The 1,153,433-nt window shown below is 40.0% G+C and overlaps 1 protein-coding gene and 1 pseudogene across 4 annotated transcripts; both read left to right on the top strand.

The window, feature by feature from the left end:
- Window positions 1–261,983: 261,983 nt before the first annotated feature.
- CTNND2 (catenin delta 2) lies at window positions 261,984–1,046,658 on the top strand. 3 transcript variants are annotated; one of them, XM_081089969.1, is made up of 23 exons: window positions 261,984–262,097; window positions 410,395–410,531; window positions 562,263–562,375; window positions 691,681–691,715; window positions 692,342–692,458; window positions 706,227–706,396; window positions 718,684–719,239; window positions 745,632–745,826; window positions 756,650–756,905; window positions 830,862–830,994; window positions 858,959–859,172; window positions 897,712–897,895; window positions 928,603–928,720; window positions 933,866–934,051; window positions 948,165–948,338; window positions 955,810–955,884; window positions 957,177–957,327; window positions 1,002,597–1,002,807; window positions 1,007,900–1,007,984; window positions 1,029,918–1,030,044; window positions 1,033,860–1,033,991; window positions 1,039,358–1,039,431; window positions 1,045,477–1,046,658. In XM_081089969.1, the coding sequence occupies exons 1-23, from the start codon at window positions 262,061–262,063 to the stop codon at window positions 1,045,735–1,045,737; spliced, it is 3,741 nt and encodes a 1,246-aa protein (XP_080946095.1). In that variant the 5' UTR covers window positions 261,984–262,060; the 3' UTR covers window positions 1,045,738–1,046,658. The 3 variants fall into 3 exon arrangements, with proteins under 3 accessions (XP_080946095.1, XP_080946096.1, XP_080946094.1); XM_081089970.1 differs by lacking the exon at window positions 955,810–955,884; XM_081089968.1 differs by lacking the exons at window positions 261,984–262,097; window positions 410,395–410,531; window positions 562,263–562,375; window positions 691,681–691,715; window positions 692,342–692,458 and adding an exon at window positions 808,016–808,078 and having other exon boundaries at window positions 706,091–706,396.
- A 54,434-nt stretch (window positions 1,046,659–1,101,092) lies between these two features.
- Window positions 1,101,093–1,104,307, top strand: LOC308518104 (small ribosomal subunit protein eS7-like; annotated as a pseudogene). Its single transcript has 2 exons — window positions 1,101,093–1,101,253; window positions 1,103,702–1,104,307. The product of its transcript is annotated as a small ribosomal subunit protein eS7-like (transcript).
- Window positions 1,104,308–1,153,433: the final 49,126 nt, after the last annotated feature.

Here is a 1,153,433-nt window from a genome sequence, read left to right as displayed (position 1 = left end):
AGTATAGATCAACACACACACACACACACACACACACACACACACACACACACACAACACATGCACACACAGCCTTGGTCTATAGTTCAGAAACAGAGTAAAGATGCCACAAAAATGCATGCATACAAAAAAACCAAAATAAAACAAAAAAGCATTCTCCAAACAGATCCCTGAGGTTGGCAATGAATTTAAATAAAGATACAACCTCCAGTTCAGTAATTAAAGTTTAGTTTTCCTGGGGGAAAGCAACTTATTTATGGATCTTATGGTCATGTTTTCTCACTCAGACTTATGATGCTGATTAATTCTCCTATGTAACTGTCTCTGTTTTATAGCTCCTTTTAATACATTAGACTTTTGTCCTGTTTCCTATATTATTTAAGATACATATTATAATTGGACATTACTTAAAATAAATATAGTTGATATTCTGAGCATACATCATTCTAGATGTTGTGATCAATTTCCAAGAGAAGACACTGGCATGTTAGATTATAAATATTATCTCTTGAATTTTTCCCCTTTCAAATTCTCTAATTTATTTTAACAGAAATTTTCGGTTATTGAATTGTCATAACCTGTATGGTTTATTGCTAATAAGACCAAACCTCACTTTCTACTTACTAATAATTCACAGAAAATTATATTCTAGCCTCATTTTATCATCTGAAATTGTTAAATGGAGAATAGTTTCCTAAGCATTTGAGTATTCCACTCTTCAGAAAATCAGCTACCCATTATATTCATTTTATATATGACCTCCTCATTATCCACTTTGTCACAAATTACTACCTTTGGTATATGTTTTAAAGGTAAACAATGTCTTTCAAAATATTTTAAGCATCTGAATAACATATATCCAATCATAATTTTATTATGACATTTGGAAAGACATATGAGAATGATGATGACTCTTTGTGTGTAATGATCTGTATATAAACTTTGACATCATATTCTGAATCCCATAGAGAATTTACATCCATTTATCTCTTATTGATTTTTGTGTCATAGTCTGCTATGTGTGATATATTGCCCAGAGGAATTACTTTTGTATTTTGGCATCTCTTTAGTTGGTTTACTTGTCATTGACTCTGAAGTATTATTGTGCAAAATATTTTCTCCTTTCCTCTAAACAGCACTTTTACTTGCAAGACCATTAACCATATAATAGTTGCCCATTCTTATGATGATTTTATTTTCATATGCATTTTGCTCTCTGGAAAAGCTGACCATAAAAGTCAAACTGCATTGTAGTTAGATTAATATTCCAATTAGTAAGAAACTGGCATATATTCACTACAGTCTCTCTGTCTGAAAGCAAATTATGAAGCACAGTTAAAGAAATTCTATAGCTTCTTAAGCACACAAAAATATTGTAAATATTTGCCATTTGATGGTTGGTGGGAGTTTTTTTTTTAAATTTGTTGTTCTTGTTTTTTTGTTTGTCTGTTTTGGCGGGGTGTTTTTGTTTTGTTTTGTTTTTTGGCTACTATGGTAAGTCCTACTATGTATTTTCTCTTCACCTGAGGTTCCCGAGTAAAAACAAATAAACAGAAAACACCTAAAAGAAACAATATTCAGAAGAGATCAATTTACTATTTAATTCATGGCTGGAAAACTACATGAACTCCTCTCCTCCACTGCTATGCAGAATCTGAGAAGTGTCACAACAGAGAAAGTAGCATAGGACTGAGTTTTTTGTATTTGTTTTTGTCTTTGTCTCTGTCCAGGCAAAATAACCAGTTTTGCTTAGCAGTCTTTATCTGACTTATTTACTCAATAATAGGCTCAGAAAAATAGAGAAGAAAAAGTTGACCTTTGAAACTAGGCAATGTCATGTCCCTAATGTTATATAAAATTACAGAAGAACCTTTTGTTAGAGGACCTTCATTATAAAGACATCTATGAAAAACCCGAGGGAGGAGCATACTCAGTAGTGAAAGCCAGGATGCTTTCACTCTAAGACCAGGAAAAAAACAAGGATACTCATTCTCGCCACTTATATTCAATATTGCATTAGAAGCTCTATCTAGGGTAATCAGGCAAGAAAATGAAATAAAAGATGTGTATTGGAAAGGAAGAAATATAACTATTCTATTCACAGATGACATGGTCCTATATATAAAAAAAATTCTGCAGAATCCACTAAAAGCTATTAGTACTAACAAATAAGTTTGGCAAGATGCAGGAGTAATATAAAATAATCCATTATATCTTTATGCACTTGCAATTATCAACACAAAAATGAAATTACAATTTCATGTAAAATAGTATAAAATGAATAAAATATTTAGGAAATAAATTGACAAAAAGTATACAACTTACAGTCTGGAAACTATAAAACACTGTTGGAAAAATTAATAGGAAAAATATATCATATTCATGGATTAGAAGACTTAATGTAAAAATGGCAATACAGCCCTTGCTGGTTTGGCTCAGTGGATAGAGTATCTGCCTGTGGACTAAAGAGTCTCGGTTCAATTCTGGTCTTGGGCACATGCCCAAGTTGTGGGCTCCATCACCAGTAGGGGGCATACAGTGGGCAGCCGATCAATGATTCTCTCACATCACTGAGTTTATTTTCTCTCTCTCCCTCTCTCTTCCTCTCTGAAATAAATAAAAATATTTTTTTTAAAAAAATGGCAATATGCCACAAATTAATCTACAAATTCAATACAATTCCTATAGAGTCTCAACTTGTTTCTTTGTTGAAATAGAGAACTGATCCTAAAATTTATATGCAACTATATAGAAAACTATCAAGAATATGAAAAGGCAACCCACAGAATGAAATGAAATATTTACAAATCATAATCTTATAAGGAATTTGTATCTAAAATATATAATCTTTGCAACTCAATAATTTAAAAAAAATGCAAACATACCAATTTTAAACATGAGCAAAGCATTTAATTAAATAGAAATAACAAGATCTTCCACATTATTATTTATCAGGGTAATACAGATAGAAGCCACAGATAACATACCATTTCATGTCCACTTTGTGTACATGTGTAGGGAGGTTTTATATGATGGTTATAATTATAAAATTATATTATGTAATTATAATGATAAAAACTGAGATAACAACAAGCACTGTTTTGCTAGGATGTGAAAAAATCAAAGCCTCATACAATGCTGGTGGAAATGTAAAATGGTGCTTAAACATAAAGTTATCACAGGACATAGCAATTCCACTCAGGTATATTTCCAAAGGAAATGAAAACTTATATTCATACAAAACTTGTCCCAGTATCCATATGTTTTTTGTTATAGGATATTTTTTCATAATAGTCAAAAGGTAGAAATAACTCTATATCTATCATTTGATGATAAAACAGAATGTGATATTTAATATTACTTGACCATAAAAAGGAATGGGTTACTGATATGTTCTACAACATAATTAAATCTTAAAAACCTTATGCTTCATAAAAGTAGAGAGCCACAAATACCACATATTACATGTTCCATGTTTATGGAAAAGTCCACAACAGAAAAATCTATGGCAATAGAAAGTGTTTTGCTTAGGGCTAGGAGGCTAAGGGATCTAAGGTGATAACTGAAAATACAGGGTTTCTTTATGAAGTGATAAAAATGTTCTAATATCAACTGTAGTGATGGTTGTACATAACTGTGAATATACTAAAAAACATTGAATTATATACTTTGGGTGAATTGTATAGTATATGAACCATACATAGCTTTGTAAAGCTGTTATTTGAAAAAAAGAGCAGCCTGGCCTGTGTGGCTCAGTGGTTGAACATTGACCTGTGAACCAGGAGGTCACGGTTCGATTCCTGGTCAGGGCACATGCCCGGGTTGCAGGCTCAATCCCCAATAGAGAGTGTGCAGGAAGCAGCTGATCAATGATTCTGTCTCACCATTGATGTTTCTATCTCTCCCTCCCTCTCCCTTCCTCTCTGAAATCAATTAAAATATATTAAAATGAAAAATAAAAAAGAGCAGTCATTATCAAGATTGGATTGTACTTAGACATATTGAGCAACTTTAGAGCACTGGATTGCTTAGCTCTGAGATTCACTGAGGCACATTATTGAAGAGAATTGCAAGTTGTTTGGAAACACCTCATTATTAAGAACATATAATTTTACCCGCATTATGTTATTAAAAGGAAAACATCTAGTTTTAAAGTTCTGCAAGTGCATATACTCCTCTAAACATTATTTGCAATAGCTACCAGTATTTTGACATCTTTCAAAGGTAATTCCACAGCTTTAAATATAATATGCCATTTAATTCTTGCAACCAAATTAAATTAAAAAAACATTCCAAGACCATTTTGTGTTTAAGGTTATGGCATTAAACAGAAGTACCCTCAAAAGAGGTAATGAAAGAGTGCTTAATATGCGAACCTCTTTGCAGAAATGAAATATTGATTTATCTAAATATTGTCACAATAAACAAAATTCTATAAGACCTCTAATAACAGTTGCATCAGCAGAAAAATCCTTTGCAAAACTGAAAATTACCAAACAATATTTGTATCGTGCATTTTCAAAAAAGTGATTAGCATTACTTTTTTATTTATACATCAAAAATGAAGTTATTAAATGTATAAATTTTAATGATCTAATATATATGTTTAGAAACTCTACAAATATTTAATCAATCAAGATATAGCATTACTAATGTGTTTTTATTGATTGTAGTATATAAAATTATGTATTTCTTTAAATATATTTTTTTTTGACTTCAGAAAGAAAAAGAGAAGAAGAGCGAGAAATATCAATGATGAGAGAGAATCATTGATCAGCTGCTTCCTACATGCCTCCCACTGGGGATCAAGCCCACAACCCAAGCACATGCCCTCACAGGGAATGGAAGCATGACCTCCTGGTCCATAGGTCTATGCTCAACTATCGAGCTACTGTCGGGCTATACAATTATGTATTTTGTACATCTGTAATTTTTTGTTCTTCTTCATGTTTCACTTTTACAACATTCATAAGATATTTTTAAAGAATAAAAACTATACATTTAATATCTTCAATAACTTTTTTTTGGAGTTTTTAATGAAAAAGATCTTAAACTACACTCCATTTTGTACTAGTTCTAAAATGATATGCAGTAAAATTAGAAAAGGTTAATGCAAAACATGTACAAGTATGAGGGTTTTGTTGATGTTGGAGACTATGAATTGTGATACCAGTCAACCTATATATGATTCTCATCTCCAATTCTTATCTGTTGGTATAGAGATTAAGACAAAATGGCTTATTCCAGAATTACAGTATTGTCAAAAGGAAGTGACCAAGATTCTTTCTGGAAATGGCAATAAAATATTGAAACAAGGACCATAAAATCTAAGTTGGATAGAAATGCAAGTGGGGAATAGAGAGGGCAAATAGAGAAATTGGTTGGATGACTAAATAATATAGTTAGCAGAAAAAGCAGGCTGGGAATGTTGCTCAACATAACCATGAATTAAGATGTTTAAATATTTTAGAATGTAGTACTTTGGAATGAAGAAAAAGTTTTGAGCCTGACTATAGAGAGCATAGCTAAGATAGAGTGGGAAAAATGTTTATGGGCAGTGAGCCAAAAAAACAAATTCCACATATCGAATATGCCTTCTAATTGTCTGATGAAAAATCTGACAAGATGATCCAGCTACAGTGTGGATATCCATGATAAGAATTTGTGACAGATTGAGAACTGAAGGTTGAATGAACATTAACAGGTTAACAATATTCATTAGACTAGTCTGCCATTATAATAATCAAATGTGAAATCTCTAGTTTATAAACACAAATAAACATATGCACACCAGTTTTTTCCAATGCCTCCTAGTGTAACAATAACATCAATCGACTGGCAAGTTTAAATAAAATATGAATTCACAAGAACAATTATACAATGTTAATATGAGGTAGTATCTGACTTTAAGTTTACTTCATTTAATATTTTTATTACCTACTTTCTTCGCAGAAGTGTATTAGCAGTAAATATTTGTTATACAAAATAATGTTAGTAACATAATACAACATTTGGATAACTTATAGTTGGCATAAGAAATATCTCACATTTGTATGTCATAAATTAATATGCAACATTTGAGAGCATTAAAAATAATTCTGGTATGTTTTTATCAAAAAGTATCTGATATTTGGAAACCAAAGAAAACTGAAATGTTTCAATAATTCTACTGGTCATACAAACACAGACACACATACACACACACATGCACAAAACACCTAAATTAGATTAACATATGCAGCACTAAAATATTATTATTCCAAAGTTTAGTCTCAAGTTTTCAGATCACAATCACATAATTTTATAGTACAGCATCTAAAAACTTTTGTCCTTTCACCTTGGTGTATGTTTCAACTTGAATCAACAGATTCTCATTAGCTTCCCTTAGAAGCACCGTCAGAAATATTAAGTTTTTCTGACTTGAAGACAATTTATTTCACACACCCCATTTTATTGTTTTATTTTATAGTCACAATTTTCCTAATTGTTGATTTTATCCGTTTCTTTATAAGTTCATTTATTTATATGTAATTTATTTACATGGACATTTTTTAAAATATATTTTTTAATTGATTTCAGAGAGGAAGGGGGAGAGAGAGAGGGAGAGAAACATCAATAATGAGAGAAAATCACTGATCAGCTGTCCCTTGCATGCCTCCAACTGGGCATCAAGCCCACAACCCAGGCATGCCTGACCAGGAATTTAACAGTGACCTTCTGGTTCATAGGTCAATGTTCAACCACTGAACCACACAAGTTGGGCTATATGGACTTTGTAAATACCTTGTGTAGTGTACATCCTGATAGTTGGCTTTCATTATTAGTAATTCAGGTGCCTGACTTAATCTTTGATTGCCCAGCCATCCACTTGAAAAAGGCAAACATCTCAAATATTGGTATCACACACACACACACACACACACACACACACACACACAATGCCAATCACACGGCTAAAGAGCCAAGCTGCTCTTTAAAAATACATTGGGAGATATTTTCCCCCAAGATTTATTTTACTCATTTTGTTGCATTTTGGAGGTTAAGTAATTAAACATGAAATAGAAACACTGCCATCCAGATCTGAAAAGCCAATTCCCAGCAAATACAGCCTGTTTGTCAGATGTGGCTGGTGATATTAATGAGGCTTGTTTTGGACAAATACATTTTCTGTTCATTTGACAGTCATAAGACTATTAAACCTGGGGACTTAAAGGTCATCATCAAATGTAAAAAGTTAACCATTCTATTGTATCCTGGGACATGTTCTCTAAAACTGTTGCTTTTTGACTGAAGTATTAAGGAAAAATAGACTGCATTGCCTTAGTGCAAATGTTATAAAACAACAAATGCTTATGCCTTGTGAATATTAGCATGGTAATTTTTGAGTTGTAGTTTTTTGGTTATGCTGGAATAACAGATTATTTTGATGCTAGAGGCCCAGTGCATAAAAATTCATGCACTGGAAGGGGAGGCGGTCCCTCAGCCCAGCCTGCTCACAGTCCGGGAGCCCTCAGGGGCGGGAGGCGACCAGGGGAAGGCCAAGCTCCCCATCACACCTCTGCTGCTGCTGCCACTACCGGCCCAGCAAGGCTCGGCTGGCCCTGGTTACTTGCATCTCGGGTGGCCCTGGGCAGCTGGGCAGCCACCATCCGAGGCTTGCATGCACCTAGGGCTGGCCCTGGGTGGCTGGGAAGCCAACATCTGAGGCTTGCCTATGCCTCGGATGTCATCTGGGCAGCTGACATCGAGGCTTGCCTGAGCCTCGGGCCAGCCCTGGGCGGCTGGGGGGCTGAGGGTGGGTCCAGCTGCACCATGAATCTGTCCCCCCTCCCCCCGGGTGGGCTGAAAGGACTGTGGGGCTCTGGCGGGGCTGAGGGGACTGGGCGCCACCATCTTGTGGTTATGGGCGCCTCCATCTATAGTGACAGTATGACAGTCAATTTGCCTATTCTGTCTTTGTTAGATAGGATTAGAGGCCCAGTGCACTAAATTAGTGTACTTGGGGGGTCCCTCAGCCCAGCCTGGGCCCTCTCGCAGTCCAGGAACCCTTGGGGGATATCCGACTGAAGGCTTAGGCCTGCTCCCTGCAGTCAGACATCCTTACCACTGCAGTGATAGCAGGAGAGGCTCCTGGCACCACCTCTGCACTTGCCAGCTATGAGCCCAGTTTCTGGCACACTGACCACCATGGGGCAGCTCCTACACTGAGTGTCTGCCCCCTGGTGGTCAGTGCGCATCATAGTGACCAATTATTCTGCTGTTTGGTCGATTTGCATATTAGCCTTTTATTATATAGGACTAAAGACCCAGTGTACAAAAATTTGTGCACTTGGGGGGGGGGTCCCTCAGCCTGGCCTGTGCCCTCTTGCAGTCTGGGACCCCTCGGGGATGACCACCTGCTGATTTAAGCCTGCTCCCTGGGGAATTGGGCCTAAGCTGGCAGTCAGACATCACTCTGGTAGCCCAGGAGCCCTCGGGGGGATGTCCACCTGCCAGCAGGGAGCAGGCCTAAGCTGCAGTCAGACATCCTTAGCGCTGCTGAGGAGGCGGGAGAGGCTCCCACCACCACCACTGTACTGGAGGCCATCAGCCTGGCTTGTGGCTGAGCAGAGCTCCCCCTGTGGGAGCACACTGACCACCAGGAGGCAGCTCCTGCATTGAGCGTCTTCCCCCTGGTGGTCAGTGTGTGTCATAGTGACCAGTCACACCCAGTCATTCTGCTGTTAGGGTCAGTTTGCATATTACCCTTTTATTATATAGGATAGAGTCCTGGTGCATGGGTGGGGGCCGGCTGGTTTGCCCTGAAGGGTGTCCCGGATCAGGGTGGGGGTCCCCACTAGGGTGCCTGGCCAGCCTGGGTGAGGGGCTGATGGCTGTTTGAAGGCTGGTCACACCCCCTTCAGGGTGGGGGGGTCCCCACTGGGGTGCCAGGCCAGTCTGGGTGAGGGGCTGAGGGCCGTTTTCAGGCTGGCCAAGCCCCCTGGCAACGGAAGCTCCCAGTCTCTCCTTTTTTTCCTTTTTTTTAAATTCTGGGATTTATTTACTTTCTATAATTGAAACTTTGTTGCCTTCAGTGGAGCTCAGAGCCAGCCAGGAAGCTTGGCTTCCTCCATCACTGGAGCAGCCAAGCGTCCTGCTTGCTTCAGCTCCGTGGCTGCCGGCCGCCATCTTGGTTGGGTTAATTTGCATATAGTCACTCTGATTGGCTGGTGGGCTAGGCTTAAGGCATAGTGAAGGTATGGTCAATTTGCATGTTTGTCTTTTATTAGATTAGATATCAAATATGTATAATAAAAATAATTCATGTCTTGTATCAAGCTGTTGAACTAAATGTCTAAAAACATGTAGCAATAACATGTATTCCAATTTCACTGGGAATAGCATGTGGCAAAGAGTATCTTTAAAGTTTATTTAACGAATAAATAATCGGTAATAGGTAAATGGAAAAATTGCAAAGGAAAGATATTTAGTTTCAAATATATAAATCTGGCCTGAAAATAATAAAAGCAACAGATTATGCCCATGAATTAATCTCCAACCTGAAGTAAGAATGGATCCCTCCTGAATTCTGTACAAAGGCATAAGGAATCATTTTATGTTAAACTACTATTTGAGTTCTCCATCCATCCAGACCCACCAAGTCTTCATGCAGTTACTATATTGGTAACAGCTTAGTTTTCTATGATTTAGGTGTTATGGTTCTAGAAAAGAATGGCAGAAATTTGGCAAATCATCACAAAAAGGTTGTGAGTTACCTTCAGTGACTCACTATCCTAAGAGAAAGTATTGGTCCCCCACTAAGTGTCAGACATTATAATCAGCAGTGAGCAGCAGACCTGGCCAGTCCCCTCCCTTCCAGAGCAGGTCATGTTAGGGAGAGAAGTAGAAACACAAAGAATAGTCATAAAAACTGAAACACTGGATGATTTACTGTCATTTCAGAAATCCATTATTTTGAAACCTAGCCGAATATTAGGGGGTGAAAAGGGGCTTGCTGGAGGCAAGGGCACTAGCCCGATTCCTGAGCAACATATAGGAGTGAGTCATGGTCACTGAGATAAATAAGGATATTCTAAGTTTTACTGGGCAATTTTGATTTTGCTTAGCATCTTTTAATGACCTAGTCTAGGACTATTTAACTTTCTGTATCTGTGTTTCCTCAATTACGAACTAGTATACCAATATTATTTTCTCATTTTCCCCCTGAGAATTAATAAGAATATAAAACAATTAAAATGTTCACAGCGGATCCATAACTGTTCAATATGGTAATATTTTTATTATATTAAAGAAAACAGACATTTCTAAATAGTTTTCAAGCTGAGAAACATGGGGAAAATAACCAGTTAATTTTAGCTGACTAGCTAAGAAACAGTCACCTTTAAGTCATAGGGACATCAGTAGAGAGGGAGGGAAGGAGAGAATTGAGAGCTTTTTAGGGGATGGAATCAGGAGGACCTAATGAGAGACATGGACCATGAGAGAGAAGAGAACACAAAAATATTGGCTGAGTTCCAGGTCTGAAAAAATAATTGGAGGAGCAAATTGTAAGTGGAAGAAGAGGATGAGTTCCATTTTTAACACCTTGGCGTTAAGGTGCTTCCAAATCATTTTATCTATCTATCTATCTATTTGGAAGTTATCAGAGATGGTAATTAGGGTCAGCGTGGTCAGTAATCTTATTCAAGCAACGAAAAGGAACTGGGTAAATAAATGCTGCGTGTTTAGAGTTTAGTAACTTGGAAATAACTTCATGATAAAATTTTGAGTGAGAAAAGCAAATAAATAGTATATTAATTCATATGACATTTTTGGAAAAGAAATATATTTCCCCATGCAATTCCATATGTGTTTACCTTAGAAAACTTTCAATAATGTTAGTTCTTCCACCTTGATCATATAAATACTTCAAATGACACAATAAATTATCTGTGTAATTCCTAAACTCAGGATCATTAATAATAATCTTTAAAGTAAATATAATTATAATTATTATTATCATTGTTGTCGTTGTTAATAAAACACTTAACTCTGAGTCAATCATTTTAGTACTTATAAATCAACTTTTTAATTGTCACAACACAATGTGATAGACAGTATCAGAAAACCCATTTTACAGATAAGGACATTGAACAGAAAGATTTGGTAATTCACCCCAATCAGGTGGTATGTTTCAAAGCCTGTATTTAAACTCAGGAGTCTGGCAGCATAACTCATGTTCTTTATCATTATACTAGTATCACATTAGTTAATGAATATACATAAAAAGAAGTGGTGAATAAGTCTTGTCTGGTACACTTTAAATTTTCTCATATTCAATGTTATGTTATTTACATATAAAATATAGAAAATACATAGGGATCAGTAACAGACTGTCAAACCTCAGAGGGAAGGAGGGGAGAGAAAGGGGTAAGAGATCAATCAAAAGTCTTGAATGCATACATATAAGCATAACCAATTGACACAGACACTAGAGGAGTGAGGGCATTTCCTGGGTGGGGAGGGGAGTGGCAGAGGAGAGGTAATGGGGGAAAAATATATGTAATACTTTAAATAATAAAGAATTTTTTAAAAAACAAAACTAATTCATTGATCAAAGAAATCATTTCAAAAATATTATAGTAAATAGTAGTAGATATTTTTTAATAATTTGCTTATCTATTTCAAATCCCTAATTATAACATGTTACACTACAAGCCATTAAGATATGGATATATTAATACACATCTCTCTGTTACATATGCACATGTACACACACATGCACACATGTGTATATACACAGCCAATGTTATAGATATATGCATAAACTCATATTGCCAATATATACTACAAGTTTACCCTTAAATAATGTATTCAGTATTATATTGTACTAGAAGCCTGGTGCACAAAATTCATGCACGGGTGGGGTCTCTAGGCCTGGTAGGCGGTCAGGGCCCATCAGGGCCAGGCTGCTCAGGGTCTTAAGGCCGAAGCTGCCCTCGGTGCTCTGCCACCCCATGGTTCCCTGCCTCCCCCCTCTCCTTCCCTCAGTGCTGCACAGGCCACCCAGGGCCTGCTGGTGAGGGAAGGTTTCAATCCCGTTTGGAATGTGCAGGAGGCAGCCAATCAATGATTCTCTATCATCATTGACGTTTCCATCTCTATTTCCCTCTCTGAAATCAATCAAATATATATTTTTAAAATGTAAGGTTTTTAGAGGAAGAAAGGTAGGGCAAGGGAGCTATTGACAGGGAGGCGTTTGAGATCTTGCTCACATTTCAAATAGGATAACATAAGGTGGTCCTCAGGGGGTGACAGGTGAGGAGTGGCAGTGGGTGGAGCAGGGTGCTGTGGACTGAGGAACGGGCTGTAATGACTGGGAATGGCTGTGACAATGACATCGAATGTGTGTTGGGGCCATTGCTGGAATCATTCATCCCCAAGAGGTTTTAATTCCAGATGGGAGGAGAAACATGGAGATCAGCAGGCCTTTCTTAGCAGAAGGTGAAGCAGGCTGCCCTGCTTCCCTACAAATGTAAACATGCAGTGTAACTGCACATAGATGTCAGTCGCAACAACAAATCAATGCCCAGCCCAACCAGTGCTGGTGACTGTGTCCTGCCACTTTAGGGGGGCGGGGGGGGGGCGGGGGCGGAAAAACCACACCCCCAAGCGCAGATAGTCTAGGAAGGGGCAGGCAGGAAGCCAGTAGCTGGAAGTAGCTTCACCTCACCAGTGAGTCCCTGCAAGCCTGCAGCATGTCAGCCAGGCCAGGCCAGGCGGGCCCGGGGAGGCCTTTCCTTCCTGGAGCCGTTCTTCCCAGGGTGGCAGCATCAGCCCGTTTTTTTGTTGTTGTTTTGTTTTCCAATTTATTTATTTTAATTTTCAATTTTTTTTTACTTTTTATTGGAAAGCAAGCTCTGGGATTGCAGTTCCTGGGATCCCTGAGCCATAGCATGTGCCTCCAGGCCTCACTGCGCCCCCCCTCCCCCTCCTCCTGGGTTGAGTGTCTGGTCGTTATGCCCTCAGGGCTTTTATTACATAGGATTATGATTGAGGGTAGGGTAAAATGCTCAGATCAAACTACATACAGTAAATGGTCTTTACTATTTACTAAGTTACTTGTGAACTTGCATTTTTTGTCAATCTTTGGTGCCATATTTTAGGTGTTTGAAGGAAAAAAATAGCAATTAAGAAATATAGAATAAGTTGCTTAGATAAATATACAAAATGCATGGTTCTCATACAAATTTGCTTGCATATATGGCAAATAGACTTTTGTTGATAGATCATTTTTCTCTCATTGCATTTCCTAAATCACAGTATATTTGTGAGTGTTGTTCTAACCTACTACCAAGCTCAAAGTTTATAAGTAACCTGGCTTAAGGTCTAATGGCTTGAAATTTACAATTCCAGTCACCTAAATATCTTCCATCTGGATTTAAGCATCTTATATCCTCTGTTTGGAGCTGAAATGATGGAGATCTCTTCCTTCGCATCAGTACAGCTTCTGATTTACTCTTTGTATTCTTAACTATGGGCTATACAGGAGCTCCTGAGGAAGGCACACTGTTTTGTACTGGAGGAAGCCTGAGGATAAGCCTGATAAAGAACAAAATGGGAGAGTCAGTGGAATGCATTTCTCGCTCTATTTTTATATTTGATGGAAACACTTCTATTGGGAGCCTTTGTTTGGGTACTCTGTCAATTTTCTAAAAATATTTGTGTATCTGACATATTGATTTTAATTCTTTACCTTATCTGGTAAATGTGTCTTTTCCACTTTATGTCAAGCTTGTAAAAAAGAATTTGTTTTATATGCACCTATTCTGAATTATGAAAATAATGGATGTAATTTCAATAACAATGGGATATTTAATGTCCTTCTGTCTAATACCCAGAGTCTCTCTAGCAATCTTTTTGGCATTGTATTCTCTTTCTGCATTGCACTTTTCAATTCCCCAGGGGCCTGAAGTATCATCACCATTAGCCTTAGTCTCACCAGGCGGATAGTTTGCCTTTTTTCAAAGTGATTTGATCAATTTTTAAAAAAAAATTTGAACAACTACTGCTGCAGGAAATGAAAATGATGCTTGAGGCTCAGTGAATTCTCAAGGCTCTAAAAAGTTAAGACAATTCAAGGCCATAAATTCTCCTCTTCCCCTGAAGAAACGCCTTATAAAAACAATTTGTGATGCAAAAACAAGAAACAGCTTTTATCTTTTTTTTTTTTTTTTTTGGCGGGGGTGGGGGCAGAGAATTTTAAATCCGTGGGTGTCAGTGATATTTACTTGTTCTTTGAACTTAGGGGAAATTTCTGAAATGGTTCACATGACTTACGCAGCTCTGTGTTGTTTATTTTTTTCCTTCAAAGGTTATTCATAATTGCCAAGCATGAAGAAATAAATCTCATAGCAAACAGAAGTTGTACGTCAGTGTCATTTGCAGTGAGAACTGCTTTTGCAAGAGGTAAAGGGTCTACAGTGCTTGATATTTTATGTTCCTGGGACTAAATCTCCAGAGGCTCTTCAAAAAGCAGAAAGGGCGGGTTTCCATGCCTATCTCCAGACAAGCGCTGGGATATTATTGAAGCCAGAATTCTACTTCAAATAGCATCATCACCTGCCAGTTGTTATCTGCTTTTGTTTTGTTTTTGTTAACACAGTGACAATGGAAAGAATTAACACAGTTCACTCATCCAGAAATTACTTGGCAGGGAAGAGGGTTCCTATTAAATTCGAGAATAAGAATTAGCTATCATCAATTTACTAAACAAACATGCAAGCTTTTTAGAATATGTGCAGTGTGTCAGTGCCTATGTGAGAAACTGTAAACAAGACTTAAGATGAAAACTCTTGCTGTCAAAGAAATCACCACCTAATGAGAAAAGCGCTCTAATACTCAGCAATACATGCCAGCTTTGCTGTATGCCGGAATGTTAAGAACTTCTTTGTCCAGTAAGGACAGACGGGACTTTCATTGAGAACAGAAACACTTGATTGGAACATTGACAGTTAACATTTAAATTGAAATTCTATTTACCATAGTCTAATTTAGACATGGATATTTTAATCAATATTTCAATCAAATAGAGGAATTAACAGAGGGACAGTCCGCATAGATCCAGACCAGATGAGTGCACTCAACAAGAGTGGAAAGGTTTGATACATATCCGCTTTAGCTAGCGAAGATAAAGGAGAAGAGAGACATGATTTTCCCTGTGATTCGAATGTGTGCATACAGTCTATGTCTCCAGTACATGCTTATGGTTACGTTTTTCTGGTTTGTTTTTTGTTTTGGTGTTTTTGGTGTTTTTTGTGTTATTTGTTAAATTTATCTTTATTGTTGAAAGTGTTACAGATGTTCCCATTTTTCTCCCATTGACCCCCTCCACTCTGCACCCACCCCCAGGCCTGCGTCCTTTGTCCGTGTGAGATTATATATATATATATATATATATATATATATATATATATATATATATATATATATATATACATATCATGTCTGTGATTAATCTCTCTCTGCCCCCTTCCCTCTGAAATTCATCAGTCCATTCCATGCTTCTATGTCTCTTGATCTATTTTGTTCATCAGTTTCTTTTGTTCATTAGATCCCACATATGAGTGAAATTATGTGATACTTGTCTTTCTCTGGGTTCAGACTTTATAAACATTCTTATATATACTTTTTATTATTTATGACAGCATCTCTCTCCTCACATCCTCTCATATGTCCACCATTAAACTTTGAAGAACAGTAGAGATATCAAAGAGTGAAAGGTAAGGGAGAATCTTACCTCTGCACCAGAATATAATGAGACACCCATGGAAGTATGTGGCCCAATCTGGCTGCTCTGGGGACAAAGGTTCTGGGTTTGGGGTTACTGAATTGTGAGAAGGAAATATAAAATCCAAAATAACTGTTATTCCCTTCCCAGACTGGAGTATAACTAATGTCTTAGTCTGCTCAGGCTGCCAGAACAAACGACTGTAGGCAGGTTGACCTGAACAACAAATATATATTTCTCACAATTCTGGAGGGTGGAAAGTCTTAGATCAATGCACCTGCAGATTTGGGTTTGGTGAGGGCCCACTTCTGGTTTATAAATGACCATCTTCTTCCTGTGCCCTTATGTGACACAAGGGTTGAGGTATCTCTTGGGTCTCTTTTATAAGGACATTAATCTCCATCCTCCTGTCATGACCTAATCACTTCCCAAATGCCCTGTCTCCTAACAATATCACAACGGGGGTTAGGATTTTAACATTTGAGTTGTGTAAGGTTGGACACAAACATTCATTCCATAACAGGTGATGGGAACCGAGTGGTGACATGGTAACAGAGGCTTCAGAGAGGTCAGCCTAGGCCAGTGGTCGGCAAATTGCGGCTCAGCAAACCGCGACTCGCGAGCCACATGCAGCTCTTTGGCCCCTTCAGTGTGGCTCTTCCACAAAATGCCGGCTCTTCCACAAAATGCCGGCTCTTCCACAAAATACCGACGTCTGCACATGGGCCACGAAGTTTCAATCGCACTGTACGTGAGCACCCGCACGTGGTACTTTGTGGAAGAGCCACACTCAAGGGGCCAAAGAGCCGCATGTGGCTCGCGAGCTGCGGTTTGTCAACCATGGACCTAGGCTACTGTCACACAGGTTATGGGTCAGAGAAACATACAGTGACACGCTGCCACCAATTGCAGAAATCAGCCTAATACAGGAATACAATGCCTAGGCAGCTAACCAGCTGATCATAATTGGGAGGACAGGAGGCAGTGCATATCCAAGGACCAGCATGGTCCCTGAAACACCCCTCACCCCAAAAACCAATAAGTTCTGTCATCTTTAATCTATTAGCTTTCCTGAAGAGAGTAGGTACAACACGAAATTCTAAGCAATTAGGCAAATGGACTGGGTTAAACATGAATAATAATAATAACGAAGTGAATACAATTCTATGATAGATGTGTCTCTAAGATATTAACACACATAATTTGCCATTTTAAATGTCATAAAACTGTGATGGTTACTATTCTAATCCCCTACTTTAAAAATGAAGCCACTAGCGCACAAGGAGGTGACATAACTGGGCCTAGTAGTATAGGGTTAAATTTCAAACTCCAGAGCTCACATTTCAAACCACTGCAGCACACTGACTTTTCGTGTGGCTCGTCAGGAAAATATCCTTTTCAAACAGCATTTGAGTAACAGGCATACATTTATATGTTATACAATGATGACATAAATTTGGGAAGTGCTATTTTAAATAGAGGAAACTGATTTTCTAACTTCAGATGTATACAAAATTATCAGAATGCAATTTGTGACCCTCTGTGAATAGCATCTATAATAATAATCTATAATAATAAAAGGGTAATAAGCTAATTAGACTGGAAGTCTTCCAGACGTCATTCCGGACGACCTTCCTGACAAAGCTGGGGCCAGAGGGAAGCCAGCCCGGGTCCCGGGTACTTGCGGGTGGCCAGAGGAGGGAAGTCTGGGTCCCAGGTGCCAGAGGGGAGCCAGTACTGACAGCCGCAGGAAGGAAGGTCTACTTTTGCACGAATTTTCATGCATTGGGCCTCTAGTTTGGTATATAATGCTTTAGATATATTTCTTGTTAAACAGATTTTTACTGAAAAAAACATGGAGAGGTGGAGAGTCAAAGAACCTAAGATTTCTATTTAATCCCCACAGCAAATTTTGACATAACTGGGATGATAGAATTAAGTTGCTCCATCATGGTTTAGAATTCAATTTCATAACTAAAGGAATAAGTGTGTAAGGTGTGTAATTAAGCATAAAAAAACAGACTTTATTCCTAAAATAATTCCAAAAAGGCTTAGAAAATAAAACATTGAGAGAATTATATATGTAGCAATTTGATTTTTCTAAAAAATGAAACAAAGAAACTCATTTATTTACCCTCGCACCATTTTAATTAATGTTTTTAATTATTATTACAAAAACATAATCTTAGAAAAGTTTAAAGAAAAATATTTTCAACTATTTTTCCATGATTTTAGTAATATTTTTATGTACTTTATACCAATGTACTTTCTTATGTACTTTTGTGGTTTGAATCATATCTTGGGTACAACATAGGTAACAAATATGACACATATTTCATGATATTAAGACACACCTTCATGCATAATATCTGTTTATGTGTGTATGCTAAAATAATCCATGTTCTAGAACATTAGGTCCTATCAATAATTTGCTATGGGAAATAATAATGCAATGAATAGTTTTTCAAAAAAACACTGGCTATATTTCAGATCATTTCTTTAGGATAGATTGACAAATGTGAAAGTGATTAATTTTCCATTGATTCATTCGACATATATTTATTAAACAATTAGTATGTGCCAGAGAATTTTCTAGGCAAATACAGCACACACACACACACACACACACACACACACACACACACCTGTTCTCATTAATTTTAGACAATTGGTAAAGTAATAAATATAAATATGATATGTCAAATATGAAAACGGACGTTGGTATGGGGAACTCTTTTTATATTGGTTGGTTAGTGAAGCTATTTCTAATTAGAGCTTTGTGAGTGACCTGCATGAATTAAGTGAACTAACCATAGGGAAAGAAAATATAGTAAAGTCACTTCTTAAGAAACTTCAGGAGGAACACATTTTATTCCTCTGAGGCTGGAATTATCCTGATACCCAAAAGAGACAAATATAGTAAAAGAAAATAATACTACAGCTTGATATTTGCAAAATATCCTTTAATAAATTAGCTAATAAAATTCAGCAGCAACTATAAAATAAAGCATCATGACCAATCAGATACTATGCCAAGAGTTCAAAGTCATCTGCTATGACAATGAAATAAAAGCCACACAGTACTGTAGAAAAAGAAATAAACTCTCTTAAAAAACAAACAAACAAACAAAAAACATGAATATGTACATACAATATCTCAGGAAATTTATACAAAAATCTGGAAGAAAGAATGCAGGCTTTTAAGAAGGCTGTAGAATATCAGGTTAATAAACATTTCTATAAACTGAAAGACAATAAGAAAATTTAAAAAACTGAATTTTAATGCAAAATTCAGTTTCTATTTCACATATACAGTAATTCAGATATTCTATTTCTTCTTTTGTCAGTTTCTAGCATTTTTCAAGTTTTATCTAAGTTGCTGAATGTATTGGTACTCATTTGCTAATTATATCTCCTTACTTTCCTTCAATCTAAGACCTGCTATGCTATCCACTTTTCTCCTTCCTGTCCTGTGTTTTCTATCTTTTTATTGATAAATGTTGGTAAAAACTTTTTCAATAATATTTTTTCTCAAAAACTAATTCTTACTTAAGTGATTTTTTGTTTGATCACATGGTAAAATATATTTCCCAATTGCCCTTTATATTAGTTTTGTGTTCACTTAATTGCTTCTTACATAAAATCTAAACATACTAATGTGCACCCCTTATGGGCCTAGGCATACTTCATGCTCTTCACAGTCTCTCTTCTCCTAGTTTAGGTACTCTGAGGGCATCACACGATATTGAATTTGTCATTGCCTATAATTAAAGGAAACTGAATTACTGCTATATTATCTAAAAGGAGCTTCTGGAGAACCAATCAATTTAAATCAGACTCTGACTTAATAAAAACTAAATCTTTACTATATTGAATTCCTGACATTTTGGTTTTCTCATTATAGAACTAGTATTCATTTACTATGATCACTGTAATACCATTACAAATGAATATACAATTATTAATATCATATACAACAGAAGACAACCATGGTTATCACACTGGAAGCAAAGTATGATTTGGTGGGAAGTGTAAATTAAGTAAGGGTGTCGGCAATACTTTTGTAAGTCCCTGAAATGTTTTAAATTGACAGTATTTTATTGAATTTCTCTTATGTTATAATTAAATGTAGCATACAATCATATCTCATTTTATTGTGCCCTGTTTTATTGAGTTGCAGGTGTTGTATTTTCTACAAATTGAAAGCAAGACCCTTCAACCAGAAGAAAGATTAGGGCTCACTAAATTGGGATACTCACATTATTGCAGTAATCTAGACCTGAACCCCAGTATCTGCGAGGTATGCTTGTAATTGTGAAGTAGATGCTATGCATCTAGAAAACTAAAAGCAATAAAATAAGAATTTTGAGCATCATAAAAGAGAAAGTAAGAAATGCACTAAGTTTTCTTCATGGTTCATATGATAGATAAAATATTATTTTCTAGATTTGTTAAATCAAGGAATATAGGTTTTATTCATTCAACTACTGATATATTTCCAATTACTTTGTATATTTTACTCTTATAAGAACTGTAGCAGTGAACAAAACAGTCAAAATCCATGATGCCATGTAGTTTAAAATCTAATGAGGGAGACAAACATTATACAAAAATAAAAAAATAAATAAACAGTTGAAGCACAGTACTGACAATCTCTAAGAAAGAGACACAAGAAAATTAAGCAGACTGATTCACTGGGTACAGTTTGTATAGGCTGATCAGATAAAGACTTATTGAAAAAGTAACATTTGAGCAGTGACCAGAACAATGAGTGTGAAAGAATCCTATACATTTTTGCCAAGGAATCCTAAATAATAATCCTATATAATAAAAGCCTAATATGCTAAGTATCTGGTGGTCTGGTTGTCCATTGAACCAATCAAAGCGTAATATGCTAATAATATGCTAAGGCCCCTTGGCCACTGGCTATGACGTGCACTGATCACAGGGGAAGATGCTCCAACTAGCAGGTTAGCTTGCTGCTGGGGTCCAGCCGATCAGGACTGAGCAAGATGGGCTGAACATGCCCTATAGCCCTCCTGCAGTCCCTCCCCAGCTGGCCAACCTGCTGTGTCCCTCCCTGGCCCTGATGGTGCACCAGTGGGGTCTCTCGGCCTGGCCTGTGCCCTCTCACAATCCGGGACCTCTTAGGGGATATCAGAGAGCCGGTTTCAACCCAATCCCACAGGCCAGGCCGAGGGATCCCACTGGTGCATGAATTCGTGCACTGGGCCTCTAGTGTTTCATAAAGAAAAACAGAAACTGCAAAGGCCTGAGGTGAGGAAGGCACCACACCTCAGGCAGGGTGAGTAAGGAAGTCAGTGGCACCAAGGATCATAGATCAAAGGATCTCGTGGGTTTGGAGACAGCATGAGAGTTGAGAGACTGAGTACACAAGTGAAAAATGGCCAGAGCATAGATAAAGAGGGAATTTTGACCCACATCTGCAGGAACCTGCCAAGGAAACCAGCCCCTCATCCACAATAAAGAACCAAGAAAGCCAGCCTGCTATTGGTCAGACTTGCAGAAAGACAGAGTGGTATCCCTAGTAACAATCTAGGAAGCTAAGTGATAACTTCTGTATCGATCAGCCAAAAATGGCCAGGATATAATTAATCACTGACAGCATCCCTACTTTTGGTCCCTGCTTCCAATTTAGGACCAACCAGAGAAAATCAAATGTTCTCCCCTAACCAAGCACAAAAGATGCCCCACTTCTAGTGAGCCCTCCTCCAGCTTGCCCAGGCCAACAGCCTCCAATCAGGACAGCCATGACCTCCCCTGTTTTCCACTAGAAAACTCTCCACTCCTCCACTTGCCTTTGAGTCACTGCCAACGTGGATGGCAATTGCTGACTCCCTTGCTGTAGCAAACTCAGAATAAATAGTCTCCTCTTTTCTCATTTGGTTGACCTCCATTTATTTCCACAAGGCATAAAGGTAAACAGTATAATAACTACAAACAGAAGTTGGCTTTTTCTTTTACCAGAACTAAAACATGCACACAGAAGGTAAGTGAATAAAACATAGTTCATATAACCAAAAGGCAGAATGAAATGAAGCACTAAAACATAAAACATAACATTAAACAAAAAATGACCTTAAGAACACACCTTGCAGAAATTCCCAATATAGGAAATCTTCCATCTGCCTAGAAATTTACAGGGATTTATCACTGTTGACTCCAGCCTGCAGCAGCTCATCTTCAAGTATCGGAAAGTTCACATCATTTCCTGACTTTAACCTTTCAAAGAGTGGCAGTTTGAGCAAAGTACCATTTAGGGTTTTGTTTGTTTGTTTGGTTGGCTGTTTTTTTCTCCCCAGTTAAATACCTAATGGTGCCTGCTGAGCCTTGAAATATTTTCCTCATTTATGTCATGAATAAATTCATTCTTGTCAAATTGCTCTAATAGTATTTTCTCTTTTGTCTCTGTCTCTCAGAAACAAAACAAGAAATAGTTAAACACAAAAATATTATTTAAAATTCTGTCAAATGCTTAAAGTAGTTGGCTTCCCTTCTCTGCCCCCAAATCTGGAGAAGTTAGCAGCATGCTGATTTTTAAATTAATGACATCTTCCTCTCTCTGAGGTCAGATATTTTAGAAAGTATAGCAGGGGCCAATTCCTGCCTATAGAGAAAGTCATGTCATGTAATCAGTGAATATTGTTTGTATCAAGAAAGCAAAGCCCAACATATATGCAGAACTCAGAAGTGTTTTAACCCTTTGGCAATAAAAATCTTTCTCCACTGTAGCCAAGCTTTTGCTTGACAATGAAATTTAGTGACATCTGATATTTCCATAAGCTGCCAAAGCTTTCCTGATAGGCAAAATTATTACTAATTGGTAGTAGGTGACAGACTTGCCACAATGTTTTAACATCCCATTGATATTTTTTAATCAATCATTTCCAATGTTTGATTTTATCAATATTACCAATCATTTATAAACATATGTGCTTGTGAAGAAAATTAAAAAAACACATAAAAGATCCAAAAATAAAAACTTTATATTGACACAAAACCAAAGATTTTCCAACCAGCCCATCTCATGAAAATTACTTATTCTGTCAATAAGTAATTTTCACATGAAAATACAGAAAGTACATATTCACTGTTTTGTGCTTCCTACATTCATTACCAATAACAAAACTCCACATTTTGATTTTTTTATCCTATGTTTGTTGTAAAAAGAGGAAGTATATGAACATATATTTTTGTATTTTATCATTTAAGCCAGTACTTTAAAAAACAAATATATGTTCCTAATCATAATCATGGGATAGGTTTTCTTTTTTCTTAATTAATAAAATCAACTCTAGTGATAATATGGACATGGATTGAACTCATCTGGTTCCTTCCTACAACTTTTGCTACTTACCTGATAAAAACTGGGGAGAACCTGACACCACTGGGCCACCTTTCACAGGAGTAGGAGGGGCAGGTTTTTGGAAGTAAGGCTCAGATTTTGTTTTTACATGTGGTTAGTAAAATACAAAGATCCTATACAATAAAAGGATAATATGCAAATTGACCCTAACAGCGGAACAACTGGGAACGACCAGTCTCTATGACTCAAACTGACCACCAGGGGGCAAACGCTCAATACAGAAGCTGCCCCCTTGTGGTCAGTGCACTCCCACAGGGGGGGCTCTGCTTAACCACAAGCTGGGCTGACGGCTGTGGAGCCTCTCCGGCCTCTTCAGCAGTGTTAAGGATGTGCGACTGCAGCTTAGGCCACTCCCCATGGAGGGCGGGCCTAAGTCATCAGTCAGACATCCCCCAAGGGTTCCCGGGCTGCCAGAGGTCTGACTACCAGTTTAGGCCTGATTCCCCGTGAGTGGGCCTAAGCTGGCAGGTGGACATCCCCCAAGGGTTCCCGGGCTGCCAGGATACCTGACTGCCAGCTTAGGCCTGATCCCCCAGGGTAGTGGGTCTAAGCTGGCAGGTGAATATCCTCTGAGGGGTCCCAGAATGTGAGAGGGCACAGGCCAGGCTGAGGGACCCCTGCTACCCCTAAGTGCATGAATTTTCATGCACCAGGCCTCTAGTTACCAAATAAAATAAAGAACATGTTAGAAAGAATATTGGGAAACCAACACTTGCAGACACTATAATGAAAAAGTAAACTGTTACAATCTTTCTAGAATGAGGCTAGACTAAGTAATACTTAGATTTAAATACCAAGATTTAAAATTCATTTTCTATTTTACCTTTATAGTAATTTTCTTAAATTAAACAAAAATGCATATATAAGTGTTCATTTCAAAATCACATAGTAGCAACAGCTGAAAACTACTTACATATATATTGTTAAGATCTTATTTAAATATATTATAATTCATCTATATAATGGAATATTTATAAAGCCCTTCAAAAACCAAAGTGCTTTATATATTGTTAGATGAGTATTGTGTTTCTTCACTTACACAAAATAAGTAGATATGTATCATTTTAATATATCAATAAGTGAATCTGCATGAAATAGCTCCAAAAGTGTAATAAATAATTTTTATGACATTTAACGCTAGGGATTGAAATTAGAGTATGATTTAGGAGAGAACTATCACTTGCTATCAAAACATTTATATGACTCTTGGAAATCTCACTGAGTATTGTCAATTTCTAAATTAATTAACACATAAATAGATTCACAAGATATTCATTGAATGACTTCTTTTTAGGTGACACAGGAAACACAGTGTGAATCTGATTGACATAACTGTTGCTTTCATGAAGCTAAGATTTTGGGGCAAAGACAAGTAAACTCAGAAATAGAAAATTAGCCCTAGCTGGTTTGGCTCAGTGGATAGAGCGTCAGCCTGCAGACTCAAGGGTCCCAGGTTCGATTCCGGTCAAGGGCATGTACCTGGGTTACAGGCACATCCCCAGTAGGGGGCGTGCAGGAGGCAGCTGAATCGATGTTTCTCTCTCCTCAATGTTTCTAACTCACTATCCCTCTCCCTTCCTCTCTGTAAAAAAATCAATAAAATATATATTTTTTTAAAAAGAAATAGAAAACTGAAGGACACAGCAGGGGAAAACAGTAATTTCAGGGCTTGTATTGGATTTTGAAGTTAGGATAGCAGAATTTGGAATTTCAGAAGGATCTAAACTAAGAGAGATAAAAACTCAGTTACATTTTGTTGCATTTTGTGAAAGATGCACATATAACACTAGAGAAAAATTTGAGACTGTAGTGATATTTTAAATCCTTATGGAAATTGGGCTACATCTCAGTAGGAAAATGTAGGAATTTGCATAAGGAAAATTCCTATGAATTAGTGTTACTAATAAAACTAAGATATATGGAAGGCACTATTGCTCAGAGAAAGAATTTATACATTCTGGAATATTTTACAGAATCGATGTTTTCTACTCAAATATGGAAAAGTGCTGATGCACACACAATTCTAAATTGTTTGTTTTCATTTTAATTCATCTGCCTTGTCTCTCAGTTACTGGGTTCTTCAAATTTCCCCGTTGAATGATATCAGTATCTTATGATAGCAAGAATTTAGGACAAGAAATTATTTATAATGTAATTCTAATAGCAAATTTTAATAGCAATAAGAGCAGCAAATTTTTCTTCTTTTAAATTTGTAAACTTTGGGTCTCGGTACATTTGTAAATTGTTGGACTCCAGGATTTATTCTGCTTACACATGCTAATGGGACAAGATAAGGGAGGATTTTCCTGAAATGAAAAGAGAAATGGCTCTAAAATAATTTACAGGAGTAGTTAAAGATTAGCATGTGATATGAAATGATAAAACTGCGAGACACTATTTTTTAATAACATTTTCAGGAACACTGATAACATGGTCCTTTCAGTTCAGTCCTCTCCCCTCTCTTCCTCCTTTTATTGCTATTTTTATGTTCATCATTCCTCATCTCTCGCTCAATAGGTGCCGGAATTTAAAATCCCAAATGAGAAAGGTTATCTAAAAAGCAACTAGCTTTAGTAGTTACCTATCCAATCTAACCAAAACACTTCTGAAACTTCTTATATCAAAAATACTTTTAAATGGTTTGGAAGATATCAGAGTACATTTACTTTTCCACTGAGAGGTTCTGCTTACTTTCTGAACCAAGTTTTTTGTTTGTTTGTTTGTTTTTATTTTTTTCCCAAACAGGAAAGCTGATGTGATTCATTATACTTTAAACAAGGTTTTTTGGTTTTATATCAAATAATGAAAAGCATCTGCCCCTACTAGGCCCCTTTGTAAGAGTTACAAGTAATTCAAATTGCATGAAAAATAAAAGGCAAAAGGCAAGAAAAAGAGGACTCCACTAAAAGTGGCCTAAAAGGGATATTATTTTTTTCACAGAGAGAGTCTGAGCCATTTCAGCTGCTCATGTCTGGACTGGCCAAGGTGTGATTCACCTGGATTTTCCCGAATGGCCATTGGATCATTGTCACATTTTTTAATCTTTATATACTTGTTTAATAATGAAAGATGGCTGAGAGCAGATCTTTGGTTGTCACTCAGCAGAATTTGCTGCAAACTTCAGAATGCAATGTGGTACTGTTTTAGAAGACGAGCAAAATTTCATGCTACTTGCTTCCTAAATTTTCCTCATAGCAAATATTTTAATGAAATTTGAAATATGCAGATATACATGTTTAAGAATATACACTTCTATTTTACATAGAAAAATATTAGAACCAACCTATATGTTTAGTTATGAATGATCTTACATTAAATAATGTAGACATTTAAAAAGATGTGTACAATATTAAGATAAGCAGGCTATATGTGTACTATGATCCAAATTATATATATGACATATAATTATGTGTATATAAGCACAAATATACATATAAATACACATATATTTTATATGTAACATATTAATTAAAGCAGTTAGCAAAATATATTGGTGGAAAATACATGAATATATTGACAACTATTATCTCCATCTATCAAAACACATTTTACAGGCAGTTTTGAATTTTTCTTTTTGTTTTGCTGGATGTTCTTAATTTTCTAAAATTGGGATCTAATATTTTAATTCTCTGAAAATGTTGAATATAATATGAAAAGTACTGAATTTTTCATGCTAAAAATAATTGCATGCATAATTGAAAAAATGATAAAAACTGTACCTATTAGAATATATATAGCCTTCCAATGTGCCTTTCTTGAAATTCAATAAAATCTTTTGTGTGTCTTTTTTATACCAATTTAAAGACACTTTACCACTATTTTATTTTCACACCAGCTCAGAAAACTCTACTGCAACATTCCTATTTTCCCTACATGAAAAGTTGCATCCATAATCAATATAAAACTTCCTGTCTCCACAATTCAAACAATTAAGGTGGTTTTATTGAAAGTCAGTATGAATAATGTATTTTATATTTTTGCTACTTCAATGAGCTATTTGTACCTTATCCCATTACTAAAATCCCTAAATGTAAAAACTACAACCTATTTCTATCCTAATATTAAAAATAGAACCTCATAATTTAAAGGACCTCCTTAGATGCCGAATTTTTTTCCTTTTAATGAATATAAGTGGAAAATTAACAAAAAATGTCATGGTTAAGAATTTTACATCTAAGCAACAAATTTTAGAATTATAGTTACCAATAAAATGTCTCTGATAATTCACGTGTAGTTATTTCATATTCAGTTGACTTCCAAAGTAATCTTCTCGTGCTGTGTGTGTAGCGCCATCAAGTCTGCAGTTATGCTGGGAGCAGTATTGTCCAAATCCTCACTTTAGCATGTCTGCATTATTAAACAGCTTTTCATGGTTTTAAAGATGCAGTGACCCAAACCTAGAATGATTTTTTGTCCTTATATCAAAACAGATTCTACTAATAAAGTCCTATATTGCCCTGTATTCAAATAAGTGTTCAGAATTAATCAGACAAGGATGATATGAACATAGCCAAATAGTACTGATCACAGCCCATAGTTCAAACCACGACAAATTGTTAACAGGGTGCTATTGTTATAAAACCCAAATTCTACCCTTTGCTCTTGAAGACAGCTTTCATATATTATTTGGGAATATTAATCCTTCACAAAGGAAGTTTTAACTTTAGCAAAACTTCAGATAATAACTAACATTTACTGAGAATTTCTGTCAGGCATTGTTCTTAGTTTTTTACATGTATTAGTTAGTATTCAGAGCAACCCTTTGAGCAGATATAATTAGCTCTGTTCTGTAGATGAGGAAATGGAGGACAGAGGTTAAATGATTTGCCCAAGGACACAAAGCTAGTTAACACTTTTCACAACTCAAATATACTGTCTCTTTCTGAATTTCTTCTTTTTCTCTTTTATTTCAAACAACCCACTATCTCACACATGTATATATCAAAATATTAGCCTACTAGGGTCCCAAATGTTACCATTATAGTATCATTTATATGTGTACTTTCAGAGACATTATAAAATCGATTGTAGTGAATGTGTTTTCCATGATATTTTTTAAAGCTGAAGATGCTTATATTTATTTGCACTAGTACAATTTACAAAGATGAATTTGACTTTTTAAAAAATTTACTTAAAATCTGGCATTTTTTCCCCCAAATTTCAAGAAGGAAAAAAGAAAAGTTAAATTTATGTCACTAAGCTTACACCTGGCAGGCATACAAAGGAAATCTTGTATTTCTTCACCTAAACACATGCACTTCATAAGTACCAGAAAGCTTTCATTCCCTTAAAAATGTTGTACTGTGTTTATTTCTACCAGTGACACTGTTTTAAAGGGATTTTGGTGAAAAAATATTTAAAAATTAGAGCTAACAACAGTAAAAAAATGCAATTTGACAATTAAGTGGATCACTTTTGTGAACTTCTTCTACAACAAGCATGTCAAACTCAAAGGCTAACACAGACCAAATAAACAAGGTTTAAGTTTATGTGGGCTGCGAAAAAAAACAAAAGCTTCAGTTTTCATAGAAACATAAGTTTATTTCAATAAAGACATGCTGAATACAAAGGGCTGAAATAAAGGAGTAATCATTAGTGAATATTCCTTGTGGGCCACATGGGGCCCGCAGGCCGCAAGTTTGACATGCTTCATCTACAAGATCTACACACTGACTACAAGCCACTCTCTAACTGGCTTTCTATAATCATAAGCTTTCCCTGCCATGGTTTTTATGTCTGATGATAACTCTGTTCAGCAAAGACTTTGATCCACCCTGGGGCCTTGCTACTAAAAAAAGTGGTCTCTGAATTTACAGCAGCAGTGATACCTGCTGGGACTGTGGACTATTGAGGCTCCACCCAGATTTACTGAATCAGCAACATGACCTCCCAGCTATTCCTATACACATTAAAGTTTAAGATGTACTGCCTTTGGCAAAAACAAACAAAACAAAACAAAACAAAAAAAACCCTTTTTGTCCTTGAACTATTTCATATGTTAGTATTTTTATAACTCACTTAGCAATAAGTAACAGTGATCTCATGCAGCCATAACACTTTAGGAAAATATATCTGGGTGGTATTACTTGAGAATAAGTTACTTAACTTTATTAAAAAGAGATTTTTTTTACAATTTTATACAAAATAATATTCCCAAGTTCCTGCATTTTATTAAACTACTGACCATAATCTGCTTTTAAAATTTCCTGTATTCTATCCTATATAATTAAAGCCTAATATGCTAAGTGTCCAGTCAACCAGTCAACCAGTCAACCATTCAACCAATCAAAGCATAATATGCTAATGATATGCTAAGGCCGCTCAACCACTCACTATGACATGCACTGACCAGCAGGGGGCAGTCAATTGGTCGATTAGTCGCAATGATGTGCATTGACCACCAGGGGGCAGATGCTCGGACTGGTATGTTAGCTTGCTGCTGGGGTCCGGCTGATCGAGACTGGACTGAGCGAGAGGGGCCAGACATGCTCTGGATCCCTCCCGTTGTCCCTCCTCGGCTGGCCAACCTCCCACATACCTCTCTGGTCCTGACTGTGCACCAGTGGGGCCCCTCGGCCTGGCCTGTGCCCTGTCGTAATCTGGGACCCCTTGGGGGATGTCAGAGAGCTGGTTTCGATCCTGCAGGCTAGGCCGAGGGACCCTACTGGTGCATGAATTCATGCACCGGGCCTCTAGTTCATTATAAAAAGCTTATCTTACATCACTATTAAGTTTGACATTTGGATTCAAAATGTTGATAAATTCAGAGACATGATCCTTGAACATAATCAGAACATGCTCTTCATTTTATTTAAAAATAATAGGAAAACTGTTACTTTGAGATTCTGCTAACATCTTGTAATACAACAAGTAAGAACCTTTAAGGGCAATAATACACTGATAAATAATGTGAGTGTTGACAGTAATCTCATGGTGACTGTTTACATCATGGCCACACAATGCTCACAGAACTCAGCAGTGCAAATATTTTTGTAGTTATGTGAAAACTAAATGGCAGACAGTAAGCATATATATACCATCTTTCAAAAACAAACAGATTAAATTCATCAATATATTAATGATGATGAAGTTACGTACTAATGCAATTGCCTTTTTTTCCAAACATAGCATGTCAATAATGATCCTCACTAAAATCCATCTTACTATGTCTCTATGGAAATCAGTGTAATTATGTCTTTTACCTGACATAGACTTTTGTCATTCAATTCCATTCCCTTGAATCAATATGGCCCCAAATTACCATTCTTATCTGGTTGCTTGCTTTGGGTCATTGAATAATTATTTTCTTGATTAAAAAAAAAAAAATTAGACTAACAATACTTCAAGGCAACGCCTTTTTACCAACTTTCCTAAAATGCTTCCCAAACAATGTTTCTGAGAGTTTTATATTCCAAGTGCCTATTCTCAGCTTCTGATGCCAGCAAACATCTCCATACTAGGACCATTTATAGTTGTGATGCTTGTTAGTGTTTTGCATTAATATCCTTTTCATCTGCAGTTTTCAGTGGTTTGTAACTACCACATATGCCTCAAGTCAGAGACCCCCACTGAGATCAAGAGAGAGCTTAACAATGACACCTACCAGCAATCCAGGGAGGATCTAAGTGAGGAAAAATAAATTGCCAAGCTCTTGACAGAGGTAACACTTGCTCCCTCTAATGACTATTGATGTTCCAATCCACAGGTAGTCAGGACTACATGGTGTCTTATCCTAGAATGGCAAACTCTTATTTTAAGAAGCTTGTGTTGTTCTAACTTAAGACACAGACCTCAATTAAACGGGGACTATGTGTCAGTCCCTATAATATTGCTTGATTCACAATGCCATGTTTTATTTCATGTATTTTAAGTCAATATGATTTGATTCCATGTGGAGTCAAAAAGAGTCCTTATATGAGATAAAATAATGCTAGCTTTTTAAAAATGTAATGTTGTTTATGATAAATATAAACTAAATATAAAATAAAAATCACCCTAACAACACCTAACATATTTGTGAGATGTGTTTTAGATGAAACTATACACATTAATATTTATATAATTTCAACATAAAATAATTTGTATAATTTTGAGCCTGATCTTCAGCTCCCTCCATACATCAATTATATTATTAACAGTTTACTTCATGTTTCAACCTTCTTCTTTGTTTCTTTATTACCTACTTTGGGGTCCATCATATAGTCATTATTTAAAGCAACTTTTTTAAAAGTTATTCTATATAGGCCAATAATGGCCCCCAAAATCCTGTAAATGTTACCTTATCTGGGAAAAGGGTCTTTGCCAAGAAAATTAACAATCTTGAGATGGAAAATTGGTCCTTACCCACCCCACATATTTCATTGTCATTAACATGTTACATAATGTGATATGTTTATTAAAACTGATGAGTTAGTATTGATACACAATTGTTAACTAAAGTCCAATTTTTACATCAAGTTCCACTCTTTTATATGGGATAAATAATGCTGTCTGCCTACCATTACAGAACCACACTGAATAGTTTCACAAATGATTAAAGAAAAAAATATTTTACTTGTGAAATATAAAAGAGGCTAAAAATACATTTTACTCATAAACTATTACAATAGGGGAAGAACACTTCAGTATGTAACTGGCTCAATTCTGAATATGGACAAGTTGGGTTTATGGCCAATGAGCAGGGTGGAAACATCAGGGGCAAGGAGGGTTTACAAACTAAACAGACTTGACAGTACAGGAATACATTATGTTATTGCACTTCTCAGATACTATGGAGCAAACATTACATTTTCCCAGATGAGGCTGTTCTAATTGGTTGTTTCCAACTGACCCATCAGCCAGTCATAAACAACTAGAGGACTGGTGCACGAATTTGTGTACCAGTGGGGTCCCTCGGCCTGGCCTGCGGGATCGGGCCAAACCCAGTTCTCCGACATCCCCCGAAGGGTCCCAGATTGTGAGAGAGTTCAGGCCAGGCCGAGGGACCCTACCAGTGCATGATAAGGGCCAGGGAGGGATGCAGGAGGTTGGCCAACTGGGGCGGGACCATGGAAGGGCTCCAGGGTGTTTCCAGCACATCTCGCTCAGTCCTGATGGGCTGGACCCCAGCAGCAAGCTAACCTACCAGTCGGAGTGTCTTCCCCCTGGTGGTCAGTGCATGTCATAACGAGCGGTTGAGCAGCTTTAGCATACCATTAGAGCAGTGGTTCTCAACCTTCCTGATGCCGCAACCCTTTAATACAGTTCTTCATGTTGTGGTGACCCCCAACCATAAAATTATTTTCGTTGCTACTTCATAACTGTAATTTTGCTACTGTTATGAATCATAATGTAAATATCTGATATGCAGGATGTATTTTCATTGTTACAAACTGAACATAATTAAAGCATAGTGATTAGTCACAAAAACAATATGTAATTATAAATGTGTTTTCTGATGGTCTTAGGCGACCCCTGTGAAAGGGTCATTCGACCCCCAAAGGGGTCGCAACCCACAGGTTGAGAACTGCTGCACTAGAGTATTACACTTTGATTGGTTGGACAGCCTACCAGATGACTGGGCACTTAGCATTTTAAGCTTTTATTATATAGGATAGGACCAGAGGCCTGGTGCACAAAATTCGGGCCAGGATCCCTCAGCCTGGCCTGCACCCTCTCGCAATCCAGGACCCCTCAGGGGATGTCCGACTACCACAGGGATCGGGCCTAAACTGGCAGTTGGACATTCCTCTTGCAATCTGGGACTGCTGGCTCTTAACTACTCGCCTGTGTGCCTACCTGATTGCCCCTAACCACTCATCTCCCTGCCTGATCGCCCCTAACTGCCTCTGCCTGCCTGATGCCTCTAACTGCTCGCCTGCCTGCTTGATCGCCCCTAACCATTCTACCTGCCTGCCTGATCACCCCTCACCACTCTGCCTGCCTGCCTGATCTCACCTAACTGCTCGCCTGACTGCCTGATCGCCCCTAACCACCTCTGCCTCAGCCCCTGCCGCCGCGGCTTCATCCGGAAGGATGTCTGGAATGACATCCAGGCGGTCATTCGACTGGCCGGCCTAATTAGCATATTATGCTTTTATTATTATAGATGAGCAAGACCCAGATAGGCAGAACCTTACACTCATGGTTGCTGCTTTAAACCCTTATGTTCTGTGGTTCATTATGCATCATTATTGGGGCAAGAGGTAACTGATATGCTTATTAACAATATGTTTTGCCATTTATAATAGTTGCTACCTTCTATTGAGAATCATTTATGTGGGCACCAGGCACCGCACTAGGTATTTCATATGATGTATCATATTTACTATAGGTGACAGTGATGAATTTTAGAGAATCTAAGTAAAGTCCTAGATTACCTATATATCAAATGCTATGTCTAAAATTCAAATTCAAAATTCCAATGTCCATTCTTTTTCTTCTGCTCTCGTCTATCTCCTCATAGAGAGAAAATAATTTAGAGCCCTGTATACATTTGTAATGGAAAATATGTTATCCCTTCTCCAGATTGTGTTTTAGCTTTGCCAAAACTCACATATCCACACACTCTTTTTAGTGACAAAAATTTAATAATGAAGAAAATCAGTCAAAATGATGTGACTTTGTCAGAAAAACACCAAAGGAAACCAGCAGACCCTATATACAAAGTAGCTTACTTGAGTTCACAGTTCTCCAATGTAAAAGAAGACCAATACCCCAATGCTAAGAATCCCTCTTTCAGCAAAATCCTCATGCTTTTTCTACTCTACCACACTCCCATCCACCCAAATTAATGTATTTTTAAAAATCGTCATTGCGCTCTTCCTTGTTACCTGAAGCTATATGTGATATAACACTTTTATCGATGTATTTTAGAAAGTGAAAAATCTCTATTCCATAGAAACAACCTTTCACAATTCTCATTTTTGGGGATATAATTTCTTTTGCGTACCTTGGGAACTTGGGAGGGCAATTAAGAAAAGGAAGAAAATATCTCCCGCTCTTTTTCATAGTTTCATAAAGGCAGAAGGAGCGCTGGCTTTCTCTAGCTCAGAGATCATTAAAAAGTTGCCACTTTGATGTGAATACAGAAAAAAAAAATTTCTCTAGGAATTGCTCACAGGTTTCTGGGTATGCCAAAAGAGAACAAACAGAAACAGATTCTCAAGTGGCCTGTGAGAGATTTACAAAAGGAGAATTCTCAATAATGCATAGTTCAAATTTCTGTTCATCAAGCACAGTGACACTGTAATAACGTTATTGTTCCAATAATAAAATCATTAGAAAAGACACATTTTTCCCAAAATAAGTGAAGGTCATGAGGATATGAGCAAAGAATGGATGACTTATTGATGTATGTATACAAAGTAAAAGTATAAATAATTTGTTATAGCTACTTACATAAACTTCACATTTTGAGCTGAAATCCTTGTTTCTATTTATTTCATTTACTCTGTCAAAATCGAGTTCTGAGAAGCATAGACCTTGCTTTCATTTTATTTATTATAATAAGAACTGCATGTTCTTCCCCTGATTTCACTGGGGATTGCAATAAAAAGAAAACTTACCCTTCTCACTATTTACAATGTCCTTAGCAGCTATTGCCATGGAACAAAAGATAGTTAAATTTAGACTTTTTTCAATTCTTCCACTTAATGCCAGACTATTACCTTTTTAAATATGCTGCTTGGAATATGAATGCAAGCAAAACATTGCAACTTCTACATTCTCTTGTTAGAAATGAGGATGGGCCATTATTTTCTCTGTATTTTTACAAATTGTGAACCTTTTTTATGAAATAGAATGCACACATCATTACAACTTTTTACTTAAATATGTACCAGGGGAATAATTCCACTGTTGAGTAGTGACAGTTATAATTGTTCCAAGTACTTAATATATCTCCTCTAGTTATTGTAAGACATCATTTTTTTTCCTTTTCTGATTATGTGAGTTATTGTTAATTTCTATAAAAATACTGGGATGTTCTCACTGCAAAGATTGTCAAGCTGACTCAAAGTACAGTCTGACATATCAAACTTTTGCAACTATTGGAAGAAAAATGTCCCTTAATATTATGCACATATTACTTCTATTTTATTTCATTTAAATACAGTAACAATAATTTATAATAAAATTAAAAACATTTTTACTTTATTAGAAAAACAAAAACAAGGGAAAGTACTAATAGAGCTTAATAATTTATCAAACAAATATTGAAAATAAAGTCATAGATTTATAACTAATGTTACACACATATATGATGACATTTCAGTTGCAAGCTATGTTTATGGTAATTCTTTTATTTTCCTTAAATATCACAAATTGCTAATTCATTAGAGAAATAAATATAAAACTACCATTTTATTTTTATGACTAAAATAATGAGAATAATGGGAAAGTGTTAGCAGAACTGAGTGGTCCAGAAAACGATTTTTGAGAAAAGCTGCTAGATTTATAAGTAATATTTACTATAGAATATGTTTGAAGTGCTCATTCATGTTTGATATAACTATTTTCAAGTCTAATAGTCTGTAAGTACACTAGATCAACAATAGTGGGCCAACTTAATCTAAATATTATTTTTGCTTGTTAGTTTTTGAAGTTACATCTACAAAAATGGCATTTCAATCATTATATCTACAAATTCAGAGACACAGCATTATTTCCAATGTCTAAAATGTGTTTGTAAGGATGGTCCAAAGTACCCTTTTGATTTAAGGGGCCATTGTGATATAACAAAAAGAACCCCTGGGGAGTTGAAAGAAAGAGTTTTCTTCTGTGTTCATCCACTAACAACCCAGGAGACCTCGGGAAATTGAATGGAACTCACTCTGCAACTTTTTCCTTTTCAGTAATCAGAGAAAATTTGACGAAATTATATCTAAGGCCTATTTCAACTTAAAAATTGAAGATGCGTAAGCCTTTGCTACTCGTGAAAATGAAATAAACATTTCACAATGTGCTGGACGTTAGGCCATCTAAGGAAGGAAGGATCCATATAGGTCTTTTTTTGGTGCTAAACCCCCTGTGCCCAGTTCCGTGCCTAATGCAACACAGGTGAGTCTCCCAATAATAATTTGCTGAGCAAACGAACAGTGAATGAGTGAATGAATGAATGAATGAATGAATATCTTCACCTGATGGTTATATTTTTCTTATGAAACTATTTGGAATGGTGGTTATTTTTTCATAGTTTAATATTGCCCTAATTTTTGTTGTTATTATCGAATGCTTGCTGTGCAAGTATAATGAGTAAAGTAATCACCAGTCATTCCGTTTTCTTTGCTGATTTGATGTGGGTAATCTTGACTGGCCTACTCTTTATTCAAATGCTCTCAGAAAAAAATGTATTCTTCTTAGGAAATGGAAAATTATTTAAAATTATAGAAAATGTAGAACATTTGTCCCCAGTAGAGTGAATTAGAAAATTCAGAACAACCCTCCTGCTAAGAACCAGAGGCAAAGTACAAATATCACTAGGACCTTTCAAGGCTGTAAGGCATGACTAGGCCAAGATCCAGCAGCAAATAGAAATTCAAAAGGTTTGTTTTTCCATTCTAAACTGGGTAGCTGAGTCCCTGTGAGTGTGAGCAGCATGATTGAGAGTCTTCTAGGGTTAGGAATAAAGAAGCTGAAATTCAGAGACAACCAACTTGGGGCTTTGCTAAACAGCCTGCATCTTAGTGGGGGGGGGGGTGTTGCCTAAAAACTACACCCCAGAAATATAGATGAACTTTCTCTCCTCCTAAACTGAAATCTCCATTTCTGAAATTGGGGTCCGAGGCAACAGCTGCTAGTTTCCCTGAGAAGTGCATGACAGAAGCAAAGGGAAATCTCTAGAAGTTAATGTTCTCCTAGGCCTCCAAATCATTCTTAAAACAATTTTATCAAATGCAATACTTGGCACTTCTTTAACCTACTGGTAATAAAACAAAACATAGTGAAAGGCTATACTAACAGAGATGCTGTGTATTCACAAACATGCACTGTCCTGTTAAAGTAGAAGAAACATATAAACTTTGCTGATTTCAGCCACTGTCTCTGTGTCCAAGAAAGGCTGCAACTCTGTCTAGTCCCACATCCACCAGGGAAACACAGACTTTGCTCCTGGCATTTCAGGCAACAAAGGAAACACCAAATGTAACAGAAGTCTCCCCAGAGTGCAGTCAATCTTCATCTCTCTTCACATGCCATTATCAATGAAATCCCCAATTTTTCTTTCCCATTTTCTCCCACTTCTCAGGTTTTTCCCCTCAAAAATTCAAAGAGACCCCAGGAATGAAAATACTTATTACTTATTCTAGTTTCCTGGGGGAAAGTTAGCAGTTAAGCAAAAAGGAAATCTTTGCCACTGACAGCAGAAAGTAGAGAATGAATGAATGATTGCTCAATTTGAATGAATATGTTAAATGAACTATTTGAATTGTGAAAGATCAAGTTTTTCCATAGCTTAGTGAGAGAAGTGTTTATTAGAAAGGCATGAGAAATAGACATGGGGCGTGGCAGAGGGATTCTGATGAATTTGCATGGTGGCCTCATCAGGAAGTTGGCATTTGAACAAAAACTTCAAGTAGGTGAAAACATCATCCCAACATTATAATCTGGAGGACATACTTTTCAGGCAGAGCAAACAACCCATGCCAACTCTTAAGGCAGAGGTATGCCTTTTGTATTTTTCAAGGGACAGAAAGGAGCCAGTGTGGCTTCTGCAGAGTTAAGACGAAGAAAGGTTCGTAAAAAGTGAGAACAAGGTGAAAATGGTATGAGAGGGTGCAGGGGGAGAGAATTATGTAGGGTTCTACAGGCATACCACTGTAAGCTCATTGTCTTTTATTTTTTGAGGTAATGAGGAACCATTGGAGTGCTTCAAGTAGAAGAGTGACATGGCTCAATTTGCATTCAGAAAGAATTACTCAGGCTTCTATGATGAGAACACATTGTGGTGAGCAAGGGGAGGAGCGGGGAGGACACTCAGAGGCTATTTGAGGACCAGGGTTAGAGAGGACAAGGATACATTTCCAGTGATGGCACTGGAGGTGGTGAGAACCAGCTGGCATTTTTACTGTGTTGAAAGTGGGGAGAACCGGATTTGTTGCCTAATAGAATGTGAAGAATGAGAAAGAGAAAAATTGACTGCCTGTAGATTTTCAGCCTGGAGTTGCCAACCACTGAGATGAGAAACACTGCAATTGGAGCAGGTTTGGAGTCAAGTTGGTCAGAATACCAGTTTTGAAACAGTAAATTTGACAGGTGAATTAGAAACAGAAAGAGAAAGCAAATAGGCACTTGCATATATTAGTCTGGAGTTCTCACACAGCTCTGGCTGAAGGAAAAGCTAAAAGCCTTGGTGCTACATAAGATCAGCAAGAAAATACGTGTAAAGAGAAGGCTAAGGCGGAACAGGTCAAAGGTAAATGCTTAGAGATGGAAGAATATTCCTGAGAGACTGAACAGGAAAAATGTGAGAAGTGGTGGGAAATCTTGTGAATAGGGTCCTGGAAGCTCAGTGAAGAAACTGTGACAAGAAGAATTATAATCAACCCTGCAAGCGACGTGAGGCCATGTAGGAGAGACTGGGATTGGCCATTACAAAACTCTTATTTTCAGCTGTATCAGTTTAAACAGTAAATAATTGCTGATCATCAAAAGGGCAATAATTTATGGTTCAATCTGATATTGTGTACTTTATCATTTCATAGCAAAATGTCTAAAACCAATAAAAACATGGATAATGTCAGTGATCCAGGCATTAGGAATTAAAACTGCAAGCCGAATATTATTTTCACTTATGAATCTAAACTTAGAAAAAAAGATTTGCCTTCACCAATGTTTGCAACAGCAATCATTACTTTATTGGAGACTTTGAAAAACCTATTTGCATGTAAGAAGAGTGCCAAAATCTAAACCCACCACATGTCCTAACATTACAATGGGACCTACTATATCCTATATAATAAAAGCCTAATATGCTAAGTGTCTGGTCGTCTGGTCGGCCTTTCAACCAATCAAAGTGTAATATGCTAATGATATGCTAAGACCGCTCAACTGTTCTCTATGACGTGCACTGAACATAAGGGGGCAGACAGTCAACCAGTCGCTATGACGTGCACTAACCACCAGGGGGAAGACACTCCAACCGGTAGGTTAGCTTGCTGCTGGGGTTCAGCTGATCAGGACTGAGTGAGAAGGGTCAGACTCACCCTGGAGCCCTCCCTTGGTCCCTCCCAGGCTGGCCAACCTCCCACATCCCTCCCCGGCCCCAATTGTGCACTGGTGAGGTCCCTCGACCTGGCCTTCATCCTCTCACAATCCAGGACCCTTGGGGGATGTTGGAGAGCCGGTTTTAGCCCAATCCCACAGTCCAGGAGGAGGGACCCCACTGGTGCATGAATTCGTGCACCGGGATTCTACTTGGGTAATAAAGGTAACAAATGCTAAACATGTATCATACTATCCTATATGCTGGTCAATTTTAAAAGCCAGTGTCTCTTATTCATCCTTTACAAACATGTCATTTCAAGAGAAAACTCATTATGCTGATGAAGATACGTTTCTATGTTCTATGCACAACTTAGAACTGCTTAGACAAGCCAGGCTGTCACATATGTGGAGAGATCTTAAAGCTTTCACAGTGCTGACAGCTGTCATGGGGAAGCTCTACAACACTGTGTCTTCATGAGGATTATACCTCTGCTGACCCACTGTGCTATCACTTACATCTAAAGCTCTGTCTTTCAAAATATTTCTAAACTAAGCTGATCTTATTGAAAATATTAATCATGTAACAGATAAAATGTCAGGGAGGCTAATCTGCTTGCTCCTTTCTCTTAATGCATACTGCTTTGTCCATATTATTGTCATTAACATGAAAAAATCCTCTATTTCATGTTTTGCATAATCAGCTTATGTCATGCAGATTTGAAGTAATTACTGTATTTAAAGATTTAAATGTGGTACACTTTGACTTTAAACCCTTTAAATTTTTCTGTCATTACAATGTTTACTTTAATTGTTATGGTCCAGAATACAATATAAACCTGAATATGCTGAGAACAAAACAATACCAGTGCATTATAATTTTCAAAAGTATCTAATTCAATGTTGCTTTTCCAACTCAACCAATACTGTGTGTGCATGTGTATATGTAAGTTTAGTTAAAAATAGGGCAGAAAGATAAATGAGGCATAGAAAAATCAGTACAATGCCACAGATAATGAAAATCTTGATTAATTTCAACCATATAACTTAATAATCCAATTTACTTTCACCCCCACCTTAAAATAGTATCTTAATGGCAGAAGTAAGATGTTCTGGTACATAGGAAATCATTGATTGATTACGAATCTAGTGTCTTCAGGGATCTAATAAGAGGAACAATTCATTTATTTTTATCATTCTTTAACACTTTCTTGAGAAAATGAAAGTACAGTTGATTCAAATGCTAAGAAGTATCAAGCCTTTTTTTCATGCTTTTTAATTCAGACTGTGAATTCAATTAGTTTTACTTGAAGCATTAAATGATAAATAAGATCCTAACCCTCCACGGGAAACAATAAAATATATTAAGAGGACTTTCTGCATTATGTTTTGAATGCCTGAAATAAAAATACACAGCACAATGTCAATTTGCTGTTTCTGAGCCTCCTGCTTTGTAGAAAGCAGCTATTTCTTTCCATTGGTGTGGTTTTCTTCCCACTTGGATTCCCACTCTCCCAAAATAAAGAAATAAGTAAAAATAAAAAATAAAAACCACCCTCATTCCATTTATGTTCACTTTCTTCATGTCATTATTGTTGTAAATTACAATTTCAAGAAGTAATTTATATCTTTTTTTTTCTTTAACTTAAAAACTATTTCTGAGTGGAGATATTAAAACAATGGATTTTATTCCTGTTTAGATTATAAAGTTTTCTCTTCTAATTGTACATTAAGAAAAAAATTATTTTAGAGTTTTACATGGAAAGAGGACAGAGATTTAACTAATACTCAAAATTATTTAAATGTGTAAACAGAGAAGTTATATTATTACTGAGATTAGATACATATTTTACCTTATTTTTTAAGACTGTTATGACAATTGGGACATTTATCTTGCATGAATTTACTTATAAAATGCATTTAATTTAATAAATAAGAGTGTCAATATAATTTTTGGTATTAAATTTCCTTGGTTTTGCTTTTGACCATATATTCTTCAAAGATTTCACTCCGTAATGTATTTAAGGTTTTATATGAGGGATGACCCAAAGAGCCAGGAATCTCAGAAATACTAGCAGAAATGGGATAAAAAATAATACAGTTCAAAGCAGTAAGTTGGTGCCCCCAAACCGGCAGGCTGGGGACTGCTGAGAAAACACTGCTCCAGGGGGACCTTGTACTCTCAATGGGACAGATGCACTTCTCTCATCCTTCACACTGTGAGGCCCCTCAATGTGGACACCTGCAGGGAGCCGCAGCTCATTTGAGAAGACAGGGATGCTAAGTTATTTCACATGAGTTTTCTTGCCTGTCCAATGACAGAAGAAAACAGTGTGTAAGCTATAGCTTTCTCTTGTATAGGCAAGCTGTGGAAAACAACAACAAGCCATATTAGAGGGGGGAAAAGAAAACTGCTTTTTAATCCCCTGTTTATACATACAAATATATTATTTTAGTAAGGCTTGTTGGTTTTGAATACAAAGTACATGTTTATTGTAGATATATGAAATATATAGAGGAAAAAGTTAAGACATAATGTAATTTTACCATTGCTGAAATAAAATGCTAATATTTAATATGTATCTTTTATGTTTTATTTTTGAAAATTAACAAACATAAATATTTTTGAATCATAATTCATTCTAGTTTGCATGTCAAAGTCATTTGTAAGCATTTAACAGCCATATAATTTTTTTTATCTTTATGTAGAATAATTTAATTGATAATTTCCAAATTCTGGTTATACAAATTGTGTTTTTTAGGTTGTTTTATTTTTGGTGTAATTTTTAGGACTAGTTTGTTTTTGCTATAATAGCAACTGCCATAAATAATATATGAACAAAATTATCAATCTTGGTTTTACCTCATTTCCTTATTTTATTATGGTATTAAGTTATTATTATTGCAGGATTTTAAAATATATATTGGTAATTGGTTTTTAGAGAAGAAAAATATGACCTATTTACATTTGAACAACAACTAGTGTTTTGAGGACTTTTACACTGCATACATTATAATCTCATGGTGACTAAAAATTTTAGAAAAATAAATTTCTCTTTAAATACTAAAGAACATATTGAGATATGCATATAGCTATACTTATATCTATATCTTTGTATGTTGAAAACAAGCTGTGTTAAATGTGTTCATTCATATTTTATATTTCGATGACTAAAATGCATTCCATCAGTGAAATACAAATGGCCATTTTTCACTCAAGAAGAACATGTCTTGATTAACAACAGTTAGAAATGAAGGCATAATCCTATCTAATAAAGAGGACTATGCTAATTGACTGTCACACCCTCAAAAGATGGCAGTGCCCACAGCCACAAGATGGCGACACCAAGACCCCTCACCCCTGCCTCATCAAGCCTCAGTTCCCTTGTCCCCTCAGCCCTGCAGGGGAGGGAAGTTAGAGGTGATTGGGTTGGCAGGGGAGGGCAGTTGGGACAATCAGGCCAGCAGGGGAGCAGTTAGGAGGCTATCAGGCTAGCAGGCAGAGTGGTTAGAGGCAATCAGGCAGGCAGGCGAGTCCCAGATTGGAGAGGGTGCAGGTTGGGCTGAGGGACACCCCCTGCCCAGTGCACCAACCTCTAGTATAAGTATGAATAAATGAAGTGATAGTCATCCTTACATTATGACTATGCTAGAGGAGGTAACTGAAGTGGAATTTGTGCACAGGTAAACAGAGTTTATGGGCAGTGGTGCATGCTTTGATTCTCCTATGTATCTAAGTAGTTTAAGTAGTTTTGATGGTTATTTTTAATGTGCTAGCCTCAGTGGGCTAAGGATGGCCACACACCTGGTAAAACATGATCTCTGGGCATGTTGATTTAAGTGTTTTTGGAAGAGATTAACATTTGAATTGCTAGACTGGATAAAGAAAATTGCCCTTTCCAATCTGTTGAGGGATGAAATAGAACAAAAGGCTAAGGATGGGTGAATTCACTCTCTCTATTGAGCTGGGACATACAACCTCTGCCCTGGGACAGCAGCACTCCTAGTTCTTGGGCCTTTGGACTCAGACCAAGACTTACAACATTTGCTCCTATAGTTTCCAGGCCTTCAGGCTTGGACTGAATTAAACCACTGGCTTTCTTGGTTCTCTAGCTTACAGAGAGCAAATTATAGGACTTCATGGCCTTCGTAATTGATTGTGCAATAAAGCTATTTAAAAATTATAGGAAGGTAGGTAGATAGATGATAGATAGATTGATTCAGGACCCAATGCACTCTTTGCGCAAATGACTACTTTCATAGAATGGAAGAAAGCCCTAAAGTAAGTAGGATTGGGGGTTGGTCACCAGATTAAAGCTAGGCAAAAAAAATATGAAATAACCTTCACAAAGTCCTAATGATATGCATTGACTAACTTTTTATGAGTCACAATTAGACTAGAAATGCCAAAATGTCATTCAGGTGGAAATTTATTTTATAAATACACAAGACTGCGTGTATTTATTTTTAGGTACCATGTTTAAGAATTCAGGGTTAGAGGAATAATAGCAGGAGTTGAATAGTGTTATCACTAAAACAGCCAGAATGTCTACATTACCTAAGCCCAAAGTAACACTACCCTTCAGCAGATTCTGTTGATGATGGTGACCTGGATAATAAAAATAATTAGGATGGGATGCTAATGCCTGAGGCAGGGTACCTCCAGGAAATCTCCATCCAATTGATCCTTGAAGGGACTGATCTGGAACTAAGGGGATGCCAACACATTCTGACATGCAGGCCTGCAAGCAGAGATGTTTGACTTCTCTCTCAGCTGTCCAGGGGACTTTGCCTTTAAATGATTCTCAGACTTCAGGGATTGAAGGACAAGTCACCTTTCATTAAGCTGTGACCTCCGCTGTATGCTTCCAGTAAGCACTGACATGGGAATAAGTCAGGTGTGCAGACAATTTAGGTAAAGCCTGTTTTACAGGGAAATGTTCATGTTGAAATTTCTGGCAAATCTCCTGGTGCCTACTTAAGAGGTTTTTCCCAATTACACCTGGGGAATAATTTAAAAGATATTGGTGGGTAGAAATGATGTTATGCAGCAGCACAAAAATATTTAGCAAAATAAGCACCTGCAAAAGGCAGGCCACTGAGCTTAAAAGGAGGTGAAAATGCTGCAGAGTTTTGGGGTAATAATGCGTTCTGGCTTTTACTCTCTGCTTTTAGCCAAGGGTTACAAGAAAAGATAAACTCGGAAGAGAATAAGTCTATTTATATGAAGAAATGAAAGTAAACAAGATAGTAATTTAGGGCTTTGAAGTGTTGGAAAAACAGATTGCCTCTATACTGCAAAAGAATGAAATAAGTTACAAGCAGCTTTGCGTGACACAGGCTTATTAATATTCAGGCTGTGACATATATATGGACATGCTCTTTCACTCAATGCCATTATTTTTAATAACCTCATGATAGCGGCCTGTATGTAGAGAGAAAAACTATTGGGCCAGTGTGAGGAGCCAACATAGGTTTAAACCTCGGGCTGACCTGTTGGCAAAGTCACAAGTCCCAGCTTAGAGGGCACAGTCCTCTTAAGCATAATTAGGCTTGACTTTATGACGCTCCCTAGATCTTACCTGGGAAGCTGATGGGCTGAGGGAAGTGCAGCAAGAACAAGAAGAAAAACAAGTGACACTCACAAACTCACAAGAACAGTGTAAACAAGTGAAACTCACAAGAACAGTGTAACTTTGGTAACCACTACCTTGTTTACCTCTGACTATAAAAATAAAGGCTCAGCTTGCCTGGGGATCTTTCTCTGTGGCCTCTGCCAGGCACAGGAAGATCCACGGAGACTAAAGAGAGCTAGAGAGTTCGGAATGCTGTCTCCGTGTAAAACATTATTCGCCGACTCCGTCCACACCTTGGGGAACCCCTGGACCTGCTGGGGCTGGACCCCAACAGGCTAGGAACTACAAGAAATAAAAAAAACTAGTTCAATTACACTGTCCCTGCTTTAATAGTCTGTGTTGGGTTTATAAGAATAAAGGTGGGGGAGGGCTCATAGTTTAAATCTTTAGTTTATAGGTAACTAGACTTGGAAGTTCCATATCTGGGGCCAATGAAAAGGTCTTGCATCCTTCAAAACCTTTGATCTGTGGTTGGATATAGGAATGAGGTATAGCCCTTATGAGTAGAAAGGAGGATGAAATGGTATTTGTTACCAGACTATGACTCTCACTGATGTCTCATCAAACAAAACTGTCTATCCTTCCTGTACACAGAAGCTAGACTAAACTTCTCAGCCTCATTTGCTGTTTAAACTGGGTAACTGATTGATTCCAGTCCAATAAGCAAAAGTATAAATCATGTGAGTTTCTGGCAGGCTTATCACATGAAAAGGTCCCATGAGTAATTCTCCATGTTTAGTTTATCATCCTGAGGAATGGATATGACTTCCAGGGCTACACAATGCCACAGACAATTGTTTGACCTACCAAAATTATCAAGACTCTTTTATGTGACCAATATGTTCTAAAAGGCACATTTTAGAGCAACTACTATGGCTTAGATCATAATTCTTTGTTCACGTGTCTTGTAAACTTCATATGTAGTCATTGGAATTGGAATTGTCTTAAGTTTGTAATATGGCCAACAGGTTTGAGCAGAGTTGTGCATGCATTATCACATACTATGACCTAGTTTTGTAGATAAAGAGATAGTTAAAAGTCATTTTAATCTCATTTGATAAGCAGGTCAACATTCTCTTGGAGAAAGCCATGGGCTTCCCAAAGGTCATTCAGGTACTAAATAGTGGAAATAAGAGCTGAAGCAAGGTCATCAGGCCCTTGATTATTTCCCTCTAACTTCGTTACAAGCCAAAATATTACAAAGTAATACTAAGGCTATGAATGTTAAAAGTAATATTATTATGGCTCCTACACAAGCAAAACCCAAAATTCTATTAATTGAATTGGAGTCATGCCCCTGATGAATAATGCTCTTAGAGCTAAAAAGACTACTTTTAAAAAGCTGTACTTCTAAAATATCAACACAATACAAATGATAGTTTTCAGAGCAACAACATTTCTACTAGCGCAAATTGCATAAACTGTGCTTTGGAGAAATAAAAGATTCATTCTAATACTCTGCCCACAAGTGACTAGATTTCCAAAGTGGTCATTTTCAAAACTAGATTAAATATTAAAATTTAAAAATTATTTTGGAGAGAAAAATCAAAGAAGATACAAAGCTGAGGAGTAGATGAGAATTCAAAAATAATTCTTGATTCTTTTACAAAACTAGATAAATCTCTGGCCTGTCAAGCATTATATTAATATGCAGATAGAGTAAATTCTCACTTCTCTAATTATTCATCTGTGCATTTCTCCCTTTCCATAGCTGTAGTAAAAATTGCATCCAAATTTGGATTGTTTTAGCCTCTCAGGACTCTACATAGAGACTTTCTTGGCTTCATCAAGTGACTAAAGAGAGGAAATGTAAAATATGTCAAACATTACCAGAAAGCTCGGCAGTAGGCAAATCTGCAGCCAATGATTTCCAAAGACAAAAGCTGATGCCTTTCCCATGAACTTACTCACTTTCATTAGCCTGAGTATTGGAATATTTACAACCTAGACTCATAACTTAGTGATACTCATTTTAAATTCCTGGCTTGTTTATCAGAGTTGCAAAATGGGAACATAGGTCTGCAGTTTTAGAAAAGCATATGATTTGAAACATTGGCAACATCAATGCAGCTGTTTAATATTCAACAAGGAGACACACAATCATGTCCACAGTTCCTACACTTCCTTCAACAACATTGTATCTTGTGCAGAACTCATGAATTGGACCCAAGGTAAAGGTGCATCACTGAATTCCTTAATAATTAAATTAACATGATACAGCACACATAAAGGTATACTGACTATTTCATCTAGTTTTAACATTTAGACATAGCTATGTGGCATTATATTTTATCATAGAAATTTAGAGTTAGGCAAAATCCAGAAAATAACTAAGGTCATGCAAAATTAAGAGAATATCAAGTTATGAAACTGAAATACAATTTTTTATTTTAGAGCAGATAACAGCTCTTTTTAGAGAGAGTGCCAACACCATAGTTCAGGAGATTTGGCCACTTTACTGCACTTGACTTGTAAAGCCAAAATTACGGGAGTCCACAACCTGGGCATGTGCCCTTGACCAGAATCGAACCCAGGACCCTTCGGTCCACAGGCCAATGCTCTATCCACTGAGCCAGACCAGTTAGGGCTTGATGATGCCTTTTATAACTTATGCCCTTCAGCATGCCTTCCACTGTGTTGTGCACACACAGGATGCCCATAAACATTTCTGATTAGTTTACAGATATACAGTTTAAGTCCACATCAAAAAACTTTGTTACATGTAAAATTTGACCTTCTTCAGATCACATAGCCTAAACTTAGTCTTCTAAACCTCACTTCTATTTCAATTATACTAAAGCAGTTCATTTATTACAGACACTAGCCACACTTAATCATTATGACTGAGATCCAATATAGAAAAATATTTCTACTCAAAGAAAACATTAAAACTATCATTGTTACCTTTATTTTTTAATCAGGAAAAAAGCCCCTTTGGGACAATATAAAGCAATACACTGATTATGTATTTCATTATTGTTCCTGGTACAGAGGGCAAGAGTTGGACTCATTTTTAAAACAGTAAGAAAAAAACAAAAACATTGAAGCGTGAAGCAACAATAGTAATTCAGAATAAAATTAGAAGAATGTAATTGGAAGACATAAGCCTCTGGAAAACAATAATCCAAAGGTGAAACCGATTTAAAATTATTTCCAACAAACACTGGTTAAATGTACATTTTCTTATTAGAGGTCAGAAATTTCCATAGTTTGAGAGTTATGAAGAGGAAAGAGTGAAGTGATTGGTTCCCTGACCCACGCCTATTCTTGCTCCCAGCCATCTATATACCAATCAAGATCACCTAACAATTTCACCTGTGGCTTTTCTCATTAGAAAAGTGAAAACAATTGGATCACTCTATGGAGAACTAATTGAAATGTTGTCAAACCATGAATGTCCTTACTGGAAAACACAACAAAAAAACATAATTATGTGCTATTATTGAAGCTTACATATGCAGTTATCATGTATAGGAATCTCAGTAATAGAAAGGCAAATTTTGTCACTTGAGAATAAATGAAAGAAAAAGCAATGACACAACTGCCTAGACCTGATCTTTTGGTACATAAAGCAATTGAACTGGAAGAAAATTTAGAGATTATATAAACCTGTCTCTAACACACTTTGGGAATTCTTACTTGAACTGCGGGTAGCTAGTTTTTCTCTATTTTCATAAATGGGACACTCAAGGCTGTTACTACATACAATATGAGAATATGTCACAATGAATACTAATCGAATAGCTAGCTTGTAAAATATAGTAAACTATTGCATTAACAGGTTTTAATACATTCTAACAATAATTTTAGTAGTTCTATAAAGTAGGCAATGCTTCTTAAAATATTTTTGGGGAAATACTGTTTCTTGCTAATTTTCCAGTCCAGCTTTTCTCACGAACATAGATGCAAAAATTCTCAACAAAATATTAGCAAATTGAATCCAGGAATGTTTAAAAAAAAATTATATACCACAACCCAGTGGAATTTACTTCTGATGGACAAGCCTAGTTTAACAGCTGCAATACACTAGTATACTAGTTATAGTATGCAAGGTTGATATATAAAAGTCAGTTGCTTTTTTAAATGTCAGAAATGGGCTTTTGGAATTTGAAACTAAAAACACAAATTATCATTTGTATTAGCACCCCCCTAAATATTTATGTGCAAATGTAATAAAATACATACAGCATCTGTATGAGGAAAACTCCAAAACTCTGATAATAGAAATCAAAGAAGATCTAAGTAAATAGAAATGTATTCTATGTTCATTGATAGGAAAACAATATTGTTAAGATGCTGATCCATGCAACTTGATCTATTGTTTCAGTGTTTCCTAACTGACATCCCTACAAGTTGTTTTGTAGATATCAATAAACTGATCCTAAATTTATATAAAGAGGCCAAAGACCCAGAATACCAACGTAATACTAAAGAAGCAAACAAATGCAGGGGACTTACACTATCCAAATTCAAGATATCCTATAAATCTGTATCAAGACAGAATGGTACTGGCAAAAATAACACATAAACAGGTCAATGAAACAAAATATAATGCTTAGAAAGAGGCCCATGCAAATATAGTCAATTGATCTTCACAAAAGGAGCAATTTAAACTCATGTACTGGAATTTCTAGTCAGTGCAATAAGAAATAAGTAAATAGAAAAGTTCAAAATTTGGTCATATATTCAATTAAATGTCACCAAGTTTAAAAGATTAAAATCATATTAACTATGTTCTCATACATTCCACCACCAATTTAGCTAGTGATATAAAGCTAAATTATATATATAACAATTCAATAATTGGAAAAATTTATAGATTATAAATTAAGAAATATAGAGGTCAAAATAATTCATTGTTCCAGGAAGAAATCACAATGAAAACTGGTAACATGCTTTACTAAATGATAAGTGAAATATAATTATTAACACTTGTAGGATGCAAAGCCATACTTAAAGAACATTTTACAGTCTTAAATGCATTCACTGAATAAGCAAAGAAGCTAAAAAATTAGCCACACATCCTTCTGTGAATGAAAATAAAACATTGCATCCACATGAAATAAAAAGAAAGATAATACTAATAAAAGTAACAGAAGAAAATAAATTTAAGGAGCTCAACCAAAGAAATACTGGTTTTTGAAAAAGACAAATAAACTTCATAATTTTTTGGCAAGATAAATTGCGAGAAATATATAAAAGTAGAAATCAATTTCAGGAATTAAGGGAGACTTCACTGCAGATCCTATGGACATTAAATCAATAAAATTTGAAAAATGAGTAATTTATCGAGTATATAATGAAATAACTTCCCACAAACAAATTCATGGTCCAGTTGATTTTGTTAATGAATTCAACTGTTCATTTCAGAAATTAATCATGTCAATCTTAGACATCTCTTCAAGAAATAGGAAAACAGAAATTACAAATAGCTCTTTTTTCTAGCAAACACTTGATACAAAATCCCGATGAAAGACTTGGAAAAGAACTATGTGTATGTACATAATTTTAAGTATTATAGGGGAATAAGTTATGAGCTTGGTCAATAAATGATTTAACACAAGGAACATTAACACTACAGAGAAAAATATTGACAAATTAATCTACCTCTAATAGGAATCTCTTCATCGAAAAAAATTATTTTAAACAGATTGAAAAGGCAAGCCACCATATATTTACAGGACACTCACTGAAAAACGACTTATGACCAGAATAATCAAAACACTGCTGGATAACTTCTTAAAACACAGACAACCCAACAGAAATAAATGCAAGGAACTTGAACAGGGAAGTGAACCAAAAAATTATGAACTCAATGTCCGATAATGATTTAACCCAAATGCTATCAATAAATTCTACAGGAGTTATCATTAAATACCCTCTGATACCCTCTGATATGGTGAAAGGTAAAAAGTTGTTTCCTATACCTTGAGCTGCCCAGGCTGTAGAAGGAGAAAACGATTCTACATGTCCGCTGCCAGGACCATTGGTACAAACAGGTTGGATGACTGAGGGGCAGTACATACATGTATCCTAAAATTGAACATAAACACATTGTGACTCAGCAATTCCACTCTTCAGTATACTGGTATTTTCAACAGAAATGCAGGCATGAGTACATCTGACTCTTACCAGAATGTTCAGACCTTAATTATTCTTAACAGCCAAACACTGGGAACAATTAAAAGGTTAATCAGCGTGGTAATGAACTGCCTACTAGTAAGCATTTGAAGAGCAAACAATAGCTATATGAAACAATTTTTAAAATCTCAAAATCTGTGGCAAAGAAGCGAGACACAAAACAATTCCAGTTTTATGTTTTAATTTACTTCAAGTCATAAGCAGGTAGGAATTAGTGATAGTTATGTGAAGAATTAATGATAGCTATTTTCTTTTGAAGGAGTGAAGGGTTAATGACTGGAGGAGACACAAGAGGCTCCTCCCGGTGCAAAAAGGTTCAATGTTGTGACCTGCTCTTGGTTACAGGTGAGTTCCCTTTGTGGTAATTCACTGAGCTGTTAAGATTTTTCTCATTTCTCTGTGTTTAAACTTCAAGTAAAGTTTAAAAACGGCAGAAGGATTTGCTATCCACTTCAGAATATCAGAGTCTTCCCCCCTTTTTTACTAGGAAAAAAATGTAAAATATTCTTTTAAAATTCTATATATTTTTAAAGAAAGAAGCAAGAGGAAGAGAGGTAAAAGGAAGGAGAGAGAGAGAGAGGGAGAGAGAGAGGGAGAGAGAAGCATTTGGTATTTGTCATCCCAGGAAATGCATCTGGTAGAAAAATTATCTCTGATAGAAAAATAGGCATATTATATTTACTTCTAGTAAGAAAATTAAATCTGACTCCATAGAAGCAAACTACTTAAGGCATTGCTTTCTAAGCTAGACTTTATAAGAGTCCATTTTTTTCTTAATAAATGTAAAATTTTTGAGATGTAGTTTGTTTTGAAAGCTTATTATTATTATCACTATTATTATTATTCAGACTGGCATATTAGAGCATATACAAAAACGAATCTATACATTTTCTTGTCTAATAAGAAATGGAATTATAAATAAATGTGTTCTGGTGAAAAACTTCTCATGAGACAACATATGCCATCTATACCTAGTATGAATATCTATATATGTATATAGATCTATTTGTCTCCCTACCTGCCCTTTTACATAGACATATCTATCATTTGTTGAACAGAAGTTCCTATTAAAATTATGCCATATTTTGGTTATATGTGTGTTTCTTTGTTATTTCTTATTCTGGCAAATAGTCAAATAGGGGAAAAGACTATTATAACACTTATTGGACATTATCTGAGCCAAACGTAAGGCTAGGCAAATTACTTAGGTTAACTGATCTAATCATCACAATGACCCCATGAATTAGATAGCATCCTTATGGGAATTTTGCATACACATATTAAAATTTAGTCAATGTTAGAGCCAGGTTTCCCACCCTGCCATCTATATCTGAAGTCTGTGATTCTAAAGGAGACACTATTAGAATGTGCCTTAAGAGGAAATCCCTCATCCCTCAATTGTCTTTTCCAATTTCATAAATGTAGTCATGTTTGTTTCTGGCGCTCTCTGCACTGTGGGAGGATGTGGTGAGCGTATTTTCAGTTTGTCACAGGTGTAGGTGTGTGTGAGTGCATGGGGGCATGTAGTTAACCTCATCCCCTGTTGCCACCAGGAACAAGCCTCCCTTTCAAGAGCTACTTCACTAATGACTTCTGTTTACAGTGGAATCTCTTAATTCTTTACTCTTACATGCCCTTGCATTCAGGATGCTGCTGCAAACTGGCCAAGTTTAGGAACACTTGCTGAAGCAAATTTCTACAGAGGCACCCTCAGTGAGAGAGGCTCATAGTCTGACCAGCCACCCAATCTCGCTCTTGTTTTGAGGGTGCCAGCCACCAAATCATGCAGTGTCATCTCAATCCCTTAAGCAAGGGCCACCTTGTCTGCACAGCCCTCCCCAAAGACATTCAGCCTACCTCCACTCCATGGCGGATGCCTCGCCACTTGGAGGGAAAGGAAGTTACAGCAGCAGGACCTTCTCCATGGTGCAGGCACAGCTGATTTCTCTGAGACCAGAATGCCCCCATCCCAGGGCAAACCCCGCAGGTGAAATGTCTTTTCCATGATCAGGGCCCAATCTAGCCTATACTTCTTTAACCCAGAGTTTAGTTCCCTTCCAGTATTTTCAAACTTTCTAATGTTTCTCCTTTAAATGCTATGCCTGTAAATAGAACATTGCACAGGTTGTTTGCTTGGCTGTTTGAACCATGGAGATTATTTCCAATTCATTCTTATCATTATATTGATTTGCCTGATTGTATTTCCATTATCTTAGTTCATGTTCTCTAGTTGTGCTTTCTAGTGTACTTTTTCCTTATTATGTTTTTGATATTTGGAGCAAATGCTCTTTGTTTCTCTTCATCTCACATTTAAACATATATCTTAAGCATAGTCTGGAATTAAAATGCAAATAAAAGTTGGAGGAGGCTTGTTCCTGGTATCTGTATCTTACCTCTGAATAAGAAAATAACTTTAGCATATTTTCACTTTTCTCCCCTACCACTTCCCATTTTGAGATTACCTGGATTTTTATCTTAGATTTTTTAAAAATATGAAATGATTATTTGGACATATACTTAAGTATAATTGTATTACTATTAGTATTACTCCTTCAGTACTAGTATTTCTTTCAGATGAAAATTTCCTTAAAACTATTTTTAAATCATTCTTTCATAGAGGTCCTCTAGTTAGTAAGAATTTGTGAACCTCTGAATATCCAAAAAAAAAAAAAAGTTCTCATTTGTCTTTTGCCACAAATTATAAAATGGTGGGGCAGAGGAATCTAGTTTAAATTCATTTTTTTCAACATTTATTATGTTGCTTTGTCATCCCACATTCAGCATATCTAATGAAAATTTCATTATGAATCCAATTCATATTCCCTTTGCTAAGCTAAGCCTTTTCACTCTGCTTTTCATCCTGTGTATTATATTGTTTTCATTCTTAATTTGTTGACAATAGTGTTTTAAGTTTTGACATTTTTTTTTCTATTTTATAAAAACGATATTTTTGGGGAAATTAGATCATGACCATTGTCTCTACACACATTTATTTTCAATCTCTAAATGCTTTGGGATTGTTCCTGAGCAGTCCTGGGTTAATTAATCATTCTGTTGCTAAAAGCTTACAGCTGTTTCAGGTTCCAGCTTTTCTTCAAGTTATTAGTGAGGTTTGCTTTTTTTTACTTTTAGTTTGAGAATGTGTTCCTTTGTCTTTGAGTACAAATGCTATTGATCCCAGAATCTTCTTTCCTGTGTTTGAGTAGATTGAGGAAGGCACCACTGCCTATTGGGGTGAGTTGGCATCTTCATCTCTGTTCCTTGGTGCTCTCCATCTCCTCAAGATGGTACTGTCTCCCTGAGTTACTTCCTTGACTCTGCAACCAGTGGTAGCTGCTTTACTTCTTAAGCCAATACACCTGCTAACCGCAGCTTCTCCAAGTAGCGCTGGGATCCAGGCGAGGGAGTATCAGCCTCCTTCTCCAGATTACCTTTCTGATTAGTGTCCCTCATGCTTGTTCCCTAGCTTCCCATTCTAGTCCATCCATTGACTCTATTCTTAGACACAGCCTGAATTTCTGCCCCCTCATAGCTTTACTGTGTGTGTGTGTGTGTGTGTGTGTGTGTGTTTATATTACTTAGAGTGTGATCAGAGAAGCAGAACTGTCAGTGACATGCAATAGGGCATTGGTTGTGGTGATTAATCCTTACACACTGTGGTGGTGAGGCTAGGGCCAAGAAAACAGCTGGATGTGCAGCAGGGAACAGCAAAGACAAATTCAAACCCCTGAGGACACACCAGACCCCTCAAGAACAAGAGAGAACCCGTGTCAGTCTGGCAGTGCCTCCAACCTTGATCTGCAGAAAAAGCTGGCAGCCTGTACACAGGTGCCTGGCTCCGGCTGTGGAGAACCTGAAGGCAGAGCACCTGGTTGGACTAATGAGCCAGTAGATCAGAGGATGTGTGTGAGCAACAGCCCCTCTGTGTCTCACAGTAATCTTCACACCGTAAGGACTGCTGCTCCAGTTTTGCCTTCAAATCCTGCACAGCTTTCTCTAACCCAGTACATACAATAAAGGTAATTCTGGGAAACAAAGCTCTGTTGGCACAGTTCAATGCTACCACAGTCGACCTCTTGTCTTGGCATCTGTGCACACTCCTTTTAAGCACACAGTTTTCAAGTAAATAAAATCATGCTTTCACCTGCAGTGGTTCTGCTTTTTCTCATACAGGAAAACGGTCTCACTGCTCCTCAAAGGGAATACACTGCTACACTGTCCACCTGTATGTGAGGTTCACTCCACTTTTAGCTGAGTTATACACCTTTAATATGATGTAGCCCGAATACTGAGATATAAGATGACTGACTATTCACACTTCTGAATAGTGAGATGACAGATGTATAGGAGGAGGAGGAAAATGTGTTAACCCTATTCTAATATATTCATATCAGAATAAGGAACTATAGCATAACTATTACAATCTTCATTTCCACAATGGTCACATGGATATAGCTTCTACTACTTTGTCCTTTCATTGTCCATACCTTATTTCTTCACCGTCTGCAAGCAACTTGGCTGGTTGTGGTTCTTTGGTGGGGTGAGCCATATTATCATCATGTATAAAAGTTTTGAGCCATTAGCAGTCCAGCCCTGGCTCTTTTATATAACGACTAGAGGCCCAGTGCATGAAAATTTGTACACTCGAGAGAGTCCCTCAGCCAGGCCTGCACCCTCTCACAGACCAGAAGCCCTCAGGGATGTCCAATTGACAGCTTAGGCCCCCTCCCCTAAACCGAAGTCTGGCCTCACTCTGCAGGAGTCGACCAGCGGGCCAATGGGGGAATGGCACTGGCCAGTGAGCAGCCGACCCCAGCCTTGATCGCCCCTCTGCCACCACGGGTCGCCACCACCCCCCTTCTTACTGTCCCCTCCCTCTGCCCACCTGCCTTTTCTGGCCTGGCGCCGCCCACTTGCCAGCCTCGCCTCCCACCAACCAGTTATTCCGCCATTTGGCCATTTGGTCGATTTGCATATTAGGCTTTTACTATATAGGATAATTTTCCACTGATTGTCATCCGAGTCATGGGAGAACTATGAGGTGTCGCAGAGGAAATCTTACCTTCCCAACGTATGCCTCCTTACTCTCACTGTGTAGTAGCAACCATATTTTTCTTTGATAAGATCGGATTTATTTCTGTATTCAATTTAGTAACCCTCTCATCAGCATGAGAAGCCGAATGTTGCCCGGTGTCAGTGTCATCTTCCATTTTTTATTAAAATGAAATTTTTATCTTAGAATCCCTTCACATTTGTGAAAAAGCTGAATAGATAGTATAGAGTTCCTGTATACCACACAGTTTCCCCTATTGATAGCCGCTTACATTAGCACGGTACATTTGTCACAACTAATAATCCACTATTGATGCGTTGTTATTAACAAATTGACTCAAAGGTCCCTGGTTTTCCCCTCACGTCCCTTTTCCTTCCAGGACCCCATCCAGTGTACTACATTGCATTAGTTGCATGTCTCCTCAGCTTCCTCTTGGCTGTGACAGTTTCTCATTTTCCTGGTTTTATTGACTTTGAGGAGTCACTTAATGGCTTTGAAGATTTCTGGTCAGGTATTTAGTGGAATGTTTCTCAGTATGCATTTGTCTGAGGTCTTCTCACGATTACAGTGAGGTTGTAGGTTTTTGTGAGGATGGCCATTTTGGAGAAAAGACCTTCCACTTTCATGGATATCGTCCCCTGCTGGCATGACTCCTCCCTTGGGAATCAGACCTCCAGACAACAGATGTTGTCCTTTAAGCATCCTATTCTCACAATGCTGTAGTTGGGACACATTAACATAATGTTAAAGTCCCCCTAAGGGATCGACTCTCTTCCATTCGTGATGAAAATTTAAGCATAAATATGTTCCTTTCCTACAAAGTATGCAGAATTTATTCTGCTGAACCAATCATCAAAAATCTAATCTGAAAACAAGTTTTGTGTTCAGTTCATATTTCAAAGAGGAAACTAACAAAAATAAAACCATAACCTATTTTTTTAAAAATGTGAATGTTTTCAAGATTTTAGCACATCTGAACATTTCTTTAAACATTAAATTTGGTTAGAAGATGAAACATCTTGATCTTGGTTACAAACTTCATTTATACGAGGAAGTACACTGTACAGCAGCTCAAAGGTAACTTTTTAAAATAAACACACTGTTACGGGTTGAAATACGTCACCCCACAAAGATATGTGGAAATCCAAAGCCCCAGTACCTCAGGATGTAGTTATTTGGAAACAGTGTCTTTACCAGTGGCTCTCAACCTTGGCTGCACATTAGAATCACCTGGAAATCTTTTTAAAATCCTGATTTCTGGGCCTCATCCTCCGGAAATTCTGTTTCTTTGTTACTAACGTTGTGGCCTCACCCCATAACAAAGAAACAGAATTTACAGAGGATGAAGCCCAGAAATCAGGATTTTAAAAAGATTCCCAGGTGATTCTAATGTGCAGCCAAGGTTGAGAACCATTGGTCTTTACAGAGGTAATCAAGTTATAAAGAGGCTATTAGTATGGACCTTAATTCAATATGAATGGTGTCCTTATAAAAAGGAAAAAATGGGGCAAAACAACAACAAAAAACAGGCACAGAAGGAAAATGATATAAAAGTACTCAGGGAGAAGATAAGCATTTTAGGAAAGTGATGCAGCTAAAGCCAAGGAATGCCCAAGAATGTAGGAAACACCAAAAGCTGGAGAGACAAGAAAGGCTCTTCCCCTGGAAACCTCAGATGAAGCACGGCCCTCCTGACACTTGATTTTAGACATCTAGACTCCAATTTCTATTGTTTCTATTGCTTCAAGCCACCAAGTTGTTACTTTGGTAAAGCAGCCCTACCAAACTAGTACACATATTTAAGCAGAATGTAAGGGTTATACATATACTTATATATACTAGAGGGCCGGTGCATGAATTCGTCCACAGGTGGGGTCCAATCGGGCCAGGCCAGCCAGGGGGAGGAGAGGCAGGAGGTTGGCTGGCTGGCCCTGCCCCTGATCGGGGTGGGGGGGGGCTCATCGGGGGCAGGGCCAGCTGGGGGGAGGGGACACAGACAGCTTCAGGGAGGGGCCACGGGCGGTTGGCTGGCCGGCCCCACCCCTGGTCGAATTCCCGGTCAAACTCCTGGTCGAGGGGACAATTTGCATATTAGCCTTTTATTATATAGGTTATATACTAGTATATAAACATTTTCTAATAATATGATATCTATCTATCTATCTATCTAACTTATATTTTCTCTCTTAGTTATGATATTAAAGACCATCAATATGTAAATGGTAATTAATAATTCAAAATATATCCAAACCAGCCCATTGGCAGTCAAATACATAAATCTGCTGTTGAGAAATAATTAAAATTTTCCTGTTTATATTTTTGCCTTGAATATTCAAAATAGGTGTGAAAAAATAAAACATACAGCATATATTTATTGCAAAATGTTTAGATCTCAAACCCTGTATAGATGCTGCAACTTATTTTATATGAAATAATAAAAATAATATTTGAAGTAGATACATCATTCCACAAATACATTTGCTTCAATTTTGTAAAGCTGTGTACAAAGAACTATTGAATCAAATAACAATGAAAAATACTATATATATGTTGGACATTTTAGATTTCACAATGATGGTCTGGTAAGTAAGGCTTCCAAGGGCTATGTCCTAATAATTTTTTATGCCCAAGAAATATGTAAAATTCCAAATGTAGACTGAAAGAATAAAAAAAATTAGAATATTTCAGATTCTGGGAAATTTTTATACAATACTAGTAGCCCAGTGCACAAAATTTGTGCACTGGGGTGGGGGGGGGAGGGGCCCCTCAATCTGGCCTGCACCCTCTCCAATCTGGGATGCCTCGGGGAATGTCCAACTGCCTGTCTGTGCCCACACTTTTAACAGATGACAGCACCATTGTTGTTTCTTTCTTCTCATGCTTAAAACCATTGGAATTAGTAGGCATTCAAAATGTGTATACATTTTGGGGAGACACTCTGTATATCTCTAGTCAGTGATGAAAGGAACCAACAGTGGATTTGGAACCCCCAGACAGGGAACCTTGCTCACTCCCCGCATGTCTCCCCAGTTCATTTTCCACCTTTGTGGGCAGCGGGAGAATTAATGTTTTCTCTCATTAACTAGAAAAGCACGTCCTGTCACCCGCTTCCCGGCAGGAGTGCGCAAGGCCCCAAGCAAGCGAGGCTCAGTCAGGGCAGCCTTCGCTCATGGGTGCTGGCATCCAAAGTGCACATTCCTCCTCTGCAGTCGCCCCGACTATCCCACTGTTTCACTGAGAGGACGGAATTCCTCGCCACCTCTGGGTTCTTGATCTTGAACGCTGACCAAAGGCACCTCAGCGAGGGCCACCTGCACCCACCAGCTGTGTCTGTCTGCACCTGCTCCTGCCTCACGGAGGTGATCTCATCGCTGCACTGGCCTCTGCGGGAACAGGACATCACCACTCCGCCCTCTCACTGTCATCTCACAGGCGCCCACCCTCAGCACCCAGAACACCCAGACACTCTCCAAAGGACATGAGCGTGTTGGAGGGGATGTGGGATGTGTGCACATCCTGTGGGGGACTTAGGCATGCTGGGGTTGGTGGAAGTGTGGCTGAGGGGCGGGAGGAACTTGTGCGCACCTTGGTCTGTGTCTGTTGCAGGCGCACGAGGGTGACAGCTCGCTGGGGGATGTTCACACGCAATGGGGGGAGGAAAGGATTTGCGCACTGGAGGCCTGTGGCTTCGCAGATCTGCAAACCCCCGTGGTGTGGCCAGGAGGACATCAATCTGGCCCGCCACGGTGGCTGTCCCTGCGATCCCACACCTTCTGGGCCAGGAGGCAGGATTTGCGCAGCCACTCCTTGGCACTGATGTCCTGCAGGTGCTACCTCAGCTCGGCCAGCAGACTCCGCTTGACGCACTCACGGCTGCCACCGCTGCCATGTGGGGAGTACAGGTCGCCCTCCGCCAGCCTGCCTCCCATGACCAGAGGCTCTCTGCGCACTGCCCACAGGCCCAGAATGGCCTGGGTCTCCTTGCCTCCACACGCTGTGCACCAGTCTGGAGCAGCCAGGGCTGGGCAGAAGCCAGGCGTCCTGCCCCGCCCAACCCCAGCCGCTCTGCCCCTGTGCGCGCTGCCCACCAGCCAGGATTGGCTGGGGCAGGGTGGTGCGGGACACCTGCCCCCAGCAGCTCAGGCGCCTGTGCACATGCGCACTGCCCACAGGCCCGCCATCTTTGTTGGGTTAATTTGCATATCACTCAGATTGGGTGGTGGGCGTGGCTGATGGGCGTGGCTTGAGCATAGCAGAGGGGCGGCTAATTTGCATATTTCTCTTTTATTATATAGGATTCCTTTATGATTTTCCTTTCACTTGTCAATTAAATCAACATGATTTAGCAACAGTTAAGTTATTCACCCATTTTTTTTGCTAGCAGGGAGGAGTGTAATACAGTTAGGAGTGAATAAAACACAACAGATATAAAGAACAGCTGCACAATTCTTTGAGCAAACTTCTACCTTGTGTAATCAAGAATATTTTCTAAAACCAGTGGAAGATAAACTAGCTTACCAGAAGAGGGTGTCACTCAGGGATTTGAACTTGGTATTTAATCATTTTATTTTCCTTCACGAGGGGAAAATTGTCCTGGTGATGGGTATAAACACAAACAAAGAAAAATGCAACTACCCATAACGAGTTCATTGTTCATCAAAATAATAAATACAGAAGGACTAAATTAGAGGGCTCACTTCAAGGCTAAACATTGTCAATCAGTAATCAAAGTTAATATTGTGGGTTAACTATGAAATAAACTGCACTAGCTGATTAATCGTCAATGCTCCCCACTGAGTTACTATTTTTAACAATATTGAAATTAGGTGATTGAAGTGGCAGAGATTAAGTAAATTTCCCAAATTTCTAAGGCATGTAAGTGAAGACCACCTGCCATGAACTTCACTTATAAGTAAATCAATGCCATAATAAACAGGTGCAAAGAACATTGTTTTATTATATATCAGAAGATTAGTGAATAAAAATGAAGTGTCAGCGTTGTCATTATTTGTTTGTTTTGTTTTTCCTGCCATTATTATTGCCTAGATATCCTAACAGATTATTCTGGTTTTGTTTCATAGATTCTACTCCATTTTAGGTACTATTTTTTCCCCATTTTCTATTTGTGGATTATAAATATACCTATTTCAAGTCTTCACTGATACATTCAATTTCTTTATTACTTTCTAAATTAGGCTGTTTGTTGTCTGTGTTACATATTGTTAGTTTTCTGTGTACATACAAATATGAAGGGAGAGGTTTTGTATTTATATTTGAAGATAACTTTGAGGATGCTATTTCTACTCTGATTGTTTCATAGTTATATTCTCCAGCTTGTATGAGTCCCACAGTTCAGGAGTGGTTCTAAGTTAGAAACTTGGGTGCTACAAATTCTACAGGGCTGGTTGAACTGTGTCCCTAACACAGTGATACCTTGGGTCCAGTCCCCGGCTGGGGCAGTCTCTACTCCTTCTGCAACTCCATTATTTTCAAGGTGAGGACTCCATTGCAGTCCCTGGCATCTCACAAAGGTCCTCTCCCAGAGTAGTTTTATTGTCCTTCCTTCCTTTCTGTTCATAGTGCTACTTTAATGGAGAATGTATATTGCTGTTGATTCATTTAGACAGAAGTCGGTATATGCATAATATATGATATATAATACATAGTGCTTTTTAAGTATTTATAGATCAGACATATACTGTTGCTAATGCCTTCATACACTTTATCATTTATTCATCACAAAAACTATTCTTCATAAATGAAAAGAATACAGTTTTGAGAAGTTAAATACATTCTCCAGTAACACACTTTTAATAATTGGCGGAGTTAGATTTCTATGCTCCTCCAAGCTACCCTTGGTTTGGTTCAATTTTTAATTTAATTATGTAGACTAAGGATTACTTGATCATTGGTTTATTTACTTGTGATCAAAATTTTATTATTACTTATAGAATCAGTATAAGTCACCTATCAATGAAAACAATCACACGAAAAGTATTTCTTTAAGCAAGAAATGGATTGATTAGCCTGGACCAGAAACCCTCATATCTACCATGTGACTGAGCAACTCAATCTATTGGCAAGAAGAAAAACCAATAAAAATGCCCACCAGGATTTCAGCTGCCTGAAATCACTATATACTCAGCTACTTCTTTTCAGTTTTCTGTAAATTATTCTGAAGCAATTTCCCAAATATAGTACAGTAGAAGAAATGTTTATTTATATATTTGTGTATGTGTATGTGTGTGTATTTATGTGTGTTATATAACACATATATCTATATATTTGACTTCTCAAAAATGCTATGAGGCAAAAAGAGGTAAAGAAATTGCCTGGAAACCAAACCAAATATGCAGGATCACACCTATTGAAATCAGAGTAACTCTCTGCAATTGGTAGATAATGCAACAATTTCTTCTTAGAAAAATAGCAAGACATTTTTTGCATTGTTATTCCTAGATAGAAAGCAATTTCTCTCAGAATAATGATCGTTTGCAAATTTGATAGATGTCTATACAAAAATTTCAAGAATAGGATCAAAGAGAAAAGGACACACACACACACACACACACACACACACACACGCACACACACATTAAATATAATCACAATAAATCTTAGTTACTATGTGATGAAGCCAATGAAATACTTCTATCGATAGAGATATATGTGGGGATAGATGGACAGAAGAATGAATACACAAAGGAGAAAAAGACACAGTGAAAGAGAAATATAAAGGTATATTTAAACATTTAAATATATGAATAAATGTAATATTTATTACATTAAAATAAAAGTATATATCATCTATAATAATAAAAGTGTAATATGCTAATTAGATCAGACATCCTTCCAGAAACCTTCTGGATGAAGCCAGGGCTACAAGGGAAGCCCGGGTCCTGGGTGCCAGGGGAAAGCCAGTGCTAGCAGCTGGGGGAAGGAAGGCCTGCTCGTGTACAAATTTTGTACATTGGCCTCTAGTTTTAAAATAAAGGGAGAGCAGTTAGGGGTGACCAGGGGAGCAGGGGCGGGCAGTTGGGGGTGACCAGGCCAGCAGGGTAGGGCATCTAGGGGTGACCAGGCTGGCAAGGGAGGGCAGTTAAGGGTGACCAGTCTGGCAAGGCAGGGCAGTTAGGGGAGGGGTGACTGGGCCAGTAGGGGAGGGCAGTTAGAGGCAATTGGGCCATCAGGGTAGCAGTTAGGCATCAATCAGGCTGGCAGTGGAGTGGGTAGGGAGTGATCAGGCAGGCAGGCAAGTGGTTGGGAGCCAGCAGTCCTGGATTGTGAGAGGGATGTCTGACTGCCTGTTTAGTCCTGATCCCACTGGGGTTCCAGATTGGAGAGGGTGCAGGCTGAGCTGAAGGACACACCCTGCCCCCCTGTGCACGAATTTCATGCACCGGGCCTCTAGTATAATATAATATGTAGATATTATGGAAAATTAAGGAATGTTTGAACTTCAATAAATGCTTCTTAACCAAAAGACACATTGTGTTGCAACAATTAAAGGTATCTGAGTTTCCCCAGTCTAAGCTCTTTGAAATCAGAATGCCTCATACCATCAAAGACATCTTATTCATGTCATAGTTTATTCACAATCTTTATTTTAAATAAATAATGATGCAGCTCCTAATTAATAGTTTCTTAGTCTTAATAAAATGTAATGTTAGTTATGAGGAGATCCCTTTAAAGCAGCAGTTCTCAACCTGTGGGTCGCGACTCCTTTGGCGGTTGAACGACCCTTTCACAAGGGTTGCCTAAGACCATCCTGCATATCAGATATTTACATTATGATTCATAACAGTAGAAACATTACAGTTATGAAGTAGCAACGAAAATAATTTTATGGTTGGGTCACAACATGAGGAACTGTATTTAAAAGGCCAGAAGGTTGAGAACCACTGATTTAGAGTCAAGGGAAAATTCAATTATGAAAAACATCAAGAGATGGGAATCTTTTCTGACTTTAATTTAGGCACTGTTTAGTGACAGCTCCCTGTTTGCAATTATATTTCTTTTGATATTTTTTTTACTTCAAAACTTTATGTCATTAGTTTCTTGTCATTATTTGCAGCCTTAATATTTTACTATATAAAAATATTTCTTATAATTATTTAACTGTAATTCTCTATATAAAAATGTAATGTTTTTCATTAGTCATTTTATAATTTATAACTTAAATTAATTAGAAACAATATATGCACCCTCATGTTCATAGCAGTGTTATTTATAATAGCTAATATCTGGAAATAGCCCGAGTGCCCAACAGTAGATGAGTGGATAAAAAAGCTGTGGTACATTCACACAATGGAATACGATGCAGTTGTAAAAAGAAAAAGAAAAAGAAAAAAAGAAAGAAAGATCTCTTACCCTTTGAGACAGCCTGGAGGGACCTGGAAAGTATTAAGCCAAGTAAAATAAGCCAATCAGAGAAAAACAAGTATCACATTATATCATGTATATGTAGAATCTAATGAACAAAATAAACTGACAAACAAAATAGATCCAGAGACATGGAAGCATGGGACAGACTGACAAATGTCAGAGGGAAGGAGGTGGGAGGTAGGAAAATATTAACCAAACAAGTTACATGCATATATGCATAAGCAATGGATACAGACAACAGGGCAGTGAAGCTGGAGGGGGGAGGGCAGAGGGTGTAGGATTGGGGTGGAGGGGGTCAATGGGGGGACATGTGGGGATACCTATAATACTTTCAACAATGAAGATACATTTTAAAAATATTCTTTATTAAGTGTCCTCTAAAATTTTAAAAAGTTCAGGATATATCTTTTGACTTTATAGTTAAGAATATAAACCTCTTTGGACATACTTTCTTCATAAACTTGTACACATATCTCTAATCTTTTAGTATTAAAAGCTATTTTGGAAAAATCTGAGGCCATACCAATATTTCCCTAAAAGTTTGGATTCCTTACAGTCTAGCCATGATATGGCTTCTTTTTATTTTTAATATATTTTTATTGATTTCAGAGAGGAAGGGAGAGGTAGAGAGAGACAGAAACATCGATGAGAGAGAATCATTGATTGGCAGCCTCCTGCACGCCCCCTACTGGGGATCGAGCCTGCAACCTGGGCATGTGCTCTAACCGGGAATCAACCAGGAACCTCCTGCCTCATAGATAGATGCTCATCCACTGAGCCACGCTGGCCGGGCGATATGGCTTCTTATTGAAGAAGGTATTCTGTTTCAGAACATACCTTCCCATCCCTCAATCAACCACGCACACCTCCGGCCATATGATAAGACTTCTGATCTTCACATTCAAGCCTGCCCTATTTCAGGAAGGTTTTTCTCCATCATAGGTTTGAATATATGATGATATATGATGACATTTTCTAATGCGTGGAGCTCAGTATCACCATTTGGGCCCCTTTTCTTTTGGCCCATAGTCACTGAGCTCTGCACAATTGCCTCATATTCTTGTTCTTTCTACAAGAAATAGAATTTCATTTCCCTAGTTATCATATCGCTGACAGTGTCATCTGTCATGATTATGCCCTTATGTTGTTTCTAGAGTGCTTTCACTTTGTGAAGGATTTACTATCTCTTTCTATTTTAAGTCAGTGCTCAATTTTTCTCTCCTTCTGTTGTTCTATATGATTTTTTGAACTCTTTCATCTGAATCAGGTCTCTCTTGTTTTTGTTTTAAGAAAAAATATGTTGTTTGTCATTTCACTATAATTATGAAGCAATATTTCTCTATATGTAAGTCCTTATGCGTATCTTAGTGAAAGTCCCCTCCTGAGAATGTTTTCACTGGCCTTTTGCTTACACTGTTTTCCTCACTTTTCTTTGCTTTGGATCTTCAGAGCAGATATGAATAAGCATGACAGTTTCTTCTCTGACACACATTCAACTTTGATTGGAAACAAACAAGCAAACAAACACATGGGGATGGTCTTGGGAAATGAAACTGAGGGATCCATCAATTAAAATTCTGTTTTGCTGTCCTGAACGACTTACCACAACTCTTTCCTTTAGCTTACACCCTTTATGTTTAGTGTGGGATATTTAAGCAATCTGTATTGCTCATTGCAAAATGCATATGGTGGTCATTTTTTAAAAAAATATATTTTTTAAATTGATTTTTTAGAGAGAGAAGAGGGAGAGGGATAGAGGGAGAATCATTATCATCAGTCGGCCGCCTCCCCCACAGGGGATGGAGCCCTCAATCCAGGCATGTGCTCTGACCAGGAATCAAACCAGTGGCCTCTTGGTTCCGGGCTCAATGCTCAAACACTGAGCTATCGGCTTGGCTAGGTTGTAAGTTTGCACTGCAGTATGTTGACCTTTCTCCTTTCATGTATCTCTCATCTGTCAGTCTTCGTAGACATGGATGGCAGATGTTTCAAAAGATAAACAAGAGTCAGTCTGCTGTGTCTTTCCCTGACCACAAGCTTGTACAAACTTAAACATTTGTTTATATTTTAACTGGAGGCCTGGTGCACAAAATTCATGCACAGGTAGGGTCCCTAGGCCTGGCCAGCAATCAGGGCCAATCTGTGGGGCAACTGGCAGGATGATCAGGGGGCCCCTGCTGGCACCCACCTTGGCCAGCCTGGTGCCACCTATTAACCAGCCCCATCCCCCGGTGCCACCAGTCGCCTTCCTCTGTGGGGTCCCCTGCTGGCACCTGCCTTGGTTGGCCTGGGGCCTGTGGGCTGGGTGCAGCCCCTGTGATGAGTGTCTGCCCCCCTGGTGGTCAGTGTGCATCACAGCAACTGGTTGTTCCACCAGTTGTTCGGCCATTCAGTTGATTTGCATATTAGGTTTTTATTATATAGGATATGTTGGAACTGAAAATTTATTTAAAAGCAGTTTACAGCTTTTCCATTTTACTGCTTTATTGAAGTATAATTTATATATGAAAAAATCACATAATTAATGTATACAACTTTATGAGTTTGGATATATGTATATATCCATGATGCCATCACCACAATCAAGGCAATAAACATCCATTGGCTCTGAAAGTTCACTTGTGTCCCTTTTGGTTTTGTTTTTTGCTGTTTATTTTCTTTTTGTCTCTGTGTGTGTGTGTGTGTGTGTGTTAAGAACACTGAACATGAGATCTACCCTCTTAACAAAAGTATATGTGCATATGACCACATTGTTATCTATAGGCGCTCTGTTGTACAGATCTCTAGAAAGTATTCACCTTGAATAATGGTAACTTTATACTTATTGAACAACTCCCCATTTCACCCCACTCAGATTCCCTGGTAACCGCCGTTCTATTTTCTGCTTGTATAAGTTTGAGTAATTTAGATTGCTCATGTAAGCAGAACCGTGCAGTGCTTGTCATTCTGTGACTAACTTATTTTACGTAGTGTAATATCTTCCAGATCCATTCATGTTGCCACAAAAGGTAGAATTTCCTTCTTTTTGAGGCTGACTTACATTTCATCAAATTCTCCTGTCAATGGACATAATGCTGTGAAGGGAACCAAAGTTTTGCCACCCCGAAGCTGCCTTTTTGGGGGTATTATTAATTTTAAGTTGTTTGTTAAGAAACAGGACTCAGAGGGAACCTTTGACCCTTCCCCTCCTTCCTGCCCAAGAGATTTAGACAGAGATACCTGCTTCTAGAAGGAGATCTTAGGATGTCACTTCAGCCTGATTTGAATTAAGTCTGGTAAGTAGAGGGTCCCACTGTTTCTGAGTCCCCTAGCAAGAGTGGTCCTGCCATGTATGTTTCCCTCTCACTACACTAAACAGCCCAATCTTACTTCTGAAATCTAATATTCCATTTCCCCCATTTTCGCCTTTGTCTAAAAACATCTGATATACCCAATGCTGCTTCCCTGTCTTTGGAATTTTCATGTCTATGTGAATTCCCCATGTGCATGTATTATACTGATTTTCTCCTGTTAATCTGTTTCTGTTAATTTGATTAACAGCCCAGCCTAGAATAATGTAGAAGTTGGGAGAAAAAGTATTAATATTTTTTTAGCTTCCACAGCTACAATGAACATGGGATACAGATATTTCTTCAAGATAGAGACTCCTTCAGATGCATATACAAGAGTGGGATTGCTCCCTGGCTCATATGGAAGTTCCATTTTCGATTTTCTGAGGAACCTCCATATGCTGTCCATAAGCAGCTACACCAATACATTTCCACCAACAATGTACAAAGGATCTAATTTCTCCACATCCTCATCTACACTTGTTACCAGTGGGCAAGTGGGAAAGTTATTCAGCATTCCGAAACAGCAATTTCTCATCTTCAAGGAGGGTAAACTACTTTCCTTATCTTGCATGTTTTCTGTGAAGATTAAGTGAGATATTGCAGAGAAATCATATTTTCTCACTTCTAATAGGGACTACAAAATTGTAGCTATAACTATTCTACAATCTGAGACGCGGCCCTGTTTAGTGTAAAGAGGAGAGACCCCGGAGAGGGGTAGCCTGGGTTCAGATCACAGTTTTGCCACTGATTTGTGTGGCTTTAAGCAAGCAAATAAATGTCTTTCTCTGCCTCTGTTTCATTTCTTTTTATTTTAGTTATTTATTGTTGAAAATATTATATAAGTCTCCTTTTCCCCCCATTAACCTCTCCCTGCCCACGCCCACCCTCGGCGCAAGCCCTCATCCCCATACTGACTGTGTCCATTGGTTATGCTTATGTACATGCATACAAGTCTTTTGGTTGATCTCTTACCTCCTCTCCCACCTTTCCCTGCCCTCCCTCTGAGGTTTGAAGGTCTATTCGACGCTTCTCTGTCTTTGGATCTATTTTTGTTCAACAGTTTATGTTGTTCATTATATGCCACAAATGAGTGAGATCATGTGATACTTATCTTTCTGGGACTGGATCAGTTTCATTTCTAATGAGGTGATTGCCACGGTCTGTTTCTCACAGTGCTCGGTGGGTTGGAGGAGTTAATGTGCTCAGAACCATACCTGACACAAGTTAGCCTAAAGGAAACAAAAAGAAAATCACTACGCTATTATGGGTCAAGTTAAAATATATATTTTATTATTAAGTTCAGTGCTCACACTCTGAATATAACAAAGTCAATGTATGCAAACTTACTCAAAATGCAGATCTTATATCTTATATAAATACTAATATGTAATGTTGTTTATTTAATGTTAGTATAACACTAATATTTATTGTTATTTCAAGTGTAAGTCCACACCAATGAAGACAACACCCAATTCAGGATAAAGAAGGACATTAATTCAAAGATGCTACGATGCCCCTCTAAAACACATGCTACTTCTTTCTAAATCTCATTTAGCTATGTGGTATCATGTTTTGGTTTGTGATGTTAAAGTAAAAAAAAAAAAGTAGAAAGAATAAAATCAGTCATTCAGTCCTTATACAGTGGGCTTAATTTACCTAATTAATATTTCTTAGGAAACTTTATAATGTTAAAAAGATATTTTACAATATGAAAAACAAAGCTATTTGACATATTTTCTGCCATCGCTTTGTAGATTTTATTCTAATTTTGGAGTAGAGATAAAACGATGAACCATAACATCCTAAAATGTTGCTTGACTTGTTATCCACTCTTTAAGATCAAATTTGAACATTTCCTTCAACTTCACACCTCATGGCAACCCTAATTGCTGCAATTTACTTACCTGCACCTTTCACAGAAGTCGCTGATTTTGAGTTAACTAAGGGACAAGAGAACACTGTTGTTCTCCGATATTCCTTGAGCATAAACAAGTTACTTTCTCATACATGGAAGCTAAGGGTAAAATAAAAGCTGCAGGAAACTTTCCAGGTTATGGGATTGTTCAATACCTTTTAGAACAGTTTAAAACTGTTACTGTTGTCTAAAAGCTGGCACTGGGAAAATTAACTTAATAAATTATTTACACATAATGTATACATACACAAAATTGCTTAGCATATTTCCTAGCAGTTATGACTATTTATAAAACAACATTCAACAGTTTAAAGAAAACAGATTGTGTGGGGAAAAAATATCAGTTTACACTCTGGCACATTAATTTCTCTTTGGGGAGAAGGGTAGTGAAAAGGAAAATAGGAGGGCAACTTTGGGGGCGTATAGCCTAGTTCAGTATCAAGTTAAACAGTAATCTTACTGCCCCATTCTGACTGACTTGGGTGGAGCTGCAAAGCCCACCCCCAGGGGCCTGCCACAAGAAGATATACATATCAAAACACTGGCAGTTCAGGCTTTGGATCAGAGTTCCCTGAACTAGCAGCGCTACGTAATAAAGGTTTACTTTCCTGATTCCTCTGGGTGCCGGCTGTCCTTCTCCTGGGCCATTCATTGCCACAACAGTAGGATTTTAGATTTAATTTTTTATTTTGGGATGACTTGTTTTGTCTGACATTACCTCTTTTTTAAAAAATATATTTTTTTATTGATTTAAGAAAGGAAGGGAGAGGGAGAGATAGAAATATCAATGATGAGAATCATTGATCAGCTGCCTCCTGCAGGCCCCCTAGTGGGGATCGAGCCCACAACCCAAAATGTGCCCTTGACCAGAATCAAACCCAGGACCCTTCAGTCCATAGGCCAACTATCTATCCACTGAGCCAAACCAGCTAGGGCTGACATTACCTCTTAAGAGTGAATTATTATTATTTTATTTTATTTTTCCCATCACCATTTATCACATCTATGCCCTCTTCCACCTCCCCACCTACCCCTGCCTCACAATTGATATGAGAATTTTGGACTGGAACACGTGGCGTTCCCCCTGGGCAGGATGGCTTCCCCAGGCTCTTTGTCCATTGAAGTCAAGAATGAAACCACAGACAGAAGATGGTGTAGCAAAGGTGGAAATTTATTGAAGGACAAGCACAGACTCCCACGTGGGGAAGCAGAAAGAGTCCAATGAGTTCCTTTTTCCAAGGTTTGTAAAGGCTGCAGTTTTTTGTGCCTTGCTATCCCCTCTGATTGGTCGCTATTCCCCTTTGATTTGGTCACAGTAGTAACTTCTGAGATCAAAGGTCAAAACCTCACATGGGACACGTGAGGCCCTCCTCCCTCATTGTTCTCCTATTCCCTCTGGGCTTTCCTTCTCCCTCCCTTTATTCTGTAAATGTGTACCTTTTGCTACTCCCTTATCTTATGGAAATGTAACTTCTGCCTCTCCCAACTTCCCTGCCTTATGGAAATGTAACCTTTTGCAACTCTGTAGCCCTGTGTTTCTTCCATGGACCACCTTAATTTTAAAAATTCCTAAACCTGCCTATTTCACCCCTAAAAAATCTTATTTCACAATCACCACACTGGTGTCCATGTCCATGAGGTCTCTCTCTCTCTTTTTGTTCAATCCCTCCACTGTCCCCAACACTGCTCCCCCCACAGCAACCAACCATCTCTGGGAGTTATACATAGTCAATGAGTCAATACAGTTTCCTTTTCAATTCTAAACCATTAAAAAGTAATTTAGATCTCTGTTATATTTATTGCAAATTATTTCAAAATATTCTGTAATAAGTGTAAAGAATTCTGTATGGAGATCAGTGGCATATGTTTGCTTCAAGATAGTCTGAAAGGCTGAAAACAATTAGAAACCATTAGCTTGTCCATTGGAAGGATTAAGAAAAGCATAGGGACAGGTGGACTCAGAAAACGATGAAAGGAATGAGCAAATCCCTGTGCTACAGATAATTTTTCATATTATGATAATTTATCAAGTGCAAGAGATAAATACTACTATAGCCTCTTTTTCATGTCTTAAATGTCAGTACACCCATTTCCCCCCAAGTTTATCATTATTCTAATACCAACCCTTTAATCTGGTTAATTTCTCCAAAGACTATATGTTCCCATCAGAGGCTGGATATCTTGTCAGGTTATGCAGGTTGCTTACTACATCAGTAGAGAATTCAACACACAGGAACAACAGCTCAAGTTTCACTTTTTACAAATTAATTAAACTATAAAGTCCAGGTTCTAATCCTATAAATTCAGGTTGAAGTGGATCATTACAAAATCAAACAGATTTGAACTTTGCTTCAAGTAGCAATTCAAGTGAGTGGCAATAAAAAGAAAGTATATTTAAATTAATGGGAGAAATCATTTCAACCCAGGAAAAGGAATACTAATAATGTCACTTAATTTCCAGTGGTATCAATGTTCCACCACTAAAAAACATATAGGTCATTTAACAAGCAATGTACAATTCAAAGGAGGACACAGAACTGCTTCAAAGCAGTACCTATACTCTCAGCTATCCACAATAATGTTCTTCTAGGACAATCAATTACAAAGAAAACAAGCAAAAAATATAGTTTTGTAGTTGGAGAAAAAAGAGAATAGGCTGGTGGAAGGAGTGAACACCGTTTTTAGCATATCAGCTTAGGTAAAATAAATGGCCAGTACACCTGGCATCACATGGCCGAATAGCCCTTCCCATAGCCCCTGTCCTGAGGCCAGGGCAGCAGGACACTGTTCACCAAGAGGAGACTGTCCATGTGCCCAGATGCTGACAAGTTAGCGACCTTTGGAGGAAGAGGAGAGGTTGGCATTGTACTAAGAATTCAGTATCTACGGGGAGTGGAGAGAGAGTGAGCCTCTGAGCGAGACCGTGAAAGTGGAAATGGTCATTCTATAGTTAAAGGAAGGTAAGCTTATCGCTCTCAGGTTCATGCTCTAGGTGTTTAGAAAAGTAACCACCGAAGGGAGAATCATGGACAGCAGTCCTGCCACTGCCAAGGACCTCAGCGGAACCGGTCTCTGTGTGATCCTGGAGAAGTGTGTATTTAAAAGAGCATGGAAAGTGGTTATTTAACCACAAAAAGCTTCTCTCATAGTCTTCTTAGTTCCACTTTGCTGCCCAAATCCATTTTAAATAGGTAAATGAGAGAAAAATTAAAGTTGTCCCAGGGATTGCAATCATTTTGTATTCTAAACATGTATTTCAGATTATTACAATGCACATATAAATCATAAAAGTGGCCAGAGAATCTCCATAGGCTGACTCCCTGAGCAGGGAGGACATTCACAGGAGACATCTGGCCATCTGCGCAGCAGTGCCTGCAGAAGTGACCACTGTACATTCCAAAGTGACATAAACAACCAGTTCCTTCTCTCGAAGGACAAGGGCAGGGCCTCTATGCACAGCCTTGTGTATACTTAAGTTGAATAAACAGTTTCAGATTATATCACCTATCCTGGACCTTATATAATTTTTAAATGATTAGGTATTTTTTAGATTCCTGCTGTTCAGCTACCAAAGCTCATAATTTAAAACTCTGACCTTGGGAATCCCCAATAAATATTTATTAAGTGAATAAAAGAAAATAAAAAGACTTTACTCAAATGCTGCACCAAAATCATACAGTGAAATATTTTGAATCACATAAAGGGTTTCTAATAGGAATTCATAATCGAATCACATTATTAAGCACCCAGGTGTGCAAGGCAGTGTGTCGGGCGCCAAGCAGAGCATAATGAAACCAGTTTGAAATCAGTTCAATGTTGTCTCAAAAAAAAAAAAAAAAGTTAACTCACATTTGCAGAAATAAAATTCTTATAGTCCACCAGGTATGTTCCTTAAAGAAGTACAACATATACTGTTAGGAGCATAAAGATGCAACTTTCAACTACATACCTTTAAAATATATACACTTCTAGATGTGTACCCAGGGAGAATTGATTTTATACCAGACTGATCCAGTTGAACATAAAGTCAATCTTATGTTGTCTGTGGAAACAGCTGCTTTTATTGCCTTACTTAAAGCTCAATCAGAACAAGTGGCAAAAGCTCTAATTTTACTTGCAAGCACTTCACCACCCAGATGGCATCACTCGCCCCTTAAATCTGGGTGCTCTTAAAACTACAGTGCAGAAGTAATACTATATGACTTCTGAGGATCCGTCTAAAGCAGCGGTTCTCAACCTGTGGGTCGCGACCCCTTTGGGAGTCCAACAACCCTTTCACAGGGGTCGCCTAAGACCATCGGAAAACACATATATAATTATATATTGTTTCTGTGATTAATCACTATGCTTTAATGATGTTCAATTTGTAACAATGAAATTGGGGGTCACCACAACATGAGGAACTGTATTAAAGGGTCCGCCGACCTGGTTGCCTCTTACTGCCCCCACTGCCAGCCTGATCACCCCTAACTGGCCCCCCTGCCAGCCTGGTTGCCCCAAATGCCCCCCCCTTCTGGCCTGGTCACACCCAACTGACCTCCCTGCTGGCCTGGTCGCCCCTCACAGCCCCCCTGCCAGCATGGTTGCCCCACGCAGCCTGCCATTCAGTCGTTTGGTCGTCCCTCACTAACCTCCCTGCCGGCCTTGTCACCCCACACAGCCTGCTGTTCGGTTGTTACTGTGAGGGCGTCCTGACCAATTTGCATATTACCTACCCTTTTATTAGTATAGATGTGTGGGTATCAGTATATACGTGCATGCGTGTGAGAGTGTGTGTGTGTATACATAAATAGATGAATAGATAGATGAACAGACACAGATACATACACATACGCATGGGATTTTTCTTTTGTTGAGGGTTAAGAGAGTTTCTGTTCATTATCACCTGGAGAACAGAGAACAGTCCATATAGGGTATTAAAAAAACGAGAAACATAAATAATTAGAATGTGGAAGAGGCTTTTCTAAATTTCCACTAATGATTTCTTTCCATTTTTCATTCAAAGTTCATTGCTATCTTCAAAATGTTTTGTATTCCAAGAATATTACATAGATCAAAAATTTTAAAATTTCAACAGTCCATAGACAGTAGATGTGGCTCAAGATCAGACTAATGTGAACTGTAGTTTTAATTCGTCAATTAACTAGCTGTGCAAAATTGCAAATAAATTAATTTCACCAATTTCTCTTTATAAAACTCTAAATGGACATAAAGATTAAATGAGATACTATAAATGATAGCCACAATTATGTAGGGGTGTGTGAATAATCCATTATCTGCATGTTTTAATTAACTAATACGTTAATGAAATAAATTAGAAAATAAATACTGAATTAAGAATACATAAACCTCAAGTGAGAGAAAGAATTGTGTAACACTTTAATGTAATAGGATGTCCCTCTTCAATTCATATTCAACAACACTATGATAGACACATAGAGCCAGACAACCAGAACATTGCTGTAATCATCATCTCTCCATTTCTTCCCCAAATGTGGGAACTTCCCTCACAGTCTTTACTAAAATCTCATTTAGGATCCTCACGATACTTCAAATGCTACCAGTACTTAATTGAGGAATTTTATTCCCAAGAAACGTCTCCATGAACATAAATCAATGAAATCAAAGATTTATATAAGCACAACTTAGAAAAAATTACATCATTCATCTTTTTAAAACAGATTCCTAATTTATCAGTGAAACAGCTTTCATATGTCTTAAAAAATAACTTACTATTTTTCAAAAGAAAATATCACACAGTGTCAGAAAATACAGAACATTTATTTAGTGTCTAATCAAAAAGTGATAACTTCTAAACTTGATATTTTACCCTCAGTTTTTTAAAATGCTGGTTCATTGGGGATAAAGCCTGGATGAGTTTAATTAAAACAAAGAAGAAAACTAAATGCAATATCCCTCTATCTACATTAGTGTTTACCCCACAGGGATTCTTAATTTTTAAAAAAATATATTTTATTGATTTTTCACAGAGAGGAAGGGAAAAGGATAGAGAGAAACATCGATAAGAGAGAAACATCGATCGGCTGCCTCCTGCACGCCCCCCATTGGGGTTGTGCCCACAACCAAGGTACATGCCCCTGACCGGAATCAAACCCGGGACCCTTCAGTCCGCAGGCCGATGCTCTATCCACTGAGCCAAACCGGTCAGGGCAGGATTCTTAATTTTTAATTCCACTTGAGATTGTTTTCTTAATTTCACTTGTTCTCCCACGATAAATTAAATATTTCTGTAGACAAGTTAGCTCTTAAAATTTTCCCAAAATCTTTAATAGCATTTAAAGTGCTTGCTTTCTCCTTACTATTCCGGACCTGCATGGCACACCTACAGCCATATATAGGCCACTACCCTGCATGATCATTCTTCCTGGATGTCAGCATTCCAGAGGCAACAATGAGAAACTGTTTCTCCTTTGGTAGCTACTGAATGATGCTTAGCATCATGGACTGGTTTATGCGATTCCATGTGAGGGTGGGAGGGTACAGAGGATGTGAGCAGCACCAAACTTGAGCAGTATAATTAAAGAGGGAAAAGGGAAGGGGGAAGGCTGCTATTTTCACACCTTAATTTGGCTGCTGACACGAATGCCACTTTGCTACTTGGCTGTTAAAGAGAAAGTGACTGTAGCTTTTCTCTCTTGGAAACCTCAGATCAGAAGTTATAAAACTGACAGACACAGCAGAACTGATTCTCTTCACCCTTGTTGTTGTTTACATTACTCTTTCTCTTCACGTAATAGATGCTCATTGTAAAAACATTACAAAACACCTATGAACATAAATGAAGTGAAAAGAACCTGTGACCTCCCATACAGAGATCAGGACTGCTTTCCTTTTGGGGCATGGTCTTTCATGTTACATGTGCACACATGGTATGCCAATGAAACACAACAACACACATTTCACATTATCTTCCTTTTTTGACATCATAATAATTCATGCTCATTTTCTAAGTACTATCATCCTAATGTATATAAAGAGCTAGGTGTCGTCATGACCAAATGGGTGACCGGCCACCGTGAACTGCATGCAGCACCTCTCGGTCCCCCGGCCCCTGAGCCTCTCACCATGAGGGGGGCTGGCAGTGGGGCAGGACTGGGGACTGTTGAGCAGTGGTGGCGGCTGCTTCATGGGGTGGCCGTGAGCTGAGCAGAGCAGTCGCCTGGGCAGCAGCGAGTTTCACAAAGCAGTTGCGGGGTGGGGGGAGCTTCATGGAGTAGCGGCAGGGTGGGGGAAGTTTAGCATAGCATCCAGTGGCGAGCTTCACGGGGCAGCAGCAAGCTTCATGGAGCAGTCGAAGGGCAGGGGGAGCCTCATGGAGCAGTCTAGGGGCTGTGAGCATTGCGGAGCATCCTGGGGTGGAGAGCTTCACATAGCATCGCAGGGCAGCAGAGGCCATGCAACGGAGGCCAGGCTAGGCCTAGGGACCCTAACCGCGCACAATTTCGTGCACGCTGGGCCTCTAGTTATTAAATAAACATGCTCTACCATATCATTATCAATAGTTGCAATAGTATTTCTTTGAATGAAAGTGCCACAATTTATTGTATGAATGATATTGGTCTTTAAACGTTCTTATTACCCCCTGGTAGAACTGAAGCTGATTTAAGGCTCTGTAGAAATGCTATAAAGAATTTCCAGTCCTGTGCTCTGAATGTGAGAACCAGGAGTCCCTATCAACACAAGTAGAACTCCGTGTATTGTCTGTGACCATGTCCAACTGTTGTGCAAGTGCCACAGAAGCCGCACAACATGCATAGTCCACCAAAGCCAAATTGTATACAATTTTAATCCCACCCCGTGGTACCTACAGACCCTACACCTCTTTAACTCTCCCTAGAATTGATCTTTTGTCATTTTTCACATTGTTTTCAGTAACTTCATGTTATTTTTTCCTTTTATGTCGTCTCTGTCTTCACTTTCATCTCATTATTCACTGTGATAAGGAGCAGAGACATTGCTACAATGAGCTTTCCCACACAACACACACCAAGTAGTGCAGATGGAGTGACATGGGGGTCTCGCTCTATCAAATTCGAGTGAAACTGGGGGATTCTAAATCCTCTTTCTCTATATATTAGCAGTAATTGTTGTGAAGTTTTAGTTAATGGCATGTAGCTATTGAAGAACACTCATGCTCTACATTCTTCACAACCACACTCTCTTCAAGACTGAATCTCTGGATAGTAACACAAGTTGGAAGAGTCTGTGCTTGCCATAGTTAGCAATTGAAGAATGGCCCCCCATATCAAACCTACCTCTCAACATAATTCTTCTAGCCACGAAAATGTGATACCGCCCCCAAAAAAATGTATTCTATGATGGATTTTTATAAGGTCCTAAATTACTTGAATATACTTGATGTAAAACTTAAAACCCATCTTATATACACCCAGAACATTGTATTTTGCCTATTGAGTTTCACCTCTCTCACTATAACTCAAGCATTTTTAGTTTAGGGAACTTTTCTTACTACCATTTTGTTTTGTTTTTCAGGATCTAACATGAAAATAAACACACAGCAATAAGTAAAAACTGTTGAATTTATCAGCAAACTCAAATTACAAATCAAATTAGGCTACGTAATTCTCACATTTAAACTTATTTATGAAAAACATTCTAAAGATGGAATAAATAATCAAAAGGTTAATTTAGTAAGACAGTTTTATTAATGATATATATTTATGAATATTTGGGCTGTAAGAAAGTAAATTATTCAAACTCTTCCAACTTACAAAATGTAGGTTTGTTAAAGAAACTAGAATATGAATTTCTTTCTTTCATTTTAACCAAAATGCTGCTCTAATATATCCATAAGGTAGTAACCCCTTACTTTTTGGACCTTTAGAGTATTTAAAATCTTCCTTTAGATGATTATTTTTGTAAATGATACAAATTACTGACTACTTCCCAAATTTGTGGTATCCAAAGAAGGAAACAATTGAAAAAAATTACCTGGAGATATCACACAAAGAACTGGTTTGTTTCCATCGTAACTATCTAGCAAATATCAAAATAGGAAGAGAGCATAGGCGAGGCCAGACATTATAAGCATGGTTATCTGGGTAGCTTCACCAGGAAGCTGAAGTTTCACACTCCCAGGGAAACCACGAATCCATTCCCTGCAGATCACTGGGGGAATGGAGATGGGCAAATGCACAGTGAAGCTGGGGTGACTTAGGGACGGTGCTTGCCTGTCAGTCTAACCTGGAACAAAGATCATTGGCTAAAAGGGTGGACCCCCAGGCAAGCCCACAAACATTGGGAATACATAGTCTCCAGACAAAGGAATTTTTTTTGTTCCTTTTGCTTTCCCCCTGCTTCCTTGTACTCACCTGTGCTCCCTCATAGCAATGTGGCCCTAGAAGCCACATGGCCCATGGCCACCTGGACCATACATGCATTGGACTGCAGCTGGGAACACAAGCTAACCTGACCACATGCTGGACTGGACTGTGCAAATATGGAGTGGAAACTCTGGGCAATGGTTTTAACCCTACCTCCGCTGAGGAAAAAATGGGACTTTTCCCATGGCAGGATGGAGGGAGCTCGGATCTTGGAAACTCAGGGGTTGAATTCCACAAAAATAAAGCTTTCCATCCTCCCATCGGGCCCTCAGGAAGTTCTTGTTCCTGTGGCTCCCCAAGAAGCCCACTTCCACCCACAACAAGTGGTGAAGCAGAGGACTCCCCAGCGACAACAGCTGAGCTAAACTTTTTTGCTGTGATGCAACTGCTGTTTTGTCAAGACGAAAAAGAATAGCAAGAGTTTGCTAAAAGTCTGCTCTCAGGTAGAAAATATTCTAAATGAATACTTTCTCTCTTCTTACTAGTTCAATTTGGAGTTTTCATGTTCTTTAGATTTCCTCATAGCTTTTCACTTTCTGTTGAAGCTGGATGACAGAAGGCATCCACTTGGAACCAGTACAGATGAGTGGAACCAATGCTTATAAGAAAGGCAAGACACTTAGACTTGCTTTGTTCTCCCTAAATCTCTCAAAAGGAGCGAAGTACACTTGGGCAGGTGTTCCACCATCTTTTCTCTTTCCAATGACGAAGTGGATTGAAACCCAAAGCTCATGCTAATTCTCATCCACAACTGGGTTGCCAATTTACATGGATCAACTCTTCTGATTCTTGGGGCAGCTCATTAGCATGTGAGCTCAGCAAGGGTGAGGCATTCAGATTTGTGTTGATTGAGTGAACTTCAGGAGCAGAGCAGGGGGGTTCATTAGCATAGTGAAGGAGAGCAATTAGATTCAATTAAGCACTTAAGAACTGCTTGCCCTTTGAATTACTTAATTCCTTTATCCCTACTTATCAGTTACTATTGCCCACATATTTTAGTGAAAGTAAATACAATAACATTTATGAGGTGCTGAATACATAAAGGCTGCAATTTGACTAGATAGTATATGTTTACTGATTGTTATTTCATTATTGTCTCTTATTATTAAAGACTAGACAACTGGTGCACGAAATCATCCCTTGGCTTGGCCTATGGGATTGGGCCAAAACCACCTCTCCGACATCCCCCGAGGGGTCCCAGATTGTGAGAGGGCACAGGCCAGGCCAAGGGGCCCCACCGGTGCACGATTGGGGTTGAGAAGGGATGCAGGAAGTTGGCCAGTAGGGAAAGGACCGCAGGAGGGCTCCAAGGAGTGTCCAGCACATCTTACTCAGTCCTGATCGGTCAGACCCCAGCAGCAAGCTAACCTACTAGTCGGAGCGTCTACCCCCTAGTGGTCAGTGCACACCACAGTGAGTGGCTGAGCAGCTTTAGCATATCATTAGCATATTACGCTTTGATTGGTTGAATGGCTGACTGGTTGACTGGACACTTTGCATACTAGGCTTTTATTATATAGGATGTTCCCATACATGACAGAGTATAAGCAATGTAAGTTAAATTAAATTAGGGATAGAATATGACTTACTATCTCAGGAGATATAGGAACTGTAACTTGGATACTTGCATGCAATATTTGGTGAGATAATCTTTGGGATGTTTGAGTGAATTTAAGGTGGACCTAATACCTCTGAGAAAAGGTTTTCCCTGAGGCTACAGGAAGAAGACAAACGGTTTTCTCTTGGGGTCAGAGACTAGGTGCTCTTTCCCAAAACATAAATGCAAGGGGAATTGTCATTTAATGAAATGTATTCTTTTTAACCAAATAGAAAAAAATATATAGATGTAGTTTTTACAGTTAGCAATTGCTGACAAATACAAGCTATGCCTGTTTTCTTAAAATAATATACAAATACTTTGAAACTCTGGATCACTAGACTGAAGGAAGACAAACATTATATTTATTTACTTAAGTGGAGAAGGCATAAACACAGAATCTCAAAATACACTAAAAATCTGACACAGCGGCAGAATAAGCTGTAAATCAAGAGTAGACAGCAGCAGAGGATTGCTTCTAAGACCAAATGGGGTGAGGCCATGAGGCCCTTCTAACAACTGGCAGAACTGTCGGGCAGGGATAGAAAAGAGTCTGAGCTGGTGGGGAGATTTTACTGAGCGACACCATGAAACCTCAGTGGACATGCAGTACAAGCGGTTATTAAACAGGAAAACCTTATCAAGGAAAGAAGACTGGTCACGTCAGGCAGCAGGAAGGAAGGTCCCAGGGTAGCTCAGAAGAGGTTGTAAGTGTGAATCCTGCTGGGCAGTGATGGCAGGAGCTGGAGAATGTGCTGCTGGTTTGGAAAGTTAAATTATACACAGTCTTCTGGTAGAATGAATCTTTCTCTCTGGGTGAAAAAATAATTGTGTCCTTTGTTCAACTACTCTGAGTTCATTCATTCAACCAATACAGGGTGGGGCAACAGTAGGTTTACAGTTGTGAGTATGTGAAACAAGTTTATTCTTGTATTATTAATTACTAGAGGCCCAGTGCACGGAGTGGAGGGGGGGGGGGAGGGTTGGTCTCTCAGTCCGGCCTGTACCCTTTTGCAGTCCAGGACCCTTCAGGGCTCTCACAGTCCGGAACCCCTCGCTCCCTACCACTCCACCTGCCAGCTGTGAGCCCAGCTTCTGGCTGAGCAGCACTCCCCCTGTGGGAGCGCACTGACCACCAGGGGGCAGTTCCTGCATTGAGCATCTGCCCCTGGTGGTCAGTACACATCATATCAATCAGCCGTTCCACCATTCGGACAATTTGCATATTAGGCTTTTATTATATAGGATTGTACTGTTTTCCATATGAATAACTTTAAACCTACTTGTGCCCTACCCTGTATTTTCTGAGTACCTAACCAGGTTCTGAGGGTACCAGAATACAACAGAACCAAGAAAAAGTCTGGCTTTCCTACTGCATACTTTCCAGTTTGGGAAGACAATGATAAATAAGCAAATCCATATGTAATGTGCAAGGTGGCTACAAGTGCTGGTATGAAAAACGAGGTGGGGTAATTGGTGGGTTAATATTTTATTTTATTTATTTTTTATTGATTTCAGAGAGAAGGAGACAGGGACAGAAACATGAATGATGAGAGAGAAACAATGATAGGCTGCCGCCTGCACACCCCCTACCGGGGATTGAGCCCACAACTTTGGCATGTGCCCTTGACCAGAATGAAACCCAGGACCCTTCAGTCCACAGGCCAATGCTCTATCCACTGAGCCAAACCTGCTGGGGCGGGGGTTGATATTTTAGAAAGAATTGTCAGGGAAGCTCATTCTGCAAAAGTGAATTTGAGCATTCACTTTTATTAAATAAATAAAATAAAATAAAATAAAATAAAATAAAATGAATTAACTTCTAAGGAGAGGCTGCACCCAAGGAATTCTGCTGATGACTGAAGATATGAGGGTAACCATGGCTTGCATGAATACTAGTAACCAAGACAATGGCCACATGAATGGCAAAACTAAATTCTAGAAAATAACAAGAGGGACAGGCTCTAGGTTTTGTTCCACTACTTATTTGATTCTTAACCCATGAGTTTACATACAAATATACATAACCATACACACTTAATTTGTCATCTGGATATAATATTTTTATTCAGATTTTAAAACAATATCTTATTGGTAAGCTTGAATGTGTCTTTCTTTTCTCTTAAAACTCAATCATGCAAAAATAGTTACTGGCTTTATAAGTGAATTTTTGTTAGCTATGATCTAAAATAACTGTAAATAATTTGTGCTTAGACATTTTTGTTTAGAAACTAGAGGCCTGGTGCACAGATTCATGCACATTGAAAGGAAATTAATTAGAAGGTGGCTGGTGGGATGGGACTGGGTTAGATGGGCCAGACATGCCTTGGAGCCAACCTCCCATGGTGTCTCCTGCGGCCAGCTGCACCTGGGGTGGCACAGGGGCTCAAAGGATGTCTGTGGAGTGAGCAGAGTCCCTCCGGAAGGTGAGGTCCCTCAGCCTGGCCTGTGGGGATTGGGCCAAAACTGGCAGTCTGACATCCCCCACAGGGTCCTGGAGTGCAAGAGGGCACTCTGCAAAGTTGCTGTCACTCGGCAGCTCCTGTGTTGAGCATCTGCCCCCTGGTGGTCAATGCACATCATAGCTACCAGTTGGTCAGCCAGTCAGCCAGTCAGCTGGTTGCTTAGCCTTTTATATATATAGATTTCTGATTATGTTAACAGTTAAAGCCGAAGTTTCCAATAAGTTTTAATAATTTCCTACTTATATGCACAGAATGTCTTTGAGATTCCAATTGTAACTTATCTGTATGTGAGATGCAAGCACAAACTACCTTTTATTTACAACAGTTAGAAAATAAATACATTTTATAGAGTGTTATAATAAACTAAGATCACAATAAAACATTAAATAAACAAGTTGATCCATAGCAAGCTTTTGTTCCGCTAAATCATAAAGAGGCTATTCCGGTTGTGTAACATACATATTCAATGACAACTCTAAAAACCATTTCAGAAAGAAATATGATGTGATTCCAAAATAGAATGTTCTGCTGGAATGTGATTTTAATTTATGGTATCTGATCATCTTCTCCTTCATATACATGCAGAGCCCAACTCAGAATGAAAACTTTATTTTATAGAGACTAAGATTAGAATGACTAAATTATTTTCATCATCTAAATTCAGTGTATGCTTTGAATTATATTATTTGGTAAAATGTAAATTTAAAATGGGCTGATTATTTTTTGCCTTTACTTAACAGGAAAAAATATTTCCAAAAAGCTTCAGTATACACACAACTTCATGATGATGAAAAATTGTGTCCTTCAGTCAACTACCCTGAGTTCATTCATTCAACCAATTCAGGGTGTGGAAAAAGTAGATAAAGTTGAAATTTGATAATAAAATAAAGAAAACTTTGCAGACATGTCACAAATGTCTTAATCTCAGAGGAAAGCAGACTGGTTTCCTTTCGGTTCTGTGTGTGTTCTCACCCTCCCCGTGAGCCTGTGATGGTTCAGGAGAGACATATAGAGGACAAGAGCAACCAAGAGGATTAACCTGCATTGGGCATTTTTCCTTTGACCCTCATAGGTTTGATTGATATTTTCATCACTTTAATTGCTCTTAATTATATGATTTTTCTAATGAAAAAGAATAATTTATACCTACTAAAACAGAATTTTAATGTAAGTAATCATTTGGTTTCAGCAGTAAAATTTATGATAATACTTGTGCCATGCAAAAATGTTCTCTAATACTTCGCCCACACCTTCTGAAAAAGAAAACCATTACCTAGAGTTATCCCTGTTGGTGATGTATTCTTACTGAATGCTGAGACAGGAATGTGAGAGAAATGTTTATGAAACACTGCACCTCCCAACTGTAGAATACAGTCACTTTTCATATTTATATGGTATGTTCACAAAGATAGACCACACAATGTGCCATAAAATAAGAATTTTAAAAAAATATTAGGGTTAAAACAGTATGTTCTCTGAACAAAAATATTGAAGATATTTAGAAAAACCTCAAATAATCGGAAATTTTCAAATGCATTTCTAAATAATGCATCATTGGTGAAGACATAAAACAAGGGGTTAGAAAATGTTACAAACTCAATGACAATTCAAATGTAACATACAGAAAGTGTTAGGACTGTAGGGCAATACAATCCTTAATGGCCATTTGTAAGCTTCCCGCCACCGGAGAACAAAAGACCAGGAAAGATTTGCTGGACACCTGGAGTCAGACCATGTAAGGAATGGAAACGATCCTAAAGACACCTGATCGCACATCTGCATTCCCTCCACATTCCAAGCCCACCAGCTCGGCCCCCAGACCCACTGACAACAACAGCGTCCCACCAGTGACTGCATATAAGGGTGAAACTTCAGCTTCTGGGGTGCTGCCACCATCGATCCAATGTCCCCTTGGCCTGGTGCTGTGCAGCCCTTCTCTTTGGATATCCCTTTCCCCAACCCCTTTCTTTAAATAATTTAAAATGTTCTTCATCACCCTCTGAGATGGCTATTTAACCTACCCACATGCACCACCATGCTAGCCAACCATGTTAACCTTTCAGAAAGATGTTGAATTCAGCTAAAATCATACTTTTTAGGGTATTGATCACTTTAAATACTTAAATTAGAACTGAAAGTCTTAAATAAGTTATCTAAGCTTCCATCTTAAGAACATAGAAAAGTGGAGCAAAATAAATCCAAATTAAGTAGAGGAAAGAAAAGTAAGAGCAAAGACCAGAAAGTTAGAAAAAAATACATAAATTTTTTAAAAAACAGTTTGAAAAGACCAATAAAGTCTATAAAAATCCCAGCTAGACTAATCAAGAGAGATAGAATAAATTATAAATATTAGAAATAAAAGAGGAGGTTATTACCATAGATACCATAGACATGGAAAGAATAATTATAAATAACATTATGATACCAAACTTGATAAACAAGCTGGATGAAATGAACAAACATGTTTAAAAAACAGCTCATCAAAGTAGACAGAAGATGAACAAAACATCAGAATAGCCTTACTCTTTTTTTTTTAATTGAATTTGATTTTTTTAAAATTTCCTACAAATGAAACTACAGGCACATATAATTGCAACTGTGAATTCTGTAAAGCATTTAAAAAAAGAAATAAGACCAATTTATGCAAACTGAATAGGAAGAGGAGGGAAACCATTTCACTTTATGAAGCCAATATAGAACTGACACTAGACATTTCAAAAAAGAAAAGAAATACAAATAAAGTATTGACTGATTACAAACCAGTATCATTTATGAAAAAAAAAGGAAAGACACAAAATTTGGTATACTAATATATACCAATATTTGGGTATATCAATATCAATATATATATGTATATATATATCAATAGTCAATAACCTGTTTATTAATTAACAGGAAAGGAATAATGGAAGGCCAGATAAAATAGGCATGCCATTCTTACAGCTTTGCCAGGAAGCTGCAGTTTAACAAACACTCTCCAGGTCTGTTCCCAGCAGATCTCTGTGGGAAGGGACTGGACAACAGATGCATGCCCAGTAAGGTCTGGGTGACATGGGAAGGTGCTTGACTGGCAGTCATATCTTCGGGAGCAGGGCATTGGCCAGAGTAGGCGTGGCCACTGCAAGGTCACAGAATCTGAGACTCAGAAACTCCTGAACAAAGGGAGCTCTCCCTCTTAGCCCTCTTGCCCTCCTGGTTCTCTTGTTGTAGGGGGCCTGCTCCCCTGCATTCACCCACATGGCTCATGACCATCTGGGACTCACACACAATGGACTAATGGATTACAACCAGCCTGATGCTTTGGCCATGGAACAGAAACTTTAGACAGTGGTTTTGCTTTTAGCTCTACTAAAGCCCCGGCTGTATATTTTCCAGGTCTGGTTTAAGGGAAATGGAACTTTGCAACCCAAAAAATATAATTTCATGGGAATAAACCTTCCTACCACATCTCATTCTACCGTGCAAGTCTTAGAAAATTATTTTTCTCAAGATAGCATAAGAACCCCACTCCCACCAGCAATGGAAGAATTTCACCCGTGCAATCCTCCAATAATAAAAAGAAGTGACTTTTAGAAGTATAGTACATCATGACCTAATAAGTTATTCCAAAGAATTCAAGGTTATTTTCACTTCCAAAAATCAATCCCTATCACAAAGCATGCCATATCCTGCATGGATTCTACCTGCATGACTCACCAGCACACTGATTTATCACTTTTATATTATCCTAATCTCTAATGACTTTCTACTTCACTCAATTCAGAACCTATTTTTAGTTACTTTCTGAAAATTTTCATCCTCTAAACTATTTTGGATTTGAAATTTTTAAGACCATGAGCCAATTAACCCATTCAATTTTTACAAATCTTTTTACCCTATTAATTTTAGTCTCTAACTTAGATTCCATAGCTGTAATCTCATCACTCTGTTGAGGATAATTTAAATTTAATTCATCTGTATTCATTCATGTTTTCTGACAATATTTCCATTCTAGAAAAGCCAGTGATTTAATCGATTTTCACACCCAGTTTTATACAATAAAATTTTATACAATTGTGATTCTCACATACTCACAGAATGAATGGTAATACCTAAATTCATAATCACTATTCTGAGCAGGACCCTCACCACTAATCAATACATTTTACAGGCAGGTAAACAAAACTCTTGGCATTCTACGTCAAAGAAAACACATATAATCAGATTGATATTTCCTCAACTGTTTCTTACCAAATATAAAAAAATTGAAATGCATCATCCCCATCATTTCTCTTTCCATAAGATAATATAATAAGATCCTGTCTATGTACTACGAAAAAGCCAACTCCACCTTCTGTATGCTGCTTTCCCACATCCCAGTGACCCAGGAAACTATGTTTTCCTATATCCTGCCTTCACAATATTTTTAATCTGGAATAGTCTCTCTCATGACTCATGTTCTGCCAAGAAGCTCAGATGACACTTAGAGCTATTCATTAGGCTCACTGAGCAGCAACTTTGGTAAATGTGCATGGTGAAAAACAGATGGGCTCCAGCTGCAATTTGCCTACAAAATCCCTTCTTTAACCTTATGTTCCTTATCATCTCACCGTCATTGAGGAATAACTGGTGCACCAAGAGAGACAGGACCTAAGAATATTACATAACATGGAATTCAGGTAACATCATCTTTCCATTTTCTTACACCCTATGGTAAGGTTGTTAACTCACCCCATGTTCTTCTCCTTGCTTTGCTCTAAGAAGTGAATTAAATAAAGCATGTATTGTTAGCATCTTACTCTAGTCTGTTCCATGATCTCTAGAATAGCTTGCTTAGTATATATGAGACGGTACTAGGTAATTTTCCATACAACATTCCCCTGTCATCTTCTTGTACTTTCTGTCTCTCTAAATGGCATCAACATTTCTATAAACAAGTCTTCTTTAGAAATATTTCCAACAATGGATGTGATTGTTGAGTTCAGGGATTTATCTTACTTCTGTTTGGCATTATTGACTGAATCAGGACACCTTTTAATTTTCATAGCCCTTAATTTGTTAGGCATTATGTCTGAGTGTCTATCTACCAAAGTACTCTGTACATTCTATGAGGCAGGAACTAAGTTTCCATTCCCAACATTGTATTTAAACATCCAGCAGAGTACTGAAAGATGCTCTCTATGTATGTCCGTTTGCTAAATAAACACTCAATAGAGTTCCTTTCACATAGTAGGGATTCATACTGTGTGCAGAGATGGTTGGACCAGAAATAATCTTTAAGAAGAATTTAGAGTACAGTGGCAATGTACCTTGAAAAAAAAGCATTGGCTCTATGATGGGACACATTGATAATAGTAACAGAAGTTGAAGAACAGCTGATCTTTGTTAAAAAAAAAAAAAGTCACCTCATGCTTTGAAAACCCGAGATGCAAATAAATGTACCAAATTTACTGAAAGTTCAACTTTCATCTATTTAGAATATTGACTCAGATGGCTGAGGGATTTTTAAAAAAATCTTCCCTTTTGTAGCAAAATAAGCTAAAAAATTACTAAAAATTAATCTTTTGCTTCATTTTTTCCACTGTATAACTGATAAAATATTCAATAAATTTATATTTGTATATTTAATTAAGATTAGATAAAGCTGTGTGAGGAAGTTTCAGTGGGACCAAGTATTCTTCCATTTTGAAGTAAAATTTTTTCGCTGCATATACCTGTAAAGGGAAATCTATTTCTACATTGCAAATCTTGTGCCAAAATAATAATTTTCAAAATAAGACCTAATTTGAGGCAAATGTTAGATGTTTTCTGATGTTTCATAGGAAATTTATCATTTCAAAAATCAAATAAAATTAAGTCTCATTTTCTTTCTTTACTTTTCCCTTTGGTCTTTTCACTATCTAATATATGATCTATTTAACTTGTTTTTTTCTTCTGTGTCATCACTGATTCTCCAGAGTTAGCACTGACTGACACACAAAGCAGAGTAAGATTGTACTCAAATCCATTCTCTTTAATGAATAATTGAATTAATTAATAAAAAGAAACAAAATAAAGTTAAGATTGGAAAGCTATTAAGTAGAATTCACTCAAACTATGTCAGAACAAATTAGGAGGTTTACAAGCTGCCCAAATTAAGCATGATTGAAATATAAAGAAAAGGTGGTAATCAGCCATATAACCTTACGATAAATACATTCCTCCATACATATGCACACACGGGTACCTATTTTTCAAAAGAACATAGGATGCAAATGTCTGATAAGTAACAAAGTCTGAAAGTTAACTTCAAGAAGCAGAAGAAAACTCCCTTAAGTCTTTTTTAAACTTAATAAAAATATAAAGCAATAAATCAATAAACCAAGAACTTAAAATTATGATAAAACAATGGAATGTGAGCAAAAGGATATTGTTTGCCAAGAAAAATAGTTAATAACTCACATTAAAAATCCATAAAATAAATTAGGAACAGCAAAGAACAGGATATACAAATTTGAAAGGAACTTGAATCAACATAATATTAAAATTACTTTGAATTAATTTGACAGGTCTCCAAAGGGTTGCTTATAGCTAGTGTGTAATTTCTGCCTGAAACTGACAGACATTTAGAACTTGATATATTCCACTGTTGAACTTAATTCCTCCACGAGAACACATAGATGATCTATTTGCATTTAGCCCTTTTCCTCTTTTCATATTATTATTGTCTTAAAGAAGCCTTATGTGAATTATTCAAGATGTCAATTTATATAATACTAGGGGCCTAGTGCATGAATTTGTGCACCTTGGTAGGAACTGTGGACCAAGGCTGCAGTGCCCACAGGGGTGGGTCTCAGCCCATCCCCCGCACCCCCACCTTGCCCCTCCCACTGCAGCCCCAGGTCCCCTCTCTGCCAGCAGCCCGGCTCCCGCCGCCACTCCCACGCACTGATGGCGCCAGCCCTCTCACCTACTAACAGCGCAGAGTGATTGGGGCTGGCGCCAGCAGCGGGTACAAGCAGAGCCAGCGCCATCAGCAGGTGCAAGCTGCGGCTGCTGCCCCAATCGACCCTCAGGTGCAGGGGGAGGTGGAGAAGCCCTCAGGGGCAATTGGGGCAGCAGCTACTGCTCACACCCGCTAATGATGCCGAGCTATTGGGGCTGGCGCCAGGTGCCAGCAATGGGTGCAAGTGGGGCCAGCACCTGCAGCAGGTGTAAGTGTTGGGCGAGACAGCGGTGCACAGGAGCAAAGAATTTTCAGTAACCACCACTGGCTCACCCCGATGACAGCGACCGTCGCCCCACCTTGGTCTGGCGCCCCCACTCACCTGCTCCACCATTCTGCCACAGCCAACGCCACCATGTTCCGCTCTCTGCCACCTACTGCTGACGCCCGCCATGTTCTGCATATGCCCCCTGGTGGTCAGTGCATGTCACAGCGACTGGTTGTTTGGTTGTTCTGCTGTTCGGTCTATTTGCATATTAGGATTTTATATATATAGATCAGTTGGTGATTTTCCTTGGTTATTCAATATAATCTTTACTTAAATATATTTTCTTTTAATTTGATTCTTCAAGTTCATCTTGTATAAATCAGAAGCTTTACTATAGAATTATATAAAAGCCTTGTTATTTAATTTTTTTGATAATTAGTCACTTTAAGAATTATTTAAATCTAATTTTTTATCCGTGATTTTTAACATAAGTTCAACCATTTGAAAACTCAGAATGTAGGTCAAGCATAGTACATTTAAAATGTTTAAATAAAACGTCAATAAACCAAGGCATTCCATGTCCATGGTAACCAGAGTAATCATGTACTTAAACATGGTATTTAATTGAACATGGTATTACACTGGCCAAAGCTTGGATTACCAACTCCATGCTGGTACCCTTCCCACCTCCACCCATCTGCAGTATCCTCTGACAGGAGCAATTCCTGAACATCCTGGAATTTTTTTTCTTAAGATGGGTGAAGAGAATGCGGGAGATGTACCATATTATTCTGCTTAGAAACGCAATATAGTCCCAATATTAATAAGAAATTGCCTGAGACTAAGAAGTTTAAATATGTGCTGCCCTTCATTTGTCAAAACATATTTAACAATTGAATTGAAGCAGTATTCTTGAAGTTTCCTTAACAAATCTGCTAGAACACAGTGTAGGAATTATTTTTCTTATCTTGTTACCACAGGATCTCCAACACTTAGAACAAAGTCATGAACAAGTAGGCACTCTGTAAATATTTATCAAATACTATGTTTTTGATGTATATATTTTTGATGCATTTGTTTTTATTATTCCAACAAGTGGAGGAATGTTCTCATGAAATCACTGATGATTTTTTCTGGTTGTAGGAGTAAAGAAAATATTAATTTTCTTTGGGTAGCAGATGGGGATTTTTCACAACAATTTTAATCACCCACAATGTAACTATATTTTAAAAATTTAATATTAACTTCTAATTTTGTTCTGCCTGCTAACAGAAAAATTACTTCTTTGACTCCAGGAAAACTTGGTGAATTGTTTTTTGATAGTGAAATTCTTTCCACTGAAAATGAAAACTTACGAGTAAACTCCTCTGTGAGTCCCTGTTCACATTGATTGGACTGTTGGCTGCAATCCTTGGACCCTGGACACTGTGTTTCATTCATCCACATGGATCCCCTAAGCCACTGCCGCCATATTGCTCACTTCTTCATAGTTATTCTACTTTCTGGCTCAGGATGGGACTTGCAGCCTCTGGGAATTACTCCTTTTTGCCTGTTGGTTATACCAGCTGAAGACAGGCAGGAGACTAAGCACTTTTGTATTCCACCAAAAGAACTTGGTGTTTCTTTGTCTAATCTGCCCCGCCAAAGTTCTGTCCTGAGTGAGTGCCTTCAGAAACTTCCATCAGTAATTAAATCTAGGGCTGCTTCTCCCAGTTCTCTATACTTCGCCAGCCATTTAAGTTTTCCTCACTTGGAGCTGTGAACCAAAGTCCCTCATTGTTGCATCGTATTTCCAAAGCTAGCATTTAGTCTCCAAAACAGGACATTGAAAATGAACCCTATGTGAACTTCTACTCCTATTTTTCTATTATTTTCTTTATAATTGTATTTTTGGTATGAAAATGTCAATGTAAATAATATAATACTATGAAATATGCATATTGGTTATAGATAAGTGTATATCTACATTAGCATTGGTGCTCCAAGCATCAATAAAGTTGGGCAACCCAAAATATGACACTTGTGCTTTAGGGCACAGCATGTATGTATCAAAATCACAGCATTTAGGAATCAAATATAGTGAAAACTCAACAAGGAGTTTCCCAAAATCAAAACATTTTCTCCAAGCAAGAGAGAGCCTTTTTCTTTAAGACCAACGTCTCCCCTATGAGTTTTAAGAGCCTATTTACAACTCAAAGACTTGAGTTCCATTTTTTTGGTTATGTATCTGTTTTACTAAACCTGGAAGAACAGTATTAAATAAGCTGTTTTTGTCATTTTACTTTAGAAAATAATTATTTCAGCAGTTTTGTCTATAATGTGCTAACTTATTTTCTCTACTTATGGTTTTGAAAAATTTCAATGTTACAAAGGAGTTAAAAGAATAGTAAAATGGATACCATTTTACCTAGATTTACCAGATTATTAGCATTATTAGCATTGGCAAATTTATGTTCTCTCTCTCTCATTCACAATTCTGAAAATTGAAGAATATATTCTTCAGACCATGTCATTTCACAAATAAATATTTCAAGATGTTTTAAAAAAACAAGGACTTCCTTTTACATAACCAAAATACAGTCATCAAGTACAAGGAACTTAACACTGATATATTGTCAAAACTTCCCAATTTTCCCAATGATATCCTTTTTTTAAAAAATATATTTTATTGATTTTTTACAGAGAGGAAGGGAGAGAGATAGAGAGTTAGAAACATCGATGAGAGAGAAACATCGATCAGCTGCCTCCTGCACACTGGGGAAGTGCCTGCAACCCAGGTACATGCCCTTGACCGGAATCGAACCTGGGACCTTTCAGTCCACAGGCCGACGCTCTATCCGCTGAGCCAAACCGGCTTTGGCTCAATGATATCCTTGATTACTGCCTCATCTCACCCCAGGATTCAACTGCCACCTACTACACAGGTTTTGCAGTTAGTTACCACTTTCTCAATCTTATAGTGAACCCAAATTTGTATCAAAATCACTATTTCCATAACAGTACTAATAACAAAGCAACTAAGAAAAATTCAATATTACTTTGCAATTGGTTTCATGCTTAGAATACACCCCACTGAGAGTGAACAGTCAGAGCACTGAGATTAAAAGGTTCCAGATGATCCTTTGCCTTCTTTATGCAAATCAATTTGATATATATCTAAGTGGTAACTAAGCCTGCCTTAATGTTCCCCTCAGCCTGACCTCCCTTTCCTTAGTACTTAACTTTAGAAAAATCATAATTATAAAGTCTTCCTCTTCTACATCCCAGGAATGTCTTTAACACAGACCCTTTGAAATGTAATCATCAAGGAGATAGGGCTCCTACCTGTAGGTCTCTATGGGTGGGTAAGAACCCAACTTTCCAAGTTGCAAAGCTACTTCCTGTCAAGAAGGTGCAAGAAAGCTGAGTTTTCCTAGGCATGCCATTTGTGCAGCATTGCCAGGAAGCTGCAGTTTAACTCTCTGGGAAACTACAGTTTTAGGGGCATGCCCAGTAAAATCTGGGGTGACGCAGGGAAGGTATATTCTGGAAACAGGTCATTGGCCAGAGTAGGCCTGGCCACTGCAAGCACAGGAAGATTTAAGATATTTAATCTTCTAAACAAGGAGCTGGCTCCCCTTGTTTGCTCTTGCTTGCTCACCCTCGACTCCTGACTTGCAGGGCTCTCAGGCTCCTGCCTTCATTCACATGGCAGCCATGTGGACCTCACACACAATGATCTCATAGACTGCAACTAGCCTAATGCTATGCTGGACCCAGCTCCAACATGGAACGGAAGCTCTGGATGCTGGCTGTGCTTCTAGCTCTACTGAATCCCCAGCTATGCATCTTCCAGGACTGGATTTTAAGGGAAACGGGACATTGCAAACCAAGAGATATAATTCCATGCAAACAAAGCTTTATACCACATCGCAACGTCCCATGGGGACCTCCAGAAATTATTTTAGCGGTACCCCAAGAATCCACTCCCACTAGCAAAGGAGAAAGGCAATCCACGCATTTTTTCAATAACAAGATGGCTTCTGAATCTTGTAGCATTTAATGCGTGTCAGTCTGAATTTTTCCTGATATGAGAATTAAAATCCCTGCTGTCTATTTCCAGTTTTCTTTGTATCCCCTTATTCTTTTTCCCTTTCTGACTCCCTTCATTTTAGGGTTATCTCTTATATACAGCATTTTAGAGGTTGTGTTTTGCAGGCTGATAGGAAATTTCTGATATTTTAATGCTTGGATGGAGCCCATCCACATTTATTTCTATAACTAATTTGATTGTATTTACTTAGTTATTCTGCTTTCTATTGAGTCTTAAGGGATGTCTGTACTTTGCTCCAGAGGTTCTGTATATACACCAATGCAGTTACAAAGCCTTCAGTCCCTTTTCCCTTACTGTGGCATCTAATATTGTGTTTCAGTTCCGTGTGATTTATTTGACTCCCACTTACTAAAACTGCGACAATGAATAAATTTACATTAATTTTTCTTTTGGTTTACCCTACTCATCACAGTTTTTACACTGTAATATTTCTGTGTTGTTATACATACTATCTTTTCATATATGAATCCATGTTTGTCTAAGTATGAAATCTACAATTTTATATATTCAATTCCCTCCATCAATCCTTTTGGAAATTATCCATTTTAATTCTTGATTGGATAAACCAATCTCTGAGTGAGTTATGTGGTATTTTTCATAAATGAATGTTCTCTGATTTTTTTGCATATTGAAAACTTTTCTAGCCTTGAATTTTGGATTACAGCTTGGCTAGATATAAAATCTCTCTTCACACTTTCTTTCCTTTATTTTATTGAAAATGCTGAAGTTTCTCTGATTTGTATATTTAAGTCCAATGCCAAATAGATTTTCATTCCACTGTAGCTGACTTATTTTTTTTTTGCCTAAGGCCTTGAGTATTTACATTTATTATTAACATTTTTTCATAGTATGTCTTGATTTTGAAAGCTTTAGGTCAATTTTTCCAGGTACATAGTGACCCTTTAAAAATTCAGGTCTTCTTTTATTTCCAGAAATAATTTTTGGATTAGAGTATTAAAAGTTTTTATGTAGCATTGTTTTTTCATTGTCAAAGTTTCATTAAAGTATAATGAATTCTTGTCCTATCTTCTAGAGACAGAACTTGTTTTCTGATCCATTTTAAATCTTTAAAATTTTTGTTTTCTTTATTTTTTTCAGTGCCATTATTATTATTTTTGGTGAAACCTAATTTCCCTTTAGTAATTTTGTATTTTTGTCCAAAATAATATACAGATTTTATTTTTACTCCACTTTGTTATTCTATTATTAAATCAATCTTTCTTCAATTAATTTATTGGTTTGTTTAATTTTCATTTTATGTTTTTTCTGATATTTTATTTATTTTGTTGTTTTCATTTATTTCCCTAGTTTCTTAACACTTCTAAATAGGGAATTTTATCATGCCTGCAATTGCTTAATTAAGGATAATTAATTCTGGTTCAGAGAGTTTGTCAAAAATTTTTCTTTATTGTGATTAGTGTTTGTGGAGAATTTTTGATTAGCTGGGTTTTAATTCTCATAGCCTATTGTCTTCTTATTGTAGATACCATCTGCTAATTTCTACTTGCGTTGTAGCATCTTATTTTCCTGGATCAGTAAAATGGCTCTGGTTAGTTGGGATGGAGGGGGGCTTCTTGCCAGCTACATATCCACTGACATTAGCCATTGGACCTTGGTTTGAAATTATTAAAAAGGTTTTATGTGACATAATGTGCTCCACAAATCACTTTATTTAACAGTAAAAGACGCAAAGCAGAAAAAGAGCACATACCCAAAAAATAGTTTCATCGGAAGTTTGTGAAAAATATCAGGTGTAAGTTCCAGACTGTACCACCCCTTCCCCTTCCGTGCCCCCCCCCCACCCTACCACATGCACACACACTCACACAACACACACACACACACTCACACACACACACAATCATCCTCAGCTACAAGAGGGTTAGCCTTGTAATACAGCTACCAACTATCTAGTAAGTCTCATTAGTAATTTTTATATCTGGATATAGTTTCCTTGGTACTACATGAATCAGTGAACAATAACTCAGCCATCTTACCAAATACATTCATCAGGCAGTACCGCACCCAGGTAAACGCATAGTCATGTATGTGCTCGGCCATAAATTTGGTGCAAGGTTTAGGTAGTCAGCACCTTCCGAGAAACCTACAATTTCCTTACCTAATTATAATAGAAGAGGATTTGTGCTTTAAAAGTAATTACTGAGAATGCAAACCTATTAAATATTATTTCAAAATATTATCCAGCAGTCATTACATTCCTCTGTTTTACTGCAACTTTAAAAATGGACAAGCATCCTATCTATAATTAAAATTAATTCTTAACAAAAATAAACTTACTCTTAATATGGATGGCTATAAACCTGCGATATGGTGATACTCTTAGGTAAGTAATGATATTTCTTGATAGCTTCTGTAATCTTTATAAGTCTGATTGATTATTTTGTTTCCCTCCAGAAATTTAATTATATTATTTATCAATATTTGCCTATGGTCAGGCATATTACAAACATTTAACACAGTCCCTTTACTTCTAGGAAAGAAAATTTCTGTTACTGAACTGCGTGAAGGCAAGTGTTTTCATCTCTTGGGCTTACTATTGAATTCTGATTCTCCCAGATGGGTGACTGAGGCATAGGCTTTGCTCACGAATCTTTTTTGTATGTTAAAAAAAATAGTTGAATTTAATCACAGTATATATATAGTCAAAATTGATTTTTTACAGCTATTAAAAAGAAAGGAGCCCTGACCAGCAGCCCAGTTGGTTAGAACATCGTCTTAATACATAAAGGTTGTGGGTTCAATCCCTGGTTGGGGCACATGCAAGGAGCAACCAGTGAATGCATAAATAAGAGAATGTTTCTTATCTTTCTCTCTCTCCCTTTCCCTCCCTCCCATCCTTCCTCTCTAAGGATAAAAAAATTAATAAAGAAGAAAAAGAAAAAAAGAAGAGTCTGGATCTTGCCAATATCAATATACAATATCTAAGTTGGCTTAATAACTATTTTAGCTTTATGATATCCTTAGATGATAAACCAAAGGAAGTTTACCAACACAGCTGGATTTAGCATTGGATAGAAACTGAGGGGAAGTTTAACTAGTTTACCTAGATAATACTCATGTAGTTAATATCTAACCCTTGAATTTAGGCAATCTCTCCACCACCAACTAAGAGTATAGTGTTAGAAAAAAATGAATTAATAGGAGAGTAAATATAGACATGAATTGACACAGGGAGCTGCTCCTATAAAATAGTACCCTATAACCTAAAAGTTACACAATGCATAAAGAAGCACAACACAGGCTCCAGAGGACCTGAGTGAGTCACTGGAGACAAAAATATCTAAAAGACAACCTCAGTAACATTCCTGAGGGTCTGGCAGATTAGGAATCAAATCCTTCCAACTAAAAAATTACACAAAAACTAAAATGAAAAGCTGTAACCTTACTGGTATCAGGAGGCTGTTGAAAATGTTGAAGGAACAGGCACCTGTTATTGGATTGTTCCTGCGGTGGGGGTAGTGGGGGGTGTCAGGTTAAAAATATCTCCCAGGCATGCCATGTGCTAAGATCGCTGTTACGGCTTCGGATGACTTACACTGGTGACACGAATCAGTTAGAAGCATTTAACAGCCAAGAAAAGTGATAGTTCCTGAGAACACCTAGTGCAGCCAAGAAATTCATTCTTCTTTCACACACGCTGAGACATTCGCACACACGGGATCTCAGTCTTGGAATGCCCTTTTGTGGATTGTCAAGTTTAAGAGACTTGCTTTTGTTATACTGGATAAGCTTCACATGCAGAAGGAAACTATAAAAATCTCTTGTTAAGCTGCTGGAGGAAGGAGTATGCATTACAAGATGTGAAATTTAATAACAAATTTGATATTCTGTTATGTATAGTTTGTCCTGAGGACTAGTAAGAACTGAAAAAAATTGTTTTTAGTCACTAAATATGCATTATATGTCAGTTTAGTCCACACGCTATCAAGTAATTTAAACTGAAGAAGTAAATTGATGATACATACATGATTGTATTTTTGGTAGTTTGACATTGTATCTGTCTTGATATTTTTTTCATTAGGAAACTTTCAAGCCATGTAAAGCTACTTGTCTGTTTCAGGCATTGGTGGGGGTGAGGGACAGCTTGTTTCAAGAACATTCCCAAGACGTCCACTTACCCTCCAATCTTTTCTGTCTGTCGTATCTTGTCCCACCATGTGCCGCACTGTGCTGGTGGTCAACCCTGGGGATCACAGGGACACAGTGCCCTAAGTGAATGCTACTCTTCACCACAAATCTCAGCAAATGACTTGGTGCACTGGTTGTGGGAGACTTCTCCCAGCCTCCCTTGCTTGCCTTGGTGATAATCATGAGCCATTAGTGTTCATAGAGAAGGAAGGAAACACTAAGAAAAGAACAATTTTAGATGGTATGCTACCATTAGAATATGTGGATGGAACTGGTACGGGAAGTCAGAAAGGAGAAGTCTGACACCAGGGTTGAGGGTCCTGCCTCTGGAGTCAGACTGTCCAGGTTTGAAACCACATTCTGGTGCTTACCATGCTGTGTGGTCTTAAGAAGTTTACTCACTGCTCTGAAATACAAGTTACTCGTTTATCGAAGGGACATCAAAGCACCAAAATCATGATGATGATCGAATTGTTGTGAGGATTAAAGAACATAGAACAGTGAAACAACTTTTAGCAAAACCTGGGACATACACAGTGATCAAGACTAATTATAATTACAACTAGAGGCCCCATGCACAAAATTCATGCAAGGGGGCTTGACCCTCGCAGCCACGGCAGCTTGCCTAGGCCTTCGCAGCCCTGGCTTTGTCTGGAAGGTCATTTGGCTGTCCGGTCTAATTAGCATATTGCGCTTTTATCATTATAGATTGTCCAAGGGGAAACATTACCAGGTCCAGCATCTCTGCAGCAACACGTCCTTCAAGCCTCCACAGCAGGTACCTTTATCCCCCCGTTTTGAGTGTATTTCCCCTCATCACAGAGGTTGCTTTTGTCCTGTAATCTGTTTGGAAGAATAGATGCCAAACTCTGGTTGTTCTAGACCAACTCTCCAGTGCAGTTGTATCAAGAGAGTCCAGGTATTTCGCTCTATGAATCCAGCGCAGGTTTCGCCAACACAAACCTGATACATATTTGAGATCTCCTGCCAGAATGACACAACTTCACTCACTTCAATTTCCACAGCTGATGGAAGTGGTACTTCTCAGTCGTGCATAGGTTGGGAAAATGTCTCTCTCACCATGCCTGCCCCTCTCTGCTTTGAAATCTGCCAGGTCTTAACCCCTCGTGAACTCACATTGTTCAGATACACTCTTCTTGACAATTTCTCCTGCACACAAAACCAGGCTAAAAACGGCCCTTCACAAGCTTACTCAGTTCTTAGAGAAGTGCCCCTGTGTCCCCTGAGTCTGCCTGGGTGTGTGTGGAAACATGGAGCAGTTTTGATGGGGTTGCTTTTTCTTCCAGCCTCAATCTTTTTTGAAAAATAAAAAAAAAATCACATATTTGATTTTTTTCAAATGTCTTTAAACAAACTGTAAAGTATAATATAATAGTCCACTGAGTTACATAATATTTCTTAGATTTATTTCCTTTTGTGACCCCATTATCACTCTCAACACCCAGTAAGTAAAGTAGGGTCTTATTATCACATCTTAGCACTCGAGAGTAAGGGAATTTTCCAGTGTCAGAGATACTCAACTCTGGCAGGAAATATTTGGTTATATAAACATTTAGTTTAGGGGCATTAACTAATTACTAATAAGTTATTTATATATGTAAATATATTGCCATTTTATGTTATGGATATAAAATCCAATAATAATAATGCATCAATATGAACAGCAAAGTGTCCCTTATTTGCTTTCTGGTTCATTGTGATAATTAAAACATTGGTATTTATCATTTCTTTATGGTACTTTTTATACAATTTAACTTTTATTCCAAAGTATTATGTTGAACCATGTCAAATTGTCATTTGTGATCATCCTTAACCTACATAAACTGCCACTGATAGTGATTCAAGCTAATAGTAATACCAAGATCATATGGAGTATACAAAAATTAGATATCTTAGCATAAAATACTTCATTTAGGTGACACTGTGCAAGAGGAGAGAATGGACAAAGAGAGATAATTTCTCATAATCATTTTGCAATTTCTTTCACCCCAAGCCTGCATCTTATGTGTAGATCAATTATAAAGGTTAGGGATAACATACATTCCTCAACATATAATTATTAAAGAGCTAAATATGTTCTATTACAAAATACCCACCAAAGAACAATAATGAGGCCCAATGTATGCTAGTTTACTTTTTTGAACATGAAAAATATCTTTGTCTTCATAGGAAATATATTGAAATATAGTTTCTGGACTGAAGTATCAATTTCTTATTTTTAAATATATTTTTACTGATTTCAGAGAAGAAGGGAGAGTGACAGAGAGATAGAAACATCAATGATGAGAATCATTGATCAGCTGCCTCCTGTACACCCCACACTGGAGACTGAGCCCTCAACTCAGGCATGTGACCTGACCAGGAATCGAACTGTGACCTCCTGGTTCATAGGTCGATGGTCAACCACTGAGCCACACCAGCTTGGCTGAAGTGTCAATTTCTTTACAGAAAAATAATTAAGTGCGAAAACTGGATATGTGTTCTCAATAGTTTTATATAGAGTTCAGCAAGTCAAACTGCTTTTATGACTTACATTAAAAAATATAGGGGAGGTATTAATAAAAGTCTACTTGATGAGCACACTGGGTCTGATGTAGGTAAACATTAGGAAGACATTTCCGACAGTGGTTGCCAGCTGTGCAGACCATGTGGGGAGGACACACTCATGGGCCAACATAAGGAGGAAAATCATGAGGCCTGCTGTAAAAGTAGAAAAACAGCAACGTGACTTTAAAATACATCTGGGAAATATAAGCCCAAAACATGAACTTTGATCCTTCGCAGTTGTTAAGTACTGACTGCAGAAAATGAATGACATATAGTTGAAGTAACTGAAACAATTACTGAAAATGGGCAAGGTGAATTCAGAAAAACAGCAAATGGGGAAGATTGTCATTACGTTTCCCATTTCCTCCAATTTTTCATTCTATAAATGCTGCTTACAGACAGTCCTCAGCTTGCTAAATGACCTCTATCTAGAGAACAGAGACACTCGCATTCCCAAACGGAGAGCCCACATTTCTTTACAAAGACAACAGCGCAACTGGTCCTGAGGGAGTAGGGTGGGGAAATGTACAAAGCACTAAAAAGCATAAACAACTTAAAAGAACAGAGAGCAACACTGTAATTCATTGAATTTAAGACGCCATATATTTTACAGAGCATCATTATTTTATGTAGCATTAAGGAGAGAAAAATCTAAGACAAACTATGGCCACAATGTTTCCTGATAATTTAGCTTTAGTTTTGTTCTTATTAAAAGAGCTCTTTCATAATTATTTAGACAGTGAGTTTTATCACTTATCTATGTCATTCATAGACAAAAATTAAAAATACCAAATAAATTAGATTTTTTTAAACCCCCAAAAAGAACAACCACAATGGATATTCTTCCTCCAAAGAATATTTGTCACTGAGAAATATTTGTCCACGGCTCTCTTTCTGTACATAATAATTTTTCTTTAGTACCGAGTCATAGTGTTGTCTTTGGAATATATTTCAAAAGGCAATTAAACTCATGGCATGAAGTTTACTTAACTGCAACTAAAGAGATGACGATATGAACCCCAGGGGCTGAGTTTATCATTGCACAGAAGCTATGACAACTATAAATAACAGGCACCTATCTATCTATTTATTTATTTTTAACGTTTTTATATACCTTATTAGAGAGAGAGGAAGGGATAGGGGGAGAGAGAAACATCAATGTAAGAGCAAAACATCAACATCCAATCGAACCAGCAACCTCTTGATGCACAGGACAGGATGATGCCCAACCAACTGAGCCACAACACACTGGCCAGAGCAATGTGTTCTGTATCTTAATCTGGTTAGTAGTTACCTGTGTACATATATAAAATCATGGACTGTACACTTCATATTAGTGAAAGGGCGAGTCGTCGCGGGGCCTGACCACGCTGCTGGCGGCCTCGGGCACCGACTCCCCAGCCCACGGCGGGAGCCCGGCGCAGGCTGCCACCTGCCCGCTGCCCCCGGCGGCAGCAGCGGCGGCGGGGTGGGGCGCGTGCCCTCGCTCGAGGAGATGGAGGAGGAGGCAATCGCCAGCGCCCCCGGGAACGAGACGGAGGACGTGGACTTCCTGTCTGGGCTGGAACTGGTCGATCTGCTGGACCCCCAGCAACCGGACTGGCCCCTGGAGCCTGGGCTCAGCTCGCCCTTGGTGGGGCGAGGACGGCGCCCTCCATCTTCCCGGAAGCCCAGGCCCCTGCTGGCCACGCCCAGGATTTCTTTAAACTAACCAATGACAATCAAGGCACGTGCACGCCAGAGAGATGACCACATCCTGTGTAACAAGACCCGACTTGCGCCTGGCCAATCGGCGGGGCCCATAGTCCCCTCTCCTGCCCTCACTCCACCCCCCTTTAAAACCCCCTGTCCCATCAGGCCTCTCTCTCTCTCTCTCGGCCACTGGAGCTTACCGTTGCATCGGTGAGTGTGGCAGGGGAGCCAAACCTAGGTTTGAAATGAATGACTCTTTGCTTTTGCATCGGACTCGCTGGCTCCCTGTGGGGGTTCTTGGGAATCTTGAAATCTGGGCACAACAATTAGCATACTGAATATACTCTACCGCAGGTTTGTTATCCCTTAATTTAAAAATATTAAAAATAATTTATTCAAATAGTCTAACATGGTTTATTTGTGACTCAATTCAATATTCTTCAGTTTGTTCCAGTTCTCAGATATATTTAAGTCACTTATTGTCAAAAGTAACTCTCCCAACAGACAGTCTGGTATAAGTCATTTACTCTTTAGTGGACTTGAGTTCAAGTGCCTTGTTTTCCCTCCATCAGCAAATTGACAGCAACAAATTAGTTACTGTTTTAGGGTCAATGAGCAGAACAATATAAATTCAGCATGAAACCAGCTGTGGTATTTGAGATTTTAGAAGAGTAAAACAGAATCACAGAAAGAATTACAGAAATGACCTAGGAAGTTGTGCATTTAAAATATATGTTACCAGGATAGCCATAGAAGAAGAGAGATTTACCCACCTCCTATTATTCACTTTTGCAAAATTCAGTCTACTTTGAATACACTGGCTTAGATATATTATGAATAAAAATAGGTTCTGCGGAATGATACAAAAACATAAGCAGAAAACATTAGGTTAAGTGCATTACATGAACAAATTAATTATTAATTTCACCCCTTCCTCCCCAAACAGCACTCTACAGTGACCTTTTTAAAAATTCTATGTAAATTAGGGACAACCTATATACTGTACTAAAATACAGTTATTTCAAAGTAAACATGAAGTGTTCAAAGGCATTTTTGTCTGCATGTGTCATGTTGGTTGCAATGTGTGCAGGTCTGAATTTCAAGTTGCTCCTTGGAGAAATGTGTAAAAGGCAAAACCTATCCAGAGAATAATCGGGGATGTATAAAATTTGGAAATGTGCAGATGCTTTGATTTCACAATATAATTTTCAGAATATCTGCCTAAGGGCACGTATTTTTAAGGACATGTGATGCAACTTAATTTAAAACATAAAAAATTCAAAACAGCCTAAGCATTCCAGAGCTGGGAGCTGGTTTGGAATTCAGCGCTTCATCCAATGGAACACTTAGTAGCCACGGAAATTACAAGGCAGACATATGCATTATGACACTGAAAATTGCTCCTTATTAAAGGAAAAATTGTAATTGCTAAAAATATATAGAATACCATATATATTATACACCTAATTACCAAAGGCTATTTTCAGGGATAAACAATAGGAAATCTTCTAGTGTATTTTTAAGTTTTTACATTAAGCAAAAATTTGTATATACTCAGCAAAATCACAATTCCGTTTTTTTCAAACCTGCAACAGCATGAATTAAAAGGTGAAGACCATATTCTGGTCCAATCATAAACGGCATATTTTGTCAATAGCCCCAAAATTACATGTAATAAATCAACAACAAAAATGGTCCCATTTTTTTCCAATTTTCTCATGAAAGCAACTAATTTTGTCTTAAGTAATAGAACAATATTTAAAGTATCTTTGTAAAAATGTATTAATTGTGAGAGTAATCACAGACTTTGCATAATTCTGTTTCTCAACGAATTCTATATTCAATTAGGAGATTGGTGAAGATGAAAAATGAATTTACAACTGGCCATATAATTGAGAAAGTAGCTCTATAAAAGAGGCTTTTATTCCTCTGTCTCTTGAATACATATTTCAAATCACCACATACATCACTTATTAAAGAATTAAATATTCTATTTTCTGACACCCATCTGCTATTTATTGTGTTGCAAATATCTATTCTCCGTTTCTTTATATTGCAATGCTACATATTTAAGTAAGGAAGTGCCTTTCCCTTTGAGATTGAGTAGGGAAATATTAGAAAAAATCGTCCACACCCTGAAAAGAAAGAGAGGTTTTAACTATTGTTATCCATTGCTCATTTTTCCAGCATCTACTGAGACCCCAATTGCCAAGGTGGCCATTCAGGTTTGTACGACACAGCCTCTGACTGCAAAGGGACACAGCTTGTAGGAAGCCAAACTATAATCACCTGGAGCAAAGCGTCCTCCAAAGGCCAAGGGCAGAGCGCAATGGGGCCCTTGGCTGCAGCTGGATGAAGAAGAGAGTCAGAGAAATAATTTGCTAAGGACATTCAAACTGCTTAAACTACAACCTCCTTTATCATCGCAATCATGATCATTTAATCAGAAATAAGATATCACTTCAGTTTATAACAAAACTATTTTAAAAATTAAAAAATAGAATCATCTCAAATGTATGTTTGTGCATTCATAGTCATACAAAGCAGGTTAGGAGTCTTTTAGAGGAGGGACTAAGCCAGAATTATATCCATTCGACCATGTCAACAAACCGGACAAAAAAAAGATCAAGAAGGGACTTCGAATGATTGGCAGCTAGGAGACATGAGAAACAATATTGGAATGAAGATTTGTGTAGGGAAGAGTCAAGAGCTAGGACAAATCATGCTTGTTAACAAATGATAAGTAGCGTTTTCTGTGTACCGGGCACCATTTTATGTAAAAGAGTTGGTAATGTTAAAAGACTGCAAAGAATATATATATATATATATATATATATATATATATATATATATATATAGAGAGAGAGAGAGAGAGAGAGAGAGAGAGAGAGAGAAAACATATAGTATATGTACTATATATAAAGTATTTAAAATTTTAATCCATCAGCTAAAGTTTCTGTTGAGGAGTTTGGAGTAGGTTATCATAATGACCACATTTGAATTTTAGAAAAGTAGCTTTGACAGTAGTGTAGTTCAAACGTGGAAGGCCTCTGGTTAGACAGATGTTGGAAAAATGATACCTATTCAAGGTTTGAATCAAAAAGTCTGTATCAGTGATGTGACCACTGGAATGGAGAAGAGGAGTCTCAGCCAAGAGTATGGAGTAAAACAACCTAAATTTTGTAGGCAATTGGATGTAGGTATAGGAAAATAGGATACCTATGTTGACTGCAAGTTTTCTCTGTAGATTCAGTGGATGAATGCTCTAGTCACTAAATAAAAGTTATAATAGGAGAGAGAGGATTAAGAGCTTGTCTTACAAATGCTGAATTTCAGGAAGCTATGTCACTTCCTGGTAAAAATGAACTGTAAGCAGGAGAAAGTGCAAGATTCTAAATGCATATCTGTGCAGTTACCAGGAACTTTTTTTGAGCAGCAGCAAGATCTGCAAATAGAATAGGCAAAACCTCATAGAAATATGAAGATATACTTGTAGATCAAGTATAATTGGTTGTGGCAAATTCTGTGGTTGACTCAAAAATCTCTATTTCTCAGCATGGTCAGTCTAAGCAAGGTTTAGACTTGAGAGTGTAGACCAGAAATGAAGAAGTGATTTTATTCTGTCTACTGAGCTGTGTGGAGAAGTTAGATGGTAGGATTTTTGGAAAAGCATTTCTTTACCTTAAGAAAGAGACAAAAAGAAACAGTTTTTCTCTTCTGTCTCTGGGATGCAAGGCTTCAAAGTGCTGTATCTACATTACTGTAGGTTTGAGAGTAACATCAGCATGGAAAACAACAGATTGAAGGGACAGAAAGAATCTGGTTCTATCAACACTGGGTCACATTGGATTTCCTTGATGTGAGGGAATAAGTTTTCTTACTATTCAAGTCATTTGAATTTAGGGCTTCTGTCACGTGAAATCTTAGTTACTGGTAGTGATAGTTAATTTTGTCTTAACTTGACTAAATTGTGGTGACAAAATGTTTGAGCAAACATTTGTCTACATGTTTTTATAAAGATTTTTTTTAGACATGATTAACATATACAATCAGTTAACTTTAAATAAAGCAGGGGTCCTCAAACTTTTTAAACAGGGGGCCAGTTCACTGTCCCTCAGACCGTTGGAGGGCCAGACTATAGTTTAAAAAAAAAAGCTATGAACAAATTCCTATGCACACTGCACATATCTTATTTTGAAGTAAAAAAACAAAATGGGAACAAATACAATATTTGTATTTGCATGTGGCCCGCGGGCCGTAGTTTGAGGACCCCTGAAATAAAGCATATTATTGCCCAGCTGGCATGGTTTAGTGGTTGAGCGCTGACCTATGAAGCAGGAGGCCATGGTTCGATTACCGGTCAGGGCATATGCCCCGGCTATGGACTTGATCCCCAGTGTGGAGCATACATAAGTCAGCCAATCAATGATTCTCTTTCATCACTGATGTTTCTATTTCTCTCCCTCTCCCTTCCTCTCTAAAATAATAAAAATTATGTTTAAAAATAAATAAAATAAAGCACATTGCCTTCCATAATGTCTGTGGGCCTCATCCAATCAGCTGAGGCCTTAAGAGCAAAAGTGAAGGCTTCTTGAAAAAGAAATTTGGCCTCCACATTGCAAAATAGAAATTCTGCTACAGTTTCCACTTTTCAGACTCAAAACTGCACTGTCAGCTCTTACCTACATCTTCAACCTGACAGTTTGCCCTGTGAATTTTGGTCTCTCCTATTCACATTCCTTAAATCTCTTAACATATTAGTACACAACTGATGCTGTTTCTAGGAAGAAACTGACTAATACTTGGATGCAGTAGCTTGATTTTATAATTATTATTATTTCCAAATTATAGGTAATAATGATAATTTATAGGAAATAAATATAATTACATAAAATCCATCATCTGATTGTTTTTCTTTTAAGAAAAAAAAAATCTACATTTAGTATGTATCTGGAAAACTAACAGATTAAAAAAATTTTAGTTTTAGGTTCATTTCATTAAATTTTTATTCATCTAAAACTAGTGTTTTCAAAAACACTAAGTGAATATTTTTATGATTATTTTTAACTTGAATTGAACATGGCCTATTTTACTTTGCTCCATTTCTTTTGTGTTCTCTGGATCTGGGTAAGTTTTTCGTCTATTCTTTTATAATGGCAGAGTTATCTTACTTTTGTTTTGTACAAGGAATTTTCCCACAATAAGATTAAAAACAATGTGAATACTCATCAAATTATGATGCCCATGTGTTGAATTACTAAAATGGTAGGTTTTTTAATGCAAATGATTATTCTGTTTTCACTTTGTATGCTGCATTAAATTAATCATTGTAATTTATATTTGATGAAACAATTTTAAAGTGTTTGCCAATAAAACACATGAAAAATAGAACACAAATCCAACAGCAATTGCCATGAGATAGGCATCGCTATGAGGGGAAAAATCTATTATCCATAAAGTGAAAAATATATGAAAATAATTATACATTCTTGGTAAAAATAAAAGTACTATAAATTTAAGTGAATAATGAGATGTGGTATTGTAATATGCTATATGAGTTAAGTCTCAAAGGAGGTGAAAACAATTTTGCCAAAAAATGATGAGATATAAAAATTTGCCAGTAACTACAGAGTGTAGGCAGTTTTATTATTATTTTTTTGCCTTAGGAATCATTAGGATATTGTAAATTCCACATAAAATCAGATGTACCTTTCATTTGTCTGATTGATCTCAATCTGAAATACCATCAAGTATATATAGAATGGGATTAATAACCAAAAGCCTCAAAAATGTAAGGCTAAACTACAAACATTCTAAATATCCATCAATGACTTTTCATGGATTTACAGAGTTAGTTTGTAAGTGAAAGTAGGTAGATATCATTATCAGGTGTCTATTGGTGTACTTTAGCCTGAAACTTTGCTGGTGGCAAAAATGATAGGAGTGAAGCTGTCCTACTTTGGGCACATCATGAAAAGTCAGGTTCCTTGGAAAAGACATAATGCTGGAAAAATAGAAGTCAGCAGGAACAGAAAAGGACCAAATATGAGATGGATTGACTCCATAAAAGAACTGAGCAGGGAAGGAGAGGACAGGGCATGTGGACATCACTGAATCTATAGTTGGCTCTACTCATAGCACGTAACAATAGTAACACAGATGTAATGGGAGCATATACTTAAAAGATGCTGTGGAAAGCTGCAAAATCCTGATTGCCCTTACTTAATTGGCCAACATTTTCATTTTTTGGAAGGGTATTTATTGGCTAAATATATGCCAGTAGTCTAATGGTGCTGAACATTATGCTGAAGGGCAGAGTGATGGAAAATGCACATGTGCCTGCTTTCCTATGCGGGAGCCTGCCATTCATGATTGCAGATCTGGGGCTAAGAAACACACGGACATGCAGACATTGCAGCTTTATGACAAATAAATGAACAAAAAAACAAACAGGATGAAAATCAAGCAATTTATTTGGCAACAAGGGGCAAAAACTGGTAAAAAAAAAAAAATACCCTGGATAATGATATGTATCACTAGAGAGAAATAATGACTAAGTCTCCAAGTTCATATGAACACACATGCACATTCAAATACACCCAGAGAATCATGGACACATACACACTTTGATATTTCCCAGCATTAACCAGCCATATATGTGTTGGGCTTTTAATATGCATATCTATTAATTTTGGCCTGCTGTGCATGTGAAGTACTCTGAATCGACACAGATAATTATTTACTTTAAAAAATGACCACATGTTTCCCCACACTGACATTCTTATCCTGGGTAACACAATAAAAGCCAGGTCAAATGTCCTATGCATAAAAATTTGATGTCTGTACCATAAGCAAGGGATGGGGTGAAATGAGTTATCTCCACTCACACTGGGGAGAGAGACAGCGGCTCTTATCCTCTCCTATCGGGGTCTTCTTGGAAATGTAATGGGGCTGGGTCCTCCCTCCAATTCTTTAGAATAGGAATACAACTCTCCAAGAGTTCAGTAAATCATGTATCTCCAATATCCCTGTTGTCATTCCTCCTTGAAAGGTGGGAGTTTTCCCAATTTCTAGAGTTGTAAATTAATTTTTTATTTTCAGGAGAAATAATTAGAAACTTATTCTTAGCCCAGGAGCCCATTTCAGCAAAATTAGTTCAGAAAACCCTGTGTAGAAAAAAATAGAAGACATTTTCTCCATGATGCCACAATAGTTAAACAACATAATTCATTACACCTGATAATACAAATGGTAAAGAAAATTAATGGGGTGCTGGGGCGAAAATTAAAGGGGCATTTTTAAATGGCCAAGAGAAACATGCCTGAGGAGGTAAATTTTAAACTAATACATGAAAGTGGAAAAGAGCATACTATGAATTTTTAGGCAAAATTAATAGCAAATGAAAGAACTTCCTGAGACAGGAAAAAGTTCAGTATATATAAAATTAAAATAATAGTAGTAATAAATAAGATTATTAAAAATGAGGTAAGGGAAATATGTTGAATTTAATTTCCATAGTTTATTTTCTGGATGAATTTTCTGAGTTTTGACCCGGTTCCTGTGGGAGTATCATTGAAAATCTTTACTATCCTATATAATAAAAGTCTAAAATACTAAGTGTCTGGTTGTTCAGTTGGCCGTTCAACCAATCGAAATGTAATATGCTAATGATATGCTAAGGCCACTCAACTGCTCGCTATGATGTGCACTGACCACCAGGGGGCAGACACTCCGACCGGTAGGTTAGCTTGCTGCTGGGGTCCAGCCGATAGGGACTGAGCAAGATGGGTTGGACACACCCTGGAGCCCTTCTGCAGTCCCTCCGGCTGGCCAACCTCCCGCATCCCTCCCTGGCCCTGATCATGCACTGGAGCAGACCTAAGCCGTCAGTCGCACATCCCCTGAGGGCTCCCGGACTGCAAGAGGGTGCAGACTGAGCTGAGGGCCCCTCTACCCACCGCCCCCCCACCGCCCTGAGTGCACAAATTTCATGCACTGGGCCTCTAGTATTGTATAACAAACTAAGTTGTGAGGAAATGCTGTATGTTGGCTAAGAATACAGCTACTAGAATCAGACTGTTCTGCCATGAACACTGGCCTCCAGACCACCATTGGTATAAATCAAGTATAAGAGAACTGTCACTTTAGGAACTTGTGCTTTAAGATACCTGTTCTCAAACAACTCTTTGCGTGCAAAAGTATCACCTAAAGTACTTTTAAGACACAGATGACTTGCCCCCACCCCAGAGCTTCTTATATAGTAGGTCTGGTTTGAAATTCAAGAATTTACATTTCTAAGATGTTTCCAGGTGTTGCTGCTGATGTTGCTGGTGGTGCAGAGACCACATATTCTAGATTCAAGAGCTCTAAATATGCCGTTTTCCGAGGTTTGCATTACTGGCAGGAAGAATAAGAAAGCAATTGTATTTTCCATGGTCCAGGAAAATCCCCATTGCACACTTTCCTCAACAATCACAGTCTCTTCATCTCATGTGTCATAAAGAGACCTTGCAGATTTATCATAATCACATGGACATCATGATGATAAGTCCAGGACACCAGATAAGCTCTCATCTCTTACACTGCAATTCTCCTATGCTTCTACACTTCTCTGTTTCACTTTCCTTAGCCTATCTTTCCATACAGGTCCCAAAACCCTTCCAAAGTGTCCTCTGAAACTCACTGTTTATCATTAACAAAACATTCTCTATTCTCAACTGCTTCTCTTTGACTTCATGTTTAACTAAAATTTGACTCTTCTCCACAGCCACTGAGTCCCCTGCAGTCCCCTCAAGCAAGAGATGTTTTGTCTTCCATACCTCCTTCTATTTGGCATAGAGGTAAAGTAGATATCTCTGTTTCTCTTCATTGCCATTTCCAAACCCTTCTCCCTTCCTTTGTCCTAACCTTTGTCCCCAGCTTTGAAAGTCATGTCAGCTGCCCACTCTGTTGCATCATCTCCTAATCAGCTGTTTTGATGAAGATTTTATCACCTGGTTCACTTGGTCTCTGACAAAAATTTTGACTTGATTCATGATCATTTCAGTCTATGAACCTTTCAAAATAGTTCCTTGAGAGATTGTACCCTCTATACACTTTCATTCATTCATTCTTGGGACATATCCCACATTTTGTTATTGATTCTGTTGAATTTAATTTCCTAAACAAAATGAAAATACATTCCTTGTATACCCCCCCCAAATAAAATAAATATTCTTTCAGATATATGGAGATTTGGAATTCAAAACTAAGCCATATTTCTAGATAAATGAAAATATCAGTATATAAAATCATATAAAGTCAAAGCAAACTGAAGGTTATTGAAACTTAATAGGATCCTTTTCATAACACTCAAAGAAGTTTGTTAATAGAAAACTTTTTTATTGAGTGGTTGCATTCAATTTGGATAGCATACACACTTTACACTGCATATCAGATACAATAAAATGGCCAAATACAGATGTTTCAGCCATCTGTTAGGAAAGAAAAAAATTATTTCAAAACTGTGATTGAAAGGATAATTAACAAATGAATAAAATGGAAAGAGTCATTACTATTAATTTACGTTTAATTCCACATGAAAAGTTGGCAGATTTCAGGTCTCATTAGTATTATTGAGACTGTTAAAACAGAAAAAAAATATCATTTTCTCATGAAATATTAGAAGACAGTCCCACTCGATAAAGAAGCAGGCTAGATTAATCTACTCATTTATTCGGCAATCTCATCCAACAGCCCAGTCTGCAGCATTAGTCCTAAATTTAGGCAAAGCTCCTGTTTCTGAACTTCCGACATTCACTATCTAATAGTAGAGTGGCCCTGGAAAACACTCCTTTTCATTCATCCACCCACAAGAAAAGCAGTGGGAAATCTTCACAATTTATGTTTAGGCTTTCAATACTTTCAGTCATTAAGATTTGCCTATTTTGCACTATGATATTGTGATTAGTAATAAGAAATAGATATTTGCTCCTTATTCCCAGTTCTATCTCAGAGCGCCTGAAAACCTTGGAATTTCCTAAGTGAAGTGAGTCATAAAGTAGTATTTTTTTATTATTATTATTTATGAGGTGACTTTTGTAATGCACCTACGAATGGGGGCAGGTTGCCAGAAGAACCAGTCATGGGAGGGGGGCTAGTGGTAGAATCAATTGCAAATGAGCAACGATTTAAACCATCATGTTTATGTAATGATGTTGCCTCTGGTAACATGTGGAGATTTGGAGAGGGTGGCTTGCTCATAAAAGTATGGATGGTCCAAGCTCTTTCCCTATACTTTGCCATAATCATCTCTTCCATCTGGCTGTTTCTGAATATCATCCTGTAATAATACACTGGTACTCTATTAGGTAAATGTTTCTGAGTTCCATGAGCAGCTCTAGCAAATTCATCAAACCCAAGGAGGGAGTCACAGGAAACTTGGATTCCTGGCCAGTCTGAAATGGTGGGGTGGAGTGGGTGCACAGGCTTGTCGGGCTGAACCCTTAGCATGTCGGATCTGACTCTATCTCCAGATAAACAGTGTCATAATTGAGTTGAATTTAGGAGAACCAGTTGGTGTCTCAGAGCATTGGTTTTTGGAGATGTAGGGAAAAATCCCCTCCACCCCTGCCCCAGTGATTAGTAGTTTAGCAAAATTTCAACAAGAATCTGTAAAATGGGGAATTCTTAGAAAACTGTAGTAGGCACTGCAGTACTACATAGAAAGATTTGATGGAAAGGGAAAATAAATATGTAAAGATAAATGTTTGTCTTACATTTATATAAAGCCAATCCTGTTGAAATACATAGCAGAAAACAATGCAAATAAATGTTTTGTGCCTTTATAATTTAAAAACCAACAACAGTACTCACCAATTCCAATTAAGCCAAGATTATATCTAAAACTGAGTTCAACTTTTATCTACAATAATCATAAAGTTGGCTGAAAATATTGGGTTTTAGTGTGAGGATTAAAATCTCTTTGTTACTGTAACAATCATAAGAACATATTAAATTAAAACATAATTATAGAGTTTGATTAATAATACCAACAATTTCAATGACTGGATATATAAAAAAACAGAAATTCCATTTAGGTAAAATAATCTTATAAATACTTCATAGAACTAATATATTCTTACCAGGGTGCAGCTAAGAAATTTGTAGGAAGAAACAGTGCCACAAGAATTCCAATCATATTACAAAATTAATCCAAATTAAATAGAAGCCTTTCTAATAAGACTTTTTTTTTAAGAGTCTGTGGGGCCAGATGACTGTTAAAGAACACAATTCAGCCCTACCTGGTTTGGCTCAGTGGCTAAAGCATCTGCCTGCGGACTGAAGGGTCCCAGGTTCGATTCTGATCAAGGGCATATGCCTAGGTTGCGGGCTCGATCCCCAGTAGGGGGCATGCAGGAGGCAGCTGATCAGTGAATCTCATCATTGATGTTTCTATCTCTCTCTCCCTCTTCCCTTCCTCTCTGAAATCAATAAAAATATATTTAAATTTTTTTTTTAAGTAACACAATTCAGCTTAGTAACTGAAGATCTAATTGGCTTTTTTAAACAAGTCATGAATCAAGCTTCATCCCACTTAGCAACTAGAAGGACATTCAGAGAGGTTGTATAAAATGGGAGGTTTTATAGAAAGGAGAGTGGGGCAAGGGAGCTATTAACCAAAGATAAGAAAGGATTGTTTTTAGATCAGGACGTCTTTTGAGAGGAAGGAAAAGGGTAAGGGTTTTACCATGCAAATAGCCTCTTATTTCTAGAGGGATGGAGAGGGCCCAAGTGACAGATTACCTCTTAGGTGTTCAGAAAATTCCACACTGGTTGGAAAGGCTGAGACAGCAAGCAATTGGATCAGGTACTAAATCTGGTTTGGTATCATGAGCTTTAACTCAACTGAGGCCCTGTAGGGTCTGTGATTTTTTCTTTAATAATACTATATTGAAAAATTCAGAAATATCACAAAATGTGATTAAACCCATACTATAAACTCAGTAAATACTTGAAATAATGAATTGATTTACTGTTTCAAACTAACTAGAGATTTTTACATAAATTTACTTAAATCAGAGCCACTAATCAAAATGCTTCACCTCTGGATGCAGGACCTGAGTTACACGTGGCTTTATGTATAACTCAGAGCTAGACCACTATAATCCCTTCGACAATAAACTCTGAATTACTGAGTTTCCCTCAGTAACTGCCTCCTAGGGCAAGTCATTTAAGCTTATTGATTCACAAGTTCCTCATTTTTAAAAAAATATTAAGAATATTAGCCCTAGCCAGTTTGGCTCGGTGGATTGAGCATAGGCCTGCATACCGAAGAGTCCTGGGTTTGATTCTGATCAAGGGCACGTTTCTTGGTTGCAGGCTCCTCCCCAGCCCGGGTCCTGATCAGGGCTGGTGAAAGAGGGAACCAATCAATGTGTTTCTCTCACAGCAATATTTCTCTCTGTCATTCCCTCTCTCTTCCACCCTTGGAAAAATCAATGGAAAAATAGCCTCGGGTAAGGAATGAAAAAAATAACAATAAAATAAAGAATATCAAAGTTTTCTTATGGGTATTAAATAAGATAATGAACTGAAAATGTTTTTTTTCTATTATATAAAGCACTAATTACTATTAAAAATCATAGTAATTATAAATAAGGTGTTAAGAACATACGTAACTCACCCCAATCAAATAGCCTAAATAAAAATCTCTCCTCTCAACTCCAAAAAATTATCCAGAACAAATAAAGATGATCCACCCAACGAAACTAATTAAAATTTGTTTTAATCAAGTCCAATTGAGAGGCGTTAGAAACAGGATTAGGCAGGCAGGGCAAGGGGTGAAAGGAAGGAGGAAATACAGACGTGACCTTTGGAGCCAGCTAAAACTGTTGCAGGATTCCAGGGCAGGAAGAATAGGGAAACTGAGGCAGGAAAGTTAAAACAAGACCAAACAACGTGGGCAATTTGCAGCCAGCTTGTAACTAACAAACCATTATCTTCCCCAGCCAAGGACAAGGACACCAGAGTAAATGGTTAAAAAAAAAAAAAAAAAAAAACCCTACTTGATGAGAGAATGCAGAAAGGGAGGGGCAAGAGGAAAGGAAACAGGACCTTTTTACCCCCTAAGCCAGTGGTTCTCAAACTTGGCTGCACATTAGAATCACCTGGGAATCTTTTTAAAATTCTGATTTCTGGGTCTCATCCTCCGGAAATTCTGTTTCTCTGTTATTAATGTCGTGGACCCACTCCATAACAAAGAAACAGAATTTCCCGAGGAAGAGGCCCAGAAATCAGGATTTAAAAAAGATTCCCAGGTGATTCTAATGTGCAGCCAAGGTTGAGAACCACTGCCCTAAGCAGAGAAGCCAGCAGTCTCAAGGCTTGGCAAGATAAAGTTGCCAGGTGTTTTTTCATGAATTCTGGGAAAGCCACAACAAAGTAAAAAAGGAACCTTGAGAACTAATCTGTATCAAAACAGTCAGCAGAGGAATTTTGAAGCCTATGGACAGACAGGAGGGTATATGATGCCTCCGACCCCCACCCAGCCTGCTCTTCAGATTAGCCAAGAGCCCGTCTGTGCTTCTGGAGCCACAATACAAACTGCTTGCTTTGCTTTGCTTTTTCAATAAAGATGCATGCTTTAATTGCGTTAATAAATTGGATTTTCACAACACAGTCAGGGTCTCTCCTATAAATTCATGTATATGAGAAGACAAAGAGCAAGGCGGGGGACCGCCCGCCCCCACTGGCTCAGGGGGCTGACCTGTCCAGTAACTCTCCTCTGGTGTCCAGGAGAGGTGCCTATAACAAAACCACAGAAATGCTGGTCTTGCGGAAAAGCAGAATGCCACAAGACAAGAATGTTTATCTTACACGTGCAAAAGGTTGCAAGAGATAGGGGAGGAAGAGGTAAAAAGAGGGGGAGCACCAGCTGGATTTTAAAATTGTTGCTGGACAAAGAAGACAGAGGAACCAATCAGAAAGTGACCCGGGTAGATAAAGAACAGGCTTTGGGTAAATATAAAACCCCTAGACCAGTGAGCCTGAGTGGCAACCCATTAATGGGACCCATCCCTGTGTGGGGAGTTTGTATCCACTTACAGTAAATGTCCACACTTTTGCTCAAATCTTCTGGTCTGTGATTTTTATTCTTCAATTTCGTGAGACACAATCCATGGAAGAACATCGGCTCACCATTCAGGTAACACAATGACATAAGCAGGAGGCAGAGAACACTCCAAACACCCAGATCTAGCAAAGCCAGCTTGAGAGTCCATTTGGGGGCAGATGGGGCAAGGAGATACTCTGTGGAAAACAGGGTAAGGAAGAAAGAACTAAAGATGCTCAGGTCACTGATCATCAGAAATGCAAATTAAAACCACAATGAGATAACACCTCACACCTGTCAGAATGGCTACCATCAATAAAACCTGTAGATTATTCATCACAAAGTGGATTACTTTAACAATAAAGAAAACCATGTGATCCAACTGATTATTACCAAGTGTTGGTACAAACGCACATCATGTGAATCTAATCACGAGGAAACAGACAAAAGCAATTGTCTGACAACTGACCCAGGTTCTTCCAAAGTATCAATGCTATGGGGAAAATAAAGAGGCCTGGAGCATTACTCTAGATTTGAAAAAGTTAAAGAAAGATGAAACCTTGATATAGTGCATATTTAAAATGGATTTTGTATTAAAACAATGCTATAAAACCTATCAGGAAATTGAGCAATTTGAAAATGTTATCAGTGCTAAATTCTTTTAATGTGTTCATTATACTATTGTAATATCAGAGAGCATCCTTGTTCTTTGAAAACTCATGCTAAAGTACTTAGCAGTGAAGTGTATTATGTCTACAACATTTTCAAATGGTTCATCAGAGAAAAATATGATTACATATATTTATCTAAAAGAATAAGAAATACAATGAAATTTAAATAATTTTGGTATAAAGGATCCGAGGATGCTCATTAAACTATTCATTCAACTTTTCTGTGTATTTGCAATTTTTAGCATAAGTTATAAGAAAAAGTATACTTGAATTCTTACCTGGGCTATCAGACATCATAATACAATGTTATTAGGCTGCTTAATATATTCAAAACCAACTGGAAAGGTACAATAAATTTCATATATCATCAACTTTTCCAAAATAATAGTTGTAAAATTCGTCATTGGTTACAAAAAATATTTTGAAAATAACTTGTTAAAATAACCCTTAAATTTCGTGGATTTATTTAGTTTTCTCTTAAGAAAATCACAACATAAGAAAACAGTATTATCCCTATTCTATATATTTTATAATGTTAACTGAAAACATGGATCCTGTCCAAAAAATATATATCTGGCAAAGGAAACCGCCATGTACAATACTGAAGGCAAGGTCTTCGGATCATGGCTTAACTAAAATGCTGATGGGCTGTGGCAGTGGCACTCCCAGGGACTCAGCTTTCCTCCTTGCCAGTACCATCACCATGACAACCTCAATTACATGTACTCATCAGCTAATTGATACTTCATTGGGTTTTAACATCTTGTTCCATGTTCTTCACTGAGAACATCAGAAAGGACTTTTGCTCTGGAAAGATCACAATAAAAGGCCTTGACCCTGGTCAATCTCATGCTAAAAGTCCAGGGTACTAAATAACCAATATGGCTTCTCTCCCAGCACAATTATCTATCAAAGTGTGGATCTATGTTCATACATCAATTTTTGAGTGAAGAATAAAATAAATATGGCCTGAAAAAAGTGCTAACAAACCTATCAAATACATTAATTTTGGTGCACTTACTTCTCTTCTTCAATGTCAATTTTTAAAAGTACAAAAATTGCTACTGACATGGCATTCCTCCTTTGCTGTTGATCATAACTTGTCATAAAATTTTTACTGGAATGCTTTCATAATAATTTTCAATTTCCTAATTACTACTAACATCTTAATGTGAACTATCTAAAATATATTTATTATACTTCATTCATTTTCCTTTGTGAAAATATTAGTAACTATTTAAGTGTGTATTTTTTTTCATATAAATTGCATTTTGTCCTATATCACCTTGCTAACATTTATCAAAATTCCTACTAGACTTGAAGTCCAGTCAGGGAGCCCAGCCTTTCTTAGTTACCATGGAAAGCCCAGTTGATAGCACAAATTCAGGGTTGCCAATTGTGGCAGGATGAATGACAGCCCCTCCAAAAATGCTCGTGTCCCACTTTTCAGAACTTGTGAATATGTTGTCCTGTATGACAAAAAAAAAAAATTGTATATCAGATAGTTAAGGATTTGGGGCTGGGGAGATGATCCTGGATTATCCCACTGAGCTCTGCGTGACCCCCTGGGATTTTATAGGAGGAAGGTCAGAGTAAGAGATCTGAAGAGGCTATGCCCCTGATTTGAAAATGGAGGAAGGGGCCAGCAGGAAGGCAGGTGTGTGGGAAAGCATGGGACTTGTTTGGAAAGTCTGTAAGGAGGATTCTCCAAAAGGTCAGGGGCCTCTAGGGCAGTGGTTCTCAACCTGTGGGTCACAACCCCTTTGGCAGTCGAACGACCCTTTCACAGGGTCACATAAGACCATCCTGCATATCAGATATTTATATTACGATTCATAACAGTAGCAACATTACAGTTATGAAGTAGCAACGAAAATAATTTTATGGTTGGGTCACAACAACCATAGAAGGTTGAGAACCACTGCTCTAGGGGGACCTTGCTGAAGGCAGCAGCCCCTGCCTTGACTTCTACAAACAAGTTCAAGCTCCTGGGTGTTTTACTGGAATCTCTATGTTTAGTCTTTAGACACGATCTTGTAGAAACATGTGCTTTCTCAAGGATGCTTACCCTACTGATAGTATCTAATAGTTAATTTTAGTTCAAGCTATTGTTACAATAAAAGCCTAAGGAGGCAGGTGAACGGGGCTGCTTGGTTGCTATAGCCAAGCAGTCCCTTAGCCCTCTTTTTCACAGAATCATGTGTCAGAGTCGTCCATTCATCCGTCGCTCAGGGTCTGCTGGTCAGCCCCAGCACAGGTGGACTCTTAAAGCTGAAAAGACAGGAAAAGTATTCTTCCATAGAGCCTCCAGCCCTACTGACACACTGACTATAGTGTGGTGAGACTGATTTTAAATTTCTGCTGTCCAGAACTCTAAAATAATAATTTTTGTTGTTTTAAGTTATAACATAATTTCTTATAGTAGTAAAAGTTAATTCCTCAATAAATAATTTTTGGGGATTTTATTGTTACAAACTCAGTTTTTATGCATGAAGACAATTCTTCTTAGATCAATATGTAAATAGAGTCAGGATCCAGATAAGATTTTTCTGACAATAAACCCTATGCTATTTTTATTAGATTTGCTGAATTATGACAGTCATTCCCACAAGACAGTTGTATGAAAACTGGACTCTGCATTTGGTACTGAAATATTTTTCTGCATTAACTTTTTTCATTTTAAGTAAAATAGAGAACAGCAAATAAATGAGTTTTAGTATGTTATGATGATTAATATGCATTTCTGGATTGAATGTGGTAGAATCAAAATGTTACCTATGAAATATACTGGTACCACTTTTTGGTATACTTGTAATTTATGCAGAATGTTTGCTTTCAGATAAACATAATTAAAATGGTGGAATGAATGCTAAAAGTGATTTCATATATTAAGTAGTCATTTTGAAATAAGTTTTAGAACTTCTCATTTATAATCATTTAGTACAAATTCAACTTCTACCAACAATTTCCATAATGTAAGGCATCAATTTTGGTGTTTCATGTTACAATTAATTATATATGTTTCAGCATGCACATCATAAAAATGCAAAGATTTCTAAAAATCCAGTTTATTGAAGTATAATTACTAGACAACACACCCTTAGAATGTGTGCTGTTTGTTGAGTTTTGATAAAAGTATACTGTTCTGAATTCACTTCATTACTGCTGTGTATGTGCTCCACATGAGTGACGTACGTGCTTATGTAGGTGGGTTCCGACTTACAGCAAAAATCGCATTATGTAGGAACAGATCTCAGACGTAACCAGAGGACCTACTGTATATTTTCTTTGTAGATGCTTTAAGTTTTTTATATAATCACTAGAGGCCTGATGCACGAAATCCTTGCAAGAGTAGGCCTTTCTTCCCCCAGCTGCCAGCACCGGCTTCCCTCTGGCACCTGGGGCTCAGGCTTCCCTCACAGCCCTGGTTTCATCTGGAAGGACATCTGGTCTAGTTAGCATATTAGGCTTTTATTATTATAGAAGTCATCTACTAATAAAGGCAATTTTACCTCTTCCCTTCCAATCTGTATTTTTAAAAAATTTTTATTAGTCAGTTGTGAAGTACTTATTCCTCCTGTTTTTCAAGATTTCATGTAGGTTTGGTACTATTTATTCTTTAACCATTGGTAGAATTTATCCTTAGAGCCACCTGAACCTGAAGTTTCTTTGTGGAAGGTGTTTAGTTATATATTCTATTTCTAAATTTGATGCAGGTCAATTCATATATTTACTTTTTCAAGGTTTTGCTGTGGTAATTTTTATGTTTCAAAGAATATGTCCAAAGTTGTCAAATTTGTTATCATAATATTTTGATAATATTACCTTGTTATCATTTTAATATCTGTAGGAATTTAACTGATGTTATAACATACACGAATTAAATATAATTTGTGTTTTCTTCATAGTCAGTTCAGCTATAATTTTATCAATTTTATTGATCTTTCATAACTTTGTATTTCTTGGATTTTCCTAATTGCTCACTTTTTTTTTTTTTTGCTTTAGCTAATATATTTATTATTTCCTTCTATTAATTGGTCCTTTTTCTAGTTTCTGGCGATAAAAGATTAGATCATTATATGAGATTTCTCTTGTTTTTTTTTAATATAAATATTTAAAGTTATAAATTTACCTCTGAAACAGGAACTTTTGGGGGTGAAAAAGACAGGTTTTAGGAAATTTTGGAAATTAAGGGGACCATGGAGGAAGCACAGGGCTGCAGAGCAACAGAAGGTATATTTCCATAGAATAGGGGAGCTGGAAAGCTGCAACAGGTACTTTTCCATAGAATAAGGGAGCTGGGAATAGCCAATGGTCTATATTTACAAAATAAAGGGAAGGAAGCCCTTCATCCAGAAGGAGAAGAAATCCCAAAGGGAATAGGAAAACAATAAGGAAGGAAGGGGAGTTACTATAGTCCAAGGGAATAGTGACCAATCAGAGAGATATTGTTATGCCCAGATTTCAAGGTCCCAATAGACCACCAGGGAGCCAGCCGAGTTGGATGCAAAAGCAGAGAGTCTTTATTTAAACTAGTTTGCCCCCCCCTCCACCCCCCCTCCCGTCAGAGTGCGAGAGCCCCGTGGGAAGAGGGGTTTAATAGGGGGGTTGGAGTAAGGGGAGGAGAGAGGACTGTGGGCCCTGCCGATTGGCCAGGCGCAAGTCGGGGTCTTGTTACACAGGATGTGGTCATATCTATGGCGCGCACGTCCCTTGATTGTCATTGGTTAGTTTAAAGAAATCCTGGGTGTGGCTAGCAGAGGCTTGGGCTTCCGGGAAGAAGCTCCTTGCCGAGCACATGGCTAAGGCTGCTGCCCAAAAATGGAAGATCCGGGGTAAGATGGAGGGCGTAGCCCTTGCCCTTTCAATATCAAGGCACCAGGATCTGCAGCCTTTATAAGCCATAGGGAAAAAGAACTCAGTGGGACCCTTTTCCCCCTCCCCACAAGGGAGTCCATTCTATGAGACTCCTCCCCCTCCCTATGAGGGAGTCTGTACTTGTTCTTTAATAAATCTCCACCTTTGCTATACCATCTCTGTCAGTGGATTCATTCTTCTACTCCAGCGGACAAAGAATCTGGGTTCCAGTCCAAAAAATTCATTTCACCTCTAACCACTGTGTTAGCCAAATATCACAAATCTTTTTATTTTCAATTACTTGAAAATATTTTAATTGAACTTTACATTATTCAAAAGTGTATTTTTATTTTCCAGATATTTTTGTGTTCATAGAGATTATTTGATCTCTAATTTAATTCCTCTATATTCAGAGCACATACCTTGAATTTTTTTCTCTTCTGTTTCCCTTCACCTGTTAAATCCATCCAATTATTTTTATTTTATTTCAGTTACTTAAATTTTCAGTCCTAGAATTTTTGTTCCTTTTTTTATTGTTTCTAATTCTCTGATAAGAGACTTCCTGTTTTCATACATTTTTTTGAAAGCTAAGTTTCCTTTACCTTTCTGAGTAATTAATCACAGCTCTCAAAATCCTGATTTTCTAATTCCACCTTTGGGCCATCTCCAGACTGATTTCATTTCATTGTATTTTCAATTGAGAATGCTACGTAATTTCTTGACCCTTTTCATGTTAGGAAATTGTTTCCTATGTTTAGAAAAAAAATTGTATTTCAATGGAAAACTATGAATTGTCTAGAAGACACTCTCCAGGTTATATTCTGACTCTAGTTTTTCGTCATTGAGCTATTTTATAATTCTGCAAATTTGGGGTAATTTATAGATCTACAAATTCTATTCTATCTGTTGAAAGTTCAATTGACTTTCTTCCTTGCTGTAGAAAAAAAAAGTGTTGCCTCCATTTGGGAACACTCATTACAATATTCCTGATATATATCTTTGGAACTAGTTGTAACATCTACCTGGTCCCTTCCTTGACGAGTGAATAAAATAAAATATTTTACATATGTTCATTTTTGTACCTGTATAAGGCTCATAATTTTACCTTTTCTTTTTTGAAAATTATCTTTGACAGTGTCCTAGATATTATGATGTTAAGATGTGGAAACTCTGAAATCTATTACTATTCTCTATAAGTAATGTTTCTTTTTTTTTTTTAGCAGGCAATTAACTTGGTTCACCACAAAATGGAAATTGTTTCTTGGACAGTAGCTCTGGCCTCAGCTCTGACCTGTTGTCTCTGAGTCTGCTCCACTCAGGTGTGGTTCAAAGATCAGCCATAATGTAGTCAGACAGAAATCTGAGATCCCTTCTCTGGCCTTTCAGAGAAATTACCAGTCGTTGTGCTAAGTATCGTGCCCCATCTTCAATGTGACTGAATTACCCTGACCTCTAAATGTGACCCTGAGGCGAGAAAGATGCTGGCCTTGTACCATGCCCATTTCCCAGCTCCATGTGAGCCCACTACTCCTGGACAAGAAACAATGGAAACAGACTCACTGCACAACGTCTCTCAGAATCCGCGCTCCACACTGGCCTGCTTCTGTTCAGACAGCTGTGTATTATATCACGTTCAGATTTTATCATTGCTCTCTGTGGCAACACTTGTCCACCTGGACCTGCTCAGTCATTATGGAAAGTCCCATTCTGAATGTACTAAGGCTTTGAGCAAATGTAGGTCCGCTATGAAAATGAGCTCTGTGCTTAATAATGTATCAACATACTTAAGTTTATCATATGCTTCATAATATTGGGATACATGTACATATAATTGGAACACATACATTGAATATATATTATATTTCCCCACATTATAAATGCAGACAAATATTTGGATAATAGTGCAATTTTTATAATATAAAGAATTAAACATGTAATATTTTTTCTTTAAATTGGCTGTAGTACATATTATGTCTAAGAAAATAAAATAGGTAAAAATTGAACTTTTGAAGTTACATTCTATTGTGCCTTATTGAAAGAAATAGAAAAAAAAGAAGACAGTGATTAAAAATCGTTATAAATGAAAGCCTTGATATAAAAATAGAATCAAATTTTCATGAGCTGCTCATTTATCTTCATGCACTTTCGTTATCACCCTTTACAAAATGCTCATCTTTACCTGTGACTACATCTTTTATTTCCCTTTCCTATAATAGCTTTGTATTTATCCTCTAGATGGGATTTTGCACTCATAACTCTCACACTCCTTATTTCCATGATGTAACAAAACACGGGCTGTTGCTATGGCAATGATCAGCATCTTACAGCCTGAGCCACTGTGATTACAGGTCCCTAGTGCTAGACTCTTTTTCTTTCAATCAACTGCAGAGATCTCTTTTGTTCCTCCATACACTCCAGATTCAGTGCTTAATGTGCTTTGATTAATATTTCAAAGTTTAACCAGTGTAGTAAGGTGTTAAGTCGTAGTGCTTTATCTGCATTTTTTAATAACTGCATTGCTCAGCCTATATTATTTCCCTGAATCGCAGTAAACTAGGTGTATCTGAAATTTGAAAAAATGTATTAATCAGTCTTGAAAAGGTAAATGTATTTTACAATGTATTTACATGCGATCTGGGTAGTCAGACTCGAATCTTACACATACAGATTGAATTGTAAGAGAAATCTTTTTATTCAAGTCAGGTCATGATCCTGAATGTCTCCCTGCCAGAGGACAGGAAGGCTATTCAGGCCACATGGAGAAGTCAGCCAAAGCTGACACTACCAAAACAGTACCTTGCATTTATCAAGTTTCAGCCAAACATCTAGCTTGCAAGGTTAAATATGGGCATGAAATTAGACATAAATTCTGCCTTCTTTGCTAGCTATGTTCACAAGTGAAAGGCCCCTTCTCCATGGTGTAATATACGTATTTATTGTAAAGATGTTTGTTATACAACAATAGATAACTAATACAAATGGAAAGCTCATTTTATGTTCATCATTATACTGTTTATGCCACTTCAGTGGTTGAAAGATGAATAGAGACTCCATGGAAAAGGACCTCTTACCAGCTAGAGATCACAGTCAGCACTGTTTCTAGGTCCTGGCATGTTTGGTATCTTTCCCTGCTCACCTCACATCTGAGGTTAACCCAAGGACTCAGTGTATATTACGAGGTGAATTATTAATGTTTATTAGGAGTAGACAAAACAATTTTATGGGCATAATCAATTCTGTGCCTATAAATGGTAAAGAAGAAAACAAAGGTTGCATGCATGCTGCCCATTATTCCACTCCTCAGAATTAATTCTGGGACTATGATTGTGCTATTATTTTTAACCATATTTCTACTAACTCGCTTAACCAATAGAATACTTCATGGGTTTAGTATATGCTACAATTGAACACTTTTTTGAGATATGTAAAAGAGTATTAGCACTATGCATCAGTAAGAGGAAACTTTTAAATGGTAAGCTTATTCAGATTTTCAGTGGGATGTACCAAATTTAGGTGTCAGTTTTAACTCCCTTTTCCTAACCCTAATGGGAATATGTCTTCATATCTTTCTATCCTTAGGAAAATATTTTTAATATATATTATTGATTTCGCAGAGGAAGGGAGAGGGAGAGAGAGAGACAGAAAATCAATGATGAGAGAGAATCATTGATGGGCTGCCTCCTGTATGCCCCCCATTGGGGTTCGAGCCTGCAACCTGAGCATGTACCCCGATTGGGAATCGAACCATAACCTCCTGGTTCATAGAGTGATGCTCAACCACTCACTGACCCATGCTAGCCAGGCAGGAAAATCTTTATTGAATATAACTGTTACTGAATTGATAGAAACTTACCATTAATTCTTCTGAATTGCAGGGTGAATTTTCAAGAATTTCTATTTCATTTAGAAATAGATATATCCAAAAGATCCATTTATCAAAAAATTATCTTCATCAACTGTTCAAATTTGGTGGAAAAAGCAATAGCAGCAAAAATCATTCTACGTTGGTGATTCTAGCAAACAGCAAGTTTAAATATATCCAAAAGGGAGAAAAAATCAGTATTTTTGTTTAAAATGAAAGCCGAAGTGTAGCAAGCAAGTGAAGGCATGTTTATGAGGAATAAATATGCATGTGGCAGCTTAAAATGGTGAAAATGAAAATGCAATCAGTTCTCTAATGAATTAATAGGTACAGCCGGGACTCTCATGTTACTTTATGTGAAATAGCTAAAGAGCAGAAGAGAAGTTGCCCAAACCAGGGTAGTCAGCACATTCCAGAAATCCACTTGCATTTTAAAAAGCATGTGGCTATAGCTTCAAAATCAATGTATTTTCCTTTCCCTTCTACATGTAGAATAGGTTGTTAATTTTTAAAATCTAGAGACATAATAAAAACAGGAAAAGCTTAAAACTACACATTGCATACATCGCATTTGCACTTTCTTTTTTACTTTTCTTAATTTGCATTGTTCTTTATATATGAAATGTATAACTAGTTCCTCTTAAAGAACTCCTTTGTCCATCCCAGGAGAATGATACTTCTAAGAACCTCTTCACTAACACAGGTAGAAGTAGCACATGTTGGCAGGACCAGGTAAGTAACTTAAAAGGCTGGAGTTCATTATCTGGCACACTTGAAGGGGTTACCCCATCAAAAGGCCAACTTCTCTTGACTTAAGTCATTTGTGGACTTGTGAGAATAAAAAGATAATATTGATTGATTAGTGAGTTTTCCAAGTGGGATTCAACTGCTTACTTAGAACCTTCTGTTCTTTAGATATTGATACCCAGGTCAAACAATTTAAAATGTTGGGAAAGCTTAGTAAAATATGTCTGGTTGCAGGTGACTTGAAGTAGTTATAAGGCAACATACACTGCAATACTTCGCCAGTGGCCCAACCTGAACTCCCCCCTGGTTCTCCAGCTCAGAGAACTAAGTGAGAGGCTCATGGCCAAAACCGAACCAACCACACTCTCTGCTGGGGAGTTGAAATACAAGAGAAACCCAGGTAACTACTTTGGGGACAAATCATCTTATGAAGCATCAACAAATATAGTAAGAAGGCCCCAAAACTCTAGGGAATTATTCATGTCTAACCCTGCTTCAGTCTTTTAGGCGAGTTCCAGTAGTTCTGATAAATACATTTTCATTATCTCACCCCTCAGGTAGCCTGATTTGGGTTTTATTGCTTGAATGGGAAAGCAAAACAAACAAACAAAAAAACACCACCTACCACTTCCAACCAGAAAACCTTAATTGAGATGGGAATCAGTCATTTTCTTTACATACAACCCCTTTTTCTATTCAAGTGGTTTTCAACCTGGAGAAAGACTGAGCTTCTAGGGGTGTTTGAAGGAGGGGAGCAGCATTTTTTATTGTGCCTACAATTATGGGAGGCAGGTGTTTTAGGGGGTGGAGTTTGCAGAAGTCCCAGGGATGGTAAACATCCTGCAATTAGAGGCACAGCTCTATGCATAATGTTTTGTTCCATTCAAACACCAAAAGAAATATTGCTTTGTTTCTAGAGGATTCCAGGAGGAATGCAATGATATATCAAATAACATCAATAATTTGCTGTTATCAATAATTAACATCAAAAATCCAAGATGTCAAATAATACCTTTTTATTTGTCTTCACAAACTTTAATTTTGTTCTTGAGTGGGTAGAATATGCAACAAGATATAAAGTGGCTTGGAATACTTTTTTTAAAGAGGAAGAAAAAAATAAAAGATATATAGTCTTGAGAATCTTAAAGCCAAAGATTATACTTTCACACTTATCTGTCTGCCAGCTTTTACAGAATGAAATCCTCTATCACCCATCTTTCTCTCTCATGTGATCACTAGAGAGAAACATGAAAATTTCTTCACTTTTCATTATCATTTATATTTGGATTCCCTACTAAAAGAAAATCAAAGTTTTCCCCTAAATGGCATCCACTTATTATTTAAGTAGAAAGTTAACCATTTTTACTGCTAAAATAACATGAATCCATTAGAGAAAGTATTTAATATATGCACTTGCAGAAATTAGGTTATATGCACTTTTTGGTTCAGAACTCCTTGAAAACTTTGATGAGTATGCAAAGGTTGTGAGAAGTATGTTGTGTTGTAGGTTGCATTGTGATAAAGCTGAGTAAAGCAAGAATTGTTTACATTTCCTTTAGCCTCAGTGCAATCTCCTTTGTTATTCAAATTAAGCTACTTTCTTTAAACCCTTCAAACTCCTTCAAGTACATCTGTCATCCATATCAGATCTGGTGAACATATGCTTACTGAACATCTGCCACATATCAGAAGATACCTCTCAAATGCAAGAGTTGTTGGTTATAAATAGAAGCACAGTGACATCACAGTCACAAAGAAACTGATAGGGTAGTATTTTTTAAAATATGTTTTTATTGATTTGAGAGAGAGAGTAAGAGAAAGAGAAACATTGATGTGAGAGAGAAACATTAACAGGCTGCCTCCTGCATGGCCCCTACCGGGGATCAGGCCTGCAACCCTGGCATGTGCTCTGATCCGGATTCAAACTGCAACCTTTTGGTGCACTGAGCCACACCAGTCAGGGCATGATGCAGTATTATTTTTTATTATGGTTGTGGGGGAAGGGGAGATATTTCAGGCAATCAAAACTTTATTTCATTAAATATTGTATAAGTCTCTTCTTTTTTGTTACAATTCTATTGTAAATACTTGTATATTTACACAATAGCAACTTCACAATATTACTAGTTGCCCAGAGCAGTCATCATCTCACAGCTTATTCTAACATGTATAAGTAACTTGCCTGGAATATTGTAAAAACTAAATGTCTATGAATAAGTATATAAAAAATTCTAAGTTAGTGTTTTAATCAAGTTTCATTCTAAATCATTGACTTCTCAAGATTTTGTACTGTATTTGGAGCACTAGGTAGGTGACTGCCTGAAAAATATATCTTTCACTAAAATAAAGAAGGAAGGAAGGAAAAAAAGAAGGGAGAAAAGAAGGAAGGAAGGAAGGAAGGAAGGAAGGAAGGAAGAAAGGAAGGAAGGAAGGAAGGAAGGAAGGAAGGAAGGAAGGAAAGTTAGTTGACTTGCCATTCTTTAGTTAATTGATAAATGAGAGTTAAACTTGAAGACTGTGCTCCAGGCACTCACGATATCATTCCTTAATTCTGAGAGCAAGAACTAGACTGTGGTAAATGCATGGAAGGAAATATATTCATAAAGACAGCATGATTTGTTACTGAACTTGGTGTGAAATTCTAAGTGAAAACCTGAGTCAAGCCCAGAATTGTGTGAAAACAGTTGACATGCGATCCCTACACTTCTAACTAGAATCACAAATACAATGTTCCCACTTGGAATATGAGTTACCATTTGTTCCTGAAAGATAACTAGGAAGGCATTGCTAGGAACTGCAAAACAGCAGGTGGTTTGGAAATGGATAAAACTGGACTGCTTTCTGATTCTGTCACGTATAATCTATAGAAAATCTCCTTAATGTTGCAGTCTCAAATTACTCATTTGTGAATATATGAATGATTATAATATATATCTTAAATGATTTTTATCTTAAAGGATTGAAAAGTGCTTTGCGAAGTGCCTGACACACAATAGGTGCTCGAATATATTACTTCTGTCCCCCCATTGAATCAGGACAGACCCCGCCTATCCAACTCCTATATATTTTTTTAAAATTCAGCAAACATTTGTTGAGGACCACTTTGATAGGTATTATAGGAGATATAGGGCTGAAATAGATAACAACTCTGGCCTTCTAGAACCTTAACAACTTGAGTTCAGACTCAATCACATATATAACAAAGAAGGTGATGACTGCAATGTTAAAGTTCAAGTCATGTGGTGGAGAGTGAGATTAATGCGAGTTAGACAAATACCCAAAGGTTCCTTTGAGAATGTGTAGGGCAAACACAGCCTAAAGCTTTGCATCTTGTGTTAAGCCTTCCCTGGTCAGTGCAACCACTAGTGAAATCTATTGCTTCATGTGTGGTAGTGTCAACTCAGTTATTGGATTAAAAAAAATGTTGTCTGGCCAATGTTGCTCAGTGGTTGAGCATCAACCTATGAACCAGGAGGTCAAGGTTAGATTCCCAGTCAGGCACATGCCCAGTTGCGGGCTGAATCCCCAGTGTGGGGTGTGCAGGAGGCAGCTGGATCAATGATTCTCTCTCATCATTCTCTCTCATCATATATATATTTTAATCTTGAGGTTAGTGATTTACATCAGGGTTATTCTAGTGCTGAATTATACAATGGGGTAATAGCAGGTAAAAACCCCTAATTGGTTTGAAATGTATATGTAACATTGTTCATTCTAAGGATGCTTTTATCTATAAAATGTAGTGTTCATCTTGCTAATCTTAAGAATTGGTATGATTTAACGAGAAAGTATCTATCTTGACTGTCAAAAATTATAGAAATGGAGGTTATTTTTATTGTAAGTGTGGCTCAACTAGTAACTGTTGATTGACTAAAATTGTAATTATATGGATTTTCCATTCTCTAAGTGAATCACCGAGATGTTTCATTGAAGACATCTAAATGAATTTTTAACATCCTATTTTAAAATTAGTCAACCATACAAGTGATATATCCAGACAACTGCTAGAGTGCATTGAAAATAGTAATATTTTCATTGTTATAGTGCTGATAATATCTCAACTTTGCTGAAGTAAAATGATGCAAAGCTTTGTTAAAATAAAAATGAAAATCTTATCTTCAACTCCATAGAAAACACTGAATTGAAAATTTTGAGAAAATAAGTTTTTACCTTGAAAAGTTCATTGTGATTCAGATTTCTGGGCAATGGCCTTGCAAATAAATGGAATTATAATTTTTTGGCATTGTTTTCATCATTTCCCTAATGAATCCTGTACCTCCTCATTCCTAGAGCTGGAAAATTTAGAACACATAACTTTAAAAAGTAACCTAGTTTATCAATTGAGTTTTCATTGATTTGATATTTTTACTTTATTAAGACAAAGGCAAGCTGTACTTAAATATCAGTCTACAGAAAAGCAAAAGGTGAGATTTAATTTAAAGTGAGGGCAGGGGAGTATTAAGGAGGACAATGCTTATCTGAGCCACAACAAGTGGGTCTACAATATAGGTCTAATCTACTGGACTATATTACTTTGCAAAATGTACACGATTACTTTGGCTTTAATTGTTTTTTCATGAAAATGAAGCTTGATAATGCCATCTTTGTAGGAAAATTTCAAGTGTCAGTAAGACTCTAGTTACAATTATATTTTAAATGTTTATTGAAAGGTACTATTTATAATTCAAACAATAAGTTTTCAAGCTCCTTAAAAGTTTCACATGCAATTTCACATTAATATTGTCTAGGAAACACTACTTAAACCATCAATTTGCCAGTTACGAACTATTTATTCATTAAAACGAGGCCCAACAAAAGCCATATTTAAAAAGAATAAAATTAGGTTTCAAAGTATATTTTTTAATGCCAACCTTGTGCCAAATATAAATCTCTGCTAAGGCACAGTTATTAGTTAAAAAAATAATTTGTGGTTTTTACAATACTTTAGAGTTTGTTCAGTTATGTTCACATTTTAAAATCTCTGAAGGAACACTAGGGGTGGGCCTAAATGGAAGGCTGAATGAGGGGAGGACTCAGGAATTCAGAGACCATTGGTTCTACGCTCAGCTCTGACTCAATCAACTGGAAACTAGGCTGAGAGCCACCCACCCTCTTCTTGAAAGCTCTTTTCTTCTACAAACATGAGCTGGATGAACTAGATCATCTCTACATTTTAACAGAGCTCAAAATATATATTTCTTTAACTAATGGAGGAGTGGCAGTAAGGAGATTAGTCTTTATATATAAAATACAATTCAATAGTAACAAGTCCCAGGCATTTAAAATAAATTAATATAAAAATTAGCAGTTAATTTCTTGGAGCCCAATATTACATCGTTAATAAAAAATCAGTTATCACAATAGTCATTTGAAAATAGAATCCCACCCTACCCAGTTTGGCTCAGTGGATACCTGCAAACTGAAGGGTCCCGGGTTAGATTCCAGTCAAAGGCACCTACCTTGATTGCAGACTCCTGGCCTTGGTTGGGGACATGCAGGAGGCAAACAATCGATGTGTCAATCTCACATCGATGTTTCTCTCTGTCCCTCCCTCTCCCTTCTACTCTCTCTAAAAATCAATGGAAAAAATATCCTCATGTGAGGATATTTTAATTATAAAGAAATCTTCCTTCTTTTGGAATACCTTAAGCAGAATCTGGACTAAAGGATTGGAATTCACCTAGCCAAATGTTCACATCTTTCCAGACACACTGTAACTGCCTCACTTCCACAAATCAAATGGTTTCCCACTTGAAGTTCTCTATACTTTTCATCATGTAACCATTCATAGCATACTTTCTTGTATTTGTCCCTAATTGCCTTCTTTAAAAACTTCAATGATAGTAGAAATCACTGAGATGATTAGAAACTTGAAGTTTAAATTAGGTACATTGTTCATAATCAAAGTAAAATAAGAGAATTTATCTAGTGGAGACATGCTAACTCTATACGGATAGTTTCAAAAATGTAAAATATATGAAGCTGCATATGTGATGCCTTCCTTCAGGCCATTAATACAGTATGTAGAAAATAACCCTGTACTGATGTTAGAGAAAAATTGTCACACAGTCTGTGCCCCCAAGGACTTTTCCCTCACATATGATCTTCATTTTTTTTTTTTTTTTTTGCAGTGCTACCATCTTGGTTCATACCACATCACTCACACCTGGATTACTGTAATTGTTTCCTAAAAGTTCTTCCTGCTCTGCCCTAACGTATTTTCTTTAGATCTATTTTTATTGACTTCAGAGAGGAAGGGAGAGGGAAAGGAAGAGAGAAATAGAAACATCAATGATGAGAATCATTGATTGGCTGCCTCCTTCATTCCCTCTACTGGGGATGGAGCAGGGCTGGGCAAACTTTTTGACTCGAGAGCCACAATGGGTTCTTAAACTGGACCGGAGGGCCGGAACAAAAGCATGGATGGAGTGTTTGTGTGAACTAATATAAATTCAAAGTAAACATCATTACATAAAAGGGTACGGTCTTTTTTTTTTTTAGTTTTATTCATTTCAAACGGACCGGATCCGGCCCGCGGGCCGTAGTTTGCCCACGGCTGGGATGGAGCCTGCAACTCAGGCATGCGCCCTGACATGGAATCAAACCTTGATCTCCTGGTTCATAGGTTGAAGCTCAACCACTGAGTCACGCCGGCTGGGCCCCACCGGTATTTTTCTTTTTTCTTTTTTTAAAATATATTTCTTTATTGATTTAAGAGAGGAAGGGAGAGGGAGGAAGAGATAGCAACATCAATGATGAGAGAGAATCAGTGATTGACTGCCTTCTGCACTGCCCCTACTGGGGATCAGCTTGCAATCCAGGCATGTGCCCTTGGCTGGAACTGAACCCGGTACTTTTCAGTCCACAGGCCAATGCTCTATCCACTGAGCAAACCGGCTAGGGCGTCACCGGTATTTTCTTAAGTCAGCTGGAAAGACCCCCTTAAGAAGACAGTGAATTGTGACCCTCAGTTTCCCTCAGAGTTTTTGCTTTCTGGGATGTCTCTGATCTGCTCTTCCAGTTACGGCCCTCTTGCTCACATTACTCCATCCACACTGTTGACCGTGCTTTGCATTTAAAAGTCCTATCATGTTCCTCATTTATAACCAGCTATTTCTTTTTCCTGAATTATTCTGCACCCAGGTAGCCACATGGTGAAAGCTCTCCTCTCCTTCAATTTCTGTTCAAGTAGTGCTTGTCAACAAAGCTTACCCAGATCACTCGATTTAATAGCGTCACATCCCACCCTCCTCTGCCACTGCATCATGTCCCATCTGTGCTGCTCCTCATCTCCTTTCCTCACTATCATTTCACCAGATAACATACCAGATTGTTTGCATGTTCATTATAAGTATAGTTCTTTGTTTGTTGCTTCCGTTCATTCCCTGCTGCTAAAATTCAAGTTCCTTTAGAGTGGGGATATGTGTCTGCTTGGTTCACTGGCATTTCTCAATCCCCAGGACACTGAGGAGCCATAACTGACACTTAGGAAAAAATTGCTGAGTAATCAAAATGCAGTGAAGTTTATATGTAGGTACACTGTTAAATGCAAATATCCATTTAAAAGTAAGTCAACAATATTCACTATCAGATATAAATATGTAGCTATCAATGGACTCTCTTGAATGAAGAGAAAAAAATAGTGTTTTCTTTGAATTTCCTACTTAATAAAACAGGAGTTTCTCCCTCCACCCTCTTCATTGAATAACAGATAATGAAATATAATCAATGTCCAATTTAACTCTATCAAGTTAAATTAAGCCTCTAACAGGCATAATAAAATGAAGTCATAAATGATAATCCTTCCACTAGGCATACGATTTTTGCAGGTTTAAAAGTTTTGGTAGGATTGAGAATTCTATGGTTTATCTCAGATGTTTGCCAATTTCTACCAGGTATGTGATAATATAATGAGTTTTTTTCTTTAACAAAAAAGATGTTTCTGTCTTAGAAGGTAAATCTCAAAATTTAGGGCTGTGTGAAGGCTCTAATTTTCATGGCCTACAAGAAGTTTCTATAATTGATTATCTCTGATTTTGAAAAATATAAGCTTTTTTTGCCTACTTTTGTGCTTCTACAGCCAACATGTGTGGTGAGGCAGAACGCCAGATAGCAGATTTATTTCCTAGGACCTTGTAGTGGCCAAACATGACATAGACTTCATTAAATAGTGTTTTTTAAAAAAATTCAGAAATATTAAGTTGATAATATGTTCTATTTTGCCTATTTTATTTGTATAGGGTGACCTATGATAATGACTAATATAAAACATTATTCTTGTGGTACAGTTAACAAAACTAGAACTATAAAATAATCTAGACACTTTTAAAGCATTAGAGTTATTTACTCAGCATGTTTTTCCTGCAAAATATAACTTCATGGTCCTTTTCTTGTCATCATTCCAAGGATGGAAACCAGAATCTCCAAGTTCAATGATGTACTTGCCAAGAAATGGCATTCTCTATTTCCTGTGGGGCTGAATTCTGTAAATCCAAAGTAGCAACACTTTTAATAGGAGGAACTTGCAGACATAATTTCCATGTATGAAACCCAGCCTTTATTTCCTTAATTGTGGGATGTCATATCTAATCCAATGGCATTTTATTTTGAATATTACATCTCTGGCATGGCCATGGTTGAAAATTTGATTGTTGTTTCCCTATGCAAATAAGTATTTTGCCATAAAATTAAAGGAATCAAAAAATCACTTAGATGAATAATTAACAGTTGTTAGATAATAATTATGAATCTAATTCATATTTTCAAAAGAATTTTATCTTTTAGCAATTCTTTGTTCATTTATACTACATATACAATTTCCCTAAGGTAAGTTTTCATGAATTCTGAGTGATCAGTTAGAAAAGTCACCTTTAAAAAGTGTGTCATTCCCATTTTCCCAAGTAAATCCTTTAAAGCTGAAGGCTAGATTTTTTTTTTAAGTTTTTTTCACAGTCCTACCAGAAAATAGAACATTAAAACAATATCAGCAATATTTCACGGCAAATAAGTGCAGTTAAACTTTTCCTCTTTAGTTTCATCTTGACCTACATAACTAATTCTTATTCCCCTGATCTCTTGAATCAGCAGTTCATCTTAAGAAACCATCTGTTTCAGCATTAATCTGGACGCCATGGCTCAGTCATCTCAGAACATGAGATGTCTTCTGCTTCCAGAGGCAATGTCATCTGAGCCTGAGCCTGAGCCCACGGTCCTACTTCCTATCCCAGCCATCAACCTGTCACAACCTTTCCTGATAACATTCTGAGAAACTGGTCTTTTTTGTTATTTCTCCCATGAGATTTAATTTCTGATTTATAAGCTGTAGCAGGAGATTTAAAGCAATAACAAAAGAATAATGTTGACAACATATTGAGGTAAGACAAGATCAGAATGGAGGAAACTAGCCCTAACCGGTTTGGCTCAGTGGATAGAGTGTCGGCCTGCGGACTGAAGGGTGCCAGGTTTGATTCTGGTCAAAGGCATGTACCTTGGTTGCGGGCACATTCCCAGCAGGGGGTGTGCAGGAGGCAGCTGATCAATGTTTCTCTCTCATCAATGTTTCTAACTCTCTATCCCTCTCCCTTCCTCTCTGTAAAATATCAATAAAAAATATATATTAAAAAAAAAGAATGGGGGAAAATAGAATTCCTTATTGTCGCATGAAACACAACCAAACTATATGGAGTCAGGTACCCTGAAGAGAAGAAGGTATTAAGACCAGTGAAGGCATTTTCTAAGTTTCCCAAACTTTCCAAACTTTTATGAAGCATGTGTTAAGATTTTCAACACTTACATGTGCATTTTATTTGTAGAAACAAAATTTTCTTAAAAATCCAATCACTAACAAATACTGTGCTAGAGTAGGCACATGCATTATGATGAGGATATATTTATGTCAATTATAAAATATAATATAGCTGAAACATTTGCGTTAAAATTATGGCAGTGATAAAAATAAATTTCCTTGCCTTATTGAGCTAATTCAAAATACAGAAAATAAATGTTCTACATAGCTACTTAATTTAGCATCCCTCCTTAATCACGAGTGTCATGCCTCCCAGTAACAAGTGTCTTGAGGGGGCACCACCCAGCAGCCACTTGTAAATCAGGGATTTTAGAAAGGCAATAACAACAAGCGTTATAAGAGGAGAGTTACTATTATGTCAATAGTTGAGTACAGTCATAGGTATCTCAGACAAGCAAGAGGTGCAGTCTTGTTTACATTGTTAATGTTAGCACTCTTCATCTGAAGAAAACCAGCATTATTACAAATTTTATCTGTGATTAAAGTTAGAACTTTTATTAAAAACAACTCAAGGCCATAACAAAATCCAAACCAAAAGCACAATAAGTTAATGGGTTCTTGGGAAATAAGAGTGTTCCGCTAAAAATATTTGTTTTCTGGGAAGGATACACTGATGATATGCACTGTTTCTGTCTAAGAACAATTTCCTCCTGAGTATTTCATTCCTCTTTATTATTATGTATTTTTAATTATTTACTTAATTTTTGTTAATTATGATATGCATATGCATGTTAAGTTACATAAACATGTAATATAACATTAGCTTTAAAATATTCTAACTTAACATACTATAACTAATATATCACATTATTCAATATATATTACTAGAGGCCTGGTGCACAACATTCATGCACTGGGGAAGAGGGGAGCTCAGCTGGGCCTGCGCCCTCTAAGCCAGTGAGGTGATATCCCCCAAGGGGTCCTTAGTACTGCCATGGAGACAGGAGAGGCTCCGGCCACAGCTGCTATGAGCCCAGCTTCTGGCTGAGCAGCACTCCCTCTGTGGGAGCGCACTGACCACAGGGGCAGCTCCTGCATTGAGCATCTGCCCCCCTAGTGGTCAGTGCATGTCATAGTGACCAATGGTTCCACTATTTGGTCAATTTGCATATTAGCCTTTCATTATATAGGATATTCAACATATATAACTAATATATCACATTACCCTCTTATTTACAATTTACTATGTTTTTTAAAGAGACAAGAAAAATAAGCCAAATGTTGCTTTGTGACTAATTACTTTGGTTCCAAATAATCAAAGTTTAATCAATTTTTAAAAAGCCAAAATGTTGGAAATTATACTTTGAAGTTTCAGAGTAACACAGTCACTGAAACAGCAGCTTTCAGAGGGAATTTGCCGATTTTGCATTGTGACTAATTGCTGGAAAGGCGGTTTCTGTCACTTGAGAAGCGAAGGAAACAGGAGGAGGGCTTGAGGACATCCTGGCCAAGGTCTGAACTCCTGATGCCCCTGAGCTAGGCCCTAGGAAAGGGGGCGCCTCCCTCCCTCCCCTGTCCTTGGAAGGTGCATTCTACCCACTGTCCCCACAGAGGCAGCCACTTTCAAAGCTGCAGCCTGAGAGAACCAGGTGTTACTGGGCTCACCTGCCGGTCTATGTGACGCAAGCCTGCTACGGCCTCCATGTGTAGCCAGAGAAAGCCCACACACTGGATTGAAGACACATGCACCCGCACGTCCACTGCGGTGTTCCTCACAATAGGCAGTGTGTGTAACCGTGAAGGTTCGGCGGGTGGGTGCAGAAAGCTACCCTCTGGGCGCTCCCAAGACAAGCCTCCCACTTCCGTTCCGTTGCTTATTAACCCTGCCACCTACCCGTCTGGAGTCTTCGTCGTCCTCTTTCTCCAGCGTCTCCTTGCCCTCCCGATGGAGGCCGCTTTTGGAAGGAAACTACGCTTGAGTTGAACAACACAGGTTTGAACAGTGCAGGTCGGCATAAAGGCGGATGGGTTTCCAGCCAGCAGAGCTGCCCGTGCATCCCTGGGATTCGCATCGCTAGATTCCACAAACCGCGGATCAAAAACCGTATTTTGGGTTTCGCAGCTGCAGTTTCTAAGCCGTGGACTCCCAGCCACAGGTTGATAATACTGCTTTCACACATCCGCGAATACGGCAGGGCTGACTGTAATTAGGTTTGGATGAGTCCAGTGGCGCACGGGGATTTTTGACTGTGAGGTGCCCTAACCTCAGTGTTGTTCAAGGGTCGGTGGTAATAAACGGCTTTATCAAGCCAGGCGTCAATGTCTGTCAGAGGAGCTTAATTCTGCAACCTAATTTCAGGGAGCCAGTGGAAGGCACGTGCCTCTGTGTTATCATATCCAAATCGCATGTGAGTCAGGTCAGGTGGGTGAATTCTTGGTGGGATCTCCAAGTATTCTATAAGAGAAAAAAATAGTGTAAAAATAAGAGAAATCTCTACTCGCAGGTATAATGCATGTAGAGGGGGAGTCCAATTTTCAAGAGCTACTGGCATCCGGAATGTAAAAGGAAGTTGTCACCTATAATTGAAGTCATTGCATGGCGGTTGAAAATTTTGACTGGATAATGCCAGTTTCATTAAAAACCAGTCCTTACTACTTATCATGGCATATTTCAAAACAGCTTTTCAGATACTCCTGTTATCCAAACCTTCAAAAACTGGTGTTACTTGTGACACATCAGAATGCAAGGCTGTTAGAAATTTGTTTTCTGGGTAAGATAATTTGCTAATATAATCCAAGTGGCTAAGACAAAGGGAAACATTAATTTTGCTTTATCATTTTCTTAATAATGGCAATATAGTCAAATAAAGTATACAATTGAAATGTGATATAAAGATTTACATGAAATAGTTTATACCAGTTTATTATTTTAAAATATTTTAAGTATCGCCCTAACCGGTTTGGCTCAGTGGATAGAGCATCGGCCTGTGGACTCAAGGGTTCCAGGTTCGATTCCGGTCAAGGGCATGTACCTTGGTTGCGGGCACATCCCCAGTGGGGGGTGTGCAGGAGGCAGCTGATCGATATTTCTCTCTCATCAATGTTTCTAACTCTCTATCCTTCTCCCTTCCTCTCTGTAAAAAAATCAATAAAATATATTTTTAAAAAATATTTTAAGTATCATAAAAGGTTAACATTTAGCTTAATATTAATTCCAAAAAGGTACTATCCATGAAAATAACTCATTTGAATTATGAGAGAATGAACAAATACATTTATAAAGATCTGTTGGGCTTACGACTAAATTAGCTCATGCAGGAATACTCTGAGTATTGTAAGTAACTATTCTTCTATCTGTAGATGATAAAGTCATTTTGTAATTATATTAATAAACTAAATTTACAAGTTCAAATGATAAAGAAACACAAAAATAAAACAAAACTGCTCTTCTAAGCATAAATGTAGTAAATACACACACTTCACATAATGTGATTTTTTTAGATACTGCATTATGTGCCAATCCCTCACATGTTCTCAAAAATTTTGCCACACTTAGATGTCTTAAAGATAAGCATTTTAAAAACAGATGAACTGTGATGCTGGGAGTTGGTTCTCTCTGGCTAAAATATTTCTTAAAGCAAATAAATGATTTATCCTGAAGAAATGAAGCAGTATTTCAATGCCATCTTTCTCAACAAATGAATAAATGGGTTGATTAACAAACGAAATCATATAGGAACACTGATTTGAGCTTTTTAAGGAGGCATGATCAGTGCTCTAGAAAATCAGTCACTGGCAAATAATAGAAAATAGAAAGAAGTATTTTGAAACCCATTGCAGTTTGTTTATTTTATTTGATTTCTTCCTCTCCCTTTTCTTCCAAGGCAGAATTGAAAAGCTCTTTTCCAATGTCAGCCAATATCAGGCATTTTGCCAGACAGGCAAAAAAGTGAAGGTAATATCATAAAGAGTAAGGACTAAATTTATTTTAGAGCCTCTGCTTCTGTAGTTTTGGAAAGACAGTGATTCATTGCCAGGGAATCAGGGTAATATAATCAAAAATCCCTGTGGTACCATTTTTGACCTTTAGACCAAACACGTGTTTGCAGAATGGAAAGCTGAGCAGGAAGCTTGTGTTCAAAACGTGGCGTAGTTATGCTTGGTGTTTCACCTGCTAGACAGTCTGTGGAGCAGGTGCCCTTGTAACCAAAGGTCATATTAAGAACTGAAAAATAGAATGGCTTGAAGGAAGTCATATCCAGTAGTACTAATCCTAGCTACCAAAGAATGTAGAAAATAATTTAAAAGGAAATATTTTGGGGGAAACATTTCAGAAATGGTATTCCTACTGGTAGACTTAAAGCAGAAGCTTCTAAAGCTAAAATGCTAATATATGTATGGGTGGGCTTATGACTAAATTAGTTCATTCAGGAAAACACACACACACACACACACACATATATATATATATATATATATATATATATATATATATATATATATAGTTTGAACACATAGATGATTTTATAATATTGTAGAACTAGAAAATATGTAATCCAAGCTATGTGAATCTGGAATTGGAAGGTGAGAAACTGATGCCATCGCTTCTTTTTATCTGTCTCTGACTGTATTATCTAATGCACTCTCCTACTTCTCTCAAAACACAAATTTGCTGATGAGAGATGGAGGGAGGAAGCTAAGGAAAGAGGGAAGAGAAAAGAGAAAAACAAAACAAAAGAAGGGAAAATGGCCCAATCACTTTCTTAGAATCTGAAGTCAGATTAGCAAATACTTTGGCAGAAAAAAAAAAATGAGGCATGATGGAATATGAAATGACAAGATTTCCTGATGCACTTAGGAATCTGTGAATCCACAGTTGGAGTTTGAGTGACTTATGGATTTAACAACTCTCTTAACAGAAGTCCATACACCTGACTAGGGCCTACAAGGTCCTCCACCATCTACACCCTGCTAACTTTGCAACTCTAACCTCTCCTGGCTCTACTAATTTATTTACAGGTCCCATGCAAAACATCCTCCTGCCTCCCGGACTTGGCACACCTACCTATACTTCCCCTTCTGGATGACGAAGTCCTGGCCATCTCTTCAGGCCTCCCGTCTATAGGAGATGTTCCCTAACTCGCACTGAAAGACCTCAATGACCCTTCATCCATGGTTTTCATAGTGGATTTTATATATCATTTAGAAAACCATGATGTATTTCTTTCTTGTATCTTTATGTCTCCCTGGTAAACTGAACACACTGAATGTAAACTAGATGAGGTGTCATCTGTGTCCATATAGTGTATTAGTTTACAGCTGCTAAAAAGTAACATATACATAATTATAATATAAAATGCTTAAAAGACATTGTCTAATTGGCAACTGCAAGAATCAACAATAAGTAAAATAGTAAAATAATGGTTTAAGTCTTCTCCAGTACCAATGGCGATTATCTTTCAAGAAATCCCTTTTGAACAATTTGTAATTGGTTACATAAATAAGACATACAGTAAGTGTTAGATTGCTAGCAAAAAGTGATGCTTCCTCTGCCCTCTCACCATTGGTAACATGACTTTGGAATTCTTCCCTTTGAATCTGGGCCAACTCTGTGACCTGCCTTAGCCCTTAGATGCTGATTCTGCTATTTTTCGTAAAGCCCCGCCCACATGAGAAGCAAGCTGGGCTGACCTCCTGAACCTGAGGGACCATGTGGAGCTGGGCACAATCAAGTAGACCCAGCCTAGGTCTCCCAGTCCAGCTAGATCCCAGAAAACCAACACGGAAGCATGACAACTCAGCCCAATCGTAAGACTATCACAGCAACATACCAGTAGATACATATGAAATAATAACTTTTTACTGTTTGGAGCTTCTAAGTTTGGGGGGGTAGTTAATTATTCAACAACAGTTAACTGACACAAACAACACATAATTTTAAAAGAAGAAAAATATCCCCTTACCTTAGAATAGGGAGCAGACAAATGCAGCTAAGATCAAAATGATAAATATTTTACATAGAATAACAGATAAATGAATCAGTACAAACCAGTATCTAAACTAGATTAAATATTGTATTACAATTATCCTTTTTCATAGGAACATTTTTGTCAGATTACTTGGCGAAAAAGTTAGCACTAGCTCAGCTTTTTATATTCACATAAAATAATAGTGTCATAATAAAATAATTGTATTCATAAGAACATAAATATTTATATCAATTCCTATTACTATATTGCTGTCTGGAATCTAATATTCTTGTAAGTTATATATTTAGACTAACAAAAAAGTGATTGAAAATACGTCCTTCTTATTTGATTGCCTAGCTTTGCCATCACTAAGATGGAGAAACTGAAACATTAATTTCATTCTACTTCATTCCATTTTTTCTTTTTAATCTCTTGGATGAATGACTGATTTTTATCAATATCATGATTTATTAAGCTATTTCATTATCTGGAGTATTTATATAAAGATTAATAATCTTTCTATTAAATAACTACTGTCTATCAATAAAGGTTTTGAAAAATATATATCTTGTAGGTAAATGTCACCATACTTATAATGAAGAACATAGTTCCATTTGAATCATGCTTTTTATCTCACAGACCAAAAGAAATCACATTTACTTTATTCTGTATGGGGATTTCAATATTGATTTCATTAATTTTGTGCGTAAGTCTTCGTGTTTTTAAAATGAATCATAATGCATCTTTTCTTCTTTGTCCTAAAGAGTCAGGAGAGTAATTCAAGGGCCTTACCAAAGTTTTAAGATTAAGGGTTTTAAAGTCTAAGGACTTCAAACTAGATATTTGTGTTTAATAAATGTGTAGTTTATACACATTGGAAAATTCAGAGCCATGTATGAAAGAAAAATGTGGAAATGTAGAAAATTTTACAATGCACTTAATTTATGCTCAAGGCTTCAATCACAGGATCATAGAGCATATTGCTGAAGACTATAATAATATCACATATATGTTGAATCTAAAAAAGCCAAACTTGTACAGAGAGTAGAATGGTGGTTACCAAGGGCTGGGAGATAGGAACTGGAGGGAAACTTACAGACAATTTGGTACATATTCCTAATATCTCAGGTGAGCAGCCGGAGTTCAGGAAATCACCTGAGCTCTAAAAGCCCACACAGTGAGCAGCTGGAAAAAGCATTCATATCGCCCACTGAACACACAAGACCAGAGTTCTATTTTTGAGTGTGTGTTTTTTTCTGCACAATTTATTGTTTAATTAAATACTGTATCAATCATCTTCCCCCAAAAGAGTATATAAATAATATACTGCCTACGGAATGTATTCCATCCACTTAGGTAAAAATTAAGAAGGTTCCTTGCTATGTACATCCACTGTCTTATTGTTTCCCTCAATAAGTATTATTATTCTCGTAAGTTTCACTAGCAGAATTAACCTGCTGAAATGTCATTCTTCTCTACATGCCTAAATCATTATATTAACACGGTAGTGATTGGCCAATATAAATCTAAATAATAAAATTTTGTGTAAATAATTAAAGTCTTTCTAAGAAATCTATTTTTACTTAAACTTTTAGAGAGAAAGCAGTAATTGAGGCATTATGTTTCCTGTCAGCACTTTGAAAGCTGACTTATGGCCCACACTTATTTTAGGCTTGGGGGCTGAGATAATGTTCATTTAAATATAAAAAGTTTGCAATGCTTCACCATAAAGTAGCAATATATAAGCTTTCAAGAGCCAGATAATACTCCTCTGTGGTAACAGAATAACTGCCTGAGAAAAAATTCTGGATTAGTCATTGCTTTGACTCTTTCATTTTCTTGAGCACTAAGCCACATTTTATAAGACTTAAAGGCATTTCAAACAATGAAAATGCTGTTGGCTGCTATGCTTACTAATTTCGTTTCTCTATAAAATCGTAACAATTAAAAAAGTCATTTTTATTTTTTACTTTTTCTTTTCTCTTCTCTTTGTTATTGCTTTTGGTAGGTAGGGAGAAAAAGAAATAAAAATAATTGTTTTCCTTTTTCCCAGTAATCCAAAGAAATTCATGAGACATTCAATGAACAGAATTTATGCCATAATTTTAATGAAATTACAGCCATAGCTAGGTGATTGTCAGTTGTATTTTATATAAAGCAACTCCTGCATTTATGGCCTTTGGAGCATCTGTGTGTATATCACTTGAATATGGCTCAACCAACTTTCCCAAAGTAAACAGACCCATGATACCAGCACCCAGTTCAAGAAATGAAAAATTATCATAATACCAAACACACACCTACACTTCTGGGCATTACTCCTACCCACAAGGCAACAATTATCTTAACTTCTAGACCCTAAGTACCTTTTGCATGTTTTTTGCCTTCTTATAAATGGCGTATGATAGGTTCACTTTTGTGCTTAGCTTCTTTTGTTCAATATTAAGTTTAAAATATTTATCTATCTTGGTGTATATAGTTGCAGTACATTCCCATTGCTAATTAGTATTTTAATTATGCAAGCTTTAAAGAGTTGAAAAATCAATATAGTTTATATATAATACATATATTTTGTTCTACATGGGTATATTCTATGACAATAATGAAATCTGCCAATTGACAAGTTTTTAAAATAAAAATAATTATTGCATTTTCCAATATTTTAAAATGTTGGCACTATTTTAAAACAGTGCCACTATTTTCCTATAATGTTTTCCCTTTGCCTTTTGATTTGCTAAGGAGAAATATGGAAGAAATGTAGCAAGAAAGGAAAAGTAGAAAATGTAGGTTACCATCTCCACAGTAAATATTAAAATTGCTCTATCCAAAATAATTACATTTCAAATATGTAAGTTGGTTTGCATTACATCTATGTTCTTCAATATAATGAGATTTTATATTTTACGTTTGCATGATGCTTGAGATAATAGGTTTTTCCCCCCATTTATATTCCATGTAACTTAGAAAGAGCAGTTATATGACTAACTCTTGTACAATACTGTGGTGGAATATTTTAAAAAATAAATATCATCTACAAAATAAGACTTGCTATCACAATTATGATCTTAAGGAAAACCGTTTTCGGACCTTAATAAGAGGAAGGCAGGTCTAGAGAAGTAAGAGAAGCAATTAATCAAATATGAAGGATGCAATGGTCCTGTTTTCACAATACCTTTCATTCTTTTTCTCCCTTTTGAAAATATCACTTTCACATCCTGGCTTTTCACATCCCCTGCTTCTCCCTCACAATCAACTACATATGACTTTGAGGTTGAATTTGAACATGATATAGGCAGAACGTGATCATAAAGTTAGGCAATTATAGACAACTTTCAGGAGGATCTTCAAACTCAAAGATATATTTCTCCATGATAACTGTCTGTAGGCCTTATGTCATTTACGGCATTTCCTTAGCTGGTAGTGGAGAGCCACATCCATTTCTGGGAGGGTCAGTGCTGGCCACAGGGAGGTCCACAGAAGTGGGAAGTCTTTCTTAGAGGAGTGAACTCTCAAACCAGATGGTTAGATTGCCAACATTTGAGAGTCTAGGGAAGTGGTATGATTCAGTTATGGGAAATGAGAACCAAGGGTCCTTCTACAGGCCATGCAAATTTGTGAGAAAGTCGGGGCCCATGTTCTAAAGGGCATTATGCGGGGACACAAGGAAATGATTTAGGTAATAGGAGCAAAAGTCACGCATTCACTATTTTAAAAGCAGGCAATTGGCAAAGGTTAGAATTCTAACACTCAGCTGCTGGTGGATGGATAGTCAAAGTTTCAACATTAGAAATTCTGATTTTAATCTGAATTATTCAGTGCTTAGTCTAGGATTTCTCATTCTTCTGCTGACTTGGGATACAATTGGCCTTGGACCTGCAGTTCTGTTGAAGGGAGACAGAGGATTTGACAGCCAGCATTGGACAGATACAAGCTTAACTGTTCTTTCTCCACCTTCCTCTTTACAAAATTAGAAGGCTTATTAAGATCCTCCTGTCTCTAAGGCATTTTCTTGGTCTGCCATCCTCAATTTTTTCCCATCTTTTTAACATTTCCCCCCTACAATCTTTGTAGAGGTTAGCATTTCTTAAATTCATCCCAATGATCTGATTCTGAAAATTCAGACTCATTGAAATAGCAGAATTAATCTAGCTATAAAAACAGACAGAGATCAATAGTATCTAAGGCCAAAGGAAAAAGTGAGGGAGGGAGACTGTGATGAGAAAATTATGCCCAACCTCACCTTTTTATTTCCCTTGGCTTTGGTTTTTATTGGATGCCATATTTCTGGGGGAACCATTTGCATTTGCTGCAGGTAAATGCTTACGTTCAGAGTTTATTGAGACAGGCAGCAGAAGGCCAAGGAATAGGCCAAGGGTAACTAAAACAGGGAAGGAGCATTGGACAATGATGTATGTGAATATGAATATAAACTTTGTGGATTAGACAAGCGTTGGCATAAGGAGTGATAAGCATTTACAGAAAAATATAACAGACGTGCTTTTAAACAGATAGAACAAAGGAAAGGACTGACCCAGTTTTTGGTTGTTGTTTTTTTTTTTTTTTTTTGGGGGGGGGGGTGCGTTATTTTCATTTTCTTCATTCCTAAAGCTGTTCTGAGTTGCTACCAATAACTTCAAATAAAAGAAGGTTCTTAAAATTGTAATGCATTGCATGTAGAAAGAATTTTTGTTATAGTCATCTAACAAGTTTTAAGGGGGGGGATATAATTTATACTTAATATAAATGCAGTCTCTGGATCAAACTCTTAGGCAACACGTATGTAATTTACCCATTAGTATGATACCATTTCCCCCAATATAAATGCTCAATGATATTTTCCATTTGCAAACCTATGGGTTTAACTGAACACAAATATTCTTATGAAAAATGAATAAAAGAAAAGAAAAAGCTATGAACTAAACATATTTTACACAGCTTCCTTTATAACAGATATGTTCTGTTAGCACAGATTAACTATATCCTCTCCTGAATAAGGGAGTTACTACAGAGGTCACCAGACAGGGTCAAAACAGAACTAGGGAAAAACTCAAATGTCTTCTTCTCAATGAGGCTTACACCGACCATCCCATTTATAAATAGTACCTCCCATGCCTCTTGTTCTCTATTTCCCTTGGCACATTTCCCTTCTGATTCGCTGTATGTTTTTCTTGTTTATTTTGCTTATTGTATTTTTTCTATCTTTCCAAGGTAGAATGCAATGCACTGGATCAAGTTATTTTTCATGGGTCAGTAGCATACCCCCAAAAACTATAGAAGTTGAATAAATGGATGAACAGTTTAATTAAAATAGAAATTGTGGAGCCTGGCTCCGGGCAAGCAGCCTGTATAATGATTATTCTGCTTCACCTCTGAATCCAGTACTGAAGGTAACTCATGAGAGTTAACCCTTTTGGGTGAGGATAAGAGTGAGGATGTGTCCCTGCTAGTGGATTATTTTAGGGAGCCTTCTCTCGAGCTATTTTTTAAAAATATATTTTTTATTGATTTCAGAGAGGAAGGGATAGGGAGAGATAAATAGAAACATCAATGATGAGAGAGAATCGTTGATTGGCCACCTCCTGCATACCCCACGCTGGGGATCAAGCCCACAACCCAGGCATGTGCCCTGAACGGGAATCGAACAATGACTTTCTAGTTCATAAATCAATGCTCAACCACTGAGCTACGCAGGCCAGGCTTATCTAGAGGTATTTAATCTTGCTGCCTTGCAAACAAGAGTTCAAACATATCTGAAGACCATGATAGCCACCTGAGAATTACATTTTTTCCACTCTAAAAAGCCTCTGCCTTCTCACAATACAGCCTGAGGTTTGCCTGTGAAGAATAGACCTGCCTTGGTAGCACATGAGGGTCTAGGCCACTGCCTGACTAGACGCAGAAGGGGACACAGCTCAAGGATGTCCTGAGAGCAGTGCTCTTGCAATAGAGGAAACCTCTACTCACTGGTGCCTGGCCAACCCAATTTCTAAGCAAGGTTGAATATTGAAAAAAAAAAGAAGAAGAAAAGAGATGCAGAAAAGTAGAGAAACATACATTTTATAGATGTTCAGTTTTCCACATAAGGCTTCTAAAATTGTTTTATCAATTATACATGCATTGATAGACCTGAAAAGGTGAAATAATACATATTTGCCACCAAAAGACATAAAGGATATCAAGGTTATGTATAACAATGTAATTATTTGATATTCTCTTACATTTGCAAACTGTTACAATAATTTTCACTGGCAATAAAAATTCTCTCACATTCCAGAGTCAGATATAATTATAATAACTGCCATCAAATGTTAGCATTGTACCTTAGCAATTACAAAGAACTTCCTAGTATGTTGCTGCATTCAAATTTAAGGGAGAAATTGACTGTGAACTTTGAACCAATTTTAAAGCAATAAATCATTTCTTTCTCTTTTTTTTCTTAAAATAAAGGATAAACATGGGAGTAGATGGGTTGCCCCCGTATTCAGTGCAGTAGTAACTTTATAAACTCAACTATTACAGTAATTTCAAAGTTAAAGAGATTTACCCTTCACCTTGAAAGATTTATTAGATATACTAGCATCAGATCCCATCTCAATTCTACTCCAGAAGTGCCTATATTTCAATTTGTGAACCGTTTTAGCGATCTTTGGTTGACTACACACATGATGTGGAGGACTGTGGATTGCATATAAAGTATTCATTTCTACCAGTTTCCACTATGATTGCTATTTCAAGTAATTACTTCTATTAAAAAAGATTTCATATATTCTCTTTCTATTCCATTTTTATAACATGGATGCAGCATTACTTACTTGGTATTCCAAGAAGACATTCAGTTTTCCCAAGGGTTTCTATGTTTCCTCCCACTTACATTGCAACCATATTGAGGACTTCAACAATTCATCAGGACTCTGACACCTTGCCAATCTGTCAGGAAAGGCAGCCGTTTTTTAATCAGCAAAGTGTGAGGGAAAGGAGGAAGAGAGAGGGAGGGTGAGAAAGAGTGAGGAAGGGTGAGAGAGAGAGAGAGAGAGAGAGAGATACACTTTTTTAAAACACAATTTCTTTCAGTCACTCCAGAATTACAGATTATATAAGAAATTATACGTGAAATCTAATGAACAAAATAAACTGATGAATAAAATAGAACCAGAGGCATGAAAACAGATGGAGGAATCTGAGGGGCGGGGTGGGGGGTTGGGGGGAAATGGGGCGAGAAGAGATTAACCAAAGAACTTACATGCATATATGCATTGTCCATGGCTGCAGACAATAGGATGGTGAAGGCCTGGAGTGGGTGGGAACTGGGTGGAGGGAGGCACTGGGGAGAAACAAGAGGGACATCTGTAATACTCTCAACAATAAAGATTAAAAAAACAAAGCTTTTATGAATTTGAAAAAAAGAAATACATTACATTAGTCTAATAACTAACATGATATTGAAATAAATGAGGTTGCAATTTGTACACTAAGGATTTTCAGTGCTAATGTGAAGGAAAGGACTTAATTTTGTATCCATGACCATGAAATATGGCTACATAAAAGGTATATTTATGGTATAATTATTTCTCTAAAATTAAAAAGGTATCTAGCTTATTCTGTATAATAAAAGGCTAATACGCAAATTGTCCCCTCAACCTGAGTTCCACCGGAAGTTTGACCAGGGAGTGGGGCTGGCCTGACAACCATTCGCATCCCTTCTCCCCTGCTGCCCACCCCCCCTCCCCGCCCCCACCAGCCCAACCCAATCAGCCCCAATCAGGGCCAACCAGCCAGACCCCACTGGTGCCTCTAGTTAAATATAATGAATAAATATAATGGATATTTTTACATATAGTTATAATGAAGATGACAAAGAGAGTAGAAGAAAGAATCTTTGGTCCTTACCAATCTTTGGTCCTTACTCTAGACCAGGGGTGGGCAACCTTTTTGTGAGTGCGTGCCAAAACCAGCAAAATCTCTGACTCAAAATTCTTCTGCGTGCCAACCCTAATTTTTTGAGAACATGTTATGCCTAATTGATATCTCTTCAGGCGTACGTATGTGAAGAACCTTGAAGAAATAATAAAATTCATTCGTGCCACAAAAACACAGTATATGATGATGAAAAATACATTTATTTCTTAATGTATACATGTACACTGATGCCCGACAGAAAACTTTATGACTCTGTTTGATATTATCAGTGGGACTTTTGCTGCTGCATCACTGATGACAGAGATTTTACATCAGGTTTATATTTCATGACCTTCAGAGATATGCACGAGCTACAACTTTCATCCGTCAGGCTACCTCTATTATGAGACTTAACAAAATTCATCACTGAGAACAAAGATTCACAAGCGTATGTGGATGAAACCAAAACACTGGTCGGATCTAGGAAGGCAGGGAGAGTTAAGACAGAGGCATAGAAATTGCTCTTCCCCTCTCTCATCAATCCATGTCTATGGTCTTTAAGATAACTGGTTATGTAAAATTATTTATTTATCTAAGATACACCTACACTGAATTTATCTGAAAAATAAAAAAAGTCGATATTAAGAAAAAAAATTGTAAATGGAAGATTACAAGAGAGGGTTTCGCATGCCAGCAAAAGTTACTGGCGTGCCATGTTTGGCACGCGTGCCAGGGGTTGCCCACCCCTGCTCTAGACTCTAGATTCTTTTATTGTTTTTGTATTATTGGGGGGAGTAAAAAAAGCTTCTTAGTTAATTTTTGGTAAGAATGTATCCTGTTTTCAATAAATTAGAGATCAAGCCAAAGCCTTGATACACTGACAAATTTAAAAGACACTCTTGGCCCACCCGGCTGATTTCTAACAGCACTTTAATTCACTGCTGTTCTCCGGACACCAGATCATATATGTTTTTGACTCCTCCTTATCTCATTTATGGAAAGGTTTTAAGCAAAGCCTTGTATTATTTATGTCAGCAATTATTACCCCTAGTCAAGGCTTCTCTCAAATGAAATGTATTAAAGATTTCCTCAAATAAAACCAGCCAGATATATTTAAATGAATGTTTTTCTGTGTCATGTGTTTATTACAAATTCTGGTCATTTTTTATAATTACTTAATGAAATATGAACCATCCTCATGTGCCTTCGAGGCAATTATAGCTGAAGTCTCTGATTAGAAAACAATTACCATATGAAATATCCAAATGACTGAAGGGTGTTTGTCACCAACCATTTGCCTGGGAAGGGCGGGGATGTGAGTGTGCTGATGCAGTGGTGTTCCTCTGTATCCTCAGCACGGTGGTGTGTGTCGGGAGCACTCTGTCATTGTGTGTCTCAACATTTTAAAGTTTTCTGAGAATTCCACCAGAAGCTCTAGCTTCTCTGATATAAAGGACACGTGAGAGCAGGTGAAATTGTCAATGTACAGTGGAGTAACCTCAACGTGTGTTTCACTTAAATGCAAAGAGGAGACATTTGTTAAAGATGATTTATTAACACATTTATATATTATAAATATGTTGGCCAATTTTTTGCCAAATATGAAGAAAATAATTACAGAGACAGGACTTGGCTCTAATGTAAGTTTTAAAGATCCACTCAACTATTCAATGCTGGGCTTTCCTCCATAATGAATAGCAGGTCCGATAAGTGAATATTAAACTAATGCATAGTAATAACAATATTATGGTATACTTACTACCTATATATCTTATATCTAAACTTTTTTTCTTCTAAATTCTTAGCTTCTCTGGATCTTTTGATAGCTCCCATTGCCAGCTTTAGGACAGTTTCCAGAATTTCCCTAAGAGTGATTATTTTCTAAACCATTTATTACACTACAATAACTGCAATTATCATATTTGGCACATCGACCTCCAGCTGAGAACTGTCCACACTGATTCTCTTACAGTTTTCCTTTTCTAAATGACTTTTTTATAATTTCTGTCACTTCAGGGTCATATTCTAAAACTGATGTAATTTACATGGATTGTCCAAGCTATTCCTCCTAGTTTACCACACATAGGTTTTTCACAGATAATCAAGTTATTATTGGGTTAAAACAAAGTTCTACCAAAATGGAGGATCACAATGCTTAGTAGAATTTAGGGAGGACTCTTTCTTGAGTCCTTATATATATTTTTTCAGGTGAGCATAAAAATATATACTTCATTTCCAAAATTGTTTTCATAGTAAGTCACTCTTAATCCAAAATAGTGAATCTAAATTGGAATACAATTTATTCATTATTTTCAAATAACAACATTTTTTTCTATGTATGCTAAGTTTTTAGATTTTGTGTGCCTGGTTAACTTAATTATATTATATTGATCTAAATAAATTTTTCATGTTTGGACATCAGTTTAAAAGCATGAACTATCTGTTGAACTTGGGTTTCGTCACTAGGAATTTCCAGCAATATTATCGAAAGGCAAAGATCACTGATATGCATGTTTTTCAAAGACCAGTTCCATATGATTAGCTAACATTTAGCTAATGAAATGTTGGTGCTTCAATCATGAAAAAAACAAAAACAAAAAACACTGATCAGGAAATGATGAATCAGAGTAAAAACCTATATATGTAGTCACTATTAAGCAATTGTTGAATATTTTATCTAAATGTTAAAGGCTTTTCTGTATAATGATTACAAAGTCAGAAAGGTTACCACTAAATTGCAGAATATTAATGGATAAAGAACTCTGTGAAGTCTTTCTCCGTTAAAAGGAAGAAAGACTTCACAGAATTCATAGATACCTCCAACTGGGATTTTGTTGAATTCAGGAAATACTATCACCTTTACCTTCTACCCAGTAGATGCCAGTAGTGCCCCTTCCCCAGCTGAGACAAACAGAATATTTCCAGTCTTTTGCAAATGTCTCCCAGTGGGCAACATTTTGGGGAAGCATCGTGTTTTAGATGAAAGTCAAGGAAACTTTCCTAAATTCCTACCATGTGCTTCATGTTCCATTTGTTAACTTATCTAATAGTAAGATATTTGACATTTTTAAACCTGTGCCTATAAAAATAGGGAATTTATCTAACACATTGAGTGTATAACTGGAAAAGTCATCCAGTACTTCCTGCCTGCACCAGCTCCTGCTCCAACAATGATTACCTATCCAGAACACCAATCAGGATTTCTCCCGTGACCCTTGTTCACCACGGTATCCAGATTTTACTTATTCTGCTTGTTTCAGAAGATCTTCCCATTTAATTCTACAACTCATCTCCTGAACACTCTGATTCCCTATGCCACCTTCAGGAATATCTGCAGCACCTCAGAAGGCTGTTCCCTTGTCGTGTACTCCCTAAGCTCTGAATTTATACCCCTAAATTCAGGGCTTAAGGAGATTCACCTAAATTGTGAACAAGTGTACTGTTATCTTAGCTGGACTGTAATTTATTTGCGAACAGCTGCCATTCAGTATTCAATAATATGTCCTTTGATGCATATCACATATATTAGGACATTATTTTTTAATAGAGAAATGAAAGAGAAGCATTTCAAAGAGTGTAATAAAACACTCTAATGATTTTGTGCTTTCCCCTTACGCCATACATTGCAGCCCTAACCTCACCTCTCCTGCTCTAATTCAAGGCCAATTGCCCTAGGATGGGTGGGCTAATGCTCACCCCCAGGGCCACTACTGCAGCTTCACAGGGGATTCCCTTCTTTCCGGGTGATGCCCCTGGAGCTGAGTCCCTTGGTTTGGTCTGAAGATTGTGTGGTGGATTTCAGCTCCCACTGACTGCATAGGCTTGCCAGGTGCCTTGGTGGAGGGTCGTAACTGAACAATCAGTCTGAGACCTTTTACACCCTTATATAGTCCCTGAGGAGAATAATTTCTTATCATCTTTATCTCCATCATCATCATTTTGTGGAAATTATGCTATTTGAATGAGGGCATATGCTATTTATGTCCTTCTAAATATTCCACTTGAGATAAAGTCCCCAGTTATCAGCATTACATATTCCTCATGTCTTAAAAGAAATTTTAATTTTGTATTAGTTAGGAAATAAAGTTTCTTTACTATCTTAAAAAAGTGTATGTGATAGTATATCAAAACAGACTTTATATTTAGGTCAAGATATGATCTGTAAATAGATTCAAAATGATCTCGAACTTACTTTTTGCCTGTGTATTATTTCTTTTGGGATAAGTCAAAAGATGCCACAATCGACTGGAAATTCTATTAGATTAGAAAGAATACATGCTTTTTCAGAGACCTGCCATGCTGGGGACCCAGAATTCTTTCACATGCCTGTGTTTCAGGGCCCAAGCTCCATGAGGACAGAAGCTTCCTAGTTCAGGACCTTGCCCTCTGTATCTCTTCATTTGGCTATTGATTAGTGTCCTTTCATACCCTTTGTAATAAATCATTAATCTAGTGAAAAAAGAACAAATTGTAAGTGCCTAATGTCTAATGTGCATATAGATTTAAAATCTGGGTCTTCAGACAGAATTGAAAATCAAAATGACAGATTTTGAATAAATATAACATCACATCCTATTTTTAGAAGTTGCTGTTAGTAATTCAACTGACTATAGCTGAATTTTATGATGCTCAACTCACAACAGTCTCACGGGTGTTAAAGGAGTTCCTGTTGTGATGCCCTTTAGATTATCAGAATTGTCAGCCCCGAAAAGATCACCAATTTAATTGTGAAAAGCGGTGCTCCAAAGGGACGCCCGCTGTGACTGTGTAGGCCAGTGGTTCTCAACCTTCTGGCCCTTTAAATATTGTTCCTCATGTTGTGACCCAACCATAAAATTATTTTTGTTGCTACTTCATAACTATAATGTTGCTACTGTCATGAATCGTCATGTAAATATCTGATATACAGGATGGTCTTAGGCGACCCCTGTGAAAGGGTCGTTCAAACGCCAAAGGGCTAGCGACCCACAGGTTGAGAACCTCTGGTGTAGGCTCTCTTACGTTTGCCTCAAGGATAAGACATCTCCTGAAATCTCCTTTCAAATGGTTCTTCTGAACATACACAAGTTCCTGCTAAAGCCCTACCTTGTGCGACCACAGTAAGTAATAGCCCTTCCACGCAGAAAGGTTCCTCTGAGTAGAAAAACATATTTGGATTAGTTATAATTTGAGAACTTATAATTTCCTACACTTGAATAATTTAAAAGTTTCAAAGTTCACTCCTATTTACCATGACTTGTCAAGTAACTGGCACTTCACATGAAATCAATCAAAGCCTTGGTGCCACTCCCTTGAATTGGTGGCTATGATCAAGAATGCTTAGTCATCCTCAGGTACTGAAGGGAACAATACAAAGCACTAGGCAGGCAGCCTCGTCACCTCTGATAATCATCTCTGAATACCAAATGCCTCCTCACCTTTATAATTTAAGACCTGAGCAGGCTACCGAAACCTCCTTTGGGGGTTCTAGTCTCCCCATGTGCCTTTATGTGGTCAGACCGTCTTAATAATAGGCGGCAAGGAAAGACAGAGTAAAAGTAGAGAAGAAGGTCACCAGCAGCCATCACTGCTCTTCTCTAGTGGCACCTCTATAACCCCTACACAGCTCTCAAGGAAAGCTCTACCTTGTGCTACAATGATCCCATCACATTCTTAAGAAGTTTATTTTGTCTATGAACGTCATCTAACTTTTTTTTTTATTTTTCAGAGTAACATTAATGAAGAGAATTTCTTAAACGTTTTGATAGGCAAAAGAAAGGGCTGTCTAAAATGGACATATAGATTGCATATAGAGGCCTATTGATGGACTGCTAATATGAGCTTCTGACCCAGATATGATTTTTCACTCATGACTCATCAAAAAGAACTCCAAAATAATATACATATATATAAATACATATGTATATCTTGATATGTGTGTATCTTATAAAATCAAGTTCTTAGACACTGCAGCATCTTATTAACAGATATCAGTAGTGTCTGTTAGGGGAACATAAGTGGAGTTATTTATATATCTTGGGGGGCTGGTTAAGCAGTTTAAAGCAAGATTTTCAAGGTGGGGAGCAGACTGTCATTATTTGTGATCTAATCATATAGGATTGGTAACCATAGTGACACTGCATTCTTACAACAAATCTTATTGTTTGATAACTAAAGTGTTTGTTCACAATCTATTAGAGTAATCTATTAATTTTATATAAGAACCTCTGGCCCAGATGAGCTGACTTTTGGCCTAGAATCAGTGTGCAGCAAACTCATTAGTCAACAGAACCAAATATCAACAGTACTTCTTCAAAACAGACTCGCCCAGGCCGAAAACCGATTTCCGCGCTTGGGCCAGGAAGTTTCAATCGCACTGTACGTGCGTTCCCGCACGTGGTATTTTGTGGCAGAGCAACACTCAAGGGGCCAAAAAGCCGCATGTGGCTCTTGAGCCGCGGTTTGCCTACCACGGGCCTAGATAAACTGTATTGCAAACTCTTTCAGAGTAAAAGTGATTTTTTCCATGAGATGATGTGTGGATGGATAATAGAAAGTACGGAGGTAATATTGGGGGCTGGGAGACCACTAGTTGTATATAGATCAAGGGTGTTGACTTGAAAAGGATGTTGATGGAGATACCAGTCAGTGAGCAGATGTGAAACACGTCTGAGAAACAGAATCAAGAGAGTGAAGATCAATGAGGGAGGTAGAAGGGCCAAGAATGGCCTCTGGATTTCTAGCTGGTACTCGAGATGGATGGTGATGTCATTCACTGAAATGAACATGGAAAACTTGAATCACCAACTGTTACAGAAACAGTTCTTGATCTTCACTAGTAAAAAGAGAAAAGAAAATTAATAGGAAAAAGAGCTATCCCATCATTTACTAACATCCAACACCCAACTGGTGAGGGTGAAAAATGAGAACACTGATACTAATTGATAAGACCTCCTGGAGCCATTTGCCAACTCTTAGTAACGTTGAAAATGCAAACACTCTGAGACTCAGCAATCCAGTGGTGTGACTAAAGAAACTACATTTGCCTGAGGACACTCATCCTCGCATCTTCACTGTAGCCCTGCTTTTTTGTTGCTGTTGTTAATCCTCATCTGAGGATATTTTTCCATTGATTGTTTTAGAGAGAGTGGAAGGGAGAGGGAGAGACCCACAGACAGAAACACTGAGGTGAGAAAGACACACATATTGGTTGTCTCCCACACAGGCCCGACCAGGGATTGAGCCTACAACCGAGGTATATGCCCTTGACCAAAATCGTACCCAGGACCCTTCAGTCCACGGTCCAAGGCTCTGTCCACTGAGCAAAACCGGCTAGGGGTAGGCTTGCTTTTTATAGCAAGTGAGGGAACCTGCAGAGTTCCTTCTCAGATATTAGTTATAATTATTTTCAAACATTGAAGTATTCTGTAACAGCAAAAAGGAAATAAGTTGTACCTATATGTACTAACATGGAAAAATAACTAAAATGTGAAGTTAAGTTCAGAAATTGCAAAAGGTTATGTACATTGTCATACTGCTTATGTAAATTTTAAAGGCACAGAACAATACTATAAGTTGCTAATAGTAATACAAATTACAAAATGATAGCCAGGAATTACTAGCACTGTTTTATGGCAGTGACTCCCTCTGAGGACAAAAGGCATGGGGGCACCTTATATATGCAATGCTAAACAAACCAACAAATTCAAAATAATGATTTATTATTATTTTCGCCGATGGTCTTAGGCCACCCCTGTAAAAGGGTCGTTCGACCCCCAAAGGGGCCGCAACCCACAAGTTGAGAACCTCTGCTTTAGTGTGTTGAATGCATTGGCATAGATGCGTTTTGTGTAAAGAAAATAAAAGGAGTTTTCAAAAATGAGAACTTTAAAGCACACAATAATGATAATAATCTAATGACAACCAGAGAAAATCAGCCAACTCCCAGGCGAAGCAGACAGTCTGCAGTTAGACTGGAGCCTTCTTCACTCGCCTCCCATAGGACCCCTTAAATTAAAGCAATGTTTCCATGTCGTGATTATTTATTTAGTACCATCTAATTTGTCTTACCCACTTCCTCATCATTTTTCCTCTCTTTCGTTTTTTCCTCCCTATAAATGTTTCTTTGGAGATGTGGCTGGTGGAGGAATTACACTTAGAAAATAAAAGACTGTGATAAACGATAAATTATTTTGTCCTCTAATAAGTCTTGAATCATAAAACTAGTTCTAAGTTATACAAATAAAAAAATTAAAATGTATATATGCATAAGTACTGAGGGGTGAGAGCATTGAGGTTAGATGAAAGACACTTGGCCTATAACTACACTGAATACCTAGTACTAGGGGAAATCCCAAATGATTAAATGTATTATATATACTTTAATCACTGAATGTGATCTTAAGCTTTCCTTTGTAAAAATATATGCCCTTAACACTTGTAAAATTATACATCTTCCTAAGTCACCATAGCTCATTTCATGTCTGTATTTTAAGAACTTTTTGCCTTGTGTTTTGCCTCCAAGAATCTTTGAATTTTTGAAGATGAGATCAGTATGTCTCTGTGGAGAAGATCTTCATAATTTATATGTTTTTGATAATTTCTAAGCAAACAAATTCTGCTGGAGGGCCGACATCGTGATGAATTTCATGTCCCAGAGAATATTAGTAATTTAAGCTCTCTGCACACTGAAGTTCTTTATTGATTTTATTTAACCCTTAGGACCTAATTTAAACTGAAGTCTTCTTCGCTTCTAATAGAGATATGGAAAGAGTTTTGAAATAAAGTAATCATGGTAGAACATGCCAAAATAGTATTTCAGTTTTTATTTCTCAGTTCTTTCTCAATCCTCTCATCTAGTATTTCTTTTATGTTAGGCAGGGATGGGACCGAGATGCCATTTCAAGGATCTTGAAAAAAGTAGAATTAACATAGGGAACCCATCCTGTTCCCGAGGTTCAATCCTGATTTCAGTAATTCTCAAGAAGATGGAGGATCTAAGGAAAGTCAGTACATTTGGGGGTTTCTCAGGACTGAAGTTATTTCTAGAACAGAAGGGAAGTCCTTGTTGATTCCTCTTTATATTGAAATGAATTTGGAATCAAATTGTCTCCACAATGCATTTTATTTATGCTTATTTAACAAGGACTACATAGGCACTGTTCTAAGGGCTTTATGTATAACAACCATGGTTATCCCTTTTTGAGGTAGACACCGCTATATCCCCATTTTGTAAATTAGAATCGTGAGGAGCAGAGAGATTGGGTCATTCACCACCAGGTCACGTAAGTGGTTACAATGGATCCCAGGTATTCTGCCCGCAGGACCTGTGCCCCTGACTACATGTGATGCTGGGACAGGCACAGAATCTTATCTGAGCTTTTGGTGCACAATGCTGTCTACCATATTGGAATGGCTGTTGGAATGATCTAAAAATAAAGTGCTCTCCATGTTTTAAGAATTTTTAAATTGTACTTAATTTTGTCCCATTTATTAAAAGGATATTTTCTCATCTGCTAAGAATATGGTCACCTGCCTCTCTGACTTTTGGGTCAATCCTCCCACTCTTTGTCAGGATCAGAGCAGGGGAAAAAAATAATGCCTGCTCTTCTACACTGTGTTCAGACTTCACCCCTTTGTATATATTCCTGCCACCCAGTATTAGCTCTATTCGTTTTATTTTTCTCTTAGCCAAGTCTCCCTCCATCTATCATGGCTCTCTCTTGCTCAAAAAAGAACTTTAAATACCAGTGCTTGGTTCCTTATCACTTCAAAAAAATGATTGATTTTTCCTAACAAAAGCCTGGAACATATCTAGACTCCCCTCTTATTGCTATTCTTAGTACCAATCCTGGTGAAGACAATGCTACACAAAGAAAACTTATCTGTGAGACCCTTCACCCTGACCCAACTCCAGTTCCGTGGAAACACAATCCTCAACATGGTCTTATTTTACCTTGTCATCCCATCTTATCTGTCTGTTGTCTGACCTTGCTAGGCCCACTGTTTTTCTAGCATGACCTCAAACTCATCCCATGAATGTGTAAACAGTGGTAAAACTTACACCCCTTTAAATCTGAGTAGAGCCTTCCTTTTCTCAGAATAATTTCATAAATACATGAAGTTGGAGAATTCTGATCCACTTTGAGGAAATGTGCCTTTCTTTTGATGTATATTTAGTTACTAATTCATAAACGGTGTATATTTAAAATATCTCTCTATTCCATTTCCAGATTTTATTATGTCTCTCCTGAACTGTTAGAATTGTTTTTAACTGACTTGTTTCGAGGCATTCTATCTCAATCCAGCCATTTAATATTTTTTTAAAATATATTTTATTGATGTTTTACAGAGAGGAAGGGAGATAGAGAGTTAGAAACATCGATGAGAGAGAAACATCGATCAGCTGCCTCCTGCACATCTCCTACTGGGGATGTGCCCGCAACCAAGGTACATGCCCTTGACCGGAATCGAACCTGGGACCTTCCAGTCCACAGGCCGATGCTCTATCCACTGAGCCAAATCGGTTTCGGCAACCAACCATTTAATATTTTAACAAATATTCTCAATGCATACTTACGCTTATATCCAAACAAAGTTTGGTAAAATGAAGTCAAATTACATATTGTTTCTTTCCTTTACAAAGCTCGATAGCCTAATTATGTGTATGTGTCTGTGAGTGTAGGTGTGTGTGTATGTGTGCTCATCTTTCAACATTGCAGCCACATTAACTTTCCTGACCATAGATTTGATTATTATATCCTCCTGCTTAAAAGGTTAACCCACACATTTGCCATCAACTAATCTTTGACAACACTGCCAAGAATACACAATAGGGGAAAGGACAGTCTATTCAATAAATAGCATTGGAAACTCTAATGTACTGTTGGTGCAACTTTTCAGGAGATCTGATTCCACCAGGGCCAGTGAACATGCAGGGGCAGCTTTTCAGCTGGCATAGTCAAGGGCCCACACTAAATTGTCTAATGTTTTCAGGTGCCTCTATGTGGGGAAATTGTCAGCAGCTTATCTTTTCAGGTTTCCTTAATTACTGAAATTTAATTTCCTATAAAGGCTCTTCTCTCTTTCCTTCTGCATGCCCTAGCCCTCTGCCTAACCTACATCTTTTAAAATTCTGTGCAAATTTTGATTTGCATTATGTGTATAAAATAACCCCCCCCCAAAAAAAAACACCAAAAAACAACTCTACTCTGAATTGAAATTTCCATGTAATCAGAAATAAAATCCAATACATAGCCCTAAGAGAAAATGTAGATCAGAGCTCCTGTCAGACATATGTGGATATGAGGCCATTTTCCCATACATCCCTTTATAGACAAGCTAACCACCTCTACTTCCCACCCCCTGCATGCACACACATCTGCACACCCACATAGATAATCATGTGCACATGTGTACACACAGGAAACTTACTTGTATTTTATTTAGGAGCTGAAAGCACTAAAGATCACACAATACATGCCAGGTAGCTTGCCATTTCTCTCTCATTTCTGGGTTGTACATGGATAAATCACAAGTATCTCCATAACCCCATAAAGACATGCATGGGTCATTAAGAGTATGTGTGTTTTTCTCAACAATTATAATTGCAAGCCATTTATATAGACAATCCCATTTAGAAAGATTTTCTTCTTTTTCTTATGTAACTTTTAAAATTCATTAAACATCTTTGAGAATAACTAACTAGTTGTATAATTATAAAGAAGAAAAGACACTATTAACCCATGTTACTGAGAATAACAGTCGGGTTGTATGTTTTGGTTGTGGATGCAAATGAGTAGTTCCTTGCTGATTCTAACCAGCCGCCTGTAGCTGGCAGTAGGGTTTAGAGATAACAATCCCAAAGAGAGATTTTATCATTAATTTGACCATAAAATCCACAGAATCTTTATAGCTAAGCGGAATAATACAGCCCAATCTTCACACTTTATGGGAAAAACTGTAGCTCAGAGACTGAGGTGACTCAAGTCAACTGGAATTAAATCTAGGCTAGCTGACATTCTTTTCCATAGTCAGCAATGTCTATAAAACAAGAATAAGTACACATTTAGGCTGATTCATATGCATTTCTATGCTCTGCATAATTACTAAATTGTTTTGTGAATGTTTTTGATGTACATACACTGAATTTTCTATAAGTGTGATTAGAGATTTACTCTGCAATCTGCTACCAAAATGGTATATAAGAATTGTACTTTCTTTCAAACCTTGTAAAACTTTCCCAGTCGTATATGGATGGTGTAATGTCAATCACATTTTAAAACAGAGATATCTCCTCTCTGAATTTTTAAGTATTCTGAAAAGCAGAAGAGGTTTCATTGTTCTGGAGCCAAATGTCTTAAGTATAAATGCATTACTAAAATAATTTTAACTCTACAGAGTCACTTAAAAAACAAATTGTGCTTAAAACCAGGTGAGTTGTTTGCCTTGCAGATCAATAAAGTAACGTTGGTGATTGCATCGTGAAAATCACAAAGGAAATAAACACAAGTTTAAAAAAATCTAAGTGCACTAAACAAAGAAGCACCAAGCCAAAATTATCGAAATAAATGAATTATAGACATATGAATAACCACATGTGTTTTACACATGGGTGTTTCCAGTTGCACCAGTTTAGAGTGGCTTTTGTCAACTTTTAATGGGAAAGAAGTTTAAAATGATATCATATTATTTTCCTAAAGATGCATTAACAGATTACCAAAAACTTGGTGGTTTAAAACACACACATTTCTTGTGTTACAGTTCCCAAGGCCAGAAGACTGCAGTCAGTTTCACTGGGTTAATAAAGGTCTTAATGAGGTTTGTTCTATCCAAATAGAGGCTCTGGAGGAGAATCTGGTCTGGTTTCTTCCATTTCTAGAACTGCCCACATTCCTTGGCTCCTGGCTGCATCACTACAATTTCTGTTGCTATAGTTACACTGCCTCCTACTCTGCTGTAGTCAAATCTACCTCTGGCTCTCTCTTTTAAGGATACTTTTTATTGCATTTGGATAATCAAGGATAATCTTCCCATCTCAAGATACTTAATCACATCCCTTTTGTGGTAGAGGGTAACAGGTTCCAGAGATTAGGATGCGGATGTTTTTGGGGCTATCATTTAGTCTTCCATGGAAATGCTGGGATTATTCCTGATGAACAGGTTAGCAAATGCAGTTAGACTTTCCTTAAATCTCTAGACTAGTAAGACATTAACCCTCTTTGTCACCATCAGTCATCAATAGGATTGATGTTGGAAATCTTACCTTAGGTGATGTCAATAATTTATTGAATCTGTCCCATCACAAGAAACAAGTTTTGTCCAGAAAATAAATAATTTATCTGTGAATCTTTTCCTAGACAAGCCTTTGAGAGGGACATTTAAACTACATTAAGAGAATGCTAACATTGATCCTTGAAGCTATTCATTACTGCATTATTATTGGCGTATAACCATCCCCTAATGAAATAATAAGCCCTAAATGCTGGGCAAAAATAGCCAAGTTATAACAAAGATTGAGCGATAATCTAGGCTTTGGATAAATAGATCAATGGTAGATGCCTGATTATTTTGCTTTTTTAAAATTAAAGTATCACCTAATTATAATATTCGATCATGTGAATGGGTGAGAGATAAAAGGCATTTATTCCATAGACTTATATACTACAAAGTAAAGCAACTATTTGAATAGTTCAGAAATTATGTAACAAGTTAAGCTTTTTGGTAAATATAATTTATTCAAGAGAAACATAACTGTTTTTAAATAGTTGTTTGTTTGTTTGTTGCCTAAATTTGCTACACCTCATCACTTTCTCATGCCGGCACAGCTTTAGCAAGACACATTGACCTTTTCCCCAATTAGATAAGAAGTTCACATTTACAGATGCAAACTGAGTATAAATTATTTTTCTAACTTCTCTGTGCATGGACCTGTCCCAGCACCTGCAAAACAACTGCATGTGGTAGAACTGAGGTCCAGTCAACTAAACAATCATAGATGTTTAAAAGAAGAGGAAGAAGAGAAAGAGGAGAAGGGGAGGAGGAGGAAGACCAGAAGGGGGAAGAAAGAGAAGGGAAGGGAAGGAAGTTTTTCATGATTATGAAATTAACTAAATTGGACTCCTCCAAACACAATTATCTGACTCATTCAAAAATGATGGCATCTTTAATGACTTTAGTAAGCCAAATCCCCAGAGAGTGGTAGATGATTCTCTCTGCTGATGGTGCATCCTCCCAGATTGCTTAAAGACTTCAATAGCATTATCTATTTTCAGCATAAAGCACTTATACTAATGTTTTACACGTACTGTGAGACATACGCTCACTTTGTGCTGCTCTCGAGAAGATGCTTGAAAAGAAAAACATTATGGCACTTTCTAATGATTAGTTCTGGGATAAAAATATTAATAATTTTTGTTTGTTATCTGTTTCCATATATTCATTGAAATCACTTGTTAGTATTTTGTACAATTTCTTGAATTTTATATCATTTATAATTCCATTTTAATATTTTACCTCCTATTTTTCTAACAAAATTTCGCTGCTAATATTTTAATAATTTAAATAATGGATTAATGTTTAATAACGTAAAATAAATATATTATTAACTATTAGATATTAAGCAAATTTTCTGTTTCTGACTTTAATGAACATGTTTGTGTTTTTCAGCACAAGTTTATCATATAGCACACAGTCATCTTGAGAATATCATGGCATTATTTTTTGAAAATTATCAGAATTATTTATATTTTTTTTCTTTTTTGAATATATATATCTCCTATCTAATAAAAGACAAAAAGGGTAATTAAACGTACCTCCGCTATGCTTCCCATTGGCTAATCGGGGTGATATGCAAATTAACTGCCAACAAAGATGGCTTCCAACAGCCATGCAGCTGAAGTGAACATGAGGCTTGCTTGCTCCAGTGATGGAGGAAGCCAAGGTTCCCCGCCTGCCGCGGCCAGGCTCTGAGCTCTGAAAGCAACAAAGTTTCAATTATAGAAGTTAAACAAACCCCAGATACCTGCTTTCAGCGGGCTGTGGCCTCAGAGCTGGAGCCAGCTCTCAGCTCCAGTGACAGCAACAATGTTTCAATTATAGAAGGTAAATAAATCCCAGAATAAAAAAAAATAGAAAAAAAGGAGAGGCTGGGAGCTTCAGTCGCTGGCCAGCCTGAAAACGGCCCTCAGCCTCTCACCCAGACTGGCCAGGCACCCCAGTGGGGACCCCCACCCTAAAGGGGGTGTGGTTGACCTGAAAACAGCCATCAGCCCCTCATCCAGGCTGGCCAGGCATCCAAGCGGGACCCCCACCCTGAAGGGGGTGTGACCAGCTGCAAACAGCCATCAGCCCCTCACCCAGGCTGGCCAGACACCCAAGCAGGACCCCCACCCTGATCCGGGACACCCTTCAAGGCAAACCAGCCGGCCCCCACCCATGCACCAAGCCTCTATCCTGTATAGTAAAAGGGTAATATGCAAACTCACCCTAACAGCAGAAAGACTGGGAATGACTGGTCACTATGACACACACTGACCACCAGGGGGCAGACGCTCAATGCACGAGCTGCCCCCTGGTGGTCAGTGCACTCCCACATGGCGGACCTCTGCTCAGCCACAAGCCAGGCTGATGGCTGCCAGTACAGCGGTGGTGGTGGGAGCCTCTCCTGCCTCCTCAGCAGTGCTAAGGATGTCTGACTGCAGCTTAGGTCTGCTCCCCGCTGGCATGTGGACATCCCCCGAGGGCTGCCGGGCTGCCAGAGGGATGTCTGATTGCCAGCTTAGGCCCAATCCCCTGGGAAGCAGGCCTAAGCCAGCAGGTGGTCATCCCCCGAGGGGTCCCAGACTGCAAGAGGACACAGGCCGGGCTGAAGGACACCCACCTCCCCGAGTGCACAAATTTTTGTGCACCGGGCCTCTAGTATACATATATACACTGAGTGGCCAGATTATTATGACCACCTTACATTTGTGTAGGCAAATTAGCTATAATTTCACACTGAAGTTGCTAGAGAACCAGACCATTATAAATAGGGAAGCAGGTTGTTTACCACAACAGTAGAAGTGATTTTTTTCTGAAGATATGGGTAAGCAACGTGACTTAATGGTCTTTGAATGTGGGATATGTATATATGTATGTATATACATATATATAGTATCCCAAAGAATGTATACACACCTTGAATGATTATAAAGTTAGTGTTTATTAATATTGAAAAGGAATAAAAGTTAAGTGAGTTATCAGCAATTAAAGTGTGTATACATTTGTTTGGGACACCCTATATACACTGCAATAAGAAGCTTGTATCACACACCTTAAGTAACAAACTGATTACATTTTTTTTCTATTCATTTTATAGATGTTATCTAAAATAAAATGTTAATTCTACTCAAAAATGCATGTCTATATTCATTTAGAACATTTCATTGATTGAGTTCAATTGTATTTTTCCCACAAGTGTTGTGCCTTAGGCTTTGTTCAGATCATGTAAGATTTAATGTGCAAACAAATATACTGCCTGTCTAATATTCTGTGCTAAAATGACATGCTTTTTCAGATTACCTAATTATAGAACTACAGTGACAACCTGTAGACAAAAAGAGCCTATGGGGCAAAAAACTATGCTATCAAGACTCCCATTTCATTGCTTCCAGAATGGAAATGTGACACCCTTTGAATTACAACTATTCTTTCCATAAGTACAGTACATAAGCAATTTATTCAAATATGCTCACATAGAATTGCATTTTTAAAACACAATGTGTGAGGAGTTCCTAAAAGTGATGCAGCATTTCAATGTTAAACAATGAACAACTAGCCAAGATGTATTCTATTCTGCATGATAAAACATCAGTGTCTTAAACATGTTAAATTGCTTTTGAGACGCTTCAGTGGTCTTGATGATACCATCTACCCTACTAAACCAATCCATGTCTGGGGAATAAAACTCTATTCAGAATTCTCCTCTCAATATAAATATGATGATATTGGCCAAAGTAAGATTTCTATGTAAGTGAATTTAGATTATAACTCAATTCTAAGATTTTAAAATAGTGGTATTAAAATGGAATGAAATAGCATGCTAGAAAGGGTTTTCTGCTCCTACATGTGAAACAATGTTAACTAATTTTCAGAATAAATTACACAATTATTTAAATTTATAATATTTAACAAAAATATATATTGTCTAATTAATGTCTAAATATCAAAGTTTAAATTCCATTTTTTTTGTCCAAATCTTTTTTTCCATCTTTATTTCCTTTTCCCTTTTATTCTAGCAAACCTACAGTCAATTAAATTTGATCATCCTGGAACAATTTCCAATAAATTCCTGTCTGTGCTTATTTGCTTCCATTCTTCCCTTCACCAAAAATAATTTTCTTTTTCCCAATGTTTGCCAGACAGGGTTTACCCAAATGTCATATTGTCCTCTGAAAATACATTGCATTTATGAACATTTATTAACCAATTTTATCAGGGTTACTTACTTGCAAACTACTTGAGTTCAAATTTTAGCAAATAGAAGATATATGCTTAAATTTTATTTTAGAAAATATTCATATGAATTAAGAGCTTTATTTCCCCACAAAGATACTCAAGTTCCTTTCACTTACATCATTAGGTCATTTTCTTCTCACTCTCAGCAGTCCCCTCTGGTTTTCATTGACCCCAAAGTGACCTATCTCTTAGTCAACCCCGGTATTTCCCAAGAGCCCACTTCTACATGTGTGCTTCGTTGTTGCAGAGTTTCAACCAAATGTGTCCCTGGAAACACTAACTTAATTAGCCTAAGTCTGAGTTCACCTTTCTTCTGCCATTGTGATATCTGCTGTTGGTGGTGCCACTATATTTTTAGTAACCAAGCCCAAAACTTGGACATTATTTTAGTATTTTAGTCTTCACTTTCTAACCTCCTTTGTTCACTTCACCACCAAACCCTCAGCATTTTCCTTCTTGTCCAGTGATCCCATCATTATTCTTTTTCTTCATGATCACTATTGCCACTGCTTAACTCAGAGCCAGAATATGTTATGTGACCACAGTAGCTTTTTACCTTCATTTTATCTTCCACTCTATAATTATCTATCCTACAAACTGCTTTTAGTTCAACCTTTTTCCAAGTTGCCAATCTGTTATTGTAGAGACCAGCCTCAAACTATTAACTTTTTTATTGTCCTCAGAAAATATTTAACCTCTAATTATTACACATGGCTCTTTATAATCTGACTTCTTACGTTTGCTAAATGTTTTCACAAACACACATAACCAGTAATTTTTTCAACATTTTAAAATACAACTTGATAGAAGTTAGAGTACAGCTTAAAAATCATGCTTCCATTCAGCGGTATGAAGTAAAGACCATCAGTGTTGCCGGTTAAGGATAATTCCTCCTCTGTTTAATGTCACAAAGAAGTATAGTCAATAAGGTTGGAATTATTTCAACAACAATTAACAATCGTAACTGTGATTTTCAGATAAGTAGATGATCCTCTACACATCTTCAGTAGTGAGATAGACAAATGACCTTTCTGGGCCCATAGAAACTAAGCAAATGCCTGAAATCCCAATGGTTTCACACCTGACACCACTACTTAGAGCATTTGAGCCTGGAAAACTTCCCAGCAGGCAAAAGCTGTCAAGAGACTTGGTACTAGAGCAATCTCATTAATGATCTCATTTAAGTTCTGATTTTGCTCAGGATGGCTGGAAGAGTAAGTCAGCAGTGTAATGTGGGGCAACCCCTTCGGGGTTCGTTCATTTCAATACACACTTGCTGAAAATATTTAAATCAAGTTAGTTATTGAGGCCATTCCTCTCTTATCAATATATACAATCAGATTTATAATTCCAATACCTATGATACTGGGATGTACAACCACATAATCTCAAACCATTTTCAAATGATAGAGATACATGCCAAAAAGAATGTAGGAGAGTTGGGTGTTGTTACAACCTTAAGATTATAAAGAAAATATATTTACCCTTCCCCTGTCTGCAAACAATGAAAACTAAGAAGGAATGGAAAAGAGAGCAACCTATAACCAAAACTACAATATCTGTGGGGAACTGCCGAGGGTGTTGAATATGTGGGCAAGGGGTAGAGGACAAAAGAGAGGATCCCTGGCTTAGAGAATTCAGTAAAGTCTCAGAGCAGAGAGCTCCCCCGTAGGTGGCCTCATCCTCATCCTAAGGATAATAGCAAAGAACTGTTGTTTGAGACAAGACCTGAATAGAGAGAATGTTATGTGACCTACCCTGAACCATGTTGGATAGCATGGCATGTTTAGGGAGGCGAGTATGAGTCTAGAAATCTCTGGATGAGTCAACTTTGCAAACCACAAGGCAAGGAAGACCCCAGGTGGTTGTGCACAGCACTGCACTACTAATCTTGGTCAGCTGAAATGTACCAAAGCTAACTCACTTTATTCACTCAATACATACTTATTTGAATGCGCATCATGTGCCAAGCATTCGTCTTTTGGGTGTCGTGAATGAACACAGCAGACAATATCTCTGCCTCCATGATCTCTCCGTCCCATGCCGTCTCAGCCTGACCAATCACGCAGACACACTCACATTATACTAGGTTTTCATGAAAGGCGTGGGTCCTTCCTGCAGGCATTCCTGTACATTCTTATTTTTTGATACCTGTTCTAATAAGAATTCCTCCCATTTAAATACAAATAATGAAACAGAAATTAGACTTGAAGCTTAGTATAGGTATTCTGTAAGGAAGAAATGATAGTGAACAGAAAAAATAAAAATCAAGGCACATTTGAAAGAAAAAGTGTACTTTGTCAGGGAGCCAGACAGATTGCTTAATCAAATCCTCATAGAGTCAAACAATAATAAAAATGATCTCGGTAAACAGAGCTCAAAACAAAGGCTCATGTAGGACATTAGAAAACAACATAAAGGGATTTTTAACATAAGAAGCCAGAGCTCAGGAAAGAAGTCTAATCAAAATATAAAACCGTCAGAAAACTTCTAGTCACATTGGAAGAGTGACAAGGAGAAAGGGTGCTTCTTTTGAAAAAGACCTGGCAGAGGAGAATAAGAAAGTCTGTGAAATACAAAGAAACACACAAATAAAATAGGTTCAATATATGCTTAACTGTGTCCTTGGTGAATACAAAATAAATAAGACCAAATGATATAATTCAAAGAAACTTGTTTAAAATAAAGACGACTTGACTCCATAAATTGAAAGATACCCCAATATCTCTCACACAATTAATGCACCGTTATCTATATGGAGTCATGTCTCGTGATTTTATGAAATCTCCAAAGTACTTACAATAACTGGGTAGAAAAGTGTGAAAACATTAAATGATAGAATGCTAAGGTTTGTAGCAAAGTGTCAGAAATACAAGGTGGTTAAAAATAAGTCTTATGACATGAATTTTTTCACTCTATTGCATATTTAATTATGTAGAGATTTTCTGTGGATCCCAAATGCCCCTGTTACACCTCTTCCTCCTGTTTGTCATTTACGCATTTCGTAGTTTCTCAGCTCCTTGAGGATGAAGGGGCTCAAAGCAGTGGGTACACGTTCCTAACTGCCAACAGCTCTAGTTAAAGGTTAGGAAGTAGAGACATTTAATATACTGAGCTAAATGTGACTAGGGAATCACTTGTGAATTTCAATTCATTCTACTCTCATATCTCCTCATCTTGGGTAATTAGAGTTAGCTGTGTTTATGTGATCAAGGAGAGATTCTGACTGTGTTGTTGATAAAGTTATTATAGAACAAGAGATAGCTACTAATAGAATTTAAAATTTGTTATATACTCAGTACACTTACTATTTTCTGAGCTTGGTGTTCTTTACATGTATTTTTTAAATGTACTAGTATTGCTTACCTGTTCATGTTATGCTGAAAACTACTAGTCCATTTCACAAAATGAAGAGTTGAGAAAACAGATTGTTCACTGAGATGAAGTTATAGAAAAGTGAACTACCATTTATTCAATACCCACTTAAATTTTATTTAGCTTCTCCTAGATACCAAGCACTCTTCTAGGAGGTATGGATACAGCCCTCAATTAGAGACAAAGTCTCTGTAGTCATAGATTGGACATTCTGGTGGAAGCAACATGTACATAGATTGGATAGATGGATAGATGGATAATAGATAGATGGATTTAGGAATCATTTTAAATGGTTATTATTTTGGTATTTTCATCTATTATGGAAAGTAGTGTTCATTTATTTTCTAAATGTTTTCAGTCAAATTTGTTTAATAGATTTTAATACCCCCACCCCTCCCGCATTGAATTCCTTTGGCATTTTCATATTAAAAACATAAAATTAGTCCATAGCCAGTTTGGCTCAGTGGATATAGCATCAGCTTGTGGACTGAAGGGTCCCAGGTTCGATTGTGGTCAAGGGCACATGCTCTAGCTGTGGGCTCGATCCCTCGTAGGGGATGTGCAGGAGGCAGCTTATCAATGATTCTCATCATTGATGTTTCCACCTCTCTCCCTTCCTCTCTGAAATCAATAACAATATGTAAATTAAAAAATTCTAAAAACAATACCCCCAGAAAAACACACCCATGAAATTACAAGTCTGGATCCATTTCTGAGTTCTCTTTTCTATTTCACTTATTTGTCATTTATTATGCCAGTAATGCAGTCTCGATAACTTCAGCTTCAAAATAAGTGTGAGGTCAAATAGTATAAGGCTTCAACTCCGTTATTTTTAAAATTGCTTGAGATATTCAGGCCTTTTGCATTTACATATTAACTTTAAAATTAGCTCATTTACATCTAAAAAAACCCCTCACTGCTCCTTTGATTGAGAGTGCATAGAATGAATCAAATTGCAGAAAAACGACATTGCATATTCTGATCTGTGAACACAGCTTATTTAATTTTTTAAGTCTTTTTAAAATTCCCATAAGCAGTATTATATTACTTTTATTGTACAATGTTAAGTTTATTCCTTAAGCATTTTATGTTTTTGAAAACTATTTCATTTGGAACAGATTATTTAATTTTATATTCTATTTTTTGCTGTTAGTTTACAAAAAAATTTATTTTTTACATACTAGTTTTGTATACTGCAACTTTATACCTTAACTTACTAGTTAGTGCTAATAATTATTTTACAGGTTCCTTAGAAATTTCTACCTAAACAATTGTGTCATATGCAAATAAACAGTTTTATTTTTTTCCTTTTTCCTCATTATAACATTTATTTTGTTTACTTACCGAATTGTAATAGCTAAGACCCAGTACAATATTGGTCATAAGTGGTAAGAGGAAGCATTTACCTTGTTTATTATTTTAAGAGCAAGTGGTAAATACTCCACTATTGTTAATCATGTTAGACGTTTGGATGCCTTACGGCCTTTATTATATTCAGAAAGTTTGCTGCTTTCAGTAGTTAACTGAGAGTTTTATTATTATGAAGAAGTATGAGTGTTTTTTTCAAATGCTTTTGTACATTTATGGAAATGATTTTACAGTGTCTCCTCTTTATTTTCTTAATAAAGTAAATTGCATTGACTTTCAAATTTTATATCAAACTTGTATTTCAGTGATAAACAATATTGACTTGATCATTATGTTATTAACTTTTTACATATTGCTGAATTCAATCTGCTAATGTTTTGCTGAATAACTTTCAATCTATCACCTACTTACACCTTTAACCCTTTCGCTTTGGCCAGACATTTTTTTAAATCTTATTATTAGGTGCTTCTATATTTATGATTGCAATGGACAGTTGACCCTTTTATCACTATCCATCTGTCTTTCCATTTTTCTATTTACATAAATAAATACGACCTTCTATATGCCAGGCACTGTTTTAGTTGCTGAAATACAAACAAACAAACAAAATATTAGAAGTAAGGCTTTCTCTGAGTAATTCACAATGTAATTATGGAGGAAAACAGCCAAACCAATAATCAAAAATTGGTGTAGTAAGTCCTACATTTTAAATTATGCATCACATAATATGTGAGCACAGAGGAAAATACACCTTTACAGAGGAGTTGGCTCTTGATCCATCTGTAATCATCCAGTTGCATGTGTGCACAATAATGCATTTCAATGTGTCACTGTCCCTGATAAGAATAGCTACATAGATTTTGAGTAAAGATTTTATGATCCACTTTGCTGATGTTAAAAGATTGATGCATTGTCTTAAACTCTTGTTTAAATACAACACGTTTGCCTAACTACATCATTCTTTTAAAATATTTTTATGTGCCTGTAACCACATTGTGCAGTTGATTAATATGAAGTTATTCCGAACATAATCGTTTTCCTTCTTTAGGTTAGGATCTTTTGACTGAATTAATATTCATCATAGGTATTAGGCAGAAGAGAACTCTAATCTGGTTATTGGGTAGCAGTAATCTTATACATTTGCCAATGCAGTGACTAGTACCTCTAGGACTTACACATCCAATAGGTAGTAGAGATGTTTTCACCAAGCAGCAGACAGGCTATCGAAGGCCCATAGATATCGCTGTAACTTATCAAATAAATGGAATGTTGGATGAAAGAGTTTCTCTCACAATTAATAACAAGAATACAAGCTTATTTCCGTATTGAGAAGCAATGAGAGATTGTGTCTACCTTCACATGTGGGGTTTCAATCTATGTCTAACCAACTGCAGAAGTATATTGCAAGTTTCATTGCTTGGAAAAGAAGCTGATGAGTATCATGTTGAAAATTTGTGCTGTCTACAGGCAGTTATAAGCTAGGCAGTAATATAATAAGTCTGTCACCCAAAGTCATCTATCACCTGTCTCATCATTAAGATAGCTTAATTTCCATAATTGCTAAATTACATAATCACTTCTCAATGCATAATTATCAAATGGAGTTAAGCATTGCCTAGGCAGTGTCTGGATCATCAGCTTCAGGTATTTCAATTCCTTAAATATGAAGCCAATGGCTGTGTCACACGCATCTGCAAGTTTCTAGAAAGAATTAGTAAATTGAACATATATCATAGATTGCATGGTTTTCTGTGAGCTCCAAATTGGTACATTTTGGTAATTTTACACATCACGTCCCCTTTTTGTGATCATTAAAATCCACTGACATAATCATTCTATAAATCCCTGGAAATCCACAGCTCTCGCCTTCATGAAAATTTATGTAAACTGATTTTTTGAAGGTTAAAAAGCAGTAATAAAATATGAAAACTATACACCTTTGAAACTTTAGGAATTACATAAATATGATTGTTAAAGTAGATTTGTGATAATACTATGCTCAAAATATACACTGTGTCATAAATAAGCAATTTGCTTAAAAGTTATGTGGTCCGTTTCCTTTTATCATGGGATCATCAAAGATCATAAGACTAATATATGATGTTAAAACTTGGTAGTTTACAGCCATTACTTTGCAGGACATCTCTAAGTTATTACATTTCTAATGTAGATTGTCATTTCTTACTAACTTTTGATGCTTTCTGGTAAGAAAAAATTATTTTTCTCGATTTATTCTGTTTGTCTAATATACAACACTAACTGAATTTTCATGAGTCTTGTTCAAACATCCATTGATGATCTGGTTTTTAGATTAAAAAATTTTTATGTGGGTTTATACAAAATGATTGGGTTCTAGAGTTTTCCATTTGGTAAAATACTGAAACAATGTTCTATATAACAATTGGGTGGGGTTGGAGGGAGCTGGTTTAAATTAAAAACATCACTTAAGAAATGCTGTAAAATTCATGTTCTTCCTCAGTAGTGTGTGCCGGGGTCCAACCCCAGCAGGTCCAGGGGTTCCCAAAGGCGTAGACGGAGTCGGCGAAGAAGGAATGACAGGGAGACAGCGTTCAGTTGATCAGCAGCCTAGCCAGGATCTCTAGCCAGGATCTCCAGCCAAGTTCTGTTGAGGATCTCCAGCGAAGTTCTGGTTAGGATCTCCAGCCAGGTTCTGTGTCCATGTTCTCTTGCTAGGTTCTCCAGCTAGGTTCTCCAGCTAGGTTCTCCAGGTTCTCCAGCCAGGTTCTGTAGCCATGTTCCCTCGCTAGGTTCTCCAGCCAGGTTCTGTCCAGGATCTTCAGCCAGGTTCAGTCACCAGGTTCTAGTCAGGTTCTCTTGCCATGTTCTATCCAGGTTCTGTAGCCAGGTTCTCTCTCTAGGTTCTTCAGCCAGGTTCTCTTGCTAAGTTCTGCCTCTAGGTTCTGTGGCCAGTTTCTGTCCAGGATCTTTTGCCATGTTCTCTCCAGCAAAGTTCTTCTGTCTCTAGGTTCTGTGTAGGTTCTGTGTCTAGGTTCTGTTCTCTTGGTTCTGTCTTCTAAGTTCTGTCTTCTTACATCTGTATTTATACCAGTTGATTCCAATCCTATCAATCTCTGTTACAAAGGTTAGGGTGTTTCTTATCTCCATTCCAGGGAGTAAAGATTATGTAGCTTAAGCATGATTGTTCATAGTTAAAGTGATTAATTACCTGCCTGGCACTTAGTTAAGGGGTTTTATTCCCTCCCTAACTTCAGGGGAAAATCCCTACCTGGGGAAACAACCTTTCTTGGAGAGGTGACCTTGGTTAAAACACATAGCGCCAAGAAGGTGAGCAAACATATTAAGAACAGTATGCCATATATGCCAGGTCCCTTGAAATAGCAAGCATGGACCGGCTCCCGGCAAGTGTGTAAAACGCCTTACATACCAGTAGATAACATCTGGATATACGAACCCTAATTAAGCAAAGACAGCAGGAAAAGACCTCTTTATTGTTACCCATTTGACACCTGCATATTCCTCATTAAACCATACACACCAAAGAGAAGTTTCCAGGACTACCAAAACCTACCTCTACCCTTCATTGTTAAAACTAAGACAAATCAGTAAAATGAAAAATCAACTCTGTATTACAATTTAGAGTCTCAATTGCCTTGCTTAACTTTAAAAGTTAGCACTTGCCCTGGCTAGTGCTTCGTCCTATTTACTGAAGTGTCACGGGTTTGATTCCTGGTCAGGGCACATAACCAGTTTGCAGGTTTGATCCCTGGTCAGGGAGAGTACAGGAGGCAACTGATCAATGTTTCTCTTTCTCTCTCCCTCCCTCCCTTCCTCTATCTCTCTCTAAAATCAATAAAAATGTGTCCTCTGGTGAGTACTAAAAATTTTATTTTTAAGTTAGCACTAATGAATCTCAGAGGGAATGCAGAGCTGGGTGGTGGGTGTGTGGGAGGAGACTAACCAAATAACTTATATATGCATATATGCATAACCCATGGACATAATTTTATTATGTAACTGTTAAATTCAGTATATAACTTCTTATTCAAATGTACATGATGTATTTTAGGCTTTGAGTTTTAATAACACCAGAAATAAGGCCAATTATTTTTTCCTTTCAGAATGTGTTATCTTTCTTCAAGAAAAATAGTCCAAACAGGACCCACATAACTCTGTACTTGAGAAATATTTCCTGGGGGGGGGGGGGAATGTTTTATCTACAAATAAGGTTTGGTAAATACGAAATTATTTTCTCTGTCTTGAACGGTCATGTTTCATACCAACACACTGCTGTCTCTGAAAACTGCTGCAGCAAAGACTCCCGTTTTCTTTGATGATAGAACCTTTTTGTGTCCCACTGAAATCCCTATTAGTATAAACTCTTGTGCAGCCTATCCTAGAATAGCCTCTTAGTTTAATTCAGTATTTGCGAAGAAGAATCTCATGCCAGAAAGCTAGATAGCTCCCCATGGAATACCAAGAAAGGCTCAGTCCACTTGAAAGGTTGGCTTGCCTGGGACAACATGCCAACATCTGGCGGCTGGAAAAGTAGTGGGAAGAGTCTGAATCAAATCAGGCCATGTCTTTCAATCCCTAAGCCCTCTTCTCTTCACCTAAAAAATAAAAAGTTTGAAAATGCCTTTTAATCAAATGTAGCGCTGTTTTTCTGAATAATCACAGGGCCGCATAGAATAGCAAGTCTCTCGGGACCGCCAGAATGCTATCGTTTCCAGGCTTTGGTTGGGTTGAAAAAATGGCAGAGGTCCCTTCCAGAGCTACTTCATTTATTCTACAGAGGAAGCAATGACCTGTCTTTGTAATTCTTCGCAGTTGCACTGTCCTTTGTCATGTCACCACAGTACTTCCTTTGATGGAGCACACAACTAAAAATTAACATCCAACATAATTTCATATTTTTATTGATCATTTTCTCCACATGATAATTTTGAGTGTAATACACAGCTCTTGAGTTTTCCATTCAATCAGTTTTGATAAATTAATACACTCACATAAACCACCCTCCTATTTTTTTTATGTCTTTATTAATTTCAGAGAGAGGAAGGGAAAGGAGAGAGACAGAAACATCCATGATGAGCGAGAATCCTTGATCGGCTGCCTCCTGCATGCCCAGAGGGGACTGAGCCCACAGCGGCCTAGGCTTGTGCCCTGACTGGGAATGGAACCATAACCTCCTGATTCATTGGTCAACACTCAATACTGAACCACACTGCCTGGGAAACCCCACTGCTATTAAGATAAAAAATTATTTTGGGCTGTGCCAGGGGTCCCCAAGACCAACCCTCCTCCCAGGTTAATGGTTTTCTTGGAGGACCCCAGGACTCAGAATATAGTCATACTCACAACAGTAACTTATTACAGCAAAAGATATAAAGCAAAATCAGCAGAGAAAAGGTGCATACAGCGATGTCTAGAGGAAACCAGGCAAATCTTTCAAGAGTCCTCAGTCAGCGGAGTCTCACAGGATGAGATTCATTCCCCCAGCAGCAAGTTCTGAGGACACATGTGGAATGCTGCCTGCCAGGGAAGCGCATGGCAAACTCAGTGCCCATGGTTTGTATTTGAGTTGTTCCTGTAGACATGATCTTCCCAGCATGTATGAAATGATTACACTCTGAGAAAGAAAGCAGGTCTTCGGCATAAATCAATTATTTGCATAAACAGTTTAGGCCAGTGAATCATTCTTATTAGAGAATTGTGAGAACCCTCCAGAAATACAAATTCTCACATGTCAGTCAAGGGCCAACCTTGCAAACAGTACTTGCTAAAGTTCAGGTAAAATTCAAATAAATGAATGAGTTCTCAATATTTTAGTAACTAAAAGTACTATATTTAAATAAAATGTTTTGGCATTTTGTGGAAAGTAAATATGTTAAAATGAAACATTTCTGCCCTGCCTGCTGTGGCTCAGTTGGTTGAGCATCTCCCCTGGCACCTAGAGGTCACCTGTTTGATTGCCAGTTAGGGCACATGCCCTGGTTTCGACTCCATGCAGAAGGCATCCAGGAGGCAGCCTATCCATGTTTCACTCTCACATCAATGTTTCTCTTTCTCTTTTCCTCTCCCTTCCTCTCTCTCTAAAAATCAATTTATATAGTGGCGAACCTATGACACGCGAACTCATTTTTTTGGTTGATTTTTCTTTGTTAAATAGCATTTAAATATATAAAATAAATATCAAAAATATAAGTCTTTGTTTTACTATGATTACAAATGTCAAAAAATTTCTATATGTCACACGGCACCAGAGTTAAGTTAGGGTTTTTCAAAATGCTGACACGCCGAGCTCAAAAGGTTCGCCATCACTGGTCTAGAAGACTCATTTTTATCATGTCTACTATTATAAAGTATTTGACATTGAGCAAGAAAACAGAGTTATTCTTACCTCTAATTAATGATGAAGAAACCAAGGCTTACTCACTTGCCAAGTTTATAAATTCCAGAAACAGAGCTCAAACTCGGTCCTTTGAGCTTCAGATGAAATGTTTTTCCCCTTTATCAAATTGCTCCTTGTTTGATAAATTTTAGAAACACGCACAGCTAATCCTTAATGTAGAATTAATTCATTATTGAGATGTCTAGGCTGCCACATTTCATTAATTTTCTGGGTGAGCAGGAAGGAGTGGTAAAATCTTAGAATGCTGATACTTTTAATTTTTAATGTAGCTGGTGCTTTTCAGGGCCTTAAATTGATTCTCCACAAGATGCAGTATCTTGATGTCAAGGGTAAACAGCTTAGGTAATCCAAAAATCTAAAGTAGGAATTCTTTTTTTTATGATATCTGCTTTTGTTTTTCATTTCCTAGGAAACTTAATATAACCCCAGTAGTTTCTCTGTCAGTTACACATATGTACGTATTTGCAGTTCATCAAACGTATTAAATTGAATCTGCATATTTTAGATAGGAGCTTAAGTACTAGTATACTGTGTCCCCAGCCCGACTCACCAAATCTGTTCCACCCCAGCCTTCCGCGTCGAATCCAATGGAACTGATTAGGTTATTTTCCTGCAGTGAGTGTTGGCTGATAACAGCCGCCTTACCTAAGGGGTTTTCTCTCCCTCACCTCAGAGGCTGCACACTCATCACATGTAGAGCTTGGCCAATGGTGACTAACACGCAGTACACATATCTGCTCACCCTGCACCAACCAAGGTAGGATAAGGAGCCCTTCGGTCAGGTTCAGAGCTCTGTGGGATTAGAGTGAAGCCAGCCTCCAGCTGAGACCACATTCTTGCCTAGCTCCTCTGGCTAAGCTGTTGCACTGCCCTCATCCCCCCTCTGAGAGCACTCCCTCAGAACATCGCTTAGAATAGAATCAGCATCTCAAGCTCTGCTTCTAGGGAAGCTGGACTAGAGGAGCGTTCAGTGAAAATCTTGTGAGTGAATGACTAGGGAGGAATTGCCCAGCGAGCCCTGTTCATGAAGGCGGTGGGCTTTCTCTGCAAAGCAGAAGAAAATCTGGAGCACAGGATAAATTGATTTGACTCAACTTTTCTGAAAGTCTCAAAAGGCAACACTATTTTTGAAAAAGGAGAAAAGTATAGAAAGGAGACGGGAAAAAAAGTCAGCTTTTCTTGTTAAACATTCTTAATAAACATTACATGTATCACATCTTTATCCAGTCCTCTCTGGACCTTGAGAGCATTCTGCTAAGTAAAATAAGTCAGCCAGAAAAAGCTAAGAATCCTATGATTTCACTCATATGTGGGATATGAAACATGGACACAAACAGCGGTGTGGTGGTTGCCAGAGGGAAGGCGATGAGGGAGAAGGAGATGCTAATAGAAGGAGACAGGAGAAGATTTGACTTTGGGTGGTGGGCACAGGGTACAATATACCAATCTTGTAACATAGAAACCCCCACCTGAAACCAACATGTCCATGTTGGTTAATGCCATCCCAATAAATTTAATTTTAAAAAAAGCATTACATAACCTAATCATCCCACAAAAATCATTACAACATATTAAAATAGCTAATTGTTTACTAGCAAAGGCCCTATAAAATATCCACACACTAATTCCTGGAGTTTGTGAGAACGCTACTTGGAGAGCAAGGGAAATTGCAGTTGCAGATAACATTGGGTTTGCTAATCAGCTGAGCATAAAATAAAGAGATTGTCCTGGATTGCCCAGGTGGGCTGAAGGTAATCACAAAGATCATTTAAAGGAAAGGCGGAAAGTAGAAAAGGGTTTGAAGTTGGAAAAAGATTCCCTGCCTGCTACCCTGCCATTAATGATGAAGGAAGAGGCACCCATGCACCGGGCCTCTACCCTATATAGTGAAAGGGTAATATGCCTCCCAGCACCGGGATCAGCGTGACAGGGGGCAGCGCCCAAACCCCCTGATCGCCCTGCGGCTCTGTGTGTGACAGGGTGCAGCGCCCCAGCCCCCTGATCTGCCCTGCTCTGTGCATAACAGGGGGCGGCGCCCCAACTCCCCAATCGGCCCTGCTCTGAGCTCGACCAGGGGCTGCACCTAGCGATTGGGCCTGCCCTCTGCCACCCGGGAGCAGGCCTAAGCCAGCAGGTCGTTATCTAAAGGAGTCCCAGACTGCGAGAGGGCACAGGCCGGGCTGAGGGACCCCCCTCTCCCCCCCCCCCCCCGAGTGCACAAATTTTTGTGCACCGGGCCTCTAGTGTTACTTATAAATATTTATATAACTTTTGTTTCCAAAAGCCTTTTTTGAAAATAAATTGTAGAGCAGAGGAAATATTCAAGTCACACAAAAAGAAAATGAGATTCCAACCATAAATTGGAAAGTATAAAAGTTTATAATTGAGAGATTCCTAAAGAAAATGTGAAAGTGTGGGTTTTTTTTCTGTAAGTTACAGAACTTTGCAATTGTATTCCTGCTGAGCAGAAGGTAAATTGACCTAAATTTTATATGCTCTCCAATTTGTGTAGTAGAGAACGGCTTGAGGAAATAAAGTTAGAGAATTATCATTCAGTTTCTTGAAGGAACATGCCTTCGATTACTGTATTTTATTTATTAATATTGATTTCTGTAACAACTTCACAAAGACACATATTTATTCTCCACTTCAAAATAAATTATTCTTTTCGGGGGGAGGGGAATGATATTTTAAGTTTTCCAGATGAAATGTTATCAACAAAATATTGAGCTGACAGCTTATGAAATCTATACTATTAGGCCATAGAGAAAGAAAAGAGTAATTTCCTATCAAGAAGCATGTAGCCCAGCCGGCATGGCTCAGAGGTTGAGCATCGACCTATGAACCAGGAGGTCACGGTTCAATTCCCAGTCAGGGCACAAGCCCAGGTTGCAGGCTCGGTCCCCAGTGTGGGACATGTAGGAGGCAGCCAATCAATGATTTTCTCTCATCATTGATGTTTCTATCTGTCTTTCCCTCTCCCTCTCCCTTTCTTTCTGAAATCAATACAAATATGTATTTTTAAAGAAGCATATAAATTAAGACAATATGAAGAGTGAGAACAAGAAATAGCATAGGTTCCACTGTCCAGAGATAGCACCTGCTGGGATGTCTGAAGCAGATGCCTACGCAGTTGTAAGGTGAGTGATGGGAAACCACAGGCTCCTGCACCCATTTTTACATCTGCTCCAGCTTTCTACAAGTCCCTGGGTCTCTTTTTATCAGGCTTCACATCCTCAAACTACTTTCTTCCAAAAATCCCACATGTGGAGTCTAAAATGCAAACGCATCTGCAATACCTACGCCTCAGAACAATGTGGAAAATTAAATCATGTGGGGGAAGATGAAGAGAATAAAGAACTTACCCCTTTCCCTCCGCCTCCATTTTTCTGTAACAATAGCCAAGGGATCTTCCTTCCAGGAGACCACCTTTCTGGTGGAAGTTGCAATGAGACAGAAAATGCCATCTAGGTGACTGGCCATTCCCTGTGAGAATGCACCATCTCCCAGGCCTCTCAGCCAGAAGTCCAGTTCCCTGGGCTTTGCTGGCTGAGGAGAATTCATCCTACCGACTAACATAATCAACCAGTGAAATGGCCAAAGTTTCAACATACTGGGACTAGGAAGGTAGCTGCAATTTACCAAGAAACACAATAAGAAGCAAAGAGAAGGAATGTGCCGGGAGCTGGTCCATGCTTGCTGTTTCAAGGGACCTGGCATATATGGCATACTGTTCTTAATATGTTTGCTCACCTTCTTGGCACTATGTGTTTTAACCAAGGTCTCTGAGAAAGGTTGTTTCCCCAGGTAGGGATTTTCCCCTGAAGTTAGGGAGGGAATAAAACCCCTTAACTAAGTGCCAGGCGGGTAATTAATCACTTTAACTATGAACAATCATGCTTAAGCTACATAATCTTTACTCCCTGGAATGGAGATAAGAAACGCCCTAACCTTTGGAATAGAGATTGATAGGATTGAATCAACTGGTATAAATACAGATGTAACAAGACAGCAAGAGACAGAGAGAGAGACAGAAATTGGCACAGAACCTACACAGAACGTTCTCTAGAGACAGAAGAACTTCGCTGGAGAGAACATGGCAAAAGATCCTGGACAGAAACTGGCCTCAGAACCTAGACACAGAACCTAGCGAGAGAACATAGCAAAAGATCCTGGACTGAACCTGACTACAGAAATTGGCAAGAGAACCTGACTAGAACCTGGTGACTGAACCTGGCTGGAGAACCTGGACAGAACCTGGCTGGAGAACCTAGTGAGGGAACATGGCTACAGAACCTGGCTGGAGAACCTGGAGAACCTGGCTGGAGAACCTAGCAAGAGACCATGGACACAGAACCTGGCTGGAGATCCAGACCAGAACTTGGTTGGAGATCCTGGTTGGAGATCCCGGCTAGGCTGCTGATCAACTGAACACTGTCTCCATGTCCTTCCTTCTTCGCCGACTCCGTCTACACCTTTGGGGACCCCTGGACTTGCTGGGGCAGGACCCCGGCAGGAATGGAAAAGCAAAGGAAAGGTTGAGAATGTGAAGGGAAGACGTGACTGTGGAGTGTTCTCAGTGCAGACTCAGTGCAGAAGGTGGCGGTCCAGGCATTATAATCCAGATTCAGCAGGCCCAGCGCAGTGAGCCTCAGGGGTGAACTCTCATTCGCCATAGCAGCTAACAGCTGCCTTCTATCAGGAGAAAGATACCTGTATGCTTGCATGGGACAATCAAGTCACCTCCTCAGGTTTCTCTAAGTACATACAAGTTAGGCTCTTGGTTCTTAGAAAACTTTTAATTTTTTTAAGAATTGATAAAGTTTGTATTTGATATAAATAAGGTTAGTAATTTTTTAAAAAAAAAATCTCAAGTCCTGGCTGGGTGTTTGGAGTAGCATCCTGTACACCAAAAGGTTGCTGTTCCATTCCCAGTCAGGGCACATAACTAGATTTTGGGTTAGATCCCTGGCTGGGGTGCACGCAAGAGGCAACAGGTGGATGTTTCTCTCTCACATCCATGTTTCTCTCTCTGTGTGTCCCCTTTCTCTCTATATATAAATAAATAAGCATATCCTTGGGTGACGATTAAAAAAATCAAATTGAAGATCATTACTATTTGAATAAATATAATTTAATGTATGATTTCATATGAGGTCTTTATATAGTGTCAACCTTAAAATTTGTTCTCTAATATGTATCTAAGTCTATCTTAAACATTACTTCAGTTTAATTGTACTTTATAATGTTATGGAAAAGTTTTCATTTAAGTATTAATAGTGCACAAGTAGTTGGTTCTTCCAGATTTTCCATTTGGCCATGGGTAATGTCAGTCATAATGGGAGGCAATGAAACATCATTGTTGAGAATTTCAAAATCCTGACATGCACTGAACAGAAGCTTGACAAAGGAGAAACACAGCAATAAAAATGTAGATGCTTGAAAAGCTACAATACAACTTTCCTTAATTAGAAGCGTAAATGATGTCATTAAAACCCTGGGATACATTCTTCATAATTCATATCTAGTTAATAATGCAACAAACTGTTATTTATACCAGATAGACATATGTGCCACAAAGAAGTGCCTACTAAGCCAATTAATGCTAAATTCTCACTACTGGGAAGGCAGTCTACTGTACCAGTAATGATAATTATATTATTATTGTAGATAATATATAGCATTTGCTAGTTGCTAGTCTAAGTACTTGATACATGAGTTCACAATGATACTACGAAGTAGGCAATATTAGTATCCCTGTTTCAGTTGAGAAATTGAAATTTGAGAAGTTTAATTTGCTTGTCTGAAGTCACATGGTTATTACGCTCGCCAAGATTGGATTCCAGAGTGTCTGTCTTATAAGTCCAAGCTACCAGACGATGTGCCATTGTGCCTACACTATTTATTTTTCTATTCAAAAAAGTTAATTAATTCTGCTATCCTTTATTTATATAACAAATTAAAATACAAATTACAATTTTAAAAGAGATTATTTTGATGGTATCTCTCAATAATAATGATATTTTCTTTCTGAGAAGAATTGATGTAATTACTTTTAAGAGTTTTGGATGATAATCATTCACATAAATATAATTTAAATTTAGAAAGCTAAATCTCATAGATTACAAATTTATTCATGAGATTTCTTGTTAATACTGAATCAATATTCCTTTTCTCATCTAAATCAGCATATTATAATGGCAGTTGCTGATATTCATTTATTCAGGAATATTACTGAATACTTTTTATGTACTAAGATAATTTCTAGGAATATCCAGCTGGATCAGACAATGAATCTTTAAATATATGAGTGGAGAGTAAAAGACTTACTGAGAATTTAGAGGAAAAGATAAATACATCAATGCATTGCCATTCATAAATCACTTGCCATAAAATTTAGACAAACATATTTGAGCTAAGTTTCACTTTCATTTCTCAATGACAACAGAAAGCCATGCGATGAGATTTCAAAATGCAAGAGTTTAAACAAACATCTCATTGTCCTCCAAAGAGTGATACTTTCACAACTCCTGACCAGACGATATAACTGTAATTCTTTCAAAAGGTGCTCCTCATTCTAGTTATTTATAATGATTCTTGTTAAAATTCAAGAATCTTGGCCACACCCTAAGGTGCTCCTTTGCTCTTAGATGGAAGATATCTATGTTGTATCCCCAGTTTTCACAAGAGGGTGTCAATTTTATCTTAGTTCAACTAGTTTTTAAAAATGTGTTGTATACCTATCAAGTACCATATAATATCATTTTAGGTGTCTGTAAAAGGAATATGATATAGAACTGACTGCCATTCTGTATCATCAGAAAGTTTGGTTGAGACAAATATATATGAATATGATATGTGAGATTAATAAAGACATGAACTTCATTAGATTTTACATAACTAAAAGTATATAGAAAAATATCTTGCGTAAGTGTTATATGCCACCTTTCAATGTTCTCCCATAAAATTCTGACCATAATTTCTCCCAGTTTGGTCCAAATCATGTTTTAAAACTTATTGATGCAACTATTTCTTCATGATTCTATGTCATGAAACAAAATTTAAGTTATTCCAAGCACAAGAGTTAATGGGGTCATTCTTCCAATAAGTCTGGAAAACTTAGTTATTCAATATTACTTAGAATTTATGTTTATGAGCACACTGATACTGGTATTGAGCATTTGTCTTTTGGATTGAAAGGTAATTAACATAATCAGGTATGGTATTAATTTATAAAACTTCTGCCCTACATTGAAACAGAGTAAGGAGAAAAAAAGAAATATATTCCACAGGCCCTCACTAATATCTTACAGAAAGGATATCTAAAAGCAACCAATATTCTATCACCATCCAAATGTACCAGTACGCTGATCATAATAGAACTGAAGTTCTGCACAAAATAAAGTTATAAACAAAAGGTATTTTCTCCCTGCCTCCTGAGCACCAGCTCAAATAAAAAATTCTTGAAATTAATGCCAAACTGGCTTTAATTTAATCATTGCATAGGTAGTTTATAATACAAGGCACCAGTTATCTTTCATATGTTTAAGCCCCAAAGGGATCTAAGGATCTCGGTCAAACCAAAGAATCTATTTGTTCAAAACAAGAATATAAAGAAGTAAAAATGTCTATACAAAGATGTCAAAGATTCTCATATTTTGTGATAATATTTTCCAGCTCCTTCAACTTAAAAAGTGTCAGGGTAGTTAAATCTGGATTATTTTTTCCATATATTCTCTACCAACCTACTCTTAAGTAATTAGAAATCCATTAATGACATCAGATTTTTCTTTACCCAGTAGAGGGCAGTGCTACATACAGAAACCTGTATATTAACTAAGTTTTCCAGACTTTGTGGAAGAATGACCCCATTAACTCTTGTGCCTGGAATAACTTAATTTTGCTTCATGAAATAGAGTCAAATCCAGAGGAATTAAGAGGTAATCACGACATGAAGAAATAAAATGTGCACGTAGCTAAGCAATAACAAACCTGGCCAGAATTGATAACACTAATCTTATTGTTTAATATGAGTTATGGAGGTGTTTTTGAATAATGGGTTAAATAGATATGAACATGAGAGTCATAAATTGGACAGTTTTTCAAAATTAATATTCAAGAGTACTAGGAAATATATAAATTATCTTTGTTTTCCTCCTGCTTATTGGAATTAAGATGGGAAAAGTCCTTGAAGACCAATGTTCTGAATGACATCATATTTTGGTATGATGTAAATTCTAGCTGTTGAAGCTTTTACTACATTTGGATCCCCACATGAGTGACTCATTCCTTCAAATTGAAAATCCCCAATTTGTGATCTAGTTTTATGTCACTATATATCTTGTGATGGCATCAACATACTAACACCAAAAATTGAAGTAATATTTCCTAACAAACCTCCTTCTCAAAGATATGGAAAGAAAAACAAAAAGATCATTTTTAGCCTTTGTGCACCTTACTTTAAAAATCCAGGAGATGCAATATGTGTGTCTGATCCTCAGGGGGAAATAAAATCTAGTCTTTTCTACTATCTATAGTTTTATTTATTTTTACTCAATATAAGTGTCAAACCTGTTCCTAAAAATTGCTACTGATTTGTCAATTATACAACTTTGATACATCTTGAGTGTAATGTTTACCTTCAAACATTTCCACAATATTTCTTTACTGAAATATTCTTTTTAAAAATATATATTTGTATTGATTTCAGAGAGGAAGGGAGAGGGAGAAAGAGAAAGAAACATCAATGATGAGAGAGAATCATTGATTGGCTGCCTCCTGAACGCTCCTACTGGAGATCGAGCCTGCAACCTGGGCATGTGCCCTTGACCAGAATTGAACCCGGGACCCTTCAGTCCACAGGCCGACGCTCTAGCCACTGAGCCAAACCAACTAGGGCTGAAATTATTCTTTAAAACTTTACTTTATTTGTAAACTTTATTCTGGATGTTTCGTCTTTAGACTTACCTCTTTCCAGACTACGTTTACGAAGAAGGAATTTTATCTTCTTAATTTTGTGATGTGCTTAGAAATATTTGATGATGAGGATGCTGATGACCATGAAACTTCCATGGGATTTCTTCTCTCCTCCATTATTTAAATCTCAGCTAAAAGGAATGTCTGAAGAAAAGATTTAATAAACAGGAGTGTGAGTTAGACATTCACAGCTAATTTATGTTGCAGCACCTAAGTCAACACTGCCGTATGCTGCCTCTCCCATTAAATTGCTCTGCGGGGAGGAGACGAAATTGGTAATTTGACAGAAAATTACTATTCAAAAGAGTTACTTTAAAAAGAAGACATCGTCCACCAAAATCTCCAGGAACCAACTACAAGTTGTTTTATGTTTAATCATTTGACCTGAAAAATATGAACCCAAATTATTCTGCTATCATAAAAAATTCATTGGCATAACTATTAAATGAGGAGAAAAGAAGCTAATGTGAATGAGAGGAAACTATCTTATGACACCGTGAAATGCTCTTAGTTTAGTTCTAAGCTCTGCCACTTAGCTGAGTTAACCCCAGCTCTTATATCATTTAATTGGTGGCAGCATTACTTGCCTTAGAAGATTGATGCTTGCATTGCAGGCAAAGGGTGACAGAGCACCTATCTTACTGGCCAGGCTGTGTTTGTTGCTTCGTAAATGCTGATGACTCTTATTAGCTCTGCAAATCACTTTTTGTTTGATGTTGGGCAAATTACTGACTTCACTGAATCGCTTCTGCCACCCTCAAATTGGAATTATAATTCCCACCTATCTTACCAAGGAGTTTTGTTAATTTGAAAAGAGATAATAAATGAGTAAGTGTGAAATCATTTTGCAAGCGATAAAGTGCTGTGTAAATATTAGGATATATAATTAATTGAGAATATATAGAGGAATTAAACTGGCATAAGAAAAGCTCTTTTGCATATTCCATCATCTGGGGAAATTGTTTAGAAAGATTATTGTCAATGAGAAATTTACTTTGGCTCGTAGAGAGCAGATTATTATTTACAGCACTGTTAGAATTTTTGTTTGTTTGTGGAAATCATGTTTATGTGTTTCAGACGTTAGCCTGAATACTGATGGATTGATCTAGGGGACTGGAACTAACCATGTATCAAGACTCCCAAGATACACTTGCAATTACCCTTGTAAACAAATTTTATTCTATAAATAGGCAAGTTCCATATTTTCACTCAAGAAAAGTTTTGTTACTAACATTTTACTGATAAGAAAACCCTGGTCAAGATTACAAGAATTATATATTCAGAATTATTGATTATATCTATTACTTGGGAGTTCCTTAAGGAAATAAGGACATGGATGCCTTAAACCTATAGTCTCTGAAAGAGCGATGCAAATGAGAAAAAAATCCAATCTTAGGTCACTGTGAGGAAGGTCATTACATAACAAGCATCATCAAGAGCTAAGACCTTCTGAGGACCATCGTAGAAGGAGGTGTTGGAGAGCATTTCAGCGCCTCTTCCTCCAGACAACCATGGCTCCCTGTGTCCTCCAAATGCCCATTCACTCTGTCTTACTCAGTGGACAGGAAAAGACTATGTCTATGCTTAAACAAACATTACTAGTAGTTGTGAGACTATTGTTAATACCTAATTTATCTGTCCACTAGTTTATCCATGATTCCCCAGCCTCCTAAACATAAACACTGATCAAACTAACATTTAGATATTGATAGACAGATGATAGATAGATAGATAGATAGATAGATAGATAGATAGATAGATAATTTGAAACTTGTGGAATTGTCAAGCCAAAGGCTTTATTTTTATCTTATAAGTGGTAACAGTCCATATTCATAAGAACAAATGAGGTATGAGAGGGGTGTATTGTCCACTCTGATGAGAAGATACCCTAGACAATGGTATCTTTAGAGATCTGATGTTTGAATCGGTGTGCCAATAAACACATAGATGAACATCATTTTCTATGGCAAGTCCAGCTGCTTAATAAAACAGAGCAACATCATGTTTTGTAATTTCCCCTCTTTCATATTTACAAACCCTCTTTTGTCAGTTCCTAAAACATACCATGCTACTTCCTACCACAGGCCCTTTTCACATCCTGCTTGTTCAATCAGGTCAGGCTCCTCTCGGATGGGCTGCCACAGAACTGAGACCCTTCCCTTAGGAGTACCTACCTGTAACATGTATTGTGCGACCATTATGTCTATCAATATGTATTTCCCATAACAATGGAAAAGACTAGAAATGCCTTCCCACATGAAAAGCAGGGCTAGTGTCTATTTTATCATTCTTGTGCCTAGAGACCCGTGTACAGTGCCATACTCATAGTGGATACCCAGTCAATATTACTGGATAAATGCAGTTGAGAGGTGTAAGCAATTTAAGCAAAGTAGGCATTGCATTCACTTTTACAAGACTTTTGGGTTATTAGGTTTCATTTTTTAAAGCAAAAGATAATATGGGCTGTTTTATGGTTAGACTGTGGCAAAAGGAAAGAAAATCTGAGAAATAATGAGGTATTGGAAAGCATCTCTTGAATGCTGTGTGTAGCAGCATCAAATGTGACAAACAGGTGGAAGAGTATGGCCACTGAGGGAGCTAATGATGGGGCAACATAAAGGACATTCTGTGGAGAACTTTCCAAAGACCGTCAGGAACAGAGAGCACATGGAAGGTTGCTCCTTGAAGAGTGGGAGGTGATTTGGGAGTATTAATGTGTCCTTGTATACTAGAGAAGACGGTAGCAGAGGGTGATTATATAAGAAAGATGATAAAATAATGCTTGCTAGAGGATCCTTGTGACTGTGAAATCATGGACATTTTCTCATAAAACTAGATAGGTGCTTGTTTGATATATGTTGAACCAATTGAAAATAATAACATGATTACACCTGAATAAGATGGAACAAAAATATCTTCAATTGTATCCATGGAAAGACAGCAACTTCAATTCCTACTTGTCACAATGAGGAAATTAGTGTTTTCTTCCAGATAACCACACATGTTAAGGACAGGAGTGCGACTAGAACAAAGCTCAACATTTTTCACCAAATTTTACATAGGCTTATTAGCATTATTGAATTGTATTGTAATATGAGTTTCAGCATATGATAAAGGAATGCAAAGTGAAATGCCCTTGTTCTAAAGAAACTGCTTCTACTAATTAAACCATCATTAGTGAAAACCATGTCATTCTATTTAATTTTGATGAGATGATATGCCTTTATTCTTCAGAGCAGAGAGAGTGTTTCTATAGCTATGCTCACACTTTTCACTTGGTAGGTATCCAAGTACAGCTCTTTGAAAGTTATGTACCATATAAGCTAAGGACAATGTCTGGGTGTTTGTTTCAGAATAGAAGCAATTCCAGATTAATGTGACAAGTGGCACTCCCCCAGCTGCACCCATAGTGATTGCATTTTGGCTTTACAGTCAGCTCCAAGACTAGATGGAGTCCAACATGTCTATCTTAATGCACTTTAAATCTGTAGCATTCAGAAATTTAGGAATGGGAATACATTTGCTTCTCTGTGCTTTAATTCATAAGCATAATGGTAAATTCAACCTCATTTTCTTCATTTTATTTATTTGAGCAGCAAGTGAATGGTCAACAGCCAGGTGCAAAATAGGAGCCATGGGGAAAAGAAAAAAAAATTAAAATATATAATATATATATATATATATATATATATATATATATATATATATATATATTAAAAGTGTAATATGCTAATTAGACCAGATGTCCTTTCTTCCAGACAAAGCCGCGGGGTTGGGGGTGGGGAGTGGGGGGGGGTGGGCAGAGGCCCTCAGGCATGGCAGCCGGCCAGGGCTGGGGCCAAGGCTCTTGCACGGATTTTGTGCCTCTAATATATTTTGTCTTATAGTCCAGTAAGGGAGGATGCCATGCTATACATTTTTTTTCCATTTAAAAAATGTATTTATACTCCCTTGAAACCCACTTAGATATTGTTGCTATGCCAAGTAAGAGTTGAAAATCATTACTATTTAGCTAAGAATTCAATAACGGTACAATTACATTATTAATGGTTATAATTAAATTATTTATTTTCAATATTTTCTTCCACTAAATAATGTTTTCAATTAGAACCACAGGAGTAATTTTTAAATGGTGAAGATTAGATTCCAAAGAATATCAAAAAAAGCAATTAAAAATGTCCAAAAATTCCATTCTCAGATCCATGCTTTTAAAACATTGTTTTTCCCCAAAACATATATTTTCCACAATTTCAAATAAATCTTTCCAGCCAGCCCAGAAGTATTTCATTATCTGCAAGAAGAGTGAGCATTATTGTAGCACCCTGAAATATACCATCTGGGGTGTCAAGCTATGGCCAATAAATGGTTACTTATTTTTACCAAATCCCTGGGGCAATAGTGGGGACTGGTGTGGAGTAATCACTGGCAGTGATGAAGAGCTCTACAATCATTTGCTGACTGTGACAGGGGCTTGGTCCAAAAAGAAGAATATTTTCCTTTTGGCAGGAACTCACCTCTGAACTAGCAGCCCATGGATATTCATTAATTTTAATTAAATGAATTGAATGTCCAGTCTAGATACAATTTTTCAAACCCAATTAATTAGGCACTTAAGGTGTTGGCAAAAGTCACCACAAGGCTTCTAGCTATAATTTTAAGAATTTAAAAGATGGGCAAGATGGCTAGGAATTATACAGGAGTCAATGCAGCAATTCTAGCTGAAATGGGGAGGGGTTGGTGGTGATGCCGTATGCACTAGAAAGCCCAGCTTATTTATATACTTGTGCACAAGAAATTTAAATTAAAATGTCAGTTTTAAAACAACCAGGGTGAAGTCAGGGTACTAGGGAACAAACAACACTGCCTAAAGAAAGAAAAATATGTCAGATTTATTTTATTTCTCACTGTGAATAGGAGCCAAGTTAACATCTTGTGCTGGGAACACCTTTTATCTTCTCAAATCATATCTGACTTGTTAAGAATATTCATAATTTTTCTTCTTTTAGCAAAGTTTTAATATTTTCTCACCTAAATTGACCATCACTTACGTTTAGTCATTATGCTCCAGGCTACATTTTCCTGAAAGAGTGACTTCATACACTGTGGCACACATTTTTAAAACTTCTATCACAATCCATGCCGATGCTGCCTGATACACCATCCAAAATACATACATTCGCACTGATCCTGGCAACGTTCCCGCATGCAGAGCAGTGCTGGTTTTGCTAAGCCCGTTTTAAGGACGAGATGATTCTCTGGGGGAAGGAGGAGGAGCAGGCGCTGTGGCGAGTTCAGGAAGATTCCGGGCTAAGGGCTCCAGGTGAGGGATTGATCCGGAGCTGATGCAATGGGGTTTGACTAGACTCGCAGTGGTTCTCAACCTTCTGGCCCTTTAAATACAGTTCTTCATGTTGTGACCCAACCATAAAATTATTTTCGTTGCTACTTCATCACTGTAATGTTGCTACTGTTATGAATTGTAATGTAAATATCTGATATGCAGGATGGTCTTAGGCGACCCCTGTGAAAGGGTTGTTCGACCCCCAAAGGGGTCGCGACCCACAGGTTGAGAACCGCTGGACTAGAGGGAAGCCGGAGAGCGCAGATGTAGAATCAGGAGACTGAGGCACTGTGTCCAGCCCAAAAGGCAGCAAGATGCTGTAAGGGCAGGACGGGTCCCACTGCTGAGACTGGCAGCAGATCAGGACGCTATGTGTACAGTAAGTCAGAGTGCGTGCGGGACTCGCGTGGAGAGTGGTGTGGGACAAAGGCTGTGACTAATGTGAGGGTACAAAATAATTCTTTCGGTTGCCCTGGCTCTAGGCTTTAGAGTAGAGTTCATGATCTATGAGACCCTCAGAGGACAGACAGAAAAGGAAGCAAACAAAAGTGAAATGCTAGTGATTAACTCATGGGGTTATGGATAGTAGTGAGTATCTATTACTGTATGTCATTGTAACCATATATTTTATATATTCTACATATGGAGACATAGAGACAGAGGGGCAGAGACAGGGCCTACTAGGTACATATGAATGTGTGAGATTCTGATCACTTAAAACTGAAAGCCTACATTTTGGATGCGTAGGTCTGAGATTGAATCTAATTAAAATGCCTTTGAGAATGAAAGCCGGGCAGTGCATAATGAGCTCAGCCCTCCTGCTGAGCTGGCCTGATCAGAGCAGGGGAACTTTATGAGGAGAACAGGTGTCTCTGGGACTCAACGGGAGGGGGCAGCCCTGCCTCTGAAACAGGGTTTTCCTCCTCCCACCTCAGCTCACCTTAACTTCGTTTATTTAATCTTCTTCATCAGGCTTGCTTCTTTTTTCCCTGTCGTACGGAATAGAGAAACAATGTTTTCTCCATTGGCGAACTCTGAGACGCAGGTGAAGTGAATAAGTAAATGCCTGAGGAACACATTTTGCTCAGCTGAGCTCAGTCCAGGCAGCTCTGCAGAGGGCTGTGTTCAGGGCATAATGCCCTGCCTGTAGCCTCTGCTAAGTTGGAGGAGGAGAGAATTTAATAAAAACTGGAAGGGCCAAGTTTTAAAAATTGTTTTGATAGGGGTCTCACATGTTGTAAATTTTGCTCAGTATCTGATATGTCTGGATTGTGAAGTCATGTATATAACTCTGAAGGGTCAAATGCTGCTCAGAAACTTGTGGTAACTGAGGCGGGGGGCGGGGGGCGGGGGTGCGGGGGTGCGGGATATGTGCTTTGTCAACTGCCACCCTAGTGGGGACACAGTAGCAAAGATGCAGGGTCACTAAAACTATGGACGTCTCTATTGGAGGTTTTCCTTTTTCCTGGGTGAAGGCACCTGACTCCTGGTGTTTGTGAAAGGCCTGGGGCTGGAGGACCCGTGGGCTAGACTTCTTTACTCCAAGTTCTCCTCCAGGTTCTCGTGTTATTGCTGCCCCTTGTGCCTGGCGCTTGCCAGTCCTGAGCTGTCTGGGGAGCCAGAGGGATCAGCACGGCTGTCACCCCTACCTTGCTCCGCACCCAGCTTTCTCCACCCTGCTCTGCAAATGAGCCTCGTCTGCAAGCCTTCCTCCTGCCAAAGCAGTATCCTGTTGCTCTTCTGTTCACGTGCCCCTCCCAGGCCCTGCCTTGTCACTGTGAGATGGGACCTAGTTTACACTTCGACTGTCACTTTAGCAGCAGTCAGGTGGTGCTCAAGGGTCCCAGATACCAACCCCCATTGGGACAATGACCAGAGGTGCACACAGGACAGCTGTCCTTTGTACCAGGGGCAGCAGGGCTGTGCTTTATCACCACACAGAGAGTGCGCACCAGCATCAGCAAAGGAAAAGGGGACTGTTGGAATGGTCATCTAGAAGACAGGGCACTTACGAGCTGGACCCCGAAATCACAGGCTCCTCTCTCCCTCACCCCCGCGTCCTTACACTGTGTGCCTGCCCACTGTCCCCGCAGTGGGCACTGCTCCCAAGGACGCCGCCCCAAGGGAGCAGAGCGCTGTGGAGGCCATCTGGACAGGATACATGGCTGAACCCAGTTAAGGCCTCTATATAAACCGTTAAGATTCTGGTTGCTGGAAGCAGAGATCTACTCGTCCGTAGTTGCCCATGAATAAGGCTTGTGCTGCTGCTCCCTAGGGAAGTAGGGGTGAGGCTTGGAGTCCACTCTGGACAGAGATGCCCTCTGGCCTTGGCCTAGGAAGGGCAGCGTAGGAGGCAGCTGCTGGCAGATAGCACAGGTGTGGGTGCCACCCTGGTCCTGACAGGCATCCCCTTCTTTCTTCAGTCTCCCCTTGTCCTCCACATATGGGCAGTTTCGGTGTTTACCCAGGAGTCCCTGAGGTTTGCTAACCAACAGACAGAGACTGGAGAAATGCATACCCAGGTCCCAGGTCCTCTCCCCTCTGTGGGGAGCCGGCACGGCCATGGCAATACTCATGCCAGCTCAGCCTGGTTCAGTGGCCCTGAGTGGGGGCGATGAAGGATTAAGAAAAGACAGACAAGGGAATGAAAGCTGGGTCTCGGTGGGACGCTGCCCCTCTGATGGACAGCGCCCGCGCCCACAAGCCATGTCTTTATTTTATAGCAGATGCTGCCACGAGGCAAAGTAAGGGCATGATCAAGTTGTTTCCATCATTCTCGTGGGTTTCAGTCCCACTCAACTATATGCACCTGAACTCTATCACTCAGGCACATGGGGCCACGTGTTCGGACCACAGGTTCAAGCTTACAGCTATAGCTGTTGGCTATAATTGTGCTGGGAAGGCTCTGCCCTCCAGCTGGGACTTGCTCGTGGCAATGAGAGGACGGTGCCCTCTCCTCAGTCCAAGGCCTGAACCTGCCCAAAACACTGCAGCCGCGCCCCACACCCCTCCAGCATGAAAAGTGCCCCACCAAGTGTGCTTTCTCCAGCAGTGAAAATGTGAATATCCCTAGCCTTGCCCTGTGTCTCCCAGGGGTCAGTTCAAGAGTCAGAGCTCAGGATTTTTATTAGGAGCTGGTCCTATAGGCTCCCTCTGCCCACGTGTACACCATAAACTACATTGTTTGGACAAACAAACCAGGCACAATGAAACAAATTTATCCGTTAGGAACCGAGAGACCATTCTGAGAAACAAGTTCCCAGAGGCCAACTACAGGCCAGCCCTGCAAACAGGACCTTTTAAAGTTCAACCCTGCCATGTTAACTTAACTCTTTCCTGCACAGCTGATAAACGGAGGTACATATATGTTAGGAAATAATACGAGTAACAAGACTAAAATCCCTTTTGATCTAGGCAGCCACTTAAAAGGTAGGTTTATGCTATAATAAATCCATGCTAAAACCTGATTCAGGTAATAAATAATATTGGAAGTCAGAGAAGTAATTATTTTTTTCCTCGGCCAGCTGAGTTAAATCTCAGATTTTTATTTGGATTTTGAAGCATGGGCAGAGGGTAAATGAATTTAGAAAAGCATAAAACAGCATGAATTAGCATGTAATTTTCTAAATAAATGTACATCATAGGGCAAAAAATAAAAGCATCCATTTCTCTAGAAATGGAAGCACACTAGGAACCATATGGAGGTAAGAATTTATAGGTACAATAGTGGACAATGTTGAGCAATAAATGTTGACATTCTGCTATAAGCCAAGAGAGCTATGAAGGCTTTTTTCAGGAGAGGGACATAATGCAATTGATATTATTGACAGAAGCACCTGTGGCTGGTTCCTATGATGGTTCTCTTGGGTGATTCTGGAGCCTTATGTTGGGAATGCGCACAGCCACCTGAAATTAGGCTGTTAAGAATTAAAGGTAACATATTATTCTAATGTCAATGCTAGAATGAAAGTATGCATTAAAATAACCAGCTGTACCTACGGTGTTGGGGGAGGGGAGGAAGTGGTTGAAAGTAAATAAGAGCTTTTGAAGGGATGAAAATCAGAGAAAGTTCCAGATTTTGGTTCTCAGCTTCCTGACTACACAGTGAAAGAGAGCTGCAGAGGGTTGCTTGTTTAATTCTCAGAGTCACTGAGGAGAAAATATCCCCAAGCAGAAAAACTGTCCCTAGAATTATCTTGATATAACTTTCTCATCATGGGTCTCAGGTGAGAGTGGCATGATGTGTTCACCCGCAGACCATGCAGTAAGTTCTCACGGTGCTGTTTCCTACAGCAGCGCCTCATGGGAGTCCAAGGAAAACTGCCCCGGGGAGCTGTCATGCTGTAAGAGTTCAGGACCAAATGGTTCCCAGATGCAAGGCTCAGGTGACCTGGTTTAATAAATGAGGAAATCTCAAGGACTCCAGAGTCAGCTTGGTCTTTCTTCCCGGCTCATCCATAGTTTATAACTTCTTCCAAATCACCCTGTGACAATGCTAGACAGAGACAGTCCCTGGTTGTGTTCTTTAGTGAAGAATTGGACTGTAAGTTCAATGAATCTGCCCACTGATAGTTAGCTTTATTTTATGTGATTTTAAACTATTTTTATGTTATAATATTTATAAAACTGTATCCAAGATAGCATGGTTGCTTCCCTTGGAGGTGAGTTTCATAGTTTTTCTACAAAGTTCAGCAATTTTGCTTTACCCCTCCTCATCAAGGTGTATCCCTAGCCTTGCTCTGGGGGTGTACCCACAGAGTGGTCTCTGGCCAAATCTCTAGATCGAACTACTAATCTCGGGTAGAAAATTCCGGGTACAGAAGAAAAAGCTACACAAAATCACAGCCAACACCAGATTGTGCTAAAATTTATAGTTCAAACAATCTGATTTCTTCCAACCAGTAAACTGCAGGATAAATAAAATTAAAAAAGGGTAGAGACTGGAAAAGGAAAAACAAAACTGTTTTATTTGCAGATGAAATGGCTCCCTACATAGAAAATCCAAGAGAATCATGGATGCTGGATAGAATATCAATAGAAAAATTGTATTTCTCTACAAAGTAATAAACAGAGAATCTAATTAAGAAATGCCCGCTTGTCATAGCAACAAAAATACAGTGTTCTTAGGAAGAAATCAAATGGAAGTTGGCCAAGGATTCTATATAATAACTTGGAAAACACACACACACACAAAAAAAGAGAAGTTCTCTAGTCAGAGGTTAGATTCAATTTTTAAAACAAAACTCAAAATGTGTTAACCATGAGCCATTCTGATTGTGGCTTGAAAGCAATTTTGACTCAAGTTTGAAATAAAATTTGGAGAGCAAGTTCTAAAATAAGTATGAATATTCAAAAGCTCACGAATGGCCTAAATACTTCTAAGGGAAGCAAGATAGGTGGGTTTGCCTGTCAGACACTAAAATATACTACAAATCTGTGGTCCAGGGATGAATATGTAATAACATAGAGTACAGAAAGAAAACATGAAATACAGAAACTATAAGAGAGATCCAGCATTGTAAATACAGGAGGGTGTGGAATTCTATACAAGAAACAGTGCTAAGATGATGGGCATTTGAGTTAGTCTATCATTTTGTGTTATACATAATGCTGCTATGAGCAATTGTATGCACGTTTTTGCATGGACATCTATATATATAGACACCTAAGCAACCGTTTGACCATTTGAACATTCGACCGGTAGTTATGATGTGCACTGACCACCAGGGAGCAGGTGCTCCAACCGGTAGGTTACCTTGCTGCTGGGGTCTAGCCCATTGGGACTGGGCGAGGTGGGGCCAGACACACCCTGGAGCGGTCCCTCCCCAGCCCCCATCGTGCACCTATGGGGTCCCTCAGCCTGGCCTGCACCCTCTTGCAATCTGGGACCTCTCAGAGATTTCAGAGAGCCACAGGCCAGGCCAAGGGATCCCACCAGTGCATGAATTCGTCCACCTGGCCTCTGGTATGTAATACATTCTCTTGGGTATTTACCTGGGAATGAAATTGTTGGGTCCTATAACTCTATGTTCAACATTTTCACTTCTAACATTGATAAATGAATAAGCAAAATCTGGTATACCCACAGTCTGGAGTATTATTTGGCAATAAAAAAATGAGGTACTGATAGACACTACAATATGGATGAACCTTAAAAACACTATGCTCTGTGAAAAACGCCAGGCACACAAGACCACATTTTGTATGATTCCCTTCACACAGCATGTCCACAGATGGCAAATCTTTAGGGACAGGATACACATTAGTGGTTCTGAGGGACTGGGGATAGTGGGAGATGGGGAGTGACTACTAGTGAGTATTAGATTTGTTTGGGGTATTGAGAATGTTCTGAAATCAGAGTAGTGATTGTACAAGTCTGTGAGTGTACAAAAATCCCCACCAAGTTGTACATTTTTCAGACAACTTGAAGTTATGTGAATCTTTTAGAAGCTAGAATAAAAAGCATATTATCGCTGCTGAATTTTTAGATCCAGAGTGGGACTTCCTTATCTTTTCATTTACTGAATTGCCCATTTTAGAATTAGCGCTCTTTGAACTGAGATAAATTATGTTTTTGAAGATGAATGAATCAAAGTCAAGTGAAAGAAATTAGAACTTTTAAATGATGTCCAAACTTTAAATTATAAAATGATATTACCCATTTAAAAATATATTTTATTTTCATTTCATGTTATTCCACTTTCCGATTACTAAGAAGGCTAACCAGTCAAGGAAAATACTAATAATATATATTTCAACAGAAAGAAAAAAGAGAGAGTATCCTGTGCTGCTTGTAAAATGCTAATTATAACACAGTCATCCTTTATAATCATGCAAATTCTAGTTTTTATTAATTAACATTAGACAGATTCTGCTGTCTTTGATTTATTAGAATGTTTTACATAAGGATGATCTGCTCACTGCACTATTTTTTTTATTTTTTTTAGCTAGCATAGGGTAGAAGTTTAAAATAGATTTCCACTTCATCTTTCTAAGTTGTAAATAAAATTCAGCACAGAGTAACTGTATTGCTGGAATGATGAAAAACAAAACACCCCAAAACCAAAAATATCTTCTAGAAACAAAGAAACTTTCTTACTGATGAAACAAATGGCACCTTACATAGACTGGGATTGTCTTTGGGATGATTTATCAATATGCTTAGAGATAACTGGGATGTTTTCAGCATGAGTGCATTATATAAAAACTAGAGGCCCAGTGCACAACATTCATGTACTTGGGAGTGTCCCTCAGCCCAGCCTGTACCCTCTTGCAGTCCAGGACCCCTCGGGGGATGTCTGCCTGCTGGTAAGCCGGCAGTCGGAAATCCCCTCGAGGAGTCCTTAGTGCTGCCTTGAAGGTGAGAGAGGCACTCGCCACCACCACTGCACTTGCCAGTCTTGAGCCCAGCTTCTGGCTGAGTGGCGCTCCCACTGTGGGAGCTCACTCACCACCAGGGGGCAGCTCCTGCGTTGGGCATCTACCCCCTCATGGTCAGTGTGCATCATAGCGACCAGTCGTTCCTTCAGGTCAGTCGATTTACATATTAGGGTTTTATTATATAGGATAATGGGACATACAGTTATATAAAGTAAAATCACTGTCGAGGTTTATTATATTTAAATTCCCTTTTGAAACAATCATTTTTATAGTTGTTTAATTTGTGTAGATAGTTAAATAAATTGAATGATGCCCCCACCATGTTTTATTGACTTTGGATTTTTTAAAAATAACTTCTAACTGGGGGATGCTACAATCAACATAAGTTTTTATTGTTTTCTTTTAATGTTGCTTTCTATTTTCTTATGTATTTGTTTCTGTTTGTTGTGCCATGGAGGGCCCATTGACAGTCTGAGTTTTATTATGTGTTAAAGCATCTACTTAGTGTATATATTATATTTGACTAATATCTTGGCCAGGATAAAAATAAATATTTCTGTCTTTATTGTGTGTTAGCTGGGTTAAAAATTTGAAGAAACTTTCTTACTGATGAAAATTATTAAAGCATATATTACATTTAATAATAGCAAAGAACAAGGAAACTAAGAATAAATTTAATAAAATATGTGCTAGAACTCTATGTAGAAGATTATAAAACTTTATTGAATGACATTAAAGAAAGCCTAAATAAACAAAATGCTAATTTCTCAAAATAGTTCCATTCTTTGCATAAAAGGAGGAGTGCTTTGGAATCCCAAGCAATCCGGCTGATTCTAGGACATTTTGCTCGGCCTGCACTGAAGAACTGTTTATTCTAGGGTGTGGGAGATGGGCACAAAAGTTTGAAAGAAGGCACAGCCTCAGTCAAGACTGCATAGTATGATTTTTAAAAATTAACTAGGACGTGAACTGCCAAAACACCAGCCCTAACCTATTCCTGATGCTCTCAAGAGCCTTTGCACCTAATACCTCCCCCTCCAGCAGGCTGGGTTATGACTTGGGCACCGTATACGCATGTCAGTGTGTGAAGTAGCGACCGAGTTCTGCTCTGCTCCACCAGGAGGGGCTACATCGAGGGAAAGAACCCTTTTGTATTTGCCTCGGGAAGAATAGGTGCTCAATAAATAGACGTAAAAAAAAAGTGTCCTGGATTTGATCCCTGTCTTAACAACTACTTATGTGAGTTAATTACCAAAAATGTAAATGTAGATTTTTCTCATTTATAAGATGGGATCACTGATCCTGCTGTCCCTACACTGCAGTGTGGGTTAAAGAATCAAATGAGATCATATGTGAAGGTGAGCTACAGACTGCAAGTCACTCCTCAGGGCAGAGGCAAGGTATTATCTACCAATTGTAACCTTTGTATTTTAGTATTTTCATTCTCAGCCGAGGATATATTTTTTGTGATTTTTTTGGTGGTGGTGGTGAGAAATAAGTGGAGTGAGAGTGAGAGCAAGAGCGAGAGCAAAAGACATTGATGTGAGAGAGAAATATCCATTGGTTGCCTCCCCTATGCACCCAGAATGGGGATCAAACACGAAACCTGGGTACATGCCCTGACTGGGAATTGAAGCTTTGACCCATTGGTGCAGGGAATGATGCTCCAACCAAATGAACCACCCAACCAAATGAACAACCCCACCGCAGTAAGATAAATGTACTTTATTTATCTTACAATTTTATTAGTGTCAGTTTTATTGTTATTATTGATATGCACTCCAGTGATTAAAACTTACACAAACATTTTGATAGTTTTTTTTACAAATGATTCTTTTAAATATGAATTACTTCTAAACTTTTTAAAATGTCATGTATGTTATGATTCCCTCCTATTGTGATCTCCCAAGTGTGACACATTTAAAAAGATATACAGTGGCATGTGGGACAATATCGAGACATGCCAGACACTATCAGGACAGGCAGGCCAGACAATCTGGTGACATGCCTGACAATAGAGGGATAGCAAGCACAACACAGTACAAAAGGAGAAGGAAATGTTGAATTTCACTGCAAGATTCTAATAGCACATTTAAGGAATCAGGCAGAAGCAACCATTTCTCAAAGACAGGAATTAGGTATTTATATTCAATTGGGATATTTTAAATCATTTTTTAGTTTCAATTAGAGTTGACATACTTCATTATATTCATTTTTAAGCTTTAAAAGTCCAATATAAGGAAGGGAACTGGGAAGAGAGAATTCGGGGAGGGTCTCAGCTTATCTACAATCACCAAAAAAAAACAAAAACACACACACACAAAAAAATCACACACACACAATAGTTCAACCACATGAGAAGTGGATGTTAAACCTGAGTGCATAGCCGGCAAATATTAAGAGCAAATGCCAAGGCAGTCAGGTCTAAGTGTTGATGTCACAACAGGCTAGAAAGGCGCCTGATTCAATCATCAGTTGTGCATGGGACACACAGCTACAGGCAGGACAATATCACCACACACGGCTACAAGGGCCATATGGCATTCATGAGAGGTAATAATACTAAGGGGTAAAAATACTCACAATATAGTCTCAGATGGAAAGAGCCTAATTGGTTTTTAACCCAATATTTATTTATTTATGTTATGTTATGTTCACTATACTAATGCACAGCAAAAAGTTTGTAAGGAAACACACAAGAAATGTTAGCCATATATTCAATAAAAATTTACAAAAATAAATTAGGGAAAGATAGAACAGCAGGAGTGAAGGGTCACTGATAAAATTGTATAAACAATCTGAGTTTTGCCTCTTGTATTTAGTAATTCATAAATTATTATGTAGAGAATCAGATGTTTGTGTTGGTTCCAAGTCTTGAAATTTCACTGCTACAAAGGAACTTGGAGCATGTTCTAAGAAATTAACATCTTTATTTTCATTAACCACCAACTAAAATATTCCATTTTCTCAATTACAAATATGGGCAACAAACCCCAGTGGTATCAGTAGTACTCTTGACTGTCACACAGAGAAATCGCTGATATTTTCATATCCTACTATGAACTTCATACATCTCAAATTATCATTATTTTGAAATTACCAAAGCTATTAGACACAATTGTTAGGCCTTTATACTTAATGTGTTAATAATAAAACACACATATTACTAAATAGTAAACTGTTACATAATAGTGTAATACAGATGTTTATAATGCTCATTTTAGAATCTTATGTATTTTATGAACTTTATTATATTACTAGAGGCCCGATGCACAAAATTCATGCAAGACTAGGCCTTCCTTCCCCTGGCTGCTGGCACTGGCTTCCCTCTGGCACCCGGGACCCAGGTTTCCCTCAGGCTGCTGGCAGGCACCAGGGACCCAGGCTTCCCTTGAAGCCCTGGTTTCATCCAGAAGGTCATCTAGAAGGTCATCTGGAAGGTCATTTGGCTGTCCAGTCTAATTAGCATATTATACTTTTATTATTATAGACTAGAGGCCCGGTGCACGACATTCATGCACTGGCAGGGGGTGTCCCTCAGCCTGGCCTGCGCCTTCTCCCAGTCCGGGACTCCTTGGGGGATGTCCCTGGGGAGCGGGCCTAAGCCAGCATCAGACATCCTCCAAGGGGTCCTTAGCACTGCCGCAGAGCCTGGGGAGACTCCCACCATTGCCACTTCACTCACCAGCCGTGAGCCAGGCTTCTGGCTGAGCAGTACTCCCCCTGTGGGAACACACTGACCACCAGGGCGCAGCTTCTGCATTGAGCATCTGCCCCCTGGTGGTCAGTGCACATCATAGCAACCGGTCATTCTGCCATTCAGTCGATTTGCATAATAGGGTTTTATTAAATAGGATTTTGAGAAAATCCCATAGGCTTTATTAACTTCTCAATGGAGCATATGCATCATATTTTTTAAATGATTGAGAACCCTGCCTTTGAGGACATCATATGCCCCATCCTCCTAGTCTTCCTCCTCCAGGGGTTCCAGCCACATCCACATCACCTAGTAAAATGCAGCCCCACTCTAAAACTGCTCAATCAGAACCTGCATTTCAACAATATCCTTTGGTGATTTTTCAGTGTGTTATTCTGTAATATTAATATATTTCCTATACTAGGACTCCCTTTAGCACATATACACCTTTGGGATATTACCTAAACATTAGTCAATTCACCAGCATAAAAATAAAACAGGGAGGGAGGGAGGGAGGGAGAGAGAGAGAGAGAGAGAGAGAGAGAGAGAGAGAGAGAGAGAAATAGAAATTCCCATTCTATTGCCAATAAACAATGAACTTTCTGGGTTTAATTAGAAATAGACACTATTTACCTGAAATAATTATATTAAATTCATGGAGGAAATAATGTTTCTAGGTTCCAAAAGATGGGACTCTGGAATTGTCAAAACAAAACAAAACAAAACAAAAAACCATCTTGCTTCTTTTTAGTCCAGTTTTGGAATCTAAAAAAATCTATGAGAATATGTGCTTATCTTGACGGCAGGGAAGAAGGAAGAAGAAATAAGTCGCTAGGGAACATTGGATGCATCTGATGAGCAATAGCATCTATATTTAAGGTTTGTGAAATGAGAAACAGGAGAGGAAAGAGATGACTAAAGGAAAGCAGACATGGGCATATTACTACACTTTATTTACCATCCAGTTTTGAAATTTAAACAGATATCTTAACATCTGCATTAACTTGAAGGGTGCTTAGAAGTAGTGGTAATACCTACATTGATTTTTCAAAGAACTCCAAAATGATGCTGAACTTTCAGAATTCCAAGTTCTTAAAGTAAATGATGCAATATCTTTCTTTGAAAATTTTGACTCAGTAATTTCCTGCCAAAAACCTTTTTAGAAGTACTGCCTTCCAAGAATATAAATAAAATGATTAAGCACAGAATACTTTCGAAGTATGAGATAAGGCAACATGCTTATGTAATGACACTTTCTGCAATAAAGTTAAATGTGCATTTTTACTATTCCTTTTCAGCAATATTTATTGACTACAATGTCAAAATTCTGAGCAGCTTATTAAGAAATGAGTGGGTGAGCAAATACTAATGCAGCAACTTCACTTTTTAATCCCATTGATTACAGTTTTAAAAGCTATATTCAGCCAGTAATTTTTTAAATAACTGCAAAGGTAGCACAGGAAAGAGTATATTATACCTTAAAGAGAACATTTTTCCTAAGAGAATCATAATTTATCATATCAGAAACTAACACGAACTTTTTCTTCATAAGAAAAAAAATGAAAAATATAGGTGAAAGAGATAAAAGATATTTGCAAATAAAATTGAATATTCACTGCCAACTTTACTATTAGAAAAACAGCTGCATAAATAACATAAACAATGAGTGACTGAGTTACCGTTCTTTCCAGGGACAGAATTCAAGATTCAGTGTCACAGGAAATGGGCTTGCATTGAACACAGGCCACTTGGAAACAGGGCGGCGAGACCAACATCACTCATCTCTGAGAATCCAAGAGTGACTACGATGGTGGGCTCTTCCCCACCCCACAGTGGTACCTGTGCCTTCAGGCGGGCAAGTGTATCCTGTAGTCTGCCATCCTGAATTCTCTCTCAATCCCGGCTCCTGTCTTCTAAGCACACCATTTTATATCTCATTTCCTTTACTAGTCAAACATTTTGCTATAATTTGTTGAATGTTTACTGTTTTCAAGAGTTTGAAACTTAATGAGGACACAAGACAAGTAACCTGTGTGCTTGTGGTGCGATGTGGCAGCAGACTTCCCATCAGGGGGGACTTTTCAACAGGGGGTGTCCTGCTAAGACACTGTGCAGAGAGCCCCTTCAAGGATCGTCTCAGCTACAGAGTCCTCTCTCCCAAGATTTTGGCCACTGTGCGCTGGTCTTTATTCAAAGACTTAGGTGGCTGGGCTAGAAGGGCTTGACCATTACATCCCACATGGAACAACTCTGCAGGCCCTTGTAGCTCCAGAGCACCTGTGGGCGTGGCCAGGATTTTGTCTGTCTCCATGGCACCTTCACCTCTCCCTCTGCGCAGCCCTACCTGCTCCTTCTGCTGTAGGTGACAGTGAACGCATGGAAACTCCCTAAGGAGCACCTTGCTGCTTGGCCAACGCCTTTGTCTGAGATTCTGTTTTCTGGGACACCCACTGAGACGCTGCTGCTTTAAAAGGAAAGCAAATAGGCAAGAATGGGTTTTGTTCTCTTTCCCCCTCTCTCTCCTATTAAATCCGCTCTGTCTAGAAGTCTATTATTTCAGATGTATTTCAGTTATCTGCCAATTTAGTTCATGCTAAGCACCTCCCCAAAGTGTATTTTAATGAGGAGCTTTTTGAAGGTGACATTGCCTTGACAACCCAAAGGAATGAAGCAAAGATGCTAGAAAAAGAGGTAGGGGTTAATATTTTAATCCAGGCTGCCGGGAGCCGGTCCATGTTTGCTGTTTCAAGGGACCTGGCATATATGGCATACTGTTCTTAATATGTTTGCTCACCTTCTTGGCACTATGTGTTTTAACCAAGGTCTCTGAGAAAGGTTGTTTCCCCAGGTAGGGATTTTCCCCTGAAGTTAGGGAGGGAATAAAACCTCTTAACTAAGTGCCAGGCGGGTAATTAATCACTTTAACTATGAACAATCATGCTTAAGCTACATAATCTTTACTCCCTGGAATGGAGATAAGAAACGCCCTAACCTTTGTAATAGAGATTGATAGGATTGAATCAACTGGTATAAATACAGTTGAAACAAGACAACAGCAGACAGAACTTAGGAGACAGAGAGAGAGACAGAACCTAGGCACAGAACCTACACAGAACGTTCTCTAGAGACAGAAGAACTTCGCTGGAGAGAACATGGCAAAAGATCCTGGACAGAAACTGGCCTCAGAACCTAGAGACAGAACCTAGCGAGAGAACATGGCAAAAGATCCTGGACTGAACCTGACTACAGCAATTGGCAAGAGAACCTGACTAGAACCTGGTGACTGAACCTGGCTGGAGAACCTGGACAGAACCTGGCTGGAGAACCTAGCGAGGGAACATGGCTACAGAGCCTGGCTGGAGAACCTGGAGAACCTGGCTGGAGAACCTAGCAAGAGACCATGGACACAGAACCTGGCTGGAGATCCTAAACAGAACTTTGCTGGAGATCCAGACCAGAACTTGGCTGGAGATCCTGGCTAGGCTGCTGATCAACTGAACGCTGTCTCCGTGTCCTTCCTTCTTTGCCGACTCCGTCTACACCTTTGGGGACCCCTGGACCCGCTGGGGTTGGACCCCAGCACCAGGCAACTTTTTAGCACAAGGCAATTATACAATTAAGGGACCATTGCTTTAAATTCTAGGAAAGCCAACGCTCAGGAGGTCTCCGACCTCAAAATTAACTCCTATGGAACCAACCAAAAGCACTGTCATGGAGCACAAAGCAACGCACTGATGAATCTCTGAGGATCATTTGAGGATCCACTTACCTTATTCCTTAATTGCTTCTGAAACCTCCCACACCCTGGCCTCCTCCCGAAACACACTTATAAGGATGTTCTATTGCCTGTTTGGAAATGTTAATGGATCACAGATGCTAGAATGCTCGCTGACTTTCCAGAATTGTCATCAGGGAGGGCCAGAAATCCAGGCCAAGGGAACAAGTTATATGGAGCCATAATTTGGCCTGTACCAAATGCCATTTATAAGAATATCTTGCAGGATCAGATATTCTCATCAGCACCTTACATAAACCATTTAAAAATCATTTACATAAATGACTCGGGATTTGTTCAAAAGCTTTTCAATATTTCTAATATGTCTAAACTATCCTTAAATTCATGCACATGCTAACAGATCTGTTTAAAACCCAATCCTGGGTAACCGTGAATCAATAGTAAAAAGCAAACTAACCCCAAACTACTGTTTTGCTTTGCTTTTTAATTTACAGCTTCAAGGCAGTAGGAGTGGAGGGAAATCTAATTTACTTCTGGCAAATCTTGTTCCTCCTCTGAACCAGAACATGCGTCTCTTGAACATGTTCCTTTTTTTCATCCTTTTACTTTTTCCCCTGTTTTTTCCTCTTTGTCTTCTCACTTCCTTCCTACTAAGCAGAGATGTTGGGGAGTTTGAGTGTAAAGAAGCAGTTCAAGACTTTTTTCATAACCTGAATGTATTTACACACGTGTGGACAAAAGACACGTCTGTCTTTCCTTCGTGCTCCAATTAACTACATTTATTGTAAGTTCCTAATTCAATTAAGCATTGCATAGGTTGTTCCTAATTACAACAACAATCCCCAAAGTTTTGCCTCTCTGAAACTGGCTTCACAAACAAGGTCTCTTGCACATTGCTTGTAAAGGACCAGTGACATATATAAAGAACTGTAACTGGACACCCTGGCTGGTTTGGCTCAGTGGATAGAGCATCAGCCTGCGGACTGAAGGGTCCCAGGTTCAATTTCAGTCAAGGGCACATGCCTGGGTTGTCGGCTTGATCCCCAGTGCGGGGTGTGAAGGAGGCAGCCAAACAATGATTCTCTCCCATTATTGATATTTCTATCTCTCTCTCCCTGCCTCTCTGAAATCAATAAAAATATATATTTTTTTAAAATTGTAGATGAGCTCTAACCGGTTTGGCTCAGTGGATAGAGCGTCACCCTGCGGACTCAAGGGTCCCAGGTTCGATTCCGGTCAAGGGCATGTACCTTGGATGTGGGCACATCCCCAGTAGGGTGTGTGCAGGAGGCAGCTGATTGATGTTTCTCTCTCATCAATGTTTCTAACTCTCTATCCCTCTCCCTTCCTCTCTGTAAAAAAATCAATAAAATATATTTTAAAAAAATAAAAAATAAAAGTGTAGATGAAAATCTTAGAAAAAACAGAGATTTTTTTAAAAAAAGAACTGTAACTGGAAAATGCATTTGCAGTTACCTTGTAAGCAATGGAATCACAATAGTGGAAAAGAAGAAATCACTCTTTACTAAGGTTATCTGATAGTACACTGGGTTGTGTAGTAACCTTTCTATAACCTGTTGTAAAATTCAAATATTGCAAATTCACAGAACCTTTATTTACACCATCTGACACCAGAATTATGAATATTATTGTTAGCAACATAATTAGTTGTATTTCTTGCTAATATAAAGAGATAATAACAAAATTTTATTCTTTATTCCTTGAGAATTCATGGATAATATTTAGTAATGAATTTAAATAATTATTGGAATTTTAATAATACATGTAAAAGCAACAGTAAAATATTTTATACATTTATGTATGTATTTAATGTTCATTTATGAATGTGTTTAAGCAATAAAGCTTAAATACCATAGATGTTTGAACTTGGTTTGTAACTTCAAACTGATATATATCCAGTTATTTTTACTAATAATAAAGCATTTACTTTAGTGTAGTCTGTCCATTATGTTATAAATTATCATTAAAATATGCATCCTTTTTTATAAAAGTGTATTCATGGTAATAATTAGGATGTTACACACTACTGAATACTTTAATGAAAAAAGACAAAGGCTAGAAGTCCAAGTATTTTATACATAAACTCTCAACAGGACCTTAAAAATGTCTCTCCCACTTCATCTTTAATTTTTGCAGAATCAGATATTCTCATCAGCACAATTTAAAAATTTAAATGAATTAAATGAGCTCCAAGTCCCGTTGGTTGCTCCCAAAAATGTCATTATTCAAATGCATTCATTTTTAATCTATTTTGAAATATTCTAAATAACTATTGCTTCTCAGACCTATGAGTAACATGTGAAATAGAGCAGTTTATATGTTACATGATATATATATATATATATTCTTTAGGAAAAGCACCCTGGTTACATGGAATAAAGTTCTTTTTTCAGCCCTAACCGGTTTGCTCAGTGGATAAAGCATCAGCCTGCAGATTGAAGGGTCCCGGGTTCCATTCCAGTCAAGGGCATATACCTTGGTTGCAGGCTCGATCCCCAGTAGGGGGCATGCAGAAGGCAGTTGCTGGATATTTCTACCTCTCTATCCTTCTTTGTTCCTCTCTGTAAAAAAATCAATAAAATATAAAAATATGTGTGTTTTTTTTCAAATTGTAAAAATAGTTATGTTTCTTTTATTTCTTATTGAAAAGACTATAAAATAAAGCAATATAAATTCATTATATCTAACCATTTAATTTTTCATTTAATATTTGTTAAAGCTCTGAGTTTTTATACTGACAGAGTGAGTCAATAGATTTCCAAGTCCTCTCATAACCTTCTATGCAATGTATAGGTGAGACTTAAAGCACCAGATCGTGTTGAAGACTATGCACTTGACCCTAGTTCAATAGGAGTTTTAAAATTATGTTTAGTTTTATTCACTTTTAACTTGAAATAAATGTAGACTTACAAAACAATTGCAAAGATAGTTCGGAGATTTCCTACAAACACTTTACTTAGACTCCACTTACGTTCATCATACAATTATTAAAAGTGAGAGGTAAACATTGACACCACATTGTTAACTGAACTACTGATCTTATTCCGATGCCCCCAGATTTTTCACAAATGTCCTCCTTTGGTTCCCGAATTCAAGGCCAGATATCACATTGCATTTAGTTGTCCTTACTTCTTGGTTTTCTCTAGCCTGTGACAGTCCCTGGCATGTTCCTGGGTCTTATCAATTGCTACGCATTGTCTGGAGCCTGAAACTAAACTGTATTGTGTGATTTTCGGATTTAGAACTTGGCTGTTGGCTAAAAAATCCATATAGATCTGCACTCAACCACTTCTTCCAACCTACAGCAGTTATTTTTCATATCTGAGCTTTTCTTTGATTTGCATTGTTTGCTCACTGGCTCAAGGATTTGCAAAATTGGTCCCATGGAATATCATACTTGTTTTTTTAGCAGCTATCCTACTTTTCATTTCCCAAGTCAGCCCAGCTAAAAAAAGAAAAAAAAATGCTTACTCTACAGAACCAAGAATACATAGTCCTTTGATAAATTTCAGATGTTTTTCATTTGTTTGACCCCAGAAAGTTTTGCTTATTAACTCGCCTTATTTTTTTTGTTGTTTTTTTTTTGTTTTTCCCCCCTGTATTCTGAGTTGCCAATGGCCTTATGTTCCTCTGCAAAGGAAGTCCTATGGCTTAAGGCAACGCATGAAATACATAGATAATGGTAATTTTTCTATACAACTATCTATTGGCCATTGTCATGTTAATAGTGGGAAAGATTTTCTCCATAAGAAAATCTTTGCTTTTTGTATTTTGGTATAAGAATTAATGTATTAAGATGATTAGATTTAGGTAAAGATAACTTAATGGAAATCATGCTTTATTTCTAACTTATCCATTATGGAATCTTAAGTATAGAGCATTATTCAGTTTCTCATTTGATTAAACTAGGAACCACATTCATATTCAGTTTATTTGGAAACAGTATCATTTATTTATATATTTCTACCTTAGAGTTTTCTTTTTAAGTTTTACTTTCCATATTATCTACACTAATAAAAGAGGAAAATGGTAATTGGCGTACGGCGATACCTTTTTCATTGGCTAATCAGGGCTATATGCAAATTAACTGCCAACTAAGATTGGCAGTTAACTGCCAACTAAGATTGGCAGTTAACTGCCAACAAGATGGCAGCTAATTTGCATATGTAGGCACAATGCAGGGAGGCGAAAGGGAAAGCAGGAAGAAGCCCCCTGCCACTGACAGTGATCTGAAACCCAGGGGGGAGCTAAGAGCTGGGGGGGCAGGGCAAAGGCGGCCCCAGGGCCGCCTTTGCCCTGCCCCCCAGCTATGATCGGAGAATCAGGCGCCTTTGCCGCCCTGGCCAGTGATAGCAGGAAGTAGGGGTGGAGCCGCGATGGGAGCTGGGCACGGTCGAAGCTGGCAGTCCCAGGAGCTAGGGGTCCCTTGCCTGGGCCTAAAGCGAAGCCCACGATCGCGGTGCCCCCCGCTGCCACTGCAGGTCCCCGCTGCCTGGGCCGGACGCCTAGGCCAGAGGCGTTAGGCCTGGGCAGGGGCGGAGCCTGCAACCGCGGGGAGCTGGGGGTCCCCTGCCCAGGCCTGACACCTCTGCCGGAGGCCTCAGGCCTGGTCAAGGGGCCGATCCGGTGATTGGTGATCGGAGGGTGATGAGGGTCAACTCCTCTGGCCGAGGCATCAGGCCTGGGTGGGGGGCGGAGCCGGGGATTGGGGGGATATGATGGTCCCCTTGCCCAGGCCTGAAGCCTGGGTCAGGGGCGTCAGGCTTGGGCGGGGGGTGGAGCAAGCAATCAGAGGGAGATGGGGATCCCCTGCCCAGGCATGATTCCTGGGCCAGAGGCCTCAGGCCTGGGCGGGGGCCAGAGCCAGTGATCGGGGGGAGATGGGGGTCCCCTGTCCAAGCCTGACACCTCTGGCGGAGGCGTCAGGCCTGGGCAAGGGGCCGATCAGGCGATCGGAGGGTGATGGGGTTCAACGCCTGAGGGCTCCCAGTATGTGAGAGGGGGCAGGCTGGGCTGAGGGACACTCTTCCCCCCCCCACACACCCAGTGCACGAATTTCGTGCACCGGGCCCCTAGTTTTTTATAAAGATCACTATGTTCTTAAAAACTTTCATAGACATCACTTTGGTTTTATTTTCCCACGGAAATAACAGAAGGTCTGAACCCTGAGAAACATATATTTGCTCTCTCTGCCTGTCACTTCTCTGACACTTTCCGAGGCTTATGAGGAGCTGGGTCATGTGCCGTTTTTCAGTTGCGTCATGTGCACTACCAAGCTTGTCATGTGCCATTTTTCAGTTGTGTTTCATAATATAACACCATTTTCTGTATTGACAGTTAACTGTTGAGACATTACTCAATATAGACAGGTTCCTCCAGCATAAAACTCTCGCTCCCACGTGCAGTTTAAATCAGCAATGTCAGGTGTGGGGGCCAGGGCTTGGCCTAGATAAGAAGAAAGAGGAAAATAGACATGCACTCAAACATTCGGTATTAAACCATAGCTTGAATCAATCATAAGAATTACACTTGCATCCCAAAGCACACTTGGTAAAATATAATTCTCTGTTACTCTTTCCAGAATCTCCCTTTCCATAGTCACAGCCCACTAGAGTTCTGAGTTATTTGCAAAACAGAAGATTTAGACCTATGGCGTGACTATAATTTAAAGATGTTATTTTGCTCTTCAGAGTCCCCAAAGCCTATATAATTTGTGCATGCAATTAAATGTTTACCATCATCATTTAATCATCACCCTTTCAAAGCCATAAACACTTATATATTATCATGTTTGTATGGAAGAATGGAAGTCATTTGGAAGATCATTATTATAAGAAAGATCAAATAAGTCAGCTTGTCTCTGTCACATCAGCAAGTTGTCCTGGAAATTTCTATCCAAACTTCTTCTTTTGATCTCCTAGCATTTAATGACTCACTATCAGCATCAAGGCCTTTCCTGACATGTGGCACCAAATATTTTGGATAATTCCCATATCTAAAATCATCAGGCCTAATCAGTAGTAATGTTTCATACATGAAGCCATGGGGGGAGTACAAGTACTACGTTAAACTAAGAATATAAGGAAAGAAGTTACCACACAGACATTAGATAAGAAAATACAAAATGATGTCCAACTCTATTAGAGTTGGACTATTATAACTCTGAACTTCTGAGGCTAACAAGGGACTCTCAGAAGAATGTTACAACCCAGCAAAACCATCAGTACTGACTGTTCTCAAAAACAGCACCAGTCAATGATCTCACTGTCCAGGAAACAGTGATACAGAAGCCACAAACATCAGATGGCTTTCGGAGATGAGTGAAGCCCACTGGCAACACGTTAGCAGGTATATTACAGCTACATCTTACTCTTGATTGAAAAAAAGACAGAACAGTGCAAGACACAGGGAAGAGAAAACAGTAGCCTCTGGAGAAGAAAAGTATAAAACTATAAAAAGGAAGGGGGGTGGTGGGAGCTTGTAAAAATGAATAGAGCATTGAAGCTAAGCAATAACACAGAAAGATAGTGAAATTTGATATATTTTGGCCAGCGATGGAAGTTGGCTCACTGAGGAAGAGATGAAGATGGCCTTGGGGAGTAATAGAATCAAAGAAGCAGGGAAAGAAAAGCTGCTCTGTATGGTCTCGTCGTTTGGAGGCTGAGTTTAATTTTTTAAAAGTCAGGTTTCATAGGACATAGATGTACAGAAGCAAATAAAATAAAAATTTCTAACATACAGTGGAGTGTATCTGAAACTCTGCTACTCCGTTGTTGTTTTATTAAATCCAATATCAAGTTAGATATAATACTAGACTTTACGACACAACACAAATTTTTAAAGAAAAAAATAAAACCAGCCCTCAGCATTTTCCTGAGGAAGACTTAGGAAAAGTATGCAAAGACACTGTGTAGCTATTCTTAATAATATAATGCTGATAAACCTGAAGAGAAATTCAGGAATGAATTGTCCACTCACTTTTGTTCAATGTTGTCAGAAAATAAAATTTGTAGGCATTCTTAATAGAAAATAACTAACCTTTATGTTCAGATTTCCAGTTGTCATTCCCTAAAGTACTGTAGGTATATCCATCTCTGCTCTATGATGCCTACATTCCTAACACTTTCCTCATCCCCAAACTCCACACTCACCCTAGATACATTTTCTTCGATTTTCTCCTGCTGACAACTACATTTCCACTCCAATCGCATTTCCTACTTCAGGCTTGGAGCATCCAGTTCTTTCTTGATGCTCTGCATTGACAATAATGGCCAGACACTTTGCAGGTGAATGCATGATAAATATTTAGTCCAGTTCAGATAGTGGAACAGGGGCCAGTATTCCTATACCATCTGCCCCCGTACAAAAATAGTCTCTCTAACAGAATAATTTTTTAAATATATTCTTATTGATTTCAGAGAAGGGAGAGGGAGAGAGAGAGAGAAACATCAATGACGTGAGAATATCATTGATTGGCTTCCTTCTGCACGCCCCACACCTGGGATTGAGCCCACAACCTGGGCATGTGCCTTGAATCAAACTCTGCCCTCCTGGTTCATAGGTCAATGCTCAACCCCTGAGCCACACTGCCCGGGACCACAATAATTTTTTTAATGTTCATTGTCCACATGAATTTTGAGTCATTATACAAATTCTTATTCAGTGTTCCATAATATTGTAAGTAGAATGTCACAAGCCACACTTGTCCTTAATGATACATCAAGAATATTATTCCACTTTTGTAAGGTAATTTTATTTTCTTATCACCTATGTAAGTTATCTATTGCTCATAAAAAACTATCATAAACCTTAGCAACTGAAAGCAACAAATATTTCTTATAGCATAGGTTCTGTGGGTCAGGAATCTGGGCACAGATTATCTGAGTGCCACTGGCTCAGGTTCTTTCACAGGCTGTAATCAAGGTGCCAGCAGGGGCTGCAGTCTCATCTGAAGGCTCAACTTGGGGAGGATCCACTTCTAAGCTCAGGCACATGGTTGTGGGCAAGATCCATTATCTTTTGGGTTTTGGACTGAGGGGCCTAGTTTGTCACTGATTATTGATTGGCGGTCTTCCTCCTTATCTGTGGGACACTAACTAGGGAAAGTCACAGCATGGCAACAGCCTTCCACCAGAGTAATTAATGAACAAAAGAGGGTGAGCATGTCTCTTTATAACCCAATCCCAGAAGAAACACTCTATTCTTTAATCCATATTCTAATTGCTAGAAGTGAGTCACTAGGTACAGTTCACACTTGAGATAAGAAGATTACAGGAGGGCATGAATATTAGATGATGGAGATCTTGGAAGCCATCTCAGGGGCTGCTTACTGCATCATGTTTAACTGCTGATTTCCCAAAGCCACGTGGTAGACAAAAACTGAAATGGCCCAATGCCTCTGGCCTGTACAACCTCCTTTAAGAGAGGGAGGTTATCTGCATGAACCTATCTGAATCACACAAGCCCTTTCATAGCAGAACATTTTCTGCATTTGGTGGCAGAAGATGCATTCAAAGAGAGTAGATGTCTGAGAGGGATACAGAACAAAGGGGATGATTTCTTGTTGACTTTGAAGATGAAAGGGTCACATGGAAAGAGACAGAGAGCAGCCTCTAAGACAGTGATGGCGAACCTATGACACGCGTGTCAGAGGTGACACGCGAACTCAGTTTTTTGGTTGATTTTTCTTTGTTAAATGGCATTTAAATATATAAAATAAATATCAAAAATATAAGTCTTTGTTTTACTATGGTTGCAAATATCAAAAAATTTCTATATGTGACAGCACCAGAGTTAAGTTAGGGTTTTTCAAAATGCTGACACGCCGAGCTCAAAAGGTTCGCCATCACTGCTCTAAGACATGGGAGGAACCCCAGGCTCACAGCCAGGCAGGGAGCAGGGATCTCTGACTTATAGCCACAAGGAAGTGAATTCTTTCAACAGCAAGCATGAGCTTTGAAGCAGGTACTTCCCCAGAGCCTCCAGATGAAAACTTAACGCAGCCAACATTTTGATTTCAACCTTGAGGTACCCGCAAAGGAGAATTAACGCACATCCTGCCAGACTTCTGACTTACAGAATGGGAGATGATAAATGGGTGTTGATTTAATCCACTTAGTTTGTGATAATTCGCTATGCATCAATAAAAAAGAATATACCCAGATAATCAATGCTAGCCTTCTGAGGCAAATTCCTCTCAGAGATTCTTTGGTGTTAAGGGCATTTTATACAAACATAAGCTTTTGTGTAGTAGTTCTGTTTTTATGGAATTTTAAAGCTATATTTAACAGTATGTATTACTAATACAGACCAATATAGTATATATTACCAACACACACACATATATATAGAAGCATCAATGCATATGTACATACATATACGACAATATATTAAATATCTTATATAAAGAAATAGATATCTAATTTTAAAAATTAATCTCTGAGTATTGCTTTCTCATTTATTGCAGCTTGGCCATTCCCCCAAGTTTGTAGTTAATATTCTCAATCAGTATTTCTCTAGAGTTGTGGGTGTTTGACAGCAAGCTCAAAATATTTTCATAATAATACTAAGACTTTGGTTACTTCCTCATTCTCTCACAAGTACATAGTATATTTTTCCAGAAGTTATAGAAACTGTGATACCACAATAGTTGGATAGAGAAGCAAATATGAAAATTCAGATATTTTCTATGAAGAAATTCAGTAAAGAGATTTTCAAAATGAAAATAATGCCACTTTTCTGTTATTTTTCATTTCTGAAAATAGTATTTTCCATGAAATTTTTGTTTATCTTAACAGATAGTAGATTTATTATCATATTGTAAAACTAATTGACACAATGATTTTGCATTTTCTCAATATTAATTACATATATTCTCAATAATTTTTAAAAATGTAAAGTAAACCTGAGACAAAACATTTGAGAATTCCTTATCTAAACCTTTCCTTTTCATAGGTGCTTTAATAGTTCACTGAGTGAATGAATCACATTTTATACTGGGATATTTGTTGACTTTGTGAATATAAGATCACAATTAAAAGTAAATTTGAAAAGCCAAATAAAATAGACCATTAAGGAGAATCCAGAGAAATAATAAAGAACAGATTCAGACATCCTTCCCTGAATTATATACTTCAGATGATGTAATTTTTGAATGACAAATATAAATGTGGAAAATGTTTTTAAAAGTCATAAGGAATCAAAAGAATAATGCCTTAGAGAAGTGATGAAAATTGAGCAAGTGTTTGCTATGGTACTTGAGTCATTCCAGCATCAAGTGTGAAGTCCAAAGTTTTATCCAAATATAATCTGAATCAGGTATGGGTGAGACTCAAGGTATAATTCACCCTTAAGCAAAATTTCTCTCCAGCTGTGAACCTGTGAACCCAGACAAGGTATGTGCTCCCAAAAATACAATGGTGGGACGGGCATAGGAAATACATTTTCTCCAAAAAGGGAGAAATAGTAAAGAAGGAAAAGGTGATGGGGTCCAAGCAAGTCCCAAAGCTAGCAAAGCAAATTCCATCTGGAGCTCAAAAGCTCAAAACCAAACCTCTTTGGTTCAGTGTTCTGCCCTCCGGGCCCACTAGGTGGCAGCATCCCCCCCACAGCTGGGAAGGGCTGCCCTGCCCTTCAGCGTAACAAGGTGCCACCCCTGTGTCTCAGTGACGGCCTTGCCTTTGATCACTGGGTGAGGACACCCAGGCCCAACAACCCCCAAACCAGAGAGGCTGCCCCACACTTTGAAAGCAAGGAGGAACCAGCCCCACTTCTGGGTCAGTGATGGGAATGCCCTGAGGATCTGAGTCCTCTTAGGCACCATTCTGCAGTTTGATGGTGCAGCTCAGAGCCAAGCAGGGCTAGGGTCCTATCTCTGAGAATCCGAGAATCCAACGTCCTCTTTTCATTTTCTCCCACATTCTCTGTTCCCTTTCGTTCAAAATGGCAGTGTCTCTGCTGATATAATCACATTTCTACTCCTGGCTTTTGCTGAATAGGGAGGAATAAAAGTTTAGAAGAAATACATGAAAGTACCTGTTACCACCACTTCTATTTAACACTGTTTTTAAAATCTCAGGAAGTGATTTTAGTGGGGAAAATAAATAATATAAAAATGGGAAAATAAACCTGAACTAACAAATTAGCATTATTTGCAGATGTTCAACTGTGAAACTACACAGAAAATGCAAGAATTTCTAAAAACAATTTAATAAGTAAGCAAGGTTGTTGGCTAAAAAGGTAAATATGCTATATGTAAGAGCAGATTCATAACCTGGAAGAAAAATTAGAAGAAAAGTATCAAAATAATAGAGTTTTTAGAATGCCACTTACAATAGCAATAAAATATAAAATTCCCGGGAACAAACATGACAAAGGTTTGCATGAATTTTATGAAAATTAGTTACATTTTAAAAGAACTAAATGAATTGCATGATTGCCATAAGAAAAGATTGGAATACTAACATTTGTTAAGATGTTGGTCAAGTACAAATTGATTCATAATTATGGGCAAACTCCTGAATAAATTAGATGACTATGAAGAACTTTAAATTGCCTTAGAAACTATATTTTTAAAGAAGACAAAAGCAAAATACTAGCATGAATAATAACAATAAAGATTAAAATCTGTTTTTTACCTCAAAAAACAGTTCTTAAAAATGAGAAATAGAACTTTCCAACCAAAATATTTTTACTATTTACTTCAACAAATAATTTACTTTTCAAAATAACCTAGAGCTCCTAAAAATGAAACAACCAACCAATCCAATGGAAAAGACAAAATACATAATCAGGCAATTCACAGGAGAAGATATCCAAATAACCAATAAACATTTGAAAAGTTGTTGTTCCACCCCTTAGTAACCAAAGACCAGCCAATAAAAACTAGAGGACAATTAAGTTAATGTTAATTACAGTTTAATGCTAAACAGATTGACAAATACCAAGTCTGAAGATACCGCATGCTACTGAGGATATAAGCAATCAGATTCTTTATATCTACTGTTGAAAGTATTCATTGGTATATGATCTTTGAGAACCAGTTTGACAATATCTAGAAATTAAAAAAAATAAAACAAAAACTCAGAAATTCTAGACATTGGTATATCCTAAAGAAGCTATCAATCATGTGAACAAGTGACATGCATACACATGCTCAGAGCAATATTGGTTGCCTTTGGAAAATATCAGAAATAATATTCATGTTCATCAGCAGGCAACTAAGTAATCACCTGTGATATATTCTTGCAAAATAATAATGTACAGTGAAAATTACTACATTTCAGCCGCATGCACTCACAATCTATAATAATAAAAGCGTAATATGCTAATTAGACCAGACCAGACGTCCTTCCGGATGACCTTTCAGATGAAGCCAGGGCTGCAAGGGAAGCCCGGGTCCCGAGTGCCAGAGGAAAGCCGGTGCCGGCAGCCAGGGGAAGGAAGTCCTACTCTTGCATGAATCTCATGCATCGGGCCTCTAGTACTGAATATAATTTGAGTGGAATAAAAGTTAGGATACAGGAAAACAATTTTGTAAAGCTTTAAAACATGTAAAAATAAACATATTGTATATATGAAAAATTAACACCAAGTAAAGGAACTGGTTGTCTGTAGGGAGAGAGAGGGCTTCAACTTATTTTGATGTTCAGTTCATGTTGAGGCTGAATTATTTCAAAGTATAACTCGACATAAATAAATATGTTACAACCTACATAAAATTTAAATTTGTTTTCCCCCTTCCTTCAACATATTTTAAATATATGCAAGAATTTAAAATTACTTGAAATAGGCAACCCTGAGTTGCCACTTTATCTTTAGATACAAAAAAATGTTTTAGAAGTTGCATTAATTGTCATTATTACTATTGTTTTTTCTAATAAATAACAAAAATCTCTTGTCCTTTTCCCAAGGATATCCAGGCATTAAAACAGTAAAATGATTTCATTGCAAGCAGCATTGAACATTACTAAAATCAAGCTGTACTTCAGCTACCTGGAAAGAAAATAAATCATGATTTTGACAATTGTAAATTAAGAGTTTGTATTTTCCTGGAAACGAATTAATAGTTATAAATTAGTGCCACTTTTTGTGCTAAATGAAATTGGGTATAATTTTTATTAAATTTATATTGACATCTTTGAATTACATAAATAGTGATTATTTATATCTAAATTGAAGTTTAAAGCAATATATGAGAGAAAAACCTGGAAGACATTAATCAAATGATATAATATTCAGTTGAACATGCATTTCTGGTTTTTCTGCCAGACATGGTAAATATAAATCTGTTTCTCTAAAAGCAGTAAAACACCAATAAAATGATGAGGTATATTCCAAATTAGTAGTAATTCAACAATATATTTGAAAGCAAATTGGTAAATTATTAACTTTGTTTTTAAATATGTAGGCGACATTTTCTCAGATTTAGTAGATAGAGAAACAAGAATCAACTTACAGTATAAGTTATTGCTCTTATGGATTTATTGTTACATTCTATTTTATTACATTTACTCTCAGTTTCAACTATTTTGAAAACAATTAAAAATTTTGATATGTTCACCTTTATATTTTCAATAAAATATGTATTATTCCAAATTTATTCATGTGACATTTACCATATCCCATCTTAAAACAACTTATTAATTCAAAGTTTTTAAATTATCCCTAAAACTTGGGGCAAAGAATATCAACAGACTATTTCCTCATCACTGAACATTTACTAAGCATGTTGTATAGTTTTCAATATATAAAAAAAAATTGTGCACATTTTTAGACTGTTAATGTTTTAGGCATGTTTATCTCCAGCACACACGTGTGACCTTTTCAAAAAGTGTTCAGAGCCTCCAATTAATTTTGTAAGTAAAGACATTTTCACTCCTCTCTCTGAACAAAGGAAAGCAATAAAGAGCCTGCAGCATAGAAGAGGAAGAGGAAAGGATATAGGCAGTGTAACTAGGAAACACTATTAATTTTTCATTGGGAAGAGGGCCTCCCAGGCCCAGTGGGAACAGGTTAAGAGAGCGTGCCGCCAGAGCACAGCGGACTCCTCACCCCTGTTTCTGCGTCACTTAAGACTGTGGAACAAAAGCCCTGGACAGGGGTCTCTGTCGTAGCTTACTGACTGTAATCAGGGGCTGGAGAATGAGGAGTTGAATGAGAAACATAACATTCTTTTACAAAAAAAGAAAAAAGGCTATTCACATAGCCATGTGGAGAGGGATGCTGGAGTCCTGTGGCTGCTACTTGGGTTAGCTGAAGAGGAGTAAGGCTCCATACACACACACACAGAGAGAGAGAGAGAGAGAGAGAGAGAGAGAGAGAGAGAGAGAGAGACTTAATTGCATAGTGAGCTAAAAATTACCTCCTTTTTTCTCAACTACATTCATATCTACCAGTGCAATTCATCATATTAATACAGTAAATAGAAAAAAAAAACACCTCATGAAAGTAATAATAATAAACCCTCAGGAGAGGTGGGGAAATTACTTGTAAATGTTCAACACATTTATGATAAGCAAATACACTAGGAAAGTTCCTTACAGTGATAAGTGTATTATTAAAAATCCACAGCCAACACCACATTAAATGGAAAAATAGTAGAAGCATTTATTTTAAAGTCAGGAACCAAACACAGGTGACCACTCTGGCCAATAGTACAACATGAAAACATGACAGAGAGTATTATGTACAAGACAAAGTGATGAAATATTTGAGATTGCAAGGAAAAAATTAAACTATCATTGTTAAGAGGAAATATGTTTATGTAGGAGAGTATTAGATACAAAGTGTATTAGGAGATTACGGAGACAAAAATCCATTATCTATTTCAGCAATATTGCCAGTTGCAAGATCAATATGTAAAAATAGGTAGATTTTGATGAAACAACTGTAACAATTAGAACACTTTTTCAATAAAGTAAAAATTTTTTGATAGCAAAATGAAATAGAAGGTACCTAAGTATAAATCTTAACAAATGATGTATAACATTTCCATGAAAGAAACGATAAAGTATACATATAAATAAAGATGACTATACCATCAGAGTTTATACTCTTCTATTCTGTGTTCTTAGAATTAGAAAATGCACATTTAAAAACCGCACTACAGTCCTGGCTGGTTTGACTCAGTGGATAGAGTGTTGACCCAGGGACTGAGGGTCCCAGGTTCCATTCTGGTCAAGGGCACATGCCTGGGTTGTGGGCTTGATCCCCAGTAGGGGGCATGCAGGAGGCAGACAATCAATGATTCCCATCATTGATGTTTCAATCTCTCCCTCTTCCTTTCTCTCTGAAATCAATAAAAATAAATCTACAAAAAAATAAATAAATAAAAACCACACTATACACCTTGAGCTAGGTTTTTAAATATCTACTGATGCCAATATCCAAATAGTTTAACTTTGAAAATAGTACTACTCTTAAGGTAATAAATTAAGTAATTTTTTGTCTAATATATATTTGATATATGGATTTATATGAAACAAGTTATTCATTTTATAGGTGTCATTAATGGAGAACTTTAAAAGCAGCCCAAAGACTCTGAAAAATGTTTTCTAACAAGCAGCCCATTGGCCCTAATTTTAGATCCAGGCTCTGATTCCTGAATATTCCCAATCAGACTGACAGCTCCTGTGATGTCGGCTTTATTTTCAGCATGCAAGTGGAGCATCCACCATTCTGTGGTCCTCCTTCCTTTTTACATTTTGTCTTTGCTTTCTTTTTTTAAACAAAACCCCCAAACCATTGATTTCCCCAGGGTATGCCATTTGGCAATTTGGCTACTGTCAGAACCTTCTCTTTGAACTTTTGTCTCCAAACTGAATTCCACAACTAATGAGCAAAACTTCCCAAGGCTTAAATACTCAAGCTTCAAAGACCATTTTCAGGAAAAACATATAGAGATATAACCATTGGATTAAAAGCACAGGGTTCAAAGATAGCCTTTAAATATATATATATATATATATATATATATATATATATATATATATATATATTTGATTTAAGAAAGGAAAGGAGAGGGAGAGAGAGAGAAACATCAATGATGATGAGAAATGAGAAAGAATCATTGATCAGCTGCCTCCTGTACGCCCCCCCACTGGGGATCAAGCCCATAATCCAGGCATGTGCCCTTGACCAGAATCGAACTTCGGGACCCTTCAATCTGCAGGCCAACACTCTATCTACTGAGCCAAACTAGCTAGGCCAAAGGTGGTCTCTTTAAAGGGACAATACTTTGGATAGATAAGGTGACTCCAGGTCAATAAATACTTTTGGAGTGCTTCCTGTTGAAAGGAAATAAATTCTCCACCTCTGCTCAGTATAATCATTTTAAACACATTATTTTAGAGTCACCATTGATTTTTAAATTTAATTCATATGTAAATATTTATTAACATTTCATTGGTATCAAGGTGTGCTTATTTGTAAAATTTTATTTAACTGCAAGAAAAACTCATGCATCTGGATATACAACTGTGATATTCTTACATCCCAAGTCAACTTGGACTAAAAAAAAATTATTACAGATTAAAATATCTAAAATAAAATGAATTCCAAGATTGTCATCCATATTCATTTTGCCATCCGATTCAACCCTTCTGGATAATTGAGATATTTAGAGGACCAAATTTCGCTAACAGAAGGCTTTGGAGGTGATGAAGGACAGACAAAAGTCCCATGAGGTTCCTTCACCAACAGGAATTGCTGAGGTCCTCAAACCATTCACCTAAGGGCTCTGTCTTGAGAAAACTGTTTCTCAGCTGCTCTTTCTGCTATTCCTTTCAAAACTCCTTCTCCAAATTAACTAACAAAAAATGGATACTCTTGTTAACTGGATAATAATAAACAATATCCTATATAATATAGATGTAATATGCAAATGGTCCTTACACCGTGAAGCATAATGACCAACCTCGTAACAACGGGATCACGGATCAGCAGGAGGGTGGGGAAGCAAGCTACAAGTGAGCAGTGGATAGCTACAGGAGGGGGCAGGGCAGTAAACTATGAGAGGGGGTCAGGGGGAGCTCCAGAAGGGCGTGCAGCGGGTGGAGAGCTCCTGGAGGGCAGCAGCAAGCTATTGGCAAGCTACTGGCACATGGATTCATGCGCAGGGCTACTAGTAGAACAATAAAAATGGAAATAAGTGAACTATAAAGGAAAAAACAGGAATAGGTGTGTGCTTTTAGACCAGTGATGTCTCCAGTTTTTAATAGTCCATTACATGTTTTAATGACAATCCAGGAACTCATTTATTGGGAGTGGGTTTTTACAGGTTTACATACTTGTAATTCTATCAAAAAAATTGATGGTAGGCTAAAATATAATGTGAAGTAGAAAGTAAAGTTTATTTGTATGTACAAGTCTTTATATACTTGAACACTGACACAGTTTTTTTACATGAAGGCAAGCATGGAAATTTAACGTGTGGTAAGGCAGGATATTTTCAAATTATTTCAAACCAATTTGGAATGCCTTGGAAAAGAACAGTCATTTATAGTTAGAGTGATTTCCTTATTTCTAGAAGAGAACAATTCACTCTTTACCACCATCACAGCTAATATTTCTGAACAAATAGGTCTGCCAAGAAATGAGAAGCCTCTAATAATCCTCAAAAATGTTCAGAATGGTGAATATTCAGGGAAGACTTTCAATGATTGACTGTTCCATTTACATAAATTACATTTAAGACTCCTTTGTCATCTTCCCTTGGTGGTACCTTAATGTGCTCCCTCCCTCAATAATGCGTTGTCAGTATGAAGTTCATCAGTCTCAAATGCTCTTACTCAAAATTTACAAATGCTATAGTAGCATTACTAATGTTTTATGTTCAGTTTTCTTAATCATGTGAAAATTATTTTTTTTTAAATATATTTTATTGATTTTTTACAGAGAGGAAGGGAGAGAGATAGAGAGTTAGAAACATCGATGAGAGAGAAACATCGATCAGCTGCCTCCTGCACATCTCCCACTGGGGATATGCCCGCAACCCAGGTACATGCCCTTGACCGGAATCGAACCTGGGACCCTTCAGTCCACAGGCCGACGCTCTATCCACTGAACCAAACCGGTTTCGGCTGTGAAAATTATTTTTAAAGCCATAAAAAACAAAACTTCACCATAAATAATTTACTTTTACTTTCACAAATAACCTGAAATGATAGTGAGAGATAAGTGTACATAAAAGATGCATATCTTGCCCTAGCCGGTTTGGCTCAGTGGATAGAGCGTCCGCCTGAAGACTCAAGGGTCCCAGGTTTGATTCCGATTAAGGGCATGCACATTGGCTGCGGACACATCCCCAGTGGGGGGCGTGCAGGAAGCGGCTGATCAATGTTTCTAACTCTCTATCCTTCTCCCTTCTTCTCTGTAAAAAATCAATAAAATATATTTTTTTTTAAAAAAAGATGCATATCTTACAAATTATTCTGGTCAATTTCCATTTACTCAATTGGTTTATAGTTCTCTAATTTAATTTTTAATTAACAGACAATGTTGGATTTCAAGAAAAGAAATAAAGAAACATGAAGCCTATGATCTATTCTATTTGTTACATGTGACTTTTTAATTATAGCAGAAAGAAAATATTCTAAAATATTTTAATGAATTATAAATCTTAAAATTCAAAACATTCAAGTCTCAGAAATCTAAAAATGGTGACCCTCCAGTATAGTACCCTCTATGTAAAGGAATGGGCCATGGTGCAAACATCAAAATGAAATGAAAACAATCACAATCAGGTTGAAGATACATTAAAAGATGATGGAAAATTATACCTACAGGTGAATCTAAAGAAAATAAATCCTGTAGAGATGCTTTAATCTTCAGTCTTGAAGAATATTGTGATAATTCCTTCATGAATCTTCACATGAAAAATGTGAAAGAAAACTTTGATTCGCTGTGTCTTAAAAATTTGTTGGTTTGTCTTAATCTTCGAATGTATCATTGCAGGAGCATGTATTAATCTTCATACATGCAGAATTATATTAAAATAAGCTTAGAATTTTTTAAAAGTACTAAAACTGTTACATTATTTACAAAGGCCATAAATAATAGAGTTCTAATCATTAAACGTGGTATCATAAACCTAAAGACAGGCATTGTTATTTTAACAAGACAATATTTTGCATAACAACAGTATAGAGACCAGTATAGAAATAAAAACATATGTGATTCTGATGGATGAGCAGAGATGGAAATTGAGAGAGTATAATGAGAAATTAAATTCTGTGAAGAGAGGGTTATTCACATATTTAAAAATTTGAAGTAATGATATATCATGTTTTTTTTAAGAAATTACAGAAAAAAAGCTATTTTTAATAACTTGTCATCTTTACAATATTAAAGTAAAAAATTATTGCCAAAGGAGAGGGGGTGGAGTTGGGTATTATTAAAAAAAAAAAAAAAGAAAAACTATACATCAAAATACCATTTCTCATCTACCAGCAAAAATCCAAAAGTCTGAAAAAAGATTCTGTGGACAATGTTGTAGAGAAATAAGCATGTCCATATATTGTTGTGCAAGTGAAACACATACATAATAACAATAAATACATTTTTAAAAAAACTCCACCTATAAAAATTGCTAAGCAGAAACTCTATAAAACATGCCAAAATGATCACTAAAATGTTGCTCTGCCTCGCTAGCTATCTGGGGTGAAGAGACCTGCTCCCATGCCTAATTCACACTACTGTGTTCTAATTCCTGCGAAAACTCTTCAAATTCTTGCCTGTGCTGCCCGATTGTTTTGGGTGGGCAGTCTCTACGTAGCTGGCATATCTGAAAATGTAGAGCTCCTTTCACAACCCAGAAACAGAAATCAATTTCTCGACATGCAGGAAAGAGTGCCTGCGTTAGCCTCCCCTGGCTTATGCTGCTTCAGTGATTCCAAGCTAATTGATCTTTTCTCCTCTGAAAAACCAGCCTAAATCCATGGTTCTCTCCAAGGAAGCTATAATGAGAAATGTTCTTCTGTCTTTGGAAGCACATATTTTAAGCCAATCTTCTGGAACAGATTTTTTTAAGTGTAGAAGCCCCATCATTTCAAGAATACAGTTAATTTTCCCAATGATTGTATTTGAATCAAAACCTCACAAATATTCTTCTCACAGGGTACTTTTGCGATGATGTTTCTAAGAGAGATTGTAGGAGGAGGGGAAACCATCCACAAGAGTATACAACTTAGAATTTTAGTGTTTTCTTTCCTGTTTCTTTTGTGGAAAAGAAGTGAAACGGAGGTGGTAGAGAGTTTTTCTGTTGAGAGTTTGGGTGTGAGATTTATATATTTGTTTCATCCCTCTGAGCAGTGGCAATAGAGGAAAAGCTATCAAAACCTTCCTTGTGCAGGGTTTCATGTGAGAGAATTTAATCTGAGTAGCAGATAGCATCAGGCTTGCAAGAGTCTAGACATTTCTGCCCCAGGGCTATTTTTAAGCAATTTCCCCTTTTCCTGTCAATAAAATTTGGCATAGTTCTACATGCTCCCTTAATAAAATAAGGGGAGGGTAAATGGGAAGCCATTCTCCCATCTAATTAGACCTCAAAGATGAAATCAACCAAACAAATAAAATTCTGACTTCCATATAGAAAAATATGACATATTGCACATATTAAGTTTGTGTTATTCAGACTCCCTTTCTTCATCACATTTATATTATGTCACTAAAATCATAGATTAGGATTGTTTGGTTTTCTTTGAATTACCTAAGTTCTGATATTTTTCTTTATAAATACATGTGGATATTATCAGTTTTGGAATTTCTCCTTTAATAATATTGTGGGGAAAACAATTTGAATTTCATGATTTCTGTTAAGATAAAATAACACAATGGAATTGTACCCAGAGCCATTAGTGAAATACACAAATCATTTTTCAGAAATGATGCCAACTGAAATGTTTCTTATGTTTTAAATATGGCCCTTAAACAGAAAATGTTCTTTATATCCAAAGACACAACCATCTCTGATATTTGTTTAATAATATTTGTGTTTGTTTATTTTAATAGCAGACTGAGGTTTTCTAAGCAATGTCTTTTTCACGGAAGCATGGAACAGAATGCGGAATCTCAGGGGAGGGTGAGTGGGTGAGAGGTAATCAACCAAGGACCTAGTATGCATATATGCATGGCCCATGGACACAGACAATGGGTGGTGAGGGCCTAGGGCAGGGGATAGGGGCGGGCTGGAGGGGGTCAATGGGGGGGGGGGTGCATATGTAATACTTTCAACAATAAAGAATTATTTTTTTAAAAAAGAAATGTCCTTTTACCTATTGATGTAACTTAAATTATTTTCTCTAACAGCTTTGCTTTTTATTAAAAAGTGTATACCCAAACACCATACTAAAGATGTGTGGACAGAAATGCTGCCATAAAGACACTTGGAAGCTTGGGAGATTGCTGAATCTTAGAGGGAAGGCGGGGATGGTGGCTAGGTGGGAAGAGATCAACCAAAGAACTTTTACGCATTTATGCATAACCCATGGACACAGACAATAGGGTCGAGAAAGCCTGGGGCAAGGGTGGGTGCAGACTATACAGGGTAAATGGGGGAAAAAAGGGGACAAATGTAATACTTTTAACAATAAGATTTTTTTTAATGCTGCCCTAAAACTGTTATTTTATTGTTAGAAAAACTGAAGCATAAAGATACCAAGTGACCTGAATTTGTAGTAACAGACTGAAATATAACACATTTCTAGTATAATGTTCACTTGATTGATCAATACTAATGGCGGTTACCAATGAAATACTTGCTATTTTGGTAATAGTTGATAAGTATTAATGAGAATAATCATAATAATTTGTTTCATGCTATTTACCTTTTGTGTTTGTTTTGCTTCAAAATACTTCACAAACACCCTCGAAATAAAAATATACATTGTCTGATGTCAGAAATGGGGGAAAAATACAACAGGGAGAAATTTGAGGAAAGAGTCAACAATAACTAAAGACTCAAGTCAGAATTACAATTTAGATATCTCAAAAAGAAATGTAATTCTAAGCTACCTATAAGGCAGTGTCACTATCAGGTGACTTTTTTATTTTGCAGCTTCTCTGTGCAGGAACCTCATTTACCAGATTTGCTTTCAATGCAATAGGCCTCTGTTTCTTAAGGTCGGGTACAATAATAGATACAAAGACCATTAAGGTAAACATTGCTTCTGTTTCACTTATTTATTTGATAATCCTGTTTATGCAAGCCAGACCAGGTAACCTTTCTTTAAGTTAAAAGTATAAATCCACCAAACACACTGACCCCTTTCATGAATACTAGCATAACATTAATATAATTCATGGGGTTGTTTTGGGATATTATCATAGTGTTCATAAAGCAGCACATATGACAGGAGGTCACAAAGAGCTAAAAAGAATAACTGGCAATCACTTCAAACCATTCTTAGAGTCCCATGTGTAATACTGCAATATCTTCTGACTCCAAATCCTGAAGGGATTAGGACACATTTACAGCAATTAAACAACACACCCTTTTAGCTCATGAAAGGGTCAAAATCTATTTTTGCAATCAACTGCAATTATTGGTCCATTATCCACTTACCCTCCGAGGATGGTATACGATCCTGGACCTCCTTAAACACATGTGCTCCCAACACGTCAGCCTCAAGGGAACAGTCATCAAAATGTAAAGACTACTCAGTAATGGCCAATCATAAGATAAAGTTAGAGCACTCAAGACAGGTTGCCTGAGAATATTCAAGTAAATATGCAAAACTATTAGAGGCAGAAATAGAATATTGGGGACCAGCTATAATTGTTAAGAAATATTGATCAGGCTCCGTTAACCGTGATGGCTTTGTTCTGATTGAAGAAGGCACATTCTAAAGGGCTGGGAGTTGCACAGGGGACCTGAGAGCTCGCCTGGAAATGCAGCCCAGCCTCCCCATCAGGGAGCTGCCTGTTATCATGGAAAGATTAACAACCTTGTTGCAGAAACCAGAGCTGCCAGCCCTTTGAAGACCCCCAGCCTTTGCATACCTGCAGGCCTTTGCAAATCTCCAGCCTACTTTACCTGTTAACTGCCCATTTGGCTACCCTTTTGCCTACTTCCCCATGTAATCTTTGACCTCCTACCCAGTATAAGCAGCTGGTTTGCGGTAGGGGCAGAGCAGATTTTTGTGGATGACCTGCTTCTTTCCCATACTGCCCCCACTTCCTTGGCTCAAGTAGTGACAGGCAGTGCAGACCCATTGATTGTCCGGTTATAAAAGTAATAAAGTAATTCTGAAAATGCCCATCATAAAACATATGAGCAAGCATATACTGATTATATCAATATAAATAGTAATTGGAGAGTTGTGAGAAAAGTCACAAGAATTCAGATTTGACATTTCAAACACAGAAAACATAGAGTGTGCCTGTCATGTGCAAAGCAAGGTGCTGGTGCTGCCTTCCTCTCCAAGTTAAAAGCAGAACTCTACCTGCCAAGAGATTTAGTGAGGAGGTCCAACGGGTGATGGCTTTGAGGTGAGATGTGATTAACATCCTATTAGGGGTGCAAACTATGCTGGACCGTATAGCGACTTAAATCACTCCTGGCTGCAGTAGCCAGAGAACAATTAATTTTTTTTTTAAATTTAAAAATATATTTATTACAAAGAACATTTCATCTGATTGTCATCCTTTCTGGCTGCAGTAGCCAGGGAACATTTAAATTTTTTTTTTAAATTTAAAAATATATTTATTACAAAGAACATTTCATCTGATTGTCATCCTTTCTGGGGAATCTCAAAGTTATCGGGGCGAGTTAAACGTATGCCAGTGCATTTTCTGAGCCAGGACAGGGTGGCGAGGCATCCCTAAGACCTGTACCCCTCTGTGTTTCAGGCTAGTATGACAGAGAATGAAGTCATTATTCTAAGGAAGCACGCATAGCTCAATTCTCAAGCCAGTAGGTGGCAAATGACAGGGAATCCTTTGGTTCTGACAGAGCCAAAGGTTGTTCTGTCCCCCTGAGATGCTGTACTGCTTGACCCTCTTTGGGACAAAGCCAAAACGATTTGAAGTTCAGTGGCTTAGAACCACTTCTTGCCTCTAGGAAAACTGACGACATTTTTATAAAAGAAATGGAGCCACGTGGATAAGTGCTGGCTGAGTTCATGTGAGTCACAGCCATTTCCACATTTCCTGGAATATGTTTCCATTGGTTAAAGATTCCCAAGATGGGAAAACAATCTGCGATATCACAGCTATGCATTTTGTTTTCACCCAAGAACTTCCTCTCCAGATATTGATCCGCTGGCTGCTCATCTCTCCCCTGAGCCAGCTTGGTGAAAAATCATTACAGGGCACAGTGACAATGGTTTCCAGCGCACACGAGGTAAAGCAAGTGTTAGGAAGCCTAAAAATTTCCTATTGTCATTGTCATATCAAGTTTATCCATTCATTTATGAATTAATATTCTAGTTAATCAAGGTTTAGTTGAACAACCCTTGGGGATATTTCCTTCTTACTAAATGAAAGAAGAAAGAAAACGGGGCCAATCTTGCATATGTATTTTATTTATGCCAAAGTAAAACACGGATCTCATCAGAAAGTTTCTAAAGCAGTAACTTAAAAGCTCTTCCTTACCAAACTTTCCACAGTAACCATGTTTTTACTTCATTCTGAGGTCAGGAAGAAACTCATGTCTTACGGCAGCTTTATTCTCTCTTTGTCCCTGTCAACTTGTAGTTATTTTTTACAACTTTAATTGCTAATGTTTCTCACATTTAGTGCAAAGTATGTAAATTTGAATTACATGTTCAAATTATTACAACACTTTATTTACAGTTTATTGAAACTATAAATAATTGGATTCTCTATTATTTACCTAGATTAAGATGCTCATGTAAGTGATGTCAAAGCTTTTCTGAAGTTATTTCTTCTCACTAGCATGCTGCTGTTTCTTGTTCCTGTGTAGAAAATTCTGCACTTCATTCAAGATTCATTTCCAATCCAAACCCTGTTTAACATCTTCATTAAAGAAATTAACCACTATGACTCCAGGGCATATAATTTTGCCACAGTTGCAACATTTACCAGTTTTGCCACTATCCTTGCATTTTTATGGTTTCTATATAAATATTTGTTTATTGACTCAGTTATTCAATGTCTATAGTTTAATAAATGCCATCAAGTATTCTAAATTTTGCAAAGAAAAGATGACTCAGACATGGATATGTTACTCATAAATCTTTCTGTTCAGCATGAAAGGTCGGACAGTTACATAGATACCTTTGGCGTGGAACTGAGCATATTAAGGAACATGAGAGGCACAGATTAAGAGTTACAGGAGCTCATAAATAGGAAAGGGAACATCAGAATAAGATGAGGAGGAGTGCAGTGACCACATGTCTGGGAATTTTGGGCTTTACTCTGTAACGTAAAAGGAATAAATCCAGTTTTTCGACAGGAGAGTTAAATAGTCAGTTGTAGCCTTAAGGAGAATTAATCTGACAGCAATGTTATGCTGAATCAGACTGAGGATAGCCGGGCTGTGGGAGAGCACTATCCTATGTGAAACTTAATGAGAACCAAGGTTAGGGAAGTGTCACTGGAAGTACAGAAAGAAACAGATTGAGATACATGTTAAGGGTAGTTAGCTACACCCAGGTACTATCAGTTGATGAGTTATTGGAGGTATGCGTGGGAATCAATGGTGTCCCCAAGTTTTTGGAAATGAATGACTGAAAGGTTTGTGGGGGAAGGAATGGTACATACAAAGAAAAAGAAACCTAGTCTGGGAAAGATGGGAATTGCAGATGGTTCACTCAATGAAGGTTAGCAAGTCCTCATCTAAATTTTAGAGGGCATGCATGCAATATGAGCAGGAACCTAAAATCTATTTAGAGATATGTGAAATCATGATATGATAGAACTTCTAGGGAAATGCATAGGAAGAAAGACAAAGACACCCTTCTTTTTTAGGGCGATTCCACAAGGGAATTGACAGAAGGCTGTGGTTATCTTGGTTTGGATTCCTGGATGGAGGGGACACACAGTATTGACTTTGAGAGATTTTTATATGGAGACTTCAAACCACATTGATGATATGTAATCATTTCAAAACCTGCCCCAAGGATTTTATGTACAGCAAAATAAGAGGACTGGATTATGTGATCCAGAAGTTTCTACTCTAATAGTTGCTAGTGTCTTGATCTTTATGCACTTTTCCAAAATTTACTCTAATCATGGATCTTGGACTTTCATAAGATGATAAGACATATAAGAAAGACTCTACCCTAGAGTGCATAATCCCAGAGATCTCACCACAGCTGCCTTCTTGTCTTTGGGCAAATTTCTTCTTTTCCTGACCCTCTTTTTCTTTTCAATCTGTGAAATGATGATCTTGGGATAAATAGGTCTTTTTTCCTTTCCTTTTCTTTTTTTTTTTTTTTCTTTTCTTTTCTTTTCTTTTTAAACCTCACCTGAGGATATTTTTCCATTGATTTTTAGAGAGAGTGGAAAAGACAACAAAAAATATCAGTGTGAGACAAAGGCACATGCTCTTGACCAGAATCGAACCCAGGGCCCTTTGGTTCCCAGGCCAACACTCTATCCACCGAGCCAAACAAACTAGAGCATAAATAAGTCTTAAGACACCACATGTCATGGGTCTAAGCTAAACAGCACCATGCCTACCTATGCTACCAGCACATTTCTTTTTACAAACTTTCTATCACTTGTCAACCTGTAATTCTCACTGCTGGTCCATTAGACTTCTGCAACTCACATAACCTCAGTTTAAACAGGAAAAGATGAAGGTCTACACCAGGGATTTCAAAGAGAGCCTCAGTCAGCACAGGGAGCACATACAAAGGAAGAATGACTCTCAGATGAATATTACTAATTAGATATAAAAGACAAAATGGAATCAGACATAATTCTGCCCGATAAGCCTAACATAATAATATTTGAAAACTATTGTATTTTTAGTAATAAATTAACTTTTAATATGGGTTTATAACACAATTATCACGTTAGTATTGAAATTTTATTTATTAAAATAAGCTTGAGGCTTGATATTATCCAGTGTGTATTTTAATTGTGTAAATGTTTCCCATTTATTTACTGTTCACTGGTATTAAAGATTGCAAAAACCTCTTACAAAAGTACTCATTTTTAATTATTGTGACTACTTTTACCAATTTATATTAGAACCATAAAATTGAAAGCTGAAAATAATTTCATGTGAAAAAATCAGTTTAATAACTGTCATAGTTTTATAAACCTTGGTTTCATATTCATGTTAATAACAAAAATCTGTGTCAGATATTTCCTTTGCTTTTAGTAATCAGATTGCTATAGAATTGAGAGCAAAAGTACAACCCTAACATTTATGATTTGTTCTAAGTGTTCCTTTTGATTATGTTGCTTTCTGTGGTAATGTATACTAATAAAAAATAATACTCAAACTAATTTTTTTTAATTGGTTGATTTTTTAAAATCTAACCCAAAAGCATATTTTAGTCTATTTTAAAAGTATAACCTCCATTAATAATAATAAAAAATAATACATGTGATTTAACTTATTTTTCATTCCATATCAAGATCAAGTATGGAGGGCCCTAGCTGGTTTTCTCAGTGGATAGAGCATCAGCCTGCAGACCGAAGGGCCCGGGGTTCAGTTCTGGTTAAGGGCATGTAGCTTGGTTGCAAGCTCTTCCCCAGCCTGGGACACAACCAATTGATGTGTTTCCCTCACATCAATGTTTTTCTCTCTTTCCCTCTTTTCTTCCACTCTCCCTAAAAATCAGTGGAAAAATATCCTCCAGTGACGATTAACAACAACAAAAAGATCAAGCATGGAGGGACCTGGAGAATATTATGCTAAACAAAATAAGCCCGTCAGAAAAAGACAAGTATCACAGGATCTCACTCATGTGTGGAATCTAATGAACAAAATAGATCCAGAGACAGAGAAGCATGGAACAGACTGATGGGATTTCAGAGGAAAGGAGAGGAGGGTGAGTGGGTGGGAAGAGATCAACCAAAGAACTTGTATGCATATATGCATAACCTTTGGACACAGACAATAGGGTGGTGAAGGCCTGGGGCAGGGGTGCGGGGGTGGGCTAGATGAGGTGGGGGGGGGGGAAGGGAACCTATGTAATACTTTCAACAATAAAGATTTAATTTTTTCAAAAAATCAAGTTCAGCCCTAACTGGTTTGGCTCAGTGGATAGAGCCTCGGTCTGCTGACTGAAAGGTCCTAGGTTTGGTTCCAGTCAAGGGCACGTACCTTGGTTGCGGCCACATCCCCAATGGGAGGTGTGCAGGAGGCAGCTGATTGATGTTTCACTCCCATCGATGTTTGTAACTCTCTAGCCCTCTACCTTCCTCTCTGAAGAAATTATATATATATATATATATATATATATATATATATATATATATATACACACACACACACACACACACACACACACACACACACACATATATATGATCAAGTTCAAATACATGAACTTAAAGTATGATCTTTCAGATTCCCACAAAGTTTGGAACACTTTGAAATTATTACTTCCAAGCCAATTTATATGGAAAGGCAACAGAAACCAATAAACACATTAGGATCTTATAAATAATTCCTTGATAATGAAGGAATAATATCATTGATAACTTTTAAAACCACTTAAAGGGCACTAACTATAAAGCACTGTTCAAAGCATTCCACTGTTACTGAATCCATGGGGGGAAAAGGGAACCCCCTTTTTTGATGCGATCAGGTCAATACTACTGCTGTCCTTAGTGGGAAAAGCAGAAAATTGAGGTCCAGAAACATTTTTGTTTAGCTGGTTGCCTGTGGTCATGCAGCTGGTCTACATAATCCAACTCGTTTCAGTCTGGCTAATTACAGTTACGGGCAATGCCTATCATATCTATTGGGAAGCACATATATCTGTAAATTTTATTTTGAGCCTCACACACACACACATATACATACAAAAACAAAACAAAACAAAAAAACCCAACCATAAATTAGATGAGGTATTATAAACATTAAAAAGGTTAGATTCAGTTTCAATAAGTTTGTCACCCACGCTATTAAGAGGCTTGTTCAAAATTAGACTATTTGTCATCTCTTTGTAGACTAGTTCATTTTAGATTTAAAAGAAAATATCCTGCCCTAACCGGTTTGGCTCAGTGGATAGAGCGTCGGCCTGCGGACTGAAAGGTCCCAGGTTCGATTCCGGCCAAGGGTGTGTACCTTGGTTGCGGGCACATCCCCAGTAGGAGGTGTGCAGGAGGCAGCTGATCGATGTTTCTCTCTCATCAATGTTTCTAACTCTCTATTCCTTTCCCTTCTCTCTGTAAAAATCAATAAAATTTGGTGTTTTTTTTAAAAAAAAGAAAATATCCTGATGGAATGGGATTAAGGAAATTGGTACTTGTAAACTTTTTTACCACTTACTTTAGTTCTACCAAACCTGGGACTTTCACCTCTTTCTAAAATTAACTCAACTTCCTCATTATTAAAAATAAACCAACACTGAAATTATTAATTTCTAAAGTTACTTACCAGTGGCAAACCCTTTCTATTTGTATTAAAATCTACAAAATATTTTTATAAATAGTAGCAAACTATAAGATAATTTCTGATTACGCTACACCCAACAAGGAAAATAATTGTATTCTTTTAACTATAGAACATTAATGCATCAAATTTGCTTTACATACAGCACCTGCTACATATCAAACAAAAATATAATTTAATTGTAATATTTACTTCCTATAAGTGTATTATACCACTTTAGATTTCAACATAAAATCTCCTGACACAGGAGTAGAGTTTTGCTTTTAATTATAAATTGTCCAAAAGAACCATTAAACCATAGTGAAAAAAATATCTTATGGAAACAATTTTGAAATCATCATTGCTATAAAACCACGATCTTCCCCAGGTTTGATACACAGCTTGTTTATGGGCCACCTTGCATTCTCCTTCTCAGGGCCTCATATTAAACATTCCCAGCTGTCTCTTACCCCGGAGATGGCAGCTCAGGCACAGACCAGGGCTGCACCTGGGAAAATCTGGATCCCTCTTTGTCAGTATCCCCCGGGAAGAAGATGCTCATTGGAGAAGGGAAGGGAAGAGGTAATTTGAGGGAATGATCGTTATATAGGCCGTGGATACCAACTTTCTTTTAATACAGACCCATTGAAATGCACCGCTGCAGCCCTGGTGTTATAATTGTTTTTTTAAAAAAACTTTTGATGAGCACTTATGCTGCTTCCATACCATGGCTGTTGTAAATAAGGCTGCAATAAATATAGGGGTGCACATATTCTTTCAAATTTCGTGTTTTGGGTTTCTTTGGATATATACCCAGAAGTGAAATCACAGGGTCATAAAAAGGTTGTGGTACATATATACAGTGAAATACTACTCAGCCGTAAAAGAAAATAAAATCTTACCATTTGCAACAGCATGGATGGACCTAGGGTATTATACTATGTGAAATAAGTCAGTCAGAGGAAGACAAATTCCACATGATTCTATTTGTATGTGGAATCTAAAGAACAAAATAAAATTGAAACAGACTTATAGGCACAGAGAACAGACTGATGGTTGCGAGGGGGAAGAGGGTTTGGGGGCCTGGGTGAAAAAGGTGAAGGGATCAAGAAGGACAAACTGATAGTGACCAAATAGTCAGGGGGATGGAAAGTACAGCACAGGGAATACGGTCAAAAACTTTGTAATAAGTATGTGTGGTGTCAGGGGGGTCCTGAAAATATTGGAGGGAAGACTTTGTAAAGTATATGATGTAAAGTGTCTAACCATTATGCTATATACCTGAAACCAAAATAATATTGAATGGAAACTGTAATTGAAAATAAATTTTTAAAAGGAACAACAAATAAAAATATCTTAAACAGCCTCATTGAAATGTAATTGACAAACCATAAAATAGAATCATCTAAAGTATAAGGTTCAATGGTTTTCAGTATGTTCAGAGAATTTCATCCCCTCAAAAGGAAACCCTTTACTGTCCCCCTCCCCCAACCCTTCCCAGAACCCTAGTTCCCAGCCTTAGGCAATCATAGTCGGCTTTCTGTCTGGATAGATTTGCCTGTTCTCCCCATTTCAAATACAGGGCATCGTTGTTTAAAGCACAACCCCTAACTTTACCCTGCCATCTAAAGTGCATCCCAACCCTGAAGTCCACTTATTACTCCTCCTAGTGGAAACCATACCTTGTGACACTGAAGTCTTCCTCATTCTCTTCTGTTCCATGAGCGTCTGATATTAAACAACAATCAAGCCCTCGCTTCCTTCAGCCAGCTGGCCATCCATTCCTCCGCACGCGCTCCATCGGATGAGGACTGCCAGCCGCCAGCTGACTGCAGAGCGAGCGGCTGTATCACCCACTCCATTAGCCACAGAGCGCCGGGGGGGAGCACACCTTCCGCCAGTTTATCCATCCTTGCTTGCCAAGCTGAGGAGAAGGTGGACCTGCAGAGAGGAAAGTGGGAAGATGACCTTTGAAGAGTTAGTAAGGTGAGTTAATATGTTCACAAATTCACGATTTCAGGGAGCAGATCAATACACAAATTAAATAACAATGCCCTTCTATGAGAATTTCCAGCAACGTTAGCCAGGTTTTGAAAAGAAAGGCCTCTCTTTTCAAAACCTTCACTTACCTGTTAGTTGAAAATGCAAATCTAAGTCCCTGATGTTTTTAATTTTGCTTCCTCTCGCCTATGCTGTGCTGCAAAACCCTCTTTCTGTTGTTCGCCATCCACTGTAACTCTACTTTCCTGTTTCAACCTTCAAGTCATAGTTTTCTAGTAACTGTTAGATTCTAAATGAATGGAATTCATGAATTCTAGGTAGGAGAAAATTACACTTGGAAGAAAAACTTATATTTATTGCTAAATGAAATATTATCGATCCAATTGCTCTTTTATTCTGAATAGCCAGAAAAAAACACCAGTATCAGTCACCTTGGGATGTTATAACAATACCACAGGCTGGGGAGCTTAAGCAATCAAAATTAATTTTTTCTTAGTTCTGGAGATTGGAAGTCCCAGATCAGGGTCCAGAAGAGCCTGTTTCTCCTGATAGCTCTTTTCTTGAGTAATATCTCCTTGCAGTGCACATTTATGGTCTTTTTTGATTCATGTGCAGGTGTGCATGGGAGAGAGAGAGAGAGAGAGAGAGAGAGAGAGAGAGAGAGAGAGAGAGAGAAAGGTCCCTGGTTCCTCCTCATCATCATAGAAGGTCATGGATCTCATCATATCAGGGCCCTACTCTTATCATTTAACTGTCATTACCTCTCTAAAGTCACATCTCCAAATAACATCTCATGGAGATTTAAACATATGAATTAGAAGGGGACACAAGTCATTCCTAACAAAATCCAAGTTGGGGTTGATTATACATAATAAGTTTTCTATCATATTAATCACACAATATCAGGGAGATACACAGTAGCCTCTCCACATTCTAACTATCTAGTTGATGTGACTTTCATGCATGCTGATACATTAATATTCATTAACCGACATCTGCATTCCATGGCATTCTATTCCAATTTTTAAAACCAGGATTAATTAAAATAAAATAAACTTATTTCTATCAGATCATAAAATAGAACTGAAAATAAAAACCCTTTTGAAAATATTTGTAAGCCACACATCTAATAAGAGGTGACTATCCAAAATATATAATTAATTCATACAACTCAATAGCAAAAAATTAATAAATAAAATAACTCAATTGAAAGATGAGCAAATGAACAGAGTAAACATTTTTCCAGGGGAGATGTATAAATGGCCAACAGGTATATAAAAAGGTTCTCAACATCATTAAACATTAGGAAAATTAAAATCATCACAAGATACCACCTCACACCTGTTAAGATGGATATTTTCCAAAAGACAAGTGATAACAAGTCTAGGCAGGGTAGATTTTAGGTGGGATTATGAAAAACAGCATGGAGTTTCCCCCAAGATATCAGAACTAGAACTACCATATGACCCAGCAATTCTATTTCTGGGTGTATATCCAATGGAAATGAAATCAGGAACTTGAAGAGATATCTCCATTCCTAGATTCATAAAAAAGCTGTGTGACATATGGGATACTATACAGCTGTAAAAAAGAGCAATCTCTTACCCTTTGGGATAGCATGGATGGACCTGGAAAATATTATGCTAAATGAAATAAGCCAAACTGAGAGAGACAAATATCACATGATCTCACTTATTTATGGAATCTAATGAGCAAAATGAATTGACCAACAAAATAAGACCTGAAGCATGGAGGCAATGAACAGATTGACATACTAGTGCTTCAATATTGGGTTGGGGGGACGAGGAGAGATAAACCAAGGAACTTATCCTATATAATAAAGAGGTAATATGCAAATTGACCCTCATAGTGTAACTCTGTCACAAGATGGTGGAGCGCACAGCGGGGGTGGGGCAACCGGGGCAGGGCCAGCGGCCAGTCTGCATGGTTTCCACCAGGGTTCCTGCAGCCCCACGGGGGCACGGGGTCCTGAAAGCCGCTTCACATGGCTTCTGCCAGGGTTTCTGTGGCTCCGTGTGTGCGTCATGGGGGCGGGGCCCTGCAGCTGCTCCACTCGGCCCAGAGGCGGGGTATCGGGGCATAACTCCAGGACTCAGGGCCATCCTGTGGTGCTCCGGCCACACGGGGTGGGACTCCAGGACTCGGGGTGGTCCCATGGCATGGGGGGGTGGTGTCCTGGGTCCAAGTAATTTCATGCAACGGGTCACTAGTATACTTACATGCATAGCCCATGGACACAGGCAGTAGGTTAGTAAGACCTGGGGGACAAAGAGGGGAAGTGGGGAATGGGGGATGTCTGCAATACTATCAACAATAAAAATATATATTAAACAAGAAGTTTGGCAGGTAAAATATTTGGCAACTTCAAATATTGGTATATATATTTAAATGGGATTTTGCCCAAATGTAAGTTTAAAAAAAAGGACTCATATTTGTCTCATGGAGGTGCTATCAGGATTCATGAGAAATGAGGCTAAACAGGCACAGAGCAAAGGCACATTGATGATGGTTCTTTCATTCCCATGGTGCAGTGAATTTCCAAGATGGAAATTCATCTCTTCTTACTGGGAGACAGGCACCCTCCCACACCCACAGACAAGTTCAGTCCATTTCCTCCCACTGACACTGGAGGGGCTTCTGACTCCCCAGACGATGGAATACAACAAAGTGATAACACTTACCTTCTGAGGCAAGGTCATTCATTGAACACAGGTTCTTCTTGGCTCTCTCAGGGGTGTGTTCTTTCTCTCTCATTCTCTCCTGCTCTCACCCTCACTCTATCAGAGAAAGAACCACCATTGTGAGAGGAACCCCAGTCTCCATGAGAGACCACTTGGAGGTATCCCAGCTGACAGTGCCAGCTAAGGTTTCAGCCAAGAGCCAGCATTAAACCCAGATCCGTGGATGAATAAGCCTCCGATGTTCTTGCTCCAGCCTTCAGATCTTCCATCAGAGGCTGCACACCTGCAGCGGAGACTAGATGTCCTCACTGAGTCCTTCAGTTCCTCACCTGCAGACACTGTGATGGGTCAATAAAGGATTGCTGTTGTTTTAAAGCCACAGAATGTAGTGGCAATTTACTATACCGAAAAAGGTAGCTACTCCAACTTTTTTTATATTCACTGATAGAAGTTTTAAAATGGGTAACTCCTCACCCCTAAACACCACTGCTACTTGTATTGACTGACTCAAATTTCATTTCACAAGCTAGTCTAGGGTATACCCCACAAATTGTGATCAGATCAAACTCTGAGATGGTGATAGTTGTAATAGCGGGCAAAAACAACCATAGGCCCAATACAATCAGACAACTGAAGTCATGATACATGTCTTATATTTGTTGTCAAATCTCAATGAAAGTATACATTTTCTAAATATCATAGTACTTTATTTAATTTATATTGACAGAAAATAATAAATGTAATATATTTTTAAATGTAACTAAATTTAATATAAATGCTTCATACCTTGTATTTTGTTGTCATTGTCACTGAGCCTCTTCAGCCAATATCACAGTAGCAGCCAGCCCTCTCACATCACGCAGTGTCCTGCCAGGGCATCCACTTTGCAGAAAAGGAGGTGCAGGAGTAGGCCCACCTCCATGGGACCCACTCGTCTTATCACATTCCTCACCACTCAGGGGTGGCTGGTAGAAGCACAGCTGGAGTGCCAGATCAGAGGTGACCTGCTCTCAGGACACAGTCTACATTGGGGTTGAAGGCCTTTATATAGTGCTGTGTCCCTGAGAAGAATACATGGGTCAGGAACCAAGGGGTATGAACAAGATAATCCCGTTTTACAAATTATGCTTTCTGTCCCTGTAATGCTGGACTCTTCAGGTTTAGAAGCCCTGAAGAAGGAACACTTTTACCAGGGGACACCACCAGTTGTCACTGTCCCCCAGGCCCTTTGGGCAAGGAGAGAAGTTTATTGGTTCCCTAGGTTTGCCATAACAAATCACCACATAGGGGAGGGGCTTAAAATCCACAGAGATCACTTCTCTGGCAGTTCTGGAGTCTGGACATCTAAAAATCAGAGTTTTGTCAAATCAGTAGGGCCTTGCTTCCTCTGAGGCTCAAAGGAAGAAACGCTTCTTGCCTCTTCCTAGCTTCTGATGGCTCCACGAATCCCTGGCTCATAGCTGCATTGCTCCAGTTTCTGCCTCCATCTTCCCCATGGCCTGCTTCCTTGTGATTGCTGTGTGCTCCTCCCTCTTCTTTAGAAAGGTGACCATCACTGATTTTAGGGCCGCCCTAGCCCAGTATAACCTCATTTTGTCTTTTGCTTCCATCAGCAAAGGCTTTCTTCTCAAATAAGAGCACATTCTGAAGATCATAAGGTCACATTCTGGTGGACATAAATATTGGGGGACCCTATTTGACCTACTATGAGGAGGCCTTATCCTGGCAGGGGTCACTAACCTTGGTCATAAGGAGGTTAATGGCTATGTTACAATGGGAATAGGAAGAAACATAGGGAATATTACTAAATCCTTAAATATATAAACTATGATTTTATTAATACACTAGAGGCCCAGTGCACGGATTCGTGCACTGGTGGGGTCCCTCAGCCTGGCCTGTGCCCTCTTGCAATCCAGGACCCCTCGGGGGATGTCGGACAGCCGGTTTTGGCCCGATCCCCACAGGCCTGATCCAGACAGGAGGGAGCCAGATCCTGTGCATTGAGCATCTGTCCCCTGGTGGTCAGTGTGCATCATAGTGACTGGTTGAGAGGTCGCTCAGTCATTTGGTCATTTAGGCTTTTATATATATAGGTGATTAATACTGATGTTTTCTCAGATATATTCAACTCTATATTTTTCTATTGATATATAATTTACAGTCAGTGAAATTAATTTGGGGCATAAAGGTATATGCGTTTTGACAAAATTATTGGAAAAATTTCTTATCTCAAAGAAAAACTTAATTCCCAGGATTATATAAGAGAAACACAACTTTGTCCTTCGAAATCATCTTTGCAACCCATATGGTGTTTACTCTAGCTACACATAGTGTTTCAAGGCAGGAGGCTTATTTATTTATTTATTTATTTATTTATTTATTTATTTATTTATTTATTATTGACAGTATTACAGATGTCTCCCATTTTCTCCCCATTGGCCCCCCTCCACTCAGCCCCCACCCCACTCCAAGCCTTCCCCTACTAGTATTGTCTGTGTCTGTGGGTTATGTATATATGTATATATGTATGTCCTTAGAAGACTCATAGTTCATATTGGTAAAGCCTGAAAAAGCAGTTCTCCAAATTACAGAGAACTGGTGTTAGAAACTGCATCCGCACATGGGGTCAGGCTCCCATATCATACTTCTATAGGTATGACTAGTTTATCCTCTTCCTTTAGCACAGCTATGAGTTTTAATGCCTAAAATACACTACCCTTTGCTCACCAATGGAAGCTTTGTCAACAATTGCCTGACCCTAATATCTTCAAAGTAATGTGAATCTCCTCTGGCACCGGTCATATTAGTGATGTGCTCACAGCCATCAATGTAACCTTGAAACCAACCCCTTCCAGTACAAAGCATGGGAACCTGTACACCTACAAGTCAGTCTTATAAACTGTCGAAGGTACTCTATAGCAAGATTATCAATTATTTATAATATTATATTTTATTATTTTTCATCCCCACCTGAGGATATGTTTTTATTGATTCCTGAGGGGGAGAGAAATATTGATGCCTCCCATTCCTGACCGGGGATCAAACCTGCAACTGGGTATGTGCCCCTGACCACAAATCAAACCTGCTACCCTTTGATGGTGCACTGATGACACTCCAACTAACTGAGCCCCACTGGCCAAGGCTATTCACAGTATTATAATTACTCATAGATGCAGGATATGACTAAGGTTTGAAGAGTAATGTGTCTTTAAAATAATTTTGTAGGAAAAAAAAGTAAGAAGAGTTCGTGGTTACTAGAAAACACATAAGGTTTTTTGCTTTGTTTTGTGTTTCACCTCTGAAAAACCCAGAGTTTAATTTTTCAAGTCCAAAGAAAAATGAAAGCAACAACAGCAGGTCTTGTTTCAAAGTCCCTCTCCCCATGAACTTGAAAGGCACATACCACCTATGATCCTGATTAGCCTGAGTATTGAACCCTCACTCCCAGTGTGCGGTGCTGTGCACAGATTCCTCACTTTCTCCACTCCACAAGTGAAGGAGCTGTTTATTATTCTAGGAACATGAACATAATATGTGTAGCATATGTTAAAATATTAATATATATATTAATTTGTTAAAATACAGGATTTTCCTGAAGGCACCAAGAAATACTTTGCTAACCCTAGCTGGTTTGCTCAGTGGATAGCACATCGGCCTGTGGACTGAAGGGTCTGGGTTTCCATTCCGATCAACGACACATGCCTGGGTTGCAGGCTCAATCCCCAGTTGGGAGTAGGCAGGAGGCAGCCAATCATTGATTCTTTCTGATCATTGATGCTTCTATTTCTCTCTCCCTCTCCCTTCCTTTCTGAAATCAATAAAAATATATTTAAAAAAGACAAAAGAAACACTTTGCCGAAGAAGGGAAAAATAGAACTTTGGCCTGGATCTGAAAGAAGCATAGGTGTTGGCCCAGACAACCAAATTGGGTAGAAGAGACACTAAGTTGAGGAAGTAAATTCCATATAAAGAGAAGTGATGAAAAAAAGGACAGAAAATGGTGGCCCCATCATATAAAATCTCATAGGAAAATCTTATGTGGAACATCATAGTTCGTGGTAAAATTTTAGAAGTATTACAATTCAGTGCAACAACATAAAAAAGTGTATAAACTTTCAAAAAGGAAAACACCAAACAGTGATTATTTGTTGACAATACAGTTGCCTACCTAGAAAATGCAAATGAAAAATCCACAAGCTAGTAGAGGTACTGAGAGATGTTATCCAGGTTGCTGTCTCCTGCTGTTACTGTGTGAGTCATGATTCTAGGTAGCATTCCCTATCCTAACCCTAATCCTTCCTCAGTTCACTATTTCCTCTCCTGACCACATTGTCTGGTACCTTAAGCTTAATTTTCCCATATAGATTTTTATTCTGATATCACCATTAGTCTAACTTTCTGTACATAAGTTAACCATTCATAGGAATTATGACGTCAATTTTTTTCTTATATGGAAGTGAAATTATCATGCCCTAACATATAAAGATATATGTGTCATTTACTTGACTTTCTCAATAGTTTCTGCTTTGTCTTTTATGCCAGATACATTTAATGGGGTCACCCCGGGGACCACAGCTCTGCAAATTCTACATTTCACTGCAGTTGGGGAAAGAAATACCCTGGTTAAGATTCAACTTGACAGAACTGAACCAGGCCCCACTCGCAAAGGGTCAGCTCTAATCTCAGAGGTTTATCAGAATGTTCCAACCAAGTGAATGACAAGCTGGACATGCAGTATTTAAGAATAATCAATAATCATATATAAAAAACCATACTCCTTCTCCAACATCCAGTGATCTCAGTCTTGTTTCAGGAGTCCTGAACTGCTCCCTGTGCATGGAGTTCAGAATCCTTGTTTCTTTTTGAAGGGTTTAGTGACCAATAACAGAGAAAATATAACTAGGTTGGTACATGGCTATTTTCATATGCACTGTCTTTGTTTACTAGGGCTCCCATAACAAAGTGCCACAGGCTGGGGGTCTTAAACAACAGAAACATATTTTTTTACAATTCTGGAGGTTAGAAGTCTGAGATCACGATGTTAGTAGGGATGCATTCTTCTGAGGCTCTCTGCTTGTCTTGAGATGGCCATATTCCCCCTGTATCTTCACATGGTCTTTCCCCTGCATGTATCTGTCCTAATCTCTTCTTCTTATAAGGACACTAGCCTATTGGATTAAGGCTCAGCCCAATGACCTCACTTTAATTTTAATTACCTCTTTAAAGGCCCTATCTCAAAATACACTTGCTGGGGGTTTGGATTTCAACATATGAATGGGGTGAGCACAAATTCAATCAGTTTCATACACCAAGGAACCCTTTCCCAAAAGTCTTGTTTTGTAAATGAAATTGTCATAGATGGTCTTCATGTTGACTGATTCCTACACAATCTGCTCTGCTGGATGTTTCCCAGTATGTTTTGCTTATGATCTCTGGAAAAGAACCAATAGTGATTATAGATCTTATTATGCCCAAGGCACAACTAACACATTACAAGCATTTTGCATTGAGGATGGTCCCCATTGACCCTTCAGCACTCCCATCCAATTTGCTAAATTGAATGTGGCTTCACGTTTCAAAGTTTGATGCTTTGGGGACATTTCAATTCAGATAAATCACCATATGAATTAGTTATGCTTTTATATCTATAGTTATTTATCCTGACAAGAAATACAAGGTCCGAGTAATAAAACAGAGCAATCTTAGTGTTGGTTCCCCATGCCCAATTCCCCCAGGGCAATGCAATATTGCCTGTTATCACCTGCACACACGTCTATAATGTAGACACACTGGACAAAGGGGTGACTCACACCTCAAGCCAGACAGCTGGAGATTTCACCACACTACTCAGAACAGCATGCAATTCAAAACTGATAAATTGTTTATCTCTGGAATTTTCCATTTAATATTTTTTAACTACACTTGATTGTGGGTAACTGAACCCCAGAAACTGGAACTGCAGATAAAGGGAGACTTTTGTACTTGGCATATAATATTGTGTAAATTTAAGGTCCAATATACAAATTTGGAGGAGATACAAATAATTAGTCCATTGCAGCCACTATGCTTCCATTCATCTTAGCACACTTTTGAAGATTCCATCAAGCACAGCTCGTTTTTATGGGGGATTCCTGAAAAATGGCACTTTTCAACCCAAAATTATCTGCCTCCATCTGTAGGACTCTCATCCATCTCTGGCTTGGTCTGACACAGGAGCATCTTGCTGCCATTGTTGCCTCCCCAAAACCAATTTTCCACAAAGCAACCAGAATTCTCCATTTAACTTTTAAATCGGATCGTGTCTTCCTTTTGATCCAAACTCACCAGTGGCTTCCCAGTACACTTAAAATGCAAAGGTCTTCCATGACTTAAATGCTCTTCATGGTCTCATCCCTGGCTTGCCACAGTGGCTTTCTTGTCAGTCTTCACATTTGCTCAGAACCCTCTCCCAAGGCCTTCACTGTTGTGTGTCCTCTGCCTCAAGGCAGGCATTCTTCTAGATACCCTTAAATCATTTTTTTCTCTCTGTATTCAAATCTACACTCAGATGTCGCCTACTTAGAGACGTGTCACCTGGACACCCTTTCAAAAGTAGCACTCTTTAAAACTCTAGCACCATTTTCTTTGTTGTTTTTCTTCAGAGACATTACCACTTACAAACTGATGGTATAACATGGAAGGATGAGATTTGGTGTTTACTGACTTTCTTTCCCATAGAAATATCAGTTCTATGAGGGATGTAATCCTGCTGTCGCATCAGTACCAAGAGCATGACCTGCAACTGAATTGGCTTTTGGTAAATATTTGATGGACAGATGAGTGAATGAATGATTGAATGAATTAGGAGGCCAAAAGAGTGAAATTAGAGGGTGACTGGCTGAAAGAACTAAACCCTAAATTATTGGTAAGTAGCTAAATTAGATATGCCAAGAATTAGTAGTAAAGAAACTTATTTAGAAATACAGAGGCAAGCACAGTAAAAAATAACGATGAAGGAACTAATGTTTGATGTATTAAGTATTTACTCAAAATTTAAAATCAAGCCTGAAAGACATTTTAATAAATAGGGAAATCAAACTTATGACAATATTTTATCTGGAAATAGATATAACTTATGTTTCTAAGTAGAAGACATTTAAATTACCTATTGTTAATTTTTGCTGAGAACTAGAAAAAAAATTTTAGCTTTAAATAAAGCTGATTGACTGTCTAGGGCGGGGTGATAAAATGGACACATATGTAATACCCTTTGTAATACTTTAAGCAATAAAAAAAAAAAAATAAAGCTGATTGAGTGAAGCACAATTTGGTTGAATATTTCTGATTCAGAGCAACTTATTGAAGTTGAAATTAAAAATTTTGTATGACTTTAGCATATTGATAGTTAATCAGTGTAAACAAATGAGGTTAATTTATGCTTAATGAAAAACAATGATAAATTATATGGAAAGAGTGAGAACTAGGAAACTTGAATTTAAAGATACATGTCAACCTTAAAATAGGTCTTTTAAAAATTGGTAGTGCAAATTCATGAATGTTAATAATAAAATTAAATCTAATTAAAAATGTAATTGGAAAAATAAAAATGATTTAAAAAACTAATTGAAAATAATTTAGGAGAGTTTAACTGTATGAAGTCAAAAATTCCAGGAGAGAACACAGAGTTGTGAGAGAGTAACAATTAATGAGAAGCAAAGAGACCAGAATTTTAGGTGGCAGCTATCAGCAGCTGTACTGAGAGTCACAACTAGGGAGACTCTAGATGAGGTACCAGGTGTAATTGCTGCTTAATTTTCATGTCCAATGATACTAGGATAAGGTAGCTGCCCAAGCAGGTGGGGGATTAGATTAGCTGGTGTCACCAATGCTTGCCTCTGACTAGAATTAGCAGCAACTTGCAATAGTAGGAAATTAATCTTCCCTTGAAGGCATTAGAAGGAAATTTCCCTGAATAGATCCAGTGAAGTGGGAAGCAGTTGGTTCCATGAGCACTAAACTTCTCACCACCTGGGAGCAGCCAGTGAGTGGCTTGCTGTCCAGAATCTCTGGCTTGCCTGGCCAGAGTTGCTCAGTGGTTGACCTTCGACCTATGAACCAGGAGGTCATGATTCCAGTCCTAGTCAGGGCACATGCGTAGGTTGCTGGCTCGATCTCTAGTGGTGGGGGAGGGAATGCAGGAGGCAGCCAGTCAATGATTCTCTCTCATCATTGATGTTTCTCTCTCTCTCTCTCTCTCTCCCTCTCCATTACTCTCTGAAATCTCTATTTATATCTCTATATCTCTATTATCTATATATCTATATAGCTATATATCTATATATATATAGCTATCTATCTATCATCTATCTATCTATCTATCTATAACAAACAAACAAAAAACCAGGATCTCCAACTCCCCAGTTGGATTTGTTCATGCCATGGTATTCACCTAAGGGAAGAACTTCAGGTTTTCTCCATTTAATTTCATTTTGTTAATGTCAGACCATTGTGCTCATCTCCTGAAATATGTTTTGAGACTTTGTGTTGTCTTCAATTCTTTGACTTTCTTTTCTCTTTGACATTTTTCTACTGTCCAACCTGATATTAGGCTTTCTGTGCCTTCATTACATCTATCAGCTGACAGGATGACACACAGCAAGACCACTTACAAACTACTGGGAGGCCTTTTTTCAGGTTGATATCTATCCCTTAAATAACCATAGAAATCCATTTCACAAAATTACTCTGCTCAGTATTTTTTTTTTTTTTTGGTCTGGAAGTTTTTTGCAAAATATTTTATGTCCTATAAAAATAAAGATAGACAAGCTCTGGAGAAGTCTCCTGAACTCTACCAGTGCAGGGACTGTGTTACAGAAGGAGGAAGAAATCTTGATAGTGTGTGTGTGTGTGTGTGTGTGTGTGTATGTCCAGCTTGAAAGCAGAGTCACTCGAGTAACCCATACAGATAAGATAAACTTGTGCTTGGTAATGGCTAAGTGTTCAGAGAACAGGGTCATTAATATGGGGCAAGAGGCACTGTAATGACACCTGAGGCTATCATGGTATCGAACTGCATTAACATTTATATTATTGCTCTGAGTTATCAAAGAAAGATTTAACTGTATTTTCCATGCTCTGCTTAATAAACCGAAAACGAGTCTTTCACAAACATTTTACATGAACTAGAGGAAGGTTCGAACGCTTTGTGGAATCTTGACATATATTGCAAGCTAACCACTAAAACTGATATGATGATGTGTATTTCATTAGCATTTCTCCATTCCAACCAACCAAATATTATATGCGAAAAAGACAGCAAATTTGATAGGGAAATATTGACATTGCAAAGCTGTTTAAATTTTTATGTCTATTATTATTAAAATTATTTTAGTGATTACATATTTCATACTTTTATGTGTTTTTACAGATTTATATTTAGATATTATAAATATTCCATAACCACATGTATAATCAGTAATTTTAAAAAGAATAAAATAGCAACCTCCGTTTACTTACCAGTCAGCTTAAGAATGGGTACCTGAAAATGGCATGGAAGCTCTCTGGGTAAACCAATAGTCCCCACCTGGGACATGTTAACTCCTTATGGTACCATTCAGTTGAAGAAAGTCACTTAACATGTGACCAAATTTATATATATATATATTCTTCCCCTAAAATGTATATCCTCCATGACATGTCTGTGATAACAGGTTCCTTCCTTACTCCCCATTCAAAATTTCCTCCTTCACCAAGCTTATTTTTATTAAAGACATCACTAACACAATCATATTCTTTTATATCCTGATGAAATGTTCCTCTTTATCTCAGCATATTCTCTTTGTCTTGAAATTTATTTTATCTAACATTAATATTGACACTTTAGCGTTCTTTTGCTGATTTTTGCATGGCAGATCTTTTCCCATTATTTACCTTCAATATATTTGTGCCTTTGTATTTAGCCTCTGGTAGGCATCATACACTAGGATCTTGTTATTTCCACTGTCAATATCTGCTGTTTAAATGACTGAGCTATGAACATTTAACCTAATTATTAATAAGGTTTTAGACCTACCAACATATTCAATTTTTCTTTGTTCCTTCTTTTCAGTTCCTCGCTTGCTTGCCTTACTTTGAATTATTTGAATATCTTTAATATCCTAATTTGATTGATCTACTGTTTTTCTAGCAATATCTCCTGGTACTATTTTTACTATATGTTGCTAGACGACATAATGCACCACATCAATGAAGTTACAGAAAACTTGCAACTATATGAATCCCTTTACCTTACCACCAACTGACTGACACATATTTTATCCTTTCATTTGAGGATGTCTTTAATTTGTCATCATGCCTGAGTATATTTTCAATAAATTTCTTATTCTGTGTAGACATTCATTTCTTTCTGCATTTTAAATATTTTGTTTCATCCTTTTATGTGTTTATAAATTTTTTCAAAAAATCTATGATTTCCCCAAATTATTATTTTCCTGTATGCAAGGTGTTATTTTTTTATCTGCTTTTAATTTTTTTTCAATCTTTAGTTTTCAACAAACTTATTGATCCCTTTTCCTTCTTTTTTGTATGGTTATTCTTCCTTTTTCTTTCTACACCTAGTATGTTTTTTAGTGTATTCTGAATTTTTTAAGTAATATCTTGAAGAGGCCCTGGGTTAGTTATTTTTCCTCAAAAATTTGACTTTTATGTTGGCAGACAGTGAAGTATCAATGGAAGACATTGACCTGTCAGAACCTGGTTTTAAGCTTTCTTCAAAGAAGTCTAGTACAGCTTTCCACCCAGACTTCTATGCTGGAGCCCTCAAACTTAAAATGAAGCTAGCCTTATTTTTTGTATTAGTTTGCTGGTAACCCCACACTCTAACCTCTGCCTTTTCTGCCCAGTAAACCATTTCTCTTGCTTACATAAATGAACCACACCCAGATATTTTTCCTAGGAAAAAAGCCCATATAAAAGTAGGGCATCCTTTGCCTGCCTACTCTCCCTCAGGGATAGCAGCCTCACATTGGCAGTTGTCCAATGCCTGCAACTTATTGCAGTTATATATTTTTTTTACTTGACATAATAGGTATTATAGATACTGTTGTTGTTGCATCTCACAGGCTTTAATACACATATATTGTTTATCTTTTATGTGAAAATAATTCAACTTTCTTAAGTAGATTTATATTGAAGTAGTATAGGACAAGTTCATAACAGGAAGAATATTTTATTTTCTATATCTTCTGAGTTACTAATTTCTGACTTAATTCTACTGTTGTCTAAGAATATACTAATTCTATTCATTTTAAAGTTGTGACTTGTTTTCTAATCCAGCATATGGTTGATTTTGTCAAATGCTACATGTGCACGTTATAATAATTTATATGTAATGGGCTAAACAACATGTATTAATGAAATTAATTTCAGTTATTATATTTTTAAGTTCTGAAATTCCCAATAGATTCTTTCTAGATTCCAATTCTGTGGTGATTTTCTTCATCTTTTCATGTTTTCTTTTTTCTCTATCATTTCCTACAGTCTTATTTTCTTTTGAACATATTGGTCATTGTTATTCTAAACATCTTGTCTGCTAATTCCAATATCTGGGTCACGTATGGTTGTAATTCTTTTATATCCTTGTTGATTGGTTATTGGCCATTTGCTCCATTTCTTGCATAATAAATATTACTGAATACTGGAGACTATCCTATCTAATAAAAGAGAAACATGGTAATTGGCGTACGACTGCTACCCTTCCCATTGGCTAATCAGGGCGATATGCAAATTAACTGCCAGCCAAGATGGCGGCCGGCAGCCAGGCAGCTTAAACTGAGCATGAGGCTTGCTTGCTTCAGTGATGGAGGACTCCAACATTCCCTGCCTCCCTTGCCGGCCTCTGAGCCTGCAGTTTGAAACATTGTAACAAATATAGAAGCTAAACAAAACCACAGAAACCTGCTTTCAGCGAGCCGGGATCACAGAGCTAGAGTTGATAGAGTTTCGATTATAGAACCTAAACAAACCAGATACCTATTTTCAGCAGCTGAGGCCTCAGAGCAGGAGCCAAGCCTCAGAGCTAAAGCTGGCCCAGAATAAAAAAAGAAAAAAGAAAAAAGGAGCAGTTGGGAGCTTCCGTCACCCGCCAGCCTGAAAACAGCCCTCAGCCCCTCACCCAGACTGGCCAGGCACCCCAGTGGGGACCCCCCACCCTGAAGGGTGTGTGACCAGCTGCAAACAGCCATCATCCCCTCACCCAGGCTGGCCAGGCACCCCAGTGGGGACCCCTACCCTGATCCAGGACACCCTTCAGGGCAAACCAGCCAGCCCCCACCCATGCACCAGGTCTCTATTCTATTCTATATAGTAAAAGGGTAATATGCCTCCCAGCACCGGGATCAGTGAAGCTGCGAGGCCTCCGGGCACCGGGATCAGTGTGACAGGGGGCAGTGCCCAAACCCCCTGATCGGCCTTGCTCTGTGCCTGACAGGGGAGAGCTCCCCAACCCCATGATCGCCCTGTAGCTCTGTGTGTGACAGGGTGCGGCGCCCCCACCCCCCCACCCCACGGGCCCTACTCTGTGTGTGACAGGGTAGAGCCATAACCTCCCCATCGGCCCTGCCCTGAGTGTGAGAGTGGTGGCACCCCAACCCCCTGATTGGCCCTGCTCTGTGGGTGGTAGAGGGTGGTGCCCCAACCCCCTGATCCGCCCTGCTCTGTGCGTGACAGTGGGGAGCTCCCCAACCCCCTGATGGGCCCTGCTCTGTGAGTGACAGGGGGGAGCTCCCCAACCCCCTGATGGGCCCTGCTCTGTGCGTGACAGGGGGCAGTGCCCCAACCCCCTGATTGGCCCTGCTCTGTGCATGACAGGGGGTGGCGCCACAACGTCCCCATCGACCCTGCCTTGAGTGTGACAGGAGGCTGTGCCCCAACCCCCCAATCAGCCCTACCCTGAGTGTGACTGAGGGTGGCATCGCAACCTCCCAATCTGCCCTGCTCTGTGCATGACAGGGGGCGGCGCCCCAACTCCCCAATCGGCCCTGCTCTGAGCCCGACCAGGGGCTGCACCTAGGGATTAGGCCTGCCCTCTGTCACCCGGGAACAGACCTAAGCCAGTAGGTCGTTATCTCCCGAGGGGTCCCAGACTGCGAGAGGGCACAGACAGGGCTGAGGGACCCCCTTCCCCCCCGAGTGCACAAATTTTTGTGCACCGGGCCTCTAGTCTATTTTATAAAATGCCAGTGGCCATAATGCCATAACGCTGGAATGACCAAACGACCGGACACCAAGAGGTGCATGATGGGTCCCGTGGCGGCAGCAGGAGGGACTCTGGGTCTTGCGTGATTTCGTGTGCTGGGCCTCTAGTATTACATAATTGTGGGAGTTTGCCTGAAAGAGTTCACTCTTTCTCTGTTCACCTCTAATCCAATCAGGGACTTAGCTGAATTGGGCTAGGGTAATGCTTGGTTTGCAATCCTGAACAGAAATTCACAGATATTAAGTGACTTTTAAGGACCTACACAATACTCCAACATAAATATAAAGAAGAAATAAAAAGAAAGACACCTAAAATATTATTTTACTTTGTGTAAATGCTTGATCACAATTAGGTAGCAGAGCTAACAAAGTACTCATATACTTGCTCCTATGGGTAGTAACACCCCAACAATAATGGCTATACAAACAGACTGAGATAGGAGCATTCTTTGGGTGAGCTGTATAATACTGGTGATGTTACTCTTAATACTATGAACAAACCTGGATCAGTTTCTGAGCAAACCAAAGTTAAATCTTTTTGTAATTTATATCTTAGCAGCATTCCTGCAAAATTCAATGTTCATAAAAATCATGCAAAAATGTTTCTTGCTTATATGTAAAATGCAGTAATGTAACCTTGGACACTTGTGAATAGGTTAACAATTATGAATGATGGTTAGAAGCCGTCCAAAGCCATGAAGGATACAGGCAACTTTTCCTCCCGTGGGACTGTCCATGTACTGCAGAATGTTTAGAATATGTGGCTTGTGACCATGAAATCCTAGTGACAATTAGAAAATACCCTCACACATTTCTAAAATGCCTCTTAAAGAGGCACTAACCTTTCCATTAAGAACCATTGACCTAGATGTTTAGTGTAAAAACTAAAATTTTGTAGGTGACATTTAAAAAAAATATTTTATTGATTTTAGAGAAGAAGGGAGAGGGAAAGAGAAATAGAAATATCAATGATGAGAGAGAATCATTGATTGGCTGCCTCCTGCACACCCCCTGCTGGTGATCGAGCCTACAACCCAGGCATGGCCCTTGGCTGGAATTGAACCTCGGACCCTTCAGTCCGCAGACCTACGCTCTATCCACTGAGCCAAACAAGCTAGGGCGTGCTGGTGACATTTTTGTACTACATTAACTGTGCCTTAAAATTGAACTAGAAAGTCTAGATGAACCCTGATGAAAATTCCCTGGTCTACTCTTTGGATCTCATTGTATGCAATTTCTCCTTCCTATTCTTAAGTGTAGACATTAAGGCAGTCAATTTAGGGAGTCAATACCTTCATCCTCTAGAAGCCTGGTAAATCTATAAGTATTGCTGATAAATCATAGCATAGAATTTATTTTTCCTTCTGCCAGTGTCTGTTATTAAGATTCTGTGCCAAGCATCACACTCCATTTATTTGATGCCTTCTCTAGCTGTCTATGCAATTCATCAATGTCCGTCAACACAGACTTCTAACCCACTGTCCAATTCTGATCAATAATGTTGAACCTTTTTTCTCTATGCCTAACCAGCCTACATTGAATTTAGATATTTTAGTGCCAGGTTGTGACTTCCGATTCACACATGTGGGCATTTACTTAGACATGCCACTGCTCTCTGACTGCTTCATTGAGTCCAGGTTCCATTGCATCTCTAAGAACCTCAACCACTGTGAGTACACTCTCTCTATTCCTCTCCTTGCTTTGCTTCAGCACTTGAGGTCCTATTTCCTCACCATGCTGCCTCTGTCCTGGCAAAAAAACAAAAGCCCTTGGAGAGGAAAGACATTGAGAAAACCTGGAAGGAAAGGAATTGAGTAAAAGAATTGTCAACACCTCATAGCACATAGACAATTAGGAGGAAATGAGGGTCTCTGAATGTGGTTATCTCCTCAGTGGCTTCCTTTTCTTCTATCATCCAAGAATCACAATCCTATACAATAAAAGCTTAATATGCAAATTGACCCAACAGCAGAACGACTGGTCGCTATGATGCACACTGACCACCAGGGGGTAGATGATCAACGCAGGAGCTGCCCTGGTGGTCAGTGCACTCCCACAGGGGGATCGCCGCTCAGCCAGAAGCCGGGCTCACATCTGGCGAGTGCAGTGGTGGTGAAAGGAGCCTCTCCCGCCTCCGTGGCAACGCTTAGGAGCAGTGATCTGAGCAGTAAGGAGCAGCGAGCAGGCAGGCGGTAAGGAGCAAGAGGTCCCGGAAATCCCCTGAGAGCTGGGGTGAGGGATCCACTCCCCAGTGTACAAATTTCATGCACAGCGCCTCTAGTTTATACATAAACGCCACAGGATAGGGATTTTGTCTTATCTATTGTTTACTATTGGTTCTCTAAATTTTGCCCAGTGTCTGAACCACAGTAGAAGCTCAATATACATTTGCTGGTAAATGAATGAATGAATAAACAAATGATACCATCATTTGAGTAGTAGTTGTATTAAGAGCTAGTTTGTGGGGAAGTGTGAAGTTTTTAATCAAATAGTGAAATGACCCGAACATTGATCTTCTCTAACATGCTTAATTCCAATTAGTTAACTATCTGGAAAGTCTTAAAAACAGAGTAGAATTCTCTAGTAACAAATGCGTATCTTTTATGACCAATAACAGCGTTAATTAGCCTCCCCTACATATATGTATATACATGTATAACATGGATAATTATTATGACACTACTGAGCTACTATTCTAGAGACTTTGGTTTAAAATTTAAATTGTATATTCTAAGGGACTGTCATTACTTTATTTAAATGTGGGCCATCAACAGTGATCACTAGCATAATTTATATCTGAACTTGAGAAATTTCCATTTGTTTATCAATGGGTAATTCACATTAAACATTACAGAAATATTACCTTCTATTTGAACTTCAACAGTAAGATGCAGTCTTACTTTGAATTGAACAAGGATCCATTCTCCTAACATTGGTATATTTTAAACTATAAAATGATACATAAATTTATAAAAATATTTTAATTATTGGGTTTTATTCCTAATATTAATTAAAACTTCCATATAAAAATATATTTGCCTCAAGTTTTGGAAAGTGATTTGAAAAATCAAGAGATACAGGAGTTAGTATTTAGATGTAATTTCTTTGTCACATAAATGTATTGATATATAAACAGAAAAAGAAACAATAAAGATTCCTCAATTAGCATTGAGATTAATAATTTTCTGATCTCTTAATGAATTGAGGAATTCAGAACATTCCTTTTTACAGGAATTAGCAGAAGTAAGAGGCAAAAGATGGCAGTAGTGAGTCGTTCCAAGATCTAACACTACACATGATCTTTTTACTTTAATTTTTCAATATTACCTATTTGTACATTTAATAATATCTTAAGTTACAAGTTATTTTAAAATATTAAAAATCACAAATGTCCCAATGGAATCAGGCACAGAATAAAATAAATCAAAGTAGTCAAGGGCATCACTGATTTCCTTAAATACCCACCTCACCCTCCCTCTGAAGAAGTCTATAGGGACAGTCTATGGGTTATTTCCAAAGATCACAATTAGAAGATCAGGTGTATGATTGCTCATCTCAAAAATTGACTCTAAAAAAGGTCAGTAAACAATTTTCTTAATATATATATATATATATATATATAGGCATAAAAGATATATACATATATATATATATGTATATATATATATATATATATATATATATATATATATATATACTGTCTGCATAGTATCTATGCATCTACTTCAAATTTAATCCAAAGTGTAACTGATATGTGACCCCCCACCTTCTGCAAATGACTTCTTGAGTTAAAAGATGCAAAGAGGAGTGTCGATTTTTAAAAAAATCTGACTAAAGCTAAGGTCGGAACAGAGCATCCTTTGAAAAGTAATGCGGCCTAATGGATACAGTGCTGCTAATTCGTCTTGTACCACGTGCTCCACAGTAATTGAACTGCCTTTCTGACAACTAAAGTAACAAATATAGTTCAACATGTGCTGAAAAATGGCCCTGCAGTGTCTTTCCTCACAGGAGTCGGGGCTGTTTCAATATGGAGAACTACTTTGGGAGGCGAGACCAAGCCAGTACATACAGGTCCAGCCTGCGGGTAGGAGGATTAAAAATAAACATTTGCACTGCTGACAAAAGTCCCTGGTGTGATTTGCTGCTCCTTGCTTTTACCTATTTAACCTGTCTCAAAGTTTCCTCCTTTGCTCTTAAAGTTATATTTTAGCTTACTTCAAAGTATAATAAAGAATAGATACTCATGACTTGAATAAATACTCAAGTCATGTGCCTTTGTTGGACAATGTCTTTTGACACAAGAGAAGTACTTTGTTGCCGAGACTCATCAGGCCCAAACTCCCTCTGATAACAATTTCCTGCATTCTGTCTGCTTATCTGGGTCTCAAAAACGAGCTCTCGGGAGGGATGGAGTGGAGAGATCACAACCCCAGACAGTCTTGTCTCTACAGGATCAGGGATAGTGAGCTGTGACCTAATTTGGGGGCCACTTGCCCTGGTCCCTGGGCAGGCTGTGCTCTGCCTGCGTGAAGGGGCGGGTGAAGGCCCAGAGGACTTCCTTGGCACATGGCATGGGTCCTGTTTCCTAATGAGACGTTCACTGTTCACTACAGTGATTGTACTTGCTGTATTCCCTGCAGGAGAGGCATGGATGGAGTCAATGAGCTGTCAAACCATGAGACCATAGAGAAAGCCAATCTGAAAATTAAGAACGCAGTCCAGGGCATATAAAAAGTCTATGGGAAAAGAACAGGCGAGGGTTTCCATTTTAGTCCCGAGAAGGGAATGGGGAGGAGGAGGAAGAGAAAGGGGCAGAGGTGCGGAAGTAGAAAGAAGGACGAGTGGGAGCAGCAGCAGGAGGAGAGCCCTGTCATTGAAATGTTCCCCAGGTCCAGACTAGACGAGGGTCTTTCTTGCAGAAAGTTTACATCCACTCCAGATTCAAAATCAGAGGGATTTTGTGTAGGGAGAAAGTCTTTCCATCTGTGAAAAGCATGTTTGATCTGAGCACTGGAGGTGACTGTAAGACTGGACGGGCTCTGTGGGGAAGAGTGTGTGTGGATGCACGTCCTGCCTTCTTTGCTCTAGTCTAGAACCATAGGATTGGAGAGCATCCTCTCCACCCAGCAGCATGCACATTCCGAGCTATTCTAGAACCCCTCCGCCCTTGTCCCTTTGTTTGCAGGCTGACAGTTGCCCCCCCACAATAAACAGTCAGCATCTGCCACGGAAATGAAGGAATCGGCCCTTGGAGAACCGGTCCCAGGCCTTCCCCGTGTCCCTCCCAGCTCTAGCCGGGCTCCCCAGCATCCTCCCATCTCGGGGCCGGGGCGTGCGTTCCCAAGGATGCTCGGCCCTCTCCCAGCCCGCGTCCTCCTCCCCTCTCTCCTGCTGCTGCTGCTGCTGCCTCGAAAACCAGGAGAAGTGGAATGCGCACGGCGAAGCCTCGCGCTCTCGCGGTGGCACTGGGCATGCTCGGTGCCCAGGGCAGGTTTGGGCGGCGGGGCGGACGCTTCCTCAGTCGCCGGGCGCCCGAGCCGGCCGCCGAGGCATAGGTGGAGGTTGAGGCTGCCGCGCGCCGCGGGAGGAGCCTCGCCCTCGGCGGCGGCGGCGGCGGCGGCACAGGTGGCGCGGGCCGCGCGCTGGGCGCAGCTCGGGAGCGCTCGGCGCCGGGCGCCGCGGCGGCTGCAGGCTCGCGCCCGTGGCGGCAGCCGGCCGAGCGGAGCGGCGGGTGCGGCGGTGGCGGCAGCTCTCCCAGCCCGGCCGGCGGCCGCGGTGCCCGGAGCCCCGAGGAGCCTCGAGGAGCCCCGAGGAGCGCCGGGGAGCCCCGAGTCCGCGGAGCGCGCGGAGCCGGGCAGGGGGCGCTGCGCTCGCCGCGCTCGGAGGGGCCGCCGGGCCGGGCGCCGCGCACTCGCGTCGGGAGCCGCCTCTCCCCCGCGGCGCTCGCCCCGGCTCCCCGCCAGCAGCCCTTGTCCCGCGGCAGCGCTCAGACAACAAAAGCGGACGATGCTGCAGTTGGGCAAGGTCAGGACCTTGCCCTGAAGCCGGGCGGCGGCGCGCAAGCCTTTCCCCGGACTGAGGAGCTGTCGCTCGTGGCGGGTGCATGTTCGCGAGGAAGAAATCGGGCGCCGCGCCGTTCGGTGAGTTGCGGGCGCGGGGCGGCTGGGGCCAGACGCGTCCTTCCCCGCGTCGTCCTCCTCCTCCTCGCCGCCGGTTGGGGTTGGTCCTGGGCTCCGACTGGCGGTGGTGGCGGCTGCGTGGTCCTGCCGCCGGGGGAGGACCGCGATCGCTCCGGGTTCCCTCTCGGATGACGGCTCTGCTGGGAAGGGGGGCCCGGGTTAGTGCCTTTCTTTGGAGCGTTTACCAAGTGGCTTCTCGGCGTGCTCCCCCTCCCTGCCACCCGTCTCCCCTGGAGGAGGCGTATATAGGGCAACACCAACAATACTGCTCCCTACCACCGTCCACAACATACACGCTGCATATATGACGTCCCTAATATAGAGAAGAGGACGGGGTGGGGGCGGGGAGGACTTCCCTCCAGTCTTTTGCCCTTATGTTCAATGTCATTATGATGTTTGGCTAGAACAAAATGGAAATACTTAGTCATATGCATCCATGGCCGTGTCTTCGGTCTCCCGCGGCTTGCCAGCCCCACAGCCCCCCTGGGTCTATATTTAGCGGCTTCCAAGCGAGCATTTTCCGCCCGATTCACCAGTTTCGGGGGGCTTCTGCGTCCTGACAATAGATAGCGTGGCTCTGGAAGGCGCCACCTGAAACCCAGGTTTGGAGAGCTCTGACTGCGTGCGGGAGACTGCGTTGCGATATTTGGGTGACCGGTAATTAATGGCCGAGAGGAGAGCTGCTGCTCCCTTTTGCAGATCTTCCTCTTCTTCTGGTGTGTAATGTGTTTCCATCGATTGCTACTCAGCTGCTTGGAGCCACTATCGTTCAGAATTAAGTCATTAGATGTGGTGCAGCCTCCCTGGTCTGCATGGTAGGAACACAGTCTCAGGGATTGTTGGCGTGTGTGTGTGTGTGTGTGTGTGTGTGTGTGTGTGTGTGTGTGTGTTTCCCACAAAGAACAGTTACTTCCCAAACGCCTAAAGTTGTGTTTCGCAGTAAATGTGTGAGGGGGATGGGGGGGGGGCAGTGAAGGGTGTGGGAAAAGAGGAAAAGGGAAGCAGGTCGTGGTGCCAAGGTGTTTCCCCCCTTGTGTGCCTCCGCTGCAAGATCTGATTTGCTTTGGCTCTGAAAGGTGGCAGTCACATGCATGCCTAATGTTATCAAGTAGATACATTGGTTTAAGGAAAGGGGTCTGTTGGACGCCGATTGCTGGGCCTGACAGGCATAGATGATCACTTTGAGGAACTATGTGACCAGTGTTCTAGACGCTGGGCATTTTCTGCAGGGACTTCCGTGGAGACAGGGAGGTGCTGAAACTCCCTAAGAGTTACCTCATTGTGCATCCCTCCAGTCGCATTTGGGCTGCTGCTGGTAGTTCAGTTCATCTCTTTGCTGTTACTAATTCACCTGCAGGACTTAAAGGTTTTGGAGCTGCACCACTTCTAAAAATCCCATGAAGTGTTCAATACGACCATGATCGAGTGACAGGGATGAAATTGCATGATTCTGAGGACTCGCACTAGAGGTGTGACAGATAGGGGCGGGGGCATCCTCAAATACGGACTCGCTGCTTTAAACCGCTGTAAAATCTCTTTGCCACACGCAGAATCCATTTTCTCTGTTTTGGGGGAGAATGTTAAGTGGCATCCGTACTGGTCTGTGGGTTACAAGATCTGAGGGCTTGAATGGAGATGGTTGCATTTGGAGTCAGATGTTGAAATCTGGTAGTCCCGTAATCATACAGCGCACACGTCTCAGCATTGCAGAACGGTTAGGCAGGTTTGTACAGCGTGAGTTAAGTGGGGAGAGAGATTAGGTTTACCAATGTTGCGTTAGTTTCACCTCTGCCCACTCGAGAACTTTACAGGAGCACTTTGAACATGCTGTTTTGCTCATTGCATTGCTTTAATATAAAATTTCTTTCAAAAACAAGCAGTATGTGAAGTAGATGTCCATTTTTCTCTTTTCTCCTTTTGAGTCCTAGGTTACGGTTTCAAACATGGTTCTTAAAGGACTAGTAGATATTGTTCTGTGCCTATGTGTGCAGACAGAGAGCAGCTGAGAGGCATGGGGAAAACTACATGGATTGTATACGTGAGTTTTATGATATGTTGTAGATTGAAAGTGAGAGTACCTGATTGAATGGCAATTGTAGTAGCTACATGAGGTTCTTGCTTTAATGAAATTGTCATAGCCCTGTGGAGTGAAGTTATTTAATTTGGTGTATGTTTGTGTAGTCGTATAACCTACTCATTATAGATGTCACTAATGTTTTCATTGTAATAAAAGTCATGCACTGTCAAATTGCAGTATTTCCATCAACTTCACATCTTTCACAGTAGAATACAGGCCAATTCCTTCTCCCAGTGAAACGATTCATCAGAGAGAAAAATGAAATTTAAATGATATTGGTTTGAAAATGCAGTTCATATTTTTGTTACATAATTTCTAAGGGTAATATCACTTTCATAATAACCCTTAAAATGAAAAAAAAGAAGTAATAATATTCTCAAATGTAACATTACTTTTGACATATAATTGAATACACGGCGCTCTTCCTGAAAATGTTATAGAACTCGCTAGTCACTGTTGCGCTCTATCGAAGTTGTCTTTTGTGTAGTATGCATGCATGTGGAAGAAAAGAGTTCTCCAGAGTAATTTCATCAGGTTGTCCTTATGTAAGAAACATTAAACTTACATTTAAAGTAATTTATAGTAGCTTGTCCATAAAGCCAGGTGTACTTTGTATGAACTAATGCATCTGGTTGTAACCAGCCAATTGAACTAAAATGGGAACTGTTGCAAAGTGTTCTTTGACTTTCCTGATGATTAACCCTAGAAGATAAGGAGCACCCATTTATGCTTGTTTCTCTGAACATTATTTTCACTTTTTTAGTAGGGAATTAGTGATGTTAGTATCACTCTTTCTAAAAAGTTTCAATTTTTTAAAATAAAGATTGGTTGAGAGTTCTTTCACTTAAACACTGTAATTCAGAGGATAAAAAGATACCTACAGAAAACAGGCAGATCCCTTTAAATCCAGTACTTCCGTAGATGATTTGGTACAATGGGTCTTTGCTGGCTGATTTTCAAGTCAAATTCCTCCCTTGGTTTCCATGATGGGTTTCATCATCCATGATGTGAAGGTGTCCTCAGGGCTAGATTCTCTGATGGCTTTGTGATACCTGGTGTGTGGATGTGGGAGAAAAGTTAATTTGAGTGGGAAGAGTTCATGATACTTGTTGCTGGCTTCAAGTTTATCTGATTATGTGCCAAAGCAACAGCTTTTATATCAATGTAAAATATTAAACATGTCATAGATAAATAGTTTCTATCACATTGTCTGCCAGTCTAGCTTACTGATTAAGTAAACTGCCTGGTTGGGTTTAATGAATCCAATTATATTCACAAACAGAACTTTCAACACAGGAAACTCACAAGAAGTATTTTATCACCCTGTGCTTTTAGTCCATTAAAAGTGTTAAGACTGATAACAAAAATATGCAGTTATGACACCTCTGGTTGTTTATCTTTTGATCACATAGCAGTTAAGTGCAATTTAAAGCTCTGTATCATGGTTAATTGATTTGTAGGAAATGACCTAGCCATATTAGGATATTGAAGTTATACTCTGTATCAACTAGTTTTTGACAAATTGGAAAAAATGGCTAAATAAGTGGAACAGTGTTTTTTAGAAACTTCCTATGTGAGACAAATATTCACCTGTATCCTTTGGCGAGATTTTTGAAAAGTTATTTGTAAAAGGAATTACATATATCGAAATTTAATATTCCGTTAATTGTAATTTTAAGTCACGATATATTTCTAGAGAAAAGTTGAGCTCTGCCTAATAATGAATATATATAAAAAATTGTAATATATCTTAAAATATTGGAATATATATAAGTGTAATGCTGGTTTGGATTCTGCTTCAGCTAGGTGCCGAGATGTGGAGAGAGCAATGGCTTTGGATGGATGGATCCTAGCTCAGTCTCTTCTTAGCTCAGCCCTTGGCCATTTATGTGATACTCAGATTTTAGCTCAGTATTATTAGCCATAAAATGGGTACAATAAGACAAAAGATAGGTTTTGGGATAACGTAAGTGAGTATATAAGGAACTTGTAAATTATAAACATTTGTAGAAACACAAGAGATCTTTATACACATATTAAGATGAATACTATGCTTCATTTATGTATTATAAAAATATGTTCTATAGGCCACCACTCTGTACATAGGCTATTAAATGGATATATCCTCACCCTACCCCTATTTTAATATTATTTCATTATGTATATTTGCATATATAATATGTCAAATGTTCTACTCTGCAATGTAACAGTCCTTTATGTATATAATATTTAAGCTAAAAGAGAAGTAAATGATATATCCCAGCATTATTATTGAAAAAGATTCCAACCTAATCGTCAGAAATGGCAGAGCTTTGATATTCTTTTGCTTTTTTAAACCTCATCCAGGGATATGTTCCCACTGATTTTAGGGAGCGAGGAAGAGTGAGAGAGAGAAACGTAGATGGGTCACCTCTCGCACGCGCCCTGACTAGGGATCAAAACCCGTAACCTTGGTATGTGCCCTGATTGGGACCAGAACCCACCACCTTTTAGTCTGTGGGACTATGCACCAACCAACTGAGTCACCCAACCAGGGCAGAACTTTGGTAGTGATTAAGATTAAATTTTCTACAATAATTAATATTGTACAAAGGATATTGTAGACAATTTAATAAGCATCACTCTTGGTTGAGGTCAGATGTTAAATATCTGCTCTGCTTAGAACCACAGAGCATGAGTTCCATCATAATATCGTTGTGACAAAGAAAAGAAACAATTTGTTTACCTAATAAATAGGAGGCCCACAGCATCCCATTCCACTCCATCCGCCTCCTGTTAAACTCAAGTTCTTAAGAAAATAAAGTTTGTGCATTGGTACCTTTTTGAAATAAGTGGTCATTTTCACATATCATTTCACTCTTAGTAGCTTCACTGAAATACTCAACTCCTCTGGGCTCGATCACCTAGCTCCTGCGAGGTAGAGCTCTGATCTTCAGCAACGTGATTTTATGATAATAACGCTTGAATGTACCTTAGAATTTGCTGTAGACTGTGACCTGTGGAACAGTTGATAATTTATCTTCAGTGAGAAAAACATTCTGACAATGAATTTGGTTATTTATATTCAAATTTATGTGTCGTTGTAGGAACTGCCAATTATAAGTTACCAGAGTAAAATACATGCTATAATGAAATACCTTTCTGTTTTTTGGATGAAATAGGCAGGTGAGCCAATTATGTTTGACTAAAAAAAAAAAAATGTAAGTTTCAAAATTTCTACAAGTTTTGAGTGATACAGAACAGATTAATAAATGGGTTGTTGTTTTATAGTGTTGGATTACAGCAATAGTTAATTCTATCATTAAAATTAGTATATTTGTTCTTTATAGGTAAGGGTGGAATTTTTCTTATTAATAACAGTTTTGTCTAATGTGGTTATCACAACTGTCCTTAGAAATTTGATCAAGTATATATGTATTAATAAACATGCATTCAGTAACAGGTTTTATATAATTTATTCTTTTGGTTTAGGAGCCTTTTGGTTTGGTTCGTAATCTTATGCTTAGTGTAATCTTTTCTCATTTGAATATGCAACAACATAAACCACAGAAAGGTATATATTTACCTTAAATTATAAAATGAGCAGAAATGTGGATTGTTTGGTATTTTTTAAGGACCTCAATAAATATCACCCCCACTAACCCTTCCAGGTTTTGAGGAAGTTGGAATATTGGAAGAAAAAATATAAAGGAGTGGCCATCAGAGGTGAAATGTTAGTTTTGGTTAGATATAGTTTGGTATGATGCCAAAGGACATCCCAGGACACCTTGGCCTTCTCCCCGCCCCTCCCCTCTTCTCCCCCCCCCCCGCCCCCCCCCCCCACCCACACACACACAGCGACAGAGCTTCCTCTGAGCACTAGAGCCCAAACCTTGCTCTCTCTAGGCAGAGAGACCTCCAGAGGAAGGAAGAGGCAGGGAACGTGGAGGGCTGGGGAAGGCCAGAAGTATTTCGTTAATTAACTTCCCTTCCCCTGGAAGGAAGCGACCCAAGTAGGGAAGACATGTTCCTCAGTGACATGGTGTACAAAGAATTCTAGTTGTGGAATTTGGGATATGATAGCTTTCACAGTATTTTGCTTAGTACTTGAGCTTTTTAAATATTTCATGCTATTTTGACACTATATCAGGACTTATCAGGGGAGTGTCTAATGCCCTGGCTGATTTATAGAGAGTATGGTCCATGAAATTCAACTGATTTATGTATTGCCAGCTTTATAATAACTCACTCTCAGTATTTCTGCCTTACTCCCCATGCTGGAGTTTGACTGCCAGTAATTGGATGGCTTTGGAAGTGGTGAGAATTAGGCATAAAAAGGACAAAGTCAAAATCTGACTTCCCAAACCATATATAAATGATGATCCATGCAAGCACTTTTCTCCCTCAGTATTGATAATTAGAGTTCGGCTCTCTTTTAACGTTTTAACTTTTAATAGGAGCAATCATGGATACCGTCAATAAAGAAGAAGGAATTGAATTTCCAAATAGACATGATGTTTTATTTGACTCCGAGCATGGCTACTCAACCAAAAAAAAAGCTCACTTCTTAAAATAAATTTTATTCTTCTCTCTCAAATATTTTATTTGGACTTTCAAACATTAGAGTAACATAGCAGTTATTACCTTCAATAACACAGAATAATTTAATTTCCAGGAAGAGCAACTTCTTTGGAAGCAAACCGTCTCCCAAATGTAAAAGAGCCAAAATTCAGTCTCTCGTCTCTAATGCAGTCCTTACTGGTGCTGAGCACGCTTCTGTTTTGGAGTTCCTGGATGAGGGAGGTGGTGGGGAGTCCTCCAGAAAGGCACACAGGTGTAATGGGCTGTGTCAGAGACTAGAAATCATGTCACATTTACCCAGGACCTGAGGTGGTGCAGGGAGTCGGGGGCACATATTGGGTGGATGAGATTATCTGGCTTGAGTTGGGTTGGAAAGAATAATGTGAAATCCGTAGTCTAGTAGGTGCGTGGATATATCAGGGAACCTCTTTCCAAAGAAGTGTCATGCAGCTATGAATTATCTTTTCAAATAATAATTATAGGGGAAGTATTCATGGTACTGAAGGTTAAGAAGAAAGTCAAGGCTAAATACTGTATTGAATATGATACCCAGAATACAAACTCACACACGTATCCACACAAACACAAGAGCATAGCATATATGGCAGGGTGTCAAGTGTTTTGTTCTTTTTAGATGATATTTCCATCAAATATATCATAGTTTGATATCTATTGCTCAGAAAAAAAGCATATTTTTAAATTTTTGAAAATAATATTATATATTTGCTTTGGGATAAAGTTCATTAATTAGCTGGGTGTCTACATGGGGTGCATCTTCTGCATACTCTAATCAGGCCTATACCTAGATTTTCTTTTTTTAAATTTGAGACGTATTGAGTAGATTTAGCAAGCTGATGGCTTCTTGAGAACTCTATGGTACTTGAGTGAACTATTCTTTTTTTTTTTTTTAATTCTCACTCGAGGATATTTTTCCATTGATTTTAGAGAGAGTGGAAGAGAGAGGGAAAGATGAGATAAATATCGATGTGAGAGAAACACATCAATTGGTTGCCTCCTGCACATGCCCTGACCAGGGCCCAGGACAGGGAGGAGCCTGCAACCAAGGTATGTGTCCTTGACCGGAATCGAACCCAGGACCCTGCGGATTGCAGGCTGATGCTCTGTCCACTGAGCCAAACCGGCGAGGGCAGTGAACTATTCTTTTTCAAAAAAGTGTGTGTGTTTTTTTCTGATTTCAGAAAGAATGCATGCTCATTAAAAATTTGAAATTATAACCTGGCCAGTGTTGCTCAGTGGTTGAGCATTGACATATTGATTCACAGTCAGGGCACGTGCCCAGGTTGTGGGCTCCATCCTGAGTAGAAGGTAGCTAACCGATTCAGGAGGCAACCAACCAATTTGATGTTTCTCTCTCATCAGTGTTTCTATCTTGCTCTCTCTCTCCCTTCCACTCTCTAAAATCAATAAAAACATATTTAAAAAAATTTTTGAAAATATTGAAATGATAAAAAGAAGTTAAAGTTTATGCAAAAGCTCAAATCCCAGAAATGACTATTTTTTTAAAAAAAATATATTTTATTTATCTTCCACTGAGAGGAAGGGAGAGAGATAGAGAGCCAGAAACATCGATGAGAGAGAAACATCGATCAGCTGCCTCCTACACACCTCCCACTGGGGATGTTCCCGCAACCAAGGTACATGCCCTTGACTGGAATCGAACCTGGAACCTTTCAGTCCGCAGGCCGACGCTCTATCGACTGAGCCAAACTGGTCAGGGCATGACTATTTTTTTTTTTTATCAGAAATGCTAACCCCTACACATTTTTTATTAAAAGATTTATCATATTCTGTTTTGTTACTTTTTAACATGTAAGGTATTCATTTTTAGTGTTTGGGTTTCACACTTTTTATAACATTATTTAATTAAATAACTTGCTATTTTGGGGTATTTTCTGGCGGTAGATATGATGCTGTAATTGAAACTACATAGTTTTCATCAGATTATTTCTGCAGATTAATTCCAAGAACTCGATGTTTTCAAGCCTGCAACCCTGGCATGTGCCCTGACAGGGAATAGAATTGGAGACCTTTTGGTGTATTGTATGACACCCAACTAACTGAGATGCAGAGTCCCGGGCTATTTTTTTTTTTGTATGAGTTGGAATCAAAGATTTCCTTGTCTGTAAAACTAAATCTCTGACCTCTGTTACTAAATGGTTATAAAATATCCCATAGTTGTAAAGATATGCCATTGGATGTTGTCCATAGGAAGAATTCTCTTTTATTCATCATTGGAAGTAATTCCTGTTATCTCTTTATACCACTTCAAAAATTGTCATACCAAATAGCTCAAAAAATGGTTCCTCTGTGTTTTTGTCCCTTTTGCACAGATAATTGCTGTTTAGAAGGGGAGTAGAACGGAGCCCTGTTGTTCCTCAGAGATTGAAGTCTGCACAAATGTCCCCAGAATATTATTTTCTCCCCTGGTGGGCTGCTGAGTCTGGCACCTGGAAGGCTTTGTCAGAACAGTTTTAGAAGTGTGAACTGTAGCTGGCTTCCATTTTCCGAGCATCTTTCCTTAAATACTTTGAACAGAATTTCAGAGAATTCTGATCACTCTAACTAGAGCCTGTCAATAGAAAGAAATCATGTGTAAGTCATGAAAAACAAACTTTAATTTGGTTCTTATTCTCAAAACCTTTGAAGGAAATACAGAGGGAAGTTGCTATCCCTCATTGTGTTTCCTAATGAGTAGCTAAGTGCGAGCCACTCAAGAGGAGATGCTACTCATGCTTATAGGAGTTTCAGATATGGGTCTTTTTTTCTTATACATCTAAAATCTTCTTTCTGTGGCTGAGGGCAGGTTGCATGATACATTGTAGAGTGAGTCCACAGTTCTTGAGCAGCTGAGCAGATTCATGGGTGCCCTTAGCTTGTCCATGTGAAACCAAGGAAAGAGCAGAGTGTGAGAAGAGAGCAGCAAGAGGATGGCTGGGGAGGTTGACACTTGCTTGGGTGACGAATGACGGTGACATCCCTTCTTCTTTGGCAAGTACAGCCTGTGGGCACAGAAGACTGTGTTCTGCTGACTCTGATAGAGGGGGTGGGAGTTTGGTTAACACTTAGTGAAAAGTGTGGACGTTTTAAGTAAGAAGAGGCAAGTAGGTTGAATTAGTTTTGGCAACAAAACTTTTTTAATGGGCTGGTCGATTGCTCATTGATTAATCCATTCACTCAATAAGTTGTGCTGATTGATAAGTTTTGAAGAAGCACTAAGTTATAAACAGTAGCAAACAGCGTGCTACTCCAGAGCTAGAAAATCTGTCCCCATCCGCGTAGTTTAGCCATTTCCTCTGTCTGAAGGGTAGTGAGCTACTTCTGTTCTTTCCAAACTAGGATTTCAAATGCAGGTGACTAGTTCCCATCACAGGTTGGACATTCTTTCTTTTCTTCTATGTGTCAGCTCTATTAAAATGAAGGAATTGCTACTAGAACTCGAGCTCTTGTAGTACTCTACACAAATACTTTACACAGTGTAATATATGTGGCTTCTTCCTGGTGGCCTGATAGAGTATGCATTTCACAGGGGTGCAGTTACGCCTACAGAATGGCAGGTGACACACAGCCGCAACTGGGGGAGCAGGGTGACAGCTGATCAGGTGCTGCCTGCCATTGAAAAAGGCGTGGGAGGAAATATAAGCAAAGTGATTCTTTTGAGTTTTATGGCATGCTAGTTGTTGCAAGTGTTTTCCCATATGTTATCTTCTGAAAGTGAGGATCAGAATTTTGAAAACAACAGAACAGATTTTTGAACCCAGAGTAGCGTTTGTCATGTTCGGCTATTCTGAGAAGCTCCTTAGTTGACATTCACCTGAGTTTAAAAGCACGTGCTATTTCTCAGTTAGTCATCATTCTAGCTTAATTGCCAGGTCCAGGATTTGGTGGCTAGATGCGTTTTTCAGTCCTGACCCAAAGAAGATGCTCTTAAATGCAGCTACTTTCACAGTTTCTGTCAGTGTCCTTTATGCTTACACCCCTATATTTGGTGCCCATGGACTTTTCTTCTTCTTTTTACTTTTTGGACTGAATTGCTTGGTGGTCCATGAGGGAAAATTCTATTACTTAGATAGCTGCTCATATACTATCGGAGTAATTTCAGTTTTTCTGCTGAATAGTTTTAGTATAAGTAGAACATTATTACCTATATGTTTCTTGCTAAGGTATCTTTGATGCTAGATATCGCTGGTTATTTGGCAAAAGGTAGGGTTGCTTCCACATCCAGGAGGCATTGAGAGGGGCAGTCAAGGCAGGTGGGTTATCCCTGTATATGCACATGGTCATCAACACGTTGCATGTGGAAAAGTTTGCTGTCATCCTCAAGAAGCTAAGCTGCATATTAATCTAAATATATAGATATAGTATGAGGTTTCAGGTGTTGCAGTGTGCAGATGTGTGATGTTATACAGAATATCATGTCAGAATTATTTATGAAGCTGTTTGTGGATCACCGGGAGAAGATGATAGAACATTTTGACAGCAGGTCTATAGACTGCTCTGTAGCACTGAGTGGATAATTGAGTACCATGCTGAATGGCATAAGTACTACCTCATTCCAAATGTGAGAATATGCTATGTTCCCCTCAGTCACAGAAGTTAGAAATATGTGTTCACTGGCTTGTCTGTTGTGATGGTGCAACCTGACTATGGAAGGAAATGAAAGCACTCTAAGGGATAACTGAATACCAGGACTGCGTGGCTCAGACAACAGGTACTGTTTCTCACAGTTCTGGAGGCTGGGAAGTCCAAGGTCAAAGTGCCTGCTCATTCGGTTCCTGGTGAGAGCCATCTTCCTGGCTTGCAGACAGCTGCCCTCTTTTTATGTCCTCGTCCAGCATTTTCTTGGCCTCTCTCTCTCTCTCTCTCTCTCTCTCTCTCTCTCTCTCTCCCCCTCTCTCTCCCTCCCTCCCTCCCTTCCTCCCTCCCTCCCTCCCTCTTCCTTTTATAAGACCACCAGTTCCCTCATGAAGGCCTCATCTCCTGACATAATCTAATGCTAATTCTCTCCACAGGCCCATCTCCTCTTTGAAGGTTGGTCATTACAATTAATTTAAAATCCATCCTATACTGATGTAGTACAAACAGGAACTCACAAATATTCATATATATCTGGCTTCTAAGTGGATGCCCAGGCAGGATAAAATTTTAATATAGAATAATCATTGAATCATATAACAGAATATGTTGAAATGGGAAGATGGAAGACAATCTATGGCTGCTTGAATGTCAGAGATCAGTGTGATTGGTCAGTAAGCTGGTGTGTTTCCATGTACAGATGGAATAGGATGCTTCTCCCTATCAGGCTGGTTGTTGCATGATTTCCTGGTGTCCTCAAGTATAGCAGGCTATTTTCAAAGGCCTATTGTCTCATATTAAATGAAATACAAATATGCCAGCAATTGTGCTGCTGGAGGATATTAACCTTACTTTTAGAATAAAAAATAGACCTGTACAAAGTTTGTGTTTTCATAGAACAGTAATTATCATCATAAAGAAAAATAGTGGGCTATAAAATAAAGGGAATGTTGATTTAAATAACTTTCCAGACTTTTTTTAAAAAAAAATCAAGACATACATTATCTTAAGAGAAAGTATTGGTATTAAGGGAAAATTGTGAAAAATATTATAAATAATTATTGGTATTATTAAGGAAAAATTGTGAAAAATATATATAATCATCAGGAGTGGATTTATTTTCTCAAGATGAACTTATATTACATTTCTCATTATATTTAAATTGAAGATGCCATTTATGATTTGGAATATTGCCAACTGAAAGAAATGCTAATTATTTGAAATGAATACAGAATCATCCAAATGTCACACTTGACATAAATAAGGCCTTGAATGATATATGTTGAAAATTTTGTTATTTGTTTTATAAGGAGTAAATATTAGTGTCAGGGATATGGGATTTTTTAATGGCTACATAATAAAATATCAGCCAATTTATGTGATTTCAATAGTGGTATTTTAGTAATTACATGTTTACTTTTATTTCATCTCATACAGGAAATAGTTAATATTATCAGGAAAAGAAGTCTTTTGCTTATATAAACTTCTATATATCAGATTTGGATGCTGCTATCACAAAAATACCCCCCCCCCCCAATTCTTTTGATTTAAATTAGCTATGCCTTTAGTCAAATGCAGTGAATTCTTGCAGTTATTGAACTAATATCATTAGGTTGGGGAGGCTCCTCTTACATAACAAGAGTATTTTAAATAGGTTCCTTTGATTCTTAATTTATTGCCACTTACTCAAGCAACAATTTGGGTTAAGTTGTTTCTTGGAGCACTGTGTTGGCTACATATTTCGGCATCTTTAACTCTGAATCTGTCTGTAAATCATGTCTTAAAATCACTGACATTGATCAGTGTTGGAGAGCAGTTTGGGGATTTGTCACTGAAAGTGTGTCATCTGTGTGCATGCCCAGATGCTGGTCACCCCATGAGCTCGGTGGAAGGTGGCATTCTGGTCCCTTCTCACAATACTCAACCGCACTGTTGACATTCAGCATGATGTCTAATAACTTCAGCTTTTGGCTCTAACTCTTATGCAAAGAAGGAAATGGGAACTTTCACACCTGATTGTTTACCAAGGGTAGTACATGCTTTGAAAAGCCTTTTATTTACAAGTCATTTTGGGAAATTGGAAAAATACAGACCCAGGTCTGACATAGCTCTGTTGTTGAGAGTGTTGGTTGGAACCATTTGAAATTGCTAACATGCAACTGCCTTTGACCTACAAAAATGGCAATCTAAACCTAATCACTAATCTCATTAACTGAGGAGCTAATTAATAATTGCAAAATTACATATATCCTTTCCCCCTGAAATTCACCAGTTAGTGGGTTAATAACAAATAAGAGATTCAAATTCTTTTGTGTTTCAAGTACTATGGGACATGTGCCAACTCTTGGGTCATGGGGGAAATCATTGATTGGATTAAGGTTGGCAAGGCTGGAAAGAATTAACTTACGTCGCTGTGACACTTAAAGAACTGTCAGCTAGTATGTTGGCCCTGGGCAGCAGGATGCAGGCTGTTACTCTGTCATAGGTTAGGTCATTACTCTGCCTATCTACATCAGTGATTACCTTTCCTGTTTTCTTGGCCTACCTCTAGGCTTGTGACTTTGGTCTTTAAGCTGCACAGAATTCATTTAAAGGACAAGTAAATGTAATGTTCTAATATTTTTATGAAACTCCTTTATCCCCACTTTAAAGTGTCATATCATTCTAAATGATACCAGAGCCCATATTTGAATGTCATTCATTTATATGGTTGAAGCTCCTGAGTCTTGTTCAGACATTTACTTTAGGCTAGTTGTGCTGGTAATACTACATTGGGGTCATTAAAATATACCTTAGTTTCCCAGAATATAAGGAAGCAATTAATAAAAAGTGTCAATTAGAAAATCTGGTTTATAACCTTGATATTATGTGTTGAAAATGGCAGTTGATGTTTGTGACTTCCTCCTAAAAACCTATAGCCCATTCAGTTATGAGAAAAACATCAGGCGAAGCCTAAATAAGAGACATCTAGGAGTGATCAGCACTCTTCAGAACTCCCAAGGTCATGAAAAAATAAGGAAAGTCAGAAACGGTCAGTCAGAGGGAGTCCCAAGAGACCCGAGGGCTACATGTGATTTGGCCTCGAGGGGAGATTCTGGAACCGGATAAGGACTTAAGGGAAAATTAAGTAACTATGAAAACAGTATGGCCTTTAGTTAATAATAATATATTGCTACTGGTTCATTAATTGTAACAAATGTGTTATACTAATATAAAGTGTTTATAATAAGGTAAATTGGGTGTGGAGTATATGGGAATTCTCTGTATCATTTTTGCAACTTTTCTGTAAACCTAAAACTATCCTAAAAGATAAAGGTTATTTTTTAAAATTTCATTTTCAGCCCTAGAAGTTTTTAAAACATATGTTTAAAGTTTTCAAAGATCTCAGTAAAGGAGAGGACATTTAAGTTTGATTTTAATAAGCTCAAACTGTCATTAAATTGATTTGTTAATTAATAAATATCAGGTCAGCAGTAACTATCTTTTTTTATCATTCATCTCCTGGATTTATGATTAGGGCGAGGGAAGGGAGAATCATTTCTCAAAATTACAAAAAAGCAGTAAGAAAGAAAACCTACTCTATTTTGTCTGATGATAGCTTATTATCTTAAGATATGGCTACATTTGCAAAATTTCGCACTTAATGCATTTTGTTTAATATGTGGCTTTTAGAGAAGTAAAGGACATTTTCATCATCTGCTTTGAAAATATTTTAACAAGTAAATGGGAATCTTTACCTTCTTCAATTTACAAGACCAATAAATGCAATTAATTTTTATTTTATGAATCATCTCACTGATAACTTGAACGCCTAGCCACTAGCCAGCTTACACAGCCGTGCTATCCCCAGGTTACAAGATTTAGCAAATGAAAATATAGGACACATAGTTAAATTCAAATTGCAGATAAGCAATAGTTGTTTTTATTTTTTCAGTGTAAGTAGGTCACGATTCAATTCCCGGTTCAGGTACATGCCCGGGTTGTGGGCTCATCCCCAGTGTGGGGTGTGTAGGAGGCAGCCAATAAATAATTCTCTCTCATCATTGATGCTTCTCTCTCTCTCTTCCTCTCCCTTTCTCTAGGAAATCAATAAAAATAAAATAAAATAGTAATAACAGTAATATTTGATGAGCCTTTATTATATGTCATGACACACCTTACTTGTAGTAGAAGGCCTTCTTGATTTATTAATTCTTCAACATCACCATTCTTAAATGCTCCTTTCTTGCACTAAACCTCCTCGTCTTAATCTCAGCTCAAAGTGAACTCTTATAGAAATTTTATTCTCTATTCACTATGGAGTATTTCATAGATTACCTTTTATATTAATCATCTGCTAATTTGTCTGACTGTGACCTTGAAGAGAAAATCTGTCCTAATTCTCTAGATATGTCATATGAATGCACATAATACCTTAATTACATATTTTATGATTGAACCAGGAGGTTGTATATCCCCTAAGATAAGCTAGGTTACGCTGCTTTAACAAATAGATACCAAATTTCAGCAGTTACTGCATTTCCATTGCCATGATCTTGCCTTTTCCATCTTAAGCCCTTCCTTGATTTCACTGTTCCTAGCTTGAACAAATGTACTCTCAACATGAAAATTAAAAAGGGTAGACATTGGTACATCCTCAGTATGGGTTGGTGGAAGGTGGGAATGGAGGCTTAGATGATCCTAGTCACTGGGGGCCCAGGCTAATGTCTCCTGCATCTTAGTACATTCTTCCGTGTTCATTGAGGTAGAGAAAGGGAAGTGGAAAGTTAGGTCATCTGTCACTCAGTCCTGTTCCAAGAAACAGAGTGAATTATGAGCATATGTCCATGCCCAACTCCAGAGGGAGAGGGAAGCCCCATCCTACGGTATGTCTAGAGTAGGGGTCGGCAAACCATGGCTCGTGAGTCACACGCGGCTCTTTGGCCCCTTGAATGTGGCTCTTCCACAAAATACCGTGTGCGGGCGCACACGTACAGTGCGAAGTTGACTTAAAACTTTAAGTAAAGTTTATTAAGTTAATTTTAGGGAACATTGTGGAGTGAAAGAAGATGTAGTGTTGAGGATTGAGAAAGGTATGTTGAGATGGTTTGGCCATATAGAGAGGATGAACGAAAGGAGATAGACGAAACAAGTATACAAGAGGAGTGTGGATGGGAGAGTTGGAAGGGGTCAACCTCAGCGAACATACCTCAGTCAGATTGAGGATGTTTTTAGCAAAGGCCAGCTTAGGAGTACCCTAATTAAGTTAATAACAATGTACCTACCTATATAGGTTAAGTTTAAAAAATTTGGCTCTCAAAAGAAATTTCAACCATTGTACTGTTGATATTTGGCCCTGTTGACTAATGAGTTTGCCGACCACTGGCTTAGAGAATGGGATACTGGTGCACAGCCCTAAGCACATCAGAGAAAAAAATGCTGGTGGCAGCTTTGAATGCGAGTTGGGCAGCTTACAGTGAACTTTAACTTTATGGGTTAGCCTTTGTGAGCCTACAGGTTTTATGAGTAAACAAAACTTGCTTCAGAATTCTTGTACATAAAAAACAACAACAGGATTTTGTATAAACATAGGAAGAAATGAATAGTAGCATCTCATTAATGGCACAGAATAAAGTGTGCATCATGGTCAGAAATACATATTCTGATATCATGCTCCACTAAAATGGTTGCACACTCCAAAGTCATCTTGCTGGTTTTTGATATTTCCATGAAAATTAACTTTACTAGTAATGCTGTTCCCAGATGTGAAGAGAAGATCAAAAATTTCCCATACTAACACACGCATGCATATGCATGCGCATATAGCGTTTTTTAAATAAACTTGAAGACCTGATTGCATTTCATTTTGGTGGAAGCATTGCATCCTCTCCAGAGACACTTGCCAATTTTAAATGTCTCTCTTTCTCATCTCAGTCATTTCCTTGTTCTTCTTGACCTGGTTGCTAACACCTCCAGGACCTCAGGAGCTAGGGTGTTGTGGTCAGATCGGGCTGCTCCAGTTGGCATTCTCCTCTCCATCCCCCTCCATGTGGGCACCGTCTCCATGGAAACCGCAGGCTGCTCTGCAGGCAGCTCGGTTGCGCCAGGCGGCTGGTGCTGGCAGAGGCAATCAAAGAGTGAGGAGGCCTTGAAGAGCCCTGGAAAAAGCTTCCAGTGTAATTGCTGAGACAGAAATGAAAAATGTTATTAATTTGAGACATCCATGCTAGTGATGAAACTCCCTGAAGGCCGCATCTCTCCTTGCACCTTGCAGAGGTGGTCCTCCCACATCCACGTGCTGCCTGCTCCCCGGGGCCCGTTTTCTCCTGGGTTCTGAGGAAATTTGGGGGAGGCAGCATGGAGGTTGGGCAGGAGACAGTCTCAGTGCCAGGCAGCTGCTGACATGAGGGAACCTGCCATGGCTCTTAGGAAATAATATCTGGGGAAAAAACATAGACACCAAATGTTGTGGCTAGTCATTCTTAAGCTACAAACTTCCGCTCAGGGTCTGGAAATAACTCCCAGTCACTTGTGCAGGTGCACAAGCTTCAGAAGAGTTTTCTGATATGATTATACACAGTTTGAGATTTGAGTGATAGAACACTGCCAAACACTTGCTCCCCCTGCATTCTCTAAGCATTGACCTACCCTGAGATGGGAATAAGTAGAAGTACAAATGCTGTTAGTTCCTCAGGAGCCTCTGAACCCGGCCTAACTGGGACCTGGCCTCCTCTCGGGGGAGCTCATCCTGGAGACAAGTGAGCGGACTTTTACAATAAATGGCACATCTTGCTGAGGAGAGAGAGCAAAGAAGACAGGGAAGACATTCTTTAGGGAACAGAAATGAGAACAAAAAAGTGAAGTTTTTATAATAGACTGTTTTATAACTCTGTTATTCCATGTTTGTTCATACAGACTAATGTAGTTTTTTAAAAATTGAATTTATTGGGTGACATTGGTTCACAAAACCATAAAGGTTGAAAGTGTACAACTCAATAAAGCATCATCCACACACTGCATCATGTACCCATTGCCCCAAGCAAAGTCTATTTTTCTCCCCATCTTCCCCCACTAATGTAGTTTTTCAAGTATAAAATGAAAAACAATTCAGAAAAGATATAATCGCAACTCTGAGTATGTTTTTTATTGCTTCCAAAATTTCTGTTTCTTTTGTGTCCCTCCCTCTTAGTGTGTATGAAATTAAGTTATTCCGTAAAGCTCCTTTAAAAGAAGCAGGCTTGAATAGAAAGCCTCTGCATGTCTTTTCTTATATACAAGACGTATTGATTTGATTCTGCCATACAAAAAGTCTAACAATTCTGCACGCTGCTCTCTGGTGCTTACATATTTTTGTTGTTAGGTGTATTTATATATAGTTTATAGAATTTGATGTTTATAATTTGAAATTGTATTTTTTCTTTCCCTTGTACTATAGCATTTCTTCCCAAGTGAAATAAACGTTAGCCCTTCGCATTTTGATTCTCTCATGTCTTTCTAATATAATGTGATTATGATGATAATTATTTTTATTGAAAGTGAGGAATGTTCCTTCAAACTTATTTTCCAGCTGTGGATTGGGCAGTAATATGAAATACAAACTTCTCATTCTAGATACCATAAGCATTGGGGAATGTTTCCAAGCATATGCAATTATTAGTAATACTGAGAGTTCAAAATTACTTCCTTATATTTTGAAAATTGCTTCCTTTGCAAATTGAATATGGATGATTTCTTTCTTGCTTGATTTATAAGGATAGTTTAAATTACTTTCAGAAGTTAACTTTGAAATATCATAATCAATTATAGAAAGTGATTATAACTGAATAGCAATTAAAACAGCAAATGGCAAAACTCAAAGAATGTATCTAGTATAGTATATAGAGACTAATATTTAGCATTTCATTTATATATTGGAAAAGAATAATAATTGACTATTAATAATTGATGCGTTCATCTCAATAAATTAGAAAAAAATGGGCAATGAAGTAAAATGAATAGAAGCAGATAAAAAGCAGCTATTACAAATATGCATCTAAAGTCAGTCCTAAGAATCCAAGCATGATTTAGTAATAGGAATTTGTTTTCTCAGTCACAGATGACTGCAGCTTTTCCAGCAGAATAAATTTAATGTAGGGTATTGGTTATATAGCTGAGAGAAAAGCTGAGAATTCAAACAAGAGCAGAGAAGTAACTCAAGAACAACAAGGAATTATGTGGCCCCCACATGTCAATAGTGCCAAGATTGAGAAATGATGGCCTCAAGAATCCTAGCTCTGGATTTTCCAGTGGGAGAGGCCCATCCAGCAGGATACAGAGCCATGGAGAGGGTGCAGCAGCTGGCAGAGGCTGTGGGAGGTGAGGGGAAGGGTGGGTAATACTCTGCAGTCTCCTCCTACTCAGCCTCCAGCCTACTCTCAGGGCCTCTCATTGGCTCAAGTCAGCAGGAAGCTTGGTGCTACAGATGCACAGAAAACTGCCTGCAAGGCAACCCCTTGATATAGGACAGAGCTGGGAAGGTAGAGGGTGGACCTGAGGACATCATTATGGACTAGCCAGCAGTTACTGTAATTGCTTCATCTAACAGATGAGAGAAAGAAATAAATGGTTATTTCAATCAGTGTTTTAAAAGTTTCAATAAATTTCAATACTAGGTCATAATTAATAATTCTTAGTAAACTAGGAATTAAAGAGATTATTCTTAACCTAAGTAATACTGAATATATAGGTTTATAGTGTCATTTTAATCATGAAAACAAAAGAAGAGGTGTTCTCACCACTTTGTCCTCAGCCATCACAATAAGACAAGAAAAGACAGAAGAAACAATGAATTGGAAAAAGCAAAATGTTTAAAAATATTTGCAGATAGCATGAATGTTTACATATAAATCCTGAAGGAATTTTAGAATTAACTATCAAAACTATGAAGAGAATTCAGCATGTTTTCTGGATCAAATATCAGCATGTTCAATATGGCTTATTTCTTTCATGCCTAATGTATAGTGACAATTCATTACTTTTAAAAGTTAACTTAGAGACATGATAATTAACTTTAGAGAATGTTTATAATTCAAGGTCAACTAAAATGGTAAAAGAGAAAAGCAAAACAGTGTTAGGTTTAAATACTTGTTTCAATCCACAGCATTATTAAATGCTTACAAATACATGGTATGTTTTTAAGATAATCTTTTATCCAAATCACAATCTTAGGCTGTTTCTCTCAGCTTCATATTATATGTAATGTTAGCTTATTATTTTGTTTAAATATTTATATGACTTTAATATGTATGTGTGTATTGAGAGTCAGTTGAAGGAATGTGATTAAATTAATTTTAGTTCTATGATTGTGTTAAACTTGTACACTTTTAGAAATAGAATTATCTGAGAAATGCATTTGTGACCCAGGTCACCTTGTTGAAAGATTATATATTACAATCTAATAAACATATGTATGTTTGTGTGTGTGTATATATATATATGTATAGATATATATTTACATATATATAATCATAAACATGACATAGTTTTTCTATTTTTTCAAGAGAATAGAGCTGGCCATTCAGCTCTGCCAGAAATTAAAGAGATGCCATATTTTTAGTCCCATCCAATCTTTCTTAATTGTTTTAGAATGGAGAGGTGACTTATATGCAGTATGTTTATTTTTACTTTTAAGCGTATGATTAGATGGAAAACTCATAGAGAGTCATTGAAATAGCCTTGTGACCTAATTCACTTTGAAAGATAAAAATATAGTGGTTAGTGAGAAGAAACCTTAGCTTTCTCAGGATATGTCTCTGTCCACGCCCTGTTCGTGGGAGCAGGTGCACCGTCGTTCACTGTCTGCTGGCTGCCTTGTTTGATTGGAAAAGATGATCATGGGTTAGAGTAACTGTTTCCATGTTAAAGTGTCAATTCAGGTAATTTCAGGTAGTATCACGATAATCGTGAATTTTTAAATATCTGTGCACAAGTGTGCTCTGCCTCACACATTATAAATTTTTTAGAACTACCTTTTACTTTTTATGTCATTGCATAGTAGTTCTGTACAGATGGGCAAGAGACCATTGAATAACTACTGAGGAATGAATAAGTTTCTGCAGAACATATCTAGAAATTATCAAATCAAATCATACTACTTCTTTTCCCATCTCCTCTAAAAAATGTTTAATCATCTCTTCTTCCCAATAATAAACCAGGAAAATTTCCAATGAAAACGCTTACTACCGCTTTGACTTTTATTCTCATTTCACCTCAAGTCTCATTAAGTTGTGAATACTTGTTTCATTTTAAATTACTAAGACATTAACAACATCACAAGGAAGAAAAAAGTGTTCCATGGAGATCATTCAGACACACAAGTTGAGCCTCTAGAGCAGCGGTTCTTAACCTGTGGGTCGCGACCCCTTTGGCGGTCGAACGATCCTTTCACAGGGGTCGCCTAAGACCATCCTGCATATCAGATATTTAAATTATGATTCATAACAGTAGCAACATTACAGTTATGAAGTAGCAATGAAAATAATTTTATGGTTGGGTCACAACATGGCCAGAAGGTTGAGAACCACTGATCTAGGGGGTGCCAGAAACTCTGTCTTTGGTACAGTTTATGAGAACTTGGTAAATTGTCAGATAGATCTTACCATATTTTCTTTTTAAAAAAATAAGATTGCTATAAATCAGATAGTTCTGAAGTTAAATGGTAAACAGAAAGGATGGAATCCATGGAATAAGCCTTCATTGAATGCATTTTTATGGGTTTGCTTCAAAATAATACAGAGAACGAGCTATTTCAGTAGCTTGAATATAAATCAGCAGTTATGAAACCAATCCCACAATTAAATGACTAACTTAGTCTAGTCCTCTTACTTTATAGTGTCACATTCACTCTTCTTGTGGGTTTTAGAATAAAGGCTATTATTTGATTGTAAACTTGAGAAATATTACTTTGGCATTGATAACCTTATTAATTATTCCAAATTATAGTGGGCTGACCAATGCTTAGAGATTACATGCAATATGAATATTTTTGACACAACGTGAATAACATTTTTAATGTCAAAATATTGTCTCTCCTTAAGTCTCTCTCTCTCTCTCTCTCTCTCTCTCTCTATATATATATATATATATATATATATATATATATAGAGAGAGAGAGAGAGAGAGAGAGAGAGAGAGAGGCCCGGTGCACAAAAATTTGTGCACTGGCGGGGGCGGGGTGTGTCCCTCAGCCCCACTTGTGTCCTCCCACAGTCTGGGATCCCTCGGGAGATAACGACCTGCTGGCTTAGGCCCACTCCCGGGTGGCAGAGGGCAGGCCCAATCCCTAGGTGCCTGCCCCGCAGCTCCTGGTCAGGCTCAGAGCAGGGCTGATTGGGGAGTTGGGGCGCCACCCCCTGTCATGAACAGAGTAGGGCGGATCAGGAGGTTGCAATGCCACCCTCAGTCATGCTCAGGGTAGGGCCGATTGGGGGTTGGGGCGCCGCCCCCTGTCACACTCAAGGCAGGGTCGATGGGGAGGTTGCGGCACCACCCCCTGTCACACACACAGCAGGGCGATCAGGGGGTTGTGGTGCCACCCCTGTCACATACAGAGCCAGCCGATCAGGGGGTTGGGGCGCTGCCCCCTGTCATGCACAGAGCAGGGCCCATCAGGGGGGTTGGGGCTCCGTACCCTGTCACACACAGAGCAGGGCCGATCAGAGGGTTGGGGAGCTCCCCCCTGTCACCCAAGAGCAGGGCCGATCAGGGGGTTGGGGAGCTCCCCCTGGTCACACGCAGAGCAGGGCCGATCAGGGGGTTGGGGAACTCCCCCCTGTCATGCACAGAGCAGGGCCAATCAGGAGGTTGTGATGCCACCCTCAGTCACGCTCAGGGTAGGGCCTATTGGGGGGTTGAGGCACTGCCCCCTGTCACACTCAAGGTAGGGTCGATGGGGAGGTTGGGGCGCCGCCCCCTGTCACCCACAGAGCAGGGCCGATAAGGGGTTTGGGGCACTCCCCGCCCCCATCACACACAGAGCCGCAAGGTGATTAGGGGGTTTGGGCACTGCCCCCTGTCACGCTGCTCCAGGGGCCAGGAGGCCTCGCTGCTCTGCTGACCCCGGTGCTGGGAGGCATATTACCCTTTTACTATATAGGATAGAGGCCTGGTGCACGGGTGGGGCCTGGCTGGTTTACCCTGAAGGGTGTCCTGGATCAGGGTGGGGGTCCCCACTGGGGTGCCTGGTCAGCCTGGGTGAGGGGCTGAGGGCCGTTTTCAGACTGGCGGGTGACTGAAGCTCCCAGCCTCTCCCTTTTTCCTTTTTTTTTTTTTTATTCTGGGATTTATTTACATTCTATGGCTGTCACTGGAGCTGAGAGCCGGCTTTAGCTCAGACCTCGGCTGCTGAAAGCAGGTTTCTGTGCTTTGTTTACTTTCTGTATTTGAAACTTCGTTGCTACTCCAGCTCTGAGATCCCCGCTGACTGAAAGCAGGTTTCTGGGGTTTTGTTTAGCTTCTATATTTGTAACAATGTTTCTTAGAGAGCACCTCAGAGCCCAGCAGCGGCAGGCGGGGAACCTGGCTTCCTCCGTCACTGGAGCAAGCAAGCCTCCTGTTCGTGCCAGTAGCCTGGCTGCCAGCCGCCATCTTGGTTGGCAGTTTATTTGCATATTGCCCTGATTAGCCAATGGGAAGGGTAGCGAAGTTATGGCTAATTACCATGTTTCTCTTTTATTATATAGGATACACACACACACACACACACACACACACACACACTAAAGGCCTGTTGCACAAAATTCGTGCATGGGGGTGTGTGTCCCTCAGCTCAGCCTGCACCCTCTTCAATCTGGGACCCCTCTCACAGGCCAGGACTGCTGGCTCCCAACTGCTCACCTGCCTGCCTGCCTGATCACCCCCTAATCACTCCCCTGCCAGCCTGCCCCCCCCCCCAACTGCCCTCCTCTGCAGGCCTGATCGCCCCCAACTGCCCTCCTCTACCAGCCTGGTCACCCCTGACTGCTCTCCCCTGCAGGCCTGATCCCTCCCAACTGCCCTTCCCCTATAGGCCTGGTCCCTCCCAACTGTCCTCCCTTGCAGGCCTGGTCTTGTGTGTTGGAGTGATGGTCAATTTGCATATTACCTCTTTATTATATAGGCAAGAACATTTTTGTGATATTGAGTGTTCAGATTGTAGCTACTCACCATTTCCATATTAATATTGGCCTTAGATAATCTAGTATCTCAGGCATCACAGTGAACTTTTCTGAGCCTCAGATTCCTTCTCTAAAATGGTGGGGTTTGCAGCCTCTAAGATTAAGTACTATTTACAGTCTGATAAGAACCAATTTTCTGGTTCATAGATGGCCATCTTCTTGCTGTGTCCTCACAGGGCAGATGGGACAAGGGAGCCCTCTGGGATTTCTTTTATAAGCCCATTTCATGAAAGCTCCACCCTTATCACACAATCACCTCCTGAAGGCCCAACCTTTAAATATTATCAGAGTGGGGGCTAGGATTTCAACATATGCATTTTGGGGGGGGGGAGACACAAACATTTAGTCCATTGTTGGTGGCTTAGAAGGAAGCCTAATTCCCGAGTCTCCACTAAAGGTTAATTTTCTTTTTCAAAAAATATTTTTATTGATTTTAGAGAGGAAGGGTAAGGGAGAGAGAGATAGAAATATCAATGATGAGAGAGACTCATTGATTGGCTGCCTCCTGCATGCCCAACACTGGGGATTGAGCCTGCAACCCAGGCATATGCCATGATTGCAAATAGAACCGTGACCTCCTGGTTCATAGGTCAATGCTCAACCACTGAGCTGTACCAGCTGGGCCAAAGGCTAATTTTCTATAAGTTAATGTAACAAACTTAGGTCTTGATCAGTCTGTAGTAAATTTGACCTTTATACCTTGTATTTGACTTGGAATTTGTGGAAGTTCCCTCCTGGTACTGAGCTTCATTGTCCTGCCAGTTCTTGCCCCAGCAGGTCCTGGGGCCAGTTCCCCAGGACTGGATGCTGCAGAGGCGTCAATAGCATCAGGCGGTGAGAACTGTTCTCTGCTCCTCAGAGATGTGAAGATGACAGGTTTTCTTGCTCTGTCTTGTCAAAGCCAGCCTAGCACTTGATGCATTTTTAACACATCCTTTTTATAGGAAATTGAGCTAAGGGAAATTTTAGTTTATCACCAGGTTTATTGAATTCAGGGAACTTTGCAAAAGCATGTACATGGTTAGCAGATCTGGGTCTCAGCTATTTCTACCTGCATAGCTAGGTCATGAGGGTCACTGTCTTTCCATTTCAATGGCTGGATAGACCACCAAGCTTTCACGTGGAGCAGGGTTTCTCTACCTCAGCACTGTTGGCATTACAGGCCAGACAACTCTTGCTTGGGGGTAGCCACCCTCCTGGCCCTCTCCATGAGGCCACTTTGATGGGTGCAGTGGACTCCAGCATGGCGCCTTTCCCACTCACAGTCACTCTGCATGTATTTGCCCAGTGGTCATCATGCCCCAACATTCTAAATGCAGGCATCCTGAGGTTTTCATCCTAATATCGATTAGCTGCTGTGTGAGTATAAATATCAGAGCCACTCTCCATCCTAGGAGACTGTTCATGCTGCTCCCATTCTGCACAGTTGGTTTTTCTTGATTGATTAAAGATGAGACCCTGCAGATGGTACCAACTCTGTGGTGATTGGGGAAAAGACTCTCACGTGAGTTAAATCAGGACATGAGGAGAAATTTTAGATGTCCATCATGGCTTGGATTCTATTTCTGTTTTTAATATGTTCTTATGATATATAAATAGATTATTTTCTTAAGTCACAATATAAGTTGGCATTGCTCTGATCTGTGCAAGTTCTTGGATTAGGATCACAGCTTTGCATCTGACTGGCTGTGTGGTTCAGGAGTCCTTGTCTGACTATTTGATATTTGCCCAGGCCTTATTGAGCATCGATATTGTTGTTCAATGCACGAGTGATTGAAAAGAGTCTCCGTGTCTTTCACTAAGGGAAAAGTGATTGATCTTCCAAGTTACTCTCAGTTATAATACAAAGTGATTCTAAAAGTGAGGATTGTTTATCTCTCAGATAGTAACCTCCAAGTTTCCTGCTAGTGCGACAGAGCATCCAGTTAATGCAACAGAACTGCCATCTTCATGAAAGAGAGAAAAATCTTAAAACAACTCATTAAAGTTCTGATTGGCTGATTATACTAATCTGAGTTGTTCTTCTTCGTCTGTAATGTTTTATGGTGATTTCGTATTTTCTTCCCGCAAATAAAAACAAAAACAGCAATTATTTCTGGCCTCAAATAATTATTGAATTTTTTTTTTTTCTGAAATCGGTCCAAAGTCTGAGCAAAGGGCAATTTTCTTGGCTAGAATTCACATGGTGTAAAATTAGCACTGCAGCTTCCAGCAAGTTTGTACTTCCCTGGAATAACAACTTGTTGACACCGCCCCTGGCTTCACCATATATTCTGCACTAGCCAGCCAGCTGGATGTCCTAGGCAAGGTCAGTATGCCTTGGCGGTCCAGAAGGCATTAAACTGCGAGCTCGGATCAGCCTCATGTGGTATTCCATACTGACTTGTGATGTTCGGAGGAGGCTGGGTAGAGAAAGTTGAATGCTGTGTCATGCATTTGTCACAATGATAGATGTGCTTGCGGATATTCAGAAAAATTGTTACAGCTTATCTGCTGCTCCTGATAAGGTGTCAGGGAGGCAGCGACTTGGAGTGAGTTCATGATGACTGGAATCGTGTATCGATTGGGACCACACAGAATGGCACGCAGTTATTGATCATTCTCAGGATTCTAAGAGAGACCTAATGGCACGTGATTTCTCTCTCTCTCTGTGCATTTTGCATGAGAGTAGCGTAGCTTGTTATCAGGCCAACACAGGAAAGATTATTCCATTATAGCAAGAGCTCTTTTACTTGTTCACGGGGAAAATGCAGTATAATATCCGTGATGAACATTTATTGAGCACTTAGGATGTTCCAGGCACTGCGCTCCACACTTTATATTCAAAATGTCCTTAATGTCTCCCAGTGAGTCTCTGAGATGGATTTATTTTTTAATTTCCTGTATCATCGTTGTCAGCTAGAGCCTCCTGATTGTCGTAGCTGGTTAACCTTGGCCTGTACTCCCATTTATATGGTCATTGGGCTATGGGCGTCTTCCACTGTTACAGTTCCTAATAGTTTACTTTCTTAGGTTTCCCTGTAGCCAGGCCCTGGGCCCTCACATGCTGTATCAGTTATAACCGATTGTATTAATTTTCTGTTGCTGCTGTAACAAATTACCGTATCTTTAGTGGCTTAAACAACACAAATCTATTCTTTTATAGTTCTTTAGGTTAGAAGTTCAACATGGGCCTGACCTGGCTGAACTCAAGGTGTCAGCAGGGCTGTGTTCCTTTCGGAAGCTTCCAGGGGAGGGTCCACTTTTTGCTTCTTCCAGCACGCTGCCCACATTCTCTGGCTTGTGGCCCCTGCCTCCATCTTCAAAACCAGTGACACCTGGCTGACTCCTCATATCATATCCTTTTGACCTCCTAGTCTGCATCCTTTGTTCACTTTTCAGGACCCTTGTGAGTTGCTTGGGATAATTCAGGATGATTTCCCTAATTCATCAGCTGATTAGCAGCCTGTATTCTATCTGCAACCTTAACTCCTTTTTGCATGTAACATGAAATAGTCACAGCTTCCCAGCATCAGGATGTAGACATCCCTGAGGGGTGTCCCTGCTTTTCCATACTGATTCTCTATTAATAAGCTGTTAACTTCTTTGCTGGTCTATTAATAAGCTATTTATTTCAAGTATGGTCAGAGTTTAAGTTTATGGAAGGCTAAAGAAGTTGATCATTATACCACTTTCCCCTCATTTCTCTTTTTCTCTGGAGTTATTGGCAAATTTCCCTCCTTTCTCTTCCCATCTCAGGCCCCTTGAAATCTCTCTCTGTCAGTGACAGATGGGTTACTAAAACACCAAAACAAAACAAAACAAAACAAAACAAAAAATAAAATAAAACAAAACAAAACAGAAAGGAACTTCGGAATGATAGAGTATTCTTCCTGAAAAGAACCTTAGTGAGTATGCCTTTCTCTATCTCCTATTAACCCTGTTTACAGATTATGACCACCACCAACTGTGCTTACACAGGTTAGGGGCCACTTGACGCTGATTGAAGACATGTGCTCTTCGCAGGGGAGGATGGGTGGTGGTGCTACCTCGATCTAGTTTCTAGAGCAGGGGTGGGCAAACTTTTTGACTCGAGGGCCACAATGGGTTCTTAAACTGGACCGGAGGGTCGGAACAAAAGCATGGATGGAGTGTTTGTGTGAACTAATATAAATTCAAAGTAAACATCATTACATAAAAGGGTACGGTCTTTTTTTTTTTTTTTTTTTAGTTTTATTCATTTCAAACAGGCCTGATCCGGCCTGCGGGCCGTAGTTTGCCCACGGCTGTTCTAGAGTTAAGGGATGCTTCTAACATCCTTCAGTACACAGGCGGGTCCCCCACGAAGAGTTATCTGCCCCTAATGTTAGCAGCCTCAGGATTGAGAAGCTCAGCTGAAGATAATGGGGCTATGAGATGGGACCAGGCAGGGGTCTGCCTGAGTACCAGGCCCAGGACTGCACACAGCCAGGCAGGGGCTGAGACCAGGAAGTAGAGCTGTCATTAAGAGAAGCAAGATGACACTTTTGGATAAACTTTTCACTTTTCTTGGTTGTAAGATTATGCATTTGTTTTGCATGAATCATATTCAGAGAATTTGTGAATATCCAAATGCAATCTCTTGCCTATGTTTGGCTTCCACAGTTCTTGGTGCTACAACAATGTTTTCTACTAAATAACTGCAAAAATGTTTCTAAGAAGAGAGGCATAACTTGTCTCCCTTTAAAATTAAATGATGACTGGTTACTGTGAACTAAGCCTTTTTTTTCTTGACTTGGATGTCAGTGAAGACCCTTGCTGGTGCATCCCTGAATCAGCTTTTAGAGGCCCACCTCTCATTGTGGAGGTCTGTGTTTCTTGTTTGATGGAAACAAATCAAATCAACGAATAATTTGGAAGTGGAGATGCTGACTGAACAATTAAATAAAAATTTGCAAGTGTTTATGATCCACTTGTGGAGAGCCAAAAGAGAAGGCTCAAACCATCGGGGAACTGAATTTTGTTTTTAGATGGACCACAAATTAGACCTTAGATAAGAAGATGTTATCTGAGTAGACATCTACCAATCTCAAATATCTACCATAACTATTTCATAGAGAATGGTGGAGGGAATTCTAGAATTCAAAGGTATAAAGCCATGCCTTTGTCTCAGATAATTGTAAACCAGACTATTCTTCATTGTGTGTTACTTCTATAGAATATGTTACCTTGAAAAATGTGAGTATATTTAGACAGAAGCGCTGTTTCGGTAGAAGAAGCAAGTTCTGGATGGTGATTACAATTTTATTCTGCTTATGTACTTGTAGCACATTGATATTTACTTAGATGTTGTTAAGTTGCGCTTCCAGTGCTCAGGTTTTACTATTTTCATAAAAATCAGCACTAAAAAGTAAGAGCTTCCCTCCCCTCCTGCTTTGCCCATGTAACACATATGCAAGTACCTATTGTCCTGATAATTGAATTTACTGCTGGAAGTTATTAATGATTTCATTGCGCTGGTAGCATCCTTCCATGTAATGCTTTTATCAATCAAAAATAATTGGTTTGGAAGCTAGGGCGGCTCTTGTGCCTGGGGTCCTGTTGTGATATACCTGGCGCCATAATTTGATTTATCCCCATTGAGTAAAATCCTTGTGATCCACAGCCCTCAAGTTCTGAAAGGTAATAGTTTTCAGGATATATTATTGACGATAAGAAACAGCAATTATTTGGTAATCAACAATTTTATTATTGAATATCTGTTTGCATAACAATATTGGATACCATGAAGAATGTGTATGAATATTAACATATAACTTATTCTGTTTAAGAGAAAGCTTTCAACTTTATTAGGAAGACATGATTTAAACACAAGAATATTTTCACATTAGTTTAAGGGTTAAATGAAAAATCAGAAAATGGATGTGATCAGGTTGTATTGCTAAAACAGGGATCGCTAAGCTGGGCAGAGCCTCCAGTTTGTATCTGAGCTGCATAACTGAGTCTTGAAGTCTAATTAGTCTTTATATTTTATTTCAGCCCTGTGGGATACAGAAGACTATTTTTATCTTGTGTCTTCAGATGATGTTCACTGAATACCATATTCATATTCAATTTTGATATTCAATTTAATTTAGCTCTTTATTTCTATCACCTTACTTGTATTCAAAAATGGATTGGCAATAAATATGAAGGAGTTTGAGAAATGTTAGGAGGCTAATAATGGGAGAGATGGCCAGTGCAAAAGGAAATATACTGACGTATAACCAAGAAATGATGTTTTAATAATTGTGATAAAGTGAAGACTCCTTTTTGAGGGAAGGGTAGTAACTCATCAAAATTCATCTGTTTAGGATTATTTAACACATTAAAACTTCTACTTTAGTACTGATGTTAAGAAGTGCATCATTTTTTTCACTATCCTAATTATACTATACAAATGGGTGTTGGCTCTTTGAATAAATAGAATATAAGTTTATTTCAAAACTATAGTGCTTTTAAAGTATAAAAAGGTCACATTAATGAATATTTGGATGGATTCCATGATTTATAAGAAAACTTCCTCAAAATTTGACCAACTGCCCTTAAAGTACTATAGCAAACAATTATTGTAGCAAACACCATCATACTTACTAGTTTCTATTGGTTAAAACAGAACAGTCTGAGCAAAGTTTCATGACAATTGGTACATATTTATATGGTATAAATGTAGATATTTGGTTAAATCAGCACTTGGAAAAAGTCTTGATTTTTAAAAAAGAATATTTTTATTGATTTCAGAGAGGAAGGGAGAGGGAGAGATAGAAACATGAGTTATGAGAGAGAATCATTGATTGGCTGCTCCCCTGCATGCCCCACACTCGGGATCGAGCCTGCAACCCAGGCGTATGCCCTGACTGGAAATCGAACAGTGACCTCCTGGTTCATAGGCCGATGCTCAACCACTGAGCTACTCTGGCCATGCAAGTCTTGATTTTTATTTTCCACTTAATTCCATTTCACCATAGAGTAGAAGGTGATAAAAGCTATGGTAAAAAATAGAGTAAGGTAGAAGAATCAGTATGAAGAGACGGGGAGAAGTATTTGACATTCAGAATAGAGTGGTCAGGGTAGGCTACATGAGAAAGTGTCGGTTGAGCTAAAGTTTCAAGAAGATGGGACAGTTAGCCTTGCATACCTGGGAGAAGAGCAAGGAAACAGTCAATGAGCCGCCTAGATATGAGAATGCCTAATATACTTGTTATAACAAGGAGGCCAATTGTGGCTAGAGCACAAGGGGCATAAATCATAGGCAATGTAGTCCTGACATCAGAGTTTTTATGATGTCAATGTACTTTGACATCAGTGGTAATGGGAGACAAATCCAGTGCTTTGTGGACCCCTGAGCGGGCACTTTGTCTCTCACTGTGCAGAGTTTTAAGAAGAGACATGTTAATTCACAGTTAAAAACATTTTAAAAAATATTTTTATTGATTTCAGAGAGGAATGGAAAAGGAAAGATAGAAACACCAATGATGAAAATCATTGATTGGCTGCCTCCCTCACAACCCACACTGGGGAGTGAGCCTACAACCCATACATGTGCCCTGGCCGGGCATTGTACTGTGTCCCCTTGGCTCATAGGCCAATGCTCAACCACTGAGCCAAGCCAGCTGGGCAATTCACATTTTTAAAGAATTCTCTCATTGCTCTGTCAAATTGTGTTTGGGTGAGGATGGAAGCTAAAGCTCAGTTGTGGGGCTCCTGTAGGGATCCATACAAGAGATGCTGGACTGAACAGTGGTATAGAGATGGTGATCATATTTTGGGTATGTTCTGAAGGTCAAAGGATTTGCTAACAGATTGGATGGCAGTGTTAGAAACAGAAGGGTAAAAGATGCCTCCAAGTTGTTGACATAGCATTGCCATCGGTTGAGAGGGGAGAGAGTGAAGTTTGAGAGGGCAGTTCAGTAGATCACTTTGGTTTTGTTATTGTGTTGCAGTTATGTTGTGTTATGCAGAGTCATGTGACAACAGTTTATTAGTCATTGAAGTGGAGGTGTCTGGAGCTGATCGGAGAGGGCTGAATGGGACTCTACAATGTAAACGTGGTAATCATATCATCTACATAAAAGTGGACAACATATGTGCTGAGAATTGTGTGTTGTACTTTTTTTTCTTTTCAAGTCATTTTCAATGGTTTACAACCCAGTACCTTTGGGAAACTGTTCTTTAACAATGCTGTTTAATTGTGATTTGCAATAGAGAGATTTCTGAAGACATGATATTTACCCTTTAACAACAAAAAGAAACCTTATATTTTATGGGGAGAAAATTTTTACTGACAGTACTTATAGGCATGTAGTGTTTTACGGGCGATCTTGGAATAATGGGGACTTGCCAATCTCCTTCGAAATCTCTGATATTTAAATGCCAAATCACAGTAGTTGAGGTCACTGCTTGAACTAAAGTCAATGAAAAGTTCTAATTTGTATTTAAATCACCTGGTTTAGCTTCTTTATAAATGTGCTGTCAGGTAAATTACAGCACTTCTTTAAAAAATGGACAACCAACCCAGCTCTGGCTTCCATAGGAAGTAATTATTTCAAGTGGTAAAGTTCTGTGCATGTTTTTAATTTTTCCTATTTTTTTTAACTGCAATACAGCTTATGGATATCATAGAATTTTAGATGGAATTACCGGAAACCCAATTAAGATGCTAAAAAGCATCTTAAAATTTACAGATGAGCTTAAAACTACTTAGTTCTAATAGAGAATTGGTTAGTAGCCTCTGTGTTAATACATTATTGATCATGTATCATTGGAAATTTTGCAAAATATGGTATTATTAAAATAATAGCATTCACAACTATGCTTTAAGATTTACTAAGAAGGGAGTTGTCCAAAAGTGTTTACAGAATTGACCAGCAGTTGAGGCATTAGTAAAGCTGTAGAAAGTCATTGCATAGAGGGAAGTGCAAATACTATTTTGCTTGGAATATGTAATGCTTCTCAGCAGATAAATTGAATATGAGATTGAAATATTTTTATATCTAGTGAGCCTTGGTTACAAAACATCCCTATTAAAAAAGGAACTTTATTACAAATACACCATCAATACATTCATATTCTTTATGGATTCACTTTATAATATGTAATGAAATCACTTGCTAGTTAATTCCAGTATGAGCGAGCAAGTATAATAGAGTTGAGAACCCTGCTTAAAAAAGTACGCATCAGAACCAGAATTGATTGCAAGAAGTAGCGATTTTTTTCCTTCTCATACTTCTGCACTTTGTATTTTTGTGGGAAATTGAAGTGGAGGTGCTGAAGTACTGATAGACTCGATGTTCCCCTGGCATTACCTGGCAGATTGGAAACCCAGGACATATAAAGGAAAGTCCAGTCTCTGAATGAATTTACACTTCAAATTCACTATCCAATAAAGTTGTTGAGTTTTTACATTTTGTACTGTAGCATCATCGGATGGAACCAGCAATATTTTAAAGATTTAACCCGGTTGGTTGTGATTCATGAGTTGAACATTGACATTTGTATAAAAATAGAGCAACAATTCAAAATTGATTGTTTTCTTTTCTTACTGTAACCGTTCTTTGCATATATGGTACATTAAAGACAGGGGTATACCTAACTTTTTCTGGCAGTATCTACTGCACTTTGCTATGGTAAGAGCAGGTATTGAGGACAGAGTGCTTAATATAAATACATAAGCTACCTGCTTTCATGGTGCGCGGTCTTATGGGGGGTGGGGGGCAGATGTGCTGCTGAGTGAAAGGCTAAGTGGGACAAAGTCAGGATGCTGGGAGAGAGGATATTGGGAAGGGACTAATGTTGCGTGAGGTGCACATCAGTAACAGACACCTAAGTGGATCTAAAGGTGAACATTAATTATCAAGGGAATAAAGAGGTTGTGGAGAGGGCATGTGTGTAAAGACTCTGGGACATGAAAAGTGTGGATCCTGAATTGAAAGAAGGCCAGTGAGAAGCAGGATGGTGACCAGGACAAGCCCTCCAGGTCTATGTGGAAATTCAAGGGCCAGATCATACAGGACCTGAGAGTCCCCTTTTATCTAAGAACTGGCAGTTTATTCTTGTGTAACAATTTCGTGATCATGACTCTGTGAATTGATAGAAAGATGTTTTAATTATTTTTTGTCATTGCTGTTGTGGTTTAGTATATCTTGTTTTTCCAGACTTGTAGCCCTCTGAAGGTGTGCATGGGGAACTTAACTTGGGTGGAGATAGGGCAAATTGCAGTCCCAGGCACTGTGTGTAAATATAACATGCTTGGCCCAGAAATGAACTGCTTAAATCATTCATAGGAAAGGGATGTCAGTGTTATAGGAGAGAAAGGATGCCACACAGGATGGAGCTTGGGCTGTGTGTCAGCAGAGAGTCCTGAAGGAGACACTACTGTAGCAGTTTAGAGTCTGGTCTAGGATCAGGCTGGACACATTAGCTTTGCAAACTTGGAGACCCTCTAAGTCTTAGCTGTGAAACAGGGACCATCACTGAGCTACTTCATTAGGTTTTTCAAATAAATGAGACAAATGCATGTACAGCATGTAACCTGGGAATGGCATATCTAAGCTGGCTGAAATACTAGCTTTTATTTTTGCTGTTCCTACTACTTTTGTTGTTATTTGATTAGATTAGTTACAAGTAGAATGGACAGGCACAGAGTAATTAATGTTTTGGAACTAAAGAATATGCACCTATTATAAATAAAAACACTGGGTACACGATTCATGTAGAGCAGTACTAGAAGGTCAGATTAGAAAAATTGGAAAAATATTGTTTTAGTTCTTGAAGTATAAACTAACACTTGTAGACAGCAAGTGGAAGCAATTCTGGGTTTATTCACTTAACAAACACTTCAAGTTCTCAATGTCACCCAACCTTCCACCCTCTCACTCTATTCCTATCAACTGGGTATTTCACTATTAGTACCTGTAAAATGTGGGGATTTCTTTGTGTACCTCCATGCTGATGTCATTATCCAGAGGTACTTAGTAAGACCAGTTATGCCATCTATTTATGTTACTGGACAGAGTCTAGAGTTGTTCTGGAAAATGGTTGAGATGGCTTATAGGGATGCATTGGTAATGAAGACTGAATTAAAACCAGAGGGAAAAGAGTGGAAAATAACCATGAGCAAATCTAGTGTAAAGTTACTGTAGGAAGAGTATAGAGCTGGGTCTGAGGCCCATTATCTGTAATTTCACTGTATCGCAATCATTTTGTGGAAGAAAGTCCAGCACCAAGAACATGCTGTAAGGGGACCCAGACTTGTGTGGGCTCCAGGCAAGTTCCTCAGGAACCCACAGTGGACATGCCTCCCATCAGGAAAGTTCTCCCCCCTCCAGCACGAGCAGCCCTTGTCAGACTCATGGATCCTGGTTGGAAGATTTGCATTGAATTCTTAATATTTTACATTTGTATTCTTCCTTGTACTGTATGCTATGTGCTATTTCTAAACACATCAGAGAGCAGGGAGGCATACTCTCCCATACTAGTATATAAAGATAATTTTTTTTCTTTAAATAGCATAGGTAATCATCGATTAAATATATACATTTGTAGCTTAGTTCAAGCTTAATTAAATATGATATTAAATAGTTTAACCCCTAATTAATGTATATTAGCTCTTATGCTTATTGACCCCAAAGATCAAAGATAACACCCTTATGAGTCAAGATCTTTTTACATTATTCTGGACCCAGATGATAAGATTTGCATTACTCATTAGAATACAAGTATAAATTCATTAGCAAAGTGTGGTTGGATCATATTATTCTCCTGCGTACCACCATCCCAGCAATTCCAACTACTAGGAAAAGCATCTTTACCAAGGTCAGCAAGGACATGCCCCTTTGACCTCTGGACTCCAGCCGTGCATAGACCAGACGTGTCCCTGCCTCAGTGCCTTTGCAGCTGCCACATGTTCCTTTGTAAACGTTTTGAAAGAACTTCATATCTTGATGCAGCTGGCTCGTCTTTATCATCTTGTGCCTCATTTAAAGGTTTTTGTCTATAGGGAGGCGCATTCCTATATTTGTTTCCTTATATAAGATTTAAATTAATCATGTGAGAGTAAATAATATAAAATATGAAAACAGATTTTTAAAAATTATTTAAAATGAACTTTATAAATTGTTATATATATTTATTTTTATTGATTTCAGAGAGGAAAGGAGGGGGAGAGAGAGAGAGAAACATCAATGATGAGAGAGAATCAGAGAATCAATGATTGACTGCCTCCTGCATGCCCCATATTGTGGAACAAGCCTACAATCCAGGCATGTTCCTGACTGGAAATAGAACTGTGACCTCCTGGTTCATAGGTTGACACTCAACCACTGAGCAACACTGGCCAGGATAAAATAAACTTTAGAATTCAGGAATCAAGTCCTGATGTGAGTACAGTAAGAATGGTTTTCAAATACAGATATCTAGTGAAGGATGTGATATTTTTTAAATGAACATTTTAAATCCACTAATTGGGCATTAATATATCTTTATCACTGACTAATTTTAACTATTTAGGGGGTTGTTTGGAAATTTGATAAATTCAAGAATAAACAGTCTTATGTAGTATTAAAGGGATTTCGATAACCATATGTCCATTTTGGTTTGATGTTCTAAAGTGTTGTGATTGTGGTTTTGTTTCTGTGAGAATAACATCGTATAAAACTCAAATTTATTCTGTCTGAATATACAATTTAATCATATTATTTATAGCCCAGTTTCAGCCACATTATCAGTAAAAGCATCATATCCCATACTACATACACACTGAAGGAAGATAAATATAATTAGTTTTAAACCTGGAACCACATTACACTCACCCATTAATTCATTCTGCAGACCTAGTCACTGATGCCCTGATACAGTCTGTCCTACCATGCTTCCTTCCATTTCATCCTCTTCACTTCTCTTTTCTGCACAACTGTCTGTTCTTTCGGTCTCCATGTAGCCTCTTTCCTTTTGGAAACTCAAATTCCTGGTAAACCATCATCCTGAGCCGAGTCTGGTGGATAGAGAGAAATGTAGCCTTTCTCTAAAATCTTCAACAACTTTTTACTGAAAAAGTAATAAAGACCAAACTCCTCACAGTGACACTCATGTCCCAATTACATGTCCAGCCTCTTTTCCCACAGCACCCCTTGCTACCTCCTTTCCTCTGGCCGTGCCTGACCAACTGCTGTTGAGATCGTTCCTTGCATAGCTAACCTTCCAGAACTTTACTTAGCTTCTCCTCAGTGGTGACAGCTGGAGCTACATTTGGCTTCATATTTTTGGTAGTCTTGTCAGGTCTGAATACCTCCCAGTATTATAAACTCCAAGGAACCAAGCCTCGTGTTTTATTCTTACCGTCTTTGCCAGTTAATGGCATGGTGGCTGACACACAGTTATTGCTGGGCAGATATTTGTGAGTTGAAGATTGTGTCCTGCCAAGCACAGTACAATTTACCAATGACCACTCTATTTACTCAGTGTTTTCTACAGACATTTTCTTGCAACCAAACACTAGAAACTCGTCACTCAGACAAAGCAGCAAAGAATCAAGTTTGATTCTGCATCAGTATCTTTTCTCTTGGGAGTCAGTGGGGAGGGCAGTGGGTCTCAGACGTTGGTTCATGTCCCCACCCTCTGGGGGCTTGTTGTAACTTAGACTGCTGAGTCCCAGACCGACAGTTTCTGACTCCGTTAGTCTTGCCGAGGTCCAAGGAGGTGCATGTGTAACAGGAATCCAGGGGATATGGTTGCGACTGTACCAGCACCCCACCGAGAGACTTGCAGGTTTTGCGGGAGCAGCAATGGCTTGGTACTCTGTCCTGAATTACTGAGTCAGAGAATGCACACTTGGTGGGTAATCAGGTCATGCATATTTCATGTGCCCCTTTGGTTTTTTAAATTAAATATTATTGGGGTGACATGTGCCCCTTTGGTTTTAGAGTTTCTTTACCTAATGAGAAGGTGCTTCCCCACCTCTGCTCCTCTGGACTTGACCTTATTGGCAGGGCGAATGTTTTAACCTACTGAGTGCGTACATGGAACGTTGCTTTTGTTTGTTTTCTCATGCTTGATTACCTACAAGAATTTCTGTTGATCACAGATCTTCTCAGTGCTTCCCAGGTGGGAGCTCAGTTAATCCTCATGGTATTCCTAGGGGTTGATTCTATTTTTCCAATGAGGGCAGGTTAGGCCATCGGTCTGAGGTCATATCCACAGTAAAGGTAGGTGAACCAGGGGTCTCCATCAGGGCATCTCACCACTTCCTTTGGTCTCTCTTTAGGTAAAAAGAGCTGCTGTTGTCCTTGTTTCAACTGTGGCCTGATGCCTTCTCCACAAATCCTTTTGGCATCTCCTGTTAACCCCTGGTTTAAGGTGCCCTCCGGGAATCTCAGGATTTTTACGCTTGAGTGCAAAAACCCAAGGAACCATCACTCTTAAAGAAAGTGTGTCTTAATCAGATTTATTTTGGTCTGTGAGTGCAGCTGCACATTACCATTACAGTATATTTTTACCACTGGCTTTATAAAAAATGACAGCGCACGGCAAATGGCCCTGTTCTGAAGAAAAGAGTGGGTCCTCTGATCATATGATCTTGCACTTTTGAATTTATAGTTTTACATGCATCATCATATTCGGTTTTAAACATAAAAGCAACAACAGAAAACTGTGAAACATGGTCCTGATTTTACAAAGAAGGAGCTGAGTCTCAGGGAGGTGGAAGAAATTATTTAAGGCCAAATCATAAAAGCAGAATCCAGGTTTAGTTCTAGGTTTTTAGTTCTCAGTTCAGTGCGGATGTTCCTTCTTATTAGGAAGGAACATTAAAATGAAGTATGCATGCTTTCTAAAATTTAGGGGACATTTTGCAAATAATGAATACAATTTTTAAGTTAGATTTCTTAGTATTCACCTATTAAACACATGTTTACTGAGCCCCTTCTTCGAACCAGGCATTCTTCTAGGACCTAGGTGCTTGGAATATATTAGTGAACAAAACACAGAGACACTTATTACTCTGGAGTTTATACTGTAATGGTGGGAGACTGACAATAAGCAATAAACATAAATGAGTAAACTACATTATATGTTAGAAGCCAACATGTTTTATAGAACATAAAAGAGATGAATAACAAGGCAAGGGAGAAAGGAGAGCAGACAAGAGGATGTCATTGAAATTTTACTTTGGGTACTTAGGTAGAAGTGACCCTTATTCAAGAAGTAGAGGAGGTGAGGGAGTGGACCATTAACCTGTCTGGGAGAAGACTGGGCCAGGCACAGAGAGCAGCAGGGATAAGGGACCACATATGGTGGTGGGATTTGTGAATAGCAAGAAGGATGATGTGTGTATGGGGAGAATAAAGGGGAATACTCTCAACCATAAGAAGAGATGAAATATTGTTATTTGCGACACCATCAATGGCCTTTGAGACTACTATGCTAAGTGAAATAAGTCAGAAAAAACTAAGAATCATATGATTTCACTCATATGTGGGCTATGAAACTGAAACTCATAGGCACAGACAACAGTATGGTGGCTACCAGAAGTAAAGGGTAAAGGGGACCAAATATATGGTGATGGATGATGATTTGACTTTGGGTGGTCGGAACACAATGCAACATACACCGAGTGGCCAGATTATTATGACCACCTGACGTTTGTAGGCAAATTAGCTATAATTTCGTGCTGAAGTTGCTAGAGGGCCAGATCATTATAAATGTCTGAATAGCACAACATACCTAAGTATCGTTGCTGATCAAGTTCATCCTATCATGTTGATGGCGTATCCCAATGGAGATGGCTTCTTCCAACAAGACAATGCGCCATGCCACGGTGCTCGTATTGTGCAGGAGTGGTTTCAAGAACATGAGGGAGACTTAACCTTGCTTAGGTGGCCCCCACAATCACCAGATCTCAATCCAATTGAGCATTTTGGGGATGAAGTTAAAAGAGCCATCAGGCAGCTGGTTCCACAACCGTCAACTCTCACAGAACTGGACAGTGCTATTCATCAGGCATGGTGTCAGATTCCTCACATCACCTTTCAACATCTCATGGAGTCAGTGCCAAAAAGAATCGCCGCAGTATTGAAGGCAAAAGGTGGCCCAACGAAGTACTGATGGGGTGGTCATAATAATCTGGCTACTCAGTGTATACAGATCATGTATCATAGACATGTACACTTGAAACCTATATGATCCTATCAACCAGTGCCACCTCTGAAAGGCTTCTTTGAGCATCCAGATGTCAGTGTTGAGTCAGCAGGGGGAGGAGGACTCTAGGTCCAAGCTGGGGAGAGTGTCTCCATACTCATCAGTATGTGCATGTTGCTTAAAGCCAGGAGACTGGATGAGATTCCCAAGGAAATGAGTGTGAATGGACAAGAGGAAGTAGGGCCACTGAGCTCTGGTGCAATGTTGTGGGGAGGTCAGGGAGAGGAAGAAACAGCAGATGAGTGGGAGGAGTGGCCAGTGAAGTAGAAGTTCAACCAGCCAAGTATGATGTCCATGAAGTCAAATAGGACTAGGCAAGACCGTGGTTGTAATGAAGACTGCAATACTGTGATAGCTAAACCAACCAGGCTTGAGAACTGGCCGTGCGTTTGGCACAGGTATGGCCACTGTGGGTCCTGAGAAGAGCAGTTGTCATGGGTGGCAGGAGTACACACACAGTGCAATATATAGGTCTTGTAATATATAAACCCACACCTGAAACCTGATGTTGACCAATGTCACCCCAATAAATTTAATTGAAAAAAACTGAATGGAGTGTTCTCCATAGAATGTGAGACACAGGGGAGGTTGGGGAACGTGGATTCTTCACAGAAGTTTGCTCTGAGAAGTAAGTACACCAGTTTTGGGCTGCTTTAGTTAGGTTTCCCTGATTCAGTTTTTTGGGGGTGGTACAAAAAGAGAGACAAACACACACACACACAAACACAAACACAAACCAACATTGAAAAAGAGACACAGAGAAACAGCTAAAACAAAGACAGGAGAAAGGAAGGAGAGACACAACAGAATGGTTGACTCAGAGAGATCACTGGGGACACAGCTGCGAGAGGGCACGTGTTAAGGACAGACACATTATGAAACCTGTTCATTTCCAGCTTCCTCTTTTCTTTCTGATGAATAATTAATTGGGTCTTCTGTGAACAAGTGATTCAAATACACATTTTTAGCTGTCCATTATAATTTTTTTACTGTAGATTTCAGAGATTCCATGGGCTATTTCCAAAAGCTCAGTGTAATTTCAAGATCAATTTCAGAAAGACTGTTTTCGAACACCATTTAAATAAAAATGTTGAGGTTTTAAAATTAAAATGTACAGTATCTTTGCCCTAGATGTGTGTCGTGTACTCAATAGTATGTGCATCACCCCGATGGTGGTTTCTCTGACGAGTGATGCAGCCAGTCTCCTTTCAGGAAAGGGAGCTGTCAGCGGTCTCCTTTGCACAAGGCTGTGCCCATGGAAGTGCCCATGTAAATAAGTTTTCTCACAATATGGTCCTCAGTTTGCTACCTATTCTTGCTGTTGTTCTTTATTGCCCTTAGACCACGATTCAGTGTTGAAATAGGAAAATAATGGTTCAGGATAATACTGATCATGTTTTGTCTATCATTATAGAAGAAATATCCCAGTATTATTTTTTCTAATTTGAAAAATGTACTATTTAAACCTCTTTTGGACTTTAAAACATCACCTTTGATTGTAATGAACAGCTTGTCTGTGAACGTTTTGAGGTTACTTGCTGGGTAGCATACTTGGGCTGAGCACAGAGCCATTGACCACGATAGGCACTGAGAAATAGGAAGTCAGTAACAAAGGTAATGATGAAAAGGGGGAAGGATGGAACAGACGAATGGAATTGGGTATAGATAGGAAGGGAGCAAGGTTTAGATACATATACTAGTAAGTAAGCTGATTTTTAAGGAGAACAGACGTAGATGGAGAGGGAAAGAAAGCATGGGCTGACTTGAGCAGGAAGGAGAAACTATACCGTGACTGTTTGACCAGAAATCATACTCTTCTCAGAACCTTTCACTCGTCCCCTCTGGGAGCCTGGCATGCATTCAGCTGCCCTCTGTCCTAACCAGCTTGTCTTCTACTGAGTAAAATGTAAATAGCTTATTCTGGCTAAGTTTTTGGATCTCAAGACTTAGATTTTTTGAGATTACCATCAGCACATTATGAAACATGTGTCTACCAAAATCATAAATGGAATTGTCCAATGCCAAAGTGGAGACTTGGCAGCGACTCTTAGGCCAAGCCAACTCCCGGCATTATAAACAGGATTCCTTGTTTATTCGGTACCACACGCAGGACAGTGCTTCTGTGAGAAGGTCCTGCATACACTCTGTTGAATGATTTGAAAATAGGATCACCTGGCAGGCCTGTGTTGCTTAACAAGGCTGCACAAAGCCAACTGCCCCTGTTGACTTTGGGTGGGTGAAACCAGTTACCATTGGGCCTAGGTTGGAGTCAGGAAATATTTTTAAGAAATAACTAGAACTAAGAAAACAGTACAATTTCTTTCAATCATACAGAGTAAAGACTTTTCTCCAGGCAGGTAGACTTTAGGCCAGGATCTTTTTGGTGGCATTTAAATATCATTCAAATAAATGAAATCCACTCCATGATGAACCATCTGAACAGCAATGCTGCTGTGTTTTCATCTTAAAGGTGACATTGTTATTGGTACATGTATTAGAGTTTTCCTGAGTAACAGACCCAGTAAGACAGAGAGAAAGAGAGAGAGAGAGAAAGGGAGGAAGTGAAGGAGGGTGAAGGAAGATATATATAAAGAGAGAGTGAGAGTGAGAGAGAGAGAGAGAGAGAGAGAGAGAGAGAGAGAGAGAGAGAGAGGATGTATTTTAAGGAATTGGCTCAAAAGTTTATGGGGACTAACAAATCTAAAATCTGTAGGGCAGGCTGGCAGACTGGAAATTTAGGTAAGAATTGATGTTTCTATCCTAGTCCATTTGGGCTGCTATAACAAAATACCTCAGACTGTGTAGCTTATAAACAACATACATTTCTTTCTCACTGTTCTGGAGGCTGGAGGTCTAAGATCAAGGCGTCAGCATGGTCAAGCAAGCAAGTTGCTGACTTGCAGACTTCTACTGTGCACTCATATGGTGTATGAGGCAAGGGAGCTCCCTTAGGCCCCTTCTATAAGAGCATTATCCTCACCTGTGAGGGCTTTGCCTTCATGACTTAATTACCTTCCATAGACCCAACTCTTAATGCCATCATATTGGGGGCTAGGATTTCAATATGTAAAATTTGGGGAGATGCAAATGTTCAGACCAAAGCTGTTATAGTCTTAAGCCGAAAGTCTGCATGACAAATTAGGCTGGGTTCTCAGGATGGGTTTCTATGTTGTCCTAAAGCAGAATTCTTTCCTCTTTGAGACAACACAGTCATTTTTCTTAAGGCTGATTGATTGAGGCCCTCCCACATTATGGAGGTAATCTACTTTACTTAAAGTCAACTGATTGTAAATGTTCCTCATATCCACAAATACCTTCACAGCAACGTCTATACTCATGCTTGACCAAAGAACTGGGCACCATAGCCTAGCCTAGCTGACACTTAATATTAAGAAAGTAAATGGGAAAGCTTAGGTATTTATCCTATCTAATAAAAGAGAAACATGGTAATTGGCATACGACCGCTACCCTTCCCATTGGCTAATCAGGGCGATATGCAAATTAACTGCCAGCCAAGATGGCGGCCCGCAGCCAGGCAGCTTGAAACTAACATGAGGCTTGCTTGCTTCAGTGACGGAGGACTCCAACATACCCCGCCTGCCTCTGCAGGCCTCTGAGCTGCAACTATAAGCAACTATGTAACAAATATAGAAGCTAAACAAAACCCCAGAAACCTGCTTTAGTCCGACCGGCTTCAGCCAGCAGGATTGCAACATTGTAAGCAAAGGCCAGAAACGTACTTTCAGCAGCGGAGGCCTAAGAGCTGGAGTCAAGCCTCAAAGCTAAAGCTGGCCCAGAATAAAAAAGAAAAAAGAAAAAAAGGAGCGGTTGGGAGCTTCAGTCACCCCCAACCTGAAAACAGCCCTCAGCCCCTCACCCAGACTGGCCAGGCACCCCAGTGGGGACCCCCACCCTGATCCAGGACACCCTTCAGGGCAAACCAGCCGACACCCACCCGTGCACCAGGCCTCTATCCTATATAGTAAAAGGGTAATATGCCTCCCAGCACCTGGGATCAGCGGAGCTGAGAGGCCTCCCGGCACCGGGATCAGTGTGACAGGGGGCAGCGCCCAAACCCCTTGATCACCCTGCCGCTCTGTGTGTGACAGGGTGTGGTGCCCCAACCCCCTGATCGGCCCTGCTCTGTGTGTGACAGGGTGTGGCGCCCCAAGTCCCCCCCCCCCCCACGGGCCCTGCTCTGTGTGTGACGAGGTAGAGCCATAACCTCCCCATTGGCCCTGCCCTGAGTGTGACAGTGGCAGTGCCCCAACCCCCTGATTGGCCCTGCTCTGTGCGTGACAGGGGGTGGCGCCGCAACCTCCCCATCGACCCTGCCTTGAGTGTGACAGGGGACGGTGCCCCAACCCCCCAATCGGCCCTACCCTGCACGTGACTGAGGGTGGCATCACAACCTCCTGATCACCCTGCTCTGTGCATGACAGGGGGCGGTGCCCCAACTCCCCAATCAGCCCTGCTCTGAGCCCGACCAGGGGCTGCACCTAGGGATTGGGTCTGCCCTCTGCCACCCAGGAGCAGGCCTAAGCCAGCAGGTCGTTATCTCCTGAGGGGTCCCAGACTGCGAGAGGACACAGGCAGGGCTGAGGGACCCCCCCTACCCCCCGAGTCCACAAATTTTTGTGCACCGGGCCTCTAGCTTTCTTTATAAAAAACTAGAGGCCCAGTGCATGAAATTCGGGCATGGGTAGGGTCCCTAGGCCTGGCCGGTGATCAGGGCCAATCTGTGGGGCAACTGGTGGGGTAATCAGTTGGGGGGGGGCCCTGCTGGTGCTCGTCTTAGCCAGCCTGGCTCTGCCTGCTCACTGGCCCCACCCCCTGCCACCGCAGGTTTCCTCTCTCTACAGGGAAACTGGTGGGGTGGCCAGGGGGGGCCCCTGCTGGCACCCACTTTGGCTGGCCTGGGGCCTGCAGGCTGGGGGCAGCTCCTGCATTGAGTGTCTGCCCCCTGGTTGTCAGTGCATGTCATAACTATCGGTTGTTCTGATGTTTGTTCTGCTGTTCAGTTGACTTGCATATTAGGCTTTTATTATGTAGGACTAGAGGCCCAGTGCATGACATTCCTGCACTCGGTGGGGGGAGGGTCCCCTCAGTCAGGCCTGTGCCCTTTTCCAGTCCAGGAGCCTTCGGGGGATGTCCGACTGTTGTGGAGGTGGGAGAGGCTCCCGCCACTGCCACTGCACTCGCCAGCCATCAGCCCAGCTTGTGGCTGAGCAGTGCTCCCCCTGTGGGAGCACACTGATAACCAAGGGGAAGTTCCTGCATTGAGCGTCTGCCCCGTGGTGGTCAGTGCACATCATAGCGACTGGTTGTCCTGCCGTTTGGTCGATTTGCATATTACCCTTTTATTATATAGGACAATATGTTTAAGGAAGTTTAGCTCAGATAGTACAAAGGGGTATTGCATCTATTTTATACAGAAACTTTTGTTCTTCATTAATGAGATGCAAAAGTGTTTAAGTGAAATACTGTGATCTTGGATATGCACCCCAGATACTATTTTCTTGATCAGTTCTCAGTAGTAGAATGGATTTGAAAATAAATGACCAAAATAATTACCATTTATTTTTAGAAAAATTATGTGTTTTTTTTTATCTTTATTGTTGAGATTATTACAGATTTCCCTCTTCCCCCCCCCCCCCCACTTCTCCCTCTCTCCCCAGTTCCCACCCCACCCCAGGCCTTCACCACCCTGTTGTCTATGTCCATAGGTAATGCGTATATGCATATAAGATCCTCATACACTACCCTCATATTTTTGGATTCTATTTTCTTTTGGCTCGTCTGGTTGAATGTTTTTTGCTTCCTCATTTTTCAAATTGTTGATTTGATTCTCAGAATCCTCTATTCTACTGTTGAATCCCTGAAATATTATTTTTTATTTCAGTCAGTGTGTACTTAATTTCTGACTGGTCCTTTTCCTTTTTTTTTTTTTTTTTGAGGTTTCTAGCAGATTCTTGAGTAGCCTTATAACCATGGTTTGAACTCTTTATCCAGTAGTTGCTTTTTTCTATTTCTTTCATTTGTGACATGTTTCTTTGTCTCCACATTTTGGCTACTTCCCTGTGTTTGTTTCTATGTATTGGGTAGAGCTGCTATGCCTCCTTGAGTTGGTAGAGTGGCCTTGTGTAGTAGGTGTTCTATAGGGCCTAGTGGCTCAGTCTCCCCAGTTACCTGAGCCTGGCACTCCAGGTGCACCCCTTTGTGGACTGTGAGCACAGTCTTGTTGTAGTTGAGACTTTATTGCTGTTTGTATTACTGGGAGGAATTGACTTCCAGGCCAGTTGGTTGTGAGGACCAGCTGGGACTACATTGGGAGAGCTTCTGTGCAGGAAACACCTCTGTAGAGCAGGACTTGCTTCCATGGGGCTTTGGTGCTTACTGAGTCTGCCTCTTGAGCATGTCACTCATGGATGTGAAGAGTTGTAATCTGGTATGGTCTGACACTGACCACTGGATATACTGGCTCTTAGGTTTCCAGGGAGGTGTAAAATTAGCCACTGCCTTGGGCCACCCAACCCAGCAAGAGCTACAGAGAGATCCTTTTTGTATCAGGTTTGGAAGTGCCCAGATGAGGCCCAGCTATGAAGCAAGGCAGGCTGGTGCTGCTGCTGGGTCTTGGGCCTTTTATTGACCCAGCTTCAGCTTGTTTCAGAGATTTTACCCTGAACAAGGAAAGGCCATTCATATGCGAAGGCTGCTGCACACAGCTTGGGTGGGGTTATAAATTGGATGAGGCTGGGTCTTAGCGAATCACCAGAGCAGACCAAACAGAAGTGGCTGCCAGTCAGCCCTGCGACCGGAAGGTCCCACCATAGGAACAATGATCTCTGGGAGCACATCTGCCTGGGAGAAAGCCGCCCTGAGTTCCTGCCCTGAAGCCAGACAATCCAGTTCCTCTTCATATGTGTCTGTGTTGCCCAGAGCCTCACCCTGATGCTGGAGCTACTAGGAAGCAGGACCTTGTAAGTTCAGTTCATGGTGCTGCCCTTTTAAGAGGAGCAGCTGGGTCTCTAGCAGTCTCTATGTCACTGAGCCCCAATTCCCATTGGTTTTTACTGCCTGTAGGGAGTTCTTTTCCCAGCTCTGGGACCCTGGGCTGGGAGTCTGGTGTGGAGCTGAGACTGCTTGCTCCTCCGGGCGGCCTCTGCAGAGACAATCTCCCTCCAGATTAAAAACGCGGCCTATGTGGGTGCCGGGCCAGCCTGTTCCACGCCCTGCACCTCCTACCAGCCTCAGTGCGCTTTCCTCTTTACTTCTGTAGTTGTAGGACTTCCGTTCAGCCAGCTTTCCCGTGGTTCTGGGTGATGGTTGTTCTGTATTTTAGTTGTAATTTTGATGTGGTTGCAGAAGGCGGCGAGTACAGGCATTTACCTGTGCTACCATCTTCATATCTCTATCAAATTATGTTTTTTATATAAATAATATTGGCCTTCTTTCTCATTCCTCAATCTTCTGTCAATTTATGCATTACAATGTATAGTAGGGGTAATACTAATATAAAAAAAGTACATAAAGTGGTATATTTGGTATAAATAATGTGAATGAGTCCATGCTTTCTATATAAATTAGTTGTTTGTTAGCACCTACTTTATTGCCAATCTGTTCACCTTAGAATTTCATATCTGGGGAATGTATTTGTCTTCACAAAACAATGTTCATCATTTTTAACTTGACATGAAATTTAAGCCTACCTTTTCCACTTATGTTTCCTATTTCCTTAGTTTCTGGCAAAGAGGAGTGAAACATCTTTTTATGTTGATACTCTCTTGTCTCTGTATGTGGAGTTTAAATAAGATTTCTCTATTAGCACTTTAGCTCATCTTTGTCCTCATCTCCTTTCCCCCAGCTGCTCCATGCATTTTAAAGCATGTACTTGTAGCCAGACTTCTGGAGATGACATGTGACACTGGCCTGGACTTGGCTTTTCCAGCCCTGCAACACCCGTGGTTTTCTGACTTGGCCATCCTGGGTTGCTGGCCATGGACAGAACTTGGCTCTGGGGTCCTAAGTTTAATGTCTGCTCTCTCTGTTTCCCACTGTACTAGTCTGAACGTAAGATTTCCTAGGAGGACTTTCCTAAGGGCTCTGAGAAGCATCTGGCACACCCCATCAGGTTGTCTGAAGCTGCTTTGCTAACAGGAGTTTGATAGCTGCCTTGCTAGCAGAGAGAAATGCCTTCCTTTCCAGTCAAGGATAAAACATCTTAATTACAGAATCCCTCTGCCCAGATCAACCAGGTGTGGGCGTGGCAATGACTGCTGGGGCTGGATTGCTGATTAGTTGGCACACTTTTTTCAAATTACAAAAAAACCAACTTATTATTACCTAATGAGAACCTAATGGGTTTTATTGACGCTCAAGTGAAAGTTGTAAAGGCTTGTTTAGGTCCAGGCACTCTCCTCATGACATGCCTCTCTTCCCATCTCTTAGTTCTGCTTTCTTCTTTATCTTCAGCAGTGCCAATATGCCAATGGGAGTTCTAATTTTATATCCCGGGAGTTGAGCAATGATAGGATAGAATGTGCTCTCTCCTGGTGATTCCAGAAGGCTAGAGATGGACTCTGGTTGGTCTAGTTGAAGTTTCATGGGCATCATACTGGCCGTGAGGATGGAATATTCTGCCTGAGCAGTCCTGGGTCAGGATCTTACTCACATATAACATATGACCCTCCCAGTACCTGGGTTCATTATGGGTGGAGACAGATATGGGAGCAGGTGGTAGCAGAAGCTTTGGGTGTGAAGACATGACCTGAGCAAAGAAGAAAAGAATGGCATGGTGTAGGACTGAGGTAGTCCAGTACCCAAAGGTCAGATAGGGAAGGGTGACCTGGCAAAGAGAGAAGGTAGGAAGGACCACGAGAGAGGAGGAAAACCAGTAGGATGGGGCATGCCCTTAAGCCAAAGAGAAAGGATTACAAGGGAAGCATTTTGGGCACATCTGACGTTGCCAGGGGGAGGCGAAGAAAGTATTAAAATGTGTTTCTTCGGTTTAGTGGCATGGGGCTGAACAGTGTTCTCAGCAAAAGTCTTCCCGTGAAGTGGTGTCAGGGGAAGCCAGGCGGGAGTGGGCTGAACAGGAGTTCACGCTCTGTGTTTATATCAGCGTTTAGAAATACTTTGTGGTTGTTGTTGGCAAGAACAAGGATGGGCTTCTGTACAGTCATACGGATTTATGCAAAGTAGTGGCCTTCTCTCTGTAGGAAGTAAGGTTTGGCATTGTGGGAATAAAGTAGGAGGAAAATGGAATGATCCTATGACACAACAAATTCGAAAAGGTTTACAACCTACTGATCAGTCCTAAATTTGTGGTGTGAGTGGTAACTTATTTTCCTAAGCAGCATGGCCAGACACACTATATTGATGCTGTTGATTTGAACTTTATTTATTTTACAATAGTTTATATTTATTTTGTAACTTTAAAAAATATATATTTATATAATAGTTGTAAACTTAAGGAATTTTAGGCTTAGTGGCGTATCGGTCTTTATTAAGGTAACTTTACAATAAATGTAATTTAAAATTGGGTATCCTTTTTTTTTTTTTTTTTTTTCTTGAAAGGTATACCCTTTAAGGCCAGGTTTTGTTTATTTTTCTCCCATAGGACCTAGTAGTGTTTGAACACAAGGAAGCAATTTGATAAATAGCTTATCATTTACTTTTGACCAAAATAAATTAAAGGTAGAAAGACAGAGGGCAGAAATTTACCTTGCGTAGCATGAAATCTGTGAATGTTAGTAGGAGTATGGAAAAAATCTTATTACTATAATGTTCTTACTGGTATCTTACCATATTTTAAAGATAAGCATAAATAACTTTTTTACAGAATTCTAAGCAGTGGCCAGGTTTGTCACAACTACTATTGTTATTTATTTATTTATTTTTAAAATATATTTTATTGATTTTTTACAGAGAGGAAGGGAGAGAGACAGAGAGTCAGAAACATCGATGAGAGAGAAACATCGATCAGCTGCCTCCTGCACATCTCCCACTGGGGATATGCCCGCAACCCAGGTACATGCCCTTGACCGGAATCGAACCTGGGACCCTTCAGTCCGCAGGCGGACGCTCTATCCACTGAGCCAAACCGGTTTTGGCACTACTATTGTTATTGAAAGATCTTCATATACTATTCAGTATAACCCACAAATAATTCATTAAGAAAGGTATCTATGGATATGTTGGCATAATTATGTTTTTCATTTAAAAGTTTCAGTATCTATCTCCACATTATTTCCAGCCATCCCTTAAAAACACAGCAACTTTGCCATCTGCACAGCATGAAGCAAAAATTTGATAAATAGCTTAAAATGTTGAAGTGTCATTTTTCTGATATTTTTCTCAAGCTGATGACATATGGTGTACTTCTAATTTTTATACTAGGATTTCCTTTTCAGTCACTGACATATATTTGATTTTTTTTAAAAAAATCACGATTTTCTGTGTGTGGGGGGGAGGTTGGGGGTTAAAGGGGGGGATGAGGACACATTTGTAATACCTTAACTAATAATAAAATAAAAAAAAATCACGATTTTCCTCAGGGAGAACTGGTTAAAAAAACAGTTGCTTTTTTTTTTAAATTGCTCTTTATGTAAATTTATTTCTAGTCTGAATTTTTAGTTTTTAACATTTTATTAAGCATGTTCACCAATTTGCTTCTGTATTTTAAGTTATACAGGGTGGGACAAAGTAGGTTTACAGTTGTTTGTATGCAACATAATACAATAATTAATAATGAAAAATAAATTCTGTTTCATGTACTCATACTGTAAACCTCCTTTGCCCCACTCTGTACTTCTCTGTATTTCCCATCCATTCATTCATTCATTCATTTAAAATGAGCGAGGCTATATATTTTAGGTATTGGGGATGTGTCAATGGAAAAATGAAAGTTTCTTTTTTCAAAGGGCTTATGTTTTAGATATTTAATTTAGTTTATCTGTATATGCCTTTCTACATGCAGACGAAGTACAGTTCTTGGGGATCTAAACATTAAATGTAGTCATAACACCCCTTGAAAAGCCATTTCCAAGTTTTAATATTTTATTTTATGGGGATTTAAACTTTTCATTTTTTGTTTATATATATCAAGTCATAGGTTGTCTTGATTACTCTTTTTGCTAGGCTTGTTGTAGCAAAGTACCACAGACTCAGTGGTTTAAAGAACAGAAATTTATTATCTCACACTTTTGGAGGCCAGGAGTCCATGACCACGGTGTCTTACTGAAGCTCTGCGAGGGAGAATCTGTTTTGCACGACACCATGCCTGTGGTTGCCGGCAGTGGTTGGTGGTCCTTGGCTTCTATTGCATCACCCCAGACTGTATCACAGGCATCCTCCCTGTGTGCGTGGCATTTCTTCACGTGGTGTTTCTTTGTGACGGCACCAGTAACATTGGATTAGAGCAGTGGTTCTCAACCTTGGCTGCACATTAGAATCACCTGGGAATCTTTTTAAAATCCTGATTTCTGGGCCTCATCCTCCGGAAATTCTGTTTCTTTGTTATGGGGTGAGGCCACAACATGAGTAACAAAGAAACAGAATTTCCGGAGGATGAGGCCCAGAAATCAGGATTTTAAAAAGATTCCCAGGTGATTCTAATGCGCAGCCAAGGTTGAGAACCACTGGATGAGAGGCTCACTGCACTCCAAATAGAGCCTCATCTTAATTACTTCTGCAAAGACCCTATTTTCCAATAAAGTCACATTCTGAGGTTTTGATGGTTATGACTTCATCGTATGAATTTTGGGGGAGATGCAATTTCACCCATAATTACCACCATGGAGTGGATGAAAATTATTCATTTAATGAATATTTATTATATACCTATTAAGTGTAGTATTGTGTTGAGGATAAGTGATGAAGTTATTGTGATAAGTGATATGGAAGTTATTTTCTAAAACCACATGTTAAGCCCCTGATTTTATAAATCTGACTGGCAGGTCAAACTCATAATGGTGATAAGACCCGTGCTCTCATCCCTGGATGTGCCATGACTAAACATTGATGACAGAAAGCTACTTTCCACCCTGGAACTGCTCTCCTCCAGCCCCAGCTCCCTGGCCATCCTCAGCCCTGGAGCCGCTGGAGAGTGAGGCCCTTTGCCATGTCACGTTAGGTGACCCAGTTCAGGCCATATCGTAGCTCCTTTCACTAAGTAAGCAAGGCCACAGCTTCCTGGGCGCCCAGTCCTTTAGGGGATTTCTCTCATCCTCGCCTTCCTGCTGCTCCTTGTGATGTGGGAATTTGACCCTGACACTGCCCACGAATCTTGACTCAGGGCACTAATAAGATTTACCATACATAGATTTACTCTTAAAAAAGTAGCTTTTGAGGTGAATATAGTGATTAACAAGAAAAAGGACCTAGCTTTGCAGATTTTCTGAAAACTCAATGCATTAAAAACCTGGCAACAGGATAAGCATGGCCTCTCTGAAAGAGATGAAATTCAAGTAAACTGCATGTGCTCCACGAACCCATCAGTTCCACAGTTAAAAACGCAATGATAGACGTTCTGGGCTATGCTACTTTACTCCATAACCGATTTCCCAATTTGCAGAATGAGTGAAATAATTATTGCTTTCATTTTAATGAGAGTCTGCAAATGCAAATCCTAATTTGCTTCAGGAGGTGCATTATTAAACTTTAGAATCTGGCAAGGAATGGCATGTTGGTGTGCACACGTGTGTGTGCATGTGAATGTGTGAGCCTGTGTGTGTGTGTGCGTGTGTATGTGTGTGTGCCCGCGCACTTGAATGCTGATGTATGTCAGCCTATACATCCCTTACTTAGAAGTACTCATAATGCATTCAAGATAGACGGCTTTATAAATTTTAAAAAGCCTTTGGGGAGCTATTACATATCCTTCTTAGAAATATGTATTAAAATATTTCTGTAAGGATGTTCATTCTTAAATATCACCTAGGTTTTATTTGGAAAAATATGGATTTTCTTTGGTTAAATAGAAATTCCCTTCCATTTACATAGCACTAGGGGATGTGGAAAGTTAGAGCTGGGAGGCATGGTAGTGCAACAGCCAATGCCCTCATTAAGTGCTGAGCAAACAAAAATCTCAATAATTTGACCATGATGAGAGCAAGAACTGAATTATTTTGAATCTAAATCAGACAGCAGTGTTTGAATCACTCTGGGCCACTGATATTTCATAATTTGAAGATAGACCCAACTACTCTTAAGGTTCTCAGTGCCAGATCAAATGATATAATCTTTCATTTCCCTTTAAAAAGCCTGGTTCTATTAAAACCAAATAAACAATCCTCGAAAACATTTATTTTTTGAGATGTTATTGATCCAAATAGGGTCAGAGTCAATCTCTTAGGACCATAAATAATTGCTGAGCATCTTTAATGGACATTTAGAAGACGAACTACTTGGAACTACTGAAGTATGAGCCAACATTTTGTAGTTTTATCTTGGAATCAAGACATGGTAGTTATTTTCTTGGGCATTATCTTCAATATCATAATGGTGAGATAGATACTGCTTGCTAAACTGTTGTCAGTCTTGATTATATTTTGCTGAGATCAGGTTAATGGAAACAAGGAGGCTTCATTTGTTTACTTATTCTTTTCTCCTGCAGTCCTGAAGCGGGCTAGCTGGGAAGCTTGACAGTTTGGGTAATATTTGTTCTAATGGATGATGTGTAATTTATCCATGAGGACGTTTAGCAAGGGTAAGTGGCACCTTCAGGAAAATATTCATCTGCAAGCATAAATGTCAGTTCCTCTGATCATGTTATTGTCTGCCTGGATTTCCACCATTCATTCTCTAAAGAGAAAATGAAATGTTGTAATTCTTTTCTGAAGGGAAAGAGAGTGCATTGGAAACTGCTCATGAGGCAATGTTTTTCATAGGGTTTTATAGGTGGTTAGGTTTTCTTGTTTCTTTTTCATTGCCATATTTTCAGATTATTTTGTAAGATAAAAAATACAACCTTTTCATGACTCTTAGATTCAGTGATGAATCTGTGGTAGTGATGACATTCCCTGTTGGGCTATCTCGGAAAACAAGTGGAGATTCTTTACCTGCCCTCGATCACATAACATTAAGGCCTGGCTCCAATCCTGGCTTCTGGACTGCGCCAGGTTAATATTTCCTCCATACAGTGGTGCTCCATATGTTTGAGGAGAACTACCATGCCCACTCCTGATGGTCTCTAAAGCAGAACTGTCCAGTCGAAATAAAATGAGAGCCACACAGGTAATTAAAACTTTTACGGTAACCATGTAAAAAAAGTGTGACTAGAATTAGATAAAATTAATTTTAGTAATATATTTGAGTTAAACCAACACATATAACATATCATTTTAACATATTTAAAATAATAGTTATTGAAGCCATACTTCACATGTTTTTTCTTACTAAGTCTTTGCAGTCAGGGTATATTTTACACTTACGGAACAACTTAATTTGGGGCAGCCTCATTTTATTTTAATGCTCACTCGAGGATATGGTTATAGGAGAGAGAGAGAGAGAGAGAGAGAGAGAGAGAGAGAGAGAGAGAGAGAGAAAGAAACATCGGTCAATTGCCTCCCATACATGCCCTGACCAGGAACTAAACCTCAAACCTAGGTATGTCCCCTGACTGGGAATTGAACCCACGACTTTTTGGTGTACAGGACGATGCTCCAACCAACTTAGCCACCCAGCCAGAGCAGCCTCATTATAACCGCTAAATGTTCTCATGTCGCTGGCTACTGGCTACCTTGTGATAGCACATTCTGAACTAAACATCCCCAGTGTCTTTGGATGACCTTGCTAGCCTTAGATATTCGTGTTTTCCCCTGTCTAACTGATCTTATCTGTTGCAGATGTGGTCTTTTTAGACAAGAATTGAGCTTTACCTGGTCTCATCTGGTTAAAAGCCTCAGGGGTGCTTCCCAAATTTTGATGTGCATAAAAAATCACTAAGAATCTTTCTGTCCTCAGAGTGAGATCCTGTAGGTGTGAAGTGGGTGTTAAGATTCTGCATTTCTAACCAGGTGCAAAGAAATGCTGATAAAGCTGGCTCAGAGACCATACTTTAGATAGCAAAAGCCTAGAACAACTTTTTGAGGGAAACTCTTATTATCAGTTATTCCAAATTATACACATCGCTGCCAAAATGCCTCGAGACTTTCTTCATATGTTTGCTACAAGACCTCTCCATGCTATTCTTGTTCATTTGGTTTTCTAATCCACAGTATTAAATTTTGCATTTGTTTCTGCTATGTCTTATAGATTCAGCCCACAGATGAATTGGGCATAAGAGGTCACTGGGGATCCTACTTCTTCAGTGATGTATTTAGAGTCACCTCCTTTCTTTATGTGATCCCTACTCCTGATGCCACTTACTCAGCATCATCCTTCATGTCATAAAAAAAGGTCAGGTTTTCTGCATTGAAGTTTATATCATTTATTGGTATTTTTTAGATTATGAGAATCTGAGTAGTAAATAATTCAACAAAGTAGTTATGGCTCTCTGATGAACAAGATAAGCCAATGAGGAAATCTGAAAAATTCCTTGCTGATGTTCAGAAAAAATGCGTGTATTGTGTCTCTTCATTTATTGAAAGAATAAATGTGTTGGGAAAACCAGACAGCCACATGCAAAAGAATGAGACTAGATGACTATCTCACAACACACACAAGAGTTAACTCAACACAGATTTTATACTCGAATGTAAGCCCTGAAATCATACAACTTCTAGAAGAAAACAGAGGTGATAAGCACTTTGACATCAGTCTTGGCAATGTATTTTGAATCTCTTAAAGCAAAGGCAACAAAAACAAAACTAAGTGAGACTACATCAAACCAAAAAGTTTCTGTATAGCAAAGGAAATCATCAACAAAACAGAAAGGCAGCCTATGGAAAGGGAGAAAATATTTACAAATCATATATCTGATAAGGGGTTAATATCCAAAAGATAGAAAGAACTGACTCAACTCAATGGCATAAAAACAAAAACAAAACAACGCAGAACAAATTGGGTTAAAAAATTGGGTAGATGCCCTAACTGGTTGGGCTCAGTGGATAGAGCCTTGGCCTGAGGACTGAAGGGTTTCGGGTTTCATTCCGGTCAAGGGCATGTACCTGGGTTGCAAGCACATCCCCAGTAGGGAGTGTGCAGGAGGCAGCTGATTGATGTTTCTCTCTCATCGATGTTTCTAACTCTCTATCCCTCTCCCATCCTCTCTGTGAAAAATTAATAAAATATATTTTTTAAAAATTGGGTAGAAGAGTCACCAGGTAGGGGTGAACAATGTGAAATGATTAAGAAGTATAAATTGACAGTTATATGTTAGCCATAGGAACATAAAGTACAGCATAGAGAATATAGTCAATGATATTGTACAAACTATGTCTGGTATCAGATGGGTACTAGAATTATGGGGGAATACTTTGTAAAGTATATGATTGTGTAACCACTATGCTGTACACTAATACAAAATAATATTGACTGTAAACTGTAATGAGAGTAAAAAAAATAGAAGATCTGAATAATTTTTCTGAAGAGGACATACAGATGGTTAATAGCTACATGTAAAGTTGCTCAATATCACTAATCATCAGGCAAATCAAAATCATAGTGAGATATCACCTTATACCTTTTAGAATGACTATTATAAAAGACACGACAAAACAAATGTTAATGAGAATGTGGAGAAAAGGAAACCCTTTTGCACCGTTGAAACCACTCAAGAAAACTGTATGAAGTTTTCTAAAAAACTAAAAGGAGAACTACCATATGATCCAGCAATACCACTTCTGGGTACTTATCTGAATAATTAGAAAACACTAATTCAAAAAGATATATGCAACCCTTTTTTATTGCAGCCAAGATGTGGAAGCATCATAAATGTTAATCAATGGGTGAATGGAAAGAAATGTGGTACATATATACAATGGAATATTATTCAGCCATAAAAAAGAATGAAGTCTTGCCATTTATGACAACTAAGATGGGCCTGTGGCTATGTGGATTAAGTCAGGAAGAGAAAGACAAATACCTTATGAATTACCCTATATGTGGAATCTAAAACCAACCAAACAAACCACCGCCACAAATCAAAAAACAAGCTCATATATACAGCAAACATGGTGCTGGTTGCCAGAAGTGGTGGTTGGGCATGGTGGGGGTGCGTGAAGGGGCTCAAAAGGTACGCAGTTCCGTTATAAAATAAATAGGTCGAAGGGATGTAAAAAAGAAAAACAAAAACAAATAAAGGAAGAAAGAGTGTGTCTATTGCAAAGCAACTTTTATTAAACAGCCTTCTTAGTTTCAAAAGAAGAGAGCAGACCGAGCCTCTAGACGGGGAATGTTGGGAAGGAAATGAAGCATAGTGATAGACTCATAGGCTTGGTTCCAGGGTCAGAGGTTCTTCAGATGAGCTGATTGAGCAAACTCCTCACTGTAAGGCTTTCTTCGAATGAAAGGTCTCAGAGTCACAGAACTTCAGAGCCTGATGTTCTATTAAATGCCGTTCCCGTCCAATTCTTAATTTTGCAAAGCAGGAAACCCGGACATAAAAAGGCTACCTGATTTTTCCAGGGAAAGCAGGGCAGTTTCTAGACAAGATCTAATGCATAATGCCCCCTCTGTGGAAATGCCACCACCCCAGAGAGCCATTCCCTGTTGGGTCACTCTGCACCTGGCCCTGCTTCATTTTTCTCTTGTACCGCCGCCACTTTGCTATTTGTTTCTTGTCTCACTCAACCTCTAGACATGGAAGGTCCAAGAGAACAGCCATTGCTTGTTTTCCTGGTTTTATTCCAGGTGCCTGACACAGAGTGAATGGTCAGTATTTGTACTGACTTAAGCAATGTAAGGCTTAAAGTCAGTGATCCATATTTCAAGTTTAATTCTTTAACGGCAGTAATTTATGGGGTGGGGGAGTTGCAATGTCTCTAGAGTTTTTTCGTTTGTGTGTGTGTGTGTGTGTGTGTGTGTGTGTGTGTGTGTGTGTGTGATATTTTGTCTGGGATTAGTTAATTGCTGATCTGGGAGGTGCATGTCTTGAAAGGCTGGTGGTAATGCTATGGTGACCAGCGTGAGAAAATCTGGTTTTAAAAAACAGGCTAGTGAGAAAGGAGATGAAGAAAATTGCATGGTGGATGGTTATTTTTTCTTTCTTTGTTGTTTGTTGTGAGGAAATGATTCCTTGGCCATTTGTAGAAAATTGGGTGATTTTGACTGTAGCTTTCTCAGATCTAAAATTGAAGGGATGTCATCAGGCTGAGAGGTTTGTGGTGAGAATTAAATGAAATAATACATTTCAGGTACTCATGATGGTGTTTAAAATAATGTTTATTATGTTAATACCATTAACATGAAAATATAATTTAAATACATATTTTATGTAATCTATTTCTCAGTTACGTTGGAAACATATTTTTAAAACTTGTCAGTGGCTGTCTGTTAGGATAGGTATGGACATTTAAAAACTGGAGTTTCTAAATTACTCCATCACACATGGACAAACAGACAGATTTGGGGCATTTCCTGTTTTAAAGTTGAATGCACAATTTCCCAACATTCCTACCTATTAAACCTATAATGTCTCCTTGTCCCCACTTCCCACAAAAATTAACCTCAGAATGCTAATTCTGAAGACTCTTTACCCTGAAGAGCATGGAGTCCTATGCACAGGCACTCAAGATACTTAATATGAAGTTACACAGAATTACTTCGATGGGTCCAGCTTGCAGCATTCAATCCAAATGTGAAAGTCTTTAATGGTGAATCCATAGAGACTAGGCATCTGCTCATTTAACATTTATTTCATTGAAACATACACAGCAGAGAGCCCATGTGTATTGTTTTGACGATTCAGGTCACTAGGCTTCACATTTCTCTGGATGCAGTTCATAAATAATAAATAAAAGCATCCACTAACCTGAGATAATTAATTTTGAGGCACACAAATCCTTTCACAATGCATTTTTAAAATGATCTTCAACATATGGTAGTAAACAATATTTCATAAAGAAATATCACTTATACTATTTTAAGCTATGTTGTTGAGAGATTTTTGTACTGATTCCATTTCCTTAGGAAAGACACGCATTATATATCTGTGTGTGGGGGGGGAGTTGTTTGTTTGTTTTGTTTTTAGTTGTTTAGAATTCTGTCTGCCTCAGCAGAGAACTTACATGTAGTTATGATTTTTTCTTAGAAATAAAAATATTGCAGTAATTTGAATAAAAATTTTAATTAAAAGATCAGATTATTTTAGTGATTAAGTTTCCCAGTAGAGGTTATTTTAAATGGAAGATGACTTTACTGTTCAAAGAATGATCACTTATATTTAAAATGCCTCTTTATGGCAGTTTTAAAACATATCCATAAATTTAATTCTTTTTCCCTTGAATATAGACTAGCTTTAGTGACTGGATTCTAATAAGTATGATACAGTAGACTTGTGACTGCTTCGGCTGGATCATAAAGGGCTGAGCCGTTTCCACTGGCTCTGTCTCTGTCCCACTTTCTGTCTCTGGAGACACTCACCATTACAGCGCTGAGCCTGCCTGTAGGAAAGCTGACTATGGTGAAGAGACCCGATGAACAAGTCACACAGAGATTGAGAGAGGTGCCCAGGGTCCCACATGTTCCAGCCCCCAGTTGTTTGTGTCTTATTTGAGGCATTAAACATGTGAGATGCCTCTAGTCCCCGTCGCTCGTGATCTGATTGCAACCACATGTAAGACCCCCTAATGAACCTCACTTAGCTGAGCCCAGGTAACCCTTGGAGCCATGATAGGAAGCAATAATTTTTTTTAAATGTCATGTTTTATACCACTAAACATGGGGTAGTTTGTTACACAGAAATAGACAACTCCGGAACACTCGATATCTTCTGAAAGGTTCTCATGGTGAACCTGAGTTTGGTGACACAATCAAGAAGTGCAAAACTGGAATGGGGACCCTGCCTCCCCTTTCATGGCTCCTGGAAGGAAAGACCTCAGTTTCTAGGCAATCCTATCTAATAAAAGAGAAACATGGTAATTGGCATATGACTGCTAACCTTCCCATTGGCTAATCAGGGAGATATGCAAATTAACTGCCAGCCAAGATGGCCACCGGCAGCCAGGCAGCTTGAAACTAACATGAGGCTTGCTTGCTTCAGTGACGGAGGAAACCAACGTTCCCTGCCTGCCTTGCCGGCCTCTGAGCCTGCAGTTTGAAACATTGTAATGTATAGAAGCTAAATAAAACTCCAGAAACCTGCTTTCAGCGATCCGGGATCTCAGAGCTGGAGTTATACATTGTTTCAATTATAGAACACAAACAAACCAGATACCTGCTTTCAGCAACAGAGGCCTAAGAGCTGGAGCCTCAGAGCTAAAGCTGGCCCAGAATAAAAAAAAAGAAAAAAAGGAGCGGTTGGGAGCTTCCGTCACCCGCCAGCCTGAAAACAGCCCTCAGCCCCTCACCCAGACTGGCCAGGCACCCCAGTGGGGACCCCCACCCTGAAGGGTGTGTAACCAGCTGCAAACAGCCATCATCCCCTCACCCAGGCTGGCCAGGCACCCCAGTGGGGACCCCCACCCTGATCCAGGACACCCTTCAGGGCAAACCAGCCGGTCCCCACCCGTGCACCAGACCTCTATCCTATATAGTAAAAGGGTAACATGCCTCCCAGCACTGGGATCAGCGTGACAGGGGGCAGCACCCAAACCCCCTGATTGCCCTGCGGCTCTTTGTGTGACAGGGGGCGGGGCCCCAACCCCCTGATCAGCCCTGCTCTGTGCCTGATGGGGGGAGCTCCCCAACCCCCTGATCGCCCTGCGGCTCTGTGTGTGACAGGCTGTGGTGCCCCAACACCCTGAACAGCCCTCTGTGGGTGATAGAGGGTGGCGCCCCAACCCCCCCCCCACACACACACACACGGGCCCTGCTCTGTGTGTGATGGGGTAGAGCCATAACCTCCCCATCGGCCCTGCCCTGAGTGTGAGAGTGGCGGCGCCCCAACCCCCTGATCGGCCCTGCTCTGTGCGTGACAGGGGGCAGCGCCCCAACCCTCTGATCGGCCCTGCTCTGTGCATGACAGGGGGTGCGCCGCAACCTCCCTATCGACCCTGCCTTTGAGTGTGACAGGGGGCGGTGCCCCAACCCCCCAATCGGCCCTACCCTGAGCATGACTGAGGGTGGCATCGCAACCTCCCAATCTGCCCTGCTCTATGCATGACAGGGGTCGGCGCCCCAACTCCCCAATCGGCCCTGCTCTGAGCCCAACCAGGGCCTGCACGTAGGGATTGGGCCTGCCCTCTGCCACCCGGGAGCAGGCCTAAGCCAGCAGGGCCTTATCTCCTGAGGGGTCCCAGACTGCGAGAGGGCACAGGCTGGGCTGAGGGTCCCCCCCCCTCCCCCTCACGAGTCCACAAATTTTTGTGCACCAGGTCTCTAGTCTATATAATAAAAGCCTAAGTGACCGTTATGGATGAACAGCCGGTCACTATGATGCGCACTGACCACCAGGGGGCAGATGCTCAACACAGGAGCTGCCCCTGGTGATCAGTGCATTCCCACAGGGGAGTGCCACTCAGCCAGATGTTGGGCACAGGGCTGGTGAGCGCAGCAACACTACTGAACTGTGGCAGCAGGCACAGCGGGCTGGGATGAACACAAGTATTGCTACGCCTGGTCTCGATTTGGGCTCCTCCCTGGCCACCTGCCACTTGGTGCACTGCTATATCCCCCAAGGGGTCCCGGACTGTGAGAGGGTAAAGGCTGGGCTGAGGGACCCCCCTCTCACCCCATGCATGAATTTCGTGCACCGGGCCTCTAGTTAGATAATAACACACCAAAATATCAATTCCTGTTTTCTACTTTCATATGTGAATATTCTGGACTTGAATTAAATGAATCATATAAATATTGTCATTCTATCACTTTACTTTCATATTAGAATAAATATTTGGTCATAGCTTCTCTTTTAAAGTTAGATTAGGATTTCTTACCTTTAAGTTTTATTATAAGATGACCCATTATGTCAGATGCCAATATAAAATAAAAATGGCGACAAATATTTTTAAAATGAAGATTTTAAGGTAAACTTTACTATCAAAGATGTTAAAATGTGAAAAAGTGGATACAATAAATGGATGCAACATAATATTTGATATTAATACTCTCATATTCTACCAAATAATTTTAACAGCAAAAAATTAAGACAGGCTCCATGGAACGATGCTTGAGTTGGGTGGATCTGTGTTCTAGGGTCCGATCATTCTAATCTGTGGACAGCAGAATCATATTACCCCAGTTCCATAGCAGTGTAATTCTCATGTATATCTGAATCTAAAACTGGGGAGCTGGCAGGAAAGGAATTACAAGAAGCATACGTAAATCCCAGGAATTGTGATGTGTTGTGGAAGCAAAAGGGTGGAGTTGTGGGGAATTTCCTAATGGGGACAGGAAATTCTCCTATGGGGACAGGAAACTATGTGAGCTACGAGACTCCATCTGGGGTGTTGGGAAGGGCAGGCAACATGAAGATACAAAGGAGAGAAAGCACAAAGAACATGAGTCGTGTTTTCAGAACAGAAGCTGTGTGTGCAGTTGGTTGTCCCAGCACGGTGAGAGTCCCGAATCAGGAAAACCTGGGGTAAGTGCCTGGTGGTACTTCATGCTCCAGGTAGTGAGAATTTGCCATAGGGTAGTTGATATTCTGATGGAGATGAGTGAAGGGGCTGGAATATTAATTAGAGCATAAGCATATCTATTTGACTGTTTCCAGAATTGATTTCTTCTCAAAATGTGACACATAAATCCAATAACCAACTACTTTGTGGATATTTGTGACCAGAAATTGCGTACCTTATTTTCTTACTCTAGAATATAGAGTAAGTCAGTGGTTCTCAACCTTCCTAATGCCGCGACCCTTTAATACAGTTCCTCATGTTGTGGTGACCCCCAATTTCATTGTTACAAATTGAACATAATTAAAGCATAGTGATTAATCACAAAACAATATGTAATTATATATGTGTTTTCCGATGGTCTTAGGCGACCCCTGTGAAAGGGTCCTTCGACCCCCAAAGGGGTCGCGACCCACAGGTTGAGAACCGATGCTCTAGATTATGTGCCAGAGTCTTTGAGATTGAAGAAACAATCAAGAGTCTTTGAGCTGGGAAAACAAAAACAAAAATTTCAAAGTTCTTGTCCAAAGTAGCTGATTGGTCCTCAAAGGTACTTATAATAAAAGAGCTGAGGAACATACAAATCCAGTTACTCAAACCTAACAGCTAAGGCCATGGCATAACTTCCAGCTATGAATTGAGATTCCAGATTGCCACCTCTTACAGTGACCCATCTTCCCTGTCCTTGACTGGTATCCCCTGCCTTATCATATGCTAGTTAACACCACCCCCCCCCAAAAAAAAAATAATTGCTAAACATTTCATAAAACAAAAAATAAAGATTTGCTAAAAATGTAATAAAAGCACTGAAGTCATGAGGACTTATCAGTTCTGTTCCTCAGATTTTGATCACTGGCAATAATATATGTTTGTATACATTCATTGTATATTTACACTTCATAAAGAAGCCAATCTCCAAAGGTTACATATTGCATGGTTTCATTTATGTGGTATTTATGAAAGGATTAAACTGTAAGTGACTGAGAACACATCTGTGGTTGCCAGGTCTTAAGGGCGAGAGGAGGGTTGACTGCAAGGGGACTGGGAGTATTTTGGGTGCTGGGAATGTTCTGTGTCTGTACTGTGTGGTGGTTATACAAATTTATACATATGTTAACATTCATAGAACTGTACATTAAAAAGTTAATTTTACTGTTTGTTAATTTGAAAATAAAATTTTAAAAATGTGAAGCCTACAAGTAAGGGAGAAGATGGATTCATGGTAAAAGCTAAACAAAAACTTATTATATAGAGAGGATAAGGGTACTTGGGGGGGGGGGTATTCCACAACAGTGAATTTCCAAGATTCTTCTCTTGACTTACAAAAATAGTATATCATAGGTAGATAGATATGGATATGTGTGTCAATATATGCTATATATGTGTATGCATACACCTATGTATGCATATATGTATATATTTTTATAGTTGAACTAGAGGCCCAGTGCACGGATTAGTGCATATTGAAAGGACATTAATTAGAAGGTGGCTGGTGGGGCGATACTGTGTGAGATGGGCCGGACACGCCCTGGAGGCAACCTCCCGTTGTTCCTCCCCAGCTGGCCGCACCTGGGGCAGCGCCGGGATTTGAAGGGCATCTGCGGAGTGAACGGGGTCCTTTTGGCAGGTGGGGTCCCTTGGCCTGGCCTGCAGGGATTGGGCTGAAACCGGCAGTCCAACATCCCCCAAGGGGTCAGGGAGTGTAAGAGGGCACTTTGTAGAGTTGCTGTCACTTGGCACCTCCTGCGTTGAGTGTCCGACCCCTGGTGGTCAGTGCGCGTCATACCTACCAGCCATTCGGCCGGTCAGCCGGTCGGCCAGTCGTTTAGCCTTTTATTTATATATATATACACTAGAGGCCTGGTGCATGAAATTCATGCAAGGGTGGGGGGGGGGCTGTACCCTCCCACAATCTGGTAACCCTCGGGGGATGTCCTACTGCCCTGTGGATTGGTTCCAAACTGGCAGTCGGACATCTCTCTCGCAATCTGGGACCGCTGGCTCCCAACCGCTCGTGTGCTTGCCTGATCGCCCTTAACCACCTCTGCCTGCCTGCCTGATCACCCCTAACTGCTTCTGACTACCTGCCTGCCTGATTGCCCTTAACCACTAAGCTGCCTACCTGACTGCCTCTAACTGCCTCTGCCTTGGCCCCCACAACTGTGGCTTCGTCTGGAAGGCCATCCAGAATGACATCCAGAAGGTCGTTTGGCTGTCTGGTCTAATTAGCGTATTATGCTTTTATTAGTATAGATATACCTTACAATAAATGAAAGTGGTGTTACTTCTAAAATAGAAAATTTTACAATTGATATCATCTAAAGAAACATCTCATAACACTTCTGAGATGATCATATGCTTTATATGTTGTCACCTGGGAATGGGTCTGTGGCATGAACTGCCCTATATTACCTGAGAAATAGTCAGATAAACCTTCTACACTAACCGGGAGTGACAATATAAAGAGGAAGTGCTGCTGAAGTTCTAGCCATTGGCTTTGATTTTACTTCTGCACAAGTACACAAGCTTTCTTCACTGATTTCTATCTTAAATATTGGATTAAGTTAAATTAATTTAAAGGAGCCCCTATTAGATATCCTGTCAGAACAATTGGTTGGAAAGAGATTGTTTTAAACAGGTAAATTAATTTATCTTCCAGTGGTGGTGTTATCTTTTTATTATTATCAATTACCGTTATTAAACTGTGATTTGTTATGTTCAGTGCATGGTATGCATTGAGTGGATTCTATGAGTATCAGAGCTTCATCTGAGAGCCAGGAGGCTCAGGGAGGCCCTGAGACACCTCACACAGGGTAGGATGAACTGGGAGCCCAGCATAGCTTTGGTCTTTCCCTTTCCTCAGCCATGTACTTTAACATGTTCGTTAGTTCTATGTCTCCTCAGGGATCTCACCTTGAAAGGGGGCAACTGGAAAGGCCTTGCAGTTAGGTGCTGGGGTCCAACCCCAGCAGGTCCAGGGGTCCCCAAAGGTGTGGACGGAGTCGGCGAAGAAGGAATGACACAGAGACAGCGTTCAGTTGATCAGCAGCCTAGCCAGGATCTCTAGCCAAGTTCTGGTCAGGATCTCTAGCGAAGTTCTGGTTAAGATCTCCAGCCAGGTTCTGTGTCCATATTCTCTTGCTAGGTTCTCCAGCCAGGTTCTGTAGCCATGTTCCCTCGCTAGGTTCTCCAGCCAGGTTCAGTCACCAGGTTCTAGTCAGGTTCTCTTGCCATGTTCTATCCAGGTTCTGTCTCTAGGTTCTTCAGCCAGGTTCTCTCGCTAGGTTCTGTCTCTAGGTTCTGTCCCTAGGTTCTGTGGCCAGTTTCTGCCCAGGATCTTTTGCCATGTTCTCTCCAGCAAAGTTCTTCTGTCTCTAGGTTCTGTGTCTAGGTTCTGTGTCTCTTGGTTCTGTCTTCTAAGTTCTGTGTGTAGGTTCTGTCTTCTAAGTTCTGTGTCCTGTTGTCTTGTTACATCTGTATTTATACCAGTTGATTCCAATCCTATCAATCTCTATTCCAAAGGTTAGGGCGTTTCTTATCTCCATTCCAGGGAGTAAAGATTATGTAACTTAAGCATGATTGTTCGTAGTTAAAGTGATTAATTACCCGCCTGGCACTTAGTTAAGGGGTTTTATTCCCTCCCTAACTTCAGGGGAAAATCCCTACCTGGGGAAACAACCTTTCTTGGAGAGGTGACCTTGGTTAAAACACATAGCACCAAGAAGGTGAGCAAACATATTAAGAACAGTATGCCATATATGCCAGGTCCTTTGAAACAGCAAGGATGGACCGGCTCCCGGCAGGAGGTTGGGAAGGTCTTGTATTTTGTAGTTTTGGTTCCTCCAAGTTGGGAGGCAGGATTTTTTACTCCGTGATGTAATATTAGGTCATTTGTAATTGTATCCAACTCAGGGCCCAGTCGGACACAAGTGTGCAGGGACATATTCCATTTAACTGAGTGCTTTCAGATCACCTTTGATCTTAAATTTAGAAATCAAGGCGGGCAATTACTTGTTTTGACATCTCATGTTATCTAGTGAAGGCAACTCAGAATGCATCAGAAAAATGCCTGCAGATGCCGGTGTTTGTAGGTGTTGTGGATGAAAGTTAACATGGGTGGAGTGGGAGCGAGAGAAGCAGAGGGAAAGATCATGATGTCATTTTGTAAAGCATTTTTTTTTCAAGTGCATATGTTTACGAAAGCAGCTATCTTATTTTTGCCACCATTTGGTGGTGCAAGTAATAAGAGTGTTAGTTTTTTGTCATTGGATGTGTGCTTTCATTTTATTCCTTAAATTTCTCTTTTTCTTAGATTTCACCTGCTTCCTGGCTGCTCCAGAACACACTACTCCCATCCCTCCTCCTAGCTCATCTGCCTCTCCCACAAATGTTTAATTTGTCATGACATTAGTCCTTTGGTTCTGTCATATGATTAACATTTTTCAGGATTCAAGTTTGTTCCAGGGTGCTTTGAAGATTTGGTGTATAATATACGTACAATTTAACAGATATGTTTTTTGGAAATACCTTCTTCCAATCTGTGACTTGTCTTCATTTCTATGACAATACATTTCAAAAAGCAGACATTTTATATTTTAGTGACATTCTGTTCTTTGATTTTTCTCTTTGATGATTCATACCTTTCTTGAGCTTGAGGTCTTTGCATGACGCAGGGTTACGAAGAGTTTCTCATGTTTTCTATAATTTTTACATGTTATTTTTACATTAGGTCTGAGATCCTTTTGAGTTGATTTTTTTTTATATAGTGGGATGTTCTTTTTGTGCATATTTTTACAAATATGTCCAGTTATAGCATCAGTTATTGGGAAGACTTTCTTATGTCCAGTGAATTGTGTTCGTACATTTGTCAAAAAGCAGTTGACTTCCATATACGAGTGAGCATATTTCTAAATTCTTCTATTCCCTCATCCATATGTACATTCCTAAGTCAAAAGGCACTGCCTCGATTACGGTAGCTTCATATTATGTTTTTAACAAGGTGATATAAGTCCTTTAACTTAAAAAATTTTTTAAATTATTTTTGGTCTTCTCTATACCATGCAAAATTTAGTCAACCTGTCAATTTCTGTAGAAATTACTGTTGTAATTTTGATTAGGATTGCATTGATTTAAAGATTAATTTGGATACATCGAAATAATATTGAGTCATCCAATTCATGAACAAAATATATACCTTTCCTTAAAAAAAAGATTTTTATTGATTTCAGAGAGAAGGGAGAGGGAAAGAGAGAGAATGATGAGAGAGAATCATTGACTGGCTGCTTCCTGCACACCCCCCACTGGGGATCGAGCCCACAGTCTGGGCATATTTCCCTGACCAGGAATCAAATCCTAAATTCCTTGTTCATAAATCAAGGCTCAACCACCAAGCACCCCGGCCAGGCACCTTCTCTGTATTTTCTCAGATCATCTACTTATAATTTGTACTGCATAAATCTTGTGACATACCTACATATCTCATATTCTTTGATAATATAAATATAATTTTTATATCAATTTCCAATTGTTCACTACAAGTATACGTAGATATAGAGGAAAGTGCTTAAGACAGCACAAGCTTTCATTATTCTACTTAAATTGTTGACCTTTATACTCATGTGCCTATTCATAACAATAAAGGATTGGATAAGGACGCTGGTAACACAGTGTGGCTGCGTAATCTTTGGAGTTTAGTGTTTAGAAGTGCCCACATTGTGTATTATACTTTTCATGTAAGCATTTCCTTGGATGCCATTAGTAATTTCTACTAAAGTTTTGTATGCACAGTAGAAGATGGCACTATGTGATATGTAATAGCCTGCACATCTTTTACATATTATCATGAATAATACCTTCCCCCAAATTTACCACTAATATGAGATTATTGCTTATTTATGAAGTTTTTATCATGTAAAGATATATGATATCAATTTGGTTAATGAAAATTAACTGTGTAACAGCTAAAAATGCAGTGGGTTTTTTTTAAAAGACTAATCATTATACTGAAGATATGAGACTATCCGCAGTGACTAATAATTTGGGTAGGCCACGAGTGTGGCTGTAATGTTTTTAGAATCAAGCTAAAAATAATGCTGTTTTCTTTGAAAATATTTGAGAACAAAATTGAGTCAATACAATTCCTGATTGACTGTAATCATCCTTCTAACGTAAGCCAGCCCAAACTTGAAAGCACAGTCATCAGGAAAAGCTGCATGCATCATTGGTAGTTTCTTTTACCTCGATCTTTTCACCTTTTTGGAGGGTACTAAGTGTCCATGTTTGAAATCTTCACTGCCTGTTGCTCTTTAGCACTTCTTATTGTAATTAGTATTTTACTTCTGGAAAGAATTCTCATTAATTTAGCTCAGTATATATTTGTATCTTTGACACAAGTATTAAAATTATGCTCAGAATATGGACTCAAGGAAATGGGAATGAAATATAGATCATCAATGATTAGAATAATTAAATCATTTTAACATAGCAATATTAAATGTATTATTATCCTATCTAATAATAGAGAAACATGGTAATTAACCGTAACTTTGCTACCCTTCCCATTGGCTAATCAGCGAGATATGCAAATTAACTGCCAACCAAGATGGCGGCCAGCGGCCATGCAGCTGAAGCAAACAGGAGGCTTGCTTGCTCCAGTGAAGGAGGAAGCCAAGGTTCCCTGCCTGCCGCTGCCAGCCTCTGAGCTGCACTCTAAGAAACAATGTTACAAGTATAGAAGCTAAACAACCCCCAGAAACCTGCTTTCAGCCAGCCGGTCTCAGAGCTAGAGCTGAAACAGTGTTTCAGTTATAGAACCCAAACAAACCTAGGTCTCAGAGCTGGAGCCGAGCCTCGGAGCTAAAGCTGGCTCTCAGCTCCAGTGACAGCCATATAATTTGGTAAATAAATCCCAGAATAAAAAAAAAAAAGAAAAAAAGGAGAGGTTGGGAGCTTCAGTCACCCGCCATCCTGAAAATGGCCCTCAGCCCCTCACCCAGACTGGCCAGGCACCCCAGTGGGGACCCCCACCCTGAAGGGTGTGTGACCAGCTGCAAACAGCCATCATCCCCTCATCCAGGCTGGCCAGGCACCCCAGTGGGGACCCCCACCCTGATCCAGGACACCCTTCAGGGCAAACCAGCCAGCCCCCACCCGTGCACCAGGCCTCTGTCCTATATAGTAAAAGGGTAATATGCCTCCCAGCACCAGGATCAGCGGAGCCGCGAGGCCTCCCAGCACCGGGATCAGTGGAGCAGAGAGGCTTCCCAGCACCGGGATCAGCTGAGCAGCGAGGCCTCACTGCCCTGGTGTCAAGTGGAGCCATGAGGCTTCCCAGCACTGGGATCAGCGGAGCCGCGAGGCCTCCTGGCCCCTGGAGCAGCGTGACAGGGGGCAGCGTCCCAACCTCCTGATCAGCCCTGCTCTGTGCGTGACAGGGGGTGGCGCTGCAACCTCCCCATCAACCCTGCCTTGAGTGTGACGGGGGCGGCGCCCCAACCCCCCAATTGGCCCTACCCTGAGTGTGACTGGGGGTGGCATCGTAACCTCCCGATCCGCCCTGCTCTGTGCATGACAGGGGGTTGTGCCCCAACTCCCCAATTGGCCCTGCTCTGAGCCCGACCAGGGGCTGCGGGAGAGGCACCTAGGGATTGGGCCTGCCCTCTGCCACCCGGGAGTGGGCCTAAGCCAGCAGGTCATTATCTCCCGAGGGGTCACAGACTGTGAGAGGGCACAAGTAGGGCTGAGGGCCCTCCCCACCCCTGCCAGTGCACAAATTTTTGTGCACCGGGCCTCTAGTTGTTTTATAAAACAAAAAACTGTAATTTAACAACTTAAAGCAATATACATTGAAAAATTTTTTAATTTTCATTGAGGAATTGCATTTTATTTTATTAATTATTTTTTAAAATGTATTTCTCAGTTATAGTTGTTATACAATGTTATATTAGTTTTAGGTGTACAACATAGTGACTAGACACATCTAGTTTATGACGTAAAAAGCCTAGTACCCATCTGACACCATACATAGGGAATATAGTCAGTAATACTGTAATACGAGGTTGTACTTTACATCCCTGTGACTGTTTTTATAACTGGCAATTTGTACTAATTCCTTCCACCTTTTTAACCCAGTCCTCCAAAACCCCCTCTCCTCTGGCAGCCCCTAATTCATTCTCTGTATCTTTGAGTTTGTTTCTGTTTAAAGCAATATTCCTTTATCATCTACTACAGGCCCGGTGCACAAAATTTGTGCACAGGAGGGGAGGCCCTCAGCCCCGCCTGCACCCTCCAATCTGGGACCCCTTGGGGGATGTCCAACTAATGGTTGTCCAACTAAACCAGCAGTTGGACATCCCTCTCGCAACCTGGGACTGCTGGCTCCATACAACTCACCTGCCTACTGGCCTGATCCTCCTAACTGCTCTCTCTTCCGGCCTGATCCCCCTAACTGCTCTCTCCTGCTGGCCTGATCCCTCTAACTGCTCTCCCCTGCCAGCCTGATCGCCCCTAACCATCTCTGCCTCAGCCCCTCCACCATGGCTTTGTCCAGAAGGACATCCAGAAGGTCATCTGGAAGATGTCCAGTCTAATTAGCATATTACCCTTTTAATAGTATAGATGGTTTCTGTGAGCAAAGTGGGCCTCATGTTGCATAGTCTCTCACAAGGCCTAAGTCATGTTCTACAGGATCATCTGAAGGTTTGACCGGGAAGGATCCCCTTCCATGCTCACTCAGTTCTGTTAGTAATATTGAGTTCCTTGCAAGTTGTCAGGGGTGGACAAAAGTCAGTTTACAGGTGTGAATATGCGAAACACAGTTTATTCTTGCATTATTATTTATTAACTAGAGGCCCGTTGCAGGAAGATTCCTGCAAGAATATGGCTTCCTGCGGCCGGAGCAAAGCAGAGAAGGGAGCGAAACAGAGAAGGGAGCGAAACCCGCTGAGACGGGCTTCGCTCCTGCCTCCGCCACCCCGCTTGCTTCCCTCCCACCTCCGCTGCCCCACTTGCTTCTCTGCAGCTTCGCTCTCTTCTGCAGCGCTTGGCTTCCTTCTACGTTGTCTTCAGTCTTCGCTCCATGTCTGCGTATGCAAATTAACCGCCATCTGATTGGCTGGTGGGAGTAGCAGAGTGATGCTAATTTGCATGTTTCTCTTTTTTTAGTGCAGATTATTGTATTATTTGTATTACCGCTATGAGCCAACCTGCCTTCCATATATAGTGCATAAGTACGTAAGTAGGTATAAGATGACAGTATTTTCTCCAACTTTATTATATAGAATAAGTAAAATAATATAGGTGAAAATTCTTCATTAATGTTGATTTTAAGTAACATTAAATTTTAATTTATTGGTACAGAAACTTTACATTGCTCTGTACTTTTGAATTGATTTAAATTTACTTATTTTCATTTCATTCTTGGCAATCTTCATGTCATTTCTTTATCTGGCTAATATCACTACTTAGTGAAATCTGTCCTCTCTTAATGAGCTTGCATTTTGCAGGGATTTTGATATTTAGATATAATTTGAAGATATAATTCCTTTAGCAAGCAGGATCCTGACATCCACAAAATTTTCATGAATGAGAATCCTACAAAATCAGAGGAGAGTTTAAAAATTAGTCCTTCAAATAGTATTTACTTCTTGTAATATACTAATAAATCTATTAAATAAGTCCTGAGAAATTATAATTTAGCACCAGTTTATCATAATAATGAAAATACAAATTCACTACTCATACTTAGAAAACTTAAGTCTATATCAACGGTTCTCAACCTGTGGATCACGATCCTTTTGGGGGTTGAACCACCCTTTCACAGGGGTCGCCTAAGACATTCGAAAAACACGTATATAATTACATATTGTTTTTGTGAGTAATCACTATGCTTTAATTATGTTCAATTTGTAACAATGAAATTGGGGGTCACCACAACATGAGGAACTGTATTAAAGGGTCACGGCATTAGGAAGGTTGAGAACCACTGGTCTATATAGTAACCTCACAACCAGAATTGTATCATTCTCTCTGCAGTACTTTTATTTGATATTTGTTTTATTTTGATCCAGTGGAGAAAGCCTTTTATTTGAGTGATATTGCAGAGTCCTTCACAGAGTGAGGCATGGGCATTTCTAGCAAGATCCTTGACATTTTCCCATTAAAACTGCAGCCTGGATATGATTCAAAGTAGCTTAGTCTTAGCCATCAGTGGCTCATCCTTTGCTGTGTAGCTCTGCCTTTCCAACTGGCTGGGTGCCATTCACTTGGCTTTTCCAATATACCTTGCAGCTCTCCATCCATCAGCCCACGTACTGTCACTATTACTTGCTAACTTGAAGGTACTTAGGACAAACCTGTCTCACTGTCCTAGAACTATTTAAGTTAGCAATCTATTATAGTGTTAATGCACCCATCAGTGAATTCCCACACACAAGGACGTGAACTGCCATCATCTACCACATATTTTAGTTAAATGCATGTCCACTGGGAACTGAAGTGTTCTGCAGTGTCAAGGTATCATCACTACTTATATGTGAGACTCCTAATTGAGCTGTGTTGGTATGCAACAGTACATTCTGTTTCTAAATATACACACATTTTTAAATCTGCACTGGCATACTTTATAATGTTTTAGGTACCACCCAATGAATTTTTAAGTACTTAACTTTCATCATTGTTAAAAAGACATATAATGGAAAATAATAGATCTGTACAGTATATGTAACTGATGGAAATATGTCAAGTATAAATAAGTAAGCAAGCACATATTAAAAAAATAAAATTACCATAATAGTTAATTCTATTAGGAATTTTATGGTAGCTATAATAGATTATACTTCTCAAATAATTATGCAAATTCTTACACAACTTACCTGGAGCAGTAAATGTGCCCATCAATGACTTGTGGTAAAGCATAAAAATTATAGCTTCATATTATAGTCTTATTAACATTTCAATTAAATTACTTATGAAAAGTGTTTGTTCTAGAACAGATGCAGACTATTTTAGAAAGTGGTTGATGACTTAAAGGAAATTTATGTATCACCAAAAATATTAGTTGCTAGGGAAATATTTGGATATGTATATGAGTTCATTCCAAACCCAATTAAAAGCAGAACTAGTTGAATGCACTTCGTAACAAGTAGTAGGGAGATGAGAGTTATTCAAGCTATTAAAATGATAAATTAACAGAACACTTCAAATTGTGAAGACATTCCAAGGTTTGGGCAGTTGAGGCTGACCTATACTATTTCACTTCATTCTAGAAGAACATAGGACAAATAAGATTCTAAAAAAGCCCAATTATATGGCTTCATGAAGATATATATCTGAGCATGTGTGCACGTGGGGAGATGGGCATTTAGATTGCTTTGGTCCCATAAAGCATGAAAAAAAAATTAAATAATCATGGGATTTTATTTGACATATCTTAAAAATCTGATAGAATGGGCTTCAGGAATGGTTTGATCAGGGTTTCATAACATGTCTATGTGATTACCTTCACTTTATCCTCTCCTAAGAGGAAGCTTGATCCCAGACTATCTTCCATTATCATAAAAACAAAGGCTCTGATAGTTGTGGGTTTCACATCTCCAAATACATTATCCAGATCAAGGTATCTTCTTTTTCTTCTTCTCTAAATGAAAGCGCTCAACTTTGCTTTTATTTTCCTGTCTTAGGTTTTGCCCACATCTGAGGTCAGTAGAATGACCCACTTGGATATTAGATTTGGGATACTGGTACATCCCTATCCGAAGTTTTGTTTTAATGTGATGATCAAGGCAGTTCAGTAAAAAGCCCAGGACTACTGAAAAACGGGCTAGAAAAGTAATAAATGCTGGGGTGATTCCACAGTGTTTGCTATTGTGGGGGGAGGGGGGGAGGGGATGTGAAATAGAAAGCTGGAACGATAAATAAGGGCCTTAGCCTGTCAGCCTCAGGATAGTTTCCAGGCTTGCAGTTATACAGTGACAGAAGGGACTTGGGCCTATTTCTAAACCAACCTTTTAGCTAAAGAATATATTTTCAGAGGAATAAAAATTTTCTACTATAACCTAATAGTAAAATAGGGCTAGAATATTAAAGATTGCAAACATAGAGTAATGATAATGATATGTGTTTGTAATTAACATTCTTAATTTGATTCCTGCCCCTCTGGTGACCTCTCATCTTTATTGATGTCAGCGTTCTCATCTTGATCCACTCCATATAAAAGAGAAATATCTTACCCAACACTTTCAGTTCACTTTCTCTGTTCGATTTCCCCTCTGTGACTGACCATCTGTCATGTACTAATTTTACTTCTGTTTGGTATTTATGTCTCTTCTCTAGAAGGAAGATCCATGAGGGCAGAGATTTCAGACTATTTTGAACATTGAATTGGAATCACTATTCCATTTGGTAGGTCTTTAAGAATTAGTTGATGGATACATTGCCATATACCCTTATATTATGTTACAGCAACACTTGAAGTTTATGAGGACGGCATTTTACTAAAGATTTTTAAAGAATGTATTGACTGAAAGCACTCACATATATTTCTTGGGACACTGTGACTGATGCTGTTCTTAACTTCCCTCTGTCCAGGAAGGACAGTGTATTAGACAGCTCAGGCTGCAATAACAAAATACCAGTCAGGGTAGCTTAAACAACAGAGGTATGTTTAGTCACAGTCTGGAGTTTAGAAGCCCAAGATCAAGGTTCAGGCCAGGTCAGTTTCTGGTGCAAGCTCCCCTCTTTACTTGCAGATGGCCACCTTCTTGCTGTGTCCTCACAAGGTTCTATTCTCATGAACTCATTTAACCTTTATTACTTCTTTCCTCCAAATGCAGCCATACAGGCTTCAGCATACGACTTTGGTGCAGAGCATGGAAATGGGCATATATATTCAGTCCCTAACAGACAGCTTATCTGTAGGTCCAGTGTCTAGAAGGAGGTTGGGCTACTAAGCCTTAAATTAGAGAATGACAGTGTAACTAAATATCGTGTGATTTTACTGAACAGATAGCTGCTATTATTGAAATGGGGGAATTCATGACTAGTTGTCCCCTTTTATCTACTAGTATAAATGCCCAGATGAAAGTAAATCAGAAATTTAGCCCTTAAACCAGGGGTCCTCAAACTTTTTAAACAGGGGGCCAGTTCACTGTCCTTCAGACCGTTGGAGGGCTGGACTATAGTTAAAAAACAAAAACAAAACTATGAACAAATTCCTATGCACACTGCACATATCTTATTTTGAAGTAAAAAAACAAAACGGGAACAAATACAATATTTGTGTTTGCATGTGGCCCGCGGGCCGTAGTTTGAGGACCCCTGCCTTAAACAATGCACAGCATGAAACAAGGACATCCATTGGACCCTGTCTCCTACAAATTGAGAGGGGTGCATCTGGCTTTTAAATGCACAAAATGGAAACTTTGGCCACTTACATCTTGACTTATGCAAAAAGAACTTCTGATGACCTTTTAGATTTATTTGTGTTAATACAGCATCTTATTTTATTACAGTCCTTTAAAAAAATTTGAATCTAGGATCATTCAGGTAAACAGACCCCAAGAGCACCTGCTTCCTAGGAAATCCAATATACATGATTGTGATCTGAAAAACCCTCATTTTTTTTTCTAGCAATGTTTCTTCATTGCAAACTTTTCATTTTTAAGATGATCCCTTGTGACTTAAATTGTAATGAGCATATCTAAGTCATAATACAAACTACAGTGAAGTTCAGATGATTTGTATAAAATAATACTATCATGGATTCAGATATTACGAATCATTTTCGCTATTGCATATCATAAAGCATATCTTTCTTTAAAAAATAGGTCCATAAGTTCTGATTCCAGGTATTGACTAATTTACCCTGGGATTTGAAACTCACATTTAAGGTGGTACGATGATATTTAATTAGCTGATTTAAGAGGTTCATTGCTTTTCATTTTAATCAATAGTATACCTGAACAGATACACACACCCACCCACATACAAACACCAGTAATTTGTTTGCTCTCTAAATTATAATCGTGCTATACACTAAGCATTAGAAACAAAGTTGTCTTTGACGTTAATGAATTTTCTGACATAGTACAATTGATGTAATTGCAAATTATTTTTATAGTAAGTGGAAAATACGCTCATTTTTAACTTCGAAATCAACATTTGTTAAAAGTAGTAATCTACATTTTAAAATTTAATGCAATCCACATTTACTTTTCAAAACATTGCTTGAGGCAGTTGTTTGACATTTCTTATAATTTATCAGATTGCTTTTTAAGATTAAGCTGAAAAATTAATTTGTTATAGTAAATCTTTAAAAAAAAGTATGTCTTCCCAAGCACCGCAACCATCCTTAATGAAGGCCTTTCTTTGTTTTCATCATCAGTGTCACAGTTATTGTTAATTGCTTTTTAAGCTTATGTCATAATCTTAGCAATTTAACTCCAATTAACATGATAGCTCAGATGGCATCTTCAGCAAATGCTTAGGCAATGTACATCACACCATTTAAATTTGCGCTTGATACCAGATGCAGATTTTCCTTATAAACATGGTATATGATATGCAGATATTTCATATATTCAAGAACATGAAGTTCAAATTGGGTGCATCTGCTCTTACATGTACTCTGTATGTTTAGGGTGCCACGTTTCTCTGTGCACATGGTTTTCTCAGTATTTAAAAAGTAGAGTATTATCAGGTTTCATGCGTTTGCTTAATAGACTGACACTGTCTTTGCTCCATTTACTGGATCATTAAGGACAGCATTCAGAGCTGATGAGTTTCTCAAATACTCATCTTCATTGAGAACTGGTGCAAATCCCCCTCCCAAAGCACTGACTTTTTACAGTAGGGCTCCAGCAACCTCCCTCACACCCTGCACCCTTGTAACTGTTATTGACTGAACTATGTATGCATTTGCCAAAGATTCTATTAACAGCTGTTTACAGTTGTCATTTTGTTTCTATCCAACTACATGGCGAGCCTTCTATGAGCCATGTCCCATTCCTGTGTCTTGGTACAAAATGGAGTGTTACCCTGTCACTGTACACCGGTGATAAATCAATATTTAGTGATGAGGAGGAAGTGTCACTTATGTCGGAGACCCTTACGTCCATTCTGCCTCAGTTAGTCCTTTCCCTGGAACAACATATGAACTTCTGTCACGGATTTATCATATGTTAGATTCATGCTTTAATGGTATCTGATGGAGGTGGGTAAGTTCAAAATCAGGCAAAGAAATTAGTTCATGCATGTTCCTTGATTTATGATATAACCTTCTCAATGTATAGTCTAAGCCGCAGTGGTCAGCAAACTGTGGCTCGCGAGCCACATGTGGCTCTTTGGCCCCTTGAGTGTGGCTCTTCCACAAAATACCATGTGCACATACAGTGTGATTGAAACTTCGTGGCCCATGCACAGAAGTCAGTATTTTGTGGAAGAGCCACACTCAAGGGGCCAAAGAGCCGCATGTGGCTCGCGAGCCGCAGTTTGCCTACCACTGGTCTAAGGAAGGAGGACTAATTTAGAATCCTGCCAACTTATTTTGAGACACATATACTTTATTGTGTTATGTATGGCTTTACATCACTTTAAAGATTATGTAATTATATGGAATGCTAGAATAAATAGCACTAGGATTCAGTTGTACTAAGAGTCTTAAAATAAGGATGCTATAGTTAAAAACCGGGTTATGAAATACATCTAGATTCCCCACCCCTATCACAGAAAAGTTTGTGCTTTCATGGTTTACATAAACATTTGGAATTCAGCTCAGGGATCAACCTGCCCCCTTCCCAGGGGGTTGCATTCTGGGAATTCCCTTTCCCTGATGAACACAGATTGAAATCTCCCCCAGCAGTCTCAGTGGTGACAGGCGTGGCAGCTTTCCCTGCTTTTGGGCTTGTGTCATTAGTGGATCAAGTTAATTTCCTTAGGATCTTCTTGAATGATTTATCAGCAATTGGCAATACTCTCATTTCCACTTTCAACATCTTTTATAATGATATGTAGAATGAAATTTATTTATAACCACTAGTCTTCTGGTCACGTAAGTATGGTGGTGAAAATGTGCTGTGCCTTTCAGTACAAATTAGTTCTGCTGAAAGGTTTTTAGACCATGGATCCAGGTTCTGATGGACTGGAATGAATAATTGAAGAAGGATAAAATTGTTTTAGAGAAGAAATCTTGGTATAAGAGTTAACATGTCTGGATGATTGTTCAGAGGCCCAATAGTGTGATGTGTGCAAGTCCTCAATGACTAACCTGCAATTTGGATATGGAAAAATAAGGCTCTGAAAACCAAAAGCTCTTTATGTGTTCATGGGAAAGTCACCGGTGGCAAAATCTGACCTGGACTGATAACACAGTGTATGTGGGCATGGTTCCTCACACTTAATGGGAATATTCATATTTCTGCCTCAGAAATATCACCATGTATGGTTACAAATACCACCCCAGATGCTGCTGGTCGGTCAATCTTTCTAAATCCAAGAGAATTTTAAAATAGAAACACATACAATTCCCAGGATCCAGATGACCAACCGAGGAGCCTGAAAATGATAAAGGTGAATTGTTTTTATTAAGAAAATGCTGAGAAGAGATCAACCAAAGGACTTGTATGCATGCATATAAGCATAACCAATGGACATAAGACACTGGGGGATAGGGGAGGCTAGGGGATTGTCAAGGGTGGGGGGAAAATGGACACATATGTAATACCCTTTGTAATACTTTAAGCAAAAAAAAAAAAAGAAAATGCTGAGGTCATGATCAGGCATGGAGAAATGTTGCCATCGTTAGGAAAATGTCGGTTCGTGTTGCTAAGCTACAGAGAATGGCTGTGACTTACAGTGTCATTGATGTTGGTGCCTCTAATAGAGAGATGATGGAAGCCAGATCCAGGTGAGTCCAAGGTGGTGGACAGACCACCCAGGAGAGGGAACCTATTAAAACGCGAGCTGTCTGGTTGTAACAGAGATGAACTCCTGGCGGCTCTGAAAAGCAGTTGGCATGAAAAGCCCAGAGCTACAGAAAAACCCTGAGAGGATCTGATTCTAAATTAAGGAATTCCCAGTGAAAGTTAGGGTTGGTTTAGGAGATAATGGATCTTTGTAATCATTGAGCTGCATTATTATTGCCTGTTAATGTCTCTGTACCCCCTCTAGACCACGGGGGCACATCTATATTGTTGAAGGAGGGGTCCTCAGCTTCAGGCACGTGGCTTGGCAGGAGGTGAATGCTCATTAAATATTCGGCAATAAGTGAATGAACTGTGTGTGGCTATGCTTCAGTGACTGTCTGCACATGATGTTTCAAATCTACGATGTTTGCTGTGTGGTAGAGTAAGGCAGGGGAAGAAAGGGGCCACGTGCTTCCAGGATCCATTGGGATGGAGAAGTGGGACTTATTTTCAACTGCGGGGTTCATGTCATCCCATCCAAATTCTAACATGTCATGGTACCCTCCATCTGTTGAGGATTTTCCTATTTTTCTTTATACCAAAGTGAAAAATAAGAGTGACAGTCACCTTAGCAAACAGCACATAACTTACTCAAATACAGCTGTGAATCAGACGTGTCAATTTATTTATAGGCTTAGCAGTTTGGATACTAATGGCCGTTTTAATATATATTTCATAGAAAACCATGGCATGCATTTCATTTGAGTTAAGTAAGCCAACGGGAACATGCATGGGTGGTCTTGGTACGTGCAAATTGCAGACAGAGTGCCAAGGAGAAATGTCTAGTGTTTTACAGTTGGCTTTGCCATATCTTTAATGATCAGACAGTTTGCAATTCTCAAGTTATATTGAGATTAAGTCTGCATTTTCCAAAATTGTCAATAAACTGCACCATGGAGGTCGCAACCATGAACTGTGGATTATATGCGCCCAATACCTTGGTACTGTATTTGCTGAAGTAATACTGGGGAACATTAATGGCAAAGGAAACAGAGGCTGATGAATATTATCTATAATAATAAAAGCGTAATATGTAATTAGACAGGACAGCCGAATGATCATCCGGACGTCCTTCTAGATGACCTTCCTGAAGAAGCCGGGGCTTTGAGGGCTGAGGCAAGCTGCCGCGGCTGCGAGGGCTGAGTCCCTTGCACAGATTTCATGCATTGGGCCTCTAAAGTCTGAGGAATTCAGGGACTTAAAGTTATAAGTACCAAATACTGGGAAACAGATGATAGTAGGGATAGTGTAAATGGGCTAATTCTCATTTATTAAAGTAGGAAGTCAAAAGGCAATGTCTAATTTGCTACAACAGACGTTATTGATACATTATTTCAAGATCTGAAAATAACCACCAGGAGAAGCACAAATAGAAAAATGTTCAAGTCACCAACACTGAATGAGGAAATAAATGTGGAAGGAAATGAGGAAGAGTTGCTTTACAATATAAATCTTACTGAACACTTGACATTCTTAACATACATGTATTATCTTAATAATATAGAATTTAAAAAGAGGTGATATAAACATTGGCTTAAGATAGCACATTGATTCAGGATTTTAAATATTTTATCACAAGTTAATGCGTATTTCTTAGTAATTTAATAAATACAGAAAAGCATAAGGAAAACTAAAATAACCTCTGATCCATTCATTAAAAGGTAATTGCTACTAAGAATGTAGTGTATATCTTACCAAATACCCCATCCCACACACACAACCCACATGCACAGTGCTAGTATACTTAGTACAAATGAAATTAGGAGGGCAATTACTGATCATCTTTTTAAAGGAACATTTATTCATGATAATAAATAATCATAACTGATATTTATATTTGTTATGGTAAATATTTTTATGTGGTTTATATATGTTAATTCCTTTTATTTCCTGGTGTCCTATAGGTGCTTTTACACTCTATGTTAGAGATGACAGAAATACAGAGTGTTAAGAACTTAAACAAGACACACTGCTAGCAAAAGGCAGATTCAGGAAATGAACCTTGGGTGTGAATAAGCAAAAGCTTGTCTACAAAATTATTATTGAGTGTGTCCTACCTTAAGAAATGTAAATTGGATATTAAGATACCTTTGATCTTCAAATTCCTTCAGGTATTCATTCAGTATTCACCGCATAATGTAGACTCTGGTTATCAGTTCTTATTGCTTTCCTTTGCTTTAAATTTTAGAGGTATAACATTTTTATTTTTATTTTTTTAATTTAAAGATTATAAAAATTGGTTTATTGTAAAAGCAATTCAAGAAAACCCAGTTAAAATTCTATCCAAGTGATATCCAAAAACAACCAAGAAGAAGTTAAATGCTTTTACATTAGGAACAAGGACATAAAACAAGAAAGGCCACGTTGAGGCTGTGATTAAACTCTGGAGGAGAAAGGACTCAGGTCTCCCTCAGGTCAGTACTGAGGGGATGATAAGATCAAAGTGCTGGTCAGGTACCTCTGCTAGAGCACTGAGGTATACCTGGGCAAATGAAAGTGGAGGGGAAATGAAGTCCATATTCTCCTCTTGTGTGATTGAAATTTTAGGAACAACTGCCTTTAATGACAGCACGATGCAAGATAAGTCTTTTTTTTTTTTTTAAGAAAAAGAAGGTCATAAAATTGTCTATCAAAGTCCCACTAAGTCTTTACAATCCCCCTCCCCACCCTGTACCTTACTTAGAGCTACTCTGCTGACATGTAAGATATGATCTTGCTTTTTGGCTTACTGGGAAATTGTAGACACTCCTTCTGAGTATCTTTGATCTTCTGCACATTAGAAACCCAGCATGCTATATCCATATACTCAATTATGCATTCTAGGTAGAATTTCATTATTACTCTAAAAAAAAAATCAATGCATCTTCAGAGTGCCCATTTTCCCCCAGACTTAATTCAAGATTTAATCTTTTTGCTGTTTTCTTAATAAAAGCCTTGGCGTTAATTATTATGAGTGATATAGCAGTGAATCATTATATACAACAAAGTGATTTCATTTTTTTAGCACTGAAAATACTTAATATAAAACTTCTTGCTCCCAACTTTTTGCACTCCTCTAAATTTAAGTGTCAAAATACTTAGATTTTGTAATTAGGAAAAAAAATCTATCTTCCCTAGCTGAGGTTTTACATGGCAGTTTTAGACTTGCTCCTACTTCTGTATGCTGAGACTTGACCCTGGACAGTATAATACTATAAGGTCATGCTTTAGCTGGTAAAGTGATCAGGTAAGTAAATGTATATTGGTAGTTGCATTTAGCAAACCACTGATCTTTTTATGCTCCCTATACTTTTGCCTTTCCCAGAATATCATATAATATTTTGAATCAGACAGTCTGTAGCCTTTTCAAACTGGCTTCTTTCACTTAACAATAGGCTTTTAAGAACCATCCATTTCTTTCCATGGCATGATGGCTCTTATTATTTTTTGAGTGCAGAATAATATTCCATTGTACCACAGTTTATTCATTCATCTACTAAGACAAATCTTGGTTTCTTCCAGTTTTGGTAATAATGTATAAAGCTACTATAACTCTTCACATGCAGGTTTTCCCCTTAGCTCTATTGAGATAAAATTTACATACAGCATATAGGTTTTTAAAATTTTTTCTTTATTAAGGTATTACATATGTGTCCTTATCCCTCAATTGCCACCCCATCCCCCACTCATGCCCTCCTCCCCCTCCCCTGGTGTCTGTGTCCATTGGTTAGGCTTATATGCATGCATACAAGTTCTTTGGTTGATCTCTCCCCTTACCCCCACCCTCCCCTACCTTCCCTCTGAGGTTTGATGGTCTCATCAATGCTTTTCTGCCTCTGGATCTGTCCTTGTTCATCAGTTTATGTTGTTCATTATATTCCACTAATGAGTGAGATCATGTGATAGTTATCTTTCTCTGATTGCCTTATTTCGCTTAGCATAATGCTCTCAAGTTCCATCCATGCTGTTGCAAATGGTAAGAATTCCTTCTTTTTTTACCGCAGTGTAGTATTCCATTGTGTAGATGTACCACAGTTTTTTAATTCACTCATCTGCTGATGGGCACTTGGGCTGTTTCCAAATCTTAGCTATGGTGAATTGTGCTGCTATGAACATAGGGGTGCATATATCCTTTCTGATTGGTGTTTCTAGTTTCTTAAGATATAGTCCTAGAAGTGGGATCACTGGGTCAAATGGGAGTTCCAGTTTTAGATTTTTGAGGAGACTCCATTCTGTTCTCCACAGTGGCTGCACCAGTCTGCATTCTGCATTCCCACCAGCAGTGTACCACAGTGTATACTGTGTGACACAGTGTCTTTCAAAGTGGCTGCACTTTTTTACATTCCCATCAACAATGGATGTGACTGTTGTTCTTTATCCTCAACAGAAATTGGTGGGTTTTTTTAAGCTGTTCTAGTGGCTATATAGTGGTTACCTGATTGTTTCAATGTGTAATGTATTTTTTTTTTTAAAGAAACCATGATTTCTACTTGAAATAGCATCTACCAAGAAGTCCCTGAATCAGTCTTTGCGAATCTTATTCCAGAAAGTGTCAAGACTTTGAAACAGTGGGGAACTCATATGAATGCTCAGAATAAAGAGCAGGAGTTAGAATTTAGTTACATTTTTTTCTGGTTAGATTAGAGCACAAATATGAGTAAAAAACCAAAAACAGACAGTATAGCAAGAGCAGAGATGGGGATGAGTGGACACTTGAGCGATCAAATGTTGGTATCTAGGAGGAGTGGCATAACATTGTATCTCCCTTGGAAACAGTAAGAGAAACAGGCTGTAGAATAAGAAATCAACGCATCTCACACTAGACAGTGACAGCCTGCAAAAGCCCAGAAGAAGAGCTGTATAAGTCAAATGGCAAGAAAAGGTTTAATTTCCTTATTATTTCACCAGCCTTAAATTCACGGGCTCTTATCTTTCTCTCTCCCCATGTGTTGAATCACTAAGAAGTCCTATTGAATCCACTTCTGAAAAAGCGCTTGGCGCCCTAATTTATGTCACCCAATCATAATTGGATAATGTTAAAGCAGCCAGCTCTATTCAATCTTCTATATGTCAGGTCCATTTTCCCCATTGTAATTAAAATAATCTCTTAAAAACACAAAGTTAAATATCTCAATAGCTCCTCTTCCTCTGAGTGTTGAATTATTTAATTTTGTTAAAAGCCTTGTGTGGGCTCATTCCTTCTTAATAAACCTTTTAGACATCAAGATTTCCACTTATTTTTATGCTCTAAGTATCTTGAAATGTGTCAAGGTTCCTAATGTTTGCTGTTTTAGAGCAAATCTAGGACACTGGAGTATACATTTTTGACAGCAAATATTGTATTTATTAGCTAGTTGCTCAAATATAGGATTTAAGTATTGTTAGTTGAATAGATACATATTTGCTAAAATAGTGTTTATTATCATGCAAGTAATAGTTAAATTATCCAAGCAGGTAATAGTAGGACATTGTTAAATAAATTACGCTAGAATCATGTAGTTAGTGGACAGCTCTGTATTATTAAAATCATGCTTGGGTTGTGTCCAACCTGGTAAAGTATTTGTACTGTATCAAACAATAAATAAAGCTATAATTGTAGTATGATTCTAATATGAGACACATATACAGATGAGTTTGGAAAAAAGTATATCAAAACATTAATATCTAACAAGTGTCAGATAGAGAGTTTATTTTTTATGCTTTTTCTGTACTTTCAAATATCCTATAATTAGCCATGAAATTGCTCCCCACCCCCCGCAAAAAAAAAAAAAATCACTTAAAATACCTTGGTTAGTGACTTGCTATTATAGTGTTACTTTAACTTTGACAATAGAAAGGTGCTGGTTTTATACTTGCACACACACACACACACACACACACACACACAACACCCACAAAAAACAAACAAACACAAAACAAAATAAAACAAAAAGGAATTGCTGCCTATGGAGATTGCTCAATTATTTACCTGGGATGTACCAGCCATTCTCATTTCAAATGCTGTGCAATACAATGTCCCCCCAGAACTATTGCAACAATGGAAACTATAATTAGAGAATTATCATGTATAAGAAAAACCCAGCATTGACTTTAAGCATCTCTGTGCCCACTCAAATTAGGTCATTTACAACTGAACAAAAGCCCAGGTTTTGTTACTAAACACAGAGCCAAAAACAGATGTGAGTTAAAAGAGATTCCCAAAGAAGCTATATCATCACTTCAGTGTTTCACACTTAGAAAATGCAGCTAGCACTGTTACTCACCCTAGTTGGTAAGAGTTTGCTCATTATTACATTTGCTGTGTATTGGCTCAGAAAATAAAACCACTGTGCAAACATATACAAAAGCTCCATGCTTAACTCGTACCTCTCAGCTACCAAGACATTTGCCAGTGTGCTATTCACTTAACCTGGGGAACAACTGCAACAAAATAATGTGTTTATTTTATAGGGTAACATTTTAAAAGATCGTTATGGGAGGACACGCCAGATATTGTCCAAGCCTTGTTTACTCTTACAGGAAATGAGTTTCTTAAATACTTTTTTCTTGCTTTTTTTTTTCCTTTTTAGCACTGAAAGTCAAGAAAGTATGAGAAGTAAGTTCTAAAACATATTTTTATGATTTATAAATACTGTAAAGTGCCTTTAAAATCAGACTTAATTTTAAATAAGAATGATTAGATTTCTCATTAGCTGAAGCTACTATGACCAAAGGTTATTTATTATTCTGCTGAAAGTAACTGTCTCTGCCTCATTATCTCAATCGATTCCATTTTTATCAATTGTTATTTCACATATGCAGAGGGGTCAAGTGAAAATATTGTTACACTAGAGGCCCGGTGCATGAAATCTGTGCACTTGGGGAGGGGGGGGGTGTGGTCCCTCAGCCCGGCCTGCGCCCTCTTGCAGTCCCGGAGCCCTTGGGGGATGTCTGAATGATGGCAGTCTGACATCCTTAGTGCTGCTGCAGAGGTGGGAGAGGCCCCTGCCACCGCCGCTGCACTCGCCAGCCATGAGCCTGGCTCAGGGCTTCTGGCTGAGCGGCACTCCCTCTGTGGGAGCGCACTGACCACCAGGGAGCAGCTCCTGTGTTGAGCGTCTGTCCCCTGGTGGTCAGTGCGTGGCATAATGACCAGTCGTTCTGCTGTTTGGTTGATTTGCATATTAACCTTTTATTATATAGGACAAGCTTCTTTAGTGGACTGAAGGTGATGTCATTTTCTCCACTGTCACTTGGGTAGCCAGCAGAGTGTCTGGCACACAGTAGGACCACAATGAATATCTGACACGTGGATGAATACATTAAGGAATGTATGCTGGTCGTTTTCTCCTTATTCAGTCTGCTATTTAGATCACCAGACTCAATAATATCCTTCATATGTATTATATGGTTCTGTGATGACAGTACTGAGTTTATCACTTCTACATTGAATTTCGAAGTATATGTCTCCAGGTGTTTTATGTCATCAAGCATTTTGTATTTTTTTGTTGTTTTATTTTTTAATATTTTTTTTATTGATTTCATTGAGGAAGGGAGAGAGAGAGAGAGACAGAAATGTCAATGATGAGAGAGAATTACTGATTGGGCTCTTCCCGCACCCCCCCACTGGGATCGAGCCCGCAACCAGGGCATGTGCCCCTGACTGGAATAGGACATGGGACCCTCCAATCTGCAGGCTGACCCTCTAGCCACTGAGCCAAACCAGCCAGGGCTGTCACTAAGCATTTTGAATCACAGAGACAGGATCCAGCGTTAGGAGCCCAGATATCTGTATGCAATACCACATTGCATCCTCTTTGCTTTCAGTCCCTCTCTAGAGCTCTGTATATTTCGAATAGGTTGCTACACAGGGAAAGCCAAAACTAATACTCTGTGACATTAGTAATTATTTGAAAATTTTAAATTCCATTCAAAGCTCAACATCTATTTCTATCAGGGTTTTTCACATAGTTTACATATTCCATTGTCACAATATGTCATTGTTATGGACTAAAAGCTTGTTTTCAATCGTTTAACAATATATTGCTTTTAAAAATCCTTTTTGAGGATAAGGTTATTTTCCTGTGGCAATGGATTTCTAAAATATAAGCCTACCTGAAAATAATGTTGTACAGTTTATCAGGCACAACTCTCATGTATTTAAGACTTCTTCTGATGCAGACTCTTTTTAAAAATTTGACCTTTTCCTCTGAGTTATTCTCTAAATTTCTATACATTAAAATAAATTACTTATCCAGACTCTTCTGGGTAAAAATCATTTTTATTCAAACCTACTCATTTGCTATTTGATTCATACAAAATTGTGTTGTTTGTATTTGCCAGTGTGTACATATTTAAGATGTATTTTTCACAAAAGTATTGAATTGCAAACATAATTTTCTATTTAATATAACACATTAGGATAATGTATTTCATAATTCATATTACCTAGAAATTCTCTCTTTAAATGGTTTTACATTAGTATTCAAATTTGAAAATGAATGCTAGTACTATGTTGAAGATTTACAAAGAAGTAAATTGAGGTTTATAGAGGTTAACTTACTCAAAGAACGCTCAGAAAGGAAAAATATCAAAAATGCAAGATTTTATATCAGGTATTAGATTTCTGAAACAGCATTCTTATCTACGAATGGAAGTGCCAGTTGCTTGCCCTAAATTCTGCAGATGAAAACAATGATCATTTATACCATGAGAGGCACATTTTCTAACCATGATTTATACTATATTTTATATGCCTAATAGAATGTATCCAGTATGTTTTAATGCAAAACTTTTTTTTCATGTTAGCTTTCTACTGAATACTTGTTCTATTATATTTGCAGAAAACATCATTAAAGCATGTGCTGTTACTTTACACACACGCATGCACACACAGGCATGTGCACACATCAGGACAGGAAGATTCTAACGTGCAAGAAAACAGTTTCCAGTGAAAAAAGCTAGTATTTCAAATACTTAAAGAAGTAAGTTAATATCTTGGTTAAAAAAAAAGTAAGCTATTAAAACACTTTCTCTTTTCACTTTGGTATATTTAAACTACATCAAGAGTTTTTAATAAAATTTACTGATATGCAATATGCAATATTTTTCCTGTATATGTTTATTACATGGTTACTGAAGAGACAAAGATGCATATTGACCATACCTTCGCTATGCCTTAAGCCACGCCCACCAGCCAATCAGAGTGACTGTATGCAAATTAACCCAACCAAGATGGCAGCCGGCAGCCACTGAGCTGGAGCGAGCAGGAGGCTTGGTTGCCCCAGTGATGGACGAAGCCAAGCTTCCTGGCCGGTTGCTGCCTCCTCTCAAGGCAACAAAGTTTCAATTATAGAAGGTAAATAAACCCCAGATACATGCTTCCAGCCACCATGGCCACGGAGCTGGAGTGAGCAGGAGGCTTGGTTGCCCCAATGATGGACGAAGCCAAGCTTCCTGGCCAGCTGCTGCCTCCTCTCAAGGCAACAAAGTTTCCATTACAGAAGGTAAATAAACCCCAGATACCTGCTTCCAGTCGCCATGGCCACGGAGCTGGAGCGAATAAAAAAAACAAAAAACAAAGGAAAGACTGGGAGCTTCGGTTGCCGGGGGGCTTGGTCAGTCTGAAAACAGCCATCAGCCCCTCACCCAGGCTGTCCAGGCACCCCAGTGGGGACCCCCACCCTGAAGAGGGTTTGGGCAGCCTGAAAATGGCCCTCAGCCCCTCACCCAGACTGGCCAAACCCCCATGGGGTGAGGGTCCCCACTGGGGGGCTTGACCAGCCTGCAAACACCTATCAGTCCCTCACCCAGGCTGGCCAGGCACCCCAGCGGGACCCCCACCCTGATCCAGTAGACCCTTCAGGGCAAGCCAGTCGGCCCCAGCCATGCACCAGGCCTCTATTCCATATAATAAAAGGGTAATATGCAAATTGACCCTAACAGCAGAACGACTGGGAATGAGTGGTCACTATTACACACACTGACCACCAGGGGCCAGATCTTCAATGCAGGAGCTGCCTACTGGTGGTCAGTGTGCTCCCACAGGAGGAGCTCTGCTCAGCCACAAGCCAGGTTGATGGCTGCCAGCACAGCGGTGGTTTCGGGAGCCTCTCCTGCCTCCTCAGCAGCACTAAGGATGTCCGACTGCAGCTTAGTTCGGCTCCCTGCTGCTAAGTGGACATCCCCTGAGGGCTGCCGGGCTGCCAGAGGGAAGTCTGACTGCCAGCTTGGGCCAGCTCCCCCAGGCAACGGGCCTAAGCCAGCAGGTGGACATCCTCCGAGGGGTCCCAGACTACAAGAGGGCATAGGCTGAGCTGAGGGACCCCCCCCCCCCCGAGTGCACAAATTATTGTGCACCGGGCCTCTAGTCCTATATAATAAAAGAGTAATATGCAAATCAACCGAACGGCAGAACTACTGGTTGCTATGCTGTGTACTGACCACCAGGGGGCAGATGCTCAATGCAGGAGCTGCCCCCTGGTGGTCAGTGTGCTCCCACAGGGGTAGCACTGCTCAGCCAGAAGCTGAACTGACAGCTGGCAAGTGCAGCGGCAGTGGCTGGAGCCTCTCCCGCCTCTGTGGCAGTTGGACTGACATCCCCCGAGGGCTCCCAGACTGATAAAGGGCGCAGGCTGGGCTGAGGGACAGCTCCTCTTCCCTCCCCCCCCAGTGCGTGAATGTCATGCACCAGGACTCTAGTCTATATATATAAAAGGCTAAGTGAACATCTGACCGTCCAACTGTCCTACCATCCGGTAGGTATGATGCGCACTGGCCACCAGGGGGCAGATGCTCAACACAGGATATGCTGAGCTGCAGTGACTTGGCAGCAGCAATTCTCAGGTGAGGCACCCTGGAACCAGAGAGGAGGGAGCCCGATGCCTCACTGGGCTGTGTGATTCCACCATCAGCTGTGGGTTATGTTGTTGCTGGGGCACTGTTGGCCCTCAGTCTGCTTTAGTGCTGAGCTGCAGTGACTAGGCAGCGGTGGTTCTTGGTTGATGCATCCCGGGAGTAGAGAGGAGGGAGCCCAGGTCCTTGTGGGGTCCATGATTCCACCTTCGGCTGTGGGTTATGTTGATGCTGGGTCACTGTCGGCTCCAGTCTGGTTTACTGCACACTTTCATTTGCATTTCACATCCTGTACGACAGCGACTTTGCAGAGTGCCCTCGCACACTCCGGGACCCCTCGGACTACCGGTTTCAGCCCGATCCGCGCAGGCCAGGCTGAGGGACCCCACCTGCCAGAGGGACCCTGCTCACTATGCAGACGCCCTTCGAGCTGCAGCGCTGCTCCATGGGCTGCCTGCTGCAGAGGGACTATGGAAGACTGGCTCCAGGGCGTGTCAGGCCCGTCTTGCTCAGTCCCGCCCTGCCCCGCCGGCCACCTTCTAATTTCCTTTCAATGTGCATGAATCCGTGCACTGGGCCACTAGTCTTTTTATAAGTCTGGCAACTATACTATAAATTTAGACTATTACAATATGTAGATATAGGAAAAGTAAGTCTAAATCTAAAAATCAGTCTCACATTTTTATGGTATAAGCAGATATTTATTACCAAACACATTTTAAAACAGTCTATTATTTTTATAATTGTTCTTGTATAAAAATTTCACATACAGTTCTTTTCTCCCTCCCTCTCTCCTTCCCTACCTTCCTCTCTATCTCTAAAAGTAATCAATAAAAATTTAAAATATTGAAAAATAAAATCCACATTTAGAAATATAATTCTATGCATTTACATTTAGATTATTCAAGTAAATAATGTGGAGACATAAATTTAGAGATGAGTTTCTTGAGAAGAACACATTCCGTACTGAACTGTCAATTTAGGGTAGGATGTTTGCAAGTGATTATTACATAAAATACTTACGCACTTTGATCTTTGGTCATAAATTTTTCCTGTGACAACCATGCCATGGACGCCTAAATCTTGAGCTACATTCAAATGAAGTAAAGATTCGTCCCTCTTAACCCTGCCCATTTCAGTCGCCCTGGCTGGGGGCCAGGCCGTTCTGCAGCTTGTGCAGGAGCAGGCTGTGAGGATGACACAAATACAGTGGCCCTCATGCCTTACCTGCAGCCAGGGGGCTCGCACTGTAATGGTCAGTGATCTTTTTGTTTTTCAGTTGTGGTGAATGGAGGAGACTTTTTAATATCTCTTCACAGTTGTTTCATCAAGAGAGCTCATTTAAGAAAAATATTTGGCTTTTTCACCAATTCCCCTAACCCCCCCTCCCTCTGACAGTATGCTTTCTGTATCTATGAGTCAATTTCTGTTTTGTTTGTCAGTTTATTTTGTTCATTTGATTCCACAGATAAGCAAAGTTATTTACTATTTTTTTTTTCTGACTGCCTTCTTTCACTTAGCTTAGTACTCTCCAGGTCCACCCATGTGGTCACAAAAGGTAAGATTTCCTTTTATTTTAATTTTTTTTTTTTATAGCCAAGTAGTATTCCATTGTGTAAATGTACCACAGCTTTTTAATCCACTCATCTACTGGTGGGCACTGGGCTGCATGTGAAAAGATGTTTAATGTCACTAAATATTAAACATCTGATGAGAGAGATTCATATTAAAACCACAATAAGATATTACCTCATGCCTGTCAGAATGGTTATCATCAATAAATCAACAAACACCAAATGTTGGCGAGGGTGCAAAGCCAAGGGAGCCCTTATGCCCTGGTGTTGGGAATGCAGACTGGTGCCCCCACTGTGGAAAGCCATACGGATTTACCTTAAAACCTTGAAAAATGGAACTGCCTTATGACCCAGCAATTCCACTTCAGGAAAACATATCCGAAGAAACACAAAACACTAATTCGAAAATATATATTTATATATATATATATTTTTTTTTCCTGTGTTCACTGCAGAGTTATTTACAATAACTACACTATTTTTTTTAAGTTCAGCTCAGCTACCTTTTCAACATGTGTATTAATAGACATTGAGAAATGATAGTGCTTAGTAACTTCCTTTGCCTTATTTGCTCATGCAAACAAGCATTGATATTAAAACAGTATTGATATGGAAAGTTTAACTGTGAGTAAAGGTGACTAGAGTCTAGTGTTGGATTATTGAAGCACAGCCTCTCCGAGGTGTGTTGACCTGCAGCAGGGAGACGGCTTCCCTGTGGCCAGCAGGTGAGGGTGGAGGCAACAGCACAAGCTTTACACCTTTCACAGCATTTATTATCAGTCCTTGTAAGTAACTCTATGATATGGGTATTGTAGTCAAGGTGAAACTAACACTATTTCTCCAAAAACTGCCTCACAGGAAATAAATCTGGGAATAATTCTAGTGTTAGAAGAAAAATAATTCCAATTTCATAGGTATATAGAACCAATAGAATTGGCTGATGGATTGAATATAGATTGTTAGGGCCACTGTGACCAAACAACAGAACTTTATTTTCACACTGTTCTGCAGGCCAAGACCGAAACCCAGGAGTCAATAGGGCTGTGCTTCCTCTGAAGCAGGAGGGAAGGATCTGTCCAGGCTCTCCTGTAGCTTCTGGTAGTTTCTTAGCTGGTGACAGCATAACTTCAGTGTTCACATGACATTCTCCCTGTGTGCCTGTCTGTGTCCTATATCTCCTTTTCATAAGGACCACAGTCATATTGGATTGGGAGATCACCTTACTCTAATATGACCTCAACTAATGACATCTACAGTGACATGAGTTCCAAATAAGGCTACGTTCTGAGCCATTGGTTAGGACCTCAACAAAGGAATTTGGGGGACACAGTGTAACCCATAACCAGTGCTGTGTGTGAAAATAAGAAACGAGTCCAGATTTTGGGGGGCTGGGCAATCAGAAAAATGGAACTGCCATTCTCTGAGAAAGGGGAGACTGAGAGAAGCAAGTGGGTGGGGAAAATTAGATGTGGGTCCCAGGAAAGACTGAGTTAGATAGGTCCATGTGCAAAGTGTAGGTGTAGAGTTAGGATCAGTGTTCCCGTAAACCTGTGGGAAAAGAAGAAAATATTCATATGATTTTATTTCTATGGAAATTTATATCAATAACTCATTGTGTGGCCCAGCAGGCATAGGAGTTCTCTCAGTGTTTGAGCATCTACCTATGAACCAAGAGGTCACAGTTCAATTCCCTGTCAGGGCACAAGCCCGGGTTGTGGGCTCAATCTCCCATACGGGGCGTGCAGGAGGCAGCTGATCAGTGGTTCTCTCTCATCGTTGATGTTTCTATCTCTCCCTCTCCCTTTCTCTCTGAAATCAATAAAAAATATATTTTAAAAAATAACTCATAGTGTGAAAAAATATGCTGTTCATTGAATAAGATAATTTAATTATCCAAAGCATCTATAATTTAAAAAATAGTTAATCATGGCATGTATTAAAGAGTTCTGTAAATGTGGACTGTTCCCCCCCCCCCCAAACAAATGTAGCTTATGCATTTGATCCCTGAGTTAGTTTATCATTTCAAGTCTTTGTTGGCAAGAGTTTATTGGCTGTGAATAGGATCTGGCAAGGAAGCTTTCCTTAGGGGATGAGGAAGTGGAAGCAGAATAGGAGCATTGTGCACTGCTAGAATATTTTTCTTTCAAGAGGACATTGCTGTTTTATTGGTGGAAGTAACCATGGAATTTGATAATTAAAAGAAAGAATAAGCAAAACTCTAGGCGACAAGAAGTGAGAATTTTATAAAAAGCCATGTCAAGCATGAAAAATATCTTGAACACTCTATTCATTGGCCTTGATATGCTTCCTCTTAGACCCCTGCTGTAATCATATTTGAGTTTCTGAAAGCTCATGCTTGCACAAAACGACACAGGGAAGAAGTCTCTCAGGGAGTTTCCCCCCTCCTAATAGTAACACACATAACATGTGAGGATAGACTATTCATTGAGTTAAACAATATTTTTGAATTATTTGAAAACGGAACGCAAAACATAAGGTTCAGAACTAATTTAATAGTAACAGGTTTGTGCTAAGAGCCATTAATGATGGATTTTTCAAATATAACATATTTAGATAATAAAAATGTACATGCATAAATGTTTTAAAGAAAATTGGATCTTGGCAACTAAATCAATCATCTTGCCTGATAATTTTGGGGGGGTTAGACATTGCAATAATCATTATCAGTCCTTTCTTACTGTGTAATTAGAGCATTGAGTTTGGCAGGAGTTCTCTCATTTTAACTGATTATCATCAGAGAATAAAAATTTTTGAGACTGCCTAGTCTGGAGCAAAGAAAAGAGAACTGATGGTGAGAAATTCTGGTTTCATTCCCAGATTTAGAATAGCTCCATCATATGACTTGGAAAGCAAGTAAATTAATTCTATTTGTAGAATGTTAAATGCAGTCACCCACTTTCTTGGCATGGCATCCACATCTTGTTTGACCAGAGTGAAACCAGAATGCTGATTTTTGCTTGCCTAGAGAATCGGATCAGATGATATTAATTATCAACTTAGTTTTATCAATCAGAAAAGATGGTGTGATGAGGAAGGTGAAATTCTAAAGATTGAGGTTGGCACTATCAAAGAAAGGTTGTGGATTTGAACGTTTGGCGGTAATGAACAGAGGCCATAAATGTGAGTTACAAGGCAAGGAGTCTCAGTGCCCATGACGCTATTTCATCTTTGGTGATATAATAACATTGGAGGATGGAACCTGTCTAGTGTCACTATGCCCCAAGAAATTGTGTTTTTATGGCGATGTTTGTTAAACATATTATCAAATCTATTCCAGCAGTTAAAATTGCACCCATTACCAATGAAGAACATCCTAGACAATGTTAGTGATTCTTTACTACAGCTAGTCATTATGGTGTGAATGGCTGTTTTCTCTGTCCCTCTCAGCCATTGTTCATTTGTTCGGGTTGGTGCACAGTTCAGAACATGTTCCTACTTCTGCCCTCGATGACTTAATAGCAACATTTCCCCATTTCTGGCACTGTACCACCTTCCTCTTGGTGTACTTCACTGACAACCTGCATCTCCAAGCCACTCCCTGGATCTAATCCATCATATCCTCCTAGGGCTGCCATAACGAGTTACTCCAACTGGGTGGTTTAAAACAACTAAACTATATTAACCTAGGGTCTTGGAAGCTAGAAGTCTAGAATCAAGGTGCTGGCTGAGCCATGCTCCCTCTGAAGCTCTCTAAGGGAGGACCCCTCCTTGCTTCTTCCAGAATCAGGAAGCCCCAGGCATTCCTTCCCTTGTAGCTGCATCACCATCACTCCAACCTCTGCCTCTCTCATCACCTGGCATTCTCTCTGTGTGCAAGTGTCTTCACACTGTCTTCCCTCTTTTTATAAGGACACCAGCCATTTAGGAGCAAGAGCCTGCTTTACTCCAGTGTGACCTCATCTTAACCAATTATATCCTCCGAGATCCTATTTCCAAGTAATGTCACCAGCAAGATACTTGGGATGGGAGAGCAGAGGCCCTCAACATACCTTCTGAGATGATGCAGCTCAACCCCAAACAATTGCTACTTGGGCTGCTATTCCTGCCAGTTGGTTTTCATCCACTCCACTGTCAGACCGCCCCAAGATCTGGCACCAGTTCACTCTCATAAGCCTACCAGTAATCCTTTCTTTTATGAGTGATATGTATGCATTTCTTGTGTAAATCCTGTGCATCACTTGATATGCAGAGACCAAGGAGACATTCAAAGAAGCAAATGTTTATGCCTGTGCTCATCAAGAAAAATCATCACCATCATTATTTATAGAAAACCTTGTGTACCAGATACTCTATGACCATTAACTTAGTCCTTAAAGCAGTTTGCAGTATGGGTATTATATCAATTTTACAGAGAAGGACATAGGTCTCAATTTACACAGTAATGAGTCACAGTGGGCCACCAGATGACCTCAAAGCTGGTGCTCATTCTGCAACTATATGACATTGCCACTGTAACCAGAGGGTTTTATTAAATTGTTCTTTGAACAAGCGGTGACAGCATATGGTGGGCACTCAATGGGTGAAACATAATCTGAAGGGATGGCGTTGCAAAGGCTGACAGGCCAGTGACATCCTGTAATTCGAGTTGGTTAACCAAGGGAGACTATTTTAGAGAAATTGAAGCATATAAGCCAGCGGTTCTCAATCTGTGGGCCGTGATCCCTTTGGGGGTCGAATGACCCTTTCACAGGGGTTGCCTAAGACCATCAGAAAACACATATATAATCACATATTGTTTTTGTGATTAATCACTATGCTTTAATTATGTTCAATTTGTAACAATGAAATTGGTGGTCACCACAACATGAGGAACTGTATTAAAGGGTCACGGCATTAGGAAGGTTGAGAACCACTATTATAAGCAATACAGGATCCTATTGCCCAAACTAGAAATGGAAAGCAGGTTAAGAAATTATAGGTCAACCTTCCTTTTAAGCATTCAAGCAAAAATCCTAAATAATATAAAATCATACATATATAAAATAATCATATCAAACTCAGTTTCATTTCAGATATTCAAGAATGGCTCAACATTAGAACACTAATTAATGAAATTTCATATTTTCTTGTTAATTCTCACCAGAATATATTTTTTCCATTGCTTTTTCAGAGAGTGTAAGAGAAGGAGAGAGAGGAGAGAGAGAGAGACAGAGAGAGAGAGAGAGAGAGAGAGAGAAAGAGAAACATTGATATGAAAGACACATTAACTGGTTGCCTCCTGCAAGCATCCCTACCAGGGGTGAGGAGTGAACCCACAACCCAGGTATGTGGGCTTGACTGGGAATCAGACTCACTACCCTTCTTTCTGAGGGTCAGTGCTCTAACGACTGAGTAACTGGCCAAGGCTTAGTGTTTTAATATTAATCGGGGGGAAAAAGCCCATGGTCATTTCCACAGATGTCAAAAATATATTTGATAAAGTGTTATACTTTTAATCATAACTCTAAAAAGCATCATATATGTTAATCATAATTTAAGAAATAATTCTTTTGGCAGGCCTTGGTCTTTACTCGAGTTGAAGGCAGTCCTCTGATAAATTTGAGGAGAGTACTAAGGGTACCTAGGGTACTTAGCACTGTCTTGAGCATAAAATTATCAGGCTGACTTAATGTGCAGAAATAACTTTAATAGCTAGACCAGGAAATTCCTGAATACCACATTGTGTTGTTTAAAATTTAAGTTGTTTAAAAAAGGAATCATCAAACCGAGCAAAACCAACTAGAGTTAAGTTTAGATGTGGCCATTCATGTAATAACTTCAAGTTTGAAATCTGGAAATTTTGAAAAAGACAGTGAGAACAAAAGAAATAGCATTGGATTTTTTTAAGCATATATTTTTTATTTGTTGGGAAATCTGACATTAATTTATAGAACTCTGTCACTACATATTAACTTCTGTACACATTCATGGAAAAGTACATTAAAAATTGAACTCATTCTTAGTAAAAAGTGAAGATGACCTCCCAACTAAATGCAGCTGTATTTTAAAATTACTTTCACCTATCTTATTTAAACTCCAAAAATAACTGTATTAAATGATCTTCCCAGAAAAGGCCCTTCCTAACTCATCTTAAATTCAAAATCCAGATTGTTCAAGCATACACTCACACACATGTCCTCACACCTGTACAAACACACACACACACACACACACACCAAGAGTCCTGTAATAAGTGGTGTAGTAATGTGAACAATGTCCAATTATTTTTAATATAAATCACAGAAATTTCAGGTGAAGTTTCAATAATCCTTTGTGTTCATTGAACATTTTAAAATGATTCAAATCCAGCCCACTAATAACTAGAAAGCAAACTTTACAATTCTACATAATTAGATCAATAGCAGGTAAGATTAGAGTATTCCTAACTGGAGAATCTATTTCATGGTGTGGCCACGGTGGCTGCATGGTGGCATATACACAAGTCCCAAGAAACATGGCTGAAATATAGGATTTAATCAATCAACAATTACAGTTATTAGCATTGTTCCATATATTTTAACTATGATTTATGTTCATTCTCAAATCTTTTTCTGAGTTGGTAATGTAGTTGGAATCCTTCCGTATATCTTGATTATGAACAGACGTTTCAATCTAGGAGTACAAATGCATAGCAATTTTGCTTAGGCCTATTTAAGCAGAACATTGTATAAAGATACCATTGTTTAAGTTAAGAAAATTTATTCATATTAATGAAGACTTGCACTAAAAGAAATTTTAGGAACTTTAATAACTTGCCCACTGTTGCATAGTCCAGAAGGCCTATATCTGGGGTGATTCCAACCAAAGCATGTCAGACCCAGAGCTGATTTCTCTGTGAGGACACCTAAATTGTTGCTTTGATGTGACTTTATTACTTAAGCATCATCATCATGGAGGACAAATATTAGGAGGGTAAGGATTCCCTTCCTCCAACATTTCATGATCTGACTTCTGGTACCCAGTTCAATGCCAGTACTTAGAAAAAATGAAACTCTTGTGCAATAATAAAATAAAATGTAGCCCTAGCTGGTTTGGCCAGTGGATAGAGTGTTGGCCTGCAGACTGAAGGGCCCTAGTTTCAATTCTGGCCAAGGGCACATGCCCATGTTGCAGGCTCGATCCCCAGTGCAGGGCGTGCAGGAGGCAGCTGATCAGTGATTCTCTCTCATCACTGATGTTTCTATCTCTCTCTCCCCCTCCCTCACTCTTCCTCTCTGAAATCAATAAAAATATATTTTAAAAAATACATATAGTAAAATGTGGGCAAACCCTAAAGTATCATTGGGTAGCACAAGCTCAGTCTATTAGCACATTGTGAGAACTTTGGAAATTGAAGATGGATGTTTGTTTATGAAAGTTATTAAGGAAAAAATGCCAAACTTAGAAGGAGAGAGAGCTTGAGGAAAATTTCATTTTTTTTACTTCAGTTTCTTTAGTCCTAAATAAACTAATTTACATCAATGGTCCTAGGACAGTTTCATATCACCTTTGTCACTTTGTTTTTGTTCTGTCTAGCATCTGAAATATCGGTCTTCTTGCTCCAGCCTTTCCTAACTATAGGCAAGAAGGGGATTTTCAACAACCCTTGTTTTTATATAACATCTCTCTGGAAAATCAGTAGCATTTACTTTTGTGGGCTAGGTACCAAGGGACTTAAGGTGTAATGCTTTGTTTATAATCACCTCAATGATTTATTAGAGAGCACCCTGGGAAGGTGCATCACTTTAAAAAGTGTTAATAAATTGAGTAACAGAAAAAAGCCTCCAGGAAATAAGCAAATCGAAGAATTTCCTTCTTACACTCCACTTTTCTAAACTACAATAATGACAGCTATGGAAGTGGCTTGTGATTACGGAGAAAGAAAAAGCAGTCCCTGTGACCGGGGAGCCGACCTGGTGCCCAGAGCTCCGCCTGGGTACTCACCTGGTGCTCACCATTACTTCTGGAATGGATGCTCCGGTTTAGATGGGTGAGGCATGCAGCAGCGATCTGGGTACTGGGGATGCTCCAGGGAGCACAGGTGCTAAGGGTGACACCTACGGGTCTTCCATTCCTGGCCGTCCAGCTGGAGAGGCTAGTCATGCTGCAGGAGCGGTTTCCTTCCCTGTCTGGTAGCTGAGAACCAGGGAGGTGCTGAAGTTCGAACACCCTGATCCCTCTTACCAGCTTGTCCTCTGTGAACGCTGCACTCATTGTGGCTAGGGTTTAAGGTCTGGAGAAGGAGCTGACGCACAAATGGATACACTAGACAAGAAATATAAATTTAGATGGCATGGGGAGCCAGGCAGAGATCTTACTCTCTAGCAGAGAGGCTATCTGAATCCCCGGACCTATTAGCTTTTATTCACTTGAATACACATTTGCCCTTTAGCAGAGCAAACAGGCATATCAGGGTAAAGTTTGTTAAACATAGAAGGATTATCAGGTTATGGGATTGCCTTCAGCCATTTGGCCAAAAGCAGGGCAATATTATACTGATTTTCAGCCCTGTGGAATATCAAAGTCCATCAGCCTTCTAACGGACTTCTCGCATTTATAACGGCTTGCTGGTCTTAGCCTCTGGCAGTCCTCCTTCCTCTTTGGCAGCGGTTCTCAACCTGTGGGTTGTGACCATCGGAAAACATATACAGCGTATCAGATATTTACATTACGATTCATAACAGTAGCAAAATTACAGTTATGAAGTAGCAACGAAAATAATTTTATGGTTGGGGGTCACCACAACATGAGGAACTGTATTAAAGGGTCGTGGCATTAGGAAGGTTGAGAACCACTGCTCTATGGGGAGTAAGGGTGGGGCACAGAGTTCTCCTCTCCTCTTGAGAAAGTTGGGAGCAATCCTAGTAGCCCACCCCCCAAATTCAACCAAGGCAGTTCCTTCTGTGTGTAAATGCTGTACTGGCTGCTAAGGGTTTTTTCCCCATATAACCAGCAAGTTTGGGATACTATTATACATTCTCTTCTGCAGTTTCCTTTTAATTCCATTAACAGTATGTCATTAGCATATTTTCATTTCACTCCTTCTCTTGACTGTGTTTAATAATTTAGATTATTTTGGTAGAACACACATTAAGCAACCAATTCATATTTTATTCACTTTGAAGTAAAACTGAACTTAAAAGAATAGCTTTTAATATTTGATGTTCACGTGACTGAAAAGTATTTAAAATGGTTATCTTGTTAAAAACCATGATGATTTTCCTTTCTCTACATCATCATTATTTATGCTATTTCTTTAAATATCTCTACTTGTCCTACTTCCAGAGAGCTAGCTTATAAATTAATTAGTGAGTGTTTTTGACCAACACTATCCTCTTCTAGGTCTATATCGGCACATGTTAATAATGGTTCACTGTACTACAATTCTCAATATACATGGTAACTCATTTATGTGTTTTTGTGAGGAAAATTATGTATGCATAAATTATTGCGATTAGAGAAACAACTCTAATCAAGAGGAATTTTTCATTTTTAATGTGTGTGTGCATATGAGCAAGTCAGATACACATATAGTCACTTATTTGCGTTAACATTAGATGAAAAGTGCAGTGCAAATTATCCCTGTATCAATTGTATCCATAAAGCTGCATAACAAATATCACAGCATTAGTGGCTTAAAACAATGCTCATCTGTTATCTCACAATATCCATAGGCCAGTGGTCCAGACAGGGCTTAGCTAGCCCTTCGCTCAGCATGTCACCAGGCTCAGGTGAAGGCATTGACCAGGCTGCAGTTCATCTGCAAAGTCAACTATGAAATGCTCCACATTCAAGATCCTTCCGATTGGTGGCAGAACTCATTTTCATTTGACTGTAGGATTAGGAGTCTTGCTTCTTTTTTAAAAAAATATGTATTTTTTTTAATTGATGAGAGGAAAGGAGAGAGAGAGATATAGAAACATCAATGATAACAGAGAATCATTGATCAGTTGCCTCATGCACGTCCCACACTAGGGATCAAGTCCGCAATCCAGGCATGTGCCCTGTCTGGGAATCAGACTGTGACTTCCTGGTTCATAGGTGGATGCTCAACCACTGAGCCACGCTAGCCGGTCTGAGTCTTGCTTCTTCAAAACCTATAACAGGGGCTAGTCTTCTGCTTTAAGTCTCTCACTTCAGACCTGCCTTTAAAAAAACTATTGACTTAAAGTTGTTTACAGTATTCTTAAACTATGTGTTTAAATTATCTGCACTAGACCTGTTTTTAAAAAGCTAACCTGATTAGGTCAGGCCCACCAGTATAATATCCCTTCTGATGAACTGTTAGTTAGTTGATTAGAAACCTTCTGCCTGAAAGAAAAAAATCACTTTATAGTCAGTGGAGAGTCGTTCATTATATTTACAAGCCTTGCCCACACTGAAGAGGAGGGCATAACAAAGGGCCTGAATATTTGAAGGCCATTTCAGAGTTTTGACTTCCATATCTCCACTCCTTGGAAATACCTCCCAAATTCTGTGATCACTGGTATTCTTTGACTCACTAGAATATGATAAAACCTGTATTATTTTCATTAGTTAAGCATTTAAAAGCAAGTTATTTTCACAAAATTTTTAAAGTTACATATTTTCCATTTCTTTTTCTCCCCATTGTCCATTTGAAGTCCGTGAGCATTTGTTTGATTTCCTGTATGTTTTTGAGTATGTCAGCTATTATTATCATTTTGCCATAGTGTAGGCCATTTTCAATGAGTCAATAATAATCTTACAGTATGAAGTGTGTGTTTGTCCACTGATTCCCAATAGTAAGTCTACTTATTCCTTAGTTGTTTTTGTAAACTGTCTATGTTTTGGTTCTGCTTTGCTTTGTAGCAGCAACTTGGGGAAAATAGTAGGTAGTCCAACCACTAAACGTGGCTGTGACTTTCTGCTATGTAAGTGGGTTTACAAATCTTCTCCCTGGCCCTTCTAGTTTCTCTGCTGACTGCTCAGGCTGCCCTGGAGAACCAACACCCAGGACATCCTGGGAAGGGGACCACAGCTCTGGTGATCAGGGCCTGACCTTCCCCTGGTGGACCTGGAAGGAAACTAGGGTTTCCCTGAGCTGTAAGGCAGGACAATGGTTTTTAGAAATAGAACAGGTATCATGGGTTTATTTAGATATATTCCCAGAAGTGGGATCACTGGGACATTTTGACTTTTTTGAGGAAACGCCATACTGCTTTTCACAGTGGCTGAACCAGTCTGCATTCCCACCAGCATTGCATGAGGGTTCCCTTTTCTCCACATCCTCGCCAGCACTTGTCGTTTGTTGATTTATTGATGATAGCCATTCTGTCAGGTGTGAAGTGATATCTCATCGTAGTCTTAATTTGCATATTTCTGATGATCGATGACGTTGAGAAACACTGATTCTAAAGAATATATGTATCTCTATGTTCATTGCAGCGTTATTTACAACTAGAGGCCCAGTGCACGAATTCGTGCACAGGTAGGGCCCCTCGGCCTGACCAGTGATTGGGCCGATAGAAGCCATCTCGCCCAGTCCTAATCAGGGCTGATCGGGGCCAGCTGGTCAGGGGGAGGGGTCCATGGGAGGTTGGCCAGCTGCGGGAGGTTGGCTGTGAGAGCACATTGACCACCAGGGGGCAGCTGCTGAGCATCTGCCCCCTGGTGGTCAGTGTGCATCATAGCGATTGGTCAACGTTTGTTCGGTAGCTTAGGCTTTTATATATATAGATAGCCAAGATTAGGAAGTAGCCTAAATGCGCATCAGTAGATGAGTGAATAAAAGTGCTGTGGTACATTTACACATGGAATACTATTTATCTGTTATATATATAAAAAAAAGAAATCTTTTTCTTTGCCACAGCATGGATGGAACTGGAAAGCATTATGCTAAGTGAAATAAACCAGTCAAAAAAAGACATACCTTCTGATTTCACTTGCGTGTGGAATCTAATGAATAAAACAAACAAACAAACAAACAAACAAAATAGAACCAGACTCATAGATCCATAAAACAGACTACTGTTAGAGGGGTTGGGGGCTGGGAACTGGGCAAAAAGGTGAAGGGATTAAGCAAAACAAGCACCTCATAGAATTAGCATTATGGTGATTGCCAGAGGAAAAGGGGAGTCGGGGGGAGGTAGAAGAGGGTAAAGGGGGATAAATGGTGAAGGTGGAGACTTGACTTTGGGTGGTGAACACACAGTACAATATACAGATGATGTATTATAGAATTGTGCAGCCGAAACCCATATAATTTTATTAACCAATGTCACCCTAATAAACTCAATAGAAAAATAGAGCAGATGACATAATTGCAGGTGGCAAATGGGAAGAACTGCCAAGAGGAAATAGTGCACTTGGCAATTCCTAGTGGGGTTCATGACCAGGTCTGCAGCATATCTAATACGTGAATGCAAGGGGCCAGAAACTTCTTTTGCCTGGCTCTCTTTTGCCACGTGGAGGTACACCAACTAGGGAAATCATCTTAACTTCTCTCAACCCCCTCACTCATCTCTCCTCAGGTGATTGGAGAACCTGGCTTTATATGATCTCTCTCTCTCTCTCTCTCTCTCTCTCTCTCTCTCTCTCTCTCTCTTTCTCTCTCTCTCTGTCTCTCTTCTCTCCATTTCTCTATTTTGTAATTCATTAAGTTGGCCAAAGGCAGCCTCAATCAATTGGTCTATTTATATATGTGCTTCAGTAACAGGATTCCTTTTGGCACACAACTATGAGCCACAGTCTTCAAAGCCCACTAGACCAGCATTAAAAGTAAATTTTTTTATGTCCACTTGCCTGAATCTTGCATCAGTCTTTGGTCCTAAACTTGGCCCCTAAACGTGAGTTTAGAGTAATATTTTAGGGGAATGAACAATGTACTAAGTGCCCTAAAATATTAGCATCATAGATCTTGGGAAATTGGTTATAGTCATGAGATAGATCAACATGTAGCAGATAAATAAAATCCTAAAATCATAATGCAGTATGATAATGAAATATTATTGCCCTTGTGAGTCTTCAATCTGATTTCTTAAAAAGGAAATTATAAAAATAATAAGTTTACAAAAGATAACTTTTATATTTAGTATTTAAGTAGAACAATGATTTTCAAACATTGCTGCATATGAAAATTATTTCCAGTCCACACCCCAGCCGAGTTCCATCAGAATCTCTTCTGGACAGGGACCCAGGTATTAAGATACATTTTATAAAACCTATAAAAACTGGCTCCAAAGTATAGAGACATTTAAGCTTCATTGCAGCCATAATTTAAAAGTAGTATGTTGCAAACGGTGTTTTGAAATGAGAAAGAGATGGTAGATAGCAAATACATGGTGATGCGATCCAATGTAATAATCGTGATGCTTTGTGAATGGCTTTCAGTGTGGAGAAATGCAGAGGAAAAAGGATTGCAAATATAGTTTTTAAGCACAGATGATCAATCAGTTGTAAACGTGCATAAATTATCTATTGGGTAAATTATCTGTTAAGTCCAGGAGAAGCTGTGATAACAGCTGGCCTTCATCTAAGTGACTTGCATGGTCTAACAGCCTGTAACCAATGTCATAACTGCAGCCATATCCATGTTCAATTAGGACTGACACCAGCAGCTTGTTGGACACTCTCCCTACGAGGCAGCCTATGATTCTCCCTTCACAGGGGAATTGGAGTCAAGAAAGCTTGTTTCCATACCTGTTTGTGTCTGTTGTGTTAGCACAAACAGGTAATTTAGCTAAATAGCATCTAAACCCGTGGAAAGGGAGGGCAACGTGCAACACTGTTATTGTTTAAAGGAAAGGTATGCTAAATGCTGGAAGGTCAGAATAAAAAGATAGCTGTTGGATTAGGATGTGTGAGAAAGCAGTTAAAAGTATGGTAAAAACTCATAAACATACAATAATGGTCTGCTGTCCTATTTCAGTTTTGTTTTTTAATTCCCCTCCTTCTTTCAGTAACCTGAGACAGGGGTCATGGAGGAAGTGCCATGTGTCACCTAGCATGCATGAGGATGACGCGGGCTTTGCATCCAAGGCCCAGAACCTTCCAGGTGCAGACCCAAAAAGGGCCTGTTCTGCCATGAAAAGGTGGGAGATTGAGTGTATATCATGTTCTGTGTTTGAAAAAGAAATGTAAGGATATGTCAATTTTTGTCATTTTTTATTTCTTTAACTGTCTTTTTAAAAATTTTGTTAGAAAACTCTTATTTTGGAATAATTTTAGGTTTACAGGATTATTGTGAAAATAGTACAGAGAGCTTCCACATGCCTCACACCAAACTTTTTCTATTATTAACATCTTACATTCCTATACTACATTTCTCATACTTAATGAACCTATGTTGATATATTACTACTAATTGAAGTCCATAGTTGATTTACATTTCCTCAGTGTTTTTTCTACTATTGCTTTCAGTGCCAGGATCCCGCCCAGGAGACCACATTGTATTTAGTAGTCCTGTCTCCTTAGGCTCCTCTGGGCTGTGCAGTGTTTCTGACCGTCCTTATTTTCAATGACCTTGTCAGTTTTGAGGACTACTGGTCAGGCATGTTTTTAGAATATCCTTTAACTGGGATTTGTCTGATGTTTTCCTCATGATCAGACTGGGGTTTATGGGTTTTGGAAGGAAGACCACAGAGATAACCTGTCATTCCCATCACATCATATTAAGGTTGTGTCCTGTCAACATGACTTATCTCTGTTGATGTTGATCTTGATCCCCTGGCTGAGGCTGCTGCTCAGAATCACTTGGATAACTGACCATTCACATCCTTGGGTCTGGAGATTTTGATTCTAAAATTAAAAGGTATAGATGACAGGTGGTTGGTACAGATAGTGCATGGGCTGGCATCTTTGGACTCTGAATTTTTTTTATTGTGGTCCCATCTTGGAACTGAGGAGACAGAAGGAAGCTAGGTAGGTAGGGGTGGGACCATAGGAGGAGGTAGTATAACCAGGAAACCAAGTTAGGCAGAGTTACTAAGACAACCCAGTTGGGTGGGGAAGGAAGGGCATATGCAGGAGATAAACTTTAAAATATATGGATGTTGCTTAGCAAGACTGGCAGCTTGCAAATAACCAATCACAAAGCAGTAAGGCATATAAACCAATCCCAAGGACGTTGCTAAGGGAAAATTTCTTGAAAGCACCAATCAAAAACTAGCAAGACATGTATTTGCCCCTAGATTAAAAAGGGCAAGCTTTCTCACTCCACTCCCTCTCCAAGGCTCACAGTGGTTCCCTGACATTGTGAGACAACAAACTTGGACTCAAACACCCCACTTTGGTTTCAGAACCAAATACTAGGTTCTGAAACTTCTAAGTGTATGTCATAGACCAGTGGTTCTCAAGTGCTTAGGAATGTCAAATCACCTACGAAAGCTAATAAAGAACACAAGAGGGCCAATGAAAGAGTTAGCACCTAAGTGTTTGTATTTGTTATCAAGTTTTTCAGGTGAATTCTGATATGACTGATGTTTGAGAACTAAAAATAAAAAAATGTTGGATGCAGGATCATTTTTCTGTGGATGATGCCTGCTGTTCTTTTTTTCCTAACAAGCACCCAATTCCCTACCTCATTCACAGTTCCTAACACTTTTAGAGAGCCTGTCTTTCCCAATTTTATGGTGGCTTCTGTTCAAGATTCAGGGAGCTAAGCTTTGACCAACACCTGGTTAGTCAACCAACTCCATGTTACTGGTCTCAGATCTTGATCCAGTGCTGGAAATATGAATCAAGTCAACCTCATTCACTGGAGTGCAACATATGAATGGGAAATAGTAATATAAACATTGCAGTAAGCAAACTCAATATATTGAATGCTGACACATGAAATGCCGTGGACAACTTGACTCAAGAAGTGTTTTGTAGTCAATAGTCAATGAACTGATTATCTAGTCATGGGTAATATGCCATCTTTGGATGAATGATAGATGGGTATTGTTAAAGTAATTGTGTACAAAAGCTATGTTTATTGAAGAGAAAGGTGATTCATTTGTAGCTGAAAGGCAAATTCAGATGTCAAGAGATGTTCTTTGACATTTTGCTTCCTGAAGGTCAATTATGGTAGTTTATTTAAACAATTCATTGAGTATATTAAAAAAAAGTAATTGAAAGGGAGAATGTGGCTATACAATTAATTTTTTTGAAATGACAAAATTATATCACATCCCTATGTCAGGAATATTGCATATTTGTTGAATCTTTCTTAATGAAGATGAAAATATTTAACAGGTAATCATCCTATAAATTACCCTTTTTGAAATCTAGGTTTTATATACTGCTTTTTATTGAAAGCACTGACAGCCAATAATATAACTTACCTAATTATTTATTATAGGGTGCTTCTTAGGTCTCAATTATTTTGATCATTATTATTAAAGACTTGTAACTACTGAATGTTTAAAAATATTGCTGTCCTCTGGTGTGCAAGATTATGCCTTTTTTTTTAAAAAAAAGGAACATGCTATTTTTGTTTGCTACATGATTAATTTGGTAATAATTCCCTGGGCTAAAGAATCATGTAATAGCTATAATCACATATATTTTATGTGGAAATCCCAGATCAGTCTCTCATCAGCTGTTTGTGATGTTGAGTATGTTAATTAATCTTTCTAAGGATTCGTTTTTCTATCTATAAAGCAATTGGCATTTTGATATTTCTGATTCTGTGGATAAAAATAATTTATGCAATAAGCCTAGCATGCAGTACATATTTAAATAATGGTGCCTATTTTAGACTCTCTAAGATTGCTTCTGTTACTTTTTCCCATCACTGTCCCTACAGAAAACTAGAGGCTTATGATTAGGAATTTAATTCACAGAAAATATTCTTTAAAATGCATTGTTGATAAATATCATATAGAAGTTGAAAATTTCCAATTCCAGTGTTTTCAATATTTTTTGCCTTTCTTCCTGATGGATGAGATGGAGGTCTTAGCCCCCTGTTGCCCAAACCCACTGCTCTGCATCCTCAGGACCACAGCGAAACCAAGACTTGGGTGCCCTCCTGCTCCCCAAGTGTATTTGATTCCTAAGGCTGCTGTAACAAATTACCACGAACTGAGAGGCTTATGACAGCAGAAATTTATTCTTTTATCATCGTGTCAGAAGGGCCAGCCATGCTTCCTCCAAAAGCTCGGAGGAGAACCCTTCCTTGCCTTTTCTAGCTCTAGTCGGTGGCCGGCAATCCCTGGTATTCCTTGGCTCGTGGCAGCATACACGGATCTCTGCCTCCATCATCACATGGACAACTTCCTTGCATGTGTGTCTGTGCCCACTTGCCCTCTTCTTCTAAGGATACCAGTCATTGGATTAGCTCCACCCTAGTCCAGTGTGACCTCTTCTTAATTTGATTTCATCTGCACTGACTCTATTAACAAATAGGGTCTCATTCACAGGTTCTAGGTGAACATACGTTTTGGGGGACATGATTCAAGCCAGTACAGCAAGGCTACAGCCATATGCTTCATCCGTAGTCCCTTCTGGAAACCGGGGCTTCTCATATGCTTTTCCTCTCTGACTCCTCTGATGCAATCAGCAGTACCATCACAACCCATAGCCCTCCGTGAAATTCCGGGGGAACGGAAGGGGCCAAGCTCTCCGTGTGATATTATCCACGTCATCTCATTAGGTAAAATGTCACAGCTGTAAATCCTCCATGAGAGATATTCTCCATGAGAAAGTGATGTCGAATAACAAGAGAGTTGGGGACAATGCAATGGAGGGACAGGTGACAGTTTTTAAATGGTCACTGCTGTGCTGATCTAAATCCTCGTGTTTATCTCCGGATACAGGGTGGGGCAAAGGTAGGTTTGTTGTGAGTATGTGAAACACAGTTTATTATTGTATTATTTATTCATTATTGTATTTTTTCCATACCAACAATTGTAAACCTATTTTTGCCCCACCCTGTGGTATTATGTTATCTCAATTTTACAGGTGAGGGAATGGACATTTAAGTTACATGACTTCTCCAAAATCCTACAATTAATACTTGGCAGAGGAGATTTTTCTGCCCGATTTTCTCCAACTCAAACATCCACGTACTTTTCTGTTCTCCAAGAACTTAGGATATTTCTTTTTCTCTTTTTTTTAACTGCCCACTGAACTTCTATCCTCTCTTCTACCTGAAGTCGGAATAGTGGGGTGCTCTGAGAAGACAGTGGGGTAGAAACGGTGCTTTTCCTCATTCATTGAAAGAGGTATGTTGCAACCACACGTTGACTTGTGACTGAAGACACATTTCCTCTACATCCTCTTTACTTCTCTGTCTTCTTAAGTCAGACAAGATGTGCATTTTGAGGGACAGAAGGAAAACTAGAGTAGATATAAGAAGTGAGGAGCTGGTGACTGCTTTTCCGGCTGAACAGTATGGTAGGTGGAAAACCACCAGCATACCAGCACTGTCTCTTCTACCTGCAGAAAAGCCTGGTTAGCTGGACTGCACATTAGTTTAGGTGTTTGGATTAAGGACCACAGCCATTTTCATTTGAATCCTTGAAAAAAATTAAACAGTATCAATGAGTTAACACCAAATTGAGTCATATTCTACAGTTGAAAAAATACACTCCTTAATCAATGTTGAGATATATTTTTTTCCATTTTGCAAATGAAAATTTAAGTGACTCTAATAATCAGCACCACTAGCATAAAAACCAGTGTTTCAGACAAAAGCCAGTATTATTTTTCTCTCTATCAACAAATAAGCAAATTGATTTAGGCCTGAAATATATTCCAGTGAAGTATTCTGTATATTTCTTGAATGATAAATGACACAGTAATTTTAAGGTCTAGTCAGGTTTTCTTTTTTTTTTTTTCAAAACTACTACTTGAATTTCCTTCAGCTCAACATTATTTGATAACCAGTTTCCATCCTACAGATTAATGTACTAATTAATCTCTTCTTGTTTGACAACATGTTCACTATTTTATCTCCTCTAACAAATTGTTCAGAACAGCAGGTGCAAAATTTAAAAGATAATGTCTATGAATCAACCCTATTGTTCATTCTCTTAGTATTAAAAGTCGAATTTAATGGCTTCTACATGATGATTTCTTTTTAAAATTGATTGGGTATAAATTGGCATGTTTTTTTTTTCCTGTGCTTTTTTTTATTAGGTTCTGATATATGAAAACTAGTTGTAAATCAAAAACAAAATTATTAGTGTTCTGTTCTTAAATAGCTTCTGGGGCTAAGGCTCAGCTTGGCATAATTAAATCTGCATCACAATAATTTCCAAATTAATTGGCAATATTCATTAAATAAAAATCCACTGTTTTGAGCAATATGATTAATACTGCATAAAATATGAAAGCTAAAAATAACAATTTGCTGCTTGAAAAAAGTCATTACATTTGTGTGGGCTTCCAGACATGTTTAAATTCATAGGCAGATGGATTTTTTTTCCTGTCCTCTTTTAAATGTGTTAATGAACATTATTGAGAGGAAATTTGGGCGGTTAGTGGCCTCCACTGGTATTTGAGACTGATTTCATTGTGGGCAGTCACCTTTCAGCACAGAAATCTTGTTCCGTGATACCACAAATTCAACTCATGCCAGACAGACTGATACAGGATGGTGACCTGGGTCATCTTATATTCAGCTCTTTGAGGCAACAGCTCATCTCCCTTAACTAGTCCACTATGTAATTTCTTTTTCATATTCTACAATCATCACAAGTCTGAGTTCGGAGGAGTCATTCTGAGAACTTCTACCTGAAAAGGTAGAAGATATATTCATACGACATCTATTTTACCCCCTTGAACCATATTCTAATACAATATTTTTAAATTCTGCTCCAAATTTTCAGGCTCCCTGACTCCTGCTTTAACAGAAGAACTTTGCTTTGATCTGTTGGGCTTTGTGTGGAATTTCATTGGGACAAAAGACTCAACAGGCAGGAGATCAGACAACTCTGTCTGTTCTTCTGAAATTGAAAGGGATTTGACACCTTTTAACGAAAGGGACCCCTGTGTGTTTTATCCATATTTTACTCTTTAGAGCAAAGTCCTTCACCATTTAGGATTCATGTTCCTCTTTGAGAATTTTATGTCTGTTGAAGCTTCTTGGTAAAATTCACCAATGCATAGGCATCCAACTATTCAGAGGCAATTGAAAATATTACAAATCTACTATAAGCCCTTGGACCCCAGGTTTAGAATTATTATCTAAATTTTGTGCCATTATTGTTATTAATACCACCATGAAGCCTGAGACAAAGAAGTCTTGCCACTTGACTTTATAGTCTTTATCAAAATAAACTCATAGAGGTATAATTTTAATCTAATAAGAAAAGTTTACACATAGTTACAAGAAAATATAAGTATTTATAAAATATCAGAAAATCAAAGGCAGAAATAATTAGGAAAAGAGTCCAAGATTGAATCAACATTAAAACTTCCAATTTCTAAACTGCAAAACCAATTGTAAAATATACAATAGTGTGACAAGGAATAATTTGATACATTCATATGCTAGTTAGAGAGTTAATCTCTCACCTATATAAGGAATAATCTATTAAGGAAAATCACTGTCCCACAGTAGAAAAATGGGCAAGACCATGAATGTGCAAATTGTAAAGTAAGGAATAAAAATGGCCAGGAGGAGGGAAATATTCATTTTCCCTCCTAATCAAAACTATGAGGTAAAGCTTTGTCCTTCAGATAACAAACTTGATCAAGAACTCCTGGTATCCAGCATGGCATTCTGGTGTGCCTACTGAGCCCATAAATTGACCAACCTCCTTGGAGTGAAATTCTTCAATATGTTTCAAAAGTCCTAACATGATCTAGGGCTTCAGGCAATAATCCCACACCAAATAACTTATTTAAGAAAATGGGCAAAGAAGCAAAAATATCTGTTGCAATCTCTTAAAATAGTGGAAAATTGTAGACAAGTTAAATATTCAAAACAGCAGATGGAATGGATAAATTACAATGCATCACCTAATTAGATATAATGAAGTCATTAAAATGACACTGAATAAATTATTTCTGATATAGAAGGGGATCAGGAGAAGATAGTCATTAAAGATTCCATGTTACAAATTGACATATAATCTTATTTGTAACTATGTGTCTGCTAAAAATATCACAGTCATACAAATACAAATTTTTTAATATTGATTTTCTCTAAATGCTGGTGTGTTAAATATTTTATCTCTATTCCTTTTAAAATATACTTGAGGCCCGGTGCATGAATTTGTGCACAGGTGGGATCCCTTGGCCTGGCTGGCAATCAAGGCCAATGGGTGGGTGGGGGGGCTTGCTGAGGGGAGGGACCACGGGAGGTTGGCCCCAGCAGCAAGCTACCCAACAGCCAATTTTGGGAGGTATGGGCTGCCTCCTTATTCCTGTCTGGATCTGGGGTGCGGGTGAACCAGATTCGGAGCTGTTAGGGCCCCAGCAGCAAGCTAACCGATGCCCGATTCTGCAAGGAATCAGGCTCCCTCCTCCCTCCTGTCTGGGTCCTGGGTGTGGGTGAACCAGGTCCGGGCTGTCAGGGCCCCAGCAGCAAGGTCTGGGTCAGTGTGCATCATAGCTACCGGCCAGTCATCCTGTCGTTCTGGTCATTCAGTTGTAACTGTCACTTAGGCTTTTATATATATAGATTGCTTCTCTGTATTTTATATTTTACAATATAGTCCTGCATTAATGGGATAAATGAAAAAATTTAAAAAAGTTTATATCAAATCCTAAAAATAATGCTGAAAATGTGCACCTGTGAAAATTGTACATATTTCCAGGATGGTAAAAATCCAGATCCCTTTCCTTTTTATATTATAAAAACTTCTAATATTACATATAAATGTGTACATGTAGTTTCATATATGTATATTCATATATAGTGATGTTATGAGTATATTAACAGGAATATTTAATTCTGATAGGACCCAACTCTCATACATGTTGAAGAAAAGTGGTTTGTGTTTTGTTTATAAGGATATAGTTGAGTCTCCCATAACCCAAGAGGAACATGGCTGAGTCTCAGGAAATACATGAAGCTAATCTTTTAGGGCCCTTGCTGTGTTTTTTTCTCTGTCTCTCTCCTCCTGTTAACCTCCCTTTTCTGGTCTGTATGGAGGGAATACAGAAACTCACTACTCTCAAATTTTACAATTTATAGCTGTGGCCATAAAAAAATGGGGTAGTCTCCCTGGGTCCCAAATTCAATAACCCGAGGCCAGGCTCTCTCTGTCAGATGCCATGTCCAGAGAGTGGCTCAGGTGGGATTTAGCATTGTATGAACACATGTCAGCTCCCTCCTGGATCACAGGGTGCACCTGGGTAGTTCCCTGCATACTTAGGAAAAATTCAACCAAATTGAAAATGCACCAACCATATTAAAGTTTTTTGTTTTTTTTTTTGCATAACCCTTGACAAACTAATTCTGAATTTTTATTAGTGTTTCAAAACTTTTTACATATTCTAATTATGCCCACTTGATGCAATATTAGTTCAGTACTGAGGATCCCAATTAAGAATAATATGCTATTGTCCTAGTCAGGTAACTCACTGGCTAGAGTGCCGTCCCAATAAGTCAATGTTGTGGGTTAAATCCGGGGTCAGGGAACATTCGAGAAGCAATCAGTGAATGCATAGATAAGTAGACAACAAGTTGATATTCTCTTTCTCTTCCTCTAAAATTAAAAAAAAAAAGAATAACAAGTTGCTATCAAATTCCATGATTACCAGTTCTGTGTTTTGAAAAATGTGGAGACCTGGAGGCCTGGTGTCCGTGTGTCTCTAAGCCTGTGATGCTGGTGAGGGCGCCTAAGCCCCAGGACGTCCCTGTTTCTTCCTCTCTAACATGTGACTCTCCTTTCAGAAGCCTTTCCCATGCCTAAACGCATAGGCTATTCTTAAAAATGGAACCCATCGTGGTAGCTGACTTGAATAATTCTCACAGGCTGACTATAGTCCTTTGAATTTATTAGTTTTTTTGAATTTCATACATTTCCCCAGAATTCTAGCAGAATATAGTCCTAAATAATCGGAAGTTATTAAACCTGGAATTAGACTGCCAACTTATTTTCAAATTGAACGTTTAATTTCATAATTGGAAAATGATACATCTGTCTGCAGAAAATCAGTGGATTTGGAAAACAAATTGTGTGTCAATAGTGTTGGTACAGAAAAAGTGTACATCTTTATGAATGGCCCAATTATCTTATTCCAGGAATTCGAAAGTATAATTACCAATCATTTATAAGGTAATGATTTTATTTGAATTTCTTATCTTGGGGCATGTAGTGTGTGTGTGTGTGTGAATTTACATATATATGCTGTCAACTGTACAGTATCTCTAGGTACTGTCTGCTTTGATGTTTAAACTTTTATTAATGTAATTCAGATAATGTAATTCTGATGTGAGGTAATCAAATAGCTACTTCAGTGCTGCAGGTAAATGGATACTATATAAAGATTAAGAAAATAAATTGCCATTTTTAAGCTCTAGAAGAATGCTATGTTATATAGTATTTTAATATTTATGTATAATGTACACTGTAAGTACCTTGTATGAATTATTCAAAGACCATATAAAACTAAGTTCTTTTAAGGATTTAGTTGTATAGCCATAAACGTGAAAGGATTGTCTTCCATTAACATGTTATTATTGTAGTACCTTATAAATATAAGTGTGTTATCTACGTCATTTTCTGTTCATACTGTTGGAACCAGGTGGCATCAGCCTTCAGAGAGACACCCTGGAAGCCCCACCACTGGGCCCCAGGAAGTTACCATGGAAACAGCCTCACTGCAGTTTTTGTCTGGGTTTTCAAAGAGAGGTGTCTCTGAAGTGACCCAGCACTAGATCCAAAGTTTGAGACCTACTGACTTGATTCAGAAGGGAAAGGTATCCATTATGTAATACTAGAGCCCCGGTGCACAACATTCTTGCACTGGTGGGGGGAGGAGTCCCCTCAATCTGGCCTGCGCCCTCTTGCAGTCTGGGACCCCTCAGGGGATGTCCAGCTGCCGGCAGGCAGACATCCCTCTTGTAGTCCAGGGCTCTCACAGTCCAGGACCCCTTGCTCCTTACCGCCTGCCTGCAATGGAGGTGGGAGAGGCTCCCGCCACCGCAGCTGCACTCACCAGCCACGAGCCAGGCTTCTGGCTGAGAAGTGCTCACCCTGTGGGAGCTCCTGCGTTGAGTGTCTGCCCTCTGGTGGTCAGGGCACTTTATAGCAACCGTTTGTTCTGCTGTTCGGTCTACTTGCATATTAGGCTTTTATTATATAGGATATGGAAGCCAAAGAAAAAGAAAACACTCTTCTTTCACCTTTAAGAGAAATTGACTTTATTATGTTAGCTGAGTGAGCTCTTTCCTACAGAAGCAAATCTGGGTCCTTCACTGAGTTCTCCAAGTGTCTGGGGACCCAGGATCCTGAAGACATGGGATTCAGTGTCCTTGGGGACAGTCTGTTTTTCTTGGGAGCATTTCAGTGATTTATCTGTGGCACTGGTTTTTCCTTAGAAATGAACTTCAGGTAATGCCTGTCAGGCAGCCATAGATAGGATGTGTTTGTGAGAGGCAGGGTGCCTGGTTGCTGAACCCAGTCAGGCAGCCGGGTTCTGGGTCTCCTTAGTCACTCATTGCTTATGTAAGCTTTAGAAGTGCTTAGAGTCCCAGAGGCCTTGGCTCTTCAATTACATCCTGACTGGGGAGGAGGCTCTTTGGGTTCTGGGTGGCCCTGTCTGCCCCTGATTTATCCTGTGTCTATGCTGTAGGACTGTGGTTGTCTGAACGGCCACAGACTAACTGAGAACTCAGAAAACTTGGCTCATTCAGTTTTGTGAAGCTTCGTGTGAGAGCTTTTTCATGCTTAGTACTATAATTAGAAAAAAAATTGCTATGACCAGGCATGTCAACCCACATTTTGGATTATTGATAGAAATGAAGGAGTCTGTCATTTCAACCTAGAATTTTTATATTTTAAGAAGTTAGTGAAACATTATTGAAATATTCTCTTAATTGACCAATAAAACTATGAGGTATTATGCGTGATATTTGTATGTCACATATTTTTCTTTTTACTTAATTTGATAAATATTACCCAAATTTACTTAATTTGATAAATATACAGTGAAGTAGCCAGGGATACAACAGAGACTCTGTCAACAGAACTCACAGCACTATTTATCAGATGTTTGTAGGTAACAAGCTTGCTTCAAGCTGCCTTCATTCCTTCATAAGTGGCCATCCATTCTTGGTCAATGGGAAACGAATACAGGTGCAAGAAGAATTGTGCCCTATGGCAGTCTGCCTTGCTATGCATACTCCAGGAGTCCAATTCAATATTCTTACTGAAAACATTATGCTGCATGTTTACCAAAAGACAGCAAGAGAAAAGCAGGCATTCTTCTGACTCACCCAGCAGAGGGGATGTAATTCTCGTCTCACTTTTCAGTCATCTCTTGAGTGTACCATATGCTTGATAGTCTTTGTCTTAGAGGTGCTCAGGCATGACCTCTGAATCTCTGGGAGTGGAATTGGAGAAATTCAGTGGTCAGTGTGTATATATGAACAGACAGCGATATAAGCAGAGCACACTCACACTCACACTCTCATACCTGCAGGCCTATGGTACCTTAGTAATTAACAGACATTGTAGGCAATGGTTTTCCTGCCATCAAAGTAGTATTGAAGTGGTATTGGTATTGAGGCTTCCATGTACAGCTGTATCGGTTGTATGCTGCTCAACTCTAGGGGACATCATTCATATATATCTGTGCTCCTCGGGTGTGCTTACGATCTTGTTACAATACTAATTCCATTCAGCTTCTGGATGATAGCCAATGCTGCTTGTGTACTGACCTAATTGAGTAGCCAGTACCCAGATATCAGCCTGGATGCTGACCCTAGACTTGAGCTCAGGGGTGGAGTTAAGTTGTCAGTGAAACACCACTCTCCTGGCCACAGCTATGTGTTACATTGATTGACCAGTATCTTGGTTCTCCTTACCTCTAGTGCCTATAACTGTGAATACTAACTCACAAACATTGCCCTCGAATACAGGGTTAGTTTGAGATTTATGTTACCATACTTTAAAAGCAAGGAAAGGAGAAGAGAAGTAGAACTTATTACACATCAGTCCATGGGTAACAGTACTAAACAGCTTTACTTAATGACTTGCATGGAGCTCACAACAATACCCTGGTCTGAACCAAGGGTCAGTTAAGTGTCCAGCAGGCTACCCCTTCTGAACATCAATGGTTCCAAGCCACCAACACTAATATTATTCTAACTTGCACTATTCCTATGCAGTGCTTTTTACTTATTCTCCCTATAGGATGTACATTTACTCAGTCAGCCAATGACATGGTGAATACACAAGTATCCTATAAAATAAGAGGGTAATATGCAAGTTGACCGAATGGCGGAATGACCAGTTGCTATGACACACACTGACCACCAGCCTGCAGGCCCTGATCTCCTAATGGGGAACGGGGAACCGGGGGTGGGTGCTGGTGGACGTGGGTGGGACCAGGCCTAGGCCCCCGCCCCACACAGAGGGCGATCTACAGCGGGGGGTGGGGCTAGCGAGCTGGCTGGAATGGCCAACCTCTTGGTTCCTCACCCCAGCATGCAAGCTGCGATTGCCTGATGGCGAATGGGGAACCAAAAGTGGGTGGCAGTGGGGGGGGCGGGGGGGGATGGAGCCAGCTGCCGGCAGCTGGGGAAGATGACCCTGATCACAGGCTAGGCCTAGGGACCATACCCATGTATGAATTTCATCCACCGGGCCTCTAGTCTGTAAATAATTTATTACTGGAATGTGATTTAATTATTAAATTTAATGGAAAAATAACAAGCATGTATAACTTGAGTTCTCATTATAGGAGTGAAATGGTTAAAATGCCTGGTGTATATGTCATGGGATTTCCCAATATTAAATTTTATAGTACTGGCTTTATGGTACATCTTTTAGAAAATCTAAGCCTTTCTGTCTATCTCTTTGGTATCTATAGTTATTAAGAAATCATACACAATCCACAATGTATAATGGATGTATTCTACTGCAATGAATGGATAACAATTTAGTATTTCAAAAATAGTTTTAATTGAAAGTTTAAATAAATATTGTAATAACTCATTATTAATAAATTATTTAAGTCATGATCTGATCCTAAGAAGTTTTGAGTCACTTTGACAATCCTGTGACCATCTTGATGCTGATTCCTGGCATCCCTCGACTTTGCCCTGTTGTTACCTCCTTATCTGATCCATTTATACACAGATGACCAGAGGTGTCTTCTAACAGGACTCTGTCTGAAGTCCTACACCTTTTTAAAAATAATTTTTAGACTGCACTTGGAAAAAAATGTTCAAAATGTTAAAATCTTACCTTGAAGGTCATTACTGCATGTATGAAATCCTTTAATTCATCACTAGGTTCTTCAGGATATCTAAAGAGTGCAAATTCAAAAGTGTGGACACAAACCCACCCTCTCTGGCCTGGACCTCCCTTTCTTTCCAGTCACATCTTCTAGATTTTTCTTTAGGTTTCTGCTCCACTTTTCTGATCCATTTGGAAGCCTTGCTGTTTGTGTTACTGCCTCAGGCCAGCACACATGCACCCTGTGACAGGAGCTCACCTTTCCTCCATCCTCCTGCTGTTGCCTCTGCCTGTCCTGCAGGACTCAGCTCAGCGTGGTGTTCCCCAGGCACCCTCCTGACCTTCCTGTCCCTGCCTGGCTCTGTCAGAACATTAATCTCACTGCAGCCACTGTCTATTCTTCTGCGCCACCTGCCCCCCTCGGAACTCCTCACCCCCGCTCTGTGACTTTGCTCCTATGCCTGGTATTCCCTGGGCTCAGTGCATAAAAGAGGTGCTTCATGAACACCTGTTGTGTGAATAAATTGAAGGAAGAAAGAGAGGGATGGAGGGCCATACCTGAAGAGAGATTTAGTGACTCACTTCTTGAGAATAGATTTTACAATATTCACAGTGCCCCAGGGCCAACAGAATCTTCACAAATTTACAGTCCTAGTTTGTGCTAGTGAGATGATGTTCCTTGCTTTATATCTAGACATATTTTTCATAGTAAAACTTTCATTTCTGTGAATTGAACCTGCAATCTTGGCTACTAGAATGTAAACACTTTGTAGTAGACGATGCTTTTCTCATTCACTTCTTGACTATCAGTACCTAACTCATTGTCTGGTCCCTGGAAAATAAAGATTTTTAATTACACAATGAACCAAAGGCATCACTACAACAAGTTTAAGTAGCTAATTGAATGAACTATATCAGTTGGCGTCCTTGGTTACAAGCATAGTTCCAGCGATTGGAGCATGGACATCTTTGGGGAGCCTTAGATTGTGAGCCCAATTAAGGGAAAAGATCATTTGTTGGAACAATATGAGATGCTCATGAAAGAAAAGGAAATGTCCAAAAGCCAGGGTTTAGGAAGGGCAGGGCCCAGGAGAATGTTAGGGATATAAAGAGACTATTACTCAGTAACTATGGAGTGTCACCTTTGGGAGAATTACATGCAACTGTTTTCTATCTTTATGTTGTTTCCTGAAAATTCAGATCTCAGGAGGAGCCCATTCAATTAGGACATGCTCACAACTGGCCAGGAAAGCATGGTATGTTAGTTCCTACTATGACTCTAATATTACCACACGTTTAGTGTCTGAAAACAACATAAATGTATTGTTTTGTAATCTAGAGGTCAGTTGTCTAAAATGGGTCTCACTAAGCTAGAATGAAGGTGTTGGTAGCTGCATTGCTTCTGGACGCTCTAGAGATAAACCCATTTCCTTCTGTTTTCCAACTTCTGGAGGCTGCCCACATTCCTTGGCTCATGAACCCTTTCCATCTTCAGAGTCAGCAACTGCATCACTCATTTTCTTCTGTTGTTACATCTCCATCTCTGACTCTGATCCTATTGCCTCCCTTTTCCACTAATAAGGATCCTGTGATGATAGTAGGCCACCCAGATGACCCCAGACAAACTTCCCCGTTCAGGGCAGCCACTTAGCAACCTTCCTTCCATCTGCACCAATTCCCCTTTGTCATGTTTTGGAACATACTCATAGTTCCCTCAATTGGAGCATGGACATCTTTGGGGAGCCTTAGACTGTGAGCCCAAGAAGCTTCATGCACCCTTTGATGGATAATTCCTTTTAGGAAAGTCTAGTGCAACAAACAAAATCAGGGAGAGGGGCTACTGGCCAGACAGAAACAATAGATTTCCCCTGCACATGTTGAAGTTTATAGTGTCCAATTTTAACACTAAAAATTTCATTTGAAAGATGTTTCACCTTGCAGTGATGTCTGAAGTTAGATGAGTGAATTTGCCAATATGAAATGTCTAATGTAGTATTCAGGGAAGCCATTCCCCACTTCTTCATTACTCACTTTGAAAACTTTGGTGATGCCAGTTGACCACAATTAAAGCCAAACTAGAGTTTCTTCTACAAAAGAGTTGCCCTAGTCAGTTGACCCATAGGCAGGTGGGATACTAATAAGTAAAAAAAACAACAACACAAAAACAAAAACAGAAAAGCAACAACAAGTATTACAGAACAGGTCACTTTCTCACAATGAAATAGTCTAAAGGATTTTCAGTCAGTTACCTTGTTTTCATAGGATTGGGTTGGCTGGAATAACTGGGGAGAATGTAATAGCTCTTAAGGAAAATGTGTTTCTCCCATTTTTGTTGCCTCTCAAGCTTTACTAGCAGCTAGTGGAAAGGGGTTCTGTAGGTTCTATTAAGAACAGTTGTCCAGGCAAGAGTCAATTGATGAATTATCTTTCTTTTGCCAAGTCAAATGGTGGTTTCAAATTCAAACCCACTGAGAAGCAGGAGAAAAGAGGACACAGGTCAGTGTTTTGGGTTGATTGGCCCGTGCAGCAGATGTACTTCCTGTCTGGAGCTGCTCCTTGCCATTCCAAGACAGCTAATTCATATTGCCCTAGATTAAACTCACAAGGTCAATGCAGAGTACATGAAAGAAGCCAGCAAAGAAGAAATATGTTTGAACACTGTCATTTATCTTAAAGCAAGCTTTCATTTGGAAATTGTAATGCACCTTATTTCGTCTTTCATTTACTTTTTGAAATAATTCTTTTTTGGATCATTTCTTGTCTTGGATAAGCAAGTGTTTCATATTATACATAAGAGGGCTGTCCAGTGCCGGGTTCTTCCTTTTGGTTCATTGTGCAGGATTGGAAGCTTGCTCTAGACATTATAGTATGTATCTAATAGCCAAAACTTATGGTTTTATTCTCTGCTCTATTAAAGATGCAGGGTATGACCTTGAAAGCATTACTTAATCCCTTTATGCCTCATTACCCTCCCATTTATTAAATATGTCTGCAAAGAGTCCTTGCTCTCCTCGGGGCTGCTCCTGTGCTTCTGGGGTTTTGCTCTGTGCCAAGAAGAAACAGAATGGTTGTCATTGCAGAGGCCTGGAGGTTCGAGGAAGTGAATTGAGATTTTACTTAGTTATACCAGCAAATATATTTTTCTTATTTAAAGGTTCAATTTACCTTGCACATAATTACAAACTAAGCATAGTAGAAATCACACATAAATGTGAATAACAGGTTTTCTTCTTACTAATTCAACCAATACGACTTGCTGTACATGATTCAGTCCTTCAATTTTTTTAGTTCCCACATTTTTCTAATCATGATAGAGTCTAGTTTTCCAAAATTTCTTAATTTGTAAACTAAAGTGGTCAATTTAATCTTAAATCAGAAGTTTTCTTGGTGACCAATATAGAAGCTACACTTTTTTTTTTTTTTAATGAGGGTGGGCAAGGTATAAAATCATGTACCTAGGAGACTTTGGTTTTCGATCCCGTGTGTGCCTAAACGGCAACTGGATGAGGTCTGTTCCGGCCAAAGCAGAGTTACTCTAGTAACTTGAATTTAATGACAGAGTGTGTGGTATGATATCCATTTAAATATGTAAAATTAAAATGCATTACTTTGTTATTTAGTTCTCTCCAGTTACCTATATAATCAGTACATTATGAGTAGTTACATATGATCTTGAAAATAAAATCTACATTAATTTAAGATGTTCTTCACCCTATTATTTGTTCAATTTGTTCAGTATATCAATGAAACTTTGATCCTGTGCTCAAAGTTTAGAGATGAAAAAACACAGTTAACTGAGAGAGATTTTTTTCTCAACTGTGCACATTATATGTGTGGTACACAGAAGTTAGATAATGATTTTCCAATAAGATGATGTGTAGATTTGTTATTCTAAATTAAAATTCAGTCACTTGAACAATTTAATTTTAGCATGGTTCTCAGAGTAATTACTGTTTCATAAAAGTAGTCTATCAGACAGCTTTGCCTCCTATGGATGCCACATACAGACACAAAGTCAGGGGAACTGAGTCAGGATCTGTGTGAAACAAAAGGTTCTTTCTAAACCCGCCGTTTTTTCCTTGTGGAAGTGTTGACATCAACAAGCACCAGTAGCCACTTGTTTCTAAAATAAATTAATAAATGACTCATTGATCTGGTAAGTAAAGATTCCAGGACAAACAAATGATTATACAATGAAAAGACCAGCTAAATAATCACATAACAGACAGAATAGGTTAAACGTTACAGTGCATTTAATAGTCATTTATTCATTCATTCATTGACTCACTACATAAGTATTGAGGAACTTACTGGTTAAAAAAAAAAGGAATGATAAAAGAAAACAGAAAAGAAACCAAAAATCTCTTTAAACCAAGAGGGCAGGGGAGGGTAGTGAGGTTCTGGGGTGGGGGAGGATGGGAATGGGCTGGAAGAGGTTAATGGGGGAAAAAGGAGGACCTATCTAATACTTTCAACAATAAAGATTAAAAAAACAAGAGATTGGGACCAGTCAGTAAAGAGAAGTCATTTAAAATTTGGGAGTCATTAAAAAATACATAAAAGTGTATTCATTTGATTTTTAACTTAATTGTACCTGTGTTCACTATTTTACAGGACCTAGGTCATTTATTTAAATATGGGTCTACCCTGAAGAGTGCCAGATAAACATTTTTCAGACCCCTCCCTTACCCTGATCTCCTGATTGCCTCCTTTACAATTTCTATAACGGATCTAAGACACCTGTGAAGCACTTTTAGGGAAGAATCTTTCTAGATGTTTATAAAATTTCCCTAGCCTCTTAACATTAATCTATAATTAATTCCACAACATTTTAAAATGGGTTATCTTAAATGAGTCTCCCCAGAGCATTTATAAAGAAACATAAGTTCTTATTCTTGATGCAATTATGTCCAATGGTTTACATGTCTGTAACTGAATAATATAATTATAGCTTAAACTGGAATGAAGGATTTGGATACAAAACAATGAGCTCCTGGAAAGCTGCTCTGTAACTAGTGAGGGCAAGAGAGCCTCATGCAGCTGTGGAGTGGACAGCTGACCAGAGGTGCAGTAGGGGCCAGTCACTGCAAATGGAGCCAATTAAAAGCACTCCTAGAAAATATGCTGGTCATTGTGCTAGGCACTGGGACACCAAAATAATAAGTGATCTGAAGACATTCCGACTTTTAAACTTTCCCTCTTTGCAACAAAGATCCACAGTTTAGCTCCAATGTCCATGTTTATTATTTTCCCCCAGAGCACCTCCTAAGTGAGAGGAGACCATATACTATTTATTTTTTGTATGCAGTATTCAATGCTTGTTTCTGGCCTAGCATACTCTGTGGCCAGTGAATTATTTTTAAATTAAAGAACTATTTTCAAAATTGGTATCAGCATTGAGGAATTCCATAGACTAACACGGATTAATAGTAGTTGAGAACAATAAGCTGTGTGGCTTTAAACAATCGCTCTTCCCTTGGTACCTTAGGGAGGTTAACTTCTCCAGACCCCAGTTTTATCATCTGGAAAATGGGGATAATAATAGAAGTGCAGTATAGGGTTTGAGTATTAATTGAGTCAATACTGGTGAAGAGTTTAGAAGAAGGCCTATTGAAGAGTAAGTACACATTAACATTTTCATTTTATAAAAATATTTGTTCAATTGTAACTTAAAAATTTAAATATAACATCATAGCTATTTAAATATAACTTCATAGCTATTTCCTCATTTGCACAAGAATATTTATAGCTAATACTTTTTAGTAATACCTGCTAGGATTGGTATGACAGTTGTTTGCCCTTTTTATTGCTTTTTCACCTAAGAACTATAGAAATTAATTGATAGGGAATCTGACTATAGGAAAAATAAATACAAGAGAAAAAATTGTAGTTGACTATGTATAAGTTTTCTAAACAGATACTTGTATTTACATAATTGAGATTTAAAATATTTTAAATATCTTTGGGTAGTATTTCCATAACACCACTGGACATTAGTATTTTAAAAGATCAATCTCAAATGCTAATTACTATGTTTTTAATAACCCTTGCATGTTAATAAGATTTTCGCATTCATTAGAAATTAAACCTCCCCCCTTTTTGAAAAAAAAGTCCTTCTTTTTTTTAATCTTTATTGTTAAGATTATTACAGATATTCCTTTCTCCCCCATTGCCTCCCTCCACCCAGTTTCCTTCCCACCCCAAACCTTTGCCACCCTAATGTCTGTGTCCATAGGTAATGCATATATGCATATAAGATCTTTGTTTAATCTTTTCTCCCTTCCCCTTAACCCCCTTCCAGATGAGAATCATCAGTCTGTTCCATTTCCATGCCTCTGATTCTATTGTATTCACCAGTTTATTCTGTTCAGTAGATTTCTTATTCATTTATTTTGATTTTTAGATTCAATTGTTGATAGGTATGTATTTGTTGCCATTTTGTAGTTCATATTTTTGGTCTTTTTCTTCTTCTTCTTCTTCTTCTTCTTCTTCTTCTTTCTTCTTCTTCTTCTTCTTCTTCTTTCATCTTATTTCTTCTTCTTGTTCACTATACTTCAACATTTCATGTAATATTGGTTTGGTGATGATGAACTCCTTTAGCTTTTTGTTGTCTATGAAGCTCTTTATCTGACCTTCAATTCTAAATTATAGATTTGCTAGGTAATCTTGGTTGTAGGCCCTTGCTATTCATCACTTTGAATACTTCTTGCCACTCCCTTCTGGCCTGAATTGTTTCTGTTGAGAAATCAACTGACAGTTGTATGGACATTCCCTTGTAACTAAGTGCTTTTCTCTTGTTGCTTTTAAGATTCTCTCTTTGTCTTTAGCCCTTGGCATTTTAATTATGATGTGTCTTGGTGTGGTCCTCTTTGGGTTCCTCTTGTTTGGGGTTCTCTGTGCTTCCTGGACTTGTAAGTCTATTTCTTTCCCCAGGTAGGAGAAGTTTTCTGTCATTATTTCTTCAAATAGGTTTTCAATATCTTGCTCTCTCTCTTATTTTGGCACCCCCATAATGTGAATGTTGGTATGTCTAAAGTTGTCCCAGAGGCTCCTTATACTCTCTTCATATTTTTGGATTCTTTTTTCTTTTTTGCTGGTCTGGTGGGGTGTTTTTTGCTTCCTCATATTTCAAATTGTTGATTTGATTCTTAGAATTTTCTACTGTTGAATCCCTGTATATTATTCTTTATTTCAGTCAGTGTATGCTTAATTTCTGACTGATGCTTTTCCATTTTTTTGGAGGTTTCTAGCAGATTTTTGAGTAACCTTGTAACAGTGGTTTTGAACTCTATATCCAGTAGTTTGCTTTCTTCCATTTCTTTCATTTGTAACATGTTTCTTTGTCTCCGCATTTTGGCTGCTTCCCTGTGTTTGTTTCTATGTATTGAGTAGAGCTGCTAATTTTCCTTTAGTTGGTAGAGTGGCCTTTTGTAGTAGGTGTTTTATAGGGCCCAGTGGCTTAGCCTCCCCAGTCACTTGAGCTGGGAGCTCTGGGTGCACCCTTTTGTGGGCTGTGAGCACAGTCTTGTTGTTGTTGAGACTTTATTGCTATTGGTGTCATGCGGAGGAATTGACTTCCAGGCCAATTGGCTGTGAGGACCAGCTTTGACTATGGTGGGAGATCTGCTGTGTAGGAGACACCCCTATGGAGCAGAACTTGCTTCAGTGGGGCTTTGGTGCTCACTGAGCCTGCCCCTTGAGTGTGTTGTTTATGGATGTGTAGAGTTGTAATCTGGTATGGTATGACACTGACCACTGGGTACACTGGCTCTTGGGTCTCCAGAAAGGTGCAAAGTTAGCCACTGCCTGGGGCCACTCAACAGGCACTACAGAGAGATCAGTGGATTCCTCCTATTTGTATTGGGTTTGGAAGTGCCCAGATGAAGCCCAGTTATGAAGCAAGGCAGGCTGGTGCTGGTGCTGGTGCTGGTGCTGGATCTTTGGCCTTTTATTAATAGGTTTGAGACTCCCTTACCCAGCTGAAGCTTGTTGAGAGATTTTAGCCTGAGCAAGCCCAGGGCATTCATATGCAAAAGCCACTGTACCCAGCTTGGGTGGGGTTGTAAATTGGATGAGGCGGGGTCTTGGGGAATCACCAGGGAAACAGAAATGGCTGCCAGTCAGCCCTGTAACTGGGGAGGTCCCAGCTCTGGAACAATGATCCCTACAAGCACCTCTGTCTGGGAGAAAACCACCCCTGAGTTTCTGCCTTGATTCCAGACAATCCAGTTCCTCCTCGTATGTGTCTGTGTTCTCCAGAGCCTCCCCCTGGAGCTCAGAGGAAACAGGACCTTTTAAGTTCAGTTCATGGTGGCAGCCTTTTAAGAGGAACAGCTGGTTCTCCAGCAGCCTCTGTGTCACTGAGCCCCAATCCACACTGGTTTTTACAGCCCATCGTTCTTACGGCCTGTAGGGACTTCGTAGGGCACTTCTTTTCCCAGCTCTGGGACCCTGGGCTGGGGGTCTGGAGTGAGGCTGGGATCCCTTGCTCCTCCGGGCCAGCCTCCGCAGAGACCATCTCTCTCCAGATTAAAAAAGCGACACTTGTGGGTTGCTGCCCAGCCCATTCTGCATCTGTGCACCTCCTACCAGTCTCAGTGTGCTTTCTTCTTCTCTAGTCGTAGGACTTTATTCAGCCAGCTTCCCAGCAGCTATGGATGATGGTTATTCTGTATTTTAGTTGTAATTTTGATGTGATTGTGGGAGGTGGTGAGTACAGGCATTTACCTACGCTGTCTTCTTTTTCAATATTGTCATTCTTGATTGAAATTTCATATATGAGTCATCTTTTGGAGGTAGTAAAAAGATTGACAATAAATAGATTCATAAAAATATTGATTATAATCAGGTTTATCTTGCACTGTTTTTTTTTGTTTTTTTTTTTCAGAAAGACCAACAATAGCACCATAATATTGCCACATAAAACGTATGAATTATTTACTTAATTGGCAAAAACTTTATTGCTGTCTCTAGACCAGCTGTGGGCAAACTACGGCCTGTGGGCCGGATCCGGCCCGTTCGGCTGTTCTATCCGGCCCGCGGAGCCGAAAGAGCGGAGGGTTCCCTTGCTCTCCCCTCCGCTCCTTCACCAGCAGCAGTGTTAACATGTATTAGTTCACACAAACACTCCATCCATGCTTTTGTTCTGGCCTTCCGGTCCAGTTTAAGAACCCATTGTGGCCCTCGAGTCAAAAAGTTTGCCCACCCCTGCTAGACCTAAAGCCACAATTGCTTTTTTATAAGGGTTAGGCTTATTTCTTTAAATTCTTTAAATACTTGAAATCTTATAATTCACTAATTTTATAAGAACTGAATACCAAAATATATGACATTCTATTCAGGGATAATTTGTGTGTTAGAGATTGGCCATTGCTGATAATGACAGATACAAACATTTAGAAAAAGAAAAAAGTGGGAAAACTAATGTTGGAAAGAGACTTGTCCCCATATATAGAATACTTTAATTGTGAAATAAATTATCTTTAAAAATACAGTAGATAAATGGTATCTGGAAACATATAGAGAACACATATACAATACTGGAAACATATATAGAGAAATTTATTTTCAAACAACTTTCCTGAAGTTTGCCTTTGGGAGTTTGAACAAGTCTGGCCTCAGAGAAGATAAGGGGTTCATAACATATTAAAAAATGTAGGCATCATGATGACTTAAAAAAATGACATTCTATCTTCAAGATTTAGGTTTATTTAAAATTACAGTCATAAAAATTATTCCCCCAAACTGATGAACATTGTTTTGTAATTATTTTTGTAAAGTGTAATAAAAATTATTACATTCAAACCTTGAGAATCTTGAAGTCTAATTAGAATGATTTATGAGATGTCGGATGTTTGGTTTAAAATCCATGATCACTGTTGACTTCTGACTTCTGACACTGGACTTGCTATTCATTTTTTAAGTGTCATTATTCTTTTATGAAATGAAGTTTCTAGTAATTACTATATACATTTGATGTGAGGGTCAGAAGATTTTTATCTGTAATCTCAGTAAAGTGGATTAAGTGCTGTAAGAGAAACAACACTCACTTGAAAAGTCATAGAGTGAAAGATGACATTTTTTTTCTGTGTGGTTGGAATTGGTGTTTTGTCTGATGCATTCTACAGTTTAAAACGTCATTTTATGGACAGCGACACTGATAGACATTTTTTTCAAGGAAGACATATAAGTAGCCATGTATATGAAAAGTGCTCAGCACATTAATCATCAGGGAAATAAAAACCACAGTGACATATCGCATCAAATCTTTGGAATGGGAAAAAACAAGGGAGAAGTGTCCAGGATATGGAAAAAGGGGAATCCTTCTACACTGTTTTGGGGAATGTAATTTGGTATAGCCACTATGGAAAACAGTATGGGGGTTCCTCAAAAACTTAGAAGTAGAACTACCACATGATCCAGCAATTTGTGTTCTGGGTACATATTGTAAGAAAATGAAAACAGCATATTGAAGAGATATCTGCACCCCCGTGTTCATTGCAGCATTACCCACAGTAGCCAAGATAGGGAAGCAACCTACGTGTCCATCAATGGATGAATGGTTAAAGAAGAGATGAATATACTAGTATCTTCAGCCTTGAGAAAGAAGGAAATTCTGCCACTTGTGGCAACATGGATGGACCTTGCAGGCATTATGCTAAGTAAAAAGTCAGACAGAGAGAGACAGATACTGTATGAACTCATATATATTAGGGATCTAAAAAAGCCAAATTCATAGAAACAAAGACTAGAAAACCCGAACACAAATTGGCAAAAATTGGGTTAGGTATTGATAATCTCTTTTCATAATATCCAGTTATAAATCCATTTCAAGTTATTTATTGGTCAAATAATGGGATATTTGACCTCCCAATGTGTAATATTTAATGAATATATATGTACAAGACAATAAGAGGTATTTTGCTGCATAGCCTTTACAAGTACAATAAAACCTCTTGTACAGATATAATTTAGATTTAACTTGCTAAGAAAAGAAATTGTGGGTTGTAACATGCTAATTATATCTCTTAAAATTTCAAAATTTCTTGTCTGTGGGTAAAAAATGTCAACATATCTTGGCAACTATCTAAAGTTATTCTGGCTCTTACTTAGTTTGTTTTTACTCTTGTCCTTTTAAGGCCAGTGGAGATACTTATTTTAAAAAGTTTCAAATCAGTGGTAGCAACTGAAGTTCTTTAAGAATAGGAAACTCTGTGTTCTGTAGTTAGATGTAAAGCAATGGCAATTCCCCTGTTGTGATGGGCTATACATATTGGCTAAGGAGTGAGGATATTTCCAGTGTGAGATTTTGTTCTTGAGTGCCCATTGATAGTAATTTTTTTTGGGGGGGGCGGGTGTTGTGGGAGGGGAGAAGTGTGGTTGAGCTCCAGTATCATGAGAAATTGTGAAGTGGCAGGCAATATTTATAATCAATATGCAGGGCAAATTCCCATAATTTGAGTCGACACTTTCAAGTAGTATGAAGTGAGAACATGGTGCAGGCCAATGTGTGACTGGCATTGGGGGCTTTTTGTCTGATAGATTGTGACAGTCAGAGTTGGTACTTGACAGTAGTTAAACTGTGGACTGGCTTTAGAGAATTATTTTATTTTATTTTTTTAAATATATTTTATTGATTTTTTACAGAGAGGAAGGGAGAGAGATAGAGAGTTAGAAACATCGATGAGAGAGAAACATCAATCAGCTGCCTCCTGCACATCTCCCACTGGGGATGTGCCCGCAACCCAGGTACATGCCCTTGACCGGAATCGAACCCGGGACCCTTGAGTCCGCAGGCCGACGCTCTATCCACTGAGCCAAACCGGTTTTGGCTAGAGAATTATTTTTGAATTTATTTTATTTTTTGTTACCAGACTTTGTCCTGTCAGTTTATGATTAGTAGAGGAATATAAAATAAAATAAAAGCTGCATATTTATTTAAACTATTATTAGGAAGAATATTTGGGAAGACAGGTTGCTTTTCATTTATAAGCTTAAAAGCTGTGGTTCAGTGATACAGTGTAGGAGATGGATGGTGAGTCTTTAGGAGCTGTGGGAAGGGAGACTCCAGCACCAGGGACATATGGCAGCAACAGTATGTTCTGGGCAGTCAATGTGTGTGAAAGCACTGTGTTAGAAGCTGTACTAAGCATGCTTCTCTGAAGTTCCAGCCAAAAGAATAGTCAATCTACCACTGAGCCTCTTTGTTATGGAATGAATTAGAAAACTCCTTCCTATTTAGGGAGAGTAAAGATGGATGGTATTGTGCCTATGTCAATCTCTGTTCAACCTGCCATCATTGTGACGGGTCTCTAATTGCAGCATCTTAGACTTTACTTCTCTGGCATAAGAAGAAATGCTCCTATAGCTTACTAAACTCGTGAAATCAGCTGTTAAAACATTCATGGAATCTAGGGGAGCTTGGATGGTTATGGATTCCAGAATTGGGTCACTGTCTTTTTTATTTTCAGTAAAGATGAGCCCTGAAATTATATATTGTTATTATCACAATCATTAATTTTGTCCAGATATATTCCCCCCAGAAATGTAGACATATGTGTGGTTAGTAAAATTATACATGGTTTGGCTACTTTAATAGTATATATTTCCCAAACTCAATAATTTGAGCATTTCTATTTTATAAACTTGGGAAGATTTATAGGACATTTATGTGCCAGTCACTGTTGTAAGTGTAAAACCCTATGATAATTTTAAGTAGAGCTCATGATGAATTATAAATGTTCCTTCATTAGAACTTATTCAGTAAGCATTTAATGATGCCACCTCTTTGCCAGGCACTACTTTAGACCCTGTGGCTATAGATATGCATAAGACAGTTTCTGTGCTCAAAGAATTAATAATCAATTAGGAGACACATCATGGAAAATATATGGTGTTTCCATAAATCTAAGATAGTGAGTGATATACCATTGATTTAATATTCTTTTTAGTTGTAAGTGACAGAAAATCCATCCCAAATGGTTTAAAGGAAAGGGGTACGATAGTCACATTAAGAAGCATCCTAATTTCAGCAACATCAAGAGGTTTTCAAAAATCCCGAAAGAAGCAAGATCATTACAGCTCACAATGCTTGAGGAAATTTCACAAAGGTAATGAAAGGGGAAATGATTTGTCGGATTATTCAAAAAGGCTACAGAGAAGAAGAAATGCATCTATGGCACCATGATACAGGAAGAATTTGACAGCCAAACAAGTCTTGGAGATGATAAAAGCCTACAGGAAGGGAAATTTGACTCACTAAGGTGTGTTCGGAACACCTGGAGGTTGGTGCGTCACTGGTGTAAGGTGTTAGAGGAGGAGCAATGGAACTTGAGAGTGGAGTTTATGTCACTAAGAATAACAATTCAGGTGGCCTTAAGACTGTGGTGATATTTAGGTTGGTCCCATTTTCTTCAGTGATTAATAGCTGACCCAAAATGGATTTCCTGACCTTCCATGTTAGTAAGGTTCAACCTCTTAATGTTCCCAGAACACACAGAGCAATCATCCCGTGTTGACCTGTGAACTTGGCACTCAGATTATATAGCTCTCCACCCTACCATCATGTCTTCCACTGCAGAACCAAGAGACTTGTGTCTCTCACTCCATGAATAATATCTCATGTCTCACCCTCACCTTGTCTGATAGAATTGGACATTTCTCTACCTCCTGGCTTTGCCTGCTGGCACCTTTGTAACTGTAGATTCCAAATATGGCTCAGTGCTTCTTCCCATCCATGCATGGTGCTCTTCATGGGTTTTTCCCAGATTCTGTTTGCAAGTTACAAGTTGCAAGTATCAAGTCCCAGGAGCCCCAGAGCCTGCTTGATTGATGGCTCCATCTTAGAAGCCAACAACCCAGGGAGTATATATTTGGGCAGTGGACTAAGGCAAAAACCTTACACTAGTCCTACAATTTCAGAAAGCAGCTTTCTTGAATCTAAATAAAAAGGTGTCATCTCAAATGCTATTTAGAGAAATGCTCCTAATGCAAAGCCCATTTTACTTATGTTACATGCTCTACTAAGCAACCATTATTGATTTTACAATAATGGTGCATACATTAACTCAACAAGTATTTATTAACTGGGTGCATAATAGATAGTGAACTAAGTGTGGGGAATTGAACATAGAACAAGAAAGATTGAGTTTCTGCCCTAACTGTATTTAGTTATAACAACCATTAATTATTATATTATGTATATTATTAGGAAAAGCTGTAATTTTTAATTTCTCTTTGAAAGGAAGAAGCAGGGATGGATATTTTTTGTGTGTACAATGAATGATGCTGTGCCATTTCTCTTGGTAGTGACATACTAGTTACAATACAGAAGTGCAGTTTTGGTGAGCAGAATGATTGCGCAAATGAGGTATTCAATATTCTTGTTCATGTTGCTAATTTATATTAATCTACACATTCTCTGCACCCTAATATTAATAAGGTGGTTATGCTTATTTTTCAATTTTACATAATTGTGGTCTTTTAAATGTCCCTGTGGAGTGGTAGGCTATAAAAATCCATTCAATGTGTTAAATTATTCAATTTTAATACATTAAATTGCATATGTACATAGATATATAAATAACAATATTTGAAGTATCCTAGTGACCAATCATTATGATCTTGGGCATGAAGTGATGACAAATTATGAAAGTGATGCCTAACAATGGGAGCAAAACTAAAGGTCAGTCTATTGTGCTAACATTTCTGTGTTTTAGAAAACAGGTTGGAGAACTGGGAGGGGGATTTTCTTAAAGAAGATGGGACACCTGAAAAAAGGAGATAAGGCTAGGTGTGGCAGCATACTCTGTTTACTTGTTGGTTTTGTGTGAGGGACAGGAAACCAAGGGTGTTAACACCAGAGAGTCTCCAGCTGAAGCCATCAGCTAAAAGGAAGAAGAGATTTTAGAAGTGTCTAGCAACTTTAAGGCAAAGGATAAAAAGTGACCTGCCTAAAGAAAGAGAAAAAAATAACATTTAACAAGTAGTGTTTAGAAAACCTCAATTTTTACATTCCCCCATTCACATCAGAGTGTAGTTTCTGTCTAGAGTTGCTATCAGGTGAATTGGATGATTGCGCAATACAAGAACTCATCAGTTATTTTGTTGACGATGGCTATATCTTGATGCTAAAGTCATCAGTTTCTGGAGAGAAGTGGCTAAATAATTAACAAATTTAAATTATTTAATGCAAAATAATACTTTTATTTTCTTTCTGTGTGATAGAGGTCAGTAAAATATAACATTGAATGTAGTCCTTGAATTGAGAACAAGAGTTTGGCCTTCCAAAAGATAGGTACGATTTTTTAAAAGTATTTTTTTTATTGATTCCAGAGGGGGAGGGAGTGGGAGAAAGAAATAGAAACATCAATGATGAGAGAGTATCATTGCCTCCTGCACACCCCACACTGGGGATCTAGCCTGCATGTGCCCTGAATGGGAATGGAACTATGATCTCCTGGTTCATAGGTTGGCGCTTAACTCTGATCCACACCGGCTGGGCTAGATATGATTTTAACATGTTACCGAGTATAATGTAAATTTATAGTACTCATGTTTGGGAAATAAAAATTTAGAATATTCATGTGAACCTCATAATCTTATTACATGTGAATATAAGAGTTCAAATTGAAAAGGAGCGGAGAGAAAATGGCGGAGGTTTAGACAGACGTGTCGGTGCCTTGTCCCGGAGCAGATAAGGGCGGGCAGCTGAAACGGGTAGCATACAGCCCGAATAAGCAGAGGAGATTCAGCTGAGACAGTCTGCAGCCAGGAAAGACAGAGAAAGCCTAGATAAAGGGAACGGTTAGAGGCTGAGGCTGAAACCTCTCCAGGTGCGCCGGCACAGCCGCGGAGACCATACCATCTCGGGTGACTGTCGCCGGCATCCAGAGACCAGCTACTAACCCGGCAACAACGGCTCTCAAGCAGCGCGACTACGTGAACTCAGAGGAACTCGGCTTCTCCCCACAGAAAGGTTAGACTTTCCCCAAAGGTGCGGTTTGCAGTTTAGGTTGGAGAGTGGAACGCGCGCAGGGGGGTGGGGGCTCTGCGCCCCACAAAGACCGCGGCCGTTGGAGCCAGCGTGACCCACGAGTGTGGAAGGGCACCCCCAGGGCTGCTGGCAGAAGGGAACACTATAAATAAGCCCACAGTTGGACAGGACACAAACGGGCAGCCTCAGATTACGCCAGTTTGCCGGCTACTCGGTGCCAGGAGCCAGAGCGCGCGCAGAGACTTCGCGCAGATTTGGAAGGTGAAGCATTGCGAGTTCGCACAACTTCCCAGGCTCTTAAATCTGTGCGTTTGATTGTTGAACCCAGTGCAAGGGACTACCCAGTTGGGGTCAGTCACAGAGCTTGTAAGGGAAGGCTGTTTTGGGGGAGCCTGGGAAACAGAGCGGGGAGTGACTACTGGAAAACCAGCTCTGGGCGGAGGACATTCCCAAACCAGCTTCCGGTACAATAGAGAACACCTGGTCAGAGAGGTCCTATACCCTCGGAGGTCAATCCCGATGCACTGCCACCCAGAGGCAGAGCCATGAACTGACTCTTCTGTAAATACAGATAAGGGCTGTCTGGGAAACCAATGTAGCCTGCCTTAAAATCAGGACTGTGGCTTACAACACAGAGGAACAGTGTATCAGAGGAAAATTCAACATTCTCCTGAATACCTGGTGTGCCAAAAAGAGGAGCATAAGATCTGAAGCACCTTCATTACAGCCCATTTTTTTTAATTATTTTTTTTTAATTATTGTTTCACCTTTTAACTAAGAAACCATTTATTTTCTTTTTTCATCACCTGATATTACCCTTTTAATTACTACATTTTTATTTTTAACCAGTATTATTACTGCTGCCATTTTACCATTTTTTTTTTTTAAAGTGTCATTTTATTTTCTCTTTATTTTATTTTGGGACTAAGGTTCTCCATTCTATTTTCATCGTTCCTTTAGCATCATTTTCCTCTACCTCAATTGTGCTGCTGTGCTAAAACTCTCTTCCCCACTTTTCCCCTTTTGCTGTCCTGTTTCTCTTACCCTATTCCTGCTTTAGATTTTTCCTATTCTTCATACGCCCTGTCTAAATTTCACCCTACTTATATATCCCTTTTCCAATCACCTGCTCTAAATCCTTATCCACCTCTCCCTTATCTTTCTTCACTATCCAAATTTTTTTATTCTCTCCTTTTCTCTATTGTTCTGTTGTTGCTTGCTCGATTGTTGAGTATATTGTGTTGTTTTTTTTTTTCTTTTCTTTTCTTTAAGGATTGTATGTGAGGTTGTTCTGCTTTTTCTTTTTCTTTTTCTGTCTCCCATTCCCCCTCCCCACCCCAACCCCGGCCAGTTATTTTTGTGCTTCTGCTTTCCCTTGCCTCACTTGATATTATTGGCTGTTTGTAGTTTGTATTCACTCCAGAGATCCGTTGCTGGAATTTGTTGGGATTAGTGGCGGTTCTATCGGAGTTTTCTCCTCATATGAATAGTCTCCTCCCCTCTTCTACTTCATTCTATTTTTCTTTTTTTTTCTTTTTCTTCTTCTTTTTTTTTTCTCTTTTTTCTGTTTTTCTCTCTATCTTTTTCTCTTCTTTCTTCCTTACCCCCCAACTCTCTTAGCTTGGGTGGCCATCTTTATTTGGGGTTATTAATACCGTAATTCATTTGTGTTCAGTGCCTGGTACGTTGTGCCTTGTTGTGTTGTATTTTGTGCCTTTAAATCAACGCAGCAGATCCAAGCAACAGCGGCCTCCTGATCTCCACACGCTCTGTCTGAGGAACAGCTGCTGTGGGTGAAGCCTCCCTCCACCAGCCAGAAGAGCCACAACAGCTGTGAACAGCACCCATCAGAAGACCCGCTAACAACAGAGGAGCAGCTGCTACCACAACCGCCCAAGGAGCAACCACAGCCCGAGGAGCCACTGCCACCTAGGGAGCAGCCACTGAACGACTCAATATCTATATACGTCAGTGAGATCAAACATGGGTAGACAAAGAAATCCCCAAAGGAAAGAAAAGGAGGACTCACCAGAAAAGCAGCTAAGTGATACAGAGGCATACAACATGACAGAAAAAGAATTCAGAATAAGGGTCCTAGAGTGCATACACCGGATGGAGGAAAAAATCGACAACTTATCCAAGAAGCAAGAAGAAACAGATGAAAAAATCGACAACTTAACTAAGACCCAAGAAGAAATGAAGTGCGATATAGCTGCAATAAAGAACACCATTGAAAGTATCAACAGTAGACTAGGAGAAGCGGAAGACCGAATTAGTGAATTAGAAGACAGGGAAGCAAAACACACCCAAACTGTACTTCAGTTGGAGAAAAAAATTAAAAGACAGGAGGAGAGCCTAAGGGAGCTTTGGGACAACATGAAACGAAACAACATACGAATAATAGGGGTGCCAGAACAACAGAAAGAGGAACAAGGATTAGAAAACCTATTGGAAGAAATAATATCAGAAAACTTCCCTGAGGTGGGGAAGAAAAAAGTCACACAAGCCCAGAGAGTCCCAAGCAAGGTGAACCCGAAAAGACCCACACCAAGACACATCATAATTACCATGGCAAATGTTCAGGACAAAGAGAGAATCTTACAGGCTGCAAGAGAGAGACGGAAAGTTACATACAAGGGATCTCCCATTAGATTATCAAATGATTTCTCAACAGAAACACATCAGGCCAGAAAAGAATGGACGGAAATTTACAAAGTGATGCAAAGCAAAGGACTGAATCCAAGAATACTCTATCCAGCAAGGCTATCATTCAAAATTGAAGGGGAAATAAGAAGCTTCACAGACAAAAAAAGGCTAAGGGAGTTTATCACCACCAAGCCAGCAATGCAAGAAATGCTAAAGGGACTGGTGTAAAAAGAAGAAATAAAAATCCCAGAAAGAAAACAGCCACACACACAAAAAAAGAAATGGCTACAAACAAGTACCTTTCAATAATAACTTTAAATGTAAACGGGCTAAATGCTCCAACCAAAAGATATCGAGTGGCTGAATGGATAAAAAATCATGACCCATACATTTGCTGTCTACAAGAGACCCACCTCATTAGAAAGGACTCACACAGACTGAAAGTGAAGGGATGGAAAAATATCTTTCAGGCTAATGGAAAAGAAAAGAAAGCTGGGGTAGCAATACTTATATCGGACAAAATAGACCTCAAAGTGAAGGCCATAACAAGAGATACGGAAGGCCACTTCATAATACTAAAAGGATCAATACAACAAGAAGATATAACCCTGATAAACATATATGCACCCAATGCAGGAGCACCCAAATACATAAAAAATCTTCTGGAAGATATCAAAGGAGAGATCGACAACAATACAATCATAGTAGGGGACTTTAATACACCACTGTCATCACTGGATAAGTCCTCTAGACAAACAATCAGCAAAGATACAGCAATACTAAATGACTCGCTAGATCAGATGGACTTAATAGACATCTTCAGAACACTTCACCCCAGTGCCACGGAATATACATTCTACTCAAGTGCTCATGACACATATTCAAAAATAGACCATATATTGGGTCACAAGCAAAGTATCCCCAAATTCAAGAAGATTGAAATCATAAAAAGCGTCTTCGCAGACCACGATGGCATAATATTAGAAATAAACTACAATAAAAACAACCCAAAATACTCAAACACCTGGAAGCTGAATAGCATGCTATTAAATATTGATTGGGTTACCAATGAAATCAAAGAAGAAATTCAAAACATCCTGGAAACTAATGACAATGAAAACACAACAATCCAAAACCTATGGGACACAATGAAAGCAGTCCTGAGAGGGAAGTTTATAGCTCTACAGGCCTATCTCAAAAAACAAGAAAAAATGGTAGTAAATCAGCTAACTCTACAACTCAAAGAATTAGAAAGAGAGCAACAAGAAAACCCCAGAGTGAGCAGAAGGAAGGAGATAATAAAGATTAGAGCAGAAATAAATAACATAGAGACCAAAAAAATAATACAGAAAATCAATGAAACCAAGAGCTGGTTCTTCGAAAGGATAAACAAGATTGACAAACCTCTAGCCAGACTCACCAAGAAGCAAAGAGAGAGGACCCAAATAAACAAAATCAGAAATGAAAGAGGTGAAATAACAACAGACCCCACAGAAATACAAATGATTGTTAAAAAATACTATGGACAGCTCTACTCCAACAAACTAGACAACCTGGAGGAAATGGACAAATTCCTAGAAAAATACAACATTCCAAAACTCAATCAGGAAGAATCTAAAAATCTCAACAGGCCAATAACTATGGAAGAAATTGAAGCAGTCATCAAAAAGCTTCCAGCAAACAAAAGCCCAGGACCAGACGGCTTCACAGGGGAGTTTTACCAAACATTCAAGGAAGAACTAAAACCTATCCTCCTCAGACTACTACAAAAAATTCAAGAGGAAGGAACACTTCCAAGCTCATTCTATGAAGCCAGCATCACCCTAATACCAAAACCAGGTAAAGACAACACAATGAAAGAGAATTACAGGCCAATATCCCTCATGAACATAGATGCCAAAATCCTCAACAAAATCTTAGCAAATCGGATCCAGCAGTACATCAGAAAGATCATACACCATGACCAAGTAGGATTTATCCCAGGGATGCAAGGATGGTACAATATCCGCAAATCAATAAACGTGATACATCACATAAACAAATTGAAAGAAAAAAACCACATGGTCATATCAATTGATGCAGAAAAAGCATTTGACAAAATTCAACACCCATTTTTGATAAAAACTCTCAGCAAGGTGGGAGTAGGAGGATCATACCTCAACATAATAAAAGCCATATATGACAGGCCCACAGCCAACATCATTCTCAATGGACAAAAACTTACACCATTTCCCCTAAGAACAGGAACAAGACAGGGATGCCCCCTCTCACCACTCCTGTTCAACATAGTACTGGAAGTGTTAGCCATTGCAATTCGGCAAGAAGAAGAAATAAAAGGCATCCAAATTGGAAAAGAGGAAGTAAAACTGTCCTTATTTGCAGACGACATGATATTATACATACAAAACCCTAGAGACTCCATCAAAAAGCTACTAGACTTAATACATGAATTTGGCAATGTAGCAGGATACAAAATTAACCCCAAGAAATCTGAGGCATTTCTATACACCAATAGTGAACTTTCAGAAAGAGAGATTATAAAAACAATCCCGTTTACCATCGCACCAAAAAAACTAAGCTACCTAGGAATAATCTTAACTAAAGAGGTAAAAGACCTCTACTCAGAAAACTACAGGACGTTGAAAAAAGATATAGAGGAAGACATAAACAGATGGAAGAACATACCGTGTTCATGGATTGGTAGAATCAACATCATTAAAATGTCCATACTACCCAAAGCAATCTATAAATTCAATGCACTTCCCATTAAAATACCAACGGCATACTTCAGAGATCTAGAACGAACTCTCCAAAAATTCATCTGGAATAAAAAAAGACCCCGAATAGCTGCAGCAATCCTGAAAAAGAACAAAGTAGGTGGGATCTCAATACCAGATATCAAGTTGTATTACAAAGCCACTGTTCTCAAAACTGCCTGGTACTGGCACAAGAATAGGCATATAGATCAATGGAATAGAATAGAGAGCCCAGAAATCGGCCCAAACCAATATGCTCAATTAATATTTGACAAAGGAGGCAAGAACATACAATGGAGCCAAGATAGTCTCTTCAATAAATGGTGTTGGGAAAATTGGACAGATATATGCAAGAAAATGAAACTAGACCACCAACTTACACCATACACAAAAATAAACTCAAAATGGATAAAGGACTTAAATGTACGACAGGAAACCATAAAAATTCTAGAAGAATCCAAAGGCAACAAAATCTCAGACATATGCCGAAGCAATTTCTTCACTGATACAGCTCCTAGGGCACTTGAAACTAAAGAGAAAATGAACAAATGGGACTACATCAAAATAAAAAGCTTCTGCACAGCAAAAGAAACCATCAACAAAACAACGAGAAAACCCACTGTGTGGGAAAACATATTTGCCAATGTCATATCTGATAAGGGCCTAATCTCCAAAATCTATAGGGAACTCATACAACTTAACAAAAGGAAGATAAACAATCCAATCAAAAAATGGGCAAAGGACCTAAATAGACACCTTTCAAAAGAGGACATTCAGAAAGCCAAGAGACATATGAAAACATGCTCAAAGTCACTAATCATCCGAGAGATGCAAATCAAAACAACAATGAGGTACCATCTCACACCTGTCAGACTGGCTATCATCAACAAATCAGCAAACGACAAGTGCTGGAGAGGATGTGGAGAAAAAGGAACACTTGTGCACTGCTGGTGGGAATGCAGACTGGTGCAGCCACTATGGAAGACAGTATGGAGTTTCCTTAAAAAACTGAAAATGGAACTCCCATTTGACCCTGTGATCCCACTTCTAGGAATATATCCCAAGAAACCAGAAACACCAATCAGAAAAGATATATGCACCCCTATGTTCATAGCAGCACAATTCACCATAGCTAAGATTTGGAAACAGCCTAAGTGCCCATCAGTAGATGAATGGATTAGAAAACCGTGGTACATCTACACGATGGAATACTATGCTGCTCTAAAAAGGAAGGAACTCTTACCATTTGCAACATCATGGATGGAACTGGAGAGCATTATGCTAAGTGAAATAAGCCAGTCAATGAAGGAAAAATACCACATGATCTCACTCATTCATGGATAATAGAGACCATTATAAACTTTTGAACAATAATAGATTCAGAGGCAGAGCTGCCTCAAACAGATTGTCAAACTGCAGTGGGAAGGCCGGGGAGGGTTGGGGGGCAGGAGGTAGGGGGGTAAGAGATCAACTAAAGGACTTGTATGCATGCGTATAAGCATAACCAATGGACATAAGACACTGGGGGATAGGGGAGGCTGGGGGACTGTCTAGGGCGGGGGGATAAAATGGACACATATGTAATACCCTTTGTAATACTTTAAGCAATAAAAAAATTAAAAAAAAAAAAAAAAAAAAAAAGAAAAGGAGCCTCACTATATGGGGGCTACCTGCTTTTGCTAGTATTGTCATCCCAGCCAATTTCTCTAAATGTTTTACTGTCTCCTGACTGAAAGTGGTGGTAATATGGATGTTCTTAAGATCGTGTTTTGTGTACCAGGATTATTTCATACCAGTGGGCATTTTCTTTTGTGAGCTTGGATTACCCAGGTGTTCTGATTTGAAGTAGCACATGCCTTTTCCTGATGCCAACAGTATATATCCAGTGAAGGTGTCAACAGAGAGCTGTGTTAAATAGTTTTACCCTGCTACTCTTCTCAATTAGCTATCCTCTCAAGCCGCCGCCTGAGGGGATTCAGAGGATGGAGCTGATAACAATCTAATGTTGCCCATTCTCGTCTGCTTGGGCTGCCATAACAAGATATCATAGCCTGGGTGGCTTAAACAACAGAAGTGTTTTTTCTCAGAGTTCTGGAACCCAGAAGTCCAAGATCAGTATGCCGGCAGGGCACATTTATAGCGAGTCTTCTTCCTGGCAGCCACCCTGTTCTCTGTGTCTTCACAAGGTGGAGAGTAACACCTCTGGTCTCTTCTTCTTCTAAGGACAACAGCCCTATGGGATTAGGACCTCACCCTGTGATCTCATTTAACCTTCATTACCTCTCAAAAGGCCCCTTCTACAAATATAGTTACACTGGGGACTAGGGCTTCAATTTATGTATTTGGGGGTGGGGTGGGGTGGGGATGCAGGTGGCTCTGGGGAGCAAGGAATTCGGTCTATAAAACTACTCATGCATGTGAAGGTATAGAACAACATGACTTGGAATTGCTGGGTTTTTGTTGTTGTTGTTCTGTATTTTCTAGACATAGCACTTGTAAGTTCTGCTAGAGAATTACCTCTCCCCCCCCCCCAAATTTGACACTATTCTTTCCTTATCATTGTCTCTTTTCCTCCTGTTGAAGATGGCTTTGTCTGAAATGCAGTCTCGGTGTTTGTAGATTCCCATTTGACTACGGATATAAAGACTTATTACACAGTAATTATATAAAGGCTATGAAAAGGTGTTGTGTGTAGGATGGGAAATATGTAGGTGTTGTATGTGGGAAAATGTCCACTGTGCTCGTCAAATAAAAACAAAATCAAAGGGATGAATTTTTCTCTGTCAGTTGGTGAAAGCAGGACAGGATGTGAGGGCGGACGTTCTCAGGGCACTGCTGGTGGGCAACAGGGCAGTTTGTTTTGGCTCCTCAAAGTCTGAAGTATGCACAGCGTCCTCATTCCATCAATACCAGATCTAGGAATTTATTAAAAATGTCAAAAATGTAAAAATGGAATAAAAATTGCAAAGAAAAGATAGATAAATTATAATACCTGTGGTTATTGAGTACTAAATATTTGTTACATTACTATAGAAAAGTTTTGTTGATATAAGAAGTAGTTCACCCCCTAGCTGGTTTGGCTCAGTGGATACAGCGTCGGCCTGCGGACTGAAGGGTCCCAGGTTTGGTTCTGGTCAAGGGCACATGCCCAGGTCTGGGCTCGATCCCCAGTGTGGGGCGTGCAAGAGGCAGCCGAACCATGATTCTCTCTCATCATTGATGTGTCTCTCTGTCTCCCTCTCCCTTCCACTCTGAAATCAATATATATATTTGCCCAGAGCCTGAATTCACGTAGGCCCTACATATATATATATATATATATATATATATATATATATATATATATATAGTTCATATTTTGCTGAGCAAAATAAATTTTTTAATTAAAAAGCATTACGTTGAGACCCCCTTATGTAAAAGTTATAATGCAGAATGAGTCATTTCAGAAAAAAAATCAATAAAATATATACCAAAACATCAAAGTGCATACACTATCTGGGGTGGTGGGTTTACTGCTGATTGCTGTTCCTTTGCTGTGTGTGTGTGTGTGTGTGTGTGTGTGTGTGTCTACATTTTTGGATTTAGCATAGATTAACTTCTAATTTTTAGTGGATTATCTCTAATTAAAGCTGAAGTACTTACCCATAGACTGTGAAGTCAGGAGGCTTAAGGCTGTTTATGTTTACCATTCAGTGATCCATAGCTCTGTTCTGGCAGACTTTGCACAGCCCTCCCGCTCCTCCCTGTGCTGTGAGATAAGGAGATCGGGAGTGGAGGCTGATAGGCTTCACCATCCATACATAGTGATGACCAAGTGGTTCAATGAACTCTGGATGTGAAAAATTATGAACCATGAAAATTATTCCAAACCATTTTTGTTCAGGCACAGAGGTTGCCTTGGGTCACAGTAGCTTTGTCTGAGGGGGATAAGCCTTGTGAATTTCACTTCTCTTTCTTTTATTGCTATAGGAGAAAGGGGGCGCAGATAAACAGACTAAATTATTATTTATATTCTGTGGGTCAGAATTGTCAAGTGCCTAAGGATATACCTTCCTATTAAATCACGTATTTTATTATGACAGGTTACTGTCATAGTTTTAAGAGTTGCATTTCATATAAATTGGTGTGTAGACAGCATTTAGGAGACAGTACAGGTTATGCAAAATAGGTTGACACATCAAAGAACACTAAAATAGGAATGAAAGGAGAGAACATCTGGGTTCTAGGTCTACTTACGTTACTTAATAACTTTGGGACCTCATATAATTTGTCAAAAAAAAAATGTGTTGATGATAATACTGGCCCAGAGCCTGAATTCACGTAGGCCCAATAACATTTAAAAATCACAAATGTTAGAAAATAATTTAAAATATATGACTCCTCTTTTCTCAGCTTTGGGCTGTCCTTAGAGTCCCCTTTGGAAGCCACAGGCATGGCTATGGGTGCAGATGCAAAGCCAAAGGTGCATCTTCCACTAACCACACGAGACTTAGCCTTTTTCTTTTCTTCTTACTTTCCACCCCTCCCCCTTTCCTCATCTCCCAAACCTCTCCTAAACCTAAGGGCATGGCTTTCAGGCAATTTTACCTGGACACAGCATTTGTTCATCTGTTTATCTACATCCTCATAATTGAGACTTGAACAAATAAAAATAACAGGTATGAAAGCAAGTTGAATACACAACTGCACTTTATTGTCTACCTGATTCCACCACCATAATTATTTAAATCTGTTCCTTTAATACTATTGGCATCCATCACCTAAACTACTTTCAATAGCCATGGTTGCATTTTACCAAATTATATTTACTTTGATCCTTACTCTTTTTTCAAACTCTGCTTCCTAGTATTATTTCCCCAACCCTCTTTGTATATATTGTTTGTAACAGACTTGTTTTTCCAATGCTGTTCCAATCCCTATTGGTAGCAGTATAAAGAATTTACTTCTAAAAAATTAAAAACAAGTTAAAACTAAGTGGAAATTTCCAATGAGCAAATTAGATGACCAGTTTTTTGTGTTTTTTTTTTTTATTATATATTTATTGGCATAAGAAAAGGCCAAATCTATAGAGAATTTTCATGAGTTTACTTGAGTGGCCACATATACTGGGTGCAAGATCTCTGCTCTGAAGACTGCTTTGGAGTGTGTTTTATGCATTGAAATTAAGGAGAGGATATAGGAACACTGGAAAAAGCACAGTGAGGATTGGATTACAGGAGAGTTAACAAGATTATGTGTTCCCTTGAGGGTTAATATTCTCATCAAGGGGTAGTACTTTTGGTATTTCAAAGGCATGTTAACCTAGATGCACAAGAACAATGGACAAGGCTGGCTTAAAACCTTTTACTAAAGTTATTGACTTAGGGCATTGACTACCCACCATGGCCTGCCCAGTTAGTAATTAATAGTCAGTTCGCCCTGTCAGGTTATTTTCCCTAGACTCCTTTTCTTCCCCCTACACATATTTTAAGGAAAATTTGTAATGGAGCCCTTTGGGTTTGCATATCCCTAAATTATTAGCTAATAATATAGTGTTAGGGCTGCTATGAAAATTATGTCACTTAGTGTAAAAGCCAGAATGTACAGACACAGTGTAATAGGAAATACCTTTTAGCATTCACAGAGCACAGGTGCCTGGAGGGACATGGAATAAGATAGCTTTAGGTAAGAAAATACCCTTTATTTAGTCCTAGCCTTTTATATGAATGATTTTGTAATGCCTCATTAAAAATGTTGTCAGTTGCCCAGCCAGCATGGCTCAGTGGTTGAGCATTGACCTATGAACCAGGAGGTCAAGGTTTGATTCCTAGTTAGGACACATGCCCAGGTTGCAGGCTCGATCCCCAAGTAGGGGATATGCAGGAGGCAGATGATCAGTGTTTCTCTCTCATCATTGGCATTTCTCTCTCTCTCCCTCTCCCTTCTTTTCTGAAATCAATAAAAATATATTTAAGAAAACAAAACAGTCCTAGCTGGCTTGGCTCAGTGGATAGAGCTTCGGCCTGTGGACTGAAAGGTCCTGGGTTCGATTGCGGTCAAGGGCACATGCCCAGGTTGCAGGCTCCACCCCCTGTAGGGGGGCGTGCAGGAGGCAGCCAATCAATGATTCTCTCTCATCATTGATGTTTCTCTCTCTCTTTCCCTCTCTTCCTCTCTGAAATCAATAAAAATATATTAAAAAAGAAAAGAAAACAAAAAATGTTTTCAGTTAATTATTATTTCCTATACTGATGAGCATTGCTAGATAACATATGTAACAATTATTTTGGTCTTATTCATTTGTTTAAGACAAATGCAATGGTATAAAATATTAGTATAACCTGTGCATGTGTGTTCATTTATGAACTGGGATGATGTTATGAGTTTCTCCTTTCTTTCATAAATGAACTCAGACAAAACAAACTATGGCAAATGAGCTTTGCTAGATTTAAGGAGCTTTGCACAGAGTAAGAACTTGGTAAATATTTGTGGAGTGGGCTAGTTATTTACTATATTTTACAAAGCCAACTAAATTTCTTATGTTAATTGTGCTATTTCTTAATTATTTATAAATTATTAACCATTTCTTTCTGTGATTTCTGTAGAAAGGGGAACATAACAGGTTTTCTTTTTAGGTTGAAATGTACCAATGCCCAAGTAATAAATTTACCTAACAGATATGTAAAAGTGGTTTGACTAGCTTCTTTTTAAACTCAACATTTCTTTATATCTTTACTCTTTCTTGTAATCTTATTTTCCATTTTCCTTCCCCCATTTATCTCAAAGATGAAACACAAAGTTGTGCATGTATTGTGGAATTTGGTTGGGGTTGCTATAGGAGAAACTGTTCTATTTATTTGTTTCCCCTTCTGCCATTTTGTTATGGGTTTTCTCTGTAGTTCATAATTTTCATTTTGCCAAAGTATATGGCTTAGAGTTGCCTGATACTTGTGTTTGTTGACAGTGACAACATCAGATTGCATTGAGCGTGTCCTCTTGCATTGCAGGAGCTATGCCTGTCCCCGACCAGCCTTCATCAGCCTCAGAGAAAACCAGCTCCCTGAGTCCTGGCCTAACCACCTCCAACGGGGATGGCTCAGAAACAGAAACCACCTCTGCCATTCTTGCCTCGGTCAAAGAACAGGTAGAAACATTCCACTTATACTTATGGGAGTATTTAAACAAAAAGTTCTTTCCTATTGAATAATGATCATTGGAAAAAAATTCATGATTTACTAGTGGATTGTTGGCATTCATTATCAAATTAATATAAATATATGATTACAGTTGTTTTTGACTCCATGTTTTTTTTTCATAATTCAGGAAGATATTCTTGAAATAATAGCCCATAGGGCAAATACAACTTTACAGTCATACTTACATATTGATGAAGTTTTGGCAGATTTGGTGATGGACCTAACTTTTAATACTATTAAATGCACTAAGTCAAATAATTCGTCTTTAGAAAATATAAAGTCTAATAAACTGTCAAAATGTATCCACAGGGCTGAAAAATTAGCATGTGTGATAACAGGTGAATATAATGTTGGGCCGATGCAAATTTGCCTTCTCAGTGTTTCTGAGAGGATGGGTCTGGAAGAACACAAGAATTTCCCCTTTAAAACTAATTGACATTTTGATTGTTTCTTCTTTCAGCATTACTTTGCCATAAAAATGAATAAATAAATAAAATTTGAAGGCTTAGAGCTAAACAAATTATTTCTTAAAAGTCTTGTTCCTTGTAAATAAGAGATAGTAACTAATTAAAGAAAGCTGGAAAGTCAGCATTTTTAATCACTTCTTTTAGCATGTGCTAGAATATAAGTGAGAATTGTTATTAACAAAGCATCCTGTGATTGGATTATGTGATTTTTGCATGTTGAATTAACAACCACAGTGGGTGAGAGTGGCATAACTTATCTAATTTCAAGAACATCTCAACAAAGCAATAGTCTAAATGGGGCAATAAAGGATCGTTACTCTACTCAAAAAGGGACTCTAGTTTTTTGTTTGTTTGTTTATTTTTTATAAGTAGGGACTAATTTAGGTAAAAGTAGGAAACCACCTTTATGCTCAAGCTATCAATAAGGAAATTGAAGGAAGAGCCATTGACAGGCCCTGGCCGGTCGTTCAGTGGTTAGAGCATAGGCCTATGAACTGATGGGTCTTGGGTTTGATTCCCAGTCAAGAACACATACTTTGGTTACAGGTTCAATTCCCTGCCCTGGTCAGGGCTCGTGCAGAAGCCAGCCAATTGCAGAAGCCAACCAATTGATGTGTCTCTTTCACATTGATGTCTCTTTCTCTCCATCTCTACTCCTCCTTCCCATTCTCTCTACAAATCAGTGGGAAATGACGATATAAAAAAATTAAGAAAAAAAAAAACAAAGTGTTCCACCAGATCTGAAGGTGTGCAGCTAAGTAGGTACACAAAAGAAAGTTAAATAGCTTGGTTGGATAATATAGTTTGTAAAAATAGTCAGTAAGCAGGAGATAAATTTGAGGCCTAGGCAGTATTGCTTGATTAGTTTACTTTCAAGTGCCAACCTGGGAGAGTTTTCTGATTATTTTTAAGGAACAATGGAAAAGGTGAGCAAAGGTTCATGCCACTCGTCTCCATACACAGGGTACTGTTTGTAATGGTTGGATTATGCCATGCTTTCTTATTTTGGTATGATTTGGAAGCCCTGCTAGGCCAGTAAATTCACAGTAGTGACAAAATATAAAACATAATACATAACTTTAACAAGAAAACTCCCAGACCTGTCTGATGACAACTATAACATTTTGTCAAAGGACATAAAGGGATTCAGAATAAATGAAAAGTCATGCCACAATCCTGTGTAGGAAAGCTTGATATCATAACCACATTACCCACTCCCAAATGGCATATAACGTTTAGACAGTTCTGGTTAGGAAGCTGTGGCTGATGGTTCATTTCTTTGGCAATGGATCAGACTATATTAAAGATTACATGGAAAGTATAAATATATGAGGCCAAGGAAATTTTTTATAAGAGAAATTTTCACTTTACCAAATATGTTCATCACAGTAGTGTCCAACTTCCCACAGATAGAAAGAATGATTTCTAGAAGATATAGCTGCGGGTTCAGAACAGGTTCAAACATGTATTCGAGTTATATGTATTTGAAGTATTTTTGTTTTAGCACAAAGCAGTGGTTTAGATGGCATTAACATAATTGGCTAACCATCTGGAAGAAAATTAAAGAACATAACTCAAAACATATACAGAAATAAATCTCAAAAATAAGCAATGTAACTGTATAAAATAAACTATAAACACATTAGAAGAAACATTGGGAAAAAAATTTATAAATTACAGATGGAGCCAACTTTTAAGTATGAAAGGAAATTCAGAAACCACACATGAATGATTGGTGCAAGTTGGCAAAGTGAATACCAAAAATAATAACAAGCAAAAACTCAACATAAAATGTAGAAAAATGGGCCAAGAGAATATACGTGCCACAAATATAGGCAAAGTATTGATATCATTAAAATAATAAGATTTCTGGTATTGATTAAAGATAAATGAAAGAACAGAAAACTAGGCAAAAAAAATATGAACAGACAATTCACAGAAGTAAAATGCAAGTAACCAATGAATATTTCTCACCATAATGTGCTAATCAGGGACATAAATTTCAAAATAATATTATTTTCTTTAATCTACCAAATAATAAATATCTAAGTGTAGTATATATTGTAAGCGAGCCAAGGGTTAAGGTTTGAGGAAATTCACGTTCTTTTTAATTCAAAATGGGGATGTGTATTGTTGTTATATTTCTGAAAATGATATTTTCCTATGAATTAGTATTTGAAATGTTCAATAGCCTTTGATTAGCCTAGCTTAGACTGATATGTTTATAAAACTGAGTGAACTAGAACATAAGATTTTTATGCATATGAGAATTTACTGTAAAATTAGTTGCAATAGAAAAAAACATAAAATTATACTGATTGATGAAGAGTTGAAAATATGATATATGTCTTTTTTGTAAAATACTTCATATGAAAGATAGCAAACATATATTCTGAGCTGACTGCCATGTAATAGGTTACATAGTTGATTTGCTCATTCATTAAACATACAGAGCAACTTATATAAGCAAAGCACAATAAAGGGTAATAAAGGAAAAGTATATATAAAGAAAACTATCTGATAGAGGTCATTGGAATAAGTTGTTAATGAGATTAAGTACACAAGTTCTTAGGCAGGTTAACTGCATAGAAATAAATTCTAGTTTATCACTACATAATGAAACTTAAGTCATGCAAACCCCAGGTCATGAAATGCATCCCACATAGCATTGTATGGCATGACTAAGATATCTGTAACTTAAACCTTAGTATCTTTGCACTCAGCAGCTACGGATTGCTCAATGAAGAGCTGTTCATTGATTTTTTCCTCTGTTCTAATTTCCTGTTTTGATTGCTTTTTAACTGGTAAATGTTACACTTTTATATCAACATAAATAGAACCATGAATTCTGTTACACCCTGTGGGTAATTTCCTGTGTTTCAGACCATCTCATTTCTAACTGTTCCCAAGTCTTTCCTCGTATAGGGATTTAAGAGAGAGATAACTGGTCCCCATTTCCTGTCCTGTAAGTGAATGTCTTCCACCAGAAGAGGAGGAGAGGACAGAAGTGGGGTGTGTGATATCCTGTTCATATTATTTGAATAAATAACTGACAAAGGTGATTGATACCATTTATCACATATGTGGAGGCTAAAGAGTAAGACAAGTTGAGGGATTTATTTTTAAGGATGGGAAATATTCCTATGATGATGGCAATGACCAAGAAGATATTAATGATGCTTGGGGAAGGTGGAAGAGTTTGATAATTTCAGGAGAAAACTCACTGAGTAGGTGAGAGTGAACAGGATCCAGTACAACAGTGGAGGGAATAGCGATAATTCATTTGTAAGAGCAGGAGAGAGGCCACGCATGTGATTGCAGGTAGGCTGATGGCTTGTAGTCTGTGTAGTGTTGGTCTGAGCCAAGGTGAAGAAGCAGAGGCCGTGAAGATGAAGGATGCAAGAGAGTGGTTATTACGATGGATCTTGGAATGACACTGATTGAAAGGGGATAAAGACAGAAAAATGGATAGGGGTGGTGGATTCACAAAGTGAATGCATACACATGGTGATAGCTTGAGAACCTTGGGCTTGAAATCAAGAATTTAAAAGCAATTATAATTAATGTCAAGACCTGGATATGCCTCTGGGAAACGAGATCAAAACAAGAAATGAGAGAGAAAGCTTTTTGTGGACTATGTGCAAGCCCATGTGAGAATAATGACAAAGCAGTGGTGATGAGAGAGAGTGAGCTGAGCCTGAATCATCCATCAGCGGAGAGACCCGAGGTGGCCTCATGACCCTGAGAAGTACAAACACATCTGCTCATGATTGGCCTGAGCACAGCCATCCTGGTCTTCATTTGTGTGTTTACACTCTTTAAAAGATTGTTAATAATGTTGGACAAGAATTTGCATTAATTCATGCTATGTAGGTCTTTGTATTTTATCTTAAATCAGCAGTTCTCAACCTGTGGGTCGCGACCCCTTTGGCGGTCGAGTGACCCTTTCACAGGGGTCGCCTAAGACCATCCTGCATATCAGATATTTACATTACGATTCATACCAGTAGTAACATTACAGTTGTGAAGTAGCAATGAAAATAATTTTATGTTGGGTCACAACATGAGGAACTGTATTTATAGGGCCAGAAGGTTGAGAACCACTGTCTTAAATAAATGTTTACTGTATTCTTAAGAAAAAAAAAATGACTTTCTGAAAAATATACTTGTTTCATAATAATATTTCTTTCCCTTCAGTTGATCAATGTTTCATCTGATCATCAATGCTTCCAAAGTTATCATCGAAGGGGTCTTCATACATAAGTTAAAAAAATCCTGGGGCATTTTTTAAATCTTTAGAGTTCCTCTAGTTCATTGACCTTTGTAAATTATTATGGCTTGGCAAATGTTTGTAATAATTCTACTAGCCAGGTATATTCATGAATAGATTGCGTAGCAAATGTCTGGGTCTATACCAGTATATGCAAATGTGTCTATTCATTGCATTTATTCAATTGTGTTAGGTGTCTACTTACTGTACGCCTGGAGCTATGCTTCCTCTGGGTGATACACGGATTTAGAGTTTACCTTAAAGTAGTTATCAATGGAGTTAAAACTAAATACATAAAAAGAGCCATAAACTCTTTAAAATCTGTACATAAAAGATTAAGAAAACTCTCTAGTCCTTAAATGATCAAACTGCAAATAATTTATGGTGATAAAAACATTCTTTAAAATTGACAGCATTTATAACCACAGACACACTATTTCTACAGTAATTTCTCTTGCTGTTTAAATTCCACACAGATTGTAAATCATAGTCTTGATTTTAGAGGAACTTTTCAGTACCATTATTTAGGATTTTGGTAATTGCTAGGTGGTAAAGCAGAAGTCCTCTTGCTTTTAATCATTTTTATTACTGTATTTGCTACAGGAAAGCAAGGGTAAAGGCCTTGCTGAGCTTTCACTATCGGCAAAACTGTTGTACAGAGCACTTTACATAGGCTATGTCATATGAATGAAGGTAGTAAGCATTTAAATAGATGCCTCATTAAAAATCTAATGAAATCTTGATCTTTTACATGGATTCATGTGATGCTAGCATGCCTTTATTTTTATTTAGCTTCTACACTTATAATTGTGATAACACATTAGCTCTGTATAACAAGAATATTATTGGAAAGGAACACGTTATAAACTGCTTCCTTGATTAGTATTCTTCCAGTGCTACGTATCACTGCAGGATCTTTCAGCATTATTAGTGTTACCATAATGTGCAGCAATAGTTTCTGATAATGAAATGTGGAAAATGACCTATAACTATTAATCAAATTTCAGAGTATATTTTGGAAAGCATCTTATAAAATTAATGGCAAAATTATCATCCATGAAAAAAAGGAAATTAAAACACCTTTAAGAAAGGTCAAGAAGATAGAGACGGATTATGAGCAAAGACTAGTGAACTTTATATTCATTTAGTCAGAGAAGAAAAGAATTATACATATCACAATGCCACAGTTGAACTTTCTTTGTATATCAAAATTATAATGAGAATTACTTAATTGATGATCTTTCACCTTGTTTCAAGTCACATGCCCATTGAAATATTTTAAGAAAAACATAATTTTCCTGAATTTTTATTATAGAACATAGACTACATTAGGATCATTGTTGGTTTCAAGATGGATTGAAATAGGAAGGCACAAGGTAGAACTCAGCCAGAAGCTGTGGAACCGGGTCCTAGTTAATGGTATAGCTCATATCAAGGAAGGGGCAGAGCCCAGAGTCAGAAAATATCAGAAAGCCTTGTGAATATCCTACTCACGGAATGGCAGGCAGGGGTAGACTGACCACATTGGGTGTTCATACTTCCAGCAGGGCAAAGAAAGACCAGGGCTTATGTCGAATTCTGGAGTTCAGAGTAGGAAGGAAAGACTGATGAGACTTACTAGGCTTGATGTGAGTCTGTTTCTTTATGGATCTTTTTCATCACAAAAATAATGGTAGGGACTAGAGATCAAGGAAAAACAAGGATCATAAACCACTTGTGTAAGAATTAATTTAAGAGTTCAGTCATGAGTGAATAATTCGGGAGTGGATAATCTCTTTTCTCAGCCCCCACTGCCATGCTCCCTTATGTGTATTCTATTCTTGCTGGTTAAGTTATTTTGACTTTTCTCCTAAAACAATTTTTCCCTTAAAATTTTAGTTTGTAACTCAAGACACATATGCTTTAATCTATCTTTATAATCAGCCCAAATTCTCTTCTAAGTATTAATTTATTTCCTGTCTGCTCTTTCCCCTTTGAAGGTATTTTTTCTAGAGGCTATGATGGAGGAAATATAAATGGACTAAGCTTTCATATGCTAAATTAGGAGATAAGCTTTTAGTGTGTGTGGTTTGTAACATGACATTATGGTGCATTTCTAATGCTTCTTTCACATTTATCATTAGAATTATTTGTTAGATGTTTCTCTGTGAAATCACATTATTTTAAATGTGATATTTTAACATTTTAATGAATTTCCCATTATAAAATAATTCATGCACATTGTAGAAAAGTTTAAAAACTCAGGGAGGAATGAAGTTGAAAAGTTTATTTAGAATATTACTGCAACTAGAGGTTGTTGCAAAGATTTAGGGAGATTTCCTTCTAAGATTTATACAACTATATAATTATTTGTACAATGTTATATTTTGCTTTATAAATATTTATACTTGATATAGTTAACATTATATTAAGAGTAGTTTTTCATATCATTAAATATTATTTGTAAACATTTTCCTAATGGCTGTGAACTGTGATTCACTGTGAATTACTTAATATTACAATGTTATTTAACTTTTCCATCTTTGTTGATCACTTAGGTTGGTTCAGTTTTCTCAAAATGAGAAAAAAAAAAGACATGTCATGCTTCCTGGTACATAAATCATTGGGTCTACTTTGACAAGAGCTGCCTGGGGCAAAGTTTTGAAAAAGAGTTTTAAAGACCCTTACAAACTCACTGGGAAAATATCTACTACTTAATTACTGGGAACCACAGGCAGGACCTATGAAACAGGAGATCCTGGGTATAACAGTCAGTGCCCTACATAGGGTTTACAAAGTAGGAAATTAACAGACAGAATATTCTAGAAGGAGTAAATGGGGAAAACATGTTCAATATTCAGAGAAACTAAACCAAGTATCTTAGGAATTATCATAGAAGAAGAAATGATGTTAAATAGTATCTCAGAATAGCAAAAACATTTTTAAAGCATACATATTAAATTTATTTACAATTTATATTCTTTTCAAAATACATTATGAATATCTATAAAATAGAAAATATGGGTAATATTTTCTATTTATGATCAAGAGGTTGATAATTTAAAAAAATATATTCAGTTTTCCTACCTAAAGCCATGTAGTAAATTGTTGTACAATTGAAATGAAAAGTTAGATGGTTTTACTCTGAATCCAGTGCTCTTTTTATTATGCTACATTGTCTCATAATCTATAGTAATAAAAGCATAGTATGCTAATTAGACCAGACATCCTTCGGGGCATCCTTCTGGATGACCTTCTGGACGCCAGGGCTGCAAGGGAAGCCCGGGTTCTGGGTGCCAGAGGGAAGCTGGTGCCGGCAGCGGGGGGGAAGGAAGGCCTACTCTTGCATGAATGTTGTGCATTGGGCCTCTAGTTTAAATATAAAATGGTTTATGATACATTTACTGTCTTATCATTTTATAAGAGAAAAATTTCTCTATAACCAAGGTTTTGCTGATTTCAAGTTTAATGGTTCCCCTGCCTGCCTAGGTCTTATTTAACTAAGAAAAGAAAGGTGTGCAATTTTACACCAATTTGATCTGCCTTATATTTTTGGAGTCTGAAGGAATTGTTAATGGCAGTCCAAACAAAATGAATTCAAGGAACTTAGATACCTCATTGTGAATGTCTGCAGAGAAGATATGGGAGGAAGGGAGTTCTGTAGGTTGAACCACAGCATTGCTTTTCTCCAACATTCCTGTTTCTGAGAGGCAGTGGTTTAGATGGAAGTTATCTTTAGCCTACATCAGGGGCACAGGTAAACAAGCCCCAGGCAGCCCATCGATCATGTTCACGTTGCTATCACTCAGCTGCCATCATTAAAGGAATGTGCAGATCCATACCGTGGGCTCTAAAGGAGCTAGCTATACGGTCCGCTTCCATAGAAGAGTGAAGACCAGCACCTTCCTTTTTGACTAATGACAAGTCCTGACTTTCACATTCTACTCAAGGCCTCTGGAAGCAGCTGGACCCCTTGCCTTAGGAGAACAGACACAGTATGAATAAGACCAAAACTAACAAATATAACTTTTGACATGTAATCTTCAGCATTTAAAGTAGCCAATACTAAATAGATCCACTCACCAAGTCCATATATAGTTACCTGGGGATGCCTCCCGAAGCTTACATGTCCTGGAAGGTCTGCGGGATGAGGAAGTTATGTACATAATTAAAACTTAGAATTACAAAATAGTTCATCCAAGATGATTCCCTCGTTGTTTTAGGCAAGTACAAGCAATCCCATGTACATTTTGAGATTGCCATCTCTTCCACTCTGGGAAGTAGAATTCTGAGATATCAGTTCAAGGTGTTTAAGTCTGAGTTGATTTGTAGTTTTTGAAGTACAGTTGTAGCCCTGTTGGCCTGTACCCACACCCATGCCTGAACAGAGGAGAAGCCTCCATGAAAACAAAACATCTGCTTTGTATCCAATCCACCTATTAGCTAACTCAGACACTTTTCATAAATAGTACCATGCACTGCATTACTTGTCAGGGACCTGAAATTGCCTGCTATAGACCTCCTGTCAAAGGCCAGCGGCAATTTATTCTTTTTTTTCTTTTCTGTGTTCTTATATTTAAAGTTTATTTCTTTTTTTTAAATGTTTTTATTTGTTTATTTTTAATTTAAATTACTTATTGTTTAAAGTATTATATAAGTCTCCTCCCCCGCCCCATTGACTTCTCCCCAGCCACCCCCATCCCCTAGCACATGCCCTTCCTCCCCTCTCCCCCGCCCCGTCTGTGTCCATTGGTTATGCTCATATGCATGCATACAAGTCCTTTGGTTGATCTCTTACCTCCTCACCCCCCGCCTTCCCTCATAGGTTGGACAGTCTGTTCTATGCTTCTATAACTGGTTTTATTTTTGCATCAGTTTATGTTATTCATTATTTTCCACAAATGAGTAAGATCATGTGATATTCTTTCTCTGACTGGCTTATTTCGCTTAGCATAATGCTCTCCAGTTCCATCCATGCTGTTGCAAATGGTAAGAATTCCTTTTTTTTTACAGCATCGTAGTATTCCATTGTATAGACATACCACAGTTTTCTAATCCACTCATCTGCTGATGGGTACTTAGGCTGTTTCCAAATCTTAGCTATTGTAAATTGTGCTGCTATGAACATAGGTGTGCACATATCTTTTCTGATTGGTGTTTCTGTTTTCTTGGGATATATTACTATTAATAATCTAGAGTGTAATATCTGTATTTTGGGAATTCTGTTTATATCAGGAACAAGTTTTCAAACCTCTACTGAAACACCTTCCAACAACTCAACTTTAATAATGATGTAGTTATATGATGACTCAACTTTTATGGGGACACGAGATAAGAAGTGACCAGACTGGGAGCTTTTCTGGATTGTATGGAAACCTGATACTGAAAACCTTTCCCTCACTGTTGTGACTTGATTTAATAGAAATGAAATGTTTTAGTGCTAGGTATATAACACTGCTGTTAATATTAATAATAATTAACAACTACAGCATTTTCTGAAAAACGCCTGATTTTATTGAATTATTTATGGAGTAGGGTTATGGCCAAGGGAGCCTCCTAACATTTGGTTGCCAGCCTCCAGAGCAGCTCCAGACACAAAAAATATTTCCATATATTTGTGTTGAGGGTATGAGTTTATAAATTAATTTAGTGTGTTTTCCTATTTTATTTTAGCTCAAAAGTAAATGTCTTGCTAAACTGTGATAAAAATCCTTGGCTTAGTCATGTGGAACAAGGGTCTCGTCTCCACTATTATATTGATTATGTTCGTTTGCCCTTTTTAAAATAGTTGTATTGGATCTCTGTCTAACCCTGTGAGCTACCTTCACATGGTTCAGAATTAGCCCATTTACATTGATGAATCCCAGGTCCCTGGAACTATAATTTCCTCTGTAAACAACCTGAATCGAAACTCATTTAATTGGTTGGAATGAGATATTTTCAGCTTAAAATTAGGTACATTAACTTAAACCTATTCTTCATTAATAAAATATATAGGTGATAGTCTTTGTCCTCAAACTAGACTGCATGCCTTATTTCAGCAAAAGGGAAAAATATAAACAATTACCATGTTAGCACATGAATCATCAACTTCACATAAAACACATGAATACCCAGTTCTTTTTGTTTATATGCAATTATGCCAAATATTTGTTGATTATATTTTTTACTAATTTTAAACTACCTTTTGAAAGCATACTGTTTCACCAAGTATTGAGCGATCCAACTATTTGCTTATTATATGCTTATTTTGTATTTCCCTTGTATTGGGGATTTTTTTTTTCTTATTTTTACTTTATTTATATTTGTGAGTGCATACACAGCACCATCTGTATTCCTGGCTGACACCAGCACCAACTTGCTAGCATTCCCAATGAGCCATCTTCAGTTGAGCCTCTGGTCAAGTGGCCACAACTGATGTCATTTGGAGGAAAGGCAATCTGTTCTCACTGTTATTTGTACACTGATGACAAAAATAAACAGTTATTATAGTTGTAAGCAATAAGTTTTGAGGTAATTTGCTGTTTAGAAGTTGATAACTGATTTACTCATTTTTCCTTATTTATAAAAGTCAGTTGGTCCTAGCCAGTTTGGCTCAGTAGATAGAGCATCAGTCTGTAGACTAATGGGGTCCTGGGTTTGATTCCAGTCAAGGGCACATACCTCGGTTTCAGGCTTGATCCCCAGGCCTGGTTAGGCATGTGCGGGAGGCAGTAAATCAATGTGTCTCTCTCACATCGATGTTTCTCTCTGGTTCTTCCCCTGTCTTCTGCTCTCTCTTAAAAAATAAAAAAATTTTTAAAAAAAGCAATGGAGAAAATATCCTCAGGTGAGGATTAACCAAAACAAAAAAATAAAAGTCTGTTGTATTAGACCATCCCTATAGTTTTCTGTACTACTAAGTCTCATCATTCTACACATCCTGAGGTAACTTTCAAAGCCAGCGTATTGAAGTAGAACTCACATATTATACAGTTCATCCCATTCAATGGTTTCCAGTATATTCACAGAGTTGTGCATCCATCACCATGATCTAATTTTGAAAACCTTTATCCTCTCAAAGACAAACTCTGTGCCCATTAACAGTCTCTTCCCATTCTCCTCAAACCCCACAGCCTTAGGGAACAACTAATATATTTTGTGTTTCTATAGATTTTCATTAGGCGGCCATTATATATCAATTAAATTTTAAATATATTTGTGAATGGCCCTTTTCACTTATCATACATAATGCCTCAGGGTTCATCCATGTGGTAGTAGGCATCATTAGTTCATTCCTTTTTATTTCCAAATAATATGACATTATATTGCTATATCTCCTTTCATTTATCCATTCATCTCTTGATGGCCTTTTGGGTTTTTTCTACTTTGGGGTTATTGGGAATAATGTCATCATGAATAATTGTGTACTAGTTTTTGTGTGGACATATGTTTTATTTCCCTTTGATAGAGACCTAGCAGTAGAAATGCTAGGTCATGTGACCATTATGGGCTTCACATTTTGAGGAACTGCCAAACTATTTTGCAAACCTGCTGCACCTATGAGAGTTCCAGTTTCTTCACATTTTTGCCAATTCTTGTTGTCTGTCTCTTTTGTTGTAGCCATCATAGTGAGCTGAGGTAATTTTTTGAAATGGACTGCTAAACCAGAGCCAAAGGAAACATGCCAAAAATCCTATGGCAAATTAATATTTTTTAAAAAATTTAAACATTACATTAAAAGTCTCTATCAGGATATTTACATTGCAGACAAAATAAGCTCCCTAATGTGAGTTATTATAAGCCTCAGTATTCTTGGTTCAGCCTACCCATGCCTCTGAAGAGTCTAGAAGACAAATTATACAGGGCGGGGCAGAAATAGGTTTATAGTTGTTTGTATGGAAAACAAAACTAGACTTAATAAGTGATAAGAAAAAACTATCCTATACTCACAACTGTAAACCTACTTTTGCCCCACCCTATATAAGTTTCAGATGGAATAACCAATGATATTTGGTGTGCAAATTGTGATGGTAAGGTGGGATGGATGGGTAGGATGGGAAGGAAAGCTAGAGAAGATGTCTCCAAATATTCATGATGGAAAAGGAGTAAACTTCTATTGGTCAGCTGTTAGACAACTGAGAAGGGAATTAGGGAGGATAAAGGAGCAAACTTCGGGAGAGACAGATTTCAGATTTGTGTCAGGAAGATTCTTAGTTGCAAACTGAGGCAGCTTCAAGCAGAAATGAAATAATTGAAAGACTTAGATAAGTAACAAAATAATTTGGAATGCCCAAATAGTCAGGCTTGGGGTGCATATTGCTAACAGCGATGGCCAGTTTATTGGCAGTCCACTTTGGGGGTGGGTTCAAAGGTGGATATTTTCTTTTTTTTATAATATATTTTTATTGATTTTTAGAAAGGAAGGGAGAGGGATAGAGATAGAAACATCAATGAAGAGAGAGAATCATTGATAGACTGCCTCCTGCACGCCCCCTACTGGGGATCAAGCCCACCACCCAGGCATGTGCCCTTGCCGGAATCAAACCGGAACCAAACCGGCCAGGGCAAAAGGTGGAAATTTTCAAAAGTGAAAGAAATGTGCTCAAAGATGCTGGCAAGTGACAAATTTAGCAAAGTACCAAAAAGCATAGCTGGTTACTGCTTTCTCTTCAGGAAATCCACTAACAATCAGTGATCAATAGCAGGCTTTTAACCAGGGGGTGGTGGCACATGAAATGTGCAATGGCTACCTATACCTATGGTGATTTGTGATCCTTGCAGCCCAGGGTGGTGCTGGGTGGGGCCTTTGCTGCCAACTTCATTCATGCCTTTCCACATCATACAACAAAATATAATTATTTTCTCCCTAGGTTATGAAAACTAGAACATGAAAAGAGTTGTGAAGGATATTTGCTTAGTGTTACCTAACTTTTCCCCATTCCATCCCCCCAAAAACCAAAACTACCCATAAATTGAAAGAAAGAAATAGTGAATTTGTAGTCATTAGAATTAAATAAAGAGAATCTGAATGAGTATTATCAAGGACTCACATTGAATAGAAGGTTTAACTAAATGAACTCAGGTGTCCTCCAAATATTAAATATTTTTGAGTCTGGCATTCAACTTGTTAAGTGAAATCTGCTTATTAGTATTCCATCACTAGATTTAATTTTACAACTCATAAAATTTATTACAACTTTTTAATATTGATAAAGTTTAAATATAGGATAGGACCAAAGTATGTTTATAGTTGTTAGTACATGAAGCACAGAGTTTATTCTTGTATTATTATTTATTAATTATTTTATTATTTTCCATATGAACAGCTGTAAACCTGCTTTTTCCATACCTTATATTCAGATTTCTTATACCTGTTAGAAGTGTTTTCTTAGTGGTCTGTGATATGCATGCATTTCTAAATGATTGGCATCTATTGACAGAGCAGTATTATATGTAGCATTAGAAGCTATTGCCTCTATAGTGAATCCAGTTAAAGACCTGAGCTAAGATATTTGATGAACCTTTGATAATTAGGGGAGAAATCAGTTGCCATTACTGGTCTGAAACATTTCTTCCAGTTTCAAAGATAAGTTATATTTTCAGATCTTATGCTATGACACAAAGTAAGCTAGTAGTGGCATTTGAAGAAAAGGTGTCATCATGTTTTAAGGATTTATTCTTAAGTAGATATGTGGTTTGGGCCAATATTCAGCATGGTGGAAAAAGTGATATATATGAGATGTGTAGATTTTGTTTAAATTACTCCAGCATTTTCTTACTGAATAGCCTTGGTTAAGGTAACATCTCCCAGAAATTGAGTTTGATTATCTAATAAAATAAAGGCAATCAAATCTTAGAATACAGATAACACATATTAGTTAATTAGTTGATTACAATCAAATGGGAATCCATGCTCCTTAATTAGTTTATATCAATTTGATGAGTTGTTCTTCACCAGTCTTTCTTAGAAAATTAAACATATACACAACCTTAAACTCAGGATGAATTCATGAAACCCAAAGGTAAATAGAGTTTGTTTGTTTGATTGTTTGTCTGTCACTTAGGAAATTGGGAAACAGGAAGAGGGCATTTGGCTGAGATAGAACCATAATACATTAGCCTTTAGAATTTTATTTATTGTCAGATTCTTACATGAGATGGTCTATAAATATAATGTTGAAGAAAGAGTGTGGGCGGTTTTTGAAGCTCCTTGATTTACACTTAACTATGTTAAATTTCAACTTTCTGGGAGAATATGTAGATCATTTTTTCTCACTTTTCTTAATTAAACTCTTCATAAAGAAATAAAGAAATGTGTCTAGAAATCAGGACATTTGTGTTTATGTGATTTAAAATTCTCTGAAATCACAAGTGTGTAGCCAAGTCTCAGAGCATGTCTGATACCAGAAGTCTGGGGGAGGGGGGACTAAAGAAAGCAAGTTGCCTTCTTGTCTTGGTCTGCACATGGGACAGTTGTGTTTGAGAGAAGGGAAGACAGTTTCTACAGAGGAATGAGCTCAGAGCCAGAGCAATTTAACCCATGTAAATCAAATCCCTTATTTACTTAATTAGCTTTGTGCATAACTAAATTGCTACTCTTTTTATTTATTTTTTTTATTTTTTGATTAGAATATAGATTTTTTTAAGTCTGATGACTTTATAATAATGGAGGGTCCTTCAAACCTGGTATAAAGGACTCCAGAAGTACACCACAAGAGACACAACCTCATAGGGGTGGCTGCCAGGCTCACCCTAAATTCCTACTCTATGCACTGTCCCAGACACCCAGTGTGTGTGTTGGCCACAGAGAACTGAAGCATAATTTCTCTGAGTCTTTTAGTCTCAGCAGTGTTTATTGAGTGAAGTCTGACAGTCTACTGTACATCATTTGGATAATTGGAGACCTTGTTTTCTACCCAGTGAAGCAATCTAGATAGTGGTTGGTTCAACTTTTTGAGAGATTCAGTGAGATATCCCAATATCCTCCCAATAAATTATTTTTTGTTGTTTTGTAACCTGAAAACCAATGGACCAGGCTGTCTATTGCTACTTGAGTCAATTAAGCAGAGACTGGGTTGAATCATATGAGCATTTATTCCAATAATGCCAACAGTATGGGAGAGCAGCAGGTCATCCACAAAAATTGGCTCCACCCCTCCCCATAAGCCAGCTGATTATATTGGGTAGAAGGTTACGTGGGAAAGTAAGAATTATAAGCGTGGGGAAGGTTGTAGGTTACAGGCAGTGTAGGCTGGGGGAGGGTCCCAGAGGGTGGTTGCCTCTGGGCACCTCCAGGACCAGATTACAGGCAATAAGGGTTGCAGGGGTTTTAAAGGGCACGTGCCTCTGGGACTAAATTGTTTCAGCCATGAGGTTGTAAGTCTTTCCATAGTGATTGGCAGCTCTTGGGAAAGGAGGATATACTGACTACATTTTGATGTGAACTCCCATGTCCCAGGGCATACAACTCTCAGCCAGGTTAGAGTGGGCTTTCTCTAATCAGAACAGAACAATCATGGTTAACAGAGCATGATTAATATTTCTTATAATTATAACTGGTCCCCGAATTTCTCTTTCTGCCCCTAACTGTTTTTTCGTCATTATTGTTTTTTGCTAAACTAGTTCAGTTTGAGTATCTGTGACTTACAACCAAATGTGTCTTAGCTAAATCATGTACTTTGGACTTGGTGGGTAGCTTTTTAAAGGAACACCCATGACTTTCCCTTCTTTAAAGATGCATACAAGATGCTCTTTAAGAGTGATCAATGATTTGAAGCATTATAAGACATTGACTCCTGGCAAAATCAGAAGAACTGAATTTCTAAAGAGCAGACAGAGAAATCTGCTCCCCTCATGTTGTGATTTGGGCAACATTCTGTCGTTGGTTATAGGATCTTTTCCTTAGGTGAAAAGACTTGATTGACTAATAAGAGAGTTCTGGAATTAACTATTAAGTCAATTATTTGGAATAGCTATTAAGAAGTCATCACAAGGAGCCAGTTTCCTAAGAAGGAACTATCACAACTTACCTTGTTCCTTGTTGTTGTTGTTTTATATTACCATACGGATAAGAGCTGTGACAATCTGAAGATAAAGGCAGTGTCTGGTGATGCTTTTCTTGTGTAAAATGAGTAAATCCGGAGTTTATGCCTGCTAGTACAGCTCACCTCTGCAATGGTCAAGAAAGAATAAACTTGCTCAGAGAGAATTGAATATTAAATTGGGGCATGTTTTCTTTTTCTATTTTTATATCAGTCTGCCTGGACATGGGCAGTAGAGGGAAATTCAATCTAAGACAGAAGTCATGCTCCCTCAAACTTAACATATTTTATTTTTACAAAACTACTATTGTTGCCCTTAATAATGATAATCATAATAATAACAGCTAAAAATTATATGCTGTTATGCAAATAAGTTTTCATTCTTTATCTTCCTGAATTCTTACAACTTAGACATAAAGAAAGTTGTATTATCCTCATGTTAAAACGAAATGAGACCAAGAGAAATTCTAAAGCTTGCTTAGAGCCTGTCAAATTTCAGAGTGGGATCCCAAACCTAAATTTTCTTGCCTTTAAAGTGAGTTTGCTTCCACACTACTCTCTAAATGTATGTGAGTGAAGCGACAAATGTTTTGCTCTATAACTAGTTGAGTAAGGTATTTTAGAGAAAAAAGAGAAATTCAGGCAATGATCTTTAAAAAAAACAGAGTTTTTCCTAGAAATAAGTCATTATCCCTGGTACGATAAAAGCATTTAAAGATTTGTTGAGGCGTTTGTTTCTATCTCTGAAAGATCGACTCCCAGTCAATTTTGCTGGGGTTTTCCTTTTTCATTTTCTACCAATTTTAGCTCCACAAGAGTACTCCACCATCAGATTCATTCACTCTGTTTTCAGATACAATCGTGAGGAAAATCTTTCAGGTTCTCTTTAAAAATAAATTAAGCCACCACTCACAGTAAACAAACACAGCTCATGCAACAAAATTAAGTAAAGGGGATAATTTACAATTAAACTAAAACTCAACTTGCTGTTAAAGCTACAGTCTTGTTACAGCCATGGGTGTAACATGGAATCCTCAGGGCACCCAAATCGCCTTTGCCATACTTCTAGGAGAACAGTAGATCAAGACGGCAAGTTTAGGTTTTCTGGTTCCAACCACTAATGTTAGTCTTCAAATGCATCACAATTTTTCTTGTATTTTTGTACCTTAAAAAAGATTCGGGATTGTAGCCCTATATTACATTTTATAACTTCCTATTAAAATGGAGTTGACTGTGCCCTAGCCATTTTGCTCAGTGGTTAGAGTACTGGCCCAGTGGACTGAAGAGTCCCAGGTTCAAGTCTGGTCAAGGGCACATACTGTGTTGCAAGCTCTGTCTCTGGCCCAGGTTGGGAGAGTGCAGTAGGCAACCAATCCATGTCTCTCTACAATTGATGTTTCTCTCTCTCTGGCTCTCCCTCTTCTTTCCACACTCTCTAAAAATCATTGGAAAAAATGTCTTTGGGTGAGGATTAACAAAAAATAAATAAAATAAATAAAATGGAGCTGACTTTTAAATTCTCCAGTGATACTGAGGTTGTTGGTGTAGGGTCTTCCTGGTGAAAGTACTAGGAAAAGAACTGTTCTGTGTTTGTGTCTATTTGCATTTCTGATGTGGCTGAGTGCTAAATATCTCTATGGAAAATAAGTGTATAAGCCTTTATAATTTTCACTATGGAATATAATTAATAAAAATATTAACGTTATACAAACGTCCTTCTCATATTAGTATGTATTTTTAATTTAAGCCATCAAGTATAGTGACTGTGGGATGTTCCTAAACTTTAGTTTCAGAAATTAATGACTGTTTAATGTAATTTTACTCTCTGTTTGCTATATGGAAAAGAATAAAATTATATCCCAAGTTTATAAAAATATTATTTAAATTATTCCCATTTGCTCAGCATTAATTGTTAATTGAGTTTCAAATAGATAGGATAATTTACATTTCATTAGAGTTTGACCTTTATTAGCACTATGATATTCTTATTTAAATTATCTTCATAAATTAATTTTATCTTAAGAGTGTTCTGTGTGCTTTTAGTGAATTAAAAACTAACACTGAAAATGTTTTAACATTTTCCTGATGTCTTGGTGTTATTAGTGGGAATACTAAATTTACTGAGTTTCATCCATATTTATAGAAGCAAAGTCTATGCTAGAGGGTCCTATATCCCAGAAAGTCTATGAGAGTTCCTTTGTTTAATATATTCCCAAAAGCGATTTTTTTTAAGTCACCTACCACTTTGTCATTAAAAAAAAAAAATGTAGTGAAAACATTTAGCTGTGTGAGCTCCGAATCTCTGACTTTCGCAAGTGGTAATTATAGAATAAGAGGTCAAAGCAGTTTTCTCCTAGTTGATTTTTAAAAAGTGATTGTATGTGGATAGCCTTTTACAATTTACCGACTTCTTCTGAAAACATATTTTGGTTTAATCTTGCACTACATCATGTGATTGGCAGGAGTCATTTGGTTAATTTCACCCCACAGGTAAAGACACTGGGGAAACATGGGGCTTAAGTGTCTTCTCCAACATTACACAAAGTAAAAGCTCCAGATCCAAGATTAGAATTCATGTTTGAATGTCTAAGAATCCTATATAATAAAAGGCCAGGGACCATAGGCATAATGACCAGAATGACCACTCGACCCTTCGCCATGAAGTACATTGACTACCTCTCGGTCCCTCCCCTCCCCCACTTCCTTCACCCTCCCACCCCTGCCCACAGGCAAATGAGGAACCACGGAGAAGCTGGGTGGGTAGTGGTGGGGCAGGACTGGGGTCTGGCGAGCTGGCGGAATGGCTGACATCTTGGCCCCTTCCCCAAGCCCGCAGGCTCCGATGGTGAATGGGGGAACCAGGGCGGGTGGCAGGAGGACCAGTCTGGCTGTCAGGCCATTGGGATCCTCAGCTCTTTCGGGCTACTCTGGGGATCAGGCCGGTGGGAAAGCTGGCGCGGCCAACTTCACCTCCATGCGTTTGCGCGCTGCCTGCTCAGGGCAGCTCCTGCTGGCCCGCTGCTATCGCTGCTGTTGCTGGTGCTGGGGATTGCAGCGCTGATGGAACCTGCCGGGCAGGCCTGCAACCTACCTGCCCTGGCAGTGGAGGCAGCGTTTGGCCCTGATTGCAGGTTAGGCCTAGGGACCCTACCACACGATTCTGTGTGCTGAGCCTCTAGTAATAATAATAATAACTAAAAATTGTGAACTTACTCTGAGCCAAGTACCTGTACCCCACCCATTATCTTACTAATCCTTCTCACCTAGAAGCTTATACAATTGCAATGTTCATCTGATACTTTAGTAAACGGAAGTTTAATGATAGGAGTTTCCCAATGCCATCTGGATATTATGTGGGAAAGAATGAATGCTTAAGATATGAAGGTTATTCATAACTGAGAATTTTACAAAATATATCTTAGTATATTTTGAAAATTCTCTATGCTTCAGTTTTGTTTTGTTTTCATCTGTTAACATATGGTTAATAATATTATCTACCTCACAGGGTTGTAAGAATTTCAAAATTAATGTATGCAAAGAGCTTAAAACAATGCATGATATGTAGTAAATACATGATAAATATTAGCTATTATTCTTATGTGATATTAGCCTAAGGATATCTGCTTAATGTTTTATTTAAAAAGCAATAGTGAGAGCTGAACATTTATGTTAGGTAGCTTGGTTTTAAGCCAATTGAAACAGAAAAATACATTTCACATATAACTAGCAAGTGGAGGAGGGAGCAGGCTCAGGTATTTAGTGAGACTAGATACATAAAGTTAAAGTTTATGTTGATTTTCATCAGTTCCTTCTTCCTCGATCTACCTTGAGGGCTTGCATTAATAAACCTTCAATGAAGAGAAAGTTTAGACATCCTTTCATTGCATCTGAGATAAGCGTGCAGGAAAACGATTTTTGGCTTCTTTCTCAACTACTTAACCACCGACTACCTTTCTTTTTAACTTCCAAGAAGTATTTAGTTTATCACATATACACAGCCTTGGATTCATGTCTCAAAGCTGGAGAATAAATTCCTTATAACGATTAGAGGCTCCACCCAGTTAAAGTTAGACATAACCCCTGTGTCTCTTCATATATATTGGGCTGGGGTTTTGAGAGCATCTGTTGAGGAGCATTGCAAGCGATGTCCTAAATGAGGTCATTTGCATCATATCGTGGGGGCAGCAAATTAAGTATACAATATCATCTTGGGAAAGTTCATTCATTTGTTCATTCAACTAGATATAGATTTATCCAATCAACAAACATTTATTGCACTATGGTATGCCATAACTGGAAAGATTAATGAAAAATTGTGCTGTTTCAAGAAATTTAAATAGTAGAGCAGGAACGTATGGAATGACTGACAAAATCATAGGATAAAAATCATAGCAGATGAGCTGTATGATAACATAGAAAGAGAAATGGTTAATCCTAGTCTAAGAATTGAGGAGAAAAGAATGCCACCACGTAATCTGAGTCTTAAGGACTTAGTACAAGCAAAAAGTAAGGGAAGATGAGGGATAATGTAGTGAATATGCCTTCCTAAAGTGTTTCTTCTCTAGTCGCTGTCTAGACCATATAGAATGAGGTTTTTTTCTCAGAGGGTTTGCTGAAATCAAAGAAATAATCCTAGCCATGCTATTGGTGAGAAGGTTTATTACTTTGACCTATAAGTGGACCTGTTACAACAATAAATCCATATGTGTCACTGATGGAAAATGTCCCTCTTGAAGTTGGTTGACTATGAAAGTTTTCCCAAATAACTCTTTTGGTCCATGAGCAGTCATTAAGGCTGCCTCCAGAACAGAGGCATTGTGATCTAAGGATAAAGTCTATAGTCCCCAGGCAGCAGGCAGTTCCTCTGAAGTTGCTAGCAGTTGCAGGGGGTGGGGGAGGTGGAGGATGGGGGTGGGCGAGGGTGGGGAGGGGAAGTGTTGCCATCCACATCTGGGGAATTCTGGGAGCAGGTGATGCCACTGTGGTGTCGCATGGTGTCACCACAGGCACAGAGACCAGAGAGGAGATTACCCAGGAATACTAGTAGAAGGCTTGGGACCACTATTCATTCATATTGTGTATTACTTTTCTGGGTCATCCTCTCTGTCACTCCAAGTTGAAAACTACCGTTTTCCTCGTGATAATAAAAGGCAGTGTGTTCCAACAGAGAGAGTTTTGATTTTGTTCTGTAGAGAGTGGAAAATCACAATAGAAGGTGGGGGTGGTGGTGGTAGTTGTTCTGGTGGCACTGGTTGTGTTTTAAAGCGGGGAGATGCTATGATCAGATAATCCTTTGAGGAAAAAAATGACCCCAGCAGTCTTGTTGAGAAGTTAGGAGCTTTTGCAAAGCTCCAGGAGAGAGAAAATGGGAGCCTAACCCAAGCAGGAAGCCTGGAGAATGGACAGGGGTAGGAGCGAGCTGGAATGAGAGGATTTGGTCCCTGGTTGGATGTTGACAGTCACAGGCAGGAGTTAGTGCATCCATGAACCCTCATGTGATTTAGGAAATGGAGACAAAGCAAAGCAGATCGAGAACCGAATTAAGTGTTCTTGGCTATACCCTGCCTACAGCTTCCCCAGGGAATAGTCACCTCCTTTGTCTGCACCCCTCTGGGGATCCTTAGTACCCTGTAAGTGGTATTAGAGTTAACTGTGTGTGCCTTTTCTCCCTAACTACATTGGAAGGTCTCTATGGGTTTAAGTTAATTTCTAAAATGAAAATGTGTTTTATATTCCATGTATCACAGAATACATTGCATTCATGGATTTTAAGTGAAGCACTGCAGGCATTTGCCTAAATAAGTACCTCTTGGTAATAATCTACCAATGAGATTTTTATAGTATCTACATTTAATTTTCTTTAAATGGGCGTATTTTCTGTTTTTAAAATATACTTAGATGACAGTTTCACTATAGTATGTTTTCGCTAACAATACACGAGTTTAATATTAAAAAATATTTCTTTACAAAATATCTCTGTATGAAAAATATCCCAATCTTATGTTTACTGACGACATCATTTGTATTCTTTTTACATAATCTGGATACTTTGTCTACCATTTTAAAAATGATGGAAGCAGTTCTCTCTGAGATGCATTTTTGCTTTCTGCACATACCTTTGGACTTTGGACATTGTTTCTGCTGTTCATCATATGTTCTTAGTAAACAGGAAAAAATAAAGTAACTCAGAAAGTGCTTGGCATTACTGTGTACAGTTTTAGCGTGCAGTATTAGTTCAGCAACTTATTTTATCTGACATTTTGACAAGTATCTTAATAGATCAGAGAAAAGAGAAGCTTTTGCATGATTAAATTATACTATGAAACACACACACACATCCTGTCGCAGTGTAGTTGAGACTTCTCCCAGAATCTGCAGTCACTAAGAGATCACTGGCACCTCTGTTTAACTGGGCCAGGAGTTAAAGCCGCTAATGCCCTTAAAGAATAATGGCTGCAAAAGCACTTTGAACTCCTAAGTCTCTTCCAGACACTGCAGATTGGCCAAGTTCAACTACCTTCTCCCTCTTCCAAACTCTGTTCTAAAAATGGAAGAGGTGATTTTATCTTTCAGCGTCTTGTGTAGCCAGGTGTGCCCGGAGTCACAGATCTGACAAATAAAAGCAGAAACCAACTGAGATTTTTGAGACAGTTCTTGCTTTTTTGAAAATGGTCAATGCATTGTGATTCCCCATGATCCCTGCCTCAAAAGTGGACCCATGCCTGGAACTACAGCAGCAGCTCATGGCCCTGAGCTGGCCAGCAGCACACACCCAGGCAGGGGAAGCATCAAGAAAGATGGAGCCGGGGTCATAAGCATCCTGGCTTTACACACGGAAGTCCTGGACTGAACACCTCCAGCCTCACATGCAAGAAAAATAAGCCTCTAGTGTTAGATGTACTTATACAGATGGTACCGATGGACATCCTAACAGATACAGTAATAGCATGTTAAGGAAAGAGTCATTATTAGTGCTGTTATAACATTACAAGTACTCGAACCTCTCTAATGTCTAAAGAGGACCCTGATTAAACCCTTTGCAGAAGGATGAAATCTTTTCTTATTTAAAACCTTTCAGCCCTAACCAGTTTGGCTAAGGGGATAGAGCGTCGGCCTGTGGACTGAAAGGTCCCTGGTTCGATTCCTGTCAAGGGCATGTACCTTGGTTGCGGGCACATCCCCAGTAGGAGGTGTGCAGGAGGCAGCTGATCAGTGTTTCTCTCTCATTGATGTTTCTATCTCTCTATCCCTCTCCCTTCCTCTCTGTAAAAAATCAATAAAATATATATATATTTTTTTTAAAAAAAAACAACCTTTCAGCCCCCTTTAGTACTGTTTAATGGCTCTCTTTAATAAGCTGAGGCACATTTTACATTATTCTAGAAACTAGATCCAGCTGATTACTCTCCACTGGGTATTTTCATATTTTACCACTGATGAATCTACTCAGCTATTCTTTAGGTTTAAAAAAAATCACCTTTAAAACATATTTTAATCATGTCAATATATTTCCTATGAACATATATGAGCTACCATTTAAGGATAACAGACATCTCTGAAGATTTCTATAAGGAAGAACCTGCAATTCTAAAAATGCAGCGAAAGCTGCCTTGAAAGTATTGGGAAGAAATAAATCACCAGCTATCAATGGGATACCCATAGAATTATTTTAAGGCACAGAGACTGAATCTGTTGAAATCCTGACAAGAATATGTCAACAAATACGGGAAACAAAACAACTGCCTGTAGACTAGAAGCATTCAGTATGCATCCCAGTCTTAAAGAAAGGAGATGCCAAGGAGCACAGTAACTACAGGACCGCTGCTCTATTTCCCACTCAAGCAAATTCATCCTCAAGGTGATGTAGCAAAGGCTACCCTATATGGAGCCAGAAATGCTGGGTGTCCAGCTGGATTCAGAAAACAGGCACTTGAGATCCAATTGTGAGCACTCGCTGAATACTGGCGTGCTCCAAAAAATTTCAGAAGGTTACTCTATGCTCTATAGACTAAGTAAAGCCTTGATTATGTGGATCATGAAAAGCCATGGGTCGTTCTGAAAGAAATGGGCGTGCCTCAGCACTCGATTATCCTGACGCAGAACCTGGATTGTGAACAGGAAGCTGATAGGACAGAGTATGGAGAGAGAGATAGTTTCCCATGGGCAAAGGTGTCATAGAAGGGTCCCCTTCACCTCCCCATTTCATCTGTATGCAGAACATGCTGCAAGAAAAACTGGAGTAGACTCGGAGAGGAAGTTGGAGTGAAAATTGGTGGAAGAAATATTATTAACTTAAGATATGCCAATGACACCATCTTACTGGCAGAAGTTAGCAATGATCTGAAATGACCTCTGATGAAAGTGAAAGAAGAAAGTGCCAACGCAGGGCTGCATCTGAACATCCAGAAGACAAAAATCATGACCACGGAAGAAACGTTCAACTTTAACACAGACAGTGAAGACACTGAAATGGTTAAAGATTTTACCTACCTTGGTTCAGTTATCAATTCAAATGCAGATCAGTCAGGAAATCAAAGGAAGTCTGAGACTTGGAAGGGCAGCAATGGAAGAATTACGAAGATCACGAAGAACAAAGATGTGTCATTAGAGACGAAGGCTAAGGTCATCCATAAACTCCTATTCCTATTTACTATGTACAGGTGAGAAAGCTGGATAGTGAAAAAAGCTGATAGGGAAAAAACTGGGTTCGTTGGAGATGTGGAAATGTGTGTCAAAGGAGAACTTTGAATACCCTGGGCTGCCTGAGGATGAACAGATGGGTCCTAGAGCAAATTGAACCGGAAACATCCCCGGAAGCTAACATGGTACAACTGCAGCTGTCCTACCCCAGGCACACCATGAGAAGGCAGGGTTCTTTGGAGAGGACGATTATGCTGGGAAAAATAAAAGTAGCAGGAAAAGAGAAAGACCAGATATGAGATGGCTTGACTCCATAAAAGGAGCCATAGGCACAAGTGTGCAGGAGCTGAGTAGGGCAGGTGAGGAGAGGACATTGTGGCCACCACTCACTCATGGGGTCACCAGGAGTCGGAGCTGACTGGATGTCACGTAGCACACAGATTTAAAGTCCCACCTTTTAAAAAATAATATTTTTAACCGTGTTAATGTATTTTTCCTGACAATATATGAGTTACCATTTAGTGTCATAAATAATGTCCTAGAATTAGCAAAATACAGAAATTTAGAGTTGAAAAGTTCTTAGAAATATTTAACTCTCTTTTAAGATGTAGAAACGAAAGCTCCAAAAGGTTAAGGAAAGTCAAACAGTGAGTTATCTACATGGTGACATTGAAGGCCTTCAAGGCTTTTTTGAAGCTTTTTTCCCTTGGGGAAGCAGAGGAAATTTTAATTTATGGATTTTGTAATCATAAGTTGTTGCTGTTCTAAAATTTTGCTTATAAAATGCTATTTCCATAATAGAGAGAGTAGGAAGAAAACATTAAAATTTTTATTTCCATTTAGGTTTTATCTAAAAAGTAATTGAACTTCTATCATTTACTCTGTACGGCGGCAGCCACATGTCCTTTGGTCCTGGTTTGGGCATGGTGGATTGTCACTCATCTGTGGTAGCCTTTTTTTCTTTTTTTAAATATCTGTCTTGACTACAAAGCCTGGAAAAGTAAAAAACAACAACAACAACTATTTTCCAGGCTCCTTTTTATTTTGACTTTTGGATTTGTTTGAGGTTTTTAAGGGTTGGATCACTTGCAGTATGCATATATGCATAACCCATGAACACAGAGAATAGGGTGGTGAAGGCCTGCGGTGGAGGGGTGGGGATGGACTAGAAGAGGGTCGTATGTAATAAGTTCAACAATAAAGATTTAAAAAAAAAAGAAGGCAAACATCGCCTTAGCCAGTTTTGTCAGTGGATAGAGCATTGGCCTGCAGGCTGAAGGGTCCTGGGTTTGGTTCTGGTCAAGGGCACCTACCTTGGTTGTAGGTTCTATCCCCAGCCCTGGTTGGGGAGAATACAGGAGGCAACCAGTCTATGCATTTCTCGCATGTGGATGTTTCTCTGTGTCTCTCCCCCTCTCTCTAAAAATCAATGGGAAAATCTCCTCAGGTAAAGATTAACAGAACAAAACAAAGGCAACTATCAGATGAGGTCTTCCTCTGCCTCTGAACGGAGGCTAGGGAACACCATTAGGTTCGTGCATGTCAAGGAGAGGATGGTTCTAGCAGGCCTGCTCTGTTTCCGAAGTCACACATTGTCAAATTCACAGTGATGGGATGCTTCGTTTTCAGTCTTTTACTGTAGTGGCTATCCTGGTGAGCAAGTCCAGAAAGTAAAAGGAGCTAATTATGCAGTGCCTAGATGAATCTCAAAAACATTATGTTAAGTGAAAGAAGGTAGACAGAAGAGGGCGCCTAGTCTCTGATTCCATTTATAAGGCATCCACACAAAAACAAATTACAGACAGATATTTCAGTGGGTGCCTGGGGACCAGGGGCAGGGCTTGATGACAAATGGACAGGAGGATACTCCTTGGGGTGATAAAACTATTCGCTATCTTTCTTGTCCTGATGCTTGCATGCTTGTAGACATTTGCCTAAATTTGTTAAACCTTATGCCTAAGAAGGGTGAATTTTACTTAATGCAAGTTTTGCCTCTGTAATTTGACTTAGAAAATGGTTGGATAACACTGGTCTCTCCCCTGTGTGTGTTTTACCGCCATCGTTCAGATCACACCCAGGGAACTGGTTTCGCTTTGCCCTAGAACAGCATGCATTTATTACTTCACTGTTTCTGTGGGTCTGCAGTCCAGGATCCAGTTCTCTGCTCAGGATCCAGATGTGTCTGGGCTGGGTTTTCTTCTGAAAGCTACCTGAGGAGGTATCTGCTCCCATGTTCACCCAAGTTCTTGGCAGAATTTATTTCCTTGCACCTTTAGGTCCGAGGGCCCAGGGTTCTTGCTGGTAAAGGGCTGGAGGCTGCCCTCAGCCTAAGAGGCAGTCTGTGGGCCCACAGTTCCTAGCCCTGGGGGCTTCCCAGTGTGGCTGCTTACCTCCTCAAGCCAGCAGCAGAGCCTCTCCAGTGAGTCTGTTAGCCAGATGGAATCTTAGATGATGTAGTGCAATCACCGGTATGACATCCCTTCACTTAGCCATTTTCTGTTTGTTAGAAGCAAGTCACAGCTCCTGCCCACACTCAAGAGGAAAGGATAACACAATGTTGTAAATGCCAGGAGAGAGACAAGTGTGTCTATGGGTGGCGGGGGGAGGGGGGACAACCTAAAGTCTGTGTGCACCACGGACAGGAGGAAGCTATAGGGGAGCTTCCTGGTTACTGATGGGGAGAATTTCAGGGCATGGTGGACACAGGTGGGAAATGGGGGAAGGAGGGAGGAGTGGGAGCTGAGTTAAGAGCAGGGAATTCCTGAGCATGTGAGGATGAGGGTTTGGCAGGGGGCGGATGGAGCAAAGGTTCAAATTTGACCCTACATTGCAGTACTTCCCTGAAGAAAGCTTCAGTCTCTCTAGATGCCAGCTCAACTCAGATTAAAAAAACAACAACACACCAACAAAATGATATTTCAAGAGAATCAAAATGTATCTATATGAATAAAATAGAGAGTAGAAGTTTCACATTTCTGCCTCTAACTCACAGCTCAGCCTCAGATGTCTTATCCCAAATATCACTTTATATATATCTATATATCTATATCTACATCTATATCTATGTCTATCTATATCTATATTTATATCCATATATATATATATGTATATGTATATATATATATATATATATATATATATGTATATATGTATACTTTTACAAAAACAGGATCTGCCTTTTGCCCTTTCCATTTTATACTACTTTTCTTTTTCTAGTAATTATTCGAATTATTTTTTAATAGCAGACTGGCTCAAGATGAGCTCAAGCATGGAACTGGGTGGGGGAGGTCCTTTTGGCTGGTATACTGCTCTGATGTGACCTGTTCCCACATGTACAACGGGAAGCATCCTTGGACTGGAGGGAAAAGAGTGGATCAGCCTAGCAGAGGTCAGTGTGGTGTGTGCCCCTCATAGGTGTTTGATTGAGTATTTGATTATTTATTCCTGTACTGACAAATATCAGTTCTTCAAATGCTTGTAGCCATTTTCTTTCTTTACCCTCTGGCTTCATCTTCAGAGAGTTTCTCTATTTAACTATCAGAAAATAGATCATTGGGTAAGACAGTGAGGATTCTCTTATTTAATTCCAGAGAAATCTGCCTTCTGCTCAGGCTCTGGAGAAAAACACATTGGCCTTGGTTATCCTCAGTTGGGTGTCACTGGGTTTGTGTTTGTGTTGTAGATATTTTCCATGTTTCTTATTGTGATTGCATCAATTATTTTCTTTAATTCCAGCCAATTTCAGGGAAGGGGGCCAAGGAAATATCCTTCCCGGAGGTAGCTTTTCCCTTTCAACTAGGAGTCACAACTAAGCTGTAACAGCTATGTCATCATTAGGCCTGACAGAGAGTCTCCAAAGGAACAAGCCGAGTGTATATTCATTGAGCCTGTAAGCTTAAGCGTATTTGTCTTTTTACGGATTAAAGGTTGGAATGCATTCATTAGAGCTGTTGTAAATGGAATCTCTGGGACCAGCGCATTCAGTTCTAACCCTTAGGGACCTCCCCTCATGTTTGCTATCACCTGGGAACCAGAACTTGGGCTGCATCCCTGATGCTCAGGGCTTGAGTCTGGGATCCCTATGTGTGATGGACGTGCCTTTAGCCCTTGAGAGGTAGTCACTCATATTTTCATCAGGGCCATGTTAAAGTTAACCAGCTGCTACTTTCTGTCACCTGTTTCTTGACCTAAGTGAAAAATGGTCTGTGTCACTTCAGTTCTCATTAGGTAGGCATCTGTATGCTGAGACGGCTCCGTAATTAATCTTCATGTAGTGAATGTCAGCCAAGGCCATGCGTGGAATTGTTCTGAAGTGTGAGCTGTCTTCACACCTTTGTAGGTGGTCCTTTGAGGTCAAGCCTGAACAAGATTGATAGGACGAGCACCATTGAAGATTCTTAGATAATTAATTTCAAAGAGTTTGACTACATTTAGTCTTTTGTCATTGCGATTAAAACAGCGTATTCAAAATTTTTGTTCAAAAGTCCTTTTTTTCTTCTTCTATATCCTCCTCATGAAAAATGCAAAAATTGTAGGATGTAACTAATGATGTCTTGAGTTAAAGATCCTAGTACACACGCTGAGATGCTACATAAAGATTTCAGGAGAACCTCTCAGACAAGGGATGATTTCTTGAATCTTTCCCTCCAGGATAATATTTCCTTGCTCCTTCTTCATATTTCAGCTACTAATTGGTTCTAATCAAAGACATTTGGTTTTGCCGAAACCGGTTTGGCTCAGTGGATGGAGCGTCGGCCTGCGGACTGAAGGGTCCCAGGTTCGATTCCGGTCAAGGGCATGTACCTGGGTTGCGGGCGTATCCCCAGTAGGGGATGTGCAGGAGGCAGCTGATCGATGTTTCTCTCTCATCGATGTTTCTAACTCTCTATCTCTCTCCCTTCTTCTCTGTAAAAAATCAATAAAATATATTTAAAAAAAAAAGACATTTGGTTTTGATAAAAATATATTTTGTATCTTCATTACAAATTATTTGGAAAATATACAAGATATCTAGATAAATAATTAAAACCCAGTCTTTTAAAAGAACTATCTTTTCTTTTTTTTTTCTTTTTTTTTTCTTTTTTTTTTCTTTTTTTTTGCCAGGGCCCCTGTGGCTCAGTAGGTTGAGTGTAACCCAGTGCACTGAAAGGTCGCCAGTTTGATTCCCGGTCAAGGCACATGCCCAGATATGGGTTCAATCCCCGGCTGGGGTGCATATGGGAGGCAACCAATCGATGTTTCTCTCTCACATCAATGTTTTTTTCTCTCTCTCCTTCTCCCTTCTCTCTCTAAAATCAATCAAAACATAATAAAATATCTTTTTCAGACAGAAGACTGAAAGTCATTTTTATTTATTTACTAAATACCCTGTGGAGTTATCTGTCTGCTCGCTGTGGAAGAGGAGATGGGAGATTTGGTAGGTAGATAGAAGAATTAAATGATATGGAAGAAGAAGACCAGAACAGGTCAAGGACAACGACTGGTCTACCCATGAGGCATCATGTTGGCAGGAAACACAATAAAGCTAGTGCTCTCGGGTACCTCCTTCATGACATGGAGATGTGAGTCTGAAACTAATTTTAAATAGTGTCTGTCAGAACGGAGAAATAAACTGGGAGCTACAATCAGATACTGAAGGATTGACAGCTGTGTCAGTTATCCCTTACCAGAATAATGCTGTATAACAAACAGCTACAAAATCTCAGTGCTACACAACAGGAAGCCTTTATCGCTCACAGCTCAGCTCTGCTGATCTGGACTGTACTCCCTTATGTGTCTGGGGTCAGCTGGATGTCAGCTGGGACAACAGGATGCCCAGTTTCTACTCACTATGTTTCATCCTCCCTAGGCATGTCCTTGCATATTCTCTTAGCAATGGCTGAGGCATGAGATGGAAGACACACCCAACTGCACAGTGCTTTTTATGCTTTTGCTTGTGTCATTTTGGCCATTACCAGTTACATGGTCAAGCCAAGAGACGGCATGCAAAATTCATTCTTATTAAACTCTTATTGAGTTAAACCACTAATATTTTTGGGTGTTTTTTAAAAAATATATTTTTATTGATTTCAGAGAGGAAGGGAAAGGGGGAGAGAGAGAGAGAGAGAGAGAGAGAGAGAGAGAGAGAGAGAGAGAGAGAAGCATCAATGATGAGAATCATTGATTGGCTGCCTCCTGCACAACCCCCTACTGGGGATTGAGCCCACAATCTGAGCATGTGCCTGACCGAGAATTGAACTGTGACCTCCTGGTTCATAGGTTGAAGCTCAACCACTGAGCCACACCAATTGGGCTAGGGTGTTTTTAATGCAGCATAATCCAGCCTATCTTGACTGATAAAATTCATGAAATATTTTCTCAGCATTATTTTTGTGTGACAGATGACAAATTATATGGATAACAAATACTTACAGCCATATGTTTTCTAAGGCTTTATGAAAGAAATTCTATACTTACACTTTAAGGGGCTTATATACTTTATAAGGGGTCATAATATTTCTTTCTTATACGTTCTTATAGTTTCATTCTTATATGCATGTATAAGTATATATTTTTGTGAATTATACAGATTGTTGCAGTTAATGATGTGGATGAAATTGCATCCTCATATATTGTCATGGCATATACAATCACATATAAAACTCATCAATAATAATTCCATATCTCAATATAATTTCAGTAGGTTACCTTAAAGTAAAATAAATATAAATATTTAAATATATAAAAATCATTTGAGGTGTATGTATAATCACTTTGTCGAAGATGTCTATTGACTGAATTTGATGATATCATTAGGCTGTCTGTTAACTTCTATTTGGATTCACTTATACTTTACACCCTTTTATCAAGGGCATTCAGCTACCAGTTCCTCTTATCTGGCCAGCAGACTGGTTAAAATGCAGCCTTGTATCTGATATCCACTGGCAGATTTCTTCACATGGAAGGTTTCTAGCTGAGGGTGTAGTGCTGGGGGCTCCTCTGCTGGGGTCCAACCCCAGCAGGTCCAGGGGTCCCCAAAGGTGTGGACAGAGTCGGCGAAGAAGGAATGACACGGAGACAGCATTCAGTTGATCAGCAGCCTAGCCAGGATCTCTTGCCAAGTTCTCCAGCCAAGTTCTGGTCTGTATCTCCAGCGAAGTTCTGGTTAGGATCTCCAGCCAGGTTCTGTGTCCATGTTCTCTTGCTAGGTTCTCCAGCCAGGTTCTGTAGCCATGTTCCCTCACTAGGTTCTCCAGCCAGGTTCTGTCCAGGTTCTCCAGCCAGGTTCAGTCACCAGGTTCTAGTCAGGTTCTCTTGCCATGTTCTATCCAGGTTCTGTAGCCAGGTTCTGTCTCTAGGTTCTTCAGCCAGGTTCTCTCGCTAGGTTCTGTCTCTAGGTTCTGTTGCCAGTTTCTGTCCAGGATCTTTTGCCCTGTTCTCTCCAGCGAAGTTCTTCTGTCTCTAGGTTCTGTGTAGGTTCTGTCTCCTTGGTTCTGTCTTCTAAGTTCTGTGTTGTTACATCTGTATTTATACCAGTTGATTCCAATCCTATCAATCTCTATTCCAAAGGTTAGGGCGTTTCTTATCTCCATTCCAGGGAGTAAAGATTATGTAGCTTAAGCATGATTGTTTGTAGTTAAAGTGATTAATTACCCGCCTGGCACTTAGTTAAGAGGTTTTATTCCCTCCCTAACTTCAGGGGGAAATCCCTACCTGGGGAAACAACCTTTCTCAGAGAGGAGACCTTGGTTAAAACACATAGTGCCAAGAAGGTGAGCAAACATATTAAGAACAGTATGCCATATATGCCAGGTCCCTTGAAACAGCAAGGATGGACCGGCTCCCGGCACTCCTCTTAGGAGCTTTCCTACTGAAAACTTTGGTCTTATTAAAGCAGGAATGGATACTCAGAAAGCCTGTTGTACCTTCAAAGAAAGAGGAGAAATGTCCACCTGTGGCCCATGAGTATCTTAAAAAACCCCTTTCAGGATTCTGACAATTCAGTCAGACACCACAGAAGATTATTTAATGTAGAACAGTTTTAGATGATCACAGAATATTTAACCAAAATGAGCATCCTTTTAATAAAGCAGCTGCCATTTGATTACATGTGATACCAATGAAACAAAGCTAATCTTTTGAGAGTAATCCTGAGTTTGCATAGATTCTATCATCACTAACTTCTTAAGTATTCTCTCAGCAGAATGTTGACATCTTAACCCCAAGCCCCTAATTTCAAGTACATTGGTTGTTTTAAAATGGCCTTTCTCTCTTTAGCTCAGTTGTTCCATCGGACTCTCATTTCAGGATCTCTTGGTTGACTCCTAGTTTGCTGGGCTCTCTTACTCCTGCTCCCTTGCATTCGCTCACATGGCCCATGGTTATGTGGACCCCACACACGATGGCGTAATGAGGTGTAACTGGCCTGATGCTGAACTGGACCCGGCTTCAACATGAAGCAGAAACTCTGGACACTGGCGTTCCTTTGATCTCCGCCGAATCCCCAGCCGCACTTCTTCTATGACTAGACTAAGGGAAATGGGCTTTAGAAATCCAGGGATGCAGTTCCACACAAATAGAAATCATTCATCCTCCCACAGGGGTCTTTTTCTCGAGATATCAGAAGGATGCCATCTCCAGCATTCAGTGAGGAAAGGGATACCCTGCTTCCACCAATAACAGGACAAAATTTATTTTGGAGGTTCCTCCTTCTCTTCTTGTTTTTTAAATACTCTTTTCATCTTGGCTATTTTCTGTTCCTCTCACTGTGCCTTTGAAGAATGTTATCTTCCCCTTATTTTCACTTGCATTGCTGAAAATTTATAGAAGTTTTTATCTGATACTTTTTTTCATTGATTTAGTGTTTTTCACTCAATTGCTTGTGCCCCAAGGACAATTTAAACTTAACACATCCATAGCTAATCTCAGTTTTTCTTTGTTTCTAACCTTCTCATCTTGTCATCCTTGCTCTGGTTCTCAGATGATTCAGTCATCCTGCCACTTCCAGGAAAAAGCCCCTTCATTGCACACAGCCAATTAATTACCAAGCCCTAATTCTTCTCTTACCTCTTTAACATCTGCTCCCCTCCATCCCTACCTCCACTTAGTTCATGCTTTTATGACTCCCTACTCTCCTCTCTGTCTCCCAGTGGGCTCTTGGCCTTTACTCTGATTTGTGCCAGCCTATTCACACAATGACAGAGCAATGTTTCTAAAATGTAAGCCTGGCCATATTGATTGAGTGTAACAGACCTTTTCCACAGATATTTACTTGATAAATGTTGGAATAATTTGTGGCGGTTTTAAAAAGATTGCTCTTGTGGGTGGGTGGGAAGAGATCAACCAAAGAACTTGTATGCATATATGCATAACCCATGGACACAGACAATAGGGTGGTGAACATATGTAATACTTTCAACAATAAAAAATGAAAAAAAAGAAATATAGTCAAATAGTAAGCCCTAAAAAGTATATACTAGTATACTTCTAAATAAGGCATAAGTCAAGAATAAATATCGAGGAATTTTTAAATGTTTATAACTAAATGAAAATAAAAACAATGTACCAAAATTTGGGGAATACAGCAAAAGCAGTGACTAGAAGAAAATTTATGGTATTGAATGCATATATTAAAAAAGAATGATCCAAAATCAATAATCTAAATTTCCATCTTAGGAAAGAAAAAAAAGGAAGGAAATTAAGTCAAAGTAAGCAGAGGAAAATAAATAAAAATAATTGGAGTAGAAATCAATGAAATTAAAAACAGTAAATCAATACAGGAAATCAGTGAAACCAAAACTGTTTTTTTAAAGAATCAATAAAATCAATAAGCCTTTAGCCAGGATACCTAGAAAAATAAGAAAGAGGACACAAATTACTAATATCAGAAATTAAAGAGAGGACATTACTAGATTCTATGGACATTAAAAAGATAATAAAGGAATACTATGAACAACTCTATGCCCACAAATTTGACACTCTTGATGAAATGGACCAACTTTTTGAAAAATACAATCTGCCAAAACTCAATCAAGAAGAAAAGATTATCTGAAAAGATGTTGTTTCATTCCTTGTAATCAATAATTAATAACATTCAAACAGAAAGCCACTGGCCCATCTTGGTTCACTGGTGAATTCCACCAAACATTTAAGGAAGAAATGTTACCAGTTCTCTAAAATCTCTTTCAGAGGATAGACACAAAGGCACTACTTTCTAACTCATTCTGTGAGGCCAGCATTACCCAAATGCCATCACCAGACAAAGACACTACAAGAAAAGAAAACTACAGACCAATATCTCTCATGAACATAGATGCAAATATCCTCAACAAACTATTAGCAAGTTGAATAAAATAAAGTATGTAAGAATGAAACACTGTGACCAAGTGTGATCCATCCCAGGCCTACAAGGCTAATTCACAATTCAATAAGCAATTAACGTTGCCCTCACATTAACAGACTACAAAAGAAAAATCACATCATCGTATCCATAGATGCAGAAAAAGCATCTGACAAAATCCAGTGCCCATTCATGATAAAAACTAAGTGTAAACTAGGAATAGGAAGGAACTTTTCTCAAAGTGGTAAAGACTATCTACAAAAATCGACGCGCACATCATATTTAATGGTGAGAAACCTGAAGCTTCCCCACTAAGATCATGAGCAAGACAGAGATGCCCCGCTTACCACTCCCTTTTAACAGCTTACTGGCAGTCCTTGCGTGTTCGACATGCTTTGTTTGGGAATCTGGCTTTTTTTCATGGATGCTTCCTTCCCATCCTTCAGATTCTGTTTAAATTATCCCTGCTAAGACAGGCCATCCCTGACAGCCCACCTGAATAACCCCCACTCTTCACCCAAAGTTAACTCTACCACACCTGGAAGTTACAGAGGTGAAGAGCACAGACTGGCCTCAAATTGGCCAGGTTAAAATTCAAAAACAAGAGTCCTTATCCCTCTATCTCTGAGTTTCCTCATTTGAAAGGCGGAGATAATATTATGAGGAATAACTTACCTGATAAGGTTGTGGTTGGGGTTTTGAAAAGGTTGATGTGTGTCATGCACTGAGGATAGTGCCTGGGACATAGAAATCCCTCTGTTAGTGATTAGTATAATACTAGAGGCCTAGTGCATGAAATTTGTGCATGGGTAGGGTCCCTAGTGGCTTCCAGCTGCTGGCTGGGATGCCTCCCTTCCCCCGGCCGCCTGCCACTGCTGCTGCCAGCCCCGCCCCCTGGTTGAACTTATGGTCAAACTCCTGGTTGAGGGGACAATTTGCATATTAGGCTTTTATTGTATAGGACTAGTGACCTGGTGTACAGATTCATGCACATTGAAAGGAAATTAATTAGAAGGTGGCCGGCGAGGTGGGACTGGGCAAGACAGGCTGGACACACCCTGGAGCCAACCTCCCGTGGTCCTTCCCTGGCAGGCCGCACCTGGGGTGGCACTGTGGCTGGAAGGGCATCTGCGGAGTGAGTGGGGTCCCTCCAGCAGGTGGGGTCCCTCAGCCTGGCCTGCGGGGATTGGGCCAAAACCAGCTCTTCAACATCCCCCAAGGGGTCCTGGAGTGTGAGAAGGAACTCTGCAAAGTTGCTGTCATACAGGGTGTGGAATGCAAATGCAAGTGTGCAGTAAACCAGATTTGGGGCTGACAGTACCCCAGCAACAACATAGCCCACAGCCGAAGTTGGAATCGCACAGCCCCACGAGGAATCAGGCTCTCTCCTCTCTGACTCCGGGGTGTGTCACCTGAGAACCGCCACTGACAAGTCACTGCAGCTCAGCAGCTTCTGTGTTGAGCATCTGCCCCCTGGTCGTCATTGCGTGTCATAGCTACCAGTCAGTTGGACACTTAGCATATTAGCCTTTTATATATAGACTAGAGGCTGATTGCAGGAAGATTCTTGCAGGAATAGGGCTTCCTGCGGCTGGAGCAAAACCGAGAAGGAAGTGAAACCCGCTGAGGCGGGCTTCGCTCCCACCCCCAGCCACTGCGGCTGAATTTTCCCAATCCGCCCCCAGCCACTGTGGCTGGGTTTGCCCAACCTGCCCCCAGCCACTGCTGCTGGGTTTGCCTAACCGGCCCCCAGCCGCTCCGGCTGGGTTTCCCCTCCCGCCTCCCGCCATCGCAGCCTTGGCTCCTTTACTGTGTCTGCGGCCTCTACTTTGCTCCCTTCTGTAGTGCTTGGCTGCCATGTTGCCTTCAGTCTTCGCTCAGAGCCGGTATATGCAAATTAACTTCCATCTTTGTTGGCGGTTAATTTGCATATCGCCCTGATTAGCCAATGGGAAGCGTAGCAGAGGTACGGTTAATTACCCTTTTTGTCTTTTATTACATAGGATATTAGCATTAGCTTATAAAATAGAAAGTAAAGTTTAATACATTTTAGTTGCTTATTTTTTATTCCCTCTTCTACAATAACACTGTCAGGGCAGGAATTATATTTGCCTTTTTAAAGACTATGGCCCCAGCTATTTCTTGCACATAGGAAAACCTTAGCAAATATTTTCTGAAAAAAATGAATTCAGATTAGACTTTTGCAAATAAATTAAACTATGTTGCTGAGACAGAAATGGTTTTGTGAGGGCAATGGAATGACAGCTGCTAATAGAATTGGGTGAGGCTTTGTCATTTCCAACCTCTACATAGCAGCTAAAAGTGAAAGAAGTTCTCAGAACAAATCCTGCTGTGATGGCAGGCATTTTTAAGGCAAACATTGATCCTCAAGCAGGCACAAAGGAGTTCATAACATTGTCTGTGGGATCATAGAGAATCCTCTTAGGCATGGCTGATCTTCAGCTGCTACTCATTGGCACAACCGTATAGGCTGCATGAATCATCCTTCATGCTGGTTGGTATATAATTCCTGTCTGGGTTCCCAGAGGGCTCCTGACTTCCCTTATGATCTGCAGGAAGTCAGCTTTAATGTCTCCCAAACAGTTAGTAGCTGGCACTTGGATGCCATTAATTTCAACAATGACAGGGCATTTCTAATATCTGTGATGCTAACAAACCACTAATTTCACCCATGCAAATTTATTATGATGCAAATTATTAAACTATCTGCTATTGATTGTATATAAAGATAGCTGAGACTCTGGCTGGAGCCTCCCTCTGGAAGAACTGGCTTCTGATTGGAAAGGGACTAGATCAGTCCTAGAGTAGGAACTCCTTAGGAGGCCACATGATCATCTTTCAGTGTGGCTTAGACCAGGACTGCAAAGTGCAGCCTCAGCACCAAATCCAACTGCTGTCTGGTTTCCTGGGACCTGTGAGCTAAGAATATTTTCCAATTATTTTTAAATAATTGAAAAATATTCAAAAGAAGAAGAATATTCTGATATGAAAATTATGCAAAAGTCAACCTTTAGCGTCTATACAGTTTTAGAGGAGCACAGCTTGCTCATTTGTTTATTCACTGTGTATCCCAGCTGTGGCAGTGACGTGGCAGAGAGGACGAGTTGGGACACAGACCTTATGACCCATAAATCTGAAAATATTTACTGTTTGTCCCTTTATGGAAAGACTTCATTGATCCTGGTTTAATATAAATGAGGGCAGTGTTACACTGTCCATGCTCAGTGTTTTAAAGTAAATTATAGATATCCATAAAAAGCATAAATATCTATAAAAAATGTGGTAAATGTTTAAAATAAATCAGACATTGCAGGTGATGTGAACTGTCTTGTAAGATTGTTTAGTGATATTGGACAATACTTAGCATGTACTAAATATTTAAAACAATGCAAGACAAAATGTATACTAATAATAGAGGAATATGCAAATTGCCCAGGATGCCATCACAGTAATAGTAATGACCAAACAACAGGCTGTGTGGGGCGACAAAGCCAACAGGGGGGTTAGTGAAGAACAACAAAATGACTGAACAGCATTCGGCATGGGGTGACCAGGCTGGCAGGGGTGTTATTGAGGGCCAAACAAATGCCTGAACAGCAGGCTTTGTGGGGCAACCAGACCAGCGGGGGGTGGGGGAGGACAGTTAGGAGTGACCAGGCTGGCAGGGAGGGGAGCAGTAAGCGGCCACCAGGCCGGCAGTTGGGGGGGCAGTAAAGGGCAACCAGGCCAGCAGATGGGGGCAGTTGTGGGTACCCCAGGCCAGCGGGGTGTGGCAGTAAGGGATAATGAGGCTGGCAGGGGGATAGTTATGGGTGACCAGGCCAGCAGGGTGGGGGCGGTTGGGGGTGAACAGGCCGGCAGGGGGGGCAGTAAGGGGCAATCAGGCCAGCAGGCAGAGGCAGTTAGGGGTGATCAGGCTGGCAGGGGGGGCAGTTAGGGGCAATTAGGCAGGCAGCGCTCCCAGATTGTGAGAAGGTTGTCTGACTGCCGGTTTAGGGATTGGGCCCAATCCCTAAACTGGCAGTCGGACACCCCCCGAGGGGTCCCAGATTGGAGAGGGTGCAGGCTGGGCTGAGGGGACCCTGCCCCCATGCATGAGTTTGTGCACCGGGCCTCTAGTACAATTTATAACCACAGTGTTAATATTTAATCTATGTATTAATGAGAAAGAGGTGGAACAAATTAAGGGATAATGGGTAATAATATTTACTTTGCTATATTGCCTTAATACATGTATATTTATTCTAATAAAAAAAACTTGCATCAGTTTTAAAATGACAATCCTATATAATAAAAGCCTAATATGCTAATTGTCCGGTCGACTGGTCTGCCATTCAACCAATCAAAGCGTAATATGCGAATGATATGCTAAGGCTGCTCAAATACTCACTATGATGTGCACTGACCACCAGGGGGCCGACAGTCACCCAGTTGCTATGACGTGCACTGACTACCAGGGGGCAGACACTCTGACTTGTAGGTTAGCTTTCTGCTGGGGTCCGGCTGATGGGGACTGAGCAAAGCAGGCTAGACATGCCCTGGAGCCCTCCCGTGGTCCCTTCCTGGCTGGCCAACCTCCTGTGTCCCTTCCCTGCCCCGGGCCTGTGACCTCTTACAATCCGGGACTCCTTAGGGGATGTCAGAGAGCTGATTTCAGCCTGATCCCACAGGCCAGGCCAGGGACCCCACTGGTGTACGAATTCGTGCACTGGGCCTCTAGTATATAATAATGTAGAACATCAAACTTATGCCAAATCTAAGTAAAAGGAAGTCTGCATAGTCTTCTTCATTAGTGAATGAAACATGAATATGCCATTGTTATGGAATAAAAATATTCCATTATTCTCGAGAGATAAGAGAGCATTATTATAATACATGCTTAGGAAAACATTACTTAATGTTTATCCATTCCATTGTAAAAGAAAAGAAAGAGGATTGGTGGATTCTTTGTCCCTAGACCAGTGGTTCTCAACCTTCTGGCCCTTTAAATACAGTTCCTCATGTTGTGACCCAACCATAAAATTATTTTCATTGCTACTTCATAACTGTATTGTTGTTACTGTTATGAATTATAATGTAAATATCTGATATGCAGGATGGTCTTAGGTGACCCCTGTGAAAGGGTCGTTGGACCGCCAAAGGGGTCACGACCCACAGGTTGAGAACCCCTGCCCTAGATCTTAACGATTCTAAGGTGGAAAATTCTACTCCTGAACGACGATGGAATGAGAAGTCCTAATCCAATAAGTAGGACACAAAGCTGTCAAGAGAAAAATATTGTCCCCTTAGGGCTTGCCACTGAACAAGAACTTGGATGGATTATGATGGGATATTCATTTCCTCTAAGGCCAGTTACTAGACACTGGTCTTGAACAATAAGTGATGTGACAGGACATGACAGAATCGGCATTTTTAATAATATACTATAGAAACCATCTTCCTCCTGTGTGTGATCCCTCTTCTTCAGGCTGCCTCTTCCTGATCTGACCTTTTTATGATTATAATCTGCCTGCAGTCCTCTAGTTCCACAAGCCAATAATGTTGACTGAAGGCCATACTTCTTTAGGTAACATCTTTCAAAATGACCTGCTGTATACCATAGTTTTGGAGACTCCCATGTATATTTAAGGTGACAAGTAAAGTTGAGAGGTTCTAAGTCCTATTTAGTTTCCATTGGACTGAGAATCTCCAAAAAGACTTGATTTTCCTATTCAGCCAGCACTGATTGAGTGTTTACTTCTTGAAAAGCAGTACTCAAGATACTGCCGAACAGAGGGAGAGGGAGCAGGGGGAGATATACAGAATTAGAAATTGCAATCCTTATATGAGTATTTTCTGTTCTCGGTTAGATAAACAGTCAATCCTTATTACAGTGGAGCCTTGACTTACGAGTTTAATTCGTTCCGTGACGGAGCTCGTAACTCAAATTACTTGTATGTCAAGTCAATTTTCACCATTACAATGAATTGAAATGCCATTAATCCGTTCCAGACACCCAAAAAACACCACAATTGTTTTGTTAAATGTTTTTAAATAAGAAAAAAGTATTTAAAAATAACGAATATTGTATAAAAATACTGAACAATAGAATGTAGTGCAATAAACTTGTTTTATTAAGTTTAATGCACAGTATTTACCTTGGAGATCAAACGACTTAAAGATGCTGATGGAGTTGGAGGAGAAAGGCTGAACTGAATAACTGAATCTTATTTGCTGATTTTTGCCCTTTTCGCCACGCTTTCATCACGTTCATCTACAGGAGTTTTAGATAAAAACCTTTCCAATGAGATCTGTTTCATCCTCCCATTCAGAATGTTTCTGAAATGAGTTAGGCAAGTGTCATTAAATAGCTCCATCGCACGCCCAGTTGCATTTTTCTCTGGGTGTTTCTTTTGAATAAAGTCTGAAAGTTTCTCCAACATTCCCAACATTTCCTTTATCTCACTTATAGAGATAACCTCCTCCTCCTCCCCCTCCTCCTCCTCCTCCTCCTCCTCCTCCTCCTCCTCCTCCTCCTCCTCCTCCGTGTCATCTATTTCCTGCAAAACCTCCATGTGCTGCTGCGTTGTCAGTTCCTCAGAGTGCTCCTCGATGAGCTCGTTGATGTCACCTTCCTTTATATTCGCGCTCGTTGCCTCACCATGTCTGACAACGGAGTGAATGCCGGTCCTCTTTTTAAAATTTTCGAACCAGCCCCAGCTGGCTTTAAACGGCTCGCCCTATGCCTCTTCCATTGAAGTGTCTGGGATCTGCTGCAGCAAATCAGCGTAAATAGCTCATGCCTTCTCGCAGATTATAGCCTTTGTCACGGTATCTCCTGCGAGCTGCTTCTCCGTTAACCGCACCATTAGCAGCTTCTCCATATTTTCATGGATAGATGTCCGCTGTTTAGAAATTATTTTAATGCCCTTGGCTGGAGTTGTAGCCTGTATTGACTCCTTCTGCTTCAGTATGGTGCAGATCGTAGAAGTGCTACGCTTGTACTGCTTTGCCAAGTCGATTACACGCACACCTTGGTCATGTTTTTCCATAATTTCTTTCTTTAATTCAATGCACATCATCCTCTTCTTCTTCTCAGCACTGTCCTTCGCACTTACTTTCTTCAGACCCATGGTTGAAAAAACGAAGTTTTGCAAAATAACTGCAACCACAAATGCGAGCACAACACTGATGCTACAACTATGAGCTAACCGCTTAAAGTGAACGAGTGAGACACGTGATGCTGGGCTGATGTTGTGGCGTTCACTGTGACGTTCGCTGCGCCAACTAGCGGTGGGGTATCTGAAGCTGGCTCATAACCCGAATTTTAGCTCGCAACTCAAAGCAAAATATCTGCCGAGAGATGGCTTGTATCTCAAAAAACTCGTTAATTGGGACACTCGTAAGTCAAGGCCCCACTGTATTTGAAGACTCTACATTTTTGAGTTTGCCTACTTGCTAAACTTTGTTGGGAACCCCAAAATCAGACTTATGTTTCCTTGGTTCATTAAGCAGAGTGGTGATAAATGTTAGTCACATTTGACATGCACATTTCCAGCTGAGGTCAAACAAGGTGACGCTTTACCTTCTGGGTCCAGCTCTCACAGTATAAACAAGGGTTCTTTTGGCAATCTACTCTGTGACCTTTTTTCCTCTTCTTTGATTTTTGTTTGTTTGTTTTGTTTTGTTGGTGATTTGCTGTTTAAAATGGCCCGGAAGCATAGTGCGGAAGTGCTGTTCTAGTGTGCCCAAGTGAGGAAGGTTGTGCTAGTGTGTGAGGGAGGCTTCATTCAGGCTTCAATTATAATGCTATTGGCTGTGAGTTCAATGCTAATGAATAAAAAAATATGTATTAAATAAGTGCCTTTAGAGAGAAACACACATAAAACAAGGTTATGTTGATAGGTTGATGACAATATTATCATCAGGTTCAATTTTCAGTGCCTCAGGGCTCACATTGACTTTGTAGAACATCACTACTATGAATAATGAGATATTGTATTGTATTATGGTTAGGCTGGCACTTTAAGGAAAATTCTTAGAATAATAAGTCTTAGAATCATGTATTCAACAAATATGTGTTGAGCATTTCTGTTGGCTGACTGTGTCATAGAAATGTACAGTTTAAACCTATATATCTTATTAATCAATGTCACCCAATAAATTTAAATTTAATTAAAAATTAAAGAAAAATAAAGAAGTGATCAAAAGACACAAATATTTCTGCCCTCATTGAACTTCCATTATAATTAAGATTTATGAATTTCTAGGTGCCTGTGCCAAGTACTCCATGTGTATTATATAATACTTTCAACAACACTACAGAGTAAGTATTTTTTAGCCCCATCTTAAATAAATTAATTCAAATAATTTAAATAAGTTACAAGATAAAATACAGTATCTTGCAAACTTAGGTTTCAAACTCAAGTTGACTTGATCTATAGTCTGTTCTCCTAAATGATCAACAACCATATACTGAGAATATAGTTATAGAAAATCCACATGACTCCTGAATATTTAAGTTTCATATACTAAATGCCACAGGAAAGAGAAATACTTCAGATTCAGGTGAATTTTGCCTCACGGTACTAATTTAGTTTTGTCTTTGGTAGACTCTTTATCACTTTGCTCTTTGGAAATTAGAGTTAACTTTCGGAAATATTCTTGGTTTCTGGACTCTGTGAATTTACATGCAGCAATATATGAAAATGGACAACCCAGCAACTTTTAGGATTAAACTTTGAAGAGGTATGGAGATTTTTACTAAAGTTTTGGGGGAGATAAGAAGAGATTTTAGCAAAACAACTTATTTTAAGATATTTTCTTTTTTATTTTTCTTTGTCCTTATCTTTTGGAGACTCACTGTCTGATGGAATTTTTTAAAAATCAAAACAATTCTGCTGTTTCCTTGACCGAGATCATTACATTTTGTTAACAAAAACTTTACTTTTTCTTTTCAACATGTTTTTATGTTAGTATGCTGTAATTCATCTGCGTGAAGTTATTGATTTTATATGAACCCATAGTGCACACAGCAATGTTTTTTATAATTAAATAATCAAGTTTATTGTTTTGTAAAAGGGGTGTATTGCTGACAGCACAATTTCTGAAGTGAGAGCCCCCACTTGCTTGAGCGGGAAGAGCTGGTTGTTCCTTTGAACTTTACTTCACTTCTAGGTGTTACTGTAAAAATGAAGAACCTTTTGAGTACCATGCAGTTTTCACTAAATAATTCTGTTTTTATTCGTTTGTAACATTGTTTGACAGATTTTTTTCTTATTTTCCTGGTTAGTTGTACATTTAAGTTGCTGAGTTGCTGTGTAAATATTTGTCAACAGTTACATGGTTTAGAAGCCCTGTGCCAATGGCTGGAACATGGGATGCCTTCCCTTCTGGCTCATTCCTGGCACAGATTTTATTTCCACATCACAATGCATTTTCTTTGATTTTGTCACTTTCACTTTACAAATGTGACAATTTGAAAATTGCCAAACTTGGAATGATACCCTTTTAAAACTCATACTCACATTATTGTGTTTAAGAAAAACAGACAGATTCCTGATGTTTGGCTAGTGCTAAGTTCTCCCGGTTTTGTGTAAGGAGGGAGAAGAATGGGATTCATTCACATTGTCCATTTGCTGTCCCAGACTCAAGGCCAGGCATCATAGTGCTGCTATGACAAAGTAACTTTCTCTACCACAATTACTCTATTGCAAAGCAATAAGAGGATCAGTAAGCCTCGTATTAAGTTGGAGGAAATGAGTTTCCTTACTTAGCTTTCTAGGTAATTTGACGTCACTTATCCCTTATTTCTTTATGATCACAGACTCTTATAACTTCTATTGTCAAATGTCACAGTGTCATCATAAAATATGGAAATTCCATTTTTTTAAACTTCTTTACCAAGTTTTCTACTTTGTACTTTAAAATTAGCATATTTCATGAATGTGTATTGTTCTGTAATATTAAATATTATATAATATTAAATATTAAATATTAATTATATAATATTAATTATATAATAAATTATTATATAAATAATTAATTATATAAATATCATATATTTATATAATATATAAATATTATATAAATATTAATTATATAAATAATTATAAAATATTAATTATAGAATATTAAATATTAAATATTATATATATACTCATAATAAACCATGTTGTGTAATATTTTAATGGGCTAATAACTAGGCACGTGTTACCCTCATACAGTTCATTAGTGAGAGCTGTCTGTTGAGGAGGACCCAGAGATCCTGGCTCTGGGTCACCTGTCTGGAGCTCACAAATGCTCCTGGAAGAGCCCTGGGTCAGTGTAGCTAATGTACTAGTAACTGTGGTTTGAAAGCCATCTTGACGTTCATAATTAGAAAGGACCTTTCTGGAGGTGGAGGGCGGGTGGTGATACCTATCTGTCTAAGCACTAAAGCACATACTCTAAGATCACAGCTTCTTTCTGAAAGCAAAATCACTGTGAAAGGCCTTCCATTCCTTGGGTCATAGGAATATGGGCCAATGTGAATCAAACACAACCAAACAAACAGAAGCAATATTCCTTTGTTTTTCCCCAGAGCTGGCACAGCTGCAGAGACCTTTTAACAATGCCTGGCTCTTCCCTGAAATGCTGCAATCCTAGCACCTTTGCCGGGGTAACATTTTAGAACCATTGAGAGCTCAGAATTCATTTCCTCCAAAACCTTCATGTTATACATAGGGGGCATGGAGACAAAGGCAGAATTTTGTGACTTGGAGCTAGTCTGTCGCTCAATCATCATGATGGAAATACACCTTTATGCTGCCTGCAGCTCCGTATGCTGTTTCTCCATGGGCTTTCAACAGAGATTTCAGATTTGCCCTCTGTGATTTCAAGTGGCTTTTTGAAGGAGAGAGACTGAGGACTCATTGCTGCTGATTAAGGTATCTGCTCCCTGGATCATTTTAGCCATGACATGTCCACTTCCTGGTGTATATTTACCTTCCCTTAAAAGTTTACAAAGGCATGCATTCATTTTCTCTCTGAGCACTTTATAAAGAGCAGTCTTTAGAAAAGAAAAGGAAAATACTGATTATTGGCAAGGTACCATGAAATGCAAAGATAGTCTTCAATAACAATGGGACCATTAACTCAGGTTGTGCTATGAACCATTAAAAAAAGATAAATATGGGTTTGGAAGAAAATCACCTTTATACTGGATTATGAGTGTTGTATTGATGATTTTACTGTAGATTATAAATCAAAGTTCATATAATTGATTTAGGAGAAAGTAAATATTAAATGCAAGTGAAACCTGCTGAGCATACTTAAAATTGTTTTCGTGACTTTTTAACACCTCGTTGGAGTTTGCATTTTGACACAGAAGCTTAATATTCTGGTTAATACACGTTTTTAATAAATTTAAAAATGACTGTTCCTAATTTAAACTCCTTGAGGCTCCACTGTGTGTCTATAGATTTCTAAGTGATATGCAGAAACTACTTACAGAGATAACCCAGAAACATATGGTAAGTTAGCAGGACAAACTGGCCCATAAAAACAAAATTGGCATTATAAACCAATGCATGAATGACTGGCAAATAAATGATGTTCCAAGAAATTTAATAAGCATCCTTATTTAATTATTATGCTTTCCACACATTTAGCGTGTACATCCTAATTCCTTCTCCCTTTCTTTTCCTCCTCATTCATAGGTGTTTATTTCTGTGATATTTCAAGGGGCAGGGTTGTTTCTGTTGTTAGTTTTTAATCTCATTTTGAACAGCAGATGACAGGTCAACATGTTTAGTGTTTTAGTCTCATTATTTGTTTCATTTATAAGAACAAGGACTCTGCTTTACCTGCACTTAACAGAGTTCTTGATGCATTTTAGTTGGTTAGTAATTGCAGTGGTGCCATGGGCTATATTAACTGTCTCCTTCTACTGTTCACCTTCTGTTCGTTGTGAAATGTTAGGATTTATGTAGCACCAAATCCATTGACCTTTATGAATATAGCAAAAGGATTATTAAGAAATAAAGAAGAACGGTTATATTTTTTCTTCAAATTTATACACAAATGTCCTTCCGGGGTACATTGCATGGCATCTTTTTATTTTAAGCACTCTCACCATTCTAGTAGGCATGCTCACATTTTTATGTGTGTATACAGATGTCATTGGCACACTGTGCAAGCAGTTCTTAGTAAATTGGTTTTGGATCACCTGTAGAATATTGCACGTTAGTGTACAGGGCAGCCCCCAGCACCTGGGTCTGTCTCTGTCATCTTATTTCCATCTGCTGGTTTCTGATCAATATTGTCCACAGCTCAGGAGAAGAACCCAGGGCTCAGATACAGAGAATAACTTCAATATAAAGATCTATGTATCTCGGAAGAGAATATGAAATTGCCATATGTCAAACCAGACTGCAGCCTCCCATGTCTTCTTCATAGAAACCAGAAAGAATTCAGATGCTACATAACTTTGTGCTATGACTCAACCACAGGGAGTTACAGATAGGCCTTGGGCTGTTTCCAGGTCCCTGGGGGCGAACAAGCCGTGCACTTACCTGTACATAAGGACAGCAAGCTGTTCCAGTCATTTCCTATGTGGACAGCTTGTATGCTTCTTACTATATTGTGATAATTGCTTCAAAGGGTGGCCAAGAGAATGCCGCTGAGAAATAGTAACCCTTTCCTGATAGGTCAGTGGGGCTTCATAACGGGTAATTAGTAAACTTGCGGGTACCTGGCAAGATCTTTCTTTTTGATGGATATAAGCAGATTTGGTTTCAGGAATTAAGCATGAAATTGTAGCATGCATCTACATGGATGGCCACTGTAATTGCCTTGCGATAAATGCCTCTATAATTAAGATTACTGTGTACTAATAAAAAGGGTTGGCTTGTGCAAATAAATTAGTCTTTCTACTTTCTGTTCCATTTATTCTCCCATCATTAACTTTACCAACTGGAAATGGAAAGGGGGTGTTTTATTATCTCAAGGGCCAGGAGAGCCCTTTAGCAGGTACATGGTAGAAGCCCAGTGGAATAATAGCAGGGTCACATTCATTTAAAAAGCTAAACCAGTGCTGTATGGTACCCTTATATGTGGGATCTAAAAAACTGAACTCAAAGAAGCAGACACTAAAATGGTAGCAGAGGCTGAGTGGTGAGAGAAAATGGGAGATGTGCTCAAGGAGTAAAACTTCCAACTACAAGAGGAATAAGTTCTGGGATTTTATGTACAGCCTAGTGCTTATGCTTCATGATAATACAGTATATGCTTGAAAGATGCTAAGACAGTAGATGTTAAATGTTCTCACCACAAACAAGAAATAGAAATTATGTGATGCGATGCAGATGTTAGCTAACACTACGGTGGTTAATCTAATCATTTTGCAATATTTAGGTATATCAAATCAACACATAATACACCTTAAACTTACTCAATATTATAAGTCACTGATATTTCAATAAAGCTAGGAGGGTGACGGGGGAGAAGAAGCCAGACCAAGAAAGAAGATAGTAAACTGAAAGGGCAGGACTTAGATGTCAGTGTGGACACAGGCTTTTGACTTTAAAAAAGTAAAGTTTTTATTACGTTCCCAAGATGTCAATCTGCAATCACTTAAATTCATTCATTTGTGTCTCAATCTGTGGACCTGTTTTTTTTTCTTCTCATTTTACTTAATCTCTAGACTTCGTTCATATAATAACAGTATTCTACACAGTTGAACAATCCATCCTTGTGGAAATACTTCCCTTGTTCAGTACAAATATTCTTCTTCTCTGGGTTTCCTCTTACTCTTCTGTTTTCTTGACCAGTTTATTCCTTCCCATCCAACTTTGAATATTAAGTAGAATAGGGCTCAGCTGGAGCCTTTCTTTGAATCTCATCCTGTCGTTCCTAGTTGAGCTCAACCTTGCCCATCACTGACATCTCTAAATGACAGCAACAGTCCAGTCTTATCCACTGCCTCTAACTTTGTACTTCACTGCCTCATAAGCAATACAGACCCAACATGCCCACAACTGAATGTGTGGTTTTCTCTCAGAAACCTAGTTCTCCTGGAACATGCCCCTTGTTGGTGAATGGTATCTTTACTTACCCAACTGCAAAGCTAAAACTATGGGAGTCATTCTTCGAACCTTCTCTTTCCTTGCTTCTCATGACCAATTATGAAAAAGCCTTGGCTGTTGGTTTTTGCTCCATAATAGATATATTATTGATTTCAGAGAGGAAGGGAGAGGGAGAGAGAGATAGAAACATCAATGATGAGAGAGAATCATTCATTGATCGGCTGCCTGCCTCCTGCATGGCCCTCACTGGAGATAGAGCCTGCAACCCAGGCATGTGCCCTGACCAGGAATCAAACCGTGACCTCCAGGTTCATAGATCACTCAAACATTGAGCCACGTCGGCTGGGCATCTCCATGATATTTCTTGAGTGTCCATGCTACTCACCTTTACAGCTACCCCATTCATTTGTGCCATAATTTCTGTATGTCCTCCTGGACTAGTTCCCTGTTTGACATCTCTACAGCTATAATTACTCTCCTGTTCATGTTCCTAGCAGGAGTGTTAGTATTTTGCCTGATTGTAGTATATATTGTGCATATTTTAATGTGGTCCTTCTCTGCTTAAAACCTTTTTAGCTCTTTCCATTGTTTTAAAGCAGTTTTTTTTTTAACCTCAGCATTATTGATATTTATGCCAAACAATTCATTTTTGTGGTAAAGACCTGTGCTTTGTAAGATATTTAGCATTATCCCTGGTCTCTAACCACTAGATGTCAGTAGCATCCCCATCCCTATAGTCCTGACAATCAAAAATGTCTCCTTTTCATACTAAATGTCCTGTGGCCAGGGAGGGGGTGAGGGTGAGGGTGAGGGATAGGGCATGGGAGGGATTGTGGCAAATTTCTCTGCTCAAAAACCATTCCATATGATCTCACTAATATGTGGAATCTAATGAACAAAATAAACTGATGAACAAAATAGAACCAGAGGCATGGATACATGGAACAGACTGACAAATGTCATATTGCTGGGTGAGATCAGTTTGCATCAAAAGGAAAGAAAGGAGAGTTATTCATATTAAAAAAAATGAAGTTTCTATGCCATTATACAATGAGGGCAGGCCCTGCTTTTTTCACCCAGTGCCCAGAGCAGATGATGTTATAAGTGTTATTAGGTAGAATTCAACAAATCACTATCAAGTGTGGTAGACTGAATAATGAGCCCTCCACCCCTTAATATATCCACACCCTAATCCTCAGAACCACGTTAACTTAATATGGCCAAAGGAACTTTGAGAATGGGATTAGGGATCTTTTTATTTTGGCACCAACTCATTCCATGTGGTTTCATTGGGGTCCTTGATTTTAGTACTAAAGGATAGGGATGTGACTTATGACTAGCCAAGCCAGGACCTGATCTCACTGATAAGTGATAAGACCTTGGGTGGGCATTATTTCAGGAAGGACCAACCAGAGTCCCTCCATGGAATATGGATATAAGGATGCTGGAAAACTACAGTCTCTCTACTATAGACTGAATGTTTATGCCCTCTCTAAAATTCATATGTTGAAGCCCAACTCTCAAAGATATCCTATTTGGATATGGGGGCTTTAGGCGGTGAGTGGGCATGAGGATGGAACTCTTATAAATGGGGTTAGTGTCCCTATAAAGAGATGGCAGAGAGATCCCTCACCCATTCCACCATGTGAGGACACAGTGTAAAGATTACTAATTATAGACTAAGAAGAAGCTATCCTTATCAGACTCTAGCTCTGCCAGCACCTTGATCTTGGACATCCCAGCCTGCAGAGCTGTAAGAAATATATTTCTTTTGTTTATAAGCTACTTAGTTGTAGAATTCTGGTATAGCAACGTGAACAGATGAAGATATCATCTCTTTCTCTGAGATCTCAAACTTTTAGGATGATGTAACCCCAAAACCATTGGTATCCATCTTGCTATTACATGGAATATGTATATCTGTCAAGGTGACCAAGCACAGAAGGGCACTGAGGGATTGGGGAAGGGAGAATCACACACACACACACACACACACACACACACACACACACATCTCTCTGGTTTCTAGAGAAAGCTGTGTCAGAAACTCACATACTCTGGGCTTAACACTTATATGAGCCAGAAAATTTTACTTTTTTGCTTAAATTAAGCTGTAACTTGCCATAGTCCAAACACAGTACATTAAAATAGCATCTGTTAATTTTTACTAAAGGAAGGGTAGCCTTACTCTGTTCATGATCTGCATGGCTTGCATTTCTTTTAGCCCAATTAATTCGTGGGGTGATGCAAAGGATGCAGAACCTCATGTTAAACTTAATCCATGGCTAGTATCAATGGTGACTGGTGCCAGAGGGCTTTGCCTTAGTAACATTTAAATTCTGAACCAAGGCTGATGGTTGTCACAGCATTAATGAATCCTCCTAATTTCATTTGAAATCTTTTAAAGCTCTGCCATCTGCATGGTGGCAGCCTGGGCTATCCAAATGAAAGATCACTGGGTGGGGAGTTTTGCTTTAACTCTTGACTCAGCAGGTGCACAACTCTAGCCCCTCTGTTATTTTAAAATAGATTCCTGAAGTTTTGAAGTCACCACTCACAACACCCAGTCTCTTCTTAGAAGTTAAGCTGCTGCTATGTAATTGGTAAATGAAAGCTTGTTTCTGTCAAAGTAGGATGTAACTCCAAGTTGGCACCCAGAGGATTGGTCTGATCTTTAGTCCCCTAAAATATTTGCTCAGCTTATTTTTCTGATAGCGAAAGGAATGCAGACAGTATATATATATATATATATATATATATATATATATATATATATATATGCTTATCGCCAAGTGCCAAGTAATGTTAAATTGCTTATTGTCGAAGTTCCGATTTGATATTGGTTATTCTCCAAAGGTCTGTGGTAGAATGGCTATTTTTCCTACAATGATGGAGTCTTTCCCCACTTTTTTGAGTTCACTACCTATTTATGGGAAAATTGGACCATAATAATATTTGGAAGGGTAGAAAATAAAGACGAAAATACATTTCCAACCTTAGTAAGACCATTGGATCAGATTAACTTGACCTCTGCCACAAATCCAGACTTCTGGTTAGAAATGTCAATAATATCATTGGATAAGCCTGAATGACATCTAGGTGTTTTGTGAGGAAACGACACACACCAATGGTCAAAGTAGAATTAACTTGTATGTTCCCTTTCACGTTGTTGAACAACAGCAAGTGGGAAAATACAAACTCGAATACAGGGGTTTGAATAAGACCATATGTACATTTTTGAATTGCCCATGTTTCTCACATACATTATTATGCATCAGAGGTTTAAGTATTTCTACTCAAAGCCATTTCCCTTTCTGCCTCTTAACATGTTTTCGTACTAACCTCCAATTCTAGGGAATGGAATTCACTGTAATAGTCTCTCTGGTGCTTCTTAACTGGAAAACCACTTAGAACCCAAACGTAACCATAGAATCCATTAGGCAAGCCAGTAGAGGAAGGAAGGTGGGTTTACAATGGCAGCAACGAATTGAGAACTAAGCTTTGGATTATCCTTTAGAGAGAATGAGATAATTTTGAGGAAGTGAAATATTTGATATACTTAAATTTTACTGCTAATGCATAAATGTGATCAAAGTAGTACATTTCATAAGAAAATTCTGAGATTAAGAATCAGAAGTCAAGAAGAATACTAGAAAACCTCAACAGAACATAAAATATAGTTTATTTGCTCCAAAGAGGAATGGCTCAATAGCTTTCTCACCTTGGGATGAAAATTCTGTGAATGCCTGGTAAATATGGCAAAATCATTTGTGATTAAAGTTTTTTCAGTTACTGAAAAAATACATAGCTCTGAGAGATTTGGAAGATGTCCATCTTTTTTTCTGTCACTGTAGTGAGCATCCCAAAACAATATAGACAGCTCAGTATTCTACTCGCTGTTTTAAAACTTGGGAGATTTACATCACTCATAAATATCCATCCAGTTTTTGTTTGTGAGTTCCTCTCTACTCTGTTTAATTGCAGAATTTTACCTCACTCTTTTCCTTAACTCTTCTTCCCATTAATTGGGCTCTAAACCCCCAGGACTGACAATGCTGAAGATGTGTGAAGCATTTATTTGAAGGCCATGTTTCATGACTCTAAGAATTTCTCACCTCTTTTCTAAGTTATTGTGACCCAGTTGAGAGTAACAAAAGAATGGTGACAATAATAAGCTATGATGTAGAATTTCTTACTGCTTCTAATAAGGCCCATCTCTTTAGAAAGCAAGGTGATAAATAAAACTTTTTATAGCCGAGAGGCAATAGAGAAAAACAGAGAAATTATATGTAAGCAATTGAAAAAGGTTATATATGTAGGACTTCCATTCTTAAACAGTTATATTCAGTGAATTTATACATGTGTCATTCACAGGGAACAGTTTTGATTATTGTTACATTAAAAAAAATCTCTTCAGACCTGGCTGGTGAGGCTCAATTATTGAACCAGGAGGTCAGTTCTTGGTCAGGGCACATGTCCAAGTTGCAGGCTCGATTCCCAGTGCGGGGAGTGCAGGAGGCAGCTAATCAATGATTCTCATCATTGATGTTGCTATCTCTTTCCCTCTCCCTTCCTCTCTGAAATCAATAAAAATATATTTTAAAGAATTTCTTCAAGATCACCTATGATTTGAAGGACTGACAAAGGCAAAGTGCAGGGGGAAAAAAGGAAGAGAAAAATGAAAATATAAAAATTGGAGAGGGGCCTGGTTACACAGAGGTGGTGAGAGAAGGTGGGGTCTGAGAGGAGCAAGAACTAGCCCGCTGCACTTGCTCTGTGATCACTCAGGTTTCCTTCCCCTCTTGCCCAGTGCTGTCCTAACCAGCATCCACCTGCTCTGGGATTCAAAATGTCTGTACTCACCTGGCGAACACAGGTTCCATTTAGATCAATCTCTGTTGGCTATGTCAGTGGATGTTTCAAATGGGCTAAAAAAGATTGTACTTTGTTTTACCCTGGTTCCATGGGAGGCAAACCGCGGCTCGAGAGCCACATGTGGCTCTTTGGCCCCTTGAGTATGGCTCTTTCACAAAATAGCACATGCGGGCGCGCACGTACAGTGCGATTGAAACTTCGTGGCCCATGCGCAGAAGTCGGTATTTTGTGGAAGAGCCTGTATTTTGTGGAAGAGCCACACTCAAGGGACCAAAGAGCCGCGTGTGCCTTGCGAGCTGCGGTTTGCCAAGCCACAGTTTGCTGACCACTGCCCTGGTTGGTTTATTTCCCATTTCAAGTAGAAGTATGGCTGATGAAGGACTCTCCTCCTTCTCTTCCTCCTCCCTTCCTGCCTCCTCCTTCCTCACCTTTTTTTTTGTTTGTTTTTAAAGCAAATGCTGTGCTTTCTTCAGTGCTGTCTTACAGATTAGTTCCATCTGAAATATTCCGAGTATTTGAATCAACTCAAAAATTCTGCCTTCCCCAAGTAGCTTATGAAGCACTTAATGAAACTAGGTGCATGCTGTATCAAATTGGCTCTTTTATACTTACTATCATTTTGAAAGCCCCTGGATAATTTCATGAAGAACAGCTCTCTAGATAGTATTTCATTTTAACATATACTTGTGTGCCTTACATTTGACATTCAAAGTACACTGAAAGACAACATCTAAACTAAACAAACTGTGTAGTTGTTTAGGACCCAAAAATTCACTGCATTTACTCATTTTAATTTTCAGATAACTTTTTCTGGTAATTGCACACTTATATCTATTTTCTAACCTCTGCGAATGAATATGCCCCCCCCCTTTTTTTAAATGGGGATGAATATGCCTAAGTCAGGTCAATTGTTTTAAATTGAATCGATCGTCCTTATATCTTGAACTTCTCCGTTCATAACTGGACTGGGGTGATGCACAAATCAATAACCTCACTCTAAGCCAACACCTGGGATACTTCACTACCCCTTTTCCTGGTTCTGATTTAGGATTTGTGTTGATCAATGACAGCCTTCAGCTAATGTCAAATTACAAATAAGTTTTTTCAGTTTTGTACCCTATTTTTTCTCTTATCTGAAGTCATGAATAAAGTCATGCCTAAAGTGTCATCTCACTTTTAATGTAAAAATCAGCTAAATTCCTAATATTGAATAAGTAAATCATCATGCTAATATTACTGGAATCCTTGATGCTTTGGGCTTGAGGCCATTGCAAATATTCCCAAACAATAAAACACTTTCTTCGTAATAAAATTTTAAACTATGGGGAAAAGAAGATTAGACTGAATTTCCAAATGTCAAGTAACAACATCTCAAGTTAATTTTAACTCATAAAAACTGAAGCATCTGAAAAATTATTTACTGTAATTTGAAATGACTTCACTCAATGTTTGAAGCAGCTTTTCATAAATAAAAAAGAGATTGCAAAATCCACAAACATGCATTCATAATACAGTGGCATTTATATCTGTATCTATACATAGAGTGAGAGCTATATCTATAAATATATGGAGAAAATTTTTGTAGAGAGATAACTACAGACAGTAAAAATCGACAACACAGAGCTTCTATCTTCCTGCTCCCTACCTGTGTGGGGAAATTACATTGATCTCACTTAAGTTACAGACTTTGTGGAAAATTTGGAAGGAGTGATGTGTTTCCAAAATGGAGTCCCTGGATTTCATGATTGTATAACCTGTCAGTATTGAAGTGACCAGCTAAAACATTAGATTCAGCATTATTTGTATCCCAAATTTGTGGACTTCATCTCAGTTTCATCGAAATCAGATTCTGTTTGAAGTGGAGAAGAAACTGTTCACTTTACATGACAAAGGAGTAGTTAAGACTCACCAGTGATTTTTATTTTGTACAGCACAGAAGTGGGCTAGGCGACAAGCAAAAAGAGAACAATTTCAGTGATGAGGCACAATCAGTTTCATTTTATGTTCCCATGACAGTGCACTTTTATTTTCATCCAAACATATTCCTCCAACTTAATCTTGGAAAAACTTTTTTTTTTTAATTTTGTAAATTCTGACTATTCAGAGGATCCCATCTATGAAAATGCTTTGTGAAACTTCCTCTCTGAAGGGTGTGTCCATCTTTCTAGGAAAAAAACAATTCTTTCTGTAGTCTTTGTCCTCTTCTTAAAGTGTTGTTCCATTCCGGGTTTGTAAGGTTTGGTTTTCCCTTTGAGCTGATGCAAACCTGCTGACTTGAGCTGTTCTTTCTGGGAAGACACAGACCAGGGTGCATAGCTTGCCAGGTAGTGAGGGGCAGATTGCAGCCTCTCGCGGCCTTCCTGTCCATTGCTTTTCTGACAGTGCACACACTGTGCAACGAGACCTGGATGCTGTGATTTTATCTCAGGTTGCAAATTGTCTACAGGCTCTCATCCCCGTAAAGCTTCTGTTTGGATCTTAAGTCTCATCTTTCCTCTCTATCCTTTTATAATACAAATTCCAGTTTGTTTGAAGTAAATTTAATAATAGTATGGTCACATGCTCAGAACTTTGGAAATTATATTTCTTTGCTTGTAATACATGTGATTCCTAAGTGGTAATTAAGAAAAATATGCTGCATTTTACTTCCTCCTGACGTAGCATCTTAAGCATGTCCCCGTTCTTGTGAAGTAGGAGAGTAACTGGTCCATTTGGAGGGACAAAAGCCAAGGATTCCTGCAAGGTGAGGTGGGCAAGGCTGAGAGCAGTGACTGCCAAGAGCCGTCACTTGTCATTTAGCTGGTCTCTGAACACATATCTTACTCAGTTCTCAATTCTACATCCATAATAAGATGGAGAAAATAATAGGAAGTTGGTGATTTATTTGATACTAGAGGCCCGGTGCATGGGGTTTTTTGGCCTGGCCTGTGGGATAGGGCCGAAATCGGCTCTCTGACATCCCCTGAGGGGTCCCAGATTGTGAGATTGTGCAGGCCAGGCTGAGGGAACCCACCTGTTCACGATTGGGGCTGGGGAGAGACACCGGAGGTTGGCCAGCTGGGGAAGGACTGCGGGAGGGCTCCAGGGTGTGTCCGGCCCATCTTGCTCAGACCTGATTGGCTGGACCCCAGCAGCAAGCTACCCTACCGGTTGGAGCGTCTGCCCCCTGGTGGTCAGTGCACATCATAGTGAGTGGTTGAGTGGCCTTAGTATATCATTAGCATATTATGCTTTGATTGGCTGAACGGGTCACTGGACAACCGGACACTTAACATATTAGGCTTTTATTATATAGAATATGTGATATTATATAAGTCTGCCATTATGGAACGTTAAAACTATCCAGGAAATACCCATGTTCGATGCAATAGCCCATAGAGCATAAAATATAAAACCAAATTGTATCACCTAAAAAGAGAGAAAGCCCTTTTGTCACTAAGTTTACTAATATTTTCCTCTAAGTGCAATCCCTAAAGAAAGCAACATTGTGTTTGAGGAAATATAGTAAGAATTACAAGCAGGTCTCAGGAGTCCTGTTTTATTAAGTAATTGGCTTTATGCTAGAACTAGATGTGTGCAGAGCAATTTATATCACCCTCTACAACAGTTCTTTAATACAGGTGTCATATCCTCAATTCTACAATAAAACAACCAGTTGGAATACCTTGCTCACTATCTCAGAGCAGTGGAGCTGAGATTCCCAGGCAAAGTGCCCAATTGCCTGTGTGCTGGGCACCAAATCTGTGATTTACACATTTCACTGTTGAACTCTACACTGACATACACTATGCACCAATCAGAAATACATGCCCAGTTATCTATGAGCTCACCCAGGACGTTAGTTACTCAGAAAAAAATCTGTGTGTGGGGAAATTAACTTCCAGTTTATCCTCACACTTATCAGCTAAAGAGGACCAGCACCTTGAACACTAAAAAACCAGGTGACACCAAAAGTAACCATTTCAGGGATTTCTCATTCAAAGGAGCCATTCCTTTAACTGGAGTTCTTCCTTCAAAGCGATGATTTCACAAAGCAATTAATTTGCTTTCATTCTGTAATTACATACTTCATATGCCATTCCCTGAACAAGATCTATTGGAGCAGTTCATTCTGTGGAGAATGAAAAATAAGTTGTCAATTCCAGCTTTACCCGGATCGGTATCCATGGGGGCAGGTAGCAAGTCACATGAATTAGAGCTGATAATTTGGAGGAAAGTATTATCAGCCCATCTGAGACTCAGGAAATGAACAAATGTTTTCCCGGTCACGAATTTATGTTATGGAACGTAAAGTAAGGTATCTATTTTGATTTTTAAAATCTTCTTAATACAATCAGGCCTGAAAAATTCCTTTTTCATGTTTCTCAAAGTATGGCACAGCATCACTTTTCTTTGCAAATGCTATTTTGATAATAATATGGTATGTGCACAAGTTTGATAGACATATGACATTTTGAATACAGATATCAACGTTGGCAACCGATTTCTATTATTATAGAGCAGCATTTTCATTAGCAGCTTCAACTGAAGTATTCAGATATGAATGAATTTTAAGACTAAACCCTTTTAATTAACTCCTCTGTAGCTCTGAAACATGTTGGCAGCTAATGGAATTTGAAAATGGAGTAGCATCTGGTCTTGCGATGGTTTCTACCTCTTTGGCTCACTAAGAAATGCTTCTTTGGAGTATTGCCAATCAAATATCTTCTACCATCATTAACATTAAATTGACAAACTAATGTAATTCAAGGGCATAATAACTTAAGTTACTTAATGCTATTAGCCATGAATGCAATGGTAAAAATAAAGGATACTTTTAAATAATGTTATGCATATCTTAACATTGTATAATTATTATCTAACTAGAGGCCTGGTGCACAAATTCGTGCACCAGTGGGGTCCCTCGGCCTGGCCTGTGGGATTGGGCCAAAACCAGCTCTCCGACATCCCCTGAGGGGTCCTGGATTGTGAGAGGGCACAGGCCAAGCCAAGGGACACCACCAGTGCACGGTTGGGGCTCGGGAAAGACGCAGGTGGTTGGCCAGCTGGGGAGAGACCACTGGAGGGCTCCAGGGTGTGTCTGGCCCATCTCACTCAGTCCCAATGAGCCCGACCCCAGCAGCAAGCTAACCTAGTAGTTGGAGCGTCTGCCCCCTGGAGGTCAGTGCATGTCATAATGACTGGTCGACCGATCTCCTGTCTGCTCCCTGGTGGTCAGTGCACATCATAGTGAGTGGTTGAGCGGCCTTACCACGTCAATAGCATATCACACTTTGATTGGTTGAACTGCCCACTGGACGACCGGACACTTACGATATTGGGCTTTTATTATATAGGACTAGAGGCCCGGTGCACAAAATCTGTACATGGGGGGGGGGGGCGGGTGTCCTTCAGCCCTGCCTGCACCCTCTCCAATCTGGGACCCCTGGCTCCTAACTGCTCGCCTGCCTGCCTGCCTGATTGTCCCTAACCACCTCTGCCTGCCAGCCTGATCACCCCCTAACTGCTCCCCTGCCAGCCTGACTGATGCCTAATTGCTCCCCTGCCAACTTGATCACCCCCAACTGCCCTCCCCTGCCAACCTGATTGCCCACAACTGCCCTTCCCTGCTGGCCATCTTTTGGCAGCCATCTTGTTGTGGCATCATGTGTGACGCCATCTAGGCTTTTATATAGGATTCTTCCTAGATCAAGTTCTGAATCCCTTCTGGATTATTTTATTAGAAACTAGGGGCCCAGTGCATGTATTCGTGCACCTTGAATGGAACTGTGGGCCGCAAGGCTGCAGTGGGCACAGGGAGGGTCTCGGCCTATAATCTGTGCCCCGGCCTGGTCCCCAGTCCCCTGTCTGCCAGCAGCCCTGCTCTCGTTACTGCCACTCCTATGCACTGATGGCGCCGGCCCCGCTTGCACCCGCTGATGGCATGGAGTGTTTAGGGCCAGCACCAGCAGTGGGTGCGAGCGGGGCCAGCGCCGTCAGCCGGTGCAAACGGCGTTGCTGCCCGGATTGCCCCTCAGGAGCAGGAGGAGGTGGAGAAGCCCTCAGGGGCAATTGGGGCTGGTAGCCGCCTGTCTCACCCACTTACAGCACCGAGCAATTGGGACCGGCACCGGGCACTGGCAGCGGGTACGAGTGGTGCCTCCAGTGTTAGCAGCAGGTGCGAATGAGGCTGGCACCAGCAGTAGGTGCGAGAACTCAGTGGGACCACCGCGCACAGGAGCAAAGAATTTTCAGTAACCACAAAGGCTCACCCTGATGACAGCGACCAGCACCCTGCCTTGGTCTGGCACCCCTGCTCCACCATCCTGCCATGGCCAACACCCGCCATGTTCTGCACGCACACACTGGTGGTCAGCGCACATCATAGTAACCGGTTGTTTGGTTGACTGGTTGTTCTGCCGTTCGATCTATTTGCATATTAGGGATTTATGTATATGCAGATAATCATATATTTATAGAGAGTCTTTGAATTAAATACACATACTTTAAGACTGTGTGTGAGTTAAGAATCTGGCTTTATTAGTTTCCCATTTCTAAGACTTCATTAGAATTTAGTACTTGAAATAGTAATTGATCAAGAAGGATTGTTCTACTGTAGCAATTGAAAACACATACATTTTTATATACAGATGTAATACTAATTTAAGGAGGGGTACTTCATAGTTCATGATTTTTCTGGTTGTTGTTATAAAGAAAAAGACCATCTGGTTTGCCAGCATTAGTTGTCTTTTCTTATAGGAATATCTCTATATTACTCATTAATTACCTTAATAATTTGACTCTGTTTTCTACTTCATATATTGACAAGTGATATCAGTAACATTAAAATATTGATTGCAAATAGGAATGGAAACTTAAGTTCATGGTTGACTAATTCCTTTTTAATGGGAAGTGTGATTTTATTTTCACTATAGATCAATATGTAGACAAGTGGAGAACATTAGCATAATCTAATTTTCATTAGAAATTTATATTTCAAATCAATTATGCAGATACACTTTCAACAATGCCATGGTCATTTAATTTCCAAAACATCCAAATGCATAAAAGGCCATCTGTATGACTTGGTGGATGCAATGTTTGAGTCTTGCCTTTATTAAGACCCTGATTTAAGGCATTTATTTGAAATGAAAAATTTTAAAAGTAACTAGGAACCATTGGTGTCTTCCTTACTTCCATAACTTCCTCTAACTCATTACTTAATGCAATCCTAGTTTTGCCCTAATTTTCTGGTGCTTTTCTTCTCAAGCAAGTGCAGGCTGGAAATATTTTGGCTACTTTGTTTGCTGGTGGTGTTTGTCTAAGCAATTGTCTGGTAATCATGTGTAAGCTGGTAGAATGAGTTAAAATAAAAGACTGAGTTTGCTTTTCCCATTATCTACATTAATTAGGACTCACTTTTTACTCTGAATTTATTTATGTCTCTGAAAGTAATAAGGAAAAGAAAATGTATTTATTTCCATCTCTGGGCCAGAAATCTAAACTTTTTTTCCCTATTTAGTCTTTCCAGTCAGAAAGAAGTAATGGCTTTCTGAAGAGGAGGGAAATAGCTTTTTCCATTTTTGGCATCCACAGTGGCTCTCTCAATGCCCTAGCAAAGATAAAATTTGCCAGAAGCTTTAGATATGTGTTTTCATGAAACTCTTCTCTACATATTTTAGCATTACATCAGAATAATTTTAAGATGATTTAGTCAGGTTAGGAAAAGCAAATTTTGAGAAATGTAAACTTCTGAAAAGATAACTTTAAAGAAATTTACAAGATTAAAAAGGGTTGACATTTCAAGTGCCTTCATTTAACAAGTCAGGTACTATGTGTTTTAACCGTCCAAGAGGTAGTTATTAAATGGCGAGAACTGTAGTTTTGGTTCTGCTACCTTTATTCGTGCAAACTTTTCTTACCTTTCTGAACCTCAGATTTCCATCTCTAGCATGAACAATCTCTAAGATGTCTTCAAAGTAATATATTAGGATCTAAATGTGCCAAAACATAGAGCTTCTTGGCTTTATCTAGTACTAATTTCAAATCTAGAAGTTCCTGCTTATATCTAATCTCTTACTATCGATATATATAAAGAGGTAGTGTGCTAATTGGTCCTAGCAGTGTCACAGTCATGACTGCGAAGGAGGAGGCTGCCTGCGCATGCAAGGTGGGGCATTGCTCCCAGAGACGGGGTGGAAGAGGCGAGGCACCCGGAGGAGGCCTGTGCCCGGAAGGGTGGGGGTGAGAGCCCATAGTGCCCCCCTCATCAGTCCTTCACCCACTGCTCACACTCAGAGTGCCCTGCCGCTCACCTGCCTGGGGAAGGAGCACAATGCAACAGGCGGTAGTTTTCCACACTCTCCTCTGGGGCCATGATGGAACAGAGCCTCCTCATTGCTCCGGAGACGGGGCGGAAGCGGGGAGGCTCCTGGAGAAGGTGGGACCAGCCCAAGGTGACTCCAGGGGCTGAGGGCAGGGCTTGAAGCGGCCAGAGAAGGCCAGAGGGGTCAGGGGGCTGGGCCAGGTGCGCTGGAGCTCTACATGGAGAAGTTCGGGTGTCAAGGAGGGCAGCGGTTGGGTGGGCAGGCTGCGCGATTTCGCGTGCTGGGCTCCTCATAATAATTATAATCGATCTTTTAAAAAATTATTGATTTTCTAGTAACTTTTGTAACAAACTGCCTTCTGGGGCAGGGTGGGGGGTGGGGGGGGGTGGTTGGTAAAACAAATGACCAAAATGCAATCTCCATACATTTGTATTTGAATCCCTAAGACATTATTTTTTAGAAAAACTGGACTGACTTTTCTTTTATGTTTTCTTCTTTCTTAAAAATATATTTTCATTGATTTTAGAGAGGAAGGGAGAGATAGAAATATTAATGCTGAGAGAGAAGCGTTGATTGGCTGCTTCCTGAAAGCCCCAAACTGGGCTTTATTATCACACTAGAGGCCCGGTGCACAAAAATTTGTGCACTCGTGGGTGTGGGGGGTCCCTCAGCCTGGCCTGTGCCCTCTCGCAGTCTGGGACCACTCAGGGGATGACCATCTGCTGGCTTAGGCCTGCTCTCCTGGGGATTGGGCCTAAGCTGGCAATCAGACATCCCTCTGGCAGCCCGGCAGCCCTCAGGGGATGTCCACTTGCCAGTGGAGAGCAGGCCTAAGCTGCAGTCGGACATCCTTAGCGCTGCTGAGGAGGCAGGAGAGACTCCCACCACCACAGCTGTACTGGCAGCAGTCAACCTGGCTTGTGGCTGAGCAGAGGTCCCCCATGTGGGAGCACACTGACCACCAGAGGGCAGCTCCTGCATTGAGCATCTGCCCCCTGGTGGTCAGTGTGTGTCATAGTGACCGGTCATTCCCAGTCTTTCTGCTGTTAGGGTCAGTTTGCATATTACCCTTTTACTATATAGGATAGAGGCCTGGTGCATGGGTGGGGGCCAGCTGGTTTGCCCTGAAAGGTGTTCCGGGTCAGGGTGGGGGTCCTGCTGGGGTGCCTGATCAGCCTGGATGAGGGGCTGATGGCTGTTTTCAGGCTGGCCATACCCCCTTTAGGGTGGGGGTCCCCACTGGGGTACCTGGCCAGTCTGGGTGAGGGGCTGAGGGCCGTTTTCAGGCTGGCCAGTGACTGAAGCTCCCAGCCTCTCCTTTTTTTCTTTTATTCTGGGATTTATTTACCTTCTATAATTGAAACATTGTTTACGTCACTGGCGCTCTCAGCTCTGAGGCTGCGGCCGGCTGAAACCAGGTATCTGGGGTTTGTTTTGCTCCTGTAATTGAAACATTGTTGCTTTCGGGCTCAGAACCGGACCCTGGCAGGCCGGGAACCTTGGCTTCCTCCATCACTGGAGCAAGCAAGCCTCCTGCTCGCTTCAGCTGCATGGCTGCCAGCAACCAACTTTGTTGGCAATTAATTTGCATATCTCACTGATTAGCCAATGGGAAGCATGGTGGAGGTATGGTTAATTACCCTTTTTGTCTTTTATTAGATAGGATGGATAATTTGTGTCATTACAACCAAACAGTTGAAAGATTTAATATGTCAACTTGGGACACACTCACGTGCACAAACACTCAAACTAGATGAATACTTTAAATATGCAAGTGTTCAATAGTCCCAGACAATGTATGAATAATGGAAACAGTGTAAATATCACCATCTTCTGTTTCCCAATTTGGGTTTCCCCCCATTGTATAACTCACTCTTCTCCTACATATATACAGATATTCTCAAATTTCTGTGCAAAACTCAGCCCTATCTATAGGCTCTAGACCAGCCATGGGCAAACTACGGCCCGCGGGCCAGATCCGGCCTGTTTGAAATGAATAAAACTAAAAAAAAAAAAAGACCGTACCCTTTTATGTAATGATGTTTACTTTGAATTTATATTAGTTCACACAAACACTCCATCCATGCTTTTTTTCCGGCCCTCCAGTCCAGTTTAAGAACCCATTGTGGCCCTCGAGTCAAAAAGTTTGCCCACCCCTGCTCTAGACACATGTTTTTTCATCTACTGGTCATTTCCATCTGGGTATCTCCTCTTTCAACATGTTATCTTGGCAACTTAAGATGATAGAGTGATATAATTGTTCCTGAAGTCAGCTACTCTTTTCCAAATTCCTTATTTCTAGTGATTGTACCTCCCATTATCCCCAAATCAGGGAGGCTGCAGACCTTTGATTGTTCTTTGATTTATACATTCCTTGCACTGCACTAATCCGGTAGTAGATATTTCTAACATGATTAACTCCTGTGCTTGCATTAAATTCTAACATAACTTACTCCTGTGCTTGCATTAAATTCTAACATAACTAACTTCTGTCCTTAAATTAAACTCCTCACTGCCTCCATTATTCTTCATGACCTCATTGCTTCATGTGGCAGCATCATGACTGGTCTCTCTAGGCAGAGAGCATCCCATTCCCAATCACTTGTTCAATTAAACTTCCTCAAGTACAAGCTGCTGATCCCATCTCATCAGCTCAGAATTCTCCAAAGCTTCCCCTTTGCCAATCTCATACTCTTTATTGGCAGCTCAAGAAGTCCAAAATCTAATTCCCTCCATCTTTTTACTACTTCAATACAAGTACCCAGTATTCTAATCTGTTTAGTATTTACTAGAAATACTAGTAAGCGTTCCCGAAAGGGTTCCTTAATGTTAGTTAAATACTATTACTACAACAATATCAGTTATTCTTAACTTGTATTGACTGAAATTCTGTTTCTGGTCATAAAGAATTAACTGACAGATGATGGACTCTTCTGACATAAGCAATTAAGACACTGAATACATACCAGTACATGAGGCATTTGTTTTCAGGCTTTGGAAAACCGCTTGTGCAAGCTTGAGTCTTAAGAGCAAAGAAGGATTGAGGAGTCCTGCTTTCTGCCTAGGTTTCCCAGTACTGACATAGAGGGGAAGTGGAGGACTAAATTAAGGAGCAGATAGAGTTTGGTGTTGCTGAAGAAATGAGGACTTGAATAGCAGGGTATCAGAGATGAGGAAAATGTAAAATTTGCATGGGTCAGTTCCTCAGGCACTTGGCTGAGGGCTGAGTGCTCATGCACAGAATGAGTCCCAAAAGTCTCAGCTAGAACAACTCATGAAAATCAGGAAAACAGTTCACTTGCTTTCAGTTACTGGTTTATTAAAATGGCCACAACTCAGAAACAGCCAAGTGGAAGAGATGTTTAGGAAAAGGTATTTGGGGGAGAGGAGTGTATGGCACTTCCATGCCCTCGCTGGGTGCACCATTCTCCCAGCACCTCAGTGTGCTCACCAACTGGGAAGCTTTCTGAACCCAATCATTAAAGGGTTTAGAAGGTATTGTGGAGGTACCATTGCATAGACATCATTGTTAAATAAATGGCTGGCTGGTGATAACTCCATCTCCAGCATCTCTTCCTCCCCCAACCCTCAACTGGAGCTAAAATCCCAAGCTTCTAATAAAGGCTTGGACTTTCTAACAACCAGCCCCATCCTTGTTTCAAGAATAAGCAAAACTACTCAGTGATGACAGAAATCAGATACTGGTCAAGCACTGAGTAGAATGGGGGTACGGGGCAACTTTTAGAGGAGGTGGAAATGATCTATACCTTTATTCAGGTGTGAATTACCTGCTTGTATATACATAGAGAGAGAAATGTATCAGATTATATTCTTACTAGAGGCCCAATGCATGAGATTTGTGCAAGGGGCTCGGCCCTTGCAGCCCCGGCAGTCTCGAACCTTGGCTGTCTTGCAGCCCATCCCCGCTCACTGGTCGTTCTGGAAGGTTGTTCCACCGACTGGTCTAATTAGCCTGTTAGCTCTTCATTATATAGGATGTGTATTTCACTTTCAGCAGATTTTATCTAAAATTTTGAAAAAATATTTAACTACTTCAATAAGTTCAATGTGAACTGGAACAACAACAAAAAAGCATAAGGAAAAATGCTTCTGAAGTTCACCTCTTCTGATTTTTTGTTTACTTATTTTTTAAATTTATTTTCTCCTACTTAAATCTCACCAGTCTCCCAACCCCATTACAGATAGCTTCTGGAGGAATTGCCTTCAATATAAATGTATTTACATAGCAACAACCTTATAGCTATTTGTTTAAATAAAATACCTGTAGATATAAATGTGCACTGCCTAAGGCAAATAATATGCCTGTTCATTCAAGAAAGTAATGATTGAACCAGGCATTATGCTGTAAAATTAAGAAAAAAGATACTATCTTCGTCTTAAAGGGTATTTTTGTTTTGAATGATTTTGTTCATTGAATGAGTCTATTATTAGACTTCAACATTTATTTGACAGGAAGTATTACCTAAGACACTCACTAAAATCTTTTCCAGGCTTTAAAGATAACAATGTTGTCCATTCCACTGTGACTCATGACTTCAAGGACCTCACAGATAACGTTCAAATCAAACAACTGAATAAGTAACTTATAAAATTCAGACAAGTACCAAGTGCTCTATGAGGCTAAAAGAAGTAGCCTAAGGAAATGCCCTGGAGGGAGGGACATTTAACTAGAGACATGAAGAAAGAATATTAGGTTCAACCTTACAACCTTACAATATTGCAGAGATCCCACCCTTTTTGACCTGCAGAAATAGCAGTTACATATGGCTCAAGCTAATATCTACAAGAGCAATGTTTCTGGCAAGAGAAGGACATATGGAAAGGCCCCCAAAGAAAACCAATTTGTGTTGCATTCAAAGAGCTGAACAATTTAGTTCGGTTCTGGGAAGGCTAAGCCCTAGGGTGAGAGTTGAAACTGGAGCGACATACAAGATAAACATTATAGAATCAGACACCCATTATTTCAGAATGGCAATGACAAGGAACAAACACTGGGCTTGGGGGAGAAAGAGAAAAAGACAGTGAGAGACAGAGAGCCCTGACACAAAAAATAATGGTTATCATCAAAGCTGTATTTGGTCTTCACATTCCTAAGCTGGGTTTGGGGAGCAGCCACTACACCTGTGTGGGGAGAGTCCACTTAGACTCCACCAGTCTTTATTCCCATGTTTGCTGTTAAGTCCTGGCTGTAGGGCTGTTTGCCACCTGGTACACTTGCATTAATATACCTGCTAACTCTGGAAAGCTATAATGCACTAGAAAATATGAGAATTATGCTTGTATAGGTATAGTCCACAGCTAAGCTTATTCTTCTATAGGAATTAAGGATTCATTCTAAATACTATCCTATGTAATAAAAGCCTAATATGCTAAGTGTCAGGTCGGCCATTCAACCCATCAAAGCGTAATATGCTAATGATATACTAAGGCCACTCAACAGCTTGCTATGATGTGCACTGACCACCAGGGGCAGACAGTTGACCAGTCAACCAGTCACTATGACATGCACTGACCACCAGGGGGCAGATGCTCCGACCTGTAGGTTAGCTTGCTGCTGGGGTCCAGCCGATCAGGACTGAGCAAGATGGGCTGGCCATGCCCTGGAGCCTTCCTGCAGTCCCTCATCAGCTGGCCAACCTCCCACATCCCTCCCCGACCCCAATCGTGCACTGGTGGGGTCCCTCGGCCTGGCCTGCATCCTCTCTCAATCCGGGCTGAGGGACCCTCCTCCCCACACCCCCCGCCACCCCCGAGAGCATGAATTTCATGCACTGTGTCTCTAGTATACTATATTGACAATGTTTGCAACAAAACGACCTATTTGTGCACAGTAGACTGAAATTAATTTTTAAAATTTTTATTAAAATTTTAAATGTTTCCTAAATGCTATCTGGTTATACTCACCATCCTATTTAATAAAAGCCCAGCGACCAAATGGCAGAATGACCAGAACAACCAGTTGATTAGTTGCTATGATGCACACTGACCACTAAGGGGCAGATGCTTAACGCAGGAGCTGCACCCTGGTGGTCAGTGCGCTCCCACAGTGGGAGTGCCGCTCAGCTGACTGGGATGAGCAGCGCTCTCATAGCAGGCCGATCCTCGCAGACCACGCCCCCCACCAGTGCACGAATCCCATGCACTGGGCCTCTAGTTTTATGATAATATTTAATTCATTGTATGAAATTAAATTCTTTTCACTTATCCTTTGTACACTAAATAAAAATGTGGCCCAGCTGACATGGCTCAGTGGTTGAGTGTCGGCCTATGAACCTGACTTCCGGTCAGAGCATATGCCTGGGTTACAGGCTTGGTTTCCAGTGGGGGCGTGAGGGGAGTGAAGGATGTGGCCAATCAATGATTCTCATGTTTCTTTCTTTCTCTCTCTCCCTCTCCCTTTCTCTCTGAAATCATTAAAAGTATATATTTTTTAAATGTGACTTGTTTGTATTACACAAATCCTCGATATATAAAATTTCAAGTTCCGTAACTCTTTTTGAAACACATTTCAGCAGCCAATAATGCTAATTGTCAGGAAATGCATTCATATAGTGCAGTGTAAATTTTTAATTCACTCATTTGTCACTTCCTCCTGTCAGCACTTTCCCATCATTTATGGAGAGCTACCATGCTGAGTGCACTGAGCCAGGGGCTTAAGGGACTTCCAGACATTTACTGTGCTGTGTTTAGGGCCTTGACAAAGATGAGGGATGTCAGGTTTATCAGTTTAGTGAGTTTCCCACTGAATACAGCAATACCCAGTAGCATAGGGAGTCAGGAAATAAGGGCTTTTCAGTAATGGATCCTGTTTATTTGTTGGTTGTCAGTAATTTAACTTGACTCCTTCTGATCCACCCTCTAACGGCGAATGAACCCAGAATGCACCACCACCATCAAGCAACTGAATGTTGCTGATATGCAGACCACTTTCCTTGATGCATATTTCTTTCTTTCTTCTCTTTTGCTCTTGGTCTTGAATGGATGAGTTGAAATAAATCTTAAAATGTGTCTATGAGACTGATGCATATACAGATGATGTATTATAGAATTGTACACTTGAAACCAATACAATTCTATTAACCAGTGTCACCCCAATAAATTTAATAAAGTTTTCCAAAAGGAAAACAGAAGAGCTTTTTGAATGAAACACAGAGGATCCGGTTTCCTACATATGCAGGGCTTGAGAACTGTGTGTGACATGACTACCATCTGCCTGAAAGAGATTGTAAGAGGCTGATTTTAAGATTTTAAAATGTGAAAAAGTGTGCATCTCAGAATTATTGGAATGCACTATTTTACCATTCACTTCTTTTGTTGCTATTACTGAGCTTGTGTAGTTAACTCAAAGGTAGTAATTGTTTATCTTATGATGGGGCTCTGCTTTAAAGCTCATCCGGCAGTTGAAAGCTTGGAGGCTTTCTCTCACGTAGATTCTCACCTTCCATGGGTCAGTAGGAGCAAGTTATCTCTTGAGGCGGGGAGCTACTGGGTTTGTTGGAATCACCTCTTCGGTAGTTACTGGACTAGAGAATCTGGATAACAAATAAACCTCAACAAATACTCTGAAGACCAAAAATGTGTTTGTGTAATCTCTTCAGTCCACATTAATATGGAATTTTTCTCTGGCCATGCGCAGAGATCAGAAGTAGAGAGATTTTGTAGAGAAAACTTCAAAGGAAAGGTTCTAAAGGCCCACACTGCCCTCACTTTCTTGAGTGTTGGATGCGATCATTGCAAAGGGTGACATTGCAAACAGAATTATGCAAAGAGCAGAGACAAAAAGCCACTTATAGATTTTACTTCTTTTAAAAATATATTTTTATTGATTTAAGAGAGGAAGGAAGGGAGAGGGAGAGAGAGACAAAAACATCAATGATGAGAGAGAATCATTGATTGGCTGCCTCCTGCATGCTCCCTCCTGGGGATCAAGCCTGCAACCCGAGCGTGTTCCCTACCTGGAATCTAACCATGACCTTCCGGTTCATAGGTCGATGCTCAAACACTGAGCCACACGGGCCCGGCGGATTTTATTTTGGTGTAACGTGTATGTGAATTAAAACTGAAGAAAACAACACATACATCATAGAGATTAAAAACATCCAGGTTCATCATGCTTGATATTCTGGTCTCTCTGACTTCGGTTTGTATTCCCATGCCAATTTAGAGGTGTGCATTTTGTGTAATTTGCATCTAAGTTCTAAAATCCTTAAAAAAAAACACGTTGGAGTGGCATGCAGTGGTTCTCAACCTTCCCGATGCTGCGACCCTTTAATACAGTTCCTCATGTTGTGGTGACCCCAATTTCATTGTTACAAATTGAACTTAATTAAAGCATAGTGATTAATCACAAAAACAATATGTAATTATATATGTGTTTTCCGATGGTCTTAGGCGACCCCTGTAAAGGGTCGCGACCCACAGGTTGAGAACCGCTGATTTAGAGCTTTTTTTTAAAAAGCTTAAATGATATATTTTTAACTAAGTTAAAGATTAACTTGCTTCAGGTATAACCTTTACAATTCTGTTACAGAAATAAGTCAAAGATTGTTGGCTCAGTACCTCCCATAGTAAAAACCATTAAAAGAAAAACAAACAAAACATGGGAACCTTGGAGCCACTTTAGTGTCCATTTCAGTTACCGAAACCACAAGTGTGTGTAATGTGTACTTCCTGCGTAACCATACATGCCATGTCTGAAAGCTACTTAGGGCAGCTTCTAGCCCATTTGGGTTGATCTCATTTGATTCCTAAGCCTGAATGAAAATGAGCAATGCAGGTAGCAAAACTCTCTGCCATTTGCATTGCAACTTATTTAAATAAAACGCACATGGCTTTGAACTGAACAATGCATGTCTTCCTTAAAACTTACCTTTTATATTACATTCGGAATGCTTTCAAGTGAACTTGGAAGGATTAATCATGACCAGAATAAGAGGAATAAACCCTTTCCCATGCTTCTCAATTTTATTCACATATACTAGTAGTATATCCATATTGTGGAAAGCAGAGGTCTACTTGGTGATGCACATTCTCAATTGAATGTGTGTAGCCTATTTTGCAGGATGTGGAAGAGCTCTGACACACTTTAATAATAAAAGATCTAAGAAATAAGAATCAGTAACTGACTGAATGTCAGAATCTCAAAGCCCAGTGTTTCTTTAACAGGTTAGATAGTACACACATGACAAAAACAAATAGGAAAAGCTCTCTTACTTAGCAAAAACTAGAGGCATTCTCACTAAAGGGGAATATGGGACAAGTATGTCTAATGAAAAATATATTTATTTAAAATTTCTCAGAAATTATTAAACAAAATAATTTTTTAAAAGGATGTAAAATGATAAATTTGGATATTGAGAAAAAAAAACCTAGATTTATTTTGATGACCTCCCTAAATAACCCAGGCTAATCAACAAGTAAACAATTGGATTTTATAGCTTTTAAACAGTGTAGTAAGATAATATACAAAAATGCTTTCCTGTAGACTAGTAATAATAAGATAGAAATAGAATGAAAAGTTCCCATTCACAGATATCAGTAATTATGAATAGCCAGAAATACACTTTCTCCATGATTTGAGAGGTAGACTGAGTGCTTAATGACCAAATGTCATAGGTTCTGAAGCCAAGACAGTGTATAAAAATACAAGCTTTGCCATGCATTGTCTATGTGATATGAAGCCATTTTAAATTTGAAGAGACATCTCTTTGCCTGCATTCTTTGTGAAAAGAAAATAATAATGTCAATGCTGTAGGGCCGTGGTTGGCAAACTGCGGCTCGTGAGCCACATGCGGCTCTTTGGCCCCTTGAGTGTGGCTCTTCCTAAGCCTTAGGAGTACCCTTATTAAGTTAATAACAATGTACCTACCTTTATAGTTTAAGTTTAAAATATTTGGCTCTCAAAAGAAATTTCAGTCATTGTACTGTTGATATTTGGCTCTGTTGACTAATGAGTTTGCCAACCACTGCCATAGGGTCATGGTGAGAATTAGTTAGTATTTGTAAAGCTTTAAATTATGCCTACAATGTAGAACTCTATCTATATTAATTATATTAACAATATAACATTTGAATAAAAAATGTAAACAATAATTGGATAAAGAATAATCGTAATACACAGGAAGGCTTAGTAGTCAACACTCTCAATTCTCCCAAATAAATATGTATATATTTTTCCAAATCCGAGCCAAATATCAACAAGAATTTTTTTTGTTTGTTTTGTTTTTATGATAGTGATAATGCATTATAATCATACTAGAGGCTCAGTGCATGAAATTCATCCCTAGGTAGGGTCCCTAGGCCTGGCTAGCGATCAGGGTCATTGGGGCCTTCCGGCTGGCGACCTGGGCTTTACTTCTGGCTGCCAGCTGGAGCCTTTCTTCCCTGGTGCCAGCCTCTGGCCAGGGTCTTCCTTCATTCTGTGCCGCCCCCTGGTGGTCAGCGCACGTTATAGCAAGTGATGAAACTCCCCGTCTCCTGGTGGAACTCCTGAGGGGACACTTTGCATATTAGCCTTTTGTATATATAGAGATTGGGTACAAGTTTCAGAATCAGACAACCTGGGTCTCTTAATTAATGGTTGCAGCCTTCATTCTCCTAACATCATATGATTAAATTAAATGATCAGTGTCTATAAAGCTCTTAACTTCATTCCTGATCCATAGAAAGCAATCGTTAGTTGGCTGTTATTAATATTTTGGGGGAAAGGATTTACTAAAAGTTAATTGCACAAAAAATAGCCAAATTATTATTAAACATAAGAAGTGGGATGTGGGGAGGAGAGTGTTGATGACTTGGGGGATTATTCTCCTAGATATGGAAACCTGTTATCCTCCACAGCACTTAGCACAGTGTGGCACAGGTTCAACAATGAACAGGTGAGTGGAGCTGAAGATAAAGTATAAACACAGATGACAGCTGCTGGGGTCCAACCCCAGTGGGTCCAGGGGTCCCCAAAGGTGTGGACGGAGTCGGCGAAGAAGGAATGACATAGAGACAGCGTTCAGTTGATCAGCAGCCTAGCCAGGATCTCCAGCCAAGTTCTGGTCTGGATCTCCAGAGAAGTTCTGTTTAGGATCTCCAGCCAGGTTCTGTGTCCATGGTCTCTTGCTAGGTTCTCCAGCCAGGTTCTGTCCAGGTTCTCCAGCCAGGTTCAGTCACCAGGTTCTAGTCAGGTTCTCTTGCCAATTTCTGTAGTCAGGTTCAGTCCAGGATCTTTTGCCATGTTCTCTTGCTAGGTTCTGTCTCTAGGTTCTGAGGCCAGTTTCTGTCCAGGATCTTTTGCCATGTTCTCTCCAGCGAAGTTCTTCTGTCTCTAGAGAACGTTCTGTGTAGGTTCTGTGCCAATTTCTGTCTCTCTCCGTTCTGTCTTCTTACATCTGTATTTATACCAGTTGATTCCAATCCTATCAATCTCTATTTCAAAGGTTAGGGCGTTTCTTATCTCCATTCCAGGGAGTAAAGATTATGTAGCTTAAGCATGATTGTTCGTAGTTAAAGTGATTAATTACCCACCTGGCACTTAGTTAAGAGGTTTTATTCCCTCCCTAACTTCAGGGGAAAATCCCTACCTGGGGAAACAATCTTTCTCAGAGACCTTGGTTAAAACACATAGTGCCAAGAAGGTGAGCAAACCTATTAAGAACAGTATGCCATATATGCCAGGTCCCTTGAAATAGCAAGCATGGACCAGCTCCCGGCAGACAGCGATAGTACACAGCAGCCCAGGGAGGTCTGTTTTATATCTGTCCTCCTTTAAGCATTTCACATAGAAATTAACCACAACCCTGGAAGACAGTGACTGTGGTTACCCCTCAACTACAGAGGCACCGGGAGGCGAAGGGACCTGCTCAGAGTGTAGGCGTGGAATTGAATCTGGGCAGCTGGCTGTAGGTTCCAATGGCAGTGGGAGATTTTACTGTTTAGTAGAGTTGAAATTATAGATCACTGAGACATATTTGAAGAGTTCAGTAAACAGTGCTCAGGTAATTAGCCAACTGGAAAATTATATATATCCTTACTTTCTAGGAATACAAATTCCAGATCCATGAAATATTTTATTCTGCTAAAAAATCTAAATAAACCTAAGTGAAATAATCATGGGGAGGACTTTTCAAAGTGTAGCAAGGTGTAAATCCGGACCCAAATGGATCCGTAGATGATGCTTTTCTGAGAAATGGTTGAGTCTGTGGCTTCATTGGCACCAATCAGCAAGGTTTGATCAGCTTGGTGTAGGGGCTTTTGAGGAAGATATCTGTTCAACCATCCATGAAAAGTGAGAGCTGAGACCTGGAGGTTAACAGGGCAGGACAACAGCCTGGCTCTGGTGACCTACATATGAAGAGAGAACCCAGGCAGATTATATTCTGTTCAGTTCATTTCAGTAATAGAAGCACCCGCTAGGTGCACTGTGCTGTAAGTATTGTCAATACAGGAGTGGGAAAATAAGTAGTGTTTTCTCTGTCCTCATGGGGGCAGTTTACAGTCAGCTGAGAGATAGAGAAGACTGCATAAAAATTATAATACAGTCCGCTAAGCACTATGGTAGATGTCAGGGTACTTACTGTAGGGTAAGAGAGGCACTTATACAGGCTTAGCACTTATGGAATGCTTCCTAGACAAAGCACTATCTAGGCTAAGATCTAAAAGTTAAGCAAGATGTAGCCAAGAGTTCCTTCCTGCTCCTCTTCCTGTGTCTGTTTGTGAACACAATTATATTCCATCCAGGTGGTAAAGAGAGAAATCTGGACTTCTGAGGAAGCCGGCAGCTAAGCAATTAGAAATGTAGGTTTGCAATCAGGAGCAAGAGCTTGGCTGGATTTTCTCTTCTGTTATGTTTTTATAAAACCAGCAGAATTTTTCAAAATACATTTCTGGGTATCATTCTTATTTAATGGTGACTGTTGTTAGAATCAGTGATTATAGCTATTTGCCTAATATGTCCAGCCAAGCTCTCGCTTCTGATTCCAAGCCTACTACATGTTCTAGAGATTCAAAGCAAGGAAATAAATTAATTTATGGCCATACATATTACATAAAGTGACCCTATATATCTGGCATGACATGTTCCTATCAACCTTTAAAATCCTATTATCGAGGTTGTTTTCACTTTTTCTTATTGATCCACTTATTGATTCGATTATTGATGAAACTTTCCCACTGTGGAGAATAGTGGCCGGAGTAATGAAGCCAGCGCACTCTGGACTAAGTGATTTGGTTGTGCTTCGTGCAGTAAATATTTACCAAACAAAATCAGGGGTCTGCCCAATCATTGGCCTCCCGTGTGTATTTGACAGCTGGAATGGGTCATTTCGTAGCGTTCCCTCCTCTGTACAAAAAGTTGTTCTCTATAATAATTATGAAATCAAGTCCATAATAATGACCTGAAGCAAAAGTGAAATGAAATTTTCTTTGATTTTACTTTGTATGTATCTTTGGGCTGATAGAGACAAACAAACAGATATTACAGTACAAAAAAGAAAAGTAATGGCTTAATAGTTCTTAGTACATTAGTGGGGGAAAATTAGAAAAAACATTTTCGGCATCTCAGAGTAATGAGTAATAACATTACAATTTAATAAGAAGTTACATTATAAAAGATGACTAACAGCCATTTTTTATTCTGAACTTGTAATTGGTAACAAGTAAAATATTACATGCATGCATTAAAATTTGCATGTGTATGCACAACATTACAGTTTCCGGTTTGCAGTCTCTTGCTGTTTCAAATTTGAAATGCAAATAAAAGGGCACATGCTTACATAGAATGTAACTCAAGATGTGTTTCTTTGCGTTACCATCACTGCACTATCCTGACTTTGAATCTGAAGTCAGGACTCTAGTTCCACAAGGGGTTGCAGACACTGACTGCAAGTTCAAACATGCTGGACCACTGCAAAGTCCCCTTGAAATGAATGCAGGTGGCTGAGTCTGTAAGGTTTAGGGAGGTCGACTGTATAGCAGGAAGATATATTATGTATATTACATACAATTAAAATTCCACAGTAACCACAGCAATTAAGTAGAACTTAGACCAATAGAAACTTTAGGGTTCAAGGAGTATTTGATCTGTGACATGACTTAGAGATGCTGAACATTGTGTGAAAGAAAAGCCCAGGAGTTTCCATTGGTTTCTTAGTATCATTCTCCAAGGACAAAGTGTACCCTATTGCCTGCATCCAGGTGCTCTGCCCCCAATGCCCCACCTATGGGCACCCTGCATCCTCTTCCTTTAAGACCTGGCAGTGACAACTGGTCTCCTGTTAGCACCCTGTCAGCATGGGAAGGGTTAGGGATGGGAGACATCTGTAATACTATCAACAAGAAAAAATACATTAAAAATTTAAAAAAACAACATTAACAAATAAATAAAAATGCGTTATGACCAGCTTCCAACTGAATATGTAATTTGTAGATTTATTCTAATACTCATTATTTTCTGCCTCCTAATGTTAGAATCTGAGTTCCATGAAGACAGGGATTTCTGTGTGTCTTCATCACTGACATAGTCCAAACACCTGGTCAGTACCTGACATGTAATGGGCGCTCAGTCAATATTTGTTGAATAGCTATATCTAGAGTTTTACTATGTGTCATTGGGTACAAAGTTTTCAAAACTTTGTGTGTTTTTTTCCACTTTAAAAAACAGTTTTCCATCATTTTTCATGTCAAGCTTGTACCATTTAATATTCATGGAGAACAACAAACAATTACCCTAAGCCTTGTGGGAGAAGTGTGATTATGTTATGCACCATAAAGAAAAGGCTATTGGGAATGTAATGGAATCAATGAACAGCTTTATCATTTTTGAACATATAAATTGTTTTATATTACCTAAATGAATTCTTTCAATAAGCTGTGAGCAAGGCAAAAAAAAAATCCCTTTTACTCTTTTTCTGTGAAGGGGATAGATGCTAAAATAGATTCGATGACTTTTTCTATGGGACACAATAGTCGTAGTAGAATGGAGGTTGGAGTGCAGTTTATCTTGTTTCTGGACCAGTGATGTGTCTGGTTTACCTATTTAACTCTTGCATTGCACACATTAGAGTGAATTAAAAGGTACTTACTTGATGTTCTTATATCATTAAAAAAACAAAAACTATTCCATAATTTTACAGGGAATCACAAAAGGAGAGGATGGCTCACCTTTTCTAAATTCCTGCACGGAGAGAGGGGCCCTTGAATATATGCATGGCAACCTTTAGAAAAACACCTTTCCAGCACCTGGAGCTCACCCTGTGTCTCATAGTAAACCCCGGAGTTTATTTCATTTTTTCTGAATGAATGCTGCACTCAGTACAAGTGAAGTACTTTTAAGGCATGCTCCTAATGTATGTGGCTCTGGCATTTATCGTTCCGTTGATCAGCAGAATTGATTGGGCCTATTATTCCTTTATCACACCATTGATTGGCAGAGGTTATTGGGCTCATTATTCCCTCAGAAGCTCTGTCCAAGAGAATAGCTTTGATAAAATAAATGACTGTTTTTTAACCAACAATGTCTGCGTAGCTCGGCAGCCTTAAAAACGTAAATATTAACAATAGGAATTGCTGACAGTGATGCCTTATTAGATACTAGACCCTGTATTCTGCTTTTCACATGTCACATATCTCATGCCACATCTGCACAAGTGCTTGAAGAGAAAGGTACAGCTCTTTCCTTTATGTTGCTGGGGACACTGGGCATGGGGAATTTTCAGGCCTGAATAAGTGGGAGCTATTGAGGTTTGAACCCAGATATGTGTGACTCTAAATCCTGTCCCTTAATTATTAATCACAGTTATAAATGTACACATTTTTCCCTTGATAGAAAAACACTATATTTATAGATATCTGCATAAAATTAAATGCCAGGGATTTGAACTCAGTCTGTGCCAACCCTAATGAATTGTTAATTGCTGAGGAAATGTTCAAAGTTTGCAAAGCTGTCCACATCTTGGTGATTCTATTCATTAAGTGAATCTTAAATAACCCTTAATATAATTAGCAATGAAAAGAGACAGTCTGTGACTCCCATATAATTTATGTGCATAATAAAGTCACCATTGGCATTGAATTACTTGTTCCCCCCCCCTTTTTTTTTGCAATTTGCTCTCAAGAATTGCTTGTTAAATATTTTTCCCCCTTTTATATGTTTAGTAAACTGTTATATCACTAAAGCAGTAAGATAATATGAGGAAAGCATGTGCCTTTTACATGATTTCTGAGTGAGGAGTTCTGAGACTTCATCCCCAGCTTACTAGTACATTTGGTTTGACCTTTCAACATGCTACAGTACCCAAGAGACTTTTCTGTATTTTTGTATGTAAGGAATTCCATTTGCAAGATTCTACATGGGCATGGACTTGATAAAGGTTTGCTCTTGTTGAGGTTCTACAGGGTTTTCAGGCGACTTTCATTGTCAAGGTAGGCCTGGGGTTCTGCATTTTGTTGAAGTAGTATATTTCTTAGGTATTAAATAATTCAAGACTCTATTGAGAGCGATCTGAACTTTAATCAGTTCTTCTTTCGTTCCCATGCTGAGAAAGGGAAAATGTGTTCTGAGAAAACTTGGGTCTATTAAATAATCTGAGGAAGAATAGATTCTATAGTTAAATAATTTGTGAAAATGGTACATATGATAGCCCTTTTGGGGGAGATCTTAAGGTGCATTAGCCCATTAGAGGTCCCAATGCATTTAAGTTTGCCTGACATAGAATTTTCCATATTATTGAGCAATGGATTTTCTTATATGTAACAATTACTAATATCCAATGGAACTCAGGGTAACGATGATAATATTGTATTAGAGACAGGATGCTGTAACAGTGAACCTATTATTTAAGTTGAGAGTATTATTTTGGGCTATAATACAGGTGATCTTTTAGAACACTTAAGGATTGCCTACGTGTTGTATAATCAGTGCTTGTCAAACTTGACTGTCCACATGAATTACCTGGCCATCTTGCTAATATAAATTGATCCCGTAGGCCTGTAATGGGGCTCAGGTTTCTAATAAGCTCTTAGAGAAGGCCAAAGCTGCCAGGAAGGAGACAACACTCTGAGTAACAAGAATTTAAATCAGGGTTCTCACCCTTGGCACTATTGACATTTTGTGCTGGATAATTCTTTGTTGTGTGTGGTGTCCCGTGCATTGTAGGGTGCTCAGTTACAATGCTGGCCTCGACCCACTAGATGACTATGTAGCGGTAGGCAGCACCTCTTCACCCATTTGGCTACCAAAAACGTATCCAGGCCTTGCCAAACGTCCCTTGGAAGTAGAATCACTCTCGTTTGAAAACCACCCATTAAAATGCTTGGTTGACTTCGAAAGTATTCCTTCTCAGTTCCGATGGAAATGATTGGCCAAAACCAGAAGGATATTTAAAATGTCACAAATCATGGATTTTTTTTTTCCTTAAAAAGCAATAAGAAAGTAGCCTGTTCAAAGTTGAGGTTACTGGAAAGTAGTGGGTGTCTATGGTTCTCTTCAATTTATGGAGATAGTTGGTGTGCACTTATTGACCTTTCCCCAGGGAACGTATTTATAGTTCTAAAGGACTTTCTAGAACCAGAGGGTGAGTGGGCTTCAGAGAATTGAAGGGCTCGTGCAGACCCAACAAGGTAATTTTTTAAAAAATATATTTTATTGATTTTTTACAGAGAGGAAGGGAGAGAGATAGAGAAACATCGATGAGAGAGAATCATCAATCAGCTGCCTCCTGCACATCTCCCACTGGGGATATGCCCGCAACCCAGGTACATGCCCTTGACCGGAATCGAACCTGGGACCTCCCAGTCCGCAGGCCGACGCTCTATCCACTGAGCCAAACCGGTTTTGGCTGGACCCAACAAGGTAATTTAATAAGACGTCCAGTCTGTTACTGGAGTACCCGTTATTAGACTAATGTGAATGCTGCTTGCGATTTACTTTAAGTAAATGTAGAATTAAGGTATAAAAAAAGATTAGTGAACATAAAATAAAATAACAAAAATAAATGTTGCTAGCTTTCTGAGGAGTGAATTCTTTAGTGAGAGAGCCAGGGGCAGAATGTGTTTGAATGGAAAGCTCAGGCTGGAGGGATTTGCATCATAGCTCGGAAGGCAAGAGACTTGCTTCAGCCAGGCCTGGGCACAAGTCATTACTCTCCCATAGGGACAGCTGGGAATAGGAAAATGCTAACCCCTCATCTGGTTCAACTAATCTAAAATTCTTAGAATGTATTAACAAAACTTTAGTAAATCTGAAACTAATTCATTTGACTTTAAAAAAAAGAGGCTATTATCTTTTCTCATTACAAGCAAAGACTTTGGAGACCAGTTCTTTACATTAAATTTTACATCTGACTTGCTATACAGTATTACTTTCCTTAGGCAGATTAAACTCATGTTCAATTTATATCACTTCCAGGGCCCTGATGGCTTTATCTATAAAGTGAAGGCTTTAGATTAGATGATCACTATGGTCTCCTTCATTCAGGTTCAAGATAACATGTTTTAGTAATTCTATAATAGGTTTTGAATGGAGGGGGGAGAAACCAAAGTGGCTGTCAAAATGAAATGTAAATAATAATTTAAAAACACATAAATGTATATTTTACAAACAGTTACCTTTTTGGTGAATAGATTGATGGGCTGGCTTACGGTATGTCTTTTTTTTGTTGCTAACAAAATTTAAAGGTCATTATCACTATTTTCAAACTGAAGACTGAGGCATTTATGTGAATTAGAAATTGATACCACAGATGTTGTGTGTCAGTTTAATTTTTAGTGGCATTCTTCTGAGGCTAAAGAAGTGGAATTCTGTACTAGGAGATTTTGATAAATAAGAAGCAATTCAAATAAGAATAACTTGTCATATAAAATTTTACAAGAAAAGGAATTGGGAGAAATTAACCACAAGGTGTATTGACATACAAATTCTCAAGATGAAAATATTTTTAAAGTACATTATGATTGAGCAAAAGCCAGCATCTCAACTGATTTTGGGCATTTGTACTGATTTTTTTCAAGGGAGCTATTAGCAAGACAGTCTTTTAATACACCTCTGTACCCGTGAGTTGTGTGTTTTATTAAAATGCTTTATTGGCAAGAACTCAATTTATTGGGGAGCATATACTTTCCCTCTATTATTTAAGCAAAACTCATTGGGTTTTTACAAATAGAAAACATTAAGTAAATATCTCTCAAGATCATGTTTGTATTATGAAGGTGAAAATTTTCTTTTAAAATTTTAGAGCTGCTAAATGAAATGATTGTCTTGTCATTCAGAAATTGACATCTGTTGTGGTAGTAACTCCTTTTTCTTTCGGTAACTTTTTTTTTATGCTTTTCTGGATCATGATATTATTTATTCCTAATACAATACACCTACACCTTGGCACCCAGAGAAATAAATTCTAAATCATAAAAGCCCATGTGAGGAATTGCCTCCAACCACCAAAGGAAGGTCATTGGGTAAAATTTATGTGGTCTCCACTGCTCTTTTTTCATGCTCCATTCAACACCAATGTGCGGGTCTTAAGCTTGCTCTCTGTGTGCACTGATAAATAGATCTGCTCCAAATGGTTGCACTCCAGCTGGTTGTCAGGATGACACACTTTATAATGTTTCAGAAGTGTCTTCCAGACTTGGGCCTGATTTCCTTTGATTAACAGTGTTCCACTTTTTCAGGCAATGGAGGTAGTTAGCTTGCCAAGTTGTATCAGAGGCTGCAAAATTATCAAGAGGGAATAGAAATACTCACTGAAGGTGGTCTGGACTATTGTATCTGCCTCCTATTAGTGTCTATTAGTCACTTGTACAGCTCCCCTCAACTTGGGCCTGCATTTTATTTCTAGTAAAAGTTTCATTCTGCTCTTACTGAGGACATGAAGCCTCTGCTATCACTCAAATCTGCATGGGCATAGCAAAGCACTATATATACTGCTTCTCAAAATTACTTCCTAATTTAATAGATATTTTATTCCATAACTAGAGGGCCAGTGCACAGATTCGTGAACCAGTGGGGCCCCTCGGCCTGGCATGCGGGGATCAGGACAAAACCAGCTCTCTGACATCCCCCAAGGAGTCCTGGATTGCGAGAGGTTGTAGGCAAGGCCAAGGGACCCCACCGGTGCACAATTGGGGCCAGGGAGGGACCGTGGGAGGGCTCCAGGGCGTGTCTAGCCCAGTCCCCATTGGCCAGACCCCAGCAGCAAGCTAACCTACTGGTCGGAGCATCCGCCCCCTGGTGGTCAGTGCTTGTCATAGTGACTGGTCCAACGATTGAATGAACGGTTGGACACTTAGCATATTAGGCTTTTATTATATAGGATAGGAGAATGGGAAAGAAATGCTGATATTTCCTATAGAATGATCCCAGGCAAGAATAGATTTGAAGTTGGCTGTAGCTATAGCTATAAAATATTTTATAGTGAACTTATAGACAGTTTGTACATGCCTTTAATTTCCATTGGAAGTATGATATATGTGCTAAATGGGATATGTTTTAAAGGATCATCTGTGGTGCTCATTTAAAGGGCAGGCTTTTTATTTTTTTCTTTCATCCACTGAAAACTTCCATTAAAAGGTTGTAGAATTGTGAATTCCAGTCTGCAAGGCAAGACTGGTAAGGTGCCTGAAAGCAGGGGTGAGCATAATAGCCTATCTACAACATTAAGAATAAAGGATACTCTTTCCTATGGGAAATGCCAGGCACTGATTTACTCAAATACAGTCATCAAAACAAACAAAAAAGTGAAGTTAGAAATAAGACATGCAGAGTGTTGAGATGTGGTTGAGAAGCTGTGGCAATTCTGAAAAACAATCAGAGCAATTTTGAGAGCTCTAGAAGTTAGTGATAGAACTGTATTACCCCGACATCCCTCAGAAAGTCTGAATTTCTGTCCTTTCTGGTCTCTTCAAGCTCCTATGACATTATTTCAGGAAAATGATAACACAGTTCATAGGGAGCTCCATTTCTCCTCCTCCATATCTAGGTTTTTGTTTGGTTTGGTTTGGTTTTTTCCCCTCATGTGTAGGAAGTGACCTTCAGACTCCACTTTCTCACCCTTCTGCCCATTTATGACCCCTGCCTCAAAAAAAGGTTGTCTTCTTTATTCTGAAGATAACATTTAAACACACTCCCCCATATTCTTCTGTTCCATGTTCTTCTGAATCTTACTTCATAACCTATTCTCTTCTTCAGGTTTTTAATAAATTCCCAAATGCTCAAAATTCTTTCCTTAAAAACATGCCCAAATCATGCCCTTCATCTTAAATTTTCAGGGGGAGAAATTATTGCTTTACTTTTTTCCTTTTTCTAGCTATCTTTCCCTTGCTGCCACCAGCAAGTGTTTTCAAAGGGTGCTATATACTCTTTGTGTCCAATTCCTCATTTTCTATTTATCTGTCAACCCATTACTATGTCTTCTGCCCACGATAGAACATTAAAATTGCTCTAAACTCTCATATCTCCAGGCTTACAAAATAACAGCCTCTTTTTTCACTAACCTACTCAGTGTATTCACAGCATCTGTTACTATGGGCGGCGCACTTAGGAAACTGGGCTTCACCCCAACTGCCTAGCACCACTGTCCTTGTTCTCTCAGGTTGCGTCATCTCTGTGGGTCTGTCTGTAAGTTCACTGCATCTTTATTTTGCCAGATCAAATCTACTGTGGATTCTCTCTAGTGAATTTTTCATTTCAGTCGTCGTACTTTTCAACTCCAGGATTTTCATTTGGTTCTTTTTTAGAATTTCTAGCTATTGATATTTTCTCTTTGAGTAGGCATTGTTCAGACATTCCTTTTATTCTTTAAGCTTGATGTTCTTTAGTTCTTTGAACATATTTATAACAGATGCTTTGAAATATAACTCTACCATCTGGGTCCCTTTAATGGCAGCTTCTAATATCTACATTTTTTGTCCTTTCTATGGGTTATGCTTTTCTGTCTCTTTGTAAGTCATATATATATATTGTTTAAAACTTGACATTTTAGGTAATATATTGCAGTAGTTCCGGATCCTGATCCCTCCTTCCACACACACACACACACACCTGAGCTTGTGGTTTCTTTTGTTTGCATATTTATTTTTCTAGTAACTTGGCTGGACTAGTTCAGTGTTGTTTGTTTTCTCTGGTAATATCAGAGGGTGAATCCTTTGTCATGAGCATGGTCTCCCCAATGCCCTTCCTCTGCCAGGCTCTCTTTCACGGTCCTTTTCTTTGATCGCCCTAGTCTTTGATTTGCTTCAACTTCCAGAGCTGTTTTCATGGCCCTCTCTTTCCTGGACTCTCTGGTAAACTTCTAGCTGGTCTACCACTTCATTTATTGCTATTATGGTGCTGCCAGCCAGCCTTCTCTTAATGGCTCACCACCAAGATCTTCATTGTTTTCAATAAAACCGTAGGCTTGAACTTCCTCCTGCTCTGGTTTAAAGATAGTCCATCCCATTAGGGAGAGCACTGGGGCCCTCTGTTGTTTCACCTGACCTCCCCCCTGGGGTAGAACATCTGCACCACTGCTCTGGAGGTGAGGGCCAGGGCAATGACCTATGTCTTTTGGAGTGACACTCCTGCTTTATGAGCAGGGCACTGAGCTAGGATGGTAGCTCCTGGTCTCAGCTTACATCTCCCAGCTTGGAAACTTCTCCTAATCAGCAAGCTGGTGCAAGGCCAATCAGATCCAAACATTGTCAAGTACTGCAGCTGGGCTAGAGCTTCCAACCTGCAAATAGGATGGGCAGAAGAAGAGTGCCTCAGACCTCTCTGCCACATCTGCCTGAAATCAAGCTCCTGCAACATGGAGCTGCAGGGGATAAGTAATGCTGGTAGTTTGTCCCTCTTAGGAAGAAGCCATTGTGCTAACTTGTAGGTGGTTATAGCAGGAGCCCTAGATTCATGTCCGAGCCATCCCCAGGAGAGCTTCCATCCTATTTGTCAGCAAGGAGGGGAATATGTTATGGTTTAAAAGCTGCAGATTCTCGTCTTACTGAGATGTAGTTGATTATCTTGAGTAAATGTTTCTTCATGTGCTATATACTCTTAAGACAATTTCCAGAGACTTAAAGGGTTGTTGTTTAATAATTCTTACCAGTTATATTTCTTTCATTGATGAAAGGAGACCTGAAGTTCCTCATACCTCCATTCTTGTAAGTGCTTTTCATACCACAATCCAGTTTTAGAATCTCCATTACCCTTAAACATTCTCTCATGCCCTTTTCCATTGAATCCGTTACCAACCGCAGCTTTAGTCAGCTACTAAACTGCTTTCTAACTTTGTAACATCGCAATTTCTAATCATTTCATTAAAATGACATCATACAATATGTAATCTTTTGCCTCTGGCTTCTTTCATTCATCATAATGCTCTTGATAGTCATCCCTGTTTTAGCATGTATCAGTAGTTCATTCATTTTCATTTCTGAATAGTATTCCATGTTTTGGATATTCCTCCCCCCCCTTTTTTTTTCTCATTTGCCCATACATGAACATTTATATCGTGTGTGTGTGTGGGGGGGGGTGTGCTGGGGGGGGCGGTTATTAAGAGTAATGCTTCTTTGAACATTTGCAGGCATGTCTTTGTGCACACATAAATTTTCATGTGCAGATATATAGGAATGTATTTCAGTGTATTGTGAGTTTATGTTTAACTTTTATGCAACTGCCAAACTATTTTCCAAAGTGGATATATGTGTCATTTTACATTTCCACCAGCAATGTATGAGCGTTAGTTTTCCTATGTCCTAGACAACATTTGTTATTATTTGTCTTTATTTCAGATATTTTGAGGAGTGTGTAATGTTGTCTCACTTTAAATTTGTGATAATGAAAGTTATATTAATGCCCCTAAGTAAAATATTTTACATTTTTCAAAATTACTGTAGATTTTCTCTAAAATATCTGAAGAAACTCTATTTTGTCCAAAAGGAAAACTGATATGTTATTGATATTATCTTAAGTGATATTATATATAATACTAGGGGCCCGGTGCACGAAATTCGTGCACTGGGTGGGGGGGGGGGGGAGAGTGTCCCTCAGCCCAGCCTGCCCCCTCTCACATACTGGGAGCCCTCAGGCGTTGACCCCCATCACCCTCTGATCGCCTGATCGGCCCCTTGCCCAGGCCTGACGCCTCCGCCAGAGGTGTCAGGCTTGGACAGGGGACCCCCATTTCCCCCTGATCACTGGCTCTGGCCCCCGCCCAGGCCTGAGGCCTCTGGCCCAGGAATCATGCCTGGGCAGGGGACCCCCATCTCCCCCTGATCGCTTGCTCCACCCCCCGCCCAAGCCTGATGCCTCTGACCCAGGCTTCAGGCCTGGGCAAGGGGACCATCATATCCCCCCAATCCCTGGCTCCGCCCCCCGCCCAGGCCTGATGCCTCGGCCAGAGGAGTTGACCCTCATCACCCTCCGATCACCAATCACCGGATCGGCCCCTTGACCAGGCCTGAGGCCTCCGGCAGAGGTGTCAGGCCTGGGCAGGGGACCCCCAGCTCCCCGCGGTTGCAGGCTCCGCCCCTGCCCAGGCCTAACGCCTCTGGCCTAGGTGTCCGGCCCAGGCAGCGGGGACCTGCAATGGCAGCGGGGGGCGCCGTGATCGTGGGCTTTGCTTTAGGCCCAGGCAAGGGACCCCTAGCTCCTGGGACTGCCAGCTTCGACCGTGCCCAGCTCCCATCGCTGGCTCCACCCCTACTTCCTGCTATCACTGGCCAGGGCGGCAAAGGCGCCTGATTCTCCGATCATGGCTGGGGGGCAGGGCAAAGGCGGCCCCAGGGCCGCCTTTGCCCTGCCCCCCAGCTCTTCGCTCCCCCCTGGGTTTCTGATCACTGTCAGTGGCAGGGGGCTTCTTCCTGCCTTCCCTTTTGCCTCCCTGCATTGTGCCTACATATGCAAATTAGCCGCCATCTTGTTGGCAGTTAACTGCCAATCTTAGTTGGCAGTTAATTTGCATATAGCCCTGATTAGCCAATGAAAACGGTATCGCTGTACGCCAATTACCATTTTTCTCTTTTATTAGTGTAGATTATTAAAATGATGATATGTACCAAAAATGATGAGCCATTCTTCCCCTGACATTTCACAACACAAAGAAAATTTCAGTAACATGTGCCTATATTATTTAGACATAGGGTGTCTTTTCGTACTAACATAAAATTGATTCTTAAGGACATTTGGACAATACCATTTTAGATATACGAATTTTATTTCATGAGGTACTTCTAATCCTTTTAGCTCATATTTTATTAAATTTTTCAACTTCATGAATCATGTTTTATTACTAGGTATTAATTTTACATAAAATTTCATTGTTCTGTGTTGCTTTTGCTATTTTTAATTTCCAAATAACCATTTTAGACCAAAGGTTGTTTCTATATCCTCAGTTGGTGCACATGTGGTTTTATGTTTGAAAGGAGGCATGAAGGTGAATACACGAGGAAAGTCTACCTTCTAGGAAATTTGTCCAGAAATAGATATGGAAATTGCCTTTTTTTACTGAAATTTCTATTTGGGTGGTTTTATCGGCTCATAAAAATTTTTAGAGCTTACGAAGACTTTCAGCAGTATCTTGTCCATTCATTTTATTTTAGAAATGAGAAAACTATGGCTTGACATCTGATTTAAGCTGTAGAAAACCTTGAACATTATCCAACTTTCCCTTATATTAAAAATTAACATTTGTTCTTAAGAATAAATAGGGTGAAGTGAGTCTTTATTAATGATAATTATGGATGTTTTTGTGGTAACTTAACACTGTGTCTCTTAATCTAGTTTGAATATCTTTAGTGACAATGTATTTATTCTATTTTGTAAAATACAGAATGAAGTGTTTTTTAATTTGAGCATCTTATCTTCAATATATATTTCAACTAGTAAGGCCTGTCTTTGCCAAATAAGTAATAACCATTTCATAGTAATAAAATCTGTGTATCCTTGTTCAGGAAAAGAGAAACAGATGGAATCCAGAAGGAATTCCCAAGAAATATGCAACTTTGATATGTGATAAGAGTAGTATAACTTGCAAGGATCTTAGTTTACTATGGGCAGAGGATATAAAGCTTCAATATTTTAAAGACCTAAATGTGAAGATAATCTTTAAAATGTATAAAATATGAAATGTATAGAATAACATGTTAGGGAATATATTAATGACATCTGGATAGGAGAAGAGTTCATGAAGAAGTTTTGTTTTTGTTTTTTTCTAAAAAGCAAAAATCATAAGTGAACACATTGACATTATGTCTTTATCAGAATTAATATTTCTTTTTTTTTAATTTATTGCTTAAAGTATTACAAAGGGTATTACATATGTGTCCATTTTAGAATTAATATTTCTAATCAGGGAGGGTCAACATGGAGAAAGTAATGCATGAAATAGGTGACTGGGAAAAGATGTGTTTATTTACTAGCAGAGAATTAATACTGAAATTTATAAGGAAATAATCTAATGAAGCGTAAAAAGGAAAATCTTATTCTATTAAAATGAGTAAAGCATGTAAGTGGACAAGTTGTGGAGACTGGAAACCTCTTTTAGTAACTTGTGAATGAAATTTAAGGAAAAGATTACCTCTTTACACTGGTCATTTTGGCAAGAATGGATTTTATCAAGCACTATCCAAAATAGAAGGCGGGAGGGAAGGGAAGCATCCTGCCGATGCTCTTGGTTGGCATGAGTACTGCCAGCCCCTCTGGAAGCCAGGGGAACTAACTGGGTGAAATTTGGTCTGCATGTTGCCCAGTGCCCCGCACTCCACCCAGGCATGCATTACCAGGGATATTTTCCTAGTCCCAAGGAGCCATGTGACAGGCAAGCATCACAGCATTGTTTGGCTGCAGAGTGGCAAAGCTCTGTAGAGGAATGCATAAGCAAAGAGTGACGCATGGAGAACTCTGCATCAGCCCAAAGTAATGAATTAAATTTCTGTAGAGACACAGGCACTTAAGAGAAGAATGTTGGATGAAAAAATAGGAAACAGAATTAGAATTAGAATGCACAATATATCCTCTTCAAAGATAAACCTATAACTAGATCATATGGAGGTGGGATTAGAAGAACATATATTAAATACACTTAGTGAGTTACTTTGGAGACTGAATTGAAGATAGAAGATGAAGAGGAGGATGACCAAATCAAACAAAAACAAACATTAAAAAAAAGACTGACTTTCTGTAGACCAACAAGAAGATTTTCACTGGGGAAGAGGGAGTACACAGATTTCAATTTTTTCTCCTATTAACAATGTAAGATATTTTAACTTACAATTAATTAGGTTTTTTCTCAACCAGTTAAGTGTGGCATCTTATATCCTGTTTGATTTGGGGAACAACTATGTTTTAAAATAGCAATTGAAGAAGTGTTCAGATTTAAACAGTGTGTGGCTACAAACAAAACATACAATGGATAACACTGTACATGGGCATATCGGCCAGTGGTGTTAGCTCAGTGCTTGGTCACCAAGGCATGATGTCCCCTAATTGCTGCTAGTTTTTATTTGATAAGTTCAAGCTGCTCCGTTTCAGAAATGGCAATACTTAGATGTTTTCTAAACAGATACCATTATCACAACTGTTGATAGTTCACCACACAGATCTGGCCCATCTCCTTCTTTCTTCATTGGCTTCAGGCTTATTGACTCTCATAGGAGTAATTCTGCCTTTCTGGATTAGGAAATAGAAGTATAGCTATAGTTCAGTAATTCAGAGATGCTTAGCATGCATTTTTCAAAAATATTGACATGGAACTTACTTTTGAATAATAACTTTTAACATTTTCATGCTAACTAGATTGATTAATATTGAATTATAGCTACTTAGAGTGGGAAGGTAACTCTGTGGTCACCTGGTCAAACCTGCTGCTCTGGACTAGCTTCCAGGACTTGCATCAGCCACCTTCCACATAAATGCTCTCCTGCATAGAGGAATTTCTCATCTCACAAATTACCCTGTTCTGTTTTTGGACACTTGCAATTGTTAAATGTTTTTTTTTTCCATCAGCTTTTGTCTCACTTTCTGGAGCTATACCAAAAGTAAAATTCAATTTTCAAATAACAGTTCTCCAGACATTTCAAGATGGCTGTCGTGTCCTTCCAAGTCTTCTTAAAACTTGTCATCACTCATTCTTTTATGGACCCTTTACCACCCTAAACATTCTGTAATTTGAACAACCATAAATCTATAATAATAAAAGCATAATATGCTAATTAGACTGGACGTCTTCCAGACGACCTTCCAGACAAAACCAGGGCTGCAAGGGAAGCCTGGGTCCTGAGTGCCTGCTGGCGGCTGGAAGGAAATCTGGGTCCCAGGTGCCAGAGGTAGGCCAGTGCTGGCAGCCGGGGGAAGGAAGGCCTACTCTTGGCGAATTTTGTGCATCGGGCCTCTGGTTTATAATAAGTAGAAACAGTGGTGAAGAACAGTCAACTTCCTTAGTCTGGTCTAAACACATTACTAATGCAGCATAAAATCTTACTGATATTTTTAGGGACCAAGTCATACCTACACCTCCTCCTATCAGTGTAGTGAGTTGGTCAACAGCCTGGCTTTAGACCCAGAGAGCCTAGGATCTGACTCCATGTTGTGTTACATATTGTTTGCATGACTTTGGGTGGGTTAGTTAAGCCCTCCCAGTTGTCAATGGCCTCATCTTTTATTTAGAGAATTGGGTATCAAAACCTTTTAGTGTTAAAAGGATTGAGTTAACTGATATTTGTAAAATGCTTAGCACTTAAACTAATGCAGAACAAATGCTCAATAAATATTTCCTATGAATTTATGCTCTTCTATGCGTGTTATTAAGCTTCAGTGCGTTTATCCCAGACTATAAAGTATTTTTACCTGAAATTAGAACTTTTTATTTTTCCTGTTTAAATGTCATCATTTAGGATTTAAGTCATTATTCCAGCATGAAGAAAACTCATTGATTTCCTCTGCCCTCCAAGTAATAGCTACCCCTATGCAAGTCACAAATTTAATAAGAAAGCCAGTTGGGTGCTGTAAGATAACACCCTTTCGTTTGAAATAGTAAATACTATTTTCATGTTGTCATTAAGCATCTACCTATGCATACTGTTACCCATAGTAAATGTTTTCCATTTTGTCTGCAGGACTTCATCTACAACTTCCCCAAAATATTTTTTGATATTTTAATGTAGGCAAACATTAGGTTATATTAAGGACCACATTCAAGTAGAGGAGGGAGGTGTTAAAACATTGCTAGAAGCACTATATGCACATCTAATAAAATGCACAACAGAAAATCTGTTCAGTGGAACTACTGAACAACTGCTGGTGACTCTACCTGGATTAACTAGGATCTGCTGTGCAGAGCTGGTGACACCTGGATAGGTCTTGAAGAATGAACAGATACAATGAGATTTAGAAGGGCATTCCAGGATTCAGTGGTCCCCCCTTATCCTGTTTCACTTTTTGCACTTTCAGTTTCCCTTGTTCCACTATGGTCCAAAATATTAAATGGAAAATTCCAGAAATGGACAATTTATAAGTTTTAAACTGTACATCTTTCTGAGCAGTGTGATGAAATCTCCAGCCATCCCACACCTCCCCCTCCCAACATGAATCATGCCTTTGTCAAGAGTGTTTACACTTAGTAACCCTCTCAGTTAATCATATTGACTGTCTCAATATCACTGTACTTATGTTCAAGTAACCCTTATACTACTTAATAATGGCCCCAAAGTGCAGGAGTAGTGATGCTGGCAATTTGGATATGCCAGAGGGAAACCATGGTGTGTGTGTATGTCTAGAAAAAACCATGGTGTGTGTGTGTGTGTGTGTGTGTGTGTGTGTGTGTGTGTGTGTGATTCAATACTGTCTGGCATCCACTGTGGATTTTGAAATGTATCTCCAGTGGATAAGGGGGTACTGTACTAGGAACAACCTTCTCAAGTCCAGAAGCTTTGTTTCACAGAATTTCCTATTTCTCCCAGTTCTAATAAATCTATCAAAAAGACAAAAGATCTGTCTTACGGGATTTGTTCTAGATGACCCAATTTTGGAACCTAGTGGTCATAAGTAATTTTTCAAATGTTTTCCAAACATCTCTGCAAATTAACTCAAATTTTATTCACCATCTGTCCTCTACCTGGCAGCTAAAATAGATGAAACCGGCTTAGCAGAAATAGTGAAAGAGCTCCCAGCACATCAAATAAGACACAAAAACACTTTTGCAAGATTTTTACAACTTAGATTAAAATACCAGTGGGTTGGTTCTTCAGATCTGTGTGTATGTAAAACTCTTCCCATGCTTTTACTTTCCTACATGCATGTAAAGTTTAATGTGTAGTCTGGAGTACAGAATTCATTTTGTAAACAGCATGAGCCAGTGTGTGTGGTGGGTGGGGTTGGGGTGCCATGTATCAGTGGTAAACTTGCTGTCTTAGCTGTACCACAGAGAGAACATTAATTACACAGTGGCAGCCACGAGAGACAAAGTTAGAGAGTTTAGCAAAATGGAAAACACATTTCAAGACCAAACCACTTAATGACTTAAGTGACGTGAACACCCTGACTCTTCAAGTTGTGATGGTTGAACATAATTTTGTAATGAGCAATGTGTATGTTTCTAATACATTAGTGTTTTATATAATTTCAATGAATTATGCAAATGTCTTACCTGTAAGCTTATGTTTTAGTTTTTACCTAATTACTAAATATCATACATGCTATAGTGTTCACTTATAAGACAATGCAATTAAAAATTTTAAATGAGGTAATCAGCAGGCCAGAATAAGCAATCAGTCTGAAATATGCAATCAAATGAAATAAGAGGTCAACACTGCTTGGTGTTTACGGGGACATAGACAAGTTGGTGTCACCATGTAACAAAAGACTTGGGTGGAAGAAATGTCCTTTTGATGTGCTTGCAAACAAACGCTTCATAACCAGTTCTTAGATTTTAATTGGGTAGTACTTCCATTATGGCCTCAAGGCTTATTTTACATCAGATATCTGATATATAGTAGCAACCCCTTATCTGCTTGGGATATGTTCTGAGACCCCAGTGGAATACCTGAGATTGCCGATAGTACTAAACTATCTATCTATCATCTATCTATCTATCTATTTATCTATCTATCTATCTATCTATCTATCTACCTATCTATCTGCCTACCTACCTACCTACCTACCTACCTACCTACCTACCTATATACCTGCCTATATGGTTGTTTTCTTCTACATACATGTACTTTACGGGTTCCTTTTGGCATATCCAAATTTCCAGCATCACTACTCTTACACTTTTGAGTCATTATTAAATAATATAAGGGTAGCTTGAATATAAATACTGCCACACCAGCACAGTTAATCTGATGACTGAGATGACTACTGAGTGACTAATGGGTGGGGAGCATCTACATGGAGTTGCTGGTCACATCCCAGGCTGTGCAGAGTGGGAGAATAAGAGACTTCATCACTCAGAATGGTGCATAATTAAAAGTTATGAATTGTTTATTTCTGAACTTTTTAACTTAATATGTTCAGACTGAGGTTTTCCTCAGCTAAGTGAAACCATGGAAAGGGAAACCATTGTTAAGGGTACCATTGTATCTAGTACTTTGTGCTCAGTCTCTGAAGAGGAAGATGATGCCATTTGATACTAGTCAGAAGATTGTTTTTAATTTAGTCATCATTTGGCTTCATGTTGTTTCTGTATTACTAGGTTTCGGCTTTGCATTTACATTTTTTATGACTTCTTGGCGTCACCCATTACTTCATGCCATAAGCATCTTTGACTCAAAACGTCATGTGTAGGGCTGGTCTGAAATAACTGATGTTCTTGGAATTGTGTCTATAATAAAAGTCATATATATGGTGGTAGGAGAAGGATGTCGTTGACTGATCTAAGGGTTACATGCTATTCGTGGTTGGATTTTTGCGAGATTCATTTGACCACTCAGGATTTTTGTATTGTATCTCAGATAGTGTCATTCAAAGCAGTGGGCTGGTAGCAAAAATCTCCAAATGGGATCAGTTTATCTTATTTCAAAAGTTACTTGGGATGCCTAGTTGATTCTTATAGTGGAAGCTTCCTCAAATGAAGATAGCTTGGGAAAGATAGACTGACTTACAGCTTAGATGAGGACAGTTTTTCCTGAAGTAGTGCTATAAGCAAGCCCTTGAACTCTAAAGATAGACACCTAGAGATGACAGTTCTTCAAGCAAACCTATCAAGAGATGGGCACCAATATTAGAGGTTGCTAAGGTCCTATTGTAACATTTTAAAACATCTTATTCCTGAGGTAATCTTACCAGTCTTCTCACCTCCTCATTGTGCTCATCCTTCCACATAAACCACCTTTCATGTCCTCACCTGGGACCCTGCTGCTGGCACTCACTCTGCACAGGGGTGAGTCTGATTGACTCCCAGGGGGCCAGCCTACTCATTTTCATCTCAGTCTGTGCTTCGATGGAATTTTACATCTGAGGCACAATACTTCGAGAGGACCGATTTCTAGTCCTCCTAATATTTTTACTTCATTCTCCTGTATGCTATATTGCTGAAAGAAGCTACAGTAACTTTTCATATTGCCCTTCTCCATTGGCAGCAGCTGACTGACGAGAAGTTACATCCACCGAGGAGAATTTAGATGATCCTGTTTATGTTCACACAAATGAGTTTCACTCAGTATTCATTAAACTGAACTCCTTGTACTCTTCTGGAATAGGTATTAGCAGTGAAAAGTATATGCTAGTAATTTTAAAGCTTAATTTATTGTTTGTATCTAATCTCTGTGGGAAACACCAACGCTATTAAATTTTTTTGTTACCTTTATTTATTGATTTTTTAAAAATATTTTTTCTCTCTTTATTGATTAAGGTATTACATTGTGTCCTTATCCCCCCAATGCCCCCCCCCCCAACTCATGCCCTCACCCACCTGGTGTCTGTGTCCATTGGTTAGGCTTATATGCATGCATACAAGTCCTTTGGTTGATCTCTCCACCTTACCCTCACTCTCCCCTGCCTTCCCTCTGAGGTTTGATGGTCTAATCAATGCTTCTCTGTCTCTGGATTTGTTTTTATTCATCAGTTTATGTTGTTCATTATATTCCACGAATGAGTGAGATCATGTGATATTTATCTTTCTCTGACTGGCTTATTTCGCTTAGCATAATGCTCTCCAGTTCCATCCATGCTGCTGCAAATGGTAAAAGTTCCTTCTTTTTTATAGCAGCATAGTATTTCATATTATAGAGGTACCACAGTTTTTTAATCCATTCATCTGCTGATAGGCACTTAGGCTGTTTCCAAATCTTAGCTATGGTAAATTGTGCTGCTATGAACATAGGGGTGCATTTATTCTTTCTGATGGGTGTTTCTAGTTTCTTGGGATATGCTAGTATTCCTAGAAGTGGGATCACTGGGTCAAATGGGAGTTCCATTTTTAGTTTTTTGAGGAAACTCCATACTGTTCTCCACAGTGGCTGCACCAGTCTGCATTTCCACCAGCAGTGCACGAGGGTTCCTTTTTCTCCGCATCCTCGCCAGCACTTGTCGTTTGTTGATTTCTTGATGATAGCCATCCTGACAGGTGTGAGATGGTACTGCATTGTCATTTTGATTTGCATCTCTCGGATGATTAGTGACTTTGAGCATGTTTTCATATGTCCCTTGGCCTTCCTTATGTCCTCCTTCAAAAACTAAATCTAGGTCCGTCGCGCATTTTTTGATTGGGTTGTTTATCTTCCTTTTGTTAAGTAGTATGAGTTCCCTGTAAATGTTGGAGGTTAAAACCTTCTTGGCGATAACATTGGCAAATATGATCTCCCACACAGTGGGATTTCTTGTTGTTTTGTTGATGGTTTCTTTTACTGTACAGAAGCTTTTTATTTTGATATAGTCCCATTTGTTCATTTTATCTTTAGTTTTCATTGCCCTAGGAGCTGTATTGGTGAAGATACTGCTTCGGCATATGTCTGAGATTTTGCTGCCTGTGTATTCCTCTAATATTTTTATGGTTTCCTGTCTTATCAAAAAACTGACCACTTTTAAGAGTATATATAATTTAATGAGTTTGACAGATGTGGCCAGTCATGTAACGACCACCATGATCATAATAGGAAACCTTCCCATCACCCCAGAAAGTTCCCTGTGCCACTTTGAAATCAATGCCTTCTCTACACTCCCTTACTCCTGGCAACCCTTGAGTTATTTTCAGTCACTGTACTTGTGTTCTTCCTAGAATTTCATAGAGTATTTAGTCTTTTGTCTGATTTCTTTTAGTTAGCACAATACTTTTGAGGTTCATTTTTGTTATCAAGTGTATCAGTGATGTATTTCTTTTTTTACTTTTGACCAGTATTTTATTGTATTTGTTTATCTAATCCCCATTATTTCTATTTTTTGTGTGATTATGACTAACATTCAAGTACAAGACTGTACTTGGTCATATGTTCATCCTCTTGGGTAGATACCTAGAGGTAGAATTGCTGGGTCATATGCTAAACTTATTTTTTTTGGTTTTTGTTTTATTTTTAATATGTATTTTTTATTGATTTCAGAGAGGGAGGGAAGGAGAGAGAGAGAGAGAGAGAGAGAGAGAGAGAGAGAGAGAGAGAGAGACAGAGACATCAATGATGAGGGAGAATCATTGATTGGCTGCCTTCTGCACACCCCCTACTGGGGATGGAGCTTGCAACCCAGGCATGTGCCCTTGACCCAGGACTTTTCCGACACTCTATCCACTGAGCCAAACCAGCTAGGGCTAAATGTATATTTTTTAAAGGAAACCACCAAACTGTTTCCCAAAGTGCCTCTCACCTTTACTTTCCCTGGCAGTGTGGGAGCTCCAGTTTTGACACATCCTCACCGTTTTTATCAGTCTTTTCCCACTGTAATATTTCTAGGAGTTGTAGTGGTATCTCATTGTGTTTTTAATTTGCATTTCTCCAGTGACTAGCCCTTGAATCTTTTTATATACCTATTTTATCATCTGTATATTTTTCTTTTTTGAAATGCTCATTTAAGTCATTTGCCTGTCTTTTTGAGACTTCTTCATTGTAATAATTACTATTACATTTATTATTAATTACTAGGGGCCCATTGTGCACCTTGAAAGGAACTGTGGGCCTCGAGGCTGTGGTGATCACAGGGCGGGTCTCAGCCCATCCTCAGTGACCCTGGCCAGCCCCTCCTGCCACAGCCCCCAGGCCTCTATCTGCCAGCAGTCCCATTCCCGCTGCCACTGCTCCCAAGCGCTGATGGCACCGGCCCCACTCATACCCACTGATGGCATGGTGGAATGAATTTTTGAGGACCAAGTTCTGTCCCTATGAAGACTAAAAGCAAGACGCAAAAAACATACTGACTCATAGCTATTTTGTGAAATGTCATTAACTAAATATTCTTATCTACCTTTACGCTGTAACACTTTCAGCATGTGCTCATTGTTCTATATGCTATTTACAATACATTTTGTTGATGATTATTGTAATTTTGGTTTTTCTTGTTTCTGTTGTTAATGCCAGATTTAAATTTTTTTTTTTTTTTTTGCAGATAACTGCCTCTAAAATATAAACCACAACTTGCAGTAGATTGCATGCAGCTTCAAGCAATGGTGTGAATTAAGCAATGTATTTGCTTTTTGTCAGCTAATTCCTTAAAGACTTTGCTAGATTAGACCTTTCTATTCCAGATCACAGTCATTTAAAGACTTTCTCCATACAGTTATTCAGATGTGTAACTTTAAAACTGTATTGTATATTATTTTCTGTCTCTTCTAATAAAATATAAGCTTCAATAAGGCAGGGACTATTTCTGTCTTTCTGGTTTTATATGGCCTTCACATAGAATTGTGCCAAACACATGTAGAGTTTTTTTTTTTTTTTAAGTATTAATTAATGAATCGAAAACAAAGACGTACATTTTCTGGTCTCTAGAATCTTCATCTGGAAAACAGAGAGAACAATAGACTATGCTCTGAGCATCCAATGAAATCTATATATAGAATCCTCATCGGAGGATATGCTTGGAGAGAGGAAGGAAGAGAGAGAGAAACATCTATGTACATAGATCGCTTGCCTTATGTAGGCCCCCGGACCTGGGAACCTATAACCCAGGCATATTCCCTGACTAAAAATTGAACTGGCAACCTTTTGGTGTAGAGGACAGTTCTCATGCAACTGCGCCACTCCAGCTGGGCCCCAATGAGATCTATTCTAAAGCCCTTAGCACTTTATGTCAGTTTGTATCCCTTAATTTTATACTTCTTTATCAGCCTATAAAGGAAATAAAAATAACCTAGTGCAAATTCATGAATGTATGCTTCTCCTGGTTTGACATTTTCCCCTATAAAATAAAGAGCAGTCTGCCTGGAGGTTAGAAGTCTCATACATTATATGGAGGAAGGAATAATTCAAAGACCAGCAGGGCAATTTAAGTACTATCTCATTCTCATCCAGTGGGAGTAGTTTGCCAGTAAATGTTCTTATGGTGCCAAAAAGAAGCATGCCATTTCATTAATGTTACTTTGAAGGACATAGTAATAGTAGGTTAAAATATTAACAATGAACCAAAAGGTTTTAAGAAGTGGAAATCTCACATGTTTGGGAGTAAAATGACCGACTTAATCATTCTGAATGTAACGTGAAAGATATTAGTTTTATTTGCTGGTTTGCTCTTTTATTTCTTTCGGTTTTTTCTCCCTTGATATACCTTCTCAACTCAGTTTGAATGTAAATACATGCTTAAGAAGACGTTGTATGAAGGTGGGAAGCGCTCAGATCCCTGCCTTTGTGGGGACAGTTTTGCCTCTGTCAAAGGCATGGCTTTCTAGAAAGAACTGGGCAGAGCTGCAGTCAATATGATCATTTTAGCCATTTTATCTGCATGGCCAGTCTAATCAATGGTGCCAGTTAGGATGATTGAAATAAAACCAGATCAACAGGAACTATTCGATTCAAGAGCCAACATAAATACAGCTGTGATCTCTATTTTTGATAGGGGGCTTTTTACAAGAAAACAGTCCAAACTGTCTTGTATATTATCATTATTGTGTTTACTACAGAGTTCCTTAGATGTAGCTGCTTTCTATTGATGTTTTATATTAAGCTGGCTAGCCTTTATCTTCAATCGATGGTATAGTCATCATGCTTTACATTGGTAAGAAAATAAGTTCATTTAAGAATTGAAGTAAATCTTCCCATGGGAGTTAGAATATATTTAATATAAATTCCTATAAATATCATAATTTTAAAAGTATATTGAGAGCTTGCAGAATACATTACATCATTCCTAACCAAAATTTTATGTTAGGTAATTATTGGCAAATATGAAAGAATGCACAGGTGTTGTTCTATACTCTAAGTAAGCATATGATTTAAACCTTATATTCAGGGCCTAGTTTCTCATACTTAGAGACTGTTGCATTTTAAAGTATCCATTGAACAAATTGGCATTTAGTTTTATATTGAAATGATGATGAATACTTTATTTTTGAAAGAGTATATCTTGCCTGTAGTATATTTAGAAATAATATATCTCTTCTTTCTCACAAATGTCTACTCTATTGTAAGAAAGAAGAAAGTCAATCCATAATTTCACCATTATACAAGCTACTTTAAACAGGATAATTGCTATATAAATGTCATCTTGACATTAAAATAGAAATATCTCCAGAGTAAAATGGATTTTGATTAATAAATTTTGACATTGGCAAAAATTTATTAGAAAATATAACAAAGAGGCAGATGGTATGATACTCCACATGTATCTCATTGACAACATTATTCAGTTCAAAAGGGAAAAGGGTGTCTCAAGAACTGATGCCATACCCAGGACAGAAATTCTGTGACTATCCTATATAATAAAAGTCCAAAGACCTAACGGTGGAATGACCAGATCAGTCAACCAGTCGCTATGACGTACACTGACCAATAGGGGGCAGACGCTCAATGCAGGAGCTGCCCCCTGGTGGTTAGTGCACTCCCACAGCAGGAGTGCCGCTTGGCTGACCAGGATGAGTGATGCTCCCACAGCAGCCTATCCCCGCAGGCCATGCCTTGTGCACTGGTCCTCAAGTTACATATCTGAATTAATGTAAATGTTGTTAATGAGCCTCAGAGGACACTGAAAGTTTTTTATATTTTTTTGTTTTTTTGTTCTTAGAGGTGGGTTGCACCTTAGTCTTATTAAGCAATCTAATCTCTTAAAACCATGTTATATGTGAAGAGTTTTCCTTTGCATTTAAATTTCCTGTATGACAGGTAACTTGAAAAAATAGGAAGGTGTACAGCTGGAATTCATTGTACCTTGGCATAAATTGGTTTATTTAGGTCATTAGAAGTTCATATACATTTCAGGAATACTGAATATATATATATATATATATATATATATATATATATATATATATATATATCTTTATTGTTGAGATTATTACAGATGTCCCTCTTTTCCCCCACCCCCACCCAGTTCCCACCCTACCCCAGACCTTTGCCACCCTATTGTCTGTGCCCATAGGTAATACATATATCCATATAAGATCTTTGTTTTATCTCTTTCTGCACCCCCCCCCCCATCCCCTTCCATTGAGAATTGTCATTCTGTTCCATTTTCATGCCTCTGATTCCATTTTATTCACCCACTGCCTGGGAACACCCAGTAGGAGCTACAGAGAGATCTACAGATTCCTCCTCTATCTATCAGGTTTGGGAATGCCCAGATGAAGCCCAGCTATGAAGCAAGGCAGGCTGGTGCTGTTGCCAAGTCTTCAACCTTTTATTGATAGGTTTGAGGCTCCCTGACCCAGCTGAAGCTTATTTGAGAGATTTTAGCTTGAGCAAGGACAGGCCATTTATATGCAAAAGCAGCTACAAACAGCTTGGGTGGGATTATAAATTATATGAGGTGGGGTCTTAGGGGATCACCAGGTTGGAGGCCACAGAAATGGCTGCCAGTTAGCCCTGCATCCCACAGGGGCAGTCACAGCATAGGGACAATGATCCCTGTGAGCGCTTTCATCTGGGAGAAAGCCACCCCTGAGTTCATGCCCCAATGCCAGACAATCCAGTTCCTCGTCATATGTGTCTGTGTTTCCCAGACCCTTGCTATGGTGCTGGAGTTCAGAGGAAGCAGGACCTTGTAAGTTCAGTTCTTGGTGTGGCCTTTTAAGAGGAACAGATGGGTCTCCAGCGGCCTCTGTATCATTGAGCCCCAATCTGCACTGGTTTTTACAGCCCATAATTCTTACTGCCCATAGGGACTTTTTTCCTAGTTCTGGGACCCTGGTCTGGGGGTCTTGACTGGAACCCCTTGCTCCTCCAGGTAAAAAAGCAGCATACTTGGGTGCCAGTCCAGCCCATTCTAAGCCAGTACACCTCCTACCAGTCTCGGTGTGGTTTCTTCTTTACTTCTCTAGTTGTAGGACTTCCAACCAGCCAGCTTTCCAGGAGTTCTGGATGATGGTTGTTCTCTATTTTAGTTGTAATTTTGATATGGTTGTGGGAGGTGGCGAGTATAGATGTTTACCTATGCCACCATCTTCCTTCCTCCCCTTTATAATATTTTAAGGAGATGATTAATATTACTTCTGATTATTTTTGTTTCTATAAAAATAAAACTTCCAAATCAGAAGGCATGAGTAATAATACACTGAAAGATAGGGATTATCATCAAACAAAAAAATTTACTTTCAAAAGTTTCTTTTGTAAAATCACATCTCTTACTACCCAAAGTCAGTGCCACTGAAAAGATAGAACACAGTACCTGCTCTTTGTTATTAGGGACTTCCTCTCAGACTGCTTTTACATATACATATTGTTAGGTTTCAAGAGTTATACTCTTCACCTTTTGTAACTTTCCTTTTCAATTTAGGGGTTTTGAATACCTAATATTGGGATTTTATGTCAACAGAAATGAAAAGGGTGTGATGTTTTGATTTTAGTGGAAAATATTTCTTGACACTTATTTGAGTTGGAAATACAATTAGTAGTAAGATACAGTCCTTGTGATCCAAGAGCTCAAAGTCTAGAAAAGGCTGAATCTGCGAGGTGCCTGTGAGCACATGGTGATCCCTCTTTGTGGAGTGAGGAGCAAGGAAAGTATCCTCTGACAGTTGACCCCTGAACTAGAGCTGAGCAAAGGTTTGCCATAGTGGCAAGGAGAGTGGTGATTAGTAAGGATTCCAATGGAAAGAAACAAACTGCAAAAGGCTGCAGTGGAGTAATGAAGGGCTGAATCTTTGTGTGCATGATGCTGTCATTGTAGAGACACTCGGGGTGCTCAGGGCCTGTTTGCCAAACAGGACACAGGAAAAGAGGACCTGGTTGGGGTGTCTATCTCCTCTTATCTGGGTTCAAGAAGACCTTTATTATTGTCTCCTGATAAATATTGTATATAAGCTACAAACCCAAAGACTCCATGATTAAAGGCAGATGTACCAGGATGGTCCTAAATCTTGCTTCAGATGAAATGCTTATAAATTCTACTTGTAGAATTGACAGGTTTTTGCTGTCCAGAGAGAATTTTTCTACTGACTTAGACCTTAGATTTGTATTCCAACTTTTGGTTCCAAATCACGGTCTACCTCTCGTTTCTTTGCCTTAGGTAGAGTGTCTCCTCATTTCAGCAGAGAAGAGCATCCTTTAATAGTTTGAAATAGTGTTTTTTTCCCTAAACATATATGCAGTTAAATAAAGTTCAACAATTACAGCCAAATAAGTAATATATCATTTATATTGGAAATATGAAATTATCACAGTTCATTAAGATAAATAGAACTCTGGATGATATTTTTGGATCAAAATTTTTGCTATGATTGATGTAGGCAACATTCATAATAATGTTTTATTGCTAGTTATGGATCATTAGATAGAAACCAGAGGGGTTTTTTTATAAGCAGAGGAAGAAAAGTGGCGTATTGGAAGGTGGGTACCCTCCTCTGAGAGTAAAATTCAAGCATTAAAATTTAGTGGTTTGTAAACCTGGGGAACTCAGGTCTTCTCTGGGCCTCAGTTTCTCACTTTTGAAATGGGAATTCTATTGTTCTCATGCATGCCTTCAGGGATTGTGGTGACTATCACATCAGATTATCACAGGCTTATCTTTTAAAGTATTTCGAATGCTCAGCTATTCTTCAACAATTTCTCAACTAAACAGTTTAAAATCTCTAGTATTTTTAAATAAATCTACACAAAACAAAATGAAGCTTTTGAATGTTATTTCCTTGATGGTACAAACCCAGTATTTTTTCCATTACATTCTAACAAGGGATGCTTTGCTTGGCTTGGGTTCCATTTATGAAAGGCATTGCTTTCCTCTGGGTTAGCTGGGCTTTTAGTAGCTCTACTCCAGTGGAATGGCCTGTAACTGTCCTCTGTGTGTTTAGAGAAAACTCAGTGTATGGAGAGCTAAAGTCAAACTTTGTATCTGGATGTAGTCATAAAATTCTTTGTCATGAACACTTATATTGTTATCATAAATCAGCATAACAAATACTAGGACTCAAACCAAATTGCTGCCAAATAAATCAGTTCTAAATTTCTCCACATTGTTTAAAGGAGGTCATGTGTAGGTTAAAAGATTCTCATTGTGATTTTGTAAGGAAGAAACTATAATGACAAAAGCTTGATATAGGCTGGTCAAGTGAAGGAAGTTTATTATCACTGAGTTGTAAGGTCATGATCCCAACCTTGGGTGTGAAGATGGGGAGCTCTCATGTTCAAGCTTCCCCTTGAAAGTTGGCTTCAAACCTCAGGACACCTGGATTCAGGCCAGACTTTATCTAGCTACATCTTCCCATGACTCAAACACAGATTGACAAAGCATTCATGTCTTCCTCTTATATCACTGGTCAGTGTTGGGCATTATTAGTCTCTATTGGACCAAAAAATAAGTTTTGAAATCTTGTTCATTATTGATATTATAAAATATACTATTGCTCTCCCAAAAGATTAAAAAAAAAAATCATTCTTCTGTTAGTGGTGAATAGCACCAGATGTTAGACCTCAGTCATTGAGTTCTGGCTAAGAAAGAATTCGGAGTCAAGATTCAGATACAAGCAAAAGTTTATTTAGAAAGTCACAGAGTAGTAAGTGAGCCATAGAAGAAGGGAGCCAGGTGGGCTGTGTGGACTCAGGAAACCAGTTACAGAGGCAAAAGCAGGGCCCTTGGAGCTTAGTAGAAAGAAAGTCAAAGAGAACACTCAGGGGGGATAGAGAGCTGGAAAGGCACTGGCATGCTCCAGACAACCTGCACTTGGTCCTTTATCTTAAGGGCTTTTATCTGGAGGTCTCAGGGGGAGGATCTCAATAGATTATTCATCAGTTTTCCAGGTGTGTCCCCTCATCTCCTCAGGGTCGTGGCCTCCTCTGATTGGTTGGCACCATCATTACTCATTGTAGCTGGTCTTGATGTCAGCTATGGCATTGTCCCACCTGGCCTTGCTGATTTTCTGGGCCGTGAGCTGAAACACAATTTAGGCCTAGATGTTATCTCTTCTTTGACCAAAACTTTGTCTTTGTCAACAGACCTGAGGCTTTGTTCCTAAGAATATCTAATGTTGGTCAGAGTCTTAGGGGCTTAAGGTTGTGATTGTGCAAGGGCTTGTATTGAAGTCATATGAGGCTTTTCTCCTGTCCCCCTTTCCTTCTCTAAGGGGTCTACCACATGACTAGTGACATGCCAGGGCAAGAAACGTCAGGGGATGGTCCCATCCACATGACCAGTGATTTGAAAGGTCAAGGGTCCTAAAACTGCATGACCAGTAATATGCTAGGGGAGGAAAGGTCACCCTGAGGAAAGGTCAACTTACAAATGTCTATAGCTAGGCACCCAGGGCTTTCCACCCTGATGACCTTTCCTACTTGGTTTCTCATTCCTCCTCTGCTCATGTCTGTCTAACTACATACTACACTTCCACTAGGGTATCAGTGAGTGATTAATAATTCTGCCTCATTTAAGGCACAGTCACTGAGGGTCAACTGAGATCCACTTATTTCTAAAGAAATTCATACTCTTAAAGAGCATACATTTTCTGTGTTTGGTAGAAAAAAAATAATTGTATCCCTAGGTCAACTATTCATAATTCATCAAAAAGAAAAAATAGCTTCATGTTTTGTGAAAAGTAAACAGAAACTAAACCATACTGGCTTTTGGGGGAGATAAACAATAAATATGTAAGAATAAATAATAACCAAAGATAAAAAAACAGGTAAAGAAGTACATGTAATGTTAGGTAATGGTTGGTTGTATGAAGATAATAAAATACATGGGGCAATGAAATTGAGAGAGAGTGGGAGAGGGGCTATCAAGATTAGCTGAGGGAAGGCTTCTCTGGGTAAGAACCATATGTGCTAAGGCTTAGATGGAGAGCAGGAGGCAGCCAGGAAAGGGGCTGGGTAGAGAATGGTTCAGGCTAAAGAAATTGCTTCAGATAAGTGAAGAAGAAAATGCCATATGTTTAGAGCTTAGTAAAAAGGAAGAATAGTAGAGGCAACATCAGAGAAGTAGGCGGGAATCAAATCCAGATAAACTATGATGAGATGACAATGATGGTGGTGGTGAGGATGATGATGATGATTGTTTTATCAGAAGCCATTTGAATATCTTCAGCAAAGGAGTGAATGATGTGATTAAAATTAGAAAAACTCTCTGGCTGCTCTGTGGAAAATAAAGTCTAGAAAAAGTGGAGGTGGGGCAAGAAGGGAAACTGGGAAACCAGGTAGATGCTGTTGCAGAAATTCAGAGCTGAAATGATGGACTAGTTGGCATGAGTAAGGATGATGTGAAGGGGTAGAGTTCAGGGTATAATTTGCAGGAAAGCAGAACCAATAGGAAATTGCAGATACCTTTTTTGTGGGATATAGGAAAAAATTGGTCCAGAATCCTTTCTATGTTTTTGTCCCCAAGGACTAGTGGTTCCATTTACAGAGATGAGGAAAGATTTGGGGTGATGGTATGGGGATAATGGGAGAAATGACAAATTCTATTCTTTATATGTAAACTTAGAGAAATAAATACCCTTTGGAAATGGTAATTAGGTAGTTCCCTGGCTGTGTCTGGAGCCCAGTGGGGAGGGCAGAGCTGGGATGAAGCATTGGGAATCATCAGCATATAAATGAAGCTTAATGCCTTGGGCCTGGACCAGATAACATGTATTAATTTTCTCCTTCTAGTCATGTGCTTTCTGAGTGTCTGTGAATGATTGTTTTCCAGAATTTAACAGGACTCTATAGCTTCCATTCCTCTGGGTAGGTTGACAGTACATGTAGCATCATACATTAATTTCGCAGATTCTATTTTTAGGTTTGTTGCAAATTGTTGATAAAATTTACAAGTGCTATACTTTATAAGAGTATTTCCTGAATCTTTTTTATGGTTGATAATGAACTTGAGAGTCTCTTATGATGCAGTGTCAACCATAAGCACATTTCTTGCATATATTGTAGTCTTCTGCCAGAAGCCGGTCCATCCTTGCTGCTTGACACAGTCGCTGCAGGGAAGAAACATCTGCACAGCATATGTTTCAAGGGACCTGTCGTATATGGCATACTGTTCTTAATATGTTTGCTCCCCTTCTTGGTGCTATGTGTTTTAACCAAGGTCACCTGTCCGAGAAAGGTTGTTTCCCCAGGTGAGGACTTTTATCAGTAAAACCCCTTAACTAAGTGCCAGGCAGGTAGTTAATCACCCTTAAGCTACATAATCTTTACTCCCTGGAATGGAGATAAAAAACGCCCTAACCTTTGGAATAGAAATTGATAGGATTAAAATCAACTGGTATAAATACAGATGTAATAAGACAATAAAACACAGAACTTGACTATGATGATCAACTGAACGCTGTCTCCATGTCATTCCTTCTTCGCCGACTCTGTCCACACCTTTGGGAACCCCTGGACCTGCTGGGGTTTTGTATTGCTCAAAATATTTTTGAGCACCTTTCCTTAATAGAGAGGGGTTATTTTTAATACCCCCATGGGATCCCTGAAATCACACAGATACTACATCTACTATTCTTTCTTGTACATGTACACCTATGACAAATTTTAATTTATAAATTAGGTGCAGTAAGAAATTAACACAGTAACTAATAATAAATTAGAATAATTTATTATTACTGTAATAAAAGGTATGCAATTGTGATCTTTCTCTCTTTCTCTTTCTCAAACTATTTTATTGTACTACTAGAGGCCTGATGCATGAAATTTGTGCAAGAGTAGGCCTTCCTTCCCCAGGCTGCCGGCACCAGCTTCCCTCTGGCATCTGGAACCCGGGCTTCCCTCCCAGCCCCAGCTTCTTCTGGTCTAATTAGCATATTATGCTTTTGTTATTATATATATGCCCAGCTTGAATACTCTGGACATAGGGTGTGAGATTTCATCACAGAACTCAGAATGGCTTGCAATTTAAGACTTATGAATTGTTCATTTCTGAAATTTTCCATTTAGTATTTTTAGGTTGTAGTTTACTATAGGTAACTGAAACAAGAAAGTGAACCATGGATGAGGGGAGAACTGCTTTTGGAATTTTCATTATGACAGAAGGCATGTGCCTTTTGAAGTTGGAGGATGTTATCAAAACTGTCTTGTTTATAGATATTCAATTCAAGTTCTGAGTTTTTTCCATTTAGAATGTGGATAGTTTGACATTTGTAACAGGTCTAAGTGAAATAAAACAGTAGTTGAATAAACACAAGAAATGCCATGGAGAAGTGGTTTTATAATTAAGACTCTTGAGCTACTTATTCCATAATTTTGTATGGAGGATTAATGGTCAAATAATAGTAATTTGTGTCAATTGAATTGCAGTAGATTTTTAAATCATCTAATAAAATAAAACTTTAACTTCTAAGTGACTTTATGCTTGATAATTAATATGTGCTTGCTGTTTCTTTAAAACTGTATAATTAAAATTGTGTGATTACTGTTTCAATTATTTTAATAGGTCATTTTTCCTTGCCATAGGTTCATCTATTTTATTTTAAATGGCTGATAATATTATATGTGTGAGCCAAATAGAGTGTATTGGTCAAAATATTTCTGTGCACCTGCCTCAGAATATTATGTGTGTGAATTAGTTATGGCCACTGTAACAAAGCACCACAAACTAGGTGGCTTGAAGAACAACAGAACTTTATTGTTTCTCAGTCCTGGAGGGTAAACATCAAAGTTCTGGGTGTGCTTCCTTCAAAGGCGTGACAGAGAGTCTATTCCATGCTCCCTTGGCTTCTGGTGGTTTGCTGGCCACCTTTGCTGCTTCGTGGCTTATAGACACATCACCCTTATCTCTGCCTTTAGCTTTAGTGCTTGTTTCTATCCAAATTTCCCCTTTTTATAAGTCGTTTTGGATTCAGAACCAACCTAATGACCCCACTTTAACCTGATTACATCTCTAAAGACCCTGTCTCCCATTACAGTCACACTGACGTCTTCTGGGAATTAGGATGCCGGTATATCTTTTGGGGAGAATACAGTTCCACCCGTAAAAATGTGTGATCCCCTGTCCTTCCTAACATTTCCAGTTTTCTTTAGACACTTTATGAACAAATCCTGAAGGTGTTCTCTCGTATGTGTATTCGTAGAAGCACACATGTAGCCTGATTTATGTGTTTATGACACATTTATGAAGCTGATTTACATCTCTAGCTCTGACCACCCTTCTGTGCTTCGAACTTATATTTCCACCTGCCATTTAGTCACCTCCAACCAGAATAAAGATAGACATCTCAAGCTTAACATGTTCAAAGCAAATTTTTGTTTTCTATTTCCCTCCTCAAATGTTCTTCCATCATTCTTTTCCATCTCAGTAAATGTTCCCTTTATCCCTCTAAACTCCGTGCAAAGACCTGAGTTATCTTGATATGTCTCTTTCCCTTATTATCTTCTAATATTTATCCCATTGCTGTATATGTTTTGTATTTCTGCTGTAAGAAATCACCACAACTCACGCTTAAAGAAACACAGATGTATATATCTCATTGTCTCAGAAGTCACCAGGGGTCGGTCTCATTGGGCAAAAATCAAGGTGTCAGCAGGCCTTTCTTCTTTTTTGGAGTTGCTGGGGAAGAATCAGCCTCCACATTTATTCAAGTTGGCAGCCAAATGCAGTTTCATGCAGTTCTTGGGTTGAAATTTCCATTTCTTTGTGGGCTGGTGTCTGAGTCATCCCCAGCTTCTAGAGTTCACCTGTGTTCCTTGGCACACGGCTTTCTCTCTTCTTTTTCAAAGTCAGCATTTGTGGCTTCGAATCTCTCTGACCTCCTCTTCTATCTCTCTGGCTTGAGCCAGAGAAAATTCTGAGCTTTTCAGAGCTCGTGTAACTAAATTAAGCCAACCTGGATAATCCAGGGTAGGCTCCACATTTTTAGAGCAACTTATGTGTGACCTTAAGTCCATGTTTGAAGTTCCATTACAGTAGAACTTACTTGAATGTTTGGTTGAATAACCGGGGCACGGGATTTTGGGGGGCAGAGCATATTTTCAGAGTTCTAGTCACAATTTTCATGTTATTATCATATCCTGTTAACTCCCATTTTTTAAATATATATTTTTTATTGATCTCAGAGAGGAAGGGAGGTGGAAAGAGAGAGAGAAACATCAATGATGAGAGAGAATCATTGATCAGCTGCCTCTTGCATGCCCCCCACTGGGGATTGAGCCTGCAACCCAGGATGTGCCTTGACAGGGAATTATACTGTGACCTCCTGGTTCACAGGTGGATACTCAACCACTGAGTGATGCTGGCTGGGCACTGTAGCTCCATTTTAGCACACTTTTGCTTTTCTTCCTCCACCACTACCAGCATATCACCAGACATCATCACAACTTATCCTCTTCACTGATCACTTGCATGATGTTTATGAATGGTGGCTTTTCAGGTCCAAACAGAACTATTTCTTCATAGCTTATATTGCTCCAGCTAGTTTCCTATTACATTAAGCATAACATATTAAGTTGATCTTCCTAAAAACAATCTGTCAGATTATGTCACTTAAATACCTCCAATGACTTCCTTTAAAACCAAACCCAAACCTTGAAATTATCTACAAAGCCCTGGTAACTCCTACAGAAGCTTGATCACTTTCCCAGACTATTCTGTTTTCTTCATACATTTTTTCATGTGAGAGACCATCCTTTTAATTTAGTGTAGGTGTTAATTGTCTGTGATGCTCCTTGGAATGTAAGACTTGTCTGTTTTCTTAGCATCAAATCTTCAGCTCTTACAACACATTTGCATTGTCATTATTTAATATGTTCATATTCCTATAGAATTTAAATTGTTTGTTCATGTACACATTTATTTCATAGCATGTGCCTATCTGCTGTGAGAGTGTCACTGTGCTGGGTACACTTCCTGACACGGACACTGTGATGAGTATAAATATGTATTAGACAAGCCCTTAAACCCACAGAACTTGTAGCTTTAATCTCATTGTGCTTTCTATCACCTTTGACTGAACTAGGCTGTCTGTAAAAATGTTACTCTAATTTTATAAAGAAAGGACCTTCATTTACGACAAGTTGAATGACTTCCCCAAGGAAACCTGTGCTGTAACTAGCTGTTGTCCCTACTGATTCCTTTATGAATCACACCACCATTGTAATTTATCCCAACGTTCTTGGAGTACGATAAATAAATTAATTAGTCAATAATTTAATTCCAAGAGCGAATATATATCATCATCATGCTTTTGTTTTATGTCTTCTCTTTGTCATTTTATTCCTACCAAATGAACAGTTATATGGGAGATGCCTGAAAAGAAGTGACAACATAATGCTACACAAAAGGAAAAGTTTGCAGACCAAGAAAGAAGGAAGGATAGAAAGGTGAGATGATCTGCTAAAGGGTTTGGAGTCATACCTAAGGCTGGTCATTCCTTCTCTAGTTCCCCTGGGAACCCAAGAGTAAGCACAGACTCATTCCTTTACCACTTGGGACCCAATCCTGACTGTGACTGTTAATTCCCCATTGTGTATTTCCTAGTGCCTGGAGGAACAAAGGCCAAAGTATGTCTGCAAACGCTAAAATGAAAGCATCCAAAAATGCTCATGAAAAATCTCCCTCTCATTCTTCCACTGATATTCTTGGGGATTATAGATGCTTCATTAATTTCTCTCTCAATGCAAGCATATCAAAGCAACTCTTTTAATAAGGTACTTTCTGAGATATTGGGGTATGAGTGTTTAATTAGGGTCCAGATAATATTAGAGCATGTTGAAAAGGTGACCCCAGGCTTTCTAAGGGAGAGAGGAAGAACTAAGATTTGGAAAGCCAGAGAACATCACAGCATGGGGCAGGAGAATAAAAACTGCATACAGAAAGGGGGACACACAAAAGTAGGGTTAATACCCTGCAAGGGGGGCCCCAAGGCTTAAGAACACGCTTGTGCTCAGATCCAGGCTCCATGAAACACCAGCTTGGTGCCTGACACAGATCTCCCATTCTTGAATCTCTCTCATCTTTAATAAAGGAAAATAGCACTTTACTTGCAATTGTGAAATTTGTTGTGATATAGATAAAGAATTCTACGCAATGTCTACATTGTAGTTACTGTCTAATTCAGTGATGGTGAACCTTTTGAGCTCGGCGTGTCAGCATTTTGAAAAACCCTAACTTAACTCTGGTGCCGTGTCACATATAGAAATTTTTTGATATTTGCAACCATAGTAAAACAAAGATGTATATTTTTGATATTTATTTTATATATTTAAATGCCATTTAACAAAAATAATCAACCAAAAAAAATGAGTTCACGTGTCATAGGTTCGCCATCACTGGTCTAATTCATGGTAACAAGCAGAGCATTTGTAAGTTTCCCAGGCTAACTAGATGGCTATGGGGACACATGTTGCCTTAGCGAAATGCTGCATAAATGAAATACTGCCTTTATTCCAACAGCTGACCTCCATAGACTACTTTCAAAGGTAAAAGGAGAAGCAGCCTGTGAATATGTTTGCTTGCCAAAAATGCAATAGTAACTTTCTGTATTCTATTTCCACACCTATGTGTGATAGTAAACTAATAAATACTTTTGAATTTCAGAATATCCCCTAATTCTATACATTTTTCAGTTACAACTGAAAATACTAATCCATCTGTTAGGCCATGACTAAATGCTTATCATGTACAAGTCATTGTAAGAATAAAAAAATCTGATTTGTTTAAAAGGGATAAAATTGAGTTTCTAGAATAATCTGGGACAGATAGTATTTCCAGAATAAAGGTGGAGGACTGTAAGCTATGTGAGGGTGGGGCCACTTCTGTGTTTTTTACTAGCCTTCAGGTTAGTACCTGGAGCATTATAGATGTTTAATAACTATTTGTTGAATGAATGAATGAAATGCAAATGAAAACAAGAATCTTCTCAAACTATTTAATAATTTGTTGTGCTGATAATTGACCTGTGTGTAGTATTTACCATCTGTCATAAACTCAGCTGCTGACCATCTACGATGGCTTTTATTTTTAGGAAAAATAATATTCCTGGGTTTCACATTAAAATAATATTATTACAAAGCTGAATGCAGCACTTCAATAATTAGCCATGTACCGTGGATTATTTTGGGGCCTTCAGTCTATTTCACTTTCAAAGCATGTATGGGGATGGGTGATCTTGGTTTCTTAACAACAGACGGGTGTTTCAAAAGTCCTGGTGCAACCCATGAAGTACTGGCGGTAACATAGACAAGGGATCCTAAAGTTGAAAACCGTCAACTGCTGCAACTGTGATATTTAAAATTATAATGTGTATAAACTCATTATGTTTATGGCATGGTATGGTTCAGGTTAAATGCATATACTTAGAATCTATTTTGGAAACTAGAATGGACGACTTCCATATTTATTGAAAAGTAGATGGCCACCTTTTTAATATAGAAATGCAGATGAGTTTGTTCAACAGATTTATGCAGCTGTGACATTTATACTTATATGCTGATGGTGAATACATGTTGCATTTTAGAGGTAAAGGCATAAAGCAAACATGTCAACCTCGCTGCCCTCAGGCCGCATGCCTTGTTTATTTGGCCCATGTTAGCCTTTGAGTTTGACATGCTTGGCATAAAGGGTCAGCAGTTTGTTTGGTAAGATACATGTTGTGAAATACCCTCCTCTAAATGCCTCTAAATGTGTACACTGACATATGTCCATGGGGAACTTGCCTAGAAAGTAATATTCATTGTGTTGCTTTGGACTCTGAAATCTTAGATGACAAAAACCATGGAGCTATTGTTGGTATCAACAGTGAAAAAAAAAAAACCACCCCTAATTTTTCTCTACCTATAATTCTCTAGTTATATTAATATTGAAGTGGTGATACTAATACATTGTTCTGAGGTATTTGCAGTGTTAAGAATAAAATTATGCCCTAGGGTTTGAATCAGTGGATAGATCATGGGCCTGAAGACTGAAGGGTCCCAGGTCAATTCTGGTGACGGGCACATGCCTGGGTTGCGGGCTAGATCCCCAGTAAGGGGTGTGCAGGAGGCAGCCGATCAACCATTCTCTCTCATCATTGGTGTTTCTATCTCTCTCTTCCTCCCTTCCTCTCTGACATCAATAAAAATTTATTTTTTAAAAAAGAATAAAATTATTATGTTGGCATATGTCCCAATAATGAAATAGATTTTTTTAAAAAAGAAATTATGACAATTTCCATAACAAGAGAAACTGAAGCTCATAGTGCTTCATGTCCCCATATTATTGAAGGGCCTTAATTTCCACACCCTGGAGGCGTGTTCTTGCCTGCCTGCACAAAGGATCCTAGGAACAGGTCATTTTGTTCCTTTTGGCAAAACTTCCCAGAGAGTTGGGTGGGAGAGAAGGGTTGAAGGGGTTCAGTGCTTTCTTTAATAAGCATTACCTCAATATAGTATTTTAATATCTGCCTGAGTATTTTTTATAATTAGCTTGGTAATTTAACTTCCCAAATAAAAATTTTGATATGAATTATCTCTCTGTTATTAAAGTCATAATAGCTTTCTGGTTTTAGATATTACTATCTAATTAAATGACTATTAAGATCAAAAGTGATAATTTATATAAAATCATTTTGTAAACTATGTGGCAATAGATATATTTGTTATTATTATGATATATTTTCTCATTTAGAAAAGTATGAGTTATTAAAATCTTAATGAGTTGTGAGAAGTGAACAATTAAATATTAACAATTAAATCTAATGAAATAATTTTAATAAACTCACAGTGACCAAGGATATTCAAACAGACCACATTAGAATTTAGAAACCCAAGTTTTATTTTTAATGAGTTGAATTAAATCTGTTCCAATTATTTATGGCTTATTATGATGCCACTTCCATTCAGGGAAATATTTTGCACAAGGGAATAAAATTCATATTATAGCAATATACCATTTTCTATAGCATTCTAAGAAGGAGTCTGAGAAATGGACCATAGTGGGAGAGGACCATTTCAATTACATCATAAAGCTGATGAAAATTATTCTATGGAAAAAGGAAGCAAAACATTTGTAAAACTAGCTTTCCTGTAATTGTCATATCATCTGTTGCTCAACATTATGTGTATGTGAAATGTACATATGTGTGTCCTTGTTCATATATATATATATATATATATATATATATATATAGTCACATAATTTACCTTCTTTTGTTTCATTGATGAGATATTCTAAAATATTTCTGCATCCATATATAGTATCACTAAAATAGTGTATTACTCATAAAAGATGTCATTGTTGCTTTATAAAAGTTGAATTGCTGTATTTGTTAGATTTAGAATTCTTTACATTCTTTCATTTAATTCAGCTATTTATCTGTGAGCTTTCATTCTCCCCAGTAGACAGGCCCTCATGGATGCCCTCATAATATTGTTCTTATTGCATGTTTATCACTAATACTCTCATTACCTCCAACTTCTGTGCTATTCCTGCTGGGCTAATTGCTGACATTTCTTTCTAGGTAAAATCTTTCATTACCAGCATCATTGTCTGAAAGTGTTCTGCCCAATAATTTTAAAATACTGTTTACTGCATTAGTCTTTATTTTAACAGATATGTCATAAAAATATGTTGACATATTTTTTTTCAACTTAGAAAAATAAAATATACAATGGACTTAATATATTTGTACAACATATTGATACATATTATACATAGATAGATATTTTTAATACTTTTTGGAAGATCCAAATCTCACTTAGAATTTAAATATCAACAAATGCTTTTCTCACATTGATCCAAAAAGCAATGTGCTCACATATTGATATACTAGAGGCCTGGTGCATGAAATTCATGTACTGGTAGAGTCCCTAGGCCTAGCTGGCAATAAGGGCTGATCTGTGGGGCAACCGGTGGGGCCCCCGCTGGCACCCACATTGGCTGGCCTGGGGCCTGTGGGCTGAGGGCAGCTACTGTGTTGAGCATCTGTCCCCTGGTGGGCAGTGCGTGTCATAGCAACCAGTCGTTCCACCAGTGGTTCCACTGTTTGGTCGATTTGCATATTAGGCGTTTATTATATAGGATTAGTAAAAATACATATGCAATCCTCTTAGTAGGTAAACACCTCAGTGTTTGTCTTGGACATCTAACTATATCAGATGAGGGAAACATTGTTGATTGATGGAGAAGTGGAAGTTGGAATCATCATGTGTTTTAATTATGGGTCATTTATGCTCAGTTTATATCTGTGATTCAGAATTGGATAACAAACATTTATGGTTCCAATATTTGGGATTTCCTGAAAGTAGGTACATTGATGCATTTTTGAGCCACTTCTTAATTTTGGTATTCCTCAGCATGTAACTGAAGTATCAATTTGGTGGCAATAAAATGTCATCAGAATATCAGAAGAAACTTATACCTTTGAGGTTCCCATGTTACAGTAAGAGCCTCAAGAAATTGGATAGTTATTTCCATGCACCAGATCTTATGGAAATAATAGCTATGTGGCCTAGGAACCCCAATGGGATGTCTAAACTACATTTCATTAATCCCTTTCTATTTTCTCTATCCATCACTGACCTGTACTCGCAGGCAAAAAGGTCATTTTTGATCCATATAAATAAGCAGTTTCAAAACTGTTTGTTTTTTAGGAACTAGCAAAAATAAGGCAAAAACAACAACAACAAAAAGACAGAAATCTTTATCAGCCATACATAACACATTTTGGAGAAAATACCATATTTGGTAAATACATGTGGCAAGTTCAAGATTTCATTAACAAATTGGGTTATGAAGAAAACAAAATACACAAAAATGTCATTAAATAAGTATAATTAAACATGTTTTGAACTTCTACAAAAAAATGTTTTAAAAAACACAAGCTTCCAAAAAGATATATTAGAAATAAACTACTCATTTGAGATAAAACTTGCTGTGATAATTAACTTTCCTCCTTTGGCACTTATTTCTTTCATTTTTCCAGGACATTGCTGTGGCATCCTGATCTATTAAAGCAAATGGACCCTTGAATGTTTGTTATTGTTATAAACGCTGTACTTACTTTTGATGTTTATGAGCCAGTCCTTCATGTATTGCATACATACATGTATGGAATATAATGAATATTAAAGTTTTCCACTTGTACTTATTGATGAAATGTTTTAGTTCAGTTCTGTACTTTTTATAAATTATCATGGTGACTGAAGATAGATGTTTTCAGCTCTTGGTCTTCACTCCATTTGTTAAAAGGCTGTAAAAGTAATAGTAACCACTTGCTCTCTCCCCTCTACCTGTAAATCTTCCCATTGGAGGTTTAGTGAAGGGGAAAGTGACTTGGCGTTTCCTTTCATTTAAGGAAGTGCAACTAAATCATCCAAATGTAAACAGATAAAGGATTTTTAAATCCCTGTATACAATATGGACCTTAAATGACCTTTAAAATGATAAGTAAAACCATAGTTGGTGGAGGATTACTTAATAGGTAGATTTGATGGGGACAGCTTTGGAGGGCTGGCTGGCCTTGGAACCTGGCTGATTCACAGTGCTGGAATTACTCTTCATCAGAACTTTCTTCCTTGGTGTGGAGACAGGGGTAGACCGTCTGATTTTCATAGTTGTACAAACTCCATAAAAACACGATGTTTTGGTTTTTAGGCGTGATTCCTGGAAGACACACATAAAACCGCATAAATGATCGCTAGTGGTTCAGAACACCATGTGTGAACGCAAACTGTCTATTTCATCTTCTGGTTTCACTACTTATAACCTGTGCCATTTGGAGCAAATTACTTAATCTCTCTGAATGTCTATCCCCATCTATAAATAAGATAAAAACTTTCTCCTTTCAGATATGTGCAGAAACAATAGTAAAATTCCTTTCTATGCTAAAGTTGTTGTTTTGTTGTTTTTTTAGTAAAATAAAAAAGGCCTCTATTCCTTATTACGTGAGGATGTGGACAAAGGCAGTTCAGGGATGTTGTAAGCAAGATCTTGTTATCCAATGGTGAGTTACCTACACAATATCATGCCAGCTCTTCTTATTGTCATTATTTTTTATATTCCCCAGTCCTGAATGCTCAGCTGTGAAGTGAGGAAAATCACATCATTGGCAGAGGCCAAATTATGAACTTAGAACAAGAAATAGGTAACATAGCATAAATCTGCAGAGCCCAGTGTTAAATTTTCCTCCAGTCCATCAAATGACATGAGAAGTTGTGAAAATGCCAAGGAAATATTTCATTCCAGGTGGGCAGTTATGGAGAACAGCCTCCTTATATAGGACATTTTTTTACTTCATTTTTATTTTTATTTAGGAGATTTTAAGAGGTGTAAACACAGCCTATAGCAGTGATGGTGAACCTTTTGAGCTCGGCATGTCAGCATTTTGAAAAACCCTAACTTAACTCTGGTGCCGTGTCACATATAGAAATTTTTGATATTTGCAACCATAGTAAAACAAAGATTTATATTTTTGATATTTATTTTATATATTTAAATGCCATTTAACAAAGAAAAATCAACCAAAAAAATGAGTTCGCATGTCACCTCTGGCACGCGAGTCATAGGTTCGCCATCACTGGCCTATAGGTTTCCAAACAAACACTAGTTTCAAATATGCAATATCAATTCTAGAACCAGCTTCAGTTGTGTCATAGAGCCAAGGCCTCAATCTTCTGGATTCCGTATTTGGGAAATGTGTAGAAATAGAGATGTTTTCCAAATGTCTTGTACAAAATTCTTCAAAATTCTCTAAAAAGAATGAATTATTTTAACAAATGATAAGGCACTGAGTCTGTTGTGACTCACATCTATTTCATATGTAGTGTTACAGAACGTACAAGCACGGCTCTTTTATTAAAGACTAGTGTCCTGGTGCACGAATTCGTGCACATTGAAAGGAAATTAATTAGAAAATGGCCGGTGGGGCAGGACTGGGCAAAATGGGCCAGACATGCCCTGTAGCCAACCTCCCGTGGTCCCTCCCTGGCTGGCCACTCCTGGGGTGGCTTGAAGGGCATCTGCGGAGTGAGCAGGGTCCCTCCGGTAGGTGGGGTCTCTCGGCCTGGCCTGTGGGGATTGGGTCGAAACTGACTGCCATCCCCCAAGGGGTCCCGGAGTGCTAGAGGGCACTCTGCAAAGTTGCTGTCATACAGGGTGTGCAACGCAAATGCAAGTGTGCAGTAAACCAGATTCGGGGCTGACAGTGTCCCAGCAACAATATAACCCACAGCTGAATGTAGAATCACGCGGCCCCACAAGGAATTGGGCTCCCTCCTCTATGGTTTCAGGGTGCATCGCCCAAGAACTGCCACTGCCAAATCACTGCAGCTCGGCAGCTCCTGTGTTGAGCGTCTGCCCCCTGGTGGTCAGTGTGCATCATAGTGACCGGTCGGATGGGTGGAGGGACACTTAGCATATTAGCCTTTTGTATATAAAGATCAGTTTGGACTTGTGAAGACTTGCTCCCTATGCTGCACCACACACATCCAACCCCAACGTAGGACAAAGAACCAACTCAGAGATTGTCCTGAGGCATTCAAGAAGAAATGGGACAAATACACTAGGATTCATAAAGTTTGCTGACCAGATATTTCAATACTGCTTTCAGTTGAAAAAAAATGTTGACAAACAAAAAGCATGAGGAGAGCGGTAAAGTGTAGAGTTACAGTAATGCCAGCCTATGGAGCCTGTCCTTCTGTCACCCCTCTTCCATGACAGAGTACAGCAGCCACCCTCCTTTATAACTTCCTGAGACACAAGTTAGATATTGAAAATAAGAGGACAGTGTTCCAGAGGAAATGTAATAATTGTGATACTACCCAAGAAGAAGTTATTCTACAGGGAATCATTATACCAACATATTTATGTAGTTACGATTGGACATATTGAAATGTCTCACATTTTTAAGAATATACTCATGTTTGTATCAAATGCACCCCTGTGATTTCTTTGAACCTTAATTTTTTTTAAAAGAATATTTTTAAAGTATTCTCTTTGGCCAGTGGTTTAGCCAAACATATTGTGGGAAGGACTTAAAATGCTTACTCATGTGCACTTTCTTATTGGTATTCCTTAGCTGTCTCAGCCCAGGGCAATGACATAATACTTAAGTCCTGCCAAAGAAACAGGGCCCACTCTGTTTTGACAGAGTATTATTCATGATCACCACTTTACATAAATGTTAAAGAATATCAAATAAAGACATGAGCTAATTATGCAAAAAAAATGAAACAAATGCTTCTCTTAATACTCTGAGATTAAGATGCAATATTCTTAGTAGTCAGATGAAATGAGTTATGTCTTATAAGACAGTGTCTTCAATATGGGATTGAAATATGGAAAAGGGTAAAATATGATAGACACTTTCCATCTGAGTTCTGCCATAAGGAAACCCTCCTTTGTAAGTTAAAATTTTGCATTCTGCCAAGGCATTTGAGAGAGAGAGAGAGAGAACTTTAAAAATCTGCATTTGCTATCATTAATATTATTTGGAAAGTGCATATATTCATAGTAAAACTGGTGCATTGTGGCATTTTAGGGGTACTCCATAGAGCATATGTGTTTCAGCCTCTGATTAATGCATTTTACAAATCGTGCCCTATATTCATTCTCTTGTAATAATTGCTATCATGTAATTGGTAACTGGGGATTCCTGCCTTCAATCTTTGTTTATGCCAAAGATACACATTCATATGATTGCTCGCTTATATGGTCAGAAAGCCAAGGAGTTTGCTGAACTGTTGCCGCATGGTCAACTACATATCCTATTTGAGAAACCAAGGGTGCTTTGAGTACAGTGAAATTAATTTCATGCCAGGTTAGAGCACTGCCCCTGAAATCCTCTGGTCTTCTTAATCTGCCCTTGCATGAGCTTTACTTTAAGGCATAGAGTGAATGAAAGTGAGCAACTTGTCTGGTGTAAAGCTCCCATATAAAAAGTTTATGCCCAGATAGGGCAAATGAAAACTAAAATATATTTTATTAATGGGATTTAGTATAGTCTATACTCCTAGTTACAGGGCTCAAACTTATACTGATTCAGGAGTGAGTGCTAATGTATGATGTCAGGTGTTTCCCCCCTCTAAGTACCAAATGTCCTATTTCTGAGTGGATTTGACACTAGGTCATGTTTAGCAGCAGCAGGCAGCACAGGGCTTTTGGTTTTACGGGAGAAGCTGTCACTACCAAGGCCCCCAGGCAAATGTCCAGCATTGTTTGTTTGACTTCCTTCCTCTAGCTTTTCTCCTCTTCTTTCCTCTCCCACGGCCTGCAATCCATTCTCACCATGGACAGCAGAGATAACTGCGGACTACAAATGAAAAGCTGAGCTGGCCCTAAAAATATTACTCCTTGCAGCTATTTAATTGCAAAAGAACCTTTGCACTGGAGTTCCACTGTGCCCCTTGGAAGGCAGGCTCAGTAATTTGACTGTCAATCATTTGTAATTTTATACCTTAGAGTCTGGAGGGATAATAAATAGAATTAGAGAGTTTTTACACTGGAATGCTGTTTCTCAGAAAATGAAAAGCCAAATTTTTTGGAGACTCAAGCCTTTAAAAAATAGTTTGTAAAGATAATGTTTTATTAAAATAGCAAACCAAACTCTTTACATTAAACTTATTTGGAAACCGTTCTAAAGTTGGTCACTTATTTATAGCCAGAGGCCCGGTGCATGAAATTCATGCACTGGGGGGTGGGGGATCCCCTCAGCCAGGCCTGCGCCCTCTTGCAGTCCGGGACACCTCAGGGGATCGGGCCAAAGCTGGCAGGGAGACATCCCTCTCGCAATCCGGGATCCCTTGCTCCTTACCACCCTCCTGATCACTGCTCCTTACCACTTGGTGCTGCCAAGGAGGTAGGAGAGGCTCCCGCCACTGCCGCTGCGCTTGCCAGCTGTGAGCCTGGCTTCTGGCTGAGTGGTGTTCCCCCTGTGGGAGCGCACTGGCCACCAGGGGGTAGCTCCTGCTTTGAGCGTCTGCCTCCTGGTGGTCAGTGTACATCATAGCAACTGGTCGTCTGGTTGTTCTGCCATAATGGTTGCTTAGGCTTTTATTATATAGATGTTAGTGCTTTCCTATATTAGTGCTACTTATTCTTCTACCTTAATGTCACTGTTAGTAGATAAAAGTGGCCAGTACATTAAAATGCATTTTTTATTTCTTTTAAAACTTTTTCTCAGCAATAGGATTAGTTGTTCAAAAGGACCACAACATAGTGAATTATTTTAGAATTGATGATGTCACAACAAATAGTGATTTTTCATCCTCCAGTTCTACTTTTATTTTGTAAGAATTAAAAATTCTTTATTTTCTTTTAAAACAAAAATGGTAAGGATATTGCTCAACACCTCTGAAGTTAAAATGGTACATATTTATTTTTTAATCACAAACATTAATAAGTAATTAATGTTCCTATTTTCATGCATGTCTGTTATAATTTCCAAAAATCTGGGATTGTAAATAATTTAGAGTTTGTTTTTTAAGTATGACACACATAAGGAAAAGGGCATATATCAAGTATACAGCTTACTCAAGATTATGTGTGTAAAGACAGCTATAATAGTGCATTTGGTTATTAATTTATTTTCTTTGCAGAATAGGATTTCATTTTGTACATGTATCATACTACTATCCTTTGTCATCTCTGGGCATTTCTGTAGTGTTCAGTTGGGGTTGATATGTATATTGCTGGTATGAGCATCACAGAAAATGTCTTCGGGTATACTTATGTCCACATTTCTCCTGAGTGTATGTCTAGGAGCAGAATTGCTGAGACAGAGCATGTATATAAATAGTTTTAAAAGAGTTTGACAAACACCAAATTTCTTTTACCATAGTACATCCCCACTCAAAAGGCAGAGAACGTATAACTACAGAAGAATAAAACACCCCCCAAGTAACAAAGAAGCTGTTCTAGGTAGTGAGTCACATACTTTGTTTTCATAGCCTAAAGACATTTTAAAAAAAGAAAATGCATTGAATCAAATAGAGACAAAGGATACATCAAAGGAATAACAATGAGCTGGCCATGCTCATGGGGAAGTGGGAACAGATAAAACCATTGCTGAAATAAAATCATATCAGAAGCATCAAGAAGAAGAGATAATGCGGAAATACAAGGACTGCTAAGATGAAGTAAAATAGAAGAGAGGGGGAAAAAGACAAAAACAACTAAAAAGAAGGCAGTAGATATAGAAGAGAGAATGGATCTAATGTATGTGTGGTGGCTGCTCTCACCTGGGAGAGTAATTCTCCTAAAAGAGTAATATGAGCCTGGCTTTTTAATACTTTTTTTCCATGTTCAGTGTCAGAGACATGTGAATGATTTATTCGTAGATATTGTATAATCATTTAAGTAGGGCCATGAGTTCTCCAACTCCAGGATTGTCCTCATGGAAAATGAGTGTGGGCTGTATTTTTGGAGGCAACATTTTAGTTAAATAAAGTGTCTGGGGTTGTGAAGCAGGGATATTTTCTTATCTTGCAGGCAACAGAAAATCTTATCAAATATGCATGGACAGGAAATACAGGCACCCATGAGCCTTTCTTACCTAATTGTCTTAGAAATGACAGACTCAATTAGGACCTAGATCAAAGTACGTGATTTAAGTTTAGTCATGCAACTGTATTAAAAGAAAGTGGGACTGGTGTGGGGAGATATGTACTGTCTGAAGGTTTAATAAAAGCTTGTATTGTTTTAAATATAATCAAACCTAATTTTAAAAGTCTCCTTGTTCTTAATTGAGTTAACGCTAAGTAGGATCCTTTTCAAATGAGAACTAGTAATTTTTCTTTTCAACATCATCAAATATGATGAAGAAAACATTTCTTCAATAATATATCATCATATTAATAGCTATGATAGCCTAATTACTTTGGGGGGGGGGTTATCTCTGTTTTAAATAACTAGCTCCAGGTCATCTAATTATAAAATGTGGATCTGGGGAGCACTTGGTACATGGTTCAATAAAAAGTGTCTAAAATACTTTGCTCAATTTATGTTTTTTAGAAGTCATGGTTAAAAGAGATAATCAGGTAAAAGACTCAGAAGTTATTCAAGGTACTATAATAGCTGGGGTGGCTATCAGTGCATAAAATTTAGCTTCAAAGTCAGCATCTAGACAATTTCTCTTTTCTGTGAGTCTTTTGGGTTGTTCATATTTTGCCACATTTTATGCCTTTTTTGAATTACAATGTCATTTTAAAAACTGAAATAATTTCAGGAAACTGGTGTTTGTCACGCTGCCTGTCTTTGAGATTAAAAACTAAATAGGTTTTGAATATGAACTTCAAACAAATTTGAATCTGTCTCTTGCCTTTGAGTTCACCAAGGAAAAAAGAAGTCCAGATTCAGTTTGAGAAAATTTTATAATTCTGTGGGATTTCATTTTTTTTTAAAATTTTCTTTTTGTTATTTTTATTTTTTTCACTGTTGAGATACAGAGCGCTAAGGATTCAGATGTACCAATTCAGGGCAAAGGAATGGAAGATTAGAAAACTAGAATTTGCTAGGCAGGGTAGTGGGAGGGTCCTTTTGTGATGAAATGTTGCATAAATAATGCCAATGGGGGTCTAAATTCACTGTTGCCATGGAGACCTTTGTGCCTGGCTGAACTCAATGCTTTTCTCTTTTTAAGAAGGCAACCACTAGGCTTGTGGTATCTCTGATGCGTCTTGCTTTGCTTTTTCTTAAACTGCTTGCAAGAGAAAGCAGAAATTAAACTATGATAATTTGGCATCCCGACTTTTTCAAGGCTGTTCTTCCTGTCCTTTCGTGATTTTTGAGCTCTTCTGGGGTCCTTTGGAAGCGGGGAGGGAGGAGCAGGTGGGAGAAGCCTGGAACTGCCTGCACTGCTGCCTGGGCTGCGGGGAGAAAGTCGCCCCTCATCTGTGTGACTAGGCGACTTGTTTGCCTAACTACAGTTTTGAAGTGTTTAAGGATCATTTGTTTCCAAAGGTAAAAGAGAAAAAGTGAAAACTAAACATATCTTTCTTTCTTTTCTTTTTGTTTCTTTTCTTTTCTTTTTTTTCCAATTCTTTCATTATTGATGTTGCTTTTGTGATGTTTTTGGCTAAAGTTTTAAAACTGCAGGTTGAGTGTTCTGGGTAGAAAACATGGGTGGGATTGATTTCTGGCCTCATGGTTGTCAGTTTATTCAGTGCATTGATGTTGAAATTGTAAATGGCAAGTAACTGAATTAAAGGAAAGCAATTGCAAGGATCGATGTGCCATTTTCTATCAGCTAACGGTTATAACTGCTTAATAATTGTTCTAGTAAGACTTAGGTTGTCATAGAGATAGCCTTTAGATTCTGTGAAAGTTATGATTGCCCATGTAAAGAGCCATTTATATTTAAGTAGTAAGTAATTAAAAGTTGATTTGGAAACTGTGGCCTTTTTTCTTATTGGGTATACAATTCACTAGTAACCTCATCCAGAACGACATTATTCATTGAGAATAAAGGCATAAAAATTCCCTGATCAATGTTACTGTGTAAAGCCACTGTGAAAATTCAGTATTGGACAGCTAACTTGTTGCATCGGCTTCCCTTTCTCATAGAGAAGAGTTGGTTCTCAATGATCAGCTTTACATTGGAAATATAATACAATAATTACATGTTTTAATAATTCTAAAAGATATAAATGAGATGCACACATCTAATAATTATGGGAAAGCTTTACCATACAAATTTTTCTAGATTGCTTTTATTCAGATAACTCATTGAGAGAATCATTGACCCAAATTTAGGACTTCGTAGACACCAATTGTATCGCCTTTAGAGTTAACAATATTTATAATGCTCCATAGATTTTTTAAAAAAATTGACTTCAGAATTTCAGACAGCTGGTGATTATAAAGATGGAAATCTATGGGAGTTGTATATTCTATTGTTAATGTATTTGTAAAACAGGTATACATTGGAGAATTGTAGGTAATACGGAATGCCTGGAAAGTCTTGAAGTTTTTATCTTTTGAGTGTTTCCAAATGAATGACAAATGACAGAGAATAATTTTCAAGTGATGTCAATCAAGATAAAATTTCTACTTGATTAAAATTATTTGAAATTTGAATGACTTCATAGCTCATGTACTAAGTACAAATAATGACCATGTTGACACAAAGAAATTATTTATTTTTATCAGAAACATAGCACATGTTTTAGAATTTTAATCCTCTAACGTGGATAAGATTTATTTTGAAGATACTAACAAGGGAGTCTCACTTATTTTCTAGGGGTTCCTCCTAGTAAATATTTCATTCAAATTAATTAGAAGTTACAAGTTTATGTTAATCCTATTAAGGCTCAGAGACCTTTTCATTTTTAGTGAATGAAAGTAAACCTTAATGATATAGATTGAAAATACTGAGTTAAGAAAACTTTAATGTTGAGAGTGTTTTCTATGCATTAACTGTTACTATTAATAATACTGCCAAAATGTAAAGGTAAATGATTGTGAAGCTCTACTTTAGGAATATAGGGTCTAGGCCAGTGATGGCGAACCTTTTGAGCTCAGCGTGTCAGCATTTTGAAAAACCCTAACTTAAACTCTGGTGCCGTGTCACATATAGAAATTTTTTGATATTTGCAACCATAGTAAAACAAAGACTTATATTTTTGATATTTATTTTATATATTTAAATGCCATTTAACAAAGAAAAATCAACCAAAAAAATGAGTTCGACATGCCTGTCATAGGTTCGCCGTCACTGGTCTAGGCATTCATACTTTGTGTAACATCAATGTAATGGGTTCAAGAGACATTAAGTCTTCATTATAATGCATGTTATCCAAATAAAGAGTTGTGTGTTTTTTTTAAATAAAGGATTAACTAGCTAGATAGCCCATTACCCCCACAATGCCAGAGAGAAAAATTTTATATGGGAAGGAAATTTAAACTATTTGCAAGTTTTGTGTGTGTATGTTTTTTTTAAATTCAGATATGTATATCATGTGGGTGCATCCAAAGATTCTTCCGGTTGTAGTCTAACACATAGCAGAAAGACAAACAAAATTTGACATCAAAGAAATATGCATTCTCAGGATTTCTAAATGCCTCTTTGCAAAATCCTTTCTGGGTTATTAAGTTTTATGCACACATTAAGAACAATAGTTTCAATTGTTTAAAATATATATTTACCCAGACAATCACAGATTGGGTCCAACTCGGTTAATTACATTGTCAAGTTGTGGGATTATAGCTAGAAAGTCTAACCAAATGTTCTAGTTGGCATGATTTACCTACACAGATTTGTGTTTGTATTTTCACAAGTAGCTTACCAACTTGGAAATTCTGATTTAGAGTTCTGTTTTATGGTTTTATGATTCTTATGTTTGCAATACCTTATATTCAGCAACTTTTGTTTCTTCCCTCCTGTGTGCTAAAATAAACATTGCATGAGGTGCTGTGTACAAAAATAGAAAGAGGTATTCCCTAGGGTCCAAGAACTGAAAAATCAGGTAGGGATGCAGATGTGAGAACTAGTGACTGTAGTGCAGTAAGATAATTGCTATAATGGAGGCATGGCCAAGGAGAGCATGAAAAATGCTCTATACAGTGCTTTAAAATACGCTAATATGCTCCTCCCAGCTTCACTGAGATAAAGCGAGGTTAAGTGACTTGCGTGAAATAACTGGTAATGGATGACTATGAAGATTATTTCCCGGTGGCAGCCAGAGAAATCCTATGAAAATGTAAATCCTATCATGTTACTACTTTATGCAGAGTAAATGCAAAGGACATACAAGCCCCATTGTAGTCTGCAGCCCTGTCTATTCCACATTTCCTAAGTTTTCCTTCCCTCTTTTCTCTGCTCCAGCATACAAAACTCCGTGCTTCTAGGTCATAATCCCAGCACATGGCCTATGCATTTGTCATTTACCTATGCTTAAAACCCTACCTTCCGCCCTGGCAGGTTTGGCTCAGTGGATAGAGCGTCGGCCTGCGGACTGAAGGGTCCCAGGTTCGATTCCAGTCAAGGGCATGTACCTTGGTTGCAGGCATGTCCCCAGTAGGAGATGTGCAGGAGGCAGCTGATCGATGTTTCTCTCTCATCGATGTTTCTAACTCTCTATCCCTCTCCCTTCCTCTCTGTAAAAAAATCAATAAAATATATATTAAAACAAAAAACAAACAAACACTACCTCCCTATTAACCAGTTACCCCAATAAATCTAATAAAAAAAACCACACACACAAAAAAACCCCACACACACCACCTCACCTCCCCAAAGCCCAGCCCAGATAAGCACATGCCTCACTCCCTCATTTCTTTCTGATCTCGGCTCACATGTCACCTTGTCAGTGAGTTCATTCTTGGTAATCCAACTTAAATTGCCTCCCCCATCTTCTTTTCCTGCTTTATTTTCCTCCATTGCCTTTCCCTCCAGTGGATCTCTCTCTAATCATTGGCCCACTTGGTTTAACATCTGTTTTCTCCACTAGAAGGTAAACTCCAGGAGGGCAGGGGTTTTTGGCTGATTTTTTTGGTCAAATACAAATAGCAGAATAGGAGTTCAGAATGTCCCTGTCTATGGCAAGATTTGCGACCACTGATGGTCTCTTAGGGAGAAGACCCAGGGTCTTCTCCCCTTTTATCACTCTCTAGTTGTAGAAACTTGACCAGTGTACTACTCAGCCCCTGGAGCTGTCTATTGCCTCCACCAAAAGAGGTGTGCCTGTTACTATAACAGTGTATTCAATCTCTAAAATAATAAATTATGTATTTTTGTAATTTTTTAATATACATTGATGTGAAAAATTATGCAATAGCCTATATTTTTTATGTGGTCATATTCAGTAAGCAGTTCTGTCAAATTTCTACAGAAAAAAAACACACAACATACATTCTTAGGATCCTAAAAATCACCAATAAATATTAATCATGTCCACTGTGGTATTTTGTAGATTTTGGCCATATCTAATGCTGGCTTACCTCAAAATTTGTGGATCAGATCACTGGCCTCTGTCCCATTAAATTCATCCTACATTTGACAAATTTAATTAAACTCAGTGCATGTAGTTTTAAAAATAAACTCTGCCAGCTCTAGGAATAAACACTTTAATGTACCTAATTATATAATGGCTTCCAGTGTGTGAACATTTTTCAAAGCCATGAGGGCCACTTCTTCTAAAAACCAAAGTATGGAGTTAGTCTACAGCTTCCAATGGCACTAGATTGTTTTTAAAGAAGAAAAGCTAATGTTCGCTGTTGGTGAACTGTCTATTCAGTATGAAGCAAAGCGATTTTATAGCCTTTCTGCATCCCATAAGCCTCAACTGCCATTTCACTTACAGTGTAACATTTAAGCACACACTCTCAGAGAGGAACTCTGAATTCAGTCATATATTGCGTAGCCTCCACATCAATCACAGGTCCTTCTTCACGAATTTCAACTGCTTTCGCTCATTTCAAGCCCTCATGCCCTTCTGAACCAATTTCTGATCATTTGCATTAGCATTCATAGAGTTTATGTGAGGGATCCTATACTCAGCATTGTGATGGTAAAGGTAATGAAATGTAGGTGCTGAGGTTGGGGATCATCTGCACGCACGTTACTCATGGAGCACTTCTGCCAGAAATTAGGAACTATAAACACAGGAGTGAAGATGAAAAAGCCTTATAACGGGAACCTCTGACTCAGCTGTGGGGCTGTGCTGCGTAATCGCAGGCCCATGAGTTGTTCCTGGTTCGTTTTCAGCACAGGTAGCTGACCTGACACTATTTCGTAGACCCTGGCACATACCAGCATATATTTGGTAAGTTCAGTTCACACATATTGGCCACATGGCATATACTTTTCATGTAGGGTATATGGAATTAAATAGGAACTTTGCATTTTTCATTTAAAAACATAAATCTGACGTTATATTTGTTATTGCTCTGAAATAATAACTGATACACTTACTGGGCAGATCCAGTGGCATCCTGATTATTTGCTTACAACATCTCACAAAATCCCTATGTGTTAGATAGTATCTCTGTACAATAGCTGAGAAACATTAAGCTGAGTAATTATTTTGTTAGGTAGTATGTCTAAGATCCCAGAAATTAGTGCAAGAGTTAGGACCCACGTGTGCTTAACTCTGAAGCTCACTCACCTTCCGCCTTCTAACCACAAGCACTGATGAATTTAAGCACATCACTTCGTTTTTGGAAAACTTACTTAGATTTTTTTCCCATTTACAGATATCTCTTTTACATCACCCCGTCCCCATCCTGCCTCCCCCAGCCCCACACCCATCTCTCCCTCAGTTTTTCTTTACTCTTTACCTCTAGCCAGATACTCCAGGCTGTTCTCCCAAACTGTTTGACCCACTAGTCAGTGTGTTCCTGTTTGGAATCCTACAGGGTCTGGAGCTCAGGGATTGGTAATGGGGTGCAACTGAATATCCATATTAGACTTACTTGAGCAGCTGTTAGAAATGCAGCTTCCTTCTCACTGTCTCCAAGGCTGGAGTTAGACATCTGCATTTTTAATGGGTTCCCTGGAGGATTGCTAGACCCATGAGCGTTTGGAAACCAGCTATCTGATTTTATAGATTCAGAAACTGGCTGTGAGGGAGGAGGAGAGGGACAAGTTCAAGGGTGATCTGAGAAATCTCTGTAGAGAATTGGCGGCTGGATAGATTAGAGCAGTCCTGTCTGCCATGTTGGAGACTCATGCAGGTGTCAGGTTCAAGGTGATAAGAGATTAAAGGGGTCATCATTGGCATGTAATTGATCTCAATCTTGTATTATTCTAGGCCTACTTTCTTCCATACTGTATGTGTGCATGCACTCATAATACAAAGAGAGAGGGAAATATGTGATCTAAGGGAAGGTACAGTTGGCCTGGATACAAGGATGGGCCTTTTAGTGCTAAGAGGGTGAATGGTAGACATGTGGGTGATGACCTGATCTTACCATGTCCTCCCCATTCCTCAGGCCACTTCTTCATTCTCTCCTCACTGCTTTCATTTGCAGCCATTGTGTTGCTTGTTTTATTGAGCAGCTTTGTGTATCATTTTCATCCTATCCAATAAGCCTATGGATGCTAATATTTCCAAATCATCTCATAAGGATGTTTTTAGTTAGATGGCATAACAGAGTTATTACTACATTACAATTTACTGAACTTGTACCCAGTCGCTGTTCTAAAGACAGAAATAAAGAGATCTAAACCCACTGCCTTCGGGGCGCTATCAGTGCAGAGGATAAATCGATGACTATTATGACTATTATTCCTCCAAACAACAACAATCTAGGGATTGAGTGTGTTATGGTGACATGGAGGCTACATGCATCAAATTTATCAGTCAATGTCTGTAAGCTATACAACTTTCTTATCACCCTTGTTTGTAAAAAACATTGATATTGGGGGGAAACTTCGAGAACGTGTGAGTTTTTATTGGAGACAAAATTTTATAGTATTATCCAGGTTTGAAATAGGCCCCTTAGCTGTGGTGTAGTGGGAAAAAATAGGGGCCTGCAGGTCACAGGCTTGGTTTCATATGCTCCCAGTACAGTCCAATTGTAGGACTTAAAGAAAATGTGGACATGCTTTGTGCATGACTTTCTCTCCATAAGAACTGTGATATTCTTAACATTGTGGTTCAAGTGCAAAGTGATAGCATTTATAAAGTGTATGGTAACTTCCCCTTTCATCTATAGAAGGACATTTTACTGGATCAAGATTATGGGTGGAAGTTCCTGTATTGTACCAGTAGACCTTTATTTTTTGGTAACATGCTGTTCACCTTAGAACAATGTGGATGTTCACTACTTTTGAAGGCAGAATTATAAAGGGGCTTAACATTAGAAGATGAAGATGCTGCCCTGCGGAATGTAGTCCATGTTCAGAAAGTTCACTGTTGGTATTAGCCCCCTGTGCTTCAGGCTGTCAGCAGAAAATTGGACAATGTAAGGGCAGTTCCAAAAGATGCAGTTGGGTGACTCTTGCCTTCTAATTCCTTCCTTTTCTTTCTTTGTCATTGTTTTTGGCTTTTGGGAATTTTGTTTCCTTGTTTGTTTGTTTCCTTATTGGGGTCATATATTTGGAGGAAGAACAGTGGAGTGCATTCAGGTCCAGCTCTGGTATTAACTCTACTTCATTTTGCTGTATTTCCCCTCGGAGGTCCCCGAAGAGCTTTGAAGCTGCTCAGCCTAGTCACTTAATCCCTCTGCACCTCAGTTTCTGGACCTGCAAAATTAAAGGCTTCACCACTGTGATCCCTTCCAAATGAAGTGAATAGGATTTTATTATTTCTTCTGTAGGGCATCCCAGTGCGAGGTAGGGGCACACTGTTTAGCTTTGGAGCAGAGCAGGATGGCTAAGGCGGGATCTCACCTGGGTCCCTGGCCCAGCCTGTGTGGGTTCTCACTTAGGGGTCTTCAGCCTTTGTTAATGTCACTCCTCAATCAGGAAAAGTCTTTTGAGTAAGAATATCCATTACTGCTCATTTATTTTTACATTGATATAAATATACCATTGTACCAAAAAATTTATATTTTAGAAAATACAGGGTATCCCCCCAAAATATGTATACACACTTTGAATAATTATAAAGGCAGTGTTTTTTAAAATATATTTCATTGTCAAAATTGAGCTGTCAGCTGTTAAAGTGTATATACGTTTTATGAGGACACTCTATATAATAAAAACCTCATTTTAATAGTGAGAACAGTAAGTGTAAAGTGTAAACATAAGTGAAACTTTACTTTCCCTACCCCGGTGGATCATCTCATGAACCCCACTTCGGAGATGACTGCTGCCCTCATTGAGCTGCACAGCTAAGCACAGTATAGGGAAGTTAACAAATTCAAATTCAAAACCTGTGATATAAGAAATGGATACATTTGTTAAGCTCGGTTATCTGTCCTTGTGAGACACTCTGTCTTGATTTAGGGGTCACTGATAAAGATGATCACATCATGGTGAATGACTGTTCATCATTTGTAAAATGAGTGCATAATAAGTACCAGCCATTCTATTCTGATTGGCCCTGGAAGGAGGCCAGTAAGACAAATGTAGTTACTAGAAGACAAGCCAAGGCTTAAGCTGATCTTTGCATGCTGATGACATGTATTAGCCATGTGTTTATACATCTCTTTGGATCCACTGTTTAAGATTATTATAAACATGAAAATGAGTCTGTGGTGGAAAAGCATTGAGGTAGGTACTTTCTATTTAAGACTATAATTAGCCCTGGCCAGTATGGCTCAGTTGGTTGAGCATTGTCCCATGCACCAAAAGGTTACTTACTGGTTTAACTCTCTATCAGGGCACATGCCCAGGTTTCAGGCTCAATCCCCAATAAGGGATATACAGGAGGTAGAGCCAAGTGATATTTCTTTCTCACATGGATGTGTCTTTCTCTCTCTCTCTCCCTTTCTCTCTCTCTCTCTAAGATAAATAAAAGCATATTTTTTTAAAAAACTATAACCAAAGAATTTGGCTCATGTCTTTAAAGCAGTCTTATAGAATTTTCTGACTACCCAAAACTAACAAAATTACATGTGTGTGATAAAGATTTAGGTTCCAAGAAAAACCTAAAATTCTGAAAAAACATGAGGTTTCAAACAAAAAGTTAAAATTTGGTGTATATGTCCAGCCTTGTCTATATGTTCAAAGATATAAATTGCAGATGTATATCATGTGTGGATGTATGGTTTGGCAGCAATTTGGAAAGAAGGTGCTAGAGGTTTACTTGAATTCAAGTTTCATATAAGGTAACTGTTAGGCAAGGTTAAGAAAGCTAATCCAACCCTAGGTTACATTGATGTTTCAATGCAGCATGCAGTTTCAATGCTACAAGTCATGCTTAAGTACTTGACACTTTTCAGACTGAGTTTGGAATAGTGTATGAAATGTTGGGTATTTTGAACTAAGATTCAACAAATGAGAGATAATGCAGAAGTGTGGCCAGAATGAGGAGATTCCTAAAAGCAGTGCTGAGACCTCTGAACAGTTCCTGTTGAACTCACAGAAAAGTACATGTGGTTGCCCAGCCAGCATGGCTCAGTGGTTGACTGTCAATCTATGAACCAGGTCATGGTTCAATTCCAGGTCAGGGCACATGCCCAGGTTGCTGGCTTGATCCCCAGTGTGGGGCTTGCAGGAGGCAGCCAATCAATGGTTCGCTCTCATCTTTGATGTTTTTATCCCTCTTTCCCTTCCTCTCTCTGAAGTCAATTATATGTGTATATATAGATTGATGAGAAAGAGATGCAGTTTGGGTGTGTAAAAATCTTAAAACCCCACCACGATACTGGCAGCACCCACTTTCTTGCATGCTAAGATTTCTGGAGATAAGAGGAGGGGTTTCAATTTTGAAAGCACTGCCCAAATGATTCATGTATACCCATTGTTTAAGGTAGAACAAGAATGGGGAAGTTAAATTATTCACATAGATATTTGTTCATTGTAAACCTAAAATTCCATGGGAATACCTTAAATTACATACCGAATGCCTGTTCCTCTAACTTAGCAACCAGTTACCCATGGGCAATTTATTTCATTGTTTCCTAATATGTAAAGTAGAAATAATAACTGTTATTAAATAGTGATATTATTTTCAGAATCCCCATGGGTATCCACCACAAAAAGAAAAGGAGGACGTTTCTTTTTTTGGAGGGAGGGATAGGGGGAAATGGCCTAGGTTTATCAAAAGAGAAAGGTTCTCCATGCTGAGTTTATTTAGTAGGATACAATTTAAGTCATTTGACTTAACTAAATAAAAGTTCTACAATATTTATTAGATATGCATGTCTTGTTGACTACCCAATTTCTGGTTAGATTATTGATTTTCCCACTTGAATAGCAAGGGGAAATTGTTTTGCGGAAAACTGGCCTAGTATGTACAAAACAGCTGCTGGAACCCCACGCAGCCTGCTGCCCAGCTCTGCAGCCAGGGGGCTCTGCCTTCTCTAGCAGGTGAAACTCTAGCTGATGGAAATGACTGTCCCTCTTTTGGTTGTTCCTAAGAAGGCATAAACAAAATATTGGCTGAGCACAGACAGATGTTAAGGTTATACTCTGCACATGAATTCATGTACTAGAATTCACTTTAATGGAGTCGAGCTTATGGTGTAAGATCTTGGAGCTCATTATAACTAAGTTGTTATGGGCTGCTAATTTGCTAGAAGCTGCTGTATCATGAGCTAGCCCAACTGCCTTGATGGGTCTCCTGGCAGTTAATCTGGATTAAATGTGAGTCTTTTATTTTTTCCCCTGTGGTCTCACATAATGATGTTAGCTTGTCTACAGTGTGACAAATTCAGTGTACCAGGAACATCTGGTACACTATTCTTTATGAGTGAAAATAAGCCTGCAAACTTTGATAATGCACATCCATTAAGACACTTCTACATATTGGGGAGATGTAGAAGGATGGTGACGATAGAAGCGATTTATTGGTCACAGTTCATTTTGCTTCGACATACAGAAACTCGTTCAACAGTGGCCTATTCATCAATGCTACATTTCAGCAAGTTCTTGTGTGTTTATCGGGATGCAAATATGGATATATGCCTTGTTAGGCTGTATGTAATTCATTCCCAGCAGAGAAATTTCAAAAGGGAAAAATAAAATTAAAGGGAAAGAAAACTAAAACCTTCACAGCTTGAAGATAGGTTTAAATCCAGTCTTTTGAAGTTGATCTGAGAACGGATCATGCTGGAATGTTCCATGAAGCCACTCTACTGAAGAGGGTATTTTTTAATTGAATGTGTAATGTTATAAGAAATGAAAAGTGGAATAAAATCCTGTCATCTCATTTTGATTTACACAAGTGGATATAATAATGTTTTTAATATGTTACTACGTAAGAAATGGGGAAATATATTTCACAGACAAAACAAAGGAGTTGACATGAGTGTGCACATTCATATATCTTATCAAGAACAAGAAAGGTCACTGGGATGGCTGTCACTGTGATATTATCTCTACTGTACCACCAGCTGAGTAATCTTGAATTATTCACTTAACCCCTCTAATTGCCAGTTTCCTCCTCTTTCCACAAATGGATTATATTTCTTAGACTTAATCTTCCACTGGGTCATTTGAAGATAAAATAGATGAACAATACAGCTGTTACTATATAAGTAAGAAAACCATTATATTCTCATATTAGGGTGCAGTGATAATAACAACTCCCTCTTACTTGATGTCAGCCCCATAGGTTCCCTGAATAGTAGATGTGACAGTAGCAATTAAAAATCACTCTGGAGGCAACGAGGAAGGGGGGCTCTGAAAGATACACACACGAAGAAAATCACAGGAAAGAAATGTCAACAATATAAATGAAGCAGAAGAGAAATGAGACTGTTTCCTGGGCTGTAGGGGCTGATAGCTGTCTGTGACCACAGTGCCAGGGGACTTTACTCCCACCTAATTATGAAAAGTGCTACAGTTGACAAGGACAGTTAGAGATAGGCGAACAAATACCCTACATTATATCCTTGTAATGTAGTCCATGTTAACACTGTTGACCTTCACATGTCAAAAAAAAAACAACAACAGTAAAGACCCTGGCCAGTGTGACTCAGTTGGTTGGGTGTCATCCTATGCACCCAAAGGTTGCTGGTTTGATTCCCAGTCAGGGCACATGCCTGGGTTACAAGCTTGATCCCCAGTAGATGGTGTATAGGGGACAGGTGATTGATGTTTTGCTCTCACATCCATGTTTCTCTCTCTCTCCCTCTCCATTCCGCTCTCTCTAAAAATCAATAGAAAAGGAACCAGTTAAGCCTTATTAACTATTTTCTTGTCAATAAAACAAATGACTTCAGTAAATTTTCAAAGGTTTTCTTACTTGGAGTACAGAAATAGATGAGATGGTGCATCGCATTCAATGACTGAGGATATCAGTTCACTGTTGAATAGTTACCTTTTACTTAAGTCAGAACTTCCAATCTACTTTGTCGAATATTTAATCGGGCTCTACACTCCAATCAAACTGAATTCTAATTACTATGTGAAACAACACATGCACACATTCTGCATTTGCCTAATTCAGTGCCTTCACTCATGCTTTTTCTCCTGTCTGTAATGCTTTTCCTCCACCCTTTCACATGGTCAGAGAGCGAACTTCCATTGTACATCTCAGATGCTTCCTTCTGCAGGTGCCTAATTTATTCCTTCTCCCCACCCCCTTCCAACATCCCTAACTTGTCATCATCTTTTAAATCCATTTATGTCTCTCTCATCACAGTTTAGCATTTTACTTTGTATTCCAGTTAATGGTGTACGGATTTCCACTTGTTTACTACACTTAAATACTACCAACGTGGTCTGTATTAGCCAGGGTTCTCCAGAGAACAAGAATTGATAGGATATATAGAGATACAGAGAAAAAGAGTTATTATGAGGGATTGGATCAGGCAATTATGGAGAGCGAGAAGTTCCACAACCTGCCATCTGTAAACTAGGGGCCCAGAAAAGCTGTTGGTGTAGTTCCAGGCCAAACACAGAGACCTGAGAACCAGGGGAACCAATTTTGAAGGCACAGAGAACCATTGAGTGCTGATGCCTGGAGGCAGGAGAAGATGGATGTCTGGGCTCAAGCAGAGGGAGCAATTGCCTTTCCTCTGCCTTTTCCTCTATCCAGACCTTTAAGAAATTGGATGGTGCCCACCAGCATTGCTGAGGGTGATCTTTACTGAGTCTACTGATTCAAATGTTCATCTCTTTCTGAAATATTCTCACAGGCACACTGAGAAATAATGTTTTATCAGCTACCTGAGCATCTCTTAGCTCAGTCAAGTTGACACATAAAATTAACCATCAGGCCCTAGCTGGTTTGGCTCAGTGGATAGAGTCTTGACCTGAGGACTGAAGTGTTCAGGGTTTGATTCTTGGTTGTAGGCTCCATCCTCGGCCCTGGTCAGAGGAGTGCAGGAGGCCACTAATTAATGTGTCTCTCTCACATCAGTGTTTCTCTGTCCCTCCCCCTCCCTTCCACTTTTTCTAAAAATCAATGGAAAAATATCCTCTGGTGAAGATTAACAACAACAACAAAAATAACCATCACAAGATCACAAGATTCATACCTGAAATAATTTTCTACCATGTCTTTTCTACCTGTCATTCAATACCTTGTAAAACGTTTCACACATAATATCTGTTGCCCTATTGTTATTTTATTCATTCATTCCCTAAATGTTTATTTGACATCTGTAGTGGGCCCTACAGATGTGGATGAAAAAGGTAGCATTGTCCTTGTCTTGGAATCAAACATAAAAACTCCAAAAATAATTGTGACTTGTGGTTTGCTGCCAGACAAGTAATCATGGGTGGCTCAATTCCCACTTATAGTTTCTGTTGGTGAGAAGGTGGTGTTCATTTATGTACCAGATAAATTTGGTATTGTAGTTCTGAAGAGCAGAAATTATGCAGAAATGTCACCATTCTGTTGGGGAATAATTTTGCTTTCCAAGGATCTATTTAGAATTTAGATCCCCCTGAAGATATTTGAGACATCTCCTTATCCTGGAATACTGATAGATGCTCAGCTCTTAAAGAGCTACCAGTAAAATACATTAGAAAATTTTATGTTAGGAAGATGGTCCATCATAGGAAAATTGATTATTCTGCCAGCAAATGATATAGCATGAATGTAAAGGAAAATGTCACCTTTATAATTGAGTTTTTTTTTTATGTGGATTTCTTGAATATAATTATTCCTATGGTTGGACATAATAATTCCACTATTTTATTTATAGGAGGCAAGGAAAACTAAAATAAGAGTGTGTGAAATGGTAAGCAGTACTCATTCCTCATTAAGGAAATTTGTGTTACCATTTTGGCTGTAATTTTACAGGTTCTGTAGCCTCTCTTAAAACAGTAAGAGTAAATAGTCCTAGAGTTTTGAGTCAATGGGGTTCTGAAGAGTTAGTCGGAGTTAGACTTCCTAGGTCTAGTCCCAGCTCATCTTTTGGGGAAGCTACTTAAACTCTTTATATTTGAGATATCTCAGACAATAAAATGTCTACCTTATTAGGTCAGTGAAAGGAATGAATAAGCTAAAGCACTCAGAAGAGTATATGATACATGCTAAGTAAATACTTAAAATATTAATTTACTATTGTCATAAATAGTCATTCCCAAGCAGGTGTAGGCATGAACATTACAAATGGAAATGTTTCAAAAAGTGTGCATATCAGGTCCCCATTACCTATGAAATTTCATTCTGTAGTTCAGGCATTAAAATGAGTTTGTGAGATTATCATGACATAATTGAGAGTCACTAATATAATAGTATCACTAAATTATTTATTAAACCTAATGGGTTTTTACATCATCTTAAGCTACCAGGAAATGCTGCCTACTTTATTCCATCGAGTCTTTATTTTATTTAGATGAATTAAACTATTGTAAACATGTTTTATTTGGGTAACAAGGCACTTGGCAAGATAAAATGGCAGAACAAAGCAGACCCAGCTTAAAGGATTGGGTCAGAAAGATGTGTTTTATTATATTTTCGTTTTATTCAAACTGTTCTGGAAAGGGGCCTATGATTCCACTTCAGGGCGCTGATTCCTGTCATCTTCTGTCTTGCTAGGTGACCCAGGATGACATTGCGGTTGTTTAAAACATTTCTCTGTCAGTTTTGTGAACTTTTGCAGACAGCTCTTTGCCTCTGTTTTTGACTCTGCAGCGAGGTCTCCGTCGTTGTACAGCTGACACTGATTTGTTCCATTCCATCTTGACATCATGGCTTGTTCTTTCCAGATTTGTTGCACACTTTGCTGTAGGGTTCCTATTATTACCCCGTCAGTTGTGCCACCTTCCCTTCACATTTGGCTTCACAGCGTGTCTCAGTGGTATGAAATTAGCACTGCCAGGAGTTTGTGGCTACAAAGTCAACTCATTCATGTTAAATGGAAATGAAAAGTATTGCGGAGGGAAAAAGGCCACCCAGGATCAAAGCCTTGATGAATACAGGTATGAGAGACACCAGGAGCAAAGCCCATCTACATGGTGGAAAACTGGTCTTTCATCTTCTCTGCAGTGCCACAAACCAGAGGACAGGGAACCACAGCCCTAGACTCTGATCCTCTTCCAGGTAGAATAACATCTGAGGACCACAGATTTAAACAATGATGCCAACCATAGTTCTCTTTGTAATAAAATATATCAGAACATTTGCACAGTCATGGAGTCAGAGTCCCTACAGTCATTGACTCTTAGAGCCTGGAGAGTAATAGCAGATATGGGCTTCCATTCTCTCATTTTACATAGAACTGGCATGATTGTGTTGCTATTGGTGCTTCTAAGAACAGGGTCTTAGAACCTGATGTGGGATATGGTTTTGCTTGGAGGGAAAGTAGGAGGACCAACCTGTATAACATAGAGTATACTGGTTTAGGGCGTTTGGCAGATGGTACAAAGGCCAAGGGCATTGTAGGTTCACTCTTAATCAGGTATGCACTCCTTTTTCTGAGAATTCCAAGTTCCTTTCAAAAGGGACCTGACCTACAAATAAAGAAGGTAAATTGGACTCTTAGATGAACTCCTACTCCCTCTTAGAAATGGCAATGTGGTAATGAGACTTTTTAAAAGGGAAAACACCATAAACCTAGAGAGTGGATGAATAATGAACTGTATTTCACCAAGCTTGAAAGGCCATAAAGTTAGTTACTTGTGTACTACAAAGAAAGCAACAATGCTTTTTAAACTATCCTATATAATAAAGAGCGAATATGGAAATGGTCGTCATGCCATAATAGCTCAGACACTCAACACTGGGGAGAGAGGAATGGGGACAAGCCAGGCACAAATGAGCTCGTGAGAGAGGAATGGGGACCAGCCAGGCTGTGGCCCGAGAGAGGGACAAGTCACCCGCCATGTGGTCCCAGGCACCAGTGGCTGTCCCTGCGCCTGCAGCCCTAGAGAGGGACAAGCTGCCCGCCCTGTGGTCCCAGGTGCCTGCAGCTGCGGCCCAGGTGAAGCTGCCTTCCCATAGTCCCTTGCAGCTGTGGCTGGCCTGGGTGAAGCCGGCCTGGCTCCTGGGTGCCTGCGGCTGGCCAGAGGAAGGGAAACCCAGGTCCTGGGTGCCTGCTACCGGCCAGAGGAGGGAATCCTGGGTCCCAGATGTGGGGCAAGGCAGAGGTGGTTAGGGTCAATCAGGCCAGCAGGGTAGCAGTTAGGGGCAATCAGGCAGGCAGGCAGAGGTGGTTAGGGGCAATCAGGCAGGCAGGCAGGCATGCGGTTAGGAACCAGCGGTCCTGGATTGTGAGAGGCAGTCAGACATCTCCCGAGGGGTCCCAGATTGGGAGGGAAAGTAGGGGGACCAACCTGTGTAACTTAGGGAAAGGGGTCCCAGATTGGAGGGAAAGTAGGAGGACCTACTGTTGCAGGAGGCAGGTGACTGATATTGGAGAGGGTGCAGGCCAGGCTGAGGGACGCCCCCCCATGTGTACAAATTTTGTGCACTGGGCCTCTAATCTATATATATATATAAAACCCTAAGGGACCAGTAGACCGGTCTACCATTTGGTTGCTATGATGCGCAATGACCACCAGAGGAAGACGCTCAATGCAGGAGCTGCCCCCTAGTGGTCAGTGTGCTCCCATAGCAGGAGCACTACTCAGCTGACAGGCGCCAGAAGCCAGGCTCATGGCTGGTGAGTGCAGCTGCGGCAGCACGAGCCTCTCCTGCCTCCACGGCGGAGCTACCGGGCTGTGGTGGCCATGGAGGTGGTGGCAGCAGATGCAGCGGGGCCAGGATGAGCAGCACAGCGCCCGACCTGGGCTCAGGCTCCTCCCCAGCCACCTGCCGCTTCACGCACTACTACATCCCTCAGGGGATACTGGACTGCCGGTGGGGTGTGCAGAAGGTAGCCAGTGATTCTCTCTCATCATTGATACCAGCAGTCCGACATCCCCCGGGATAAAATTAGTCTCAACTCCAGGATAACTCAGGAGAGTGTTTAAAGCAGTGCATTGCAAGTTGAGAGTGGGAGAAAGTGAAATTTTACTTATTAAATTTTGAGCCCCTCCCTGACCCTGGCCTCTACTCCACACAGTTTTTAATATAGGGGCAGCCAAATGTTTACACTTAAACCTGGAGCTTGGGAGAATCTTCTCTAGGAGTTTTGGATGCACACCTAGTGGTTCTGCAAGAGCATAGCTAGCAATTCCCACTTATGCTAAGAGTCTGACAGCTCACTAAACCTCACTCTGCCTCTCCAAATAAAAGCAGGGAACTTAGATGTCTCAAAATGCCTATTACATGAAAGATAGATTCTAAAACAAACAAAACCATTATAAATAGTAACTATGCTGAGAGAAGGAAACAGAACAGTATCATCATTGAGAGAGAAAAGAGATGGCTTCACTTCTATAAAATTAATCCTAGATGAAAAAAAGAAATATTCAGAGGAAAAACCATTTCCTAGAAATTAAAAGTATATTGTCCAGCTGGTGTTGCTCAGTGGTTGAGTGTCGACCTATGAACCAGGAGGTCACGGTTTGATTCCCTGTCAGGTCACATCCCTGGGTTGCAGGCTTGATCCCCAGTGTGGGGTTTGCAGAAGGCAGCCAATCAGTGATTCTCTCTCATCATTGATGTTTCTATCTGTCTTTCCCTCTCCTGTCCTCTCTGAAATCAATAAAAATATATTTTAAAAAAGTTTAACAACAGCAATGAACCATTTGTTAGTGACCTAAATAAGTAAACAGAGGAAACTTTCCAGAAAGTAAAGCAAGAGGTAAAGAGGTTGAAAACTGGAAGAGAAAAAATACTAAAAGAAGACTCTTAAAGAACTGATGCAGATTTTAATATCTGAATGCTGAGTTAAATAAAAAAACAATAGAAAGATATTTAAAACAAAGAGGAGAAAAGCATAACTTTTCATTTCAGTAGAATAGACTAGGATTGAACAACATAACTTTCTAAAATGTCCAGAAAATGTTTAAAAATATATTTATATCAAGACACATCACAATTAAATTTTAGAACAGTAGGGACCAATAGAAGACACCGTTTTTTAGGAGGAAGAAAAAGCATACAAAAATAATAAAAGCTCAGAACGTTTTGCAGTTCTCAACAGTGACACTGGAACTCAGAGGATAATGAAGTAGTATCTCAAAACACTTGAGGAAATAATCTGTCCGACCTAGAATTCTCTATTTCTCTACCCAGCCTTAGAATTACATGAGAGTAGAATAAAAACATAAAGTCTCAAAAAACTGCCTCCCACTTAGTCTCTCTCTGAAAAAACCTTTTCGACTAGAAAAAGAAAGTGATATAGGAAAATGAAGACAACAGGTCCAGTAAAGAAGGAAACCACAGAAGAGGAACGAAGGAAATCCCCAGCCTGGAGGTGAAGGGAGGTCCCCTGGTGACAGCTGTAAGGAGAGGCCAAATTAGAGCAAATTGGAAGGCATCAGAAGAGATTTCCTCCGTGGGTGGAAGTGACATATTTGATTATGTTGAGAGAAGTTTATACAAATTGAGGAAATTTTTTCGTTGCATTCATGATAAGTACATAGACAGTGGAATAAATGAACAATAATAATAAAAAAAGCCAAGCTACTCACATAGGGAAAACAAAAAAATTATGTATTATTGTTAAAGAAATCATGTAATAAAGCGTTTCCAACATGATATTGTTCTACCTAAAATTGCAGGTTATTTCTATGGGGAACCTGTGGGGAGATGAGAAATGTGTGTAGGCATGATGACAATTGGAGAAATGGAGCTAAATTCTCATCTTCCATTGTGAGAATTCAATTGATGAGGCCTATAACTAAAAATTTAAGGAATAATAATATTAGGAAGTTAATTGAGATATGGAAATAAAAGTCAGAAAGTGGAGTTAAAAGCACTTGCCTCTGAAGAAAGTCGGGATTGCTACTGTTTTTCAAATAAACTTGAGACATAGTTGGCCCATTTCAATTTATGTATGTACAATGGGATTTAAAAATAATTACAGCCTGGCCGGTGTGGTTCAGTGGTTGAACAATGACCTGGGAACCAAGAGGGCACTGGTTTGATTCCAGTCAGGGCACATGCCCTGGTTATGGACTCGATCCCCAGTAATGGGTGTGCAGAAGGCAGCCGATCAATGATTTTCTCTCATCGATGTTTCTACCTCTCTATTCCTCTCCCTTATTCTCTCTATAAAAATCAATAAGAATATATTAAAAACAATTATAACTTTTCTTTATAGAGTGAAAATATGAATGACTGTGATATATAATTTTATATGGGTATTTATGTATTTTATACTTTATATATTTTATATGTATATATGTGATCAAGTATTCACTGACTCAAAAGAAAAAAAGCACAGAAGAGGAAATTTCAACAAAAAAGACACCACCAGATAAATCTTTAACAGTTCTTTCATACACTTTTATTCTTATAAATGATTAGAATGATGAATTGAGAGAATAACATGATGATGAAGACTTTTCATAGAACTTGTGATTTTAAATTTTTGAGAAATATTCTCTCATGCAGTTGGGGTCTTGAAATACCTTCTTTGAAAAAACTATTGCATAACCAATCACTTGGCCATTCCATTTCAAGAAGCTGCAACACCAGGACAATTCATAAACAATCACTTACCTAACCAAGTTACATATCAGGCACTTTGCTTTCAGATAAAATGATGATGTGTGGCCTCATTCCCTCCTTAATAAATTTACAATCTAGGAGGACTACAAATGCTTGAACAGAAAGTCAGGATAAATACATAAAGTACAAGGATAAAGGCATAAACTGATTATCATTGGGTCACAAATAATAGTATTGTACACACTTGAGAAATCATTAGAATGGTGGTCTTTCTATTGCTCATTGATAGAATTCCCTTTCTCATTTGACTTAACTCAGCAGGAGGAGCATCCAGGAGAAGCCCGGAGCCTTCACTACAGTGGTTAGACCTAGGAAGTCCCATGCCCCCTTCTGCTCTTGTCCCTCATGCCTTTCACCATTTGAAGACTTTGCACAGGACCACTATCTTGTGTCTGAGTGGATGCTGGTCATCAATATTCCTTTTTTTTTTTCCTATGGAAGGAGAGTTTGACAAAGAAGCATGGATTAGTCCACACAATCTCAGGATATGTTATGGGTCCACTTTCCCACTTCGTCTAGCTGGCATGGGTAGTTCGAATCCTATCATTGGATTCTAGCAGTCAGATCCACATTGGATTCTAGCAACTAGATCCTCATGGGATTCTAGCAATCAGAGCCACAACTGTGGAATCATGTTGACTTCCAGTGTCTAGCATCTCATCCATCTTCTCCATTATCCACTCCTGTCTAGTCTCTTTCCCACCTTCTCATATTAGAGAAACCATGGCCAGTCTTTATTTACTTAATTCACTCTTTAGTCTGAGGTTTTATATTTTCTCAAGTCTAGCTTGTATGATCCTAACTGATGTTATCCCACAATGTTAAATTATTTATTGAAAGAATTATTGAAAACATGAGTATGTGTTTTCTGATTTCATTTTTATACTGAGTTAGCTAAGCCTCTATAAGAGATTTACATGCTTTTATCCATTTAAAATATTTAATAAACACCATTTAATTAAGCCAAATTAATGATTCATTTAGTCTATTTAGGGCAAAGTTAGAAAACTGTATAATTTTTTTCTTATAACCCTAATGTATTATGTGACTCAATGTGCTATTCTAGGAGAGGTGATCATTTAAATCTGACTCCTCATAAATTTTAATGAACTTTGGCATCATACATTGGCTACTTTTATAAATTGTTATGATCTCTAAAACAAGACAATTTCTACATAATGGGGAGATTTAGGTCTAACACTACTTTGTGTTTTCTTAAAACTTCCTTTATTGCAGGCTGTCCTCTCTAATCCACCCACTGTTTTTCATTCCCATGAGTTCCCAATTTCTCTGGGTAGTTTCTGAATCATATTTTGGAGTGGTTTTAAAGAAATTTTATTTAAGTATACCCAATATACCAAAAAAGCTTCATATATTTAATGTGTACAGTTGATAAGTTCAGATACATATATCTACGTACACCCACAATAATCATCACTACAAGCAAGGTAAGAAACACATCCATCACCTTCACACATTTCCTTGTGTCCCTTTTACTTTTTTTGTCTTTGTTTTTGTTATACAAATGCTTAGTATGAAACATACCCTTTGACAAAATTTTAAGTGCACAACACTGTATTTTTAACTATAGGCACTATGTTGTATGACAGATTACCTAGAACTTCTTCATCTGGTATAACTGAAACTTTATACCCACTGAACATCAGTTCTATATTTCCTCCAGCTCCCAGCCCCCGAAGAGCACCATTCCATTTTCTGCTCCTATACATTTGACTCTTAGAGATTTCTAATATAAATGGAATCATGGGATTTTTGTCCTTCTGTAACTGACTTATATTACTTAGCATAATGTCTTCCAGGCCCATCTATTTTGTCACTAGTGGCATGATTTTCTCTTTTGGAAGGCTGAATAATATTGCATTGTATGTATGTATGAATGTAGTATATATTTGTATGTAAATATATTTTTCTTTAATTATTTTGGGGGCATTTAAGTTGTTTACATATATTGGCTATTGTGAAGAATATTGCAGTGAACATGGGAGTGAAGATACCTAGATCCTGATTTCAATCCTTTTAGATATGTACCCAGAAGTGAGATTACTAAGTCGTATAGTTCTATTTTTAATATGTATATATTAAAAATATATATATGCAGTTTTACTAGTGGCTACATCATTTTCCATTTCCACCAACATTGCACAAAGCTTCCAATTTCTTTACATCCTTGCCAAACTCATTATCTTTTGTGTTTTTATTATAGCCATAATAACAAATATGAGGCGAAAACTCATTGTGGTTTCGATTTGCATTTCCTTGATGATTAGTGATGTAGAGCACCTTTTTATATGCCTGTTGTCCATTGTATGTCTTTTTTGGAGAGATGTATATACAAGTATTTTGCCCATTTTTGTGTTTGTTGTTTACTATTGAGTTGTATGAGGTTCTTATGTATTTTAGAAATTGAGCACTTTAAATATCTTCTCCCATTCCATAGGTTGCCTTTTCACTCTGTTAAAAGAAAGGGAACTTAGCAAATAGAAGTATTAAGATGTTCACACAAAGTAATATATGCAAAGCACTTAGCTCAGTGCACATACATTTACTTAACCCTTTGTATGCCATAATTTTTTAATTAAATTCAAAATATTGTGGCATGTGGGGATTGTTCCCGTTTTGGACACATGGCAGTTAACTGGTTAACAGGTATTTATTAAGCACCTACTATGTGCCAGGACCACTCTAGACCCTATATACAGTAGCAACCTAGCAGGAAAAATTTCTGCCATGTATACTGTCCTAGTAATTAAGCACTCGACAGTCAGCACTCAATAAACATGTTAGCCTCCGGTTTTCTTAGGTATTGTGTTATTATATTAATAAAATGTAGTATTTCAAGTGAAGAAGAGAAAAAAGTACTTGCTTCTTAAGGGCCTTGACATTTACTGTGTATTCCTTAGCAAAGCACAGAGGGATAATTCACTTAATTGCTTGCTTGTTTCATATACGCAGTGACAAAGTAAGCATTTAATGAATGGACATTTTTAAAAGGCAGCACATTGATTCAGTTCCCTTAATAAAGAAAATGTCAATTCAATTAAAAAGTCATCCAGCAAATAAAAGAAACGACCCAAAGGTAGCCTTGAATTTTAATACTGCAATAGTGAACAACATTTTTTAAGTATAAAAACGTAAGTACTTAGCTGGTTACTTGTTTATTTTGTGTGAATTTTTAAATATGATGGAAAATATTTATTTAAAAATCAAGCATAGAGGAAAATCTGTTAGTTCTTTAAAAATTATACAGCTTTCAACAAAGATATAGTAACAGGATCGGGAAATATTTTCAACAGCAACAAAAACATACAGACCAAAAAAATGAAACACCAGTTTTCAAGACCCTGAATTTTAGACACTGAAGGATGGTGATTCCTTAGAGACGTGAAACAGAAAAGGTGAGCCCTGCAGTTGTCCCAGCTTACTGCCTTGGGAGACTTTCTTCCAGAACGTATAGAAGGGGTAACCCAGACAGAGCCAGAGAACTTGCTGAGTTGGAGAGACAGCACTAAGACTCCAGAAGCTAAAGGTGGCTAGAATTTGCAGGGAAAAACAGAAGAAATGGTATTGCTACTCAGACAGAGAACCCCTGAGATCTGCAAAGGTTCACCTACTCTTCTTCAGCAGAGAACTGCGCAGCCCATGTGTGTAAGGAAGCCAAGGGGCTGGAAGAGCACCATCTGAAAGAATGAGAGGAAATAACACCTATTGCTCACACCAGGGCTAAGATATGTGCCAGCGCCCACCAGCCCAGCTGGGAAACCCCATGGTTCAAGTGATGCTGAGTAGAGGACGCCAAAGGGACTGCCTAGGCAGTGTAGGGTAATTAGCCCTACACCGAATGCTGTTCCAGTGCTCCTAACAAATCAATACAAGACTCAAAGGTAACAAATTCCTTCCATATAACTGTGCCCCTGAACAGATCTTAAGATATCTGTAGCAATATGAAGACAACCAGGACAAAACAAGGTAACATTCAAATGTTTTATGTTCAAAGATCACCACACGTGAAGAGGAGTGGAAGTGGAGCGTCATACTAAGGAGAAAAATCAATCAGTTGAAACTGACACAGATGCTAGAATCAGGACATTTAAACAGTTTTTACATGTGTTCCATATGTTCAAAAGTTAAATAGAGCCATGGAAGATATAAAAATTTCCCCAAAGAAACTTCTGGAGATGTTTGATTCATCTGAGATAAAAAATACACTCGATAGGATTGATGGTAAATCTGGCATTGCACAAGGAAAGATTGGTTAACGCAAAGACACCAATCGAAATTATTGAAAAGGAGATACAAAGGGAGAGAAAACGTTTTTTAAATGGGAAAAGAATTTCTGAACTGTGGGACAATTCCCAGTGACTTAGTATACACTTAACTGTACTCACTGAAGAAGAGGAGCCAGCCAGTAGGGAAGATAAAGAATTCTTTGAAGAAATAATGGCTGAAAATTTTTGAAATGTGAAGGAAACCATAAATCCACACATTGAAAAATCCCAATGAACCCCAAGCATAAGAAACATGAAGTAAACTACTCCAAGGAACATGAAAATCTAGTTACTCAGCACCAGTGAAAAAGAGAAAAATCTTAAAAGGAGTCAGAGAAAGAAGACATTATATTAAAAAACAAACAAAGATAAGTAATACCACAGATTGTTTTTCTTTGTCAGAAGCAATGCAAATGAGAGGACAGTGGAGCAAAAATGTCTTAAAAAATTAGGGGAAATAAAGACTCCTGTGAGCCATGTAAAGCTGGAAAAATTTATCACCTAAGGACCCACATACAAGAAATATTGAGGGAAGGTGTTTAAACAGAAAGAAAATGATGCCAGATGGAAATACAGATCCATAAAAAGTGATGAGGAGCACTGGAAGTTTTGACTATATTTGAAAGGCAGCTTGCAAATGAAAAAGTGTCTCCTATCACTCCCATTGATAAGAGTGGAATGGAGAAAGCATGCAGTGATGTCACAGCCTTAGAGCAAGCACGGGCAAGACAGTGTCTGTCCCAGGACTCAGAATGCTGAGCTGTGTCACCCTATTGGACTGTTTGTAACATATGCAAACATGCAGCAAATTTGAAGTCTTTTAAATTATACAAATAATGAATTTCCATCTATCTATAAGGAGTTCTCTCTAGCCCTCAGGTATTGTGTTTTTAAGGTGTTATCAATTCAAAGATGAGTTGGTTTACTGTTATACAGAGAAATTTAAGATACTATATTATACAGCCTGGGAATGAAGAATCTTCTAGAACTTTCATATTTTTGTGGATGAAACTGACAAAAAAGAGCAGAACTTGAAGGGAGAAGAAGGGAAACTTAGCTGCACAAAATACGCTCAGCCTGTCTTGGTAGTCACTATTTACAAAGAATCTTTGCTGTCCTTCTGGATTTATAAGAATAAAAGTTTGATCTCAAACAACAGCATGCTCCCTAAGTTTTAGTACCCCAAAGGGAAAAGTTGAGCTGTCATATATAGAGTGTCTCAAACTTAGATCCCCTAAATAATGTCAACAAAAATTTCTGCTCTTATGGAAAAGAGCAAGGATATTTTTAATTCATGTAGAGGACACAATAGTGGATCCCACTTTTTAAAGGTCTCACCCAAGAATGTTCCAGGATAGTACGTAGAAATAGCTCATCTTCTCTGGAAAGACAAATCCTTGCAACGTTGGGAGTTTTAGTTTTCCCAAACTGACCTCAACCCTGTATTTCAATATTTTGCAGCATTCTTGTTTCTTAATCACCAAAATATAACTGTGCAGGTATTTTTAAAAGAAGTTAAATATGACATTGTAAAACATTTCTTTAGTTAAAACATGTAATTTGCTTTCATTATATTTATTTAAAAACTAAGTGTGTGGGAAAGTAAAATATAACAACTAAACTATTGTACACAGTCCAATATTTGGAACAGCCAAGATTCTTGATGTACTCACTGAATCATTTTTCATTCAAGTTAATCCTTTAACAGTGGAATTTCGGCTGCTCTGGAGAACCATTCTTCATTGGTTTAATTGGCTATTTTAAAAAATAGTATAGCAAAATGTCAAAAGTTATTTCCTCAGTAACTAGCCTGTATAGAATCAGTATCATTGCCTTTATGCTTAAATTTAAACCATAAAGAAGTATACTAGTAGGTTTAAGCATTGCTTTTTTCAGTCTACAATAGGTAAGTAATATGAAAATCAAATTAGTATATTGAGGCAACTGAAAAGCCAGTAGGGAATAAACACTATACTTCAGATGATAGAAAAATTAAATGTTCCACTTTTGGTATCTGGGGTTGCTGGTCATCTGCCAAACATAGCATAGGCTAATTTTTCATGGACACTGTCTCATTTAGTCCTCACCCAAACCCATTTTACAGATGATACGATTGATATTTAGATTACATAACTTATTCAAGGCGCTGCAGCAAACGGGTCCCAGGACTCTGATATAAACTTGGGTCTGTCTGAACTGCAAATCCTTCTTTGATTCCACATCAACATTCTCTACTTCTTACTGTCTAGGGCGGGGGGATAAAATGGACACATATGTAATACCCTTTGTAATACTTTAAGCAATAAATAAAAAAAAAGAACAGTTTTGCAACTGAAAAAAAAGGAAAAGAAAAATAAATTTCTGATATTTTAAGTAAAAAAAAAAAAAATTCTCTACTTCTTACATTTGACATTTTGGTTAACCAGATATTTCCCCTCAACTGTCCTGTCATTTGGGTCTAAATTCCACTTTTTATACAGATGACAGAATTAATCTTTTTGGTGGTTTTCTTTCAGGAATTACAGTTTGAAAGACTGACTCGAGAGCTGGAGGCAGAACGCCAGATCGTTGCCAGCCAGCTGGAGCGATGCAAGCTGGGGTCAGAGACGGGCAGCATGAGCAGCATCAGGTACTGGGGACCCCTTCCCCGTGGTTCTGTGCCTCGAGTTGCCAGGGGAAGTAAATGGTGGGGTTTATCTTCTCCTTACAAGCCTGGCAGTGGAACCGGAGCATTCAGTCCGAAGTTGGAAAGGAATGGTAACCGACCTCATTTCAGATGTTCAAAAGAAGTCTGAAATGGCCTGGTTTGTACTTGAAACTCTTTTAACAAAATTACTCCCTGCCCTGAATGCAAATTATGCATCATTTTGTACAAAAGAAGGCTTTTCGTTCAGGCAGGTTGCTTGAAAGCAGGAGATGCCATATCACAGCCTCCCAGTTTGTTGCTCTTTTCTAATGATCTAGAGTCGCAGGTTCTGGAAATGAGAGAGAGAACGTTTCTATGCAACCTGTATTGTCTGCTAATATATGATGCTAAATTATAAAACTGCTCCTCTTGTATACACCACACATTCAATTGCCATGTGTAAAAAATATTTCAAATCCATAGATAGAATGATTGATTATTAAATTAGGGGTTGGTTTGATGTTATGAAAAATTTAAGAGCAAAACAAAATATAGTAATTTGGCCACAGAATAAATGCTCCACCTAGGGCCTTGTTTTTATATTTAAAAATAAAAGTGTGTGTGTGTGTGTATGAAATTGAAATAAACACATACAGTTCTATAAGTCAACTTTCATTTCTCAGAAATGCATTGTACTTTTCTGTCATCTTCTATGTTGTGTTCGATGCTACATTTCTTATGGACATATCTTGGTTAAGGAAATAATAGTTACTGTGGCAAATAAACTTCAACATTATAGTAACTTTACAAAATAGCAGATTGCTTTTCATTCATGCCACAGATAGAGGCAGGAGATGCTGGTCAGGGAGCTGCTTCCTTGCTTCCCTCTATGCCAGGAGCAAAGGCCTAATTCTTGAGAACCCCTATGGCTTCATTGTCAAGCACATCACTGCACCCACAGCCCATTGGTGAGAATCAGTCACATAGCCTCTCATAGATGAGCTGGGCAGGGATTCCTAGTCCTGGGGTCAACAGGAAGCAGGAGCTTGAGTTTGGTGAGCTCTTAGCTACCTGCTGCCACAAAAGAATTAAAACACCACTATATCCATTGCTCTAAAGCATTTATCATTGCACGAGTAAATCTGTGGTTGGAATATTTCATTTTGGAGGCACCTGCCATTAGTCTTTTAACATTTTTCTTGTGTTCGTGGAGCAGTGGGTATACTTTAAATAGAAGTCATTGCGACTCTTACTGTTACTTGAATGGATAGCGTTTTCAATTGCAAAGCTGTATATGGAATGTGTGGAAACATATCCACTTCTGTAATACCTCAGTAGTAAGAAGCAGCAAGTAGATAAATTGTGGTCTCTTAAACTCATCAGCAATTTGTCTGAACACCCAAATTAACAGAAACAGGATAGACAAGAAAAAGAAAAAGTGATTTGTGTCCATTTGAAATTGTGTTCAGAAGGTTGACTTGTGGAAGGTGGTGAGAAAAATATTTGTAAGTGTAGATTTTTATTACTGTATGTATTGAAGAGCTGATTGTTATTGCTGAGCACCTCCTCATAAGCTAAGCCTGTTTGGGGGGTTCATGAGCACCACTGAATTGACATCTATTTGGCTTTGAAACCAGTTGTTTCCTAATTGGTCAGATTACCTGTTTAATGCATATTCTTAATCTTTCTTGTGGGGGGCTGTTTCTCTCTTCTCCATGTCCCGCATGGAAAAGGAAACAGTCCATTTGCTGAGTGGAGGAGCTGGGGATTAAGAAATTAAAGAAAGACCAAGACGCAGAAATAGATTTTAAGCTGGGGCCAGGTGGGCGCCATCCTCTCTGATGGAGAGGTGGCAAAAAGCGGGCTGAGCCACATAGCAGGTTTATTTTAAAGGCCTAGATTTACATATCTAGTTCCGCCCCTGCCTGATTAACATGTCCAGCCTTATTGGGGAAGCATGTTCCCAGGGCGTGGCTCTGCCTATGCTCTGAGTTCAGTTGACAATAATTATAAGAAAATGCCTAGGTGCCTCCCAGGCAGCCCTCTACATTTCTGTGTGATATTTTTGCATACTATGCATCTTTTATTTTGTTTCATCCACCCCCAGTCCCTGGTAGGAGAAGGTCTGGGGGACCATGTTGTACCCTGTGCCTCAATTTCCAACTTCTGATTGGATCAGAAATGGACGTCTAACCCAAGGGCAATCCGTCCAGTGAATAGCGTGAAAGAAATTGGGCTCTTACTCTTGAGAAGGTGAAATAAGTGACCCCAAATCTGTGACCTCCAGTGGTGAATCCTAAGAGATGGTGGCCATGTGGTTTGTGTGCCAGTGGAGGAGCCTGTAGTGACAGAGACCATCTTGTTTCTGAATGTTACAGAGACCAGTTCAGTTATCACTAAGACCGCTGCATCTCTGATATTTCATTTACATTCTTAACCCCCCTCCCCTTATTTTATTGGATTGAGTTGATTTCTTTTCTCAGGTCCAAAGTGTCTTAGATAGAACACATCATTGAGCTACTAAACTAGACAGAAAAATTACCCATGATGGTGTTCAGTTCTTCACCTATAACTTGTATCCTTAACTCACAGCTCATAGTACATTAGCAGTAATTCTGTGTTAAATGTGTATTAAGTAATAGTGTTAGGTGCAGCGGACACTGCCTAATGATTTCCCCTGCTATACACCTTTATAATATTCGGTCTTCATCAAGCTTAATTATTTTATATTTGGGAAGCCTCTAATGTATGAATCTGCATTTGAATAGCACAAGCAATTTACTGATATTTCACTGGACAAAGTCCAATACATAGCTTCCATTTTTTTGGTGTGTTTGGTCATAACCTAGTAGTTTGCTGAGCTTCAGAAATGCACCGTTGGAAATCCAAGTCTTTATAAAGGTAATAGACTAACCTAGTTAGCACATCAAAAGGGATATTTAAAAATAAAAAATAGAATATAAACAATTTTTGAAAAAGGAGGACAGGTAAAGAAGTCTGATAATTTAGATGTATCATATTCTGGAGGGGTAAGAGTTTTATAGCAAAAATAAAACAAAATTAAATATTTTTCAGACTTCTTACATAAATGATAAAAATGATAATTCTATTTTGGTTTCCCTCTGCCTTTATTGGTGATAGGAAATTGCTTCATCTGATTTCTCAGACCTCATTTCTGGTAGTCACAATGACAGTTTGAACTTTTAGGAAAATGTTATTAGTATGCATTTAAACAGTCAACTTTATAATAGTCAATCAAAAAAAAAAATGAGAGCACTGAGAATTTGGAGAAGGGAGAATCTGGATCCCGTGTTGTAGCATATCAGCTTCTGCATTCAAGTGTCTACGGTAGAAGTAACTGCAAATAGGACCATTGTGGTCTCGTAGTTAAACTCTTCACAGACTTTTCTAAACACCCAAATGCATGTTATAGCTTCCAGAATCCAGATCATTTAGTGGTTGTCTGAGTGTTATCATTCTTCTACCAAGAAATTATTAGTGCTTTTCATGGCAGCTATACTTCCACCATTTCTTCCTATGTTGGCTTTTCTCACTCTGCTTCCAGGCCAAACCTCTCCAATCTATTGGATACTTCTCCCATCCTACAATTAGTTTGGTTCCATACCTTCTCTCTGATTCCTCAGAACCATCCAGACCTGAAGCTAGAACATTATTTATTCTGATGGCTCCCTTTATTTAGGGTCATGATAAAAATCCCTCTTGCTAGTAACCCACTCCCACCCTTTGGCCAGTTGAGATTACTTGGCTCATACCTGTCCCTCAGCAAAGGTTTGCCCAGAAGGTCTTGTCTAACAGCCCCATGATCCATCTATTCCCTCCCAGACTTGGACCCTTGTTTTGGTTTTATAAGCCCAGTGTTCTGAGGACCTTCCTGTGTCCATGCCCTTGTCATGCTCTACACCCCTGTAGCAGCATTCTAACTCACCTCTTTGGTTGCTATCTGCACAAATCTACTCTCTATGTGGTGTGAGTTAGATATGCATATGAATAACTCAGAATCATGTCTATAAAGGACCTTTCCCCCCACTTCTGCTAATTCATAAATAATACCAGTATTTCCCAGTCGATGCCTATGACCAAGGAATCCCTTCCACCTAGAATACCCTCCCTTTTTTGCCTTGTCCCTTTCTCCTGGGGATCTATATACTCAGCTGAGGGCTCACACCCTTCTGAATGCCCTCTTGACCAGTCCAAACTGGGCCAGGTATCCCTTTTTTGGGAGTCATTAGAACTAACAAAGCATTGAGGATGAGCCTCTGTTGACCCTTCTCGAAGTTCCCTGCCACAGAATATTTTAACCTTCATTCAGAGGATGTATAGGGATTTCTTATGTGCTGCTGAAAATTTAATGACAACAAAATTGATGTCTACTTAAACCCCTTGATTCTCATGGGCACTAAAAACATAATGGGAGAGAAATAGATTAAAATCACAGTTGGACCTATCTTATAAACTCCTCCTAAGGAAGATCTGACTCTTGAAAGGCATGATGATGATGATGATGACAACAATGATGATAAGATGATGAAGATGATGATGGTTGATGATGGTCTAGAGCTAGAGATAAAGGAAGTCAAGAAATTCAGTGCTAGAGATATTTGACACATGATAAAGTCTTCCTTGCCAGTGTGGGTAGCAGTGCACATGGCTCCTTAAGGCAGCAGACAATCCCTGACTTACAGAGAAGAGGACCTCAGTCTTATAACCAAAATAAATTGATTTCACAGCTTGAATGAATTTGGAAGTAAATTATTTCCCAGAATTTCCAGAAAGAAAAGTAGCCCAGGTGAAACTCTGGTGATAGACCTTCTAAAACCGTGAACAGAGAACCCAATTATGCCATGCCTGAACTTTACAAAACTTGCAAAACTGTAACTTAAAAAAAAAAAATAGGCATTGTTTTAAGTTGATAGTAATTGGTTACAATACTTTTTAATAGGTTGTGTTAGATATTCAGAATGAGGCAAAAGTAGGTTTATGGTTGTTCGTATAATACAGTAATTAATAACTAATAATACAAGAATAAACTCTATTTTGCACACTCACAACTGTAAACCTACTTTTGCCTCACTTGCAAGTTGAATTATGAAAGGTTTTTATTAGAGAAAATAAATTTTACTTTGTGACTGTATTCCATTCAAAAGTTTAATTTGTATATCCAATTTTATTTTTCATGCATATACACATGCATTTGAATTTACATTTTAAACAACATACTGTTTTGATTCTAAGAAGTGGAAGTATTTGAATGTGGAATGGAGTCGTTATTTAATGTAGAATAAGAACAACTAAATAAAGCAATCAGTTTAGCTTCACCATTTTTTAATGTAGATGCCCAAGACTCTGATTGGAGTTATATATATTTAAAATGACAAATGTAATATATACATGAAAATGTCTTGCTCTCTTTTTCCCACAGGTGAGCTATTGAATTTCTTGCAAACACATTTTCACAAATATCTGCCATAGTTTGGATAGTGGAATACAAAAGGAATTAATGTTGCAAGTGTTATCAAAGGTTGTTCTCTTTATTAACTAACTCCTGTGAGCCCAAATGCCAACAATTCTATAAATAGCGTACAGGTCTTCTTCATTCCTACAAAGAAGCCAGGCTCATTTTAGAGAAAACGCTGACTTCTGGTTTAATTAGTTACTGGTGAAGAAACACAAGCCAAGTAGTAGCATACATTTATGTCACAAAGAAATGTTTATATTTAAAAGCATGGTCACTGAACTTTCTTAAGGAAATAAATCATATATGAATATAATTGTTTCTCAAAGTCAGACATTTTGTGCATTTTTAAAATTTTTCTATAGGATATGACATCCTTAAAAAAGTAGTTACTGACATTTATTCTTTTATATGCAGAAGGAATAAATCAATCAAAATATTTTATTTTGAAGACCAGACATCTTAGATAATTTAATAATTTTAAAAATTTTAGTTTTTTAAGCATTTTATTATGTTATTTATATATACATACATTTCCAAAAAGAGTTACGTAGCCAAAGATTAAAAATTACTCATAGTCAGAATTCTAGATTCTTACCATGCTTGCAAATAAAAAATAAATAATCATTTTCCAATAAATTATTTTTAATTTAATTTTTTATTAAACATTTTTTTAAATTAGAGAATAGCTGTTGATTTCCATAATAATTTCTCATGTGGTTAAAATATTGCTCTTCCAACAAAGTCATACAGATTTATTTAAATGAGACATTTAATTTATTGAATTGGTAATCAGAAATAACACTGCAGTGGCATTTGTGAAGTCATTTAGAATGTCTGCTTCATTATAAAAACAGAAGAAAAGAACAAACTATAAGGACTTTAGACATACTTTAGCGTTGTTTTCTGCATTGGCGATTTTATTTTGAAACAAGTATTTTTCTCTTGTTTCCTTCCAATCTAAATTCCAGAGCAGAAACCTCCCTCCAGAATATTCTCCATTTTCTTGATTGTCTTCATGAACCCCTGTTCTTCTTGTCTTAATATATTTTTTTCAATTGCTTGTTTTTAATGATGAGATAATTCTTTTAGGATTTCTTATTATAGTTTTCCCCTTTTCCTACATAAATTAGGAGAACATTCTAGAATACTTTCTGGGACTTCAGGGTTCATGTTCATGATTCCCAGCACCATCACATTTCTGTCCAGACCTCCACTCAGAACGCTTTCTCCTTCAGAGAGAACATTTGCAGCTAATGCTTTTTTAACTGGGAAGCATTTATTTCTCTAGTTATTTTGTGTGTGTTTTTTATCTCCCAGTTGTCAGGCCTCTGATCCTTTCCCACCTGCCTGGAGTCCAAGGTCCCTATGCTGAGCCATCACTATAGTACCCTAATGCCTTTGAACTTCTAATCCTGTAGCAAAATTTACAGCCTGGATTAAAGCTGCTGCCTTCTCCTCACCTACAGGGAGCCATTGTTTAGCCTTCTGAGCAACTAGAAGTAGGTGCTGCCCCTCTTCTGTTTTCTCCCCTACTCTCTAATTCCCCAAGTGCAGGGACTGGGAGTATATGCCCAAGAATGGTCAGCACATGATAACTGTTCAGTCAGTACTGAATGAATAAATGAATGAATGAGTATTCAGTACTTTTATTATTCTTATTCCATTGCTATTGTTGCAGAAAATTCACCCGTTTTATTAATCTGTAAATATTACCATCTCTCTATATTCCAGAATATATCTTATATATGATACATATATAATAAATTATAATTCATATAAAATATTATACATTTTTCTGACCAAGCTGGGTCAGAATATTATGTTCATTATTCATTCTAGTCAGTTTTCTTTTTGGAATAGTACCTGGACACCAAGGCCTGTTGGTTTGATGTACTCTGTGTGTGTATCTGTGATTGATTTGGTCTCATACTTTCACTCTGATCTTAAGATGATGAGAATAGTGATAATAATATCAATAATAGTGCTAATTTTAATAATTATAATGGTAGTATTTATTGAGATTCCTATAGGCCAGGCACAGCATTAACTGGCTTATATACATCATGCCATTTATTCCTAATCAGCCCATGAGTTAAATTTTATTGTTAAATATTGTAGAATGGAGAACACTACAATTCAGAGAAGAAAATTCACTTTCTTAACATCCAACAGATAGTGACCAGTTACTGATGTTTGATCCCAGGTATCTTTATGTCTCAAGTACACATGCTAAAATGCCTCGCCACAATGCTTGTTCTTGAATTATGTTGTAAATGACCATCTAAATAACCCCAGTTCATTTTTACCCACTTCATTTTGGGACTTATTTTCTGTTTCTTTTTCCTCCTCCCTTCCCCATCCCAATGATTATTATTATTTTGAAGTCTTTATTGGAATATGTTTCTGAGATTCATTCTTATACAAATGAAGTAAAGGGTGTTCATATATGTTATCATTGCTTTTAAGTACATCCAGAGTAATTATTCATTATTCTCTTGCATATTTCCAATAAACAAATTATACTAATACTTATGTCTATAAATGTCTAAAATGCTCATTATCCTATAATCTTAGTCTCTTCAGGCTGCTATAAAAGAACACTATAGATTGGGTGACTTATAAACAACATAAATTTATTTCTCACATTTCTGGGGGCAGGGAAGTCCAAGATCATGGCACAGGCAAATTTGGTGTCTGCTGAGAGCCTGCTTCCTGATTCATAGATTTTTGAGATAGTTTGGCTAAATCCTGGGGTAAAGATAGGGAACTGGAACAGACTGTTTCACACTGAGCAATCACATGGAGTGGGCCTTTTAAGAAATAATCACTGGCTCTATTTAAATAAATGTTATGCCGTACTTCTGAGGGTCGAGCATGTGAATCAACATTTCTTGTGCTCCAGGCATGAATATGATGCAGTTCCTGGCCTCCAGGAGTTCAGAGAGAGACATCTAAGCACGGAAGACATGAGACAATTCCTTGGTGCTGTGAAGGGAACAGGAAGTCATGAGATGGTTTCACAGACAGATATTTGTGTGTTAATCATGTGAAACATTAGCAGGGTATGAATCAGGATAAAGGCACTGCTCAGAGGGAGAGTGCAAAGTCAGAAAGACAAGAGTCAATTTTGGAATCAGTGTGGTTGGAATAGCAAGTCCAAGGGACAGAATGTGTTGGATAAAGGTACAGACAGACATAACCATTCTTGTGAGCAGCCATATAGGTCAGGCCAGAGACCTAGAGACTTTGCGTTTTGTTGACTGGGCAATCAATAGAACGTGAAGATGGTTTTACCCAAGGACGTGATGAGGCCAGCTCTAGCTCTGCCAGCTGCATGGAGAATGAATGGGAGCTTGTGGAGGCTGGTCTTTGCAGCACAAGTTGGAGATGGTAGCTCTTGTCCAGGAGATAGGTCAGAAAACTTCCAGCAAGGTCCTGAGCCTTTACATTGGTTTCATTGTTAGAGTTGGCAGGGTCTGCAGATTCATCTGTATTAAAAGAGACAATGTAGGATTGCAAAATTATTTATTTCAAAAAAATGTAAACATTTGATAGGTGAGGCCAACAATCTGAGCTTAGTTTCTACCACAACTATTGCCCATTTTCAAGAAGGAAACTTGGATTTCTTTTTTATTTCATGTACGTGAATGTATCCTAATTCCCCTTTATCCAGGAGAAGCTATCATAGAATTTTAAATTTAAGAGATTGCTGCGTTAGCAGCAGGCAGCAAAGATGTTACCTAATTTGTTGACAGTAAAGCTGTATTCACAAGCCTCAGCCCTCTCAAACATCTGTTTGTTTAGTACCTCAAGAGCTGAGGAAGTTTAAAAAAATCTTCACACATTGTTGCTTAGTCTTACGCACTTATTTGAGAATTTAACTCTCAGCAAGGTTTTATTGGAAAGCTCTATCCAAATGAATGACTGCCAACTTTACCCCAAACTTAGCAATTAACCTCTCTCTAACGTGTAAATGATGGTCTCCACCTGTGGAGAGCTCACTGCCGTGTCTTGACATTTCTCATTTAAGGCAATGAGTTTCATTCTGTCTTTTGGGATGTAGGTACTGCCTGTCATACCATAATTGCCCAACAAATTCGGAAGCTCTGATTTTAGGAGGTGGCACAGGGTGCTATTTATGACAATGGAGTTTGGAAACTATAAGGTTTGGATTAAAATCTTAGCTCTGCTTATTGCTATCTTATGTGACTTGGGAAATATACTGGTCCTTCAAAGACTCCATACCTCTGCCTGTAAATTGTGAAGAATAGTACTTACCTTGGAAGTTGATTGTAAAAATTACATGTTAAACTGTGTTTAGAACAAATAACAGTGTTTGTCATTGAGAAACTATTCGATATTTGTGGGTTGGTCCTCATCCTGATTAGTTAATTAATTGCCATGACTATTACAGTTATGACTTATTTGTCCCATGTACAAATAGATGTGAAATGTCATTATCTTCATAAAGAGATGCTATGTATTTATACCTTCTTTTATTTAGTAAGTGGTTATGATGATATCAAGTTAACTGAAGACAGTGTATTCTAACTATTGCTGTTCTCTGCCAGGGAATACCACAGTAAAGAGGTGTTCTTAAATTAATGGGTGAACAATATGTATGTAATAATATAGACATGATTCACTGAAGCATCATACTGTTTAAGATACTTTCTCATTATTACCAAAATTGTATTTGCCCTCAAGTGAATAGTTGCTTAAAGTCTCTGTGATTTTGAGTGGCTATGTCCTACTCTTAGTAAGTTTCACTTAATGCCTTTATAACCTGGTACTAGAAAAGAATTTTACCAAAGAGATGAAGGTGGGGATAGAGAATCCTCAACATTACTTAAACATTGGAATGGTTAGCATTTTTTAAGGCTTTTGGGGACTTTGATGGGCTTAGGGGCTTCCCTTTGGAATTTGTGACTGAAAGCTGAAGTCTGCCTATCAGGCCCCTAATCCAGGGAAGCATTGCCCATGGTCATATGGTGGGTTACTGGGGTCAACAAAACAAGGAAAAGTCTATAGGAATGTGGGTTTGCAAAGCCCTCCCTTTGTGAGTGTGAGATTGCATTAATCCACTCATTCATTCATTCATTCATTCATTCATTTACTTATTCAACATATAGAGATCATGGACCTATTATATATGTGTGTAATAGACACTAGGAGTATAGCTCTGAATGAGGAAAGCAAGTCCCCTGACCTCATGTAGCCTTCAGCCTAATGCTGCCTTTAGGATGTGACTTTACTTAATAGGGATGTGAACAAGATCTTTCCCTTCTTAAAAATGCCCTCTCTTTTAAAGCATCACATGATCTCACTCATAAGTGGAATCTAATAAACAAAATGATGAAAAAAATAGATCCAGAGACATAGAAGCATAGGATAGACTGTGGAATTTCAGAGGGAAGATGGAGGTGGTGGGTGGGTAGGAAGAGATCGACCAAAGAACTTGTATGTACATAATACATAACCTATAGACACAGACAATAGTGTGGAAGGCCTGGGGCGGGGATGGGGGTGGTAGAAGGGGTCAATGGGGGAAAAAAGGAGACATATGTAATACTTTCAACAATAAAGATTTAATTTAAATTTTTTAAAAAATAAATAAGACTAAAACTGCTCTTTTTAGTGTCTATAACAAAATGTTTTAATCAAGTTAACCTTCATGTGCATGATCAACCACCTAATACTAAGAGGACACAGCAAATGCAAAATCATATTTCCAAAGAGAGAATTAAATGAGCTCAATTCTATTTAATCTGCCCTTTGGGGTTGGGACGCAGACATGTATTTTAAGCTTAAATCTGGCCATTTCAAGTACATATTATATTTGGCTAATGGACCAGCATTCCAGAGGGAAAAAAAATTAATCAGAACTCAGTTCCGTGTGCAACTCATGGAGTCAGAACAAAGGAATCAGAAACTAATGAAGAAATGAAGCTCCATAGAATATTTGAAAGTTTTTAAAGAAATAGTAAAAAACTACAAAACAAGGGAATTTTAGGAAGTAAGTTATAGAGGAGATGGCAGTCTTTCTACCAAGGGATTGGATTCACCATTTTTTCACAGAAAATTTAACTTGGAATTATTATTCCCAGGGAGAATTCTTTCAGTTATAAAAGTACAAAATCAAGTAAAATTCTGAGATGCTATTTGAATACAATAATGGAATAAGATACTTCCAAATAAAATTATTCTATTAAAATGGACTGGTGGCCTATTTTTAAAATGCTATCATTTTGAATAGAGCTTTAGTAATAAAGAAAACATTTTAAGCTTATGCTATACAAACATAATTTTTGGAAACTAATCTTTTATTGTAAGATAGTGGTATGTAGAGTATTACAGATACTCCATCTATAATATATACAGTGGAGAATATGTGGTATTTTTATGTGTGTAGTTTAAAAATGCAATAGGCCTGCTGAGAAATAGAACTTGATCAGTAGTTGGAGACTTCCCTGCCATTCTCTCCTGGTATCTCTAACTTCTGAGTTAGATCAACACTCCACTGAATCTGTGTTTATTCTTTCCCTTGAATTTCTTTATGTTTCCCTACACATATGCATCCAAATATGCAAGATATTATTTGGTTTGCCTGTTTTTTAATCTTGCATGGTTATGTTCCATATTCTTTGCAACATGCTTTTTTAAAACTCAACTGTAATGTTCTCCAGGGTTTTTTGTTTTTTTTTTTCATGTTGATATGGGTGCTTGAGGATTATGCCTTTTTTTTTTTTTTTTTTTTTTTTTACTGATGCCTCCTAATTTATCATGTGAATATGCCAAATGCATTTATCTTTTCTCCTGAGAAGAACATTTGCAGACTTTGCAGGTTTTGCTTTTAGAAACATATGGCTTGGGACATAATTATGCAGGACTCCTCCTGAGAGTGTGTAAGCGTCTCTCTTGGGTGTGCATGGAAAAGCACTGGCTGTCTTGTAGGATATGAATATCTGCAAGTCCTCTATAAAGCCAAAGAGCTTTCAAAAGTAGCTGTTCAAACTTACATTCCCATCAGCAATGAATAATCTATTGCTCCATGTACTCAGAGAAACTTACTCTTTTCAAAGTACTTGTTGGTGCTGTTGGTGCAAATATGGTGGGTTTGAAGTTTGTATCTCCCTGACTTCTGCACCAAGAGCATTTTAAATAAATTTATTAAATATTCATTATTTTTCTTCCATTAAATGCCTGTTTATGTCTTTTGTACATCTCTTGATGGGTGGTTTTTCTTTTTTTCTTATTTTAATTCTCAATATATTTGGATACTAATCTTTTGTTAGCTGAATGTTACAATTATCTTATTGAAACTTGTTTCATTTTTTTATGTCTGTTTCCTTTATGATTTATGTTTTTGGAATATTTTTAAAGAAATCTTACCTACTAAAAGCAACATTAAATCAATGTCTGCTATTTTAATAATTGCAGAGTAATACCTTTTGTTCAGTAAATTATTGAATTCATTTATAATTGTGTTTTGTCTGTTTGTTTGTTTTTGAACTTGCAAAGGTAGAGATTCAGTTTTCTTGCATGTAAATAAGTGGTTGTTCCAATACCAACTATTAGTTAAGATGCCATGTCTATCATGTATCAAATTTTCACATATCTATATTATACTTTTGGAAATTGGGGGAAAATTATAACTTAATCATTTTTATTGATTTTATGTTTTTATTGATTTCAGAGAGGAATGGAGAGGGCGAGAGAGATAGGAGCATCAATAATGAGAGAGAATCATTTATTGGCTGCCTCCTGCATGGTCCCCACTGGGAATCAAGACCTCAATCCAGGCTTGTGCCCTCATGGGGAATCAAACAGTGACCTCCTGGTTCATAGGCCGATGCTCAACCACTGAGCCATGGCGGCCAGACTACAGCTTTATTATTTTGAGTCTTTCTATTTATGAACCTGATGTCAGTCTATTTTATTTAATGTCTTTCAATTAAGTTTATAAATTTATTCTCAAAGGCCTTGCTCTATTCTTTGTTTCATTCATTCTTAAGTTCCTTGGAGTTTTTGTTGATCTTGGAAATGTTATCTTTTTTATAAGGTACGACTGCTAAGAGTTTCTTTTTTATATAAAAATGCAATTGATTTTTATGTATTGATCTGATAATAGGCAAACTTGCTAAACTCTCTCATTACTTTTGTAATTTGTTCCTAGAATCTGACAGGATATTTGTGTGAGTAATCTGTGAAGATTATAGAATTAGGTCTTCTTTTAAAGTCTTGTTAACTTTGCCCTAGCTGGTTTAGCTCAGTGGACAGAGCATTGGCCTGCGAACTGAAGGGTCCTGGTTCCTTTCTGGTCAAAGGCACATGACCTGGTTGCGGCTCAATTCCCAGTAGGGGGCGTGCAGGAGGCAGCTGATCAATGATTCTCTCTCATCATTGATGTTTCTCTCTCTCTCTTCCTCTCCCTTCCTCTCTGAAATCAATAAAAATATCAAAAAATAAATAAATAAAATAAAATATTTTTAACTTTCACTTTGTTTTATTTTCTTTTTGTACTGGTAAGAAGTGGGGTAGAAGAGTAGGCAACCTTTTTAAAAAAATGTAATTCCTTTAGTCTTTAGCAATGTAAGAACTGCTTTGAGGTTATTATTTTTTATGCTTCATTTATTTATTTTTTTAATTTACTTTTATTTTTGAAAATATTACAGATGTCCCCTTTGTTTTTTTTCCCACCATCCTGCAACCTCCCCTCCCAGGCCATTACCACACTATTGTTTGTGTCCATGGGCTATGCATATAAGTTCCCTAGTTAATCTTTCCCCACCCACTTCCACCACCCCACCTACTCTCTGGTTCTCAACCTTTCTGATGCTGCGATCCTTTAATACAGTTCCTCATGTTGTGCTGCCCCCCAACCATAAAATTATTTTCGTTGCTACTTCATAACTGTAATTTTGCTACTGTTATGAATCATAATGTAAATATCTGATATGCAGGATGTATTTTCATTGTTACAAATTGAACATAATTAAAGCATAGTGATTAATCACAAAAACAATATGTAATTATATATGTGTTTTCCTATGGTCTTAGGTGACCCCTGTGAAAGGGTCGTTCAACCCCCAAAGGGGTCGCGACCCACAGGTTAAGAACCGCTGCTCTAAAAGTTGTCAGTCTGTTATTTTTAATATTTTTATATAATTCAACTCACTCATTTAAAGTATAAAAGTTAATTATATATAAAATGGTTTTATAGATATATACAGTCTTGAAACCATTGCCAAAATGAAATTTAGAACATTTTCATCACCCCAAAAAGAATTCTCATACTCTTCCCAGCCTTTTCTGGTCATTTCATATAAATGGAATCATGCAATATGAAGTCTTTTATGATTGGCTCCATTTAATTATCATGTTTTCAGAGTTCATCCATGTTGAACCATGTATCAATGCTTCATTCCTTTTTATTGCCTAATAATATTCCTTTGTATGGCTATACCACAGTTTATTTATCCATTAATTTGTTGTTAGATGCTTGGTTGTTTCCTATCTTGGACTATTATGAGTAGTGCTGCTTTGAACATTAATGTGCAAGTCTTTATGTGCATATGTTTTCATTTCTGTTGGGTATATAGCTACAAGTGGGATTGCTGATCACTTGCTTAATGTAGTTTTTTTATAGATTCATTTAACCAAGTTAAAGTTACTCCTTTGAATTCTTTATTTGTGTTTCATCACAAAGAATTATTAAATTTTAGTTGTTATAGGTTTCAATAGCTCATTGCTTTGTGTGGCTTAGTATTCCATTGTATGGATGGATATACCACTACTTGTGTATTCAATTCAATGAGTGAGTAAAACATTAACAAATAGAGTGAAACCAGCCCATAAAAAGCCTTCAAACGATCTAGTTGTTACAAATAAGTAATAATATATCTTCTGCCCTAAACCCCATTGTCCTGCTACAGCGTCCTTAGATCATGGAATGACTGTATATTTGTAGAATAATTACTTGGAGTGGACAGCACAGTTCATCACCTTTCTGATCAATTCCTCTTATACTTCAGCATATAGAAACATTTTTTACTGCCTGGGGTGTAATCTACATAGGACTTAATCTACATAGAAGATGATAAGAAGACCTGCCCATGCCATCTATCTCTGAATAGTTTTCAGGGTTAGACCTGAGAAGAATTCAGCGACTTTAGCAGTAGTCGCTTGAGCGGATTCATAAACAAAGGTTCATTCCATTTACTTCCAATACCTTATTGTGACCCCAGAGTGCGGTTAGAGGACATACACATATTTTTTATTGAGTTCTACATATGCCAAACAATCATATATCTTGCTTACTCTGAGATTTTTATGTGAAGACTAGTGTTAATAAATGAGAGTACTAGAATCAGAAATGAAGTTCAGGGAGAGCCTGCGGTGCTCACCCCAAATGTTTAGCCTCTGTTCCCTGCTGTAGGTGTTGCAGGGCCCACAAAAATGGGAGGTAGTGTGATGCATTAATAAGGCTTTGTGGTACTCCAGAAGAGGCTTGGGTTGATTTACACACCATTAATAGTAAAAATGGAAGCCATTCTCTTTCATATGTTTATTGAGAAATTGCTTGAGTTGAGTTGTATAGCAAGCTTTTCATTTCTTTCAAAAGTATAATTTTAATAACTTGAATGGATTCTATGCTTTCTTGAGTTTATTATTAAATACATAAGTCTTTCACCACCTTGCCATTATTTAAGTAATATAATGTATGTAAAAAATTTAAGTGGTAAAGTACGATGTAAATGGAAGTTGTTGTAGATAATAATAAAATAATTTGCAATACTAGCTGCTGTATATTACCAACTTATGACAGCATCTGTAGCCATCAAATTGTTTAACACTAAAGAAAGTTAACAGAATTATCATTCTGAGAGTTCACTCAAATAATGAGCAGAAAAATCTGCAATGTTAAAAGGATGTTTGAAATCATGAGTGACTAGAGTCATTTTAAAATTTTACATTTTCTACCTGTTTTTCTTTTCCTCAAAGGAAGGTTGCTTTTACCAGACATTAGGTTTCTGCAGCATGATACAGGGCAAGTGGTTAGAACTTGACACAGTTTGTTACTGACTGTGAATCTTTTCTGAATCTAAGCTTTGAGAAGTATCCTCTTAAGTTTCCTCTGTACCAACCCCTCCCTCACAGCTCATGCTCTCAACAGATAGAGCCTTTTAAATTGCAACAAACATTCTCAATAGGGGGCAGTGATGGCTCCAAAGGGGCAGAACTTGTTTTCTGTTGGGAAGGGCAAAATCACCTTAGACATTGTAGTGCTCTGTGGTCCTCCAAAGGTCACAAGTACATAAACAGATATGCAGTGTATCTGTGGTGTTAAAATTGCATTGGGAATAGGGGTTTGAGGGGGAAAAGTCTAAAAAGACTCCTAAGGGGGCCAATAATGAAGAAAGGTAGGAAATGATGGCTCTGAGAATCTGGAAATGTCTCATATAGAACTCAACTGCTGAGGCCTGGTTTGCATTTGGATTCCTGTGCCCTGAGGAAAGTTTATTGTAGTCAAATAATAGAATCCATTTACTGTAGGTGAAGTATATAAATGTTCCCTTGTCAAAGATAAAACTATTTCCTGTCCATTATCTCTAGCCCTTTATAGAAAAATGTAAGTGTGCTTGTAATTCTCTAAGGCTAGAAGCTTAGTTATGCTTTTTCCCTGATCCCTAAACTCTTGTTACTAAATTAACAATTTGAGGAAATCAAAGTCAGAAATTGATATTTTCCTAATTGGGGTGTGGGGACTCTTTTCTATAGTTGCTTAGCATCACAAAATCTAGTACTAAACTACTATAAGTAATAGTTAAGTGTGGTCCAAGGGTGTTTTACCTTAGCGGTTCTCAAGTCTGGCTGGACTGTTAGAATCACCTGGGAAACATAAAAACACTGATGCCTGGGCCCCAGCCTCAAGGAGTCTGATGTCACCAGTTGGAGAAGGAGCCTGGGGACTCATAGCTTTTAAAGTGCCCCTGGTGATTCCCTCATGCAGCCAGGGGTCATGGCCTCCTCTTTGAGCTCTCCAATAGCCTTTTTTCATCATTAAAGATGCCCAGGGATGTACACACCAGGCTTCAGATCAGACCAACAGCTTGGTATTCTGTGGTCTAGTCCTCAGTGTCTCTATGGAAGGGCTGGACTCTGAGTCTACAAGAGACTGATTTGTAGCATTTGTCATTTTGAAATAATAATAATAGCAGATATTCATTGAACCCTTGCCTGTTTTAAGCACTTTTTGAGGAGTTAACTCATTTAATTTTCCTACCAATCTATGAGATAAGAATAAACTATTATTATTTCCATTTTCAAGTGGGGATATAAACTGATAGGAAAGAATTACCTTGGGATTTAAACATGGGCATTATGACCACACATCCAGATAATAACCATTTTCTCTACTTCCTCTGGGATTCTCAGTGACTCTTGCAAATAAAGTGTGAGCACTTACTCACATGGAGCAAAGGGATCTATAAATACAAAGGTGAAGGGGAATGGGAACAGCCCTCAAGAGGACCCGTCCTCAACAGCATAATGGTGAGGAACATGTCATAAAGAGCTATGCTGGCTGCATGAAGGTGCCCTAAAGAGGGACTTTGAAGGAGACGGAGATTTCTTTTTTTTTAATAATATATATATTTTATTGATTTTTTACAGAGAGGAAGGGAGAGAGATAGAGAGTTAGAAACATCGATGAGAGAGAAACATTGATCAGCTGCCTCCTGCACATCTCCTACTGGGCATGTGCTCGCAACCCAGGTACATGCCCTTGACTGGAATCGAACCTGGGACCTTTCAGTCCGCAAGCCGACGCTCTATCCACTGAGCCAAACCGGTTTCGGCAAGAGATTTCTTGAAGCTGAAGTGAGCAGCAAGACCATAGGTGTGCATGCAGTTCATTTTCAACTGGAGCCATGTGGAATAGTGTGTGGATTTATAGAAATATTAGGTCAAATGTATGAGATTTATAATAACCAACCATGCAACCTTTATCTCTAGCAATTGCATATGGTTCAACCTATGAGAGAGGGCAGTTCCAGTAGAGAGACACATGACAGGGCCATGAATGTCTCTGTGGAGACGGATGACCTAGCATCGGCTGGAGAAGGGCTGTGAATTACACTGGTCATTGGAGTCACCCATGACCTGCTCATTGCATCAGTATTACACGGAGTCAACTCTTGCAACTGAATGACTTGCTCATCTAGACCACAGACCTGTACTAATGATTCTTCAAAGAACAGCAGCACAGAGTGACCCCAGTATCCCGAAGCCACTTGTAAATGACAAGGTGATTAGAAGACAGGTGCAGACATATTTCATTTGGGCTGACACCGCTTAGCTTCAGGCGGTGTGGGAAAAACTTGCTGAATGGTAGACCAAGGACTGTGCCCTGGGCCACAGAGACAAGTGAGCTCTCCCAAGACACCAGTCACTGGGAAGGGGTAAGAACTCAAATGTGGATGCACTCTGTAGACAGCCAGAGTGCCTTCGAAGTCAAAGAACAGCCTTAAGTGTCTTCACATGTACACACTGTTTGAGGAATCCCGTGTCTCGCATCTGCCATGGGGTGGACCTGGAGAGCAGCAACCCTGACATGTCCATCTTCCAATCCCCCACACACTGAACGCAGGGCAACAAGACCCATTTTACACTTAAAAGTTGAATTGATCTGAAGTAGACACCACACATCTAGGAAGCAGCAACTTAACAGCGATACTTTTAATTAATCTTAATAACAATAATTTAGGGATTTAAAAATGTAGTGTACATGCTTCACATAATTTTTATAAGAATTATTTATGGCCGAAACCGGTTTGGCTCAGTGGATAGAGCGTCGGCCTGCGGACTGAAAGGTCCCAGGTTCGATTCCGGTCAAGGGCATGTACCTGGGTTGCAGGCATATCCCCAGTAGGAGATGTGCAGGAGGCAGCTGATCGATGTTTCTCTCTCATCGATGTTTCTAACTCTCTATCTCTCTCCCTTCCTCTCTGTAAAAAATCAATAAAATATATTTAAAAAAAAGAATTATTTATGGCTTTTGTTGATGTCACTTAACGTTTATTATAGACAGCCAGGTGAAAATTCTTAGCCTACTGGAAAACTATGTAGAATTGTTTATAAGAACTTTGTCATTAAGAATAACATCCTGTGAATTGTTTGAGAGCCCTACAAAACAGAAGGCATCGACCTAAGTGTTCCCAGCCAGTCTGATTAGAAAAGAGCTCTTCAAAAAAATAACTAACAAGGCACCAAGCCCTGGATTACTTCCTTTTCTCTTTATTAGGAGTCTGTATATTGAGTAGAATGTCATTGAGTAATGATGGAACATACAGAGTAAAGTTGTTCAACTGCCACGTTACTTACTGGGTGTCTTTGCATCCAGAAAGTGTTATGAAATTAGCAGAAGCAGCAGCTTTAATGGCAGGGATTAATCTTTGAAATTAAGGAAGAAAATCATTATAATAAATAAATGTCTTTGACCTGTTGATACAGCATCCCTTACTTTGATGTGGTAAGAATGCTCTTAAGCATAGTGGCCCTTGGTTAAATGAGAAAGCTATTAGGTTGATGAAAGTGTTGAAATGAGTACAAGTTATAACTGTGCTTCCTTTGGATGAGCAGAGATTTGTGGCAGAAAATTATTACATGATTGTCATAGATTTGTATGCTTCACTGCATGTCTGCAAAAATTCATCATTTTTTCTTCCCTTCTCCCACCCTTCTGTTAGGTGGAAATCCTTACTTCTATACTATTCCAAATAATTGGAAACTGAGTCTGTCTAATACTTAAGGGATTAGAGTCTGTGCTCAATCTGCTAGTCCCAGGGAAGGGATTGGTTTATAGACACCTGCTACTTTGCTATTTGGAATAAACCAGTAGGAGCATGGATATAATCTGCTCTAAAACAGTAATCATTCAGGAAGAGTTTCTTCAGATTTCCTCCATGGTGAATCCACCAAATGGCAGATGGGCTCTTGAGTTCCTTCAGGATATTCTAGGAATATTGTGTGTGAGTGTAGAATCTTAAACTGGTGATTAAGGAGCTGGGAAGTAGCACTTACTATTCAACACTTTATAATATGATTTTACCAGATAATATAATGAAGAAATATATATAAAGCTTATGAGTATGTATTTTATTCAGTTCTATTTACTTCTTTTTTATAAAGGATATTAAAAATATGCTTTTCCTAACCCTATTTCTAAAGCTAATACCACGCTTTAAGGCTATACTTCACCCTTCTTCTTGCTTTTGGGAGGAGTCCTCCCTTCTAAACCCCATCCTACAAGAGCGCCCATTCCCCCAACCTAAGCATATCTTCATCATTTGTCATTGCTTTTTTCCCCACCTCAAAACAGAATAAAAAGGAAATAACATCTTTAAGGTAACTATTTATTCCCTGCCTGTAGGATACTGATGCCTAACTCTAAAGAATCATATAATATCTGAGAATCAATGGATTTTTCAAAGCTATGAGCTGTACAATGTATATAAATTCTATTCAGTCCCATAATGTTTTTGATGAAAGGTTTTAATGCCAATATTTGCACTTAAGTTTGTATTGAGTTACACCATAACAAAACAGGTAATTTCTACATTATCTTTCAGATATTTAATTTATTAACCTGCGGGCAAATTTTGCTTCAGAATATTGGAGTGCTAGAAAGATCATAACTATGTTAAGGTTACCTGGGTCATCTCTAAGTAGTGCTTGATAGATGTTAACCAGCATTTTCCTCAGAAACTCAAATTAATTCATGCATAAGGAACCATTGGGAATGCTTATCTATACAAAGGGTCAATGGTGTATTCTGCCTTTATTCCAGTGGTTTGTGAACTTGAGAGTGCATCAGAATGACCTGGAAAGCTTATTAAAGACTAATTGCTGTGCCCGCTCTGCCCACCCCTCTAGTTTCTAGTTCAGTGGGTCTCGGATCAGGGCCAGGAAGCTGTATTTCTAAGTTTCCCAGTGATGCTGATCCTACAGGCCCAGACCACACTGAGAACCACTGCTCCAAATGATTAAATGCATTTTGAAATCATAAAAGCTGATATTTATTGAGTGTTCACTATGAGTCAAGGGCTTCTTTAAGCATTTCACTATAAGATTGCATTTAAATCTTACAGCAAGCCCATGAGGGTGGTTCTGGGTTAACCCTGTTTTACAGATGACGAAACAGAAGGTGACAGTTCAGGGTACTTTTCTAAGTCACCCAACCGGTCAGGGTAGCCCTGGGATCTGAACTCAGGAGTGGAGGTCCAGAGCTCATACTTGTAACACCAGGGGGGAAAAAAGCCTTCCTAAGTCAACCATTTTATAAGTTTCATTAATTGTATAATTTTCCCACTGCATATTTTTTGCATTTCACCAATTCCATATTTCTGAGATGTGTTGAATATTGAAATACCATATATTTTATAATATCTGTGAGATTAAAGATGAAGTAATACTTTTAGCTTCCTTCAATCTGTAAGTACCCATGGAATAAACAAAGAAAAAGCTGCCTCATACAAGATTACACTTGTCAAAATGCTCACCTTTTAATGGAGAGTAAAGAAAGCATGGCAAGAAATTTCACATGATACTACCTAAGGGAAAAATTATGTATAGGAAACAAACAAACTGGAGAACAAAATATAGCGCAGTGCCATCGCACACACAAGAGGATGTTCTACATGGGCATTTTAAAGCACACTTTATGCCATATTTCAGGCTGTTTCTTTGACAAGGCAGTGCAGTTGATAAAGTGAGAAAGTGAATCATTTTATTAGAATTGCTTCTCTATTTTAAATTAATACAGAGTAATTAATGTTTCATAAAAAGAAAAATGTGGTTGTTTTTATTTTTTAAGTGTTAAGTTAGAGCAGGATGAGTGGGTCGTCAGAAAAGTATTTGAGAAAAAGCTAGCTTATGTGTTTCTCAGAATATTTAGCTCACAAACAGGTCCCCTTACTCCAATGCATTTTATTCAGGTAAAAACTCTCTAAAGAGGAGGCGTCTCTCACAGTTTTAGACAAGGAGCCTGAGACTCCAATTTGAAATGCATGCGGCAGGTCCCGGGGCAGAGTTTCACCCCTGGAGCTACACTATTCCCCAAGTGTCCTTCCAGGAAAATGGAACTCTAATGCCTGCAACAACCTGGAGACCATGGGAGTTCACAGTTATATGCAACAACCTTGTGGTTTTCAGTGTTACCACAAGATGTTCTTACTCATCAAATTAATTAAGAAGGTGGGAGGGAGAAAGGCTGTTTTTGTATTCCTGCCATTTGAGAAGGGAAGGATGGATGTTGATTTTTGAGGTGGAGGTGGAGGTGGGCTAAGGAGGGAACTGTTTGCTTAAGATGATCCTGTAAGTCATCGTGTACAGAAGCCGGCATGCTCTGAATACATTCATTCCCTCAAACAGGGAATGCAGGGCGCACTCAGCGATGCTGTGCCAGCTTCTCCTCCCTCTGCCGTCTAGATCACCAGGCCCTGTCTTCTCAGAGTGAGGTACCACGCCCGGGCACATCATCACCTGGCAGCTTGTTTGACATGCAGCATCTCAGGATGCTGGGGTAATTTGAAAACCTGTCAGGGTTTGAGAGAAGCTGCCTGAGAGCCCCTCTAATAGTAATACTTGTGTCTCCATGTAGCCAAAGAGAGGAGCTGCCTTAGGTGAGGATGTTGATGTGGGCGGGAGGCCTTTGAAGGAAGTTCATGGGTCACCAGGGACCGAGGGGCTGTGCTGGATATCAGGGCTTAGCTGGGGCCGGGTTCCCCTGTGCCTCCAGGCTCCAGCTGGACCGCTGGCCAAAGGGTGCTCACTACCCAAGTTCTTAGCAGCTTTTGTTCATGATTCCCAGTGGCTGCTGGGAAAGTATTTTCTCCCTGGCGTAGCTGTGGGCTCCCAAGTTTCACCCCAGGGGGAAGGAGTATGAAGGTCAAGTCCCTATAGTACTTCAAGGAACCATTCTTGAGTATGATTTATTTAACAGAGCTGTTGAGGGCCATTAACTGATGGCTCAGAAATACAAGCGCAACCTATCGTGTTGTTCCCTACTAAAAATGCTTCTCTGTTTAAGAATTCAGTCTTATAGTTGATGCAAGAATTAATGCACATTCGATACTTTTAGGGAAGACGGCTGACCTCTTCTGCACATGGATGTCCGCTCTTCCTGACTCCTCTTGGCTGGAGTGTCTCCGTGAACTTGCATTTCCACCTTTCCCCTTCTCAGCCCCCTGGGGCTGCCACTTCATGTGAACAGCAGTGGCTGGTGTTAAAGTTTCTACTAATTGCCTTATCATTTTAAAAGAGTCATTAATTGCTCACATAATTTCCTCTTTTCCTCTGAATCTCAGATTCCTTTTATGCAGAGTGACTACTTCAAGTGCTTCTGCATCCCCTTCCCCCCTTTTTCCCTGTCAGGGGGAACAGGCACCCCTTGGGTGAGTTAGGAAATCTTACCTCAGCAATTAATGTAAAAATGAGTGCTATCAAATATTGCTTCAAGTTTACTTCCTGAGCTAGCAGATGTCTAGTTTTCTCCAAGACCCCTTTTTATTTTCTTGAGCTTATAGAAATAATTGAAAATGATAGAAAAAAATATTTTAGACACAGTGTTTTTTCTTATTTCCCACCAATTTCACTGATTTCATACCATATTTAAATAGTTCTGTTCTTTGTAGATTGCTCACCCCAACTTGCATATGTATATACAACACACAGTATACCACATACCACCCGCAGTAACTCACATACGCACACACACACACACACACACACACACACACACACACAGAATTTATACATCAAGGGCGGTGCATCAAGGACTATGCCTGTTTAGTCATGTATTTCAGCCCCGGGCAAGGCCGATGCCCTACAGTAGATGCTCAATGGCTTAATAAAAATTTGCTTTATAGTTTAAAGATCTTTACATCCTTTTGACTAAAAGACTACTTTAAAATTTTGAAATTGAAATTATCTTATAGGTGCTATCTCAGAAAAAGTTGGAAATTAAATACCTTTTTTTTCTAATAAGTGCTAGCGTTTAGGTTGGGTTCCCCAAGAAGCCCACTCTATATGAAGAGTAGCACATTGGAAGTTTTTGGGGTGCTCTTGGAGTTGGCGCTGTAGAAGGAAGCAGGACTGGGCTGAGGGAGAAGTTGAGCTGTTGGGTCCTCACAACAAATGCCCCAGTTGAACTACAGGGCAACTGTAGGGTTTGCTTGGGGCAAGGAGACTGAGCCTCTATACCCCAAAGTCAACAGGTCATGGGATACAGACTGCTCCAGGAAGGGAGAGAGAGTCTTTGGCTGGGTCCCTGTACAAGGGGCTGACAGCTGAGGTTGTCTGGTGGGTGGTCTAGCAGCTTGGGGAATTGGCACTCACTTCCTGAGGGGATCTGAGCAGAGCATCGCAGCACTCACTGCAGTTAACATGTCTTGCAATAATGTTACTGGACTTCAGCAGACAAGCCAAATCAATGATCAAAATAATTGTTAAGTGATAATGCTTAGTGTAAAATTTTGTGTAAACAGCAGACTATAAATATCCATGTGCAGTATATCGACTGTGTAAAATATTCATAGACAGGAAGCCTAGAAAAACATATCAAAATGATAGGTGGCTTTTATTTTGTTCTTTACTCTTTTTCAGAGTGGTCCTATTTTAATAATTAACATTGACTACCTATGGTAATAATCCCCATGGCATTGGCTCATCTTAACTGTTTGAATTTACCCCAGGGGCCATGATCCCCTTCTGTTCCCCACTTCCTTATCTGTCACACGCATAGTTTTGATTAATTTATTTAGTCCTTTCTTGTTTGCTTCTGTTCCAACACTTGCTGTGTTGCCATTGCCCTACTCCCATTTTTCTTGGCTACCCTTACTTTTTTTGGAGACAGTAGTTCACACTGGATCAAACCCTTTAGTAAATTCAGAATGAGCAATTCTAATAAGGTATTGATGTTTTCTATCACTCCTCTCCCACCAGTGGAGTAAGCCACTAATGATGGTTATGTCTATAGCATGTTATTCTTATTGCTTGCAGGAGAAAAAGCCTTGTGTTCTATTGCTCCTGAGTAGTTTATTTTAAAAATTCTTCAGTGTTAACAGGGTGTGTGTTCGCAGGTTAACATAACTTTTTACCCTAAGGAATATAATTGGCAGTTGAGAACCTGAATAAGGAATGGTCACTGCCTTCAAAAATGAGTACTGTAACCCATCCCAGGGGGCTGACCAATCAAAAAGAGTGATGGAGACAGGAAGTCATGGATGAGGCGTGATGTGAAGACATACATGTGGTTCAAAATGTTGGCAAGGCCGTACCACCCTCGTGTGGTGTCAGATTCTGGGAAATCTTGCATACTAGGACTTTGAGGGCAGTGCCCTGTGGGATATCTCCCCAGCTTCAGAGGACTGGGTCTTGGAGGCTGGCCATTCCTGCCAGGCAAATGCTGCTGTGTCCGTTTTGGAGTGAGCAGTCCTCTCACCTGGAAAGTTCTGGCCCCAAGGCCTGAAAGCAGAGAGAGTGACTCCCCCAAGCAATAAACATAAGCTCTATGACTTTTGTGTCTACGTGGCCCAATTGGATCTAAAACTGTATTCTTTTAAACCACGTAATGGTTGTAGTGACAGGATTATTCACCAATTTTTTACCATCTTAGGATATTGATATTTACCGAAATAAGCTTTCAGTTGTTTATTCATTATGAATTTAGATAGTATGAGCCACTCTGGAATCCTCATCTCACACTTGCTTACCAGATGGAATTATACTGACTGATTTGATGATGCAAACTTTGAGGTGGGCACTTAGAGAGTTAAAACCAAAAGGACTGTTGTCAGGGAGAATCTAGGATGCCCATTTGATAGAAACATTTTGGTATTCTCAATTTAGCAAACTACAGGATACAGTATAGCTTAAAGCTCAGGGAAAAGTACAGCTTAAAAAAGTAATCTTATGGCATACAATATGTAATTTTCAAGATAAATTGCTATTTCTAAATAATACAGGAATGATGGAGTTATCAGTGCAGAAGGATTTTGATAATTCTCTTCTAGATACCTAAGTGCATATTGTTCTGAGTCATTTTAAAGATGATAAACCAAAGAAAGATCTTTCAAATCCATGATTTTAGATTGTTTGAAAATACCATTAATCTCTTTCTAGCCCTTTTTTATGAAAATATTTCTAACTCTATTTGAAATTTTGCTCTGAATAAAGCTTAAACTAGCTGCATAATCTTGGGTTAACTCTGAAGTCCTCATTCATATTCATGGTTTTGCTAGAGATATAGTAAATCCATTGCATGCTTTGTATTTAGGAGACTACAAAACCAATTTCCAAACTAAACTTTATTTGATTATGCTCCTGTGAGGATATTGCTGTTTTTGTTTGTTTTCTTTTTAAAATTTATTTATTTATTTATTTATTTATTTATTTATTTATATTGCTTTTTATTGAATCTTTTTCTTTCCCTGTGAGTTTCTTGTGAGCACCAGAGCAGAGTTAAAAATAGATCAGAGCTGGCTTGTGTGATGTAGAACCATAATGTGTATTTCTTATTTATGAGCTATAGAAGAATTTCCTTTCTCTTTCTCTCCTTTTCTGAATATCTACAAATCACAGATACTTCATGGAAAGAGGGCACTGGCTTTACAGAACATTTGATTTTTTAAACGAAATTAAATAAATCAGTTCTCAAACATAACAATATCTCCATTAAAAAAAATCTATGTGTTTCACAAATGGATAGAACATTAGAGCTGAGTCTGTCCCAGCCTCTGGTAGTGTGTTCATAATTAACATTCGTGGGTTAATTTGGGAAAACTTTTTATATGATGGAAACAGTGCTGCCTTTGGGTCAAGCCTTGCTGTCCATCTCCCTTTGGTCAGGGGTCAGCAATACCTACTTCTCAGATTTCTCAGCCGTGAAACCAACCATAACCAGGCTGCCTTGGTTTAAGCATTGCCACTTCCTGCAAGCACCCATCTGCCCAGGTTAGCACAGCGGGGTCCTGGGGTTTCTCTTTCCAAATATTTTTATAGCACCACAGATGTCCACACATGCCTTATGACGTCTGTCAGAGGATCAGAAACTTGGGTGTGTCTCCTGAAGACAAAGGCATAAACTGCCAACCCCAGAAAGCTCCGGTTGGTCCTATAGCAGCGGGGGCCACTTGCTTCTGATGATGACACACAGCCTCTGTCCCCCACTGAGATCAGGGCAGACAGGGATTCATTCAAAGTAATGGCGGCCATACCTGTCTGCCTGCTTCTGTTCCACAGGTGGCAGTGCTCATTTCCTGTGTGGTTCTGATCCAGACTGTCCCAGGTGTCCAGCTGGGAATGGCCAGCAGGTTCAGTTCTCAGTGGCCATCTCCCCTGATGCAGGCTCAGGCTGGATTGGGCGGGCGTTGGCATCTGTGTGTACTGGACATTTGGTATAGAGATCCCCAAGGATTCAGAAGTCCCTGCCACCAGCCCTAGATCCTGCTTCTGCCTTCTGGTGGATTCATAGAGACCTTGTTCCCTATTCCATCAGGGCTGTCCCAGTCCTTCTCCTATATTTCAATTACTTTGACTTTCTAAAATCTCTAGTGAGATGGAGGACTAACTCCCACATATATATAAGAGGAAATTTCATTTTTAAGTGATCTATTGGGAACAAAGATTATTTCATGGGTTGCTGTGTTTTACTTGATGAATTCAAAGTAAGCATACCAATGAAAAGCTGGTCAGTCATTCTTTAAGAGCATGGCTTTGAGGCCCCCAAAATATTTCAAAAAAAAGTCTGTGCATGCAGCCCAAGGCAGGCTTGGCTTGAATTTACAGTGATGCCTTCTTGATGGATGATATTGTCATTTGGCACCAAGTACAATTGCTGGAGTAACACCATGTTCATTCTTTCTGAACCCTTTATGAGATGTCTGGGCTTAGAGACCAATTGTGAAAATGACATTGATTGATAAGTCCTCTGGGGATTTTAAATGTGCCTCTCTTTGTATGTATGCCTATACATACTGAATGAGGTTTGTTTGTTTGTTTTTAATTGAACCCGTTAATGTTGTTGTATTACACTAGTTTATTTAATTTTCTAGAAGAATCTGTTTATACCTGTTTGGAAAACCACTCTAGAATCGTAATGCATCTCAGTGTCCAAATCATAGACTTTGCCATTATCTATAACACCTTAGGGTCCCATCAGGATGACATTCATTACTCAAATGTTTATTGTGTGTCTCTGTGTCTGTTGTTTTCTATTAAGTGCCAATGGAAAAATAAAGCATAAGATCACCCTCTTTTCTATAAGACTATAAAGTAAAGTTTAGGAGACACTAAGCTATTATGTCACTGTTTTTAATATTTTCATATATGAAACTAGAGGCCCAGTGCATGAAATTCATGCACTCTGGGAGTCCCTCAGCCTGGCCTGCACCCTCTCACAGTCTGGGAGCCCTTGAGAATATCTCACTGCTGGCTTAGGCCAGCTCCCTGTGGGCCTAAGCCAGCAGTCAAAGAGCCTTAGCGCTGCCACAGAGGCAGGAGAGGCTCCTGCCACCGCCACTGCACTCGCCAGCCATGAGCCCGGCTTCTGGCTGAGTGGTGCTCCCCTTATGGGAATGCACTGACCACCAGGGGACAGCTCCTGCATTGAGCGTCTGCCCCTTGGTGGTCAGTGCACATCATAGCAACTGATTGCTCAGCCATTCAGTCAATTTGCATATTAGCCTTTTATTATATAGGATATTAAATACAGTGACATAGTAGCTTAGAAGAGTGTTATTGGTGACAGAGTTATTGGTGAGAAACTATCATTAGAAGAGAAAATAATAAATCCCTAGACATACATACTGGTGTGTCTTAGAAAGGGATATTGGTGGGACAGCCATTGACTCCGTCTGTACTTCTATTGATCCAAACTGAATCTTGTTTGAAATAGGAAGGATGATCTGTGGAACATGGAGTTAAAGAGAGGAGGCAGAGGGGATGAGCTGAGGCAGGGCGAGTGCTGGAGATGTAGAGTCTGGTCCAAGTTGGAGGTGCGTTGGAGGGAAGGTGAGAGCCATGGGCAGCCTTGCAGATGGCCTTGTTGGGGTCTCTTGGTGGTTTTGAGGTTGTGCCAGCGTGAATGGGAGTCAGTCATGAGTATCTTGGTCCATTCACACAACTAGCCCTGTTGGCAGACCTGGGTGCTGGTGTGTGGGTGGTCTCAGGTGCCAGACTGCCTGAGCTCCAGGCCAAGCTCTGCCATTTACAAGCTCAATGATTTGGAACATGGCATTCTACTTTTTTTTTACAGCTTAGATTTCTCTTTTTAACTTTTTTTTTTACTGTGGTAAAATATAGATAACAAAATTTATAATTTTAAGTGTATAATTCAATGCCATTAAATACAGTCACAGTATTTTGTAACCATAACTATTTATTTCTAGAACTTTTGCATCTTCCAAAACGGAAACTCTGTGCCTTTAAGCAATAATTCTCCCCTCCCTCCTCCTAGTCTCTACTTTATCTCTATGAATTTGACTCTTCTAGGTCATTTACCTCCTGTAAACACAATTATATTACAACATTTCTTCTGTGTCTGACTTATTTCACTTAGCATATTGTCTTCATCATGTTGTAGCATACATCATAATTTTATTCCTTTTTAATATGCCACTGTTTGTATATATACCATCTTGTTAATCCACTCATCTACCAATGGACAATTAATTGTTTCCACCTTCTGGCTACTGTAAATACTGCTGCTGTGAACATGGGTGTACAATGATCAGTTTGAGTCCCTGCTTTCAATTCTTCTGGCAATGTATCTAGAACAGTGGTTCTCAACCTTCCTAATGCCGCGACCCTTTAATACAGTTCCTCATGTTGTGATGACCCCCAACCATAAAATTATTTTTGTTGCTACCTCATAACTGTAATGTTGCTGCTGTTTTGAACCGTAATGTAAATATCTGACATGCTATATGTGTTTTCCGATGGTCACGATCCACAGGTTGAGAACCACTGATCTAGAAGAAGAAATTGTTGGTTCCAGTGGTATTTCTGTGTTTAACTTTGTACCTTAGTTTTCTTATGTATGGAAGGGGGATAATGATAGTGCCTAATGAGCAGAGTTGTGAAGATCAAAGATTGGTGCATATGAAGCGTTTAGACATGTTTAGAGGGGAACTGGTGTATGGGAGCTGGTGGATTTTACCTGGAGACACTTTCTTGTAGAGCCCGCCTGGCAAGCACCTAGAGGTGGGGTCTGAGCATCAGCACTTTTACCCAACAAGGCAGCTTGCCTTCCTAAATTCTTTGGAAAATGAAATATGATTTATGTTTTCTAATGTGAAAATTTTATTCGTAGTATAAAACGACAGTGTATCTCTTTGTGCAGTCTATCATGTTAACTTGGAAACACCCTGTATATTGGCTAAAGCCTCCTGGTAAAGGGGGTTATTCAGAGATACATTTCCTGTTGACAATTCAACAATTATTGATAACTGATCATCCAATAAACAATTCTTATGGCCAATTGTTCTCTGAGTGCTGTGAGTTGGGCTAAGAATGAAAACTCTCCTTAGAGTTATACCTCCAGCATGGACACTTGGCCATGGCTAAAGAGCACTAAAGCCCTGGACAGCGTATTTCCCATGCGGGTGTTAGTACCATGGATGTGTTTGCTCACGGTCATTGGGAAAAGGTCATATTACAATAAACATCCAAACCGCTTTCAGCTTCTTTAGCCCACCTGCTTTTCTAAATCCGTTGAAATTATTCTGTTTAAAGTCCTGTGTCAAATAATATATAGAGCATCTTGAGAATGTGAGTGAGCGATGGATCAATGAAGGCAGCAGCTAAAGGACTCTGGTAAAAGGACAACAATATAGTCTTTTTAAAAAGAAATCTGATGGGAAATGAAGGGACGTTTTGCGAAATGAATTGATTATACGAACAATTTGATATATGATACCAGTTCCAGTGTGTATTGCCATTGGAGAATGTTCATACTTCACTTATTTTGTTACGGACAATACTTTTATTGAAGTGTGTTGGTGCTTTGTTGAAAAGAGAAAAAGTGGACTTTTTTAGAGAGAGATACTTGCGAAGGAACAGACAGAAGCTCCTCACCCCGATTGTCCTCTCTCACCAATCTTCAAATTGCCTAAAATCCTTTTGGAGAGGGCTTTGTTGGGGAAAGTGTGTGAACAGAGTTCTCCATGCATGGCCTGTCGCGGTCGATACCCTCTCCAGGCCCACTGCTAAAGCAGCAAGAACTTGCGTGCCCTTCACTGGTCCTTCTAGACCCCAAACAACAATAAAAATCCTGTTTACTGATGCTTGAAGTTCTGTTAGCCAAAGAACAAAAGCTTTCACTCTGCAACTTACAACAAGAATACTTTCGGTTGAATGTCTTAATGTGTTTGTGTTGAAGTCAGGGTGTGCTAAGTCAGGGAGACCATTAAAAGGGCTGTTTTGTTATCAGGTGAAAGGGCAGGCATTGTGACTGAGTGCTGAACTGGAGGGGGAGTCAGGCAGAATGGGGGTGGGAAGGTGGAGACCAAGAGTGGGGCATAGGTGGGGTGGGATGCCAGAGCAGTGAAGGGATCGGAGCTCACGGCTCACGGCTTTACAGCTTCTCCTGTCTGTAGTCTTACCTTCAACTAAGACAGTTGCAAAAGGAACTGCCCCTTAAGGGATTTTTTTCCTGAACAAGCATTTCTGCCCATCATGATTTATGAGGATCACTTTTTAAACATGGTTGAATTTGTATAACCAGGGGATTAATTAGCTAAGGAATCAGTGTGACAATAGCATAGATAAAGCACCAGGACCCAGGGCCGTGGGTAGAGACCTGGCTTTTGCTCAGGCAGTGCCTGGTGGAAGGGAAATGAGAGATACGAGAGATCTGAGTTCCCCGGTTATAGCAAGGAGGGGTCAGCAGTGCTGACCGTGTTCAAAAGAGCTCATCAAGAGAGGGAGTAAGTAGACCTGCTGAGAAGGGTGAGCAGGATTTGGCGATGCTTAGAAGCATTTCAGCCAGAGGAGGCCAGGTTGGGGGTGGGGAGAGGCAGGGTGGAGCTTCTCAGACACCAGTGAATGGGCCAGTCCATTCTTCTCAATGTATTCCACTTGGTCACTATAGTATATTTATCCTAAGTTCCTCTCTCAAGATTTGTGGACTCCAGCACCTGGTAATCTGCACTGGAACAGTCACTAAACCTGTGGACACCTGAGAAATGTCCTTATAATATAGAGGGTTGAGATTATCTTGGTATAAAGTTATGAAATATAAAGTATTAAAGGTTTTTGTTTTGGATATTGATGTGTAGGATCATTGATTGTGGGAGGGACTTGATGCTTACACAACTCTATGCATTTATGTCTACTGGAAAATTATTTTTAAAGGCATAGCAACAACTCCAAATCAGAAACCATAAGAATTTTAAACCAAAGTCTTATGTGATTTGAAAACACCAGTATTACACATCCACATATTACTGCAGATATTGTAGAATGATTTGCTTTAGAGATAGAACACATCTTGCAGAAAACCTAATTTTTTTCTTCATAATTGTAGTATGTATTAAGTCTTGAACCAGGGCTAGTGTGTGTAGATTAAGTGTGAAATTAGTACCAATTGTGTGCTTTTTAAAAATATCTACATATTCAATAACAAATGACATGGGGAAGCCAGACCATGGCATATGCTCATGCCAAAATGTCCTAGTTTTCACACAAAAACTTAATTTTAAAAGTGATTAAGATGTATGTGTGCTTCTGTACAAAAATATATGTGTATGTGTGGCTTATAAAGACATTATTTATTATGTTAATTTTTTTCTTCTGTTCAGAAATGCCTGTCTTCTTTTTTAATCACCAAGAATGGTCTCTGTGTCTATTTGGAATAAAGGGATTTAATTAGTCCTAAGTACTGTGATCTGATTCCTGCTATGGCCCTTATCACCTGCCGTCTTGTCATGGGCAGGCTGTGATGAGAATAAATGAGACCCACTGGTTTATGATGTCTTTGGACTGTGTGAGAGATTTTCATTCATGTGGAGAAGGAGCTGGCTGGCTGCAGCAAATCTGCATTGTGAGTGCTGATTGGATATTGTCTCCCTGAGATAGAGCCAGGATGGAATGTTGAATTCTAAGGTAGAAAATGGAGTTGATTGTAGTCTGTGGCACTGTTTCCAGAAGATGATGCTAACAAAACCCCAGATTGTGATGATGGGTTATTATTGGAAACTTAGAATTGTAGGATTGGAAGAGAACTGCCACGTTTCAGAGAAAAACTAAATCCTGGATGTAAGGTGACTTATCAAAAAAAATCACAAAGTCAGGACTATACAGAGAGAATTTGGGGACTTCCCGTCCAGGGCTCTTTCCACTAAACCATACAGTATAGGGATTGGATACTAAACTGTCTCCATTGTGTGGATCATGCAAAATGTATGATCTTTATTCCAACAAGAACAAACTTAAAAATATTTTTAAGTGACAATATTAAGTAGATTGCACTGTATTTAACATTTGCCTATTTGCTATTTAATGGTTTTAATTTGTACATTCTTTCATGCCAGACAGAAGAGCTAATGGGCAGGCAGTGTGCCTGCTTGATTTGCGATGCATCTTTCCTCACTGTGCTTTAACAGTACTATGGAAGCTGGTCTCAGCCAGCTGATTATGCTGGATAGGTTACAGCAGCGTTCTTCCTACATGTAATCAGTAATCAGTGAAGAGCAAGGCAGGAGAGTTTATACATTTTTTTTTATTGAGAGAGTGCTTAGTGTCACTTGTCATTGTAATGAATATGTAGCTCTCTGCATCATCTAATGGATTGTTTGTGATTGGCTGTGCGCCCTTCAGTCATGGAGCATCTATTGTGTCTGCTGTCCCTAACACTGTGTCCAGCCTAGGAGGGATGCTGCGTGCTCTGCCTCAGTGCAACTACAGAAAGGGAGTAATACATGACCAACACATAATATACATTTACTAAATGTTTAATTTCTGCCAAATACTGTGGTAGGACCAGAATACTAATAATGTATAGCAGACTATTTTAAAAGATTGTTAAGAAAATTCAAAGTATGTGGGTTGATTATACAGTTGTTTAATGGTGATGGTAGTGAGTATGATGATGGATGCACATGCATTGAGCATTTACTATGGGGCAAGCATTGTGTGAAACATTTTACTTGGATTATTTCATTCAATCTTTAGAACAACTCTTTTTTTGTTTTTATAAATATGGACCTCATTCTTTTTTTAAAATATAATTTTATTGATTTCAGAGAGGAAGGGAGAGGGAGAGATAGAAACATCAATGATGAGAGAGAATCATTGATCGGCTGCCTCCTGCACGCCCCCTAATGGGGATCAAGCCCACAACCTAGGCATGTGCCCTTGGCCAAAATGGAACCTGGGACCCTTCAGTCTGCAAGCCGATGCTCTTATCCACTGAGCCAAACCAGCTAAGGCACAACTCTTTTTAAAGAAAAAAAACCCACCTCATCCAAGGATATGCTTTTTAAAAAACTATTTTTATTGATTTTTAGAGAGAGAGAGAGGAAGGAAGAGGGAGAGAGAGAGAAATATTGACGAGAGAGAAACATCAACATTCATAGGCTGCCTCCTGCACACCCGCACCACCACCACCACCACCACCAGAGATTGAGCCTGCAATCTGGGCATGTGCCCTGACCGGGAATTGAACTGATGACTTCTTGGTGCTTCGATTGACACTCAACAACTGAGCCACACAGCCAGGCCAGAACAATGCTTTAAGGTAGAGCTATTATTATTCCTTTATGAGAATGATAAGGAAATAGAGGCTTAAATGGAGTAAATTAATTGCTCAAGAATAATCAAGCAAAATTCAGTTAGAGAGAAGGACCCTCTGATATACTAGTATGCCTGATGGTAGATACAATTCACTTGACATTGCAGTTACTAAAAAGGGGGCAAAATTAAAAGAGCTATTGAAAAGTAAATAGCATTTAAACATGTGTGACCATTTAACTTTGAAAAAACATGACAAAAGTTTGGGTACGTCATTTTTCTGGAATGCCCAATTTTTCTTGGATATCAATGTTTACTTCTAAGTAGTAGTAAGTACATCATCGGCTTGAACATTCTAATTACTCCTCTACTTCTCCATGAAATAAAATAGGAAAGATAGTAAATAGGAAAACAATGAAAATTGCATTAAAGAAACTATAAACCAAATCGCACAAAGTAATAATTTCCATTTGTTTCTTTAGGTTCATCTAATCACACTTTCCCATTGTGAAATGTAAATTGTTATCATCATTAGCATTTCTTCTGAACAGAAATCCGGACTGTACTAAGTCTATTTATTGCAGACTGCTAGGTGCTGAGCTCTGGCATATGGTAGGTGAAATAACACAGCTTCCCCACAATAGCTGCTGAGCCTCAGCTGGAGATAAGAGTGGGGGCTGCGCATCTCATGAGCTGTCACTGGATGAAGGCAGTCAAAACTAGGAGGGCACACTTTAAGGCCAGTCTAGACAGCATTAGGCAGGACTCAAAGGAAATTAAATAAGGCCTTGGAGAGTTCTGTGGGTGACAGCTTGCTATGACTGAATTCAGGCCTGATGCTAAACCAGAGGCTTCTCAGAAACACCTGTAAGTACCCTGCTACTTACTATAAGCTTAATCACCTTAGTACAAGCCTCACTCTGCACCCATGATTTGGGGGAATCCCTCCTTGATGAGAGGGTGGTTAAATCTAGCCTGATTTCATTCCCCAGTGGAAGACTTATACTCCTGGTAGGTATCAAGACTGAACTGGCCCTTCTTTTTAATCTGGGTTTATCTTAAGAGTCAGTATTGCAGGTTAATGGTAGTACTTGGAGTCAAAAATTATGATGCAGATTGACCTAGGACAGTAATGGCGAACCTATGATGCGCGTGTCAGAGGTGACAAGCGAACTCATTTTTTTGGTTGATTTTTCTTTGTTAAATGGCATTTAAATATATAACATAAATATCAAAAATATAAGTCTTTGTTTTACTATGGTTGCAAATATCAAAAAATTTCTATATGTGACACAGCACCAGAGTTAAGTTAGGGTTTTTCAAAATGCTGACATGCCGAGCTCAAAAGGTTCGCCATCACTGCCCTAGGATGTGAGAATCAATGGGTTGCAAACTGCAGACAAAACAAATCCAAACTTCTTCAGAAAAGAGAGCCCCAAAATAGAGATCTTCTACAGTCATTCCTTACCAGGTTAAGTCAGTTCTTCCAGAAAGAGGGGATTAAAGTTTGTTCAATTTTTTCCTTCCTTCCTTCCTTCCTTCCTTCCTTCCTTCCTTCCTTCCTTCCTTCCTTCCTTCCTTCCTTCCTCTCTCTCCCTCCCTCCCTCCCTCCCTCCCTCCCTCCCTTCCATTAATCATTAGTCCATTCATCATCCTTTCTTGGATGCAGAAAACCCTTATTAAATACTCCTGGAGCTTACATTCTAGTGTGGGAGACAATAAACCAGTAAATAAGAAAATAAAATCCAGATAATTTCAAACAGCTTGTGTCTACCTCTGGAAGTGCAGATACAGAAGCCAAGTTGCCAAAGGCTCAGGACTGAAGCACCCTAATTAATATGTATCAGTTAAAAAAAAGAAAGAGGCCACAGAAGAGAATGAAAAGTAAAACATAAAAGCCTGTAAGTCACAGCGGCCAAGAAGAGAGGATTTCAAGGGGAGTCTGCCAGGCATGTTCAATGCTGCTTAGATTAGAAAATGTGTAAGATGAGTTAAGACTAGTAGTTGTCAGATGTGTTAAAATGGAAGGCCTTGATGATGTTGGCCAGGTCAATGTCAGAGAAATGGTGGCCATGAAAGTTCAATTAAAGTAGGTGAACAGTAACAAAAGAAGTGGAAGCTTTTTTGAAAAGTTTTGCTGTTAAAGGGAGCATTAAATAGTGTTGCTGGGCCCTAACTGGTTTGCCTCAGTGGATAGAGCGTTGGCCTGTGGACTGAAAGGTCCCAGGTTCGATTCTGGCCAAGGGCATGTACCTTGGTTGCGGGCACATCCCCAGTCGGAGGAGTGCAGGAGGCAGCTGATAAATGTTTCTCTCTCATCGATGTTTCTAACTCTCTATCCCTCTCCCTTCCTCTCTGTGAAAAATCAATTAAATATATTTTTTAAATAAATAAATAAATAAATAAATAAATAAATAAATAAATAGTGTTGCTGGTAAGAATGTAATGATCAAGTGTGTGGTGCGTAAAATCAGACTGAGCTGAACCTTCTAGCTCCAGTGTTAGCGAACCATGATAGAATGAACTAGTTGCTTAGCCTTACTGAGCCTCAGCTACTTCATCTATAAAATGAATTTAATACTTGACACATGGGTTAATTTTTTTCTTTCCATATAGTTACATTTGAATGTATGTTTGGGAGTAAATAGAGGGCATAGAAATAATAATAAAAAAGAAGAATCAGTAGATATTTTGTGGGGAGTAAAATTTATATTATCTTAAAATTACTTCTGTAATATTATTACTTAAAGTAGTATTAACCTATCCTAGAGAGAAGAATTTAGACATGTTGAGAATCAGTTTAACTTGATTTTGCATGTAAGTAATTTAATTTCGGTGAGGGTAGATGTAAAGGCTTGGCCTTTTTATATTTTTCTTAGATTTATTAATACATTTATGTTTTAGAGTAGTTAGTAGATGTGAAATTATAGAAGATCAAATTAAGTCAGTGATCGAAGGAATAAGTGGATAATTGAATGATGTGAGTGTATTTTGTGCTGAGTTCTTAGCACTGTGTACTTTACATATCTCATATGGGATTTATACATAGCAGTCAAGGGTTACTTATTCAGAAACTAGAACTCCCTGATATCTGAAATATTGAAATTTCTTTTGATATTGAGGAGCAATTATAATACATATAATACAAGAAATATACATTTCCTTTGCAAGATTTATTTTAGGCAGTAAGAACAATGCACATCAACAATGCAATAGTTATCACTATTAATAACTATAGTTACTCTATTTACTTAAGAGGGCAGTGCCTCTAAATATATCTGGTTTTAAGTTTGCAACATTTTTTTGGAAGCAGGAATGGGAAAAGAAAATCCTCACTTCCAAATGGAAAGACTTGTTAACTTGGTGTGATCATTTGGAAGTAGACGAATGACTAAATGCTGGGCCTTCTGATGGTCAGTGTGGTATATTCCTATCTAGTGAAGCCTCAGATAATTAGATTGATGCTATGGAAACAGGAAAGTGTCAAACACAGTTCATACCTTCTGCAGGTAGCTGGTCTTCATTCTAATACTTCCTAATGGCCCCCAAAACATCTCTGGCTCAATGAGTACAGCTCTTCAATGAGTTAAAATGAGTATTTTAGCTATAGGTACACATTCCTTCGTGACAAAAAGGAAGTGGCTCTGTGGCTGTAAAGATGATGTGTTTATGAACAGCTTTGTTGAGAGTAAGTTCACATGCAGTAATATGTAAAGTTCACTTCAGTGAGTTTCACTTTATGCACACAGTTGTGCAGTTATCACTGCTATCTAATGTTAGAGCATTTCCGTTAACACCCAAAAAAACCCTATATCCATGATCTATTATTCCCTAGTCTCCTCTCCCCCTCCCTCTGCCAACCATTAGTCTACATTTTGTCTCTATGTTTTTGCCTATTCTGGACCTTTCATATAAATGGAGTGATACAATGTGTGACCTTTTGTAACTGGCTTCTTTAAGTTAGCATAATGTTTTCAAGGTTCATTCATTTTGTAACATATTAGTACTTCAATCCTGTTTATGTCTGAATAACATTCCATAGCCAACTTTATTCCTTTGCCTGTATATACCCAGTTGTTGAAAAGAGTATTATTTCCCCCAGAAATTATCTTTCACCATTATATAAATCAGTTGTCTTTAATTGAAGGATCTATTTCTGGATTCTCAATTCTATTCCATTGATCTACACTACATATCAATCCTTATGTCAGTATGGCACTGCCCTGATTACTGCAGCTTTTTAGTAATCTGCATGGAAAGTATGAGTTTTCCACATTTGTTCTTCCTTTTTAATATTGTTGGGCTATTCTATCCCCTTGCATTTTTGTATGCATTTTAGGAATAGCTTGTCAATTTCTACAAAAAAGAAAAAAACTGATATTTTTTCATAGAGATTGTATTGCATCTATAGATTAATTTGAGTATTGCCATTTTAACAATTTTCAAATTTTCATGAAATGAAAATTTATTTAGATCTTTTTTGTTTTGTTTTTTCAACAATTGTTTTAGAGTGTAGATTTTTGTACTTCTTTTGTTAAATTTATTTCTGAATAATTTATTTTTGGTGCTCTCCTTTTTTTTTTTTTTTTTTAAATCTTCACCCAAGGATATTTTTCCATTGGTTTTTTTGAGAGAGTGGAGGAGAGAGGGAAAGACAGAGAGAAATACCAATGTGAGAGAAACACATTGATTGGTTGACTTCTGCACAAGCCCTGACCAGGGCCTGGGACAGGGAGGGGCCTGCAACTGAGGTCCATGCCCTTGACCGGAATTAAACCCTGGACCCTTCTGTCTGTAGACTGATGCTCTATCCATTGAGCCAAACCTCTATCCATTGAGCCAAACCATCTAGGGCTGGTGCTCTTCTAAGTGAAATTTTGTTCTTAATCGCATTTTCAGATTGTCTATTGCTAGTGTGTAGAAATGCAAATGAATTTTTATATTGATCCTGTGTTCTATAACCCTGCTAAGCTTGATTATTGGTTTTAAAAGTTATTTTATGAATTCTTAAGTTTTCTTTTGTGTAAGATCATATCATCTGTAAACAGAGAAATTTTTATTTCTTCCTTTCCAATATAAATGTCTTTTAATTATTTTTCTTATTTAATTGTCTTGGCCAGGATCTCCATTTTCATGATCAGTAGAAATAGTGATAATGAACAACTTTGTCTTGATCCCAGTTTTAGAGATTGTAATTTAAGATGTCATTCTATATAATAACAGTCTAATTGCTAAGTGTCCGGTCGTCCATTCAACCAATCAAAGTGTAATATGCTCATGATATGGTAAGGCAACAAAACCGCTTGCTATGATGTGCACTGACCACCAGGGGGCAGACAGCTGACTGGTAGGTTAGCTTGCTGCTGGGGTCTGGCCAGTCAGGACTGATTGAGATGAGCTGGACACGCCCTGGAGCCCTCCCATAGTCCCTCCCCTGCTGGCCAATCTCCCACATCCCTCCCTGACCCCGATTGTGCACTGGTGGGGTCCCTCGGCCTGGCCTGCACCCTCTCGCAATCTGGGAACCCTCGGGGGATGTCAGAGAGCTGGTTTTGGCCCAATCCCACAGGCCAGGCCAAGGGACCCCACTGGTGCACAAATTCGTGCACTTTGTCTCTAGTTACTTCTAATTAGCTATATTGTCAGTGAATTTGAACATTGTTACTCTTATTCACTTTCTTGTTTAATAATAATGAAACTATTGTACTTAATAAGTTAAGTATTTTTACCTGAATTGAACTATTAACAAGTTTTCTTTTAACTATATTAAAATATTTTATTAGAGAGTCTATAATTTTAGAACCTTTTAACAGAAAAGTGTACCTTTGAATATTTAGATTTTCCTTGTAATTGAAATTGTAACTGCATTAGTAATTTCTGCTGAAATTCAAACATAAATTTGTTATTTTTAAAGCCCAATGTGGTGCTATGTTCATAAAAAGACATACTTTGTAGTGTTGTAAAAATCATGTAATTATAACTTTGTGGTTTGCTTTTATGTCAAGGATTAACAGTTACAAAGAAATTCAAGGGTACACTATGGTATAGAATATATTCTACTTCAACTTAGATCACCCCTTGGTTATAACACACTGAAGCCTCTTACCCATAAATTAAGTAACTATATGCACTTGTATATGTTACCTAGTAAAATGGAGCCCTGCTAGTTAAGCTACACCATGAATTGGATCTCATCTGAGACTCTATTCCTCTCTTTTGCATTTACTGTGGGCTTGTCAGCAGAAAGAGGCTAGTAGCTTCATTTTGTCTGCAGGGTTACACATCATTAACCTTTCAGTGTCATTTTTATTATATGTGGAAAATAAATGGACTAATATTTGAAGAAAATCACTGTGGTATTCCCCATGCAGAGAAAATGCACTTTCCGAGTGAGAAGACCATGATGCTTCAGCAAAGAAAAGCACCCCCTTTTTTTTAGGGAATTGGTTTTGTTGGTGTGGATTAATGGGATACATGTTTTTTGTTTGCTTGTTTGTTTGCCCTGCCTTTAAGGAAATTTGGTTTATTTCACATTCTCATTATAATATACAAATGTTGGAGCATATTCTTTTAATTAAGTCAATGCAAAAAATATGTGACTATATTCTATAGAGATATCACTGCATAGAATTCTTTGAGGTGTGTGTGAGTGTGTGTGTGTGTGTGTGTGTGTGTGTTTGCAATTTTGGCAGAAGTAAGGTTAGAGTTTAATCAAATGGGTACTTTAGAGGTTTGTTTTAATATTTCCTGTGCATATGCCTTAAATACCAACTCTTGTGCATAACTGTCACTGAACATTCATGCAGCCTTGCTGTTTGAGGTCATACTGTGACATTTAAAGATGAGACAGTTTTTTTACTGCAGGGAGTTTAAGGGACAGTAAAATAAGCTTGACAGCTGATCATGCTTGACATGCATTGTGCAATTATATAGAGGAAAATAATTTTAAATATTTGTATTATATTCATACTCTTAAATGTATTAGTAGTTCAAAATTTGTCATGTGAATACAGCAAGGGAAAGAACATAACTATCTTCTTTCTAGAACAAGAAATATTGATACAGCATCAATTCAAAACCCTAGATTATCTTGCCTGTATTGCCAAGTAGTAGGTTTTATCTCAAATCTTTTAATACAGGATGGGCAAAAGTGAATTACAGTTGTTCATATGGGAGAAAACATGCGGACTAAATAAATAATAATACAAGAATAAACTCTGGTTTTTTTACTCACAACTGTAAACTTACTTTTGTCCACCCCTGCATATATCAATCAAAACATATAGCTAACTACTGGTTGATATCTTCAGTGATTTATTTATAAATACACTAGAGGCCCAGTGTATTGATGACATTTGTGCACTGTTGGGGGAGCGGGGGAGTCCCTCAGCCCGGCCTTAACCCTCTTGCAGTCTTGGACTCCTTGGGGGATGTCCAATTGAGGGTTAGTGGGAGTGGGCCTAAGCTGGCAGTCAGACATCCTTCGCGCTCACCAGCCATGAGCCCAGCTTCTGGCTGAGTGGTGCTCGAGCGCACTGACCACCAGGGGTCAGCTCCTGTGTTGAGCATCTGCCCCCTGGTAGTCAGTGTGCATCATAGTGATTGGTTGTTCCGCCTTTCAGTCAATTTGTATATTAGCCTTTTATTGTATATTAGAATGGTAGTCTTTTCTCCATCACATTGACCAAACATTTTGCAGCCTATCTTATGAATTAGATGTGAGAAGATTCAGGAATAACAGGCATGACCTATCCTGTCTAGGCTTTCACTGTTGATTAGTTGGGGCCAGTTTGTAAAACAAGTGTAGTGTTAGGTTGTGCTTTCAGGGTCATGTGTCCAGGCCCCTTATTTCTTACAGAGAGAAAAGGAAAAAGAGAGGGAATTTTAGCAATTGAGTCCTGCAACTCATTGAAGGGATGAGGTGAGAATGAGTCATGCACACAGCTGAAGTGTAACCTAGTGGAGCTAGATTTCCCTTGAAACCATTCTGCAAGTGTCCCTTTGTAACCACTCCAGGGTCCTTGGAAACAGGGTTCTTCTACAGACTAATGTCTTTGTCGGGGGTGGGGGCGGGGAGCCAAGTAAACTAAGTAGGCCATTATTAGAAGTGAATGAGTTAGTGCCACCTGCAGGAAGATCTGGAAGGAATTAAGGGAGAGTTTTGTGCTATAGAGAAGCAATGAAGTCAAGAGAGGAATGATTTGGAAGTAGTGTGAAAATACTAGTTTGAACTGGAGAGAAGATGTGGTATGGGAGCATGTTTTTGTTTTTGTTTTTCCCTGCTGATTTTGGCCAAAGCCAATGTAATTAATTATGTGCCCAAGTTGTCTCACTTGTTCTTGTCATTAGCCTTGCTTTCAGAAGAAATCATGGACCAGAAGAGTCATTTCTCTTTCCCTTAGTGCCCTGAGTCAATCAACTGGTAATTACTTCCTGTACCTACTCGGGGAGGGTGATGAAAGGTGAAGACTACATTAGCAAAATGGAATCTAGAAGAATGAGTAGAGTGTGTCAAAGATAGGAAGAAGAAAGTGACTTTAAGTCCTTGTGATAGTGACACAAAATACATGAAATCTGGGGTGGGATGCAGGGGTAAAAATACATGGGAACTTACGCTGGTGGATTAACTGCAGTCAGGGCCCAAAGACATTTGTTTTAATTTTACTCTTTGGGAAACTGATAGCAGAATTTTAGCCTTAAAAATAATTTAACGGAGGCACTAACTGCTTGGATTTGATTTAGGAAAATATTTCAGCAACAGTGTGTAGGGACAGTGTACAAAGAGGGGTGGGGCACTAAAGGCAGAACTTACAGGATTTGGGGACAAGGTCAGTCATACATAAATCACAGAGCTCAATTCAAAATGAAAATGTGGGACTTCTGTTCAAAATTGTTAAGAATTTTAGGATAGTCATATGAAAGCATTAAACTAAGCACAGACTTCTTCTAAGTGCAGAACTCTAAGCTCCTGCACAAGTCATGTGCCCATGAGGCCAGCCCTGATTGGGGAATAAGTGGGAAGTGAGATAAATACAGGACACTTGTAGATTTATATTTGAATGAATGAATGTGCCATTGTTCCATCAAATGAGAATGAACTCAGACAGAAAATAGCTTCATAAGAATGCAAAGCAGATTTATCCTGATGATTTTGAACTGACTTCAAAAGAAATTTTTGGTAATGCCCACAGGCAGTCAGAAGTATGAATGTGGAGCTCAGCAGAGAGGTGAAATCTTGAAGAAAGAGCTGAGTATTAGCAATATGCAGGTGGCATATGATGCCATCGGGGAAACTACGTAGAATGAGAGTGCACATGACCTAGGACATAAGTCCATGGATCACCGGAATACAGAATGGGGGGGGGGGATTTCTTATGATGTCTTTTCAACTCAGTATCCCAGCCTCAAGCTCAGTGCTTGGCATATAAAGGGGAAATTAATGGGCAGGAGAAAAATAAGAGATAAAATAATTATTTGGGACAAGATACAAGTTTTCACTACAGATCTAGAAATTACATGATCATCTTCCAGATGTCCCCAGATGGACTTGTTCATCACCCTCTAAATTTGAGGAAAACTGAATGGAAGGGGAAGTCCTGGAAGTTAGGGCTCCTGGGTTTCTGTCTTGACTCCCTGCTCACTAACCTTTGCCAGCTTACCCTTCCTTCTGGAAACAGTCTTGGTTCTGCCATCTCTAATCTTCCCTACAGCCACGGCTCTGGATCAATTATTCTAATTTCCTGACACATCCTGGGTTAAAACTTTGGTTTTGATCTTTGCCTACAACAGATAGAAACCAAATAGAATGATATGTCTGTGACTCATTAAATGTTAGATATTTTTTCTTAGAAAAATGAAGTGACCTTTAACATTTTCTGAGAAAACATGATGGAAATGCTGAGAATAATGATTCCTTTAAAGAATAGCTCCAATCAGGTCTCAGCAGGACAGCGTGAAATGCCACAGGGCTTTTACTGTGCAAGGCCTTATTATCATAAAGTTCAAAATCTTGGACATACTACCGCATCATCCAAGTTTCCTGTGTTATCATGTAGAAACTCTGCTACATTTTCCTTTGTATGATATGCTGATGAAAGCTAGAGAGAGAATGTCTATTCAAATGCATTTTAATGAGTCTATTTACTTTTTAATTTCTTTGGTTTCTTACATATTTTTAGTGCCAGTCGCAAATATGTGCAATTAGAGAGAGTCCTCATAATAATTAATAAAAGAAAAATACAATTTTAGATTATTCAATTACACAACCATAAACATAAAGTACAGTTGTCATAAATGATACTATGCCCTGGCTGGTTGCTCAAGACACATACCTCAGTTACAGGTTCAATCCCTTACCCCGGCCTGAGGAGGGGCACATTCAGGAGGCAACCAATCTATGTGTCTCTTTCACATCAATGTTTCTCACATCCATGTTTCTCTCTCACGTCAGTGTTTCTCCCTCTCTCTCTCTCTCTCTCTCTCTCCCCCTCCCTCCCTCCCTCCCTCCCTCCCTTTCCAATTCCTTCCTCATCCCCCAACACATACTTTGTAAAAAAATAAATGGGGAAAATATCCTTGGGTGAGGATATAAAAAAATATCTAAACAACTCAATTATCTCCATTCTTTAATCCTCATCCTTTTCTTACTTTTCCCCATTATTTATTTTATTTTCTATTTCTCCCCCCCCCAAAAAAAAAGTCTACTAGATAGGAGAAATGTAAAGCTTTGTCATATTAAATAAATGTTAGAAAATCTATGGGGTGGCTTTTTAAATAGATATTTTTTATAGTTCCATGTGTGTAATTTCTGGCATCCTCTATTTGTTTTATAAGCACCTTTTATAAGTATAAATGCCTGTATTTACAGAGAATTGTTCCCATTAGAGAATAAAACTCAAATCTGTTCAATGATGCAATGCCTCAGGGAAACCAACAGAATGCCAGACTGGAATTACTGTGAATGTGGTCTTTTTTATTAATGATTAATTATTTTATCTTTGCAATACTCTTTTGTATTTTAAAGCAATTGATGGATTTTGTCTTAAAAACATCAAAGGTATCAATAAGTTACCTATGTCAAAGGCAAGTTATATAAATGTCATATTAAAGTCACCCCAATTTTGCAATATTTCTAAGTAATTCTCTTCAATCCTGCATTCATATTACCTGTTCTGTAGTTTTATGACAAGTTGGAAACTGTGCTGCATCCTGGAGAATATTTTTATATTACATGAATTTTTCTAACTCTAAACATTTTTTTTATTTCCACATGAATATTAAAATTTTTTTTCAGAGTGCAACAGAAAAGAGATTATTTCACTTAATAATATGTTGATATATGGTGTTTGGGGCTCCATTAAAGAAAACCAATTTTCTCTTTTGCTTTATCATATCAGAAGCAAAAGGGCAGTCCTTTCTCTCTACCACTGCATCTGTTGTTTCCACCTGAAATCTCAAGAACAAGGTAATTGCTTAGCAGGCCGTCAACATAAATGCTAGGGAAAAAGTCAGCCTAAAGCTTGTATTTAAATGAATATGTGGAAGAGACAACTTTGGCTACAAAACAGACTCCTGGTTTTCCCCTCAGAAAAGCAAGTAAGCAAAATTCTCCTGACCCAAGGAGAGACCAGCTATTACTAGTAGCTGCATTATTGCCTTAGGATAACTCCTCAGAAATAGAATATTATTTTATATGCTTAAAGTAATTCTAAATCATAACAGCCATAACATAAGGGACCTGAAGACAAAGAGATGTAGTAAATAATGTCACCCTCCTTAGTAGCAAATGCTGACAAAATAAAACTCCATTGCCTTATAAGCCTAGTGCATCCTGGCATAACGCTTATCTGTCCTTGTTTGCTGGAGGTTAGCCCACTCAGAGTCACCCTAAGTATTTCTGAGCATTGCATGTGGGCCTTCCGGGCCTGGTCATGGAATGTGCACTCTATTACTTGTGATGGGGAGAAAATTTTTTTTAGACCTTTCTAGGTTCTTCTGGTTGGTCTAATAGATCAACATAAGACAGATTAAGAGGAGAAAAGCAAATTTCACTATGTGCAAATGAGGGCCCCAAGGAGACAATGACACCCAAGGCCAAGCCAAGATATTGAGGCTTCTTTGCCATCTTGAGCTAAGGAATGGTATAGGGGCCTGGGACTTCAAAGGACAGGAGGATTGTTCACTGGACAGTAAAAACAGATGTATAGTAATTAGATGCTTGCCCTTCTATACAGACAGGTCATTTATATAAAAGTTATCTCATTCTGGGTTAGGCCTCTGTCTAAATTTTTAAGATAGTTAAGGGAGAAGTGAAAGTTTTTCTTGAGTCTGGTGGATCTTGATTACATTCTGCTCATTTTTGGCAATCTAACCCATGTTATGTGGGACCAAAACTCAGTCCATTTTCTAGTCATAGATTTTCCTTTTATGGGAGTTCAGGTTGGGAGCAGACCGCCCTTGTTACTTGCTCTCCCATCCACCCCCCACCCCCCCCACCTGAGAACTGCTTGGAATAAATGTGGACATCACTTAAACACAGACATAGAGCGCTGCTTCCATGCTTCTGCATAAGCATAATCTGGCTCAAAACACACTCAACGCAAATTACTAAACATTACTGAAAGTTCTAGGCTGAAGCACCTGCAGGGTTCATATGTACCATCTGTGTGACCAAAAGTACTCCCCAATGTAATATCCTCACCCAAAGAGGAAAGTCTACTGTAAAGTCAAATTCCATTTGCCAGTATCAAATGCAAGACCTGCAATACTTCAAATAGCACAATTCTGGCTTCAGAAATTCCCCAACAAACCCCCATCATGACAGAACCAGAACACCATAATTAGCTGGAGATATTAATCAACCATGGCAGGAAAATGACTGCAGTTTCCAGAGATACCTAACATCTCCCCCAAATATAAAATGTGGGGGTTTGGGAACAATTTTCAGGATAAAGAATAAGCAGTTATTTTCCAACTTAATGTATAATCATTTAGATTGAATCGAACTCGGATTTTTTCAAGCAGTCATTCCACTAACATTTAAACTGATGATTCTGTGCTGGGGATTTTAACTGCAGTAGAAGCTAGATATTGTTAACCTAAAAGTAGTTCCTAGCCTCTAAGCACTCAAATGCCCCAGTGGCAGAGAAAGTCAGATGTTCAATACATAATGAGGCAATAAATATTTTTAAAAGGTGAGAAATAAAGCATGGGGAAAGAAGCAGCATCAGGGTAGGTTGCACATGACCTTAGGAAGACTGTCTCATGTGAGTGTTGGAAGGTAAAAGTTCTCCAGTAAGCACTACGCTGACTTCATGGTACATTGATTTGCACGAAGGGATCAGGTAGAAATAGAGAATCTAAACATCATATACATCCCTATACTCTAATGAGGTACTGAATGCTTACTGAAACTTGGACACAAATGATAGTTAGACCATTCTTTTGCAGAGATCTCTTTTTAATGAGACTCTTGATACTGCTTTAATACGTCCCTTTTGGTGAACAAATAAGCTAAACAGTGCTTATTTTCTTCTTCTCAGAAGTGGCTTTTTAATCTGATTATCCTTTGTTATACATGAAAGGGAGATTATTCCCTAACAGTAGGCTGTTTCTTCTCTCACCAGAGACTTATGTCAGGTTAACAGGTGGTAAGGAAAGGATATCAAATTCCAGGAGAGAATTTGGATTGGCACAATGTGGCTGTTCTAGGTGCATGGTGTGTGGAAGCAAGAGGATACATCTAAAAAAAAGGCCAAATAACAGCGCCAGGTGGGCCATCACCAGAATGTGCACCTAAGGGCCTACGGAGAAAGGAAGAAACTCTCAGAAACCCAACAGGCCTGGAAGTCCTAAGACAGTGAATGATCCAAGTGGAGAGAGAGACACACAGAATAATTCTCTAGTTACTAGTCGGCACCAGGATAATTTACGTGATTTCTGCCCTCTAATGGGAATATGTGAATAATCTAGCACAAGTGAGCCCAAGTCAAACTCATATGAAGTCTGATCTTGATTTTTTCAACCAAAAAGTTTACTTAGATTGTGACAAATGTATAATAAGTAATAAATAAGCCAGTGTTGGCTAACAACTTTTGGGATTTATTTCATATGATTCAGAAAAATGTGTGTTTCCTGCCACATATTTCACAACACATTTCAAAATACCATTACTCATAATTAGATTTATATATAGTAGAATACATTCATGATTTTTTTTCATTTCTTTTCAACCCATCCATTACTGTATTACAGAAAATCCATAATGAACATATAGTCTATTTGAAGAGAGAGATGCTAGATAGATATAGATATCTACAGATATATTTCCCTCTCTCTCTCTCTCTCTCTCTCTCTCTCTCTCTCTCTCTCTCTATATATATATATATATATATATATATATATATATATATATATATATATTCATATTTAACATGGTAAATATGTTTTTATAATAGTTTTGAAAAAATGTCATGAAAACATGGAGAAGGCACTCTTAATTTCAAAAACATTTATTAAGGAGAACATCAGTTAGTGATGGACCTTGAAACAGAGGTAGGACTTTTATGGTCATAAACAAGAGCAGAAACTCTTCTGCACCAAGGGAATACAATGACTGGAGTGCTGGAAATGTGAAAAAGTGCTGTGGACAGCAAATCACAGGTACCTGCCTGCCAGTACCTGCGAGAGGAAATTGGAAAGGTGGGTTGAGGTCAAATCATTTAATGCTTAGAAGCCTGGATTGATTCTTCAGGTGGTAAAGAACCATTGTACATTTCTGAGCCATTTAGAAACATTATTATTAGGCACATAATTGGTAACTATATAAGGGTGATTTAAAAGCAAAGAGGAACTATTATGGGTTAGTACTCTGCAAGGCTATTCATGTACAATATCCTGGCGAGGGGCCTACTGCAGGGGACCAGATGAAAGATGACCAGACGTAGGCTGATAACCATGTGGAAAAAAAAAAGAACACAATTCAACTTAAGACTAAATCTGTAGATGTGTGGCAGGATTTGATAACTGATTGGATGTGAGGGTGAAGAAGGAAGTAAAAGTGACTCAGAAATCGATTACTAGTCTCAGTGTCGGGAGCTGTGACAATTTTGTTACTGAAGTTGGGCACAGAGCAGAAACACTCTTTGAATTTAAGGTAATGGATTAAGTTTTGGACAAATTTGAGGTGACATCAGTGCATCCATATTTAGCAAGCAGGTGAAGCTACCATTTATGTAGGGCTTGCTGTGTATTGAACTTTGCTAAGCCCTTGATATGCATCATATTGTTTATAATATTGTGTTTATCATTTGATTATCATTGCTGATATTTGATCACTTCTGTATTTTTAAATAAAGGAAAATAGTCTTAATTAAGTAACTTTTCCAAAGCCACACAACTTGCTAGCTTTGGATATAAAGTCTCACTCTTGACCCCCCCTTTGGTCACTGCCCCTACTACAGTCCTCAAACATGTAGATTTGGAGTCTGGGTGAAGTCAAGGTAACGATGTAGCTTTAGAAATTAATCATTTATTCACAGCTTTTGCTGAACTCCTGCCAGTGGCCAAGTACAATGCTCTGAGCTATGAAGACCCAGACACGACCAGTACCACCCTAGAGATGTGAGTTGAAATAATAGGCTAGAATTAAGGAGTTGTGAGCAAGAGAAAGGTAATTTTCCAAAGCACAGGATCTTGGGTTGGGCCAATGAACACACCACCGAAGAACAGGAAACATAAGTAGTCAGAGAAATAGGAAGAAAAGCTAACCCAGTTAGCACAGACACCAGGAAAATGGTATGTCAGTACTTGAGAAAATAACTTGATGAGAGAAGATTGTGAGGAGCTGTTGACTTTTATAAATTGGCGGTAATGACATACCTTCTGGAAACCTGCCAGTAGTGAACTTTTGAGGGCATGTGAAGTGCATACGTGGAGAGAGAAGGAAACTAACATTTTAAGAATTTTGAGCATGAAGGAAAACATAGAAATGGGAGGATGGCTTAAAGGAGAAGCCAGAATGAGAAGAGGGCTTGGTTTTTGTTTTGTGCCTCAGAGTTTTTTGTGTTTTCCTTTTGTTTTCTGACCCTACAACCTGAGAAATGGGGGCAATATGGCAAAATGGAAGTACTCTGTTCTTAAAAAGTCAACAATGGTGGGCAGATGGTCAGGCAAATGAAAAAGCTGGCTGAGCCCTGGCCTGTTTGGAGCCTCGTCCCATAAACCAAAAGGTTGTGGGTTCAATTACAGGTCATAGCACATACCTAGGATGTGGGTTAGATCCCTGGTCAAGGTGCTTACCAGAGACAACTGATAGATATTTCTCTCACACATGATGTTCCTTTCTATCTCTATCTCTATCTGTATCTCTATCTGTATCTCTATCTGTATCTCTATCTATCTATATCTCTTTGTCTCTACTTCTCTATCTTGCTCACTCCCTTTCTCTCTCTAAAATCAATAAACATTTCCTCAGGTGAGAACTAAAAATAAATAAATAAAAGCTGATTCAAACAGAAAATCATAATGATGAAATGATGATACATACTTACATCAAGCATTTTATTTTAACATAAACTGTACAAATATTGATTCCTTTGCTACACTTTGTGTGAAGCTGGGCCTTTTCTTCGAATGTGGGCGGGCTGATTTCCCATCCTCCCATCCATCCTGCACTGTATAAACTGCACATCTAATCCAGCTTCAGCCTCTTCCAGTTCCGGTTTCGCTAAAGAGAAGGGATCTTAGAGTTACTTGCAAAGCTATTTGAGCACAGAAACCTTCTTGACTAATTTTTTAAAAATGTATTATTCTGTTTATCCTCTCCCATTTTTTTCATTAGTGATTCAGCAGTTTTTAATAATGGCTTTCTGGAGCCTTCAACCTACTTTTCATAGAAACATCAACTTTCTTTTACAGAAATATTTTACCAGTTGATACTAGGACACAAGCCTACACCAGCCTCCAGGTGGGAAACTAGTTGAAGTTACCCAGGGCAGCAGAGGGGAGGGCCATGGAGAGACTATGGCCTTAGGACCACAGGGCAAACAGAGAGCAGTTGTGGCCTCTGTGGGTGGAAGTTCCGCTGGATTGTTTGGGAAGGAAGCTCAGGGGCAGGAAACCTCAGCAAAGGAGGGTGCAGGGGCACTGCTAGGTCCTAAAGCTGTTCTTGGGTAGATCTGAGTGAGAGGTGTTGTCCGGGTCCCATGCCCAGGAAGTGGTCTTCAGATGTTCCCTGTAGAACATCTTGCCACAAGGGAAAGACTCAGGTCTCAACAAATGTCTAAGAAGAGAGCATGGAAGCCAGGCCATGATACTGGTCCTCAAATCAGACTCCTCCATCCCCACTACTCACCCCTCACCAAGTTGAACATTGACCTTGAAGGAGTGGGAAGCCCCGGCCAGCAGGCTCAGGGTATAAAGGGAAAGAAATGCAAGGCAAGCAAATCAACAAGAAGTGAAGCACATCTCTATTTTAATAGCAGAGGCTTCTCAACTGAAGCAGGTCCTAGCTCAGGAAGAGGCTTGGTGAAATGTTACATATATTGTAGAATGTTGACTTCTAAAAGAGACTGGACATTTTAATTACTGATTTTATCTTGCTTTTGTGATGATAGTGACCAAAGGACTTCTGCAATTATAATTTGAATAAGTATAAAAGGATGAATAAGACTAGTAATAGAAAGGCAGAAAAATAAAAAGAAGTCCGGGGTGCGGGGGAGACAAGACCACCTGCCCATGATTTTATCCGGGGAGTGGAAATGCCCCTACAGAGAGGGTGGAGTTGGGCTTGGAGAAGCAAATGCTCTGTTGATACTTTTTGTAGTTATCCTATGTAATTATAAAAATTACTAATAATGACCAAAAATTCAGTTTAGCTTCCAGATAATGTCAGGCATAAATGCAATGATTCTTTTGAACTCTCATTCGTATTTTTGTGCTTTAATAATTATCTTTCAAAGTGGGGTAATAGTAAAGTCATTTAGATGGAAAGCCTGATCCAATATAATTCTGAAAGAATTTTCTTTCTGGGAGTGAATTCCTGTCATGCTGTTCTTAGAATGGCTCCAACTCCCAAGATCAGAGATTGCAAAAGATCTAAGGATACGTACTTAGGTTTAGATACTTTTTCTGCCTCTTATTTACTATTACATTCTTATTTGTCCCATAAATAATGATCACATGGCATGTATGGGCACTGTAGAGGGTACAAGCAGATAGATATAAGGCAGTTTGCAGAAAGAAAAATAATGCTCAATCTAATTGTAAAATATGTAAAGGTCTTCAGCTCTCTCTGGCTTGCCTAGAGTTTGGGTGAATTCTTTTTGTGTTTCCACCCTCATGACTAAAGCTGTCTATGTATGAGGTTAGTAATCCTGCACAGAATATTTGCTTTTGAATACAAACAATATCTTAATCTACCTCCTTATGCCATTTGAATCCTTAACAAAGATGCATTTATTTATTTATTTGCTTATTTTTTTAAAGCATATCATCACTGTTTAAGAAATATGTCCAAAATGAAAGCTGGGAGCAAAAGTTGACAGTCATATAATAAACACCTGTAAGAAGTCACCTTGGGCCCTTTGAGGCCACCTAGATTACTAATCTTTCCATTGATTTCAGTATTTCTAAGCTAAGTGTAATAGCCCAGAAGAAGTAAAGGATTATAGTCATTGTTTCTATCAGAGTAGTGAATGTCAAGAAAGTAAGACTTGCCAACTCTTATTAATCAGGAAAATACCCCCCTTGTTCAGACACTTGCCCATGCAGGAGCTGTGATAAGCTGTGCTCTCCCTGCCTGCTATGTGCACTTGCAGGCTGTGTTTATGTGACTGCAGAAGGGACAGGTGCCTGCTGACCCCTATGGAGTCATAAATCCTATACTCCCTTCCTACAATTTCTAGGCTTATTTTGGTTTCTATGTTCAGTTTCATTCATTGATACTATTTCTAATGTAAATGTAATAATCTAGATGGCATTTAGATTTTCATACACTAACTATAGGCATTATTAAAATGTGCATTGGAGCTCATATTTGATGTTAAAATCCAAATTGCACACTTATACATGTATTTCCATTTCCAGTTCTCTATTCATTGTATTACCATTGTGTAAAATGCACTTTTCCTCCATTTCAGACCGTAAAATTTCTACCTGTATTTCAAGGTCCTCTCTTTCAGGGTGATTTCTTTAACACACTGCTTTGGGATTGAGAGCTTCCTTCTTCATCTTTTCATGAAGACAGGGTGGAAAAGAACATGGTAGAAAGATTCTGTTCCCCCCAATGGAAGCCTTGAGTTTCTAGTTTCTTTGGAAAAAAGGTATCAGTTTGTTCAGTCAGTTCCTAGAAAAAACTCCTGGCACATCATCATAGTCACATCATAGATCTTTGTTGAATTGGACTGAACCTATGAGTGTCACTGTGAATTTCAAATTGTGTTAGAAGGCACTCTCTGTGTTCAGAGATAGGGCTTCGGTGGCTTTTGCTTTGGGCATGCTCGAGTGGTCCTAGGTCAGGAGAGATCCAACAGTCGCTGCCCATTGGTCATGGGTGGCAGCTCTTGCCAGGAGCACAGGGTTCTAGAGTGTCATCCTCATTCTGGGGGTATAGGGCCCTTATCTGGTAAGAGTTCATCTTGGAGGCTCCAGCCTTGTTCTTGTAATGTGTGAAGCTCCAGGCTTTCCCTCAGCTCTCAGGAATCTGCTGAAGATGAGCTCCAAGACATAAGTCTGTTGAGGACAAGAGCTGTGCCTTTTTCATCCTTTTATTTAGTGTTAGTTTGTTTTGAACTTGTAACCACAGTGCTTTAACAAGTTAATGATCAGTTAAGCCCTGTCTCGCTAAGTGAGTCTGCTGGAGTCCTCTGATTTCTAGGAGTTTCAAAATATGCTTGAGAAGCACAAAAAGTTAGACAAGAAAATTCAATGAAGAGATATTACAAGGCAGTTGTTGATTAATTACAAATTAAGAGGCGGTGACGGCTGACATGCTTACGTTCTGCCAAATACCATCCTTATATCAGGGATCATTAGGTTTTGACTACATAAGTAATAACAATCCTTTGTTTTCTATGAGTAGTAGATTTTGACTCTACCTGAGACAGTATAAAAAATCAATTCTATTTATGATCTTCAGATAAGATGATAGTCTGCTCTGAGATGCATTTAACATTGCATACTTCACAGCCTAGAGTTCAATATATTTTTTATAATATGGAGCTATTGAAATAAGGAGCTGGTCAATATGTGCAGTGACAGGCTGGGGTAATTACATGCAGTACTCATTTTTCTTGCAGACAGACAAGCATGACTTTGAGACCCAGCTCTAGGGTTAAGCAGGCCTCCTCCTTCTCCAAGTGGCCTGGTGTGTCTGTGTGCACCACCTCTGCACTCCCCCACTCCGACTGCCTGTTTGAAGAGTAGTGAGAGAGCAGTTGCAGGGCCCCTGGCCTTGTGCAGTCACCCTCAAGAATTCAGGATGGATGCTGTCTCTCTCCTCCCCAGAGTGTGGGGCCAGTCCCACTCACCTACTGAATCACCAGCATTTCAGAGCCCTTGTCACACTCCCTGCTTAGTGTGGTCCAAAGAGTGCACTTAGTTGTTGTAGTAATTTGGTGAGTGGAATGTGGAACTAGTGGTCATGTGTAATACCATTTCTATGAGAAAACGAATTTCAAATTCAAAGCAACTGGCTGATGAAGGGCTTTTGGAATATACTACATAAACAGAGGCTTCTAATCCTGGACCTTCCCTTTATTGAGAGTAATGAGGGAATTCCATGTCTTCTCCTAACTACACAGAACTCTCCCAAATTCATCACGTAGATGTGTAGTGTTTTATCCAAGTTCCTAACTTGGGGGTGGTAGGAGGGGAACTCTGAAAACCTTGTATGCATTTTTTTGATGGATTAACACACAGCCAGCACCACTTCCCCAGAAGAGCTCTATTTTGTACATCCTGTGCCTAAAGAACAGCTCTACTTGTACTAGCCCCATGAAGAAAGCTTGCAATCAACCAGTGATGACCTGAATTGCTTGTAAGATGGAAACCAAATGTGACTGATGTGAACTGCTTGATAATTAGGGTGCCCACTACTTGCCCAACAGAGAAATAAGACTGAACCTGGCCTGGTGGTTCTGAAACCTGTTTGTTCCCAAAAGTCCCTGAGGTTAACACACACACTTCCATGGTCTCTACTATTTATTCTTGCCTTACAACAATGTCAATAGATAAATAAACTTAAAACATAGCCCTGGCAGGCTATCCACGGTGCTATTTTATCCAGATAAGGGGAGACAAATGAGGAGGCATTCTGAGGATTATTTAATGTAGCACTCTCAATTCTGAATATTATGATAGAGGATGCTGAGTAAGTCAGTTAATTAGGAGGGGCCATGAGGCAGGATATGGGATGAGGACGGCAGAGGAACTGCAATAATATTATAGGAAATGACTTGAGACACTGCCAGCCATACAGTTTCTCTTGGGGAAGAAACATCCTTGGGGCCATTGGGTTGAGGCAATGTGCAGTATGTGTGTGTTGGGGTGGGGGGTTAGAGGAGATAGAGAGGGAACTTGGAATGGCTTTGTGTGTCCCCAACCATATTCAGCCCTCTGCAAGGGAGACTGGACTCTGAACTTTGGCGAGATTATGTTGCAAAAGTCACCTAAGGGTTGAGCTTCATGACTTGGTCTACAAAGGGATGGGAGAAAGGTGGCAGCAAGAAGAGAGAAGTCCAAGAGCCAGGAATGAACGCTCTGCCCTGTCTGCTGGACTGTGCAATATCCAGTGAGGGACTGGGGTGTTCACCCACCCACATGATAAAAGGCTCCAATGCACCATGTTGTACACTTAAGAGGCAGTGATGGTCTCAGCTTATATGTAGGTTTTACACTCAAGGGCAGTTCAAGGTTAAATGCTAGCATAAAAACCTGGGTTAAATCTGTTACTTGAGTCCTTTGGACTTAGCCCATGACTCACTTGGTGGGCCACTATGCCGTAGGTTGCAGGTGCATTTTGGAAATTCTTTAAATCTTTGGCATGTGAAGTTACTGATTGAGTAACTAATTATTATAAAGAAATGGAAGAAATAATATAAATATTAGCAATGTTACTGAAGTCCTTAAGATACCTGTCTAGTTTTTAAAGTGAAATAATTGGCATTTAGTATGCCCTGACTAATATTTCAATTAGTTAAAATATTTTGATGAGTAGTAAAAATAGTTATTTGACTCAAAAATGTTTCCATTTTCAAGACAGAGTCAGTTAAATAGAGTCATTAAAACATTATAAGTCCTACTCGTATAGTTTTTGATCAGACAGTAACTGCAGGACGTACAGTAGGCAGATTATTGTCTTAGGGGCATCTGTTCCTTCAACTCTCATGCAAATTATATTCTTAGGGATGAAAGAAACTTTAATGAACTTTTAAGAAAAGCAGAGAAGCCCCACCGGTGTTGCTCAGTGGTTGAGCATCAACCCATGAACCAGGAGGTCACGGTTCGATTCCCAGTCAGGGCACATGCCCAGGTTGCAGGCTCTATCCCCAGTGTGAGCCATGCAGGAGGCAGCCCATCAATGATTTTCTCTCATCATTGATGTTTCTGTCTCTCTCTTCCTCTCTCTTTCTTTCTTAAATCAATAAAACTATTTAAAAAAAAACACACAAAAGAAAAGCAGAGAAGATAAACTTTACCCCTCCTGAACTTAGAGAGTGGGATTAGTAAAATATATTAACAAATATGAGAAATAATCAATGATGAAATGAGACTTGGAGTCTAACTAGCATGCTGAGAATGGAATGTGTAAGTGATCTTTTCTTGTCTTTTGCTCAATACAATAACTATTGCTTTTTATTTCCTCGATCCGTATCATAGGCATAGTATTAAATATGCCTGACCTCAATGAAATATGGAACATTTCTCCATTTCTGAAATGGAACTTTTCTATTTTATTGCTATATTAACATTTGAAAAAAAATCACTTCATATCATTGAGTCTTTCTGAAACCTATCAGGAATAGTGGGAGCCATCTAAATAAGAAATACGAACATAATGGAATTGCCTACAGTTCTGACACATTCATGGCCGTTTCACTGAGCACTTTGCGTGACTTTGCAAGCTTGCAGGAATGGGTGTGCATTTCACAGAAGAGCAACCAACAGGTGGCAGCACCTCTTTGAAAATTATTTATATTTATTTCATGCCAACATTTTTTTTTCCAAATTCTTCTCACCCATAGTTGAGCCATATTATAATTGGCATGTATACATCAGAAAGCTCCCTTTCTTTGCAAATAAGATGACTGCAGTAACAGGATTGAGCTTTAAAAAATGTTTGCTTCCACTGAGAAATGAGACTTGTCCTCTTTAGTCAAATGGTCTGTCATGTATGATGATACAGCAACAAACCCACTCCTCTTTCAGAGTCAGAAAATATCCATAAAGTCATCTAATCATTAGCAATTATTAATTATCCCTGGAAGATTTAGAATCTTGCTTATGAGGATGAAAACGAATATATTATTAGGGACCAAAAAGAGATCTTTAATTGTAAATTGAATTAACAATCTTTTAAATCTAAATATTTTTAGGCATAAATTCTACCAGTTTTTTTTTATAAAAAGCTTTTTAATCACTGTGATATTTGACAACTCTTTAATATTATGTATGTTAAAATTGTCAAAAAATATTTCAGACATTTATAAATCTAACTTTCTTCAACTATTAATTTGCATTTATACTAGACTAACATTTTGGGTATCCTTAACCTTTTTTATATACTAAAGATGTTATAGAGAAAATTAGCGAAGCTGAATTCAAAATTATTCCCCAAACAATAGCTTCCTATCTGGAAAAAAGTGTTACGTAAAACCTCATTGACTCAGGTAAAATAAAGTCTGGAGATTGGCATTCTGTTTACTGAAAGTTTATTATGAGCCTTTATAGTTAACCTACATTAAGCTCAGTAAGGCTATAGCTTGTGTTAGTCATGCTTTGATAAATACATTTGTGTGTGTGTGTGTGTGTGTGTGTGTGTTTCTTTTTTTCATATAAATTTTAGGTAGATGTAAATGACCTCTAGGCAATTAGACTGTCAGCTCTATTAAAGCAGCCATATGATAATTTTCTGTATTTGGCATATCTAGATGTTTAGAGAATGAAGATGACATTCTCTATAGGATTGTAATAAATTTTAACTTTAATTTGTTTCTTTGAGGAATTAAATGACAAAAATATACAGTTCTAAGCCATCTTAAAGATCAGAAGTTTCACATCTGCTTTTAAAGATCAGAGATTTTCATGTTTTGATCTAAAATTTCTGGTGAAATCTTCCTCAGAAGTGCAGTCTATAAGTCAGCCCAAATGGGTGACGTTTTAAGTTGCTTGGTAGGTATGGGGCCTAGAATCTCACCTCCTTCCCCTGTACCGCAGTCAGCAGGAGAGACCTGAAACCAGGGGATTTTGTAGACCTCAGGCTAAAAGGCAGGGCTGTAGTTCGAGGCCTTAACCCTTTGGTTCAGTGGTGGTTTTTGTTGTTGTTGTTTATTTGTTTTAGTATAATGTTATTTATTTACTTATTTTCTCCTTAAACGGGCTTCCAGCATTTATTTGTTAATTTTTATTAAATTTATTGGGGTGACATGGGTTAATATGATCATATAGGTTTCAGGTGTGGGTTTCATCTGTATATTTAAAAAAAGATTAAAAAAATGTATATTGCACTGTGTGCCCACCACCCAAAGTTAAATCTTCTCCCATATATTAGGATCCCCTTCAGCCCCCCCCCCCCCCCCCCGCCCATTTCCTCTGGCAACCACCACACACTACTCAGCCAGAAGAAAGGATGAAATACTGCAATTTGCAACCCTTTGTTTTTTCAAATGGCTAGTCAGGATTTGGATCAGAGCCATGAAGACTGTTAAATCAAACCCAGTAAATTGAATAATTGTATCAATAAAATATATATTTTCTTTTACAATGTGTTAGTCCATTTTTTCACAACACCCAAAGAAAATCAATGCTGGTAGAAGAAAGAGAAAGTCTAGGTATAGATACAGGTATAGAAATGTATCTGAAAATTAATTCACAGAAATTATATATATATATAATGAGATACATAGACATTTTCTGATAATTACACATACTTATAAATATGTGTAACACACACCCACACCATTGTCCTGGCAGCAAGACATCAAAATTTGAAGAATGAACAGCCTCTTCTAAAGGGAATAATCCTAGTATATAAGCTAATTTGTCACATGTTTAGTAACACTAGTTTAGCGTTTAAACTTCCTGGAGCCTTGAAGACCTTTTCTGAGGAAAAGCAAATAAAATACCTATTTACCCAACTTACCCGGTGGCTGTGGAGAGCCTGTGAATTAGCACTTGCAAATGTGTTTTACTCACATAAAGCGGCAGATATATGGATGTGTGCAAGATAGCATTATGTGTTATGAGATTTAAGGTAAATATTCAAGTGCAGTACCCAGTTTCCATTTCACACATAAAGATATCCAGCAGCTGATTTCATAATTCAAAGGTTATGATCATTTTTGACAGCTGTTCTCGCTCTTTTGAAAATATTTTTGCTAAGCAAGTTCTCCTGCATGAAGTAGTGTGTTGGTGACAGCAGAGTGTCTAGAGAACCAAATGTTCGATGGTAATTAGAAAGAATTTGTCATGAGTGGTGGCTGAGTCGCTGAATTCTGTCTAAAGTGTGTTATTTAAGACACTGCCTGGGTATCTGCTTGGAAATCAGACTTGACACGTTAGCATCTTCCCATTGTGGCATCAGCGACTGCTTCATGGGTCCCAGCTCTGACAGGGAACCGGAGCGCTTGCCAAGAGGGGGTGTTATGTGATGACTGTTTAGGGGCGTCTCCAGTCTTTCCAGAGCATCCATATAGAACTGGCATCTGTTCTTCTTAGGAGGACGATCTGCATCTCTGTCGTAGGAGGCAGGATGGGGATAAGATTGTGGACTCTGGAGCCAGGCTGCCTGGCTTGGAATCTTAACTCTGCTTCTTCCTAGCCCTGGGAATTTAAATAAACTCTTTAATTTCTCTATGCCTTAGCCTGCTCACCCATAAATTGGGGATGGTATTAACAACATACCTATCTCCTGGTATGGTTGAAAGCATGTATGGAAAGCACTTAGAAAGGTCCCTGGTGCCCAGTAAGAGCTATTTAATGGTTTGCACTTGTTGTATAGCAAGTGGTCCATCCCATTACACATTCCAAAGTGGAGACCTTGCCCAAGAACCTGGAGGGGGTCATGCATTACTGGGGAAGCAGCACAGTATCAGGGTAGGTGGGTCCCAAGTAGTGATCATGATTGTAATTGCATAGTACATGGAATTTGAAAAGCGTCAGGCCTTATAAAAATTCACTCTGTCTACCTCCTCAAAAATCTGGAAATTAGCAGTCACATTTATCTCTCTTTTTGATTTCTTTATAATGGCTACAGTGTCCATCATAGCAGTCTTTCCTGTTTTTATTATAATGTGTCTTCTTTGGCATATTTTATTTCAAAGAAGGAGTTGACTAGAAATTATTCAAGGCTTGTGATTACTTGTGGTCATGCATCCTGATATATTTATTAACAGTTACGAATGTGAGGTTGCAGATTATCTAAGCAATGAAAACACAGTGGGTGTGTGTCCATACATGCATTGGTTCTATCTTTTTCTTAAAGCCAACATTTGTTGTCAGGCACAAAAACTGGAATATAAAATTCAAAATGAAAAGGCTTGAGACATTTAAGTAATCCTCATTAAATGACATTTTGAGACTCGATCAGGTCTTTTAGTTAGTGCCTAGGCCCTGTTCGCCCAAGAGAAAAATGTGTGGAAAATGTGCGTTTAATTTCCAAAGCAATGAATGAGTTGAAAGCGATGGGGGCAAAAATCTATATTTTTTTAATGTTTGTGTTTTTATAAATAACACGCAAAGGAAAAAACTCAACAGATTTCTCAAAATGTATTATCATTTTCAATAGGTAAAAAACATAATTGCGAAATATTTTTCCATTCTTTGTTAATATCTGGCTTCAAAACTGCATGCATCATTATTTTTTCATATGGAAATTTTGGAAATCTCATAGACTGGAGTTTTAAAAATGGTGTTGCAAGGTTCTGTAGCAAAAAATCAAATTTTAACGCAATCAAGATACAAAGGGAGACTGAGCAGAAGTTTAGGGTTTGCTTTATTTTGAGGTTTGCTTCCCATCAGGGATGCTATGGGCCTTCAGTGTGGGCTGAGGCTGCCACTGGGCTGCCTGGTGAGCACTTTCTAGAATATGAATCCAAGCTTTTACTACAGCAGGTGAAACCAAGAGGCATCGCAATAATCACAATAAACCTAGAACAAAATTTGCAGAAACTGCCTCGTTTGCATTCACTAAATTGTCATTTCACACACAGCTGTGCCTGCACATGATAAAATTGTTTTCCTAATAACAAATCTAGTTTTAAAAAAAACTATAAATAAAATGAATAACAATTGAATGTGTGTTAGGACACCTCAGTGAGCCAGCACAGAGAGTAAAATGCGAATGTAAAAGTTATGTGGGCAGCCGTGTGCCAGTTGCTGACTGCATTATTGCTCATTAACTTTGTTCTCCTTTGCATATTTGGTTACATTATCCAGAATGCATCTCTCAATTCATTCTGTTCTCATTTCACTGGAAGGAAGTAGAACCGTGTGTTGAAAAGCTGCATTTTCACATATTTATTTCTATTCAGTCATTTGCAGAGCACATTTATTGAACTTATAAAAAGAAAATGAGTCGACAGCATAAAATATTCAAATAGATTGCCTAATCCAGCCATATTTTTATAGCTTATACATTTTATCTAGAAAAGGGACAAAGTACCTCTGTAGTTTAACATGAAAGGGCCCGCTGAGAATGTGAACAGAAACTTTGAGAAAGGAGAGAAAGGTGGCAAATAAGCACCTGGGAAAATGTCCAGCATCATTAACCACTGAGGGAAGGCAAACGAAAAGCCTCTGCATACTTACTTATCAGAATGGCCCAAATTTCTTAACAAAGACATTTTTAACAGCCCTGGCAATCAAAGTTCTGGTGAGAGTGCAAAGGAACTGGAACTCTTTCTTATCTGTTGCTGAAAGGAATATGAAATGCTAGACTCTGAGAACAGTTTGGCAGTTTCTTATAACATAAAGCATAGCAGTACTTAATCATAATCCAGAATCAAACTTCAGGGCATTTACCCTAGTGAAATTTATACTAAAGCTGTGTATGCACATTGTCCGTACTACCTTTATTTGTGACGGTCAGAAGCTGGAAACTACCCACATGTCTTTGACAAGTGAATGTTTAACCTAACTGTGATAGAACCACTCCATGGAGTACTACTCAGCAGTGTTCAAGGACAAACTGTGACCCCTGCAACCACTTCAGCGACCCCACAGGTATTTGCTGAGTGAGGAAGACCATGACGTCAGATGGAGTCATAAAAGGGACAACAGATCACTGACCGTCAGGGGCTGTGGGTGGGGAGGTGTATCCAAAGGGGCTGCATGAGGGAGGGTTTATGGGCCAATGGAACTGTTCTGGTCCTGATTATGCTGCTGTTCACATGTCTATGTCTGTGTTAAAATTCACAAAACTGTCCATCACAAAGAAAATGACCATTTTTATTATGTGGTCACTTCAATATTTTTATTACAGTTGTAGGTTGGCATATGTCTAAGGTGCTTAAGTAAATTCAGATATGAAGAAGGTAAAATCATTGGCAATTTGAAAAAGTTTAAGATCTGGAAGGAAATTATATTTTTAGTAAGCATGTCCACAATAGCCGTTATGGAACAGAAGTGCCTGAATCCCAGGCAGCACTTCCTACATGGGGGAGTGAGGTGGTGGAGCATTTTCATGTTAACGGGTATATATTTATTTCAGTGGATACTTAAAAAACATGAATAACATGCCTGAGCCCCAATGTCATGGGTAGTGTTGCTTAAAAACAGGCTAGCTGTAAAAATGATGGAATGAAGTAAAGCCATTTCAGTAAATTATATAAATAATGGTTGATTCAAATATAGCCAAGAAAATTGATTCAGAATTATGAAATACTGAGCAGGTCAGTATTTTTGACATAACCAGCCTTTTTTTAGATTACAAGCAGCAAGAAAGAAAAAGTTATAAGGAAATGACCATGTGGTCAGATTTTTAAGTTACAGTAAAAACAGTAGTTTGTTTCTGCAAAAAGAACAAAACACAACACTGAGAATTTCTGTTGTTTAAAAATAACGGTGTGTGTGTGCAAGTGTTATAAAGCAAACTCTAAAGTGCAGAACAGGCAAGAGAAAACCAGTTTTACATTTCACAAAATAAAAACTAATAAGATAGGTAAAATGAAATTCAAAAAAATGTGTTGTCTCAGTTTATTTCAAATTATTTCTGACATGACCATTTAAAGCCTGGATTCTATGTTTTGTTAGGGCTGTTCCAAGAAAGAAAAGACAATCTTATTAACATACAAATGCACAAAAATACATAACTTTTTTTTTGTATTTTAATTGAGCCAATTAAAGTATTGTTTTTATGTGAACCTAAGTATGGACATTAAAAAAAATTGAATAATTTTACATATTGTCCAGGGCTTTGGGTTATTATTATGCATGTCACCTCCTTCCAAATAAACTATCGGTATTATAAACTATATTTAGAACTATTAATAAACAAGTAGGAAACCACAGTTCTTCAGCAGTTGATTATGTCTATTAAATTTTTAATTATTTGGGGTAGGATTTTCTTAAGTTTGAGATGAAAAAGAGTTTCACATTGCAATACTACTATGCAGTTTGTTTAGGTTTGGAATCATTGGAGATAAACTGGTGATGGTTGTTGAATTGCTTTTTACTTAGTAAATCTCTTTTATCCTCCTTCATCCTCATCCTCCTTTTTCTTTTCCTTCTCCCACTCTCTTCCTTCCTCTCCATCTCCTTTGCTTTTCATTCATTCCTCTCCCCTCTTTACCTTCTACCCTCCTTCCCTCACTCCCTCTTTTTTCTTCCTCTCATTTGTCCCTACTTTATATCTTTCTTCCATCTTATTACCTTCTTTCCTTCCTTCCTGGACAGAGAATTTCTGGATCAAAGAGTAAACACACTTTGTTCAGTAGTTACTGACAAACTCATTTCCTGAAAGGTTTTGCCAACTTAAGCCAGTATTGTGAGTGAGCATGTCTACCCATCCACTGCCACGCAGATGAACACTAGGCATTATCATCAATATCTGATTCTCATGTAAATTTGCATTTCCTGGATAGCTCCTGAGAGTAAGCATATTTCCTTCTGTTTTTAAGCAATTTCTGTTTCTTCTTCATGAGTGAGATCTCTACTTATGTATTTTGACCATTTGGGGGTTTTTGCCTTTTTCTTTTTTAAAATATATTTTTATTGATTTTACAGAGGAAGGGAGATGGAGAGAGGGATAGAAACATCTGTGATGAGAGAGAATCGTTAAGCTGCTGCCTCCTGCATGCCCCACACTGGGGATGAAGCCCGAAACCCTGTATATGCCCTGAGACTGGGAATGGAACCTCGAACCATGACCTCTTGGTTCCTAGGTTGACACTCAACCACTGAGCCAGGCCGGCAGAGCTAATCTTTTTTAATTAATTAATTAGTTAGTTAGTTAGTTAGTTAGTTAATTATTATTAACTTGGCTTTCTTTTATACTATTTTTATTTATTAACTTTTTAAAATGTATTTTTCGCCCTGACCAGTTTGGCTCAGTGGATAGAGCGTTGGCCTGTGGACTGAAGGGTCCCGGGTTCAATTCCGGTCAAGGGCATGTACCTTGGTTGCGGGCACATCCCCAGTAGGGGGTGTGCAGGAGGCAGCCAATCGATGTTTCTCTCTCATCAATGTTTCTAACTCTCTATCCCTCTCCCTTCCTCTCTGTAAAAAGATCAATAAAAAATATAAAATAATTAAATAAAAAATAAATAAAATGTATTTTTCTCTTTTTCACCTTTTGACCCCCTTTTATCCAGTTTTTTCCTCTGGTACTCAACACTTCACCTCTGACAATCACTAATCTTTTTTTTCTGTATCTATGAGCTTGTTGTTTTTTCTATCTACATACAACTGTGATCAAATGTTGTTTTTTCTTTCTCTGACTCATTTCATTTAGCATAATACCTTCTAGGTCTATCCACATTGTCCCCAATAGCAAGATTTCATTCTTTTTTATGGATGAATAATATTTCATTGTATAACTATACCACAATTTTTTAAAAATATATTTAAATTGATTTTTTACAGAGAGAAAGGGAGAGGGATAGAGAGTTAGAAACATTGATGAGAGAAAAACATCAATTCAGCTGCCTCCTGCACACTCCATCCTGGGGATGTGCCCACAACCAAGGCACATGCCCTTGACCGGAATCAAACCCGGGACCCTTCAGTCCACAGGCCAGCGCTCTATCCACTGAGCCAAACCAGTCAGGGCTATACCGCGATTTTTAATCAGTTTTTATACCAGTGAGCACTTAAGTTGTTATAGTATTTTGGGTATTGTAAGCAAAGCTACAATGAACATGGAAGTGCATATATCTTTTGGGGTAGTGTTTTCATTTTCTTTGGATAAACATCCAGAAGTGCAATTGCTGGGTCATACGGTAGTTCTAATTTTAATTTTTTGAGGAACCTCCATGCTGGCTGTACTAATTTACATTCCCATCGGTGATGAACAAGTGTTCTCTTTTCTCTACATCTTCGCCAGCACTTGTTATTTCTTGTCTTTTTGATAACCCTATTCTAACAGGTGTGAGGTGATATGTTGTTGTTTTTTTATTTGCAGTTCCCTGATGTTTAAGGATGTTGAACACTTTTTTATGTACCTGTTGGACATCTATCTGTATGTCTTCCGTAGCAAATTGTCTATTCAGGTCCTCTGCCCATTTTTAACCAGATTGTTTGCTTGTTTTTTGCTGTTGAGTTATATGACTTAATATATTTTGGATATCAGCCCCTTAGCAGACATAGGGGCAAAGTGCCTTACATGCCTTTTAGAAATAGAGAGTATATTTGTCACCAAATATTTATCCTCAGTCAGAGGTGGTCATTTTAGTGTCAGGTGTGAGAATTTAAATTAACATTCAAAAGGCTGCTTTGTGAACATAAAATTTAGAGAGGAAAAAAACAAACAAACAATCAAACACAGGGGCAGCAAGGATCCGTGGACCATGATCTGCAGGGTATAGATGCTGCTTTTCCTAGTGAGTAAAATGTTGCTTCCCTCTGGATATAGCACATTCCCATGAAAGACTCACCCTTCCTCCTTGTCAGCTCTCTGTTTTTAGAGCCTGTGCTACATCCAACGTAACACACATTTACTCATTCTCACACAGGCATTGTGCTACTGTCTGTACACGGTCTTCTGTGTATGCTTTGGTATATGTGAGCCAAATGACCAGTTCAGACCTGAAGTGAACTCTGCTCAACACCATGTGACCGATTCTAAAGTTTGTATGCAGTAGTGATAGGAGATGTTAGAGAAGCAAAACTCTTGATGGGAGCTTTCCATATCAGTGAGTCCACAGGTTGCACAGTAGAGGAAGAGCATGGGGAGGAGTACAAGCAAAGCCACGGGTGTGTGAGAGCACTTGGAGCGTGTGTGGAATGTGGAGTGATCCTCAGCATAGCTACTAGAATGTGGGATGTGTGGTTGAGATGCCATTGCAAAAAGCCTGGCTGCGGAGAGCCAGTTGGTGAGGCCAGCAAATTTGTGCCGCCATGTTGACCCAGGCCTATTCTGATTTCTACTATCCTGTTTGTAGTTGCCATCCTCATGTTCTCCCTCTTAAGTCACTTGTATTAGCAAGCTAGTTTTCCTTCCCCGAGGTCTTTCAAGGCTCTTTCCTGCCCCACTTCGTAATCTTCCAATATACTTCTAGGAGTTGACTCCCCTGTAGCCTTTATTGAGCAGTTTGTTTTCACTACCAGAAATCATTCATTTGTTTGCCATATATTTACTGAGAATTGACACATGCTAAGAAGATGCATTACTCAACCATAAGGATCAAGATCCCTTCTCTTTCAGGGAACCACAGACTTTAGACACGAGAGAAGCAAGGCAGCTCTAAGGCAGCAAGAGTGATGGCCAGTGTAGAAAACCAGAAGTTACATGCTCCATCGAACAGCATACAAATTCCCTCTTTTAAAACACTGATCAGCACAATGAACCAAGCCTGCCAGTTGGGTCTACTCCAGCTTTAAACGCCATCTGTTCTCTGCCAACTGCCAAATATCTAAATCCAGCTCAGAATTCTCCCTTGAACTCCAAGCAGCCCAGAATTCCCTCTTGAATTCAAAGTTCCTTGCTCCTAATTCTCTTGACCACTTGGCTATTTAATAGGCACCTCACACTCATCATGCCCAAAAGCAAACTTTAGATCTCACCCATAGCAAACCTGTTCTTTCTGCACCTTCTCCTCCAAGTCAGAAAATAGCAATTTCATGCTTCCGGCTGCTCAGATATGAAAACTCAGGGGTTGTCTTTGACTCACTTTTTATCACACCGAGTAATTCATTAGACCCATTGGCTCTTACTTTTAAAAAAAATCTATAATGCAGACAATTCTTTTTGCTCATCTGCAACCACCTTTGTCCCAGCCACCACTGTCCACCTATTTCCAACGTTGTTCCCCTGCGAACTCCTGTCAATAGCAGATAGAGGGAGCCCATAAACAAGTCAAACCTCTTTGGCCCACACCCCTCTATGGTTTCCCATCTCAGAGGAAAGCCGTATACCTTACAGTGGCCTTAAAGACTACATACAGTTTTCATTTTCCCTCTTCTCATTGCTTCCTTCTTCACATCCCACGCCCACACAATGCACGCCCCTCCCCCCCAACACTTTGTGTCCAGAACTTTCATCTCCTGGTTGGCTGATAAGTCTTTTAGATAATCTCCAGCATCAGGGACTTCACATTTGCTGAGCCCCCACCCCTACCCCACACACTAGTTAGTTATTCATTTCCTCACCTCCTTCAAGTCTTTGTTTGAACAAATTTGTCTCGGTCACTTTTTGTAGCCAAACTAAAATGACATTCACACACCCAGGCAGTCTCTATCCTCCACCGTTGTTTCATTTTTCTCTCCTGTCTGTTTTACTTATGTGTCTCCTTTTTGGCACCTTCTCCCCTGGAAAGTTAGTACCTAGAGGGCAGGGATTTTTGATCCTTTTACTCACTCCTTCACTCCTGGCCCCTAGAACAGTGTCTGACACATGAAAGGCACTCAGTGATTCCTTATATAAGGAATGGGTAAATGAATGCATTCAGGAAGGTTTCTGTTCACTGAGTCTTGAATATTCTTGAGGTCAGTGCTCAGAACACTTACTATTCAAATGTTGTAAGCCTGGGTCCACATGGCAGCACAAATTTGCTGACGTTTCATAAAGGGGCCTTGCTCTGCAGACCTCTCTCTCTAGAGACCTCATATGAGGATACAATCCCCAAACTGAGGTGCTGCCAAAAAGAGGTGATGCAGCATGCAGAGGAAAGGCCCTGGGAATCCGGACAGCGCCAGTGCCTGCTGCGTGGAGGTCAGTGCCATAGAGGCCAGAGCATAAACATGTTCATGTATGAATCTGGGCTTCAATGATGGGAGAGGGTTAGACTTCACAATACCTTTTGAACTGGTACAAAGACCTGTTCTTCAGACCCAGGGAAGCAATGGCAGGGGGTCAGGCACTTCCCTCACCCCCTGATGCTGTGTGCTACTCTCTCCCCTTACAGTCAAAAGACTGCATAGGAATGCAGATAGAAACAACAGAATTGCAAACATTCCAAGCAGTGCATTCTGAGCCGTGCACAAGCTGCTTATGCCAGTGATGCTGATTTTGGTGACTTTTCAGCATGTCTAGGACTTCATCAGGGAATACACTTTATAACCTAACCCCGCCCACACAAATATGACTGTTAAAAATAAATAAGGCTTAAATTTTATATGCTTGAGGCACCCAGATAATTCCATTTTTTTAACTTTATTTTCTTAATTATTTTCTTAATTATGGCTGACAGGGTAAGGCAGGCGAGGAACTCCCCAAAGTCTTGACACTTAATGGAGAGCCAAGTAGCACAGTCAATCAAGACAAATGCTGTTTTCAGGCAATCTTTTTAAAAATCCAAATTAAGCTAAACAGCACATGCTGAATAAGATATGGGGATTATAAGTAACCACAGATAGTTGTGTGTTCTATGACCCTGCATTACCATGATCCTGTAGGTTACCGTGTTCTTTACAGTCCGCGGCACTGCTGCCTGGTGGGTTTCTGAGGGTTGACAATGGCATGCAGAAGATTGGGCGGCATGCGACTTCATAGTCATGCAGTTTGATTGTAGAACCTTGATTCACTTTTTCCATTGGTTCAAATTTGAGAGTGTACCTTGACGAAGGGATATAGGGTATATTTCTCCTTTTTGCCTCGGTTCTAACGTGACTCAACACAGCTGGTTGACTGCCCACTGCATTTATTTCCCACACTGCTGGATGGAAAACACAGCCCAAGTTCCTGCCTTCCGAGGGTCTCTGGCTTCTGCCAGCACAGGAAGTTTCCCCAACATCAACACCTTCTCCACCCACCTGACTTCCCGACAGCCCACCCCACGCACCACAAAACTACTGACTGCATGAGGACTCCTTATTTTCCAAGTTTTTTAAATATAATTAATCTTTCTAACTATGTCTACAGATAGACACACACACATATACAATAAACACACATATTGTTGGATCATAGAGAAGGTGTGTTATATTTTAGATTTAGTTAACAGGAACATGTCTAAGTAGTTCATCACAATGAAGAGCTATTACTGAACTGGCATCAGACATGCTACTGGGAGTCTGAAGAGAGTTTTCAGTGTTCTTCATCTAAGCCCCTAACTAACATCATGGCAGTAGCATGTGGGGAAGAAAGTTCTGTAATCAGTTCTGTAAAGTGATACCACAGGAGACACAAACTTTGTGTGCTCTGTGCTTTGCTGGTGGAAATCTTAAATCAGGAAGCAGTCATTACCCTGTCCAGTTGCTCAGAGTGGCATTGGTGAATTTAGATTCCCAGTTTGTTTGCCCCTCTGGTGTTTAGTGTTTAGTGTGTCGAAGTGTTAAAAAATCCTCCAGGATTTTTTAAAAATTTGTTTTTGTTGATTTTTAGAGAAGGGAAGGGAGAGTGATAAAGAGATGGAAACATTGATGAGAGAAAAGTACCATTGATCAGCTGCCTCTTACTGGGGATCGAGCCAGCAACCCAGGCATGTGCCCTGGCAGGAATCAAACCTTGACCTCTCCGTTCCTGGGTCAGTCCTCAGCCACTGAGCCCTCATGGGCTCCAGGAATTTTTAAATGCCTTCATTGCTAAAGTTGTTGTGACAATGGCTAGATTTTAAGTGAAGTAGACATGGAGCATAGAGTCTCCATCTGACCTCTCCTAGCTGTAGATCTAATCCTGCATGCATTTTTTTATGTTCAGATTTAAGCTCCTGGGATTGACTTTGTTAAACAGTTCCAAGTTCACAATTAATTGCAGTGGTGATGACTAGCATTGCTTTCAGGGAGCAGGAGTGTTCAAAGACCACTGCAAATTTCAAAGGACCGTGAAATAAAATGTGTAATTAGCTTGGGCCAATGGTTAGTTCAGCTCCTCTAGGGGAACAATGGCATATACCTTTGGGAGGAAATCAAGCAGCAGCAATATGCTTGGTTTAAGAAGATCTTAAAAGAGAGGCTGTTTTCTCCCATTCAAATAAATGAGCAGATGTGGCTGGTATGATGTGTTTTGACAAAGTGCTCCAAAGATACGGTGCTTAAAAGACTGAAAAGCCACTGTTCCAGCAATTTCCATCATCTAAGAGCCACACGGCCAGATTTCACAGGTCACACACAGGAAATGAAAGCAGTTTATGAAAGTGCAAGGGACAGGGGCAATTTCAGAGCCACAGGTAAAATGCAGGATTTTACATTCAATCAGCTGCATTACAAAAACTGCTTTTTGTAAAATAGAGATCAAATTCAGAGGTCCTCTAAGCATAGCAAAGGCAGTAGACCCATGATAAAAAGCTACAAGTTGATAAAATACGGTGGGAGAAATTTAAAATAACTTTGTCTTCTATGAAATAGAAGAAAAATATGACACACATGTTTATATCTCTCTCCATTCATACATATGAAAGAGAAAGGCTAGTTGAGAGTCTAGTAAAGGCAGATAATGAAAAATAATTCTGGTGCACTTGTGAACAACAAGCAAGTTCAATTTTACCATAGTCATAATGTTTTTTTGACTGAGTCAATGTGAGATAAAACTCTCTCATCCCAAACTGGCTGATTTAGGGTAACATCCCACTATTTGACATCAATCATATTTATTTGCTTGATCTTAAATCCCTAAAAATTAATTAGGCAGCACAATAATACAAGAATCAGTGAGTCACTATTTATACACTGTTTTCTTCTTTGTCCCTACCCAAATGTTCTAAGGAAAAATGAAAGCCATCACCAGTGAGAAGAAATTTCTCATAGACCATTGTAACCATAGTGGAAAGATACACTTGTAAACTGGGGTTAGTGTCAAGATAGGCAATTCATATTCAACTCATCAACATTTTACCTTGGACTGAGTCTACCTTCCTAATAGGAGTATGTCTACTCTGTTCAAGATTACCCTCATATAGTGAAGTTGTTAGAAAAAAGTACAAAATACAAAAGTTGCCTTTCAAAAATAGGTCTTATACAGTTGAGAGTTAATAATGGTTTGTGACAGTTAATAATTATGATAATTATGGTATAAATCACAACCTGTTAATAAAACAATGAGACATAAGAGATCTGCTTATAAAGCTGTGAGGCTGAATTCATAAAATAGTCATTCAGTGTGGTATCATTCTTCTGATATTCAACTTATTCAGTCAAGGCAGAAAGAAACATGACTGAGGGCCAAGTATTTCCTTAGTCAAATAGTATTAAATGTTGACTCCACAATGTTCTATGTTAAAATGAGACCTTATATAAAAAGAGGGAAGTTTCATCACAGGCCCTTCAACAATAACTAGGACTCATTCATTCCTGTACGATATTATAGCTTGGAAGGGAAAGGCAAACAAATAAATAGCTAATAGCACAACAATTACTTCAGCAGTACACCATTATATACTATTGTTTTTAACTATAGAGAGTGTGAAAACCTTATATTTATGTAGGACTTTACACTTTAATATGTTTTGGGCTATATAATAGTAATCAGGTGAGTTGAGCATATATTTTTTGTTCTCCTCAGAAATAACACCTTCTGGGTATATCTACATTACTGGATAGGAAATGAATGTTATTTACAGTAAAAGAAATTTGTGGAAAGATGTTATGGGAAATATTGCTGGGTGAGTGGGTGTGTGGAGTTTTTAATATGTGCAAGTGGTATGGAATCAGCCGCGTTTGTATTCAGTTCTGCCTCTGTCTGCCGATAGGATCACTGGGAGGTTTCCTTACCCATCGGAGCCCTCCATTGCCTCACATAAAAACATAAATAAAAATACCTATCTTGCATTACTTTTGAGAAGTTAGAGGGAATTTGCATGTAACTCACGAATATGATGCTTGGCACCCAGTAAATTGTCCAAGTAATAACTCTTATTTGCAATTATAGCTGAGCACAGAATGGTCAAGTGGGAATTTAAAGACATTCAAAAAGTCTGAAAAGTCATTAATAATGTAAGACTATTGATAGAGTTACAAGTCCTTAAGTGGTTTTCCAAGTTAATTAGTTTCGGAATCATCTGGTTTGAGTCCGGTCAGGCTTGACAACAGGAAGTAATCTATTTCTTTTCTTCGTATGAATATAGGACATAAGATGCCCAAAGCAGCCCCAGATTTAAATATAGAAGTAGAAGAATATAAAGGTTTCATACCAGCCTCTACTTATCTCTATCAGTTGACTTTGTGCACCACTCTTAGATTTTTTGTGTCTCAGGTTCTCAGTTTGCCTCCGTAACATTGGAAATCTTAACATATCAAAGTTTGGACATTTCTTCTCTCTTGATTGAAGCTTACTCTTTATATGTATGACTCACATAAATTCCTTCAGAGCAAGAGTCTAACCAAAGGTTTTACACACCAAAATTAGGCACATGGGACATCCTATTGGACACAAAGTGATTCAAAATTATGTACTGAAATTTTTATACAATTAGTTGTTCACTTTTAGGTTCTAAGGTGAATAAAAGGCAATAAGAATTAGTTGTCCACTACTCCTTGAGTATTTGGAATCCTAAATTTAATTTCTGGCAATATGGCCACTTGAGCAAGCTGTGACAAGTCATTGAACCTCTTGATCTTACTGGACAAAAAAGTGAAAACCAAAAACTCATCAATTCTATATTCTTTCACTTTCTGCCCATATTCAGTATAGCTCACAGGCTATACACATGAAATAAAGCCTGTGAGCTAAATGGTTTTGTTTGCAGTGTGAAGATAGAAGGGTGGTAATACCTGAGACTTGCTTAATGTATAACCTTACTTTGAAGCCTTTCCATAGAAGCTGGGTTGGAGGTTCAGAAAACTCTCCCTGTAAAAGCAGCAAGACTTTGCTGGTCACACCTCAGCTTTGCTAGGCAAATACAACAAGATGTCACAGTAGCATGTCTCTAACATGCAGAGCCATGAGGGACAAGTGGGTGTACACAGTGCCAGCACTGCAGACACTTCAGGGGCCTCATGGAAGTTAATATGCAATAATGAAGACAAGAGCTGAGAGATAGACATAGGCTACTTGCTGAACTAATGGAACTCAATCTAAGGGGTTTGGTTTGAATGCATAGAATGACTTCGAGACCGAGATATTGCTGTTATCGTGGCCTTCAAAAATACTTTAAAAGAAAAATAATAATTTTTCCCATCCAATATTCACAATGGCACTTCCATGATCTTTGAGCAGACACATGTGAGGGCCACTTCTGTCTTAGTGCTGTCTCTGTGATTAGTCTTCCAAGAAAACCGCCAAGCCCCACTTCTGTCTTTTGAAAGCTACCCATCCTGGCATTGACTATCCATGCCAAGGTTAAATACTACTTCCTTCAAGGTGCTTTTCTGATTCTCATGTATTGACCAATTTCTGTCCTACTCTGTTTGAGCTGCTATAATAACAATGCCATAGACTAGGTGGCTTATCAACAACATAAATTTATTTCTTACAGTTCTACAGGTTACAGGTCCAAGATCAGGGTGCCAGCATGGTCAGATTCTGGGGAGGGCTCTCTTCAGATTTTCAGACTGCTGATATGTGGCAGAGAGCAGAGAGAGAAAGCAAAATCTCTAAAACTCCTATAATGGCACTAATCCCATTCATGAGGGTCATCTAATCCTAATGACCTCCAAAAACCCACCATCTTTGGGGAGTAGGGGACAACTATTTTTCTCTTTTCTCTGTATTGTAATATTTAAGTGATTTGATATTCCCCTTGAATTCATTGGGAGAGCCTTAATAAGTCTTGCTTATTTGGGGGAGAGGAGGACACAATACCTTACCCAATACATGGATTAGAGGTTAATAATTAATAGGGTTATTAAATAAATAATAATTATCTATTTTAATAATTAATGAAGTCTTAACCATACATATCATGTTGCATTTTTTTCTAATTTCACATAGCCAGAACACAAAAATCTGGAGTTACCAAGGTTCAGAGTTTTTTCTCTGTGTGAACTAAATGATCATGTACAGATAGCTCTCATTTTGTGACCTTATTGGTAATAGCAGTGGTTCCTGCAGAGACTTTCATTAAATCCTCTGATCTCAGACCTTGCCTGCTATTCCTGATCCTGCTTTGCTAACTTTCTTCTCAGTTCCCCACCTCATCCTTGGTGCTCTCATAGCAAGTTGACTGTGCAGACATCTGCTGTGTCCTTTCCTTAGTGCTCCAGGGCAGGTTTTTAACTGTCCCCTTATAGGAACATCTTCCCGGGCTTGGTGACAGAGCCATTTGCCCCTGTTGGTGGGCACACCAGTGAATTCTCCTCTTCAGCAGTGAGAGCAAGCCTGCTTGGGCTCCCCGCTCCTGCTCTAGAAGGCACTGTCAGTGCTGCCCCATCCAGAACTCCATCACCTTCTCAGCTGAGTGGATGCCCTTGGGATGCGAGGTGTTACTTATGTCTTCATTACATGGGAGAGGGAAAGCTTATTACTTTCAGTAAACCACATGGATAGTCAATGCCAGGATGGGGCTAGAAGTTGCTGCAGTTACAGTTGCATCTTATTGATTTTGCATTTGCTCTCCTCCCTCTTTCCCACCATTGGCTTGCCTAGGGTGATGCCATAAAATCTTTGAGAATGTAATTATCATTCATTCTCATTAAGTCTGGTACTTGAAGGGTCTGGGTATAAAATGAATCCCATTATGTTAGCTCTTGAGGTCTGGCAATTCCTTTTCTATTTTCTGCTAAAGATTTTGACCTGCCACTAAATTTTGAATACCAGTGGCACTGCTAAATCTTAATCAGTAGCGGTCTCTCATTGGAGATGAGAGGAGGACACGTTTTGTTTTATCCATTTTACTCTCTGTATTGAAATTGATGTCATGTAATTGTTGGTCGGTCTAACACTTTCATACTGTACATCTTCCCAAATTAGAAAATATACTTTAATATAGAAATCAATAGCAGTCCTAGCTATCTGTAAGAACCTGTTAGAAAATGTAACAGTATCAGATTTCAGATTTATTATCAGCAAAACTGTAACATTCTTGGAAGTTATTTCAACAAAAAATGCTTGGAATCTAAATGCAAAAACACCGAAATGACCCAAAGTATAATCAGTTGAAAGACTTTATATATACACTAAACATTGAAAAGATGTAAGTCCTTCCACAATACATGTAGATTGAATAAAACGTCAGTTAAAAACAATTCATTAGGGATGAGGTAAAAATATAGAAAAGAAAAATTAATTGAAAGTGTATCTGTAAAAATCAATGGCTAAAGCTATAACAATTTTTTAAAAAAACTAATGAGAGGTAATATTTTTTTCTTCAATTATAAAAGCCAAAACTTAATTAATTAGACCCGCAGGGTACTAGAGTTAAGCATGTGATTCTAAGCAATGGCAAAGCATGATAATTCTACTGATACTGCTGGTTTTCCCATCAACTAGAAAGAATTAACACGGCAGTAAGAGTCTAATAAGTTAAATGTTTTTTGGCAATCGTAAGGATTAAATGAGAATCTACCCTAAATAAATCAGGGTGAATAACTACTCATATAAAAGAGAACCTCACACAGTGATAGCGTTTGCTTCCTCAGCACATAAATTTAAAAGCAAGAAAATAAGCAATTTCAGGGAATATCTTTGGATAGTGTAATGCTATCTCCTGAAAATAAATTGAAGACTGAATTGTTTTACATGTGGTAACAGGAAGGACAAATGGACTTGCCAGCCTGTGTTATGGACAAAATGGAATCACACATATTTATTTGCCTTAACAATTTTAATATTTAAATGGTACCCCATTCCAATACTGTGGCTTTACTTTGGGAACTATGTTAAATTCCATCTAATATCTATTCTTCTTGACAGTGATATTTTCTCTTTGGCCTTCAGAACTCCTACTTTGAAATTAAGTCTTTACAATGACAGGAAGTTCCCATATCAACTTTTCTCAAAATTATTTTGACACAGTATTTAATGGATTGGCTTCTGGCCTTTATAGAATGATGTGTGTGAGTTTCTAAAAGTCACAGTCACTATGTGTCTGTCGGATAGAGAGGGACACACACATCGGTAGCATGTACTCCCAATTTGTTTAGCATTTACTGTTGGTAAATACCTTTATCTAAAGCAATATTTTTTTTCCTGGAATTTGATATTTACAGACATTGATAACATCACTAACTATCCTTCAAAGATAGTAAGAAGTAATGCATTCTGAGTATAACCAGTCTTTGTTTCTCCTTGTTAAAGAGAAAAAAACTTTTCTTTAGTAGAAAACATTCAAATGTATTAAATTTTATTTCTTAGATATATATATATATATGTATATATATATATATATATATATATATACATATATACATATATATATATATATATGGAATACAAAGAAAATACAAAACTAAAGGCTAGAAAATACTTTAAAATTATACATTTTGTACCAAATAGTAGTAAAATAGAAAGATTTGGAATCTGAGAAAATTGGGTTGAAGCCCACTTCTACCAATATTAGTCGCATAATTTGGGGAGGATTTTTGAGCCTGGCAATTCTCAGTTATTAGGGATATAAGTATTTACCACATCAGAATGTTATGAGTATTGAATGAGTTAAAGAACCTAAGTGCTTAGTGTAGGGCATTGCAAAACAATGTCAGCCCACAATACCAAGGAACTAATATTGTTTCTTTGCTTTTGTTCAGATTAAGATAATACATTTCCTATTTCTCATGGAGTATGTTATCTATGCTGTCACAAAGCCACTGGATAAGCTGAGGCTTTGAGATATGTTGCCCTCTATTTCGTAGTTCAGGAGTTGGGCAAATAAGAAATTCTGATCATTGAAGTAGTCACCTCACAGACTTTGCCTTGTTTCTCCCCATCGTCCTAATAAGGGAATATAGCATAATTAATAGCAGGCCTGCAGGTTTTATCTCTAGACATCCTGTGTTCAAATCCCTGCCCTCCAACTTACTTAGCAGCAATTCAAGTTAGAACTTGTTTCAATTTTTTGTCTATAAAATGAAGGTAATAAGCTAGGCTACTTCCCAGGGCGGCATTGAGTGTGTGCAATAAATATTAGTTACTCCTGTTGTTTTATTTTGCCCTGTAAGCAGAGGAAACCATGGCTCCAGTGTGCTTTGTAATATGCCAGTGGTCCTGTAGTGGTAAAGATTTTACCCGGATGTCCAAGATCAAAGTCCTTGCCCTTTTCTCTGCATTTTGCTAGCTCTCCTGGGTTTAATGTTACAGGGGATATGAACATGCAGTGAATTAAACAAATTAAAATGGGTAATTGGGAAGAATCCTCAGAGAGGTTGGATTTTGAAAGACAAGTAAATTATGGATAAAGGGATAGGGAAAACATAAGCTCAATGAACTATAACTTATATAAGTATGGATTTTATTAGGACCTACATTGAGTGCAGTGAATATTCATGAATGATTAGACAAATAACCCAGCAAACAGACTAGAGTCTGTTCTCAGGCGTGGGATCTTAAGGGGATTTCGTGGTCTCGGCATCATAAATCACAGGCTAGCGGAAGAGTAGTTTAGTGCCTGGTATTGAAAATTGGCTCACTACATGGAGAAAGATTACTTTTATCTCAATATTAAATTGTATAATTTCATAATCTAGGACAACATATTGGTAACTATGAGAAAGAAAAATATTTCTTAAACAAAATACCCAAAGACTGAAGCATAAGCAGAGAATTTGATGTATGTGACTACATCAAAATAAAAGACTACTCCTTTAAGGAAAGACATCATAAAGGTGAAAGCTGGGGCAAGGTAATCGCAACATGAAAAAGGAACAAAAGATTCAATTATTTAGGGTACACAAAGGTTAGCACATTCACTAGGGGGGCATAATAATAAAATACAAAATAAAAAATGGACAAAGGAAATGATCAGGCAGTTCACAGTAAAGCAAATGCCAAGACGTGTAAAAGTAAGATAGACATTGCTAATTGTTATGGTTAATTTTCTGTGTCAGCTTGACTGTCCATCAGCTGAGAGAAACCTGACGAATACATTAATAATCAAAAAATGCAAATTAAAACAGTAAGGATGTAATACTTTATGCCCATCCATGTGGAGATGATTAGAAAGTCAAACAATATTAAATCCTGGCTGGGATGTGGGCAAAGAGGCGCTCACATCCCATGTATAAACAGGCACAGCCACTCTGGAGCCAGACTGCGGCTAGCCCAGCACCCAGCATTTTCACCAATAGATATATACAAAGGAGAAATTGTACAGCAGGACCATTAAGAAACTCATCTCAGGTATCAAGTCCAGCATTTGGTATGGATACAGGAGCTGGAAGCATTTCAGTCTCCATCATTTGAGTCATGGACAAGAAAATGTGGTTGATGTACCTAAAGGGTTATTGGGCAGCAGTCAGCAGCAATGAACTGGATGGTTCTCCAAAACAGAATGTTGTGTAAAAAGAGATTATTTTAAAGGTATTAGAACATGTATGTGTTTTTAAAATTATTCATGCTAAAATATTACATTTTATCTGATAAACATAGAAAGGATAAATAGGACTGTTATATATTTAATTTATTAGAGAAATTGTGTTGGGGTTAGGTGTGGAGATAGAGGATGAAGGGAAAAAATAATAAAATACAATTGAACAACAGAGGAACCTTACAGAAAACCTTCTTAAGGGTGTGCCATGAACCAATGTTGACCATTAGAAGTCAGTGTACCACAAGTCCTGAAAAGAGAAGAAACCTGACAAACGCCACCTCAGCCAGGTGATCAGGTCACCATCAACAGTACAGTTATATTGATGCCATGTACCTTGTTTGATGCAATGAAATTGTCACTTTACTTCTGTGGCCTTCCTCCCCAAATACATCATCACAGTCTTCTCATGAAAAAAAATTAAGACATATCCCAATAATGAGACATTTCACAAAACTGCAAAGGTCATCAAAAAACAAGTCAAAGAAACTCTCACAGCAAAGAGGAGCCTGAGGTGACATAGCAACTACATGTAATGTGGAATCCTAGAGGATGGATTCCTGGGACCAAAATGGAAAATTAGATAAGAACTAAGGCAATCAGAATAAATAACATAGAATTATTATACACCCTACAAAATTTATTTTGATAATTTTGGGGAACCTCTAAAGGATTGACTTATAAAATATTAATTCTAGAGCAGTGGTTCTCAACCTTCTGGCCCTTTAAATACAGTTCCTCATGTTGTGACCCAACCATAAAATTATTTTCGTTGCTACTTCATAACTGTAATGTTGCTACTGTTATAAATTGTAATGTAAATATCTGATATGCAGGATGGTCTTAGGCGACCCCTGTGAAAGGGTCATTCGACCGCCGAAGGGGTAGCGACCCACAGGTTGAGAACCACTGTTCTAGAGCCTTGTGAATGCTACTGTGCACAAGGAACAGCAGATCATGGGACTTTATTTATTTTTTATTGATTTCAGAGAGGAAGGGAGAGGGAGAGAGAGAAATAGAAACATCAGCAATGAGGGAGAATCATTGATCAGCTGTCTCCTGCATGCCCCCTACTGGGTCTCGAGCCCGCTACCTAGACATGTGTGCTGACCAGGAATGGAAACGTGACCTTCTGGTTCATAGGTGGATGCTCAATCACTGAGCTATGCCAGCTGGGCAAGATAAGGGGACTTTAAAGAGCCAGAGAAGACAAGGCTGAGTGCCTGAGCCTAGTAGGGAGTAGTAGTGAGACTGAATAGGAGGCAGGTGGCAAGTGCATAAAGCATTGGAGCTAATGGCACTTAATCCCTGATTAAATAGGGTGAGGTGGGGAGAGGGGGGAAAAGTCTACTATGATGGTTTTCAAGTTGAAAATATAATGTTTGGAAAAGTTTACAAAAGAAAGAAAATGGTCTGATTATTTAAAACAGTAAGAAAAAAAATATGTGAGAAAGTCACGAGTGGACGTCTAAGAAGGTGGAGAACTTTCTAAGGAACTGGCCTTAAATGTATGGCTGTGGCTTTTCTAGTCTTACCCAGACAACACGTAGAGGCTGTCATTTGTCAGCCACCATGATGTAATCATTTCTGTCTGTAAACAGCAGTGTCAAGTGATTGACTGACTTCTGTGAACATGAATCCAGGTTTCAGTGCCCTGTTGCTCCAATAAATGCAGCCGTTTTCCACCTGTCTGGCTGGGAGTGAATTAAGAGGATCCTGGGCTTACTGTGGTTCCTTCTATATTGATTTATTTGACTTTCAACAACATGGCTGACTGAGCTGATGTTGGCTGGTCTTCCTTCTGTGTATGATAAACTGTTAGGAATTATCCATAAAATATAACCAAAAAATGCTTCATACATAGCTTATCTTTAGGGAAAAAAGGGAAATCTTTAGGAGAAAAATGGAGAAATCAAGGGATTGCCACATAAACTCAAGGCTTTAAGATCTAGATATAATCCAAGAAGAAAGAGGACCAGATACGAATGGCCTGCTGCTATAGACTCAATTTTTGTGTCCACCCAAAGTTTATGTATTTACAAATACCTAACTCCCAGTTGGTAGTATTTGGGGGTGGGGCTTTTGGGAATAATTAGGTCATGAAGGTGGAACCCTCATGAATAGGATTAGTGCCCATATATACAAGGCCCCAGATAGATCCCTCACCTCTCTGCCAGGTGAGGACATAGCAGGAAGCTGGCCCTCTACAAGCCAGGAAGAGGACTCTCATCAGAATCTGGCCATGCTGACACCGTGATCTAGGACTTCCAGCCTCCAGAATTGTAAGAAATAAATTTCTGTTGTTTATAAGCCACCCACTGTATGGTACATTGTTATAGCAGCTGAACAGGTTTAGATACCACCCACATAGGCTGGATGAAGAAGGAGCTAGAAGAAGGTATCTGTACAATGCCTGGCAACTGGAAGGGATCAACAGAGCAACTTGCACATTCAGTGCCTTGGGTGTTCTCCCTTAAGAAACCCAGACATCTTTGAAGGTAGGGTCTGAACTTACACTATGTATGTTGTGCAGAAAAGATTAAACTGAAAACTTGTCTAAACTGAGGAACCAGCATAGGCAAATGTCATACTTCTCTGAAGGGCCCTTCCACAAAGCAGATCTTACAAGAATTCCACAGAAAAGAAGAGAAAACCCCACAGAAAATGAGCTCAGAGTTAAAAATGTCAAGTGACAAGAGGAATGAGTCACTATGAAGGAGTCACCATTTTGAAAAAAACAGAATGATTAACAATCCAGGAATGAGTTACTAGAGCAAGATGAAAGGAACAATAATTATATGACTATAAAATTTGAAGAAGGATCAAATAGAGTTTCTAGAAATGAACAAGTATAGTCACTAGCATTAAAGCCTCATGGGAATGTTTGAGTAGCCCAAGTATGTCCATACACTCCTTGGACATTTCAGGATAGTGGTCAAGAGCCTGACAAACTTCTTGGATACTGTCTCCAGAGGGGGATCTGAAAACGCGCTGTTCTTTTGATGGGTCATCGCTTCCTGTGGTTTATGCCAATGAACCATTGAGATGGCTTCTTTCTCTCCCCACATTTTTATCCTGAGTGGGTTTATTTTCTTTGAAAGGTGGCTCATAATCCCCCTATTTTTACACCAAAAGTATCATAGTGGGTTTATTATTCATCTTAGTGATTTTCTATTTTATGATCACACAATGAGAAAATCACTCTTCCCCTTTCCCCATCATCTCCATTGGCCAAAAAACCTGAGTGATACTTAGGGACTCTGATTCCAAAGGATCGGATTACCTATCAGATTGCTGATTCTCCTTCATGGGCTGAGAACCACCCTAACCCCAGGATACCTGGTACCCTGGAAATATCGCAGCAGAACAGTCTTCCGTTAATGTTAGTTGTGCCTCAGGCCTCACTCTTCCTGCTGCCTTTGCCATATCTTGGTGTAGATTTGAGCAATGATTCCAGCTTGGCATTTTTATAGTGAGACATTTTTAACTCTCTAATTTGAATTAATAAAAGAAGAAAAAACTTACAAGTGCTTTACTTAAATGAGAAAACCTATGCCCAGCCGGCATGGCTCAGTGGTTGAGCATTTCGATTCCTGGTCAGGGCACATGCAGGGAAGTCGTGGGTGGCACTTGGGAGTGGCACCTTTGGAAATGATTTGGTCATGAGGTTGGAGCCCTCATGAATAGGATTAGTGCCCTTATAAAAAAGGCCCCAGAGAGATCCCTCACCCTCACCTCCCTGCCAGGTGAGAACATAGCAGGAAGCTAGCCCTCCGCAAGTCAGGAAGAGTACTTCACCACATTCTGGCCATGCTGGCTTCCCGATCTGGGACTTCTAGTCTCCAGAACTGTGTGGGGCTTGCAGGAGGCAGCTGCTCAATGATTCTCTCTCATCATTGATGTTTCTGTTTCTCTCTCCCTCCCTCTCCCTTCCTCTCTGAAATCAATAAAAATACATTTTTTTAAAAAGGAAGACTAGCACAGTATCACTAAGAGTCAACACATTATTGCATCCTATTCTTTTTCTAAACTAAATTTAAAGGCAGGAAATTTTTCTTATTTATCTCCTTGCCCCATAAATGTCATGTGTATGTATTAGCTACTTAAAGACACTTATTAAAAGTTTTACGTACTTCTGCATATCTTAAAAATGGAATATTAGTCACACAATACAACTAATTGGTAAGAATTCACTGGGACTAAATCCACAATAATTGCTGCTTAAATAACTCTTGAATTTTTGTAAATACATAAATACCCCCCAGGAGCTCTAACACTTTTTTTTTTTAATTTCAGAAGTCTACTCAAAATGTGCTTGTTTGTTTTCCTACTTACTTTTATACATAAATACACACATGGAGCTAGGAAAAGAAATTACATTTCAAAGCCAGAACATGTCCCATATTATTTACCATCATGAATGTTCTTGGTAGGGTCCTGCACCAGCCCACCTTAGAGAACAGGAACTGACAGAGTTGTCACTCAGCCCAGAGACCCTCACAAATGTCATGACCCTCCTCAGCCTTGGGCATGTACTAAGACATGGCCGCAACCATAGAAAAGGAGAGGGGCATCTCAGGGCTGGACTATTGCAAATAAAGCCAGGTCAAGGGGAAACCACGCAGGAAGAGGAAGGTGAGGAGTGAAGGAGGAAGTGATCACATGCGCTAGCCGGCCTGTCGTGTCCGGAAAGTGTGGGGATCCTAGCTCTCCTCACCCTCTTGATGGAACCCACAGCCTGTGCAGACTCCATGGACACTTTCTGCACATCGAGGCCATGTCGAAGACTTGGCTTCTGCCTGTGCTCTTGTATGGCTTCGGTGAGTAACCTGTGAGCAATCCCACCCTTGGGCCTGGGCATCTGGGCCTTATCTGGGCTCTGTGCCTTTACTGTGTCATCCCCCTCTCCCTTCCAGACCACACTCACCATGCCTGGAATCCTGGAAAGAGTGGCATAGCAGTTTCCTTTCATTGTTGATTCTACCTGTATAGCATCTCTGCTACAGTACATGTGTGTGCCGAAAACTGACCGTCATGTAGAACATCATTTCCTTCGACAATGAATTTGTCACAAGGAACTTATAGGTGATAGTGGGGCGGGCATGTGGATGAAAAAGTCTCCATCACTGTCATACAGATTCTTCCAGAATCAGCACTCACAGGGGCTTTGGATATACTGTCACCTCGTCGGTGTCTCAGGAGTCTGGGGTGGGGATGCTCTTCAACTAGAAATTTCTTGCTGGTCATTTTTAGAGGCATGCTTTTTTTTGTAAGTGCTTCCAATCAGACTGGAAGATGGTCGCTGGCAATATTTAACACTTTGGAAAAGGGAGAGACAGCAGACCAAATTTTCTGACTATTCTTAGTAATTTTTTTTTTACACTTAAATCTATAGACTCCTCTCTAAATGTGATGTGTCATAATCAGGCGTTGATTTGATTGTAGAATTTGGAAGACACTAGCTAGTCCATTTTGTCATATATTGTTTTCAGTTATTTTTCAGAGACAATGGAATTGAAGGAACCCATTAGCAAACTGACAGTTGAAGGTCAGGATACTGACAAAAGAGCTGGAACTCAGTAGCTCTTCCAAATGAGGTGAACGGCTGTACGACAAAACATGTCTCTTTTAAAAATGTCTTATCTGTTTAAATTACAAAATAGAAACTTCCATCATCAATTTTAGTGGTGCCCCTAGTCTGTTTCCATAACACCAGGGAAGGGGTAGCTCCAAGTGGCCAACTGCACTTGTGGACTGGGGTTGACCACAGCTCTGAGGGAGCCACCCTGCACTGTGGGAGCACCCACATTTTTATCATGAAATCCCAAGATATAACAAACTCCAGATGGATTTGGTCATCTTCTCACTGATATTTTTGGAATGGCGAAAGCAGACCAGCCTGCTAAATTTATTTAATCTGCTTAATTGGTTTTCATATTTTCAAGGTCTGAACCATTTTGGAAGGAGAAGCAGATGTTGTGTGATAGCTCTGAGTTTTTCAGGAGCTGCTGCTGCAATAATTACAGATCTGGAGCCACACAGTCAAAGGTGATCTTCTCTTCCCGGCAGTTCAGCAGAAGTGACGATGACCGGAAAACTGTCTCATTTTTGTTTGTCTGCTTAACCCTCGCATTCCAAAATTGGGGCACAGTTCATGTGAGGATGCCCAGGTGCCCAGTTGCTGCATTTATTATGTTTCAGATATTCACCACTTGCTAAGACATGCTTACTCATCCACAGTGATGGAGAGCAACCCATTAACTATACTCACTTTGTGAAAGTAGCAACACAGGCTGGAAGAGAATGCAAATGAAGAACAGGCTAGCATTGGGTGCTTTGTACTATTTCATGAATGAGCATGTGTAATGAATGACTGGGTTTTTTAAGAAAAATTTTAATACGGCTAATGGGGAAACTTATGCAGATTAATAACAGGCACCAGTAACTATGTGAAATTATAGAATGGTTTTAGTAATTTTTAACATAATTATTTAAGAAAAACATGTCCTCTGGAAGACAAATAGTTACTACGATTATGAAGTCTAAAAAGTATTTTGGAATGAGAAGAAAGAAATAACCTTTTACCTAGGGATAACAAAACAGGCAAGGAGAGATCACTCTGGGATCTCTACCTGTAGTTAGGGTAAGTAGAGAAGGAATTTCCTCTTCCATGTTGTCAGGAATTCTTAGTAAATATGGTCAAAATAGCTGTGAGCACCTACATCAAAGCCATGCTTGAATATTCCTAGAATTTTTGTTAATAAAATATCTGAGTCAGTCTCTGCTCTTTTTATCTCTTAAACCCCATCTTCTGTCCAATAACCAGTCCTGTCACCTTCCTTTCCTAATTCAAAGAGGATCAAACAAGCGCCTCTCACCACCTCCTGGCCTGCCTGCTCCACTGCCTTGTTGAACCTGAAGAGTTGCCGGGGCCCCATCACTGGCCTTTTCAGGTTGAGTTCCCCAACAGTCTGTTCTCAGCAAGAGTCAGCGTGATCCTTAAAAGCATAAGTCAGAGCTTTTCACTCCCGAGTTCAAATATTCCTGTGGCCTTTCAGGATGCTCAGGGTAAACTTCAAAGTCTTTGTAGTGACTGAGCTCATCTTCTGATACTCCACCCCTCTCTGGGCTTCAGGTGCTCTGCCCTTGGGGTGCTCTCTCCCCTCCCCTCCAGGACATTGAAAATGCCCTTCCAGGCCTGGGACTTTGCTCCATTTCATCACCTGCTTGCTCTCAACACCTGCTCAGTGAAAGCCTCCCAATACTGTCTTTAGAACTGACCCTTTGGTACTGTGTATGCTTATTTTCATTTTTATCGTCTTCTCATGTGCTACATATTTATTTACTTCTTTATTTTATTATCTTTCTTAAGTGTAAGTGAAGGATTTTTTTTTAATTGTTTGGTTAACTGTTGACTTATAGCAGCCTAGGAATGTTGTAGGGAATCAATAAATATCTGATGAATGCATGAAAAATCCAACATATTTACAATTTAGTTTCTTAATCACTTAGTTATTTAATCTAAAAAGTGAATTTTAGTTGTCATACAAGTTAACTGGAGATCATTAAAGTTGCTTCTAAACTTACATTAATTTTGGCCATCTTTGCAGCACTTGCCTTACCAATTACTTGTGAATGGAAAAGAAAACTAGAAATCTGTCTCTCATTTACATATAAAATTATATTTATAAGGAACATTTTCCTGGTAGCCAAAGCTTAGCTGCACCTGTGATCCATAAACACCGACCTCTTTGCCCAGTGATTTCTAATTCACATTTAAAAGCAACAACAACAAGGAATTGAGTTTTTGCTGTTTGCAAGCCAAAAGGAAAAAGGATTTCTAAAACTCCATATGTGCTTTCTTGAGTATGAATACAGCGATGGCAAGGGGTTTGTGCTCTGAATTAATCCTGGTAAAGAGAAAGTCAGAAGTCGGGAGAGTGGAGAATGATTCTGGGAAGTGTTTTCCTCTCTAACTTATTAGGATTGAATAACCACAAGTGATTCCTGAAACCACATAACTGGGAACCCTGTTTCCATTACACTCCTGTTTATCAGCCTGAGTAAGTCAATGATGGAAGTCCCCTGTGTCAACTTATTACTAAAGTCACAAGTGTAAGATAGAAAAGTGGATGTACAAAAACTCAAAACAGCCAAAGGATAAATGATAGTCCCCTTATAGATTTATGGATATTTATATAACTGTACAATTTAAGGAATAGATTCCCTTATGAGTATATTTTCAAGTTCTGTGCATAGTTAACAGGAGGAATAGCCCTGTTAATGTACCATATACCAAAAATAAGATTATTATTTGAATGTGTTTTCTAACTTGGCCAGAAGCAATATAATATAATTACAGTACACTTGAAATGAAATGTTAAAGCAGGAGCATTTAAATTGGCAAAGCTATTATGTTAGACTTGTGCGATTAATCTTTGAGAGGAATGGCAAACACATTTTTAATGAGGTTTAAATGTAGGAGGAAGATTGATGGATAGTCCACACTTGGCATCAAGACTGAGGAGTCTGCCAATGCAGGGAAGGGGGCACCATACAGAATACGCATGGGGCAGAGGCGGTCTCTGGATGGTTAATTTTGCTGTCCTTTGGCTTGTTTTCTTACTCTGCGATCGTTTATTTACTGTAGACCAAAGTGAAGAAACACAGAGATTGGAATTGTAGCAGCTCATTTCTTTGTTGACATCTGTAATAATTTAAACAAAACACTGTTTCACATAAAAGTTAGTTGCTTTCCGAGATCCCATTAATGGAGTTTAGTTCTCATTTATATTTCTAAATGTAATTTTTATTTTTATTTTTGCTTCAGTTTTTGTGTTGACATTTTTCTAATCATAGCTCATTTCAATATCCTTATTATTCTGCAAAAATTAAATAGAATATTTCACCCATAAATGCATCTGTAATATCTCAAGACTAGAGCCTGGTCACAAATAATGAACATTGACCAACACCATGCCAGGCAATGGGCAGTGAAGAGCTGGGAAACCAGGGCACAATGAGGCCTGTAGCCAATCTAAGAGTCGACGTCTGGCAGGCGTCAGGGCTTTGCCTTGGATCAAATCCAAAATGAATGCTCAGAAGCCAGGCCGTGCCTGAAGGAAAGGAGGAGGGTCACCTGAGTCCTCTGCTGGAGATAAAAATGATCTAGATTCTAGACTCTAAAATTAGAACTGTGATCTCTCTAGTCCCCAGCTCTTGGTTCTTGGTCAGAAATTATGCCCTCTGCTGGTACAAGTTGGCACAATGTACAGATGTGTGTTTAAACATCAGTGGAGTATAGTGAGGAGAGGGGCAATAATTCATCAGTGAGGACAAATCTCTGTGACCTTCTGTGGAGGCCTTGAAACCACCTGCTATGGTTGGAGTGTTTGTGTCTTTGTCCCCAAATTCATATGCTAAGGTCCTAACCCCCAGTGGGATGCTATTAGGAAGTGGGGTCTTTGAGAGATGCTTAAGTCATGAAGGTAGAGCTCTCATGAATGGGATTAGTGCTCTTATAAAAGAGACCCCAAAGCCCTCTCTCCTCTTTCACCTTGGGAGGATGCAATAAGAAGTCTACAACCTGGAAGAGGTTCCTCACACAACCATGCTGGCACCCTGACCTTGGACTTCCAGCCCCCAGGACTGTGAGCAGAAATAAATGTCTGCTCTTTAGAAGACAGATTGTCTATGGCAGTTTTGTATAGCAGCCAGATAGATGAAGATATCACCATGCCCTGGTCACCACCTGGCAAGGGATGTCAGTCAGCTCCTACCCTTGTTTTCTTCAGTCACCTTTTGTTAATTCAGTTCAGACCACAGGACTCAGTATAATCTGGGTATCAACCATGAAACAGCCATACTTATATTGCTTTATTCTTGTGTGACTTTTTAAGCTTTACTGAGAATTTATGTAGATGGTACATAGCATCTCTCAGAAGCAATGACTCAATTCTTCTTTTTCTTATCTAAATTTATTTCTCAGAAAATAAATTCCCCAAATTTTGAGTGTAAACATTTATTTTTTTAAAAAAATATCACTCAATTGTTTCCTTATTTATAGGGAGTGTTGGCTCAACTATGCAAAAATTAATTCCAGCTTTGAAATTCAGTAATTTTATATTTGTTTATTAGAGCTACAGCATGCTTAGAGTGAGTTAGGTCAACCACGTTGAGGGGACAGGAGTCTCAGGACCTGTTGTCTCTGGGCTAGTTCACCCCAAGAAAAAGTCAGTCATAGAGTTTTGAAACTAGGCTACCTTGAGACACACCTGGTTCTAAGAGCCGAGAGGCTCCTGGGCAATCTCTGATTCTAAACCGTAGTGGATCTACCTGGACATGTTCACCCCTTGGCTTTATTTCTACATTTAGTCTCTTGTGCTTATAAAAGGGTTGAGTGTCTACTGAGTTGGGGACTGTTATGCCTTCTGAACTTTGATGCATATCCAAGTTCATGTGCAGATGTGATTTCACATATTTATTTATTTATTTATTTATTTATTTATGTACATTTACCCAACACATACTTATTTAGTGAAACCTTTCTATATAATAAAAGCATAATATGCTAATTAGGATGTCCTTCTGGACATCTTTCCAGACAACCTGTGAGATGAAGGCGGGGCTGTGAGGGAAGCCCGGGTCCTGGGTGCCAGAGGGAAGCTGGTGCTGGCAGCTGGGAAAAGGAAGGCCTATTCTTGCACGAATTTTGTGTATTGGGCCTCTAGTATTTCATAAACTTCTAGAGCAGTGTTTCTCAACCTCCCTAATGCCGCGACCCTTTAATACAGTTCCTCCTGTTGTGGTGACCCCCAATTTCATTGTTACAAATTGAACATAATTAAAGCATAGTGATTAATCACAAAAACAATATATAATTATATATGTGTTTTCCGATGGTTTTAAGCAGGGGTCGTCCGACCCCCAAAGGGGTCGCGACCCACAGGTTGAGAACCGCTGTTCTAGAGGCTTAAGCTTCAACAGCAAACAATCTTAACAAAATATCTGCCTTTATGAAGTTCACACCTAGTGGGAGGAGAAAGAAATTGAAAAAGCATAAATAACAATGAGAAAGAACAGGCCGGGGAGAGTGAAGAGGGGAGTGCTATTGTACAGAGAAGAGTCAGTTAAGGTAACATGATATTTGGGCAGAGCCCTATGGAGAGAAGAGAGGGAGTAACTGAGCCTTGTCTGCAGAAAAAGTACCAGGATTAGCAAGTGATAGCACATGAGTAGCCTGAGTGAAGGACAGACCCAGGAACAGTTAGGAAAATCCAGAGGAGCCACGTTTGGGGGTAGAACATTATTCAATTAATAGTAGAAAATAGTAGAAGGTGCATGTTTTGGGTTCTCATGTACAAACGTGTTTCTCAACATTACAATACAAGTGAAATCTAGCATCTCAACATTTAAACTATTCCAATGTAAATCGAATTTAGAAATTGGCTGGACAACTAAAGAAACAGATGGCAAAGCTTTATTCTTTGCATTTCTTCCACTGGATTGTTTTCTTAGGCCACTCATGCTCTATTCCTTCCTAGACAACTCTTTCCTGAGATAGCGCATGCTCTGAGCAAGGTGGGATGCCTTCAGCAGGCTGTGGGTGAGGGGTGCCATGGTTGCACCTGTCTGAAGATGCCTTCTGACTGTATTTGTAGAGTGGACTGTTGGGGACAGAATGTGTTAGAAGCAAGATCATTAAATTTGCTCTCAGAAAGACCCAAGAATTCTGTCCATTCCAAGGGGGTGATCTTTCAAAATTGTGGTAAATATTATTTGAGAAGGGTTCACCTTCATCAAGATTCTAAGCATGAACTCTATAATATAAGAATATCATTTTGTCAGGTGGCTGGATGCATTAACCCTCAAGTTCTTTACGTGTACACAGACCACAAGGTTTGTGAGAGGTGAGCAAAAGAATTATGTTGAATCTGAATACATATGTAGGTACTTGCAACATAATATTAACCTTAAATATCAGGATTACAATATTGACCAAACTCACTCTGGCAAGTTTACACATAACCCCTTCCATGCAGGTTTGAAGTGATATTAGCAAGTATTCATTTTGCAGCTTTAAATGAAGTGTCTCTTAATACCTCTCTATAAGTTCTGGTTTTAGTGATAAATGGAGAAGAGTTACCTTTCTTGTCTTGTAGAGAAATAAGAGAACTATCTGGAAACATTGTCCATCCTGAGAGCAGGGGTATTTAGCAGTGTATGTTCAGGAAGCACTTGAAAGTCTAACACCATGGTATTTCTCCTCTGGGCTTTTAAAAAGTACAAAGAAGATGAATATCTTTATCTTTATATAAGACAAAGAAATACCTTTTCATTGACTTGCCAAATAGAACTCTTTATGGTGTGGTTTTCGAGCTTAGGGCGCTACTTATTTTTTTCATAAAGTGACAAATTGAAGACTGACACATCCTTTAAAGAGATAAGATTCAAATGAAAATCTAGGACTCTGGTTATCATATTTTTAAGATAGAGTTTTGTTTGTTTTTTATCACCAGCAGCCTTTATTTCTTACTGGTAACACATCTTTGAGGTAGACCAGCACTGTCTACTGCACAGATGAATAAAGTGAGATGGAACCGTGAGGGGGACCCATCCCCTAGTCTTTGGGTAAAGAGCTGGTTTTTACAACCTAGAAACATTTCCACTATGCACGTGGCTCACCAAATCCAAATGATCTTTGCAAAACTGAAGTTCCTGAAATTGTACACTCAGCCAATATTTTAAACATGGGCTTATATCACATTCTTTATTTTCTCCACGGTGCACATCTCAGATCTGATCTCCTGGATTTAGGTGAAGGTAAAGTAAAACTAAGACAAATAAAAGTTAGGAACAACAAAAACAGCATTAAAAGAAGTTAAACCCACTGGCTTGCAGCAGGAATTCTAAGAAACTTCTCCTGTATGTTAATGTGTCTGTGATTCTCCAAGAGGAAAGTGGAACCTATATAGTGTTTCCCAAGTGCACATGGCCAAGTCAGGGAGCAACGATTAGTGTCTTGCAGGATACTGTCCCCCTGGTTCCGCTCAGAGAAATAATGAACTGAGAGGCAGGATTTGATCTCTCTGGTTCCCTTCCCAGACTGCTCAGGGACGTTCATATCCACAGATCTGCCCCGAAGTCTCCCATTCATGATGCTTGTGTGGAAATGCACGTCAGGATAACTCATCCCTGCTGATCTTTTCCTGGGTCACATTGTTTCCAGTTTTGTTATGTCACTCAGAATTCAACAGCTAGTTTATACATCCTATCTGTGGATGTATAAACTCTACCAACCATGCTTCCACCCATGCCTCCATGTGGATATAGAACAGCTCTCATAGAGCTCACCCAGTAGGTTTCCACAAAGATGCTCTCTCCTTCTCTTACAGATCCACAGCCACATGTTTTAGCTTTGAAGTCAGCAAATCCTCAGGGATTTCCCTGAGTTTACACATTGGGGAAGACTAGAGAGAAGGAAGGGGTCAAAGGTTGAAGGGCTTAATAAAATGCTGTTTATTGCACACTAACTAAATAATGCTAGGCTGTTTAGCTCTTTAAATGTGTTAACTCATTTAATCTTAAAAGCTCTTTTAAGTACATATTCTTATCATGACACAAATACGTGCTCAGCTAGTAAATTGCAGAACTGGAATGGAGTTGAAGTCCAGGGATCAGATTTCAGAATCCTTGCAAACAACATTGTGCTGTTTTGCCTCCCATCAGTTAGCATGACTGTTAAGTTTCTAAGGGAGTTAGGAATATAAGGGGTTACAATCAGAGAGATAACAGTGGAATCCAATAGGCAGCTGAAATGGAATGGAAGCAGATGTCCCTGCAGTGGAGATGGGCAAGGACCTAAAGGACAATGATTTGGGGTCCTGGAATCATTCATAATGATGGCAAGAATCTTCTGAGGAATGTTAGGAAGTGTGGCATTTGCATGAATAGAGAGGTGGCTCAACATGCCTGTATTTGGGAACAATGAAGCAGGACCCTCAGGAGCTACAAATGCTTTACCCCTTCTTTACCAATGAAGAATGAATGAGTGTTTAAATTTCTTAAGAAGATAAAGTGAAAAGAATGTTGACTATGGAATCTATAGTCCTAGCACCAGCACTAACTATCTCTGTGACCTGGAACAAAAGATGTTACCAATCTTGACCTTAAAAGTGTGGCCAGTGCCACATAGGGTATCATATGAATTCACATGATGACATTTCAATTGTCATACAAATATGATGTGGCAAATTAATATTATTTCTCCATTGTGGAGCTGATATATGTAGAAATTCTGCTTCTAGAAAAGTTTAGGTTTTTGAGATGATCTGTACAGAATATTTTCTAGACCTTTACTCTGGATAATAGTTTAGAAAAAGGAAATTTATGATGTTTTAATTAATAGAACATATGTGATACTGCCCCCTCCCAGTGTTGGGGTTGAAATGTAGAAGTGTACAACTAAGGGCAAAGAAGTATTTTCTCTACTCACATGTGATATAGTTCTCTGCTGGGTTGGGCCATTGCACCTGTGTCTAGACACGCTGTCAGGCCATAAGTCTATAACTTCCCGTTCCTATGAATAGACTATTAAGTGAAGCTGGAGGACTTCCCTAACATGAGTGTCTATTACATACTCACTACGCCCTATTTTGCACAGCAAGCATGCAGAGCAAGCATACCTCTGCATGGGTTAAAAACCAACGTTGTCTCCTTGATGCAGGGAGAAAAACCAAACACAATCCTTCTTCCCTTGGGGCACATCAAGAAGTTGCAGAACCTATTAAAATCTATTGCCCTGATGATTGAATTTGTTTCTAAATGAATGATGGTAATGTGTGCTTTTGCCCAAGTGGATAAAGACTAAAATATAATTTGCTGCCTTGTGGATGCTGTACTGTGCAAAGACTAATTCCTAATAGTGGATAAAAAGTCCTATTGCCTTTAATTGTATTAATTTACTAGCATTCATTTTCCTGGAACAACAGAAGTTTCATTTTTCCAAAATAAATAAGTAGGTAGATAGATAGATAAATAAAAGTCCCCAGTGCCAGTGGGGAAGATTTATGCTGACAGCTCTAATAGTATAAGTAATCTTGTGTTGTTTCTCAAAGGTGCCTGAGCAAGCAGTCTTGGTTTGGATGGAAAGCAAAATGCTAAACTTCTATTAGGTATGATCACTTTAATTCGGAGCAGAACAAACCTTCCTTTATAAGCATTAGTTACCATTATTTAAAGTAAGAAGTCATCATTTCTCAAGCCCTTATTTTCTCTCCTGGTGGAAATGTATGATCATTCCTTGAATGACAAAATGATTTTTTTTCCAACCAACACATTAAAAACTGAAAAGCAAAAAGGAGGAAGGAGGTAGTGATTCACACAGAACTTTCTAAGCTGCGTCTAGAAAGAGACTTTAAAGGTCACCTCTTGCTATTTAATTTGAAAGTCCCGGTGGATTCTTGGAAATCTAAATTAAGATCAGCCTTGTCAAGAGAGAAGTGGGACAAGCCACCTCTGTGGTAGGCATTGTGCTTCCACAAATATGTGTGGTTTGGATAAATCATTTCCACTAACAATGGGAGAATCATAGTCATAGTGTATGTACCCTGTGATAAAGTGAGCAAGACACAAATGATATTGGATCCGAAAAACAGTATTATTATCGCTATATCTGGTGAAACAAACAGGGTTCTTTGCACCAGGCTTCACCTTGGTAATGAACGGAGAACACAATACTGACGTTCTCTTTCTTCTCTTCTGCATCTGAATAAAGCAGCTTTTAAGTCCACTTCAAGTTCATTTTCCAGTGACCCACTTCGCTGTCTTTACTACCAATATTTTAATAGTTTAAACTAAGGACCTAGCACCAAGTGGTCTTCCTACGCCTACCAAAAACATAGACAGGCAGAAACAAAACACAGCAGCTAGTCCCTATCCTGTTCAGCTTAGGCCTTGTACAGGTTGAATTCTTCCAACTTCAATGTCATGATGAGAAAAGGGGAGTTGAATTATTTACCAGCATTCAATTTCCAAATACTCAGAAAATTTCTATTTGTAAAAAATAACGTGAAGATTACTCTTTTCAAAAAAACCCCACTATAGCACTAAAACTTTCTGTCATAGATGTTCTATTACATTATGTCTTAAGAGTGTTTGATATGCAGCTAGCAGAGGGTTTCTCTAAACAAAGAATACATTTGATTTGAATATATATGGATTGATTTAGAGTATATAAAAACAAAATGAATATTATGCTAATCCTATTTTATTTATTATATTTTTCTAAATAAAATCTGAATGTCATCTAAGATGTGTTTTAGAGAATATGGGGAGGAACAAATTAAATATTTCACTTCAAAGAGCTCCTTTTAAATATGTTAAAGCCTATTACTTGTGAATGCTGATAAGGTAAATTTTTATTTATAATAGCAGTTCATAGGAGAAGGAGTCTCAATTCTCTATAAAACAATCCTGTTTCTATTTATTTAAAAAGTTACGTCTCATCATATATTAAATAGCGTTCAAGCAGAGTACTATAAATATGGCGGAAACACATGATCTTCAAATGGGAGAGAGCAAGTGCCCGTGGAAGGAAAAAAAAAGAGCCATGTTATCATTTTACCTAATGCAAAACAAAATACCTATTCACACAAATGCATGTTGAGTTTGTTTTCTGTGAGGTTTTCTTTTTTTGAGGGACAGGATGTGCATTAGCTGCTAATACTGGGTTCTGTGTTCGGTCAGTATAATAGAACCAGAACACAGCCTTGCATTGATGGAAAACTCTTAACTACTTGTCATAAATAATTCTCGGGCTCCCTGACTTTCGAAGCCTAGCCCTTTTGGTTCAAACTGTATTTGATTTACCATAAGCCATGCCAGATTTCCCAGCGCTTAGAGCATCCTATACAGTGGGAAAGAAATTACGATTAGGTCCCAATAAATTTAGAAATGATATATTTACATTCTTATAGTGCCCTTTCTCCAAAGGTGTTTAAAAAATTTTTGATAAAAAGTTGAGTGTTGCTCTGTGGCAGCTGATGTCATCGATTTTAGTGTTAGGAATCAGCTGTGATATTAGCTATCACCAATACTGGCACATTAACTCATGAAGGTGGATTCACTATAGGGTAGTTGTGGCTAAATAAGAAGCCGTGTTTCAGGAGGGAGGCACAATGGAGAGGGCACAAGGCTTGAAGTCACTGAGATCTGGGTTTAAACTTCAGCTTTCTTTGGAACTGCCCCGCTCTGGTGAGTCACTCCAGCCCTCTACCCTGTAAAGTGGAGGTGATGACACCTGCCTCTCAGGGTAGTTGACAGAGTTCCTGTTGTTCATGGGAGCACCTGAAACGCCAGAGACTCATCATTGGTAGCTGTGGATGAGGGGAATGTAAGATTTTTCTCCAGGAATTTATTCAACCTCAATTTGATAGATTTCAAACAGATGCATGTCAAACAAATATTTACACATATTCTGTGTATAAAAACTATAAAATTTCTCAAATGTTCATTTATATGAACTGTTTCAAATGAGGTTTAGGTTTTGTGTCTGAGCTTTTTTTTTTTCCTTCCTGGAAATCAGCCAATATTGTATAAGTTACTAGGTGCAGGTCAAAATGTTTGTTGCTATAACAAGCTACAGAGAATAAATAGGTAGAAAGAACAGAACCCCAAATAATCTCATGTCAGCCAGCATTTAGCTGTATTTTGCTTTTTTGAAAAATATCATTAGATATTGGTGTCTAATGGCATTCATTACTGAAACCCTGAACGAAGTTCTTTGTGTTAGCTGATCTGAACTGTAGAAAGTGAGTTTCCTATGGGAGGCAGCAACTTTACAACTGTTTCCAAGCTACTCCCTATGCATAAGTGTCTCTATTCACATAATTTATTTTTTTAATTCTGTAATAAAATTGTTTAAATGACATGACTTAAAATATTTGCATTTCTGAAAAACTTGAGACCTCCTGACATTTCAGAAAGGTTTAAATCACATTAATTGGGGGGGAGGATTTTTTTTTTTTTAGAAAAAACATAAACTTTTATTTTTATTTTGGCATATATTTTTCCATAGCAACGCAATTTCCCTTGGTACAGCATGAAATGCATTTCTATTTACCAATATATTTTCTTCATTAATTCAGAGACTTGCAATAAAACTGTATTGGCCATAATAGTTGAAAGACCAGGATACAAAAAACAAATATTGAATTCCATTTTCTCTTTTTATTGATGTTCTGTAGTCTGGCTCTTCATCCTGTTTATGCCAGCATCGGGTACTTAGCCCAGGGGGATGTAAAGTGTAACATCATTAAAATGAGCTAATCCATTATTTTTAAAGTTTCTTCCTGAAGCATGGTTAGACTTAAAATGTACAATTAAGCTTGGGATTATCCTGGTAATCACCATGGAAAGTATCACTAGTGGGCAAACAGCAAAGGGGAGCAATCTTTGCAATGCTGTGGCTGCCAGTGGTATTAATTTGGATATAAATAACAAAAGGATAATGCTAAGTAGAAGGAAATGCCATTATGTTCATTTTTTTAAATGAAAGAGTGTGTCATTCACATGTATTGTTCAGTCTGAATAAGACTTAATCAGTTTTCTGTTTTGAATTTAAAATAGGCATATTATAGGATTTATGCAAACATTAGGTCTTTAATGTGTGAAGGTTATAAATAAAAATAATGTTGAAAAGGACTTTATAATAAATAATGTACCATTAGGATTTGATATTTTTGTCAGATGTTATTATAATGTTACCAATTCTAAAATCATTATGATGGGAAATTTTTAAAGAATATAAGGCCTCTCTGTGTCTTTGGCACATATGGTTTGGGGAGAAGAATTATACTGCTCTTGGTATGTTTCTAAAGCCCCTTGTTCTAACTATGACTCTGCTACTAAATGAGGGTAATGTTGCGGGGGATAGAATGCCTCCAGCCTCCAACTTTTATATAAAATACTAGCGGCCTGGTGCACAGAATTGTGCACTGATGGGGTTTCTCGGCCTGGCCTGCACCCTCTTGCAATCTGGGACCCCTTAGGTTGATGTCGGACTGCTGGTTTTGACCTGATCCCCACAGGCCAGGCCGAGGGACACCACCAATGCATGAATTTGTGCACCAGGCCTCTAGAATGGATATAAGATCTTTGGTTAATCTCTTCCAACCCTCCCCCATCCCTCTCTCCCTCTGAGATTCATCAGTCTGTTCCATATTTCCATGCCTGTGCATGGAGCATCTGCCCCCTGGTGGTCAGTGCACATCATAGCTACTGGTTGAATGTTTGAACGGTCAAATGATTGGACGGTCACTTAGGCTTTTATATATATAGATGACTTTTGCATTAGATGAGCTACAAAGCTCTTTTTCTTTCTTTTGGGGAAATTTTTATTTAACTTAAATTTATTGGGGTGATAGTGGTTGATGAGATTATATAGACTTCAAGTGTACAATTCCATGACACATCATCTGGATATTGCATTGTGTGTCCACCATAAAAGCCAAACCTTCTTTATTGACCAGCATAAGAGCTTATATACTGCAAGACTGTGATTATTGTACTTAAGAGATATTAATAATTCAGAAATGTTTAGGTACCATATGTATAACCCTAACCTGTCGCATACAGGAAACTCTGGTCTAAAGTTAATACTTTCATCCTTTTTTTTTTTTTTTTTTTTTTAGTTTCTATAAACTACAGAAATTTTGCAACAATAAAGTACTCCTTTATATTAAAGACCACTCCTATATTGCCTTCTATGTCTACCCTATATGATGTTATGTAGTTGTGAGAATATTGTATTAAAAGACAAGCTATGCCGAAACCGGTTTGGCTCAGTGGATGGAGCGTCGGCCTGCAGACTGAAGGGTCCCAGGTTCGATTCCGGTCAGGGGCATGTACCTTGGTTGCGGGCGCATCCCCGGTGGGGAGTGTGCAGGAGGCAGCTGGTCGATGTTTCTCTCTCATCGATGTTTCTAACTCTCTATCTCTCTCCCTTCCTCTCTGTAAAAAATCAATAAAATGTATTTAAAAAAAAAAAAAGACAAGCTTGACATTTGAAATGAGGATAATGGATTGTTACTATGATTAATAAGGAAAGAGTACTTACTAACAAGAACAGGAAATACTAAAATCCTAATGGAAGATTGTACAAAAACATGAGCATATCATTACCAAGAAAAGAGAAAATATTTACAAGATACATAAAAGTGGAGTCAAAGTTGTTGAAAATCAAAGAAATCAAAATGAAAAGAAGTGTTATAGACTGAATGTTTGTGTCCCCCCGAAATTCATAGATAGAAATCCTCACTCCTAATGCAGGGATATTGGGAGGCAGAGCCGTTGGGAGGTCCTAAGAGTGGATCCCTCAAAATGGGGTTAGTACTCTCATAAAAAGGACCCCAGAGAGCTCTCCAGTGCTCTGTCTGCCATGTGAGGATATAAGAAAATGCCCCGCTGCATCTGGGAAGCAGGGTCTCTTTGGAATCAGACCATCCTAGCAACCTGATTGCTGATTTCCAACTTCCAGAACTGTGAGAAATAAGTTTCTGTAGTTTATAATCCACCAGGTCTCTGATAGTCTGATAGTCTACTTTAGCAGTCCAAACAGATCAAGACAAGAAGCTATACCACTTTTATCTGCAGTCAGCCCCACCCCCAACACTTATAAACTGCAGGCAGAGAGAGAAAACTGTCTCAAGTTTTCTTTTAGAAACTGGCAATATGTATGGCACCTTTAAAAATGGTTACAGCCACTGACCAATTCAATTTGCAGAAATCAGTCCTAGGAACTTTAAAGAAAGACTATGCACAAAAGCTTAAATATAATTTAATAAAAAATATACAAAGTTAACTCTCTGATAAAAGGTGGATAGTTAAGAAATCATGATACTCCATTGATTAGAGCATTATGCAGTCTTTAATTTTTAATATAATGCTATAGGAAAACTATGAACAATAATGTTAAGAGACAGTACCACACATGCCAATTATAATACACACATGAAAAACAAGATATCTCTGGTTAAGTTGTATATTAATCTAATGTTATATTTACAGCTGTTGGTTGTGGATTGTGGTTAATTTTCATCTTAAATATAAATTTATTGTTCCTAAAATTTCAACAGTGTAAATGTGGATTTAGTAATACGAAAAAGGGAGACAATCTGAACAAAATTTGCTCTCTAATATTGATAAATGAATCAACAAATAAACCTGTCCATAAAATGACTGCTTTGGAACATATTTTTTAACTTTTAATTCAGTCTTTTTCCAGAAACTCATATTTGTCTTGAAGTTTTGATAATACACAGCCCTGTGAATAAGTTTGCTGTGGGCTGGACATTAGTGGAGCAACCCTGGGGAACCACTGGCTTCCTCTCCCTGTAAAATACTGGATGAGTGGATGTGGCAGTTGACAATACAACTCTCTCCAACACTGGTAGTCACTTTAAGAGCTTTAAGTTTTACCCACCGACACCATCACTGGAGGCAGGACTGTCCCCTTGCAGGCCACAACACTCCCATCCTAGAAATTTTTAGGCTGACATATGGAATAATGTCTTCTGTAGATTTTCTGACAGAACTTGCCAACAACACTTTTGACTTACCCAGGTTGGACATGTATAGGAAAGAATCTTGTGAGTGAGATTTATAATACATGTCACAGAAATGTAAAAAGCAACCCATTTTATAAAAGTGATATCTAGTTTGGGCGAACTGTTGAAGCCCTGATCTGTAGAAAGCATCTTAAGAAGATGTAAGGTTCATTACAGACAAACCAGCACTTTGCTAAGTCTGTGACGGGTGTTTTATCATTTGGTGTATGCCGATTCTATTAAAGGAAGGCCTCTCCAAATTTCTTGGAATACAACTGTAGCAGATCATACTATCTGGCAGCTGTGAAGATGCTGAATTCCTTGGAATGACATTCTACTCAGTGATTCAATGAATACTGCCTCATGTTCAGTCAACCTTTCCTGAGGGTCTGTGTGCCAGACGGATACAAGTGAATGAGACAGAAACGATCTTCCCTCTGGAGGAGAGTATTTCTAATGAAGGAGACAGATACTAGGAAACTGGCAATAAGTAACGTTACTTCCATATCGAACTCAGGCACATCTAAAAATGAATAATAATGCCATATCAGTTAGGACGCTTTCAGATGTAACAGAAAAAACCAACACGACGAATTAATTTAGTGTCTCATTTCTCTTGCAGTGACCATCCAGGCTGGTTGTCACTCAGCAGTCACTAGGGACCAGATGTTTTTGGAGTCTGCCCCCCTGTGCCTTATCCTATGGATGTGCAGCCCCTGCCTCACTATCTGGTCCTCAGATGGCTCCTGCCTCTCGAAGGCCATCTGCTATTCATCTCTGTTAGATGGAAGGGACTAGCTTCTTGATGAAGGGCTGATCTTGTTGGCATCACAAAGGCCAGTAACCATGTGGTGTTTGGCTGGGCTAATGAAGTCTCATGTTTATTGACAAAGCCTAAAGATGCTAATTCTTCCAGGAATTCACTATTCATTTGAAACAGTTGATCGATTAATTTGCTTTCAAATACAGGGGCAATGAAATGTTAGTGAGACAAAGTGTAGGTTTCTCTTACAAACAATCAGTTAGCTTTTTTTAGTTACTGTTTCAGAACTGAGTTAATCAAAGCCAATATCCGCACTACTGGTGGAGAGTAATTAATCACTTTATTTATCCCTATGTGTGAATGAAATGGTGCCATTGTTAAGCAGCCAATAAACAGTTGGTGTCAGGGTGGAATAAATAGATTAAGCAGAAGGAAGCTGATGTTTATCCAGTGCATAGTTTTTGTTATGCCCACCCAATAACGTTGATATTATAATGCTATCTTGGAAAAGAAACCTGAAAACTCACAGGGTGTTTAAAAATCTCAACTTTAGGCTGTTGAGAAATAACACATTGAATTTGAACCTGATTTTATGTGGGTTCCAAATGAAAACTGTTTCCTCTGTAGTACAGGTTTCTCATTGTTTACAGTCCTGCTAAATATCATGTTTGGGTTAATATTTTTCTTTTACGCGTAACAGTGTATAACTTAAGGGACTGTAAAGACAAGTACAAAAATAAATCAAAATAGAGAACAAAATAAAGATAAAAATTTGGTAGAGAATTTTTAACTAGAGCATTTGAATTAATATGTAGCTATCTGCACATGCTTATATATATAAAGACGTGTGTGTGTGTGTGTGTGTGTGTTTGTGAAGAATAAAGAGTCAAGGTGTAGATTTGTTGGTGTAAAATAGAAGAGTCCTGCATTGTATACAAATGCCATGGTGCCAGTGTAATTTCATGTGTGCCATCAGTGGCTTTTCTTCAGATCACTTGTGGTAAAATGCAGATATAAACCAACTAGGGGCCCGGTGCACAAAATTCGTGCACTGGGTGGGGGGGGGGGAGAGTGTCCCTCAGCCCAGCCTGCCCCCTCTCACATACTGGGAGCCCTCAGGCGTTGACCCCCACCACCCTCCGATCGCCTGATCGGCCCCTTGCCCAGGCCTGATGCCTCCGCCAGAAGTGTCAGGCTTGGACAGGGGACCCCTATCTCCCCCCGATCACTGGCTCTGGCCCCCGCCCAGGCCTGAGGCCTCTGGCCCAGGAATCATGCCTGGGCAGGGGACTCCCATCTCCCTCTGATCGCTTGCTCCACCCCCCGCCCAAGCCTGACGCCTCTGACCCAGGCTTCAGGCCTGGGCAAGGGGACCATCATATCCCCCCAATCCCTGGCTCCGCCCCCCACCCAGGCCTGATGCCTCGGCCTGAGGAGTTGACCCTCATCACCCTCCGATCACCAATCACCGATCGGCCCCTTGACCAGGCCTGAGGCCTCCGGCAGAGGTGTCAGGCCTGGGCAGGGGACCCCCAGCTCCCCGCGGTTGCAGGCTCCGCCCCTGCCCAGGCCTAACGCCTCTGGCCTAGGCGTCCGGCCCAGGCAGCGGGGACCTGCAGTGGCAGCGGGGGGCGCCGCGATTGTGGGCTTCGCTTTGGGCCCAGGCAAGGGACCCCTAGCTCCTGGGACTGCCAGCTTCGACCGTGCCCAGCTCCCATCGCTGGCTCCACCCCTACTTCCTGCTATCACTGGCCAGGGCAGCAAAGGCGCCTGATTCTCCGATCATGGCTGGGGGGCAGGGCAAAGGCGGCCCTGGGGCCGCCTTTGCCCTGCCCCCCAGCTCTTAGCTCCCCCCTGGGTTTCAGATCACTGTCAGTGGCAGGGGGCTTCTTCCTGCTTTCCCTTTCACCTCCCTGCATTGTGCCTACATATGCAAATTACCTGCCATCTTGTTGGCATTTAACTGCCAATCTTAGTTGGCAGTTAACTGCCAATCTTAGTTGGCAGTTAATTTGCATATAGCCCTGATTAGCCAATGAAAAAGGTATCGCCGTACGCCAATTACCATTTTTCTCTTTTATTAGTGTAGATATACTGTTTGCTTATTTACTTCATTGTATATCATCTTTGTAATCCCATAAGATGGAATGTATTTCCCCCCAACTATCACACTGATGCAAGTCTCTTTCTAAAACTTCAGAAACTATTTAGATTCAAAACCAGAATACAGTATATCTTAATTTACTCTGTGGTCAGCCCATGAGCACTAAGAAAGCCTTTAACAAATGAAAACATATTTCCCAAAACTAATCCATATTCACAATAAGGAAATCTAGAAGTTTTGTCAAACTATCTCTTCTTTCTTCTACCAAGGGAGTATGAATAATCTGTTTAAGTTATGGTGTCAGATATTTCCATTCAGCATTAACAGGGTTGATTTTCTGTTTTCATAAGTTGAGCCACTAAGCCAAATCCAAAACACACTAATTGGACACTATTTGTGTTGGCACAAGGGATTCTAATTTTGTCAGTCTACCCAGTATATATCCGTATCTATATCTACATACTTTTCTTATTATAAAAATGAGTAGTAAAAAACATATAAATGTTCTGTCTCTACATTCTATTAAACAGAATAGAATTTACCTGTTTGGTAGGTATATAGTACCTTTTTCATGGTTATTTTTTAGAAGCTATAGTGGAATATTACATGGATAGCTCTTCATTAAAATAAAGAAAAATTGAGGTTTTGTTAAATAAAAGATGAGATTGGTGAGGTTTTTACACTCTAAAAATCTAGATTCAAATTTCAGATACTATAATCATAAAAACATAAAAGACTTAATAATTAATGGTACTATGTCAAATGTTTATCTTTAAGCATTATTATAAAGAAAGACAATGACCCACTGAATAATCTAGTTGTTCTTTCTTGGTAAATTAAATTGAAATTGATCAGAACCAAGGAAATTAACCCTATTATACGTAAGTGTATGGAGTTTTAATATTAGGAGAATTCCCGTTATAATTCTGTTGAGGAAAATAAGAATAACAAAAAGTTAGATTTATTGTGTGTTTTATAAAAGGGCAGAGTGTTTTTTCAACATTCTCATCTGTTTGGATGTAATCTGTGTATAATTTATGGATCTTAAATATTCATATAAGTTATGCAATTAGGAAGTTGATTTTATTGAAAATTTCCTGTTTCTCTTTAACTGTGTCATTAAGTCTTAATATTAAATTCAGATATTTTTTAAAGCCTTATATTAGACTTGAACTTTCGTCAGACTAGCTGTAAATGGTGTATTTTGGAAAGGAATTTGTAAAATTAATCAAGAACACTAAAATAGTTTCATTATGTGTCTCCACAATGCCACTTATAGAAATCTGTTCAAATAAAACAACCAGTCTTATATAGATATGTATTATAGCAATATATACAGTTAACCATGTTTACTAATATACATATAATTTATTTAAATAAATAAATATTTAAATGAAAGAAATTGGAAGTAAACTAAATGATCAAAAATAAGTTAACAGCCCTAACTGGTTTGGCTCAGTGGATAGAGCGTCGGCCTGCGGACTCAAGGGTCCCAGGTTCAATTCCAGTCAAGGGCATGTACCTTGGTTGCGGGCACATACCCAGTAGGGAGTGTGCAGGAGGCAGCTGAATCGATGTTTGTAACTCTCTATCCCTCTCCCTTCCTCTCTGTAAAAAAATCAATAAAATTAAAAAAAAAAAATAAGTTAACACGCCCTGCTGGTGTGGCTCAGTGATTGAGCCTAACCTATGAACCAGGAGATCATGGTTCTATTCTGGGTCAGGGCACATGCCCTGGTTGCAGGCTCAAACCCCATTGAAGGCATGTAGGAGGCAACCAATCAATAATTATCTCTCATCATTGATGTTACTATCTCTCTTTCCTTCTCCCTTCCTCTCTGAAATCAATAAAAATATATTTTAAAAAAGTAAGGCAACGTAAAATATTGCAGTACATCCATAGTGGCCTCATGGATAGCCATGATGAATTATTTTTCCACGGAATAAAAGTCCGGGGGAAATGCTTACAAAACAGTGCCAAGTGCAAAAGTAGTATGACTTTAATTTTCTAAAACAATAAAATCAAAAAATAAATATGTTAATGCATAAGAGTAGAAGAAATGCAAGGTTTACAATAATCATCTCTTACTTATGTTATTAAAAGTAATTTTTAAACTTTACTGAATTTTTAGGTTTTCACCATCAATATGAATTACTTTTATTTTTGAGAAGTCTTAAGAAGTAATCAAGAAAAAATAGATGAAAAGGCACATAAAAGAATGTCATTCTGGACAAGTCTGGAAAAAAACTGGATTAGAAAGCCACACAGGCCTATTTGCTACTGCAATTTTATGTGAGATATTTAATGTCGAAAAAAGCATAAGGCAATTAGGACTTGGAATTATGCTAATGGAAGCACATATTGTCGAAAATATCTGGTTAATAGTCACATTAACTGATGATTAAGGGAGAAGATGTTTGACTGATGTACTTTCCCCCAGACACAGTAATGGAGCTGAGATGCTGCCCAGCAGCAACCCGAGTGCAGTTGTAGATGGCGCCCATACCTGTTGGAGACCTGAACAGTTTCTTTCTTTTAATTATAAATATAATGAACTCAATAATAAAATGGCTGGATAAAAAAGTCAATATAATTGCAATACATTATATTTTCAGCTCCTTAGATGAACAGTAGCATATTCTTTAAATCCAAAAGTCTTGTCTTTCTGGCAACTCTGGATATTTTCTATATAGTTTTTTTTTTTTTCATGAAAGACCATTATGCATTGAGAAATATATGTTCTCCCTCTATGTGATTGTATTCATGTTATATTTAAGTTTGCATATGAATGTACTTAGCCTATAGGGCTAAAATAAGGTTTGACAAGTTCATAGAAAATAGAGCATCATGAATAGCTTTATTTTTGCTTTCTGGAAGTTAACTTCTAATTTTCAGAAGGAATATATCTGTTTGTGAATTACCTTTTCCCAAAATACACTTACATTATCATAAATATGTAAAAATATACATGTTGACACCCTAACGTATTCTAACATTAAATATCGGTATTTATATTTTATAATGCTGGTATTGTGAGCATTCCCAAATAGTAGTTGCAAGTCAAAATACATTTTAGTCTTCTCAATTTCTGAAATAAGGCTCAATTCTTTCCCGGTATTTCTCATTTGGGGATTCTCTGAAGTCAACATGTTCTCATCCAATAATAGTACATAAGAATTTGGAAGTATGTTTTATTTGCTCAGAGCTTTTCCTGGGAATTCCAGTATACTCAAGGTAAATTCCCTGTCTTATTAAATAATTTTCCAAAACCCACACACTAGGATCATAACATATCACAGGTAAAGACCTATGCTGCCAGTTGACTAGGAATGTAAAACTTAAGTTTGAGGAGAATAAAAAACCTACATGATTTCTTTCAAAGTTTGCAGTAAGATGAAGCGTTGATCACAGAGAATTTTGATGCAGGGAGCCATGTTCCACTACAGACTGGAGTAGTTGGAAAGCCACTGTTTAGCATACATTAAAGTTAATGAGAGACTATGTAGGGATGAAGGGAAATATGTCATACTGAACAAAGAATCAGCTGTATGATGTTTTTACTTGAATATTAACAATGGCATCTTTGAAGTTCTGTTAATTACAGAGAGGGGACCCCATTCCTGGATTGCCCTGACAGCCTAGTTTATGCCAGTTGTCTGGGTTTAACTATTGATAGACACACACACACCTCTTGATTTTATTTCAGAAATTGTCCCAGTTAGAACCATAAATCAAACTATTCAGGAGGAACTATTCATATGTATGTATCCCATCTTCTTCCATAGAGTCAATCCATTATTAAGAAATTAAAGGAATGAAAAGGAAAGAATGTTTGACCTTCACTTCTTTGCTAACAAGAGTGCCCCAGAACTTCTGAATAACTTATGGACAGAAGATGAACTCTTTGCAACTATTACAATCTCTGGGGACCCTCTGCCATTCCCACCATCCACAAGTAATCTTCAATGCAGTGTAGGCCTTTCCCCAAGAGGAATGATTTTGATGCTCATTCAAGCATACCTAATGGTGCCTGGGAGAAGCATTGTGTGGCTTGACCTTCCAGTTCAACAGTGTGAATGTGGGGCTGGTGGCAGAGACCTGAGAAACCCATGCTTTGGGCCCCACGCTTGGTTGGCACAGGAATTGAGACCTCATTATTGAGCTGGCTGCCCTCTCTGCCAGGTAAATAAATTTCACATGTGGAAAAAGGCGTGCCTGCTGCTAGTTGTGGGTACACGCCAATTGTGGTGGTGTGATTTACATCTCGCATCAACACTACTTAGCCCATTCAGAGCTATTAAGTAACTGGACATGTATAATTTTAAGATGTAACCCCTCTTAGTAGCTATGTTCACTTGCTCTGGGGAAAGGACTAAAGGATAAAGAGAAGATTTCCATGTGTATTAGATTTTCATGAAAGGAAGCAAGTCCCTTAGCAGGACTATGAGCTGTATAGCTTACAAAGATAAAATTGAAGCATGTCTTTTGGAAAGAGCTAAATCACATTGTTGGGTGTGTGTTTTTTTCCTCTAAATGCTGATTAAAGCATCTGATCTCAATGGGGCTATGTAATAAGGCCATCAGTGATAATGAAGAAATTGTTTATCTTGTATATGAGGCCATCCAAATTTCTTCCTTGATAAACCCATAGATCACTAAGATTAACTGTTGTATTCATTCTTGGTAATTTGCTTCTTCTTACATTGCTTAAATCTTATAACTCAGAACTCTTTATCAAGTATAATGGTGAAATTGGATATACTTCTTTAATATAGGACTATATGCTTTTATTAGGACCATTTGTAGTTCATATACAGTATTAGATCTCAGAAACTCACTAACTCCTCCTGGAACCTTTCCCAGGCAGATCACTCTACACATCCATGTGGATTCTATATTCAAGGTGGTACCACCGTGTATGTTCATCATTGAACCCTCAGCCTCCAAAAGAGTGCTTGGTTCATTGTGGACACTTACACATATTTATTGATTGAATGAATATAAAATGAAAAAAATGATTAAATACACTTTTGTAATTGCATATTCTCTATGATATTGCCTTTACTACTGAAAGTGCTTTGCAGATGAAGATCCAGCTTGTACATCTAGTCCAACAATAAGCAAATGGCCATTTTGTGTACCTTTGATTTCCTCTTATCAGCATCAGTTATGGTCAGACTTTTGGGTCATCCTCCATGTCTCATACACTGCACACACACCCTGAGATTGACTGAGTTGAGATTACCATATAACAGCCAATACTGAACCTGTGGAAAACCACTGGTGACCTCAGAAGAGGCCTAGCTACCCCTAAGTTTGTGATACCTGTGTGAAGATGCTTGTATAAAGTTCTTCCCACCTCCTTCTTTGACCAGGCCATCCTATTGCTCAGGCTATTGCTCATAAATCTCCAGTGATCCTCAGGTCCTTCCAGAATAAATGGTAAGTGTTGGCACTTGGGGTCTCTCACAAACTGGCTCCAATTTATCAGCTGAGACCATCTCCTACTATACCCCTTCACTTCTTTCTTGAAGGCACCTCCTTTGCTTCAGGCATACCAGGATACTGTCTGTGCCCCAAACATAATCTTCAGGTTCACATGTCTTTCAGACAAGTGCTCTCACTCACTGCACCCAGTCCCATTACACTCCCATTATTTGTTTCCTAGAGGCCTAGAGAATGAAATTCATGCACGTGTACAGTCCTTAGGTCTGGCCTGCAATTAGGGCCATCTTCCCCAGCTGCCCAGAGCAGGCCCTGCCCCCTACCCCCTGCCACCACCCACCCCCGGTTCCCTGTTCACCACCGGGTGATCGGTGCTTGACAGCCAGGGGAAGGGACTGAGAAGTCAGCTGTTCCTGCCCACTCATCGGCCCTGCCCCTGCGCAGGTGGCTATCAGGTGATCGGAGCCTGCCAGCCAGAGAAAGGGACCAAGAGGTGGTCAGTGCACCTCATAGTGACTGGTCGTTCTGGTCATTCTGGTGTTAGGGTCAATTTGCATATTACCCTTTTATTATATAGGATACTCCCCTCCAACCTTACAGCCAGAATTCATACTATCTCTCTGTTGACATGTCTGCCATTTCCTCCTTCACATGCAACCCTTCCCAAGACAATGCTGCTGATGCTGTCATATCTTAGACTTGGTTCTCCCGCCAGCCTATCCTCATTGCTGAGTCCTGCACACCTGTAGGGCAGGAGTGCAGAATGTTATCTGTCCCTCCAGTCCCTGGCACAGTGGTGGGCATAGACTGGACATATTAATATGATGATCAATGATCTGAACTCTTATTTGTTTCCTCTTTGGAAAATACCCTTTCAATGGAAAGGTATAAATCTTAAATCCAACTTGATTTCCTATACAAGGAATTGAGAATTGCTGTCATCAATTCACAGGAAGCAGTGCAATTGGCTCAATCTTTAAAGGGCCAAGAAACAAAATACTAATTCAGTTCATTTTGCCGTTGCATAGATCAACAAGTGCATCATTTGATTATTGTCAGTGCTTCAGTATTTCCTTTGGTACTCCACTCCATTTCTTACAAAGTGATGAGTTTATTTTAAAATATTATGAAATATATATGTCTTCAAACTTGGGTAGCTTTAATGAAGTTGGCTAGCTCCTATTGTTAATATTCATCATTTCCATTTAGTTATAAGCTAACAGTTTGAAGGTATGACTGATGAACTAATAAATAAAATACAATAATATTAATTAATGGAGGTGTTCTAGTTATTTAATTTTCATTACTTTTACCTTTTAATTCATATGGGACTCAATATCAGGGAATCAAATGAGCTTAAAAGCAATCAAAAGCAATTTTGAAAGTGTTATCAAAAAAATAAATTTTTTGTTGTTTTATTTTCTAAATAAATCACTATGTTTAACCCCTACTTTTAAATGAAAGAATAGGTGGTTTACAATTTTTTAATTTTATTTACCATCTTTTGAAAGGCACTGACCATTGCCTTCTGCTGAATTTAGATAAAGGAAAGGTAAGAACAGGTAAAAAAAAAAAATTGAAATACGGTGCCCAATGAGTAACAAGTATGATTTATATAATTTAATATTTTCTCTCTTCCCATAGTAAATCAAATTTTTAAATTGCTGCTTTCTGCATGATATTCTGGATTTAGTCCTAATTGAGGTATTGCTTTAATAAACATGCCAGACTAGAGATCACACTTCTCTTTGATTACTTCCAGGGATGATGAGCTTCCTAGGTGTCCAGGTACAAAATTCAACCCAGGTAGCTCTCATTACAGAAAGGTCTTTATAATGGGTGAATTTTTCTCCTCTTCACCTGTTGCCCACTTGTCCTGTCCCACAGGTTTACCAGTGTGTGCTCCTGAAGGATAGGAACTGTGTCTTGGTAGTGGTTAGTTCTCCCACCTCACCAGCACCTACTTGGAGCTCAATAAAGACAGCGTCTCAGCTGGGTGGACAAGCTCTTCACATATTGGAAGGCACTTAACTATCTCTGCTAGGTTTTCTTTCTCTACTTCAGCTCTCTCAATGCTCCTCTTACTTGTATCCCCAACTATCATTTTATCCTCATCATTATGCATGAATACTAAAATCCCAATTGGTAGGCACTCAAGGAACGGAAACTTGACTATTTAACACCCAATGAATTTGAAAGGAAGACTTAGGCACCAAAGCATCTCCCAGCCAGAAAATCATCTTGTAAAAAAATCTTCAGATAATAAGAGCTATGTCCCTAAAGTCACTTGAATTGCAAGACTTGAAAAAATAAGATTGGCATACTAGTTGAATGTACTATCTGCAACCAATATGCACATTATAAATACTGTAGAATTTATGGTGTGAGGTTGCAGAGTAATTCAATTATGAATAGTCTTCAGATACATAGGAGTTGGCAAACTAGGGACTGAGGGCCCAATCCTGCCTGTTGTCTGCTTTGTTAATGAAGTTTTATAGGGATATATTTGCTGTTGCAGAACACACACACACGTGCACACACACACACACACACTCTTATAGCAATAAGTCAGAAGCAATGTATCTCTGCAGTAGGTCTTCACTACTTTGTATTTCTTTTTTTGCTGATAGGTAGGTTGATTGGTTGGTTGATTGCTTGACTTTTGTTTGTTTGGTTTGGTTTATTTTCTCACACTCTCTTTTCATTCTATCCCAAATGTCACTTCTCAGTTGAAATAACCTCTTGCCACCCCAATCCTTCCCTTTTATCAACCACAAGAGCATTGAGAGAAATATTTCTCAGGCTAAATTATACTCTGCAGAGCTTAGCTAGAGTGTTGTCTAGAAATGTTAAACTGACTTAAGTAAGTTATTGATTTTTCTTTTTCTTTCATCTTTAGCTCATATTAGTAATCTGCCATGTCAATACTTGTGTGAAATTCCCCTCCATTCCACTATCCAATTTTACCCAATATTTTTGTTCAAGATTTGGTTCAAACCATACTTCTGCCTAAATATCTCCCTGGTAAAGTTCACTTCATTTATTTTAGTTTATGTTGTCATATGCCCAGTTTATTCAAATGTGTAATATTTTCTATGTAGCCCAATATTAATTTCTAGTTTTAAACATCATTTCCATTTCAAACTACTTTGCTCAAGGTAACAAACCATAAATGCATTACTTTTTAAAAATTATCTCAACCCCAGAAACATACAATATGGAGTATATCTAGTGTTTTTCATTTTAATTCATTGAAAAATTACATTAAATAAAATATAAATTTACTCAGGGTTCAATGAAACAGGTAGTTAAATGTTTAACCCTGTGTTTCTGCAAGTATCTTTCTCTTCAAAATAATATGCAAAAATACATTATCCCTTGTAAATTGAAAAGTCATTCATTAGATCATTTCCCTCTACAATTGTTGGCTGCCAAGGAGTGTTCCGTGCAATGCACATTATTGTGGCTGTCTGTTACTTCCAGTGAACTAGGCCGGACCCTCTTGGCTTTAACAACACTGTTTTTACTTGCTCAGGTTCCAATGGCTCAAGAGTCCAGGAAGGGTTGATCTCCTAGGCCTGTTGCATATGGCACTACTTGGGATCATCTACTCTACCTGCTGGTCTCAGAAGGAAGCACTAAAGAAGCTTCACTCATGTGTCAGGCAGCCCAGTGTTCACTCTCCACGTGGCTGGCTTGGGCTTCCTCACAGCATGGATGTCACCAGTAGTCAGACTTCCACAAAAGGAGCATTCTGTCAAGGTGTCTTACAGCTGTAGATCTCTTGAGATCAGAAAGATAGAAAGCATCACTTCTGCTGCATTTTAATGGGCTAAGCAGGTCATGGCCAGGCCAGATCCAAGGGCAGGGAGAGAAATAGACATCCCTTTTCAATGGCTGAAGTAGCAAGAATTGGTGCTAGCTTTGATTCGTCATATGCATTTATGACATAAATGTGCCTATTTTAACTGCCTGGACCAGCCAGGATTAGCTGATACATTGGAACTGTAGCATATCAGTCCAAAAGCTACAGGCTGATTTCTGATCCCTCTGTGGATTTATCGTGGTTTTTTTCACCAAAAAAAGAAAAAGAAAAAAAAAAGGCTCAGGAAAAAGTAGAAGAAATTGCATAAAAATTCTCTACTAAATGACATAACCCCAGCAAAGAATAGTTGCCTAATGCCATTTTATTTTATATAAAGGTATTTCTACTGACCTCTTCTCAATGGGTAATATATGTTGTTTTTTTTTCAAATAGTGATGATACTTTTCAAGGACCCAGGCACATGAAGCTCCTCACATTTACAGCCTTACAGGCTAGAATTTTTTTTTATTGAATCTCTAAAAAAAAGAAGAAAGAGAAAATATTAAGTATGACCCTTATGCTTTTTGTACACAAAAGTTACATTTTCCTTATATAAAACTGAAGGCTAAATACTGGACATTTCTGTTTTCTATTATTCCCTGACACAAAATGCTCTTCCAACTTCCAAATTAGGCCAAAAAGAATGTTGTCGCTATTGGTGGTGAGGTGTGTGTGTGGGGGGGGGGGAGGGCGGGGGGACAGGGGGGAGAGGTATGTGTGTATACTTGCATGCAAGGCAGTCTAAATAGATAATATCAAAATAATGAAGCACATATATTCATTAGCGTATCAAATTGACATTCTGAGTCTAGCTCATCTAGGGGGAAAATGAAGTCATGTCCCAGGACAGTGCATTAACTATATAAAATTCTAAGTTGGGAGGGTGAATTTGATATTGGTGGTAGTTTTCCACATTTTGAAGGTCAAAAAAGACAGAGAAAAGGAAGTGGGGTTTTTATTCTTTGCCTTTATGCTTTTTCAAACAAATTTAAATAATCCTTACCTGCACTATTATTTTTAAACTATTAATCATTTATAAATAGAGCACGAGAAGCATGTCTTCCCTGACTCTGGAGGGATCAGTTTATTCTCTTTTAAGCCCCATTTCAACATTTTACTCCTTTTCATGAGAGAGAAGGAGAGGTTTAATATTAACTCATAATAGTAAAAGTAAAGTCACTTTATTTTTCTTTAGTGAAAATGGAGATCAAGACCACCACTTATAAATAACACCAATATTACATTTTTTTTGGCCTGGTTTTTCTCTGTCTGAATAGAAAAAGAAATGAAAGAAAATCTCTCCTCCATTCGGGGTATGATTTTCTCCTTGGTTGAGAATGACCTGTGTTTTGAGGGGTGATAACCCACGTTCTAGAGACTCTTTCATCATTTCACTTTTTTGATGCTTTAGGAAAATCTTTACAAATGGCAAGGTCTGGTTTCCGTGGCAAATTTTCTGTGAGAAGGGCTCATTAGAGTAAATTTATGGGGGGTTTGTATGACTTCGAAATGGGTCCAGTAGGGACTAAACCAACACCATCAACTCATTTCATTTAGACCATTAAGCACATTAGGTGACGAGGATTTTGTCAGTTCCTCTCTAGCCAGATTAAACCAACAAATTAAAGATGAAAGATGTCCTTGCTGCCTGAGAAATCCCTGAGCTGCTTCATCAAAGCTCCCTCTGGGGCCCTGCTCTGCCCTATTGCCTTAAACCAACATGGAGCCCTCAGAAGCAGATCAGGGGCATGCTAATAACAGTTGCCACTGACGAGCTCTGATTTATCTTTGTATAATTGTCTTCAATTAGAAACCACTAGGAACACATCATGGAACATTTATAAGTGAAAATAATGTTTCATTTAACAGGAAGCTTGAGTGAACGGGCTTAATTAAGGGGAGGAAAATTACTTTGTTCAAGTCTATAGGATGCACAGAATTTAACATGTGAAAAAAAGAGTTTACTAAATATTGGCATAAGATGTAGTGTTTTCTTGAGAAGGATGGCTTTTCTTTATATATGTGAAACCACATGATTGTCTCACCACTGTGCTATACATCTGAAACTAATACATAATAATATTGAATGTGAAAAATGTAGAGTTGTTCCTATGCCAGATTGAAAAAGAACAACAATACTACGTTGGCCCTTTTTGTCACAGAGCAATTGGTATGAAGACAAAATTCAGCAAAATAAATAAAGATTGTGTTGACGGTATGAACTGGAAATTCTTCCTTGTGCTAACGGTGCTGATCTTCATTCCTGAACAAACGTTTCATGAGTATTCGAAACAGAGCTTCATACTGTGGAATACATGTGAATGTTATTTGGTCTCTGTCCCCAAAGAGCTCACAGTTTGACAAATATTAAAAAGCAAAGCATCGTAGCATGTTTTGATAAATGATAAAGCTGCTCTGCGGACTCAGAGGATGCAGAGTCTCAATCAGCCTAGACATCTAAGGCAGGCAGCTATGGGTCCTCACAGTCAGTCAAGGAGGTCCTCACAGACCACGCAAGTTCTGCAAAGGAGCTTGGGTTTCATGAACTTCCAGGCAATGGGGAACCACTGAAGACTTTTGAACTAGAGATTTCCACTGACAGATGTCTGCTTTAGGATGTTGGTTTCAGTAATATGGGGGATAATTGATTGGAGCAAACAAAGGCTACAAGCATGAAGAATAGGAGGGAGGCTGCTAGAGTGAATCAAAGAGAGGTAGGAAAGGACAGGTTGATACTCTGTGCCTGAGACCTTCATCTGCATTATCATTTAAACCCCACGGTGGTGAGCTGAGGCAGCTCGTGTTTGGAGTAGGCTACAAAATCGGCAGTGCCCAGTGAAAAATGAAAACATGAATCTGTTCCAAAAGCAGGGTCGGAGAAAATGCCGTTAAAAGTACTAAATGATACTAAAGCTTTTTTCTTTCTTCATGGTCTCTCTCTTGACTTGTCATGATGTATTTTTATTTACTATGAAATATTCTTAGTAAGTAAAAATTAACATTTTAAGTTATTGACATGAAGTTCACCATTTATCTTTATATTGTGCAGTGCCAGATTTAAATGCAAATATAGGAACATTTACTTATACACAGAATCACTGAAATTAGGCAATTCATATTCCATAGCCCATATATGCATATGTATTTCGTTCTTATCAGAGCGGTGAAAACACTGCACAAGCCCACTTCAACTGTTTCTATCTCCCTCTGCAAAATGCAAATATTCTACCAACATTCTCTTATTGAAGAGAAAGAAGAATTGAATTAAAAGAAATAGATCTGCCGGTTCCCATGTCTTTCCCTTTCCTTCTAGGTCATCATTTCCAGCATAAGTAGTTGGCCAACATAGGGGAGTAACATGAGTAAGAAAGGGTATAATAACTATCATTCATGTTTTGTAGACAATCATTGCCTTCTCCATTTAAAGCAAGTTCTACTTTGAAGGGAAAACATAGCCTTCTCGGTCTGTTGGTACTCCTGCCTATACTGTCATAAACATAACACACCTACCTTGTACTGGCCTTTAGTCTTGCAGGACTCCCACAATACATCACGGGTCCTGCAGGACATAGCAAAAGCTATATGTGAATGAGGCAGCAAGGAACAGAGAGCATGCAAAGTGTGTATATCTTCTCCACTCATGTACATGTTTCATTGTCTCATTGAATTTCACTTGCAAAAGTAGTCCAAAGGTAGAATTATTGAGTTTCAAGATGGCAACAGTAGAGCATTAAACCAAGGTTGGGGCTTTCTGGGTATGGGTCAGTTTTAAATTTGGGCAGCCACAGGTCTCGGTCCCATGAAGCTCACCCTGATAACGTTCTGGCAGTACATCTGAGGGGACTGAGAATAGAGAGGGCTTGTGACTTCGTCCATGTTCCTCTGGGGCAGTGGGGAAGCTGTGATGATGTTTAAAAATTTTTTGGTGATACTTGTTAAAGAATGGTAAGGCAGACTTTATACAAGGGGGTCTGTACAATGTGGTTTTATAGTAAGGGAGAGAGATTGGGCTCAACTCTCAATACAAGGAAAAGTGGGGATTTCTGGCCACGGAGCAAAGTGGATGGGAAATTAGTAGGAGGGAGCATCAGGAGAAAAGGAGGATTTTGGCTAAACCAACCTTAACAGGATTCTTGCTACCCAGCCAGGGTGAGTAGACACCTCCAGGGGGATGGTGGAGGATGAAGAACCCTGTCAGATATCAAGAGTTATCAGATGTGGAGCATGCAGGATTCTGGTTATACTGACTTAGAATGACTCTTGCTAAAACTGAACTCCAAAGATTGGACCTAGTAAAAACGAGAGCATAGAAGAGCCAAACAAAACTTGAATCAAGGAGGGAATCTTTGTCCATGGAAAGAATTAACTCCTGTTCTCAAGGCACAGAGCTATTTCTACTACCAGGCAAGCGATGACAAAAAGTTCCAACCACATCATTTAAGGGGAGTAGTTTTCAAAGGACATTTACAAGGGAGAATGGATGGTAGATGCTTAGGATCTGAAAAGTGATGTTGCAGAAGATATGCTATTAAATATCTTAGAACATTAATAGATATTTCAGTTCGTACATTTGTAAATGATTTTATCCATCTGACTGGAAGTGCAATTGCTTAGTGAGACCTCCCATTCGAATCCTCATTCTTTCACGAAGGAGGACTTCAGCACAAGCACAGCTGCCATGCGATGGGGAGATGGGGAGAACATGAGGCTGACCCAGCTGCTCAGTTTCAAATATCAGATATTAAATGTTGGAAAAAAGTGATATTTTAATGTAACATTTTTCCATTGCAATAAATATGAAAAGAAACAGATGTAATCAAGTAGACCAGCTTCCAGGAGTTGGGACCGTGGGAAGGCGGCCATAGAAGCAGATTGGCAGGGCCGTAGCTCCCCTGTGAATTATCAAGAGCATATCTGCCCGGCGAAAACATAACTTTCATGAACACGTGCCCAGAGAGTCAATGTGTACGATATGGGGTCCTAGACTCACACGGAATGCCTTAGGACTTCTACTTAGTACTGTAAGCCAAAATGCCATTTTTTATTTTCCCTGTAAACATATGGCAATGCAAGTGCATGCAGGGCTTTGATGAGCTTAGCTATAATGGATGAGTTTTCATTCAGAAACAGCACAGTTCTTGCATCTGATTTGCAGTGGGCAGTGTGATTGGTATGTTATGTTCCAGGGCTAATGCCTTCATTCACAGAGCAAAGCAGGGCTGAGCCCAGGTGGTGTCACCTGAGCTCCAGTGGCTAAGACTGGAGAACAAAAAGGATAATCAGCACTGGTTCTCTCTCTCTCTCTCTCTCTCTCTCTCTCTCTCTCTCTCTCTCTCTCTCTTTTTCTCTCTTTCTCTCTCTCTTTCTCTCTCTCTCTCTCCATTCCTTCATTCCTTTCTTTTTATTCCAATATATTTTTTTAATTCTACTGTAATTATTGCTAGGAAGTAATTGAGAGGCATATTGGAGAAGCGTAAAGTATACCAAACCATACCTTCCTATTTTTTTAGCTTTTTATTTTGAAATGCTTCTAATCTAGATTCATAGGAAGTTGCCAAGTGAAATACTTGGAGAAGTTTCCTGTAACTTCTCCCCATTCTCACAATAGAAACATCAGGCATAACTACATAGTACAGCATTTTAACCGGGAAATGGACATTGTACCGTCCATAGATTTCCCCAGCCTTACATGCATTCATTTGTGTGTATGTGTATGTGTGTTTCTATGTAATTTTACTGCATAAATACCTTTGTGTAACTGTCACTACAATCAACATACAAGACCACTGCATCACCACAGGCTCCTCATATTACCCCTTTATAACTGCCCCCCCCTTTCCTATAGCCCAGGAAAAACTAACCTATTTTCTATAATTTTTCTGTTTCAAGAAGAATGTTCTTTATCTTTTGCAGTCAGCATAATTTCCTGAGATTTCTCCAAGTTGTCACTGTAGTATATATCAACAACCCAATTTTTTATTGCTGCATACATCTTTCTTTTTTAATATATTTTATTGATTTTTTACAGAGAGGAAGGGAGAGGGATAGAGAGTTAGAAACATCGATGAGAGAGAAACATCCATCAACTGCCTCCTGCACACTCCCTACTGGGGATGTGCTCGCAACCAAGGTACATGCCCTTGACCGGAATCGAATCTGGGACCCTTGAGTACGCAGGCTGATGCTCTATCCACTGAGCCAAACTGGTTAGGGCTGCATACATCTTTCTTGTATGAATGTATCCACTTGTTTAACCATTCACCTGTTGCAAGACATTTGGTTGTTTCTAGTTGTTGGCAATTAGGAATAGACCGCTATGAACATTTGGACACCATTAAACTGAACCTTCAAATTGTTTATAAAGCACTGCTGCTCCAAAGGAAGTGATATAATACCAGGAGAGTTGTTTATGAATATTGCATAGGTTCTGCTCTGTAAGGACACTAAAATTGAAATTTATTTTTAAAAGCATCTGTTGGTATTCAAAGTCACAAAACAAAAGATCACTTTTCTCTTTCCTATGAAACAGAAGTGGTTATTTGCATAAATTCCATTAAATATATGAGGTGTCAGCTTCACGTATATTAATGAAATCAATTTCAGTTCAGTTCAGTACCATAATAGACAACACACTCATGAGATAAGAGCAATTGAAAGAGAAACTTTGAGCAAATCGGTGTGTTGTAGAGAAACAGAAAAGTGAGGTACACACATATGCATATTCACAGACACATAAACACACTTCTTACACACACACACACACACACACACAGACATATACACACACAATCACAAGAAGCTAGAAAAATATAAACATGACATCCTCCTTTCGCCCGGAGATGCCTCCAAGGTGAAGGAGCTCCCTTCACAGATAGGACCATAACAACAGGGACAATTCTGGGATATTCAATACAGAAGACTAAAGCTTGAAACATCTGAGAACCTTAGTATAGATGCCACCTCTGTCAGCCAACACACCAACTGCTCTTCTCCTGCCTGAGGAATTAGCTGTGAATGATCAGACTGCAAAACACAGCGAGCTCTCTCTCTCCGCCTCAGGATCCGTGAATGAAAGGATCAGGTTAATCAAAGGTCTAACCATGAGGTATCATGAACACCACTGGAAGTCAGTAATATAACAATATAGAATGCATTTGGCACATAAACCACATGAACTGTTCAATTTTTGATAGTTTGAAGGCATTTGAGATTATTGTAAGATCTGAGTCATCGAGGCACAGTGTTTCTGGTCATCTGCAATTGTAATTCACCACATTCCAATTCACGCAGTGCTCACAGACAAAGGTATTTTGGCATTTATTGTCTAATGTGGCTGGCATTCAGAAACATAGCTTCAACTACAGTAAAATTCTGGCATATTGTATAAGCAGTTAAAAAAAGAATGCCTCGCTCCAGCCAGTTTTTGCTCAGTGGTTATAGTGTAGGCCCATGAACGGAAGGGTCTTGGGTTTAATTCTGGTCAAGGGCATGTACCTAGGTTGCAGGCCGCATGCAGGAGGCAACCAATCTATGTGTTTCTCTCACATCAATGTTTTTCTCTCTCTGTCTCTCCTCCTCCCTTTCACTCTCTCTAAAAAAATACATGGAAAAAATATCCTCGGGTGAGAATTAACAAAAATACAGAAAACAAAAACCTAGCCCATCATGAGAAGTCTCCCAGAAAACTATGGAGGGGGTTATAATGTGAGAATTTTCTAATTTATAATTCACCATTTGTTCCTCCTTCTGATATTAAATTATATATAGATATAGATATGTATAGATATATAGATATATAGATATGTAGATATATAGATATATAGATATATAATTTCTCTTGTAATATAAGTACAGAAACTTGAATGCATGTCTTTCCCATAGTAAGAGCTTGGCTTTTGTGTAGCTAGCACATTTTGGGTGATTGAGCTTAGGACTTAATTCTTTGTGTTTGCTGGAAACTGGAGTATGTATTTTGAAGGAACACAAACAAAACACAATTCATGTTAATTCTCCCTCATTTAGCTCTAGCTGGCCAGCTCACAAACCCGACAGTGTGGTGTGTTTTGTGATAAACATTGGAACCATGTGTATCCAGGCTACAGTGTGGGAGCTGGTACCTCTCTGCAGTATCAGTCGTCTGCATAATCTGTCCAACTCCAACGAAATTAGTTTATAATGTGAATTTCCTCTGCCTCAAACCAAAAAGAAAATTCATAATAGCAATTTTGGTCTGATTTATTTTCTCCCGAGGTTTTGAAAATAACAAGTGGTCTTTAAGCTTTCACTAAGGCAAGACCAGTATCAGTTGCAAAGAGAAGCATCCTGTGGGATGGATTGGAAAACTTACACTTTCAAAGAGAATCATCTTTCCTTGGTGAGACAGCATTTGTTTTTCTTCCCCAGTTCAGTGTGGGAAAATGGACAATTTCAATTCCACAAAGCCTGTAACATATTTTCATGATAATATTTATTGGCCCCAAACGCAGACATGTTGAATTCCATGTTGTTGACCTGTTGGACTTTCTCTCCTCTGAGCTGGCTGTGCTCTCTCAGGCCTCTTTTCCTCTTCTTGTGATAACAATAGCTTACTTCCCCCCCGACTTTAAAGTCTCATATGTTCCCAGCACTTGTTTGGTTTTTACATACATTACAGTCTTAACTTTAACATGATTCCCAGGAGGAAAATTCTAGTTATATCCACAATTTCCAATTAGGGAAACTGAGGCTTGGAGAAAAGTATGTGATGTGCTCAAGGTCCCATGGCCTGGTGTGCAGGAATGCCTTGAATGCACCTCTTCTTGCCATGATCCTCCAGTACTGTGCGCTTTCCTACCCACACCCCTATTAGACTGCAGTCACGGGTAGCTCGCTCTGGGTCTCTCTGCTCTGGAAACAAAAAACCAAAGGGAGCTGTCACCAAGAGTTTGTGGTGAGCAAGTCTTACCATTTTCTCCAGGACTGGTTGTGACCAACAGCCTAGCCATAGAACCCACCTTGCCTGGGTATTTTCTTAAGGTCTGCTCTTCCCATTTCCCCATATCTGCCCCCTTTTGACCCTCCCACAATGGCCTTCAGTATACTCCAAGGGATGAAATAGATTAGCATAAGCCATAATCTATAAGCCATATAATAATATGTAGTAAAATAGGAAGCAAATCCATACTTGGTCAAAAGGTACCCAGCCCTGATCACCTGATAAGTCACTTGAGATAAACTAATTTATTTAATCCTCCAAATGCCTGTGAGATATAGCTATAGCTATAGCTATATCTATCTATCTATCTATCTATCTATCTATCTATCTATCTATCTATACACACACACATACTAGAGGCCCAGTGCATGAATTTGTGCACAGGTGGGGTCCCTCTGGGTGGCCTGTAGGGATCGGGCCAAAACCTGCAGTCCAACGCTGCCCGCAGCTCCTACCTGCGGCTTCTGCTCATCCTGACCCCACTATGCCTGCCTCAGACTCACACCCAATCTGTCCCAATAGGGAGAGTTTCACGCTGTTGCAGCAGCGCTCACCAGCCATGAGCCCTGCATCTGGTGCCCTTCCAAGGGGAGTGGCCTGCGAGATCAGGCTGAAACCTGCTCTCCGACATCCCCCAAGGGGTCCCGGATTGCGAGAGGGTGCAGGCCAGGCTGAAAGACCCCACGGGGAGGGACTGCAGGAGGGCTCCAGGGCATGTTCGGCCCATCTCGCTCAGTCCCGATCAGCTGGACCCCAGCAGCAAGCTAACCAACCTACCGGTTGGAGCATCTGCCCCCAGGTTGTCAGTGCACAACATAGCAACTGGTCAACCAGTTGACTGTCTGCCCCCTGGTGGTCAGTGCACGTCATAGCGAGCAGTTGAGCAGCCTTAGCATATCATTAGCATATTACGCATTGATTGGTTGTTCTGCCATTTGGTCTATTTGTATATTACCCTTTTATTATAAAGGATACCATATATAGTATTCAGTCAGTATTGTTAAAATTCCCATTATTGGGATCACGCAGTACATTTCTTATGTGTAAGTTGCACTTTCTACTCTATTTTTGATTTTGAGAACTACCCATATTAATATATATGTAGTATCTGGCTAACTTATGTAAGAAATAAGATGAGCCCCCAAATTCAGGAGTCCTGGTAGAACACAAAACAGACTCGGGAGCCAGGCAGCAAGGCAAATATCTTCACGTCTATGTAGAAGGGTGCACAGCAAGCACATTGTCTGGAAGCATGCTCACACTGAGCAGGTGGTCTGCTCAGCATTTTAATCCTGACACACGTGACCTGTCCCTCACTCTTGATTGGAGCTCAGGTGCACAGTCTTTCACAGTTGGCTAGTTTGAAGGGAGGGGTTGACCTTTGCCGTTTCAAGATGGTGGCCCCCAGGGGAGCTGCAAGCCATGCAGCCAACATGGCGGCTGCCAACTTACACAGTCCAAAATGGCTGCTGCCTAAACTGTTCTTTGACAGAAAAGATGACTTGTTTTTTTCCTCACATTTATTTCACCTGACGAATAATTTAATCTAGATGTATGCCATATGTGATATATAACCATATCAGTATATTTTTCTATTCCCCTATTGCTGATCACTTAGGTTGCTCCACTGTTTTGTTACTGTGGACATGAAGGCATGACCAGTCTTGTATAGTTTCCTGGGCTCAGGTGCATGGGTTTCTCTGGAGGCTCTACCCAGAGCAGACCGCTGGGTGGTTGGGTATTTGCATGTAAGACATTGCCAGGTATTGTCTCATAGCTCACCCAAGTGTTTCCTTAATTTACTCCCTGATGTACAATGTATGACAATTCTTATTTCCCTACCTGCTCCCAACACTGCGTACTGTCAGACTTTCTAATTGTTAGACAGCCTAGAGTATAAAGAGGTATCTTGTGGCTAATTTTCATTCCTCCGATTCCTAATAGGGTTGAGTATTTTTTAATGTGTTCAGTCACCATCCCTTATTGATTTTTCTATGCCTCAGCTATACATATATTTGTTTACCTCTCTTCTATTTGATCTTTTAATCTCTGTCTTATTACTTTGTAGGAGTTCTTCGCGTGTTCTAAAAAAGAACTCTTTGTATGTTAATTGCATTGCAAATAGCTTCTCCTAGGATGTGGCTTGTTTTACAACTTGATTTCTGGTGTTTATGTTTTAGTTTTTATCACCTAGGAGTTTACTTTTGATGCAGCCAACTGTGTGGATAGAATAGCAGTTAAGAAAGTGGCTTTTAGTAGCAAATGGCAGGGTCAGAATCCTGGCTCTACTACTTGCTAGCTTTGCAATCTCCAGCAAGTTCCTTAACATCTTTTTACCTCAGTTTCACTATCTGTAAAATGGGAAAGTATTACTAGTACTTCTCTTAAAAGATTTGGCATGAAGATCAACTACCATATTGCCTGGTATAAAGTGAGAGCTATATAGGTGTTAGCTACTAAAATTGGTCCTTTTCATATTTTGTTTTTGAAACTCTTTCCTAACATCACTGATTTATGTACATATTTAGGTATATGGTTAAAGGTTAAATATTACTTATGATAGTCTTTGTTATACATTTTTCTCACAATATTTGGATCCTGGAACTTAAACATAGTTATGATTAAATACATTTGGAATGATCTAAATTAAATTACATTTATATATTTCTGTACAATGACTTCTATTTCAATAAATAGCATTTTGTAATGAAAGCCAACTTTATTTCTTGAAATGGAACATGCATGTAGTTACAACAGCTTCAAAAAAATGACTTTTATGTTATAGTAAGTCAGATAATATTATTGGGAGAAAGTTCTCCATGAGTAATTCCTAAACACATGAAATAAGAAGGCCGGAGACACAGGCATAATCCATGTTCATTAAATGCATAAATAGTCTGTTTGCTTTTTAAAAAGCACCCACCTCTGAGCAGTTTTTAAGAGAAGGGATTAATGCATAAACTATGCAATTGCATAGAAACCCCTAACAGACAGAGTAAAGTGTACATCCAGAGGAAATAAAATCCAAACCAGGTCTCTCTTGGGACTTCCATTTTCTGTGACCATTCATACTTTTAATGCATTTTAACTGCACCCAGGGAATCAGGAAACCATGTACGTGATTAATGCTCTTTGACTGTCCCTAAGGAATGCCCTTTTGCTTGGAGAGGATAGTTTCATAGTCCCTGCCAATGGTATTTTCTAATTTTAATAAAAAATGTTTCTTCTTTCTTCTGTTGCATCTTAAAATAGAAACACTTTTGAAAGAGATGAACAAAAAGTAAGTATTATGTAATAGTGGGATGTGTAGTCCTGCACATGAAATCACCCATTATTGTCGATGAGGCTAAATCTCGGAGGATGGGTACAAGACATCTCCCAGCTCAATGTGTGGAAATGAAGAGAGAGAAGCAAGAAATGCCTTATGAATACAGATGATGGCACATTTCTTTTTTTAATATATATTTTTAATTGATTTCAGAGAGGATAGGAGAGGGAGAGATAGAAACATCAATGATGAGAGAGAATCATTGATCAGATGCCCCTTACTGGGGATCAAGCAGGCAACCTAGGCATGTACCATGATCTCTTGGTTCATAGGTTGATGCTCAGTCACTGAGCCACGCCCGCCAGGTGATGGCACATTTTTATGTTATTCAGTGTGACATTTATTCTATTGAAACAACCCTCCAACGTCAGAGTTTTAACAGAACAGTGGTTTGTGTCTTACTCATGCGTTGTCTTGTATTGAGTTGGTGGAGATCTTTCTTTTACATGGTTACTCACGGACCCATCTCAACACAGGTCTTAACAGGGAATGAGAGTGTGAAGATCTCATTCCTGCCTTTCTCTGCCTGGAGCCGAAGGTGGCACTTGTCCCTTCTTCTCACAGACTTTCACGTGGCTCCGTCTCTGTGCAAGGGGGCAGGAAGCGTGGTTTTCATTGTGCCTGCAAGGAGAGAAGTGTGGGACTTTGGTGAGCCCTGCAAGAAGCTTTCAGTGACTTGCTCACTCTTACTGCATTGGGTGAGAAGTATCCTTAGTGTGTTTCTCTCTATAGCTTTAGATTAGGAGGTAGGAATGTGAGTTTTGGAGTTGAATAGATTAGTTTAATCCCCTACTGAGTTCCTTAAGATCCCTGTGGTCAAGTTATTTAGTATCAATAAGCCTGTTATTCGCCAACTGCCAAAATAAACGTGTGATTGATGAGAATTAGCAGAGACCTGGTATACAGTAAGTAACAAAAGGGCTTCACTGGTAAAAGGAACGTAGTAGTAAATCCTGAAGGATATAACAGAACATTTTTATTGTATCAGAAAAATAATGTCAGTTTCCTGGGACTGCCATAACAAATTACCACAATTGTGAGGCTTAAAACAAAGAAACTTATTCTTTCACAGTTTGAGGGGGAGGAGAAGTTCAAAGTCAAGGTGTGTCAGCAGGGCTGTGAACCCTATGAGGGCTCCGGAGATGGATCCTTTCTTATCTCTTCATGGTTCCCATGGCTCCAGGCATTCCTTAGCTTGTGGAGGCATAACTCCAACCTCTGCTTCCAACCTCCCTGGCCTTCTCTGTGTCTCTCTCTTCTTCTATCTCTCATAAGGACACTTATCATTGGATTCAGGACTATCTCATCTGAAGTTCTTTAATTAAATCTGCAAAACTGTTTTTTCCAGTAATGATTTTTAATTTCTAGGGATTTGATGTGGATGTATCTTTGAGGAGAGAGGGACATCATTCCACTTGCTATAAGTATGAAAGTATTTTCTACTGCTATATTAGCATCACTTATTAAATGATCATATTCTGCAGTTTTTAAAATATTGATTATAGGATGACAATTCTGTTTTAAGTGTTAAGCTTTGTAGATAGATGGTACTGCTATATAATGTTACATCTTTTTAATGCAAGAAAAAGTTACATCGGACTGACTTTGTAATGTTATTAGTTCATATATCTAATATCTATAGCTCTCATCATTGTAAAACCATTTTCAAGTTTGCTCACATGCATTAGCTTCAGAGCAATATACCCTGTAAAAGTTGTATGTCTCTTAAGGGATTACTCATGTATTCATTTATGTCAATCATGGGTTTTCTGAACCCTGATTTATGCCAGAATTCCTTTTTCCTCTGGTAAATGTATTCAAAAGTCATCTCCAAGGTATAGATTAGAGTTCTAAAACCCACTTGCTGTTGGGAAACTGATGAGCTATTCATAGAAGCTACATGATCAGAGTAAAAGATGCAGTGGAATAAGTGTAGAAAATCATTCTGAAAGTGATGCCTTCTAGTGATTGGCATCTAGATTTCTCAATTATTAACATATTAAATGGGCATATTGGAAGTATTTGTGTATATAATGATTTTTTTTATATTTAGACATTTTAAATTTATGTATATATTTAATAGAGCATTCCAAATGAATCTATGTTGCCTACATAGTTGCATTCTGCACAATATCTTTGGCATATCATGCATATGGACATATGCATACTGGGGTCATTTTATAAAATAAATGTATACAGTGAGAATTTGGGAACTGCATATTCAATTGGTGGTAAAGAGTTATAATTTTCAAATTACTTAATGTAAGCTATAATACTCAACTTAAAGGAACAGTTCACCTGAAATGTCTACAAGAAGGTATAGGTTTATTTTATGGTCCTTATAATGAAAAAGGGGAATGTTATTTCTTTTTTAAACTACCTCACAGAGTCTACATGAAACTTTTCAGACTTGTATTTTAAAAGCACTAAAATTGGGTAGACCTGCATGTATATAAAAACTATTATAAGGAACAAGTGTAATAGGTCTGGCTTTGTGAAAATTGAGCTGTTCTTCTGAAAATTACTGGACAATAAAAAATGTATAATCTGCTAATAAATGTGAATCAAAAGAGGTATACATCAAATGGATTAAAGTTAAGATTGTATGAAAATGAGGTCTCTTTTCTCAGTAAGAAATTAAAGGCAGTGCCAGGCAGCCACCATTACGACCCTAATGCCTTTGTGTCTTGTGGTGTAGGGCCCTCTTGTTTCTAATCCATGCATTAAACCTCTATGTTCTCTTTCTTACAGTTCAGCAGAAGAGCAGTTTCACTGGCAGTCACAAGGTACAGTAAGCCTTCTTTTTTTAAAAAAAAATATGTTTTTATTGATTTATTGATTTCAGAGAGGAAGGAAGAGGGAGAGAGGGAAAAAAAAAATCAGTGATGAGAGAGGATCATTGATTGGCTGCCTCCTGCATGCCCCACACTGGGGATGGAGCCTACAACCCGGGCAGATGGCTCGACTGAGAACTGAACCATGACCTCCTGGTTCATAGGTTGATGCTCAACCACTGAGCCAGGTCGGCCGGGCCAAGTGTGCCTTCTTGATGAACATTTAGTACATGTATCTCTATTGATTAATTTCCTTGTGAACTTTAGAAAGAGACTTATGAAAGTGAACATGACAGACACCATAACACTAAAATTAAATGAAGTTGTGATAGCTCACAATTTCATGGAATCTAAGTTCTCACAGTTCCCTAGTGACTTTCTGTTCTTCATGGACACATGGAATTGAGGGCGGAGGGTGCTTTAGCTTTTAGCACTGATTGACAGAAGATTACACTATGATACTGAGTGAGAATTTCATCGAGGTCATATGTTCATTTAGGGTACTTTTGGTTTTTAAGTGATTGCCTTACGCTTTAATATCATCTCATGTTTATGACTTTAAAATACTGCAATTTCAGATGGTCAAAAAGATATCGAAGATGAACTCACAACAGGTCTGGAGCTGGTGGACTCCTGTATTAGATCGCTGCAGGAATCAGGAATACTTGACCCACAGGATTATTCCACAAGTGAAAGTAAGTCAAGTGACAGTTATACTCAAAGACAATTAAAAGAGTAGTCTACCATTATTTTCTAATATAATTAATATTATGAGACATATCGGATAAGACTTCTAGATATGTTTATACTTATTTTATGTATTTCGCTTCACTCTCATCTACTTCCTTCCCACATTACCCCTCCCCAACCCACATGAGATTGCAAATGCTCTTAAATCAGTAATTGGCATCTAAATTTTCCACCAATTACTGATGTAATGATTATTTTCACCAATTACTGATGTAATGGTGATTCTCACCAATTCTCTGATAACCATTTTAGCCTCTAGACCAGCACATTGTATGAACACATCATATATGTGTTTAATCAACTCAGTGCCTGCTTTAAAATTAATTGACAATGCTTTACTCCTACAGACTATTGTTGGTAGAGATTTTAAACCATACAGCAATTATATAACAAAATAGGAAAAACGGATGTAATATATGCACTACTATTTAAGGGTAATACACTTTTTACATTTCTATATTTAGCAATTTTATATTGCTGTATTAATCTCAATAGAATATTTAAAGATTTCTTTACCTCCACTTAATTACATATTTTTCAACCAGAGTGCTTGAGATGTAAAATAAAAGTGCTGAATTGAAATGAGCCTCATATTAATAAATCATAAAATTATCTTAACTTATTTCAATAAAATCCCATAAAAAGCTAAAAATTAAATCATTAAAACTTGCATTATCTTGATAATTTATACATTAAAAATCAGTGGAGCATTTTATTCTTAATTTATAAAAATAAAATTTCCTTGAATATTCATCAAGGTTTGCCATAGAAAAAGAAGATATAAGAATAAGTAGTATAGTGATCTTGAACCATTTAACTTACATATTAGTTTATTTTCTCTGTAATCTTTCTAATACCACTACTCTTAGGGCAGTATCATCATGAATACCCAGATTTATTTAAATCCATCCCCTCAATAAAGCTTCTAAAGTAAGATGCATGATTTGTAATATCCTTGTTCTCTCTATTTTGTATTTTAAAGTATATGATTGGGTTTTTTTTAAAATATATTTTATTGATTTTTTTTACAGAGAGGAAGGGAGAGGGACAGAGAGTTAAAAACACCAATGAGAGAGAGAGAGAGACATCGATTAGCTGCCTCCTGCACACCCCCCACCGGGGATGCGCCCACAACCAAGGTACATGCCCCTGACCGGAATCGAACCCGAGACCCTTCAGTCCACAGGCTGACGCTCTATCCACTGAGCCAAACCAGTCAGGGATAAAATATAGGATTGTTACCTCTTCTCTCTGAGTCAATAAATATATTTCCTTTGTAGGGGCAGTTGTACTTAAAATATATTTTACTAATATTTGATGTACTCAACTCCCCCTTTATTAGAGAGGAGGAAAGCAGAGATAAAATAGTGTATTTTGGGTGGGGGGTTATATTGGATATCTCACTTTTTGACACGATAATAAACATATTTGATTATGAGGTTAAAAGATGGGATAAGTTTCAATACATGGAAAGTATATAAAAATAAGAAAGAGTAAAATTAAAATGAGATAAATCAACTCTACCAATCTAGCTCTACATGTAAGCACAGTGGATTCTTCTTTGAAAAAAATAAAAATTCAAGTTTGTAGTAAACAAAAAATATTAAAAATGATAAAGTTGATGAAAAATATTATGAATATGTCAATGCCTGTTTATCAATTAGACTGAATACTAGAGGGAAAAGCCATAGAAATTCGAAACAAGTAATAAATTAACTTATATTTGCTGAATGGTAATATACATATGTTATATATGTCCAAGGAATAATTATAAATATTGATCTGCTACCACATGGTAAAGACAATCCTAAACATTAAAAAGTATAACCCTAAGGAGACATATGTAATACCCTTTGTAATACTTTAAGCAATAAAACAATTTAAAAAAATTTTAAAAAAAATTAAAACAAGTATAGCCCTAGCCAGTTTGGTCAGTGGATAGAGCGTCAGCCTGCAGACTGAAAAGTCTCAGGTTCTATATCCATCAAGGGCACCTGCTGGGGTTGCAGGCTCAATCCCCAGTAGGGGGCATGGATGAGGCAGCAGATCAATGATTCTCTCTCATCGCTGATGTTTCTATCTCTCTCTCCTTCTCCCTTCCTCTCTGAAATCAATTTTAAAAAGCATGAAAAGATCACATTTTTAATAATAATTCAGTAAAATTAAGTAATTAAAAATAAGCAAAAATATAATTATATTAAAATTAAGAACCAGGCTTTTGGATCTACTGAAACAAATTTGGTCACTGCTCAATTTTTGTTTTTCAGAAAGTTTAGTTATTCTGTGCTGAATTAGCTGTCTGAAAACTCCTGGGATTTTAGTTGATTGTTTTTTTTATAAGCCTACACTTCCTTGTTTGAAGATAGGAAAGAAATAAGGCAAACACAATAACAGCCAAAGAAAGAAACAGGTGGTGGAAGTGCCACCTAAAAGTTTTATGCCAAAGGATCTGAACCACAGTGAAATGTTAAATATTGTTGTTCTTAACATTTCCAGAGTCAGTTTGAGAAGAATTAATTGGGTAAAATTTAGAAAATTAATTTTAAAGTATTGAGTGGATAACTAATATTCCGGGTATTAACTGTTGCTAATTTTAAGTATTTATCAAATAAAATCCCAGTTTTTGTTTGTATCTGTATCAGGGTTCAGAATGGAAACAGATTCTTCTCAAAAGAGTTGAACTGAAGGGAATTTGAGGTACTATTTACAAAGATTAAGGGAATAAACAATGGCTGCTGAGGTTCACAGGGAACAGCAACAGATAGAAGCCCTTGCCACCCTCAGTCCTGAAGGAAAGGGTAGGGAATAGTACCAGCAGAGTCGAGGCATTGCAGGAGCAGAGGAATAAACAGGACCTCTCTCTCCTCTCACCTTTCCCTGCCCTTCTTGTGCCTCCCAGTAGCCAAATCCTATCAGAAAACAAACAGAAGGGACTCTCATGATAGAGTGTATATGGGGTAAAGGGCAGAGAGTGAATATGGGGAGCAAAGAGAATAGGCAGCAGAACCTTCTGCTAAAGGCTAGAAGATACCATGTTTATATTCTTGATATATAAATTCAACACATAGACATGTGGTGGCTCTATGGCACATTTCATCTAGTTATTATGAGCCCATTGGATTCTGCTAGACCCTTGATTTTGTTATTATTCAATCAGTGGACTCATTAGCTAGAACAGATATGAAATAGCTAATGCGAAATTGGACCTGGCACACTGCCCTTGAGAGCCAGCCTCTTAGTCCTAACTCAAAAAAGACAACACTAAATACAGTCTAAAAGCAGCTTGGAACAGTTCTAAGTGGCAACCAATCTCAACTCCTAAGTGCATAGCACTTAATTTGTTGTGTTTAAAAGCTTTTTCTATATTTCTTTCCAAGGTCTGATTAAAATAAAAGTTGAGTTTTAGTCAACCCCTCTTCTTGACCCTCAGACTAACAATAACTGCTCTACTGTACCAACTAGAGTATCATACAGTTACCAGTGTTTCTCAACACGTGGCATTTTTTTTTTAAAGTGCCTTCTATCCTAAACAGAATGCAAATCATGTATTCAACCTTAGCCTCTGCCACTATGTTGTGACTGCCAGCTGTGTCATTTCAATTCCAGCAAATATATGTCACAGAGTCACTAGGAGAATTGGTTTTCTTGGGGGGGAAAAAGTGTTACTGACAGAAGCTCGGGGCCATTAGCATCTCACATAATGTACAGCTTGACCCAAACTGCTATGGACAAGCTACCCTATTTAATCCATGCATCCTTGGAGAAATAAACTCAGAGAAAGGGGTGATTATACCAGCCAAAAAGTAACAAAAATATGTCAGTCAAAATCAGAAATTGAATGGACAACTTGGGGGAAAAAAAGGACTTATATGTTTATAGAAATTGTTACTTGCTTTAAATATTATATTTTGAAATAGTAATTATTTCTGTCTGTAGCAAATTAAAGTTCCACTATATCCTAAAAAATACCAGCATCCAGTGGCAAGGAAATTTTAGGAGCTTAATATATTCTGAGTGTTATGGCAAAGAATGGAATGTTATCTTATTCTGAGTTTTCGAATCAGAATATATTCAAAAAAATCAAGAATCAGTTATAGAAGGTACCATGCTGAGCAGGTGAAATCCAAATAAAACAATCATATGTAGTTTGACAAAATGAATATATCATGTACTCTTGATTTATAGTCGATCATTTTCATTTAGTTACTGTGAATATACTTAATTCTGTGTAGTAAGAGATTTGTTGGGAGATCATGTTATTAAAATGCTTTAAAATATAATTCCATATATTCTTATGCAATAATAATAAAGATAAGAGACATCCTTATGAGGTGAATATTTGCATACTTCCAGGGAAGCCTGGCACCAAAGGATGCTGAAGTGGTTTAGAAGGGTAGAGTTTTTATAATAATTAAGCAAATCAAAAGGAGAAATATACTGATTATGTGACTCACATTATTAATGTCATGCTCAGCGAAAGAGGACTTACTGACTTGTTTGACTTTCTATTGTGGTGGCAGCTAAGTGCTTAGTTAGACCTGACAGGGTGGAGAGCCTCTAGGTGGGGTCCCAGGTGGCCTATCCTCCCCTTGGAGCCAGGAGACTTGGATTCAAGTCCTACTGCTGCCTCACTTACCAATAGTTGAGGACTGTCACTGGGACTCTGGAGACCCTGAGTCATTTCCTGGAAGCGTTTATTCAAATTAGTTGAGTTTATCCTCAGATTGTTCATTCCCCGTGAAATCACATCATCATATGCCTTTTGGTCCAAGTTTTGAAATACCAATGAGACAGTCTCCTTTCCAGAAGATTGTTATTGTTCCAAGTCTTTAGATACCAAATTCGCTCACACCTACTTCCGCCACTATCTTTCGTGTTCTAGAGCCCACGGGAAGCCAGCAGTGGCAGAAAAGGAAGGTGGGATCAAAAGTCAAGGAAAAACCCAGGTGTCACACAGGGTGCCATTCTGTCTCTAGGGAGCTATAATTATATTTCTTCCCAGATATTGTCACTACCTATTTTTTTAAGCCAATGTTCAATTTATTTTTCTGTTATATTCTTCTAACACATAGGTTTTTTAAGAAGGATGTTATACCTTCTCCAAAGAGGTCACCATCTCAGAAGCAAACCTAGGAATCGAGGAATAAGCAAAGACATAAACTACCAAATGCTCCTTAAGCAAGAGAGAACAATGTAGAGTTCTCATGAAAAACATTACTCTCGGGTCTTCTGGGCTCAAGTAAAAAGTTAGCACCTGGTGGAAATTTCTAATGAAGTACAATTGGGTTTTGAATTGTCAAGGCACCATAGATGCCCACAACTTTAATATGAGTACCAGGTGCAAGCTGGCGAAAGCGAGGACAGTATCAGAACTGGTATGAGCATGGGAAAAAGTAGAGGCTGAAAGCCCTCATTAGAAAATCAGAATAAGCAGACTTTCCCCCAGGGACAGCGGAAGGCGAGGTCTCCTGTTAACACCTTATGGAGATGTGTTGTGGGATCCCTCAGAAGTTAAACCACTTAAAACTGCCTCTGATCAAATAATAAGTCACTTCCACAGCAACTGATGTTAGCAAATCTTAATATACTGAGGCTTTATTTTGTCACTATAGGCCCAGGTAGGTGTTACAGTCACTCATTTTTTTACATATGTGTTTTAAACACTTATTCACAGTGGCACAGAGTCTCTGCCTTGTGGTCTTTGTACTCTAGTCAGGAAATTCTGAAATCAAGCCATCTAAATACTGTAATTTCAGGTGGGTAATCACTGCAAGCAATGTCAGAGCTGGTACTGGGTACTTGGAAATCCTGGGGGTCCCTGAGACCCTCTCATGGGCTCTGAAAAGGCACCACCAGTTTTCACAATAATCCTCCAATGTTATTTGCCATATCCATGCTCACCCCCACACAGAGAGAGTTAGGTGAGAACAAGGGTCTCACAGGATGAGAGAGCCACAGGGAATAAAAGCATCATTGTTCCGAGGGCTCATGGAGGGTGTTTGATGTATCCTCTTGTTTTAAATATTTTCCAGTTTTTATACACTAAGTAGCATTCTTTATCACCCATAGAAATAAAAGCTCTCTGGGGTCCTCAGTGACTCTCAAGAGTGAAAGTTCATGAGACCGGAAAGTTTGAGAGCCTCTCTAGTTTTGAGAGAATGATCAAAAGGCCAGGAAGTCTTCCACTGTGAGAAGGTGTTTGATCAGGGGCCTGAGTAAATTCCACAAGCAGGCCATGCGGGTATCTAAGGAAGAGATTTCCAGCAGATCCAAAGCTGGTTTTGATGCTGGTGTAAGTCCACAAGTAAAGTATAGTGTCATCAGGATGGAGCTTTTAAATTTAGTTTTCTTCTAAATTTATTTGTATTAATTTTCAATTCTTTTCATAATTATTAATAACAAGAAATATGAACCCATTACCTTGGACAATTAATTTATAAAGGAATATATATAATGTTTTCTGACTTTGTGCTACATTTATTTTTTTTAAATGGTAAATACTCTGAATATAAACTTTTATAAGGAAATACTTAGAGAATGGAGCAAACTATAAAAATACCATTCTATGATTATACAGGTCATATATGTCATGTCAATTCCAATGCACAAAAAACATTCTTGAACTATACAATTTTATTTAAAGTTGTACACTTGAACTTTAGTTTTTGCTCCTGTCCCTCCGTTGTGCACAGAAGTAAAGAACTAAGTAAGTTATTGCATAGTGTGGACACTTTACCAATGCTCAATTTTCCGTACATGGTAAAACTTGAAAAAGCAAATTACTTAAGCCAGTAACATTGGTTGAATCTAAATCAGTTTTAAAAGCTAAGTGAGTACCTCTCTATTCCTGAGACCATTGCAGCTTTAATTTTCACATAAAGCATTAAACATGGAAAGCACTTGACCACATGGAATCGATCTTCTGGGGATAGACTTTGAAATGAAGTTTAAAAACACACCTGCCCATAGAACAACCACATCACTCTACGTTTCCTGGCATAACAAGTTTTCCCCTCAGTTAATTTTAGAAATGGTAGCTGGTTCAACCACTGTTTTCAGGGGATTCCTCGGCAGAGCTTTCACTATGAGGTTTTGGGGTTACTAATGAAGACTGGGGGGAAGGAACCAGTTTATCACGGCTAGCAACTTCTTATTCCAAGTTAAGTTTGTAAATTGACAAGTTCATCCAAAGCCCATAAAGAAGAAACTGCTGGTATAAATGAAACTTATTAATAGGGCAATTTAAGCAAAAGTCAATATTTCTACTCTATAGAGTTAACTTGTAGTTAGGTATGACTAAAGTGCTTTGAGCTTGATTAAAATCAATTTGAAAATCATACAAAGAATTGGTAGTTTTTCTTATTGATTTTGTAATTTATAACAGTTCTTTTGTGTGTATATGTATATAATTTCCATCCCCTCTTCTTTTTATTCTCACTTAATGCTTTCTATAAAGAGATTTCCCCTTTCTCTTTATTTGATCTTGCTCTAACAATTTACTCTCATTTAAAATAAAGTAACACTTAACCTCCAAATCATTCTTAACCTTCCACAGAGACTGAATAGCAAGAGAGTGTGAATGAACTCAAATTCTCTGTCAGTTACAGATACCTGTGAATCTTCTTGGCATTATTTTTCAAGGGCTACATAAAGATTTGATATCATTTTGAAAGAATCAGTTTAACCTAAGAGTAATTATGGAATGTTTCTAAACTTCCTGACAAAGGTAAATCTTAATGAAGCCGTCAAGTGTCCAGTGCTCAAAGCGTCCACCTCAATTTGTAGGGTTTTTATTCCTCTAACTGTCCTGATTTAGCAGGCTCACAAAGCACTCATGAGCACCTATTTCAGACATTGCCTAGATCTCCTCCCTGTTTAACGCATTCTTGTTAACAACACTTTTCTTTTAATAGTAAAATGAGCCCTTGGAATTAAATTGATAACTCCTCTTTAGAGACCTTGTTTTATTCATGTGGCTTCAGCTTCCATACTGATCATTTTGATAGTTTTATCTCTGTCCTAAAATTTCATTTACACATAATCAAACGTTGAACTTGGAAATAATTTAAGTCCTAGAAAGATTAAATTTGTCAGATTATGTTACAGCCAGTATTAAAATCAAGCCCAGGGTAGCTTTCTAACTACATACTAGTAAATTCCCACCATCTCCTCCAAGTAATTTAAAAACCAAGTCCATCCTTCCCCAAAACACTGAGTTGTCAACACACACAATCTCCTGCCAATCTTTCCCTTGGGAATGCCACATGGTGGGAGTTTCTGCTTTTTCCATACCCATGGAGTGAATATATGTTGTATTCCGGGACAGATGTTCAACTGAAGCAGATCAGAATTAGCAACTCTCGATAAATCACCTTAAAACTTGTGGAAACAGAAGGTTCATGGCTGATTGTCACAGGGCAGTTCTGTCTGCTCAATTTTCTGGAAGGACTCACTTTGTAGTGTGGGAAACTCCTGGGGCTCATCGGAGTGTTGGCAGTAATATTATCCTTCCAGTGGTCGGCTGAAGAGTGTCCAGTAACTTTTGGCTCTTCTTCATTTCCTGTCTCCACTTGATCACCATGTCTTCATGAGCTTTTCCTATAAAATGTCTTTTAAGTAAGCAACTTTCTCTCCCTTCCTAATGAAGCCACTACCCCCACTAAGATAACTGTAGGTTTCCTTTCTCTGCACAGCAAAGGCCTGCTGCTGGTCTCTCCCGTATCTAAGCACAGAGCCCTGCTGCCTTTACCATAAATGTTCAGAATCTCTGCTCTCATCCTATCCCCCTCCTTCCAGATGTGTAATACTGTGCAAAATTCCTCTGCTAAACAATTAAAATCCCCAGTCTAGCCTGTTCAGAGGGTTAAGGTAACATAGAGGGATAGGATTAATATTCCCTGGACAGTCAGCCATCAGGGCAGGCTACGTGGAGGTGACATGTAAACAGCACTTTAAGAATGAGTTCGAGGTTGACAGAGAATGGAATTTCAGGCTGAGAGGACAGAGAGCTTTGTTTTTCTTATCTGGTTGCCCTGACACTAGATTTTGTTTTTAATATCAAGCAGGCCATTTTAATGATCTCTGTCTTGAAAGTCCCATTTGTAAAATGAAAGCTCACAGGGTGTTGAAAGAAAGCACTAGGTGATATATGGGACAGTACCGTTGTAAGGTTTTTAGGACAAACAAATTCCAATCAAGGCTTTATTATTCTCAGACCATGTGGCTATGCAATTAGATAATTAGACAATAATACTAATAACTAACATTTATAGAGTAACTTATATTTTTCTAAGCATTTGCACATCCATTATCGCATTAGGTGCTCAAATTTGCAGAGATTACATTTGTAGAGACCGAAAGCTGCAGTGTGGTTAAGAGCAGACACCCTGAAGCCAGACAGCCTTGTGAGCACCAAGCCTTACCACCAGATCTGTGGTCTCTGAGTGGGACCTCCGGGTCTGTCACCGCAACTAGGGATGAGGGTACTTTCCTCACTGGAGTCTTGTGAAGATTCAAGAAGTTAATAGAAGTCAAGTGCCCAGGGCAGTCCATGGGACTTAGGAAGTGCTCGGTGGAGGCTAGCTGGTATTACTAGCAGCAGCATCTTCATCATCATCGTCATTATCCGTACTTTCACCAACAGAAGGTGGACTAGAGCCCAGGACTGCTGAATTCTAAATAATGCCTTGAGAATGCCGTACTGAAGACCTCTAGCATTTTCTGTATTATTGCAAAGAATCTAGTCTAGTTAAGGTTTCCTGTATTCTGGGACTGGTGTTCGGCTAAAGAGGAAATAATTAGTAATTTTAGATGAAGTCTCAACAAAATGAGTACACATGATTATGAAAACTCTAAAATATCTGGTTCCTTTCGGAAGAAATTGTCTTTCTCAGTTTGGCTTATTTCACTTAGCATAATATTTTCTAGGTCCATCCATGCTGTCCCAAAGGGTAAGAGGTTCCTCTTTTTTTACAGCTGCATGGAACAGACTGACATACCTTGATGTGGGGTTGGGGTAGGGGGGACGAGAAGTGCTAAACCAAAGAACTTATATACATATATACCTAGGCCATAGACATGGGCAATAGGGTAGTGAAGAGCTCGGAGGTGGGTAGGGACTGGGAAGGTGTGGCTGACTTGGCCACACCTCTAACAATAAGGGAAAGATACAAGGGCAGTTTTCTCACAGGTTGCTCTGTGGTCTGTAGTCACTTCATATATTTGAAAGCATAATGAGACATTAATGTTTCACTCCAGCTTTGCCCCAGGTGTCTTTCTAGGATCATTGGAAGATTCCATGACCCTCATCTCTTTAGCACCCTTAGAATTTCTCCCCTCTGTCCAGTTGGGACTAGTGTGTCTTGATCAGATCAAGGACACATGCTCTCTGGAGTTTCATCAGTTTATTAAAAAATGGTTTCACTTCCTCTTCCTGGCCCCTGGGCTGAGTTATCTTGAGTAGATATTGAGTTCAGCTTTGTCCCATGAGGAGCAAGGTACAGAATGGTCCAAGACATCACTGTGACCAAGTCAATGTCCTGGAAGTGTACATACCCGAGTGTGCCCTCTGCTTTCTGTTATCTCAGAGGTCATTGTGACCCCCTGTTCCTCATAGTTGAAGTTTCTTCTGGAGCAATTAAGTGCAATGAAGGCAAGATTCCATTTCCCTGGTTGGAGTTTCAAGTCTAGGTCTCTTTCTCTCCTCCCACCGTAAGTGTTCTTGCATTGCCCCCATCACATTGCAGATACATTGCGTCCTCAAGACTTCAGCCTAATTTTACCACTAGCCCAAAAGCAAGACTTGACGGAAACCCTTAAGTTTTAGAGGGAAAAAGTCATGATTTACAGCTAAAAGCAATAAATGCTTTTGAAATCTATGGAAAATTGGTATTTTCTACTTCGATGAACAGTAATGTTGGTAAAGCTAATCAAGTGTTAGTTATATGTAAATTTTACTTGTATAATAAAGTAATTATGACTTGTTGTATCATATTAGCTTTTTCCATATTCTCATGTAGCTGTTCTTTCTAAATTGGAATGAATAATGCTGTTGATTTGAAACCTAGTGAGCGATGGTAAAATCGTTCTAAAATTTTTGCCTGTTGTCCTGACTGTTTCGTCCTTGACAGGTGATATGTCACTGTTGTAATATTATGATATATTGCTCATTACTTCAATTACCTTTGTCAGAGTACATTGACGTTTTATGCTGGAGATGTGTGAACAAAGTAATGAGATGGAGAATTTTGGTTTGTTTTCATTGAGTATTGATCAAATACTTGGCTGATTGTATAAAAGATGAAAAAATCTGATTATTTCGTGATGTATATTTCAGGAGCACATAAATCATATTTTTAACTGAAATACCTTTTGAAAAGTATTTTCAATTGTCACCTTAAGATCCTACACGGAAAGCATTTGTAGATTTCTGGAGCTAATTTTATGAATCTATTCAGAATTTATAAATCGTTTTGCTTGCTAACTATATCTATAATAAAGTTCATCAGTGTAAAGTCACATGGTTTTTTTTGAAAGGCAAATAACCAGGACATGCAACTCTTCTGCTTTATAGATTGTGTTAAACTATCGATATGAGAGTAAATATTTTATTTTATTCCATTTTATTGACATTTCCAAAGGTCTGTGCACTGTTGTATCTGTTTCAGTTTTCACTGCCCTGGAGATGCTTTATCTTGGGGCAGGAGACATGGCAGGGCTTGGGCAGAGAAATAGCCCAAGAAAGTCTCGTGGGAAGGTACCTGTTGTCAGTGACCACTAGCCTTAAAGGGCTTTGGCTCTTCCACCATAGCTTACTCTCTCCCATTGGGTTGTGGCTTTCAGGAAGGTAGGGACCAAGGAGAAAACCCTTGGGCAGAATTCATCACCATCTCCCAATGCTTACTATACCTCCTCCTCCTGACAGTCAGTCCCCATCCATCCCTGCCCCCACCAATGGTCCCCCTTTCCCTTCCCATGTGTGGTCTCCCTTCCCTTCCAGAAGCTGTCCCATACCTCAGCCTGCCCTCCCCTGTGCCTCAAAGACCACTTGTTGGCTCTGTCTCTCTTTTTGGCAGTTTCCACGTCAGCAGTGGGGGCAGTATGTTCCTGAATGAAACACTCAGAATATGCACTCCCCACAGAGACATCATATAGCTGGTGATTGGGCCTGTAATACCATCAGTATGGATTAAACAATTTCTTTGCTGGCTATTGCAAACTTCGCCAGCTAGTATATGCTGTTTACTTGGGACTCTATTTTCTAAATTAAAAGAAAACGGATTACAATTATACTTTTGTTATGCTCTTCATGATGAAATTGGGTTGGATGGAAATGTTTTTATTTTCTTCCTTGACTTTTTTCCCAGGAACTGTACAGATCCCAAAATACCAAGTCTTTACCATGTTAGTTAATTGGCTTATTATTTAATATCCAATGATGAAAAAATATTTTTACATTGTTCAGAATGTCCATCGGGGTATCAGAGGGGGTGGGAGGGTCTTAGACGGTAAAAATTACATGAACCAATGTTTTTTAAAGAGCACACATCATTTCATAAAAATAAGGCTTATGCCACATCGAATTTGCAGTCTTGGTTGAAATATAAAGTTACGTTCTATTCTTTAAAAGAAAGAAATAAAGATCTTGAAATTTGCTCATACTTATTAGAAAAGACTCTATTGTCTAAAACAGCCAGAGAGAGAGATATAAAGGATGAGATAGCAATTATGTCTTAGTCTGTGTGTATGTAATTTCCCTCCATCCAAAAAGAAGTAACTTGCTCTATGGTTAACATAACATGAGAAAATTTGTGTTGCCAAATCCTCCTCCTCCCAACTCACTCTGCTTACTCCAATCCCTTTTCAAACATACACAATGGAAATTGACAAGTACACTTCCACTCCTCTATACTTCTTTTTTAATTCCCTAAGTAAATATGAAATTTGATTAAAGAAATTTTGCTTAAAAAGAACATGAACAAACTATTGCAAGGATCCCATTACATGAAATGCAAGAAAATAAAATAATTTCTTTTGCAAAGTATAATTTAAGGCTGAAGCCAGGAACTTCTTCCCACTGCTCCATCACTTGCACTGTCAGTCATGTTAACATCACCATTTGTAGCACTGTGTCCTGTCTTTGTTCTCCTGCTGTGCACAGATGTGATGGCAAAGATTACTATCCATCAGAAATCCTCTGAGAAAGAGCGAATTCTACATTGTAGGAAGAGCTATTAATATTTTAAGCACTGTCAACCCTTCAGGGGTTGAGGTATTACATCACTATAAAATTATGTTCCTGATTGGAAGGTTTTGAGGGTTTTTGCAGCCTGATAATTAAGTAGGAGATATAATTATATTAATGCAATTAATATGTATTAATAGGTGGACTTTTAAATGTTTCTGATATTGTCTGATCCAAAAATAACTACTTGATTAACTAATGTGTCTCATAAGAAATATGTCTATGTAGGTCAGGATGAGATCATTTGAAAAAAAAAAAAAACTACTCATTTGAGAACTCTCAACCTCAAAAAAAAAAATCTCATTTAAGAGCTGGAGTCAAATTATATGGTCATTTTAGTTCTCAGAATTCAAAGCATAGATGGCTGGAATCATGTGTGTGATAATTCTAGGCTACTCTCAATAAATAATACATGTCATTTCTGCTTCACTGAGGCTGTCACTTACTGCTCTAAATGACTTTCAATGCAGGGCCCAGCCTGCTCTCCCAGAGTGCACTTCAGCTCAATTCCAAACCTGAAGGGTCCTTCCAGTATCCAGCCAGCTACCATAGCAACCAGACCCTGGCCCTGGGTGAGACAGCCCCATCGCTCCCTGCCCGCAGCACACAAGCCCGAGGTGCTGGCCAGAGCTTCAGCCAGGTATGTGAGAATGGGGCCCTCTGCTGTGTTGAGCTGTGGGGTCCAAGGGGACAGTCCTGGAGCAGAGCTGTGAGAAAGCCACCGTGACCCCTCCTGCCTTTCTGCGACATGCCTCACAACTTCCTAAAATGCCTCTGGTGCTGTGAGTGAAGGAAATGAATAATAAAATACCATTATGGAATAACACTGAGTTGTAAGCATGTGTTCTTTAGGAATATCTGTGAGTTGCTCATGCTATATTTACACTCTATATATTTATCTGTATGGGTATGTGAATATGTGTCCTTACTATTTCTGTGTCTATATGAGATATAAATATGGCATACATTCTGCTTTTGTGTATGCACCTGAAATAATTTTTATTCTCCTAAAAAAGCATAAAATTATTCTTTGGGGTGACTCATATAAAGAAACATAATGCCAATGCATAATCAAGTATGTAGAACTATTCTGGAGATAATTGTGATCATTCAGGAATAGTTACACTTTGTCAAGTTTTTTGAAATGTACCCTTAGTTGTTCCTTTAAGGTATATACTTGTTCTTATAGTTTCAGTGCACAGATTCATTAGCTGCCATTCAAACCAGCTCCAGGTTAGTAGACATTAGAAGTAGCTACTAATCTGAATTTTTTTTCACAAAAAGTGTAAATGTTGTGCTAGATCCATAAATGGATGGGTGGATGGATGGATAGATGGATGGATAGGTATATAGCTAGGTAGGTATTTTTGTTTTGATAACTTTAGAATTCAAGATATATTCCATCAACCTAGAAGATGTATTGTATCTTGTTTTAAGCTATTTTGAACTTATTTTCAGCAGGATAAGGCCCTTTTAATCCCTTGATCTTGGAATGAAGAACCCACAGCTCCAAAAGCAATCCCTTCAGCTGGCTAGATTGATTTCACCCTTTCTGCATTTACTGGCTTGTACATATGCTATCTGACCCACCACCGGCTCCTATAACAACCAAACATCTTTGTCACCAGTTTATTGTCATTATTCCATCCATGTGTCTTTCCAACTAAACTGAAAGTTACTTGGGGACAGGATCATTTTCATCTTAATCAGCAGCTTCTTGCCACCCACATGGCCCCCAATAAATGTGTGCTGACAGAGAGGAGGCAGGGCGACTTAGAATGGCCTAGGACAGTCACTGCGAGAGGCCTACTTTAGGAGACATGGATATACATGAAACAAAACCTGAAAAGTCTCAGTGCATTTCTACTATTAACTTATTGCCCAGCAATATATTTAAAAAATGATTGTGTTCTTCAAGCAAAAAAACCCTTGTCCATCATTGCTTTATAACTTTTACGTGGTAATGCTGAGCTATAGAATTTGTGGATAAAAGGGAGTGGCAAATAAAAGATTTACTGAGAAGATAGGCCTGTCCCTTTTTCTTTATATGAGTAACCCCAAAGAATAATGTTATGCTTTTTTCGGAGAATAAAAAATTGTTATTTAATTTTTTGAAATAAACAAGTGAGATTCAGCCATTTTTAATCCTGATATCCAGCCATACTTCTTAGTGGAAGAAGCTACATTCAGAAATAAGGCACATTTTTATACTCAAATTAACCTATGACAGCTATGGACTTAGCTTTTACCAGTTCCTAGAACTGTACCTAGAAAAACCGTAAAGTTCTACTTTTCTCATAAATATCTGAGACCCCTGTAATTTGAGTTGTAAACACTGAGTCAACTTTAAAAAATCTGTATTTCCATATAGATGAGCATCATGAAAATGGAAATATCAATATAAAAGGCAAACTAAGTTAAACTTCAACTTACCCACCTGCCAGGTAAATGAGTAATGCCAATAACCTTTGCCTCCAACTTATCACCTTTGTCATACCTAAACTGTAAGTATCCTGTAAACCTGTTCACACATAGCTATGCAATAACTAGCTGCAAAATCAAAGCTTTCTTATAAAAGTAATAGTTACCATTTATTGAGCACCCACAAATAATCTGTTTTACATACATTCTCATATTTAATCTCCCCAAAAGGGCTGTATTACTATTTACATTTTTAGAGACTTGGAAACTCAAGCTCATCACATTTAGACAAGCTGTCATGCCCCATTTTAAGGCAGCAATAGTGAGAATAGGAACAGAATCTTGACTGAATTGAAATCTGATCATTCTAGGAGAAAGTGTTTCATAGTTTTTATTTATTTATTTATTTATTTATTTATTTATTTATTAAATTGATTGGGGTGACATTGGTTAACATGAACATATAGGTTTTAAGTGTGGGTATCTATGTCACAAGATCTGTATATTGCGCCATGTGCCCACCACCCAAAGTCTAGGCTTTATTATATATAGGCTTTATTATATATATATACATATATATATATATATATATATATATATATATATATATATATTCACTTCAATCAAATGAATCTAGAGTTTGAACCTATTAAGAGGTGTATAAATGCAGACAAGCAATGTGGCCATGTATCTGTTTCCATGTTGAGGGTGTCCCTCCTTGTGAGAGTCTATTCCATCTTCCACTAACTGCTGTGGAGTAAAACGGTAGAAACTCTAAACTGACAAGATTGGGCTTCACATTAAAAGTCTGCTTTAAAGTTTAATCAGAAAGTATATCTAAGTTGTAAAGATACCAGAACTCTGTATTTGAAGTCATCAGGGTTATAGTTTGAAGGCATCTATAAATGTGAATGTTGAAGGTGATAAGTTGGAGGCAAAGGTTATTGGCATTACTCATTTACCTGGCAAGTGGGTAGGATCTAATCTAAATACTGAAATCTAATTCACCCAATTCATAGGAGTGAGGCTGTTGGTGACTATCTGAGTTCTGTTTATTTCAGCTAAGTGGTGGATGGATATCGGTACCAAGATTTAGTTTCAGCTTTAGTGTGCTGCGGTATGGGAGGTGTGTTTTATTGAGTTAGAGGACCTGTGACTCCCAAATTGCCAGAGAAATGCTGAACACGTCAGCCAGTATTTTCACTCAGCAGTTAGCTTTATACCTTGAAAACTCCAGTAAGATCTCCTTCATAGGATTGTCTTGGGAATCCCTTTATTCCAGTGGTTTTGCAGAGTCCTCTGACTCATTCTTTTCAATATTCTGACGGGTGCTAAAGCTCATTACTTCAAGGCTAGATTAATTTTCAGAATATCCTGTAGTCATAAAGTCCCAAAGAGGGCTAGTAAATTTCAAATTATGGCAGTAGATATTAGACCAATTTAATAAGGTCAATAATCAACAGAAAAGCATTGCATTGCTTGGTCTGGAAGAGAAAGTGTAATTCTAAAGCAAGTGATTTTTCAATCTTAGTGATTTTCTCTCATTCATAAATCAAATTGGAATGCAATTTCAAAGCAATATCACAAATGTTCAATGATCCTAATTTCAATTTTTAAAAATCTAGTTTATTCAACATAATCATCGTTTCGGTTATCAACACCAGGCTCTATGCCAGGCCCTGGCAATATGTGCGCAGCCTGCATTGCCCCATTGTATCAGTTTGAATAAAACTGGGTCACAAAAATTGTCAAAAAATATTCATTCTCTTGTATTTCCCTAACTAAAATCTTTTAAAGTCATTCTCCATAGGCTTTAGGATGAGTTTGTGGGGCTTGGCTGGAGGAGAGAGAGTATAAGATTCTTCCCAAGAACCCCAAGGCCATTCCGGGAAGTAATAGGAGTCCATGTATAGCTACTCCTCTCCTTGCTCTCAGCATTCTTCTCAGCTACCCTGCTCCAGCATCTAACAGTCTGTAGGTTACCCCTCCATTCTTCCCTTCCTTCTCTAGGTCAACCGTGACCTTTGTGTGGCTGTTTTGAGGTGCCTCCATGAAAATAGATCCAGTCTTTCCATTACATTTACGTGTCTCTGGGTTATTCTTTAAAGCACTCAGGGTGTTTATTGTGTGTCTGCTGTATGTCATGAGCTGATGTATCTGCTTGGTATGAAATAGTAAAAAAATAGGACCCTGACCTCCAAGAACGATTCTAGAATCAGTGGTAGGGACTCAGAAAATCAGCACAGTAAATAAGTCAATTGCATAGTTTTTTAGATGACAGTGATTCCTATAAGGTTTGCAGCCTTTCCTATAAGGAGGAAACGAATGCAGAATAGGATGAGTGGGACTCAAAGTGCAGGGTGGGTGTGGCATAGGAGGCCTTGTGGAAAAGGTGCCCTTTGGGCGAAGACATGAGAGAGAAGAGGGAGGAAGCTGGGGGACAGCACAGCAAACGCATGGCTCCTGGATGGGTGGGCTGGCTTGCTAACAGGACAGCAAGGAGGTCAGGGTTGTTACAATGGGTGCAGGAACGGTGAGGGGATGGGAGACCCAGAGCAGATCATTGTGTGGAGCTTGTGTTTTACTCAGATTGAAATGAGGAGCGGGTAGAGAATGGTAAGCAGAGGCACAACATGGCCTGGTGTATATATTGAAAGCTTCGTTCTGTCATATCACATATAATAATACCCTACAGCAAGTTGCATGTAAGCCTGTTTCTTCCCATCAGATTGCCTTCCTGTAAGAGCGTAAATTTACAAAATTAATCTCCATATCCCAAGTAACTGGCTCAGGGTTCACCAGATGCGCATCAGGTTCCTCCAACTCCAGTCTTACTCCTTATAATCATATTGCAAAAGGCTGTGGGTGGTGAGACGTTGAGAGAGTTGGCTCTCCACCAGGCTCTGTCTGCTTCTACTCACATACCATTTCCGACGGATTACATGAAATGCTGAATGTAAAACGTCTGGCATAGAGCAGTCACTCTAAAAATGTTGGTTTCTCCTCATGTCCAAACATCAAGTAGTCTCATCAAGCATGTTGCCCTTCAAGGAAACCAAATATGCAAGATGTAAGAAAGTCTCACAGGAACCTAAAGATTTTAAAGCCACTTTCATGTTCCCCAGCAGAACTGAAGAAGTGTGTGCACAGGCATAATCCTAGGGAAACACCTGCTTGCGGCAGGAAGTTAAGAATTGCGCGATAGTTCTGTTCAAGAAGACTGAGCAATAGCAGAGACTCTAGGAGAGCAATGAACTTTCAAGAAGCAAAATTGCCATTTCTTTTTTATCCGGCCTATCTATTTAAGGCTGCACTGACTTCTCTGTCTTAAAAGTTCTCATTGGGCCCTAACTGGTTTGGCTCAGTGGATAGAGCATCGGCCTGTGGACTGAAAGGTCCCAGGTTCAATTCTGGTCAAGGGCATGTACCTTGGCTGTGGGCACACCCCCAGTAGGAGTGTGCAAGAGGCAGCTGATCGATGTTTCTCTCTCATCAGTGTTTCTAACTCTCTATCTCTCTCCCTTCCTCCTTGTAAAAAAATCAATAAAATAAAATAAGTTCTCATTGATGCTATATCGTAATTATAAATATGCTGTGTGCTCACTTCTGCCAGAGGCTGGTGTGTTCGTTGAGTTTGGAACATTATGAATGGTGAACTCGCACATCAGGCAGTTGTGAAGGTCAAGGCCTGGTAGACACAGAGACCCCCAGAGTGCAAAGGATGAGCAAATCCCTAATAAACACCTACTTATTGATCGTTGAACGACGGGGGTTATACTGACAGACTAGTGTAACATCTCTCCAGTTTGCTTAATTATGATACAAGCTGTTTACTTGGAAAACACAAAATCGCAGAGATATGTTTAGTGGACATCATGCAGCATTCGGAGGAGAAATCATATCACTTTGTATACTTTTCTTGGCATATCTTGGGGAAAGCGGCAGTTTATTTGCTTTTGAGAGAGTGTTCAGGTGCCTACCTACTGGAAATATTTTGTCATTGTTCTGCTTTAAAATCTTCTCCCTCCCTTTTCTCTTTCCAGCATAAATATATTTAATCTGACTTTAATAATTGAAAACGTTCTCATGGCAGGGAGAGCCATGTATGCATTCTACTATAACATTTCCTGTTCTTAGCAAATATTTGAGCTATTGAAGTCATACTAAATGAGCATCTTGCTGAAATAAAAGTTTTATGCAGTGTAGTTTTGCCAAAGCTCATTTTTTTTTTTTTTTTAGAAAGAGCTGCCATCAAGAAACCCCTCCTTACGTATTCTCAGAGATAAAGTTTTATTTTTTTCTTCTAAATGTTCTTTCCCCTGGCAGACCCTATTAGTGACCATATAAAATACTTTCAGAATACTCATTCATAATTTTCCTAATCATACTTTTATTAAAGGGAGGCCAGCAAGAAGGCAAACCACCCAGGATGCAAAAGCCTACGGCACTCTGTTTCCTGGGAAATGGACCCACTGCCACCTTCGTCCAGCTCCACTGACAGGGACAGTGTGGTTTGCAAGATCTCTCTCCCCCACACTCTCCACCTCTTTCATACTTTTGGGACAGTCGTGCAAAGAGAAAGCATTGTCTCCAAAATCATAGCTCTCCTGGTTCTTTGAAATGAGATGTTCTCACCAGAGAAAGGCATTCCTTCCAAGTGCTTTGTTTTTTCAGTTGCTCAAGTTTACTTTGCTCTGGCACGTTCCGTGTTAGCAGGATGTCACTGCCTGGTAACCCCAGCCTTTCCTCCTCCCAGCAGGGGTGACTCCAGGGACAGTCTGGGAACTGTGTACGGAGCCTCCTTTTTACTTCGTTTCGTGTTTTTACCAAAACCAGCCCTCCTCAAGGGAATTGCTAGACAAGGTACTTGATGATTTTACTTGGCTATTTCTGAAATCAAACGTTTCTCACGGTATCAGGATTTTCTACCTTGGGAATTATTTTAGAAAGTGGCACTTTCTGAAGACACTTTCAAAGGAGAAGTAAAATTTAGGAAGCAATGATAGTAGTGTTCAAGCACATTTATCCCAGGGAGTAAGCTCAAGGGCACAAAACTTAGGTGGGGATGTAGATTCATTTTAATTGCATCATATTACAGGACACTTCATCTGACACCTAAGTAAGACTGTTTACATTGTGGAGTTGCTGATTTCTTGTTTCCAAGTTGTGAGAGTAAATGTCTTTGCTCCTATACAAGTGCAAGCTTAATGCCCTATGCAAACGCAGCTTAGGAAAGCTCAACAAATCCTCAGATGTTTTAATCAGCATACATAGCTGATAGTACTAAATCACGCTACCAGTTTGTTTTGGTTTAGAGTGGATTTCTTCAAAGATGGTATTTTACCCCCAAGCATGTCCTGTTTGGGGGTATTTAAAAATTGTTCAGGCTTTTTAACTCATGGAAAGAAGTCTTCCATCCTTGTTTTTACTTTCTCAAAGCCCTGTCACCACTTAACCCTCTCTTCACTCCCCGATGGGTCCCGGATTGGAGAGGGTGCAGGCTGGGCTGAGGGACACCCCCCTCCCGTGCACGAATTTCGTGCACTGAGCCTCTAGTATAATATAAAAACCACTACTGTAGTATATTCTAAACCTGATCCCTCTGAAACTTACACGTAAACTATCATGCAGATGAAATATTTGATATGACAGAGCTTTATTGAGTTAGGTGTATTGCTCCTGTCTCATTAAAACACAATTCCTGCATGTTTTAAATCTGAGGTATAAGCTACATACGGCATTCATAGAAATTGGAAGTAATGTTTTTCATTTTTCTCTTGATGAAGTTCCCATAATAGGAAGCAAGAAAGGAATGACATTTTATGTTCACAAAACTCTGCCTGTCAGAGGCTATTCTGCCAGGGCATCTGCTGGCAATATTCTACTTATCAATTTCACATACCTGGTCCCCCATTTTGGAGGGGTGGGAATGACAAAGTAGCCCTTCAAAGAGCTGAAAATAAAAACACCAACAGGAACTGTTCCTGCCAAGAGCTCATGCTGTGATCCAGGGCAGTTTTGGAGCCCAATCTTCTCTAAATCTATTGAAAAATTGTTATATCGTCTTTTCTCTTCTAAAGGTCTCATCATCAGTGAAAATAGTATTTTAATTCCCATTGCTAGTACATACACATGCCCAACTATCCTCTGGGATGAAGGGTGTGGTTGTCTTTTTTGATTTTTTTAAGTGAAGTTTTGCAATTCTAACTTTAAAATTGGATTTACAGTTTAGTGGTGTTTACATACATTTAAGGTAGAATTGAGCTTCCACGCCAGTAAAGTGGATGCAATACTTTGTGTGTTGAAATGTGTATATATTGTATCTAATCCAATGAGCTCGGCAGTAATAAGCCAGCCTATGAATTGGGCAGGAGGCTTGAAGTGCAGCCTTTTGTATCCCTAACTGGCTAAGAACTGCTAAATGAATTCCACAGTGGAACAAAAAAATAAACACAAGAATGGAAACAAGCTCCCTAAAGATTACTGTTTTTGTCTAATTCATGTTAAAAACATATTTCTTAGTTTAGCCAAAGAACCACACTTTGTCCTCCATAGGCCACTGAACGGAGTGTAACACCCCTGGATTATATATTGTAAACTGCAGAAGGGCTTATACAACTGTGTGATCCAGTAAGGTCGCCACTGGCCACACTTGAGTACTTAAATTCAACTTAAATCAAACAGTTCAGATCAAATGTGTGTTAAAATCCAGTGCACATGTCAAGTGCCCACTAGGCCACTGTGTCTGTTGGCTGTCATATTAGACAGTGAAGATTTTAAACATTTCCACCATGAACAATATCAATCTGAAAGAGTATATAACATTTTAGTGGTTACGTTTTTCTCTTCTCATGTAAAAATTATTGGCTAAATTTCACCAATATCTTGCAATATTTAGAAATATTTTTGATTGGCTGCTACAGCCTGTCAAAATTTGTGGAGCTAGTGTGGCAGTTCTCAAAACTTCGGCAGATTCGTGGCTATTGAACAAACCTTATTAGACAATAGTATCCAGCAGAATTAGCATTCCTGAGACTCAAAGTTCCAACAAATTAAAAAAAAAAAAAGTTCCAACATATTAAAAGAAAAGTGTTTGTAAAATTTATTCAAGGTTTCTCTAGGATCTGTGTCATTCTAATATTTAAATATTAGAATAATTTTTCATGTTGGTATCAAATTCGTGCACCAGTGGGGTCCCTTGGCCTGGCCTGCGGGATCAAGCCAAAACCAGCTCTCTGTCATCCCCCGAGGGGTCCTGGATTGCAAGAGGGCTCAGGCCAGGCCGAGGGACCCCACCAGTGCACAATCGGGGCCAGAGAGGGATGTGGGAGGTCTCCAGGGTATGTCTGGCCCATCTTGCTATCTCCGGATTGACGGTACCCCAGCAGCAAGCTAACCTACAGGGTGGAGCATCTGCCCCCTGGTGCTCAGTGCACATCATAGCAAGCGGTTGAATGGCCTTAGCATATCATTAGCATATTATGCTTTGATTGGTTGAATGCATGACAAGACACTTAACATATTAGGCTTTTATTATGTAGGATTCTGCTACTTGGTAATAACACCATTAATGTCTTGTATGGTTATTATGAATATCGTATATCCAAGACATAAGGAAAAGTGTTTGTTGTGTTGTAAGCAAGGGGCTGTTGTCACACCCTCTGGTACTCTTTCTCCTTGTGCTCCTGCGGGAAGACTTCACAGAAATCGCTGCCTGAGGCTCTCCTGTCCCTTGCCTGCTGGGTCCTGTGCTGCTGAGCATTGCTCAGGGCCCAGGAGAGTTGCAGAAATAAAGGAAAGGCAGAAGCTGACTGCCTACACCTTAGCAAGTGCTTCCCAGACCAGCAGCAGCTGCTAGAAATGCAGACACTCTGTCCCACTCCATCCCCTGCAGCACAGTCTCTTCTAGCTCAGTGGCTTGCAGACTTTAGGGATCACCAAAATCCCAGTGATCCAGAGAACTTGCTAAAATGCACACCTTTGGGCCCCTCCTTCTGAGTTTCTGAATCAGTAAAGAGGAGGTGATGCCAGCACTGCTCTGGATGCTAGCTGCTGGAACAGGGACCACACTTGGAAAACCACTGCTCTAGGGATAACTCTCACGTTCGGTTGCACATTGGAATCACCTGGTGAGCTTCCAAAAAGCCTGATGGTTAAGCCTCACCTCCAGAGATTCTGAGTTAAATGGCTAGAGTACAGCATGGATACTGGGACCTCTTCAAAAGCTCCCCTGGTGATTATAACGTGCAGCCAGGTTTGAGAAGCCCAGTCTGTACATTTCATGCTCAGAACTTCTTCCAAGAGGAAAGCAAGAATTGGGTCTAAGCACCCCCATGTCTCTGGATGCTGCTGGAATATCTCTTGGGGGTTCAGGGTAAGCACAGCAGTTCTGCACTTCTCCACCTTCCTCTGCCCATGACAGCCCTCATTGCCAAAGTCTCGGGACCAGCTTTACTAACAGTTTTTTCATTCATTCCATAAACATTCGTGGCATCTCTGCTATGAATCAGTCTTTGCTCTAGTTTCTGGAGACACATCATTGAACAAATCATGGAGCTTACATTTACTCCCCACCGACTGTTAAACTCAAAATACGTGCTCTGTGGTGTGAGAGGAGAATCAAATCAGACTGAACAGAGGACTGGTAAATACAGATTTTATTCAGAAATAAATGATTGCAACAGGGGAAAGAGACCTCAGTCTAGACTGGGTTCAATTGCAAATATAACAACAGAAAAATGGGAATTTATAGCTGAAGACCAGGGTCGGGTCAGTGGGTAGAAAGTTACTAAGAGGAAACACCATGGGGAAGGGGTTCTGGTTAAAGTGACCCGGCAGGATGCTTGCTGAAGGCAGGCCTGGGTGCTGAGATGCCGCCTGGGGACGGTGGCAGAGGAGGAACTCTGCCTGATATGGAGGGTGAGCGGACGTGGGGGAAGAGGAAGGGATTCTGTAGGATTCTTGCCAAAACTGTGCAATGCAGAGATGAGCACAGGGCCTTGTTCAAACAAGAGGGGCTTGACTAGAGTTTGCTCAAGGAGAGAATCTTTGTCAGTGGCGAAAGGGAGAAAGAGAGAGAGAGAGACAGAGAGACAGAGAGAGAGGGAGAGACTTACACATACATACCAAATATGTATATTATATGTAAATAAATACACACACCCCTCACAAGGAGAATGTCTTTCAACCGTTTGATTCCCTGTCATTCCATGCAGCTCTTACTAGAGGATTTTGATGTTGCTCCTTTAATTCCCTTAGCTTTTCGCATGAGTCTGACATCCCAGATAAAATTTGGAATGCTGTGGATGTGGGGATGGAAGAGCCCAGTCTGTTATTTGCCAGTTGCCATTCCAAAACGGGTGGAGAGGCATAATTGAAACTTTTAATGGATAGCATCTGTTCAGTCTCTCTCACCCTTCCCTTCATCTCGTCAGCTTCCTCCTCCCCACCCAGTTCCCATCCCTAATTTCAAAGCCTTCCTTCCCAGCGCCTCTCTTTCTGTGTGTACAACCCCACCCGACTTTTCACACCAGCCTGCTCTCAGAAACCTCTCTGCTCCTCAGGGAAGCCGGGATCCTCCCGGACCTCCTGCCCAGAAGAGGTTGACAATGTAGTGTTTTCATTCGAATGCAAATTTGGCTCTGGATGAGAGTCAAGGAAAGTGATTTCCCCTCCAACTGTCTCCGCCCCAGCCCTTGTGGTCTTTTGTGTTCCTGTATAGGAAGGGGGACCACTGACTTTTCAGTGTGAAGACACAGCTGCAGGGGGCTCTTAAAAGTGAGCCACAGAAAGAGATGCTGAAAGATTTGGAGCGCAGCATTACAGTCTAGAAAAGGGAGGCTTTTTAATTTGCAATTGCTGATTCCTCTAGAAGTGTGTGTGTGTGTGTGTGTGTGTGTGTGTGTGTGTTTCATCACACTGAAAGACCAAGCGTCTTTATTGCAAAATAATACTTTCCCCTCCTTTTTTGTTATCCAAGAAGAATTCGCAAGACACTTGCACAGAATAAACTCTAGGAAGTATGCTCTCCTTGCTGTTCTCCCGATAAGTATGCAGCTTGGCCAGTTTCGGAGGCAGAAACTGTTTCCAGGGGAATGCCCGTGGGGGCGGGGGTGGGGGGGTGGAGATTTAATGCCTGAATTTCTCGTTAACACTAACAGATCGTGATTGCCCTCAGCTAGCTCAAGGTGGCCCTGTTGGGTGGCTTTTTAAAATCCTCATGTGACTACTGCGATGCCTCTGCTATTCCAGAAACATCTTCGCCCCGTTAGCAGAATACTGTCCCCTTTACCACACCTGCTGCCACTGTCAGCCGCCTTTGCTAGTTGTTTTTTTCTTTCTGTTGGAGAAACACCTGCCTGACGCTGGAGGGCCATCGGGATCCCGCACGCAGCATTGCTCTCGGGCGGCGGGGCGCCCCGCGTCCCTCCCTCGCCGGGCGGGGGGCGGGCGGGGCGCCGAGCTTCCCCGGCTAAACGCGCGTGTTCTCTGCTCTCCCGCGCACAGGGCACCACGAGCCGCGCGGGGCACCTGCCGGGGCCCGAGCCCGCGCCGCCGCCGCCGCCGCCGCCGCCGCGGGAGCCGTTCGCGCCCAGCCTGGGCAGCGCCTTCCACCTGCCGGACGCGCCGCCCGCCGCGCTCTACTACTCCAGCTCCACGCTGCCCGCGCCGCCGCGCGGGGGCTCCCCGCTGGCCGGCGCGCAGGGCGGCTCGCCCACCAAGCTGCAGCGGGGGGGCTCGGCCCCCGAGGGCGCCGCCTACGCCGCGCCGCGCGGCTCCTCGCCCAAGCAGTCGCCCAGCCGCCTGGCCAAGTCCTACAGCACCAGCTCGCCCATCAACATCGTCGTGTCCTCGGCCGGGCTGTCCCCGATCCGCGTGACCTCGCCCCCCACCGTGCAGTCCACCATCTCCTCCTCGCCCATCCACCAGCTGAGCTCCACCATCGGCACGTACGCCACCCTGTCGCCCACCAAGCGCCTGGTCCACGCGTCCGACCAGTACAGCAAGCACTCGCAGGAGCTGTATGCCACCGCCACCCTCCAGAGGCCGGGCAGCCTGGCAGGTAAAGGGCTCCCTGCCCACCTTCCCTGGCTCCGCCATGGGGGCACCTGGGCACATTGTGGGGTGGCTGGTGGGCAGGATGGAGACGTACAGCTGGGTTGGAGCCATGCTCAAGCTGGGCCTGTCTGTGGGCCAGGGTCCAGCATCTGCAGGGCGTCCCTAGGCTGCGGGAGGATCTAAACTAAAATAGGCTGCTTCTTTTTAAAAAGTAATGCAGTCTCTCAAACTCTAATTCCTCCCCCATCAGAAGATTTAGACATTCGTAAAACTAAGTCAAATTTAATGAAGAATCTCATAGACCTGTTGATTGTATCCAGAAAAAGACCAAAGCAAGTAAAACTGACCATATTTATATGATTACCTATAGTGATCTACACTTAGCTGTAGAAGAAAGTATTGGATTTTCCCCAAAGTTGACATTCAGTTTACATTGATTTCAGTAGTAGTGAAAAAAGTAACCAATGATGAATTGCCTTGAAATTTTACTACTTGGTTATGGCTGGAATGTATTGTATTTTATCTAAATTTAGTCACTGGGAACAGTAAAGGACTCCCCCACACCTGTCAGTGAATTTACATGTGGGAAGGGTGACGATAATGAAGGCCCTTGAATTTGTACTTATTACAGGGAATGAGGGGCTGGGGTTGGGAAAGAAAGCTGCTTTTCCCTGCCCATACAGAGTAGGTAACGTGTCTGTGGTTGGTCCTTTTGTCCATCAGAAACCAGGCTGAGCAGGTGACTCTGCTGGTAGCACCATATGTTCAGCTAAACCAGACATGATGATTGAAAAACTAATGTGTTGTCTCCCAAACACCTGACAACTCACCTGGGTTTATTGGCAACTCTTTTCTTCTTATGAAAGTGCTAGGGGCCCAGTGCACGAACTCATGCACCTTGAAAGGAACTGTGCATCACGAGGCTACAGTGGGCACAGGGGAGGGTCTTGGCCCATCTTTCATGCCTCTGCCCGGCCACTCCCGCTGCAGCCCCTGGTCCCCTGTCTGCCAGCAGCCCTGCTCTTGCCACCACTGCTCCCAGGCACTGATGGCGCCAGCCCCTCCTGCACCCACTGACAGCATGGAGCCATTGGGGCCAGAGCCAGCAGTGGGTGGGAGCGGGGCCGGCGCCGTCAGCTGGTGCAAGCCGCGGCTGCTGCCCCCATCGACCCCCAGGAGCAGGGGGAGGTGGAGAAGCCCTGAGGGGCAATTGGGATTGGTGCCGGGTGCCTGCAGTGGGTGCGAGTGGCAGCGTCCGCTGCAGGTGCAAGAAGGGCTGGCACCAGCAGTGGGTGAAAGAGGCGGTTGCTGGCTCCGATCGCCCCTCAGGAACAGGGGGAAGTGGAGAAGCCCTGAGGGGTGATCGGGGACAGCAGCTGCTGCTGGCACCCGCTGATGGCACTGAGTGATCAGGGCCGGTGCCAGCAGCAGGTGCAAGCGCCAGGCGGGACTGCGGCACATGGGAGTATAGAATTTTCAGTAACCATTGAAGGCTCACCCTGATGACAGCGACTGGCACCCCGCCTTGGTCTGGCACCCCGCCTTGGTCTGGCACCCCCCACTCTCCTGCTCCACCATCCCGCCGTGGCCGCCACCACCATGTTCCGCTCTATGCCACCTGCTGCTGACGCCTGCCATGTTCTATGTGCACCCCCTGGTGGTCAGCGCATGTCATAGCGACTGGTTGTTTGGTTGATCAGTTGTTCCTCCATCTGGTCTATTTGCATAGAGGGTATATATATATATAGACTAGAGGCCTGGTACATGAAATCCATGCACTGGGGAGGGGTCCCTCAGCCAGGCCTGCGCTATCTTGCAGTTCGGGAGCCCTTGCTCCTTACAGCCCGCCTGCTTGCTGCTCCTTACCACTCGCCTCGCTGCTCCTTAGTGCTGCTGCAGAGGCAGGAGAGGCTCCCGCCACCACCGCTGCACTCGCCAGCCATGAGCCTGGCTCTGGCTGAGCAGCGCTCCCCCTGTGGGAGCACACTGACCACTAGGGGGCAGCTCCTGTGTTGAGCGTCTGCCCCCTGGTGGTCAGTGCACATCATAGCGACCCGTCGTTCTGGTTCTGTATAACAGTTGCTTAGGCTTTTATTATATAGACTAGAGGCCCAGTGCACAAAAATTTGTGCACTCGGGGGGGAAGGGGGTACCTCAGCCCGGCCTGTGCCCTCTCGCAGTCTGGGACCCCTCGGGAGATAACGACCTGCTGGCTTAGGCCTGCTCCCGGGTGGCAGAAGGCAGGCCCAATCCCTAGGTGCAGCCCCTGGTCGGGCTCAGAGCAGGGCCGATTGGGGAGTTGGGGCGCCGCCCCCTGTCATGCACAGAGCAGGGCAGATTGGGAGGTTGTGATGCCACCCTCAGTCATGCTCAGGGTAGGGCCAGTGGGGGGTTGGGGCACCGTCCCCTGTCACACTCAAGGCAGGGTCGATGGGGAGGTTGCGGTGCCACCCCCTGTCATGCACAGAGCAGGGCCCATCAGGGGGTTGGGGCGCCACCACTCTCACACTCAGGGCAGGGCCGATGGGGAGGTTATGGCTCTACCCCGTCACACACAGAGCAGGGCCCGTGGGGGGGGGGCGGGGTTGGGGATCTCCCCCCTATCAGGCACAGAGCACGGCTGCTCAGGGGGTTGGGGCCCCGCCCCCTGTCACACACTGAGCTGCAGGGCGATCAGGGGGTTTGGGCGCTGCCCCCTGTCACGCTGATCCCAGTGCCGGGAGGCATATTACCCTTTTACTATATAGGGTAGAGGCCTGGTGCACGGGTGGGGCCAGCTGGTTTGCCCTGAAGGGTGTCCTAAATCAGGGTGGGGGTCCCCACTGGGGTGCCTGGCCAGTCTGAGTGAGGGGCTGAGGGCTGTTTTCAGGCTGGGAGTGACTGAAGTTCCCAACCGCTCCTTTTTTTCTTTTTCTTTTTTTTTTTTTTATTCTGGGCCAGCTTTACCTTGAGGCTTGGCTCCAGCTCTTAGGCCTCCTTGCTGAAAGTAGGTTTCTGGCCTTTGCTTACAATGTTGCGAATCTGCTGGCTGAAGTCCGGAGGTATTTGTTACAATGTTTCTTAAACTGCCCGCTCAGAGGCCTGCAGCCGCAGGCGCAGGCGGGGAACATTGGTTTCCTCCAATGATCCTCCGTCACTGAGGCAAGCAAGCCTCATGTTAGTTTCAAGCTGCCTGGCTGCCGGCTGCCATCTTGGCTGACAGTTATTTTGCATATCTCGCTGATTAGCCAATGAAAAGGGTAGCGGTCGTACGCCAATTACCATGTTTCTCTTTTATTAGTGTAGATATAGATTAGGTAATTAGATGCTGTGTTCATAGGTTTCCTTTTGTAATATAAATAGATGACTGTGGAGACATCCTATATAATAAAGAGCTAATATGCTAATTAGACCAGATGGCGGAATGACCTTCTGGAATGACCTTACAGAACGACCTTCTGGAACGACCAGTGGGCAGGGAGCGGGGCCGTGAGGAAGCTGGGGCTGCAAGGGCCAAGGCAGCCGTGGCTGTGAGGGCCGAGCCCCTTGCAGAATTTTGTGCATCGGTCCTCTAGTATAAAATAAAGAAAGGAACCTGGTGCATACATGAAGCAGGTGTCCAAGGGTGTCTTTCATTTCGCACAGTAATTGCTGGAAATTACTGGTGTGGTATAACAGGGTGAAGGTGGCAATTCCCCTGCCCCAATTATGCTAAGTGTGCTTACTGAAGTGAACATAGTGTTGTCTTTCACTCACTCCCCCTTCTCTTTAATCGAATATTGGAGGTAGACCATTACTAATGCCAACCCGCGACTAGTACCAAAATATCCGTAAGGCAGGAACTAAGAAGCACTCTGGTTGGAAGAGAGGAGACATGTATGGAAACTTTGTTTTATAAGTTTACAAATAACTAGATCATGTCAAAGGGTGGGGAACTGGCGGAGCTCTTGGGAGACTAAAGCTCCATGACATTCTTCCCGTTCACCATCGAGAAGAGGAAACTGGGGCGCAAAGTGTCCGGGTGACTTGCTGAAGGTTGTTTCATTGCCTTAGCTTCCAGCTCCGTCCCACTGGTTAGACATGCTAAGCTGTGCATGTGCTGCATTATTTTACTAAGAATAGGGAATGTGGTCTGGTGGAGAGGTTGGGGGTGTGCCAATGGAGCAGTCCCATAGCTCCTTATATCGTGAATTCAGGAAACGGTTGTAAAAGTAAGTATGTTGTGAAAACTGATCCCACTCTAGTATCTAGAGTGAATGTTTCTGAGGGTCTGATGTGTGTGTGTGTGTGTGTGTGTGTGTGTGTGTGTATGTGTGGGTTGGGAGGCAGTGTAGAAGGCTTTGGCTAGAAAGAGAACTGCCATTGGGCAGCACAGTCTCTTGTGCCTTCTCTTCCCTCCCCATTTCCATCTGTTCCTCAGATTCTCTGACCATATTTCATTTTTGCTACCTGGTGAAAAAAATCAACTTGTCATTTAACATTTTTAATTTTAGAGTTTCAATGAACACTTGTAATGTTTGAAATACTTTGTTTAAAATGCATGCGTTTAGATGTTCATTTAAAGATTCTTTTTATGTAAATTGCTGCTGTTGGTCTTGAGTTTAAAATTCCAGGGTGGAGCAAAAGTAGATATACAGTCATAAGTACACAAAACAGATTTTATTCTTGTATTATTATTTATTTATTATTGTATTATTTTCTATATGAACAACTGTAAACCTACTGTGGCCCCACCTTATATTTTATAACTCCACATAAATACTTGGGTTGCATAAGATCAGATACCCCATTCAGAAATTAGAAAACTATGGCCCAGGAAAGGTATGGGGACAGACTCATGTTTGTGACAGACCAGGAATATTGGAGCTTTTGGACCCCATGCCTAAATCAGGGTGCCTGATAGCATTCCAGGTGTCGTAAACTTTGGGGCCACCTTGTTTGCTAATTGAAAGTACCATTACAGCCAAGACTGAAAAATAGCTTTCGGGTTTTCAAGGCTGTGACTTTGTAGATTTGTCACTGATAACTAGGACATATAAATATGGAATAGGTACTGACTTTCACGTTTGAATGAATTAATTTATTCCATAATTATTTATTAAGCACCTCTGATTTACTGGCACTGATTTAGAGCTTAGAGAGTAGTGATCAATATCAACCAATATCTCTGAGCTCCTTTCAAATGGAGAAGACAAAATAATCAAGGTAAATATTTTTTTAATATATTTGTATTGATTTCAGAGAGGAAGGGAGAGGGAGATAGAAACATCAATGATGAGAAAGAATCATTTACCGACTGCCTCCTGCACGCTCCACACTGGGGATCGAGCCCACAACCTGGGCATGTGCTCTGACCGGGAATCAAACCTTGACCTCCTGGTTCATAGATCGATGCTCAACCACTAAGCCATGTCAGCCAGGCAAGGTAAATATTTTTGATAGAGTGGCCAGGGACAGCTCTAATTCAGTGGTTCTCAACCTTCCTAATGCTGCGACCCTTTAATACAGTTCCTCATGTTGTGGTGACCCCCAACCATACAATTATTTTTGTTGCTACTTCATAACTATAATTTTGCTACTGTTATGAATTGTAATGTAAATATCTGATATGCAGGATGTATTTTCATTGTTACAAATTGAACATAATTAAAGCTTAGTGATTAATCACAAAAACACTATGTAATTATATATGTGTTTTCCTATGGTCTTAGGCGACCCACAGGTTGAGAACCGCTGCTCTAGATACACTCTCCTTGCTGTCCTGCAAACATATCAGATATGCCCCTATTTACCAGCCTTGCACATCTGTTCCTTTTATTCAGAATGCCCTTACTCTAAATCAGCGGTTCTCAACCTGTGGGTCGCGACCCCTTTGGGAGTCAAACGACCCTTTCGCAGGGGTCGCCTAAGACCATCGGAAAACACATATATAATTACATATTGTTTTTGTGATTAATCACTATGCTTTAATTATGTTCAATTTGTAACAATGAAAATACATCCTGCATATCAGATATTTACATTACGATTCATAACAGTAGCAAAAGTATAGTTATGAAGTAGCAATAAAAATAATTGTATGGTTGGGGGTCACCACAACATGAGGAACTGTATGAAAGGGTCGCGGCATTAGGAAGGTTGAGAACCACTGATCTAGAGAAAGAGGGCAAAGAAATGGCATGAAGTCACTGAAGTGACCAGCAAGGAAGGTCTTGGTAAGTCTTGATGAGGATGCTGGCTGTGCTAAATCCATGTGAGCCAATGAAGATTTCAGCAGAGGAGTGACATAATCTGATGTAGTGTATATAACAGTCACCCTGGGTACTTGTAGAGAATACACTTTTGGGGGTTAAGGGCAAAAGCATGAATACCAGTTAAGGGTTATGGCAGTAATCTAAGCAAGAAATGATTGTGATGTGGGCCAGGATGGTGGCATTGAAGGTTATGAAAAGTGGTGTAATTCTGGGTGTATATGTATGGTAGCGCCCACTGGACTTTATCACGGATTAGGTGATGATGATAAGAGAAAGAGGACTAAGGCTGTCACTGAACCAACAACCAGAAGAATGGAGTCACCACTGACTGAGCCAGGTGTGCTGCAGAGGGATCTGGTTGGGTTTGGGGACAGTGCTCGTAAATATTAAGATTTTGGTTTTGGACATGTGGTGCCTATCAGAATCAAAATGCACATGTTAAGTATATAGTTGGATGTGCAAGTCAGAGTTCAGGGGAGAATCTCAGGCTGGTGATAAAAATTAGGGAGTGGAGTCATCATCAGGTAGATAGTATTTAAGACCAGGAGTCTAGAAGAAGTTACCCTGGGAAGTAAGTATGGAGAGAAGAGGTCCAAGGACTGAGGAGCCCTAGTGCCTCCCACAAATGTCTCGGTCTGATAGTTGAGAAGGTCAGTGCCATTTCTTAGAAGCCAAAAGAACAGCCTGTCACAATAAACTATGCCCAGTCCAGTTAAAAAGTTGACAAAGGAAGACTGTTGGCGGACATTGGTTTAGCAGAGTGTATTCATTGGCGAGTTTGAAAGAGTAGTTTCAGTGAAGGGTAGTGGTAAAATCCTACTGGAAGTGGGGATCCAAGAGATAATGAGAGGAGAAAAACTAGAGATCAGAAACGTGCATAATGTGTTCAAGAAGTGGTTCTTGTTTAGCTGCAAATATTTCCAAATTTGTAGAAGTTCTGTTTGAGGATTGTAGGTCAGCAGTTGTGTGGACACTTGGTGAGGAACACACACCCTCACGTTCCACTAGAGCTTCCTGATGGCCGAGCTTTCTAAAGTCCTGCCCGTGATCTCAGAGTTCCACCTCTCTGGGAAAACAGCACACTTCAGAGTCAACCTAGAACAGTATAATTTCTCAGATGTTAAGCCATCAGACTCCAAAGACCTCTTAGAATTTTTTCTTTCTTTAAATTGTCTCTCTTTTCATCATCTAGTGATGCCTTCCTGGAAACCCAGCTCTGCCTTCCTGTTAAAGGTCCCTAACCTAGGGGCATGACTTGCCTGCTTAAAATTGTTCCCTTATCTAGGTTTTTACAACAATATGTATCTTACAATGTCAGACAAATAGAAGGAAATACATATAAAATTCTAGTACATTGGCCAGCTCAATAGAAGATAACTTTATTACTTAATAATACCTGCCATACCAACTTGGATGTGCAAGGAAGAGGTCATTTGTTTTTGTTTCAGACATAAAGCAGGTCTTTTGAGTCCCCAAACATGCCAGTGTCTGTGTCGGGCACACAAAGATGAGTGAAGGATAACCGCTGCCCTCAGGAGACCTAGTTGGTAATGGATATAAGAGCAGTCTGTTTGAAATCCCGTGCTCGGGTGAGGCACGTTGGTTACTATGGGAACATGCTAGAGGGGCCTGTTATAGTGGGGATCAGACGTGCTGCAAATGCTTCCTTAGTGCGGTGGCTCCAGAGCTAAGCACCAGCAATAGAACTAGTAAGAAAAGGTAGCTGGAGCAAAGTCAAAGAGTAGAGAAGGGGTGTGACGCAAGGTGCGGTGGAAAGGTGTAGGGGTCATCTGCAGATCAGGCTTTCTTGAGGTAGAAATGAGTGATGGGCTTGGGGGTGGAGATGAGGGAGGAGATGAGTGGCAAAGGGCTTATAGTGAGTGTCACCCTTCCAACAGAGGACTGACCTGATCGTATTAGAAACTTCATTCTGGGGGCTGTGCGGAGAAAGGATTTTCAGTGAAAAAATGGGCAGGGAAACACCTAGAAAGGCATTTAAAGAGTCCTTCCCTGCTCCCAGATCTAGTTATTAAACCTTTCACCCATTTATTTTGAAATGGGACAATTCAAAAATTATTACTCATAAATAGTACAGGAAGAAGAAGGCTAGATAAATGACATAAGTAGTTTTAACATGTTTCTCCTGACAAATAGGTTGTTTAATTTTATTGTTTATGAGTTAAAAGTTAAATGTATTCATTTTATTCACAATGAATAAAATTAGGTAAAAAAATAATTGCGATTTAAAGCATTTGCAAATGCCAGATATTGTGCCAGACACTTAACAAACTGCATCTCATGTTTTTTTCCAGCAACTTATGTACAATTTTCACCCCTATTGTACAGATTCAAAAACTGAGACTGATTGCTGATAAGTTTCTTGCCCAAAGTTATGTGTCTGGACCACAGAGATGTGATTTGAACCTCAATTACTTTGAGTCCATCCTCTCTATATCTTAAATATACATGATATGTGGGTAGAAAGTATATTGTGTTATTGAAGAAAAACATCAAGAATGTAAAATGCAATGTACGTTTTTAACTTGTGTAAATGACTAGTGATTTTAAAGAAAGCAAAAGTTTGCCTACCATATGGCAACCTTGCTAATTAAAATGAGGTTAACAGGCTTTCATCATTCTATCAAATATAACTTTACCAATTTGTGTTCACTTCTGTAAGAAAAATAGCATGATCCTTTCCTTTTCTGGCTTAGAGCAAAATTAATCCCATTAGAAATAGAAATCTGAGTTATAAATATGCATTAAAGTTAAGTCAAACATCACAAGCATATTTTGAGGCAAACTTGAAATGGATTAAATGTAGATTTGTACATTTAATGATTGCAAAGAAAATTGACCTAATATGGAGAGGAATTTAGTCAAGGCGTGTCCACCTTGTACCCCAGCCAGATGGATATAAAACACAGTATTTTGAGTGGATCACATATTATAAACCCCGAATTTCACATATTTTCAGATTTCAGACTTGCTAGTTCTGCCAGGTGCACCTGTTATAAGAAAGAAAAAGGAAAAAAATAAAAAGCCTAATCCTAGAATAAAGCTTTGCCATCTCGGGTGCCGGTTCTCAAAGGAAACATGAAGTGTCCCCAGATAATGAGCCAGTTTGTTTAATACACAGCACTTGAGATATGGTCAGAATGCAATAGGATATGTGGCTTCCACTCCTCCTTTACATTGCATTTCCTGAAGGTGAAATTTGCCTGCAGGGCACAAATGCTTGACCAGTTCTTGTGAACCTCCTGCTCACCCAGAAGTAAAAAAATAAAATAAAATAAAGTCACAGTATAGACCTGCTCATTAGAATGTGATCAACCAGTGAAATCAATCCACACTTTAATCTTCTTTCAAAGGTTGTTAAAAAAGCTGACTCTCCACCAGAATTTCTGGGTTTTTTTTAAGCTAGACCCCTCCCCCAACCTCAGAAGCTTTCTGGCTTTGCATAGCGGCTGTGCCTCTTAGCCCCAGCCCCTTCCCCCTGTACTCTTGCTCTGGGGGCCGAACCCAGCCATCCTGGTGTAGATCAACAAGCTTGAGAAGTGCAGGTCTATTCCCACACATGGACCCTTCCCTGAACATTCCTCAGCCTTTGCCCCCTAGATTCTGGGACCCCATTTTATAGCAGAGAACCTTCCTCCGAGTGGTCCCATGGAAGCCCCCTATCTCCAGGCCCTCCCTACCTAGAGCATGGATACTGCCATCTCTTCGGCACACCTCCTCTGCACCTGCTGACTCCTGCCTAACAGCCTCCATCTGCTCAGCGACCCAGAAACGGTGACCAGGCATTCCTTTGTAGTCACTTGGCACAGCATCTCATTCCCAGTTATATTGGTATCTGATTTCCGCCCAGTTGTGTTTGGGTCAGACTGCAGCAGCGAAAGGCTGTTTTAACATCCGGTTACTGTGAGCGGGTGGCTGCTTCTGAAACTCAATATTTGGGATGCTAGGTGGCCCCAGAGGCCTCCCTGATGTCTTTCTTTTTTGTTGATTCACAGAAATTAATACCTCCCCTTCCTGCCTACCATATGGCAACCTTGCTAATTAAAATGAGGTTAACAGGCTTTCTTTTGTTCAGGTTTTTGTTTGGTAGGAAAATGGTATTTTTATCTAGAACTCTATCAAAGCTTTTGCAATATTATTGATGCTTATATGATATTGATCATGCTTAACTAGGAAATGTAAATTTAAAAATGAAACTGTATCTTGGACAATAGTTCAAGATGGCATATTCTAGCCACTCATGTCCCCTCTGTCTCAGACATCTTCCCTGTGTCTCAGATCCCTTGAAAAATAACATGCAGGACGGCAACCGAGAATGACGTCGTAAAAAAGACAAGAACACAGGGGCCCGAGGCCAGGGGGTGGGTGTCACCGGCAAGTAAGCCTTTTTAGGAACTTTCTAGAAAGCCAAGTAGATAGGAGTGGTAAGCAGTTAAAAATGTCCAAGCTTCTCCCAAGAATCTGCTCTGTCAGCGCAGCGGAGGTGGACCGGCTGCCTTCGGTGAATTCTTGGACAGGCTCAAGGGTCAGATTTAGTTGAGGGCCTGGGAGAGAAGAGAGGCCTCAAGATGAAGGGATCCATTGAAAGTCAGGGCTCCAGGCATTTCTAAGTTGGCTGCCTCCTCCCACTCATGTCCGCTCTCTCCTACCAAGATGTTGCCATGTAGCCCAGGCCTACTCCAAGGAGAAGAACAGGGGTTGACTATTGAAGAAACTGAACAAACTGGCTGAGAAAGTAGACTTATTCTCCCTCAGGAACGCATAATGGGAAACACTTGCATTTAGAAATGGGAGCACTTCTGTTTAGATTGTAGCACAAGAAGAAGCTACCTCCGGGATTTTCTTTCTCAAATGTGATATGTTAGTAGGGATTACTGAGGAATTCAGGAGAATTAGAAGCCTAAAAAAAAATATAAAAAAATGAACTGTGCCTCAGCATAAATAAAGATAATTTACAGAATACAAGATATTAAAAGAAACAAGCAATAAGTTTAGGTTAAGTACTAAGAAGGATTTAAGACAATCTTGTGTTTATTAAGTAAGAACTACATGATATGTAAAAGGATCAAATAATAAGAAAATCTTTTCTAGGCCACAAAAATATAACTACCCAAATTAAAGATTTTTGTAGAAAGACTGGATGTGAGTCAAGGAAATCACTGGGAAGGGAGAACATAAAGGGGGAAAGACAGAAAATATCAGAATAATGCAGGAAGAGCCTTGCAGGACAAATCCAGGAGATCTAACATTACTAGAGTCACAGAAAGAGACTGGAGAGAAACATGTTATCAGTGAAGTAATATGGGAAAATTCCTCAGAGCTGAGGGACTTATGCCTTCATAGGAAATGCCCTATGCTTGGAATAAAAAGTTAATGCATAGTCTACATCACAAAATTTGAAAGCACCAACATAAGAATACCCTAGCACCCTTGGGGAGAAATAAAACAGACGCCACCTGACTTGCAGTAGTGGTACTACATGATAAAGAACAACCCAGTGATGCTCTCGGAATTCCAGGGTAAAATAACTCAACCCAAAATCTATATGCAGCCAAATTATCCATCATCATAAAGGGAGGACCAAATAATTTCAGATTCACAAATATTCATAAAATCTATCTCCTGTGTATCCTTCCCTAGAAAGTTACAACACTTGATGTATTCTAGCTATATAAGGTCATGAAACGAGAAACATAGTACCCAGGACACAATGACCATGACTAGAGTGAAGGCCCAGGGCAATGAAGAGAAGGCGAGAGCGGGGAAAAATGGATAGATATATAGGAATACAGGTACTTGGCAGTAGGCTAGCAAGTAAGGAAAGGTGGGACTCAGCACAAAAAGTCCACAGTCATGAATGTAGGCATAAGTCTGAAAGAATCTAGGTCATTTTAATATCTAAGGGCAGAATAATTAAAAGGATGAGTAGGAATAGTGAAATTAATTGCGGATGAAGAAGAAAGAATTGTGTTGCATTCCATTGAGTTCAACAAATATAGGAGACTGTGATTAAGAGAATGGACTTAGGAACTGGACAGACATGGGACTTAGGAACTAGACAGACAATATTTCTAAGAGTAATGTCCAAGATTTTACTGCCTATGTTTTCTTCTAGGTGTTTTATGGTTTCACATCTTATATTTAAGTATTGAATCTATTTTGAGTTTATTGTTATATATGGCACAAAAAGGTGGTCTAGTTTCTTTTCTCTTCTCTTCTCTTCTCTTCTCTTCCCTTTCTTCTCTTCTCTTCTCTTCCCTTCTCTTCTCTTCTCTTCTCTTCTCTTCTCTTCTCTTCTCTTCTCTTCTCTTCTCTTCTCTTCTCTTCTCTCTTTTCTTTTTTTGAATGTATCTGTCCAAGTTCCCCAGCACCATTTATTGAATAGACTGTCCTTGTCCCATTGTATGTTCTTGCTTCCTTTGTCATAGATTGACCTCATAGGTGTTGGGTTATTTCTGGGCTCCCTATTTGCTTCCATTGATCTATGTGTCTATTTTCATGCCAGTCTCATGCTGCTTTTGATTACTATAGCCTTGTAGTATAGTTTGATATCAGATAGTGTGATACTACCCACTTTGTTCTTATTTTTCAAGATTTCTGTTGCTATTTGGGGTCTTTTGTGTTTCCATACAAATATTTAGATTATTTGTTCTGGTTTTGTGAAATGTATCATGGGTATTTTGATGAGAATTGCATTGAATCTACAGATTTTTTTGGGTGGTATAGACATTTAAATGATGTTAATTCTTCTTGTACATAAGCACAGTATATGATTCTATTTATTGGCATCTTCAGTTTCTTCAGTGTATCATAATCTTCTGAGTATAGGTCTTTTATCTCCTTGGTTAAATATATTCCTTGGTATTTTATATTTTTGATGCAGTTGTAAATGGGATTTTTTTCTTAGTTTTCCTTTCTGATAGTTTATTATTGGTATATAAAAATGAAATTGATTTCTGAATATTAATTTTCTATCCTGAGGCTTTTAAACATTTTTTAAAATTTTTATCAAAGTACCTGGGGTTGTGTGGAGACTAACTGTTTTAGCAGATGTACAAATAACCTTAAGTAATAACTTAAAATTTCTCAAAATGGAGTTAATTCACAACCAAGCCTACATTAGAATCTTTCCTACGCTATCTTTAACCAAGGTGCATCTTGTAATTTTTATTACAAAATTATTTGTCATATATTTAGTCCATATTTTATACCGTACATATATGTAAATAGATAGGTAGATAGATAGAGATGTAGATACAGGTGGGGCAAAAGTAAATTTACAGTTGTTCATATGGAAAATAATACAATAATTAATAAATAATAATACAAGAATAAATTGCTTTGCATACTTACAACTGTAAACCTATTTTTGCCCCATCGTGTGTGTGCACACACGCATTTGCTATGGAATAACTAAAGTGAAAAGTCTAGAATCTATGAAGGCTAATCACAAATGGATCAATTTGTATTTATTGTGCTGTGTATTAATTACCAAAGCACTGACTGCCTTTGACACAAAGAAGGTATCTTGAATTTTCCTATAATCAAAAGAGGCAGGGTACTTGAATAAGTGGGCACATGGGCTCCCCAAGGGCAGCTGAGAGCCTTGCATATTTCAGAACTCCTCATCACTCCTTCTCTAGTAGATAGTCAACAAATATTTCTAACTGACTATTGTATAGTAGCTGGTGGGTGAAGTGTTATATACCCCTGAGAACCGCAAGTCATCTGTAGTACAGGGAGAAGCATGGACACAGAAGGACCAGGTTCTCCCCAAAGTGATTAAAACATTAAAAAATTACCAACAGCTACCAGAAAGACTTGTCTCAGTGGGTACTGAAAATCTGTAAGGTAAAGTGTCTTCTCCCTTATCTCTGAGTTTCTCAGTTCTTTGGAAACTGGCTTCCTGTATGTTTTAGGTCTGAGTTGTAGTACTAATAGAGGCCTACACAGCGGTCCATGGACTACCAGAGGCTCACCTGTGGAATTAGCAGCTCGCTCTAGTGTAGTGCTAGAGATTATAAAGAAGTTAGTACATTTAGAGAACATAAAACAGATGATACCCATTCTATGGTGTTTGTATCCTGAGCACCTGCCCAGGGGCAAGCAGGTAGAGACTTGGTAGCAAAGGCACCCAAATAAACCATTAATGATTTTGACCCAGTGGACTTGGTGGTCCCTCAAATGATTGCTTGCTATGTAATATGTTCAAACAGACTCGATAGCATTGATTATTCCTGTTTGGCTTGCTAGATAGTACCTGGCCCATGGTGCTGTTATTACAGAGAAGAGCCCACACTTAACCTTAAATGATATCTGATCTCTCCTGATGTTTCTGGCTTCATCCTTAGTTCTCCTGAAATGGACTGGCAACATGTTAAAGAAGTCAAAACCTCCCTCAGAAGATAAGCTTCTTTTCAATAATTGATGTAGAAAAGGGAAGTCAGTACATATTCTCTTTAGAATGAAAGCACACTCACACACACGCGCGCGCGTGCACACTCATTCATTCAGATGTGGTGTCCAGAAGCAGGTAATACCTCACTCCCCGGACCTCCATGATTGAGTCAGTTAGTTGGTTGTTGTTGACATGGCCACGAACAGCCCGCTTCACCTGGACAACCTTCTAGCAAATCTGTAGGGTTTGTTTTGCATTGGTAGAGTCAACAGACATAGTTTTGTGTACGAGAAAAGCTCACTTAGCATCATTACCAGTTCAACTGGTGGTTTACTAGTAATTTCTTTGGGTGAAGACAACAGATGAAAAATGGGGTAGGAGAATTGTAGCTATATATGGTCTCATTGGTGGTGCATTGCATAAAGAAATTATGTTTTAATAAATATAGCTGGTATTCAAATAATTATATATAATTCAGTTACTGATTAGATTCTAAAACACACACACACAAACACAAATATTAAAGCTTTAACTAGGAAAGAATCAAGGAACATTTTTAGTTCTCCCAGAACTGTTTATTATACAACATAATTCCTCTCTTTTCAAACTCTTTTATTTGCCAAGTATTATGTTGAATAAAAGAATAAAAATTTAATAAAGTGTTTATATAAAGAATTTATAAAATGTAAATAGAACGACTAATCCTTGAAGCAGTTTATTTGCCATTTCCCCCTATAAATTATGCTGAGGGTTAATGGTGTCTTTTTCTTCTGAAATTACCACCAAGGCCACGGTGTGGGTGTTGGTGAAACATATAAAGCAGTAGAAAAATGAGACAGGGAGAATACTTTCTAAGTTTGTGTTTTAGAAGCTAAATGTCTAATTTTTGAAAATTAGATCTTTATATTAGCTGTATGTATATATTAGATATATGCAGCCAATCTTTATCTGATTCAACCTGAGTAAAAAGGCCTGTGTTTATTATGATGCTGAGATGCAAAACATCTTAGTTCACATATTTTTCAAAATACTTGAAACTATATATGGAGAAAGCAGCATACAGAAGCCTGCTTTGATCTGAGAAAACCCTTCTCCTTGTCCAAACATTGACAATATCACCTGCGCCCTGTGATGGGCAAAAACCACATAAACAAGAATGGAAACTGAGCTTCAGTTCCTACAGCAGTCAGCACCCCTGAAAGCAGGATGGGGACGTCTGGTCCCTCGAAGAGGAAGCCTGTCTGTCTATCAGCAGAAACTTGTCTGTCTATCCTGCTGTGCATAAAAATATATATATACTTAAAAAAGATGGGTCAGGACCGCCTTGTTCTGGATTCCTTCCATGAAAATATCCACAAGTACCCTTAGCAAATAGGTCTGGAGGTCACTCCAGATGTGGTGTTCCCGTATTTCACTAATGGGTGAGGGGCATTGAGAAGCAGCTGCGGAGAAATCAAATGGCACTCATTTAATTGAATCCACCTTGTTGATAAAGAAGAGTCCCTGTGTGAATATGAGACTGGCCTTTAAAAACTCTGATAAATAATTAATAAAGTACCAAGTCATGGATTGCTCTGCACCGGTCTTTGGGACAGTAAGAAGATCACCTGAGCCAAGTGCCTGGTTCCTTCTACCCAGGATGCTGCTGCTACAGCTGCTCCCAGGGAGGAGCCGGGTTGGGAGCAACTTTTAACTAGGAGGCGCCTCCCAGTTAAAATTAACACTCACAGATTAAACTTTCTTACAAGCTTATGTCAAAAGGGTTTAATTACAAGCCTAAAATCAAATTAGGTTGCCCTTCTGTACGAAAGGATATTACAGTTCAAAATTGACCCCCCCGACTCCAATTTCTGACTCTGCTCAGTGTCAGCTGAGGATTTGGGGTGCCTGGGTAGAGTGTTTCTGGGAGTCCTTTCACCAGCCTCCTCAGGACTGTCTCTCACTTGAGCGGTTGTGATGCCACTGAAGTTATCTGTAGAACGACTCCTAAGAGTTCACAGAACACATGATTGTCACTGCAATGACCCCACCCTCCACTGATAGAGAAAATCAGACATTGCCCGAGAACTTGTTAAAAATGCAGAACCTCAGCCCTTCCCCCGACCCGCTGAGTCAGAACCTGAATTTTAATCAGGGGAATGGGATGCATAAGGCATTTTGAGAAACACTGGAACTCATGGCTGGCATATTCAGACCTACTCTCTGCCTCCCCTGCCACAGGAAACCACAGGTGGGTATCGGGCACAGGCGCCGAAACACCACAGTTTACCCATGCATTTCACTGGTGCCAGTACCATCTGAGACAAGCAGGTTCCGCAGGCCCTTCTTTAACTCAGAGCCGTCCCTGAATGCTGACACAGCACACCCTTCACCTCAGCATAGGTGCAGGGCCGCTTGACCTTTGACTGAAAATAAAAATGGAAATGGCCCGTCCTAAGAATGCAGACAGCAGACTCCACAGAGCTCATTAGACTCCATTACCCCTGTCTCATCACTTTCCACATGCTTGCCTGTCACAAAAGGAGCTGAACAAAAGAAGCCTGTTTTTCTAACAGCCTGGGGAGAACTGCTTGTGGTTAGAAAATAAAGGAACAAGGGGTGCCTGCTTTTCTAAAGGATGAGGTCACATGGGCACCCTCACTGCTGCATCCAGACCAATGACTTTGGCCTTTACGTTTTTCTTACTGCAAAGTACGTGACTCTCAGTAGAGTACATTATTCATTTGGTAATAGGTGTGGTGAAGCTTCATAGGAAATAATTGAAGACTAACATTAAGTTCTGAATTAACATAGGCATAGGATGTAGATTTTGGAATTTTGATTTGAATCAAAAGCAAAAATATCAAGAAGCAAACAAGTAAATTTTTATTGTGGAGAGGCATTCCTCAGATCCAAGATGTGATAGTTGCCTCTCTCAGCAATTAGCACACCTTTATGATTTAATCACATTAACCAAGATTGTTATATTTTGTATTTCTGAAAGTGCTTATTTGTTGATGTCATATTTCCCCCTCAAGTTTAATGAAAACATATGTAAAACTACATCTTTTAAGAGGCACAAAATAACTATTCAAAGCCATAAACACCACAGAGGGAAGGCGACCTAACTGCACAGGTCATGCTTCCTGGACACGTTGCTTAGTGATGGGCAGGGAACTTACCCCTGAAATCAGCAAGGTTTTAAGCAAGGGGGAGAGTTACAGCGGGGGCGTTTCAAAGGGAAATCTGCTTCTTTTTTAGGCTCTGCACTTTTCTATAAAAGTTCTATTTTGCCCTTCAAACATTTAATTGTGTTAATATCAGTGTGCAATTTTTTTTAAAAAAACAACAGAATTCCTAGAATTTACTTTGGACTTACCTTCATAGCACAGGAAATGTATAGCTCTTCTTCCGAAGACAGCTCTTTATCTCAGAAATGAGAGTGCTTATCTCTGGTGCCTGTGCACAGAGGCCTCCGTCTGCTGGCTCTGCTGGCTGACCCTGACCACCCTGGCATTTGGCCCTTCTTTCCTCCTTCCATTTCTTTGTAAATGACCATTTGAAACTGGCTCCCAAATTTGATGTGAAGAGATCAATGGCATTTTTTTTCTTTAAGGACCTTTTGATGTTTCTAAGTGAAAGCATGTAGAAATTTATTTCTTTGCATGGAAAGCAAGTTAATTTGCGTTAAATTAGGGAGTCATCAATTATATAGTATAGAGATTAAAAAATGTGAATGGGTAATAATGAAAAACGAAATAAATTTGTTTCATTCTATTCAGTAATTTGGCTTAACATAGTAGTAAATGATATTATTTGAAGAAATCAAGAAGTCATAAATTGAGGATTGTAAAACATTAGATATTTATTTCTTTTAACAATGCCTGTCTCCTATCTCTGTATATACTACTAATTATGAGGTGTGGGTGCCCATTAAACACACAGTGCCACTCCCCACTCAGGTGGACTGAGTCTAATTCTTTTGGAGGTTGTGTTCAGGAGTCACCATTTCAAAGAGTCCCCCAGAATATTCTTTGGAGAATAAACAAAGATTTGAGAATTAATCATATTCTCAGGAATGAAAATTCTAGTGTGTGTGTGTGTGTGTGTGTGTGTGTGTGTGTATTTGAGCTGAATCTTTAGTCATGAAATTCTCATGAGTTTATGTGTGATCTTCTGTTGAATATTTCAAATCCTTTTGATAAAAATGTAGTTACTGTGATTGTGACATTTTGAGTTAAGAAAATATCTGTTCAGTTCTTACCGTCAACTCAGTATGAACATATTTCTTTTACAACACAGTGGCTTAAATAGGTCCTAATAAAATCACTTCTATGAATATTATGAAATGAATCTCTACAGAGGGCCTTTGCTCTGGCTGGTAGTTCTCTCTGGCTGAGAAGTAGGCATCGTGCTGTTGTGACTCCTTCTCTGGTCCTATGAAGTTTGCTGCTGAAATGTCAGATGCTCAGAAAGAACCTCTTGACCCCACTATCAAAGCAATATACCCCCAATACTTCATCTCCTCTCCCCTACCCTACTTAATTTTGCTTCAGCCTCTATGTCTATACCTGAATGTGATCTCTTACTTATTTCCAAGGCCAGAGACCTGGTCTGTCTTAAGCACTTTGGTGTCCTCAACTCCTAGAAGTTGCCCGGACACTCAGTAAATATGTGTTGAATGAATGAAAATATAGATCAATATAGATTAACTGGTACATATAAATGATACAAGCAATATCGAGCATATAGAGATTCATTTGCAAATCAATCTAAAAAATGATAAATGTTGCCTGTTGCTTGTCAGTTGCAAACAGAGCCTGTTGGATTCCCTGAGCCAGTGAAAATGTGGTGTTGAGGCTGAGACAAGCAAGGCAGTGAGAGATACTGCAGCCTTTTCAGCTCCTTAATTATTTTCCATGTCAACGACTCCCTACAATTCTGTTGCTGGCTTCCTACTAGATTAGTAAATGTTTGTTTGTCCTCAATGTGCAGGTTTAATTTAGACCACACCCCTTTCTAAAAAGGATTCTGCCTTTTCTTGGTCATTTTAATATGTCTTCCCCTTTTGGACTGAATTCATTCCTGCATTCTTCACCGTTATCCATTACAAAGCAACCCTGATGTTGTTCCTTTAAGAACATAAAAATAAACTGTATGATTTACATTTTGTAATATTTTACAAAATTAGCAAATTTTTGTCAGGTATATTTCCAAGTTAAATCTCTGTTTTGTTTTTGATATTTTAAGAAGAAGAGCTTCTCTGTTAAGAAGAGCTTGCTTTTCTCCCAATCAAAAGAGGTATTTCATGAGATAACATAATTTGACTCTGAGGTTGAATGACATAGTAGGCTGTTTTAACACGTATCCATTTTCAGACGTGATCACTCTCATCTTGATCCTCCCACTATTTCATGCCATACAAATGCATGCATTACTATCTATATTTTTACACTGGAGGAAACCTGGGCTCAGAGAGGTTCAGTGACTCGCCTTGATTCACCCAACTGGTTAGACATGGATCTGGAGCCCAAATTATGTCTTCTTATTTCAGGTTATTTGGGCAAAATTTACTTAAGAAACAACAGTAGAATTACTGCTTTCGATGCAATTTATTTTTACTTTAAACTGTTGAACATTATACATCCACAGTCATACTGCCACCTTTCATGTGCGGAACTTTATGGTGAGCCATGATCTCTAGCTTCTACATAGGACTTGCTCATGTGAATGGTGGTGCTGGTGTGAAGATGCCTACACAGAAGCAGGGGGTATCAGAGGCCTAGTGTCCTCTCCAGGGGTCCAGTCTTCCCACCCCTCTGAGCCCCTAGGACTTGTACCTCCCTTACTGCCACAGGACTGAACCCTCCTTCCCTCTCTCCTCCCACCACCAATGTCACAGCAGAATGGCCAGGTGATGGAAGTTTTATGACCAAAGGTAGCTCTTGTATAACAGCTGTCTCAGGCCTGGTCTTATGTCAGTTTGCAGGTTCTCCCCTGTCCTCCAGGGCTCCTGGACCTCCCTCACAGAGCACCCTCATGAGTCACAACCTTTGTTAGCCTGCAAACCGACCATTCATGTTCCAGATATGAGCCCTCAAACCCATTAATTTCAGAATCACATTACAGATGGAAATTACCAGTGCCTGAGCTCTCTATATCCAAATTTTGTCTTGTGAAGAGAGGTAAGAAAAGTGAAATGATATGACAGCATTGAAAGGTGAACATTGGGTGAGGTAAGCATTGTTGAGAAAATTGGTCATAAAGCGCTATGTAGACACAGGTATTATACCTGCATGACCTCTGCCTGCAATGGTGGGGAACCTTTTGCTGCAGTTGGGCTGGCCTGTGGGGTCTGCTTTCCTTTTCTCTCCGGTCACTTGTGTTTCACTGCAACTTGTCACGCTGTAGTACTGCACCGCCATCTTGGTCAAGGTGAGGCTCTCAGGATTGTTCTTCATTGACCTGAACACCTGTGGCATTTTGGACAGTCAGTTTCTCCCGCATTTTTCCTTGCTATGATAACATCTTTTCAGTTCCTGTCAAGGACACAAATGCTTACGAATGGTATTCTGAGTCCAGAATGCTGAGGACTTGTTGTCAAATAGACCATAATAGTGAAAGAAATTACTGCTAAAGAAAAGTACATTTTCTTTGGATCAGCAAATATATTCACCACCTCGTGAACTTTTGCAGCACATTCTCAGAAGAGGTTCTGTGAGAATTTTTTTCTTGGAATTACCCAGAATAAAATAGGTTTTGTTAGTATGGGTCTTACTTGAGCCTGAGTGGTAGAAAGCATGAATTCCTGAACTTGCACCTTTAGCCTTTCACTCCCTGCCTCTCTTCTGTCTACTAGGTCTGTCTGTTTCACTTGCCAATAACTGTGCCCACCCATGAACAACTGAAAGGATCACAATGGATAGAAAGGAGTATAAACAATGCTCCTTTTAGAAAGCCTTATTTCATTCAGTGCTATGCATAATGCTTAAATATGCACATGGATTTTGCACAAATGTTTCCACAGGGAAACACTGTGAACTTATAGTTTTATCAAGAACATGATAATTAAAAAAATATAGTATGTTGAAAAAAATAAAAATATAGATGTTGTTCAAATCTACACTAATAAAAGAGAAAAATGGTAATTGGCGTACGGCGATACCGTTTTCATTGGCTAATCAGGGCTATATGCAAATTAACTGCCAACTACGATTGGCAGTTAACTGCCAACAAGATGGCGGCTAATTTGCATATGTAGGCACAATGCAGGGAGGCGAAAGGGAAAGCAGGAAGAAGCCCCCTGCCACTGACAGTGATCTGAAACCCAGGGGGGAGCTAAGAGCTGGGGGGCAGGGCAAAGGCGGCCCTGGGGCTGCCTTTGCCCTGCCCCCCAGCCATGATCGGAGAATCAGGCGCCTTTGCCACCCTGGCCAGTGATAGCAGGAAGTAGGGGTGGAGCCAGCGATGGGAGCTGGGCACGGTCGAAGCTGGCAGTCCCAGGAGCTAGGGGTCCCTTGCCTGGGCCTAAAGCGAAGCCCATGATCGCGGCGCCCCCCGCTGCCACTGCAGGTCCCCGCTGCCTGGGCCGGACGCCTAGGCCAGAGGCGTTAGGCCTGGGCAGGGGCAGAGCCTGCAACTGCGGGGAGCTGGGGGTCCCCTGCCCAGGCCTGACACCTCTGCCGGAGGCCTCAGGCCTGGTCAAGGGGCCGATCCGGTGATTGGTGATCGGAGGGTGATGAGGGTTAACTCCTCTGGCCGAGGCATCAGGCCTGGGTGGGGGGCGGAGCCGGGGATTGGGGGGATATGATGGTCCCCTTGCCCAGGCCTGAAGCCTGGGTCAGAGGCGTCAGACTTGGGTGGGGGGTGGAGCAAGCGATCAGAGGGAGATGGGGGTCCCCTGCCCAGGCATGATTCCTGGGCCAGAGGCCTCTGGCCTGGGCGGGGGCCAGAGCCAGTGATCGGGGGGGAGATGGGGGTCCCCTGTCCAAGCCTGACACCTCTGGTGGAGGCGTTAGGCCTAGGCAAGGGGCCGATCCTGCGATTGGAGGGTGATGGGGGTCAACGCCTGAGGGCTCCCAGTATGTGAGAGGGGGCAGGCTGGGCTGAGGGACACTCCCCCCCCCACACACACACACCCAGTGCACGAATTTCGTGCACCGGGCCCCTAGTATTTAATAACTAGAGACCCATTGCACAAAAATTTGTGCACTTGCGGGCGGTGGGGGGGGGGGGGGTTCCTCAGCTCGGCCTGTGCCCTCTCGCAGTCTGGGACCCCTCGGGGGATGACCACCTGCTGGCTTAGGCCTGCTCCTTGGTGGATTGGGCCTAAGCTGGCAATCAGACATCCATCTGGCAGCCCGGCACCCCTCGTGGGATGTCCACTTGCCAGCGGGGAGCAGACCTAAGCTGCAGTCGGACATCCTTAGTGCTGCTGAGGAGGCAGGAGAGGCTCCCAACACCACCGCTATACTGGCAGCCATCAGCCTGGCTTGTGAATGAGCAGAGCTCCTCCATGTGCGACCTCACTGAGCACCAGAGGGCAGCTTCTGCATTGAGCGTCTGCCCCCTGTTGGTCAGTGTGTGTCATAGTGACCAGTCATTCCAAGTCTTTCTGCTGTTAGGGTCAGTTTGCATATTACCCTTTTACTATATAGGATAGAGGCCTGGTGCACGGGTGGGGGCCGGCTGGTTTGCCCTGAAGGGTGTCCTGGATCAGGGTGGGGGTCCTGCTTGGGTGCCTGGCCAGCCTGGGTGAGGGGCTGATGGCTGTTTGCAGCTGGTCACACCCCCTTCAGGATGGGGGTCCCCACTGGGGTGCCTGGCCAGCCTGGATGAGGGGCTGATGGCTATTTTCAGGCTGCCTGCACTCCCTTTAGGGTGGGGGTTCCCACTGGGGTGCCTGGCCAGTCTGGATGAGGGGCTGATGGCTGTTTTCAGGCTGGCCAAGCCGGCGACTGAAGCTCCCAGCCTCTCCTTTTTTTCTTTTTTCTTTTTTATTGTGGGATTTATTTAGCTTCTATACTTGAAACTTTGTTGCCACTCCAGCTCCGAGGCCATGGCCTGCTGAAAGCAGGTATCTGGGGTTTGTTTATCTTCTATAATTGAAACTTCGTTGCTTAGAGTGGAGCTCAGAGCCCGGCCACAGCAGGGAGGAAGCTTGGCTTCCTCCATCACTGGAACAAGCAAGCCTCCTGCTCTCTTCAGCTGTGTGGCTGCTGGCCGCCATCTTGTTTGGGTTAATTTGCATATCCTGCTGATTAGCCAATGGGAAGCATAGCGGAGGTATGGTCAATTACCATGTTTGTCTATTATTAGATTAGATTCTACTATTATATTTTTCTTACTGTCAGCATATAGTAATCGTGATATCCACAAAGGTAGACCTTATTGTAAGATTCGTGTCCCTTGGTCATTGATTTCTGATTCATTGTATGCTAATAAAAATGTCCTAATGCCCAGTAAATGCTTTTACTAAGAGGATTTTCACACACGCCTTCAGATCATATCACCACTTAAAAGGTCAGCAGGTGTTTTCATTGCATACCCTTAGATGTTTTCAGAGGCTTAGAATAAAGAATAATGATAAAATTACATCTCTAACTCTACCAGTGATGGATAACATGCTTATTTAACTATAAAACATTTAGGTGTATTAACCCTTTAACAACACAGATTTGAAATGCACCAGTCCACTTATATGCAGCTTTTTTCATCTTGTAAACAGACAACATAAACTTTTGGTATCGATAAAAGCAGTACTGTAAATGTATTTTGTCTTCTGATTTTCTTCATATTTTTTCTCTAGCTTACTTTATTGTAAGAATACAGTATATAATACATGAAAAATATGTGTCAATCAACTATTTATGTTATTCGTAAGGCTTCTGGTCAGCATTAGGCTAGCAGTAGTTAAATTTTGGGAAGTCAGAAGTTACACAGGGATTTTTGACTGCGAGGGTTAGCACACGGGTTGTACAATGGTCAATTGCAATGACTGTTTTCTTGCTTTTAGACTTGTAAGTTTTTGGCAATATTACTAAAACTTCCAAGTAGTATGAAAAATTGACAGCAGGAATGCAAGGATTATCACACTTAAAATATATTCTTGGAATATCAAAATGAGATAATATTCAGTGTGATGTTGGCATGTGATCAATGAGATGCAATGAACCCATTTATGCAAAGCAGTTATTTTGGACCTATCATTCATCTGCATGCTATTTGAATCAGGATTGAATTAATTACTAGCAAAGGGAAAGGTAAGGAACTTGCCTTTCCTCAAAACAGTCAGTGATTTTTAATTAACACTAAATTCATAGAATTCTTAGCACTGCTCCAATCATTCAGAAATCCTGTTTTCTGTTTGTTTGTTTGTTTGTTTGTTTGTTATTTACAGCACCCTGTGTAAAATGTATATTAGGAAAACATTTATTGCCAATTTAAAAACATTTGAATAGTTTTTTTCTTAAATATACTAGACAAGAATATTGAAATCCTTGTGGTTAAGGGGTCCTCAGGAAGCAGGTTTTAAGGTGGTCCTCAGTGAAGGACTTGGACCAGAGGAACAGAGGTAAAGCTGTCCACAAATAGCTCTGAAATCAAGGAATTGCAACACCCTGTTGCTGTAGGTTTGAATGGGGAGCTCAGAATTGGGGCTGTTCAAAGGACAGTTGACAGTTAAATAAATCCCAGTGTGCCATGTGGGTATTAGCTTTGGAGATTTAGCCAAAGGGTCTTTCCTAACATCAGCTGCAGCCTCATTTGGCTCTTCTGTGTTCTCTGCTCACCTCATTAGATAACCATTTATTCTTGATGCCCACGCCCTTCATTGTCCCTAGGTGTCCTTTACTCCATTTGCCTCCATGAAGATGATTCTCCTGCCACTCTGTCACTGTGATTCGTTCGTACCTCCCATGAAATACTGGCTCTCAATCAACGTCCTCTTTACCTTGTGTCAACTCAACCGCTTAGCCCTCATAAAACTTTATTTCCCAATGTGCAGAGGTTCACAGCATGGCTTCAAAGCCACACCTCTTCCCATACAATGCAAGGAAACGAAACATGCAGTGATTTACAACTACTATAAGGCGAGTGATGTGTAGCCTCAATTTATAAATTAAACCAGTTATTTGTACCTTCTTCAGAGCAAGATGCACTAAGTGCAGATGCTTCAATTTAGAGGGTAAGGATAAAGCAAAATATAACTTAAAAACATTCTTTAAAAAAGTCTGCTTCTCTTAGAGACTTGGGCTGTTGTAAGTCTGAACATTTTGGTTCATTCATTGTCCAGGGAAAAACTGCTGATGGGAACAAATTCGGGTTCACTTTTCAGAAACAACATAAAGATGGCTTGCCATCGTGGCTTATTCAGTGGCTCATGACTTTAATAATTTGTTGCAAAATTTAAGGTGCAAGGACTATGGGATAAGAGGGTTTTAGGTTTGACTGTCTGCCTGATCCCGTTAGTGAGGAAGCCAAGCAACGTTCGTTAGACTGAGAAAACTGAAGTTTCAGTGGCCCTGTTCAGTGTGGATTTATCTCAAAATCATTATCCTTAGAGGGAGATAAGGTTTGGGAGCAAAGCTAGGCAGCTGGGTGTTGTCGATAAGCTGATTAACTTGACATATTTCTGCCATTTCATGTTATTCATTTGATATTCTGCAGATTTCAACATTTTTGTCAAAAAAAATCAAATATGCCTTTGATAAAACAAGTTCTGTTTGAATATTGGTCGGGTCTTCATGTCTGCTGTTATTTTATTCCAGCTGGGTCCCGGGCCTCATACAGCAGCCAACACGGCCACCTGGGCCCAGAGCTGCGGGCCCTGCAGTCCCCAGAGCACCACATAGACCCCATCTATGAAGACCGCGTCTATCAGAAGCCCCCTATGAGGAGTCTCAGCCAGAGCCAGGGGGACCCTCTGCCGCCAGCACACACCGGCACCTACCGCACGAGCACAGGTGTGTATTCAGGACCCCACCCCGTGCCCTCTCCAGGGTGGGTGGCATGCTTGGGAGCCCCACAACCCTCCCTCATGGGAGGATGTGTGTGTGTGTGTGTGTGTGTGTGTGTGTCCTCTCTCCTTACAAGCATTATGATGCTTGTATGATGGTGATGATGGAAACCAAACCTGAGTCCAGTTTACCTCCGTCAGTATGTTGTAAATGAAAGATATACCATGGAGGGTGTAAGCTTATTTTGTCAAACAGGCAAATTGAAGGAAGCAGGATTAATTCCTTAGTCATCCTTACTAATGTATTTAATGAATATAAGTCCTCGAGAAAGCACGGTCATTATATGGGATGTAAAAGGCATATGCCTAATTCTGGTAAGTATTTTTTTAAATGATATAGTCTACCTACTTGGCAAGCTTGGGGGAAAAAACATATTGACTAAAAAATGTAGCATACTTTGTAAGGCAAACTGAGAATTTATTTTGTACATACTATTAGGCTGAATTATATGAAATTATTATTTAAAGATTGGATGTTGGCCATTGCATGTGGTTCAGTCAACTGTATAACTTTCCTGGATTAAATCTATATTTTGAATTGAATACCAGCAGAGGCCACATGAAGAAAGACATGTGTTTTCCCAGAATGAGCAACCATTGGCAAAATAATGGTCAAATGTCATGACTCACGGTACAAGAGAACACTTAACTATACAATGGATATAATTAAGATGTTGAGAATTGCACATATTATAAAGCTGAGCATTGATAAGTAATCTCAGAAAATATTCTGTAGATGATTTGCGGAGAGCAGCGCTCTCTCCTTCCTTCCTAATGATCCGCATTGGCCTGGACAAGGGCTGAGGCTGGGAAAGCAAAGCCCTGGTCTACACCTGGGCACACAGGGCGCTGCCTCTTCAGATGGTTCCTTCTAGTTATCACCAAGTAGAGCGAAGCAATTTTGTTAAACTGCATTATGATACTAAATTACACGTCTTGAAATCCAGTCAAGCTAAGTTGCTTTTATAGTTGATTATTGGTATTGACATTTCAGTTTTTTACAGCATCATAGGCAACAAGGGACAAAATACTCTTTATTTTATTTTTGACATTGTAAATTCCATCCCGTGTTAATAATAGCTATCTTGGTTTAGAAGAAAAAGAATACCCATTTATTCTTCTGTCAGAATCTCTCTCACCTTCAGCCTGCTAAACCCACACCCATGTGAGATTGGGCTGGTTTAACATTTAGTTTGTTGCATGTTATTAAGGTAATTTTATAAAAGATGGTGATAACCTCAGAGATGTTCAATATCTAATCTGAATAAACACCGACAACCAAAGGGATTATGTTCATTCTCAGTTCTATATTCATATGCTCTTAGAATGATCTCATTAACAAACTTCTGGGGAGTTAATGAAAAATCAGCTATAATAAGAAATAAATACTTCATGCATGTATGTCAGATTAAAGACAAAGAAAGATGCTTGCACTTCTAAAAAATAAACAGAACTGTAGAGTTTTTTCTAAGGCAGGGGACCTGGGCCACATCCCGCTGGCCGCCTGTTTCAGGAGTCCTGGTGAGCTCAGTAGGATTATTACATTTTTAAATGGCTTACAATGAAAAGATAGAATCTGTTTTGTGATATGAAAAATGTATATAAAATCAAAATTTGAGTGTTTATAAACAAAGGTCTTGAAATGTGGCCGCACCCATTCATTTAGTATCAACTATAGCTGCTTTCCCGCTGCAGTGGCCACATTGAGTAGCTGTGACAGAAACTAGATGGTAAAGCTGAGAATCGTTACCTTTTGGCACTTTAAGGAGAAAGTTTGCCAGCCCCTGCTCTCAGCCATCGATGGAGGATGGGGCTGGATAAATGAATGAACAAGTGCTTTCCTTTGGTCCCTCCCATAAAGGAAGCAGCAGTGTCCTCTAAGGGCTTCACAGGGGAAACCTGTTTGCCTGGCTTCTGTAACAGTAACTCTGCCCTGGCAGAGATCTGAGGCTGTGACAACCAGCTGTCAAAGACCCCACCCCAGCCTGCACCTTGGAACTTGAGACACTTTTGAGGAAATAAGCTGACTTAATGCAACTCTAGGGACATTTCCAGAAGTGCACTGGAAATCTCACGGGATAACATGTGGAGAGAACCATCTCCTCCAGCTCCTAAGCATAAAACCATGAGCTTTCACCCACCCTGGTTACTCGCTATTTCTACACTTAATTCCCTTCATTTAAAATCCTTACACTTTCTCAGCTAACCCTGTAACTCTAGGGACCATCAGAACCCACATGTTTGAGAAAATGCCTATAAGATGGGTATATCATTTACTCATAAATTTTATACATATGATACAATATTATTAAATTGTACCTAGTAAATGTCAAGATTAAAAATTGACATAAAGAAACATTGTAGGATGGCTTTTCCATTTTCAAGAGGACATTTTTCACATCCCCTGTGCTGTACATTCCACTGGAGACACGGGGTCAGACCTGTAAGAGGCTCCAGGGCCAGAGCAAATGCCCTAACTCTCTGGGGAAGGAGGACATGCTCTTATGGGTCTGTCACACTTGAAGTGTTCAGGCGCCACTAGCTTTTGGCTCAGATTGGTGGTCGGGTGACTTGAGCACCAGTCTTATCTCTGCCCTTAAGTATCAGGCCCCTGGCTGGAGTTCCTCCAGTTTAATTCCCAAAGCATTTGCACATGATGCTTCAGGGAGAGCTGGACAGGGGAATTGAAGGCTGGTTGCCCCTCTTCAAGAAGTCAGCACTTGGGAATGAAGACAAGTATACTTGTCTACACAATGAGGGAATCGCCAGATGGTACCATAGTTTTAAGCAGGTGAGACCGATGGCAACGTATATAGCACGCCACTACTTTCAGGGACTGTTCTAAATGCTTTGAATGTATTTACAAATCCCCAGAACCACCCTATGAAGGAGGTGCTATTATAATGCTCACTTTACAGATCAGAGTACTGAGGCATAGAGAAGCTGAGTAATCTGCCTGAAGTCATACTGTTTGTATAGAGCCAGTCTCCTCCCTCCCTCATTCCCTACCTCCCTTCCTTCTGTCCTTCCCTCCTTCCTTCTTTCTTTCCTTCCTTCCTTCCTTCCTTCCTTTACTTATTTATTATTTTAATTTATCTTTACTATTGAAAGTATTACAGATGTCCCCCTGTCCCCCATTGGTCCCCTCCATCCCACTCTCACTCCCCCCACCTTGGTCTTCACTGCATTATTGTCTGTGTCCATGGGTTATGCATATATCCATATAAGTTCTTGAATTAACCTCTTCCTGCCCACCCTACCCCTTACCTCCTCTCTTCCCTCTGAGATTCATCAGTCTGTTCCATGCTTCCATGTCTCTTGATCTGTTTTGTTTGTCAATTTATATTGATCATTAGATTCCTCAGATAAGTTAGATCATGTGATACTTGTCTTTCTCTGATTGGCTTATTTTGCTTAGCATAATACACTCCAGAAATTTATAAACAACTCATACATCTTAACAAAAGGAAGACAAACAATCCAATCAAAAAATGGGCAAAGGTTCTAAATAGACACTTATCCAAAGAGAACATACAGATGTCCAAGAAACATATGAAAAAATTCTCAGTTGCTAATCATCAAAGAGATGCAAATTAAAATGACAATGAAGTAACACCTCACATCTGCCAGAATAGCTACCATCTTCAACATATCCACAAACAAGTGATAGAGAGGATGTGGAGAAAAAGGAACACTAGTTCACTGCTGGTGGGAATGTAGACTGGTACAGCCACTATGGAAAATAGTATGGAATTCCCTCAAAAAATAGAACTGCCATTTGACCCAGTGATCCCACTTCTAGGAATATATCCTAAGAAGCCTGAAATACCAGTTAGAAAGAATATATTCACCCTGATGTTCATGGCAGTGCTATTTACAATAGCTAACATCTGGAAACAGCTCAAGTGCCCATCAGTAGGTGAGTGGATAAAAATGTTGTGGTACATTTATGCCATAACTATGCAGATATAAAAATAGAGCCAGTCTTGTCCAGCTTTATGGCTCAGTGGTTGAGTATAGACCTGTGAACCTGTAGGTCACAGTTCGATTCCCAGTCAGGGCATGTACCTGGTTGCTGGCTCAATCCCTACTAGGGGTTGAGCAGGAGGCAGCAGATTACTGATTCTCTCTCATCATCATTCTCTCTCTCTCTCTCTCTCTCTCTCTCTCTCTCTCTCTCTCTCTCTCCTCCTTCCTCTCTGAAATCAATACAAAATATTTTTTAAAAAGAGAGCCAGTCTTTAAACCTTCACACCCAGGCAGTCTTGCCTTAGAACCTGAGCTCTTAATAGCCATCTTGGTTGACTGATCCTGCATTTATAAAAATCATCATTTAAAAACAAAATAAATGTAGATTCCTTCTCATCTATAGAGCTTCAGGATTTTCTATATCTTGTTATTCAAATACTATCTGTTCAGGACATATCATGTGCTAGATGCACTGGCACATTCAAAGAAGCTTAAATAAACTTGTCCTTGAGCATATTCACTTTCATATCACAGAAAATCACAAAAATTAACTGGTAGTGGATGGTAATATCTTAAGGGCTAACAAAGTATTAATAAAAACACTAAACATCACATAGTGTCTTTCTTTCCTAGACAACATGTGACTCAATATTGTGTAGTACGCAATCCCCCTTCCTGCCTATCCCGAGACCGCCTTTCTCTATTTTCCTGGCAAGGAGTCGGGCTGCGGGAAGGTGTGGATTTTTCATCCACGTCCACCTTGGTCATTCAGGGCAGCGGCTGTGCTCCCTACCACCTCAGGTCCCCGACATCACTCCTGGCTGAGTGGTCACTTTCCTCTCCCTGCCCTGCTCAGCGCTAGGCTGGCCCATCCCTGGATCTCCTTTGCCCCAAACACCACAAAGGCTTTCTTGAGTCACAGACAGTTCTAGAGCTGAGAGATACACAAGGAGATGACTGCACAGCAAAAACCAGAAAATAGCTGTAGATACTGAAGATGAGATGTTAAAGCTCCCGCAACTTCCCACCAAAGGGGATTTCTCAGCGTTGCCCCTTGGGCTCAACCTCCCAGCATCTTTCTCATCTGTCCTCTCGGTCTTCCTTCTCCATCTATCCTGTTTGATTGCCATACTAAGCCACTCACCCTGTGACTTTATTATAAAGGCTAACGCAAATCTCTGACATCAAGTCAGATGAGGAGCAGTGTACCTTTGGGTATTCAGAAAAACTTTTCTAGGCTTTCCTAAAATAAATCTCCCTAATGATGGAGATTTACCTACAAGTATTTATACTCATTTAAATACATGTTAGAGCAGTGGTCAATAAACTCATTAGTCAACAGAGCCAAATATCAACAGTACAACGATTGAAATTTTTTTGAGAGCCAATTTTTTTAAACTTAAACTATATAGATAGGTACATTGTTATTAACTTAGTTAGGGTACTCCTAAGGCTTAGGAAGAGCCACACTCAAGGGTCCAAAGAGCCGCATGTGACTCGTGAGCCACAGTTTGCCGACCACAGTGTTAGAGGATCAGGGTACGTAAATCCTACTTCTCACCTCTCTTTTGCTCCAAGCTTGTGGATGGTGAAACATACAAATAAGTTCACTGTTCACAATGGAAAATTAATAAGATTTCATTTAACTGAGCAGCCTCCTATTGGCCACAGCTATGCCAGAGAACATGATCTAAAGAGGATTCCCCCCCGCCCCAGACCTCACTTAGACATTTCAGGCGCAGGCACCCCATCCACTGCAAGATAAGAACCGCAGACCTCTTGCCCACTAGGGAGGCAAGAGCAGAAGGGAGCAGGCTCTCAGGTGGCCCGCCAGCCTCCATGGGCCCAGATGTGCTCTTACTAGGGAGGCAGAGAGAAAGTTGAGATAGAAGCCAGCCTCACAGCCCCAGAGAAGGTAAAATCCTTCTGATTCAGGTAAAAATTACTGAATCTGCAGTGGTTCATGGTCAAGAGGGCTCCCCAGAGGGTGCCATCTCACCAGACATGGCAGTCACTCCTGTCTGTGGGGCCAGTAAGTGAGGAGAGAGAGGCAGAGGCAGGCTGCCATTCATGCCCTCTCCCAGGGCAGGGAGGCACAATCGTGTGGACGTCAGCAGGAAAAGCAGGCCTATGAGGAGGACTGTGGTGTGAACAAGCCCACCTGCTTTTATAGGACAACCAGTCTAACATCCTGCACGATGAAAATCTAAAGAGGCACACTCTTAACTAGGGTGTCTGTTGAAATAAAACATACCTTTCATCTGGGAAAAGGATTCTCAAAACCAGAGTTTGTACAATAGACACAGCCAGACAAGGAATATGTGAGCCTCGTGAATTTGCTTACGCTGAAGTCTATTAAGCAAAAACAAAATAACACAGATTTGTATTTCAAACTCAAGGCATATCGATGACTGTCAACTTAAGAGTCATTTTATTCACACAGACTCTTGCCTCTGACAACCCTGCGAACACATCTCTCTAAACTAGTGAGAATGGCCGACGTCTGCATCAGTGATAGACACATGAATTTCCCGATAGATAAATGTGATTCTAAGTGAGTGGAGAAATTGAGCTTTTGGTAATAGAAGTGTCAGCTTGTAATAAAGAATGAATTATTGCCCTAACCGGTTTGGCTCAGTGGATAGAATGTCGGCCTGCAGACTGAAGGGTCCCAGGTTCGATTCCGGTAAAGGGCATGTACCTTGGTTGCGGGCACATCCCCAGTAGGAGGTGTGCAGGAGGCAGCCAATCGATGTTTCTTTCTCATCAGTGTTTCTAACTCTCTCTCCCTCTCCCTCTCTGTAAAAAATCAATAAAATATATATTTTTTAAAAAGAATGAATTATCACAGACACATTGCAAGGGGAAAACATGCTGAATATTCTTATGAGGTTGACAAGTATTGCAACATAAAAAGAAAAAAGAATGTGGTGAATGCCTGGCCAGTATGCTCAGTGGTTGAGCGCTGACCCATGAACCCGGAGGTCAGGGTTCAATTCCTGGTAGGGCACATGTCCAGGTTGCGGGCTGGACCCCCAGTGTGGGGCATGCAGGAAGCAGCCGATCAATAATTATCTCTCATCATTGATGTTTTTATTTCTTTCTCCTCCCTTCCTCTCTAAAATCAATAAAAATATTTTAATAAAATAAAAGAATGTGGTAAAAATATTTGCACATGTAGGCAAAATATTTTTAAACATCTTTATTCTCTACAATACCAGCCAGTGCTTAATAAAGTTATAGAAGAATTACATAGAACCTTCATATTCATAAAATTTTATTTTTATTCTTTAATGACACATAAATAACATTTTCAGTTAAAATTACCAGTTAAGTCCAGAAAAATATGGATTATTCACAGTTTATTGTTTGTGAATGCTGTTACTTCAGACTGTAAAAATGATTACTTCCCATTGGAGCAAGTCAAATAACTTATTAGTTTAAAATTTTACCTTTTTTTAATCTAAAAAGATAGGGCCACATTATCACCCAAATAGAAATGTTTAATAAGCTCAATGATAAATAGTGTCTTAAAGCTAGGAAGAGCTTCCAGATGCTTACCTATATCAACTCATTTTATATGTAAAATGGTGTAAATAAAAAATCTAATTACAGCTGAAGGAAGACAGAGTGTTTGCTAGTAGAACAGTTCATGGTAAAATTCAGAAACATCAACTCCAATAATAATGATTCCACACTACTAAAAATTCTTCATTAAATGCCACTCCCCACAAATATAATAATATCTGACATTAAAAGATTATCTTAAATTTACCTTGGGTATTTTCCATTGCATTTGGCATGGATCAGCCTGTGTGGAGTGCAGAAAATTAAAAGACCTTTACGGTTAATTCTAAATGATAATCCTGTTGAAAATGTAGTGGCTTGGATGCTAAAGGTCCTTCATTCCTAAAGTAACAGAATTAAACTCTCTTGAAGAGTGTGTAGGCCTTGTTCTTGGACCCACTGTCACCTAAGCCATCTTTATTTTCTGAACTTGCAGAGGGAGTTCATAGCATTTAATTAGCTTACTGCATGCTATCTATGTAACATATGTAAATGTGGTTTTTTTTATGTTTTCATATTTCTGTATATACACATCTACCCATTCTGTTCTTTTCCCCACTGTCTGTAAATAATACATATAGCCATCTATCATCATCAGAGTACCTGGAGAATGTTTGATTTTATTAAAAAGGATCTCTCTTCCTCTCTTTCAAATATAATGTGTAAAACATCTCTCTTTTTACACGCCAGACTTTTATTTGTGTAGCTCTATGGAAAACATATAATTTCATGAACAACATAGATGTCGGGTGAAGTTTCAAGTAACCTGCTGAAGAGGCAAATTCTAAAATCTCCTCAAAGAGACCAGTATGATGGTTCATTGAGTTCTAAGAGCTTATTGAGGGAGAAGGGGCTGTTTGCAGGGCAAGTGAGGAGAGGGGTGCTTACAGACCCGATGAAGCACCTTCCACTTCAAGTGTTTGCCACAAGAAGGTTCAATTGAATAGAGTAATCCTACCAGGCAGGTGATTTGGTCAACTGAGCTCTAAAATTTAAGTAAGGAAAATGTATAACAGGACAGGAATTAAGGGAAATATTGTATTAAAAGAAAATCTTCTAGTAGTGTGACCAACATCTGCTTATCCATGCAAATAAAGAGCCATGATTTGCATAAGCCACACCAGGTATGCACTGCAGAAAGGGAGAATTGAATCTTTATGTGTTGAAGTCGTTTTTTTAATGTCATGTTTAAAAGCATAAGGCAAGTACATGGTGGCATTACTGATGGCTAGTTTGAGACCTGTTAGATTCTCACACGTGTTTCTTGTTTTTTCCATGTGGTCCTATAACCTTTCTCCACATTTGTATTGCTATTTTACATTATTTTACTGCATTGATCAGTTTCTAATTTATTTCGATTTGGAGTTACCAACTTGAATTCTGATTTTATAGTTTTAAATTATCACCACTATCATATTGATTGTGACCTAACAGACATAAAACAGATTTTCTGGTTGTAAACTTAATGTTTATTAGTCTAATCTGATCATTATGAAACTTAATCCATCAGAGCAGTCCTCATTTCAAAAGTCAGCTCCTCTGGAAATGTACATACTTTATTTTAGAAAGTTGTTCTTAAATATTTTTCTAGTTTTCACTGGTACCTGTTCCCAGAATTTTGGTTATTATAAGATTAAGTATTAGAAGCTTTGGAAATAAGAAGTGCTGATCTCTTAGTTAAAAATCAGTTTTCAGTATTAGAATGTGTTCCTCCAGTTCACTTTGTGACTCTTTGGTCATTTCTACATGATTTCCTTAACTTCTTTTAACAGTTGTTTTCTTGATATGACATATTTTTTTTGTGTTTGACAAGCCCTATATCATTTAATGTAAGAGAGGATAAGTAAACTCTATCACCATCCACTAAGAAGCTCAGGGAGTCAAAGTTAATGGGGGAGGGGGCGGGGGCACGGATATATAATTGGAACCTAATGCCATGTAGAGAGCATCCAGGGAAGAAATGGGCATACTAGACACTGGCTACCTTTTGGGTATATTCTAATCTACAAGGCCAGGAAGTAAATACCCTGCCTAAAATTGATCATGGCTATTCATTGTTGCAGCAATTAATACCTGGTCACATTCTATTAATATGAAAGATGCTTTCATTGTACAGGTCAACTAAAATCTTAGGTATCAAATTTTTTGAGACCCAGAAAAATCCCAGAAATCATGACAAGAAACGTACTGAAAAGAATTCATGGCTGAAACCGGTTTGGCTCAGTGGATAGAGTGTTGGCCTGCAGACTGAAAGGTCCCAGGTTCGATTCCCGTCAAGAGCATGGGTTGTGGGCACATCGCCAGTAGGAGGTTGGAGGAGGCAGCTGATCGATGTTTCTCTCTCATCGATGTTTCTAACTCTCTCTCTCCCTTCCTCTCTGTAAAAATCAATAAAATAAAATAAAAGAAAATAAAAGAAAATAAAAGAATCCAGGAAGAATTTCAAAAAATTGAAATTCAGTTTAGAAATAGTCATACTGGTTTTGGTAACTGGTGCAAAAATCTCCTCAAAATAATTTAGACACATTGAAAAGATGCAAATGCTTTGCGAAAGCCAAGAAAGCTCATTGTTTTGTCTGGGTTACAGTTGGGCTGGTCTTCCACTTCTGCACGCCTACCCTTCTCCTAATCTATGTGTTACTCTGACAGCTTTGGGTGAAAAGAGATCTATGGAAATCTGTAGCGAACAACTTAAAAAAACTAGAGCAGTTCTGCATTTTTTGCCGTAGTGCTAATTAGGGAAACATGAGCCCCACCTGCACCCATGCACACATTCCCTCACTTTTCCTTACTTTTTAACTCAGGAAAATTAACTACGTTCCTAAGTTTGTTTTGCACCCTCCATGAATTTAGCGTAACATCACATGAACAAACACTGTCTGAATTTTCTCAACATGAACAATAATTAACTGTCCACGATTCCCTATAAAATATTCCTTCTTCTGGGTTTGTTTTTACCTTAGATTAATAAACCTTCTCTTGGATGTTGGTAAGTAATAAACAGACAATAGATGCCTTGTCCTCTAGAGCAGAAAGGTGTATTTCTGAAATCGCATGCTAATTATCATTACTGGATCACATTGAGTATATTGGTTCAGATATGACCAATTATTTTTTTTTATTCTTTCAAACCCTTGTTTTATGTGTGTAACTTTCCCCCTTGCTTAGACCTGGTTAACCATTTCTGTGAGCAGGTCCTCAATTTTTTACTTTGTCCCTACTTTCCTGTCCTAGCCCCATCTTCCCCTGGTGTCGACTCCGTCCCCTTGCAGCGCACAGGCAGCCAGCATGGCCCACCGAACGCCGCCACGGCCACCTTCCAGCGGGCCAGCTACGCCGCCGGCCCAGCCTCCAATTACGCCGACCCCTACCGACAGCTGCAGTATTGTCCCTCTGTTGAGTCTCCATACAGCAAATCCGGCCCTACCCTCCCGCCCGAAGGCACCTTGGCCAGATCCCCGTCCATTGACAGCATTCAGAAAGATCCCAGGTGGGTACAAACATTTTTCTTTTCCCTACTTATGTCCAAGAGGCTCTCTTAACTAGTCATTGTATGAATGACGTTATTTTTTCCTACATCACATTATGCATTCATGTCATGGTCTGAGTATGAAAGGGTTGACTTTGGTTTTATAATCTTTTGTCTGATTTGGAATGTGGGTGTTGGTCATGGATCCCCAAGTATCTTCTGTGGTTCAATAGCAAACAGTATAGATGATCTTTGGATCAGAACATCGGTAGATGCTTCAGCTACTTGATGAGATGTAGAACAACTATCTCTTTAATGCTCAGGAAACTGAGAATTGTGAATGATCTCAGTTGACTTCAAATATCACTGACTAGGTTTTTACTGTTTCAATGGATGCATGTTTTGTCACTCTGCATGTCTCTATCAGCAAGTAAAGTGGGCCATATACCAGACTATACTAAAAATTGAAAAACTTAGAAAATGAATATTATCTTCATTTTTCTGTGTCTGAAAGTAAACATGAGGTTAAAGTTGTCTGGGCATTGATAAAAAACGTGAGTGTAATGTAGTAAAGAAATTGTTAGGTTGAGATATGTGGGGGTTTTTTTTTGCTTTCTTTTTCAACATTGGCAAGGGATATAGCGATACTCTACTTCTGAAGTTGGAATTGAATTCCGGCAGAATTAAATGATGTTTTATTCATAGCCATTTGATGTATGCTGATAGAGTCCCATAAATATATATCTGCATCTGTGAATACCATCGACATGTCAGATTTCTGGTATTTCTGTAGAGCAGGGCATGTGACTTGACTCTGGTGGCATACTTGAAATTTGTCTCCAGGAATTTTCTCTGATGGAGCGCACAAGTGCTTATGTACTGTGTTGAGGGGTTTGCATGGAGTATTTTATAAAAAGAAATCACTTCTACAAACATAAAGGCAGAATGGGATTATTTTATGGTATTCTTTGAGATAGCTACTTCAGCACAATTGCACCCCACTGGAGGGTTCATGCCAAATATTATATTTGATAGAACCTCCCTGGTAAAAGTGAGCTGGAGAAAATGTTCATTTCACTGTTAACTACTAGAACTAAGAAATATGCTTACATTTACATTGTGCCCCATCCTGCATATTCAGGTTTTCAATCTCAACAGCAATCTCTAGAGTATTGGTCTTGAAATCTGTCCCCAATCCTTATATGTTTGGTCATGTGTAGATAGAATATTCTTCAGATTAACAGCTCAACATGCTATTTTAAAATAAATTTTCTTGACATGCAACTGAAAACATATAGAAATAGAATAACTTGCATACTCTTAAGAAATGCTAAGTAGAATATTGAATTGGCATCGCTTTATTTAACATTGCATATTTAAATTAAGGATAAGTGTCTTATCTCCAATGGGAAGGTTTTAAATGTTCATATTAAGGGAATTTGGCTTAATAAGAAACCAAATTTATGCTTCTCTAGCTACAGATAAGCTTCTTTATTTTTTGCTATGAGCTAAATGCATTTTATTTTACTAAGTGGCATATCCTTTCCATTTTATATTACTGTCACTTGTATAGCTTTTTTTCCTCTTTCAGTATATTGTCATGGCTCTTAGCTGTTCAAGTTATGGATTATGTCACTTATATTTATTGGGTGCACTCTATAAACCAAAAAAGAGAAACACCAATAAGAAATGTTAGAATGAATAAGAGAATGTTGGGCACTAATCTTTTGTATGTGTAAAATTTATATGCAGATTAGCATTATATGAATTGCAGATTCAGTATGTTATTTTCAAGAATGCTAGGCATCGGCCTTAATGTGTTCACTTTGAGAAGGAAAATCATATCACCATTCTGAGTCCAGCTGCACAAGTGAAACAGACAGAACCAGATCTAGAACCAGAACTGGCTTGTTGTGATTTAACACAAAAGGAACTAATACCCTGGCATCATGCAAAATCAATGGGGTATAAAATACAACGAGGCCTTGTAGAGTTTTCTTAAAATAAAGAACTAGAGTTAAGTGTTCATATTTAACTGAGATACATCCCAAATCCAAAATTCAAGTCTAAAACCTAATGGTATTTTTATGACAACATTTTTACATTTTCCTTCAAATAATGAATTTTTATTTTTCCCAAGTGACTATTACTAGAACTAATATTTTTAACTTCTAGGGTTCACAATTATTTATTTTGGCATTATTGCTTATGATTTAAGCTTTTTCAGTCTTTAGACTTCTTTCAGCTCTCTTACATATGTTTTTAAAGAGAGTGTTAACGTTTTATTTATCATTAAATACCAGACCATTTAAGCCTCTGTGCTGTTGCAAGCATGCCTCCATAGCACAATTTCATAGCAGTTTTATATACATCTTTGATGTAATTCTCCTTTGTGGGGGAAAACGAATATCTCCATATGCCTTAAATAAAGGGAAAACTGGAGTGTAAATGACTTATGAAGATCACAGTGCTGACACAGGGGTACGCAGCTAAAATTCACACTTATGGGTACTGTGAGACATATTGGCATGAACATTTTTATTTCCTTATAAAAAATAAAAAGGAAAAGGAAAGAATATACTCACATCTTTTATGATTTTTTTGGAGGATGGTAGTACGAGGTATCTTTATGTAGGAGCTGGGAGAAACGAAGGAAAGGATGCAAATGGTCTGAGTAGATCTACTCTCTGATAATTGCTTTTTTGATTGGTCTTTGTTTTATTTCTCCTTTCTTTTCTAATATCTGTTTTATTTCTCTTATTGCAGACTAGTGTCTTTTCACTATTAAAGAGTTTTAGTATTATTCAATAAGAGGTTTTCAGAGTGTGCATTTTAAAATAATAAATTGAAATTAAGATGCCCCAATTCGGTCATTAGATTTGAAACCAGAGAACCCCTACTAACCCTTAATTCCTCTAAGCCAGTGGTTCTCAACTTGAGGGTCACCAACCTGTGGGTTGCAACCCCTTGGGGGATCGAATGACCCTTTCACAGGGGTCGCCTAAGACCATCGGAAAACACATATATAATTACATATTGTTTTTGTGATTAATCACTATGCTTTAATTATGTTCAATTTGTAATAATGAAAATACATCCTGCATATCAGATATTTACATTACTGATTGAAGAGTATGTACAAGGGTATGTACATGGGTTGTTATGATTCATAACAGTAGCAAAATTACAGATATGAAGTAGCAACGAAAATAATTTTATGGTTGGGGTCACCACAACATGAGGAACTGTATTAAAGGGTCACAGCATTAGGAAGGTTGAGAACCACTGCTAAGCCCTGGGATGTGAAAGGCTTGGTTCTGAAGGGTTGGGGTTTTCTAGCTTGCTTGCCTCAGTCATATAGGTTTTTGTTGCAAAACTTTGGTCTTTCCATTGTTAACTGCCCCTATTCTGTACTTCAACAAAGAATGTGCAGAAATCTTTTTATACAGGAGATGGTAAAGTCTAATTTCCTTTTTATAGTCACAAGTCACTTTGAAAATGTTTATATATATGAATTTTTCTTTTCAGCCACATTTGTGAAGCTTTTATTTCTTCATTGCATGTTTTCTTCCATAAAATGTGAATCTCTTAAGAATTATTGTCATGGCTAATACATTTTTTGATGCTGTACCAAATATAGCATTATATACTTTTGTTTTTAAGTATATAGGTTAAATATAAATCTTCAAATCAAAATATATGCATGAGGTGTCAGTGATGTTAGGAGTGAGAAGACATAGCATTCTTATTTTGAAAATGTGATTAGTGAAATAGCTGGAGAAAAATAAAGCAAGACTGATATACCCGGTAGACTAACGGTACTATAAATGTTGTCTATAAAAGAAGAAAAGTTTGGGTAGGACATTTATTGACGTAGCTTAACATATAGGTAATAGCATCTTTTCATCATGTTTGATTACTCTCTTCCCAAGATATTTTATTCATTCATATACACTCTCAAAAACAATTTTTCAAAAAAGCTTAATGAATCTATATTATTGTAAACATGATTTATAGTAAAAAATCTGTCTTATTTTTTTTTTTTTTTTTTTACTCAACATAATAGAGAAATAAATACAAGGGCACTTCTTCACTGCTGAATGTGGTTCTGTCAAACTTATACAACATATTTTGTTCCAAGCTACATTTAAGATAATAATTTTTTCATTATTGGATATTATTAAATATTATTATAAAATAATACTGCTTATAAATACCTTATAATTAGGTAAATCTGTGTTAAGAACATTTCCACATGTTTTTTCTTCATTGTTTGCCTACTCAGTTAAACAAATCACAGAGTGTGTAGTGAATTGAGGATTTAGGAAACAAAATGTACTCCAAAACTGATTTTTGAAAGGTAAAGTTTCAAAAAATATTTTTAAAAAATCTTTATTAAATTTTAAAGTACTATTATTATGTAACCTAAGTAACATGGCTGAACTGTTTGCAATGAAACAGTAATATGACAGTCTTCATAGTTTAGTTTTCTTTTTAAAAATATGTTTTTCTTGATTTTTTTTAGAGAGGGAGAAAGGGAGAGGGATAAAGAGATAGAAACATCCATGAGACATCAGTCATTTGCCTCCTGCACACCCCCTACTGGGGATTGAGCCTGCAATCCGGGTATGTGCCTTGACCAGGAATGGAACTATTGACTTCTTGGTTCATGGGTTGATGATGCTCAATCACTGAGCCACACCGTTCAGGCCGAAGTTTTGTTTTCTTAGGTGGGGAATCTCTGGGGAATTTGACTTAAAATGCCCACTAATTAATTATTTATTTAACCGGGGAATTGTCTGGGGGTGGGAGGAGGATAAAGCATGTGCAATCTGAAGACCTTCAGAGTATAAAGAGTACTGGGAAGGCATTTATTCAGTTAGGCTAAAAGCAAGTCTGACAAGTGGCCATTCATTCTATGCTTGGATGCCTTGGCCACTCACTATCTCTGGGAGAATTTTATGAATTCTTTGAATAACTCAAACCTTAAAAACTAATTTATATTGATAGAAAATCTGTATCTTTTGTACGCTCATTCCCTGATGTTATTTCTAACCTCCTAAATCACATGAGAAGCACCCATCCCTTCTTCAAAGGATAGCCTTTGCACACAGATACTAAATCGCCCAGCATTGCCTGGCCTCCTGCTCCCATGCAAGCTGCAATCCCTGTGCACATTGTTATGTCTAGGGCTCTTCTCTGGGCATCCTGCAGTGGCCAGTCTCCTTCCTAATTCTGTCTCACACGTCATCGACACACAGGCAGAAAACAAGCGATACCAATGGGCAACCTGGATTCATACTAGGTTTTCTTGATAGTTAAGATGAGAAAAATGTTTATAACAATGATGATAGCAATGATTATTAAAATTATTTAAGTCGTGCCCTTCCTGGTGTCACTAAGTGGTTAGGGCATTGGTCCCTCACAATGAAGGATCTCGGGTTCAATTCCCTGTCAAGGGTATGTACATGGGTTACAGGCTCCATCCCGGCCCCATCAAGGCACATGTGGGAGGGAACCAATCAATGTGTGTGTCGCTCCCCCTCCCTTCATCCCTTCCATTATCTCTAAAAATCAATGGAAAAAATATCCTCAGATGAGGATTAACAACAATAAAAATTATTTAAGTAATATGTTTCATGCTCAGCATAAAACTTTTGTATTCATTATTGTATTTAACCCTCTTTAAATCCCTCCAACATGACTTTTTATACATTATACATTATACATTATACATTATACATTATACATATGAGGGAGCTGAGGCACAGAGAGCTGAAAACTGACTTCCAATCCCGTGTTTCTAACTACTATGAAGACTGATAGGAACATAACTCTACAGTCAAATAAAATGCCCAGTCTTTTCACATGTGACTCCTGCAAAGCTATGAATCAATTATCTTTACCTTGAATGTTTAACATTCTTTTTATCTAATTAGGTATTTTACATTCGCTGCTTGTTAGGTGATTCCATTTTTTTGATACTACAGAAATCTTTTCTCGGTCCTAGCTGTTATCCAGTGTGCTTACTGTCCCCACTGCTCCTTGTCACTTGGAAATGTGACAGGCATACACATATGTCTTCAGTGAGGTTTTATTCAACCATGCTCAGAGCTGTCCCAAGGCCAGAGCCCTGCAGCTCTCACTCCTCTGGGCTGCTTCCTCCAGGTCCATCGAAGGCATCAGGTGTGTTCTCGGTGGTTTTCCTATGGAATATTCTCAGGTAGGCTCTACAGTGTGATGAAGGCATGGGATCAGCTTCATTCTTTAAAGAGCTTTCAGAATTATGGGAGAGAAAGATGTATCCATAAATGACAGTGATGCATGAATAAATTAGACGGATGTGGTTAAGTATGGAGGAGGCATTGAGTATTTGGCACAAACTTTGAGGGGTAGACAATGTTTCCAATGGGAAAAAAATGGGAGAAAAAGCTTTCTAAGCAGAGAGAACTGTTAAAAAGAAAAGAGGGCTGGAAATGGAGTGGACAGGGCCTGTTTGAATTACTCAAAGCTGGTTCTGCTAGGTAGAGGGCAGCTGTATGTGAACCTGTCCACCCACCCAATCAGAAAAATGTTAGTTTACACCACCATATGTGACTGTTTTTCACTTATACATTTTAAACATAGAGGACTGCTTTCTTAAGGCTTCCATCACAGACTACCAGGAACTGGGTGGCTTAAACCAATAAAAATTTATTCTCTCACAGTTCTAGAAGCTAGAAGTCCAAAATCAAGGTGTGGGTGCAGGGCCACATTGCTTCAAAGGCCCTGGCAAGAATTCTTCCTCATCTCTTCCAGCCCCTTGTTGCCCCAGTTGCTCCTTGGATTGTGGCTGCACGACTCCAATCTCTGTCTTCATCTTCACAGGGTCTTCTTTTGGTCTCCGTATCTCCTCACCTCTTCTGATCAGGACACCAGTCATTGTATTTAGAATCCACTCTAATCCAATAAGACCTTGTGTTAATCAATCTGCAATGACCCAATTTCTAAATAAGGTCCCTCTCTGAGCTTATGAGTAGATATGAATTCTGGGGATACTAGTCAACTAATTACATATGCTTTGGATACAATTTACACTATATAATAAATGTACACTAAAGATAGAACTGAAAACAGTATGTTAAAGGTGGAACAACATCATTAAAACTTTTTATTTCAATGTACATTTTAATCATAAAAACTTTTCTTCTGAAAGAGTTATACAGTTAAATATGTTAGAACTGAGCAGATTATTACTATTTTTACTGGTTAAGATGACTGGTGTTCATCACTCCAGGTATAGACAGATGTGTGATGTGTGAGTTTGGCCATTTCTTGGCTTTTGAACCTGTGAGAATTGTTAGTGCTATCTTGTTCATATTGTGAGAGTTACTATAAAGATAGATTTTAAAAAAAGATAGATAATATAATCCAAAATTTTGCATGGACCAACACACATCAGCAGCCATAAGGAGTCCTAGGTGAAGTGTCCAAATAAGCAGAGGTGTCATCATCAACCTCCATGTTGGAACTTCCAATGACAGGCATGCTGTCATCTAAAATGTGAGCCCAGTGAGAGGGCCAGTGCCAACCCATGGGGTAAATATGACAGCTCTTCATTTCCTTGTTTTCTTCAGGTAAATGAATGAGTGGAAATTCAATGTTCTCCTCTCCTCCCCACCCCACCCCCATGGTGATCTTGGTGCAGCCCTACTGTGCATACTCTCACCCTTCAGGGGAACAGAGGATGCCTGGGCTGTGGAGGGTGTCCAATTTATGGTGAAAAGGGTTCTTAGCAAATGTTGATTCCGACCAGGATGCTCCTCAGCTCTGCCCTCGAAGTGCCTGTATGTAAACGGGTATAATAACAGTCTTTTCCTCAGATAGTCGTTGTGAAAATGCAATATTTTAAGTCTTTGGGCCATTTCCTTGCACAGGAAGAGCCCATTGTTAGCTGAGATTCCTGCCACTGACTTCGTGCTGCACCAAGCACTCCAGGCATCAGGAGCACCTGCAGACAGAGTCAGGCTGAGAAAGGCACTTGGAGTCAAAGATATGGAAGAAATGGGAGAAGGCAGAGGGGCTGGAAGCTGTCTAGTTGGAAAGACCAAGAGAGGCCCAGGAGCAGACCCTGGGGAATGCCCTGCTGGGAGACCAGTGGTGAGAGGGGATCTCATGAGGCCACAGCACAGGGAGGAGGGAAGATTGAGAGCTCGAGTCTCACAGCCAAGAAACAGAATTAAAAGATGGAAGAGAAGACTTCACTGCAAAAGAATTTTTTTGTTTGTTTCATAGAAGCCTCCTTTTCAGGATTCCTTTTATCAGTCTAAAGTAATGTTCACACACAATACTTGTCTGTACTAATATTGATTTTCCTGTAGCCTGGAATACTCCCTTTGTCTCCTGTCTTCATAGTCACTTGTAGAAGTAAACACTTGCATTTCTAACACAGTGAACACTACCCCCACCTCGTTTTTACTGAAGAGTGTTCTGGCATAGGCGCCACCATGACACTCCTCAGTTAAGAGCGATGGAACATAGGCAGTCATGACTGAGGAGTAATTGTACACAGATCACTAATTAGTTAACTAATCGTTAGCAAATAGCCTATCAGATAAGATGGTGGAAATCTTCATTCTGTGCTTTTCTGGTATACAGGTGTTCCTCTTGAGAGCCAACTCTTCTTTTCCCTCAACCCACATGCTTTCAGTAAAGCAGACATTTTCTCCAAGTTTAATAAACCGCACATGGCCCAGGAGCTAACCACCCATGGGGCCCCCACCCACTAGCCAGGCCTCCAGGTGTGCAGTGGAATCTGAGGAACTCAAGTCCTACCTCTTAAAAGTGGGCTGTGTGCATTCTGTATTTTCCTACATCATTTGGGGCAAAAAGCCAAATCCAAGTTAGCTAGAGCCAACATACAGAAGCAAAGGCTATTGCATACCCTGTTCTTCTCAAAAAAGTCCTCTCCCTAATGCTCACAGTTGTTCCCTCCCCACCCATCCTCTGGAGGTGGCCATGGTGGTCTTAGGTTTGTACTCCGGAATGAAGCCAGGCGGAATATGTATTTGTCCTTTGTCACTTGAATCTCTAATGATTTTCCTTATACAATCTGTCCAGAACTTTTTTTTAACCCTTCTGTGTAAAACCAACTACACTCTGTGTCCTAGGAACAAAGATATTGTCTTTCCCCCAATTAATAGCAACTAAGAAGTTCCACACAATAACTAAATTATCATGGATTTTTTACCAGATTGTCTAGACTGAGTCTGGTGATAGGGGAGACTGAATCTCGTGACACCATTCAGCATGTTGGATCCCTAGAAATCAGATAGTGTTAAAACTAAAGTATCTTTAATCTTAAAGTCCCCAATAATGAGAAGTACAATGATAGCAGATAAAAATAATTGGTGGGTTAAAGAAATAGGGTCTTGAATTGTGAAGTAAGACAAATAATTATTTTGGAGTATACTTTTATGCTCTGGGCACATTTTCCCACTAGTAATTCATATTACTTTCTGCTTCATAATCTCTGCTTTCTCATTAAAAACCAGGTTTATGTGGTTAATGTGTATGTCTCTTGTATTAGATATTCTTATACTAAAAAGAGAGTGAGACTTGCAAATGAAGTCATTCCTTACACCAGTCATTTAGGATGAAGCAGAGCTCTGAGGCAGGAAGCTACAAGTGAGAAAGGAAGTACATCTCTCCCCCCATTTTCATTGTGGAATGAAAGACCAGAATATTTAAGAGCACAAAGTGTAAATATTAAAAATGGAACCCCTTGGAAATAAGCCGAGAGCCCATTTCCCTGGAATCTCATAGAGAATTAGAGGCCTGCAGACTCAGACAGGAAGCTCCAAAGTTCAACTCCATGTTGGTGCATGGTTTCTATTTCATGTCCGTGTGCCCCTCGCTCACTTCCCACTTTATACCTTTTATGGTTCTGAGAGGTGGTTTTGTGCTTCAAAAGAAATCAAGGGATAGTTTTGTAGGTCCAGATCAGGGGTCCTCAAACTACGGCCCGCGGGCCACATGAGGCCCGCCGAAAACATTTATCCGGCCCGCTGGGTGTTTTTGCCGCCGCTGCCTGTCCTGCTTAGCAGCTGACTCATCCCGGGCCCGCAGTGCACATGTGTGGAATGTCTGAGGGACAGTGAACTGGCCCCCTGTTTAAAAAGTTTGAGGATCTCTGGCCCAGATCATAATAAAAATAAGATTATAAAAATGGACAGAAATATCTTTCCTCCCCCAAGGTTGGTCCTTATGAGTGGAAGCCCTCACCAGGAAAAGAGAGACCAAGAAAACTCAGGAAGACAGAATTGCTTCACTTGTTCAATCATTACTCAAAGGCTGAATTCTTCTAGGGGGAATCTTGACAGCCCTAGATTTTATTTAAGAAAAGTGGCATCTGCATATATGTGCCACTTAGATTATATGTGTGTATATACATAGAGAATGTGTTTGCATGTATATGCACGTAAACAATCTGCCTACTTGTTTATTGGCTTTACACACATTTATCTAGAGATAAGACCTATAAAACTTGCATAAGCACACTGTTATTAAGTTGACAAAAGACACACAATAACAAGTATTGATTTTTCTTCTTGCCTATTAATCAGTCTGCTCTCTCAACTCTTATGCTTTGCTTTTATTTTGTCTGACCACTTAAAAATAAGTCATTCTAAACAGTTTGCACTCTTTAAATCGATATTGATAGAATGTTAAAAACTAAAAACATAAATTCACAAAATTAGAGAAGTACAAGATTTGTTTCCCTTATGGAAATAGGGATCTGTGAGAGCATTAAAAGGCATAGCCTCGTTGCTAATTTATGTGTTTTATAGGCATCCACATAGCTATGCTCAACCTCTTGAAATTACATGCTGTTTGAAGTGCCCCATGCTTGTCAGAGAACTTGACCAGTTCTGTTCTTAATTAAAAGAACTGTCTTCTTCAACTTATGCTGCTGTAACTATGGAAGGCCAATTTCATTTTTAGCAGATCTCAATTCATCCTCAGAACCTCCTTGTTTATTCCACCACAAGCAAAAATCTGAAGTAGCTTTGGTCATTTTATGTATAGTCCAGTTATAATATTTTTCTTGATGTCATGTGACTTTGAACATTTACTGGAGGACAAAAATGGGGCATTCGAAACTTTTATTGTCTTACATGGCAGGTGGTAGTGGACTGTCAGTTGGTAACGAATGGGAATTAATTTCCATTGCATCTTGAGATGCTGTGCGGCTGTTTAATAGCATGCATTAATTTGGAGGTAGTGACAACTATTGAGAAAAAAATTCGCATTTTATAGAAAGAAAATTAACATTTTGAACAGAATTTCCCATTGCATGTGATACGTTGCAGCTTGAGAAGTCTAGTAACTTAAAGTATTGAATCTAGTGAGGGTCATAGTCAATTACCTTAACTGAACTGCTGAGCCAAGAGTGTTCTGGAGTCCAGGTAATTCTATTAGAAAGAGCGGGAGTCTGAGGGGGAGGAGGAATAGAAAGAAAGGGAAGAGAAGAAGACATTGAGTGGGAAATTCAGTGGGAAAGGTTCCTGCAATACAGAATATTTTATGCACTTAATTGCATCTTGAGTGAGATGAAGCATATGTCCTCGCTTAAAATTTTATACTAGAACGTGGCCACGGACCACCAGTCCTCTTTAGAGGTGAAGTAAGTCACCACACCGAGAAAACTCTGATTGTGTTTGACAACTGAGCCATTTGCAGAGAAGCCCCTAAAGTGAGGGCCTCCGTCTCCCCTCAGCTGCCCTGGCCGGAAGCCTGCTACAGGGCACCTCCAGGGTGGCTCCTGCTGGCTTTGAAGCTTAGCACATGCTTGCCCACAGTTTTGGAATTCAAACACTAGTTACGGAACTCTTGACAGCCCTAGATTTTATTTTACTAAGGAAGAGTGGCCAGTCTTTTACTTTGTAAATGATCTCCTCCAACCACTTCTTAGTACACGGGACAGGCAGACGTGAAATACGCCTGGAATATAGGAAAGCCTTTTCAGTTGCATGAAAAGGACCTTATGGAAAAAGCAAAGTTGGTTTCGGGCAGATGTTTGGAAACCACTGGCTTAGAAGCCACAATGGGGCAGAAATCACTTCTCTGAACCCAGTGAGTAATATAGATTAATCTTTTTTAAAAAATATATTTCTTAATTGATTCAGAGAGGAAGGGAGAAGGAAAGAGAGATAGAAACATCAATGATGAGAATCATTGATTGGCTGCCGCCTGCACACCCCCTACTGGGGATCGAGCCCGCAACCCAGGCATGTGCCCTTGGCCGGAATCGAACCTGGGACCCCTCAGTCCACAGGCTGTCGCTCTATCCACTGAGCCAAGCCAGCTAGGGCTAGAGTTATCTTAAGATATCCATATATGTCCCGTAAATGTGAAAAAGAAATCCTGGCTTTTTATCTTGTTTACTTTGCCTTATATGTTATTTGAATGCATTTGATGAATGAATGAATGACTAGAATTAAAATTTTTCTTTTGATTGTTTCCATGCATTTCAAGGCAGTAATAAATTCTAAAATCATAATTATTTCTAAAAAGTTTCCATATAATTAGCTCACTCTGCGGAATTAACAGTAATAAGGTTTGTGGTAACCAGTATCCTGTAACCTCAGTGTCTAGGTGTTCCCACCTTTGTGTGCACCCACCCTAGTGAATAGGGCTGGCCTCTGTGACTAGCAGGAGACTGCTGAACTGAGTGTGTGACTGCAGTAGGTAGGGAAGCCAGTTCAACACCCTCAGGCACTCCGGCAGCCCCATGGAGAGGTCCATAGGGTGAAGGGCCAACCTGCCCACCCACCTTCCGAGCAAGTCCCCCAGTGCCAGTCAGGGCTTTGGGTCTTCCAGCTTCGATTGCAGACCTTGTGGAGCAGAGATAAACCACCCACCCGTGCTGTCCCTGTCTTGAATTCCTGCATAAAGGAACCATGAGATCATAAATGATGATGACTGTCTTCAGCTATTGAGCTGTGAGATGATTTGTTAGACCTAATCTGCCTGGTTATCTCACCAAGCTATCATCTTCCCTCCCAATATCTCCTGGGAAATTCCCTTTTTACTTTTCTTACTTAAAAGAAAAAAGCCAAAAAGTTCAAACAATCTACACATCCATCGGTGGACAAATGGATAAACAAAATGTGGTCTGGACACACAATGGTGTTGTAATTAATACTTTGTCTTCCGTTACTCAACCTGAAAAAGGAAGGGCATTCTGACACATGCTACATGGATGAACCTTGAAGACATTATGCTGAGTGAAATAAGCCAGTCACAAGCAAGAACAAATACTATATGATTTCACATATAGGCAGTTCTCCGAGTCATCAAAAGCAGAGAGGCAGAAATTAGAATACTGGTTACCAGGGGATCGGAGGAGGGGGAGTGAGGAGTGAGGAGTTAGTGTTTAATGGAGTTTCAGTATAGGCAGATGAAAAAATTCTGGACAGCAATGCTAATGGACCTAATACCAGTGAACTGTGTACGTAAAAAAATGGTTAAAATAGTAAATTTTATGTTACGCATATGTTGCTACAATAAAAACAAAAAGCAAAGAAAGGAGAAACTAAAAGAGCCAGCCAAAGGCTGCTCAGGCCCTACTCTTACAGACAGAAGCCAAGGTCAGATGGAGGAGCAGTGGATGAGGGTCCCTGGGATGAAGAATGAACAGAAGTGGGACATGGATCCTGAGAGTTACCCTTTGCAAAGCAGCGCTTTCTGCTACTTTGTGGGCAGCTCTGAGGCCCATTTTTCAAGGAGAACATGCAGTGTCCTAGCCCATTTATTATTTGCCAATTATATCACCTAAGTAAGTCCTGTAATCTCTTGCCTACATTTTCTTATGATTACATAAAAATAATAATATATATTACAATAATATATAACCTAATATACTAGCGATTAGACTCGGTTAAAATAATGAATGTGAGATTGCTTTTTAAAATTGATGGCACGATATTATTCTATAGAATAAAAATATTTATTAACATTGTTTGAGAAATGGTGCCTTATGGTGATCAGTTTTAAATATATTCATTCATTTATTTAGCAAATATTTATTGAGCACCCAGAACCACCAGGCACTGTTCTGGACACTAGAAATTTTTAGATAGGAGAGATGAGATAGGAACATTAACTAGGAAATAATCTCATTTAAAAATCATATAAACTTTAAAATAAATCAAATTTAAACTGAAACTATCCGCTACAGTTTTATTAAAAATTGCTCTTAGTAACTGATTATACCAGCTACCCCATAATTCTGCTGTAATAACCTCAGAGGCGCCTGCTGTGCTTTTGGCTTTTGGAGCCAACGTTCTATTCCATGACGTGCACGGAGTGTTTCCCCCTCACACTGAAGATGGAGCAGCAACTCCTCCCTCCAAGACCCCAAATCAGAACGCCTTCAACCAACAGGAAGGTAGCAGACAGGGTAAAACACACCCCATCTTTCCCAGGAGCCAACAGAACTCCTAACCCTGTCTCTTTGTGACCAAGATGTCTGCTATATTTCAAGCCAGGTTATTTTATATTTGAAAAGAACTCATTAAGATAAGTGGCAATTAGCATCTATACTGCAGTAAAAGTGCTCCTGACATTAAGGAGGAAGCTATGAAGCATGGGCTCTGTTAGGTAGACTGAAATGCTTCTGCAGGGCGCCATCCAAGGCCTTTGCTGGGTTTTGTTTTGAAGATTACGGAAACATTACCAGATTTAAATCTAGCATAAATCAGCCTGAAAGTAATAGGCAGTACTGCTGCAATGGTAAAAGTAGCCCTTAGAAACACAAACACGGGACTTGTCTGCTAGCCAGTGTGCATGCATGGTCACACACACACACACACACACACACACACACACACGCTCAAGCACACGCATGCACAGACTAGACCTGCTCTGCTTAAGTAACCGTGAACCTTTGATGACGACACATTTTCATTTGTATCTATTAGAAAAGGGTTTGTTTGATTACCTTGCACTGTTGCTTCAATAAAAATGAAGACAAAGCCTGCAACGTGTAACAGGAGACCCCCACGTTCATCTGCATAGAATGTGCATGTCATCGAAGCCCATGCCGTCTACAGAAGCACTTGTATGTAACATGTCACATTTGCTCATTCGCAGTAATAAGCACTTACCAATTGCAAGGAATAAAGATGCACCCTGGTCGTCTCAGTCAATGGGAGCTTGTTGTAAGTTTCCAGAGGGTATGAAAGGGACAGGAAGCTGCCGCAGCAGCCTGGCCAGGCAGGTCTCATTGAAAACCCAATCACGGTCCTGGATACAAAAGCTGCTTTGGGGCCATGGCAGGAACTCCGAGTGTGGTGCTGAGAACAGCGTTTGTGGTGTGAGGCGTCTGCCCCTGCCCCCTGCTTCCCTCTGACCTCCTCTCAGCACTGCCGGCCAGGGCTGCTGCTGCCGGCTTCTGCCCTCTTGCCTCTCTCTGGTCATGTGTCACTGTACAGTATTTTGAATTCATACTGGCTTAGGAGAGCTGCTAGGGCTGAATTGTGTCTCCCCAAATACATGTGTTTGAGAACCAGTGTCCAATATCTTAGAATGTAACTGTATTTGGAGAGAAGGTCTTTAAAGGGATACAGGGGCTCAACCTGTGGGTCGCGAACAATGAAAATACATCCTGCATATCAGATATTTACATTATGATTCATAACAGTAGCAAAATTACAGTTATGAAGTAGCAACGAAAATAATTTTATGGTTGGGTCACGGCAACATGAGGAACTGTATTAAAGGGTCACGGCATTAGGAAGGTTGAGAACCACTGAGGGTGAGGCCCTCATCCAATGTGACTGGTGTCTTTATAAAAGAAAAGACCATGTGAAGACACAGGGAGAAGGTGGCCATCTGCAAGCCAAGGAGAGAGGCCTCAGGAGAAACCCAACAGCTGGCACCTTGATCTTGGACTTCTCGCCTCCAGAACTGTGAGAAAACCCATTTCCAGCCTATGGTACTTTGTTATGGCAGCCCTAGCACACTGATAAATGCAAGAGGCTATGTTTGGAACAGTGAGTGGGTATTCGGGATAAAACTTGCTGGACAGAGCTCAGGCTGCCTCATCTGCCACCCCCAGGCAGAGCAGCCTTTGGATCCATGGGAACCCCAAGGCATTCAGCTGCTGTGGAATTTATAGGAATCTACACCTGTGTATCCTCAAAGGAGGCCTTTGGGGTGTGGCAGCCGCTCTCAGGTCAGAGTGAGGCAGGTTAGCTGGCTGGTCATTTTGCTCATATAGACATTCCTTTGCTGAAGGGGAATTTTGAATAGTGTTTAAAATGCAACATGCAGGTGAACATATGTACATTTATCCTCTCTACATTTGAAAAGGTGTGTGACACATGAGAGGCAGGATTCTTTGGACAAGACAACAATACTGGGAAAAATAGAAGGCAGTGGGAAAAGAGGAAGACCAGATATGAGATGATTGACAACATAGGATGAGTCTACAGGAGCTGAGCAGGGCAGGTGAGAATAGGACATTGCAGACATCACTCATTCATAGGGTCATCAGGAGTCAGAGCTGACTCAATGAATGTAACAACAACAGGTTATAGAAAATGAGATTACAAAAAAAATAGAGCAGTTTTTACTAGTTGCACATATAACTCATTAAACGTATGAAGACATCAATCTAATATAATAAATCACTATTGCTTTGATAAGCTGGATATACCAACTTATGAAAATTGAATGATTCTACAAAATAAGAATTGCTATCATTCATTTCATTCCTTCAGTTTTAAAATCATCGAAACAATGTACTCAGTCAACCACATTCTGAATTTTACATCAAAATATGTTGTTGTACTTATACTAGAATGACCAGAACTTTCTAGCACCTTCTCTAGAGCCTTGCTATCAAAGCGTGGTGTGGGACCCGGGTGCTGATTGTACATGCGCTCCCTCCCTGAGAGTCTGACCTTTGACGGGACGCCAAGCGGGATTCTATGTACAAGAAAGTCCTAATCACTGATGGCTAGTCAGAACCTTCTCTCAAATGCCATGTCCGGTTTATTGCAGAAGTTAGAAATCAACCTATGAGATGAAGTTGTTAATCATATTTCACCTTGCAAATGTGATTTTTATTGTATTTAATTTTAGCATCATAATAAGGTACTAGGGTCATTTGACTGTTGCAGTCTTAGAGTTTTTCCTTATTTTATCAAAAGTCTGGAATATTTTGGAAACCAAGTGTTCAACATAATTAATATATAATTAATAACAAAATTCAGACTCACTTTTTAACATGTTGCTGAATGGATTTTTCAAGACATAAGTTACTTTAAAAAAATTCTCACAGTATATATTATCTTTATTTTTGAAATAGTTATAATGTATCCTTATTATTCTGCAACTTTATTTTATTTACATCATATGATGTGGGAACCTTTTCTGTCAAAATATGTAGACTGACTTTGTTCGTGTAAGCACTGCATCCATAGTATAGATGTAACACCATTTACATAATTATTCCCTCATAGATTGCTCTTATGTGCTCTTTTCTGGGAACTCTTTTCTTTGATTATTTATTATCCAGGGATTGTAGTTTATGAGATGGTGTTATTCCCTTTAAAACTGTCAAATTTTTCAACTTGCCTTTTAGAGATTTCCAGCAATTCTCCGCCTTCCCTGTCCCCAGCTAAACCCTCCAAATGTCTCTATTTTCTCCTAGTGAGCCTTTCTCAGCTAGCCAAGGTCATCTGAACTAATTGTGCAGAATTGGGCTTGCTCAGCGCTGTATCCCCTCTCTGCCCTTACCTGCCTGCCCTTGGCCTCCATCAGACCCAGTGTATTGCACAGCCACATCCCGTCATTCCTGGTTAACTTCAGCCCATAGCATCCTGCTCAGCCTGAGACCCTTCTATGAACGTCGGCACTTTGTGCTCTGTTGTGGTTCGGTGCTGCCTTTGTGGGTGCCTTGTACGTATTCCTTACAGATTTGGTGGGTGCTCCTCATCACCTCACCAGCATGGAGGCAGATGCAAGACCATTCTCTCCAGCTGAAGCACATCCCCAGAGGTGCCTCAGACCCACCTTAGAGCTTGGAGCCTTTAGAAATGCAGAATCTCAGGCCCAGCCCAGACCTTCTGCCCAGAATCTGCATTTTAGCAAGATCCCTTTCGATTCATTTCTCATTAAAGTTTAAGAAGCCTTGCTCTGCAGGTCAGTGTTACCCAGTCATTCCCCTTTGCGTCACTAATAAAAGACCTTAATATTTCTTACACAATGTTGTGCATTTTGCACCCCCAGGGAAGAATCTGGGGTGAAGCTGTCAGGAAGCACGAGGTTCTAGAGAAAGTAAATTCTGGACCAGTGGCTTCCAGAAGGTGGCAGGTCGCAGGGTGAGGGGCACCAAGCACTCTAAGGCAATCAAAGTCAAGACCCTCATTTGCTCCAGTACCTATTTGCCCTCTACCCAGTCTTTCCACCTCCCTTTCACAGTGTCTCTTCCTTTTTGACAAATAAAGGCCAACCTCATACTCATCCCGAGCCTCACCGCATATTTATGTGAACAATTTTTTAATAGTTGTACCTATAAAAGTCCAGTATAGAAATTTTGGTACTGACCTGTCTTATTTGGCCAAAAATATAACACTTCTGCATGGATACATAAACTAATTTTGAATCCCCCACATCCATCTCATTAAGGGATGCATTTTCAATAAAATTATATTTAATGTTTCATAATGGCAGATCAAAATGTGTATGCTTAATTATCATACCTATCTTGATAACTCAATCCAAAAGAAAATAAAAAACTAAGTTATATCTACAAAGGAAACAAGGATATCTGCCTAAGTGTGGATGAGTTGATGTGTTGTTTTAATGAAATAGCAAGTCACTGCCTTTGATCTCCTATATGTGATTATTTTAAAGGGAAAAATCCATGGAGGTTCCTTCAACAACCGAGATTGCTTCATCGTCTAAATTTTATTGGGTCAGGCTTGGAGCCTTTTATTAAGACTGCAAAGGAAAACAAAACTTCTGAAGAATTCCATTAGGCGTGACCTTTGAACCAGTTTCTCAGAAGTGAGAAAGGAAACGCAGAGTGTCGTTTCTCTTGAACACCAGTTCAGGCAAAGAGGGTCAGTGCTTGCGCTTCAGACTTTGATTTCCATTTAAGGCTTTCACTCTTCAGAAAAGAAGGATAATGGGTTAGGTTGAAAGCTGGAAAAATTAAACTTGGCCTTGAGTTTTCTGAGAAATCAGCACCCATTTATCTAGCAAATTTCAGAAGCAAACTATTCTAGCCACAAAACCAATAGTGTCTTTCAATTAATACACAGCAAATAAGGATGTCTGCAGCCCCATTTAAACAATGGGCCAACTATACTCTTTCCCATCCTGTTCCCCTCTCCATGGTCAATGGCACACTGTGCAGCAATGGCAGGCTGCCCTCGGGCTGGGAAGCCTCGGGCGTTTCATCTTTTCCAGAGAGCCAGGATTCTTCCCTGCCAGTAACCTGACGTGCCCCCAACCCTGTTAGGAGCGACACCTCTTAGTTTTTTCACCATTATTAGAAAAAGAGAAGGGAAATATTCTCAACTACTCCCTAGTTGTTATGCAAGCGAAAAGCATGCTTTCTTTCAACGGTCATTGCAATGATCAGAAAGGCTCTTTGGTTAAGTTTCAAGGAGAAAAAACGAGAGCATGTAATTCCTTTTTGCTATATGCCCTTTAATATTTTTCCTGCTCTCTTCCAACTGGTAACACGTGGAGAGCATGTAGGCTGTGACTTAGAGAATGTTCTGCGCATGAAGGAAGCATGTTGCATGCTGGTGTTACAAGGCAGGAGTTCAGTCTGACAGGACAGTATCACCTGTGAAATGGCATAGGCATTGTTTTTTAGTTGTATTGGATCATTTTGGCACTTGGCATAGGAACATAAGAGAGGCTTCACTGGGCGTCCAGAGTCGCTTCTGCCCGCCCTCCCTCCCCACGAGCAGGTTTAGCCCCCTCCAGGCATTGGAATCAACCAGACTACAGTCAGAAAACTTGAAGGCCATGTCAGTCATGTTCCGAGAACCCAACATCAGGCTCAGGCCGGTCCCCTTTTCACCTAGAGCAGTGGTCGGCAAACTCATTAGTCAACAGAGCCAAATATCAACAGTACAACGATTGAAATTTCTTTTGAGAGCCAAATTTTTAAAATTTAAACTATATAGGTAGGTACATTCAACTTTAAATTCATGGTTTTCATCTTCTGTTTTTCTTTGCTTCTTCTTTGTAGCCATCTCAAACAGGGCACCTAAAAAAATGTTTCATTTTATAATAATAAAACCACCAACACAAAAGAATTACAATTCTTAAATTGATGACAAAAATACCTGTAGGATTTGCAGCTGGTTGGAAAAATACAGGTAACTTTATGCTTGAGTAGGTACTTTTGTCACCCGCGCGCGATTTGCGGACACACTAGCACTAACCACTGCACCGTGAGACTGCTGACTGACTGGCTCACTCACCTCATGCATGAATCGCGCGCCTCCCCCACGCTGTGTCTCCTGTCGCCTGACAGACCGACACCCCCCACTCCTTCTAATGCCACTTCTTCAAAATAAACTCGCCCAGGCCGAAAACCGACTTCTGTGCATGGGCCGCGAAGTTTCAGTCGTACTGTACGTGTGCACCTGCACGTGGTATTTTGTGGAAGAGCCACACTCAAGGGGCCAAAGAGCCTCATGTGGCTCGCGAGCCACAGTTTGCCGACCACTGACCTAGAACCTGCCTTTTCTAGATTGCCAGTTTCCATACGTCTGGTGACCAGATGAGGGCAGGCTTCTCTGGGCCCCACCTTTAAAACACAGCACCTCAGCTCAACACCCCCAAGGCACGGTGCTTACTCTGTGCTGGTGATTCCCATTCTTTCCTGGGGGCTGAATCCTGTCCATGGTGAGGCCCCACCTGCCCAGCTAGAATCCCCAATGCCAGGCTCCTCTCCTGAGTGCCGTCTTTGTATATATTGGGTAATTATTCCAGACATCTTAAAAAGCATTGTATCTCATCTCTTAAGACTCTAAGAAGTCAGTTCTGCTTCCTTGAGCCGGTGCTCTGTTCAGCCTTCTACTTCTTAAACTAAAAATCTTGACAATCTTCAACTCCTTCTCCTCTTCACAAATCACAAAGCTGTCCATGACTTTGTCTCTGAAATTTGGCACCCATCTAGACTTACCCCACCTCTGCTTTTCTCTTGCCATCACTCTCCTTGAAAGATGCCAAGCCTCTCACCTGGTCCCACTGCCCCCAGCTCTCTTAGTTCTAGGCATCCTCGTCCCAGCCACCAAAAACATCATCTTCAAAACTACTAGTAACTTAATTATTCCATTCCCCATTCTTAGTAGCTTCTACTCATTCTCTGTTGCCTACAGAATAAAGTACAAATCTACATTCTGAAATAAAAGACTGCACAAATTTGCCCCACCTGAGTCTCCAACTCCATCCCTATCCTATTCCTCCATGTGATCCAGCTGCCATTGTAGGAGCTGCCCTGCCCTTGCAGGCATCTGTGCTTTTCACATGCTCTTCTCTCAACTGAAAGGCCCTTTCCCCTTTGCTCTTCTCCAATATTCAAATCACTCTTCCCATTTCGAGAATGATCCCTTTTGCTTCTCTCTGTGCTCCCCCTGGAGGGTCTGCAGAAATCTGCAGGTCTGTCTAAAGAAGGGAAGGGAAGGGAGAAGGGGAAAGGAGGAATGAAACAGGGCCCAACTACTATGAGAAATCTTAAAGTGAAACAATTGAGTCAGAGGAATGGAACTTTGGTAAATGCCCAGATTTCAAGGGCACGTACGCGTGCACGCCACACACACACACACACACACACACACACACACACACACACACAGTTTGATTCTGGACACTAGAGACCACAATGCTTGAGATGTATCTTTTAGAAAAACAAAATAAATAAAGTCAGGAAAATATTAATAAAATTGCCAGCACATTGCAAAGAAAGTAAGAACCATTAAAAGGCATCATATTTTTACCACAATTGAGTAATGACAAGGTAATGTCATTTAGGTTTTGAATGCTGGCACAGTGCTGGAACAGTGCCAAGGCCATTAATGCTGGCAAGTTATTTAGACATTAGGGACTATTCACTGATACGATACATATTTTTTCAAAAAAAACCTTGAAAAAGTTTATAATGTTGTTGTACAAAACATGACACACTGGTTGATTACCAGTTACATATTTCAAGAGTTTGTTTTATAATTCTAGAAATGACCACTGTCTCCTATGGGAATGTATTTCTCACCCCTGTCTGAGTCCCTTTATCCCTGGTGCAGGCGATTGTATAGCCTCTTTATACTTCACTTTTATTAATCTTTCATTTGAAGCCATTCATAGTTTTAACAATAGAATAATGTGGAGAAAGGCTGGCTCTCTCCTCTGAATTAACCAAGCTTTCCCTAGACATGGGAAGTTTGAAAAGACACCGAGACCTTTGTGGCACAGTTATTTCTAGTAGAGAAGAAAAATTGAGTGATGATTTTCAAGTCTTGGATTCTATAGAGCAGCGGTTCTCAACCTGTGGGTCACGACCCCTTTGGGGGTCGAATGACCCTTTCACAGGGGTCGCCTAAATACATCCTGCATATCAGATATTTACATTATGATTCATAACAGTAGCAAAATTACAGTTATGAAGTAGCAACGAAAATAATTTTACGGTTGGGGGTCACCACAGCATGAGGAACTGTATTAAAGGGTCGCAGCATTAGGAAGGTTGAGAACCACTGCAGAGGATTTTCTTGGTTGTCTGGCATCTTTTAAAGTTATCCTGAAGATAAGGGAGAAAGTAAACATGAAGTGTGACGTACTCAGAGGAGACATGAAATGAAGGTGTCAGTCATGAGCCTTGTTAGTTGCTCTCAGTGGGTTGTCAGCACGTGATGTTTCCTTCTCTGTGGGGAGAGTTCAGAAATGTGGGTCCGAACTTCTTTTCAGGATGGTGTCCCTTGGAGGGAAAGGCTGAGCAAAGTGCCTCACCTGGTCATCTGCTTCTTTGGGATGAGAGTGATGAGTGTCTTCTCCGCTAGGTTGTCTCCATAGATCATGTGGCTCACGGGCTTCCAGATGCGTTGAATTTAAGAGTTAGAGTGTGTGGGGGAAAGATCAGAAACGTATCACTGAAGTGGTGTCTCTTGTCAGTGACATAAATTGACTGTGCTGTGTACAGTTATTGACAAATGATTGCCTCTGCTCCCAGAACTAAAGACCATGTTACTTTTTGCTTTCTAAACTCTAGTTTACATGATTTTTTTAAAATGCCCTATAACTTTCTCGAGAGTTCATGTGTCTCCATACATAGAATAGGTCCACATATGAGCTTTTTAAAAGTTAAGTCATTAAAAAAACATACATGGACTTTGTTAACTTCCAAAGCAAAACACCCATACTTTGATAGAAACTAATTTTGACTTTGAATATAAGGTTTCTTCTATACTATACACATCTTAAGTCTGTTTGTAATAAAAGACTTTTTTATCCTATAACTGTCAAAATAAAAGAACTTTCATTGTGTATGTATTCAAGAGGCCACTGAAAATACATATAATTGAGCAATTTCATAAAATATTGAAAACATAATTATTACAGTGTAACTTTGCTGCATATATATATATATATAAAAGCATAATATGCTAATTAGACCAGATGGCCAAACAGTGGAATGACCATCCAGATGATCTCTGGATGACCTACCGGATGAAGCCGGGCTGCCGGGGTCGGAGGTAGCTGCGTGGCTGTGAGGGCCAAGGCAGCCACAGCAGTTGCGAAGGCCAAGCCCCTTGTACAAATTTCGTCTACCGGGCCTCTAGTGTATATATAAAACACTTCAGTGAAACTCTCATGCGGGACAGTGCATTTATGTCACTAATCTTTTTGGAGGCAATTCATAAATGTTTATTATATTATAGCATGCAAATATGCCTTCATTATGTCGGCAGAGAGTCCCTGCAGCAAATGCTGTGATAACATTAACATTCCAGAGATGAGTAAGATGTACCCATGTCTTCAAGAAACTTTGGGATGTCTGTGGGGAAGTGACAGTTTAAGTCCTGTGAGAATGCTAAGCTATTGGCATCTGAGGCGAGCACTTAATGAGAACGGGAGGTGGGGGAGGCTTTCCAGAGATGCTGCATGGAGAAGAGGCAGGGCAGTTCCCAAGTCAGGTTCATGATAATGTGAACGGAAAAGTGTGATGTGTGTAGGAAGCAAAAGGAATCCAGCCCGGGAGATGCTGATGCATGGAGGGGAGGGCAGCCCAGGTCACCACCAGGGGGCGAAGTGTGAGAGGTGAGAGCCTTTCCATTGTTCTGAAGGGCATGGAGGTGGAAGATGGCAGGATTAGATTTCTTTATTGTGTCTTCAGTCAAGACCACAGAGGGTGGGAAAACATAAGGCTGGATCTAGGAAGCTGGCCTCTGATTTAGAATCAGACAGGGGAGGATAGTGTTGTGAGCCAGCCTTCCATGTTCAAAGGACCACATCTTGACTGGGTGTTTGTTCAGAGAGTGATGGGGGGAGGGGGGGGGATGGGGGGGGGTGTTCTTTTTTCTCCAATGTTTTTGCAACAATACAATCTGGTCCCTCACACATTTCCCATCTTTCTTTTTCAACTGTGTTACTTTCCATTTTTAGAAATTCTCAGAATTCCAACTTTGCACTTGTATTATAGCATTATCAAAATCTCTCCTGTTGATAAGGCCATAATATAGGATGGATATTACAGTGAGGACAGGACTTTCTTAAATGGCAACATGGGCTGGGGGCATGATGGAGAAAGGTGTCATGTCAGCAGTGAATTGGAGCTATTTGTTCCTGGCTTGATGGCTGCGGTTTGAACCTTTAAACTTGTATCCATTTACCACCATCACCTGGCAAATGCAGTGGGTGTTCCGTGGAGTGTAGTATTGATTTGACATAATCTTTCTTATCATACACAACTCTTGCAAGTGACAAGAAGGGAAAAGTAAATACCTTTTCAGTGTTTTAATGTAGAAAATCACTGTTTTGTAAAATATTATTCATTATTATGTCAATTTTTTCTGAGAGCTTAAATGGTTTTCATTCTCTTTTGCTCGTGGATCCATTTCCATTTTAGTTTTATGTTACATGTATTAAAAAGGTGATAAAACTGATTTTTAGAATGCATTGCCACGTTCTGCATTTATTTGAGAAAAAAGGGATGGTGTGCATGATTTTCAACACAGGAGACATAATTTATTACATAAAATTATGAAGGCAACTATTTATTAAGATGAAAAATAGGTTGCATAAAACTATGTTAAATTATGTTTTTTTAATCTTAAGAATTGGTGCCACTTTGTAGAAGTTTGGAAGATTATTGAGTATTCCTTTAGCTTTGTTTTATGATAGTTGTTTTCAATTTTTGGACTAATTAAATGTTTAGTATTCTGTACTTTTTCCTCACTCACAGATGTTTTTTATTTATTTATTTATTTAATTTCTTTATTTCACAGATGTTTTTATAAAGCTATGATTTAGTTGCTGGTTTTAATGAGGAAACCAATATCCTATATAACAAAAGCCTAATATGCTAAGTGCCCGGTCGTCTGGTAGGCCATTCAACCAGTCGACCAGTCACTATGACATGCACTGACCACAGGGGACAGATGCTCTGACTGGTAGTTTAGCTTGCTGCTGGGGTTCACCTGATCTGGAATGAGCGAGAGGGGCCGGACACGTCCTGGAGCCCTCCCACAGTCCCTTCCTGGTTGTCCAACCTCCTGCATCCCTCCCTGGCTCTGATCATGCACCAGTGGGGTCCCTCAGCCTGCCCTATGCCTTCTCGCAATCTGGGACCCCTCAGGGGATGTCGAAGAGCTGGTTTTGGCCCAATCCCTCGGGCCAGGCTGAGGGACCCCACTAGTGCACAAATTCGTGCACTGGGCCTCTAGTCTAGATAAATAAAAACCTAATGCAAAAAAGTAAAATAAAAACTGAAGTAATATTACTTATTTGAGCAAAAGAGATACCCAAGGAACTAAAACATGTCAACTGTCAGTTAAGTTTATAAACACTAAAAAAAAAAGTTACACAAAATGTTGTATTTGAACAGCCATATATTTTCTTTGGGTGCTTGCTTCTCTTGTAAGTGGACTATGGCAGCAATGTGCCTATGACCAGTAAGCTTGGTTGTGAGCTCCAGATTGGATGGTACAAAGCACTCAGCATCATTTCTGTGTCACTGTGAGTTGTGTTCCTAAATACTGGGTCAGTGCCTGTGTGTGTGCAGCTTCTGTTTGTGAGGCTGCAAGCCCAACAGCTTCATGGAAATAGGAAATGAATTCTTCATTTTAGAGTAAAATAGGATGCATCAAAATATTCCCATCATCAAAGAAAATCCAAATATGAGAAATTGAATATAACTGTGGACTTATTCTGTGCTTTGTCATGCAAAAATAATTTTGTACATAACTTGACAGGATTACTTTAAATAGTATATCCATGGAATATACATTTTATTTACAAATAAGTATGTTGTTTATTCTTCAAGCTATCTATCTTACGCAAAGTCATGGTGTAAGTATTTAACATTCTTTATTCAACAAATACTAATTGGCATCAACCATGGCCGTGGCACTGTTCCAGATACTGGAAACAGATACCGTTTCTATTCTGTTGGAATTTACACAGTAGTGAGAGGGAAGATTAAACAAGGAAATACAACCACAAATAGGCAGAATGTCCTGAAGAAATAAAGCAAGATTAAGAAGATGTAGAATGAAGCAGTATGCTACTTTACCCACGGTGGTAAGGAAAAGCCTTTCTATGGAAGTGACATTTGAATAGAGACCCAAATAAGAGGTGGATGTCACCCAGCAGAGATATCTAAGAGAAGAGTCTGAGCTGGAGGGAACTAGAAGTGCAAAGGCCCTGAGTTCCAAACCCACTTGGTATATGTGCATAAAAGGATCATGAAGGTGGAACCCACAGGATTTGCTGATGAATTAAATTTGTGGTTTCAGAAAAAAGGAGGAGGCAAGGACAACTGCTGTGGTTTTGTCCTGAGTTCTGGGAAGAACAGGGCTTCCATTTCCTGGAATGGGAAACTTCAGGAGATACGCAGGTTGGGATGCGGGAGGAGAGGGAGGTGGGAATCGTTTTGGGCTTGTCCATTTTGAGATACAGTTCTATATCCAAGTGGAGAAGTAGGAGACACAGGCCAGTGCTGTGTTCTGGAAGGCAGGAGAAGAAAGATGCTAAAGAAAGCGGCTGCGATCCCAAGTGCCACGGGCTGCTGAAGGCTGAGAATGAACCGCTGGGTTTCACATCACGAGGTTTGGGGAGTGGGGTGCTACGACCCTGATTTGCTGGATTCACCAGAATATGAGTGAGGAAATGTAGACAGTAGTGTGGATGAAAATCAGAGAGACAGTATGTTGTGCAGTCGAGGACATGAGCTACCTTGATTCAAACCTCAGCTCATCTGGGGCCTGGCTGGCATACCTTGGACCAGTCACTAATCTCTCTGTGACTCGTTTCAGTTAAATATGAAATGGCGACAATAACATCCCTTGTTTTACACTTACCATCGTAGGATTCTTGTATGGAGTAATTAAACGGTGTTTGCTGAAGCTTTCAGTCTTCTGCAGGAGGGTGTGATAAGTACACAGGGGCTGGACTCCACAGGCGCTATCAGGGCCTTGTCATTCTCCACAGAGAGCACGAGTCAAAATAGATTCAAATGGTGTTTTGGTTTGGAGATAAAGGAATTCTGGAAGGGTAAAACACCAAAGCAAAAATTTATTTAGAAAATAGAGTATGTGAAAAAAAAAAAAGCCAGCTGTCTAGTGTAGTGTGGGAGGCTTTGAGTGTGGATAAGTGTGTAAGTGTGCATGTGCATGAGTAATACGTGTGTGTGTGTGTGTGTGTGTGTGTGTCTCAGAGGGTAGGAGGGGATGAGAGGAAGGGGACATTAAACCTGGACCCCATGGAACACCTCCTCATGAAGAGCAGCACAGCCTTTGTTTCTGAAAGTCAAGGACGACTCCCCAGGTGTTATGAACAAGGATTGACAGAATCAGAACTGAGTTGTAGGAAAATTAAAGTGATTATAACATGTAGGATGGAGTGAAGGGATGGATCCATGAGCTGTCACCAAAGATGACTTTGGGGATTTAAACCTGAGAAAACAATCTTATAAATAGAAGCAGTGAAGGCAGAAGGAGGTATTAAGTTTGAGGGGAAGCTAAGGATTCACTTTAGATGTGTCAAATGTGATGCAGCAGTTCAGTCAATCAGCAAAGATGTTTTGAATACCTACTAGGCACCAGGCCTGGCCCAGCACTGGGTTTGTAATGAACAAGGTACTGAGGGCATTAAGACTCCACGGGAGCCTGGGGGTTAGCTTGGTTATTCTGTCTAGCCACTGCCTAACACAAGACCTCACCAATTGGAAGGGCTCAAATACTTGTTAATGAATGAAGACAGACACAGTCCAGCCAATGTGGCTCAGTGGTTAAGCATGGCCCCATGAACCAGGAGGTCACAGTTTGATTCCTGGTCAGGGCAACTGCCCAGTTTGTGGGCTCAATCCTCAATAGGGTGTGTATGGGAGGCAGCCGATTAGTGATTCTCTTTCATCATTGATGTTTCTCTCTCTCTCTCTCTCTCTCTCTCTCTCTCTCTCTTTCTCTCTCTCTCTCTTCCTCCCTCTGAAATTAGTAAATATATTTTTTAAAAGACACATACAAACATACTGTGGCACATCCAAATGAAAAGATCTGAGCAATTAAAAATATTTCCCGGGTTGACATCAATATTAATTGCTTCAGATTACTTTTGCCTCAAATGAAGCTAAATCTACTTTTCAAAATAAAAACAAAAAGAAAACATATTTAAAAAATTAACATAGGCTTCACATTGCATGTAGTCTATCACTAATTTAGAGTTTGTGATTCATGGAGCCTGGGGAGCATGGAACCTACATTTCCTAAATCAGGGTTGGTTGTAAATCAGATCTGTCCCACAGCCTGTTTTGTAAATAAAGTTTTATTGTAACAGCCATGCTCATCTGTTTATGCACTACTTTTGCACTGCAACAGAGGAGCTGGGTGAGTGTGAGACACTGTCCCACAAAGCCTGACTGGCACTGCACAGAGAAAGTTTGCTGACTCCTGCTTCCAAACCAATCTGTGAAAAGTTATATCTAATACTCTCAACAATAAAAAATATATTTTAAAAAAAGAGTAGATTTATAAATGCAATAGATCGACAGCTTCCTTACAAAAAAAATGTAATCCAAGCAGAGAGTAATGTGACTTAGGCACACAATTTAAAAAACTAATTATGCAACATTTCTGTGTCTAGGAATTAAAGCAAAGCTTTTAATAGGCAGCACTATGAATACAATTTAATGAATGTACTTAGTAATAAATCTCCCTTATTTTGAAAATTATTTTTATAATTCACACTCTTTATGTAGTTAAACCAAATGACTGATGTTTTCTTATGGAACCATAATTTTTTTTCCTAGAAAACTCTTAGTGAGCACAAGTTAAAATGAGCATAAACTGATCTCATTAGACAATGAGTTAATAGAATACAAATTATTACCACTGAGAACGTATTAAAAAAAAAATACAGGCCATGCTCAACCACTGGCACTTCCCTCAACCCCTTGGCCTGTTTATTGTTTCACAACACGTCCACACAAAAGCCACCTCACATGAGCCGCCTCCTGCTGGGGATAAGGAGGCTTCCCTTCCACCAGCTTTTCTCCAGCTGTTGGACCCTTTGCTTTGTGCCCTGAGCCCATGAACACTTGGGAACACTCACACACACACACACATACACACACACACACACACACACACACACCGCTTTGTGGTTTGCGTGCTACCTGAAGGGCATACACCTCTGATCTGTACTCTCTTCCTTATTGCCTCAAAAGCAGAGAAAGAAGGAAAGAAACACTTAGTATGGAAAGAATTACGATCGCTATAAAGACTAATTTGACCCTGAGGACTGATACAGGACTCCGGAGGCAATTCAGAGAAAAAGCTTAGACATCAAACTCCAAGCAAAGCAACCCATCTACTAGCACTCAGCCTCCCGAAGGGACCACAGTAAAGGACAGCAGTCACGCCAGTGGGCACCTCCCTGGACACTGGTTGGAGCTCTGCCTCCAGGCTGCAGGGGGAGCCTGCACCCAGGCCTCCAGCCTTCTCCCAGGCAGCACACGGAGGGGAACAGGGGCCAGTGAAGGTAGTAGTCCTCGCTGAGGCAGAAGGTGGGAGCTAACACTAAGGACAGAAGACTGGGTTTTATGAATTTAAGATCAAACTTGGTTCTCCGTGCCTTTCGCTGGGCACAACGCAAGCCAAACCTTTGAGGCATGTTGGCATTTTGATTCAGCAACACGGTCAAAGATCAAAGCATCCAACAGTCCTGTGCGTACATGGATATGAAAGCAACCCGTACATTTTAAAGATAGCTGTGCCTTGCGTAACAGACCCAAGGTGAACCTGTGTGTTCTGAAAAGATAGCAGATCAAGAGAGCTAAATTCTGTTTCCAAGGCAACCAAATGACAAATAGCTTGATTCTTAATCCAATGGATGGTGTGATAACTCTGGCACATTTCAATTAGAAAACGGCTATAGGAAAACAGACATCCCTGGACCCACCCCATGCTGGCCCAAGAAGCCTATTTTTCTAATAATAGTTTGAAAAGATTCCCTAACAGCATTGATAGAAGCAGCATTTAGCTTCTTATCTATTGAGAAAAACAAAGGCAGAAAAACAGAAGTCATGAGCATGGGAAAGTCAAGAGCATGGGAAAGTCAATTCAAACCGTAGAACTGGTGGGTAAGCCAGAGACCCACTGCAGTTAAGGAAAGAGGCACGTGGAAAGACAACCTAAAGAGCTGACTGATACGCGTCACTATCGTTTTATCCTCTAATAAAACAATTCACTAACGAGACTGTCCTCAACTCGTGTTGAGAGTGAGCATTTGTTATCCTTTAAAGATTGTCGTACTGTTGTTAAGGCGTGAAGGTTCGATGACTCGATGCAGTGACAGTGGCGTAGTCCCATATATAAAATGCATGACATGCACAGAAAGTCAAGAAAGGGGCCCCTGCACGGCTGTGCTCACCACCAGTGTCCCTCAGCACTAACTGCCCAGTGTGAGGTGCTGTTTGGGATTTTAACGTTCAGATCACTGTGTTTTCACTTTGTCTTGATTATCACTGTGAATTTTGAAGTGAAAATAACTAAAAATGGGGTCCCTTGGAAATCTGTTAGAAGACGGTGGGTGGCATACATTCTGCACCCTGGGATAAAACCCGAACGCGTGCTTACTTCGGCATTTTGTTACATAGTCCCCACTCCTCCCTCTCAGATCCTCTGGGACGGCAGTTCTCAAACTTTTTGATAGACCCCCCCCTTCCCTTATGTGCTTAAAAATTACAGAAAAAGTCAAAGAGCTTTTGTCTCTGTGAGTTTCATCTTTTAATATTTACCATGTCAGATATTGAAATTGATAAGTGTTTCATATTTAATATAGTCATTAAATATTCATTTCTAATAAGTTTATTAAATTAACAATTTATTGAATTTATTTTAGTAATCGTAATAAACCCACTATATATTGATAAAAATATTTTATTTAAAAATAACTATGTTTTTCCAAGTATGACATTCTTTTATAATTTTGAATCTCTCATGTGTATGGCTTCAGAGAAGGCAGCTATATTCTTATATCTGCTTCTTTGTCATTCTGTTCAGTCTGTAATACATTTTGTTTGAAGTACATGAAGAAGATATGGCCTCATGCTAATACAGACTTGGAAAAGGGATGAGTATTTTCATAGCTTTTTAGATAATTGTGAATATTCTTTGATACTTTACCAAAACTCTACAAGTTGTAGTTTCTTGCAGTGTAGTTGAAATAAGGAATTTTAATATATAGCAATGAACTTTTTATACTGGGTTATGTAAAATTCATTACTCTACCTTGAATGGACCTCAAATGCTTTGAATGGATCTTTCACTTATGCATGGGATCAGCATATATTGCTCTGACTTATGCAAATATTCTAAATGTTGATATATTTTATTGTACGATTTATGTTCCTAGTCACTTTTTAAGGCCGTATGCGTTAGTGTCCCCAACACTCTTCAGCAGAGAGTCTTTAAGTGGTAGGAAAATTTTAAATTCAAAGTGATGGATTCAAGGTTTCTCATATTCTAATGCTTTCATGGAAGTTCGAACTTTGCCATTGGCAATAAATACTGTCAGTTATTACCTTTGAGGTCAGAAGCTCACTCTGTTCATTGTTGTCCATGAGAAAAGGCCTGCAGATACCCAAGACGAAGTGACCACAGTTTGTCTATCAGTCTTTCCTTCAAGTAAAATTCGTGTCCCCTGAAAAAGGCAGCTGGTTCACTTCACAACTCAACACATACAGCCACTGCTTTTCCAGGAGCAGACCATTTTGTCACCCAGAATATTAGCAAGATGTACAATCCAGGGTCAAGATTTAGTAAAAATTAATAATTTTTACCACTACATCAAGGGCATTCTTAATTGGAACTGGAGTGTGTGTGTGTGTGTGTGTGTGTGTGTGTGTGACATTGAGGAGTGTAAGTTTGGGCTCACTGTCATGATTCTGTTCTGGCACCGCAGTTTCATCGCCATTGCTTCTGCAGCTTTAGTGCAAATGTCAACAAAGCTGAAAGGGCAACTAGCATCGTAATTTCATTATGAAAATAGTCATAACCTTGTAATGTCTGAGAGGAGTCCAGGGTTCCTGGGCCAGACTTTAAGAATTGCTGCTCTAGCGTGGCTGGTGTGGCTCAGTGATTGACCTATGAACCAGGAGGCCATGGTTTGATTCCCATTCAGAGCACATGCCATGGTTGTGGGCAAAATCTGCAGTAGGGGGCATGCAGGAGGCAGCTGATCAATGATTCTCTCTCATCATTGATGTTTCTATCTCTCTTTCCCTCTCTATTCCTCTCTGGAATCAATAAAAAATACATATACTCATATATATTTTAAAAAGAATTGCTGCTCTAGGTTAGCCCTGGTCTGTGATGATTCAATGACTACTTCCAACACCAGGAAAATATTATAGAGTAACTCACACCTCTGCCCTAAAGTATTTTTTTTTTTAAAAAAAGCACGTTTCATTGAATAGCGTTTACCTATGGTTAATGCTTAAAGAAAGGCGGTTATGTTCTGTGTTCAGTGGTATACATAATGCTTTGAATCAGTGAGTAATGTTTAGGTTGTTGATTGCTTTTTCATTCGGTTGCACACTACTTATTAAGAATAAATACATACTTTGAAATGTTTTCAGAATTTAATTTTCATTATTTATGCACAGCGTGATGCTACAATTTTAATTTCTTTTAGCAGTAGTAATATTATGTTGGCATTATAAAAGAAACAGTAAGAAGTATGCAGCCAAGCATGTTAGATTTGTTTATGCATCATTTTATTTTTAAATAACACATCTGATAAACTAGATAAAAATAATGTCCCCTTTGGGGCCTTTTTGTGAATATGGTCTTGTCTACAATAAAATGAATTATTTTATTCAACTGTCTTTTTCCATGGAGAGCTTGAGGAATGTCTTCAGTAGAAACTCTCTGGTGCACTGGCATTGTGTGAGGGCCACCTGGGTGACCTTGTCCCAGCCTGAAGGGGTCCGGGAAGGTCCTCCAGAGGCTTAGAGCAGATGATCACGAACTTGGGTTTTGGAATCATAGTCACTTTGGTTTACTCTTCCCTTTATTATCTGGATGACCATGGCCTTTGATTTCAAAACTGTAAAATGGGGTAATGATTGTATGAACCTCTAACTCAGGATGACTCAAATGCTATGAGCATTTGATGACTGTGAGTCGCTGGCCGGTTTTAGCCTATTGACCAGTTCCTAGTGAATTAGTTTGCTAAGTGCCACGCACTGAGTGGCTTAAACAGTAGAAAATTCGCACCCCAAAGTTCTGGAAACAGCAAGTCTGAGATCAACGTGTTGGCAAGGTCACGCTCCTGAAGGTGCCAAGGGAGGCTCTCTTCAGGCCTCTCCTGTAGCTGTTGGTGGCTCCTTGGCTGGAGGCAGCATAGCTGTGACCTTCACCTGGCTTTTTCCCTGTGTGCGTGTCTGTGTCCAATTTCCCCTTCGTATAAGGACTCCAGACACTCATATTGGTTAAGGGACTCACCCTGCTCCAGGATGACCTAGTTTTAATTAATTACGTTTGCTGTGATTCTATTTCCAAATAAGGACACATTCTGAAGTACTGGGGGTTAAGACTTCACACAGGAATTTTGGGGAGGTACAGCCCATAACCTTTTGTAAACCTCCCGTAAATGTAAGGTTTTGTTATTGTTGTTTTGTTGCTATATTGCAGTAGAGATAACAAGGATGGGCAGAGAATTCTCTGGTCTCTAGTTTTGAGAACCGAGTAAATACATAAGCTACAATGAACTAAGAAACTCAAAGGAGCAGGTCTTTGGGGAGAAGGGAGGATAAGTCAGGATGTGGATTTTAAAAATATTTATGGATCTTTATAAATCTGGTTGGTATATCAAGTGAAAATTATAAATGCAAACCAGAATAGAATGGTGGGATGAAGATGCAGTTTTGCTAATCATCAGAAAACAAAAGTTTTGCCTGTATATTACCTACATATGCTTTCATTCTTTCAGACATTTATCAACTCCTTGTTTTGTACTAGACACTGAGGTAATTTTTATTGTAAGTATTTGTGTATTTGGGAAATTTGGGAGCTAAGTCATTAACTCTAATGCAGAGCTATGTTTGGAGAAAAGTAGAGCAATTTGACAACAGGCACAAGAGAATTCCAGGAATTCCTCTGGAGAGAGAGACTGGTGCCAGGCAGAGGAGGACCAAACTAATTTTCTTTACGTTCATTGCTTTTCCTAAAGGCAGTGGGAGCAATTGAGGACTTTGGGCAGGAAACAGGCACAGGCAAGACTATCTCTGAGGAAGACTAACCTGGAAATAATTGAGCGATGGATTGAAAGTGGCGGGCCCTGGTGCAGCAGGTGCAGAAGGCATTTAGATTCACCCACAGGAAGTGGATGAAATTGGGGACCGATGACTAGGAGAAAACCCACGGAGGAAATGATGATGGTAATTGGAGACTGAAAGTAAACAGTGATGGGGCAATCGAATTTACTCCAAAATCTCGAGTCTAGGATGAGAAAGTGTGGTATTACTGAAAAAAAAAATAAATAAAGGGAAGTGCAGAGGGAAATGGATTTGTGGGAAGCGGTGGCATTGGGGTTTGAATGGCTAGCCTTCAGTTGATAGCACATGCGGGGCGGAGGGGTCCCACGTGGAACCAGACCTGGACCTGGGTCAGGAGCAGGCGCACCGTGATGCCAGCAAACACTCCATTCCCTGACAATGATCAGTACAGCTTCTCTACATGTGTCCAACTTCTCTTTCCTCAGTAGCTTAACTAACTCTAATGCAGCAAAGTGTTCATTCCCTAGGACTCTGCTTACATCAGCAGTTTAGTTAAACTTCACCAAACCAGCTGCCTGCACATGTCTTTTATTAGAGTCCCAGTATACCCTGCTTTACTGTATTGAGGCAAGGAAACAACTAAGGTTACTCTGTTAAACTCAGTAGGGTCTGGGGAAGACTCAGATTTTGATTCATGCATTTTAATGTAAAAGAGGAATCAGAGCATGAGGCTCAACCAGAGCACCAGGGTCACCTTCAAAAGTCATGGAGAAGGACCAGTAATGGCTAATCCCAGTGCCCTCCATGAATTAGAACCTTCTATATGACCCTTTTACAGTTTTTAAAAGCCCTCTCTGAAGGTCAATGACAGTTGCATTCAAAATCATTTGTTTCTCTGACAACATGAAATTTGGGCTGTTTTATTCATATGAGTTCATTTGTACATGGAGAAGATGTAATTCTCACTGTAGAGAGACGTGGTGGAAGTAGAAATGGTAAAAGACAAGCAATTGTTTTTATTGCTGAAAGTGAAGGTGAGTGCAGAATTCACTGTCAACTTTGGGAGCAGCATATCACAAAGACACAATCGCGTGTATGTTTAGTGTAGCTTTTCTCGTGCAATGAGCTTCCTATTAGATACTTCATAGATAGTTCTAAACAAAACTAAAAGCCTACTTTGTTCTCATGTAGCTTAAAATCGAGTTTAAGAGGAAATGGGATGATTTTTAAAAGTACTTAAAGAGACTTATATAGTAAGTTTAGTATAGATCCTTGCTCATGAGTGGAGAGGAAATTGCTACAAATTAATATGGTAAACCATGTAAAAACGGTGATATTCTCTAGGAATGTGCTGTGGGCATCTCTCCGTTTATATGTGCAGAGTAGTAGCTTTTTTTCTCCAGTGGTCACTGATCATAGTGCCCCACCTTCTGGGGACAGTGAGTGCTTCAGGACTCAGGTCCTCACCCAGGCAGAGCCCATGAGAGCCCTTCCCTGGAACTTTGGACTTGGGACCAAATAGGATGATCTGCATTCATCTCTGGTGGTGAAGAGTGAGAAACCACCACTGAGAGTGGCCATGGATGTGATGAGGGGCAGTATTTGCAGAGAGGCAGTGATGGGACCCGGAGAGGGGGACCCTGAGGCTCCTTCTGAACCGGCTCTTGGGAAGGTTGCTCAAGCCCAATGATAAGCTCCCTGGGCCCAGAGAGCCACTCACTTGTTTTTTCCTCTCGCGTTGCTGTCACTTACAACCAGAGGACCCCACTGATGCAGTGGATGCTGCAGAGACTGAATCTGCAGAACAAACCTGTACTTGTGATGCCGACCACCAGGTTGAGAGCGAGGAGGTGCTCTGTTGTGAGTAGACTGTGAATAACTTTCCCAGTGCGCAACTGCTGTTCCTTTGGCCATATTCAGTTTTATAAGAGAAGATGCCAGAAGCGGTCTAATTAGACAGTGTGGAATGTCTTCATTTGTGCTGCCAAATAGTTGTTCGTGCACTGGGAAATGGTATCGGAGCGTGACATTAAGATAGGGGTAACTATGAACATCTCACTAAAAATTGGAAAGACATGATATATTTTGTTTTTATAATGGACATTCCATGATTCCCTGCATTGTGTTGGGTATTGTGTTAGGTACTTTGAGTGCTAAGAGGAATAGTACAGGTTTCCTGCTTGAGGTGCTCAGAGCCACAGAAATAAATGACGGTACTACGACCTGATAAGACTTTGCTAGGGACCCTAACCGGTTTGGCTCAGTGGATAGAGCGTCGGCCTGCGGACTGAAAGGTCCCAGGTTCGATTCCGGTCAAGGGCATGTACCTTGGTTGCGGGCACATCCCCAGTAGGGGATGTGCAGGAGGCAGCTGATCAATGTTTCTCTCTCATCGGTGTTTCTAGCTCTCTATCCCTCTCCCTTCCTCTCTGTAAAAAATCAATAAAATATATTTAAAAAAAAAAGACTTTGCTAGGGGTGCAGCCAGTTGGCATGGGGACACAGCCAGGAAGATGGGCAAGCTAGAACAGGCTCACGGGTGAGGGAGACATCAGAGCTGAGGCTGATAGAATGTCCATAGCTACATGAAGGGACCATTAAGTACAAAGTCGTGGTGTTACTTTCAGGGCAATTGGGCAAGAAAAATGTGATGTAAGAAGCAGAACTAATGATTTTGGATGGGAAAAAGCTAGAATATATGAAAGATAAAAAATTAAACTTATATCTTTGCAACTATCTTATGACGTTATTTACATCCTAATTCTGAACATGAAAGTATAATATTACTAAAAGGATATGTAGCATCTTAGTATAAACATATTTTCAGAAGAAAATACATGACAATTTTTTATTTAAATTGTGTCTTCTTTTAATTACTAGAATTAATGGAAAATTGAGTATCAGATCTGACATTTAAATATACATTTGACATAGAATCATAAAATTCTTTGAAAGATAGAAAGAATATCCATCATCATTTCATCTCCTCTTCATTATTTTACCAAATAAGACAGTAAGCCACAGACAGGGATGGTTCCTTGAAGTACCTAGGAAGACTAGTCTAGACTAGTGATTTTTAAACTGCAGTTTGCAACCTATTGGTAAGGGTTGTGGAATCACTTTTGTGAAGCATGTTGAGTGTTAAGAGACAGAGAAGGAGAGAGAATGAATATGACAGAATGGAAGGTGTCAGGTTGTATCACATGTAGTAAAAATACAGTGTTATGACTTCTTTGTTTATTTATATATTCAATAAATAATAAATATAGATAGACATATGTGTATGTACACATGTACATGTGCTCTCACTGCTAAGCAAAATGTATTTCTACATTTGCAGGAAAAAAAGTGGGGGGCCATGATGGTCAGGGCACTGGGACCAGGGTCCCAGCAGAAGTGAGGATTGCTTGCTGTCCACTCAGGTGCTTGGGAAACTCCAGGATTTTTTGGAGTCCAGGCCGATGCTCGGGCCTCTCCTTAGCACACAGGTCTATCGCAGACTTCCTCACCCACAGCCTCCCTCATCTGCTTTCTTGGCTGGGCTTTTTCTTCCTCCTCCCCTCCGACACCCCCCTTTCACCATGCAGCCTTGAGAACTGGATTTGGTGATCTTTCTTTTCTAAGTCTGTCCTAAGTTTGGACCCCTAAAAGCAGAACCTGAGATAAGAACTTGGGTGCAGGTCATCTATTTAGGAAAAAATAACCTAAGGTTCATTATCAAGGTCACTGCCATAGGCACTGAGTGATGGGTTAATCAGCCAGTCCTTCTAAGAAGCATGCAGAATGCCTGCCCCAGTGGTCCGGGGAGGGGGTGCTATTTATCCACAGTGGTTGTGGGTTCCCTGGGGCATTAACTTTCCTGTACTTTTTGGCTCTGAGAACTTAGCCAAGTGAGTTGCCATGGTTCTGGTGAAGGACCTAGGCGGAAAACAACCAGACCATGGCAGGTACTCAAGTGTCCATCCAGCTCACAGGGAAATGTCCCCTGCAGTGGCTGCTGAAATTAGAGGTGGTCAGAGGCACTCGAGAGCTTCTACTGTGTCCCTGTGGCACTCGTAATGCCTGTCACACAATTTGGACTCGGGTACTTTCTGTCTAGTGAAGTAACAGGGGCAGGAGTAGAATCAGGACCAGCCTGCTAATCCGCTGTCGCCCATTGCCACCACCACAGATTTATTCTTAAAACTTTCTGGCATATTCTTCTTCTGCTAATGTAATTTCTCTGATATTCCTTTGAGTGTCCACATTTTTAATGCAGAAAATCGTATTTACAAGTGCCAATTATTTGCTTTCTACACAGAAAAATCCCTTCTTTCATTCTCATTTGAATTATTTATTTTTCTTTGAAGAACACTGAACATAAAAGTTCAGTTACATCCAGGAGAAAAGGTCTCCTGGAAATTAAGGACGCTAATGAGAGGGGCAATGAATCACCACATCATCACATGCTCAGTCCCTCACACAGGAGAGGCCCGTGTTCTGACGGGCTTTTCCCCAGCACACATGTATCAGGCTCGTCTGCCTGAAAATGAGGGTGCAAACACACGTGTTTTCCTAAGTGGAGAGGAGAGTTAGTGCGTTAGAATTTGCCTTTGCTTTTGATTAGCTTTCAGCATTCTTTCCTTCCCTGGGTAGAATTTAGAAGTGGTGAAATCCTAATTATAGACTTTTCAGATTCATGAGCAAATATGCGCCGTGTGTGGTTTCCAGAGGTCACATGTTTAGACGTAGATCGGCTCACTAACTGCACGCATATATGAAGAAGCCGGGGAGCTGTCCTCATCCTAATTAGCCACCCTGCCCCATGGGACTCATGACAGGCTAGTGCCTTGCACTGATTTCTGTGGTGCATGACAGGCCAGTGCCCTGCACTGATTTCTGTGGTGCATGACAGGCCAGTGCCCTGCACTGATTTCTGTGGTGCGTGACAGGCCAGTGCCCTGCACTGATTTCTGTGGTGCGTGACAGGCCAGTGCCCTGCACTGATTTCTGTGGTGCATGACAGGCCAGTGCCCTGCACTGATTTCTGTGGTGCGTGACAGGCCAGTGCCCTGCACTGATTTCTGTGGTGCGTGACAGGCCAGTGCCCTGCACTGATTTCTGTGGTGCGTGACAGGCCAGTGCCCTGCACTGATTTCTGTGGTGCGTGACAGGCCAGTGCCCTGCACTGATTTCTGTGGTGCATGACAGGCCAGTGCCCTGCACTGATTTCTGTGGTGCATGACAGGCCAGTGCCCTGCACTGATTTCTGTGGTGCATGACAGGCCAGTGCCCTGCACTGATTTCTGTGGTGCATGACAGGCTAGTGCCCTGCACTGATTTCTGTGGTGCATGACAGGCCAGTGCCCTGCACTGATTTCTGTGGTGCATGACAGGCCAGTGCCCTGCACTGATTTCTGTGGTGCATGACAGGCTAGTGCTTTGCACTGATTTCTGTGGTGTGTGTAAAAATAAGTGCTTTTGCCATCTGATTGGATCCCCGGTCATGTAAATAAGGGCGCGCTTCTGGAGGTGCCAGGCCTCTTCCCATTCTGTCCTCCCCCTGCACCATGAGGATGGCCACTTAGGAGCTTGAAGCCAGATGTTACTTTTCTCTAACCTAAGGGCCTTTCCTGCCTAGCAAATTCACTCGCAAATAAAAGAGAACTTTCACCATAAAATATTCACTCTCCATAATGGCTTTAAGCCCAGTCAGGATCTTGTTCCTTTTTCTCTTTCCAACCTCCTTTTTTATGAACCCCAAGGTTAAGCTCTACCCCAAGGCTAAGCTCCAACCACAGACTACGGCTAAACCTCTTCCCCCAATTAATTTCTCTCTCTCCTTTAGGAGGTTTTAGGCATGCTGTTTCTCTATGTGGAATGCCTTCTCACCCCCATTGTCAATCTTCATATCATTTAGAGCCGTGCTTCACTGCCACCGCTTCCAGGAAGCCATCCAAGGTTCTCCGCCTGGATGAGATGCCCCATCATAGCACAACACACTCTGTATCACACTCTCTGGTTGACTGCTTCTGTCCCTGCCAGGCAGCATCCTGCTTTAAGGCAGGGTCTGTGTGTTGTCTAGTGGTATCCCCAGAACCTAGCCCAGGGCAGGCTGGTAATTCGGACTGAAATGAAAATGTGCATATTTGTTTTACTTGGGTTTCCACATTTAGCAGCAATTGAAGTTACAATATCCTGCACTCCCCCAAAGAACCCTTGTATCCTACAGCAAAGAAGTTGCTGTGATTTTCATATATATTTTTCATTGTACCAATCGCTTGTAATCTATCTGAAATATGACAGCTAATATCTCGAGTGTCCTATCCTCTGTTCCCTATTCCAAAAACAAAACAAAACACTGGTTCTGGCCCTGGCCAGGTAGCTCAGTAAGTTAAAGCATTGTCCCAATATGCCAAAGTTGCCAGTTAAATCCCTAGTCAGGGCACATACAAGAATCAAGCAATGAATGCATAAATAAGTGAAATAACAAATCAGTGTTCCTCTCTCTCTCTAAAAATCAATAACCATAAAAAAGCTAGTTCTTAACTCTCGGTCCCTTCCTGCCTTCTGGGTTCTTTCATTTCCAGAATGAGCCATCCCTACTTTTATCTATGGCACTTAAATAGGAAGCTCTCTTCATTAATTTGCCCAGTGCTTATGCCAGGTAGAACTAGATATGTCAAAAGATCTACGTACAAGCCTACTGTTTAAGTTCATGATAAAGTTAATAAGCATCTGATGGCTTACAACCTAAATAACAATTTACAAACAGGTATACTCATACAACACACAAAGACTGATTTACATCACAAGGATTTTAATTAGAATTTCATTAGCATAATTGACATGGTGTTAAAATTAATTATCAATTGGTTTTACCAAGTCTTCTTTAAAGAAATTACTTGCAGGTACACTGGAAAACATTTTGAGCCATTTCTATACAAAAAGAAGAATATGAATGTATGCAGATGATTTTCAATATGTCAGCATCATTTAGTGTTTGGGCTTCTTTTGGAATCATCATCTCATAGGATTTAGCTATACAGCAGGCAGCTCCCATGCCACATCACCTTCATATATTGGCATATAATTTTGTGCGAAAAGAAAAATAACCTGCAGCTATGCATCTGTCTGCATAGCGTAATAGCTGAGAAGGCATTGAATTATTTAAGTGTCATACCTGAGTGATGTCTGACATGGTCCAGAAGCTAGTACAGCATATTTTTTTCTCTAATTCATAATAAAAATACACATTGTAAATTATAATACACATCAGTATATAATTTATTTTCTGTTACAAAATAAAAAATAAGACATGACAGCCCAGGAGGATGGGTAATGTGTATTTATTGCATCCCCTGAGTGATGTGGAGTTTTTATACTGATATAACACTTCCGTGTAGTTTTCAGATCAGGTCCAGTGATTCGAATTATAATTGAGGAAGAACAACTCTTCCTATGCTAGAAAGGGAGGCATAGTCACTTTCCTGCATAATGAAACCCTCTTTAAATGCAACTCTCAGAATTGTCTGTCTGTCCCTCAGCACTGTCTACATGTTCATATGATGCTGAAACCACCTTTGACAGCTGTGCAGGTGGCAGATGGACTATATTCACGCATGGTGAGCATTGAGGAGATCACCACCTTGCACTGTTCCAGGGATGTCATTCACATATGTGTGTATCCATAAACTGCTGTGTGTGCTTTAAACATTTACATCATCAGGATGTCTATTAGTCAGACCTTTCCAAAGAAACAGAACCAACAGGATGTATCGATAAGATGAAGAGTTTTCTTTCAGGAATTGGCTCATGCAATTGTGAAGTGTTGACAAGTCCAAAATCTACAGGGTCGGCCAACATGCTGGAGACTCAGGGAAGAGTTGTGGTTTGATTCTGAAATCTGTCTCTTCTTCCCAGAATGTCAGTCTTTTTCTCTTCAGGCATTCAGGTGATTCTACGAGGCCCACCCACATTATGGAGAGCAATCTGCTTTATACAAAATCTACCAATTTTAAGTTAATCTCATCTAAGAAGCACCTTCACAGAAACATCGATGATGATGTTCAACCAAATATCTGAGTATTGAGGCCTAGCCAAGTTGACACATAAAATGAACCATAACAGCTTCATAACAAAGATAACAAGTAATACTTTGTATGTATTCATTTACTCACGGTTCATTTTTACAACACCAAGAGAGAACCTTACTGTAAACTGTGATCTTGGGTGATAGTATCGTGTCAAAGTAGATGTATCAGTTGTAACAAATGTCCCACTCTGGTGGGGGATATTGTATTGGGGGAGGCCATGCCTGTGTGGAGCAGAGGGTATGGTGGGGGTGGGGGTGGTCTCTGTACCTCCCTCTCTGTTTTGCTATGAACATAAAACTGCTCTTTAAAAAGAAGTTTATTCAATATTAAAACAAAAACTTAACCCCCGGTACCTCAGAATGTGACTGTATTTGGACATAGAAACTTTAAAGGGGATATTAAGTATAAATAAGGTCACAAAGGTGGGCCCTAGTCCAGCATTACTAGTGACCTTATAAGAAGGAGAAATTTGAGCAGAAAAGACACATCAGGGATTCTCGTGCACAGAAGAAAGACCACGTGAGGACACAGTGAGATGATGGTCTGGAAGCCAAGGAGAGAGGCCCCAGAAGAAGCCAAACCTGCCGACACCTTGACCTTGGGCCTCCGGCCTCCAGAACTATGAAAAAACAAGTATCTATTGTTTAAGCCACCCAATGCGTGGCATTTTGGCAGCCCTGGCAAAATCATACACATGATAGGAAAACAGATTCGGTCTCCAGGTGTAGACTGCCTTCCGTACAACCCTTCAGATTGTTGCTCTTGTCTCTCATTTCCTTTTGCTGCATGGTGTGCTGTTTCCTAGGATTGTCTGATTTCAGTAGCGTTAACACCTCTCGTGGGATGACAATGTTAGCAGTTAAAGGAACCTTTTATAAAAGCTGATGGATTTCATGAACTTCTAAAACATGGTTTACCCAAACCCCTTTTAGTCAGCAGTGTAAACACACATGACCTTTCCTTTCACTCACTGAACTTATCTCCTCTGGCATGTGCTGGGCTCGTGTAGTTATTTCTGAGAGGCGCAGAAAGCTTTCCCCCAGGAGCAGAGAGCTGCTGGGGAAAGGCCAAAAAGGTGAAATGTTTGATACAATTTTTTTTCCCATCGACTAGCTACGTGTTCATTAATTCTGATTTATCTTGAGGATTTTGCATGTGGTGAATGTGTTACATACTGTTTCAAAGAAGATAAATACTGATTTATCTTAGTTTTGTTTGTTCTTTTGCCACTGCTCTTGGGGCCATGCCAAGCTGTTGCTCCTGCTCCCTCCCACCTTGGTCAGGCTGAGCGTTTCCCCACCCACCACCATCCACATCGCTTCCCTGTGTGCTTGTGTGCGGGGAGTTGAGACTCACAGTTGACGGGGGGCTACAGGAGGAGGAGACTGGACTGGTTAACAGTCTTTGGGGCTGTGATTCTTAACAGAGTCTGCAGACATCCTATTTCACGTAAGATCCTATTTTCTATTCACAGGTACGGGAGGTCAGGATTTGAACATATCTCTTCAGGGGCCATTTTACAGCCTACTATACATAGTTTTGTAATTTGAGATGTGATATTTTTTTTGGTGTGTTTTTTTATATTGGCCATTATTTCACGTTCTGGAAAAGCACATCACTTAAAATAGTTACATAGCTTGATACAGTAATTTTTACTTTAAAAGAAACAACTAAGGCCGTTCTTTAATTGCATTTTGTAGATCCTATGCAAGTAATGGATGATTTGGGAATTAAAATCAGATATTCAGCAATCTACAGATTGTATGTTTCTCTTGCTGACATTGAATGGATTAGAAAACACCATTAGTAAAATGTTGTCTGAAAAAATACATTTTCTTCAGTGCATTCCCTCACTGATTGGCCAAAACAGAATCCCAATTAATTTGAAATCTTGTCAATTAGTTGTTTCAAATGTTTGTTTCTCTGGAATATAGAGCTGTAGGAGTTTATGAATAAGCAGAGAACAGAGAAAAGTTGAAGGTATGAGTTGTAAGGGAGGGAAATGATGTTTATTGAGCATCTGTTTGGTTAAAAATCTGGAAAATCATTGGAATAATGGAACCTCATTTATTACCAGAGCAACCCAGGGAGGTGGATCAAGTCTTACCTGCCTTATAGCTGAAGCTACTAAGAAGCAAGAGGCATTCATCAAATGGCCCAGGACACAGCTAGCAATCAACAGTGGCAGGATTTGAATGTGGTGCATCAGTTTCATCCTGTCTGAATGTGTTCGTCCAATGACTTGTGTGTAAGGATGGTTAGAGTGAGGCTCAGAGAGCTGGGTTCCTATTCTGACTTCACCATTAGCCCGAGACAGTGCTGAGGATCAAGAGCACCACCTCTGGCACAAGATGCAGGGTTTGCATAGTTGCTAGCTATGTGACCTTGAGTTGAGTCATGTACTCCTATCTTTGGTCTCAGTTTGCCCTCTGTAAAGTGGGGATGATATTAGCACCTACCTCATACGGTTGTATGAGGATTAAACTGTGCGGTTTATGTATAAAGCACTTGTAATGGTGCCTGGCACTTAGAATCCCTATTGAGGACACCTGCTCTCACCCTTGTCTTACCCTGTAGGTATTTATCTGCTCTTCACCAACCCTACACCATAATGAGATTGCTAAAGGTAGTGAAACACCCAAGGACAAAATGTCCATTAAGCCCAAAATGTACTGTTTATTTCCAATTTGAAATATTTTAGAAGTGTACGTTAGCTGAAGACAAAGAAATATTTAATGATTTTTTAGAACTTTCTTGTATCTGTTGTTGTAGACCTGCCTCATTCTTTATCCTTGAAAATCAACTCTCTGTTTAACAAAAAAAAAACCAAAGCACCTTTATTTGGATGAAAACCATTATTTTCATCAGAACTTTAAGAGCAAAAATAAACTACAATATTACACAAGGAGAAGATAATAATTAATTATTACACTTGATTATTTGAGTTTATAGTTTATTTCCAGACAGATGATATTTAATTTAATCGATGTGGCAAAAGCACATTAACTAAACCTTGACTAAATCTTTTTCCAGGGAATTTTTTTAATATGTTTTGCTTTTGTCATTTTTTGTCAACTAGCTTTTTGTGGAAGTTTTTTAATTTGTCTCTGCATGTTTGTTTTCTAATTACCCTCCAAACTGTGTTTTTAATTTGATATTGAGCATTTATTTTCCTACCTTGGGCTTGTCTAACATTTATTCTGGTGAGCCTCACTGCGAAATGAGAACTTAATAGGATGGTAGTTTCATAAGAAATGTTACTAATTATTTGTAAAACAGACATATAACCAACAAAAATTTAATAAGGGCCCAAATTGCCATATGTATGGAAACCCAAAGGTTTTAAGAACAAGGCATGGATTAAAATGCATCATGCGCACATTAAGATTTCCTTTAAGTTGTAAAATATTGCCTGTGGGACAGGTAGCACCATCAGTGATTAGGCCAGTGAACTCTATCTTGGCTCACTTCCTAGCTAACATGAGAACCAGTGGTGACTATTGATGGAGGTTGTTGTTTAAGGCTTTTTGTTAAATGTGTTCAAAGAGAAGTATTGATGGGGTGGGAGACGGGAGGAGAATGAAGCAGGAGCACAGTGTAAAACACGGTAAAAATTAAAAGCAGCAACCATGTAACTATTCCCTCGAAAATCTATGTGTTCATTCAAAGTGTGCTTTTCCAGCGCTAAATTTTAAAATCTTAATACTCAATAGAGCAAAACATCTTTTTAGGGAGACTAACTGTGTATTAGGATAGACTATAGTTTTGTTTTCTATTGAAAAATATACGCAGAGGGAACTGTACCATGCTGCTTCATGTCAACCCAAAAACAAATTAGAATTTCTTAAACATAATGAGCATGAGGCTGCTCAATAACACCATTTATCTGGGCCCATAAGTGGCAGTTATTCAGAATGCAGTTGCCGTCGCAAGGAAGACAGGAACTGCTTGCATTTTACTGAGATGCTTATTAAGTAGAATGTCTCCCACTGCAGCTCTGTGCACCTTTCCATGACATCGTGGGAATTAAGTGAAAAGCAATTTCATTGAACCAAAAGCCCAATTTTCCTTTGAGCTTATGGCTCTTAATAAACCAAAAGCAAAGTTATTTATAACTAAGACATCTGAGATTCCTGGGTAAAGAGAGGGCCTGCTCCTCAGAGAAACAGTTTTCCCTGGAACCAAGGGGACAATTTTACACCTGGAGCACAGGAGGGGGCTCCTGCATGTAGTCCGTCATATGCTTGGTGCATGTATCACCTGTGTGCCCACCTGGCACCAGAGTGTGGTTACAGTTGCAGCCAGATCACTGTCTGGGTCGACATGTGTCTACATTAATGAAAAACTAATGTTCTAATTAATGCATGGGTCATCAAACTTCCTGCAAAGGGTTAGATGGCATTTTAAATTTCATAAACCAAGAGGCAAATCAAGAATATTATATTGATGCTTAAGTAATAGGAGAGGAAACAAACTTCCACAAAATTATTAATGAAATCTAAAATATAATAAAATGTTAATAATGGTAATGTTTTGTAAACAGATCTATTGATAAGGATAGGGTTATTGTGGGGAGATAACATTTTGCCTAATTGGAGTTGAAAATTAGTGTTTCCTAGCACCCAATCTATTGTAAATGTTCGTCTGTAAGAACTGGTTGTAGCTCATGGGCCACACGAAAGCAGAAGCTGAACCAGATCTGGCCCAGGGGCTGACCCTGCTTTAACAAGGTATTTGTTTAAATGTTCTCAGGGGTATAGTGCTAGCATTCTTCTCTGAAATAGGAAAGTAATACTTTGCCAAAATAGGTTTTAGTAAGGTAGCCCTTTTAGTCTGATTAAAATCAATGTCTATGATATTTTTATAAGATCGATGCATTCTACTCTCTCATAGATACAATTTAGGAATTCACATCCTGGCTGGTGTGGCTCAGTTGTTAGAGTGTCATCCTGTTCACTGAAAGGTCCTGGGTTTGTTTCCTGGTCAGAGCACATACCTAGGTTGCAGGTTCCATCCCTGTTGGGGCGTGTACCAGAGACAACTTTTGAATATTTCTCATGTTGATGTTTCTCTCTCTCCCTCTCCCTTCCTCTCTCTTTAAAAAATCAATAAAAACATATCCTCAGGTAAGGATTAAAAAAAAAAAAATCAGGGGTCTGGGGCCTGATTGGATTAGCACAGTTTTCTTTTTCAGCTGTGGACCACCCATGAATGAGGAGTAAAATCAAGTTAAAGGGTCTGACCAGAATTTTAAAAAGGTTGAGTAGAATAGAGTAGATTAAAAACAGTAAAGCGGAATATGGAGGGGAGGGGAGAGGAGGGAAATAGTTACATTTTCTAGGGTACAGAAAGTTTGATTTTATGTTTTGGAAAAGGGATATCTGACTTGTATGGATGTGTGTGCATGTGTGAGTCTAAGATATATTTTTACTATGGGTCTTGATGTAGAATGCAAAACACTGAGAAATATTTACCTTTTTCGGAATAACAAAATAAAAAAAATTTTCTAGATGCTGACAGAGGAGCAATATTATCAAACATCTCCAGCTATTTGATGTTAATAAATCATGTAATAATTGATGGGTATAAAATAAATTGAGTGGATAAAAAGTGAGTGATCAGACAAAGAAATGACATAATTTGGTTGGGAAAATGATCTCACATTGCTGTAAGTGTTTTCTGAATTGATCCACAAATTTGAGTGCAAAATAATCTAAACTCTTTCTCTGTTTATGTCTCAGGAATTGGTATTTTAAAAATTATAACTGCATATCTTTATTAGAAATAGACATTATAGTGGTAGAGAAAAATATTTTATAATATTTTAGTTTGCATTCTGCAAACAGCTTCAGCATGGTATTTTACACAATTTGACTCTTTGCTAAAGAGTTTTCTCCTTCTATTCAGTGGGGTGGTTCGTATCTCAGAGTGAAGTCTTTCTGTCTTTTTATTTCAATCTCCCTTTCATTTCTCACTCAGCCAGCCCTTGGTAGGGATGCCCCTGGTAGTTGGAGCCAAATTGCAGATGCCATGAGATACTCAAAGGGACAACATGATCTTTCCCCCATGGATCCCTCTTTATTTGAGTATAAAATAAGTCATAAGGCCTTTGGTGCCCACCTGAGAAATTGAGATTAGTGTCTAAATGGAAGTGGCCAATATTATTAATATCACTGTTCTCATCATCTTCATGTGTCTCTGAAAACTGTATCATATGTCTGTGTGGAGGAATGAAAGGGGAAAAATAGTGAGTAAACCAGGAATTTAAATAAAATTAAAATCACAAAAGAAAGCTTTTTCCTTAGCTCTAGGTATTTAAAGATAAATATTACCCAAATTGTCAAACAATATTTTGTATGTGCAATATTGTATATGTGATGAGTGGGTATGTATAATTATCTAGCTCTCACATATTAATATGTATATACCTAAACTGCTGATTGTCACTCATTAGTGGGTAGTAAAATATTTTTATTGGTCATGTTTTGAAAATAATTTAATGGCATAGAACAGAGTAGACTATAATGGAACAGAAAATAACCTATCAAAATACACCTACCTTAATAAGGATACTTTTTCCCCCCATTCCATTATGCATACATTTATGTGTGTGCTTTGGTGTGTATGAACTGAGTTGCAGTGTAAATACTCCATATAGTGGCTCATTGCTAACATTTTTTGAAAAATAGTGCTAAAGTCATAGTGACAGCAATGATTAGCATGTTTGTTTTATTCTCCTACATATTGGTATTTTATTTCCAAATGCCAGTTCACAATAATTAGTAGATTACTTCCTGGAAATGCATCATACAATTTAATTTAGGTAAATATTTTAATGTTTGGTTCCACATGGCATTTACACAAACCCACTATTATTTGGTTAGCTTTTTCTATCTGCTGGTTGTTGTAGCTTTCTTATGGGCTATTTTAAGCTTTCTGATATTCAGGCTAAGGATTGGGCTGCAGTAGTCCAATAATGCCAACCGAAGAATTAAGAGATGTAGCCTAGATGTATAATGTTAAACCCTGGGCCCTGGGACAGGGACTCTTGGCAGCCTGATGATGTCCTGGCAGTGTGAAAGGGGGGAGGGGCAGCAGAGAGAAGCCTGTTTTGGAGGGGGGTGGGGACAGTAGATAGCATTCTGATTCTGAAGCCAAAGAGCTTGGTTCTCTACTAGTACGTATAAGGGAGAAAAGAGCTTGGTCCTCTCTCATACTGCTTCTAATGGCGCCATGTGTCCAAGCAGAGATTCTATATTTTTCTATGTAATAATCCATTACATAATCCATTGTCTCCCTGTTAAAGAAAAATCAATCCAGCCAGCAATCTTACACTGCAGAAGTGTGAGAATTCTCACAGTCCAAATATTAACAGTGGCTGGATTATTTTCCCCGTGTTGTTTTCCTTTGAATAGGCATATGGAAATACAACAGTGTTCTTATGCATGGTATTTCACCAATCATTATTAGCCAATGCGTATAAACTATATATACATGTATTACTTAAGGTGTGGGTCTCTGGATCTATGAATTAGGAGTTGCTTGTTAGAACTTGAGAAATTATGTAGAAAAAATCCTACCATGCTGGCACTTCTTGTTTGTGAGCAACATGAAAATAACAACAGCTCCACATTGGGGAAGTTCTTCCAGCAGGAACAAATTCGAGTTAATTCCAACATTAGCATAAAGCGAATTCGAAATTTAGGGTTTAGATACAAATTACATTTAAGTTCATCCTGAAGATTTTGTTTACGTCTTGGAATTCAGAAGTGGTGAAGTATAATGTTTGTGAATGTCAATGGTTTATAAACGTGGAAGCTTTTGAATGTTATGGGATTAGTCTTCCCAAGGTTACCATATCATGCAATTAAAGGTTGCGTATTCTATCATGTTTAATCACTAGTATAACTTTTGTATTCTGTAGCTCGTAAGTAGACATGTAACGCTCTGAGCAGTTCTGCTCTGGCTGATGTAATGTGAATGTGAATGTTGATGCTATCCTGCCTGTTCTGAGGGGGAGGGCTTACTCCTGTAAAATCATTCTGCAGGGTTCCAAAGGGCAAGTCTAGCGAGGAACTCTGGCAGCAATTGCAAAAAGAGGCACCTTTTTTGTAAGTATTTACATTTATGCCAAACGTATATTGTGAACTTCGTGTACATGTAGTCTTTGTTGAGACCAGAGCTCTGACTTCTTACATGAAACATGTAATTCCGTGTCAGTTCATAGGCCCTATTATAGAACTATGCGTTAAGTATGACCAGTGAAAGTGAGGTATGGACACAACATGCTTTTTTTGAATGCACATTGCTCACCATTAGGAAAATCCTGTTTCAAAATAAAAGAAACTTATCCACAATTGTGAAATAAATACAGATTTAATGGTCGAAAAGTGACTACCAAAAAATACAGATTGTGATAACATGAATGAGCCTTCATTATACAACTTTGATCCCATTTAGTGTAAATAGTGTGATGATGCCTTACGTACATTCATTGTGTTATTTTTCAGTTGAACTTCTGGTGATTGAGAAAGTAAATGGGTACCTTGCTGAAATGACTCTAAGCTCACTCAGGGTTTGTTTAGAAGCATGCCTTCAGTTTCTAATGTACATCTGGAAAAGAAATGTGGAGATATTTGAGAGAGAGCAAGCACATGTTCTGTGTCTCATGGAACTACCTGGATTTTCCAGAAATGACATGATGTCAGACATGTAAAAACCCCCACTGCATGCAAGGCCCCTGAGTCACACCTTCTGCCGTCAGCACTTTTCATTAGACGCAGTGTTTTCCTGGGTTGCACCATTGTTGGTTTGACCCGTCTGCTTCCTTGGAAGTTTTCTTACTTTAAGCTTTTCTGCATAAGAACAACATTTTCTCACTCCCTTCAAGCCTCACCTTCGTATCCCTTGTACAAAACTGTCACCTCTCTATGTGGCAAGCTCAGAGGAAGCAGGAGTGCTTCGTGAAAATGTTAACACCAAAAACATTGGCAAACACCTTTTGGTGAGGTTGTTTGAGTAGATACGTGCACATGTAAAATATATTGAGCTACTGGAACTGAAGATTTTCCTTTAACTCAGACAGTTTGGTTATTATCAGGACAAATTCGCAATCATTGCAAAATGTGTGCGGTGCCATTAAATCACACTGAAGGTAGTGGCCATTTCAGTGCCAGGTGAGTAGTGTGGCTCCCTTTGTTTGTTAATTGGTTTCCCGAGCAGGAGCTTTGGAGGGGAGACCAAGATGCCGAGGGTCTTTCAAGTTACTAAAAATCTCTTAAAGGTCTCATTTACCTAGATGCCAGTTAATCACTGATGACAGCTAGTTGAGGCACTCAAGTGGCCATCCCCTGGGGATACAGATCCAAAATAAACTCTAGAGATGTTTCCAGACCTCAGGCTAGACATTTACAGACTGATGAGGTCAAACCCCAGCCCACATAGCACAATCGACAGATCACTCATCACCACCCCCGCCACACTCCCCCCAATAATTCTGGAGGGTGAGCCCTCTGCTGCTCATGCCCCAGAAGACGATGGTGGTTTGGGAGATTCCATCAGGTCCCCTCCTTGAGAGGCATGCCCTCCCCCCAATCAGCATTCATGGAAAGAAGGCTTCAGACATCTCCGTGCATTTGTGGCAATTCGTGAATAGGAGGCATTTGTCTCTCCTTGTGATGTTCCCTGGAAGAGTTCCACATGGGGAGCCAACCCATAATGCAGCTTCTTTATTAAAATATATGCAGTGGAAATTATGCTAATTTTGTTGCAGTGTAATTATAGACTAGAAAGATTCTTTGCACTCTGAATTAAATTGTTGTAGATAAATGTGCATTAACTTAATAGTGTGCAGCTAATTGTGAAAGGTGAAGGAGAGAGAGATAATCAGTTACAGGATGTTTTAGAGATGCCTCTGTCCTGGGCATACACTCCCATCAAAGCCCATGTAACCCTGGGATGAGACTTCTTCCAGCTTTTTTCTATAATTTTTCAATCCAACAATGAAAATAGTCACTGGTGACTAAGTAACTCATTTAACTCAATTTGGCTGTGGCATTTACGACAGCAGAGAGTTAAATGTGGGGACACTTTGCAGCTTTATGTCCTATTCCAACTATCTTTGTGCAGTTAATTCTTTATTCTTCATTTTTGCTTGTGTGTGCATTTATGATCATTATGAAAATGAGATAAGGATCTATCATCCCAAAGTGATTTGGCCATGCTCAACAAAAGCTGTATCCTGGGAAATAAATTCTTTTTACTTAGAAGTTTTCAAAGCTCAAGTAGTAGTCATATGCCTTTTGTTCCAAAGCTATCAGTTCAGAGGATCTGAGAGATACCATCATCATGCTGTGGTTACATGAAGAAAATGTTATTTAATCCCTTCAGCTAAAGAGTTCTAAAACCTATCAGTAGGTGGGTTTTCTGTGCTCATTGATCACAGTCACCTGAACCAGCTAAATGAGAGGTACCTTTAAAAAAACAACAGCATAGAAAATACATTCAGGAATGCTGAGTGATCTTTCAACTAATATTGGCAAATTTAATGTTCACTTGTCATCACAGCAGAATGCCTTGACACCCCATTGAGCAGTACTAGAGAGCTCAGAGAAACTACGATCCAACAAAGCACTCGGTGTTAAACGGACATGATGTAGAGTGGTCCTTTAGAGCGGATGTGACCGTCCCATAAAAGATTGTGACGTGATGTACAGAGGTCCTTTGCAGAGGGGGTGACAGCTTGGAAAAAGGATCGGGCTTGTTTTGTGCCACGTCACAGCTCACTCTTTCTTCTGTGTTTCCAAGGAACTTTTAAAAACCCCTTTCATGCTTTCTTCAGCTGGAAAACCAACAAAAGTGTTGAGATGTGCATCAAGCTTTTACTGATTCCCTTGAATTTCTATTGTCTCTCTTCTCTATCTACATTATTGCTATGGTGTTACAGATAGATTATTTCAGACACTAACAACCAACAGCCCTGACGTTTAATTGAAATTTTCTAAATCTTTTCTGACATACCTCTGTGTTCTTTACATTTATAGAAATTCTCTGTTGACTTAATAAAATTTAGCCTGTCTTTGTTTTGCTTCTAACATGTCCTTACATTGCTTTTGCCAAGGTAATTTTGGCACAAGATTTTTAACCTTCAGCCTCAGTTTCCTCATCTCTGAACCAATAAAAATAGTATGTTCTTTCTCAGAGGATTATAGCAAGGGTTAGCAAACTATCACCCATGGACCAAATCCCGCTCACCACCTATTTCTGTAAATAAAGTTTTATTATAACACAGCCACATCTATTTCTACTTTTCACCTGTGGCTACTTTTGAGCTATAGCTGGAGACTTGAGTAGTTGCAACAGTGCCTGTGTGGCCAACAAAGCTTAAAATATTTATTTTATATCCCTTAACAGAAAAGATTTGCTGCTCCCTAGATTAGAATATTAAATTTATGTGTTTGTGGATAAAACATATATAAGCATACATGTGTGGAATATAAGTCTATGTATGTGTGTGTGTGTGTGTGTGTGTGTGTAATCATGTAGCATGGATATAAAAGTATTTTCTAAAGTAAAGGCTTTGTTTATAATGTAAGCGGATGTTGATTGTAAGAAAATATATCATGGCACTTTTTCTTATGTATTAGTTCCCTAGAACTGCCATTAAAAATAACTCCCAGTTTGGGTGGCTTACAACAACAGAAATGAATTGTCTCAGTTCTAGAGCAGGACTGTAAAGATTTTAAGTGACATCAGCTCACACATCTTGGAGGGATGTGTTGGGTTCCATAGGCGGGTTGATGCAGGCAGGGGTTGACATTTTCAGCATGATACTACAGTCATGCATGTGCATGTATGTACTTATACTTCACCTTGGTCCAGAAAGAATTTAGGGTGATTTCCTTCCCCCTAATATAAAATTAAAAGCCTACATATGGAGGCAAAATGACCCCTTAAGCCATCCATGGGCAAACTATGCCCGGATTCGGCCCGTTTGAAATGAATAAAACTAAAAAAAAAAAAAAAAAAAAAAAAAGACCGTACCCTTTTATGTAATGATGTTTACTTTGAATTTATATTAGTTCACACAAACACTCCATCCATGCTTTTGTTCCGGCCCTCTGGTCCAGTTTAAGAACCCATTGTGGCCCTCGAGTCAAAAAGTTTGCCCACCCCTGCCTTAAGCATTAGAAACAGGGCCACAGGTGTGCTTAGAGCTGCTTTAAGAACTATGTAACAAAAGCTATTCCTACATGCTGGAATTATCTATTCCCATATAACAAACCACCTCAAAATTTACTGGCTTAAAACAACAGTATAACATAACCTCTTGCTTCTCAGGATACACTTGGATTAGCTGGAAGATTTAAATTTTTCTCTACCCTTCAGTTCTTTTGGCTGGTCTAATAATGTAAATCTACATAAGACAGATGAACATACAAATTTAGTTATAAATATATGTATGGGAATCCCACATATAGAGAGAATTGTAGACCCCCACATATGTGAGAGGTTCAGAGACAGAAAGGTAAAATGAGGTATATGCAACATCCTAAGCTAAGGAATATAGAAAGAGGTCAGAAGCTTCAGAGGGGAGGAGAGCAATTCTCAGATTACTAAGAAGAGCAGATGTTCAGTAATTAGATGTTTGCCTTGTCATATAAGTGGGTCATAAAAAGTTATCTCTAGTGATAGGTCTTATTATGAGTGAGGCCCCTAATGTAAATTCTTCCAGGTACTTAAGGGACAAGTTTCTCCTGAGACCTTAGGGTTGCCTTCAGCTCAAAATAACCCACATGCCAAAGAAGCACATATTAATGAGGCCTGTTGAACCTCTTCAGTCTCCTCATCAGGATGTGGTGAGAGGTTGGTGGAATGCAGTCATGTACCAGCCTCTCAGGACTGGACGTTATAGGGGAGTAACAGTAATTTCCCCCGTCCCTTCTTTGTTATTGGCTAAGACACTCCCAGGTCATAATAGACGACAAATTAACAAGAAAAAAATCAAACAAGTTTATTAACATGTGTACTTTGTGTAAGCATGGGAGTCACCCAGAAAAATGAGTGACTCCCTGAGAATGACCTAACACACCACTTAAATACTGTCTTCAGCCAAAGACAAAAACGATGGTGGGGGTAGGGGTGAGGGAGAGGGTGGCCAGTTATGGGAAGGTAGCAGGGAAAGCCTGTTAAACACTGGTTAGGCTTGTTATGTGGGTTTAAGGCCATGCCTTCTCCATTGCTGAGTTTCTACTAATAGAGTCATCCTTCCCTCCCTAAACGGAGATTTCCTTTATAAATATAATTTCTATTCCATTTTCAGAGCTTGTCTTATCTGTAGTTTCTCAAAAATAATCAGCTCAAAATAATCCTGATGCCAAGGAGGCATATTATGGAGTGGCATATTCTGGTACCCTCCAACGTCCAAGATGACACACTCTTACCCAGGCAGTCAATGCCAGGTGCCCACTGGAAGCTCAGCCGGGGCATTTGCCCAGAACTCCTAATCCATGTGCCTGGGATTTAAGAGAAAGTATCTAGGAGTGAATATCCAAAGGCTAATGTGGAAGCTACACGGCTTCTTATGACCTGGCCTCAGAGCCACATTCGGTTAGTGCAGGCAGATCACTTAGTCCAGCCCAGATGAGAGGACAGGGCACGGAAGGAGCTGGCAGCTCCTTTGACTCCCTGCCACACTAAATACAGCCACCAGTACGGATCTGAGAAGAGAATTCTTATTATTTTTGTTGTTGTTGTTAATTCTCACCCTAGGATATTTTCCCATTGATTTTTTAGAGAGAGTAGGACACAGAGAGAGAAACATCGATGTGAGAGAGACACATCAATTGGTTGCCTTCCACACAAGCCCCGACTGGGGTGAGGGATGGAGCCTGCAACGGAGGTATAGGCCCTTGACAGGAACTGAACCTGGGACCCTTCAGTCCGAGGGCCTATGCTCTGTCCACTAAGCCAAACTGGCTAGGGCAAGAGAATTCTTTTTTTTTTTTTAACTATGTGTGTGTGTGTGTGTGTGTGTGTGTGTGTGTGTTTACATACATACATTATACATACACACACACTTAGAGAAAGAGAATTTAAGAAATTGTCTCATGTGATTATGGGGTTACAAAGTCTGAAATCTGTAGGACAGGCAGGAGTTGAGACTGCAGTTCTCAGATAAGATTTCTTTTGGAAACCTCGCTCTTTACTTTTATGGACAATCAACTGATTGGATGAGGCCCACACACATTATTGAGGGTTGTCTCCTTTATATAAAGTCAACTGATTAGGGATGTTAACCACTTGTGCAGATACCTCCAAGGCAACACCTAGATTAGTCTTTGATCAAATAAATGGGTAGTGTAGCCTAGCCAAGTTTACACATAAAACTAACCATCACAATGTCTACAAAAAGGATAACCTGGTTTATCCAGTGGAGATGGATGCGCAGGAAGGAGAAAAACACAGGAATCTTCTCATTGGTTAATCTTTTCTAGCAGAGGGAAATCAGAAGTAAAAATAATAAAATAATGAAACGGTTAGAGAGAATGTGCAGACCTTTTCTGTTTAAATGAAGCTTGGTCAAAACTTTATGAAATCTAAAAATAGATATGCTATTTAAAATGACCTGAAATTCCTGGAGTTGTTTTCAATTATTTTTTTAAACTTGAGGAACATGATGTTTTTTGTCTTCATCATGATGAAGCTTATCTTTCTTCTTTCTATAGTCTTTATCTCAGATGTAATGACCTTTTATTCCAAAGATGAAAAAACTACAGTGGTTTTCTTGGTAACCTCTTCTATTAAAACAAACAGCTAAAAACTTTTTTACTGAAAAGATTAGACGAAAGAGAAACTTACTAAGTTTGGGTTGAGGAGTTGCAACATGGAAGTCTTTTTCAGCTTTTGTAAGATTTTTGTGTGTTACCTTGAATAATTTGCCTGCCTAATTGGTGCCTCAGCATACACTTGTTTTGCAAGGTTGACAGGTGAATGCTTTAAGGGTTTGGGGGTGAGCAGATGGAAGCCACTCTGTTTCCAGGGAGAGACAGGTAAAGAGAACAGGGTCTGAGCCAGCCCCTGCAAATGCCTTCAGTTTTGCCAGCTATGCAGTGAGTGTCTCTGCTCCGGGCGTCTGCCACTGAACCTTGTTATAATGCAGGCATATGCCGGGTTCCCTGGTGGGCAGGGTTTTATTAGAGGAAATCCATTAAACCTAAGATAGGAGGCTGGCTTCCTACCATCACAGTGCTCATGAAAGCAGCGCACAGAGCATCTGACTTTCAGCAAAATCTAAGACTGCTCACCAGGTCAGCCGAAAAGCATTATTCACCCCAGGAAGGTAGCAATTGAAAATGCCAGGGTGGTTCCATTCGTTAGAGCATCCTCCATACACCAAAAGGCTGGGGGTTTGATTCCCAGGCAGGGCTCCTACCCAGGTTTCAGGTTCAGTCCCCAGTAGGGGCCCATATGGGAGGCAACTGATTGATGTTTCTCGCTCTCTCCCTCTCTCCCTCTTCCCCTTCCTCTCTCTCTCTCTCTCTCTCTCTCTCTCTCTCTCTCTCTCTCTCAAACCACCAAAATGTTCTTGAGTGAGGACATACATACATACATATATATATAAAATTAAAATTAAACAAAATGCTACCCCGGCTCCATTCCTTGATGGAAGCGGGTCTGGCAGGATCTGACGATTATGTAAAAATACAGGAGAAGAGTTATTTAGTACTTACCCCCCCCCCCGCCCCACCCCCCACCCCCAGATACCTTTCCTTGCAAATATGTGCAGAAACTGCCCAGTTACCTGTAAGAAGCCTACATAAAACAGACATTCATTCCCCAAAAAAGTTTTCTGTGCACTAAGAAGGCACAGTGTGCCATCGAAGGCCTGTGTGCCATCAGGCTGCCACAACAGTGGCTAATGAACTGGCATGTAGCTACTTCACGTGCCCCCTGGTCACAGGTGGTTCCTGGGACTCAGGCCAGACTGACAGTTACCCATCCACTTAGGTGCCTGAACCAAAGGAAAGAAGAGGTGAGGACTGTGCACTTTCCTCAACTCTTTCCCTCATACCCACATCTCTAGACCAGGCCCACTGAAATGCAGTCAGGGAAGCCTATGCTACCTTTGGCTTCATTATCAACAGGAAAGGAGTAGGTGGAGGCCCAGGCATTATGACCAGAGCTGTTTAGTGTCCTATGACCTTTCTCTGGGGACATCAGAGATCTATCATCCTTGCACCAGTGTCTCCCAACAGGGACTGACTTTGCCCCTGTCCACTCTCAAAGGACTGTTTGGCAATATCTGGATACATTTTGGGCTGTTACAAGGAGATGGGGATGCTGCTGGCATCTTGTTGGTAGAGACCAGGGATTTCGCGAAATATCTTACAATGCAATGAAGCCCCCCTTTCCCCCACACAAGAATGATCTGCCTCAAAAAATCTGTGGTGCCAAGGTTGAGAGACCTTGACTTACCCTTGTTCCTTCTCCCTCCTAAATCCCCTCTCAACCTCCCAGAGGAAGCTTCTGGGGCCCAGGGATGGAACAGTGTTCACTCTGCCTCCTTAACACTTAGTAAGCCTTCAGTGAATGAATGAATGGGTCATGGAAGTGTGATATGCAAGGCAGCAAGAAACTATTAAATTACTACTCATGTGATATTTGCATTTCTGTGGTTGCTAATGTTTTTATCTTTGAAATGTTTTTATCTTGGAATGTTCCAGTTGTTCATTGTGTGCCTACTCTATATAAGCTAGCAAATAGCATGAGGAACATTAGGATGAGTTAAAACTAGCACAACTCCTGTTGTGGCTCAGTGGTTGAGCGTTGGCCTCTGAACCAGGGAGGAGATCACGGTTCAATTCCCGGTCAGGGCAATACCTGAGTTGTGGGCTAGGTTCCCAGTGTGGGGAGTATAGGAGGCAGCCAGTCAATGATTCTCATTGTTGATGTTTCTATCTTTCTCTCTCTTCTCCCTTCCTCTTTGATATCAATAAAAATATACTTTAAAAACAACAGCAGGACCCCTGCTCACTGTCGTTTACTTCTCTAGTCAAGAGAAAACTGTCATTAACCAATTACACACTTAAGTGTAGAATTTCAGTGCGATGAGGGCTGCACGTTCTGTGTGTGGCCACAAGAGAAACCGGGGAAGTGTCCATGGTGTCAAGAACTAGATAGCATTTTCCCCAGACTGGTGTGGCCCTCCAGGTCACAAATGTCAAGCTGATATTTCAGGAGTTGGTGTACACATACCAACATCACCTATGGATAGTATCAACTTCTTTGTCATCAGGAAAAAGCTTTTGCAGGTGCTGAGTGCTTGAGCAGACCAGCATTTGCCCAACAGATGGGAAGTGGGCCAGGTTGGCAGTGGAGGACGTGACACTGTCAGGCTCTGCAGGAAACTACAAAAGTGCAGCAGAGGGAGGAGGCTGGGCCACCTACAGGGCCACTCTGGGGCAAAGTGACAGAGCACAAGTGGAGAGTTTGCAGAAGGTCAGGAAGATGTTCCAGTTTGCCTTTAGCGGCATGGCAGTGGGGATGGCGTGGAGGGAAGACGGGGGCCTCCAGCCTGGAGGGAGGGAGCCTATTAGAAAACATCAGGAGATAAAGGGGCCGAGGGGCCGTGGCTCCCCCAATGGGACTGTGAAGAAAATTGAATTTACAGTCCTTGTGTCTGACTGCATGCTGCGTGTTCAGCGGGATAGAGGAGCTTCAAAACCACTCTTTTATTGCAGTCATATTTTTTCCCAATGGTTAATGAAGAAATAGTCCCTTACAAATATTTGTGTTTTTCCAAGATAAGGATGGCCACCCCCCTTTATCAGCATCCTGCTAGATGGGGTAGCCTTTATGTTCTTGGCAACTTTATGGATTTTGCATTTCAGAGAAAATGAGGCAAGATTGAATTTTTATTTGTTATAACACTATGGTGATTTTAGTTCTAAAACTCTTTTTCCAAAAATATTTAATAGCTCCCCAGCTGCTAAATGAAGATGAAAATGCTAGGATCCAAAGATGCTTTTTTGGTGTGTGTGTGTCACACACTTGCTTGCCTAACATCCTGGTTGGGTTGTGTGGAAAGCCAGCGAGTACACAGCCTGCTTTCTGGGAAAGGTTCTCTGAATTTGCTGGAGCCCCAGCCGTAGCGGAGAGGAGTTCAGGCCTGGGGTCCTTGCTGCATCTGGGATGGCCCATGTTTTCCATAAAGTAAGGTTTATGCTTGCCCCCCCCCCCCCCCACACACACACACAGTCCATTCAAGCCTTCTTCCCTTCTTCTATTTAACCACAAAACAAGTATTAAATCACACAATAGGCAATACACTTAAGTATCCAATATTGCTGAGACTTAAAACATAAATAGGTCAAGGTATATTTAGAAAGATTCATAGATGGCATGCACATACTTAATAGGGGATGGAAGGAAGTTGTTTAAAACTTATCTCTAAACTTTTAGCTCTGGCACCATCCAGAATTCAAATTTTAAATAACAACAACCCAAACCACTGGGCGCTACTCTGAGAATGAAGAGACTCAGTTTTCCACCTTAAGTCATACATTATGCACTTTATGTCTGTACTATCAGAATGGGTTTAATAGTTTAATCAATCATAAGTTTTCAAACCTGTTTCTCCTAACTCAGAGACATAGTTCATAGATCTTACACACTTCTATTTGAAGTTATAAAAACAAACAGCCTTAACCAAATCTTCTGCTTTCCTATTTTGACATCCACTGACGTAGAAAAAAATCTGAATGCTCTCATAACTGGAGAAAATATGCATGTTCTGTAACCTAGTGGAAGAAAGTTGTCTTTGAGATCTTGCATCTGAGCACAGTCTGTAACTCGGATACTTAGTGAAAGGAAAGTCAAACACTCCCCGAAAACCACTGGAAAAATTGAGTTGGTCAAGTCTATCCTGCAAAATAGGAACAGTGTTATTTGCACTACCTGTGAGTAAATTCCTCCTTTCTGCCAACACAGATTCCAGCTTTCTTAACCATCCCTGAGAACCAAGGCCCTGAGAACCAAGGCCCTGGGAGGGGTGGGCTCTACTCCATGTGACCAGCGCAGGGTATGGACTCATTGAAACCCTTGGGACTTCCTTTTACCAACTTTGGGCAAGTCACTCAATCTCTCTGAACCTCCATCTCCTCGTCAATAAAGTAAAGATCATTATAGACCCTACCGCAAAGAGTCATTGGGAAGAAAACTACAATTTCTTTTTTAAAAAAATATATTTTTATTGATTTCAGAGAGGAAGGGAGAGGGAGAGAGAGATAGAAACATCAATGATGAGAGTGAATAATTGATCGCTGCCTTCTGCATGACCCCCACTGGAGATCAAGGCCACAACCAGGCATGAGCCCTGATCGGGAACCAAACCCTGACCTCCTGGTTCATAGGTTGATGCTTAACTACTGGCCCATACTGGCCGGGCTACAATTTCTGATCACTCCATTGCAGTCAAGTCTAGAAAGAGATGCTTGTTACCTTCACCTGATAGCAGAGCTTTCTGAACTGTGGCTCTCCCGTCCCTCACGTGATTTCCTGTTCTGCACTCAAAGTCCATAGATGCCAACAGAGACCCTGGAGAAAGGCAGGAAATCGGCATGAAGAGGACCCTCAGAACCAAGCACAAGAAGGAAAACTTTAACAGCAATTTGAGACAGTGAAGAACATGCCGAATATGATGTGTTTGCAGTTATTCCGCTGCCACTAATGTGGTATTTTGTCATGACCATGATCCCTTTGTACTATATATATGTTCTTGCTAAGGTTAAAAGGAGAAGGCAATTTTAAGTGTTGGTCTATTCCCCAAGGTCTGTCATAAGCATCTTCTCAATATATAAAGAACCATTAAGGATTGTTATGATTTAGATCTTTAAAAGTCATAAATAATCCATTTCAAATATTCACCAAAGGAAAAATTGTTATGCATGAGGAAGACTATTTTCCAAAATGACAACTATTTATGTTTCATTGAACTTGTTGACAGTGTCACTTAGTTGAAATTCTAAATTTCAATCTTAACAATATAAATGTCCTACTCCTATATACATGAGCTCCCCTTTTCCCTATACTTATTCATTATGTAAATTCTTTAGGATTAGGTCACAGCTACTGGAAGGACCTTCATTTACCACTTTTTCCAAACTGTGTTCCAAAGTGTCCCAGAGTGACACAGAAAATCCAGAGGGGCCCCTCAGGATAGTTTTAAGTTGTCAAGGGAAACACAACTTCTGTCGGAAACCAAGGGGAGCGTGAGCTTAAATTAGTTTGGTTTCAAACTTCAATTGTGTCACATTTATTTTGATGACGTAATAACATTGCACAAGCTTTCTGTCATGAAAAACAAAGACCATTGAAAATCAATATGAGAGGAACAGAAGACGGCAATGTCCGATTCTAAGGGTTGAGAAGTTGTGCAGTGCCCTGCGAGACACTAACTTGTTAGGACATAGATGCTTCCTAAGTTGTTCAGACTTGACCACTTAATAAATGCAACCGTCAGGCATTTCTTTGGGTCCAGGGGCACTGTGAAAATCTTACAAATGGCCCTGTGAGCCAATCCAGTTTGGGAACCTCTGCAGTTATATAAAGTTAAGCTCTGCCCATTTATTGTGTTCAATTCTCACAAGGAAAAAATAAATCGGGGAAGCAATTATTGAATTAACCTTCTTAAAATCCAAATGATATTTTTCCTTGTGGCCTTAGTTTGCTGCTGTGAAGATAGAATGTAAAATGTTTTCTCTGGTGAATAAAAAATATTTAATGAAGAAACCATAATTCTTAATTAGTGAAAAAGATAAAAGAAATAATGTATGCTTTTATTATTTGCATAAGTAAAATTCATCCATAAAACTATATTTATCTGCCACTTGCTCATTTTCCTGTAATCACACCTGTTCCCTTTGTCCTGTCCTCCCATCTAGCCCATTTTAAACTATAAAGATCTGTGGCAGCAATAACAGAAAATATCTTTAAACTCATTGCAAACTGTACAATTAATTTTCAAATTAATCATAGCCACTCTACTGAGAGTTAGGTTACACAAAGGTAATAAAAGCCTAGTCTAAGACTTTACCAATGGGTAGAAATTAAAGGTAATTGGACACTATTATCTTGAAATGAATACCTTCTTTTTTTGTTATTGCACTTTAAAAAGAAGCTTATTAATGTATTCAGAGGCACAGATATGGAATTTCCCAGGATAATGGCATATAGCTTTCCTGTTCATGCACCTTTCACCCATGATCTGGAAGGACTACTAATAAATATTCATTGTTGGAAATTTTATTCAAAATGAAAGTTGAATATATCCTCTACATTTTATATTTAGAAACATCCAGATACCAGAAATGAAGGATAATTAATAGTTTCATAGCAATGAAATATGGTAAAAGAAATACTATGGATAGATTTTTTTTGCATTTAATGTCTACTAGTGAGAAGTAATTGTGAATGGCCACTTGGACAAGGTAGTTCTTTTTATTTAATATTAAGAAATGTGCCCCAAAAGATTCATAGCTTCTTTATAACTCCTTTAAGGGCAAAGTGAAACAATGGACCTAGACAAATGTGTGTTAGACCTGGGCACTAGTAACTATAGACGTACCTAAATGTCTAGTTTATTGTTGTCACTTTTTGTTGCGTTTTCCTTTTCTAGCTGCTAAGCAACAAAACCAAAATATTTTCTTCCATCCCTACTGCATTTTAGGTAACAACAATGACCAAAACAATGCTAAGAAGATAATCAATGAAGTCACTAATTAGTTACATTCATTGTCAAATAACCAGTCAATGATGCAGAAAAAGTTAGACTGTGACTTTGCCAATGGTTTCTTCCCTTCCATTTCCTTTTATTTTTACTTGTAGTTTTGGTATCATGTTGACAAAGCTTAATAACACCATTTTAACCCCAGATGACACTTCCACAGAGGCAGCCAGTTGTAAATGTATACCTTTAGCACCGTCCCTCTTCCTGTGACCCCTGGGTCTTCTAGCTGGCAGCTCCATGCCATGTGGCCAAATGAAAGAGAAGGGTAGCCTAGGCGTTCGGCAGCTGGCCAGGCAGCCACAGCCAAGTCTTGGTGTTCTTCTTTTAAGCATAAACAAGCAACATCGCACAAGGCGTCTCATTCTGATGGTGATGGATCAAGACAAAACCAAGACCCATCCATAATTATGCCTGAACACAGGCAAAACATGAATGTTTTCTGAATGACAGAACTGGTGAAAATAACCACGTGTCCTGACTTACCTGCAATGAGTTCTGTTTCTTCATGTTTAAACCTTGCTCTATTCTTCCCTCTTTTGAAGAATAAGTGTTCTCTTCCTTCTTAGATAGCATGCATTTTATACTAGATAATTCTGCTCCCACATCATTGCCTACAGCAAACCAAAGACAGGAGCTGAAGTTTGAAACTAGAGGCTGGATGCATGCAGAGCAGACTGATAATGAGATATCTTGGCTCAATGTAATTTTGAATAAGTTTTGAACCTACACAGTTGACCACCAGATTCCATGCACTGGCTTACTTTTGATATTGGTCAAGTCACTAACCTGTTTGACCTGACTTCCCACGATACATAATAAGCATGGGAAATGCTGGGTAAGGTCCCATTCTGCAGTGTAAAGAAGATCAGATAAAATGCATGTTAAAAACATCTTTAAACACCTTTCTCACGTGATGTCTTTCTAGACCATATTTTGTTATAAAGGGTGTCCCAAAATTCACGCAAGAAGTAATTTTGATAATAAACACAGGTTTATAATTAAAAATTGTAATTTTTTATTGATTCACAAAGTATACAGTATAGGGTTATGTATGAAATAGCATATCGGGTAAATGGCCTCCACAGCTTTGCTGGCACATACTCACTCTTTTGTTGAAATTTTCCATGACCGTTTTGCATAAATGTGGCTGAATTTCGATGAGGCTCATTTTAATCTTGATGGCTTGTTTAATCGACAAAATTGTCCCATTTGGGGTTCAGAAAATCCACCAGTGACTGTTGAGAAACAAATGCATCCACAACGTGTCACTGTTTGGTGCGGATTTTGGGCTGGAGGCATCATCAGACCATTCTTCTTTGAAAATGCGGCTACTCAGGCAATAGCAAGAGTGTGTATGTGCCAGCAAAGCCATGGAGACCATTTACCCGAGATGCTATTCCATACATAACCCTATACTGTATACTTTATGAATCAATAAAAAAGTTACAATATTTAATTATAAACCCATGTTTTCTATCAAAATTACTTATTGCGTGAATTTTGGGACACCCTTTATTTTACTAAGACTTTCTTTAAAAGAAGTATCTCTGGTCAGTGTTGTCTGAAATCAGTTTAGTTGTGATTCTTTGGTGAACTAAGATGACAGAGATGAAATCATATATCTAGAACATGCTACAAGATATTTGTAGAACTAAAATCGCTAAGTGATTGCTAGCCAAGACTGGACTATGGTTAGCAATCAGCCCTCACAACTTACATTGTAAAGACACCATGATTGGTGTGTGGGATGGGTTCTCACTTCCAGAAACATGGAGCCTAGCATGGAATCTTAAGAGATGGTGTTCTTGCATTTAGAATGTACTACTATATAATTGTGACCTCTCTCAGAAGTTCAGAATGTTTTTAGAAACCAGGTAATTAAAAGCACTATATTTTCACAGAGAACTGTCAAGTGATACAGTTACCTAATTTATAAGAAAATGTGCTATAGTCTGTGATTTATACACAGTATATTTCTGGTCCATTATTTAACATTAAGTTCCATTTTATGTACATAATGTATGTGTACACACACACACACACACACACACACACACACACACACACACACTGAAACCTTTGAGGGTGATCAGGCCCTTTTCTCAAATTCTTAATCTAATCCTGAGCCAAAATCCTGATCTTCTTCTGCATTGACAAATTAACACTGTTGCTTAAACAGGTTTGAATCATGCATCCCTAACCCAGATCTTGGCCACCAAATAGCCTTCCTTCTTGCTCCCACTGAAGGTTCACAAGTTCAGGTGATTTTGTAAGAAGCATTATGGGCAATTAATTTTAAAATGGGTATATAGTCATAGACTATAAACACTTTCCATACAGGGTAAAGTTTGTGGGTAATAAGTTGTTGGTTGTTTTTTTCCCCCCTCTGTGCTTTTGTCAGCAAACAGAGCCTGTTAGAATTTCTAGGGCAACTAAATTCTTACATGTATGAAATTAGTTTTTTATTGTGGAGTATATTTTTATTGAAAGAGTCTAGTTGCATCAGTTAATAAATAAATAATATTTTAAAGTTAATTGATACTGAATAGGTATTATAATACAATTGATAATAGTCTTTGTAATTTAATATTAACAAAGAATATTTATGTCTTAAATAGAAATTCACTGATACTTAAATTACATGTGACTGAAAATGATAAATAATAGCATAAATTTTGGCTAATCATTTTACATTAGTTTCCCTCTCAACTCCTAATAAATTGAAGTCAGAGAAGCCCATTGCTTGACTGAGATTAATTTAAACTATCCAGTACCCATAATAGTTTAGAAGTAACCAATTTCTCATTATTTTACTGTTTCCACTTCAGCAGAAAATTTGCTAGTTGAAATTATTCCTTCTTATTCTGAAATAATAGAGGCTGGTTCCCAAAACAGGGTCCTAGCCTGACCAACCCACCCACTGGCCCCAAGCTGGGCCTAAGAGATGAGGTAAAGCTTTGGGTGGGGAGCAAGTGGAGGATGCCCATCAGAGGGATGCTCTGAGTACCTCCTTCCCACACATTCATATGCAACCCATGAGAAATCCTACTGGCTCTGCCTTCAGAATGCATTCACACTCCCTTGCTTCTCAGCGCCCTCTGCTGGACCACCACCATTCTCCCTGCTCTGGTCTCCCCTGACATGCCAAGCACACTCCTGCCTCAGGATCTTGTTACTGCTCTGCCTTTCTGAAACATTCCCTCTACCTGGCTTTAGATCTCTGCTCCAAGGTCACCTTCTCAGTGAGGTCTTTCAGCTCCCATACTACAAACACCCTTACAGTCCTTCTCCCTCTCTCTCTCTCTCTCTCTCTCTCTCTCTCTCTCTCTCTCTCTCTCTCAGTATTGCCTGTGTCGACCATGCTTTATTCTTCTCATCATGCTTGTGTTAGTTTCCTGTGGCTGCTGTGGCAAATACAATAAATTTATTTTGTATTAATTTAAATTTCTGTTGTATTAAAGTTAAATTTCTGTGACTTACTACAACAGAAATGTATTCTCTAACAGTTCAGGAAATTAGAAGACCAAATCCAGGTATCAGCCAAGTGCATTCCCTCAGAGGCCCTGCCAGAGAAACACCCCATGCCCGTCTCCTTGCTTCTGGTGGTGGTCAGCAATTCTTGGTATCCCTTGGCTTGTAGCACATCATTCCAATCTCTGCCTCCACCTGCACATGCCTTCTTCTCTCCCTGTCTCTGTGTCCTTTTCTCTCTCTTATGCGGACACCCTCATTGGATTTTAGACCCACCCTAATCCAGTAAGGTCTTGTCCCAGTTCTTAATGACATGTGCAGAGATCTTGTCTCCAATAAGGCAACATGCTGAGGTTTCAAGTGAACATGAATTTTGGGGGGGACATGATTTAACTCAATAAACCTACTATCACTATCTAATGAATCATAGATTTGGCTCTTTTAAAAATGTATTGACAGCCGAACCCGTTTGGCTCAGTGGATAGAGCGTCAGCCTGCAGACTCAAGGGTCCCAGTTTAAATTCCGGTCAAGGGCATGTACCTTGGTTGTGGGCACATCCCCCGTGGGGGGCGTGCAAGAGGCAGCTGATCTATCTCTCTCATCGATGTTTCTAACTCTCTATCCCTCTCCTTTCTTCTCTGTAAAAAATCAATAAAATATATTTTTTAAAAAATGTATTGACAGTTACCGTTAGAAACTAAGTTCCCAGAGGACAGGAACCTTTGCTCTGTTCGTTGTGTCCCCAGTGGCTAGACATCTAGTGGTTGTTCGGTGAGCACTGGCTGGAGGAGAGAGTATTTCAGTGAACATTGGCTGGATGGCTAAGATGAAGCAGGCATCCAGGCAGCTTGTGGGAACAAAGCCAGAAGTAAAGGCTATGGGGCCTTCTGGGCCTTCCTGAAATAATCTGAAGGTCAGAGAAGTTGGAGTGCTAGGTAGATAAACAAGAGGAAGTCAGAGAAAATTAACAGAAATCTGCCTGATAATCAAAAGTCATAGATAGAGAAGACCTCTTGAGGCATGGATTGGAGATAGTGCCTCTTGGAATATCTTAAGCAGCTCCCTCCTCCTTCTTCTCCAGTGGGGGTGGTCTCTTTCAGGCTTAAAAGGGTCACATCCTAGGGCAGTGATGGCGAACCTATGACACGTGTGTCAGAGGTGACCTGCAAACTCATTTTTTTGGTTGATTTTTCTTTGTTAAATGGCATTTAAATATATAAAATAAATAGCAAAAATATGTCTTTGTTTTACTATGGCTGCAAATATCAAAAAATTTCTGTATGTGACACGGCACCAGAGTTAAGTTAGGGTTTTTCAAAATGCTGGCACGCCGAGCTCAAAAGGTTCGCCATCACTGTCCTAGGGTCAGATGGGCCTCTGCATTTGTTTGCTGATAATAACACAAAGTTGATGATTTAAAACGCACATATTTATTCTCTTGTAAGTCTGGCTCATTGGACCATAATCATGGTGTCATGGTGTCAGTAAGGCTAGGCTGCCTCCAGAGGTTCTAGGAAGGGGAAATCCTTTTCCTTGTCTTTTCCAGCCTCTACAGCTGCATTCCTTGCATTCCATGGCTCTTGGGCCCTTCCTCCCCCTTCACAGCATCTTACCTTCAGTGTTATGTTGCCTTGTTATTCTGTGCAAAATGTCTTTTGCCACATAAGGTCACAGGATCAAGAAATTAGGGCCTGGATACCTTTGGGAGCCATCATTCAGTTTGCCATAATATCCTAACCAGCGATCTGCCGCAGATATCGGGATAGGCTTAGAGTCCCACTCTTTCCTCATGATTTCCTAGTTCACGAAGCAGTGGCCATTCTTTCTTTTCCTTTAACAGGAACTGCCCCTTCTCTCCTATATTAATTTATCTCCTGTTGGCAGGGCTCCTAGTAAGGAAAGAGACAAACTTAAAACAAATTAAGCAAATATGCTGACCTTATGCTCATATTTAAATTTTCCTTCTGTGTGCTTGATTTCTTATTTCTGTTTTATCATATCATTATAGATGGTTTGCAGGAGTTGCTTTATTTTTTTTTTATTTTTTATTTTTGTAAGAAGGGAGGGTGTGATTTGTAATCCAGATTTCAGATGAGAAGAGGAGGGAGCTGCCAGCGGGGTGGTCCCCAGGAGCTGAGCCTACTTCCAGAGAGCAAGGTGGCTGCTCCATTGGGAAAAAGGCATGGTTGAGTGAACTAATGCTTATGATGTGGTTTTGGGAGTTACATCTTCTCAAAATATTAAACTTGGAGAAAGCTGTTTCTTTCTAAAATATGTCACAACTGAGCTTTCTTTCTAGACAGTCATCATTCTAGTGTGACTGCTTATATAAACACACAGGATGTTTTTAAATGGGATTAACCATATAGGGCAGCGTTTTTGTTTTGGTTGCAGAATCTCTACAAATGAGGATTAAGACATTAATGCTTCCACATGTTTATCATTGGGTAGGTTCTCCTTGTTCAACAAGAATTAAAATATCTTGCCCTGGCTGGTTTGGCTCAGTGGATAGAGTGTTGGCCTGCATACTGAAAGGTCCTAGGTTTGATTCCGGTCAAGGGCATGTACCTTGATTGCGGGCACATCCCCTACTGGGGATGTGCAGGAGGTAGCTGATCAATGTTTCTCTCTCATTGATGTTTCTAACTCTCTATCCCTCTCCCTTCCTCTCTGTAAAAAATCAATAAAATATACTTTTAAAAAATCTCCATTTTTTCATTACAAAAGATCCGCTAACATTTTTATGACCACTCTCTGTAGATCACCCCTCCCACCCCGACACCCACTCAGCCCTATCAACAAAAACAAATCAAAGGCAAAGCCTGCCACCTCTTGGCCCTGGGTGTAAAAATTAAAGCCAGTATGGTCTTTAAAACTCTTTGTTAGAGTTCAAAAGTTTAGAAATGATTGAGATTTTCATATGTAAACAATGTCCTTACAGCCCTGCCCCCAGGGGAAATGACGGAGGTATCCATCAACGTGAGCATTATCCCTCCGCCCTAAAGCCTTGCCCAAAATCACATTCTGCATCCTGAAGGCTCTGGTTGTCCTGGGCTCTCTTCAGTGCAGAAGTGAATGTGATACAACGTTGTGACAGTACATCACCTCTTTTGTGTCAGTGCCAGCACAACAGACACGGATTTCAAACTGTTTGCTATTTAGCTCTGTGCTGAGCACGTTGTAGTTTTAACAACCCAGACAGTCCCTATAAGAGTGAGGATTTAGTCACAATATTGTTAGTCTGTGTGACAAGTTTTAATGGAGAAAAGGTTACATTTGCATATGCTCCAGTTCCATTAACATTTCTAAAGGGAAGCCCAGTCAGGAATGAGATATGAGTTTGGCATCTTTAGGAAATCTTAGGTGGTTCTCATTTCTTACTCTTTTCTTTTGCATCTAGTTACATTTAATACTTGACATTTCTTGAGGGCCCACTCTATGTGCCAGATAGCGCGCTAAGGGGCTCATGTATATTATTTCTAATCATCCCAACAATTCTCCCAGGTAGGGATCATTATCTCAGTGTGACAGATGGGCCCGATGCACATGTATTCCGAGAAAACCCCGCATTCCAGCCCATAGAGATTCTGCAACAAGAGAGACTTCTGAGTTTTTGAATTGCTGACTAAGACCTTCTTTATCCAAATATTATTTTTTAAATCCTTACACCATAATGGATTTGACATTATTTTATTGTTGACACTATTAGAAATGTCATTAGATTTTTATGCATGTAAGCAGGGAGTCCCTAAGACTGTTCCCCTAGAGCAGTGGTTCTCAACCTTGGCTGCACATTAGAATCACCTGGGAATCTTTTAAAAATCCTGACTTCTGGGCCTCATCCTCCGGAAATTCTGTTTCTTTGTTACTAATGTTGTGGCCCCACCCCATAACAAAGAAACAGAGTTATTTCTGGAGGATAAGGCCCAGAAATCAGGATTTTAAAAAGATTCCCAGGTGATTCTAACGTGCAGCCAAGGTTGAGAACCACTGAGTGTCTTTACATGGCACTTCTCATTTTAATTTACAGGTATTCTGCAGATTTTTTTAAGAGTGTACAAGAATATAATTTTAGGAGGCTGCTATTAAAAGAAGAGGGATGTGCTATCCCGATGTTGCAGAAGTGGTTTAGAATCATGCAACGAAAGGAAATTAAATTAAAAAGAAAAATAGGCTTGCTGTGTTTTAATCCATAATTGTTCTCCACTGTGATCACATCTCCAAGAAAACATCAATAGTTTGTCCATTATCAGCAATCATTTAATTATGTTTTGTAGCAAAAGCATTACTGTACTATATACGTCCTTTTGAAAATATGTGTGCGCCTAAGATTTTAGGGAAATTTGTTAAATGCTCACTGCATAGTAAGTTGAATGTTTTATCTTTCCAATAAAAATAAACTAAGCCAGTTCAAAAGGACTCTGTTCCATAGTGTCTTCAGTAGCTATAACGGAAACACCAACGGGTTCCAAGATTTGCTTGACAACCCCTCCCAGTTGTGATAAAGGAAAGATAAAGAGAACAGGTTAGAATCTACGAGGAAACTTTTAACCTCTGTCTGCCCCTTTCTCGCTCTCATTTTTCATGATGCTTATTCTCGGGTGGCAGCCCTGACCTGGCATCAGCAGGATGTACGCTTTTGAGCTGTTTCTCCAGGAGTAGAGTGGTTGTTGCAAAGCCTTCTCGTTTCTCTTCCTCCCCATCCTTCAGATAAATAGGACACTTTTGTGGCTCCTGGGGTCAAGTTTTTATCTGTGGTCTCAGAGGTTGCTTTTTTATTTCTCTGTTTTTTAAAAAAATTGGCTTCCTGTTAGATGAATAGAATCCAAATAGTTGGCCCTCTTAGCTTGATATTATAATTGGTGGAACTGACTGACTTTAGAAAAATATTTATTTGTTTAATGGTGCAATCAACCTTATGTTTTAGAATGGATTTAAATATCTTAGGGCATTTTTCTTAAAATTATATAAACAATCAGCTTCTTGGAGTATCTAAGATATAAAAAGAAGAATACAGGAAAAGAATGTACAATGCATTAAATGTGTTAACATCGTATGACTAATCTCAGCTCTTTAAATAAATCATTTCCTTCTTGTTGATATACATTTATCCTCAGAGAATCATTTTAAAGAAGAGGCAATAGCAATAATGATAACCATAAAAATAATGGTGACATTAACTGCTGTTATGACACTGTGGATTGTATCCATTCAGTTATATTTCTTCTTGTCTGATAATTTAGCTAAACACTGTACTGGAATCAGACTGTTGAAATATTATATTAGAAAATACATGTGACCTTGTAAATTATCCTGTTAAGCCCAAATTCAAAAGGTATATGTTAATAAAATCAGATGCTATTTTAAGTCATTTTTTCCACAATCTTCATACACATGTAACTTTAGTTGATACATGTATGATAGTGTATGTATACACACACATGTAAGATAGTATATGTGTAAAATGGTTTATATATATACAAACCATTTATTTAAGGAAGTCTTCTTAAGTGGGTTCATGTGTAAGAAAACCAGCACAATTGCTTGTGAAATATTCCCGTAACTGTGAAGGTAACTGAGTGTGGACAGTGTGGCAGGATTCCTCACTCATGTTCTCCTGCTTCCTTCTGTTCAGAGAATTTGGATGGAGAGACCCGGAGCTGCCTGAAGTGATTCAGATGTTGCAGCACCAGTTTCCTTCGGTCCAGTCCAATGCTGCAGCCTATTTACAGCACCTCTGCTTTGGAGACAATAAAATTAAAGCCGAGGTAAGCGCTACTGGTTTCTCCAATGACCAGTGCCAGGAGCATCATCAGTGAGGTTTTTAGAATAACATTACAATGGGAAAGAAATAAGAAAAGTGAAGCTTGAAAACTTTGATCCATTTAAAAGACTGAAACATAGCACTTTTCATTTAATTAATTGGCGTGCCTACCACTCGCACTTCTGTTTTAATATCTGAATACTGGGGAGTAGAGGAGCAAGGATGCATGTGTTAGTATTAAGAAAGGTAAGATTGTCAACTGCTGTATTTTGGGTGTGATTTGCCTTTCTCTTCCCAAATCCATCTCTGGAGTTGTTTCTGCCTTTAAATCCTACAAAAATACAAAGCATCCTATGTTGGCTCCTCAATTTTCAACAAGATCACTACACTCAATCTATGTTATCATCTGTCCTCCCTGGAAAACTCATTAATAGGATGGGAACTTTAGGCAATAAACCAGCTCTGTGTTATAACCAAGAATTTTGAGCCATTCACAAAAGTACCAGCAGATATAATACACATATGTGTTCCATTAAGGAGACTAATGTCTGGTCATCATATAAACAATTGTTAGCATGCTTTGTAATTCAGAAATACGTTAAAGTGTATAAATTATGGTGTGTGATATTTCAGGAAAATCATGGTGGTCAGCACAGCTAACTCTGATTTTTTAGATGAGGGGCAAGTATTTGCATATAAGCAGCTGAGTAATCATTTAAAATAAAGATTTTGTAAATTATGAATGTAATTTCTTGCATCCATACCATGTAAGCAATTTTTAGGATGAGTCTAAATTAGTTTAAGAGAGGAAAGAAATTTGAAGACAGCATTGCAATTTATTATAGGTTTTGCTTGCTTGCATTGGATATATATAGCCTAGCAGCTTTTCATTTTTTTCTGACACTTCCGCTGGGACTCAAAGAACTTGATCCATGCTCAGTCTTACCAGGACAGTCAATTGTGGAATATATACAGAGCAATGGTTCTCAACTAGGTGTGTTATCGCCCAAGGGACATTTGACAACATCAAGAGCCATTTTTTTATTGTCACCGTTGGAGAGGGTTGTGGTGGTGCCATTAGCATCTCAGCCAGGGATGCTTCAAGGCATTCACAATACACAGGACAGCACCCACCACAGAGAATTATTCAGATCCCATGGCCAGCAGTTCCAAAGTTGAGATGAAGAAAAATAGTGTCCATCTAAGATAAATTAAAAAATGCCAAAACACACCACCTGTTGAACTGTCCTACAAATAAATTAAGCTTATGTGTGCCAAATGGAAGTCATCTTAATCTTTCTCTGTTTTTAATTTTTAAAAAATGGCCATTCAAAATGAAGGACAGATTTCTGCTTAAGGGACCACATACCATCATTTTTTGAAGATTACAACTTTGAGGGTTTCTCTAAGGGTCACGAAAGTATTTCATTCCATTGTTGATATAAAGTTAGTTCAGGAGTATGTGTTACCCCCACAAAAGCACGATGCCTTCCATCTTGAAATTTGGTCTCACGTCAAGACCAATGACAGGACACACATACCACGAGGGTGAGTTACTCACATAATGACGCTTAATGGGCTGAGCAGCGTGGCTCCCAAGCAGGACCCATTAGGCTTCTGAGAGGAAGAAAGGAGGCTGGCTCAGGATTTCCTGGTAGTTATAGGGGGTGGAGGGTGAGCAGGGTGAGGTTCCCACATGTGGGCAGGGACTTGCTGAGTTTGAAGTCTCTGCTGATGCCGCTGGAGAAAATACCGAGCTCTCCTATCAGCTTGCTCAGATATGGACAGAGGGGCAGAGGGAGAGTGAGGCTGAAAAGCTGTCAGAAGCAAAACATCAAAAATTGGAGTCCGACTCTATTACAAGGAGTCATGCTGTCGGGAAATACAGACATCGTGGCCTGGGCAGTTCACAGTCACTGGTCTGGCTGGCTCGGCTGTATGATCCATGGACTGGCCTTGAAACCTCTCAGTGGCAGTGAAGCCTGGCAGCTGGCTGTGGACATGGGTGGCCACAGCAGAAGCACCCCAGGGCCCTAGGGTGGACAAGAGGCAGTGCAATGAAGCAGTGACCAACACACACATCAGTGTCAACAGATGTATTTTCCGATGGCACTTCCCTGCTCACCAGCTGTGTCTCCTGAAACAAGCAGCCTCAAATCCAAGTTCACTGGACCAGTAGAAAAACCTAGGGATGGGGCTTTGGTCTGCTGATTTATGGAAGTGAATTCTCAGCTTTGTTTTTATATGATCAGACATGATTTTGAACAAAACTGAATTTCTAGGCTTCGTTATGTGAACAATGTATAAAGTTCTGTAATAAGGAATGAGAAAGATATGATTTATGACCTTGCAAGTGCCCCCCCTTCCCCTTTTTTTAATCTTTAAAAGAGAGCTGCTGCTACCTCCATTGTAGTCTTGTAGGGACTAAGTAACTTAATGTATGCAAACTGACAGGCTCCAAATACTGCCAGGACCTCATGATAATATTTCCCTGGCACCTGGGAGTCTGGGATGAGAATAAAGAAAAGGGTGATGTAGGCTGATGCCAAGTTGACAAAGTGAGATGGAAGTTAGTAAAATCCAAAGGAACAGGAAATGTGTAAAGGGCCTAAATAAAATACAAAATAAGTCATCTGGAGTTTTCCCTTTCTCCTTCAGTCACATAAGGAGTGCACATGTGTTTTCCTTATGCACATGCATAGAGATGTGTCATTTTCCATAGACCTATTCTGTTCTCTCATCCTAACTCGGGGCCCAAATCATTAGGAATAGTCCTCTGTTCGTGACAGATGACTGCCAGTCATGTTTTCATACACAGGTATTGAATTTTGTAATTACCTGTTGTCCAAATACTAATCTCGCAGGCTCTAGCCTTTTCACGTTGACTCAGTCTTCTAGTTTTTCTATTGCATTTTATTCCATTGATTTAGCTCTTCAGTCTACCTTTCATTATTGGTATTGACTTTGCTCACACAATGGATAAGCCATTGAGCAAAAAGCAGGACTAAATCTCCTAAATGTGGAGGGTCATAAATCATGTCTTTCTCATTCCTTCTTACAGTACTTTGAACAGTTTTCACATCATGAAGCCTAGACATTCAGTTTTGTTCAAAATGATGCCAGTTCTAATGAGAACAGAGCTGAGAACTCACTTCCATAAATCAGCAGAACAAGTTATCCTGCCGGTCACATTTTGAAATTTGGATTTGAGGACGTCATCAGGGAGGTGGGACTGAGAGAGAGGACCCAGTGTGGTCAGTTCGGAACCACCTGTGACTAAGGTAGGGTCTGCAATCCACTGGCTGCCCTGACTCAGGAAAGAACACTCAGTTATACATACTTTGAAGATCAGCGAGTGTCCAAACATTGGGATAGGATGGTGTAATGCAAACAGGAGATCCCAGCCAGACTAAGATCAGAAGAAAAGCAGTTGAGGAAAAATTGAAACAAGTGGGGAAGGAGGAAGCAGAAGGAGAGGGTCTGGGTCATTCCCACCATCGCACCAAGTTTGTGCAGTGCATTTTTATGAGCTAATGAATAGCTGGTGTGTCGATGGGTCTTCCTACTAATTTCAAAGGAAGAGCCACGATTGGATGGATGTCAATAATATTAGAACTATGTCTACCATATTCTATCTCCAGAATTGTTGGGGCTGTCACAATAAATTGAGCTGCAGATAATCTAGAGAGTTATTAACATGAAAACTTGCTCATATGTCTGTACTATAGGCATTTTTAAGAAGATGCCTAAACGTTGATAACTTCTTAGGATTTTTCCACAAGTCTTTCTTCATTCTATTTGGGAACTCTTCCTCAGTTATGAATTTTAAAGACACCCCATGGATTTGGGGACAATATGCGGTGCCTGTTATGGGTTGTAATGGTTTAAGTTTATTTATGCTCCTCCCTCTTGCATCTCCCCTCATTTCTTCTCATGCACACATTAGAGCAGGTATGCTGCTAGGCACCCATAGTCACACCTGGACAATCATACATAAATGGGAGCATATATGTCTGTGTGTACGCTACATGGTGACATTCAAGGTGATATGTGACCTAGGGGTTAAAAAAAAGTATTTGCCCATTTTCAAATGACAAGAATGGATTCTTTTTAATATTGAAAAATTTTAAATATTTTTGTTACTATAAATTTAAAAATTCAATTCAATTAAAGTTTTAAATTAATATGATAACAATTTTAAACTTAAAATTTTAAATAGTTTCAATATGTATATTTTAAACATAAGACCATCCACTTAAATAACATGCCCTTTTTAAAAACTTACGTGATGTGACACGTGGGAAGGACTGAGCTATATTTACTTCTGTGTGATGGAAATGACTGGTGACCACCACTGATGAAGACTTAATTTACTTTTTTTGACCTGACTTCCTCTTTTTCCATGAAAAATTAGCTTCATCTATCAAATATGCAACCAAAATGTTCCAAGTGTTTGAAGGCGTTATACAGTAAACTTACACAGTTTGAAGTTGAGAACAATGTATGTAGGAAACCATGCTAATTTTATCTTCCTAACTCCTAACAAACCTCTTATTAATTGCCTTACCATCCTACTTCCAATAAAGCACTTTTTGTTTTTAAAGAAATGGAATTTTTAGTTCTAGTGGGAAAAAGAGTTTTGTGTTTAGTAGGGGAATCAAATATTAAGAATGTATAAATCCTATCTTAAGGCATCTACAACACAGTGGGTAGACAGGGCACTATCACATCAGGTGTTCAGCCTCTGGTAGGGCAGGTCCCCAGCCTGTGACAGTGCTTAGCACAGCTCCAAACCCAGCCTTGGGGAGTCAGAGCTTCCCGCTTCCTCTAGTGATTATGACACAAAATTTTAAATTAGAAGTTTCCAGAATAATATAGCTAATCTAAACTCAGAATTGACAGAAGAGGGCTCAGATTTAAGGGTATAGGTCCTTTGGAGTGTGTGTGTGTGTGTGTTTGTGCACGCATTTCCATATACTTTCAATATATTTGTACCATTTACACATATTTTTCCTAGATTGGCATTATCTTTTTTGGTGACATTAACTAAAACATAGAAATTAACTTCTGTGTATAAAAATATGCATACCTTCCCCTCCCGTCCCCATCCCCCCCACTTTTTAGAATATTCCATAAGCGTAAAAAAATTCAGACTTGTTCCTGTCTACTACACTTAAAGTGCTTCATAATTTTTATTTTATTCTTGGTTCTTTCCACCTCATATAGCTCAAGAGAAGATGCTATCCATCTTTTCCGCTGAATACCTTTGAGCCATTTCTTCTCTTTCCTTCATCGTAAATTGTTCAGTATTTTTGCAGGAGTCTGTGTCAGTTACTAGATGTCAGTAGAGAGTATACTGTCGAGCTTACAGCACTGGCTCTGGAGCCAGGCTCTCTGCCTTTGAACTCTACTCCTTTCCAACTCTGTGATCTTGGGCAAGTTTCTATACCTCTCTGAGCCTCAATTTCCCAGACTGTGAAATGGCAGGGGAATCCACATAACTCCAGAGAGAACACACATAGACTGCCAGCCACTGTGAGAGGTTAAGAAATGGGGGTTATGGTCAATATATGTCACAAATGTAAACTAAGGAAATCTCTTCCTAATAGTTCAGCGTAAAATCAGTCTCATAGTGTTGTAGACAGAATGTCTGTCCATATTCTGCTTTACTTGTACTGTTCATCATTCACGTTTTGAAATTTATTATCAGCTATACGACACACTAGAACAGCCGTGGGCAAACTACGGCCCGCGGGCCGGATCCGGCCCGTTTGAAATGAATAAAACTAAAAAAAAAAAAGACCGTACCCTTTTATGTAATGATGTTTACTTTGAATTTATATTAGTTCACACAAACACTCCATCCATGCTTTTGTTCGGGCCCTCCGGTCCAGTTTAAGAACCCATTGTGGCCCTCGAGTCAAAAAGTTTGCCCACCCCTGCACTAGAATCATGCATTGTTGAAACAAGTAGAATCTAAGAATCATTCATGCATGCAACATACAAGGGCAGTAAATATGTCCAAGTGCTTAATTCACTGATATCATGGGAATGTGGAATTAATGAATACATTCATTCAACGATAGTCACTGAGCAGCCCAAAAGTTCCAGGCGCTGATGATACAGCCAAGAACAGACTAGACCCAGATGACTAGACAAGTTAAGACCTATATATATCATATGTCAGATGTTGTTAGTGGCCCTGAAGGAAACCAGCACAGTAATGGGGGTAGAGAGTGATGGGGGTGGGGACCCACTGCTATTCTACATCAGGTGGGTCAGGAGAGTCATCTCTGGGAGACGGTGTTTGAGCAGAGCTGGAAGGCAGTGACAGAGAACCACAGACTGAGTTCTCTGAGGAGGAGTGTCCCCATGCACAGAGCAAACTAGCAAGCAGGAAGCAGGGGTGAGCTTGTCTGTGCTCGAGGAGTCTGTTAGTTTCCTGGGGCTGCTGTAACAAGTACTACACTAGGTGGCTCAGAACAACAGACATTCATTCTCCCAAGATTCTGGGGAACAGAAGTCCAAGACCAAGTTATCAGCAAGGCCAGGCTCCCCCAAGACCAGTGGTTCTCAACCTTCTGGCCCTTTATATACAGTTCCTCATGCTGTGACCCCAACCATAAAATTATTTTCGTTGCTACTTCATAACTGTAATTTTGCTACTGTTATGAATTGTAATGTAAATATCTGATATGCAGGATAGTCTTAGGCAACCCCTGTGAAAGGGTCGTTTGACCGCTAAAGGGGTCGCAACCCACAGGTTGAGAACCGCTGCCCTTGACTCTGGTTGAATGCTTTCTTGCCTCTTCCTAGCTTCTGGTGTGGCCCTCAGTCCTTGGCTTGTGGACACGTCCCTGCTGCAGTCTCCGTGCTTTGTTTTGTTGGCACGTTTCTGAATGAGATTGCCTATGTCATATTTTTTAAAAGACCTATACTTGAGGAACTAATCCCTCCTTCAGGGGTATAGTCCCAGTTTACTAGTATATCCAACCTAAAGTTCTTTAGCTGGTGTTTCCATTCACTTCCTTCCCTCCAGTCTCCAGAGATGGCAGAAAACCCCTAGCCTCTGGCCTCTGGTCTCCTGCTAACACTATGCTTCTTAGTACTGCCCATTCACCTCCATTAGACCTTGTTTCTAAGAGATAAATTTCTAAATTGTTGAACCAAAGAAGAGACATCTTGTTGATCTGTCATCCTTTTCCTTTTTCCCTTCCAGTCTTCATGTTTTCCTGCCCTGCCACACAGACTAGAGAGAAAATTCCATCAGAGCACTGATGGAAATAACACAGGCCCTGGCCCTTGTGGTTCAGTTGATTGAACATCATCTCATCCACCAAAAAACTGCTGGCTTTATTCCCAATTGTGCCAGGTTATGGACTCGATTCCCAGTAAAGGTTGTGTAGGAGTCAGCCAATCGATGTTTCTCACATCAGTCTCTCTCTCTCTCTCTCTCTCTCTCTCTCTCTCTCTCTCTCTCTCTCCCCCCCTCCCTCTCCCTCTCCCTCTCCCTCTCCCTCCCTCTCCCTCTCTCTCCCTTTCTCTCCCTCCTTCCCTCCCTCTCTCCTCTCTCTCTCTCTTCCTTCCTCTCTAAAACTAAAAAAATTAAGAGAAAAAGTAGATAATAACACAAAGAGCCTCCATATCATCTTCTGTTTATACACACATTAAAACATGCTTCCCCTATTTATGGTTTCTTTGCAGTTCTGTGCCTTCCTATATTTCTGCAAGCACTTTCCTTAATCCACTCTAAGTAAATGATCTTGTACTCACACCTCTTGATCCTCTGACCATTTGTTTTTCTAACTTCTCCAATGTTATTGTTCCACTTCATTCTAGATTCAAAATTTCCAATCTCATCAACCTGATGGCACTTGCAAATGTGTTAATGACCAAGGTCTCTGCTCTTATGTGCTCCATTCTGGAAGTGTTTCACAGAGCTGGAGCCAGGTACCATAGAAGACTACAGCCTCCCTGGCTTGAACTAGAGCCTCAATTGACCCATTTAAGTGTGTGTAGATTTCTAGCCCAGCCACACTTCTGTCATTCAAAAACAGATTCTTATTAGAAAAAAATGTCTCTATTCCAAAACTATCCCATAGATGTTTTGACACATCTCTTCCCGATTAGGGCACTTCATCATTGAAAATGGTTTTTAAATGTTTCATGTAAAGCTGTAGGTGATCATTGTAGGATGACTATTCTTATCTGGTAGCTCCAGTGCACTGTTTAACCAAACCTCTAATATTAAAGTGAAAGAAAAAAAATCTCTTTTGTTAGAAGAGCACTTCAAATTGCTCATCTACGTTTACAATCCATCTTAATGAATTTGCCTCTTGAATACAAAGTAAAACATTGAGTAGATATTAAGTTTTATTTATATTAATTTTATGTATGGAACAATTTCTGCATTCCCTTTGGATCTATGCAGGCTATCTTCAATTTCCAAAGATTTTTTTGAAAGAATCTTACTATTAAAAGTGTGTTTTCCCTGATGACAGTTGTATATAAAAAGACCAGCTTTCCTAAGACAGCTCACAAAAGCCTCACTGAACCAAAACATCCCTGAACTATAGCAGTGGTGAAACTATAGCAGATTATCCGGAAAACCTTGCACCTCAAATTCCTTAATCTAAGCACAGCAGCTAAATCTTTTCTGCTGTGTAAAGAAATATATTTACAGGTTTCAGGATTGGAATGTGGACATCCCCAACGGCGGGGAACTATTTGGCATACCACAGAAGTCCTTGTTCATTGGAAAAAAAAAACAACCCACCACTTGAGTACCTTGGAATTTTTAAAAAATCAGAATTGATGTTTTCCCTCCCCTGTAAAATTTCTAGTATTTATGCTTAACATCACTGATTTGAAAAAGATGTTGATGGATGCTCAGAAATAGATGAGGCACAGTGAGCTTGGGAAAAGTTTTGATTCAACTCATGTAATGATAGAAGGAACAGATCAGTGTGGCCCAGGTAAGGAAGAGCAACCAGGTAACCCTCCTTTATGTGGGGAGGGCTGGTTATTCTTATAACCCATCCAGCAGGAGAATTGAGTCCACACTGATGCTTGTTGGATTGACAAGAGGCTGGGAAATGGCAATTTCTGGGCTTAATTAATGTAACTTTACCTGGCCATTGTACTAAAGAATTAGAGATTATTTGGGGAGAGAATGGATCGGTAGCTGTTCAAAAACAAAAGGTAATTTTTCATACCAACTGCCCAGACAGCACATGTACAGACCAGTGAATACATGCTCCTGTAACACATGTGGACAACAGATGTGGTGAAAGTGGCATCATAAGCCTGCTGTGATTGTGTAAACTAAGTGAGAGCCCCTTGGCCAGCCCAAAGCCAAAATTCTCAAAACTACAACAAAGATAGATTTCCTGAAAAAAATATTGGCAATATCTGAATTAACAATGGTCCCCTGGCTCACAACACCTATTCAAAAGTAGTCAGCTTTTCTAGGTTACTTTATAGATCATTGGGGTCTGAATCAATTGGCTTTCTCTGTGGCTTTGATGGTGTCCAGTCTTCTTCAAGCTAAAAAAAAAAAGCGAAGCTCTGTGGACACTGGGATTTCAGTGCTGTTATTGGTAGGGAAAATTCCTTTTTTAAAATGTTTTTAAATTTTATTTTTATTGTTGAGAGTATTACAGATGTCCCCCATTTTTTTATCCCAATTTCTGAGAAAAAGTCAATCACTATCTTAAACTAAGAGACCATAAGATCTATTTAAACAGTTTTCACACAAAGATATGCTAATTCCCTTACCTGTGGCAAAAATTCCTTTGAAGAGACTAAAATTTACTGATGGTAAAAGATACTCTGAAATACAACTTTGATGATTGATGATTATCAGGCTTGCAAACAAGCATGCTGACAGAACTTGGAATTAGCATGACTCATAAGAAGGTGAGATTGGTTTGTAACTTCTGCAGATAAGGGGAGACCCAACATGGACAATTTGAAGAATCAGGGATATTTCTCTACTGATGAAAAATATTTCCCTAAAATGAATGTCTTTTCTCACTGAAAGTATCTGAAAAGAGAATCATGTAATACTGATTAGTGGTCCTTGTAGAACTCCTAGGTCCTGAGAAATCATATCTCATATTTGGGGATATTAAATTCCATTTAAAAAAAAAGAAAGGAAAGGAAAAGAAAAGAAAAGAAAAGAAAAGAAAAGAAAAGAAAAGAAAAGAAAAGAAAAGAAAAGAAAAAAGAGGAAAAAGAAAAGAAAATTTATTTTTGAAGGTGGTTCCAAACAACAAAAAGTTTTTAAGGTCTTTGGTGTAAGATACTCTCAGGTGCCTAAGGCCCGCAAGCTGTTTTACCATGACTAATACCTAGAGATTGGAGTTCATGGCAAAAGCCAGTAGGGGCAGCAGAAAGACAACCTTAATGCTGACTACCATACACTATTAGGTAGTTTTTGAAAGGCCATGAGTGGCTTGCTACTGGTACTAGTAGAGACTGTTTGCATCCTTAAAGGAAATGTGAGACCTAAAATTCCTCTTAGACCCTAGAGATTGTCAGAAAACACTGTTATAAGAAAAGAACTACCTAAAAACTCTGATCAAGTGCAGGGATTTGCTCAATAACCCTCTACGTTTGGTTAATCCAGAGGTGTCTACTAGATGCATGAACAGGATGTCTCCGAATCTGGCGTCCCTGCCTTTTTTCCTCTGATGCTGCATCCTGTTCTATAGAGAAATCATAGCCCCAAACTATGATTCCTTATCAGAATGATGGACAAGGAACACTGTTGGAAGACTGCCTTTCTCCCACCTAGTCTATAGGACGGTTAATGTTAACAGGACGAAAACCAATACACCAGACCGCACCTTCACACTTGTTCAGGTTGTATTCTTTTGAATGATCTTTTGGGAAGATACTTATAATAGTGAGTTATTCATTACTTGTATAGACAAGGTCAGCCATCCAGTGTGCAACCTGGATGTCAAGAAGACTTTTTCTGTCTTTCTCACTGAAGGTATCTGAAAAGAGAATCATGTAACACTGACTGGTGGTCATTGCCCCATAGGCTAGCCATTGAATCAAGAAAATGGGTAATGAGTAACTCCCTGTCCTCGGCACTTCTTTATGGAGAGCAGATATTGAAATGAGAGTGCCTTGGTCCTACTGGACTTCAGTTTGATCAGGTATGGAGGTACATCTCAGCCAGCAGCAAGGAATAAGCTGGTGGTTAAAGCAGGAGGTGATGGACTGTGTGGCTAGGAGATCTGAATGCCACCCAGATAACCCAGGATAAAAATTCATTTTAAGGTATTCTGGTTAGCAGCCGTAATGCCATCTGCAACTTTAATCTCCTATGCCATGTGACATACATATTTACAGGTTGGGGGATTAGGGCAGGGACATTCTTGGGGTGGGGTGGCAGCATTAATCTGCCTATACCACCTGTTAGAGGAACGCAGATTCTCACTCAGCACTTAGGAACCCTGGGAAGCACACCTCTGACTGAAGGATGCCTCATGCCTCTTGCTCTGTGGGGCTGCAGATAGGATTCTGGAACTGTCCCACTAACAGACCATTTTCCCCCTGACTTGGTTGGCTTTATCACATCAGGTTGCTCTATCTTGAGGACCACATGGTCTCAAAAGTTGGTTCATTAATCATATGTTGGGCAAGTGCCAACTATGGTTATTAAAATCCCCTTTTGAAAATTTCAAAGCTAATCATGATTTCCTTAATTTGGTCATTCAGATTTGCAATTTCCTCACCCCTGTAAGCATAGATATCTATGTTAACAAATATTGCACAATGTTTTGTATGTCTCAGAGTTTCCAAAGCTAACGTTTTCCCCCTTTCTGCTAGTCCTCCAGGCTCTAGATTTAATTTTTCTGCAATAAGCACCCTAAAAATATGAATCAATAGATGATCATTTGTTTTGCAATTTAGATTTTTTCATTTTAATGTCTTAAGCCCTGAAGGGCAACAGCAGAATATGAAGATTGTGAATTATGAATAATTTTCCTTATTGTTCTGACTTCTCTGTCCCTCTACCATTTAGCCCCACCTCACCTAATAGAAATTGGGTGTTCAACCATGAGTCTGGGCACTATACTAGTTCCCATGCTTTTATATATTTTTTGCGTTAAGGAAAAACAAGATATCTGCATATCTATAATTAGCTAATATATTCAGCATTGGCTCCTGTAAACAAGATGCAGGTGTGTGTACCGCAGAAGCATTTTTTTAATGTAGTATTGGCTTTTCCTTGTGGGAAAAATCACTCTCCCTTCATAAAATGAAGACATGAACCTATAATAGTGGTTCTCAACCTGTGGGTCACGACCCCTTTGGGGGTCAAACGACCCTTTCACAGGGGTCGCCTAAGACCATCGGAAAACACATATATAATTACATATTGTTTTTGTGATTAATCACTATGCTTTAATTATGTTCAATTTGTAAACAATGAAATTGGGGGTCACCACAACATGAGGAACTGTATTAAAGGGTTGCGGCCTTAGGAAGGTTGAGAACCACTGACCTATAAGAAAAACATTTTTATTATGTACACAACGTTGCTGGGCCAGTGTCAGTGTTCACCATTATATAATACTCTAAGCTTCTAAGATCTCTTCTTAGGCACCAGAATTCTTTGTTCTTAAGTACCAATTTGCTTGGCATTAGACGTTTCTCCTGCAGGGTGGACTGTAAACATTGGTTTGATTTCAAAATTTCAAAGTTCATAGTCAAAACTGCATTGTCAGAAAATAATGTGGAGCGTCTGCTGTGAGCCAGGGCCTCCCCGCGGTGCTGGGGATTCAGCATTGAAAAAAAGTGGCAAGATCCCCGTCCTCCCAGCACTTACCTCGCTCTGGGTAAACATGGGGCAGAAAACCAGTATGAATGTGACATATATCAGGGGGTAAATTGGAGCAAAGGCTGGATCTGGAGAAAGGGAGGTGGACTGAGAGTGGAGAGGAAGCGGGCGGGGCAGATGTGTTATTTTTTATGGTAAATCAGGTCAGGCGGACACCTGAGTGATGGAAAGGAAGCCACTCGGAGGAGGAGGCCAGGGCAGCACGTTGGCTGCTCAGGATCTTCCAGGAGCCCAGGGGAACTGGAGCCAAAAGTGAGTAAAAGAGAGAACAATGAGCAATGGAGACAGAGAAAAGACAAGGGCAGGTTCACACAGGACCAAAGGCCAATGCTAATGACCTTCTGATGGTGATGGGGATCATTTGAGGATTTTGAACAGACACCACCCGATTTGATTATGTATGCTTTAAGAAACAAAAGCAAAAAATTACTTTTTAAAAAGTAAGTTTTTATTGACTTTTAGAGAGAAAGGAAGAAAGAGGGAGAGAGAAACATCAACATCATTGGCTGCCTCCTGCACACCCCCTACTGGGGATTGAGTCTGAAACCCAGGCATGTGCCCTGACTGGGAATCAAACCATGACCTCCTGGTTCATGGGTGGACGCTCAACCATTGAGCCATAGTGGCCAGCAAAAAAAGAATATTCTTACTACAGTGTATGCAGGATTTTTAAAACAAAACAAAACTCTTCCCTGAATCCCTGCTTCATTATTAGTCCTCTGCATTGACCAGCCTACTAAAAACTGAGAGTGTAACCGTTGCCTTTCTACTAGGCTGGGGGAAAAAACTTTATTCAATAACACAATAACGTATTTGAAAATTTTAAAGAATTAAAAATGCAAACCAGGACATTTATGTATCAAGTATTTTTTAAAGGCATAATTAGAAAATCAATAAATAAGACAGAAAATAAGGAAACTTGATTTTTTTAGCCTGGGTTTTATATGTTGAAGATATTTTAAAAGAGTTTATTAATAAACTGTGCTGGGAGCTAACATCTGACAGTGGAGTAAAATCAGAGCATTTGTGATTTATAATTGGGTCTCCAGTCCTCCAATCTGTTTCATTCCAGGTCTAAGAAACTTTGAACAGAAGTTATTAATTTAAAGAAATGATCTCAGTCTCTGTGACGATTTTAATTATTGGAAAGTAGACTACCTAAAGGACAGGTCCTTTGAACCCACAAGTGATGGGTTATAAGAAAAAAAAAATCATACTACAAAATTTAAATTGGAGAAACAATGAATAATTGAAGGAACAGAATGAATCACATTTTGGAGGAAGGGGAGGGTGACATTTCTGAATTACTTTCCATTTTAAAAAATGTTAACATTTACACACGTATTTATTATGTATTTATATATTGTGACACTATAGTACATATGTACATAACATTATAGACATGTGGGTCTGACTGAAGTTACTAGACAGTTGTTATGCCATCAGAATCTCTGGGCTAACTCTTTATCATGATGATGAAGTCTAGAATCAAGCCCCCTTTTCCACTGAGATGACACGTGACCGAGGTGCACTGCATTGCACTTGATGGGATTTCTTAGAACATAGTTTTTATTATCTCAAAGGTCAGGGATGCACTCTGCAAGTTTGTATTTTTATTATACCACGTTCCAAATGTGTAAATGTTCTACTTGGGTTGATGGACAAAACGAAGAGTGAATAGTCGCACAGAATAACTCATATTTCAAGATGCTGTGCTGCAGACAAAGCCCTGGTAACAGCTTGCTTTGTGTTTAAGATAAACATGCTAGAGAATAGGATTGACATGTTCCAGTTAGTGGATTCTCAAAAGAGCTGGTCACAGAGGTTGAATCCACCGGATGTGGCTGTTCCGGGAGCCTGAGTGGAGGAGCTCCTGGCTTTCCCTTTGCTCAGTCTCTGGATGCCCTGCATCCTCAGCTGTGATTCTGGGGATAGTTAACCAGGAATCACAAGGTGGTCTTCTCCAGTCACCTGGCTGGACCTCAGAGCACAGAGCTGTCAGAATAAGAAAATCAAAGTTAATTTAAACAAATGATTGAGAGATGTGGGAAACCCATGCATATTGAACTATTCATAAATTCCCAGATGGCAGGCAAATGGCTGAGAATGTTTCACAGCTAAGGTGTACTTCTGCACGACCCATGTGCCTTCTTTGGTACTGTCTCACAAATTAATCCTCTTGCCACATTGCCATAACTTCTTCCCCTGCTAGTCCTCTGCTCAGAAAGCATGGGTCTCCATCCTAACACCGCAAGTAGTTTCTTATGTGGTGTTCAGTGCCAGCCCCAATTTGGCCTTTGCCTGGCATCCTACAGCACCCCCTGCATCCTGCCTCTGCAGACCTCCAGATGGGCAGACACCCTTCTCCACAGGCCCACATTTTCTACTCCATAAATTGTCCAAGTCTGATAGTAATAATCATCATAATGCCTACCCCCACAATCTTCGAGTCAATTTAAGGGCCAAGAAGATATGGCACTGTCTAATGCAGATACCTACTCTTTCCCCTCAACCCTACCACAAGTGTACCCCACTTTAAAAATCATGGACCTGCTATGCCCCAAACATTTTGGAATTTAATCATGGTCTGCATTATGTGGTTCACCAGTCCACAGCGGTCCTTAAACAAGTGTGATAGGTCCATTCTTGTTCCCATATTCCTCAGGGTGAACCCAGTGCCAACAGTGGCTAGAAGCCCCCAGATCTAGGCCGGCACCACCTTCCATTTGCTCTCATCTCTCCTTGCCTTTGCTCCAGCTACCCTTGGCCTCCTGTCTTCTCCTTAGGACCCTCTACCACCCCTTTATGTCATTTTGTCTCTATTCGAATGTCCTCTGACCATGGTGCCCTGGCCAAACCCTCCCCTGCAACACCTTCCCTCATCTTCCTTCTTTTCTGCTCTATCTTTTTTATGATTCTTTTTTTTAACCCAGTACCATTTATTTGAAACAAAGGGAGAAAGTGTGCTGATTAGAGGTAACAGACTTCCTGTACAGGCCTCTATCATAGTTCTGATCACAGGGGAGGATCCGGGTTTTGAGGGGCTTCAGCTTGTGCAATTTTGCAAATCCTTTTTAAGGAGCAGAATACCAAATAATAACTAAAAATTGCTAAGTCCTCTTCCACATAAAGCTGTCTCTCTGTTTTTCACTATTCAAATAACTTATTGGCTTCTTTGTTTTCTTCACTTATTTTCTCACTACTTCACAGGTACAGGGGCTTGGTGCATCTCACTCACCTCTGAACACAGTACCTATGCAGACTAGGCCCTCCATAAACATTGGTCAAATAAGGGACTGTCCAATTCATACAAAAATGATAATATTTGTAGGCTTAATATATATTCGTTCTGAGATGTGTTAATAATTTTCAAGTAGTTACCTGTCTACCTTACAGGGCTTGTGTTTCCAAAATGTATGTGTGCTCATCTAAAATTCTTATGAGATGTATATGAATTTAGCTTTGCCACCTACAAATATGTTAGATTCTATATTTTCCCAATGAAGAGGTACAAGATCAGCTTAGTAATTATTCATCTGAAAGTAGGTATTAGTACTTAAGGGAGATGACTGATTCATTATTTTAAAATTTAAGACCAGAATTTGAAGAGCATTTGTTTTTACTAGATCTTTTATCTTGACTTAAGTTTTCTATATTAAACCATTCAGTCTCAGGCCGGCCTCATTTATGGATGGATGGGAGGGGATAAAAGAGAAAGATAGAAAAAGAAGTGAAAATCTGAACCCTTGTTAGATGAAGATGTATCCTAACTTCAGCATCTCAGTATGATCCCGGTGAGGATGTATTAAACTTAAATTCAAACTTCTAAAATCAGTATAATCAGGATATTAAAAGCTGAAGCAATATCTTATATCTGTATACAATTATTTTTAGAATGAAGTTATTTCCATTCTTGTTTGTGTACAGGACTCTTGCTAATCCTTAAATCATATAGATATTTACTTCCATTATTTTTGTCTTTAGTTGGCATATTTAGTTTTTAAATTCTTGGAATTTACATGATGTATAGTCAGCTTCCTTAAGCTTTAATTCAATCCTTCAACATTAGTTTGTAATTCTTCTTTTTATCACATTAACTTCTAAATACACTAGGCTCTGTTTCTTGCTACCATTTTCTTCTTTTGAGCCATCTGACTCATGCATCACTGTCACAGTGCTTTAATTACTGAGGATTTATGTAATACTTATATATGAAATGCAGTAATTCCCTCCTTGTACTTTTCTTCAGCAAAAAAGTATTCTTCATCAACAAAGTATTCTTTGTTTTTATTGCTTGCTTAAGATTCCAGATGAAAGAATCTTTTTATCTTGTTTGAAATAAATCTCTTTTGAATTTTGATTAAAATTATGTTGAAACTGTGTACATTTTGGAGAACCCCTAACCTTTTCAATATCCACTTTGTTTCATTCATAAAGAAGGAGGTGTTTCATTGTATTTATGACTGGTTTTGTTTATATTGCTCAGTAAAAACTCTAATTTTATTTAAGGAGATTCTGCATGTCTTGGGTACAGAGTTTACTATGAGACTCAACCTCACTAGTAACAAGGGAAATGAAAATTAAAACTAAAAAGAGATGCCATCTCTTATTCAATATAAAAGAAGTCAACAATTTCAAGTATAGTCAAGGAGACTCTTACTCTCTCCCAATGGGGAATAAATTAGTGCAAGCTTGTGGGCCACATCATGTAGTTGAATATAAACAGATCTAGATAGACCCCACCAATCCCAAGCATCTGTCCTAGAGAAAGTCTTTCACGGTGCACACAGATGTACATGGCACCATTGCTTGTGTAAGCAGATCATTGGAAACAACCAAATCTCTACCATCATGAGACTGGTCGAATACACTGTGATTGGTCCCACAAAGGAATACTTCCCAGTAACGAAAGCCAATGCCTAGATGCCGTGCCTGTTGACTTGGACAGATATCACCAATGGAATGCTGTGTGATAAAAGCAAGTGAGAAAAAATAGGTGCCGCATGATACCACCGACATACATCTACAAATGTAAACCATGCTATGGACGGTTGGGAAGAAATACCTACAGCGTGAGACAGTGTTGTAGGGGTTCATTGCACAGACCTGGCCACATGGGCTTGAGTCTTCACTCTGCTCCTGCTCCCGTGTGACATTGTCAGTCATATCATCTCTGTGTCTCAGTTTCATCATCTGTAAAGTAAGGACATAACCCTTTTGCCACGCACTGCTTACATTTGTTTCTAATGTGTGTGTGTAACACTCTTTTTCATGATAACTTCTGGCTTTGTTATCAGAAGTAGTTCTTTCTATCCCAAGTAATATAGAAATGTTCATTGATTCATTTTCCTAGATTTTTTTTGTTTTGGTTCACATTTTAATTTCTAATCCATATGAAATTTATTTTGTGTAAATGTGAAGACATCAAGTGTTATCCAACCCCCCTCCAAATGGTGCGCCTGTTTTCACCAATTCTAGATAATGAGTCCCTACAGCTTCCCCACTATATCCTCAAGTCTGGATCTTTTCTGGGGTTTTTCTTCTCTTCCATCGTTGTGTGCTGATTCTTCAGCCATTGGTATATTGTTCTGTTTGTTGGTGCTTTAGCGTATATTCAGTCTTCCATGCTTCTCTCTTTCTTCTGTGATTTTCCCCCCAGGTTTATTGTCCTATATGAAATTTAGAGTCATTATGTTCAAAATCAACTTCAACATATATTGGGTTTTAAATTGGAACAGCTTCTATTGTTAAATTAATGAGAGGAAACAGAGATGTTTATAATACTGCATTTTCTCATACAGGAATATGATATACTTCCACATTTATTCACACCTTTTTTTTTTGTACCTCAGTAAGTTCATATAACTTCCTTCATACAAAAACTACTCAATTCTTATGTTTATTTTCTTAGTATTTTATATACCATACTAGAGGCCTGGTGCACAAAAATGTGTGCACTCGGGGGTGTCCCTCAGCCCGGCCTGTGCCCTCTCGCAGTCTGGGACCCCTTGGGGGATGTCCACTTGCTGGCTGAGGCCCACTCCCCAGGGGATCGGGCCTAAGCTGGCAGTCAGGCATCCCTCTGGCAGACTGGCAGCCCTTGGGGGATGTCCACTTGCCAGCGGGGAGCTGGCCTAAGTTGCAGTCGGACATCCTTAGCGCTGCTGAGGAGGCGGGAGAGGCTCTCGCCACCACCTCTGTGCTCATAGCCATAAGCCTGGCTTGTGGCTGAGCAGAGCTCCCCCTGTGGGAGCTCACTGACCACCAGAGGGCAACTCCTGCATTGAGCATCTGCCCCATGGTTGCCAGTGTGTGTCATAGTGACCAGTCATTCCCAGTCGTTCTATTGTTAGGGTCATATTACTCTTTTATTATATAGGATATATATATATTTAAAAAAAATAAAGCAAACTTTTGAGTTCAGTTTGGAGCACAGCAAGGGAGACTTGTATTGGAGGCACTCTTTCTATTTCTCAGTACTTCATGATTTTGTATTCTCTATGTACAAGGACTGCTCAAACGTACACCGGGTAATGGAAACTGCTAGACTTATTCGGAACACGTTGAGTGTGTCTGAAGGATGCCTTTAGAAAAGGAATGTGTGGAATCACTTGAAGTTCTTGTTAAAAAGAAGAGAAAAGAGGGGTCCCTTCCTGAGTGCTCTTAAAGGTAATGGACCTCGTCTTTGGCGTGCAGCAGTTCTGAGCACCCAGTAGTGGTTGTGGAATGTCAGCTCCCAGCCCCCAGAGGGACACTCTGGGGCCCCTTTGACCTCCGTGCTGGCGTCATTGCTGGGCAGTAAGATTTTCAATAGACCGCCTGACTGCCACTGTGCATCCGCTTAGACCTGTCCTGAGACAGGGGACTGTCTAGGAAGCTTCCCTGCCTGTGATCCCAGTTAGCAAGAGGGGAATGAAAAGGACCAGGCACTGTGGTGTATGGAATCTGTGTGCCGTGTTTCAGGTGCTTTGTTCCTTTTAAAGTGTCTTGCAAAATGCATCGCTGGGTGCATTTTACATTCTGACCAACTTGAAGGGCTTTTCCCAACTCTTATCTTTATCTCTTTAAGTGATGGGATCGTGAGGGTGAGGAGAACTTGAAAGTTTGAAATGCTGTAAAATAGGTCATTTCAGAGACTTTCATGGGAAATAGTTTTCTTTAGCCAGAGTTATGGGCAGAAACTATTATTCATACACGACTAGTACATTATCAGCTACTTCACTTAAATTGAGGGTATTAAAAAAAAGAAAAAACGTTCAGATTCTCCCTTTCAGCTGTTCATTTTGTTCTAAGTCAATGGGGTTCCCTCTGTGATGGTCTTCAGTGACAGCGGAAGGCTTGTTCAGGGGGCGGGAGTTGGGTTTGGAAGTCTGTACAGGGTGACAGAGATTCTAGAAATGCTGGAACTGCAGACTGGAAAAATAAGGGAAATCAAGTAACAACGCTAATGTATGTGCAGACATTTTTATCTTTCTATATGAGTTTCAAAAACCAAATAGCTTTCTGCTAGACACAGATAGAGATGAAACCACAACACCTACACATCCTTCATTGTTGCACATGAGTATTGTCTAGGAAGAACTACATGAGTCTAGAGAACCTTCTGAGTCATTTAACTTGTTACTGGTTATATCTTTTGCTACTAGTTGCATTTTTTGTGTTTATTAGAAGTTAATTTGATACTAAAAACATGGCCCTTCTCTCTTCTTGCCTAATGATTCACTCTATATTTCAAAAAAATTTTCTTTTCTTCAAGAACTAGTATTATAAATACATACCTTATATAATATCATTAGTTACATACCAACTTGAATTAATAATATATTAAATAATATATATTTTGCATACTAAATAAGATTTATAAAGTTATAACTTTGAAATAGCTGCTGTCTACTGATTCTATTATACATTATCATATTAAGTTAATTCACATATTGACCAGATAATAAGTCAATTCAGAATATCCTTTAACTAGATGATATAGTGCAGTGATAGTGAACCTTTTGAGCTCGGCATGTCAGCATTTTGAAAAACCCAAACTTAACTCTGGTGTCGTGTCATATATAGAAATTTTTTGAGCCGAAACCGGTTTGGCTCAGTGGATAGAGCGTCGGCCTGCGGACTGAAAGGTCCCAGGTTCGATTCCGGTCAAGGGCATGTACCTGGGTTGCGGGCGTATCCCCAGTAGGAGATGTGCAGGAGGCAGCTGATCGATGTTTCTCTCTCATCGATGTTTCTAACTCTCTATCTCTCTCCCTTCCTCTCTGTAAAAAATCAATAAAATATATTAAAAAAAAGAAATTTTTTGATATTTGCAACCATAGTAAAACAAAGACTTATATTTTTGATCTTTATTTTATATATTTAAATGCCATTTAACAAAGAAAAATCAACCAAAAAAATGAGTTCATGTGTCACCTCCGACACGCGTGTCATAGGTTCGCCATCACTGATATAGTGGGTAGTTTCTTAACAAATACTACTCATTGAGTTCTTTGGTAAACATTTCACATGTGAAATTTCATTTAATCCTGAAAACAACCCTAGGAGACAGGTTTACATTTTGTTCATGTTGTACAGAATTATGAAGTTACTTACCTCAGGGGACACAGGTTTTAAGAGAAAGAGGAATGATTTAAACCCAGTTGCTCTAGCTTCAAAGCCAGCATCCCCAAACACTACACTATAGCCCCTCTCTAAAACATAATTTTAAAAGACACATAATCCATCTTGGTTTACCTATTGAATGGAGAAAATAGATTATTTTCCACAACCATAGAGAGAGAGATTTTCTCTCAAAATTCTCAAAAATAATTTCTACCATAAAACTAAAAAAGGTTTTGGCCTTTATGTATTGTATTTCTCTTTTATTCAGAGGCAACTATGCATACATATATCAATTCAAATTATATGGGAACATTGATTATTTAACTGGATTTACTATAAGGGCAAGGGATGGAGGTAAAATATGTATTTTACAAACTGATAACTTTGCAATTTCTACATTAATGTTGAGAAGTGAGATTCAGTGACCTCTGGTTAAGCCCCTAGTGGTGGATCCAGAAACTTTGTATCTTCCAATAGCCTTTTAAACAGAGAAAATTACTTAATTTTTAAACATTAATAAGGCATATAAGTATATATAATTTTTAAACCAACAGCAATGAAGAATAACAGTTAACTGGAAACTTATTAAAATCACTGAGTCCAATATACTTCTTTTCAGTTAGATTTCTATAAGCCATTTCTCAGGCATTGTGACTTGGTTTTTCATAAATATCTAAAGCAAGAGAGGTGCTGTATATTATTAGTGCTGCAGACTACTACTTAAATTTACTCTGAGTCTCAGGTCCAGGCTAGTTTCTTTCAGCACTAAACCAGAAGCCCGAAGTTATATCCCTTTTGCTTAAGACCAAATGGATCCTGGAGAGGTATGGAAATGTCTACCCAGGACCTTAACTCTTCGAAGTCCTTATCTCACCTACCGATAGGTTAACAGAAGGCCACTCAGCCTCTTCTCTCTTCTCCCCTCAGCTCTACTCCCTCCCCCTTTCAGATGCAGAGTATCTGAGCGACTTCTCATTGCTTGTTTATTGCTACGAACACCTACAGCCCAGGCCTTCAGGGTCTCACTATCCCTAAAGACAGGTACCCCACAAGGGGAATTCTATTTCTTGTCAAAGTAAATTTTAACCCACTATAACTCATTATCATCATTATAATTTTATGATGACTGTCATGAACTTACAAGCATGGTTGTAACTGGACACGTTATAAATTATTCACTGAGGCTGATATCAATTTAATGAGAACATCTAATATATTGGTAAATATATTTTATTCTCCATACATGCAGATAATGTTAAGAGTAACAAATTTTGTAAGTGGTAAGGCCCCATTTTTTGCAATGGGTGATATTATATTGCATTTTTCTTGTATTTAATTCAGTTGTCTACCTACCTATTTGTTTTCTGATTTAAACAGTATGTGTGTATATATATATATATATATATATATATATATATATATATATATATTCTCGCTTCTAATGAAGGGATAAGGGGAAAAAAAGCATTGCATCCTACTCTTGAATGACTTTTAGATACATTTAGTTCTAAAGTTTAAATTGTAAAAATACTTTAAAGCAGTGGTTTGCATGACAGAGGTGTGGAGGCCGATTTCATTCTCCCTCAACACAAACTGGGTGAGCTTCAGTGATTCTGTGCACACACATCCCAGCCTTCTCCCCAAGAGACTGCATCAGGTTTAAGAACGCCCTCTCTGTAAACACTGGGAGGACAGGCAGGAGAGCAGAGTTTTGCTTTGTTTGATTTGTTAATCCATTTTTAAATTTTTTCCTGGGTATGGGATCCATCAGCCCCCATCTTTCGCTCTCTGTCTAGATCCCTGAAGGTCATAGCTAAGTAGAAAAATGAAAGCTATTGATATAGGAACAATTTACTAAAGTGGACCATTTATCAGAGAATCATATAGTAAATGAATTTAAAACTGTCTACTCAGGTTATGTATGAAGAACTCTTTCTTATCATTCCCTGTGCCTATCAAGTTCAAGGAAGTAACAGACATAAAATTTGTTCATTTCAAATCCAATTCAAGCTACACCTCCCTATGTAGACCTCAACATTGTTTTTATTCAATCATTTCTGTTAATGTAAATAAACCTGAGTCACACAGTCTTAAAAAAGAAGAAAACGCAATGAGCTATCACTTCAACCTACTAGAATGGCCAAAACCCCGAACACTGACAAAACCAAATGCTGGCGAGGAAGTGGAGTAACAATGACTCTCATGCATTGCTGCTTGGAATGCAAAATGATACAGCCACTTTGGAAAAACAGTTGGACAGTTTCTTACAAAACTATACATACCCTTACTGCACAATCCAGCAATCGTGCCCCTTGGTCTTTACTCAGAGAAGTTGAAAACTTTGGTCTACACAAATACATGCAAAGGGATGTTTATAGCAGCTTTATTCATAATTGCCCAAACTTGGAAGCAACCAAGATGTTCTTTAATCAGTGAATGGATAAATAAACTGTGCTAGCCCTAGCCAGTTTGCTCAGTGGGTAGAGCATGGGCCTGTGGACCAAAGGGTCCCAGTTTTGATTCTGGTCAAGGGCACGTACCTCTGTTACAGGCTCCTCTCCAGCCTGGGCCCTTCCCAGGGTGTATGTGGGAGGCAACCAGTTGATGTGTTTCTCTCACATTAATGTTTCTTAACTCTGTCTTTCCTTCTCTCTTCTACTCTCTCTAAAAATCAGTGGAAAAGTATCCTTGAGTGAGGATTAAATAAAAGAAAAGATCAATAAACTGTGCTATACACAGTTAGATAATTCACTACTATATAACTCAGTACTAAAAAGAAATGAGCTATCTATCAAAACATTAAATGCATACCACTAGGTGAAAGAAGCCAATCTGTAAAGGCTACATACTTTATGATACTTTATGAGTTCAACCATATGACATTCTGGAAAAGGCAAAACCATAGAGGCAATAAAAAGATCAGTGTTTTCCAAAGGTTAGGGAGAAGGGTGGGAGGGGTGAACAGGCAGAGCACAGAGCATTTAGGATCGTGAAATTATTCTGTATGATACTATAAGGATGAATACATGAGATTAAACATTTGTCAAGACCCCTAGAATGTGCAACACCAAGAGTGAACCCTAATTTAGATTATGGACTCGGGTGATAATGATGTGTCAGTGCAGGTTCTTCAATTAGAACAAATGTACCCCTCTGGTGGGGGACCTTGATAATGGGGAGCCTGTGCATGCATGAGTACATGTTTAAGAACTGTACTTTTTGCTCAATTTCACTGTGAACGTAAAACTGATCTAAAAAACTAGGTCTATTTAAAGAGAGTAAAAAGGAGAGTCAGATAGAAGGACACTAACAGGTGAAAAACAACTGCACCATTTTTCCATTCATTGATAAATATTTATTAATTTACTATCACGTGCATTTTATTTTGTTTTCCATATATTAGATATATAGCATTTGATTGATTTGTTTTACTAATATTAAACCTAGAATTAGTTAAGATTTGATTTGAAGAATTGTGCATGATGATACTTAGGGGCGTAAGGGAAGAGGGCAAACTGGCTAAAACAAGAGCCCGCCTGCTCTATGGGGAGTGACCAATGGGAAGGATAAATGGGGTGGAGATTGCTTGCCTTTTAGTGGGAGAGGGAATAAAGGTGCCATTTCAAAGAATAGAATTTTCCCTGATAGTTTTTCAAAGAGAAGCTGTACCTCATTAATGTTTAAAATAGGTTTAGCGTCTTATAAGGGTTTAAGGTTGGATACAAGAGGTAATTAGAAGAATAGGTGTGAGGAAAAGTCAAAGGGAGGGAGGATCCAGGAGGAAAGCAGAGGGGAAAGGCGGGGTGCAGCGTCGGACCCCTCCACAGCCACCCAGAGTCCCTGTAAGTACAAAAACCCTGTAAGAGAATTAGAAGTCTGCCTCCTGGCTTCCCTCTGGTCCTGCTGGGAGAGGGGAGGTGGCGGGAGAAGGAGGAAGAAGCTAGGACCCAACCATCACATTTCACATCCAGTGAATGTTTAAATATCAGCTCTGACTACTGTTTGGCCTCAGAAAAACTAAAGGAGGATTACCACATTCTTAGATAAATTTAACCCCAGGAAAACAAAAGTTTTTAATATTGATGATCTGGTGACCACTCCCTCCCCCCCATAAAAACAGCAGAAAGAAAAGTTTATTGTCTTATTTGTGTTTCTCTAAGTAGATTAAAATAGAATTTAAGATTTTGCTATAAATTTGGATATATGGCATTAATTAGGGTCACACTGAATACATTGTGTTCTCATTATGCCTTTAAGAATTGATATTGCATTTGTTTTGAATTCATTTTCCCTTTAGTGCTTTGCAATAATATTTTAATAGCTTGATTCATTATGTTGTATTAATGAGAATATATTATCATAAGTTAAGGATATTAACTATAATAAATAATATAGCTAATCTATAGATAAAATAGATTTACTATACCATCTGCTTTCAATATATAACCAATTGGTTAACTGTGAGAATGGCTTTATTACCTCTTTTTCATGGTTTCATCATTATTAAGATAGCTAAACCCAGGGAATGTTTAAGTAAAGCACACACATGCAAATACACACATAGAGAAAATGACATTCATAGTTTAACTTTTTCATAAAACTGGAATATCCCTCCTGACATACTATAATCAAGTTGATGTTATTTCCCAGCTATATGTAAAAGACACATGTATACAGTGATAAAAACTTTCACCTCCCTTGGATGGGTGCCAAACAGGTCCTTGGTAAAACTGTAAATTGGGAAAAAGTTTTTTTCTGATCCTTTCTCTCTGTTTAAAATTAACCCAATAACCCCTTTAGTCACCTTCCCTGGGTGCTGTCACCACCATAGACTATGCAGGCACCTCAGGGAAATTAATTCCCTTGACAACCAGGTCCTCCCTCTTCCTTTCCGTGTTCTGTTCTTACAGGAAGTAAACACATTCATGCTTTCCATAGATGTGGAGTCTGTGAGTTCTAAGTATTACAACTTTTTGTGTTTTTATTTTATTGATGGATGAAAAGAATTCCTACAGGCACATTCTGAATCATCAGATGACCCATCTTATATCATTTCATTTGTAAGTTGGTGTGGGAAGGTCTGCTATAGCCCCCAGAGATATTCTGACCTGGCCACAGAGGGTCTGGTCTTTTGTTTCCTTTGAAGAGGGATATTACTGGGTTTTGAAAAGCTGAGTGTTAGCTAATCTGAGAAACACTACTGTAACAAGTAATATACTCTCCCTCCTAATTCATTATTTATTGAAAATCTACTCTGTGCCTGGCCTTTTACTTAGAATAGGCATAGAGTTTATGAAACTTGCTCTCCAAGAACATACTTCTAGCAGAAGACAGACAATAACAATAACCATAACAATGAAGTTAGAACATGACAAGTGCTATAAAGAATTCTATAACAGGTTAAATTAAAACAAGAACGCTGGATTGGGGTGGGAGGGCATGGTTCAGATTGCAGTGTTAAATATTGTGGTTGGAGTAGCTTCATAGAGACAGTGGGATTTGAGCATCTTTGAAAGATTTGGGTCATTGAGCCACGTGCCCCAGCACATATGCAGGATGAATGGGTTTTCTATAATAAGAAACCTAAGTAGGGAAGGCGCCATACTATACGCTATCATGCCAAATTATAATCCTTCAGTTTCTGAGGGATACTGAAGTTAAAGAAAGAAAACAATATTACTGAATGGATTGTATTGTTGTTTTTTTTTCATATAAATGCAGAAATATATAAGCACAGCTTTGTAAAAAATAGTCTGTATGTTAACTAGCCAGTTTTTTGCTTTAAATTTTTAAATTGGTCTAAAAAATTAAAGGGTAACACCATCTAGAAACATATTGCAATGTATGTTTTTATCAAAACATCAAAATTTTCTTTGGGTAAAAAGAACACCAAAATTAATTTTGTTGTTGCTATGAATCAAATAACTAAGTTAAGCATAACATACCCAGGTCTTAGTTTTCTGACTAGCTCTCATGGCGACTGACTTTATTTTCCAGGTCTTCTCAGATGAAAATCCTTGTATGAAATCTTCTGGTTTCTCATTTAGCTTCTGGATCCTTTGAAATATTGGGAGCATTTCCCTATTAAGCATAATTTTAACATTTTGTACATCAGTTCTGCAGCCCTTTAAGACAGTGGTTAAATGTGGTCAGTCTTAGGAGTGAAAAGCATTCTCTTGGTCCTCTATCTGCTTCAGGCCATGCGTTGTGGGCATATTTTTACAGAGAGATGGGTCTGAAATCCATTAGAAAGTTAAAATCTCCTTTCCAAAATTCCATAGCTTGAAAGGAAATGCATTTGAATGTTTATCAGTAGGATGTTAAAGCAAGTAAATGCAATAAAATCTAATGAGAGCACACATTTGTTTTCTTTTTTGTTTCTGTGCCTTAATTCAGTTCAGTGCAATTAATTGTAGCAGCTACTTCACATGAAAAAACCGTTTTGATTTAAGAGCCGAAAGCGTCCTCTCTGAGGCACAAGGTGTGTCCTTTGCTCTTTCAGATACGGAGACAAGGAGGCATCCAGCTCCTGGTGGACCTGTTGGACCATCGGATGACAGAAGTCCACCGTAGTGCCTGCGGAGCCTTGAGGAACTTGGTGTATGGGAAGGCCAACGATGACAACAAGATTGCTCTGAAAAACTGTGGTGGCATCCCAGCGCTGGTGAGGCTACTCCGAAAGACCACTGACCTGGAGATCCGGGAGCTGGTCACAGGTAAGAATCCTTATTAACAGCATGACTGTCTCTCAAGATCAATTTCCGTTCTCCAGCATAATAGCAAATGTGGAGAGTCCTGCCTTCTCCGGAGGCTAACAGCCATAAGCAGTTCAAGTAGGTGTTTGCAAATGACGAGTCAAGTGACTAAGAGCATATTCAATGTAACACTTGGAGATTGATCAATTCAATAATTATAATTCCATAAACATAACCCTCACTAAAGTTCTGTGGCCATATTTCAGTCTTTGTCATTTGGCTTAGTACCCACAGGTCATCATTAGAATGGCATTAGTAATGATTAAAGGGGCCATTGCATTCTCACTCAAGCTCCAAGGGCCCTTCCTTTACCTTTATAACTTGTTTCCTAAGTTATAATTCATTTCTTCTATGAATTACTTCTTCTACCTCTGATTTTGTAAGTAACTGTTCTCTTATAGTTTGAAAAAAATGATGATGATTAAAGAGCCTGGTATCTGAGTTATTGCTAAGAAGGGATATATTCTGGTTTATACTGTGGTTAACAACAGAGAACTTATCGTATTTAACAGTTTATTTCAGCTATAAAATATTTATGCCTACAAAGTCCCAAGGTTATATGGTATTAAATATTAAGGAACTTTTCAATTGTGAACATGAGAGAAAGCCTTTCCATAAACATAGAACTTTCGAGTTTTGTAAAATAGAGAAAATTGTCAAAGCCATCTCTTAGAGCCATCAGGATTAATGAATTAGAACATGTAAAGCATTTTGCACATACCTTTCTTGGAATACATACGGACACAGTAAACATCAGCCATTCGCTAGCATCCCTCACTTTGAAAGCGTGCAGTTTTACTTGTTGGAGTGCTAACAACATTGGTGTCCTCAACATGGGATTTTAGATTGCTCTTCTTGATTATACACATGGCTGTTCTGGGTGATATTTGGGTTCATCAAACTTTCCCATTCAAGCAAGTATTTTGCCAGTGGTTTGCAAGGTTGGCTCTCAAAAGTGGATGTTTTAATCATCTAGGATTCCACTGACCTCTGACTTGGCTCAAAAATGTTCTTGTAGCTATGCTGATGAAGTCTGTGTGAATTTGTCTACTTAAGGAAGTACAGTACTCAAGCCGGAGTTATAAATATTTGTTCAATCTTGGTTCAAGACTCGCAGCATCAGCATCTTTTCTTAAAATGTACCTACACCCTTAAAGATTAGTGTCATGTCTCTTTGCCATGATGGATCCCATTGAAAAACAACAAGCACTTTGGTCAAGCTCTACCACTCTAGAAATGGAACTCAGAAATGAGCATCTCTAAGAACAGTCCAGTGTGAGACAAATCGCTTTAAGTAACAAAGTAATGACAAAGCCTTCAAAATATCTGCGCTGGCAGGAATCTGAGGTCTCCTGGAAACCGCAGGGCTCTGCTGACTTCTGCTTAGACACAGCGTCAGTGATGCACATCTAGCCAAAGCTGACTCCACTGCCTGATGCAAAAGGTAAAATGAGGCAGATGAATGCACCTCAGAGGGCCTTAGAGAGTCATGTTCATCTTCTGCACCAGCCTGTGGTCATCTGCCAAAGTGAGCTATTATGAGAGCTTGGAATCAGCGGACTCCCACAGAGCTGGGGGAATCCGGTGTTTTAGTACAGACAAGCCAATTTAACCTCAAGGTCATCCTTAGTTGTCTTTTCTCAAATGCTTTTGCATTTCTACAGGGTCAGGTATGTGCTACGCTTTAGACATTTGCATGTGCAGGGTTGGCGTTAGCTGACCATACCCACACAGGCATGCTGATAACTAACACTAGTGCCCACTGTGATGGGTGTGCCCTGTTCTGAATTGTCGGACTGTATGTTCCTGGCAGCTAGATATTAAAAGGGAAGTCTCTGACTTCCAAACATGTTCACATTTTGGAAACTTAACTAAATGAGCAGCAAGGGAGTCGATGACTCTGGAGGGAGGAACAGAGCATAAGAGTGAAGAGGCTTTCTTCATTTCTTCATTTCTTCATTTCTGTTGTCACAAGCCCCCGCCCCTCCCTCCCCAAATCCTTTTGGAAATTAGGCTGTATATGTATGCAAAAAATTTAAAAAGCAATGGTTTAAAAGTAACAAATATCACTTCCTTCATAATTCTCCAGTGGAACTAATACAGAGTTCAGCAAGGAGTAAGTCCTGAGGACATTACAGGAGCCCCATTAGGACACAATGTGTATTAGCAAGTGCATGAAAACAAATGTGCTGAAAACATTATAGGGGGATAATGAGCTTTGAATACCTTTCTGGATATTTACAAACTAGGGTATTTTGTAAACAAACATTCAAAAGAACAATATTAGTGTTTTTTTTTTAAATTAAGCATATTTATAAACCAGATTTTAGATTAGATCTAGATTCTATATACAGAGGAATCTAGAGTACCAAATTATAAGCAATAAAAGAAAGGAATGATATTGCATAGCTTTAAATTATTTACTGAGTATTCTTTGGCAAACTGTTCGAACAATAATGAAATATTAAAATTGAAGTATTTACATACATTTACATTCAACGCAAACATGCATGCTTTAAAAAACAGCTGCCTGTTTGCACTGCCGTATCTGTTCACAGTAGAATAGATAGTGCCCGTGAGGCCTTGCAATAAATAACTTTCTTCCTATCCCATAATTGCTGTGAGATGATGATCAGAATTTTATTAGAATCCAGTTGAAGCCATTATATGCTAGCCATTACTTGAAATGCGCCAAAGCAAATAAACTTTGATTAGAAATGCTGCATGTCCTTTGGGCTTGACTAATATAATTTTTCTCTCTGTAAATATGGAAATAATCAACCTAAATTTTGAAATGCCCAACTAAAGATTTCAGAGTGCTTTACAAATCATAATAAAATGGGTTTTATTGAACCATAAAACTTAATAAATAAGTTTTATTTTAGTTGAAAGCAAGAGTCCTTATGATTTCTACTTCTTCAAGAATGGAGTGTATTCTTTGATCTTATGCTTCGCAGACCCAAATAGTCTTTCCTTTAATTAAGGAACCAGAGCTCACTTTTACCTACTTCCCTTAGTAGTTTTAGGTTAGTTGTTTAGTCTCCAAGGTTCTGGTATAAGTTGAACTATGTTCCCCCAAAATTCATAGGTTGAAGTGCTAACCCATAGTCCCTCAAAATGTGACTCAGATGTAATGAGTTATGTTAGCATACTAGAGGAGAGTGAACCCTTAATCAGATAAGGCTGGCGTCCTTTTGGAAGGGGGAAATTTTTTTAACACAGTTACGTACAGGGATAATGCCATGTGAAGATGAAGGCAGAGATCAAGGTGATGCTTCTACACGGCAAGGAACACCAAAGATAGCCCGAAAACCATCAGAAGCTCAGAGAGATGCATAGAACAGATTCTCCTCACAGCCCTCAAAAGAAACCAACCCTGGTGACATCTTGATTTTGGACTTGTAGCCTCCAGAACTGTGAGATAGTCAAGTTCCTGTTGTTTAAGTCATTCAGTCCATGGTACTTAGTTATGGCAGCTCTAGGCAACAAATACAGACCTAAATCCAGACTGTGCATTCTCCTTTTCCCAGTAGTGAGCAAACACATTTACTGGTCATGGAAATAAAGCAATGCAAATAAATGTAAAACCATGATGGTTTAATAGTATCACTGTGTTTAAAATAAATGGGTCCCTATTGGTCTGATTTCTTAATTCATCTTCTTAAAGCAACTACTTGTGAAGGAATAGAAGCAGCAAAGGTGATAATTAGGTACATTGCCTTCTTTTACTTTTTTTAATCAAAGTAATAGACATATGTGGTCCAAAAATAAAATAGTATGAAAATGCTTATAATGAAAATAGCAGTCCCTTGCCTCATCTGTCCTCCCAGATTCCTCACAGGCATTTGGCCTTAGCTTTTGTTTTGTTTTCCTTTGTGGGGTTTTTTTTTTTCATGGTTATTTTATGTATTTAAATAATATGTTTATTTTACTCTAAATCAATTATCATGGGCTTTTCATATTGACTTTCTATTATGATAGAGGAGAATTTTTTTTCCTTTTCATCATTCATGTCTTCTATTTGTTCTTACCAAAATGGTGGGATCATTATCTTTGGTCCTTTTGCAAATTTAATCAGTAACTTTAAAGGTAAGTCTCCAGTTTTTTCATCTAACTCAGACTTTATCTCTTATCACCTATTTTGTAAGATCCGGGTGTTAGTTCTCCTATGTTTTCACCCTTCATATTCACAACCTCTGTCATCATACTTGACCTTTATATTGTTATGGTTTATTGCATTTGCCATCTCTTCTGTTACCATTGTCAATCTTCCAGTATTTTCTGTAGCTTGATTCAAGGACTTGAAAGCCAGAGACAAGCCTTTGCATTATGGTAGAAGGGCAGATCCAGGTGGGACCCAACAGTCACATTACCCCCGACCACCATGGATCCTGTGTGATGCTTGACAAAGGAGTACATTTCTAACATCATATCTGAGTGGATCCTCCACCAACTATGATGCCTTTCAAATCAACTTTGTCCATGATTTCAATCATCATCAATTCCAAAGATTCTCACTACCAGAATCCTCTGTTTGGGGCAGATTTGGCTGATTGCTCTCTAGACTTGCTGCACAGCTCTCCTGGTTTGGAACTTCTCTCTCTTAGATTCCATACCCTCCTCTTTCTTGGTTTACTCTCTTATAAGTTTCTTTTAAAAAGCTGCTTAGAAGATGAAATTGTGAAAATGTCTGTATTGCATCTTCATACATGACTGATATTGGATATAGGTGGATAGATATTTATTTTCTAGTGAATATTTTATATAATTTAATTTTAATCTTGATACTATAAAAAGCCTGTGATGATATATCTAGGTTTATGCCTTTTAAAAAGGTCATTGGTATCAGATACTTCCAACTTAAAGAGTCATGGCCTTCAGTGTCAGAAAATTGTCTTGTTATTTTGTTAAAAATTTCTCCATTTTTTGTGTTCTCTCTGGAATTATTGTTTGTTAGATTTTGAACCTCATGGATTTTTCCTCTAATAAATTTTCTTATATAATTTGGAGCCCTTTGCCTTTTTGTCATACATTCTGAGAGATTTTTCAAGTACCCAATATTTTCCTCAATTTATCTATGAGGGACTTTGGGAGGAATCTAGGGAGATATCATCATCATTATTTCTGTACTTCTAAAATGCTGTGCTATTTTTAATAACCTCTGTTCTTATTTTATAAATATAAACTATTCTTGAATTTCTCTAAGGATGTTATTTAGAACTGAGGTTTGGTTTTCTCTTTATCATGAATCATCTCACTTTTCTCTGGTGTCGTTTTTTTTCTACTTGGCTTTATAGGAGTCTTTCTCATTTTTGCAGGTTTCTTTTAAAGGTGTAGAGACCCTCAGTTCTCTCTTCATTCTTAAGACAAGAGAAATAGAGGGTTTGAGCTTTGTGCACATTGGTGAAGCTTGTTCATTGTGAGCTCAACTCCAGGTGAGCAGGTAGGTGAGCTTGCGTGCTGGGGAGTCCTTGAAATATCCAAATGAGGAAGACTTTTCTCTAATGCTCAGATGTCCACATAGCTTTTTCCTTCTCTCCCAGTGCATTCAACCTCTTTGGAAATATTCTTCTGAGTTGTTTATTTGTGTGGCCTGGAGGGAGGAGTCAGTTACTTACTGGCAGCTAGATGTTCTTGCCACCTAGGTAGGAGTAGAGAATGAGAAGGTGGGCCATTGTTTGCTTCAATCAGTCACCCTTCCATAGCCTCCCTTCTCATTTTTACACACTCATGCCCGTCTTCTCTGAGCATGAGTCTTTCCTGTCCACCAGGACAGCCAGCCCTCACTGGGTCATCAGGGCAGAGGCTCCTCTCTGCATAGTGAGCCGTATTGGCCTCCCCTCAGTTTACCTGCCAGCTCACCTCCCTCTGTTTTTGTATCATGCAGAAATGTGATGAAATTTCTCATCTGCTGAATTATTCCTTCCATTGTCTTCTTTATTCCATTATGTCCCTAATAAAGAATATATTCCCTGCATGAGTTTTGAACAGTTTGATAAGACAGAGTGTAAATAGTACTACATACTACCTTTGTTGCTGATAGAAGCCCCTTTGGAGGCATTGCTTTAGGTCTGTTAGCCAAGTATAGGCTTACTATTTCAAACGGAGTCCTGGGTGTAATGTTAATTAAATATCTTCCATGGAAGGAGACGTTGGAACAGAGAAGCATTTCCCCACTAACATCTTCCAGTCTGTTTTTTCCCTCTTATCCTATTTGCTATGATTGCCCCAAGGCCTGGCTCACATCTCCAAAGCAAGAGCTCAGCATTTTGTCAAGATAGCCTTTCCTTCATCTCCCTGGGGCCTTTTGGTGATGACCTGGAGTCCTGGTGGGCATGTTACTTATTATACCAAGAGGTGCTGAAGTGGGTCAAAGTAGCACATTATTTAAATCAAGTCCAGGGTCAATGTATTCCCAAGATTTAAAATTTAAAACCCAAATATTTCTTATCCCAAATGTCCAACATAGCATATCAGAGGTTCTGCAATAAGTTTTAACAGCATGATAAAGATACAAATGACTTAGAGACAACCAGTAATGAAACACCAGCAATGTAGAGATGCTCTGAATTTTTTTTTCAGTTTTTTTTTTAATTATATTTTATTGGTTTTTACAGAGAAGAAGGGAGAGGGATAGAGAGTTAGAAACATCGATGAGAGAGATCGATCAGCTGCCTCCTGCACGCCCCCTACTGGGGATGTGCCCGCAACCAAGGTACATGCCCTTGACCGGAATCAAACCCAGAACCCCTCAGTCTGCAGGCCGACGCTCTATTCACTGAGCCAAACTGGTTTGGCGTGATGCTCTGAATTTTAATGTAAACCCCACCAAATATCAAATTTCCAAGGAGGAATTAAAAATCAAAGTCCAAATCCACTTTTATGTTGAAGCTCAAAGACATTAAAGTTCAAAGGAATTAAACTCTAAAAATCAATATCTCTTCGCCATTGTGTTTAAGTTCAAAGTCCACAATTTTCAAGTTAAAAAACCATTTTTCCAACTATTTTATTCTGCACAGTCTTTACCAGAAGGATTCTCTGTACCTCTTTGAGGTCTGATTTCTTTCAAAAATGGGGCTGCCTCACACTGGAGTTGGTGCCATACTTTCAGGGCCTCAAAAGCTGCATTATTTCAGTGTCAACTCCCACTTAACTCACTGTTCAAGGGTGTTCAGGAACCCTGGCCCATGACCATCACCTTCAGAAAAGAAGCCATCCCAAACCCTAAGAGTAGTTACCCTAGGCACAGATATTCCCAGAGACCAGTTCTAGCTGAGGCCATGGCAGCCACTCAGCTATGTCTGCATTGGTTACCTATTGCTGCTACACCAAATTGTCACATATTTAGCAGCTTAAAAAATGCAAATTTATTTTTCCCCAGTTTTGGAGGTTAGAGGTCCAACACAAGTCTCACTGGGCTAAAATGAAAATGCCAGCAGAGCTGTGTTCCTTTCTGGGGACTTTAGGAGGCAGTCCTTGCCTTTTTCAGCTTCTAGAGCAGTGATGGCGAACGTTTTGAGCTCAGCATGTCAGCATTTTGAAAAACCCTAACTTAACTCTGGTGCCGTGTCACATATAGAAATTTTTTGATATTTGCAACCATAGTAAAACAAAGACTTATATTTGATATTTATTTTATATATTTAAATGCCATTTAACAAAAAAAAAATCAACCAAAAAAATGAGTTCGTGTGTCACCTCTGACACGCGTGTCATAGGTTCGCCATCACTGTTCTAGAGGCTGCCCATGTTTCTTGACTAGTGACCCACTTCCACTGTCTTCCAAGCCAGCAACATTGCGTCTCTGATGAATCTTCCATGGTCACATTTCCCTTGGACTGCTGCAAGGAAGGATTCTCTGCTTTTAAGGAGCCATGGGATTAGATCGGGCCCACCTGGAAAATCTGGAATAATCTCCAGGATAATCTCCCCATCTCGCCACCCTTAAATTATATCTTCACAGGCCCTTTTGCTCTATAAGGTAACATACTGACAGGTTCTGGAGATTGGGATGGGGACACATTTGGAGGCCCATTATTCTGTCATCCACAGTATCAGCGGGAAGATGAGTAAATGGAGATCTCCTTGGATTTAGTCACTCAGGTGAGGCCAGTCTGATGGTGCCTGGCTTCCAGAGTCCACAATCTGTGAGCTTAACTGAACCAGGAGAAAGAGTCCCAGCAAATGTTTATGCCTTTTGGTATTAGGCTTTCACCAGGTACAGAGAAAATGAGTCCATCCATGCATATTGTCTATTCTTTAGGAAAATGGAATTACAAACATAGTTGTCATCTTGCAACATTTAGAGGCTGGCACCCTCTTTGCTGCAGGGAGTGTGTGACACGACTTCCACTATTGCCTGTTAACAGGCATCCCTCCATTCTGTGTTACAACAGCTATTTCTCTGCTTTGTGCTGTGAAGTCATGAGATCACCTGTCCCTACAAAGGCTGCAGAATCACCTCAACAGTCCCGAACTGAGGCTGCTCTTGGCGTTACAGAAACCTGTGCTTGTTCGTGTTCAGGCCCCGAGGTCCTCATCTTCCAGTCCCCCCTTTTCACTGCTGTGATGGGATGTGTTTCTATGGCTTGTTTCCCTCCACTAGTCCCCTGTAATTTTCCAGAAGGCTCAGTTGAGTTTCTACCTGTTGAACCCTCTTCCTCAGGTAGACACTCTGCTTTTGAATGTATGTAGGGATAGCAGTTTGCTGGAATGCAGTCCTGCCTGCCCTTCACTGTCCCTTTGCTCTCCTACCTGGAAACATTGGTCTAGTGCAGCCGTGGGCAAACTACGGCCCGCGGGCTGGATCCGGCCCGTTTGAAATGAATAAAACTATTGAAAAAAAAGACCGTACCCTTTTATGTAATGATGTTTACTTTGAATTTATATTAGTTCACACAAACACTCCATCCATGCTTTTGTTCCGGCCCTCCGGTCCAGTTTAAGAACCCATTGTGGCCCTCGAGTCAAAAAGTTTGCCCACCCCTGGGCTAGTGGCACATGCATTTCTAACACCCCTCAGGATTCCAGATTGGAGTTGGCAAATTTTTCTGGATTGAGTCAGATGGTAACTATTTTAGCTTGCTGGCCACGGGGTCTCTGTTACAATTCAGTTCTATCTATATTGGGTGAAAACAGTAGTAGATAATATGTAGACAAATGGGCATGGCTATGTTTCAATAAAACTTTTCGTATAAAAGCATATGTCTGGCCCCCAGGCCATAGTTTATAGAACCTTCTATTGCACCCTCTCTTCCATAGGCTAGTTCTGAACAAAATGAAGGTGGAAGCCACATTATTAACCCATTCCAGTAATTACTAGTACTGTTGGAGGCCAGTTTCTAGGCCTCTTTGCCAAGAATTAGGCAGAGGTATTCACCAATGCACAGGCGGCAGTTGGGTCAGGGCAACCCCTAGGACACATCCCATGGAGATCAGGAGAACTGGTGTTCCTGGGGGCCAATCATTCCCACGAGGAGCAAAGACAGAGTTGAGCCAAGCCATGCATGCCCACAAATGACTTGGGTAAGTCCCTCTATCTCCCAGGAGAGGAATGAGGGAAGGGGTGGGAGAAGCCTGTGTTACATTAATTATGCTTCATTCACAGGAGGAAGCAGCAGGCCTGGGGAAGAATCATTCCCCAGCAGCCAAGTGCTGTTAATTCTAATGGGTCCCTGGAGGGGGAAAGAGAATTGTTTGTGTTTGGTCTGCTTTTTGGCCCCTATTCATCTTGTAATCAGCTATGCATTTCACACATTCTTTATAGAGATGTCTGTGTTGGGGTTATCTCTTTATAGCAGGTAGCCCAGTTATGCCAAATGCAGAGGGCAAAAACCAACAATCCTCAGCACTAGATCTGATTCTTAATTTTCTCCCAACCAGGCCAAGTCTAATCAAATTAAGAAATTCAAACCATTAACTTCCTGTCCACCCCCACTCTTTTTTAAAATTATATTTCTTTATTGATTTCAGAGAGGAAATGAGAGGGAGAGAGAGATAGAAACATCAATGATGAGAGAGAATCATTGATCGGCTGCCTCCTGCATGCCCCTACTGGTGATCAAGCTCACAATCCAGGCAGGTGCCCTGGGACAGAATCGAAACTGGGACCCTTCAGTCTTCAGGCCAACGCTCTATCTACTGAGCCAAACCGGCTACGGCCACCCCTACTCTTAATCCTAGAGATTGAAACAGCTCTAGGCTGTGTGTCTAACCCAGCCGTGGGCAAACTACGGCCCGCGGGCCGGATCCGGCCCGTTTGAAATGAATAAAACTAAAAAAAAAAAAAGACGGTACCCTTTTATGTAATGATGTTTACTTTGAATTTATATTAGTTCACACAAACACTCCATCCATGCTTTTGTTCCGGCCCTCCAGTCCAGTTTAAGAACCCATTGCGGCCCTCGAGTCAAAAAGTTTGCCCACCCCTGGTCTAACCCATTCATTCATTAAACCAATATTAGTTGAGTGTCTACTACGTGGCAGCGACTTTGAGGTGCTTAGAATATAGGAGTTGAACACCCAGGTACCTTCTAGCTGTAGACCACTCCTAGAAACCTCTTCCTAATTGCCAATGTGGTGGTGCCTCTGCGCCAAGGAGCCAGATGGAGAAAGTGAGAAAGAAAGGGCACAGTTGGGAGGGGTCTTGGATTTCAATTAACTTATATAAAAAGAAGTGAACTATATGAAGACATGAAGTGTAATTTCAATATCCATTAGCAGAACCACTATGGAATGTTTCATGTTTAAAACTCAGAGACCTGCCTTCCTGGAGGCTGTGTGCGGTGGACAAGATCGACAATAAATCTATAATTTCAAGGAATGGCAAGTGCTATGACAACAAATGAAGCAGGCTAAGGAGATTAGGAAGTGATGGGATTGAAGTTCAATTTCAAAGAAATGAAAAGACCTAAATAATGGTGCATTAACTTAGATGTGAGTTTCCTTCTCCCATAAATAAAGTATGGAGGTCAGTGTTCTAGGGTGATAATGTCTCTCTGTCCAATCATCAGAAACCCAGCCTCCTTCCAGTCACAGAGCACACTTCCCTAGGGTGTGGCTCTCTTATTAATGACCAAGATTGTGGCACCTGTGTTCCAATGAGCAAGACATTTTGATATAAAATATGTTTAAGGGAGTTGTAGTTTATGCTAGTTTATACTAGGATTCTGGTAAGAGACTTGTTGACTGTGTACATCAGTCTTGTAAGCCTTCTTGACTACAGCTGCCAGAGAGTAGGGCACCGGTGGATGTTTCTAGAACTGATATGTCACATTATTTCCTGTCTTTTATATTCTTACTAGAGGCCCGGAGCAGGATCCCTCAGCCTGGCCTCTCACAATCCGGGACCCCTCGGGGGATGTCGGACTGCCAGTTTTAGCCCCTCTCACTACTCAGTAGCGGCAGCACTGCTGTGGAAGCGCCAGTCGTGAACCCGGTGTCTGGCTCCCGTTGGTCAGCTGAACAGTGCTCCCGCTGTGGGAGTTCACTGACCAACAGGGGGAAGTTCCTGCATGGAGTGTTTGCCCCCCTGGTGGTCAGTGAACATCATAGCAACCAGTTAACCAGTTGTTAGGTTGTCCATTTGGTCATTCGGTGACTTAGGCTTTTATATATGTAGGTTGTTCCCCAACGTGCCTAACCTGAGAATCAAAGCGTTCTCTGCATTCTTAAGTCCCAAGAAGGGATAAACAAACATTCATGAACACCCACCTTTTATCAGCCATCGTGCTGGGTGCCCTGAATGCAGATTTAAAAGAAAGTGCTCAGTGTTTCAGCTATAGTTTGGTACATTCCCTAAACCAGTTTCCTTAGCCTGTCTGCCTTACACAGTGATTTTCCAATTCCCCCTAATCAAATCCCAGAGTTTGGGGCCTCGAATCTCGATGCCTGGGAATCTGCATTTTATTACGGCCCTCTTCTGTTCTCATGACCATGCTTGTTTGAAGAACATCACTTTCGATTTTCCCCGGGCAACAGTAACCAGGGTAGGCATCTGAGTGGTGAGGGGTTAGGAGGCATGGATGTGTTTTGAGAGATGCCTAAATCATTTGTTGCTGATAGTAGCTAAAGTATCTAAAAAAATGTGACTCATTCATCATATTTACATCTTAGAATGAATTTAAGGTGACCTTTTATTCAAGTGTGCTTGTTTAAATGAGAGATAAAAAGTGGAGTGACTTCTAGCAAATGTGGCAGAAGTTGCCTACAACAATCCCCTAACGGACAGCCAGCAGTAAGCAACTGTTATTGATGGTACAGTTCGCTGGGGTGGGGCTTGCAACGATCATAGTCCTCAGCTTCCCTACAGTCCTCTTGGGGTTTCATCAGAACCTCAGTACACCCATCCCAGCATATTAAATGTGGTGTCATCAGGTTGTTTGAGGCCATCTTCATTTTTACTCTCCATGCTCACTGGTGCTGGCGATGTGAAGTGTACCTGTGCTTGCCTACAATTAAGTTCAGAGTGTGCCAAAATGTTGTAAAGGTTCAAAGAAAAGTATTGCCAAGAGCATTTTGTTCTGTTTTGTTATTTGCCTGATGGAAATGCACAGCTCATTTTACTCGTTAGATCTGACAATGCATAACCGATTTGTAGTTCTACTTTGTGACTCACTAGTTACAAGTTAATTAAAAACACTTTTCTCTAATTATGTTTGAGAGTTTGCTCTATTTGCTCTACAATTATCACAAAAATTACATTAACTAGTGCTGACGAACACAAACATGGAAATCCCTACTGGATCCTGGAGGAGAGAGGAGAATTAAAGAATGTCTGCATCTCCTGTCCAACACCTGGTTTCCTTTCCAACAGATGTTTTTCTTTGTTATTCCTGATGAAATGTTCAGAATAACTTTCTTCCTTAGAGGGTGAAACTCAGTGTGGTGGGGAGAAACCAGCTTTGTTGGCTTCACTCAGTGAGTCACTCTTCCAATGGGCTGTCCATCATGACTGATGGTACATTTGCCATCACCGCAGCTGTATGCCAGTAGCTAGGTGTCCTCCCAAAGGAATTCACAGAAGAAGAATCTCCCTGAAATGATTTATTGACACAGGTATCTGTAGCATGTAACTGTTTTAAAATATGGAAACTTGAGCGTAAGGACATTCAGCACTGCACATCCAGCAGTCCCAGGACAAGCACATGTAGAACTTAAAATAATGGTACACATGATCCAAGGGAGCCACTTGCCCTACATATCATTTGGCTTTCATGCATGTTGAATTTTTTTTTTTGAGAAAGTGGATTTTAATTCTTGAACTCAGTCCCATTTTCAAGGGGCATACTTGTCTGTTCACAAATATATAGGGTGTCCCAAAATTCATGCAAGATTTGAATTTTGCGTGAGCATTAACAACAAAAAATAAAAGCCTAATTTTACTTGGTTTATTGAATCAGATTCTAATATCAGTTGCCCTTTGATTTCAATCCCTTCAATTTGATAAGCATTACCAAGTATCAGTTATTCCCCAGGAGCAGGGACAATGAAGACCAATGAAGACCACGGCTTTGCGTATGTGCCAGCAAAGCTGTGGAGGCCATTTACCCGATGTGCTATTCCATACATAACCCTATATTGTAAACTTTATGAATCAATAAAAATTTATAATTTTTAATTATAAACCTGTGTTTTCTATCAAAATTACTTCTTGCATCAATTTTGGGACACCCTATAGTTTCCAAAGCTTATCTTCACAGTTATTTAATTAAGAGCAAACATGAACAGGCACTCTGATGTGGTTTCCTAATACAGGTGGCCCCCAAATTACAGTGGTTCGACTTAGGATTTTTTGACTCTTTGATGGTGTGAAAGCTATATGCATTTATAAGCGACCATACTTCGAATTGTGAATGTTGATCTTTTCTGGGCTAGTGATATGTGGTAGATACTCCCATGGTGCTGGGCAGCAGGGAGCCTCCGCTACCGTAGGACTCGTGATCATGAGAACACACAGCAGGTGCTCCATGGTGTGCTCGCTTGCCTGTATTTTTTGGATATTGTGTTCAGAGCACGTTTAAGGTAGGCTAGGCTAAGCTGATGTTTCGTAGGTTAGGGGCATTAAGTGCATCTTTGACTCATGTTATTTTCAACGTAGGATGGATTTATCAAGATGTAACCCCATCATAAGTCAGTGAGCATGTGAAATTTATTATTTAACCATATTTATGTTCATAAGTATCAGTAGGAAAAAGGTGACTTCCATCCCTCACCTTTTATGTTTTGAGATTTTTAAGATTAGGAAACATTCTCTTCCATCTCTTATTCTTCATTCAAAATTCTTTCCATCTCAATTGAGTGAGAGGCAGTAATGTGCTTGGAGATCTAAGGCTGAGAAATAGGAATTCCAAGGTCAAAAAGCAGTTCAGTGATACAAAGAATTCTTGGATATTAACTGCAGCAGTTTTTGTTTTGTTCTAGTTCTTTGCTTTGTAAGTGCTTTCATAGTCTGGATGGAGTAGATGTTTAATTTTATATTGGTTCCAAGCATGGTTAGGGCAATGAAAGAAAAGAGTGAAAAGGAGAGAGAGAAGAAACGAAATACAGTTGCTTTTCTGTAGCAGTGGAGCCTCAGCTTTGGACTACTTTTCCCAGACAGAGGTGAGCGGAGATGCCTTCCTCTTTGCTCTTGTCCCAGAAGGCACCTACTGGTACATGTGATCACATATCCACACCAACAGGTGCATCATGAGTTAAGGACATTCATAGGCTGGGTGGTGTTAATTTGTTTTACCTTCCATGCCACTTTCAGGAGACTTCCTAATGCCTTGTTAAATAAATGAACAGGAAGTAGAAATTTGTGTTTAACACACAGTTGTGGTTATGCGATGAACACGGATCATTTAGGATTTTCAATCAGTTTGTCAATTTAATAATATTCTGCAAAACAGCCTTGGCTATTAACTTGGCTATTGGAGTGTGTAAACACAGATGTGATGTTTTATTGTCATTTATAAACTTCACATTGAGCATGACTAGGCATTTTTTTTAATCCTCACTCAAGAACATGCTTAGAAGAGGGGAAAGAGGGAGAGTGGAGGAAAGAGAGAGAAAGGCACATTGATCAGTTGCCTTCAGTATGTGTCCCAACCGGGGATCGAAGCCACAACCCAGGTATGTTCCCTGATTGGGAATTGAACTGGCAACCTTTGGCGCACAGGACGACGCTCAACCAACTGAGCCACTCTGGCCAGACATGACTAGGTGTTTTTAACTTGAACCTGATGAAAATGAGATTGAAAAGAAATAGTCATGTGATCCCAGGATGAGAACTCTCCCAAAAGCAAGCCACAGCACTGCTTAAATAAGCCACACAATTCTTGAAAGGAAAGGAATACTTTGCAGTTTGCTGATGAACCTTCAAACACCAGGGTCTTATTAAAAGTCCTTTTATCCCTTGGCATGTCTACATAGCTCTGCTAAAGCTTCCATTAGGGCTGTGATGTAATATAACACGATTTCAGTTGCTATGGAAACAGCTATATCTATGCAAATTACTTTTTAAAAAATTATTAGGCCACAAAAAGTCTGCCTGACATGAAATTTGCAAGGCCTCCAGCCCACAGCTACTCTTGGCATTGTGTCTCCCCTCTAACCATTCCCAATTTATTTATTTTTACTTTATTAACAATTTCTTCTTTAAAAATTAAGTATATTGGGGTGACATTGGTTAATAACATTGTATTTTCAAGTGTACAATTCTGTAACACATCTGCATAATGCATTGTATGTTCACCACCCAAACGCTAGTCCTCTTCCGTTACCTACTTCACCCTCTTTACCCTCTTCTGTGTGCCCCATCCTTCCCCTTTGGTAACCACCATTATGTTGCCTGTGTCTATGAATTTTTTTGTTTTGTTTCTTCATTTGTTGCTTTCTGTTTTATATCCCATGTATGAGTGACATCATATGGTTCTTATCCTTTTCTGTCTGAATTATTTCACTTAGCATAATATTCTTAAGATCCATGAGGTTGTTGCAAATGGCAATATTTCATTCATTTATTTGCCTGAGTAGTATTCCATTGTATATATGTACCACATCTTCTATATCCAGTCATTCATTGAATGACATTTAGGTTGTATCCATGTCTTGGATACCATGAATAATGCTACAATGAACATAGGGTACATATATCTTTATAAATAAATGTTTTCAGTTTTGGGGGCTGGTACCCAGGACAGGGATATCTGGGTCATATATAACCCAGTTTATTTTGCTGTTATCTGTTTTATGCAAATACTGTTGAATTCTTGGGAGGGAGTACTTGCAGGAGGTAAGTTGAAGGAGCTAAGTTGAGGGCAGTCACCTGCATCAGAGTTTTGAGGGCATCTCTGTGCTGTAGAAGAATAAATTTACCTACATGTGGATGGGGAGGAAAGAGACTGAAGTTAAGGAAAATCTACTTAAAATGCCAACTATCTCCCATTCGTCTCTCTCTTCTGAAAAATAAAAGGCACTAGCATGCACACACAAGCATGCACACCCACACATAGGTGTGCACAAGCTTACATAGGCATGCTTACATCTGTATGCCATGCAGGCATACCCCCCTACCCACACACACACGCCAACATGCACACACACACACACACAGGCATGCTTACATACTCACATCATTCAAGGAGCCGCTGGGTTTGTCACACATTTATGTCCCTCACACAGCCCTGCTCACCAGGCACAGGTCTGCATTAGAGTTGCTGTGCCTGGTTTCCTTTGTGTATCTGTTTCACACACTGGGCTTAGCATGAACCTCCACGGTGCTCTCACAGGCTTTGAGTTCTGCTGGACGCCACTGCTCCCCTGGGCACGGCGTGCACTGCTCTGATGGTTGTTATGGTCTCACCTGCTGCTCCCTGGGCAAAGTGCCCCCACAGGTGTCTGCCCTGAGCCCCCAGGAGGCTGTGCTAGGAGGCAGTTTGTGGCCCAGAGAGGGAAAATGGCCCACTGCCCTTTGCATTACAATTCGTTCTGGAGTCCCTGAACAGTGCTGCTTATGCCCCAGGCATTACAAAAATAGCTTTTTCCATCTTTCCCTGGTGCCTTTCTGGTTGCTGGGCCCGAGACATATTCAAGTCATGGCTCCCATTCTGGCCCTTGAGGCCACGCTCCCCATTACTGCATCCTGCTCACGGTACCTGGCGGCTGCTTTTCACTCGCTCACGGCAGTTCTCTCCTTGGAGATTTCCTGCCCCATTTGTCAGTCACTGCCTAGCTCGCCTCCCTCACCAGACACTTGCAGGTCCCCACAGTGCACAGGGCAGGAGTTCTTCCCCAGAACTACGTTCTGCGCCAACATACTAACAGCCTCTGCCAGCCCCTGTCCCCAGGCTGCCAGGAGAGGTCGGTCCTGTCCCAGCTCAGCAGAGGACAGAAGTATCAGCTCAGACGTGCCCTGGCCTCCCCGCTGCATAGGAACTCCCTTTGATTCGTCAGTTTACATCCTTACCGGTGTGCACATTTCACTTTGGTTCTCTGAGGAGCCAGCTCACTCTCCATGTGAACTGGACCAAAAGGTCATCAAAAGTTAACTGGTTTAATTCCAGGTCAGGGCACATGCCCAAGTTGTGGGCTTGATCCCCGGTAGGGGCCATGCAGGAGGCAACCCATCAATGTCTATCACAATGATGCTTCTCTCTCTCTCTCTCACCCCTTCCCCCTTCCTCTCTCTCTAAAATCAATAAAAACATATTTAAAGGAAAAAAGAAAGTCTGCCCAGCTGAGCCCTTGGAGACCAGACTTGGTGAAGGGACTCGTGTTACCTGCCTGGGGGTCGGGGGCATTGACAGATGGGCCCACCCCCTTGCAGGCACCAGGATGCAGAGGTCCCCCACTGCGGCAGGCACACGAGCATCACTTATGCTCCAGTGTGTAAAATTTAAAAGTGAGTTCTCAACTAGTCACAGTTATCTTTTATCTTTCAATGCTTAAATATTAAGTTAGAATTATACCTTCACAATCAACATGTTACATTTTAAGCCCCCATCATCCTACTTTCTTTGCTAGTAACATAATTAGTGCCCTATGCTCAGCCTTCTTTCTGTGGTCAGTGCTCTAAGTTATTTCCTCCAGGAATAGAGTCCTTAATTCATTATTCCCAGCAAGTGAAAGTGTCTCATTGTCACTACCCCTACATTCATGTTATAAAGCAGAGATTTGATATCATCTCCCTCTGTTGTGAACATTAACCCACCAGCTCCTTGAGGCAGAGACAGTGTCATAGTCATCTTTGTATCCATGATGCTTGCTTGACCCAGCACATAGTTGGAGCTCGATAAATCCCTCCTGGTTAATTCGTTGGAAACTCTACTCCAGTCTCCCCCTTACTGAGCTGCATATCCACTAGTAAGTCTCAGACATACTCATCGGCTAATAACGAACCACTGTTCTGTCTTCCTTTTCGTTTCCTGAGAGGAGGATTAGAACTGTGGCAGACTTGCTTGTCTTCACTGACTGCTCATTCGTCTCTGACTTCATAGTGAGAACTTGCTGTGTGTCATCCAGGGTGGCAATCTGTTAACACCTCTGTAGTCAATACCAGGATACTATTGCAAGGATTCCAATGGCAATGAGATGTCTCGCTTCCATGTCAAACAATAAAAACCCAGCTTGAATTCTAGGCCAACTTTTGTGTTTTTCACTTCTTGCTTTTCTGCTTTATTTCCTTCACTACCACCTCTACAACTTCCACCACCACCACAACCTCCACTACCTCCACCACCATCACCACCACCATACCAGTAGTTACTAGGAATTAATGTGTTACCTTATATACATTTATCTGATATAAACAATGTGACACAGTTTTCCAATTAATTTAAATATGGCTTCCTATAATGGAATTGAGGATACTTCCATCAAATGATATGATTTTGTCATCACAAACCATAATTCATCCAAATAAATAATTAATAGTGCTATCTTATTATTATCATTAAGAACTCCATTACAAAGGGTTTTTCTGCAAAATGTTTTTCAGAATTTAAATGGATGATATAAACATCTCCATTTAATAGTAAATTTTATGTAGTTTAATGAGGGCATATTGTATATCTAATAGCTCTGAACAAAATTAAAAGAAATGATACCCCATAAAATCTCACTTTCCCTAAATATAATTTTGGTCTCCAGGAAATAAAAAGTAAAAGCTGTTCTTAATCATTTGCAATGCATAGATTTTATACATATATTATGTGTATATTTTGATTAATTTTTCTTTACAAAACTTGAGTCTCAAATAAGTAGTACCTTAGATCCTTGAATAGATGAATTTTTAGCCTGGTTTGGGATAAATAGAGATGGTAAGAAGAGTTAGTTATTGTGATACTTCAAGCTGGGAATGATGTGGTATTTTAAGCTAGAAATAATGAATCTGAGTCATGACAATAGAGACTAATTAGGATGCTACCAATCCTGAGCTCCCCTTAGGGCAAGTTGGGCTTCACAGAGTGGTATGGAGAGGGGTAGAAATCACTTGCTCGGGAAGTAGGAGCTCATTCCATGAGAGTTCATCCTGCTTTTCAATCACATCCATGCAACTGCCCTCAACCTACAAACATAATACAATGGATATATTTAGTCAAGTGGCTGTCTAGCGCTCTATGCCCTTAGACTCTGGCAACAGAGAAAAGAGTTTGCCATTGAAATAGTGTGTAAATGTTAATATCCCTTGTCAACAATGTGTATGTCTGTCGGCTGCAGGTTCCCAAAGCCTGTTTACACATTCTATTTATAACTGTTAAAGCTTGCTCCCTACAGGACACAAGGTAGGAGAATCATGTCAGTGGGAAACTATAACAAAGACAGATGTCACCTGGATTTTAAAAAGAAGGTTTAGTAATAGAAAACAAATGAATTAAAAGATGACATTAAAAAATGAAAGGGGTTAGGGGCTGGGTAAAAAAAAGGTGAAGAGATTAAGCAAAAAAAAACAAACAAACAACAACAACAAAAAAAACTAGTCATAGACAACAGTGTGATGATAGCCAAAGTGAAAGGGAGTTGAGGTAGGTGGAAGAGGGCAAAGGGAGATAAATGGGGATGAAAAGAGACTTTTCTTTGGGCGATGGGCACATGGTGCAGTGTACGGATGATGTTTTGTGAAGTTGTACACTTGAAACCTGTATGGTTTTGTTAAGTAATGACACCCCCAATAAACTCAATTTTATAATAGTGAAATAAAGGGATCAATAGACTAAGGGTTACACAAAATAAAGATTGAAAGTAAGAAAAAATAGTTAATGATTGTAGTCATTAATGCTAGTACTGATGCCTTCTAAATTTTTCAGGGCCTTCACAAGTTTGCAACTTTTAGTAGCTTCATTTATGTGTTGAGTACCATGCATGGCCCAGCTGGGAAATAGAATATCAAAACATGTGAACTGACTTTTCAGGAAACAGCATGCAAGCAGCTAATGTGCTCACAAGGAGTTTAATTAAGAGGAAGGCCAGTGGGAAGGAGACAGCGTGTTTGGGCTTAGGCTCTAAAGATGAGCATGATTGCTGGCATGCAGTGCTGGGCGGGGCCACAAAATGGGCACTGCTGGTGAGGGGGCCGGGGCCTGGCTTTTGTGGAGAGCAGCTGGCAGGCTGCCTCACTTTTCACTCAGCCCTTAGGGTTTCAGGAATGGGTATTGAGGAGCTATTTAAAAAATCTCCAGAGCAAATGAGTTAATATGTATGGAAAAGATTTTTAAAAATCACAGTAAGAGCCACTGTTATAAAAAAAAAAATGCATTAGAAACAACCTAAATGTCCATCAGTATGCAATTGGATGAAAACACTGCATCAAAGAGAACATTACGAGGCATTAAAAATTAAGATGCAGCTAGACATCTGTTGATACCAAAATGTATCCATGGCACACAAATGCAAAGGGCAAGTTAGCCAGCACGTGCTGTGGTTTATTTCTGTAAAGTGACACGTGATTGTATGATAAGCATAGAGACATACAGCAGCTTTCCCCCAAAATCTGATGATCTTTGGGTGGATTTTTTTTTTACCTTATTCTTTGTCCCTTTTTAGTAGACTGATGGTTTTCAGGTTGCCATGTGTTAATGCTATAATCAGAAAAGATACTATTATTATCTTAGAAAACTTTAAAATATGTACCGAACCATGCATTGTGGGGTGGAGGGGAAGCTTAACATACAATAACAATTAACTATAATGTAAAAGGTAATTTATTTTATGTGCTATATATTCACATGGAGAAACTGCTAATTTCAAAAAAAGAGACACATTCTGAAATTTGGTTTGAGATAGACAAAGCATAGAAATTCCAAATCGTCAGCAGAAAGACTCAATGACAGTTGCCTTCAATTCTTGGGAAATAATGTACTGTTTATACTAACCTAAGGGTTAGTCAGCAGATAAATGCATTACATGTGTTCAGCACATGCAACAATATTTCTGAAAGTCACTCTATCCATTCTGTAATTTTACTGGAAGAAGTGCTGTCAAATGTCACATAGCATTTGAATAAGCAAGAGTGTCGCTTTTCCTAAATTGTTTTCTGAAAATCCTCTTACCCTTTACATTCCAGTCATAATAGAGGCTTTATCATTATGCATGCTTTGCCACACTCTGGCTATTTTGTGACTGCCTTGATTCTGGAAATACCTAAAATAAGTGATTTTATTCCCTCATGTAGTTTGTTCTGCTTACAGTTCCTGAATGCATGCCATAATGATCAGCCGAATGACTCGTTTTTATTTGTCCTCAATCAACCCAATGATGGGCCTAAAACAGATGCTATTAAATGAGAACTGTGGATAGGTTTTTCATTAACGACCATAATAAAAGGAGAACTTTAACATTCAGATTACCTGTGAGATATAAATATTTAAATAAAAACCTCAGCAACTAACAGAAGAGGCACCAGCTCAGACTCAAAAGAAGTCGTGCTTTAACAGTTTGTGCAGCTGAACTTTTTATAGTGCTTTTCTTCTTTGTGCCAAACTGCCTTCTCCACTAGACTCTAGGTGTAAGTGTGCTCAGGACCAGCCTGGGCATTCAGATCTTTATTTGAACTCTATTTCTGTGACTTTCATCAAGTCCTGCAGCTTTAAATACCATCTCAATGCGGAGGACTCTCAATCTGTCTCTAGTGCCGTGCTCCAGACTCATACAACGGCTGCCTCTGGGCATCTCTGTTGGCTGTCTCCCTGGCACCTCAAAGTTCCCACATCCAAAACTGCAAGGCTCATTTCCCGCCAGGCCTCCTCACCTCTGTAGTTCAAGGCCAGAATGTCTCCATTTCCCCCCACCCTATAGCTAATCCATCTGCCTGGCCAGACATGGTGTGCCAGACTTGACCACTTCCATCTCTGCTGACCTGGTTATTTCTCTCCTGGAATTTGGAGGGAGCCTTCTAACTGGTCTGCTCACATCTTACCTCATCTCAGCCCATTGTCTGCTGGAAGCTTCCAGACTGCTGTCTTTAAAAACCAGCTGTCCTTTTGGGGTGATGGAAGTGTATTGGAACTAGATAGACGTGATGGCTGTGTATCATTGCGAATATATGAAGTGCCACTGATTTGTACATGTTAAATGGTTAATTGCATATTACGCAAATTTCATCATAATTTTTAAAAAGATTTAAAAAAGTTACTCTTGTAATTGGGTGACCAATTGGGAATTTGTCTGGCACTTTGTTAGTGCTGTGGATGCACCAGGAAGGAGTGAAGCATTATAAAGCATGTTGTGACAGTTACCTGCTTAATGATGTCCCACTGCCCTTATAGATAAAACAGAAACTTTGTAGCATGTGCCCTCTGCTTACACACCCTAGTCAGCATTTCAGAAGGACATGTAGGGCACACTCAGCTGAGATTCTGGGAGGATTTAATGAAGGGCCTCATTCCCAAGGTGTGGGCAGAGCTAAAGCACTGAGCCCGTGCAGTCAGGTGGCTGGTGACTGTCATCAGTGGAAATAGTGGAAGGACACAGTATTTCCAGAGCCCAGGAGATCAGGAGCCATGGAGAGTGGGCGTCATCCCAAGAGGTGTAACGGATGTGGAGCGTCAGGACTGAAAACATCTCAGCTCTCCTCCTGTCCTGTCCTGTCCTCTCCCACTGACTCCTCCATTGGCTGAACCCAACTGCAAGCTGGAGGGGTTGGGTGCCTGGCGGATTCAGCACAAGGGCATGGCATTTTATCAAGGGCAATGAGAGTCCTCACCACTGTCTCCCCAGCTGTGCAGAGGGATTGCACCAAAACTGCCCAAGGTTTGAGGACTTGAACCCTTAGGAGGCTTACTCATACTAAGTCTGGGAAGAGTCCTGCTAAACCAGCGGTTCTCAACCTGTGGGTCGCGACTCCTTTGGGGGTCAAATGACCCTTTCACAGGGGTTGCCTAAGACCATCAGAAAACACACATATAATTACATATTGTTTTTGTGATTAATCACTATGCTTTAATTATGTTCAATTTGTAACAATGAAATTGGGGATCACCACAACATGAGGAACTGTATTAAAGGGTCGCGGCATTAGGAAGATTGAGAACCACTGTGCTAAACAGTCAAAGTGTGTCTACTGAATGGATGAATAATCAAATAAATGAACACCCAAAGGACTGAATGAAGTTGTTGGGTTGTGTTGACATGAAAGTATAAAGATCTCTGTTATAAAGCTCACTAGTCACTTTGATCATAACAGATAATTTTTCTGTGTTCATCAGAACAAGTCATAGTGGAAGAAGCTGACATTGATGAACTCACTTAAATTCACCAGGGCTAGGATATAATAACTGCCACTGTTTCTTCACTTTGGCTACTTAAAAAACGCACAAAAATACTGGTGACAGAGCCAACTGCAGACCACCTACATCAGAATTTACAGAAATAGAGCCTGTGCAGAGGTATTTTTTCTTAATTTCCCCATGACTGATAGGATGACTACCATTCTAATATAAAATGACGATTGCACAAATGATGAGTATCCTTTTGATTGTTAAGAAATATATATTTTTTATTAAATCTTTATTGTTCAGATTATTACATTTGTTTCTCTTTTTTCCCCCCATAACTCCCCTCCTTCCAGTTCCCACCCCACCCTCCGCCCTCACGCCCCACCCACTGTCCTCATCCATAGGTGCACAATTTTTGTCCAGTCTCTTCCCGCATCTCCCACACCCTTTCCCCCCCCAAGAATAGTCAGTCCATTCCCTTTCTATGTCCCTGATTCTATTATAATCAACAGTTCATCAGATTATGTATTCACTTGATTCTTAGATTCACTTGTCGATAGATGCATATTTGTTGTTCATAATTTGTATCTTTACCTTTTTCTTCTTCTTCCTCTTCTTAAAGGATACCTTTCAGCATTTCATATAATACTGGTTTGGTGGTGATGAACTCCTTTACCTTTTCCTTATCTGTGAAGCTCTTTATCTGGCCTTCAATTCTGAATGATAGCTTTGCTGGATAAAGTAATCTTGGTTGTAGGTTCTTGGTATTCATCACTTTGAATATTTCTTGCCACTCCCTTCTGGCCTGCAAAGTTTCTGTTGAGAAATCAGCTGACAGTCGAATGGGTATTCCCTTGTAGGTAACTGAGTTTCTTTCTCTTGCTGCTTTTAAGATTCTCTCTTTGTCTTTTGCTCTTGGCCTTTTAATTATGATGTGTCTTGGTGTGGTCCTCTTTGGATTCCTTTTGTTTGGGGTTCTCTGCACTTCCTGGACTTGTAAGTCTATTTCTTTCACCAGGTGGGGGAAGTTTTCTGTCATTATTTCTTCAAATAGGTTTTCCATATCTTGCTCTCTCTCATCTTCTGGCACCCCTATAATTCTGATGTTGGTACGCTTGAAGCTGTCCCGGAGGCTCCTTACATTATCTTCGTATTTTCGGATTCTTTTCTCATTTTGCTTTTCCGGTTGGGTGTTTTTTGCTTCTTCACATTTCAAATCTTTGACTTGATTCTTGCGCTCCTCTGGTCTGCTGTTGGGAGTCTGTATAGTATTCTTTATTTCAGTCAGTGTATGCTTAATTTCTAGTTGGTTCTTTATCATAACATCGAGGGTCTCATTAGATTTCTTGTAGATCTCATTAAGTTTATCGGCGGCTTCTAGACAGTTCTTGAGAGACCTTAGAAGTGTAGTTCTGAACTCTATATCTTCCATTGACAATTTTGTCCTGTTTCTTTGCCTCCGCATTTTTTTTATGCTTTCTTGGTGCACTGCCTAGTGGTCTTTGTGCGCAGTCTTGTTGTAGTTAAGCCTTGATTGTTGTAGTTAATACTGGGGGGATTTGACCTCCAGGCCAACTGGCTGTGAGAGTCAGCTGTGTCTGCAGTGGGAAAACTTCTGTCCTCTGGGGAGGTGCTAATCTAGCCTTTGCCTGAGGCTATCTGGAAAATGGCTCTGTGCAGGGCTTGGGCAGGGCGGGGCGGGTCGCACGGGATCAACAGGACGGGTGGAGGGAGCAGTTATGGCTGCTCTCAGTCCTCTCCCCAGAGGCTCTGCCTCTCAGAGTCCCCGCAACAGCTGCAAACCTCGGAGAGAAAGCTGCCCTCACGTTCTGACCAATGCCAGACAGTCCCGCTTCTCCTGTTTGAGTCTGGGTCCCTAGAGACTCGCCCAGAACTGGAGCTCAGAGCCTGAGCCTCCCTCCCGATTGAAAACGACAACCACACCCTCAGCCACCAGCCCGCTTCGCGCGCACCTCCGCACCTTTGTATTTTCGGTACTGCACCTCCTCTGAGTCTCGGTATGCTGTTCTCTTTCCTTCTAGTTGAAGAATTTCTCCTCAGCCAGCTTTCCTGTGGTTCTGGGTGATGTCCGTTCCGTCTTTTACTTGTATTTTTGAAGTGGTTGTGCGAAGCAGCAATCTCCAGTGTTTACCTATGCCGCCACCTTGCTTCTCCCCAGGCCAAGAAATATATTTTTTATTCAATTAACATGTTAGGAGGCATCTACTTTACTACTGGACCCATTGACATTAGCACTATCACCTGTTGCCTATTCATATCTGCAAGCCTTTGCTCTCTCTAGATGCCTTGGTGCCTCAGTCCCATGCCCTGACTAATTCTTCTCATCCCTCAGGGGTCAGCCAAAGACCCTTCTCCCATATAGCCTTCTGTGATCCCCTCCCTTGGTGATCTTTTGTTACTGAATGTCATGGCACATCATCTGTTAATGGATTCTGTCATAGACAACGCTATAGTGTAAGTGTTATCTTTCATCATACAAACACATGTTATACCTCCCCTAGTAGATTCTTTTTAATTCACTACATATTACCCAGAGCGCCTAGCAATACTTTGTTTTCATAGGCACTCACAAAATCTCTGCTGAAAAATGAAAACTGTAAAAGTGGCACAAGGAAAGGAAAGTTTCCCTAAATCTCTGATTTGGGTAGCAGATTAGCTTAGGGAATATGAGTGGGAAGAAAATATGTTTGGAGGAAAATATGCAAAACAAATGTACAAATTTGGAGTTGTTAGGGAAATGAAACTCAGAAATATCAATTTGAGAATGATCAGCAGAGATTATAGTTGAGTCTTCCTGTTCTTATCCACTATCATCATATTTTCCATGAAAAATAACCTCTGAATAGAGTGTCTCTGAGAGACAAGATAATGTGGAGTGTGAGAACCTGTATTTATATCCCAGCTGTGTCTCTTATTTGTTACCAGTCCTTGAGAGATTTTGCAACCTCACTAAATCTTTAGTTATGAATCTGTAAAATGAAATCAATAGCAGCGCCTCTCTCCTAGGGTTGGGGTAAGGATTTAATAAGACAGTGCATGTGACATGATGATGGCTCAATAAATGAGGGTTATGATCACCATTGGTATTACTATAGTGGAGCAACAGAATCAGACAATTTTGATTTAACTGAAAATAAGACCTAGTTTTAAAATTAATGTGGTAGCTAGATGAAGAATTTCATTTTTAAATTACCCTGCATGTCAATCTGGTTTTTGTCCAGTATTTTCAATGGAAAATGATAGCTGTATATTTTTTAATATTTTTATTGATTTCAGAAAGGAAAGGAGAGAGAGAGAGAGAGATAGAAACATCAAGATTGTGAGAGAATCATTAATTGGCTGCCTCCTGCGCTCCTCAAACTGATGATCGAGCCCATAACCCAGGAATATGCCCTGACTGTGAATTGAACTGTGACCTTCTGGTTCATAGGTCGACACTCAGCAACTGAGCCATGCTGGCTGGGCATAGCTGTATATATATTTTTTTATTTCTTTATTGATTAAGGTATTACATATGTGTCCTTATCCCCCCAATACCCCCCAGACTCACCCCCCACTCATGCCCTCACCCTCCTGTTGTCTGTGTCCATTGGTTAGGCTTATATGCATGTATTCAAGTCCTTTGGTTGATCTCTCCTACCCTACCTTCCCTCTGAGGTGTGACGGTCTGATCGATGCTTCTCTGTCTCTGGATCTGTTTTTGTTCATCAGTTTATGTTGTTCATTATATTCCATAAATGAGTGAGATCATGTGATATTTATTTTTTAATAGAGGTCAGCAGAATTAAGTGTTTGCAAGAAAAATGTATTTGTAAAAGTTGTTTCAAAACTTTGTTCTATTAACTCAGAATGTTCTTTGTTCTATTAACTCAAATGAGTTCTTGAAATGTCTCAAGCTACCTGACCTGAGGCTAAAGAGAAACTGGCAAAAGATGAAAAGCAGAACATTCTGTATTCATCTATGCTGCTTCTAAGCACTGCCAGCCCATCAGCTCTCTCTAATTTTAAGTAGCAAGTTTATGTGCCTGACATTTGTCTGATTGTTCATATGCGTCGTGGTCAAACTCTTGTCTGACCTTCATTTTCACCTGCACATGAAATGCCATTGCACAAGTGGCTCAGTTCTCTGTGCCTCAGTTTTGTCATCTGTAGAATGGAAGTGGTGGAAGGTTTACATGAGTTAATGCTTGCAAGGTAGTTAGCAGAGATCCCAATGTACACGAATGCAGAAATGTTAGATAAGTTGGGCTGAGGTTTCTTTGTTGTTTGTTTTTTCCCCAATGTGATCTTATTTTGGGCACCCCGTAGAAATTTGAGATCCTTGACCCAACAATTTTATTTGTTTGATTATTCATCAATTTAGTCAGCACCCTTTTTCAATCTTGACTAGATGAGAGCTGAGTTAGAACCTCAGTCTCTGATTTCTAGCTGTCACTCTTCACTCTGTCGCCATGTCTTCATAAAGGCTGCTTTTCTTTGAGAGCTACAGGGACCAAGGGTACACTTTAAAATGGCCCTGGTATGTAAAAGTGTCCCCAGCTCTTCTTTTCAAGGGTTCTATTAGCGATACTCCCACAAATTCAGTTTGAATCCTGATGTTGACTCCCATAAGAAGGATAAGGAGGATCTGCTACCAACAGTCTGAGAAAGAAATCCCCAAGGTGATAGCCTTCCCTATCTTCACAGGGGTTACACAGCAGGCCCCTCACCTTAGGCCCATCCAGAGAGTTTACTATGAGAAGTGTGCGGGCTGTGTAACTTCTGGATTATAGTACTTACTAGAGCTGCACACAGCTTAATAACCATTATTGCTCACATGAAGTTATCATGGTTAATGGATGCTCTGCAGATTCAGGCGTTTGCCAGGCTCTGTGTTTACCACAAATGAAGTTAGCTATTGACTGATTTTTAGTAATTCCCATGGTTGGTTAACTACCAGCTCCCTCAAAGGCCACCAGAAAAACCTGTTGATCTAGATAGGTTTATTACTTACTGAAGTATGGGAGAATGCTCCCTGGAAAGAGGCAATGGTGACAGTGTTGAAAATTAGGCAGGGTTATTTATAAGGCCATGGGTCCCTGGCTGGGTGATTTTAAGGTGGGTATTGCAATGTAGGAAACAATCGGGATGGGGCAGAGTTTATAACATGCTAGCTGTGGACCCATGGTACAGTGAGGCAGGCGTCTTGGCATGTGTTCTGATGAGCAAACTTACTTTTGGTAGACGAACTAATTTATTCACAGTCTGAACTTCAGAGGCAGGTGTTTGCTGGAGCAAACAGTTAGATTAATCTGTCCCAGTATCATTTAACCCAGGGCCAGAAACTATGGTGGTTTTTTCCTCCCATGCTTTTTTGTTTAAATCAGATAATCGGAAGTGAATCTCCCCTCCCCTCCCCTCCCCTCCCCTCCCCTCCTCTTCTCTTCTCTTCTCTTCTCTTCTCTTCTCTTCTCTTCTCTTCTTTCTCTTCCCTTCCCTTCCCTCCCCTCCCTTCCCTCCCCCCCTCCCCCCTCCCCTCCCCTCCCCTCCCCTCCCCTCCCCTCCCCTCCCCTCCCCTCCCCTCCTCTTCTCTTCTCTTCTCTTCTCTTCTCTTCTCTTCTCTTCTCTTCTTTCTCTTCCCTTCCCTTCCCTCCCCTCCCTTCCCTCCCCCCCTCCCCCCTCCCCTCCCCTCCCCTCTCCTCTCCTCTCTCTCTTCCTGCCCATCATTTATGAAAAGTACAAACTTAGTTACTTTATTTAATACATATAATTTGGAAAGCACAGAACTACTGAGAAACACAACCAAAGTATAAGTAAGCTTTCATTTTTGTTAGCACATATGAGAACATGTCAGTTGTCAAATAAAAGGACATAATCTTTAACTGCAGTCACTTTTAGGAAGAATTTCCAGATGTTATAAAACTCAACCTGATGCTTTGGTGACATTTTTTTTTCAAGGTTCTGGAATAACCAAGGTCATTGAACGAAGGTATAGTTGCAAGCAAACCCAACTTTATATTCCTGACTGTTGATCCCTGGGGACTTGAGAAATACAGTATTCTATGATTCATTTATAATATGCTGTGATCAAACACGAACCCATGACTTTCAAAGATGGTTGCTATCAGACATTGACATCTCAGGAGGGGAGGAAAAAATGTATTCCTCTTCCCATCTTAGGTTCTCCAGCTGGGCTTCTGCTATTTAGACAGGCAAGAGACAAATGATGACTAGAAAAACAAACAGAAGTTTATTCATACGAGCATTGTTCACATACATGGAACACCCAGTGAAGAGGACCCCAAAGAGGTGGCTGGATTTGGGCTTGCATACCACCTGAGGCAAGTTATGGAAGGTGACTGGAGAAGTATGATAAGCAAGGATTGATTAGTAAGGTTTGTTATTTAGATTTAAGTCGGGAGAGAGAGAGACACCTTCCAAGTAGCTCAGTTGGTTGAGCACTGGTCTGATACAGAGAGACTGTGGGCACATACACGCGTCAACAAATGCATAAATAAGCAGAACAACAAGTTGATGTTTCTCTCCCTCTTCCTCTCTCTCTCAAAGTAATCAATAAAAAATGTTTAATGTAAATTTCCTTTATAAAAGGACAGTTCATGCCCTGTTTTTAGAGCTTTTCCTTCCTTTGTTGATGCTCATGGCCTTTAGCTCAGAATTATTCATAAACCAAAGAGGTATATTTGGGGATGGCATATTCTGGTACCCTTCACATGCAAATTGATTTTTAATACAATTTACTTTTCTAAAAATTGCTGTAGCACGAGCTTCCCCCTCTTAGATAGGAACTCCGTTGCCTTATCCCAATTGAGACAAGCCTTGTTTCTCATAACTGGAATCCGGCCTGACAGCCTGGATTGTAAGCATTTGAAAGAAGAAATCTAATGAAACTAGAATCTGCAGACTCTAACTTGGAATGAGACAGAGATAAGAGACACACTTGAGTTTTGATTCGTTCTTCAAAAGAAAAGTTTAGTCATCATCTTTTTTCTATAAAATTATCCAACTTTAAATTAAATTCACTCAAGCCCTGAAAACAGCAGTGAAGATACTTTTTTGAAGTACTAATCAAAAATGTAAGCGAAGATGAGCCTCTTGCTTATACTAGTCTGTACCAGCGAGGTCTAAACTTCTGATGTATGATGTCTCTGCCAAAACTTGTGTGTCAGAGTGCTGTGGGATCAGTTTTGGCTGTGGAACAGGGCAGCATCTCAACTACCCATTTTTTAATTTTTAATAGAAGTCTTAATTTAGATTTATTTTAAATTGGGTGGTGGGATCGGTTATTGTCAAAGAATGAATTGCTCTTGAGGGAAGGTTTACAAAAGTAAGACAAAGCTTCAAATTTTAACATAGAATTTATTTTCCCCCCATACATGCTAGAGATACTGATATTCTATTGACAAAATCCATTAAGGCTCTGTCACAATATTCATCATTCTATTAATTAGTGGAAGCAGAGTTCTTGGGGTGCCATGAGGAAAAGAATTTCATGAGCCCCCATAGGGGGTGGTGTTATGTGGAAAGCTTTATTGATTATGTAAAATTAAGGGAGTTTCCCTCTAAGTCCCAGCTCAGTCTATGCTGCAATGGAAGAAGTCCAATATTGTCCTCAGCAGGGTCATTGCCCATAGTTTCTGCTCCATATTAAAGTCCAGTCCAGTCCAGCATCTGGATAGCTTAGCTTGTTTTCCCAGCTGCAGTCCGTGGTGTGGGGCCCACATGGCCCACATGGCTATGGAGAGAGAACAGGTGTTCTCAACGTTTATCAACATTTTGGTAAACTTTAGCATCAAATCAAGATCACTTTTACTTTTAAATAAATGACAGTTTTATTTTAAAAACATTAAATCAGTGTGGTTCTGAATCTTTTTGAAGTTTTCACAAAACAATCCTAATTTACAGTCGCACTTTGAGGGTCATGACTTCTCAAGGGACAAGTTGGGAGTATTTATGTGAGGTACTCAAGTATACACATGCCCACACACACGTAAACACAGATGCACACATGTGTGTGCACACAGTACACATATGCACATGCACCCGTGAATACACTTGCACATAGGCTAGTGCTTACATACATGCTCAGAAACACATGTACATGCATGCATACACTGCACATCCACACACATACACTTTGCATGAGTTCAGGATGTCATGGGCCCCCAGATTTTGATCAGCCACCCTCTACCCACCCATGACTTAAGGTGTGATGGGTATAGATGGGGAAGGTAGTGATGGATCCCCCAAGTCCCATTCCATTCCCACCCCAACCAGGGCTAACCTTGACTTAAAAAAAAAATAAACTTGTTTGTCCCCATTCTTCTTCTTCTCTCCCTTCCCCAGGTGCACAAATTTCCACTGTCAGAATAAAATAAATGATATATTTGTTTAAAATAAATCTTCATATATCCATTAAGTTGATTTTTAATTAATTTAAAAAAGTTTGAAGCATTCATTTAAAATTAATTCAGCCCAACTTTTCTTTTGGTTTTAGCTTTACCATGTTCAGGGATTTAATTTTAGGTCTAAAGATTAATAGCAACTGAGGGGGTCATAGGAAAGTCTTGCATAGCCACAGGCAGTATTTGATTTTATCATGATTTAAGGCTTGCAATTATTAAAATACTTCCTTTTGTCAATCTCAGTTTCTTTTTTTCATGATAGCCTACATCTCTTTTAGGGAAAACCCCACAATCACCCTCTATTAAAACAAAGTAAAGAAGCCTATGAAAGTAATTAAGATTTTATTAAAGAAATTTTAATAAACCAATTACTGCTCATGAATATGGATAATCTCAAGAAAAAGAGCCATCTTGTGCCTGAAATAATAATAAACTATATTTGAAATAGTTATTTAAATGTCTTCTCAACTAAGCCTACTGTCAAAATTATATTTGGAAACAGTAATAATTTTATACTGATAAAGGAAAGCTATTGAATACATATAATTTAGGGAAAGATGCAATAAAAACAATTTTATTACAGATTATAATCTGGAAAAATTTAGCATATTTTCATCGGGCAAATTAAAATTTGTTAGTGATCATCAACCAAAATGCTAAAATATTGCTATGTTACTTTCAGATAAGAATAAATGGGGTAGCTTGCTATGGCTGCTGAATACCACTGTGAATTCAATTTACTCCACAGTTTTTCTACGAATTGAATTTTTTGTATTGCTTTGGCTAATTTGAATTATGAGAGAGTTAATATAAGACAATTACTCAAATGAAGCACTGGAGATAAGCCTTCTAATGCTGAACTGATTCATGTTTTTTAGTGATGTAAATTCTTTTCTACTAGCTAAATGTAGTTCTGTAGAGTCAAAGGTTATATTCCCCTGAAATGACACTTTTGTATTCTCATTTGGATTTATTATTTGTAACATTACAGCTTGCATCTGTATTTTATTCTTTCACTTTGTTTTGCTAGCACTATGTTTTGCTATTTGTCACTTTGCTTTGCCAGCACTATGATACTTAAAGAATGTTTGATGCTAGGAGCACATGCCATCCTGTAAGGGTCGTGTTATCCATTTACTAATTCTTATTTATTTGCCATCTATTCGGTGAGCATCTAGTGTGTGTCAGAGCATGTTCTATGTGCTGCTTGTGTTCTGTATGCTGTGAGCACTCGGACAGGGTCCTTGCTTTCATTTCATGGCTGGGACCTTGTGAGGAAGAACAATGAGCGAGCAAATGACAGAAAGTCGAAGAATGAAAAAGCAGAGGAAGTAGGCATTCATGCTGAGGTCTCTGCTGAAAATTAAAATAGGATATCTGATAGCAAGTGTCTGGGAAGGTAGTTTAGACTGATCCAGAAAAGTCTGTCTGAGTTTGGCACATTTAAAGATGCCAGGATCAACCTTGGAAAGTCCTGGAGAAGAATAGTCCAGACAGAGAGCAGGAAGTCCAAGAGATCTGCCTGACAAACGAGCCTGTGTGCTCAAAGAGAAGTAGGGCCATGATGGCCAGAGCACGGGGACTGGAGTTGCAGTAATAAAAGGCCTTGATGGCATTCACTAATGTGCCCAATGGATCCAACAGAGCCTGGCACACAGCAGCAGGTCCTTAATACGCATGCAATGCAAATGGGTGAATGAAAGGATCTGACTGAAGATAAATTTAGGGAAAGTCCTGATCATGAAGCTACAATTAGAGGTTTATTTTAAGCATAACAGAATGCTTTAAGGCAGTGGTTCTCAACCTTCCTAATGCCACGACCCTTTAATACAGTTCCTCATGTTGTGGTGACCCCCAATTTCATTGTTACAAATTGAACATAATTAAAGCATAGTGATTAATCACAAAAACAATATGTAATTATATATGTGTTTTCCGATGGTCTTAGGCGACCCCTGTGAAAGGGTCGTTCGACCCCCAAAGGGGTCGCGACCCACAGGTTGAGAACCGCTGCTTTAAGGGGATGTGTGGTACACTAAATAATGGTCCCCGAAGGATGTCCTAATTCTCAGATTTTGTGAATGTTTTCTTACATAGCAAAAGGGACTTTGCACAGTGAAGGATCTGGAGATGGGGAGATTCTCCTGGTTATCCAGGTGGGCTCAAGTCACCACAGTGTCATAATAGGATCAGAGTCAGAGAAGGAGAAGTGATGTGGATGCTGAGGTGAAAGTGACGCCAGCCTCAAGCCAAGGAACCCAGGCAGCCTTTAGAAGCCTAAAAAGACAAGGGCACCCTCCCTTAGCGTCTCCAGAGGAGCACAGTCCTAGGATCCATTGGAGACTCAGACGTCTGGAAAGCTAAGATAATAAATCTGTGTTGTTTTGAGCCACTACATTTGTGGAATGTTGTTACAGCAGCAGTGTGAAACTAATACAGGATTATTCCAACTTAAAGAAAGTGTTCAGCCACTTATAAATTTCAAACATAAAGAGGACACATTTTTAAAAGTTAAATATCACTTGCAATCTAAGTTAAAATTCATTTTAAATGTAGTTACAAAGTTGAGCTGGATCCTCCTTCCTGTGTCTTCTATACTCTCAGGATAGACTTCAATAAGAGGATAGGGGACTTGCAAGGAATGAGGGAAGAGGTGGATCTAAGTTAGAATGAGGAGAAACTAGGGGATGAATGTGTTGTATGGGGAAGAATGAGCCCCATAGACAAAGGGAACAGAGAGGGCAGGAGAAAGGAAAAAGGAGAGTGGGAGGATGAGAGGGAAGGGAAGGGACATTAACTACTGTTGCTGCATAACAAATTACCCCAAGTTGTAGCAGCTTAAAACAGCAAACATTAACCGCATACAGGCTGAGTGTCAGGAGTCCAGGAGCAGCAGATTTGGCTGGTTCTTGGTCAGGCCCCTCATGAAGCTGCCATCAGCTGAAGGCTGGTCTGGGCTGGAGGATCCATCCCTCAATGTGGCTGCTGGCTGGAGGCCTCAGTTCTTCTCCACTTGGGCCCATCCATTGTGATGCTTTGGGGTTCTCACACAGGAAACAGGCTGCCCCTCAAGCCATTTGCGACAGCTTAGAGGATGCCATGACCTAATCTATGACCTAATCTCAGAAGTCACTCCCGGTCACCTCCACCATATTCTGTTGGTCAGAGTGAATTACTCATAGGGAGAAGGATTGGGCTCCACCATTTGAAAGGAATGTCGGAAATGTTTGGGCATTTAAACCAACACAGAAGAAAGAGAAAGGAGTGAAGACAAGTTTGAGCAAAACACCTGTTTCTCATGTGTTCACAAAGAATGTCTAAATATGTTCATTTTTGTCCACTAATCGTTCTCTGGCCAATACTAATGGTGTGTGTGTGTGTGTGTGTGTGTGTGTGTGTGTGTGTGTGTGTGTCTGTTTGTTTCCCACCTTTGACTCCTGCCAGACATGTTGCCCATTATCTCAAATGTCCCCTGAGGCTGCTGATTCTACACTCAAGCTTATTTCTGGTGCCTGCATAATCTAATCAAAATTCTAAGTATTGAGGGCCCCCTGCAGCTAGTTTGCTGAACTCCCCCCAAAAGAAAGTCTGCCACATTTCATCCACTTTGCCAAGTCCTCGTCCAAACAGAGGTGGTAAAGCTGTCGGTGATCAGAGATCCACCTGTAGTTCTCATAAGTTCAGGAAGTGCTGTGGGCTGCAGATAGAAACGAAGCTGGAAAGTTTGGAGATTTGGGTCAGGCATTCTGATAAGTTCATTGGGATGTGAAGCACAGATGGAGCCAGCCTGGAAGGTGGAATGAATGTGAACTAGGAAACATCTGTCTATGCATGATTCTGAATTAGGTTACTCTAATTAATGAATTAATGAGAAAGGAAAGGAGAGAAAAGCCCAATAAAGAATTACCTTGGATCCCATCTTCTTTTCCAACTTTTTGCCTATGAGATATTAGGCCTTCACATATTTCTTTTTCTTTTCCCCTCTTCTGACCTCTTTTCTGATGGTTAGGAAATAGTAAAAATTGCTTTATTATCATAAAATCCCTTTACAATCCTTTAAATTTCATGCATGTAAAATTATAAAAGTCTCCCTTTTACTATTTAGTTTTTAGAGGGAGTATGTTTTTTTTAGCACAGCATATCAACCATAATTTAAAACATTTGCAAACCTCAATTTTCATGTATTTATATTTTCAGATCAGGACTTTGGAATGAAAGAAACTTCTGTTTTTTTTCTGTATGCTTGCATTGTATACTTAGAAGAACAGTCGCAAACTCTTTAATGTGATATTTTACAAAGTTATCCTCTAATTCTAGGGTAGATATTACTTTCATTTTAACGTGCTTGTTTAAAAATGAAAAACTAATTACTTAAAAAAAGAACATTTTTGTGAAACTGCAAATGAACAAAGATAATCATTTTGATTACCCAAAATTTCATAAAACATTTCTCAATGGGATGAATAAAGAAACAGGTTCATATAGTATTTAAAACAAAATAAATATATATGATAATATTTCAAATCAGCCCAAATCCAAATATATTTTTAAGCACCTTCTGTGTACCATTGAATATTTTTTGCATACTCAATTTAGGATCTTAGCAATGCAAACATGCAACTCAGAAAGGTAGAGAAAATATTGATGCTAACGCAGAAGTGGGCAAATCTTTCTATCAAGGTAAAAATCTTTCTATCATGGTAAGTTATTTAGGCTTTGTGAGTCCTGCAGTCTCTGTACCTAAAACCCAACTCTTCCCTTATAGGAAAAAAAGCAGCCACAGACAATTTGTAAATGAACAAGCATGACTGTGTTCTAATAAAACTTCATTTACAAAGAACAGGCAGGCAGGAATTGCCCTCAAGCCAGCCCCCTGTACTGAAGGATTGATTTGTACATACAAGGCAACATTTTGTTTCCCTTTCATTTACTTTAATAAAATCCCCAGCACAGGTTACTTTGAGAGGTAGTGGGAAGAGTTTGTCTCTAAAGTCACATGTTTATAGAATTAATTGAAAACTGTTAGCTACGTTAGTTATTAACAATCTAACACTATTGACTTTCAGATTAGTGTTAATATGCTTTGATAGGTCAATATGCGCAATGCAAGAAACTAGCAAAGCAAATTTCAGAAGTAAATGTGGTCTGTTTGTTAGGAGTAGAAAAAAATACAATCGCATGTTTAAAATTATTGAAAACCTTTTAAACAAGTAAGTTCGAAGATGTGTTTCTCAAGACAACTGTGCTGTTTTTCCCCAATATCTGCAATGATGATGTCTATTTATGTTAGTCTTGAGAGAGAATGCAATCTTTTTTATAGTAACATGGAGTAGCACTTTCAGTTTCTTTTCCCTCTATGTATACTGTTTGAACAACAAAAAGAATAATTGTTTTAAAATCATTTTCAAGTGATATTATTATATGTATATTCAGTACTTATGGCCTTTCTAAGATTAATGCCATTTTAAAGTCTCTTTTTAAAATATGTAGAAACCGGAAATATTTCCTCTGTTCTAAAAATGTTTTATTTTGCTCGGCCTGCATTATAACTGTAATACTCTGTCCTTGGAAGACATGGCCTACAGCTCTCTTTGTTGCTATATAAGAAAGAACAATCTGTAGCTCCTCCTTAAGCATTGCTTTCAGGGAAAAGCTGACAAAACTGTCACAAGTGACAGGAAATTTAGATTTCTTGTAAAGCCTTTCGTCATCAGACCTGATGCTGGATTCTCATAAGGTCATGCAATGGTGGTTGGTTCTCCGTGGACACTAAGTGAATCAGACAGACCACACGTGCATACAGAGGTCTTGGAGAAGACTAACATACCCTGGTAGTCTGATTCAGACAACTTTCACTGCTCTTTGGTCTTGGTTAGAATTTGGGTACTTGGGTCCATTGTATTAATAGTGAAATGGAAGCCTGATTGGTATCCTCAAGTCAATCAAATCTCTCAACCTTTTAGCCTCCCTGATGGAACAAAGTTAATCATGTCACAGTTTCTCTACCCACTTGTCAGATAGTCACAGCACTCTTTTTTTTGAAAAATATTTTTTATTGATTTCAGAGAGGAAAGGAGAGGGAGAGAGAGATAGACTCCTGCATGCCCCACACTGGGGATCAAGCTCGCAACCTGGTATGTGCCCTGACCAGGAATTGAACCACGACCTCCTGGTTCATAGGTCAACGCTCAACCACGGAGCCACACTGGCCGGGCCACAGCACTCTTTTAATGGGTTTACATAGATGTTCTAAAATTAAAGGTGCACTCTAGGACACACTACCTTAATCCCTCTGCTCATGCTGTTAACCTGATTAAGGAAAACCGTTTTGAGATGAGAGAAAACAGTGACCATCCAAAAGCTCTGTTTGTGTCTATCTTGCAGGAGTCCTTTGGAATCTCTCGTCTTGTGATGCTCTCAAAATGCCAATCATCCAGGACACCCTGGCAGTGTTGACCAATGCCGTGATCATCCCCCACTCGGGCTGGGAAAATTCACCCCTTCAGGACGACCGGAAAATACAGCTGCATTCCTCACAGGTGCTGCGAAATGCCACAGGATGCCTAAGGTGAGTCCCCTGTCACTGCCGCCTCCTGCTGCCATCATACGTGTTCCCGCTTCCTGTAACTTTAACTGCTGTTTTACTCAAGATCAGAGTGTCTGAAAGGATGACTGCTGACATGGCCATTGAGTACGAGAAGTTAGTGAAAACATTTCTAGTGAGGTGCTGATGAGGTGTAGGCATCTCCCGCTGTCCTGTACCTATACCAGTATTCAACTTATTTATCATGTTTTATGAGGTCTTGGTCAAAAAAACAAAACATTTTCATTTCAACCAAAATAGTTCATTTTCTCTAATGGAAAATAGTACTTTCCAGTAATTTCCCATGTTATGGCATATCATGCACATAGGATAACCAGGCAGGTCAGCTGGTGGTTGGGGGCGAGTCCATGACCTATATACATAGGGATCTAGTTAATTGTTGCCAGTAGCTTTTTTTAAAATTTTCTTTGTGATTGCAAGAACCTATAATTCTTACAATAGCTATCTTATAAGGCCTATTGTATGAATAGTTTCAATAATAAAAGTAGTAAATGTGTTGTAATTTTCTCCCAATGCATTTTTATAAAAATCATTTCCCAGAAATCTCTTGAGGTATCTTTGAATCATCCTTATGTTTTGCTTAATTTTTGCTCTTAGTAAAGAATGTAATAATCAAGTTCTTCCAAACTCTACAAACTGTGCTCCCAAGGATGTTGCATTGTGCACCAGAGTTGGAATTCTCTACTGGATAAGATTTATGATGGGGCAGGGCAAAACATAACTTAAAATATCTACTCAAATAATCTATATTTCAAAAGTAAAACGTGCAGGATTGCTTTTGTTGGGCTGGCGCAAAGCTGCCATTTCTCCTACAGTTGACTGGTTTCTAGGTGCAAAAACCCGTCTCTGTTGAGAAGGAACAAAATCACCTTGGTGACATTAATAATAATTACCTCATGAATATTTATAGCAGTGCTCTCGGCCTCCAGTGTTGAAGAGGGGCGTGTGTGCTTGTGTGAAATGTGCATGCATAGAGGGAGATAAAGAGAGTCTGCCTCCATAAACATCGACATGCATTCATGGGCAGGAATAGGAAATCCTCCGGCGAGTTTGCTTTCCCTCAAGGTCACAAAATAATGATCTTTGGACACGGTTTCTCTGGATAGGCTCCATCAAAAGCCAAATGTACAGCTCTCCAAACCCCCCTGTTGAGCCATCTATTTTATAACTTCTTAAAGTCTATTATCATCCTGAAACATCCTGTGGCAGCGTAAGAAATGAAACTCTCCCCAAGCTAAAACTGCAGGCACTTTTGACCCTTTATACCTGATTTCAGTTATTTGCAACTATTCAAGTAATCTTTTCCTTCAGAGCATTCCTGACTTGTAGACTGTTGTCATTCCTAACGAAGATCACGGGAGTGCCTCAGAATCAATTGCAGAAGCACAGTCAGCAAAGACCTGGTTAGCGCCATCAAGTAAAATTCTCCCTGAATAATATAGCAACATAATTAAATATTCATGGTGGTTGAGATAAGGATGTAGGACACCGCCAATTTGAGCATACATTCTACATTATTCGATGAAAACTCATATGGTGAGCTAGACCAATGTGGGTTCACAGATCCCTTTCGTAGCTCATCTGGCTGAGCTTAGGGTCTGGGATGTGACTAGAGCAAAGAGGTTAGAATGGGATGCCTGTCCATTCATCTCTGTTCATGCACACAGGTGCTGCTTCTGCTACTGGCCAGGAGTGACCACATCATTGGGAGCAAAAAATGAGGATATCTGATTTAGATAAGAGTTTCCTATAACCACACTGACTTTCCTTAGTGTGGATGCAACCAGAGTTAGGGTTTTCCCACTTTGAGCAACAAGGCCAAACTCATCAGTGTATGGTGAATATTTCACTTCCCCCTGAATTTAATTTCTGCCCTTCTACAGAAAGAAATATAATTTATCTTCTCTTATTTGAATGTGCTTATGAATTATTCCACATTGATAAGCAGGGTGGAAAAAGAGAGGAAGAAAACAGCCCTGGTAAGGGGCTACAATTAATTTATCGAATTAAGTCTCAGTAAATGAAAGGTTTCAATAAATTTCTGCTGTTATTTGCTACCTACTTAGAACCAATGTTGGCAACACACCAAAACAGTCGCAAATGTTTATAGCATGATGGAAGGTTCTAGATTTCAATATGTGAGGTATTTACATTCTTCATTTTTCAAACAAAGCCCAGAATTTATTTAAATTAAAGAAATTTCTTTGTGTGCTGTGCCTGCCTTTCAACAGCCTATTTGTAAGGATTTGCTGAGTCCCTGCTGTGTGCCCAGAGAGGCAGAGGTAAATATGGAAGTCCCAGCCTTTCAGAAACTCAGAATCTACTGCAAGAAAATGGCACCCATACAATAAACCCTAGTGTCATATCTTAGGGTAGTTGGGAAGGAAAGGCTGGGGAGAGGGTGATGAACTTAGCCAGTGTGGTCAAAAAGTCTTCAAGAATCAGGGGATGTTGGGCCAAACAGAGAAAGGACTTCATCAGTCAATGCAGTGGTTGAGCACTGTGCCCGGAAAGAGTGGCAGGCGTGCTCTGACACGGACACGGGGGGATTCCAGGATCTGCAGGTGGTCTATAACCCTAGGGGACTTCAGGAAATGCAGAGTTAGGAACATAGACCTGAGTCTCTGGGAGTAGAAAGCTATGGTGAATCTTGACCAAGAGGACACAATGGTCAGCTGCGCGTGGGAGCGATTGTGCAGGACAGAGTGGGGACCGGTGGGGAGAAGTGGCAGGAAGAGTGGAGCAGTGAGTTTACCAGGATACCCTGTGCACCTGATTGTTAAGATACTTCCTGTGGACAACAGTGAATATCAATATTTTGTTCCGTTCGATTAAATTTATCTGTCACTGATTTGTAGCTTTGTGAACTATTTCCACAGATCCTTACCTTAAATACACCTAACCTACCAAACATCATAGCTCAGCCTCGCCCACCTTAGACATGCTCAAAACACAATAGCTTACCACTGGGCCATTCTCCTGAGTTTCATCTCAAGAGTAATTGCCTCTCTCTTCTTTCTCACCAGAAGCAAAAGACACAGATGGCCATTTTGTAGATGGGATGCAAAAAGCACAAAACGTAACGTCTAAAATGTGCCGGCAGCGCCGTACACTGTAGAGTCTCAGCTGTTTACCCTGGTGATTGCGTGGCTGGAGCCTCGGCCCACGGCTGCAGCCCAGCGTCAGGAGAGAGTTTCTGTACTTCGTATCACTTGCCTGAGAAAAGATCAAAATAAAAACTGTGAAGTACAGTTTCTGTTGAATGCATATAGCTTCTGCACCAACTTTAAGTCCAAATACCGTAAGTTAAACCTTTATAAGTCAGGACTGTCTGTGCGTTGTTTATTCTCAAATTTATTATAAGTTCAGTAGCTCCTCCAGCAACATCCTAATTCTCAATTTAGATGATCAGCCAGAGCAATGGGGGGAGGGGGGTGCCTTTCTTTTTGAAGATAAGACTGTATTTTAAGGCAGATCCTAGATAATAAAGTTAACATTATTGGTCCAATACTTTTTAAGATAAGGCTATATTTTAAGGCACATCCTAGATAATAAAGTGACATTATTTGTCCAGTACTTTTTAAGATAAGACTATATTTTAAGGCATATCCTAGGATAATAAAGTTGACATTATTTGTCCATATCCTTCATTCTTTTATCGATGACTTAAAATGAGTTAACATTTTTGTCTTATAGTTTCTGTAACTTTAGTTTCAAGGATAGGTAAATAAAATATATAAATATTATAATATGTAAAAGAATATATCAAAGATATGTTTACAATAATATGTTAAAGAAAGTAAAACTTTTCCTAACATAGTGTGACTCACAAGGCCAGCAGAAAGAGCTTATGGTAGGTAATTTATCAGATCATTATCAGAAACCATTACTCTTGGTTTTGGTTCCTAGCCAGGTTCAAAATTGTTAATGTACTTTTAGAGTGGGAAGCGGAGGTTCAGATTTGAAGCAATTACCATTCTAAAGAATTTTGAATTTTCAGAAAGAAAGAAATGTTATAAAGGCGAATTTTGCCGCTTTTACATATCCAAAAGTTTATCAGAGTGAAATGTAAGTTAGAAAAAAGGCCAAAGCCTTACTTAATAGCTAAAATCTGGATGCTAACACTGTGTAATCCTCCGACAGTTTGGTACAGTCTTTTACCCAGTTTCTCAAGCCTTCGGTTTGACGATAGATATTGAGCCAACATCAATGGTGGTGCCATACCCCCCAAGCGTGGAGCACATGGCATGCTCATAGGGACACTCTAAAGGGAAGAGCCTCTTGCCTTACCTTCTCTAAAAGGCCTGGTAAACTTTCAGGGGAAGATGTCCTATGTTGACATAGCAAAAATTTAAGCATATGTGAAATATAAAATGAAAAGTTAATGCCCCTAGCCCTTTTTCTTTTAAAATTTATTTTTGGGTAGGAAATGGAGTTTTTCAAAAGCAGATCTATTTGTTCCTGAACTTTCTATCTGTCACTGAGGAAACAGTATAGAAATACAAAAATTTTTTTAATCTCTTCCATTTTGATAAAATGATGGTGGCTATATTGTGGGAAGCCATGTCAGATGGGAGCAGTGGACCTCAGAGCCCGGGGTGATTAGCAGGGGCGGGGCTCATCTCCACAGGCCTCCTTCCACCCACACCCTCCTCCCTGCACCTCACACCTGCACTAATGCTCACCATCTCCCTCATTTCTCTCCCTTTTCTAAATTTTATCTTTTGCTCCAATTCTGCCTGACTAAAGCTTTAGCTGTTAATAAAAACCATTTTAAATCATGCCCTAATAGAAATGTGCTAGACCTGAGAAAGTTGTAGGATGTGGTAAGCATGAAGTTGTCCTGATAGTCTTCTTCCTCATTGCTGTGACTGAGGGTCCCCCAGGGAAACTGCTTCCCTGTGGCCTGAGCCAGGCCATTCAGCCCTGAAAATAGATTCAGTCTTGTACTCATGATTGTTTCATTGCACAATGTGTAACCGAATTCTTAATCTGTGGACAGAATAGTAATCACCTTCAACCAAAAACATGTGTTAACAACCGTGGCCTGGATGCTGCCTAGGCAAGGTTAGTCTGGCTCAGCCTGTGGACAAGCTTATCTTGGCTGAGGTCACTGTAGGGGTTGAATACATGTTCTCCCAAATTTTATATTCACCAGAAAACTCAGAATGTGACCTTATTTGGAAGTAAGGCCTTTGCTGGTATAATTATTAAAGTGAAGATGAGGTCTTACTGGATTAAGGTGACCCTAAATCCAGTGAAGTGCCCTTACAAGAAGAGGACATGCACACAGAGACTCACAGAGGAGGTAATGTGAGGACACAGGCAGAAATGGGAGTGATGGAGCCACAGATGAGGATGTCCAAGGATTGCTGGAAGCTCCTAGGAAAAGGGTAAGAGGGTTATTCCCTAGAGCAGGGGTCCTCAAACTACGGCCCGCAGGCCACATGCAAATATAAATATCGTATTTGTTCCCATTTTGTTTTTTTACTCAAAATAAGATATGTGCAGTGTGCATAAGAATTTGTTCATAGGTTTTTTTTTAAACTATAGTCCAGCTCTCCAACGGTCTGAGGGACAGTGAACTGGCCCCCTGTTTAAAAAGTTTGAGGACCCCTGCCCTAGAGCCTTCACAGGGAGTGTGGCCCTGCTGACCTTGATTTTGGACACCTGACCTCCAGATTAAGAAAGAAAAAACTGCTGTTGCTTTTAGCCACCTAGTTTGTTTTATTTTGTTCTGGCAGCCCTAGTCCCCCTACTACAGTCTTGGTGAACCTATGACACACGTGTCAGAGGTGACACGCGAACTCATTTTTTTGGTTGACTTTTCCTTGTTAAATGGCATTTAAATATATAAAATAAATATCAAAAATATAAATATTTGTTCTACTATGGTTGCAAATATCAAAAAATTTCTATATGTGACACGGCACCAGAGTTAAGTTAGGGTTTTTCAAAATGCTGACACGCCGAGCTCTTAAGGTTCGCCATCACTGCCCTTCTAAGTAACCCAGAGGGGCCTGTAAAGCCAGGGAGCCACTGGAGAACATAGCACAGGGAGAAAAATGGGATAAATAACTCTAAGAAGTTGCCTGTCCTCAAACAGTGGCCACACACTGGAATGGACCCAAATAGGGAGTGGTCTTTCTCCATGCACAAGAGCGTTCCCCTCCATGGCTCAGGTGTAAAGCAAAACATCACCTATAACGGTATTGAGCTGTGCAGCCAGATGTGGCCGCCCTAGCGAGAGAAGGTTCAAATCCAATTCCTTCACTGGTGGCCGGGAAACAACCTTTCCTCGTGTGGATCCGATGTGCGTGTTCTGCCCCTGTGGGTGAGCCTCCCTTCCCCTCCTGCCTTTGAACTAGCTTCTGAAAGTAGCATGGATTTGTTCGATACACCCGAGGGCTAAAAGTCATTGTAGGTGCTCATGCAGGGCACGTGACATGATGTCAGTATCATTTAAGAAAGCTGGCTCCAGCCACTGGATGCTTTCTCAATTTAATGTGAAGCATGACCATGCTTCCCAATTACAGTATCACAAATCAATATCGTAAAGATCCCTGTCTCGGCCATTATCATCACTTCTGAGAGAACTGTAGGTGAAGCCCTGGCTGAGCACCCTTTTCACGTTTTAACCTGGCAGCTCAGGAAGACAACCCCGCTCTCTGGGACTGTAGAGGCGGCTTCCCTTTAGTCATGCATGCTTAGGACTTATCTCCAGCTGAAGGATTTGCATAAGGCTGGCTTTGCTAACTTCCACAGCTCATTTCCTGCTGCTGTTGAGTCATTTATTTATTTTTATTATTCTGTTCCCACTTCGGCATCTTGTCCTGAAGGACAACAATATACAACCCTAATTTTTCCCATCGATCTCTGTGTACATGAGAATGTTATTAAGCCTGTCAGAGGAGCTGCGCTGTGCCTTTGCTTATGAATATAATTAAACTCACACCCTCAATTAGTCATTTTTACCCATATAATGGATGAGTGCTTGGTCCCATGGAACCACCAATTCCGGAGTGACCTTGAGAAACACTGTCACAAAGTAATACTAGTGATCATCGCACTCTGGCTGGAAAGCCCCGAGGACATGTATTTTATGGGACTCAACCACAGGTAAGAAGAATTATTATTGCTTTTCTATTATGTTCAGTTGGTTGCCAATATTATTCATCTAAGAAGGATGTTTTTAAAAATATTTTTTAAGTCTTGTATAATGAGCTCTGGATGTGTGCCAGCTGAATTGAACACTCTTATCCAGGTCCTTCAAAAGGGAAGGACCTGGTGTGTGTGGATGCTCTGAACAGAGGAGACCCCCTCACCCACTCACACCCGTTTTCCCACACTTGGCCCTAAAGCAGAAGATGCTCCTTGCCTGTGCAGCTCTCCACTTCTGGTCAGTTGTGTCTATTATGGATGCAGAGTGAATGTTTGGGGTTCAGGAGGCCTGACTCAGCAATGAGCATCCTCTTCTAAGGGAGGGAACAGAGGTTGGGAGGGCAAAAGGAGTAGGAGGTCTTAGGACCCCACCAGAGAGGATGGATGGGCTTCCCCCTCAGCAGCTCCACTGTTGATGAGGGCGCTGACCTCCCAAGATGCACTGCTCTAGCTTACTTCCTCCCAATCAGAGGAGATGGTGGTTGATATGAATTCATTTGGTAGGGCTGTCATTACAAAGCACCACAGATGGGGTGACTTAAACAACAGAAATTGATCGCCTCTCAGTTTTGGTGGTTAGATGTCTGAGATCAAGATGTCAGCAGGGCTGGTTCTCAGAGGTCTCTCTCATTGGCTTGTGGACAGCCACCTTCTCGCTGTGTCCTCACATGGTCTTTCCTCTGTGCATCTCTGTCTTAATCTCATCTTCTTATAAGGCCCACGCTAAAGACCTCATTTATCTTAATTACCACTTTAAAGACACTATCTCCTAAAACAGTCACATTCCACATTCTGCAGTACTGGCTTTTAGGAACTCAACATATGAATTTGGGGTCGGCGGGGGGGGCGGGGGGGTGGGGGGACAATTTAGACTATAACAATACTGTAATAGTTGGCTTTCACTGTTTGTTTTCGCTTTGGGAAATAATTTTTAGTAAATTAAAACATTCTTGCAAGGTCATGTTGACCAGTATGAAGCATATTTTGATTCATTCTATTATAGAAACCAAAGTATACTTATTCTCTAATTTTAACTATCGTTAATTTTCAGTCTCTATTTTCAAGTAGAAGTAATACTTTCCTTACCTCCAAGAAAAGGTAGTCACCCATGGAACTTTAAGAAATTCTCTACATAACAGCATAAAAATTAAGACCAACTACTAAGTTTGTTCTTGAATTGAGGTTTACATAGTTAACTATTTTAAAGTCTTGTAGTTTGATGAAATTGTTAATGATTTAACAATAAAGGAAGGCTTTTAGAAAATCTCTATACATATTCCTCTTAAAATCTAAATATTGAATATATTTGAAATGACCTTTCATCTGGAATTAGGAGATCTATATTTGACCCCCAAATTTTATATATCTTGTGGGAAACTAGGCCACATGACCTTGGCCTCAAGTTCCAGGGCTGTGGAGGAGAGGTTTGGCCTAGATGTCCCTGATTAGATGTAAGAGAAAATGTAAAGCATGGTTAGGGCATTTGCTAGCTGACCCCAAATGTTCTCTTACTTGATCCCTAATTGAGGACACCCAAAGTGGGGCATCACCCTTCTTGTATGGCTTGACCTTTGACCATACCTGGTCATAAATTGGACCTTGAAGCTGCAATACTATTAGGAGGAAATTAGCCTTTGGTTTAGCATTATTATAATGCTATGCTTCTTTAATATGCATGCTGTTTAATGCAGTTATCTCAATAATCCAGTAAGGTAGGAATTTCTATTCCATTTTAGAGATCACGAAGTGATGCTCATCAGGGTAAAGTAGCTTGCCTCAAGTCATAGAGCAAGTAAGAGAAGGAAGGGTGACGTAAATGCATGGTTGTGTGATGCCACAGCCGGGCTCCACCCACTTCACCACATTCCATTAGGCAGAGGCAAGAAGCAGCCCAAGAACATGTGTGCTTATTTACACTGAGGACAGGATGCTGCCTCAGACAGATCCTATGAGAAGCACACACCAGGAGAGAATTAGCAATCCATGCAGGATATTTCATTAGGGCAACACTTGAGAGGAAAAATGGAAGGGAGCCAGAGGAACAAGGAGAACCATCAAACCATAATGCAGGTCCAACTCCCAAGAAGGAAGGAAGGAAGGAGGGAAGGAAGGAAGGAAGGAAGGAAGGAAGGAAGGAAGGAAGGAAGGAAGGAAGGAAGGAAAGAAGGAAGGAAAGAAAGAAAGAAAGGAAAGGGGAGGAGATGGAGGGGAGGGGAGGGAAGGGGAAGGGAGGGGAGGTGCTGGGAAGGAAAGGTTGTGTGAAAATGTCTTGGACTTCAAGGATGTTCAGTAAAATCACTGGAGAGTTCTTGAGCCTAAACAGTCCTTCCAAGGAGTCCTGTATCTCCCGGAATAGGTTGCCTTGTCACTGCTGCAAGCTCAGTCACTGGCTGGGAGCCTCTGTGAGAAATGAGGCCTCAGCAGGAAGACAGATACAATGGCAGGTTTCAGGGCTCAGCAGCTGGACCATCAGTCAGTGACATTCCTGCACTCAGAGGTTTGAGTGGGTGCATTTTCATGGACAGTCCATAAGTCCAATCTTTTCACCAGCACTTCCATTCTCTATCGACTAACCACTAAAAGTCACATTATCATCAGAAAGCTGCTTGGTGGTACCCAAATAAGAGGAGTTAGTTATATTGACTGAAAGTTTTATTCTCTCAACATCTATTCTTTTGAGTCCTTACTATGTGCTTGGAATTATGGTAAGCATGAGGGTTATGGTGAAGAGCAAATAGACACAGTTGCTGTTGAAAGTAACACGTAATGTCATGAAGACAACCTCATGTACCCTAAGTCACATTAGGCTGCCCCAAGACTAGACAAATTGAAGTTTATTTTTCCTAAATAATGCCTCAATAGGCAATATGCTTTTTTCAATATTTTTATGGGCTAACAAACCTCCCTCTTACTGATATATTCTTTCTTTACATATAAAAAGGTTTTGGGTTTTTTTACCTTTACTTGGTTTACTGCCATATCTTGCAGGCCTGAAGCTTTCTATCACTTCAGGATTTTTCATTTCTCATATCTTTTCTATTAGGAATAGTCTGACGAAAACCAAAAAAACTTATTTTTCAGTTCTTTCAGAAGACCTTTCTATTTGCCAAGAGGACTATTTATAATTTTGCATAGTTCTTCCTGGCGATCATATTCAATTAAATAGTAATTGGTATCATTTCTCCCCAAGCATTTTGTTTTCCTAAGTAAGGAAAAGTGAGAGTATAATGATTCACCTAAAATATTAATGATTAATATAAAATATCCCATCATTCCATACCTCCCTAAGTTTCCATCACTTATTTCTGCAAAATTTGATCTACTTAATTATGAAAATGTGCAGGATCTAACTAAAAATTGTTCTAAATTATTTATCTTATAATTTGGTTGCAAATATTGACTTCTTTTTAAAGGATAGCAAATATTAAAGTTTATCTTTTCAATATGAATAGTCTTCTCCCTATTAGAGTATGAATATTCAAATATTTTCATTAGTGTGAACAAATTACTTCCTCTGAAAAAAAGATTAAATGAAAAAGCTCAGTTAATTCCCAGTTGGTACACAATGGAGTTTAATATTTATCTCTATAAAATATTGGGTTGTAAGATGTTAACTCTCTGATAAATAAAAAGCAAATTTTAAGAGATGGTTTACTCTTAAAATCCTTCATAATTTCTTTATATTAAAAAATATAATTTTTCCTCTTGCTGCCTTCCAAAGTATATTACATTGTATCAGAAATAGTGTCCCTGGAGAAGAAGCAAAGAAATAAGTCTATTAAACATAAATTGAGGAAGAAAGAATTCACCAGCAGTTTCACTTATTGCGTATGTACTAAACTTCTCCAATATTTTAACACATCTGTTTTCATACCATTTCTACTTTCCCTTTTCAAAGCAGCACTTATTTTAAAATAAATAAAGCCAGCATTTACCAGAGTTGGGACAATCCAACCAAGGAGATGGATACAACTCATCAGAGAATACGCAGAGCACATGTGGAGGCTAGCCCAGATTCATTCACATTAAATGAAGGTCTCCAACTTGCAGCTGTGAGTGCTCTTGAAGGACAGAGAAACATAACCAATGAGAGCCATGAACAACATTTTCCAGAGGCACCAATTCAGAGAGCACATCTCCTGCCCACCTTTGTGTGAATTCAGAGTGGAGAGCTGGCTGCCAGCTCTGCTCTGCACAGCCTGTCTCAGTTCTATTACCCGCCTCATTCTCTTTTTCTGGAGTCCAGTTCCTTACTTAGCCGAGAATCTATATATATAAAAGTCTAAGCAACCTTTACGACCAGTTGCTATGATGTGCACTGACCACCAGGGGACAGACACTCCCGTGGTCCGTCCCCCCACCCCCACCCCCCACCACCACCACCAGCCAGCTACAATCACCCCGATTGGGACTGGGAGAGACATCCCGATCCCCCTGATCTCCTGCCAGGCTGAGGGACCCCACCCGTGCACAAATTTGTGCACCGGGCCCCTAGTGTTTAAATAAATTTCATCTCTTCCTTAGTTGGCCAAGAATATTTGAAATAAAACAGTAGAAAATGTTCAATTTGTCATGCTGGTCTCATGGACCATTTTCTTGGGTTGATGACTTCCTGTGTCATGCAGAGATGCCCATGACGGTTCACCTAAGGGCATTCGACAGCCTGCCATGGGGGAAGGTTGAGTGGGATACCTGATTCCCTGGGTTTATCTTCACCAGCTTTTGGAGCTGTGATAGGGAGGAGTGAGAAATGGGGTCTCTGAACCCAGAGAGCTATGGAGGCAAGAGGATCATAGAAAGAAGGGGTACAGGTGGGCTGAATGGGAGAATCTGTACTTGCTTTTCTGCTTTGCATCATGGAACTCCCAGCGGCCTCTGTGTGATGGGATCCTCATCATCTCATAGAATTGCTCCTCTCATTGCTCATTCTGGAAACAGGGAATTGGGGAAACTACTGAAAGTAAAAAATATTCCTTTTTTGTTAGAAAGTTTTTGTTCTGAGCTGGCAGAAGCTTCTGGAAGTACCAACTAAAATGTTTTCCCAAAGAGAGGGCAGCTCTACTCAGGTGTTATGCTTAGTTGACATTCTTGCCTCAAAAGGTTTAAGCACCAGAAGCAATAGTAATAACAGGTGCCACCAGATTGACAGCCTTCAACACTGGCTTTTTAGGACACTCTGCTTTTCTGTCTGTGTCAGAAATTCATTTCCAGTTTTTCAGTCTGATAAGTAAAAGGACAGACATGCCAGGACTTCAGATTAACCCTATGTCCTTTGGTATTGTCCCGAAGAGGTACAAATACACCATTATTTCCCATTAGCAAGCACTCAACCAGCAAGGAAGATGCTGTTCCATGGATGTACTAACTGGAGCTAATGAATCCTAACAACTAATTACATTCCTCTTAAGGTAACTTAGGACCAGAGAGTAGCTATGTTAGCACAAAGATTTTATGTGCGAATGGCAATACCCAGGAAGAGGCCAGCTGATTAATCACTTCCCATAATTCTCCATAATAGTCCTGTCTGGACTTTTGTATCCAGACAATGCATTGTTCTTACCTGGGTTACATTGTGCCTGACCTTATTTTGGACCAACAATGTAACTGGTAATTGCAGACTAATTTATATAAACAAACAAGGGTCCTGCTAAATGAAGGCATTGTCACCATGATTGGTACTTACAGCTCTAAGAGCTCTCTATTCTGTACAAGTTTGTGGGTTATGTGGTTGGAGCCAACGAAGCTTGCTGCAGAAAATAATTATTCCAAGTAAGAAAATGTATTATGTCCTTTTAAGGCTGCCAGTGTGTGCCCCCATGTTTTGGAAGAAAATGGTTTGGGGCCTTTGCTTAAAATCTCGATAGGACCTGAAGGGCAGTAATTCTCCTTAGCATGTATAAGAGCAGTGTTGATAAGCTTCTTTCTAGAACATAAAGGAACCTTACTTATTTCTCCTCTGCAGGCAGCACTGCCTTCCTGACTAGCAAACATGATGAAATGTCATTTGTCCTTGACCCCTGTCCCCCTTAAGCAGCTGAAATAGATTAAAGCTAGTACTTCCTGAATAAGATGGAGCAGAGTGGCTCAGCTAGGATCTGCAGGAATAGACTCACAAATTAACTTGTACTGGGATTTTTTTTAATGATTTTTCCAAGGCTCATTCCTATTTGAAGGGAGATAATTGAGGCAAATTATCATACTGTTCCCTCTCGAGCACCCAGCCAGAGTCCCCTTGGAGCTTAAATAGAGATATTTGTGGGGGACAACTGACTGAGCAGCCTCCTACAGAGACCACGGGGACATCAGCTCAGAAAGGCAGAGCTGTGTGGGGACAGGAGCACTGTTGGAGAAAGAGCCTCTTACCTCACCTCTCACACCTCTTTCTTTAGAAACGTCTTACAATCCAAGGGCTTTAAGTCAAGTGTAGCCAAAGGTCAAGAAGCTCAATGCACCACGGAAATAAGATGAACCTGATCATGTGTCAGTCTGACCAGCAGCACAAATGTATCCTTCCACCCAGTGGACACCTTCAACTTGGACTCTAGCATGACTACCCACTCATCAGTATTTCCTTCCTTACCCATTTCTTTCATTTTAAACAAGTTCAGATGAAATAAATTCACGTGACATTAGAGTAACCACTTAAAAGTGAACAATTTTGTGGCATTCGGTACATTCACAACATCGTGCAACCACCTCTCTCTAGTTCCAACATGTTTTCATCATCCCAAAAGGAAATTTGGTACCCACTAAGCAGTTACTCCCCATTATCCCTTCTGCAGCCCTGGTATTTACCAGTCTGCTTTCTGTCTTTATGGATTTACCTACTTTGGATATTTCATTTCATTTAAATAGAATCATGAAATATATGAATTTTGGTGACTGGCTTCTTTACTTAACATTTTTAAGGTTGTAGCATGTATGAGTACTTTGTTCCTTTCGGTAGAGGGATAGTATTCCATTGTATGGATAGACTACATTTTGTGTGTCCAATTCATTCATTGATGGACATTTGGGCTGTACCCACCCTTTGGCTGTTGTGGCTGATGCTGACATTGACATGCGTGTACATGTATTTGGTTAAGCACCTGTTTTCAATTCTTTTGGGTACATGCTTAGGAGTATAATTTCTGGATCATATGGTACCTCTGTGTATAATTTTTTGAGGAACTGTCAACCTATTTTCTAGAGTCCTTCTCTACCCATTTTATATCTTTCTCTACCCATCTCCACTACATTTTCTGGTCCAGACTAACTTCTTTTTCTCACATTATTGGCCTTTTATCTTTTCATTACAAACAAGTTTTTGCTCCAACTTTTGGATTATTAAGGCCATTTGTCATTATATCACTCTGCATGAGTGCTCAGAAGAAAGAGACTACCTGATTGTTAGAGTTTTTATTTCAAAACTCTGATGACTGATATCAACTCACTGCAACGATGTGGACAGACTCTTTGAGTCTCCAGCCCCGTACTGGGCCCTTCTGCCCTCACTGTTTGCAGTACTGGCCTCCTTTTCATTACTCTGTACACCGAGATCTCTTCTACTTCAGGACCTTCACACATGACTCCCAGAGTCTGGATGACTTTATTCTCTTCTCTTTGTCTTTGTATCTCAGCTTCAATGTCTCCTATTCAGAGAGACCTTCCTCACACATATATTAGGCCTTCCCTAATGCCTTTCAAAGCATCCTGGGCTTTTGATCAGATCTTCTGACAATTTGCAGTGATGTCCTGTCCCATGTGCTTGTGCGTTTAAGGCCAGTTTCTCCATGAGCTACTTTCTTATCTACATGAGGATCATCATAGATTTCCCAACCTTAGAACCACATCAGGCACCTGATAGACCCCTGATAAATAGCTCTTAACTGAATGAGTCAATGAATAAGTCAATCAGTGGATGGCCCTTCTCTTGCTGTTTTGCTGGCTGACTAATAATTGTCCTGTACTAATTTTCACCAAAGTAAGGAACCTTTTTACTCTCTTGGGTGCTCATTCATTCTTCCCAGTTGCAGAGGTAATGCTACCTGCATGATCACTAGTTTTTGTATGAGATTAATTTCTTGGTTAGAAATCCATTGCTAACTTGTTTTTTGCTGTTTGATGTGTTTGTGATATTTCTGCTAGATAAAATGAACACATCAGTTAGTTTTATCAAACAGCAGAATATCTTTCTCTTGGACAGTCTTCTCTGGCCTGGTTAGTACATTTTGTCCTTGGAGTTTGCTCATTTTGCCCTTGATTCTTATGATACTGAATTCCTCATTCATCTCAAGTGAAAGAAGCTGTTGGTCTATCGGCTTATCAGCACAGTTAAAGACGCAAAAAGAAATCACTGTAGTGCTTTATGGGTAAGAAACTCTTCAGTACCTCTAATCATCACTTAATTCTCATGACAGCTTTGTAAAGGACGGGTTGTTATGTTCTTTCCAATTTTAAATAAGAAAGTGAAACTTGGGAAATGGAGCAATTTGTCCTAGAGCTCATGGTGGAGAGTGAACCCAGATTCAAACCTGTGCTTTCAGAATCCAAATGGAATGCTTTCCTGTGATGTTGATGCCTGGAGTGGTCTATTAGCATTACACAGTGCAGCCTGTCTCCCTGTTTGTCACTAATTAAAACAGCCATAGCCATCTCATCGGCTCTTCCTTGGCCAAGTGCTAAATCAACAACCAAGAGAGAATGAATGACACCTCTTATCCCATACAAACATGTATTCAGTTTCTAGGATGTGCCCAGAACTCTGCTAGGTACCAGAGGGAAAAAATGAATGAGATATGATGTTTATAACCTAAAAGATGGGAGGGAATCTGAGCCATGGTGCATAATGTATGTATTTAGTGCTGTTAAAAAAAAAAAAAAAAAAGTCTAGGCAGAGGTGCTGGAAGGCCTCTGAATGAGGGAGTCATGAATTCCACCTGAAAGACTCCAAGAAGACAGCCCGCAGGCTGCACTGAGATGAGGGAGGGTTTGCAGGCAAAAGCGCAGAGGAGGTGTGTGACCCACACCCAAAGATCCATGTGCATGTTTGGGGATGGGCAAGTGTGGCTGGCCAGGGCATGGCTGGCAGGGAGGGACCCAAGAGGGAAAAGGTCTCCTGGGAGCTGCTTGTTAAGAGTGTTGGGTAGGGCCCAGCTGGTGTGGCTCAGTAGTTGAGCATTGGCCCATGAACCAGGAGGTCACGGGTTCAATTACTGGTCTGGGCACATGCCTGGGTTGAGGGCTCAATCTTCAGCAGGGGGTATGCAGGAGGCAGCCAATCAATGATGTTTCTCACTCATCAGTGTTTCTATTTCTCTATCCCTCTCCCTTCCTCTCTCAATAAAAATATATTTTTTAAGAAAGTGTTGGGTGGAGGGAGGTGTGGAGGATGGTATGGGAGGGATAAATAGTGATGGACGGAGATTTGACTTGGGTAATGCAAGCACAATGCAGTGTACAGGTGGTGTGTTTAGAATTATACACCTGAAACCTGTATAATTTTGTTAACCAGTGTCTTCCCAATAGATTCAATAAAATGAAAACAAGAGTGTTGGGGAAGAAGGGTCATTTCCAGGAGATTTCTTTGTCTTTGTTGGCCACGTGGAACCATGAGAGCTTGGTAAGCAGGTGGAGACACACTATTTCCTGTGCCATAGAGACACAGTGGTCCCCGCAGGTCACGGAGTAGGCAGAGGGCATGTGGAAGTGGTGGTAGTACTGGCTGTGTTTGCCGATCCCAGACTGTAACCCAGGCATTACATTAGGACCGTTAGATGCTGTCTTTGTGAGGACTGTGATGCTGTGATGGGGATGTCTTTGTGAGTGCAAAATCCAAACCAAGAGGAGCTGGCATTCAAGTCCAGGTCTGACTGGAAACCCACTAGTTGCATAATCTTGGATGATGGCAGTAGTCTCTCCAGCCTCAGTTTCCCTGCCTTTAAATAGGAACAGTAGTGGTAATGCAGGGCTGGGATGAGGGTGAGGCAGGTGAGACTGAGCTGTGCAGGGATGGACCCTGCCTTTACTTACAACTTTCATATTTTGTTCATAATGTATTTTCCCATTATTAATTCAAATATTACTTAGCACAATAATTGAAGGTTCTTACCACTACGGAACAACTATACACTGAAAATGATCAAGATGGAAAATTTTATGTTACGTATATTTTACCACAACTTAAAAATGTATATTATTTATGATAATGAGTTTTATGGCAGCACCTTCTATTTTGTACTACGTGAAGGTCTCACCTTACCCTCATGCTGGTCCTATGGTCATGCACATTGATTGACACAGCGCCTGGCCCACAGGGAACTCCTTTTACCTGCTGGAAGCTAACTCTGGACCACTGCCTTCCTGCTGAGGCAACCATCTCGCAGTTGTAATGAAAATCTTGAGTGCTGCTGGGAGTGACCACAGGAGAGTTAGGACTAAGCACTGCCTCCCCTTATGCACCTTGGACATGGGATCCTGCGGACATCTCTCTTTTTGGGAAAATTTGTTCACCATCACAAGCCAGGTATCCCAGTGAAATAACCTGTTTGTCACCTTGATCCCTCCTCTCAGGGAAAGAGGAAGAGGCCCTCCCCTGAGGGAAACGTAGCTTCTTCCCACCACTTGAAGGACACCTGGTGTTCCCTAAGACCTCATTCTCTGCTTCCATTTCTTTGGCCCAAAGGATGAGCCCCAGAGTTTCAACATCTTATGTGTTGGTTACCTGCAGTAGCCCTTATCTTGACTCACTCAACCCTTCCTATCCCAGACACAGGAAGACACCAGCTGGGCTCAGAGAGAAAGCCACAGTCAACACATCCCAATGGGGAGAACTGGGCCTCTGGCAGCCTGAATTTGGACGAGAGGCAGTGGGACCTCTGGCCACTTCCTGAACCTTCACAAGCCTTCTCAAGCCTCTGTTGCCTCTCTCGTGCCTCCTTGCAGGCTTATGTTAGGATATGAGTGCCCAATAAGCATAAATTTTTAACCCAACTTCATAACCAATTGGAAAATTAGACAAAGTAAACTGATGGGTGGATGAAAACCAAATAGTCTTTTTACCACTGACAACACCAAGTGGAGATCATGGCTTCATGTCTGCAGCCAAAAGGCAGGCTAAGGACCAGCTCATTGCACTGTCTTGCCAGTGTATGGTAGACCTTGGGACTGCCCCATGGAAAAGTTGGGATCTGTAGAGCTGACAACCCACCCTACATCATACCCCCGCCCCCACCCCCGACAGTCCCAGGGAGACCTGTTGATGGATTAGCTCCAACAGATGAAATCACCAGCGAATGGCAGAGCTTTCTCCCCTGCCAGTCAGACAGTTCTTTCTCCCTGTTGGGGGTACTACTATTTAAAATTATATGCTCCCTCAAATTCATATATTGAATTTCAAACCCCCAGTACATTAGAATGTGACCTGTGTGGAAATAGGGTCACTGCTGATGTACTTAGCTTTCATGATGTCATTAAGGTGACTATAATCCAAGATGACTGATGCCCCCATGAGAAGGGGAAATTTGGACACAGATACACACTGGGAGAACACCACATGAAAGTAAAGACAAAGATGGGTGTTGCTTCTACAAGCCAAGAAATGCCAGAGATGGCCCCAAAACCACCAAAAGCACAAGAAAGTATGGAACAGACTCTTCCTCACAGCCTAAGAAGGAACCAGCCCTGCTGACACCTTGGTCTTGGACTTCTGCCCTTCAAAACTGAGAGAATGCATTTCTGTTGTTCAAGCCCCGCAGTCTATAGTACTCTTACGGCAGCCCTAGCAGACAAATACAGGGCAAAAGCATGCAAGATGGGGAGGGAAAGTTCTGGAGAGTTCCATGGAAAAAAGAAGCCAAGAAAATAGGTTCACCTCCCCAATTGATTGAATTAATATAATAGTTTTCTGTGTACTGCATAGGTTCTTTACATGTATTGTTCTCATTTTCTTTTTGTTAAAATAGGTCCCTCTGTCCTTTGCTCAGGCATACAGGGGTGGGCAAAAATAGGTTTATAGTTAATACAATAATTATAACAACAGTAAAATAATAATACATGAATAAACTCTGTTTTGTGTACTCACAACTGTAAACTGACTTTTGCCCAACCCTGTATATGCCCAGGTGAGCAGATGTCAAGAGGGAAAGAGTGAGGTGTGACTATATATCTGGTTCCCGTGTACTTCACAGATTTTGTCTCATCTCATGTTTCCAAAACATTAGCCCACTTTACAGATAGAGAAACTGAGGATCGGAGAGGTTAAATGTGTTGCTGAAGGCCAGACAGATAATAGCAAAGTTGAAATTTGACACCCAAGCTTTTCTACTCTCCTAGATTATCCTTTGGAGTATAAAATACTTTCGTTCTCTACAAATGAATGCCAGTACCTGCCAAAGTAGGGGTGTGGCGGTATTCCCGGTACATTTTCATTGTTCATATATTTCTCTCCATGAGTCCCCATTGCCTTCAACTACATAGTCTCTTGCTTGAAATTTCTTGGTCATGCTTGAGATAAGAATGTCATCTGGTCTGTCCCTGAACTTTCAATGGAATAGGGCTAGAGAAGGAGAAGGCGGTAGGAAGCTATTTGGTTGCTAGCTTTCAATTTTCCTTTCTGATGCTAGAGTTCATTAGCATTGGTGTTGCTTAGTCCTGTTGTTTACTTTCCATTCTAGCCAGTTATTATCTATGTGACAAGCAAAGAAATCAATTAATTACAAGCAGCCTTGCATATTTAGTCACAGACCAAAACTGGCCCTGGATGGATATGCGGGACCATTGAGGGCTGCCTGCAGCCAGCCTGGGCTCCTGGCATAGATTCAGCCGGCAGGGTGCCTGCCTGGTTTCTCCTAACTTAATTGGAGTTTGTCCTCACTTTGTCATCTTGCATGGCTGCCCATCATCCCCGCAACTTGCCTTCTTATAGGCCAACTGTGCATCCCCCGGTCTCTCCCCAAAGCAGCCTGATGCTCTGTGACCTGAGTGTGGAATCCTGGCGGAAAGTAAACAGGTATTACAAGTGGGGTGAAAGTTATGAAAGGGAACCTTAAATGAGCAAGACAAAATGGACTTAACCTGCTTAGGGGAACAGGAAAGCCTTCTAGTGAAAAAGACATGAACGATAAGTAGGATTGGCCAAGTGAAAAGGAAAGAAGGGTCCTAGGCATGTGCCATGGACAGGACCTTGATACTGACTGAGAGAAATGGGAGGTCTTGGACTCTTGTCCTGATGTACATTTTAGAAGAATCACAGAGCTTTCCTGGGAGGTGGAGGGAATGAGGGCAGAAGCCAAGAGACCCATTAAGAGACAGGAGAAGGTGGTGGTTGTGTACCTGGCCGGGACCATGGAGGAGGAGTGTGGAAGGAGATGCTTTGACGTTGGAGCCGACTGGATGTGCTAACTTGGATGTAGGTGTGCAGGAGAGACAGGAGTCAAGGATGAAGGACAACATATTTATAGGACAAGTTAATCAACCTGTTTTGTGCACAAGAAAATACCTTTAGGGAAACCCCTGAAGCAGGTTCCAGTTAGCACTGCTTTTCCTTTTCCCCATTTTAGTTTTCTCTCTTTTTCTTTTTTTCTTTGCTTGTTTTTAAAAAATGGTCATTTCCTCCTATTTACTTCTCTTGCTCACTCTCATTCTTTCTATTTTATTCATCCCCAGTATGAGTTAAAATCTCTGTGGTAATGGAAATTTGTGATTAAAACCAAACAAGGAAAAGCTAACCAACACTGATGTAGAGGTAAGTGTCTCCACCCACCCCCTCTGATGCAGATCGGATGGAAAGCAGGAGTGAGGCTGTGGCTGGCTGGCTCATAACTGCTGTAACCCACAGCCCACCCACCTCTCTGCCCTATGAGTGGCCAGTTCTGATGGGAGAGTGTCAATCATGGGCACACTATCCTTCAGCTGTGTCCATGTGGCAAAAAAGAGGGACTTGCTCTAAGATTTGCCAATAGAATGAACTGACACTACACATGTGATTTTTAGCACATGCTGTAATGGTGAGTATTTGTGATTAAAATATGGTGTTTCTTGGAGAATTTTAGGGAAATATTGGACTAATTGATCCCTTGATCTACTGCTCTGATAACTGGTCTATTTGTATGATATATAAGGATCCTCTTCCTGCTTCTCTTTTGTACAAAAGTGGAAGTATTCCACTCCTTTCTATACTCATTCTTTCTTTTTCTGATTAACAAATCTCCAAAACCTTTGTATATTAGCACATATAAAGGGATTGATATTAAGAGCAATTGTATTAAGACGAGAGTTAGAAAAATTTTTTCCATCTCAATTCTATTTTCTGGCTTATTTTTCTGGTGCATTGGTGCCTGGAAATTCTTGCCACGAGATTTGCTGTAGTTTGTGGCAGAATTTCATGAACCATTATCATTTACAAAGAGCAGAGAAGCCAGGATGGCATGTGTGCCCTGGGCCAGTGACGGAGGGCACATGTCTTCTCTTTTCCTTTCCAGTTATTCTCAGGGTGGCCACTGAGCTGGTTCAGTGAACAGTTTTTAAATAAAACCCTAACCCTGGCTCAACCTCAAGACTGTGACACACATACCATAGCAGGTGAGAATCCCTTTGATTTCAGCACTTACTTAGTGTGACAGGAGAAACAATGAAAGGAAGCTCTTTGTGGACAACTTGTGACCTGATTTTAATGAAGCTCTGTGGCTCCTCAAAGTGTCTTTGTTCTGTGACCTTTCTATGCAGCATTGCAGTTCTTGGATTTTTGAAGCATTGCCCCTTCACAGGTAAAGCAGTAAGAGGAAATTGTCCACCCTGTGGTGCCATTATCCTCCACACATGTTGAGTGCCAACCATCTGGTAGCAGTAAACCAAGAAAAGTCACCTTTAGGTTACCTAGGATTGGTGAGAACCTCATCCAGGTTACCATTCCTGCAACAGGAGGCATCTGAATATTCTAATGACGTCATCTCATCATTAAGAGCATCTAAAATACCTCCACTTGAAGATGCAGAAAGTTTATCTAAAAGTTTTGAAATATTTTAGCAGTATTTCATAAAATACTTTTATGGAAAATATTATGATAGTTTTTTTCTGTCTTATGAGGACATGTAAATGTAGTCATCTTCCAGTGCTGCTATAATAAATTACCTATTGGGCTCGAACAACTCAAAATTCGTAACTCAGAATTGTGTAGGTCAGAAGTCCAGGGGACTGGGCTGGTTCCTCCTCTTGAAGCCTCATTATGTCTAAAATCAAGGTGTCTGCTGATGGACTCTTTCTTTTCAGGGACCTCTGGGAAGAATCTGCTTCCTGGCTCGTTCAGGTCGTTGGCCAAATTCTGTTCCCAGCATTTGTAGACTGAGGGCTTCGTTTCCTTGCTGGCTGCTGGCGGGGAGCTGCCCTCCACTCCAGAGGCTGCCACGTGCTCTGGTTCCTGGCCACCTTCCTCAAAAGCAGCAATGCCAGGCTCTTCCTCTACAGCCATGTCTCTCAGACTGACTCTTCTCCCTTCCTCTTCACCATGAGGGGTTTATATGATGACATTGGGCCCAGCAGGGTAACCCAGGATCATCTCCCTATCTTAAGGCCAGTTGGTTGGTAACCTCAATTCCATCTGCAAAGCCCCTTCACAACAGTGCCTAGGTTAGCATTCTGTTGAACCACCAGGGGGCAGGAATCTTGTGAAGACCTCTTTCAAATTCTCCCTACCATGTGAAGAAGAAAAAGTCCAGTCCTGATAGTAATGGGGGGAGACAGGGAATCTGCTAAGTGCTATAGCAGCTGAGATTTTAAAAGGCAACGACTCTTAAAAAACTCATCCCTAATATGAATTAGGGTCTCTGTGGTAATGGAAAGACATGAAAGATCAGTAGGATTGGATATCAACTTTTCCAAAAATTATGGCAAAATTGTGATGAAGATCACATTAGTACTTCTTACAGAAGCCAATTCCTGCTTTCTTTTAATAAATCAGAATTTTCCCGAAAATCTAAAAACATATCTTAATAATTAAGATTAAATTATACTTTCTCCCTTTCAGAAAAAAAAAAGTGAAAAAGGCCAAGAGATCTTAGTTTTACTGAGTTTTCTGTAAATGTTTTTTTCTTATACAAAGTATATTTGTATCCTTATGGTTTCTCCTCCTTCTTCCCACCTCCCCAGCACCCCTACCCTACATATTTCCATTGTAAAACAAGATGAGAAGAAGGTAGCCTACAGATGCCCTCACAGTTTTAATTGATCTTTGACCAAACAAAGATTGGCTTTGTTCATCTATTTCACCTAGCCAGAACCACACAATAATCACTAGCCAAATCAACTGAAGTCTGGATTTTCTATAGCCCGGAAAAAGACTACCAAGTGAGTCATCCACACGTCTAAATTTATCAGATAACAATTAGGAGAGATGGGTAAATGAAGAGATTAAAAGAAATGTGGTTTTTATTGTTAATCACTTCCTTCCCATTTGGACATGAAGCTTAAACTGTTTAGATCCAGGGACTATTTTTATTAGCATTTTCCCACAAATGTAAGGAGACTTTTTTCCAAGGAAGAAATGTAAGAAGACAGGGGGTGGGGAGTCGGGGGCAAAGAGGAATAGACAGGTGGCTGATCAGGAACAGCAGAGTGACAGGGGTTTTCTCTTCTTTCTTCCCTACCTGGTGGCTACCTGTTGGGTCACTTAACCGTTCCATGCTGGGCAGGGTCACGAGCAGGCAACATAGAGAAATGTTGATGGCATCAGTATGACAGTGACTACCCAGAGTAAAACCATCTGGGAAGACCTGGGGAATTGCACAGAGTATCCTGGGGTAGAAGAAGAGAGTGATAGGACACAAGAGCTGAGGCAGTTCTTTCCTCTGAAGACACTTTCTTGATTGTTCTTATTGGTGTCTAGTAAGGTATCAGTAAGTGATCAAAGCAATCATGAAAACAAGAAATTGACCCTGAGGATATTTATCACCTGGATAAGTGAGTTTTTAACAGTCAAACTGATTCCCAGCTTCAATAAGTCTTTGAATATGATTTGTTAAAAGTTCATGCAAGTAGCCGAAACCGGTTTGGCTCAGTGGATGGAGCGTCGGCCTGCGGACTGAAAGGTCCCAGGTTCCATTCCGGTCAAGGGCATGTACCTGGGTTGCGGGCACATCCCCAGTAGGAGATGTGCAGGAGGCAGCTGATCGATGTTTCTCTCTCATCGCTGTTTCTAACTCTCTCTATCTCTCTCCCTTCCTCTCTGTAAAAAATCAATAAAATATATTTTAAAAAAAAAAGTTCATGCAAGTAAAAACATTGAAAGATTACATGACTGCATGTGGGGAATTAGGCGATGAATTGAAGTAAGAGTTGGAAGGGTTGTTTGAATAATAGCTATTAATAATCCAGAACATAAGGCCAAATCTTGAAATTCTTCAAACCCACAATCTGACATTTAAAAGACAAGTAGGCAATTACCTACAATCCCTTGATTAGTCAGCTTTGTTCTCCTACTTCTTAGGAGACAGAGGACTGGAAACACAAGGAAGTGGATGGCCTCAGTGTCGCTCCTTTTTTATTCAGCCACAATGCTTGTTTTCCTGGAAGCTGCCTGCTTGGTGAAGCGAATATTGTGCTTCTGTTTTGCAGAGTTTTCTAGCCTATTAATTTATTATATGTATTTTATATGTACACTGACTTATGTCTGGTTGATAAATAATTCGGTGTAGCCAGGAAGAGAGAAAACACTCATTTTTATTCATTTTTTTTAACTTAAATGGCATTTTGACCTATAACATTTTCTTTTTGCTGCTGTTGCATTTGTAATAGGGCCATGGGCAGTGAATGGATTTGTTCTAGGGGAGCGCTTGCGACAGTGGGGAGGCTTGAGGGGAAGCCCCCCCTGCTGAGCAGAGGTGCAAGGTGGGATGTGGCCACTTTCAGCATGAGATGCACTGGATTCCCAGTCAGCACAGTGGAAAGAAGAGCCCACTCCAGATGTGCTGTAGTGAAATGTTTTAGACGTTGATGGGACACGGGGCAGGTGGAGAGCAGCCAGGGGGTTGGGCCAGATGGCAATGCTCTAAGCCTGAGATACGGTCTGGTAACTCGAGGCACGGTGAGTGCAGCTCACTCCCCGAACACAAGTTAGGAAACAGCAACTGTGGATGGTCACGGAGCACAAAGAGCCCCCAGCACAATTAAGTTCAGTTAACGGTGTTAGGCACACAGCACTCACCCTTTTCTTCCCTGTGATTTCCTTGTAATTTGGCCTAATGGGAAACGTTCAGCAGACATTTCCTAGAGCAGTTAACTCGGTGGCGTCCATCAATTTTAATTGGAATCGTGTAGCTAAAACCCTAGGCAGTACTTGAAAGCGATAGGGTGTGTTTTCACACAGGTATTCTGGTGCGCTCTGGGCTCCTCTGGTACAATGCGCCCTGATGCAGAGCTGACTCCAGAAGGCACGGTCTGTGCAGAGCTTCACGGGGCCAGTGTTGCCTAATCAGCGGCAGAGGAGCTAATGGTCTCTCTGCTGGCTCACATTCCCCAGTGTGGGCAGGCTGGCGTAGGAGCTCCTCCGAGAGGAGGGCAGCGTGCAGCAGTGTTCGCTTCCGGCCCAACGAGGTAGCTGGTCTTTAGGCCACTGAGGCATTCTGTCCCTGCAGCTCAGCAAAGTAATTACCAAGCCATCACTGTCCTGATTTATAAAGAAATTACCTTCCTTGGGAAAAGACAGTGAGTTGCACAGCAAGAATTCAAACAGAAGACTGCTAATCTTGAAAAGAGAAGAAGGGGAAATTTTTCTGCATTGGCTGTAATGAAGGACCAGTTTTTAAAAAAACAAATGTTGAGCCCTGGCTGGTGTGGCTCAGTTGGTTGGGTGCTGTCCCATGCACCGCAAGGTTGCCGGTTAGATTCTAGATCAGGGCACATGCCCAGGTTGTGGGCTCCATCTCCAGTAGGGGCGTGTAGTAGGCAGCCGATTGATGTTACACTCACAGATTGATGTTTCTCTCTTCTCCTTTCCTCTCTCTGTAAAAATAAATAAACTATTCTTTTTTTATTATTTTGTTTTAATGCTTAAAGTATTACAAAGAGTATTACATATGTCTCCTTTTTTTCCCCCCTTGACATTCCCCCGGCCTCCCCTAAACTATTCTTTTTTAAAAATTAAAGATTTAAAAAACACAAATGTCAAGAGAGAAGTCGAGAGCTTTTCAAGTAAATTCAGCCTTTCATTATTTGTACCCAATAAATGTTTCCAGAGGTGTGGCTAATCTTACTACTGGTCACAGGACGGGGTCCTTATGGGTGGTGTTTCAGAAAGTCACTTAAAGTCATGAGGCCATAATACAGACTTCACTCCAGCAGAGCTAGGAAACTGCCTCATTCCTCTCCCTTGAATCCCGCGCCCTCACTTCCCACATTATATAATCCCAACCCCCGCACTTTCTGTTCACTGGAAGCTGTGAAGACTGAGCTTTTCAGGGGCCTCTTCTGCTTGAAAGAGGACTGGCAGGAGTGCAAGATGTCAACCAGACAGGAGAGCAATCCAGACCAAGGTGATGGCCACCCATTTGGAGGCACTCACACGGCTTCATCAGACTAGCAAGGGGCCAAAATAAAGCCAAGTGCATCACCACGTCACATCAGTGTTCTTTGCATAGTTGAGGGAAGATGCTTCGTAAGCCACCCGCCTCCTCTTCACACATGCCTCTAGGAAAAATTTTAATTTTCTTATATATGTGCCAGTTTGGTCCTGATCAAGTTAATACAATTATTTGATCATCTAGAAATATCTTCTAAAACCTTGCATGAGCACACTGTAGCTAAGTAGTTTCCAGGAAAGCAGTGGCTTATGAAACATTTAGGGACGGTGTTGAAAAAAATCCACTTACCCTTGAGTAAAACAAGCTTTGTATTTGTTTCCTTTTGCTACTGTGACAAATTACCACAGACTTAGTGACTTAGAACATGACAAATGTATTGTGCTACAGTTTCTGTCAGTTCCAAATCAGACACCGGTCTCACCAGTTTAAAATGGAGGTGTCAGCAGGCTGTGCTCCTTACTAATTGGCTCTTGGGAGAATCTGGTTCCTTCACGTAGGACTGAGGTCTCTGTTTCCTTGCTGATGGTAAAATGTAAAGGAAATGTTTTACTTTTTATTGGTTAGATTAAAAGTATATAGAATTTTCCAGCTGGCATGGCTCAGTGGTAGAGCATCGACCTCTGAAGGTCACAGTTCAATTCCCAGTTAGGTCCACATGCTCAGGCTGCGGGCATGATCCCCGGTATGGGGCATGCAGGAAGCAGCCAATCAATGACTCTCCCTCATCATTGATGTTTCCATCTCTCTCTCCCTCTCCATTCTTCTCTGAAATCAATAAAAATGTATTTTTTTTAAAAAGCAACACCTCTTTCCTTTAAAAAAATGTATATAGAATCTACTTTAAGCAGAAATTTCCAAATGACATGTCTACTGACATTTTAATACAGATTATAAAGATTATTCATAAGGAATAGATATTACAGCCTCATTGCAGTCTTTATAAATAACCTACAAGTATTTGTTTTAATGTTATATTAATGCACAGAATTTTGCTGCGCCAGTTTCTAGCTAGACATGGAAACCACCTCCTCAAGACAGGGGTAAGGTGGTTAATGTACAAGGGGAGGATGGAACTCTTTAAGTTAGACATTGGCTCATTGTCAAACACGTAGGACCAAAATTACAATAACTGCACAGTGACCAGCACACGATGTTATTGGCTTTGTAGAAATTTTAAACAGTGAAGCATGCATAGCATGGTAGATCTTGTGTTTGGGGGAAAGGGGAGAAGAAGAAAGCCCGCCTCTATTCCACAATGAAAAACCAAAGGTACTCACCATACATTTCACTCATTCTGGAATAGGTGATTAAGAGTAGAAACCCATCCCCAAAGGCTTGTAGGACACTGCAACCCATTGAAAAAGAGGCATATGCATACTTCACTCTGTTTAAAAATTTATATTGATCCTCATCCTGCCTGCAGACACTGTGGTAACTCCATCCTACCTGCTGTATCAGAGGGGTGTGTGTGTGTGTGTCCACCCCAGTCATTTCCCCTGTAGGGACCCTAACTTATAAATCTTTCTCATTTTCCAATACCTTTAATGCTTTAATATAGTAGCCAGTTAATAACTTTTTTTTAATTTTGGAGACGACTAGACTAGACTGGAATCAAACAAAAACTAGAATAAAGAAAAATGCTTAGATTAATATTGGCAACTTATAATGTTGACAAAGTCATTAATTCCTCATCTTTCTCATTGGTTCATTGGTTGGCCCTGCCCATTCATTGATTACCAGTAAAAGATAGGCTGAACATTATAAAATTTATTTGTGAATCAGGACGCATTCACTGTCCCCATGGTGAACTTATTGAAAGGAAAGCGGTGTTCATGGGTATAGGAAGAGTATAGAGGATTTCAGACCAGGGTGTACATGAGCTGTCCTAAGGTTCTCTAAAGTCTAAATTCCATAATTCTGTCTTTGAAGACACGACCTCCTTAGGGACAAAGAGGCAAGATTTCAAACACAATTACACATTGCCACAGCATTCTTATGGCCAAAGAGGTCTGATTGGAATTTTTGAACAAACCTACCACTGTAAAGGCCTCAAAGCTTGACCTGATGAAAATCTCTTCGTGGAGGAATGGTCTAAAAGTGATCTCTTTACAAAGCCCATGCTTCTGGTTTAGAGTAATTCCAGTATGCCTCTCACCACTTTTTCCCTCATAGGAAGTTAGTTCTTCCTTTTCCAAGGGATCTTGTCAGAAAGGACGATTTGCCACCCCAAAGCAGAATCCATAACACTTTACATAAAAACGCTGTCAATACCTGTCCAGTTGTATTATCTAAGGAACCGAGGAATTTTGTTTATATTTTAAGATCAGCAAATGCCAAAAATACTAATTTGAATTGAATAACCTTTCCCAGTATTACATTAAAATGCTGGTAGATCCTATTTAATACATGTTCCACAGAACTTTTTAGATATCAAAGAAAACATTTATGTTCAGTAGCATTTTAGCATTAGGCCTATTTTATTTTATTTCAATTCCTGAAAAGCATAGCCCATCTATATTGCGCATCAAGCCCTGGGTTTCTTTCAGCTTCTCCACTTGCCACCCATGTGGCTTTTGATAACTGCTTTGAGCCAAAGTTTTCTTGTATGTAAAATAGAATGAAGTGTCACAATGAAGTATGTTGTGAAAATGAAATGAGAATGTGTGTGTCAATTACAGTGTGGGTGTGAAGATGTACCCTATTCAACTTTTGCGGGCTCTGTCCCAGGCCACAGATTCTTGGGAACTGCCAGGTAGCTACCTGGGGCTGTCAGCAAAAATCAATATCCTCCCCAACAAACTCTCCCCCTAGATTAGAGCTAGAGCAGTAGAAATTATCAGCACCAATATCCCCAAATATGCAACTGAAGACACTTTCTCGATTTTTTCAAAAAATCGAGAAAGTATCTTCAGATCGACTCCACCAGAGACCTCGGGGTGGGGTCCAACAATCTACATGAACACTCTCCAGGGGCTTCTGATACCAGCCAACTTTTGAGAGCCATTGCTCAGCCCAGATCATTCTCTCTCTTCCCACAGCTTCTAAAATCTTTCAGTCCCTTTGAACCTCTTTCTATAAACCCACCTCCTCAGCATCCCTCCCACAGGCTGTGTTGTTGGTAAGTCAGTCGCTGCAAAAATTCTTAACTGGAACCCAATCCTCTCCATGGTTAGGAGACCAAGAACATACTTTCAGGTGGTGGAGTATGAAAAAGCATCCCAAATGTGCATCTTTGACTAGGGTTATCTCCTGCTTTTTATAGGCCTGGTGACTAGGATTGCCTCATGGTTTTTATATCTCTCTTCTTCCCACCTGTGCATTGCATTACAGAAGGCTCCTTCTGTTGGCTCTAACCCAGCATGTGCCAGTCCAAGAAGGAGTTTGGTTAATTCCTGCCTCTTTAGGGGGCCATGGGCACCCCCATGGCTAAATTTTCACAGAAACCCCTCGCTATGTTCTTAGAATAAATTTCTAATTTACTCTGGCTGGACCAATGTAGGTATATTTTTGAGGCAGGTAAAATTAGCTCTCAAAAGTATTTTAGTAAGTTGGAAGCTCTGTCTTTGAAAAATGTTTCACACTTCTTAAAGAACAAGAGTCCTTTGAATCAAAGAGCTCTGATTCCTTCATCGATGGTAAGGAAGGAAACTTTGAAGACTTTCCGAAAGTCTCCCATCCTCAGTGGTCACGGGACGCTCGCGGATCACATGTTTGAATTCTGTGTTCTCCATTTCCCTAGTTGCATTACAGCTATCTGTGACTTCCCCAGTTTTAGGATGGATTTGCTGAGTTAGTAGAGGTGGTTGAAGCCATCCCTACTCAATAAAACTTCATTTTTGATAAACATTCTGAAAAGGCAAGCAAAGCGTTTTCTTTGAAACTAGGAGAGGAGGCCTGTGTGGAAGAGTATTCTTTTGGTGATCACCCTGAAGGCTGCTAACAGGTCCTTTTGCTTTGCAGGAATGTGAGTTCCGCCGGCGAGGAGGCCCGCAGGAGGATGCGGGAATGTGAGGGGCTCACAGATGCCCTGCTCTACGTCATCCAGTCCGCGCTGGGGAGCAGTGAGATCGATAGCAAGGTTTGTTGTATTCACACAGATTAAGCACCTTAGACAATAAAGAAGCCCGAAGGACTAAGCAATGACTGACAACAGCAGCGAGCTATGTTAATGCTTTCACTCTGAAGTACACCTTGGTCTTCTTGTATGAATCCAACATTTCCAAGACAGGGCCTCTAAGCCCAGCCTAGAACTACACTTGACTCTTGATTAGCCATGACTAGAAATTGATTGTTTTAAGTTACTCAAACCACAGGTGTTGGGGGCGGGGGGGGGGGGCGGGGGGGGGGACACAACAGAGATGAGTGTATAAACGTTTGCATACCACATTACTCTCAAACTTCTAGTTTTATATCATGAAATCAACTTTCACAAGACAAAGAAATGTTAAAACTACCTGAGATATGAATAATCCTATATTCCTACAAGTTAGCTTTTTAACAATTGCTAATTGTACCAAACGGCATTTAAAAAATGCCGATGAAGTGTGAGTAAATGCTGTCAAAATGCTACATAAATGAGGCTGTCACCACGTTAATTAATCATCAGTGTGCAGTTTTAGTTCACAAATCAAAATAGAACTGGGTGGGCTATTCCAGTGTCTGAGCTATTTTTGTTTGTCTTAATTTGTCTTTATATTCACTGCAAATATAAATTTATACTTTCAGAAGATCCCGATATAAATACAGACTTTACCGGCACGTTTTAAGTAGCAGGTGTGATAAATGTGATTCTTAGTAAGAGTTTCTCCAGAGCCACACTATTGACATTTTGGGCTGATTAATTCATTGTGGTGGGGGAGACAGTCCTGTGCACTGTAGGATGTTGAACAGCATCCCTGGCCTTTACTCATAGATGCCTATAGCATCCTCCCCGCTTCCCCACTTGTGTTCCACAGAAAAATGTCTTCAGCTGTTGCCAAATCAGGTCCCATGGGAGGCAGAATTGGCCCTGGTCGTGAACCACAGCACTGATCCCAGGGTTTTCAATGCTGACTCATCAGAATTGCCTTTGGAACGTTTAATAAACACATGAGTCTTAGAGCCCATCATAGACCTCTGAATCTCAGCATCTAACTCTTTTCTCTGATCTTTGCATCTTTAAAAATTCACCAGTGATTCAATGTGCATCTTGGATTGAGAGCCCACCTTAGTAGATACAGCATTAAACAGGCTCTAAGTGGGGTATAGTTTAGTGTAATTCAGTTGTGAAGTCAGATAAAGAACAAATAATGGTGATTTTATCCATTTAATTACTAACTGGCATGGCGGGTGATTTAACATAGCGCTTCTCAACGTAACTACACATGAGAGTGACTGGAAGTTTAGAAAATTACTGCTGCCTGAGCCCTACTCCCTACGCTTTGGGTGGATAGTATCTTCTGGGGCTCCAACCCTTTGAGTACTAGTTGACTCCAATTATGAACACTGCTTGTCATCTCATTCCTGACACTCAGTCACGTTTGCATCCTTTTGTTCACTGTATAGATGTTAGCAACTCCCAAGACAGAATATGATATAATAAAGATTTAATTATCCCTTCTTGTAAACACCCTTAGCGGCCACTTTAATATCATTGACATGAGTACTGAGTCCCTAAAGAAGTGTCCAGTCAAGATGTCTTGAGTATTCACAGATACCTGTTAACCTAATAGACACATGTCTGAAGTTCATTCACTGAAGCCACAACGCCCGGGATCTTAATATTCAGATCAGTAAATTCTAAGACATTGAGACACTAAGCCTCTTGCTATACTGGACACCAAAAGAGCTGTAATACTGTCTGAGCCTTGCAATTGAAAATGGAGAGTCATCAGCCTCTTGCCTTGGCCAGGGGCCATGCCACCATTGCCGGTGGGGATAGCAGCCTTCAGGAGCATGTCCAAATCCAGAGTGCTGCGGCATACTCACCTTTTTCCGGGGGTATCAGATGGCTAGACTCCTGAAACTCTTGGAAGACTGTTAAGATTTTCCTTTAAATCCCATATTCCCCCCCAAAGAGGAAATTGGAGTAATTGGGACAGTTAAACTACCTGAGATTTGAATAATCAAATGTTCCTGATCGAGTAGCAAGAGCACTGGACTTGGCACCAGGGCATGCTGGGCCGGGGGGGGGGGGGGGCGGTTGCCATCCGTACCTTGCACTGACTAGGGGGCCATCCCCAGTGTCCTCAGCTTTGTGACAAGGAGGATCATCACGGCTGCTGAAAAGATCGCATGTGATAAATTGCTTGGCAGTGCTCTGCTGGCCAGAATGTGCTATTGAGTTTTGACGTATTATTATGATTGTCCCATAATTCCCCACTCAGCCCTCCACTTGGCCACCTCTAAGCTTCCACAATGACAAGTTAGAACACATTCTCCTTACGGCCAGCCACATTAATGAGTACAAGAGCCTGGATTCCATGCTCACGCTCAGCCCGGCTCCTGTAATTGGGACAGTTTGTTGAATGGGTAACATATGGTAGAGCAGTCTCTGGACAACTTCCAAATTAGCCCTTTCTAATAGAAAATAAGGAGTCAAATGACCCCGGTGACCACGAGGAACTGCTAAAAGCACTGTTGACAGCAATGGATGTCAAAAGCAAAACCACCAGCTGCCACTCGCCTTCTGCTGGCATCCCCGAGAAAGGCAGTGGCTGTCTGTCTTCTTTTTGCTGTCCCTTTAGAGAACAGTGCTTGAATTGGTAACCCTCCCGAACCAGACCTAATGGGAGAGGGAGGGAGAGAGACAGAGGGAAAGAGATTCAGTCCCTGTGATCTCCCTCGCTCCAGTCTTCTCTCTACACCACCTCCTCTCTCCCCTCCCACGCTCCCCCTCCCAGGTTCTCTCTCCTGTTCACCTCTCCCCAAGTCATCCCCCAGCCACAGGTCGATTATAAAGCATGTCCCGAAACTGCTGCAGATGTATTCCCCAGTTGTCATTTGTTAAACAGAGGCCCAGAGATGCCCCGGGGAAGATGAACAGGAGGATGAGAAAGAAGTTTATTCTCCCAAGTCTTTGATGTAAGAAAAACTCAGTTTGAGCTGATTTGAAAATCATTCTGACTTAATGCCGCAACATTTCCCTTCCAGGGAGGGACTCTCGTCTCTTTCATGCATCATCCTGTGTTTACCTGCTTTCATGCTGGTGCCTTTTTTTTTTATGCTGAGAGGATGCTTGAAATGGAAAATCGAGTTGACTCAAAGCCTGTGGGATTAGCAGCCATGAAACCTTGAAAAGCTGACAAGAAAGGTCTAGAATGGCAAAGGCTCTAAAGACAGATCCTGAAGATCAGTTTCCCTGGTTGGTTTCCATGCCCCCACAGACAAGCCAAAGACATCTCCTGCCTTTCCCCAAATGTCGGGCGCAGTCAGGAGAAGTGCTGGGCCCCCTCCCGCCCTGACCCAGAACTAGAGAGAAGTGGCACAGCCCTCTTGTGAGTTGGTAACAGCTTCAGATCTCGTTCCCTTCACCTGCACAATGGGACGAGGTTCTTTGCCTGAACTGTGGCTATCACACGGTAGGTGCCTGAAAAATACTGAAATAACACTTACTTCGATTATATTTTTTCCACTATTATTCTGTACTTTTCTTTTACATTAGGTATTTTTTTCCCTTAGCCCACAGTTCCTCAAATCCATAATGAAGGCCAAAAGGCTGATGTTTGGGCTGAATGTATCCTCACCAAATTCATATATTGAAACCTAATCTCCAATGTGATGGTATTTGGTGGTAGGGCCTTTGGGAGGAAATAGAGTCACAGAGAGGTTTAGCCCTCTGCATACAGCAAGGTCACAGCCCCTTAAAGGGTAGAGCCAGGACACAGATGCAGACGGGCCAGCTGTAGGTCATATGCCCTGGGCTTCCCCGAGGTGCTGTCTCCGCCACTGTTTTTGATATGAGGCCTTGTGTAGCCTCTACTGTGTGCCAGGCACTCTCCTCAGTATGTACACAACGGGTCTGTTTCCTGTTGCTGCTGTAACAAATGGCCACATGCACAGTAACTTAAAAACACAAATGTATTGTCTTATCATTTAGGCCAGGAGTCCAAATGGGTCTTGTTTGGGCTAAAATCAATGTGTGGACAGGGCTGTGCTCCTTCTGGAGGCTCCAGGAAGATGCTGTTTCCTGGCCTTTCACAGCTTCTGGAGGCTGCAGGCATTCCTTGGCTCCTGGCCCCTTCTTCCATCTCTACAGCCAGCAATGGCAGGTCATGTCCTTCTTACCTCAGTTCACTCTAACGCCTCTGCCTCCCTCTTTCACCTACAGGAGACACATGATTTACACAGGTCCACCTGGATAACCCAGGATCATCTCCCCATCTCAAGGTCATCTGAGTGGCAACCTTAATTCCATTTGCAACCTCAATCCCCACACCACATAATCTAACATATTCACGGGCTACGGAGACTCAGATGTGGACACATTGGCGGGACATTATTCTGCCTGCCTCACTTACATCCTCTAGCTCACCTAATCCACACAGCAAACTAAAGCGTGGGTATAATGATGACCATCTTACAGAGGAGATTATGGAGCCATGGAGATGCTGGGTGCCTTGTCCAAGTCAAGCAGCCAGTATTCAGAGACCTAGGGTCTAGCTCTGCAACATGTGTCCTTAGCCGCTGTTTAGCCCCTTTGCTAAGAAAATAGGAGCACTGGCCATCTCAGAAAAAATCAGTAGCTTGATAAATGTATGGCCCCAGGTGACCACAGCACCTAGTGTGCCTGGGACAACTCTGGTTTGCGTCTCCTGCCCCCTTCTACTCCCAGAAAGTGCCCTGGTAAATATTGGTGTCACCCTCCCAGAGCTGATGGAAATCCGATCATCCATGCATTTGGTGATTCTGAGCCCCAGTCCCCAGATGTCTGTTAAGTGGACAACATCTGGGTCCTCTTGTGATTGTAGGTCCTTTCCCACTCGCAAGTGAATTTCAGTCATCAATGACAGCTAACTGTAGAAGTAACTATTCTTGATAACTAGTTTCTTTGTGGGGAGAAAAAGTCTTAGGACCTCTCTAAGCTTCTCAAATTCTTTCCATTGTGGCTGTCAAGGGAACTTTAAGAGCCCACAGCTCAATGCATCTAAAGAGAACTGTGTGTGTGGAGACTGATGGCTTTTTTGGATGGAGTGCTAGCTAGTTTTTATTCATCCCTCTGTTTCCTTTTTCCTGGGTTCTGCAGACCGTTGAAAACTGTGTGTGCATTTTAAGGAACCTCTCATACCGGCTGGCGGCAGAAACGTCTCAGGGACAGCACATGGGCACGGATGAGCTGGACGGGCTGCTCTGTGGGGAGGCCGGTGGCAAAGACGCAGAGAGCTCCGGGTGCTGGGGAAAGAAGAAGAAGAAAAAGAAGTCCCAGGACCAGGTGATGCGCGACTCGCAGCTGCATGCAATTATTCCCTTCCCCAATTACAACATTAATATTTCATCTGCGTGTATAGGTGCAGGGCTTTCAACGTGTGGGAACATCACTAATGCATCCCACAATTTTCCGGTGGGAATTTCACAGCTGAGACAGTGGCACATTAAATGACTCCCCCGTGTCCTGCCAACATAGGGAATTTCAAAAGGAGAACAGGTGGACTGTAGGGTGCCAGCTCTTAAAGTCAGACCCAGGAGCTGCTGCTTCCATGTGTGGCTTCCCACATTTATAGAGGTCCCTGGGGGATCCAGGTGAGGTGCCTCTCAGGTGGTTCCAATGCACGGAATAGGTGTGGCCTAAAGAAAAGAAGCTGAGGGAAAGAGATGCATGAAAGTCCAGCATGCATTTCATGGAGCGTTTTGAAACATCAGGGCAAGTGATCTTACTCTGGAAATGGGGTGGCAGCCTGAGACTCACAGTCCTTCCAGCAGAATGACGTCAGAAGCTTGGCTTTGGGGGGTCGATCCCTTGAATTCAGAAAGCTGCCTAGCTGGAGAGGCCTCTGCAAAATGGAGCAGCCTTTACCTGTGAGTAGGTTGCCCTGTAGTGAGGTCAAGGCCAAGAACAGCCTCTGTTCCCTTCCCTGGGAGCCTCAGGGAGGCTGAACCCCTCCCCTACCAGCCCCCCAGGTGAGGGAGTATGTGGAGAAGTGCCCATCCTGCTGCCGATCAGACACCCCTGCCACCGGGCTTCCCCATCTCCTCTTGGCACTGTGGTCATGCGTCCAGCTTTCCCTGGACACTGTGGTCACTTGTCCAACTTTCTCCTGGACACTGTGGTCATCTCCCAGCTCTCAGGGTTGTACCCAAGGTCTGACCGTTCCTGGGCTCAGATGCCAGAGAAAACGGAACAGAGCCCACAACACTCTCTCTTGACAGGTTAATAATTCAAAAGAAACATGCTAAGTATGTTTAGATCACGCCACATCATTTTAAAAGTATGTTACAAACCATTTCACCTTGAGCAAGGGTTAAAAGAACTATTTTATTAAGAGTAAGGATTGGTGGGAATGCATTTTTAAATAGAATTCCTAAGTTTGACTTGAATGCGTCCGCATTAGCATTTTTGTAGATGCCAGGTCTCTAGCTGTGCGTGGCCCCGAGGGCTGCTCCAGATACTTCCACAGGCAGATCTGTGTGTTCCAGTGTAAACACACCTGTAGTTTAGGAGGGACATGTGTGCTGCTTCTTTGATGATGACCTTCTGCTCTGAGCACTAAATTCCCAGCCTTGCATTTTCTCCTGTTGTGGGTCAGTGCCCAGAGTCTTCTGTCCGTGCCCTGCATCAGAGGAGCCTTTTGAGAGGATTGAGCCCTGGCTCTGAATTCGGCCCCTTACAGCCATTCCACTGAGGGAATAAAATGGCCGGCCAGCAGGTATTTATTGAACATGCTACGTGATGTCAGAGACCTCAGGTTTCCTACCCGGAACTTAAGGGAGCCATTGTGGCCATTGTGGCTTCTGAACATTTTCAGTCTCAAGTAAACCAAACCTGGCCTTGCAAAGGTATAATGGTTCTCAGCACTGCGATCCCAGGGGCCCAGGCCCTGCTCTGCTTTATTCGGGAAAGGGAGCGGGCACTGTAATGATTGCAAGGAAGGCGGGCAGCAAGAGGGTTCTTCCCAATCTGCCCAGAGATCACAACCCCTGGGGCTCTCACACCACCTGAGGACTCAGAACCTCTGGACAGGCCCGGGCAACCTCAGAAGGCAGATTTGGGAAGTCGCCTTAATACGATTTTTGCCTTGACTGAAAACACTTCCAACTGAGACTGAAGTCATTCTGATGACAACAAGGCTTTCTCTCCCGTCTGTTGCTCGGATTCCAAAGTGCTTCCTTCTGATGTCCCTGGTGCCTGTCACTTGGTGTCTCATTTAGAAAGACTTTGCCTTGAACTCTGACCCCTTTCTTCACTGTTGCCAAGGTGCGCTCACCTGGCTTGAAGTCCTTCAAGTGACAGGTGAGATTAGGGGTTCACTGGGTCCAGAGGAATCAGAGGTCAGAAGAGAACGTTCCTGGGCTTCACCCCGAAATAGAGCCCTGCTTTCGAGCTGTTAGCTGCGTCCTGAAACCTTGTGGTGAGCAATTCTCTAGGCTTAGAAAGCTGTCCTTTGCACCGTTTTATCACATCAATGAGCTCTTTCCTGAGTTGAGTAAAGTGGCATAATTAATACAATTATGATTTTTGTCAGTCTAAATGCAAATTTGCATGGTTCGTTTGTCTCATTTTTTTATTACAGTATTCTTTAAGAAAAAAGAAGATTTCTGTTTTTAAAGTATTTTTATTGATTTCAGAGAGGAAAGGAGAGGGAGAGAGAGAGAGAGAAGTATCAATTATGGGAGAGAATCATTGATTGGCTGCCCAATGGGAATCGAGCCTGCAACCTGGACATGTGCCCTGACTGGGAATCAAATTGTGACTTCCTGGCTCATAGGTTGACACTCAACCACTGAGCCTCACCGGTCCGGCAAAAGAAGGTTTCTTTAATGAGTTTTGCTGAAACTACTGTAAGTTAAATACAGTGGAATACTGTTGTTTATAAGGAAGTTTCAAAGTTACAGTTTCAACCAAGTGTTAGTTTTTTAAAAGCTTTTTAACTGGGTTCTTTATAACACAGAAATTTTGAAGTGCCCAAAACTTAAGTATCAAGCTTAATGAGGATGTAAACAGATAACAATTATTCTTTTTTAAAGGACATTTGAGTATGTATTGTCCAGTTCAATTTATTTAAAGACAGTCAAAAATAAAAACTCTTTTGTCTTTAAAGACCGATGGAAGGAAATAGAAGCCAAAGGCCTGGACTTGGGAGGAGAGTGTAGGCAGGACATAAGATGATGTGAAGAAGGAGGGTAGGAAGGCACCATCAAATCCAGGGGGCCTCCTAGCAGGGTGGCCCATCATAGGGAGAGAAGAGAGTCAAGATGGCGCCACCTGCTGGCAAAGATTGACATTTGAGCCAGCTTAGGGTCTCTGCAGGAAACAAGTGCTTCATTCACCCTAGGGATTTCCTCCAGTCTTTTGCACTTGGGGAAAGCAGGCCGCCATTACAACAAAGGAGTCCAGGAGTCTAAAGGACTTAAAGTCTGGCTGCCTGGAGTGAGAGACGGAGCCCCGATTTACCAATGTTAATAGGTTGCAGCAACATGAGAAATAGATGTGTCCCAGGCCTCTCTGGGACAGCCCCATCTTAGCCAAAAACCAGACCAGCAGGTTACCTTCGGAGGCTGCAAAGTGATTTATCTCAGCTAGCAGCTTCTGGAGAGATCTAGGTTTACAGCTTCAAAGATGGTCAGATATCATCCATCCCCTGGTATCTCTACTCCTTGTCAAATCAGGTTTTTTAAAAACTTGTAGTGAATTTTAAAAACAACAACACACAATACAAAGTGAAGTGGAGAAAGAATACAAAAGCAGGTGTGTGCACAGGTACAGATATGATGTAGGTTAAACACAGCCAGTTTTGTAAAATAGGTGACATATGCAAATATAAAATATATGCATGTGCAAAAAAAGTATGTTTCTAGCAAAATTGTAGTAGCATCGAAGACAGGATTGTGACTGATTCTTTTCGTGCTTATGTATTTACAAATTTTCTACAATGGGCCTTCACACACCATTTAAAAAATAATATTCAGAAAGGCAGTAGCTGCTTAAGTCAGTGTTTGCTTGTAAGAAGGTAGAAGTTTTCTTCTCTTAAATGTAAGATGCCTCAGAGGAAGGCACAGGGGCTATGTAAATGCAAAGTGGTCTAATCCGTAACAGACTTCCCAGGACATAGAAGCCAGAGGTTTCACCAGGAAGCAAAGGTGATGAAAATCATCACTGGTTTAATGACTGACTCTGGCGCATTCTGTATCCCAGGAGCGTATGTTGACTCTCACCTTTGGCATTGATGTTCTGTGCATAAGAAAAATACTATACCGTTCTTCAGGTTAGATTTAGTTTTAATAAAAATCTCAGAAACATTTCCATTAGATCCCTGATATGGGTAATTCAATATGTGGTACAAAGATATGCTTCATTCATACTTTATTTCAAGAATGGTTGCTGTTGAAATGGACTAGAATGATCAGACTAAGGGCCTCTGTGTGTGAAGTATTTGACAGTTCTATGCATCATATTCTAGTCCAAACGGGCTTTGCTAATTCATTAATTCTCCAGTCTGTGTTTAGAGCCTATTGCTGAATTATAACAAATTGCTAGTTTCCCTATCCCTTTCTGGGCAGAACCTCCGCCAAAGCAGTCTGCATGGCCTGTGCCAGGAAGCACATCTCACCTGGCAAGGCGCTCACTGCCTAGCAAGGCTTCGTGCCAGCAGCCTGGGACAGCCGTGCAGGCGTGGCAAGCCAAAGATTCAGGTCCAGGGAAATAGAAATAGACAAAATGGATTTATTTGCTTTTCCACATTTTGTGGAACTAAACATTTTTTGTTTTTCACTTTGGGATCTGGCCAAGGCTCCTGTGATGGGGGCCTGGGAGCAGTGGTGCTCAAACACAGATTACAGGTGCCAGGACACTGCTGGCTGCCGGCCAGAGCAAACCTGGGCCTTCAAGACCCACTCAGTGTGCACTGGGCAGTGTGTGAACGGACAGTGTACAGAGGATCCGCTCGGGGAGCGGGGACAGAACAAGCGAGATCCCCCAGAACTCGAAACCTCTTTTTTCTTCTTGAATATCACTTGTGAATCTTTTGATTCACACGGGTATATATCCCTCTCCATGGGTGAAGGCGTACACCCATCAGAATTCCAAGAGGATTCTGATCCAGGCCTTTTACATGGTCGACTGTCTCTCCGATAACCTCTGCTCCACAGGTCACTGAGTTGTGGTCAGTGTAAGAGTAAGTGTTATTGTCCTTTTTCATCTTGTTTTACATTGTAGATTCCAGATTCACAATTAGCAGCAAGTTTCACTTATAGTATCACCATGATATTTTATATGCAAGAGCAGTATGCCTCTATACAGCCTTTGTTAACTTAAAAACAAAAGGTCCTCTCAAGGTGAGAGGCAAACAAGCATTTATTTTAAGTCAATAAGATTAAATATTTGGGAATCATTGATTCAGGCTGAAGCCCAAATAATGTTCTGATTAGGAGCTAAAGGCAATAGATGTTTATTAGAAAGGGACAGGGAATGATTACATCCGCGGTTCTCAACCCGTGGGTCGCGACCCCTTTGGCGGTCGAACGACCCTTTCAGTAACATAACATGGTGATGCTACTTCTAAGCAATGTTTTTAATTTTAGGTCTATTAATCATCAGTCCAGTAGTCATAATAATGGCTTTCTCGTTACCTTGGCAAACAGTTCTCTGGGACACACTGTTGTCTTAGGCCCAGTCAGTGGTTATTTTGCCCTGTTTTTAACATTCCAAAAGTTTGAGGCTTAAGACATGCCAGGCAGTTCCTCTGGCATGGCAGCTCCAGCGTTTGAAAGTGGCTCCATTTATAGTATTGTTTTTGCCTTCAACGCCCCCTTATTTTTTCCACTTGTTAACGTAAAAACAAAAGGTCCTCTCAATGTGATAATAGACACATCTTGGTAGAACCAAGGAAGCCTTTTCCCTGTACACATTCCTGACTCAGCTCAGCCTCCAAGCTTTTGCTCCTGCTGTTCCTCCGGCTGGCCTTCTCCCCCTCTCCTTCCACTACCTGGAGAATTATCCTTTCGGACCAAATAAAACATTATCTCCACCCTTAAAAGACTTCCCTCATGTAAAAAAAACCACTCTCTAGCCCACTTCCACATGGTTTTACTTGAACTTCTCTAGTGCTCATCACACTGTGAGTTATGACAGCAATTGATCCCCATAGAGAGGGAATTTTCTGAGGGAAGGACTATGGGTCTCCTTTCTGTCTTTAGCTTCTAGCCCAGCGCCCAGCACCAGCTGTGCTGAATGAATGACGGTCAGTCTGGGGCCCTGGGTGGCCTTTAGCTCTAGTTGTTGCGGGGAGGGGGGGCGGGGGTTTGAATAGATGTTCATAGGTGTGATTTGTCCCAGCCTTGTCCATTTCCTTCTTAGTGACTCTTTGCCTCCAAGGGCTGCTGTGAGCCAAGAATATTCACCAGATCTCCTCTTTCTGTTATGGTTCAAACTGTTCTTGTCCAGCCACTTATGGCTGGGCTGCATTTTATTCCATCATCAGTCAACATTCTGAAGTCATTACCAAACCCAATGATCATTCTTTCTCACAGTTGTCATCTGAGAACTTACAATTTGCATCAGCAAGTGGATATGGGCCTCTAAAGGACAGTACTTTTGATCATGTCAGACTTAAAATTGCTTCGTTCTGAAGACTTTAACATATGACGTATATAGTGGGATCACATGTCACAAAATCCCATCACTGTGAAGGTTTCCTTGGGTTTTCAGAACTTTGTTTTGGGTATCACTTCCTCAAGAGCCTCACCCATTCCTCACTTCATCAGATGGGTGCTGTTGGGCCAGAAATGAGACTCTGAGACTAAATAGCAGTCAGTGTGCCAAAGCACAAAAATGAATTTCATTGCAAATCACCACATCAGAGATTTGAATTTTAAACTTGTTTTAAATAAGTTTCCCCTTATTTCAGACAAAATGGATGCTACTTATAAATATATATGTGTGTGTGTATAGACACACACACACACACACACATATGCACACATGTAAATATTATGTGAGTAAACATAATTCCAGTATGTGGAAGGGCTACCAAGAATTCCATTGTGGCGCTATACCATCATGTGTGAACCAATCCCAATTGTCAGAAAGGTAGATTGCTTCTAAATTTTAGCTAATGCAAAGTATAACAAACATCTGTGTAATTAAATCTCACCTACATCCTTAATCACTTCTCAAGGATAAATTCTTAAATGTGAAATATCTAGACCAAATGAATGTTTTTAAGGCTTTGGATTCATCAGCCAACATTTACCTTAATCACTCTAGGTACCAGCGAGAATTGAAACACATTTTGATTTGATTTATTATTTCTTGATGGAGCTGTCCTTCATGATATTCTTGATGCCTTGCCTAATATTACAAGTTGTTTTTCTTTCTTTGAGACAGTTTTCATTTTCTTAATTAGTAACCATCCTTTTACTTTTGCTGCTTAATACCATTTCCTTTCTCACCATCTGCTGTGTCAGCTACTGCTCATTCCTCATGACCAGTTCCAGTAGAGTCTCACTCACCATATGCCGGGAGCTTGGTGAGTCAAGACATGGTATTTCATGTCCTCAAAGCAACAAATCGCAGGAGCCTGCAAAGACCATGGCTGCACATTTCCTTGTAGTGACTCTCCTTTGCCATGCCCAGGAATGAATGAGATTCCTCTACTTCTTCTGAACCATATAAAACATAACCTATCAGCTAAAATTGCTGCTCTTCTAATTTCAATGAGTTTACAGACTTAAAACTTTATTTCAGGTGTTTCATTTCGGTTTCTTATTTACATTTTACAATGCAACACTTTCCCCCCCATTAATAAATACTCTGTGTCTTGTACTACTAGACCATGGCTTCTCAACCTGGCACCGCTGACATTTTGAGCTGGATAATTCTATGCTGTGGAGCTTATTCTGTGCATTGTAGGATGTTGAGCAGCTGTCTACCCAGTAGATGTCAATAGCAACTCCTCCCCCAGTTGTGACAACCAAAAGTGCCTCCAGACATAGCCAGTTGTCTCCTTAGGTGGTAAAATCATCCCAGTTGCCTGTATTAGATTATCTTTGAGGGACATATCAGCAAAGATATAAACAAAGGAGACTACAAGATTACCTGAAGGAGGTCAGGAACAGAGACCCCTTTAAAAGGCAGGAAATGGAGAGGGCTCTGGCCCAAGTGGATGCGAAGTTAAGAGCAGAGAGAATTCTAGGTGAGCATTACTGGTGTTCCAGTGGTTTCCACCATGATGACTTGGGGGAGGGCCAGGTGAGCTCCATGATGTTGACCAGCCTTGATAATACTCCTCTGTGAGGCACAGCCCATGGGTCTAATTGTGCCAGTGTCTGGAGCAGGCACACTCCCAGCCTCCCTCCCACCTCTCCCTAAGGGAAAGGTGTGCCCCTTAGCAAAGCTATCTCTGAGGTTTTGTTGTTCTGTTTTGAGTGTGTTTTCCTGAGGCTTTGTTCAGAAAACACACTCCTGCCTCTGCTTTAATACAGGTTTCTAATCTTGCAAATGCAAACCCCCTCCTATCTTCTGCAAGCCACGCCTGGAGACTATGTGTGCCCCAGAAATACAGCTAGCTCATTGGCCATCCTCTTTCACCTGCATCCTTTGCTGCTCTGCACAGCTCAGCCCCCTGTAGCTGACAGCTTCTGAACGCCTGCAGGGGAATTCAGACACATGAGTTACCCTTTCCTTTGAAATCCCCAAGAGTCAACACAAGAATCATTATTTATTCTGTCTTTTTACAATTGCTTGGAGTTTTTTGTTGTTATTGTTGTTGTTTTTTAATAACCATCACTTCTATTCCCTGTCTCCCTCTCCCCAACCCCATCTGAAAAAGCTGGAAGTGATAATGAAACACTGTAAAGGCAAAATCAATTCGTAACTCTGCTGTTCAGACCAAGTCAAGCAAGAATGGCAGACGGTGGATGAACTTGTGTCTAGGCCATTGCTTCTTAATGTACTCAGTACCGACTACAGCCTAATTCACCCAAACCCTGCATGAGAGAAATCCCCTGACAGTGTACCTTCCTAGAGCCATCTCACAGCCATCTTCTCTTCCTGTGACATGTGGCTTCTCCTGGGAGGAAGAGTAGGATTTAAAATAGGAATGCTTCCTGTGACAGCAGAACCACTCCCTTTGTCTTGCAATATCACCAGGCCCTGGTTTATCTCACTGAACTCTCTGAAAAATAAAAGCCTGCCCATGTGTATTGATTGCAGTGGGCCCTCCTTGGTAGAGAAATCTAGGCAATAGAGATGCATTCTGCTGATGAAGAGGCCTTTTTGTTTGTGTTGGGGGATACAGCTCAGCTGTAAAAGCTCTCTTCTTTGCATAGACATGAATGGCTGTGACATGTGCGAGGAGCAGAGTGTTTTAGCATTTCTCCTGGAATGTAAAGCCTTCTCCTGACTAGGAGAGCTCTTCCTGTTTGTACCTCCAAGGTACCCAGCCCAGGGCGTTGGAGATGGCAACTGGACCAGGTGTAAACTCCTTCTCAGGAGAGGAGCTGAAGTCCTCTTGTTAATTCTCATTCATTAGAGGTTTTGATGAATGTGATCATTCAAGTGGTCTCGTGAGCTGCCATCCCTTAAAGGACCCCAGTGTACAAAGCCTCATTGTAAAGTGTATGGACATCTTTACTTTCTAGTTTTCGAACTTTCTGATTTTTATCCCCATGTCACATCTTTCTCTTCCTATAAGGAGCAATGACTTCCACTATTCCATCCTCAAGCCAACTAAGATAGAAATCTTTTAAATGGAATTTAAGCCCTAGAGGGAAGCAAAAGTATTAAAAGCAAATCAAAGGAAGGCTTTTTCCTTTTCTTTTATTTTTTTAACCCACACATTGAACACATCCCCTCACCTATGTGATTTCCTTCCTAAGCAGACATTTCTTGCAGGGGCCAGTGTGTCTGTCCCTCCGTGCCTGCCTGGGACCATATCAGAAAGCACCGCATCCAAATTTCAGCAGCCCCTTGGCTTCTAAACTGGGAGCGTGTTATTCTCTTCTTTTCTAATAAGGTTTGAGCATTACCTTCTTGGAGAGCATATATATTCACAATTTTATACAAGTTTAGAAAGTGAGTGACATACACTGTTCACTGATTTTTGATTATTGACACTTGTTATACAGTCATGCATTTAAAGCCAGTGAAAGAAGTACTGAGAACATGTTCTCGAGGGTGGCACTATTTGGGAAGACAAATCAATCTGTTGGTTTGCTCTGTGCTCTACTGGCAACACAATCCTGCCACCCACTTTCCTTGTTTTGCTTCCATCCTGTGTCTAAGAGAGCACCCTGACAGAAGTCATGGTGTAGCTAGAGGACCCTCCTAATACCAAGATTTCTTAGTCATTTCTGTGGTTACTGTCACAGCCAGCTTGGGCTGCTATAACAAAATACTGTAAACTGGGGGGCTTAAGCAATAAGCATTGTCACAGTTCTGGAGGCTGGAAATCCAAGATCAAGGGACCAGCAAATTTCAAGGGACCAGCAAATTTGGTGTCTGTCGAGGGCCTTTTCCTGGTTCACAGGCGGCTGTCTTCTTGCTGTGTTCTCACAAGGCAGAAAGGGAAAACTCTGGTCCCTTCATCTCATGATAAGAACGCTAGTCCCATCGTGGGGGCTTCGCCCGCTTATCTTCATCTAAAGCTAATCACCTCCCAAAGCCCCACCTCCAAACACCATCACATTGGAGATTAGGGCCTTGGCATGTGAGTCTTGGGCAGGCACAAGCATTCAGGCCATGGTGTTATGCATAAAACATCTGAATCTTTAGCTTCATGAACTCTAACTGTATGCGCAAAATTTAAAATTCCTATAAACAAGAGAATGAAGAAGGGGAACTTTAAAGCTAAAGTGTGTTCTGTTATATTTTCCTACCTAACAACATAGGAATGACTTACACAAACTATCATGTGAACATTGAAGTAATACCTTTAAGAATCGAGAACAGCTAGAACTTTTGGAAATTTTATCTGTTGGAATATAGCAGATGAAAATGAAAAGTGTGCACAAAATTGAGGAACATTTATTTACCAAGTCTGAAGAGTAAAACCATGAGAAGAAAAGGGAATTTCCACTGAAAAGTTCCCCCCACGCTAGAATAAAACTTCTTAAAATCACAAATGCCTTTCTCCTTTTTTGTTTGCTTTTACTTTAATCTCAGCTTGATATCTCAATTTAAACCTGATAAATGAAGATACACACGCAGCCATATGTTTATGTGTAAGGGGGTGGGGGAGGGGGTTGTAGGCCACAACCTGGCAATAGTACAGATAATATAATCAAATATCCTCAGCCAGCATTGCCCCTGTTGGTTTTCTGGAAATACTTTGTCCTCTTGCTTGTGCCCTGTCTTCATTACATAGAACAGTCTCTCTCCTGACTTGATGACATTTTGCTTCTTTATATGTCACTTTCATATTTCAAGCTCTTAAAGAATTTTTATAATATGCCCTCAAAATGTAGTCTAAAATAAGCAGTTTGCATAAGACTCACTGTGTGCTTAGGACCGGTGAGCTGGATGATCAGTTTTGACAGAGTTAAAGGTTTAGCCACTGCTTGCCTTAGTCCATGTGCCCATTCTTTAGAAATTTTAGGGTGGGTACCTCTTCTGTTTAAGTTTATAAATGATGTATTTCCTCCGTGATTTCTCCGGATCCTTACTCTAGAAGAAGGGTACCAGTGGAAGTTTGCATGTGCAGAACTGTTTCACGCCTTCAGTCCAACCCTGTCACCATCGATCTATAGTTTTATTATGTTGATTTTCTAGGCAACATAACATCAAGTATGTTAGCACAATTCTTAAGATTCTGTTCTTTTTATGGGTAGTGAAAAACAGTTTCTTAATGGGTAGTTGATACTTCTTAGCTCAAGAGTCTGAATAAAGTACCCAGATGAAGGCCAGATCCATTGACTGATTTGAAACCATTCTTTTTCTTCGAAGTTGACAGGGGCCAGAGTGCCATCAGCATTTTGAAATAGCAGAGAATTCCCTTTGAGTTCCATCTCTAGCTGCCATCAAAGGTGATCCCTGTCACATTGGTTTTCCTTTTATTTCCTTCAGGTTCTCTATGTAATCCTTAACAAAGGATTGTAATGGAAGGTATTTAAGAGCTACAGAGATCGCATGTCAGAGCACAAGGAAATTGTGTATGATTTAGCCATTTATCCCAAATGACTAAATAAAACTTCCATTTTATTGTACAGAAGTTAGAAAAGTAGAACAAGATGGAACCCAGCAAACACAACCCAGCTGCCTTTTGCTCTTCGTAGAGTTTGACTGTCACATATTGTCATGAGCATGCAGATACTGTATATCTTTTGCTACTGTTATGTTAGCTCTGACATGAGAGAGAAATTTCATCTATATTAGGCTCTAAATTCTATAGTCTGACTTTTCTCAATATTATTAAATATTTGTATGAAAAGGATATTTTAAAAGATAGAAGATGATAAAATAAAAACCCAAATGAAATAATTTTCCATTTCCTGTTGCACTAGCAAATAGATTCAGTACCCCAAGCTGGTTTCATTTAAGAAGTCAGTATCACCCCTCTTTCATCATCAGTATCAACAAACCTACTTTCCTTGTGCTGTGTTTCTGTCCAAAGGAGTGGGCCAGTCTCAAATAGTGAACCACGTGCACTGTTACCAGACTGGTTCACTTTCATTTTTTAAGAAGTGTATTTAAAAGACATGTGCTGGTTTCATTGATAGGCTGTGCACAGATGCAAATTCATCTTTGAATGGTTTAGAAGTGGCTTTGGTTAAAAACAACAACACAAGAAGATTCCTACATTGAGTGTTCTTGTTAGAAAGTTGAAATTGAGTGACATTCTTACTGAAAAAGACCTTCAATGGGATGTCCAACATCCATCTGTGGGATGTCATTCATCTCTGAGATTTAGCCTTGACTTAAACTAAGCTGCGTCATAACTGAGAAATAGAAAGCTTGAGTTTTCAGGGTTGCTTTTTTTAAAATAAATGATGAAATTCTTGAAAGTATTTATGACGGTGAAATAACTTTACATTATCTCTATCAACCCTTCCTTTTTTATGTTATAAGGATATGAAGTAAGCCTATATTTTCTCCCATGAAATTTTCAGACCTGACACAGATTCTGAAATATAATTGTCATTTTGTGTTTATACGTACATGTGTATATACACTGCACATATACATGAACAGAACATATCTCTGAGAAAGCATAGTGTATCACATTTAGACTATATTTATTTTAGGCATCATCAATAAACACAAATAAAGCAGTTAAATAACTTAGTAAGTACTTCACCCTAAAATTAAGGGTTATTTTGTTTTACTGTGATTCTTCTCAAAAGTGAACATGGGAATATTTTTTCTATACATACAGTTTATTTCATGTCCACCCTTGTTATACTCGTTTGCCTTTATTTTTCACAAAAGACAAAGGCTGTGTATAATCAAAGATCAGAATCAATAGTACAGTTTTTTATATTTTAAATAAAAGTAACACAACAAAAAATTTTAAATGTAGAAAAAATGAAAAAGTTTATTAATAAGTTTTTATTTCATTACATGGTTTTTATGATGCACTTTACATGCTATAAAGCACAAACCCTTACCAATTTGTATACTGCTGTGTTCATTTAACTGTTAATGTAATCATTTGCCCAAGTTGCTACAAGTTCTTTAAAATTATTCTTTTTAATGGTCTACTGATATGCCTTTGTGCAATAAGCTATAATTTCTAATTTCTTTGTAATTAATTTTCAACCACAGATTTTTCTGTTATATATTAGATTCAATTCAAAGCAAACTTAACTACCAGAATTGATATAAGATGTAGTGTGCCTTACTATCCTAGTGCATCTAATAAGCCATAGCAATTTTCTCTTTTGTTTATTCTGTCTTTTGATTGAAGCCTATGGATACAATGATAGTACTGAAAATCAAACAAGTTATGTAGGAATTTATCAGAGTCCACATTTATCCATAAGAAGTGAAGGCATTTGATTATTACTAACAATAGTATGTCAGTGGTATGCTAACTATAAAATAAGCCACCTTGATCTGTAACCTTCTTTGCTGCCCACTCGAAATCAATCCATCTCTTCTCCCTCCTTCCTGTAGCAATGGCCTAGAATTTTTCTCAGGGAGCTTATCCATTCTACTGCCAGTTACGTTCACTTTTTTCCAAGTTCCAACCCCATTCACCCTCCATCATAAGCTCCTGGTGGGCAGGAATGGCTCTCCGCTTTTTGGACAGCTACTGCATTACCCTACATGCCAAACATGTTCACCAAATGCTATGACACCCTGGTTTTGTTATGGTCTGTAATGTTTACAGAAGGCAATATTGGGAAGTGTAATGGTGTTAAAGATGTTTACTCTCTTATTTTTCTTCCTCCAGTGGGATGGAGTAGGACCTCTTCCCGACTGTGCAGAACCACCAAAAGGGATCCAGATGCTGTGGCACCCATCAATAGTCAAACCCTACCTCACACTGCTCTCTGAGTGCTCAAATGCAGACACGCTGGAAGGGGCGGCAGGCGCCCTGCAGAACTTGGCTGCAGGGAGCTGGAAGGTATGACTAGTTCGTTACCATAAAAAAGAAATCTGGGATTATGAGCACGACCTTAGAAAATAGCAGAAGTCCAGTTTTGAGGAATGCAATTCTAATGAAGTTTTTGAGGATGTGAGAGGAAGACCAGTTACACTGAACTGTTGGACTTAGAAAAGGTATTCCTTTGAAAAATTCTCCTTAAGGGCTCAGGGATCCTTGCAGATCAGTACAAAGCACAGGCAGCTAGATCTAAGTGTACAGGTAGTCATTGAAAATGCCGTGATGTGCTCTCCATTCTGCTTGTGCAGCTGAGCTACTTGCTTTTCAGAGGAGATGGGACATGCTGACACTTGGCAAAGCACTGTTGTCGGCTGTTAAGGGAGCTAACACCCAAACATCTTGTATACAAGCTCATGTGATTTCTGTAATGTTATATAGGTGGTCCTGTTCCCAGCGGAAAAGAAGGTCTTGAATTTTTAAATTATTGGCTTTCAGAGAAGAGTAGCATTGCTAGTTATCTTTGTCAAAAATGTTAAAGTAAAACAAATATTTTATTGGGAATATTAGAGTCCTTATAAACACACACTGATTGGTTTTCACAGAAAATTTCCATGACCCTCATTTTGGGTAGGAAGAGATTCACCATAGCAAAGAATTCTTGAGTTTGATCACTAATTATTACATGAGCTAACTCACCTTATTGCATAAAAAAGTGTAACTTCTTAGAAGAATGAGTGCATATAGGGAAAAATATCAAAAGAAGTTTGGGCGTCTGCCATCCATTTTTCACTCATATACTATTAAAGCCTCAGTTTAAAATATGCATAATCACTCTTTTAACATTTTATTGAAAACAATGTTAATATAGACACATAACTACAGATATTTCTCAGAAGCTTAATACTATAGGCACCACACATACTGGCCTCAGCATTGTCATACAATCACACCCTCTCTTCTTATCATACCAATGTCTGGCTTCTTGTCATCTCTCTCTCTCTCTCTCTCTCTCTCTCTCTCTCTCTCTCTCTCTCTCTCGCTTCTTGCCATCTCTCTCTCTCTCTTGCTTCTTGTCATCTCTCTCTCTCTCTCTCTCTCTCTCTCTCTCTCTCTCTCTCTGTGTGTGTGAGAGAGAGAGAGAGAGAGAGAGAGAGAGAGAGAGAGAGATCCTTTGTTTCCATTGCTACCGTTTTGGCAGTAGCGCTGCCTTCTCTCTCAGGTGTGACCTCCCAACTTTGGGGGCCTAGTCTCTGACAATATTTCCCAGGATCGCTACTGATGCCTGGGAGGCTCACCCCTTCTTCTTTTGAGAGTCTGAGGAATGAACATATTATCCCTTTCCTCCCCTGCTCATAAGCATCCCTAATGTTGTACTGGGAGAATTTAGGTTGGGAGAGAGGAAGTGAAGTTGTCACTTGCTTTTAACCATAGAAAAGTTTGAAAAGCAGAGTCACGTCAGGCAGAATTCTAGAGACTAGTTTTGTATGAGTAGAAAAGAGATAATAATGGGAATCATTTCCTTGAACTAACCCTTAGATTTTATCTCCTTCTAAATTTAGGAGGCTTTGACTCAAGTCTCAATTCAAACATAGACTCTACCTCTTCTGATCTTTGTGACCCTTGGGCAAATTATAGCACCTCCTTATGTTCTCAGATGTGTCATCTTTGAACAGAGAAGATTGTGGATGCTTCACGTCACATCCTGCAGGCCAGTCATGACACTGGATGCAAAGAGGAGAGCAGGATGTCATTGGTCAAGCAATTCTCAGTATATACAGCCAAGAGCACTTAGTGGCTACAAGTCCCCACCCAGCTCCCAAGTTAGAGGAATGACCAGATGGGCATGGGAAAGTGGGCTCTGGCGCATAGCCATGAGTCTAACCTGAACCACACAGCATCTAGGTGGTAGCATATCAAGTATGCCATCTTGAACCTATGATATTTTAGTGAATTATTATTTTCTTTAAGAAATACTTAGGTTCTTATGACAATTTAAACAATGGAGACATACCTTTGAGGCCTAGAGGATTTTAAATGCAAGACTACAACCTCTGCTTTAAAAATTAAAATCTATGTTCCACATATTCAAAAAGTTAATTGGAACCAATGGAAATATATTAAAGATCCAAATAACTTCTAAAGTTAATGCACAATGTTTGAAACAAAAATGCATGGAAATGGCAATTAACAGCATATAGACAATGCAGAAGAAAAGATTAGTGAACTAGAAAACATCAGTGGAAACTATACAAAATGAAACACGGAAAAAAATGTACAGTGGCCTGTTGTATATGTAATTGTGGTCCCCAAATGAGAGGAGAGATAAAGGAAGAAGAAAACCAAAAAAAATTATTTGAAAATTTAATTACTGAAAAATTTTTAAATTTAATGAAACCCATACACTCACAGATTCAAGCAGCTTATGGGACACTAAGCACAAGAAATATGAAGAAACTGTATCAAGGTACATCATAATCAAATTGTTCAAAATCAGTAGTAAAGAGAAAATCTTAAAAGCAGGCAGAGGAAAAAAAAAGAAATGTTATGTACTAAGAACTGCACCACATCTAACATCAAAATTAAGGATCAGTGTCACCAATTATTCATTTAGGTATAGACGTCTTTACCGAGCTACTAAGAATGTCCTCTAGAAAGGAATCTGGTGTGTAAACACTTTAAAGGCAGAAGCCAAGTCCCATGTATTTCTTTGTACCTGTTCATCCCTGTGACAGAAAAGTGTTATGGGAAAACTATGTTCTTTTCAGTTTTCAAACTCATCAGTGCTTTGCAGGCTGCAGGTTTTGATAGCATTTCCCAGTCCCACAGTTCCTGCAGGTTGAACGTTCTGTTTAATTACCAGGCTCTGTGTCATAGCGGAGGTATGTTTGGGTCTTTAGGTACTTGGAACAAGAGAATAATAAGATTAAAAATTTTATGCTATTTTGATATTCAAAAATTCCTACTTTGGATTATAAAATAAGAATTATGGATGAACTATCATAAATTTTTTTCAATATTTTCTGGTAATAATATCCTGCTGACTGTTTTCAGTGCATAAACCTGCCCATTAGTTCAGCACAGTTATCCCCAGTGTGAAATGTATCCCCACATATTGAGTAGACATTTATTTGGTAATTTTTTTCCATTACTAATAGAGACTAGTAAGGAGCAGATGAAGTCAGCATCACAAAAATTATTCTGTATTTTCAACAGAGTTTAACAACTATGGCCATCAGATTTCCCAGTCCACATCAGATTAAAAAAAGCAAGGAGTTCCTCTTATAAAGAGGCATAAAGATCTGCCTAAGAAGGGAGAGTAAATACTGTGATGGCAAAGAGAAAAGACAAAAGAATTAGAAAAAGTAACTACAAGGTAGCAAGAGAGGAAAACGGCCAGAGGCCATTAAATGTCTTGGCTGTTGCATATTTTCTAATAACTGATACTCCTAATGCTGACCCTCTGAAATGAAAAAAATGTTAAATTATTACTAATAATTTTAAAAGACAGAAATCATTTAGAAATCTTTCCCTCCCAATGGGTAAAGTAGAATTTTGACTCTCAGAATGTCAGCCTTACTTATAAAGCACTAACCTTCCTTATTCTGTAACTTTAGTCAAATGGAATGGTGCTCAGGCAGAGCAGGGGACTGCTAAAGAATATTTGTGTATAGTTAAAAGTATATGTGCTTCCATAAGAGCTTTACTATAAAAATGCAAATACACAGGCATGCATAAAAGACAATTACATTATCATCATCTGTTGTGTAATTTATTAATTTATCATATTAAATGGTAAAGGATTATGTGGGTAGGGAAGATAATCCATAGGGATGATTTGAGAAAAATCTTCATTAAGCCAAACACTGATAAATTGTTATAATTTTTAAATGACTGAGAACAACTTGTACAAAGAATAAGTAAATCTTTACTTTAAAAAAAAGATTTCACTTAAGAAAAAATACTAAGTAAAAGATTAAATTAGGATACACAATAGCCTTAATTTTTGTATAGACAGTGTTACTATCTGAAACCTAGAATTTCAAGAATGTGATTTCATAGCAACTGTTGAAATTTAGTGACTTTTTTTAGTGTCCTTAACTTTTTATGACCCAAACGAAAGCAGAAATGTGAAGGTAAAACACCAGTATTTTGCATAGAGATTGCTTTTTATAGACCTCATCTCCCAAAACAATAATTACTCTTTATGGGGAGATCATGCACAGTCCTTTTATGTGACAAGTTGACTAGCAAACACATCTTCATAATGGCCCTAAATACTTTTTACACTTTAAAACCCTCATTACTTGGTTTATGAGCATCAGAAAAACATAATAGCATTGTGGCAGAAGCAAAGTGATAAATGTTTTTCATAGCCAATGTGGAATTCAGTTACCTTTTCCTCTTTTACAGCACAATGATGTTTTTGTCACAGAATAATAAAACTATTAGATATAGTAGGTTAAAGATTTGTAAACATGTGACCAAATGTTCTTTGAACTCCCATTTATGGTTTATTTCTATTGTAATTGAACCTTGTGAAAACCCAGGGTTTGAACTGTAGAACTATATCTGCCCTTGCTATTAAGCCAAACATTTTAGATATCTTTGTTTAGTCAACTTTCCCCCTAAAATGTGATTATTGTCAAGACTATTATTTCCTCATTTAATTTTAAAATAAGGTAGACTAAATATATATTTGAATATTAATTTTTAATATTTGATGAGCTAACATAATAGCAACATAGATGTAGTGAAAACAGAATCTTCTGCCATGTGGCCCCAATGAATAAAAAAATAAGAGAACCGAGAAATTTGAGACTCGTCCCTAGAGACCTGGTCAACAGCCTCAAGAAAGATACTGAATTGAGCATAGCTTAGTTGTTCTCAGGGCTGAATTGAAATGTCCAGGACTTCCATTGCCAATATTCAAGGGTGTTTAACTCAGGAGTTTAGAGGAGGGCCAAATGAGTTATTGAAACACTAAAATAATAACATGAGTTATTAGACCAAGATTAATTGGTGAATTTGCAAAGAATTATATCACTATGATTGCAGATGTATATAATTTACACTTGTCTTTTTGAGATGCAGAAGAGAAGGGAAGTCAGGCACACCAACTCTAGGGCAGTGCTTCCTGGGTTCAAGACCTGGTCAAGCAGCCGCAGGCTGAGGGACCTTGCTGTGCCTCCCTATTCTCATCTGTAAAGTGGAAATAACACTAGCACATACTTCACAGGGATGAGATGAGGATTACGTGAATTAATACATGTAAAAAAATAGAACTGTGCCTGGCATTTGGTTAAGTGTTAGGTTTCTTATAGTTGAGATTGTTATAAGGGCTTATAACTCTCCTGAGGTCCTCATTGGGAAAGTATTTCTGCAGGAGAAATTTGGGTCACATTTTTTGTGCTTATAATTTTTGCTTATAAATTGTTGTCTCTCACCTCCCTTCCTAGTTTTAAGCACCAATTGTTTTCTCCCGGACCAGCTCTTTTTTCTCCATCTTCTCTTTGTCATTCCCGCCCTCCCCTTCCTACTCCTCTTCCTTCTCATCCTCTTGAATCATCAAGCATTCTCTCTTCCACTCATGAGCCGTTCTTCTCAGAAGCATCCCGGTCCATGCCTGATAGCTCCCCTCTCTGTACACATGTGCTCAGTGCACAGCGCTCTCATTTTACCCAGACTTTCACTTCAACTACAATGGGTTATGATACACGTTTCTCTCTTGTTCATGTTGTTATGCCAGTGGTACTCTTACTTTTGTTTAGATTACAAAACACTTGGCAGCCCATGCACCTCTAACCACCACAGTGGATGATTCCAAGGCAACTGACTTTTCTTTTGGGAAACTCTATAGGAACCTCATGGTTCTGTATTGAGTGTACCTGAAACCATACCTCATTTCCCAATAACACTGTCTGGTGACTTTCTCCTTTCCACCTCTAACTGGGGTTTACTCCTTTTTTGGTGGGTTACACTTTGGTCACACATTACCTCTGAGACTGGTCGATTGCTTGGCTGCTACTTAAAAGGCATCACTATCACCTATTTTTGCATGTCAAGAAATCTTGTGGAAACTTGCAGCATGTTTTGAGTGAAATGTAAGTAGTTTATTCTGAGTCGTCCTATTCTAAACTGATATTGGGAATTTTCCATACCATACAAAACTAAAAGTTTCAAAATAAAAGTTATTTTCTATGCAGCAATTGTAATAATACGAGTTGAAATCTGTTGTCTGGTTATCCCTTTTCACTTAGGGAGAACATACCACTGTTGACCATTTTATGGTACCAAAAGGTGTATCTGTAACATTTTGGGCCATATATAGCCTCCTTTTTTTTTTTTTTTTTTTTACTCTCAAATAAGTTCTCCACAAAGCTGAAGGACTCTCATTTATTTTCCAAACACTAAATCATCTTTCCATCCCACATGGGCAGGATATAATAGCTGGACTTCTAAAATGATACAATCATAAATTTCCCTTCTTGGCTTATTTCAGATATGGCCAAGTTCTTCTCTATCAATGTTTAGAAGGATGGAGGGGAGTGGAGAGCAGGGCGGTGTCTGGGGGGCTGAGCACAGAGGATTAGGGGAGAGAGAATGAGATGCTGGCAGAGGAGGGAAATTGTCAGCATCATAAAGAGAAGCAGATTTGGAGTAACAGGACTGGGGCCAGGGGCACAGTTGACCCTGATGAGCAGGTTACTTAACAACGTTGTGCCTAGATTTCCTCTCTATAAATAAGAACACTAATGCCACCTCCAGCGTCTTAGGGAATTAGAAGCGGTCACTAAAGTTCAAACCAGCATCCTCAACTGGAATGAGGTGGTGCGGGAGAAGAGGCCATCTCTAGGACCCATGCATCAGCCTGCCCAAGTTGCCAAGAACATTCCCACTACCTCCCAAAGGGCCAGCACATCTGCCCAGTATACAGTCAATTGTTGATGTTCATCTCACAACTGGTAAACATTAAGCCTACCTTCTGATTTCCGTTTTCTTCCTTTCTCTCACCTCCCTTCCTAGTTTTAAGGACGAACCCAACAATGCATGTGCTGCATAAGCTCAGGTTCCCCTGGGCCCTGGAGACCAGAGGTTTACAAGTCTAGTGGAGGCGGTAGATGAAAATCATGTCTCAGCATTTCAAATTGCGAATTAAATTTCTAGTGGACATGAAAGGGATTCTGTACTATGTTCACAGAGCACCTCCCTCCAAATTCCAAGAAACAGCTTTCAAACCTGGGTGCTTTTCCGTGTCTGAGACTCCCTGACCACCCATTTTGCTGCTCCCTGAGAGCAGGTCTGTGAAATAGTTCATCGCAATCAAGAGATGCTTTAGTGATTCTAGCTGCTTCCCATCCCCTCAGGCTTCCTGGAGTGGGGGCAAGGGAGAGATTATGGGACGAGTTGATGGTGACAAGAAACTATGTGAATGTGACTTCTAACGTAGGATGGGATGAAGTTGTGTGTTTTTTTAATCTCATATTTCATGCAGGGCTGGGCTGAGGATGTGGCAGGCATGGCGTATGCCCTACGTTCACTACCAGAGGGGGCTCCCTGCCTGCCACAGGTGAGAGCCAGCTCTGGGGTGTCTGCCCCAATGGGGAAGGGGGGTGGAGGGGCCTGGTGGGGGGGGTTGGGGACTTTATTCCACCTTTGGTGGTCCCCCAGAGGACTCAACCACAGAATCCAAAACTTCCTGTCGTGAATGTCATTTTCTTACATCCTAAATGAAAATGTGACTGATTAAACCCTATATGGGTTGATTTTTATAGTGCACGTTCTTCTTTAGAACACCGTAAAATAGTATAAAGTGTATATGCAAATGTCGGAAGAATCTGGCCTTCCTACATTCTGTGACATGGATTGGAATGCTTTATCATTCTGAATATTGCAAGTACATTTCAGTAGTAACATTAGGTGTGCTTCATTATGATCAATAATCACCAACCCAAAACAAATTATATATCTTATATTACAGAGTAAACATGGAATTATGGCCCTAGACCAGTGACGGCGAACCTTTTGAGCTCATCGTGTCAGCATTTTGAAAAACCCTAACTTAACTCTGGTGCCATGTCACATATAGAAATTTTTTGATTTTTGCAACCATAGTAAAACAAAGACTTATATTTTTGATATTTATTTTATATATTTAAATGCCATTTAACAAAGAAAAATCAACCAAAAAAATGAGTTTGCGTGTCACCTCTGACACGCGTGTCATAGGTTCGCCATCACTGCCCTAGACACAGCACATTTTGATCTAAATATTTTCTAGTTTATAATTTTTACTGTTTATTTTAATGTCATATTTACCCCTCCTCACCCCTACCTTTTTCTGACTTATTTAATCTTTATTATTCAGCAAAGAACTTACTGATGATATGTTTAGCAACTCATCTCTATGCCCCACCTCCAAATTAAATCTCTGTTTTTAAACCAATCACCCACACTCAATCTTTTATCATTTTCTACTTTTTCCAGGGCTCATTTTATTATTCCTCTGAATGTCAGTAGCCCCCCTTTCTGTCCCAAACCTTCACATCTCAAAGTATCAAGTATATACATCATGCAAATGGCTACAGATGGCTTTCCAATCTAAGGAGAGGAAAGACTGGTACCAGAGAAGCAAAATGTGGCTAGCTGACTCACCCTGAAACCTTTCCCATATTGTGAAGGCAAAATATAACATGAAAACGTTTAAATACATGTCTAACCTATTCAACCTATTTTACAATTAGGTCTTGATAATTCAGCCTTTTTGGTTCCTGCAAAGGACAGTCTGAAAACTGTACGTGCTATTTGCTCCTAGGGTTTGCCTCCTCTATTCCTAAGGTCTTTGCCTTCATCTTTTTGCAGTGGTCAGTGTACATCCGAGCTGCTGTCCGGAAAGAGAAAGGCCTGCCCATCCTCGTGGAGCTGCTCCGAATAGATAACGACCGTGTGGTGTGCGCAGTGGCCACGGCGCTCCGGAACATGGCCCTGGACGTCCGAAATAAGGAGCTCATTGGTATGTTCTCTCCGATTCTCTCACAGTGTCTCAGTTTTTCAATGAAAATATTTCCTGGCAGGGTCCATGTGATTGAATCTACTCACAGAACATATGTGCATGCAGAAATAGTGCATTTATTAGGGGCCACATTTTTCCTAGTTCTCCTAGCTTAAATCCAATGACCCGAATTATCTTTTAGAATTCAGAGGAAAATGCAACGTTTGTTGGCATTTCTAATCCTTGCAAATTAAAGCTATGCTCAGCACAAGATACCATTTTCCTGATCCTTTAAATCCCTGTCAAGCTCTTTATTTTCCATATGGGGAGCAGGAATTGTAATGGGATCCGCGCCACTTAGCTTCTCCTCTCGAATGTGTCATTTATTTTGGATGAGACCATGCTGGCTCTTTTATTGTTTACTGAATCTTCTTCCTTTAATTTGGTATTCAAGGAATAGGGAGGATCTTTTATTAATGAACATTAAAGAGGTCAAACATTTGTCTATATATTCACCAAATATGTATCATGACCTACATTGCCCCAGGCCTGTTCGAGGTCCAGAGATTATTACATCAATGAACAAAGCAGACAGGAAGCCTGCTCTTGTGGAGTTTCCATCGGGAGAGCAGAGATGGGCCATAAACAAGATGCACACATGAATCCCGTTGTGTGTTAGGAACATTCTAGGGGGAAAATGGACCTGGGTAAAGGAGACAGTAATTAGTGAGGTTGCCATCTTTTAAACTGTGGTTAAATTCACATAACATACAATTAACCATTTTAAAGTATACCACTGATACCAAATTCCAAAACACTGTCAGCGCCCTGAGGAAAACCCTGTACTCATTGAGTAGTTACCCCCACTTTCCCCCCCTCCAGGTGCTGGCACTCTCCAATGTGTGCCCTGTTTCTATGGATTCTCCTATTCAGGAAGTTTCATGTAAATGGGATCATAGAATATGAGAGCTTTGGTGTTGGCTTCTTTCACTTAGCATAAGCAGTTGTGATTTTAAATGAGATGTCCAGGTCAGGATGGGAGTTGTTGGGAAGGTAACATTTGAGCCATGACTTGAAGGAGGTGAGCCTGGGCCATGTGGATATTTGGGGGGTTAGAGCATGTGCATTGAAGGAGCGGCCTCTGCAGAAGGCCCCCAGAAGGTCTGGAAGCAAGCCAGAGGGTTCAAGCCTTCATGGGACCTCGTGTGCCTGGGGCAGTGAGTGGTAGGAGCCTGGCTGGAGAGGACTCCTTGTCCCCCCGTTTACAGTGGGTAGATGGGAGGCCAAGGATGATTGATGACTAGAGAACCAAGGAACCACAGAGATCTACCTGGGAAGAGACACAAGTCTACCAAAGACCATCTTCCTAATGTAGGCATCTTGGATCAAAGAGGTCATTCCAGAGGTCATTGGTCAGTCAGTACAGCAGGAAGCCTGGCAAGACTGAATGCAGGTAATAGGTGTCAATGAAGGCCAAGCAGCAGGGAGCTAGACCACCCACCATGCCAAAGGCTCAGGTATATAGCCTCTAGGAATCTGAGAGAAAGCAGGTGAGTGGCCCAAAAGGCAAGATTTTTTTTCTGGGGCAGTTGGAATACTAGGTGTGGATCCACATTTCATACACGAATTTTACATAAATACATAGGTTCATTTTTGCTATTCAAATTCCTGAGCGTGGCACACTAGGCCCTTTGCAGTTTTTTCCTCCCTTTCACAGTACCCATTATATCTTCCAATAAACATCCAATTTGTACAGTATATGTTTACTTATAAGGAAACCAGACTTCAAATCTGTCTCTAATACATGCAATGATTTGTTATACTTGCAGTACATTATAAGGCATGAAACAAACATAATTTGATGTTTATATTTGAATTTAATTTAAGTATTATTTGTGGATTTTTTAAAGTATTGAAACTAACCCATTAGCTCAAAAGGTCAAGGTACTCTCTCCCTGCTTGCTTTCCTTTTCTGTACGTAGTTGTTTCCGATAAAATCCCTCTGCTCCTCTAGAAAATGAAGGAAAAATCAATAGCTAATCAGTCTACTGCCTGGACACTCACCACTCGGTATTGTGGGTTTGTGTGTTTTATTTCTTTCGGTGGATTAAAATATAACAAAATAGGGAACTATTCATTGGTTTTCTAGCTTCCAGGTATCCCTTTTTCCTTGGAAGCCAGTTATCTAGCACTCTGTCTAAGGCAGGAACATTTGGAGCTCCATATTGCCCATGTTCAATTAAGTCTTTACTATCTAATGTCACCAGACAGGAAAGGGAGCCAGTCTCTTAAAAATAGGAGTGAAAATATCGCAGTCACAGGCTTTACGGAATCAATGACATTTTTCTCGAATAAAAAAAAAAAGAGGCAGAATTTCACAAAACAAAACAAAAAGCACACCATTGTATTCTATCTAGGAGAAAAGAAAGACCTTTGCTAATTCTCTTTAAATAGTGTATCAGAGGGGTGATTTTTATAGAAAAATGCTACATAGAACTTTACATGTTGAAAGAAAGTGGCAATGATTTTGAACCATGAACAAAACAATAAACTTCTACATCATCTCTTTTCTACCAAATCTCACTCAAAGCTTTGGTGACCTGCTTCATGGTGTTGAAGATCATCCATATTCTGACCCAAATAGATATCTCTAGTATGAATCCCACATCTCTGTATCCACCTGTGTATCTCCACTGGATACCTAACAGGCATTTCAAGTATAACATCTCCATACCTGAGTTCCTTGTCTTCTCCCCAAGCTCGATCCTTCCACAGTCTCCCCACAATAGCCAATGGCAGTTTGTCTTTGCAGTGGTCCAGGCCAGGCACCTTACAGACCCCTTGGACTCCTCACCCTTCATATCCAATCCATCAACAAATCTGGTCTGTGTTTTCTCAGAATCTGACACCTCTCACTTTCATTGCTTTTCCCCCAACCTCCCATCGTCTCTCACCTGGATTATTACCATGGCCATCTACCTGGTCTCCCTGCCCACCCTTTTTTATCAAATATGTTCTTATTGATTTCAAAGAGAGGAAAGAAGAGGGAGAGATAGAAACATCAATGATGAGAGAGAATCATTGATCAGCTTCCTCCTACATGCCCCCTACTGGGGATTGAGCCCACTTCCTACGCCCATACCTCACCCTCAAACCATGGTCTCCTGGTTCATAGGTCAATGTTCAACCACTGAGTCACACCAGTTGGGCCTGGTCTCCCTGCTTCTACCCTTGCCCCCTACAGCTACTCTCAATGCAGAAACCAGAGTGGTCCTATTAAAACCTTAGAGCAGGTCATTTCTGCACTCAAAACTCCCAATAGCTCCTCATCTGTCTCACTATAAAATGAAGGCTTTTACAGCAGACACAATTCCGTACAATGCAGCTTGCTGTCCCTCTCTAACCTCACCCTCTCTCCTCCCTGTCACTAACTTTGCTGAGGCCCACCGGGTCACTATGGTTCCCATAGGAACAATCCTGCCTCAGGCCTTTGAACTTGCTGTTCCCTCTGGCTCAAATCCTCTTCCTCCAGGGGCCTATGCACCTCAGCTCTCATCCCATTCAGTTCTTTACCCAAGTGCCAGTTTCCCAGCAGAACCTTCTCTGGCCTCCGTTTCTTCATTCTACCACCAACTCTTCTTCTCCCTGCTTCACTTTTCTCCACCGCACTGATCACCTTCTAATATACAGCATGTTATTTATTTCCCTGGTTACCTGTCCATCTCCCCACACTGGAATGGAAGCCCATGAAGGTCAGAAAAGTCTGTCTCATTTGTTCACTGATGTAGCCCATGTACCTAGAGCAGCCCTCAATCCACAGTAGGAACATCATAAATATTTGCCAAATGACTGAACTACATATTTTCCTGTCTGACCATCATTTTTAAATGAATTCCAAATCTGCAAAACATTAAGTAAGCACATTAAGTAAAACAACAAAAGAAAATGATTTTATACTAAAAAAGAAAGTCATCCAAAAGCCAGTTCATTTTCCTACGGAGGTTTACCAGACGTATGCAGGCGCTCCGGAGGTCAGAAGGAATCCAGTTCCTCCCACCACTGGTTCTGGGGGTTTGTTTTAAATTATATCTCTCCTTAGATCATTCTTTTAGCTCGGGATGGGGAGAGGAGCTGCTACCACACTCCCTCAGCAAATGGTTTCTCTTCCTCTGACTCTCTTATCAGGAAAACTCCAGATAAGCTATTGAACAACCATCAGCCTACTGCATCAGCTCTAATGAGGGTCATATAGTAGCACCAAAAGGAGCGTCACACCCTGCCTCTCCCAGGTCCCACGCAGGCTGTGCCCATGCTTCTGAGATGCCCCTGCCACCAGGTGGGCAGCGAGTCTATAGCTAGGTCTTTGTGTTCTGAGTGACTTGGTGCAGTCGTCCAGCTTAATGAGCATCCGTACATTCTTTTGTAATCCTTTGAAAATATTAATTATCCTTCCAAGTGTCATCTCATCATTCAGAAAAGTATTTTTTATTGTTTTTTTAATGAATGGTAAGATTTCCCTTCAGTGAAAAGAGAAAACAACATTATATCACTTTAACCAGTCTGCAAATTGCCCAACATTTCAGCAGGTTGACAGTTCCTGATGAAGATGGCAGATACTTATTTTAGCCAAATCCCCACCCCTCTCTGCCAACAGAACAAGCCAAACAAGACTCCAATAAAAATTTAAACGTACAGCACACATAAACACTAGAGAGGGGAGATGTCTCGCACTTGGCAAACATTGGTCCTTAACCCATGGCTACTCATCCATGGAAAATAACTCTGAAGAGAGTTATTTCATATGTGCTGTTTTGTTTTGCTGCATTTCCAGACAGCACAGAAAATCAAAAGGCTGTATCAAAATAGTTAGAACGCAGGCACCACACGTGTATATTTCTCAGTATGTAAGGTTATCTGTTCCGTGAATGCCATGGTGTCACACTGGAGGCACTGTCCACGCTCCTCCCAAACTGCTCCTTTCTCTCACTACGCGTTTCATGAATCCTTCAGCCACACCAGTGTCTGCACCGTCATTCTCACGCACACCCTTTGCCGCCGCTGTTTCTTCCCTGGCACACTCCTTCACAATCTCTTCGCACTGACCTCCACCCATCACTCAGTGCCCAGCCCGAGGGGGCCTTCCCACTGAGGACTGCCCTTTGAACTCAGAGTGGGGGTGGGTAGCACCTACTTGATAAAAAAAAAAATGTTTTCATTCATCTTAGGTTTCCATTGTGTAGTTTTATTCTTGTATTGTCTTTTACTTTTATGTGCATGCATCACAACTTCATAAGCAGGGATCTGGTACCCTATTTGTTTTTGTTTCCTGCAGTGTCTAGCACTTTGCTACACCTGTAACAGGCACTCAGTACATATGTGCTACGGTACATATGTACAGTACGTATGCGGGGGTGAATAACAAAGGTTAATTATTCTGAAGAATGGATCTAGAGGAGGTTTGGGGAACCCCAAATAAAGAGAGGAAGGGGTGGAGGGATATCTGTTTCAGCTTCTTCCCACAGCATCCAGGGAGTGGAGGAAAAGAGGGGCAACGTAGGTATTCACTGAAGTCCAGGACTCTACTCACACTAGCTCATTCTCTGCCATGTGGCAAGGGCTTTGAGACTGGGTAGGAAATAGTAAGGCTTTCTCCTGTGTGCCTCCATCTTTGCCGAAGATTGGCAGAGCTGCTGCTCCCTGCGGGTGGTATTGGCAGAGCTAACGGAGCAGCCTTCCTTCACTTCCCTGGGTGGTGGCTGCTTGCCACACTGTCTGGTAGGCCAGCCAAGGCTGGGATGCTGAAGCATTCTTCCCACGCCCATACCTCGCCCTGGACCGCAGAGAAGGGCCTTCCCTGCCACGTGGACCCGGCCTGCCCCAGTTTGCCTCCGTTCTCCCTCCTCACCCTCTCTGTTTTGCATGACCCTCTCCCCGTCTCTATTCTCATTTGGATGATTGAGTCTCCACATTTGGAAGGATCTATAAGAACCCTTCTCTGATGCCCCCACACGTTCATATTATATGATCCATTCTTCCCACTTGCCTGACCTTTTCACATTGACAGCTAGCTGAGCCTCTGTCCAGGCAACACCTTCTCGATCCATTCCAGCCTCAAAGGGAGCACCACACAGAACCTGACTCTCTGGGGTCAGGGAGGGGCGGTTTTCTAGGAGAGTCAGCTGGCTCTTAAACACCGCTAATTCCCCCAGGAGAGATGAAAGAGAAAGGAGCCCCAAATCTCCAGGTGCACGTAGCAGTGCCCATCTCATACTTTCCCACACTAGTGAATCATGAACAAAATACAGGTGGTTTTGACCTGGGAATTAGTTATGATTTAAGCAGTAAATCCAGTACTAGTTCTCTTGCCTCACATGGTTTTCAGCCATCCCTTTCATTCATTCTGGGAGGACAAGGTTTGAGGGATGGAGGACATTCCCAGCTCTTGCCACAATCTGTTTTAAATATTCAGGTGAAAGATTCCATCTGGCCATTCTACAGACAGTGATTGCTGGTTATATTTAAAGGGCAACTTTAATAAATAAATATTAATTAATTAATTAATTAATGTTCTTAAATAAATATAAATGAGTAGTCTTGAAGTGAAAATAAAGACTGTATAAAGGAAAAAAATATTGTTAATAGAATGACAGTTACCCGTCCTGTCCCCCCATGCCATCCCCACACATGCCAATCTTTATTTAGTGAGAAGTGTATTTTTTCTTTGGAGAAATGGAGGTGGGGGGTGGGGGGAGCCTTCATTGTATCCACTCTGTTCTGAATGTTACATTGCTTTGTAAGCATTCTCTCTTTTTTCAAAATATTTTTTCAATTACAGTTGGCATACAATATTATATTACTTTCAGGTGTACAACCCAGTGATTAGACATTTATATAATTTACAAAATGATCACCCTGATAAACCTAGTACCTACTTGGGACCATCCGTAGTTATTACAATATTATTGACTATACTCCCTATGCTGTACTTTACATCCCCATGACTGTTCTGTAATTAACAATTTGTACTTCTTAGTCCCTTCATCTTTTTCACCCATCCCCCCAACTTTCTCCCATCTGGCAACCGTCAAAATGTTCTCTGTATCTATAAGTCTGTTTCTGTCCTGCTTGTTTATTTATTTTGTTTCTTAGATTCCACCTATAAGTGAAATCATATATTATTTGTCTTCCTCTGTCTGACTTATTTCACTTAGCACAATATCTTCTGGGTCCATCCATGTGTTGCAGATGACAAGATTTGATTCTTTTTATGGCTGAATCATCTTCCACTGTATATATGCACCAAACATTCTCTTTCACTTAGTGTTCTCGCAACTGCATATCCATGGAATTCTAGGCCTGTGAATACTGATCTTCATCCAAACTTTGGGATACATTTTTACTCAGTCTCTAGTCATAAGAGTGTGTTCTCTGGGGAATAAAGTGATTCGACCATCATCATATAGCAGCATTCCAAATGCTACTCAGGAGATAATTTCACAAAATGTTGTCTAAATTTCTCAGCCTGAGATTGAAACGCATCCCAGTTATCATCCTTTGGGCACGCAGAATATTACTTTGCACCCATATTGTCTCCTTGCAAAACCAGGAAATAGGGGGCTCTAATAACGTATGGCACACCCATTAGTTAAAATATAGACATGTGTGTGTTTTGTTATTGTCTCATCTCATGCCAGTGGCACCCCGTTCTGGAGAGCAGACATCTCCCAGGCCACTCATCACATAGCACTGTGGGCACCTTCTCTAGCTTTCTTATTGATCTTGGGCACCTTCTCTACCTGTCCTGTTGACTCTGTGCACCTTCTCTACCTGTCCTGTTAATCTTGTGCACCTTCTCTACCTGTCCTGTTAATCCTGAGCACCTTCTCTACCTGTCTTGTTGACACTTGGAACACAGTCCTGCCAGTACCCAGGGGCAAATTGAGGTTCTGGGACGTTTCTCAGAGCAACCCGGGGAAGCTGTATGTTATTTTTATTCCTGGGAATATGAAAGCTTCACTTTATTAATTCAGTTTGAAGACCTTTTGTTGACATACCTTTTCTGCTTTTCAAAACATGTTTCTTCAGACCCTAGCAGATGTTGTTTTAATTAAAACACAGGCAATTTCAATTAGTATTTTAAAAAGAAGCCTGGTTTCCCAGACAAGGTGATGTATTGGAGCACTCTTTGCCAGCCCACTCTAATAACTGGATTTTACAAACCAGATCGTGGGCGGTGGCAAAGCTGTGTGCTTTGGCCAAACTTGATATCTTCAAATTAACTTCCTGTGTTCAAGCTCATATCTCTCGAACCCAGGAACCTAATCTCATGAATGCTGCCTCCCTTTCCCATGCAGCCATGGGTTCTTCGTTAATTAACTTCAGACACCTGTTGGGGAATTTTGGCGGCTGGCTCTGGCAGATAAAAATTCCTTGGGAAGGGGACTTGTAAATAAATTGAACAGCCAATAATTATTTTATTAAACGAGACAATTACTCACCCCTTGGAAGTACTCCATGTGGGAAAAAGGCGAAACTGAGAGATTTCCAGTTGATTCAGAGTCAGGACTTTTTAAAGATCTCAAAAAAAGAGAGAGGGGGAAAAAAGGCACCACTTACTCTAATTTGATTTTTAGGTATTCATTTTATGCCTGGCCAAACAGTTTCAGAAGAAAAGCTTTAGAGAGAAGAAGGCATGAGAAATGAAATACCCCAAATCTTGAGATTCTAAAAATAGAAAAGAGGCTTTTAGCAGGATAACGTTTTTAAATTGTATTCCTTCTACTTGTTGACTGCCATCTTCCCCCCTTGCCAAACAAACAAAACTTGTAATCGTGGGAAGAAATTGTTCTTTTCACTCTCTGAAACTAAAAATAATGGATTAGAAAGTAATTGAAAAGTTTACAGAATACTCCTTCAGCTACTTAGGTTTACATCTGGTTAAACGTATTATGCTGGACCTTGAGGAATTACAGGGCAGGCAAGGATGGCCGTATTGGGGGATTCTGCTTAAAAAGGGGGTGTAGGCTGACATCATAAATTGAATGGGCCAGTGGTTCTGTCCTGGAGGACACCTGAGGCAGTAACAGGAGAAGAGGAGGCACGACAAACCCAGGCAAGAGGCCAGGGAGCCAGGAGGTGGATGGAGGCCTGGAGGCCCAGCCCCCTGGCATCCAGGCAGCCTGAGGCAGGTACCAGGGGCTGACCTGTGAAATGGCATGAGCAGCAAGAGCAGATTTTGCTCCTGGAGAGGAAGAAGCCGGTCTGTTCATCCAGCCAGACTAGAGTCAACGAGATTTGGGGTAAGAGGGGAGAGGGACACCTCTTGAGAGCTCCTCAGCAAAATGTTCTTAAAGTTCTTTCAGGAAACGTAGTTGAAACTCAGAGGTTTCTTCTCTTATAACCAAGATACTTCATGAAAATGTACTGCCAGGAAAGCCTGTTTTTCCAATTCAAAATGAAATTTCCCTATCCATTGTTGTATATTATAAGCCTTTGAACAATGTCCAGGGAAATAAATGGCTTCGGAGTGGAATGATGACAGACAAGTGGCTTGTTTCCTAAAGCACATACTATCCTTTGGGTCCCGAATTTGATCATCCTGTGATTTAATACAGGCAGCTGAAGCTGAGGCAGTACAAACCAGGCTGCTGCAAGCGTACAGTGAAGTGCAACGTGTTGCTTTTAAGTTGGAGTCGCAAATGTTCCGTCAACAGTAGAGGGTGTTCAGCATGAAAGACAGACCAGAGGATAAAAAATGCCCATGGGCCTCACCTTGAGCCTTGAACAACCTAATTTACTCATCACGGAAAGTTATAGCCATGAAATGGAAAATGGTGATGTTAAACTTTTAAATTGAATATTAACTCCACAGACTAATACTGCTTTGTGTCTGCGTGAGAGTCAGGTCCATTAAAACAGTGACCTTGCTATTCTTAAATGTCAGGAAGTAGGTGCATGTGAGGGATGACCCGCAGTCTTCTCTCACAGCAAAGGACCACCGCGTGCCACGGCCACCAGGGATACTGCAGTGGACAGGCCTCCTTTAGACCAGCATTCCCTACGTGGCGCACCATGAATGGGTCACAAGTGTGCTGAAATTTTAACACCCTCAGCCCTTAGGAAGGTCTGGGGAGCATCTATTCTGCCCTAGCACCTGGATCTACGGCCTCCAATGGGGCACAGCCCCTGTCGTGGGACACATCACTGGTATTACCGTTTTCCACACATGTCATGCTGAGGGCACGATATGGAAGTTCTGCCCTAGACAGGCCTCTCACGTACACTCCCCGGGACAAAAACATCATTCTGTCACTCTATCTGAAACTCAGAAGGTGAACTGACTTTCAACTCATCGTCTCCTTTACAACTTACATACTCAAACCATTTTTCACACGCCCTCATTTTCACTTTTCGAGGGAGAGAAATGGATGGAAACTTTGGGGCTTTTTTCCTCTTCTCCATCCTTGTACAGTAAATCCATTGCGATGTCTTGTTGACACTTTTTGAAGGAAGTTCTTCAATTATCTGTGCTATTCATGTGCATTTCACCTTTTCATTTCAGCCTGGAGCCTGGCAGGTGCGGGACACACAGTGCTTCCTACCTGGGCCACTTTGCCTCTCGCCCTTCCTGCACTCCCACCCCTCCCTGTTGCCACCCTGACCTTTACACAGGACTCCAGTAAAGGAATATTCAGTGCTTCCATGACGTGAATGACACAGAATGAACTCTGCTGCCTGATTGGTTTTCAGTGAACCATTTTCAATAAGGCCCCAGGAGTCTCTGTGCTTCCTAGAATGGGCATGTCTCTCCTCTAATCTTGCTCAAACCTCCCAGCAGCATTTGACATTTTCATATATTGTGCTTTCTCAGGTAAAACTTCCCTAGTTTTCTTCCCTTTTTGCCCCATTGGCTTTTTCTCCTCCCTCTGTGTCAAAGCTCTATCCAGGGTTAATCTTCATATCACATACATTTTTTTATTTCTGATATTGTATTTTCCAAAATTTCCATGTGCTTCTTCCCTATCTTCTTCCGTATTTTCATTTATCTGCTGAATTTATCCATGGTTGTTCTTTTTTTAAATGCATGTTGTCCATTTATTCACTAGATAGTTTAACATGCATTACAGATAAAGTCCCTATTTGCTTATTCTAACATCTGGGTTATTGTGGATTTGTCTATATTGATTAACTTTTCTCTTAAATTTTGTTCACTTTTTCCTGCTTCTTTGCATGTCTTAGGATTTGTTATTTGTGCCAGGCATTGTGTATTAAAATATTAGAATTGACATATGTAGGTAATACATGCCTCAGAAAAAAGGGGAGCACCCCATTTCTTCTATCAGATTGCTAAGGTGGAGAGTTGACCTCATCTAACATGTTTTAGCTATATCGGGGCTTTAGTTAAATTCAACTTAGTTGCAGCTTTAGTTAAATTCAGATGTTTTAAGAACATGATCAGCATTAGCCTACAGTTGGGCTTGGAAGCTGAGTGCCTACAGATTCCAGAGATCTCTGTGCATTGTAGCCCAGTCATCAGTTTTCTGAATCTAGGAACTCACTCACCCTCCCTCTTCTTTACCCCTCTCTGCCTCTCCCTCCCTCTCCCTCCCTTTACTTTCCTCTCCTTCCCTCTCCCTCCCTGGGAAGCTCAGCTGCCAGCTGTTTGGATCACTGTGTGACCATCATTGTTCAGATAATTTTACTTGAACTTTCTCTGTCCATCCTCATTACTTACTATTGAAGTTTACAGCCTTCCTTCCAGTTGGGCACTCTCCCCACTGTCCCTGCTCTTACCACTCACTTTCCAACATCGTCACTTCACCCCCCCCCATTATCCTTTCACCTTCTTTCTTATCCACTCCTTACCCATCTTCCTTGTCTATGTGCCCCCAAATTTAGCAGGCAAGGAATGCTGTGTACAAGACCCATATTAGTCCACATGCTTCAGAGGGAGCAGTGTCATCTCCTTGGCCAAGCTGATAGCTCTTTAGGAACAAGAACATCTTTATCAACTTTATAGGGGTTTTTTGAAGGCCCTGACAAGGCCACATGTTATGTGATTGTGATGACAGCAGCCATAGGTATTGCGTTGTTACAGTCTTGCTAGAGTGTGAACCCCATGGGAACAGGAAACGGATCTTCCCTGTTTGCTACTGGGACTCCCTCAACAGTAGATGCTGTTTGGACATCTACTAGGTACTTCTGAGTCTTATTTGAACGCATAATAGGTTGGAGTCACAGTATTGTAGTTACATAAACCAAATTTCCATCATCATACATAGATTTTCCTAATCATTCAACACTGGGCATAACCTGGACCATAGCATCTTTAGCAGGTGAGCCATCCCCGCATCCTCCTTCCGCACCCAGAATGCAGCACCACCACTGCACCTCTAAAACCAAAACTACACGCCTTATTTTTATTATGCAACCCAAGGCAGGTATGGAGCACTTTTTAAAATATAATTCTTTATCTCAGCTGTACTTTAAAATCACCAGAGGCCATCCCCAGAGATGTTCAGGTGTTAGCCTTTGTTTTGAGGCTCCCTGAGGGATGGATATGTTTTATGCTTAAACATCTCTTATTGGTCATCCTTTCTACAAACAAGATATAAACAAATAAAAACTTATTTTTTTAATATTTTATGGCATTAGACTGTAAATTAAAATTGTCATATGGATTAAGTTACTACTATAGTTATTAGTAGGTTGCAATTGATCAAAATAACATATGTATCATACATCTTGATTAAAATTTTAAATATAAAAATTAATGCTGTATTGAAAATGTATTCCTTAGATGGATGAGCCCTTTCATTCCAATCAATTTATACAGTCAAAATTAATATTACTTAGTGCTTGAATGAACATGATTCTGTATCATCCATTTCTCAATTTTGGGGTTTTATAGATTTAAATGCTGAGAAACATCACTCACACATATAAGCTGAAGGAAATAAAAGATCTTTCCTTATAGCAATACCACTTGATTCTTTGAACTTATGCATATTATTTCCAAATCTCTTTGGGATCCATTATCAGAAGTTATTTTTAATTATCTACCAAATGACACTTTGATTCAGTTCTCCTTCAATGTGGGAGACAGTAAAGAATTGGAAACCACTTAATGGAGGGGTGTGGAGGGAAAGGAACTGCTCAGCATTGGAGTTGCTTCCTTCTCCGCCCAGACACTAACACTTTTCAGAGCCTTGGGTTGGAGTCAGAGGCCGATGTCCACCCTGGAGCTGGGAGGTACTGCACTTGGTTTTGTACAGTCAGAGAAGGGAGGCCATGAAAGTGCACATGGGGTGTTTTCAAGCAGGTCAGTTTTGTTTTCAAACTGCATGGGAAAATTGCAGATGTAGAAATGGATTCCCTTAAAACCCCAAGCCCTGCATCCCGTGACAACTCTTCAGGTAGCCCCAGGCACACGGAGCCAGTTTGGAGACGGCTGCCCCAGGGCAGCCTGACCATGAAGGAACAGTAGGTATGACCTCTGCGTTGCTCCCACATGCCAGCAGCTGATGGTAGAAGAACGTGCTTCTCTGGTGCATGTGCTGTGTTTTTTGTTTTGTTTGGTTTCTAAATATGTTTTTATTGATTTCAGAGAGGAAGGGAGAGGGAAAGAGGGAGAGAAACATCAATGATGAGAGAAAATCATTGATCGGCTGCCTCCTGTACACCCCACACTAGGGATTGAGCCTGCAACCCAGGCATGTGTCCTTGACCAGAATCGAACCCAGAACCCTTCAATCCACAGGCCAACGCTCTATCTACTGAGCCAAACTGGCTAGGGCTGTGCTGCGCTTTCACACTCCATTTCCACATGTGCTGTTTCTGAGCTGCAGTTCCCCAGAGGGAGCTCACCACATAGAGAAAAGCAGCCGCCCTCGTGGTGAGAAACACCAGGCAAGATTTAAGGATTACATTTGAATCTCATTAAGGCTACAGTACAAATTTTATGCTAGATCATAATTTCTTATCTACATATAAAGTATCACTATTGGGACAATGAGTGGAGGATTTAAACCTTTCCTGGGACTAATTAAATAGAAAGAAGTCCAGCTTTCAGACTAGAAGTTCCACAATTCAGTTCTCATACCATAAAAATCTAATGTGATTGTTTAATGCTGTTGCCAAGATATTGTACTAAGAAATAACTGGATAGTTTAAGGGTTTAGCATAATTTTTGTCTTGTCTATCAGTTTCCAAGGTGTGAAATTATTTCATTCATTTATTCGTTTGACCAATATTTATTGAGTGCCTACTGTGTGCCAATCTCAGGAGAGCATTAGAGTTTCTACTTCCTGGAGGTAATGGTCTAGTGGTGGAAAGTTTCAGAAGAAAGCAAACCATATTTACCCTCTGCTTTGGATATGAATAAAATAGCTTAAGGGATTAGAAAGTGACAAGGGGAAGGGCGTGCTTAATGCGATGATCCAGAAAGGCCTCTCTGAGGAGGTGACATCCAAGCAAATCCTGAGTGATGGACACTAAGCACACATTAAGAGGCAGACAGTAAGCCATCTAGAGAGAGCTTTCTGGGCACATGGAGCGGCAAGAGCAAAAACTCCAGTGCAGGAGGGGTCTTAGCATGTGGCAGAAACAGTGCTGAGACCAATGGAGGAGACAGGGGAAGGCTGGAGATCGTGATGGTGAGCGAGAGATGCCTTTAAGCCTGGATAAGGACTCTGAAGGTCTTGGCTAGGAAGAGCAGGATAGGGTTTGCATTACTTAAAGTCCTCTCTGGCTGCTGGTTGGAGACTACACGGTCGGGACGCAGAAAGGCCAGTGAGGGCTTGACTTCGGGAGTCTGGGAAGGAGAATGCGCTGTGCTGGACCAGAGCTGTTGCAGAAGGGGTTGGGAAGTATTTTGAAGCAAGGCTTGCTGATGGATGGAGTACAAACTGCTGCGAATAGGAACCTGCCAGAGGAGACAGGCTGGTAGAATCAGGAGTTGGGTTTTTGATGGAAATTTTGAAATGTCTATTAGATATGAAAGGGAAGATGCCCAGTAGGAAGTTGAAAATATTGGTTTGAATCTCAGGACTGATATATTAATCGGTGTAGCATCAGTGAAGGAAAAAAGATACTTAAAGTCATGGTCCAATTATTTTAATTCTCTAAATACAGAAACAGCATCAGAAAGCTTGATTTTAATTTAAAATGCCTAGCCACAGGTACACAGGCATTTCTTGGCTCATTAACCAAAGATAAGTTTCTTACGTAGTTTTCTTCTTAATTTTTTTCCCTTTGAATAAAGCAGACAAAAGACAATGTTGTTTCTTTGTGTGAGCCCTACTGGAAAGTAGGACACTATTGTGAAATAATTTTATAATTATCTTTAGGTCATCTTGTGAAGCACTTTTAAGTTTGTCTTGTTCAATATAGTAAACAGCAACTTATGCATATACTACAGTTGAGGCATCATGCCTGTTGATCCACCCCAGGAAAAAAACATGGGGTGGGTGGCGAGAGGGCCATCAGATGAGCAGTCTGGATTTCCATCCACTGGTCTAGACTCTTTCGTTGGCTATTATTTGTTTTACTGTTATTTCCTAAGTCTCATTATTTGGTATCATCACGTTTTACTACTGAAATTTTCGTCTGTCAAGTCATTTGTGTGTGTAGTCATCCCTTCCTATAGTGCTCCCGGGAATAGATGAATTTCTGTGAACAGGACAGCATACCTAGTCATTCTGTCTTGTTCAGTTCTCCATGTGGCAGAGATTGTTTGAGGGGTCTATGCGTGAAGTTCCAGGTTATTTACCCATGGAATATATTATAACGAAAATAATGGAAATGCTTCTTTGCTAGTACATTTATGAACACAGCAGGGGTAGCTACTTCCCCTTGACACCACTCATACAAATGCTCTGGTAGTGAACTTATCTCCCATTTTTCAGCTGTACACAGGTCTTGGCAGGAGACTTTGTCAAACATTTAAAAGTGAGAGAATAGCCTGCAGTGAGGCAAATGCTTCAGGAGATATAAATCTAATTGATAGAAGACCATTAGAGACACCTTGTAGTCAAGTTCTCCTTATTTTGCAGAAAAAAAATATTTTTTCTTTCTCCTCCTTTTTCAATCCTAGGTAAGGCTCAACAAAATTACAATTCTATTTCTATTTATAGTTATGGGTACAGATGTAAATATAGATATAGACATTGGAAGCAGAGAATTTCTGTAATACTTTTTCTTATTAGTTGAATACTTTTTCCATTTGAATTTTAGTTGGCTATGAATGAATGATTTTCTTAATCATATACATAACTGGATCTCTGTATGCCACTGGCATTTTTATAAGCAATGTGATTTTTGTCCCAAGACATTTTTAGAGATGAATATGACTCATGTGAAATGGAAAATCATGGTGGTTCTGCCTTCAAAGTCCCATATTTTTTTTTGCTCATAACTGAGACCAGGGGATTTTTTTGCTCATAACTGAAACAGGTCTGTAGTATTGATGATCCACACAACCTACCCCATTAAACAGTCAATATTCCCCCTGCAAGCTTCCTGTTCCCTCGAGTTTCCTAGCTGCTCTATCAATGAAGCCACTTCTTGGTTTTGATGTCTGTCCTGGGACAGCTGTCCTGTAATTAGAAGCATTTGAGTTAGAGGAAGGATGTGGCAAAGGCATATGACTTTCTATAACACAGATTAAAGGACAGGCATAATTATATAGACAGACATATGTCTATAGCAATATGGCACAAGGCAGGGGTTCCATACAAATAAGTAACTGAGATGTGCTCAGTATGGAATCAAATTCAAAAGTATTTAGAAAAACACATGTCCCACCTTGATGCCAAACCTCTTGAGTCTGGATCTCCAGCATAGGGCCTGAGTATCTCCATGTTTCCATTAGGTGATTCTGACACACAATCAAGGTTGGGCATCATAGAAATTGTTGTGCTGATTCTTACTAGGTTAGCCTTTTCATCTCATGAATGCACACTGCCCTTCCACTCTTACTGGGCTACTTCTTACTGAGCTTTAAATTGTTATTTACAAAGGGTATTAGCCCCCAGAAAAGGCTCAAGTGCCATTTAGATTGTGCAATGAACTCATGAATTTAAAATACATAAGCAACTTGGAGGGGAAAAGATGTCATTATTTTGAAATATTTATATGAACTATCAGGCTCTGTTATATACTAAAAATAGGAATAAAATTTTTCCCAAATTCATTTAAATTTATTTATTCTACACCCTCCTTGTCAATATTACTTCAGTAATAATTTAAATTAATTCAGTCAGTGAACATTAACTGAGTGATTACCATATTCAAGGCATCATACTAGCTGCTATGATTCAATGACGGGTATTTATTTAGATTCTCAAAAGATGATCCACAAATAGAATTGAGATGTGAAGGGCCTATTGTCAGAAATGAGAGCTGTTATTCAAACATGTAATTTTTATGCAAACATGTACCTAGCAAAGGTCCAATGGTCCAGGGTCCCAGCACAGAACTCAGTCCTCATGAGTGAGTGTATCTAAGCCCCCATGCTACATGTGGGCTGTGAACATGGGAGCTGATGCATTCTTTCAGACAGGAAACTAGCTCACACTCAACTTTGTATTGTAGGTTAACCCCCAAACCCTGTCTTCAATGCGCACAGGTAACCCACCTTGAGCCAGTCCTCTCTGGCCCTGTGACTTGTAGCACTCTCACTGGTTCCTGTCACACAGCACCACCCACCACAATTTCAAGTCTAAGCCAATAGCTGTTCAGCCCATTCTTTGCTCTTGCCTACACGTGTCTTCTCTCCCTAAAGCCAAAGACCACTTAGTACAGCACCATCGAGCACAGCTTACCTCTCAAACAACCCATCACTGGCTACCTTGAGACATGCATGTCCTGGAACACCCAGCTCCTAGTTTTGTACTGTTGAGAGGAAAACTTTTCTCCATGAACTTAGGTCCTAGTGATATAGTGATGGTAGTGGGGGTGAAAATTAATTGACATTAGACAAATTAATAGGGGAGGAAACAAAGTTTATTCACATGCATGCAGGATACTCAATAATCTGAGTAATTCACTGACTAGCTAGGAGTAATGGTTTATATAGTAGTTTAATAGGAGGATAATGAGGATAGGGCTTTTAGGGGACACATATGAAGGGCATGGCAGCTTCTATAAATTTTATTTATGTGATTTCTCATCCCAGTGCTAATGGTCAATCTCCTTTTTGGCTGGAAGTTCCCCAGAGAGAGGATTTATGGCATCTTCCTTCTCAGATAAGGGAAGCTCCCAAAAGGCTTCTCTTCAGTCCGCTGTATCTCCAGGGCCTCCAGGTTAAAGTCATCTTCATGTCACTCTGCTGAGTCCCTTCAACATCTCAGGAGTACTTGTTGAGCTTTACTTGTGTCTACAGCTCCCATGTCCTTAACCCTATTTTCTCAGGCCCTTTTGCTTTTTTCTCTCTGCAAGCCTGTGCCATAAAAGAAATGATTTTATACCTCAAGTCTGTGGTATGAGAGAAATCATTTAGGTCTTGCTGGGCCTCAAGCAAGCATTCACAGGACAGGTGGAAAATTGGCCCCTTCGCGTCACTAAGCTTCAGCCAGGCAAACAGCTGTCATGTAGCCCATGCCTTGTTCTCAGAAAGCACGCCAAGCTCTCCGTCTACTGTTTGACATTAGAGGGTATATTAAAAGGAAGGAAGCAGAAGTAAATAGGCAATCTTGGCGGATGGAAATGTAGCTGCTTTTTGTATGCATATAAATAGAACTGTCTGGGACCGCTTTGTGTGGGGCAAACAGCCCTTCATGAGAATATAAGTATCATACAGAAAAATAAATGATAACCCCTCAAAGGCCCTGAGTCATCCAGAAAGTGTTTAATTATATTGACTGTAGAGCAAGCCTTCAACTATTACAGTGAAAATGCTCCAAAACGCCAGTGACAATAGTGCCAGGCAAAAGGCAGGTGCTCTTCTCATGGAAAAGCTGGAGGAGTGAGTCAGTGAGTGGGAGGCAAGGATTGGGAAGAGCCAGGAGGTTGGGGCTGAGAGGTGACACAAGTGGGCGGGAACTCTAAGTTGGGGTCTACAGGGAACCACTGACAAGGTCACAGAAGGTGTGGTTTTCACCCCACCCTTGGTATCTCTGATAAACCTTTTAGCATCTTTTCCCGTTTACCTTTATCTCTGATGCGTGTGTTGTGCATTGTCTAGCTTGGATCCTTTAAGCAAATTATTTGCCTTCTCTATATCTTTGTTTCTTCAAGTATGAAATAGAGATAATAATAGTGTTGACCTCCTAGGAGTATCCTGAGAAATAAATGCAGACCGAGTACTTAGAACAATACTTGGGACAGGGCAGGCCCTGAGTTAATGTTCACTGCAGCCATTGCCCTTATGCTCCACAGCAATAGTAGTAGTTCTAGTTCTAATACTAGCTCTAGCAGGAGTTTCTCACTTGTTTCTGCTCCTTTGTAGATTGCTTCTGGCTCAATGGAGGCCTCTGTTCTGTGAGAAAGAGATTAAAAACTTAATCAGTGTAGTATTTAAAGTTATCCCTAGCTTATTGTAATGAGGCCTGTTTTCCCCAATCACATTTCTTGTTTTATGGCAGGCACAAATCTTTTTTTTATGCAGATGCTTAATTTTTCCCATTAAGAAATGTTCTTCTGTCACCAAGATTCTTTCTTTAGGCATCATATCTGTAGTCTTCCAAGAAGCCCACTGATAAACACTGGAACAATGGGGGAAGGTGTTGGCAATAAAGAGCTATCTGCAAATGACATGAGTAGCTGGAATCCCAAGTACCTATAATTATATTCTACACACGTGTAGAGTTTGATAAAAGGAAAGAGCCTGTTTTGTTATTCCTCTTAATTTAAAGAGGAAAAAACTGCCAAGAACTCTCGGCTTTAATTACCGAAACAAGCTCGCCTGAAACCAATTCGGACACATGAACCCAAACCAGAAGATCAAATGCATTTTGTGACCCAGAGCATGCACACTCTCCACGGGGCTCTGTCTTTCCAGGTGAGCGTATCTCCCTTTGATGTGCCACTAACCCTGCACTGGCTAAAATGTGCGCACAAAAAAGGGCCATCTCAGGGTGTCTGCAGGGAACCATAAAAAAATCTCAGGAGAAAAGTACATGTTAAGGCAAATCCTCTGAGATGAGGATTCTCAGGAAGGATTTGAGCACATTAGCCAGTGTAGTTGAATTCTTTCTTTGGTACTAAATATGCTTTGCTTTATACCCAAGAGCTCAGCCTCTTCCTACAGACATTGAAATTCATCTCTTTCATTCATGGCACCATTTAAGCTCCCCCTTCCCCGCCCCCACCTCTGGAACTTCTCTGATAAGCTTGCCTCCACTTACAAAAACATCAAAGCCTGGAAAGAAATTATTAGAGGAGAGAAAAGGAAAGCACCTTTGGTTTAAGCTTCAAATGAGACCAAATTGATGAGTCATCTGAGATTAAGTTGGCCTGGCAGTAAGCTTACAGCAAGTCATCATCCTTTTCTTATTCTAATTTATCTTTGAAACTTTCAATAAACTGCCTGCATTCAGTCATCTTTCAGAATGGCTGATTAAATCTAAAACTAAGCTAGCCATTGCCCTATTTGAGTCTTGCTTATTCTAAATAATAAGAAATAAAGTAACTCATGGGAACAGGGCATTATAGGCACAGACCAAGAATAATGCCGTCTTAGTTGAAATATACAAACCTTAAATGTTCTGCAATGACTTTTTATAGCATATCTGATGAAGGACAAGCACAGAAGGCTTGTTGCCTCACATGCCCTTGCATGGGTTCAGAATGAGTCTCCCCAGAAAGTGCCACTTGAGTATATGGACTACTTTGAGCTAATGACAGTTGAAGCCCAAAGGACCCAGGAAGAGCTTTTTCCTCCTCCTTAACTGCCTAACAGAATTTAGAAAGAGGGTGTGGTCCATGAAAAGAGCTATTGCCAGAGAAGCTACAAAGAATGTGGGCCAGGTGTGGTGGACTGGGTGGGGGGAGCTCAGCAGCCTGGTTGTTCACAGGCCTCTCTGTGACTGTGCCCCCTTGTCTCTGCATGGCGTGACAAACATTTGTATATCAAACATTTGCTTTTCCCATCTCCCTGTAAATTGTCTTCCTCCCCTGTAAAGTCGCAGATTCCTAATCCCTTCTCCTTAGCTCAAGATGGCATATAAACCTCAATTGCCTGACTGCTTGTGGTACTCATATTCTTATGGGGGCCCTGTACATACGTAATTAAATTTGTTTTTCTCCTGTTAATTTTTCTCATGTCAGTTTGTTAGAACAGACAGAAGAACCTATAAGGGTAGAGAAAAATTCTTCCTCCCCAAAAGCCTTCTCTACTCAAATTTCTGGTGGGAAAACAATGGCCCCTGTGGAGTGTAACGCTGGCTCCCGCACAGCCTGCTGCTAAAAAAAAAAAAAAAAGCTGTATGATTGCTCCCCATGGTGAGGGATAACACCACTGTACAGAGCTTTGTCAGTGTCTTCAATGAGGTGACATCAGATTTTGTTGAGAATTTCATCTGGTTTAAGGAAGGCTCAGGATTGATAGGATCAGGAATTCAAAGAGTCATAGGACACAAACGGTTCATTGATACTTTCAACTAAAGACTTGATGGGTTTTCCCACAAATTTCTATATTGAACAATCAAGTTATTTGCCTGGGCAAGAATCTCCTGGAATAGGAGGGGCTGTTCATGAAGACAGTGAGATAATAAAGTGATGTTAATGAAGACAGGAGGCTATGCTGTGTCCTTGTTTCCCAAGCTGTGTGCATGCAGGAAGGGATGGTGGGGAGGTGAGAGTGGGGGTAGTGGGTTTCAGTTCTTTTTCATCATGGACAGGCAGACAGGTAATACAAAGCTATCAATTATTGTAATTTATTTTTATTTAATTTTAATAGCATTTGGCTCTAGTATTTCCACCTCTGCACCCACATTCTATTACTACCTCCCAAGTAGGAAGGGGAATCTCTGCTCTCTGGAAGTGGGTGCTTCCTTCCTCTGGAGATGAGCATCAGCCCATTTGAAACCACATTTATGTGTCCACAGATGTTTGTATTACAGTGCATCCTATAAGCATGTGGGAATTCATAATGGAGTGAAGTGCTTATTAAATACATAGCTTTAAGTTGTAAATAAGCAATACATTAAAATTGAATATTCTTAAAGGGAAATTTAGTTTGAAGTTTATTCTGAGTTGATTTAGGACACAAGTCTGATCATGTCACTCCTATTTGTCTTTTGAATAAATCCAAAGCCAACAAAATCTCAGACTATCAATAAATATTTGTTGAAATAACAAACAGTTGGTTTTCACACTTTAAATTCATAGAAAGCAGACAATAAAGGATCTATACTTATAAATAAAAAATCTATTTCTAAAAAAGAATGTTTTGCAATTCTGATTTCTCAGTTACTAGAGGCCCGGTGCATGAAATTCATGTGGGGGCGGGGGGGGGGGGGCGGGGGGCAAGTGTCTCTCAGCCCAGCCTGCACCCTCTCCAATCTGGGATTGGTCTTAAACTGGCAGTTGGACATCCCTCTCACAATCCAGGACTGCTGGCTCCTAACCACTCACCTGCCTGTCTGCCTGATTGCCCCTAACCACTCTGCATCCCAGCCTAATAGCCCCCTAACTGCTCCCCTGCCAGCCTGATTGATGCCTAACTGCTCCCCTGCTGGCATGATTGTCCCTAACTGCCCTCCCCTGCTGGCCTGATCACCCCCAACTGTCTTCCCCTGCAGGGCTGAGGGGACTGGGGGATTCTGGCTGGATGAGGCTAAATGCTATGGGGACTGGGTGAGGCAGGGCTGAGGGAACTGGGGGACTCCAGCTGGATGAGGCGGGGATGAGGGGACTGGGTGCCGCCATTTTGTGAGGGTGGGCAGTCAATTAGCATATTCTCTCTTTATTGGCTGTGGGCACCGCATCTTATGAGAGCATGATGGTTAATTAGCATATTCCCTCTTTAATAGATAAGATTAGATGAGCTTCATATATCCTACAGACTTCTTTATTTGTGTCAAATATGTATATTTTTCTATTTCTTCTTTCTTACAAGAGGCAGACATGCCAAGAGAAGTTTCAAATGAGCTGAGATTGCATTGTGGCTCATAGTGTGGTAACAACTCCTGTCAGTTAAGACGGAGGTCTGGTCAATTCATTGCCACTCCCTATCAAGATTAGTGACGTTAACCAGGAATCATCTTTCCTGTTTTCACATGTTCATTGCCCTGGCCAAATTTCAGTATGGCTGATTGCTTGTCCTTCTTCCAGAATTCTCTTCCATTTCAATTAGCTCTTATATTTGCATGTTCTACTCTTAGTGAGTGCCCACCAGTGCTCTTAACCACTGTGCAGGTGCTGTGCTCAATCCTAGAGATGGAAGCATTTCCTAATAAAGAGCCTCCTTGAGAAAGAAAGCCACTAGCCAATCTGGGCAAGTTACTTAAGACTGCACATGTTCTCATGCTGGACCATGGTGTGTGTGGTATAGGAATAAACAAAGACCAACCAAATGAGAGCAAAGGCTATCTATTCTGAGCTTCCTATAGCAAGGGAGTCAGCCACCAGCACTTGTGTTTGGCAGAGACTCATAGGCAGGCAGAGGAGATGGGCAGCTTCATAGCAGAAAACAGGGGAGGCTCAGGGCTACCCTGAGTGGAGGCTGTTGGCCTGGGGAAGCTGGTGGAGGGCTAACTGGAAGCAGGGCATCCTCTGTGATTGGCTAGGGGAGCATATTTAGCTTTCTCTGGTTGGTCCTAAATTGGTTCCTAAATTAGGGAAGCTGCCAGATATTAATCAAGCCCTGGCCAATATTTACAGAAGTTTTTGTTTAGCTTCCTAATATGACTTGGTATTTCATTGGATCTACTTTCCAGTGGGGCCTGAGTTGGTGGATACCTGAGTATGTTTCTTTCAAGGAAATATTCATGAACTCTAGGTCTAAAGGTCCAGGGACCAGCAGATCTGAGTGGAGAAAGACAATGGTTTGAAAGAGGAAGGAGATATATCAGATTGATAAGGAGGGAAGGAAAAGAGCATCCAGTTAAAATTCCAAGGGGGTAAATATTCAAAATTCTATAGTCTAAACTTTTAAATAACAAATGGCTACGACTAGATTATTGAAGTGGCTCTTGACTCAGCTCAATAGACTTTTTCACTGAACATTAATTAGGCCCCACTATGAGCTTAGAGCTAGAAATATCCCCATTATTACTTGATAACAGTTGTCTGCAACCTCACAGGGAAAACTGCATATCTTCACTAAGACAATGAATAGCTTGTGGCTTACACATGTAATACTTAAATAATATGACTATGAATATGAGATATTTCCTCCTTGTGGAAAGAGTACTCTGTGTGTTACTTTTGAACAAATGGGATTGAAACCAATTTATTGAGCACATACCATGCACAAGGGACCAGGTTGGTGTCTGGAAAACAGAAACTATTTCCTGACCTGAAGGAATTTCGGGAAGCCTTATAGATAAGGGATAGACACACACACCTGCAATGTATCAGCAGATGGTAAACACGCCTCCTGAGTGGTATAAACTTGCCAGGATCTCCTTGGGGAGGGCGCTATTTCCTTGCCGCTGGTGAGCAAAGAAGTTATCATAACGCATTTGGCAAGTCTTACATTTTCATTTGTCAGGTTGAAAGTTACTACACCATCCCTGCCAATGCATGTTTAGACAGTTATTGTTCTCTGCGTGCATGTTCCCACCATTGCACTCTGCAGACAAGTAAGAGGGGAAATTTGACAAGCAATTTGTACTGTGTCAGTTACACCAACTCCCATCCCTCCTCTGCCCCTCTAATCACACAAAAGCCTCCAAAAGCCCATGAGGCGTGAAGTTCCCAAGGCTTACGAGGTTACTGAGGCGAAGTGAGAAGTACAGAGTCGACATGAGGAGACTTTAGCAAGAAGAATCTTGCCTTCAGCTCCTTAACACGACAGTCCTATGACTTTCAGAAAGTGGCTTGCCTTCACCCGTTTCTAGTAGCTGTCTGCTGTCTTCCTCCCAAATTTATATGGTGAAGCTCTCACCCCAGCTGTGATGGTATTTGGAGGTGGAGCTTTTGGAAGGTGACCCTCACAGAGGTTTCCTCTTCTTAGAAGAGAGATGTTTCTCTCCATATACATGCACCAAGGAAAGGCCACATGAGCGCACACACAGAGAGTGCTGTTACAAGCCTGGAACACCAGGAACCCAATGTACCAGCGCCTTGATCTTGGACTTCCAGCCTCTAAAACTGTGAGAAACAAATGCCTGTTGGTTAAGCCACACAGTCAGTGGTTTTTGGTGATAGCTGCCCGAGCTAAGACACTTGACCTCTCCTTGCTGTGAATCTCTAGGGCAGTGGCTCTCAACGAGGGGCAGTTTGCCCCTCCCTCGCCACCCTCCCCCCAGGGGATAGTTGGCAATTCTGGAGACTGTTTTTCTCATCACACCTGGTGTGGGTGGTGAATCTGCCACTGGCGTGTAGTGTGCAGAGACCAGGGATGCTGCAAACCACCCCAGTGTTCAGGCCAGCCCCCCACAACGAAGCAGGATCCAGCCCAGAATAGCAAGAGTGCCAAAGTTCAGGAAGCCTGCCCCACGTCCTGTGCAGACACCTCCCGAGAAGTCCTGGAGACCTGAGCAATCCCATCTCCCCCAGCGGCTTTATTCTTTCCTCTTTTTCTAATGGGTCTGAACATCATTACATCGAAGAAACCCATCAAAGCAGTACTCTTGGTGGCTGATGGAATTAGCTGGAAACACACTGGTGTGACCCACCTACAAATGATCGCACTGTGCCCTCATCTGTGCTGGAGTCACCTTCTTCTCCCTGTCGGCTCACTAGGGTAGTGGCGTGGGGCGGGTGAGTTCCAGCAGCTCGGGTGTGTGCGATGTGGGGCGGATGCCTGCACCATGAGAGAATGGTCCAGAAACATTTCTGAGGCCTGTTCTCTCCAAACCACTTATCTCTCGCTCCACACAGACCCTCTGGTTTCCCCGGCAACCACATGCATTACTGAAATATGTGTGCTTGCAAGATTTTATGGTGAAAATAAAACAACATAACATTAAATTTAGGACTGATTAATGTTAGAGATCTTCAAATCTCTGAAAACAACTACCTCCACTTGCAGAATATAGCTTATCCTTCGGTTTTAAATTCTATCTTGGGATGCTGACTAGTGTGTGCAGTGGTTGGGGTTGGGTGGGGTTCTGGTTTGTTTGTTCATGGCTACTTTTTAGGTGTAGAGTTTGGAGGAGTCATCATTTAGTGCAATGTCTGTGGAATGGCTACCTTGACCTAGGCCAGCCTCAGGTACTAGGAGCTCAGGTGACAGCACCATCCTCCCTTGCCTCAGGGAGGTTACTGAGGTGAGCAAACCCTCCTGTACATGCTGCTAGAGAGAGGTCTGCATGCGGGGGGGGCTAAAACAGCCTCCAGAGGAGGGGGAGGGGATTTAGGACCACCCTCCTAAATGCTGTGACCCATGAGCTGAGCCTGGGGAAGTCGAAGTTAACCAGACAGAGGAGTGAACAACACAGAAAACATGAACAACAGGAGATAAACCCCAATGCCCCAACTCTGTGCAATATTTACAAAATTACAAGCAGAGTCGATGAGTAGGAAGAGAGAGGCCTGTAGGGCCCTGCTCACCAGCCCCAAAGAGCCTGTGTTGTATCTGTTAACTGACGGGAGCCATGGATGTGGTCGACAGAAGGGTGATACACTGGGTGCATGATCCCAGTTTGATTGTACAAGGATAGCAATATACCTGATTGGCATTTATGAAGGCATCTGCAGACCTATATTGTTACCGGAGGAGGACCGGGACCAGGGCAGATACCCCAGCACATTCTGGAAATAGGATTCTTCTCTGGTGATGCAGGAAAGGAATTTCAGGGGCACACACCTAGGAGGATTTTAAGTGATAATGGCAAGATCTATTAGAGTGGGAAGAGATAGTACACCCTCAGAGAGACAGTGAGCCAGCAGGCTATCACAGTGGCTGTATGGACTCAGGAAAGGAAGTTAGAGGCACAAGGAGGATCCTCTGCCACTGCTCCCTGCTCCCCTGGTTGCAAGTCTTATGGGGACCCTTAGAGTTTAGGAGAAAAAGCAAACAGTACATTCCCAAGAGAAGGGCATGGGCATGCTCCAAAGACACATACTGGGTTATTTGTCTTAACTTCCATATATTTCCTGGGGTTGGGAGAAGAGCAGGCTTTCTTTCAAACTATCCAATCTCTTTCCTGGCTTTTCCTGTGGGCCATGCCCATGCCCTCCCCCCATCCAGTCCCTTTTCTGGATCTTTTGGTGTTTTGTGCCCTTATCCTAGCTGATCTTTTCCCAACATTTCCCCAGGCTAGGCCCCTCCCTCTTTATGGTCACCATCTTGGCTTCTATGCATGTCGCAGTGAAAGGAATTTCCCTGCACTGTTTCCTCCCTCCCTGTTACTCTGGCAGAACAGAATGGTCCGGTTGGTCCCTGGGGTGACTGGAAGCATCTTTCCTGCCTACTCAGATCCCCAGAGTGACTGTGAAACTGTCCTTTCTTAGTTAATCTGGCTGAATCAGAAGTCTGGCTCTCTTTGCTGCCTTCCTAACTGCCTACTGTAACAATACCATGGAACCAGGCAGTGAACTCGATTGATTTTTCTGTTTTTTATTGACCTCCCAATGGATTAAGTCAAAGTATTTATGTATGTTTTCCAAATTTTTCATACACCTAAATATACATGTGTATTGCCTCTCTCTCAGTTAGACAAGCCTTTGGTGGGTGATTGCTTGCCTTGCTATAAACCAAGAGCTCCGCACAATGCCTTTTACATTTAAAAAAAAAATTGTTGTTGCTACTGGAGATAGAATATGTGTGAGGTCACTAATTTTCTGTGTTCCTTCAGAAGCGATGTCCTAGCTCCCTGGTTGTGACACCATCTTGTTGAACAGGTATGGGTGGGTCCTGGCAGTTGTATCTGATTCTCTGAAACATGCAAAGGACTGTGTGCAGGTAATCTTTCATTTCCAAGGCAGGGATCCTGCACACACACTCACTTCCCTGGGAGAGTCGCACCTTCCCCACAGAGGAATTAGCGGTAATGACACCTGTCTACTTAACCCTCCTAAAATTCATGAGGTGACCCAGTGACAGGAGTAACTTATGATCGAATTTTAAACTTTATTTTTCTGTATTTCATGTGGAAACACCTGACTTTGTTGCTTTTTAGGACTTCCTAGAGAAATTGATATTGAGCTTGCCTTACAAGTGTCCATGCTGGGTCTTTCCTTTGTAGACTCTGTGGAATGCAAAGTGACTTTTCTTTCTAACAGACTAGGACAAAGCAGAATCCAATGGTGATAAAAGCAATGATCCCAGGAGATGTTATGGTCTGAAAAGTCATCATTTTATTTAAGTAATTTTTTTGCTTTTGCTCATTTTGTTTTAAACACTAATCTTCAATTTTAGAGACTTAGAAGGTAGGGGTGTCATTCAAGGACACTTCTAAGTGTGCTAAAAGTGGAATGACAAATAACATGGAATTACATATGACTGACAATATATGAATATCTGTCAAATAAAGGAAAAGATAACTGTTATTTGTGGTTTTCTCTTCAAAGTATCTGCTCTACACATGGACTTACACCCAAATGCTGCAGTGTATTTATTTGCTAGGGCTTCAGTAACAAAGTACCATTAAGTGGATGGATTAAATAGTAGGTATTTATTGTCTCACCGTTCTAGTGGTACAGGGGTGGGCAAACTTTTTGACTCGAGGGCCACAATGGGTTCTTAAACTGGACCGGAGGGCCAGAACAAAAGCATGGATGGAGTGTTTGTGTGAACTAATATAAATTCAAAGTAAACATCATTACATAAAAGGGTACGGTCTTTTTTTTTTTTTAGTTTTATTCATTTCAAACGGGCCGGATCCGGCCCACGGGCCGTAGTTTGCCCACGGCTGGGTTAGAATGTGCTGGCAGGATTGATTCCTTCCGAGGTTCCAGGCTCTTCCTGGGGGTTTGCTGGCCATCTTTGTCATGTCTTGGCTTACAAAACCATCACTCTGATCTCTGCCTTCATCTTCACATGGGGTTCTCCTTGTGTGTATCCATTTCCAAATTTCTCCCTTTTATAAGGACACCAGCCATACTGAAGTAGGGTCCTACTCTGCTCCAGTATGACCTCATCTTAACTTAATAGCATCTGCAAGGACCCCATCTACACTAATAAAAGAGAAACATGGTAATTGGCGTACGACTGCTACCCTTTTCATTGGCTAATCAGCGAGATATGCAAATTAACTGTCAGCCAAGATGGTGGCCGGCAGCCAGGCAGCTTGAAACTAACATGAGGCTTGCTTGCCTCAGTGACGGAGGAAACCAACGTTCCCCACCTGCAGCTGCAGGCCTCTGAGCGGGCAGTTTAAGAAACATTGTAACAAATACCACCGGACTTCAGCCAGCAGATCCGCAACATTGTAAGCAAAGGCCAGAAACCAACTTTCAGCAGTGAGGCCTAACAGCTGGAGCCAAGCCTCAAGCTAAAGCTGGCCCAGAATAAAAAAAAAAAAAAAAAAAAGGAAAAAAGGAGCATTTGGGAGTTCAGTCACCCCCAGCCTGAAAACAGCCCTCAGCCCCTCACCCAGACTGGCCAGGCACCCCAGTGGGGACCCCCACTTTGAAGGGTGTGTGACCAGCTGCAAACAGCCATCATCCCCTCACCCAGGCTGGCCAGGCACCCCAGTGGGGACCCCCACACTGATCCAGGACACGCTTCAGGGCAAACGAGCCAGCCCCAACCCGTGCACCAGGCCTCTACCCTATATAGTAAAAGGGTAATATGCCTCCCAGCACCGGGATCAGCATGACAGGGGGCAGCACCCAAACCCCCTGATTGGCCTGCTCTGTGTGTGACAGGGGGCGGGGCCACAACCCCCCCCCCCCCCCCCGGGCCCTGCTCTGTGTGTGACGATTGGCCCTGCTCTGTGCGTGACAGGGGGTCGCACCGCAACCTCCCCATCGACCCTGCCTTGAGTGTGACGGGGCGGTGCCCCAACCCCCCAGTCGGCCCTGCTCTGAGCCCGACCAGGGGCTGCACTAGGGATTGGGCCTGCCCTCTGCCACCTGAGAGCAGGCCTAAGCCAGCAGGTCGTTATCTCCCGAGGGGTCCCAGACTGCTAGAGGGCACAGACCGGGCTGAGGGACCCCCCCTTCCCCCCGAGTGCACAAATTTTTGTGCACCGGGCCTCTAGTTTCCATATAAGGCCACATTCTGAGGTAATGGGACCAAGGACTTTAACATATGAATGGGGGGGAGAGTGGGTTAGGGACACAGTTACACCTATTAAACAGCAGCCTTTCCTTTTTCACCCCATTCCACCCAAACAGTCCCATGAACTAACTGTAACCAAGCAGCCACTCTGCCCTTCACCACACGACGGGGGTCAGCCACGTGGTTTTTCAGATTACAGCCAGCAAGGATGACAGTCCTGAGTCTCTAACTAGAGAGAGGAAGGAAAGGAGAGAAGACAGAAAGGAGAGAGGGACATGTTTTAAGAAAACTCAATGGCAGGGAGAAGGAAGGAAGGTACAGTGAATTGAATGGTGACCCCCGAAGAGATAAGTCTACACTCAAACCCCTGGAATGTGTGAGTTTGGCCTCCTGTGGAAAAAGGGACTTTGCAGATGTAATTAAGGTCCTTGAGATGAGACCATTGCAGATTCCCCAGGTGGGCCCTAAATCCAATGACAAGCGTCCTTCCAGGAGCCAGGAGAGGAGATGACACAGACACACCGAGGAGGCCATGGGAAGATGGAGGCAGAGAGCAGAGAGATGCAGCCACAAGTCAATAAATGCCAGAAGCCACCACTAGCTGGAAGAGGCTTCTCTCTTGGAGCCTCCAGAGGGAGCACAGCCCAGCTGACACCTTGATTTCAGACCTTTGGCCTCAAGAACTATGAGAAAATAAATTTTTAATTTTTAAAGCCCCCCAGTTTGTGGCAATTTCTACAACAGTCACAGGAAACGAATGCAGGAGGGAAGAAAGAAGCACCAGTGCAGAGACCCGAGTGTCACCAAGGGTAGCCAAGGGGGCACTGCCATGCAGTTCTCATTCCCTCCCCAGCTCCACCCTGGCCTGACTCCCTTGAGGAAGAACAGAATGACTAGATGATCTGCGCCCTTTCCCAAGCCTCATTCCCCTCCTTGAACACAGCTGTCTATCCCAGTGCCTGCCCACCTCTCAGCTCCTGCACTTGACCTTTGCCATTTGTCACTGGGAGGAAAGTAGTTTCTGGAGACCTCTGTGTGGCTAATGGAATCGTGTCAAAACAAACAAACTCCACTGAATCTTCATGCTGTCAAACAAGCCCACACATTCCCAGAAGCATGCCCGAAGATTCTGTCAACTTTGAAACTAAGGTAGCAGAGACAGCTTGTACTGGGTTATGAGATGTATGTAGAAAGCATTCCTCAGATATGAAGACTCCTACTTGGTTTTGCTTGGTGCTGGGTTTGGGTCCACGTGATTTGGGTTGTTTTGGTTTCATCTGATGGTGCTGACCTACCAGTCATCGCATAATGATAGATAACTAAGCTGTTAGCAGACCAGTGTGTAGGCTTTTGGGTGATCTTCTTAAATCACAGTGAACTGGCCTTGACAGAGACCCAGGACAGAGCCTGAAGCGCATGCTTGATGTCCCCATTTTAGAAGGTGACACTGCTAGGAAGTCATCCTTACCCAGGGAACGGACGGCCCATCACCAGACCTCACTGCAGCGAGAGCAGACAGCCAGGGAACACAGACTCCTGCGGGCAGAGGCTGCTGTCACCTCCGTGCAACCTGGGAGACCACGCTGGCTGGTGCCTGCACCCAGGGTGACTACTCTCAGGCCAACGTGGGTGACTGCTGCTCTCCTGCCTGGGCTCCACAGTGGGAGAGGTGAATAAATGCTTCAAGTTTTCAAAAACCGCGACTGTATAGATAAGAAAACTCGAACACCAAATACTTTATTGGGATTTAGGGCAACTGATCTACAGAAACTTGGTGTCTATACTTTCCTGCTTTCTAATCTTCCATGCCATCTCACCCACTTATTGTATCTTTCTCCTCTGCTACAAGTAAAATCCCCCTACAATAAAGAAATGGCCAAAGGACTGTCTAGCTTTTTTTTTTTCTTTTCCTAGATTTTTACAGTTATATTAAATGTTGCTCATATTAAATAGATCATCATTTGGGCTCAGAGCTAATATTTCATCATTTTGACTGAGTGGGATTAGCAGAAATCAACTTTGGTCTGTTTTTTGGTCTTCTAGACTCATTTTTTACTTCTGCTTTTATATCTACTTGCTCTTTCTTTTCTTTTTTATTCTTCATGCCTTATCTTTTTTTCTATTTATCACCCTGTGAATAGTCAATAGTCAATAGTCTGCATAACATTTCAGTCAATGCAGACCACATATATGATGGTTGGTCCCATTAGAGTATAAGGGAGCTGAAAAATTCCTATTGCCTAGTAACATTCTTCTCATGTTTGTGGTGATGCTGGTATAAACAAACCTGTTGTGCTGCTGCTCATATAACAGTACTGTAATAATAACAGTTATTGATTTCTTTTTAGTATAGCATAAACACATTCACCAAAGTTTCAAACTCATTAAGGATAGACCCTATCAGTGTCAGTTTAAAAGCATAAGCCTACAATATAAACACTGGAATAAACAATGGATTTGTTAATAATTTCATATGAAATGTCCACTGTGGTTAATTAATAAAGAAACAGGCAACATTATCCAGCCCCAGATATTTTCACGGTTTATAGCAGGAATGCTTTCACTGCCTAAGGAATTTGGAGAAATATCTAAAACACAAACCAATTTTTATTAAAATAATTTGTCATCTCTTGAGTCTGTGGAATTCTGTGTACTGTAAAAATACAAAAGAAATGAAGAAATACTGCATTTCTTTATTCTGAAGAAAAAAAATCAAGACATCCATCGGCAGAAACTAAGCTCTGACCTAAACATCAAGTTTTCTAAACTAATTTATAATACTACTAAAAATTAATTTCAAAGTAAGGACAAATGACGAAAACATGTACTTTTTAAAGAGAAGATATTATTAGTTTTATTAGTAAGGCCTTCTCTAAATTCTCTTGTGTTTGGGGAAGGAAATTTTCCCCAAAGCATAAGGTAGAGATGGATATTGCAAAATGTGGAATCTGATCAGGCCCCTGGCATATAATTTAGGGCCCCATGATGTGTGTTAGAAGGGTAGATTGATAGATGGTCCAGGCTGACCCAAGACGCCTGCAGTTACCTGCTCTCTGAGGTTTATTTCAGCTGTGAAGATACATCCTCCACACCCAGGTTTTGTATAAGCAAAGTCCGACTCTGGGAAACCAGTCACCCAAAGCCAGGCAAGACCCATTGGTATTCTGAGCTCAGGTCAGTCATTTAAATTAGAATGAGAATTGCCTAGTGAAAAACAATGCTTGGCTTGGCTGGTAGATAGTAGAAAGAATCAACTTGGAAAACAAAATTGAGTGAATTTCCATCAGTGAACTTCTTCTCTGTGAAAACCTGTAGTGGGACTTCCTCCATAAGCAGCTGACTGGTTAACACGGAAGGTGGAATTACAGGCAAATAACTGTACATCCTTCTGTGAGATTTATCTCTCTGGTTTATGAAGTCCTCTGTGAGCAGAGCATGGGAGCAGAGGCAAGAAATCAGAGCGAGACAGATGCATTTAGGAATACGGTGTATTTAGAGCAAGCCGTTCCTGTCAGTCAATGCTTAAAATATAGTACCACACACTCTCTCCAGCCATCAGTTTTGCAAAATTGGAGTACTTCTTTTGGTGCTGATTTTTATCAATATCAAATCAAGCTGTTAATAAATTAAGATTTCTTTGGTAGGAAAGATCTGTGGGTACTGGGTGATGTGTAAGCATAGTAACAGGAACAGAACATAGTTGCCCTTATTCATCAGGGCCACCCAGAGGGAGTCCCTCAGAACCCCAGTTCTGTGGGAAGGGCATGGGTGTCATGCTCAGAAAGGTTTCTCTCTGCAGATGAATTTGGGAAACCCTAGGTTAAACTAAGTTCTCTGAGTGGTTTTATTTTATCCAGCTGCGGGACTGTGACCAGACTTGACTTCGCTAATATGCATTGTAAATCTCTGAGTGCCAAGTGCAGCGTTTCCCACACTTAGGCTACACTGAACCTCTTGTTAGAATACAGCACCCTGTAGGAGTATCCCAGAGGTGGGTAACAATAGCAGCGGGATGATGTGGATGCAGGTCTCATGGAAGGGCTATTGTTGCATCTTCTTACATTGCGTAGTCAAAGAGCCCATGTAAATTGCTTATTGATTTATCAGTAAACATAAGGTTATCAGATGTCATCCTGTTCTCAGTTTATATTATTGTTAGAAAGATCATTATATACAGAAACTATCTGGACACAACTTCAATGAGTGTCTAAGAAGGACTGAAAAAAATGACTTACAGGGTAGGTGTCATATAGGTGGTAAAGATTATACCTGTGAAAGAGCTCAGAGGGGGAGTGAAGAGGGCTGAGTTGGAGAGAGGAGTTTCTGGCCCAGAGACTCACAGAAGTGTACCAAATCCAAGAGACAGTGAGCTCTGTGACCTTCCATACTTCGTTTACTCTCATTTACTTGTCTTTGTGTAGTAAATGGGAAACTGTACCTGCCTTTTTCCACCCCTAGATTCACAGCAGCAACTGAAACAATAGATGTGACTTTCCTTGAAAGAGTTAAACCACTCTGTAACGTAATCTGTGAGTAGAGACACATGAAGAATACCTATAGCTGATTCCCTCTCTTTGTGCCCTTTACTGAGACTCACTTTTGTTTTGACAGAGAGGTAGATCCATGTGGGAAAGCAAGACCTGGGGAATGCAATGTTGTAATTCATCGTTAGACTATTTGCATTGCTTGATGGATCACTGTTATTCCAATGTGCTAACATCAGGTCAGAAGACAAACTTCAGGTTCTGTTCCTGAAAACAAACTTCCAACATACCCATCTCATCTTGTCTCTAACAGACTATTTTCTCCTATAATTTTTGTCCTAGGAGAGGTCTTGGGTCTCTGTTGGATAACAGTCTTAACCTAAAAATAAAAAACCTTCCTAGGTTTTCTCCCTGAAACTAGAGTCAGTGTTTAAGTTTTTACCTTTACTTCCTTTCTACTAAAATTAGGCAATGAATTGAGATGAGTTTTTTTGCTGTCATGCTTAGTATTTAATCAAATTATTTAAAGACTTTTAAAATGTATCGTATCAGTCGCTTGTCTCATTTTCATTATTTCTTGGAAATCAATTTATTCCTATTTCAAAAAGGTACTCCGCAAACCAGTTAATTAACTGCCATTTCCATTTTTAGATTGATTCTCATACAAATTAAGTATGCGTATTTTAGCCACCTTCTTGCCCGTATTTCTATTCATCACCTTAGTTCTTGACATCTCGACAATATGAGAGTTTCTCTGAATCTAATTCTGTGAAATCCTCTGGATAAAGTCTCATGGTGCCAAAAACACAATTCCTTCTGCCTGCCAAACAGATGGAATAGGTTATTTATTTGGAGGTAATAACTCTTGAAGGAATCGCCTACCATATTTTGTAAACCTGTAAGATTCTGCTTTCTATGATTTCTATTTGGAGGGCTGAGTTACTATTTGAATCATTGTCTCAGACCAAATGCTTACCAATTCTGGCATGTGAAATAGGATCCTCTATGTGTTATAAGGCTGTACATGTTTTTTGTTGCTGTTCTTTATTTGGTTTTTACATCATAGTTACTAGAAAAAAAAAGCATAAGGAACTTTAATGTTTCTTCTAGAATTTGTCCTAACCTCCACGGACAGCTACCAGATTCCTGGGCTCCTGTGGATCCTGTCTTACTATGCCTTTTCCCCCCTCTCCTTCTCTTTCTCCATTTAGAGACATCTTTAATTAATTAAAGACAGTGTCAGATACACAAAAGAAGGTTCATTGTTTTTTAAAATCAGCTCATCTCATTAGATATTTATTTCACTCCAGCAGGAACAAAGGGATATGGAGATGAACGGGCCCCAGGTTGGGAACGAGGGACAGGCAAGACTGGACCAGACGGTTGGTGTCACCACAACCATTTTCCAATCTGTGAAAGGAAGACAAGCAGACGAAAGCATCAACAGAAAGGGATTTTTCACTTATAAATTGTTGCAAGGGATCCATACTTAAATTGGCAAACAGCAGTTTCTTTCACAAGATAATCATACTGTCCCTCACCTCTCAGTATTGCAAATGTCAGAGATAAAGTTGATTTGGGAGCCAGCAACTGCTAGGAAATGAACCAGTGATTCCTTATGTGGGATTAGAGCTAAAAGGGCAATCCTGTGTTTCTTTTTCTTTTTCCCCTCTTTGATTTGTTTTCCTGGGCTGATCCTTTTCTTTGTTCTGCTTTCCTGACTCCGGGCTGTGTCGAGCATGTGATGCGCACACGGTCATGATGGAGGCAGAACAGGGTACCAGTTATCCTTCCTGGCCCCTCCCCGCCCAATGCTAATGTTCTGCTCCGATGATGCAGATTTAACCACAAATGTTTGTTTAGCAGTTTTCTTATTTGTGGCTATTAACTTATTTGACCAGTTGTATAGACATAGATAGGTGTAGTAAGCAGTGTGGAGTCATCTACAAAGACCTCTTTTCATGGTTATTAAAACTAGAGCTATCTATAATAATAAAAGCGTAATATGCCAATCAACCAAATGGCCGAACAGCAGTACAACCGTCTGGACAACTTTCCAGATGACCTTCTGGACGAAGCTAGGGCTGCAGCCACCATGGCTGCAAAGGATCAAGATAGCCAGCAGGCACTGGGGCTCTGAAGGCCTAATCTTGCATGAATTTCGTGCATTGGGCCTCTAGTCTATATATATATAGGGTGTCCCAAAATTCAGGAAAGTAATTTTGATAGAAAACACAGGTTTATTATTAAAATTGTACATTTTTGAATGATTCGTAAAGTATATAGTATAGGGTTATGTATGGAATAGCACATTGGGTAAATGGCCTCCACGACTTTGCTTGCACATACGCAAAGCCATGGTCTTCATTGGTCTTCATTGTCCCTGCTCCTGGGCCATAATTGGTACTTGGTAATGCTTATCAAATTGAAGGGATTGAAATCAAAGGGCAACAGATATTAGAATCTGATTCAATAAACCAAGTAAAATTAGGCTTTTATTTTTTGTTGTTGTTGTTGTTAATGCTCACGCAAAATTCAAATCTTGCGTGAATTTTGGGACACTCTATATATATAAAAGCCTAAGTGACCGAATGACCGGTCACTATGATATGCACTGACCACCAGGGTGCAGACGCTCAACGTAGGAGCTGCCCCTTGGTGGTCATTGCGCTCCCACAGCGGGAGCGCCGCTTAGCTAACCAGTGGGTGCCAGACTCGGCTCACAGCTGGCCGCTGCAGCCCAGAGACTGCAGTGGAGCAGCAGCGAGCCTAGAGCGGCGGCAGCAGCAGCAGGCGCAGCTGGGCCAGGATGAGCAGGAGCGGCAGGCAGGAGCAGCAGGCGGCATTGGACTGTTGGTTTCAGCCCAATCCCCACAGGCCATGCCTCTGGTATGATAATAAATGCTGAGAGTTAACTTTTGTTTTATTGGTATAGCTCCTAGGATTGTAGTTTTGGTGTCTTTATGTAGCAGAAGTATTTTGTTCCCTTTTACCTCATCTTCTGGGATCAGTGACCCAAGACTCAGGCTTCACTTCCATTACCTATAATTCAGAGATTATTCTATCCCTCTGAGCTCCAGCTTTTCAGTATTACTGGCCACGGTGCCTATAGGGCTGAGCTTCCCTGAGTCACACAGCACAAACCACCTCAGTGTCCTGAGAGGATTTGCAGCATTAGTTCCACATAGGAAATGCACTGGTTTTCTAATAGGCTTGTCAAGCCTAATTAAATTATTTTCTCTTTAAATGTGGCATCCATGGCATAGATAAAGATTTGATTTTTTTCATTGTTCTGTTTGAAAGGAGGACAAATTCTAGTTCAGTCTATTAAACCTGTGGCAAATAAAGTAAGCAAATTAGTCAAAACATTTTTATATTATTTAAATAACTCCTCTTTTAAGTGTCTAGATAAAACCAATCAATATTTGTTGTTATATTTACAGGATTATTATTATTATTAACCTTTCCCAATAATTTATCATCTTATCTATTTTAAGAACGTTCAAAGGATTTCCTTCTTATGAATTATGAAGGATCAATTAGAGTAAGAGTCCATTTAAAGTTGTTTTATTCTAGTTTTTATAAACATAACCTATTGAATCAAGCATTAAAGACAGATGACATAGAATACTCAATTCAAAGTAGAAGGTTAGCCACAATTAAATTTGTTTTATTTAGTCCAGGTAATTAATCCTTGCTCTGTTTATATTGGATTAGTTTGTAGTCCAGATTCTCAAAGTGAATGACTTCTGGAAATTGGGTTCGACCCCTTGGTCATCTGAGATGTTCATTTGTGGTGAGGCTATCAGCTTTACAGGAGTGGCCGTAACCAATAACCTATTTTCTATAGTGTCAAATGTTGAGTACCTGTTGGAGTTCTTTAATCAGCTATTTTGATGTTTCTTCCAACAGACCCCAATTACTGATCTGTGCTGGCAGGGACCTCAAGGTGAGCCTGAGAGGAAATTAGAAACCACCTATTGATGATAAGGCTGAATAGCTCTGAGAACTTACTCATCTCAACCAATAATAGCAAAACTGAGACAAGAGACAAGTTTAGCTTTAGAAGGAGTTAGTCAGTGACTACCATGAAAGTAAGTACATAGTATGGACAATGAGGGCATTGGGAGACCTTGAGGACCTCCTAATTTGCTCCATAAAGAGTGTGTTAGGATTACTACTAAGTAAAAAGTCTCCTTTAAACCTAGAAATACAATCTTTCTTTTAAAATCTTGACCATTATGGTACCATTCTTTAATATGAAAAGGAGCAAATGAAAAGGTTCATAACTGAGGAAGCATAATCGTATAACTTGTCATAATTAACTGGAGGTTGAACTTCTCTTTTTTCATTTGCCAAGTCTTTTCATATCAGAGGCTTGATAAACAGGACAGCTCTCACAATAGTATTAAACCAAGTAAAACCCGCAGAATGCCAAGCATACCTAGTTAGTGCTAGCATCCTTATTTCATAAAGTGCAGAAGAAAACTCTTTGATGTTACCTAGCCTCAGTCTTGGAACCTCTGAAGATGGTTTAATGTAAAAGACACTTTTTAAGTTTTGATAGTTTAACTATAGAGTATAGATTTGGAGAAGGCAATTTCAAATAGAGTTATTGTGGGACACAAAATCTAAGTCCTTCTTGCCTAGAGGAATTCCCAAGTAAACAAAGGCTGAGAGCATTTGTTATCACTAGACCTGTCCCGTAAGTAAAGGGAATTTTGTAGTTTGAAATAAAGGACAGAAACTAGATGACAAATAAAGAAATATTTATCTCAGTAAAAGTAAATACATGGGTCATTATAAAAGCTAGTGTTATTGTAAGAACAGTTTGTAACTCCACTTTTTGTTTTCACCATGATTTAAGAGAATACTGAATGAATTTTTTTAGAAGTATTAGTCTAAAAGCTTGTATTATTATAACTTTGGTTTGTAACTCCACATTTTCTATTCTACATAAGTTAAGAGACTGATACTTTTACAAAAACAATTATTTTATGTTTTCACACATACAACATACAGGGATGTAATTTTGGGACATTCATAAGTGAAAGGAGCAGGGATGGAGCTATAACGAGCAGAGTTTTTGTATGTTGTTGAAGTTAAATTGGAATACATTTAAACTGAGTGTTATAACTTTAGGATATTAACTGGAATTGCCATGGTAACCACAAAGAAAATAGTTATAGGATATATACCACAGGAAATGAGTAGGGAATTAAAACATTTCACTGCAAAAAGTCAAATAAACACAAAAGAGGCAGTAAATGAGAGACTAAAAAAAATACAAGACATATAGATAACAAATAGCAAGATAACACAAGTTTCTCCTTATTAATAAATATTTTAAGTATAAATAGATTATTCTCTGTATTTATATGTTGTTTCTATTACAGTTTGTGTTTTCTTTATATTCCACATATAGGTTAAATTATACAGTATTTATCTTTCTCTTAGCATATCACTTAGCATAATACACTTGTGTCCATCCATGTTGTCACAGATGGGAAGATTTCATTCTTTATTATTGCTAAGTGATATACCGAATCTTATTTATCCATTCATCTGTCAGTGAACACCTAGGTTGCTCTTATATCTTGGCTATTATAAATAATGCTGCAATGAAAAAAGTGAAAGTGAATAAGAGCTACAAACTTCCAGTAATAAAATAAATGTCATGGGGATGTAATGTAAATGTAGCTAATGATATTGTAATAACTTTGTATTCTGGCAGACAGAGCTACCATGGTGATCACTTCATAAAGTACATAAATGTTGAATCACTAAGTTGTACACCTGAAACTGATATAATATTGTATGTCAACTATACTGTATTAAAAAATAAATTTAAAATACACACACACACACACACACACACACACACACACAGCTCTGGCCGGGTAGCTCAGTTGATTAGAGCATCATCTTGATATGCCAAGGTGTGGATTCGGTCCCGCCCCTTCCCCCCATGGCCAACTCTTTGTAGTTACAAGTCCTTGTTTTTGTCCTGAAATATTACAATCACCTGCTCAGTAATATCATTAGCATGAATCACTCCCTCACTTTTGGTCTGTGTCATATAATTTACTTATAAACCAAATTAAATTCAGAGGAAGGGGGAGTGGTAGTCAGTCTTCCCTGGTTGCTGGCCCCACTGCCCTTTTTGTGGACCTCACAGTTTATTCTAAGACGGGAAGCTCCTCTGCCTCATGCCAGCCTCAACCACAGGGTGAGGCCTGTGCTCACCACTGGGCACTGCTGAGCTTCAGGTGCCCTTGACGTTCCTGGGACAGTGCAGAACCTCAACTTGTTTCTCCTCAAGGTTCCTAAAGTGATAGCATCCTGGGGGTGAACCCCAAGATGAAACGTATCTCCATCCCTTTCTCAGTCTGAAACCAAACCAAAACAACAACAATTGGATCACCTTGATGGTGTTAAGCTCTGAAAATTCAAGTTTAGCTCACCAGCCTTGTAACTTTTCCTTATCACCACTGTGGCACAGGAAGAGAATTGACTCCAAAAGTTAGTTAACTACTTTCACATCCAAAGAAATCTCAGACCTCAAATCTCACACCAAAAACCTGACAGAGGTGTAGCAGTGGAGGTGGGACAAGATTCCTTTTACTAGGTAACAAGAGTAGCTTTCTCACTCTTTCTGCTGTTTAGAAACTTAGGGACAAAGAAAATAGGGAACATAGAACAATTATAACACAAGGTAATGCTTATAATTCCAATAAAAATTTCAAGAGAGAGCTTCATTGTCAAGAAAAAGACTAGTAATATCTGTTCCTTCAACCTTCAGTATCATTATTCTGAAACCTTCTGCCTTGATGCACAAGAATCTCCTTTGTAAAATATTTTGTTGTCTCCCTGATCTATGGAACAAATTCTAGATGCCCACTTCCCATAGCAAACCTGCCATGACAACCCAGTCCAATCTACTTTCTTTGAACGCCTGTTATTAGCATGCCACTTGCCGGGAGCCGGTCCATCCTTGCTGTTTCAAGGGACCTGGCATATATGGCATACTGTTCTTAATATGTTTGCTCACCTTCTTGGCACTATGTGTTTTAACCAAGGTCTCTGAGAAAGGTTGTTTCCCCAGGCAGGGATTTTCCCCTGAAGTTAGGGAGGGAATAAAACCTCTTAACTAAGTGCCAGGCGAGTAATTAATCACTTTAACTACGAACAATCATGCTTAAGCTACATAATCTTTACTCCCTGGAATGGAGATAAGAAACGCCCTAACCTTTGTAATAGAGATTGATAGGATTGAATCAACTGGTATAAATACAGATGTAACAAGACAGCAAGAGACAGACAGAGAGAGACAGAACCTAGGCACAGAACCTACACAGAACGTTCTCTAGAGACAGAAGAACTTCGCTGGAGAGAACATGGCAAAAGATCCTGGACAGAAACTGGCCTCAGAACCTAGAGACAGAACCTAGCGAGAGAACATGGCAAAAGATCCTGGACTGAACCTGACTACAGAAATTGGCAAGAGAACCTGACTAGAACCTGGTGACTGAACCTGGCTGGAGAACCTGGACAGAACCTGGCTGGAGAACCTAGCGAGGGAACATGGCTACAGAACCTGGCTGGAGAATCTGGAGAACCTAGCAAGAGAACATGGACACAGAACCTGGCTGGAGATCCTAAGTAGAACCTCTCTGGAGATCCAGGCCAGAACTTGGCTGGAGATCCTGGCTAGAGATCCTGGCTAGGCTGCTGATCAACTGAACGCTGTCTCCATGTCATTCCTTCTTCGCCGACTCCATCCACACCTTTGGGGACCCCTGGACCTGCTGGGGTTGGACCCCGGCAGCCACTCAAGGTCACTTGTGGCTGAAATTATTCTATGGTCCTTATTTTCTCCCCAGGCCCCACTCCCGCCAATAAGCTTCAAAGTTCCTGTGCACAAGGAAAAGCTAAAAAGCTATTCTTGCTACCCAAATTTCACTTGAAGATATGATTCCAGTGTGAGAAGGTGGCTTTTCTCAGCAGCATAATCAAAGGCTAACACAATTGCATGCCCTTAAAAGAATTAACAGGTTCTTCCCAGCGGTCTTCTGCCCTTTGGAATAATTTTACTTGATTTGTTTCTCCACTTGGATGGTCAAAATGTAGTCTAAAATGTATCCCTTCATATAGGTTAATACATAGACTGAATGAAGAATCTTGACTTGCCTAGTAAAATGTCAGTGAACTAGATTGGAAATAATAGAAATAAAATCTTCCAATAGGCTTCCTCGACAGCTTGTGGGGGTTATACACAACAGTGGCTCCTGCTCTTTTCCAGGCCGTGGAGCACATGGAAAATGATAGTGTTTACTCAGCACACGGGGCCGTTCTGGGGGAAGTGACTGTCTCTGCCACCTGATCCTTGCAGGGACACCTTGTAGCTCATTAAGGGCTCACTGGTTAGAAAGCCGTGCAGGATGAAACCACATCTTCACATTTATCTGCTGTCGTTTAAAAAAAATGACAGTAACAGCAAAAATGTGAAAATGCCGCAGCCGAATCCTCTCCCTCTCCTTGTTTTTGTTTTCAACCTTGACAATGTCCAAGGTCACAAAACCAGTCTTCCATACGCCATCAGGAGTGTGAATGCCCTGTCTGCACAATAATTGAAACAGTTTTCTGATTCGTTCCTCCATCTCTTCCTTTATAAAGAAAAAAGAACTCATCCATCTTCAAGCTACTACAGAACTCAGGTTTGTCTTACAATGGCTTGTGGGTTGTGGGGTCTAAGGAACTGATAAAGCCATCAGCATGCTGAGCTCCCCACGGTAAACTGTTAGCCAGAGTTGAATGTGACTTAATGATAAGTAGATAAAGCAAGTTGCTCAGAGGAGTGCCCAGGTGCAAAAGATCTTCTCCAAACAATTTTAAGTGCTGTCATTAGAAAATAAATATGCTCTCCGGAAACTGGTTCAGAGGTCACTGGTTCGATTCCTGGTCAGGGCACATGCCCAGGTTGTAGGCTCAATCCCCAGGAGGGTGTGTGCAGGAGGCAGCCAATAGATGTCTCTCTCTCATCGATGTTTCTATCTCTCCCTTCCTCTCTCTCTCAAAATGAAACAACAACCACAAAAAAAATATATTAAAAGAAAGTAAATGTGCTACATTTAGGGGTTTTCAGGCAAACCATTTTGTCACACATTTCTCAGCTATCATAAAGTGAATGAAGACATTTTCCTATTTCAGTAATTTTGACATCAGCATTTTTTGATCCAAGCTAAAATAAGTCACCTATACATAGATAGGACAAGAGAGGATACCAAAATTACAAGGGCTTAAGTTTTATTTTTTACTGCTTGGAATTAAGATATCGTTGCTTCTTCCCAAGAGGTTCTTTTTCCTACCCCCAGGCACTAAGCACAAGAGAATTAGACAGCTAAAAAGAGGCTATCCCTTACAGGCATGTATGGAGGGAAAATATTTCAAATAGTTTTTAGCTGTTAGCTAAACATGTCTAATAAGGGATGGGAAGTAAGGAAGGGACTTAACTTTGGACATGTGCCAATTCTAAATGAAAAATTCAAGAACAGCCAACTTTGCTGCAGGCACTCATTTACTTAGTTCCAGGGGTAAATTAATGGGACAGAATTGGAAGCTGCAGGTGGGATGAATTAATTGTCTTGTGGGGTTATTGGTAATGCCTAAAGTGCTTTGTAAACTAGAAGTACTCCATAAAGATGTCATTATAAGTACCTTTGTCATTGGGAGTGGCAAAATTAATAATGATAAAACAAATTAATGATGCAAAGTTGGATTTTATTTTTTTTTCACATGAAGAAAAACATGTCAAATTAGGAAATGTTATATGGTAGAACCATACCAGGACAGGAAATCCTATCATTGAGACAAGCAGATTATCCAGTTACTCTGGTTCAAAAGACACCTAGTCATATATTATTTGTAAAGCTTCTCTCCCTCACCTTATATGTTTCTCTTTGCTTCATAGGGGCCAGAACACAGAAGTAATATATCGATCATGCTCTTCACATATTTGCGGTGTGACTCTTGTAAAATAATACAGGTCCCAACATAGCTCCCATCAAAGCGTTTTTGTGGTTACGTTAGAATTACTGTGTTTTCTTGACTTCTGTGAATGCCAAGTAGTAAACTACTGATTGTTAACATCTATCCATGCCTCGGTCCTCAGTAACCCTTGTGTGTTAAATGCTTTCCACATATTTACTAACTTAATCTTAACAAAAATCTTGTGAGATCTATCCCACCATTGTTCTTGCTTTACAGATGTGAAAAGCTGAGGTTTAGAGGCAATGAAATAACTTGCCCAAAGGTTCAATCTAAGGCCATGCATTCACCCTGAGGAAATACTGTGTTCTCTGTATGTGTTCACAGTTACCCTATGGAGACTAATTCAGTAACGGGAAACAGACAAGATTGCATTAATCTTATCTCTTGTGTTTCTTTTTCTCCCCTGTTCCCACCTCTCCCTCTGTCCTCTTCCTCCATTTTACCCTCATTTCAACTCTTCCCTTTATTTTTTCTTAAAGGCAAATATGCCATGAGAGACCTGGTCCACAGGCTTCCAGGCGGGAGCAACAGCAACAATGCAGCAAGCAAGGCCATGTCGGACGACACGGTGACAGCCGTCTGCTGCACGCTTCACGAAGTGATCACCAAGAACATGGAGAATGCCAAGGCCTTACGGGATGCAGGTGGCATCGAGAAGTTGGTTGGCATCTCCAAAAGCAAAGGAGATAAGTAAGTCAGATGGCATTGGTAGAATGGGTTCTAAGTGTGCCCGACAGTCCCTGGTAATGGGTAATGCTATTGAATGTCACTGGAAAGCATTTGGCTCTGATAATCAAGAGAACAAAAACAGCAAAGGGTTTCTAGTCTTCCCACCCCAGAGTGAAAGCTAGTCTCACTGGTAATTTCAATTTGATTAATAACTCATGACTCGGTTGACTACTGTGGTATTGGGAGGTTCTTTCGCTATAGATTATCCCAGAAATGTTCTTTATTTGAAAGAAATTTCTTTATGGAATAGTCACTTGTTGCAACTCATTGTTTCTTTATCTTTTTTTTTTCCCCACAATGTTAACAATCTGGATTTACATGTTTAAGAAGAAGTGTTGCACTGAGTTGAGTCAAGCATCTTCCAAGTTATAGTCAGTTTCATCCATTCTTTCATGTAATTTATCTCCTGTTTATGTAGTGGCTAATTTGGGGGTTAAAACAGGTTTTTATAGCTGCAGATATCCTCCTCTCTCACATTTATTTGGTTATTACCTCTCACCGCTCTTAAAATGAATCCAGAAGCATTGGTCTGAATCTTAGCACTAAACTCACCATTCATCATTCAGCTGTTACAACAGTAGTCAGAGAGAGACATCCATGTCCTTCTAGACAGGCTTTAATAAAATAGAAATTCTTTATTTAAAATAAAAGTTTGGGAATTGGGGATGATTTTGTAATTGGAAAAGGGAGGAATATCAATTTACTATAGTTAATTAATAAAATGCTTGCAAATCTGTCTGCCTTATATTGTCCTTTAAAAAGCATTTATAGAAATAAGTTTAATTCAAACCTGGTTTTTAAATTTAATATGAGAAAACAAAAAAATGGACCTACCTATGGTTTTCCATGTTACGTATCTATAAGTTTTATTTTTAAACTAGAGGCCTGGTTCACGGATTTGTGCACCGGTGGGGTCTCTTGGCCTGGCCTGTGCCCTCTTGCAATTCGGGACCCCTTGGGGGATATCAGACTGCTGGTTTCAGCCCAATTCCCTGCAGGCCAGGCCGAGGGACCCCACCGGTGCACGAATCCGTGTACCAGGCCTCTAGTATGCATATAAGATCTTTCGTTAATCTCTTCCCACCCTCTACTTTCCCCCCTTCCCTCTGAGATTCATCAGTCTCTTCCATGTTTCCATGCCTGTGCGTTGAGTATCTGCCCCTGGTGGTTAGTGCATGTCATAGCTACCAGCTGAACAGTTGCTTAGGCTTTTATATATAGACTAGAGGCCCGGTGCACAAAAATTTGTGCACTTGGGGGGGGAGGGGAGGTGGTCCCTCAGCCCAGCCTGTGCCCTCTCGCAGTCTGGGACCCCTCGGGGGATGACCACCTGCTGGCTTAGGCCTGCTCCCTGTGGGATTGGGCCTAAGCTGGCAATCAGACTTCGCTCTGGCAGCCCGGCAGCCTTCGGGGGATGTCCACTTGCCAGCAGGGAGCAGACCTAAGCTGCAGTCAGACATCCTTAGTGCTGCTGAGGAGGCAGGAGAGGCTCCCACCACCACCACTGTACTGGCAGCCATCAGCCTGACTTGTCGCTGAGCAAAGCTCCCCCATGTGGGAGTGCACTGACCACCACAGGGCAGCTCCTGAATTGAGCGTCTGCCCTCTGGTGGTCAGTGTGTGTCATAGTGACCAGTCATTCCCAGTCTTTCTGCTGTTAAGGTCAGTTTGCATATTACCCTTTTACTATATAGGATAGAGGCCTGGTACACGGGTTGGGGCTGGCTGGTTTGCCCTGAAGGGTGTCCCGGATCAGGGTGGAGGTCCCGCTTGGGTGCCTGGCCAGCCTGGGTGAGGGGCTGATGGCTGTTTGCAGTTGGTCACACCCACTTCAGGGTGGGGGCCCCCACTGGGGTGCCTGGCCAGCCTGGATGAGGGGCTGATGGCTGTTTTCGGGCTGGCCACACCCCCTTCAAGGTGGGGGTCCCCACTGGGGTGCCTGGCCATTCTAGGTGAGGGGCTGAGGGCTGTTTTCAGGCTGGCTGGCAACTAAAGCTCCCAGCCTCTCCTTTTTTTCTTTTTTTCTTTTTATTCTGGGATTTATTTACCTTCTATAATTGAAACTTTGTTGCCATCCTGCTCGCTCCAGCTCTGAGGCCGTGGCTGGCTGAAAGCAGGTATCTGGGGTTTGTTTGGCTTCTATAATTGAAACTTTGTTGCTTTTGGAGCTGTTGCTTTCGGAGCTCAGAGCCAGCCACGGCAGGCAGGGAACCTTGGCTTCCTCCATCACTGGAGCAAGCAAACCTCCTGCTCGCTTCAGCTGCGTGACTGCCGGCCGCCATCTTTGTTGGCAGTTAATTTGCATATCTCGCTGATTAGCCCATGGGAAGCGTAGCGGAGGTACGGTTAATTACCCTTTTTGTCTTTTATTAGATAGGATATCCACAGACTTAAACATGGATGATATTAATGAGTCACACTGTCAAGGTGCCAATCACAATCTGTTTGAGCTGCACAACACACTGTGTCTTGTGAACACAACCCTGGGAGTGGTGGTCTGGGTTCCTACTGCTGGAATGGCTCTTTCAAACACCTACTATCAACTGAACCAACTGAAATCTTCAGCCGCCCTAATTTGACACCTCTGGTGAAGATCAGACATTGTGTGATTGTTAATGACTCTTACAGGAGCTGTATACATGCCATTTTGCAGTCTCAGTAACATATATTATGCTGTTCACATCATTTTAAACACCCATTATGGACATCCTGTCACATCCATCTGTTTTAAAAGTACATTTGTTGTTTTTTTCTAATTTTAACAGTTATATAGGAAATAGTGTTGAATGTGCCATTGTATTTTGTCATAAGACAGAAAAGCCATTAACACACTCAACTGCTACTTGTCAGTAAGGAAGTGTGTATTGTGGCTGAGGTTAAAATCACTTGTCACATTTAAAACACTCAATTGTTCAAGTCCTTCAATCAATAGGTATAGTTTTTCAAGTAGAAGTTGCTATGGCACCACTCTAGCGGATGGATTTATGTTAAAGGCCTTAAGAAAGCAATGATTCTTTAACCTTCGCATGTTATTATAACACTGAGCTGTATTGGCATTTTAATTGAAAGGTTAAAACCTGCTATCATTACACATGCACGGTCTTTATTTTGTAACTAAGCAAGAAGTAGAAACAAAAAATTACTCTGTGTCAGAGGAATTTTTGCATAATTAATACATATGTTTCAACTACATTATCACTACCTGAATATTAATGTTTCTCTAGAGTTGTTTGATTATTGTCATGGATAAATATCTAGCTAACAATAATAAAACACAGCAAAACATAGGATTTTTATCTTTGTTCAACGTTAATTGTATGAGATTAAAATGTACCCGTATCTATATCCATGTAGAGATCTAAAATTCTCTGCCTTTAAGTCAAAGGAATTTAATATTACATGGTACTGGCATAAATTATGAACTCATTTAGCAATCATCCATTTTAGTAAAACGAAAATATATCTGTTACTTAACTATAATTCATCTCTCATAGAGGAACATAATTTAGAATTTATAATAACTTTATATTTTTTCTTTTAAAAGTACATGATATAACTAATAGATTTACCAACAGTCAATACTGAATTCTATCTCAGTAGTAATAATAATAAGAGTGATTGTTACTGTTGCCAATGAAGAAACCTTAGACTTAGTTGGTCTAAATTGCTAACACGAAGATCCAGGAAAATAGCACACATTTAATTGACCATGTATTAACATCCCATAATTTCTTTACAAAATGCTTGTTCTTGCAACATCCATCCATTTTATTCCGGCTCTCAAATCCAACCTCAACCTGGTCCCATCTAACCATCTGCTCACATTCTATTTCAAAGGCATTTGTGGTCTCGATTCAGATATTCTCTCTCAGGGTGTCGATGGGCCACTGCCTCATGGGTCAGCTTTGGGAGTGGACTTTGCATTGGTTCTAATCTGTGCAGCTCCAGGAGTCACCATTCAGATAGACCAGGATGGACAAACTATGTGGCTCCTGGGCCAGATCTCACCCACCACCTGCTTTTGTAAATTACACTTGATTGGCACAGCCACATCATTCCATTATGTATTATTTATGACTCCTTTCATGCTACAATGGCAGAATTGCAACTGAGACCGTATGGCCCCCAAAGCACAGAATATTCGTTATCTGATCCTTTATAGAAAAAGTGTGCCAGCCCCTGATATGGGCATGAGGTCAGTGGCAGCCATTAGACTTGGGTTGTAGAACCAGCCTGTTAGAACAAAGAATCCGCAGATAGCTAATAGTTTTCCCTCACCACTAGTCTAAGTGACTTCCAAGAAGTTGATTGAATTACACCCACATGGACATATTGATCTGTCTGTTTCGAGATGCAGAGTGGCACTGAACCAAAAGGCAAAATATTTAGTTATAATTTCACAGGGATTTCAAAGCCATGACTCAAAAAAAAAATGGAAAGAACCACTAATCCAAAGGTCTAATGTGACCTTACTTTCTCACTATGGCCCAAAGGATGGAACGTTAATCGTAGGAAGGGTTGTCTTATAGATGCTTTCTCTTCCTCTGGGTACCTGTGAGAGCACACGCGGCAGCGTGTGCCCACTGTCTGTGGCTCTGCCAATCTCTTGCTCTTGGCATCGGCAGCAGGTGAAGAGCAAGTCCCTGCAGCCAGGCAGGCATGTAGAGCCAACACTGGCTATGCTCTCACGCTTCCACTGAGAAGATGAATATCGTTCATCTAACTGCACAGGTGCTGCACAACGTGCTGTTAAAACCCCCGAATCTGGCCCTTCCTAATCGCTATTTTTCTCTTCTGTTTCATAGTCAGATGCTAAACTTGTGCCTTCTGACTCTTCTGTTTGCATTTTGGACATTCTTTGGCAAACTGTGATGTGCTCCTGTCTCCTGCCCTCAGGGGTGTGTTGAGAATGAGGCTGGAGACTAGTGAACTATCCGCTGTGCTCCCCAGGCTGAGAGGAACAGCCAGGAAGCCAGGAGGATGTCTGTTCTTGCCACGTCCTGACAATAGTGTGTTCACTCACCATCTTGCATGTCCTGTCTTTTCTTACCAGACATTCTCCCAAAGTGGTCAAGGCCGCATCTCAGGTCCTCAACAGCATGTGGCAGTACCGAGACCTGAGGAGTCTCTACAAAAAGGTAAGGTTTGCTTTACCCTCTCGGCTCATGAGCAATACACAGCCCTCAGCCAAAGGACACTATACCTGGTCCTAGCACGATGCATCCTAGATGTGGAGGTTACTTGTCCCAACAGTCTGAGTAATGGAAGCAACTGAAAGGGAAGAATTGATGACGAAGCAGAAGAAATGATTCACCAAGTGTCCCCTGGACATACACCAACACCCAGGAACTTTCTGGATTGGACGGAAAGTCCAATAGGGCCTTAGCCTAGCTCTTCTGACAAGAAACAAAATAAGCTTTTTTCCCCTGAGCTTCCATATTTTATGATCAACTAAAAATTAATGAACTAAGGGATTTTGTAAAAGAAATTAAAAAAAAAAAAACCACCCAACAAACAGCAAGCATCAACAAGTAATTGTGGAGAGGAGACAGAAAGAAATAGAAAAAGCAATTCAGGAAGTCCAGGATCACTGGGTGGAAGGCCCAACAGTCTGACCCAGCCCAGCCCTCACCAGGTTCCCAGCCCAGCCCTCACCAGGTTCCTGCCACCAGCCGGCCACGGAGCGTGAGGAAGAAGCTGAGTGTTCAGTGCCCTCTCAAGGCAGGCAGGAAATTTTTTAAATACATTTCAAAGAATTCTTCATCCCCAAAATGTTTTACAAATAAAACCTGAAGAGAAAAAATGTTGCATCTAGAAACTTAGATTCTACACCTCATTTCCAAATGCTACTAAAAAGGTATGCATAGCTTCTCTTTTTTTGCTTAGGAGGGGAGAATTCTTTAACAAGGTTTCCCAGAAGTTGTTGTTTTGTTGTTACCAAACCAGCAAACATGGGTAGTTTAAATGACTGGTGATTGCACTGTAGGTTTGAGTTAAGAAATAGGGGAGGAAAACATCAGTGATTTCTGTGGGGACTCAGAAAGCATAACCTGGGCTGGAGGAGACGCATGGGCTTCCATCAACAACTGCCCCCATGCCTCCTTGCTGCCCTTGGTGGCCGGCATGGCAGAGGAACAGGAGAGAGAGCCCCCATGTCTTCGCCTGCCTCCCCGGCCTACCAGTTCTGGGCTGGGGGTGATGTTCAGCAGCAAGAAGCCCACATCAGAGGACGCAAAACCCATCTTGCCAGAAGGAATATTTGTCCTTTGTTAAGCCGATGGGAAAATATAAATACTTAATAACTGGCTCTACTTACATATAGTCTATTTCTAGATTTCCCCAAGGCCTTCCTATTTCCCTTAGGGGTTCATACTTTGCACTTTAAATTTATGAAGTTTAGCCTATGTATTTCCTTTTCAAGATTTTCCTATCCCCTGAGAGGAAGCTGAAACAATGATTGCAAAATGCAGTGTGAAAGGAGCATTCTAGATGAATTATATCCACTCCTACCGAGTATGCATATTAGGGTAAACCAGCGGTTCTCAACCTGTGGGTCGCGACCCCTTTGGCGGTCGAACGACCCTTTCACAGGGGTCGCCTGACCATCCTGCATGTCAGATATTTACATTACGATTCATAACAGTAGCAACATTACAGTTATGAAGTAGCAATGAAAATAATTTTATGGTTGGGTCACAACATGGGGAACTGTATTTAAAGGGCCAGAAGGTTGAGAACCACTGGTAAACCCTTCATCTCACATGTCGTGGGTTCCATTTTGGTTTGCCTGAAGCTCATATCCCAGCATCTCTGGTAACTGCCTTCTCAAGCCCCTCCAGCAGCCGAGTGAATTCTCTCGCAGGACAGGATCCTTCAGCTGCTAAGCAGGCAGCGAGACAAGAAGGACTTGCCATAAGTTAGAATGGGGCCGGTCATTCTGAATAAGTGGTTTCAGAAGCTCCGAGAAATATTAGTGCCTCAAATAAACTCCACTCTACCTCTGATCCTTTGCTGAAATAATCCTCCTTGCATGTGCATTGGAGGGAAACTGCTTTGGGAGACTCAACAAGTTACTTGTTCTTGAGTAGTATGAGTTTTCAATCCTACTTTATTTTCTATGTCAGTGGTAGAGTTCAAAAAGTATCATTGTCTTTCTGTTTCCATGTTAAAAAATAAAAAAGAATGTGTTGACAGGAATTTAATGGAGCTAAAACTTGAAAGTGAAAGATGGTTTAAAATGTGTTTCATGCGAGGAGATTCAAGAAGCACGAGCTGGAGAAAGTGTCGGTGATGTTTTTAATTGACCCGTGACGAGAAAGGATGGAGAAGGAGCTGATGTTAATAGTTCTCAAGTTACGCAGATGTGGAAGGAAGTGAGGACCTCTGAGCTCAGTATCTTAAATGCTGCTAGTAGCAAAGCTCAACATTCACAAAGGCATTTCTTTTGGAAACTCCCACTTGGGGAGAAAACCGAATTCATTCATCCTCGGGAATTGTTTTTATTCAGTGGGGGAATAGACCTCTATCTTGTTCTTCTTTGACAATTTTCATATCATTAAAAAAATGATCCATATCTTCCACTTATCTGTGCGTCAGATCTCTTTGCTAAACACCTAATATAGACTTAGAACAGGCAGAGTTTCAGAGAAGACACAAGAGCTGGAGAGTAGCTACCCTGGGTGAAAATGAAATATGGAATAATTATTGGTAACTTTATTCAGTTTGGAATTATACACCACAGACATTAAGGATGAATTAAGAGTAGGAAAATTGTCGAGCAAAATCTTAAAACATTCATGGAGTTTGCATAAATTGGGAGAAAAGAGGTGAGGGCATTAAGGATAAGAGGAAAAAGATGAGTGAAGACAAGAAATTTGAAATGAAAATGGCAGCCCTAACCGGTTTGGCTCAGCGGATAGAGCGTCGGCCTGCGGACTGAAGGGTCCCAGGTTTGATTCCGGTCAAGGGCATGTACCTTGGTTGCGGGCACATCCCCAGTAGGGGTGTGCAGGAGGCAGCTGATAGATGTTTCTCCCTCATTGATGTTTCTAACTCTCTATCCCTCTCCCTTCCTCTCTGTAAAAAAATCAATAAAATGTATTTTTTAAAAATGGCAAATCTATGGGACAGAATTAAAGGCCCATCTGTCCCTGGCTTATTTCTTCCTAGGACCCAGACAAGGGGGCTGGCATCTCATTTTATGAGCTCAACTCCTTCATTTTACTTAGAGATGTATTTAATACATCAAAGTATTCTTCTGGCCGAGTGTGTTGACCAATACAAAATGATGTTCAATTCCTTAGAGCGAAAACATATTTGTGTTAGCCATACCTTCAACTTCAGGGAGGCCTGGACTTCGGGTTCTCCCCGAAGGGAAAACAAGGACAGGAGAATATTATCACACACCGTCTAAGTAATGCATTGCTTTAGAAAAATAAATAAGTAAGCCAGTCCCCACATTTAGATAACCACAAAGAGAACTTTAACATTTCCTGATCACCTGTGTCATTGCAGAAGATGTTTTCTAAAGGAAAAGAAGATGAGCCTTAGGAACAGGCCTGACATGGGGATAAAAGAGAATCAGGAGATCAAAAGTTCTTGACTTCTTTGAACCTTGATACCTTAAAAAACGAGTCCACTGACCTACTGGAGTACCTATGTCTGACTATGCGGAGGACTGTTGGGACAGCGGGTTTGGGAAGAAAGCAGATAAATCTTTCTTTTGGGGGGGATAGACATAGAATTATAAAATTACAGAAATCATTGCTACAATTCCTGATATAATACCTTAATAATCTGTACACATCCAAAAAAATAGTTATACTAATCTGAACACAGCATTCTAGCAGAGGGACTCAAAAATACAGAAGCCCAAGCTACACAGGTATCTCTTTCCATATCTGCTTAGGCAGGTGGCCTGGGACCAGTGTGTGATCCTGGGATTGTCCTGTTGCTTTGCCTGGCACGGGGGTGCTGTCCTTGCCTGTGTGGGCAAAGCTCCCTAGCCCTTCCCCCTCTCATTGCAGCCCATAGGAAGGGAGAGAGGTGAGAGGGCAGGTGATGTCCTTTTAAGCAACTGGTACAAAAGTTGTCAGACTCCTGCTCATATCCCAGGACAAAGAACTCAGTCATACCACACGTCCTGCTGGGAGGGAGGACGGGCAAGGTGGCAGCGAGGCCTTTGTGGCAGGAGGAAGGTAGTTATGTTACCAGAGGCAAAAAGGCAGTATTGGCTCCAGACGTCATTTCATTTTGTTCAAATACCTTTAATATCAATTGCAATTACTACCTAATGAGGCATATTATTCCATTTCAGAATGGCTGTGCTTATTCAGAGCTTCTTACTTGCATTAAGCAAAAATCTTTATCTGACGCTTCTGCCCTTCAACGCCATTCTGCAAAAGTCAAATTTCTCTTCCTTCTGAAAGCTTTATCCTCTGTAACGTAGCCATCCCATCCCACAAGGCAGGCCCTTCCCAGGCCCAACATGCTCAGCTCTAATACGTGGGCATTGCCATGGCCTTCACCATTGCCTTCCCTTTTTCCCACATGCATGCAAGTTCAACAGCACCCATTGGGCAATGTAGCTCCCAAAATGAATCTGTCCCTCCAAAGGTTTTTTTAAAATGTATTTTTATTGATTTCAGAGAGGAAGGGAGAGGGAGAGGGAGATAGAAACATCAATGATAAGAAAGAATCATTGATTGGCTGCCTCCTGCACACCTCACACTAGGGACTGAATCTGCAAGCCAGGCATGTGCCCTGACCGAGAGTCGAACCATGACCATGACCTCCTGGTTCATAGGTCGATGCTCAACCACTGAGCCACGTGGGGGTGGGACCCTCCAAGTTTTTTTTGAAGCAGAAGAAAGAGATGAGCTGATCCTTCCCTGAGGTTGAGACTCCCACTACTAACAAAGCTAGGAGCGAATAGTGTCTGAGAGGCTCATTACACTATTTGGTGAAGTACAAAGAGCAAAGCACTTAGAATCAAATGGCCAGACATTAATGGCACCGCCTGCCACCTACCAGCAGTGTGACGCTGGGCAAGTTTTCTTGAGCCACCTTGCCCATCAGCGTAGAATTGACTTTGGCTGAAAGGCAACAAGGAGCCCTCTGATTCACCAGGCCTCTCGGTCAGCACGCTGGACTTGTTCTCTCTCCAGTTATCCAAACCTGTGAGCCTCCCTTCCTACCGGTCTCCGGGAGACCAAATACCCCCTTAAAATGGTCTGTGGCAGTTCTCCTGTCTGGCACAATGTCCTCTCCAGACTGCTGGACATGACCTCAGGGCCGTAGAGGTTTGTGCACCAGAGTTGAACTTTCCTGAGCCCTTGCATCATAGAACCTTTGCATCCTTTCATGGAGATGGCGGCATCTCTCTGTCAGTCCAACCGCAGTCTCTTGGGTTTCTCATCCATGAAGTGAGTAGCATAACAGTGGCTTCCCAGGATTGCTGGTTGTCCCCAATGTGGCAGCAGTCAGCAGAGAGCTCCATAAACTGGAGAGGCATATACCAACAAGACCACTGTTGTTACTTCTAAGGCATTTCTGCATGCTGCTTGGCTGATAGATGCTCCTTGCCATCCTGTCCACAGGCAGCTAGACATGAGGATCCAGGATTTCATTTTGTCATCATCACCATCATTGTCACCATTCACTTCGACCTACATTTTCACAGATTGCTTTCTTCTTGGTTCCCTCTACCTATCTCCTCCCAGCCCTTAGATGCCTAACCCAGTGTCTCCTCCCACAGTCATTTTCCTCAGCAGCTGTGTCTGCCTAGGATATTTGCATTGAAACAGTCCCAGAAGGAAGAGTCTTGCACAGCGGGGTTTAGTTAAAACAAATTAAGTTTTATAGGAAGAGCATTAATGACAATGAGAGCTACCAGGGTTTTAGAAGTGGTTAGTGATTATATTTCATTTTAGTGATGAATATGGCAGGTCAAGTATGTTGAAAACTAATGTTGTCTTGAGGACCATGGAGAAGTTGGGTTGGGATATGAAGATGTGAGTTCCAGCCCTGGCTCATTAAATAGCATGCATGCCATATTTCCCCGAGAAAAGGCCGTGCCATGATCCTGTTCATTTCTAGGTTGAAAATGTGGTAAAATAGCATGACCCACAACAATCATCTTCTCCTGACCCCCATGACATCACCATCCCTGAGCTTCTTCAGGCTCTCTGGGTGCTACTTCTCCATCCTTAATTGGCTCCTCTTCCTGTTCATTCTGTAAATGTTGATGTCCCCAGGGTTCTGTGTTTAGATCTTTCTCACCTCACGCATGGCCTCTTCCTGGGTGTCCCTAAGGCTCCCTGGGTTCAGTCACCATCCACAGTCGTGGTCTCTTGAATGTTTCTCCAGCCTAATCTCTCTTCCTACATCTAACCCCATACTCAATAACCTACTCAGATGCCCACAGCACCTCTAACAAATCAGATCTCAAACAGACCTACTTCTCCTGGACTCCACCCCTCTCCCTGCACCTCTGGTCACTGATTAGCACAGCCCTCCACCCATCCCCCAGGCCACTGCCAGGAGCCGTCTGGCTCTTTCTTCTTCTTCACATGTCTACATCCAACCACCAGAAAGCCCAGACTTCCACCTCCATTCACTTCTTTTTTGTTGTTATTTTTTTAATTATTTATTTTTTAAAGTATTACATAAGTCTCCTTTTTTCCCCATTGACCTCTCCCTGGCCACGCCCACCTCCCAGCATATGCCCTCACCCCCCTACTGTCTGTGTCCATTGGTTATGCTCATATGCATGCATACAAGTCCTTTGGTTTATCTCTTATCCCCTCACCCCCCGCCTTCCCTCATAGGTTGGACAGTCTGTTTGATGCTTCTATTTCTGTTCATCAGTTTATGTTGTTCATTATATTCCACAGATGAGTGAGATCATGTGATACTTATCTTTCTCTGACTGGCTCATTTCACTTAGCATCATGCTCTCCATTCCCTTCTTTCTACAATCATGGCCACAGACTGTTGTCTTCATCTGCCGGATTATTGTCACAGACTCCTCACTCGGCCCCACCTTCATGGCTCCTTCTGTCCAGTCCATTCTCCTCCAGAGGGTGGTAAGGGTGAACTTTCTAAAAAACAAACCTGATTAAATTAGTCCTCGGAGCAACATCTTTCCGAGGCTCCCATTGCCCTCAGGGCAGAGTCCGAACAGCTTAGCTCCCTAGCTCATGCCTGCTCTCCGCCTGCCCTTGGCCACCAGATGTACCTAACTCCTGTGTTCCCGGCTCACGCACCATCCCTTCCCCTCCACCTTTCCACAAGTCTGTGCTCCATCCTCTACACTCCTTGCCCATCTAAATCTTTCTCTTATCCCTCAAGTTTTTTATATCACCTTCCCTGCGAAACATCTCTAATCTCTGAATTAAGGTCATTTCTTACTAATCTGAAATAATTGTAGGGTAAATCAATTTGAATGAATAAAAAAATTTTAATTCAAACTTTTAAAGAATGACTTTTAAGACACACAAATAGCTTGGGCCTACTGCTTAAAGTATTGCCGCATTAGGTGCTATAATATTTAATATCTAGATAAGATTTATTTGTACTTTTATAGAAAACCACTTTCTTTCTTGGTTCAAATATTAATTGTGGGAGGATTTCCATTAGGAACTTACATTAAAAGTCATTCTGTCAGAGAAATTACAGGGAAACTTGCCTCCAACTGGAGTCCAATTAATATCAACTCCTAACGAACAGAACTCTGAATTAAGGGCCACCATAAATGTGTGTCATTAAATATACAAATGCTGCTTGAAAGAGGCTGCATTACTCTAAGCTAGAAAATAAGAATAAAGTGAAGAAATAAGTGAACTAAATCATCTCTATATCTTTGGTAAAAATAAAGTAGATGGTTTAACTTTTTAAAAATTGCAATTCTCAGTTTACTTAAACTGCTTGACTTCTGCTTCCCAAAGTCCTAAATTCCACTTTTGTCCACCAGTGTCCGTGAAGCTTCTGATGTAACCCTCAGCTTAATGACTAAGAAAATGGAAGTGTGTCCAATCCCCAGCCAGTACAGACCACTGTTTTATTGGTCTTCATGATGCATTAAGTCCCAGACCAATTCCGTGGAGCTTCCTGAACACAAACTCAGTAACAGGCCCTGGTTTTAAAATGTATGTGGCCTATTTTGCTTCCAAGTGCTGTTTACATAGCATTCTCTTAAAATGTTAGCTTGTTTATCAATTGCACTCAGAAGCAACCGAGATTGAACACGTAGTTTTCAGGCTATGGATCAAAATCTTTCTTCAGTTATAGTTGCATAGTCTGGCGTTAATGTTTAGTCATTAATAATGCAAACAAGATCTTCATGTTTCCTCTCAAGCTGGGGCCCAATAACTTCTTATTAAAGGATTACCACCAGCATGCCTGACTGTTTCTGGTGCCGGTGAGTATTCCTGCCTTTGTGTGCTTGGCCCCCAGGCCACGGTGCCAGCAGGAGACTCCCTTCCAGCTCCCATGACATCAGCCTTGGGTGGGACTCATTTCTAGATTCCTGGAGTAAACACACCAGCTCCGCATGATTCCCCGACTTCCACCTGCCCAGCAAAGCCCCAGAAAACTCCAGGCTACCATTGAGGTTTCCTAGAAAAGCAACCTGGAGCCATCCCAGCCCATTCCGTGTGAAGACCTGAGATCATGGCAGTTGATCTATAGCAATTCTCAGGGTGATTGATCTATAGGAAATCACGGAGCTCCACATCCCCTGAACCTGCTCTGTCCTCTTAGGCACAGGCACGTCCCCACATGGAGTAGAAGAGGAGCAGGAAGCCTAGGACACCATGATGAAAATGTCTCAGCATTGGGCACTGAAAGAAGCCCTGAGAACTGAGGGAAATCCACCTCTGTCCTCCCATTCCCTCGCTTCTCCCCGGGCTGCCTGTCTAGCAAACACCCAGGCCCTTAAAGCAGACCCTGTGAAGTTACCGTGGAAATGGACAGGCCAGTCCCTATTGTCAAGTAGGAGGAGAGGATTTTCCAGTGTTTAGCTTATGGGACTGAGGCTCATTATTTCGCTTTAAGTATTTCAAAGGGCTTCAGAGAGAACACCATCTACTCAGCTTCTCCGTGAGTAATTAAAAGCCTTAGTTCATAAATGCAGGGATCAAATCAAAGACGGAGCAAATGTCAAAGCCAAACTCCTCTTGGTAGGCAGCAAGGTTAGGAACCAGACTCATTCTCCCGCACCAATATTCACAGCCAGCGTTTTTTTTCAGTTGTGTCCCGGTAGTACATTCACCCTCCCACCCGCTCCGTGAAATATCAGTATCTTGCAACAATGAGCTGGTGTCTTACAGAATGCCAGACCACCTGTGCTTGAAACTGAATTAGGTCGTGTTCCTCTAGGTAGAGATACTACATTCACTATTGTCATTTGGATGAGAGAAACAAAACATAAAACTAATCTTTAAATGTCCTTCCTTTTGTTGTCGGGAAATAGACTCTCAGGTTGCACATACCATTCCACCAGTGAATAATGAGCAAAGATGGGGAGGAGTCGTGCCCTTCTCGTTTGCCTCACACAGGACTCTCTCTTCTTCCTGCTGTTGTCTTCATTGCATTGGCTCTGGCCACCACTGCACTCACAAAACAAGAAATCAATAAGTAATTATGGATGGGAGAGGGAGGCCTGCAGACTTCCTCAGATGTCCAAGCCATAGTGGGTGAGAGAGTGAACACAGCCCTCGCCTTGTCCTTCCCTGCTTCCAGGATGCTGGCCACTGACCGGTGATGAGCCCAGAGTCCTGCAAATTGAAGTCCTGGGCTCATGCTTGCCAGCCCTTCGTCACCCTCACCTGCTGGACGGTCAGTAATCAACACAGGACTCCAGTGAGAGCTGGGAAGATAGCTTGAAATGCTGTGAAGAAAAGAAAGCACAACACAGTCAACATTTTAAATTTTTTATCTTTAAGTTTTACAGTAAGAAGGGACAGAAATACATTAATACTTACATTAACATGTTACCATTTTGAAAATTAATAGATTTTTTACTTTGCAATATCTAAGATGATGATAGAAAAGCAGTAAATCCTCTACAGAAATAAATGAAACTACTGAATGTAGAACTGTCATTGTATCGAGGAAATTACTTCTCAGGAATTTATTAACCTTATTACTGTGCCAGAAAATTCTTCCCAAAGAAATGACTGGAGGGACAGAAGGACGTTTAGCCAGATTCTAAAACAGGTCTAGTGTCCTCAAGACTTACAGTTTCAGCTTCTCAGGTTTTTTCTTTTCTAAACCACCTGATGTCAGGTTGCGGGGCCGGGGGGGGGGGGGGGGGCGGAGGTGAGCTCAGCTATGATACTGTCTCCGCCACAATCCTAGGTGTTTGTTCGTGGATGTTTGTATTGACAAGTAAGGGCTTCCTTCATGAGGTCCCCTGACCTCTCTGAGACAATTCTCAGACACTCATCATATGATATCTGTCCAAAAACAGGCACAAATGGGAACAGAAGCAAAAATCAATTGTGCGGAAGTGGAAATCAATGCACATGGCAGCTGCTAAACCAGAAGTGACTAAGTTATAGCTGTCGGTGGGATGGATCCCCAAGTCCCTAGCAGAGCCCAAATTAAACGTTTCCTCTGTGCCTCACTCCTTCACAAGGCTTTACACATCACATTTTAAATAAAAACCTTCAAAAATACCCCAGAGATGAAAGCAGGGGGAAGGGGTGGGATGAGAAACTAGAAAGCTCCCTCAGTTTAATGCCAGTTCATCACCATTCTTGTTCCTTCACTCCACCTTAGCCCTCCTTTCTCAGTAGACGGATGATGTTACGTCTATTAGAGTCTAATCCACTTGGCAGGAAAAGCCTGGTCCATTTCTTCTCTTTCCATCTCCAGCTCTTCCCCCTCTCACAAGCTGTTCCCTCCCGTGTCTCAGTGCCCCTCACCCACCAGGTTCTAGCAGGGAAGTGGGAGGAGAGGAGAGCCTGGCCAGTGCTGTGCAGCCTGGCATAGGTCCAAATGTCTGTGGGTGATGCCCACGTTCTAGCTCCTTCTCTCGTGGGATAGTGGTGTGTCTGCTCATTGTTACAGCCCCTAATTGAGGACCGCTGGCAGGACCTGGCCTCCTCCGGTAACTCCTCTGAGCTCTCCATCACCTCAGGCTCTGCTGCTCCATGGCACATGGACCAAATGGATCAGAGTGTGTGCCCCTGCAGCTTAGATCATTTTGAAAGTCCTGTTTAAGAAGAATACACTTTAGGAATATAAAACTTGGCACAGGCCTCGGAGGGGACGTAAAACTTAAGCTTTCTGAGCTCCAGGGCCAGTATGTCCCCGGCACCGAGTCTATGAATCAACCTGCTAATGTCACTCAAGATACAGTCCCTGCAAACCCCAAACTCTAGAGAACCCGCGGTTGAGTTGAGTAAGTGGTTCGCGCCCTGGGCCCTGGAGTGGGAGGCGGGAATGCCTAGCCCCCACCTCCAAGGACGCTCTCACCACCAGCCCTTCCACCCTCTGGACAAGGTTCAGCCTAATCTATAGACACTGGAGCTGGGTCACGTGCTAATACTCGAGAATTCTCTTTTGTCCTCCACCTTCACAACTATGGAGGGATGATCCGGTACTTTCCTTAGAGAATGTGGAGCGACCAATGGGGCATCTGTTATTCCTGCCTTATTCCGTAGCCAAAAAAGGAGACAACAGAGGAAAGTCACATGAGCAACCTGTTGCAGTGCCTTATCACAGGTATTTCATTAAAGCAAGTTGTCCACAGTTCTAATCAGTTGCATCTAGTCAGCATGGCTTTGAAGAAGTTAGAAATGTGTTGTTCTCTGTGTTAGTTTTCTGTTGCTGCGTGAATACATCACGATAAACTCAGTGGCTTTAAAAAACACAAATTCATGATCTTATGGTTCTACAAATCAAAAGTCCAATGGGTTTCAACACTCTTCGCTAAAACGTGCTGGTGTGGACAGGCTCCCTCTGAAGGTCCCAGAGAATCCCTTCCCTTGCCTTTTGCAGCTTCTAGAACAGCCGTGGGCAAACTACGGCCCGCGGGACGGATCCGGCCCGTTTGAAATGAATAAAACTAAAAAAAAAAAAGACCATACCCTTTTATGTAATGATGTTTACTTTGAATTTATATTAGTTCACACAAACACTCCATCCATGCTTTTGTTCTGGCCCTCTGGTCCAGTTTAAGAACCCATTGTGGCCCTTGAGTCAAAAAGTTTGCCCACCTCTGTTCTAGAAGCTGCCACTCTCCCTCCACAGTCTGAGCCAGCAGCCCAGCATCTTTGAATATCTTTCTCTGCTTCCACATCACCTTCTCGAGACCCTCCTTCATCTCTCTTATACGAACCCTTGTGATTACATTGGACCCACTCAGAACTTCTCAATTAACTCCCCATCTCAACATCTCTAGCTTAAATCACACCTGCAGAGTCCTTTTGCCATGAAGGAACATTTTCACAGGTTCTGGGGAGTAGGACAAGGACTTCTTCAGGCAGTGGTCCCAGTCTGATATCACACCTCCAGCCATGATCTCGGCTCCGTCTCACTCAGTGCTCTGGAGTGTCGCCCCATCTGCATCTCCTCACTGACCCTCAGTCCATCCACATTCCAGGCACTTGGAAGGGACAGGGGCAGGGAGGACGTGCTTTTTTCATTTTAGGAGCATGCCTTTGGAAATACTTCCAGATCTTAGTGACGTGGCCAAATACCCCTGCAAGGGAGGCTGAGAAATGGGCCGAACTGAGATGCAGAGTTTCCACTACAAAGCGGAAAAATGAACAAAAGGCTACCGAGATGCCTGTGCCCACGACATTCCTGCTGTGTGCGCACCAGCACCAGGTCTCCTTCTGAAACCTCTGCCCGTTTTTCACAAGAATCGCTTTCTTGAGAGCCCACAGTACTTCCACGAATTGAAGATGCTTCTGCAGTAATTACCAGTTGGCTTCAATTTTGAAAAGTGCCCCGAGTCCCTGACCCCTTAGTCTCATGCAGAAAGGCCAGCTCAGTGGGAAAAGAGGACGGACTATAAATTTCCAGACTCTCTTTTTGTAGCTCCAGCAACATCAAGAACATTACAGCACCTCGGGGAAGAAGCGAGGATGGCCTAGGCTATGGACACGGCTCGGTGCTGCCTGCTGTTGCTCCTTGCCCTGTCATAGCACAGTGCCCGTGCCAGGCTGTCAGCCATCCCCATGTGAAGCCTGGGGACCTCACAGTGCCCACACACTCCATGGAGAGCTAGCCATGTTCTGCTCACTAGTAAAATATGTAGCATCAAAGTATGAAATAAAACACATCAGTTGGGACTTATCACCTTCAATCTAGCATTCAGAATACACTTTTATAAATCAAAATCTAACCTTGTCAGTCCCCTGATTAAAACTCTTCAGCAGCTTCCAGTTCTCTTATGATAAAGTCCTACCCATCTCTCCAAGCTCACCTCCCTGTGGCCTCCCCGTCTATCACTTTGTCTCGGCAGCACTGGCCTCCTCGACCCTCCTTGCCCTTCCTTGCCTTCCCTCTCCTCCCACCAGGCCTGGCTGCTCCCAGCTCAGTATAACTGTCACTTCCTCAAGGAAACCTCCCTGACTCCCGCCAACTCTCCAAGGCCAGGAACCATCTCAGAGTAGCCTGTACTTTTCCTCCATGGCTCTTACTACCAGACGTGATGTGAGGGGATCATTTTTAAATGTCCATCTCCTGCTCAGGAGCCGTGCCTACCTCTTTCCCTGTTCTTGCCTCTGTGTCTAGTACAGTGCGAGCTACTTATTAATGCTTCCTAAATAACTGCATCGGTGTAGCCACACCAGCATTTTAGCTTCATTGACTCTGCTTCCATTCCCATGATCTGAAGCATGTCAAAATGGGGTGGAATGTGGAGACCTTGAGGTTAGGATCCAGGGTGAGCTTTGAACTTATTGGCGGCTGTTGAGTGTATATGTAAAATACCTTTTCTAATATTGAAATGACTTTTAGGCTAAAACCCAGCCATTTGGATCAACAAACCTGCAGACTGAACTTCGCTTAGTTTCACCCTGAATTTCACTTTGCAGCCCCACTTGGAACACAAAGGCTATTGATAAAGACCCTTATGTCAGACTCTGTTTAAAGATCTCAAAGGTGGGGCCCAGAAAACAGGAGGGCTAATCTGGTCTTATTTCTGCTTTTGGAGCAGGTTTTCTGCATTGCATCGGTACCAATTAACTACTTTGCAGTTAACAATGGTACATTTTCTTCAACCAAATTATATAAAATTTCTTTCCAACTTGGCAGATCTTCTTGTTGATATTGGTTGTTTAGAATTAGGCCAGTGCAGTAACTTAAACTTCTAAAGTGGATTTACTCAGTATTTGCTTTTAAAATATGGTACTGCTGGAGATAGATTCTTATCCTTATACTAGAGGCCTGGTGCATGAATTCATGCACGGGGGGAGGGGGGTCCCTTGGGGTGGCCTGCGGAGATCGGGCCCCAGCTTGCGCCCCCAGCCTCGCAGCCCCACAATCCCACCTGGCACCCTGCCTTGGCCTGGCACCACCCCCTCACCTGCTCCACCATCCCGCCTGCACCTGTGGGGCAATCAGTTGGGGCCAGGTCCCCCACCTAGCTCCCTCAGTGCCTGGGAGCCAGGCGGCGGCCCTGTCCCCTGCCGCAGCTGCTGGTCGCCATCTGCAGGGTGATCAGCCGGGTGATCAGGCCCCCCCCTCACACCCACCTTGACCTGGCGACACCCACTCACCTACTCCACCATCCTGCTGCTCTCCTCAGGGCCCATTAGGGCTGGCAGCACTTCCACTGCCACCAGCTCCCAGTGCCACGTCGCCCCCTGGTGGTCAGCGCACATCATAGCAAGCAGTTGAGCTCCCAGTCAAAAGACCACCTGAGGGGACAATTTGCATATTAGGCTTTTCTTATATAGGATATACTGTAACTTTAAGTATCCAAACTAATTTAATTAAATTTTATTAGGAGCACCAAAGCTGAAACAAACTAATGAAGCAACTGGTATGTCAGGTGGCATTTATTTCTGCATCAAACTGCCAATACTCCCTTTTGGCACTTACAATGTAGTTTAAATATTTAACTCTAATAGCTTTTGGAATTGTTGATGGAATTAGTTTTAATGACTCTTTAACAAACAGTTTGCCTTAAAAATAGATGGAAGCTTGTTTTATAACAGCAAAGAGGAGCTGAGGGTTCATTGACATGCAAAATCTGGCTTGGTCTTCAACCACACAGACTGAATATTCTATGTCTGTTGTCTCTATATTATTGATGTAAGAGCATCCAAACCTGTAGAAAATTGTATAAGAGTTCATTTGAGCCAAACTCGGGACATGCCCAGAAGCAGGATCTCAACAGACTAAGAAAATGCTCCTGAGAATGGCAATCTCGCAGTTCTTTTATACCTTTGGAATCAGAGGAATGTAGGGAAGATGATATGAAATCCACTGGTCGTCGATTAAAAAGACAGAGAAAGCAAGTGGGGAAATCTCTGTGATTGGATTACAAGGCAGTTAACATTTAGCATTCACAATAAATAGGAATAGTATAAGGGCAACAAGCCCATGTGCTCCCTTGAGGGTGGTTATGCCTCTGAAGGGGTCTGAAAAAGAGAACTGTTCTGGCATTTCAAAGGTATGTTAACCTAGATATACAAGAACAATGTATCTAGGCTTGCTTAAGGCAAAATAGACCTTTTACTAGAAAGTTATAGGCCTGAACATCACTACCTACCATGAAATGCCCAGATAGGAATTTATGATCAAATCACCCTGTGTGCATACTTTTGGTCACTGACCTTGTCTTATTTATTACTGAGCTACTTTTACATCCCCAGTAAAATACCTTTTATTGAAATAAGGAGGATGTATGTAAAACTACCACTACCTTGCAATCTTTTCTTTCTCTGCTTCATGTCATTACATTAATGTGTTTATTCCACTTAAAAATGACTGGAAAACTGGCACAATTTTGAGCTATCAAATTTTTCATAAATAAGTAGTAATATCTTAACTGGGCACCATTTTTAGTGGATGGCAACAATTCATGTCTTGACTTCAAATTGAAAAGTAGGTTCCTGGTAAGGAAGTCCTGGTAGTGAATGCAAATAACAAGCTATAAGTGTTCTGAGTTGAATGAGTAGATGAACTTAGGTTGCTAAAAGCCCAAAGGACTTTCACCACACTTGCCTTATATCTCAAGTCACTCACAGCAAATTAGAATTGACAAGCTTTATGGGCTGTAAGCTTTCAAGGACAGCTAAAGCAAAAACTTGTATTTGTTACTTCAGAACCAAATAGTCCCTGTGTGCCTACTGAGAAATCTTTGTTTAGAGACCAAATAAATCTTATCAGGTTCAGAGCTGTTTTTAAAAGGGAGGGGAAAAAAAACCATTGACTATATACTACTAACTGTGTGTTAGAATATATGTTGAGTTCTAACTGATATGCCCATGGAAATAAACTAGTCTCCATTTTCAGGGTTAATTCTTTAGTAAAGCTTTTGTCTGAGTCAGAATTGCCACTTGTCATTAGAAAAGATTTGTTAAATCTACATTCTAAGTGCGTCTTAGAAAACATGCTTTGGAACCACCTGTAAAAGGGAACATCGCCATCTGACTTACCGTCAGAGATGTGGGTATTCACTCACGCTGCCCCCCTCCACCCACCCAATGGCTGGCGGTTCTCTAAAATGAGCCTTCTTCCAGAGGTCAGGGGTCACAACAGAAATGATGTGAAATTCCAGTTTCTGTTCCTCTCATCTCCTGAAGCACAGTAATGAGGATTTGGTATTTAGCCCTCTTCTTTCTCCCTCATCACCAGATCCTCCAATCAGCCCTTGCGATTTCTCTTCCTGGTTACCTTCTCTCTCCCTAATCCTCTCCTTCCTCCCCCAGCTGGCACTGTCCCTCATCCTGCCCTGATTCCGCATTGGTGGGGGTAGGGGTGTGCCCCAGTGCTCAGCAGGCGGTGATAGGATGCTCTGGGCAGTCAGGGGAGGAGAAAGTCTGTGAATACCCCCACAGGGCTCACTTTCCTTCCATCACACCAGATGCTCTGCTCACCTGCTGGCATGCACTGCCCTACTCCCAACACCACTCTTCCCTGCCCAGCAACCTTCCCACAGGTGACCCTTTCAGAAACCAGCCCCTTCCATCTTGTGGGCACATTCCAGAGGTAGGTATGTGCTCCATTGCCCAGCCCTGAAAAACATTGGAGCATAGCTAATGAGAAATCAATGCACTCACCCTTCTCCTTTCTCCTGGCTCTCCTAAGGTTTGTGTTTGGGGAGAACTTAGTGTATCCTCCATGGACAGGTGCATGAACATCTGAACTGCCGGATGCAGGGAGCAGTAGAGATGGGGCTGGGGTGGCGGGCAAAGCTGTGCTCTGCGAGCTGTGGAAGGACTCAGCAGCAAGCCAGGACCAGCTGTGCCCAGGCATAATGATGCTTCAGAATTATTTACAAGATAGGTTAAAGGGGAGGCAGTTTTATATACCTCCCATGGAAACACGGGCGGCTGAGAAATTATTTTAAATGGAGCAGGCAGCCACTGGCCTTTTTTTGTCTTTTGTACCATTTTACCTAAACTTACACTGCCTTCAGCGTAGCTGCAAGTATATCATAAAAGACACATACCAACAGCAGAAGATAATACTGATGAAGTTAGCTCTAGGCTAACTTTTTTTAAAAAAAATCACAAAGCTCTGATGACCTTCATTTGTTATAGCACAATAAAGTGTAAGAACTTAGAGGCTAGCAGTAAAGCCCATGACATTGGTCAGCATTTCATTTTACAATAATTAATGCAGTCATCTGAAATCACTGGATGCTACTGGCATACATTTGGCACTTCTACTAGGGACCAGGGCTCCAGAATTCAGCAAGGCTTTCTGTACTGTGATGTCACAGCACTTTGTTCACAGCAGGAGAAGAAAATGATGCTAAGTAGCCTTGCTCGTAGAGCTCCTCCGAAGCTCAGGGGCATACTTCATTTAGTGGCAGTGGTTTACTAAACATGTATTGCCTGCCTCCTGTTCCCCTAGCACAGAACTGGGCAGCAGAAGTTAGACTGGACAGGAATGAAAAGGGAAGGTGCTGTGTCAGGCCGTGGGGCTGACCGATCTGAGATGTAGACGTGTGAAATGGAATCACACAGCCCGTGGACAGCAGGTCATCAGGTGTGATTGGGGCTCAGTGTGTGTGTGGCACCTCTCTGCCCTGAGGTTGGGACCTATTTTTATTCCTGTGTAAGTCAACCTGGAGAATGCGTTATCCGACATCCCCAAATGAAGTCCGTGACCTCCTAGGATGTAGCACTTTAAGAATGCATTCGGTATCCCTATTGGTCACTGCCACCTCTGCACAGAAACTCCAAGCCAGTGGTTCTCACCGTGTGTTCATTAACATCACCTGGGGGCTTTGAAAAATCTGGTGACCAGGCCCAGCCCAGAACAATGTAAATAGGATCTCAGGGCCAGTGGCCCCGGCGTTACTATTTTTAAAACTCCCCAAGCTGATTTGAGTCATTTTGACCTGTATTTATGGAAAAGCAACTGACACCGAGCTTACCAGTAATTCTGATACTAGTGTAACCTGGAGAGAAGCGCTGACTCCTGACAGCTTTCTGGTTTTACCTCTATCGACAGAGAGACCCAAGCGAACAGTTTCGAGCCCTGACTTGACAGACAGCGCTAGTTCATCTCTGCACACAAACCTAGCAAATGTGTGTGCTGATCTTCATTGAAGATCCTACACAGTTTCCATAATAAGCAGCTGTGGGGCCACTACAGGTCATCCTAACCTCACACAGACCAGTCAGAAAGCCACTTACTTAGCCCTTATTACAGGATGATAAAAAATATATATAAAAATGGAGATTGTTATAAATTCAGGGATCTCAAAATGCTTAAGGGGAAGACTATAGAAATTAGAGTGACCGCCATGTAGACATACCATGAAGACCAATGGTTGTGAGGCTGTGAAGAACATCACCTTTATGCTCTTGCATTCTGGACCATTGAAAGCACAATATGGATGATAGTAGCTTTGGAGACTAATACAGTGTCATAAAGAAACACATCAGGAATTTTAGCAGAGAAGCTGAAACTGGTGGAAGGACCAGAAAAGGGAAAGATAAAGAAAATCAGATTATTCCTCGTGGCAATTTAAAGTTCAATGACTTTGAACTCTTCTTCTCTTTTGGATTTCTATCTCTATACACTTGGAATTTAACAACCTCCAGTTTTAAGTTTAATGCATTAAAAATAAAAACCAATTTGAGGCGCCGATATCATATCACAGTTTGACAGTATGGCTGGGTCTTGAGCTGAAGGGCACAACTTCTGGGTCGTTCTGCTGGAGGTGACCAATAGACACTAAAAGAGTTTCTTATCATCAATAGTAAGGATTAACGGCCCTTCCCTAGTCACTGTGGCTATTCTTCATCTATTTTTCTTCCCTGGGCTATTTTATTTAACCCCTAGAAGCCAAAGGGTTGATGCAAAAGGGAACTATGGTTAAGCACCCAATAAAATAGAATTCAGGAAAAAGCCTCTGAGGTCTACAGTGAGTTAAAACTTTAAGAAGAAAAGGTAGCAATCAAAGAGATAAATAAGGATTTTAAAGCTACATGCCCAATTGTATGTGTTTACGTAGACCACTTTTAAGCTTTCTGAATGACAGTGGGAAGTAAATGAGTAACAAATCGATTGCAAGCTGTCTAGGTAACAAATATTACATGGCTATTTGGTTAATAAAAGAGTGTTAGTTTAGCAATAACTCTTCCTTCTTTAGAAAGCAAGACATTTTTTTTCAGCTGAATGATGAAACATTTCATGCAGTAGAAAAAAAAAATGTGGAAGGCCAGGACACGTATCCTCAAGGTCACTGATTATTCGGTATAACTAAAACGGGTGTTGATTGATCTGTACCCAGGTCTTCAGCATCCGGTGTTGCACTGTTTTCCATGGCATTTGAATGTATATTCCACCATCACAATGAAAACTGTGAGGTCCCTTCTAGGCCTTGTTGACTGTAGTGATGTTAGAGTTCTTTGTTTCCGTCATTGATCGCACCTTTCACTGCATCTGTGAGTGAGAGGAAGATGGAGTCGTAACCAGAGCTCCTCTTCTTGCACCTCCAGGAGCTCCCAAGCTGTGACTCAGAAACTAATCAAGAGCCTTGGTTGGGTTAACCCCGTGGTCCGCAAACTGCGGCTCATGAGCCACATGCAGCTGTTTGGCCCCTTGAGTGTGGCTCTTCCTAAGCCTTAGGAGTACCCTAATTAAGTTAATAACAATGTACCTACCTATACAGTTTAAGTTTAAAAAATTTGGCTCTCAAAAGAAATTTCAATCATTGTACTGTTGATATTTGGCTCTGTTGACTAATGAGTTTGCCAACCACTGGGTTAACCACTCTGCCCTGTTCTCTAAGCTCTTCCTCTCCCAACTCCATCCAGAGCTTCTGTGCCACACACATACCATTGCTGGCCATGTGCAGAGGGGTCTGACTCAGGATGGCAGTCTTGGTGCCTCTGACACACTCATCATCCTCTGGGCTCTGCCAATCCCATCACCCATGGACAAGTAACCAGCAAGATCACGTTTCTGTCATGCATTAGCGTTCTCAGAATTGAGTCTTTTGAAGTATTGGAAAGCTTTGGGGTTGTATCCTCATAAGAGTCCCTTCCTTCATATAGTTTTATTATTACATCCACAGTCTTGTCCTTTCCAGAGATGTAAGTACTTACATGGTCCCATAGTAATCTAAGCATTATGAAATCTGAACTGCTGGGCAAAACCTATCTCCAAAAACCCACATAGGACAGCAGCGCTGAGTAATCCATTGATATTGCCAATAAAACCAAGCCTAGGGTTGTGCCATACTTATATCCAGTTGTCCCCTTTGGTCTTAGAACATATCAAATATTAGCTGATTTTTGTTTCATAAAGTACATTGCTGGCTCACTTTTAATGACATATGCAATATTATTACTTATCCATGACCAAAGAAGCCAAACTTTTGACTAAAGCAATTTCCTGAGCTACTACTTATATATCCCATTGAGTTCCTTAAACGTCTAAATATCTTCAGGAAAAAAGGAAAAATTAAAAGACTGAAAATAATGGTTGCCTCTGTGAAGCAGGAATTGGGGGTTGGGTGGGTGTCTGCTTTTCTTTGTTATACCGCCAGTGCTATGTGACAGATTACTCTAATAGAAGTAGACCTGACTTAAAAAAAAGAGAGAGGCCGGAGGAACTACCGTAACATTCTTTCAGGACATCTCAGGGAAGGTTGGAGGAATTGTTGGCTATTTTTATTTGTTTCTTCTTTATGCTTTCGAAATTCATAAAACCCTCCATAACGTATTTATATGGTTTTTATAATGAAAAATTGTATATATGCTTTTCATGTATTAACTAGATATTTGAAAGCTTCATGGAGGATTAATGTGGTAGGATGCATTCTGCATATGCTCTAAATTGAAAAATACCATTTCTGTGGCAAAGCAGAGAACATATGAGTCTAGGCCTGAATACTCAGTGGAAGGCGAGAACACTCCGTGTGAATATATGCTGAAGGTCTTGAGCAGGTGGGGATTGGGCATTTGTGGCAGAGAAGGAAGTGCAAAGCAATGTAAGGGAGGTAAGCCAGAGGGGGGATGCTGCTTGGCACCTGTCCCCTGTGAACAAGGGTAAACACTTTCAGAAGGTGGTTGAAAAGAGGGCCAGAGAGAGTTGGATCCAGGTAGGCAAAGAACAGACAGCTTCAGGGCCTTTCCACATTCTGAGCAGGATATTTCCATTTACATGGAAGCTGGCCAAAGCAGGTTTGCCAAGAGACCATTTATCCTGCATTTGGGAAGGAAAGCAAGCAATGAAAGCAGGCCCTGCCCTGTCAGCCTGTCTAGAGGGAACAGGAGGTGGGTCTCAATTCACATTTGTCTGTTTTCACCTTGATGATCACAGAAATGGTTTGCCAATTCAGACGCTTGGAACTTGGGAATGTCAGGAAGGAAAGAATCACTCTGCCTTCCCCACTTAATAAGAGCGTGCTGTCTTCACAGGACGGATGGTCACAGTATCACTTTGTAGCCTCATCTTCAACCATCGAGAGGGATCGGCAAAGGCCCTACTCCTCCTCCCGCACGCCCTCCATCTCCCCTGTGCGTGTGTCTCCCAACAATCGCTCAGGTAAGAGACGCCCAGAACCAGCCAGGCCTGAGTCCCCTCCTTCCCAGCCCCGTAGCTGACCCCCACAGGGAGGAGAGCCATCCCCTTCCGGACGTTTGCTGGAAATATCAAATGATTGCTATCTTTTTATTGCAGTGGCAACTTTGGGTTACTCAGACTCAGAACTAATCTCTAACAGATTTCTAAAAATCTCTGACAGGCGGCGTGTCATGAAATGCATGTCACAGGCCTACATTCAGTGAGGAGCAAAGATAAAGAAAACTGCCAGGTGTTTGCAAATCAGCATTTTCCAGGGATGTTTTTCCAACTTAAAATAGTTTGAGTTGCATTTTATTAATTGTAATTGGGATACAGAGTAGGAGCAGAGAGGACATGCTATTTCTTCATTCAGAATGACATATATCTGAACCACATCATTGAGGATTTCATTACTATTCCATATCTGATTAGCTTTTTATTACCTTTCAACCAATGAGTGAATCATTGATAAATTCTTATTACTACCAACCATAACTTTTAAGTCATTTATGTTTTGCTAATTTTGTCACCTGCTCATTACTTTACTTTTACACCCTTTTTCAATCATGTCATATAATGCCAAAGATGAGAGAAAGAAATTAAAGGTAAAATATGAGCACAATGTTTAGTATATACATGGCATAGATTTTATTGTGGTTTTACTCAAAGTATAAGTTTTTAAAACTTTTGTTTTTATTTCTGCATTTTGGTTTTTGTTGTGAGAAGGATGGATAAAGAATTATATGTACATATACATGCTCACACATGTTCATGCACACATTCACACACACACACACACACACACACATACACACCTGCATAGGCTTCTATTTAAGAAAGTGTCTCCTGCTCCTCGTTGCCCTCTCACTGCTGAGGAAATAATATTTCCTGAAACTGCAGCTCAGCAGGCATGACAGAGCACACACCGCAGAGCCCCCTCTGTCCTAGAGTACGTCTGTCATAAACCTGCACCACACAGAACTGTCAGGATAACGAGGAAAATCAGAAACGAATGGGAAATGTGTGCCTGAAATAAATGACCCTCTCCTGGCCCCATAAACGCTTATATTTCTTAGTGTGGTCTTACTGCTTGTAACGTTTAGTCCCACACTAGACGAGTCAGGACCCCACCACGTGTGACAGGAGAAATTCCCGCCTGTCTCAGAAGCACGGAAAAGGCCTGTTCTGCATTCTTTCCATCATTCTTAGAAAGATAAAGAGCAGTGAGTCTGGCAAGCATGAGGAAAGTGTCTTTGTAAAAGCTCTAATTACTCAGCGTTAGGATCATGAAATGACATAATACCTTGGAAGGTGCTGGAAGGAGCAGCAACACCCTATCAGGATGTCAACATCCCAGTCATTCAGCTTAAGGTGTTTCCTACATGAGGCACATCAGAGACACCTCATAAACACTCATTTGCATGATATGATCTTTCCAGATATCAGGTAGGTTTATGGAGACCACTGTGTGTGAGGTCTCAGGAGATAATTACACACTTGACATAGTTTAATAAGGCTCACCATCTGTGCAATATTAGATTCTAATTTTAGAAGCTTTGGTCAAGAGGCTCCAAAACATTGTCTCTTTGTGATTGCCTGCCACTGACTAACAAAAGGCTCCCTTTGATGTAGAAAGGCCTAGAAGCAAAGGGGCAAGGGCAGGAAAGGGTCTCTCCCTTGAGGGAAGGTGTCTTCCCATTGGATTTACACCCAGAGGTTCTGGTCCAACTGGTTTTGTGTGGGACTCAAGCAACTGTATTTTTTAAGGTATTCCAAGTAATTCATTCTAATGGGCAGCCAGGTCTGGCGGCCTCTGGCAGTTCCAGGAGCTGAGCAGCGAGCCTCGATTGTATTTGGTAGGTTTGGGACGTGGGAGACAGGAAGTGATGGGAAGGCCCCTTTGTCTGCCTTCCTGGCGTTTGGCTGTGACGCCCACAGAGCACCCGGCCTCTCATTCTGCTTTATTTGCACGTCCGTTTCCTCACCTGACTGAGCTCCTCTGGTTCAGAAGGTGTGACGCATTCATCTGTCTGTCTCCCAGCATCTGGCACAGGGGTTTGCACATAGAAGACACTAAATTTGATGAAATGAAGCAAAGGTTCAGACAGTGAAAAGAGGGGTATGTTCAGGGACCAAGCTTACCCAGTGGGCTGGAGCTGAGGGATCCTGCAAAGGGTGTGAAGGATAAGCTACAGGGTAAACTGGGGCCTGATTGGGGAGAAGCTTGGGCCCTAGCCAAGGAAAGAGGATTTTATCCAAAAAATCAAAGTTCCCAGGCTTCCCCAAGCCTTAATAATCACCAAGTCCACTTGATAAATATGGATTCCTCGAACCATCTCCTGAAAACTCCAACGCAGAAGGTCCAGGGCTGGGTCCTGGCATCCCTAGGTGCTCAGGTGAGTCTCAAGGTTAGGCACCTTTCTGAAGCACTGCCCAGAGCACAGGAGGCTGGGTGAGGCTTTGAGGCAGAACAGTACTTTGCTGAGCTCACACTGAGTAGATGCAATTGACTAAGCTCCGGACATGAGTAGCGTCTTATGGAGCATGGAGACCCATATGAGGACAACCACAGGTGGGCTGCACGCCAGCTGCCTCATTGCCACCATGCACAGGTATTGCTCTACATCCTCCATCGCGTCTCTGCATGGACAGGGCTGTTTAGTCCACCCAGGTCATCCCATCTTTCAAGAAAAGTAAACTTCTTTTTGTTTGCTTCTTGACCTCCAAGTTCGGCCTTTTCTGTGTTCTGGGACCAGTTTGTTAAAGAATCATGGGGACTCTTCTAGTTACAACCCATCGTTATAGAAATGGAGACTCAGCCCTAACCGGTTTGGCTCAGTGGATAGAGCGTCGGCCTGCGGACTGAAAGGTCCCGGGTTCGATTCCGGTCAAGGGCATGTACCTTGGTTGCGGGCACATCCCCAGTGGGGGGTGTGCAGAAGGCAGCTGATCGATGTTTCTCATCGATGTTTCTAACTCTCTATCCCTCTCCCTTCCTCTCTCTAAAAAATCAATAAGATATATTTTTTTTAAAAAAAGAAATGGAGACACAGAGGAAGACGGGGCTCACTCCCTGGGGTCCAATAGGCAGCGAGAGTCCAAGGTATAAGGTGTGGGTGCAGGATTGTTGGGGGCATTCATCCAAACAGCTGCAGCAGGACACCGCATCAGGAAGAGGGAGCTGTCCTCACACCCTGCCCCAGCCCACCCCAGCAGGCTGCTCTTTGTGGGTCTGGTTATGTTTGCCCCACAGATCATCCTGTGTGGAGAGCTGCTTCCTTTGCCTTCCTTTAGGGAGTTGCTGGGTGACTTGGTAGTTAAGTAAAACTGTGTTTATTGTCATCAGAGATTCTTCAATACTAGTAATAGCTCCTCTGAAACATGTCTAATTTTTAAAAAGGGAGGAAAGTAGAAGAGAGGAAGGAAAAGAGGGAGGGAACGAAAAGGAAAGAGAAATAAAGAAACAAAGATTCATCTCATTCTTAAAACTGTCCCATACACCTTGGGCAGGTCATGTCCCCACCAGGATGTCTCTCTAAGAAAGATGGCCCCAGTATATAGTTCTTAATTACTTGCCTTCAAGCCATGTGTCCCCTCAACTATAAAGCACCAGGCAACACAGGGTAAGGGAATGGGTAACGACAAGAGCCAAAGAACAAGAAAATCGACACGTCCACGCACAGCATATTGACATATGTTGAGCCAGGTGTGTTTTGACCTTAACTGTTTGTGTGTGAAATGCTGTCTGTGCTATGGAATGAGACTCAGAAAGTCATCCTTTTGATTTCTTTATGTAGCAAGTGCCCCAGCTTCACCTCGGGAAATGATCAGCCTCAAAGAAAGGAAAACAGACTATGAGTCCACTGGCAGCAATGCCACTTACCACGGGACTAAAGGAGAACACACTTCCAGGAAAGACACCATGACAGGTGAGCTCAGCTTTCTGCGTTTCCCCCTTGGAGCTGGTGACTCGATCTGGGGTGGAGCAGAGGACCGGGGCGTCAGGCTTCAAGCCACGCTTGGCAGCTCAGCAGGACTCAGCAGTTAGCAGGTCACTGGAGAGTGTGACAGTGAAGACCCCCAGGAACTCGGGATGAGGAGATTAAGCCAGAAGTGTAAAAACTTAGCATCGTACTCCTGAAAAGAGCTCAGAGAAAATGTCCTCTACACACATTTTCCTCAGTCCTTCTTTGCCTGCCCTTTCCCTCTCACTTGCCCAGCTCACTTCTCTTAATCATCATAGGTTTCTCCTTAGTGGGCATATCAAGTTTTGCCATTAGGAGTGGAGGGAGGAAAAGGAGAATAAGAAAAGAAGAGGAGAAGAGGGGGAGGGAGGAGGAGCGGAAAGGACTGGGATGGCTGAAAAGGAAGAGGATTTAAGGAAAACCCACAGAACTTCTGTTAAGACATATTCTCCTCTTACCTTGAAACCAAACTCCCAAAGAGATTCATTCGAACAATGACCACAATTTCCCTAAGGACTAACTGATCGTTTATGCTCCTCATCTTTCACTACCCCAATCATACCCATTGTCTTTCCTTTCTCATCAGCTAGGACTCTGTGGAGGCCAAACTTGGTGCCCTTCACCAGCCCTCCAGAGTGCCCTGCACAACCTGTTGAACAATCAGACTTGACATAACTCTCCCATTATTCTGTACAACTCTCTTTGGGGCAGGGTGTGCCTTTCACATTCATCATCCCATCCAGGCTCTCTGCACACCTACCCTCTGCCCCCATTTGCCCCTCCTCCAAGGACTTGGAGGCATTGATGTAGAGAGGGTTATGTATTAGACACAGAGCTGCCAGAGTCGTCAGAATCTCTAACTAAGGAGTCCCACCCTTCTTTGCCACATGGATATAGAGATGGGTCCCTCCTGAAAATCGGCCATGAGGAACAGGGCCAGACTGGGCCAGTCATTAAACTAGGGTGCGAAGAGTTCAGTCCTAAACACACAGTGAGACTCTCTTATCAGAAAAATCTTAAAAGCATAGGGTGCATTTCTCTAATATTATTTAGGTCTGGCCTGCAGGGAAGTAGAACAGACAAATTGGATGATTTATGAAGATTTCTTCCAGACCAGCATATCTAAGAAAATTTTTCTGATGGTAAATGTATTTACCCCAGAGGCAGTGTTTCCGTGGTAATTCTGCACGACTGCATAGAGAAAAGCATAGGAAACAGTTGCCCATGATCCCCACTCCTAGGTCAGCACTCTGCCTCCACACACAGACCCTATAAGGGAATGTCTACCCTCACTCTTGAAACATCTCCTGAATGAGGGGACTGAGTTCATTACAAAGGACGTACTATATTATTCTCATTCACTGACTTTCCCCCCATCAATGTCACCCTGGTTATAGATGAGCATAAACAAAGGAAGTTGCGAATTTAGATGCCGAGTCCCTAGAGTCAACACATTCAACAAAGAATCTAATTTGTCCTGATTACTCCCGAGTAATAGTGACACCAAATCCACCTGACCCATTCATTTTGTGATTAGCCACCTCACTGGCAGTCTGGGATGATAAATTGAGATTATAATTACAAGAAAAATTGTGAAATTGACTGCATTGTTATTTAAGTGTAACTTTTCTCTTTAACTTTCTTGCCCAGTGTAATCATTCAAAGGCTTTTAAATGTGGGTGTTTGTGTTGAAATAATTCCAATGGCACATGATCATGCCATGCACACATAATGAAATAAAATAAAATCTAATGTGCTTCTGATCTTTAGTCTTCCTAGAAAATGGCAGGGATCTTGACAACTCCAGGATTGAGATATGTATAAATTTTCAAACTCATATAGAGGCTTAAACAGTGTTGCTCTAATTTATTAAAAACACAAGTCAATACTACACTGTCAGTCATGTAGCAAGCCTAGAAGAACATTGAGATCTTCATTGAATAGTGTGTTTATACTGGAAGGTTCCCTTTAAGCCAACAAGTACTATGTAAAAGACAGTTGTTGATGGTAGTGGTGATGATGTTGATGGCAATGGTGGTAATGGTAGTGTGCAGTGATGGTGGTGGTGGTGATGGTGATGGTGGTGGTGGTGGTGGTGGTGGTAGTGGTAGTGGTTATAATGGTGATGGTGATGGTGGTGTGCAGTGATGATAGCAGTGATGGTGGTGGTGATGGTGGTAATGGTGGTGGTGATGGTGATGGTGGTGTGCATTGCTAGTTGTGATGGTGGTGTGCAGTGATGGTGGTGGTGATGGAGGAAGTGGTGATGGTGATACTAGTAGGGATGATGATGGTGGTGTGCAGTGATGGTGATGATGGTGGTAGTGATGGAGGAAATGGTGATAGATGGGGTATTGGTAATGAGGATGATAGAGATAATAGTGTGCTGAGACTGGTGGTGGCACTGCCACTTTCTATAGTGGTATGAATAAGTCCCCAGCCAAGCCAGGTGAGAGACAATAAATCATATAGGAACAGAAAGAATGAATTGCCAACTTCCACTTGGCAACACTTCAGCAAGTGCCCGTCGTTCCAGCATTTATCGACAGATCAGGTGTCTAGCGACCTCTGCATCAAGAGCAGTACTTTTTCTCATTCACCAATAAATCCAGGGACACGTAAAGCTCAGGGCATTGAAACTGCCCCTTCTTTGTTTCTAAGGCATCAGAGGATGTCCTACCATTTCCCCCGAATGAAATAATCCCTCTGCTGTGGTAAACCAAGAGAAATTTCATCCTCAAAATGCAACCTGGGAAAAATGAAAAAGTAAAAGCAGTTTCTCGCCTGGGTTATAATCTCATCTATTAGGTCTTAGAAATACAGATCCACTTAGGATTTTATCCCAGGCTTCCCTCCACCCACCTTTTCTGGATTCATTTTCCACCTTAGATGGAGTCACTTAAAATGTATCTGTCTTTAGTGTTTCTTTGCCACTGAGGAGCCTTCAGAAGGCCAAAGTCAGCTGTTCATTCAAGCTTGCAGGACTGATAGCTTTTCCTGGTGGTCATGATCCCTGGGAACATTACATGTTCAGAAGCTCGCATCACAGGAGGGCTGTACGATCCTGGCAGCTAGACAGCCTGACCTGAATCTTCAACAGGGGATTTTGCCCTTCCTTCTAAGCTTCCCAAATGCCTTTACATCAAATGGTCTATCCTGTTTTTGTCAGTGTCTCTCGTATGCCTTTTGCAGCCATTCTAATCTTTATTATGTTGACTCAGTTAGAAATTGAGGCTTAGAAAGAAAAGGAAAGGCATTTTCCGATGAGTCCACTCTGAGCTCCACATACAGGGGAGAAGCATTCACAAAAACATCTGTTTCATGTGTCTGCAAAGGCCTCAAGTTCAATCTCAGCTACACACACTCTTCTAAATAGATGAAGGGGCCAAAGAGCAGGAGGAAAGAACTTCCAGTAGAGACAGCTTTAGCTCAGAAGCCACAAACACGACAGGGAGGGAGGCCGAGGCTGTCATAGGGCATTGTCTACCAAATAAAATTACATTTAATTCTAATAGGAAACATGTTTTCACCGTATTCATGGAGTGATCAGTTCTATCAGCAAATTATGCCTCAGAAAGCAGGTTTTCTTTGGTTTACTCATTCGTTCATTCATTCATCAATTCAGCAAATAAAGCACTCATTCTGTGAGCATCACCAAGGCCAGGCACTGTCCCAGATGCTGGGGATACCTGCAAAGGTGTCAGCTCATGGAGCTTCTGCTCCCATAAGGGAAGGCAGGTAGTACACAAGGTAAACAATAGAGCAAGCTCACCAACATGGTAATGGCACACGGTTGTTGAGCATGATGGTGAAAATAAACAGGGTAATGAGATAGAGGATGACTTTAACTGACAAGGTCAGGGAGGAGACACTTGAGCCCAAACCTAACCAGCAGCAAGATGAGGCAGTCCAGAGTGGGCAAGCAACATCTATGGTGGAGGATCAGCAAGTACAACTTCCCTGAAGCAAAACAAACTTGGCAGGTTGGACCAGCATAGCTAGGGCTCACCACATAAGGGAAGAAGAGAGGGAGACATTTCAGAAAGTTAGGCAGAGGCCAGATCATTCAAAGCCTCATAAGCCATAAAAAGGAGCTTGGCTTTTACCATCATCCAGTTTGGCTAACAAGATGATTGCTCAGCTTGGGAACAGGATGGATGGAGGAGCAGGTTTGGGCAGAATGGACGCTGGGCCTTCAGGGAGGATTCTGTAGCCATGGTGCAGCCGAGGTTTTCACAGCAATACAGAGACCGGAGTGATGTATATTCAAACAGAATCTATCTGAGTGGTGTTTCACATTGAAAATAGGCTCTTAGCCCTCACTCCTCCAGTAAAATTTCAGAAGAGGAGTTTTATTGCACAGCTATTATATGCTTGTAGTAATAATCAGAGGTGAAATAGTAGCTTACACTGACTTTGTGTCTAGAGTGGCCTGTCTCTATGACAGAAAAGATGGTGTGTCATCTCATCTCATTATCCCATAGATACTGGAAGCAAAAGATAAGCCCTTCTTTATTTCTAGAGTGTTTTATACTCAATGACAGTCTAGAAAGAAAAAAAGCTTTTCAAAATCTTTCTTTAATCATGACTTTATAGTTACTATGAAGGGAGCGGTGCCTGGGGCCTTTCCTCTGGGCTTGTGGCAGGAGCCTCAAGGGTTCCAGGCGAAGAAGTGGGCAAATGAGCACCCTACCCAGGCCTTTGGAAGCTGCCAATAACTAGAAGAGACTTTCCTTTCTTTCACTTTGACCTTGGGCTACTCACAAGACAGAGTGGGGCTCCTGTATGTGCCTAACAGGATTCCAGAGCCACAGCCACCCAGACACGCAGGGCACCCGCAGGTGATGCTTTCCACCTGTCCTTCCGGCCTTTGAGAAGCGAACAGTCTGAACGATGCCCAAGCATTTCTGTGAACTCAAATTAGAAATTTCATTCTTGTCATTCTCCTGCTAAAAACTAAGCTGCTGTTTCCGATTCTGGCATGCTTCAGTGCAAGTGACAAGCTTTTATTACCCGCCCGTGTTCACCAGGAAGGAAGGCCATAAAACTTTCAGAATGACCATCTGTCTGTCACACCTGCCCTGACCCTGTCTACTATCTGAATATTACTGCAGGAGGCTGACATGCTATGGGGATTTTATAGAAGAGCTGTGCTTCTTTCTTAATTTCTGTATGCAAAGTGAGGTGTTCGAGGCCAAAGAATTTCTTTCACTTGGAATGGTTCAGGAGAAACCAAGCATGTTAGGGCAAGAACTTGCCTCGATAACCATTAGTCCTCCATTTGAAATCTTGCTCTCTTTACTAATACATTTGTTTCCCTTTGCTTTCAGCTCAAAATACTGGAATTTCAACTTTGTATAGGAATTCATATGGTGCGCCCACTGAAGACATCAAACATAACCAGGTAAAGGAGATACAGAACGTTTGTAGTATTCATTTTCCCCTTCGACTCATGTCAGCTGTCCTGGAATTGTAAAAATACATTAACTTCTTTCTCCCAGGCATAAAGAACAGCAATGAAAAGGAAGTACTGTCCCCTGCTGCTCTTCCCTCTGGCGTCACCCAGCCTCTATGCGGGTGGTGGCAGTCATTAGAACAGCCGCACATTTGGAAAGAGTCTTAGATTTCACCACAACCACACACTTTATTTCGTGGCAGAAAGCAAGTTTCCTACTATGATGCAAAACTTAAAAGAAATAAGGCAAGCCCCAATTATAGGAGTACAAGATGCTGGTTTCTAGACAAATTGTCTAACTACTAGACAGGAATTAAGTAACTCCTATAACCCAGCCAACTCTCATTCAGAAGAAAGCATTCATTATGAGTGATAGTTACTAATGAGATAGACACATCAACTTCAATAGGAACAACTAGGATGCATTTTAATGTGCCTTGCAACTCCAAGTCCAGTTGAAGAACCAGCAGTCCCAACATCACTGGGGGCTTATGAGAAATGCAGAGGAGATTCTTCTCTGAGCCTTACCCCAACCAAGGGTTTGTCTGCATCAGACTCACATTTCATCCAGATATCCAGGTGATTTTGTGTCCGTTCAGGTTTAAGGAGCTCTGGTGTGGTCAGTACTTAAAGAACTGATCTAAGTATGTTTGTATGTGTTTTATTCTACAAACATTCATCAAGGCCCCTTTTCTCCATGGTTCTGTGGGGACTATAAAAGGCAAAAGGCACAGCCTGTGGTCCTTCATTGATGGACAACTTCATACTTTTCTCCCCCTTCAGTGGTCATTACGGAACGAATGACATGCTTGTAACTGTTGGCTACTAATATCTGTTGTGAGAACTGGCTTCTTGCTGATACGCTGGATTCCTCTCAGGCATTAGGAAAGTTGGGCTGAAAGGATAAACCTGAAACTGTTTGCTTGATCACAATATCCAGATGAAAGCCAACATGGAAGGCCAATGGGTTGTTTGTGGACATTTCTCAACACCCAGCAGGGCAGCATCTCTGAAAAGGGAAAGGCCCCTTCGAGCAGGTAGAATCTCCTCTGCAGGACCATTTCCAAGGAAGAAGAAGGAGGACATGCAAAGTATCTCCTAGACCTGAAATTATTTTTTGCTCTAATCAACCATCAACAGGAGAAATGAGAGTGGGTAGAGGTGTTATCCTCTTGCCCTCAATTTTCCAGTTCATGCACAGCCACTCCTGAAACATCTGGTGTTGTTTGCAACCCCCCAGTGAATGCCTGGACCCTCCAGCCTGCCTGACACATGGCTAATATCTACTCGAACTCCCTCAGTTCTAGCCTTTGCTAAAAGCAAAAAAAGCCAATGAATAAACTGAATAGATAAGTCAGGGTATGAGCTCTAGAGGAGAGGTCACCAGGGATTTCCTCCAACTATTTACATGTCAACATGCCTGCCCAAACATAGAGGAAAATAGAAACAAAATAATTGGAAATGCCAATTCTGTTTATGGAAATCAACCCTTTTTCTTTTAGCAAATATCAGGTACAGTGAGCAAACTGTCCTCAGCTTTGAAAGATGCGTGTAGGATGTGATAGGACCCTGATTTGCATCCAAGAGTGGAAGGTTAGTTTTTACTTTAGGTAGATCAAGAGAAGCTGGTCACCAGAATCCACTTATTCTACACCAGCCATTTTCTTGTGGAATTCTGCTGTTGTTGGCGATGAAGAAACACCCTCATGTGGTCGAGAGATCCTTAGCATCTTTCAGTGTGGCTGCAGGAGGCTCCAAAGGACTGCTTGCAATCTACCTTTAGAGGACAGTTCATAACAATTCTAGGGGCATGTTCTTCACCGAAGCCTCTTCTGAGCACTTAAGCAAATTACAATTAATGTGCTAAATTGGTATTTCTACTACAAGAGAGAGCACAGCCTACTGTAGCCGTTTCCCCAGGGTGCCCCAGAATGTACTCAACTCAGCCTCAGTGTGAATGTCAAAGCCACAACAGCTCAGGTGAATGCTGCTGAAACCCAGCAGGGATGGATACCAAGTCCTGCATCACTTGTCAGCCCAGAGGAGATGTTGTCAGCAGGCCACCAGCAGAGCTGGGTCCCATGGCCATAGTTTAGTGCCATCATTATTCCATGAGCAGGTTCAGCAAAGGGAAGTAGGCAGTCAGACTGTTAACACCATTCTAATATCAAGAAACATTATAAAATGTCAAAGACAGTTGTTGTTTTTTCCTTAAAATTTTTCAAGGAAATCATTGCGACACGCCAATGAAAAACTTGAGAAAAGAATAAAGTGTTTTATTTCTTTCGGACTGCTATGGAAATAAACTTTGGCTGTACCTGCAGTTCCCACTTGGGAACTAAATTAAGTCTGACCATCCTAACCATTTGAAAGAGGAGACAACCTGGCTCTCTTCCAGTCGGGTGGGTCTAGAGACCACCTGTAGACATCGTCCATGACGTGGTTTCTCTGGCCATGTGAGCATCGCTGGCCACTCCGGATGGAATGCTTTCATTTGAGGAAGTTCCCTGAGCCAAAAGTGACTTCACAACCTTTCAGCTGGTAAAAAGCCAGCTTGAACCATTTAAGCAGGAGAGACACTCTGGGTTCATTCCGTTTCAGTGTCAAACTGCTGAGCATTCTAGCCTCCTGGGTGTCGTAGGCACCAGCTAGACCTCATGAGCTTCAGAGGTGGCTGGGCAGTGACTCATCTCACAGAAGAAATGATTCCCTAGTGCAGTGGTCAGCAAACTGTGGCTCGCGAGCCCCATGCGGCTCTTTGGCCCTTTGAGTGTGGCCACGAAATTTCAATCGCACTGTATGTGCGCGCCCACATGTGGTATTTTGTGGAAGAGCCACACTCAAGGGGCCGCAGTTTGCCGACCACTGCCCTAGTGGAAACTGGTTTTAGGTGCATCTCTAAAATAAAGCAAAAAACAATGAGAATGAGGCAACAGCAATGCATGGCCCGGTGAAGTCAGGGCCTGGGCAACAACTCTGAACCTGGCTCTCCTGACTCAGAGGAAAAGGAGCCAGGCTGCTATTAGCTATGACACTCCCCCTGTGACTAGCTAGGACTCCAGTGTCATTCTCAGGGAATTCCATGCTCCTAAAGAAATACCCATTGATGTGAAATAAGGTTTGTGATCCTTAGTTTTTATGTTTGGAGTCAACAGGTTATGGACATAATTTTAAGAGTTAACTACTGAAACACTTCAAAAATTCTACTGCGCTTTTAGCAGTCCATTCCATCCTTATAAAGAAAACTAGCAGGCTTAACTGCTATATCCAAATAGCAACAGAATTTTTGTTCATAAACTAGAAACCAAGGGATTTGGTGTTTTGATTCAAATTATTACTGATGACAACAAAACAGCCTCTTGAGTTCCTAGTTGGTTTCCCCAGTCTCGCTGCCAGGTGGGAAGGACTAAAAATATTGTCCCCAGAAATGAGGAAATTGACATTCCAGGTGGGTAAGGTTTGCCTTTGGTCACCCATCTAGGAAGAGGTAAAGACACCAACATAGTTCTCCTGCCTTCTTATTCCATTTTCCCTGCTCTGTGCCAATGGTGCTCTACTGTGAGCCTGTTAGACACAGATGAAGGAAGAAAAGGAGGGAAGAAGGGAGGGGGGAATTGAGGGAAGGAAAGGGAAATGGGGGAAAATTGAGAGAGAGCTAGAGAGAGAAGAAGGGAGGAGGGGAGGAGCTAGATATAGAAAGACATAAACATACATATATACATACATGTTTATGACTACTTGAAGATTAAACAAAGATTCTGTTAAATATTGAATATAGTGCGCACTGAAATAGCAACAAGCAACACAGTAAATTCTAGTTCCCTCCCAACTCCAGCCCTTTGAATGCTCTATGCTTGGGTAGCAGCACAGTGTCGCAGTGGAGAAGCTCAACATCACTTCACAGCTCTTCAAAGAAGAGCTTGTCCACGTCATTTAGTAGACCTGGTCTTAGCAGCATTTAATCATATATATTTATGATTAAACATATCCTGCAGATTCGTTCCCAATGTCCTCTCATGGCCAGACTCTTAGATTCACAAACGTCTACGCCTTGTGGACTTTCACAAGTGGACAGAAATCCCATTCAACCACCCCTCACTGGAAGTGTGACAGGCACTGGATGGCAGCTGTGATGAAGTTCACCCCTTTGAAGAACAGGTTGATTGCTAGAATAAATCAATTACATAGAAGGGGGAGTTTTGTGTACTTGAGAGAAGAATTATGTGCAGGCCATTAGAAGCATTCATTTACACACAACGTGCTAATTGCAAATCATTATCTATTAACTAAGACCAATTTCTAGAGGATGTTTCCATGCTAAACCTTAGTTAAATGAATAGGGAATTACTGAATTGGCTCGAAAATGATCAAACTGTTTCTTTAACAGTATTTTATCATTCACAGCAGACCTCCTCCCCGATTATTGCACGTGAGCAGAGCTTTGTGCATGCCTGTGTGCCCTGGCTGTGGGTCTGGCCCTCACCCCATGCCCTGGGAGGTTCTGCTTACTTCATGAGCATGGTCTTAGAAAGGGACCACAGCAAGGAAGGAGGTAGCTAGGCCCCTCACATACAAATGCTGATTATCAACCTATGAACGTGCCAAGCAGAGGGAACTAATTCTTGACTTCACATATCTCAAAGTCTCCTGTGATCCCGTTAACCTTAAAGGCCCCCTAAATCAGACAGTAACCTCAGAGGACAAGAGTGCAAATGGGGACCATTGAACTGGCAATTCTGAAGATTCCTCCCCACTAACCAAAGGCTTCATAATTCCACAGCTTTCTCGAGTTCTATCAGGTCTTAATTGAACCAAGTTAGAAACATTTTGGTCCTGCAGAGTATAATATATTTAGAGTGGATTCTTTCTTTTCAATATGTGCTTCTCTGTGTTTCTTTTTAAAGCTGTGGTACAGTTCACTTAGGCAGGTGTGATGGAATGGCCCTACTATGAGGAAGCTTATTCCTGCAGAGAAGTATTGATCCCAGCCCTCTGCCCTGCCAGGAAGATGCCTGAGTATCATGAGACCTTGTACTGACTCTGTCTGGGATTGCAACTCCTAGGAATAATAGAGAAATGCAGGGAGGATCCAAATCAACTACTGTGTTCTATAGCATCTCATGTGTACCTCTGTAATTTATCAAGCTTATCTAGGAAAATGGTGTAGCTGTGGAAGTTTGATGATTCCTCAAAAAATTAAGCAGAATCACTACAAGATCCAGCAATTCCACTTCTAGGTACCAAAAATCCTTGAAAGAAAGGACTCCGACAGATTCTGGTACACATGTTCATGCAGCATTTTGATAATAGTCTAAAGATGGAAACAACCCAAGCAACCATCAACAGATGAAGGGATAAACAAAGGTGGTATCTCCATACCTGGTATATCACTTAGCCTTTAAAAAAATGGAAATCTCTTCACATGCTACAGCATGGATGAACTTTAAGGATATCATGCTAAGTGAAAGAAGCCAGACACAAAGACAAATATTACATGACTCCACTTTTATGAGACACCTAGGTTGTTCAAATTCCTAGAGACAGAAAGCAGAATGGTGTTTGCCACGGGTTAGGGGAGTGGGGAGTGGGGAGTGGGGAGTTATGCTTAATGGGACAGAGTTCCTGTTTGGGATGATGAAAGTCTTGAGAAATGGAAGGTGGCGATGGTTGCACAACATGTGAATGTACTTAAGACCACTGAAGTATACACTTAAAAATGGTCAAAATGGTCAATTTTACGTTATGTATATTTCACCACAATAATAATTTTTCAAACTGAAGCTCTAGAATGTTAGCATGTGGACCCTGTAACCAATATTTTTAAAGAAGGGCAATCAGTAGTTGGCAGTATTAGGGGACGTGCCATGCTGGTTACTGCCTGGGTGACTGACGTTCCCAGCCTTGACCTTGAAGGAGCATGGAGTGCCTTGATCCAGGAGGAGGGTGGATCCAGGGGAAACGAACTAACCCAGGTGGGTCTTGTTTTCCGGGCAGGTTTCTGCACAGCCAGTCCCACAGGAGCCCAGCAGGAAAGATTACGAGACCTACCAGCCGTTTCAGAATTCCACGCGAAACTACGACGAGTCCTTCTTCGAGGACCAGGTCCACCATCGCCCTCCGGCCAGCGAGTACACCATGCACCTGGGACTCAAGTCCACCGGCAACTATGTCGACTTCTACTCGGCTGCCCGTCCCTACAGTGAACTGAACTATGAAACGAGCCACTACCCCGCCTCCCCCGACTCCTGGGTGTGAGGCGGGGCGGCACGAGGCGCTCCGGGAACAGTGCATGTGCATGCATACCACAAGACATTGCTTCTTTTAATTTCCCCCCTGCAAGTTTAGTTTGCTAAAGCCTGTTCCGTAGGAAGGCTGTGATAACCAGTAAGGACATACGAAGAGCTATTTTAGAAAGCTAAACGAATCGAAAGTTAACGTGGACGTCAGTAGAAAGCTAAGGCGATCCTAAAGGTGACGACCTTGAGCGACACCTTTCTAGTTTGAGCTGTAGGGTATGGAGGGTATTGAACGTGGCTGGAGACAGCACAGGAGGCGGTCCCGTCGGGGCGGTGGGGCGCGAAGCTTATGAGCACAGAGGCAGGCAGCACGGGTCACACACTCTCGAAGGACGGCTTCTCATGCTTTGTTTCCTCTCTCCATCCGTTGTGATTCTAGGCTTCCGGTTGCATTGGGGTCCCTCTGTACAGCAAGACGTTTCTTGCCTTTTGTTAATGCATTGTTGTAAAGTATTTGATGTACATTACAGATTAAAGAAGAGAAGCGCGTTGTGTATATTACACCGATGCCGCAGTGTTTCCTCATCTACGGTTCTAAATATTGCTTCCATCTCAAACGTTTGAAAGATGTATGGATTTCCAGTTTTCCTTTCTTTTCTCTCTCTCGGTATGTTTTAACCAAGAAAAAAAAAATGGAGAAAAAGGAATATTTAGCAGTATTGTTCGTTCTGATATGTGAACTTGTTTGTGGCAACTAAGCAAGGCATTCAGCAGTTTCTGACAATTAACACACATCATTCCACACTCCTTGTCAACAAAGTGCTTTTTCACTGCCTAAAATTTTAGATGTAGATATTTGAAATAGATTTTTTCATTTATACCAGTTTTCTTTATGATGATACAGTGTTAAAAGAAAATAAATTACAATTGATCTGTCATCCATATTTGCTAAGAATGTCTATTTCCAAGGACCTATCTTACAAAATACACATTCTTGCTCGTGTGTCTGTGCGTGTGTGGGGTGTGTGTATGTCCATGTATGTACAAAAAAATGACCTGTGTGAGGTTTTATTTTGACAGAAGCGATTTCATTTGCTGTTCATCTTGTATAAACTGTTCCTGGTTTTCAGTATAAATGTACATCAGTTTGTTCCTTTCGTACTCTCTCTATTCTTCTGACCATCTAGTGACTCAGGACATTAGGCCAGTTGAAGTGAAGTTATAGGATTTTCACACATTCACACATTCTCCAATGCCAACTCTTTCTACAGGTCCATTTCCCTCCATGTTTTATGCCCTTAGAACACGCTAAACCATGGCCAACTCAATAATTTCATGTGGGGGCCAATTACTTGAAGTATCCACAGAAAATGTAAACTGCTCGCCTTATTCCTCCCCAGACTCTTTTTGTTCATGTCACAGGGAGCAGTAGACAATGATGGATTAGATTATTAAAAGTGAACTTGAAGCAAATGTTAGAATAGTGGTTAACAGAGCTAAGAAATAAGGCTAACCATTTAAAAGAACACGGGCTGTGGGTAAATTAGCTTTGCTCTTTAGATGCAAGTGACTGAGGCCAATAGGTGCCTAGTAAATGTTAACTGTTCTTGGAAAAAAAATAAAAAATTAAATAACAAAAGAAATTGGCTGCCATCTTCCTTTAAAACTTGCTCCCCTTCACTCTACCTAGTTTAATTCAGCTCAAAGTCTAAAATCACAGTTTCTTCTTCCAAATTTAAAAACAACCAAAAGATTCTTTTGTTCCTGCCTGTTTTTGTGATTGAAAAGCTAATTTCCAGAATATAGCAGTAGACAAATTTCCATATGAATTGTTCTACAAATTGCCTACATGCTGGACCTGTTGGGCTGTTTACTATAGGACTCTACATTTCTGGATTCCCTCCCAGGAATGCTTCAGTCCCTACAGAGAGAGATAAATATGTAGCATCAAACACAATGTTTCCACTTCGTCCTTGTCATAGAATGAAATAGTAAAGTTCATTGAGGTAGAGATTGTGGTATAGACGTTACTGTCAATTACCGAATAGCTGGTTTAACTTTTCCAAAAGTAACAATAGGACACATTCCCTGGTTTGATTTGTGCAGAGGGAATCCATGCATGTGTTAAAAAGTCCTCCTGGCAAGAACTTCCTGTTCCCTTTATGATTTTGAGTCCCTGCATGCCTTACATTTGCAACCCCTTGAAGACCAGGACATCTCTGCTGTCAGTGATGCTCTGAGAGCATTGTGCCAGGCTGGGATGAGCTAATTCAGGCAGGGGCCTCTGGCATCAGAGCTACAGGTAGAAGAAATAGAATTGCATAAGTACTGCCTTCTCAGTTTCCATAACTCCCAGCCCCACACCTTCTGAGAAACTCATTGACATTGGTCCCTGGGGCCTGTTGAATATAAAGAGCATCCAAGCATTTGTAGCAATCGCTCCAGCTTCCAATCGCCAGGTGTCCAAGGCCAGGTGCTGTAATGGGTTCTTCAACAATTGCCCTACTGGTCCAGGCACATTCATGAGCTCCATTAGGGAAATATCCCAATCAGATCCTCGGTTCACTCAAGACCTAAGATTCTGAAGGGCAGCTTTACTTACCTTCTCAATTTTTAAACCTAAAAAAAAATGTTGGCAAGAACAGACCTGGGGCCAAAGTGTGTTCGTGGCATCGAGTGTGCTGTTAGGACCTAGCAGGAAATGGCTGCTAAACTGTGTCATGAAAAGGACATAAATGGACAAAGAAAACTGTATTTTTAAATGGTTCTATTTTGTTTTAGACTGTTTTTAGAGATGTCTAAAAAATCAGAAAGGAGACTGGTAGTCTCTTTTAGGTAGAATTTCATTGGGAGTTCAAAGTCGCTAGCCCAGTTACTAGGTGATCATAAGCAATTTTATGCAACTAATTTTGACCCTAGTAAAAGTTGAGAGAGCTGAATACAGTAAAGTAGTAAAGAGAGTGATATTTTTTAAATAATAGGGCTAAAGCAAGAACTCTTCCTAATTGTTAATATGCAAACATAATATTTCCTTGAGGTTGCCGGACGCAGAAAATAAAAATGCAAGACATTCAGTTAAAATTCAATTTCAGTGAAACAGCCAATATTTTTAAAATATAAGTATGTCCCATTGCAATATTTGGAAACTTTTCACACTAGAAATTTTTTGTTTTCTGAAATTCAAATTTAATTGGACATCCTGTATTTTTCCTGGCGACCTTTCATTTAACCTATATTTCTGCCATTACTTTTCTAAGGAGTAATGCTTTATAGAAAAAGTGAAAATCAATTCAAAAATTCATTACTTGATTAGTCTCAATTATTGTACTACTACTTGATCTTAGCCAAAAGGCTGAGAAGCAATTCAATTACCATAGATGTGACATACGTGTAAAATGCTGGAAATGTGGGGGTTGGACCCAGAAGCCTTGTTTGGGTAAGCTGGGTAACTTCTGGGTCTCTCTTTCCCTATTAGGAAATTGTGGGTAAGAATGCCATCTGACAGTTTTTGTGAAGATCTGGTTAGGTTTATGACCAGTGTTATACTAGTAAATGTTTAACAACTGACTCAGAGAAAAAATATTATTGGTTTATAACATTTGCCAATTTCTGTGCTGTTAGTGCACACACCAAGTTTTCAAGCTACCAATATGATGTCATTAATTCAGTTAGAAGTGATGGTCAGTAATAGACATATTCTCTTTGCAGGATACAGATAAAATAGATGTAAATAACTTCAAGAGCATAGGTAATAGTAAAATGCAGTGAAATAATTAGGTTGTGATGTGTTCTGAATATTTATTACCTTTATTTTCACTATCATTCATTTCATTGTAAGTTTATATAATTTAACTGGAGGCCCAGTACACGAATTCATGCACGGATGGGGTCCCTCTGGATGGCCTGCAGGGATTGGGCTGAAACCTGCAGTCCAACACTGCCTGCAGCTTCTACCTGCCGTGCATGCTTATCTTGGCCCCACTGTGCCTGCTGCGGGCTCACACCCAATCAGTCCTGTGTCTGGTGCCCTCCCAAGGGGAGTGGCCTGCAGGCTCTGGCTGAAAATGGCTCTCCGACATTTCCCAAGGGGTCCCAGATGGCGAGAGGGTGAGAGGGCACAGGCCAGGCTGAGGGACACTACCACTGCACAATTGGGCCAGGGAGAGACTGCGGGAGGGCTCCGGGGCATGTCCAGCCCATCTCGTTCAGTCCCAATTGGTCATACCCCAGCAGCAAGCTAACCTACCAATCAGAGCATCTGCCCCCTGGTGGTCAGTGCACTTCAAAGCAACTGGTCAAGCAGTTGACTGTCTGCCCCCTGGTGGTCAGTGCACATCATAGCAAGCAGTTGAGTAGCCTTAGCATATCATTAGCATATTACACTTTGATTGGTTGTTTGGTTCTTCTGCCATTTGGTGTATTTGCATATTACCCTTTTATGAGGCCTGGTGCACAAAAATTTGTGCACTGGGGGGGAGGGTCCCTCAGCCCTGCCTGTGCCCTCTCACAGTCTGGGATCCCTCGGGGGATGACCACCTGCTGGCTTAGGCCCGCTCCCCAGGGGATTGGGCCTGAGCTGGCAATCAGACATCCCTCTGGCAGCCCGGGAGCCCTCGGGGGATGTCCACTTGCCAGCAGGGAGCAGGCCTAAGCTGCTGTCTGATATCCTTAGTGCTGCTGAGGAGGCGGGAAAGGCTCCCACCACCACCGTTGTACTGGCAGCCGTCAGCCTGGCTTGTGGCTGAGCAGAGCTCCTCCTGTGGAAGCACACTGACCACCAGAGGGCAGCCCCTGCATTGGGTGTCTGCCCCCTGGTGGTCAGTGTGTGTCATAGTGACCAGTCATTCCTAGTCTTTCTGCTGTTAGGGTCAGTTTGCATATTACCCTTTTATTATATAGAGGCCTGGTGCACGGGTGGGGGCTGGCTGGTTTGCCCTGAAGGGTGTCCCGGATCAGGGTGGGGGTCCTGCTGCGGTGCCTGGCCAGCCTGGGTGAGGGGCTGATGGGTGTTTTCAGGCTGGTCACTCCCCCTTCAGGGTAGGGGTCCCCACTGGGGTGCCTGGCCAGCCTGGGTGAGAGGCTGATGGCTGTTTGCAGGCTGGCCACACCCCCTTTAGGGGGTGCATATTACCCTTTAGGGGCATATTACCCCTTCAGGGTAGGGGTCCCCACTGGGGTGCCTGGCTAGTCTGGGTGAGGGGCTGAGGGCCGTTTTCAGGCTGGCCAAGCTCCCTGGCGATGGAAGCTCCCAGTCTCTCCTTTTTTTCTTTTTTTTTTTTATTCTGGGATTTATTTACCTTCTATAATTAAAACTTTGTTGCCTTCAGTGGAGCTCAGAACCAGCTGCGGCAGGTGGGAAGCTTGGCTTCCTCCATCACTGGAGCAACCAAGCCTCCTGCTCACTCCAGCTGCGTGGCAATGGCCAGCTGAAAGCAGGTATCTGGGGTTTATTTATATTCTATAATTGAAACTTTGTTGCCTTCAGTGGAGCTCAGAGCCGGCCGCGGCAGGCGGGAAGTTTGGCCTCCTCCATCACTGGAGCAACCAAGCCTCCTGCTTGCTCCAGCTCCGTGGCTGCTGGCCACCATCTTGGTTGGGTTAATTTGCATATAGTTGCTCTGATTGGCTGGTGGGCGTGGCTTAAGGCATAGCAAAGGTGCAGTCAATTTGCATGTTTGTCTTTTATTAGATTAGATACTTAATAATGACTATTTAACAACCAACTTGCAAATTCCTAAAAATTTATCAATCAGTTCTTGCAGTTCAATAAAGGCAGTGCTAGCACACCACTGCTTATGACATTGTAAACTGCCATACAAATGTGCAATTAATATTCACTCATTCAACCCACATTTATGGAAATTATCCTGTAAAAGGCACAATACAAAAATTCTTGGAAAACAGGTATAACAAGGAAAAAAGGGCTCTTCCTAAACACCGGTAGCTTCCCAAGCGGTGTGGGGTAGTGCTGGCCATCACCGCTGAGCCTGGGAATCCAGAACAGCCCAGAGCAGGGGAAGGCAGCCACATAAATGACCTGTCCTGCATATTTTATTTTAGGAAAATGAAGAAGTAGAACACTGGTTGCAACCTTGGCCGCACTGAGGCCATTGTTCCTGTGTCCCTGCCGTAATGTCATACGGTCGCTTCTGGCTGCTTCAGGTAAAACCCTGGTGTATCAGCTCCTAGGGCTGCTATAACAAATTACCACAATTTAATGGCTTAGAAAACAGAAGTTTCGTAGCTCTGAAGATCAGAAGTCCAAGATGAGCCAGCAGCGTCGTGTTCCTTTGGGGCTTTAGCAGAGAATTCACTTCCTTGGTCTTCCCAACTTCTCTAGGCCACCTGTGTTCATTGGCACCACGTTTAAGGCCAGCAGGTGCATCTCCAATCAAATCTCTCTATCTCTCTCTCCTGTTCCCCTCTGTTTTCTGCTTCCCTCTTTTCTCCCATAAGGACCCATGTGACACACTGATAATCTCCCCATCAAGCTCCTTAGACTCTAAAGCTTAGAGTATGCTATCACATCGGCAAAGTCCGTTTTGCCATGTAAGGTAGCATGCCCACCGGTTCCAGGGATTAGGACATCTTTGGGGAGGCCTCCACTCTGTCTACCACATCTGGCTTTTGCTTCAGCACTATCAGAGTCCAGGCAAAAAAATAAAAAAAGTCTTAAAATAGCTTTTTGCTGTATCTATATCTAAATTCCTAGAGTAAGGTCCTAAAATAATCTAGCTTATATTAAATTCTATGGGGGGTGGGAATGAAACTCATTTTTTTCCTGTAGTAATATCCTCAAGACTCTCTGAACAGGTGGCAATTTTCATGCATATTTCTGATTTTTAAAAAAACTTTTTTGCTACATTTATTTTTTTTAACTAATAATATTTATGCAACTTGAGGTGGAGGCAGGAAAAGATTAAACACACATAAAACAAAAAGAATAGGAAGTAGAAGGAATATGTGTAACAAAAGGTCAAGAGTTTTCCAGCTTTATTGAAGTATAATTGACACATAAGATTATAAGATTCTTAAAGTGTATGATGTGACAATTTGATATACCAATACATTGTGAAAGGATTCCCCCATCGAGTTAATTAGCATAGTTTAGATTAAATTCTGCTCACTAACTGGAATTACAATTATAATGCGTGCCTTTCTATTGTTATCTCATACAAAGAAATTATTTTATTTGCAACCTGGTCTTCTTATGTCAGAGGTGAATGGGAGTTCCCAGTGTTGGTGGAAGTCAAGGTGTGAATGTCCAGAGGGGACCCCTGGAGACTGGGATTCTCTGAGGGAAGATGGTGAGAAGCTGTTCTAGTGCCCCAGCTAATCCCACTGCCCCCTTCACCATTCATGTGGCCCATACTTTCTGAACTGAGTCACCATTCTGAGGTCTCATTCTGGCCTTGCCTCGTGGGCCTCCTGTTTCATGTCTCAAAACTTCCTTGAAAGATGGTCATAACTTTCAGAGAGAGAGCAATGCGCCAACAAAGGAGGGCACATGCTTTGCTCAGTCAGCACCAAGGTGTGGAATGGATTGTTTGGGGCTGAAATATGACCCCCAAATCCATCAATTGAATCCCTAAACCCCAGTTTTGAAGATAGGATTGTTTAAAAGGTAATTGAGTTAAATCAGACCATTAGGGAGGACCCTAGTCCAATAGGACTGCTGTTCTTAAAACAAGAGAAAGTTAGAGCATGGACATGCACAGAGGGAAGATGACATGAAGACACAGAGAAGATGGAAATCTACAAGCCAAGGAGAGAAGCCTCAGAAGAAACCAGCTCTGCTGACACCATGACCTTGAAATCCCAGCCGCCAGAACTGTGAGGAAATAAATCTCTGTTGTTTAAGCCACCTGGTCTGTGCTACTTTGTTATGGCAACCAAAATAGCCTTAGAGAACTGTATTTAAAGCCCTGGCATCCACCCATCTTGAGGCCCGGTAGAAACAGAAAGATCCCAGCTCCCACACTGGGCTTGTGCCCGCCCAGCTTTCCTGAAAGTCCTCTGAGTGAATAATAAACCTTCTCTGAAATTCCCTGGTACATGGAGAATCATCAACCTCAATATTTGAAGCAAATTTTGGATAGGGGTGCTTACAGAGGAACTCTACAACCCCTACCAGAGGGAGGAGGCTCCTCTGGGGAAGACACCAGCGTTGAATGACTGACGTTTACAGAATCCAATAGGACCTTAAAGCTCTTCCTCAGGCACCTACACCATCAACCTTCATGTTCAAGTCAGTCAGCAGAACCGCCTCTTTCCTCAGAGTTCCTGAGAAGCATTGCAGAGGTCTGTAGACAAGGCGCCATCTGAAAGAGCCGGCAGTGACCTTGACAACCTCATCAATCATAGCAACACAGATTTGGTGTCGCCTTACTTCAGTTTAAGCCAATTTTTTTGCAGTTTGACAAGGTTAATGTAATTAACAAGCAGATGAGGGCATCACTGTTGAGAGAGAGAGAGAGAGAGAGAGAGAGAGAGAGAGAGAGAGAGAGAGAGAGAGAAAGGAAAACTCCTGTGAGCATTGCTGTTTTGGTTACAACTTCTGCTTGCCATAGGACCCAGACCAGGCATTTACCTCCTCAGGCCAGATGCTAAATTAAGTTTGAAGACATTTGAGGTGTTCATTATTGATCAGGCTTTTGGCACCTGGGCGGAGAATTAAAGAAGAAACAGCTGGGGTTTAAAAGGTACTGTCTGTAAGCTGGGAGCCGCCAAGAATAACAAGTAAACTTTTCAGGTCAGGGCCTCCTTGACGTGTCACAGTTGGCGGTCCTGCACTCTACGCAGAGATGATGGAGGTAAGCGGTGCTCTCAGGGCTCCATAGCTTCATGCAAGGAAGATAGGAGCAGCTGCCTGGTAGAGTCTTCACATTAAGCAATAATAAGAAATCTATAAAGATGTGAGACTGTCTCTCTTCAGGACTGCATCTGCCCCAATACTTGGGTTGCAGGAGGCTAAACCTGACCCAGACTGCAGTCAGTCAAATGGAATTAATTTACCTTGCAAATGAAAAGCTCAGAAGCCAGCAGGCTTCAGGCATGGCTGGATTCAAGATTCAGATAAAGTCATCAGGAGCCTGTTTCTTTCCATTTCTCAACTCCCTCTCCAGCTGTCCTGGCTGTGATATCCAGGTTCCGAGGTAATAGGATCTCCAGGAAGTTTGTCGTCTCAGCTTAAATCCATTAAGCAAGAATAACTCCAAGAAGCCTCTGCCAGAGTCTCAGGGCATCTCAGTAGTCAACATGGGGTCACACGCGCATCCCTGAATGAGTTATACATGGAGGAAAGGACAGCTCTAAAGACACAAACTTTTTAAAAATTGATCATGTACTAAGCACCACACAAGGAGCTTTGCTGTGCATTTCTTAAGTTGATTTTTTTAACCCTGCTATTAAAAAATATTTTAAAGTATTTGTTTTTAGAGCCAAAGAAAGACTCAGAGAGATCAAATATCTTGTCTAAGGTCACACAGTAAGTGATGGAAATTGAAGAGTTATGCTAGCCTTTGGACTCATACACTTTAATTAAAGTGAGACTAAGGGGCTGTCATCCAAAGCGGAATCAAGTTTACAGCATCCCTGACACCCTATCAGAAACACACACCAAATTAAGAAAACCCCGTCTAATACAGTGTAAGGTCTGGGGCTGGGAAAATAGGGTCTTTCCTGATCCCACCAGCTGAGTTGGACAAAACAACCCAGAACTGCCGAGCCACATCCTGCTGGACAATAGCTGCCATCCTGGGACCCACCAGAGCATCCTGTTGTGCTAATGGCCAATAAATAACCACCGGAGACTTCTCAAGATGGCCAGGGTGCAGCTGCACCAACTTCCCGCTCATCAATCACCCGCCACAAGCTACCTCAGATAAACCTGATTGGTCCAACAGCAGCATAAAAAATCTCTGCCAGGCACAGGCGGGTGTGACGCCCCAGGCCTGCACCCCCAGACCCTGGGACCTCACCCGAGAGCTTCCAATAAACGCGATATTTCGCTCTTACCCTGCTTGTCTTGGTCAATTTATTGGCTTTGGTCAGATTAAATCTCACATCTCAGATTAAACCTTACATTAAACCTAACATACAGTAATTAGCAGAAAATTTCCCTCTTGTATTGAACTTGTACCTGTTCACCCTGGATGTTTATTTCGCTAGGTCTTTTGGACACTGAGCCCTGATTAATTCAACCTAAGTTTTCTTTTAGTTTATTCAATAGTCACATCACACTCTTCTAAATCCGAAGCTCAATCAACTAAAACGCTAGATTGTTTTTGCTTTGGAGGATTTTGCTTGTTTTTGTTTTGGGAGATATGAGTTACTCTTATCAGGACCCTCTTTTTTTTGCATCAATGCATTTGATCTTTTCAATTGCACTTGGACTTCATCTCACTGGTTTCAACCCGCCTTTCTGAATCGTGATTCAGCAGCAAGGCGCCCATCAGTGCGATCAGCCAGATGCTGCAGGCCTTCCTTAAAGTCCCACGTTTAAGAGGAGAGTGAGTGTTCAGGGCTATGGAAACTCACGCAACTTTTCAGAGTCTAACAATTATACTAGTGGAGAATAGGGTTCAACTTGCTGTTTGCAGCCTAGGGGAGCCAGGTTGTCCTTGGCTTGTAAAATACCTTCCAGATTTTACTCATCACAATGGACACATCATAGAAGTGTTAGCATCTCATTCTTAATGTTGTTACAGTGCTCAGTCCTTTATGGGGCGACCTCCTAAACTTGCACTCTCTCACTACCTAATAAGTAACCTTGAGAGCCTCAGTTTCCCCTATTGGCAAAATGAGAGCATTGAACTAGATGGATTGCTAAGGTCCCTGATACCTACAGCTTTGCTTCTCACACGACAAAAAACTCAACAAAGCTTTCACTTCTGATAATGGCTTGGTTTTGAATTTGGACACTATTTTTAAAACACCCACAATTTGCTGCCAGGATAAGCAACAGCTCGTTCAATGTCTCACCTCTTGTGTTCATAGTCATTCATTTCTTTGCTTGTTGATTTTTTTCATTATCTCTCAGCCCCTTTCATAGGTTTGTGCAACACAATAGCTTTTTGCCTGTCAATTAAAAATCTCACTGGGATATTCATGGTGATGATGTTCCACCCAGACACTTACAAGTATTCCTCTACTCTAAGCAATTCCCAGCAGAAAGTCCAAAGTGATATGTTTTCAGTTAAGGCCAGGAATAGGTTATTTTTTGTTAAAAAAAAAAAAAAAAAAAAGAGTTGATGGTACTTTATTAAAACAGCATTCCCTGTCTCCCATGACCCTTTCTTATCTAGTTGACTCCTGGGAGCTACTTTTCCTGCTGGCATCTTGGCTCAGTAAATACACTAAAGAGTCTATCAGGATTCCCACAACTCCCCACTCCCCATGCTCCTTTTAAAAGCACGAGCATTTATCCATAAAAATCGCCCTCGTCTCTGCACCATGCCAAATGTGCTCATGTTTCAAAAGAATGACTTACAAGTGTGGTGGGGACATGTGCAGCTTATGAACGTAAAGCAATGAGAAGTTATAAAATTAATGAAACCAGGTGCTCTTTCCAAGCCTCCTATTAGAGTGAACCATTTGTCAACTGAATGCATCCTACACCTTGATTACAAATGTCCTTCCCTATAAACGTTGATGAAGCCTGGAAACTTATTCAGACTTACAGTGGCAACACAGGCCATTAATATATCCAATAACAATCACCAGACTAAGAGGAGATTTTATTTCAAATAGGAAAATTAATGCAGTTGACAAGAGTGAGAGAGAAAAACCCAGACTAAATAATGCCTTCACTTTTTTCTGGTCTTCAGCATCAGGCCATGACACATACAGGTGGCATATAAGTAAGGACTGATCTACTAGGAAGAAGTTACTTGAATTTAGCCTTTCTTTAATTGATAATGTTCAATTTTTCATGTACTTCTTTGATGATAATCTGCTATTCAATCATAATAACACAACCAAGACAATGAGTTTTCCAAATAAGAGTAGCTGACTGACTGATTAGGGAGAAGAAGGTGGTATTTACAAGGAGGGCTAGTGAAACAGAATTGAGGTTAGGGCTAGAGGCACAATGCCTGAAACCTAGCCACAGGGCTGCCTGAGAAGGAACTGGTACTTCTGCAGCTGCCTTTGGGCACAGAGGAAATAGCCCCGAGGTCACCCCACTGCACCACTGTGGCACCAGGGAGAAATCTGTGCTGCCATCTGCTCTGGGAGATTGAATTCTACCCAGAACCTCCTTCTTGGAATCATTCACTTCTAAACTGAAGGATCCCATGGCAGAGGGTGGTGGGTGGGACCTAAGTCCCCTTCTTATCAGGGACCTTAGCAATCTATCTGCATCAATGCCTCAGAGACAGCTAAGGATCCAAATGTTGCAGTCTCTGTCTTGGGAAGGCCGGACTTAGACGTGACAAATATGCCCTAAGACAACGGGTCTCAACCTGTGGGTCGCGACCATCGGAAAACACATATAGCATATCAGATATTTACATTATGATTCATAACAGTAGCAAAATTGTTACTACAGTTATGAAGTAGCAACGAAAATAATTTTATGGTTGGGGGTCACCGCAACATGAGAAACTGTATTAAAGGGTCACGGCACTAGGAAGGTTGAGAACAACTGCAATATCCTCAGGGATTAAAATTACATATAACCATTGCCTGTCGTCAGAGACCAGGAGAAATAGTGAGCAAGACATCCAGGGGTCAGAACTCCATAGCCAATGAGATTCTCTGCTTCCTCCAGTCCCACATGATCTCCTTAGGTCCAACCTCACTCCCAGCCTCACTCCCAGTAAATGTTGAGGGCCCAGAGAGAGTAACAGGCCAGGTTGACCCTCCCATTGTAAACACCTGGAAGAATAAATGCAACAAGGGTTTGGACAAAAGGCTGCATAGGATTATGGTCCATAGAAGGAAAAAAACAAGATGAGCCTGGCAATTGCACCAGCACCGCCCAGGGTATGCAGAGAGCGGAGCACAGCCTGGTGGAGTTGAGAAGAGCTAGAAGTTTGGGAAGGCAAGGAGGCTCAAATTTGTAGGATCGATACAGGAGAGAAGGAAGCTGCACAGAGTTAAGTTGGACAAGACTCCTCTCTCACTGATCCTGAAAAGTTCTTGCCCTGTCTCCCTTCCTGGGCTCCTCCCAGACGAATATGAAACTACACTTCTTTTCACAGAGTCTTCAGCATGTTAGGAAACAGCTTTTCTGGTGCAGATTTCCTCAGTTAGCACAGTGTGGTCCAAAACACCTTTTGGATGGACATGGGTGCTTCACAACATCCCAGGACAGATGTTTAAAATATATCATCCTTTGATTTACTTCAGCAAATGTACTAATTAATTCAGTCTAAAATAGTCTCCTAACCAGCCTTTCTGCACCAAGCACCATGCTAAGTGGTGGCGAGACTGAGATAATGTCCTTGACCCTTAAGGAAATCAGCCTATTAAGGGACATAGGTCTGTTTCGCACTCCGTGAGGCAAAAATGTGATCATCAGATTTTCAGAAGATAACCTTCCCTCCAGGTCCTGGGAACATCTTTCCTTTTTCTGTGTGAAGTTAAAGTTGACTTTCTTATCACTTGTTATTGAAGGGCCACGCGCCACCTGAAGCAAACCTACCCTTACGTTTTTAATAAAGGAATCTATAATTGCCCTTCTTCTGTCAAAGTTTGAGTTATGTTTTCCAGTACTTGATGTTAAAATACTTCTAATAGATATGCCAGCTGAATAACTTCTCTTTACTGCCTGCACATCGCTGAGGAAGACAACTCATTTTTTTAATCTATATTGTTGAAAATATTACATACTAGTACGTGCCCCCCCCCCCCCCCATTGACCTCTTCTAGCCCGCTCCCACCCCAGGCCTCACTGCCCTATTGTCTGTGTCATTCCTGTTTCTGTGAACACTATCATAGGAAATACTGAATGACATTAGATAAGTTATTTGGGATATTTTGTTTTCATTCGTGCCAATGTGCATTATGAATTTCCAAGGTTTAGTTGGCAACTGAATGTATCTTTCATGTAGCAACTACTACCTGCTAGGAAACTTGTGTCCTAAAGAATTTCAGTTAAAGCTTTGTGTTTCCAGTCATCCAGAGAGAATAACAGAATAAGGGTCCTTGCCAGAAGCCAATTCCAGCATGTCACCTGGGCTGAATCATCTGGAAATGGCTGAGGGCATTTTCCCAAACAGCTGAGGGCATTTTAATCTACAACTTTTTACCTCCTACTGGCCAAACACCTGAACAGCCATAGGCAATTCCCCCAATCTGACAATGGATTCTGTATACCAAACCTTACCCTTTGATATGTATATCTACCTTGCTTTAGGACAATTTGTGTGGATAAAAGCAAGAGGTCCTGAGACAAAAAGAACTTAGTTCCTTTAGCTAAGTCTTCTCTGGCTCCCCAAAATCCCTTCCAAAATTATGTTTGGTCTCTGGACTCTTGATTAATTTACACACAGCGCCGTCTCCAGATTCCTGAACCCTTCTAGATGCTAGATCAAGAACCCCAGCAGGTCCTCAGTGATAACTGGAAGGAATTTAATGACATTGCCCTCAAGAAAATATTTTCAGTTTCACGGCAGATGCTGGAAGGCAGTAGACGGGTAAGGTGGGAAAGCCCAGGTGAGGCTCTGTGCCAGGGGTCTTTGGAGAGTCCGGGAACTACATAGTAACATTGGGCACCTAGTGAAGTGGGAAGTAAGATGAGCAAAGAGTCAGAAAGGGCATGACAGGGAGGTGTACAAACATTTCACAATGTGCTCAGAACAACCTTTAGAAATAACAGATGAATGAAGAAGTACTTATTCCATAAAAATTTATTGATAATAGGACAAGCATATGTCAATTTGGGTTTAAATGACTTTTTAAAGAAATACATTTATTAACAGAGGTTTTCTCATTCCAATAGAAACTCTTGTCAAATAGTTGGCACATTTAGACAATCACTGTGGAAAGAAATTCTCCTGGTATCAAGCTTTTCCATGATTTAGAAAGTGATTGCTCTTAAAGTGGACCAGAGCACTTATACTGTTCACTAAGAGATGGAGGAAATAAGATGGAAAGCTGAGAAGTCAACTAATTTATAAATAAACTTGCAGTTCCACAGTTTGCTACAGCTTTTTCAATATATCGTAGGACTCATTTCTGTCTGTGGGAGTTTTAACTTATTTTGGTTGTACTTGTAACGTTAACTATGCTACTTGAACAGATGAGACTTTTAAACATAAAAAATAATCAATAAAATGCATTTGCTCTGGGGCTACGATGGAGACATGGAGTTACGTTACTTATCATGCCTGCTGCCGAGCGCACAATGGGGCATTTTTCAGGCTGCCAGGATCTTTTGTGCTCTCCCCTATCTTGTCTCCTAAGTCATGCAGAATTGAGAGCTCATGTTATCATGTACAGGCTGTATATGCCCTTGATATATTAAAGGTATATAATCATTACTCCTGCTTTGGTCCTTTAAAAATGACTGTGTAAGGGTCAGAGAGGGTAAAGGGGGGATATGTGGTGATGGAAGGAGACTTGACTTGGGGTGGGTGAACACACAGTACAATATACAGGTGATGTATTATAGAAGTATACACCTGAAACCTATATAATTTTATTAACCAATGTCACCCCAATAAATTCAATTTAAAAATGATTGAGTAAGAATAGGATATGTGCAAAGAAGGCCGAAGAGGAGAGGCATGAGGAATAAACTTGGTCTCTAGAAGCTAGAAAAGGGAAGGAAATGCGTTCTCTCCTAAAGCCTCCAGGAGGAACACATTTCTTCCCTATAAGACTCACCACAGGCTTCTGACCTCCAGACCTGTACGATAATAAATTTGTGTTGTTTTCAGCCACTAAGTTTGTGGTGATTTGTTATAGCAGCAACAGGAAACTAATACAGACTCCATCCCATCTGGGCCCATTAGACCTCCTCTCATGCCTGCCCATTTTAATAAATAATTCACTTAGATGATGTTAAACACACTAAGTCATTGCAGAAAATATTCTTACATCTCTATTTCAAATTTTACTTAATTCACTCTGTTTAGGATAAATATGTCTAAAGGGCAAGTTTTCTGAAAACAAAGAAACTATTTTTAAAATAAGACAGCCGCTCAAGCCAGTTCTCTATCCAAAAACAATGTGTTTCAAAGATGCAGGTCAACATTACAAAGTGTTTGAAAACCACCAGTGACAGTGAGAGAGAAAACCTTATAACAATTAGTAAAATTTGTGTGAGACTCCTTTCTTTATATATATATATATATATATATATATTTTAATTGATATCAGAGAGGAAGGGAGAGGGAGAGATAGAAGCATCAATGATGAGAGAAAATCACTGATTGGCTATCTCCTGCATGCCCCCCTCCCCCCAATTAGGGATCAAGCATGCAACCCAGGGATGTGCCCTGATGGGAATGAACTGTGATTTCCTGGTTCATAGGCTGATGCTCAACCACGGAGCCACACCGGCCAGGCTAGGCTCCTTTCTTATTGGAAAGAGATCTTCTCAAGATGTTCACGTAAAACAATTTTATTTTAGCATATAATTTTGTTATTCTATTTCTGCTGGGTCTAAAAATGAACCAACTATCAAGAGAGAGTTGGAATCTTGGGAAGGCAACTGGTCATTTTCCTGATATGTTGTCAGTCAACTTATCAATATATATCCATTATTTCCCATAGAGAGGGTTAAATAAATACATAGAAATAAAAGAATGGTGCCCATTCTCAAGGACTTTGTAATGCAGTGTAATCAGAGTTTCCCCTATATACTAAACATCGGGATAAAAGAAAGGTTACGAGAGAATTGACACCTGGGAAAACTGGCTTAGGATTGTTCAAGAAAAGACAAGTGCTGAGAAATAGTCATATCACAGTGACAGAATTCATCATAAATGTGTGAAAACAAGTACAATGTTAAGCAGTGATTGAGGAAAGTTATCTTGGACACCTAAGTTAGGAAAGATTTTAAGCAAAGTATAGGTCTATAAAAAATGATGATTTAATATGTTGGTTAATTTCTTTTGGCTCATTCTCCATTTTACTCAAACCATTGATCAGAAATTATCTGAGGAGATAACACTAATAAAAGTGGACTCTATTCTAGGGAGTGAGTATTGTAAAAGACTCTATAAAGTAATAAATAAACCTTAGATGAAGTCTTCTCAAATCAGCCCCAAAACTACTATACCTCTCTTTGGGGGATATTGACCTCTTTTTAAAGACACAACACCTCTCCGTTGAAATATTCCTTTTTTTTTATTTTTACTGTCCCATGGCTTACAACCCATCGTCATCCTTGAGATCTTTATTTCCTCTGGTATAAGCATTTATCCAAGAATATCTCAATGCACCTAAAGTATGAAGAGACAAAACAAACAAATAAAACCTAAAACCCTGTGGTACCCATACAGGTTCGGTAGTTTAACTATTTCTCATTTAGTAAAGAAAAACTTACACGCCTTCCACCCTTCCAGGCATTTCCCAAACTCCAATAACCACCGGGATGCCAAAGCCATTTGTTTTATCCAGTTGGTAACCTTACACATAGGAATGGAAGAGTTCAGGCATTAAAACACCATTAAGATCACTTTGGTTGTAAGATTCCCACAGGCTCAGCAAATCAGGGCCTAGTAAATGCCATCTTTAATGTGAAAAGAGGATATTCTGAAGTTGCTTACAGGAAGGTCTTGCACAATTAAAAAAAAATGAAAGTCAACAGTGAGACAGTGGAAAAGTTTAACTTAATTAAAAAATAGCTTCTGGTGAGAAAAGCAATGTACTCAGAATTGCTGATATAGAAACATTGAAATACCTGAAGTGGCCTGATAATTAAGCAATCAAAGCTCTTAGCAACCCTGCTTTCCCCTACTGCCATCACAGGACAGTTATGTGCTCCTCTTTAAAAAAATGAAAAAAAAAGGGAAGAATATGGCCCCAGGAAAGTGAGTTTTGGATAGGAGGGTGACCAGGAAAAGGACCTGTGACAACAAGTGTGACCCTTTTTGAGGCAGACCAGAAAAAAGTTCAGTTCCTCTTCAACCAGCAACCTTCTTCTTCAGTCTCCCACGGAAGACCGTCCTTTTCTTCCATTCCATCGCTTTCTAATCTCCACATGTGTACTGCTCTGTCCCTTAATTCACTCTTCTTCATTCCCTTTCCTCTTCCATCACTATTCGTGATATAAATTGGAAGGTTGAGAAATGGGTGCAGAAGTAAATTATTGTGGATTTTCCCATATTGATGTTCCCTTGAGAGGAATAGTAACAGCTTGAGTCAACATTCTCACAGGAGCAATTCTGTCTTAGTATAATTGAAGTAAATTGTGCTTTGAATTGATATTAAGTTGGATATACAAAAATGGTTAAAAAGTCATTTGAATATTGTATCAAATCTTCTTTATAAGTTACCTCATATCAGTAAGCAGGGTGAGCTTACAGGTTTGGGAGAATATGCAATCCCTATGCAATCTGGGGGTTGCTAAAGGAATTTTGATCTTCTCTCCCTGCCCTTGAGCCTCCTGTAGACCTTCCCTGTCTCCCCTATGTGCAACTCACAGCTATTGCAAACAGCCACGCAAGAGTCCATGTTGCAGCTCACCCAAGGAGCCAACACCCTTCTATCCCATTTGTTCTTCCAGAACCTAAAAGGATAGTGCCTCCTAGAAGGCCTGTCCTTTCATGGTCCACCACCCCAAAGCCAGCACATTAGACCAGTAAGTATATAAAGACAGATGACCTTATCCATAAGCTCAGGTATTCAAGCACTGTAACCTAATTTCTATGTAAAGCACCCCTCGGTTCCTGATGGGTGGTGGTGGAGGAGGCTTCAGTTTTCAGGCTGCAGAACATCTCTCCTCTGCTCATCTTGGGGACAGGTGCAATCAGAGCAGGAATTGAGGTGGGGGTGGAAAAGACCACTCTAGATCTAGTCCCATCTCCCCAGAGGTGAGAACTGCCTGCTGGCTCATGCCCTTTCCGATGATCAGTAAAGTAAGCAGAGCCTACAAAGACTAGACTGAGGTTTCCAAAGCACAGCAGTCCAATCCTGACTCCACCTTGAGGGATGTCCAGGGCAGCTTTGGCCACAGGTGAAAACTGATGCCACAAAGGGGAAGGAGATGGCAGGTGGGAGAAGGAGACCTAAGCCATGACTGAACTATTCTTTATCACTATGCTAAAAGCCAAAAATGATGAGCAATATGTGCCAGGAGAATAATGAAAATGACAACTCTGCATTTCCACCTCCTTATTAGTTAATAATTAAAACTGCCTTCAAGTAACTGTAAGAGTAACAACTGTCATACAGCTACAACTTCACCTGAAAGTAATATGTTGGTGAGTGTTTCACTCTTAGCTCTTGAAACTAAAAAAAAAAAAAAAAAAAAAAAAAAAAAAAAAAAAAAAAAAAAAAAAAAACTCATTATTCAGAAAGCTTCTAGCAATATTCTAACATATGAATTTCAAAAGTTCATTCTCAAAAACCTTATTTTATTGGACATTGTATGAGGCTCAATAAAAGGCTCATAAGAAATGGAATCATAGGGCTGGAAAATATCTAAGTCATGAGGTCCAGCCCCTTTCCTTCAAGTAAGACCCATTCTAGTCTCTGTGCACACAGGGATGGACTTCATGTGATTTTAAAGACCTTCAGAGGAGAATGTGTCACCATTCTCTCCCAGCGCTCTTATAGTTAAGACAATGCTTCTCGTATCAAAGTCCATCCCAACGATCTCTTTTGGCACAGCCCTCATTGGTTAATGCGCCATATTGGTCACAAAAACTCCAAATGCTACCAGGTTAGGGACATCCATTATTGTGTATTTGAGACACTCAATAGGACTCAGTAAGATTCCACTACAACATGGTTCAGAATCAGAGAGACTACAGCCCAAGCCTTAGATTCCAAAACATAAAAGTTCCAAAATATCCTAATATAAAACCATCACACACATCCAGACGTCAGCAGTGTCCAAAGTGTCAGTGGGAATTCGTAAACTTTGGTCTGCCACAGCGGAATCATTGATCTCCAAAGAGTGAAGAGAAACAGCATGGAGGCTGATGGCTGATGGACAAATCCCAAGATTCAAGGCTAACCGTCAACTCTGAGCATAATGTCTCCACAGACAGAAACAACAGGCAGGTCACCTCCTTCTTCCTTTCTCCTGGTTTTACTGTCCTAACCACCTCTGGTCATGTCTACGTAAGATATGTCTAAGTAGCTCTAGAGAAGCATTACCTTTGATGAACCAACTCCACTCTGTTAAAAAATATATATACAAGGAAGATTTCTTTAAATTTAGCCCAAACTCTCCTAACTTCATGTCATGATGTCTTTGTGGCCTCAAATTAAAGAATCAATAATACATTCCATTGCCCTGATTGGTAGTCACAGATCTTCAATTCACACAGAAAATCTCCTCTGACATACTTTAAAGCCGGATTTGCTAGTTTGCTGTACAATTTGCAAAAGATTGTTTTAGCTTACAATGTTTTTGCCTTGGTTGAGGCCTTTGTCATAGCTCCCCTGCATTCTTACAACTCTCCCATGCTGCTCACTCAGTTCACGTGCTGGCCTGTTCCTATCCTCCATGTCCTCCCTGCAACACACCCAACCCAGTGGCCACCCTGTGCATGCACTTTCAATAGTTGTGCCAACATTTTGGGAGGAAGTTGAATTACTTTATAAAGTTCTTGACCCCCTTGCTCCACCATTCCAATCCTCCCATCCTCCCCCTCCTCCCCTCCGTTCCTCCTCTCCAGCTGTACCAAACACTGACTGCCCTAGATGTCAGGATAGTCCTGGTCTCCAATCCTTTTCAGATGCCATAGCCTCTGCCTAGAATTCTCTTTCTTGAACTTGAAGCCTCGGATTAACCATCATCTCCAGGGATCCACCCTCCACAATGATGCCTCCTAACGTCAGGTTTGACACGCAGAGAAATGATAATGCTTAAATGACACCAAGTAATGAATGGATTGAGAGGCCACCAGAGGTTTCCCTGGCCAGAGAGATCAGCCCCTGTCCCCTGGTCACTCCATACCCCACTCAGCTCCTCCAAAAGTGCAGATATCAGTGTCATGGTACCCCACTCCACTAGGTGCTCATCATATGTGCACCTGCTCCTCCCTATTATTGAGCTAATCCCACAGAATGAAGTTGTTTAATTATGTACTACAGGTAAGACAAGTGGTATCATGCTGTAGATTCCATGAAGGCAGGAGCTGTGGCCTTCATGGGCACCACAGTGACCCCAGCACGGTGTCTAGTGCGTTGTTGACTCTCAGTGTGTTGACTGCTTGGCCAGTATAAAAAAATGTTAGCAAGGAACCTGGAATTATCCCTTTGCACTGATGTGCAACTGCACACTTATGTGACAGAAGTGACGAACTAACAAAGCAAACCCTGTGGCTGATTGCCTTTAAGATTGGCTCAAACCAATCGCTCTCCTTGCTGCTATACCAAAGCTGGAAGAATTCTAAAGGTCAACAGAGAATGAATAACTGGCATTTCCTCTACATTGTAAATACAGAGTGATCCTCTCTACGGAGGAGTTGATTTTGTTCCTCCTTTTTTATATTCAACAGACTCGGCTTCTCTGAATTTGAAGAATCTTCTGTAACTTGCCAGAGCTGGTTGTGATGAGGATTATTATTAGGCTACCAAGCAGCCAAGCAATTCCAGAGCCCTTCTTGGCACATCCATCTCACTGGGTTCTGCCTGGGAGCCTGCCACCAGCATCTCATGCAGAATTCAAAACTGAAATACAGTCTCATCATAATTACACAGATAGCATCATGTTCTGTCTCATTCGTATTGCCAAAACCAGTCTTTGCATTTTAGGTAACAAAGACTGGATATTATTACTATGCTCCTTCAGTTCAACATCAACTTATTTTTCCTGAGAGGGTTAATTTAAGAGTTAATATCAAGAGACTCGATGGAGTTCCATGCAACCTAAGCACATCTGAAAAACAGAGCTGAGCGGAAGTGTCAGTTTTCAGAAGAGACAGAGGCTTAGTTTTGGGGGTTTTTTACTTACCTCGAACTGAACACTATTTTGAGATAAAATTACAGATTTGCTTTTCTGCAGGCCATGCAGCAAAGGCAAACAAAAGCTTTCCCACGACAGGCCTGTGATCCCACTGCCCATCACTGCTGTGGGTTGTCATCACCACTCTCCTTTTCATACCAAAGTAAACTTAGGTAGGACAAAAATAGAGGCAAGTAAAGCTATCGGCCATTTTATGTCTTCATTTTTCTGAATAGAATATTTTTCTTGGTCTATTAAAAACTACATGGCCAGTCATTTGAACCTCTTCATTAATGGGACGTGTTAGGTCTAATCCATTTGCCACTTTAAAGCACCGTCTTCTGTCCGTTTAACAGCCTGCTCGCATGGGGAGGTTAACACCTACACCTCCCGTACTTTCAGTTTGCTCAAACTCCTAGCTTCAGTTACACAAGTCGTTTTTATTATGTCACTATGATTTATTTGAGAGCACAGCCCATGTTGTATCCAAAAGATTAATATATGCTACAGCATTTTTAGGCTCTAAAAATAAATACAAGCAGTAGCTACCTTTGTCATCCCTTCAACACCTAATGCACAGCAAAGCCTCAATCAATGTCCATTAAATGAACTTAAATGTGAACAAATAGGAAAGAAACAAAGGGAACTATTTCATGAGGATGATAATCAACCCAATATGCAGAATCCCCCACGGCGCCAGAATTGATGATTCTATGGTGTTGGTCCAAGAGGACTCCTGAGACTGGATATGTCCCCATGAGCCAATGTGGCTGTGGTCCCTCGAGATCCCCTGCTGCTGACCTACAGTTATAGTCAGTGCTCACAGTCCCCCCAAAAGAAAACTGACTATTCAAGGCATTAGTGAGCAATGATATTCTACTGAAGATTCCACAGGGAGCCTGAGGACATCCCATCGCACACTGCGGGTGAGCGCTCTTCCCGGCTTCCCCAGACACAGGCCTCCACCACTGCTGCTCCAGTCTGATAACTGCCTGCTCTTGATTCAACACCGTCATCAAAGAGGTAAAAGGCAGCCACACTGAATCCGCTTATCAAGCAGAGGGTTTTCCAAATTGGGGTCAGGAAAAAAGAGGTAAGGAGAGAAAAGAGTAACAAAGGACATAGCTCATCATGGACCAAACAATCAATAGCTCCAGTCTCACATGTCCTCTCCCACCGCCCTGCCCCAGCTGTGTTAGTAAGCAGAAGTGTGGGTTTCTAAAAATACTTAACCCAGGTTCATGGGAACAACCTGTTTCTCAAATGCAGACTTAACTTTTAAGTCAGTGGTTCTCAAAATGTGGTTCCCATCCCCACAGAATCACCACTGTCAGTTGGGAATTTATTTTTAAAGTAAATTATCCAGCCACACCTCAAACCTGTTGAATCAGAATTCTATGTTTGACGAAGTCCACTGGGTGATTCTGATGCAGATTCAAATGTGAGAACCATGGTTTAAGTTAACAGGTTTTAAAAAGGTGATGCAACTTGTCTAGAATCACCTGTTGAGGTTGATCAAATAGTGTGAACTTAACTGACCCCACCTCCTATCCTCATAAAAGTAGAGACTGCCTCGTGAACTGCATCAGGCAAAGTCTAAGGAATGGAAATAAAGGAATGGAAGAAAAAGGGGAGTGGGAGGGAGGAAAAGAAAAAGAGCTTAGCTTGTTGGGAAAATATAAAACTAGGATTAAAGCAGATCCTGACAAAATATAAGGCAGACACCCTGGCGACTCCCTGTGTTCATCAGGGGTCTGGGTATGGTCTATGGTAGTGGTTACCAACCTTCTGGCCCTTTAAATACAGTTCCTCATGTTGTGACCCAACCATAAAATTATTTTCGTTCCTACTTCATAAGTGTAACGTTGCTACTGTTATGAATCATAATGTAAATATCTGATATGCAGGATGGTCTTAGGCGACCCCTGCGAAAGGGTCGTTTGACTGCCAAAGGGGTCGCGACCCACAGGTTGGGAACCGCTGGTCTACAGGCTATGAGAAGAAAGCCCGCTTCTGAGTGGACATGTGTGAGAGCCAAGTGGCCATCCTCTAGCTAGCTCCTCTCTGATGCAGCAACCTAGGAGGCCACGTGTTAAGGTGGCAGAGCTGCAAGATGAACGGATCCAGAGGATCCAGAACAAAGGCTTCCTGGGAAAGTCACTTGATTTCCAGTGGCCTTGAACAGAGCAAGAAACAAACCTTGGTGTTGTTTGGGCACTGAGATTACAAGGGTTAATTTGTTACTGCAGCCCAGCCTTGCTCAGCCTAACTAACAGCACCTGAGGAAATCAAACAAATATAAAGGATGTTAGCCTAAAGCAAGATGAAAGTCAAAGCCTATCTTAAGCTAAGAATTGTGAGGAAGGACTGACTGATTAAGAAGCACTAGCCACTGGCCCAGTATAACCAGACACAACCTACAAGAACGTGTAATGGAATGGGTGAGTAATACAAAGGGTAAATTCGATATTGTTCATGGTTGTGTCTGTGCTTGAGTCTAAAGAGAAGCAGGCCTCCTTCGGTAAAGGCTCTGGGAGAAGCTCAGATTCTCTGTTTATGTTGTGTGTTTTCCCTGTGTATTCCAGATATGGGCACGAAGACAGACACCTGTTGAGAGCAAGAGAAACCAGTAGGTCTCCACTGGTACCCCCAAGAAAGCAGCGTGCTAACAGTGTGGTAGGAAATACCGTAGTGGAAAAGCAAGTTTAACTTTCCCGGCCTCTCTGGTTCCAGCAGGCATCTACCAACCTAAGTAAGTAGACTCACACGACTTTCAGCGACCTCACAGCTTTTCCAGTAATCAGATTATTTCTTACACAGAAGATCCCTGTGAAACTCTTTCCACTGTCTATGTCAGCCTGTTATCACAGCAGGTGAAAGTAAAACACGGCAAAGCTGAATTCTTTTTCACAGGATCTGAAAAAATTGTATGCTCTGGATTCCCCCCTAGGATATTATTTGTGCCCCATTTGGTGCCCTTTTTAAGTTGGGATTACACATCATTTTAGGTCAGCATGAACTGGCAGTGTTGGTGACATGGCATAATACAGTCAGGGCAGGTGAATATGATCAGTGACCCCAGTTTAGAAAACACAGTGGGTGTTAAGTGATCATGGATGGGGTCCATGTATCCAAAAAAACCTCCATGTGTAAACATTAAGCAGGAAAAAAAAAAGAATCTCCAAGGGGAAAAAAGAAATCAAAAAGAAAATTTCAAAGGGAAAAAAGCCAGAGGGTTTTATAAACAGAGAAAACAAAAGCCCACCAATGACTGATGGCCTCCCCTGGCATTCTCCCCAAACAAAGAATTGAAACTGAATTCAAGTGCCAAATTGAAACTAAAAGGCTGAAGCTATAAATTCCTTGGGCCCCATTAGATGGTGGGATAATTTGGCTGGGGTATATCAGACATCATAATGGTGACCTCAGACCCAACCTCACTTTTCGATGCCTACTCTGGTTGTGTGTTTCTGAGGACCCAAGTAGTTGCCTAGAAGACCAGGTATCTCCCTGGCAAGAAGAATCCCTTCAGATGTGTCCACAAATTCTGTTGAGTTCTGGGTACCACTGACAAGAGCCCTGCAGTCTCTAAGACTTGACATGCAGGGGAGAGAGAAAGGGTGGGAAGACTAGGGTGGCTTGTCCCCACATTTGCACTGTACCCTCTGTGCATGGGCCTTTGCTTTCGAAATATGGTTTTTATCACATGGATTAGGGAGGAAATTAGAAATTGGAATAAATGATAAGAACATTTATTAAAATAACTAGCAGACAAATAGGATAGAAAATCAGGAATTTCTGGTCTACTCATTTAAATCCACCAATTTATGCTGAAATTCATCCTTTTGAGCCATATCTCACTTCCTCTGTAGTCTAAATCCTTTTGGTTCATTTTCAAGTGTTTTATGAATTTCTGAAAGAGCTGTCTTATAAAGAGCCTTTATGTGTTATTTTTCCACTATATCATATTATGGCCACAGAGTTGACTTGTTTCTAGAAATTGTCAGAAAAATATATGCTTGTATCTTCTCTTAAAATTTGTGTAGTTGAGCTGAGTGAGTTTGGGGGTATTTAACAGTTAAGATTGCTGGCTTTGAAAAATAATACCAATAATGACAATAAATTGTCAAAGTTTTGAGCCTAATTAAAGTCAACAGAATAAAAAATGGGACCCTTACACCATCTCCTCATAGCTTGGGGCCTATAAAACATATCAGAATACAATACGTGTTGTGATGAAGGCATTCACTTTGTGAGTCTATTTATTGTTCAATCTGTCCCACTCTCCTCTCATCCTTCCTGGAGTTAAAGGGGAGAAACACTAAGTTACAGCTTCACAGTTTGGGTTGGGTATATGCCTTTTCTGTGCTCTCCTTGTGGACTCTCAGCATCTCTCTAGGTAAAGAGAATGAGGTATGGGGACAGATATTCATCTCATGCGATATGGATAGAGACTCAATAGGAAAATACTAGATGCCAAGGGCCTGTGGACAGACCACATCTATGACTCTGGTCACTTTCTACATGTTGGCCACAGCTCTTTATTTACAGTGACCCTATCTCTTATCCCCTTTTATTCGGGTCCTTTTTTTGTGTGCAAGCATTTCAGTTGTTAAAGGTCTGTAGGTATTTCAAGGATGACTAGTGAGTGAGCGAGCTAAATTAGTGAGCTTTGGGGAGGATTAATCGACCAAGTTCAAAGGGAAGGGAAATAGCAGTATATCCGAGTGTTAGGAAGAGAGACAACATTCCTGGCCATTGTCCCTACAACCAGCATTCTTTGTCTTTGTCTTATTGAAATGTAATCAAAGAGAATTTCCAACATTCAGGTTTCTGACACCCAAAGCTGAGCAATCCAAGAGCTTCTGATTGCTCTTTCTTGTAACTTTTCTCTTTCCAATTACCAGTCTCTCCTTTATCTTCATTTTGAATTTGTTTCTTCTATATACCTGAGCCAAACACATCATCCATTTTAAATGCTCTTTTGTAAACTCACGTGTCAATCACGTGTGAGTGAGTGGGGTCTCTGAATAAGTTAGGTATTCCTGGAGTTTCTAAATAATAATCCTTGACACTTGAATAGCAGGTTGCAGTTTGCAAAGTACCTTCACATACAACATGTTATTTGATTCTCACCTTAACCCTGTGAAACAGACAAGGGAGCCACTGGAGAAAGTGAGGTTCAGGGAGGTTTGTGGCTGCCTGAGGTTACCTGTCCCTGGTGCACTTTCTGTTATGCCAGCCTCCCAACATAATAAGGGAGGACTGTCTGACCATTTTTTGGCTGTTGTTTATTAATATCCTGCTGAAGGCCTAGGATCAGAGCCCAGGTCTGAGTCCCAGCTTCCAGCCTTAAAAGCTGCCCAATCCTCCTCATGACTATCTCTAAACCATATACATTCTAAATACTTTCCAATACAATTGCACCACTCCTAGACAATAGAATTTCCCTTTGAATTCACCCTGTGCACCACTATCAGAACAATTATGTCGCTAACACTTGCATTATCAACCTTGATAAACATCAACAATGACTCCCAGGAACCGAGAGTTTTCAAATGTTCAAAGATTTTTGGACTGACTCCCTTCATTTTATGTCCAAGATTTCCTCTCAAAACATTCTTTTCTTTACTCTGAAATATTCAGATTTGTTGTTGTTCTGACTATGCAGTATGTGCTAAGGGCTATGTGCCATGGGTGATACAAAGATGAATATGGTAGGAGCTTAAAATAAAATAATGCCATAAAACACACACAGAAATAACTGATGAAAATAATGGGTGCTTTGACAGAGGAAGAGACATCAGACCAACAAGCTTCCAAAAGGGAAGTCATATTTGTGGCTCTGAGGATGGCAGTGGGCTCTGTAAGGAATATCATATTTTGAATATGCTTTTAAGGATGACTAAGACAAAAATGTGGAAAGAAAAGCAGTGTGGCATATATATATATATATATATATATATATATATATATATATATATATGCCTAAGTGACCGCCAACCGGCCAACTGTTCAACTGTCCAACCAGTAGCTATGATGTGCACTGACCACCAGGGGGCAGACACTCAATGCAGGAGCAGAAACCACAGGCATGGAAACATGGAACAGACTGATGAATCTCAGAGAGAAGGGGGAAGGGGAGGGGATGGGAAGAGATTAACCAAAGATCTTATATGCATACTAGATGCCGGGTGCACAGAATCGTGGCCTCAGCCTGGCCTGCACCCTCTAGCAATCCAGGATCCCTCGGGGGATGTCAAAGAGCGGTTTCGGCCCGATCCCCACAGGCCAGGCCAAGGGACCCCACCGGTGCACAAATCCGTGCACCAGGCCTCTAGTTACAGTATAAAAACATATCTGTCGAACAATGAATTCTACACAGTCCAGCTGAGATGAATAGAGAACCTGAAGCACAGGGGTGAGGAACAAGTTTAGGGAAGCAGGTTGGGGCCAAGTTCCAAAGAGCTCCATGCTTGCCTTCTGATGGAAGGAGACCAGTGGCCAGCACTTTCATTCTCTGATCAGAGGCTTTGCCCAGACCATGCCCAGGGTGTCCTCGGTCTCCCGCTGCTGACTTTGGATTCTGCAGTCTTTTCTAAGCACTCTGGCAGGTGCTCCATTGCACCCATCAGTGCCACGTGATCAACCAGCCAGGGCTGCCCCTTCACTTACTTGGGCAATCACTCAATCTCTGAGCCTAAGCTTCCTTACCTGTGAAATGTAACCGAACCTTCCATCTTCAAACTGAGCTAATTGTGCTCAATTAAAATAAATGGGAGCTATTATTTTCAGGAGTGATATTAAAGATATTTGACAACCAGATTAGCACAGGCACTAATCAGTCAGAAAGAATACCAGCCATAAAGAACCTCCAATGTCTGTAGCAGTGCGTCCCAGGCGATGTCAGCCCAGGCTGTTAATGTTATCTTTGATTTCCTCATCATTATCAGTACATAGCAACCCATCACTTCTCCTTATTACTCTAACCTCTCAGTAAACTTCTTTATAGTTTAGCAGTTAAATTGCTATTAGGTGAGAACATTGTGAGGCGCATGAGGAGCAATCATGTCTTACCCAGCTTTGTACTTTCTAAAACATTAATGTAACGTTTGGAAATATTTAGCTATTAGCTCAGGCCCAGGGAGATTCTCTTTGCACAAACATCCTCACTTTTTTCATGTCAATTCCACGATATTTGCCAAAAAAGAAAAAAGTTCAAAATGCACACCAAAGTGTTTATTAAAGTAAAAAAATGCACATATCTGTGCACCAGCATTTTCACTTCTAGACATTATCTGCGGGAAATGAAAGAGTCAAACCCTAGCTGGTTTGGCTCAGTGGATAGAGCCTCGGCCCATGGACTGAGGGTCTCAGGTTTGATTACAGTCAAGGGCACGTACCTCTGTTGCAGACTAGATCCCTGGCCCTGGTTGGGGCGCATGCAGGAGGCAAGCAATCGATGTTTCTCTCACAATGATGTTTCTCTCTGTCTCATCCACTCCCTTCCACTCTCTCTACAAATCAATAAAAAAAAAATATCCTCAGGTGAATATTAACCTCCCCAAAAAGAGTCAATGTACAGGATGTAGGCAAGTGGGTGACCATTGCAACTTTGTCTGAAATGGCTAACTGGCGACATCTCCCTCAAACCTGGATGACTCAGTGCCCCATGAAACCTCCCGCCACTGGCTTCTATGCAGCTGTGAAGATGAGGTCAACAGCACATAATATATTCAGAGGAGGCTGTCTCTGCAAGCTCAGGCTGCTGTAACAGAACACCACAGACAGGTGGGCTAAACAACAAACATTCATGTCTCAGTTCTAGAGGCTGGAGGTCTGAGGTCAGGGTGGCAGCATGGTCACACACAACCACCTTCTGTGTCCTCACATGTGGGAAAGAGAAAGCTAGGGTCCCTTCATTTCCTCTTAAGGGCACTAATCATCATGGGGGCTCCACCCTCATGATTTCATCGAAACCTAATTACCCCCCAAATACCATCACATTGGGGAATTAGGGCTTCAAGATATAATTTTTAGGACAACACCATTCAGTCCCTAGGATAGTGATGGTGAACCTTTTGAGCTCGGCGCGTCAGCATTTTGAAAAACCCTAACTTAACTCTGGTGCCGTGTCACATCGAGAAATTTTTTGATATTTGCAACCATAGTAAAACAAAGACTTATATTTTTGATATTTATTTTATATATTTAAATGCCATTTAACAAAGAAAAATCAACCAAAAAAAATGAGTTCGTGTGTCACCTCTGACACGTGTGTCATACGTTCGCCATCACTGCTCTAGGAGATGGTTATGATGTGGTCAATTATAAAAAGCAAATTAATGAATATCATGTTTAGTATAATATGGTAAACATAAAAAGATTATGCCCACATGTTTGTGTAACCAAAAAAAAGACTACAGGGGCGGGGGAGGGGGAAATGCATTGAACTGTTAATGATGATTATGTCAGGGGTAGAGTTAGAAGGGGCTAAGGAAATTTTTTATTTGACTTCAGGCTCTTCTGCAGTGTTTGAACTTTCAATAGGAGCATGTATAACTTTTGAATTTTCCATAAATGACTTAAAACTAAAAACATGAATTAGGAAACCACAACTCTACTGCTCATTCCCAATAAGAATGCACTTCCAATATATACCACGCTGGAAATTTGGTCTCTTGAGAATGTACTTCTTAAAGAGCAGCACCTGAATAATAGCTATGCTCCGAGTACCATGATGGGGGCCAGTAGACAGACATCTGGTCCTCAAGCCTGGGTGAGAAGGTGCACTGTGATTCCAGTCCTGAGGTGGCCCACCCTCTTTGGGATAGAATTAGTAAGCAGACTGCAGAGCCTGGAGATGTGCTGCACATCTCAAGAGCAGTTCCCTCCAGAAAATGAAAGAGAGCCAGAGATGAGGACTGCCAAAGTAATTACCACCTTCCCAATAAGAGGGGCATAGTAACTGCAGTGGGTGAACCATCCTATTTAGATTCACAACTGAGTCATGATTGAAAATGGTTGGCCACATAATTACAAAGTGTGGGTTCCTGGATGATAAATTAGATGCAGTGGCTTCATTTATGTACGTCCTACATAAAGCCACATTGCCTGAAATAGAGAACCTTAGAAATGAATTACTCTGTGCACTAAGAAACTGGAAAAATAGATTACATTGAAAATGAATCCAAAAAATCCATTTCTTTCCTCTGACTGATCTGGCCAAAATTTTAAAACTTGTATTCATATTGGGCTCTTGAAGTATAGATCACAAACCATGCTATAAAATACTTTTAGGGAACTGAATTCTTTTCAAGTGTGAGGGGCGAGTGTTGACATTTTCCAGATCCACAGAACTAAAGTGATCTTCAGAGGACATCTGCAGGGTCACCTTACCCAATGTCAACTTGACCTTCCGGCACAGTCACTCCTCAGAAACTCGGCTAGCTAGTGGTCTTCTTTCTTTTTTAGATTTTTAATTGTGGAAGAACACATAATATAAAATGTACCATCTTAACCACTTTAAGTGTACTGATTGTAATGTTAAGTATATTCATATTGTTATGCAACCAATCTCCAGAATGTTTATCTTGCTAAACTGAAACTCTGTATTCATTAAGCAACAACTCCTCATTCTCCCTTCCCCCACCCACTGACAACCACCATTCTACTTTCTGTTTCTATGAGTTTGACTGCTCTAGATACCTTATCTAAGTGGACTCATACAATAAGTCCTTGCTTATTTCAGTGAGCATAATGTCTTCAAGGTTTATCCATGTTGTAGCATGTGTCAGAAATTTTTTTCCTTTTTAAAGTTGAAAATACTTCATTGTATATATAGAACACTTTTTATTTATCCATTCATCCACTGATGGACACTTGGGTTGCTTCCACCTTTTGGCCATTGTGAATAATGCTGCTATGAACCTGTATACTAATATTTTTTTTTGAGACCCTGCTTTAAATTCTTTTGGATAAATATCCAAATACCCTAGCTGGTCTATAGCGTCGGCCTGTGACTAAGGGGTCCCGTGTTCAATTCTGGTCAAAGGCATGTACCTTGGTTGCAGGCTCCTCCTCATCGATATTTCTCTCCATCTTTTCCTCTCTCTTCCAATCTCCCTGAAAAAAAAAATCAATGGAAAAATATCCTCGGGTGACAATTAACAACAACAAAATACCCAGAAGTGAAATTGCTTGATCACATGGTAATTCTATTTTTAATTTTTTAGAGCAACTTTCATTCTGTTTTCCATATCTTCTCCTTTCCTTTAAATTAAATTAGATTTGCTTGTGTTTTATTTTGACAATGCTGTCAAAAGTGGAAATTGACAATGACCCTACCCAGTGAAACCTAATGTTAATGTAGCACATTGCCTTCAGATTTTATATATTTTTCCTAGTTTATTACCTGATTCCTCGTAGCCGACATATTTTAAAAGAAAATAAATACCTTAACTAACAATAACCACAAGCAAATTCCCCAGGTGATTCTAACGTACAGCCAGGCTTGAGATAAATGACTAAATGGACTGTCCATGCTCCTGCTAAGGCCAGCCCACACTGGTCCCTGGACCCAGTCCTCTGGCTGCTCCAGCATGTGGCTTGTGACATCAGCGATTTTCCTCTCTCCACCAGATCATTCCCATCAGTATGACTCAAACTGCTGCTATATCTCCCATCTCCCCTCCCCCAAGTCCTTTCCTTGACTCACTTTTGCCTCTAGATCTGTCTCATTTCTCTGCTTCTCTTCATAAAAACTCACTGAAAGAACTGTCTGCTCTTTCTCCTCTTCCTCTCATTGCAATAAGACCTTCTTCACCTCCTCTCCAGGAATGTTGCCCTTGTCCAGTGACTTTCTGGCAGTCAATCCAATAGCTAACTTATCGATCTTTTAAGCACTAAGGCATCTCTCCCTCCTTCCTGAGTCACTTCCTTCACTTGGCATCCAGGTGACCACTCTCTCTTGGTTTTCCTCCCTTCGCAGGCCCCTGTGTCTCAGTTTATTGTGTGCATTCCTCCATGCCTCCCAGGCCTGATCCAGACACATGAGTGTCATGGTTGATCGTCAAACTTGTCAGGTTAATCCTGCCCCTGGTCTTTGCACCAGCTGTCTGTCCCCTCTGCCCAGAGCGCCCTTCCCTCGGCAACCACACCACTTTCTACAGGCCTTCTCTCAACTCCCAGGCTCACTATTACCCCTCTCCTGGATCTGTTCTCCCTCTGGCACTTACCTGCTCGTTCCCACCTGTCTTTCCCTTCTGGAGAGTGAGCTCCAGGTAAGCCTAGTTACGTCCACTTTTTGCTGTATCTTCTGTTCCCGCCAATGCTGGCATAGAGTAAGCACATAATCGTTGTTGCTCATACACTCTTTGTAGGGGAAATTATGCCAACACAGCTTAGGATTCATGATTTTTGAAAATAGTGCTTAGTTACCATTATATTTTTAATTTGTTTAAAAAAGAAAATATCCAGTTACTCAAAAATTTTATGTTCTTAGTTTTATGACTTTAAGATAAACTTATGAATATCTTTCTTTTTTTCTCATTTTTTTAAAATCAAAAATTTTAGGTAGATTTATATTAAATGACTGCTCTCTAATATCCCTTATCCTGATGTAGCAAGATTATATATTTCAGAAATGTATTGATATTGCAAATGCTGTTCTTAAATGGCATTTTCACTTACTACTATGTCTTAGACAGCTTCCTGTGTCAATAAACAGAATTTTTCATCATCGTTTTAATGCCTGAAGGATTGCACAATATGGATAGTCCTTAATAGTAATGACAATGACAGTAGTGAAAATTTATAGAGTGCTTACAACATGTCAGGTGTTTTGTTAAGCACTTAACATGCGTTGCTCATTTAATTCTCACAACAACTCTGAGGGGTGATTGATCATATCTGTGGCACTCAGGAAGAAAGTCCTCGGCGGCCCGGGACTCAAACCCAGGCCTGTGTGCCTGCGGAGCGCATGCTCACACACCACATGCTGCTGCCCACACCTTTACTCCTGTCTCTATCTCCCTGGTGAGGATTTTCCAGAAATAGAACTTCCGTGTCAAAGCCAGTGCATAATTTGACTTCTGAAACATACAAGTGTGTTGTGCGTTTATGTTGCTGATTTCCCACAACTTAGCCTGAGCTTTCCCTCCCGGGTCACCGATCTTCTTCTCTTGCATTCAGCGCTGTACTGTTTCAAATGAGTGATAAAATAATTTTATATCTGATAGAACGAGTTGCACCGCCTTTCACTTTTCTTAAAAACAAATCATGGCTTCTTTTCCATTTATATTCTTTTTAAATATATAGGGGGAATGACTTTAGGTTTTAAACTTACAGAACAACTTAGATAAAAATTTTTATTTTTCCAATTTAGGTCTTTGCGTCTAAAGAAAGTGTACATATCACTATTTACTTATTCAAGCCTTGTGTGTGATGGACATATGGGTATGACATACATATACTTATGACTGATGTATATATAATGGATGTTGACATAAATGTGAATGAAGTGTGCCATACAATGTATACACAAGTTGTTGGGTGTATATTATAATGCACACATACATGTGATTGGCATGTGTGTAGAAAGTGCATGTCTTGTGTTTTATATCTCATATATTACAACAAAGTAACTTGCTATCTATTTTAACAAGAATTTGGGGCATGATACATACATTGAATATCATTTCTTAGATATAACTTTTCTCATTTTATCTATGACAAGAATCTGCTATATTTGTAAATTCTCTCACATTAAATCATACTTTCATTCCCAATGAAAGAGATTGATCTGTGGGTATTATTTTTAAAACACACTGCCATGCTTTATCTCCAACACCGTTATCGAGGGTGCGTGCATCTACCCTCGAAGTGAGCAGGTTCTAAGTTCCCTCACTCGGCTCCCCACTTGTAACACAGCGGAATTAACATGAACAAAGCTTCATGCTTTCAGCTCTAGAACAGAGCTATGAGTCACTGGTTCCTTAAAGAAATGAAAGGATGGATTCTGAGGTGTGGGAGGGTGTGGGGCCCTTCTTTGACAGTTTTCTTAATTCACCGCTTTCTCTGATTTTCTTTTCATCTTAGGAAATCTAAAGGCGAGGTTGTGTTACAACCACCACAGCAACAACCATCCACAGACATTCCTCCTGCGCAGGTAAGATCATTCTTGTGTAAACTGAAGACATGTTCCACCACCCTCTACATGATGTGTCTTTTATCTGAGACTCTTTTTCAGACTTTCCTTTCCAAATAAAATAAAACTATACCCTTCAGTCTTCCTGTTATGATTACTCAAGTTAAAGATAGCAGAGTAGGAAGCAATCGCCAGACTTTTATCTGAGTTATAATAACCTCAGGATGGTTAATAGAGCATTTTCAGCTGGCCACAGAGCCTTGGAATGATTAGCTACTTCTCGCTAAGAAAAAAAAAACTAACAAAGAGATTTCAGGTGGAAAAAAAGATAAAGTAAAAATAGTCTTCTTTATAGCAGGATTTTAAGAGAGCAGCCGTAAGAAATCTCATATTTCTCTCTTAATGTTGATGAGTTTCTGCTATGAGGTAGACAGTAGAGGTCAGCTGAGATTATTGATTGGAAAAGTTTTAGGCAGAGAAGCAGAAAATCCAATATCTCGGTCATAGCAATAAGGTCTACGTCATAATGCAGGAAATTCTGAACACGGACTTTCTACGCCATAGCAGCAAAATAACATCTATAATAATAAAAGCATAATATGCTAATTAGACCAGACATCCTTCCAGACGTCCTTCCAGACAACCTTCTGGATGAAGCCGGGGCTGTGAGGGAAGCCTGAGTCCTGGGTGCCAGAGGAAAGCCGGTGCCGGCACCAGGAAAAGGAAGGCCTACTCTTGCATGAATTTCGTGCATCGGGCCTCTAGTTGTAAACAATTCTTAACTTTTTATAGCTACCTCATATTGCTTTACAATATAGCCTTTATCAACAGTAATTACAATGGCTGTTATTATTTTATAAATCTTCGCAGTCAATAATCACTAAGAGATCTTTCTCTTTTTTTTTTTTTTGAGATCTTTCTCTTATTGTTTTAGTAATTCCAAGAAATAATAGTAAGACCCAAGCATCACGCAACAGGAGGTTCATTATCACTTTTCAAACAGGTATTTCTGGAATTCTGTGAACCTCTTCAAGCCTGAATTATTATTGGATGTGCTCATAATTGCATGAAGAGAGTCAGGTTTCTCCCTTTGTTTTCATTAAAATTTGGCAGCTTGGCTTTCCCCTGAGCAATGCTGCGGGGTAACACAGTGACTTACCTGCTGGTGGGCAAAGACCAAGAACAGCAGAGGCAGCAGGGTCACTGTGGTCTTTAAAGCCAGGATCATCTCAGTTTCCCTCCGAGGCGTTACTTCTTCCACTGTCCTTACTGAGAGGAGGCATTAAAGTGATGGATCAGAGCAAGGGCTTTGCAGATCAATAACTGGAGAATCTAGGTTCTTCCATTTACTTCAGAGCTTAGCAAATTAACTTCTAAACCTCAGTTTCCCCATTGTAAAGATGTCCCTACCATAGGTAGGTTCTAAGAATTTTAAAAATACTATTTATAATGGGCTTTGCATGGTGTTCAGCACTTTGCCTGATTCTTAGACAATATTTCAAAGGCCTTGACAAATTATTACAAACAACATTATCCACTCTTTTCCTAAATGCCTATAACAACATATAAGAATATTATTTTTTTATGTTTGTCATCTTTTGAAAAGTAAAATAATTATTTAAACAATAGAATACTAAATATATATATATATATATATATATATATATATATATATATATATATATATACCTTTTGTGGCAGCATGGATGGATCTGGAGATTATTATGCTAAGTAAAATAAGCCAGTCAGAGAAAGACAAATACCATATTATTTCATTTATATGTGGAATCTAATACAATAAACTGAAGAACAAAATAGAAACAGAGGTATGGATTCATGGAAGAGACTGACATCTGTTTGAGGGAAGTGAGGGGGGTGTGGAGGGGAGGGGGACTGGATGAAAGAGGGTGAAGGGATTAGCCAAGAAAATATATTTGTAGCCCATAAACACAGATAACAGTGTGGTCATGGCCAAAGAAAAAGGGGGCCAGGGGCTGGGTGGAGGGGGGCAAAAGAGGAAAAAATGGGACATCTATAATAGTGTCAACAATAAAGTAAACATACATACATACATACATACATACATACATATATTAAAAGTAGAAGTATCAGTATCTTGGTGATGATGTGGGACCACTTGCTCTTAGTCCACCTGTTCTTGTGTTGATGTCTGTGCTAGGCGAAGGCCAAACGCCTGGCAGCAGATGGCATGGAGATTTCCAGTAGTTTAAACAGAGAAATGGGAGGCGAGAACTGAGTTGTCACCCAGCACCCAGGAGCATCAGCCAGCCAAGCCCAACACTGCCTGAGCTGCGATAGTGTCCCCACATTCAGGCCGCTAGCAGGTCGGGGCCACCGTGTTGGGACAACTCATGGGCAATGAGCCTAGTGGCAATTATGCAATAAGTTGATGAACAAAATTTTTTTCATGAGATGACATTTTTACTTTTCATCATTTTATTTGGGTGCCACTTTTACATTAATTGGCTTACTGAGATAATGTTTATTATATCATAATTAAAAAGGAACATTTAAAAATCATAATTGAGCTCTAGCCGGTTTGGCTCAGCAGATAGAGCATCAGCCTATGGACCAAAGGGTCCCAGGTTTGATTCCGGGCTTCCCTGGCCTGGGCCCTGGTCTGGGCTCATGCAGGAGGCCACCAGTCAATGTGTTTCTCTCACATCGATATTTCTCTCTGTCTTTCCCTCTCTCTTCCACTCTCTCTAAAAATCAATGTAACAATATCCTCAGGTGAGGATTAAATAATAATAATAATAATAATAATAATAATAATAATTGACATTCATAATGCATGTGCTTTATACAATTGTACTATACTCTCCTAAGTGCTTTATGTACATCACTTATTTATGTACATAGTTCACATCCTTACTAAAACATTAAAATCCTACAAGTTCTTACTAAATTAAAATCCTGCTACTGTCTTACCCTCATTTTATAGATGCGGACAGCAAGGGACAGAGAAGTTAACTTTCCCAAGGCCAAATAACTCCTGAGTGGCAACCTCAGGCTTTAACATCCATGATTCTAACCATCATACAGACCTTTTACAATGAGTCACTCAAATAATGGTCCATCTTGGGGGAAATCATAACACAAGTTGATAAGAAAGAACCATAAATCTACTCTTCAGTCCATTGGAAGCGATTTAGTTTCAAGAAAACATTACCCATCAAAGAAAATTAAATTATATGGGAATGTTATTGGTTTCATAGTTTAGTTCATATATAATTTATAAGTATGCTATGCTATAATCCCAAGAAATGTTTCTATTTAAATAGCTTTATAATAAAAGTTGGTCAACACTGCAGGGTCAAAATATTTTTATAGGCTCCATCTATCTCAAGTTTAAGAATACAGTGGTATCACATTTCTCATCTAGCTCACTCACTTTAGCACTTACAGTGCACCTTCTGCTCTAAGGCCCAGTAGAATTCTTTTTCTTCTCATAAGCAATATGGACGAACACACCACCCTGCCCCAGGGTGAATGCCCAGAGATTTAGATTCCAGGTGTCCTCACGGATTCACTCAGTACTCTTCTTTGCCTTTTGATTCACTCCCTTGTACTATATATGTGTTCATCTCCTCAACCAAGTGTTCACTTTAGTGAGGAGAGGACGACACCCTCCTTACCTGTTCACTGCCTCCAGGCAACACCACAGGCTTCTGCACATAGCAGGTGCCCAGTGAATGTCTGTTAGTTCAAAAGAACCCAACCATAGACCAAGTCCACTCTGCATTAATTCATCTATTTTTCACAGCATCTTGGGGATAGAGGGGAGTTCTGTTACATCATTGAGCCATCTCCACCAAGACCCACCTGGTCTGAGCTTGAATGCCCAGAAGAATGAGAGCTCACTGTAGAGAGAGGCAGCACACTTGTCATGGTCACCTTGGATGGTTAAGAAGTCCCTCCTGAGAATATACTAGAAAATCTTCCATTCCCCCATTCAGTCCAGTACTGCTGTTGCTGTGGACAGATGTGAACACATTCTACCCAACAATTCATGGAAACACCCATGACAGGTGTTTTTAATATTCATTTCACTGAGAAAACTGAAGCTGTCAAAGATTTGCCCAAGGCCACTCAGCTAGTGAGAATGGGGACAGGAATAATGTCAAATATTTCAATGTGAACAAAGCCATCTGGACTGGAAGCTGCTAGAAGATAGGAGCCATGTCTCAAGTCTATTTCATCCTCCTTACCTCTTGGCTAGTCGATAGTAGATTTAAAATAAGTGTTGAATTAATAAGTGCATAAATTATTGACTCTGGGGCCATAAATTCAGTCTAAATACTAGGACACTGTACCTTATACTTATCAGTGAATGGTGCTTTGTGGACCAAAGCCACATGGTGATTCATGATACTGTTTGGAGATAATGCAGAACACTGGCAAGATTCTCATAAAAAAATGAAACACTACAATATGCTTTGAAAGAGGTAGCATTTGGAATGTTGGCTCATGAGGCATACAACATGGGAACAGCCTGAACCACTGCTTGGCTCTGTGCTAGCATTTTTTTCTAATTCTCTAAAATAAATGTAGCAAGAACTCCAAAAGGAGAGGGGTGAGATCTGCCCACCCAGGCTCAGAGTATAGACACCAGCACTGCTCCCCCTCCCCTAGTTCCTGGGGGATGAAATGGGCAAAAACGAAAATGTGGGTAAGATGACCTTCTGTAACTTCTCTAGTGGAGGGAAGGAAGAACCCAGAAGAGCAGCGACATTTGGGCAGCCCTGGCCTGTCTAAGACAGATGGCTATTATGGCTCAGTGGCAGGAGGGAAAAGGGGGCAATGCCATCAGCAGCAAAGGCCAAGTGCCCTGGCAAGGTAAGTGCCTGGCCAAAGGTGATGACAATGGGTAGGCAACCAAGACTTGACCATGACCACAAGGACTGTTAGTTTGATGTGCCCTAAAACAGAACACAAAGGAGTTCAAGGAGAAGGATTTGGCAGCTTTTGCTAGAGGTCTGGAGGCTAATGCTCTAGAGTAGCCCTGTGTAGCCCACTTCCCGGTGGACCCATAGCCCCTTGGCCATGAACACTCTCAGGGCAGCACCTATGACCTAGTCACTCAGATCAGGATCCATACTAGATATGTGGGTAGGTGAAATGAGCTGGGAGCGGTCAAACACATGAACCTGTTGGATTCCATGGGGCCATTTGCAACCTGACCATCATCAGTGGGATTCTTGAGAGACTGAAATGAGAAGACTGAGAAGTTCTCTGTTTTAAAAAAGATGTCAACTTGAATCTATACTGTTGAAGCAAGTCCTTTGTCCCAGGGTAACCATCCCCAAGCTTCTCTTAGTTATGCAAGCACCAAGCATGCCCCCATCATGTGAACAGAGCGGATTGCACGATGGTGTGCTGAACTAGGTGGTGGCTGACCTGACAATCAAGAGAGATTGGGAAACAGCTAAGAAATTCCTAAGGCTTCCCACGTATACTTGGGGAGAAGAATGGATTTTCATGTAACTGAGCGAGTGATTATAATTTGAAAAGTTTAAGTAGTCTAGTGATACCTGGGCATGAAGAAATATCTCAATCTGTAGCATCCAATCGATTACTTGCCAGATTGGAGACATCCAAGAAGTGTTTGCAGCAATAAATGGACCTGTAGTTCACCAGGCTGATGACTTGCTAACCAGCCATTACATTAGACCTAGACCTGAAGAATTTTTGAACAAGTTGAGCAAGCTTTTGTGGATTCAGGATCACGCAAGGTGGCATTAATTCAGTATCACCAGAAGGACGGAATTAATGCCTTACCCATTTGATTGACCTTATTCAATACAACATGCCCATTTCTCAGAAGTAAGCATACAACCCTTGACTCCTATATGCAATTATAAAATAAAGTGTCCAAGTTTACTATCTTTCTAGTTTTCTAAATTTATCTCATTCATTTACTAAGCAGCTCATTAAATTTTCAATAGTGTCAGAAAGATCTAAAAGTCATCTTGAGTGAATTTATCTCTCTATTAGATGAAGGAAAGGACATTTTTAAATTTTTATTTTTCCTCTCTTTTCTCAGTTTTCCAGAGCACTATCACACAGATGGCAGAGATTTGCTTATTAGCGTGCATCTAAGGTATGACAATCATATGACTAAGGCACAGGTGCACATAAAAATCTGTTTTGCGCTTATTTTCTTTTGCCTCGCTTAATTCATCAATTGCCCCTCCCCCTACTAACCTATAAGACAGTAGGTGGGGCCCTATACAGCAAGATGGCACAGAGCAAGCAGCTGGCTCAAAGAGAAAAGTCAGCTTTTATTGGATGGAATTAATTCCTTTTTCTTACCCTGATCTACTTTTAAAGTGGCTTCTTTCATTTTCTTTTTTGTTTAAGAATAAAACATGCAATTGAACTAAAACAGAGCAGTATTAACAGTCACATCAGAGAATCCTAGACTCCAGTTGAAACCAGGGCTGATCCCACCTGCTGCTCTTATCGCTTTTATTCAATGGTAAACCCATCTCTTTAAGTTCCTTTCTGCAAAAACTCCTTTTATCTTGCTTCTTAAAAGAATCTCATTAGCACATTTTGTCTTTCTCTAAGAATGTTACTGAGTGATAGCCATAGCAAAAGGAACTCTGTAATCAGCCACAATCTCTTAATTATGCTCCAGTGATTTGTAGAGGGAAGGAGATACCAAAACAATCCTTGACCTCAGGAAGGAAATGACAAGCAGCTTGAGCAGAGTTGGAGAAGTGAGTCTGGTGGGTAAGTTTCCCTGAGTCATACACAAATCAATGATCCTCCATTAAAGATGAAAAGATCTGACTGTTCTCCAGATTTCACTGGGAAAGAAAACATTACAGCCTCTTTTCTTGATTTTCAATGGGCCGTTTAAACACACAGAGACAACAGGGAAACATTATTTACAAAGGCTCCATCCATGTGCAGCTGACACTCCAGGGCCAGGTGGCATCTCAGTATTGGTCACAATTTGCAAGGTTCCTCTCCCCCTCTACTTCCACTCAATCCATTGCCACCCAAAGAATTCTTCAATCAGTAGCTTCAGAGAAGCCCCTCTGTGCGAGAGAGTGTCTCTGTCCATTTGTGGGATGAACGGATGACCCTAAACAAGCCCTCAGCTATCGGCAAAGACTATGGGGTGCTGCTATGTCCTGGCTTTCTTCCGTGATCATCTCCAATTCAGCAGAACTCACCTACTGGCAATTAAGGAACTAAAACTCTGATGTGATGGGCAGAGTAATTTTTGTTCTTATACTGCCTGCCTCTAAAAAAAAAAAAAAAAGAAGGAAATTTTACCTTTTGTGACAGCATAGATGACCTGGAGATTATTATGCTAAGTGAAATAAGGCAGTCAGAAAAAGACAAGTACCAATATTTTTATGTATATATGGAATCTAATGAACAAAATAAACTGACAAAATAGAAACAGAGGCATGGATACATGGAACTGACTGACAACTATCAGATGGGAGCGGGGAGAGGGAGACTGGATGAAAGAAGGTGAAGGGATTAGTCAAAGAGTATATATGCATAACCCATAAGCACAGACAACAGTGCGGCGATGGCCAGAGGGCAAGAGGGGGGCTCGGGGGGCACTCAGACTGGATGGAGGGGGGCAAAGGAGGGAAAAATGAGGGCATCTATAATAGTGTCAAAAATAAAGTTAAAAAAAAACAACATATGTATGAAAAGTCTTGTGACAGTATCAACTTTTAAGCTTTGCGGCAGATAAGTTTTGTGTAACAGACGAGGGAAAGCCCAGTCCTCCTGTAATTGAGTACTTAAAAGCGCACCATTTATTTGTTATTTATATAAGAAATATGTAACATGTTGTTGCTGCTAAACAAAATTTTTTTAAAATACAGAATTTATCACATAAGTAAAATTCTCCCCTCAACCATCTGTTCCTAATCTCATTCCCCAGAGGTAGCCATTGCTAATTAGGAATGGGCTTTCAATGAAAAGAATGAAAGTGCATTAAATTGAGACTGGCCCCTAACTGTGGACCACGTGGGAAGTAAAAAGAGCTGCCATGATGCAATCATTACTTCACCACCATTATTGTCTCACTCTCGCTCTCGCCCTCATGCTTAGCACCACAGGGTCCGTTCACTGCCTGGCTCAGCAGTGGTTTTGCCCAAATCTTACCCACATTCTGGTTGAACTCGTTCACCCTCCTACGTTGGCTCCTACATGCTACAGTTCCCAGGCCACGCCTTGCCTCCCTGTTAGACATGTCTCTCTAGATGTGCCATTGGCAACTCAGATACATCCTGAGACTGAAGCCATCATCAGCCCTCTGCCCCCTCCCCATTTATGCTTCATCATGCCTCTGTCTGTCCAAGGTACTGAGCCAGAAAACCAGAAATTATCCTAGGCTCTACCCTCCCCACACTCTTCATCACCAAGCCCCATGGATTTCCCTTTCTAACCTTTTTTCAAATCCATGCTGCCTCCCACAGAATTGATTCATAGCCTCATCTCTTCTCGCCCAGACTGCAGCTGTCCTGCCAACTTTATCTCCGCAATACATCTCCAATCAGCTGTCTTCCCCACATTTCCAAAGCCAGCACCTCGTCCCTGCCAGGGACAACCGAACCAGCTGCCCAGCTGGTTTCCCTGAGCCCTGTCTCGCTTAGCAGAGGAGCCAGGATGAATCCTACTCATCCTTTTGGTCACAGAATAAATGCCACTCCCTTAAGGGAGACTTCCTTTGCTCACCCATTGATATGAAGCCCTCACCCCTCCATATATGCATGTAACATGCTGGAATTTCATTGATCGCATTTACTACAATTTATAAATATATATTTAATTTGGTTTCTATTTATTTAAGCCCAACTCTCTCATTAAATTATAAACTGATTTGGTCACTACTATATCTGTAGCACCTACCCTGTCATATGACATCCAAAAAATATTTGTTGAATGAATGAATGAATGAATGAATGAATGGCATTTTTGACTGGTTTCCCTGTCTTGGCCCATCTAACTGTTATTTCATTCTTAAGCTAGAGAGGACTTTCGAAGATGCACATATGATCTTGTCACTCTGCTGCTTAAAAATTTGAGCAAGGAAATTGCAAGAATCAATTCATGTTCTTTTATGCTATCCGCCATTTCCCCAGGCACAGCTCATGCCATTCCGTACCGCTGCACTAACCCACCCTCCACAACTGCCCTTTCTCACATGGGCCGTGCTCTCTCGTGAATCTGTCTCCTTCTCCTTCCTCCAGGTCTCACTCATTGTGTCCTGCTCTAGAAGCCTCCGTCGGTTCTTCAAACACTGCACCCTGGTGCTACAGTTTAGATCAACTTTAGCCGTGAGTTTTTTCTTTAAGTGATTATGTTACCCCCTCTAATTTATATATTTCTTGAGGACAAGAACCACTCATGTTTATATTCCTGTGCTTTCCAGAGTGCTTAGAGAACAGGGGGTGCTCCACTCGATTAATGGGGCAACCCTCACAATTAACATGGGGTACAGCAAAGGCAGCAACAGTCAGGACAGACCCATCAGACAGATGGTGGCTGTAAACACTGGTCACCCACGTGGACATGTGTTGGCCGAACATCAGCTGGGGTCTGAGGACTGAGTGAATGAATGAGTGAAACCGAAAGCCCTCCTTTCTGCGCTTATTCTCTGCACTTCTCCCAAGGACCAGCAGCAGCAGAGTGGGGACCAGGTTCCCTCTCACCTCACGGGGGCTGCTCAGGAAAGTCCCCACCGCCTGGCCATCAGCACCGGCTCCACGCAGCCTGCCTGCATGACTGGTAGCTGTAATCACAGCATTTGGTGCCATCTGTTCGGAGAGGGTTTCCTTGAAATGCATTCATGCCCCCACGTAGACTGACCACAGTTCAGCCCCAGGGATTTCTTGTTTGGGGAGCAATGATCAGAACCTCTTGTCAACTCTGCTCTATTTTGCTGAGGGGAAAAGAAAGATGTACGGAGAAACCTCACAGGATGAACTGGAATCAGCCTGCCTCTACATAAACGGGACTCTCCGTGGCGGACGCTCGCTTTGGGCTGCATCGGCAGTGAGCGTGCTTTCTTTCCCTGGGCGTGTGCAGTGTAAACTGGGGTTGGAGTAGCATTTCACCTTCTTCTCTTTCTTCTTTTTGCGCAGCTCAGCCAATGGTCCTGCTGTAAATGTGGTGCCCTATCCCCAACTCCAGGAAAGGGTCAGTTCTAATCTCCTACGCCTGAGGCCCACGAATCTTTAGAATCGATGAACTCTCCATTCCAGAGCAATGAGGAGAGGAGTGTTTGTCATGCACTGACAAATAGCCAGTAGCTACACATTGCGTCAGAGGGTGGCAAGTGATATATTTGATGTTTGATTTATGTCACAGCAGAGATGCCAAGCCAAACCACATAAATTTAAAATGGGATTCTGTAATAAACTCATGAGATTGCTAGTAATTCAGAAAATGCTGGCCCAGTGAGCTGGATAGTGGTGCAGTGTGATGAGTTAACATCTCAGTGTCTGACCTTCTGCAATCCAATTTGACGCCTGAATTGGATTTGATCCACTTGGCAGGAAGGAGAGAAGGTTGACTAGAGATTGGGAGTAGAAAAATTAGGCCTTGTTCGGTCTGCTTAGGCCATGGTCCTTTGCGTCTAATGCTATCTTCCCGGCAATCCACAGAAATCCACACATAAAGCAGGCATCGTTACTCCCAGCTTACAGACGGACAGCATGGGCTCCTACAGATTGGGGAACATCAGGCAGAGTGGACACTGGGACTGCAGGTCCCCCGTGCCCTGTTCCAAACTTTTTTCCCACCGAAGCATGTTGCTTCTTAATAAAAATGGGTGCAGGTTTTCTAAAATAGTGAAAATAACAACAGCAACTAACAGTCAGAGCATCTCTGTGCTCAGCGTTGTTCTAAAACGATGTGCATTAACTCTCTTAAGCCTCTCAACAAAACTGTACAGTAGATTCTACCTTCCACCCATTCTACAGTTGAGCAAACTGAGGCACCAGGAGGTTATTCAACTTATGAGTGCCAGTAAGTGGTAGGACTTTGAAACTACGCAGGTTGGCTCCTGGGCCCAGGCTCTGCCTATGATCCTTAAACACAAATTGGTGCTAGACATCACAGTTTCAAGTTCAATCAATCCTACTCATTCCAGGGTTCCCCAGTACCATTTCCCAGGATGAGCCCTGGGCACTGACCCTCATCATTGACCCCTGACTATTTAAAGCCAAATGGTCTGGTTGATGTGATTGCCCACATGGCCCCAGGGAGAGGAACTGGGACTCTTCGGGTCCTGGTTCTGGACACCTATAAGGGTGACCTTTGGGAAGGATGAGGTCATTCTTTGGAGACAAGCCTGAGAACTTAGGGATAATAATTGCAACTTATTTTGCTTCTGCCTGGCTGAGGAATCATGGGATGTCTATTCTAATTTTATTTTTAATGTTTATGTGAGGAGATGTCCCGCCCACAACCTCCTCAGCATGGCATTATTTCTTCCAACCTTCTAATTCCCAGGTGGGGCGGGGGGGGGGGGGGGAGCGGGGGGGGGGGGAGTCCTGGTTTGAGTTGTGTGCTTGTTATCCAGGATTTATTAATAGCCACCTGTGTCCAACAATTTGCTGTGGCTCCTCCAACATGAGTATAAGGAGAGCAGGAACAGAGTGTTCTTTGGGTTAAAATAAATAAGTACAAAGACAATGTGTGGGAAGTGTGGCGAGTCAGTTGAGGAAGGGAGAGTGTTGGGTGTGTTATGCGGCCTCCTGGAGAAGTAGACAAGGCTCCAGGAAGCATGAATGCCTCCTCTGCCCTGCCAGAGAGACCGCAGCCTCAGAAACTTCTCAACTGCTCATTCTGTGAGAGGAGGGGACGCTAGAAATACACATTCTGCTCTGTTTCATTTTGTGGTAATCTCAGATTTCAAAATAGAATCAAGACATGGGGTTGTGGGCTATTTGCAGGTGCCAGGAGCAGTCTGAGAGACAAAGCTGGCACAGCTGCATGCTAGGTGCCCTCAGGCGCTTCCGTGGTTTATGGTGATGAGCAGACTGGACTGTAGAGATCAGTAATCAAGGATTCCATGCCAGCATACGGGCCTTGCTGCCCTGAGTCAGGTACAGTGTTTAAGTGAATAAATAGGCAGTGTCAATGACAGTACGTAGTATTTAGTAATGAGCTTTCTGGTGTAGGATTAGGCTGGATGGAAAGAGATTTTGGAGTTGGAGAGGCTATCTGGATCAGTAAAATCATACTTCACTGCCTCACTGTTGATTGTATTTTCAGTACAGAAATTAAAGTGAAAAACACTAAGTTGTTTATTATTAATGGTAATTTCCCAACTTACTCCTAAAGGAGTTTCTCTTAACTTGCCCACGGCCACTGTGAGACAAGGGGCGGGTGGATCCAAACACACATGGAATTACATCCAGAAATGATGATGATGTCCCCGTGATGTGACCATCTACACCTCACAGATGAACCCCTTAATTGACAGGGCTTGAGAAAGAATGAAGCTCTTCAAGCCTGTCAGGCATCCCTCTGCACAGACCACCATGGCTGAGGTCTCCCACTTAACCACTCCTGAAGGTCCTCAGGCTTGTTCATTGGGACAAGGAGATTTTTGTTTCCTAGGACGGTTGCTGATGAGTGAGCTAACGCATTCTCTGATTGGTTTGCCTATAAAGAGCTGATTACCTCCCCAGTCTGCTGGAGTTGTGGTCCTTGAACTTTAGGACAAATCAGAAGGGCCACGGCCTCTTAATTGGAGTGTTTAGTCCATTTACATTTAATATTTTTTTTGATGTGGTAGAATTTAGGTGTACCAATTTACTGTGCTTTCTGCTTGTCCCGTCTGTTTTGTGGTTACCCTGTGCTTCTTTCCTGTGGCTGTTGGCATTCATTGAATACTTATTAGAACTCTGTATAATGGTCATAAATGCCATCCCTGGCTCCCTGTCATCCTCATTGTTTCTGGTTTCCTGATTCTTGCAATTCTTTAGCTTGAGCCCTAAAGTAAATCCGATTCCCAGAATTGGGAGAAGGGGGTGATTTACACTTTATGTAAGTGATCTAATATATTCTGCTTGTCAGCCTGAGAAATACCGGACCACCTGCTATGTTCCATGCACACACCATCACACAGGATGCTTTCCTCAAACCAATTAATTCAGGATCTTGGGACTGGGCTCAGACAGCGGGTATTTTGTAAAGCTCTCCAGGTTATATCAACGCACAGCCAGGGTTAGTGACCAGTGAATTCATTGGTCTGGACTCTCAGCAGAGGCTACCACACCCCAGAGTTCATCTCATTTCTGATTTCCTGCCCCATCTCCTTTTCCTCTTTTCTCATTCACCCCAACTTTCTCTGGAGAACTCCACTCGAGGAGCACAGGGTAGAGTATCTACAGTCGTGGTTTTTAACTGGGGACAATCCCCTCACCACTCAGGGGACATTTGCCAATTCCTGGAGGCATTTTTGGTTGTCAATCATGGGGAAGAAGTGGATAAAAGCCACTTAGATGCACTCTGTCATGGAGATAAAAAAGCACGAATGCTGCTAAATGTATTACAATGAATCCAGACAGCACCCCCCCCCCCTTACAACAAAGAATTCTTTCAGGCAAAAATTTAATAGTGCCAAGGTTGAGAAACCTTGGTCTACAGAGAGGTACAATGGGCTACAGGACCTTCGGCCTATGGCTTCTCACCCTGGACACAGCTAGGGGACAGAGGGGCCTGTGCTGAAACTTCAAGCTCCAGTCCAACGCACCAACCAGTTGCTGACTATGACCACTGGACCCCATCTACAAAGAGTTTTCTCACACCCCAGGTTGGCTAGTCGATCTGCTCTTATCAAACTAAACCAGATATGAGGAGGGGCTAAGAGCATGAAAAAACTAAAATTCCTAAGAGACCAAGAATGGCAGAGAGAGAGAGAGAGAGAGAGAGAGAGAGAGAGAGAGAGAGAGAGAGAATGTTATTTACAAAGTCCATAAACCCAGCAGGTACACTGTAGCTATGCAAGACCATTAGCCCATGAAAAATTAATTCTAGTTTGCATTCAGTAGTAACTGACATTTAAAAAAAAAAAAAAAGATGAGCAATTTCGAGTGGCATCATCCTGGCCAATGCCAGCTGTTTGACTATCTGGGGGAAGGCACTGTCAATCACTGAGTCTGTGAAGCAGAAAAACAGTAATTTCAGAGAGCTTGCAAATCACCCAAACAGCAGCCTGTTTTCAGTTCTTTTTTTTCCATTTAAAAGCATTTGAGAATCAGCTAGATGGAAAGCACTCCTCTGAAAATTTGAAGATAGAAGGTTTATTGGTTTTCTTCAGACCCGAAGAGGGAAAATAAGGTTGTGGCCACAAAGAAAATGAAGTGTGCATTTCTCTCACTCCACATCTAATGAATGGAATAGTCAGAGAGCCAACCTCCATTGAGAAGGGGAAAATGAGGTGTGCATCACTTGATTTACGGCTGTGAGTAGTGGGTGCCAGAGTCAGAGAAAAGAACCCTGATTCCTCAACAAATAAAAAGGCCTGCCTTTTAGTGAAAATGTTTATGTCTGTAACACAGGCTGAAATTACTACCACGAAGGCAGAACCTTTTCTTCATAACAACCATGAGCATCCAATTGCCACATGGAGTTTGGAAATCAGCAGGAAAAAACCTCGGGTTCTATTTTGAGCCAGGACCTTTCTGGTTTGACAAGTGTTAGCAGGAGCCAGCGAATGTTTTACGAGGAGCACGGTGGTTACGGTGTCACCATTTGAGTTAGAGTGCGAGCCCCTTCCAATAAAGAAAATTTTACAGCAGAGTCAAAGACTCCTTCGCGCTCTTTTTATCTCCATGACGGAGTGCACCTAAGGGAGAACTCTGAGTTAGAAACCACTGGGAGTTTGTGGTGTTTCTGTGTCCAAGTGCTGGTTTCACTTTCTAAAGCTTTTTGTTCTCATTCTATCTTACCACAGTCCATTTGTTCTTGAGACTACAAATAAAAAAAAGGTAATTGAATATCAGTTTGGTGTTAAAATATCCATGATTCTGCACACGTGTAACCATCCTAAAGCTAAAATCAGCGGAAGTGACTGCATCCCATTGATGGCCCCGACCTTGACTCCCCTGCACTGATTCGAGATGTCTCTAAGTCAGAAGAAACAGGCCCTAGAATTTCCAGATTCTTAATCTAAAATTCAAACTGAGCATTTCTCTCTCAGCTCCCTGTTGGTCAAGAGGGCAAGTGAGCAGAGAAGGTACTGAGGATGGGTTCTTCCAAGCCAACATAAAACCTGGCATGAGCCCTGGCCAGCTGGCTCAGTTGGTTGGAGCTTTATTCCACACACTAAAGAGTCCCGGGTTTGATTCCCAGTCAGGGCACATACCCAGGTTGTGGGTTCCATCCCCAGTCCAGGCCTATATGTGAGGCAACCAATTGATGTTTCTCTCACACATTGATCTTTCTCTCTCTCTCTCCCTTCCCCTCTCTCTAAAATCAATTTAAAAACATTCTCCGGTGAGGATTAAAACAAAACCTGACATGGGATGACAAGCAGCATTCTGGAGGTGTTTTCTGGAATTGGCTGTCTACTCTGAGGCCTTGGAACCAAATGAAATCAATCTGATCCAGGTGAAGGTCAAATCCAGGCTTAGGCACATATAGGGTTTAGATAGATATTTCTTCCATAGGTAGATGGAAGGAGTGCTGGATGAACAAGAACGTGAGTAGATGGATGGGCCAATGGATACATGAAAGAACGGGGAGATAGCTAAATGAGTGGATAGCTGTGGATAGGGACGTAGATGGGGCAATTGTATGGTCACATTGCTAAGGGAACACAGAAAGGAGTGCTTAATACTGTCTGGCAGAAAGCAATAGAGAAGTTGTCAAGATAAAGCCATTAAATGTTATCAGAAGGAGATCCTTAGCAGAGAGAAAGGTTTGGAGCTTTTGAAGAGGGACCAATATGAGAAAAAGTGGAGTTGAAGGTATTTCAAAGACTGATGAGTACTCCACAGTGGCAAAGGATAAGGGCAATGAGAGATGAGAGTTTGTGCAGGAAAGGAGGATGTGCCGGCTACTCCATCACTACGTATTGCTTTTACCCCTCAGCACAACTATATTGTCACTATAACACTGCCCCACTGGATTTTTCATATCCTTCTGTTGGGAGGAAACCTTTTCCTGTGTCAACTTATGTTTAAGTGGTTGAGGCTACGGACTAATTAACAACAGACAAATTAACCGGAGAAAAACTTAATGTGCATGCAGGAGCACTCTAGAAGGAGTGGCCCCTGAACAGCCAGGAGTAGCAGTTTATAAGCCAGTTTAGTGGGACTCAGCTTTGGTGGGAAATATGGAAGGTTCTGACAACGCCGGCAAAGGTCAAGAAGACTTGCATGGCCTGGGCTCCCTGCTGGGTGAAATTCTTCTCCACTCAGAGAATGCTGAGAGAATTTAAGGTTTTAACTATTGAGTCATCAGGTTTTTGTTATCAGAACTGCACTATGCCATAAAGTTTATTTCTGTTCATTTCCATTTGGTACCTAAGAGGTATCCAAAGGGCGATTAATGGGTTCCTTGGAATGTCCCCATAACAAACAGCAAACCCACCACTGTCAGCAGGCAAGTGAGTACAAATTATTCCAATTGCTCCCAAAAACTACACCAGGGGGGTTATTTTTATACTGCACACTTGTTAGTAGTCACTAAATAAGAGCATACTGGGGTGGCAATATTTTTTTTTCAACTTTTCCAGTCTCAGGTCATTCCTTCCATTCTGCCAGAAACCTCAGGGAAGCACATCTGTCAGGAGCAAGTGACAAAAATCCCCAAACAACAGGAATGTCCTCCCATATTTGTCTCACTTAACCTGCGACTCAACAGCTTTTCCGAGTAGATCAGCCAGCGCAGGCAGTTGTCACATTATGCTGAAGGCACATGACACCGATCCTGTTTAGCATCTATTTAAAAGGCCGTCTCATCCGGCAGGTGTGATGGTTTGTCTATTCTGATGATGCGGCTTTGTGAAGCCTGGAGATGGTGGTGTTGGCCTGTCCCTCATATTCCCACACCTTCCCTGGTTGCAGGCTTTTTACCGAAAGGGAGGAGAACACCAGCGTTGCTTCCATTTCCAGCTAAAACACAAAGAGAAGTTCCTTCTCAAACCCGAGTTGTCTTCTCCTCACCCCGGTCATGCCCCGCCCCAGCCCATGTGAAAATGGGTCTCTTTTCTGATCCAAACATTTGGAAACATGAAGCAAGTGTTTAGGGCAGGGGTCCTCAAACTACGGCCCGCGGGCCACATGCAAATACAAATATTGTATTTGTTCCCATTTTGTTTTTTTACTTCAAAATAAGATATGTGCAGTGCGCATAGGAATTTGTTCATAGTTTTTTTTTAAACTATAGTCCGGCCCTCCAACGGTCTGAGGGACAGTGAACTGGCCCCCTGTTTAAAAAGTTTGAGGACTCCTGGGTTAGGGCAATTCTCAGTCGTCATCATCTGACACCAAAATGTTAGAGGCAAAAGACCACCAGGCATCCAAACTGGGGACAGGGCTTTGGCTCCCCCGAAGGCATCAGACTTTCCTCTGTTTCTCTTCTCCGTGTCCCAAAGCAGGTGACTCCCACTTGCCACCACTAAACTGCCTCCATGCCCACCATTCCCTTCATCAAAGATGAAATATTTATGGATCAACTGCTTTGAGTAAGAGCAGGCCTTGACCTCCTGCAGAGCTGCGCTTTCAGCTTGAGAGACAAGACAAGTACCTTTGAAATATTTAGTAATGATACAAAGGCCAAAACAGGTGATTCAAGATAATAGCAGCCCTTGGTTCAGAGAGGAGGAAGATCAATAAGGCTGCCAGGATTAGGAGAGGCTTTCTCACAGATATCAGACAGGGGATTCACTTTCTAGAGACCAAAAGCAGGGGAGAGGCCTTGGAGGGAGAGGCACACGGAACAAGCCAAGGTGAAAATGAGCAGATGGGGTTTTTGAAACTGGCTTAGAGAACCATCAAGGTTATCTTGAGCCAGAAAGACATATGTTGGGACACCATAGGAGGAGGAATGCTGGGGAAACAGTCCGACACCCACTGGAAGAGCCTCCTGACTTACTGACAGAGGCCCAGCCCTCATTTCTCTCAGGCAGAAGCTCTCACAGGATATTCTACTCTACAGCTGTTACTGGCTTATTTCTTCCAAAGATCTTGAAAAAGGATCAGAGAATCTAATTATGATTCACTTAAGCACTTCATCTTACTGAAGGGAGCAAGAACTCAAAAAACTCTTTAGGCATATCCTGATCAAAACAGAATTATTCTGATGGTGTAAATTTGCTTCAAGGCACTCAGATGAGAGAAAGGTCACATGCTTTCTTTTTCCTAAATCAAATCACATCTAGTTAAACAAAACAGGGGGTCTAGAAACAGACCCACAAATTGGTGTTCATTTCATTGACAGAGGTAACATTACAGTCACGATGAAAAGATGGTCCTTTAGTAAGTGGTACAGGGTCAGTTGAATAGTTATATTTTTAAAAATGAATCTTACCCTCTCACATCATACACAAGAGCTGATTCCACTTACATACTTAGAAGATCACATAAGGGGATATCAGTCTGACCTTGAAACAGCAAAGATTTTATAAAATAATACAGCAGCACACTGACAAGAAAAAGTTTGATAAACTGAAATTGATGAAAATTAAGAGCTTTTGTTAATTAAAAGGCACCACTAAAAGAGTGAATATGAACTCACAGAGAGGGAGTTAATTTTCAATGCATATAGCTAATAAAGAAGTTGGATCCAGAATATGTAAAGAACTTCTTCAAATTAGTAAGAACAAGACAGACAAACCAACAGCACAATAAGAAAAACATGTGACCAGGTAACTCATTCATTGAGAAGATAAGCAAATGGTCAGTAAACATGTGAAGAGTCACTCAAATACATTAATGATCAGGGAAATGCTAACTGAAAGTACAATGAAATAAATACTATCATACATCCATCAGAATAGCTAACATGGAAAAGTGCCAGGTGTTGACAAGAATATGCAACAGCTGGACTCTCACACAGTGCTGGGAGGCGGGTAAATTTATACAACCCCTTCTGAAAACTACTGGATACCATTTACTAAAGTTGGCCATATACAAACCCCATGACCCAACAATTCCAATTACTCCCGGTATTTACCAAAAAGAAATGAAAATATGTCCACACAAAGACTTACATTCAAATTTTTATAGCAGCTTTATTCATAATAGTAAAAACCTGGAAATAATCAAATGTCTACCAACGGGGGGGAAAATAAGCAAATTGTAGTATATTGCTATAATGGAATGTTGCTCAGCAATTAACTACTGACATATATAAAGAAATACACATATAAATATGTAGATTACATTGTAATGGCAAAGAAAATTCTGGAACTAATCTAAATTCTTATATATATATTTTTAAATGTTTAAACAAATTATGGTACATCCATTCAATGGAATACTACACAACAGTTAAAAGAAATAAGATAAAATTGAATGTGTTGACAAGGAAAGAGTTCCAAGATAAAATAACTGGAAAGTTCAAGAACAGAACAACATATATATCATGTTTCAATCATGGTAAAAATATACACTATATATGTGAAAACTTTCTGGAAGGGCACCTGAAAAACAGGTAACTATTGTCAGCTCTGGGGAAGGGTCTGGGGCTGGTATACAGTGGCCAACTGGCCACCGAGGCCAACCTAGTCTAGATAGAGTGAAAGACCCTCACTTTCCCTGGCACACCTTTTGTATTGGTTAAATTTTTTAAATTTAAGCATATTATTTTCTTAGTTTAAGAGATTTGATTAAATAAAATACAAAGTTCTCTATAACTCCCTTTCTAATTAAAAAAAAAAAAAGGACATAGTGGTAATCCTGGTCAAACATAATAATTTGAGTTCTAAGATGTGGTAAACAAAATAATCCCTGGAACCTGTGAATGTCATCTTCCACGAAAAATGTGACTTTGCAGATGGAAGCTAAGGCTCTTGAGATGGGGCATTACCTGGATTAGCTGCGGGGCTCTAAGAGTGATCACAGTATCCTTGTAAGAGGAAGGCAGAGAAGGAGAAAGCAAGGTAATGACAGACACCGGCACTGGAGCGATGTGCTTTCAAGATGGAGACAGGAGCCATGAGGCCACGGGCAGAGCGGATAGAGGTGGCCACCAGAACCTGGAAATTCTCCCCCAGAGAACTCCTGGAGAGAATTCCACACTTGATCACAACCTGCCGAGACCCATTTTAGACTTCTGGCTGCTACATCTGTAAGAGAATAAATTTGCATCCCTTTAAGCCACCACATCTGTGGTAATTCGTTAAAACATTCACAGGAGATTAATGCATAAGATTTTTAAGTGCTGGAAAGGAGTAAGTCCAGTCTTCCTAGACATGGCTATGTTGGCAAAGCCTCCCCACACAGAGAATCGGAGAATCTGCTGTAAACCAGACCACAGGCCTGGCTACTGGGAGATGACGCCACCCATCCCTCCATGATGAGAATTGTATTTCTACGGCCCATTACCTTCACCGCTGACATTTACTGACTCTGGGTACAAAGTTTTGGAATTCAAAGATTGAATTCTGCAGCTGAATACAATTAATTTGCTTGGAAAACAATCCAACACAGGTTTATGAATCAATACATACACCCTGACTCAAGCTCAAACTTTGGCCAATGTCTGTGACGGTTAAGGTCATTAACAAATGTGGGTCTTAATGAGGTTACTTTTTAATATCAACTAAAATCACATCTGTGTTCAGACTGAGATCTTCTTGTTTTATTACCATTTTCACTACAAGTTAATGAGAAATATACAGCAAGTCTTCAAATATGTGGGAATTAAGCAGTTGTATTAATTACTAAAATTACTCTCCATTTGATAGTATAAATCAATTTGAGGTGTACTAATCATTGTCCAGTTTGTGATACTAATCTTAGGTGACCTTTCACCCTAACATAAAGTTGTCCAGAGATGCAATACCTACTTGCATTTATTCAAAACATTTTCTCAGGTGTATTGGTATGGGGGGCAGGGAGGTGAATGCATAGGATTATCCTACCAACTTAGTTTGTAAATTCTCTTTTTAAAGTACTATGTTTTAACCTCTCTTGTTAAAAAGTTGAATCTAGGAAAGGGAGAGGCTTTAAAAGCCAGACTTTCTAGTGGTGAATTTTCACCATTGTCTTGGTGATTAATTTTCAAGTTCTCTTTCTCCCTCTCTCCCTCTCTCCCTCTCTCCCTCTCTCCCTCTCTCCCTCTCTCTCGCTCTCTTCCCCTCTCCCCTCTCATGGGTATTTCAGAATTTCAGTCTTTTCAAATCTGTCTGTAAAGGAATGAGGACATGCCAGTTTCTAGGGCATCCCCTCTGGAATGGTTCTGATTTTTATAAAAGGAAAGCAGAGAGGCTTCTGTAAGGTAGGGTTAAAGAGGGGGAAATTTGTCAAGAAATTCACTCCACCCACACTTCTGACATCCACCATGAGGATCAGAACGTGTGTGTGCTGACAAGGCTTGTGCAAGAGTTGTCATTTTAGTGCAGCTTCCACAGACGAAACAAAGTTCCTTCTCCCGCATCCTTCACCTTCTTAGGTCTTTCTTGTTCTTGCCTCCAGCTCAAGACATCTAGACTCTGGCTAAATCCCCATACAGGGCCCTCTGCATTGTCAGCTACCAATCTCCGACTGCAGGCAGGATGGGATGAGGTCATAAAACAACAACAGCAACAACAGCACTTGTATCCTGGCCTCGGGAAGACCGTCTGCTTAACATGCCCCAAGAAGCACTTGTTGACTCTATTTTTTGACAGGGAGAAACGTTTTTAAAATAGTTCCCTAACATAGAGGGTTATACAAAGAAGGAAGAGGAGGAGGAGGAGAAGAAACTGAATTGGGGATAAAGCTGTGTTGAGGTAAAGAGTTGTTGTTAATGTTAACTCCCGTTTTCTGACCCAATTCAGCTGAGCATTGCTAGTGGGGGGAATTCCATGTATACGGGGGGGGGGGATATCCCCAGCAACTCTGAACTGCTGACCTTCTCAGCAGAGGCCATCAAAATAATCACCACCCTCTGACCTGGCTGTGGTCTGTCCCCCCACTCCTCCCACCCACACACCCACATCCGCACACCCTGTTCTTTCCCAATGACAGACTCGAAGAAATCATTTCAACCCCACTTCCAAGAAGACTACATTTTTTAAGCCCCACTTTCCCCAAAGATTTCCTTTTCCTTTCCTGTTCCCAGCCCTAATGTCTTTGTTTATGCGTTTGTCTCATGATGATGCCTGTCATTTATTAAGCTCTGATGATATGCTAGTTACATGCTAGAGCAATGTCTCTTTCCTTTTCAGCAGAGGAGGCGTAATTATCTCCTTTTTGCACCTGAGAAAACTGAGATTCATGGGATTACATTTGCCCGAAGTCAGACAGTTTGCAATTGAAGGGCCAGCACCTGTTCTCTCCTGAAACTGGAGGCCTTTAACAGCCTTGCCTCCAGCAGGTGAGCAGTGGCTCAGAATGGCTTGCATGGAAGAGTTTGTAGGCTTGTGCTGCCAAGAGATTTTTTAAATTTTTATAGAACTTTTGTAAGTTCACTTCTGAATTCACTCGAAACTTCCAGCAAATTATAAAGCTGTAGTCAAATTCAAGATAGAAAGGGAGGGCCTTTCCATCACGAAGTTTGAGGAGCTCTCCAGAGACCTAGGCCTCTCCTCAGGCCGGCGCTCACCCAGGAGAAGGCCAAGTTCAATTCCAGCGCCAAGATTGTGAAGCCCAATGGCAAGAAGCCAGACGAGTTCGAGTCTGGCATCTCCCAGGCTTTGCTGGAGCTGGAGAGGAACTCGGACCTCAAGGCCCAGCTATGGGAGCTGAACGTCACAGCAGCCAAGGAAATTGAAATTGGGGGTGGTTGAAAAGCTGTTATAATCTTTGTTCCAGTTCTTCAACTCAATCAAGTCTTTCCAGAAATTCAAGTCCGGCTGCGCGTGAGCTGGAGAAAACACTCAGTGGAAAGCACCTGGTCTTTATCGCTCAGAGGAAAATTCTGCCGAAGCCAACGGGCAAAGAGCCAGACAGAATAAGCAAAAGCATCTGAGGAGCCGCACCCTGACCACTGTGCACGCCATCCTGGAGGACTTGGTTTTCCCGAGTGAAACGTGGGCAAGGGAATCCCTGTGAAGCTGGACGCAGCCGGCTCATAAGGGTGCATTTGGACAAAGCGCAGCAGAACAACGTGGAGCACAAGGTTAAAACCGTTTCCGGGGTCTATAAGAAGCTCAGGGGCATGGATGCTAATTTTGAATTCCCAGAGTTTCAGCTGTAATGAAAGCTGAGTAAATTAAATATCATTCTCAATAAAAAATAATAATAAGATAGGAAGGGAGGGAAAGAGGGGAGAGGAGAGGGAGCTAGAGGAAGAATAGAGTTTAGATTAATTGTTATTTTAAACCCAGAGAAATTGTGTAAAGGGCCCGAGTTTCTACCCACCTTCCCCTAAAATGGATCACTAATTCTGATGACCATTCCTCGTAATACACTGAATAAAAAGAGAATCATCTGTTGTAGGTTCCCCATTGACCTTACATTTCTGAAGCAGAGACTGTCAGCTCGCCGGAGGATCTGTTTTTTTATGGCTCATTGAGCCTGGGCAAATGGACCACAGCGAAGGAGGGCATTAAATCAAGACAGTGGCCGGCCTGCAACCGCCTGGCACAGTGGCCAGGGTGTTACCTAAGTGCTGAACGACTCCAGGAGGACCAGAGGCGCCCTATCTAATTCTGGCCTCTGATCTCCAAGGGCCAGTGCCAAAAGATAAAATAACCATCGGAGAGGAGAGGTTTCTGACTTACCACCATTTTTTCTATATCCACAGAATGGAAAAAGCTGCTTTGAAGAAATTGGGTGTTTTGGGGTATTTTTTTTAAGGGGGGGGGAGGTTAGGAGGTGGGCTTATAAAACAAAGAATTCTGTAATAGAAAGCAGAATGGTAACATACAAGCTCTGAAAAGTCTCCAGTGGACCAAGTGAAAGCCTTGAATCAAAGAAAGTTAAACAGAGATATTTAAGCATCTCTTTCCATTGGCCCCACCCACTCTCCCCTTCACTGGAGCCACCAGGAACCTCAGTAAGGGCACTGATGAGCAGGGGGAGGGTGAATGATGCTGAGAAAGATCTCTCAAGGCCTGTACAATTTCTGACCCACGCAGCTGCTGTGGTCCCTCCCAGAATTCTTGTTCTGATATATTCTGTCTGAGGTGGGTCCTCCCAGGACATCCTGAGCCAAGGATGCAGGCCCAGTGATTCACTGAGGTGGGCATGGTGTGAGCGGGGCCAATCTGGGAGAAGCAGATGCCAAGCAAAGGCACAATTTCAGATGAAGTCTCAGACTCAACCTGATTCCAAGAGGGGCTCTGGAGTGCACTTTGTACCTCAGGGTTGGCCCCACCTTTCAGCAAAGGCAACTGGTTTTTGTATGAGGGGCCATCCTTGTGGGAGGTGAGAGCAGCTTACACATCCAGGAAGGCACATCTTTGTTTATGGACAAGGAAGGCAGGCACCAGGGGGTGATTGTCTGAAGGTCACTGATAAACCATAGCTGTGAAGTATGAGATTGTTGACAATGGCATCACTGAGCTGGGTGAAGGTCCTCCCTCCTGCAGAACTCCTGCTCATCCTTCAAAACCCTATCCAGGTGCTAATGACACATTCTCTCATAGCTGGTAATCCAGCTGGGGAACCTCTTCTTTCATTCTCCTCCTTTGCCTGTCATATCCTTCTAGAGTAGCATTTGTCATTACAAGCAGAGAACTCTTTCCCCAAGAGCCAACAGGACTCCTTATTAATAAGTTTGATCCCAGGGAACAGATTTTTTTCTTTAATTTCAGAGAGGAAGGGAGAGGGAGAGAGAGATAGAAATATCAATGATGAGAGAGAAGCATTGATCCACTGCCTCCTGCACAGTTCCTACTGGGGATTGAGCCCACAACCTGGGCGTGTGCCCCAACCCGGAATCAAACCATTCATAAGTCAATGATCAACCATGGAGGCACACTGGCTGGACCCAGGAAACAGACAGTAACACATTTCTCCAAGACCCTAATTATCTTCAGGGAGGCAATGGGGAAAAGCTAGCCCACCAGCTGTCATTAGTCATTTAATGTAGCGCTAAATGACTGCCAGCTATAGTAAAGTTTGTTTGCCAACTCATTCTTCTGAAGACACAGAGGGAACCATATGAACAAGTCCCTAAGAAAACTTGATTTCAAATAACAAATAACATTGTTCAGAGAATAACACATTATGTATCAAGAATCTTATAAAGTTTCTCCAGAACCTGGGCTTTTCTTATTGTTATAGCTAATTGTGTAGTGATAGTACCCATTGTGGGAATGCTCTAGGGATGTTGGGGTTTTCTAAAGAATATGAAACAGGCAAGATTAAAGTAATATCATGGTCAAGAAAATTCTCTCACTTTCAGCCTGCATTTAGGTGTATAGTCCACTGATGTTCAAAGAGAAACACATTTAGCAAATAATCCTGGTCTATGAAGAATTTCTTTTCAATTATACCAGGCAAGTTCACAAATGTGTGTTACAAGACACAGAAAAAAAAGATCAATTCTACTGCTGAGAGAGAATCTGGGTCAATTTTATAGATTCACACTCACATGAAATCCACATAGGAATACATTTTGGGAAAGATTAGTTAAAAGAAAAATCATACCAATTATCAAAATAAGTTAAATTGCTATGTGTTTGCAGTTTGATAAATGGAAAGTATCCTAGATCTTTACCCAAATCAATTTATTTGGCATTTATGGAGTTGTCATGGGATTCTAATATATATATACACACTAATAAAAGACAAAGATGCTAATTGACTGTACCTTCCCTATGCCCACCAGCCAATCAGAGCGACTATATGCAAATTAGCCCAACCAAGATGGCGGTTAATCTGCATATACCAGCTGGGAGGGAAGACTGAAGACAACATAGAAGGAAGCCAAGCGCTGCAGAAGGGAGCAAAGTAGAGGCGGCGGAGACAGGAACGGAGCCAAGGCGGCAGAGGTGGGAGGCAGGAGTGGAGACGGGGCACTGCGGTTGGAGGGTGGTGGGCAGCAGCGGGAGGCGGCCGGAAACGGGAGGGAACCGAGGCGGCAGAGGCTGGAGCAAAGCCCTATTCTTGCAGGAATCTTCCTGCAACGGGCCTCTAGTATATATATATATATTTGTTCAAAACATAATAAGCTTCTTTTTTTGTTTACATTGTTGGATCATATTACTTCAGTTTTTCATGGATCAATACTGAAGAATTTCAATAATTTAGAATTATATAAGAACAACAAATGGATTCATTAAAAAGAATTTAATTCAGTTGGAATGAACTGCTTATTGTTGAGAAAATACTTAAGAATAGCTCTATACAGCAAAATACAAACCATGGACTTATAAACCATTATATCCACAGTGTAAATTTGGCATTAATTACCAATTACATCTTTCTAAAGCATCTATAAAACTCTGGCGTGGAGGAATGAGGGTACTCTCACACCACAGTGCCCCTCAGGAAAGGAAGTAAAGACTGGTGGCCAAGTTTTCCATTTTTGCTCATCAAGAGTTCGATCAGTGTTACTTGAACAAGCGGTTCATTCAATTCCCACTGATTAACTTGAGCCCAATCACTGAAAGCTGTGTAGGTCTGGGATATGGGTTTTAATTGTCTTCATAATGTACCTGGAAGGCCACCGGGGAAACTGAACACACATTGTCTTCTAGGCAGTGCTGACACAGAAAGGCATCTGGACAGCTCGCCCCTCAGAAATCTCAATCTCAAACATAACTTCTTTGTATCTTCTCTTTCTTCTCAGGGCGTGTTTCTCAGTATATTCTTTTCTGTCAATATTTATGTAGGTGGTAGGTATACCCTTACCTATCTCAAAATGCTGTTTTTTTTCTAAGGCTCTCACATGAAGCAAAATTTCAGTCAAAGCTGTGATATTTTTTATCCTCCCTCTATTTGTAGCAAAGAAGGGACTTGCTATGAAATTTATAGAAGTGCAAAACACACACACACACACACACACACACAAAAAAAAAAAAAAAACACCTCAGTAACCAAGATAAATAATGTCCTATTGCAGTCTTTTTAAAAATAAAATTGATCACTTCTCGGCCTTTTGGCTAAGATCAAGTGTAGTATCTGTTCTTATCAGTTTAAAAATAAAATTGAATATGAAAAAAGAACTCATGATGAGTAAAATATTCAGATTTTAATGACTTAGCCTCACTTGCCTCACCCCAGTCCCTACCCTTTTAGGGTCTCTGTGGTGGTCATAAGTGTTCATCAGTGCCTCCAGAATCATGGTGAGATCTTTTTCCTAGCTCCCTGGTGGACAGGGGGCAGCAAACTGGAGAGAGGAGGTGCTGGGACATGAGTGAGTTGGACATGGGAAATGTGGAACCAGAGACACCAACTTAAGAGACAGAGAAATAGTACTGAAGAGCAGAAGAAACTCTCACTGTCGTGTCAAGGGTTGGAGTCATCACATTTCATTGGCCATTTCAGTTAAGATTAACTGTAGGATGGTCCTTTCCATGATCCCTACTTCTAGAGACTTTCTTTATAAACTAGTAACTCAGGAGTACAGATTTCAGAGCCATTTTGGGGATCTTCTAAGGTTTAAACCTTGGAAGAACTTCCTGCTCAAAGAAAAAAGAAGTCCAAGTATTTGTGTCCACCACTCTGAGAACCTACTATGCGGGCTTCTTGCAATTGTCCATATAGAAAACCATGGTCATCCTTGAATTCTTCTTACTCAGAGCTTCAGCTACCAGTGCACAAAATCATCTTTTGAGATCCCACCAGGAGTCCCCAAAGGAACCCAGTTAATAATAATGATAATAATAATAATAATAATAATAATAATACACCTTCCTTCCTAGCCCTTGGAATGTAGATCATGCTGTTCAGCATTGTGTATCCACCTGGGCATTGGCTGTAATATTGTTTGATAACTCTAAGAGCACCAGTGTATGACTGGGGACCTATTGAGACACACAAAAATGAAAAGTTCCTCTCAGGAGGGTCTGCTGAGGAATTAAACTCGTGTTGTTTACATTATAGTATGGGGACCAGCTTGGCATGCTAACATGTGTTTTTTGTGAGGCTCAAGCAATCAAGGCACCTCTCAAGTTCAGGGGAAAGGCCCACCAGGTGTCCTTGTATATGAGGGATTAAAAAGCTTCAGGAAAAGAACTCAAGCTTGTGGAAGAGAGAGACAGGGTATAAGAGTTGGATTAATGGCTCAGTATGAAAAGTGAGCATGATTGTGTGAAAATGGTCTTTGTAACTCTAAAGTCCTTTAACCCATGTCCCTATGGACTCATGCCTGAGTCTTGGTTGGAGAACTGCAATAAAGGGCAAGTAAAATATAAATGAGCTATGTCATCAATATCTCTGAACAACAATGAGAGCATAAGGCAGTAGCTCTTAAGTATTTCTACTTAGTAAACAGAGAAAAGAGACAGATGGACCTCTCAAAGAAGGTAGTTCCACTGTATAAAGCAACAAGGCATTAATGTCTTGAATAAACAAAGTTCTTTTTTGCTTAAGATCATACTTGGTTTTAAAAAAGAAACACTAATAACCAACAAGTATAAGTAGAGATGCTGAGTCATTAGCAATGGAGATGAAAACAATACAATGATGGAAAACCGACATCAGAATGGCAACACATGGAAGGGAAGACCTTCCCTGATGTTGGAGAGGATGTGCGGAAACAGGCGTGTTGCTGCTGGGTTTATGCAGCTGCCCGGGAGCTGTGTGCAGGACCCCGTGAAGCTAAGCCTGAACATGCCTGGGGCTCAGGATCCACTCCCAGCTGTCCATTCAGAGAAATCATCACAGGAGGCTTCATTCAAGGATATCCTTGTGTTATGCCCAGAATTCAAGATCCCCAAGAAACCACGCCAGGGAGCCAGTCCGATGCAAAAGCAGAAGGTCCTTTATTGAGTTAGCTAACCCGACCCGGGCCTCCAGTCGACGCAGCGACCGGAAACCGAGTGCCACCCATGAGAAAATCAGGGCTTTAATAGTGAGGGGAGGGGAGCTAGCTGTGGGCCCTGCCAATTGGCCAGGCGCAAGTCGGGTCTTGTTACACAGGATGTGGTCATCTCTATGGCGCGCACATCCCTTGCTTGTCATTGGTTAGTTCAAAGAAATCCCGGGCGTGGCCAGCAGGGGCCTGGGTTCGGGAAGAAGGCACTTTTCTGAGCACATGGCCTCTGCCCCAACATGGAGGATCCAGGGTAAGATGGAGGGCATAGCCCTCGCCCTTTCACCTTGAAGGTCTTGCCTGTGGCCACGCAGAAGAAGAGGCAATCAAAGAGTTTCTCACTGGGGAGGTGGCCAGTTAGGTGTGGTGGCACACACTATGAAGCACACTCACTGCAGAAAGAAACAACAGTTCTTTAAAGAACTTGTTTAAAGCAGACAGGATGAATGAATGGAGAGCAGGAGGGAAAGACTTGGGTAGACAGGGCTGCATAGGAAGGAAGGGAAAGGCTGCGAGTTCATAGAGTAACTCCTCAAGTTGCCTAACACACACACACACACACACACACACACACACACACACACACAGCAACACTACATATTCTATGTGATACCAAGACAAGATTCAGATGTATGTGATGCTCTAAGAGAGGACTTTCATGAGAAAGGAGGTAAAAAAGTGAAATCGGCAGGGGAAGAAGTTCACCTAGGGTGTGGACTTAGGGAAAGTCTAGAAAGATCCCCAGAGGGCTCTGGGACATAAGACACATCCTACATTAATCCCACCTTGAGGCAAAGGACTGCCCTTTGGTACCCTTTATCTGCCAGTCATTGGCTGGGACTCTCTGCCCCCCATCCCCCCACTCCCCCCCACCGAATGTGTAAGTCTCAGCCAGGAACTCCCCGCAGTGAATGACTGTCACCATCCAGAGCTAGGGCAGCTGGAGCTGTCAGCACCCACCAGCACCAGCTGTCAGGTGCACCACCTGGGAAGGGATCCAGGTAGAGTGCGCTTAGCACCTCCTGCAGATACACTTATTGAGAGCGTAGGAACCCATGGAGGAGATGGAGAGAGGGTAGGTGAAGAAAGCCGGATCTCAGACAGAATGATGACGTGAATGTGCTGGAAAGAGGAATGTGATTAACTCAGCTCTGAGCTTACAGCCCCTTCTTTGTCACTCGTATAGGAGGAAGCCACACATGGGGATGGATTGGCACTTGGTGTATCCCTAGGATCTGTTATGAAAGGGAGAAGGGTGAACACCTGCCACCTGCTGGCAAACGGCGCAGCACAATGTAGGCTGCATAGAGGTGGTGTCTCCGGGCCAGGCTTGTCTGTGAGCATGATCAGAGGTGACTAGAACAACAAAAGCACAGAAGGCTCAAAACGTCTTCTGTGTAATTGACACAGACAAGGCAGAGAGAAATGAAACGCTGGGCTTTGCTGGGTGGGGAGCAAGGCTGGAAAGAGTAAACCCCAAGGAGTCAGGAACTGCAAATCAGGAGGCAAGGGCTGTCGTACAAAAATAGATTGCTGCACAGCAGAGTGAAACCCCAAATGGAAACAAAACAGTGTGTGTGCCTCTGTGTGTGTGTGTGTATGTGTGTGTGTTGGGTGGGGCCATCTTGGCTTTTGTATTGGAAGCTGCTCCTGGTGGTGGCTCTGTCTTACACAGATAAAGTGGAAAGCACTCTGCAAGCCCATGACCAAATGAGTGTGCATACACGTACACATATGCACACATTTAGGTGCACACACAGATGCACAGGCATACATGAGAATGTCCTACTCCTCTTTTCTGAGTCATGCTTTCTCTTCTTTGCCCAACAGAATGGCTTGAAGGACCTCTCTGTCTCAGAGACTTCGGAGCAAACAGTTGTGGGCTTCTGCCCACAGCTGTTCGCTCCTCCAGCTTCAACACAGACCAAGACCCAGAGACCAACCTTGGCAAACACACCAGCCTGACTCCCTCAACCCATCACACAGACTCTCCATTCTTAGCCAAACCTCAAAAGTCTTGCATGAAATGAATTTCCGCACACCTCTCCTGGCAGGCTTGCCCTCTCAGGACATCAGTCTTGCCCAGATGCCAGGGGATCCCATCAATCACCTAACTTAGGCCAGCAAGTCTTCTAAAATATTAGAAGCCACACCACACCAGAGAGCTTGTTAGAAATGCAGGGTCCAGTTCTCGGGCTCCCCCCAGAGTCACTGAATCAGAATCTCTGGAGTTAGGCCCAGGAAGCCGTGTTTAAACAAGTTCTGAAGGTTCGGAATCCCTGCCTAGGTCATGCCTTACCCAGGAGGATAGGTAGAGCTGGGAAAAGTGTGTCCACCCCTGGGAGTCATAATCTGGGGCAGAGGAGGGCTGGAGTGATACACTCTGGAGTGGGGAGGGAGGAAGCAGGACTAGCAGGAGGATGCAGGCAGCATTCTCAGAGAGGGGAGGACATCTGGGGCCCCACCTGGGAAAGGGACTCAGAGCAGCCTGGGAACCAGGCTAGGAACATCCTCTATTTAGCCTCCCCTGGATTCTTGCAATGTCTCGGCCTGCAGGATATCTGACCCTAGCGCTGAAGAGAGACACATTGGGCAGGAGTGAGGTTTCTGGGTGAATTCCTTTCCCAGGGCTGCTATAAAGTGGCACAACTGAGTGGTTGAAATGACAGAAATTTGCTGTCTCACAGCTTTGGAGGCTAGAAGTCCACAATCAAGGTGTCTGCAGGGCCCTGTTCTGAGGGAGGCTCTAGGGAAGAATCCTTCCTGCCTCTTCCTACTTTCTGGTGGCCCCTGGCAATCCTTAGCATTCACCCTGGTCTCTGGCACCACGGTCACGTGGCCTTTGCTTTGTGTGTCTGTGTCCATGAATGTCCTCTCCGTTGCCCATGAGAACATGAACCATAGAGCTTAGGGGCCACGCTAATGTGGAATCATCTCATCTGATCCTTAACTACTTACATCTGCAAGGACTCTGTTTCCAACAAGGCCACCTTCACAGGTACCAGGGGCTAGGATGTCCACAGAGCTTTGGGGGTCACAATTTAACCCACAACGCTGAGGACGAAAGAGTGTCACAGGAGTCACTACACCCCAAGACACCTCTCCAGGGAGCTTCGTGCCGGTTCCTGCATTAGGAAGCTGCTGATAGAAAATACTAGGGCCAACTCTCAGAGGCTAGCAGAACAGTGATCGCCCAGGGACCCACTGACCTAAAGAAAAAGAACATTTGCACAGCCCAGAAAGTTCCTTTTCAGATGTGCTTCTCAGTACAGTGGGTGGAGTTTGGCCCTTGCAAGGATGTCAAAAGGCCAGCAAAGGCAACAGCCCATGACCACCGCATGCCCACAGGGGGAGCAAGACCAGGCGCCAGACCAGGTGCTTCCAATGGCTGGAAGAACAGCCGCTCTCACTGCCTACAGCGCCTTTCCTTCCCAGGAACTCCCTTTGTAGTTTTGTGTTGTGCCCTGCAGCACTTCCTCCGCTAAAACCGCACAGTGAGGCCCCAGGGAGGATCTGGCCCCAAAGAGGCAGCCAGAGCAAGTCACCAGACTCTCCAACAGGACTCTGGGGTGAACTTCCGGGAACTGAGAGTGGAGACCTGGTCTTGGAAGCCTGGATTTTATGTTGAAGAGCCACACAGGTGAGACAGGACAGATTGTTATTTCAAGTAATAATATTTTACTCATTATTTTAAGTAATGTCAGGGGCCAGCCTGGGGGCACCCAGAGCAAAGTACTTGGCCCACAGCACACACGAGGACCAAGAGTCCTTCTTGGGTAGGCTGTGGAGGTGGGGGGACTGTGGAGCTCACAGACAGGAGGCAAGAGGGGTGAGGGGAGGGTGAGGCTCTGAACCTGCTCTTGAGATCAAACGCCCCCTTCCCATGAGGTTTGCAGGCCCAGAGCAAAGCAGATTGTCTGCGAGTTGGGGGTTGGGGGAGGGGAGGTCTGGCTCTCTAAATGCCCTGGCTCCACATGGGTGGTTCTTGTAGCACAGAAATGGGAGCAGAGCTGGTTTAGGGCCACCAGACACTGAGATGTCCCGTCCCCTGGTGTCCCTCACTGCTGCAGGATGTGGACTCCAGGGTCCCCAAATGTTGCAGTGCGATGCCCAGGAGAGTGGAGACTTGACAGCTGATGCACCTGTCGGGGAAAGAACTGTGCTGTGGGGTCAGGGACTGTGTGGGCAGCCCAGGCTGGGACCTAGATGGAGGGCATGGCTGAGTTTCTAGGGGCTGAACTAAGAGCTGGGTGTGGCTAGGGCCTGCAGTAATGAGCAGTCAGTGCCAATGAATCAATCAGAAGTCAGTGGTGGTGGGGGGGGGGGGGGGCAGGGGTCAGAGGCTGCCTCCTAGACCAGACATGTTGCCTCCTGGCCACACTTGCTAGAACATAGATCGCCCCCAAGGGAAAGGTTGGGGGTGAAGGGATTAGGATTCCTGAATTAACTAAGTATTTCCCTCAAAAGAAACCGTGTTTTAAACCAGGACTGACAGAATTGCCTGCAATCAGCAAGATTAAGTTATCCGCCATTAGCAGAAATGAGGGCTTGTGAGCTAAATTAAGCTCAATTATAAAACAATAAAGAAAGTTACATTTCTGAGCACCGGAGTTTTATGGTTGTGAAATTTGTATCCACCACACAAGAACTGTAATTGCAATTCAAGGCAATATGTGATACATGCCATATCAATTGTAGAAGCAAAGTGTTTTATGATTTCAAAGAAAGGAGAACGTGTGCTTACTGGAGTTTTACAACCTGCCTCTGTAACTCAGCCTTTCCATTTTATGGATTACCTGACACCTTTCCTCAAACCCAACTTCCCATAACTGTATTACTTAAGATTCTTGCTTCTGCAGGTGACAAAACCCCTACCTCAAACCAATAAGAAAAGGAAAAGGAATTTATTTGCTCACAAAACTGAAGTAACCAGAAGGACCTTCTGCTTCAGGTATGGCTTGATCCAGGGTCAAATGATTTCATTGGGCTGGAGCTTCTGTCTCTGGATTTCTCAGTTCTGTTTCCTTGGTGTTCAGTCCTTGCGCTAGACCCATGTGCTCGTGAGATGTCTACCACAATTCCAGGCCCATTGTCTTTTCACATAGATGCCAACAGGAAAAGGAAGTACGTATGCTTCCCTGATAACGAAAGCCTGCTGATTGAATCTCCTTAGCTGTGAAGGGTGGAATTCATGTCCTGTGACTATCAGGAAGCCAATCCCTCTGGTTAGAAGGATGGAAGGTGCCAATTGGCCTATACAAATGGAGTTATTCTGTAAACTTTGACCCCAAAGGCAGCCTCAGAGAATGGTGGGGCAAAGGCTCCACAGGGCAAGGAGAGGATGTGGGGCAGAAACCACAAGGGCCTAGTATTCTATCTCTGATTATGACACACAATTTAGTCACTTTTCCTCCTAAGACAGACAGACTGTCCTGGGGCTGGCAAACATTCCATTTGTTTTTCCACCGCAGATTTATGAGCAGAGATGAGCCACTCCGATTAGTTCATTTTACTGGTACAAGTAATATAAACCCATTTCTGTTCATTCATTTGAGCTGTTATAACAAAATACTTTGTGCCAAGCATAGTTCTAAGCACCTCACTCAAATAGCTCACTTAACCCTCAAAACATTCCATTAAGTGGAAAATAATTTGTAAATGTAGATGTTTTTACTCACCAACAATATTGTAAAAGGCTTTGAGCCTGTGTTCTTTTGGGGTGGTGGATGGAGGAGCAAAGAGTTGAACCTTGGATATGGTAGGCTCAGGACGAGTGGTAAGGGGCAAAGTTACCAGTGGAAGAAAACTTTCTCCATCCTCACCATCCCTTTTTCTCTACAACTTTTTATAAAATTTTCGCATATGCAGAAAAGTGTAACAAATAGTACAAGATCTAAGTTCTAAGCTCAAGAGTGTGTGTGTGTGTGTGTGTGTGTGTGTGTGTGTGTGTGTGTTTGCTGAATCACTTGAAAGTAAGTTGATAATATGCTGACATTTCATCCCTAAGATACAACATGCATGTCCTTAAAATAAGGGCAATCTCTTAGATAACCATAACACTGTTATCACACCTGAGAAAATTAACAATAAAATTGAATATAGCTTGCCTTTTCCCTCTGCTACTATTTCACCAATAAAAATGCAATAGAAGAAAACATTTTGAACTTGAGTTCTAACAATCTAGTATTCCATATCCTTTGGTTATCTGTAAATGCTATAGGTTAGTTTTTTTCTTATTTCCTGGAAAGCCTTTGCTCCTTTGATGGGGACAGAGATGATTTTTTAATAAATACCTTGCAGGTTAAAGCTCACTTTCTGAATAAGGTAAATGTGAACATACCCCCACATGAGTGGGAAAAGAAAGGCTGAACATTATAGATAAACAGTTTCAGCCTCTATGGATTAGAACTCTGGATTTTTCCAAAAAGTTCCAGTTAAAATGAGAGCTAATCAATAATTCAGAGATGCAACCTCCGACCAGAGGATTTCACAGTTTAATGAACAAGAAACCATACCCAGGCCCAAAATGTAACAGTTAATAGATGGGACTTCAACCTCCATTTTCAAGAGTGTGCACTAGGCAAGGATCCAATCACATCAGCGAGCTAGTGACAGATCATGGCTTTCATTTCCCATTTATGAAGAAAATCACGATTTTGCTGACTACAGGAAACTGTAACTTTAAAAATCTTGAAAAAATACATACACCCCTATATTCATTGCAGCGTTATTTGCAACAGCCAAGATTTGGAAGCCACCCAAATGCCCATCAGTAGATGAGGGATAACAAGGCTGTGGTACATTTACACCAGGGAATATTACTCAGTCATAAAAGGAAGGAAAGCTTACCTTTTGTGACAGCAACTTGATTTTAAATTCACTTAACTCTTTGTACGCCATAAGCATCTATAGACGCAAGCAGTGGACCTTCCCTACACGCCAGGCATATCTATAGCAAACCTCACATATCAACTCTGGTCGCCCAATTTTAAAATCAGACTTGTTAGTGACATCTCTGGGTTTGTAAAGAAAATTATGGAAGAAATGGGGATGGTTTCCATTTTGGACGCGTGGCAGTTAACTTTAAAGTATCTCCTGTGAAACCAGGCTGCTGTGGGTTGAATTGTGTCCCTCCAAAAGGTCATGTTGAAGTCCTCAGCCCCAGGACCTCACAACGGGATCTTTTTGGGAAACAGAGTCTTTGCAGAGGCAGTCAAGTAAAGAGGAGGCTATTAGAGAGGTGTCCTTATAAAAATTTGGACACGACGTCACATGCACAAGGAGAATGCCAGGCGAAGGTCAAGGCAGAAATCAAAGTGATTCTGCCACAAGCCTAGGAATGCCAGAGATTGCCAGCAAACCACCGGACACTTAGAGGGAGGCACAGAACGGATTCCCACAGCCTCAGAAGGAGTCGGGCCCGCTGACATCTTGGTGTCAGACTTCTGGCCTCCAGAAGCGTGAGATGCTAAATGCCTGTCATTTAAGCCTCTCCACTGTGGTATACAGTTTCTGCAGCCCTCTGAGACTAATGCCCAGGCCAAATTCTTGAGTTGATGTTTCCTCAATGACTAAATGACAACTAATGTTAGTATAAAATTTCCTTCAGGGCACCAAATAGTGTTTCCTATATTTACTTAAGGAGACTTTTCTCTTGAGTTCTTTTGGCTATGTTATTTTACATTAAATCATGCGGACATCCCCATGGAAATTTAAAGAAATAACTCAAGTGATTAGCTAGTGGCCCTGAAATATCAGCAAAGATTACCTCTTTCTCCTTTGGGCGGTGAAGCGGAATATTCTTGATCTGTTCCTTATCTCATCTCAGACACCTAGCTGAACCACAGTAGAATCTCTGTGCTCCTCTAGTGGTGTGCATACAGCTGATTATGAATTTTAGATAGCCCCGAGGATAGCCAATAAGGGTTTTCCATTTCTCTCATCATTTGATTGGTTCAGTGATAAGCATATAATCCAAGCTAGACCAATCAGAGCATTCCTCAGAACTTGCCAGCATGATCAGAAAAAGAAAAAATGCTCTTCTTATCAGGTATCAGAAGTCCTAAGGTCAGTGCAGACTTCTGTTTTGGGATGGAAACCTCACTGAAAATGGTAAAGCCATGCTGGATAGAAGATACAGGGTCCATCAAAATCTTACTCCTTGATACACTCTACCTGAAATCAGAAATATTCTTTGGAATTTCCTGGAAAGCTCACTATGTGAGCCAAAACATTTTCTTTTGTGCATTAAGCCAGTTTGAGTTGAGTATTTGACACTTGTAATAAAAAGTGTCTTAATTCTCCTGCAAAATGTATTCTTGACTCACGTTATTGCCCCCTCATGGCCTGTGGAAGCCTTGCATTGGTCCTGTGCTAGAGCTTTCTGGAACACAGTGAGCCTTCAGTAAGAGTTGATTGCATTTTTTATCCTACATTGTCAGAATAAAATCGATACCCAAATTAAACAAAATGACCCTGGGATGGTTTTCCCTATAACGTGGGATGGTTTTCCCTATAACGTGGGATGGTCAAGGTCTATTCACCAACATCATTGTGGCAGGTGGCGTTTCCAAAAATGGCTGCACGAATACACCTGTTCCCATGGTCTCTTATTACAACACATTGTCTCTTTACCCCTGAGGGGTGGCATCTGTGTTTCTCCCCAGTGAAGTTGAGTGAGCCTGGGGACTGCTCCAAACAAGACAAAATGGCAGACATGATGCTAAATGACTTCCAGGCTAGGTTATAAAGATAGTGGCTTTCACTTGGTGCTGTCTCAGATGTTTGCCCTTGAAACCCAGGTACCGTTCTGTAAAGGAGGCCAAACAAGGAGACACCTTGCATGGAGGGGAGCTGGGCCCCCAGCCTCCAGCCAGCATCACGCACCAGACATCTGAGTGAACAGACTGCAGATGGTCCTAGCCTTCGGGCTTCAGACGAACTGTGGCCGCTATGCTGCCTCTGAATGCCTGACTCACTAAATACATGAGCATAACAAATGGTGGTTTCACACCACTGAGTGTGAGGGTGATTTATCACACAGCCATGGCGAGGTCATTTGCAACGTGTCAGAGTTCCCTTCCTTGTATGTTTCCTGTCAGGGTGGGCCACAGCAGAGATCCTCCTGGAAGATCTGCAGGGTGGCAGCCATTTGCAGCTGACACACATTATTGCTGATCTGCAGACTCATGGGCCTGAGCCAGCCCTGGGGCCTGCGGCTGCCATTTTGGGCTAGTGTGTATTTAGCTCCACGATGAAGGGTCAGGTCACCCCCCTCACCATTAAGGTCAGAGGCAACAGGAACTGAGATGTGATGGAATCTAGGCTGTGCTGTGGGTACCAGCTTGACGTTGGTCCCTTCCAGTTTATAACCATCTTCTCTTGCTGACTGCCACTCAGTGGACTTCAAGTCTAACATCAGGCTCTGGGGCAACAGTTCCCACAATTGCATGAGGTCAAATCTTCGTCTGTAATATATAATGTGTTTTATATAATGCATAATATATAATGGTTAATTATATAATCTATCCTATATAATAAAAGGGTAATATGCAAATTGACCCTGACAGCAGAACGACTGGGAATGGCTGGTCACTATGACACACACTGACCACCAGGGGGCAGACACTCAATGCAGGAGCTGCCCCCTGGTGGTCAGTGCACTCCCACAGGGGGAGCTCTGCTCAGCCACAAGCAAGGCTGACAGCTGACAGCACAGCAGTGGTAGCGAGAGCCTCTCCTGCCTCCTCAGCAGCGCTAAGAATGTGCGACTGCAGCTTTGGCCTGCTCCCTGCTGGCAAGTGGACATCCAGGGCTCCCAGGCTGCCAGAGGGATGTCTGAGTGCCAGCTTAGGCCCAATCCCCCAGGGACATCCCCCGAGGTGGACATCTCCCAAGGGGTCCCAGACTGCGAGAGGGCACAGGCCGGGCTGAGGGACCCACCCGAGTGCACAAATTTTTGTGCCCTGGGCCTCTAGTATATATATAAGCCTAAGCGACCATCAACCAGCCAGTAGCTATGACGTGCAATGACCACCAGGGGGCAGATGCTCAATGCACAGGCATGAAAACATGGAACAGATTGATGAATATCAGAAGGGATGGGGGAAGGGGAGGGCAGGAAGAGATTAACCAAAGATCTTATATGCATACTAGAGGCCCAGTGCACAGATTTGTGCACTGGTGGGGTTCCTCGGCCTGACCTGCAGGGAACCGGCCAAAACCAGCAGTCCAATATCCCGCAAGGGGTCCCGGGATTGCAAGAGGGTTCAGGCAACAGGAACTGAGGAACCCACCGGTGCATGAATCATAGTGTAATAGATAAAACATAATGTAAAAAGTATAATATATATGATATATGACATGGTATATGGCATAGATAAATGACATATAATATGTAATATTATATATGTATATTATATATATATATATTACATATATATAATATATATTACATATAATATATATATATATATATATATATATATATATATATATCCCAGATTCTGTTTCTTTGATTGAACTTGATTGATACACATAGGACTCAATAGCTAGGCTTTCTTCTTCTGTTTTCATTTTATCGCCCTCCCATTTGTCATTCAATGTTGTGCAGCCACTTGACTCTGGTTATCATCGCTCACAGCATCCCGCACCTGTTCCCTGTTTACATTAGTGTTGCTGCACTCCTCACTGATTTGCAAATCTGAATATATTTTGATGATGTAAATAACCTTTGGATGCAAGCTGTGCCTGAGAAAGATTTTCCCAAATATGTAAGAATAGATTTATATCCAGATTGGATCCTAAAAATATTCAAATTAAGGGAAAAGCTTGCTTCTATTTTTGTCATTCCTTGGATGACCCTTTATTCCACTTTTTAGGCCAAGCTGTCTTAGTCTATTCAAACTTCTATAACAAAATATACTGTAGATTTTGCTACTTAGACAAGGTCTTTATTTCTCACAGTTCTGGAGGCTGGAGAGTCTGAGATCAGGGTACAGTAAGATCAGATTCTGGTGAGGACTCTCTTCCTGACTTGCAGACTGCCACCTTCTTGTGTCCTCAAATGGCAGAGAGAGAGGCCTCTCAGTCTCTTCCTATTAGAACACTATTCCCATCATGGGGCTTCACCCTTGTGACCTCATCTACATGTAATCACCTCCCAAAGGCCCCACCTCCAAATATCGTGACCTTTAGGGTTAGGTCTTTACCATGAGTGGACACAAGCAGTTAGTCTATAACACAAGATAAGAAACAAATCCAATTAACCTATAAGAACTTCTACAGAAGTTTTACATGTTTATGACTGATTGAGTGTGTTTGGAATTTGGCAATTAAAAGTACACTTTGCACACTGGACATGCACTGGGAGGGGAAGACTAAAAGGGCTCTGTCTACAGTCACTTCACAGTCCCTAAGGCTGATGGAAGTGCCCCTCCAGCAGTAGTATTTAGTTGTACATGTTGGGAATTCCGTTGTGTGCCAACTAAGAATCTTCCTCACCAAGAAGGAGGCTAAGGAAGCCAAGGACACTGGTGGAGAACATGCTGATGACTCAGAGTAAAACATGGCACCCTTCAGAGAATGACAACCATTTCTCGGCTAGCGGAGGTCCCCTCAAGGAAAGATGTACCATTCACAACCCAGTATATTCTTAGCCCCAGATGTAGCAAGGTTCATCAATACACTGAGAACATAAACTAAGTAGGTTGAATTACTCTTTTTACCTCAGGGGCAAGAAAGGTCGGGGAAAGAGATCTAAGCATTAAGGAAATGATTAATTTTACTAAATCTCTATCTCACAGAGCCACCTCTCCAACCACCTCAGATGCATAGCAACAAGCATTTGTTGCTGTGTACCATGTGGATGCATGGTTATTTGTTACACATCATTGCTGTGGCAAGAGATAAATGCGGTACCAGTGTTATCATTGGGGCGCTCTCTTGGTCCCCACCTGTTGCTGGGGGATGTGGGTTTTTTGCGATGTCCTGAGAAAAAGAATTTTCTGAGACTCCCACAGGAGGATGAGACGTTGTAGAATTCTTTATTTTTGTGGAATTACACCCCTGAGTTTCCAAGGTCCCATTTCTCTCCATAGAAGAAGTGTAGCTGTGGCTTCAGCAGAGCTAGGATTAAAGCCATTGCCCAGAGTTTCTGCTCCAGGTCGGGGCACAGTCCAATCTAGCATGAGGCTAGCCTAATTGTGTTCCCAGCTATGATCCATCAGTCCATTGCAAGTGGGATCTGCAGGCTATGGAGGGAACAGGGGCAGGAGCAAAGCCAAAGGAACCAGAGAGCCAAGAGCCAAGACAGAGAACTCCTTTGTCTCAGGTACTATGCAAACCCAAATTTTCACAGGCTTGCATTGACTCCACTCCTAGTCAATGATTTCTGTCCCCAGGTTTAACTGACAGGCACCTTCCCTGCCTCACCCAGAATCATTGCACATGCATCCATCTCCCCCTTTGTTGGGTCCCTTAACTCAGTGATTTGTAGAGAATGGGCCGGTGGTTCCCTGGGAGCATAAAGTTGTAGGTTCCTGGTAAAACTGCACAGACGACATGCCTAGAATGTCTGGTCTTCCTTTTGCTCCTTTCCTATTATTAATAACTAGCTAATTACAACAATCACCAGAACCTTCCACCGTGCAGCCAAAGGGGAGAATCTCTTCTTTAGGTTCATCTAATCACATCTCTTGAGGTGTTCAGTGTGGTAGATTACAGGGAAGACCCAGGTGGCCAGCCTGGTGGATTACAGGGGAGGCCCCAGATGTTCAGGATGGTGGATTACTAGGGAGGCCCCAGGTGTTCAATGTGGTTGATTATAACTGGGCCTGTGGTGGTCAGGGTAGTAGATTAGAGCAGTGGTTCTCAACCTTGGCTGCACATTAGAATCGCCTGGGAATCTTTTAAAAATCCTGATTTCTGGGCCTCATCCCCCGGAAATTCTGTTTCTTTGTTATGGGGTGGGGCCACAACATTAGTAACAAAGAAACAGAATTTCCAGAGGATGAGGCCCAGAAATCAGAATTTTAAAAAGATTCCCAGGTGATTCTAATGTGCAGCCAAGGTTGAGAACCACTGGATTAGAGGGAAGGCCTCAGGTGTACATCCTCATTGATTACAGGTGGGCCCCAGGTGGTCAGGGTAGTGGATTATAGTGGGGTCTCAGGTGTTCAAGGTGGTGGATTACAGGGTGGGGCCAGATGTTCAGCATTGTGTTCAGGATGGTGGATTACTAGGGAGGCCCTAGGTGTTCAACATGGTTGATTATAGTTGGGCCACTGGTGGTCATGGTGGTGGATTAGAGGAGAAGCCCCAGGTGTACATTGTGGTTGATTACAGGTAGGCCCCAGGTGGTCAGGGTGGTGGATTACAGGGACGCCCAGGGGTTCAGTGTGGTGGATTACAGGGGGGCTCCAGGTATTCACTGTGTGGATTACAGAGGAGTCCCAGGTGTGCAGCATGGTTGATTACCTGGGGGCCCCCCTGTGATCAGGGTGGTGGATTACAGGGATGCCCAGAAGTTCAGTGTGGTGGATTACAGGGGGGCTCCAGGTATTCAGAGGGGTGGATTAGAGGGGAGGACCCAGGTGTTCAGTGCTGTGGATTACAGGGAAGGCCCCAGATGTTCCAGGTGGTAAATTACAGGTGTCCCCAATTGTTCAGGGTGGTGGATTAGAGGGGTCCCCAGTGTTCAGTGTGGTTGATTGCAGGTGGGTCCCAGGTGGTCATGGTGGTGGATTACAGAGGGACCCCAGGTGGTCTGGGTGGTGGATTAGAGGGGGGTCCCAGGTATACAGCATGGTGGATTAGAGGGAAGACCCTAGATGTTCAGCGTGGTGGATTACAGGGGGGCTCCAGATGTTCAGCAGGGTGGATTACAGGTCCCAGGTGTCCAGCGTGGTAGATTACACGGGAGTCCCCAGGTGTTCAACATGGAGGATTACAGGGGGCTCCAGGTATACACTGTGGTGGATTACAGGGGAGGCCTCAGGTGTTCAGCATGGTAGATTACATGGGAGTCCCCAGGTGTTCAACATGGAGGATTACAGGGGGCTCCAGGTATACACTGTGGTGGATTACAGGGGAGGCCTCAGGTGTTCAGCATGGTAGATTACATGGGAGTCCCCAGGTGTTCAACATGGAGGATTACAGGGGGCTCCAGGTATACACTGTGGTGGATTACAGGGGAGGCCTCAGGTGTTCAGCATGGTAGATTACACGGGAGTCCCCAGGTGTTCAGCGTGGTTGATTACAAATTGGCCCAAGTTGGTCAGTCTGGTGGATAAAATAAAAATAAAAATAAAACACATCTCTTTATGCCCCAAACACTCAGGCTAACTCATACCCAATGGCACTGCACACATACCACCCTTCAAGTTGTTGGTGTAAAAATCACTTAGTCTGCAAATATCTTCTCTGATGTCTTCTCTCCCTCGGCTCCTCCCACCCCTGTTTCATTATTTACTTATTAAACTTCTATCTAGAGCACAAAATCCAAGAATTCAAAGCAACACTGTTTTAATTCCAAATGATCCTTCATAATCCTTCAAATAAATAAGAGATTGCCTCATTATCTAGCGTTATAAGACCAAATTTACCACTTTCCAATTAGCTATTGTTTGCACCTTTCATTTTTATGTGGCACCTAATTCCAATCTGGTCTAATTTTCGATCCACAAATATAAATTTCACATAGCATTTTACTTATCTCTGAAATAAAGTTAATGCCCTAGTTCTAAATTCCTTCCTCCAACACATTATTGTTTTTTGAAATATTAATCTTACTTGGAAAATTAGAATATTAGCTTTCAAGTCCTTTACATTAAAATGCTATTTGTTAATTTGCATTAGGTAGCTGGCATGATGGGCCCACTGAGAATTAACTTTCCTTCTACATGTTACTAATTATTAACATTTTTTATCTTTGGCCTTCAAGTATTTGTTTTGATACCCTGCTTTTCTAGCTGTTCCAAGTCATAAGTCATTAGTGAGGAAGCAATTAAGCCACCAGGTTGTCCTAATGGCATTCATCCTGCAACATCATTCATATTATGAACTAGAGTTTGTGTTTTAACAGCTTGTAAAGAGCAATCTGTTTAAATATTGAAAATTAATATACAGATACTTCCTGATGTTATGTATGACTATCCTGAGTCTTCCGCTGGACTTAGGATTCCTGGCAATGAGGAGAACTGGGTGGATGGAGATGTCTGTTTCTTTCTCAAACACAGAGGAATCTTGGGTAAATATTACAGAATGTTTAAAAGTGCATAATCAAGTTCAAAAGTAAGGGAATCTTTCCCATGTAGCCAGAGGCTAAGAGGGAGCCTGTAGGGACATGATGCTGTGAGATGGACATCCTGGACATGAACACTAATAGCTGAGGGCCACGGTTTTAATGCTCATGTTGGGAGAGGTATGAGGTCGTGGGCCCTTAGGAGCTGGAGGTAAAGGTCTTAGACCCTTTGTAGATCTTCTGTCTCCATCAAAAGGTTATTCTGTTATCAGAGTAGGGTGATATTAGTTATCTATTGATGTGTAACTAATTGCCCCCAAACTTCTCAGCTTAAAATAACATTTATCATTTCACAGTTTCAGTGGGTCAGGCATCTGGATGTGACTTAGCTGGGGTCTCTGAGTCCCCCACAAGACTGCAATAGAGGTGTCAACTGGGGCTGGATCTAAGCTCACTCGTGTGGCTATTGGCAGGATTTCATTCCACATGAACTGAGAGCCTTGGTCCATTTTGAGTATTGGCCAGAGGTCTCTCGCAGCTCCTCACCACTGGGTCTCCACATTGGACAGCTTGAAACATGGCAGCCAACTTCCATCAGAGCAGGCAAGCAAGAGAGTGAGAGAAGGCTAGCAAGGTGGAAGCCAGACTCCTCCTGTAACCAATCTTGCAATGGCATCTTATCATTTTGGCTGCATTCTATTTCTTTGTTATGTCTCAAGGGGTAAGGATTACACCAGGCATAACTACCAGAAGACAGAAATGATTGTAAGATATCTCAGAAGCCATTTAATAGACAGTTACTAGTCTGAACCCAAATGTTCTTACCAGAAGTGGGGTTATTACAACCTAGAACATAGGGTAGGTCTTTGCTGACCGAAGACCCAAAGCTCTGAGGAAGGAGTGCTGCCCAGCTTGTATTGGTGTCTTGGGGGTGAGGCTGCCATTAGTGCTGTAAAAAGAAACTAGAGATTAAAACCATCACCATCACTGGGATTATGAACCATTGCGAAGGTGAAGCTTCAGGAATAGTGAGCAAAAAGGAAGTGGTCTCTTCTCTCCCCTTCTGTCTTCCATTCTCACTCTAAGCTCCCTATTGGCAAATGCTGGAAGACAGGCAAGTAGCTAAGGAAAGATGTGGTTTTCAGAGTCCCAGTCCTAGCATCACAAAACACAGTATAGAGGAGGGGAGTTAAAGCAGAGAGGCCATAGCTTAATAACCAACACAAACAGCAATAACAAATATCCTCCCACTGGCCCAAGAAGGTGGCAAGGAGGCTTCTCTCTGCCCAGAGAGCTGGATGAAAAATAATACTGTTCTCCAATAAGGAATCAAAACAGTAATTTGTATATAACATATGTGTGGAGTCTAAATTTGCACCATACAAAAAATAGAGAAATTTCAAAAAATAACAACAACAACAAATTCCAGACAAGTGAACCTCTGTGGTTACCAGCAGGAGCAGAGGCAAAAATCCTCTGTTTATAACTCAGGACACATGGGCCTCCCACAGGAAAAAAGATATCTCCAATAATATAAGCTCATTATCAAAAGTTTTAAAAAGGAAATGATAACAGAAGAGGAAATGATTCACCATAATGGTGAGTCAGCCATCACAAAACCAGAGGAAAAAAAAGAAAACAGATGCAGCATAGTCAAGGACTTGAGAGATTAGAAAAACAAAGTTCATCTGTTTAAAATCACAGAAAGATTTTTTAAAAAATCGTAATGAGAGAACAAGAAAACATGGGTGAAAGAGGCATATTTTTCTAACAGGTAAAATAGAAAATCTAGAAGAGTAAAATAGATCCATTAAAATTACAAACTTAAACAGCATAATAGACGAAATTGAAGAAAGATTTAGCCAACTGACTCAAGATCTGAACAAATTACCCAGAATGCAGCATGGAGAGATAAAGAGGTATCTTTTTTAAAAAGAGAGTTTCTAGTTAAACATGGCACCTTTAACATAAACATTTATCACCTCTCTTTCCTGGAAATGCCACCAAAGAGATACTGGTGAAAAATAAAACAAAATAAAGACAAATGGAATGGGAGAGGAAGAGATGCAGTAATAAAACATTAGTAATAAACGTTTTTCCCAGAGAAAGCTCAAACCGAAGCCAACAATGGCAAACCTTAAAGCCGGATGTTTTATGCTGGCACATCTGAGAGCAGGGGTGTGTGCAGAATTCTAAGTAGAACTGGCTGAAAAACAATAAGTAAAGGCTGAATCCATTCCCTCCGCATTCCCTACAGAAAGTTTCTGGACAAGTTGAACCAGAGAGAGTCTGAATTCAGCAAAACCCTGGTAACTTTGGGCAAGGACCATGGTAAACTGAGGGCGTAAGAGAAGTTCTGCACACTTTAGGATGAGTCCTGCCCCTTCCTGCATTTGACTTGGGCAACATTAGCAGCCAAGGTCCACCTCTCAGCCAGGAAAGTGTAGTATGTCCCCATTGGGAAACTGAGCACCTCAAGAGAAATTTTCTACTCTTTTTTTTTTAATACAAAATACACTTCCTCCACTGTTTGATCATTTTTGGCTAGGTTCATTTAGAAGAGTGATAATTAAAAAGTTGATTGGAAACTTTGTGTCAAAAAGAAAAGAAAACAGCCTGACCAATATGGCTCAGTAGTTGAGCGTCGATCTATGAACCGGCAGGTCACAGTTAGATTCCCAGTAAGGGCACATGCCCAGGGTTGCAGGCTCCATCCCTAGTAGGGGGCAGTGCAGGAGGCAGCCCATCAATGGTTCTCTCTCATCATTGATGTTTCGATCACTCTCTCCCTCTCCCTTCCTCTCTGAAATCAATAAAAATGTTTTTTAAAAGAGAAAACAGAAAAGAAACTCTAATGAAAATGAACCAATGCATACAAGCAGAAGAAACAGAAAAAGAAGCAAAGATATAGATAAATATTGATAACTAATACCTTCAGTTACAAGAGAAGACATTAAATAAGAACAGAAGATAATTTTAAAAAGAAACAAAAATAATCTTTTGGAAAATAAAAATACGATGGTAGAAAGAAAAACTTGCATGACAAGGTTGAAAGATAACAGAAGGAAGATGTGCATCAAAGAAGGTATAAACAATAACTAACTTCTCATCTTGTATAGTAGGAGTCAGGGGATGACAGCCCAGTGATAGCATCAGCATATTGTAGAAATATGGAAGTGAATATTAGAAGAACAAATAAAAGAGTTGAAGTGATATGCTTGGGAGTTGAAATCCAGTGTGAAGCAGGGACTATTTATCTTGTCATAAGTCTTGTTGAACCATGTGTGTGGCTTTCAAACATTGCATAAGTATTACTTCAACAAAAATAAATTTAAAATTACTTATATGCATATATGTTTGTATATGCATATATGTGTGTGTTTGTACGCACAGAAGAAAGAATCATTAGGAATCACATTGCATATAATGAGAAGGACCAACATAGGACTAAGAATCATTTCAGAAGAAGAAATAGAGAAAATGGGGGAGATAAAATATTTTTTAAAACATTGGTTAAGAACTTTGTATGTTTAAAGAAATACATGCTCTTTGGAATAAAGAAGCTCTCTGAGTCACAGGCAAAATAAAGTTAAGTGCACATATTACAGTAGATCACTTCCCCTGTGTTTTGCACTTGACTTCATTGTGAGCTCATCTTCACTGGGGTGTAGAAACGTCCCCACAGAGTGCTTTAGCCTTGGCTTCTGCTGAACATCCATCCCAAAGGCTCCTGCCCTGGAGTCTGTTTCAAGCTCATCTCTTGGCTTGGGATTCCAAACCACATGGATAGTGTGTGTTCAGACTGCATACCATACTGCTTTATGGGGGGGAGGTGTGCTTTCTCTCAGGAGTCCTTTACTTGTTTATTTTATCCCCACTCATATTCCTAGGCTGTGTCTCAAAAATGAAGAGTGAGCAACTATTGAAAACATTGTTGAAACTTGTGGAAAGGTCAAAGAAGAAAGTGAACCATTGGTTTGATCAGACTTAGATTATTGTTGAACTTGTCAAGCAAAATCCTGATACAGAAAGTTTGATAATATATAATATATAATATAATATAATATAATATAATATAATATAATCTATACTAATAAAAGGGTAATATGCTAATTAGACCAGGAGACCTTCTGGGAGACCTTCCGGACATCCTTCCAGGCAAGCCAAGGTGGCAGGGCTGAGACAGAGGCAATTAGGGTGATCAGGCCAGTGGAGGGGGCACAGTTGGGGACGAGCAGGCCTGCACGGGGGGACAGTTGGGAGTGAGCAGGCCAGTGGGGGATGGGGGCAATTGGGGGCAAGCAGGCCAGCAGGCAGGTGAGTGCTTAGGAGCCAGTGGTCCAGGATTATGGGAGGGATGTCCCACAGGGATCGGGCCTAAACTGGCAGTCGGACATCCCCCGAGGGGTCCCAGATTGGAGAGGGTGCAGGCCGGGCTGAGGGACACACTCCCCATGCATGAATTTCATGCACAGGGCCACTAGTATAATATAATATAATGAAAGTTTGCTAATATAACATAATCCAATATACAACACAATACATAGAAGGTTTAAAAGCAGAAGGGTGAAAGGATATCCCAAGCTAAAAAGCAGAAAAGGAAGTTTTCATGGCAATGGTAATATCAGAAAAGTAGCCTAAGCTTTGAATACTCAAGAGCCCCAGGAGATGGGCCATATTGGTATTTCCATCCAGCAAGTGTTGTGTGGTCTGCAGCAGGAGTGTGGCTGCCAGGCCATCTGAAGAGCCCACTCTTCAATCCAGGCAGGTCTGTCTACTTTCTCCCCTCTGTCTGCAACACGAAAATCTGTTTCCATATGTGACAGTCCCCCGACACGCAACAGAGTGAGTTAGCATTTGCTTCTGCTAAGCATTTGTTTCAAGCTAATCTCTTGGCTTGGGAATAGATGCAAAATACAGAGGAAATTATCCTGTAGATAATCTGGCTGGAGTCATTTCAGAAAGTCTGTGATGTTGGGTCAAAAGAAGAAAAGTGAAAAATTGCCTGTTCGCACCCTACCCTGCCCCTCTCTTCTCTTAATCTCATTTCTTTTCAAAATGAGGCCTGAAAGGATAGGACATGCGGGCAGTGTTCTGGGGACCTGGACATGTGAAGAATCGCTTTGCCACTGGAGCCTGAACCTGCAAAATCCACCATCCCTGGAATCTACCCATTGGGGAGACCACATGCAGGAGCCAGGCTTGTGGGGAATGTTGTATTGCAGGCAAAAGTTGCTGCAAGGTAAACCTGACATGCTATACCTAAGAGTTAGTTGGCCTTCACAATAACTAGGAATCTACATTAATAAAAGAGAAACATGCAAATTGGTGTCACTCTGCTATGCCCACCAACCAATCAGATGAGTATGCAAATTAACCCAACAAAGATGTTGGTTAATTTGCATATGCAGGCGCAGAGCGAAGACTAAAGACAATGTAGAAGGAAGCCAAGTGCTGCAGAAGGGAGCGAAGCTGTGGAGAAGCAAGTGGGGCAGCAGAGGTGGAAGGGAAGCAAGCAGGGCGGCGGAGGTGGGAGCGAAGCCTGTCTTGGCAGGTTTCACTCCCTTCTCTGCTTCGCTCCAGCCACAGGAAGCCCTATTCTTACAGGAATCTTCCTGCAACGGGCCTCTAGTAAACAATAAAAATCCACGGTTTAGTTTGTTTGGGACTTTATAATATACTGGCCCTCCAGTTTCTCCAGCTGACAATCTTCCCTGCTCCACAAGATTCCCCAGATTCTGTCCTGGGTCCCAACTTCAGCCTTCACATGCCCAGAGCCTCACATCCTTCCTCTTCATTCTCTTACCTGGAGCATCTTTAATTGCCACCGGTGTTCAGGGCTCCACCACCAGCCCAGAGAATGTCGGCTTTGACTAGATGGATGAAAAGGAAGTCATGACTCTCAGAAAAGGAAGAAAAGGGAAAACCTCAAATATTTGGAGATGCAGAATGTTGATCTCCAATTCTTCCAAGGCTACTTTATCTTACGTCTCTCCTTTTGCTTCTGAGCACAGTGGCTGAAAGTAAACTGAGAAAATGTAAGATACATGAAATGAAAACACATGAATAAGTACTGAGAGCATGGAACGAAGACTCTGATTCTGGAATCTAAGGATTTCTTTGAAAACTGTTTCTCACAATGTTCCTTTTAGACCCAGCAGCTCAGCCACACCACGACATTTAACGCACTTCTCACTGAGTTCATCCACATGCATAGGTAAGAGAGAAGGGGGATCAAGTTCATGGCCCAGATCAAGGTAGATTAATGTGCAGGGAAACCAGAAAGTCCGAAAAAAGACTGGAGCTGAATTTCAGGGAGAAGTTTTCATCACTAAAGGGTCAAGTAATCGGGTCTAGGTTTCCTAGTTCTGCATCATCGTGACACCTGCAATGACAAGCACGTCTACAAATGCTGCTGGTTGTGACCAACAGAAACTTCTAAATAACCAGCAAACAGGACTTCCTCCAAACATGGCTTCCTTCCTCCCACTTGAAGTAGAATTTCAGTATATCCACTCTCACATCAGGAGAAAAGGATAAAAGAGAGAGAGAGAGGAGGTGAATATCCAAGAAAAGCAGCTACATGCTGTGATGCTTATATAAAGCAAAAATATTGACTTGGTGTATTAATCAAGGGGAGGAGTGGCCCCATGCAATTTCCCAGATCAGAAGTAATGGTTGCTGCACTTTGGAAAGCAGGAGCGGAGGGAAAGTGTCACTCGAGATAATAGCAATTTAAGTCCAACAACAGCTTAATAAAGTGTCAGCAGCTCCCTCGCAGTTTTAAATAAGATGGGCTTTGCTACCCGGGAAGAAAGAATTGTTAGACGCCCTGTGCTTTGGAGAGTCTGTCATCACCCTTGCCTGACTAATTAAAACTCCAAAAAGCATGAATCAAATGATAAAATCTTCCTTTCACTTCAGAAACTTTAGTGTTCTACGTCTCATGTGGTTCACAGTCTAAAATCATCATCAATTATGATACAGAGAACAGACATTTATATATTTGCAAAATTTGAATAAGATTTTAGCCAAAGTATTGTAGAATCTTTTAATCTTTTTGCGAGAAATTAGCCAGGGTGCTTGCAAGGTGGCTAACATTTTAAGGTCAGACCAATGAATCATATTATGTGCACGTGTGTGTGTGTGTGTGTGTGTGTGTGAGAGAGAGAGAGAGAGAGAGAGAGAGAGAGAGAGAGAGAGAGAGAGGTTTTGGCTATCAATAAATAGATGCACTTCCTGCCACAAATGGATGAGCAACTTGTTCCCTCAAAAAGGTGGAAGCAGCCCTGGCCAGTTTGGGAGACCTGGGTTCTTGTCCTGGGACTGCTCTGACTAACTACTACCCTTGGGTATGTCGCTTCACCTACGTGGTTGACCACCCTGTTTGACCAGCCAGCTGGTGGGTTGGGCCAGGTTCTCCTTCCAGATGTCCAACTCTCTTTATTTTTCCTTCCCAGCTGTCTGGTATTAAGCCCCCACCCCCACCCCCTCTCTAATAAGCTTCATAAGCTTGTGTGTCTCAGATATTGGGCAACATGAGGTAATAATGTGAGGACATTTTTCTTTAAGCTACTGATAAGTTTCCACAGGGATGATAAGGTTAATGAACAACATTTTCCTAGAACAGTTACTCCCCTAATAATCAATGTTAACATTTCTCCCCAAACTATGAAAGCAATAAGAATTTCTGCCACACGGAAGAAAGTTACTGAATGACTCTATACCTTTATGTTTAATTACTAAAGGGAACAATATGGCATCATTTAATCAAACCAATAGGCAGTATGGCTTTATGTAATAGAAGAAACTATGCTACAGTTAGAACCTATCTCCTTTTAATGGAGAGATCTCACATATTTTTATTATAATGTTGTGTAATTTTTCCCATTAAAAATTGATCTCATTTTTGGTTATTAATCTCAAAATGGCATTTTATTTTTAAAAATAAGCTCTTATCACACCAACAGAAATAAATTAATAAAACAACATTGCATCCATTGCAGCTCATTATCAAAATTGCAGATTCTAACACAAGTTTTGCTAAAAGACAAAAAATAATTCATCTCCTTCATCTTCACTTTTTGACTCTGGAAGGTACTATCAATAAGCCTAATTCTTTCTAGCTTCACACCTTTTGAGTTAAAGGAGGTATAGGTCAGCGTTAATTAATTAAAAGAGTCACTTGAGCAGAAAAGAGAAATTTCCCACTTCTTGGTGAAAACTTCATCCTGGTCAATAGTGTAGCCTGAGCAAGTGGCTTTCTTTCTGATTTAACAGTAGGGTATTTCTTAGCTTCCTCCTCCGATCTGTATCCATTTGCACAATGACTGAACAAATGCAATTTGCTTGCAGTGAGCCAAGTGATGGTTTTCTTAAAAGACTGGAAACACTTTCTTAGACTCTAATGGGGAAGGATGCCTGCTGCAGCTTCTTCCAGCCGGGCTCCCGTTGGTAGCTACCACATGTCTTTTCCTACTATACCAAAATGGCAAATAATGCCAGGGGTCTGCAGGGCTAGTTGAGAGGGTTAAGGGGAGTGGGGAGAGATGCAGGGCCTCACTGTCATTTCTTGACTGTGAACTCTACCTGGAATGCAAGGAACTCACACACTCACGCACACCACTGAGTGCTAGGCGTGGCACTGATGCCCTGTGCATCAGCATTGTAGAACGTCACTTCCCGCAGAGCAGGGACCTCCTCTATCTTGCTCACCATTGGATCCTGAGTACACATGAGGTTATATACTCATTGGTAGATTCATATTTAAATTCAGTTGCTACATATAAAAAGAGAATTATAATTTTTAACAATTAATACAAACCTATTTGGCAGGCTAAATTCTTCATGCCTCAAGTGTACTTTATTTTAGGTAGAATTAAGTGAGTTAATATAGCAGTCATATCTGCAGTCTTATTTCTGGAACTTACACCACTATTGCTTGTTTTGTAGCCCAGGAACTTGCCCAAACAACTTTTTAGAGTAACTTTACTTGAAATCGTTTCTATCTTTTTTGGCTCCTTAGAGGGGAAAAGTTTACTAAGTAGATTTTTCATACGAAATAATCAAAACTTCCTAATTGTAATATCTAATATTGAATCTCAGAGAATTTTTAGTGTATAGAAAATTGATCAGTAAAGAAACTATAGTACTCTGGAAAGCTTCCTCATTTTTAGACTTATCACAGCAAAAACACTCAAATAGGAAAGCAAAAGGCATAAATATGAACCCCCTGCACCATCTGCCTCTCAAAGGAGAGGGATGGGTGCTGGTTGATAGCACCTGACATGTAATAGGTTGCTAATTAGCCTTTATTCATTGGATGGATGGACGGATGGATGGATGGATGGATGGATGGATATATGGGTGACTTGCATCACCATGTAAGAAGCTGTGATAAGCAAACGATATGTAGTTCCAGGACTACAGAACATTAAAGAACAGCTGTAAGAAACCAGCATGAAGATCCACTGGCTAGCAGAACACATTATCTGAGAAAAGTTAGCTAAAATGGAGGTCATTGTCTACTTCCTGTGGGGGTCTCAGATTTCTTCTGATCTGTAGAACCCAAGAGACTGTGCATGTTCACAGAAAAGAGGGAGGCAAGCTCAAGAAGAATATAGGTGGGCTTTCTGAATTGGGATAATTTAAGATTTACAGAGCCCAAGCACTGCTCTGTTGACTTCCCATCGTGGCCCTTGCAAGACCCAGATAAAGCTTGTGTGGGTTACTTAGAAAATTAGATGACTTCATGAATCATTGCTTGGAAATTGCACAGTCCCTGGACAGGTTTCAGCAGAGATAAACCCCCCTCCCAAGTCCTTGTAATCTCAGTTTATACCCAGAGCTGATTCTGCTAAAATGTGATGCTTTCCTGAGGCTCCAGCCTGAAGGCCAAGGGTATAACTGATAGACTCAAGTCCTGAAAATACCTAATAGAGTGGCCAAAGGTAAACGGGACAGTCATTTGACTCCATTTAGCCCTGTCACATCTCCTAATTAAAGTGAAGGGACAGATTCTATATTGAACATTTCTGCCCACTGCCTTGGAAACCTCCCCAGCCTCAATAATGGTTGGGAGGCAGAGGTGGCTCCAGAGTCATCTTGCTTTGACTAATGCTCTGTCACAGCGGCTCAGCTGCCACAGAACTGCTGAGCTGGTTTTTACTTTGCCTCAGGTGTCACTGGCGACAGTCAGTTGAGCAGAGATTGCTGAATCTTTATTCCTGGCAATGAGGAGAGAAATAGCAAGTGCACAGCTGGGCTTTCTGATCACAGGTTGGGTTTGCAAGGCTCAGGGTCAGGAATGGAGGGAGTCATCTTTTACTGTGCCAACTGAATAGTCAAGCTGCGAATCAAAATCCATAAAATTGAAGAACGAATCCCATACTTTGTCTGCTTCCACTTCTCAGATAAGGCTGTTCTTTAAAAAGAAGTAACAATTTTCTTTCAGGTGATTAAATGAAACAAGTGACTACTCCCCAAAAGTAAAAATCATTGGATTTAAATAATTTATATACAAAACCTGTCTTCTCTTTACAGTTTGTCTATAAATGTCTTCAGAGTAGAGGCCCTGTTTTCCACTTCTTTTGCTCCTCGCAATATAATTTCTGGTGCCATGCACACAGCAGGGAGTGAATAAATATTGTTAGTATGAGTGAAATGAAACGTACCTAACACAGCATAACTTCCCAACAAGCAGAAAATGGACAGGCCTGAAAGGAGGCATAAAAGGCATGCATAGAATAAAAAAATGTTGCAATTGCCCTAACCGGTTTGGCTCAGTGGATAGAGCATCAGCCAGCAGACTCAAGGGTCCCAGGTTTGATTCCGGTCAAGGGCATGTACCTTGGTTGTGGGCACATCCCCAGTAGGGAGTGTGCAGGAGGCAGCTGAATCGATGTTTCTCTCATCGATGTGTCTAACTCTCTATCCCTCTCCCTTCTTCTCTGTAAAAAATCAATAAAACATATTTTTTTTAAATGTTGCAACTAATATATTTGGAAGGAAATACCCCTAGAAGGTAGAGTAAGGACTTTAGAATAAGAGGACCTGGGATTAACTCTGTCTCCACCACCTTCTCTCTGTGCCACCATTGGGGAATTGCTCCTTTTCTTGAGCCTGAATTTCTGACTTTGCAGGGTTGTCATGATCCTGTGACAACATAGCCAGGCCATGCCAATCCTCTGCTCTAAGCCCTCCCTCCAGTGGCTTTCTAGCTCATTCCAGGTAAAAGCCAATGTCCTTACAAGAGCCTTCTCCCCACTATAGCCCCAACTTCTACTTTCTAGAGGAGTTGCACCACTTGGTTCTCTCTTGCAGTAATGAGAAGAAAGGTGTTGTTTTGTTTTGTTTTTGTTTTTTCAGATTTTGCAGGCATTTGGGGAAGGAGTAGTATTTTTGTACTTTGTTTTTATTTTTTTACCTCTGATTGGGTTCCTCACTCTAATGATGGCCCAGGGGTCAAATGGACAGGGAGCGATCCTATAAATCACTTTGTCTTTGATCATGTTTCAGCAGGTCTGGGTACAACTAATTAATAGGTTCCATGTGTTTGCAGAGCAGATGGCTTAAGAGTGTGTTTGTGCTGGGAAGCACGTGCCTGATGAACACTGCTGCCTGCTTCTTCCAAAGCATCTCAAAGGCAACTGAATTCAGAGCAAAAGGCTTCCAAAGCCCCTCAGGGGCCACTTTCCATGGCAAAGCTTCTGTGGCGGTGTCTACAAGGATCACATGTTTTCTTTCAGAAAATATTCAGAACATTTTCCAAAGTTCTATATTCAATAGCCTATAATTTTAAACTGAAGCTGCAGAAGCAGGGGCAGGAGTTAAGTCTTCATTCAGGGTTTCTCCCACCCAGGATTACATGGAGTCATCCCAGAACTGACACAATTTTCATCCATCTTTCCTATTTTTTTAATTTTTTTATGGACTTTTGTTTGGGTTTTTTTCCTCTTTTTTTTTTATCCTAATTTTCAATCTGGCCTGTCAACTTAGTTCCACTCTCATCTTTGTGAGAACATCCTCTATTGCAGATGGAAAGATGAGCAAGACATAGAATTGTACAGAGTGATTGGGAATGCACCAACATAGAATGTGGAGCACAACAAATGCCCATCATGAAGATTTTACAAAGTGAGGTAGGGGAGGGGGAAGAGCGATCTCACTCAACTGTGGGTTTGGGGAAGCACATGGCTTTATGAGGGAGTTGGCATTTGGGCGGAGTTTGAGGAATGGATATGATTTCTATAGTTAGAAATGGGAAGGGCATGATATGGGAATGCAGAAATATTTTTCATGCAGGGAACAGCCTGTGCAAAGGCAGAGGCTGGGAAACACAGGTCATGTCCACTCCATGGCAATCAGTCAGTGGGAGCCAAAGCACAGAAGATGGTATATAAGCTGTGAAGACAGTGAGAAGGTAGGTTAGTGGCAGATCATAAAGTCTCTTTTCTAAAAAAATATTTTTTCATTGCTTTCGGAGAGGAAGGGAAAGGGAGAGAGAGGTAGAAACATCAATGATGAGAGAATCATTGATCGGCTGCCTCCTGCACGCCCCACACTGGGGATCAAGCCCACAGCCTGGGCATGTGCTCCTTACCAGGAATCAAACCTCGACCTCCTGGTTCATAGGTCGATGCTCAACCACTGAGCCATGCCAGCCAGGCAGTCATAAAGTCTCTTAAAGGTCTGGGGGAGAAATTCTGCCTTAATGTTAGGAGCCGTTATGAAATTTGTGATCAAATGAGTGATTTGATTATAAGTGGTCTGTATTTGTTTGCTAGGGCTTCCTTAGCAACGTACCATAGACCAGGTGGCTTCAACAATAGAAATTTATTTCTCACCGTCCTGGTGGCCAGAAGTTCAAGATCAAGGTGTCCACGGAGTTGATATCTTCTGAGCCCTCTCTCTTTAGCCTCTCTCTAGCCCCAGATGGCTGTCTTCTCCCTCTATTTCTTCACAGGGTCTTCCCTGTATGAACATCTCTGCGTCCTAATTTACTCTTCTTATAAGGACACCAGTCATATTGGACAGGGCTCATTTAATGACATCATGCTAACTTAATCATCCCTTCAAAGGCCGTATGTACAAATACAGTCACATTCTAAGGCAGTAAGATTGGGACGTTAACTCTTAAAGAGGATGGAGACAGAACAAAACAAGAAAGCAGTGGCATATGGGAGGCCAGTGGAGGCTGGCCCAAAGGGTCCAGTGAGAAGCAATGAATAGACAGGAAATGAAGACTTGAAGAGGTTTTGTAAAGATGGATAATTAGAACTTGGCACTGATGGATATTAGGGATAGTGCTGGGGAACCAAAGATAGCACCATAACTGTCTCTGAGCCCACTTGAGACTGACATGAACCTTTGCATATAATAGCTCATCAATTAATAATGAAAAGAGGGAGGAATGGAATAGTGGAAGAGGTTATTTGGACAGAGACTAAGGTGGAAACAAATTTGTTTATAACAGTATTTTGTATTGCTTGAATTTTTAAAAAATTATGTGTGCCAATTTTTAAAATTAAAACAAAAAATAAATAAATATGAAACTTCAAAGACTTTCCCTTTGGGGCTGGCTTTTCATATTATTGTACTCTCTTTCTGTCAACCACTAAAAAAAGAAGTTGAAATTCACCAGAACCATGGCAAAATGGTTATTTAGAGAAAGCAATTTGGTGTAAAAAGGAATAACCTTAAATTCTTCCAAGGAGCTGCAATTACTGAAGGTCCCTCCCACTTCAACCCAAATACCTCATTACAAGGGGGCTTCAGGCTGTTGAGATGATCGAATGAGATGATATCTTGAAAGTGCTTAGCAACCTATCTAGTGCAGAGTACCTGCCCAATATGTGCTAGTTGTTGTCGAGACACTGACAACATCTTATCTCTCATATCACTTTTTGAGAAGCCTGAGTCTATGAACCAGAGTGATGCAGCTGTTCTTGGTTGATGCTCTGACAGCTCTTCCTTTTCTTATTTGACAACAGAATTCCAACTGTGCTCAGAGATTGGAAGGCCTTGTGCTTCTGGGGACCAATCTCTCTCTCTCTCTCAAACCCCAGGATGAATCTTGATTGGCTTACACCAGTCACTGCCATTTCACTCCCCTGTGGGTGACATTTAAATTTGGAAAGGGGATGCAGTCATGGTTAAATGCAATGGGCAGGAGCATCTGCTGGAAAATTATTCCCTACTACTCTTCAAAAGACAGATATGTTGTCATCTGTGGTACACCTGGAATTGGTGCAGCCATCTTTAAACCATGAGAGAAGCCAGCCTAAAAGGAGAAACCAAGTCACCAAAGGTAGCAAGGAGGGAAGGTGGGATGCATTGAGTCCTAGACAATTTCCTTAAGCTACTGATTTGACCACTCCTGGTACTGACTCATCTCAGGATTTATCGTTAAGGTGGTAATAATGATCTTAACCTTGTTAGTTTGCCTGTTACTTGCAGCCAAAAGCACCCTAATAGGCATAAACTCTCTTTGGTTCATGTAGCAAAGTTTGGCTCCCCTTCATCTGGTACATCTCTCACTGTTTTCTTTACTCAGAGTCAGGGTAGTTTCGAGGTCCCTGTGCAAAGCCCTGTTGCCCGGCACTCTCCAAGCCAGAGCACATTCCAGAAGCATCTTCTCCTTGGAAGATCCTGGAAAAACAAGTACAATTTCCTGGTAGCCAAAGCCCACACGTTTCCCATGGACTCCCTCCCAAGCTGGGCCTTTTGTTCTGGAGTGAAGAGCATCACTTTCCCTGGACTCCCTCCAATGTTTTCAGCATCCTGGTGCTCATGTTTCTAAACCCCAATGCAGAATTCCAACTGTGGGTTCATCAGCTTTCTCCACACTATTTTCTCTTATGTTTGCCAGGCTCTTTCTCTGATATGAGTCACAATGCTTTTCCTACTTTATCTGCTGGTAAAGAAATGAGTCAGCCCCCTGGTTCTGCAGCCCTGGGCTGCCTGCCAGTCTTCCCAGATCCAATCTCCCCTGCTGGACGTAAAACGGTAGCAATCATAACAATGCCTCACATTGCACAACAGATTCTCCATAGTTTACAGAGCATCTCCACCCGTGCCACCTAATTTAGTCCTTGCAATGATGTATGCGATAAGCAGAGCAGACAAAATTATTCCTATTTTGCAGAAGAAGAAATACAATTAGAGAGGACGACTGGTTGGGTCAAGGTCAAACAGCAGATAGCCGGCTGTAGAAAACAAATCAGAGGTAGACAGAGTTTCTCTCCAACTAATTCAGTTCTACTCCACAGGCAAGTCCTCAGCCTTGCCTCTGCTCAGCCCTTTTGGGTTCCCCTGGGAATACTGTGAGGATGAAGACTGATGTAAATAACCTTGCTTAAAGAAGTAGCAGTTCAAACACATGCCAAACAGCAGTGCCTGGACTAGAGTCGCCTCTCACTTTATATTTGTTGTGTAAATCTAATGTGATTCCAGAAATTTGATGCACCCTGTCCCTTCTTCCACTAGGACAGTGATGGCGAGCCTATGACACGCATGTCAGAGGTGACACGCGAACTCATTTTTTTTTGGTTGATTTTTCTTTGTTAAATGGCATTTAAATATATAAAATAAATATCAAAAATATAAGTCTTTGTTTTACTATGGTTGCAAATATCAAAAAATTCTATATGTGACACAGCACCAGAGTTAAGTTAGGGTTTTTCAAAATGCTGACACGCGGAGCTTAAAAGGTTCGCCATCACTGCACTAGGAAGAACCCCTTTAGTTTGAAATCTATAACGGGAAGTAGAAGACGGGTAGTAGAGGGTATTTAGTGTCTATGAGGCGGATGGATACATGGGCTTAGCACGGGGCCTTGCAGAAAAGCAAGTGGGGCCTGGAGAGGAGAGACAAACTAAAAGGGGGTTCATAATGATGCAACCAGTACTGATTTGGTGAACTGAATAAAAACCAAAAATATTATCCAGGTTTACTGCTTACTGAGTTCCATGTGTATCAATTAGTTATTGACGAGTGAGAAGAAAAAAAAAAAAGCTCCAAAACCTAGTGTCTTAAAACCACATCCATTTATCATTAGCCAGATGACTCTGAGGATCTGGGCTAGGCTGAACGTTCTAGGCTTGTCATGCTCACATGTCTGTGATTCGTGGACAGCGTGGCTGGGGCTGGGATGACCTAGGGGGGCCTTGGCTGGGACAGTTTGGCTCTATTGCACAGGGTCTTTCATCCTCAAATAGGCTAGCCTAGGCATGTTCTCACGGCAAAGGAGAGAAGCGTGAGAAGGCAGAAGTTTTCTGTAGTCACAGGCTCAGACTTGCCACACTGTCACATCCAATGCAGATTGTGGGCCAATGCAAGTCACAAGGGTGGCCCACACCTAGGAGTGAGGAAGTGGCTGTCACCTCTTCATAAGCAGAGCTGCAAAGTTACTTGTAAAGGGCTTGGATAAAGGGAGGGGTGGAGAATGGGACCCATTAGGTATTGAAATTTGAGGACTCAGAGAATACTATTTGTAAGATTGGGTTGTTCTTCCATATGAAGAAAAATTCCAGGTTGGTCCTACGACCTGTGAATGCTCGTTGAGTGGGATCACCAGAAAAGCATCATTCAAGACTTCTTGGATGATTACAAGGTCAAGGGGATGATTTTGCCTGAGAGAGGGTCACAGGACATACACCTGAAAAATGAAATTGCAGACCAAGAATGATGCATGGCTTTGGTCAAGATCAGGGCTGTTAGCACCACCTGGGGCAATCAACGCCTTTTGGGAGGTTGGAACACTCAGCATACCCAGCTGTGTCTCATGCTCACCATGCGAAGAGGGCTTTACACACTGTGTTGGGCACAGTCTCCACAATACCCGAAAGTAAGGAAAATTCTGAGATGTGTTATTGAGGGGTTTTATTCTTTATTGATTAAAGTATTACATATGTGTCCTTATCCCCCCATTGTCCCCCTCTCCCCACCCCCCACTCATGCCCTCACCCCCCTGGGGTCTGTGTCCATTGGTTAGGCTTATATGCATGCATACAAGACCTTTGGTTGATCTCTTCCCCTTACATTCACCCTCCCCTACCTTCCCTCTGAGGTTTGACGGTCTGATCGATGCTTCTCTATCTCTGGATCTGTTTTTTTTTTTTTTCCCATCAATTTATGTTGTTCATTATATTCCACAAATGAGTGAGATCATGTGATATTTATCTTTCTCTGACTGGCTTATTTCGCTTAGCATAATGCTCTCCAGTTCCATCCATGCTGTTGCAAATGGTAAGAATTCCTCCTTTTTTACCACAGTGTAGTATTCCACTGTGTAGATGTACCACAGCTTTTTAATCCACTCATCTGCTGATGGGCACTTAGGCTGTTTCCAAATCTTAGCTATTGTAAATTGTGCTGCTATGAACATAGGGGTGCATATATCCTTTCTGATTTGTGTTTCTAGTTTCTTGGGATATATTCCTAGAAGTGGGATCCCTGGGTCAAATGGGAGTTCCATTTTTAGTTTTTTGAGGAAATTCCATACTGTTGTCCACAGTGGCTGCACCAGTCTGCATTCCCACCAGTAGTGCAAGAGGGTTCCTTTTTCTCCACATCCTCGCCAGCACTTGTCACTTGTTGATTTGTTGATGATAGCCATCTTGACAGGTGTGAGACGGTACCGCATTGTCATTTTGATTTGCATCTCTCGGATGATTAGTGACTTTGAACATGTTTTCATATGTCTCTTGGCCTTCCTTATGTCCTCTTTCAAAAAGTATCTATTTAGGTCTGTTGCCCACTTTTTTATTGGGTTGTTTATCTTCCTTTTGTTTTTTGTTTTGTTTTTTTGTGTATAAAGCTTTATTTTTTTTATTGCTTAAAGTATTACAAAGGGTATTACATATGTGTCCTTTTTTCCCCCCCGCCCTTGACAGTCCCCTAGCCTCCCCTATCCCCCAATGTCTTATGTCCACCGGTTATGCTTATATGCATGCATACAAGTCCTTTGGTTGATCTCTTACCCCCCACCCTCCTGCCCCCCAACCCTCCCCGGCCTTCCCGCTGCAGTTTGACAATCTGTTTGAGGCAGCTCTGCCTCTGTATCTATTACTGTTCAAAAGTTTATAATGGTCTCTATTATCCATGAATGAGTGAGATCATGTGGTATTTTTCCTTCATTGACTGGCTTATTTCACTTAGCATAATTCTCTCCAGTTCCATCCACGCCGTTGAAAATGGTAAGAGTTCCTTCCTTTTTACAGCAGCATAGTATTCCATCGTGTAGATGTACCACAGTTTTCTAATCCATTCATCTACTGATGGGCACTTAGGCTGTTTCCAGATCTTAGCTATGGTGAATTGTGCTGCTATGAACATAGGGGTGCATATATCCTTTCTGATTGGTGTTTCTGGTTTCTTGGGATATATTCCTAGAAGTGGGATCACAGGGTCAAATGGGAGTTCCATTTTCAGTTTTTTGAGGAAACTCCATACTGTCTTCCATAGTGGCTGCACCAGCACTGAAATGGGATTTGAGGGTCCTCCCCAAGTAGATCCTGGGAGGTTTGAAGCAGCTATGGTGTATACAATTGTAGAGCAATGTAGGGAAATCATAAGCACATGTAAGGCCGGAGCAGCCCAGCCTCAGGGCACAAAGAGGAGACCATGGCTCCTGCCCACTTCTCTAACGCTGGGTGGTGACTCAGGCCTCCACTCCTAATAGCCTACGTGTAGCTACAGAGGCCAGACAAAAAGACCATGACACCAAGAGCTGGACAAAGGCTCAGGTCCCTGAGGTCAGTCTAAGTCTTCATTGGTGAGGAAGAGGAAGATGCCAGAAAATCCAAGAGACGCCCGAGGCCCTGGCATATGGCCAGTCCATGCACTCCCCGACCACACTGCCAGGCAGACAGGCAGCATGAGCTCTTCCTCCTTCCTCGTTCCCTGCCAGCCTTCCGGGACCATAGGTTTACTGGATGGGAAGGAACCGAGGACAAGAGAAGGGAAGGATGTGATAGGAGTTCTGATCTTTGTATCCCGCTAGAGAGCCTTTCCTCCCTCTCCCAAGTCACGGACAGCTCAGAGCCGCTGTTAGCTCCTTTGCCCAGGCTAACGAACATCCAGCTGAGTCTGATGGGCTCAGGTAGGAGAGAAAGAGAAGCTGTGCAGGAGAGCAGGGGCTGCTGTGGGTGCTTGCTGCAGAAGCTTCAGGGCCTATGTGTGCACACACACACACACACAGGTTCTCACACACACAGGTGCATGCACAGTCACATGCATGAATACACACATGCATACACAGACACGCACACACATAGGTTCTCACACACAGGTGCACACACATACAGGTACAGCCACAACTGCCAGCTGATTGATGGCAGAGGCAGTGGCAACAGGCATGTCCAACTTACCCTGTCTGTTGGTGAAGCCCCAGACCAGATTCCGGGACAGTGACTTTCTGTCCCACATTTGCAGCATGTCTTCTAGGGTTTGCGTCACTGAGATTTGACACCATAAACACTGGGGAATTGTAAATGTTTACCAACGGGCTTTGTAAGTTAGGGTGGGTGGGGAGGCCCTGATGTGTAGAGTTTACCAATTTCCCCTGTGTAAATACTCTCTTAGGGTTGATGTCAAGCCACCAACATGAAGTCACTGAAGGAGAAGTTAGGACAAGACATTGACAATCAGCTCTCGTGAGAACACTAGATGACGCCGGTCCTGAGGAGATACAAGTCAAGTGACTCCCAGGAGTGGCTTTCTTAGTCAAAAGACCGTGACACCAAACCCTAGAAAGAAACAGAATGACACCACCCCAGCTCCTGGCCAAAGCAGATTTGTTTAGTAGACAACGTTTACTCAAAGAAAACCAGGGAGAAATCTTAGGAAGAAGAAACTTCCTTCTGACTTTTGGCAAAATGTTAAGTTAACAAACATAGATTTTTTTTTTTTTTTTCTGTTCAGAAGTTGGCAGAACTAATATTATCAGGTAAACTCTAAGAGACATGACCTCATAAAATTTTTGTTTATTTTGGTTGAGTTTGATTTAAAATAATTTCAAACAGCCCTATGTCACACTAAGTCAGAAAAGAACTTTACTAGAACTGCACCCCCATCTAAGTGAGGCCAGTGGGGAGGGATTCTCTGCCTCGTGTGTGTAGGATAGTTTTGCATGAGGGATTAGGGTCACTGAACCCTCAGGAAGGATATCTGGGGTGGGCAGAAGCAAACTCCACTCCCTAAGAAATCACTAAGTCCTCGCAAGCTTGTACCATTGTTCTGCAAAATCCTCATCAAACAGCTTCTTTTCATTCCTCTGCTTTCGCCCAATTGTTTGCAGCTCATATTTTATTAGGTTTCCTGAATGTAAACCTGAGATGACTCCCAATGCAAACAGAGAAAGTGCCGGTTACAGTCCATTTGAAAAAGTGCCCACTGGATAGGGGAAGAGAAAACACATTTTTGTATTCATCCGAAGGCAATGGAGCCTCAAACAATAAATTAAGGTTATAATATTCTTGAGGGAGGCAAAATCTTCAATTACAATATAAACTATACAATTGGTTATGTCTATACCACTAAGAGAGTGTCTTAGCCGAATGAACTAAATATACTCCGGATAGCCAAGATCCTTTACAGAACAGCCAGGGAAACAAGGCAGAGAGGATATAAAAATAGAGCCTCTCCTCCTGACTGTAACCCCTAATCAGAAAACTACAAAGCTATTAGGAATGTGGGTTTAACATGTCATCCTTCAGAAGTTTATTAGTGAAGCTCTGGGACTATCAGAGCCTGAATTGACAAGACACAGCTTCAGGACTCCCCAGGACACCAGAACACCAGCCACATCCCCACCCCAGGAATGTGGAAGGGTGAGGACCAAACCCGAGTCCTCGGGCTCCAAGATCCATTATCTTTCCGCCACGTCAGGAGGGTGTGGGGAATACCACACGATCAAATCATTCTTTCCATCGCATTCCTTTCAAAAATAACTTGCCCCTTGTGAATTTGAAAAATACAAGCTCTCATTCTGTACACTTTCTAGAAACTCATACATTTAATGAACGGAGGTGAAGCTGCTTTTCCAGGAAACGGGGTTAAAACAGGGGCCGAGAAAGATGTAGCCTCGTGTTCACCAGAAGGCGGGGGCATAAAGATCCCAGAGTCTTCTAGTCGATTCCTTCCTACACCATTTTGGAACTGTGCAATCTTTGGCAAGTTACTTAACTTCTCTGAATCTCAGTTGTCCTCATTTGAAAAAAAGGGAATTATAATAAGTACCATCCTATGAAATAGGCATCAAGGATGAAAATATTCAATGAGATAAACTAGGCATGTAGTGAAGGCGCAGTGGTTGTCTGACTATGGTTTCTGCATCTTGTTGATCCAACGATGCACATTTCCCCACATCTTAACATTGCATCTGATATTCAAGGCATCCTAGCATTGTGTCAAATCTTAATGGCACATCTTAACAACCAACGGGGCCTTGGTTTTATGAAGTACAGTGTTGTAATTACAGTATAATTATCATCAAAGAGATCTGATGATGAAATAATTATGAGACTGCTTCTGTGATGTGTGGACAATAAGCAGCCTTGTTATTTATAACAGCACGTCGCAGATTTCCCCACTGGAAGACTCTCCAGGGAGTCTCCGTGCAAAGGCTGAGATGGATGAAGGCTGCCTTCAGGCAGTAATGGACTTCCTATAGATCTGTCTTACTTGAAGCAATCTCAAGGTATAAAACTCTAGATTTCTATTTAAAAAATTAATTAGGAGGTAACATTTTAAAATAGAAGACCTCCACAAAAGTATCCATTGAGCGGTGTTACCCAACCTTTTCTCAATCATTGCTCCTGCCTCCCCAACAAGCCGTTTTAGACATTTATGCCCTAATCACTCCCCAATGAAATTTTAATATTAAAGATGTACTATATATCTATTTATGTATTATGTATATATCTGTGCTTTTGGCATAAAAAGCTGTATAAATGATGTATAAAAGAGTATGATATTTTCCACCCCCTTCAGTGCAATATCATCCCATTTGAGAATGCATGTTTTAGAGACAGATCTTAAAGGGCATTTGAAATATTATATGACAGAAAATTTTTATTTGCACTCAGTTTTTCCATGATGCCTCAACTATGAAAAAGTGGAAACACAAGTAGCTTATCTGATAAAATGGCCACGGCAGGGGCCCCCTCCATGTTCACTACCAGCCGGTGTCTGCCTACTTGCTTTTTTGACCAGGCTACTGAGCAACATATCAGTAAGGTGGAGCACCTGTGAGCCAGATTTGACTTCGTAATTGAATAAAACTTGCCTCAAAGTTAAGTAGACCTTTTTAAACGTCCATACCTGTTTACCCCATGACAAATAGGCATGGATGCCAAGTAGTTATTGTGGAAGTAATTTCACAACAACTCCCAACATTTTTTTCTTATCTCACGTTGTTATTTCTCTAGTAGCTGGAATCGGCATCCTAGTCAACAATTTTCCTGAATATTCTCTACAGTTTTGCCCCCAAAGCAGGGTTCTCTGAATCCCTAACCTCACTGGCCAGGGTCAGGCTGGAGTTTTCTGGGCCCCAGGGAAGGTCACCTGAAGCAGCATAAACAACGGCTTCCTGCTTCCGTTTATGAACTAGATCTATGTATCATCAACACTGGAGTGAAGAAAGCAAGTTGCAAAGCAATGTACTGTATATTATAAACATATATATTACACAATCATATATTATTTATATACGCATAGCCTGAAACTACTTCTGTAAAATTTTAAACTACACAATGCAATAGAGACATAAATGCTATAAATAGTATTAAAGCACAAATGCCAAATTTACAAGAGTGTTGACAGCTGGGTGGGAAGGGGGAGGGGGACAGGATTGATGATGGGTGGGCAAAAGGTGCTTCAACTTAATTGCTTAATTGATTTATCACATTTAAAAACACAAATTTGAGGTAGATGTGATAAAGTGTTAACAATTGAAAGTTATATGGAGTCCATATTGACAGTCACCATACAAGCAGAGAACAGAAGACCTGTCAATTCTCCTGTTGCCTATAATCACAATGTAAATTGTGTGACTATTGAATCAATGGTGTGAGGGTAGTAAGACCTGAAATTGCCTGCAATCTTGCCTTCCCCATCCTAATGATGAATTTCTACCTAATCATGAACAACAGTGGTGCCATTCGTTTCTTTTAGTTAATGACACACAAACACACACACACACACACACACACACACACACACAACTGGGCTGACCATGAAAATCCCATCTGTTTTGGGGACACAGTTAATGTGTATGAAAGAAAAGGCTCACCATAATAACTATTAAACCTGAAATGAAGGTAGAGGAAGAGGCTTGGTCATGAAGGCTTTCAAGTCTGAGTGCCTGGGAACAAAGAGTCAGGCAAGTCACAAGTTCAAAGAAGTTTGACGAAATGTACACTGCAATGACTGTAGTCAACACTCCTCTATGGTGTATTTGAACGTTGTTAAGAGAGTAGAGTCTAAGAGTTCTCATCACAAGGAAAAATTTTGTTTTTCTTTTTTTTTCGGTATCTATATGAGATGATGGATGTCAACTAAACTTATTGTAATCACTTTACAATATATGTAAGTCAAATCATTATGCTGTACACATTACATTTATACAGTGTGGTATGTCAACTATATCTCAATGAACTGCCCCCCCCAAAAAAAAATAAAAAAGTTCTGATGGAATCTTTTCACTCATCATTCATCCACATATATTCTTCCAAACATCAGGCTGAAGGCTCTTCTTGGCATTTACCTTTCATACCCATTATTTACACTGCATTTCAGAATCCAAACATTTAAGCCCACTGTGCCCCAGATGCAGATTTTCTTACTCTTTAGATGTGGGCAATGGTGAGCAGGAGTCAGCAGCCCCAGAGGCAGCATCACAGCTCCTCTAGGCCGTTCTCAGGACTCGCCTGGAATCTGTAATCAGACTCCTATATGGCCTCCTGGGCCACACAGGGAGTTATCTGTAATCATAGCACATGGATATGCATAATCAGTCAACGTCATCCCCTCAGCTGTGATCAAAATTAATTTAAAGAGATTTAACTTTAAAAGGGGACATTGATGTGTCATTCATAAATCAATAAGCTAAATATTAGTCCTCATAAGTGTTATAAAATCAGCTAATGATCCTTTCTGCAGTGAGCACAATTCTTAATCATTAATGCCATTACGTACAGCTTCTCTTAAAAGGCCTCAGCCAATGCATCTTCACATGCAACAACTACTTTCTGATAAGGAGATAGAATTCAGAAAGTGCTGTGCGGCTTTGACTTGCTGGTAGGCTATCATTCCCTAAAAATTATAGGGGAAATTATATGTTCAGTGGCTCTTAAACTTTGGCATGAATCAGAATCACAACTTGCTGGGCCCCAACCCTAGAGTTTCTGATGGCGTAGATGTAGGGTAAGGTGAAAACTTGCATTTCTTTACAAGGTTGCAGGTGATGCAGATGGTGCTGGTCCACAGACCACACTTTGAGAACCATTGCTCTGGCGAAGGAGTTTGCAAACTTTTGGTCAAGGACCAAATAATAAATATTTAGGCTCAGCAGCCTGTACCATATCTGCTGCAGCCATTCAGCTCTGCCACTGTAGCATGAAAGCAGCCAGAGATGATTGGTGATGAATGCATGTGGTTGTTTCAGTAAAACTTTATCACACAAAGGTGGTGGGCTGGACTTGGTTGGCGCACACCATTGGCCCACCCCTGCCCCAGAGGATGGCATACCCTCACCACCAGCCTTGCCCTAGCTCCCGGGGCAAGAGCAACACCTGGAGGGATTAGGTGTCTGCAAGGCAATCCCTCCCACCCCAAGTTTCTTCCTGAAAGATCTTGTCTGTCCATGAACAGGGAACCAGAAACCTTATCTTTTAAAATGTGTCCCAAGGAATTCTATGTAGTATTTCTGTAGCAACAACACACATATTAACATCCCAAAGTTTCAGAAGATGGGGAGTTAGCCAGCATTTCAGTTTCTTTTAGAGGACCGCATTGGAAGCCTACCTCTGTCACTTGCCACAGTTTTGGCCTCCAATAGACCAGAAGCTAAGCTCTCAGAAAGCTGGGGCTTCATCTTCAACTTCTAGAAAAGTGCCTGGTATAGAGTAAAACCTCAAAAATCTCTGTTCAGTAAAATAATATTTATAGGGTGTCCCAAAATCAAGAAGTAATTTTGATAGAAAACACAGGTTTATAATAAAAAAATTGTAAATTTTTATTGATTCATAAAGTATACAGTATAGGGTTATGTATGGAATAGCACATTGGGTAAATGGCCTCCACGACTTTGCTGGCACATACGCAAAGCCATGGTCTTCATTGGTCTTCATTGTCCCTGCTCCTGGGCCATAATTGGTACTTGGTAATGCTTATCAAATTGAAGGGATTGAAATCAAAGGGCAACAGATATTAGAATCTGATTCAATAAACCAAGTAAAATTAGGCTTTTATTTTTTGTTGTTGTTGTTGTTAATGCTCACGCAAAATTCAAATCTTGCGTGAATTTTGGGACACCCTATATAATAGCTATAAAATTATTATTGGTGGAAATGAAGTTCTTGGGGTACCTTGGCAAAAAGAATTTCCTGAGGCCCCCACAGGAGGATGGAATTTTTGTGGAAAGCTTTATTGATGATGTAAAATTAAGGGAGTTCCCCTCTAAGGTCCCATCTCCATTCATCCCACCCTGGAAAAGTTCAATCTTGTCTTCAGCAGGGCCAGAATTAAGGCAGCTGCCCAGAACCGCTGCTCTATATTAAAGTACACTATACAGTCCAGCATCTGGATAGCTTAGCTGTGTTCCCAGCTGCAGTCCATTGTGTGTGGTGTCTGCATGGCCATTGACCATGCAGCTGCTTAAGGCCACATGGCGAGCGAGTGCAGGCCACAGAGCAAGAAAGAGTAGAGGAAAATGAGAAGGCAAGAAGAAAGGAACTCTTTACCTGGGGACTTTACCCTTCCAAGAGTTTGCAGGTTTGCAGTGGCTCCGCCCTCCTAGCTAATTATCTTCTTCCCAGGCTCGACTGACAGGCAAGCACCTCCCTGCGTCACCCAGACTTCACTGCACATGCACCCATCTCCCCCTTTGTTCAATCCCTTTCCCCAGTGATCTGCAGGGAATGGACCGGTGGTTACCAGAGGAGCATGACACTGCAGCTTCCTGGTGAAGCTGCCCCGATGATCATCTTTATAATGTCTGGCCTCCTCTTTACTCTCTTCCTATTATTAATATTAATAAACTAGCTAATTATGATGACAACAAAATCAATAAACCCCTTCCTAGTCTTGAGATTTCTAGATTTACCCTCAGAGCCCCGCAGCCAACTGTGGCTTCCTCTCCCTCCCACTACAATTCTGGGTGGTAGGAGCAAGACAGAGGCCCCAAGAGGGAGGCTCAGGGCCAACATCAGTCCAGCAGCACCACCTCACATGAGTAGATGGTAAGGCCAGGGCTTCTTTCCCTCTCTCCGCTACAGGAGCAGCACCAGCTTGCTACCTGGAAACTTGAGGACCACTCAGCTCCGGTGAAAGGTGGGGAAGCAGGGAACGGACAGCAGGGAGCCTGGGTAAAAGCAGAGCAGTTTGTGGAGAAGGCCTGCAGGGAGCATTGGCTCTGATGGTGCAGAGCAGACTATAGTATCAGAAAAGCCAGCAAGGTAGGGTCAAAAAGGAGGGTGGCCAGGGGGAGAAGGGGAGGGGAGAGCAAGACTTTCCACTGTGTGATGAAGCCAGTAGAGGCATTGCTGTTGATTTATGTACAGTTTGCAAGTGCGCAAAGAAGAAAAACTAGACCCACAAGGTCTGAGAAGCTTCTGACAAGCCAGAGAATTTACATAAGATATATAATCTATGGTGGCGAGTTAAGTTAATACAAGTCCAGTGAGGTCATTTTGCAGCTTAAGTCATTAATAGGCAACACGATTTATGAACTAAGACTATCCCCTACAAGGGGTAGGTTTCGTATTTGATGCAATTCTCTTAAGTGTATGCTACAACTTGGTGTTACACAAGGAATGGGGTTAAAGGATTACATTCTCAATGAGACAACAATGGCCAACAAGAGTATCGTCATCTCTTGACATCAGATTCTGGAAAACGCTGATGAAATGCATTAGTAATGTTTCATGATAAATAACAGAGATAGTCAAATTTAATGTTACTTGATATCTTCTCACACTGATTATTTAATTAACAGGGCTCCTCCTTTAGCTCACTGGGATGTAAAGGTTCTATCCCCTTCAGTTTATTTATGAGCACCCAGAAAGGTCAGTTAGAGCATAGCACCTGAATTAAAGAATGAGGCCCAAGGATATTTCCTGCTTCTGAATCAGATCTTCAATGGAGATTCAGGGAGTGAAAATAGCTGTAGCTGAGGGCATTAGGGGTCTCCAGAGAAGCAGAACCAATTATAGATAGATAGGTAGATAGATGGACAGGAGAGAGAGAGAGAGAGAGAGAGAGAGAGAGAGAGAGAGAGAGAGATCTATAGATCTACAGAAAGATAGAGAGGTTTATTATTTAAGAAATTGGCTCATGCATTTGGACTGGTAAGTTCAAAACCCTCAGGATAAGCCTGCAGGCTGGAACCCAGGAAAGAGTTACAGTTTGAGCTTGAAGGAATCCTGCTCAGAATTCCCTCGTTCCCTGGGAGTTCAGTCCTTTCTTATTGAGGCCTTCAGTGGGTTGGATGAGGCCCATCATGGAGGGTAACCCACTTTACGTGAAGTCCACTAACTTAAATGTCCATCTCACCAAAATGTACCTTCACAGAAACATGTAGAATAACGTTTGACCAAATACCGGGGCACGGTGGCCTAGCCAAGTCAACACATAAAATTAACCATCACGGGAGTCCCCCTCTGACAGCGAGCTAGAGAGATCAGGTCAGGTATTGGTGTTTCCCTCCTCCCAGAGGCTGCAGGAGCCCCACCTTAATTTTGTGGGTTCCTCCATTATTTTGAAAATATTCCAGTAAATACTCAGGGTTCTTTTCTCTTTTTGAAAAGAAAGGAGAGGAGAGAGGAGGAGAAGGGAGGGGTGGGGAGGGGAGGAGAGAACATCCTAAGAGATAGGGAGCAGTAAATAAGCCCGACCCGCCCTCCTGGCCCAGCATGTTACTCTCAGTTATTTGTG

Source organism: Myotis nattereri (assembly GCF_964212035.1).
Source record: "Myotis nattereri genome assembly, chromosome: 4".
In the NCBI taxonomy this organism is placed as follows: domain Eukaryota; kingdom Metazoa; phylum Chordata; class Mammalia; order Chiroptera; family Vespertilionidae; genus Myotis; species Myotis nattereri.
The sequence above is the reverse complement of the archived record's forward strand: the minus strand, read 5'-3'. Positions and strand labels throughout refer to the sequence as shown.

Bases quoted from the DNA above. Each gene is read 5' to 3' on its own strand.
- CTNND2 (XM_081089969.1), top strand. From the start codon at position 262,061: ATGTTCGCGAGGAAGAAATCGGGCGCCGCGCCGTTCG. The intron at 745,827-756,649 runs GTGTGTATTCAG...TTCCTGTCCTAG, and splicing joins CACCTACCGCACGAGCACAG to CCCCATCTTCCCCTGGTGTC. The intron at 756,906-830,861 runs GTGGGTACAAAC...CCTTCTGTTCAG, and splicing joins AGCATTCAGAAAGATCCCAG to AGAATTTGGATGGAGAGACC.